At 37.0% G+C, this 1015649-nt stretch overlaps 3 long non-coding RNA genes and 1 pseudogene across 42 annotated transcripts; 2 read left to right on the forward strand and 2 right to left on the reverse strand.

Annotated features, from left to right (window-relative positions):
* Positions 1-73341: 73341 nt before the first annotated feature.
* On the forward strand, positions 73342-357962 carry LOC147349191 (uncharacterized). Of its 23 annotated transcripts, XR_015149536.1 has the most exons (8): positions 73342-73462; positions 106676-106745; positions 159082-159140; positions 159398-159437; positions 223172-223363; positions 248800-248882; positions 249542-249616; positions 281973-282569. It is a non-coding gene; the product is annotated as an uncharacterized LOC147349191 (long non-coding RNA). The 23 variants fall into 23 exon arrangements; XR_015149553.1 differs by lacking the exons at positions 223172-223363; positions 248800-248882; positions 281973-282569 and adding exons at positions 182264-182352; positions 302910-304565; XR_015149555.1 differs by lacking the exons at positions 248800-248882; positions 281973-282569 and adding an exon at positions 302910-304565.
* LOC147349192 (uncharacterized) lies at positions 353310-856762 on the reverse strand. Of its 18 annotated transcripts, none has more exons than XR_015149562.1 (8): positions 855271-856064; positions 540556-540631; positions 489208-489259; positions 422059-422145; positions 395699-395834; positions 395325-395389; positions 394360-394600; positions 392567-393555 (listed from the first exon to the last, which is right to left on the reverse strand). It is a non-coding gene; the product is annotated as an uncharacterized LOC147349192 (long non-coding RNA). The 18 variants fall into 18 exon arrangements; XR_015149568.1 differs by lacking the exon at positions 422059-422145 and having other exon boundaries at positions 394360-394491; positions 394583-394600; positions 395353-395389; positions 855271-856017; XR_015149559.1 differs by lacking the exon at positions 422059-422145 and having other exon boundaries at positions 392572-393555; positions 394360-394491; positions 394583-394600; positions 855271-856012.
* LOC147349193 (DBH-like monooxygenase protein 1 pseudogene) lies at positions 370978-372761 on the forward strand (annotated as a pseudogene).
* Positions 856763-999388: 142626 nt separating the features above from the next.
* On the reverse strand, positions 999389-1007587 carry LOC147349194 (uncharacterized). The gene is made up of 2 exons (XR_015150320.1): positions 1007083-1007587; positions 999389-999791 (listed from the first exon to the last, which is right to left on the reverse strand). It is a non-coding gene; the product is annotated as an uncharacterized LOC147349194 (long non-coding RNA).
* Between the last annotated feature and the right edge of the window lie 8062 nt (positions 1007588-1015649).

Here is a 1015649-nt window from a genome sequence, read left to right on the forward strand (position 1 = left end):
CCATTTTAGTAAACAAAGACTATTACCTGCCATTCCAGTAACCAAGGAATGTTGCCTGCCTTCAAGCCATTAGCCAGGGTAGGCAGCTGTCTCCCAAGGTGTGATAGTGGCCATACTAGTTAAGATACATATCAAAGGAATAATTTCAATGATCCCAGATTCTTGCATCCTCCCATACAGAGAAAAACAGCAAAAGTAATTAACTTGAGACGTCTGGGAGTTTTGTGATTAGTAGTAGTGTTTTGATATTCAACTACATGTTTTGTTTTTCAGCAAAAGCTCTTCTATATCCTGGCTCTTCCCTTGCCTCTTTCAAATAATTCCTCAGAGCTATCTGACAGGCTGTCTCACAGGCAGCAGTTGCCAATAAGTAAAATTTACATCTATTAAGATCAGCTAATAGAGCAACCTCAATTCCCTCTTCAAATTTAATTACTTTTTGACATGTAACTTTAATAGATTCAAAAGGTCTGTGAATTTGGAAATGGACATCTTTTTACAAGCATTTATTCTGCCAACCACAGAGTTCAAAAGAGGGTTGGTTTTCGTATTAATTGCAAAGAAACTATTTTGTAAAAGCCTTGGGCAATAACTGGGGACATAAATACCACTGCCTCAACAGAGACATTAGAATTCTGAGATTAATGCTAACAGAAACAATAATTAGTTACCCTTGTAGGGGAGTAAAGCTTGCTGCCCCAAAATGTCTCCTTAACGTGAAGAGTATTCTGAGCTGAAACAATCAAGGCCACAAAGACTCAGGAGAAACTTCCTGACCTTCCCCCTAACTGCCTAATAAATGTAGATGAAGCACCTGTTCCAGAATGGGAGCTATTCCGTAGATAACTAAAGCATGAACATGTTTGTGAACCGGGAGGAACCCAGCAAAGTCTGTCAACATTCCTTTCTCTGTCCCATTGTCCCTGTGTGGTCCAGGAAACATTGTTTATCAATCATTTGCTTTTCCAACTTCATGGCAGTTGCCCTCCTCCCCTTTGACATCCCAAATCACTATTCCCACCATTACCTTTAGCTGAAGATGGTACCTAAGCTGAGGGTTTCAGCCGTTTTGATGAGTTAATGATTTTCCTGGGTCTTTCCCATGTGTGCTCACACATGCTCGTTTGTATCAGGCGTGTCTGACTCTTTGAGCCTCCGTGGAGTACAGCCTGCCAGGCTCATCTGTCCTTGGAATTTTCCAGGCAAGGAAACTGGAGTGGGTTGACATTTTCTCCTCCAGGGGATCTTTCTGACCCAGGGATCAAACCTGCATCTTCTGTGTCTCCTGCATTGGCAGGCAGATTCTTTACCACTGAGCAAACTTTTGTTTGATTTTCTTGTTAATCTGTCTCATGTCAATATATGCTTAGACCAACCAAAAGAACCAAGAAAGGTAGAGGAAGATTTCTTCCTCCTCAACACCCTCAAACAGAATTACAGCAGAGGTGTTTGGACATAGCAGGAAGAGAAGGAAAGGAAGGGGAAAAAAAAAAAAAGCACTATTTTATCTGTTATTGACATACTTGCTCAAGAAAAATCATTGGGAGATGCCGTAGATCTAAATGGTGTATTCTTCTGTTGTAACTATGTTACATGCAGCACTTTCTAGTCTCTAAGAGTGTCTTAAAAGGGGCTGGTAGAACCTGTTATGTAATTTGACACGAGCGTATAAATGTTATGTTACTATGTAAAGAATTTCTTTATGGCCTGCCTGAGGTGTTCTGGAGGAATTATTTTTGAAAAATAATAAAACTTTGCAAAATCTGCAGTTTATCCATCTATGCATATAGATTATTGCTACTTAAGGAAGATGATTGAAAAGTCTCACTCTGACACCAGTGAGAGGATAAGCCAGAATATTGAATATTACATGCAAAAATGGCAAGATTGAGTGTCCTAAGCAATGTCATGTTAAAAGGCTTGATCAACAACTCAGTAATTCAGGGGACATGCATGAGAAAGAATTAATTGTTTCCTAACAGGTTACTGACATGACTTTAGCTATGAAAGAGGTAGGAATGAAAGAATTACTTGTGCCATCACCTCTTCAACAAGCAGGAATGAAGAGATATAATTTAGGGAGTTCTGACATTATAGTGAATACCAATATTAAGTATTTCTTGAACAACTCAAAATCTTCTGGCCTCTTTCTGGTCTGTTCTTTCCAGATCTAATATGATTTCCAAAACAGATAATTTATTTTGTGTGCCTGTATATCTAACGATTGAACTCTGAATTATCTACCACTATTTTCCATATCAGTAAAATATAAAATTGCCCAATTTTCTCAGTAGCATCGGATTTTATATACATTTCAGTTCAGTTCAGTTCAGTCGCTCGGTCGTGTCCGATTCTTTGCGACCCCATGAATCGCAGCACGCCAGGCCTCCCTGTCCATCACCAACTCCCGGAGTTCACTCAAGCTCACCTTCATTGAGTCGGTGATGCCATCCAGCCATCTCATCCTCTGTCGTCCCCTTCTCCTCCTGCCCTCAAACCCTCCCAGCATCAGAGTCGTTTCCAATGAGTCAACTCTTCACATGAGGTGGCCAAAGTACTGGACTTTCAGCTTTAGCATCATTCCTTCCAAAGAAACCCAGGGCTGATCTCCTTCAGAATGGACTGGTTGGATCTCCTTGCAATCCAAGGGATTCTCAAGAGTCTTCTCCAACACCACAGTTCAAAAGCATCAATTCTTCGGCGCTCAGCCTTCTTCACAGTCCAACTCTTGCATCCATACATGACCACTGGAAAAACCATAGCCTTGACTAGACGGACCTTTGCTGGCAAAGTAATATCTCTGCTTTTCAATACGCTATCTAGGTTGGTCATAACTTTTCTTCCAAGGAGTAAGCATCCTTTAATTTCATGGCTACAGTCACCATATACATTTAGTAGATATGATATTTTATTTGTTTGTTTCTTTTTTTATTTATCTTTTTTACAATATTGTATTGGTTTTGCCATACAACAACATGAATCTGCCACGGATGTACACGTGTTCCCAATCCTGAACACCCCTCCTACTTCGCTCCCCATACCATCCCTCTGGGTCATCCCAGTGCACCAGTCCAAGCTTCCTGTATCCTGCATCGAACGTAGACTGGCGATTTCTTTCTTACATGATATTATACATGTTTCCATGCCTTTCTCCCAAATCATCCCCCCCTCCCTCTCCCACAGAGTCCGAAAGACTGTTCTATACATCTGTGTCTCTTTTGCTGTCTTGCATACAAGGTTATTGTCATCATCTTTCTAAATTCCATATATATGCGTTACTATACTGTATTGGTGTTTTTCTTTCTGGCTTACTTCACTCTGTATATTCGGCTCCGGTTTCATCTACCTCATTAGAACTGATTCAAATGTATTCTTCTTAATGGCTGAGTAATACTCAAATTCCAGTTGAGCTGTTTCAAATCCTGAAAGATGATGCTGTGAAAGTGCTTCACTCAATATGCCATCAAATCTGGAAAACTCAGCAGTGGCCACAGGACTGGAAAAGGTCAGTTTTCATTCCAGTCCTAAAGAAAGGCAATGCCAAAGAATGCTCAAGCTACCATACAATTGCACTCATCTCACACGCTAGTAAAGTAATTCTCAAATTTCTCCAAGCCAGGCTTCAGCAATACGTGAACCGTGAACTTCATGATGTTCAAGCTGGTTTTAGAAAAGGCAGAGGAACCAGAGATCAAATTGCCAACATCCGCTGGATCATGGAAAAAGCAAGAGAGTTCCAGAAAAACATCTATTTCTGCTTTGTTGACTATGCCCAAGCCTTTGACTGTGTGGATCACAATAAACTGTGGAAAATTCTGAAAGAGATGGGAATACCAGACCACCTGATCTGCCTCTTGAGAAATTTGTATGCAGGTCAGGAAGCAACAGTTAGAACTGGACATGGAACAACAGACTGGTTCCAAATAGGAAAAGGAGTACGTCAAGGCTGTATATTGTCACCCTGTTTATTTAACTTCTATGCAGAGTACATCATGAGAAACGCTGGACTGGAAGAAACACAAGCTGGAATCAAGATTGCAGGGAGAAATATCAATCACCTCAGATATGCAGATGATACCACCCTTATGGCAGAAAGTGAAGAGGAACTCAAAAGCCTCTTGATGAAAGTGAAAGTGGAGAATGAAAAAGTTGGCTTAAAGTTCAACATTCAGAAAACGAAGATCATGGCATCTGGTCCCACCACTTCATGGGAAATAGGTGGGGAAACAGTGTCAGACTTTATTTTGGGGGGCTCCAAAATCACTGCAGATGGTGACTGCAGCCATGAAATTAAAAGATGCTTGCTCCTTGGAAGGAAAGTTATGACCAACCTAGATAACATATTCAAGAGCAGAGACATTACTTTGCCATCAAGGTTCGTCTATTCAAGGCTATGGTTTTTCCTGTGGTCATGTAGGTATGTGAGAGTTGGACTGTGAAGAAGGCTGAGCATGGAAGAATTGATACTTTTGAACTGTGGTGTTGGAGAAGAGTCTTGAGAGTCCCTTGGACTTCAAGGAGATCCAACCAGTCCATTCTGAAGGAGATCAGCCCTGGGATTTCTTTGGAAGGAACGATGCTAAAGCTGAAAGTCCAGTACTTTGGGCACCTCATGCAAAGAGTTGACTCATTGGAAAATACTCTGATGCTGGAAGGGGTTGGGGTCAGGAGGAGAAGGGGATGCCAGAGGATGAGATGGCTGGATGGCATCACTGACTAGATGGACGTGAGTCTGGATGAACTCTTGGAGATGGTGATGGACAGGGAGGCCTGGCATGCTGAGATTCATGGGGTCGCAGAGTCGGACACGACTGAGTGACTGAACTGAACTGAACTGAACCACAGCTTTCTTATCCATTCATCTGCTGATGGACATCTAGGTTACTTCCATGTCCTGACTACTATAAACAGTGCTGCGATGAACATTGGGGTACATGTGTCTCTTTCCCTTCTGGTTTCCTCAGTGTGTATGCCCAGCAGTGGTATTGCTGGGTTGTATGGTTGTTCTATTTCCAGTTTTTTAAGGAATCTCCTCACTGTTCTCCATAGTGGCTGTACTAGTTTGCATTCCCACCAACAGTGTAAGAGGGTTCCCTTTTCTCCACACCCTCTCCAGCATTTATTACTTGTAGACTTTTGGATGGCAGCCATTCTGACTGGTGTGAAATGGTACCTCATTGTGGTTTTGATTTGAATTTCTCTGATAATGAGTGATGTTGAGCATCTTTTCATGTGTTTGTTAGCCATGTGTATGTCTTCTTTGGAGAAATGTCTATTTAATTCTTTGGCCCATTTTTTGATTGGGTCATTTATTTTTCTGGAATTGAGCTGCAGGAGTTGCTTGTATATTTTTGAGATTATTTGTTTGTCAGTTGCTTCATTTGCTATTATTTTCTCCCATTCTGAAGGCTGTCTTTTACCTTGCTTATAGTTTCTTTTGTTGTGCAGAAGCTTTTAATTTTAATTAGGTCCCATTTGTTTATTTTTGCTTTTATTCCAATATTCTGGGAGGTGGGTCATAGAGGATCCTGCTGTGATGTATGTCGGAGAGTGTTTTTCCTATGTTTTCCTCTAAGAGTTTTATAGTTCCTGGTCTTACATTTAGATCTTTAATCCATTTTGAGTTTATTTTTGTGTATGGTGTTAGAAAGTGTTCTAGTTTCATTCTTTTACAAGTGGTTGACCAGTTTTCCCAGCACCACTTGTTAAAGAGATTGTCTTTAATCCATTGTATATTCTTGCCTCCTTTGTCAAAGATAAGGTGTCCATATGTGTGTGGGTTTATCTCTGGGCTTTCTATTTTGTTCCATTGATCTATTTTTCTGTCTTTGTGCCAGTACCATACTGTCTTGATGACTGTGGCTTTGTAGTAGAGCCTGAAGTCAGGCAGGTTGATTCCTCCAGTTCCATTCTTCTTTCTCAAGATTGCTTTGGCTATTCGAGGTTTTTTGTATTTCCATACAAATTGTGAAATTATTTGTTCTAGCTCTGTGAAGAATACTGTTGGTAGCTTGATAGGGATTGCATTGAATCTATAGATTGCTTTGCGTAGTGTACTCATTATCATGATATTGAATCTTCCAATCCATGAACATGGCATATTTCTCCATCTATTAGTGTCCTCTTTGATTTCTTTCACCAGTGTTTTATAGTTTTCTATATATAGGTCTTTAGTTTCTTTAGGTAGATATATTCTTAAGTATTTTATTCTTTTCATTGCAATGGTGAATGGAATTGTTTCCTTAATTTCTCTTTCTATTTTCTCATTATTGGTGTACAGGAATGCAAGGGATTTCTGTGTGTTGATTTTATATCCTGCACCTTCACTATATTCATTGATTAGCTCTAGTAATTTTCTGGTGGAGTCTTTAGGGTTTTCTATGTAGAGGATCCAGAGAAGGCAATGGCACCCCACTCCAGCACTTTTGCCTGGAGAATCCCATGGATGGTGGTTCCTGGTAGGCTGTAATCCATGGGGTCACTAAGAGTCGGACACGACTGAGTGACTTCACTGTCACTTTTCACTTTCATGCATGGGAAAAGGAAATGGCAACCCACTCCAGTGTTCTTGCCTGGAGAAATCCAGGGACGGGGGAGCCTGGTGGGCTGCTGTCTATGGGGTCGCACAGAATCAGACACAACTGAAGTGACTTAGCAGCATGTAGAGGATCATGTCATCTGCAAACAGTGAGAGTTTTACTTCTTCTTTTCCAATTTGGATTCTTTTTATTTCTTTTTCTGCTCTGATTGCTGTGGCCAAAACTTCCAAAACTATGTTGAATAGTAGTGGTGAGAGTGGGCACCCTTGTCTTGTTCCTGACTTTAGGGGAAATGCTTTCGATTTTTCACCATTGAGGATAATGTTTGCTGTGGGTTTGTCATATATAGCTTTTATTATGTTGAGGTATGTTCCTTCTATTCCTGCTTTCTGGAGAGTTTTTATCATAAATGGATGTTGAATTTTGTCAAAGGCTTTCTCTGCATCTATTGAGATAATCATATGGCTTTTATTTTTCAATTTGTTAATGTGGTGTATTACATCAATTGATTTGTGAATATTGAAGAATCCTTGCATCCCTGGGATAAAGCCCACTTGGTCATGGTATATGATCTTTCTAATGTGTTGTTGGATTCTGATTGCTAGAATTTTGTTAAGGATTTTTGCATCTATGTTCATCAGTGATATTGGCCTATAGTTTTCTTTTTTTGTGTCATCTTTTGGTATTAGGGTGATGGTGGCCTCATAGAATGAATTTGGAAGTTTACCTTCCTCTGCAATTTTCTGGAAGAGTTTGAGTAGGATAGGTGTCAGCTCTTCTCTAAATTGTTGGTAGAATTCAGCTGTGAAGCTATTTGGACCTGGGCTTTTGTTTGCTGGAAGATTTCTGATTACAGTTTCAATTTCCATGCTTGTGATGGGTCTGTTAAGATTTTCTATTTCTTCCTAGTCCAGTTTTTGGAAGTTGTACTTTTCTAAGAATTTGTCCATTTCTTCCACATTGTCCATTTTATTGGCATATAATTGTTGATAGTAATCTCTTGTGATCCTTTGTATTTCTGTGTTGCCTGTTGTGATCTCTCCATTTTCATTTCTAATTTTATTGATTTGATTTTTCTCCCTTTGTTTCTTGATGAGTCTGGCTAATGGTTTGTCAATTTTACTTATCCTTTCAAAGAACCAGCTTTGGGCTTTGTTGATTTTTGCTATGTTCTCCTTTGTTTCTTTTGGATTTATTTCTGCCCCAATTTTTAAGATTTCTTTCCTTCTACTAACCCTGGGGTTCTTCATTTCTTCCTTTTCTAGTTGCTTTAGGTGTAGAGTTAGGTTATTTATTTGACTTTTTTCTTGTTTCTTGAGGTATGCCTGTATTGCTATGAACTTTCCCCTTAGCACTGCTTTTACAGTGTTTTGGGTTGTGTTTTCATTTTGATTCGTTTCTATGCATATTTTGATTTCTTTTTTGATTTCTTCTGTGATTTGTTGGTTATTCAGCAGCATGTTGTTAAGCCTCCATATGTTGGAATTTTAGTAGTTTTTCTCCTGTAATTGAGATCTAATCTTACTACATTGTGGTCAGAAAAGGTGCTTGGAATGATTTCAATTTTTTTGAATTTACCAAGGCTAGATTTATGGCCCAGGATGTGATCTATCCTGGTGAAGGTTCCGTGTGCGCTTGAGAAAAAGGTGAACTTCATTGTTTTAGGGTGAAATGTCCTTAGATATCAATTAGGTCTAACTGGTCTATTGTATCATTTAAAGTTTGTGTTTCTTTGTTAATTTTCTGTTTAGTTGATCTATCCATAGGTGTGAGTGGGGTATTAAAGTCTCCCACTATTATTGTGTTATTGTTAATTTCCCCTTTCATACTTGTTAGCATTTGTCTTACATATTGCGGTGCTCTATGTTGGGTTTATACATATTTATAATTGTTACATTTTCTTCTTGGATTGATCCTTTGATCATTATGTAGTGTCCTTCTTTGTCTCTTTTCACAGCCTTTGTTTTAAAGTCTATTTTATCTGATATGGGTATTGCTACTCCTGCTTTCTTTTGATCTCTATTTGCATGGAATATCTCTTTCCAGACCTTCACTTTCAGTCTGTATGTGTCCCCTGTTTTGAGGTGGGTCTCTTGTAGACAACATATGTAGGGGTCTTGTTTTTGTATCCATTCAGCCAGTCTTTGTCTTTTGGTTGGGGCATTCAACCCATTTACGTTTAAGGTAATTACTGATAAGTATGATCCTGTTGCCATTTACTTTATTGTTTTGGGTTCGAATTTATACACCATTTTGGTGCCTCCTGTCTAGAGAATATCCTTTAGCATTTGTTGGAGAGCTGGTTTGATGGTGCTGAATTCTCTCAGCTTTTGCTTGTCTGTAAAGCTTTTGATTTCTCCTTCATGTTAGAATGAGATCCTTGCTGGGTACAGTAATCTGGGCTGTAGGTTATTTTCTTTCATCACTTTAAGTATGTCTTGCCATTCCCTCCTGGCCTGAAGAGTTTCTATTGAAAGATCAGCTGTTATTCTTATGGGAATCCCCTTTTGTGTTATTTGTTGTTTTTCCTTTGCTGCTTTTAATATTTGTTCTTTGTGTTTGATCTTTGTTAATTTGATTAATATGTGTCTTGGGGTGTTTCGCCTTGGGTTTATCCTGTTTGGGACTCTCTGGGTTTCTTGGACTCGGGTGACTATTTCCTTCCCCATTTTAGGGAAGTTTTCAACTATTATCTCCTCAAGTATTTTCTCATGGTCTTTCTTTTTGTCTTCTTCTTCTGAGACTCCTATGATTTGAATGTTGTGGCATTTAATATTGTCCTGGAGGTCTCTGAGATTGCCCTCATTTCTTTTAATTCGTTTTTGTTTTTTCCTCTCTGATTCATTCATTTCTACCATTCTATCTTCTATTTCACTAATCCTATCGTCTGCCTCCGTTATTCTATTATTTGTTGTCTCCAGAGTGTTTTTGATCTCATTTATTTCATTATTCATTATATATTGACTCTTTTTTATTTCTTCTAGGTCCTTGTTAAACCTTTCTTGCATTTTCTCAATCCTTGCCTCCAGGCTATTTATCTGTGATTCCATTTTGATCTCAAGATTTTGGATCATTTTCACTATCATTATTCAGAATTTTCAGGTAGATTCCCTATCTCTTCCTCTTTTGTTTGGTTTGGTGGGCATTTATCCTGTTCCTTTACCTGCTGGGTATTCCTCTGTCTCTTCATCTTGTTTATATTGCTGAGTTTGGGGTGGCCTTTCTGTATTCTGGCAGTTTGTGGGGTTCTCTTTATTATGGAGTTTCCTCATTGTGGGTGGGGTTGTATTGGTGGCTTGTCAAGGTTTCCTGGTTAGGGAAGCTTGTGTCAGTGTTCTGGTGTGTGGAGCTGGATTTCTTCTCTCTGGAGTGAAATGAAGTGTCTAGTAACGAGTTATGAGATGTCAGTGGAATTGGAGTAACTTTGGGCAGCCTGTATATTGAAGCTCAGGGCTGTGTTCCTGTGTTGCTGGAGAATTTGCGTGATATGTCTTGCTCTGGAACTTGTTGGCCCTTGGGTGGTGCTTGGTTTCAGTGTAGGTATGGAGGTGTTTGATGAGCTCCTATCGATTAATGTTCCCTGGAGTCAGGTGTTCCATGATATTCTCAGGATTTGGACTTAAGCCTCCTGTTTCTGGTTTTCAGTCTTATTTTTACAGTAGTCTCAAGACTTCTCCTTCTATACAGCACCGTTGATTAAAAAAAAAAAAAAATGGGCTTTGAAAGCCCATTGTCCTTTCAAAGACAATGGGCTGCTTTTCTGGGTACCTGATGTCCTCTGCCGGCATTCAGAAATTGTTTTGTGGATTTTACTCAGCATTTAAATGTTCTTTTGATGAACTTGTTGGGGAGAACATGGTCTCCCCGTCCTATTCCTCTGCCATCTTAGGACTGCCCCTAGTAGATATGATTTTAACACTTACAGAGTTTTATTTTATTTTGTAATAAAGATTTACAAAGCTAGAAAATCAGTTCAGATAAATATTATAGGCATTTTTAAAAATAATATGCCTTATTACAACTTGAATTTTCTTATTATGTAGGTAGTGGTAATGTATAACAACTGAAAGCTGACACGTAAGTTGTATTGACACTTTAAAGTAATACTGTGAAGTGATAGCTGGGAAATGGCAGAGTGAAGACCACTGGAAATTCTCTCCATAAAATCTATGACACTACTGCACAGAAATTTCAGAATTAACTTTTTCAGACTTCTGAAAATTGGCAAAAGGCATGCAGCAATGGGAAGCTTTTAGTTCAAGAAAATGGTTGAATCTCTGTAAGAACAGCACAGTTTGTAGCGTTTTAATGACTCTATTCTCATTTTTACCAGGTTGTGCAGTAGCTTTAAAAACTAACAAGATAGTTTTATTAGTCCCAAGATAAAAGACTGTAGCCTGGCAGCTACCTGAGGGTTCAGAATGTGATTGAAAGTTTTTTCTAGGCCTCGTTCTCAGATAGTTGTCATTATTTTAAATTTCCTGGGAAAAACCACTTGCTGATTTTTCAGCTGATTTATTTGACCTGACTCAGAATTTACCCAGTTCAAAAACATATTCCATGAGATAATTATCAATAACGATTGAAGTCAATTATTTAATTCTGTGGCTTCCTAGAGCAGTGGATAGCTTCTATAGCAAATTATAGACAAACTTGAAAGGGAGAGGTGGAGAATGAGATATTTATAAGGGCTTAGAAGTGCACTGTAATATTCCTGAGAATCTGGAAGGTCCACTTGCAGTCATAGGACTATGTGCATAGTAGGAGAGCACAAGCTTATGAAAGACCTAAGAAGCTTTAAACTTTTATCTGTAGATAAAATCTTGAGGTTCTGCTCAATTAAGAAGTAAAGGCTAAAGTAAAGAAAATTCCTGGTGAAGTGTAAAGACACACCCAAGTACACGTACAGAACCCCTCGGCAAAGATTGGTTGAATTACTGATTTCAGGCATTTAAGAAAATTTCTGTGGAAACACTAGCTGACCCCTAAGCTAACCAATCAAACACATCAGTGTCCATGAATGACAAAAAAACACAGAATCATATCCAGAAACAAACAACAAACAGCAACTCTGGACAGGACAAATAGTATAATTTCCAGTGTTGCCACTTTATATTATTTACATGTACAGTTTTCAATGAAAAATTAAGAAAAATATCCAAACAAGCAAACAAACAAATATATAGGCTTATACATAGGAGAAAAAAGACAGTCAACTGAAACTGTCCTTGAGTATGTTGAGGCATAAGAATTACTAGACAAATTTTTAAAATCAAATTTTTAGAATATGATAAAGAACTAAAGAAAATATGCCCAAATAATTAAAGAATGAGAATAGTGTCTCAACAAATGGAGAAAATCAACAAAGAGATAACAGGGAACCAAATAGAAATTCTGAATTTGTAAAGTTTAATTGCTAATTTTTTTTAAAAAAAATTACTAAAGAAACAGCAGATTTGAGCAGACAGAAGAGAAAAATCACTGAATTTGTAGATTGGTCAATAAGTTAAACACAGAGTTAGCATATGATTTGACAATTCAACTCCTATGTACATACCCTCAAAATTGAAAACGTGTTCATATAAAAACTTGTACTTGAATATTTATGGCAGCATTATTCATGATAACCAAAAAATGGAAGTGGCCCAAATATCTTTTAACTGATGAAAAGATAAAATATATTAAAAGTATATCTGTACACTGGAACCATATTCATACTTAAAAGTAGAGTGTGAATATATGCCACAGCATGGTTGAATCTTTAAACATATAAGTTATTGAAAAGGCTTATTCTGTGATCCCATTTCAGAATTGGCATTCCCTGAAAACAGCACATAGTAATGGTTTTCAGGGAAAGAAGAGAAGAAGGAAGAGGCAGTGACTGCTAATAGATACATATTTTCCTCCAATGGTGATGAGAATTTTCTGTGATAACAGAGTGGTGATGCAGTGGTTGCATTATGAGATTCATATTTAAGCAAAAAATAGCATGAATAAAAAATGTATTTTCCTAATCTATTGATTTGCTTTTATGTTGATACCTGCATGTATTACACAATGAATTATAAAAGAAAAATGGATAGTGAAAATTTAATAATATAAAAAGTATTATTTGAATATGCAGTCAGGTAAAATAATTAGACCCTTGTTTATTGAAACATTTAATTTGAAGTCTGTATTGGTATTAATGCCAAAAACATGAATGAAACATTTCAACAACTTTATTTACAGATTTAAACATTCAGAAAAGGTAATTTTTGCAGAAAATGTATTTGTTTAGTTGAGTATATTTTTAACCTTGTGTTTTTAAGCTCATTTTGTCAATCTTGTGAACACACTTTTCATGAAGTTAAAAAATTAGAAATAAAATCAGAATAGAAAGAATATTAAAAATAACTTAAATCTTCTGTAAATAGGTATGTAAAATTTCCTAAGTTGAGCTATTGTATAAAAGTGCATCTCTCTTTATATATACTGCTCAAATAAATGTTTACATTGTTTTCTATACTCAATAAAACTCCACTAACTAAAGAAAAAGTGCTTATCTACTCAAAATATGTGACAATAGAATAATGACTCCTGTCATAGAAGAGAAAATAACTCAACAATGACTTTATACAAATTAACAGGTATTAGTTCTGCAGCTATATAATTGTGACATCTCTATAAACAAAACATTTTGAAAGAACTTGAGTATAAGACGTTGGGAAAATTTGAGCATATAAATTGTTTTAATTTTTATTCTGGTTGAAATTTGAGATGTTGGAAGAGAAATGGCAATATGCAGTTGAACAGTTGGTTAATTAGATGGTGATGATGAAACTGATTTAGTATTCTGTACTTAGACTTGAGATGGCAAAATGATAACTTCCTCGCAAGAGATAAAGGACATCTTACAGAGACATGAAATGAAATATATGGTAAAACATTTTTAACCTAATGAATGACTTCAATTTTTTTAATTATTATGAAAAAAATCACAAAATCTATAGCATTTATTGGTAGAACAAACTTTACTTAAGTAGATTAAAAGACAGTTTTCCTATGATTTCTCAGATGAACAGAGAGAGATCTAAGGCACTCTTCAAAAGTGTCAAGATCATGAAAAACGAGGAAAGACGGACACTGTCACAGATTCAAAGAGATGAAAGAGACATGAAAACTAAATGTGATATGGTATCCTAGTTTGCATCTGGAACAAAAAAATATATATAGGAAAAATGATGAAATCATTTTAAACTGTAAAGTCAGCAGTTAATGGTATTTTCAGTTCAGTTCACTCGCTCAGTCGTGTCCAACTCTTTGTGACCCCATGGACTGCAGCGTGCCAGGCTTCCCTGTTCACCACCAACTCCTGGAGAGTGCTCAAACTCATGATCGAATCGGTGATGCCGTCCAACAGTCTCATCCTCTGTCATCCCCTTCTCCTCCTGCCTTCAATCTTTCCCAGCATCAGGGTCTTTTCAAATGAGTCAGTTCTTCACATCAGGTGGCCTAAGTATTGGAGTTTCAGCTTCAGCATCAGTCCTACCAATGAATCTTCAGGACTGATTTCTGTCTCTGCTTTTTAGTATGCTGTCTAGGTTGGTCATAGCTTTTCCTTCAAGGAACAAGCATCTTTTAATTTCATGGCTGCAATCACCATCTGTAGTGATTTTGGAGCCACCATAAATAAAGTCTGTTACTGTTTCCAGTGTTTCCCCATCTATTTGCCATGAAGTGATGGGACTGGAAGCCATGATCTTAGTTTTCTGAATGTTGAATTTTAAGCCAACTTTTTCACTCTCTTCTTTCACTTTCATCAAGAGGCTCTTTAGTTCTTCACTTTCTGCCATAAGGATGATGTCATCTGTGTGTGTATCTGAGGTTACTGATATTTCTGCCAGCAATCTTGATTCCAGCTTGTGCTTCATCCAGCCCAGCATTTCTCATGATGTACTGTGCATATAAGTTAAACAAGCAGGGTGACAATATACAGCCTTGATGTACTCCTTTCCTGGTTTGGAACCAATCTGTTGTTCCATGTCCAGTTCTAACTGTTGCTTCTTGACCTGCATATAGATTTCTCAGGAGGCAGGAAAGGTGGTTTTCTGGTTTTTCATCTCTTTCAGAATTTTCCACAGTTTGTTGTGATCTGCACAAAGGCTTTGGCATAGTCAATAAAGCAAAAGTAGATGTTTTTCTGGAATTCTGGTGCTTATTTGATGATCCAGCGGATGTTGGCAATTTGATCTCTGGTTCCTCTGCCTCTTCTAAATCCAGCTTGAACATTGGGAAGTTCATGGTTCATGTACTGTTGAAGCCTCGCTTGGAGAATTTTGAGCATTACTTTGCTAGCATGTGCATGCATGCATGCATGCTAAGTCACTTCAGTCATATCCGACTGAAGCCAACCAGGCTCTTCTGTCCATAGGATTCTCTAGGCAAGAATACTGGAGTGAGTTGCCATTTCCTTCTCCTTGCTAGATTGTGAGATGAGTGAATTGTGTGGTAGTTTGAACATTCTTTGTTATTGCCTTTCTTGGGGACAGGAAGGAAAACTGACATTTTCGAGTTCTGTGGTTACTACTGAGTTTTCCAAATGTGCTGGCATATTGAGTGCAGCACTTTCACAGCATCATCTTTTAGGATTTTAAATAGCTCAACTGGAATTCCATCACTTCCACTAGCTTGTTAGTCGTGATGCTTCCTAAAGCCCACTTGACTTTGCATTCCAGGATGTCTGGCTCTAGGTGAGTGATCACACCATCGTGGTTATCTGGGTCATGAAGATCATTTTTGTATAGTTCTTTTGTGTATTCGTGCCACCTCTTCTTAATATCTTCTGCTTATGTTAGGTCCATAACTTTTCTGTCCTTTATTGTGCCCAATGGTACTTTACCAATGTTAATAGCTTCTTTGTTTGGGCAAATTTGCAATGATTTTATAAAATGTTAACATTATGGAAAACTAGATGAAAGGGATTTGGGAATTGTTAGTACTCTATTTTCAACTTTTCTGGAAGTTAAAAATCATTTTAATGTAAAATATAGAAAAGAATCTGGGAAAGAATAAAACAGTAATTTTTCCATTTGTCAGTCTATCTGGACTCTTTTGTCTGTTCCATATATATATATATACCTTTTCTTATTTAAAAACTATACTGTCTTGAATACTATAGCTAAATCAGGTATAAATCTTTCAACTTTGTTCATTTATTTCAAATCACTTGGCTATTTTATGTTTTTTTATTTCCATATAATTTTCAAATTTGTCATTTTTTTTCCAAAAACATTCCTAGGATTTTGGATTACTCTGAATTTATAGCTTAGTTACTGATAAACGGTATCTTCAAAATGTTGACTTTCCCAATTCCTGAACATAACATTTATCTTTTTTTCAATTTCTGTCAAGAATGTTTGTAGTTTTCAGTGTATAAGTTTTAAAGTTATTGTCTGGAGCTCTGCTGAGCTCGAGAGAGAGAGCTGAATTTCCAGGTGTCAGAATAAGCAGGATAGGCATTTAAAGCCACAAGCCAAGTATGAAAATGACAAATTAAGCCCTTAGTCACTTGACCCCATATTATAAACAAGAATCTAAAGGCAGAGAAGGTGCCCATTGCCTCCTGTTCCATCTCTCCTTATATAACAGCACTCGGGCAGATCAGCATGTAAGGTGGTTTCCCTTGTAGTTCAGTCGGTAAAGAATCTGCCTGCAGTGCAGGAGACCTGGGTTTGATCCCTGGGTTGGGAAGATCCCCTAGAGAAGGAAATGGCAACCCACTCCATATCATTGCCTGGAAAATCTCATGGACAGAGGAGCCTGGTGAGCTGCAGTCCATGGGGTCGCAAAGAGTCGGGCACGGCTGAGTGACTAACACTTACTTACTAAGGGGGCATTGTGAGGGATCGTTACATTGTTGAGGGAGTCCTAATTGAAAGACTCCTACCATTGTATGGAGCTGGGAACAAAGGATAGGAAAAGTAGTAGGAGTGGGAACTGAATACTTGGTGAGAATGGAGAAAATGTCTTGAAGTTTTGCTTATAAAAAGACCTGCTAGTGGTGGTGTCTGGGCTGGGAGTGTGGAGATGCCTGAGAGAGAATGTGGCCAGCTAGAGGGACACAGGTCCTTTCTGTAACTCCCTTCAGAAACTGCAAGGTGCTGGCAGGGCACTAAGTCTAATATGCGGAAGAAAATTCTTAATCATTGTTTATAAAATATTTTCCTCCATTATCTATTACTTCTCTTTTAATGTTAAATTCTTATATAGGGGTATTAATACATCTTATAGGCTTACAGCTTCCTTTTTGCTTATATTTTCTATTTCTTTAATTTTTTTCAAATAGATTTATGAAACATTAAAACCAAAAATTTGGTATAGGCATAAACATTTCCCAAAAAATATGAGAAGATAATGGAAATGTGAATCACTTGAAAATAGTAGCTATTAAAATTAATATTACTAATATGAAAATGGAATCACTGGAGTAATAGCAAAATGGATACACATATTAAGGGAAGCACATACTATTTTTTATATTAAAGTATATAGAAGCTTTATACTTATATATATAATTATATAATATATATATTATATCAGATCAGATCAGTTCAGTCGCTCAGTCGTGTCCGACTCTTTGCGACCCCATGAATCGCAGCATGCTAGGCCTCCCTGTCCATCACCAACTCCCGGAGTTCACTCAGACTCCCTTCCATCGAGTCAGTGATGCCATCTGGCCATCTCATCCTCTGTCGTCCCCTTCTCCTCCTGCCCCCAATCCCTCCCAGCATCAGAGCACACTCCAGGCCTCCCTGTCCATCACCAACTTGAATTGGTGGAAAGGAAAAGTAGTAGGAGTGGGAACTTAATACTTGGTGAGAATGGAGAAAATGTCTTGACGTTTTGCTTATAAAGAGACCAACTTGAGTTGGTGATGGACAGAGAGGCCTGGAGTGTTGCGGTTCATGGAGTTGCAAAGAGTCAGACACAACTGAGCAACTGAACTGAACTTATAGAAGCTTTACAGTATTGTGTTAGTTTCAGATGAACAGCATTTTCAGTCACTCAGTCATGTCTGACTCTTTGTGTCCCATGGGCTGCAGCATGCCAGGCTTCCCTGTCCTTCACTATCTCCTGAAGTCTATTCAAACTCGTGTCCATTGAGTTGGTGATTCCATCCAACCATCTCATCTTCTGTCTCCCTCTTCTCCTGCACTCAAAGTTTCCCAGCATCAGGATCTTTTCCAGTGAGTTAGCTCTTTCCATAAGGTGGTCAAAGTATTGGAGCTTTAGCTTCAGCCTCAGCCCTTCCAGTGGATATTCACGGTTGATTTCCTTTAGGACTGACTGGTTTGAACTCCTTTCTCTCCAAGGGACTCTCAAGAATCTTCTCCTGGACCACAGTTCAAAAGCATCAATTCTTCAATGCTTAACCTTCCTTATGGTCTAACTCTCACATCTGTACATGATTATTGAAAAAAGCATAGCTTTGATATTGTGTAGCTTTATCAGCAAAGTAATGTCTCTGCTTTTTACTATGCTGTCTAGGTTCATCATATCTTTTCTTCCAAGGAACAAACGTCTTTTAATTTCATAATTTCAGTCACCATGTGCAGTGATTTTGAAGCCCCACAAAATGAAGTTTGTCACTGTTTCCATTGTTTCCCTATTTGCCATGAAGTGATGGGACCAGATACCATGATCTTGGTTTTCTGAATGCTGAGTTTTAAGCCAGTTTTTTCACTCTCCTCTTCCACTTAATCAAGAGACTCTTTAGTTCCTCTTTACTTTCTGCTAGTAAGGTGGTGTCATCTGCGTATCTGAGTTTATTGATATTTCTCCCAGCAATCTTGATTCCATCATCCAGCCCAGCACTTCACATGATGTGCTCTGCATAGAAGTTAAATAAGCAGGTGATAGTGTACAGACTTAATGTACTTCTTTCCCAGTTTTGAACCAGTCCGTTGTTCCATGTCCCATTCAACCTGTTGCTTCTTGACCTGCATACAGGTTTCTCAGGAGGCAGGTAAGGTGGTTTTTGTATTTCCATCTCTTTAATAATTTTCCACAGTTTGTTGTCATCCACACATTCAGTATTTTTGTAAATTATATTTTATTATAACTATTACAAAAGAATGGGTAGAATTCCTTGTGCTATACAGTAAATCCTTGTTTTGAATCTATTTTATATATAGTAGCTTATATATCTGTTAAATCTGGGTTCTTAATTAGTCCCTCCCCACCTCTCTCTCTCCTTTTCTATCCATAAATTTTTTCCTTTGTCTATGAATTTGTTTCTGTTTTATATGTAAATTTATTTTTATTGTTCTATAGATTCTGCCGAAAAGTAATTTATAAATTCTGCAGAAAAAGACAGACAGTACTTGTCTTTCTGACTCATTTCACTAAACACAATATTCTCTAGGTCCATGCTCATTGCTGTGAATGTCAGTATTTCATTCATTTTATGGCTGGGTAATATCCCATTGTATATGTATATCATATCTTCTTAAGCCAGCCATCTCTTGTGGATATTTGGGTTTCTTCCATGTCTTGACTAATGTAAATAGTGCTGCTATGAACTTTGAGGTGAATGTATCTTTTTGTATTAGTGTTTCCCCAGTATATACCTAGGAATGCATTTAAGGATCATATGTTAATTCTGTTTTTAGTTATTTTAAGTCCTTTTGTTTTTCATAGTGGCTGCACTAATGTACATTCCGAACAACAGTGTGCTAGGGTTGCCTTTTCTATACATCCTCTTCAAAGTTTGTTATTGTTATACTCTTGATGGTAGCCATACTGACAGTTGTGAAGTAATATCTCATTGTGCTTTTGATTTGCATTTCTCTAATAATTAGCAATGTTGAGCATCTTTTCATGTGCCTGTTAGCCACCCGTGTGTCTTCTTTGGGGGGAAAATGTCCGTTCAAGTCTTTTGCCCATTTTTGATTGGATTATTTGTTGTCTTCATATTGCAGTGTAGGAATTGTTGGGATATTAACCCTTTGTTGATTTCATCATTTGCAAATATTTTCTCCTATTCCATAGGTTGTCTTTTCATTTTGTTGATGGTTTCTTTTGCTGTACAAAAGCCTTTAAGTTTAATTAGATCTAATTTGTTTCTTTTTTCCTTTATTTTCCTTACTATTTCCCCTTTATGAATTGATCTAAGAAAATATTGATTTATGCCAAAGAATTTTATGCCTGTGTTCTTTTCTAAGAAAATTTTATGGTTTCATTTCTTACATTTAGGTATTTAAGCCATTTTGTGTTTATTTTTGTAAATGATATAAGGATATGTTCTAATTACATTGTTTTACATGTGGCTGTCCAGTTTTCCCAGCACCACTTTTTGAAGGGACTATCTTTTCTCCATTATATATTCTTGCTAACTTTGTTGTAGATTAATTGAACATAGGTGTGGGGGTTTATTTCTGGGCTCTCTATTCTATTCCATTGATCTGTGTGGCTGGTTTTGTGTCAGTATCACACTATTTTGATTATTGTAGCATTGTTGTTCAGTCGGACGTCTGGGAACATTAAACCTACAGCTTTGTTCCTTTTTTCTCAAGATTGCTTTGGTTATTTGGGGTCTTTCCATGTACATTTTATGATTGTTAGGATTCTGAGAAGTCTCTTAGGTATTTTGCACTTGAATGTATATCCTGCTTTTTTTTAAATGTAGTACCCTATAAATACTTATCAATTAAGTCCAACTTGTCTATAGTATCCTTTGGGATCTCTGTTGCCTTATTTATTTTCTATCTGGATGATCTGGCCATTGATGTCAGGGGGGTTAAAGTTTTCTACTATTTTTGTATTATCATCAGATGCTCCCTTTATGTCTTACTCAGAACCTTCTATGCTTCCTATACCCACATATCAGTTTCCTTCTTTAGGTTTGGGAGGTCTTCAATCATAATTTCTTCAAATATATTTTCAATCCCCTTCTCTTTCCTCCTTCTGGAACCTCTTTTATGCATATATTGGCACGTTTTCTATTATCCTATAGATCTCATATGCTACTTTAATTTTTTGATGGTTTGTTTTTCTGTGTACTATTGTGAATGGGTCATTTCTATTATTTTATCTTCCAGCTCACTTATGCTTTCACTGTTTCTAGAGTGCTGTGTTTTTTTGTTGTTGTTTTTTTTTTTTAATCTCAGAAATTGAATTACATGGTTTTGATTGGGTCATCTTTCTACTTCTTTCTTAAAATGATCTATATTTATATTGATGTTTCTTAATTCAGTTAGTACTTGTATTATGAACTTTTTGAAGTATCTGTTAAACTGTCTTTTTTTTTTCACTGTTTTTTTTTTTTAAGTATTTTCTCTTGCTCTTTCAAGTGGAAGTAGTTCCTCTGCCTTTATATTTTATTTAACTTTCTTTGTCTATGAATTTAGGTGAAACAGTTATCTATTGTGGTCTTGAAAAGGCATTTTTATGTGAGATTTCCTTATTTAGACTACGTGTGCCCAGGAATGGATTCAGTGTGAACAACAGCTGCACTTTTCCTCAAGATGTGCTGGCTACTGTCACCTTGATAGGAGGTGTGGTTGGTGTTGGAGAAGCTAGAATCTGAGCAAGGTGTGAGGTGAGACTTCTCTCTGCTCCATGGCTGTAGCGTCCCTGTAAGGGACAGTGTCTGCTCTCCCAGCTAATGGCATGGAAGACCTGAGAGTTGTGCTCAAGCAGGTTCTGTTCCCTTGTAAGATTATGTTATTTCTTCTCCCTGAACTGGGGTCTTTGTCCCAAAGGAGGGGGGTGCTGAAATAAGTGAGGACCACATTCTCATGCAAGTCGGATATGTTCAAGACTACCAAAATTCCCGAAGACTGCATTTTTATTGAAAATAAATGTTAACACAACCTTGAATAAGACAGTAAATGTTTACTTCTATCTTTCCTACATAAAAGAGTAACTGGGTTTGATCTCTGCTTATGGGCATATTAAGATAAAAACACATTTTCCTATTCATAATGTAGCAGTGACACTCGTCCAACACGACAGCAGGTTCTGGGACTGTCTTGTGTAAATTTCCGGTAGTTTGCCATTATTCTGCATGTCACATCCAGTTTTCCAGGATCTGGACGAGTGGTCTAAATGAGGATATGATTTGGACCTCATGTTACAGGTTTGGATGGGTTTGCCAGTCTCTGCATTTCCTAATGAAATCTAGCAATGCATGTGATGTACTATCTTGGCTGAGGCAAGTGGACACATAAAGAGGCTTAATTTTTGTCTTTCTGCTATATTTCTACTCTCACTTCACTGTCAGAAATCCAATGTGGGGGTCCAGATGAAACAAAAATAGTCAACACCTCTACTTACAAGAAACATCAAGACCTTTCTCCCAGTAGAAGTGGCTTCTGGATTTTCTCCAGGAAAAACAAGCTCCAGGAGATGGTGAAGGACAGGGTAGCCTGGCATGCTGCAGTCCATGGGGCTGCACTTCTCAGTTTTCTCAGTAAATTTTAGTGGTATCTTTATGAAAGTATGTAATAAGTATAGAATAAATATGGAGATATCATTTATATGTCAAAAGGTAATTCCAACATGACTGTTCAATTTGTAGACTAAACTATATGTAAATAGTATTTTCCTGAAAATTAAAATTTGTTAAAAAGCTAAGTGACAGATAATATGTATTATATAATTTGTCAGTAAAATTTGTATAGGTAATTTTATTATATTAAACAGAATCTTTATTTTTGTTTTATTGTTTGATTGTGTAGAACTGACTCAACCATGAATCATTTTTCTTTCAAGAGAGAATAAAGAAAAATATAAATAAAAGTTTGAACTTTCTATTCTTTACATAATTCCACAGATTTAATTTTCAATCATCGGGAAACTCTAACATTTTTGTATAAAGTTTAATTATATTATTTCTCAATTCATCTATTTTTTTAAAAGCACCTTTAATGAATACAGAGCCTTGATGAAATTTAAAATGTCATACAAATACTGACATTTTTTTAACTGAATTATAAAGAGAATGATTTTGATTTTTATAGAGAACAAAGTATTTCTTCCTACTTTAGTCACACTTGCAGCCAGATACTTTTCTGAAGTCCTTTTCTCGAAAAATTCTGCAGAAAGTTTATAAGTTGTAAAAAACATTCATGGAGGAAACCATGTTAAAACTAGAGTATCAGAAAAATTTTATTGAAGATTTCAAAACATACATTTGTTATATGATTTGAACTGAAATTGTACAGAAAAATGCAAAAATTTTAGCTTTCACCTTTTTGTGTGTTTCTTTATAATCAAAATAAACTTTAACTGGTATTCATATGTGAAAATATAAATTATTGTGCTTACATAGTAAGTCTATATATACATAATTATAACTATAAGCATAATAAAATATTAAAAGTTAACATATAGCATGCTGTCAGTGATTATCTCAGAGTAGTTATTAAGCAAATTTTAATACTTTAATTGATATTTATTTATTCATAACTTTCATAGTGTACATCTTTGGTAATACAAAATGTACATGTTGTTTTGTCAGTTATTGATGACTTCAGATGAAAGTAACATCAGAAGAGAGAAAAAAGAAAGAAAGAAAGGAGGAAAGAAGGGTGGAAAGGAAGAGGGAGAGGAAGGGAGGGAAGAGAGGGAAGAGAGTTACCAATAGTAGATGTTAATGACAGGATTTTAGAGGATCTCCTTTAATATCTATCTTCTGTGATTAACCCCAGGGAGTTATAAAAAAAATACTTCAAGATATGGAGTAAGCAGTCAGATAACTTATGGAATGACACAGCATTCTTTCAAAATTGTGTATGAGGATTTGGTTGGTGGCATTGGGGACCATGGCTCTAGGATAATAATAAAAGAAATTCTCATTTTATCCCTCTGTCTCTGTGCTCCTGTTGGTTAATTCTGTATGGGACTCTGTGCTTCCTTTACTTGGGTAACTGTTTCCTTTCCCAGGTTATGAAACTTTTCAATATTATCTCTTCAAATATTTTCTCAGGCCCTTTCTCTTCTTCTGAAACCCATATTGTGCAAATATTACTACACTTGATGTCATCCCAGAGGTCTCTTAAACTGCCCTTATTTAAAATCAGTTTTTATTTAAATAGGTAGCAGTTTTTGGATACCAAAATCATAAATTGTTTGCACATAACTTATTAAGGTTTGGATACTAAAAATCATAAATTTGGAGGGCATCATAGTGATAGTTTACTTCAATTTTCTTCCTAACTCAATTTTATAGTATCTGTGGAGAGTATTAACCTTCATGGATGAAGAACAATTTTATAGTGCAGGCTGTTTCTTTTGCAGAGGGTGATGAATGAAACTTTTCTTATCTCAAAATGTATCTTTTTCAATTTTGGTTCATTAGTTCTATTTTTTGCCACTAGGAGAGCACCAAATAAGTTCAAACCTTCCTCCAAACAAACTTTTAATATGTCTTCTTTGATGTTTCTTCTCTTCTTCCTCCTTTTTCTTTTGTTTAAATGATTTTATTGAGATAAAATTTGCATGCCATAAAATGCACCCACTGTCCTCATTTCTTTTCATTCTCTTTTCCTTTTTTCTGGTTGATGGTAGTGATTTCCACTACTCTTTCAGCTCACTAATCCTTTCATCTGCTTCATGTATTCTACTATTGATTCCTCCTAGTGTATTTTTCATTTCAGTTACTGTATTCTTCATTTCTGTTTGGTTATTCATTGTTTTTAAGTTCTTTCTTAGAAACATCTGATTTTTCACTCTGTGAATCCATTCTCCTTGTGGGTTCTTTGGTCATCCATGCCATCATTACTCTGAACTCTTTCTTGGGTAGATTGCTTGTCTCCATATCACCTAGCTTTTCTGCTGGGGTTTTGTTTCCTCATCTGAAACATATTCCTCTGTCACCTCATTTTTTTCTAAGCTGCTATTTGTATTTTTATTGATGAGATAGGTTAATTACATTTCTCAAGCTTGGAGAAGTGGCCCTCTGTAGGAGACATCCTATGCATCCCAGAAATACTCTCCCTTCTCATCACCCAGTACCAGGCTTCCCTTGTGGCTCAGCTGATAAAGAATTTGCCTGCAATGCGGGAGACCTGGGTTCGATCCCTGGGTTGGGAAGATTCCCTGGAGAAGGGAAATGCTACCCACTCCAGTATTCTGGCCTGGAGAATTCCATGGATTGTATAGTCCATGGAGTTGCAAAGAGTCGAACATGACTGAGCAACTTTCACTTTCACTTTCTCATCACCAAAGGGCCAGGGGCCAGCTTGTCTCAGGGAAGAGTCTTGCTAGTGTTTGTAGACAACAGTGTACAGCTGTGAGACTCTGGTTTTCTTGCTCATGGCGTCTTCCCCCCTTCCCCCGCCCCCCTCCCCCCCCACCCCCCCTCCGACCACCATTCAGTGAGGCTGGTCGAGCTTTGTACAGGCTTCCTGTCAGGAGAAGCTGGTGCCTGCCAGCTGATCCATGGAGTTGAATCTTGGCCCTCTGGTGCGTAGGGCCACCTCTGGGGCTCTGAAGGCATGTCTAGGGGGCACTGTGGGTTTAGAAAGTCTTTAGGCAGCCTGGGGCTCTGTTTCCTGCCTGTTTAGTTGTTTGGCCCTTGGCATCCCAGCTCTGGAGCCTACAGGCTGTTGTATAGGGCCAGGACTGGTGCCAAGATGTCAGCCACCAGTAGCACTCACGCAGATGGATGGTGCCTGGCATGCCCATCACTAGGTCTGTGTCCCCAAGGTGAGCCAAAGCTACTGCCGCCTCAGTTCCCCGCGAGACCCTCCAGGACCAGCAGATAGGTCTGGCCCAGGCTTCTGTCAAATTCCTTATTTTGTACTTGGTCCCAGTACTTGGGACTTAGTATGTGCCCTTTAAGGTTGAAGTCTCTATTCCCCGCATTTCTGTGTGGCTCCTGTAATAAAGTCCCACTGACTTCAAAGCAAAACAGCCTGGAGGCTCCTCGTCCCAGTGTCTGGCCTTCAGGGAGAGGGGTAAGGGGGTAGTGGTGCCTGACATGGGGCTCAGAACCCTCCCTCCTGTGGGAGAATCGCTGCAATGTGCTTATTCTCCAGTTTGTGGGTCACTCACTCAAAATGTTTGGAATTTATTTTTATTGTGTGTCCACCCCTTCTACCTATCTTACTGTGGTTCCTTCTTTATGTCATTAGTAATAAAAGATCTTTTCTGGTAGGATCCAATCCTTTTTATCAATGATGTACCTCAGTTAGTTGTGATTTTCATGTCCCTGTGAGACAAGGTGAGCTTGGTACCCTTCTGTTCTACCATCTTGGCCAATTTCCTCTGTTTTCCTTTTTTGAATCAAGCTGAACTAGAAGTCCTTGTGGGAGTCTAGAAGTCAGTGGATATGATTCAGCACACCGCTGGTGCAGGAAAAATCTGAATCAAGGTCCTAGAGCTACAGTCAACCATTGCAGCCAATAATGGGCAGGACATGGCATCAGTGTTTGCTATTCAGAGGAGATGGAGGCTACCATTTATGGGATGACGTGTTTTAAACGCACTCTATGAAGATCTAATCCAGTGCTCTCCAAAGACTTAAAAGGAAACACTAAAGAGCAGAATGCTTAAACTTTACCAGGATCTCTAGAGAGAAAAATCCCCTCTAGTTTTAAGACACCAATCCTCTGGAGCCAGAGAAGGAGAATATTCTGAAGCTGAGGATAGGGATACAGAATGCCAAAGGCCATATGCAACAGTTAGTGCCAGAGCAAGAGAGATCAGGTGCAGGATACTGAATCTCCTTTTATTTTAGCTGCTAGGAGTCTGACTGGTGGTGACTCTAGAGAAAGCATTGCCCAGTAGCTGAACAATGAAAAGATAAAATTATATGGAATTAAATTCCTAGAAAGAATGATAGCTCATGTAAAAAATGTCAGAAGAGATCTCTCACATCCAAGAAGAGCTGCTACTAGGAGCTACTCAGTTCAGTTCAGTCGCTCAGTAGTGTCTGACTCTTTGCAACCCCATAGAATCTGTAGCATGTCGGATTTATCTGTCCATCACCAACTCCCAGAGTTTACTCAAACTCATGTACATTGAGTTGGTGATGCCATCCAACCATCTCATCTTCTGTCGTCCCTTTCTCCCACCTTCAATCTTTCCCATCATCAGGGTCTTTTCAAATGAGTCAGTTCTTCTCATCAGGTGGCCAAAGTATTGGACTCTCAGCTTCAGCATCAGTCCTTCCAATGAATATTCAGGACTGATCTCCTTTAGGATGGACTGGTTGGATCTCCTTGTTGTCCAAGGGACTCTCAAGAGTCTTATCCAACATGACAATTCAAAAGCGTCAATTCTTTGGCATTCAACTTTCTTTTTAGTCCAACTCACATCCATACATGACCACTGGAAAAACCATAGCTTTGACTAGACAGACCTTTGTTGGCAAAGTAATGTTTCCACTATTTAACAATGCTATCTAGGTTGGTTATAACTTTTCTTCCAAGGAGTAAGCATCTTTTAATTTCATGGCTGCAATCACCATCTGCAGTGATTTTGGAGCCCCCCAAAATAAAGTCTGTCACTGTTTCCACTGTTTCCCCATCTATTTGCCATGAAGTGATGGGACCAGATGCCATGATCTTAGTTTTCTAAATGTTGAGTTTTAAGCCAACTTTTTCACTCTCCTCTTTCACATTCATCAAGAGGCTCTTTAGTTCTTCACTTTCTGCCATAAGGTAGTGTCATTTGCGTATCTGAGGTTATTGATATTTCTCCCGGCAATCTTGATTCCAGCTTGTGCTTCCTCCAGTCCAACATTTCTCATGATGTACTTTGCATATAAGTTAAATAAGCAGGGTGACAATATACAGCCTTGATGTACTCCTTTCCCAATTTGGAACCAGTCTGTTGTTCCATATCCAGTTCTAACTGTTGCTTCTTGATCTGCATACAGATTTCTCAGGAGGCAGGTCAGGTGCTCTTGTATTCCCATCTCTTTAAGAATTTTCCAGTTTGTTGTGATCCACTCAGTCAAAGACTTTGGCTTAGTCAACAAAGCAGAAGTAGATATTTTTCTGGAACTCTCTTGGTTTTTTTGATGATCCAGCAGATGTTGGCAATTTGATCTCTGCTTCCTCTGCCTTTTCTAAATCCAGCTTGAACATCTGGAAGTTCACAGTTCATGTACTGCTAAAGCCCGGCTTGGAGAATTTTGAGCATTACTTTGGTAGTGTGTGAGATGAGTACAATTGTGCAGTAGTTTGAGCATTCTTTGGCATTACCTTTCTTTGGGATTGGAATAAAAACTGACCTTTTCCAGTCCTGTGGCCACTGCTGAGTTTTCCAAATTTGCTGGCATATTGAGTGCAGCACTTTCACAGCATCATCTATTAGGATTAGAAATAACTCAACTGGAATTCCATCACCTCCACTAGCTTTGTTCGTAGTGATGCTTCCTGGGAGCTATAATTACTTTTAATTCTAATTACATTCACCTTAAATATTACTAAATGCTTTTATATTCCTTAGCTGGCACAGATGAAAAACCAAAATAATTTCAGATGGGTAATAAATTAATGAGTTTATATGGGTATAAAACATGAGAGTATATACATTAAATCAATTGAGAATACATTGAAATGAAGCAGTAAACTATTTTTAAGGATTAAAAATGTGTGGAAATCACTTTTACTCAGCACCATATTGGGTATATATACCTAAGGCATGTTAGAATTCTGCAGAAAAGTAGAATGTGTGGGATACAATATCTTAATTAGATATATTGATATTTAACAAGAGAACTACAACTTCCCCTAAGCTTAAAATCAAGGAACTATTAATGGACTCAGGTATAGACAATAGTCTTGAGGGGGAAGAACTTGAATACATATAGATAAGTATGTATATAAATGAACAGTGTATGAACAGTCCTATCTGTAAGAAATATAGTCATTGTGTGTATATGTGTGTACATTCTACCAGTCTAAATATGCTTTTTATGTACATAAGAATAACAGAAGGAGAAAGTTCATATGTAGATTTCTTCTGACATTAGGGAGAGGCAGACAAAACAATTAATGAGAAGAATCATATGGGAAGAAATTAAATCAACAACCAAATGCAGTAATAATTTAGAGGAAGTAATTTATCCTCAGGTAATGAAAACATAGATGCTTCATTTTTGTTTAAGATCTAGAACATTTACTGTCAAACCTTAATTCAGACTAATTTTCTTTCATTTAAAATTTGTAAAACATTATTTCATTTTTTCCTTATAATATTCTCTGTTGGAGGACATAGTAACTTATTCACTTTAAATGTAAGCATTAGTATGTTTATAGGCTTTTACTTTAATCTGTGTACATATCACCATATATGTAATGATGTAAATTAGAAATTAGTACTTTTTATTTTACAGTTTATATTAGATCACCTATATTTATCAAAACTATTCTGGTTTTCTTAATTTTTACCACTTTCAACTTACTAACCTGGTAAAACTCTATTATTGTCCAAAAAATTTATTTTTTCCTTATTTCTTCACAGCTTTGCCCTAACTTATTAAATTATCTGAAATATGTAGCTAGAAAATGTTGCTATAGTTTTACTTCTATTGAATTTATTTATGGAAATGTTTAGGCTTTTTTATTATATGGGCTGAAGCAACATCTGTTGTATTTGGAAATTTTAAAAACAAAATAAATAAAGGTTGTGTTATATTTTTCTTAATTACATTTCCACCATCTATTTTCAATCATAATAGAAAACCAAACATATTTTATACTGTAACAACTGTCTTCTATGTGTTACAGTGAAGAATAATATAGAGTTTTACTTTCAAAAGGATAAGAAATATAGAATTTTATATTACAGATATTTTAATCTTCAGGTGTATGCATGCCTGCTTAGTCACTTCAGTTGTGTCTAATGCTTTGTGATACCATATACTGTAGCCCACCAGGCTCTCTGTCCATGGAATTTTACAGGCAGGCATACTGTAGTTGGTAGCCATTTCTTACTCCAGGGAATATTCAGGTACTTATCATTTTATCAACTTATAAAAAAACTGACAGAAATCCTTTAAACTATAAATTCTTATTCTAAATTGAATAATATATTAACTTTCTTGTAATTTATCATGATACAGTTTTCACATTTGAGCCTCATGAATTTGAAGAAGAAAATGGATTGTGACTTCACAGAATAGAAAGAGAAATATAACTGTACTTACATTTGAAAATAAAATGTAGAATAACATTGTATTTCTATTTAGGAAATTTTATTGCCCACTGGTGGAAATAAAAACTATAGTGATACTCTTCAGTATATCTCAAAATAGCATTAAGGATGAGAAACAATGTTCAACATTAGAAGAAGTCAGTGTTTAAGGATAGAAAATACTCTGTTTCCACATTCTGTGTCTCAGTACATATAGCTTTTAACTAAGAGGGATATTTAAAATTGAGATACTTAAGCTTATTACTAAATTTTTTCATCACTCTTAAAAAAAAAGCAAACCTAGTCCACTTTAATATCGTGCAATCTTAAGCTACTACTAGCTGACTTCACACACACACACACACACACACAATCCCTGTGCCTCACTGAGGCCCAATATTATTTCAGTGACACATCAGGCCTTTTGGACACTTGCCCCTTGGAAGGAAAGCTATGGCAAACTTGGACAGCATATTAAAAAGCAGAGACATCACTTTGCCAACAAAAGTCCATATAGTCAAAGCTATGGTTTTTCCAGTAGTCATGTATGGATGTGAGAGTTGGACCATAAAGAAGGCTGAGTGCCTCAAAACTGATGCTTTTTAATTGTGGTGCTGGAGAAGACTCTTGAGTGTCCGTTGGACAGCAAGGAGATCAAACCAGTCAATCTTAAAAGGAATCAACCCTGAATATTCATTGGAAAGACTGATGGTGAAGCTGAAGCTCCAATACTTTGGCCACTTGATAAAAAGAGCTGACTCATTGGAAAAGACCTTGCCTGCTGGGAAAGACTGAAGGTAAAAGGAGAAGGGGCAACAGAGTATGAGAAGGTTAGATAGCATCACTGAGTCAATGGACAGGAATTTGAAACTCCAGAAGATAGTGGAGGACAGAGGCCTGGTGTGCTACAGTCCATGAGGTCACAAAGAGTTGGACATAACTTAGGGCCTGAACAACGACAATAAACGGCCTTTGGTTTAAATATGGCTGCTTCGTGTTGATATATGGCACAAACCAACACAATGCTGCATAGCAATTATCCTTCAATTAAAAGTAAATAAATTTTTAAAAAGTTAATCAAGTAAGATGATTGAGATCATACTGTTTACTAGCTGCAACTTTCAGAATAATATGTTTTAGTTTGGTAAAATGATAGAAACAGGAGAATAAGAGAACAGAGATATTTAGTGATGTTAGGGAAAGGGTTACATACAATCTGAGACTGTACAGGAAAAAAGAAAGACTTTAAGACTTTTGCCTAACACGTCTTCCATTTAAATTCTGCTCAATGACAAATAATAAATATTTGCATTTTTCAAAAATATGCATCATTTGGACTTCCTTGGTGGTCCAGTAGTTAAGAATCCACATGCCAATGCAGAGTTTGCTCCTTGATTCTGGAAGAGTCCATGTGCCGCCTGGCAACTAAGCTTGTGCAGCACAACTACTGCGCCCATGTGCTGCCATTACCGAAGCCTGCATGCTCTAGAGCTGGTGCACTGCAGCTGCGAGCCCGCGTGCTGCAATTGCTAAAGCCTGCGCTCCACACCAGAAGCGTCAACCGCAATGAGCAGCCTGGGCACCGCGATTAGAGAGTAGCCCCCACTAGCGCAACTAGAGAAAGCTGGCGCACTCAGCAACAGAGACCCTGCGCTGTCATAAATAAACAAATAAAATATGCATGATTTGACAAAGGTATGTTTTTTATGTTAGCTTTTATTGTTAATACCTATTTAACATGGCTAATACTGCGTGTAACTCTCTTCAAACGTGATCATATTAATGCATTACATTTTTACTTTACAGAATGCCTAACTTCTAAAATGAAATGTTTTTAAATGGAAATGATTATATCATGTTTAACACCACTGAATCTGTAAGTATCATATTTTAAAGACTTTAACTGAAACTGAAAGTCCCTCAGTCGTGTCTGACTCTTTGCAACTGTGTAGTCCATGGAATTCTCCAGGCCAGAATACTGGAGTGGGTAGTCTTTCCTTTCTCCAGGGGATCTTCCCAACCCAGGGATCAAATCCAGGTCTCCTGCACTGCAAGCCAATTCTTTACCAGATAAACCACAAGGGAAGCCCAAGAATACTGGAGTGGGTAGCCTATCCCTTCTCCAGTGGATCTTCCTGACCCAGGAAGTGAACCGGGGTCTCCTGCACTGCAGGTGGATTCTTTACCAACTGAGCTATCAGGGAAGCCTGAGAGCTTTAAGAGAATTTAAGAGATTCTGTTAAATGTCTGAATAGCAAAATTCCTGAACCTCGTACAGGAGGTCACAATGAAAATAAATGTCTACAAGACATTTCTAATTTGGACTAAGAAAAGTGCACAATTCTATTGTCCAGAAATTAAAGAAATAAATGGCTGGTACATAGAAAGGTTAGGCTATACAGTAGAGTTGTAACTGCTCTGTGACATTTCTCCTGCAAGCAGTAGTGATATCAACATTCTTTTATTTTCTAACTCACCTCTGGATCCCCAGAGATCAATTTTCAAGTTTTGTTTTGTGTGTGTGTGTGTGTAACTTGGAAATGGAGATGAAAGGTTTTCTTGGTCAGCTAACCCAACTGACTGTTTCTAGACCAAAAAAAAAAAAAAAAAATATTAACTATCAAACATGTCATTTGGTATTTCATGTTTATAAAACCTACAGAATGATTTCCCCAGTTTCTCTTCAGTTCAGTTCAGTTGCTCAGTCGTGTCCAACTCTTTGCGACCCCATGAATTGCAGCACACCAGGCCTCCATGTCCATCACCAACTCTCAAAGTTCACCCAAACTCATGTCCATCGATTTGGTGATGCCATCCAGCCATCTCATCCTCTGGCCTCCCCTTCTCCTCCTGCCCCCAATTCCTCCCAGTATTAGAGTATTTTCCAATGAGTCAATTCTTTGCATGAGGTGGCCAAAGTATTGGAGTTTCAGCTTTAGCATCATTCCTTCCAAAGAACACCCAGGACTGATCTCATTTAGGATGGACTGGTTGGATCTCCTTGCAGTCCAAGGGACTCTCAAGAGTCTTCTCCAACACCACAGTCCAAAAGCATCAATTCTTCAGTGCTCAGCTTTCTTCACAGTCCAACTCTCACACCCATACATGACCACTGGAAAAACCATAGCCTTGACTAGATGGACCTTTGTTGGCAAAGTAATGTCTCTGCTTTTGAGTATGCCATCTAGGTTGGTCACAACTTTCCTTCCAAGGAGGAAGCGTCTTTTAATTTCATGGCTGCAGTCACCATCTGCAGTGATTTTGAAGCCCCCAAAAATAAAGTCTGACACTGTTTCTTCTGTTTCCCCATCTATTTGCCATGAAGTGATGGGACCAGATGCCATGATCTTCATTTTCTGAATGTTGAGCTTTAAGCCAACTTTTTCACTCTCCACTTTCACTTTCATCAAGACGCTTTTTAGTTCCTCTTCACTTTCTGCCATAAGGGTGGTGTCATCTGCATATCTGAGGTTATTGATATTTCTCCCGGCAATCTTGATTCCAGCTTGTGCTTCTTCCAGCCCAGCGTTTCTCATGATGTACTCTGCATAGAAGTTAAATAAGCAGGGTGACAATATACAGCCTTGACGTACTCTTTTTCCTATTTGGAACCAGTCTGTTGTTCCATGTCCAGTTCTAACTTGCTTCCTGACCTGCATATAGATTTCTCAAGAGGCAGGTCCAGTGTTCTGGTATTCCCATCTCTTTCAGAATTTTCCACAGTTTATTGTGATCCACACAGTCAAAGGCTTTGGCATAGTCAATAAAGCAGAAATAGATATTTTTCTGGAACTCTCTTGCTTTTTCCATGATCCAGCAGATGTTGGCAACTTGATCTCTGTTATCTCCTAATAATACTAATAATGCATAGAACTTTTATTAACACTATAGACCAGCCACACACTGAATCACTCTTCATAACATTAATGAGTTAGCCAAAAACACTTATAATGGATGAATCAAGCACAATTCTGACCAAGTTTAACAAATTATGTCTTCATGTCCTTTTTTATTTGAAATTTATTAAAGCTATTCAAACAAAAAGTCCTTATAGAATCTAACCTTTAATAAAGGCACACATCTTTCAGCTAAATAAATGAACATTTAATAAACAATCACTTGGATAAATTATTATGCAAAAGGCTGTATAAACTTAGAAGGCAATTTAGATTAATTTATCTGTAATTTCAGAAGTAATAATATGAAAATCTGCATGTTCTGAGATCTATAAAGAAAAAGGACATACAGTTTGTGGAAATGCAAATTGTATAACAGACTGAAATTGATAACCATAGAAAAATATTTAGTATCATTTCATGACAAAAAAAAGTGCATTGTGCTGCACCAGAATCACATAAAAATTCACTTGAAACCACATCCTGGATGAGACACTAAATGTATGGCCAGTGTTTTTATATTGCTAAAATGAAAATATTGCCTGGCAATGTTTTCGCAAATGACGCATGAACAGCGTTTTGGATATAATACCTATTGTAATCCTTATAAAGTCAATGGGTGCGGGGAGCGAGCTCTGCCTCTGGCAAAGGTCATGAGGAAGGAGGCTTGGCATACGCAAAGGCGGGATCAGGCCTCAGGAGTCTCCCTGGAAATTCTCGAGCAATCTACCCCCAAAACCAGAGTCTGCCTACTTTCTGCTTTGTGCTTTCACCTACACCTCTGACTTTACGGGGGGCTGTCCCCCACTACCTCTCTGAAAAAAGAGTTAGCTTACAGCTCCAGTTAATAATTCCTGGGTGTGACAGTGTTTAACCTACAAACTGCTTTGGAAATCCTCTAGCCTGCCTGAATAGGTTTTTCCGGCCACATGTGATTGTTCAGAGCCTCCCAACTGTGAGAGGCAGGAGATGTTCTAAACTGTGTAAACACAGATTCTTTTGAATAGTTAAAAGATTGATTAGAAATTGTATTGGTGAAAGGATTTTCACTTGTTGGGCCAATGTTTGCTGCTAAGTTTCCATATCCCTTACCTGCTGTGTCCCTGGCAGGGTATTGATTAATATAATTGGTGTAAGTAGTAGCTTCAATGTTTGTAATCTTGGACCCTTGAGTTAATTCTTTTTCTTGTTATAGCCCACCACACCTTTGCTCTGTAGGAATGCAACTTTATCTAATGCTTTTGGAGGGTGGCTCCTGACCAATCACCTTTAGAGAAAAATAAGTTTTCTGAAGAAAAGGTCTTAAAATGTTCACAGGCCTCCGGGCCAGAAGATAATGCAAATCACCTAAGCTTTTGCATATGATAAGTTTGCAGGAAGAAAGCCTGGCTTACTGCATGACTCTACCCCTTCCCCCATTATCCTCTATGCATAACTTAAGGTATAAAAACTACTTTGGAAAATAAAGTGCGGGCCTTGTTCACCGAAACTTGGTCTCACCATGTCGTTCGTTCTCTTACCTTCTGGCTGAATTATTCAGCTCTTTTCTCCACTGAATTTCCTCACTGAGCTATCCTTATTTCAGCCTCTTTTCTCCACTGAATTTCCTCACTGAGCTATCCTTATTTCAGCCTCTTTTCTCCACTGAATTTCCTTACTGAGCTATCCTTATTCCATTACTCTTTATATCCTTAATTAACGTTTAATTAAGCAATTGTTTCCTGATCTTCGCCTACGCCGTCTCTCCTTCGAATACCCTGGTTCAGCCGGGGCTGGTCCCCGGCAAATGGGTATTGGAAGAAGAGGTAAATAATGACACATTATTGACAGTAAGACTGAAATACTAGCCATAATACAATCTATAAATGAAATTATTAGTACATAGTACCCTTACAATTTTGAAAAACTGCTGAGTAATTTTAAGCAGAGCTTAAATAATTTAAGGTTAAAAGCAACAATGGTGAGAATGTGAAGAAAGAAACTGATGGGGTATAGAGTAAAGCAGTTATGCATGATGAGGAATAGAGTTAATGTATAAACAGAAAAGATGGAGAGGTAATAATCATTTACAGAAATATGTAGAAGTTGAATTTTTAGGACTTAGTGAATAGTCTATTGTGGCATTGAAAGAAATAGAAAACCCAAAGTGGAAGCCAGGATATAATCAAGATAGTAACACAGGAGGCTTTTGAATTTATTTTCCATGGACACAGTATGGATCCATTCACTCAGAGAAATTCAGAAACCAGTTGTGTGACTCCTTCACATTGGATGATTGAAAAAGTACCCACATTGAAATGGGGAGGAAAGACTGAGACACATTCTCGTGTTAAACCCCATCCCCAACATATTACCTTAGAGTTGGGAGAGAACTTCCAACCTTCAGCTTTTCCCTGAAGAGTGAAGGGTTAGGGCTGCACATATAGATGCCCAGCTCTCTAGGCTGCCACCTTAAATGTTTCCAAATTAACTAGCTCCAAGAGCCAACAGGGCTGGTGTTCATGAGTCCCACAGATATATACTTTGTGTGCTCAGTCATTTCAGTCCTGTCTGACTCTTTGTGACCCTATGCACTGTAGCCCGCCACGCTCCTCTGTCCTTGGGATTCTCCAGGCAGGAATACTTAAGTGGGTTGCCATGCCCTCCTCCAGGGTGTCTTCCTGACCCAGGGATTGAACCTGTGGCTCCTGCATCTCCTGCATTGCAGGTGGATTCTTTACCCACTGAACCACCTGGGAAACACTGTAACAAATAAAGAAGCAGTTGTTAATGTTGAGTGCAATTGTGCGGTAGTTTGAGCATTCTTTGGCATTGCCTTTCTTTGGGATTCAAATGAAAACTGACCTTTTCCAGTCCTGTGGCCACTTCTGAGTTTTCCAAATTTGCTGGCATATTGAGTGCAGCACTTTCACAGCATCATCTCTCAGGATTTGGAATAGCTCAACTGGAATTCCATCATCTCCACTAGCTTTGTTCATAGTGATGCTCTCCAAGGCCCACTTGACTTCACATTCCAGGATGTCTGGCTCTAGGTCAGTGATCACACCATCGTGATTACATGTGAACCGTGAACTTCCAGATGTTCAAGCTGGTTTTAGAAAAGGCAGAGGAACCAGAGATCAGATTGCCAACATCCGCTGGATCATGGAAAAAGCAAGAGAGTTCCAGAAAAGCATCTATTTCTGCTTTATTGACTATGCCAAAGCCTTTGACTGTGTGGATCACAATAAACTGTGGAAAATTCTGAAAGAGATGGGAATACCAGAACACCTAATCTGCCTCTTAAGAAATTTGTATACAGGTCAGAAAGCAACAGTTAGAACTGGACATGGAACAACAGACTGGTTCCAAATAGGAAAAGGAGTTCGTCAAGGCTGTATATTGTCACCCTGTTTATTTAACTTATATACAGAGTACATCATGAGAAACGCTGGACTGGAAGAAGCACAAGCTGGAATCAAGATTGCCGGGAGAAATATCAATCACCTCAGATATGCAGATGACACCACCCTTATGGCAGAAAGTGAAGAGGAACTCAAAACCCTCTTGATGAAAGTGAAAGAGGAGAGTGAAAAAGTTGGCTTAAAGCTCAACATTCAGAAAACGAAGATCATGGCATCTGGTCCCATCACTTCATGGGAAATAGATGGGGAAACAGTGGAAACAGTGTCAGACTTTATTTTTCTGGGCCCCAAAATCACTGCAGATGGTGACTGCAGCCATGAAATTAAAAGACGCTTCCTCCTTGGAAGGAAAGTTATGACCAACCTAGATAGCATACTCAAAAGCAGAGACATTACTTTGCCAACAAAGGTTCATATAGTCAAGGCTATGGTTTTTCCTGTGGTCATGTATGGGTGTGAGAGTTGGACTCTGAAGAAGACTGAGCACTGAAGAATTGATGCTTTTGAACTGTGGTGTTGGAGAAGACTCTTGAGAGTCCCTTGGACTGCAAGGAGATCCAACCAGTCCATTCTGAAGGAGATCAGCCCTGGGATTTCTTTGGAAGTAATGATGCTAAAGCTGAAACTCCAATACTTTGGCCACCTCATGTGAAGAGTTGACTCATTGGAAAAGACTCTGATGCTGGGAGGGATTGGGGGCAAGAGGAGAAGGGGAGGCCAGAGGATGAGATGGCTGGATGGCATCACTGACTCGATGGCCGTGAGTCTGAGTGAACTTCGGGAGTTGGTGATGGACAGGGAGGCCTGGTGTGCTGCGATTCATGGGGTTGCAAAGAGTCGGACACGACTGAGCAACTGATCTGATCTGTTAATGTTGAGAGCCCTTCCAATATGTGCTCTCTGCTTAATGCAAAAATTGCAGGAAAAACAAAACAAGACAAATTAAACAAAAACAACAACAACCTCCCAGTTTTCTCCTGAAAGTGATTTGATTGAATTCTTTGACAGCTGCTGCCTGAAGGTTTGGTTTCTAATTAACCTTTATCTAAAATTAAAAAGAATGAAGAAAACAGAAAAATAAATCAAAATGAAAGAAGAGACATCACAACAGATAACACAGGAATGCTTAGGACTGTGAGAAACTACTGTGAACAATTTTATGCCAGCAAATTTAAAAATCTATAATAAATGATAAATGCCTAGAAACACAGAACTTTCTGAAATTGGATCATGAAGAAATAAAAATATGAAGAGGTCAGTTACTAGTAAGGAATAACATCACTGGTTATTCTACCAAAACATAGAAGGATTAATGTCAACCGTTCTCTAAGTATTCCAAAAAACTGAAGAAGAGGTAACATTTCTAAGCTCATTTTACAAAGTCTGATTACCCTGATAAAAAGCCAGTAAGTATACTTCAAGAAAAGAAAATTGCAGCACAGTATCCCTGATGAACATAGATGAAAAAATCCCCAATAAAATATTTGCAAACCAAAATCATTAGTACATTTAAAGAATCATAAATCATGATCAAGTGGAATTTATTCCTGTGATGCAAGCACGGCTCAACATTAGCAAGTAAAAAATGTGATATGCCCCAGTAATAGAATGAAACATAAAAAAATAAAAATCATATGATCTTCTCAAAGGTGCAGAAAAAGCAGTTGACAAAATTAACATCCTTTCATGGTAAAAACTTACAAAAATTAAATATAGATGAAATATACCTCAACATAGTAAAGCTGATAAATAGGACAAATCCATGGCTATGTCCAACTCATGGTAAAATGTTGGAAGATTTTTCTTTAAGATCAGGAACAAGACAGAGAGGCCCATTCTCTACCCCTACCAGAGCAGCTAGGCAAGAAAAACAAAACAGAAAGAAGTAAGAGTATCTCTGTTTGCCCATAATATGATATTTTATATATATATATATATATATATATATAAAACTATAAAAGATACCATCAAAACTATAAAATCTAATAAAAAATTCAGTGATGTTGTAGGAGGCAAAATCTATACACAAAAATTTGTTGCACTTCATTACAACAATGAGCTATCAGAAAGAGAAATTAAGTAAATAGTCCCTTTACAATAATATTAAAAACAGTTAAATGCTGAAAAATAATGAAGAACCGTGATTAAAGATCTTTACTCTGTAAATTATAAAATATTGATGAAGTAAATTGAATAAAGCACAGACAAGTGAAATGATATTCTGTGCTCATGAATTAGAAATATTAATATTGTTAAAATTCTGTACTGCCCACAGCAATCTACAGATACAATGGAATCCCTGTTTTTAAAAAATTTAATTGCATATTTTCATGGAAATAAGTAAAAAGATCCTAAAATTTATGTGGAACCACAAAAAACCCAAGGCCAAAGTGATCTTGAGAAAGATGAGCAAAGCTAGAGGCATTTCACTTCCTGATTTCAAACTATATTACAGAGCTTTATTAGTCAAAATTGTATAGCACTGACATAGAAACAGACACATGTCAATGGAATAGAAGAGTCCCAGAAGTAAACCCATACACATACGGTCAATTACTTTATGACAAAAAAGCCAAGAATATAGAATGGGAAATGAATAGAATGTTCGATAAATTGTGTAGACATAACTGGTTTGCCACATGAAAAAGAATGAAACTGAACCTCTGTCTTGTACCATACACAAAAACCAACTTTAAATGGATTACAAACATGAATGCAAGACCTGAAACCATAAAACTAGAATAAATCGTAGTGTGTAAGCTACTTGACATTGGTCTTGGCAATTATTTGTTTATACTTGACACCAAATGTAAAGGCAACAAAAGCAAGAATCAGCAAGTGGGACTGCATCATGCTAAAAAGCTTCTCCACAGCAAAGAAACCACCAATATATTCAAAAGCAACCTATGGAATGAGAGGAGATATTTTCAAGCATATATTCAGTAAGGGGTTACTATTAAAGACATATAAAGAACTCATAAAACTCAATAGCAACAAGCAAAGCACTCAATTAAAAAATGAGCAAAGAACCTGAATAGACATTTCTCTAAAGAGGAAATTAATCTTGAGGAACTGCTATACTGTTTTCCATAGTAGCTACACCAAGGTACAATCCCACTGACAGGCCTAGTAATTATTTTTTGATGACCATTTGTTATCTATTGTCTTTGTGAAAATGGACAGCCTAACTGGATCATTTTTTATTTGAATTTTTTTATTTGTGGTTTTTATTTATTTATTTACTTGTGGTTTTTATTTGAATTTCACTGATTAATGACGTTAACTATCTTTTCATTCCTCAGTGGCCATCTGCATGTCTACTTCAGAAAAATATCTATTTTTGATTGACTGCTTTATTTTCATAATTGAGATATTAATTCATTTATTTAGTTCATGGAACAAACATGTTTTTCTGTCATGTTCTGGATAATAAACATGTTATACTGACCATACCATCTCTATTTCATTAACTCAACTCTGCCCTGTAGTATGAAGACAAGTCAATATGTAAAAGAATGCATAGCTGTGAAAGTGAAAGTTGCTCAGTTGTCTCCGACTTTTTGCAACCCCATGCACTATGTAGTCCATGGAATTCTCCAGGCCAGAATACTGGAGTGGGTAGCCTTTCACTTCTCCAGGAATCTTCCCAACCTAGGGATCGAACTCCCGCATGCAGGTGGATTCTTTACCAGCTGAGCCACTGGAATGGGTAACCTATCCCTTCTCCAGTGGATCTTCCTGATCGTGGAGTTGAACCGGGGTCACCTGTATTGTAGGCGGATTCTTTACCAACTGAGCTATGAGGGAAGCCCATGGCTGTGGTCTAATGAAAAAAAAATTAACACTGAAATTTAAACTTTTTGAAATTTTTTACCTGTCACATATAATTCTTTTTAATTTTTTTGTTTGGAACCATTAATATAATCACTTTTGAAGCCACATGCTGCTGCTGCTAAGTCGCTTCAGTCGTGTCCGACTCTGTGCGACCCCATAGACAGCAGCCCACCAGGCTCCCCTGTCCTTGGGATTCTCCAGGCAAGAACACTGGAGTGGGTTGCCATTTCCTTCTCCAATGCATGTAAGTGAAAAGTGAAAGTGAAGTCGCTAAGTAGCGTCCAACCCTCAGCGACCCCATAGACTGCAGCCTACCAGGCTCCTCCGTCCATGGGATTCTCCCGGCGAGAGTAGTGGAGTGGGTTGCCGTTGCCTTCTCCTTTTGAAGCCACATAGCCATTAAAAATGATCAAAATGTTCGGTGACGTACTCATATATAACATATTGCATATTTTGCAAAATTCAGTGCTATTCTACCCATTTGAAAAAACTCCACTGTTGCAAACTCAAAATAATGCTTTTATTTCTTAATTTCTTAAACCTTTGCATTTAGGTAAAAATCTGAATTAAATAATTTATTCAATGCATTTATTAAGTGATTGATTATTTAACAGGAAACATAATCTTCAAAAACTGTTAATAAGAATTACAAAACCAAAAACCAGATGTAGTTTAATGTTAACATAGCCTCATATGAATCACTACATTCTGTTTCTTCATTAAAATCCATTCTGAAAAACTGTAAAATCCAAGTATATACATATGAAAAACATCAGGGAAAACTGTTGAAAATAACAATTTCTGATATTTCTTGGAAAAACATAGTTCACATGAGTTTAAGTTCAGTTCAGTCGCTCAGTCATGTCTGACTCTTTGCAACCCCATGAATTGCAGCACGCCAGGCCTCCCTGTCCAGCATCAACTCCCGGAGTTCACTCAAACTCAGGTCCATCGAGTCAGTGATGCCATCCAGCCATCTCATCCTCTGTCATCCCCTTCTCTTCCTGCCCCCAATCCCTCCCAGCATCAGAGTCTTTTCCGATGAGTCAACTCTTCGCATGGGGTGGCCAAAGTATCGGAGTTTCAGCTTTAGCATCATTCCTTCCAAAGAACACTCAGGACTGATCTCCTTTAAAATAGACTGGTTGGATCTCCTTGCAGTCCAAGAGACTCTCAAGAGTCTTATCCAACACCACAGTTCAAAAGCATCAATTCTTTGGCACTCAGCTTTCTTCACAGTCCAACTTTCACATCCATATACGACCACTGGAAAACCACAGCCTTGACTAGACGAACCTTTGTAGGCAAAGTAATGTCTCTGCTTTTGAATATGCTATCTAGGTTGTTCATAACTTTCCTTCCAAGGAGTAAGTGTCTTTTAATTTCATGGCTGCAATCACCATCTGCAGTGCCCCCCAAAATAAAGTCTGACACTGTTTCCACTGTTTCCCCATCTATTTGCCATGAAGTGATGGGACCAGATGCCATGATCTTCATTTTCTGAATGTTGAGCTTTAAGCCAACTTTTTCACTCTCCTCTTTCACTTTCATCAAGAGGTTTTTTAGTTCCTCTTCACTTTCTGCCGTAAGGGTGGTGTCATCTGCATATCTGAGGTGATTGATATTTCTCCTGGCAATCTTGATTCCAGCTTGTGCTTCTTCCAGCCCAGAGTTTCTCATGAAGTACTCTGCATATAAGTTAAATAAGCATGGTGACAATATACAGCCTTGACATACTCCTTTTCCTATTTGGAACCAGTCTGTTGTTCCATGTCCAGTTCTAACTATTGCTCCTGACCTACATATAGGTTTCTCAAGAAGCAGGTCAGGGGGTCTGGTATTCCCATCTCTTTCAGAATTGTGATCCACACAGTCAAAGGCTTTGGCATAGTCAATAAAGCAGAAATAGATGTTTTTCTGGAACTCTCTTGTTTTTTCGATGATCCGGTGGATGTTGGCAATTTGATCTCTGGTTCCTCTGCCTTTTCTAAAACCAGCTTGAACATCAGGAAGTTCACGGTTCACATATTGCTGAAGCCTGGCTTGGAGAATTTTGAGCATTACTTTACTAGCATGTGAGATGAGTGCAATTATGCAGTAGTTTGAGCATTCTTTGGCATTGCCTTTCTTTGGGATTGGAATGAAAACTGACCTTTCCCAGCCCTGTGGCCACTGCTGAGTTTTCCAAATTTGCTGGCATATTCAGTACAGCACTTTCACAGCATCATCTTTCAGGATTTGAAATAGCTCACTTGGAACTCCATCAACTTCCACTACCTTTGTTTAGTAATCAATTAATGGCCACAGGTCAAGGAGAAAAATAGTAGAAAGTACAAATGAATTATAATAGTGAAATATGCTCCCATTTCACTTAGTTTATGTTCTCCAATTTCTCCTTCTCCTTTGTTTAATGTTCTTTCTCAAGCCTTTATCAAGTGTAGTGGAAAAGTTTTTGTATACATATATATAAAAATATATATTATATATATTTTAGAAAACATGAATTTTTGCCTAAGGAAAAAAATTATGATAATTGATTCCACTTTTTTGACCTTGTATGAATAGAATGCTAGATTTCTAATTATCAAATAGATATGCAACAAGCAACAAAGGTTTATTATAGAGCACAGAGACCTATAGTCAATATCTTCTAATAACCTATAATGGAAAATAATTTGAAAAATAATATATGGGTATTTGTATAACTGAATCACCTTGCTGTGCACCTGAAACATTGAAAGTCAAATATACTTCAATAAAATACATAAAATAAAAAAAAGTTAAATATATTAAACAGTATTTAAAACTGTATATAAAACCATAAAATACATAAATTAGAAAATCTAATATTGAAACAAACACTATTTGCAAAGTTGTCATCACTATGGTTAGACAGAATCCCATTCCATTTTAAAATACAAATTTAATGATCAAACTTAAAGATATTTATAAACACAGAAAATATATTGTGTATATGACACCTCATAAAAGTAATGATGCTGTATTTAACAAGGCATACTTGATAATTATTCAATACACTAATAATAAAATATGTTAGAGTAAACTTTGCTTTATATACTCACAATTCCACATAGCATTCTGGGCTTAATTTTAATAGTAAGAACAATCAATTTTTGAAAGCAGTAGCCAGTAGGAGTAGCCAGTAAAATTCAATTTTATTTTGAATTGTAACATCTTACATAATGTAAATTTTTTGAATACTATAGATGTTTTAGGAATTTTATAAAACATAAAATTTTAAGATCAAGTATTTTACATTTTAAGTATATGTTTCTGATTAAACATTGAGTTTTCAGGTATTTTATTAGGATAAATATTGGAAATTAGGCTTTATGTATATAGGAGAGGATGCTGCTTTCTCCTTGTCCATAGTGGAGATAGAGCATTAAGTATGGAAACTCCTGACACACAACTTACATTCTGAAAAGGCAACTGAATTTAGCAGAAGCATAATGTTAGTATCCAGTGTCTGTGACCAAGAACCGGTCTCAGCTCTTTGGATTGAATGAGGAAGTTTTCATGAGATTTGCCAGAGAGGAAGGGCAGAGTGTCAGGAAAGGAGAGTACAGGTAAGAGAGAAGAAAAGTCCCTTCTCTTGAGTACTGTCTCAGTTCAGTTCAGTTCAGTCACTAAGTCATGTCCGACTCCCTGCGACCCCATGAATCACAGCACACCAGGTCTCCCTGTCCATAACCAACTCCTGGAGTTTACCCAAACCCATGTCCATTGAGTCAGTGATGCCATCCAGCCATCTCATCCTCTGGCGTCCCCTTCTTCTGCCCCCAATCCCTCCCAGCATCAGGGTCTTTTCCAATGAGTCAACTCTTCACATGAGGTGGCCAAAGTATTGGAGTTTCAGCTTCAGCATCAGTCCTTCCGATAGACTGGTTGGATATCCTTGCAGTCCAAAGGACTCAAGAGTCTTCTCCAACACCACAGTTCAAAAGCAACAATTCTTCAGCACTCAGCTTTCTTCACAGTCCAACTCTCACATCCATACATGACCACTGGAAAAACCATAGCCTTGACTAGATGAACCTTTGTCGGCAAAGTAATGTCTCTGCTTTTGAATATGCTATCTAGTTTGGTCATAACTTTCCTTCCAAGGAGTAAGTGTCTTTTAATTTTTGGCTGCAGTCACCATCTGCATTGATTTTGGAGCCCCAAAATATAAAGTCAGCCACTGTTTCCACTGTTTTCCCAATTATTTCCCATGAAGTGATGGGACCAGATGCCATGATATTAGTTTTCTGAATGTTGAGCTTTATCTAGTAATACTTATGTATATAAATGAGAGTACATAATGAAGTAGTCACAGAATTCTCAATTGTGCTTACTAGAAGTAAGAAAATATGCAACAGATTACACTTTTCTTTATATTTAACATTTTCATATAAGGGCTAAGTGTGTTCGTGTATAATCTTTAAATGCTAAAGTTACAAATGCCAGTTAATGCAGCTGTGTGTATCACTGACCTAATAGTTGAAAAAGAATGTTGCTGTGATTCATAATATTTTCTGAAGAGATAAATAACTTTGGTCAAAAGAACACAGAAAGTCAACCTTGTCTGAGTTTATTATTGTATTCTTTGGGGAAAAAATGTCAGTATAAACTAAAACAATGCAAAATGTGTTATCTTTTGGTATAAAATACAATCAGATGATGTGATTTTACTATTACAAGCAGGTCTGACTTCTGTATTGTATTACACCAAGCTATATTTTTTTTAACATGAAGCATCAGTAGCCCTTGCCTAGAACCCCATGTACAGAGTAACCTGACAGGGTACAGTCTATAAGGTCACAAAGAGTCAGATACTACTGAGCATGCTTGCATGCACAGACACAATATTTATACAATCGCTAAGACAACTGAAAGTGCATGGATTTCCAAAATTCATCTTTGTAGGAAATAGCATCCCCCTTGAGAAAGACTCTCTAGATTTTGAGTTTCATTGATACTGAATATGTGAATTATATTACTTCCTATAGTTGTATCTGAATATCATTCTATGTAAGGCAGTGAAAAGTAACATTTACATGTATAATTTTATGAATATGATAGTAAATATCTACATTTATATTGATAGTTTTAGCTTTGAAAATCCAAACATGTTGCCACATAGATCCATTATATTTCAGATATGCTTAGTCTGAAACATGTTAAGTATGAGGAATGAACAACAAATAAAATAAGAAAGAAATGAATAGCATTGATCAATGCTAAACTGAAAGAAAAGAAGTCACAGTTTTAAAAGGGTGCTAATTTGTTTGCTTTTTGATAAATTTTAGATTATTTCAAAACCTGTAATATGATTAATGCTGTGTTTTTATTTTAATACATATTTCCAGAGAAAATATAAAATTAGAAACTAGCTTTTCTTCAGGCTTGTTTAGATGAGAGAAGACTTATACTATGTCTTTGTACACATTGATTATAGAAATTAGAGTGAGTGATTTCAAAAAGAATACAAATGATTTTTGTCTCTTTCTGCCATTGTGCCAGAAGCAAGACTGTTGCTGAGGAAAGAAATAGCATCTCCTGCAAGGCTCCATCTTAAAGGAAAACCTGAAATCTGAGCCTCTGCTCTTTCCTCAGGAAACTAAAAGGACAGCGATTATTGGATTTTTTTTTTTTTTTTTTGTGGCACCGACCACAGGCAGAGTAGAAGTGAGACTTACGGTCCTCAGCACAATGATGCAATATTATTATGCTTAGAAGACAGGGCCAAATCCTTTCAAACAAAGGGACAATTCATTTTTCAATATACTGTTAGACTGTTGCCACAGAGAGAAAATGACGTGTTAGACAGAGGTGCTTAATTTATAGGCTACTGGGAAAGTGAAACTCAGTTCCTCTGCTGAATTTATAATTAACCTCTCTATACAAAATGTTATTCTCAACACCTACCCCCTCAAGACTGAGATGTATCAGAGGAAAGGGGATATGAAGGTAGGTTTAAAACCCAGGAGCCCTTCAGGACCCTCTCAGGTATAAAAAGCCTTCCTGTGTCCCCTGTGGGAGAAGGCAATGGCACCCCACTCCAGTACCCTTGCCTGGAAAATCCCGTGGACGGAGGAGCCTGGTGGGCTGCAGTCCATGGGGTCGCTAAGAGTCGGACGACTGAGCGACTTTACTTTCACTTTTCACTTTCATGCATTGGAAAAGGCAATGGCACCCCACTCCAGTACTCTTGCCTGGAGAATCCCAGGGACGGAGGAGCCTGGTGGGCTGCAGTCCATGGGGCCGCGAAGAGTCGGACGACTGAGCGACTTCACTTTCACTTTCACCTGTGTCCCCTGTTTCTTTGTAGGAAAAAGGCTTCAGGCTCCCAGGTCTTCTTGAGTTCCAAAGAGCTAGAGTCAAGCAGTTAAATATGAGGACAGTAGTCACAGGGCTCCTAATTCTTCCTGAAAGGATGTAGTTAATGACATGATGCATGCTTTTAGACAGTGACTACATGCTGACCACAGGCACTAGATAGACGTCAGACTGGTTGGAACCAAAAGATCGAGATTCTGGACATAGGACCCTGTTACCCCACCACCAATCAATCAGAACAAGGTCTGTGAGCTTATTATACAACCTGTGATCTTCTTCCCTAACATTGTCTTTGAAAACCCTTGCCTGAACGCCACAGAGGAGCTGAGGTCTTTTGAGTACAAGCCAGCCACCTATTCTTCTTACTTGATCCTTGCATTAAAACTTTCTTTGCCCCAAACTCTAAGTTTTGTTTTGGTTGGCCTCACTGTGAGCTGAGCACATGAATTTGAATTTGACAACATAAAGAAGCCTGCTGGCATGCCCTTCTCCATTAAGGCATTTTTGGAATAGAATTTAATTCAGCTTCACTGATTAGTATTCATAACCCACCCTGAGCCTTTACACTTCTGCAAATGCAAACATTTATATCCTCCTTACTAAGACCTCTGATATTAGGTGAGAATAAGAATTTGGGGAGGAATCCCAAAGCAACACTTTCTTTTACGTACATGGTGTGATTTGCCAAAGAGCAGGAAAGGTGTGTGTTCTCAGACTGAAAGGCTTCCAGGTGAGGCAAGAATGAGAGAGAACATGCAAATGGGGGAATAAGGTGAGGAGTGAGGGCTTTCTAGGTGGTGCAGCGGCAAAGAATCTGATGGCCAGCACAGGAGACGAAGTGACGTGGGTTCTACCCCTGGGCTGGGAAGATCCCATGGAGAAGGAAAAAACCCACTCCAGTATTCTTGCCTGGAACATCCCATGGACAGAGGAGCCTGGTGGGCTACAGTCCAGAGGGTCACAAGGAGTCGGACAAGACTGAGCGACTGAGTACACACACAAGGTGAGGAGTAGAAACGATGTTCATGGATACAAACATCTCTGCTGCTGCTGCTGCTGCTAAGTAGCTTTAGTCGTGTCCGAATCTGTGCGACCCCATAGACGGCAGCCCACTAGGCTCCTCTGTCCCTGGGATTCTCCAGGCAAGAACACTGGAGTGGGTTGCCATTTCCTTCTCCAATGCATGAAAGTGAAAGTGAAGTTGCTCAGTCGTGCCCGACTCTTAGCGACCCCATGGACTGCAGCCCACCAGGCTCCTCCGCCCATGGGATTTTCCAGGCAAGAGCACTGGAGTGGGGTCCTATTGCCTTCTCCGCAAACCTCTTTGGATGGCATTAACTTTTGATCTTCCCTTATGCATAAGAATAGAAAGTTTGATCTTGTCAGAACTTCAGATTTTGTTCTTCTCAACCTTGCTTTCTCTGAGGGATTGCTCTAGGGCTTGTACTTTCAGGTCAGAATTTTTACATGTGCACATCACTCCTCTGTATTTGTTTTTTCTTAAAGGAAATGGTAGAAGATCCATTGAAAGAAATTCAGAGGTTAGATCATTATTCCCTTGAGTCAACTTTGATCACATGTAGAAAATTTCAATAAATGAAAGAAATTGTTGATATTCATAGCAAACGGGTGCTTTGTGCTTTATTTACAGAACAATTAACTTAACAACTTCATATTTTAGGATAATCTTTTGTACTTGGGAGGGCCCAATCGAGTCCTACCTGGTTCCAATCCCCCATTTTCTCTGATACTCCTCGCTCTTGAGGGGAATAGGTGTTGGACAAGAAAGGGAATGAGATTTTGGATAGAAAGGTTAATCCTAAACTTAGCAGAGGAATTCGGTTTTAGCGGGACTCATATTCTGGGCCACTGTTAGCCCTACTACTGTCTCTGCCACCGTCTTGTTTCTTTCTCATTCTTTCTTTCCATTGATTCTTTGACTTCAAGCTTTATAAGAATGAAACCTGCACAGCCACACACACAGAAAGACATGCACACAGTAGACAGTTCTTTTGGCTGCAAATGAAACTAACAACTGACTACAAGGTAAGTATATATGTATTTGTTTCAACTACTAAGAATTTTGATAATAAATTATTTTAATTTGATATTTCAGTAGTTAAGAAGATGTTCTATTTAAAACATATTCAACAATTAATAGACAGTAAAATTATGATTCAGGATGAAATTTTTGTCTAAATGAGTTATGTATGAATGGTATTCCATTCATTCATTCATTCACTTAGTGGTTAATTCGTCTTTCTTCTTTGGAATCTCACAAATACCAATTCATTTAAAAAACTGTACTCAAATTATTTACAAATATTTGTATTATCACACTGTTCTACCAAATGTAGTTACCATCCAACCAGGTAGTAAAACTATCTGTTGTCCTTTTAGATCACTCTTTAGTGTCTTTGAAGCAACATCAGTTTACTCCTGAAAAATAAAATGTCTAATTTCTATATAGATGAATCCTACCAACAATGGGATGATGTGAAGGATGACATGTTTAGGCCACACTTGTGAATCAGATAATGCTATATCAATTTGATCAATTCTGACAAATTTAATTTGGCATTATGACATAGAAGTTCAGTTTATGCTGGTTGATTATATATGACTATATATGGGGGCTTCCCTGGCGGCTCAAGTGGTAAAGAATCTGCTGCAATGCGGGAGACCTGGGTATAACCCCTGGGTCAGGAAGATCCCCTGGAGAAGGGAATGGCAACTCCAGTATTCTTGCCTGGAGAATTCCATGGACAGAGGAGGCTGGCAAGATACAGTCTATGGGGTCGCAAAATGTCAGACGCAACTGAGCAACTAACGCACACATACAACTATAGGTGTGTATATATGTTGCAGGAAGGGAGACCCTTTCCAGGGCCTGAGAGTGGGCTATTGTGTAACACTTGGAAACGAACTGTCTGAAGAGACACAAGTGCTGACAAAGCAGGAGACTTTATTGGGAAGGGTGGCCTGGGGGGAGAGCAGCAGAGTAAGGAACACAGGAGAGCTGCTCTGCCACGAGGCTCACAGTCTCACATTGTATGGTGATGGGGTTAGTTTCCAGGTTGTCCCTAGCCAATCATTCTGACTCAGGGTCTTTCCTGGTGGCTCACGCATCCCTCAGTCAAGATGGTTTCCAGTGATAACGACTCTGGGAAATTGGTAGGACATATGGACTGGAGTCTCCTCTCTCATTTTGACATTTTCTAAATTCTTCCAGTTGGTGGTAGCTTATTATTTCTGTATTTCTTAGAAAGGACCTCCTGTTGTAAGATAACTCATGTAGCTGCTTATTATCTTGCCTAGCCAGGGCTGGGGTTTGAGTCACTGGTTCCCCTAACATATATATGATTATAAGTGTATATGTTTGTATATGCACAAATATACACCCATACATATGTGTACACACACAGTGGTCACATCTATAATTTTATAACTTTAGTTTCTAAAGTCATAGATATTTAAGGGTTGTTCTAATAAGCAGATAATATTCAAATACATTCTTACAATTTTGAAGAGTAATGTATACAAATTATAGCATGTCAGAATTTCCTTGACAGATTGTTATAATACCAAATAGATATATAGGGCAGCTGTTGCTATAGCAACAGGATAGGCTTAGGGAACCAAATGCAGGATAATTTATTTTTTTAAATGATCATACTCATTCACCTCACCCACTTACATGATAGTTTTTCCTCTGTATGTATATCACTAGCTATACATTATTATCAATCATTTGAAAAGCCAGATTGGACTCTACATCTGTGATATATTTATATGCAAGTACATTCTAAAAACTTTTTAAAGATTGAGACTGGTTTTCTGTTATTTGCTCTTGATTATGTTATGGTTTGATTCTCATGATTAATTATTAATAGATACATGATAGACATGAAGATTTATATTTTTGTAATTTCGTATGCAGTTTCATTCTAATCATTGAGAGACTAGAACTATATATCTCAATTTCAAATGCAAATATATATATATATATATATATATATATATATCCAGGTACATATATATGTGTGTGTCTGTGTGTGTCTGTGTCTGTGTATATATATATTCTAAACATTAGCATAAAGACTGGAGAAGGAAATGGCAACCCACTCCAGTGTTCTTGCCTGGAGAATCCCATGGACGGAGAAGCCTGGTAGGCTGCAGTCCATGGGGTTGCACAGAGTCTGGACACGACTGAAGCGACTTAGCAGCAGCAGCAGCCACATAAAGGCATTTGGAACCAGTAACTCTTTATTAGGGGAGACTGTCCTGTGCACTCTGGGATGTTTAACCTCATCTCTGGTTTCTATGCACTAAATGTCAGTAGCAACTCCCACCACTCCCAGTTTTGAGAAACAATGAACACATATTAATTCAAGCATTGTATACCAAAGATGTTTCCAGATATTGCCAGTTGCTCCATTGGACATCAACTGGCCCCTATTGTGAAAAGCTGGTCTAATGTTTTAAAAACATCCCCTACCAGCCAAATATATATTCAAGATTATCAGGAATATATTAAATATTTAAGCATTTAAACTAGTTGAAAAATCCATACACACCTTTGATGAATTTTCATCGACTCTTCCGATCATTCAAATCTTGAGTCTTTAAAATATTTTAAAATGTTAGGTAAATAAGCAATTTTTCTTTCTTAAAAATAAGTCATTTAATAATATGTAGTAAGAAAAAACACATAATATGTATGTTAGGGAACTTTAAATCATCTAAAATTTTATATTTACAAGCTAATGAATTAACTTGCCTTGGTTTTATTTATACTGATAAATGATGTAAGATTCCTAAATCTAGGATGGTCAGTTTTAGGAATAGCAACAGCCAGAGAATCAGTTTTATTTTGTTGGTTTCCTAAATTCCAGTTCCCACAGGAAGATGCAAAGATTCATACAATAACAACCCAGGTGGAGTGGATTTGTATTATAAGAAAGGAATTTAGAGTATTCAGATCTTTTCTAATGTGGAATTAATATGCCTGCCCTTTGATCCGGAGGGTGACAATATCTCTAATATCTCTATCGTCAATCCTGTTTATTCTAAAAATATTGTTTATATCAATCCCGTTGCATATAAAAATGTCCTTAAAATAGAAATCTGGAAGAAAAGGAAGTCAGTTCCTTGCTTACAAGATATATAAAACATAAGAGACCCAGGGAGAATTCTTTCCCACCAGGTACTGCATGCAGAGAGATTACATGAAACTCAAACTTGAATTTAATTATTGCTAAATAAATGCTGAAACAATTTGAAATAAATTTTTTATAATATATATTGATTTTATCATCAGGACAAAGATATTTAAAACCCATATAAAATAAATATAGGCCTGAATTTTAAAACATAAGTAATTGTGCTTTTAATATCCTGCCCCTTTTTTTTTTTTCACTTCTAGAAAAAGAATAAGCTGTATTAATTACAGAATCATTTGAGAGCACACAAAGGCAATGAATAAACTTGTGCTTGAAAATAGCTAGTAGATACAATGGGAAATAAATTTAAGACAGAGGGAACAGAAAGGGGAAAAAGATATTGAGCAGTTTAAGAGCAGTGTATGTTTTACTGAAATCACAAGTTGAGTGTGTTTGGAATAAGGTCATGTGATGGGTGAGAAGCTGTCATGGTTCTCTGAATTTTAGTTTAAGATGGGTCCAGTTATTGGGAAAATGATATTGCATGCTATTATTGCATTAGACAAATAATGTGACAAAATCACATTGATATCGAAGTCATTTGACGCTGGAAGTAATATAGAACTAGATCAAATATGTTAGCAATATCCCCAAAATGAAATACTATCTCACCTATTAAAATATTTGTTTTACATGTTGTTAATATATGATACATAATTTTATAATATTGCACATATTTACTATATAGTCTCTTTGCTTTTAGTATTCAATATTTTTTGGTCTGGTAATTGCTATTATATTAATATCTTACAAGTACACATGTTTTCTTATTTTATAAAATGTGTATTGGCTTAACAGACAGTAATAGATTTATATAAAAATGTCTTCTACTTTATATCTTTTCTAAATAGCTGATAAAAATTTTTCTCATTCCAAATTAATATCTGTAGGGCATCCCATTCTACTTTTTATTTATTCTGGCAATTATCTGTTTTTCTTAGTTTTAGTTTTATATATTACAGGCTGTAATATTTTCATCCATTACCATCATTCATTCCTCAATTTTTAAAATCATTAAATGCTCACTTTCAGAACACATAACAAATCATCTTCAAATTTTTCTTATTTATCTATCTACTATTCTAAGAAAGGCGTATAAGACCAGTATTCTGTGAGATTTTGCATTTTTATTGTCTTTTTGTTCCATTTATTCTTGAAAGACACTATTTCTTGATACAAAACCCAAATATCCTATTATAAAAATGTCACTCCGTTCTGTTTTGGAATAAAATGTTGCTTCAAACAATTCATTTTCTTTCTCATATAAATCACTTGATGTAGACATCCAAAATAATTATTTTGTTTTCTTCAAAATTTTTCCTGTGTATTTAAAATCAACTCTTGTTCTGTTATCTAGTTAATTTTCACCTTTTTGTTACACACACACACACACACACATATAGGTGAATGGATAGTCATTCTTACTGCCTTTTCATGCTTAAATGAGGCGTGTTTTTCTAGGTTATTAGGAGGTACTTTCCAAGTACAGTAAAGTAGAGCAGGTTAGCTTTCCAAGTCTAGTAACTAATTACAGATTCCTCCCTTTATATTTGTACCATGAGGTACTGAAAAAAAGTGGCCTCTCTTTGAAGTTACTTCTGAATCCCTCACGGATAATTCAATTCAGAGGCACTTTCTTTGTATCTTTTTGTATTTTTCAGAGATCAACAAACCTTTCCTTTCAAGTGAGTCTCTTGTTTCTGAAAAATGTATTTTGCTGCCGTACTATATTCTGGATTTCCATCCTCTGAACCTCTCTTCCTTTATATTACTTCTCTGTATCTAGGGGTTCTGGCATTTGTTTGCATTACTTCTTCTGCTTGCAGAGTCTGTGTTAAATTTCTATCCATTGGGAAAAAAAAGTAGTTCTGTTTGCACTCTTCAACAACTTGTAGCCAGTGTGGATTTTGAATTGTGTTGGTTTTCTCAGATTTACTCACCTGGTAGCTACTCAGCCAGGTAACTCTCTTTGGGGTGTAAACTTTATCGGCAGTACCTTCATTCTGAGACTTGTTAGATCTTTCGGAAATAAAGCTTTCCCTCTATCACTTCTCAAGAGTAGTGCTGATACTGACACCCACATCTATGTTCACAGGTTGACAAGGATCCTTCTTAACTAGTGTTGTTGAAGATACCATATATGGATTTTTTTTTTCCTTTTAACTCTGCAACCCAGTCTTTCTGTTGACTATAGTAAAAAATAATGCAGCTGGTACTATATATTCATCAGTGGGAGTCTTAAGAGGCAAGAAATTGAATGATACAGCCTAGGAAGTAAACATAGATAGAAAAAAGGTCCTGAAGAAACTTATAAGAATATAAGAATTGGAAAGTGGAAAGGACAGAGTAGATGACACCAGTATAGGAAGTCAAGGTTGCCATTTTGGAAACCAAAATTTAAAATGTTTCAACAAGGACAGTATGTTGCTGATATGTGAAGTAAGATAAAACCTAATATAAAATTGGATTGGTTTTATATTAAAATAGTAAAACACCTGCACTGAAGCTTTAAAATCTGGTGTCACTCTGATCAATATTGCAGATGCTCAGCTCAAGGGTATTTTTTAAAGGATTGGCTGTCAATATTTGTCTTAAATATTATAAATGCTAATAATATTTGTGGATTTTCCAAATACATAAAGATTTCTAGATTCCACACTGGAATGAAGTTTGTGCAATAAGTTAGCACAAGGAATATAATTATTTTTTCATATTGAATTTTTTGTAATATGGTGTCAGTTATTGACTTGTCGCCTCAGCTCCAAATTCACCCTATCAGATTGCTCTGTGAAAATGATACTTGACCTTTTAAATACTCCCCCCAACCCCCAGCCACCCCAGCTGGCAAGAAACTTTGTCAGTAGAAGGGGCTGAAGAGACATTCCAGGAGCAAAAGACTCCCACAAGCATTTCCCATCTTCACTGCCCTTTCCTGAGGGACACGGTCAGGGTTGCAGGGGTGAATGCTGAAGCACTGAGTACTAAGCTCCCAGCCCTTCACCAGGCCTCTGGTAGCTCTCCTGGCCCCAGCTCCTGCAGTGCACAGCTGTGAGCAATCTACTGTGAACATCCTCCCCCACCACTGTTCCCAACCATCAGGCAGTTTTTCAGCAGAGTCCCTGGAACCCTGCATCACATTTGGTTTCCCCAACGCCCTACTTCTGCACTGCATGACAGCCAGCAGACCTAACAGGGAACAGCTTTCTCTAGCACCCTGAGGGTGGATTTCAGGCAGGTCCCAGCACATGTGGAAAAACAACAGATATTTCTCTGCCATTCAGTGAGCCAAAGAGACACTTTCTCCAACAAGATCTGGATATCCATCTAGGGGAAACATTGGCATTCTGTCTCAGCCCTAGGGTTAGTAACTAGTTTTTATATAATTAGACTTCCCTTTAATTCTTAGAAGTTGACCCTCCTTACTTGGTGTTAAACTACCCTGTTCAAATTATCATGTCATTTTTCTCTCTTGATTGAACATTCATTAACTAAGTGTTCGTGCAGGACAATGCAAAATTGAGTACAAAGTTTCAATTATTTGACTGTCTCAATATTTTAGCATCAGTATGATTGTAAGCCTCATCATCAACATATTTTGTATTGAATATATAACTTTAATCGGCACTGTGTTAATATGTTCATATGGTTACCAAGTCAGTTAATCTTTACAAAAACCATGTAAGAAAAATAATACTGTTTTCCTTTGTTTAACAGATGAATTAACTGATAGTAGGTAGATTAACTACCTTGTTTTTGATTATATAGCTACCTTGTCTAAGATTATATAGCTCCGTTAAGTGGCAAAGCTGAGATTTATATACAGTGGGTTTGGCTCCAGAGTCTGTGTTTTCAGCACTATCTGTACTTCAATTATTTTTTCCTTTTAAATATATGTTTATTTTCTTTACAGTTAAAAAAAATGACTGGAAAAATGCAGTGTATCCAAATTTCATAAGTCACATATACAGCTAATTGAATAGCAAATTCTTACTATCCTGGATTTCTTTCCTGATATCCACTACTTATCAGTATTTGGGTTTTGTGTGACTAAATACATGTTAGGTGCCATACATTATGAAATATGAGCTATTTGTGGAAAAGGGTCATGTTCATCTCATTCTTTAAAGCTTAGCACAGTGCCTGCTTGTGTTGAATGAATGGATGCATAATAGAAAATAAATAATTTTACCCAATTTTTTTATAATTCATAAGTTTAATCTGGAATAAATTTTTCTTTACAGGGAGAAAGATCTGTTTTTATATGTGTGATTCATCAGACTGCACAAATTTAGTTCTTCTCTCTTCACATGGTATGTCAACACCATTCTCTTAACAGAAATTCTATTATTTTACTATTAAACTACTGTCTATATTTGATAAATTCTGAACCTTTTGTGCTCAGTAAAAATTGTTGATGGGTCCTTTAATCTACAGCTTTTAACTCTAAAGGAGGAAGTATAATGAAGTAACAGCAATGCATTGCATTTTCAACGTGTCAGCGCTTGGAATTATGTGTTTCTTCTAATGATACAATGTTGGGGAAATGGAATGTAAAGTATCATTTTGAGCCCGTAAATGTGGCATGTTGCATAATGAAAAAGAAAAAGTGGCAGTTGTTCAGTGATATGTTGGTGGAGCCTTATAGCAGAATTGTACCAAAAAATACTGAGAGCAAGTTAGAGGATGTTAAGCCCTGCTCTCATCTCTTTTATTTGTTTCTTCTCCAGTTCTATGTTTTAATTAAAAGAGTAAATTGAAACAGCCTGAATCTTTAGCACCAATGTTCTCAAGGGATATTATGCAGGCAACTGGGTTAAGAATCAGAAGTCTGCAACATAATTTTCAGCCAACTACTCAATGACTATCACTCTGGCCCTGGATTAATCTCATAATCCCTTTGTAACAGTTTCAATACTGGCAAAATATAATGGCAAGATTGTAAACTCACAGTTCTACTCTCTAGGAATAAAACATCTCCAAGGCAACACTCATGACAGTGGACTTCTGGATTCATTCCAAATCCAGTACTACAAAGGGAAAAAAAAAAGTTGACAGATCTTGAGGATTACTTTAAATCATGATGCAATAATTTTATGAATATTTAAAAGCACAGAAATACTTAATCAAAGAATAATGAACATGCAGTGTTTGGTTGAACAATAGTGCGTGCATGCTAAATCATTTCAGTTGTGTCTGACTCTGTGCAACCCTTTGAACTGTAGCCTGCCAGACTCCTCTGTCCATGGGATTCTTTAGGCAAGAATACTGGAGACTTGTATGTATATATAGCAAATAGCTCAATAACTCCTGTGGACCAGCTCATTGACATTTTTCACTTTCATTTCCTGATTTCTGTGTAAGCAGTCTGTAAGATTTATAATTGCAGATATGAATGTGGCTTTGAACATTAAGTTGAATTTTTATTTAGACAGCTATGGTTTTCATAAAATTGTTACAGACACATTTTTCTTTAATGTACTCAGGGATCCAAAACAAACCAACCTACAATTAATATGTTATTGAAGCAAAAATAGTCAGAGAAAAGCAACAGAGTATTTCCCCCAAGTCTTTGTTCTGGTGGGACTGTGCAAGTAATATACAGACAGTACAGATTTATATTTTCAAGATAATCCACACATACAAATTTCTGTTTAATGTAGTTACGTAACAATACCTTCTATTGAATAAACTCATGATATCATTTGTGAGTGGATTCTCTTAAACTACAGAAGCCTAGGGATTTCTCTAGTGGCCAAGTGGTTAAAAATATGCCTTGCAATGTAGGGGACCCAGGTTCAATCCTTGGTGAGAAACATACCACAGAGCACCTGAGCCAGCACACCACAGCTAGATGATCTGTGTGCTGCAAGAGAGATCCGCATGATACAACAAAGATTCCACGTGCCGCAGCTGAGACTTCCACACAACCAAATAGGTGAATAAAGAATTGTAGAAGCCTATTATTAATATTGACACTCTGAAAAACTGGTATAGATGCAGAGCTGGATCCATCTCTATTCCCCCATCTCCTTTCCTAATACTTAAACATTTTTATATGCTGGCTCATTTAATTTTCGTTTCATAGCTAATGTCTTACGTGTGTGTGTGCCTGCATGTGTATGCATGTCTATATGTTTTAATGAAGAATCAAAGATTACTTCAACCAGAAGACATGGAAGGAGTTCAACAATCTAAAATTCCTAGAATTCCTACAGAACTTTTGAAAAGATGATGTAATGAAGCAAAGTAGCATAGGTATTGCATTAAGAAGAAAGGAAAAAATGAGAAAGGAAAAAGGAAAGACGGTAAGGAAGCAGGAGAAAAATGGAGGAAAATGGGAGAGAAAGAGAGAAGGAGAAAATGGATTTCACGATTCCTGTCCAAAAAAAGGATTTGTAGTTTTAAATACTTTGAGTTGTTTAAAGGACTGCCTAACTTCGAACCATTCTCTTGTAGACAAAATATACTTGTAAGTAAATGGATGATTGAAGGAAAGGTGGAGAATTTCTCCCGTTGTAAATCTCACAGCTTTCAGCAGACTGTGAGACATCTTTCCTTTTTGGTGTAAACTTTTTGTCTTCTCATGTTTTCACCAAATGGACTTTAGGCTTTCACCACGGCAAAGTTCAAGGCAATTACATATGCTAATTCTGTATATGCTACATTCAGAGGGCTGTTCACATTGGTTGAAGACTAACTTGGCCTTACTGATTAGGTCCTTTGTGATGCATCAAGCTTTCTCTGCACTCACAAATTCAGGCAGGGCTTCTCACTTTATGACTCCATAAAGCATTGTACTTCCCTTCAGTGTGGTTTGCCATGGTATATTGCTGATGTCTATTAACCTGGTTTTCCTTCCATTCAATTGTAAGCTAAGCAGTAAGGCTACAAAATAATGGTAGTCATGTTTTATAATATCTGAAATGTCCTTTATGCCAAGCAGAGTCCTTTACACAAATTATATTCCTAAATGTTTTACCTTCATTTAATCCTCCCAATGACCCTGGAAGGTAGCTGATATCTTCTATTCATCATTAGAGAGAGGGAGACAAATAGAGATTAAAGAACTTGCCCAGAGCTGGTAAGTGATTAAGACAAGATTCTCACACAGAAAAACTTGTACCCAAGACTTTGATCTTAACCATTATAATGTGTTTATCATTATTTTATCCCAAAGTCTTAGCATAAGTGTCTGGGACATAATATGCACTTAGATATTACTCAAAAAAATGCTTTATTATGTGCAAATTAAAACTGTGTGAAAAATAAACCGAGTCTCTTCAGATGTTTTTATTTTATAGTCAAACTTTCTCAACTGATTCTATTTGCTCTACTAGCATTTTGCCATCAAAAATGCATTATCTTACCCTTAAATGTATGTTTGAATTTTCTGTTCTGTTTTTCTTGCTAGTTATCTAAATGAGAGGACAAAGAAAAGAATATCAAAACAACATCTCGTATAGAGTAGTAGTCTCTGGAATTATGCAAATAATACTCTCCTCCTGAAAAGAAAAAAAAAAGTTACAGTATATGTTTAAAGTTTATTCACCCACCTCTTAATGCATCAATCTATTAAAAATGTTAATTGAGTTCCTACGATAAACCAGATAGCATGTTAGACCTTCGACATGTTAGAGTTTATAAGGATGAGTTATAAAGCATGACCTTTCCCTCATGAAACTTGGTAGATTAGGGGTGCAAATAAGCATAAACAAAATAAGATATGCATGTAATCCCAAACCCTGGCAATGCTCTGAAAGAAAAGTATGAAAAATTGGCAAAACTCACATATAGGGAACAAACCACAAGCTGTGAACTCAAAGAAGATCCTGAATCAGGAAGAAGCAAGAGTAACCTAAATAGTCTGGAAATAAACTTGGAGAGAATCCTGAACTTACATTACTAAGGGCCTCAGCTATTGCTGCTGTTTGGTCACTAAGTCCCCATGGACTGTAGCATGCCAGGCTCCTATGTCAATGGGATTTTCCACGTAAGAATACTGGACTGAGTTGCCATTTTCTTCTTCAGAGGAATTTCCTGACACAAGAATGGAACATGCATCTCTTGTGTTTCCTGCTTGGCAGGGATATTCTTTACCACTGAGCCACCTTGGAAGCCCAAGGGCCTCAGAGGCAGTATTACTTGTTTTGTGTTTTCTTCTAAGAAAAACAGAAGAGAATTGATGAATTTTTGGTCGAAGAATGGCATGGTGAAATTGACATTTTAAAAAGACTGTTCTTGCTCAAGTTTGGAGAACTGATCACATTGAAATATTCAGCATATATTTATAGTTATTCTCTCATGCTATTCACAAAAAAGATTATATAAAAGCTAAGTTTAGTAAAACTGTACTGACAGTGTTATGCATATATTAAATATGTGTCTGTCTATCCCTCAAATCACCCTCATTGTTAATCCCAATTTTATAGGTGAGGAAACTGAAGCTTAGAGTTTGTATAATTTGCCAAATGTAAATTTAGATGGTGTGAAATGTCATCCCCCTTAAAGCATTTTGGGCCAGTGAAAACAGAAGAAGAGTTACTTGAGAGCTATCAAGGAGATAAAATATGACAGACTTTGTGATTAGATTGATTTGGGGTAGAGTTGACTCAGATTATAGAAGAAAGAAAATATATCTTTAAATGTTAAGTAAAAATGTATTTTCTCACCTTAATGATATGTTCTTTTAGTGTATTGACAGAAATAGAGGCAAGGTAATTTAAGAAATGAGTGTTAGATAAAGAAATAGTTAGAGAATATGAGGAACATGTAGACTGTTAAGAGAAAGGTCAGGATAGCAGTAAAAAAGGGAATGGATTTGAATAAACATGCTTGATTTTTAAATATAATAAAATTTTCTGACATTTATTCTAAATATGAAGGATAAGACACCACGGTGCAGTTGACCATAGAAGTAAGAGGTAGAGTCGATAAGATGTCATTAGAGTGTCAGAGAAATGTGATCATATATTAAGAAAAGGAACAGTTCTTCAACTGAAACAACACTAAATAATAACCATGTCTATGTTTAAAATATAGAATGAATCAAAGAAAACTCTACATCTGTATGTGCAATTACATTGAGTGTGTTTTGTTTTCTAAATAGAAATAAACAGCTTAATCAGGTTAATATATTTGATTCAAATACTAAAGAGAACTTTGTACTCATAGCACTCTCTTCTGAAAGGTCTAGAGAACTAGTCTAGACGGATGTGTGAAGAGGCCAGTGTTAATGAACAAGAACAAGGATTTGTGGCATGAGTTCAACAGTAGAATCTCTGTAGTTTATATCTAGCTTGTTCACGTAACATTTTAAGACCAGCAAGAAAAGTAAGCAAACTACCTGAAAATCAATGGTTTTAAGCAGTGGAGTTTCTTGTCCTAAAGAAATAAGCAGCCACTTCCATCCAGACTTGCTTGATATACAGGCTTTCAGTGTGTCTTCCATTGGGATATCAGCTTGGAGAATGTATTAACAGTGTCTTGCCTTTTTCCTGGGCTCTTGTTTGTTTGATTGTTTGGTTTCCATTTGCATATTTATTTATTTATTAAGCCATAATACCTGCTACTCACTAGCCCTCTTCTTTGAGGGCTTAATACTGAGTACTTTACTTGGTTGACTTAAGATAGTACAAGAAGGATTTGCATAAATGAACCCCTTAATTCGTGTAGCTTAAAAATCCATTCTCTGATAATGTAGCTTAAGAGGGGTACAAAATCTTGTTCAAACAAAAATTGCATGAAAAGTTCTGCATTTTAGGACAAAGGCAGATAGAAAGATAAGTATTACATGCACAATGAAAAGAAAAGAGGTTTATAATAACCACTAAAATAGAAGCACAAAAGTTTATTGTATGGTGAACACAATAAATTATGGAAACAACTCTACCAAACTGGATTGCTTTGCAATTTTATAAACATTTTGGATTCTGATGACACTGCAGTTGATAAGCTAATAAACAGGTTCAAAGGCATATGCTCCTAAGTCACTTCAGTCATGTCCAACTCTGTGCTACCCCATAGACGGCAGCCCACCAGGCTTCCCCATCCCTGGGATTCTCCAGGGAAGAACACTGGAGTGGGTTGCCATTTTCTTCTCCAATGCATGAAAGTGAAAAGTGAAAGTGAAGTCGCTTAGTCGTGTCTGACTCTTTGAGACCCCATGGATTGCAGCCTACCAGGCTCCTGCGTCCATGGGATTTTCCAGGCAAGAGTACTGGAGTGGGGTGCCATTGCCTTCTTCATCAAAGGTATATATTTAGCTTAAATACGGTATTTTTACTGAAAATGTATGAATGCATATTTTCCACCAAGGTTTGTATAGGCAAATGATTCCTTTTAACATGAATACATAGTAATCAGTGGCAAGATTTTTGCAGAAAATACATACATAGTGTATTTTCTGCTGTCTTCATCTTTTTCTTTAGAAAAGATCAAGAATTTAAACACTTATAAACAATCTATGTGTATAATTTTTATATTTTTTAGTTAATTTGTCTGTTAAATACCTGGCATCCATTACTATTTTGAAACACTTGTTCAAACTTTTCTAAATATTTCAACAATGATTTTATAGAAAAACACTACTTATTTTCAAATCCTAATTTATGTAATAGTTCATAAGACAGTTTATAATATTTAATGAAATAGCTATCATAAGTAAAAAAACTAGCAGAGATTTGAGAGCAGACATTTAGAAAATTCACTCAACTAATAAGATTAGTAGAGAGCATGAAGTAGCCCGTTATAGTTGGGGCTTTGTGGTTCACAAATATGACACAATGAATTTAAACAAGAAGCAAGTATGCTTTAATCCAGTAGTCAGATTGTGTTAAAAAATAGTGCCATATAAGTGTGATAAAAGTACATAGATTAAGAAAAGAAAGAGTAATTATTACTTATTAACAACTAAACATAAATATTTTAGTAAAGTATATAATGTGTTTTCATTGGAGTGAAAAACTTAAAACACTGCTAATATTCATTTTTAAAGAGAAAAGAAGGAATGCTCAATAGAGGAATGCTCTCTTGACACTAAAGAAACTAACACATTCATTCATTACCTAAAATCATGTCTGATTTTCTTAAACAATATGGACGGCTGGAAACACTTTGCCAACAAAGGTCCGTCTAGTCAAAGCTATGGTTTTTCCAGTGGTCATGTATGGATGTGAGAGTTGGACTGTGAAGAAAGCTGAGCGCTGAAGAATTGATGCTTTTGAACTGTGGTGTTGGAGAAGACTCTTGAGAGTCCCTTGGACTGCAAGGAGATCCAACCAGTCCATTCTAAAGGAGATCAGCCGTGGGTGTTCTTTAGAAGGAATGATGCTAAAGCTGAAACTCCAGTTCTTTGGGTACCTCATGCGAAGAGTCGACTCATTGGAAAAAGCTCTGATGCTGGGAGGGATTGGGGGCAGGAGGAGAAGGGGACGACAGAGGATGAGATGGCTGGATGGCCACTGACTCGATGGACGTGAGTTTGAGTGAACTCAGGGAGTTGGTGATGGACAGGGAGGCCTGGCGTGCAGTGATTCATGGGGTGGCAATGAGTGGGACACGACTGAGCGACAGAACTGAACTGAACTGAACCAAAACACTTTAATGTTCTTGAAAATATGACTAATCATTTATATTTAGGAAATAAAAAGTGAGAAAGGAAGAAAGTTAAATATGCATTATAATATGACCCCAGATGATGAGTAAATTGTGTCTTTAAAGGGTTTATCATATTAACAAAACTAAGTGATTTTTGACAGAATTGCTACATATACATACTGACATAACTTGAAGTTATTAAAATGTTGAATATGATGTTAAATGTAATATTATGCAAAATGTATTCAAATTTGTTGGGACATGAACATTCATGATAACTTATTGGAAAATAGCATAATGTTTAATGATAAATGAAAATGTGTCAAATTGATGAGAAAGCATCAAACTGAGTGCCACAGTATCTGTAATGTTTTCAGGTATAGCTGAAAATTTTCATGTGATCCAGAAGAGAATTAACAAAACAATTACTATAAATAAATATTAAATATAAAATTTTCAATTATGTGGGGGCATTTAGTGTACTGTATGATAAAAATATATATTAAAAAACATCTGCTTATATTTTGGCTTTATAATTTATGATTATTTTTTCCTTTTCTTTCTCTTCTGACGTTTATAGGTATCTGGAAAAATCTCTGCTTATTTGAATTTTCTTTAAAATGTACAATATCACAGTAAGTTGAACCTCATAACTCATATTTTGACCAAGAGCTAAGAACTTTGCTTTAAGATAATTATCATTTTTATACTTTCGTTGTTTATTTTCTATTAGAGGTAGGAAAAAAAAGCAGCTTACAAAGTTGCTACTATATGCCTAGAATTATGTTTATAAAAGTAACAATACACAAATATATATGAATTAATGAATCTAACATCTATGACTATTACCAAATAGATATTCTATAAGTAAAAATATGTCTTCAAGTTTTCCAGTATCAAAGGAGTAAATATTATATTTAAGTAATAAACTCATGTCCTCTTTAATCTTCTTAATATTAACTTTTTCTTTTCCATTTTTTCTTAAAAATGTTACTCAGGATTTATTTCTGCATAAACTATTTTAAAGGACTTCGTTTTCTTATATGTCTATTTTTATTTTACTCTTTTAGTGATTTTCTGTTTATGTTTTATTTTCTCATTTTAAAAATTTATTTTGTTGCACTTTTATAGAATATTTAGTAAATGTTTGTAATTTTTAAATTATTTAAAAAATTTTAAAAACCTTGTTATAAAATGTTTATAAATTGTATAAAATGTAATTTTTAAATTTTGTAAACAATTTTTAAAAAACTTGGGATGACCCCAAGGGATGGTACGGGGAAGGAGGTGGGAGAGGGGTTCAGGATGGGGAACATTCGTGTACACCCGTGGCTGATTCATGTTGATGTATGGCAAAACCAATACAATATTGTAAAGTAATTAGCCTCCAATTAAAATAAATAAATTTAAATTAAAAAAATTTGTTATAAAATGTTTATAAATTTATAAAATGTTTATTTTTCATTAAAAGTTAATACAAGATATTGATTATATTCCCCATGTTATATAATATATACTTTCTTATTGACTAAATGTTTCATACATTGAAACTCTCTCCTGCAACGTGAGGATGTTAGGAGACAGGTATTTGGGGAGGTAATCATGATTAAGTGAGGCCATGATGGCGGTGTTCTCATGAATAGAATCTGAATCCTTACAGAGTTACAAGAAAAGTTTTCTGCCCTATCTGCTCTCTGAAATGTGAAGATACAATGAGAAATTATCAGTCTACAAACAGGAAGAAAGTTCTCACCAGAACTCATGTTGGCACCTTGATCTCAGACTTTTAGCCTCTCAGTTCAGTTTGGTTCAGTTGCTCAGATATATTGGACTCTTTATGACCCCATCAGAGAAGGCAATGGCACCCCACTCCAGTACTCTTGCCTGGAAAATCCCATGGACGGAGGAGCCTGGTAGGCTGCAGTCCATGGGGTCACTAAGAGTCAGACACGACTGAGCGACTTCACTTTCACTTTTCTCTTTCCTGCATTGGAGAAGGAAATGGCAACCCACTCCAATGTTCTTGCCTGGAGAATCCCAGGGACGAGGGAGCCTGATGGGCTGCCGTCAATGGGGTCACACAGAGTCGGACAAGACTGAAGTGACTTAGCAGCAGTTACGACCCCATGGACTGCAGCATGCCAATCTTCCCTGTCCATCACCAACTCCCAGAACTTGCTCAAACTCATGTCCATCGAGGTGGTGATGCAATCGAACCATCTCATCCTCTGTCATGCCCTACTCCTTCTGAGTTCAATCTTTCCCAGCATCAGGCTCTTTTCCAGTGAGTCAGCTGTTCGCATCAGGTGGCAAAAGTTTTGGAGTTGAGTATCAGTGCTTCCAATGAACATTCAGGACTGATTTCCTTTAGAACTGACTGGTTTGAACTCCCTGCAGCCCAGGGGACTCTCAAAAGTCTTCTCCAACACCATAGTTCAAAGGCATTAGTTCATCAGTGCTCTGCTTTCTTTATGGTCCACTCTTACATCCATACATGACTACTCGAAAAACCATAGCTTTGACTATATGGAACTTTGTCAGCAATGTCTCAGCTTTTTAATTGCTGTCTTGGTTGGTCATCGCTTTTATGCCAAGGAGCAAGCATCTTTTAATTTCACGGCTGTAGTCACCATCTGCATTGATTTTGGAGCCCAAGACAATAAAGTCTGTCACTGTTTCCACTGTTTCCCCATCTGTTTGCCATGACGTGATGCCATGATCTTAGTTTTCTGAATGCTGAGTTTTGAGCCAACTCTTTCACTCTCCTCTTTGACTTTCATTAAGAGGCTTTTTAGTTCTTCTTCACTTTCTTGCATAAGGGTGGTGTCATCTGCATATCTGAGGTTATTGATATTTCTCCCGGCAATCTTGATTCCAGCTTGTGCTTCTTCCAGCCCAGCGTTTCTCATGATGTACTCTGCATAGAAATTAAATAAGCAGGGTGACAATATATAGCCTTGATGTACTCCTTTCCCGATTTGGAACCAGTCTGTAGTTCCATGTCCAGTTCTAACTGTTGCTTCTTGACCTGCATAAAGATTTCTCAGGAGGCAGGTAAGGTGGTTTGGTATTCCCATCTCTTTAAGACTGTTGCACAGTTTCTTGTGATCCACACAGTCAAAGGCTTTAGCATAGTCCATAAAGCAGAAGTAGATGCTTTCCTGGAATTTTCTTGCTTTTTCTATGATCTAATGGATGTTGGCAATTTGATCTCTAGTTCCTCTGCCTTTTCTACAACCAGCTTGAACATGTGGAAGTTCATGATTCACGTACTGTTCAAGCCTTGCTTGGGGAATTTTGAGCATTACTCTGTTAGCATGTGAGATGCAGCAGTTTGAACATTCTTTGGCATTGCTCTTCTTTGGGACTAGAATGAAAAATGACATTTTCCAATCCTTTGGTCACTGCTGAGTCTTCCAAATTTGCTGGCATATTGAGTGCAGGACTTTCACAGCATCACCTGTTAGGATTTGAAATAGCTCAACTGGAATTCCATCACCTCCACTAGCTTTGTTCATAGTGATGTTTCCTAAGGTCCACTTGACTTTTCACTCCAGGATGTCTGGCTCTAGGTGAGTGATCACACCATCGTGGTTATCTGGGTCATTAAGATCTTTTTGTATAGTTCTTCTGTGTATTCTTGCCACCTCTTCTTAATATCCTCTGCTTCTCTTGAGTCTACACTGTTTCTATCTTTTACTGTGTCCATCTTTGTATGAAAATGTTTCCTTGGTATCTCTAATTTTCTTGAAGAGATCTCTAGTCTTTCCCATTCTATTGTTTTCCTCTATTTCTTTGCATTAATGACTTAGGAAGACTTTCTTATCTGTCCTTGCTAATCGTTGCAACTCTGCAATCAGATGGATATCTCTCTCTTTTTCTCCTTTGCCTTTTACTTCTCTTCTTTCCTCAGCTATTTGTAAGGCCTCCTTATACAACCATTTTGCATTTTTGCATTTCTTTGCTTGGAGATGATCTTGATCCCTGCCTCCTGTACAATGTCATGAACCTCCATCCATAGTTCTTCAGGCATTCTATCTAATCTAATCCCTCAAATCTATATAATCACTTCCACTGTATAATCGTAAGGATTTTGATTTAGGTCATACCTGAATAGTCTAGTGGTCTTGTTTTTGCTGACTGTATAGAGTTTATCCACTTTGGCTGCAAAGAATATAATCAATTTGATTTCAGTATTGACTATCTGGTGATGTCCATGTACCTCTATAAATAAATAAATTTCTATTATTATCTACTGATCTATGGCACTTTGTTAGAGCAGCATGAACTAAAAGTTTGTTGTACATTTGTTTTCAATATATATTTATAAAAAATATTACTTCAATAGTATCTTCAATTACTCCTATAGTTTAGTGCCTTCTGATTTGATACATAGTGTTATTACCATTTAGTTCTAAATATCTTGTAATTTCCAGTGTGGGTTCTTTCTAATGCTTGCATTATATTGGACTTCACTAAAAAAAAAAAAAAAAAGAAAGGAATTTAACACATTTGTAAGTCATTTTATTTCTAATTTAATTACAGTATTATTTTTTTAAGGTAGAATCTTTGGTAATATTTCTGATATTTTTAAATCTTTGAGACTTCTTGTATCTATATGATCCAATTAACTCAGTGTTTTTATGTACATAAAAATGAACTTTATTCGGACAGAGAAAAAGAGAGGTGTATTCATTCATGTAAATTTTGTTCATATAATTTTGACTTTTAATGTTTTCTATCTGAACTATTGAACTATGTGCAGGTTTTTTTTTTTTTTTTTGCATTTTCCAAGGGAATTCATCCCATTCACATTTAGTAGAATAAATACATGTGGTTATTTAATTGTATTTCATGATTTACTATTATGCATTTAAGTTTGTTTTCATTTTCTCTTTTCCAGTTTCCTTCCTTTACTTCATTATTCAAGTTTTGATGTATTTCTTTTGTTCCTAGTTTGTTTGTTTTAAGATTCTGTGATGGCCAAGCAGCAGGGAAAGCAGACCAGTAGCATTAAGACTTTATTATATAATACACGACTATAAAATGTCAAACCTTTCAAAAACACTAAAATATACATAAAGATCTTCAAAACTAATATCAGTTGGAAAATTGGTACTTCCTGATTTTACATGTACAATGACTTACAACTCTCACTATTTAGATTATATTTTATTTGAATATGCTTATAGTATCAGTTTTCTCACAAAATTGATATTACTTATTGTAGACACAAATTCATAATATATACTTTCGTTTGAATTTAAGATTCATATTTTATGATAAAAATATTGGATTTCTAATCATAAACACACAGTGTACTCACTTTCATTTTTTGAAGTTACATATAAAATGTCCAACTTCTTAAGGGGAAAATACATCTTGAATAAAAGAGAATATTACATATAAATAAGGTAGTATTCAGTGGAATTATGATGTATATATTCCCAGTGTATTTATGAAATAAATCATTGATTTTTCATAAAAGATATCCAATCAAAATCAATTTATTTATATTTCCCAAGACATGTGTTTGTCTCAAGTGAAGCATTTAAAAGCTAAGTAATTTTCTTTTAAGCATCAGGCAGGATACTGATAGCATAATTTAAAGGATTTAACTTCAGAAGCCATGATGAAGGAAATAGTCTTAATGGTGTTAGCAGGATAAAAGGGAACATATATAGTTGCTAAATGTCAGGCACAACAACTGTGAGAAACTGTTATGCCCCCAAAGGTACCGAAGAAACAGAGTTAAAGCCTTGAAGAGATCAGAAGCCTGAATGAGTGGATAGCCTCACTGAATTTGATCATCCAAACAGTATTATTTGGTAGGAATATATGAATTCAGGCTGTAGACTGAAACACACAGAAGTTAAATGATTTGCTCAGGTCGCACCACTCAGAATCCCCTATCTCTTCTTGCATCTAGGAAAGCTTATGGTATTGAATTCTGGCTGAAGGAATTCAGGATATTTCATTGAATTCTGGCTGAAGGAATTCAGACTATTTCTTCTTCCATCTATTAGCAGAGTGAGCACATTTCTAAAGTGACTTTGGAAACTATTTGTCAAAAATTAAAGAGACTCCATTTTTTTCATCCATTAATAACCAGATGAAACAATATTTTCTGATTAATATGACCACCATTAACTAAGCTCACGGAGAAGGTAATGGCACCCCACTCCAGTACTCTTGCCTGGAAAATCCCATGGATGGAGGAGCCTGGTAGGCTGCAGTCCATGGGGCCGCTAAGAGTCGGACATGACTGAGCGACTTCACTTTCACTTTTCACTTTCATGCACTGGAGAAGGAAATGGCAACCCACTCCAGTGTTCTTGCCTGGAGAATCCCAGGGATGGGGGAGCCTGGTGGGCTGCCGTCTATGGGGTCGCACAGAGTTGGACACGACTGAGGTGACTTAGCAGCAGCAACTAAGCTCAAGCATGCATGGAAAAAAATTCTCCTTTGTATTAAGGCACTGAAGTTTCAGGAATTACCTATATTTCAGCTAATATTGATACTTAGCTCACCTACAAACAGGGTCTTTATTCTCTTTAGAAGAATGTAATATAATATAAAACTTGTTATATGAGTTTCTAGACAAGTTAAATCAGATGTGTGTAGTAAATGTAATACAGTATAGAGATAAATAAATAGGGACATAATATAACAATGAGATGTTAAGATATTATTCTCATTCCAAAAGTATCAAAGTTTCATTTGGTATAATGCACACACAACAAAAGGAAGGTAAATCTATCTGCTGCTGCTGCTGCTAAGTCACTTCAGTCGTGTCCGACTCTGTGTGACCCAATAGACGGCAGCCACCAGGCTCCCCCATCCCTGGGATTCTCCAGGCAAGAACACTGGAGTGGGTTGCCATTTCCTTCTCCAATGCAGGAAAGAGAAAAGTGAAAGTGAAGTCGCTCAGTCGTGTCCGACTCTTTGAGACCCCATGGACTGCAGCCTACCAGGCCTCTCCATCCCTGGGATTTTCCAGGCAAGAGTACTGGAGTGGGGTGCCATTGCCTTCTCCAAAATCTATCTAGTGATTCCCTAAAGATAAAGCCCACATCGAAGTAAGTAGACTATTCTTACAATGGAATCCCAGTCAAAGTTCAAGGGGGTAAGACATGGTAGGTTATAGAGAATTTGAGGGAGTGGTATATTTTAAAATGTATGATTGTCTAATTTGCTGGTCAAAAATCAATCACTTAAGAATTAGCTAGAATAGTTTCTGGCATTAACTATAAAGTCATCACCAATACGGAAACAACATCTGCTTTTTAGTGTTTAATTAATTTAATCAGAGGGATATTACACAGTTAATTATGAGTAATAAATAGAATAAATTATTAGAGTGCAGAATTCTGCTAAGGACAAATTTTAGGTTCTTTGTGAATAAGTAACAAGAGAGCAAGTGACCACATCAGTTCATACATTATAAGTCAAGTCGAGCACACGGTGAGCCAGGTTCCTCAATCAAAACAGCCCTGTTAGAGAAACAGTCACTGTTTTAGCTGAGCTTATTGTTGCCTATCAGAGAAGGCAATGGCACCCCACTGCAGTACTCTTGCCTGGAAAATCCCATGGACGGAGGAGCCTGGTAGGCTGCAGTCCATGGGGTCTTGAAGAGTTGGACACGACTGAGCGACTTCACTTTCACTTTTCATGCATTGGAGAAGGAAATGGCAACCCACTCCAGTGTTCTTGCCTGGAGAATCCCAGGGACGGAGGGGCCTGGTGGGCTGCCGTCTATGGGGTCGCACAGAGTCGGACACGACTGAAGCGACTTAGCAGCAGCAGCATTGTTGCCTATAGAATCCCATGGACAGAGGAGCCTGGTGGACTAGAGGCTATGGGGTCACAAAGAGTCAGACACGACTGAAGCGACTGAGCATGAGAGAAAGTAGCCACAACACCTAAGAAATCAAACATTCTATAATATGATAAAGTTACCTACATACACCGTATACCAATTATTCTCTTAACATGGAATGTCCAACAATTATCACATTAAAACTCAATTTATGTTTTATTTTATTTTGCTGGTTTGTTATTAGATTCTTCAAAGACATATTTTCTGTCAGAATTCTGTATGAACCTTAAAGCAGAATAACTATATATCTCCTTTCATTTAAATAAAAAAACCCCAGACAACAGGAAAAAAACATACTGACCAAATAAATTGCTTTAGCAATTTAATAGAAACATAATCCAAACAGAAAATACACCTCTTTGAGAGAGAAATATTATGTCAAGAATTACATGTATTCTTTTCATACATATATTTATCAATGAGTATTTCCCAATTTTCTACAGCAAATACATGTGCTATGGCCAAATGTATATGATGAAAAGCAGTATAGCCAAAAAATAACGCATATTAGTTAATAAACAAGTAATTATAGTGTAATTAATTAAATATTAATCCACAGTGAAAATCCTGTTTATTTAGTTTCTAATTAATGATATTGCAGGTTGTGTTGGTAATTTTGATATCATCTCCTGTGAGAATCATTTGATTCACATATTTAATGCAATTCTGTTTTTGAAAATTTATTTATGTCTTAAAAATAATGACAGCTTTTCACAACATAGATTTTATTAGACACTTAGTTTTCTCAATGGAGAAGGCAATGATACCCCACTCCAGTACTCTTGCCTGGAAAATCCCATGGACGGAGGAGCCTGGTGGGCTGCAGTCCATGGGGTCACTAAAGAGTCAGACCTGACTGGGTGACTTCACTTTCACCTTTCACTTTCATGCATTGGAGAAGGAAATGGCAACCCACTCCAGTGTTCTTGCCTGGAGAATCCCAGGGACGGGGGAGCCTGGTGAGCTGCCGTCTATGGGGTCACACAGAGTTGGACAGGACTAAAGTGAATTAGCAGCAGCAGTTTTCTCAAATATGGGAACCAGCTCAGCAATTCTGATTCATGTGCAAATCCGTACATGTAAGGGAGTTAAATGCAATTATAAACTCTGATTGTAATACACACACACACACATATATATACACCCACACAGGCATACATACACCCACACATACTCAAGGAGTCAATTCTCAGGTGCATTCTACATAACCCTTTAAAGGTCCCAGGGGGATCAAACTCTAGCTCCCCAGTATAGTATTTAGCTCAATAACTCACAGCTGGATTGTGTTTGGTACGGTCAGGCCACTCAAGATGACTATTCTCTTGTTCTCTGTGTATCCCCTGCCTGAGCAGTGCCTGCTTTTACCTCTGTCCTATGCTTGTAACTGATCTTCTTTTGTATTTGCCTCAGGCCTCAGCTGGTGATTGTTCTCATCAAAGGCCAGGTGAGGGGCTTGCTCCTCTACTGGTTTCCCTGGTAACTAGGGAGCTCAGCTGAAATCAATTCCCCTTGTAACTGATAATCGCTCCTCTCCTGGCAGGAGCAATGACTGCCGCCAAGTCCTGCCTGCAGGTCACGGTGCATAGTGGGGCACTGCCCAAGACCTCGCCTCAGACAGGTAAGCTTCCCCATCCACTAAACTGCTGATCTCTCTCCTGCTGACTCTGTCCTCTTTCTTTGGTTTTGAAGCTAGGCAAGCACAGCCCTTATAGGCCTGTGGGGTTCAGCCCAACCGTTTTTCTCCCGTTTCCTCATCACAGTCTCTCATTCCTGCTCCTTGGGGTCACTTCCCCAAGTAATCTGCCTGTATGCAAGCCCTTGACTCCAGCTTTGCTTCAGGGTGCAAACCCAGGTTACAACTCTTGGTTGTAGAGGCCCTTGAGAAAGTATAATTTCAGGATGCAATTCTGAAGGTGGTATTTAACCCATTGGTCAGATATTGAAGGTTATAACTTGTGGTATATGGAGAGGTAAAAAATATAAAATAAAGCATTATTTGCTACAGCGCTTGACTATGGTGTGTTCAGAAGGTGAACCATTGGTGTTTTGAGGTAGCAGTATCATTTATAATGTATGAAGGCAGTCAAAACTGTGAGAATTGTAGAGTGAGAGGACTCAGTAAAATGCTTTACATACCTTCCCAAACTGCCTAAAATCAGAATAGCCAACCAACAAATCCAGGCATACAACTAACAACTAATGCCCCAAGGCATTATTAAAGCAACTTATCCTGTATAGACTCTGAGCAAAACATACTGAAAATCAGACACAGGATTTAATTTTAAGTAAAAGCTACAAAAGATGAATACATTGTTTCAACAAGTCTTCTAAACTGAAGTCATGGCCCCCACAGGAGAGGAACAAAATGACACCTGTGTTGTGGGACAAAGTCATTAGGGAAAACAGTTAAGGATCTTCTAGTGCAGATCTATTGATAGCTGGAGCTGTGTTCCCTCTCTGCTATTTACCTGGGCCCAAAATGGCACCCTACTCCAGTATTCTTGCCTGGAAAATCCCATGGACAGAGGAGCCTGGTAGGCGGTGGTTCATGGGGTCACTAAGAGTCGGACACGAAGGAGCGACTTCACTTTCACTTTTCACTTTCCTGCATTGGAGAAGGAAATGGCAACCCACTCCAGTGTTATTGCCTGGAGAATCCCAGGGATGGCGGAGCCTGGTGGGCTGCCCTCTATGGGGTCGCACAGAGTCGGACACGACTCAGGCAACTTAGCAGCAGCAGCAGCAGCAAACTATGGTGGAGGTAATGAAGATAATGATGACATCCTTCAAAAGATCCCATGCATATATTGCTACGCTCATTACCCCAATCCTGCAGCAGGCCACCACTGACCCACGACTCCACTGGAGACTCCTAGACACTCCCAGGCAAGTCTGGGTCAGTCTCTTGTGGGGTCACTGCACCTTTCTCCTGGGTCCTGGTGCACACAAGTTTCTGTTGTGCCCTCCAAGAGTCTATTTCCCAGTCCTGTGTAAGTTCTGGCAACTCTAAGGTGGGGTTAATGGTGACCTCCTCCAAGAGGGCTTATGCCATACTCAAGTCTGCTGCACCCAGAGCCCCTATCACTGTGGCAGTCCACTGCTGACCTGCACTGGTCATAGGAAACACCCTATTCCAAAAACACAAGAGAAGACTCTACACATGGACATCACCAGATGGTCAATACCAAAATCAAATTGATTATATTCTTTGCAGCCAAAGATTTAGAAGCTCTACACAGTCAGCAAAAACAAGATCGGGAGCTGACTGTGGCTCAGATCTTGAATTCTTTATTGGCAAATTCAGACTTAAATTGAAGAAAGTAGGGAAAACCACTAGACCATTCAGGTATGACCTAAATCAAATCCCTTATGATTATATAGCAGAAGTGAGAAATAGACTCAAAGTATTAGATCTGATAGAGTGCCTGATGAACTATGGATGAAGGTTCGTGACATTGTACAGGAGACAGGAATCAAGATGATCCCTAAGAAAAACAAATACAAACAACAAAATGGCTGTCTGAGGAGGCCTTACAAATAGCTTTGAAAAGAAGGGAAATGAAAAGCAAAGGAGAAAAGGAAAGATATACCTATTTGAATGCAGAATTCCAAAGAATAGCAAGGAGAGATAAGAAAGGCTTCTTCAGTGATCAATGCAAAGAAATAGAGGAAAACAATAGAATGGGAAAGGCTAGTGATAACTTCAAGAAAATTAGAGATACCAACCGAACATTTCATACAAAGATGGGCTTGATAAAGGACAGAAATGGTATGGACCTAACAGAGGCAGAAGATATTAAGAAGAGGTGGCAAGAATACACAGAAGAACTTTACAAAAAAGATCTTCACGACCCAATAACTACAGTGATGTTGTCACTCACCTAAGAGCTAGACATCCTGGAATGCGAAGTGAAGTGGGTCTTAGGAACCATCACTATGAGCAAAGCTAGTGGAGGTGATGGAATCCCAGTTGAACTATTTCAAATTCTAAAAGATGATGCTGTGAAAGTGCTGCACTCAATATGCCAGCAAATTTGGAAGACTCAGCAGTGGCCACAGGACTGGAAAAGGTCAGCTTTCATTCCAATCCAAAACCAAGGCAATGCCAAAGAATGTTCAAACTATGGCACAATTGCACTCATCTCAAATGCTAGTAAAGTAATGCTCAAAATTCTCCAAGCCAGGCTTCAGCAATACGTGAACCGTGAACTTCCAGATGTTCAAGCTGGTTTTAGAAAAGGCAGAGGAACCAGAGATCAAATTGCCAACATCCGCTGGATCATGGAGAAAGCAAGAGAGTTCCAGAAAAACATCTATTTCTGCTTTATTGACTATGCCAAAGCCTTTGACTATGTGGATCACAATAAAGTGTGGAAAATTCTGAAAGAGATGGGAATACCAGACCACCTGACCTGCCTCTTGAGAAATCTATATGCAGGTTAGGAAGCAACAGTTAGAACTGGACATGGAACAACAGACTGGTTGCAAATCAGGAAAGGAGTATGTCAAGGCTGTATATCATCACCTTGCTTATTTAACTTCTATGCAGAGTACATCATGAGAAATGCTGGGCTGGATGAAGCACAAGCGGGGATCAAGATTGCCAGAAGAAATATCAAAAACCTCAGATATGCAGATGACACCACCCTTATGGCAGGAAGTGAAGAACTAAGGAGCCTCTTGAATAAAGTGAAGGAGAAGAGTGAAAAGTTGGCTTAAAGCTCAACATTCAGAAAACTAAGATCATGGCATCGAGCCCCAGCACTTCATGGCAAATAAATGGGAAACAGTGGAAACAGTGACATATTTTATTTTGGGGGGCTCCAAAATCACTGCAGATGGTGACTGCAGCCAGGAAATTAAAAGATGCTTGCTCCTTGGAATAAAAGTTATGACCAACCTAGACAGCATATTAAAAAGCAGAGACATTACTTTGCCAACAGAGGACTGTCTAGTCAAGGCTATGATTTTTCCAGTAATCATGTATGGATGTGAGAGTTGGACTATAAAGAAAGCTGAGGTCCAAAGAATTGATGCTTTTGAACTGTGGTGTTGGAGAAGACTCTTGAGAGTCCTTTGGACAGCAAGGAGATCCAACCAGTCCATCCTAAAGGTAATCAGTCCTGAATATTCATTGTAAGGACTGATGCTGAAGCTGAAACTCCAATTCTCTGGCCATTTGATGTGATGAACTGACTTATTGAAAAAACCTGATATTGGGAAAGATTGAGGGCAAGAGGAGAAGGGGACAACAGAGGATGAGACGGTTGCATAGCATCACCGACTCAATGGACCTGAATTTGAGTAAACTCCGGGAGTTGGTGATGGACAGAGAGGTCTGGCATGCTGCAGTCCATGGGGTTGCAAAGAGTTGGTCGTGACTGAAATGAACTGTAGAAACATTGATCCTATGGCATGGGAGAGAAACTTCATAAAATGAGGAGATGTGACACACCTGCTCACATTCATAAGATATTCCCTCTAATTTAAAACACAAAACTTTGTGTCTCACATACTGCTATTAAGAGTCACATTGCTTGGTGGACTTTTGGAAATTGAAGGCATTATTGATCAAGATTCTTGCAAGCTCTGAGCTTCCAAAGTGGCTCAACGGTGAAGAAATCTCCCTGCCAATTCAGGAGGTACGAGAGACATGGGTTCGATCCCTGAGTCGGGACGATTCCCCTGGGGGAACAAATGCCAACCCACTCGAGTATTCTTGCCTGGAGAATCCCATGGACAGAGGAGCCTGGTGGGTTCCAGAGCGTGGGGTATCAAAGAGTTGGACACAACTGAGCACACATACATGCATACATTGTGATCTCTAAATGAGACCCAGCCCTCTGCAGGGTTCAGTTGTGTGGCCAGCTTATAATTACCTGGTCTGATCACCCAGCAGATCCTGTGGTGCTATCTGTGATAGATAAAAATGCTGGGTGGTGCCCTTACCACCCCTCTGTGAGAATCACAGGGTAAAATTCTATGATTATGGAGAAAATACTTAGTTTGCTGCCAAAAAAAAAATCACTTGTAAAGTGAATCCTTTCATGTTACTGGTTGATGCTAAAAGACTGTGAGAGCAGAGCTGTTCATCATGAGCTTAAATTTATTTCACCTACTGAGCCATAACTTGGAGTAATGTGATGGCAGCCCATTATATAACAGACAGAAAACACATTTGGCATTAGATCTGAGAAGATCCAGAGGGCACAGATTGGTTATAAAAAAAGACTACTCAGAGAGATACATTTTTTAAAATCTTAAAAAATGTCTTCAAAAGTATTTTGAAAGTTAATATATGCATAAAGCAAAAACAGAATGTGATATAAGAGGAATTCTTAGAGCATAAGAAAAACATCTTTAAGAGAAAAAATGGAAATATTCACATGTCTTCTCCCTTCTGTATCCCTTTCTCAGAACACTAGCAAAACAAATCCATGTTATAACAAAAATAACCTCAAGCAACAAACTTTTTATGCTATATAACTGCTTTTAATTTTCCACTAGAAATATATCATCACTTCATTTTACATTGAATATTAATTATGCAATTGTTCTAATCCAAACATTCTTCATTGGTTTGTATTTTTAGAAAAAACATTTTAGGTGAACAGCAAAATGTAGTTTTGTTTATAAAATGAAATGTGTACTTTATAAACTATGAAGTTATAAAGACAATGATAAAGGAGGGAAAATTATCCTACAAAATAGTTAAGAATCCCCATATAATACAGATTCAAGAAACAAATAGTTTGAAGGAATAAACTTAATTTTTCAAAATTTTATATTATAGAAATTTTATGAAAATAACTAATTGAATTAATGGCAACAATTGTACATCTAAAAAAAGCCCAATCATATATGAAGGAGGCTCTCAGGAGGTGATAGTTTAGTCATGTGAGCTGAAATTATCATCTTTTATTTTCTAGAGTCAATTCATGTAGTGTCTAAAATTGATACATAAAGAGATGTAAAAAACTGAGGGTTATGAAATGGCGAGGTGGGCCGAGAGAACTTTTTTGTGTGTTTTATTTTCTTTTCAAGTGCATATATTAGTTTTATAACACTAATAAAATGAAAACAATGCTATAACAGTAAGATTTTTGTGTTCTTTATTGATCATGTTGAAAAGCTTAAAAAGTGTAAAGGCATCTATTGTTGATTCTAATAAGGAAACAATTCAAATTGGATGCAGCTATACATAGGTCCTGGCATGATGAAAATTTTAATTTTGTTAACTCCATTTTCTTAGTCTTTAAAAATGAGTGGTATTAATAAAGCAATAATAATACTCTAGGTTAAAGAAATGTTAATTGAAACCTTAGTTTAGGCATATCTGGTATTTCTAGCATTGATATTTCTTGTAGTCTGTTTGCTCTGATTTAAGATTTTTTTTTCCCTGAACATACTGCTATAGACTGAATGTTTATGTCCCCTAAAAATTCATTGGCTGAATCAGTAATTCCCATTGTGATGGTATTTGGAGGTGAGGCCTTTGCAAAGCAATTAAGGGACAAGGGTGGAGGCATCCTGATGGGATCAGTGTCCTTATTAAAAGGAAGAAGCCAGAGCATTTTTTCTACAAAACAGGACTCAGCAAGTCAGGAAGAGGACTTGCTCCAGAACCAAACCATGGTGGCACTCTGATCTTGGACTCCCCACATTCCAGGACTTTGAGAAATCATTTTATGTTATTTAAGCCACCCAGTCTATGTTTTTTCTTAATGCAGCCAAAACTGACTAAAGCACATATGACTCAAATGAAGATAATAATAGGGTTGGTTTAGTCACTAAGTTGTCCGAATCTTGAGACTTCATGGACTGTAGCCTGCCAGACTTCTCTGTCCATGGGATTTTTCAGGCGAGAATACTGGAGTGGGTTGCCATTTCCTTCTCCAAATAACAGGGTTAAGTGGACTAAAACTCCATGTTCTAAATTTCCAATTTTTGCTTTCTGAACATTCATCCCAGATCATTCCACTATTCTTTATTTTTCCTTGTTGCTTTTTGTTGTTTTGATATATCTTTTAGAACTGAGTGGTTTCTCATTAGGGTTCTGTTCTCTTAAAAGCTTGTTGTAACTTATTTCCAGAGCTTTTTGCAATGGCATGTAGCATTATAGAAAACTATTGTATTTATTTATTATTCTTGCCAAAACATCCTCCCATGTGGTCAGTTAAAACTTTCCTCATGATCCATTGAAACAATATATGGGCAGTACAAGAAGGATTCCTCTTTATCCGTAGAATTATGCTAATATTATTAATTTTGCCTTGAATGACATGAAATTACTATAAATGTTGTGGTCATTATATTCTTGTATATAACTGTGGTTGCACTCTGGTGTTAATAAAAATCTATAGATTTTTTTCATACTTCCTTGAATTTCAATTATATGTTTTCTGTAAATGATATGCATTTTCTCAGTTCCAGTCCATAAACTTTAAATTTTTTTGCAAATGCTAACCCAAAAGCAATCAATTAACAAAGAATGATAAAATATATCCCTATATATTACTCAACGTTTTCATTTCACTCTGAGTGTGAAGGGAAGGGAAGGACTGATGAAAATAGATGATGAACTCTTCATTTTTCACAGCATTCCTCCTTGCGTGAAAGGTGAGTAGTTGTAGCTAGGATTTTGCCGTAGAGTAGATGACTGTTGGAGGAGGTCATCAAGGAGACAAGACCACCGGTTGACCTGGGAGGGGTGGACCTGGGCGAGACAATTACAGGCTCCCTCCCTTCTCCCCCAGGGCTTCCCTGGTGGCTCAGACAATAATCTGCCTGCAATGTGGGATACTTGGGTTCAATCCCTAGGTCGGGAAGATCCCCTGGAGAAGGACGTGGCAACCCACTCCAGTATTCTTGCCTGGAGAATCCCATGGACAGAAGAGCCTGGCAGGCAAAGTCCATGGGGTCGCAAAGTGTCAGACATGACTCAGTGGCTAACACTTTCACTTCCTTCTCCCTCATCCTTGAATATACATTCCACTTGCCCTTCCCTGCTCCCAGAATCTGCTGCAAGGATACAGCTTTGAAATAGAAATGTGTGCCGAGACTGTCTGGACTGAACTCAAGTAAAGACTCTATGTACAATTTTAGTATTTGGTGGGCAGATGCAGAAATTTACTCATCTTGCAGTCATCTAAGAGAAGTGTTTACATTCCCTGGCTTATTAAACTGGATCCCCATCAATCGGGGGAGGTCTGCCTCTTTCTTTGGTCTCTCCCAGCCCTCTGAGTGTGGATGCCAGTTTCAGATTATACCTAGGAAGCTCCTGAGGAAGTTGGGAAGCAACAGTGGCATAGCAATTTGATTAAATTCATAATGAATCTCTCATTTCATATCTCCTAAAGACCATTAAATACTTTTTTCTTCTCCTTGACTTTGTTGCATTCTCAGCTGTAATTCTTGGATCTTTTTCATTTTTCACTTCTACAATATAAAATATTCTTTTAATTGAAGCACTAAGGTTTTTAATTCCAAGGTCAAAATTTCCTTATATCTTTCTTTACTCTCCTAAACTATGATTACCTTATAACTTTTTCATTTAATATTTTTAAATGTATAACATTTTTACTTTGATATTTTAATGATAACATAGTTTCTTTAATATCTCTGAACTTATATCTATACTATTTTCTTTTTAGTTTTTCTTCTGTGAATCATTTTTTTGGGGGGAGCAGGAGGCTATGTGTACTGAGTTTAATGTCTTTCTTTGTATGTTTGTATTATCCTCAAATATTTAATGATTATTTGATGACTATTCAGCTTGAAGATGCATATTTTTTTTGACTTGTAATTTAATATGGCCTCTAATTATGCTGGTTCCCTTCGTTGAAATTTTGGTAGGACAAAATGAGTTCTATTCCCTAGTGAAATGAAGGTGTAGCTCATTTACATGTCCATTCTTTCTGATGCTCATAATTTGAGACTTTGCTCTTCTTCTCTAACCTCGACACCTACAGTGAATGTCACCAGTTTCTACACTTGAGTTTCAGACAGTTCTAGATTTAAGTCTGGAGCAAATGTAAGAGAGAACTATTTATTTTCCTCTTTTCCTTAATTCACACTTAGTGTCTTTGAAGTAGGAAGGTTTTACCTGAGGTTTTGTTTGATTCCTTTTATGTCTTTCTTTTCCTTTCCTAAATAACATCAATTGTTTTTAAAGACATTAGCTTGTAGTGCTTTATAGTTTGATCATGCTACCAACAACTGATACATATGTGGAGAGCTGAAGAATCCTGGCTATCCCAGCAATTCTGAAAGCAGTTCTTTAATTCTTTCCTGATTAATTTTGAAGATGCTCCAATTTCTTTGTATTTGCTGACTTTGTGCTTGAAGTTTATCTGTTACCACTTCCCCTTTCTTTGAGTGTGTGTTCCTTTTCCATCCTTTGCATTTTTAAAGAATTATTTAAGGTTTTTTTTAATTATGTAATTTTATGGCATTTTGATACATTTTAGTTTTCCATTCTTATCTAAACTTGAACCTTTTCATTTCAAATTTCATATGCTTCTGTGACATTAATACTGTTGAATACATTTTGGTAATTACTTTTAAAAATGTACTTGTCTAATTTATTATGCTTATAAAATAATAGTTCATAGCTGACCCACTTTTCTAGGAAACATAAAAAAAATTGTTTCTCAGTAAGAGATAGCTTGTTTAATTTCTCTAGGCATTTGCATTGATGTATTCCAACTTCTAAAAATTGTTCACTTAATAAAATATGATTAGGTTAATTTATCCATTTCAATTTTATCTCAAAGCTATTATCTCATATAACTTCAATTTGGTGATGTGCAGCATCTCCATTAACCATTTTCTGTGCAACTCCTCAGTTACCACTGCCAATTTCACTAGAAGTATTAGTGGGTTTAAGCATTTCTCTATAAACATAAACCTATGTTTATTAAATTTAATAAACACACACTACATATAAGATGTCGATTTCAAATGGATTTCATTTAAACAAGTCCACTGAATTCTGTGAACTATAGCACAAAATAGGTGCCATGAAGACAGTTCTGTAGAGCTGGGTTAACAACGTTGTTAGTGAATCTCTATGAAAGTAGAGACTTAGTTTCTTGATGAATGTTTTAAATATTAAGTGAGTTGGGTTTTGATTAATTCATAAATGATATTAAGACATATCTAAACACCCTATTAAGTCTAATCAAGGCTTATTTTTTAAAAATTAAGAAAGTAAGCATAATTAAAATCAGGGTACCCCCAAGAATATCATTTCTAACAGGTCTGGCACATTAAGACTATATTTTAATATGTGTAATCAACTCTTCTATTTTTCCTATTGCACAATAAGAAAAAATAACATTAATAGTCTTTTTAAATTTTTTAATCTAAAAGAATTTTTCATACTCTACATTTAATGTCACTTTCTGACCTCTTTGCTAAGAGAAATAACCTTCAAAATAACTAATTATACTCATAAAATATTTCCCATATAGTTAAAAAAATGCATTTAAGATAAAACTTAAAAAAATAACATACTTTATTTAAACTTTTCTCTTTCACTTTGAAGCTTACCTAAAGCTTTAGTCTTATCCTACAGTTCATTAAAGCAACCTCTGTTATTTAAATTAAAATAGTGTTTTCACAAAAAGTGGCTTAATAAACTGTGGGACCTCAGAGTAATCTAACCTATATCTAATTCTGTGTCTACTCTCCACCTTCTAAAATATAAAAGAAATCAGAAGAAATTTTGTGATTTTGAGTGTTGACAGATGTTTGTGATCAAAGGTGCCCAATAGATAATAGCCAGCTTCAAAGCTAAAAACAAAGGAATATTTTAAGAGGTTAAGTTTATACCTTATAGATAGATTTTGGTATTTTATTCCAATTAAAATTAATTTTCTACATTTACAAAAATAAAATTATTCCACATTGTCATATAGTCATGGCAAGCTATGTTTCTATACCAGAATTTAAACTTTCGTAATGTAGAGTTAGGCTCAGCTGATAAAGAATCCACCTGCAATGTGTGAGACCTGGGTTTGATCCCAGGGTTGGGAAGATCCGCCAGGAAGGGAAAGAATACCCACTCCAGTATTCTGGCCTGGAGAATTTCATGGACTGAATAGTCACAAAGAGTGGGACATGACTGAGTTATACAGAAAGGTCACAGTATTTACATCAGATAATTTTATGCCATTTGTAAAATAATTCCTGTCATGCTAGTAGACACTGCACTGACCAACTTGGGCTTGGCTACAACAACCAAGTTGTTAGCTTAGGTCCAGTAGCAATCCATCACAAGATGAACTGATTTGGAGCTGAACCTGGGTAGGGGCATGATTCAGAAGATTAATATTGTCAAGATTGTAATAATCTTCAAATTTCCTATAAATAAGGACTATGTATACCATAGATGTGAAGAGCCGACTCATTTGAAAAGGCTCTGATGCTGGGAAAGATTGAAGGCAGGAGGAGAAGGAGGTGACAGAGAATGGGATGGTTGGATGGCATCACTGACTCAGTGTACATGAGTTTGAGCAAATTCCAGGAGATAGTGAAGGACAGGAAAGCCTGGCATGCTGCAGTCCATGGGGTGGCAAAAAGTTGGACATAACTTAGCAACTAAACAATAGCATAGGAATTATCCTGTATAACATTTGTAGATAGGGATTCTTAAAGACCTGCTTTCATAAAGTAAAAAAAAAATCAAAACAACCTCAGTATATAAACATGTGGACTAGGAGGTTTTCTTGCTTTGTCCCCAATTGACTTGGAACCCACAACTGAATCCCGGTCAGTTGTCATGATGTCTATTAATAAAAGCGAGTATGTGATCAAGGGTTGATTATACTAGATAGGCATAGTAAATATCTCTGTAATTCTTAGTGATTTCTTCTATAATGGAACTGACCTTTACCAAGATTATACAGTGATATAGTGGAATACTGTCATTATCAGTCAGATCAGATCCGATCAGTCGCTCAGTCGTGTCCGACTCTTTGCGACCCCATGAATTGCAGCACGCCAGGCCTCCCTGTCCATAAGTTCTATGATAATACTGGTACTGATTATCAAAATATTTGGAGATCAAATTAAAGTCTTTTAAAACTGTATTCTGATGGAAAATTACTGCCTAAGGAAAAACTGGCTTTAGCTAACCATCAGCTTGTTTCTATGCTAAATATTCCTGTTCAAATTTATCACATGGTACATAGATTAAGGAGGGAAATTGAGTAATTAAATAACATAAAATATGAAAATTTATGTAATGGCCCTATAGAATAGATTAATTTTTTTTCAGTCCAGCCTCTACCATACTAGCTCCCTGAAATGTTAAGCAAATGCAAAATGCTGTTCTTTTTACTTTATCAGGTACATAAATGCTATACTAAATGTCAATAACCAAGAAAATATTATCATGTATTTTCCAATAGAAGGCATTCAAGGGCCAGATTTAAATCAGTTAATTCAGGAAAGAATTAACTCTGTTGGTTGGGTTATGCAAACCCCGCATATTTCTAGGAAATACCTGTCTTTAGCCAGGGTCCTTTGCTGGTTCCTGAGATCTAAGCTCTTACAATATTATACAGGATAAGAGTGTTTTATCTGCCAGAGGCCTTTGCAACATTCACTACCATTTGTTTAAATAGTTTATGCTAACAGTATGATTTAGGGTGAAATTCTCTCTTTGTATGCTTGAAACCGTGGGCCATGTAGTATCAGTTGATCAGAGAGTTTATGCTAGCAATATAATTTATAAGTAATGTCTTTCTTTGCTCTGGGCAGCTGGCATCTGAGCTGAGGCCAGTTATACAGATGCATGCCTGTATGTTTGAATTTCAGTAAAACTCTGGATACTGAGACTTGGGAGTTCGTCCTTGGTTGGCAATGATTTACACATATTATAATACATTGTTGCTATGAAAAACAAGTGAAGTCATGCAATTCTAGGACAGGACATTTGGAAGTTTGTGTCTGGTTTCTCCCGGGCATTGTTCTTCACACTCCTCCTGGGCATTGTTCTTCACGCTTCTCCCATTGCTGGAATATATGCGTACCTATATGTGTAATAACCTAGGACGATGAGTATAACAGCTTTTCCGAGTTCTGAGAGTCCTTCTGGTGAATCATTGGTCCCAAAGCTCGTCTTGTGAAACCCCAACTTACAGCTCCTTTCTGATTAATGGCAGTCTCTGATTAATGGCAGCCTCTGATTAATGGCAGAAAAATTGGCTCGTATTTACAAAATACATCTGTTCTTTGAGCTTTTGGGAATATAGTATCTAAATTAGAATTACCATCAATTTTGCACTTAAAAGATCAAAGTACAAAGCCATTGTTCTCTAGTAAAATAGATTTCAAAACACATACACACAAACAAGAGAATTAAATGTGTGGACAGCAGGGATTGATATAAACTTTCAAGGTATGTCAGTATATATTATAGTCAGCATATTTTAAAAGATAATTTGCTGCTGCTGCTAAGTCGCTTCAGTTGTGTCTGACTCTGTGCGACCCCATAGACGGCAGCCCACCAGGCTCCCCCATCCCTGGGGTTCTCCAGGCAAGAACACTGGAGTGTGTTGCCATTTCCTTCTCCAATTTATGAATGTGAGAAGTGAAAGTGAAGTCACTCAGTCGTGTCCGACTCTTAGCGACCCCATGGACTGCAGCCCACCAGGCTCCTCCATCCATGGGATTTTCCAGGCAAGAGTACTGGAGTGGGTGCCATTGCCTTCTCCAAAAAGATAGTTTAGGTCTAGGTTATTTATTTTAAAAAATCTGATTTAAGAAAATATATTACCAGGCCCTCAAGTAGCTCATGAATAATTATTTTTTCAGTATTTCTTATTGCTAATATAATTTATTGTTAGAAAAAATATTGTTGACCCTTATAATAAAAATGTTAATTATCCAGTTTAATGCAAAACATATGTCAGGTTCTGAGTTAAATTATTCTCCTCTCTTTTCATCATTTGTTCTAATCCTTGTTGTTGTTCAGTTGCTAAGTTGTATCTGACTGACTCTTTGTTTTGTAACCCCAAGGACTGCAGCATCCAGGCTTCCCAGTCCTTTACAATCTCCCAAATTTTGCTCTAACTCATGTCCATTGAGTCAGTGATGCCATCCAACCATCTCATTCTCTATTGACCCCTTCTCCTCCTGCCCTCAATCTTCCCAGAATCTGGCTTTTTTCCAATGAGTTGAATCTTCACGTCAAATGGCCAAAGTATCGGAGCTTCAGCATCAGTCCTTCCAATGAATATTTAGGGTTGATTTCCTTTAGAATTGACCGATTTGATCTTCTTGCTGTCCAGGAGACTCTCAAGAGTCTTCTCTAGCACCACAATTTGAATGCATCAATTATTTGATGCCCAGCCTTCTTTATTGTTCAACTCACACATCCATACCTGACTGCTGGAAAAACCATAGCTTTGAATATACAGACTTTTGCCAGCAAAATATCTCTTTTTAATACACTGTTTAGGTTTGTCATAGCTTTTCTTCAAAGGAGCAAGAGTCTTTTAATATCATGGATGCAGTCACCATCCCTAGTGATTCTATCACATACTTTTAGAGGAAATAAAACATTCAATATCTCTCTGAAGGCCATCTCATTAGTAACTTGTAAAGCTGAGCCTGTGATCTGTGTTTATTACACATGTGTGTTTGCACTCAGTATAAGTAAGTATGTGGCTGTTGTGTAGGGTATGTATGAATATAGTCATTCTACACAACCTAAATATTACATCAATCAGAATAGTCTATTCTAAAATTCATCTGAAAATACAGTATCCATTATAAATCCCTTATAAATAACTTTGCATGTTATCCATTATAAATAACTTTGCGTGTCAAATCTGAGAATGAATTTAGTGATTTTTTTAGAAGAAAAAGGATGACAAGTAAGACTATTTGAAAAATATATTTGAGTTCTTAATTCTTGACTACTAGGCAGACCTGTACTGGTATATGTTTTTCAGTTTATGAACATGTGGATACACTTCATGTAGGTAGGATGCACTTTTCTCCATATAAAATAAAGTAGAAAAGGGCTTTGACTCTCATTAAGGGCATGACTCCTATTTATTTAATTATCTCTATTTATTAACTTGTATATTTGTTGAAATAACATTTATTTGCAAACTATTCTGGATATTTTGGTCACTGGAAATGCACTGGTGAAAAAAAAAGTGATATCTGAGTTCTTGAAAATGAGTTTTGTAGAGTATGTAAATATTAATTTATGTAGAAGAGATATCAGTCAAGAGGGAGCATCAAATATTTAAACTGAAAGCAAGGAGCAGGCAGTTTACTTGGAATAGAAAACGCATAAGGAAGTTTTAGTATTTAATAAGCCACCAGACATCTTTCTTTTTGCCATGTCATATATACTAGACTTCATTGCTATCAGTTCAGTTCAGTCGCTCAGTCATGTCCGACTGTTTGCAACCTCATGGACTGCGGCACGCCAGGGCTGCCTGTCCAACACTACCTCCCAGAGTTTACTCCAACTCATGTCCATTGAGTCGGTGATGCCATCCAACCATCTGATTCTCTGTTGTCCCCTTCTCCTCTGGCCTTTAATCTTTCCCAGCATAGGGGTCTTTTCAAATGAAACAGTTCTTAGCATCAGGTGGCCAAAGTAATGGAATTTCAGCTTCAACATCAGTCCGTCCAATGAACATCCAGGACTAATTTCCTTTAGGATGGATAGGCTGAATCTCCTTGCAGTCCAAGGGACTCTCAAGAGTCTTCTCCAACACCACAGTTCAAAAGCATCAATTCTTCGGCGCTCAGCCTTCTTCACAGTCCAACTCTCACATCCATACATGACTGCAGGAAAAACCATAGCCTTGACTAGACAGACCTTTGTGGGCAAACTAATATCTCTGCTTTTTAATATGCTGTCTAGGTTGGTCATAACTTTTCTTCCAAGGAGAGAGCGTCTTTTAATTTCATGGCTGCAGTAACCATCTGCAGTGATTTTGGAGCCCCCCAAAATAAAGTCAGTCACTGTTTCCACTGTTTCCCATTTATTTGCCATGAAGTGATGGGACCGGATGCCATGATCTTCGTTTTCTGAATGTTGAGCTTTAAGCCAACTTTTTCACTCTCCTCTTTCACTTTCATCAAGAAGCTCTTTAGTTCTTCTTTACTTTCGGCCAAAAGGATGGTGCTATCTGCATATCTGAGGTTATTAGTATTTCTCCTGGCAACCTAGATTCCAGCTTATGCTTCTTCCAGCCCGGTGTTTCTCAGGATATACTCTGCATATAAATAAATAAGCAGGGTGAAATATACAGCCTTGATGTACTCCTTTTCCTATTTGGAACCAGTATGTTGTTCCATGTCCAGTTCTAAGTGTTTCTTCCTGACCTGCATACAGATTTCTCAAGAGGCAGGTCAGGTGGTCTGGTATTCCCATCTCTTTCAGAATTTTCCACAGTTTATTGTGATCCACACAGTCAAAGGCTTTGGCATAGTCAATAAAGCAGAAATAGATGTCTTTTTGGAACTCTCTTGCTTTTTCAGTGATTCAGCGGACGTTGGCAATTTGATCTCTGGTTCCTCTGCCTTTTCTAAAACCAGCTTGAACATCTGGAAGTTCACGGTTCACGTACTGCTGAAGCCTGGCTTGGAGAATTTTAAGCATTACTTTAATAGCCTGAGAGATGAGTGCAATTGTGCAGTAGTTTGAGCACTCTGTAGCATTGCCTTTCTTAGGGATTGGTGTGAAAACTGACCCTTTCCAGTCCTGTGGCCACTGCTGAGTTTTCCAAATTTGCTGGCATATTGAGTGCAGCACTTTCATAGCATCATCTTTCAGGATTTGAAATAGCTCAACTGGGATTCTATCACCTCCACTAGCTTTGTTCATAGTCATGCTTCCTAAGTCCCATTAGACGTCACATTCCAGGATGTCTAGCTCTAGGTGTGTGATCACACCATTGTGATTATCTGGGTTGTGAATATCTTTTCTGTATAGTTTTTCTATGTATTCTTTCCACCTCATCTTAATATCTTCGGCTTCTGTTAGATCCATACCATTAATGTCCTTTATTGAGCCCATCTTTGCATGAAATGTTCCCTTCGTATCGCTAATATTCTTGAAGAGATCTTTAATCTTTCCCATTCTGTTGTTTTCCTCGATTTCTTTGCACTAATCACTGAGGATGGCTTTCTTATCTCTCCTTGCTATATTTTGGAACTCTGCATTCAAATGGTTATTATCTTTCCTTTTCTCCATGCTCTTTGCTTCTCTTCTTTTCTCAGTCATTTGTAAGGACTCCTCAGACAGCCATTTTGCTTTTTTTGCATTTCTTTTTCTTGGTGATGGTCTTGATTCCTGTCTCCTGTACAATGTCACAAACCTCTGTCCATAGTTCATCAGGCACTCTGTCTATCAGATCTAGTCCCTTAAATCTATTTCTCATTTCCACTGTATAATCTTAAGGGATTTGATTTGGGTCATACCTGAATGGTCTAGTGGTTTTCCCTATTTTCTTCAATTTAAGTCTGAATCTGGCAATAAGGAGTTCATGATCTGAGCCACAGTCAGCTCCCGGTCTTGTTTTTGCTGACTGTATAGAGCTTCTCCATCTTTGGCTACAAAGAATATAATCAATCTGATTTTGGTGTTGACCATCTGGTGATGTCCATGTGTAGAGTCTTCTCTTATATGTTGGAAGAGGGTGTTTGCTATGACCAGTGCATTCTCTTGGCAGAACTCTGTTAGCCTTTGCCCTGCTTCATTCTGTACTTGGTACCAGGAAGATACCAAGGCAAAATTTGCCTGTTACTCCAGGTGTTTCTTGGGAGAAGGCAATGGCACCCCACTCCAGTACTCTTGCTTGTAAAAGCCCATGGATAGAGGAGCCTGGTGGGCTGCAGTCCATGGGGTCGCTAATAGTCAGACACAACTGAGCGACTTCATTTTCACTTTTCACTTTCATGCATTGGAGAAGGAAATGGCAACCCACTCCAGTGTTCTTGCCTGGAGAATCCCAGGGACGAGGGAGCCTGGTGGGCTGCCGTCTATGGGGTCACACAGAGTCAGACACAACTGAAGCGACTTAGCAGCAGCAGCAGCCAGGTGTTTCTTGACTTCCTACTTTTGCATTCCAGTCCCCTATAATGAAAAGGATATCTTTTTTGGGTGTTAGTTCTAAAAGGTCTTGTAAGTCTTCATAGAACCATTCAACTTCAGCTTCATCAGCATTATTGATCGGCGCATAGACTTGGATTACTGTGTTATTGTATGGTTTGCTTTGGAAACAAACAGAGATCATTCTGTCATTTTTGAGACTGCATCCAAGTACTGCATTTCAGACTCTCTTGTTGACCATGATGGCTACTCCATTTCTTCTTAGGGATTCCTGCCCACAGTAGTAGATATAATGGTCATCTGAGTTAAATTCACCCATTCCAGTCCATTTTAGTTCTCTGATTCCTAAAATGTCATCGTTCACTCTTGCCATCTCCTGATTAATCACTTCCAATTTGCCTTGATTCATGGACCTAACATTCCAGGTTCCAATGCAATATTGCTCTTTACAGCATCGGACCTTGCTTCCATCACTAGTCACATCCACAACTGGGTGTTGTTTTTGCTTTGTCTCCATCTTTTCATTCTTTCTGGAGTTATTTCTCCACTGATCTCCAGTAGCATTTTGGGCACCTGCCAACCAGGGGAGTTCATCTTTCAGTGTCCTATCTTTTTGCCTTTTCATACTGTACATGGAGTTCTCAAGGCAGGAATACTGAAGTGGTTTACGGATTCCCTTCTCCAGTGGACCACATTTTGTCAGAACTCTCCACCGTGACCGATCTGTCTTGGGTGGCCCTACATGGCATGGCTCATAGTTTCATTGATTTAGATAAGGCTGTGGTCCATGTGATTAGAATGGCTTATTTTTCTGTGATTGTGGTTTTCAGTCTGTCTGCCCTCTGATGAAGAAGGATAAGAGGCTTATGAAAGCTTCCTGATGGGATAGACTGACTGAGGGGGATACTGGGTCTTGTACTGATGGGTGGGGTTATGCTCAGTACATCCTTATTCCAGTTTTCTGTTGATGGATGGAGCTGGGTTCCCTCCCTGCTATTTACCTGAGGCCAAACTATGTTGCAGGTAATGAAGATAATAATGACCTCCCTCAAAAGATCCCAAAAGATCTCATAGCCATACTGACTTTTAAAATCCAGGAGATTCTTATGAAATATTTTAAACAGGTTAGGTGTTATATTAATAATTCAGATTCATTCATTTTCAAGTAAATACTGTCTTCCACATTCTAGAATAAGTGTTAGTTTCTAGAAATAAAAAGATGCAAACCAGGTGTTATTCCCCCAAGTACTATCAACCAGTCTTTATGGATAAGAACTGTTGAGAGATTGAACCTGGAGAATGTCTTTTAGGTCAACTCCAAGGTCAAGTTGCCCACATACATATTTACTAAAGTTTTTTTTTTTTTTTCTTTTAAAGAAGACATCTCACATGAGACAGGGTACTCAGGGCTGGTGCACTGGGATAACCCTGAGGGATGGGATGGGGAGGGAGGTGGGATGGGAGTTCAGGATGGCAGGATACATGTACACCCATGGCTGATTCATGTCAATGTATGGCAAAAACCACTACAGTATAGAAAAGTAATTAGCCTCCAATTAAAATAAATTAATTAATTTAATAAAAAATAAAGAAGACATCTCTAATATGCAATGCCATTCAAAGGTAGATTTCCCTTTCTTATTTTTTTGGCCATGCTGTGTGGCTTATGAGATATTAGTTCTCTGATCAGGGATTTAGCCAGGCCCTTGGCAGTGAGAGTACAGTCCTAACCACTGGATCATCAGGGAATTCTCTGGAGTTTCTTTCACTGTATTCTTCCACAAATTCAGGTTGGCTAATTTGGAATACCTAAAGTAGTGTTTTATAAATTGAATATTAAGAAATTATTCATCTGTCTCTACTTTCCTTGGTCATTGTTTTGCACCAGTGCCTCCTGTTTAACTTAGGATGGTTAAAAAGGTTTTTAAAAATAAAGTATATCTTTTAGTCAGGAAAATATATATAATGACTATCTCAAATATTATTTGATAACTGATATGAATTCATGGAGGAAGACAACTCAGGGGTTGTGGCTGTTTCTGATGCTTCCAGTTTCCATTTTGTGGCAAGTAAGTAATGGTTAAAACTTACTTCCAGGCAACTGATGAGTTCTTTATTGCCACACCCCATTAATGAATGGAAATTGAAGACTACCACAGAGGAAGAGAGGCAGACAGAGAGTATTGTCAGACTCAGCTTTGAAGTCAAAATTCTAGCTCCAACAATCAAGTTAGCTTATAATTTAAAGTGGTTAAATAATTACAAGAGAAATGTTTCAACTTACAAAATCTGGACAGAATAATATCTCCTCTTGCTACAGTAATTATAACTGCTATTTAAGGGTTTCTCAAATATATGTCTCCAGATAATTACTTGCAGATACTGCCAAATTCAGAATATAACTGAAATTTGCTTTCTTAAATGGAGTAAAGATGGCTTTATGGTTTGCTTCTCACTTTTATTTTCACAAGGTCCTCAAAATTATGTTCTTCACGGAGATAATGGTTTTTCTAGCTGAATCTTCTATGGATAAAATATGTTTTTTCTGCTTTCACTTAGCAAGGTCCATCTTTAGGAATTATATGACACAGTTTAACCAAATACACTATAGATTATGACAAAAATATTCTTGCCTTTTAACCAAGCTGCATAATTCTTTGAATCCTTTTCATTTTTCCATTATTAGAGATAAGTGCCTTTGTAACTACCTTTTCAGAAAAGGTAATGAACACCTGTGCCTGATCTGAATTGTGAAAAAACTTATTTTCCTCATGAAACATGAAAAGCACAGTGGAATTCTGTTACAATAATAAGGATGAGTAGTTTAGATGAATCTTTTTTTTTTTAGTGGTCAGTACAGGCCAGTAGCCACCCCCTCCCCAAATGCTTAGTTTTACTGATTCAAGCATTTCCAAAAGATAAAATTGTTCTCTTTCCAAGGAAAATATATTATGTAGGGTATGCACTTACTAGAAACGTTATTATGAACTGTAATTAGGAGTCTCAACACCTGTAACAACAAAGTAGCTCTCAAAAGTTTTTAAATTATTAAGGTTTTGTCACAGAAACTGAAAAATTTTCATTTTTCAAGATCTAAACTAGCCAGCTATTTGTCTAAGACTATAACATTTGGGAGAAAGAATCCCACACTTGAATTTAAGTAATTGCCAGCAAAGCACTTGTTATCCTTGGAAAGTATATTATCTGCAACAGTATGTAGAATTATGTGCAGTTGTTTCAAGGAAAGAGTTTTTTAAAGTTCATTCAAAATAATAATTTCAGAGTAATGAATGTTTCCTGAACTAAATTAGCCATTCCAAGAGGTTGGAGAACAAACAAGTGGAATGAAGAGATGGACAGTATATTCTGCTAAAGAACTTGTCCTTCAAGGAAGGAAAGTAGATGTTCTTTAGTCTGTAACTCAACTAGCCATAGCTGATGAATATTATCCATATACTGAGATGGAAAAATAGGTGTCCAGTCAGTCAGTCATGCCCAACTCTTTGTGACCCCATGGACTGCACAGCACACCAGGCTTCCCTGTCCTTCACTGTCTCATGGGGTTTGCTCAAACTCATGTCCACTGAGTCGAGAATGCTATCCAACCATCTCATCCTCTGTCATCCCCCTATCCTCCTGTCTTTAATTTTTCCCAGAATCATGGTCTTTTCTAATAAGTTGGCTTTTGGCATCAGGTGGCCAAAGTTTTGTAGCTTCGGTTTCAGCATCAGTGCTCCCAGTGAGTATTCAGGTTGATTTCCTTTAATATTGACCAGTTTGATCTCCTTGCTGTCCAAGGGACTCTCAAGAGTCTTCTCCAGCACCACAGTTTGAAAGCATCAATTCTTTGACACTCAGCTTTATTTATGGTCCAACTCTCACATCTGTACATGACTACTGGAAAAACCATAGCTTTGACTATATGAAGCTTTGTCAGCAAAGTGATATCTCTGCTTTTTAATACACTGTCTAAGTTTGTCATAGCTTTTCTTTGACAAAGAATAAAAGCAAGTATCTTTTAATTGCATGGCTACAGTCATTGTTTCCCCATCTATTTGCCATGTAGTGATGGAACTAAATGCCATGATGTTAGTTTTTTGAATGTTGAGTTTGAGGCCAGATTTTTCACTCTCCTCTTTCACCTTCATCAAGAGGCTCTTTTGTTCCTCTTCACTTTCTGTCATTAGAGTGGTGCCATCTCCATATCTGAAGTTATTGATATTTCTTTTTTATATAAATTTATTTATTTTAATTGAAGGCTAATTACATTACAATATTGTATTGGTTTTGCCATACGTCAACATGAATCTGCCACGGGTATACACGTGTTCCCCATCCTGAACCTCCCTCCCACCTGCCTCCCCATACCATCCCTCTGGTTCATCCCAGTGCACCAGCCTGTATCATGCATCGAACCTGGACTGGCGATTTCTCCCGTCAATCTTTATTCCAGCTTGAATTTAATCTAGCATGGCATTTCACATGATGCACTCTGCATATAAGTTAAATAAGCAGGGCAACAATATACAACCTTGAAGTACTACTTTCCCAGTTTTGAACAAGTTCATTGTTCCATGTCTGGTTCTAACTGTTGCTTCTTGACCTATATACAGGATTCTCAGGAGACAGGTAAGGTGGTCTGGTATTCCCTTCTCTTTGAGAAAAAGTAATAGACAAGCTCAAAATACAGTCATCAAATTAAAATCTTTCTGTACTATATAAAAAAAATCACCACTTTATTGCTGAGAAGTGTGTGTGTGTGTGTGTGTGTGTGTGTGTAGTTGCTCAGTCGTGTCAGACTCTATGCAACCCTGTGGACTGTAGCCTACCAGGCTCCTCTGTCCCTAGGTTTCTCCAGGCAAGAATACTGGAGTGGGTGGCCATTTCCTTCTCCAGGGGATCTTCCCGACCTAGGGATCAAACCTGGGTCTCCCGCATCATAGGCAGATGCTTTACCCTCTGAGCCACCAGGGAAGCCTGCTGATAAGACAAAATACTAAAAGATGTAAATAAATTAAGGATACAAAGGTCATTTGATTGGAGGTTTTAATCTTCAGCAGACTCATTTAGGGCCTTAAATATTAGGGATACAAGAACTAAAGTTTGAATTTAGTGAGGTTGGTGCTAATTGTGCCAAAAGCTTGGAGGGGATAATGATAATGCACAATTATAAAATAATTGTTTTAATGTGGCAATGGTAAGATCATGAGGTGACACATGCTGTTGTTGAGTAAATGAAAATTATATGCTGCAAAGTATTTGGGAGTTAAAACACAAATGATAGGGATACCGCCTAGTAAAAATATTAATTGAACATTCTTATTGTAAGTAACTCAAAAGATGTACACAAATTTTGATTTATCCATTCTATTAGTGGACCTTAGTGTCAAATTTTAAGTCATTCATTTTTGTAGAGGTGTTTGGGTGGGCATATGCTTTTATTCCTTTTTCTATTTTTTGGAAAAAATTAGGAATAGAGTGGATGGGTTGTATAACAGGGAAATTTTTAAGATATTCCCTTGTTGGTATGTAGATTTTCCCTGATAGCTCAGTTGGTAAAGAATCTGCCTGCAATGCATAAGACATATGTGTTGACAAGGTATATTTCAACATTGCTAGAGCCTTCTGAGTTCTAGTTCATGCATGAGCACTAAGTTGCTTCAGTCATGTCTGACTCTGTGACTCAGTGGACTGTAGCTCACCAGGCTTCTCTGTTCATGGATTCTCCAGGCCAAGAATACTGGAGCCAGTTGCTATATCCTCCTCCAGGGTGTCTTCTTGACCCAGGGATCAAACCTGTGTCTTAAGTCTCCTGCTTTGGCAGGCAAGTTCTTTACTGCTAGCACCACCTGGGAAGCCCAGGTTCTAGTAGGCTTCTTTTATAGATTCCTTGGAAGTTTCTACATAGAGGATAATGCCTATCTCTCACCTCTCGAGACCAACAGGCAAGTTTGTCAATGTCCTTCTTTTGGCAATGATGGAAAGGCAAGAGAACAAAAAGCAACTCACCAGCTTGCACCAAGGACCATTTATGTGAGTGAGACTGTCTTGGATGCTCAGTTTTAGTTAATATGTCAAAAAATGGCTCAGCTTAGCCAAGCCCAAATTCCAACCCATAGAATCCTAAGAAAATAATAATAGTCTTTCTTTTAAGCCACAGAATTTTGGGGATTATATATTTTAAAGTAATTGGTAAGTAAGTCACAGACCAATTCAAACTATATAAACTATAGATACTTTAGAAAACATACGTATACCATCATTTCTAGATTTAAATCAAAATTAATGTATCTTTTTATATTATAAAATCTGTTCCATTGATTTGACACGAAATAAATATCAGAAATATTATTTCTATTTAAATATCACATTTCCGATATATTTTTAAAAACTCACTATTTTATCCTGTAGCTAAGTGATTTTGTCTCATAGAAATTATTAATGCTTTTCTCATTTACATTTTGTTGCTTAATTTAGTGGAATCATTCAAGTGCATTATAAGGTATTTGTTAATTTAAGCAGATTCTCTGTCCTGGTTGAATTTTCAGTCTTGGTTCTGTAAGGGTTAGAATCTGGACCCCTCAAAACCTTAAAGCCTTCAACAAGAATAAAAGCAAAGTACTAGGCTGAGTGCACAGGTAATCGTGCTGCTGCTGCTGCTGCTAAGTCGCTTCAGTCATGTCTGACTCTGTGCAACCCCATGGACCGCAGCCTACCAGGCTCCTCCATCCATGGGATTTTCCAGGCAAGAGTACTGGAGTGGGGTGCCGTTGCCTTCTCCAGGTAATTGCGCTAGATGCTTTTTATTGCAGAGATCACAGAGAAATTCAGCCAGGGGAGTGAAGTTTGAAACTCACAACTGTTTGAAGGCCAGTTAGCCATGTCTCGTTCCAGTTGTCATTCTGTGTGCGGTATGTCTTACTGACCCACTTCTGCCTTTGGTGCAAGCAGGCAGTTTCCAGTGGGCTTAATTTTGATGTCAAAGGTTAAATTGATTTGGAATTATCTGGGGTCCTCAAATGCAGAGTTGTAAAGCCACTTCTGTTAAGGTGAAGAAGATACAATAACTTTGAAATGACACAGGATTTATAATAACTGATATAAAAATTCCTAAAAATCTCAGGCATCTTAAATACCATCTTCATGCCCTAGTTTTGAATCATATTGTAAGTATACAATATGTAATATATATTGTATATAATATAATACAATATATTTATTAGATTTAAAATATATAAAGAGGAAACTAAAGTTATAAAACCATGCCATAGGATAAATTGTTGTAATAAGTCACCTTCATGAGGCTAAAATTTTTAAAAATATGTATTTTACTTGCAAAATTCTTAAACTTTTAGAAAACAAGTTATTGATACAAGTTAGTTGAAGAATTCGAAATACAAAATTAGATATCATCCTTCATATAGGAAAAGATGAGACTATTTAAAGACCCAGGTGGCTCAGTGGTAAAGAATCTGCCTACATGCAGGAGATGCACGAGACACTGGTTTAATCCCAGGATTGGGAAGGTCTCCTGGAAAAGGGCATGGCAACCCACTCCAGTATTCTTGCCTGGAGAATCCCATGGACAGAGGAGCCTGGTGGGCTACAGTCCTTTGGGTCACAAAGAATTGGACATGACTAAAGTGAACACACACACGTATCATTATTGCAACATGAGAAAGAATTAGTATGTTAAACAGTTAAAGAAATTTAAAGCTTCTAATATTAAACATTTTGAAGTTGTAAAAAACTATGAATGTGGCAATTAAATTAGCATGTTAACTTATTTAGTAAAATCAATAAAAGATACATTTATAATAAAGTATCAAAAGCAGTGACATAAGTCCATAAGATTCAAGTATCTACTCCAAATATTTGGTAGACTATGACCTCATGCAAAGAGTTGACTCATTGGAAAAGACTCATGCTGGGAGGGATTGGGGGCAAGAGGAGAAGGGGACAACAGAGGATGCGATGGCTGGATGGCATCACCAACTCGATGGACGTGAGTCTGAGTCAACTCCGGGAGTTGGTGATGGACAGCGAGGCCTGGTGTGCTGTGATTCATGGGGTTGCAAAAGAGTCAGACATGACTGAGCAACTGATCTGATCTGATCTGATGCTCCTTAATAAATTTTAAAAATTAAAAAATCTTCCAATCACTTTTCTCAAGCCACCAAAGTGCTTAATGAAAATATGCCAACCAGGTTGTGGTAGGATTTTGTTGTCAACATTTTTTTTTAAAAATGTGATGATATAAAATTTGCAAACTTATTTTTAATTCTTAAAAAATGTAAATATCCATTAATTCTGTCACCTGAGTTACATTTCTTAAGAACTGTGATTCTTAACATTTTGATTAGAGATAATTGGGGATCCCCAAGATCCTTTTAAGTTCTGTGTAAGATAAGTAATATTTTCATAATAATACTTAGTTGTAACTTACCTTTTTAATCTTTTTATATTCTGTATGTCCCTTCATGAATGTACCGAGTACAGAAAGCTTACTGACATGCTTTCTGATTCCACATTTTATTAACCCTTAAAAATACTAACACTTGTGAGCTTTAGTGTACTATTAAATTAGAATTTCCATAATTATCTGAAAAGTCTGTTAAACTTTTTCCCAATTATCTCTGTGGATACAGAATTTTTAATATACCTCAACCAAAACAGCATATTATGACAAATGAGAAACAAGAACAGATATAACAATCCAGATGCCTTACAATAAAACATTAAAAAAAAATACCTACTTGGATCTGCTGGTTCTTAGCTTCAATATGTGGGATCTAATTCCCTAACCAGGAATCAAACCCGGGCCCCCTGCATTGGGAGCATGTAGTTTTAGCCATCGGACCACCAGGGAAGTCTCTAAAAGATATCTTTTAAAATTTCAGAAATGTGAAACAATGGCACTGTCACAGGTTTTTGCTTTGAAATAGTATATTTTTTTAAATATATGCTGTTTATGTTAAGGTATCTGCCTGCATATGGGAAACCTGCATTTGATCCCTGGGTTGGGAAGATGCCCTGGAGAAGGGAATGGCAACCCACTCCAGTCTTCTTGCCTGGAGAATGCCATGGATAGAGGCTACAGTCCATGGGATCAAAGAGTCAGACACAGCTGAGCAACTAACATTTTCACACTTTCACGGTGTTAATGTGTATATCCTTAATAATGTCTTTTTTGACAAAAATAATATAGACTTTGGTAGATAATTCCAACCGAAATCTGAAGAATAAATGACACTTGTGCTCCTTTAATATGTGGTAAGACTTGCTCTCCTTTAAGTCTTTCATGCTGTAGAAAAATAGGACAGTGAGCACATTAGTGACAACAAACTTCAAATTTGATTATCAGCTGTGTTAAGAGTATTTCTTGTACAATATCTGTAAACATTTTACATGACTGACAATTTTTATTGTTAGTGCTTGACATAATGTCACTTAACTTGTCAGAAGTGATCTCCTCTACAACAGACATTTGTAATGAAGGTAATAACAAGAACTGTGGTGGTTGTAAAATAGAGGTTTGACCTTAAGTTACTTTGCTGAGCTTTCGATTATTCAATTTCAATAGTAGAAGTTGAAAGATTTTACAGTTTTTAAGGCATAAAACATTTAGCTGTATGCACAGGAATCCACTCAACAATTAGTAGTTCTTAAAAATATTCAGAAGAGCAACAACACCTATTATATATTTTTGAAGTGTGAAGAGAAGTTATTTTTAGAAACAGTAAACTATAAGACACAAAATGTGTTCCAAAAAAAAATCCAATTTAAGGAAAGTTAAGCTAGCAAGAGCCAAATTATTTGTAGGTTGTTAAAAACTGGACCTGTTGTGCTCAATTATAATCTCAATATAAACATAAGTACTTTTCTGAACAACAACAAAGAGTTTTAAATTCTACCTTGTCTTTTGCTTTTGAAATTAACTCAATCATGTTGCATGTTTATTGAAACTCTTTCAGGTGAACATCTGAGTTCAGTACCTGCAAATCTAACTCTTTTGGCAAAATAGCAGGAGACAAGGATAAATGGTAGAAATAAACAATCACCTTTCAAAACCTGCTGAGAAGAAATGCATAGATCATATATCTGCCACTAATCCTCAATCCCTTCTTTGTTACAAACTGCAAACACAGCTTCCTCTTGAGAAGTATTAGGCCTAAGTCGCATATTTTTCCCTGAAGATATCCAAAATACTATAGTCCTATGAACAGCTTTTGATGTTGTAATCAAAATAACCTATCTTACATGTGAATATTATCTTTTATTCCATTTTCAAATTAAACCATCATATGACACTTGCACACCCTACACTTATAACTTAAGATTTAAATATTGCTATATTTAACTCATCCTACTGCACTCCAGAAACAATATTTTTGGTTGAAAATAAATGGATGACTTGTGTCTTAAATAATTACTTGAAAAGCAATTGCAGGTGCTTGATGCCACGATACACAAAAGATAAACCAGTCTTTTGAATACTTGAGAGGTAATTTTATTTAATTAAAACTTGAAAACCTATTGGTCTATAAGCCTTTAGCTTATTCTTATCCTCAAGAATCAACACCCAAATGCAAGATTTATTTTAATTTTTGTTTTTATTTTGTTGTGCTAGGTTGTAGTTGAGGCATATGGGACCTTGAGCCATTGCAGCATGTGGGACCTTTTTGTTGTGGCCTGCAACTCTTAGTTGCAGCATATGGGATCTAGTTCCTGGACCTGGAGTTAACCCTGGTGCCCTGCCTTGGGAACATGGGGTCTTAGGTACTGGACCACCACAGAAGTCCTGCAAGATTTATTTTAAAAGAAATACTATTTTCTAATAGTGTGAGAAACTGCAAACATAAGGAAAATACATTGTGATTAATTGATGGAAATTTTTTAAAAGTAGATATAAACTCTTAATCTTAAAAGAATATATAAAACATTTAGCAAGATGATATTGTTTTTCAATTCATCTATTCCTTGAATTCATGTAAATAATACCTCCCAATAAAAGCAGAGAAAATCCATAACAGCACTTGTTTTTAACAAAAAATAATAATCATGTATGTCACATAAATTCAAGAAATGTAACATCAGTATGTCAGTGACAGACTAGACTGAATCTAGTTACCAAGGTCCAGAGTAGTGTTCTTAAGAAATGTTCTAATTTTGAAAGAGATAAGGAAAAGATTATTATTATATTCTTGCAACCCCAACAAAACTCTTTAGGCTAAAAGAGGCCAAGAAAACATGGGCATCAATTTTTCTTGAGAGTTTGTTCAAAATTATAGATCAAGTTTCTGGAAAGTTTCAGCTTGTGGCATTTAGAGCTATTAATAATTTGAATTCAGCCCTCCACTGCACAACACTTTCCCAAGGGCATCCTTTGTCTCTTTTGGGAAGAAGATTGCTTCCCTACCCACTACAAGTGCTGAAACATACAAAGTACACTTTAGAGCAAAACTATCTGACCTATCCATATTAGAATCAGTAAATAAGTTTAGATTAAAGCATTTCATAGGTAAAAAATCAATATAAGAAAAATTTGAATCAACTGTATAATACCTGTATTTTAAATATGCTGTACTTGAAACATAGCCTATATACATAAAAGTTAACATAAAATAGCATGAATTATTGAAGAAATCTGTTATTACAGTGGGAGATTTAAATGGAATTTTCATTAATTGACAGATAAAACAGATAATAACTAGCAAAATAGTATTGAACAGCACAGTAACACATGATATAGAAAACCTGTAAAGAATTCCACTTTCAATAATTGTTCCTTATTTGCAAGCACATATGGAACATATGCATGTAGTAGTTATGATGCAAATCTCAGCAATTTCATTGACGATTTATTATGCATATTGTATTCTTTAGCTACAATGTAATTGGAAGTTAGTTTTCAAATAATGAATTAAAAGCCAATATATTTGTAACTTAAAAATACTTAATTGAATTATATAATCTTGAATCATTAAATAATTTATCAGATATGAATTATAAATTTATATTTAAAGCATTTTAAATCAAGCATACATGAAGGACTAACCAAAATTTATCATATATCATACAAGTACAGTTTCAGTTTCACATTCATAGTACTAAAAGGCACTTGAAAAGCAGGTAAAAAATATTTTGATCTGGCAGCAGTTTCTAACACATACAAAAAATGTTAAGTGACTAAAGATTAAGCTTGAAGTAAATTGAAGGAAGTCTTTAGCAAATATAAAGCAGAAATAAATGAAATATGGAAAGAGGAAACAAAAGATTTGTTCTTTGAAAACTATCAAAATAGTTTTTGATTAAAAAAAAAAAACATACTATTACAATCAGGCAAACAAGCAAAAAAGATCTTTGGTTAATTAGGAATGAAGAGAACTGATCTCATAAATCATATCTTCAACACATTAATTTAGGAGACCCTGAAAACATTTCCATTTAAAATCAAGAAGCTGACAAGATGATTTTTACCACTAAATTTATTATCATTGTTTTGAAAGTCATAGTGATATAATAAGAAAAGGAAAATATAAAAATATTAAGAAGATGGAAGTAAAACGTGCATTATTTGCACACTATGTGATTATATAGGAAAAAGATACACTTAAAAGCTAAACTTAATCAGTATACAAAAGATCTCAATGTATGGAGTCTATTGCATTTCTATACAATAGAATTATTAGCTCTCAAATATTTGAGTTGCAATTTTAAAATGTCACATTTTACTATTGCAAAAAATCTATGTGCAAAAGATCTATATTGTAAAAAATATATCTATATCCCAGGCCCCTCTGACTATGAGATTCTCTAGACAAGAATACTGGAGAGTGTTGCCATTCTGTTCTTCCCAAATATATAGTATATGGAATTACACAAAAAAAATATAAAAAGTTACACAATAGGCATTTACTTAACTGTAAATCTTATTAAGTCTATAATTATTAAGTCTATAAAAATTATGGCAAACCATAATTTGCCAATAAATCACTTGTAATAAGAGCATCAGACTCAAATTTAACAGGTGAGCTGTTATAACCTTTCAAGGAACATGTATATCACTGCATAAACAATTAGGATTTTGTAGACATAAAACATCAATACATAAAATCTCATGTCCTGCTAACACTAAAACACAAATTAATAAAATGTTATGTGAATTATGTTTCAAAAAGTGAAAAAAAAATCCAAAAACTATAAGAACCTAAATTCTCTCTGTTGGAAACAAGGGGAAAGACATCTCCTCTGTTTACTATGAACTTCCCCAGAGGCTCAGTGGTAAAAGAAATCACTTCTAATGCAGAAGATAAAAGAGATGCAGGTTGATCCTGGGTGGAGAATATCCCGTGGAGTAGGAAATGGCAACCCTCTCCAGTATTATTGCCTGTAATAATCTATGAATATACGAGCGTGGCCGGCTACAGTCCATGGGTTGCAAAGAGTTGGATATATGAGCATTCATGCATGCACATGTCCCTTTACTTATAGCATTTATTAAGAAAATTAATTGTATCTTTTTGTTCTGTTCATTGGAAATGTGTGTATATCTCAAGGATCTGAAAGTCATCACTTTGAAATGTAGTCATCATGGAAACAGTGCTCTATCTCCCTCTTTCTCTAGAAGGGTAAGAGCCAAAATTTGTTGGCATCTAGCTCCAAGATGCCAGAGAAGGCAATGGCACCCCACTCCGGTACTCTTGCCTGGAAAATCCCATGGACGGAGGAGCCTGGTGGGCTGCAGTCCATGGGGTCGCTAAGAGTCGAACACGACTGAGCGACTTCACTTTCACTTTTTACTTTCATGCATTGGAGGAGGAAATGGCAACCCACTCCAGTGTTCTTGCCTGGAGAATCCCAGGGACGGTAGAGTCTGGTGGGCTGCGGTCTATGGGATCGCACAGAGTCGGACACAACTGAAGCGACTTAGCAGCAGCAGCAAGAGCTCCAAGATGCAAACATCCCTCCTTCCTAAGGGTGCATGCATGCATGCATGCTAAGTCGCTTCAGTTATGTCTGACTCTGTGTGACCCCATGGAGAGCAGCCCACCAGGCTCCTCCGTCCACAGCATTCTCTAGGCAAGAATACTGGAGTGGGTCGCCATTTCCTTCTCCATCCCTAAGGATATGAGAAGCTTATTTTTTATTTGAATAAATACCATTAGCTAACACAGAAGTGAAGTGAAATGAAGTGGAGTCTCTCAATTGTGTTCGACTCTTTGCGCCCCTGTGGACTGTAGCCTACCAGGCTTCTCCGTCCATGGGATTCTCCAGGCAAGAATACTGGAATGGGTTATCATTTCCTTCTCCAGGGGATCTTCCCGACCCAGGGATCGAACCCAGGTCTCCCGCATTGGAGGCAGACGCTATGACCTCTGAGCCACCAGGGAAGTCCAGCTAACACAGAAAACGACTCCAAAAACCAAGTGAATTTAGGATGGTCTATGTCTGACAAATAGATCGTGTGGTCAAGTCCTATTATTTGAGGACTAGGTACTGTTTATTATTGAGAATATGTGTGAGGTGTGTTATATTTGCTTGCCTACATAAAGAAGGTGAGATTTCTTTCAGTCTTTGCAGTCCCTTTAGTAGATTATTTGTGATGCAGCCCACATTGTGGTTTAATGCTTATTCATTAATAAAATTATTTTCTTTCACATCTCTACTTGAGTGGAGAGGTTTTCTGGTTTGGAGGGAGACTGTAATTATGTTTCCCCAACAATTCTGATGATGAAGACTGTCTGGCAGCTATTGATCAAGGCTAGTGAAAGATCTATGGCCACACCAGTCGGTTCAGAGACCTTCCGTCCATTATAGCAAGTTCCCCTTCTGGCTCTCCACTCTGTTGGCATACTAGCTGTAGTAACCACCCTTTCCAAATTCAAGATTTTATTATTGAATAAGCTTGGGTAATTTGGCCCTAAAATCCCATCAGAAACACCACATAGTTGGAAAATATGAGAAGCTAGTAATGGTACCTTCAGGTATTACTCTTAAAAAGCCAATATATGTCTGTCATATTTAAAATGAGTATATGGCAATTCAGTCTTGCAGTAGCCAAGGGATTTTTTTTTTAATTTTGATGAATTACTATTTTGTTGTATTACTTTGGCAGTCCTCATCTCAAGCAAGTATATTAACTGGCATTTATAGGATGGTTATCATTCTAAGAAAAATGATTTGGGATAAACAGGAGTAAAGATTAAGGAAAATAGAAGAGGAAATATAAGAATTAATGGTGCTGTCCCTTTCACAGAACGTTCCTCCTCTTTTCTTTGCTGTCTCTGCTTCTCCTGCATTTCTTTACCCCTCCCTGCTTCAGTCTGACTCCTGGGGAAGGGGAGGTGATGGTCTTTTAGTTGGTGGTTGCCTTCACTTGCGTATTTTCATGTGAAAAGTGTGGAGGACACAGCTTTAGTTCCTAATGATTTATGTGCCCTGTGTGAGGACACAGGTTTCTGTTCCTGGGGGCTTAGCCCGAAGTTCATACATTAGACCACCTTCCACCTTCTAGAGTCTCTTCTTATCCACACACCATGTAGCTAGGAAAAGAGATCTAATCAGGGACTAAAGATAACTTGGATAACTGTGACCCCTATGAAGGCAACAGGATGGAGAGTTGTTACTCTCCATATCTGTAAAAAAATCAATCAAACAAGGCATTAATCTGATAAATGTAAACACAGAAAGAGAGAAAAAAGTGCTGTATAACTTAATTTTGTTGTTGTTTTGTTGCAGTGCTAGGAAAACCAGCTCTCTTTGGATCCCCAGCAAAACTATTGCCCTGAGAAGCTACCCAGGCCTAAAGGTACCTCTGTTTCTATCTATGTGAATTAAAGTTAATTGAGCTTAATATGAAATATTGACATAATATCTGGTTTAGCATTGTTGAGAATTAATAAGATAATGTATGCAAATCTCCTGATATATTTTTGGCACTTAGCAGGCATTTATTTAATGATAGATCTTATTAAGGTTATAATTATCATAATCATAATTTGCCAATGAATCACTTATAATAAGAGCATCAGACTCAACATTTAATAAGTGAGCTGCTTTAATCTTTTAAGGAACATATACATCACTGACATAAACAATTAAGTTATCTTTTATTGTGGAAATAAAACACTAATAAATCAAGTCTAATATCCAGCTAAAATTAAAATATACCACAATGATTTTTTTAAATTTCAGAGATGCTAGTGGGGCCCGATAATTTACTGAGATATTAATTTGTGTTGTATTCTCCTTTGTACTCTCCGTACCCCATTGAAGTGGGTAGAGACACTGTGAGTCTTCGTGCCCCTTCCTTTGTTTTGCAGGCTAAGTAAGAGAAGCAGGTATACAACTGTGTTCCTGATTTTGGGGTTCTAGATACTTAATGTTCCTGAGGGTATTTTGCTGATAGAGAAGAGAAACAGGTGAATGGATTTTAAACTTGTGAAAAAAGGAGGGAAGCTCCCCTAAGATCCTAATTGATGCTAACATGAAAGGTATGCTGTGACTGACGTTCTTGAGACAGCAGGATGAGAGTTCATAAATATTGCGGGCAGTGTCTGAGTGTGAACCTTAAGGAAACAGGAGCTTGGACTCCATGGCTCCAACTCTTAGAACTGAAAAATCCAAGTCCTTATGATCTGGAAAGTTAGCTTACAGAAATGATGACACAATCAAGAAAAAAATTACACTTTGTTCAGTTTGTAATCACTGCTTAAGACTCCTTGATTCTTCTGTAAAGAGTCTCAATAATGACTGAGTGATTTTCCTAACAGGCTGTACAGGTTCTGAGCCTTGTTTAATCTGACTGAAAAATATAGATTTATTTGATGTGTTATCTCTTGCATAATAATTGTTGGGTGTAAAGTTCACATAAAAGAGAGTTTAGTATTTTATTTTTTCTGGCAATCCACTCTTTTTAAAATTTATTTTGCTGAAGTATGGTTGCTATTAATGTTGTATTAATTTCTGCTGTACAGAAAAATGACTCATTTACATATATACACATACATATGTTTATTTTTAATTTCCTTTCCTATCATGGCTTAACACAGGATATTGAATATAGTCCCCTGTGCTATACAGTATGACCTCATTGTTTATCCATTCTGTATTTAACAGTTCTCATCTGGCAATTCACTCATTTTCTTTCAGCTTTTAATTTTATATTGGAGTATATTTGATTAGCTGTGTTGTGTTAGTTTCAGGTGTGATTCAGCAAAGTGATTCAGTTACACATATACATGTATCTGTTCTTTTTCAAATTCTTTTCCCATTCAAGTTGTAACATAATATTGAGCAGAGTTCCCTGTGCTATACAGTAGGTCCTTGCTGGTTATCCATTTTAAATATAGCATTGTGTACATGTCAGTCCCAAACTCCCTAACTGTTCCTCCTCCCCACCTTCCCCCCAGTAGTTTAGTATTTTAATGTAACCATCTATCAACTAAAGATAACAAAGTACCAAAATAACCTTAAGTGTTGCATAAAACAAATTTGACATTTCTTCTTACTACTTATGATACTTTTTGTCTCTCTCAGTTAGACAAATCATGGCACTTCCATCTTAATCCTCCTATTTAACTGTAAATATAAGGAGCCCAACAGCTCAGCCAGGTTCTATGAAGAGCCCTCACTCTGTGCTACGTGAGTCACATATTATAGGAAATTGAAGACCTATATTAAAGACCATCTGGGCCTGTGGGTATAACTTTTCCTGGGTCCAAAATGGGAGATAACATGGACTTGTCCTTTGATGCCACTGCCTTCTTTCCTGCAACATCTTTAAAAGCCTATATTTAAAGTATTTGGTTTAAAAATTGGTTCAATTGAATTAAACATCAAGGGGGAGACAGAAGAAAGAAGATAGGTAAAGTATAAAATCCTCAAACTAACCTGAGATATATTCTGCAACAAAGATGTCATGCTGACGGGCTGGTTGATTAGAACAGACATTTTGAGTTCAGTGATCCAGCAGCCCTTAGGAATCCTGGGAGAGAGCTGCCAATTCTGAGAAATACATTTTTTTTTTCTGTTTGGTTTTACTGATTAGTTGAAACAGTATTGCCGAGGCCCAAATTTCAGTCACATCTTTATTGTTGCTCTGCCATTATAACGCTTCTAAGGTGTGTCTCTTCCCAGTCTTATCACTGATGCTCACCTCCTCATAGTGTCATGTGAGGAGGGACCACAGAAGCACCAGATTTCCACTTTAAGAAAACCCTGGGGCTTCCTGAACAGCTGCTTCTCAAAGCTGTTGATTTGCAGTATAAAAATTGATCCAAATGGTTTGTTCTCCATCTGTCTCGTGGCCTGCTCTTGCTCCTCCAATTAGGAGGTGCTAGTTAGCTCTGCTGGTAGCTCTTCTTTTGCTGTTTTCTCAATAAGCGGAATTGCATGTTGAAGGTATTGCCTCTGATCAGTCTAGCCCCTCTGCATTTGACCAGGGGAACACATAATCAACAATAATAACAACATAAATTTCTAATCTATACAATGTACATCATCCTTATTCTCATTTTTGGACATAAGAGTATCTAGAAGCTTTAAAAAAAAATTTCAGTGCACATGTGGATGGAGCATAAAACAGATCCCTGAGTGACCCATGTACAAAAGTAGGCATTGCATCTATTCCTGTCAACATACATAATAACTTAAAACAATATTTTAACTAGGTGATCCCTGATCACTTTAGTCAGGACTATGTCATTCTTCAGATAAACATCAGCTCTGAAAGAGTTTTCCTGAGAGCCTTACTTCTGTTTTCTACAATTTACATTCATTCCATAGACAGTGAATGTTGAATTGCTGAATGAATTGATTAATAAATAAATTCACCAATAATCTGTGGAAATGGAAGAGTTAGAAAATGGTAAATAGGATGAAAAACTTGTGTAAAGGAAACCATTACACTTTATGCCACCAGAAGCTTCTTTTAAGTAATGAAGGAAATAAAGTAGGGATGGGAAACAAAAATATTTTTTAAATAACCTTGTGGCATAAACTAATTTTTTCATGTAAATGTATATAACATTTTAAATAGTCATCCTGATATATCATTGATTTTATATTAAGTGGAAGATTTTAGGTTATAAGGTGGAAAAACTGTCTGGCAATGTTCACAGTCAACTGTTTGCAATGCTAATTTATTCCAGAAAGCTCAAGCTGAAGAGGATTAATGCTGGTGTCCATATATAACTGCATTTCAAGAAACAGTGACTATTGTACAGTAGGTACAAAGCTGAGTCAGCATCTTCCAGTTCTGACTGATAATTTTTTTTTTTTAATCCTGTTTATCTTCTCCCCTTGGAGCAGCTGAGGGATACATATACTTTTTATTAGGTAGAAAAGCAGTAATGGCTTTCTTAGTATCTGAGCTCAGCAGCAAAGAAGTCTGCAATTATAGCAAAAAGAAAAGAAAAAAAAAAAAAAACAAAGCTTGCCCCAGTTTTACTTAGAAGCCTGCAACTCGTGTTCATTTTTTCATGGAAAGAGACAGTGAACTGTATCCTCTATATGCAGTCTCTTGAGAAGGAATGATAAATCTGGCAGATACAATAGGCCAGCAGGAAAGTTAAGAGACCAGGAATTATAAGTAGCTAATTATGAGTATTCACTAGTTGATTTCACAGACTCTCTCTTAAAAGAAGTGAGTTATTATAGAATTATATTTCATCTAGCTCAATTTTTGTCCTTATTCATGAAATTTTTTATTCTACAAACTGAGTCACGGATGCACAAAAACAAAGATTAGAAAAAAGATACATGTATTTTTCTTCTAACTAGAATTTTTGACCTGTAAAATATATAATGTGGCATGATTATTCTCAAAAGATTGGATTTTAGCACAACTGTATCAGTTGAAGCATGGATAGTAAACAGTGATGGTTTAAATTATTATATAATATTAGAATGAAATCTGACCATTTCCAGTCCTGTGGCCACTGTTGAGTTTTCCAAATTAGCTGGCATATTGAGTGCAGCACTTTCACAGCATCATCTTTTAGGATTTGAAATAGCTCAGCTGGAATTCCATCACCTCCACTAACTTAGTTCATAGCAATGCTTCCTAATCCCACTTGACTTCACACTCCAGGGTATCTGGCTCTAGGTGAGTGACCACACCAGCGTGGTTTTCCGGCTCATTAAAACTTTCTATATAGTTCTTCTGTGTATTCTTGCCACCTCTTCTTAATATTTTCTGCTTCTGTTAGGTCCATACAGTTTCTGTCCTTTATTGTACCCATCATTGCATGAAATGTTCCTTTGGTATCTCTAATTTTCTTTAAGAGGTCTCTAGATTCTCCCATTCCATTATTTTCCTCTGTTTCTTTGAATTGTTCACTTAAGAAGTCTGTCTTATCGCTCCTTGCTATTTTTTGTAACTCTGCATTTAGATGGATATATCTTTCCTTTTCTCCTTTCCCTTTCACTTCTCTTCTTTTCACAGCTATTTATAAGGCCTCCTCAGACAATCATTTTGGCTTCTTGCAGTTCTTTTTCTTGGGGATGGTTTTGATCACTGCCTCCTCTACAATGTTACAAACTTCTGTCCATAGTTCTCCAGGCACTCTATCAGATCTAATCCCTTAAATCTATTTCTGACTTCCACTGTATAATATTAAGGGATTTGATTTAGGTCATACCTGAATGGTATAGTAATTTCCCCCACTTTCTTCAATTGAAGCTGATTTTCCAATAAGGATTTCATGATCCGAGCCACAATCAACTCCTCATCTTGTTTTTGCTCTCTGTATAGAGTTTTTCCATCTTTGGCTGGAAAGAATATAATCAATCTGATTTCAAGATTGACTATTTGGTGATGCCCATGTGTAGAACTGTCTCCTGTGTTGTTGGAAGAGGGTGTTTACCAGTGCATTCTCTTGACAAAATTCCATTAGCCTTTGTCCTGCTTCATTTTGTCTTCCAAGGCCAACCTTGCCTGTTACTCCAGGTATCTCTTTTCTGACTGCTTTTGCATTCTAGTCCCCTGTGATGAGAAGGACGTCTCTTTTTAGTGTTAGTTCTAGAAGGTCTTTTAGGTCTTTATAGAACCATTTGACTTCATCTTCTTTGACATTAGTGGTTGGGACATCAACTTGGATGACTGTGATATTGACAGTTTGCCTTGGAAACAAACCAAGACCTTTCTGTTGATTTTGAGATTGCTCCCAAGTACTGCCTTTTGGACTTGTTCATTGACTATGATAGTTACTTCATTTCTTCTAAGTGATTCTTGACCACAGCAGTAGACATAATTTGTTGTTCACTCACTCAGTTGTTTCTGACTTGTTGTGACCCCATGGACTGCAACATGCACGGCGTCCCTGTCCTTTAGCATCTCCTGGAGCTTGCTCAAACTTATGTCCATTGAGTCGGTGATTCCATCCGACCACCTTGTCCTCTGTCTCCCCCTTCTCCTCCTGCCTTCAATCTTTCCCAGAACCAGGGTCTTTTCTAATGAATTGGCTCTTCATATCAGATGGACAAAGTATTGGAGCTTCAACTTCAGCATCAGTCCTTCCAATGAATATTCAGGGTTGATTTTCCTTTAGATTGACTAGTTTGATCTCCTTGCAGTCAAGGGACTCTCAAGAGTCTTCTCTAACACCACCATTTGAAAAGATCAATTCTTTGGCCCTCAGCCTTCTTTATGGTACAAATCTCACATGGATATGTGGCTATCAGAAAAACCATAGCTTTGACTATACAGACCTTTGTTGGCAAAGTAATGTCTCTGCTTTTTAATATGCTGTCTAGGTTTGTCATTGCTTTTCTTCTAAGAAGCAAGCATCTTTAAATTTCATGACTGCAGTCACCATCTGCAGTGATTTTAGAGCCTAAGAAAATAAAGTCTGTCACTGTTTTCATAGTTTCCCCATCTATTTGCAATGAAGTGATGGGACAGGATACCATGATCTTGGTTTTTTGAATGTCGAGTTTTAAGCCAGCTTTTTCACTTTCCTCTTTCATCTGCATCATCTGAATTAAATTTGCCCTTTCCCATCCATTTTAGTTCACTGATTCCTAAAATGTCGATGTTCACTCTTCCACTTGCTATCTGGTCACTTCCAATTTACCTCGACTTATGCAACTAACATTTCAGGTTCCCATGCAATATTGTTCTTTACAGCATCCATCTTTAGTTTCTCCACCAGACATATCCACAACTGGGTGTCGTTTCTGCTTTGGCTCAGCCTCTTCATTCCTTCTAGATCTATTTCTCCACTTTTCTTCAGTAGCATATTTGACACCTACTGATATGGGGGGGGCTCATTTCCTATATATATATATATTTATATATTATCTTTATAAATTATATATATATATATATATATGTCAGTCTCTAAGTAACCTACATAAATGTATGTCTGACAAATAAGATGTTGGAAATATTTACCTTTGTAAAGTATTTAATGCTGCTTTATTTTTAAAGTTAAGATTAGTTGTATTTAATTTAGGGTGTCTATAGTTCATTGTTTGTTTTCATGTTTTAAGGAAAGTGCATCTGTGATTGGTGTAGTGTACTTTCAGATAGTTCAATTCTACTCAGTGTTTCAAAATTAATCGTATTGGTAATAAGTATGTAAATAAATTACTAGCACAAAGTCCTCTTGAAATATATATATATATATACACATACACACACACACTGAATGTGCTTTGCATGTATCTCACAATAGACATTATAAGCAGGCATATTTTGTGTGGTAAAACAAAAGCAATTTTTCTATGCATATATTTATAAGCTATGAATTTTTCAACTATAATTTAATTATAAATTAATAATATTAGAAATGTTTTAGCTGTAAAACAATTTGCAAATTATGATATAAAATATGAGAGGCAGTCCAGGCTATATAGTTGCTCAAACATGTCAGCAGGAATCTGAGCAACTTCCAGCTTTCTGTTCTTCCCAGTCTCACTGTTTTGGCTATAGACTTTATACCAGTTGCAAGATGATTATCATATCTCTAGATGAATCTCTTCCCATTAGCATCCCAAGTATGAAGAAGAAGAGGTCAAAGGTTTGGTCTTTGGTTTGTTGCTGTTTTCTCTATGAGACTTTATTAGGGTCCTTTAACCATTCTTTCCCTCTCTTTTACCATATTTGAGTCACATGGTAGCCCCTAGTTGGAGGATGCCAGGCAAAGACACATCTGGCCAAAGGGAAGGCAATTGATATAACTGGCTTGGCTTGACTATGGTTATTTTGGAAACTTGGGAATATTGTTGACCTATAAATCTGTTGACTCTAATAGAAAGAAGTGGAAAAGTGGGGAAGGATAACTGCAGGTTAGTCAGTATATTTTGTGTACAACAGAAATATGAGAATAAGAAACATATAATTTTTATTTGATTTTGAGCTTTTATATTAAATATTCTTTAGTGAAATGTAAGATTGCAAAACTGAGTCTGACATTGTCATTGAGTATTCTAAGATATTACATTTTATTTATTTAGTGACTTTATTATTAGATTTTATAGATTCTATAATTTTGTTCCATTTAAAGTTATTACAAAATAATGGCTATATTTCCCTGTTCTTTACAACATGTAATTATTGCTTACCTATTTTGTATATAGTGTGTTGTATCTCTGCATCCCACACTCCTCTCTTCCCCTCCCATTCTTCTGTCTTCAAACTGGTATCCACTAGTTTGTTGTCTACATCTCTGAGTCTGTTTCTGTTATATACAGTCATTTATTCTGTTTTTAGATTCCATGTAGAAGTGATAATATACAGTATTTTTCTTTATCTGACATTTCACTAAGCATAATACTTTCTGTTGTTTGTTGTTTGCTGAGTCATGCCTAACTCTTTGTGACCCCACAAACTGTGGCCCACCAGGCTCCTCTCTAAGTTCATATTGTTGCAAGTGGCATAATTTAGTTATATTTTATGGCTGAGTAATATTCCATTGTATTTATATATGCCACCATTCTGTATGGTGACTCAGATGGTAAAGAATCTTCCTGCAGTGCAGGAGACCCAGATTTGATCCCTTGGAGAAGGGAATGGCAACCCACTCCAGTATTCTTGTCTGGAGAATCCCATGGACAGAGGACCCTGGAAGGCTACAGTCCATTGGATTGCAAAGTGTCAGATATAACTGAGTGACTAACTTTCATGTTTATCTTCTTTATCTATTTATCCTTTTAGGGACGATTGAGTTGTTTCTCGGAGAAGGCAATGGCACCCCACTCCAGTACTCTTGCCTGGAAAATCCCATGGATGGAGGAACCTGGTAGGCTGCAGTCCATGGGGTCGCTAAGAGTCAGACACGACTGAACGACTTCACTTTCACTTTTTACTTTCATGCATCGGAGAAGGAAATGGCAACCCACTCCAGTGTTCTTGCCTGGAGAATCCCAGGGACAGGGGAGCCTGATGGGCTGCCGTCTATGGGGTCTCACAGAGTCAGACACGACTGAAGCGACTTAGCAGCAGCAGCAGCAGCAGAGTTGTTTCTATGTCTTGGTTATTGTAAATGATGCTGCTATGGACATTGGGGTACATGCGTCGTTAGTGTTTTCTTTCTTTTTTTTTTTTTTTTGACATGAACCTGGAAGTGGAATTACTAGATCATGTAGAAGTTCTTTCTTTAGCTTTTTGAAGACTCTCCATAATGTTTTCCATAGTGATTGCAACAACTTACATTTCCACCAACAGTGTACAAGGGCTCTCTTTTCTCCTTGTTCTCACCAACATTTGTTATTTGTAGATAGGCATTGCAAAAGTGTGAGATAATGTCTCATCGTGGTTATGATTTGCACTTGTCTAATGATTAGCAATGTTGAGTATTTTTTCATATCTTCTGACTATCTGTATGTCTTCTATGAAATATGTCTGTTTAGGTCTCCCATTCATTTTCTAATCAGAGTTTTTTTTGCATTGAGCTGTATGAGCTATAAATATATATTTTGGATATTAACCCCTTATTGGTGATCTCATTTTCAATATTTACCATTCCATAGACTGTATTTTCATTTTAAGACATTATGTTCTGCAGTACTATACACAAATCCCTTCAAGTTCTTTAATGGGTTATAATATTAATAGAAAACACATCATTCCTCAGTTATTATTTCAGAAAGCAAATAATTTTTAAAGTAATACTTTTTCAAATACTTGACTAAAAAATAGGCTGACTACATTTATATTAAAAATTTACTTATGTCTTAACTATGATTTTGTATAATAAATATATATTTTAAAGTCAGGTGAAAGAGGTTAAGTCTTGGTTTATTTAAAATTACTTTTTTCTGGTGCTAAATAAGTTTAGTCAGCAATACTCTCTGTGTGGGTACATAAAATAATGAATATTTCATTCAAATATAATGCTGAAATTTTCACTGGCTTTCAAAAAGCATCAAATTTTGGCTTAAAGCCCAGATGTTTCTTAAGATTCTAGCCAGTAAAATCTGTTTGAAATTGTGAGGCAGGATGGAGGGTAAGGAAGTAACCAAAGTGCTTGATATTATAAACTTTGTAATTTGGCTGATAAATCCATTACTTGTAGTTATGTGTAGCACTATGATGGTTTTCAAATTATTTAATTATGACAATTAATAATAAAAAGTACATAATCTCTAAGAGAAAAATGTTTTAAAAACAGGTTCGATGAAGTAGGTAGGTAGATAATTTGCAAAATTTTAAGTCCTTCATCTCAGTCTCATTAATAGTCACAGAAAGACCTCTGGTAAATAATAGACTCTTGAGATAATGAGGTTCTTTACTGCAGGACAATAGAGCACCATTGGGGTTACTCTTTTAAGCCTTATTTTCTATTTGGATTAGTTTATCTCTGATAATTTCAAGTCTCCCTTGGGATCAGGAGAGGAAGCTTAACTGAGGATAATAACTGTAGAATAGAATATGGCTAAGTGGTCCTAGTAGGGATAGACCTACTCAAAAGTTTTACTAAACTTTATACCTATACAACTGGGCCCTGAAGCTTCTGCATATGGCCAAGTAATGAGACTCAGTAGAAGCTTTTTTTTTTTTTTTCACTTTCCTAATGCGCCTGCTGCTGCTGCTGCTGCTAAGTCACTTCAGTCATGTCCGACTCTGTGAAACCCCATAGATGACAGCCCACCAGGCTATGCCATTCCTGGGATTCTCCAGTTAAGAACACTGGAGTGGGTTGCCATTTCCTTCTCCAATGCATGAAAGTGAAAAGTCAAAGTGAAGTCGCTCAGTCGTGTCTGACTCTTAGTGACCCCATGGACTGCAGCCTACCAGGCTCTTCCATCCATGGGATTTTCCAGGCAAGAGTACTGGAGTGGGTTGCCATTACCTTCTCCTCCTAATGCCCCTAAATTTCCCTATAAGTGTGTTTAAGGAAGGCCAGTCTTTCCAGGCCTGCTTCTTGAGAAACTTATATGCAGGTCAGGAAGCAATAGTTAGAACTGGACATGAAACAACAGAGTGGTTCCAAATAGGAAAAGGAGTGTATAAAGGCTGTATATTGTCACCCTGCTTATTTAACTTATATGCAGAGTACATCATGAGAAAAGCTGGGCTGGAAGAAGCACAAGCTGGAATCAAGATTTCTGGGAGAAATATCAATAACCTCAGATACGCAGATGACACCACCCTTATGGTAGAAAGTGAAGAGGAACTAAAAAGCCTCTTGATGAAAGTGAAAGAGGAGAGTGAAAAAGTTGGCTTAAAGCTCAACATTCACAAAATGAAAATCATGGAATCCGGTCCTATCACTTCATGGAAAATAATGGGGAAACAGTGTTAGACTTTATTTTTGGGGGCTCCAAAATCACTGCAGATGGTGACGGCAGCCATGAAATTAAAAGACACTTACTCCTTGGAAGGAAAGTTATGACCAACCTAGATAGCATATTCAAAAGCAGAGACATTACTTGCCAACAAAGGTCCGTCTAGTCAAGGCTATGGTTTTTCCAGTGGTCGTGTATGAGTGTGAGAGTTGGACTGTGAAGAAAGCTGAGCACTGAAGAATTGATGCTTTTGAACTGTGGTGTTGAAAAAGACTCTTGAGAGTCCCTTGAACTGCAAGGAGTTCCAACCAGTCCATCCTAAATGAGATCAGTCCTTGGTGTTCTTTGGAAGGAATGATGCTAAAGCTGAAACTCCAGTACTTTGGCCATCTCATGCAAAGAATTTACTCATTGGAAAAGACTCTGATGCTGGGAGGGATTGGGGGCAGGAGGAAAAAGGGACGACAGAGGATGAGATGGCTGGATGGCATCACCGCCTCAATGGACGAGTTTGAGTGAACTCCGGGAGATGGTGATGGATAGGGAGGCCTGGTGTGCTGCGATTCATGGGGTCGCAAAGAGTCAGACACCACAGAGCAACTGAACTGAACTGAATTGAGTCTTTCCAGGTGGCGCAGTGGTAAACAATCTGCCTGCCAATGCAGAAGATTCTGGTTTGATCTCTTGGTTCGGAAGATCCCCTGGAGAAGAAAAGAGCAACCCACTCCAGTATTCTTGCCTGGAAAATTTCATGTACATGTTCAAGGTAAAAAGAGTATTGTGTAAATATCTCAGAGGAAGTTACCATGAAATACAAAACATCATCAAAAGGTGTAAAAGAAAAGATGTTTCACAAGGTAAATCAAAGCTATAGATCATAGAATCTTTCCTCTGGCTGTTGTCATATTTTCACTCTGCTTAACTCTTGTCTATTTATCCTAGTAAAATAGGAGCATCTTAATATGAATTTATATGAAAATACAAGAATTAGTTGATGTTTTCTTTTACACAAAATGAAATAACTCAAACTTGGGGCACATTATTGTTTAACTGTTTAGACCTGTTTCTTTCCCTGTGAGATGAAAATTTCTTTCAGAATATGTGGGTCAGATAATGAACTTTTTCCAGAAGTAATACGTGACTAATAGCTCACATTAATGACCTTTATGGATGGAATTGTCAGTTGAAAACAATTCACTTATTTTTTTTATCAAGAATTGAAGGCCATAAGGTTTTTTTCACTGCTGCTGCTGCTAATTTGCATCAGTCATGTCCGACTCTGTGGGACCCCATAGACGGCAACCCACCAGGCCCCGCTGTCCCTGGGATTCTCCAGGCAAGAACACTGGAGTGGGTTGCCATTTCCTTCTCCAATGCATGAAAGTGAAAAGTGATAGTGAAGTTGCTCAGTCGTGTCTGACTCTTCGAGACCCATGGACTGCAGCCTACCAGGCTCCTCCATCCATGGGATTTTCCAGGCAAGAGTACTGGAGTGGGTTGCCATTGCCTTCTCCTTTTTTTGCTAGTAGCTTTAAATCCTTCGAGTGACTGTATTCATCAGGGTCAAGTCAGGAATAGAAACCATGCCAGTTATTTTTGGAGATAATTTAAGGTAAAGAATTATTAATACATATGTTACGACATAATGATGAACCTTGGCAACATTATGCTACATAAAATAGCCAGATATAAAAGGACAAATATTGGATGATTCCACTTATATGTTGTATCTAGAATAGTCAAATTCATAGGCACAGAAAGTAATATGGTGGTCTTTAAGCAGTGAAGGAAGTGGAGAATGGAGAGGTATTGTTTTTTGTTTGGGTTTATTTTTTATTTTTTTACTATTATTTATTGTATAGATTGAAATCTAATGTTGCTATTAGAACCAACTGCCTTTGTTGGTATGAACAAACATTGTTGGGGTAACCCTAGTAATAGCAGTAGGAAAGAGTAGAGCCAGTTCCTTTCTGCTTGAGCCCAACGGGGAGCCATTTGGCCAAAGAGAAATGCAGTTTGCAGAATCCTAGGCCCAACAATCAACAAGTAGAGTATACAGTGATAGGCAGGGAAATGAGAGACCAAATATTAATAACTGTTGCAGTCACCTTTGAGTTGCTGTAGATTCTAGCACAGTATCATGGACCAGAATCATATCATTAGAATCACAGTATCATATCATTAAATATTGTATTAATGAATAAACAAATCCTTATTGTATGCCCATACTCTTTTCTTGATCTTTTGATGTAACATTATGAATACTGAGGTCTGTGATTTTCAAGAGTTTGTATAGATTTTATTTTAAAAGTTGCTTATGTTTATAAGTTTTAAATGATACATGGTTTGTATAATTAAAAATATTTTTAAACTACTGTCCATAGGCTTAGAACATGACTGATTCTTTCCATTTTATTTCTGGTAAATATTCCAGAGTTTCTAATTCCTGCACAAACATCATCACCATCTCATTATCAAGACATTAAAGACACCTGTGAGCACTTTGCAGCGTGGGCAACAAATGATCTTTTTAACAATACATTTTAATGGAGAGTTTACTGCTGATTAAAACCACCTTTCAAACATCCTGCAAATAAGAAAAACTGATGGAAATGCAATGAGGCCAAGGTTAAAGGTGAACTAAGACTTTTATCAATTATGTCAGTTTAATGGTTAAAATGCATGAAAGTGATGAGACATTCATTCAACAATGAGTTTATATTCTGTTCACTCATGCAGCTATTCTTCATCTTCTAATGATATGCTATATTGAAAATAATTATAAAAGACAAAAGATAGTTTTAGAGATGAAAATAAAGCAAACAGGTAGCTTTCATTGTGTAGCCCAGATCCATAAGCGTGAGGAAAAACAATCTTCTTAGGAATGTCGGCAATCTTTGCTTTCTGGTTCCTGCTTTCCCAAACAATTATAAATACTGCTATTTTGTTTTATGTGTTATTGATTTTTATATTTACAGTTTAGACAGTAAGTGCTATGTAATTATCAGAATGGAACAAATACAAAATATCTTAGAAAGGCATTAAAATATCAAAAATGCATTAGTTAATGCAATTGAATGATTCAATTCCATACACAGACATGACTACATGTTGCAGAACACATATTAGTTCCCGCATCAGAGACTAAAATATCTGATGTTCAAATCCCGACTAAGTCCTCTGGGTCAGTGGCACAACTTAGTTAAGGTCAGATTCCAATAGTCCCATCAAGAACCACTTTTAATTATTCTTACAGCAGCATTTCTTTCTTTCAGGCACTCTTGTCCCCTTCTCATTAGGTTTCACTGATTGGTAATAACTTCACTCATCAGGAATTGTTGACTGCACATCCGGATCAATCAAAGGTCAAACTCACAGAGATAACTTTCTTAGCGTAATATTCCCCTAATAGTTTGGTTTCAAACTTGGATGGATTCTATTCCTATAACTGTACTTTTCGGTCCTTTGAAGTTCATCAGAATCATGGAGTATTGCCAGAAGTATATTATAATTTCAGTAAATTGAGAATTTGGGAGTTTGTATCTTACCTAACTTCACTGAATTTATTCATATAACATAATTAATAATGATTTGCTACTTGTAGTTTAAGCAGGAGGCACTTAATGAGCCCTTAATATATCTAGGTGCTCAGATTCTATATGGAATATCTTATTTAATATTGATAATATCCAGTAATGAAACTGTTATTCTGTTTATATGAAACAACTAAAGGTTAAAGATCTAAGGAGTGAGTATTATTCAGCCTTAAAAAAAAGCAAATTCTGGATAAAGAAGATGCAGTCTGTATATACAATGTAATAATACTTGGCCACAAAATGAATGAAATAATGCCATTTTCAGTAACGTGGATTCAGCTAGAGATTATCATACTAAGTAAAGTAAGTCAGAAAAACAAACAGCATGTGATACAACTTATATGTAATCTAAATATGACACAAATGAATGTATCTATGAAACAGTCATGGACATAGAAAAGAGACTTGTGGTTGCCAAGAGGGAGAGGGTTGAGAGAAGGATAGAGTGGAAGGATGGGGTTAACAGATGTAAACTATTACACATAGAATGGATAAACAATAATGTTCTGCTATGTAGCAGAGGGAACTATGTTCAATATAGTGTGATAAACCATAATGGAAAAGAAAGTTAAAAGAAGAATGTATATTTATATATACAATGAATCACTTGCTGTACAGCAGAAATTAACACAACATTGTAAACCTACTATACTGCAATAAAAAATAAATGTTAAAAAAATCTAAAAACAAAATAAAATTCTGTCATATGCAGCAATATGGATGGCACTGGGATAGTGCTAAAATGAAATCAGCTAGTCCTCTAGGGATAATTACTGCATTATTACACTTATATGAAGTACATTCTAATAGCAAAAATTGTCAGGTGGAGCAAAAAATTAAACTATGTCACCTGTAGGTGCTTAATTTTAGAGTTAGGTTGAAAAGATTGAAACTTAAAATATAGATAAAAGGTATAAGTAGCACTCGTAAGTGAGCTAGAATTATTGTGGTAAAATCAAAATACTTAAAGAAAAAATAATGCTAGAAGAAATGATGGACATTTTGTAAAAATAAATGTCAGTTTTTAATGAAAATAACACAATTATAAATGCGTACAGCAAAAACCAGGTTCCCTATACAAAAACCAAACACTAACAGAATTAAAGAGAAAAATAAATAACTTAAAAATAATGATCAGAAACTTCAATTAACCAATCAATATTGTATAGAAAAATTAGGCAGGAAAATAATTTATATATAGTGATAGTTTCTACATGTTTGTAACTAGTATATATAAATACACTTTAAAGTATTTTATTAAAAAATGTTACTATAATCTAATATTATAATTAACTTTATAATTATACATAGTCATATTTAGATAATAATCATTCAGTTCAGTTCATTCCGGTCACTCAGTCCTGTCTGACTCTTTGAGACCCCGTGAATCGCACTACCCAGGCCTCACTGTCCATCACACCTCCCGGAGTTGACCCAAACTTGTGTCCATCGAGTTGGTGATGCCATCCAGCCTTCTCATCCTCTGTCGTCCCCTTCTCCTCCTGCCCCCAATCCCTCCCAGCATCAGGGTCTTGTCCAATAAGTCAACTCTTCCAATGAGGTGGCCAAAGTACTGGAGTTTCAGCTTCAGCATCATTCCTTCCAAAGAACACCCAGGACTGATCTCCTTTAGAATGGACTGGTTGGATCTCCTTGCAGTCCAAGGGACTCTCAAGAGGCTTCTCCAACACCACAGTTCAAAAGCATCAATTCTTTGGTGCTCAGCTTTTTTCACAGTCCAACTTTCACATCCATACATGACCACTGGAAAAACCATAGCCTTGACTAGACGGACCTTTGTTGACAAAGTAATGTCTCTGCTTTTTAATATGCTGTTTAGGTTGGTCATAACTTTCTTTCCAAGGAGCAAGCGTCTTTTAATTTCATGGCTGCAGTCACCATCTGCAGTGATTTTGGAGCCCCCAAAAATAAAGTCTGACACTGTTTCCATTGTTTCCCCATCTATTTCCCATGAAGTGATGGGACCAGATGCCATAATCTTAAGTTTTCTGAATGTTGTTTTAAGCCAACTTTTTCACTCTCCTCTTTCACTTTCATCAAGAGGCTTTTTAGTTCCTCTTCACTTTCTGCCATAAGGGTGGTGTCATCTGCATATCTGAGGTTATTGATATTTCTCCTGGCAATCTTGATTCCAGATTGTGCTTCTTCCAGCCCAGCATTTCTCATGATGTACTCTGCATAGAAGTTAAATAAGCAGGGTGACAATATGCAGCCTTGACGTACTCCTTTTCCTATTTGGAACCAGTCTGTTGTTCCATGTCCAGTTCTAACTGTTGCTTCCTGACCTGCATATAGGTTTCTCAAGAGGCAAGTCAGGTGGACTGGTATTCCCATCTCTTTCAGAATTTTCCACAGTTTATTGTGATCCACACAGTCAAAGGCTTTGGCATAGTCAATAAAGCAGAAATAGATGTTTTTCTGGAACTCTGTTGCTTTTATGATGATCCAGCAGATGTTGGCAATTTGATCTCTGGTTCCTCTTCCTTTTCTAAAACCAGCTTAAACATCAGGAAGTTCACGGTTCACATATTGCTGAAGCCTGGCTTGGAGAATTTTGAGCATTACTTTACTAGCGTGTGAGATGAGTACAGTTGTGCAGTTGTTTGAGCATTCTTTGGCATTACCTTTCTTTGGGATTGGAATGAAAACTGACCTTTTCCAGTCCTGTGGCCACTGCTGAGTTTTCCAAATTTGCTGCCATATTGAGTGCAGCACTTTCAGAGCATCACCTTTCAGGATTTGAAATAGCTCAACTGGAGTTCCATCACATCCACAGCTTAGTTCAAGTGATGCTTTCTAAGGCACACTTGACTTCACAGTCTAGGATGTCTGGCTCTAGGTGAGTGATCACACCATCGTGATTATCTTGGTCTTGAAGATCTTTTTTGTACAGTTCTTCTGTGTATTCTTGCCACCTCTTCTTAATATCTTCTCTATTAGATAATTTCTAATCTAATATTTAAAATTACATAATTTTTTCTTTGTAATATTTATACATTTTTATTTTTTACATTAATAGTTGGTATCTGTAATAAAATGCTGGACAGAAATTGTTCCAAACACAAAGAGAAAACTATTAAACTTTCAGCAATAAGTAATTATTTTAAGAATTTATAGTTATGATTTTTATCAAATATTCTATATCACTGCATAAATATTTTCTATTTTAAAATTAAAAATATCCTGAATTAATTGATTTTTAATATTAAATTAGTTTTCATTCCTAAAATGCAATGCACAATCTGATCATGGTATACTATGTTGTTATGTATTACTGTCACGACCTTATTTGAGATTTATATTTTTCAGTAAGATCGGCTTGCAATTTTCTTTTCTCATTATCTCCTTACTTGGTTTTTCTAGCTCACTATTTGGTTGTGCATCAGTTTATAGGTGCTTTGCTACTGCTGCTGCTAAGTCACTTCACTTGTGTCCGACTCTGTGCGACCCTATAGACGGCAGCCCACTAGGTTCCTCTGTCCCTGGGATTCTCCAGGCAAGAATACTGGAGTGGGTTGCCATTTCCTTCTCCAATGCATGAAAGTGAAAAGTCAAAGTGAAGTTGCTCAGTTGTGTCCGACTCTTAGCGACCTCATGGACTGCGGCCCACCAGGCTCTCCCGTCCCTGGGATTCTCCAGGCAAGAACACTGGAGTGGGTTGCCATTTCCTTCTCCAATGCATGAAAGTGAAAAGTGAAAGTGAAGTTGTTCAGTCGTGCCCGACTCTTAGTGACCCCATGGACTGCAGCCTACCAGGCTCCTCCGTCCATGGGATTTTCCAGGCAAGAGTACTGGAGTGGGGTGCTATTGCCTTCTCTGATAGATGCCTTAAGTAAGACAATTAGCTTAATATTAGATTAAGCCTTTTATTTCTAAGTTATTTCTTTGTCTTTATAAAGGTACTTTACTATAAATGCTTTATATTAGGAAAACAAACTCCCACTTGTTTTTAGCTAGTTATGGCATAGCTTATTTTTAATGATTTTCTTTCATTTAAAAAAAAAATTCTTGGATTTCATATGTCTTTTCTAAAGACCTTATTATTAAGTTTGTTGGTTTTATGCAATCTAAATTTTCTTCTTTATCTGGAACACTCAGTCTAAATTTATATTTACCTTAGTTGCTCTTTTATTGGGTCATACTTAAGTGCTTTCTACATTTTTGCCTGTTCTTTTGTTCATTTTCTCTTTCCTTTTTGCCTTTTTTAGAAGGATGAAATATGCTTTTTTATCATCACCCTTATATAATAGTATGAAAGTTATGATATAGATTTCTTATTTCTTTTCTTTTAGTGTTTATTCCTTTCTGGTAGCCAATTGACATTTCAAATCATGACTGGAGACATTGCAGATGGTATCTGTTCTGTCAGCTTGGGTTCGAAAGCAGGGCATGTAGATAGGAGCACCCAGCCTACTTATAATGATTGTATTGTGTATGAGAAAAACTTGGTTCTTATAAGCCACTAAGACTTTTGTTTATAATTATTGCAATATAACTTGGTATATCCTGATACATAAATTATTATCAGTGGTAAATATTATCATATAAAAATTAAAGGTGTGTATGTATGTGTAACTTGGAAGTAAATTATTGTAGTGGGCTGGAAAGATGATAATCCTATTTATATAGTAGCCTATTATTTAGTCAACATGTGTCTGTGGAAACATGGAATCATATCAAGTATATACTGCACTTGTAGCTCTTGGGGAAAAATTTGGAAGTAAAACACATGACTGAGACTTGATTTCTGTGGACATATTTGGTAAAGTAATACAAGAAATAAATCTATCTATCAGAAAATAATTGGCTAGTTTGAAAGCAAACCTGAAACAGACTAGAAGAGGTCTACAAATTTGGCAATTTGCAGGTGTGGAATCACCATCGCTTCTAATCCCAAATATTAAAAGTCAAATTGGAAAAATTACTTTCAGTAATAATTGCCAATTAAACTCAGCGTTATATCAAGGACCAAGTGAAGTATATAATGGCTACAGCCTATAGTTATAATCACTAAACCTATAAAAGTTTCTCAGAGTTAAGTAATTAATGATGTGTCATTAGATAAAACTACTTCACTTAGAACAAAGGACTTAATGGAAAGGAATGTCTTTCCTACTAAAGTCTGATAAAATAATCATAATTAAGAGATAGTCATACTGGAAGAATAACAGAAATATGAAAAGATGTAACTATATTTGACACTTGTGGTTTGTGGTTTAGTCACTCAGCCATGTCCAACTCTTGCGACCCTATGGACTGTAGCCTGCCAGGCTCCTCTTTCTATGGGATTCTCCAGGCAAGAATACTAGTGTGGGTTGCCATTTTCTCCTCAAGGGGATCTTCCTAACCCAGGAATAGAACCCGAGTTTCCTGCATTACAGGAAGACTCTTTACCAACTGAGCTATACTTAACTGTAAGAACCAAAACTATAAAATTTTTAGAAAAAACTAGATTTTTGGTTACACAACAGTACGATACCAATAGCACAAGTAACAAAAAAACAATTCTTAAGAGTTTTAAAAATTATAATTTCTTATATTTCAAAACATCAGTTCAGTTCAGTTGCTTAGTTGTGTCCAACTCTTTGTGACCCCATGGACTGCAGCAGGCCAGGCTTTTCTGTCCATCAGCCATGACATCACCCAGATTGTAACTCTGGGTGCAGCTATGAGTGTGTGTGTGTGTGCGTGTGTGTGTGTGTGTGTGTGTGAGTCACTCAATCTTATCCAACTCTTTGTGACCCCATGGGCTATAGATAACCATGCTCCTCTGTCCATGGAATTCTCCAGGCAAAAAGACTGGACTGGGTAACCATTCCTTTCTCCAGCCTTTCCTTTCCCAACCCAGGGATTGAACCCAGCTCTCTCACATTGTGGGCAGATTCTTTACGATCTGAGCCACCAGGGCAGCTATGAGCATGTACCTAGATCAAGTGGGCACAAAGATAAGTACTTTAGATTTATACTGACAAAATAATAATCAGCTTGTACTAAAAGATACAGTGACTTCAAACTTTTGAGAGGCAATCTTCCACAGGTTTGTTCTGTTTTATAGTTTTGTGAAGTGGGGTTCTGATTGTTCCTTGTGTCAGAATATTTTTTCAGGAATTTTTGTATAGAACATAACTTTGAAAAAGAGAGTGATTCCCTTTGTAGTGAAGGGCAGATATACTTACAGTGAGGAAAAATAGAGATAATATCTCCCTACAAGACACAGGTTGAGCATGCTTCCTTACCTTTTAAAGGAGATGGAGTGCACTAAACTTAGAAGTCTTCACCTGAAGCACAGTATGGTTCATATGCAGTGTCATCTGGCCTTTGCCTTGTCACCATGTGAGAATTGGGGCTCAGTGAACTGGAACAAAACAGGCTGAAAATCTGGCTATCACTACTTCCATACATAATAAGTTATTTTTCATCTCTGACTCAAGAGTCTCATATATTCTACCAGAATCCATGTTTCTTGCATGAAGGATAAAATTTACTCTTTACATTTCATGACAAAAACAGCCTTTATGCATGAAATAGATTGAGAAAACTCCAAACAGTCAGTATCAAGAGGACCAAAATGCAATTAAAGAACAAACCATTATACCTACTAAACTTTCTGTACAAAATTTAGAAGTGTCTCTGTTTTGGAATAGGACCAAAATACATTAAAAAAAATGTGCAATGGAATAGAAAACGCATATCCCAGTAGTTCAATCTTTTCACAAGAAACTTTGTTTGACTTAGAGATTACACAGCCCTGCAGAGGAAAGCATTAAATAATATTATATTCAGGAGCAATGGGGACAGTATAACATTTAGATTCAAATGATAAAGTTTTTGGAAAATAGTGTTGAATAACATTGACTTTGAAATTCAATCATGCATTTATCTAACAAAGTCTGAGGCAGGTCCATCTATAAATGTTTTATAATCTCCATCTATGGATGTTTTGTAAATAATGATTTAAACCATAACTTGTGGAGAAAGTGGATTACTATGATGAACCACTCAGTCTTTGTGAAGAACTTACTACCTACATTCATAAATATTTATCAGTGTGTATAAACACATACACAGTTGATTAAATTCATTAGATAAATAAAAATTTGACTAAAAATCTAACCTGGCAATTTTGTAGACTCATAGATAAGTTAAACGATTGCTTTTTAAATATAGTGTTGATATGCTATCTTTTCATACATTTTATCATCTAAATATATAATAGTGATTTTTTATTAGTTAATTATTTTATTTTTGGCTGTGCTGGGTCTTTTTTGCTGTGTGCAAGTTTTCTCTAGATGTGGCATGTGGGGACTGCTCTTCATTGCTTCTCATTGTGGTGGCTTCTCTTATCACGGAGCACAGGCTGTAGGTGCCTAGGCTTCAATAGTCGTAGCTAGTAGGCTCTATAGCTTGGCCTTGGTAGTTGTGTCGCATGGGCTTAATTGCTCCACAGTATGTGAAATTGTCCCAGACCAGGGATCAAAGCCATGCCCCCTGTATTAGCAGACTGATTCCTATACGACACATAAAATTCTGATTTTCATATTTTTTTAACCTGCAATATTGCTTAGTTCTGTTCCACATCTTAAACTGTGACATAATTCAGAGTAATTTTCACAATTATGATTAATAATGAGATTTTTAATCCCAGGAACAGTATCAAAAACTCTGTGAACCAGTTCTGAATTAATAAAATACAATATTACAAAAAGAATCAGAGATTGCTTCTTTAAAATATCTCTGGGTAGGGGAACTCAAATACATATATTTTGTTATGCAAGAAATAAATCCAGAGGAATTGAGAAAAATATGGGCCTTAGTCTCACAAAATTTTTAGTTTTGCAGGGTTAAAAGTTTTTATCTCACTTTATAATGTTACAGAAAATGTTTAATATTATAATTTAACTTAGTAGGACTTCAGATGATTATAGGTTCTACTCAGAGTGCTTATATATCTATTTAGAACTCTTACTTTCTTTTGGTATTTGCTTTATGTCCATGTAGAGTACTATAATATTTATTGTTTTCATAATATACTGTATAAAATAATACTATTTATTATATATGCTATAAGTAGATGATACACAATGAATATGCTAGACATTACTTTGCCAACAAAGGTCCGTCTAGTCAAGGCTATGGTTTTTCCTGTGGTCATGTATGGATGTGAGAGTTGGACTGTGAAGAAGGCTAAGCGCGGAAGAATTGATGCTTTTGAACTGTGGTGTTGGAGAAGACTCTTGAGAGTCCCTTGGACTGCAAGGAAATCCAACCAGTCCATTCTAAAGGAGATCAGCCCTGGGATTTCTTTGGAAGGAATGATGCTGAAGCTGAAACTCCAGTACTTTGGCCACCTCTTGCGAAGAGTTGACTCATTGGAAAAGACTCTGATGCTGGGAGGGATTGGGGGCAAGAGGAGAAGGCGACGACAGAGGATGAGATGGCTGGATGGCATCACTGACTCGATGGACATGAGTCTGAGTGAACTCCGGGAGTTGGTGATGGACAGGGAGGCCTGGCGTGCTGTGATTCGTGGGGTCGCAAATAGTTGGACACAACTGAGCGACTGATCTGATCTGATGTGATAAAGAATATCCAATTTGTATAGGAATTCATTTAAATAGACACTAAATGATTATTTCCTTTTTTTAGAATTAAAAATATCATAGTTTTTGTATGAGAAATGCATTTTGTAAAAAATTTAGAAGGAAAAGCTTATTTGAGTTAACATATAAAAATACCTAATCTAGAAGAACTAGGATACCCTAGTCTAGGCCACTCACTCTGCAGGAATGAAAGTGTTGTATATAATAGAAATATCCATGTAATTTTAATAACTACTATAGCAGTCAGTATTCTGAATGTAAGTAATTTCAGGATTTTGCTTTATTTTCATAGCTATAATTAAAAAGGAAAATACCACATAAATTATATTTTAAATATATATTTCATGTTTATTATATTTTGTAATAGACACATATACTTATCCTAATTAAACCTTTAGGAGACAATATTCCCTAGCCTTTGAGCAATTTGTCCTACTTGATTCTCTATATTATTTTTTGAATTTTTTAAACAATTTTATGTCTTTCATTATTTAAAGTAAGTGTCTAATTTCCAGTTATTTATTTATGAAGAGAATGCATATTATTGTTTTACTAAATTCCAAAAGCTTTAAATTTGTAAAATGCACTTTTTACAAATATGTAAATATGTACTTCATTTCTTTAACAAAAACTGTAGAAATGACAAAAAGTAATTTTTAAAAAAAATTATAAATACTAATATAGAAAAGTAAAGAAAAAGGCAGTGTGTCTTTACTGGACATAATTTGGCTGAATTTCTGAAGGAGACAAATAAAAATGAATACAATGGTTAGAAAGGACTGTTTTAGAAATTGAGGTCTTTATAGGGATACCCCAACCTCAGAGAGCCAAGAAACAGTAAGTAAGAAATTATGGTAAGGTAGTAAAGTACTGCTCAAAATTCTCGAAGCCAGGCTTCAGCAATATGTGAACCGTGAAATTCCTGATGTTCAAGCTGGTTTTAGAAAAGGCAGAGGAACCAGAGATCAAATTGCCAACATCCGCTGGATCATAGAAAAAGCAAGAGAGTTCCAGAAAAGCATCTATTTCTGCTTTATTGATTATGCCAAAGCCTTTGACTGTGTGGATCACAATAAACTGTGGAAAATTCTAAAAGAGATGGGAATACCAGACCACCTGACCTGCCTCTTGAGAAATTTGTATGCAGGTCAGGAAGCAACAGTTAGAACTGGACATGGAACAACAGACTGGCTCCAAATAGGAAAAGGAGTTCGTCCAGGCTGTATATTGTCACCCTGGAAGGCAATGGCACCCCACTCCAGTACTCTTGCCTGGAAAATCCCATGGACGGAGGAGCCTGGTGGGCTGCAGTCCATGGGGTCGCTATGAGTCGGACACGACTGAGCGACTTCAATTTGACTTTTCACTTTCATGCATTGGAGTAGGAAATGGCAACCCACTGCAGTGTTCTTGCCTGGAGAATACCACGGACAGAGTAGCCTGGTGGGCTGCTGTCTGTGGGGTTGCACAGAGTCGGACATGACTGAAATGACTTAGCAGTAGCAGCAGCAGTTATTTAACTTATATGCAGAGTACATCATGAGAAACGTTGGACTGGAAGAAACACAAGCTGGAATCAAGGAAGAAAGATCAAGCGGGGAGAAATATTAATAACCTCAGATATGCAGATGACACCACCCTTATGGCAGAAAGTGAAGAGGAACTAAAAAGCCTCTTGATGAAAGTGAAAGTGGAGAGTGAAAAAGTTGGCTTAAAGCTCAACATTCAGAAAACGAAGTTCATGGCATCTGGTCCCAACACTTCATGGGAAATAGATGGGGAAACAGTGGAAACAGTGTCAGACTTTATTTTTCTGGGCTCCAAAATCACTACAGATGGTGACTGCAGCCATGAAATTAAAAGACGCTTACTCCTTGGAAGGAAAGTTATGACCAACCTAGATAGCATATTCAAAAGCAGAGACATTACTTTGCCAACAAAGGTCCGTCTAGTCAAGGCTATGGTTTTTCCTGTGGTCATGTATGGATGTGAGAGTTGGACTGTGAAGAAGGCCGAGCGCCAAAGAATTGATGCTTTTGCACTGTGGTGTTGGAGAAGACTCTTGAGAGTCCCTTGGACTGCAAGGAGATCCAACCAGTCCATCCTATAGGAGATCAGCCCTGGGAATTCTTTGGAAGGAATGATGCTAAAGCTGAAACTCCAGTACTTTGGCCACCTCATGTGAAGAGTTGACTCATTGGAAAAGACTCTGATGCTGAGAGGGATTGGGGGCGAGAGGAGAAGGGCATGACAGAGGATGAGATGGCTGAATGGCATCACTGACTCGATGGACCTGAGTCTGAGTGAACCCCAGGAGTTGGTGATGGACAGGGAGGCCTGGCGTGCTGCAATTCCTGGGGTCGCAAAGAGTTGGACAGGACTGAGCGACTGATCTGATCTGATCTGATTTTGTCAAGTGATTAATTCATGTGCCAGATTTGAATAAATGAGGATATGCAGTGGACACAGGAAGCATATATCAGAGTTAACATACTGAGAAACAAAGAAATTCAGTGCCTCCAGCTAGTTACGAGCCCAAAAGTAGTGCTTACTTATCAGGAAAACAAGTTATTGGAACACGTTATTGGTATTATGACTTGTTATTCCCAAACAAAGCTTCTGAGGCAGACCACAGTACATAAAAAGTAGCTTCCACAGTCTAGGGCTTGTCTTTGAACTTTTTTATTTGGTGAATTTTGTGAACAAATATTTTGATCTTGTACTTTGAAATTTATTACCCCTTTCCTTATAAATTTCTGGGTGTTGGGTCCTAATTAAAATCTTTTTTCCCTTGGAACTATTGAAAAAATTATATTACATTGTTATGTATGCTAGTAATATGACCAATTTTCCAAATATAAATATACCTTTATTTTCAATTTGTAATATACATTTAATATGTACTGTCATTTATTTATATATTCAAGCATATGTTTTGAAATTTCCTCATTTTATTGATCCGTTCTCTTGATTGAAATAGTCTATATATGTATACAGTAATGCTATATTATGAATATTAGTATTATAAACTCATCTTTGTATTTATTACCTCAATTATTATTAAAATTTTTCCATACATTTTAGGATTGAGTTCTGATGCTTCAAAAGTTTCATTTGAATTTTGATTAGACAACTTTTTTTGAAATGAGAAATAGTAGAAATAATGTTAGAAAAACAGGATACAATAGGGATCTCTTTCTGCATCTATCAGTTCAGTTCAGTTCAGTTGCTCAATCGTGTCCGACTCTTCGAGACCCCATGAATCGCAGCACGCCAGGCCTCCCTGTCCATCACCAACTCCCGGAGTTCACTCAGACTCGCATCCATCGAGTCAGTGATGCCATCCAGCCATCTCATCCTCCTTCATCCCCTTCTCCTCCTGCCCCCAATCCCTCCCAGCATCAGAGTCTTTTCCAATGAGTCAACTCTTCACAGAGGTTGACACTTTCACATGAGGTGGCCAAAGTACTGGAGTTTCAGCTTCAGCATCATTTCCTCCAAAGAAATCCCAGGGCTGATCTCCTATAGGATGGACTGGTTGGATCTCCTTGCAGTCCAAGGGACTCTCAGGAGTCTTCTCCAATACCACAGTTCAAAGGCATCAATTCTTCGGCGCTAGCCTTCTTCACAGTCCAACTCTCACATCCATACATGACCACAGGAAAAACCATAGCCTTGACTAGATGGACCTTTGTTGGCAAAGTAGTCTCTGCTTTTGAATATGCTATCTAGGTTGGTCATAACTTTCCTTCCAAGGAGTAAGCGTCTTTTAATTTCATGGCTGCAGTCACCATCTGTAGTGATTTTGGAGCCCAGAAAAATAAAGTCTGACACTGTTTCCACTGTATCCCCATCTATTTCCCATGAAGTGATGGGACCGGATGCCATGATCTATAGTAAGCATTAAACAATATTCCCTATCTATTTCTAAATAACTAAAGTAAGAGTATTTGACTGATATTGCTAAAATACTATCCAAGAGTAAGAGTAAATACTCTTTTTGACATTATGATTACCTGAATTTGTCCTGCCCATAAATCTATCTTGTAGAAAATTTAATACCAGTTATGTGAAACCCCATTATCTCATCCAATTAGCAATCTAAAATTAGAGCAATTTGAATTAAACATGAACTATAATTTTAATCTTTATAAATTTACCCAGTGATTATGCAGTACAATAAAATTATTTCAATTTATGAATTAAACATATATTGTTTATTATATTGAGATCCTCCTTTTTATTAATAGATAGCATTTGAAATGAATAAATGAGGTAAAATGTGTGATGTAAATACATAACTTAGCATAGGTCCTTTAACAGCATTATAAATGTTTCATAATTTCACAATTCTATGAAGTAGAACTCCAGTCTGTGTGTGTCTGTATGTGTATGTATGCTGCTGCTGCTCAATCACTTTAGTTGTCTCTGACTTCTTGTGACTCTATGGACTGCAGCCCACCAGGCTACTCTACCCATGGGATTCTTCAGGCAAGAATATTAGAGTATGTTGCCATGCCTGTCTCCAGGAGATCTTCCTAACCCATGGATAGAACTCATGTCTATGTTTCCTGCACGGCAGGCAGATTCTTTAATGCTGAGCCACTGGGGAAGTGTGTGTGTGTGTGTGTGTGTGTGTGTAAAACCATATATAAGACTTCAAGTAACCTGTGAAGCACATAAGTTATTGTTATTACCTATATAATTTTTAGTAATTTGAATTTAATTAATTACGTATAGGCATGTATGTATATATAACTATATATATTTCAGTCCAGTTCAGTTGCTCAATCGTGTCCAACTCTTTGTGACCCAAAGGACTGCACCACATCAGGCTTCTCTGTCCATCACCAACTCCTGGAGATTGCACAAACTCATGTCCATTGAGTCAGTGATGCCATCCAACCAACTTGTCTTCTGTTGTCCCCTTCTCCTCCTGCCTTTAATCTTTCCCAGCATCTGGGTCTTTTCCAGTGAGTCAGTTCTTCGCATCAGGTGGCCAGAGTATTGGAGCTTCAGCGTCAGCAACAGTCTTTCCAAAAATATTCAGGACTGATTTCCTTTAGGATGGACTGGTTGGATCTCCTTGCAGTCCAAGGGACTCTCAAGAGTCTTCTCCCACACCACAGTTCAAAAGCATCAATTCTTCCGTGCTCAGCTTTCTTTATAGTCCAACTCTCATATCCATACAAAACTACTGGAAAAACAACAGCTTTGACTAGATGGACATTTGTTGGCAAAGTAATGTCTCTGCTTTTTAATATGCTGTCTAGGTTGCTCATAACTTTTCTCCCAAGGAGCAAGCGTCTTTTAATTTCATGGCATCAGTTACTATCTGCAGTGATTTCGGGACCCAGGAAAATGAAGTCTGTCATTGTTTCCCCATCTCTTTGCCATGAAGTGAGGCCATGATCTTATTTTTCTGAATGCTGAGTTTTAAGCCAACTTTTTCACTCTTCTCTTTCACTTTCATCAATAGGCTCTTTAGTTCTTCAATTTCTTCCATAAGGGTGAGGAAGAAATATAATATCTGGAATATTATCTGAGGTTATTGATAATTCTCCAGCGATCTTGATTCCAGCCTGTGCTTCATCCAGCACAGCACTTCTCATGATGTACTCTGTATATAAGGTAAATAAGCAGGGTCACAATATACAGCCTTGACGTACTCCTTTCCCAATTTGGAACCAGTCTGTTGTTCCATGTCCAGTTGTAACTGTTGCTTCTTGATGTGCATACAGATTTCTCAGGAGGCAGGTCAGGTGGTCTGGTATTCCTATCTCTTGAAGAATTTTCCACAGGTTGTTGTGATCCACACAGTGAAAGGCTTTGACATAATCAATAAAGCAGAAGTAAATGTTTTTCTGGAACTCTCTTGCTTTTTCAATGATCCAGCAGATGTTGGCAATTTGATCTCTGGTTCCTCTGCCTTTTCTAAATCCAGCTTGCACATCTGGAAGTTCATAGTGCCTGTGCTATTGAAGCCTGGCTGGAGAATTTTGAGCATTACTTTGTTAGTGTGTGAGATGAGTGCAGGTGTTTGGTAGTTTGAACATTCTTTGTGATTGCCTTTCTTTGGGATTGAAATGAAAACTGACCTTTTCCAGTCCTGTGGCCATGGCTGAGTTTTCCAAATTTTCTGGTTATTGAGTATAGCAGTTTAACAGCATTACCTTTTAGGATTTGAAACAGCTCATCTGAAATTCCATCACCTCCACTAACTTTGTCCATAGTGATGCTTCCTAAGGCCCACTTGACTTTGCATTCCAGGATGTCTGGCTCTAGATGAATGATCACACCATCGTGGTTGTCTGGGTCATGAAGATCTTTTATGTATAGTTCTTCTGTGTATTCTTGCCATCGGTTCTTAATATCTTCTGCTTCCGTTAGGTCCATACCATTTCTGGCCTTTATTATGCCCATCTTTGCATGAAACTTTCCCTCGGTATTGAAAGGTTGTTGTTGAATCATGCAAATACATCGGGATTCTTGGCCCCCGGAGAAGAATTCAATCCGGGGCCAGAGACGAGGCTTGATCGCTCAGAGCTTTTGTGTAATAAAGTTTTATTAAAGTATAAAGGAGATAGAGAAAGCTTCTGACATAGGCATCAGAAGGAGGCAGAAAGAGTACCCCCCTGCTAGTCTTCAGCTGGATGTTATATAGTCACTAGCAGTCTGTTAATGAAAGAAAGGAATGTCTTAAAATTCAGAATGGCACCAGGCCCCTCACCCATAAGATGCATTTTGGGATACTCTTGGCACCAAATGGCTTATCCTGGGCCATAAAATGATTAACTTGAATCTTGAAGAAGGGCAGACCACCATACAAATAGTTTCATTTACATAGATTAGGGGAACAATATCTGAGTATAACATACTGGTTTGTCAAGTAGGTTCTGGGCCAAAGGCATAGTACATTAGCATAGCTTAAGACAAACATTTCCATAAGAAAAAGGCATTGGATATCTCTAGGCTCAAGAATAGCTAACTTCAGGTGAAACCAGGTGTCATTATGGCAACACAATATTTTAAGAGAAACCTCCCTTTAAATTTGTATAGAGAAGGAAAAAATATTGCTAGTTTGTTTCCTCCTGCCGCTTAAGAGAGATAAAAAATGTCTGACACTTGCAGGCTATTTCCTCCATTTAGAGACCCCTGGCCTTCCTGCCTGTTACCCTCTCAGTATCTCTAATTTTCTTGAAGAGATCTATAGTCTTTCCCATTCTATTATTTTTCTCTATTTCTTTGCCTTGATCACTGAGGAAGGCTTTCTTATCTATCCTTGCTATTGTTTGGAACTCTGCATTCAAATGGGTATATCTTTCCTTTTCTACTTTGCCTTTTGTGTGTGTATGTGTGTGTGTGTTTTCTCTCCTATTTGTAAGGCCTCTTCAGGCAACCTTTTTGCCTTTTTGCATTTCTTTTTCTTGTTTGGGGTATTGATCACTGCCTGCTAAATGTCAGGAACCTCTGTCCATATTTCTTCAGACACTGTCTATCAGATCTAATTCCTTGAATCTATTTGTCACTTCTAGTGTGTAATCATAAGGGTTTTGATTTAGGTCATACCTGAATGGCCTAGTAGCTTTCCCTATTTTCTTCAGTGTAAGTCTGAATTTGGCAATAATTTCATAATCAGAGGCACAGTCAGCTCCTGGTCTTGTTTTTGCTGACTGTATAGAGCTTCTCCATCTTTGGCTATAAGAATATAATCAGTCTAATTTCAGTGTTGACCATCTCTTGATGTCCATGTGTAGAGTCTTCTCTTGTGTTGTTGGAAGAGGGTGTTTGCTATGACCAGTGTGCTTTCTTGGCAAAACTCTGTTAGCATTTGACCTGCTTGATTTTTACTCCAAGGCAAAATGTGCCTGTTATTCCGGGTATCTCTTGACTTCCTACTTTTGTATTCCAGTCCCCTACAATGAAAAGGACATCTTTTTAGGGTATTAGTTCTAGAAGGTCTTATAGGTCTTCATCAGTTCAGTTCATTCACTCAGTCCTGTCCAACTGTTTGCAACCCCATGATCTGCAGGATACCAGGCCTCCCTGTCCATCACCAACACCCAGAGTCCACCCAAACCCATGTCCATTGAGTTGGTGATGCCATGCAACCATCTCATCCTCTGTCATCCCCTATTCCTCCTGCCCTCAGTATTTCCCATCATCAGGGTCTTTTAAAATGGGTCAGCTCTTTGCATCAGGTGGCCAAAGTATTGGAGCTTCAGGTTCAATGAACCTTCCAATGAACATCCAGGACTGATCTCCTTTAGGATGAACTGGTTAGATTGCCTTGCAGTCCAAGTGACTCTCAAGAGTCTTCTCCAACACCACAGTTCAAAAGCATCAATTCTTTGGCTCTCAGCTTTCTTTATAGTCCAACTCTCACATCCATACGTGACTACAGGAAAAATCATAGCCTTGACTAGACGGACCTTTGTTAACACAGCAATGTCTCTGCTTTTTAATATGCTGTCTAGTTTGGTCATAACTTTCCTTCCAAGGTGTAAATGTCTTTAAATTTCATGGCTGCAGTCACCATCTGAAGTGATTTTGGAGCTCCCAAAAATAAAGTCAGCCACTGTTTCCACTGTTTCCCCATCTATTTGCCATGAAGTGATAGGACTGGATGCCATTATCTTAGTTTTCTGAATGTTAAGGTTTAAGACTACTTTTTCACTCTCCCTTTTCACATTCATCAAGAGGCCCTTTGGTTCTTCTTCACTTTCTGCCATAAGGGTGTTGTCATCTGCATATCTGAAGTTATTGATATTTATCCTGGCAATCTTGATTCTGGCTTGTGCTTCCTCCAGCCCAGTGTTTCTCATGATGTACTCTGCATATAAGTTAAATAAGCAGGGTGACAATATACAGCCTTGACGTACTCCTTTTCCTGTTTGGAACCAGTTGTTTTCCCATGTCCTGTTCTAACTGTTGCTTCCTAACCTGCATACAGGTTTCTCAAGAAGCAGGTCAGGTGGTCTGGTATTCACATCTCTTTCAGAATTTTCCACAGTTTATTGTGATCCACACAGTCAAAGGCTTTGGCATAGTCGATAAAGCAGAAATAGATGTTTTTTCTGGAACTCTTGTTTTTTTTATGATCCAGCGGATGTAGGCAATTTGGTCTCTGGTTCCTCTGCCTTTTGTAAAACCAGCTTGACTATCTGGAATTTCATGGTTCACATATTGCTGAAGCCTGGCTTGGAGAATTTTGAGCATTACTTTACGAGCATGTGAGATGAGTGCAATTGTGCAGTAGTTTGAGCATTCTTTGGCATTGCCTTTCTTTGGGATTCAAATGAAAACTGACCTTTTCCAGTCCTGTGGCCACTGCTGAGTTTTCCAAATGTGCTGGCATATTGAGTGCAGCACTTTCACAGCATCATCTTTCAGGATTTGAAATAGCTCAACTGAAATTCCATCACCTCCACTAGCTTTTTTCTTAGTGATGCTTCCGAAGGCCCACTTGACTTCACATTCCAGAATATCTGGCTCTAGATGAGTGTGAGTGATCACACCATTGTGATTATCTGGGTCATGAAAATCTTTTTTGTACAATTCTCCTGTGTATTATTGACACCTCTTCTTAATATCTTCTGTTTCTGTTAGGTCCATACCATTTCTGTCATTTGTTGAGCCCATCTTTGCATGAAATTTTTCCTTGGTTGGTGTCTCTAATTTTCTTAAAGATATCTCTAGTCTTTCCTATGCTATTGTTTTCCTCCATTTTTTTTGCCTTGATCATTGAGGAAGTCTTTCTGATCTCTCCTTGCTGTTCTTTGAAACTATGCATTCAAATGGGTATATATCTCATTTTCTCCATTGCTTTTCACTTCTCTTCTATCTGTAGAAGGCCTCCCCAGACAGCCATTTTGCTTTTTTACATTTCTTTTTCTTTGGGATTGTCTGATTCCTGTCTCTTGTACAATGTCACAAACCTCCATTCATAGTTCATCAGGCAGTCTATCAGATCTAGTCCCTTAAATCTATTTCTCACTTCTACTGTATAGTCATAAGGGATTTGATTTAGGTATACCTGAATGGTCTAGTGGTTTTCCCCATCTCTTCAATTTAAGTCTGAATTTGGCAATAAGGAGTTCATGATCTGAGCCACAGTCAATTCCCAGTCTTATTTTTGCTGACTGTATAGAGCTTCCCCATCGTTGGCTGCAAAGAATATAATCAATCTGATTTTAGTTTTGACCATCTGGTAATGTCCATGTGTAGAATTTTCTTTTGTGTTGTTGGAAGAGGGTGTTTGCTATGACCAGTGTGTTCTCTTGGAAGAACTCTATTAGCCTTTGCCCTACTTCATTCTGTACTCCAAGGCCAGATTTACGTGTTACTTTAGGTGTTTCTCCATCTAGTCAAGGCTATGGTTTTTCCTGTGGTCATGTATGGATGTGAGAGTTGGACTGTGAAGAAGGCTGAGCGCCAATGAATTGATGCTTTTGAACTGTGGTGTTGGAGAAGACTCTTGAGAGTCTCTTGGACTGCAAGGAGATCCAACCAGTCCATTCTAAAGGAGATCAGCCCTGGGGTTTCTTTGGAAGGAATGATGCTAAAGCTGAAACTCCAGTACTTTGGCCACCTCATGTGAAGAGTTGACTCATTGGAAAAGACTCTGATGCTGGGAGGGATTGGGGGCAGGAGGAGAAGGGGATGACAGAGGATGAGATGGCTGGATGGCATCACTGACTTGATGGACGTGAGTTTGAGTGAACTCCAGGAGTTGGTGATGGACAGGGAGGCCTGGCCTGCTGCGATTCATGGGATTGCAAAGAGTCAGACACGACTGAGCTACTGAACTGAACTGAACTGACAGGTGTTTCTTGAGTTCCTACTTTTGAATTCCAGTCCCCTATAATGAAAAGGACATCTTTTTTAGGGTGTTAGTTCTAGAAGTTCTTGTAGGTCTTCGTAGAACTGTTCAACTTCGGCTTCTTCTGTGTTACTGTGCGGGGCATAGACCTGGATTACCATGATATTGAATGGTTTGCCTTGGAAACAAACAGACATCTTTCTGTCATTTTTAAGACTGTATCCAAGTACTGCATTTAGGGCTCTTTTGTTGATTATGATGGCAACTCCACTTCTTCTAAGTGATTCTTGCCCACAGTACTAGATATAATGATCATTTGAGTTAAATTCACCCATTCCAGTCTACTTTAATTCACCGATTCCTAAAATGTGATGTTCACTCTGGCCATCTCCTGTTTGACCACTTCCAATTTGCCTTGATTCATGGACCTAACATTCCAGGTTCCTATGCAATATTGCTCTATAACTTTGGACTTTACTTCCATCACCAGCCACATCCACAACTGGGTGTTGTTTTTGCTTTGGCTCTGTCTCTTTATTCCCAAGATGGAGGAGTAGAAGGTCGTATGTTCATCTTCTCCTGTGAGAACTCCAAAATTATATCATTAGCTTAAATCAATTAAGGAAAAAAAAATGTAATGCTCACGGTGAATGAGAATCGCTCTTTGATATCTAAAGTGTGAATTTTTGTTTTTTCTTTACTTTTCACCTGCATCTGAAATTATACTTATGAGGCCATAAGTAACGTGTCTGTACTTCAGAAAGCCTTTATCTCTCATTGGGCAAGTCTGTAATGTTTTCTGTCTTTACAGAGTATCAATAAATTATAAACTTGATCAGAATAAATGTTATCTGATGGCTTGGAGAGATGAGTAAGCACCGTTATGTTCCTAAAATTCCCCTGAAATAAGAAGATGAACTTTTAGTACATTAAGGGTGATAGAGTTGAAAATAACTTTCTTTTTGCAGAAACTAACTCACAAATATTTTATGAACTCGCACAAAAAAATAAAATGTTAGAAATTTGAGGAGCTAGACTACTTTAATAATTCTGTGTTTTAAAAATCTATCTTTTCTCTAATTTATCAATTTTAAGTATTATACAAGCGTACATTTGATTCTACTTGTTCTATGGCTTTTCTGAGCTTATACAGGCTAGCCAAATACGTTAACATTATATCTGCATGATTTTAAGCATTATTTTAACAGTATTCATATTTTGTAGCATATATGCTCAGTGTTACTCTCTAGGAGAGTTGGGTAATTGAAAATCTGGGATTTATATAAAAATGATTTTAATTAATGGATAATCACTAGCTCTCTAAATAATTTCTACTGAGGAGAGAATTCTGAAAGATACATTATGGACATAAATTTAAACATACGTTTTACTTATTTTATGCTGTGTGTGTGTATATATTTGTGTGTGTGTGTGTGTCTTTTGGTAGTCCTGATTTTGTTTATTCCTGCCACTTTTAGAAGATGAAGGAATGCATGACTGTAGAGTTGTTACCTTTGCTCACAGGTTTGATAATCTGCCATATGCTTGAGTATACCAGACAATTCTCGATTGTTCATCCCTACTCCCACGTTTCTCTGTGAAACAGAGGTTAGTTAACCTGGCTAAAGTTAATTAACATGAGAAATTGAATCTATACCACGAGCAGTAGTGATGGAGCAAAATACAATTATGCAGATGCTTTTGTAAGGAAAACATGAGCAGTTTATTCTACAGCATTGAATCAGACATTTTTGGTTTCCAGCCCTCTTATTATTTTTGGGCTTGCTGAGGTCTCTGCAGAGCTTTTGTTTATGTAGATTATAGCCATCAGTGTTTACCGTGTTGAAAATGTGAACCTTAAAAATCATTAAGTACATATTTGTCAATCCATCTGAAGACAGCAATGATGAGCATAGTGTGGTTTAACAAAGATAAAGTCTTGGTATATTGTGAAAATAGCTTTGGCTTCACAAACCCCCTACAGGAGAACTGTTGACCTGAAGTATTATTTTTTCTCAGAACATGAAGTAATAAAGGATTCTACTTAGAAAGTGAATTTTATTTGCTTTGCTTAGAATGACTGAGTTGATTTAAAAATAAAACAATAAAATGTGTTAAAATTGAGAAAATTTCACTCAAATTTGATGGGTTTGTCTCTTTGATTTATTGATGAGTAATAACTTTGTCTGCAATATGATAGACATTTTTTTAATCTTATGTGTAATCTGTTTTGTTAGATTTTATGTCTTAAAAAAAAAACTATGCTTTTTTCTTGAATCTGTTCTCTTTTTGATTATTTATTCAAGAAAAGGCAAAAATAAAGATTTCTTATAGATTTAGCTAAGAACTTTTCAATCACTCATGCTTATTTTAAAATGTTTAATTATCACTTTGTCTCAAGACTTAACAAAATGATATTTATTATCATATCTTGTTAGTGTGGAACTGTCTTCTAATAACTTGAAAATTTTTCCTTACTAAATTGCTCCTGAATAGAAACATATAATAACTTTTACATTAAGACTCTTTTTGAGATGTTCTAGAAGGCTTATGAATGCAGAGTTCCAAAGAATAGCAAGAAGATTAGAAGCCTTCCTCAGTGATCAATGCAAAGAAATAGAGGAAAACAACAGAATGGGAAAGACTAGAGAGCTCTTCAAGAAAATCAGAGATACTAAGGGAACATTTCTTGCAAAGATGGTCTTGATAAGGAACAGAAATGCTATGGACCTAACAAGCAGAAGATATTAAGAAGAGGTGGCAAGAATACACAGAAGAACTGTACAAAAAAAGATCTTAATGACCAAGATAATCATAATGGTGTGATCACTCACCTAGAGCCAGACATCTGGAATGTGAAGTCAATTGAGCCTTAGAAAGCATCACTATGAACAAAGCTAGTGGAGGCCATGGAATCCCAGTTGAGCTATTTCAAATCCTAAAAGATGATGCTGTGAAAGTGCTGCACTCAGTATGCCAGCAAATTTGAAAAACTCACCATTGGCCACAGGACTGGAAAAGGTCAGTTTTCATTCCAATCCCAAAGAAAGGCAATGCCAAAGAATGCTCAAACTACTGCACAAAGGCACTCATCTGACATGCTAGTAAAGTACTGCTCAAAATTCTCCAAGCCAGGCTTCAGCAATACGTGAACGAACCATGAACTTCCAGATGTTCAAGCTGGTTTTAGAAAAGGCAGATGAACCAGAGATCAAATTGCCAACATCCGCTGGATCATGGAAAAAGCAAGAGAGTTCCAGAAAAACATCTATTTCTGCTTTATTGACTAGGTCAAAGCCTTTGACTGTGTGGATCACAATAAATTGTGGAAAATTCTGAAAGACATGGGAATATCAGACCACTTGACCTGCCTCTTGAGAAACCTATATGCAGGTCAGGAAGCAACAGTTAGAACTAGACATGGAACAACAGACTGGTTCCAAATAGGAAAAGGAGAATATCAAGGCTGTATATTGTCACCCTGCTTATTTAACTTCTATGCAGAGTACATCATGAGAAATGCTGGGCTGGATGAAGCACAAGCTGGAATCAAGATTGCCGGGAGAAATATCAATAACCTCAGATATGCAGATGATACCACTCTTATTTGAGAAAGTGAAGAAGAACTAAAAAGCCTCTTGTTGAAAGTGAAAGAGGAGAGTGAAAGAGTTGGCTTAAAACTCAACATTCAGAAAACTAAGATCATGGCATCTGGTCCCATCATTTCATGGGAAATAGTTGGGGAAACAGTGGAAATAGTGTCAGACTTTATTTTTTTGGGCTCCAAAATCACTGCAGATGTTGACTTCAGCCATGAAATTAAAAGACACTTACTCCTTGGAAGGCAAGTTATGACCAACCTAGATAGCATATTCAAAAGCAGAGACATTACTTTGCCAGAAAATGTCTATCTAGTCAAGGCTATAGTTTTTCCAGTGGTCATGTATGGATATGAGAGTTGGACTGTGAAGAAAGCTGAGCACTGAAGAATTGATGCTTTTGAACTGTGGTGTTGGAGAAGACTCTTGAGAGTCCCTTGAACTGCAAGGAGATCCAACCAGTCCATTCTAAAGATCAGTCCTGTGTGTTCATTGGAAGGACTGATGCTGAAGCTGAAACTCCAATACTTTGGCCACCTCATGCGAAGAGTTAACTCATTGAAAAAGACCCTGATGCTGGGAGGGATTGGGGCAGGAGGAGAAGGGAATGGCAGAGGATGAGATGGCTGGATGGCATCACTGACTCAATGGACATGAGTTTGAGTAAACTACAGGAGTCAGTGATGGACAGGGAGGCCTGGGGTGCTGCAATTCATGGGGTCGCAAAGAGTCGGACACGACTGAGTGACTGAACTGAACTGAACTCAGAAGGCTTATGGAAATAATAAGTTTGCTTTATTTTGTAAGAAGAAAGAATTTTGAAATACAACTGTTTGATGTCTACTGTTCTGAGACTTGCATGGGAAGAAGATTTATAAAACCAGAAATGGGTGCACAGCCTTCCCTTGGTAAAATGTGTGAGAATGTAAAGATTGTTAATATTAGTATCTCAGGAAGTTTACCTCTCAGTATACATTCACAAGCATTTCAATGCCCTTATTGTTGTTGCTGTTCAGTCACTCAGTCATGTTTGACCGTTCGTGACCCCATGGACTGCAGCACACCAGGCTTCCCTGTCCTTTACTATATCCCTGAGTTTACTGAAACTCATGTTCTTTGAGTCAATGATGCCATCAAACTATCTCATCCTCTGTGGCTCCCTTCTCTTCCTGCTCTCAATCTTTCCCAGGATCAGGGTCTTTTCCAATGAATTGGGTATGTCTATCAAGTGGTCAAAGTATTGGAGCTTCACCTTCAGCATCAATCCTTCAAATGAATATTCAGGACTGATTTCCTTTAGAATTGGCTGATTTGATCTCCTTGCTGTCCAAGTGACTCTCAAGAGTCTTATCAACACCACAGTTCAAAAACATCAATTCTTCATTGCTCAGTCTTCTTTATAGTCCAGCCCTCACATCCAAACGTAACTACGGGAAAAAAAACCAAAGCTTTGACTATACAGACATTTGTCATCAAGTAATGTTTCTGTTTTTTAATATGCTGTCTAGGTTTGTCATAGATTTTCTTCCAAGGAGCAAGTATCTTTCAATTTCATGGCTGCAGTCACTGTCTGCAGTGATTTTGGAGCCCCCCAAAATAAAGTCTGTCACTATTTCCTTTTTGCCCCATCTATATGCCATGTAGTGATTGTACCAGATGATATGATCTTAGTTTTTTGAATGTGAGTTTTAAGTCAGCTTTTTCAGTCTCTTCTTCACATTCATCCACAGGCTCTTTAGTTCCTGTTTGCTTTCTACCCTTAGGGTGGTGTTATTTGCATATCTGAGGTTATTTATATTTCTCCTAGCAAACTTAATTCCAGCTTGTGCTTCACCCAGCCCAGCATTTCTCATGATGTACTCTCCATATAAGTTAAGTAAGCTGGGTGACAATATAAAGCTTTAATGTACTCCTTTCCCAATTTGGAACCAGTCTGTTGTTCTATGTCCAGTTATAACTGTTTCTTGACCTTCATACAGGTTTCTCAGGAGACAGGTAAGACGGTCTGGTATTTCCATCTCTTTCATAATTTTTCAGTTTGTTGTGATCCACACAGGCATTAAAAGGACATCTCTTTTTGGTGTTAGTTCTAGAAGGTCTTGTAGATCTTCATAGCATCATTCACCTTTAGCTTCTTCATCATTAGTGGTTGGGACATAGAGTTGTATTACTGTGATGTTGAATAGTTAGCCTTGGAAATGAGCTGAGACCATTCTGTTGATTTTTGAGACTGCACCCAAGTACTACTTTTCAGACTCTTGTTGACTATGAGGTCTGCTCTATTTTTTCTAAGGGATTCTTGCCCACAGTAGTAGATATAATGGTCATCTGAGTTAAATTAGCCCATTCCCATCCATTTTAGTTCACTGATTCTTAAATGTTGATATTCACTCTTGCCATCTCTGTTTGTCCACTTTCAATTCACCTTGATTCATGGATCCAATATTCCAGGTTCCTATGCAGTATTGTTCTTTACAGTGTCAGACTTTACTTTCACCACCAACACATCCACAACTGGGCGTCCTTTCCGCTTTGGCTAATTCTCTTCATTTTTTCTGGAGCCTATTGTCTACTCTTCCCCAGTAGCATGTTGGACAACTACTGACCGGGGGGGGCTTGTCTTTCAGTGTCATATCTTTCTGCCTTTCGTACTGATCATGGGTTCATCATTCTTCTCAAGGCAAGAATACTGAAGTGGTTTGCCATTCCCCTCTCCAGTTTTTTCAGGCCCTGACTAGTAGGGACATGCCCCTCAGCTGCTCTGTGTAGCTGTAGGATATTCTCACTGCTGGTCCTCTTGCTCTTATTATTCATAATATGTTTCTAATCTCAGGACAAACACTGACTTCAAATTATGTAATAATTAACTATGCCACTTGATAGAGAATTTTACTGTATTCCATTCTGTTGACTTTGGTTACTATATTCATTATACTATATTATATATATATATATACTATATTCATTTTACATTCATTATAGCTATTAATTTTGTTATCTACAGATAGTTTTTATTTTACTCTGATTCTGGCTTGAAAGCTCTGCCATAATTTTCTGGCCAGATTTTGTGTTCTCAACAAAGAAGGAAGGTCTCAGAGCCTTATGGAAAGGGATTATATTGGGTATTTAAAACTGTTGCAACTTCAGAGAATATATTCTTGGGTAGAAGCTGCTAAAATCATATCACCTAGAAACTTTCCATCTGTACCTATGGATTGAGTTAGGACCTCCAGAACTCTCTTTATTCTAGAGGACTTCATTAAAGTAGATTGTTCACCCAAAATATAATGGAAAAAAAAATAATTATATAATTAATTCCTATTAAGAACAGGACGAACTGTGAAGGAAGTTTTATTGTTTTGTTTGAAATACTGAGATTACTTTAATGTTCTTTTTCATGTGTGTATATATGAGGAATCTATTTCTCTGTGATACTAAAATCTTGGTAACCCATAGCAAAATAGTAAACTCTAGTTGTGTGTAAAATAAATGTATTTTTAATTGACATAATTCTCACTGACTTCCAAATATTAAGAAATTCTTTAGCTTTTTTTTTCCTTTTCATGGAAATGTATTGATTTTCAAATGTTCAAAAGTGTTTGTCCACATAAGGAAATGGCAGCCCACTCCAGTGTTCTTGCCTGGAGAATCCCAGGGACGGGGAAGCCTGGTGGGCTGCCGTCTATGGGGTCGCATAGAGTCGGACACGACTGAAGCGACTTAGCAGCAGCAGCAGCAGGATATATTTAGTCAAATCAACTGTGTAACTGAGATCTTACCTTAAGAATGTTGTTTGTTTAATAAGATAGAAGATACCACTTTTGGTGCTGCTGCTGCTGCTAAGTCTCTTCAGTCGCGTCCGACTCTGTGTGACCCCACAGATGGCAGCCCACCAGGCTCCTCCGTCCCTGGGATTCTCCAGGCAAGAGTACTGGAGTGGGTTGCCATTTCCTTCTCCAGCTACCACTCTTAAGGAACTAAGATTAGCTGTATTTATAGAGCCTGTGCCTACAGAACCCTTTCAGGAATGCTGGAGTTCCAAGTTTTACAATGAGGGCTATTATTGTGATGGTAAATGCTGTTGGATTAAAATTTGTGTAATTGTCACTGACTAAAATATAATAGACTAATAGTAACAGCTATTATAGGAAGTATTGATACTATGGCTTGTGTTACAAAATATTTAGTGGATGCTTCAATGGCTCCTGGTTTAAATATGTTTAAATTGGCATAGCAGCTAATGTATATATTTCCAAACTGACCTTAATTTTTAATTAGCATGAGGTTATTATTTTAATTCTTGTTCTTGCAATGATGCTTAGTGTGTGTGTGTGTGTGTGTGTGTGTGTGTGTGTCTGTCTGTCTGTCTATCTGCATGATCCATCATGTCTGACTCTTTGCAATTGTATGGACCATAGCCCACCAGGCTCCTCTGTCCATGGGATTTTCTAAGCAAAAATACTGGAGTATGTTGCTATTTCCTCCTTCAGCGAATCTTTCCAACTCAGGGATTGAACCTGAGTCTCCAGAGTCTCCTGCACTGGCAGATGGATACTTTACCACTGAGCCAATTTAGTAGGATGGTAGTAAAAATAAGGAAAATTATTAGTATGGAAGGATATATTAATAACATTTTCAGGATATAGTCTGACTGTTGCATGGGTTATAGGATTCCAACTTGACAGATAGTAAGTGGGGAGAACATGTCTTTGTAGGCCAGGAACCTTAATAAACTTCAGGCATACTGAAAAGAGAAGTCAACTAAATTTATAGATATGGAAGGTGAAACCTGGTAGTGTTTTAAGATTTGGTTTCCTAGAAAGTACTAAATGCTTTTAATAATTCAATCCAACTTTTTGTATGAAACCCATTACATAATAGTTTCAGTTCAGTTCAGTTCAGTTCAATCTCTCAGTCATGTCCAACTCTTTGCGACACCATGAATCACAGCACGCCAGGCCTCCCTGTCCATCACCAACTCCCAGAGTTCACTCAGACTCATGTCATTCGAGTCAGTGATACCATCCAGCCATCTCATCCTCTGTCGTCCCCTTCTCCTCCTGCCCCCAATCCCTCCCAGCATCAGAGTCTTTTCCAATGAGTCAACTCTTCGCATGAGGTGGCCAAAGTACTGGAGTTTCAGCTTTAGCATTATTCCTTCCAAAAGTGAAAGTGGAGAGTGAAAAAGTTGGCTTAAAGCTCAACATTCAGAAAACGAAGATCATGGCATCTGGTCCCATCACTTCATGGGAAATAGATGGGGAAACAGTGGAAACAGTGTCAGACTTTATTTTTTGGGCTCCAAAATCACTGCAGATGGTGACTGTGGCCATGAAATTAAAAGACGCTTACTCCTTGGAAGAAAAGTTATGACCAACCTAGATAGCATATTGAAAAGCAGAGACATTACTTTGCCAACAAAGGTCCGTCTGGTCAAGGCTATGGTTTTTCCTGTGGTCATGTATGGATGTGAGAGTTGGACTGTGAAGAAGGCTGAGCGCTGAAGAATTGATGCTTTGGAACTGTGGTGTTGGAGAAGACTCTTGAGAGTCCCTTGGACTGCAAGGAGATCCAACCAGTCCATTCTGAAGGAGATCAGCCCTGGGGTTTCTTTGGAAGAAATGTAGTTATATTTATGCCTTTAGCAGTTGATTATTCAACCTGGTAGCTAAGACAGTGAAGAATCTGCCTGCAATGCAGGAGACCTAGGTGCGATCCCTGGGTCAGGAAAATCCCCTGGAGAAGAGAATGGCTACCCACTCCAATATTCTTGCCTGAGGAATTACATGGATAGAGGAGCCTGGTGGGCTATATTCCACAAGGTCTCAAAGATTCAGATATGACTGAGCGAATAACACTTTAACACTTTTGTTCAATGCTCTGCGGCTTTAGATTTGTGAAGAAAATTAAAAAACAAATATATGGTTAATTGACATTTTCCTTGCACTTATATACATAATGAGAATACCATAATGGTGGCAAGTTTTTGTGTTATGTTTTTGTATCAAGAGTAATCTTTCTTTGTGATCATTATGATCACAGGTGAGGAGTATTGGAAAAAAGGGTTAAAATGGGCAAAAATAATTTCTGACTATCTTCTAGAGCACTGCTTGGGATATCTCCTGAGCTATTTAAAACTATGAACATTGTTAAAAGATTATATCATGTGGAAGATAATGCACATGATTTTTGTCTGTAGGAATCCAAATAAACTGTATGTGATGTATCTGACTATTGCACCATGAATATTGACAGATTTTACTTGTATTTGTAAACTTATTTCAGTATTCTTTAAAAAAATTTTTTTTCAAGTATATTTGATTATGGGGTTGTGTACATTCAGTTGTAGAACAAAATGAAACAGATATACATAATCCGTTTTTTTTTTAATAACTTCCCCATATAGGCCATTACAGAGTATTGAGTAAAGTTCTTTGTGCTACACAACAGGTTATTGTTAGTTATCTATTCTATGTATAGTAATGGATATATGTTCAACTCCAGTTTATCCCTCTGGGCCATCTGTTCTCCTGGTAACCATAAGTTGGTTTTCAACATCCATGATTCTGTTTTGTTGATAAATTCGTTGTACCATTTTTTAAATATTCCACATATAAGAGATATCATATGATATTCGTCTTTCTGTTTCTGACTTATTTGACTCATTATGACACTCTCTTGGAGAAGGAAATGGCAACCCACTCCAGTATTCTTGCCTGGAGAATCCTGTGGATGGAGGAGCCTAGTGGGCTGCTGTCCATAGTGTCGCACAGAGCCAAACACGACTGAAGCGACTTAGCACGCATGCATGCATTGGAGAAGGAAATGGCAACCCATTCCAGTATTCTTGCTTGGAGAATCCCAGGGACAGAGGAGCCTGGCGGGCTGCCGTCTATGGGGTCACATAGAGTTGGACACGACTGAAGTGACTTAGCAGCAGCAGCAGCAGCAGACACTCTCTGAAGTATGACCATCCATATTGCAGTTAAATGGCATTATTTTGTTCATTTTTATTGGTGAGTAATATTTCATTGTATTTAAGTACCACATCTTCTTTATCCATTCCTCTCTTGAGGGACATTTATGTGGCTTTCATGTCCCAGTTATTGTAAATAGTGCTGCAATGAACACTGAGATGCATGGATCATTTTTGAATTATGGTTTTCTCTATGTATATGACCAGAGGAATTGCTGGATCATGTGATAGGTCCATTTTTAATTTTTTAATGAACCTGTATACTGTTCTCTATAGTGACTATACCAATTTACATTCCCACTAACAGTGTAGGAGGATTCTCTTTTCTCCACACCATCTTCAGCATTTTGTTTGTAGATTTTTCTTCATGATGATCATTCTAACTAGTATGAAGCGATACCTCATTTTAGGTAGTTTTGATTTGCGTTTCTCTTATAACTAGTGATATTGAGCTTCTTTTCATATGTTCTTTGGCTCTCTGCATATCTTTTTTGGAGAAATGTCTCTTTAGATCTTCTGCTTATTTTTTGATTGGATTATTTGTTTCTTGATATTGAATTGCATGAAGTGTTCCTATACTTTGAAAATTAATCCCTTGTTTGTTGCTTCATTTGCAAATATTTTCTCTCATTGTGAGGGTTGTGTTTTTCTTTTGTTATGGTTTCCTTTGCTGTGCAAAATCTTTAAGTTTAATTAGATACCATTTGTTTACTATTTTATTTTCCTTACTCTTGGAGGTGGGTCAAGAAAGATATTGCTGTGATTTATGTCAAAGAGTGTTCTGCCTATGTTTTCCTCTAAGGAAACACTACTTGTAGGGTTTTATGATCCTTTGTGTTTCTGCTTTAGGTATAAAGTTAGGTTGTTTATTTGAGATTTTTGTTTCTTAGAGATAAGATTGTATTTGCCTCAACTTGCCTCTTTGAACTCCTTTGCTGCATACCGTGGGTCTGGGTTGTCATGTTTCCATTGTCATTTTTTTTCTAGGTATTTTTTAATTTCCTCTTTGATCATTTTCATGATCCATTATTTATTTAATGCCAATAATTTTTTAAAAAATTATTGGAGTATAGTTGTTTATAATGTATTAGTTTCAGGTGTCCAGCAAATTGCATAGTTATACATGTACACATGAGTGCATGCATGCTCAGTCATGTCTGCCTCTTTCAGACCCCATGGACTGTAGCCACCAGGATCCTCTGTCCATGGAATTTTCCAGGCAAGAATACTGGAGTGGGTTGCCATTTACTACTCCAGGACATCTTCCTGACCCAGGAACTGAACCTGTGTCTTTTGTGTCTCCTGCATTGGCAGGCAGATTCTTTACCACTGTGCCACCTGGAAGCCCACATATACATGTATCTACCCTTCTGCTCCCTAGTATTCCTTTTTGCCTAATTGTAAGACATTAATGATTCTTTCACTGACTAATTACATGTATTTTGACACATGTCTCTTTTTTACCAAAAAAAGATGGCATTAGATTTTTCCTCTGATACATTAACTATCAAAATATATTATTCATGTCATCACTGTTTGAAGATAATGAGTGTAACCTCTCAAAGAAACGTATTCATCCATATAAGCAGCCAAAAACATGCTCAGGTTTTCAAGAAATCAGAAAATGTGTTTTCTGTGAACACTTCAAAAATTAGTTTTATTTGGTATTATATTGCTCTCAGGGAACAGAATTTACGTGAAATACTGGAAAATCTAAAAAATATTTCCATATCCAAAAGATAATAATTTTCAAAATCTAAGATGCCATATATAGTAACAAGAATTTAACCATATGAATATATACTAAGATTATAGCTATACTTAACAAATATTAGAAGAGGGACAATAAAAATCAATATTTTGAGTTGTAGAGGATCAAATGATACTGTGGATTTTGTCAATACAACTGAATTAATGTATTAATGATTTAATGGGACTATTAAGTTGATCAGAAATTTGTATGTATACATTACTGTAATACTGCATAACACAAGAAAGTAAAATATCCAAGTAGCTAAAAACAGAGAATGATTTTTACAGAAAGCCTAAAAACAAGAAGCATAGAATAAAAATGTAGCATAAGCTAAGGTTGGTCTTTATGATTAGTGAATAAAGGCTTCATTTCGCAACAAATATTCTTTAGGGCACTAGCTAAAGGTTTTGAAAACAAAACAGTATAAATATGGTCTCCACTTTGAATTTTCCTGGCGAGCACTCTTAAAATTATTCTTTGGCATCTCCTTGGAAGCTGAAACTTGTGCAGTCTGTACCACTGTAGGAGGCAATCCTGACTATCTACCACAACCTATTCCAAAAGGATAAGCATTTAAAATGAAAGCTCCAAACCACAGAAGAGTTGCAAAATGTGAGACAATATAGACTTTCACAAGTCTGGAGGCAAATAAATAAATTGACAATTTTCAATTATAAAAGTTGTAATCCTTAATATTAAAATATTTGTGTATATTTTTCATTGTTTTCTCAATATAATGAATTTCATATGGGAGGTCTCAGTGAGTTAATTTAATTTTACAATGCACAAAAAGAAAGATACATACCTTAGTAGAAAAACAGGTGAAGTATATTAACATCTGTTTTACAGAGAATAATTTCAAGATGTTAGTAAGCAAATAAATATTACTAGTGATCTAGAAAATGCAGAATAATTGAGATTTTTTTCCATTTACTCAACTTGCAATGATTACAGATTAAAATTCACATTCATATCTATATTTTATGAAAATGGTTATAGTGTACAGATGTTAAAAGAGAATAAATTAACATGAAGTTTCTAAAAATACAAAATTGAAATAGGCACCAAATTAAGCAAAACATCATATCAATGAACCAGGAATGACATCCCCTATAAATTATGTTGAAAAGGCAATAAGTTTATAAATTTATATATATAAGTATATTCTAGAAATGACCACAAGAATGTAAACCACAGAAATGCCTATAAATATAAGAATATTTAAATTTATTACAACATGTCTGCACAATGGAATTGTGTTTTAGTTTCAAAAGATAATATAAATGTGTGTGTAAAATAAAAATATGATGTAATTATAAATGAAAAAACTAAAATAAGTAAGTGTCTATGTATATAGATAATTATAAAATAAACACAATTGTGTTATTAACATTTTTTCAAACATACAGGGTTAAAAATAGTAAGTAATCATTCTAACAAGAATGTGAAAAAAGGGGAAATAAACCTATTGCTTGAATTTTCTTTTTAGAGACATATATGACATCCATCTTTCCATTGACTCCCTTTATTCCATGATGATATATTTATTTGTCTCTTTGAAGTAGATATAGGTCATGGCAGCTAAATTGTCATTAGCTCCTTTTGAGTCCTAAGTCTATTCTCTGACCCTTCCCTCAAGTATCTGTTTGTAGTGGCTGCTGCTGCTGCTGCTGCTAAGTCACTTCAGCTGTGTCTAACTCTGTGTGACCCCATAGACGGCAGCCCACTAGGCTCCTCTGTCCCTGGAATTCTCCAGGCAAGAATACTGGAGTGGGTTGCCATTTCCTTCTCCAATGCATGAGAGTGAAAAGTGAAAGTGAATTCGCTCAGTCGTGCCCGACTGTTAGCGACCCCATGGACTGCAGCCTACCAGGTTCCTCCGTCCATGGGATTTTCCAGGCAAGAGTATTGGAGTGGGGTGCCAGAAGGTTTAATTATGAGAGCAGTCTTAAAATAGATTAACTGTGTAATCATAAACAATCATTTACACTGTTCCTAGAGCCTATTCCTCATTTGCAAGCATGGCTGACCTGTTTGGCTATTTCCCTTAAGGAAAAGGTTCTAGACTTAAGTAGAACCTTGTTTTGGAATATTGTGTACTGAATTTTATGAAATGCTTGTATCTGAGTATATTGAGTTCCTTAGAAAGTTTTATTCCTCTCATCTTTTAGAGTAGTGAATTATATAAATAGATATTTCTAATATTAACCAACCTCAAATTCCAAAACAAATATTTCTTAGTCACTATCATCTATTTTTACATTTTATACACTGATGGATTCAATCTGTTAAGAATCCTCAGTACACAAAAATGAGAATTTTCTAAATGTTCTTTTCTTGTACTGATTTTGTGTAGATTGGGTATCACATTGAAACATCCTTCATTAACCCACTAAATGGGATTTCCACATTTTCTTGTTCAGTTCAGTTCAGGTGCTCACTCCTGTCTGACTCTTTGTGACCCCATGGACAACAACACCCCAGGCCTCCTTGTTCATCACCAACTCCCAGAGACTACTAAAACTCATGTCCATCACGATGGTGATGGTGATCTCATCCTCTGTCGTCCCCTTCTCATCCTGCCTTCAATCTTTCCCAGCATCAGGGTCTTTTCCAATGAGTCTGTTCTTTGAATTAGGTGGCAAAAGTATTGGAGTTTCAGCTTCAACATCAGTCCTTCCAATGAATATTCGGGATTGATTTCCTTTAGGATGGAATGATTGGATCTCCTTACAGTCCAAAGGACTCTCAAGAGTCTTCAACATCACAGTTCAAAAGCATCAATTCTTCACTGCTCAGCCTTCTTTATAGTCCAACTCTCACAACTGCACATGCCTACTAGAAAAACCATAGGTTGAATAGACAGAACTTTGTTGGCAAAGTAATGTCTCTGCTTTTTAATATGTTGTCTAGGTTGGTCATGGAGAAGGAAATGGCAACCCACTCCAGTATTCTTGCCTGGAGAATCCCAGGGACCGGGGAGCCTGGTGGGCTGCTGTCTATGGGGTCGCATGGAGTTGGACACGACTGAAGCGACAGCAGCAGCAACTTAGCAGCAGCTAGGTTGGTCATAGCTTTTCTTCCAAGGAGCAAGCATCTTTTTATTTCATGGCTTCGTCACCAACTGCAGTGATTTTCAAGTCCAAAAAAATAGAATTTGTCACTGTTTCCATTGTTTACCCATCTGTTTGCCATGAAGTACCAATATGCAAGCATTTTTTTGTTAGATTCTTATTAATCAGGTCAGGTGGTCTGGTATTCCCATCTCTTTAAGAATTTTCCACAGTTTGTTGTGATCTTCCTAAAGGAAATCAGTCCTGAATATTCATTGGAAGGACTGATGTTGAAGCTGAAACTCCAATATTTTGGCCCCCTGATGTGAAGAGCTGACTCATTTGAAAAGACCCTGATGTTGGCAAAGATTGAAGGCAGGAGGAGAAGGGAATGACAGAGGATGAGATGGGTGGATGGCATCACCAAATCAATGGACATGGGTTTGGGTAAACTCCGAGAGTTGGTGATGGACAGGGAGGCCTGGCATGCTGTGGTTCATGGGGTTGCAAAGAGTTGGACAGGACTGAGCGACTGAACTGAACTGAACACAGTCAAAGGCTTTGGCATAGTCAGTAAAGCAGAAGTAGGTGTTTTTCTGGAATTCTCTTGCTCTTTTTGATGATCCAATGGATGTTGGCAGTTTGATCTCTGGTTCTTCTGCCTTTTCTAAATCCAGCTTGAACATCTGGAAGTTCACATACCATTGAAGCCTGGCTTGGGGAATTTTGAGCATTACTTTGCTAGCATGTGAGATGAGCGCAATTGTGTGGTAGTTACAACGTTCTTTGGCATTGCCTTTCTTTGGGATTCTTTTCCAGTCCTGTGGCCAAGGCTGAGTTTTCCAAATTTTCTGGCATATTGAGTACCATATTGGCTTTTTCTTGTTATATTCTTATTAATATACTCTGACTTAGAAGGAGAAGAATGAGGCTCCAAAAACTTCTTAATAAGAAACTCAAATTTCTCTAATCAAGTGTTCTTCTGACCTGATCTCAAAAAGTTACGTACAGTTAATTTAGATTCAGATTGTTTTTAAAACAAAATATGATGTGTTTGAAGCAGCTATAATCCATGCAGGTTTTTCTCCCCCCCTCTCCTCCTCAAGAGTAGATTATCTATTAACCAATCCCACTTTTCCCTCTACATTGTTATAATTTTTGAAAATATGTTTATTTTTAATGATGTATGTAAATATTTGTCCTAATACTTTTCCCAAATGCTTACAATTTGAAAAGTACTTTGTTTTCCTATTTAATTTCTCCATCTACTAATAACCTTGGTATTTTGAAAGATATACACTTCACATTTTGTAAGATAAACAGATGTAGTCACATCTTAATATTTTGTACTTTTCATGTAACAAAATGTAATCTGCCTATTTAAATGTGCAATATTCTAAAAAGCCAAATGATATGAAAATTATCTGTGAAGTGATTTTAATACAAAAAAGTACAATGCATTGCTATGTACATCACATGGACTAATTGTACATTTTTTTTTCTTGCCCAAAGGGATTTATAAAAATGCATTGCCAAAAAGCTAAAGGATACCTAAATTTTACAATGCCTATGTGATTTTTATATTTTTGTAGCAACATGTACAGTTGGAAAGACAACTCAAGCTTTTATGGAATCAAATAAAAATATTATACCATATGAAAATATTTAATTTGCATCCAAATCCTAACTGAATTTTATTTATGCACAATTGCAACTGACAAGTACTTATTTAAAAAAAGAAAGGACTGAGGAATTTCATTAGCAAGAATACTTTGATTTTATTTTCCCCATAGGCGAAAAATCATTGAAAAAAATTACCTAGCAAAAAACATAATTTAAGTTTAAATCTCAGTTGGTGAAATGTGTTACACCTTCACATATAAAGTATGTGTTTTATTTGATTAAACCTATTGAAAATATGCTTTTAGGGTTTTTTATTATAATAAATTTCCAAAGTAGCTGATTTTAAAATATCCATTTCTATTTTGTATTGCTTATTGCCATACACACATTTTTGTTATTGTTATTCAGTCACTAAGTCATGTCCAACTGTTTGCAACCCCATGAACTAAAGCACGTGAGGCTTCTCTGTCCATCACTATCTACCTGAGTTTTCTCAAACTCGTGTCCATTGAGTCAATGATGCCATCCAACCATCTCATCTTCTGTTTCTCCTTCTCCTCTGGCCCTCAAACTTTCTGAACATCAGGGTCTTTTCCAAAGAGACCGCTCTTCACATCAGGTGAAAAAATATTGGAGCTTCAGCTTTAGTATTGGTATTTCCAGTGAATATTCAGGGTTGATTTCCTTTAGGAATGACTGATTTAATCTTCTTGTCCAAGGTACTCTCAGGAGTCTTCTTCAGCACCACTGTTCAAAAGCATCAATTCTTTGGCTCTCAGCCTTCTTTATGGTCTAATTCTCACATCCACATATGACTACTGGAAAAACTTTGACCATAGCTTTGACTGTACAGACCTTTGTGGGCAAAGTAATGTCTGCTTTTAAAAACACTGTCTAGGTTTGACATAGCTATTCTTCTTTCATTTATAAAATCAATTTTATTATAAATAATATAGAAATCATGAGTAGAATCACTAGTTAACTTAATCATTTTCATTTGGTCTAGAGTTCTAAGAATATTTTGACTAATAATTTTTAATTTCTCTAAGTTATAATTAATCTCTGGTTTTTATAAGGCATTATTCATTTTAAAGCTCTCTATGACTAATGAATCAACTGGAAAATTAAGAAGAAAAGGAAATTGAAGTTAATCATACTTCTGGGAAGAGTGGAAAGCTACTATCTATTTTGTTTGATAGAAATGACTCATTATAAACTTTGACTATAATAGGCCTATCATCAGTGAAAGGAATATGGTAGTGTTTCTTTTTTTAGTATTTTGCTAAACTTAAATATAGGAATATTATAAATATCCAAGGGATTGATTTCTTTTTCAAAATTGCTTACTGATTACCTATATTTTTCCAGGGACTCAATAAATATTTTTGAATGAATGCAATGTGGTGACACACAGGGGTGACAAACAGGTAAGAGTCCTATCAAATAAAGTGTTCATTGGGGAAGGACTGTTCATAATCAGATAAACAGTGAAACTGTAGGAAAATCGAAAACAAAATAGGACATGACTTGGTGGTGGGGGGAGGACAGTATTTTATTTTTGAAAACTTTTTATTTTGTATTGGGGTCTAGTCAGTTAACAATGTTGTGATTGTGTCTGGTGAAGAGTGGAGGGACCCAGCCATATACATGTATCCATTCTCCCCCAAACTACTCTCCCATCCAGGCTGCCACGTAATGTGAAGCAGAGTTCCGTGTTCTTTACAGTAAGTACTTGTTGGTTATTCATTTTAAATATAGCAGTGTGTACATGTTTAATAAATAGTACCATCTGGGAAGCTCTCTGAAGAAGTGACAGGTCACAAGCAGTCTTAATTACAAGGACAAGACAGTCATGTGGCAATCTGGAGGAAAAGCATTACTGCCTGTCAGAAGACGAGGTATAATAGTCTTGAGTTTGAATAATCCTGTTATTTTCCAGGGAGAGTCAGATTCTTAACTGAAGTGAAGGGAGATTTGTAGAGGAATTCCACAAGGCAGGTAGGGGCCAATGAACTGTAGCCAAATGAGCTACATTGTGTTTGAATATCATATATATATATAGATAGATAGATAGATAGATATAGATAGATAGACAGACAGACATAGATATAATAGAAAGCCACTGGAATGATTTAAAGCAATTAAACAATATAGCCAGCCTTTAAAGAAAAATACAAATAACCTGATTACTATAGAAGGTATACACCAGTGGCTCAGTGGTAAAGAATCTGTCTGTAATGCAGGAGATGCAGGAGACCTGGGCTTGATCCCTGAGTTGGGAAGATCCCCTGGAGTAGGAAATGGCAATCCACCCTAGTATTCTTGCCTGGAGAATCCCATGGACAGAGGAGCCTGGCAGTCTACAGTCCATAGGGTTGCAAAGAGGCAGACACAACTGAAGTATCTTAGCATGTATGCAAAGTATAATCTTCTTTGTTATGGAAAAAAATCTCTAAAACAGTGACTTTTAAAGTAAACCAAAAGAGGCTAGCTTGATTAGCATATGGTGTTGGATTAAGTGAAAAGTAGACAGATTTGGTATGTATTTTGAAGTCAGAACTTGCTGATGGATTGGCTAATGGAAGAAGGAAAATATTTTAAAATGAGGTCAAAGTTAATTATATTTGAGCTGTCATAATGATGGTCATCAGTCTTATCAATCAGAGTAAACCATTCTACACAGAAGAAATAACCTTAAGGTGAAAGCTATTCCACAAGCAGAAACTGTAGTGGCCAACTATGTCTCTAGAGCTAGAGAGAGGAAAAAAAAAGATTAAAAATTCAAAGAAAGATAATGGCTAAATATATAGATTTGTAATTCATCTTTATGGGCTTCCTTGGTGACTCAGGGGTAAAGAATCTGCATGCCAATGAAGGAAACACAGGTTCGATCCCTGTGTTGGGAGGATCCACTGGAGAAGGAAATACTAGACTGGCTACCCACTCTAGTATTCTTCCTGGGAAATCCCATGGACAGAGGAACCTGATGGGCAACAGTCCATGGGATTACAAGAGACACAACTTAGCAACTAAATAACAACAATTAATGTCTATAGTGCTGTTGCTGTTCATTTGCTAAGTCATGTCTGATTCTTTGAGACCCCATGAACTGCAGCACACCAGCCTCCCCTGTCCTTCATTATCTCCTGGAGTTTGCTCATATTAATGTCCATTTAATTGGGGATGCTATCTAACCATCACATTCTCTGCCGGGCCTTCTCCTTTTGTGTAGATGAGGCATAATATGCAGTGTAGATATAGTAAAAACAATAGAAAGCCTTGCCTTAAGAGTTTATTAAAATGTTCTAAAGAGCTCAAGTTGACTATTGGGGTGGGAACACAAGATTAAAGATTTCGTACATGCAATGAAGAAGGTAAGTCAAAGTTCAGCTCTATTTCAAGAATTACCTGTTTAAATTCTCAGAAAGATTTGAGAACTCTGAAGTTTTGTTAATCACAAGAAAACCCTTTGTTTATTCTTTATAAAGCAAGAATTGCCATAAGGTTTTTTTGTTTTCTGAATACTTAAACATGATGGCCCATTCCTCTTTCTTGTAAATCTTAATACAAAACAGAGGAAACTGAGAGTAATATACAATGTTTTTGGTGAGAGGGAATAAGTAGCCTCTTATTTTTTTCTGTTTTTAATTGCATCACCATACATCATTAGAACACAAGTAAATTTTTATAATACAACTAAAACAGAACTAACTTAGATGAAAAATAAGGTTTGGAGAATATATGTGAACTCAGCGACAAGCCAGATGTACAATTTAGAATTAGACATTTGAATTCTAGATAGTATTCCTGAAGGCTTGAAAATTTAGTGATATCCTTATTTCAGTTTTTAAAGAATGCTTTTCTTATTCAATCACTTAGTCATGTCCAACTCTTTGTGACTCCACAGACGACAGAATGCCAGGCTTCCCATTCTTCACTATCTCCCAGAGTTAGCGCAGTTTTCATATCCATTCAGTCAGTGATACTATCTAACCATCTTATCCTCTGCTTCTGCCCTTCTCCTCTTGCCCTCAGCCTTTCCCAGCATCAGGGTCTTTTCCAATGAGTCAGTTCTTTACATCAGTTGGCCAAAGTATTGGAGCTTCAGCTTCAGAATGAGTCCTTCCAATGAATATTCAAGATTGATCTACTTTAACACTGACTGGTTTGATCTTCTTGCAGTTCAAGGGACTCTCAAGAGTCTTCTCCAACACCACTGTTCAAAAGCATCAATTCTTCAGCACTCAGCCTTCTTTATGGTCCAACTCTCACATACATACATGACTACTAGAAAAACCGTAGCTTTGACTAGACAGACCTGTGTTGGCAAAGTGATGTCTCTGCTTTTTAACATGCTAGCTAGGTTTGTCATGACTTTTCCTCCAAGTAGCAAGAATATTTTAATTTTGTGTCTATAGTCACCATTCACAGTGATTTTGGAGTCCAAGAAAATGAAATCTACCACTGTTTACACTTTTTCCTCAACTATTTGGTCATGAAGTGATGAGACTAGATGCCGTAATCTTAGTTTTTTGAATATTGGGTTTTAAGCCAGCTTTTTCACTCTCCTCTTTTACCTTCATCAAAAGGCTCTTTAATTCCTCTTCTATTTCTACCATTAATATTGTGTCATCTGCATATCTGAAGTTGTTGATATTTCTCCTGGAAATCTTGATTCCAGCTTGTGCTTTATCCATTGCCACATTTCACATGAAGTACTCTGCATATAAGTTAAATAAGCAGGGTGACACTATGAAGCCTTGACACACTCCTTTCCCAATTTTGAACCAGTCCACTGTTCCATGTCTGGTTCTAACTGTTGCTTCTTGACCTGCACACAGATTTCTGAAGAGGCAGGTAAGGTGGTCTGGTATCCCTGTCTCTTTCAGAATTTTCCACAGTTTGTTGTAATCCACATAGTCAAAGGCTTTCTGTAGTCAATGAAGCAGAAGTAGATGCTTTTTTTGGAATTCCCTTGATATTTCTTGATCCAGAGGATGTTGGCAATTTGATCTCTGGTTCCTCTGCCTTTTTCAAATCCAGTTTGTACATCTGAAAGTTCTTGGTTCACATGTTATTGAAGCCTCAGTTCAGTTGCTCAGTCATGTCTGACTCTTTGAGACGCCATGAACTGCAGCACGCCAGGCCTCCCTGTCCATCACCAGGCCTCCTTGTCCATCACCAACTCCCAGAGTCCACCCAAATCCATGTCCATTGAGTTGGTGATGCCATCCAAACATCTCATCCTGCTGCCATCCCCTCCTCCTCCCGCCCTCAATCTTTCCCAGCATCAGGGTCTTTTCAAATGAGTCAGCTCTTTGCATCAGGTGGCCAAAGGATTAGAGTTTCAGCTTCAACATCAGTCCTTCCAATGAACACCCAGGACTGATCTCCTTTAGGATGGACTGGTTGGATCTCCTTGTAGTCCAGGGGACTCTCAAGAGTCTTCTCCAACACCACAGTTCAAAAGCATCAATTCTTCCATGCTCAGCCTTCTTTATAGTCCAACCTTCACATCCATACATGACCATTGGAAAAAACCATAACCTTCACTGGACAGACCTTTGTTGACAAAGTAATCCCTCTGCTTTTTAAAATGCTGTCTAGGTTGGTTATAACTTTCCTTGCAAGGAGCAAACATCTTTTAATTTCATGGCTGCAATCACCATATGCAGTGATTTTGGAGCCCAGAAAAATAAAGTAAGCCACTGTTTCTGTATCTATTTGCCATGAAGTGATGGGACTGGATGCCATGATCTTAGTTTTCTGAATTTTGAGCTTTAAGTCTAGCTTGAACAATTTTGAGCATTACCTTGCTAGCATGTGAAAAGAGCGCAATTGTGTGGTAGTTTGAATATTCTTTAGCATTGCACTTCCTTGGGATTGAAATGAAAACTGACCTTTTCCTCTTCTGTGGCCACTGCTGAGATTTCCAAATTTGCTGGCATATTGAGTGCAGCACTTTAACAGCATCATCTTTTAGGACTGAAGTAACTCATCTGGAATTCCATCACCTCCACTAGCTTTGGTCATAATAATGCTTCCTAAGGCCCATTTGACATCACATTCCAGGATGTCTGGCTCTAAGTGAGTGACCACACCATTGTGGTTATCTGGTTCATTAACACTTTTTTATACAGTTCTCTTGTGTATTCTTGCCACCTCCTCTTCATCTCTTTTGCTTTTGTTAGGTCCTTGCCATTTCTTTCCTTTATTGTGCCCATCTTTGCATGAAATGTTCCCTTGGTATCTCCAATTTTCTTGAAGAGATCTCTAGCTTTCCCCATTCTATTGTTTTCATCTATTTCTTTGCATTGTTTACTTCAGAAGGCGTGCTTATGTCTCTTTGCTGTTCTCTAGAATTCTGCATTCAGTTGGGTATATCGTTCCCTTCCTCCTTTGCCTTTCATTTCTCTTCTTTTCTCAGCTATATGTAAGGCCTTCTCAGACAACCACTTTGCCTTCTTTCATTTATTTTTCTTTTGGATGTTTAGTCACCACCTCCTGTACAATGGTACAAACCTCTGTCCATAGTTTTTCAGGCACTCTATCTTCTGGATCTAATTCTTTAAATCTATTTGTCATCTCCCCTGTATATTATATTGGATTTGATTTAGGCCATACCCAAATGGCCTAGTGGTTTTCCTTGCTTTCTTCAACTTGAGCCTGAATTTTGCAATAAGGAGTTCATGATCTGAGCCACAGTCAGCTCCAGGTCTTGTTTTTGTTGACTGTATAGTGCTTCTCCATCTTTTGCTGAAAAGAATATAATCACTCTCTGGTGATGTCCATGTGTAGAGTCATCTCTTGTGTTGTTGGAAGAGGGTGTTTTCTATGACCAGTGTGTTCTCTTGGCAAACTCCATTAGCTTTTGTCCTGCTTCATTTTGCACTCCAAGGCCATACTTGCCTGTTACTCCAGGTACCTCTTGACTCCCTACTTCTGCATTTCAGTCCCCTATGATGAAAAGGACATATTTTTGGGGGATGTTAGTTCTAGAAATTGTTGTAGACTATCATAAAACCAGTCAACTTCAGCTTATTCCCCATCAGTGTTTGGGGAATAGACTTGGATTCTTGTGCTGTTGAATGGTTTACCTTGGAATAGAACCAAAAACATTCTGTCATTTTTGAGATTGCACCCAAATATTGAATTTTGGACTCTTGTTGGCTATGACAGCTGTACCATTTCTTCTAAGAGATTCTTTCCCACAGTAGTAGATGCATGGTCATCTGAATTAAATTCGTCTATTCTCATCCATTTTAGTTAACTGATTCATAATATGTTGATGTTCACTCTTGCTGTCTCCTGTTTGACCACTTCTAATTTACCTTGATTTATGGACCTAACATTCCAGGTTTTATACAATATTGTTCTTTATATCATTGGACTTTACTTTCACCACCAGACACGTCCACAACTGGGCATCATTTACACTTTTGCTCAGCCTCTTCATTCCTTTTGGAGCTATTTCTCTGCTCTTCTCTAGTAGTATATTGGATGCATACCAACCTGGGGTGTTTATCTTTCAGTGTCATATCTTTTTTGCTTTTACATATGTTCTTACTGTTTAAAGAATAGTAAGAGAAATTAATGTGATCTCCATATTCTTTCAATGATCTTATAGTTTGTAAGTATCATACAATTATTTTTAGTTCCATTCATTCAACACTAAGAATAATTATCCTTATTTCAAAACTTCTGAGTTAGAACTCGAATGCATTTTATGACTCAGTTCTGCCATTAAATCAAAAACTTTCATTATTTTGTAAATAATATAAAACTACTCTGGATCAAATAAAAATCTCTCATGGAAGTTAGCATAAATAACAAGATATATATTTTATAGAGAAATGATACTGAATCTTTTCAAACATTTTTAACAAAATAAAATGTAGCTTTTACATTAAATTCATCTATTTCTATGGGGGCTGATATTCTAAAATGTGCAATAGTGTAGAAGCCACTACAATAGAAGGACCTAAGAGACAATTCATGTTTTAGCAAAAATTGTGAAAACCTTGTAAATACATCTGTTTATTTACACATTTTTATTGATTCTGATCATTAAAATAAATTTTGCATTCCTTTTAGCTATGAAATTTTATCTATACAACTGGCAAAAGGCTAAAGAATTTTATTTCCAATGATTTGGCATTTGTACAAGAAACAGAACTTCTTGTACAAAAATGTAGTAATAAATATCAAAAGCAATGACAATGCTAATATATTTTTAACTAAATATGCATCTTATAAATATGGAACCCAAAATATAAAAATATAGACAGTTGGAGGTATGAATTCATAAAAACAATAAGAAATCTCATATAGTTTATTAATTCTTATTATGTGACAGATATTTTCCTAAATACATTAACATTTCTGATTATTCCTCGACTGAATAAACAATAGACTTGGCCCAATTTTGTAGTATTCTGTAGTTTTCCTTTTCATACTGTTAATTTAATTAGAAACCTATGACTGGGAATCTTTCCTGGGGATCATGGATAAGCACCATAGAAGGACTGAAATATAACAAGATCTGTGTGTACATACAAGTGGAATCTATACATAGAGTTTGTGACTCTGATTTAAAATCCTTGCATTGTTTAAATTAGCAATACTTTGTGTCCACTAATCAAAAATATATATTTTGTGTGTTCCTTCCAGTGGGTACTATATCATTAGACTAATTTTAAGAACAACTGTTATCCCTGTTGAAACACCTCATGAAAAAATATCAAAAATTCTCAGTAATAAAAGGGATTTTCTGGGCACCATTTCAGCCTCAAAGGATAGATAGTAATACATATTTTCCCCAAAAATAAGATTCTATTTAATATCTCCAAGGACATGGCAGAATTCATGAAAAACATAGATACTTTATAGATAAAACATCTGCATGCAGAAAAACATAGTTTCGGCATTTCAAAAATACTTAAATTACAGTGAAATGCAGTTGAGGAAATGTTTTATCATGATTGAGTTTTGGACACTTTCTTGACTAATCATTCTGGATCGGACTTCCATTGCCTGGGTCGGACTTCCATTGATGTTGAGTAGAAATGACAGTAAGCCTCCTTGTCTCGTTCCTGATCATAGAAGAAAACCCTTCACAACAGCTTTTCACTGTTGAGTGTGATGTTAATTTTGGACTTCTCATACATTGCCTTTATTATGTTGAGTTAGAGTCCTATACCTAATTCTTGAGCATATTTATCATGAAAAGATGTTGAAATTTTTTGATTTCTATATCTGTTGAAATGATTATAAAATTTATATTCTTTTGTTGTTAATACAGTGTGTCACATTTATTGATTTGTTTTTGTTGAATCCTCTTTGTGTCTAAAGATAAATCCCTCTTGATCATGGTGTATGACTTATTAGTGTGCTCTTGTATTTGATTTGATGGTATTTTGTTGGGGAATCCTGCAATGATATTCATGAATGACATTGACATGTAATTTTCTTTTCTTGTAATGTCTTTGTCTGGCTTCAGTATCAGAATATGCTGAATTTATGAAATAAGTTTGGCAATAACCTTCTTATTGACTTTTTTGGAAGAGTTTGAGAAGGTTTCATATATTATTTCTTCTTTAAAAGTTTGATACAATTCAGCTGAAAAGCACCTAGTCCTGCACATATTTTTCTAAGGTGATATTTTATTACAGATTCAGTCTCTTTGCTTGTGATTGGTCTGTTCATATTTTCATTAGTTCATGATTCAGTATCAGTTAAGTTGTATATTGAATGGTTTGCCTTAGAAATGAACAGAGATCATTCTGTCGTTTTTGAGATTGAATTCCAAGTACTGCATTTCAGACTCTTTTGTTGACCATGATGGCTACTTCATTTCTTCTAAGGGATTCCTGCCCACAGTAGTAGATATAATGGTCATCTGAGTTAAATTCACCCATTCCAGTCCATTTTAGTTCGCTGATTCCTAGAATGTCAACATTCACTCTTGCCATCTCCTGTTTGACCACTTCCAATTTGCCTTGATTCATGGACCTAACATTCCAGGTTCCTATGCAACATTGCTCTTTACAGCATCGGACCTTGCTTCTATCATCAGTCACATCCACAGCTGGGTATTGTTTTTGCTTTGGCTCCATTGCTTCATTCTTTCTGGAGTTATTTCTCCACTGATCCCCAGTAGCATATTGGGCACCTGCCAACCTGGGGAGTTCCTCTGTCAGTATCCTGTCATTTTGCCTTTTCATACTGTTCATGGGGTTCTCAAGGCAAGAATACTGAAGTGGTTTGCCATTCCCTTCTCCAGTGGACCACATTCTGTCAGACCTCTCCACCATGACCTGCCCATCTTGGGTGGCCCCACAGGGCATAGCTTAGTTTCATTGAGTTAGACAAGACTGTGGTCCTAGTGTGATTAGATTGACTAGTTTTCTGTGGTTATGGTTTCAGTGTGTCTGCCCTCTGATGCCCTCTTGCAACACCTACCGTCTTAATTGGGTTTCTGTTACCTTGGACGAGGGGTATCTCCTCACCGCCGCCACTCCTGATCTTGAGCATGGAGTAGCTCCTCTCAGCCCTCCTGCACCCGCTCAGCCACCACTCCTTGGAACTGGGGTTGCTCCTCTCGGCCGCTGCCCCTGACCTCGGGCATGGGGTAGCTCCTCCCAGCTGCCACCCCTGGACTCCAGTGGGGGGAAGCATCACTAGGAACAAAGCTAGTGGAGGTGATGGAATTCCAGTTGAGCTATTTCAAATCCTGAAAGATGATGCTCTGAAAGTGCTGCACTCAATATGCCAGCAAATTTGGAGAACTTAGCAGTGGCCATAGGACTGCAAAAGGTCAATTTTCATTCCAATCCCATAGAAAGGCAATGCCCAAGAATGCTCAACCTACTGCACAATTGCACTCATCTCATGCTAGTAAAGACATGCTCAAATTTCTCCAAGCCAGGCTTCAGCAATACGTGAACTGTGAACTTCCAGATGTTCAAGCTGGGTTTAGAAAAGGCAGAGGAACCAGAGATCAAATTGCCAACATCCGCTGGATCATGGAAAAAGCAAGAGAGTTCCAGAAAAACATCTATTTCTGCTTTATTGACTATGGCAAGGCCTTTGACTGTGTGGATCAAAATAAACTGTGGAAAATTCTGAAAGAGACGGGAATACCAGACCACCTGACTTGCCTCTTGAGAAACCTATATGCAGGTCAGGAAGCAACAGTTAGAACTGGACATGGAACAACAGATTGGTTCCAAATAGGAAAAGGAGTACATCAAGGCTGTATATTGTCACCCTGCTTCTTTAACTTACATGCAGAGTACATCATGAGAAACACTGGACTGGAAGAAACACAAGCTGGAATCAAAATTGATGGGAGAAATATCAATAACTTCAGATATGCAGATAACACCACCCTTATGGCAGAAAGTGAAGAGGAACTAAAAAGCCTCTTGATGAAAGTGAAAGTGGAGAGTAAAAAAGTTGGCTTAAAGCTCAACATTCAGAAAATGAAGATCATAGCATCTGGTCCCATCACTTCCTGGGAAATAGATGGGGAAACAGTGGAAAGTTTCCACTTATAAAAATAAAGTCAGACTTTATTTTTTTGGGCTCCAAAATCACTGCAGATGGTGATTTCAGTCATGAAATTAAAAGATCCTTACTTCTTGGAAGGAAAGTTATGACCAACCTAGATAGCATATTGAAAAGCAGAGACATTACTTTGCCAACAAAGGTCCGTCTAGTCAAGGCTATGGTTTTTCCAGTGGTCATGTATGGATGTGAGAGTTGGACTATGAAGAAAGCTGAGTGCCAAAGAATTGATGCTTTTGAACTGTGGTGTTGGAGAAGACTCTTGAGAGTCCCTTGGACTGCAAGGAGATCCAACCAGTTCATCCTATAGGAGATCAGTCCTGGGTGTTCTTTGGAAGGAATGATGCTAAAGCTGAAACTCCAGTACTTTGGCTACCTCATTTGATGAATTGACTCACTGGAAAAGACTCTGATGCTGGGAGGGATTGGGGGCAGGAGGAGAAGGGGACAATAGTGGATGAGATGGCTGGATGGCATCACTGACTCAATGAACGTGAGTTTGAGTGAAGTCCGGGAGCTGGTGATGGACAGGGAGGCCTGGCATGCTGCGATTCATGGGGTCACAAAGAGTCAGACATGACTGAGTGACTGAACTGAACTGAAGTTTTATATGCATTTCACTAAGTCACCTAACTTGCTGACATGTAATTGTTCATAGTATTCTCTTATGATCTTTTTCATTTCTGTGGTATCAGTTGAAATATCTCTTCATTCGTGTACAAATTTATCAATTTGAGTCATTTATCTTTTTTAATTAGTAAAAGGTTGGTCAACTTTGTTAACTTTTAGAAGAAACAACTCAGTTTTTTGTTTTTTTTTTTTTTTTTTTACCTCTTGACTTTCTAGTCTCTATTTTGTTTATTTCTTCTCTAATATTTATATTATTTCCTATTCTGATAACTTTAGCTTTAGTTAGTTCTTTTCTAGTTCCTTAATGTGTAAGATTAGACTGCTGTAGTTTTAATTACTTATCCAGAGAATTCTTGTTTTTCACTTGCTAAGTCATGCCTGACTCTTTGCAACCCCATGAACTGCAGAATGACAGGCTTAGCTATCCTCCACTATCTCCTAGAATTTGCTCAACTCATGTTCATTGAGTCAGTGATGCCATCCAACCATCCCATCTTCTGTTGCCCCTTGTCCTCTGGCCTTCAATATTTCTGAGCATCAGGGTCTTTTCCAAAGAGACTGCTCTTCACATCAGGTGAAAAACGTATTGAACTTCAGCTTCAGCATCAGTCCTTCCAATGAATATTCAGGGTTGATTTCCTGTGAGTGACTAGTTTGATCTCCTTGATGTTCAAGGGACCCTCTTCTCCAACACCACAGTTCAAAGGCACCAATTCTTCGATGGTCAGCTTTCTTTATTGTGCAACTCCCACTTCTATACAAGACTACTGGAAAAACCATAGCTTTGACTATATGGATCTTGACAGTAAAGTGATGTCTCTGCTTTTTTACTACACTGTCTAGATCAGCATAACTTTTCTTCCAAGGGGCAAGCATCTACGAATTTCATGACTGCAGTCACTGTCTACAGTGATCTTGGAACCTAAACAAATAAAATCTACCACTGTTTCTATTTTTTCACATCTATTTGCCATGAAGTGATGGGACTGGATGCCATAAAATTAGTGATTTGAATGTTGAGTTTTAAGACAACTTGTTCACTCTCCTCTTTCATCCTCATCAAGAGTCTCTTTAGTTCCTCTTAGCTTTCTGTCATTAGATGATATCATCTGCATTCTGAGCTTGTTGATATTTCTCCCAGCAATCTTAGATTGTGCTTCATCTAGCCCAGCACTTTGCATGATGTACTCTGCATGGTCGTTAAATATGTTAGGTTTATCAATGTACAACCTTGATGTACACCTATCCCAACTTTGAACCAGTCTGTGGTTCCATGTTGTATTCTAATTATTGTTTCTTGAGCTGCTTACAGGTTTATCAGGAGGCAGGTAAAGGTGGTCCATATTCACATCTCTTTAAGAATTTTCCACAGTTTGTTGTGATCCAAACAGTCCAGGGTTTTCACTCAGTCACCTAAGGAGGAGAAGTAGATGTTTTTCTGGAATTCTCTTGCTTTTTCTATGATCCAATGGATGCTGGCAGTTTGATCTCTGGTTCTTCTGCCTTTTCTATATCCAGCTTGTATATCTGGAAGTTCTCAGTCCACATATTACTGAAGTCTAGCTTGAAGGATTTTGAGCATTACTGTGGTAGAATATGAAATGAGTGCAATTGTGTGGTAGTTTTAACATTCTTGGCATTGACTTTCTTCAGAATTGGAATGAAAACTGACCTTTTCCAGTCCCGTGGCCACCGCTGAGTTTTCCAAATTTGCTGGCATATTGAGTGCAACAGATTCACAGCATCATCTTTTAGGATTTGAAATAGCTCAGCTGGAATTTCATCACCTCCACTAGCTTTGTTTGTAGTAATTCTTCCTAAGGCCCACTTGTCTTCACAATCCAGGATGTCTGGCTTTAGGTGAGTGACCAAGCCATTGACGTTTTCCAAGTCATTGAGACATTTGTTGTGTAGCTTTTCTGTGTATTCTTGCCACCTCTTCTTTATCTCTTCTGCTTCTGTTAGATCCTTGCCATTTCAGTCCTTTATTGTGCCCATCATTGTATGAAATGTTCGCCAGGTATCTCCAGTTTCCTTGAAGTGATATCTAGTCTTTCCAATTCTATTGTTTTCCTCTATTTCTTTGCACTGTTCACTTAAGAAGGCTTTCTTATCTCTCCTTGCTATTCTCTGGAACTCTGCATTCAGTTGTGCCCATCTTTCCCTTTTTCCTTTGCCTTTCGCTTCTCTTCTGTTCTCAGATGCTTGTAAAGCCTTTAACAGGCAACTACTTTTCCTTCTTGCATTTCTTTTTCTTTCGGTCACTGCCTCCTATACAGTTTTATGAACTTCTGTCCATAGTTCTTCAGACACGCTATCTACAAGATATATGTCCTTGATTCTATTTGTCACATCCATTGTATAATTATAAGGGATTTGATTTAGGACATACCTGAATGACCTAGTGGTTTTTTGCCTAGTTGATTCCATTTAACCCTGAATTTTTCAATAAGGAGCTTATATACTGAGCTATAGTCAGCTCCATGTCTTCTTTTTGTTGACTATATAAAGCTTCTCCATCTTCTTCTGGAAAGAATATAAACAATCTGATTTCACTATTGACCATCTGGTGAAGTCCATGTGTAGAGTTGTGTCTTGGGTGGTTGGAAGAGGGTATTTGCTGTGACCAGTTTACTCATTTTGTAAAACTCTGTTAGCCATTTTTCTGCTTCATTTTGTACTCCATGGCCATACGTGTCTGTTACTCCAGGTATCTCTTGAGTTCCTACTTTTGCATTCATGTTTCCTGTGATGAAAAGGACATAGTTTTTGGTGTTGATTCTAGGTCTTGTAGGTCTTCATAGAACTGTTCAGCTTCAGCTTATACAGCATTAGAGGTTGGGGAAGAGACTTGGATTACTGTGATGTTGAATGGTTTGTCTTGGCAATGAATTGAGATAATTCTTTGATTTTTGAGATTGCACCCAAGTACTGCATTTCAGATCCTTTTGCTGACTATGAGGGCTATTCCATTTCTTCTAAGGGATTCCTGCCCACAGTAGTAGATATAATGGTCATCTAAATTAAATTCACCCATTCCCATCCATTTTAGTTCACTGATTCCTAAAATCTCAATGTTCACTCTTGCCATCTCCTGTTTGACCACTTCCAATTTACCTTGATTCATGGGCCTAAAATTCCAGGTTCCTATGCAATATTATTCTTTATAGCATCAGATTTTACTTTTACCACCAGACACGTCCACAACTGAGTGTCATTTCCTCTTTCATCCAGCCTCTTCATTCTTTTTGGAGCTATTTCTCCTCTTTTCCCCAATATCCTGTTGTACACCTACTGACCTGGGGGTTCATCTTCCAGTGTCATATCTTTCTGCCTTTTCATACTGAACAATTGTTTCTTGAGCCAAGGATACTATTGTGGTTTGCCATACCCTTCTCCAGTGGGACACATTTTGTCAAAACTCTTTCTTAAGGTAAATTCAATCAAATAATTCTTTTGTATGTTAGTATTGATACTAATAAATGTCATTTTAATAGGTAATTATTGAATTTGATTTGAAAATAGCATAAATTAAAAATTATCTGAGACATTCTATCTTGATTAGTAACCTAAACTCTTGTAACAAGAGTCAAAAATTTCCATTTTTTCCCCCATTACAAAATAATTAGACCCTATGAAAAAGGAGATTGTATATAGAAAGTCATATTAAATTTATTTATTGGTACCTTTTAAACATAATGCTGGAGGAAAATTACTTGCAAATATGATGACTAACAAGTCCTTTCATCCCTGTATGTATATGCCTCTCCTCTCAGAAAGAGGTAGAGGCCATTTCTTCATCTTTTGAATCTTGATTGGGCTTTTTGATGTGCTTTTTCCAATAAAAAGTGACAGAAGTGACTTGCCTAGATTTCTGAGCTTATCTATGTTTTAAGAAAACTTTCAGGTCACATTTTTATCATTTTAGAACTCTGTGCCACTATGTAAAAATTCTGACCTCTCTGCTGCAGAGTTCCAGCTGACTGTCAGCATTTCTAAGTACCCCAGATGAGGCTCCAGAGAGAAAAGTAAAGTTGTCTTAAATGTTCCAGCCCCAGCCCATCTCCCAGCTAAATTTAGCCACGTAAATAGCCCTAGCTGACACTATGTGGAGCAAAATAACTGTGTACTTGAGCCTAGCTGTGTGGTAAAGGATTAACCATACCCAAGAAAGTTTTGTTTTGGTGGCGCTAGTCGTGAAGAACCCACCTGCCAGTCCAGGAGATTTAAGAGACCTGGATTTGATCCCTGAGTTTGGAAAATCCCCTGGAGGAGGGCATGGCAACGCACTTCAGTATTCTTGCCTGGAGAATCCCAAGGACAGAGGAGTCTGGCGGGTTTTAGTCCATGGGGTTGCAGAGGGTTGGACACGACTGAGCAACAAAGCATGCATGCAGGCTCCTGAGAGGCAACCCCTAGACCCTTGGAATCTCCTGCCTGATAATAGTGTTTGCTTTCCAGGGGACTTAGACCAGTCATGCTAAATGGTCCGTGTTAACAATGTTATTTACAGTGTGGGCTATGCAGGCCTTGGAATACCAGAAGGGCTGAAAACTAAGATCAGCCATGTCTATACAACATTCCCCCAATAAAATCTCTAGATATCAAGGTTCAGGACAGTTTCCCTGGTTGTCAGTGCTCCCTTCATATAGTCACACATTTTTTTCCTGGGAAATTTAGACATTGTGGAGAGTACAACCGGAGGCTCAGTGCTTGAAAGTCTCCTAGGCCCTGCCTGTGTGATTCTTCCCTTGGGTAACTTAAATCTGTATCCTTTCATTATAATAAATCATAACTATGAGAATAACATTTGTATAGATTTTGGTGGGTCCTTTTAATGAAATATTGAAACTGAGAGTGGTCTTGCCCCACTCCCCCAGAAATTGCATTTATTTCAGAAACAAGAGTGATCTTGGAGACCCGTGGACTTGTAGTTGGTGTCAAAAATAAGGGTGGACTTGGAGACTCCTGTCAAAGTCAACCCACAGGTTTACAAGAGATAATAAGTTGAAGTTGCTTTAAGACATTTGGTTTTGTTGCATTTTGTTACACACCAATATATAAGGATGCGTGATAAGTTGCTTCAGTCATGTCCGACTCTGTCTGTGCCCTCTTCCACGGGATCTTCCCAACCCAGGGATCAAACCCACTGCTCTCTGTCGCCTGCATTGGCAGGTGAGTTCTTTACCACTAGCACCTGCTGGGAAGCCCAAGGTACAGAGATATCTTTTTGTCTTTGAAGTGCCTAGGCATAATACAGCTTGTTTTTTAATCTGGAAATAGTTGTTTACTTCCAGGATTTATAACATATCCCATGGGTTTAACTTGTTGCTTTGAGACTTGTGCTTTTTCTGGGAGACCACATAACCCCAGGTCCCAAGGAAATTAAGAATTTCAATGATATTACAATCTTAGGCTTCAGTGAAGGGGCTACATATTAATATATCTGCATACTGTAGAATAGCCCCTTCTTTTAAATGTATTTTCCTTAGTTCCTTTCCTAGGGCCTAGGCAAACAGATGTGGACTGTCCTGAAACCCCTGAGGCAATACTGTCAAGGTATATTGTTGCATCTCGCCCAAGTGGGAGTTAGTCCACTCAAAGGCAAACAGATATTGTAATGAGAGGTGAACTGGGATGCAATTGAAGGCATCCTTGGAGTTGAGCACTTGAGCATGATAGACCATTTAGCATCCTCAGGGACATGGACTAATATGTTATGAGAATTAATCATGAGGGAGTGTACAGGAACCACTGGATCATTTACTGCTCTGAGATCATCCAGCATCTTATATTCCCTATTTGGCTTAAAAACAAGCAGAACAGGGGTAGGAGACTGACAAGGCACCAAGAGGCCATGCTTTAAGAATTTATCTATGAGGGGTCGTAACCCTTTTTTTGGTTATGAACTTATGGAGTATTGTCTCTTGTTAGGGTAGGCAGCTTCTGGATTAAAGGTCATTTTTACAGATTGGGCATTTATGGCCTACCCAGGGACTCCTCTGTCCTAAAAGGCAGGGTTCATTGCTTTTAGAGTACACTCCTAACCATAATATGGCCCGAAGGGAACCCAGAAGGTCTCTCCCCAGTAGTGGGGTAGGATACTCGGGGACAACCAGAAAGATATGTGAGATCAAACACTGTTCCAACTGGCAAGTAAGAGGCCCAGTGGGTGGGTGATACCAAAATAACAAGCTAAAATATGCTAAATTAGGAATTTTTTAATAATTTCATATAATTTTTAAAAAATGATATGTTTATAAATGGCAGATAAACTTATTTTGGAGACCAAGAAAGAAATATTTATCAGTAGCAAAATATTTAGTACATGTACTGTCCACAGTAACTAGAAAAGCAAATCAAGTGACTACTTGGCCTGTAGTCACTCCAGAAGAAAAGACTGAAAAAAAAAATTGTTGAATATTGACTGTTGCTTGTTATGTTTAGCAAGATATTATAAGAAAGAGATTAGTTCAGGCAAGAATTACCCAGTTTTTAAGCAGAGATGAAAGTAGGTTACTTCTGTAAATGTAAGGTCTTTCAGAGTAAGATAAGCAAACTTCTGGCTCTAAACAACAGGAAATACAATGAAAAAGTTTATGAACAATGAAGATCCGGTACAAGTTCTGTGAAAACAAGGGGCCTTGGCCTTGAGGCGAAGCTCTGATTAAGTATGTTGACTTACCATACAGGCTATTGTTTTACCTGGCTCAAAATCTTCTATTAAATTGAGGGGGAAGAAAAAAAGACAATAAAACAAAGAGAGAAAGTTGACTTGATAACCTAAGTCTCAGAGAAAAAAAAATGTATTTTTATTAACAATACATTAAATGGAAAGCAAAAGTAACAGAAACATGATTTTTATCTACTTTTTAAACATTTCACTTTGAAATAATTTAGAATTATAGGAGGATTGTAAAGATAGTTTGGATAGCTACTAATCTATTGTTTATTCTTCAAACAGCTCACCCTAATGTCAATACCTAATATAACCGTGATGCATTCTATCAAAAAAGTTTAATATCGGTACAACACTTTAACTGAACTATAGATTTTATTTGAATTTATCTAATTTTCTTTATACTAATTTCTTTTTTCCTGTTCCCAAACCCAGGCAGAACAACAATTTCTTTTAGTTTTTCCTTTTTTTCCATTTATTTCACACTTGAAAACTACTGATCAGATATTTTTAGAATGTCCATCCTCATGGGATTGTCTGACATTTTTCTTATGATTTGATTGGGGTTACAGCTAAGAGGGAAAGTATCACACAATGATTGCCCTTGCCATGGTGTCATACAAGTGGGACTCTAAAAGCAACATGAATTATCACTGGTGATGTGGATGTTCCTTTAGAGTTTAAGATGGCATCTGCCAAGTTGCTCTACGCTAAAGTTACTCCCCTTTTTGATACTCTAATACATCAGAAGAAAATGATTTACTCAAGCTACTCTCGAGAAAGGAGTAATTAACGTCCATCTCGTACAGGGAAGGTTATCAACTAGTTTGTGGGCAAATCTTAAAGCTATCGTTGTAATTAATGGATATTTTGAAAGAAGCAATGTGAGATTATGCAAGTATCCTGTTCCTCAGTTTCACACGTTAATTTTGGCATTCATCAGTGGATACTGCCTAAGAGAAATGATTGCTCTCAGGTTCTAATACCAATTTTCCATTTCCCTTATTCTCTCTTACTGATATGATTTGAACCTCAAGAAGGAGGATTGGTTACTTCTTCCTCACTTATATTACATATCCAGTCACTTATGTTTACTAGTATGGATTCATATGTATATAGTATTCTTTGAGTTATTATACAAAACTGTAGATATTTATTTATGCAAATTGTGCCAGTTTGTTTACTGGGAGCTCTTTCACTTAATTCCTATGTCTTTCTCACATGTTCCATGCTTTGTTGTTGTTGTAGCAGCACAAGATGCTTCAGGCTTATCTTGTATATATGCTGTCCTAGCTATAGAATCAGTCATTTCTCAAGCGAGGCCTAATTCAAACCCATAGACTGCAGCACCCCAGACTTCCCTGTCCATCAGTGACTCCTGAAGCTTGCTTAAACTCTTGTGCATTGAGTGTGTGATGCCATCCAACCATTTCATCCTCTGTTGTCCACTTCTCCTGCCTTCAATCTTTCCCAGCATCAAGCTCTTTCCCAATAGGTCAGTTCTTTGCATCCGGTGGCCAAGATCTGGAGCTTCGGCTTTAGCATCAGTCCTTCCAATGAATATTCAGGAATGATTTCTTTTATGATTGACTGGTGTGATCTCCTAGCAGTCCAAGGAACTCTCAAGAGTCTTCTCCAACACTACAGTTCAAAAACATCAGTTCATTGGTGCTCAACTTTCTTTATGGTCCAACTCTCACATCCACACATGACTACAGGAAAAACCATAGCTTTGACTAGACAAATCTTCGTTGGCAAAGTAATGTCTCTGTTCTTTTTAATATGCTGTGTAGGTCGGTCACAGATTTTCTTCCAAGGAGCAAGTGTCTTTTAATTTCATGGCTGAGTCACCATCTGCAGTGATTCTGGAGCCCAAGAAATGAAGTCTCTCACTGTTTCCATCGTTTCCCCATCTATGTGCCATGAAGTGATGGGACGGGATGCCATGATCTTAGATTTCTGAATGCTGAGTTTTAAGTTAGCTTTTTCACTCTCCTCTTTCACATTCATTAAGAGGCTCTTTAGTTCCTCCTAATGTTCTGCCATAAGAATGGTGTCATCTGTGTATCTAACATCAATATTTTGGCCGGCAATCTTGATTCCAGCTTGTTCTTCATCCAACCCAGAATTTTGCATGAAATACTCTACATATAAGTTAAATAAGCAGGTTGACAATATACAGCCTTGATGTACTCCTTTCCCATTTTGGAACCATTTCCTTATTTCATGTCCAGTTCTAACTGTTGCTTCTCGATCTGCATACAGATTTTCAGGAGGCAGGTAAGGTGGTCTGGTATTCCCATCTCTTTAAGAATATTCCACAGTGTTGTGATCCACATGGTTAAAGGTTTTAGCATAGTCAATGAAGCAGAACTAGGTGTTTTTCTGAATTGTTTTTGCTGTTTTGATGATCCAACAGATGCTGGCAATTTGATCTTTGGTTCCTCTGCCTTTTCTAAATCCAACTTGAACTGGAAGTTCTAGGTTCATGTATTGTTGAAGCGTAGCTTGGACAATTTTGGGCATTGCTTTGCTAGTGCGTGAGAAGAGTGCAATTGTGTGGTAGTTTGAACATTCATTGGCATTGCCTTTCTTTGGGATTGGAATGAAACCTGACTTTTACCAGTCCTGTGACCATGGCTGAATTTTCCAAATTTGCTGACATACTGAGTGCTCACTTAACAGCATCATCTTTTAGGATTTGAAATAGCTCAGCTGAAATTCTATCACCTTCACTAGCTTTGTTCTAAGGCCCCCTTGACTTTGCAATCCCAGATTTCTGGCTCTAGGTGACTGATCACACCACCGTGGTTATCTGGATCATTAAGATCTTTTAAAATTTTTTTATAGTTCGTCTGTATATTCTTGCCAACTTTTTAAAATACTTTCTGTTTCTGTTAGGTTCATACCAGTTCTCTTTATTGTGCCCATTTTTGCATGAAATATTCCCTTGATATCTCTAATTTTCTTGAAGTGATTTCTATTCTTTCCTATTCGATTGTTTTCTGCTATTTCTTTGCATTGATCACTGAGGAAGGCTTTCTTACCTGCACTGGCTATTCTTTGGAACTCTGCATTCAGATGGGTATATCTTTTCCTTTTCTCTTTTGCCTTTTGCGTCTCTTCTTTTCCCAGCTATTTATGAGCCCTTCTCAGACAACCATTTTGGCCTCTCACACTTCTTTTCACAGGGGATGCTTTTAACACTGGTTCCTGTACAATGTCATGAACATCCATCCATAGTCCTTCAGGCACTCTATCAAATCTAATTCCTTGAATATATTTGTTACTTCCACTGTATTTAGGTCATAACTGAACGGCTTAGAGGTTTTCCCTGCTTTCTTCAATTTAAGTCAGAATTTGGCAGTAAGCAGTTCATGATCTGAGCCACAGTCAGTTTCAGGTCTTGTTTTTGCTGACTGTATAGAGCTTCTCCATCTTTGCCAACAAAGAATATAATCAATCTGATTTCAGTATTGACCATCTGGGTGATGTCCATGTATAGAGTCTTCTCTTGTGTTGGAAGAGGGTGTTTGCTATGACCAGTGTGTTCTCTTGGCAAAACTCGGTTAGCCTTTGCCCTGCTTCATTTTGCACTCCAAGGTCAAGCTTGCCTGTTTCTCCAGATAGCTCTTGATTTCCTACTTTTGCATTCCAGTCCCCTATGATGAAAAGGATATCATTTTTTGGTGTTAGTTCTAGAGGTCTAGAAGGTCCTCATAGAACTGTTCAACTTTAGCTTCTTTGGCATTAGTGTTTGGGGTATAAACTTGGATTACTGTGATACTGAATGGTTTGCCTTGAAAACGAACAGAAATCCTGTCATTTTTGAGATTGCATCCAAGTACTGCATTTCGGACTCTTTTGTTGACTATGACAGCTACTCCATTTCTTCTCAGGGAATCTTGCCCACAGTAGTATATATAATGGTCATCTGAATTAAATTCACCCATTCCAGTCCATTTTAGTTCTCTGATTCCCAACATGTCAATGTTCCCTCTTGCCATCTCCTGTTTGACCTCTTCCAGGTTACCTTGATTCTTGGACCTAACATTCCAGGTTCCTATGCAATATTGTTCTTTACAGCCTCGGACCTTGCTTCCATCACCAGTCACATCCACAGCTGGGTGTTGTTTTCACTTTGCCTCTGTCTCTTAATTGTTTCTGGAGTTATTTCTCCACTCTTCTCTAGTAACATGTTGAAGACCTACTGACCTGGGGAGTTCATCTTCCTTGTCATATCTTTTTGCCTTTCATACTGTTTAAAGGGTTCTCAAGGCAAGAGTACTGAAATGATTTCCATTCCTTTCTCCAGTGGACCACATTTTGTTAGAACTCTCCACCAGGACCCGTCCATCTTGGTGGCCCTACACAGCACAGCTCATAGTTTCATTGAGTTAGACAAGGCTGTGGTCCATGTGATCAGTTTAGTTAGTTTTCTGTGTATGTGGTTTTCATTCTGTCTGCACTGTGATGGATAAGGATAAGAGGCTTTTGGAAGCTTCCTGATGGGGAAGGGACTGGCTGTGGGGGAATCTGGAGGATTCTAGAGAGAATCTGTTTTCTTGACTTCTCCAGTTTCTAGGGGGAGTTTTTGGCCAAGGACTGTTTCTTCCACCTTCAAAGTTCTTTTCTCTAACCTCCAGTTATTCTATTCTAATCACATCGCCTTACTCTATCTTTTGCAGATGAAGTGTAAAATTAAACAAATGCATAGCAATAGAAATTGTATGGTAAGGCAGATTTACTAGACGAAATGTTTCACAAAATTTAATTTTGGCAATAAATGGCTGGTAATTCTGTATTTGTTTCCTGTTGCTACTGTAACAAATCATCATACATTTTATGGCTTAAAAGAACATAAATTTATGATGTTGCAGTTTTGGGGGTCATACTTCTCAAATGGGTCTTGCATGCTAAAATTGAGGTGTCAGCAGAACTGTTACTTTGAAAGGCTACAGGGAGAATCGGTGTCTCCACTAGGTATTCACTAGAGGCTTCTTGCGTTCCTTTGCTTGAGGACCCTTCCTCCATCTTCATCACACAATATTTTATCCTTTAGTTATGCCATTTCATCACCTGTATCCAACTCTTATCATCCTGTTTTCCTCTTAAAAAGACATTGCCATTACATCTGGCCCACTAGAGAGTCCAGGTTAATCTCATCACTGAAATATTCTTCCTTACATTGTCTAAGCCTCTTATATCATGTAAGGTAATAACACCTCACAGGTTTTGAGACTAGGCAGTGAACAGTTTTTTAGAGGTCATTCTTCAACCTAATGTGCTGCTCTTCTTCCAGATACAATGTTGGAACTAGTAAATATTCCTGTTCTTCCTTAGGCTAGAGCTGTTTTTTTTTTTTTTTTTTTTTTCCCTTCTCAAAGCTTCAGTGGATTTCCAACAGTATACTCAGACTATAATTCCATTGCCCTTGACTATGTAAATTAAGGATATTGTTATTTAGGGGAGATAGGTGACATAAGTTTGGGTGAAATTTTGATTGTTATTGTGGGTCTTTGCTTCAAACTACAGCAGGTAATCACTTTTACCCTCAGGATACTATTTTACTTGCTTTTCCCTCTGCAGATTTAAGTTTTGTTCCTATATATGGTATAGGGGGCTGCTGTTTGGGATGAACTATCATCAATAGCTGCTATTCTCTTCCCTCAGCCATATCATGTGGAACATTTCTCAAAATTCTCCTCAACCTTCACCATGAGCACCCACTATTGTTCCTGGATTTAAAAGCCTGGAAGAAGGTACAAATCCCCACTATGTCCATGCCGCATAGGGTTTCTCCACTTTCATTCTGCTGCTAAGCTGCTAAGTCGCTTCAGTCGTGTCCGACTCTGTGTGACCCCATAGACGGAAGCCCTCTAGGCTCCCCCGTCCCTGGGATTCTCCAGGCAAGAACACTGGAGTGGGTTGCCATTTCCTTCTCCAATGCATGAAAGTGAAAAGTGAAAGTGAAGTCGCTCAGTAGTGTCCAACTCTTCGCGACACCATGGACTGTAGCCTACCAGGCTCCTCTGTCCATGGATTTTCCAGGCAAGAGTACTGGAGTGGGGTGCCATTGCCTTCTCCACCACTTTCATTCTAGTCTTTAGCAATTTATTAAAAATGTCTAGCCGAGTCTTGTAGTAGAGTTATACACAATGTCTTGCCCAGGTAAGCAAGTGATTAAATTCTATTACATGCTTCATTTTTCAGCTGTATGCCCCATGACTAGTTTTCCAGTGGGTTCCAAAAAAAAAAAAAAAAAAAATCTTAATTTGAAAATTTCTAAGCTTTTATGTTGGTTTGTTTTAAGAGTAGAAATAATGCCCTTTCAGGTCTGTACCTTCTGAGTTCAATCCAGAATAAGCTATTCTCTCTTACCTTTTTTTTTAAAGAGAATAAAATGAATATAACAACAAAAGAATTTCTCAAGCAATGCTTGAGGTCCTTAAACTTACCCCTGCAAAAAGTGAGCTGGGAAATCTGCTCATCTCTATAGTCCCCAGGGACATAATCCCTAAAGACCATTTCTATCAGTGAAAGTGCAGGAACAAGAAAGTTCCATCCAGAAATATATTCATTTTAAAAATCGAAATATTTTCCACTGTAATATAAGGGTTCCTCATAATTGTTTAACATTATTTCATCATTGCTCTGGATTTCTCACCTTTTACTGGATGGAACTTTTCATGCATCTTCTCTGTCACTGTCCCTCATCATTGTTTGCATGGAGACAAATATATCATATTTACATTATGGGACATGTGGGTCACCCTCTATGGGGACATGTGCCCTGAACTGACGGAGAAGGCATTGCATGTTACTAAATAATTTGAAAGCCTGACGACATAGTTATTACAAACTTTGCTGTCTAGTGGGGCTGAACTCTTAATATCTTGTGGCTCTGTGTAGGCTCTGAAATCTCTGTGGAGAGCTCTAGACAACAGTTTTATGCTGAGATATCTGGGTCATACTCTTGAGTATGCAGATCTTAGGAGTTTGGTCAGGAACCAAGGGAAGTTTATGCATATTTTATAACCCCTTTTCTGTGCCCCATTCTATTACCTGCTCCCTCAGATACCCTTGTCAACACCAATCTGTGATCTCTGCATTTTCTCCTCCAAGTCCCACCATTCTCTGCTTGGACTCTGCTTCCCTGATGTAAGGTTTTGACAGGTCCCTGGAGGAGCAAGCTAAGTTGAATGCGGCCCTCACTTCATGAGTTTATCCTTATCTCAAAGATAGTAGAATGATTTTAGTCTATGTGAAATGTATAAAAAAGACTTTGTATATATTTTGTTCACCTTTACTGTATTGAATACTGTATCATAACTGGAAAAATACATACAATATTTTTAAAAGAAAGAGAATATGTTTGATGCACATTAGCAGATCAATAAATGATATATTTGTGAGACTTTATGGAAACAATATGATAAAGCCTCATCACCTCTAAATTCTAGTTAAGTGTATTATTAAATGTAAAAAAAGAGAACCAGAAATAACCAGTAGTAAATATTTTTCTTCTCATGGGAGTGTCTTTCTAACCACACATATAACAAAAGAAATGAGAAAAATAAATTTCACTAGACCTAAGAAAATTAGTATTTAAAATTGTTATACATAAATATATATATGCAATGAGAACACAAAAGTGTGGGCAAAGGTATAGAATGAGTAATACAAAATATTTAACATTCCATATGATTAATAAAATGTAATATTTTCCATGATAATCTTGGTAGACAAGTCAAATATTAGGAAGTAATGTGGTACAAAAATGATTAACACTGCTCAAGAAAGAAATATGATACTTAAGAAGAATGATCAAACACTTAGAAATAGTTAAAAACACTATTGAATATTCAACATTTATTATGGTGAGTTCAAAGAGGCACTCTAGTTAAAATGCTAGTGTGAACATGAAATTCCTTGATTTTACTGGATATAAAAATTTAGCAGCATTTTTTATGTCAACAAAATTCCAAATTCTAAATATCTAAAATAGCTAATGTGTAAGCTAAGCAGTAATTTCATGTAAATTATTAAAATGTTCAAATACAGATAATACTTATATATAACGTATGGCATCACTGACTCGATAGACATAAGCTTGGGTAAGCTCCAGAAGTTGGTGAAGGACAGGGAAGCCTGGCATGCTGCAGTCCATGGGGTTGCAAAGAGTTGGACATGACTGAGTGACTAAAATGAACTGAACTAAACTGATAACTTATACTTCATTTACATGATAAAATATCATGTAGACAAGCTTATAAACAACTCCCATGCCATGCTTTAATGATAAAATAATACCAAAAAGCAAGAATTTATGTAGAAATTGAATTCCACAACATAAGTGAATTTATATTGTTTGTGTTTATACATCTAAGGTGGGAGGCACAGGAATAAAAGAAATTCTAAAAACATTTGTCATTGGACAATAGAAACACAGGAGTTGTTTTCCTTTCTTAGTATTTTTAAAGTTTCTCAAGAAACACATTATGAAATTTGAAAAATAATTTTGAGTATATGGTTCAGTTTGGATGGTATTTACTATAATTGCATATTTTCAACTTTTCAATTAATGACAAAAAGTAAATATGTAAAGCAAAATGCACCTAAACTAGAAAATACCTAAACTAGTATATGTACAATATACAGGGGCTTCCCAGGTGGCACAGTATGAGAATCCACCTGCCAATGCAGGAGACATGGGTTTGATCCCTGGGTTGGGAAGATCCCCTGGAGGATAAAATGTCAACCCACTCTAGCATCCTTGTTTGGAAAATCCCATGGCAGGCTGCAGTCCATGGGGTCACAAAAGAGTTGGACAGGACTCAGTGACTAAACATACAATATATAGGTAAATAACCATATAGCATGTATAAAGGTGAGATAAAAATGTACACTCAGAGCATAAAAAGTTGGAGTAAGGGATAATGGATACCATGAAAAATGAAAAATATATGGATCATGCAAATTGAGTTTTTTGTTCAACTAAAATACATTAGCATCAAATCCATCTATAGAGAATGACTTCAGCACATGATATACTTTATGACAAAATAACATTCTCAAACGCTTGTACCAAATGGGTAACATCAAGCTTGGAAAACTGACCCAACAATTTATGCCTTAACACTTGTTCCAGAATTTCCACTGGGCCCATCAACCACCTGTCCAGTGATTTCAGCAACTGGTTGTGCCATAATAGAGATGCAGCTGTTTCTTTTCTTACTCCCATAAGCATCAAAACCATGTGGAAACCAAGAGGCAAAATTTCAGATTTATAATAGATCAGTCATAAAGTTTAGATATAAACTCTCAGTATGTCCATGATCATTTATTCAGCACCCACAATGCCTATAGCTGTATACTAAGTGCCATCAGAAAAATAAACAAAAAGCATGAGTTGACTTCCTGTAGTTCAAAAACAAAGTATGTACTTGAAAGTTTGAGATAATTTCTGTGAGACCAGAAGGAATATGTTTTGGCTAAACAATAGCTATTAGTGTTTTAATCATAACTCAAAGTTGCCCTTAGCATGAGGAAAACAAGTACATTCAGAGGTTAAAATGTATTTTAAATCTTTTTAAAAATACATATTCATTGGTGAATTTTTATTGTCAGAGGAATGATGAATTTTGATGAATTTAATTCTAAGAAAGAGCAGATACATCTGCTCTTTGCTTTGCCACAGAAGGGAGTAACTATACATAGCAGAGCCTAAGAAGCAGTCCTGACCCAAGCAGGTCATGACCTTTGGTTGAAACCTTTGAGTTAAGGTAATTATACTAGCCTCATTCTGTGTAATTTGCAGTTTTTAACTTAATAAAAGTAGCTTTTTAAAAAAACAAAATAGTGCTATTTGCCACAACATGGATGGACCTAGAGATTCTCATATTGACTAAAGTGAGTGAGATAAAAAAATCATATGATATCACTTATATGTGGAATCTAAAAATAAGGCTACAAGAGCTTATCTAAAAAACTGAAATAGAGTTACAGATGTAGAAAATAAACTTATAGCTGGGGTAATAAGAGGGTTAAATTTGAAGATTGGAATTGACACATACAGACTACTATATATATATATATATAATGTGGATAACTAATAAGGGTCCAGTGTATACCACATGGAACTCAATACTTTGTAGTGGCTTATATGGGAAAAGAATCTTACACAAAAATAGTAGATATATTCGTATAACTGATTCACTTTACTGTACACCTGAAACTAACATCAGTTCAGTTCAGTTGCTCAGTCGTGTCCGACTCTTTGCGACCCCATGAATCACAGCACGCCAGGCTTCCCTGTCCATCACCAACTCCTGGAGTTCACCCAGACTCATGTCCATCGAGTCAGTGATGCCATCCAGCCATCTCATCCTCTGTCGTCCCTTCTCCTCCTGCCCCCAATCCCTCCCAGCATCAGAGTCTTTTCCAATGAGTCAACTCTTCACATGAGGTGGCCAAAGTACTGGCATTTCAGCTTTAGCATCATTCCTTCCAAAGAAATCCCAGGGCTCATCTCCTTCAGAATGGACTGGTTGGATCTCCTTGCAGTCCAACGGCCTCTCAAGAGTCTTCTTTAACACCACAGTTCAAAAGCATCAATTCTTCAGCGCTCAGCCTTCTTCACAGTCCAACTCTCACATCCATACATGACCACAGGAAAAACCATTATACCCCAGTATAAATTAATAAAAATACAAAAACGTTTTAAAAAATACAAAAAAGTCTTAATACAATATTGTAAAGTTTAAAAATAAAATAAAATTTAAAAAAATAAAAAAATAAAATTTGAGATCATTTATATAGAGCATACATTAGTAATTAAAAGTAAAAATACATGAATTTAAGCTTTGTAGCTTTGTATTCAACAGCAAAAATTCATGGAAAAACCATTTTAAATAGCTTTCATTATTCCAGTGTTTGAACTCTTTGAAAAAAAATAATTTCATAAAGTCATGGAGACTGCTGGCATTCCTACAGTCAATCTCAGCCTAACAAAATCCATTTCTTTGATACTTGGATTGACAACCAGTGTTGGAGGTAGCATTGAGGAAGACATGGTTTAAATGTTAATTAATTGAATCCATAGCCTATTTTTGAAAATGGGACTACTAAAACAACTAATCTTCTCTACAGTTTAAAATCCTGTATTTCTTTAAATTTTTGTCCCTTTCCTTTTAAACAACATAACTTTGAATAAATCTACCAGTGACGGACATGAAGCACCACTGCTGAAACGAAAGTGGCTGCAGCTTTGGAGCAATGGCCGTCCCTGCAGCCAACAGAGCTTTAAAATAATAAGCAAAAAGAAACAAACAAACAAACTTTGCTTTGGAATTTGAAATGGATCTGAGTTTTGGATGGAATTATCCCTTGGAGAACCTTAAGTCTTCTCTTTGGGGGCTTTCCCAGTCTGCTTTACCAAATAATTACCTCGTCTGGATAGGCTGGATGCAGCCATGACCCTAAAGTATTTTTTGGCCTGGTGTGTTTATGTTTTGAGAAAGTCACTCAATTTTTTCCACTTTTTTTTTTTGCCTTGTTTGTTTCCCTTTTGTTTCTTAAATAACAAAGTATATGTTAGGTTTGTGAACCTAGGGTGCTAATATTTTGGTAGAGTTTTGAAAATTTGCAAAATGCTGATTTTAAAAAGAAAGGCATTCTTCTTGGTTTTGAGAAATTGATGATATTATATACATTCAGCTTCTTAAATTAGCAGTTTATAATTTCTTCCGTATCTTTAGGGCAGATGTTTCTTGAAGATTCTGAGCATATCTAATCTTATTTTCAATTTACATATAAAAACCAACTTCTTTGTAGTAAAATATAAATAGTTTAAGAACATGGAAGGTAATCTCTAACCTAATCCATATATTCTGTCTCTCCTTTTTGATGAGTCAGGTTCTTTTCTTCTACTCAGTCATCATTTTTCTGAATTCCATTGCCTCAGGTTAGTTTTTGAAAATACTGTGTTAAGATAATAAGCATGAAAGGATATCTGAGAACATTTTTTAAAGACACTTGTAATATTCCTGTTACATGTTTAAAATAAATAGAATAACTTCATTTTTGGAGTTCCTTTTCAAGTCTTCTCCATGTGTTATTCACACAGCAGGTATCTGTGTGATTTTCAGTTATTTATCTTATATAGAAAGTAGGTCAGAAAACACCATGGAATTTTTCCTTCTGCCAGCCAACACATTTAAAGTACTCATTTGGGGATCCATGATCAAAAATATAGTTGAGAATATCAACACTAAATATTGGTCTTAATACATATATGATTTCCTTCAAAATTTAATAGTTTCACAGTGGCGAGCAATATTGTCTCATCTATTACTAGCAAGCCAGAATTGTAGATTTGCTTGTAATAAAACAAATTGATGGTAGCAGCAGGTTTGGCCATACCAGTCTTTGCATATTCTCAAATTTTCCAGACTCCAATATATTTTCCATTGTGTTAGAATGTAAGCAGATTGAAAATGGCATGTAACCAAAAACAAATTGCAAAAGAACCAGAATATGACAGTTTCTGGATCGTCCCACACTTGTGGACACTTAATTTTCACTTATGTACTTATCTCAAATAAATTAATTAATATAGAACTTATTCAATTAAGTAATTAAAGTATAGAAATATATTTACTACAGTAAATGCTACTTTCATAAGTTATTTTCTTACTTTTCCTTATACTTTAACCCTTATTTGTCAATCTCTAAGCCTATAGCTGAATTTTCATTGTTATTACAGTTTACATATATGGAACTATATCAGAGTTATGAGTGCCCCAAAATAAAGTGTGTCACTGTTACCAAGTCCAAGCTCACACTGCTTGCTTTGTGATAGGCCAGTAAATTGAGAGATGTGGTGTTCAGGCAAGGAATAGGGACTTTATTAGGAAAACCAGCACACCGAAATGGTGAACTTGTGTTGCAAAGAACCATTTCACTTGAGTTAGAATTCAGGCTTCTTTTTAGGGGAAGGTATGTGGCTGGTTGTTGCAAACTTCTTGTTACTGGAATCCTTTGTTCTTGCAGCTGTCCACATAGGTCTGGTCACAGTGTTCCTGCAAACCTCCAGCAAGACAAATACTCATATCTGTTCTAAAACTTTTTTTCTCTATATGGGTGAAAAGTGAAACACCTTTAAAGGTCAAGCCTGGGTGGGGAGCCTTTGAGAATGGGCTGTCTTGGTTATTCTTTTACAAAAGTGCAGAGCCAGCATGACTAAGCACAGGAGACAGAACACAAAGGTTAGATTTAAAGGAATAGATCCAATATTTCACTGATATAAGGGACCAGGTAGAATGTCCAAGTGAAGCAATACTGTCTCGGGCATCCTATAAGATCCTTTTTATTTGATGAGGTCTGAACAAGCAGCAATTATTTTTTCTTCCATAACTGCCAAAACTATGGAGAGTGTGATCTGCCCACATAACCCCAATAAACTTTACGTGGTGAGCACCCCTAAATTCTGTCAACTGTTTTTAGATATCTCTGCTGGTGCAGGTGAGATAGTGCAAATCAAAGCTGTTGATATGGATGTTTCTGATTTGCCAACCAAGAAGGCATCTTTTTTTTTTAGTGACATTTTTTGACATCTGAGAGTAGCAGTACTTACACTAAATTCTGTCCTAGGTTCTGGACGCAAAATGCAGGGGGGTTTAAATACTCCTGGAAGAGTCTTGCAAATTCGTGAGGCCTTGCCACATGAATGTAAAGTGATCATGTTTTTTTGGTGACAAGAGGGCAGAAATGAAGGCCCTGGAAATGTCCATGGTAGCATATGAAAAGTGAAAAATGTTTGCAAAGAATTCAGTTATTGCCTTGATATCTGGAAAAACCATGACTGCTAGACCAAAGTTGAATTTAGCTGGTGATAATCCTGTGTAAACTTCCACCTCCATTTGGCTTTTCACCAACTGTAGATCATACCGAGCTTTTATACTACAATGTCACATTACTTTACAACATCTGTAGAGTTTAAGCTCTAAATCAAATCTATTATTTCCATTTCTACTCCTTAAATTCTTTTAAGATTTTATTTTATAGTGGAGTAATAGCTGATTAACAATATTGTTTTTAATTTCAGGTGGACAGCAAAGAGACTCAGCTATACATACACATGTATCCATTTTACCCTAAACTCCCTTCCCATCCAGGCTTCCGCATAACATTGAGCTGAGTTCCCTGTGCTATACAGTAGGACCTTGTTGGTTATCTGTTATATATATCAGATCAGATCAGTCGCTCAGTCGTGTCCGACTCTTTGCGACCCCATGAGGCACAGCATGCCAGGCCTCCCTGTCCATCACCAACTCCCGGAGTTCACTCAGACGCATGTCCTTCGAGTCAGTGATGCCATCCAGCCATCTCATCCTCTGTCATGCCCTTCTCCTCTTGCTCCCAGCATCAAAGTCTTTTCCAATGAGTGAACTCTTCACATGAGGTGGCCAAAGTACTGGAGTTTCAGCTTAAGCATCATTCCTTCCAAAGAAATCCCAGGGCTGATCTCCTTTAGAATGGACTGGTTGGATCTCCTTGCAGTCCAAGGGACTCTCAAGAGTCTTCTCCAACACCACAGTTCAAAAGCATCAATTCTTTGGTGCTCAGCCTTCTTCACAGTCCAACTCTCACATCCATACATGACCACAGGAAAAACCATAGCCTTGACTAGACGAACCTTTGTTGGCAAAATAATGTCTCTGCTTTTGAATATGGTATCTAGGTTGGTCATAACTTTCCTTCCAAGGAGTAAGCGTCTTTTAATTTCATGGCTGCGGTCACCATCTGTAGTGATTTTGGAGCCCAGAAAAATAAAGTCTGACACTGTTTCCACTGTTTCCCCGTCTATTTCCCATGAAGTGATGGGACTAGATGGAGTGTGCATATGACAATCCCAAATTTCCTAACTATCCCTCTTCCTCCCTGGAGATATATATGAAAGTGAAAGTCCCTCAGTCATATCCAACTCTTTGAGACCCCATGGACTAAACAGTCCATGGAATTCTCCAGGCCAGAATACTCGAGTGGGGAGCCTTTCCCTTCTCCAGGGGATCTTCCCAACCCAGGGATCAAACCCAGGTCTCCCGCATTGTGGGTGGATTCTTTACCAGCTGAGCCACAAGGTATATTGGACTGCCCAAGACTGAATTGGGAAAAAAAATTGGAGCTATCCTTTTATCCCATTAGCACTTTTATACATGAATTCTTCCGGATCAAAAGAATCCTCTCTATAATTTAGTACTTTCAGAGAGGAAGCAAGTAAAACAAAAGCATTATGCAATCAGCATGCATGCTAAGCCGCTTCAGTCGTGTTCGACTCTTGCGACCCTGTGGACTATAGGCCACCAGGCTCCTCTGCCCATGGGATTCTGCAGGCAAGAATACTGGAGTGGGTTACCACCCTCTCCACCAAGAGATCTTCCCCACTCAGGGATCAAACCTGCATCTCTTTTGTCTCCTGCATTGGCAGGCAGGTTCTTTATCACTAGCGCGACCTGGCAGAAGTGGCTAAAACTATAATTTGAGTTGGCTCACAGGGCACCACCCACAAGGTCATGTTAGCTTCCCTTCCACATTGTGAAACTTATTTAACTAACTTCCTCTGTTAAATCTGACTTCCCCCCACCTCCACAAGCCTGAATTTGGTTGGTCATTTAAAATAAAAAGCTTGAGTCATTCCTTTTTCTGAAGTTTCCTGGATACTCAAATGGGTGACTTCTAGTCCTTTTGGTCCCTCTCAGGGACAGTGAAAACATGACCACCTCTCTCTCTACTCTTCTTCCCCCTTTTCACACCCTAAGGAATTCAAATTCATTAGGAAGGAGAGAGAGATTAGAGGACATAGGAGATATTGGCTTCATTCCATTCAGCAAGATGCATTCACATTTGGTTTCTAATAATGTGGCAATTGCTTCTGGTGCAACTAAATGAACTTCTACTGTTTTTTGTCTACCTAAAGCTTTGAATCATATGGTTTTGATTACTAACACAGCTTATTTAGCATTGGGAACCCCTTTACTCAGCAGCTATAGACACATGCTTTTGGACTAGGGGTATGGGATTTGCACCATTTGGTTCACTTCTTCTTGACTCGCAGGGTGGCAACAATTTTAAAGCAGTCTTTTTTAAGATGTGGCATCTGCTGCTCCATTTCCAGAACACATCTTTTAAACTCTTGTCCATTTTCAACATAAGGGACAATAGAATGTTTTAGATTTCTTCATAATTACTTTCTCCTTCTGCAGTAGGTCACCTTTATTGGCATTGCAAACCCAATCCAGAGCAATAGGAAGCTGAAATCTAGCCAGTCCTTCTGTGTCTTTCTGGGTGAGTTCATTCACTTCAGGGAAAACTCGCTCAGAGCCAAAGATCCTTTATTCCAACCAGCATGAGACCTCACATTGCCATCTCCAAATTGATCAAAGTTTGGCATGATAAATGCAGCATGAGTAGGGCCATGCTGCTGCTGCTGCTAAGTCGCCTCAGTCGTGTCCAACTCTATGCAACCCCATAGATGGCAGCCCATCAGGCTCCGCCGTCCCTGGTATTCTCCAGGCAACAACGCTGCAGTGGGTTGCCATTTCCTTCTCCAATGCATGAAAGTGAAAAGTGAAAGTGAAGTCGCTCAGTAGTGTCCGACTCTTAGCGACCCCATGGACTGCAACCTACCAGGCTCCTTCGTCCATGGGATTTTCCAGCCAAAGTACTAGAGTGGGTTGCCGTTGCCTTCTCCAGAGTAGGGCCATAAGACACTACAATTACTAACATTTTTCCTTAGCAGGTATTACATATCTTTATATACTGTTTTCTAAGTGGAGCAGCCAGAGTTCTAACCGTATACCTGATGCACATCCACAGTGATTGTAAGTTTCCCTCTTTACCTGCTCACTGATACCGTGTCTTTGTAATCGTTGTCTGAAAGGAGTCATAATCTTATATCCATCCAAGATGTATTTTACTTCTGTTTTAGTTGTTATAAAGGGGCAAGCTGTAGAATGATGGACATATTAATGAGGAAGGTTTCCCACATGAAGGAGAGTTAGCAACAATCATGGCACTATTCAGGCCACAGTAATCAAACTTAATTCCTGGCAATAAACAGACATGATTCATTGCCTAGGTGACCTACAGTTTAGTTAACATGTTGACTGCTGAATCCCATGAACTTTCCATATATTCTATTAAGTAGATTTGAGGCCTTCATTCTTCATTTTTGGGAAGTCAAATTTCTTGCTTTTTCTTATTAAAGTATACTCAATTTTCAGTACTATTTTTAGTTGAATAATATGCTGATATTGTTATAGATAATAATTAATTGAAAGTTATAAGCATTTCTGATAATAACTATCAGCAATAATAATTAAATAACTATAAAATATAATATAATAAATAGAATAATTTATTTTATTTTTATTATTTTATATAATAAATATATATTATAAATATATTTATAAAATATTTATATTTTATAAATATATTTATATATATTATATGAAAGTGGAGAGTGAAAAAGTTGGCTTAAAGCTCAACATTCAGAAAACTGAGATCATGGCATCCGGTCCCATCACTTCATGGGAAATAGATGGGGAAACAGTGGAAACAGTGTCAGACTTTATTTTTCTGGGCTCCGAAATCACTGCAGATGGTGACTGTGGCCATGAAATTAAAAGACGCTTACTCCTTGGAAGGAAAGTTATGACCAACCTAGATAGCATATTGAAAAGCAGAGACATTACTTTGCCAAAAAAGGTCCATCTAGTCAAGGCTATGGTTTTTCCAGTGGTCATGTATGTATGTGAGAGTTGGACTGTGAAGAAGGCTGAGCGCTGAAAAATTGATGCTTTTGAACTGTGGTGTTGGAGAAGACTCTTGAGAGGCCCTTGGACTGCAAGGAGATCCAACCAGTCCATTCTAAAGGAGATCAGCCCTGGGATTTCTTTGGAAGGAATGATGCTAAAGCTGAAACTCCAGTACTTTGGCCACCTCATGCGAAGAGTTGACTCACTGGAAAAGACTTTGATGCTGGGAGGGATATGGGGCAAGAGGAGAAGGGGATGACAGAGGATGAGATGGCTGGATGGCATCACTGACTCGATGGACGTGAGTCTGAGTGAACTCTGGGAGTTGGTGATGGACAGGGAGGCCTGGCGTGCTGCGATTCATGGGGTCGCAAAGAGTTGGACATGACTGAGAGACTGATATGATATGATCTGATAAGCATTGAATATACTTCTCATGGTTTACAATATATCCTTGCTGCTTATTTATTTTATACATTTGTGTCTCTTAATCCCACATCCCTATCTTGCCCCTCCCCCTTTCCTGATCCCCACTGGTAACCATTAGTTTGTTTTCTATATGTATGAGTCTGTTTCTGCCTTGTTATATGCATTTTTGTTTTAATATTTAGATTCTATAAACAAGTGAGGTAAGACTATTTGTCTTTGTCTGATGTATTTCACTATATACTCTCTAGGTGCATCCACATTATTTAAAATGGCAGATTTACATCCTTTTTTTTTTTTTTTTAATGGCTAACATACCATAGTGTGTGTGTGTACCACGTCTTCTTTATGCATTCATCTGTCAATGAGCACTTAGGTCATTTCCATATCTTGGCTACTATAATAATGCTGCTATGAACTGAAGGTACATGAATCTTTTCAAAATAGTCTTTTTGTTTTCTTCAGATATACTGCTCATATAGTAGTTCTATTTTTAGTTCTTTGAGGAACCTCTGTAAAGTTTTCCACAGTGACTGCCCCAAAGCATAACTGAACAACAGGGTCCAAGGACTCCCTTTATTCACTCACATCCTTGCCAACATAGTTAATTGGTGGAGACCTTAGGGTTCTCTCTATATAGCATTGTGTGTTGTCTGCAAATAGTGATAGCTTTACTTCTTTCTTCCTAATTTGTATGCCTTTTAATGCTTTTTGTTGTCTAATTGCTATGACTGCTGCTGTTGCTAAGTCACTTCAGTCGTGTCCGACTCTGTGTGACCCCATAGACGGCAGCCCACCAGGTTCCGCTGTCCTGGCATTCTTCAGGCAAGAACGCTGGAGTGGGTTGCCATTTCCTTCTCCAATGCATGAAAGTAAAAAGGGAAAGTCAAGTCGCTCAGTCCTGTCTGACTCTTAGCGATGACTAGGACTGCCTATATTGACTATATTAGGTAGAAGAGGTGAGAAAGGGACTGTTGTCTTATTTCTGATTTTAGATAAAAAAACTTTCAGCTTTTCACTCTTGATTGTGATGTTAACTGTTGCTTTATCATAAATGTACTTTACTATGTTGAGATATATTCCCTCTAGATCAACTTTGATGAGAAACTTTATCATGAAGGAATGTCAACTGGTTTGGAAACTTAGTGATCACATGATATTTATCCTTCCTTTTGGTAATATGTTGTATCACATTCAGTTCAGTTCAGTTCAGTTCAGTCGCTCAGTCATGTCCAACTCTTTGCGACCTCATGAATCACAGCACGCTAGGCCGCCCTGTCCATCACCAACTCCCAGAGTTCACTCAGACTCACGTCCATCGAGTCAGTGATGCCATCCAGCCATCTCATCCTCTGTTGTCCACTTCTCCGCCTGCCCCCAATCCCTCCCAGTATCAGAGTCTTTTCCAATGAGTCAACTCTTCACATGAGGTGGCCAAAGTACTGGAGTTTCAGCTTAAGCATCATTCCTTCCAAAGAAATCCCAGGGCTGATCTCCTTTAGAATGGACTGGTTGGATCTCCTTGCAGTCCAAGGGACTCTCAAGAGTCTTCTCCAACACCACAGTTCAAAAGCATCAATTCTTTGGCGCTCAGCCTTCTTCACAGTCCAACTCTCACATCCATACATGACCACAGGAAAAACCATAGCCTTGACTAGATGGACCTTTTTTGGCAAAGTAATGTCTCTGCTTTTCAATAATGCTATCTAGGTTGGTCATAACTCTCCTTCCAAGGAGTAAGCGTCTTTTAATTTCATGGCTGCAGTCACCATCTGCAGTGATTTTGGTGCCCAAAAGAATAAAGTCTGACACTGTTTCCACTGTTTCCCCATCTATTTCCCATGAAGTGATGGGACCGGATGCCATGATCTTCATTTTCTGAATGTTGAACTTTAAGCCAACTTTTTCACTCTCCTCTTTCACTTTCATCAAGAGGCTTTTTAGTTCCTCTTCACTTTCTGCCATAAGGGTGGTGTCATCTGCATATCTGAGGTTATTGATATTTCTTATCACAATCTTGATTCCAGCTTGTGCTTCTTCCAGTCCAGCATTTCTCATGATATACCCTGCATATAAGGTAAATAAGCAGGGTGACAGTATACAGCCTTGACATACGTCTTTTCCTATTTGGAATCAGTCTGTTGTTACATGTCCAGTTCTAACTGTTGCTTCCTGACCTGCATACAGATTTCTCAAGAGGCAGGTCAGGTGGTCTGGTATTCCCATCTCTTTCAGAATTTTCCACAGTTTATTTTGATCCACACAGTCAAAGGCTTAATTGAATTGAAATATCAAACCATTCTGTTATAACTGGAATAAATCCTACTTGATCATGGTATATGACCCTTTATATACATTGTTGAATTCAATTTGATAATAATTTGAGTATTTTTACATCTATATTTACTGGAAGTACTGACATGTAATTTTTTTAATATTTTAGTGTGCTTATCTGGTTTTAGTATCATGGTAATGATGACCTAGACAGCATATTATAAAGCAGAGACATTACTTTGCCAAAAAAGATCCCTCTAGTCAAAGCTTTGGTTTTTCCAGTAGTTATGTATGGATGTAAGAGTTGGACTCTAAAGAAAACTGAGGGCCAAAGAATTGATGCTTTTGAACTGTGGTGTTGGAGAAGATTCTTGAGAGTCCCTTGGACAGCAATGCTATCCAACTAGTCCATATTAAAGGAAATCAGTCCTGAATATTCATTGGAAGGACTGATGCTGAAGCTGAAACTTCAATACTTTGGCCACCTCATGCGAAGAACTGACTGATTTGAAAAGACCTTGATGCTGGGAAAGATTGAAGTTGGGAGTAGAAGGGGATGACAGAGGATGAGATAGTTGGATGGCATCACTGACTCAATAGACATGAGTTTGAGTAAACTCTGGGAGTTGTTCATGGACAAGGAGTCCTGGCATGCTGCAGTCCATGGGATCTCAAAGAGTCAGACACAACTGAGTGACTGAACTGAACTGATCTTTCTCAAAATTTTTTATTGGAATATAATTGTTTTACAATGTTGTGTTAGTTTCTTTTGTACATCATGAATCAGGCATATGTATGTATACATATATCCAATCCCTCTTGAGCCTCCCTCCTACCCTTTTACTCCAGCCCTCTAGGTCATTATTGAGCACCAACCTGAACTTCCTGTGCTATACAGCAGGTTCCCTCTAGTTACCTATTTTACGCATGGCAGTCTACACGTCAGTGCTACTCTATCAATTCATCCCTTCACCTTCCCACCCATGTCCGCAAGTCCATTGTCTATGTGTGTGCCTCTATTCCTGCCCTGCAAATAGGTTCATCAATAACATTTTTCTTGATTCCATATATACGTGTTAATATATGACATTTGTTTATCTCTTTCTGACTTCACTCTGTATGATAGGTTCTAGGTTCATCCACATCACTACAGCTATCTCAATTTCATTCCTGTTTATGCTTGGGTAATATTCAATTGTATAAATGTACTGCTTCTTCTTTATCCACTCTGTCAATTGATACCTAGATTGCTTCTATGTCCTGGGTCTTGTATATAGTGGTACAATGAATGCTGGGGTACATGTATCTTTGGAGTTATGGTTTTATCAGGGTATGTGCCCAGTAGAGAGTTTGCATAGTCATATAGTAGGTCTATGTTTAGTTTTTTAAAGGAACCAACATACTGTTTTCCAAAGTGGCTGTACCAACGTATATTCCCTCCAGCAGTGTAAGAGGGTTCCATTTTCTCCATAACCTCAACAGCATTTATATGTAGATTTTTTGATGATGGCTCTTCTGGCTATTGCAAGGTAGCCATCAAAATCTCATTGTAGTTTTGATTTGCATTTCTCTAATCTTTAGTGACAGTACGTGAACCGTGAACTTCCAGATGTTCAAGCTGGTTTTAGAAAAGACAGAGGAACCAGAGGTCAAATTGCCAACATCCTTTGGATCATTAAAAAAGCAAGAGAGTTCCAGAAAAATGTCTACTACTGATGTATTTACTATGCCAAAGCCTTTGACTGTGAGGATCACACAAACTGGAAAATTTTGAAAGAAATGAGAATAGCAGACAACCTGGCCTGCCTCCTGAGAAATCTGTATGCAGGTCAAGAAACAACAGTTAGAACTGGACATGGAACAACAGACTGGTTCCAAATTGGAAAAGGAGTATGTCAAGGCTGTACATTGTCATCCTGTTATTTAACTTATATGCAGAGTACATCATGTGAAATGCCAGACTGGATGAAGCACAAGCTGGAATCAAGATTGCCAGGAGAAATATCAATAATCTCAGATACACAGATGGCACCACCTTTATGGCAGAAAGTAAAGAAGAACTAAATAGCCTCTTGATGAAAGTGAAAGGAGGAGAGTGAAAAAGTTGGCTTAAAACTCAACATTCAGAACTAAGATCATGGCATCCAGTCCCATCACTCCATGGCAAATAGATGGGTAAACAATAGAAACAGTGAGAGACTTTATTTTTAAAGGGCTCCAAAGTCACTGAAGATGATGACTGTAGCCATGAAATTAAAAGATGCCTGCTCCTTGGAAGAAAAGCTGTGACCAACCTAGATAGCATATTCAAAAGCAGAGACATTACTTTGCCAACAAAGTTCCGTCTAGTCAAAGCTTTGGTTTTTCCAGTAGTCATGAATGGACCTGAGAAATGGACGTGAGAAATGGACTATGAAGAAAGCTGAGTTGCAAAGAATTGATGCTTTTGAACTGTGGTGTTAGAGAAGATTCTTGAGAGTCCCTTGGACAGCAACGCGATCCAACCAATCCACATTACAGGAAATCAGTCCTGAATATTCATTGGTAAGACTGATCCTGAAGCTGAAACTCCAATACTTTGGCCACCTGATGCAAATAACTGACCGATTGGAAAAGACCCTGATTCTGGGAAAGATTGAAGATGGGAGTAGAAGGGGATGAGAGAGGATGAGATGGTTGGATGGCATCACTGACTCAATGGACATCAGTCTGAGTAAGCTCTGGGAGTTGGTGATGGACAGGGAGTCCTGGCATGCTGAAGTCCATGGGGTCACAAAGAGTTGGACAGGACTATGTGCCTGAACTGAACTGAGCATCTTTTTGTGTGCCTCTTGGCCATCCCTATGTTGAAACTGAATCTCCACTGTGAAGGTATTTGGAGCTTGGATTTTGGGGAAGTGACTAGGTCAGGAAGATGGAGCCCTCATGAATGGGACTAATACTCTTCCTCCTCCTTTCTACCATGTAAAGACACAGTGACAAAAAGTCTATCTATGAACCAGCAGGTGGATCCTCACCAGGCACTAAATCAGCTCGTGTCTTGATATTGAACTTCCCAAGCATAGAAAGGTGATACATTTCTGTTTTTTATGATACCTCGTTTATGGTATTATGCAATGGCAACCCAAATGAAGACAGTTTTAGCCACAGTTCCCCAAGGCCCATGGAAAGAAAACAGGTGGCATCAGCCATACAGAAAGTTGTGTTATAAGAGAGAGGATCCATGAGTCTATGGAATCCAACTCTGTAATACTGAACAATATAATTGTTAGCCACAGCTCCAGAGGGAAACACTCTCTCTTTCTTCCAAGGGGGTAAGAAAATTTGCTCTTTTCTCTGGGTCTCTGGGAAGGAGACACTACATCTTTGAAAGTTATTTTGTTGTTGTTCAGTTGCTCAGTTGTGTCTGACTCTTTCTGACCCTGTGGACTGCTGCTTCCCTGTCTGCCGGGGACCAGCCCCGGCTGATCCAGGGTATTCGAAGGAGAGACGGCGTAGGCGAAGATCAGAAAACAACTGCTTAATTAAACGTTAATTAAGGATATAAAGAGTAATAGAATGAGGATAGCTCAGTGAGGAAATTCAGTGGAGAAAAGAGGCTGAAATAAGGATAGCTCAGTGAGGAAATTCAGTGTAGAAAAGAGGCTGAATAATTCAGCCAGAAGGTAAGAAAAAGAACGACATGGGGAGACCAAGTTTCGGTGAACAAGGCCCGCACTTTATTTTCCAAAGTAGTTTTTATACCTTAAGTTATGCATAGAGGATAATGGGGGAAGGGGTAGAGTCATGCAGCAAGCCAGGCTTTCTTCCTGCAAACTTATCATATGCAAAAGCTTAGGTGATTTGCATCATCTTCTGGCCCGGAGGCCTGTTAACATTTTAAGACCTTTTCTTCAGAAAACTTATTTTTCTCTAAAGGTGATTGGTCAGGAGCCACCCTCCAAAAGCATTAGATAAAGTTGCATTCCTACAGAGCAAAGGTGTGGTGGGCTATAACGAGAAAAAGAATTAACTCAAGGGTCCCAGGTTACAAACATTAAAGCTACTACTTATACCAATTATATTAATCAATACACTGCCAGGGACACAGCAGGTAAGGGATGTGGAAACTTAGCAGCAAACATTGGCCCAACAAGTGAAAATCCCTTCCCCAATACAATTTCTAATCAATCTTTTAACTACTCAAAAGAATCTGCGTTTAGACAGTTTAGAACATCTCCTGCCTCTCACAGTTGGGAGGCTCTGAACAATCACATGTGGCCGGAAAAACCTATTCAGGCAGGCTAGAGGATTTCCAAAGGAGTTTGTAGGTTAAACACTGTCACACCCAGGAATTATTAACTGGAGCTGTAAGCTAACTCTTTTTTCAGAGAGAGGTAGTGGGGGACAGCCCCCCGTAAAGTCAGAGGTGTAGGTGAAAGCACAAAGCAGAAAGTAGGCAGACTCTGGTTTTGGGGGTATATGCTTGAGAATTTCCAGGGAGACTCCTGAAGCTCGATCCCACCTTTGCGTATGCCGAGCCTCCTTCCTCATGACCTTTGTCATGGGCGGAGTTCCTCACACTGGCTCCCGGCAGTGATAGAATTCCAGGTGAGCTATTCCAGATCCTGAAAGATGATGCTGTGGAAAGTGCTGCACTCAATATGCAATATGCAATATGCACTCAATATGCAATATGCCGGCTCCCGGCACCTGTCCTTCACCATATCCCAGAGTTTGCTGAAGCTCATGTCCAATGAATAAGTGATGCCATTCAACCATCTAATTCTCTGCCATTCCCTTCTCCTCCTGCCTTCAACCCAGCATCATGATCTTTTCTAGTGAGTCGATGCTTTGAATCAGGTGGCCAAAGTATTAGAGATTCAGCTATAGCATCAGTCCTTCCAATGAACTTTCAGTGTTGATTTTGTTTAAGATTGACTAGTTTGATGTCTTTGCTGTCCAAGGGACTCTCAAGAGTCTTCTCCACCGTCACAGTTCCAAGGCATAAATTCTTCAGCCCTCAGCCTTTTTTTTTTAATTGAAGAATAATTGCTTTACAGAATTTTGTTGTTTTCTGTCAAACCTCAACATGAATCATCCATAGATATACATATATCCTCTCTCTTCTTAATCTCCCTCCCATCTCCCTCCCCATCTCCCTCTAGATTGATACAGAACCCTGTTTGAGTTTCCTGAGCTATACAGCAAATTCCTGTTGGTTATCTATTTTACATATGGTAATGTAAGTTTCTATGTTACTCTCCATACATCTCACCCTGTTATTCCCTCTCTCCGTGTCCATAAGTCTATTCTCCGTGTCTGTTTCTCCATTGCTTCCCTGTAAATAAATTGTTCAGTACCATTTTTCTAGATTCTATATATATACATTAGAATACAATATTTATCTTTCTCTTTCTGACTCACTTCATTCTGTACAATAGGTTCTAGGTTCATCCACCTTATCAGAACTGACTCAAATGCATTCCTTTTTATGGCTGAGTAATATTACATTGTGTGTATGTACCACAACTTCTTTATCCACTCATCTGTTGATGGACATCTAGGTTGCTTCCATGTTCTAGCTATTGTAAATACTGATGCAATGAAAAATGGGATACATTTGTCTTTTTCAATTTTGGTTTGCTCAGGGTGTATGCCTAGGAGTGGGATTGCTGGGTCATATGGTGGTTTTATTCTTAGTTTTTAGAGGAATCTTCATAGTGTCTTTCATAGTGGCTGTATCAATTTACATTCCCACCAACAGTGCAAGAGCGTTCCCTTTTCTCCATACCCTCTCCAGCATGTATTATTTGTAGACCTTTTGATGGCCATTCTGACTGGTGTGGGGTGATATCTCATTGCAGTTTTGATTTGCATTTCTCTAATAATGAGAGAAAAACCATTCTCTAATAATGAGAGAAAACCCACTGGAAAAACCATTGCCTTGACGAGAAAGGTCTGTCTCGTCAAGGTAATGGTTTTTCCAGTGGTCATGTATGGATGTGAGAGTTGGATTATAAAGAAAGCTGAGTGCCAAAGAATTGATGCTTTTGAACTGTGGTTTTGGAGAAGACTCTTGAGAGTCCCTTGGACTTCAAGGAGATCCAACCAGTCCGTCCTAAAGGAAATTGGTCCTGAGTGTTCATCGGAAGGACTAATGTTGAAGCTGAAACTCCAATAGTTTGGCCACCTGATGTGAAGAACTGACTCATTTGAAAAGACCCTGATGTTGGGAAAGATTGAAGGCAGGAGAAGAGGATAACAGAGGATTAGATGGTTGGATGGCATTGCTGACTCAATGGAGATGATTTGAGTAAACTCCGGGAGTTGGTGATGGACAGGGAGGCCTGGCGTGCTGTGGTCCATGGTGTTGCCAAGAGTTGGACACAACTGAGTAGCTGAACTGAACTGAATAATGAGAGATGTTGAGCATCTTTTCATATGTTTGTTAGCCATCTGTATGTCTTCTTTGGAGAAATGTCTGTTTAGGTCTCTTTCCCACTTTTTGATTGGTTATGTTTGTTTTTTTCTGGCACTGAGTTGTATAAGCTGCTTGTATATTTTGGAAATTAATCCTTTGTCAGTTGTTTCATTTGCTATTATTTTCTCCCATTCTGAGGGTTGTCTTTTCACCTTGCTTACACTTTCCTTTGCCTTGCAAAAGTTTTTAAGTTTAATCAGGTCCCACTTGTTTACTTTTGCTTTTATTTCTGATACTCTAAGAGGTAGGTGATAGAGGAACTTGCTTTGATTTATGTCCTTGAGTGTTCTGCTTATGTTTTCCTCTCAGAGCTTTATAGTTTCTGGTTACATTTATGGCTTTAATCCATTTTGAGTTTAACATTCTGTATGGTGTTAGGAAGTGTTATAACTTCATTCTTTAACATACAGCTGTCCAGTTTTCCAGGCACCATTTATTGAAGATGCTGCCTTTGCTCCACTGTGTATTCTTGCCTCCTTTGTCAAAAATAAGGTGCATGGCTTTATTTCTAGGCTTTCTATTTTGTTCCATTGATCTGTATTTCTGTTTTTGTGACAGTACCATACTGTCTTGATGACTGTGGCTTTGTAGTATAATCTGAAGTCAGGAAGGTTGATTCCTCCAGCTCCATTCTTCTTTCTCAAGACTGCTTTAGCTTTGGGATCTTTTGTGTTTCATATGAATTGTGAAATTTTTTGTTCTAGTTCTGTGAAAAATGTCATTGGTAATTTGATAGGGATTGCATTGAATCTGTAGATTGCATTTTGTAGCATAGTCATTTTCACAGTATTGATTCTTTCTACCCAGAAACATGGAATATCTCTCCATCTGTTTATGTCATCTTTGATTTCTTTCATCATTGTCTTATAATTTTCCGTCTACAGATCTTTTGTCTCCTTAGGAAAGTTTATTCCTAGATATTTAATTATTTTGGTTGCATTGGTGAATGGGGTTGATTCCTTAATTTCTATTTCTGATTTTTCATTGTTAGTATATAGAAATGAAAGTGGTTTCTGTGTATTGATTTTGTATCCTGCAACTTTGCTAAATTCGCTGACTAGCTCTAGTAATTTTATGATACTATTTTTAGGGTTTTCTATGTACAGTTTCATGTCATCTGCAAGTAATGAGAACTTTTATTTCTTCTCTCCAATCTGGATTCCTTTTATTTATTTTTCTTCTCTGATTGCTGTAGCTAGGACTTCCAGAACTTTGCTGAGTAATAGTGATGAAAGTGGACACCCTTATCTTGTTCCTGATCTTAGGGGGAATGCTTTCATTTTTTCACTATTGAGATTAATGTTTGCTGTAGTCTTATCATATATGGCCTTTACTATGTTGGGATAGGTTCCTTCTATGCCCATATTTTGAAGAATTTTAATCATAAATGGGTCCTGGGTTTTGCCAAAGGCATTTTCTCCATCTATTGAGATTATCATATAGTTTTTATGTTTCAGTTTGTTAATATGCTGCTGCTGTTAAGTCTCTTCAGTCGTGTCCAACTCTGGGTGACCCCATGGACAGCAGCTCACCAGGCTCCTCCATCCCTGGGATTCTCCAGGCAAGAATACTGGATCAGTTTGTTAATATGGTGTATCACATCCATTGATTTGCATATATTGAAGCATCCTTGCATCCCTCAAACAAACCCAACTTGATCATGATATATGAACTTTTTGATGTGTTGCTGAATTCTGTTTGCTAAAATTTTGATGAAGAATTTTGCAAAAGGTTCGTCAGTGATATTGGCCTGTAGTTTTCTTTTTTTGTGTTGTCTTTGTCTGATTTTGGTATCAGGGTGATGGTGGCATCATAGAATGAGTTTGGAAGTGTTCCTTCCTCTGCAATTTTTTGAAGAATTTTAGAAGGATAGGCATTAGCTCTTCTCTAAATGTTTGATAGAATTCTCCTATGAAGCCATCTGGTCCTGAGATTTTGTGTTTTGGGAGATTTTTGATCACAGCTTCAATTTCAGTGCTTGTTATTGTGTTTTTCATAATTTCTATTGCTTTCTGGTTCAGTCTTGGAAGATTGAACTTTTCTAAGAATCTTCCATTTCTTTCAGGCTATCCATTTTATTGCCATATAGTTGCTCATAATAGTCTCTTATAATCATTGTATTTCTGCATTGTCTGTTGTAACCTCTCTTTTTCATTTCTAATTTTGTTGATTTGATTCCTCTTTTTTTTTTTTTTTTGATGAATCTGTCTAAAGATTTGTCAATTTTGGTTTATTTTCTCAAAGAAACAGCATATAGTTTTATTAACCTTTACTATTATATCTTTCATTTCTTTTACATTTATTTCTGCTCAGATCTTTATGATTTCTTCCCTTCTGCTAATTTTGGGGTTTTTTGTTCTTCTTTTTCCAATTGTTTTAGGTGTAAAGTAAAGTTGTCTATTTGATGTTTTTCTTGTTTCTTTAGGTAGGATTGTATTGCTATAAACTTCCCTCTTAGAACTGCTTTTGCTGCATTCCATAGGTTTTGAGTTGTCATGTTTTCATTGTCATTTGTTTCTAGAAATTTTTTGATTTCCCTTTTGATTTCTTCAGTAATCTGTTGGTTATTTAGAAATGTGTTGTTTAATCTCCATGTGTTTGTGTTTTGTACAGTTTTTTTTTTTGTTGTTGTTGTTGTTGTAATTGGTGTCTAGTCTCATATCATTGTGCTCAGAGAAGATGCTTGATAAGATTTCAATTTTCTTAAATTACTGAGGTTTGATTTGTGACCCAAGATGTGGTCTATCCTGGAGAATGTTCCATGTGCATTTGAGAAGAAGGTTTATTCTTCTGCATTTGGATGGTTGTCCTGAAGACATCAATGAGAGCCATCAGTTCTGATGAATCATTTAAGACTTGTGTTTCCTTATTAATTTTCTGTTTTGATGATCTGTCCATTGGTGTGAGTGGGGTGTTAAAGTCTCCTACTATTATTGTGTTACTGTCAATTTCTCCTTTTATGTCTGTTAATGTTTGTCTTATGTATTGAGGTGCTCCTATGTTGAGTGCATAGATATTTACAATTGTTATGTCTTCCTCTTGGATTGAACCCTTGATCATCACGTAGTGTCCTTCCTTATCTTTTGTAATCTTCTTTATATTAAGGTCTATTTTTGTCTAATATGAGGATTGCTACTCCAGCATTTTTTTGCTTCCCATTTGCATGGAATATATTTTTCCATTTCCTCACTTTCAGTCTATATGTGTTTTTAGGTCTGAAGTGGGTTTCTTGTAGACAGCATATATATGGGTCTTGTTTTTGTATTCATTCAGCTAGTCTATGTCTTTTGGTTGGAGCATTTAACCCATTTACATTTTAAGTATATATATATATATATATATATAATGTTCCTCTTGCCATTTTCTTAATTGTTTGGGGTTGATTTTGTAGATCTTTTTCTTCTCTTGTATTTCTTGACTCTATAATTCCCATTAACATTTGTCGTAAAGCTGGTTGTATTGAATTCTCTTAGCTTTCGCTTGTCTGAAAAGCTTTTTATTTCTCCATTAACTTTGAATGAGATCCTTGCCAGGTACCATAATGTTAGTTGTAGATTTTTCCCTTTAGTACTTTAACTATATCCTGCCATTCCCTTCTGGCCTGCAGAGTTTCTGCTGAAAGATCAGCTGGCAAGTGTATAGGATTTCTCTTTTATGTTACTTGTTGCTTCTTCCTTGCTGCTTTTAATGTTCTTTCTTTGTGTTTAGTCTTTGTTAGTTTGATTAATATGTGTATTGGCATGTTTCTCCTTGGATTTATCCTGTATGGGACTCTTTCTGCCTCTAGGACTTTTTGACTATTTCCTTTTCCATGTTGGGGAAATGTTCAACTATAATCTCTTCAAAAATTTTCTCATAACTTTTCTTTTTCTCTTCTTCTTCTGGGACTTCTATAATTCAAATGTTGGTGTGCTTGATATTGTCCCAGGGGTCTCTGAGACTGTACTCAGTTCTTTTCATTCTTTTTACTTTATTCTGCTCTTCAGAAGTTATTTCCACCATTTTATCTTCCAGCTCACTGATTTGTCCTTCTGCTTCAGATATTCTGCTATTGTTTCCTTCTAGAGTATCTTTAATTTCAGAAATTGTGCTGTTTATCTCTGTATGTTTATTCTTTCATTCTTCTAGGTTTTGTTAATTGATTCTTGCATTTTCTCCATTTTGTTTTCAAGGTTTTTGATCATCTTTACTATCATTATCATGAATTCTTTTTCAGGTTCAATTCAGTTCAGTTCAGTTGCTCAGTCATGTCCAACTCTTTGCGACCCCATGAATCAAAGCATGCCAGGCCTCCCTGTCCATCACAACCCCTGGAGTTCACTCAGACTCACGCCCATCGAGTCAGTGATGCCATCCAGCCATCTCATCCTCTGTTGTCCCCCTTCTCCTCCTGCCCCCAATCCCTCCCAGCATCAGAGTCTTTTCCAGTGAGTCAACTCTTCACATGAGGTGACCAAAGTACTGGAGTTTCAGCTTTAGCATCATTCCTTCCAAAGAAATACCAGGGCTGATCTCCTTCAGAATGGACTGGTTGGATCTCCTTGCAGTCCAAGGGACTCTCAAGAGTCTTCTCCAACACCACAGTTCAAAGCGTCAGTCCTTCGGTGCTCAGCTTTCTTCACAGTCCAACTCTCACATCCATACATGACCACTGGAAAAACCATAGCCTTGACTAGAAGAACCTTTGTTGGCAAAGTAATGTCTCTGCTTTTGAATATGCTATCTAAGTTGGTCACAAGTTTCATCCAAGGAGTAAGCGTCTTTTAATTTCATGGCTGCAGTCACCATCTGCAGTGATTTTGGAGCCTCAAAAAATAAAGTCTGACACTATTTCCACTGTTTCCCCATCTATTTCCCATGAAGTGATGGGACCAGAAGCCCTGATCTTAGTTTTCTGAATGTTGAGCTGTAAGCCAACTTTTCGCTCTCCTCTTTCACTTTCATCAAGAGGCTTTTGAGTTCCTCTTCACTTTCTGCCATAAGGGTGGTGTCATATGCATATCTGAGGTTATTGATATTTCTCCTGGCAATCTTGATTCCAGCTTGTACTTTTTCCAGTCCAGCGTTTCTCATGATGTACTCTGCATATAAGTTAAATAAGCAGGGTGACAATATACAGCCTTGACGTACTCCTTTTCCTATTTGGAACCAGTCTGTTGTTCCATGTCCAGTTCTAACTGTTGCTTCCTGACCTGCATATAGATTTCTGAAGAGGCAGGTCAGGTGGTCTGGTATTCCCAACTCTTTCAGAATTTTCCACAGTTTATTTTGATCCACACAGTCAAAGGCTTTGGCATAGTCAATAAAGCAGAAATAGATGTTTTTCTGGAACTCTCATCCTTTTTTGATGACCCAGCAGATGTTGGCAATTTGATCTCTGGATCCTCTGCCTTTTCTAAAACCAGCTTGAGCATCTGGAAGTTCATGGTTCATGTACTGCTGAAGCCTGACTTGGAGAATTTTGAGCATTACTTTAGTAGTGTGTGAGATGAGTGCAATTGTGCAGTAGTTTGAGCATTCTTTGGCATTGCCTTTCTTTGGGATTGGAATGAAAACTGACCTTTTCCAATCTTGTGGCCACTGCAGAGTTTTCCAAATTTGCTGGCATGTTGAGTGCAGCACTTTCACAGCATCATCTTTCAGGATTTGAAATAGCTCAACTGGAATTCCATCACCTCCACTAGCTTTGTTCATAGTGATGCTTTCTAAGGCCCACTTGACTTCACATTCCAGGATGTCTGGCTCTACATGAGTAGGGGTGATCACATTATCGTGATTATCTTGGTCGTGAAGATCTTTTTTGTACAGTTCTTCTGTGTATTCTTGCCACCTCTTTGTAATATCTTCTGCTTCTGTTAGGTCCATACCATTTCTGTCCTTTATTGAGCCCATCTTTTCATGAAATGTTCCCTTGGTATCTATCATTTTCTTGAAGAGATCTCTAGTCTTTCCCATTCTGTTGTTTCTCTATATTTCTTTGCATTGATCACTGAGGAAGGCTTTCTTATCTCTTCTTACTATTCTTTGGAACTCTGCATTCAGATGCTTATATCTTTCCTTTTCTCCTTTGCTTTTCACTTCTCTTCCTTTCACAGCTTTTTGTAAGGCCTCCTCAGACAGCCATTTGCTATTTTGTATTTCTTTTCCATGGGGAAGGTCTTGATCCCTGTCTCCTGTACAGTGTCACGAACCTCATTCCATAGTTCATCAGGCACTCTATCAGATCTAGTCCCTTAAATCTATTTCTCACTTCCACTGCATAATCATAAGGGATTTGATTTAGGTCATACCTGAATGGTCTAGTGGTTTTCCCTACTTTCTTCAATTTAAGTTGACTTTGCCAATAAGGAGTGCATGATCTGAGCCACAGTCAGCTCCTGGTCTTGTTTTGGTTGACTGTATAGAGCTTCTCCATCTTTGGCTGCAAAGAATATAATCAATCTGATTTCGGTGTTGACCATCTGGTGATGTCCATGTATAGAGTCTTCTCTTGTGTTGTTGGAAGAGGGTGTTTGCTATGACCAGTGCATTCTCTTGGCAAAACTCTATTAGCCTTTGCCCTGCTTCATTCCATATTCCAAAGCCAAATTTGTCTGTTACTCCAGGTGTTTCTTGACTTCCCACTTTTGCATTCCAGTCCCCTATAATGAAAAAGACATCTTTTCCAGGTGTTATTTTAAAAGGTCTTGTAGGTTGTCATAGAACTGTTCAACTTCAGCTTCTTCATCGTTACTGGTTGGGCCATAGACATGGATTACTGTGATATTGAATGGTTTGCCTTGGAAATGAACAGAATTCATTCTGTCGTTTTTGAGATTGCATCCAAGTACTGCATTTCGGACTCTTTTGTTGACCATGATGGCTACTCCATTTCTTCTAAGGGATTCCTGCCCACAGTACAAGATGTAATGGTTATCTGAGTTAAAGTCACACATTCCAGTCCATTTTAGTTCGCTGATTCCTAGAATGTCGATGTTCACTCTTGCCATCTCCCGTTTGACCACTTCCAATTTGCCTTGATTCATGGACCTAATATTCCTGGTTCCTATGCAATATTGCTCTTTACAGCATCAGACCTTGCTTCTATCCCCAGTCACATCCACAACTGGGTATTGTTTTTGCTTTGGCTCCATCCCTTCATTCTTTCTGGAGTTATTCTCCACTTATCTCCAGTAGCATATTGGGCACCTATTGACCTGGGGAGTTCCTCTGTCAGTATCCTATTATTTTGCCTTTTCATACTGGTCATGGGGTTCTCAAGGCAAGAATACTGAAGTGGTTTGCCATTCCATTCTCCAGTGGACCACATTCTGTCAGACCTCTCCACCATGACCCACCATCTTCGGTGGCCCCACAGGGCATGGCTTAATTTTATTGAGTTAGACAAGACTGTGGTCCTAGTGTGATTAGATTGACTAGTTTTCTGTGATTATGGCAGAAAGTGAAGAGGAACTCAAAAGCCTCTTGATGAAAGTGAAAGTGGAGAATGAGAAAGTTGGCTTAAAGCTCAACATTCAGAAAACGGAGATCATGGCATCTGGACCCACCACTTCATGGGAAATAGATGGGGGAACAGTGGAAATAGTGTCAGACTTTATTTTTCTGGGCTCCGAAATCACTGCAGATGGTGACTGCAGCCATGAAATTAAAAGACGCTTACTCCTTGGAAGGAAAGTTATGACCAACCTAGATAGCATATTCAAAAACAGAGACATTACTTTGCTAACAAAGGTTCTTCTAGTCAAGGGTATGGTTTTTCCAGTGGTCATGTATGGATGTGAGAGTTGGACTATGAAGAAGGCTGAGCGCCAAAGAATTGATGCTTTTGCACTGTGGTGTTGGAGAAGACTCTTGAGAGGCCCTTGGACTGCAAGGAGATCCAACCAGTCCATTCTGAAGGAGATCAGCCCTGGTATTTCTTTGGAAGGAATGATGCTAAAGCTGAAACTCCAGTACTTTGGTCACCTCATGCGAAGAGTTGACTCACTGGAAAAGACTCTGATACTGGGAGGGATTGGGGGCAGGAGGAGAAGGGGACGACAGAGGATGAGATGGCTGGATGGCATCACTGACTCGATGGGCATGAGTCTGAGTGAACTCCAGGGGTTGGTGATGGACAGTGAGGCCTGGCGTGCTGCAGTTCATGTGGTCGCAAGGAGTTGGACATGACTGAGCGACTGATCTGATCTGATCTGATGGTTTCAGTGTGTCTGCCCTCTGATGCTCTCTTGCAACACCTACCATTTTACTTGGGTTTCTCTTACCTTGGACGTGGGTTATCTCTTCATGGCTGCTCCAGCAAAGCGCAGCTGCTCCTCCTTACCTTGGACGAGCGGTATCTCCTCACCCCCACCCCTCCTGACCTTGAACATGAATAGCTCCTCTAGGCCCTCCTGTGCCTATTTATTCTTCATTTCCTTGGATTTCTGTGTTTCTAGTTTGTTCCTTCATTTATGTAGTATTTATCTGCCTTTTCATTATTCTATTGTAATTTATTGCGTTTGAGGTCTCCTTTTCCCAGGCTTCAAGGTAGAATTCCTTCTTCCTTTTGGTTTCTGCCCTCCTAAGGTTGATCCAGTGGCTTGTGTAAGCTTCATATATGGTGAGATTTGTGCTGAATTTTTGTTTGTTTGTTTTTCTTCTGATGGGCAAAGCTGAGTGAGGTGATAATCCTGTCTGCTGATGATTGGGTTTGTGTTTTGTTTTGTTTGTTGTTTAGATGAGGCATCCTGCACAGGGTGCTACTGGTGGTCGGGTGTTGCTGGGCCTGGTATTCAAGTAGTTTCCTTTGTGTGCGTTCTCACTTGATACTCCCTAGGGTTAGTTCTCTGGTCTAGGTTCTTGGAGTCAGTGCTCTCACTCTAAAGGCTCAGGGCTTGATCTCTGGTCAGGAATGATGATTCCACAAGTGGTTTGTTATGGCATTAAGTGAGATTTAAACAAATATACAAAAACGAGAAACCAAAGATGAACCCCAGACAAATGGCAGTTGCAAAAATCAGGAAAATAATAATTAAAATAATGGAATACACACACACACACACACACACATACATATATATACACACTCATGAGAAAAGTCAATACAGTCCAACAAAAATAAAGTAGAGTAGCTTGACCTGGCAAACAAAGGAAATCAAAAATTATATTTACCATTAAGAACAAAACTAAAGCACTAACTGAAAAACAAAACTAAAGCAAGATGCCAAATGGGTAATAAAGCAGTGAAAACGAACTAACAAATATGTTGAGAGGAAAGGGTAGAAAGAAAAGAAAGAAAGAATACATATGTAAAGTTAAACAGAGGTAGATGAAGATTTATATTCATTAAAGATTAACTTCAAGTGGAAAAGAGCAGTAGGAAAGGCAAACAAAGGAATAAATGTAGAAAAAATAATAATTGGTTTAAAAACTTAAAAATTAAAAAAGGAGAGAGAGAAAAAAAGGAAAACTCCACAGAACTGCAAAAGCCCAACATAGAGGCAGAGGTTTATAACAACAATAAAAAATGTGACTGAAACCTTCCCACCAGCTGTACAAGCTGCAGATTAAATCCACATGATCAACTAGGCAGACTCTGTGTCTATTGAATATATAAAAGGACATTGAGAGCTCCCACAATAGAAAACGCACTAGCTCTGATAGCTGTGGACACTGGAGGCAAGAAATCTGGTCCGACACAGGAGTAGGACCAGATTAGAATCTGAGCTGAATACACAAGAGGTCCACAGATCAGCGCAGTGTTGGAAGGCATCCTATATAGGTAAGGTGGATTGTGACTCCCAGCGAGGGAAAGGACTCTGATAGCGTGATTCAAGTAAAGCATTTGTTATTCTTAAAAAAAAAAAAAAAAGTGACTGAGGGAAAAAAAACAAAAACAAAAAAAGCTCAAAACCTTTACAACTGGAAGAAAGAAAAACAGTCCAAAAAAATCTACAGAACAAGTCAAAACATAAGAGTATTAAATGTTTTTCGTGAGTCACTGCTGTCAGAGTCCTTTGCCTCGCTGGGAGTCACAGTCCACCTCACCTCCCTAGGATGCCCTCAAACTCTATGCTGATCTCTGGACTTGTTGTGGGGGCAGCTCAGATTCTGATCTGGTCCTACTCCTTTGTGTTCTTGCCTCCAATGTCCACAGCTATCAGAACAAGTTCATTTTCTTTTGTGGGCGCTCTCAATGACATTTTATGTGTTCCATAGACACAGTCTGTCAAGTTGATCGTGTGGATTTAATCTGCAGCTTGTACAGCTGATGGGAAGGTTTTGGGTCTTCCTCCTTAGTCACACTGCCTCTGGGTTTCAATTGTGGTTTTATTTCCACCTTTGCATGTGGGTCATCCATTGGAGTTTGCTCCTGGGGCTGCCCTGGAGGACTTAGGTTTGCCCCTGTGAGGACCAGGTGTGGAGGTGGTGCAGCTGCTTGGGTCACAGGGGTTCTGGCAGCACTAGGTACTCAGGGGAGTTGGTGGCTAGGGCAGCAGGAAATATAATGCTCTAAAAGGGTATGGCAACCAGTATTGGCCAATGTGTGCCAGTATTCTTGCCTGGAGAACCCCCCTCCCTGACAGCGAAGCCTGACAGGCCACAGTCTACAGGGTTGCAAAGAGTTGGACACTACCGAAGTGACCCTGGGCACATAGACACAAGTCGTTTTTTGCCTGTGGCAGCTCTGCCCCAGTGAGTGTTGAGCGGGAAGGTGGTGCAGCTGCTTGGCTTGAGGGGACTCTGGCGGCACCTAGTGTACAAGGACATGGACTGCCTCTGCTGCAAGAGTTATGGCCCTATCACAGTCTCTTTTTGAACCTCTTATAGCTGGTGATCAAAAGTCCTCTTTGGCCAGTCTTTCTCTGTGGTTCCTCCTGTTCAGGCACTTAGAGGGCTCCTCTGCCTGGGGTCCTTCTCTGTTGTTTAGCACATCAGGCACATAGAGGGGCTCTCCTGGCTGGGGTTCTACTCTGTAAATCAGCACATCCTAGGCACTTTAAGGGGCACCCTTGGTGTGGTCTTACTCTGTAGTTCGGTGCATCAGTCACTTAAAGGAGCCCTGGGTGCGATCCTGCTCTGTAGTTCACTGTGGCAGGTGTTTGATGAGCCAGCCTCTCTATTCTTCAGCTGCTGATGTTGGAGTGTGGGGAGAGAGAGGCTATGGTGATGGCTCCACCCCTTATGCATGACTCAGCAGTATTGCCTTGCTTCCATGGCTGCCCGGCTTTCCTCCACAGACATTTCCCATTACAGTCTCCTCCCTCACATCCCCTTGATCCATCTCTCTGCAGTCAGTAGCAGCCCTCACCCTGGGATTGCTCCAGAATCCCTAAACTCCAGCTCCCAGCTGCTGTGCCTTCCCGGGGACCTGCATCCCTGTCTGGGGTATGTATGGCTGTGGCAAGGACTGTCTGATTCTCATTCCACTTAGGCTGCCGCAGATCAGCTATTTCATTCTCAGCCTTAAATGCTTCTCTTCTGACTTATACAATTGTTCCAGTGTGGGGATTGGACCCCTACTTCATTCCCCCCACCTGCTGAGGGCAGGTCTAGTCCTATTAACACTCCTGTTTTCCCCCCTAGTTCCTTTATCCTACTGAGTTTTGTGTGGTTCTAAATATTCTTTCCCACTGGTCAGGTACTCCTGTCTGCTCTCAGCTGGTGTTCTGCATGCACTTCTGTGTCTGATGTTGTATTCCTGATGTTTCCATGGAGAGAGATGTACTCCACATCCACCTACTCCTCTGCCATCTTGTTCTCCCAGCCCTCAGCCTTTTTTATTCTCCTGTTCTCACATCTGTATAGGACTACTGGGAAAAAAAACATAGTTTTGAGTATATGGACCTATTTGAAAGCTATTTGTTCTACAAATATTCTTGAAAAAAAAATAGTCCAGAATGTAGTACCTTTGCTCATAAGATGTTTACTTTGGAGATGAAGAGACTGACATTCAGAAAGATAAAACAATATACATACATTATCCCACAGCACTATTTGTTTTTTAATTCAGGTCTATGAATCTCAGATTTTCTGTGTAATGGCATATCGTCAAGCAGAAATACTTGCTTGCTCTTCATTAAATGACCTTGCTTTTAAGGCTGATTTTTCTTTTTTTTTTTTTAAATATCAGCATTTATTTAGTACAGATCTTGACTATAGCAATAAATTGCTATGGTCTTCTAACAAGTTTTGAAGATAGAAAATGTTTTCATCCTAATAGAAGAGCTTGTTAAAAAGACAAATTATTGAACAAGTCTAAGCCTCAGGTTCCGTAGATGTAATATGAGAATGTATTCTGCTTCCCACTATTTTTTAAATACTAAGAAAGAAATACATAAATGAAATATGTTGGGCATATTATACCGTCATGAAATAGCAGCTTCATTCTAAAGGAGATCAGTCCTGGGTGTTCTTTGGAAGGAATGATGCTAAAGCTGAAATTCCAGTACTTTGGCCACCTCATGCAAAGAGTTGACTCATTGGAAAAGACTCTGATGCTGGGAGGGATTGGGGACAGGAGGAGAAGGGGACGACGGAGGATGAGATGGCTGGATGGCATCACTGACTCGATGGACGTGAGTCTGAGTGAACTCCAGGAGTTGGTGTTGGACAGGGAGGCCTGGTGTGCTGCGATTCATGGGGTCACAAAGAGTCGGACATGACTGAGCGACTGAACTGGAACTGGATCACTTATATGGTTTCCCAGGTGGCTCAATCATAAGGAATCTGCCTGTCAAGCAGGAGATGCAAGTTCGATTCCTGAGTTGGGAAGATCCCCTACAGAAGGAAAGGCAACCCACTCCAGCATTCTTGCCTGGAAAATCCCATGGCCAGAGGAACTGACAGGCTACAGTCTATGGGGTTGCAAAAGAGCCAGACACTACTTAGTGACTAACAACAAAACATCACTTCCAAGTTTCCATAACCAAAAAATATTGATTCTAATATCTACATTTTAAAAGTGCTTGGAGCTCGGTAACTGAGAGCTTTATTATCCAGAACACCAAGTAAATTTAAAAGGATTTATTTAAGGCTAATAATTGTGTGTTAAAACAATTGTATTTGCATACTAGAATTTCTAACAAACCTGTGTGTTCTTGTGTTCAGTACTATCTGACTCTCTACGAACCTATGGACTGTAGCCTGTCATGTTCCTCTGCCCATGGAATTTTCCAGGCAAGAATACTGGAGTGGGTTCCCATTTCCTACTCCAGGGGCTCTTCCCAATCCAAGGATCAAACCCACATCTCTTGCATCTCCTGTATTGACAGGCAGATTCTTCACCTCTGTGCCACCTGGGAAGCCTAACCTTAAGTATGAATAACAGAAAAATTATATATATATATATATATAATGGACTCCACCAAATAATGTTATCTATTATTTTAACATAAGTACTTGTATTTTTAGAAAGTTACCAGGCACTTATTTAAGAAATTGTCAAATACATTTGCTACATCCTAGCCCCTTATTACATAGAAAAATGGTAAAATTGATTAATGTTGCCTTTATTCCCTTATCCATAATGTGCATTTTAAATCCTCGGTTGTAAAAATGCAATAAAATGTTTCCTCCCAAGTAATTTTTATAAGTGCTTCTATTCTTTTCAATTACTTTCATGGGCAAGTCATTAAGTATGTGTTTTAAAGTTGGCATAATATACAAAAATGAACAACAGGGCTCTCTGTGCTAGACAAGATATTTGTCTGTACTTTATTTTAAACAGATTATCATCCATACAGGTTTCATCTGCAGCAATATCTGAAATATTCCACATAAGTGCCAGTTAAGTATATTTGTTTCCTGAATCTAGCCAGCATATTAGATATTATATTTTTGGACCACATAAGTGAATACTTCTGCCAAGCATTTTCAATCAACTGTAACTTTGCAATTTTTCCTCTAGTGCCAGTTGAAAATGCATATGCTCTACCATCTCCATTAAATTCTCATCCATTAAAACATGAGATCTATGTGGAAGCCAAACATTTTATCATCATAATTTTAATTTGCATGAAATCATTTTATGCTTAAAGAACATTGCAGATTTCAAATTTTACATCTTGCCTTATAACATGGTTTTAGTAATTTTAATAGTCACGTAATCATTGGAACGACAGAAAAGTAGGGTGCCTATGAGAATTTTGAAATAGGAATGAAACAGAAATGTGATTGTATTGGATTTTTGCTTAGCTACAAATAATGACCTATATTTCAAAATATCTGACCACCCTAGAAATGATATGGAAGAAAAATAATTATAGACTGAAATTAATTACCAGAAACATTTTTAGCAACTGTTTTTCACATAGGATCCTTTCCTTCTTTATATATTATAAGAAATAATTGAATTAAGGCAGCTAGTGCACTATGCGTTTACTGTTATCTTTATATTTAATTAAATTTAATTTAAACTTAAAATCACCAACAGATTATATTAAGGCATAGGAAAGGTGGAATTTTTATTTTGGCTGTCAAATTATTCTAATTCAATTAAAAGTAATCAACAGATTTGTTGAACAGGTTAACACATTATATTTCATAAATATAGGGAATATGAAAGTATTCGGTTTATTCCAATTAACTAGAGAAGCTTAAAGAGGAAATACCTGTATATTGTGAAATTTTTGAAAGAAGTGAACAATTTTCTTCATCTTGTATAGTATGTGGTGTATAATATGATGCTTCATGTGTTGTAGAGATGATTGATTTATCATTGGATATTATAAATACAAATTCAAAATTAGAGCAATAATGCATTCAATTTATAAATATATTCTATAAAATAAACTGAATTTAAGTGATTTTTTTTGGCTGATGCAGTACCCCTGGGAAGCAATGTTCATTGTTTTTAGAAGATTATTAATATCCTGTTTAAAACATATTTTTAATTTTTGTTGAATTACGGTCTTAGGACAAACATTTAGAACTTTTTGACATTATGATGATTTACTAAAAAATGCCTTATTGAACTAGATAACATAATAATATGGACCTTTTGTGATCTGGATACAAAAAGGTATATTATGTCTAATAACAGTACATAGAGCCAAAATATGCTTTTTTCCCCCTTGCCAGATGGCAATACAAAAGGATAGGATATGAATCAAGGTTAAGTCTGGTTCCTCCTACAATTGTTCATTTCAGGTTTATTGTCAGTCATTGCCCACCTGAGGTTCTGATAGTTGTTATAATCTATCTTGAGCTAATTTTGTAATTAGCTAATAGAGTAAATTAGTATCAGTAAGTCAGAACCAGAAAATGGAGAGAAAGATAGGTTTTACGTGCTAATAAACAAGAATTTACTTGTGGAATAAGCAGGATGATAATCATACAATTAAACAATCAGTGTAGTTTATCTTGCTCACTTCTAAGTATTCTAGTACATGGGTCACTTTCTAAACTTAAGGGAGTGACTATTTTAAGGTGATCCAGAGCAACAACTGGGAAGTCCACCCCCTTAATCTGATTTGCTCCAAGTAACTTTACTCAGTGGAGAAATTTGATTAGCCCTGGACACTCAAGGCCTTTATAAGTTTCATTTTTTACCTTTTGGAGATAAAAGTAATATCTTTCAATATATGCAGGATCCTAAACTTATGAACCTTTACTATTGCCTTTTATTTTTTTTATTGGGATATAATTTACATATATTGGTTTCATGTGTACAATATAATGATTCAGTATTTTTACATATTGGAAAATGATAACCACAATAAGTTCGGTTAACATCCACTGGCATACATAGTTACATTTTTTCTGGTAATGAGAACTTTTAAGATCCATTCTCTTAGCAACTTTCAATATGCGGTACAATATTACTAACTATAGTCACCATGCTGTACATTACATCACTCTGATTTATTTTCTAACTGGATGTTTGTTGTAAGTTTTGATCCCCCTTCACCCATATTATAATATGAACCTTTTGTAATCTGAATCTGCAAGGATGTATCATGTCTTCTAGTAGTATATAGAGTCAAAATATGCTTTCAAATATGAGTTTATATGAAAAATTTAGATGATGAATATAATCATACAGTTAATTAATGTGCATTTTCCTATATGGCCAATCAAGCTATGTGTTTCATCTATTTAAACCTCAGTGCTATGGTCTGAATATTTGTATCTCACAAATGATATGTTGTAGTCTTAATTGCCAAGTGTCTCCCAAATTCATGTGAGTTCCATAGTTGCCCCAATGCACGTAGCATCTTAATTTCTGGACCAGGGATGTAACCCATGTCCCCTGCATTGGAAGGTGGATTCTTAACCACTAGACCACCAGAGAAGACTTCCCTGGTGGCTCAGATGGTAAAGTGTCTGTATATAATGCAGGAGACCCGGGTTTGATCCCTGGGTTGGGAAGATCCCCTGGAGAAGGAAATGGCAATCCATTCCAGGACTATTGCCTGGAAAATCCCATGGACAGAGGAGCCTGGTAGGCTACAGCCCATGGGGTCGCAAAGAGTCAGACACGACTGAGTGACTTCGCTTTTCCCAAATTCATTGTTGTAATCTTTACTCCCAAAGGGGATGGTATTAGTACTTGGAGGCCTTTGGGAGGTGTTTAAGTTATGAGTGTAAAATCTTGAATGGGTGGAATTGGTGCCTTATAAAAGAGACCCCATAGGACTTCCTAGTCCTTTCAATTGTGTACCATGAGAAGTCTCTGACCCCAAAGAGGGCTCTCATCTAATTGTGCAGACAGCTTGCTCTTGGACTTTCAACCTCCAGGACTATGAGCAATAAATTTCTGCTGTTCATAAGGTACCCAGTTTGAGGTGTTTTGTTACAGCAGCCAGAGTAGAATAAGAGGCTCAGGAAGATCAATCAGAAGTGCCTTACTCAGTACTCTACTCATGAAATTTTCCATACCAAGAACTAGGTATTATATATCTTATAATGTAAGTGGTACTATTACCATGTTAAGAATGAGAAAAATAGGGTGAACAGGAAGAGGTTATCATGAAGAATTAGTAACTAATAATGAGAGATTAGTGGGCTTGTCTGGTGACTCAGACAGTAAAGAATCTGCCTCCAACGCAGGAAAGCCAGGTTTACCGCTGAGTCGGGAAGATACCCTGGAGAATAGAACAGTAACCCACTCCAGTATTATTGCCTGGGAAATCCCATGGACAGAGGAGCCTGGTGGGCTACAGTCCATGGGGTCACAAATGAGAGGCTAACCACTAAGGTCTAAAGATAATTCAAAAGGATACGGGGAGAGCAGATACAGATACCAGCCACTACCTGTAGGGCTGAAGCATAGTATGCAAAGCAGAAACAAATGTGGAAGAGCTTCCTTAGCTCCCACTAAGGCTGAGATTCAGACCTGAGTGAAGAGGATGTTGGCATGGCCCAGTGGGGAGTGGAAAACTTCACTGAGGTGCTGTAGACAGGGGCTGGCTAGGGGGCCGAAAAACTCACTATTAACAAGCTACTTGCTGAGTTGCTGATAAGAGTCACAGGAAGTTGCACAAACACTCTGGCAAGCTGTCCTCTGGTTGCTGGTGGAATTTGCCAGGAAGCTGCCTGTGAGAATGTCACTGAAAAGCTCTGCTTGCATGCTAAGTCACTTGTGCCCAACTCTTTGCGGCACTATGGACTGTAGCCGGCCAGGCTCCTCTGTCCGTGGGATTCTCCAGGCAAGAATAGGGGAGTGGGTTTGCCATGCCCTCCTCCAGGGTCTCTTTCTGACCCAGAGATTGAACCTGTGTATTTTACGTCTCCTGTATTGGGAGGCAAGTTCTTCATGACTAGCGCCACCTTCAGTTCAGTTCAGCTCAGTCGCTCAGTTATGTCCGACTCTGCGACCCCATGAACGGTGGCACTCCAGGTCTCCCTGTCCATCACCAACTCCCAAGTCGACCCAAACTCATGTCCATTGAGTCGGGGATGCCATCCAACCATCTCATCCTCTGTCGTCCCCTTCTCCTCCTGCCCTCAATCTTTCCCAGCATCAGGGTCTTTTCAAATGAGTCAGCTTGTCACATCAGGTGGCCAAAGTATTGGAGTTTCAGCTTCAATGTCAGTCCTTCCAGTGAACACCGAGGACTAATCTCCTTTAGGATGGACGGGTTGGATCTCCTTGCAGTCCAAGGGACTCCCAAGAGTCTTCTCCAACACCACAGTTCAAAAGCATCAATTCTTCAGCGCTCAGCTTTATTTGTAGTCCAACTCTCACATCCATACATGACTACTGGAAAAACCATAGCCTTGACTAGACAGACCTTTGTTGACAAAGTATTGTCTCTGCTTTTTAATATGCTGTCTAGGTTGGTCATAACTTTCCTTCCAAGGAGTAAGCATCTTTTAATTTCATGGCTGCAATCACCATCTGCAGTGATTTTGGAGCCCCCCAAAATAAAGTCAGCCACTGTCTCCACTGTTTCCTCATCTATCTGCCATGAAGTGATGGGACCGGATGCCATGATCTTCATTTTCTGAATGTTGAGCTTTAAGCCAACTTTTTCACTCTCCTCTTTCACCTTCATCAAGAGGCTTTTTAGTTCCTCTTCCCTTTCTGCCATAAGGGTGGTGTCATCTGCATATCTGAGGTGATTGATATTTCTCCCAGCAATCTTGATTCCAACTTGTGCTTCCTTCAGCCCAGAGTTTCTCATGATATACTCTGCATATAAGTTAAGTAAGCAGGGTGATAATATACAGCTTTGAGGTACTCCTTTTCCTATTTGGAACCAGTCCATTGTTCCATGTCCAGTTCTAACTGTCCAGGAGCGACGGCTGCACAGCACAGGAGTGGCCAAGAGGAGTTACCCTACATAGGAGGTCAGACAGAGAAGGCAATGGCAACCCACTCCAGTAGTCTTGCCTGGAAAATCCCATGGACGGAGGAGCCTGGTGGGCTGCAGTCCATGGGGTTGCTAAGAGTCAGACATGACTGAGCAACTTCTCTTTCACTTTTCACTTTCATGCATTGGAGAAGGAAATGGCAACACACTCCAGTGTTCTGGCCTGGAGAATCCCAGGGACAGCAGAGCCTGATGGGCTGCCGTCTATGGGGTCGCACAGAGTCAGACAGGGCTGAAGCGACTTAGCAGCAGCAGCAGGAGCAAGGGATAATGTATAAGAAAAATCAGGATAAATAGTTGGACTAATTTTACTCAGCTTTTGAAAGCATATACATTATATCATCTTATTTACTTATTTCCACCTCCATGCCCTTTCAACTTAGTCCCACCCTTCCTCATTTCACCTGAGTCACCAGTTCCTTCAGTGATATCTCAGTAGAAATTTTTAAATTTTCAGTTGGTTTTGGTTGTTAAGTTCTCTTATTGTAGCTTTCAAAACTTAAGTAATTCAATATAAAGCATGCTTTATGTTAGATTCAAAGCTGTAATCTCCCTAATGTGGGATGATGTAAAACTTTATGTCACCTTTCTTGGTTACCGATTTATTTTTCTTGGTGAAAAATACTAAAAATAAGGGGAAGATATTCAATAAAATATATTTCTTTAAATGAGTATTTGAGTCTGTCAGTTAGCCATATTTTTTGTCGTTAACAGAAATTACAGAGCAATAGAAGAGATTAAGCTGCTGCCCTTTCCACTTTTCTTTTTGGTCATCATAACTCACCTGTCATGTCTTTAGTCTTACTGCAGATAAATACAGTCCACAGCAGACCTTGCTAACTCCAGCTCTAACACCTGCCTAAAACATTGGTTACCAGCGGACACTTGGTATTGTCAACTTAGTTTGACATCTAGGAAGAGGCCTAGTGGCATGTGACTAATATCCCTGAAGCTGAATCATACTCTGTCATTCCCCGCCAAGTATTGCCAGGTAAATGTACAATCTGTCCTTCAGAGCTCTAACCCTAGGAGGTCACGAGCCTGTTTCTTAGGGGTTTTGTTTTTGATTGCAACTACCATGTAGCGTGTGGGATCTTAATTGCCTGACCAGGGATCAAACCCATGCTCCCTGCAATTGAAGTGCAAAGTCTTATCCACTGGACTGCCGGCGAAGTTCCTGGGCCTGTTCTTACAGGCAAGGCTAAAGTCCATTTTCTGTACCTTTTGGGAAATGTACACTTAAAGGTTTTCCTTACCTATTCTTGTCCTGGCCGCAGCATTTCTCCTCAATCCTCCTGCTGCTTACCCTGATTCTGCATTAATTCTGTATCACACGTACAAGTCATTAAGGCCAATGGCCAAGCGGATATCCTGTTTGGGAGGTTAAGTAATTAGGCCTGCCTTACAAGCAGTTCTCCAATGACTAATGCATGCCAAGGTGGTGATGAAAGCCAGTCACTATCCCTTCCTTGAGAATAACTTCTTTTCGTGATCTGTCCTGCCTTTAAAGACCACCTTTGTCCCCATATCTCAACAGTTCTCCTAAATAGGGAAAGACGAGTGCAAGAGGATCACAGTGACAGGTCTCCTGAAATTATGCCTTTCTTAGGCTCTAGTCTCACATCTCACTGTTCTCTGGACTCAGCATGTAGGAGACTGATAGGCAGTTCTTCTCAGGTATTGGCTATACCAGTCAATTCTGTGACTGCTAGTCAGTTTCTCCAGCATGTCCCTTTAATTTCCTGTGTTACAAAAATGTAATGGATTCTGTCATTAGAATTCTAAAGACTTATAAAGAAAAATATTGCATCAGCTTCATGAGTCAGAACTAGACTGGGAGAAGGGCCTGAGAAAGAAATAAGAAACATCATACTTACCCTTTTTATTCTTGCACAATTTTTGTAGTTTTAAACATTTTAAAATTAATTAAATTTTAATTAGTTTTTAAAAGTATAGTTGTTCAGTATTCAAGTGTACAATACCATGATTCAGAATTTTTATAGATTATACTCCATTTAAAGTTTTTATAAAACATTGCTTATATTCCATGTGCTGTACAGTATATCCTTATAGCTTATTTTATACATAGTCATTTGTACCTCTTAGACCCCTACGCCTATATTGCCCCTCCCCCAGTCTCTCTCCCCACTGGTAATCACTAGTTTGTTCTCTACATCTATGAGTCTGTTTTGCCATAGTCCTTCCTTTGTTTTATTTTTATATGTTATGAGTGATAACATAGAGTATTCATCTTTCTGACTTGTTTCACTAAGCACCATGCCCTCTCGTTCCATCCACCTTGTTACATATGGCAGAATTTCGTTCATTTTCATGGCTGAGTTAAAATTCCACTGTAGTGTATATACCACATCTTCTCTATCCATTCATTGTTGATGGGAACTTATATCACTTATATATCTTGGCTATTGTAAATAATACTATGGAGAGCAGTATGGAGTGCCTTAAAAAACTAAAAATAGAGAAACCATATGACCCTACAATCCCACTCCTGGGCATATATCCAGAGGAAAACATGATCCAAAAGGAAACTTGCACCCCAGTGTTTATGGCAGCAGCGTTTACAATAGCCAGGACATGGAAGTAACCTAAATGTCCACTGACAGGAGAGGATAAAGAGGATATGGTACATATATACCATGGAATATTACTCAGTCATAAAAAAGAATGAAGTAATGCCATTTGCAGTAACATGGATGGACACAGAGAGTGTCATACTGAGTGAAGTCAGTCAGACAGAGAAGGAGAAATATCACATGATATCCCTAATATGTAGAATCTAAAAAGAAATGATATAAAGGAACTTGCTTACAAAATAGAAATAGACTCACAGACTTCAAGAACAAGTTTATGGTTGCCAGGGGGAAGGATGGAGGGAAAGGGTAGTTAGGGAGTTTAGGATGGACATGTACACACGTTATATTTAGAATGGATGGTTAACAAGGACCTACTGAATAGCACATGGAGCTCTGTTCAGTGTTATGTGGCAGCCTGGATGGGATGAAGGTTTGAAGGAAAATGGATACATGTATACGTGTGCCTGAATCCCTTCACTGTTCACCTGAAACTATGACAACATTGTTAACTGGCTACGCACGCATGCTCAGCCTCTCAGTTGTGTCCAGCTCTGCAAACCCATGGACTATAGCCTCTCAGGCTCCTCTGTCCCTCGAATTTTCCAGCCAAGAATACTGGAGTATGTTGTTATTTCCTTCTCCATAATCAGCAATATCCCAATACAAAATTAAAAGTTTTTTTTTTTTTAAGTAATGCTGTTATGAATAGCATGTTTAAATAATTTGAAACATTTTTCAACATATTGAGTATTAACAATTTTATATTTTAGTCTATACTTCCTTATTACTTGCTTGCTCTAAGTTTCTGTAGAACTAGCTCTAGTTTTATTTTTTTCTTGTTTTATTGTTTGTGATTTTTTTTAATTTTTATGTGTGGTGTAGATTGAGATATCATTGTAAATTATAGAGAGACTTAGGAAATATAAGAACTATTTTCTGGACCTGTGTTTTCAACCTTATACTATAATGTTGTGCAAAAAGTTTTAAAAATATTTATTTAATTTTTTTGTTTATAATTCTACTTTATATAAATTTTCTAATTTTATCCTCATAGGAGTGATAAGAAGGTTAGTATAACTGATATTATTTTCCTTAAAGGAAAATGAAGCTGAAGAAAGAAGCAATAGGTTTCTGTTTCCTAGTTAAAAATATGAGAGTATTGTTTTTCTCCACTTTTTCCAATGTAGTACTCTACACCACAAAGTATTTAAATGTTTACCAGCATGTAATCAATATATTTATCATGATAATCCATAATGGGCAATAAACTGGAGATCATCCACAAAGTGCAAATATCATAATAATTTTGACTAGAATTTCCAGAATGGATAAAAAGATGCAGACATTTAATTGAAATAAAATCACAGCTACTTTTCAGTTTTCAGTGAGTTTTAAATTGTGGAGCCAAGCTCCAAGGATCTAGGAACCACAAATGCTGGGATAGCAATTTCAGTAATATGTTTCTCTCCTTGAAGGTTGATATTAATTTGGTTATCTTCTCTGAAATAATTCACATGGAGATGAGGAACAGAAAATAAGCCTCATTTTGCTCTTTAGGTCACGGGAATTTTCTCAAGTCAGAATAATCAAGCTAGAGGCAAGATATTAAATCAGGAAAATGGAATATTAAGTTAGGAAAATGGCATAATATTCCAACTACAGCATAATGGTGGTAATTGTATTTCTCAAAATCTTATCTTTATAGAGATTTTCTTAAACATGTGAATGGTTTGTAATAGCTCCTATCAGGACTTACTGAAAAAATGATTCTCTACCGTCTTTTCTTTCTGAACATATCAGCTACTCTACTCTAGTATACAAAATGTGAATCCTCTGTTTTTGACCTTTTGACCCCCAAGTTCTGGAAGGATGGATGCTGTTATTTCTCCATCTGATGAGGTATTAAGCATAAGGGAAAGATTTTGATCTTGCCTTGTTTCTCACCAAGGATTTACTGGGTTAAGTTGGTGTCGGCTGTAAAGTTCACCTTTGTCCAGCGCAAGCTGAAGAGTCAAGTGATTCTCATCTGAGACCAATTAGTTTGTAAAAAATATAAATGGAAAGGGCATTCCTTGTACAAGTGAGTACAGAAAGAAAAATTACCTGAGACACTGGAAAACATTTTATTTTTCACTTTGCAGAAATTGACAAAAGAATCTCCCAAATAATATTATCAATGAATTCCATAGGTAGATGAACAAAACACCAGTGAAACACTGTCAGAATAATAGGATAAAGAAATTCTCAATATAGAGTTATCACATCTTGGTGAAAGAAATATGTTCTGAATCACTGCTATTCAAAATGTGATTCATGAATCAGCAGCGCTGGTGTCACTTAGGAGAATGGTATAAATGCAAATTATGCCCCACTCCAAACTTAGAATCAGTATCTTCATTTTATGAATGCAGATTCACAGGAGATTCCTGGACTAAATCTCCTGTATCCTAGGATTCATAATCTGATAGACAATATAGTGGAAATTCTAACATAGCACAATTAATTAGCAGCAGATTTTTACAGTAATTGTGAAATTAATATATTTTTGAGTTTCCTTTTGAAAGCCAAAGGTGTGTAACATCATTTTCTAACCCATGTCCCAATAATCAAATTTCTAACTTTTTTTGTAGTGACTTCATGTAATACACATGCACAGAAGATTATATTCAGTTTATGATACATAATTCAAAAGTAATAATAAATATGACATTTTACAGTATATATGATTGATATACTGATTCTACTAACATGAAAAAAACCTGAAAAAATGCGGTGGTTTTTAATTCATTTTCAGTTTATTTTGTACATGGTGTGAGAACATGTTTTAAATTCATTCTTTTACACGGAGCTGTCCAGTGTTCCCAGTACTGCATATCAAACAGTATCTTTTTTCCTCGGTATATTCTTGGCACTTTTGCCATTGATCAGATTAAACCATTTGGCATGAAGCAGATCGGTTCATGGATGTTTGGGAAAAGACCACATATCCTGCAAGGAAATTCATTTCAGTTCAGTCACTCAGTCGTGTACAACTCTTTGCGACCCCATGACCGCAGCATGCCAGGCCTCCCTGTCCATCACCAACTGCCGGAGTTTACCCAAACCCATAACCATTGAGTTGGTGATGACATCCAACCATCTCATTCTCTGTCGTCCCCTTCTCCTCCTGCCCTTAATCTTTCCCAGCATCAGGGACTTTTCAAATGAGTCAGCTCTTTGAATCAGGCGACCAAAGTATTGGAGTTTCAGCTTCAACATCAGTCCTTCCAATGAACACCCAGGACTGATCTCCTTTAGGATGGATGGGTTGGATCTCCTTGCAGTTCAAGGGACTCTCAAGAATCTTCTCCAACACCACAGTTCAAAAGCATCAATTCTTCGGCACTCAGCTTTCTTTATAGTCCAACTCTCACATCCATACGTGACCACAGGAAAAACCATAGCCTTGACGAGACGAACCTTTGTTGACAAAGTAATGTCTCTGCTTTTAAATATGTTATCTAGGTTGCTCATAACTTTCCTACCAAGGAATCAGCATTTTTTAATTTCATGGCTGCAGTCACTATCTGGAATGATTTTGGAGCCTAGAAAAATACAGTCTGCCACTGTTTCCACTGTTTCTCCATCTATTTGCCATCAAGTGATGGGACCAGATGCCATGATCTTAGTTTTCTGAATGTTGAGCTGTAAGGCAACTTTTTCACTCTCCACTTTCACTTTCATCAAGAGGTTTTGAGTTCCTCTTCACTTTCTGCCATAAGGGTGGTGTCATCTGCATATCTGAGGTGATTGATATTTCTCCTGTCAATCTTGATACCACCTTGTGCTTCCTCCAGCCCAGCATTTCTCATGATGTACTCTGCATATAAGTTAAATAAGCAGGGTGACAATATACAGCCTTGATGAACTCCTTTTCCTATTTGGAACCAGTCTGTGGTTCCATGTCCAGTTCCAACTGTTGCTTCCTGACCTGCATACAGGTTTCTCAAGAGGCAGGTCAAGTGGTCTGGTATTCCCATCTCTTTCAGAATTTCCCACAGATTATTGTGATCCACACAGTCAAAGGCTTTGACATAGTCAATAAAGCAGAAATAGATGTTTTTCAGAAACTCTCTTGCTTTTTCCATAATCCAGCGGATGTTGGCAATTTGATCTCTGGTTCCTCTGCCTTTTCTACCACCAGCTTGAACATCAGGAAATTCACGGTTCACATATTGCTGAAGCCTGGCTTGGAGAATTTTGAGCATTACTTTACTAGCGTGTGAGATGAGTGCAATTGTGCGGTAGTTTGAGTATTCTTTGGCATTGCCTTTCTTTGGGATTGGAATGAAAACTGACCCTTTCCAGTCCTGTGGCCACTGCTGAGTTTTCCAAGTTTGCTGGCATATTGAGTGCAGCACTTTCACAGCATCATCTTTCAGGATTTGGAATAGCTCAACTGGAATTCCATCACCTCCACTAGCTTTATTCGTAGTGATGCTTTCTAAGGCCCACTTGACTTCACATTCCAGGATGTCTGGCTCTAGGTCAGTGTGAGTGATTACACCATCATGATTATCTGGGTCGTGAAGATCTTTTTTGTATAGTTCTTCTGTGTATTCTTCCCACCTCTTCTTAATATCTTCTGCTTCTGTTAGGTCCATATCATTTCTTTCCTTTATCGAGCCCATCTTTGCATGAAATGTTCCCTTGGTATCTCTAATTTTGTTGAAGAGATCTCTAGTCTTTCCCATTCTGTTGTTTTCCTCTATTTCTTTGTATTGATCGCTAAAGAAGGCTTTCTTATTTCTTCTTGCTATTCTTTGGAACTCTGCATTCAGATGGTTATGTCTTTCTTTTGCTCCTTTGCTTTTTGCTTCTCTTCTTTTCACAGCTATTTGTAATGCCTCCTCAGACAGCCATTTTGCTTTTTTGCTTTTCTTTTTGTTGTTGATGGTCTTGATTCCTGTCTCCTATACAATGTGATGAACCTCCAACCATGGTTCATTGGACATTTGTCTATCAGATCTAGTCCCTTAAATTTATTTCTCACTTCCACTGTTTAGTCATAAGGGATTTGATTTAGGTCATACCTGCATACCTGAATGATTATACAGTGGAAGTGAGAAATAGATTTAAGGGCCTAGATCTGATAGATAGAGTGCCTGATGAACTATGGAATGAGGTTCATGACATTGTACAGGAGACAGGGATCAAGACCATCCCCATGGAAAATAAATGCAAACAAGCAAAATGGCTGTCTGGGGAGGCCTTACAAATAGCTGTGAAAAGAAGAGAAGCGAAAAGCAAAGGAGCAAAGGAAAGACATAAGCATCTGAATGCAGAGTTCCAAAGAATAGCAAGAAGAGATAAGAAAGCCTTCTTCAGCGATCAATGCAAAGAAATAGAGGAAAACAACAGAATGGGAAAGACTAGAGATCTCTTCAACAAAATTAGAGATACCAAGGGAACATTTCATGCAAAGATGGGCTCGATAAAGGACAGAAATTGTATGGACCTAACAGAAGCAGAAGATATTAAGAAGAGATGGCAAGAATACACAGAAGAGCTGTACAAAAAAGATCTTCACGACCCAGATAATCATGATGGTGTGATCACTGACCTAGAGCCAGACATCCTGGAATGTGAAGTCAAGTGGGCCTTAGAAAGCATCACTATGAACAAAGCTAGTGGAGGTGATGGAATTCCAGTTGAGCTATTCCAAATCCTGAAAGATGATGCTGTGAAAGTGCTGCACTCAATATGCCAGCAAACTTGGAAAACTCAGCAGTGGCCACAGGACTGGAAAGGGTCAGTTTTCATTCCAATCCCAAAGAAAGGCAATGCCAAAGAATGCTCAAACTACCACACAATTGCACTCATCTCACACGCTAGTAAAGTAATGCTCAAAATTCTCCAAGCCAGGCTTCAACAATATGTGAACCGTGAATTTCCTGATGTTCAAGCTGGTGGTAGAAAAGGCAGAGGAACCAGAGATCAAATTGCCAACATCCGCTGGATTATGGAAAAAGCAAGAGAGTTTCTGAAAAACATCTATTTCTGCTTTATTGACTATGTCAAAGCCTTTGACTGTGTGGATCACAATAATCTGTGGGAAATTCTGAAAGAGATGGGAATACCAGACCACCTGATCTGCCTCTTGAGAAATTTGTATGCAGGTCAGGAAGCAACAGTTAGAACTGGATATGGAACAACAGACTGGTTCCAAATAGGAAAAAGAGTTTGTCAAGGCTGTGTATTGTCACCCTGCTTATTTAATTTATATGCAGAGTACATCATGAGAAACGCTGGACTGGAAGAAACACAAACTGGAATCAAGATTGCTGGGAGAAATATCAATCACCTCAGATATGCAGATGACACCACCCTTATGGCAGAAAGTGAAGAGGAACTCAAAAGCCTCTTGATGAAAGTGAAAGTGGAGAGTGAAAAAGTTGCCTTACAGCTCAACATTAAGAAAACGAAGATCATGGCATCTGGTCCCATCACTTCATGGGAAATAGATGGGGAAACAGTGGAAACAGTGTCAGACTTTATTTTGGGGGGCTCAAAAATCACTGCAGATAGTGACTGCAGCCATGAAATTAAAAGACACTTACTCCATGGAAGGAAAGTTATGACCAACCTAGATAACATATTCAAAAGCAGAGACATTACTTTGTCAACAAAGGTTCGTCTAGTCAAGGCTATGGTTTTTCCTGTGGTCACATATGGATGTGAGAGTTGGACTGTGAAGAAGGCTGAGTGCCGAAGAATTGATGCTTTTGAACTGTGGTGTTGGAGAAGACTCTTGAGAGTCCCTTGGACTGCAAGGAGATCCAACCAGTCCATTCTGAAGGAAATCAGCCCTGGGATTTCTTTGGAAGGAATGATGCTAAAGCTGAACCCCCAGTGCTTTGTCCACCTCATGTGAAGAGTTGACTCATTGGAAAAGACTCTGATGCTGGGAGGGGTTGGGGGCTAGAGGAGAAGGGACAATAGAGGATGAGATGGCTGGATGGCATTACTGACTGGACGGACGTGAGTCTGGTTGAACTCTGGGAGTTGGTGATGGACAGGGAGGCCTGGCGCGCTGTGATTCATAGGGTCGCAAAGAGTCGGACACGACTCAGCGACTGAACTTAACTGAACTGAACTGAATGATTTAGTGGTTTTCCCCACTTTCTTCAATTTAAGTCTGAATTTGCCAATAAGGAGTTCATGTTCTGAGCCACAGTCAGCTTCTGGTCTTGGTTTTGCTGACTGTATAGAGCTTCTCCATCTTTGGCTGCAAAGAATTAATCAGTCTGATTTTGGCATTGACCATCTGGTGATGTCCATGTGTACAGTCTTCTCTTGTGTTATTTGAATAGGGTGTTTGTCATGACCAGTGCGTTCTCTTTGCAAAACTCTATTAGCCTTTGCCCTGCTTCATTCCGTACTCCAAAGCCAAATTTGCCTGTTACTGCAGGTGTTTCTTGACTTCCTGCTTTTGCATTCCAGTCCCCTATAATGAAAAGGATATCTTTTCAGGTTGTTTTTTCTTGAAAGTCTTGTAGTTCTTCATAGAACTGTTCAACTTCAGCTTCTTCATTGTTACTGGTTGGGCTATAGACTTGGATTACCCAGATATTGAATGGTTTGCCTTGGGAATGAGCAGAGATCATTCTGTCATTTTGAGATTGCATCCAAGTACTGCGTTTCAGACCATTTCAGAGTGACCATGCTGGATACTCCATTTCTTCTAAGGGATTCCTGCCCACAGTAGTAGATATAATGGTCATCTGAGTTAAATTCACACATTCCAGTCCATCTTAGTTTGCTGATTCCTAGAATGTCGATGTTCACTCTTGCCATCTCCTGTTTGACCACTTCCAATTTGCCTTGATTCATGGACCTAACATTTCAGGTTCCTATGCAATATTGCTCTTTACAGCATCAGAGCTTGCTTCCATCACCAGTCATATCCACAACTGGGTGTTGTTTTTGCTTTTGCTCTGTCTCTTCATTCTTTCTGGAGTTATTTTTCCACTGATCTCCAGTAGCATATTGGGCATCTACTGGCCTGGGGAGTTCATCTTTCAGTGTCCTATCTTTTTGCCTTTTCATCCTGTTCATGGGGTTCTCAAGGCAAGAATACTGAAGTGGTTTGCCATTCCCTTCTTCAGTGGTGCTATTTATAATGCTAACTCTTTATAACCTTTTTAATCTCAGAAACTACATCCTTGATATATTTAGAAGGCCATGATTGATATAACTTACTTAGCAAACTGTGTAGGAAATATGTAGTACAAAGTATACTATTGTATATAATAAGTATAATATATATATATAGTATACTGTTAAGTATAACATATAAAACATATATATAATATTTTAAGTATATATTAAGTATAATATATTATAACAAAGGTATGTATATATTGTAGTATATATTATATATAACAAAGTATGTATGTAATAGTGTGAAGATATCATACCTCTTAAAAACCAGTCTCCTAAATTTGGACATCTATACACAGAATCCAATAGTTTGCATATTACAAATAGTATTGCAGTGGAAAGTCTTGTGCACAACTATTTTCATCTTTTTAGAGGCATTGTTATTCAGCTGCTAAATTGTATCTGCCTCTTTGTGACCCCATGAACTGCAGCACACCAGGCTTCCCTGTCCTTCACTATCTCCCTGAGTTTGCTCAAACTCATGTCCATTGAGTCAGTCATGCCGTCTAACCATCTCATGCTCTGTTGCCCCCGTCTCATTTGCCCTCAGTCTTTGCCAGCATTCAGGGTCTTTTCCACTGAGTCAGCTCTTCGCATCAGGTGGCAGAGTATTGGAGCTTCAACATCAATCGTCCCAGTGAATGTTCAGGATTTTTTTTAACCTTTCTTTTTTTTCTCTCTTTTTTTTATTATTATTTTTTTTTACTTTACAATATTTCATTGGCTTTGCCATACATCAACATGCATCCGCCACGGGTGTACATGCTGATTTTTCTCTAGAATTGACTGGTTTGATCTCCTTGCTGTCAGAGGGATGCTGAAAGGTCTTCTCCAAGACCACAGTTCAAAAGCATAAATTCTTCAGTGCTCAGTCTTCCTTATGGTCCTACTCTCATATCCATATACGACTACTGGGAAAAAACAAACAAACAAACATAGCATTGACTATATGGACCTTTGGTGGAAATGTGATGTCTCTGCTTTTTAATACAACTGTTTAGGTTGTCATAGCTTTGCTTCCAAGCAGCAAGTGTCTTTTAATTTTGTGGCTGCAGTCACCTTCTGCAGTGATTTTGGAGCCTATGAAAATGAAATCTTTTCGTTTCTAATTTTTCACCATCTACTTGCCATGATGTGATGAGGCCAGATGCCATGATCTTAGTTTTTTGAATGTTGAGTTTTAAGCCATCTTTTCGCTCTTCTCTTTCACCTTCATCAAGAGGCTTTTAGTTCCTCTTCACTTTCTACATTTAGTGTGGTATCATCTGCATATCTGAGGTTGTTGATATTTCTCCTGGCAATCTTAATTCCAGCTTGTACATCATCCAGCCACTCATTTAGCATCATGTACTCTGTATTGTTCCATGTCCAGTTCTAACTATGCCTCTCGGCCTGCATACAGGTTTCCCAAGAGGCAGTAAGGTGGTCTGGTATTCCTATCTCTTTAAGAATTTTCCACAGTTTGTTGTGATCCTTGTAGTCAAAGGTTTTAGCACAGTCAATGAAACAGAAGTAGATGTTTTGTTGTTGTTATTCTGAAATTCCCTTGCTTTTTCTATGATCCAATTAATGTTGGCAATTTGATCTCTGGTTCTGCTTCCTTTTCTAAATCCAGCTTGTACATCTGAAAGTTCTCAATTCACATATTGTTGAAGCTTGGCTCGAAGGATTTTGAGCATTACCTTCCTATGTGAAATGAATGCAATTGTGCTGTAGTTTGAACATTGTTTGGCATTGTGCTCCTTTGGGATTAGAATGAAAACTGACCTTTTCCAGTCCTGTGGCCACTGCTGAGTTTTCCAAATTTGCTGGCATATTGAGTGCAGCACTTTCATAGCATCATCTTTTAGGTTTTGAAATAACTCAGCTGGAGTTCCATCACCTCCACTAGCTTTGTTCCTAGTAATTCTTCCTAAGGCCTATTTGAGTTCACATTCCAGGATGTCTGGCTCTAGGGGAGTGACCACACCATTGTGATTACCCAGTTCATTAAGACCTTTTTTTTATAAAGCATACCTTTAAAGTAATGTCTTTTAAGATAAGTTGCTTAGTTTCCAAGTCATTTCTGACTCTTTTGTGACCCCATGGACTGCAGCCTTCCAGGCTCCTCTGTCCATGGGATTTTCCAGGCAAGAATACTGGAGTGGGTTGCCATTTCTTTCTCCAAGGGATCTTCCCTACTCAGGGATTGAATCTGTGTCTCCTACAGTGGAGATAGAATCTTTAGATTCTTTACCATAAAGCCACTAGGGAAGCCCTTTTAAGATAAATTGCTGAGTTCATGAGAAAATAGATATATAGTTTTGTTAGTTATTGACAAATTTTCTTCCATAGGGATTTAACTACTTTATACTTCCCTGAAGCAAAGTTTGTAAGTGATCATTTTCTGGTAGTCTAACAATCTACTTTGAATTTTTGACAATTTAATATTTTAAAAATTGTATATAATTTTAATTTTAATGCATTAATCATATTCTGAGTGATACTGAATATATTTTATATGTTCAATAGCCATTTTTATATCTCTGAGTTATCTCCATATGAATTTTATTCATGTTTCTAAGAACTATTGCTTTTTAAATTTATAATTTTAAGTTCTTCATATATTAATGATACTAGACTTTTCCTTGCTTATGCTTTTTCATTAAAATTTTTGTGTAGTCTGTAATGTTGTTTTTCTTTTACTATAATTGAACTTTTAAAAATAATAGAATACTTTCACTCTTCCGCATATAGATATGAAGTTGCCTATATTTTTCCCTAGTACTTCGTTTTATCTTTTGTATTTATGTAGACCTCTAAAACATTTTGCATTAATATTTTATACAGAATGACAAATAAATATAATGTATATTATTTCCAAAGGGTCATCTAGTTGTCCCAACACAATTATTTAATAGTAGCATATTTTTTTCAGTGATTTGCAATTTCTGTATGCAGAGAGAAATATTTCTGAACCTACTTCTATTCCATTGGTGTTTTTGTCTATTCATGTGTGAGTATATTATTGATTTCATTATAGAGCTTTATATATTTTAATATCTACTGTCTCATTTCCCCTCATTTTTTCAGAGTTTTCCTATTCATTTTTACTTGTTAATAAGTTCTTCTGAATTGTATTACCAAATTATGTAACTGCTACTGCTAAGTCGCTTCAGTCGTGTCCGACTCTGTGCGACCCCATAGACGGCAGCCCACCAGGCTCCCCCGTCCCTGGGATTCTCCAGGCAAGAACATTGGAGTGGGTTGCCATTTCCTTCTCCAATGCATGAAAGTGAAAAGTGAGAGTGAAGTCGCTCAGTCATGTCCGACTCTTCTCGACCCCATGGACTGCACCCTACCAGACTCCTCTGTCCATGGGATTTTCCAGGCAAGAGTACTGGAGTGGGGTGCCATCGACTTCTCCAAAATTATGTGACACCACCTAAAAAATAATACTGATGTTTTTGTGAGGATCATATTAATTTTATAAATCACTCAGGAAGATACTTCATGTTGATGATATTGAGACCTCCTAGCCATGAATTTTTCAAGGGTTTTCTATAGTTTTCTTTAAACATATTTTGAATATATCGTAATTTCATAGTGTGTTTTGAGAAAATGAACTTTTTTATTTTGAATAGTTCAACATATCTCTTTTAATGATTAATGTCATTTTTATCCTGCTTAAGAAGCTTTAGCTACTCCAACATCACAAAAATACACCTCTACTGGTTTTAAATCTTTGTTGTTTTAATTTTACATTGATATCTGCAAACTATCTGGAGTTGATTTCTGTTCACATGTAGAGTAAAATCCCAAATACATTTTTGCCCTTATGGTAATAAGCTTGGTCCCATATAATTTATCAAAATAAATTTTTACCACTAATTACAGTGCCATATTAGGTAGACATGTATTGGTCCATTTTTGGATTCAATTTGCCAACTTCTTTTATTCTTGCATTAATACCATTCTATCTTGTCTATTGTAGGATTGTAGTGATTTTTGATATCTAGTTGAACAGACTGTTCTGTTTGGTTTTGTTTTGAATGAGGTAAACCTAGGGATAGGTTTAGGAAGAAATAATATTTGAGAAGTGTTGAATCTTTCAGTTAATAAACTTAATAAGACTCTCACCAACTTAAGTCTTCAATTTCTCTCAGAAATATTTATAGTTTTCAGTGGAACAGTCTAGGAGATATTTCATTAGAATTATTATAGATATTTTTTATTGAAATGCAGTTGATTTTCATATTATATTCATTTCAGGTGTACAGCATAGTGATTTAGTTTTTTGCTGATTATATATCATTATCCTGGAGGAGGAGTAGATCTTTGTTGCTGGTCTATTCTTTTTTTTTTTTTTTTCTTTTTTTTTTAATTATTTTTTTTTTGAGATTTCTAAATTTTATTTTATTTTTTAACTTTACAATATTGTATTTGATTTGCCATATATCAAAATGAATCTGCCACGGGTATACACGTATTCCCCATTCTGAACCCTCCTCCCTCCTCCCTCCCCATACCATCCCTCTGGGTCGTCCCATTACACCAGCCCCAAGCATCGAATATCGTGCATCAAACCTGGACTGGCAACTCGTTTCATATATGATATTATACATATTTCAATGCCATTCTCCCAAATCATCCCACTCTCTCCCACAGAGTCCAAAAGACTGTTCTATACATCATATCTCTTTTGCTGTCTCGTATACAGGGTTATTGTTACTATCCTTCTAAATTCCATACATATGTGTTAGTATACTGTATTGGTGTTTTTCTTTCTGGCTCACTTCACTCTGTATAATAGGCTCCAGTTTCATCCACCTCATTAGAACTGATTCAAATGTATTCTTTTTAATGGCTAAGTAATACTCCATTGTGTATATGTACCACAGCTTTCTTATCCATTCATCTGCTGATGGACATCTAGGTTGCTTCCATGTCCTGGCTATTATAAACAGTGCTGCGATGAACATTGGGGTACATGTGTCTCTTTCCCTTCTGGTTTCCTCAGTGTGTATGCCCAGCAGTGGGATTGCTGGATCATAAGGCAGTTCTATTTCCAGTTTTTTAAGGAATCTCCAGACTGTTCTCCATAATGGCTGTACTAGTTTGCATTCCCACCAACAGTGCAAGAGGGTTCCCTTTTCTCCACACCCTCTCCAGCATTTATTGCTTGTAGACTTTTGGATTGCAGCCATTCTGACTGGCGTGAAATGGTACCTCATAGTGGTTTTGATTTGCATTTCTCTGATAATGAGTGATGTTGAGCATCTTTTCATGTGTTTGTTAGCCATCTGTATGTCTTCTTTGGAGAAATGTCTATTTAGTTCTTTGGCCCATTTTTTGATTGGGTCATTTATTTTTCTGGAGTTGAGCTGTAGGAGTTGCTTGTATATTTTTGAGATTAGTTGTCAGTTGCTTCATTTGCTATTATTTTCTCCCATTCTGAAGGCTGTCTTTTCACCTTGCTTATAGTTTCCTTTGTTGTGCAGAAGGTTTTAATTTTAATTAGGTCCCATTTGTTTATTTTTGCTTTTATTTCCAATATTCTGGGAGGTGGGTCATAGAGGATCCTGCTGTGATGTATGTCAGAGAGTGTTTTGCCTATGTTCTCCTCTAGGAGTTTTATAGTTTCTGGTCTTACGTTTAGATCTTTAATCCATTTTGAGTTTATTTTTGTGTATGGTGTTAGAAAGTGCTCTAGTTTCATTCTTTTACAAGTGGTTGACCAGTTTTCCCAGCACCACTTGTTAAAGAGATTGTCTTTAATCCATTGTATATTCTTGCCTCCTTTGTCAAAGATAAGGTGTCCATATGTGCGTGGATTTATCTCTGGACTTTCTATTTTGTCTATTCTATGTATAGTAATTTATATCTGTTAATTCCATACTCCTATTTATCCCTTACCCTTCTCTCTCCCCTTTGGTAATGATAAATTTGTGTTTTATATTTGTAAATTTGTTTCTGTTTTGTGTATGTATTTATATTATTAGTGTATTCTATATATAAGTAATATCATACATTGTTTCTTTTTCCACTGATTTATTTCACTAAGCATAATATTTTATACATCCACCCACGTTGCTGCAAATAGCAATTTCATTCTTTTACATGGCTGAGTAATATTATATTGTGTGTGTGTGTGTCTCACCATTTCTTAAGCCAATCGTTTGTTGATGGGCCCTTGAGTTGTTTCCATGTGTTGGCTGCTGAAAATAGTGTTTCTATGAACTTGGTGTCCATGTATCTTTTTGAAATAGAGTTTTGTTTTTTGTTTTGTCTGGATACATACCCAGTAGTGGAATTGGTAGGTTATTGGTGGAATTGATAGTTATATTTAGCTTTTTAAAGTAATCTTTATGCTGTCCATACTGTTCATTATAGTGGCCACACCAAGTTAGTTACATTACCATCAAGAATATATTAGGGTTTTCTTTTTGCCACATCCTCTCTAGCATTTGTTATTTGTAGACATTACAATGGTACCTATTCTAACTGGTGTGAGGTGATACCTAAATAGTAAGCGATGTTGATCATCTTTTCATGTGTCTGTTGGCCCATCTATATGTCTTCTTTGAAAAAATCTTCAAGTCTTCTGCTCATATTTTGATTGGATTGTTTGGGTTATTTTGGTATTGATTGGTTGGAGCTGTTAGTATCTTTTAGATACTAATCTCTTGTTGATCACGTTATTTGCAGATATTTTTTCACATTCTACAGGTTATCTTTTAATTTTGTTGATGGTTTCCTTTGTTGTGTAAAAGCTTTTAAGTTGTATATGTTAACTTTTGCTTATATTTCTTTTGCACTGGAAGATTAATCTAAGAAAATATTCTTAGGATTTATATCAAAGAATGTTTTGCCCATGTCCTTTCCTCAAAGTTTTATAGTGCTGTACCTTATATTTGGGTCTTCAAATAATTTTGAATTTCTTTTTCTATATGGTGGAATTTCAGGTCAGTTCATATCAGCCAGTCAGTCATGTCCAACTCTTTGCGACGCCATGAATTGCAGCACGTAAGGCTCCCCTGTCCATCACCAACTCCTGGAGCTTACTCAAACTCATGTCTGTGTCCGTGTATTTATATGCCGTCCAACCATCTCATCCTCTGTCATCCCCTTCTCCTCCTGCTTTCAATCATTCCCAGCATCAGAATCTTTTCCAATAAATCAGTTCTTCACATCAGGTGGCCAAAGTATTTGAGCTTCAGCTTCAGCATCAGTCCTTCCAATAAATATTCAGGACTGATTTCCTTTAGAATGGGCTGGTTGGATCTCCTTGCAGTCCAAGGGACTCTTGAGAATCTTCTCAAACACTACAGTTCAAAAGCATCAATTCTTTGGTGCTCAGCTTTCTTTACAGTCCAACTCTCACATCCACATGACTACTGTATGGTGGAAAGGGATATTCTAATTCCATTTTTTTACAAGTAACTGCCCACCTTTTCTATATTACTTGTCTTCACTGTATATTCTTGCTCACTTTGTCATAGATTACTTGACTGTAGGTGTATGGGTTTATTTCTGGGCTCTCTGTTCCATGGATCTATCTGTCTGTTTTTGTGTCAAACCATACTGTTTTGATTACTACAGCTATGTGTACTTAGTCACTTAGTTCTGTCCAACTCTTTGTGACCCCATGGACTGTAGCTTGCCAGGCTCCTCTGTCCATGGGGATTCTCCAGGCAAGAATACTGGAGTGGGTTGCCATGCCCTCCTTCAGGGGATTTTCCCAAACCAGGGATCGAACCCAGGTCTCCCACATTGCAGGTGGATTGTTTACCATCTGATTCACCAGGAAAGTCATTTTGTGGGGGAGGTGTTTGTTTTGTCCTCAAACACAAGTAAACGAAGTTAGATCCAAGATATTTGCACAGTCTCATATTCAGACAGAGGAAGTTGTAACCAGATAATGTGTGAATCTTATAGACTTACCTTCCACAGAGAGTCAGAGATAGATACCCTTGGCCTTCTATCTGTCTCCCAGAATCCTGACTTTCTACCTCCTTGTGATAAAAAGAAGTATTGTGTGACCTGGCTCAGACATGCATGACATCCCTACTTTTGACAGTCCTAAAATAAACATGAGGAGTTTATGTGCCTTAATGAGGGTCATGCAATACTGAGGTCAACTCCTGACTCTAAATCCAAAGTTGTTTCCATGTAGTCTCAAGGGCCAGGTCTCCTTCAGGTGAAGAGCAGATAAAAGCCACCCAGGTCAGGGTTTTGAAGAAGGGCTTCCATTGACCTCAGGTTTCCTCTATAGCCTGGGCACCCAGCCTCAATGTCTCTGGGGAAGGAGGTGAATGAGAAAGATACTTCTTCCAAACATTCCAGCTTTGAGCTCAGTGTAAGCAATACTGATTTTCCTTTCAGAGCAAGGATAATAAAGGACCTGAGGTTCATTTTGGGCAGCCTGTCTCTCTGGACATCTGTGACCAGCCATAGCTTTGTCTGAAATCTGGAATGGTTATACCTTGACCTGTGTTCTTTTTTCTCAGTATTGCTTTTGCAATTCTGGGACTTATGTAATTTTATATAAATTTTAGGATGATTTGTTCTGCTGCTGCTGCTGCTACTGCTGCTAAGTCACCTCAGTCGTGTCTGACTCTGTGCGACCCCATAAACGGCAGCCCACCAGGCTCCCCCGTCCCTGGGATTCTCCAGGCAAGAACACTGGAGTGGGTTGCCATTTCCTTCTCCAATGCATGAAAGTGAAAAGTGAAAGTGAAGTTGTTCAGTCGTGTCTGACTCTTAGCGACCCCGTGGACTGCAGCCCGCCAGGCTCCTCCATCCATGGGATTTTCCAGGCAAGAGTACTGGAGTGGGGCTTGTCTAGAAATTATTTATCCTTCCACTGATATTCTTGCTGGGTAGAGTATCCTAAGTTGCAGGTTTTTCCTTTTCAAGACCTTGCATAGATCATGCTATTCTCTTCTGACATACACATTTTCTGCAGAGAAACCAACTGATAGTCTTTCTGGTGTTCTCTTGTAACCAACTTTCTTTTCTCTTGCTGCTTTTACCATCCTCTCTTTAACTTTTGCCATTTTAGTTACGGTATATTTTGGTGTGGGTCTGTTTGGGTTCATTTTGTTGGAGACCCTTTGAACATCCTATATGTGGATATTTGTTTCCTTGTTTAAATTTGGAAAGTTTTCAGTCATAATTTCTTCAAATACATTTTTTATTTCCTTCCCTCTTCTTCTTGTTCTAGAACCCCTATTATACATAGGTTTTCATGTTTTATAATATTCCATAGATCTTGTAAGATGCTTTAATCTTCTTTCTTTGTTTATTTATTTATTGTTGTCTGCTGATCTGATTGAGTTATTTCCATTATTCTATCTTCTGGATCACTTATTTGTTCTTCCATGTCATTTAGTTGGTTAGTCATTGGTTCTAGATTGCTTTTTATCTCAGAAATTGAATGATCTATTTTTGATTTGTTTTCCTTTATAGTTGCTAGTTCCTTGTTACTGTGACCTATTTTTATGTCAGTAATCTTTCTTAATTTAGTTAGCATTTTTATTACCATATTTTTGAACTCAGGGTCTTGTTGACTGTTTTATTATTTATGTTTCATTTTTTATTCTTTTAGGGGATTTCTCTTGCTCTTTTAACTGGAAATAGTTCCTCTTCCTTTTCATTTACTTTCTCCGGTTCTATGAATTTAGGAGAAACAGTTATCTATAGTGGTCTTGAATGGGTGTTTTTATGTGGGAGCATCTCTGTGTAGACTCTGTTTATCCAATGTCTTTGGTGCTTGGGCTTATTTTGCTAGGGACACCAGCCATATCTGTTCTCAGAGTTTTCTGGCTCCTATCACTTTGATAGGAGGTTTGGTTAGTGTTGGAGGAGCTAAAGCCTGTGCAGGGTGTGAGGCAAGACATCTGCTCTCCTCCATGACTGCTGTCACTCTACTGAAGAGACAGTGTCTGTTCCCCAGTTGTTTAAGTAGAAGCCCTGAGTGTTTGGTTCAATCAGGTTCCATTCCCCTTGAGTGCATATCCTATCTTATATTTGCTTCAAATATAGGAAACAAATCAGAGCTGTCTACTCACAGAGGTCTGACACACTACCTGTGTAGTCATCGACAACTTCACTCAGATGCAGCACAAGTTTGTGTCTTTTTTATCTGTTGTGGTCATCCCAGGTCTTTGGATAGGCCATGGCATGGAATGAGTGGGGTTGGAGCTTTAGCTAGGATAGTAAGAGTCATGGCATTGTGGCTGCAAGAATTAATGCACTACATTATTACCAGAGATCTGGACTAATTCTATGATAGTTTTCTCCCAGGACCTGTCTGCTCCAGATCCAGCACAAAACTGTGGTATGGCATAGGACCAGTGTACTTGATTAGCTGGAAGAGGGACTATAGCCTGCTGATCATGGTGTTTCCCAAGGGGCTGCCTGAATAAGTATTGACAAGGCTGCTCCCCAACTGAGACCATATCCCAGGCCTTTGGGCCACCTCTGCATCCCTAGATCAGTCTTTACTCCAGACCTGCATGCCTCAGATCTAGCCACAAGCTACAGTGTGGAGTCAATGGGGCAAGGGTGTTTCTCTACTTGGACTTGGGAGTATGATTGAGGAACTTCTCTTCCCCTTGTATCTATCCCAGCAACCAGGGGTTTGTCTCCTTAGTATAGGACCCCAGGCCTGGGATAATCTGTAGCTCATCCTTTTCCCTCCTCAGGGCAAGAGTCCACTTGTGTGGGCCTCCTCTTCCTTTTAGATCCCTCCCAAGAGTAGAGGTTATAACCCTACACTTTTTTCTTTCCTATTTAGTGTTTCAGAAATTTTTCATGTACCTTTTGCTGTATGGGATTCTTCTGCCAGTTTTGTTAGTTTTCTGTGAGAATTATTCAAAATATAGACATATTTTGGAATTGCTTGTTGCGGGTATGGGTGAGCTCTACATCTTCTAACTCTGACATCTTGACCTGATCCATAGATATTTGATGTCATTGACATCATTTATGCATTTTTTATTGGCAGTATCTCAAATTATAATTATTGTTTTATATTTCCTTTGTAATAATGTAAATTTGCTAACCCTAGTAATTTTCTACAAATTATCTTGGATTTTCTACAAATATCAGCTATAAATAATAGAAATGATTTTTTATTTTTTTTTACTAATTCAATTATTCTGCTAAATGTATGAAGGAGATTGGGCTATAATATTCTTGTCATAAAAGATGGCAATTCTGATCTTATAATATGAGAAATGTTTACTAGTTTTTCAGTTTTCTAAGAGGTAAATATAAGATGGATATTTTCTGTTTAATCTTGAATTGACTGTGAAGATATCTAGAGATTTATGACACAGGAACTTTAATAATGATTTACTTTATTTAAACGTATGACCATGATAATTTATTTCTTCTTGAAGAAATTTTGGTTTTCTATAATAGTATACATATATATATATATGTATTCTATATTTATATAGTAAATATATATTTTATATGTTTTACACATATATATATGCATTCTATTTAATTAACCTGATTAACCTACTATAATAAAAAAAGGTTATCTACTCTTGGGATTGCTAAAAATTTAAGAATGGAAAAATATGGACATTTGGACTAGACATAGTGGATACAGATGAAATAGAAATATGAAGCTTTCTATACAGCAGCTGTATTTGTGTAAGTGTCTCAGTTTCAACTTTTTTGCCTCCAGAGGATACTATGTTCATCTCCTAGCTTTGCATATGTTTTTAAAACTTTGGATTAACTCCCTTCTCTCACATCACTAGGGTTGCTGCAGCATTGGCTTTACATGCTCAGGATTCTGATTATCCGTGCTTGTTTATTGCTGATTTTGAGTCATTTCCTGTTTTTCTTGTAAGCACAGAACATTATTTCATTTTTCTAAAGTTTTATTGAAAGAGTTGATCTGCAGTGTTGTGTTAGTTTCAGATGTCCAACAAAGTGATGCAGTTATATATTTTTCAGTTGCTCAGTTGTGTCTGACTCTTTGCGACCCCATGGCTTGCATGGTTTCCCTGTCCATCTCCCAGAATTTGCTTAAACTTATGTCCATTGAGTCAGTGATGCCATCCAACCATCTTATCCTCTGTCATCCCCTTCTCCTCCTACCTTCAATCTTTCCCAGCATCAGGGTCTTTTCCAATGAGTCGGCTCTTTGCATCAGGTGGCCAAAGTATTGGAGCTTCAGCTTCAGTCCTTTCAATGAATATTCAGGGTTGATTTCCTTTAGGATTGACTGGTTTGATCTCCTTGCAGTCCAAGGGACTCTCAAGTCTTCTCCAGGACCACAGTTCAAAGGCATTCTTCAGTGCTCAGCTTTCTTTATTGTCCAGATCTCACATTCGCACATGGCTACTGGAAAAAAAAAAAACATAGCTTTGAATATATGGACCTTTGTTGGCAAAGTAATGTCTCTGCTTTTTAATATGCTGTCTAGGTTTTCATTGCTTTTCCTCCAAGGAGCAAGTGTCTTTTAATTTTATGGCTACAGTTACCATCCACAGTGATTTTGAAGCCCAAGAAAATAAAGTTTGTCATCGTTTCCCTATCTATTTGCCATGGAGTGATAGGACCAGATGCCATGATCTTCATTTTTTGAATGTTGAGTTTTAAGCTGGCTTTTGCACTCTCCTCTTTCACCTCCGTCAAGAGTCTCTTTAATACTTCTTTGCTTTCTTCCATAAAGATGGTGTCATCTACATATGTGTGGTTATTGATATCTCTGCCCACAGTAGTGAATACAGCTTGTGCTTCATTCAGCCCAGGATTTAGCATGATATACTCAACATTCAGAAAACGAAGACCATGGCATCCGGTCCCATCACTTCATGGCAGATGGATGGGGAAACAGTGGAAAGAGTGTCAGACTTTATTTTTTGAGCACCAAAATCACTGCAGATGGTGACTGCAGCCATGAAATTAAAAGACGCTTACTCCTTGGAAGGAAAGTTATGACCAAGCTAGATAGCATATTCAAAAGCAGAGACATTACTTTGCCAACAAAGGTCTGTCTAGTCAAGGCTATGGTTTTTCCTGTGGTCATGTATGGATGTGAGAGTTGGACTGTGAAGAAGGCTGAGCACTGAAGAATTGATGCTTTTGAACTGTGGTGTTGGAGAAGACTCTTGAGAGTCCCTTGGACTGCAAGGAGATCCAACCAGTCCATTCTGAAGGAGATCAGCCCTGGGATTTCTTTGGAAGGAATGATGCTAAAGCTGAAACTCCAGTACTTTGGCCACCTCATGCGAAGAGTTGACTCATTGGAAAAGACTCTGATGCTGGGAGGGATTGCGGGCAGGAGGAGAAGGGGATGACAGAGGATGAGATGGCTGGATGGTATCACTGACTTGATGGATGTGCGTCTGAGTGAACTCCAGGAGTTGATGATGGACAGGGAGGCCTGGCGTGCTGCAGTTCATGGGGTCGCAGAGAGTCAGACACGACTGAGTGGCTGAACTGAACTCTGCATTTAAGTTTATATATATATATATATATATATATATATATATATATATATATATATAAAATTCTCTTCCATTATAGGTTATTACAAGATACTGACTATAATTCCCTGTGCTATCCAGTATATCCTTGTTGATTATCTATTCTGTATATAGCAGTGAGTATATGATAATCTCAGCCTCCTAATTTATTCCTCACCCTCCCGTGTAGTGTTTCCCTGTTGGTAACCATAAGTTTGTTTTTGATATCTGCATGTTTGTTTGTTTTATAAATAAGTTCATTTGTATCATCTTTTAAAATTCCACGTATAAGTGGATTTATGTATTTCTCTTTCTCTGACTTAGTTCACTTAATATGATCATTTCTAGGCTATCCATTGTGCTGTAAATGGGACTATGATATTTCATTCTTTTTTATGGCTTAATAAAATACATTGTATCTATGTACCAAACTTGCTTTATCTGTTCCTCTTTCCGAGAACACCTATCAATGTGTTGGCTGCTTTAAAAAATGCTGCTCTGAATACTGAGCTACATATATCATTTCAAATTATCATTTTCTCCAGCTATATGTCCAGGAGTGGGATTACAGGACCCTATAGTAGCTCTGTGTCTAGTTTTTCAGGGAAACTCCACATTGACTGTACCAATTTTACTTCCCACAAACAGTATCAGAAGATTCCTTTTCTCCATATCCTCTCCAGCATTATTTATAGAATTTTTGATGTAAACTATTTTACTTTAGTATTGGTTTCCATTCCTCTAATCCTTAGCAATGTTGAACATCTTTTCATCTACCCTTTGGCTATCTGTATCTCTTCTTTGAAGAAATGACTATCATTGGGGAAGCTAGTAATGTAGTCTTATTCAGGCTTCAGAAATGACACTAGGCCTCTCTCTCTGCCCAGAAAATGACCCTAAAACTGACTACATACCAAACTGCTGAACTACCTATAGGCCAGAGAAGTGTCACCAAAATATCTTATAAATCATTGGATAAAACAGGGAGTTTTTAGTCCTGGGACATTTTGATCCTTGTGGGCTTGGCCAGCTCCTAGGGATCAGAGAACATTCCAGGACTTACAAATGTCTTGGTCTTAATTCATGACAATAACCAGAGCTGCACATTTCCATGTAGGCTGATTATCAACCTAGAGCCTGGTATTAAAAGCTGGACTCCTCCAAGCAGAACACTGAAATATCACCCATGGGGTGGATGCACCTCCTGGGGCCTTTCCCAACTGGGACTCCAGATTGCTGTTCCAGGGACTTCCCAGTACCACTTGGGTCTGGTTTCCCCAATTCAGTGATGTGTAAACCTCTATCTCTTATTATTCTTTTGAAATCAGTTCTATTCCTTAATTAGCATATTATAATCTTTGTTAATTCAATATTATTATATTGTAAGCTCTTATCAAGTTAATGAATTCTTTTAATTCTTGCTCAAATAAATGCAAAGTGGGTATTTTACCAGTGAATCCTACAAACCTTAAAACCAAAAATAAAGCCTTTGGCAAAACAACTGTTTACTTTTTCTGCCCATTTTTTGATTAGGTTGTTTGTCTTTTGGAGATTGAGCTATATGAACTGCTGGTATATTTTGGGATTAATCCCTTGTCAGTTGCATTGTTTGCAAATATTTTCTCCCATTCTGTAGGTTGTCGTTCTGTTTTGTTTATGGTTTCCTTTGCTGTACAGAAGCTTTTAAATTTAATTAGGTCCCATTTGTTTATTTTGTTTTTATTTCCACTACTCTAGGAGACAGATAAAAAAAGTATTGCTGCTATTTATGTCAAAGAGTGCTCTGCCTAGGTTTTCCTCTAAGAGTCTTATACTATCTGGACTTATATTTAGGTCTTTAATCCATTTTGAGATTATTTTTGTGTCTGTGTTAGAGAATGTCATAATTTTATTCCTTTACACAAATTTGTCCAGTTTTCCTAGTACATTTATTGACAAGACTGTCTTTTCTCCATTGTATGGTTTTGCCTCCTTTGTCATAGGTTAATTGCCCATAGGTCCATGGGTTTATTTCTGGGCTTTCTACCCTATTCCATTGTTTACATGTCTGTTTTTCTGCCAGTATCATACTGTTTTAATTACTGTAACTTCATAGTATAGTTTGAAATCAGGGAGTCTTATTCATCCAGCTCCATTTCCCCCCCCCCCCCCTTCAGATTGCTGTGGCTGTTTGGAGTCTTTCATGTTTCCATGGAAGTTTTAACACATGCAAGTCATTGGATGTAGATTATCTTTTTTGGTAGGTTTCAGTCTTTTCTATTGATGGTTGTTTCACAGTTAGTTGTGATTTTGGTGTTCTTGTAGGAGGAGTGAGTTCAGGTCCTTTGATTGCCATTTTGTTCTCTAGAACAGTTTCACATTACCCTATATTTTGAAAGTGAGACATTTTGCTTTATATAAAATATACATTTTAAAATTTACATATATCCATACATATTAAACATTTATAACATTAAAATAGAGAAAGATATATGCAAACTGTAACAGCATGAATTCCTGAGTAGGAAATATGAAGATCAACATGGGATGGTGACTCTCTTTATTTGATATGTTACACTTCTACATTATTTAAACTATTTATAAACAAGAGTACTTATTAAAATTTTAATAGAATTTAAATACAATCACCCCAGAAATACAAACTATCAAACTGAATTATAAATACGTTGAAGACAAAATGTGTGAATGCCCCCATTTAAAGACAATATTTTAATTATGTTTCATAAAATAATCATACTTTGAAATGTATTCTTCAAAATGTATGATTTGAAACATCAAATACAGTGTGTTCTAAACTGTGATTTACAGTCTCAGTATCCTCCTGAGAATTAGGTATTTTTACCATTCCCTTTCAATTAGCACAGCCCTACTTCATCTTTTTCTTTTTTCCACACCTAGGTCATCTATTGCATACTACTTGAAGAACAACATTATGGCTAAACTGGAGTTTGAAAATCATTGACTTAGACCAAGGTAAGACTACATTGTTTTTCTCTTTGGAAGTTTTGTACTATTTTTATGTATATTCTGAAAATCTGACTATGCCCTCTTATTTCTCTACAACAAAAATATGAACATATGTGAACCTCTCATATACTTATATCATGCTCCTTAGTATAATTTAAAAAATGTCTTACTTTAGTAATCTTTATGAATATTAGCAAGCAGTTGATCAACACATTATAAATAGGACACATTTAGATAATTTATAAATATAGTTAGTTAATAACTTATAAAGTTTCTATTTATTAGAAGTGCCCAACTTAATGAAATGAAAGTTTTGTATTATTCTCATCAGTTCATGTGTTTGGATGATAATTTGTAAATGCTGCAATGAGTAAACACTGAGAAACTTTTTCATAAATACAATTATTATACATGTAAGTAATTTTTCTATAGCAAAGTCATTGAATACTTTAAGCTTGTTCTGATTTCTGTGTCAACAAACAAACAAAACAACCCTTGAGTTGATTTAACATCAGAATTTAATGTTCTCTAGTGATAACTAGATTAAGTCATCTTCAGTTTTATTGAAAACAATGCACTGCTAATTACCTGACCTGCCCATTGATTTATTACACAAGTTTTCATGTGAAATGAAATGAGACACCAATATTTTTATTTGCTTTTATCCTTTTCCCTTTTTATCCCAATGTTGTTTAAATGAAGAAAAATGATAAGAAGTCTTGAAAAGAGAACCAGATTCATGCTTTTCCGTATTAAGAGAACTCCTTCTTTTAATGACTCTAATTAAGTGATTCTTCTTATTGTTGAGGAATCCTTTGTTTTCTAATGAATATACATTTCTCTTTCATGTTCTGATTTTCTCTTGGAGTTTTTTTTTGTGTATGTGTATCGACTCCCCTTCCTGCATGTGTTTGCACACACATAGTTGAGGACTATATTTTATAATTCATAACACTTTATATTATTTTATGTAATTTTTATAATTAGCCATTTCTCTTTGTGAGTGGTCATTGCTATAAACATAGTTTGCTCCTTGGTGTTATATTAATGCTCTTCTCATAATTCTCAAAGTCTTTAGGCAAATTTTCAGTTCAAGCCCTAAGTGAGTACATTAAGAATAAAAGTATTTTTGTGATTAAGGATTATTATATTTTATTTTTGGTATCAAAGATACAGATAAAATAGGTTTATTTTTCTCTAAATGCATATGCCTTAGAGAGATGCAATTTCTTGGAATAAAATCGAAATCAAATTGTACTGCTGCCAATCATCTTCCAGACACCTAGTAGAGAGAAGTGGGGAGTGTGGCCTCTTTCAGGGGGAGGGTTAGTGAATACACCAAGTATCCATAGAGATGTACAGTAATGAACATTCTTATTTGCTGTTTTGGGGTCTAACTCTGTATAATTTTTAAAGTAAAATTTGATATTGTTTATAATTGAAATTCTGTATACCATTTGTTCTACATAAATATTCTATACTGTGTACAGGTGCTTTTGATACATATCTAGAAACTTGACAGATCATGTCTTTAAAAATTGAGTCTATGTTTTCCACATATAATTGGACATAGGCAGTGTTTGATGTTGGCAAAGTTAAACAATCTAATCAGTGTGGAGACTCTCATTCATCGCTGACATCCTTAGAACATCTTGTGTTTTTCTCCCCATATTTGTTTCATCACATTTTCAATATGTTGGACTCATCCTCAGGAACCAAGTCTACATTCCAAGAGGAAAGAAGGAGAAAGGGACAGCAGCAATGCACACTCTCTTCACGTCTTGTCACTTATTAGAAAATCAGGTCTCTTTGAGAAGCCCCTCTACCCACCCACAGATTTCATATTGTCTATTCATTTATGAATGAGTTTCTCTAAATATGAATGATGATAGGAAGGAATGTCACTTCCGGTACTCAATCGACACTTTCACAATCAATGCTGAAATACAGGTAAAATACGTACAAAATTTGTAGGCATGTACCATCCATATGGTAACAGCTAAAAATCCACAAAGTAACTATCAGTATGAGATGAGTTATCATGGCCATGTAAGGCAAGGAAGGAGGAGAATGAAGAAGTAGGAGATGCCCCCCATCATACACCTTAGCTTTGTGTGAAGTGTTGGAATAGCTAATCATTCCTCTAATTGTTATGGTGATAGAAAAGTCTAAACTTAGTCTCAGTTTAGTTTTCAAATGCACTCTTCTTCTAAACTAAAGACACATTTTAGATCTCAAGACTGCAAGCATCAAAATGATCTCCTAACACTCTAGGAATTGCTTGGTCTAGTCTTTGGTATACAACCCAAAGACCCATTGTCACAAGCTAACTGCAAATAGGAGGCTGATACCATTAATAAAGCATTAATTCACATACTTCTTACAACATTAATTCTAATACTTCTTATTCTCTCATTTTCCTTGTCCTCAAAATTATTTTTTTTGTTGTTGTTGTCTAGATAGGTTTTCTAGGTTGACATGCTTGCGTATCTTTTTATTTTCATTCCCTAGTTTTAATCAGCAGTATTTATGACTTCAGTATTTATAAATCAAATAGAACAAAGACATATAATGTTCCATTGCTGCAGTTTTTTAAAAAATGAAAGCTATTCTCCCCATCTGAACTAGTTATAGAAAGACAGATTCCTAAGTCCCCATTTTAGCATCATAAATTGATGGGGATATGAGTCATGGTCCATTAGGTGTGATTTATGCTTCTCATTAAATATAGCTATAGCAATATTTTTTTTTCCTGTAAAGAACAGTTAATAGTAAACAAGTTCCCTGGCAAGAAACTTAGATTCTCCATAAATAACACTTCTATGGAACTTCAGCACTTCTGCTTCTATAATGCTAATTAGTAGTAGACCTAACTGTGGTATGTGTTGAAATCTCTAACAAACAACTTGTTTAATATTCTTTGTCACAAGCTAGAGCAATGCAAAGAAGTTATAAAAAGCTGTTCAAAATCTTATTAGAATCCTGAAATCAAAAGAGCCTAAGTTTGGGGAAAACATAAACAAGTGTTTTTGAAATAAAACATTTCCTAATTTTTTCTATGAACAACATGATCTGAACATTGTAGGTATTTTTCACAAGGAAAATGTGGCCAACTTTGGAGTCATACTTACATAATGTGGTATATTATGCTGTTATTCAGAAAATATTAATCATCCTCACCCCCTTTTAGGGGAATATTTTATTTTCCCACCCTGTGAACGTGGCATTTGGCTATGTGATTCACTTTGGCTAAAACAATATTAGAGGATATGACATACAAGCAAATCCAAACAGAAGCGTTATCTGTGCTTGCATGGACTGGTTAGTGCAGGTTGCTCAGATGGTGAAGAATTTGCCTGCAAAGCAACAATTCACTCGAGTATTCTTGCCTGGAGAATCCCATAGACAGAGGAGACTGGCGGACTACAGTCCACGTGGTCACAGAGTTGGACACGACTGAGCAGCGAACATTTTGTTTCTTTCTCTTGTGCCCTTGTCCACAGCTGTGAGAATTTCATGTCCCAGACAAGGTATCTTTGAGCTTAGATCTAAGCATATTTAGAGTCAAGCTGCATTTTGGAGGTAAATCTTACTGAACCCACTACAGTCGAGCAGAGTCAAGCAGAGACACAGTTCATTCATATACCCATGGACACAAAATGAATAGTTTTGCCTTTAAGTCACTTATTTCCCATGCTATTTGCTATTAAATATTGCTACAGCCAAAAGATAAGTTATACAAATAGTTAGCAACCCAGGTTGATGAATAATGAATAGTCAAAATCACTCTTTAAAATTCTTTGGCCACTAATAAAACATACTGTAGTTACTTTTGTGTAAACATCTCTGTGATATATCCAAATATATGTATATTCCCAAATATATAATGTATACATAAACTAAAATTTTATTGTACTACATTTTAAATATCAAAATGTTCATCCTATGGAAGACTCTTAAGATAATAACCATTGAGGAATAGCATGACTTCTGTTCTCATGAGCACTCCTGGGTTTTTAATAGGATTGTCTCCCTAATTAATGGCTATTTTCCTCTTTTCCATTCTATTTCTTTTTCTTAAATATGCATTTAGAACTCTTCTATATAACTCTGCAGTCAACATAAGATCAGCATGTGTGTGTATGCTTACATTTTTGTCATGCTTTATGATTTTTAAAAATACTCAATTATGCAAACTTTTATTAATTGAAATAACTACCAACCATATATGTTTCCCTGATAGCTCAGTTGGTAAAGAATCCACCTGCAGTGCAGCCTCCTGATGCAAAGAACTGATTCATCTGAAAAGACCCTGATGCTGGGAAAAATTGAAGGCGGGAGGAGAAGGGGATGACAGAGGATGAGATGGTTGGATGGCGTCACCAACTCAATGGACATGAATTTGAGTAAACTCCAGGAGTTGGTGATGGACAGGGAGGCCTGGCATGCTGCAGTCCATGGGGTCGCAAAGAGTAGGACATGACTGAGCGACTGAACTGAACTGAACCAACCTTATAATCCAATGATAATAGTATTTTAGTTTTTGTTCCCCAAAACATTTTTATTTGGATATTTTATCAGCATGACCTGTTCTCTGATAATTGCCCCTCCCTTATCATAGAATTCAGATGGCTGGTTCCATTCATGTATTTATTCATTTAGTCATTTGACCCAAAAATGGAGCATTCTATGATCCAGGGATAGAATCACTATAGTTAAGCACTATCAGGATATTGATATTTATAGATTTTCATATCATAAGTAATATTATTAAGAAATATAGAATATCCTTCTGGATTATAATTTTGGAGTTATATCAGTTAACAAAACTATATTTGAGTGTGTACATTGTTTAGTTAAAAACAAAAAATATTAAAAGAGTAGTACATACATATTCATTCATCAAGAAGTAAATACTCTGCAAGTGGCAATGTGTGATGCAGAACTTAGAGCAAAAAAATAATATCTTCATATAACTTTTATCCAAATGATAGAACATATTATATGTTTTTTATATACACACATATATGTGCAAATAAATATGTATAAACATATATGTATACCTTGATATATATTATTAAATAATAATAAATACTATAACAAAGCAAAACCTGACAATGACTATCAGTTCAGTTCAGTCACTCAGTCAGGTCCAACTCTTTGCGACCCCATGAACCACAGCATGCCAGGCCTCCCTGTCCATCATGAACTCCTGGAGTCCACCCAAACTCATGTCCATTCAGTTGGTGATGCCATCCAACCATCTCATCCTCTCTCATCCCCTTCTCCTCCTTCCCTCAATCTTTCCCAGCATCAGGGTCTTTTTAAATGAGTCAGCTCTTCGCATCAGGTGGCCAAAGTGGACAGAGTGGCCAAGATGGACAAAGACTATAGAGGTGTTGAAAAATTTAGTGAACTTGAAAATATGTGTAAAACACAGAAAACATTAAATAATGATTAATGATGGAGGATTAAATTAAATGTTATAACAATTATTGATTGCAGCTTAGATGTAGAGAAAACCAAAAATGGAGAAAAGATAATATTTAAAGAAATAATGACTAGAACTTATGAAAGTTACAAATCCAAATAAATAATTTGTAAAAAAAAATTTCAGCAGGATAAATGAATAGAAATTCACATGCATATTATGAATGTCAAAGAAAGAAAAAGGTCTTTAAAGCAGGCTGAACAACAACAATAACAAAGAATTAGTTACCTAAAAACAATAGACAAATAGAAATAACAGAGATTTTAACAAAAAAAAAATAACTTAAATGAAGTGAAATAATATCTAGCTGACAACCTAGAATGCTGAACTCAGAAAATAAAATATTACAAATGGGAGGAAAATAAAAATAAAAGTGTGGAAGGCATATTTTTTCATGTTTAGAAGAAAATATAATATCTTAGATGCAAAATCATTAACCAAAAATATTGGATAGGAGATGTAACCTTAAAAAAATTTCCAGAGCTCAAACAGGTCATGGAGATACTATAAGTGTGAGTCAGCCAAGGTTGTGAGTGGAGATTCTTGTTGATCACCTGAGGCATTCAATAGATAGAGCACACACATATATCACAATTTAGCAGCAGAGGTAAACCATTCCTAGATTAATGTTAGGGCAGTAGATCTGGAGTAGCTTTATTATAGTGGTAATTTTCTGCCATGTGTCATGAAGCTGTGCATCCATTATTCATTAATTTGCAAATATGAAAAAGAATTCTGCAGGTTTCGAGAGCTCTTTTCCCGTGTAGCTTCCAATGTAGGGGAACGCTGTCTCACAATTTCCAGCCCCCTCAGCCAGTTTTAGCTCTGATCTGTTTCCTTATTGCAACAGCACCACCACACTGGAATCCTCCTCCTTGCACCATAGTCAGAATGTATTTGTATGGAAAAAACCAGGGCAGTCACTAAGCTCACCTCAACTGTCATCTTCCTCCCAGAGTTCACACTTATGCATGGATTGCTATTCAGTGTTAAAAAACTACTGTTTCATGTATTTCATCTAGTTTTCTCTTTGTTTTTGGTGGGAGAATAAACATAATTTCCAGAATAATGATCACCTCTGAAGGAAAAATGTAAGGTGAGTTTTGCCCAATAGATATAATAGTAATTTGATAATGGGTTTATTAATGTATTTTTATTTTCAAAACTCCTATCTCATACTCACAAATGCACACACTATCTTTTATCAATTATTACAAAAATTGCAAGAACAGAGATAGGAAAACAAGTTAGATGATAACTACAATATGGGTAAAATAGTATTAATTTGGACAGTCTCACAAAGTTGGAGGAGGTGCAGTCATAAGTTTCATGATTACTTTGAAGGCAGAGTTTCAGGATTGGCTAATGGGTTAGTCCTGGGATATGGAGAAAGAATTTAGAGAAAGAAAACTGCAAGTCTTCTACCCCTGAGAAATCATGTTAATGTTTGTGCTTTGGCAAAGATGTGAAAAACTGAGCTATGGGCTGATCTGAAAAGGAAATTTATCATTTGTAGGTTTGACATTGTGAGTTTGAGATGCCCATGAGACTTCAAATTATGGATATAGTAGAGCAACCCACTCCTATGTTCTTGCCTGGAGAATCCCAGGGACAGGGGAGCCTGGTGGGCTGCTGTCTATGGGGTTGCACAGAGTTGGACACAACTGAAGCGACTTAGCAGCAGCAGCAGAGGTATTTCAGCGGGCTTCCTTCCCCTGGAAAGGAAATTGCAACATACTCCAGTATTCTTGCCTGTAAAATTTTATGGATAGAGGAATTTGGCAGGGTATAATCCATGGGGTTGCAAAGAGTTGAACATGACTGAGCATACACACACACACAAGCACACTTTATGAGAGAGTTCAGGATAAAACATTAATTTGGATGTTATCTTTGCATATATGAGATTTAAATCTATACACTTAGGTAAGATCTAAGGAATAAGAATGATTAGAGCAGAAAATGTCTGTAGCCAGACAGAGTTTCTCATCCATACGGAGAGAGTTTCAGGAAGAAGTAAGAAAAGGAAACTGGGGAAGCACAGAGGGCATACAAAACAAAAATTAGAAGGAGTATATGAGATGTTTAAAGAGAAAAAAGAAATGAGTGTTAGATACTCGTTTTAGAAAATGCACAGTAAGGAAAGATTAGGAAACTAAACTAGTCCCCACTCTGTCAGCCAATTTTCACGCATGTGGTCCATGCTCAGTGGGGCCCAACTCTTTGCAATCCTATGCACTGTAGCCCACCAGGCTACTCTGTCCATGGGATTCTCCAGGCAAGAATATTGGAGTGGGTTGCCATGCCCTTCTCCAGGGGATCCTTCCCACTCAGGGATCAAACCCCAGTCTCCTGCATCTCTTGCATTGCAGATGGATGCTTTACTGCTGAGCTACCAGGGAAGCCCCCAGTCAATTTGGCCTGTCCAAAAAAAAAAAAAAAAAAAAAGAGAGAGAAAGAGAAAGAAAAAAGAGGAAAAAAAGCCTAAATAAGACATTTGACTAAAGTGTCAAACCTGTTTATATGTGGTGATAAGACAAAAATTTGGAAACCATGTAATTTATTATGTATATTAGAGTTTAATTTTGTAAACATAATAACTTATTGCTGATGGTGCTTAAATGTATTTATTTATCATCTGGAGCTTTGTAAAGAAGCCAATTATTCACAGAGACAGGCTCAGTGTATTATTATATAACTTTCCATTGTAATGTAACTTTGTAAAATGGAGCTGATGATTCAAGTTGCCAACTTATTCACTAGCATAAAATTTGTTTCCCTTGATAGTGCTAATAATAGCGCAACAACTCTCCTAGGGAGACAAACAGATTGTGCACAGTCCTTTACTTCTGCTGCTATTAAAGGATGCTACAAAAACAGTTATCTCCTACCTGAAATATCCTAAAGGAAAAATCATCTGGTGATAAATATTTTAATTTTTGAGTCTGAAGCAACATTCTGTTCACTTTTATCTACAGACATATATGGTTCCCTCTGTCAAGAGCCTCTTTATTTTAGGGGGAACTGTGACTAAAATTTGTTAATTTACAGTCCTTTTAATGGTCACCTTCATGCCTACTTGAAATGTTTATCACAAAGAACATGAAGAGGACATTGACCTGAACAAGTAGAAAGTTCCTTTCATTCATAATAGCCTTCAGTCACTGTGACTAAAGGTCAGCTTTACAGCATTTGTAATTAGATTTTTTTCTGTTTTAAAATATGCTTAAAGATATCATCACACAAAGAATTAAAAATCAAAAGGGAAGCATAATATATACTTATACATTTGTTAAGTGAAATGGACAATTTTTAAAGACAAAAACAAAAACAGAAATAAAAATTCAGATAGTGCCTTATGCATGACAGAAAGTGAAATCATAATCAAAACCTTTTCACAATGAAAGTTCCATATGAAATGATCTTACTGGAGGGTTTTGTAAAACATATAACAAAGAAACCATACAGATCCCACACAATAATCTTTCAAAATAAGAGGAGGTAAAATCTGTTGTATGATAGCAGCAGAAACCTAATTCCCAAACCCGAGAAAAATAAGAAAATACCATCAATTTCCTCATAATTGTAGTCACAAACATCCTTAAAATTAATATTGAGTTGAACCCAGTCATGTACAAAATAAGAATATATTGTGTAAAAGAGTAGTTTTACCATAGCTATAGTATTAACATTTGAAATTAATTCAATTAATTAATGCACCACATTATTACAGAATAAAGGAAAAATAAGTGATTATATTGACATGTAAAATAAAAATTAATAAATTTTAGCATCCATTCATAATCTAACTGGTAAAAAGTTTCTTAAAAATGTGAACAGTGTCATACACATGGGAGAAATAGGAAAGCATCTCTGGTGAAGTCAGAGAAGTCACCATGGTGCCACACCCATGGAAACTGGTGCTGGTTCATAATGTAAGTTGCTACAGAAGCAGCTCAGGGGGATATATTTTACCAGAGTCGCTGAAAGAGTTCCTGGTGAAAGATGACAGTAGATGCTGCTGGCTGCCAAGCATCAGAGGAGCCAGCAAACCATTATCCAAATTGCAGGAGGCTGGCGATAGAAAATCTTCCACATGGTAGGAGCCTTGTATTGGATTTTTAGTCTATCACATTCTAAACTTCTCCATGGTTTTCTAAAGCATCTTATGCCACACATTGTTTTGTAGCAATCCAACGTTTTGGTGTGAGTCCATGAAAGATATCATCATGCAAGAAATTAGGCAATTATAAATCCTCATGACAAACTCAATTTTTTTTTTCCACCAGCTGCAATGCCCAGTAACAAATAAGTAAAGATATGAGTGAAGTTCTTGGATAGAAACCTTAAATATGGGATACTCAACCATCCATCTATTTTTATATGGAATGACTCCAAAGACTGCTTCTGAGAGTCTCAGTATATCATATAGGCACCATATGTATAAAAATCTGCAAAATAGCTACCTGGCTTAAGACAATGGTGCAAAATACTTTTATTAGAAGACTTGCCAAAATAGAATTTTATCTGCTGTTCCTGCATTCTCTAAATCTGTCTTTACTTTTTAGTCAACTTATTATTATTACCCTAATCCCCTATTAATGTTAACAGTTCTTTCTCTTTTTTTTTAGATCAAGGCCTGCAGCCCTATGCACATTTTTTTTTTTAACTTTTAATTTTGTATTGTGGTATAGCCAATTAACAATATTGTGATAGTTTAAGGCGACAGGGAAGGGACTCAGTCATACATATACATGTATCCAGGCTGCCACATAACACCCAGCAGAGTTCAATGCAGTAGGCCCTTTTTGGTTATCCATTTTAATTATAGCAGTGTGTACATGTCCATCTCAAACTCTTTAACAATTCCTTCCTCATGAAATCCTCCCTGATAACCGTAAGTTTAGGGGATTCCCAAGTGGCGCTAGTGGTAAAGAACCTGCCTGCCAATGCAGGAGACTTCAGAGATGTCAGAAAGATCCCCTGGAGCAGGGGATGGCTGCCCATTCTATTATTCTTGCCTGGAAAATTACATGAACAGAGGAGCCTGTTGGGCTACAGTCCATGGGGTCACAAAGAGTCGGACATGACTGAGCACCTTATATTTTCACTCACTTCACTTTCAGTTGAAACAAACTACACAGTGATTTGAATAGAGGAAATTTAATACTGAACAAGAGCAAGAAGGAGAAATATTACTACATCCGTTATATGTGGAATCTAAAAAGAAATAATACAAATGAACTTACCTACAAAACAGAAAGAGACTCATAGAGAACAAACTTATGGTTGCCTGCATGCTAAGTTGCTTTGCTTCACTCATGGAATCCTCTATTCAAATCACTGTGTAGCTTGTTTCAACTGAAAATGAAGTGAGTGAAAGTGTTAGTCGCTCAGTCATGTCCAACTCTTTGCAACCCCATGGACTATAGCCCACCAGGCTCCTCTGTCCATGGAATTCTCCAGGCAAGAATACTGGAGTGAATTGTCATTTCCTTCTCCAGGGGATCTTCCCGACCCAGGGATCAAACCAGGTCTCCTGCATTGCAGGAAGATTCTTTACCATCTGATCCACCAGGGAATTCAACTGGACCATAACTAGTAAACTGCCTGAATGCCTTGTACCCTATAGAAACTCAGCTAACATTAATTGAACAAGCAAATGGATGAAAGCAGAATGTTTACTAATTTTCAAAACCACCAGTGGAGGGACTAGGGGAAAACAACAAAGACCTCTTGGGCGTAATTAGAGATGGCTCATAAACAGCTTGGCCAGTGTGGCATGTTGCACAAATTTCATAGCTATTTCTGAACAGAATCAGGGAAAGCAGAGACTGATAACATCATTGCTCCTTAATGCTTCTTTTTAGCCAGACTTGGCAATAATCTCAGTCCATTTGTGAGCAGAACTGCTACCAGTTGAAAAGCTGGCATGAAAAGTTATACCTTGGGAAGGGTCATCTGTAGTTCTGAAATAAAACCATTATTACAATGCAGTCACTGAAACTGACCTGGCAGGGGGAAATGCTTATTTGCCTATACCCAACAAATTATGTTTGAATAAGTTGTTATTTATTTTTCCACTTCTGTGCAATCTGAACTACAATCTCAACTGCTGTAGATAATTTTGAAGCATCCAGTTAGTTGGCTTTAACTACAAATGAGTTATCTGGGGATCTAGAGGCCCCCTGATATTTCCAGATGTATTGAGGCTGTTGTATGCTCATTGGCCCCAGGCTTATCTCGAGAGAGAGAGAGAGAGAGATCTCTAATTCTTGCAGTGCCAGTGCTTTGCCCTTAGTTGTCATTTTGCAGCAACATGCATATTGAAAGCTCTGTCTGTAGCTCTACTAAACATTGGTTGATCAAGTTATATCTCCTAGTTTGTTTCTAAATATTTAGGGGTGAAATTTCTCAGGGTCAAGCACCAAGAAACAAGAAGAAAATATAAGAGACCAATGTGCTGTATATTTTTAAGAAAGTAGATGAAGTTTCTCAACGTATTACAGAATAATAAATGATAATAATAGTTAAAATTATATGATTATCATAGAACAAATCAAAAAGTATAGCAAAGGAGTATTTAAAGTTGGCTAGGCCTAAACTTTGAAACTCCTGATTATTTTTGTCTTTTCCTTTACTTTTACAGGTTTCTGTTAGGTTTCTGTTATAAGGACTGCTGTTTTCCATTGCCTTGGGACATTACTAATAGTTCAGTATAAGATACAATATCTGACAGTTAACCATTCCTAAGAAAGAGTCTGAAAGGAACAAATAAAGGCTTTAAGGATGTATAAAAAAGAGAGATCAGAGAATAGAAAGGTGAGGCTATAGAGGAAAAGAAAATGACTGGATGTATCTGTCAACCCAAGCTCCTAATTTATCCCTGTCCCCTCTCTCCCCTTTGGGACCCATAAGTTTGGTTTTTATGTCTGTGAGTCTGTTTCTGTTTTGTAAATAAGTTAATGTATATCAATTGTTTTTAGATTTTCACATATATGATATATTTTTCTTTCTATGTCCTACTTAGTATGATAGTCTCTAGGTCCATCCATATAGCTGCAAATGGCATTATTTCATTCTTTTTATAGCTCAAGGAATTATATTCAATACCTTGTTATAAGCTATAATGGAAAATAATCTGAAAAATTATACACACACACACATATCTGAATCACTTTGCTGTACATCAGAAACTTAACACATCCTTGTAAACCAACTATACTTTAAAAAAAAAAAAAACGATTTCCAGTTTTTTAGGGAATCTCTACACTGTTCTCCATAGTGGCTGTACTAGTTTGCATTCCCACCAACAGTGTAAGAGGGTTCCCTTTTCTCCACACCCTCTCCAGCATTTATTGCTTGTAGACTTTTGGATCACAGCCATTCTGACTGGCATGAAATGGTACCTCATTGTGGTTTTGATTTGCATTTATCTGATAATTAATGATGTTGAGCATCTTTTCATATGTTTGTTAGCCATCTGTATGTCTTTTTTGGAGAAATGTCTGTTTAGTTCTTTGGCACACTTTTTGTTTGGGTCATTTATTTTTCTGGAATTCAGCTACAGGAGTTGCTTATATATTTTTGAAATTAATTCTTTGTCCATTGCTTCATTTGCTATTATTTTCTCCCATTCTGAAGGCTGTCTTTTCACATTGCTTATAGTTTCCTTTGTTGTGCAGAAGGTTTTAATTTTAATTAGGTCCCATTTGTTTATTTTTGCTTTTATTTCCAATATTCTGGGAGGTGGGTCATAGAGGATACTGCTGTGGTTTATATCAGAGAGTGTTTTGCGTATGTTTTCCTCTAGGAGTTTTATAGTTTCTGGTTTTATGTTTAGATTTTTAATCCATTTTGAATTTATTTTCATATATGGTGTTAGTGATCTAGTTTCATTCTTTTACAAGTGGTTGACCAGTTTTCCCAGCACCACTTGTTAAAGAGATTGTCTTTTCTCCATTGTATATTCTTGCCTCCTTTGTCAAAGATAAGGTGTCCATATGACCCAGCAATCCCACTGCTGGGCATACACACCAAGGAAACCAGAATTGAAAGAGACACGTGTACCCCAATGTTCATCGCAGGACTGTTTATAATAGCCAGGACATGGAAGCAACCTAGATGTCCATCAGCAGATGAATGGATAAGAAAGCTGTGGTACATATACACAATAGAATATTACTCAGCCCTTAAAAAGAATACATTTGAATCAGTTCTAATGAGGTGGATGAAACTGGAGCCTATTATACAGCGTGAAGTAAGCCAGAAAGAAAAACACCAATACAGTATACTAACGCATATGTATGGTATTTAGAAAGGTGGTAACAATAACCCTGTAAGTGAGACAACAGAGAGACACAGATGTATAGAAGAGTCTTTTGGACTCTGTGGGAGGGGGTGAGGGCAGGATGATATGGGAGAATGGCACTGAAACATATAAATTTATCACATTTGAAACGAATTGCCAGTCCAGGTTCGATGGATGATACAGGGCGCTCGGGGCTGGTACACACTGATGACCCAGAGGGATGGGATGGGAAGGGAGGTGGGAGGGGGGTTCAGGATAGGGACCACATGTACACCCATGGCAGATTCAAGTCAATGTATGGCAAAACCAATACAATATTATAAAGCAAAATAAATAAATAAAACTGAGATTTAAAAAAAGAAAATAATAATAATTTTAAAAATGAAAGATAATCACTATGTGTTTCTAATTGAGAGTTGACATCAAACTGACACCATGAGGTATGCACTGACAAAAATTGCCTACAATCTATGCATGCTTGTCTTCCTTTTTAAAGATACATATCTTAGACCCATAGAGAGTCACGTGATATGTTCTTAAAGATTCTGTAGTAAATTCTTCATTGTTACATGTTGATTCATTGGCTCCTCATTCCCATTAAGGTGGAGTATCTGAAATATTTTTCCTCAACAAGGAAAAACCTTTTCCCCAACTCAACCAGAATTTATATAAATTCAGAGCAGAGGGCGTTTATCATTAAATGTATATTTTCCATTAATTTAGGAGAACACCCAGCTTCCAACACAAGTATCCTTTGAAGGGTTAAAGGGCATCATTTTGATCTTTCCTTTTGCATCTACGTTATAGAAATGATGAAAAGAAAGAGTTATTAGGAAAAGTGATATTACTCAAGATGGCACAAATGTTTATCTATTGTATTTAACATATAGATGTGATTTACAGAGGTATGACATAAGGAGCCTGTTAAAATTCTAGTATCTTCTTAATTATTTCAACTGTGATCATTAGGTTTCTATTTTCTGAGCAATAAGAATATATCAGAAAGATTCCATAGGTTATTGGTTACTCTTATATTAAATGTTAACAGTAATGTTTAGAAAGCCAATCTTACTGCTGATTAAATGCTATGTAATCCTTCAGGCACATCCAGGGTTGTTTTTTATAGTAGTTGGAGTGGAATTTCATATAGTAGCTGGAGTGGCATTGGCCACTCCTATTTCTCCTCCTACCCTAGCACCCTGCCCAGGAAGAAGAAGGGTATCATGGTCTGATTCTTACATAGTCATCCTCTCTTTTTTTGAAATTTCTTACTATTCTGAGCTTGACAGATGGACACTTAGGAAGAACAATAGAGCAGGCAGGTAACTTCATTCATTCTGTTTATCTTTGCTTTGGTGAATTTGGCAAGCTTTGTTTATGTCTCCTCCTAGTGGCCTCAGACCACAACGTTCATAAATTTCTGGGAGATATGTCAGCTTTATCCTAGTTCCTGCTTTCTGTGAGGAACCCTCTAACAAAGGATCAAACTTTGTCTCAACATCACTCCAACAATGGTCCATTGTAAACTATCTTTGGGTATCATGCCACTTTTCCTGGTACAGCTGACCCTTAATCCTATGTCCATCTCTAATTTTCATGTTCAAACATGGAGCCAAAGGAACCACTGAGTGCTTCTCATTACTTTATTCCTGGTAGAAAAAATTCTTAAGAATAAGAATCTTACCATGGAGTCTTACTGTTCCTCTGCTTAAGCTTCTGTCAAGCCACACTTTCTTAAAAAGAATCACTAAACACCAAATCCAGTACATGTGTCAAGTTATGCAAAGAGCTTATTTTGTTATTATAATAACACAAGGGAGATCATGACATTCAATGGCCCAGTAAGCTTCTAGTAGGAAAATGAGACACCAGTCTCCTACCTTGCAAGAAGGTCCAGTGTCTGTGTCTTTAAATGTGAATCCCTACCTGTAAATTCTTATCACTCTGCTTTGAGAGGAAAGAATGCTACTTTTGTTCCAAATTGGCAAGGAGAGTAAAATTATTTTATTTATAAAATCAATTTACTCACCAGTAGCAACCCAGATTTTCCCTCTTTCCTCCTTGTCTTTATTTTATTTTGATCAGACATCCTAGTGAGGCGTGGAATGGAGTTTAGGAGCATGGCAGTAGGAAAAAGGGCATTCACGGAGAAAGAGGTTTTTGGTCTGGTATATAAGCCCTGGAAAGTGGTGTCTGACTTTATTTATGAATTAACTTTTTAAAAGTATGGAGCATCTTGTTGTTGCTCAGTTGCTCAGTCATGTCCAACTCTTTGTGACCCCGTGGACTGAAGCATACCAGGCTTCACTGTCCTTTTCTATCTCCCTGAGTTTGCTCAAACTCATGGCCATTGAGTTGATGGTGCCTTCCAGTCATCTCACCTCTGTCACCCCCTTCTCCTCCTGCCCTGTCTTTCCTGGCATCAGGGTCTAGAATGCACTGTTTATTACTGTGGTTTCCAGCACTGTTTTGCAGGGCATCAATAAAGTTCTCCACTCAATATCTTGTTGCAAACATATCACTTCAATGCATGCTAAGTTAAGTGTTTTCTGGTGATTTCTGCTGTCAATGCTCCCTGCATTGCCTTTCCTATTTTGATGAGTAGCAGCTTCACTTTACAGTTTTTTGTTTTTTTTTTTTTTCCAGTCAGCTTAGAATTATTATTGCTACTCCCAATTTTTTTTATACTTCACATCAAAATTAATGAGCAAATATTTAAAGCTGTGCCTTCAAAATATCCAGAGGTTGAATATTTCTGATATGGAACACCTTTGCTCTACTGGTTTAGGCGATCTTTAACTGTCTTCTGAACTATTTCTATAGCTTCCTAACCAGCCTGGTTACTGATGCTTTAGCTTTCCATCCTTCACTCAGTTCTCAACAAAGCAGACAGTGCAATTATTTTAAAATATAAATCTCATATTTCATTCCACAAATACTTTAAAAAATCCCCCAGTGATATCCTATATAATTTAGAGTGAATCTAAGGCCTTTAGATGTGTCTCCCTGCTCTACTTACCTCTTGGCTGTCACTTAAATATGGTTGGCACATTCTAGCTTCAGAATTTTTGTTCCTACCATTCTTCTGGCTGGAAATTCTGTCCCCACAGGTATATACATGGCTCATTTCCTCAACAGCTTGCAATATTATCATTATTATGCAGCCATTTCTGACTTCCTTATTTAAATGTTTAATTCTATCTTCTCATCCTCATTTCTATGCCTTATCACTAATTTATTTTTCCTCTATAGAATTGATTATCTCAAGGCTCTCTACTTAGCAAAAGGAATGTTCTCTATTAATGCTTGCTTAATAAACAATCATCAAATTTCAGTGGCAACTAACACTTAGATTTTCTTTTTCATGTATCTGTGGGTCAGCTACAAGTTAGCTCTGGCCTCCTTTTGGTTGCAACTTGTGGTCTGGTCTACTCTGACTTTTAATTTTGAGGCTTATGTTGAAGAGGCAATGGCTACCTGAAGGGAACTCTTCTCCACAGTGAAAGTCCCAAAAGAGAGTGTACTGACTGCTCACACACACATTTGGAGAATCTATTCCCATCATGCCTACTAACATCACATTGCTCAGAATAACTCATATGATTAAATCCGAAGTCAAGAAATGGACAGGTACACACTCTGCCCATGGAGACAGGAGGGTGAGATTTTTTAAATTAAGTATTGAATGTTATCACACATGTGGAAATAGAATTTAACCAGCTGTAGTAGACAAAAAGACTTAGACTGGAAAATTATAGAAGCATTCTAATTTCTAATATATATATATATATATATATATATATATATATCAAACTGTTTTCCATTAAATTAGAAAAATATAAGGATTTTCAAGTAGAAAATGAGATTCCACTTTGATGTTGGCCTTCGCATTCAGTGTTGAGTAATACATGTGTTTCATATAAGTGAAAGGGAAGGCAAAGGGAAGTCTTCAGCAAGAAAGCTAGTTCAGCGAAGATTTAGGGGAAGGAAAAAAATGAAAGGTTTCCAAGTAGTGTCTAAATTCTCCTTTGCTCTCACTTCCCAAAACAATTCAGTCGAAGACCATTTAGTGAGACGGTGGCACACACCTTTCCGAAGTCTCAATAGGGGAAAAAGACAGGATGTATGTTAAGAGTACTTTCGTGAATATTCCACCCTCGGTTTTTCTAGTTTCTGCACTGCCTCTTCCTTCTTGTCCCTATTATTTGCCTTACTTCAATACATTTTCTGATAAATTCTATTTGTTGCACTTTTTATTTAATTCATTTTATGATTCATAGCTCTCCTTTAACTTCCTTTGGAATATAAGAAAATTGACTCTTTTGGTTGTGTTTAGCTAGTCTGTATGAGAGCCTAGGTGAACCAGTCAGCTGTAGGGATTCTGAACTCTCCCCTGCTTCTCTTGTTCCTACCATGAGTCACCCACACACGTGTCATTGTTTTTATTTTATTTTTTATCTTTACAATATTGTATTGGTTTTACAATGACATGGCTACATGTCTCCTGAATGTATGGTTTTAAACTTTTCCTTTATCTTTTAGTTTTTGTGGTTTATGCCCTAAATATACTTTAACCACTAAATTAAAGATCCACTAATAAATGTATGAACATAACAAAATAGTTACCTTTGCTCATAGATCATACAAAAAAGTCAGGTTTACATTATTTAGTTATTTGACAGATAATGAAGCTCACTCATATTCTAATTTTAAGGGGTGATTAATGAAGAATATTGAAGAGGATTTAGGAGATATTATTTCAAGTAAATCTCTGTCTCCAAAGTATAAATTTCTTAGGGGAATGACACATTTTACAACTTCTCCTCCAATTTTGTAAATTTTATAATCAGGATCAAAGAGAATAAGTTACCTTGCCCTAGAGCCTTGACTCCCAGACTTTCTGCTAAACTAGTTATGTCATTAAATACTTATTTTCTCATAAAACTCATAACACCTGATATTTAGCGTGTAAGAAACAGTAATTTGATTTTTATTGTCCCTTCTTAAATTACATGATTCTATGAACTTAATTTGTTTATTTAATCCTCTCCTAGAACTGGACTGGATATATCTGCATTTGGCATATGCTTTAATCCCTTTCCTCTCAGATGGAGAATTAGGAAACTCTTTTCCTCTTATACGGAAAATAGATGCACTGAAAATAGCCCAGATTCCATTCCAGGACAGTTGCTATTGCTCCACGGCCAGTTTCCCTGGTTACTATTTATGGAGATTTGCTGTACTTGACATAGAGTGTAATATGTAAGTGCATCACTGCCTATAGCTTTATGTAAAAGAATTCTTATTGATTTTTCTATGTGATGTGGTACCACATTTGTGTCAACCTTCTTCAGTTGCTTTGTTTATTTCCTTTCTTCTTTGTCACTTTCCCCAAGTCGGAAAAGCATTTCTCATCTAGGTTGGAAAACCTCTGCAATTGCGTTTCTAACCCCTATCACTTGCCTTTACTTCTATTATAACATTCTTCCATTTGCCTTGCCACGCATCCTTCACAGCATTCTGGGTGTAGTGACTCTTAGAAGAACCATTGAATAAATACATGTCTCCGAAGTTTCTTATCTTAATAGGTAGAAGTGAAGCAAGTATCAATCTCAACTCTCCCACACATTTAGCATCCATTTTGTATTAAGCAAACGAGAGCAGGTATTTTAAATTGTAAAAGTTTTATAGAATATCAAGGTAAACATTCACCTCAACTAAATGTTTTTTCCTGATCAAATGCTAACCAGTGGGATTTCATAAATTTAAATTTTATTATGATGAGATATTAAAACTACAGCTTATAAGATGTTTTCCTTGCAATGTATGAGAATGTTTAGCAGTAAGGAAAAGTGACTTCTGCTGCCAGTTAGAAAAAGACCCAGAGACTTACATCTCACTGTCTCAAAAGCTAGTGAGCCAGTGTTTATATAGCTCACAGCACAAGCACAATAGAACTTCAAGAAAACAGATAATGTTAGAGAGTGCTCAGTACAAACACTCATGTTACAGCTAAAAAATATGAAAAGTATAAAAGTGAAACAATATTAGCTGCAAAATAATTTTGAAAGCTAGCACTTGTTGAACATATAACACAATTATGCCTTTAGCTTGCATTATACCATTTTATACTGAACTTCCCAGTGGAACTAGTTGTATAGAACCAGCCTGCCAATGCAGGAGACATATAAGACTCAAGTTCAATCCCTGGGTTGGGAAGATCCCCTGGAGGAGGGCATGACAGCCCACTCCAGTATCCTTGCCTGGAGAATCCCATGGACAGAGGAGCCTGGTGGCCTACAGTCCACGAGGTCAAAGAGTCGGACACAACTGAAGCGACTTAGCACAGCCTATCCCATTTTATACACAGAACAATCCTTGAGGTAAGTGCCATTATTAAAAAACAATTACACGTTAATATAGAGAAATAATTATAAACTATATTTTTAATCTCAATGCAGGGTTATTTTTAACTCACTACATCCTAATCATAAATATTTTTTAAACATTAAAATATTTTCCAGTTTCTGTGGATTGTATGAGGCATTTATGCTAAATTAGATGGTAAGAATTTGCCTGCAGTGCAGGAGACTTGGATTCGATCCTTGGGACAGGAAGATGTCCTGGAGAAGGGAATGGCAACCCACTCCCATGTTCTTGCCTGGAGAATTCCAGGGACAGTGGAGCCTGGCGGGCTACAGTCCATGAGGTCACAAAGAGTTGCACATGACTGATAGACTACACTAGATCTAAATAGTATATATCATATTAAAATAAAAGCATAAGTATGATTTAATATAGAGTTAATTGGCAAATACAAACCAATAAGGTCTAAATCTTCTTTCTAATGAATTTAGTGGAAGAAAATGATTTCAACCGTTTCCATTCAATCTTACAAAAAATTCATCCTACACTTAGATCAGGCACAGCCACTCATATTTCTAAGTTTGTGACCCATGAGTAAGAAAATTTTATGAAAAACACTTCAATATATTCATGACTGCTGTGTAAACTTCATACCAATGATATTTTAATTAACCATGGAATAATTTGGCAACTGGTAATTTTGGAAGTGTCCAGTATAGATAATTTTGGTTCACTCAATCAATTATACTGATTGATTCAACCAAAGGGTAAACTACATTTTTTTTTTAGTCATTAATCAATTGTTTTAATGTGAACTACATTTTAAAACCCATAGTTAAATTTAATCTAGGGTTCTATAATGTGTTAGAAAGAGGAAATATAGCAGGCATACATAGGAAATAATATTTCTGAAAATCTAAAACAGAGCTTTTAGAGTTCATTTACTTCCATTGAACTTATTCAAAGAAATACCTATTCTGGTAGTTGTATATCTACTAACTCAAGTTAGCAATAAATAATCATTGTTAAAGGTGAATCTTGAAGATAAAAATGATACTAAATATGATATACTTTGGATAGTAAATACCACTGAAATAATTTAACCTCTATTTGCTCAACAAATAGCCTACTAGGGTTCTCTCTCCTTGGGATTTTTCAAGTAAGAATACTTGAGTGAGTTGCCATTCACTACTCCAAGACATCTTCCTGACCCAGGGGTTGAACCTATGTCTCTGTTCTACTGCATTGGCAGGCAGATTCTTTACAACTATACCATCTGGGCAGTTGCCAGTGAGGTACCCAGAAAGAGTGCTGTTCTTCCTATTGGTAAACAGCCACATACCTATGAAAAATTTAACCCTGAGAGTGCGCCTTGGCAATTTCTGGATTGATCCTTGTCCATTCCTCTATCCTATTCTTATATTCAAATAAATATTTCAATATTTTATCTTATGAAGAGAATCTTAAAATAATGATTTAAGCCTTGTAACCACTTTATACCATTATTTCACTTTAGTTAAGATTTTTTAACTTTACTTTTACTACTCTTTTATTCTTCACCTTTTACTTTTTGAAAAGCATTTAATATTTATCTGGTTTTTCTGCCTTTCAGCCATCTACGCTTCTGATTGTCAATAATCCTATTGTCAAGTATTAATATCTCAATGGGAATTCCCAGAACTAAAGATAAGGCAGACAGTCACAGAGGATTTTTGTTTTAACCTAGGTTTTAGTGCGTAAGAGAAACACCAATTCATTAAGGTTTTAGAAAGTCTTTACCAATAAGGAAATGAATAGTTTCATTTTACAATTATTAAAGCTAAGAGGCAATCTGACATACATTCTGTCCCTAAGTTATAGATAAAGCCATGTCATTTTTGCCAGTCATCGGTTTATACTTTTCTCTCTCATCATAGAAATAATTTGTAGAGAGAGAAACTGAATAAGAAGAAGAGAGAAAATAACAAAATTATATCACTATTATTAGCAATCAAATATATGTCCATATATCCAAAAAAAGAAAAAGAGAGAGATTCCAAGGGAATTGCATACTTGGCAGACAACCTGTTCTATGTTGCCTGAAATATTAATAGTCCTTTTCACCATCTCTGCATAGCTGCATTAATTTATAGGTACAGCAGCAAGCCCACTCAAATTTTATTTATCAAACACTGGCCTATTCTCTAATTTACTGTTCACAATTATTCAAATATTGATGATTCTTTCCCAATCTGGAATAGTCCCACTCTAATGTGATCTTTTGCTAAAATCTGTTAATTTTCATGCATGCATTGGTCAAATAAACCAGTTTCACAAATCTCAAAGAAATACTTATAATAGACTAATGTTTCCTAGTGAATTCAGTAATCATCAATGCGCTTTCAATTACCTACAGCATTTTTCCATTTGAGTAACAGCTTAGAATTTACTATTGTTCTTGATTACATTATTTCCCATTTTAAAAAGTAGCCTTAAGTATAAGCAGAAGAGGCAACTATCATGCAATAGTATATAAAAAATAAACAACAAACAATAAATGAAAAAGGTTAGCCTCGTACACATTTATAAAACTTATCATTGCCACCTCTATAAACAACACTGCTCCAAACAGATTCTCCAACAGTCTACAAAAATACCTGATATTAAAGACACATTTTGGAGATTCATTTGTTTTTTAAGAGTCCATTTGAGATAATACATAGAAAAGTCAAACTAACATTTTTAAATTTAGTGAAGCTCCAATACCTGGGCCACGTGATACAAATAGCCAACTCATTGAAAAAGACCCTGATGCTGGGAAAGACTGAAGGCAAAAAGAGAAGGGGACTGCAGAGAGATGAGATGGCTAGATAGCATCACCAACTCAATGGATATGAATTTGAATAAACTCCAGGAGATAGTGAAGGACAGTGGAGCCTGGCATGCTGCAGTCCATTGGGCCAAAAAGAGGTGGACATGTCTTATTGACTGAATAACGACAACTCTCTCTAACTTGGAGCATGTCAGGTACCAAAGTCCATACACAATTAACTTTTTTTAAAAGTCCTTCATACCCAAAGATAATCAGAAATTAAAATTAAAAACAACATAAAAAAATAAGATACTGCAGGTTATTTCTCATTTTTTTCCCATAAAAACTAGGGGCTTCCTTGGTGTCTCAGATAGTAAAGAATCTGCCTGCATGCAGGAGACCCGAGTTTTACTCCTTGGTTGAGAAGATCCCCTGGAGAAGGGAATAGCTACCCACTCCAGTATTCTTGCCTGGAGAATTCCATGGACAGAGGAGCCTGACAGGCTACAGTCCATGGGGTGACAAAGAGCTGGACACAACTGAGTGATTAACAGCACATCCCAAACATTATCTGAACAGAATTTTTTATTGTCATATAATAAAATTTGGTTATAAGTAAAGTATTCTCTTTTATCGGAAAGCCTGGGTGTCCCAGAACCTGTAGTTCCTTGCATTATGCCAGTAAATTCTTTCATGTGATTTTATTCTGTGTGTGTGTGTATGTGTGTATATGTGTACGCACGGTTGTGTCTGACTCTTTGCAACCCCATGAACTGTAGCCCACCAGGCTCCTCTGCCCATGGCATTCTCCAGGCAAGAATACTGGAGTGGGTTGCTATTTCTTACTCCAGGGTTCTTTCCAACTCAAAGAATAAACCTATGTTTCTTGCATCTCCTGCATTGGCAGGTGGCTTCTTTAACCACTGTCCACTGTCTACCTATACATATAAAAGTCAATATCTGTGTCTCAACATATAATTTTATTCTATTCTTTTTTTTTTCTCTTTAGTTCAGTTCAGTTGCTCAGTCATGTCTGACTCTTTGCAACCCCATGAACCACAGTACGCCAGCCCTCCCTGTCCATCACCAACTACCAGAGTCCACCCAAACCCATGTCCATTGTGTCGGTGATGCCATCCAGCAGTCTCATCCTCTGTCATCCCCTTCTCCTCCTGCCCTCAATCTTTCCCAACATCAGGGTCTTTTCAAATGAGTCAGCTCTTCCCATCAGATTGCCAAAGTATTGGAGTTTTAGCTTCAACATCAGTCCCTCCAATGAATACCAGGACTAATCTCCTTTAGGATGGACTGGTTGGACCTCCTTGCAGTCCAAGGGACTCTCAAGAGTCTTCTCCAACACCACAGTTCAAAAGCATCAATTCTTCAGTTCTCAGCTTTCTTTATAGTCCAACTCTCACATCCATACATGACTGCTGGAAAAATCATAGCAGATGATGGACCTGATGACCCTTGACTAGATGGACCTTTGTTGGCAAAGTAATGTCTCTGCTTTTTAATACACTGTCTATGTTGGTCATAACTTTCCTTCCAAGGAGTAAGTGTCTTAATTTCATGGCTGCAAACACCATCCACAGTGATTTTGGAGCCCAGAAAATAAAGTCAGCCACTGTTTCCGCTGTTCCTCCATCTATTTGCCATGAAGTGATGGGACCGGATGCCATGATCTTAGTTTTCTGAATGTTGAGCTTTAAGCCAACATTTTCACTCTCCTCTTTAGTTCTTTTTTACCTTCTGCCATAAGGGTGGTGTCATCTGCATATCTGAGGTGATTGATATTTCTCCCAGCAATCTTGATTCCAGCTTCTGCTTCTTCCAGCCCAGCATTTGTCATGATGTACTCTGCATATAAGTTAAATAAGCAGGGTGACAATATACAGCCTTGACGTACTCCTTTTCCTATTTGGAACCAGTCTGTTGTTCCATATCCAGTTCTAACTGTTGCATCCTGACCTGCATACAGGTTTCTCAAGAGGCAGGTCAGGTGTTCTGGTATTCCCATCTCTTTCAGAATTTTCCACAGTTTATCGTGATCCACACAGTCAAAGGCTTTAGCATAGTCAATAAAGCTGAAATAGATGTTTTTCTGGAACTCTCTTGCTTTTTCGATGATCTAGAGGATGTTGACAATTTGATCTCTGGTTCCTCTGCCTTTTCGAAAAACAGCTTGAACATCAGGAAGTTCACGGTTCACATATTGCTGAAGCCTGGCTTGGAGAATTTTGAGCATTACTTTACTAGCGTGTGAGATGAATGCAATTCTGCAGTAATTTGAGCATTCTTTGGCATTGCCTTTCTTTGGGATTGGAATGAAAACTGACCTTTTCCAGTCCTGGGGCCACTGCTGACTTTTCCAAATTTTCTGACATATTGAGTGAAGCACTTTCACAGCATCATCTTTTAGAATTTGAAATAGCTCAACTGGAATTTCTTCACCTCAACTAACTTTGTTCGTAGTGATGCTTCCTAAGGCCCACCTGACTTCACGTTCCAGGATGCCTGACTCTAGGTGAGTAGGAGTGATCACACTTTCATGATTATCTTGGTCGTGAAGATCTTATTTGTACAGTTCTGTGTATTCTTGCCACCTCTTCTTAATATCTAATGCTTCTGTTAGGTCCACACCATTTCTGTCCTTTATTGAGCCCATCGTTGCATGAAATGTTCCCTTAGTATCTCTAATTTTCTTGAAGAGATCCCTAGTCTTTCCTATTCTATTGTTTTGCTCTATTTCTTTGCATTGATCACTGAGGAAGGCTTTCTTATCTCTCCTTGCTATTCTTTGGAACTCTGCATTCAGATGTTTATATCTTTCCTTTTCTCCTTTGCTTTTCACTTCTCTTCTTTTCACAGCTATTTGTAAGGCCTCCTCAGACAGCCATTTTGCTTTTTTGCTTTTCTTTTTCTTGGGGATGGTCTTTAGGCTATACAAATAGAAAATGACTATTAACTGATACTATCTATTGTTACATTTTGATAAGATGTGCAGATAAAATGTTATGGACACTACTAAGAATGCTGGAGAGTGTTGCCATTTCCTTTTCCAGGGGACTTTCCAGACACAGGGATTGAACCCATGTCTCCAGCTTTGGCAGGCAGATTCTTTGCCACTGAACCACCAGAGAAGCCCAAGTTTAATTATAGACAGACAATAATTAGCTAAGATATAAAATCTAAGGTCAGGTGGTATTTTGATTAGATATAAATCTTGTTTTTCTTTGTAGAAACCTGTTTCTGTACACTAGAACTCCTAAAAGTGCAGCATTACGATATATGATCAGAGAAGGCAATGGCACCCCACTTCAGTACTCTTGCCTGGAAAACCCCATGGGCGGAGGAGCATGGTAGGCTGCAGTCCATGGGGTCTCGAAGAGTCGCACACAACTGAGTGACTTCACTTTCACTTTTCCCTTTCATGCATTAGAGGAGGAAATGGCAACCCACTCCAGTGTTCTTGCCTGGAGAATCCCAGGGACGGTGGGGCCTGGTGGGCTGCCGTCTATGGGCTGGCACAGAGTCAGACACGACTGAAGTGACTTAGCAGCAGCACAAGATCTGATATGACACAGTATGCCTGCAGGATTAGAATTGTACTTTTGTTCTGGCTCTTTTCCCAATACCTATTCCCTCTCTTCAACAAGAAAATAATTACAGGCTTGCCTCATTTTATTGTGCTTCACTTTACTGTATTTCATAGCTAATTGCATTTTTTACAAATTGAAGGTTTTGGCAGACCTGTTTTTTAAGCAAATTTATCAGGGTCATTTTTCCAACAGAATTTGCTCTCTGTGACTCAATGTCACATTTTGGGAATTCTCAAAATAGTTCAGATTTTTTCAATTATCAGTATATTTGCCATCGTGATCTGTGATCAGTGATCTTTGATGCTACTACCATTATTTATTGAAGGCTCAGATGATGGTTAGCATTTGTTAGTCATCCAGTATGACCTAAATCAAATATTTAATGATTATACAGTAGAGGTGATGAAAAGATTCAAGGGATTAAATCTGGTAGACAGAGTACCTGAAGAACTATGGATGGAAATTTTGTAATATTTTACAAGAGGCAGTGACCAAAACCATCCCAAAGAAGAAGAAATGCACGAAGACAAAGTGGTTGTCTGAGGAAGCTTTACAAATAGCTGAATAAAGAGAAGTGAAAAGCAAGAGAGAAAGGGAAAGATATACCCTTCTGAATGCAGAGTTCCAGAGAATAGCAAGGAGAGGTAAGAAGGCCTTCTTAAATGAACAATGCAAAGAAATAGAGGAAAATAATAGAATAGGAAGGACTGGCACCCTACTCCAGTACTCTTGCCTGGAAAATCCCATGGAAGGAGGAGCCTTGTAGGCTGCAGTCCATGGGGTCGCTAAGGGTCGGACACGACTGAGTGACTTCACTTTCATGCATTGGAGAAGGAAATGGCAACCCACTCCAGTGTTCTTGCCTGGAGAATCCCAGGGATGGGGGAGCCTGGTGGGCTGCCATCTATGGGGTCACACAGAGTCAGACATGACTGAAGTGACTTAGCAGTAGCAGCAGAGATCTCTTCAAGAAAATTGGAGATTTATAAAGGGAACATTTCATGCAAGAATAGGCACAATAAAGGGCAGAAACGGTAAGGACCTAACAGAAGCAAAAGAGATAAGGAAGAGGTGGCAAGAATACATGGAAGAACTTTCCAAAATGGTCTTCATGACCTGGATAACCATAATGGTGTGGTTGTTCCCCTAGAGTGAGACATCTTGGAGTGTGAACTGAAGTGGGTCTTAAGAAGCATCTCTACAAACAAAGCTAGTGGAAGTGATGGAATTCCAGCTGAGCTATTTCAAATTCTAAAAGATGATGCTGTGAAAGTGCTGCATTCAGTATGCCAGCAAATTTGGAAAACTCACCAGTGGCAACAGAACTGGAAAAGCCAGTTTTGATTGTAATAAGAAAGAAGAGCAATGCTAAAGAATGTTCAAACTACCACATGATTGACCTCTTTTTACATGCTAGTAAGGTAATGCTCATAATCCTCAAACTTATGCGTCAGCAATACATGAACTGAGAACTTCCAGATGTAAAGCAAGTTTTAGAAAAGGCAGAGTGATGAGAGATCAAATTGCCAACTTTTGTTGGATCATAAAGAAAACAAGGGAATTGCAGAAAAACATCTGCTTCTTTGACTAAATGAAAACCTTTGACTGTATGGATCACAACAAACTGTGGAAAATTCTTAAAGATATGGGAATATCAGACCACCTTACCTGTCTTCTGAGAAACCTGTTTGCAGGTCAAAAATAACAATTAGAACTGGATATGGAAAAATTGACTGGTTCAAAATTCAGAGAAGAGTATAACAAGGCTGTATACTGTCACCCTGCTTATTTAACTTATATGCAGATTACATCATATGAAATGCCAGGGTGGATGAATCACAAGCTGGAATCAAAATTGCTGGGAGAAATATGAACAACCTCAGATATGTTGATGAAACCACTCTAATGGCAAAAAAGTGAAGAGTAGCTAAAGAGCTTTGTGATGAGGGTGACTGAAGAGAGTGAAAAAGTTGGCTTAAAAGTCAACATTAAAAAACTAAGATTGTGTCATCTGGTCCCATCACTTCATGGCAAATAGAAGGGGAAAAATTGGAAGCTGTGACAGATTTTATTTTTTTGGGCTCCAAAATCACTGCAGATGGTTACTGTAGCCATGAAATTAAAAGACACTTATTCCTTGGAAGGAAAGCTATGACAATCCTACACAGCATATGAAAAAGCAGGTACATCACTTTGCCAGCAAAGTGATATGATACAGGCAAAGCTATGGATTTTCCAGTAGTCATGTACAGATGTTAGATTTGGACCATAAAGAAAGCTAAGGACCAAAGAATTGATGCTTTTGAACTGGAGAAGACTCTTGAGAGTCCCTTGGACAGCAAGGAGATCAAACCAATTAATCCAAAAGGAAATCAACCCTGAATATTCACTGGAAGGACTGATGCTGATATTCCAATACTTTGACCACCTGATCCAAAGAGCCAGTCATTGAGAAAGACTCTGATACTGGGAAAGATTGAAGGCAAAAAGAGAAGGGACTGTGGAGGATGAGATGGTTAGATAGTATCTCCGACTCAGTGAACATGCATTTAAGCAAATTCTGGAAGATGGTGACAGACAGGGGAACCTGGCAGGCTGAAGTGAGTCCATAGGGTCATGAAGAGTCAGACATGACTCAGTGACTGAGCAACATCAAAAGTTTTAAATTTATGTATATTTTTTAGACATAATGCTATTGAACACTTAATACACTAGAGAATAATATAAGCATAAACCTTTTGCACTAGGAAACCAAAAAATTTACAGTTCACATTATTTCAGTAGTTGCTTTATCATAGTGGTCTGGAACCAAACTGGTAATATTCTAGGATATGCCACCTTGAGAAATATGTCAATGTTGATAAATCATAATTTTATAGTATACAAATTGATTATGACATTTTACTGTGAACTATATTCATTTATAATACAATTTTTAAACTATATCCTCTCATGAAAATTACTTAGATATAAATATGTAATAATTCTATATATACATGATTCTGTACCATATTTGAATAACAGTTTTAAATTCCTAAAATATCATAGTGAAAAATTTCATATGAATGAACTTGAATTATTTTTCCATTTTTTTTCTTAGTGGAAAGATAATCACTGAAGACTACTTCTCTGAAATCTGACACATGAGAAAAAAACATATATATGTTGCCTATAAGATACATGAAAAATATTTAATGCTCTTTATAAAACATTGGTAGTTTCTTACATTCAGTGTTTTTGTGTGAAATTAACATTGCCATCAAGTTTGCAAGATTCATTTTCATTTCATTAATTATACTTTCAACCTTGAATTAAGACTGCATTTGGTGGTAGATGTGAGGCTTAAAACAATTCTGCAGAAATGTATTCATTTCTTAAATTCTCAAATAATGATCTTATAAACTTAACTTACTTTATAGATAGAATCTTCAACAGTATAACTATGTTGTGGGGTAGCTAAGAAAAGGAATTCCTCAAAAATTATAATTCATAGTTCTCCCTTTCATACTTTAATGTCCAGTGTTAGAGATACCAAAACTGACAACGTGTGTATTCTGTATTCTTTCTAAAATCATTTATCACTCACTATGTCAATTGTTATTATAATTACACATGTTCTATAGTACAGAAAAGTTAAAAACCAAATATTTTTGAAAGTTATTAACAGTATTAGGGTTAGGAAAGTTATATTTTCAGTTGGAAACACTGTTAAATGTTTACATTCATTTCATTTTTCCTTATTTTACATCCCTTAGCTTTTTTTTTCTTTCCATCAGATCCATTTTTAGAACGTCTACTGTGTGACCAACACTCTGATAGGCACTCTCTGTTCTTGATCTGCTCACAGTAGTGGTTGGACGAATGTATAAAATAATCAGGATTCACACATAATTCATTAAAGCCTAATTACAACATGATTAAATTATAGACCAAAAAATGTACCCTTCTTTTTAGATATAAAGACATAAAGAGGCACAAATATTGTTTCAGTGGAACTAGGAAGACAAGCACTGTTAAAGCATGGGTAACGGTATGTAGAAGTAGGTATATATGCAAAAATCACAACTTTCTGCATGAAAATTATAAGGATCATATGGTTAAATGAGTACAAGAATATTATATTCCTATTTATCATGATATGATCAGGAGAGATGATGGGAGATTATGGCTAATTATTCCTGAGTTCATCCTTTAACCTTTCTGTTCCCATTTTGCCCATTGCACATATGTCTACAGTTATTACTAAGCCTTGTCACTTCCCAAGACTGCATGAACCCTGATGCATTTTGATTAGCCTCATGGTTGCTGCTGCTGGTGCTCCTGCTGAGTGCACAATAGTATTATAGAATAGATACATGAAAGGAGATATATTTAGTATGTCATAGAACATTTAAATATTTGGCCATATCGAATAAAGTAGATTATTGATCTTTTTCTGAGAAGAGTATTTTATTAAAATGTGATATCAGAGAGTTGATTTTTTATCTAGGCTTTATCTTAGGTACTTTCTACTTTTGCCACTTTGGTTGTGCTTTTAAATGGCAGGATTCTGATTTTGCTTTATGGAGTTAAAAAAGCAATGCACACATTTTTCAAGATTATTATATAAGATATATTGATGTTGTTTAGTCACTAAGTCACGTCCAGCTCTCTTGTGATACATGGATTGTAGCCAGGCTATCCCTGGGATTTCCTAGGCAAGATACTGGAGGGGGTTGCCATTTTCTTCTCTAGGGGATCTACCTGACCCAGGGATCAAACTCATGTCTCCTGCATTGGCAAGCAGATTCTTTACCACTGAGCCCCTAAGGAAGTGCATATAAGATATATGCATATTATTTAACACTGAATGATAAATTAATGGTTTAAAATAGTGTCTAGTGCTGAGTATAATACATGACACATTCTAGGCAGTCTCCCTTTATCTGCCAACATATATTAAAAAATACTAAACATATCAATTATAGTTTTTAACTAAATAAAGTAGTTCATTGGTTTTCATTGGAGTTCATTGGTTTTGTGGGAAAATAACGCACTTATCTGGTTTACTATTTATTCAGATATTTTGATTTCTCTAGGCCATTCTTTGGTATAAAACCATAATTGTAATCAGTGTTGCCCTTTAGCAGCTACTTTAGCTTGGACCTTGGACATAAGATGGACTGGGAAGTATTGGGTTGATGCAAAAGTAATTGTGGTTTTTGCAACAACAAATGGTTGAGATTTATTGTTTGATATTGGAATACATTCTAAATAAATGTGGTTATGTTATACATCATTTTAATGTGCATTTCTCACTCTATGTATTTTTCTAATGACTTATTACTTGCTGTTTATATTTATTTTATATTTATTTTAGACTATGGAAATGATGTTTGACAAAAAGCAAATTCAAGCAGTTTTTTTTTTTATTTGAGCTCAAAATAGATCCTAAAGCAGCAGAGACAACTCACAACATCAATGGCAGATTTAGCTCAGGAATTGCTAATGAATATAAAGCGCAGTAGTGGTTCAAGAAGTTTTGAAAAGGAGATGAGAGACTTGAAGGTGAGAAGTATAATGGTTGGCCATAGGAAGTTGACAGCGATTCATTGAGAGGTTCATGGAAGCTGATCTCTGACAACTACATGAAAAGTTACAGAAGTCAATGTCAGCTCTTCTATAGTCAGTTGGCATTTGAAACAAATTGGAAAGGTGAAAAAGCTCAATAAGCGGTTGTCTTGTGAGCTGACCAAAAAACAAAACAAAACAAAACAAAATCATTGTTTTAAAATGCTGTCTTCTCTTATTCTCTGCAACAGTGAACCACTTCTCAATCAGATTGTGAAGTGCAACGAAAAATGGATTGTATACAGCAACCAGAAACAACCAGCTCAGTGGGGGGCTGAGAAGAAGTTCCAACGCACTTCCCGAAGCCAAACTTGCACCCCTGTTTGGTTGTTGCTGCCCGCTGACCCACTATGATGAATCCCAGTGAAACTATTACAACTGAGAATTATGCTCAGCAAATCTATGAGATGCACTGAAAACGGCAATGACTGCAGCCAGCTTTGGTCAACAGAAAGGAACCAATCCTTCTTCAGGACAAAGTCAGACCACACGTCACACAACCAGCACTTCAAAAGTTGAATGAATTGGGTTACAGAATTTTGCTTCATCTGCCATGTTCACCTGACTCTCTCCAACAGACTACCACTTCTTCAAGCAACTCAACAACTTTTTGCAGGGAAAATGCTTCTACAACCAGCAGGAGACAGAAAATGCTTTCTAAGAGTCTGTTGAATCCCGAAGCATGGAATTTTATGCTACAGGGATAAATAAATTTATTTCCCATTGGGGAAAAATGTGTTGATCGTAATGGTTCATATTTTGATTAATAAAGTTGTGTTTACCTATAATTATAATGATTTAAAATTCACAGTCCAAATTACTTTTGCACCAACCTAATATATCTCCAGTGTCTACTTACAATCTTTGGTACTGTTTATGTTTATAGTTGTTTAAATCAAACTGGATATTTAAACATATTGAATATATTTAAGGACCATAACACCTTTTCTTGGTTTTGATCCTGAAGCTTATTGTGCCTAAATGATCTGTAGAAATGAAAAATTTGCCACAAAAATATTCCCATACTAAATATCAACATCTGGAATAAGGTATGGCAAGCCTAGAAGAAAAGTAATAAAATCTGCCTTTTTATAAGGCTTAATTAAATATGACTGTAATACACATAATCAAGATGCTTTGATCAATTCTTAAAGAAAAGAGCAGGCCAAGTAAAGAAAGAAAATTTATTTGAGTTTTAAAAACAATTGTGTAAGTGTATGTACTTAGGGAACACAGCCCTGCCCGTCGACAGAAAATTAGATTAAAGATTTACTGAGCATGGCACCACCCATCAGAACAAGACCCAGTTTCCCCTTCACTCAGTCTGTCTCATCCGGAAGCTGCCATACCCTTATCCTTCTCTATCAGAGAGCAGAGGAACAAAATCCACAATTACAGAAAACTAACCAAACTGATCACATGGACCACAGCATTGTCTAGCTCAATGAAACTATGAGTCATGCTGTGTAGGGCCACCCAAGAGGGACAGGTCATGGTGGAGAGTTCTGATAAAACATGGTCCACTGGAAAAGGGAATGACAGACCACTTCAGTATTCTTGCCTTGAGAACCCCATGAACGGTATGAAAAGTCAAAAAGATAGGACACTGAAAGATGAACCCCCAGGTCAGTAGGTGCCCGAAATGCTAGTGGGGATCAGTGGAGAAATAACTCCAGAAAGAATGAAGAGATGGAGCCAAAGCAAAAACAACACCCAGTTTTGGATGTGACTGGTGATGGAAGTAGAGTTCAATGCTGTAAAGAGCAGTATTGCATCGGAACCTGGAATGTTAGGTCCATGAATCAAGGCAAATTGGAAATGGACAAACAGGAGATGGCAAGAGTGAACATCAGCATTTTAGGAATCAATGAACTAAAATGGACTGGAATGCGGCATTTTAACTCAAATGACCATTATATCTACTACTGTGGGCAAGAATCCCTTAGAAGAAATGGAGTAGCCATCATAGTCAACAAAAGAGTTAGCAATGCAGTATGTGTACTCAATTTAAAAAATGACAGGTTCATCTCTGTTCCTTTCCAAGACAAACCATTCAGTATCACAGTAATCTAAGTCTGTGCCACAGCCAATAATGCTGAAGAAACTGAAGTTGAACAGTTCTATGAAGACCTATAAGACCTTCTAGAACTAACATCCAAAAAAGATGTCCTTTTCATTATAGGGGACTAGAATGCAAAAGGAGGAAGTCAAGAGATACCTGGAGTAACAGGCGAATTTAGCCTTGGAGTACAAAAATGAAACAGGGCAATGGCTTACCCAGTTTTGCCAAGAAAACACACTGGTCATAGCAAACACCCTCTTCCAATAGCACAAGAGAAGACTCTACACATGGACATCACCAGATGGTCAATATTGAAATCAGATTTATTATATTCTTTGCAGCCAAAGATGAAGAAACTCTAGACAGTCAGCAAAAACAAGACCAGGAGCTGACTGTGACTCAGATCATGAATTCCTTATTGCCAAATTCAGACTCAAATTGAAGAAAGTAGGGAAAAACCACTAGACCATTCAGGGATGACCTACATCAAATCGCTTACCATTATACAGTGGAAATGACACATAGATTCAAGGGATTAGATCTGATAGGCAGAATGCCTGAAGAATTATGGACAGAGGTCCATGACATTGTACAGGAGGCAGTGATCATGACCATCCCCAAGAAAAAGAAATGCGAAAAAAAAGGCAAAATGGTTGTCTGAGGAGGCCTTACAAATATCTGAGAAGAGAAGAGAAGGGGAAGGGAAAGGAGAAAAGGAAAGATATACCCATTTGAATGCAGAGTTCCAAAGAATAGCAAGGAGAGATAAGTAAGCCTTCCTCGGTGATCAATGCAAAGAAATAGAGGAAAACAATAGAATGGGAAAGACTAGGGATCTCTTCAAGAAAATTGGAGATACCAAGGGAACATTTAATGCAAAGATGGTCTCAATAAAGGACAGAAATTGTATGGACCTAACAGAAGCAGAAGATATTAAGAAGAGGTGGCAAGAATACACAGAAAAATTATACAAAAAAAGATCTTCAGGACCCAGGATAACCACGATGGTGTAATCACTTACCTAGAGCAAGACATCATGGAATGTGAAGTCAAGTGGGCCATAGGAAGCAGCATAATGAACAAAGCTAGTGGAGGCAATGGAATTCCAGTTGAGCTAATTCAAATCCTAAAAGATGATGCTGTGAAAATTGTGCACTCTATATGCCAGCAAATTTGGAAAAGTCAGCAGTGGCACAGGACTGTAAAAGGTCAGTCTTCATTCCAATCCCAAAGGAAGGCAATGCCAAAGAAATTTCAAACTACCTCACAATGCACTCATCTCACATACTAGCAAAAGAATGCTCAAAATTCTCCAAGCCAGGCTTCAACAGTACATGAACCAAAACTTCCAGATGTTCAAGTTGGATTTAGAAAAGGCAGAGGAAACAAAGATCAAATCTCCAACATTTGTTGGGTCATCAAAAAAGCAAGAAGTTCCAGAAAAACATCTACTTCTGTTTTATTGATTATGCCAAATCCTTTGTGTGGATCACAACAAACTGGAAAATTTTTCAAGAGATGGGAACCCCAGGGTACCTTACCTGCTTCCTGAGAAATCTTTATGCAACTCAAGAAACAAAAGTTAAAACTGGACGTGGAAAAACAGACTGGTTCCAAATCAGGAAAGAAGTATGTCAAGGCTGTATATTGTCACCCTGCTTATTTAAATTATACACAGAGTACATCAAGCAAAATGCCAGGCTGAATGAAGCACAAGCTGGAATCAAGACTGCTGGGAGAAATATCAATAACCTCAGATATGCAAATGATACCACCCTTATGGCAGAAAGCAAAGAAGAACTAAAAAGAGCCTCTTGATGCAAGTGAAAGAGGAGAGTGAAAAATTTGGCTTAAAACTAAACATTCAGAAAACTAACATCATGGCATGTGGTCCCATCACTTCATAGCAGATAAGTGGGGAAACCATGGAAACAGTCAGAGACTTTATATTTTGGGCTCCAAAATCACTGCAGATTGTGACTGCAGCCATGAAATTGAAAGATGCTTGCTCCTTGGAAGGAAAGTTACGACAAACTTAGACAATGTTTTGAAAAGCAGAGACATTACTTAAAGCTATGGTTTTTCCAGTAGTTTTCTATGGATGTGAGAGATGGACTATAAAGAAAGCTGAGCTCCAAGAATTGAGGCTTTTGAACTGTGGTGTTGAAGAAGACGCTTGAGACTCCCTGGACTGCAAGGAGATCAATCCAGTCTATCCTAAAGGAAATCAGTCCTGAGTATTCATTGGAAGGACTGATGCTGAAGCTGAAACTCCAATACTTTGTCCACCTGATGAGAAGAACTGACTCATTGGAAAAGACCCTGATGCTGGTAAAGATTGAAGGTAGGAGGTTCAAGGGATGACAGAGGATGAGATGGTTGGATGGCATCATCAATGAGATGGACATGGGTTTGATTAAGCTCCAGGAGTTGGTGATGGACAGTGAAGCCTGGCATGCTGCAGTCCATGGGGTCACAAGACATACAACATGACTGAGTGACTGACCTGACTGACACTTTTACACTTACAGGGATTCTCTCGTGACTCAGACAGTAAAGAATCCGCCTGCAATGCGAACACCTGGGTTTGATCCGTGGGTTGGGAAGATCCCTTGGAGGAGAGCGAGACAGCCCACTTCAGTATTCTTGCCCATACCCGTAGACATAGGAGCCCAGCTTGTTGCAGTCCATGGGGTCACAAAGAGTGGGACAAAGGACAAGTCTGAGTGCCTAAGCACGTACGCCTGCACCCTCTTACAAATGTATCCACCATCATTACCAGTGGTAGAAGGAAATTTGGTCTATCGTTTTGGTTTTGGTATTTCTAACACATTTGAAAATTTAGCATGAAAATGGAGTTTATAAAATAAGATGATTGAAAGTGAAAGTGAAGTCGCTCAGTTGTGTCCGACTCTTTGCGACCCCATGGACTATAGCCTATCAGGCTCCTCCACCCATGGGATTTTCCGGAAAGAGTACTGGAGTGGGCTGCCATTTCCTTCTCCAGGAGATCTTCCCAACCCAGGGATTGAACCCAGGTCTCCCGCATTGTAGGCAGACGCTTTACTGTCTGAGCCACCAGGGAACTATCTAATTAGTGCTTTCAAAAATAATTATGATAATGACTATTAACTTTTGTTGGTCATTATCAATGTACGTAACTCTAGGCCAAACATTTTACATGGCTTATCTCAGTTAATCCCCCCAGCACCCTGGTAAGATAAATCCCTAGTATTATTCAGATTTTGTACACTAGAAATCCGAGAATTAATTTTTCAAAGTGCCGTGGCTAATAAGTTGAGAAATTGCAATTCAGACAAAGGCAGTAAAGAACAGCTTAATTGGAAAATATTTGTGGGTTTACTTTAAATTGACAAGTAAACTACATTTTGATCTTATATATAGAAACAAAACAAAATAACCAGATTTGTGTATAAATATGGGCTTCCTCTGGAGAAGGCAATGGCACCCCACTCCAGTACTCTTGCCTGGAAAATCCCATGGATGGAGGAGCCTGGTAGGCTGCAGTCCATGGGGTCGCTAAGAGTCGGACACGACTGAGTGACTTCACTTTCACTTTTCACTTTCATGCATTGGAGAAGGAAATGGCAACCCACTCCGGTATTCTTGCCTGGAGAATCCCAGGGACAGGGGAACCTGGTGGGCTGCCATCTATGGGGTCACACAGAGTTGGACATGACTGAAGCAACTTAGCAGCAGCAGCAGCATGGGCTTCCTCTGGAGGAGGGGATGGCAGCCACTCCGGTATTCTTGCCTGGAGAATCCCTATGGACTAAGGAGCCTGGTGTGCTGCAGTCCATAGGGTCACGTAGAGTTGGACACGACTACACAACTAATCATAGCACAGCATGGGCTTCCCAGGTAGTACTAGTGCACATGCAGGAGACATAATACATACGGGTTCAATTCCTCGATTAGGAAGATCCCCTGGAGGAGGGTGTGGCAACCCACTGTAGTTTTTGCCCAGATGGGATTGTTGTCCTAGTTACATTGTATTTATCCTATGATATCTCAAGTTTGTTTCTTTTACCTGTCACTGTTTTGTATGACAACCAAAAAATAAGCATATCCTTTTTCTGTTCATTTTATATATTAAGTGATTTGCAATGCAGAGTCATTAAATCATATAGAAGTATTTACTGTCTATTTTAAATACTGACAGAAAATTCCTTCCTTTTTGAGAGTATTATGCTATTTAAAGTGGGCTAGATGAGTGGTGCTAATTAAACATCTGGCATTCAACCTCACTTCACTATTTTCCCTTATCCAAACAACATTCTGTAGAGGGAACTGAGTACTTTAGAAGATTGACAAAGATAAGTAGCATCCAAAACCATGAGCATTTCATGATAATAAAATTTAACTCTAACTTTTAAGTTATTATAATTTTTAATCAGATTAATTTATGAGATTTTGCACTTTCTGATGCAAACATATAAATATATTTCAAATAGAGCAATATATCATTAAGCAAATACTATTGCGCTTCTAAGAAGAGGTTTAAGTTATTTGTGAAACAGTAGACCAGTCTTCCTTCTAGGATTGTATAACATTAAAAATAGAATACATGCAATTGTATATGTAAATATAGATGTGTTTAACATATGCATATGACAAGCATAAAGATCTTATAAAGTTTTTCATCTTTAGTATAATCAGATTTTCATATCTAAGATTACACATGAGAAATGATATTTACAGACTGACAAAATTATTTTAGATAAATTATCTCTTAGGTGATGATATGGTACTGAAAAATAAGTTTCCCTCAGCTTTATTGGCTGGTGTGTGATTTTAAATTAAGTAATTAATGAGATTTTTTTAACCATTGGTTCTGAACCAAATGAAAATAGACCAACGAATGCAGAATGGTAGATTTGATACAGGATTGGAATGCGCATGATGTATCTTCCTGTGAATGAACATAAGGCATCCCTTGGCCTTTGCCCTGCATGCATGTGTGTGCTAAGTCACTTCAGTCATGTCTGACGCTTTGCAACCCCATGGACTGTAGCCCACCAGGCTTCTCTGTCCATGGGATTCTCCATGCAAGAAAGTGGATTATCACGTGCTCCTCCAAGGGATCTTCCCAACCCAGTGGTTGAACTCACGTCTCTTATGTCTCCTGTATTGGCAGGCAGATTCTTTATCACTAGCACCACCTGGGAAGCCCTATGCCTTGGTAAATGAATCTCTAGTGCTACAAGTTGGAGAAGGCAGTGGCACCCACTCCAGTACTTTTGCCTAGAAAATCCCATGGACAGAGGAGCCTGGTAGGCTGCAGTCCATGGGGTCGCTAGAGTCGGACACGACTGAGCGACTTCCCTTTCACTTTTCACTTTCATGCATTGGAGAAGGAAATGGCAACCCACTCTGGTGTTCTTGCCTGGAGAATCCCAGGCACGGGGGAGCCTGGTGGGCTGCCGTCTCTGGGGTCGCAGAGTCGGACACGACTGAAGCGACTCAGCAGCAGCAGTGCTACAAGTATCACAAATAGAGCAGAGTTGGGGAAATGCAAGCTTTTCTAGTAGTTTTCAGAAGCCAGTACCATTGACAGCAATAATAAATAACAACAAATACTGTTTTAAGAAGGCAGGTCCTAGTGAATGAAGTGGAAAAAAAGTCTGAACCTGAGTTCAATGGAATTCAGGTTCGCTACAGTTATTAGCACTTCTCTAATCTGGGCTGGAGCAAGTTATGGATGTGAGGAAATATTAAGGCAGGTAAAAATCTTTCAGTATTGTTTCCTAAGGGGGATTTTAATTAATCATTCATCTATGAAAAAATGCACACAAGTATCCATCTACTAGGAACAAGCATATGAAAATATGGAAGTGAAAACAGTTCTCTTTTAGAAAGCTTGCAGTTTTAAGGAAATAATGATTTTTAAGTAGGAAAAATTATCATTGCCAACTATAGACAATTTTCTTAGAATGAGCTATTTGGAAACAAACAATGGTTAATTGCCAGCATATACTAAAAACCCCTTTAGATTAATCTTTATTGGCATAATAATTTTCAGAAAGGATAGTGACTTTTCACTGATATACTTGGTAGTTAATAAATCATTCCCAAGAATTCACTCCATCACTACAAATGCGTCATTCTGGCATGCATTCTATAAATATTTATTTTGCATAAATTCTGTCTTGTGCTTTGTGCTGGGCCTAAGCAGTTAACAGATTTATAGTCTTTGTCTTCAAGGAGCTTATAGTCAAAGATGGGGAGACACACAAGTTGATAATTACCAGAGGATGCCCTTAAGTGTTTTGATGGAAATAAATCAGTGTATGGGAAGATATAAGTGGAGAACTCAACAGACTTGGTAGTTCAGGTAGGTTTTTGGAAGAGATGTTAGCTATGATGAATTGTGTGATGAGTTCGTAGAAATTACCCAGATACAATAAGAAAGGTTAGAAAAATCAAGGATATTGAAATATTAAAGAGCCTGGTAATATGGGAACATAAAGTATTTGAGATTACTTCACAGTAAAATGGAGAAAGGGCAGTGATCAGGAATAAAGTTTGAAGTCAAGATTATGAATGTGTACTAATTTTCTATTTCTGCTGTAAAAAATTATCACAAATTTAGAAGCACAACTTAATATTTCACAATTCTATAGGTCAGAAGTTAGGGTCTGCTTGATTGGTGTTACTGCTCTAGGTTTTATAAAGCCCATACCAAGCTGTTGTTAGCCTTCTGGGCTCCTCTCAGGAAAGATAAGAAGGTCTATAAAGGATCATCTTCTTTTTTTTTAATTAATTTATTTAACTTTACAATATTGTATTGGCTTTTCCATACATTGACATGAATCTGCCATGGGTTACATGTGTTCCCCATCCTGAACCTCCCTCCCACCTCCCTTCCCATCCCATCCCTCTGGCTCATCCCAGTGCACCAGCCCCGAGCACCCTGTATCATCCATCGAACCTGGACTGGTGATTCATTTCATATATGATAATTTACATGTTTCAATGTCATTCTCCCATATCATCCCACCCTCACCCTCTCCCACAGAGTCCAAAGGGCTGTTCAATATATCTGTGTCTCTTTTGCTGTCTCACATACAGGGTTATCGTTACCTTCTTTCTAAATTCCATATATATGCGTTAGTATACTGTATTGGTGTTTTTCTTTCTGGCTTACTTCACTCTGTATAATAGGCTCCAGTTTCATCCACCTCATTAGAACTGATTCAAATGTATTCTTTTTAAAGGCTGAGTAATATTCCATTGTGTATATGTACCACAGCTTTCTTATCCATTCATCTGCTGATGGGCATCTAGGTTGCTTCCATGTCCTGGCTATTATAAACAGTGCTGCGATGAACATTGGGGTACATGTGTCTCTTTCCCTTCTGGTTTCCTCAGTGTGTATGCCCAGCAGTGGGATTGCAGGGTCATATGACAGTTATATTTCCAGTTTTTTAAGGAATCTCCACACTGTTGTCTATAATGGCTGTACTAGTTTGCATTCCCACCAACAGTGTAAGAGAGTTCCCTTTTCCCCACACCCTCTCCAGCATCTTCTAAGTTCCTTATAAATAGGCAGAATCTGGTTTTTCATGGTTGTAAGACTGGGTCCCCTTTTTTTGCTGTCAGGCTTTTTTCCTATATAGTGCCCACATTGCTTTTCATGTCTTCCATGTCACCCCCTTCAGCAATGTAGGGTTCAGTTCCTCTCAGGCTTTGAGGATCTCTGACTTCCATTTCTACCTTCTCTCCATGACTCATTCTTCATCTGTATCTCTCTCCTGCTTTCCTGTTCTTTTAAAATCTCATGTGAGTAGACTGAGCCCATCATAATAATTCAGAATAACCTATTTTAAAGTGAGATGAAAGGGCTTCTCAGGTGTCACTAGTGGTAAACAACCTTCCTGCCAATGCAGGAGACGTAAGAGACGGATGTTCAATCCCTGGGTCAGGAAGATCCCTGGAGGAGGACATGGCAACCCGTTTCAGTATTCTTGCCTGGAGAATCCCATGGACGGAGGCGCCTGGGGGCTACAGTCCAAAGGGTCACAAAGAGTCAGACATGACTGAAGTGACTGAGCACACGCATGATAGGTAACCTACTCCCTTCACAGTGATACCTAGAGCACAGAGCCAGAGCACAGGCTTGGAGGAATACCTTTATAGTTCTACTGCCACAGAATTTTTTTTTCCATGTAAAATTGAAAATGTCTGCTTTATATTGAAGAAAATAATTCTGAGAAATGACTCTGTGCATAGAAGTAACAGAATCAACTTAACATTTAAGAAAATCACTCTATACCATTGAAATATTAGAGTGGAAGATACTGAATGGCTTTGGAGAGACCAATTAAAATGGTCACTTCACGTTTTAAGTTTAGAAATAAGTGAAGAGGAAAATAAAACAGTAAGAGCAAGGAGATATCAGAGGGGATATATCTGGATGGCACTGAGGAACCTGCTGTAGTTCATTCATGATCGACTGTAATAGAGGAGATTCAAATATGATTTCCCTTTTTGGCTTAGGTAACTAGATCAATAAGAGTAACTTTTACCAAAGCATGAATATGATAAGAACAGAATTGATTAATAAATAACACTAGACTCAGATTTAGAGAAAACAATTCATTCTTGTTTAGAAATGTTGATTTTCATATGCCCATGGTATTAAACAATTTCTAGTTAGTTATCATAAGGCTAAATGTAAAAAGTGGATTGAGTTGGCTGTGGAGATTTGTGAGTAACCACTGATTAGTACTGGAGTAGTGCAGAAAAGTTATATCCATTGAAAACAGAAATTTTAATTTTAATTTTATGAAACATTGGCAGAAGTAAGAGAATGAATCAAAGAAATAATGGACATGGTAGAGGATGGGAAGGAAAAAACAGGTGAGTAGTTAATATAGTTTGGGATAGTATGCATATATTAGGAAATATCGACCATTTCGTACATGTAAAACCTGAAATGTAAAATTATCAAGATAAAGTATTTAATTAAAAACAGTAATATATATCACAGAGCATATATTAATCTATCTGTGTTGATAAGAATGGGATTATACCAATTCATATACATATGTATTCACAAGATAACTCTGTAGAGTAGGAAGAAGAGTAAATTTTCATTATACTTATATCTGTTAAAAAAAAAAGCACTTGCATTATTTTCAAAATGTTATAAAACCAAAAGGGATATATATGCATTCATAAGCTGTAATTATCTATAGAAGGGCCCATGTATTATATTAAAAGGATATTTATGACCTAAATTTATCTATACTGATAAAAACTGTGTGTACAACATAATTTAGAGTACATGTAAACTTTGTAAGATGTTATACTCATAAACATATTTTTTGTATTTTTTCCTCTATCTTATTCTTAAAATATATTACTTTTTAAAATAAGGGAAAATCACCAATCTTATTATCAAAAAATGAGGCAAAATATATTGAACAGAAGATAAAAAATGAGAAGAGAATTTAATTAATGGTATATAGTACCTGGGAAAATGGGAAGAGATGGAATTCAATCTATACTCATAGTTGTTGCTATAAATGGCAGTAACATCTCCTCTACTCAAACTGGAAGAAAGGCTGTAAGGATGATTGATGATGCTGATCCATTTGGAGGTGGAAAGCCTGGAAGCCATTATGTTCTCTATTAAGTGGGATTCAAGGTATTCTGCCGAGTGTAGTGGGGAAAGTGGCCAGGCAAGAGCTTTGAGATGTATAGTAATGGTTAGAAATAGGTATTGTAGGGGCTGTGAAAGGAACGTGATTAGAGGGAAAGGACTAACTTCTCTCTGAGAGCTTTATGTAGCTTGAAGGACCACTGCAGAGTTACAGCAATTGAGACAGCTTGAAAACAGTGAAAGAATAGATAGATAAAATGCTTATACATACTAGAAAGCCCAAAAAAACAGACTTATAAATAAACACCATGCATGAGAGAGGTACCCTTGGACAATGAGAAAGGTTAGACATTTTGGGGGCCAAGTAGTTATCTATAGTTTTTAAAAAAATGAAATCTTACCAATTCCAGGGATATCAAAGATTTAATCTGAGAGAAAAGCTGTAAAGAATTTGGAAGTTATTATGGAAGAATATCTACTTGACTAAATTCTAGTCTCTATCCTATGTGTAATATGACAAGAAGAAGGGCACATAATAGTCATCAAGGGGTCACTCTTGTGTGAGGCATACATTGTAAAATCTCTTGGTATTCATCAGCTAATTTTTGCCCTTACAAAAAAATTAGTATATTTTTAAGTCACTTACTATATGCAAAGGTAAAAAGTAAATAGTATTAATCAAATTCTGTTAAATTATATAACTGTTTCAAGGGATAAGGTGTGTGACTAATAATTTAGGATGCTTCTTGGCCTGGCTTCAACGAGCTAACTTGGAGCCACTGTTGTCAATATGATGCTTATAAGAACAATGCAGTTAGAATTGTTCTGGAAAATCAAAAACAGTAGACATTAAAATTCAATATGGTATTTTCCGTATGCTGTCTGGAAGTCTGAACTCTCCCTTTCTCACATATGAGCTGGGAATTGTAGTCCTGATAGAAGGATAGATGTTTCCACTTTTCCCACATCTGTTAGTTGTGCCATTAAAAGGTTGGGGAGAACCAAAGATGAGAGTAGAGAGTTACTGAAAGCCTCTCCTTCTCCAGTGTTTGTGAAAAGAATCAAACAGCTTATCCAGAACAGTTTACAAATTATTTTTTCCTACATTGGAAAAAATTTTTTCCTACATTTTTTCCTACATCTTTGGAAAAAAAAATATAATGTTGCTTGATACTGCCAACAAATCTTAACAGTTTTTTCCAAATCAGTTTATTCAAGTTATTCACTAAAAATTCCAAATTAAAAAAATCATCTCTAGACTATTAATATTGAATCTACTGAGTTAGTTTGATAGCATATAAATGCTATCTAGAGATTAACCCATTCAAATGAACACAAAAAGTATTGATAACTGTTACAAAGAGGAATAACGGTCTTTTAGGGGATTGGACATGTGTTTCTCTTTATCTGAAAAATTTCACTAAGAAAATGTAAGGAAAGGATGATGCCTATGAATATATGTGAGTATTCATATTTACATCTGAATTCATGCATTCTCTATCCTTAAACTGTGTCCACAGCTGTGTATGTATATAAAGATATAATCTAAATGGTAATACAATCTACCCACACTAGGTCTGATTAGGCTATTCAGAATATAGTCACAAAAATGCTTAGAAAAGGAAACCTAAGTGTGTAAATGACACCTGGCTAAATGATTGGTTCTCTGGAGCATTCATCATGGAAAGGTACATGTACGTCTTGAGCAGTTACTGCTATTTTAAAATATCGAATATGATAAGCTACATAAGAAACTTCTAAAATATTGTGATTTTTTTCATATTCTTGATGATTACTAATTTAAACTACTTGTTTCTTATAAAAAATGATTCTGATTTCTAAGTGGTGCTGTTGTTCACTTGCTAAGTCATATCTAATTCTTTTGGATCCCGTGGACTAGAGCATGCCAGGCTCTCCTGTCCTTCACTATCTCCATGTTTGCTCAAATTCATGTCCATGAAGTTGGTGATGCTATTAATATCTAACCATCTCATCCTCTGCCACCCCCTCTGCCTCCTGCCCTCAATCTTTCCCAGCATCAGGTGTCTTCCAGTGAATCGGCTCTAAGAATCAGGTGGCCAAAGGGTTAGAACTTCGGCTTCAGCATCAGTCCTTTCAGTGAATATTCAAGGTTGATTTCGTTTGGGATTGATTGGTTTGATGCAGTCCAAGGGACTCTCAAGAGTCTTCTCCAGAACCACAATTCAAAAACATCAATTCTTTAGTGCTTAGTCTTCTTTATGGTCAAGCTCTCATATCTGCACATGACGACTGGAAAAAATACAATTTTAACTATGAACCTTAGTTGGCAAAATTATGAACCCTATGAACTCTAGTTGGCAAAATTACGTCTCTGCTTTTTTAATACGCTGTTTGTCATAGCTTTCCTTCCAAGGAGCAAGTGTCTTTTAATTTCATGGCTGCAGTCACCATCTCCAGTGATTTTGGCGCCCAAGAAAATTAATTCTGTCACTGCTTCCACTTTCCCCCCTTCTATTTGGCATGAAGTAATGGGACCAGATGCCATGATCTTATATTTTTGAATGTTGACTTTTAAGCAGCTTTTTTTACTCTATAGTGTAGACCCATGGACTACAGAATGCCAGGCTCTCCTGTCCTTCACTATCTCCACTTTTGCTCAGATTTCACTCTTTCACTGTCATTAAGAGGCTCTTTAGTTCCTCTTCACTTTCTGCCATTAGAGTGGTATCATCTGCATATCTGAGGTTGTTGATATTTCTCCCAGCAATCTTGATTCCAACTTGTGAGTAATCCAGCCTGGAATTTTGCATGATGTACTCTGCTTAGAAGTCAAATAAACAGGGTGACAATATGTAATTGATGTACTCCTTTTCCAATTTTGAACCAGTCAGTTTGGTTTCTCAGAAGACAGGGAAGGTGGTCTAGTATTACTATCTCTTTAAGATTTATAAGTAGTATTGGTCTTATTTTGTTTCCTATTTTAGGCATTCCCTAGAAACTAGTATAATGCTTTAAAATGTTTGCATAATTAAAGACCTCTCAAAACTGGCCTTGTTTAAATTTATCTGAATAATGCTAGATTGCACACTTAATTTAACTATTAAAATGTGAACTTTGGGAAAACAATAATTTTTATAATTGATGAAAATTAATGTACTAAAAAAAACTCAAAATTCAAGCTGTACAGTCTTGAAAACTATACGCACCTTGAACTGATGAGCAGATCAGAAGTTTCCAACCTTTCAGTGGTGGTGTAGCCAATCATAATTTATGTGCAGTCTCTGTGGTAGGAACTCTCTGTCATGGCACTGCTTTTCATTTTTAAAGCCATTTTTCAATGAGAGTCTTTTTATTCTTTACAAGTCCTCTTTTAATACTTGAGATCCCCAGGAAGGACATTACAGCTTAACCACTTATTGCAAAATGAGGAGGCCTGTTGATTTCTATCCCCCTCTCTGATCTACTGAACAGAAAAGAAAATGTAATATCATGCCCCCTTAAACATGCTGTGGGGCCAGTACATGTTAAACGTTCACATATGTTTCTCTCTGTTGTCTCTTCATTTAAGAGATTCTTTATCCTTTTTCCTTTTGGCTCCTCCTCATCCTCCCTACCTAACCACTTAGGAGTTGCTCATCACTGTTTAAAGTTCTAATCTAGCTGCTGGCATGAATTAAATTGGCAATGGGGAGTGTATGGTCTCAGACTGTTAGCCCACCTTGCCTGGCAGATCAACACTGAACACTGGTCTATCTATCACTGAAGCACTAAGTTTTCCTTTCCTTCTTAATCTTTGTGTGTAAAGATCTCTTACAAAAAGAATTGTCCAGGGTGTTTTTGGTAGAAAACAACTACTATGAAATGTTTCACATTTTCTTCCTTAGGTTCGCTCCTGGTGCCTCTGTTGGCAGAACCTGATACACATATAAGGTTCTCTCTTCTGTAGAGCCTAAGAAATACACTTTTTTCTTTGTTCCCTGTTACATGACAAACTAGGTTAGGATTAGAGTTGGCAATGAATATGCTTATATTGATCCCTGAGTCAGTAAGATCCCTTGGACAAGGAAATGGCAACTACTCCAGTATTCTTGCCTGGGAAATCCATGGACTGAAGAGCGTGGTGTGCTGTAGTCCATGGGGTCACAAAGAGTCAGATACGACTTAGCAACTGAACAACAACAACAAAAGCCAACGTGGAGAAAGTTTTATTGTAGCAGAGCAAGATACAGACACCCTGTGTTCCTTTACTAAATATGATTAAAAATTCCACTAACAGCCACATCGTATTACAACATATGGACAGAGCGTAGCACTTAGAAGAAAATTGAATTTTTATTTACCCCATTGTCAAACGCTTTCCTGATCAAGCAGTAAAGCATGATGGAAATAATCCTTAGAGTCATGTCTCAGTTTCAGTGTATTCAACTACAGTGGGTATTTTAATGAATAAATGATGGGAAATTAGCCTATACAGACCAATATTGTATACAGACCAATATCGTTTTCTCTGAAAAATATGGAAAGTAAAAGTCTTAATGAACATTTAATTTATAAAGCTAGAATTAAACACGATGAGAAAGTAATGTTCCTAAAATATTCCAGCTCTGAGAATAGAGCTATGGTAACACATTAAAGGAAGATAAATGTTGTTAAAATAGGAAGATTTGCTATATAAATATAAAATTAAGAATGACTTAAAAGTGAAAGAAAGTGAAAGTGTTAGTCACTCAGTTGTGTCTGACTTTTTGCAGCCCTACGGACTGCAGCCCACCAGGCTCCTCTGGGAGTCCTCTGTCCATGGAATTTTACAGGCAAGAATATTGGAGTGGGTTGCCATTCTCTTCTCCAAGGGATCTTCCTGATCCAGAGATCAATCCTAGGTCTTCTGTATTGCAAGCAGATTCTTTACCATTTGAGCCACCAGGGAAGCCTTCTTTTGTAGAAATATACGATCTTTGAGGCTAATTGTTTTGATCTTTCTTCTCTCTTTCTAATCCAGTAACAACTGAAATATTTCTCTGCAATATGTTGTTGTTCAGTCACTAAGTTATGTTTGACTCTTTGTGACCCTGTGGACTGCAATCCACCAGGCTCCTCTGTCCGTGAATTACCCAGGCGAGAATACTGGAATGGGTAGCTATTCCTTTCTCCAGGGAATCTTCCCAACCCAAGGATCGAATCCTGGTCTCCTGTATTGCAGGTAGATTCTTTACTGCCTGAGCCACCAGGAAAGCCCTTTCTACAATATGTCTGTATGTAAACAGAGCTACCCATGAGATGAATATACCTCTTGTCTTCATGACCTATACTTTACTGATTTTAACAACTTGGATAGGAAAGAGGCATTTTCTTACTCATTTTAGGTCATGGAGGGGTACAGGAACTTAGAATTAAAAGAGAAAAAAAGAGAATTCATTGAAAATTTTGAATAAACCCCATAATGGAATTGGGATAAAAAAATCAGTGAGTATCAACCCTTAAAATGTAAAGCTAGAAGGAAACCAATAATAAAAATAAATAATGAAAATTCCTTTTATTGCAACAACTAATCTTGTGGATCAGAGAAGGCAATGGCAACCCACTCCAGTATTCTTGCCTGAAAAATCCCATGGACAGAGGAGCCTGGAAGGCTTCATTCAGTCCATGGGGTCGCTAAGAGTCGGACATGACTGAGCGACTTCACTTTCATGCATTGGAGAAGGAAATGGCAACCCACTCCAGTGTTCTTGCCTGGAGAATCCCAGGGACGGCGGAGCCTGGTGGGCTGCCGTCTATGGGGTCGCACAGAGTTAGACAGGACTGACATGACTTAGCAACTTAGCAGCAATCTTGTGGATAAATTAAAATTTAAACATATTTGAACTAAACTTATGAGAAATATATTTAAAATGAACATAAACACTTCATTAATATTTTAGCCATCATTTAATTTCTTGTACTATGAAGGTGGCTGAAAATTGGTGAGATTTAAGATTAAGCAGAGGCAGTCATTTGTTCTAGCACTGGCACTGACCAAGATTTAAAAGAGAAATGCTATTTTTCTCTCCTCTTACTGTTTTACTTTTATTCTATAACTTCTATCAAAATTTTCCAGGCATGAGGAGGATGAGGTGGGGGAAGGGTCAGTGGAAAGATATGAAGCATATATCTATTTCTTGTTTCTCTAGCCAAATTCCATTAGAACTGCTACAATTACCCCCTTAATCAGTGTCTTTCTGGGTCAATCAGAATCCTCAGCTTAAAATGGATTGAAAAGTAAACAGTTTACATTTCCCATAATGACTACTCAATCAGACCAAAACCAGAGCAATAGCCGACTGACTTTGGACGGACTGACTTTCCTATATCAGAAAGGGATCTAAAAAGAAGAATGAGATTATTCTGACTGGGTATAGGAGCAAGATCAAGCCTAGCATCATGGAACAGCAATCAAAGTGTCACTTGTATTAAAGAAAGAGACTCCATTATGGATATTTGGCCTCTGAGAGTTTTCAAGCCCTCAAATTCACCTTTATTCTTTGCCCCACATCTGTGCAATCTGAAAGGAAGCCCGTTTTTCTTTCTCCCCTTGGGATCCCTTGAAATTTCAAACCACATGAGACCCAGATCACCCCAAACCATGATCTCCTCTGAACACAATTAAAAATGCAAAACCATTTGTCTCCCTCTGACTCTACTACTCTGCTCATTCTGTACTCCTCATCTTGTTCCACACTGGTTAAATCTGAGCCCTTCTCTTTGGGTAATCTTTTTGCTATTTTCTATGTGAGTAATAGCTTTATTTTACATCTTGGTGCCTAAGTGTCATTCATAAGCATTTTTATATTCCTGGATGGAGGCAGGAGGGATTGCTCAGCAGTTAGCAGAAGATGACCAATAAAACACTGATGTAACCAAATAATTGGTAACAGATGGATAGATGAAAAGATGGTTGGATGAAACAGAAGACAGACCTCTGAGTAAAAGGAAAAGAAGGAATGTGTGTTAGTAGAAACTGAACAGCAGAAACTAGAAACCTGACAATTATATAAGCCTAAATTATGATAGTGTTTTTATTTCATAATTTTAAAACCGTTTTGGTCACCCATCTTAAACAGTACCACGAATAGAAAACCCCTATGGTAAGCAACATTGTCGCAAAGCTTACTTTATAGGATCTATATTTAAAATGCTGTTTATTAATTCATCTTTTTTGCACAGACACCATTTGGGGAAACTGAGCTTTGTTGTCCTGGCAAAATGCCTATTTAGAGGTGAAGGAAACCCGTTTTAAGTTATAGTAACTGACTTATGTTAAGAGTCCTTAACAGGTCACTTAGAGGAGAGATTTGATGGAATGCCTAACAAATATAAATAGATAGATAGACAGTCATATTATGGATATCTGTACTTACGTTGGGCTTCCCTAGTAGCTCAGCTGGTAAAGAATCCACCTGCAATACAGGAGACCTGGGTTCGATCACTCAGTTGGGAAGATCCCCTGGAGTAGGAAATGGCATCCCACTCCAGTATTCTTGCCTGGAAAGTCCCATGGACAGAGGAGCCTGGCAGGCTACAGTTCATAGGGTCGCAAACAGTTGGACATGACTGAGAGGCTAAGGACAGCACAGCACATGCTTATGCTATATATAATCTAAGATGTTTATATATATATATATATACACATATATATAAAAATAAGATTATAGGATGTGCATTTGGTTGCTTCCTCACAAATATTGAAAACAAATAGAAAGCAGAAAACCATTCTGTCCAAACTGATGAATAAAAGTTCAATTTTAGTATGATTAGATCTTTTGTTTTTCTTTTCTCCATGTATATTTTGCTTATATTTTCATCTAGATAGCATCCAGAACTTTAAGTACTTTCTTCTTAAAATATTGTTTAAAGCAACAGTAAATCTGCAAAATGCTTTTGGGAAAGCCGGGAGTTCATGCCCCTGTGCTGTGTGCTGGGAAGGAGAATGCACAGCAGGACAATTTTTGAAGGTGATATAAAATCCTTGTTCTTTGTCATTTTCTTCCATCACTGCCCTATGGATACAAGTAAATGTACAACACACAAAATCCAATGGCCTTAATCACTTCCCACAGCCCCACTGCATACAAAACTAGTACAGCTGAGAGGGTACTGTGTACTTCAGCATTTGAAAACTGTTAAAACCTAAGAAGAAAAAGCAGCAAAAACATGTTTTTCCAAACTTACAAGTGTCTGGGTGTGACAGTCCTGACTTTTTTTGACATCATAGAAACTATAATGTCTGAATTCAGTTTGACAGTTGATTTCCCCCAGGCATTTCACTTTTGCATTCATCATAGAGTGCTGTGCAGCATAAATAAACCCCAGCATTCAGAAAGAAGTCAACAGAAAAAGCTGGCCTTGTAATAAAAATTTAAACAGAAACTGTCAACCAATTATTTGCAGATGCAGTTCGCCCCCAATTTGACATGAATTGAAGTATAAAAATATTTTGCCCATTAATTTTGACTTCATATTTGCCATGACTGCAGTTCTGATTTTGGTTTCCTTTTTTTCAGATTTAAACAGATATGGATGTAGATATAGAAAGACACAGATAGAGATAGGTAGATATGGATACATATAAACACATATGAACATCCACACATACATATGGCTACATTGATATAGATTCTTGCCCTCCTGTTAGAGGATCTTTTTGCTAATGGACTCACATAAATGATTGATGTCAACATAGCTCAGAATTTTGATAATGCAAATAATCAAGGAAAGAACAAATTTCTGGGACTGATTTTTGTATTCTTTCTTTTCATTTTGTGTAAACGTAAAACATATGTAAGGTTTAAACTGGAAATATTACTATTGCTCTATGACTCTGAAGGTGTTATTCATTACTGCTAAAGTTTTCCTTATTAGTACTCCAGTTTTTCTTTTAGCCCATGTCAAATAATACATATCATATTCCATATTATTTGGAGAAGGCAACAGCACACCACTCCAGTACTGTTGCCTGGAAAAATCCCATGGATGGAGGAGCCTGGTAGGCTGCAGTCCATGGGGTCACTAAGAGTCTGACACGAATGAGCGACTTCACTTTCACTTTCCACTTTCATGCATTGGAGAAGGAAATGGCAACCCACTCCAGTTTTCTTGCCTGGAGAATCCCATGGACGGAGAAGCCTGGTAGGCTGCAGTCCATGGGGTCGCAGAGTTGGACACGACTGAAGAGACTTAGCAGCAAAATATATAAGTGCTAAGATCAACCAAATCAATCAATCATCATGCATTATTAAAAAGGTGAAAACAAATGAGTTTACATGAAAAATTGTATTTTAAGATTTTACATATGTGTGATGTTGAAGTCAGGAACATCTTAAACATTTAAAAATGGCTAACCAATTTAGAATTACCACATGTATATATTTATAATCATATATATTTTTATATGTATTTTTAATATATTTTTTATATGTCAAGGCTATGGTTTTTGCTGTGGTCATGTATGGATGTGAGAGTTGGACTATAAAGAAGGCTGAGCGCCAAAGAATTGATGCTTTTGAACTGTGGTGTTGGAGAAGACTCTTGAGAGTCCCTTGGACTGCAAGGAGATCCAACCAGTCCATTCTGAAGGAGATCAGCCCTGGGATTTCTTTGGAAGGAATGATGCTAAAGCTGAAACTCCAGTACTTTGGCCACCTCATGTGGAGAGATGACTCACTGGAAAAGACTCTGATGCTGGGAGGGATTGGGGGCAGGAGGAGAAGGGGACAACAGAGGATGAGATGGCTGGATGGCATCACTGACTCGATGGATGTGAGTCTGAGTGAACTCTGGGAGTTGGTGATGGACAGGGAGGCCTGGCATGCTGCGATTCATGGGGTCGAAAAGAGTCAGACACGATTGAGTGACTGATCTGATCTGATCTAATATTTTTATATCATTTAAAAATTATCATTTTTAAAGTGTAAATTTTAGTAGAATTACAGTAGAGATATACAGATGTTCAAATATATTTTGCATTTCTCCCTTTGGACTATAATAAAATTCGTTTGCAACTATATTTTTGCATTTCTTCCTATATATATGTAATTTTTAACAGTAAGCGGAAAATCCCATGTACTCAACTAAGCATAGAACTACTCTCACTAAATAGTTCACAGCATATTCTATTGAATAATTGAGGAGAAAATGCTACATTTTCTTGAGGGAAATTTAGTAAGGATAGAATGAAAAGAGAATTTGAATGGGAAGAAATAGAGAACCCAATAAGAGGAGGAGAGTTTGAAACATAATGTGGAGTAGCATATCACAGTTAAATTATTTGCTTGTTAAGATAGCTTCTCCCTAGTACCCTTCCTCATTGAAGTGTGGATTACTTGTTCTCAATTATTCAGTGGCGTTCCATACAGGAGGATCATATTTTCCAACCCTGTTGAAACTCAGGTATGAACAGCTTTGACAGGGTTTACTTTGGACAATGCAATATGAGCAAAATAATGAATCATTTCTAACTAGAAGTTACACAAACCAAGATGTGCTTGACTCAGCTCTTTTCCCTTCTGCCTTTTGAAATATTCTTGATGGGAACTATTCTGGCAGCTTGTGTCTGGGGGAAAAAAGGGTGTCAAATAGAGCTGTAGCTAACCTGAGATGGGCATTCAGCATGGAGTAAAAATAACTTTATTTTATAAACCACCGAAGTTGGAGGATTGACCACTTTCCACTACAGCAAAAGCCTGTGATATGGAACAAAAAGACTTGATGGATATTTGTTTATTAGATTGTGTGTTTGCTTGTTTGCTTCTTATTAGTTACTAAACAGTCTGAGTACCACTTTTTTTTGGCAAAATTGATAGGCAAGAAATGGATAGCATTACCTGGATGCTGAGATGAGCTATAAACTAAACACATGAAAGTAAGAACACAGAATCCAAGATAATCATGAGAGAATAAGCACTCCCTACACACCATCTTAGAGAATTCTCGGAAAGGAATTGGAAGTTTTATAACTTCTGGAAATGGAATTGGAGTCTTTCTTAGTAGTAAGATTTACTAATACTAAAATTATATTATAAGATACAAAGATGATTGATTATTTAGTAATGTTTTTAGCTTGATTTGAATGAAACTATTTCTGATATATCTCTGAAAAGTCATCACAATTATGATATTGTGTCCATTATTTTTTCTTCTAGTGTGGTTATCTGATCATCTTAATATCCATGAATAAATCCACCTTCCTTGTAAATAAAATTAGTGGTTCATAGTATCTGTTTGTACTTTCTAGTAGAATAGTTGTGACATATTTTCTGGGCCTCATGCTATAAATCATATGAGGTTTAAGTTGTTTTTCCAGGATTCCAGATAAGTTTATTAAAAACTTGATTGATGTATTAATGTTATAAGCATTAGAAAAAATGTAAAATGTTTTGTAAAAAGCAAAATTTTAACCTCCTTAGAAATTCTGTAATTTGTTTTGAATCCTTTTTCCCTTGTAGAATGTTTCACAAAAATATAAGAATGATAAAAGTAGGATATAAACTCAAAGAAATTTATATAAGCTAATTAGAAGAATTTCCAGTAATCATTTTTCTTTTTATTTGAGTATTCATTGCCCTCATAAATAAATGAAATTATATTTAAATATCCTATTAAGTTATAACATATACATTCCCTGTAGTGATCTCTGAAGCACAACTGGATATTAAAATAATCAAACAATATTTATAGTAAAGTATGAAATTTAACTGAAATTATATAAAGTTGGTGATAGGATGATTTTATCTACATAATTCATTTATAGCAAGTTATAACTATTAAGCATATTCTGTGCTACACTATGCTTTAGTTACAATTCCACCAAAGGAGTGTAGCATTCAAAGAGATCTCGAAGATAAAGGGGAAAAATTAAAACAAGAGTTGTATTACTTCTTCATTTCCAATTTGAATTCTATTTATTTCTTTTTATTTTCTGATTGCCTTGGCTAGGACTTCCAAAGCTATGCTGAATAAAAGTGGTGAGAGCTGAAAAAGAAATAAAAAAGAATCCAAATTGGAAAAAAATAAATAAAGCTGTCACTGTTTGCAGATGACATGATACTATGCATAGAATTCCTAAAGATGCTACCAGAAAACTACTAAAATTCATCAATGAATTTGATAAATTTGCAGGATACAGAATTAATACACAGAAATTTCTTTCATTTCTATACACTACCAGTGAAGGAAAGCTACATGGCTCAGAATAGTTTGGAGTTAAAACTCCCCTTCAGGTCATCCCCACCATTCTATACAGAATAAAGAACTTTCTCCCCCAAAGAAAGGAATGGACATTAAGAATGATTATGTTCAGCTCCTAGCCAATCCCAGTCTCTGGTGGTCTCAGATCAGATCAGATCAGATCAGTCGCTCAGTCGTGTCCAACTCTTTGTGACCCCATGAATCTCAGCACACCAGGCCTCCCTGTCCATCACTAACTCCCGGAGTTCACTCAGACTCACGTCCATCGAGTCAGTGATGCCATCCAGCCATCTCATCCTCTGTCATCCCCTTCTCCTCTTGCCCCCAATCCCTCCCAGCATCCGAGTCTTTTCCAATGAGTCCATTCTTCACATGAGGTGGCCAAAGTTCTGGCTTTAGCATCATTCCTTCCAAAGAAATCCCAGGGCTGATCTCCTTCAGAATGGAGTGGTTGGATCTCCTTGCAGTCCAAGGGACTCTCAAGAGTCTTCTCCAACACCACAGTTCAAAAGCATCAATTCTTTGGTGCTCAGCCTTCTTCACAGTCCAACTGTCACATCCATACATGACCACAGGAAAAACCATAGCCTTGACTAGACGAACCTTTGTTGGTAAAGTAATGTCTCTGCTTTTGAATATGCTATCTAGGTGGGTCATAACTTTCCTTCCAAGGAGTAAGCGTCTTTTAATTTCATGGCTGCAGTCACCATCTGCAGTGATTTTCGAGCCCCAAAAAATAAAGTCTGACACAGTTTCCACTGTTTCCCCATCTATTTCCCATGAAGTGATGGGACCATATTCCATGATCTTCATTTTCTGAATGTTGAGCTTTAAGCCAACTTTTTCACTCTCCTCTTTCACCTTCATCAAGAGGCTTTTTAGTTCCTCTTTACTTTCTGCCATAAGGGTGGTTTCATCTGCATAACTGAGGTTATTGATATTTCTCCCAGAAATCTTGATTCCAGCTTGTGTTTCTTCCAGTCCAGCGTTTCTCATGATGTACTCTGCATATAAGTTAAATAAACAGGGTGACAATATACAGCCTTGATGTACTCCTTTTCCTATTTGGAACCAGTCTATTGTTCCATGTCCTGTTCTAACTGTTGCTTCCTTACCTGTATACAAATTTCTCAAGAGGCAGATCAGGTGGTCTCTTTCAGACTTTTCCACAGTTTATTGTGACCCACACAGTCAAAGGCTTTGGCATAGTCAATAAAGCAGAAATAGATGATTTTATGGAACTCTCTTGTTTTTTCCGTGATCCAGCGGATGTTGGCAATTTGATCTCTGGTTCCTTTGCCTTTTCTAAAACCAGCTTGAACATCAGGAATTTAATGGTTGACGTATTGCTGAAGCCTAGCTTGGAGAATTTTAAGCATTACTTTTCTAGCATGTGAGATGAGTGCAGTTGTGCGGTAGTTTGAGCATTCTTTGGCATTGCCTTTCTTTGGGATTGGAATGAAAACCTACCTTTTGCAGTCCTGTGGCCACTGCTGAGTTTTCCAAATTTGCTGGCATATTGAGTGCAGCACTTTCACAGCATCATCTTTCAGGATTTGGAATAGCTCAACTGGAATGGTCTCAGGAATTTCTTACCCCAGTTGTTGAAAGCTAACTAATCAAAAATAATCATGAGGAAAAACAGACCTCCTCAAAACAATGTATCTCTGCATAGATATGTTTTCTATATATATATATATATATATATATATATATATACCTACTCTCTTCTTGACTTAGCACAGCAGCCCACTAATCTGACTGCTGCCCCTTCTCGCCTCATCAAAGGTGATCTGTTCCTGTAAAGTGCCAGTCTCATTCTTCTTCTGAACCTCTCTTTCTCTAACTCCCTTTCCCTTACAACCAGAAAGATCAAGAAAAAGAAATTAAGGAAATAATTCCATTTACTATTGCATCACAAAGAATTAATTACCTAGGAATAAACCTACCGAAGGAGGCAAACCACCTGTACTTTGAAAACTATAAGATGCTGATGGAGAAACTGAAGTGACAGAGATGTAGAGATATATCATAATCTTAGATCGCAAGAATCAGTATTGTCAAAATGACGATACTACCCAAGGAAATCTGTAGATTCATTTCAATCCCTATCCAATTATCAATGATGTTTTACACAGAAGTAGGTTAAAAATTTTGCAATTTGTTTAGAAATACAAAAGACCCTGAATAGTCCAAGCAATCTTGAGAAAGTAACACAGAGCTGGAGGAATCTAGCTCTCTGACATCAGACTATACTAAGAAGCTACAGTCATCAAAATAGCATGGTACTGGCACAAAAACAGAAATATGCATCAATGGAACAGGATAGAAATTCAAGAGATAAACCCACATATCTGTGGTCAATAATCCATGACAAAGGAGGCAAGAATATACAATGGTGAAAAAGTCCATCTCCTAAGTAAATGGTGCAGGGAAAACTGGACACCTACATATAAAAGAATGAAACTAAATAGTCCCTAACACCATACAGAAAAATAAACTCAAAATGAATTAAAGACCTAAATGTAAGGATGAATACTTTAAAACTCTCAGTGGAAAACATAGGTAGAATACTCTCTGACATAAATTATAGCAGTAGTTTTTTGATTTACCACCTAAAGTAATGAACATAAAAAGAAAAATAAACAACTGACCTCTAAGAAAACTTAAAAGCTTTTACACAGAAAAGGAAACTATAAACAAAAAGACAACCTTCAGAATAAGAGAAAATATTTACAAACAATGAAACTTTCAAGGGATTAATCTCTAAAATATACAAACAGCTCATGAAGGTCAATATAAAAAAAAAAAAAATTAGGCAGAAGATCTAAACAGACATTTCTCCAAAGAAGACATGCTGCTGCTGCTGCTGCTAAGTCCCTTCAGTCATGTCCGACTTTGTGCGACTCCACTGACAGCAGCCCACTAGGCTCCTCTGTCCCTGGGATTCTCCAGGCAAGAACACTGGAGTGGGTTGCCATTTCCTTCTCCAATGCATGAAAGTGAAAAGTGAGACTGAAGTCACTCAGTCGTGCCCAACTCTTAGCGACCCCATGAACTGCAGCCTACCAGGCTCCTCTGTCCATGGGATTTTCCAGGCAAGACTACTGGAGTGGGGTGCCATTGCCTTCTCCGAAGAAGACATACAGATGGCCCAAAAGCAAGTGAAATGATGCACTACCATCACTAGTTATTAAAGAAATGCAAATCAAAACTACAATAAGGTCTCACCTCACACCAGTCAGAATGGCCATCATCAAACAATTTACAAACAATAAATGCTGGAGAGGGTGTGAAGAAAGGGAACCCTCCTATATTGTTAGTGGGAATGTAAATTGATACAACCATTATGGAGAACAGTATGGAGATTCCTTAAAAATCTAAATACAGAACTAGTGTAGAGTCTGCAATCCCACTCCTAGGTTTATATCTTGGAAAAAAAAATTAAAAATATGTGCACCCCACTGTTCAGTGCAGCACTATTTACAATAACCAAGACATGGAAGCAACTTAAATATTCATCGACAGAGAAATGGATAAAGAAGACGTGGTACATATATACAATGGAATTTTACTCAGCTTAAAAAAAATGAAATAATGCCATTTTCTGCAATGTGGATGGACTTAGAAACTATCATACTGAGTGAAATAAGTCGGACAGAGAAAGACAAATATTACATGATATCACTTACATGTGAAATGTGATGCAAACGGACTTATTTACAAATCAGAAACTGGCTCACAGATCTCTAAATCAAATTTATAGTTACGAATGTGTCAACATGGAGGGAAGTTAACAAATTAGGAAAATTATTTTAACATATATACACTAGTATATATAAAATAGATAACTAATAAGGACCTACTGTATAACATACGGAACTCTACTCAATATTCTATATGGAAAAATAATCTAAAAATAATGTGTATATATATATATGCATATATATATGTGTGTGCGTGTGTGTCTACACACACACACACACACACACACACACACACACACATATAACTGATTCACTTTGCTGTGCATCTGAAACTAACAACATTTTAAGTCAACTATACGCCAACATGCATTGGAGAAGGAAATGGCAACCCACTCCAGTATTCTTGCCTAGAGAATCCCAGAGATGGGGGAGCCTGGTGGGCTGCTGACTATGGGGTCCCACAGAGTCAGACACGATTGAAGCGACTTAGCAGCAGCAGCATATGCCAACAAAGTTTTTTTAAGAAAAGAATAGTCTTGCTGACCATTGTAAGTGAGGTTTCCTTATACAATGACATAATGCATCTTGCTTTAGAATTGAATGCTATCTAGAAATTTTAGAAAAAGAATAATGGCAAAGATGAGATAAATATTCCAGAAAATAGAAGTGTTATGAAATAAGATTCAGGTTTATATACAACTATATTCAAGCTGAGATAAAGACATTAAAGATATTATAAGCAGAGATTTTAAAGAATGCAAGGCAAGTTAAAAAGCTAGAGTCAAAATAATGAAAAGCCTTGAGAAACAGATAACTTCTTGATAGTCATATAATTTACTTGGTCATGATGAAATGATCATTTTGGTGGGATCTGTGGAGAGTTAGATAAATATAGCTGTTGTTTAATGTCTCTGTCAAGTAGTAGTAATAATTTTTCAACTGACTATTTTTAACACATTTCTGTTTAAGCATCTTCTTTTTCCTTATCTTTCTGATCTTCTCTGAACACTACACCACCACCATTTCCATTGTTTTTCTAACTCTAAAAATTTGCCTTTTCAAATAGAATGGGATTATCAGGAGCACATTGTTTTAATGTTTTCATAAAATTTTCAAAATTTCGTAAAATTTAACTCTCCCTAGATTTTCACTCTGGCTGATTTTAAAACAGAATATATAACTATGATGGTGTGATCAGTCACCTAGAGTGAGACATCCTAGAATGTGAAGTCAAGTGGGCCTTAAGAAGCACCACTACAAACAAAGTTAGTAGAGGTGATGGAATTCCAGTTGAGCTATTTCAAATCCTGAAAGATGATGCTGTGAAAGTGCTGCACTCTATATGCCAGCACATTTGGAAAACTCAGCAGTGGCCACAGGACTGGAAAATGTCAGGTTTCATTCCAATCCCAAAGAAACACAATGCCAAAGAATGTTCAAGCTACGGCACAGTTGCACTTATCTCATATACTAGCAAAGTAATGCTCAAAATTCTCCAAGCCAGACTTCAACAGTACACGAACCGTGAACATCCAGATGTTCAATCTGGATTTAGAAAAGGCAGAGGAATGAGAGAACAAATTACCAACATCTATTGGATGATCAGAAAAGCAAGAACATTTAGAAAAACATCTACTTCTGCTTTATTGACTATGCCAAAGCCTTTGACTATGTGGATCAAAACAAACTATGGAAAATATGTAAAAGATGGGACTACCAGACAACCTTACCTGCCTCCTGAGAAACCTTTATGCAAGTCAAGTAGCAGCAGTTAGAACTGGACATGGAGCGACACACTGTTTCCAAATTGGGAAAGGAGTACATCGAGGCTGTATACTGTCACCCTTCTTATTTAACTTCTATGCAGAATACATCACTTGAAATGCTGGGCTGGATGAAGCACAAGCTGGAATCAAGATTGCTGGGAGAAATGTCAATAACCTCAGATAGGCAAATGACACCTCCCTTATGGCAGAAAGCAAAGAACTAAATATCCTCATGATGAAAGTGAAAGAGGAGAGTAAAAATTTGGCTTAAAACTGAACATTCAGAAAACTAAGATCATGGCATCCAGTCCCGTCACTTCATGGCAAATAGATGGGGGAACAAAGGAAATAGTGAGAGACTTTATTTCTTTGGACTCCAAAATCACTGCAGATGGTGACTGCAGCCATGAAATTGAAAGTCTCTTACTCCTTGGCAGAAAAGGTATGACCAACCTAAACAGCATATTAAAAAGCAGAGACACTACATTACCATAAAATGTCTGTCTAGTCTAAACTATATTTTTTCCAGTTGTCATGTATGGATGTGAGAGTTGGACCATAAGGAAGGCTGAGCACTGAAGAATTGATGCTTTTGAACTGCGGTGTTGGAAAGTTTTCCTGACAGTCCCTTGGACTGTAAGGAGATCAAACCAGTATCCTAAAAGAAATCATCCTGAATATTCATTGGAAGGACTGATGCTGAAGTATTGGAGAATACTTTGGATACCTGATGGTAAGAGCTGACTCATTGGAAAAGACCCTGATGCTCAGAAAGATTGAAGGCAGGAGGAGAAGGGGATGACAGAGGATGAGATGGTTGGATGACGTCACCGACAAGATGGACATGAATATGATCGAGCTCCAGGAATTGGTGACGGTCAGGGAAGCCTGCTGTGCTGCAGTCCATGGGGCTACAAAGAGTTGTGCACAACTGAGTGACAACTGGAACTGAAAATTAGAAAGTTTTGATTCTAGAAAAGAATAACCTCCATTCACCTGAAGAACATGTACATTTTAAATTGGTGAATAATACATGTACACATGTGGCTGAGTCCCTTTGCTGTTCACCTGAAAATATCACAACATTGTTAATCACTTATTCCTCAATACAAAATAAAAAGTTTAAAAAATAAATGAAATACTGAGTATATAACATGTAAATTAGCCATATCAAAATACTTTTAGCAGTATTGCCTCTTGCAACAATTTTATGTTGTATTACAGTTTAATTGCTATAAGAATTTGGATGATTTTCTATTCCTTATTCAATCTGCTATAATGACTTTTCAATGAAAAGACACAGTGGAAACTTAAATACAGAAGATAATTAAGATGTCAAGTGCTTTAAAATCTCTACTATTATACAAAGTATACAATGCCATTCTTAACTGAAGATTATTTCTATACTAACATTCCATGTTGTCTATATAATGATAATATGTTTTAGAACAACCAAACCAGCAAATCATGGTATAAATATTTATTAAAATATTCCTCTGTCCATGTCAAATATATACCTTGTTATGTTTCTAACCAGTTCTCTTTTGGAAAGTAAAGTTCAGTGTTGAGGTTGATAGTAAATTTATGCATGTCACTCAGGTTTTTTTATTATTGGGCTATGCCAAGATTTTCCTCTACACTAAGCACCAGGCTTGCAAATGTTCTTACCTTCTCACATTATCTGATCTAAACTGGATTTTCTATGAATTTTCTTGTAGTCTAATCACTGATAAGAAAACTTGTCAAGCCAGAACATCTGTAAGTTTAAAAGTATAAATTTAAGTATAGCTTAAATTATAGAATATTTCTTAACCTCCTGTATCATTTTGGAAATAATAAAAAAGTCTCCTATCTCATCATTTTCCCTCTATATTCACTTTTTATTTATATTTTGTTATATCTCTTTCTTTCTTTTCTCCTTCTCTTTTCTTATCCCTCTCCTTTTAAATTTCCATTCATTATCCCAAATTTCTGCCTTAAGCCAAGGATAAAAAAAAAAAAAAACAACTATTGAATCACATAATTGTGTTCTTATTTGACTGTTCCCACATAAGAATATCTGGAATGGATTATGATATTTGGGGGCAACACTAATAGTTTTGTGTTTTCCAACTGTTAAGCATACTGTTGGTGGCATTAGTTTCTGGCAAAGTCTCCAGAGCCTCAGAAGTTGTTTTCTCTACATTATGTCAAAATCAGAACAGGTAATGGCAGGACCTTGCCTTTTGTGTACACATGAATAAAATCAGTGCCAAAAGGCTGGGGACTCTTATGATAGAAAAGCTTACATCGCTGTGAGTCCTGCCAGATACGGTAATTTTGTCTCCTTTTAACTTTAAAAGTACTTGATCAGATCAGGAAGAATACACTGGGACAAGAGGGTGAGGTAGAGTTCTTGGGAATAATGACTAGAATTTTTGTAGGACAAAGTCTCTTTCTTGAGACCTTTAATACTTAAATATGTTAATGATTTCCTTTACAATATTCTAAATACTTCCTCTTCAGTAGTTGCTAAGAATTCTGTCTTATATATAGGTGAAAGAGGTGAATTATTTGTTCATAAGTTCTATAAATGAATACTGATAAAAGTATAATAGACAATGTAGCTATTATAAAATAATGATATCAGTTCAGTTCAGTCATTCAGTCGTGTCTGACTCTTTGTGACCCCACGGACTGCAGCATGCCAGGCTTCCTTGTCCATCACCAAGTCCCAGAGATTATTCAAACTCATGTCCATCAAGTAGGTGATGCATTCCAACCATCTCGTCCTCTGTCATTCCCTTCTCCTCCTGCCTTCAATCTTTCCCAGCACCAGGATCTTTTCCAATGAGTCAGTTCTTCACATCAGGTGGTCAAAGCATTAGAGCTTCAGCTGTATCACCAGTCCTTCCAATGAATATTCAGGACTGATTTCCTTTAGGATAGACTGGTTGGATCTTCTTACAGTCCAAGGGACTCTCAAGAGTCTTCTCCAACACCACAGATCAAAAGCATCAATTCTTCGGTGATCAACTTTTTTTATAGTCCAACTCACATCCATACATGACTACTGGAAAAAACATAGCTTTGACTAGACGGACCTTTGTTGGCTTTGACTAGATGGACCTTTGTTGGCAAAGTAACATCTCTGCTTTTTAATATGATGTCTAGGTTGGTCATAGCTCTTCTTCCAAGTAGCAAGTGTCTTTTAATTTCATTGCTGCAGTCACCATCTGCAGTGATTTTGGAGTCCCAAAAAATAAAATCTCTCACTGTTTCACTATAATATAGTATAGTATACATTATCTACTATTAATGTGGGGTTACCTGATGACTCAGACAGGAAAGAAATGCCTGCCATGCAGGAGACCCAGATTTGATTCCTGGGGCGGGAAGATCCTTTGGAGAAGGGGATAATAAATAATTAATATAAATTTAAATTCACAAATATAGCTTTATAATCAAATTATATCCATACATCTATGTAACTATATAAGTATAGGGACATGTATATGAAACAATAATATGAAATAGGAAAATAAATTGTATAGCCTCTTATTATAATTCTGACATTTTCTCTTCACACACTTTATTCCTCTTTTTATCATAGGAAATGGTTGTTATTTTTACTGAAGAGTAATGTGCCATTCTGTTTAAAACTAAATCTGACTTGACATTTCTATGTACAAACTTTTTCAGGTGTTTATGGGATGTACTGATTCTCATTATATCTGGGCAGCTGTCACCAAACAATATCCGAGTCCTGAATGCTAAGCACAGGACTCTGCCTGCCTAAATGTACTGTACCTGATGTCCCAAAGCCACCATCTGGGCAGCTAGGGCATGCCTCCAGATTCTTAGGATTGCAAACATTAACAGCCTCTTGAACTATAAGCTGACTAGGCAGCAGGAAAATTAGCCCCTGGGAATAGGGACAGGTGGCAACCATTTCCACCAAAGCATGTTGACAGAAGAAGTGCCTACATTCAAATAATTTCTGAATCTGAGCCAAGAACTGCCCGTTCCTTTTGCCAGCTAACCGTTCACTATTCGCCTCCTCACCTGCTTCATTCTCTTGGGAGCTATACAAGCAGTACCCACCAGCTGCCCTGCTGAAGAAGGCTCTGCTCTGACACCGGAAAAAGCTGGGCAGAGAAAGCAGGGAGTATGAGCAACCAGGTAACTCCGTGTAAAGGTAAACAAAGGCTTCTTTGCTCTTTATTTTTTTTTTACACTCTTCTACAAAGAAATCAATGTATGTGATGGATGTGAGCAAAAGTCCTTTAAAACACAACCTATTTTTCAATAGCTTTATTGTATACATTAAAAAATATAGTGAAGGCTAATCAGGACATAATTAATTTCCATACATAGTAGGCATGCATTAAATAAAGTTGGTACATACAAATACTAACACTGATGAATTTTCATTAAAGATTGTTCCTGTCTGTGCCTGTTTCTGCTTCCTTTGCTTTTTTTTTTTCTTACCTTTACTTCCTCTGATTACATAAAGATTAGGAGCTACCCTCTTTCTCAGCAACCATCTCTGTTTCCTTGCTACATAAAGTAAGGTTCATGGACCAGCAACAACAGCATCACCCAAGAACTGATTAAAAAAATGCAAAATCTAGCATCCCAACCCTAGACCTGCTAAACCAAAATCTGCATTTTTATCAAAGCATCTATGTGTTCCCAATGCATGTTAGTGTCGGTGATTCTCAGGACTGGGATCACATGAAAACTACCTGAGGAGTTTAAAAACTAATAATGCCTGAACATACTACCAGATTTTTTATTGCTTTGTTTTGTTTTCTAAATTTTAAATTTATTTTTTTAATTGAAAAATAATCGTTTTACAGAATTGTATTGGTTTCTGCCAAACATCAACAAGAATCAGCCCTTGCTATAGATCTGGGAAAGTACCTAAGAATGAGTGCTTTTCAAATGTCTCTGAGGTGTTTCTAAATCACTTTTGAGGAACAAAGGTAAACATAGATTCCTAAAATATATTTTGAAAAGCTTAAATTTAAGCATATATTAGGGAATTCAGTTCATACAGAATTGTGAAAATAATATCTGGACCTAGAGTAGAATTATAGGAAAGAGGAACTGCTTTTGATAAAGGAAATTATAAATAACAAGTAGATTTTAAAGCTAGACTTTTATAATGGTGACAATTTCTTAAACAATATTTAGTAAAATATTGTAAGGATAAGAAGCACATTGTATGCTGCCTCACTGACCACAGCATGGTTTTCTTTTTAAAACAATGAGATCATGCACTCCAGTAGGAAACAGAAAAGTGGTATATTAGAAATGCAATGGCACCCCACTCCAGTGCTCTTGCTTGGAAAATCCCATGGATGGAGGAGCCTGCTAGGCTGCAATCCATGGGGTCACGAAGAGTCGCACACGACTGAGCAACTTCGGTTTCACTTTTCACTTTCATGCATTGGAGAAGGAAATGGCAACCCACTCCAGTGTTCTTGCCTGGAGAATCCCAGGGACGGGGGAGCCTGGTGGGCTGCCGTCTATGGGGTCAGACAGAGTCAGACACGACTGAAGTGACTTAGCATAGCATAGCATATTAGAAATGGGATAGTTTTCCAAGAATCTGTTGGACTTAACTATAAACAAATAATAACAATGATTCTAATTCTAAATGAGGAATGTATAGAAATTAAGAGCTGGTAAGATAAAATAAACCAGTACCATAATTCAATCCTGTTATTTTTATCTTGTGAAGACCTTCTGTACTTTACAGAAAATAAGAGAGAATTACAAAAATATATTCTTTAAATTCATGTAAAATAGAAAGTATTTGTCTAAGGCAGCAACAGATATAAAATTGCACAACTTTCTGAATCATCCACAAAGAAGTATAAAGACAATAGGAGAAACAATGTTAGCATAAAGGCTGCTGTTGTCTAGTCTCTAAATTGTGTCCAACTCTTTTGTGACCCCAAGGACTGTAGCTGGCCTGTTAGGTATATTTCTTGCTTAAAGAAATTTTAAAACACTTATTAGCATCTGCCATAAAGTTCACATGTTTCCAAGTATTGTTGATAGAAGATTAAAATGCAGTTGAAAAATAAAATTCCATATACCACTGTGGGTTTACATAATGAGCTATTATGTCAAGGAAATTATGAAGCTGACCTATTAATTACCTTATGTCTAGCATGCTATTTGGGCTTCCCTAGTGGTTCAGATGGTAAAGAATCTGCCTGCAATGTGGGAGACCTGGGCTTGATCCCTGGGTCCGGAAGGTCTCCTGGAGAAGGAAATAGCACCCCACTCTAGTATTCTTGCCTGGAGAATTCCAGGGACAGAGGAGCCTGATGGGTTACAGTCCATGGGGTCCCTAAGAGTCGGACACAACTGAATGACTTCACTTTCACTTTTCACTTACATGCATTGGAGAAGAAAATGGCAACTCACTCCAGTGTTCTTGCCTTGAGAATCCCAGGGATGGGGTAGCCTGGTGGGCTGCCGTCTATGGGGTCGCACAGAGTTGGACATGACTGAAGCGACTTAGCAGTAGCAGCAGAATATATTGAACTCAAAATCTTATCTATTGACATTTTAAAATAAAAGCAATTGTAATTTCCAAATTGTATGTAGAAATTAGCCAAAAAATGTATAATTCATTTCTATAGTCCCCATTTGTAAATATGATTACAAGTGGTAAATATGATTATATTTCCAAATGTTGTAATTTTAATACATATAGTATTCCAAAACTGATATTTAAGCTATAACTAATTCATGTCAAAAAACAGACTTCTTGCCATGTAATTAGCTATATTATACTTTATTCATTATATATTCAGCCTTGAACAGAATACTTTTTTCTTAAAAACCTTAGCTTTTTGAAGTTACTAATATAATAATTGGTGGAAAACAAGAATATTAATGAAGGTAATGCCTACAAGAGCCAACTTTTAACAAATTTCATACTGAAACTTTGTTAAAGCACTGAATCTATCTTGAGATAAATTTAATTCCCTTTGAAATATGGTTTTACTTATTGAAAAAAGATTCTTTCCAGGATACATAGCTGCTTACAACACAATTCTCTTCCTTTACAAGAAAAACAACAGAATAATCATCAAACATAATTATAGCTATGAAGCATTTGTACATGCACTCAAAAATAATTTTTGCAAAACTACTAATGTGCCAAGTACACATGAAAATAAAAATGCAACAAGACATGGAGAACAGACTTATGGACATGGTGGGAGGGGAGGAGGGAGAGGTATGGAGAGAGCAACATGGAAACTTACATTACCATATGTAATGGCATACTACCATATGTAAAGTAGATAGCCAATGGGAATTTGCTGTATGACTCAGTGAACTCAAACAGGGGCTCTTTAACAAGCTAGGAGGGTGGGAGAAAGGTTTTGGAGAGAGGGGATGTAGGTGTACCTATAGCTGATTCTTATTGATTTTTGACAGAAAACAACAAAATTCTGTAAAGTAATTATCCTTCAATTAAAAAAACAAGTTAAAAAATTGCAACCAGGAACAAATTCTAAGGAACTAATATTCTCCCAGTGAACTCAGAAAAATACAAAATAAGTTAATCTCAGAGAGTGACATAAGTACTTTGAAGAAAATAAGGTGATAAAGCTTAACATGCTACCATGGATGTCCATAGATCTGGGTTTTGGTGTAACTTTCGTCATTTGATGACGATCTCAGTTGATTGCAGCGTTGGACTACTACGAATATAGCTGCTAAGATTTATGTACAGATCTTTATGTGGACATATGTTTTTAAGATTTCTTTTGGCTAAAAACCTAGGAGTGGATTGCCCAGTCTTATAGTGGGAATAACTAATGTAGCGCTTGCCTGAAGGATTATACTCTCAAAAGACATAAAAGCAAAGTATGAATACAGACTTCAAAGAAGTCTTGAATGATTTGATATAAACATATATCAAAAATAATAATAATAATAGATCATACTTCATGTTGTTTTTAAAGGAAAGGTACAGTTCTTTCAGAATATAGACATGATTTGTCATTCCCACATTTTATTTTTATTTTATTTTATTCTATTTTTTAACTTTACAATATTGTATTGGTTTTGCCATATATCAAAATGAATCCACCACAGGTATACACGCGCTCCCCATCCTGAACCCTCCTCCCTCCTCCCTCCCCATACCATCCCTCTGGGTTGTCCCAGTGCACCAGCCCCAAGCATCCAGTATCGTGCATCGAACCTGGACTGGCGACTCATTTCATATATGATATTATACATGTTTCAATGCCATTCTCCCAAATCATTCCCACATTTTAGAGAACCAAAGCATCTTTACCCTACAGTCATCACAAGGTGACTAATGGTAAATTAATTATAATTAATTATAAAATATGTAGCAAACATTGTTAATTTTGGTCTTATTTTGCATTATTTTATTTTAATGATAGCTCTATAAATAATATATTTACTTAAACTATATTATTACTCTAATTATTAATATGCTATTAGTATTTTCACATATCAGAGAGTAATTAATCTTCTAAAGGGAAATATTAAATTTCCAAAGATTTGAACAGGGGAGTAATATTGGAGAAAAGAGAAGGTCATGATAATAGGAATAAATACAAAATGGAATAAAGCTAGGTACCTTAATGAAAATATTGAAAACTTTCAACAGCATTTTGTGGAAAAGGTCTAGACTATTAATATGCTATGTTTAAGATCTAAAAACTATTTTTCAGGAAGAAGTAATAAAAAGTCTTGAGATTTTTGATGGAAAGTTTGCTTTCCTTAGTAGAATGTTGTACAACAAAAGAAAAAACATTTTGGGCCTTCAGGGGACACTTTCTCTTTCTCTCTCTCTCTCTTTTTATTTTTATTTTTTAATTTAACCAATACTGGAACATCCTGGGAAGTTATCTCATTAGGGAGTCCAATATTTTCTTTTGCATTGAACTTGATTTATTGAATTTCTTACATTCTAAGGAATGCATAGTTTCCTTGTGGGGAAAAAAAAAAGCAAAAAAGGCTTTTAGGTCGATTTGTTTCAGTTCACCCATTTTTTTCTCCATAGGACGAGTTCTTTGGCCAATTAGGCCTGTTTAGATTACTGAGAAATACTTCTGCAGTAGCCCTGGAGAATCAATTCAGTGCTAAAGTTTGATATGCATGTAAAATCATAACTATTGTGTAGGTTGAAAGTTTGCTTCACTTTCCTACTTCATTGACATTTGCCCAATTACAAGGAGATCATTCTACCACCAGCAGGGAGCCCTGAAAAAAAACTGCATTTGAATTTTTTAACAAACTTTTATTCCAAGCCATTTTATAATGCAATATTAGTTCAGATCACCTTATTCTTTTTAAATTAGGAAACACCAATACAAATACCTTAAAATACCATTTATTATTGATGTATATAGCAAAGGAGTTTCATTAATATTATGTGCAGAAGTGAAGTGAAGTCACTCAGCCGTGTCCGACTCTTTGCAACCCCGTGGACTGTTGCCTACCAGGATTCTCCATCCATGGGATTTTCCAGGCAAGAGTACTGGAGTGGGTTGCCATTTCCTTCTCCAGGGGATCTTCCCGACCCAGGGATCGAACCTGGATTTCCCACATTGTAGGCAGACGCTTTACTGTCTGAGCCAGCAGGGAAGTCCATTATGTGCAGAGAAAATACTTAAATCTTGCCTGTTGTTGTTTAGTCATTAAGTCATGTCTGACTCTCTTGCAACCCCATGAACTGTCTTGCAACCCCATGAACTGTAGCCTGCCAGGCTCCTCTGTCCATGGGATTTCCTATGCAGGAATGGCAAAATGGGTTGCCATTTCCTTCTCTAGAGGATTTTCCTGACCCAGAGGAGGAACCCATGTCACCTGCATTGGCAGTTGGATTCTTCACCTCTGAGCCATCTCGGAAGCCCAAAATGTTGCTGAAACGGCAATTCACTCCAGTATTCTTGCCTAGAGAATCCTGTGGACAGAGGAGCCTGGTGGGCTGCTGTCTGTGGGGTTGCACAGAGTCGGACACGACTGAAGCGACTTACCATGCATGCATGCATTGGAGAAGGAAATGGCAACCCACTCCAGTATTCTTGCCTGGGGCATCCCACTGACAGAGGAGCCTGGTGGGCTGCTGTCTGTGGGGTCGCACAGAGTTGGACACGACTGAAGCAACTTAGCAGCAGCAGCAGCGTTGCAAAGTATATATTAAAAATTTCTTTGAAAATTTAATTTTGATATAATATAAATCATACAAACATAGTTTTTCCAAAAATAAAACTGTGTAAACTTAATAACAAACAAGGTTATAGAGATTGAATGCAGAGATGATTTTAGAATTATTTTAAAGAAAATATCAACAGAAACTAGTATCATAATGGTTAAGGAAAAATGAATAAATAAAATATGAAGCATGAATGAGTGAGCTATTAGTCTTCTAATAAAACTTATGATTTTCAATAGTAGTCTCCATGTGTAGAATGATATTAAGAAATTCATATTTAATAAATTTGGACTACGTAAATTGTGTCTTAAGTGGTTATTTTCTGTGTTTATGTGTGTGTGTGTTTTCAAGTATAGACTCAGAAATTAAATGCTTGGTAAATGCTAGAAGTAGGGTATTTTTAATTCATTTTAACTGTTCAAGAAAGAAAGCAGACATGCATGACATAATTTGTGAAATTATGTTTAGTTGCAAAGCCAGCAGTTCTTATAGCAAGAAAGTGTGGCTAGGAAGTGAGCCTCAGTACTCTTCTTGTATACAAATCTATTTTGGGGTCCAGAATTGACATCTCAACATAGTTCAGTTATTCTTTACCCTGTTATCACTAAATAGAGCCTCTTGCAATGGATAAAAATGGTGTTTCTCTCTGGCAAAGAGTCCAAGAGATAAAGAAAAAAAAATAATAACAAAAAATTACCTATCAGGATATAAAAGTAGGAAAGATTGCTAAGAAAATACTGGTTCTTAGCCAGATCATGGTTTTATATGCATTGAAGGTGGACTGTCCTTAATGTATTTAAAATTATTCAACACTGATGACTTGAATAGAGAGTATGCTATGATTTTAAAATAATGAAAATTATAAAGGGACCTAGAAGTGTAAAAATCTCTGAATGACAGATGAAAGTTTAGTAAAAGCTGAAAAAGCATTAATCATATAATAAGAGTATATACACATAGACATTGTTTGAAAAAAAAATGCAATTCTTAGACCCCTTCATGAAGTTTTAGGCAGAGATGAGGCCACTGAAATGAATATTACTTGAGTAAATGTTGATTTGAATATGTTAAGAAAGATATTTCCTCCAACAAATTAAAATGTAAGGGAAATGGCATTAACTATGTGTCACAAAATCATTTTCCAGAGATCTAAGCATGCTCATAAGCAAACAGAATTACCGGCTGGAATAAATGTTCAAATCAATAAAAATAGCCTTATGGAATATAATAGTTCCTTGAACATGTATGAATAGAAGGAGGAGAGGGACTGTCAGGATTTAATTTAGCAAATGGCATTTTCATCAACTACAATCTACTAATGAAATGGAAAATGCATGAAATAATATAGGCCTTGGATCTCTACATGATAATCTGTAGAGACTATTATATTTGTAATATCCAACTACCAGTTTTAAGAAAGAACCTTTGTTATGCATAAATCACCCCTTCCTGGTATTGCTGACAAGTCAGAAAGTCAAGGGGAAAAAAACTATACCACCTGGGTAAATTCACCTGTGTTCTTTAGCTGGTAAGTTTTACAGTCACACTCATTCAAACTATTGATTGTTCTATATTTTTATCTTATTTATTTTCATATTTTTAGATATAACATTGGTGGTTAATATTACTATAGTCATTGAAGTAATTGTCCACTGTTGAGTATATTTAGAAACCTTCAATCTCTGAAAGTTTTATCTTGATTTTTATGTACAGGGTCATTATGTGCATGACGCTTTTTACCTGTTTAATGGGGGGAAATATAAATATGTGATATGGGTATATGCAGTTTTTGGAAATTTCATGGAGTCAAACATACTCTGATAAAAATACCTTTTAACCAAATGAGTTCAGTGGGCTTAGGGGTGGAAAGATTTAAAATATCTGTGGGGTTTAGATAAACAGAATCATGAAAAATAACTAAGGAGAAGCAAGATAGATTACAGATAAGCAAGCCAGCCAGCCTGCTAAAGTCAATATAACTATCAGCTAAATAGCAAAAAAGTTAAAAATAGATAGTGAGGTCATCAAAATTCATATATAACATTTCTGTATGAAAACAAAATCTTAAAATTTGAAATCATCTCTAAGTGATCCATTCAGAACACTTACTATGGTAATTTAAGTGTTTATTCTGAGGAGCTGTGAGCAAAATAAAAGTAATTATGTAAAACTGTGAAATATATGTGTACCTGAAAGTCCAAAGAACAGTGTTGGTCTGAGAATTAAAATGTGGCCCTGCTGTCAGCAATTAGTGTTAATTTGGTACCAAGTTTTCATTTGAGTTCACATGGAATTTTTATTTAATATGGCATATTCTGCCAAGTCCAGTGTTCTTGACTGCAGCTTTATGTGTCAAATATTACCAAGTGTAAGCTAGAAGGGGAAAAAAGGAAAATGGAACTATCCCTGACTCATAATGCCATGAATAAGGTTCTTGACATCACAGAGAGATGACTCAAAGGATTTCAACTCAATGCCCCACCTCTCCGTGTCACTCAGGGCTGGAGCTGAGCTACACATAGTTTCTTTGATACTGATACACAACCGTTTGTGCACAAAATATGCCACTTCAAATTGAATTTTCTTAATAAAATACTGGTACCTTTCCAGAGCAATGTAATTTAAAACATAAAAAGTGTGCTGTTTGTTTGCTTTTTCAGGGTAAGTCTACCAGTTTACTCTGAAAGATCAGACATCTCCTATTTTTGCATAAATCAGGCAATTGTAAAATGGCACTTTCTGAAGTGTCTTGATAGATATGAGCATATTTTTCCTGGAATTTCTAACATATATAAGGATAAAGTAAGTCTGAGATAGTTCTATGAGGTCTACTTATTGTTGCAATTAAAAGATTTATTCACTTTCGATACAGATAAAATAATGTGGGCCGAGCTGCAGTAAAGAATTTATAAACATAACTTAGTAAGGGATAGATCAAGCAAAATAGTATAGACACATTTCTGTCAATGTTCATTCCCATTGTTAACAATATGCAAGACCTAAATAAGAACCACTGTCTCTCGACTAATTATGTAACTATTCATGCAAATATCTTCAATAAGGCAATTTTACTTTTTCCAAATATCTATAAAGGAAAATATATGTATAGTTCTATTACAGTGCTTCCATCTATCTAGATGGAGAGATAGACAGATATATTCCCCAAAAGTATTATTTTTGTGACTCTAGCAAGAGTTCCATTTACGTCCCTTTTTTAGTAATTCTGAGGTCTCAGCACTGGACAACTGAAGTTATATTTCGCCTCCAGGCTTCCTGGGAAAATCTTTGAGGGGGAATTCAGGGCTGACAGCACTCAGAGAAAAGTGATTAAAACTCTGGAGGAATTAAAGGTCAGAAAAAAATAATGGGTGCTGAAGAAACTGCCCTTATAGACATATCAGGAAAGGAATGTTTTAGTTTCACTTGACGCTAGTTATTCAAATTTCTTGTGCTACAAAAAAAAATGGGAAAGTTTGAAGTTTTCTGAGTAGCTCAGATAATGAGAGGGCATAGACTAGAGGATATGAGGGAGAAGGGTCCTGAAATCTTAGTGGAAAAAAACTCAGTGATATTCCCATTTTACTATCTTTAAAGCTACATTCCCTACATATAGCTGATTCACATTATTGTACAGCAGAAATTAACACAGCATTGTAATTATAATCCAATTAAAAACAAACAAAAAAACTGCATTCTCAGTTTCTGCCTCTATTTGTCTCTTATCCTGCAATTATCTAGGTTATCCCTTTCGTCCTTCTTTCTCTTCCTTTGTTTCTCCCTTCCTCCTATCTTCCCTCCCTTATTTATTTTGTGTGTTTGTGGGGGTGTTTGTGTGCTTCCTCTGTCCATGGTCTCTATTATCAGCATCTTTACAGATTTGCTCTTCTGTAACATGTAGACCAGGGCTTTCCTAGTGGCTCAGCAGTTAAGAATCTGCCTGACAATGCAGGAGATGTGAGTTCAATCTCTGGGTCGGGAAGATCCCCTTGAGCAGGAAAGAGCAAGCCACTCAAGTATTCATGCCTGGGAAACTCCATAGACAGAGGAGCCTGGAGGGCTACGGTCCATGGGGTTGCAGAAGAGTCAGACACGACTTAATGACTAAACAACCACAACCACAACACGTGGAGCAGCTTTTATTGTTCCCTAATGTGTCACTTTATGACCAACCTAGATAGCATTTTGAAAAGCAGAGCCATTACTTTGCCAACAAATGTCCGTCTAGTCAAGGCTATGGTTTTTCCAGTGGTCATGTATGGATGCGAGAGTTGGACTGTGAAGAAAGCTGAGTGCCGAAGAATTGATGCTTTTGAACTGTGGTGTTGGAGAAGACTCTAGAGAGTCCCTTGGACTGCAAGGAGATCCAACCAGTCCATTCTAAAGGAGATCAGTCCTGGGTGTCCTTTGGAAGGAATGATGCTAAAGCTGAAACTCCTGTACTTTGGCCACCTCATGCGGAGTTGACGCATTGGAAAAGACTCTGATGCTGGGAGGGACTGGGGGCAGGAGGAGAAGGGGACGACAGAGGATGAGATGGCTGGATGGCATCACTGACTCGATGGATGTGAGTCTGAGTGAATTCCAGGAGTTGGTGATGGACAAGGAGGCCAGGGGTGCTGCAATTCAGGGGGTCACAAAGAGTCAGACACGACTGAGTGACTGAACTGAACTGAATGTGTTAACTTCAGCTTTAGGACACTATTGAATTGTCATGGCTCCATTTATCAACCCAATGATACGTGTATTGTGACTTGGAGTCCCTTGCAGCTGATACTCTTTTAATGTCCAAATTCCAACTTCTCACAAAAGACCATTTGAGTAAATCAACTTGGAATTTGGTGTTCATGTCTGGTTTTATTATGAACTGGTTCCAAATTGGGAAAGGAGTATGTTAAGGCTGTATATTGTCACCCTGCTTATTTAACTTAATATGCAGAGTACATCTTGTGAAATGCTGGGCTGATGAAGCAAAAGCTGGAATCAAGATTGCTGGGAAAATATCAATAACTTCAGATATGCAGATGACACCACCCTTATGGCAGAAAGTGAAGAAGAACTAAAGAGCCTCCTGTTGAAAGTGAAAGAGTAGAGTGAAAATTTTGGCTTAAAGCTCAACATTCAGAAAACTAAGATCATGGCATCTGGTCCCATCACTTAATGGCAAATAGATGGAAACAGTGGCTGACTTTATTTTCTTGGGCTCCAAAATCACTGCAGATGGTGACTGCAGCCATGAAATTAAAAGACACCTACTTCTTGGAATAAAAGTTATGACCAACCTAGACAGCATATTAAAAAGCAGAGACATTACTTTGTCAACAAAAGTCCATCTAGTCAAATCTATGTTTTTTCCAGTAGTCATGTATGGATGTGAGAGTTGGACTATAAAGAAAGCTAAGCACCAAAGAATTGATGCTTTTGAACTGTGGTGTTGGAGAAGACTCTTGAAAGTCCCTTGGACTGCAAGGAGATCCAACCATCCTAAAGGAAATCAGTCCTGAATATTCATTGGAAGGACCGATGCTGAAGCTGAAGCTCCAATGTTTTGGCCACCTGATGCTAAGAACAGACTCACTGGAAAAGACCTGATGCTGGGAAAGATTGAAGGCAGGAGGAGAAGGGGACAACAGAGGATGAGATGGTTGGATGGCATCACTGACTCAATGGACATGAGTTTGAATACTTTCCAGTGATGGACAGGGAAGCCTGGTGGGCTGCAGTCCATGGGATCTCAAAGAGTCGGACAGGACTGAGCGACTGAACTGAACTGAATTGAACCAGAGGTTATAAGAGGGGAGGAATTGTGGTCGCTCTTCAAATTATTGCCCAGTTCCACTTCTTAGGAAAAACCACAGGTAGCTAGCATCATTTGTCAGAATATATGATTGAGGAGGCAGTAGCTGTAATCTTTTCTGTAACCCATGACAATTCTGAATTTAAAAATTTTCTGTGAGATTTTAAACATTCTTAAAAATGTTGGATTTCAACCATTTGTTGTTGTTGTTGTTGTTTTGGAGAGTCTGAGTTGACATGAAACTTTGAAGAAACTTCTCAAGAATTTGGAGACCGCAAAACAAAAATAAAATAATTCTAATTACCCATTTGTTTGCCAGCCAAGTTTACAACTGCTTCTGTGGGTAAATTAATCAGATAAAAAAACATAGACTATTAAATGTTATATATGTTTAAGAACCCTTATTATTTCCTGCTCTAAAAGGACTCTTCTACTAAATATGAAATCTAAAATCATTAGGGAATGAAACAAGGCAAGAAAGTAGACATGGCTGGATCTTTATCCTTTGGTAATCTTATATGTAGGATATAAGAATTGCTTATAAGGAAAAGTCTTAGAAACCTTGCCTCATTGATCATAAGACCACTCAGAATATTTCCAATTCATTATATTCTTAGATCACTGCACAAATAAAATGTAATAATAGCCATACTGGCAAATTACATATACATATGAAATTAGCTTTTCAGGAAATTCTTTGTGAAAACTACACTGTTTTACTTTGAAGGTAGCTAAAATTATGTATAACTTTAGGATGACTAAATGAATAATATTAGGGTCAGATGAGTCTAAGAATATCATTTAAAAAGACTTTTAAGTGTGTAGAAGAAATCATTAACTAGCTGGCAGTTCATTTCTATTCTCAGACTCTACAAGAATAACTGGTGACCCTGCCATCATCTTCTAACAATCAGCCACCTATCCACTTGACCTTCTACACCTTTGCTCATATGCCAGGCTGAAATGATAGGAAGAACATCTGGGCATCTTGCCTACCCAAAGTCTCTAGGGCTCTTGTTTCTGCTCTGAGCTTAATTTTTATTTAACCTTTGTTTTAATGATGAAAGTCTGTCTCTCTGTCTTTGCTTCTCCGCCTACAGTACATTTTTGTCACTGGTTCCCAATTTAAACACTTAGGAGTCAGGAAGCATGACTTTGCCAATTTATGTGATTTTTTTTTTTTGTCTGTCTGTTTGCTTTCTTCCTCAAATTCTAGTATAGCTAATATACTGACCTTAAATGTGAGATTATTGATTCTCCTTGTGCATTAGATACTCCCTTGGCCTAAATTTGGCACAATAGGAAGTTGCATTAACTTTTAATACATCAGTATGTCTCTTATAAAATCACACATCAAAAGTTGTGAATGTTTCAAATTTCAAAAAACAAAAAAAATGCCTTTGGCTTGTTTTGAGTTGCTAATGCACAGAACGTTCTGACTCCCTGTTTTAGCTGAACCATCAGTTTACTTAATAACATATATTTTTAATAGCATGAAAGAGAGAAAAATCTCAGAGAAATAACTGAACTTTCCACCTAATGCAATCAGGAAAAGTAGAACAAACAAAACCCAAAGAAGGAAAGAAATCATAAAGAACAGACCAGAAATAAATAGGGACAAAGCAAGCAATGAAACTAAAAGCTGGGTCTTTGAAAAGATAAACAAAATTAATCAATCTTTAGCCATACTCAAAGAAAAAATGGTAAAGAGCTCAAATCAATAAAATTAGAAATGAAAAAGGAAAAGTTACAATTGACATCACAGAAATACAAAGGTTCATAAAAAAAATACTTCAAATAACTATATAACAATAAAATGGACAACCTAGAAGAAATAGACAAATTCCTAGAAATGTACAAATCTGAATCAGGAAGAATAGAAAATATGAACAGACCAATAACACTAATGAAATGGAAACTGTTTAAAAATCTTCCAACAGACAAAAGTTCAAAAACAGATGGTTTTACAGGCAAATTCTATCAAACATTTAGAAAAGAGTTAACACCTATCCTTCTGAAACTATTCCAAAAAATTGTGGAGAAAGGAACACTCCCAAACTCATTCTCTGAGGCCACCATGGCCTTGATACCAAAACCAGACAGAGATATTACAAAAATAGAAATACACAGACCAATATCACTGATGAACATAGATGCAAAAATCCTCAACAAAATAAGATCAAACCAAATCCAACAATATATTAAAAGGATCATACACCATGACCAATTGGGATATCCCAGGGATGCAAGGACTTTTCAATATCTGCAAATCATTCAGTGTGATATAACACATTAACAAATTGAAGAATAAAAACTATATGAGTATCTCAATACCTGCAGAAAAAGCTTTTCACAAAATTCAACACCTGTTTATGATAACAACTCTCCAGAAGGTGGGCATAGAGGGAATGTGTATATGATGAACCCATAGCTAACATCATCCTCAGTGGTGGAAAGAAACCTGAAAGCATCTCCTTTGGGATCAGGAACAAGACAAGGATGTCAACTCTTGCCACTTTTATTCAACATTCAGAAGTCTTGGCCATGGCAATCAGAGAAGAAAAAGAAATAAAAGGCATCCAATCACAAAAGAAGTAAAACTGTCTGTGTATGAAGATGACACGATATATAGAAAATCCTTAAGATGCTACCAGAAAACTACAAGAGTTCATCAATGAATTCAGTAAAGTGCAGAATACAAAATTAGTGAACACAAATTTCCTGCAATTCTATACACTAACAACAGATCAGTAAAATAAATTAAGGAAAAAAATAATTTACCATCAAATTAACATTACCATTATAAATTAGCAAATTGCCATTAATTTAGCATCAAAAAGAATAAAATGCCAAGGAACAAATATACCTAAGGAGGCAAAAGACCTATACTCTGAAAATTATAAGACAGTGCTATGATCAGCATTGTCAAAATGACTAGGCTACCCAAGTAAATCTACAGATTCAGTGCAATTCTTAGAAATTACCAACAGCATTTCCCACAGAATTAGAATAAACAATTTTTTAGTTTGTATGGAAACACAAAAGAGCCTGAATAGCCACAGTAATCCTGACAAAGAAAAATGAAACTGGAGGCATCTGGCCCCCTGACTTCAAATTAGACTACAAAACTATAGTCATGAAAACAGATTGGTATTGGCACAAAAACAGGAAAACATATCAATAGAATAGGACAGAAAGTCCAGAGATAAACTCACACATCTATGGTAAATTAATCTACACATCTATGGTTAATTAATCTAATCCACTTTGCTGTATACTTGAAACTAACACAACATGGTAAATCAACTATCTCTTTCTCTCTTTAGTCACTAAGTCATGTTCAACTCTTGCGACCCTATGAACTCTAGCCTGCCACGCTCCTCTGTCCTTGGGATTCTCCAAGTAAGAATACTGGAGAGGGTTGGCATTTCCTTCTCCAGGGGATCATCCCAACCCAGCGATTGAACCTGGGTCTCCTAGGCTGCAGGCGGATTCTTTATTGACTGAACTACAAGGGAAGCTATTAAATTATATAGTACATAATATATAAATCAACTATACTCCAATATAAAATAGAAATCAAATGAAAAATAAAAGAATGAATGAGAGAAGCAAAGCCTTTTTGATGCATGTACCATAAAGTTTAGGTAACTTGGCAACTTGTTTTTGTAGATACTGTTTTGTTAGGTATTCCTTAGTGAGAGGTGAATACATGCTGGGCTTTGCGGCTCATGTGGAGAAATTAAATGTCTATTAGTAAGCATTTAAAGAAACTAAAAATGATTATTTTTTTCCAAAGAAGAGGAAAAAATCTAACAAAGTTTTAATAATTATATATAGTTATGTTTTTTCTCATTATGTTAACAGCCAGAACATCAGCTGGAGGAAATAAATAGCACTAACGTATGTTTCCTTGGGCAGAGCTAGGACTTGATCAGCAATGATAAGATCCTCTGAGAAATAATTGTTTCACGCCAGATAACTCGCAAGTGTCAGGCTGCTTAGCACACAGACATAAGAGCTATGACCTCTATTGATTAATGTCTGTTCACATTATCACCATCAGTTAAACAGCTATTTTCAAATTCATGCATATTAACAAAGTGAAATGAAACAGGTCTCTAACCTGAATTTCCATAACAATAATATAAACACACCAGCCATAATATAAAAGGGTTATTAGAACAAAAACACATGGGAAGGATGTGGTACCATTATGGAAGTGCCAACTGGGATGAAAATATGAGAAATATCAATCCAGTACACTTCTGTTAGGCTGTAAATTTGCCTCTGAATACATCTTTGATATACCTCATTTTCTTTCCATCTGCATTATTCTACTTCTCAATCTCCCAGAACAGAACCACTAGCTTTAGCTATAGTTCATTATTTATTTAAGGCCTTCAAAGATCTATTTATCGTAACCCCCTTCCCTAAGGTTTGGATATTTTTATTATCAAAGTGATTTTTCCTTCATTAAGCTACTAATCCTGCAACACCACCTGTTCTATATCTTTCATGGTAAACAATCACATCAATCCAGTCCCTCAAAAATTGTTAGTAATTTAAATAAGTATAATATTTAATAGGAAATTAGGAGAGGGATAGAAAATTCTGATAGTTCATAGAGCTGTGGACTATTTGATTGCTGAAATGGATTTTCTGTGATCAGTGGGCTTAGTTTGGTCTAGAGGGTTCTAATACTATATGTCCCAATCTGTATTTGAGATTTTTGTGCTTTTAATACCTGGGGTATGGATGGGAACTTCCTTTGGCCTTTCTGAAGTGTTACATGCATAAGGAATATAATAACTTGACTTGGTTCACCAAGAACTGAAAACCAAATGTTCAACACCACCCTGCATCTTAGAAAACTCAGCATTGCATAACCTTAGAAGATAGATGTCACCTAAAGAAAAAAAGGGATAGGATCTAAAATTTTGTTGCATTAAATTTTCAAATGTATGAAATTTAATTCTGTCAAATGAGAGACTTTGAAAGGCTTACCACCTGAAATTGCATTACTGGCATACTTACATTTTAAATTGAGATTTATATTCCCTCTCAATTGATAACATTTAGCAGATATCACTTTGTAATCACTATATTTCTCTTGCTTTTGAAAATTATATTGGTTTTGCCATATATCAACATGAATCTGCCACAGGTATACACGTGTTCCCCATCCTGAACCCTCCTCCCTCCTCCCTCCCCATACCATCCCTCTGGGTCATCCCAGTGCACCAGCCCCAAGCATCCAGTATTGTGCATTGAATCTGGACTGGCGACTCATTTCATATATGATATTATACATGTTTCAATGCCATTCTCCCATATCATCCCACCCTCTCCCTCTCCCACAGAGTCCAAAAGACTGTTCTATACATCAGTATATGACAAAACCAGTACAATATTGTAAAGTTAAAAAATAAAATAAATATTAAAAAATAAAATAAAATCAGCTTGAACATCAAAAAAATGAAAATTAGAAAATTATATTGGATTCCTGATGTTAATTTTCACAATAAAATCCATTTTCAGATATAAGACAGCTTTTCATTTGTTTTTTTATTTACAAAATATTATTTTTCTGGATATTTACTACAGAAACATCAAACCAATTAGATTGATACTTTAAGGCTTCTGTGATATGTTTCAAGATCAATATCTAGGTACATACTTATTATAACCCTGACTATTCATTTCCTTAAAGGCTAACTAACCACTTTCTAGCTCAGTTTTGGTTCATACTTTTTCTTTTATGGTGAATACATTTCTTTAACTTCCAAAAACATGTACTTCTTTTTATATTAAGGCACATGGATAACTTGATGCTGGCTAAAGTTATAAAAATATGCATTTATACATACAAACACATTTATATCTATTTCTATATCACTCTCTCTCTCCACAAGTTAAACTGATACTTCAAATTATAATCCAACTCTGAAGAATTTATTCTAGCCTTTTCTGTAAGTTTGTAACTCCTTTCTCTGAAAGTGAAAGACAGCTCTCATCTCAATATATCTACTTATTTTTAGAAAATGTACAGTATTTGAAAACTTATAAAGTAATTTTAGAATTTCTAACATATACCTCTATGGAACACAAATTACAAACTAGAATTCAGTATTTGTGTACAGTAATTTTGTATTGTCTTTAGCCTTAGAGAATATAATAAAAATACTGGTTTTCCCATGTTCAGTTCAGTTCAGTTCAGTCACTCAGTCATGTCTGACTCTTTGAGACCCCATGAATCACAGCATGCCAGGCTTCCCTGGAGTTCACTCAAACTCATGTTACTTTTCCTCAAATTGTTAGTGCTGTTCTTCCCCACCCTCTTCATTGTGACTACATGATTCATTTATTACTAGTCCACTTGCAATGCAGGAGACCCAGGTGGGATCCCTGTGTCTGGATGATCCCCTGGAGAAGAGAATGGCAACCCAATCCAGTATTCTTACCTGGGAAATCCCATGGACAGAGGGGCCTGGTGGACTAGTCCATGGGGTCGCAAAGAGTCAGACACAACTGAGCGACTAACATACCATACCACGTGGTGTGTGGATTCTATTATGGGTTGAATTGTGTCCTCTCCAATGGTATTTCCCTTCATACAGTAAAGCCCTGATCCCCACTGCCTCAACTATTTGGAGGCAGGCTCTTTAAAGAGGTGATTAAGAGATTTAGATACCCAGAGAGTCACCAGGGATGTGTATACACATAGAAAGGACCATATGAAGATGAAACAGGCAGGACAAATATCTCCTTGAGCAACAAAATGCAAAGAAACTATATGGGACTGTGCAGTTGGGCTAAATTCTGTACAAAATATGCAAAAAGACCAGAACACAACAACAACAACTACTTCCACTTCTGAATTGCCAGGAGCAAAAGCAGGGCAGGGCATTGTGCATGCACAAGCACACCACCACCTGAGGAGCGGGAAAACCATCTAAGCCAGCCCTCCTGCCCAATCTCTGGAATACGCCAACCCTCAACCCATAGAAGGAACCAGCTCCCCGCTTTAAGGAGTGAGCAAGGGAACCGTTACTTGTTCTCTCTCCTCTGCTGCACCAGTGGCCCTGTTAAAGCCCTGCCTGGATTTCTTGACTAGCCTCATCAACTGCTATTGATTGGGGAAGGCCAAGAACACTGGTCAATATCACTTCTATTGGTATCTCCTCCTCATAGATTAACAGTATTAACAGTATTCGTTTTCAGTTTATCCTACCCACGTTTCCTTCTCTCTCCTCTCCTCTCTGGCTTTCCTTCTTTCCCTTTTCCTTTCTTCCTTTTTCTTTCCCTTTTCCTCCCTCCCTCTCTCTGCCCTTTCTTCCTTTTTTCCTTTCCTGCCCCCCCCCCCGCTTCCATCCCTCTCTGTTCCTTTCCAAAAAAGTTAAAGAGACACAAAACTATATATTTCCTTACCTCTTCCTCTTTCTTACAGAAAAGGAGCATATCATAGAATTTTTGCACTTTATTATTGCCAAAGTCCTTTCCAAAAGGACAATTTTTTATTCCTACCAGCAAGGAGTCAGAGTGACTATTTCTCTAAATCAAGCATTTCTTATCTGCCAAAGCAGCAAAAATCAGAATTGAATTAAGTAAAGTATATATAAACACCTCCCTTCCTATCAAAGAAGCATCTTTATTATTATCATGGCCACATTGCCTACTGACTAGGCATTAAGTCAACTTAAACCCTCCCACTCTGACTTCAGTTATTTGAAGAAGGGATGAATGTCTAACTAAACATATCTAGAAAAATGCTATATGAGTGATCACTGTTTTAGACAAGCAGCTATAATTGAGGAAAGCAGTCAGATTCTCTCTCAGGGAATTTTTACTCTTAAAAGCACGACAAAAAATCAGCTAGTTGGGAGCTGTGGAAATGGAGATGGAGCTAAAATATTAGTCAGAAATGTCATTTTTATTGTTTCTGATGGAGTACTTAGGGTCCAGTTGATCACCTAGAATTGCTGTTGGACTTTTAGAATTACTGCTGCAAACTGAACAAGCTTCTCTTTTGAAGAGACATGGCCAGCACTTTTTCTGTCTGTCTAACTTCTCTAAGTAATCTTAGAGACAACATGCTGTAAGTGAGATGACTGAAAATGGCTCTATTTCTTAATATAACTGAAAACCACAATCCATGGGATTGCAAAGAATCAGACACAACTGGGTGACTGCATACACATGCACTGTTCCATCTCAGGGAAAAAACTCTCAGGTGCTTCATTCTGAGGGGAAAAAAAGTTTATGTTAGCAGAGTAAAGAGTACTTTGTCATTGTAAATGTTTTGAGAGAAGATAATAAGCTGTAAATTTTATGAGACAAAATAAGAAAATGTAGTCTATAGTCCCAAACAATGTGCTTAGGGAACAGAAACATTCAAAAATTATAACTTATCCAATATCCTCTGTGTTTCTTATCAATTAGAAGTGTGTGTGTATTTTTCAATTTTAATATGTATGTATGTGGTAAGTCGCTTTGATTATGTCTGACTCTTTGCAATCCTCTGGACTGTAGCCTGCCAGGATCCTTTATCCATGATTCTCCAGGCAAGAATGCTGGAGTGGGTTGCCATGTCCTCTTCCAGGGGATCTTCCCAAGACAGGGGTCAAACCCATGTCTCTTATGTCTCCTGCATTGGCAGCAGGGTTCTTTGCTACTAGCACAAACTGGGAAGCCCTGAAACACTCATAAATTCTCTCAAGCATCGACCAAGAGGAAGCATTTTGAGCAGAATTTGAGGAGTGAGTTTAAGGTCCAATCTGACTTTAGCCAAACTAAGTTAGCATGCAATTATTTAGTCTGATCCAATAGGTGATGATTTTAAAAGATAATGTTTTATGTTCCTAAGCAAGAACTCAAATCCAGCATTTATTAATACTTTGGTAATGAAGTTGGGAATTGGGAGTTGGTGATGGACAGGGAGGCCTGGCGTGCTGCAGTCCATGGGGTCGCAAAGAGTCAGACATGACTGAGTGATTGAACTGAACTGAATTGAATGAAAATAATATTTACTTCATATGATTTCTATGTACAATCATAGGCATAATATGTTTAAAACAGAACAATGTCAAGCATATAGTAAATATTAAATAATTAGTAAATGTTTAAACTGTAATTCATAGATGACATAAATGCTATAGGTACTAAGTATTCTGATGTGTGCTAGATAACAATAGAGAGATTTAAAAAATTAAAAACTTCTCCAAGAGTGAACATTTTAGAAGTCTAGTGACTGATCCATTTTGTAGATAATTTGTATTGACTTACAGAAAGCTAGTCATTAGATAATAAGTCTGATTTGCATGTAAAATAATTGTATGTTTCTATACAAATTTGCCACCTATACTGTGGCAGAACTGTAGAGAACAAGAGAACTCAAAGTTTATTTTGAAATAAAAGAATTAGCGCCTCAATTCTCTCACCTTTCAATATTCACATATACAGGGAAAGTGATTTGATCTTTAGAGTAGACTATATCTTATATATACATATATATATACACACGGAGAGAGACATACACACATATATATATGTACAGTAACATCTCTTTAAGTTTTTTAAGCACAATTAAATTTCATACATAGATACACATTTACATGGGGTCCGCATGAAAATTGTTTAAATGACATTGTACATTTTTAAAAAATGCTATACTTAGGGCTTCCTTCATAGCTCAGTCAGTAAAGAATCCACCTGCAATGCAAGAATCTGCCTGCAATGTAGGAGACCTGGGTTTGATTCCTGGGTCAGGAAGATCCCCTGAGAAGGAAATGGCAACCCACTCCAGTATTCTTGTCTGAGAAATCCCATGGACAGAGGAGCCTGGTGGGCTACAGCCCAGTGGGTCACAAGAGTCGGACATGACTTAGCAAGTAAACCACCACCATGCTTATCACTATGGTTTAGGCTTGACTGCTACCTAAAGGAGACACCAGCTGAGATACCTATCTTCAAATAAAAAACTGAAATTAAGAAATATAGATGTACTCTCTTGCACTGTGGTGGGAAAACATTCGTTTCTTTCCAGTGGTGTGGAACAAGAGCTGTGTACATCCAAATTTCACATTTAGCAACATTATTATGGTTGGCTTCAACCCAGCAACAAAATAATCTGACAGGGTCATTTAAAAAAGGGCTTGGAGTGCATGGTATGACAGCAATTTGCTAAATTCAAATAATAGCATGATTATTGGTCTGAAAAAAAGTGCTAATAAGGTGTCCTGCTATCTGACTCTATGCCTTTTTTTCAGTGATCTGTGGTTGGATTCATCGTAAGCCTTATACAATGATGAACATCGTGGTACATTTATGAATAAAAATGACTAAAAAAGTCAAAACCAGACCCATTAAGCAAAGTGACTTTAGATGCTAAAGTGCTAAATCAAATGAAAGGATCTTATTTGAATTTAAAAAATAGCATTAAATGGACTGAAGCTGTCATATGAAAGAATGAGGAAAAGCACAAGAATATAATAGGCACTAATCCTTGCTTTTATAAAAATCAAGGGCACATTGTATCCATGTACGTTTTACTATGATGCTAACATAGAATACAAATTAAAAGTGACTTTAAAAGCTAAGTCCAATGATAATTATAAGAGAATAAGAAAATTAAAAAGTTTCAATTAAAGGAGTTAAAATGACAATCACATTTATTTTTCTAGTTCAATAAATACAATAATTTAATGGAAATGTCTAAAGAAGCCTTAATAGGGTTTTAATTGAATTTAAAACAAAAATGCCCATATCATAACTTTATACCTTATATTTTATATAAATCTCTTGAAATTTGCATAAAGTAGTAATTTATCTTACAGCTTTGACGTTATTTTTAAATGATGTTAATTTAATAGATGCTTTTAAGTATTAAATATGATTTAAATTGACTATGCCAAAGCCTCCGACTGTGTGTATCACATAAATTGTGGAAAATTCTGAAAGAGGTGGGCATACCAGACCACCCGACCTGCCTCTTGAGAAACCTGTATGCAGGTCAGGAAGCAACAGTTAGAAGTGGACATGGAACAACAGACTGGTTCCAAATAGGAAAAGGAGTACGTTAAGGCTGTACATTGTCACCCTGCTTATTTAACTTCTATGCAGAGTACATCATGAGAAACGCTGGGCTGGAGGAAGCACAAGCTGGAATCAAGATTGTTGGGAGAAATATCAATAACCTCAGATATGCAGATGATATTACCCTTATGGCAGAAAGTGAAGAACTAAAGAGCCTCTTGATGAAAGTGAAAGAGGAGAGTGAAAAAGTTGGCTTAAAGCTCAACATTCAGAAAACTAAGATCATGGCATCTGGTCCCACCACCTCATGGCAGATAGACGGGGAAACAATGGAAACAGTGACTGACTTTATTTTTCTGGGGTCCAAAATCACTACAGATGGTGATTGCAGCCATGAAATTAAAAGACGCTTACTCCTTGGAAGGCAAGTTATGACCAACCTAGACAGCATATTAAAAAGCAGAGACATCACTTTGCCAACAAAGGTCCATCTAGTCAAGACTATGGTTTTTCCAGTGGTCATGTATGGATATGAGAGTTGGACTGTGAAGAAAGATGAGCACCAAAGAATTCATGCTTTTGAACTGTGGTATTGGAGAAGACTCTTGAGTGTCTCTTGGACTGCAAGGAGGTCCAACCAGTCCATCTTAAAGGAGATCAGTCCTGGGTGTTCATTGGAAGGACTGATGTTGAAGCTGAAACTCCAATATTTTGGCCACCTGATGCGAAGAGCTGACTCATTGGTAAAGACCCTGATGCTGGGAAAGATTGAGGGCGGGAGGAGAAGGGGACGACAGAGGATAAGATGGTTGTATTAGGGGAAGCACATTGATTGAAACCGCCCACCCTGGCCAGGCACCATAGTAACCATTTTCATGAGTTGTTTTAGGACAGGAGGTCCTGGTAAGAAACAGGGAACTAATAAGCCTCCACCAACCAGAAGAGTTTGAGAAAGGTCAAAAGGAGACACCACCTGTCTGACCACCTCCCAGAATCCTTCTCTCTGGCATCCATCTTGGCTGAACAAGGCTTGCACCACCAAGAAGGACTCTGAGTCAGAATGACTGGCTAAGGACAACCCAGAAACTAATCCCATCACCATAAAACTTGAGACTGCAAGTCATGTGACAGAGCAGTTCTCCTGGGTTCCCTTAACCTCCTGCTCTCCGCCGGGGCGCCCTTTCCCAATAAAATCTCTTGCTTTGTAAGCACATGTGTCTCCTCAGACAATTCATTTCCAAGTGTTAGACAAGAGCCCAGTTTCGGGCCCTGGAAGGGGTCCCCCTTCCTGCAACAGTTGGATGGCATCATCGACTCGATGGACATGGGTTTAGGTGGACTCTGGGAGTTGGCGATGGACGGGAGGCCTGGTGTGCTGCAGTTCTTGGGGTTGCAAAGAGTCGGACATGACTGAGCGACTGAACTGAACTGACTGATGATTTAAATTATTATTACAAAGGGAAATTTATATGAGGAGTAAAACTTAAAATGGATTTTAACATAGACCAGAAAGAGTGAAATGAAAGGTTTTTATTAATGCATTTTAAGTTTATAATATAGTACTTCTCTAAATACTTTAGTGTTTCAATCATAGAGAATGACAGAGAATTGTGTTTTTTTTCTTTTTTTTTTTTTTTTACTTTTTCAGTCTCCATAACTACACAAGTCAATTCTTTAGGATAAATCTCTTCATATTTATATGGTTCTGTTTCTCTGGAGAACTCTAATTAATAAAAATGTTTAAGTCTCTATTAAATTTTGGCCTTGGTACATCTCTCTCTCTCTCTCTCTCTCTCTCTCTCTATATATATATATATATATATATATATGTATGTATTCAGTTGTGATAGGTAAGGGTTTTTTTGTTGTTGTTTAGTTTGTGGGTTTATTTTTGTCAATCCAAGTACAGTAGGATACCTCAAATAAATGCATATCTTTAAGTATCTCCTCCAAACTCCTCCAGATATTTTAATGTATTGGTGTGAACTATATTTAGGCCTAAGATTGGATTCTTGCTATTTAAAATTTTAAATATTTTAGAATTTTAGGTTTAAAGAAAACAAAGTAAATATTTTTCATCAAACAAATACTGCAAGTTTGAATTATTTAAGCATTGAAGGGCTGTCAATTGAAGAGATCCTTTAAAATACAGATTTCTTATTGCAAGTCATGTACAGATAGGAGAAACATTTTCTTCTCTCTCAGAAGTCCTTGGAAGCCATGGTAACACCAGGAAATAGATACAGATAAGGATAAAATCACCCCAGGCATATTGACTAAACTTATGCAGAATATGGGAGTAGATTTGGTCCTGATAGCCTCATTATATTCCTTACTTGAAAGGTGTAAAGACTGAACAGTAGATTCTAGCTGTGATGCGCTGAAATAATAAAAGTTTTTCATTCTGAGTCTTAAGATTGAGTAAAGGTAGTCTCTGAAAAGACAGCTATCATAAGTATCAAGGTAAGGACTAAATTGAAAGCTTGATATTTTTATTAAAAAATACAGATTTATTTTCAACATATATGGATTGCTTTTCTTTAAAATAGGGAGTAATAATATTTTCAAAAGCCAAAATGGCTGGAGGCCTGTTTTTCTGAAAATTACCGAAAACTAATGGAATCTCTTGGACAGCAAGAAGATCCACCATCCATCCTAAAGGAAATCAGTCCTTAATATTCATTGGAAAGACTGATGTTGAAGCTGAAACTCCAATACTTTGGCCATCTGATACGAAGAGCTGACTCATTTGAAAAGACCCTGATGCTGGGAAAGATTGAATGCAGGAGGAGAAGGGGACAACAGAGGATGAGATGGTTGGATGGCATCACCAACTGTATGGACATGAGTTTGAGTAAACTCCAGGAGCTGGTGAGTTGGGGGAGTTGGTGATGGACAGGGAAGCCTGGTGTGCTGCAGTTCATGGGATCGCAAAGTGTCGGACATGACAGAGTGACTCAACTGCACTGAAAGGAATCTTTTAAATGAGAACCTGGGACTAACTACGATGCTGAATTAAGTGATGAGACTACCAATACTTGCCTCACAGTCTAAACGCAGTTCTCAAAATAGAGCATGCATTAGAACATATGGAAGACTTGAAAAACACAGACAACTGGGCTCAACCTCATAGCTTCTGATTTAACAGGTCTGAAATGGAGCCTGAGAATCTGCATTTCTAATAAGTCCCCAAGTGATGCTGATTCAGCTGCTCTGGAGAACACCCTTTAAGAAGCACTAGTCTATAGATCTCAGCCAACTCATTTCAGGGAATATTTAATGGGCAGAGCAAACATACTTAATTAAGTAAGATACTCGTACAAGATAAAAAAGGAAAGTAAAGACCTACATGCTATTCATGCTGCAGCCAACCATACATACATACATGCACAGACACAGACACAGACACACACACACACACACACACACACATGCACACAAACAATTTTAAGATTGAAAAGTCTTATCCAAGAAATGTGGGCCAATTATAGTGTTCATTAGGGAGGAAGGAGCTAAAATAGCCAACTCAAGATCCAATTATGTCCCAATTTTCAGGGCTGAGGGAAAAGGACAACTTCCAAAAAGAAAGAAAGCAGGTAATTCTGTCTAATCATCTTCAAATATGTTGACAACTGACTATCCTGGAAAATAAACCAATGATATTAGAATAAAGGGAAATCCATACTAAAGGAATTATCTTATAGAGGATCTCTAACTCAGGATTGCTTATAGTAACCAAATCCATCTTTTATGAATTTAGGAGACTGAATCCTTAGAAAATATAGTGCAAAATAAATGATCGTCTAGATTATGATATGGAAATGTTTCATTAACTAAGTGCTCTTTTATTTTTTTATAAAAAGTGAAAGTGATCAAAGACCTCATTAGAGACGTATCTATTACCCTGGGTCTCTAATGTGAAGGAAGGACTTCGAGAGAACCATAAATTGTCCCAAGTCCTTTCTTCCCATAATAAAAATGACTCATTAGGAAGCTTCACTAAAAATTTCAAAGACATGTCTGATGAAGAACATGTGTTGTGAAGCTTTAGAGTAAGATCTCTCTACTTTTGTGTTTTTGCTCTCTCACCAACAAGATAAATCACTCATCTTAGTGAGTTAAGAAGTGACAAAAGACAACCAAATTTTAAAATGAGAGAGGGTTGGAATAGACATTTCACCAAAGAAGCTTAGCCAATCAGCACAAGAAAAGATGCTCAACATCAAATGATTAGAGAAATGTTAATCAAAATGAGATATCATTTCACACCCAATTGATAGCTATAATAAAAATGCAGACAATAATCTTGATGAAGATGTGGAAAATCAGAAGTCTTATATATTACTAGTAGAAGTGACCCAGCAATCCCACTTTAAAGTCAATGTGCTAAATACGAAAGTGAAAGTGTTACTCAGTTGTGTTTGACTCTTTGCGACCCATGAACTGTAGCCTGCCAAGCCCCTCTGTTCATGGGATTTTCCAGGCAAGAATACTGGAGTAGGTAGTCATTTCCATCTCCAGAGGATCTTCCTGACCCAGGGACTGAACTCAGATATCCTGCATTGCAGGCAGATTCTTTACCATCTGAGCCACCGGGTGCTAGGTATATACCAAATTAAAACATGTCCATGTAAAAACTTGTACGTAAATACTCATAGCAGCATGATTCACAATAAACAAGAGCTTAACAACCCAGTGCCCTTCAGCTAATGAATGGATTAAGGAAATGTGGATGCCTGTATATTATAGGTTGAATCGTATCTTTCAAAAGATATGTTGAAATCCTAATCAAACTTGTCTGAGAATGTGAACTTTTAAAATAGAGTGTTTGCATATTTTATCAAGTAAAGATGAGGTCATCATGAGGCCCTAATATAATATTAGGGCCTAATAACTGGTGTCTTCGGAGAAGGCAATAGCACCCCACTCCAGTACTCTTGCCTGTAAAATCCCACGGATGTAGGAGCCTGGTGGGCTGCAGTCCATGGGGTCGTGAAGAGTTGGACACAACTGAGCGACTTCCCTTTCACTTTTCACTTTCATGCATTGGAGAAGGAAATGGCAACCCACTGCAGTGTTCTTGCCTGGAGAATCCCAGGGACGGGGGAGCCTGGTGGGCTGCCGTCTATGGGGTCGCACAGAGTCAGACATGACTAAAGCAACTTAGCAGCAGCAGCAGCAGCAACTGGTGTCTTTATTAGAAAAGGGAAGTGCCCTCTAAAATCAGACACACAGGAAGAAGGCCATGTGATGACAGAGGCAGAGTTTGGCAGGATGGAAATACAAGCCAAGGGAAGTCAAGTACCTGCAGACACTTCCAGATGCAAAGAAAGATTCTACCCAGGGTCTTAGAGGGAGCATAGCTCTGCTAATACATTGATTTCATATACCTAGCCTGTAGAACTATGAGACAGTACATTTCTGTTCTTTTGATCAACCCAGTCTATGGTACTTCATTACAGCAGTCTTAGGAAATTAATACACCATGCAGTAGGCTATATTCACCACAAAAAAGAAATAATGTGTTGATATACTACAACATAAATAATCCTTATAAAAAGTAGAATAAGTCAGACACAAGAGGACAAATAGTAAATGATTCTGCTTATATGAAATACCTATAAGAGACAAACCTGTATGAACAAACAGTAGGTAAGTGGTGGTCAGGAACTGGAGGAAAGGGGGAATGAGGAGTTACTTGTAAATAGAATGAGATTTATTGTGTGGGTGATGAAAATACTCAGTAATTAGACATTGGTGGTGGTTGTACACCTTCATGAATATACTAAAAAGCATTATGATTTACAATTTAAATGTGAGAACTATGATGCCTGGTATGTGTGCTCAGTCATGTCCAACTCTTTGCAACCTCATGAACTGTGTCACCCACTAGGCTCCTCTGTCCATGGAATTTTCCTGGCAAGAATACTAGAGCGGGTTGCCATTTCCTTCTCCAGAGGAGTACTATGCTAGGTGAATTAAATCACACACACACACACACACACAATAATAAGGAGTGAAGCAAAAAGCCTCAAATAGGATAACTCCTTATGGAAACCAAATATTTTCATTTGTTTATAATCCAAAGAATTTACACAGATCTCTTAATTATCTAAGGCTTCTGTGCAATATTTGGGCTCATTCTTGAGCCCAATGAAACATTTATTAATAAATCTGATTGGAACATCTCTCCCAGACTCCTTCTATACTATATATAACGCTCATTCTGTGGTAATCAAGCTCCTTTTGGTGCTTATATTTACTGAAATTTGGTTCACATCTGTACTTCTGTAGCCATCTTATGAGGAACATGTTAATACTCATATGCTCAAGTTCTTGCATTAGAAATAAGGTTTTTATAATCATAGTTATTGTGACCACATCCATAGTATCACACGTACTGTCTCATACAAATAATACCAGAAATTCTCCAATGAAGTTCTTCCTAGTCAATTCTCCCTGATACTATCTTGTTATGGTCAATTACAGAGATTCTCCCAGCCAAAAAACACAGAAAACGAACCCTTATTAGAAAACTTTAGTCTTTTAAAAATCAAAAAAAGAAAAACAGCAAAGAAAATGAAATAAAGTGATTTAGTCTTCTTGGATCCCACCTTAAATTCCTAAAGAAGAATGTGATTCTTTCTAGGTTTACAAAAAGAAATTTATTTCAGGAATCAGTTTTTTTCCTGGTTAAGATCTTTATCTCTTTATTTTTTATCTTTTCTCATATTAAAAACATGATGAAAGTTCCTGGAATGTGGCTCCAGTTTTAAGAACTCCAGCAATAAATCTCCAAAAAAGGATATGGACTTGGCAATTATCACTACTACCACCATAATCAAGATTGCTGGGAGAAATATCAGTAACTTCAGATATGCAGATGACACACCCTTATGGCAGAAAGTGAAGAGGAACTAAAAAGCCTCTTGATGAAAGTGAAAGTGGAGAGTGAAAAAGTTGGCTTAAAGCTCAACATTCAGAAAACGAAGATCATGGCATCCGGTCCCATCACTTCATGGGAAATAGATGGGAAAACAGTGGAAACAGTGTCAGACTTTATTTTGGGGGGCTCAAAAATCACTGCAGATGGTGATTGCAGCCATGAAATCAAAAGACACTTACTCCTTGGAAGGAAAGTTATGACCAACCTAGATAGCATATTCAAAAGCAGAGACATTACTTTGCCAACTAAGGTCCATCCAGTCAAGGCTATGGTCTTTCCTGTGGTCATGTATGGATGTGAGAGTTGGACTGTGAAGAAGGCTGAGCGCCAAAGAATTGATGCTTTTGAACTGTGGTGTTGGAGAAGACTCTTGAGAGTCCCTTGGACTGCAGGGAGATCCAGCCAGTCCATTCTGAAGGAGATCAGCCCTGGGATTTCTTTGGAAGGAATGATGCTAAAGCTGAAACTCCAGTACTTTGGCCACCTCATGTGAAGAGTTGACTCATTGGAAAAGACTCTGATGCTGGGAGGGATTGGGGGCAGGAGGAGAAGGGGACGACAGAGGATGAGATGGCTGGATGGCATCACTAACTTGATGGACGTGAGTCTGAGTGAACTCCAGGAGTTGGTGATGGACAGGGAGGCCTGGGGTGCTGTGATTCATGGGATGGCAAAGAGTCAGACACGACTGAACTACTGCACTGAACTGAACTGAACCACCATAATACAAGCACACCTCAGAGATATTGCCAGTTCCTGACCACTGCAATAAAGCAAATGTCACATTTCAGTGAGTCACACAATTTTTTTGGTTTCCTAGTGCATATAAGAGTTATGTTTACCCTGTTAAGTGTGTTGTATCATTATGTTAAAAATGTAAGATAATTAATGATATTTCCTTGCTGAAAATGCTAACCATCATCTGACCCTCCAAGAAATAATAATCATTTTGTTGTTGTAACATTAAAGATGACTGATCACAGGTACCATTGCAAATGTTTTTTGAACTATTGTGAGAATTACCAAAATATGAGAGACAAGAGTGCAAATGGTGTTGGGAAAATGGAGCCAATAGACTATCTTGACCCAGATTGCCACAAACACAGTATCTCTGAAGTGCAGTAAAGTGAAACGCAATAAAACGAGGCATGTCTGTGTGTTTTGTTTTTTTTTTTAATTAAATGGGAGACCTAGACGTGGCTGAGCCCGAGATTTAAACATAGGTTAATATAATCCTGTGCTACATTTGACTAAATTATATGGCTCCTTGTATAACTTAATGAGCCGTATTTGAGTGTAAGAAACAGACTCCTTAAATTATATCAAATAAGGGGATACATTTTTTTTGGATAAACATGAAATCTCACAGATATGTCAGATTAACTTCATGAAAATTGAAGTGGAACTATGATTCTGGCAATTGAAGCTAGAAATTAATGCTGAATTCAAAGTGACTCTAGGGACATAGTCAGTGGTTCTTATTGCTTTGCTCTAGTGTTCTGCCCCTGGAGAAGGCAATGGCACCCCACTCCAGTACTCTTGCCTGGAAAATCCCATGGACGGAGGAGCCTGGTAGGCTGCAGACCATGGGGTTGCAAAGAGTCAGACACGACTGAGCGACTTCACTTTCACTTTTCTCTTTCATGCATTGAAGAAGGACATGGAACCCCACTCCAGTGTTCTTGCCTGGAGAATCCCAGGGACGGGGGAGCCTGGTGGGCTGCCGTCTATGGGGTCATACAGAGTCGGACACGACTGAAGCGACTTAGCAGCAGCAGTGTTCTGCCCCAGATAGATCAGCAAGGTCCACATGGGCACTCCTAGCATCTGCTCATGTAGAACTTCAATTTACATACCATTCCTCATGGTCCCTAACACAGGATATATTGAACTTATGCACCATTATGTTTGGCTAATGCTTTTTCTACCTGGATCTTTTACAACACTTGAGAGAAAACAGTTCAAGTCCTATTTGATAAATAAAATCATATATACATATAGAATATGTGCCCTTGATCAGTTTTAAACTTGGGTCAGTTTTTAAAATGGGTCAATTTTAAACCCCTTGAACTAGTTCTCTCTGTTAAGTAGAGTACACTTTGGCTTGTGAGCGAGGAAACATCTATTGGAAGATAGTGTAAGCATCATGGGTGCCCCGAGGGACACAGTTAGTACCCTCAATCTTGAATGCCCTGCCCCAACATTGTTTTCTCTATTATATATTCAGTGCAGTTCAGTTGCTCAGTTGTGTTGACTCTTTGTGACCCCATGGACTGCAGCATGCCAAACTTTCCTGTCCATCACTAACTCCTGGAGCTTTCTTAAACTCATGTCCATGGAGTCAGTGATGCCATCCAACCATCTCATCCTCTGTCGTCCCCTTCTCCTGCCCCCAATCCCTCCCAGCATCAGGGTCTTTTCCAATGAGTCAGTTCTTCCGTCAAGTGGCCAAGGTATTGGAGTTTAAGCTTCATCATCAGTCCTTCCAATGAATATTCAGGACTGATGTCCTTTATGAATGACTGGTTGGATCTTCTTGCAGTCCAAGGGACTCAAGAATCTTCTCCAACACCACAGTTCAAAAGCATCAATTCTCTGGTGCTCAGCTTTCTTTATGGTCCAACTCTCACATCCATACATGATTACTGGAAAAACCATAGCTTTGACTAGGTGGGCCATTTTTGGCAAATAATGTCTCTGCTTTTTAATATGCAGGCTAGTTTGGTCACAACTTTCCTTCCAAGGAGCAAGGGTCTTTTAATTTCATGGGTGCAATCACCATCTGCAGTGATTTTGGAGCCCAAGAAAATAAAGTCTGTCACTGTTTCCACTGTCTCCCCATCTATTTTCCATGAAGTAATGGGATCAGATACCGTGGCCTTCATCTTTTGAATGCTGAGTTTTAAGCCAAGTTTTTCACTCTCCTTTTTCCCTTTCATCAAGAGGCTCTTTAGTTTTTCTTCACTTTCTGCCCTAAGGGTGGTGTCATCTGCATATCTGAGGTTACTGATATTTCTCCCAGCAATCTTGATTCTAGCTTGTGCTTCATTCAGCCCGGCATTTCACCTAATGTACTCTGCATATAAGTTAAATAAGCAGGATGGCAATATACAGCCTTACATACTCCTTTCCCAGTTTTGAATCAGTCCATTGTTCCCTGTCTGGTCCTAACTGTTGCTTCTTGACCTGCATACAGATTTCTCAGGAGGCAGATAAGGTGGTCTGATATTCCCATTTCTTTAAGAATTTTCCAGTTTGTTGTGATCCACACAGTCAAAGGCTTTGATGTATATATAGTTTCAAATATTTTGCAGCAAAAGTATTCAAATTCTCAAATGGGGTTTATCAAAACTCTCTCCCCGCCCCCTCAGTAGGAAAACCTCTGAGCCATATCATAAATTTTTTCTAGAGATGGTCTTTTAAGTTCTGTTATGGCAGTGGTTCACAATCTGGTTAGATATTACCATAACCTGGAAAGATATTAAAATGCATTGATGTCTGGGCCCCACCGCAAACCTATTAAATTAGAATCTCCTGGGGTAGAACACAGATACTGATATATTTTGATGATGCAGATCTTTAAATTTTAAACACTGCAATCTCATAGTCCACAACTTCCAGGTAGTAACCATTTCTTTTTAAAACCTCTAATGACTTATTCCAGGGTTATATTTTCATCAGTGTCCAGCCAAACCACCACAAAGTGGCATATGTAAAGATGAGGAAGAAAAATAGCAAATTATACAGGTTCAGCTCCAATGTGCAAAGTGCTTGATCTCATCTCTTCTGTTCTTAGAACAAGATAAAGCTACACAAACTGAGAATCAGTGGTTTTTCTTGGACTCCAAGATTTCAGGACAGACAATTGCTTTACAACCTGGAAAGACAAGTGCATCTGGAATGATAGAGCAAGGTAGGTCCAATCACCAGAAGCAGAAACTCCAGGATCAATATAATACTGGTAGAAACATTAAATGGCAGTTGTGATGAATTGCTCGAGACAGAGTATGGGATAGAGAGGGAGAGATTTCTGAGGGGAACAGTCTTAGATATTCCCAAAACTTTCATGAGCTTCCCTACAAGGAACCTGACCAGGTTCTCAATTTTAGGACCCAAGAAAATCCTCTGCTGTTCCAGAGACAGAGAAGAAGAGGAACTACTGTGAAGTGTAGACGAAGCAGTCCCCATAAGACAAACCTAGTCTCTAGGAGAAAGGACTATGCCAGAGCTCAATTCTGGAAACACACTCTGGCTGAAGGAGAGAATTTATCCCTAGCCCCGCACTCTCCAGCCTTCCCCGTTTCACCGAAGGAGTGAAAAAGCATCATCAACAAGATACACAGCTTGAAGGAAATAATTGAGTACTTAGCAGTTGGGGCTTCCAAAGTGGTGCTAGTGGTTAAAAAAAACAAAAAAACGCCTGCCAGGGTAGGAGATGCGAGACACATGGGTTCGATCCCTGTATCAGGAAGGTCCCTTGAAGAAGAGCATGGCAATTCACTCCAGTATTCTTGCCTAGAGAATCCCATGGACAGAGAAGCCTGGTAGGCTACAGTGCATGGTGTCATGAAGTGTCAGACATGACTAAAGGGATTTAGCACACACACATGCACATTGCAGCCAGGATAAGAATAGGGAACAGGAAAAAAAACTATACCACTGAAAGGCTTACAAAAACAAAGAAACACTTACAAAAACAAGACCCCCAAAGTGAGGACAATTGGAACCACTTGTGCGGACAATGTGGTGTCCTAAATAGTAGTTTGCCAGGCAGCCATATGAAAGAATAGTGAGGCCTGTTTTACAAGTCAATAGGATAATACAGTAAGAGACTTATGACAGATCAGTGGACAAACATATATGTAATACAGTGACCCCAGCCAGTTGTTAACTTGGCTTTGTGGGGTTAACCGAGCCTGTACAGCTCTCTATATCTCACCAATCAGATAACTCAGTCCATCAGTGTGAAGGAAAAGACTATTAAAACACCTAGATTGTTCACTCTAGTGCTATACGTTCTTGAGCCTGAAGCAAAGTCCCCTCGTTGAAAAATGAGGATGGATGTCAATGATGTTGGTGACTTCTAATAGGTTGTGCTCACATGCAATATTTAGAGTAGTCACCTTTGTGTTTTCCTTTTGTACAATGGGTAACTTTCTGGGGAGGAGGTAAATTTTTCTGTAAAGTGAACTGTGAAATATTTGAGCCATGGAGAACGGTTGATATATTGATCTCAGGGTGAACTAAACATGGGTTTTTATATGTTGGGTTGATGTTTTCCTGGCCATGTGTATGGGGACCATGCAAGTGTATGTCCTCACATATATTCATGCAAATATCACATTTTATTATGAACTAAAGACAAAACACCAGAGGATTCCCATGCCCAGTATGAGAAAGATACTAATACTCAGTTATAATTGATCCTACAAGACTCTTGATGAAATCCAAGGACTGTCTACCAACACCTCTATCTCCCTCTTACTATACATAGTCCCCATGAACTCACCTTTCCAAGGATCTGTCCGTATTGGCCACTGCCTTACAATAATGATAAAAGAATGCTTGTTATAATATAGAATATTCATTTATAGGTCTTAATCTTTATTTCTTTACAATCCTTTGCAAAAACTCCTCTCATATGGAAAGTGTTTTCATGATTGTACAACTGGGCTCCTGCCAGAATCCAATCATATGGCCCCAACTACAAGTTGGCTGAGAACTGTGGAAGTGCTCATGAATATTCAGTGGTTGTTAATTGTCTGCCACAGACCTCCAGGAGCTGAATCCTAATATGACTAGGTGTTTCCTAATTGAGTTCTCTCAGGAAACTAAATTTGTGATATTCTGCTTGCTCTCACTTTGCTAAAGCCCAACAGATGTAACCAACTCAGTGCACAATTCTTAAATTTTTAATCACTCTTAAATTATCCTATGATTTTAATGATGCAATTACACAAAGTCTATTCCCAGATCTTTAATTGCTATGCATGTGTAGCATTGCAGAGATCAACAATTCCATATCTCTAGTCCATCCACTTCTGAGCTAGAAACCCCTACAGCTTGCCTATTGGATATCTCTAGCACAAGGTCTGAAAGAGGTTTCAAACTCAGCATGTCCAACAATAATTAAATCCTCTTGGTCTCAGACCTATTCGTTTTTTCTTTTTTTCCCTTATTAAAATGGTATTGACAATTTCCTTGTTGTTAAAGCCACAGATCTGAACATTATTGCTATTTCTTCAACATTTTTCTCTGCCTTTCTCCATTAAATTAGTTAGCAAGACTAGCTGATTTTATCTTATGCTTTCTTATTTCTGGCTCTATTTCTCCATTCCCATGTCTCAGATCAATAGTGTCTCTTTCCTTGGTTGAATGATCTCCAGTCTAGTTCTCACTCTACAGTCAGAGTGACCTTAATCAAAGACAAATCATCATATCAGTTTCTTACTTAATGGGAGTCAGAGACTTCCATTACCCTTAAATGTGTTTCAAAATACTTAACGTTTACAGAGCGCTACAAGGTCTGTGCTGTGTCTAACTCTCTGGCCTTATGTTTCATTATATTTCAGTTTCATATAACTCAGTCATTACTGACCTTCTATCCCTTCTCTCTTTCCTCGTTGACTTGAAATTCATAAATGTTTCTGTATCTGAATGATTCTGAATTCTTCTCCACATGTATTCTCAACCCTTGTCAAGTTAATCCCTAACTTTCCTTCAAGTCTCGTCTTAACTATTATTTTCCTAAGAAAGCATTACTTCATTCTTATATAAAAGTTAGATATTTTACCTCTGTAGTACTGCAGTTCTTCTATTACAGATCTGAAGCTTAGCTAATTAAAATTATCTACTCAAGTGAATGAAGTTTCCTTGTTGGTTCAGTGCTAAAGAACCCCTTTGCCAACACAGGATATGTGGGTTTGATCCCTCGGTTTGGAAGATCTCCTGGAGAAGGAAATGGCAATCCACTCCAGTATTCTTGCCTGGAAAATCCCATGGACAGAGGAGCCTGGCAGGCTACAGTCCTTGGGGTCACAAAGAGTCAGACACAACTTAGCAATTAAACAACTGGAGTGGGTAGCCATTTCTTTCTCCAGGGGATCTTCCTGACCCAGGGGTTGAAGCCTGGTCTCCTGCATTGCAGGCAGATTCTTTACTGTCTGAGCTATCAGAGAAGCCCCAATAAAAACAACAACTCAAATGTAAAGGCTGTTTACCATATTCACTCTTCTTGACATTGAACACTATTTAATTTTAATCTAAATTTTAATTAGATTTAATATTTTATATTTGATTCAATTTTTAAAATTTAATTTTAACTTATTTTTGATACTATACATGCTCTAATCTGAAATCCCACACCATAATTTGTGAACACCTGTATTATGTTGAACAGTTCCTGAGTATAACCTATTGCACAACTTCTTTTACTTATATAAATCTGTAATAATTAGTAATAAACATTGTTGAAAAAAATGTACGAGTACTCATATTCACTGTTCAAAACTCTTGATCTAATTATTAGCATTTAAAAATTGCTATGCAAGACAAATAAAAATTAACATATATCATATAATCAATAACCCTGAAAAATACACTTTATATTATCAGTTGGTGATGGTGGTTTAGTCACTAAATTGTGTCTGACTTGTGACTATATGTAGTAGTTCACCAGGCTCCCCTGTCCACAGAATTTCCCAGGCAAGAAGCGTTTGCACAAATGAGAAAGCAAAACATAATATAAACCCCTATGTTTAAAACTGCCTTGCTGCATACGTATCAGTGGGGAAGATGTACCTACTCTTATTTCCTAGCATATAAATTAAAATATTTTATAATACAAATATGGTCTATGTTTTACCTAGTTAATCATTATAAATTTCATGAATATTTAGGATACTATACATAGGTGCATTTCAGTAGTTGGTTTGATAATGTTTTTAAAAATATTTTAACATGAAAAATGATGGATACAACTTCTGAAATGTATAATGTTCATGGTGCTATTTAGCTTGAACATTAGGTCCTATTTATTAATATACCAATAATTTTGAGAGATGGCCTCAAAATTATTCAAAATTGAGAGATGGCCTTCAGTTCAGTTCAGTCACTCAGTTGTGTCCGACTCTTTGTGACCCCATGAATCACAGCACGCCAGGCCTCCCTGTCCATCACCAACTCCCGGAGTTCACTCAGACTCACATCCATCGAGTCAGTGATGCCATCCAGCCATCTCATCCTCTGTCGTCCCCTTCTTCTCCTGCCCACAATCCCTCCCAGCATCAGGGTCTTTTCCAATGAGTCAACTCTTCGCATGAGGTGGCCAAAGTACTGGAGTTTCAGCTTTAGCATCATTCCTTCCAAAGAAATCCCAGGGCTGAGCTCCTTCAGAATGGACTGGTTGGATCTCCTTGCAGTCCAAGGGACTCTCAAGAGTCTTCTCCAACACCACAGTTCAAAAGCATCAACTCTTTGGTGCTCAGCCTTCACAGTCCAACTCTCAGAGATGGCCTTAGCTAAATGTTTATCTGAAAGAAATTGAAATCAAACAAATCTCATATATTGAAAAACCTCACACACATACAAAGCTTCCAGTCTTTAAGATTTCACACTTACAGAGTTGTTTCTCAAGGATTGCTTTATGAAGTGATACCTGTAGAGTTTACTAAAATATTTTTTTAAAACAAATAGTTAGCAGACATCCACTGTGACATGAGTGGACACTGTAGCAAGGAGAGTCACAGGAGGTGGCTGGAGTATAACACCAGTGGAGCGATGGCGTAAGTCCAGTGGAAGCTTTATCTCCTTGACAGATTGATGCTTTCTCTGACTGGCTTGTGGCCCATAGTGTGGACACCTGGGAGCCAATAAAAGTTTCACTTGGGATCACTAAAAGTTACTTTGTAGAAATGGAAGCTCAGCTTCTAGAGCAGGCATGTTCAACTTAATTCTGAAGAGTCATTATTGTTGTCAACTGATAAGAGTTCAAAGTTGCAACCCTTGAAAAGACAGAAGCAAAAGGAAATGGGAAGAGTTAGGAGATAAAGTTATTATTTCTAAAGGAAGATTGATGAGTTAGGTATTTATCTTGTGACTTAATAAAAATGTTAACTGTAGACTTGAATGTTGGGATCGAAACAGGCATACTAATAGGCTTAGTGAAGCCTGGATGGCTGGTGCTCCTTAATTTCCAAATAAGATGGGTTTGATCCTGCTATCTGTCCTCTTTGAAACAAAGTGCTTTCTCATTCTTTGCCAAGAGCTTTCTTTTGATTGCTATTTTCTATTTATAACTGGCTGTGATTTTCAGCTTTTGATGTTTTCCCATACTCCTGCTATTTGCAGTGGTCTACGATTCATGGGGTTGCAAAGAGTCGGACAAGACTGAGCGACTGATCTGATCTGATCTGATCTGAATGCTGATCCAACTCAAGAGCATGAAATCTATTTGTTTTCTGTCACCTATGCCACAAATAATACTAGATAAAAATAATTATTGGCTGGAGATTTAAGTATAACTAAGCATAGGAGATGCTATATTATAGCATATTATCAAATATAGTTTTCAGATGGACCCCAAACTTCCAACTCTTAAGAAAGGTCTTCAGCCCCACCCATCAACCAAAGTGCCAGCCTCCGACCATATTGTTCTGCCTTCTCTCCTCTTCCCACATATCACTATCTTTTCTTATTTTTTATCTATTACATTCCTAGATCCCTGTTCCTTTTTAGAAGAAACCTTAGCTAAACAGTTTACAGTCTCCTCATATCTCATGTTCATGAACACTTCTCTAGAATTGATAGACAAAAAATACTTCCCTAAACAAAAGGAGTTACATAATGAAATTAAACTTTGATGTGAGATTTTACTCCAGGTAAACTCTTGATTGCCGGGAGAAATATCAACAACCTCAGATATGCAGATGATACCACTTTAAAGGCAGAAAGCGAAGAGGGACTAAAAAGCCTCTTGATGAAAGTGAAAGAGGAGTGTGAAAAAGCTGGCTTAAAACTCAACATTCCTAAAACAATGATCATGACATCCAGTCCCATCATTTCATGGCATACAAATGGGAAAAATGTGGAAACACTGTCAGATTTCATTTACTTGGGCTCCAAAATCAATGTGGATGGTGACTGCAGCCACAAAATTAAAAGACACTTGCTTTTTGAAAGAATAGCTATGACAAACCTAGACAGCATATTTAAAAGCAGAGACATCAGTTTGCTGACAAAGATCTGTAAAGTTAAACCTATGATTTTTCCAGTAATCATATATGGATGTGAGAAGGCTGAGTGCCAGATAATTGATACTTTCTAACTGTGGTGCTACAGAAAACTCTCGAGGGTCCCTTGGACAGCAAGGAGATCAAACCAGTCAATCCTAAAGGAAATCAACCCTGAATATTCATTGGAAGGACTAATACTGAAGTTGAAGCTCCTATACTTCAGCCACCTGATGCAAAGAGCCGACTCTTTGGGAAAGACCCTGATGCTGGGAAAGATTGAGGGTAGAAGAGGGTGACAGAGGAAGAGATGGTTGGATGGCATCACTGACTTAACGGACATGATTTTAAGCAAACTCAGGGAGATACTGAAGGACAGGGAAGACTGGCATGCTGCAGTTCATGGGGTCTCAAAGAGTCGGATATGACTTAGCGACTGAAAACAACAATAACAGAACTATGTGTCTAGTAGACACCCTTCTTAACTCAGCTTTCCAACTGTAAGTAAATTAATTACAAGAGATTTTTCTCAACTCTGTTCTTTTCTGTTCCACCAGTATTTATCACAATGCTTGGCACAAGGGTGATGCTTTAAAAGTGTTTGGAAAATGAATGATTAACTGGTTAATAAGAAAGGCATTAATGCATACCCTTTAGGATATCACACTAATTCATTTGCATAAAGGACTACTGTTCACAGAAGTTGCAGTCCTTCCAGGAATCAGAGAAAACAAGCATAGCAATTTTGCTAATGCTACATATTAACTGTGTATCAATTGTATCTTTGTAATGAAAACTTTTGTAATGGGAACAGTAATTTCACTGAGTACAGAAATCCAATTCAGTTTCGTGCTGATTATTTACTCCTTCATGCCAACAATAACATATAGACACTAATACAAAAGAAATGCAGGACTTTATTTTCTAAGGTTCAGTTCAGTTCAGTTCAGTCACTCAGTTGTGTCCGACTCTTTGCGACCCCATGAATCCCAGCACGCCACATAGAGTTAGACACAACTGGGCACACATATACACACATGTGTACTACTGAATTAGTTAAATGCTATCTCTAGTATTTATTATTGTGTTTAGCTACTTGCATCTCTATGAGCATTTTAGTTTCTATGCTTCAAATCAAAAGCCAGTTAACTTCCATGTCCTAAATGATTTCTTAACACTAGAACCCTCCTCTTTTCCCACCACTGGCCTTTTTATGCTATAAGACAGCAGGATCTAAGACTAAACATTTTGTATAGATGCCTATGACCTGCCCTCTGTAGAGAGAATAGCTTCTTAAATAGAACAGTATCTGTGTTGTTCTAATTTGAAACAGCTCATTCATAGCAAATTTGTAATTATTTACTTAAACTTCAAATAATTTAAAGTTTTTATCTACTTTAATTCCCTTTAGCCCATCGAGGATTGAGTAGAAAGGGAACTAATTACTTTATATAGTTTATACAAACATAAACGATGAATTTTGATTTCCTTTAATGTTCCAAGAGAGTACATTAAAAGCACATACTTAAGACAGGTGAAAATATCGCATCAGATATCTCTACAGATTGATATCATTCATCTTTTCAAACTCTTCCATTGTCTTCCTTTTTAAATGATTTTGAGAAAACACATGTAAATAGTCAAACAAAAACCATATGGATATAAGCAGTTCTTTAATTCTGATATTACTCATTTTTCCCCCTTATGTTTTTAACTCCTTGAGAGAAGTGATCATATTCTAGATACTCTCAACCAACTAAATCTATTTACTTCTTTTATTAAAAAACTATTTTTCTTTTGTCAAGAACACTGTGATATCCTTGTTGTGGACGCAATAAATGACTTTCAAAACTTTTTTGATCTGGTATTTCTGGAGTGGTATATATGATGCTTCTTTTTGGATCTTTTTCTTTCTTTCTACGACATCAGCATTTTTAATCCATTGGCTCTCCTCGCACTCCTACTCTGTTTTGTTTTGTTTTGTTTTTTCCTTTCCTGTAGGGATAAATGCTTGTACATAGTAATAAATTTTGTTGCAAATATGTATATCGGGTTCATAAAATTCTCTATCCTTTTGAAAGCTGTTAATTTCAGGATTTTGCTCATGGTACCAGTTATTTTCTACTTTTTAAAAAATTCTTTTTCTCTGTTCTCAAACTCTTGTCCTCTTCTCTCCTTTTTCTTCTCTTGGTGCTTCTTTTTAGTATTCTCTCTCATATACATCCCAGGAAATCTCATTCACTTCAGTGACTTCAACTACCAACTATATTTTGAATATTCCTAGAACATCATTGATATCTGAATTATATCTTGACCTCTATATCACCTGCTCTGTACCTTGAAATTAATCAGATCAAATGAAGACTTCAAAACTCTTCAACTGTAGTCTACATTTTCTGTTTCAGAGTATGAAATCAACATCATCTATGTGACCAAACCCAGAGGATGAGGAATCACCTGAATCCCCTACTCTCGAACTACTGTGTTCTTACGGGCTTGTAAGTCATCCCTCAATTTTAACTCCCCAGCTCTCCCATTTCTTCATCATGTAGGACCTTCTTTAATGCAGATACATAAATAAATGATGGACTTAGTCCATGGAATTCAGAGAGCCTGATGTTTCAGAGAGCCAATAGAATAATCCATAATAGCAAATTTATATATTTAGCCATGTATGGGCTGTGAGTACTCAGGAAAATGTATTTCTTAAAGTGTTATGGGACTTCCCTGGTGACTCAGATGGTAAAGAATCTGCCTGCAATGTGGAGACCCAGGTTCAATCCCTGGGGGTCAAGAAGATCCCCTGGAGAAGGGAATGGGTACCCACTCCAGTTTTATTTCCTGGAGAATACCATGGACACAGGAGCCTAGCGGGCTACAGTCCACGGGGGTCCCAGAGTTGGACATGACTGAGCAACTAACACTAAAGTGTTATACAAATCAAAACCTAGGATAGCAAATAAACTTGTAGCCAAAAACAAAAATTATGTAAATAAGTTGAGACAAAAAATGAGACCAGACCCAAATTGGGTAAGACCAGGAATATACAGAAATAAAGAGTATTAGAATAGATAAGAGTTAATGGGTCTAAAGAGGAAATCATATAAAGTTTTTTAATGAGCAAACTAAAACTCTGCATACTGGAGACTATTTTGAAGATAGCAGATTAAAATGGACACCTATGAATAGAAATAATATTAATCTATATCTGTTTAATTTCCTTCTTGGATTTTTGTGATGTTTCTTAATGGTATCCTTTCCCTACTGCATTTCTTATTACTCCAAGAGTAATAGATGTAAAAGACAAATTTTTAATTCTGTCATTTTTATTTCAACATCCATTATATAGTGCTCTTCTCAACTTAGAATAAGTAACATTTTTCGTATCTTAGAGTATCCTTCATGATCTGAAAGTTATAGACCACTTTAATTAATCTCTTACCACATTTTCCACTTGAAAGTCAATCCTAATTATATTAAAATAATTTCACTTCCCAATACTGTCATGCTCATTCAAGTTACATTTCTTAGTATGTATTTGTGTTTGATACCTTTGTCTAGAAAGTTTGCATGTAGAATTCCTTCAAATCATAGCTTATTTTTTAAGGAAGAGCTTCCATTTTTTCTACCCAAATTACCCAATGCTATTATTTTCTTGAAATACTTATCTGACTACATTACATTTTCCCCTATATATCAAATTCATTTTTCTCCCAAACATCAAAGGACTTTTCTCCATATACAGGACCTAAAAAAGGGTAAGTACTTGGTAGCTGTTTATTTTACTTCAACTATAAATAGAATTTTAAGAAATTTTGATGAGGCATAATAAAATACTGATAATGTAAATTAGATAATTGAAATAAATTATAGCTTGCTTGCCTTGCTGTATATACAGACAGCAGTACATATAATCAGGGCTATGCATTCTCCCTTTCCCAAACTCTGGAATCTTGAGAAAGAACTAAAGTTTAGTTGTAACTTGACATTCAGGTTAAATAAATCAGTAACATTATATATAACTCAAAATTAGCCTTAAATAGGTTTAAAACTTAATTTTAAAAAAATTAAAAATTACCATACTATATATCTATAGGAAATGCTATATTCTTCCTGTTGTCATTATTATCTGGCTTCTAACTTACTAAAGTTGTCAATTGGCACTCTATCGCTGGCATACAGGAAATCATTTTTCTTTTTCTAGTAGCATTTATAATTTTTCTTTTTAGCAATTTTCAATTTTCTAAATATGTATAGACTGCTTTTAAATTATGTACTGGTATTCATCAGTGAATTTTCAGTCATTGTTTTTTGAGTATACTCTGTTACATTCTTCTTTATCATATATGGCCTATCTACATCTATATATATCATCTATCTATCCATCTGTCCATCCATGGTCGACCTTCTCACTCTAAAACCTCTTACTCCATTGTGTGTTTCTTAACATTTTACAGTTGCCCCTCAGTTTCCACAGGGATTGTTTCCATGACCCTACAGATAACAAAATTCACAGATGCTCTAGTCCCTTGTATAAAATGGTGTAGGTCCTTATTTGTTATCTATAAGTTGTTGGCCCTGCAGGGACTCTATATTGAAAATGCTGAACCTTTGGATAGGGATGCAAAGGATAGATGGTCTTCCTTATTTCTTTATATCTTTGTATGTATTACGGATACTTCATATTTGTATATTTCCCCCCAATATGAGAGTCAGACACAACTTAGTGACTGAACAACAACATGAGAGCAGGTTTTAGTTTCACAATTTAAAATTTTCTTGAGAGTTGCTTTTACACTTTTATAAATCTACTTATGCTTTCTCACTCACATTTTCATCTCCACTTTTATTTCTTCATACTTATTTTATACCCAAATTTAATGATCTGGCTGTCAGTTGAAGCTGCTGATTCATCTCATTATTTCTGCATTCCTTCCTTCTTTCCTTCCTTCTTCTCTTCCTCTCTCCTTCTCCTCCTCTATCTTCCCTTCCTTCCTTGCTTCTTTCTCTCCTGCCTCCCCTACCTTCCTCCCTTTCCTCCCTCTCTTCCTTTTTATGTCCCTTCCTTAGGAGGATGAGATTAATATATACTATTACTATATATACACTACTAAAACTCCAGTACTTTGGCCACCTCATGTGAAGAGTTGACTCATTGGAAAAGAGTCTGATGCTGGGAGGGATTGGGGGCAGGAGGAGAAGGGGACGACAGAGGATGAGATGGCTGGATGGCATCACCAACTCGATGGATGTGAGTCTGAGTGAATTCCGGGAGTTGGTGATGGACAGGGAGGCCTGGCGTGCTGTGATCATGGGGTCACAAAGAGTCGGACACGACTGAGCAACTGAACTGAACTGATATATAAAATAGATAACAAATAAGGACCTACTATTAAGGACAGGGAACTATATTCAATATTTTGTAATAAGCTATAAGGAAAAGAATCTGAAATATATGTGTGTGTGTGTGTGTGTATATATATGTATATATATATATATATGATTGTGCTGTACATCTGAAAATACATGCCATTGGAAACCAACTCTACTTCAGTTAAAATATTAATAAATTTTCAAAAAATGAGCTCCACAGTTTTAGATTCTATGTATAAGTGAGATCACACATGAGCTCATTTGTCTCTCTCTGACTTATTTCACTTACCATACTGCCCTCACAGTCCATCCATGTTGTTACAAATAGCAAGAGTTTCTACTTTTTAGGATTAAATAATATTCCATTGTATATTTTGATATATAACATATATATATATTCTAAATTATATCAAAGTTTTTTGTCCATTTATATGTAAATGGATACCTAGGTAGTGAATTATATGGCAGTGAACAGAGGGATGCAGTTATCTCTTCAAGACAATGATTTTTTTTTTCCCCTTTGGAAATATACCCAGAAGTAAATTATTGGATTATATGCTAGTTTTCTTTTAATTTTTGAGGGAACTCCATGCTGTTTTCCAGAAGCAGAAGATTTGCCAGTTTACACTCCTAGCAACAGTACACCAGGGTTCCCTTTTCTCCACTTTCTTACAATTGTTATCTTTTATCTTTTTGATGGTAGCCATTCTAAAAGCATGAAATAATATATCACTGTGGTTTGAATTTACATTTCTCTGAGAATTTACTGATGTTGGGTACGTTTTCATTTACTTATTGGTCTTTGTATGACTTCTCTGGAGAAATATCTAGTCATCTATCAAAAAATTATTTCTTGCTAATGAGTCTTTTGAGTTCTTTATATATTTAGGACATCAATCCCTTTTTAGATATATGGTTTACAAGTATATTCTCCCATTCTGTAGATCACCTTTTAATTTTGTTGAGTGTGTCGTTTGCTGTGTATAAACTTTTTAATTCAACCTATTCCTTCCTTATAAATTTTTGCTTTTGTTGCTTGGGTTTTGGTTTCATATACAAAAAGCCACTTTCAGGACTTATATCAGAGAACTTCTTTCCAAATGTTTTCTTCTAGGAGTTTATGGCTTCAGGTCTTACAATTAAGTATTTAATTTATTTCAAGTTAATTTTTGTGAATGGTGTAGATAGGGATCCAGTTTCATTTTATTACATGTTCAGTTCAGTTCAGTTCAGTTCAGTCACTCAGTCGTGTCCGACTCTTTGCGACCCCATGAACCGCAGCACGCCAGGCCTCCCTGTCCATCACCAACTCCCGGAGTTCACTCAGACTCATGTGCATTGAGTCGGTGATGCCATCCAACCATCTCATCCTCTGTCATCCCATTCTCCTCCTCACTTCAATCTTTCCCAGCTTGCGTCTTTTCAAACAAGTCAGCTCTTCGCATCGGGTGGCCAAAGTATTGGAGTTTCAGCTTCAACATCAGTCCTTCCAATGAACATTCAGAACCGATTTCCTTGAGGATGGACTGGTTGGATCTCCTTGCAGTCCAAGGGACTCTCAAGAGTCTTCTCCAACACCACAGTTCAAAAGCATCAATTCTTCAATGCTCAGCTTTCTTTATACTCCAACTCTCACATCCTACATGACTACTAGAAAAACCATAGCCTTGACTAGACAGACCTTTGTTGGCAAAGTAATGTCTCTGCTTTTGAATATGCTGTCTAGTTTGGTCATAACTTTTCTTCCAAGGAGTAAGTGTCTTTTTATTTCATGGCTGCAATCACCATCTTCAGTGATTTTGGAGCCCAGAAAAATAAAGTCTGCCACTGTTTTCTCCATCTATTTGCCATGAAGTGATGGGACCAGATACCATGATCTTAATTTTCTGAATGTTGAGCTTTAAGCCAACTTTTTCATTCTTCTCTTTCATCACTTTCATCAAGAGGCTCTTTAGTTCCTCTTCACTTTCTGCCATAAGGGTGGTGTCATCTGCATATCTGAGGTTATTTATATTTCTCCCAGCAGTCTTGATTCCAGCTTGTGCTTCATCCAGCCCATGTATCTCATGATGTGCTCTGCATATAAGTTAACTAAGCACAGTGACAATATACAGCCTTGACGTACTCCTTTTCCTATTTGGAACCAGTCTGCTATTATATGTAGAAATCGTTTAATCATCATTCATAGATGGAACTGTATGTCTCCAATGAGAAATTTTGGTGCTTTGTCAAGTACTGTTGTTTTTCATTGTTTAGTCACTAAATTGTGTCCAACCCCATGGACTCTTCTGTCTATGGGATTTCCTGGGCAAGAATACTGGAGTGGGTTGCCATTTCCTTCTCCATAGGATCTTACCTACCCAGGGATTGAAACTGCATCTCCTTCATTGCCAGGCAGACTCTTTATCACTGATCCTCTAGGGAAGCCTGGTTAAATATTAGTTGAATATATGTGCATTGATTTGTTTCTGGTTTCTTGATTCTGTTCCATTGGTCTATGTGTCTGGTTTTATGACAGTACCATAAAGTTTTGGTTACTATAGCTTTGTAATATAGTTTGTAATCAGGAAGTGTGCTGCTTCAAGCTTTGTTCTTTCTAAAGATTATTTTGGCTAGTTAGAGTTTTCTGTGGTTCTATACAAATTTCAGGATTTTTTTTTTTATTCACTGCATAATGCCATTGGAATTTTGATAGGGATTACATTGACCTGATACTGGGAAAGATTGAAGGTGGGAGAAGAAGGAGATGACAGAGGATGAGATGTTTGGATGGCATCACCGACTCAGTGGAAGTGAGTTTGGGTAAAATCCGGGAGTTGGTGATGGACAGGGAGGCCTGGCATGCTGCAGTCCATGGGGTTGCAAAAAGTCAGACACAACTGAATGACTGAACTGAGCTGAACTGACATTAAATCAATAGTTGGCTTTGGATAGTGTGAGCATTTTAACAACATTAACTCTTCTGATCCATTGTGTGCTGTGCTTATTTGCTCAGTCATATCTGACTCTTTACAACCCCATGGACTGTAGTCCGCCAGGCACCTCCATCCATGGGGATTCTCCAAGCAAGAATACTGGAGTGGGTTGCCATGTCGTCCTCCAGGGGATCTTCCCAACCCAGGGATCTGATCCATTAGTACAGTTTATATTTTCATTTACTTGTATCTTCTTCAGTTTCTTTCATCTAAACCCCATTTATGGTATATAGATCTTTTACTTCCTTGGTTAAATTATGTTTTCTCTCTCTTTGTTGAACTTATTTTGTTCTTATATTTTCACTCATTTTGTTAAATGTTTATCAGTGCTCTCGATGTCTGATCATATTTACAACAATTATTTTGAATTCTTTGTTGAGCAGTTCATAGTTCTCCATTTCGTTGTACTGTGTTCCTTTGGTGGAGTTATGTTTCTGATTATCCCTGATCCCTGTAGCCTTACATAGGTCTGCACATGTAAAAGAAGCAGTCTCCTCTTCCAGGCTTTGTGGACATACTTCAGTAAGGAAACACATGCACCCACAGATGGAGCATGCTGGAGTGTTTTGTGACACCAAGTCTACATGTTCAGGGTGCCAAGTGAGGACTGTGTGGCAGCTCTGGGTTCTAGGGAGCGTAATGTCTGATTGGCTTGGGCTACTGAGGCTCTTCACATTGACAAATGCCTGCACCTTGACACGAACAGCAGGAGGTCCTTAGTGGCTGCAAAGCTGTGGGCTTTCTCAGCAGTGCCCCCCAGTTTCGGCAGCTAGGGACCATATCAGGCCACAGTAATGGCTAGAGTAGGTGGTATGCACACATTCTTCTGTGGGGACCAATTGCAGTTACCCATGTGGGGTGAGGGTCAGCTGAAAACACATATCTAGTAGTGGAGGTCAAGGCCAGAAGCAACTGTGAGCACACTGCCAGCTGCTGAAGACTTAAGTGTTGATTGTGCCACAAGATTGTGCCACAGCTTTGCACACAGCTGCGGACATTGTGTAAGTGCATAGCTGGATGTGTTAGTCATAAGCACATTCATAGTATGTGTGTTTGTATGGTGGGGGGTGCTGCCATGGTAATCTAGGTGAGTGTATTGCACCCACCCAGCCACAGAGGTCTGAGATAGATGTGGGTATGGCTCCTGTGGGTTCAGAACAGAGGCTAAGGGGATGTAAAGGAATCCAGGTGAAGGGCTTCTGCAAACATTAACACCTGTGGGGGAAAACCAGTGAAATCTGCAGAGGGGTTAGTGGCAGCTGTGCTGGCCATTGATTCTTCAGTGGTGAAAGCAGAATCCTCAGAAGAGGATTGAAGACCATGGTTGCTCAAGCTCCATAGCTGATATTGGTTGTCTCTGTTCTTCTTTCTTGTTCCTAGCCATTTCTATATGTCTCAGGTTTGCTGATATTTGCGTGTGATTAAACTAAAGTAGGTATTTGTGCCTGCCCTGAAAGGTTGGGGAAGCTGGTTATTCACTCTGCTCTCCAGCTGCCAGTGAGGGGAACTCTTTCTGGCTGAGGAGTTCCTTCTTGGCACTGAGCAATTCTGGTGTAGAGGATTGCATGATGCAGGCAAAATGAAAACCTTCTTCCTTTGTTTTATGTAGTAATTCTCAACTTGTTTGTTCCACTGTATTTCTGAAGTTTCTTGAGGACACTCCTGAGCTCTCTCTGAGCCTTTTGGGTTATTTATTTATTTATTTTTGTGGATAGCTATTTAATTGTTGATCTTTATGGAGACACAGAAATTGGGGTTGTCTTAAAGATGTTATTCCTCTAAAATAAACTGTTTGCTTGAAAGTTTTTGACAGTAAAATTTCATATATTCCATACTGAACCCTAATTTGCATAGGTTTAGAGGTTAATTTTTCACTCATCTTTATAATGTGGATGAAGCCCTTTGGCATCCCAACTTTATCTTAGATGCTTTTTGACTTGCTGCCTTGGGTAAGCCTTAAATCTTTAATTCTAGCTCCATTGTCCTCTGAAATATCTAAAGCAAAAGCTCAAGCACATTGAGGTTCAGAACATAATGTCAGATCAAAAACTAGCTTTAGTATTTGTCTGTCTTCCTGTCTTTCAGTTAATACTTTATTTTTGGCCTCTAAGGATTTGCTACTTTTTGTCAGCTTGGCATTAGATTTGAAATATTAAGTATTTAATCAGTGTATCCTATGTTTTTTTAGTTGTTTTCAATAGGAGGTTTATTCAGTGTCTGTAATCTGTGATACTGCTGGAAATTGAAATCTTACCTTACCATTCATCCTCTTAAGCAGTTGGTAATCTCTGGTTTCCAGCAGATCCCAAATTAGAATAATTTGGATGGATTATCCACCCTTAAATCTAAGGTGATGGCACCCCACTCCAGTACTCTTGCCTGGAAAATCCCGTGGACGGAGGAGCCCAGTAGGCTGCAGTCCATGGGGTCGCTCAGAGTCGGACAGGATTGAGCTACTTCACTTTCACTTTCACCTTCATGCACTGGAGAAGGAAATGGCAACCCACTCCAGTATTCTTGCCTGGAGAATCCCAGGGAAAGGGGAGCCTGGTGGGCTGCCATCTATGGGGTTGCACAGAGTCAGACACGACTGAAGCAACTTAGCAGTAGCAGCAGGTAAAATATGTTTTTTTTTTTTCAAAACCAGTTATTAATCTGTGGTTTTATATTACAAATACGAACAGTTAATTTTGAAATAATGTCTTCCTCCTGTTTATTATGACAATTTGGTACATATGCTTACACATTTGATTGATATTTCTTTTCTACAGAACATCTCTTTCCAACTTCTCTGGGACAACCCTTCTTTCCTTTCACAGTCATACCTTAAACCATATGGGAAGAGCTGACTAAACTCAAATTGAAGTAACCTCTATTACAAGCCATTGTATCAGTGTGTCACAAGCTAACTCATTCAAGTCCTCATTTTGTAATTTGTATTTTGAATGACTAAGTCTATAGTCAAAAGGCTTTTGAAACTTGAGTCATCTGAGGTTTGTGCCCAAAAGTAAGGTCCCAGAGATGTCGTCATAGTGTCATGCCATTATTAAGCTGCCTTCAGCTATGTTAGCAAAGCAGCAACCTGCCAGTATATATAATTTAATTTTTTAATGTTACTTCCTTTAGCAATAAGAACTCTTTGATATTGATAGATACCTCTTCTTAAAGTAGCTTAAATCTGAAAAAAAGAAAGAAAAGGTAATCAATAGGTAAGATGGAAGGGACAGAGGGAGAAAGTAAAAGAAAAAAAGATATTAATTCACTCATCCATGAAAAGTTGGATGGATTCAGGGCCCCAAACTACTGTAATATGAGAGATTTTCTCTTACTCGTGGTGATGACCTTCTCTGTGTTGACTTTATTTTCTAGGCATCTCTATACAAACTGTCAGTAAGAAATATGCCTTAATATTTCTCTTTAATATTATCTCCAAAAATAGCTCCATTGTTCTGTCATGATCTAAATTTCAGATGGACAGAAAATATCTCTCCAGTTAAAACTAGAAAAAATTGTCCTGGAAAGGTACCATTAGAAAAAATAATTTTCAACCTAAACAAGAATGAAAGAGGGCTCTGAGGAAGCCTAGGTTATGAGGCCACCTCTGGAATCTAGAAGGTAGGATGAGCATCACTCAAAATCACAATGACCGATATGGTATGAGCAATGCATCTTCAAAACGAAAAGTCAAATTCAGATGGAAGAAGTGATATAGTGTCAACCAAACAGCACAGTGGCCATTATACTTTCTCTTGTTTCCATCTGAATAACAGTAACCGAAAAATATAATAAAATAAAGCTTCACATCATTTGGATTTTTTTGAAATACATCCATGTGAAGATGTATACCAAGCTCCATCTTTAATGATACCTAATCACTAATTAAAAAAAAAAGGAAAATAAGGACTTAAAGCCAAACTATAAGATGCATTGCATTCTGTTTCATTTATAGATATGTGCTTTTACCCAAGGACTGATCTGAATAAGCATCATGAAAATTTATGCCATTAGTTAAAAAAAAAAAAAAACAAACAGATAGCAAGAAGTTGAACAGGTTAATTGAAACATATAACTTAAGTACAAAACACAAGTCAATTCAGGAAAGTACTTTAATCCTTGTATTTAGAGATGCTATATATTTATTTTTCAAACAGGCATTGACTATCATGAAGTTATGCTTGAAGGAAATGCTACATGCAATTTATGCTATGAATTTTTGCTTAATGATTTGTTTAAAGTTATCTATCATATTTGATTTTCCAAGGAAAAATTTAAGTATTTTTTTCTTGTTTTAATGATTAACTGAGAAATCCTTATTTAAATTTATAGTCTTCTTTATAGAAATATATATCTTATATATATGTTTAAATATAAATATATGTTATATATGCTTAAATGTATATATATATATATGTTATATATATGTTTAAATGTGTGTGTGTGTATGTGTGTGTATATATATATATATATATATATATATATATATATATTACTACATAGATAGGGAGGTTCAAACTATTCACTTGCCCTCTGTAATCAGAGTAGGCATTATTATGGAGTTAGAAGTGTATGTCCTTTGGAAAGAGGCTTATTTTTTAAATCTGAATCTGTCAATCACAATTGTGTCATGTTGGACAGGAAATGTAACTCCCACATAGCTCAGTTTCTTCATCTGTAAAATAAAAATCCTAATATCTATCTCAGAATATTGTCAGAATAAACTGGACAAAATATTTAAAACACCTAATAAGTCTACAAACAGAAATTATTACAATGTTTGTTCCTTTGCTTTAAATTATTATATCCTTGCCCCTTCTCACATATAAGTTCTCAAGAGTACAAAGTTCAACTACCCCAGGTTGCTCACCATTATCTATACTGTCTGAGCTCTATGACTTGGATTAAGATATTTCCTCACAGAGAACAGAGAGAAAACTCTTGCTTCTCCTTTAGGACCCAGCTTTGAAGTACTTATGTAGCATTTCCTCTCTTTACTCTTTAAAAACTGAATTAACCACTTTCTCCTTTGTCCTCCATAACCATTTTGAGCACTTATCACATTATCATTTATACTATAACTATGCTTATACATTTCTGTCTCCTTCAGCATATCAAATCACTAGAAGAAAAACAGTTATAGAAAAGAACCAGGGAACACATATCCTTATGAAAATAAAGTGAAAAACAGTTATAGAAAAGAACCAGTGAAACACATATCCTTATGAAAATAGAGAGTCATGTCTGACTCTTTGTAACCTCATGGACTGTAGCCTGCCAGGCTTGTCTTCCATGGAAGACAAGAATACTGGAGAATTCTCCAAACAAGAATACTGGAGTTTGAGCATTAACTATAATTTTGTTTTTCTGCCCTCCCTTAACATCTTCCAATAAAGAGTTATTATTATTTTGTATTGTTATCAATATGGGGCATACAAGCTTTTAGCACTGTGCCTAGTACACAGAGAATGTTCAATAAAGTAAATTATTATTTAGAGGTCAGTCAGTAGAAGCTGTGAAAAGCTACATAGCTTAATTCTTAGGAGATAAGATTCTGGAGCTCTCAAGATTTGAATTTTAGTTCCTCTACTCTCTGGGAAAGTGTAAAATGTACCTCTTTGTAAAATGGAATAATAATACAATCTATACCACTGGGTTATGTGGGAAATATAATGAGTGATAAGTCCAATAATTGCAAAAGCATTAGAAGAATACTTGGAGCATAATAAACACACATTGGATAAAGAATGCCTGAGTTAAGCTACTGGAATCATATTCTTTGAATGAGGATTATACCTTCTCCTATCTGGATGAAACTCTGGCAGTTACGTGACCTTGCTAAATCATTTTATTTTTTTCATTTACAATATGGGGACACTATGCCATCATTTAACCTGGAGTATTAATTGAGACCTGTCATTGTGAAATGCCAGGCTGGATGAAGCACAAGCTGGAATCAGGATTGCCAGGAGAAATATCAATAACCATATGCAGATAATACCACCATTATGGCAGAAAGCGAAGAAGAAGTCTCATGATCAAAGTGAAAGAGGAGGGTGAAAAAACTGGCTTAAAATGCAACATTCAAGAAAACTAAGATCATGGAATCTGGTCCAATCACTTCATGGTAAATAGATGGGGAAACAATGGGAACAGTGATAGACTTTATTTTCTTCGGCTAAAAAATCACTGCAGATGGTGACTACAGCCATGAAATTAAAAGACGCTTGCTCCTTGGAAGAAAAGCTTTACAAACCTAGACAGTATATTAAAAAACAGAGACATTATTTTGCTGACAAAGTTCTGTCTAGTCAAAGCTATGGTTTTTCCAGTAGTCATGTACAGATGTGAGAGTTGGACCATAAAGAAAGCTGAGCATCGAAGAATTGATGCTTTTGAATTATGGTGTTGGTGAGGACTCCTGAGTCCCTTGGACTGCTAGGAAATCAAACCAGTCAATCCTAAAGGAAATCAGTCCTGAATAGTCATTGGAAGGACTGACGCTGAAGCTGAAGCTCCAATACTTTGGCCACCTTATGAGAAGAACTGATTCAATGGAAAACACTCTGATGCTGAGAAAGATTGAAGGCAGGAGAAGGGGACAACAGAGGATGAGATGGTTGGATGGCATCACCGACTTGATGGACATGAGTTTGAGTAAGCTCCAGCAGTTGGTGATGGACAGGGAGGCCTGGCAGTGCTGCTGTCCATGGGATCACAAAGAGTTGGACACCTCTGAGGGACTGAGCTGAACTAATTGAGACAATGTTTTTGTAGGGTCCAGGATCTCTGAATATATAATAATTATCATCTTTGCCATTTCTTAAAATAACATTCTTGACTGCTCTGTGTTCTTTATTTTTGCTGTTGAACTCTGGGAGAAAACACTTTACATGATTGTGTCTTATTTTCCAGCTATCAAAATATCACATAAATTGTAAGAAATAAGATCCCTTTTGGAAATATCTGTTAGTATCTGAAATTTAAGTACTGAAGGCGTATTTTCATAATCGACTCTGTTCAAAGTAATTTAAGTGAAGTACCTTAGGCTAAATAAATTTCCAGAAGAGGTATTATTTTTCTCTTCATTAGTTGCCTGCAAATAGGCAATGTATGTATAATCCTTAAGTAAATCAACACCTCAGCACTTTAATGGCAGGTATAAAATAGCAAGGAGGGAGTTGTTCTTTCAATTATCTGCAGTTAATGTCTAGGAAAGAAATCACAAATAAAAATAGAAATAATTTTGACTTATAAAAACTGAATTATTAAATTAATCTGTATTCCGCCTCGAGGTGCAGACAGCCGGCTACATGGGCTTCGGTTTCTCGTTCACTGGGGCCATGGCAGCGGCCGACATCATCGTGGGCGGGATGGCCCACGGGCGGCCCTACCTCCAAGATTATTTTACAAATGCAAACAGAGAATTGAGAAAAGATGCTCAGCAAGATTACCACCTAGAATATGCCATGGAAAATAGTACACACAGTAATTGAATTTGCCAGAGAACTGCATACGTTTGACATAAATGACAAGAGTATAATGGAGAACACAGTAAGGGTGATCTGGGCCTACCACCATGAAGATGTGGGAGAAGCAGGTCCCAAGTACCATGAATCCAATCATGGTACCAAGAGTCTGCAGTTACTGAATCCTGAGAAAACCAGTATGTTTACAGCCCCACCATACTTTGACCTGGTCAATCAAGACGTTCCCATCCCAAACAAAGGTACAACATACTGGTGCCAAATGTTTAAGATTCCTAGGCTCCAGGAAAAGCATCATGTCATAAAGGTTGAGCCCGTGATTCAGAAAGGCCACGAGAGTCTGGTCCATCACATGCTGCTCTATCAGTGCAGCAGCAACTTCAGTGACAGTGTCCCGGACGACGGGCACGAGTGTTACCACCCTAACATGCCCGATGCCTTCCTCACCTGTGAGACCGTCATTTTCCCCTGGGCCATTGGTGGAGAGGCTTTTTCCTATCCACCTCATGTTGGATTATCCCTTGGCACTCCGTTAGATCCTTATTATGTGCTCCTGGAAGTCCATTATGACAATCCAACATATAAGGAAGGCTTAATAGATAATTCTGGATTGAGATTATTTTATACGGCAGATATAAGGAAATACAATGCTGGGGTGATTGAGGCTAGCCTCTGGGTAAGCCTCTTTCACACCATCCCTCTGGGCCTGCCTGACTTCCAGTCTGAGGGTCATTGCACCCTGGAATGCCTGGAAGAGGCTTTGGAAGCTGAAAAGCCAAGTGGCATCCATGTTTTTGCTGTTCTGCTCCACGCTCACCTGGCAGGCAGAGGCATCAGGCTGCGTCATTTTTGCAAAGGGGAGGAAATGAGATTACTTGCTTATGATGATAACTTTGACTTTAATTTCCAGGAGTTTCAGTACCTAAAAGAAGAACAAACAATCTTACCAGGAGATAATCTAATTGCTGAGTGTCGGTACAACACAAAAGATAGAGCCCAGATGACTTGGGGAGGATTAAGCACCAGGAATGAAATGTGTCTCTCATACCTTCTTTATTACCCAAGAATTAATCTTACTCGATGTTCAAGTATCCCAGACATCATGGAGCAACTTCAGTTCATTGGTGTTAAGGAGATCTACAGGCCAGTCACGACCTGGCCTTTCATTATCAAAAGCCCTAAGCAGTATAAAAACCTTTCTTTCATGGACGCAATGAACAAGTTTAAATGGACTAAAAAGGAAGGTCTTGCTTTCAATAAGCTTGTCCTTAGCCTGCCAGTCAATGTGAGATGCTCCAAGACAGACCATGCAGAGTGGTCGATTCAAGGCATGACAGCATTAACCTCCAGATATAGAAAGACCATATCAAGCAGAGCCTTTGGTGTATGGAGCTTCTTCCACTTCTCTGCATGGAAATGTCTGTCTCGAGCTGCTCCTGAGCTTCGTGGTCCTGAGCAGCTCACTCAGCACCAGGAGCTTGTGGCCGTAATTCTGTCCTGCTCGGTGATCATGGTTTCCCGTGATCTGAGCCTGACATTTCACGTGCAGGTTAAGGACATTTATGGGGTGTGAAGGATGAGGGTGAAGACCTTGGAGACTTCCTTTCACAGGTTCCCTTCCTCCTGTCCCCTCTTCCTTCCCAGGCTTCCTGAGAGATGTCCATCAGGTTCTCATCTTTTCCTCAGAAATATCTGATAACGTGTATGAATCGTTCAGTAAAGCCAAATTGACCTTACATAACCTCTTAAACGGAGAAGGCAATGGCACCCCACTCCACTACTCTTGCCTGGAAAATCCCATGGATGAAGAAGCCTGGAAGGTGCAGTCCATGGGGTCGCTGAGGGTCGGACACGACTGAGAGACTTCACTTTCACTTTTCACTTTCATGCATTGGAGAAGGAAATGGCAACCCACTCCAGTGCTCTTACCTGGAGAATCCCAGGGACGGGGAAGCCTGGTGGGCTGCCGTCTATGGGATCGCACAGAGTCGGACACAACTGAAGTGACTTAGCATAGCATAGCAATGATGGCTGACAACCCACTCCTTTACTCTTGCCTGGAAAATCCCTTGGGCAGAGAGGCTGGGTAGACTACCGTCCATGGGGTCGCAAAGAGTCGGACATGACTGAGTGGCCTCACTTTCTTTCACTTTCACTTCTTCAGTGGTACCAGTTATACAGGGTTCATTTTCCAATCAGTATTCACAGAACCCAAGATAGCAATGTTTACAAATCCACCATTTACTGCAGGAAAATACAATATAGCAACAGCATTAATCACAATGTGAATCACAACCAAGGGCTGCCTCATAGTAAGGAGTCTGAACTGATCTGGTGTGATTTCCCTATTCCCTTATCTCTGTAAAGTCTGTACCATATACTCTTCTTTCTCAAATCAGTAATCACTGATGTGGCTATGGAACATTTTGGAACCAAGACAGGGTTGCTGTACCCTGCTAGGCATCATATTTTCATGTAACCAGCTCCAAAGACAGACCTCACTGGGAGTCTTACAAAGACCAGGTGAAATGAGCAAATTGTACCATTATCAATAACCAGTGCTTATAAATTGGTGCAAATTGCCCCAAATTCTTTAAGAATATGGTGGTTATAAATCAACATTAGTAACCAGTCTGTTTGAGCCTAAGTGTAAATACTTCAGTATAATAAATCTCATGAAAATCAATTGTAAGATAACCAAAAATATTCAATAGACAAATGAGCTGTATAATATATTCATATTTGGGAAAGGATAAGCACACAACAAAACATATTCAAATTTTAAAAAGTTAAACAAATAAACACAATTCAAATTTTCTCTTTTCATGTTAATTTTTATCAGCTTTCAAAAATAAAGTTTACAAATATTAATATGGTTAGCAAAAATTAAGCTTGACAGGTGCTCTCATACCCTGCTGATGGGTCGATAAATTGATACAAGTAAATTGGCCTTAATTTATAAATCATACCAACTGTATGGCTCAAATATTGGTCTAAAGTGGAAATCAGGAATTTAATCTATCTTGTTCTTCTGCTTTCAAGCCCTTATACTTTTTGAACTTGTCAGACATAGTTTTAAAATATCAAGTTATAGTTCCTTTCTTTCCTTTAAGCAGAGTGAATATGAGAGATAGATACATTGTAGAGTTTTCTCTCATGTAAGATATCACTGGTGCTAAATTTTTACCCCTTTAGTGCTTGTTCATATATATTAAACAAATAACATATCAATAGCTCCTAAAACATCCAATTATTTTTTACTTTATATTTAAGCTTAGTACCTATCTGAGAGGATATTAGGTAGGTGCAAAAGTAATTGCAGGTTTTGCATTGTTGAAATTTGTCTTTGATCTTGGAATCCAATCTTAAATAAATGTGATTATGCTATACATCATTTTATTTTTTGCTATATATCATTTTAATGCACATTTCTCACTTTATATTTTTTACTTGATTTTTTTGTGTGTGTGTAAATCATGGAAATGATGTCAGACAAAAAGCAAATTCAAGCAATTTTCTTACTTGTGTTTAAAATGAGTTGTAATCCGGCGAGAAGCCCCGACCGGCTCCTGCGCTTGCTTCCAGACCCCTCGAGGCACCATGGCCGAGGGCGAGTTCTTATTAAAAAAAAAAATAAATAAAAAAAAAAAAAAAATAAAATGAGTTGTAAAGCACTGGATATAATTTTCTATATCAATAATGGCCCAGAAACTTCTAAGGAACGTACAATGCAGTGGTGGTTCAAGAAGTTTTGCAAAGGAGATGACAGTCTTGAAGTTAAGGAGTGTAGTGCCTGGCCATTGGAAGTTAACAATGACCCAGAGCAATCATCAAAGCTAATCCTTTTATGAGAGAAGTTGCCAAAGAATTCAACATTGACCATTCTATGGTTGTTTGGCATTTGAAGCAAATTGGAAAGGTGAAAAAGTTCAAAAATGGGTGTCTCATGAACTGACCAAAGATTTTTAAAACATGTCGATTTGAAGTGTCAGCTTCTCTTATTGTACACAACAACAATGACTCATTTCTCCATCAGACTGTGATGTGCGATGAAAAGTGGGTTTTATAAGACAACTAGTGATGAACAGCTCAGCGGTTGGACTGAGAAATTCCAAAGCACTTCCCAAAGCCAAATAAAATAAAAAGGTCATGGTCACTGTTTGGTTGTCTGCTGCCCAGCTGATCCACTACAGCTTTCTGAATCCTTGTGAAACCATTACATCTGAGAAATATGGTCAACAAATTGATAAGATACACTGAAAACTGAAATGTCTGCACTTAGCATTGGTGAACAGAAAGGGCCCAATTCTTCTCCACCACAACAGCTGACTGCACGTTGCACAACCAATGCTTCAGAAGTTGAACGAATTGGGCTATGAAATTTTGTCTCATCCACCATCAGTTCAGTTCAGTTCAGTCTCTCAGTTGTGTCCAACTCTTTGGGATCCCATGGACTGCAACATGTCAGGCCTCCCTGTCCATCACCAACTCCTGGAGTTCACCCAAACTCATGTCCATTGAGTCAGTGATGCCATCCAACCATCTCATCCTCTGTCATACCCTTCTCTTCCTGACTTCAATCTTTCCCAGCATCAGTGTCTTTTCAAATGAGTCAGCTCTTCGCATCAGGTGGCCAAAGGATTGGAGTTTCAGCTTCAACATCAGTCCTTCCAATGAACACCCAGGACTGATCTTCCTTTAGGATGGACTGGTTGGATCTCCTTGCAGTCCAGGGGACTCTTGAGTCTTCTCCAACATCACAGTTGCTTTTAAGCATCTTGACAACTATTTGCAGGGAAAACTTTTCCACAACCAGCCGGAGGCAGAAAATGCTTTTCAAGAGTTTATCAAATCCCAAAGTATAAATTTTTATGCTACAGAAATAAACTTATTTCTTATTGGCAAAAAATGTGTTGATTGTTATGGTTCCTATTTTAATTATTAAAGGTGTGTTTGAGCCTAGTTATAATGATTTAAAATTCACGGTCCAAAATCACAATTACACTTGCAACAGCCTAATATTATTTGTACTGCAAGTCAAGAGATTCATATTCTAATTCTCTTTTTGTCCCAAACTTGCTGTATATTATGACAAAATTGCTCTTCAATTCACTTCAATAGTTAATTCAAAATTCTCTCACAATTCCCACACTTTGATTCTTCCTCCTTCTTCCTCCCTTTTTCACTCCTCAGCCTCTCCATATCCTACCCCTGCTTCGCTGAGAAGACAAAAGTCGTTGCAACAAAAAACACCCTGTTTTTCTCAGTCCACAGCCATGTACATCTATCTCTACAGTCCTTCTCTGCTATGGCAGGTAAGCTCCCAGGCAGGCCCTCCAGCCTTCTGGAAGATTTTTAGTCATTGAGTCTTCCTGCTTTCTCATACAATTTTCTAATTTCTGATTTAAATATTATCTTTATTTTATTATTTACATAGCATAAAAATTAAACAGAAGTTTCTACACTGTACTTTTCTCTCCAAATAATACATTATACTTCCCTACCCTTTGATAGTAAACTTTTTGAAAAATTACTCTAATTTATTATATATTGTTTAAGAAAAAAAAATGTTCAAAGACATGTGTCAAATCACAGCAAGAAAAACTTTATTTGGGGGTTTGGGGTGTCACTATCATAACAGATATAGGGAATACTATGATGAAGTTTTGCAGTGTGGGCGACAGATTGGATTTAACTCCAAATATAGCACGTGCAAGTGGGACTTTACAGCCAAAGAACAGGGTTGTAGTCCGTAGATATAAAATAAGGAAAAACATCAGGGGCATGGGGAATTCTGGCAAAGCCCATCTAATAGATGTCTTGCTAAAGATGGACCAGGGTGATCAGATATCCCCTGGGAGATTGTGCAAAATAAGAAATCTGATCAGATATCAGTGTGATCAGATATTGAAGAGGGAGTCCGAGTGGGGGTGGAGGATTCTTACTAAAGTGACTTAGCAAGACTCTTGCCAAAGTTGAATTATATAAAAAGTCTACAGATAGGCCTAGGAGAAGGTTCAGGAGCCTGAGTACCGTTTGGTCAAGCAAAGAATTTTGTCACTATCTCCTTAAGATCTCCTCACAAGGACTCCCCTAATAACTTAAACTTCAGTTTGGTCCAATAATTTACAGACATAACTTGTTCTAATGACAAAAATCTCCCACATGTATGCAAACTAATGGACATTTTCACTTCTCATCTTCTTCACATTATTTTCTGCTTCTTAAAAATCTTTGCTCCTTTGGTCTTTTCTGGATTTTCTTCTATCCAGGTTTTCTTTTTACATTTTATAATGCTATTTTTATTCTTCTATTTTTATCCAACCTATTAGTATTACAGCTATCCAAAGCCCAATTTGATACCATTTTCTCTTGTTATGTTTCATTCTCTATGACTACAATTACATTCTATATGCCAATGTATATCATACATTTATATATCTAGAGTATCTCTCTTCTACATAATAATACACTATATCATAATACTATGTACATAATAATCATCATATCAGAGTTTTATAGTATCTTTGATATCTGGTTACTTTTTTGAGTGTCAGTCTTGAGTGTCAGACCAACAGAAGTCATGGAATTCAGTAGAAAAAGCTTTGCAAAGGTATCAAAGAACAGGTATCCCCGCCTACCCCGTCTCAAACTAAATATATGACTTTACACAAGTAATTCAATTTCTACTGACCTTATCTATATGCAAATGCAGAAACTGCATTATTAAATAATCTTTAAGGTCCTCCAACTCTAAAGTTTTATTATTCAATTTCAGCTTGGCTATCTCAATGATCTTGATACTGGTATCGATAAGTAACAAGTCACCTTTTCATTGTAGTGCTATAAGGCATGGCAGTTATATAGATAACAGAAAATGCATTTAAGGTCATAAAACAGTTTAAAATAGCCTTTATTCTCCTATAAGTATACTTAGACATGAACTTGTAAATAAGCAATTATTGAAGGAAAGAAAAAAGGAAGAAATATACTCTTAAAAAAAAAAGAAAGGAATACATGAAGGAAGAAATCTTAAAAGAAAAAGTCAATGAATTAGGATAAAAAACTCAAAATATTACATACACACAAAATATAACCAAATATACTAGAAAACAAAAATACAGAACTAAGACTCATGAAGTAGAGAGATGAAAACAAATACTAGGCACAAAGTAGGTGGATAGGAAAATTGCCCAGGAATGAACTAGCTTTGTAGAGAAAGGTTCTTCTCTTATGCATGCCTATATCAGAAGTAAGGGCTGTCCATCTTTAAAGGACAAATAATGGTAAAGTTTCTTAATTCACAATGTCCTCTAAGATAATTTTGTCACAATATAAATCTATTGGTTAATATAATTTATGAGAAAAGAAAACTCCTTGAAACAGAAATTTCCTAGTCATAGTCCCATGCTCTGTATTTTATTCTCTAGGCCCTGATATATAGATCTTTTTAATACCAAACTCCAATTAAAATTAGGCATATAACTGCTTCTATGCAAAAGATAAAAGATATTAAAATATAAAACTACAAAATTTATAATTTAAACACTAAATGATTGTATAAATGAATGATTTTAATAAATTAGGCAGCACAATTTTTATAAAATTTAATAATGAAGATACAGAACACAAAATTGACATAAGTAGACAGAGAGACCAAAGAAGAATCTAGTTCAAAATGTTCATTCGTTCATCATTTATAGTTGTATTGAATGAATAAATGTGTTAGTCACTAATTTTTTTAAAATATGGTTATATAATTTTGCTGAAAACTAGTGTTTAGTAGGGAACACACATGTGAAACAATTAATTACATTGAAATGAATATAAATAAGAAAAATAATAAGTATATAATATTTTAAAGTGATTTAATAAAGGAGATGAGACTTTGAGAATCATTTTCCTAAATCACTTGAATAATATACATGAAAGAGATTATGAGATTAGAGTGTACATTTTAGGCCACAAAACAAGACTCAATAAGTTTAAAAAACAGAAATCATGAAGCATTTTTTTCTAACTAGGCAGTAAGAGATCAGAAATAAGCTACAAGAAAAAAGATGCTAAAAACTCAAGCACATGGAGGGTAAAAATTACGCTACTAAATAAGCAAGGGACGAGTGAAGAATCCTAAGAGGAAATTTTTAATTATCTGGAGATAAATGAAAATGAAACACAGCAATTCAAAATCTATAGCATTGTGCAAAAGCAGCTCCAAAGATGAAGATTATGGTGATAAAAGTCTTCCTTAATGAACCAGAAAAAAATATCTCAAGCAGCATAACCTTACATCTAAGGAAACTAGAACAAGAAGAACAAACAAAACCCAGCATTAGTTGAAGGAAAGATACCATAAAGATTGGAGCAGAAATAAATGAAATAGAGACTAATAAAATAGAAAAGATCAAGGAGTCTAAGGTCTCATTCTCTGAAAAGATAAAATTGATAAACCTTTGGCCTGATTCATCATAAATTAAAGAGAGATTTTAGATTCATCATAAACAAAAGAGAGATTTCAAATAATCAATATCAGAAATAGAAGGAGAAGTAACAACTGATCCACAGAAATACATTATAAGGGATTATTACAAATAACTGTCAGTTCAGTTCAGTCGCTCAGTGGTGTCTGACTCTCTGCGACCCCATGAATCGCAGCACGCCAGGCCTCCCTGTCCATCACTAACTCCCGGAGTTCACTCAAAGTCATGTCCATTGAGTTGGTGATGCCACCCAAGCATCTCATCTTCTGTCGTCCCCTTCTCCTGCCTTCAATCTTTCCCAGCATCAGGGTCTTATCAAATGAGTCAGTTCTTCACATCAGGTGGCCAACATATTGGAGTTTCAGCAAATAACTATACACCAATAAAATGGAAAACCATGGAAATGTTCCTAGAAATATACAACCTTCCAAAACTGAATCAAGAAGAAATATAAAATATTACCAAATTGATTACCAGTAATGCAGTTGAGTCAGTAATAAAAAGAGCTCCCAAGAAACAAAATGCCAGGATCAGACAGCTTGACAGTACGATTATACCAAACATTTAAAGAAGAGCTAGTACCTATTCTCAAAGTCTCCCCAAACATTTAAAAGGAGGGAAGAATTTCAAACTCATTCTAAGAGACTAGTATTACCCTGACATCAAAAACAAAGACACTAAAAAAAGGAAAGAAAAACAAGAAAATTATTCAATATTTCTGGTGAACATAGATGTAAACATCTTCAATTAGTAAACTGAATTAAATAATGCTTTAAAATTATCATTTTATGATAATTTTAAATGGTCAAAAAGATTAAATCCAGGAGTGCAGCATAGTTCAATATCCACAATTCATTAACTTGATGTACTGTATTAAAAATGAAGGATAAAAATCACACTGTCATCTCAATAGATGCAGAAAAAATATTCAACAACTTCAAACATTGATTTAGCATATTTTTACATGAACATTGGTTTCTAACTTCTTGTTTGGTCGAGAGGTCTAGGCACAGAGAAAGATGTGGGGATCATCAAATTGCTGATGGATATGATGGCACAGGAAGATAAGCAAAGGAGGAGTGATTTCTAAAATATAAGAATTTCTACATCAGGAAAGATTTTAGACAATAAAAACAATAAAGGGCTCAATTTGCAAATCAACTTCTCTCCAGGAAAGAGAAAAAACCACTCATATGAGCATTTTAATATTTAGCCAATCTAAATTTATATTACACTTCCAAGTGGTTTCTTTTTCATGCTTCTATTAAAGATATAACTTGCTTTTGTGTAGTTTTAGTTACTCAGAAAAACTTCATTTAATTTCTGTCACCATGGAGTAAATTTAGAGTCACATTAGCATCAGACTATTCAACGAAAAATACTAGTATTCATTTCTCATAGCTAAAACGAACTTTCAACAACTGTTGGCATTAAAGAAAAGTTATCTTCAACACTTATTCATCTTTAAGACTTCTTCCCAATCACTTTTGAAGATAAGCCTGCTGTGAATAGCCTCCCATTAATGACTCCTTCTAGAATATCAAAATATACTTCTTTATAGATGTTTTTGCTTCAGATATGCACATTGAATGAAAATTGGCTTTGGATTGTACTTCAGAAGATTAAATACATCATATAAATGTAAGTATTAAGCTTTAGAAATAAATGCATAGCTAAATTCTGAGTTTACAGTGAATACACCTGGGTTTATAAAGAGAATTTTAATGCAAAATTGTGAATTATAATAAAATTTTTAGACATTAGTCCCAAAACATGTAAAACAAAAATGTACTAATTCAAATGAAATACAATTAATTTCCCATAACAGATTATTGCAAAAGAGATAATAAAGGATTATGTTGTGGGATGGTTAACTTTATGTGTCAAGTTGACTAGGCCAGAGGGTGCTCAGATATTTGGTTAAACATTATTCTGAGTGTGTCTCTAAGTGTGTTTCCAAAAGAAATTATACTTAAATCAGTAGCCTGAAGAAAGCAGATTACCATATCCATTGAGGCTGGGCATAACCAATCCACTGGATGTTGAATAGAGAAAAAAAGTTGAGTAAAGGAGAATTAACTCTCTCAGCCTGATTATCTTCAAGCTCAAGCTGGGACTTTTGTCTTCTCCTGCCTTCACACTCAGACTGAAGCTTAAATTTTAAATGGACTAATCTATTTTTACATTAAAAATATAGCAGGGGGAAAATAAAAAGTATTTACACATTGTCTCCAACATCTTGGGATGAATAGTGTTAGTTTTATTGTATTTCTGGTCTGCTTTATCAATTGGAATATTCTATAATACATAAGTGCATGTTATCTACAAGAAAAATTTTGACACTGGAGATACTCAGAGGCATTCTGCAGAACCATTTTGCTAAAGAGATAGTAAAGATTACAAGGAATTTGAAATATATATATATATGAGAGATGATTATTTTGTATCGATTTGCCTTTGCTAAGGGAAGCCCAGAGAGCTGAGATGCCCATCTTCTCCTGCCCTTAGATACTGATGGCACTCACTCAGATAGGGTCTTAGGCCACCAATGCTTCAATTCAGAGTCTTTTGGACTCTGACTGAATTAAAACATCAGACTTCCTGATTCTCCAGTCTACAGTTGGCAGATCATGGTACTTCTCATTTTCCATAATCCTATGAACCAATGACTATAAACATCACTTACATATATCTCGATATTACCTATTGTTTCCTATACATAATAAAATCTAGAAGTTTCCACAAATACTACTGGAACTATCAAAAAATCCAGCAAATAGTAGCAGGATACAAAGTAAAAATAGAAAAGTTAGTTCTATTTCTTTTTTTTATTTTTTTTTATTTTTAAACTTTACATAATTGTATTAGTTTTGCCAAATATCAAAATGAATCCGCCACAGGTATTTCTATACACTAACATTAACTATCTGAACATGAAATTAAGAAACCAATTCTATGTATAAGAGCATCAAAAATAATGAGCTCAGGAGATGAAAAATTTGTACAGTGAAGACCACAAAACATTGCTGAAAAAGGAAATATATACATAAAAGGAAATACATTCTATATTCATAGATTGGAAAATTCAATATTTGTTAAGATGTCAATCTTACTCAAAGTGATCTACATATTTAATGTAATCACTATCAATATTCCAAATAAACTTTTTTTCCCCAAAAAGTAGAAATACCATTCTAAAATTCATATAGAAACTCAAGGGATATTGAAGAGTCAAAATAATTTTGAAAACAAAATCAAAGCTGGAGGCCTCATACTTCCTGATTTCAAACTGTGTTATAAAACTATAATACTCAAAACAGTATGGTACAAACATAAAGACAGACATATAAACCAATGGAATAGAATACTTAGACTAGAAATAAATCCTTAGAAATAACTTCGATTTTCAATGAATGACAAAATCATTCAATGGGGAAAAAGACAGTCAACAATTCAACAAATGGTAGTGAAAAAACTAGGTATCCATATGCAAAAGAATGAAGTTGGACCTTACCTAACACTATGTATGCAAAAATTAACTTAAAGTGGATCAAATACTTAAATGTAAGATATAAAACTGTTAAACTTTTATAAGAAAACATTGGGCAAAATTTTCATTACATTGGATTTGGGAGTGATTTCTTAATTGTAACACCAAAGACTCAGACAACAAAAGAAAAAGTAGAAAAACCAGGCTTCATGGAAAATAAAAAATAAAAATATTGTGCATCAAAAGATACTATTAACAAAATAAATATGAATGGGAGATAATATTTGCAAATCATATATCAAATTATGGACATAACTCAGAATATATAAGAGAACTTCTAACTCTCAACAATAAAAAGACAAACAACTGATTCAAAAAATGTATAAAGAATATAATAAATATATCTCCAAAGCTTTTTAGATGGCCAATAGACACATGAAAAGATGTTCAAAATCCTGAATCATCAGGAAAACAGAAATCAAAGCTGAAATGATATTACCTTAAACGCATTAGGATGATTATTATCAAAAAACAAAAACAAAAAGTAAGTGTTAGAAAGATATAGAGAAATTGGAACCATTTTCCAGTGTTGGTGGGGATGTGAAATAGTATAGCTGTAGTGGAAAACTGTATGAAGTTTCCTTAAAAACATTAAAAATAGAATTATCACATGATTCAATACTTGCACTTCTGGGTATATACCCCAAAAATTAAAAACAGGATTTAGAATAGATATATGCACATTTCATTTTTATAGCAACATTATCAACAAAAGTGAAAACATGGAATCAAGCCAAATTCCTAAGAACTGTACAAAAAAGAACTTCACGACCCAGATAATCACGATGGTGTGATCACTCACTTAGAGCCAGATATCCTGGAATGTGAAGTCAAGTGGGCCTTAGAAAGCATCACTACGAACAAAGCTAGTAGAGGTGATGGAATTCCAGTTGAGCTATTTCAAATCCTGAAAGATGATTCTGTGAAAGTGCTGCACTCAATATGCCAGCAAATTTGGAAAACTCTGCAGTGGCCACAGGACTGCAAAAGGTCAGTTTTCATTCCAATCCCAAAGAAAGGCAATGCCAAAGAATGCTTAAACTACTGCAAAATTGCACTCATCTCACACGCTGGTAAAGTAATGCTCAAAATTCTCCAAGCCAGGCTTCAGCAATATGTGAACTGTGAACTTCCAGATGTTCAAGCTGCTTTTAGAAAAGGCAGAGGAACCAGAGACAAGTTGCCAACATCTGTTGGATCATTGAAAAAGCAAGAGAGTTCCAGAAAAACATCTATTTCTGCTTTATGGACTATGCCAAAGCCTTTGACTGTGTGGATCACAATAAACTGTGGGAAATTCTGAAAGAGATGGGAATACCAGACCACCTGACCTGCCTCTTGAGAAATCTGTATGCAGGTCAGGAAGCAACAGTTGGAACTGGACATGGAACAACAGACTGGTTCCAAATAGGAAAAGGAGTACATCAAGGCTGTATATTGTCACCCTGCTTATTTAACTTCTATGCAGAGTACATCATGAGAAACGCTGGGCTGGAAGAAGCACAAGCTGGAATCAAGATTGCCAGGAGAAATATCAATAACTTCAGATATGCAGATAATACCACCCTTATGGCAGAGAGTGAAGAGGAACTAAAAAGCCTCTTGATGAAGGTGAAAGAGGAGAGTGAAAAAGTTGGCTTAAAGCTCAACATTCAGAAAAAGAAGATCATGGCCTCTGGTCCTATCACTTCATGGGAAATAGATGGGGAAACAGTGGAAACAATGTCAGACTTTATTTTTTGGGCTCCAAAATCACTGCAGATGGTGACTGTAGCCATGAAATTAAAAGACACTTACTCCTTGGAAGAAAAGTTATGACCAACCTAGATAGCATATTCAAAAGCAGAGACGTTACTTTGCCAACCAAGGTCCATCTAGTCAAGGCTATGGTTTTTCCAGTGGTCATGTATGGATGTGAGAGTTGGACTGTGAAGAAAGCTGAGCACAGAAGAATTAATGCTTTTGAACTGTGGTGCTGGAGAAGACTCTTGAGAGTCCCTTGGACTGCAAGGAGATCCAACCAGTCCATTCTGAAGGAGATCAGCCCTGGGATTTCTTTGGAAGGAATGATGCTAAAGCTGAAACTCTAGTACTTTGGCCACCTCATGCAAAGAGTTGACCCATTGGAAAAGACTCTGATGATGGGAGGGATTGGGGGCAGGAGGAGAAGGGGACGGCAGAGGATGAGATGGCTGGATGGCATCACTGACTCGATGGATGTGAGTCTGAGTGAACTCCAGGAGTTGGTGACAGACAGGGGGGCCCTCGTGCTGCGATTCATGGGGTCACCAAGAGTCGGACACGACTAAGCAACTGAACTGACTGACTGACTGACTGAAACACGTCTGTGTGTGTGTGTGTGTGTGTTTAGACATATATACTGGAATAATGTTTAGCATTAAAATGGAGTGAAATTCTAATATATGCCTCAACATGGATGAAACTTGAGGACATTATATTAAGTAAAATAATAGAAAAAGACAAATATTGTATGACTCCACTTATTTGAGGTATTTAGAGTAGTCAAAATCATAGGGACAAAAATGGAATGCTTGTTGCCAGGAACTAAGGGAGTGGGGTGTTGTAGGAGTATAGTCTTTCAGTTTTGCAAGATGAGAGTTCCATTAGATGCCTTATGGTGATGGCTGCACAATATCAATGTGCCTAATATCACTGAACTGAATGTATAAAAATGGCAAAAACTGGGAATTGTATGTCACATGCATATTACCATAATTGAAAAAAATTTTTTTAAGACATTTTTAAAAGACTTACTGTCAATAGAGTGGAAGCACTCTGACTAGAAATGTAATCTGACTTAGAGTATAGAAAAATAATTATTTTAGTGCTTCTGGTGCTTTTGGAACTTATATATATATATGCAGTAAGCTGTAAATTTCTAATTGTGGGGTAAGTTTAAGACCTATTTTTCCCAGAGTCCTGGTTTATGCTTGGTTATCCTTGTATCAAGCATAAACAGTAATCAAATCTCTTTAAAAATTATTTAATGACATGTTGACACTAAGTAATGGACTTTGGGGATCATTTAGAATGTGAAAAAAGAGCAAAGTTTTGCCTTTTAATGTATCATATTATTTACATTGAACAAGTTGTGAGCAGATTTTGTTATTCCTTTCAACTACAAAAGAACTTCCACAGTTCTGTTTCTCTGAAGTACATATATTTTAAACATCATATTACTTATAACTTTAAACCAAAGAAACTAACTTGTATTTCACAGAGAAAACTAGGATAGGGTGATGTTGATAATCGTTCATGATCATACAGCAGTTTTACAGCAAATTTGCAGAGCTAATGAAAACATAACACAGCTGTCTACAGCCATACACATCATTTATACAGTTCTCAAAGGGGCACAAATGAATGTTCAGGACAGACCTAGTCTTTCTGAAGCATATAAAAATAAAAGGTGAAAGTATAAACAATTAAATTAGGCTTAGTAATCAATGTTGTAATATTCTCCTATGTAGAAATGCTCTAGATGTCTAATGAGTATCCATTAATTCAACCTACTATCAGTCCAAACATGCAAATTATCTAAAGTTTTTCTTTTTTCTTAGCTTCTTATATATTATAAAATACAATTATTATTTTAATAGTTTGTCAGAATAATGATTCAATTTGGATTAAAAATTTATATTTTCATAATCATGCTGCTGCTACTGCTAAGTCGCTTCAGTCGTGTCCAACTCTGTGCGACCCCACAGACGGCAGCCCACGAGGCTCCCCCATCCCTGGGATTCTCCAGGCAAGAACACTGGAGTGGGTTGCCATTTCCTTCTCCAATGCAGGAAAGTGAAAAGTGAAAGTGAAGTCGCTCAGTCGTGTCCGACTCTTCGAGACCCCATGGACTGCAGCCTACCAGGCTCCTCCATCCATGGGATTTTCCAGGCAAGAGTGCTGGAGTGGGGTGCCATTGCCTTTTCCATTCATAATCATAAGTAGAGGCAATTCTAGGCTATTCAATCAGTAAATCTGTGTAAGTTTAGGGATAAATACCCAAGTAGAAGGAAAATGTATGTGTATATTATACTTAATACTGATAAATCAGAAAAAGACATAGTGGTTTTCATTAAGCCAAAAATATTAAACTAATCTTGAAACCAAATATATCCCAGCTCCCTCACCACCCCTCAAGTACAAAGGCCCCTCCACATCTTCTCCATCTTCTAGAGAGGCTAAAGTCTCCCATACCTCCCTCTGAGTCATAAAGGAGCAGGCTGAAGCAGCTAATGATTAGGACAATAGAGTCACAGACAGTGTCTGATGCACATTCCTGAGTTGTTTTACATACACTGTAATTGCTACCAGAGGGGAAAAGCTGACTGTATGATGCAGCCATGGCATAAACTGCTCATTTTTGAACAATACTGAGTCTGTGGCATGCACAGTTCCAAGAACTGGCCTCAAGAGAATGGGATTAACACTATTGCTTATAATAATCTGTGTCTTTGTGGGCATCAAAATATGTATAGCTTGTTCTGCCTGTATATGTAAATGAGCAACTACAACTGTCAGCAAACAGATGCTACAGATCCATGTCAATACTTCCACTCTAAGAATGTGGTGCCCAGCAAGTTAGCATGAAGTTACGGAAAATGGACATTTGCCCATGATTCCTTAGAAATGGAATTATGTTCTGACAAGTGGGGGTTTGTAACAGTTTTTGACAGGCAAGAGCTCTGGGCAGGAAATAACTCTCAGCAGGAGTCCCCTTCGCCTTGTTACAAACTTTAAAATCAGACACCCCCATGTTCAACTCTGCTCTGGCCCTAGTACATCTTTCAAACCTTTTGGTCACATGATATCTTGCCTAATTTGTTCATTCATTCCATAGATCCAAGAAGTAGAAATGAAGAATAAGCAATTAATAGATGACCAGATCTCTTTCCAAATAAACTGTGTAAACAAGATAATATCTAAAGAAAAATCACAAGAGGTCAACAAGCCTGCAGGCAGGGTAGGGGACAGTGATGACTCTGACACCTATCTCAATGATTAACTGAGATTACTTCCCTTTCCCCCTTTAAAAAACTTTCATGGCCAATCAGAATATTCAGAGATGGTTTTGGTGGGACACTAAGTCTAACATCTCAGATTCCTGGTATTCTGGTTAACAGCAACTTTCGTTGTCTCTCTCACTTGATTATTGATTTTTTGATCAGTGAGCAGCTAAACTTGATTAGGTAGCAATCTTATCTATCAGAGATTTACCTTAATTATGTGAACTTGAATTCTTAAAAATTTCCAAATTGGTTTCTTAAAGAATATTTTTAAAATCTCAGAATTGAAAGTCTCAGAAGCTCAGTTTTATTTTCTACTGTTGGGGAGTCTGTCATTTCCTCGGTCCTGTCATGTCACAACAAAAATTTGAAGTGACGGATGGACCAGTGTTACAGCCCTTGGACAGACCAGTATTAACAGCTTTTGGATGGACCAGTGTTTTATTTAGAAAGTAAAGGAAAATACATCTTCGAGGCATGATGGCATGCCGACCCAAAAGATGCAAAGAGAAGAGAGGCCCCCAGCCCAATTTTGGCTCTTTTTATATGCTTTTTCTCCTCCCCCTGGACCTGCCCTATGTAAATTGAGCTAGGCAGGAGTGCTGTTTGTTTCACCTGAGGTCCTCACTCTGGTCCTTGGACCTCTCTTTGTTCTATTTTTTCCATCTTTTCCCTTTCTTGTCTTTTAGCCACTGCCATTCTGGACTCCTTTTTCCTATTCTAACTACCTAACACTACTAAAGAAATTGAGAATATTGTATTTATTGAAGATCTACTTATATATCTGTAATCATGATATAGGTTTTTTTTTTTTAAATATGAGATTCTATAATCTAATTTGTATTACATCTGGCGGGAGGAAATACTACACACTTAATGAGTGGTAAAGATTTCTCTGAATTATAGACACATAAATGTACACACACACATATATCAAAGCTTATAAATTCAGTTCTAAAATCCTGTCCCTGGGTCAGAAGTAAACACAGATATATAAAACTCACAGGTCTGTATCAAAGATCTGTTATCTTCTCAGTGGGGACACATTCTTAATTGATTTGAGCTCAAAACAGAAAGAAAAAGACAGAGAAGAAGCTAGTTTACCTGTGGTCTCTTATGCAATAAAGCTAAGAGTTCTATAAGCCATTAATCTGTTTATAGAAATCACCAAATTGTTAGACCATAAAACCAAATTCCCAATAGGGGATAACTTATATTGGCTATTAACAAACCAAAAATTAAACTCAAAACAGCAGAAACCACTACTAAAATCAAGCCATTACTCAAAAATTATCAAAATCATATTCTTGCTCTGCTACATACAAAGTAAAGCACAAGATCAGGTGTTGAACTTCCCCTCTGGGCCCAGGTTACCAATCAGAAAGAAGCAAAGAAATAAACAAACAAACAAAAAAACAGGCATTGTTACCTAGGTGGAGTGGAAGGGCCTTTAAAAATGAGACATGTGATGAAAACTGTAAAAGAAAATAACATTTTCTTAATTGGACAATTAAGAAAATCATTTTATTCAGGCTATTTGAATAGGGAGAAAGCTCATTTCTGCAGACAAATGTCTTAAAGAAAAGCAAGTAAGCCTTAGGTTTTATAGAGGCAGTTAAACATGGGACTCATTAGGAACAGTGAATAATGACTATCTTAGCCAAGAGGAAAGGTGGTCCCTGTGCTTTACTGTTTCCAGCGATGAAGGGATGAGGAATTTGGCAACCATCTGTTTTCCAGATATACAGGGATAAGGCAAAGTTCAACATTGTTAAGAGTATGCATTTTGCTCTATCCTTACTCCTTGCCAAGAAAATCTCAGGGCAGTGATCAAGGTGATCTTAAAGTTCCTTTCAGCTGAACTAAACTTCAGACAGGTTTACTTCCAGACAGGCCCTCATCTGCCTTTTCCTAGAGCATTTACTTTGAATATTTATAACTGCACAGTCTTCTTCTGCCTTGCTGTATGCATGTAAATCTCCTTAGAAGCCTCTTGACCATTTTAGGACCTAGGTTTCAGGTTTCTCAAAAACCTGAGAATCATCTCTTTGAAATGTGAACATCAAAACAGATTGTGCCTCAGTCTCCCTCCCAGTCCCTGAGGGAAGAGAGGAGCCAATGGGAACCCATTAGCAAACAAATGACCTAATCACAGAGAGACACATTTGCAAACTCATGAGTGCTGCTGCTGCTAAGTTGCTTCAGTCGTGTCCGACACTGTGCGACCCCATAGACGGCAGCCCACTAGGCTCCTCCGTCCCTGGGATTCTCCAGGCAAGAACACTGGAGTGGGTTGCCATTTCCTTACTCTCAAATAATAGTCCATTAATTTCAGTTCAGTTCAGTCACTCAGTCATGTCCGACTCTTTGCGACCCCATGAATTGCAGCACGCCAGGCCTCCCTGTCCATCACCGACTCCCAGAGTTCACCCAAACTCATGTCCATTGAGTTGGTGATGCCATCCAACAAAGTCCCCTTCTCCTCCTGCCCTCTATCTTTCCCAGCATCAGGGTCTTTTCAAAAGAGTCAGCTCTTCGCATCAGGTGGCCAAAGTATTGGAGTTTTAGCTTCAGCATCAGTGCTTCCAATGAACACCCAGGACTGATCTCCTTTAGGACGGACTGGTTGGATCTCCTTGCAGTCCAAGGGACTCTCAAGAGTCTTCTTTAACACCACAGCTCAAAAGCATCAATTCTTTGGTGCTCAGCTTTCTTTATAGTCCAACTCTCACATCCGTACATGACTATTGAAAAAACCATAGCCTTGACTAGATGGACCTTTGACAAAGCAATATCTTTGTTTTTTAATATGCTGTCTAGGTTGGTCATAACTTTCCTTCCAAGGAGTAAGCATCTTTTAATTTTACCTTCTCCCTAATGGCCCCCTCCAATAATTTTCCCATAGCCCAATCCAGCAATTAAACACGCTCCAGCTTACCCCCACCTCCGCCCCTGTAGCAGAATTGAGTTCAAGTCTCTCTTCTCTATTGAAATAACTTTGAATAAACTCTGCCTGTTTAACTTTGCATGGTGCAATTTTTGCTTTGACAGAAATAAGTGAGGCCGTCATAAGGCTCATATCACTTGTTTCTCATCTCTCAAGTGTCACTGTCATTCATTGCCTGAAGTACTAAATCTTGGCTGGAAGCAGAACTATGTCACACAGATTAGTTTCAGTTATTAAGAGAAGACAGGTGTCAACTGAGAGCAATAATACTGAATTAAGCTGGAAGCTCATTGATTAGATTCACTCAATCGCCTATTGAATAGGTTGAAAAGATTCATTCCATAAACATAAAAAATTAATAATTGAAAATATTCTAAAATGTTTAGATTGTTCTGCTGTTCAGATAATCACACTAATGTGAAATCCATGAAGGAAAGAAAGGCTTCTCTTCCTCAGCCCTCCGACTGTATCAAGTTCTCTCTGCTTTTATGCATAGCTCCAAGCCAATTTCTCAGTCTGAAAGGCTTTCAATTCCTCAACTGATTGTCTTTAACTTGCTTTTAAAATTTCACTGTCAAAGGACTTTGAGATTACATACAGCTTTGTCCCCAGTAATTCAAGTTGGAAATAATTAGAAAAAGAGAACTAGAACTTTGGATACATCAAAGGACACAAAGATCAGGAGCAGAGGTAGAGATAAAAGGCAGATGAGACAAAGCAAATACCCCTTCAGAACTATTTGCAGCATTCTCAGAAAGGAACTGAACTAAAACTTTGGGACACTGAAGGACTACAGTTAAGATGATTTACCCTATTCTAATAGATAAGTTTATGTATAGCATTGTCACGGAAGGAATAAGATTAAATCATATATTTATAAAATTGAATGGGAAATGTGGACTAAGAACTACTCTGGTAGGTAAATATTTGTTTCAACATAGATTTGAATGATATGGTAATCTAAGAAAGAAGCTTCAATGGAAAAGAGTAAAATATTACAAGCATCCTTTGAAATGAACATTTTAAAAGAGTAACAAATTTTGAAGAGAAATTAGTTGATTCAAACTAATTAATGAGACTTATAAGTCACAAATTTATTTGGTATTTTATAATACATAATACTATACCAAATATTTTCATGAGTTTATTTTAATCTCTTTTTTCTCATTAGGTTTTTAAGATCTTAATCATGGTATTTTTGTATATGTGAGTCCAAGAGAAGGAATTGTATTTGTATATGTATGTTTTAATGGTCTAATGGTCTTCCTTCTAAAATATGAGTTTGTTTGGGAACAGGACAAATTATTAATCATCTATTTCCAATGGCTAACTCAGAAATATAATAAGTGTGTGATAATTCCAGTTGAATCAAAATTATAGGCCTAATGTGCACATGAATGTTGAGTGCAAAAATCAGTGAGTCAAAAACAACTTCTGTGGGACAGTTTTCATATTTCAGAGAATCTATTAAAGGTGTATATACAGACGGTCGGAGAAGGCAATGGCACCCCACTCCAGTACTCTTGCCTGGAAAATCCCATGGACTGAGGAGCCTGGTAGGCTCCAGTCCATGGGGTCGCTAAGAGTCAGGCACGACTGAGCGACTTCACTTTCACTTTTCACTTTCATGCATTGGAGAAGGAAATGGCAACCCACTCCAGTGTTCTTGCCTGGAGAATCCCAGGGACGGGGGAGCCTGGTGGGCTGCTGTCTATGGGGTCACAGAGTCACACTATTCAGGAACATGGTTAACCATTCATCTTATAATATTAGGCCAAGAAATGTGATGAAATATTACAAATAAATAATGATTACAAAGATTTTTTAAAAACATGTACATAAAACTAAGTGAAAGAAATCACATCATTTTACAGAAATAATATTTTTGGAAGCATCCTCAGTTCAGTTCAGTTCAGTTCAGTCGCTCAGTCGTGTCCGACTCTTTGAGACCCCACGAATCGCAGCACGCCAGGCCTCCCTGTCCATCACCAACTCCCGGAGTTCACCCAGACTCACATCCATTGAGTCAGTAATGCCATCCAGCCCATCTCATCCTCTGTCGTCCCCTTTTCCTCCTGCCCCCAATCCCTCCCAGCATCAAAGTCTTTTCCAATGAGTCAACTCTTCACATGAGGTGGCCAAAGTACTGGAGTTTCAGCTTTAGCATCATTCCTTCCAAAGAAATCCCAGGGCTGATCTCCTTCAGAATGGACTGGTTGGATCTCCTTGCAGTCCAAGGGACTCTCAATATTTTTTTTTTTTTTGCTATTATTTTGCTATTTTTTATTCAATTTTCTTTAAATTGTTTTTAATAATTCCTTGAATCATGTCTGAGCACATACTTGTTACTACTAGGGAATTGAAATCATTCTATCAAAGGGATGAAAAGCAAGGAAAAATATAAATGATAGTTCCTACCTCAATAGCAGTAGCTAAGTTAAACTAAGCCAGCAGATTATGGAATTGAAAATCAAACTTGGATGGTACAAAAATACAGCAGGGATAACATAACAAGCTTAAGCTATTTTGCCTATATGTTTTACTGATTTTTTGTAAAGAAATACTAGCCAAACACTCTGGGAAATGTACTCTATTATCCAAATATGTACCTGCACAAAAGGCCTTGGTTGTCATTTTGGTTTTAGAGTAAATAGAATGTGTGGGCTATTTAAAGAATGAAACAGCTCAGTGAGCAACAACAAATTATAATTTGTTAGAGGATACCTAGGGGCCACAGATAACCTTTCATTGTAGTTTTTAGCTCTCTTTTTCCTATGTTCTCCAATAGCTACAGATTAGCACCAGGACTTAAAACATCAAGTACTTGATAAAGCACAATTTGTATCCTTTATTCTGGCTGAATCTATTAACAACCTCATCAAACAATTTTTCTATAATAATTTCCAATAAAATACACTTCTTCATTTATCTTTTTATCCCAATTCTATAGTCACATTTCCATTTAGGAAGGACAAAGCATGACCATTCTCTAGTTATTTTTTTTTTTTAACCGGAAATAGATAATTTTCTTTTGGGAATAGGCTTTGTCCCTATAATAATAAAAAGGACATTCAATTAAAAAAATATATTTTTAATATCTGGTTGAGAAAACACTCAGCGTACCTTCCCAGTTTTATACTTTCAATACTTTGTTTTGAGATTGTGTAGACTTACCTGTGGCTTCCCAGGAGGCACAGTGGTGAAGAATCTGGCTGCCAGTGCAGGAGACACAGAGATGTGGGTTCACTTCCTGAGTCAGGAAGATACCCTGGAGTAGGAAATGGTAACCTGCTCCAGCATCTTTGCCTGGAAAATTCCATGGACAGAGGAAGCTTGTGGGCTGCAGTCCATGGGGTCGCAGAGAGTCAGACACAACTGAGCACGCACACAGGCTTACCTTGATTTCGATACTTTTCTGAAGAGAGACACAAAGGACCTGCTTAGCTTTGCAAAAGATTACAAAACAACAATAAATATTTTCTTTTTTTATGTTTAAGGTTTTGTGTGTGTGTTTTCTTAGTGTTTATTGAAAATATGATACCCAGTGACTGAGTTATAGCCATCTGGCCTCTGAGAATTGAAATCTAACATCAGCCACTCTATGTACACATGAACCACAAAACAACTTAATATTAAACCAGCAGTTTAAGCAGACCAAATAAAAAGAAATGGTGCAGGATAATCCATAGGCAAATTAGCATTATGCCTATTAAATATTCTCAAATTAAATAATAATCATATTAAACACATACCTCATTCTTCTCATGTGTAATCTTTGAATCACTGAAAGGAGTATTTTCAAATGTGAAATAAACATTTTTGGTGTACAGTTTTGTTCTTTTTTTATTTTGTTTTTATCAAAAAGACCCTGTTACTTAATTTCCTCAAAGAGACTCAAAGTTTAGTGAAACTTTTAACCAGTTAAAAATATGTAGTTTTAAATAAATTTTTTCATATGAGTTATTTGCAGTCTCAAATAATGTTAAAGAGGAAATAAATAACAGATAGATATAAGTGAACATATGTCAGCAATTTCATTTTACTTATTAATTATTGAGGAAATCAATAAGATTTTTTTTAAATGTTTCAAAGGAAAATGTAAACAACGGACACATTTATAGGCAATCAGGAATGCAAACCTGACTTATGCCACAGCAGTGGTAATACCTTCTTTCTTACACCAGAATTGAGTTCATTTGCATTTCTGGAAAAAAAGACGAAATTATTTGCCCTTGTCTGTGAGGCAGGCTTGAACAACAAGAGTATAAAGCAAATGCCTGCGTTCTATCCTGTAGTTCTTTCTCATGACAAGAATACTTTTAGACTGGACAAAACAGCTCTCTCTGGACAGCAGAGAGAGATGAGAAAAGAATGGTCTGTTTCCAGTAAGGATGCTCAACCTTATAATAAAAACCAATAATAAAAATCCAAGTACCAAACCAAATAATAAATAGCCCAGGAACTCAACATAGAGAATGAAAAAAACAGAGTTCAGATCCCCATGCTGACTTACCACATTTTCCCAGGCTAGACAACCTGCAAGCAGCAAGGCACAAGGGGGCCCTTGTGAATACTGTGCCTGGCGAAGGCCAGTGTCTGTGGCGAAGGGCAGTTCCCAATGGAGGTCTTTAGTGGGACTTCTACCGCATCTGAGGAAATAGACCAAGGCCAACCGAATAAGAACAAGCAAAGGATATTTATTCAGAGCTTGCTATAGCAAGAAAGTCACCCACTGTTGCTTGTGTTTGGTACAGACTCAAACTCAGGCAGAGGTGTAGAAAAGATATATAGCAAAAAAAAAAGAGAGAGAGAGAAAGCTTCAGCTGTGCCTTGATTGGAGGCCACTGGTACAGGGAAGCTATCAGCAGGCTCACTGGAAAGGAGGCATGCTACATGATTGGTTAGGGAGGCATATTTAGGCTTTCTCTGATTGGCTCTAATTTGGAAACTGGGACAAAAATTAGAGAAATGCTCAGCAAGGCCTGACCATGTCGAACTGATTGCTTTAGAAGTGATTGTTTGACTTCTTGGATTGTTACCAGAGATAGCAGTCTGACTTCTCATAGAAAAATTGTATGGATTTTAAAATACCTAAACTATATGTGTTGGAGAAGGCAATGGCACCCCACTCTAGTACTCCTGCCTGGAAAATCCCATGTACGGAAGAGCCTGGTAGGCTGCAATCCATGGGGTCGCTGAGGGTCGGACACGACTGAGCGACTTCACTTTCACTTTTCACCTTCATGCATTGGAGAAGGAAATGGCAATCCACTCCAGTGTTCTTGCCTGGAGAATACCAGGGACGGGGGAGCCTGGTGGGAGGCTATCTATGGGGTCACACAGAGTCAGACACGACTGAAGTGACTTAGCAGCAGGAGCAGCAAACTATACGTGTATATAATAAGACCATAAATAATATATATGTATCCTATATGTATTCATATATGTGTGTTTGCAGCAGCAGCATACATTTTTAGCCATTAAAATAACTCTGTGACTCCACAGACTATAGCCCACCAGGCTCCTCTGTCCATGGGATTTCCCAGGCAATAACACTGGAGTGGGTGCCATTTTATCCTCCAGGGGATCTTCCTGACCCAGGGCGATCAAACCCACATTTCCTTCATCTCCTGCATTGGTTGGCAAATTCTTTACCACTGAGCCACCTGGAAATCCTTCTTATATATGGGTATGAGTATATATGTATGTGTGTTCATATACTATTTCAGTCATTATAATTGCCACTTTTTTCCCACCATAGATTTTAAAGCAAACATCAGCATGTAAAATTAAATTTCATATTCTTACTAATTGATTTATTCTTTCCTTTGATCCAAATAATTACCACCCATGTCTTCAAACTGATAGTCTGAGTGTGGAAGAGAGGGTGTGAAAAGATTTGAAGTCCACCAGCTGGGTAGTAGTAGTTGTTGATATTTTTCATCAAGGTAACAATTAAATATATTCATATAATGTCAAATAATTTTGCTTACAATTTTATATTTTCTAGTATTTGTTTTTGTGCTGGAATTCTAAGAGCATACTTGTGTTCCACTGAGATTCAGGGGAAAAAATGCTGGGATGGAAATTAGATAATTGTAATGAAATTTCTCGGTTACAAAAAACCATACCCTGTGCTTGTAAATATTTTAAATGTAGTTCATTAGCTGATTTCATCCTTACAGACACAGTGAGAATTATCATTATCTTTCCTGCTCTACAGACAATAATTATGACTAAGAGTTGTAGATTTTGTTAAGGTCCTTGGAACTAGCCCTGAAATGTAGTCATAGAAGGAGCTAGTACCTCTATCTCCCAGGCTCTGAGGAAGGATATGAGTCTAATTTCAGTGGGCACAAATTACCAAACAAAGATGACTTAATCACAAAGAAAAACATATGCAAACTCACAAATAGCTCACATAATTCTTAACACATCCATTGGTCAACCTTCCCCCGACTCCTTTCTGAATGTCCTCCAGTATCTTTTCACTAGCTTACCCAGTGCTTAAAGTTCCAGCCTACCCTTAGCCTCTTTGCTCCCCCAGTGGAGCTGAGTTCTGTTTCACTCCCCTCTGCAGTAATATCAGGATAAAATCAACTTATTTTTTTCTAATCTTGTCAGGTGCCATTTTTTCTTTAATACCTATAAGGTATTTTAATGTGATGCTTTCCTATAAAACAGCTTCAATACAAAGCCTTCTGCCTAGGTACTAGTATATTATGTTAAGTGTATTTTGAAAGACAGGTATACCTGCTATGAGGATCACTGTGTAGAGTCCAGAGCTTCAATGTAGACATATAATAGTGGTAAGTGTCTTTGCAATACATTGTGTTATTGCATTTTTTAAGACCTCTTCTGCAGCAACAAGCTCTAAGGTGTTTTCTAGAGTGATAAAATATTTAATGAAAGTAAGAAAAAGAGGCACAGCAGACCTCAGCAGCTCTTTTGCCCTTTGAAATACATTACTTGTCTGAAAGCTATTAACCTAATACTCCTTTCTAGTGAAAACTATAATTCATCCTCTAAAAGCAGGAAGATTTCACTAGATCTATAAAACTTCTCTTCATCTTCATTCAAGGTCCTAGACCTGATCTAATATAAAATTACCTCTCTGCATGCAGAGTGTGATTATGTGAGAGATAAGATATTACAGTAATGTCATTTTCCCTATCAGCTAACAATCAACAAATCTTCAGTGCTAAAAGGACAGTGGTAACTTGGTCAATTACCTCCCAATTCTGCGCACTGATGTGAAGAAATCTGAGATGAGCATACCACTGACCTTATGAGGTTACTCTCCCATGAATTGTTAATGATTATCTTCAGAGAGTGATAATATCCCTGCGTCATCCATTTCATTTTTCTTAAATAAGAGCTAAAGTTCATGGGCTGAACAAACTCTGCCACCAAAGCAGGCTCTTCAGCATGAAGAGTCACAGTGTTAAAGCCACACTTGGTGAACAGCAGCTAATTTTTCTTCTAATATTCTGTATTTTCACAGATCCTTTTTGGTATTGCACAAAAACCCAGAAAAAAATGTGTAAATATTGTCTCTTATTGAAGAAGAATATATTCTATCATATTATTAATACAAAACCATATTATGGACTGAAAACAAGGAAACAATCCCAAGAATGAACTATGAATACTCTTACTTTTCAAAACAATTGATAAATTTATGATCTTATGAATTTTTAAATGTACTGACACGTGCTTAAAATGTTTGACTGATGAGAATGTTCTGAAAGTGTTAGTCACTCAGTTGTGCCTGACTCTTTGTGACCCCATGGATTGTAGCCCAACCAGCCTTCTATGTACATGGACTTATAATTATCTTTAAAATTATAGTAGGCTGGATGAGATTTTCCATTTGAAAATTTAATGATTGTTAAATATAGTAAAAATAACAATGTATCAAGCAGCTCCTATATGCCAGCAGTCAAGCATTCATTATCTAATTTAATATTTAAGGACCATATGAGATATTCATTATTATTATTAATCTGACATATGTAAGGAAGAAGTCAGAGTGGATGTGTATAATGCAGCAGGGCTACTGAGTAGCAGAACTGGAATTTGGAACTGAATTCCCATCTCTACCTAGTAATAACAATGCCTCATGCTTCTCAAGGAAAAATGCTTCCATGGAACTTCTACTTCATTTTGAAGCAATAATACTGTCATTTCTTCTGTCTCCTTCTTTGTGTGACATTCCAATCAGTGATACTAGTTTAGGTCTTTGGTTTTTCTATTAGTCCTATTAATTTGAAATGTTTTTACAATGAACTGTAGACTTGTCATCTTTATTACAGATGATCTGTATCATCCATATCATGTTGATTGCTATAACATTTTTTGATGAAGTATGCAATCCAGCCTCTTTTAGAGAAATAGCTAAATATTCACTCACTATGTAACATTAAAAACATAGCAATAATCAGAATGGGAAGATGAAGTGTCTGGTCCTGTTCCAGAAAGGTCAGAAGCAATATCTCTAATCCAGAAATTCCCAGGTGATGAATGATTTTTCTCATGGTAAAACTATATTAGTAAAAGATTGATTTATGATGACAGAGACAGGTACACATTTTCCCTGCAGGAGAAACCCAGACATAGATATGGCCGGAAGAGACATAAGGGGACAACCATATAAGCCATCAATTATCAAGGAAGCTTGATATGGGGGTGATGGGATCAGTAAGATAGCTTCTGCTATAGAGTTCAGCATAATCCAGTCTCCTGGTAACAGTTCTCAGTTGCAACTCAACATGGACATTTTAAGAGCTCCAAGCTAGGAGATATTCATAGGATAATGATATAATTTGTCATCCAAATTGAGATACCTGTCATATTGAAATTGGGCCCTATGAATAATTATGGGCTTCCCTGGTGATTCAGATGTTAAATAATCTGCCTGCAATGCAGCAGACCAGGGCTTGATACCTGGGTTGGGAAGATCCCGGGAAAAGGAAATGGCTACCTACTCCAGGATTCTTGCCTGGAGAATTGCAAGGACAGAGAATGCTGGAAGGCTACAGTCCATGGGGTCGCAAAGAGTCAGACACGACTGAGCGACTAACACTATATACTCTAAATAATTAGACTGAATAAACTGATACTCATAGGGACAAACCAGGGCATACCATCTCCTCGAATCTTTGAAGTCAAAGAACAATGAGTATAAATTTCAGTTCTAATATAACTCCCCGTAAACTTTGAAAAATTACTTAGTCTTTCTTCATTTGATTCCTAATGCACACCATGATAGTAATTAATCTCAAGGTGTTGTTTATGCAGACTAAATAGGTTAACATTCACAAAGTCCAAGTCCTAACACTTGGCCAATAATGAAAGCCTCAATGTATACAGAACTTTATTCCAGCTTTAACAGAGTAGACTTTGAAGACTGAGGCCTACGTTTTACTACATGCTATGGTAAAAACTAGCTGTATAAACTTAGACAATAATGCTGCCTCAGTTTCCTCATCAGTAAAATTGGAATAGAGTCATATGATTTACCTAAGAGCATTATTGTAAGGATTAAATCAGTGTACACACATTTAGAACATATATTATCAACACTTAACATTGAAAGTGAAAGTTGCTCAGTCATGTCTGACTCTTTGCAACCCCATGGATTATACAGTCCATGGAATTCTCCAGGCCAGTATACCAGAGTGGGTAGACATTCCCTTCTCCAGGTAGATCTTCCCAACCTAGGGATGGAACTCAGTTCTCCCACACTGCAGGCAGATTCTTTACCAGCTAAACCAGAAGGGAAGCCCAAGAATACTGGAGTGGGTAGCCTATCCCTTCTCCAGCAGATCTTCCCAACCCAGGAATCAAACGGGAGTCTCCTGCATAGCATTCTTTACCAACTGAACTATCAGGAAAGTTCATTAACTCATCATCATTATTATTATTAGTTGAAATTGTTTACAATATTTTTAGTATTGATACATTGACACACTGGCCTTTCATAGTTTGGTGTTAAGAAGAAAAAAAGGGATAAAAAAGAAAGACCGTAAAAGTGTCATAAGAAATGAAAAGCATCAATTAATCATATTTTTACAATTAATCATATTTTTACATTACATGTGTATTTAGAAAAACACCTAGACAATTATCTCTCTTCTGGTATTCAATAAAAGAGGTACCAAAAAAAGATTTTGCCCTTTTTATATCTCTTCACGAATTTCAAATTATTTACACAAAATTATTTCAAATGTGAAAGAATGTGTGAAGTAAGTGACATTTCTAAAAACCCTAATTATTGTCTTTAAAGATCATGAAATTCTTTTTAGCTTGATTTTTATTTCTCTCAACAACCTGATTTAATATACAGATATTCCCTCACTTTTGGTACATATTTAGCAAAGGAAAGTTACCAATGAATAAAGCTGTCTTTATTTAAGATATAAAAAACTTACTCTTTACAAAAAAAAAAGTTGAAAAATATGGATAGTGTTCGATATAATAAGGTATATCACTAACTTAAAAACTCAGTAATTAAAATAAAAGTAAAATGAAGACGTAAGAATTGTCATATAAGCACATGAAAATGTGCCCAACTTGCTATATACTTCATGTAAATGAAAATAAAAAGACAAATTTTTACTTGGTACCAGGAACCAAATTTTTTTTTAATTTTTTTTCGGAAACTACTTCATTACCTTCAATCCCTGCTTATTTAACATATATGCAGAGTACATCATGAGAAACACTGGGCTGGAAGAAGCACAAGCTGGAATCAAGATTGCTGGGAGAAATATCAATAACCCCAGATATGCAGATGACACCCCCCTTATGGCAGAAAGTGAAGAGGAACTAAAAAACCTCTTGATGAAAGTGAAAGAGGAGAGTTAAAAAGTTGACTTAAAGCTCAACATTCAGAAAACTAAGATAATGGCATCTGGTCCCATCACTTCATGGGAAATAGATGGGGAAACAGTGGAAACAGTGTCAGACTTTATTTTTTGGGCTCCAAAATCACTGCAGATGGTGACTGCAGCCATGAAATTAAAAGACACTTATTCCTTGGAAGGAAAGTTATGACCAACCTAGACAGCATATTCAAAAGCAGAGACATTACTTTGCCAACAAAGGTCTGTCTAGTCAAGGCTATGGTTTTTCCTGTGGTCATGTATGGATGTGAGAGTTGGACTGTGAAGAAAGCTGAGCGCCGAAGAATTGATGCTTTTGAACTGTGGTGTTTGAGAAGACTCTTGAAAGTCCCCTGGACTGCAAGGAGATCAAACCAGTCCATTCTAAAGGAGATCAGCCCTAGGATTTCTTTGGAAGGAATGATGCTAAAGCTGAAACTCCAGTACTTTGGCTAACTCATGTGAAGAGTTGACTCATTGGAAAAGACTCTGATGGTAGGAGGGATTGGGGGCAGGAGGAGAAGGGGACGACAGAGGATGAGATGGCTGAATGGCATCACCGACTCGATGGATGTGAGTTTGAGTGAACTCCGGGAGTTGGTGATGGACAGGGAGCCTGGTGTGATGCGATTCATGGGGTCGCAAAAGTCGGACATGACTGAGCAACTGAACTGAACCAAAATTTTACAAGGGCAGGAATTTAACTGTTTTGTTCATTATCAAATTCTCCAAACCTAAACTAAGACCTGGCCTATGAAAGCATCCACAAACACTTGTTAAACAAGTTAATTTTTATGCAATAAACATATAAAAACTTATATTTTGCTCACATTAAATGTCAGCAGAAAAAAAAATTATATATACGGTGGGGTCTAAATTGATATAATTGCATTGATAGAAAGTCTTGTAACTTTTAAAATTAAAAATGTATGTCATCTATTGAATAAATTTATTAATCATTCTTCTAAAGCCCAACTTGCTCACCAACACAAATATATTTGGTTGATGCATTTATTAAATGCAAAGTAACAGTGACAGTTATAAAGTCCAAATGGTAAATGCTTTTGCAGTTTTGATGTCATACTGAGCTATCTAAATTTAAGAAATTTAAGAACACTGTAAAAAAATACTCAGCAAAAGTGTATATTTTGTTATGGAATGAACATGAATTAGTACAATTATGACACTCATTCATAACACTATGAAGTTTTTTCAGGTTCAAGCTTTTTAGAAAAAAAAATTATCACAGAAGGTGTTGCCAATTCTGTCAATTCTGCCCTCTCTTCAATCTAAACCTAAGCAGTAATGCAAATCATGTCTCAATCACTCTCAAATTAAAGCATATACTGCCACCTCAAAGAGAGTTACAATGAAACACTAAAATCCTATATGTGGGCTGTGACTTCAGTTGTGTCTGACTCTTTGTAACCCAATGAACTGTGGCCCACTAGGCTCCTCTTTCCATGGAATTTTCCAGGCAAGAATACTGGAGTGGGTTGTCATTTCCTTGTCCAAAAATGGAGGTACTTAATTTCAAGTAGAGAGCTATATCCCTCTCCCTGTTATAAGGCTGGTTTTGCACTGGGCCAGGCCTATGGGTGGTGATTTTTCCCCAAAATATCTTCTAACTTTTCAGATTAGATACAACAATTTTCTGAATGAAGAAATACATAGTTAAACTATGATTATCTCTATCAGTTACACTCTGCTATTAAAGTTACGGTAGAACATGTTTAAAGCTATAAACGTAATCAAACTGAAATCAACACCTGTTTTAGGTTTACAAATGAAGCAAATGATTCCCTTTTTAAAGACTTGCTCATTAAAAGATTTGCCTCAGGAGAGGACAAGATCCCATGGTGAGGCCAGCTGGGGCAGTCAGCCTGAAGTGCTGGTTTTGGATCTTTCGTGAGCATGCCCTGAATTCTCTTAGAGCTGACTACTCTGCTAGATGGAGCTTGGTGTCTATGTTTCCAGCTGGTCAGCCATCACTTCCTTGCAAGCTCCCAGCCTCCTATTGTCTTGTCCTCTCTCTAAGGTTATCTTGACATGTGGTTACTGCCTCTTGGCCTCAGGGACAACCAAGCTCTAGCCAAGTTGGCCGTAATACTCCAAAAGTCTCAGGTTTCTGACCCAGCAAGGAGCAGGAATTAAAATTCATATGGAGTTCCAATTTATTCTTGAATGCTGGGTGTTTTTTCTTAATTAAAAATATTTTGAGTAAATGAATAAAAAGGAGGTTAAACAGCATGTTACTGAACAACCAATGAGTCAAAGAAAAATGTTACAGAGAAATTTAAAAAATATTCGGAGACAAATAAAATTGGAAACACGATTTACCTAAACTTATGAGAGTCAGCAAAAACAGTTCTAAGAAGGAAGTTTATGTCAACTAAACAACTTAACTCTATACCTTCAAGTGAGTGAGTGAAAGTCACTCAGTCGTGTCCAACTCTTTGTGACACCATAGACTGTAGCCCACCAGGCCCCTCTGCCCATCCATGGAATTTTCCAGGCAAGAATACTGGAGTGGTTTGCCATTCCCTATGCCAGGGGATCTTCCAAACCTAGGGATTGAACCCAGGTCTGCATTGCAGATAGATTCTTTACCATCTGAGCCACCAGGGAAGCCAGTTATACCTTCAAACTGAGCCCAAATTAGAAGAATAAAGGAAAGAGCAAAGATCAGAACAGATTTAAATGAAATAGAGATTATATTACTATTATCTTTTAGAATAAATGAAAATAAGAGTTTTTTTAAAAAAAATATATGGACAAAATAGACAAATCATTATCCAAACTTATCAAGAAAAAGAAGAGACATAACTGATACCACAGAAATAAAGAATCATAAGACCCTACTATGACCAATTACGTGCCAACAAATTAGACAGCCTAGAAAAAGCAGATAAAAATCCTAGAAACATTCAACTCACAAAGGCTAAATTATTATGAAGAAATAGAAATCTAATCAGATTAATTATGTTAGGAGACTAAATAATTGAAAACCTCACAAAACTAAAAGTTTAGAATCATGATTTTATAAGTGAATTCTAACATTTAAAGGACTACTAATATCAGTCTCTCAAATACTTCTCAAAAATTGAAGAGGAGGGAAAGCTTCCAAACTTACATCACAAGACATTATCAGGGTTTCCCTCGTGGATCAATTGGTAAAGAAACTGCCTGTAAGGCAGGAGACCAGGGTGCTATCCCTGGGTCAGGAATATCCCCTGGAGAAGGAAATGGTAACCCACTTGAGCATTTTTGCCTGGGAAATCCCATGGACAGAGGAGACTGGTGGGCTACAGTCTATGGTGTTGCAAAGATTCGGACACAACTGAGTCAGTAAACCACCACCACAATCCTGATAACATAGCCAGTCACTACACCCACAAAAAAGGAAATTACCTTAATTAAAGACTGGGATTAATGTTTTCATTAATGGTAACACTTATATTACATTTATAAGATTTGCATCCAAACATGTGTATTTTATTTACATACAATGATAAGTGCAAGATAAGAAATTCAGGCCACAGATACCTTAAGACTATGGCTTCCATTTTAAATTTATTTACACATGAAATTTATAGATAAATTAATACATAATACTCTTACCTATTTCTTTCAACATGTACAGTAAAGTGCACTATTCCTGACTTTAAGGTATATAAAATTCCTGGTAAACACAGGTGCAAAAATCCTTAATAAAATATTAGAAAACTGAATGCAACAATACATTAAAAACATCATATACCATTATCAAGTTAGATTTATACCAGGAAATCAAGGGTGGTTGAGTATCTTCAAATCAATCAGTGTGATACACCACATTAACAAGATGAAGGATAAAAATAATATAATTTCAATAGATTCAGAAAAAGAATTTGACAAAATTTAATATCCTTTTATGGTAAAATCTCTGCTTAGAGAGGGAATATACCTCAACATAATAAAGGTCGTTATGAAAAACACACAGCTAACATCATAATCAACTTTAAAAAGCTAGATTATTTTTCTCTAAGATCAAGAAAAAGACAAGGATGTCCACTCTCACCACATTTATTCAACATAGTTTGAAAGTCCTAGCTAAAGCAACTAGGCAACAAAAAGAAAAAGCATATAAATAGAAAAAAAGAAAAAGAAGAAGACTGTCTCTATATTTGTAGTGAAAGTTGTTCAGTTGTGTCCGACTCTTTGCAACCCCATGAACTATACAGTCCATGGAATTCTCTAGGCCAGAATACTGGACTGGGCAGCCTTTCCCTTCTCCAGGGAGATCTTCCCAACCCAGGGATCAAACCCGAGTCTCCCACATTGCAGGCAGTTTCTATACCAGCTGAGCCACAAAGGAAGCCCCTCTTTATTTTTTTATGTTATTATATAAACAAAACCCTAAAGAGTCCATCAAAAAACTGAATACAGCATTAATGAAAATAAATAAGTTCAGTAGACATGCAAGTCAATAAAATAAAAAGTAAAATAAAAAATAAAAAGTCAATATACAAAAATTGTTGCATTTCTCTATACTAATAATGAATTATCAGAAAGATAAATTTTAAAAATATATTAATAATATACAAAAATATATTTACCATTACATAAAAAAATAATGCATCTGGGAGTAAATTTAACCAAGAAGGTGAAAGACATATACACAGTAATCTATAAGATACTGATGAGAAACAACAAAAACACACATATCCATGAAAAAATATTCCATGCTCATGGAATAGAAGGACTAATATTGTTACATGACCATACTATTCAAAGCAATATACAGATCAATGCAATCCCTCTCACAATTCCAATGGCATTTTTCAGAGCAATAGAGCAAACAATCCTAAAACTTTTATGAAGCCACAATGGACTCTGAATAGCCAAGTAAATCCTGAGTGAGAAGGACAAAGCTGGAGGCATTTCAATTCCTGATTTCAAACTGTAATATAAAGCTACAGTCATCCAAATACTGTGATACAGGTATAGAAACAGACAACCAGAACAATAGAAGAGAACTGACACTCAGAGATAAATCCACACACATCGGTTCAGTTCAGTTCAGTCACTCAGTTGTGTCCGACTCTTTGCAACCCAATATACTGCAGCAGGGGAGGCTTTCCTGTCCATCACCAACTCCTGGAGCTTGCTCAGACTTATGCCCAACCATTCAGTGATGCCATCCCACTGTCTCATCCCCCTCTCCTCCCACCTTAAATCTTTCCCAGCATCAGGGTCTCTTCCAATAATTCAGTTCTTTGCATTAGCTGACCAAAGTATTGGAGTTTCATTAGTGCTTCCAATGAGTGTTCAGGACTGATTTCCTGTAGGATGGACTGGTTGGATCTCCTTGCAGTCCAAGAGACTGTCAAGAGTCTTCTCCAACACCACAGTTCAAAAGCATCAATTCTTCAGCGCTCAGCTTTCTATATAGTCCAACTCTCACATGCATACATGACTACTGGAAAATCCATAGTTCTAACTAGACGGACTTTTGTTTGCAAAGTAATGTCTCTGCTTTTTAATATGCTGTCTAGGTTGGTCATAGTTTTTCTTCCAAGGAGCAAGTGTCTTTTAATTTCATGGCTGCAGTCACCATCTGCAATGATGTTAGAACCCAAGAAAATAAAGCCCATCACTATTTCCACTGTTTCCCCATCTATTTGCCATAAGTGATGGGACCAGATGCCATGATCTTAGTTTTCTGAATGTTGATCTTTAAGCCAACTTTTTCACTCTCCTCTTTCACTTTCATCAAGAGGCTCTTTAGTTCTTCTTTGCTTTCTGCCATAAGGGTGGTATCATCTGCATATCTGAGGTGATTGATATTTCTCCTGGTAATCTTGATACCAGCTTGTGCTTCATAGACCAAGCATTTCTCATGATGTGCTCTCATGTAAGTTAAATAAGCAGGGTGACAATATGCAGCCTTGACATACTCCTTTCCCGATTTGGAACCAGTCTGTTTTTCCATGTCCAGTTCCAACTGTCACTTCTTGACCTGCATACAGGTTTCTCAGAAGGCAGATAAAGTGGTCTGGTATTCCCATCTCTTGAAGAAATTTCCATTTTTTTTTTTTATCCTGACAGTCAAAGGCTTTGACATAGTCAATAAAGAGAAGTAGATTTTTTTTTCTGAAACTCTCTTGCTTTTCTGATGATACAATGGATGTTGGCAATTTGATCTCTGGTTCCTCTGCCTTTTCTAAATCTAGCTCGAACATCTGGAAGTTCACAGTTCATTTACAATTGAAACCTGGCTTGGAGAATTTTGAGAATTACTTTGCTAGAGTGTGAGTTGAGTACAATTGTGCAGTTTGAGCATTCTTTGGCATCGCCTTTCTTAGGGATTGGAATGAAAACTGACATTTTCCAGGCCTGTGGCCACTGCTGAGTTTTCCAAATTTGCTGGCGTATTGAGTGCAGCACTTTCACAGCATCACCTTTTAGGATCTGAAATAACTCAACTGGAATTCCATCACCTCCACTAGCTTTGTTCATAGTGATGTTTCCTAAGGCCCACTTGACTTTTCATTCCAGGATGTCTGGCTCTAGGTAAATGATCACACCATCGTGGTCATGAGGATCTTTTCTGTGTTGTTCTTCTGTGTATTCTTGCCACCTCTTCTTAATATCTTCTGCTTCTGTTAGGTCCATACCATTTCTTTCCTTTATTGAACCCATCTTTGCATGAACTGTTCCTTTGGTATCTCTAATTTTATTGAAGAGAATTCTAGTCTTTCCCATTCTATTATTTTCCTCTATTTTTTTTTTTGCATTCATCACTGAGGAAGGATTTCTTTTCCCCCTTGCTATTCTTTAGAACTCTCAATTCAGATGGGTATATCTTTCCTTTTTTCCTTTGCCTTTCACTACTCTTACATAGCTATTTGTAAGGCCTCCTCAACCATTTTGACATTTTGCATTTCTTTTTCTTGGGATGGTCTTGATCCCTGCCTCCTGTACAATGTCGCAAACCTCTGTCCATTGTTCTTCAGGCACTCTTTCTATCAGGTAGATAGACAGACCTGTCTATCTAGACATATCTAGAATAGACAGGCACCTCTGTCTTTTCTAATCCTTGGAATCTGTTTGTCATTTCCACTGTATAATCGTAAGGGATTTGATTTGTGTCATACCTGAGTGGTCTAGTGTTTTTCCCTAGTTTCTTCAATTTATGCCTGAATTTGGCAATAAGGAGCTCATGATCTGAGCCACAGTCATCTTCCAGGCTAGTTTTTGCTGACTGTATATAGCTTCTCCATATTTGACTGCAAAGAATATAATCAGTCTGATTTTGGTATTGACCATATGGTGATGTGTATGTGTAGAGTCTTCTCACGTGTTGTTGGAAGAGGGTGTTTGCTATGACCAGTGCATTCTCTTGGTAAAACTCTGTTATCCTTTACTCTGCTTCACTTTGTACTTCAAGGCCAAACTTGCCTGTTACTCCATATCTCTTGACTTCCTATTTTTGCATTCCATTCCCCTGTAATGAAAAGGACATCTTTTTTGGTGTTAGTTCTAGAAGGTATTGTAGGTCTTCATAGAACCATTCAACTTAAGCTTCTTTGGCATTACTGGTTGGGGTATAGAATTGGATTACTGTGATTTTGAATGGTTTGCCTTGGAAAGTAAACAAGATCTGTCATTTTCAAGATTGCACCAAAGTTCCTTGGTGGCTCAGACAGTAAAGCGTCTATCTACAATGCGGGAGACCTGGGTTCGATCCCTGGGTCGGGAAGATCCCTTGGAGAAGGAAATGGCAATACACTCCAGTACTATTGCCTGGAAAATCCCATGGACAGAGGAGCTTGGTAGGCTACAGTCCATGGGGTTGCAAAGAGTCAGACACAACTGAGCGAATTCACTTTCACTTTCACTTTTCACTGCATTTTGGACTCTTCTGTTGACTATCATGGCTACTCCATTTCTTCTAAGGGATTCTTGCCCACAGTAGTAGATACATTCATAATCTGAGTTAAATTCGCCCATTCCAGTCCATTTTAGTTCAGATTCCTAAAATATCTGTGTTCACTCTTGCCTCATCCTATTTGCCCTCTTCCAATTTACCTTGATTCATGGACCAAACATCCCAGGTTCCTATGCAATATTGTTCTTTACAGCATTGGATTTTACTTCCATCTCTATTCACATTGACGGCTGGTCAATATCTATACAGTCAATTAACTTATGACAAAGGAGACAAGAATATGCAATGAGGAAAGGATAGTCTCTTCAATAAATGTGTTAGGAAAATTGGACAGCCACATGTAAAAGGGTGAAAGTGGACCAGTATTATACCATGTATCATAATTAACTAAAAATGGATTAAGGCCTTGAAAGTAACATAAAACTCATAGAAAAACACAGGCAGTAAGTACTTTGACATCGGTCACATATCATGCTAGTTGCTTTTTCTTTTTTAATACCACAAATAAAGGTAACAAAAGTAAAATTAAACAGTTGGGATTATATCAAACTAAAACGATTCTGTACAGTTAAGGTAGCCATCTACAAAACGAATAGGCAACTTGTGTGATGGGGTAAATATTTGCAATCAAGTATCTGATAAATTATTGATAGCCAAAATATATTAAAGAACTCATTATTCGCTCAACTGAAAAAGAAATACTGATTAAAATAAAGAGGTAAAATAAATAGATGATTTTCAAATAATACATAGAAATGGCCAACAGGTACATGAAAAAGTGTTCAACATTATTATTAATCACTAGGGAATTGTAAATCAAAACATAATGAGATATTTTCTCACACATATTAGAATGTATTAAAAAGAGAAATAAGAAATACTGGTCGTGAGGGTATGAAAAAATAACTTTTGTAGACTGTTGGTGGGAATGAAAATTGGTGCAGCCACTGTTGCAGACAGTATGGAGGTTCCTCAAAGAATTTGAAAAAAAAATTCACCCTATGATTCAGCAATCCTGCCTCTTAATATATACCCAAAGGAAATAAAATAATTAATTGTCATAGATATCTGTACTCCTATGTTCCTGGCAGCATTCTTCACAAGAGCCAAAGATGGAAATGATCTGAGCAGTCCTCACAAATACATGAAAATATATTGTGTGCTAAGTCACTTCAGTCATGTCTGACTCTTTGCAACTCCATGGGCTGTAGCCCACGAGGCTTCTCTGTCCATGGGATTCTCCAGGCAAGAATAGGAATACTGGAGTGGATTGCCATTTCCATCTCCAGGGATCGAAAAGATGTTTCTTATGTCGCTTATGTCTCCTTCACTGGCAAGCGGGTTCTTTACCACTAGAGCCACCTGGGAATGGGGATATCTATATCATATTTTCTCTATCTGTATTGTACATATAGTGTATAATGGAATGTTATTCAGCTCTAAGAAGAAAATCCTGTCACCTGAGATTATGTAGATGAACTTGGAGGCATTGTGCTAAGTGAAATAAGCCAGGCAGAGAAAGACAAATAGGACATAATATCAGTTATATGTGGAATTAAAAAAAATAAACTGACAGAATGAGAAAACAGTGTGGGGGCTAGGGGAAATAGGGAGAGGCTGGTACAAAGGTACGAACTTCCATTTATAAGATGAATAAAGAGTAAGGATCTAATGCACAATATTGTAACTATACTTGATAACACTGTTTGGTATAATTGAAATTTTCTAAAAAAGTATAACTTAAATTTTCTCGTACACACACATTATATGTATGAATGGATGTTTTAACTAACTCTATGAGGAAATTCTTGCACACTGTATACCTATGTCGAATCGTTGTTGCATTGTACGTTTTAAATAGTTTGCAAGTAAGTATAGTTATTAATTGTGCCTGAATTAAAAAAATAGATTTAAATTTTTAAATAAAAAATGAGATGAGATTTGAAAAAAATCACTTATTTATACACATGCTAGCAATAATATATTTGTCCTTTAAGAAATGTTTATTCACTTATAATAATAAATCATATCAAAATGAACAGCATTAAAAAATGATAGATCAAATCAAGATACATTTATTTTTATTTATAGCTTTGGTGATCTTAATTAAACAAAAATGTTTATTAATAAAATATTAACAATGAAAAGAGGGCTTTCTTAGCCTTTGGAAAAAGGATGAATAAACAACCATATTTTTTTCTGAATTGTGATTACCAAGGCCTAATTTTGGAGACTTATCAGCCTTACTGAATTTAGTTACATTATTTTACTATGAATGTTAAAAGCCTTAAATGCAGATTGTTTTTACAGCAAGTTAAATATAATCAAGGTACATTTAAAATGAGGCAACATTAGAGGAAGAGCTAGTATTTACCCTCTGTGTATCTCCTTAGGATTGACCATGTTATCAGAATAGTTAGCTATTACTATGAGCTTCAGGTATCACACCAGTGACCTAAAGATGGGAAAGCAGGCTTAGTAAATTCCACTGGGTAGTGGTAATCCTGGGATTTGTGAAGAAAGCAGTGAACATGATTTCTGATAATAAGGCACATCAGAGAAGCATTTTGGGAAAAGGCACAGTAATGAATAGATGAATGTGTAAGTGTTGTGGTTTCTAGGCTGTAATTTTGTAATTTGAAAAATAAAGTGAAAGTAGACTAAATTTTCTATCAATTGTAAAATTCCACAAATTAAAAATGTATAAAATGGTGGCTATACTTTGTCAACAAAGGTCTGTCTAGTCAAGGCTATGGTTTTTCCAGTGGTCGTGTATGGATGTGAGAGTTGGACTATAAAGAAAGTTGAGCACCAAAGAATTTATGCTTTTGAACTGTGGTGTTGGAGAAGACTCTTGAGAGTCCCTTGGACTGCAGGGAGATCTAACCAGTCAATCCTAAAGGAAATCAGTCCTGAATATTCATTGGAAGGACTGATGTTGAAGCTCATATAGTTGGATGACATCACTGACTCAATGAACACGAGTCTGAGTAAACTTGGGGAGCTGGTGATGGACAGGGAGGCCTAGAGTGTTACAGTCCATGGAGTCGCAAAGTGTCGGACACGAATGAACTGAACTGAAGAAATTTAAGTAATTCTATGAAATGTAAAAAGAGAATGAAAGTCATGTTTTTTATACATATTCTAGTCCTATGTAATATCAAAATTTTGGTAGTATGGAAACGACCATTTAATTATTCAAAGAAATCAATTATTAAAATGTGACTGACAAACTGAAATGTGAAAATGTTTAACATAAAACTATAATGACCTGTTTGAAATACTGTGGAAGTCTTAAGAGATGGATTCTAATTAAACTTATCTGTAGACATAAAACCAAACCTCTTAAAAGAATATAAAATGAATATTGTTTTGTGTTCTGCTATTTTGAATTAAGTGAAATAAAATTTCATTTCCAAGGAGCATATAGAAGGACATGCAAGACCGTTGCTCTTATGATAATATGGAGTAACTTGACAAAATAAAAGCCATACTTTTCAATGGGACTAACAAAGAAAGTGGAAAGCAAGAGCAAGGAACCCTTGATGAATTAAATTCCAGACAGAGATAAAAAATGAGGAGTTGATGGAAGCTCAGAGGAAGTTGCGGACCATGGGGTTGGGGATTACTGTGGACTGAGCAACCCTACAGGGACAAAGGGGATCCAGCACATTTTGGATCTCATTGCTGGATCATGAAACTGGTTGGAGTCTAGAAAACCCCAAACACTGGAGCAGATTCCTCAGCTCAAAAGCCTCTATTTCAACCATGCCCAAAAAGTAGATTCAAATGAGGGCCTGGTAATGAGAGGCGAAGTGAATGTAACACTCTTCCAGCATAATTACTAAACCAAGGTTCTAAAGTCCACGGCTTGGTGATTGGAAGTTGGTATAATTACAAGGGAACTCTATCCTATTAAATTTAAAACCCCAAACTAGCTTAACTTGACTGCAAAAGGGAATGAAAATGATTAGTGACCTCTTCTACCCACATGCACACACTGACTCCCAGAGATGAAAAGGCCTGTACTCTCTGGGAAATAGACAAAACAAGATCAAATTATGCTTCAGTTCCAATGCACTTTTATACAATGTTGATAATACAATAAAAAATGTGAACAGATAGGAAATTTCAGGGGTTTATATGAATAATCATAAAATATATAGTTTAATGTAGTCTCTAAAATGAGAAAGGTACTAGATAGGCATAACAACACAATCTGCTACTGCTAAGTCGCTTCAATCGTGTCCGACTCTGTGCGACCCCATAGACGGAAGCCCACCAGGCTCCCCCGTCCCTGGGATTCTCCAGGCAAGAACACTGGAGTGGGTTGCCATTTCCTTCTCCAATGCATGAAAGTGAAAAGTCAAAGTGAAGTCACTCAGTCGTGTCCGACTCTTCGCGACTCCATGGACTGCAGCCTACCAGGCTCCTCCGTCCATGAGATTTTCCAGGCAAGAGTATTTGAGTGGGGTGCCATTGCCTTCTTCAAGTCCTTGCCCTACCCCATCCTAAAGCCCTGTAGCGTGCACCCACGAGGAGGCGTCACACTCAGTAACAACACAATAGATATTTATAAAAAACAAGAGTAAGCTTGAAAATTTGTAAAATAGGAATTTTCCTACTTAAAGAGGGAATAAAAACTGGAAAACTGAAATCAGAGAATATGTTCTCCTGAAAGCCTTCAGCTATCCATTTTTCTTGGTAACCTCTAACCTACAGAATGAAATTTCCTGAATTTGCATACCTTAGGCCATGTACTTATAAGAATTTCTAATAGAGTACTACTTTGCTCTAAACTTCACATTCTTATTTCTCTTTTCTGTATCTAACTGATTAGCTGACCCAATATAAAAACTGCTAACTATCTAAAAGTAGTTGTGACAGGAGCCCCTGAGATGGCTCACACTGACCTCCAACTCCAGGTCAGCATTTCTTAAGTAACCTCTTTCCCCTCCAGGGTATGCTGTGCCTAGGGACTTGCTTCTATACAGGCCAATATCACTGATGAACAAACATGCAAAAATCCTTAACAAAATTCTAACAATCAGAATCCAACAACAAATTAAAAGATCATACACCATGACCAAGTGGGCTTTATCCCAGGGATACAAGGATTCTTCAATATCCACAAATCGATCAATGTAATACACCACATTAACAAATTGAAAAATAAAAGCCATATGATTATCTCAATAGATGCAGAGAAAGCCTTTGACAAAATTCAACATCCATTTATGATAAAAACTCTCCAGAAAGCAGGAATAGAAGAAACATACCTCAACATAATAAAAGCTATATATGACAAACCCACAGCAAACATTATCCTCAATGATGAAAAATTGGAAGCATTTCCCCTAAAGTCAGGAACAAGACAAGGGTGCCCACTCTCACCACTACTATTCAACATAGTTTTAGAAGTTTTGGCCACAGCAATCAGAGCAGAAAAAGAAATAAAAGGAATTCAAATTGGAAAAGAAGAAGTAAAACTCTTTTACATCGAAAACCCTAAAGACTCTACCAGAAAATTACTAGAGCTAATCAATGAATATAGTAAAGTTGCAGGATATAAAATCAACACACAGAAATCCCTTGCATTCCTATACACTAATAATGAGAAAACAGAAAGAGAAATTAAGGAAACAATTCCATTCACCATTGCAACAAAAAGAATAAAATACTTAGGAATATATCTACCTAAAGAAACTAAAGACCTATATATAGAAAACTATAAAACACTGGTGAAAGAAATCAAAGAGGACACTAACAGATGGAGAAATATACCGTGTTTATGGATCAGAAGAATCAATATATTGAAAATGAGTATACTACCCAAAGCAATTTATAGATTCAGTGCAATCCCTATCAAGCTACCAATGGTATTTTTCACAGAGCTAGAACAAATAATTTCACAATTTGTATGGAAATACAAAAAAACCTCGAATAGCCTAAGCAATCTTGAGAAAGAAGAATGGAACTGGAGGAATCAACCTGCCCGACTTCAGGCTCTACTACAAAGCCACAGTCATCAAGACAGTATGGTACTGGCACAAAGACAGAAATATAGATCAATGGAACAAAATAGAAAGCCCAGAGATAAATCCATGCACCTACGGACACCTTATCTTTAACAAAGGAGGCAAGAATATACAATGGAGAAAAGACAATCTCTTTAACAAGTAGTGCTGGGAAAACTAGTCAACCACTTGTAAAAGAATGAAACCAGAACACTTTCTAACACCATACACAAAAATAAACTCAAAATGGATTAAAGATCTCAATGTAAGACCAGAAACTTAAAAACTCCTAGAGGAGAACATAGGCAAAACACTCTCTGACATATATCACAGCAGGATCCTCTATGACCCACCTCCCAGAATATTGGAAATAAAAGCAAAAATAAACAAATGGGACCTAATTAAAATTAAAAGCTTCTGCACAACAAAGGAAACTATAAGCAAGGTGAAAAGACAGCCTTCAGAATGGGAGAAAATAATAGCAAATGAAGCAACTGACAAAGAATTAATCCCCAAAATATACAAGCAACTCCTGTAGCTCAATTCCAGAAAAATAAATGACCCAATCAAAAAATGGGCCAAAGAACTAAATAGACATTTCTCCAAAGAAGACATACAGATGGCTAACAAACACATGAAAAGATGCTCAACATCACTCATTATCAGAGAAATGCAAATCAAAACCACAATGAGGTACCATTTCATGCCAGTCAGAATGGCTGCGATCCAAAAGTCTACAAGCAATAAATGCTGGAGAGGGTGTGGAGAAAAGGGAACCCTCTTACACTGTTGGTGGGAATGCAAACTAGTACAGCCACTATGAGAACAGTGTGGAGATTCCTTAAAAAACTGGAAATAGAACTGCCTTATGACCCAGCAATCCCACTGCTGGGCATACACACTGAGGAAACCAGAATTGAAAGAGACACGTGTACCCCAATGTTCATCGCAGCACTGTTTATAATAGCCAGGACATGGAAGCAACCTAGATGTCCATCAGCAGATGAATGGATAAGAAAGCAGTGGTACATATACACAATGGAGTATTACTCAGCCATTAAAAAGAATACATTTGAATCAGTTCTAATCAGGTGGATGAAACTGGAGCCTAGTATACAGAGTGAAGTAAGCCAGAAAGAAAAACACCAATACAGTATACTAACTCATATATATGGAATTTAGAAATATGGTAATGATAACCGTGTATGCGAGAAAGCAAAAGAGACACAGATGTATAGAACAGTCTTTTGGACTCTGTGGCAGAGGGAGAGGGTGGGATGATTTGGGAGAATGGCATTGAAACATGTATAATATCATATAAGAAATGGATCGCCAGTCCAGGTTTGATGCATGATATAGGATGCTCGGGGCTGGTGCACTGGGATGACCCAGAGGCATAGTATGGGGAGGGAGGTGGGAGGGAGGCTCAGGATGGGGAACACATGTACACCCGTGGCGGATTCATGTTGATGTATGGGAAAACCAATACAATATTGTAAAGTAATTAGCCTCCAATTAAAATAAATAAATTTATGTTTTAAAAAATAGAATATGCAAAATGAATGGAATGTCACTTCAGAGATAACTTCACAAAATTACTGTAACTTCTATGCTCACCCTTTCTTTTATCCTCTCCATTGTTCCCAGGGAAGCCTGCCACCAAGCTGTGAAGTGCCTGAAGGAGAGCCCATGTGGCAAGGGACTGAAGTCACTGATCATTGGCTAGCAAGGGCCTGAGGCCTATTAACAGCCTTGTGAGTGAACCTGATGTGATTTCTCCCCCAGGGAAGCAAAGATGTTGCAGTACCACTGAGTACTTTGATTGAAGACTAGCGGGAGATCCTATGTGCTTGCATGCTAGGTAGCTTCAGTTGTGTCTGACACTGTGCAATCCTATGCACTGCAGCCTACCAGGCCTCTCTGTCCGCGGGATTCTCCAGGCAAGAATATAGGCCAGCACTGAGCCCTGCAAGGGCAGATCCAGAATCTGAACCTATAGAAATTGTGAGATAATATATGTTTGCTATTTTAAGTTACAATTTGGGGCGTAGAGGGTAATCTACTGTAACAGTAGATAATTGGAAGTAAAGTGCTACCATAAAGAACACCTAAAAAATGTTGGTGAAGGCAAGAAAGATTTTAAGGAGTACATAAAGGGAACCCTAAACTGATTTGAACTAGAAATCTGGTTTTGAGGATACTATCTAAAAAGGAGGTAATAAAATTAACTAAAACGGAAATAAGAAAAATATCATTGGGAACTGGAAAAAATAGAGATCTCTTTGTTACAGAGTGGCAAAGACCTTAATAAAACTGTTGTCTGCAGTCCTGGGGAAGCTTAAAATATGCTTAATGAATTTGATGATCTAGCTAAGGGGACTTCCAAGCAAAGAACTTAAAATACTGCCTGGTCTCTTCTTTCTGCTTAGTGTAACAGGTATTATGGGGTATCTAAAAGGCGTGGAAGATGGCTGGCAACAGATGCTGGCCTTTTAAATGAGGTGATAATGTCTGGCATCATTTCTTTTCTTTTTTTTTGCATTTTTGCTAAAGGAAATTCAAGTTAGTGAATCAGTGGAAAAGTTATGCAAATTGATGCTCATCTGAAGAAGTAAGATTGTCACATCTCAATATCATGACAATTATACAGATTCAGAGTCAATTAACCTTTACTCAGTTCCTACTCTTCGCCAAGTTTCACTGCAAAGCATGATCACTAATGATATGTTGATTTAAATAACAGTATTTTGAAGCAGTTATCACTGCCCAGGACACACTGAAGCTCACAGAGTTTAAGTGAATTGCTTAAAGCCACAATGGAGATTGATCTGAGGCAGGAAAGATAGAGGTGTGTCAAAGAAAGAATGGTTATAATCTTTCCTTTAGCAAAAATAAAAAAAAAATGGAAAAAAAAAAACAATGCCAGACATTTTCACCTCATTTAAAAGTCCAACCTCTGTTGTGAACCATCTTCCACCCCCTACTACCTGACTTGACTTTTCTTTTTACCTATAGATTGTACCACCTTCCAATTTAAGTTTACTTGTGCATTATGATTTGCTATTATCTAACTCTTCTAGAAAGTAAATCCATTTCTTTGTGTGTAGTATCTTTGTCTATTTTGGTCACTAATGTAGCACAATTACCTAGATAACAAACTTGCATATAATTGGTACTCAATTAGTAATTATCAAATGAATGAATAAATAATTCTCCAATAATTAATTCTAACTTCCTAAAAGTTAATAATTGCTCAACATTCATTGCCTACGAACTAAGAGAGGTACCTCAATAACTCTCAACCAGCTGGAGGTGACCAATAACCCATTGTATCCTGAATCCTGCTTCACAATCTAGTTTGTCTCTAAGAGAAAATCTTGGAAACCACTAAGAAGTGTCCTAACTGTACTGTGATTAGAATTTGGCTCAAGCGAATCTTGAATGACTGACACTGAAGCCACGCAGGGCAGTTAACAGATTTAAATTTTGATATAGAAGCATTCAAGCAAAATGTTAAAAACAATGATCTATTTCTATTATACAGATTCTACTTTACAAACAAATATTTGCTTCTTTGGAAAATTAACATCCTTCAATAACATGAAATCATGAATTTCTTTAATTTCCTAAATTTTGGGGGTAGGTTGGTCTACATACAACCATTTTTTAAGAAAATACTTCATTACATGAGAACAACTGTTATAAGCCCTTCCTGGTAACCCCACTGCAAATGCAGGCAGTTCTGTTATATGCAGCCAACATGACTGGCAGGTGCTGAGTTAGTTACTGTGGCAAAGAACAAAAGCTCTTGGACTTCGACCACCCAGCCATACTTTGATAGTCTAACTGAAACTCACAGCAGCATGTTTCTCCTCCACCTGCTGCTCATGTTTTTCTGGTTACTACCTAGAAACAGATTTGCCTTCAGTATGTCAACTAGCACTCAGTGGCACTGAGCACCAAGCTTTTGCTTTATTCCAAATAGTCTAGAAAAAATAGTAAGCCCCATCAGTCCTTTCCCTGAAAATTCCAGATCATACATATTCCTTTACCTTGGATAAATTTCAAAGTCCTTTTACTGGAAGAAAAGGATGATGTTTATATCAACTAAGTAGATAGCTCAATGTCTACCAATTATTTAGCAGTATTTTAAACATTAAAATCATAGTGATAACACAATTAGAAAATATATATGGATGGCATGTGTATTATATTTTCATTATTCATTTACTTTTAAAATTACATGAATCATCCTATAAGTATTAAGGAAACATATAGCATGGATCAGACCCTCCAGCAATATTTATATAATTTGGATACTTCTATATCATTCGTAGGAAGTAGTCATGTGCAATTCTTGTTTATATATACTTATTCAATCATGTTTGTTAAGTTTTCATCTCTTGAGTGTTTCTTTAGGTAACTAAAAATAATTTATTCCCTTGTAATTATTCATAGCAGTTATTTGACTTACAGTTATAATGTGGTTTTGAACACATGAGTATTTTACACTGCAATTGTTAAGCTTACAGGTATTTAAGATAAAACTATTTCCATTATTCATGTTTCCTATTCTCTTTGTAGTGGTAAATGTTGTAAGCTTTCATTTAGCTTCTTTACCCACATAACCATCAAGCCCCAGGTATTCAGTTAAAACATCTCTATATAATAGCCAAAATAAGTGATCGTTGGTACAGAAGAGCTCTGGTATTCTTAAATAGAAATTTCTTATGACATTAATTTGCTTATACAAAGAAGTACAGGAATGATCAATCTGTTATGCTTGTATGTATATGTGTGTGTTTAAAAGAAATTAATCCCTGAATGTTTATTGATTATGATTCAACTTATGTGAGTTTTTATCAAATATCTGACTATATTTTCAATATGGTTCCTAGAGACTAATCAAATACCTACTATTTCCCTTAAAATATAAATAAAATAACCCCAAATAATTTTTATATAAAAAGGAACTGTAACACCACAAAACATTTACTACCAGAAAGTTGGCATTTTTATATGTATAGAAATATTAATCTTATGAGAAATAATTGAAGGAAATATCAGCTGGTAGTCCCTACCAAATTTCAACTGATTCTATGGAAAGGAGGAAAAAAGAAAAGGGTTGGTTAAATAAATAAATAACTGTTGGCTCTTTCTAAATACACAAAGTTCAAGTCAGTATGCAAAATGTAAAGGCCATTAATTAGAAAGTAAGAGGGCAATCTGGCTTCCCAGTTAGCACAGTGGAAAGGAATCCACCTGGCAATGCAGGAGATGCAGGTTTGATCCATGGGTTGGGAAGATCCCCTGGAGTAGGAAATGACAACCCACTCCTATATTCTTGCCTGAAAAATCCCATGGACAGAGGAGCTTAACAGGCTAAAGTTCACGGAGTTGCAAAGAGTCGGACACACCTGACTGACTAAGCATGCATGCAAGCGGGAAATCATCAAGATTTCAGGAACTGCTGGAGTATCCTGCAGATGTAGCCGTGCTTTGTGAAGGGTTTCAGCCTAATTCACAGGCAATGAAGAGCAATCTAAGGAAAGTGAAGATTTTGACACAGCTAGCCATTTTTATTGGTGATGAAGGCAAAATAGAAATAAAGACAATTCCCCAGCTAAACTTCAGAGAAATAAGACACATAAACTAAAAATGATTCAGGTTAGCACTAGATTTCTGTGATGTGCTTGGCTTCTCAGAAAATCTTTCTATAGTTACCAGTGTTAGATGACTGCCAAGGGATGTTTCAGGTGCCAATAACTGTTTGCTGGGTCATTTTTTAAATTACCTGAATAGTTCACTATTAATTTATCATGTTGAAGTTTGAGGGAACTCTTTTAATAAAACCACTCTTTTACTTGTTAATTTTGGCCTAATTGAAAAGTAAGGTGTTAATAGTATTAATGGAGATTAAAGACTTCTTAACATGAACATTTGTAAGTGAGGCTTAATCATAAAGTCTAGAGGGTTTCTGAATATAAGAATTACACAGTGAACATATAAAATGTATTCATAGTAGACCAATACACACCTCTCCAAGAAGCACAGCCGTATCTCTAAGCTCATCTCATTACCATGAGTGATTGAAAGAAAGCACATTTTCCAGATACATCAGCTTCTAAAAAATAAATGGGAGGAGTAATGCATTCTGATTCTTCTATAACCGAATGTGAGGACCAAGCATTTTTCTCCAAATCTCATTTCCACCTTTGATTTCAACAATTATTTATTTAACTTCTCATAACCTATCAAATGGTTGAAACAGAGCAGGGCCCCACAGGACTTCCCAGCTGTAAATCCCTCTGTGTGCCCCACCTCTTATTTAGAAAATTTTTGTTTCCTAGGTTTTCCCTGAGTTCCCAAGTACAGATTCATGCTGTTTATGATTAGAGAAATGGAAAATGCAGAAGTGAAGAAAGCAATCAAGTTGGGCTTCCCTGGTGGGTCAGACAGTAAAGAATCCACCTGCAATGTGAAAGACCTGGGTTCAGTCTCTGGAGAAGGGAAGATTCCTGGAGAAGGGAATGGCTACCCACTCTAGGATTCTGGCCTGGAGAATTCCATGGACAGAGGAAGCTGGCAGGCTATTAGTCCATGGGGTTGCAAAGAGTCGACAGGACTGAGTAACTTTCACTCACTAAGAAAAATAATAATACCTTGAAACAATAGAGTCAGAAAACCCTTAGTTCCTCTGGAAGGGATATATAGATGACAATCTGAAGGATATCTTTGAATTGTTCTGCAGAAACTAAGACTGCTACATTGCAGAGTATGTTGACTACACACTGACCAGAAGCACATAAACCCCAGGCCTCTCAGAACCAGAACAGTAATTTAGATTGATTCCCAAAACATCACCCTGTTACCCGCCACCAACCAATCAGAAGAATGTCCAGGAGCTGATCATGCACCCTCAACCCTCACCCATAATATTGCCCTTAAAAAACCCTTGCCTCCACAACATTAAGCTGCTATACCCCAATACACAATATTTTTGGTGTTAAAAAAAAAAAAAAACCTTGCCTGAAAGCCATCAGAGAATTTGGATCTTCTGAGCATCAGCTGCCTATTCTCCTTGTTTGGTGTCTACAAATGAATACTGTACTTTCCTGAGTTCAGTTTGGCAAAATGATCAATATTTTTTTTCATGTTAATGATTGATTATGAAATTTATTTTGGTCTCCTAGACTCGACAATATTTTCTGTGAACCTATAAGGGTATTATTGTAAAACACCAAGTGGTGATTTTCCCTAAACAACAGGAAACCAGAGGTAGCTGATTCCTTCATTCATTTAACAAAACAATGATAGTACAGCTTTTTTTTTTTTTTTTGATACTTCACTTATGTTGTAAAGTACCTACAACAGTTTCAAGCAACATTTTCAGTGTATCTAAACATCTAAATAGAGAAATGGAGGGCAAGGACTTCTATTTTTGCATCACTTTCTATTATAACAGATTGCAAATTTTTCTTAGAAACACAACATGTAAATTGAACACATTCTATTTGTTCACATAGGCCAGGATTTAATCACATACCTACTATTCTACCTACAAAGATAATCTGGGAAAGTGAGTGCCTGGCATTTTCCTATATTCAGAGGGAGGTAGTCTTTCTTAGAAAGGAGGAGGGATAGGAGGTGCGTGCTGTAAGCAAACAACAGTACCTGCCACTGACTACTTTATTTTGTATATAATTACTTACAAAGGTATTTTTTGATCCTGAAAATATATCAGAATATATATCTGACAAGTACACACATACATTTAGAATATAGCTATTTAATTGTCTGTCCCTAGTGCAGGGTATGAGATATCCTCAAAAATATATCCAAAGAGAGGCCCATATTGGCCTACGAGACAGAGCTGAGAAGAGAAAGCCTAAGAGATGCTTTTGGGAAAAGCCTTCATAGAAGTGGGAAAAATCGGGGCGAGGAAGAAGAAAATAATGAGACAGTGGGACAAATATCTACAATGTATTTTTCTCATAAAGAAGCCTACAATTAACAGCTTTCAGTGTTCTATACGTGACATAGCCTGCAGGTCCTGGAAGGACATGAATTAGTCTATTTTCAGAGAAAAAGTGCTAGCAACAGAGCTAGACAGCATATATCATATGCCTGAAGGCAGATATTAGAAATTTAAAGACATGACTGCATGTATATGTATAATTGAATCACTGTGATATAAACCTGAAACTAACACAACATTATAAATCAACTATACTCCAATAAAAGTTAAAGAAAAAAAGAAAACTTGTATGAGCTTGAAAACTTATATAAATTCCTTCTTAGCATGTCCAAGTAACAGTTGACAAAGAACAAATGCATGCCTTCTGCTTTACACAATAGGAGAAATGTTCCCCACTCAAACAAAATATCCATCCCAATAATCTTGTGTGTAGGAGCCACGACTACTTTACTTAAAATCAGTCCAGATATTCCAGTTTTCATCCAAACAGTAAGAAAACAAGACTTGATCCTTACAGTTCACTGGAATTAAGAGTTTAACCACACATTAGCACACGTGCATCTGGTAGCTTGCACTATGCTTAGCATACTGCTGCTAAACGAAAACATTAACTGGGATTATGCAATAGATCATCATACACAATAAATTTTAAATCACTATGTAGGCAATTTTTTTGGAATATCATTTAAATATTTTATTAATAATTCATTCATATGATATTGACATACATCTTGCAACAGACTGTTCAAAAGGGCAAATATATGTATTTTTAGAGTGTAATATCTTCCTCTAAATCATTATAAATATAAATCAACTAAAATTAATTTTTCATTTCATTAAATTTTTAGCATCCAGTCATATAAATAATTTTTATGTCAATTAATATGTAAATAAAATAACCAAGAGAAATGGTTATATCTGTTAAGGTGTCATTAATTTAAAAAATATTTATTGAAAGATTATATTAAGGTAAGGAAATGTTATTTTGCTAAGTATGTGATGAAAATATGATAATTTATTATAGCATAAAGGTGAGGAACTAAAGTCATTTTTTATGGTTTTATTTCTTTATTGGCTTATTTTTTTCTGTAGGCTACATGAAAGAATCCATTTCCCTCCCTTTCCAGATCCCAGAGGCCACTGGCCACCAGAATCTCCGGGTTCATCCCCTCCTCTCTCCATAGTCAAAGATAGCAAGTGCAGGCCAAATCTTTTGCCTGTAGAATCACTCAAGTTTTCAAAAGTCAAAGTGAAGTTGCTCAGTTGTGTTTCACTCTTTGAGACCTGTGGACTATAGCCTACCAGGCTCCTCCATCCATAGGATTTTCCAGGGAAGAGTCCTGGAGTGGGTTGCCATTTCCTTCTCCAGTGGATACAGTCCATGGAATTTTCCAGGCCAGAATACTGGCGTGGGTAGCCTTTCCCTTCTCCAGGGGATCTTCCCAACCCAGGGATTGAACCCAGGTCTCTTGCATTGCAGGCGGATTCTTTACCAGCTGAGCCACCAGGGCAATTTCACAGCAATTTCTAACTCTGATTCTTCTTTTGTCTCTCTCTTCCACTTTCAATGATTCTTGTGACTATGTAGTGCCCATCTTGATATTCAAGATAATGTATCTTCTGATTAGCAACTTTATTTCCATATGTAGGTGGAATTCCCCTTACCACTTGATGAAACTTAATCATAGAATCTGGGGGTGGGGGGTGCAGAGCAGGTAATTTTTCTGCCTACTACCACAAGAGTTATGATTTGCTTTTTTTTTTTTTAATTTAACCTATTTTTGAAATCTCCATCTTTAACTGAAGAGTCTGAATATCTATTTAATGTAATTATTAATAATGCGGGCTTCCCTGGTGGCTTAGCTGATAAAGAATCCACCTGCAATATGGGAGACCTGGGTTGGATCCCTGGATTGAGAAGACCCCCTGGAGAAGGGAAAGGCTACCCACTCTAGTATTCTGGCCTGGAGAATTCCATGGACTGTATAGTCCATGGGCTCACAAAGACTGGGACAGGACTGAGCGACTTTCACTTCACTTACTTATTTTAGTTGTTGCATCTGTCACGTTGTCTATTTTTTCTCTTGCTATGGGTTACATTGGGAATACTAATTTGTTAAATGCCTGGGTTTTGTTATGATAATTTAAAAGTGTTTTGAGGGTTTTTTTTCTTTCTTTTGAAATTCTATTTTATTTTATTTTTTAACTTTACAATGTTTTGAGTTTTAACAGGAAGTTTGGAGAAGGAAATGGCAACCCACTCCAGTATTCTTGCCTGGAGAATTTCATGAACAAAGGGGCCTGGTGCCTACAATCCATGGGGTTGCAAAGAGTCAGACACAACTGAGCGATCATCACTCTCTCAGTTGCATATAGAGCAGCATGGTATTTTCAAACCTCATTTTAAAAATCTTTCTCTGGCCTGACTAGAAAGATTTTGTTTTGGAGCTAGTTTAGCTCAACTATTCATACGACTGCATCACCTTTCTAACTATTAGTCTATTCAGATTTTCTATTTCTTCATATTTCAGTCTTAATAGCTTATGTGTTTCTAGGAATTAGTATATTTACTCATCTTCTTTACTGATTTCCTAGTTATTAAACAAAGTCTGTACTCTGGTTGTTCAGGACTAGAAAATCTCCCTTCCCTGCACGACTCTCCAAACTGTTCTACCTAAACCTTTGCAGTTGCTACTCTTTCAATAGTTACTCTCTGCTTAGCTTCACACATTCTCGTTCTATGCATGAACAGCTTAGTTCTCAGCCAAAAACACCACCTCATGTGTAGCCCTAATACATTTCAGGTACCATTTTTCTACCATTTCCCTCGCAGTGGTCCTATGCTCCACACATTCCAGTTACTTCAACTTTTCCAAACTTCAATTTCCGTTTCCTCAAATCAGCCAGACTGTCACAGTCTGTTTACTTTTTCACTTCTTGCACTTATATCTTTATCTAGAAAAGGCCTGTAGGCAGTAAATGAATGTAACAGTAAAACTCACTTTGTTTCCATTCTTTCATACTGTCATGCTTTTTCTGTTGTCTAATATTAAATTAATGATTTCATTTTTCAAAAACTGTTCTTTACTGACAATGGTAAATCCTGTCACAGTTATGGCATTATAAATGCATCATCTTATGATCCAGTATTTTCTGGCATTGTAGCTCAGCTGGTAAAGAATCTGCTTGCAATGAGGGAGACCTGGGATTGATCCTTGGGTTGGGAAGATCCCCTAGAGAAAGGAAAGGCTAACCATTCCGGTAAACTGGCCTGGAGAATTCCATGGACCTCAGTCCATGGGGTCACAAAGAGTTATACACAACTGAGTGACTTTCACTTTTCACTTTCAAGCTAGACTTCAACAGTACGTGAACCAAGAATTTCCAAATGTACAAGATGGATTTAGAAAAGGGAGAGGAACTACAGATCAAATTGCCAACATCCATTGGCTCATAGAAAAAGTAAGGGGATTCCAGAAAAACAGCTATTTGTTTCATTGACTAGGCTACAGCCTTTGATTGTCTAGATCATAACAAACTGTCGAAAATTATTCAAGAGATGGGAACATCAGACCACCTTACCTATCTTCTGAGAAACCTGTATGCAGGTCAAGAAACAACACTTAGAACCAGACATGAAACAATTGACTTGTTCCAAATTGGGAAAGGAGTTGGTCAAGGCTGTATGTTGTCACCCTGCTTATTTAACTTATATGCAGAGTACATCATGTGAAATGCCAGAATGGATGAAGCAGAAGCTGGAATCAAGATTTCTGGGAGAAATGTGGACAAACTCAGATATGCTTATGACACCACCATTATGACAGAAAGCAAGAACTAAAGAGCCTCTTGTTGAAAGTGAAGAGGAGAGTGAAAAAGTTGGTGTAACACTCAACATTCAGAAAATTAAGATAATGGCATCTAGACCCATCAGTTCACTTCAGTTCAGTCACTCAGTCGAATCCAACTCTCTGTGACCCCATGGACTGCTGCATGCCAGGCCACCCTGTTCATCACCAACTCCCAGAGTTTACTACAACTCATGTCCATTGAGTCAGTGATGCCATACAACCATGTCATGCTCTGTCATCCCCTTCTCCTCCCACCTTCAGTATTTCCCAGCATCAGGGTCTTTCCCAATGAGTCAGCTCTTCCCATCAGGTGGCCAAAGTAGTAGAGTTTCAGCTTCAACATCAGTCCTTTCAATGAATATTCAGGACTGATCTCCTTGAGGATGGACTGGTTGGATCTCCTTGCAGTCCAAGGGACTCTCAAGAGTCTTCTCCAACACCACAGTTCAAAAGCATCAATTCTTCAGTGCTCAACTTTCTTTGTAGTCCAAGTCTCACATCCATACATGACCCTTGGAAAAACCATAGCCTTGACTAAACGGACCTTTGTTGGCAAAGTAATGTCTCTGCTTTTGAATATGCTATCTAGTTTGTCATAACTTTTCTTCCAAAGAGTAAGCTTCTTTTAATTTCATGACTGCGGTCACCATATGCAGTGATTTTGGAGCCCAGTAAAACAAAGTCTGGCACTGTTTCCATTGTTTCCCCATCTATTTGCCATGAAGTGATGGGACAAGATGCCATGATCTTAGTTTTCTGAATGTTGAGCTTTAAGCCAACTTTTTCACCCTTTCTCTCTCTTTCATCAAGAGGCTCTTTAGTTCTTTTTCACCTGCATATCTGAGGTTATTGATATTTCTCCTGGTAATCTTGATTCCAGCTTGTGCTTCCTCCGGTCCAGTGTTTCTCATGAGGTACTCTGCATATAAGTTAAATAAGCATGGTGACAGTATACATCCTTGACATATTCCTTTTCTTATTTGGAACCAGTCTGCTGTTCCATGTCCAGTTCTAACTGTTGCCTCCTGACCTGCATATAGATTTCTCAAGAGGCAGGTCAGGTGGTCTGGTATTCCCATCTCTTTCAGAATTTCCCACAGTTTATTGTGAACCACATAGTCAAAGGCTTTGGCATAGTCAATAAAGCAGAAATAGATGTTTTTCTGGAACTTTCTTGCTTTTTCAATGATCCAGCAGATGTTGGCAATTTGATCTCTTGTTCTTCTGCCTTTTCTAAAACCAGCTTGAACATCTGGAAGTTCACAGTTCATGTCTTGTTGAAGCCTTGCTTCAAGAATTTTGAACATTACTTTACTAGTGTGTGAGATGAATGCAATTGTGCAGTAGTTTGAGCATTGTTTGGCATTGCTTTTCTTTGGGATTGGAATGAAAACTGATCTTTTCCAGTCCTGTGGCCACTGGTGAGTTTTCTATCACTCCATGGCAAATAGATGGGGAAAAAATGGAGACACTGACAGACTTTATTTTGGGTGCTCCAAAATCACTGAAGATGGTGACTGCAGCCAAGAAATTAATGACAGTTGTTCCTTGGAAGGAAATTTATGACCAACCTAGACAGTATATTAAAAAGCAGAGACGTTACTTTGCCAACAAAGGTCCATCTAGGCAAAGCTATGGTTTTTCCAGTAGTCATGTATGGATGTGTGAGTTGGGCTATAATGAAAGTTGAGCACCAAGGAATTGATGCTTTTGAACTGTGATGTTGGAGAAGACTCTTGAGAGTCCCTTGGACAGAGTGAGATCCGACCAGTCAATCCTAAAGGAGATCAGTCCTGAATATTCATTAGAAGGACTGATGTTGAAGCTGAAACTCCAATACTTTGGCCACCTGATGTGAAGAACTGACTCATTTGAAAAGAGCCTGATGCTGGGAAAAAATTGTAGGCAGGAGGAGAAGGGTACGACAGAGGATGAGATGGTTGGATGGTATCACTGACTCGATGGACATGAGTTTGAGTAAGCTCAGGGAGTTGGTAATAGACAGGGAAGCCTGGCATGCTGCAGTCCATGGGGTTGCAAAGAGTTGGACATGACTGACTGGGCTGACCAGTTATGCTGATGGATACCAAACTAATGGCAAAAAGTGAAAGCTGAACTAAAAAGCCTCTTGATGAAAGTGAAAGAGGAGAGTTAAAAATCTGGCTTAAAACTCAACATTCAAAAAGCTAAGATCATGGCATCTGGTCCCATCACTTCATGGCAAATAGATGGGGAAATAATGGAAATAGTGAGAGACCTTATTTTCTTGGACTCCAAAATCACCATGAAATTAAAAGATGCTTGCTCCTTGGAAGAAAAGCTATGATAAATCTCTACAGCATATTAAAAAGCAGAGAGATCAGTTTGCCAAACAAGATCAGTATAATCAAAGCTATGGTTTTTCCAGTAGCCATGTATGGATTGAGAGTTGGACCATAAAGGAGGCTAAGCGGTAAGAATTGATGCTTTCAAATTGTGGCACTAGAAAATACTCTTGAGAGTCCCCTGACAGCAAGGAGATCAAACCAGTCAATTCTAAAGGAAATCAACGCTGAATATTCATTGGAAGGACTGATGCTGAAGTTCCAATACTTTGCCTGATGCAAAAACCCAACTCATTGAAAAAGACCCTGATGCTGGAAAAGGTTGAAGTCAGGAGAAGCAGGGGGTAACAGAGAATGAGATGGTTGGATGGCATCACTGACTAATGGACATGAGTTGAGAAAGCTCTTGGAGACAGTGAAGGACAGGGAAGCCTGTCATGCTGTAGTGCCGGGAGCCGGCATATTGAGTGCATATTGCATATTGAGTGCAGCATTTTCCACAGCATCATCTTTCAGGATCTGGAATAGCTCAACTGGAATTCTATCACTGCCGGGAGCCAGCGTGAGGAACTCCACCCCTGGCAAAGGTCATGAGGAAGGAGGCTTGGCATATGCAAAGGCAGGATCGAGCTTCAGGAGTCCCCCTGGAAATTCTCGAGCATCTACCCTCAAAACCAGAGTCTGCCTACTTTCTGCTTTGTGCTTTCACCTACACCTCTGACTTTACGGGGGGCTGTCCCCCACTACCTCTCTCTGAAAAAAGAGTTAGCTTACAGCTCCAGTTAATAATTCCTAGGTGTGACAGTGTTTAACCTACAAACTCCTTTGGAAATCCTCTAGCCTGCCTGAATAGGTTTTTCCGGCCACATGTGATTGTTCAGAGCCTCCCAACTGTGAGAGGCATGAGATGTTCTAAACTGTCTAAATACAGATTCCTTTGAGCAGTTAAAAGATTGATTAGAAATTGTATTGGTGAAGGGATTTTCACTTGTTGGGCCAATGTTTGCTGCTAAGTTTCCATATCCCTTACCTGCTGTGTCCCTGGCAGTGTATTGATTAATATAATTGGTGTAAGTAGTAGCTTTAATGTTTGTAACCTGGGACCCTTGAGTTAATTCTTTTTCTTGTTATAGCCCACCACACCTTTGCTCTGTAGGAATGCAACTTTATCTAATGCTTTTGGAGGGTGGCTCCTGACCAATCACCTTTAGAGAAAAATAAGTTTTCTGAAGAAAGGGTCTTAAAATGTTAACAGGCCTCTGGGCCAGAAGATGATACAAATCACCTAAGCTTTTGCATATGATAAGTTTGCGGGAAGAAAGCCTGGCTTACTGCATGACTCTACCCCTTCCCCCATTATTCCTCTATGCATAACTTAAGGTATAAAAACTACTTTGGAAAATAAAGTGCGGGCCTTGTTCACCGAAACTTGGTCTCCCCATGTCGCTTTCTCTCCCAAATTCTGGCTGAGTCTCCATCTGGAGCGTGGAACCCGCCATGCTTGCTAATTATGCCTGGGCTTCTAAGATCCGACCGGGGAGGCCTCAGTGTCTCCTCTCCTTCGGGAGAACGGAAGGACGCCTGCGGCCTATGTAAGTGGTGCAAACTTCTTGTCTTGAAGTTTCATTGGTCTCCCGCGTAAACCAAGCTACTCAGCCTCTTTTCTCCACTGAATTTTCCTACTGAGCTATCCTCATCCTATTACTCTTTATATCTTTGATAAAATATTTAAATAAATAGGTCGCCGACGTCATTCCCGCTTCAAATACCCTGGATCAGCTGGGGCTGGTCCCTGGCACTGTAGTTCACAGGGTTGCGAAGAGTCAGATTCAACTTAGCAACTGGACAAAAATACTCAGTGAAAATTCTCAAAGTATTTCTACTATTTTGAAATGTAGTGCCTCACATAATATATACATATACTGTGAAAAATGTGTTCTTTTTGGATCCCAGATATAAAATCTGAATTGTGTATGTTTTACATGTCAGGTATTTACAGAATAAGTATGAAGTCATTAGTGCTTGATAAACTAAATGTATAACATTCTAATAAAATTTATTGCCAATGTAAAAACACTAGGTTTTAAAACATACTTTCATTTTATGGCTGTCAAGCACATTACAAAAGCCTAAATTTTCATGACATTAATTAAATGTAAAATGGAATAAACAAGGTTTCAAAGTGAGAGAGATAGCTTTGCAAGACAAACAGCAATACTCTATTCACTTATTTAATAATGATTTTTAAAGTGCTCTTTTAATAGCATGCTCTTAGTCATCACCAAGTTTCTATTGAAAGTAATCTAGTGTACTGATTATTCAGAAAGCAAGACTGATTGTACTTCTTCAGGAATAGAAGTAGTTAATCACACTGCAGTGATATATAGATTTGAAATGCATTTCCCATTTGGTTATTTTTCCCAAGAGAGCTTACAAACGCACACAGATAACAACAGTAGAATGCCTACTTCAATATTTATTGAAATCAATGTCAAGAGTCAATGATTATATCAAGAGGCAAGTGACTATAATTCAAGTAATACCATTGATTCTCTAATGAAATAGAACTACAGAAGGTCCCCAACTTAAATTTGCTGTTTAGTCACCAAGTTGTGTCTGACACTTTGCAACACGATGGACTAGAGCCTGCCAAGCTCCTCTGTCCATGGGATTTCCTAGGCAAGAATACTTGAGTGGGTTGCCATTTCCTTCTCTAGGGGTTCTTCCTGACCCTGGGATTGAACCTGTGTCTCCCGCTTTGGCAGACAGATTCTTTACCACTGAGCCACCAGGGAAGCCCAATATCAGTACGAAAATGACTTTACTTCAAGCAATACCACTGATTCTCTAATGAAATAGAGCTGCAGAAGGTTCCCAACTTACAATCATCTGACTTATGCAGGTTTTCAACCTTATCATGGCATAATAGCATATGCATTCATTAGAAACCACCCTTGGAGTTTTGAATTTTGATCTTTGCCTGGGCTAGTGATATGCAGTGTGGTGCTCTCTCCAATGCTGGGCAACAGCAGTGAGCCACAGCTCCTGTCAGCCATGTGATCACAAGGGTAAACAATGGACATACTTAGAGGAGCAGTGGCTGTGCTTTGCTGGAGCAGCTGTGAAGAGATACCCCACATCCAAGGTAAGAGAAACCCAAGTAAGACAGTAGGCACTGAGAGAGGGCATCAGATGGCAGAGAGATTGAAACCACAATCACAGACAACTAGCCAATCTGATCACACAGACCACAGCCTTATCTAACTCAATGAAACTAAGCCATGCCCTGTGGGGCCACCCAAGACAGACGGGTCATGGTGGAGAGGTCTGACAGAATGTGGTCCATTGGAGAAGGGAATGGCAAACCACTTCAGTATTCTTGCCTTGATAATCCCATGAACAGTATGAAAAGGCAAAAAGATAGGACACTGAAAGATGAATTCCCCAGGTCGGTAGATGCCCAATATGCTACTGGAGATCAGTGGAGAAATAACTCCAGAAAGAATGAAGGGATGGAGCCAAAGCAAAAACAACACCCCGCTGTGGATGGGACTGGTGATAGAAGCAAGGTCCGATGCTGTAAAAGCAATATTGTGTAGGAACCTGGAATGTTAGGCCCATGAATCAAGGCAAATTGGAAGTGGTCAAACAAGAGATGGCAAGAGTGAACATCAACATTCTAGGAATCAGAGAACTAAGATGGACTGGAATGGGTGAATTTAACTCAGATGACCATTATATCTACTACTGTGAGCAGGAATCCCTTAGAAGAAATGGAGTAGCCATCATGGTCAACAAAAGAGTCCAAAACGCAGTACTTGGATGCAATCTCAAAACCAACAGAATGATCTCTATTCATTTCCAAGGCACACCATTCAATATCATGGTAATCAAAGTCTATGCCCCAGCCAGTAACACTGAAGAAGCTGAACAGTTCTAAGAAGACCTACAAGACCTTCTACAACTAACACCCAAAAGGATGTCCTTTTCATTATAGGGGGCTGGAATACAAAAGTAGGAAGTCAAGAAACACCTGGAATAACAGGCAAACCTGGAATGAAGCAGGGCAAAGGCTAATAGAGTTCTCCCAAGAGAATGCACTGGTGTTACCAAACAGCCTCTTCCAAAAACACAAGAGAAGACCCTACACATGTACATCACCAGATGGGTCGACACTGAAATCAGATTAATTATATTCTTTGCAGCCAAAGATGGAGAAGCTCTATACAGTCAGCAAAAACAAGATGGGGAACTCCCTGTGGCTCAGATCATGAACTCCCTGTTGCCAAATTCAGACTTAAATTGAAGAAAGTGGAGAAAACCACTAGACCATTCAGGTATGACCTAAATCAAATCCCTTATGACTATACAGTAGAAGTGAGAAATAGATTTAAGGGCCTAGATCTGATAGACAGAGTGCCTGATGAACTATGGACAGAGGTTCATGACATTGTACAGGAGACAGGAATCAAGACTATCCCCAACAAAAAGAAATGCAAAAAAGCTAAATGGCTGTCTGAGGAGGCCTTACAAATAGCTGTGAAAATAAGGGAAGGAAAAACCAAAGGAGAAAAGGAAAGACATACCCATTTGAATGCAGTGTTCCAAAGAATAGCAAGGAGAGATAAGGAAGCCTTCCTCAGCGATCAGTGTAAAGAAATAGATGAAAACAATAGAATGGGAAAGACTAGAGATCTCTTCAAGAAAATTAGAGATACCAAGGGGACATTTCATGCAAAGATGGGCTCAATAAAGGACAGAAATGGTATGGACCTAACAGAAGCAGACGATATTAAGAAGAGGTGGCAAGAATACACAGAACTGTACAAAAAAGATCTTCATGACCCAGATAATCACGATGGTGTGATCACTCACCTAGAGCCAGACATCCTGGAATGTGAAGTCATGTGGCCCTTCAGAAGCATCACTGTGAACAAAGCTAGTGGAGGTGATGGAATTCCAGTGGAGCTATTTTAAATCCTGAAAGATGATGTGTGAAAGTGCTACATTCAATATGCCAGCAAATTTGGAAAACTCAGCAGTGGCCACAGGACTGGAAAAGGTCCGTTTTCATTCCAATCCCGAAGAAAAGTGAAGCCGCTCAGTCATGTCTGACTCTTTGCGACCCTATGGACTGTAGTCTACCTGGCTTCTCTGTCCATGGGATTTTCCAGGCAAGAATACTGGAGTGGGTTGCCATTTCCTTCACAGGGGATCTTCCCAACCCAGGGATCGAACCTGGGTCTCCCACATTTTAGGCATACACTTTACCCTCTGAGCCACCAGGGAAGCCCTAATCCAAAAGAAAGGCAACGCCAAAGGATGTTCAAACTACTCCACAATTGCACTCATCTCACACGCTAGTAAAGTGATGCTGAAAATTCTTCAAGCCAGGCTTCAGCAATATGTGAACCATGAAATTCCAGATGTTCGAGCTGGTTTTAGAAAAGGCAGAGGAACAAGAGATCAAATTTCCAACATCTGCTGGATCATCAAAAAAGCAAGAGAGTTCCAGAAAAAAAAACAAAACAAAATATCTATTTCTGCCTTATTGACTATGCCAAAGCTTCTGACTGTGGATCACAATAAACTATGGAAAATTCTGAAAGAGATGGGAATACCAGGCCACTTGACCTGCCTCTTGAGAAATCTGTATGCAGGTCAGGAAGCAATAGTTAGAACTGTACATGGAACAACAGACTGGTTCCAAATAGGAAAAGGAGTATGTCAAGGCTGTATATTGTCACCCTGCTTATTTAACTTCTATGCAGAGTACATCATGAGAAACTCTGGACTGGAGGAAGCACAAGCTGGAATCAAGATTGCTGGGAGAAATATCAATAACCTCAGATATGCAAATGACACCACCCTTATGGCACAAAGTGAAGAGGAACTAAAGAGCCTCTTGATGAAAGTGCAAGTGGAGAGTGGAAAAAGTTGGCTTAAAGCTCAACATTCAGAAAACGAAGATCATGTCATCCGGTCCCACCACTTCATGGCAAATGGATGGGGAAACAGTGGAAACAGTGGCTGACTTATTTTTCTGGACTCCAAAATCAGTGTGGATGGTGATTACAGCCATAAAATTAAAAGATGCTTACATCTGGGAAGGAAAGTTTTGACCAGCCTAGACAGTATATGAAAAAACAGAGACATTGCTTTGCCAACAAAGGTCCATCTAGTCAAGGCTATGGTTTTTCCAGTGGTCATGTATGGATGTGAGAGTTGGACTATAAAGAAAGCTGAGCACAGATGAAGTGATGCTTTTGAACTGTAGTGTTGAGAAGACTCTTGAGAGTCCCTTGGACTGCAAGGAGATCCAACCAGTCCATCCTCAAGGAGATCAGTCCTGAATATTCACTGGAAGGACTGATGTTGAATCTGAAACTCCAGTACTTTGGCCACCTGATGGGAAGAGCTGACTCATTGGAAAAGACCCTGATGCTGGGAAAGATTGAAGGCAGGAGGAGAAGGGGACGACAGAGGATGAGATGGTTGGCATCACCGACTCAATGTACATGGGCTTGGGTAGACTCCGGGAGTTGGTGATGGACAGGGAGGCCTGGCATGCTGTGGTTCATGGAGTCGAGAAGAGTTGGACACGACTGAGTGACTGAACTGACCTGACCGTCATTCTGCATCATACAATTATTTTGTTTGTCCCCTCAGTACAGTATTCAAAAAAATTACACAAGATACTCAACACTTTATTATAAATACTTTGTTAGAGTATTTTTCCCAATTATAGGCTAATATAAGTGTTCTGAGCATATTTTAGGTAGGTTATGATAAGCTATGAGCTATAATCTTTCTGAGGACTTAACCCCACCATAATTTGAGGAAGACTTGTGTTTAAAGATTTTCAAACAAGAATCTCATGTATATTCCTTTGATCTGTCAGTAGATTATCCAACATCTTTAGAGAATCTTTCCTAATACTGTAATTCAAAGATGAAAAAAAAAAAAGAAAATCAAACCTCAAAAGTTTCAGAAGTGAAGATGTAAATTGGAGCATAGGAGTAAAGGTCCAGATGCCAATTTCTAATGATGTTGTGAATGTTAGATTTATTAGACAATTACATGTTATGATTAAAAAAAAGGGGGAAAATAACATTATGTTCCGTAGTTCTTAAGATGAAAAGAAGCACTGAAAGCAACCTAAAGTATGAGATATACAAGAGGCTTCTTTCAACAATAGAGTTAAGACTAACAAAAGAAAGGAAAAATAAACATTCATTGACAACTCTTCTAATTCCTTGGTTATCTGACATATTAAGCTTTTCTATTTCTTCTTTAAAGTTCTTTATTTTTTTTTCTTTCCAAATATGTTTTTACTTTCTAATAGATCATATTTATTCTGATAATTTTTCCCTAATATACTGTGAACATTTCTCCAGGTTAAAACATTTTCTTCAAATTCTTAATTTTAAAGGCTTTATGACTTTGACCATATAAATGTATGACAGCTTAAGCAGAATCCAATTGTTCAACATTTAAATTATTTCCAATTGGGGGGTATTTTAAATAGTTCATCCAAATATGTTGTTTTAAAACATTTTAGATACAGAATCACGTACTGAACTCAAAGCAGTGCTGGGTCACTTCACGAAGGCTATTTCTTTTATTCCAGTCCAGAACTTTTGGGCGTTTACTGAAAGGGACAGACTTTCTGGCCTTCTTCAGTGAAACTACATAGTTCCTTAGAAACAGATATTTCAATTCTGTAATTTTGTGCTCTTTTCAATCATATGCTCAGATAGAGCTTTAGCAGAAGCAACAATGTTGTCTAAGGAATAGCTATTCATATGGAAGGACTTGCTTCTTTCTCTCAGTTAATCCAGATTTTCATCCTAACAAAATTGAGTAGTTGGCACTCTTATCTCTAAGAACAGCTACAGAGCATGGGAAGCACTGAGGTGTTGCACCAATCACACAATATGTATTCAGAAGGTCTTTAGCATAATTTCTTACAGATTTCAGATCATACAAACTATAGGAAAATACCATGATAGGTCTCTAAACTGAAAACTGATCCACTAATCTCTTTGTCATGATACATATCTTGTCAGCAGCAAACTACAAACGCCCTCTATCATTTTTTAAAATAAGTTCAGTCTGCCAAATTACCACCAGTTCATGGTTAGATTTCCTAAAGAATTCCACTATTGCTCTTTATTTCTGCATTACAGGGTTATTAAGGAAAATGACATGTAAAAACACTAGATGAACCTACATATCTATCATCTTGATTTTGTCTGTACTTTCCACATCACCCTTCAAGGCACATGTCTGAATAACAGAGGTTACTGTTATCTTAGAATTAACCTGCCCCAAATTCAAGGTTTCTTTTAGCCTTTGAAACTCTCTCAAAATGTCTTCATCCTTGTTATTAATTTTAAATGGAATTCCAATAACATTTTATTTTTCAATTCAAACCAAAAGTGACTATTAAAAATAACCATGGGTTATACAGAGTTATTAAATTCTATTTAATAGTATTTTGATTAGACTATCATTTGTACAATTTTTATTTTGAAATAGAACTTTCTTTGACTTCTTTTTTAGAAATTAGTTTATAACCATTTGATATTTTGAAGAAAAATAAATGTATGTGGCTTACATACATTTACATTTGTGTAAATTATATAAAAAGTGAAAGTGTTAGTCACTCAATCGTGTCTGACCCTCTGTGACCCCAGGGACTGCAGTCCACCAGCTCTTCTCCATGGAATTCTCCGCAAGAATACTGGAATGGGTTGCCATTTCTTTCTCTAGGGGATCTTCTTGACCCAGGGATTGAATCTGTGTCTCCTGCATTGCAGACTGATTCTTTACTGTCTCAGCCTAAGACTGTTTTCCCTCTATTTTACTAAATTGAATATTTAAAGTCTAAAATTAGTACATCAAGGGGATGATCAAGATGGCAGAGTAGGAGGACATGGAGCTCAACTACCCCTTGAAGAACACATCAAAAAAACATCTACATGTTGAACAGTTCTCACTGAAAACTAACTAGAAGCTGGCAGAAATATTTCTATACAACAGATACTGTAATAAAGATTGACATGAATTGTGAAAGAAGGGAAGAGAGGCGATCAAGCTGGGATCTGTGCCTCTGGGAAGAGTCAGAAGAAAAGAGAGTTTACACAGGTGGAAATCTGCCCTGGGGAGTGAAGAGTTCAAGCCACATACTGGGTGCCCCAGTCATGGGATCCAACACAGAGAAGAGGAGCCCCTTGGCTGATTGGAGGCCTGATGGGATTAGCAGGGAAGCCTGCACCTCACTCCTGAAGAGCACATGAGAACTGACTTGCTCCTGAGGTAGGGCAAGCTTCCCTGGTGGCTCAGTTGTTAAAGAGTCTGCCTGCAATGTGGGAGACCCAGGTTCATGCCCTGGGTGGGGAAGATCCCCTGGGGAAGGAAAGGGCTACCCACTTCAGTATTCTTGTCTGGAGAATTCCATGGACAGAAGAGCCTGGTTGAGCTACAATCCATGGGATCACGAAGAGTCCGACACCTGAGTGACTAGCACTTTGACATTTTCAGGTAGGGCAGAGAGGGGTGGGTTGAATACTGCTCAAGCAGCTGTTATAAGTCGCTATTATCTTTGACATTTCTGCTGTTGTTAGCAGATATTTTTAAAAATTAGAAATGATTATTTTTATTGGAATCACTACAGTATCGACCAAAGAAGTTGATTTCTACTAAAAGACATAGAAAATCTTTAAATAAATGTGAAAAATTGATACCATTCCCCAAACACAAAACTGAATTGTATTCTTTGATAATTCTCATCATATATTTTAAAAATTGAAGTCTCTGTTGAACTTAATAGTTATATGTTAATTATGAAAGTATTTTAGGACACATAAATAGTATAAAGTTTTGGATTGGGGTTTTGCTTGTGGACAAACTTCCTTACTAACCAAAAACAACCATGAACGCCAAGGGGATGGAGGCACATTGGGACACACACAGGAGGAGGTAGCATAAGGCTGGCCAGCTTTTAATGTGTAAAAGTTAAGTCCAAATTCTCCCTCCTATTTAAGAATTTTCAGAATTGAAATTCTCAGATGTGGATTAAATTTTTCCCTGGCAGGGGTGGGGGGGATCAATTTTCTATCTGGAATATAATTCATATTTGTATCACTTTGCAAGAAATTTAAAATTGCTCCATCTTATATTCCTATGAGATTTTCTTAAATCGAGGCTCTTAAACTATTCTCAATATTTAAATATGTAGTTTGGAGCTTTAAAGGGAAACTGAGCCTAGCATTTGCTAGGTACTTTTCTAAGTTTCTGTATAGCTGTGCCATTCATATTATTTTTATTATTCCTGTGGATCCTAAATAGTTACATCAGATGTATTTAGGTAACTAGTGTCAAATTCTCGGAGAAGGCAATGGCACCCCACTCCAGTACTCTTGCCTGGACAATCCCATGGACGGAGGAGCCTGGTAGGCTGCAGTCCATGAGGTTGCTAAGAGTTGGACATGACTGAGCGACTTCACTTTGACTTTTCACTTCCATGCACTGGAGAAAGAAATGGCAACCTGCTCCAGTGTTCTTGCCTGGAGAATCCCAGGGACGGTGGAGCCTGGTGGGCTGCCATCTCTAGGGTTGCACAGAGTCGGACACGACTGAAGCAACTCAGCAGCAGCAGCAGTGTCAAATTCTAAGGAAAGGAAGTATACAAAGCTGAAAATAAAAGCATACAGAAATGCTTCTAGTTCTTTTTATATTTCTAAAGAGCCAACTTCAAGTGACATTGGTGCCAAGTTTATCCTAAGTTATTTATTTATGTATTTATTTTCTTCAGAAATAGCTATTGAACCAAGATGGCAAACTAATGTTCAATTTCTGAGACTACAATTGTCACAGCTATGATTAGAGGGGTGGATTACTTATCTGTTTGTATATGGTGTTTGACACCTATTGGTAAAAAAAAAAAAAAATGACAATCTCTTCTTTGTGATATAATGATGATATATATAAACAATGAAATAGGTGGTAATTCTAGGTAGATAATTATTAACTTTAAAAATTTATCTAAAAACACTTGAAATATGTGAAATTAGGTGGAAGATGAGTGTAATGTACAGACAAAAGCAGTTTAGAAAAGATATATATTTCATGCTTTGAACTCGCACTGGTTATTTACATATGGCAATACACATGTTTCAATGCTATTCTTTCAAATCATCCCAATCTCTCCTTCTCCCACTCAATTCAAAAGTCTGTTCTTTACATCTGTGTCTCCTTTGCTGCCCTGCAAAAACCATCACAATATTGTAAAGTAATTATCCTTGAATTAAAATAAATAAATAAATAAATTTTTAAAGATACATATTATTTAGAAACAGTAGCACTCTCAATTCTATCCATGCAGTGGCTAATCTGAATGAGTAAAGTTTCTTTTGTATCAATGTTCAGATAAATTATATGTGATTTGGGAAATAGATTTTTTAATTTGAAATACATGACAGAGATTTTAAAAATAAAATCCAAGAAGAATATTTAAAGTTACAAGGAAATTTTTTTTTTCCTTGTTTGGTGACTGTTGTGATTTGACTTGATTTCTTAGTAGCTGGTGAGGAATGGTCAGCAATTGATGGTGTTGTTAATTTTAGATCAGTTCCCAGGCAAAAGACCTGTCTGGAGTTCTTCTGGTTCACTACAGTTCCCTGTGATTAGTAACATAATAAATACCATTACGAGTTATCGATGATCACATAATGATCATATATCAAATACCACTGAGTCATGTAAATATAGGGGTCACTGGAAATTTCACTTCAGAATAAAATTCAATGTCATTATGGTAGCAATATCATTATGGTACCTGAAAATTTTTTTAATGGAAAACTGTTTACTCATTTTAATAAATATAAACATATTTGCTTATAATATATATCCTTTTAAAAAATTATTACTTTCAAAGAGATTACAAGCCTTAGATTATTTCATCTTTATGACTAATCACAAAAAGAATTGATATCCTATTCAAATGAGTATGCTAGGCCTAACAATTTTAAGTAATTTCACAAGGTCACAAAACTCAATGGTATAGCATAAGTCTTGAAGGTTTTCTTTAATTTATTCATTCTTTTTTCTTTCTGTTTCTCAGAATGGATAATCTCAAGTGATCTGTCCTCAAGTTTACTGTTTTTACTACCAGTTCAAAGCACATTTGGGACCCCTCTAGTGAATTTTTCATTTTAGCTATTACACTTTTCAACACCAGAATTTCTCTTTGATTCCTGTGTTTGGTGATATAACATTTTCATACTTTCTTTAGACATGATTTCTTTTAATTACTTGAATATATTTAAAATATCTATTTTAAAGTGTTTGTCAATAAGTCCATTACTGAATTTAGGAAAATTAATGTTGACTACATTTTTTTGGTCCTGTTCGTGTGTCATAATTGTATTTATTTTCATTAATTCCATCTTCTTAATTATGTTTTCAATCTATTATATATTTGTTCTTTTTTCTTTGCATGAACTTCCTGTACACAGAGAGATTTGCTAATATCCCTCATTATGGTAGAGAACTTTCCATTATCTCCCATCTAGATTCCTATTTTTATTTTACATATATTTGTGTATAAAATCATCCCAATTATTAAAACATCTGTATCATCATATAGTAACTTATTCTTTCTCTAATATTTTATATTTGAAAGATGATTTTCAGTAATATTAGTCTATATGCTAGTTTTAAACTTGTTAGTATTTTTCAGTAATATGCTTTACTATTTAACTAATACAATCTTTCATTTTAGATGTCTTTTGTAAACAACACGTATTCTGAATTTCATTTTTAATCCAATCTGATAATCACTGTATTTAGAAAAATGAATTTAATACTTTTATCTCAATCATGATGTCTGTATATCATATTTTCACTTTATACAATATTATGTTGTTTTATACTTATTATATATTTTTTTACTATCATGGGATTTTTTACTATTTTGACATTTTATCGGTTTTATACTATTTATATTATTTTATTTACTAGTATGCAAATTTTACATTTATTTCTTGTCTTTTAAAAATGTCCTTGAAATATTGCCTTGATTAATTTAATTGACAATTAAATAAAATATCTTGCCTATTTTTAGGAAATTTCCAAAACCTTTATAAAAACTAATTCACAATATCTCCCTCCCACATTCAATGGTATTTTTATCCAGAGTGGTATGTCTTAATTTTTCTAGTTCCAAATTAAGCAACATTATCATTGTTATTATTTTATTTTTCACACACTGTGTCCTACCTACTTTACTAGTACATTTAGCTTTGTTTTGTCTAATTTGTTTCTTCTTGAATTTCAATTGCCCTTTTTTCCTTTCTTCTTCTCTTCTTCCAATTTCAGATAATTTGCCTTCCTGTTTAAATATGACTTCTGAGTTCAAAAATTGTATGATCATGTCTGTTTGTTAGTAAACTCAATTTTTATTTTTCTGAAAGCACTGTATTTACTCTATTTCTTGAACAACTATACATTATAGATAATTCGTGAATTAAGTATTATCTTACAAACTTTAAATAACAATAATTGCAAAACATTTTAGTATTTAAAATTTACCAGAAATTTTTCTGAGGCTGCGAACATATCATTGCTGTTCTGTAACTACTCTAACTTATATATATACTATTTTTATCCCTGTTTTAATGGGGAGGTAATAGATGTACACAAAATTTTATTAACTTGCCTATAGCTATAGAGTTAGTAAACGACAAACAAGGAATTTACCCTTGGCATACCTACCCTAGAGTCTGCTTTGTTAAGTTCTGATATCTATGGTATAGTGCTTTTGTTGATAAGCCAACAGTCAAATTTTGTAATTCTTTTGGGTAGGGATACTTTGAATATCTTCTCTTTTCATTCTGTATTCTGTCCTTTTAATAAAATATATCTAGGAGATGATTTATCCTACCCAGCAGCAGCAACAACACATTTTACAGTTCCTATATCAGTAAGTTTTAATTACTTCAGCTCTCAAAAATTCAGTTATTATTTTTTAATTTATTGAAGAAATATCTTTACTTTGTTCTTTAAAAATTCTATTTAAATATGTGTCAGAATTTCTCATTGTATCACCATATACTTTGGCTTTATTTTTATAAACTACAGCTGCTTTGGTTTCTGCTGCATTCTTTATAGTTACTTTCAACCCACTTTCCAAGTCCCTAATTCTCTGTTCAATTCTGTCTAATTTATTGTCAAACTCACTCACTAAATCCTTTCTATTTTTTGATTAAACAAATGTATTTCACAGCTTTTTTTCCAAAAAATTAATCATACATGTAGTTTCTTGTGATGTGCTTATGATTCTCATCTTCTATTTTTTAGAATTTCATAAATATTTTATATTCTCTGATAACTATATTTGTTTTAGTCTTTGTGTATGCTCAGGAAAATACTACTTCAATATTTAATATTGGTGCTGCCTCAAATAATAACTTGCATTATAGATAAATAATATTAGCAACATTTGAGGCTATGTTAAATTTTTTATAAATATCATGTTCCATAAGAATGCCTCTAATTTTCTCAAGTTAAATTTGTTCTAAGTTTATTATAATTGGAAAAGCATGCCTAACTGTTTATACAATAATTACATACCTAAGCTTACTCCTTGGAAGGAAAGTTATGACCAAACTAGATAGCATATTCAAAAGCAGAGACATTACTTTGCCAACAAAGTTCTGTCTAGTCAAGGCTATGGTTTATCCAGTAGCCATGTATGGATATGAGAGTTGGACTGTGAAGAAAGCTGAGCACCGAAGAATTGATGCTTTTGAACTGTGGTGTTGGAGAAGACTCTTGAGAGGCCCTTGGACTGCAAGGAGATCCAACCAGTCCATTCTAAAGGAGATAAGTCCTGGGTGTTCTTTGGAAGGACAGATGCTAAAGCTGAAACTCCAGTATTTGGCCACCTCATGCGAAGAGTTGACTCATTGGAAAAGACTCTGATGCTGGGAAGGATTGGGGGCAGGAGGAGAAGGGGATGACAGAGAATGAGATGGCTGGATGGCATCACCGACTCGATGGACGTGAGTTTGAGTGAACTCTGGGAGTTGGTGATGGACAGGGAGGCATGGCTTGCTGCAATTCATGGGGTCGCAAGGAGTCGGACACGACTGAGTGACTAACTGAACTACATAGACTCGTCTATAAACTGAGTCTTCAGTAGCCCATAGGTTGAAATAAGTCACACAGTATTATTATGCATAGTGAAATAATCTGTTCATTAATTTGAAGGTATCATATAAACCCTCCTAAAGTGATAAGAACTACACTTGGACAGGATATCAGGTCACTAAGAATATTTGTCAATGCTTCTTCAGACTTGGGGGTTCACTCTCAGTCTTAAACTACACCAGTACCCTGTAATCTGGTACTGTTCATCAGAGGGATTAAATTTTGTCACACATATCACTGTGTGTCATTTCAACCATATCTTGTTATATCTTTGTATCAATTCAGTACAGTTCAGTCACTGAGTCGTGTCCGACTCTTTGCAACCCCATGAATTGCAGCATGGCAGGCCTCCCTGTCCATCACCAACTCCCAGAGTTCACTCAAACTCACGTCCATCGAGTCGGTGATGCCATCCAGCCATCTCATTCTCTGTCATCCCCTTCTCCTCCTGCCCCCAATCCCTCCCAGCATCAGAGTCTTTTCCAATGAGTCAACTCTTGACATGAGGTGGCCAAATACTGGAGTTTCAGCTTTAGCATCAGTCCTTCCAGAGAGCACCCAGGGCTGATCTCCTTTAGAATGGACTGGTTGGATCTCCTTGCAGTCCAAGGGCCTCTCAAGAGTCTTCTCCAACACTACAGTTCAAAAGCATTCATTCTTTGGTGCTCAGCTTTCTTCACAGTCCAACTCTCACATCCATATATGACCACTGGAAAACCATAGCCTTAACTAGATGGACCTTTGTTGGCAAAGTAATGTCTCTGCTTTTGAATATGCTATCTAGGTTGGTCATAACTTTCCTTCCAAGGAGTAAGTGTATTTTCATTTTCATGGCTGAAATCACCATCGGCAGCGATTTTGGAGCCCCCCAAAATAAAGTCTGACACTGTTTCCATTGTTTCCCCATCTATTTCCCATGAAGTGATGGGACCAGATGCCATAACCTTAGTTTTCTGAATGTTGAGCTCTACAGATCTCTTTAAATAAATTCTTTGCTTATGGTGATACATGTGAGAAGTTGGAGTTTTAGTATTTTTAAGTGCTTAGAACATGCATTATCAGTAACATATATTTATATATATATGTGTGTATATATATATATTTTTTTAAGTTCATACAGTTCTCATATAAGCAGAGACATTAACCTCTGCATCTTTTAAATTACCACCTCTTGTATGTAGGTATAATGTTCTATTCAATAAAATCACATCATTTTTAGGATTATGTTGTTGCAAAACATATAAATATATTTATTAAGCACTTCTATAAATAATGATTATTTCTTGTTCTTTGCACATTAACAGAACATACCAAATGCCACTGTGCAGAAAATTTGCCTAAATTTGTTGACTAATTTCCTTTTAGCACTGCTACTTGGATTGCATAAGAAACCAACTGGGGTACCATTCACACACTCATCATTAGATTACATTCTCTAAGAGTGTACTTTTTTCCAAGACTTTCTAAATTTTACAGCTGAACATTTAAATATCATCACAATATTATAAACTGACATTTAGAGAAAAGAAAAATGTGGTATTATTGGTAGTGACTTTACAACCCTTTGGAATCACTTCTCTTCTTCAATGTCTCATCAAAATTTTTATTAAACAAATTGTTTCTGTTTCATAAAAATTTGTTTTCCTTGTGAGACATCTTAAAATCAGTTTTAAAAAATAACCACCACTGATAAGGGTTATCTTTTATACCTTTAATAATAAACTCCTTTGTTCTATGTATAGAAATAGTAAGAACACAAGTATTATGTAAAGGCAGTCAAAAATAAAGTAGCAGAATGACTTAAATTTGTGGAGAGTCAAAAAATATGGATATAATCAGGAATTTTTAATATGTATTAAAGCTATGATAATTTTAATCTAATGCTAAGTGATTTGAAGTTTATTCATTCAGATGCTTATGAGAAATTATACAAATTATTAAATGAATGTATGTATAGAAAAATTAATGTATATTATTAAGAAAAATAAAACATGATCATTCAGAAAAGGATACAACCTTTGCAGAATGCTACACTTCTAGGAAATGTATTTCTTCTCAAATGCCCTAGTTCCTCTCATCATTAGCACTATGAAAAAATGTTAACAATATATAGCATCTGTCCCCAATAGTGAAGTTCATAGAGGAAAACTGTTTTTATTCAGAAAATTACATTCTCACCCAAGAAATTGAAATATGTTAGGTCAAGTTCATATTTCTTTAAGGGTCCCTAAATAGCATATATAAAAAGTGAAGACAATATTTATTTCCATACCAATTTTCATATGAGTTCATAACTCTTACTGTCACTTGGTATGCTTGCCTTCATTTTTTTCCTTTTGGGAAACAATGAAAAAATTCTATTAAGACACCTACTAAACCATTTCATAGATCTGAATATAAATCTAGATTTCAGCAATAGGAGTATTACATAAACTATTCAAATAAAGAGTGTAAACTTGTAGTTTATTGGTGTTAAAAGTAATAAATCTGCTCTGTTATATAGGCTCACATGCTGAGCATAGCATTACTATTGGGGGGAAAGACAGTAATATATAATATTTAAAAAGTAGCTTCTTTTGCTGCTAAGTTTTTGCTATCTATACGCACACAGATAGTGTATTGGGTACCTGAATAAAAATTAAATAGAAAATAGAAAGTAGAAATCAATGTGTAGAACTGAAAGAAGTTTTTCTAAGTCTCAGTTTTCTCATCTTCATATTGTAGAGATCAGATTAGATCTTCTCTAAGAACATTCCTGCCTATTAATTAGTATGATATGTATTTTAGTGTATAGGAGAGATAGGTAGAAGGAGTCACTCAGTTTTGTCATACATAAAAAATAGTCCTATTTAAACTAGATTGATGCTTCATTGTTATTACAACTTTTCAATGGAAGAAAGAGAAGTTTGTCCCAAGTGGGAATATAGTTTCCTCTTGACTGTAAAAATTATGTAATTATGGTTGTACCTGAAACACAATCTTTCTTGTTGTTGAATCACAAAGGGACTATATAGGACAGTTGTCCATGCAGCTCTTCATTGTCAGATAAAAGAAAAGGATATTATGCTCAGAGAGCTGTGTACCTTCTACATTTATTTAGTATGCACTTGATGAAACCCACACCACTACTTGGACTTAGGAGAAATGTAAAATTAAAACGAGAAGAACTGTGGAAGGAAAATAACATTCTTAGGACCTCTAAAATTAATATGTGGTTAATGTCATTACTTTCCCTCTCCTTTCCCTCCTATCCATTTCTGCTTCTTTTCTAAAACACAGAAAAAACAAACAAGCATTATTTTCTTTCTCAAACAATAGCAAGATATCAACAGCTAAATTCCTTCCCACGAATTTAAGTTTCTGATTTGGTCTCCATGCAATCTACCTATAATGATCTATATCCCACTCCCAATCTAGCTCAGCCTCCTGAGATTGGCTTCCTCCTTTTAGATTCAAGGGCTTCCCTCAAAGCTCCGTTGGTAAAGAATCTGCCTGCAATGCAGGAGATCTGGGTTTGATCCCTGGTTGAGAAGATCCCCTGGAGAAGGGAAAGGCTACCCACTCCAGTATGCTGGCCTTGAGAATTCCATTGATGGTATAGTCCATGGGGTCACAGAGTCAGAAAAGACTGGGCGACTTTCACTTTTAGACTAAATTTAATCATCCTACAAACAAGATGCTCTAATTTCTTCAGTTGCAAATAGTTTGTCTCTTTTTCTTTTTACTTATTTTACAAATTATATTCATTTCCATTTTTTTTCTTATATCAGTGTATTCACATACATTTCCCTGTCCTACCAATTAGATATTAAGTACATTAAGGTTCTCACTGGTAATGTTTATATTTGTCTGCTTATCTCTAGAAATAGAGTTCAGTTCAGTTCAGTCCAGTCACTCAGTCATGTCCAACTCTTTGCAACCCCATGGACTGCAGCACACCAGGCCTCCCGTTCCATCACCAACTCCCGGAGTTTATTCAAACTCATGTCCATTGAGTCCATGATAATATCCAACCACCTCATTCTCTGTCATCCCTTTCTCCTCCCGCCTTCAGTCTTTCCCAGCATCAGGGTCTTTTCCAATGAGTCAGTTCTTCGCATCAAGTGGCCAAAGTATTGGAGTTTCAGCTTCAGTATCAGTCCTTCAAATGAATATTCAGGACTGATTTCCTTTAGGATGGACTTGTTGGATTTCCTTGCTGTCCAAGAGACTCTCAAGAGTCTTCTCCAACACCACAGTTCAAAAGTATCAATTCTGTGGCTCTCAGCTTTCTTTATAGCCCAGCTCCTGCATCCATGCATGACTACTGGAAAAACCATAGCCTTGACTAGATGGACCTTTGTTGGCAAAGTAATGTCTCTGCTTTTGAATATGCTGTCTAGGTTGGTCATAACTTTCCTTCCAAGGAGTAAGCGTCTTTTAATTTCATGGCTTCAGTCACCATCTGCAGTGATTTTGGAGCCCCCCAAAATAAAGTCTGTCACTGTTTCCATTGTTTCCCCATCTATTTGCCATGGAGTGATGGGACCAGATGCCATGATCTTAGTTTTCTGAATGTTGAGCTTGAAGCCAACTTTTTCACTCTCCTCTTTCACTTTCATCAAGAGGCTCTTTAGTTCTTCTTCACTTACTGCCATAAGGGTGGTGTCATCTGCATATCTAAGGAAACAGAGTTGGTACTCAGTAATAGATGTACTATTGAATGACTTAATCATCAAAGATGCTTATTGGGCTAAGTTGGAGGAAAAGCAGGGAGTACGAACTTTGTTCCTGAACGCTAACCATGTTTAAAAGAGCATCTGCTAAATTTTACGTATACTCTGACTCAATTTGTGATTAAATAAGAAAAAAAAGGCACATGCGTGTGTTCTGAGATTGTAATAAGCATATTCAAAACCCTGACTACAACAAAAGCACTCACTCAGTCTAGATGAAGCAGGACAGCTTCAGTAGGTTTCTTTATTGTAGCACTCATAAAATCCATAAAACTTGAGGATGAGTCAAGTAAGGATATTATGCTACAATGAAGTTTCCAAAGTTAGAGATTCATACTGTTTGTCAGAATGAAATTTTACCTTCTGGTCACATTCATACTGCTTATGCTTTTAAACTGTGTTTTAAGAGTCTCCCCTTGAGGTGGGGTAAAATAGCAGAGAAACTGTTAAGGTGTTGATCTATACAGGTTTGCCTGAAGTACTATTAAAATACAGGAAAGATATGTCTCAAATTAGGGAGTCCTGGGGAGAACTAATCCTGACACGAAAGAGAACCAAGCTTGATGGCTCTCATTTAACATACTCAATACAAAAGTAGAGGTAATTTGGAGCATAGAATCAGGACTCAATTGAATGTGGTCCAAATTTCTACACAAATGTCTGAAATCTTGAGGCAAAAGTGTAAATAAATCTTGAAATCACTGGTCTCTGAACTCTGAACTCTAAAAATTATCAAAGCACACTTGCAGGATGAATAACAGAGAGAAGTTATGAATCCTACTATAGAACTCTGTCCTCTTGACAGCACAAATGGCCAAAGCATCAGCAGTGGGCTTCCTGGAATAGGAGCAGGCACCAGAGAAAACACCGACCCATGCGAAAACTCCACTCCTTGGTCAGGAAATGGTAAAGCAGCAGCTTTATTCAGGGAGATTTAGAGATAGGTAAGAATTTTCTTTTCAAGATGGATACAGATAATAAAATAAAAGGCAACTTTACATAATAACGGCTCTATCCCAACCTTAACATCACCTACAAACACACACACATGCCTACTACAAAAATATAATCCTTCATCCTCACCCATGTAAGCAAAGGCAATGTGAGAAGCCTAGACTTCCACCATAGTGAGACTCTATGAGGTACACCCAACATGGAATGTCAGTAAAGACCAAAAAGGCAGCTAAGATTCTCCCTCCCACTGAATATAGAAGCACCCTCTCTACTGTGGTTTCAGTAGACTCCACTTAAGTAGCCTGGATTTCTACCATACTTGAAACAATGAAGTGCTCCTCCTTTTTTTCTGCTACAGTGATAACAGAAAATGCCTGAAGAATGACTTGGAACACTTCCTTAGCAACAATGAGGCTTCCCCTCCAATTTCGGTGGAGACCACTTGGGAAGTCAGAATTTACATCCCCATCCAGTAGTGAGGAGGATACACACTCCCTGCCCTTGCTGGCTAGTGGCAGCCCAATGGGGAACCTGATATTTTACCTCCATCTGGCAGGAGCAAGGTGGTGTCCTAACTGTTGCCAAAGTAGTATCAGGAAAAGCCAGCTAAAACAGAAGGTTTAATTAAGATCTAGCCTCACAATACTTAAAATGTCTAGTTTTAAATTAAAAAAAAAAAAACAAAAAAAAACTCTCAACATGCCAAGAACCAGGACTATCTCCAACAATGAAAATGGCAATAAATGGTAATACTAAAATAGCAGACATGTTAGAATTATCTGACAAAGATTTTAAAGCATGATACTAATGCTTGTATTAACTATTATGTACATAATATCATATATATTTTATATGCATTTGAAGCAAATGAAATATATAAAGCTTCAGCAAAGAAATATAAAGTTTTAAGCAAAGACATTAAAGACATAATTAAGAACCAAATGTACATTTTATAACTAAAAAACAGAATACCCAAATGAAAAGCTCAGTAGAAGGGGTCAATAGCAAAATGGAAACAATCAGGAAACTGGGAGATCAAAACAAATTACCCAATATGCATAAAGGAGAGAAAATAGACTCAAAAAATTAAGAGAGCCTCAGAGACATATGGGACTAGTTTTTAAAAGTCTAACATTTGTGTCATTAGAGTCCTGAAAGGAGAGGAGAGAGAAAGGGCAAGTCTGAACAAGTGCTTAAAGAAATAACAGCTGAAAACTTCCCCAAAATGACAATGAACATAAACTTTCAGTTTCAGAAAGCTGAACAAAGTCTAAACAGGATAAATTTGAAGAATCCCAATGTACAATATATGTTAGTCAAACTTTCAAAAGTTAAAGAAAAAGAAAAAAATTCTTTGAAGGAGCAAGAGAGAAATGAAACCTCAACTATAGGGAAAAAAAAAAAAACAATTTGAATGACAGCTCGGTTCTCATCAGAAACTGTGGAAACCAAAAAGAGATATCACAATATTTTTCAAATATTTCAAAAAGAACTTCAGCCCAGAATAATCTACCCAGTGGAATATCTTTTGGGAATTAAAGGGAACAAAGACATTCTTACACTAATGAGAAGTCATAAAATTTGTCACTTTTTTATAAAAGCATGTATAAAAGAGTAAACTTTTTTTTTTGACCCCAAAGGTATTTATTATTATTATTATTTTACTTTACAATGTTGTATTGGTTTTGCCATACATCAACATGAATCTGCCACATGTGTACACGTGTTCCCCACCCTGAACCCCCCTCCCACCTCCCTCCCCATCCCATCCCTCTGGGTCATCCCAGTGCACCAGCCCCAAGTTTCCTGTATCCTTCATCGAACCTGGACTGGCGATTCGTTTCTTATATGATATTATACGTGTTTCAATGCCAATAACTTTTTAGTTCTCTAAACCACCAAAGAAGGAATCTTGGAACATCAGGAACAAGAAAAATACACAACTGGCAAATTATGCATGAATAACCAGACTCTTTCTCGTGAATCCCCTCAATTATGTTTCACAGTTAAAACAGAAGTTAGAACACTGCCTGATGAGATTATACATGTATGCACAGAAATTATGTAAGAGGATTGCATTACAAATAGAAGAGGGCAAAGGAACTTAAAAAGAGGTAAAATTTCTGCACTAGACTTGAACTGGTAAGCGTCAACACCAGTATGCTGTACTAAGTTATACAAACACACACACAATATAGAGCCTGAATCAAATATTTTAAAACAAAATCTATACCAAAGGATACAGTAAGAAATCATTAGAAATAAATTAAAATAGAATTCTCAGAAATGTTTGCTCAAGTATTGTTGGATTTACTTTACTAATATTTAGTTGACACATTTATAGCCATACCCCATTTTATCATGTTTTGTTTTATTGTGTTTTGCAAATGTTGCACTTATTATCAATTGAAGGTTTGTGATAACCCTGAATTATCAGATGATGGTTAGCAGTTTTTTCAATAAAGTATGTTTAAATTAAGATATGTACCTTTTTCAAAGACATAATGCTAGTGTACATTTCATAGAATACAGTATGATGTAAACATAACTTACATATCTACTGGGGAACTAAATATTTCCTGTAGTTTCTATATTCATTTTATTGTGGTAGTCTAGAATCAAACTAAAAACATCTCCAAGGCATGAGTGTATATTCATTAGAGATATAAATCCTTATTTTTTTTCCTTTTATTTTATCCCTATCTGGCTTTAAGCAAGATAACACGAGCCTCATAAAATGAAACTGGAAGTGTTGTGCTGTGCTGTGCTTGGTTGCTTAGTTATGTCTGATTCTTTGCGGCCCCATGGAATGTAGCTCACCAGGCTCCACTGTCCATGGGGTTTCTCCAGGCAAGAATACTGGAGTGAGTTGCCATGCCCTCCTCCGGAGGATCTTCCCAGCCCAGGGATTGAATGAACCCAGGTCTCCCACATTGCATGTGGATTCTTACTGCCTGAGCCATCAGGGATTCCAAAGAATACTGGAGTGGGTAGCCTATCCCTTCACCAGGGGATCTTCCCCACCTGGGAATCGAACCAGGATCTCCTGCATTGCAGGTGGATTCTTTACCAGCTGAGCTACCAGGGAAGCCCATATTTATGTATTTAAAATAGTTTCAATCCCTGAATCAGCCTATATGTATTAAATAAGTTAATTCAATAATTGATAACTTTCCAAACCACAAAGTATCATGTCCAGATCAGTTCACTGGTGAATCCAGAAAAATTTAAAAGTGAAAATTACACCAGTTCTCTACAATCTCCTTAGAAGATAAAGCGCAGGGAATAGTTCTTGACTTACTATTACTCAGACAATATCCTAATACAAACCAGACAAAGTTATTACAAGATAGGATTACTTACCAATCTCTCTCATGAACACAGATGAATAATTAAAATGGACAGAATCAGGATTAAGCATCACTTTTAAAACAATAAATGCAAATAGCTTAAACCTGCATAGTGTTGGTTATATAATAAAAATAGAAGTGGTAATTTCATTCATGCTATTTCTTCTTCACATAATTCCTTTAAGTGTGCATGCTAGTTTATTTCAAATTACTTTTTCTGTGAATGTCTGATACATTCAAAATAATGCTTTCCTATTCAATCTAATCCTGAGATTTGAATCCTAGATGCTATATCTTCTCTTGATTTCACATCCCATCTAGTTTCTCAACAATAGGTAATTGGGCCATTTGGACATTGGTCAAAAAAGAACAATAACCTTTTCTTTGTTGAGAGTAGTACTAAAATTATCTAAATACATGATAGCATTATCTTGAACCTGAACGAAGATTGTAAGCTTGCTTAGCATGGAATGTCATTTTTCATTCAGTGTAGAATGAGAAATAGAAAATACTTATATGCAGATTTTTGTAAAAAGTAAAAAAATGGTATTTGTTTATAGGAGCTTCCCAGGAGGTTCAGTGGTAAAGAATCTGCCTGTGATGTAGGAGACACAAGTTGGATTCCTGGGTGGGGAAGATCCCCTGGAGAAGAAATGGCAACTCACTCTAATATTCTTGTCTGGGAAGTCCCATAGACAGAGGAGCCTGGTGGGCTATAGTCCATGAGGTCGAAAAAGAGTTGGACGTGAGTTACGGACTAAACATCAGAAACAGCAACAACTTCTAAGTTGCCTAAATATTTGATGCATGTCACAATTTCAGTCTTAGTCCCTTCCTAAGGCTTATCTGGGCTTCCCATGTGGCACTAATGGTAAAGAACCCACCTGCCAACACAGTAGAATAGGAGAGGTGGGTTTGATCCCTGCGTTAGGCTGATCCCCTAACGGAAGGCATGGCAATCCACTCCAGTATTCTTGCCTGGAGAATTCCATGGACACAGGAGCCTGGCAGGCTATGGTCCATAGGGTCACACAGAGTCGGCATGACTAAAATTATTTAGCACGTATTCAAGGCTTCTCTGCACCACCTGCCATTAAGTTTACAGAGAGGTAATTCATGTAGCTATGTATGTAAAAAATATTTGAAGTAACTATGTGCCAGTTTAAAACTGTGGTGATAAAACAGTAAACAAGAAAATGCCTCTGCCTTCATGGAGGCCTTCACCTAATGAAAAGACAAGTATTAGTCAAGCAAATTGATAAATAGTGATTTTAGGTATAGGAAGAAAAATCAAGATATGTTTAAGAAGCATTCAGGTAGTTGTAAGGGGATCATTTTGGATGGTCTTTGAGGATGTGATATTTGAGCAGAGACTTGAATACTGTAAAAAAGCAAGTCCTATAAAGACTGGAGGAAAGGATTAAGAAAGTAAACATTTTATATAAAGAGAAATGGAAAGGAAGATAAAGAATAAAAAAGTTGAAAGAAAACTAAGTACAGCAAAATATCATCCTAATGGACATTAACAAGAACGTATTAATATATTAACATTTAAAGTATGCATGAAATGACAAAAATGAAAATCAGAATAATAGGTTATATGTGTATTGGAAACAGAAATTAGATCTAGAAAAAAATATATGGTATACTACAATGTTAACTGCAGTCAGAACTCTGAATTCTCAGCTGCATCTTGGTTCTCCTCACATTTTCTGTATATTTGATAAAAGTCATTAAAAGTATTCTTGATGGGAATATGCTCAGTTTGTTAGGGAAGAGCCAGAAGGCCAGAGTGAATAAAGTGATCTGAGCAAGTGAATGAGTAGCCAAAAATGGGCAGAAAAAGTAAACAGAAATCAGCTAAAGGCAAAGCTTGTTCCACTGAGCTCAGAGTTGGGCTATTATTGTAACTGGAATGGGAAGACACTGTTTGGTTTTAAGCAACAAGAGATAAAATCTAAATTATGTTCTTACAACATTAAATAAACTGAGGGAAATGTTAGGAGTAGTCCTACTCAAATGGATGTTGGTCCATAAACTACTGTTACTTCTTTAGGATAAGCACAAGAATGAATAGTAAGCAGTTGAAAACTTGTATAAAATTGAGAGATCATGACTAGATAAAAATGTATGATTTTTTAAGCTAATTCACTTTCACCATCCTTTTTTAAAGTGAGATACTATGATAAATGGAAAACAATCTGGTCATTCACCACAAAGCTCTTGAGAAGCACTTCCATAGTACAAGTGCAGAAGCATAGAAATCAGTTTTACTGCAGGAGACCAGAGGGTAGGTATATTTTGAAAATTGAGCCAGCAGAAAGAATTGGTCAAGTGGTGTGACGAAAAAGAGAAATCCTGGATAGGCTTTATATCTTCACAATAACTCTGTTTTTAGTATAAAGTAGGTTTCTCCTACAAGAGCTGGAAAAGTTGTGACTAATGCAGCTCCTATTTTAAGGATAATAATACAGAAACTTAGAGTAGGCGACTCACTTCCAAGAATAACACAAATACATGTAGTAGTGCTATGACTTAGACCCAGGTCTATTAAAGAAAACACACACACACACACACTTTCTGCTATGTATTATTTTCATCACTTTGTTTAAATATTTTAAGAAAATAATATGATTTCCCCTTTAGATCTAATGTTATGTTGAATGATATTTGTCCCCTAACACTGAACTTTCCAGGAAAAAATGCTAAAGCAGGATATATAATTTAATGTACAATTAAGTTGTTTCACTATTTTATATAGGAATTTTGTCTTCCTATTCATAATTTATGTTGGTCTATAATTATCTTTTCCTAATCAGTGTTTATCAGCTATAAGTATCCAAGTCACTCATGAAAGAGATTGGAAATTTTCTATCTTTTTCTAGAATCTGGAGTAAGTGTAATTGATTTGGAAATATGTGATTTTTGAAATGTTGTATTATCTTGATGTATTATCTTGACTTAGTAGTTTTTTGTATTTTTCTTTTAGGAATAGTTCTTTGATTTAAAAAAATTTTTTTCTTTGGAACTTAGTTTGTTCAAATGGTCTGCTGCTGCTAAGTCGCTTCAGTCATGTCTGACTCTGTGAGACCCCATAGACGGCAGCCCACCAGGCTCCCCCATCCCTAGGGTTCTCCAGGCAAGAACACTGGAGTGGGTTGCCATTTCCTTCTCCAATGCATGAAAGTGAAAAGGGAAAGTGAAGTCGCTCAGTCGTGTCCAACTCAAATGGTCTATCTCTACTCAAAACAGCCTTACTACAGAGTTCACAAATTTAATCAACTGCATAGAATATTTTTAAAAATCTGAAGAAATGCCACTTATCAGAAATGAGAAAAAGTAACATTAAATAATGATGTGGCTTATATGTGGAATCTAAAAAAAAAGCATACAAATAAACCTATACACAAAAGAGAAATAGACCCATAGACATAGAAAACAAACTTATGGTTACCAAAGGGGAAAGGGTGGAGGATAATTAGGAGTTTGGGATTAACATGTATACACTACTATACAAAACATGGATAAAAATAAGGACCTACTGTGCTGTGTAACTGAAATTAACACAGTATTGTAGCTCAACTATACTTCAATTAAAAAAATTAAAATTAAAAAAATCCTAATCATAACTTCAACAAAACTGTAAGGAACTAACAAATAATGCATTAAATCACAAAACAGTGTTAAGGGCATGAAACTTAATAAGTAGTGAGTAATAGTTGGTCAATACTTTTTTCATTAAAATTTTTCCCAAATTATCTATAATATAAATTTAATTTTATTATATACCCAATAGACTTGTCATGGTGTAAGAAAATTGATTATAATTAATTTAAATAAAAAATGAAGACAAATATTTAAAAATATAAATGAAGATAAATTCAGAAATTAACATGAATGAAATAGGTATATTCAGTTCAGTTCAGTCGCTCAGTCGAGTCCGACTCTTTGCAACCCCATGAATCGTAGCACTCCAGGCCTCCCTGTCCATCACCACTCCCGGAGTTCACTCAGACTCACATCCATCGAGTCAGTGATGCCATCCAGCTATCTCATCCTCTGTCATCCCCTTCTCCTCCTGCCCCCAATCCCTCTCAGCATCAGAGTCTTTTCCAATGAGTCAACTCTTCACATGAGGTGGCCAAAGTACTGGAGTTTCAGCTTTAGCATCATTCCTTCCAAAGAAATCCTAGGGCTGATCTCCTTCAGAATGGACTGGTTGGATCTCCTTGCAGTCCAAGGGACTCTCAAGAGTCTTCTCCAACACCACAGTTCAAAAGCATCAATTCTTTGGCACTCAGCCTTCTTCACAGTCCAACTCTCACATCCATACATGACCACAGGAAAAACCATAGCCCTGACTAGACGGACCTTTGTTGGCAAAGTAATGTCTCTGCTTTTGAATATGCTATCTAGCTTGGTCATAACTTTCCTTCCAAGGAGTAAGCGTCTTTTAATTTCATGGCTACAGTCACCATCTGCAGTGATTTTGGAGCCCAAAAAATAAAGTCTGACACTGTTTCCACTGTTTCCCCATCTATTTCCCATGAAGTGATAGGACCAGATGCCATGATCTTCTTTTTCTGAATGTTAAGCTTTAAGCCAACTTTTTCACTCTCCTCTTTCACTTTCATCAAGAGGCTTTTGAGTTCCTCTTCACTTTCTGCCATAAGGGTGGTGTCATCTGCATATCTGAGGTTATTGATATTTCTCCTGGCAACCTTGATTCCAGCTTGTGTTTCTTCCAGTCCAGCGTTTCTCATGATAAAATAGGCATATTATAAAATTTTTTCTAGACATCAGTGAGAAAATAAACTATCCAATCAATAATATTGAGAAGTTGTCTTGATAAATAAAAAATACTGAATTCTCACAATATTTATCAAGTAAATTCCAAATGATTTAAGGACTATTTAAAAAAAAATTAAGAAACACCTATAAAATTATTTAAAGCAATCAAATTCATTTGTGACGTCAACTAAAAAACTCCTTATGCAGAACGCAGAAAATCATAAATAAAAGAAAATATCGATAAATTTGGTAAACATTACACATCTTTACCTGAAGAAATAAAATTTTACATTTAAAGACAAGGAAAGATATTTGCAATACATTCTAAAAATAATACATATATTAAATGTCTCTATAAATCAATAAAACAAAAAGACATTCAATGGAAAAAGAAGGTAAGAATCTAGGCAATCAGAATAATCATAAACTTGAATAGTAAATAAGCACACAAAAGATATTAGTATTTAAATATATGCTGCTGAAAATAAAAATGAAATACAATTTTATACATAACAAGGATGCAAGAGGAAGGAAAAATTGATAATCTCAAATTTTAGTGAGGATGAAGCACGGATCGTCATGTTCATATGAGAATATTAAATTTCATTTCTCTTTGTGAAGACATTTGACAATAATTAGTGAACTTAAAAATTTTATATGCTATCACTTAGCATTTAATCAAAAAGATATCATGACCCAGATAACCACGATGGTGGGATCACTCACATAGAGCCAGATATCCTGGAATGCGAAGTCTATTGGGCCTTGGAAAGCATCACTACAAAAAAGCTAGTGGAGGTGATAGAATTCCAGTTGAGCTATTTCAAAGCCTAAAAGATGATTCTGTGGAAGTGCTGCACTCAATATGCCAGCAAATTTGGAAAACTCAGCAGTGGCCACAGGACTGGAAAAGATCAGTTTTCATCCCAATTTCAAAGAAAGGCAATGCCAAAGAATGTTCAAACTACTGCCCAATTGCACACATCTCACATGCTACCAAAGTAATGATCAAAATTCTCCAACAGTACGTGAACCATGAACTTCCAGATGCTCAGGCTGGATTTAGAAAAGGCAGAAGAACCAGAGATCAAATTGCCAACATCCACTGGATCATCAAAAAAGAAGTTCCAGAAAAACATCTACTTCTGCATTATTGACTACATAAAGGTCTTTGTGTAGATCACAACAAACTGTGGAAAATTCTTCAAGAGATGGGAATACCAGACCACCTTACCTGCCTCCTGAGAATTCCGTATGCAGGTCAAGAAGCAACAGTTACAACCAGAAATGGAACAACACTGGTTCCAAATTGGGAAAGGAGAACTTCAAGGCTGTATACTGTCACCTGCTTATTTAATTTATATTCAGAGTCAGTCCAGTTCAGTTCAGTTGCTCAGTTATATCCAACTCTTTGTGACCCCATGGACTGCAGCACGTCAGGCCTCCCTGTCCAACAACTCCAGGAGTTCACTCAAACTCATGTCCATTGACTCAGTGTTGCCATCTAACCATCTCATCCTCTGTCTTCCCCTTCTCTTCTCACCTTCAATCTTTCCCAGCATCAGGGTCTTTTCAAATGAGTCAGTTCTTCACATAAGGTGGCCAAAGTATTGGAGTTTCAGCTTCAACATCAGTCCTTCCAGTGAATATTCAGGACTGATTTTCTTTACATATTATTTACCTGGGATGTTATTTACCTCGGCCAAACTATGGTGGAGGTAATGAAGATAATGGTGACCTCATTCAAAATGCCCCAGGCATGCACTGCTGCAATCAGTGCCCACGACCCTGCAGCAGGCTTCCCCCAACCCATGCTTCTGCCAGATTCTCCTGGACACTTACGGGCAAGTCTGGGTCAGTCTCTTGTGGGGTCACTGCTCCTTTCTCCTGGATCCTGGTGTGCACAAGATACACCATGGGAAATGCTGGGCTGGGTGGAGCACAAGCTGGAATCAAGATTGTCAGGAGAAATTTCAACAACCTCAGATATGCAGATGACACCACCCTTATGACAAAAAGTGACGAAGAGCTGAAGAGCTTCTTGAGGAAAGTGAAAGAGGAGAGTGAAAAAAACTGGCTTAAAACTCAACTTTCAGAAAACTGAGATCATGCCATCTGGTCCCATCCCTTCCTGGCAAATAGATGGGGAAACAATAGAAACAGTGACAGAATTTATTTTCTTGGGCTCCAAAATCACTGCAGATGGTGATTGCAGCCATGAAATTAAAAGATGCTTGCTCCTTGGAAGGAAAGCTATGACTAACCTAGACAGCATATTGAAAAGCAGAGACATTACTTAGCTGACAAAGGTCTGTTTAGTCAAAGCTATAGTTTTTCCAGTAGTCATGTATGGATATGAGAGTTGGACCATAAAGAAAGGTGAGTGCCAAAGAACTGATGCTTTTGAACTGTGGTGTTGGAGAAGACTCTTAGAAGTCTCTTGGACTGCGAGGAGATCCAACTAGTCATTCCTAAAGGAAATCAGTTCTGAATCTTCATTGGAAGGACTGATGCTAAAGCTGGAACACCAATATTTTGGCCACCTGATGCAAAGAACTGACTCCTTGGAAATACCTTCATGCTGGGAAAGATTGAAAGCAGGTAGAGAAGGGGCCAACAGAGTATGAGATGGTTGGATAGCACCACCGACTAGATGGACATGAGTTTGAGCAAGTTCTGGGAGCTGGTAATGGACAGGGAAGCCTGGTGGTGGTGCAGTGCGTTGAGTCACAAAGAGATGGATATGACTGAGCGACTGAACTGAACTGAGGATTTCAACATTTAGATGTATGAGCCAGAGTGAGTATGTGTAACAGAAGTGATGTTCATTGCTTACAGAAAATTTCAAAATGTGACAAGTGAAATATCCATCAACAGTTGATGGATGATTATGTTGTTTAGTCTATATATATATTAATGTATAGAGATTATAAATTATCTTGAGTGAACAATAGGAGAAAGAGAAGATTACATTTGCTTATATGTCAAAGAACATAAAAGCAGTGCATTATTACATAGTAAATAATAAAACTTACAAATATAAAATAATGAAATAGAAGGGTACCTGTCAAATATATACAATTGACCTTTGAATGACACAGGGGTTTTGGGCACCAACCTTCTGCCCAGTGGAAAATCTGCATATAACTTAACAATAGGCCTTCTGAATTCTGTAGTTCCTCCATATATTTCCTCAGTATACTTGGTTCCACATGCACAGATTCAAACTACTGTGAATTGTTTATCACTGCAGTATTTACTATCAAAAAAAAATTTAAAAATTCAAAAGTGGACCACCACATCTCAAACCTGTGTTAAATGTCAACCATACTTGGTTACCTCTTTTAAGAGGAAAGAGTCAGAATTGGAGGGGAAGAAATATCGATTTCATTTTCAGTACACTATTTGTAAGCTTTATATATATAATATAATATAATGCATTGTTGTTGTCCAGTCCTGTGCCTCTCTTTGTGACCCCATGGAGTATAGCCCATGAGGCCCCTCTGTCCATATGCTCCCCCAGGCAACAATACTGGAATGGGTTGCCATTTCCTTCTTGAGGAGATCATCCCAACCCAGGGATCAAACCCACATCTTCTGCACTGCAGGTGGTGAGCTTGCAGGGAAGCAACTGAGCCACCAGGGAAGCCAAAACTAATATATTGAATACTTTAAAATTATTTAATAGAACCTTTTAAAATAAAAGAAAAAAAAATGACACGTATGTAGTACACAAAGCATGCATTGGATCTCAATCAAAGGGTAGAAAGTAGCAATTATGTAAGATGAGTAAGTCTAGAGATCTAATGAATGGCATTAAAATTACATTGCATGCTTAAAAAGTATTTTATATGTAGAGCTATCCATAACAAAAAAGAGTAGAAAAGTAATAAAATTGCCAAAAAAGAAAATAGACAAATTACACCCAGAAAAAAATTGAACAAAGGGACAAAACTCTTCCCCATTTGTTTAGTGTTGGCTGTTTATTTTTATGATGAAAGCATTAGTATCATAAAAGTGGAAAACATCTTATTCAGTGCAAAATATTTTATTTTAAGATTTCCCACTGTGAAATCACCTCATCTGGGTCAGATGCGTCTTATCAATCTTATTCCCACTCAACATGAAATGGCAGGGTGCAGTACATTCAAACAGAAAAGCCCATCCTTTATTCTTCCTCTCCACCTTCCTCTGGTCCTAATTCATTCCTGACACTGGAGTGAAACTCACATTCAGGAGCCCTCACGCCAGCTAGGTTTCTCATGCTGCCTTTGTACATTCTGAAGTTGAATTTAATTCATACCAGCTTGCGTCATTACCCTGGTCTTTCTAAAATAGCTGAATCTATCGATGCCCAAACCTCATTTATGAGAGGATATAAAATTTCTACCTGTTTGTGGTGAAATACTGTTATTAATTGAATAAATATTAACACACAAGCACATATTTTGAAGCAGAAGAGCTTCACATTTTTTTCCACTGAATAATTTCATTATTTTAATACAATTTAATATCTTAGGTGAATAAATATTTTTAAAAGCTTAAGACAGGTTCTGTAATTATGCATAGCCACCTGCTCTGAGTCATATATTTAGTTTAGAATGTTAAGCCTACAGATTTACAGTTTTTCCATTTGGGCTCTGAATTCTGGCCTGAATCTGTCACATAATTTCTAAGTAGCTTTATACACAGAACAGCCTGAACCACAGTCCAAATCGCTAAAAGCAAGTCACCACTTGTGATGGAGGCTAATGTCTCCGAGTCAGAGGGCTGTTATCTGCTATTTATATCAAAGCTTGTAGAGCAGCTGAGTCAGTATAACAGTGCACTAAAAGTGAAGTGGGTAAATATATTTTATTTGTTAGTTAATGGTGTTCATATGTATAAATTTACTTTCAACAATTTATTGGGGTGTAGCTATTCCATTTCCCTAGCAGAATACAGAAATGATGCTTGACACAACTGTGAACGGAGAAATCAATTACAGCTTTACTATTCTGTCTTTAGCCACTAATAAATCCTGATATTTATTTATTTTAAAAATAAGTTATTAACTAGGAAATATATTTTCAAGCATCATATATACAGAAAATATGAGAGTAGAAATGTGGATGATAAACACGTGACTACTTCTAACCTCTGGTTTTACATGGAAATATAAATGTTATTTATAATGGCAAATAAACCCTTAAATTGCTTTAATTAAAAGTTTCTTTCCTTTGCAGCATTTTACCAAAATCATTGTAGATGAACATCAAGAACACATCACCAGTTTTAACATGCTGAAGGATGATGCTAATATTTCAATTTTATCTTAAATGCTATTTCAATGAAAAGGTATTTTTCACTAAATATATAAGCAAGATGAAGTGAGTTGATTTCTTTTTTAGCAATGTGACAGAAAATCATAAAAATATTTGTGATATCAATTCTCATGTAAGCTGGGCCTCCCATTTTTGGTCAAAGATACTCAATCTGATCTCAAAAGCAGCAATAACAAGTCAGTTTCTAATTTCATACCACAAAGACAACCATAATCCTTCATTTTAATGCAATCTGTGTTAAATCTTAATGCCATGTGTAACTTTTTCGATGGAGAAGGCAATGGCAACCCACTCCAGTACTCTTGCCTGGAAACTCCCATGGACGGAGAAGCCTGGTAGGCTGCAGTCCATGGGGTCGCGAAGAGTCAGACACGACTGAAGTGAGTTAGTAGCAGCAGCAGCAGCAGCAGCAACTTTTTCGAGGGTAGAAATGTCACTGCTATTTGTTCTCATTCAGCTCCCATCTGCAATGCAGCATTAACCGTGAGTGATGCTGATATGTGGTGTCCAGGATATTGTAGTTAGATGTAGCCCTGTGGCAAAGAGGTAATCATATTGATTTTTCACTACTGCAGCAAACACTCTTGTGTCCCACTGCTAAGCTCTGGAAAAAAATAAATAAAACCACAATGATCAGATCTGCTGTTGAAGCAGATTTCAAGTGCTTCCAAATCGTCTTCTGCAAGGTCATTTCGGGCAGTATCACCCTCATAAGTGGGATGCACTGGATAGCATTTGCAGCTCTCCAAGCTTTCCACTGACCAGTTATTTAGAGCTGTTTTCTTCCTGACTATTCTTATAGGTGTCAACACAAAATGTTAAGGAACAACTTGTTTTATAAATGAAGATATAAGCAATATGTGTACCACTCTGAGTACCAGGGAAATAGAATTAATAAACCCATGTCGTGCTTTAGTTTTCATAGAATAACTAACAAAGGATTTTTACAAAATGAATGAAATATAATTTTAAAGGATGGAAAGAATTTTAAAAATGTGTTTCAAGAAAGGCTTAAGTGTCAGTGAATTTGTTTTTTATTTGTTGATTCTAAGTGTTTTATTTTGTGTTGATTTCTGTTGTATTAGTATTGATACTGTTCAGAATACAGTAGATAAAATGATCTGATTTCCCTCTGACTGGGATTTATAAAGTATTTTTGCAGTTATTTCATTTTTCCTTTTAGTATAGCTATCCTGAGAAAAATAGTTTTTATATATAATATTAGTCTTTGTTTAGGCTATAAGTAGTGATATAAACTTACTAGCTTATTTGTTATAAAACTATTTTAAAGACTTTGAAGTTATCTTCATTCATTCTTCGTTCAATCATTCTCTTGTTCAAAATGTACACGCTGAGCTCATAGGATTCTTTCTGCCCTCAAGTAGTGTCATGTGTGGGAGGAAGCATTGACACATAAAGAAATTAGTGCAATATCAAGTCAGCTTCAGAATAGTGATATGTCATGATGATAAAAGACCCTGTTGCTTTCTGCTTAACATCACTAATGGTGTTATGCTGTATGCAAAGTCCATTTTTTTCTATTAGGTTCTCATAGGTCTACGTGATCTGGATTCTCTCTTGTTCTCATTATAGACTTTTGTCTCTTCCTATCCAGCCTCTTTCTTTTCCTCCTTCTCTTTCTCCTTCTTCTTCTGCTTCAATCAGTAAATCTTTGATTTCTCTGTGATGTGTATCACATGACTCTTTACCTAGATGGATGGTCTCATCTATGAATCTTCCTACAGGTTAGAAATCATCTCAAATATTACCTCCTGAAGAGATTATCTTAAGTATAATCTCCCATTCTCCATTCCTTATCATTTTACTCTTTTGATTTCTTCCATAACAGTTAATATCCTAAGAGAAGATTCTCTCCCCTTCCCCCCCATCAAATATTATCTGTTCCTCCAATGAAGTGTACTCTATCTAGAATGATCACAATTACAGTGATTGGCCTAGGGTAGATAATCAATAAATATTTGTCAAATAAATGAATAGACAGTATTTAAAAATAATGTTGTGTCTTCCTAGTGCCAATTTGAAGTTTCTAATTATAGGTACTCATATGTTTAGCAAATTATTGAACCCTATTTTCATAATACACATGAAAGATAAGCCAACTTCAGGTAAAAGGTAAACAGACATGATGAGAAGATGAAATAGCATATATAGTAATATAGAGTCATGAATGATTTATGTAACTTGAAGCTAAATGTAACTTTATATAACTAGGACAAATAGTAAAATTTCAGGGTAAAAATGTACTAGATAATAAATTATTATGGTAAAGAGAGAACATGAATGTGAAAGTTCTAATATGCAATGAAAGAAAATTTGGATTGTGTCTATTAAATGATAAGGATTCACAAAAAAGTAAAAAGCAGGTAAGAGTGATCAAAATTGCTATTTGTATGATTCTTGAATTTTTTTTTAATAAGAGGATGGAAATATCATTCTACTGGCAGTACAGAGGGGGTTGAGACTAGAGGAAGTGAAGTCAAATAGAAATCTACATGATAATTAAAGAAAAAGATGGGGAAGTTCTGAACTAAAGCATTGTCGGAGAGGAAGACTTGGATTTAGGAGGTACTTCTGAAATAACATACGGAGAGACTATTGTGAAATGACAGAGGGAGAAATGAGTAAAAGATGAAGTCAAATTTGGCTAAATTACCAGGTATGTTAGCCATGAAAAGAAAATTTTAGAAAATTAAGGGTTATGAGCTTGATCTTGACAATTTTGAATTTGAGTATCTATTGTCATCTCAAAATGAAGATGTTTAGATAACCAGTAGGTTCTGGACATATTAGTAAGTAGATTTCATTTGAAAAGCAACAGAGTGCTCTGATTCGATAAGTATTTTTTTTGTGTGTGGTTAATTAATAGATTTTGCAAGGGTAAATAAGAATAAATAATTCATCAGATCATAAAGAGTGAAAAAGGAAGAACCATGTAAACCTTGAAAATCTCTAGATCTATACGTAAGTTCACTGCTGTCTTCTTGGAGCTTCCCTGGTGGCTCCATGGTAAAAAATCTTCCTGCCAATGCAGTAGATGTGGGTTTGATCCTTGGGTCTGGAAGATCTCTGAGAGAAGGAAATGGCAACCCACTTCAGTATCCTTGCCTGGGAAATTCCATGGACTGAAGAGCCTGGTGGGCTACAAGTCTATGAGGTTGCAATAGAATTAGACATGACTGAATAACTAAACAGCTGTCTGTCTGGCAAAAATAAAGAGTAAGTAATTTTATCAAGTTACTATATAAACTCACATTCACGGTAAAACTTTTACAAAAGTGTTTCTGGCTAAGTTAAACATGTAAATTTTAATGATATTAGTGAGTTTAGTCAAATGCCATCATAAAATATATAATTTAACATTTGGTTTTACTTAGACACATGAAAATGTAATTAATTAAATATTTCTTAATTCTCAATAAGTTTAGATTTGATATGGATAAAAGTATGTTCTAATGAGACAGAAAAGATACAATGTGTAGCCAAAACAGTTAGCAAAAAGGTTACTTTTTAAATTTTGTTGCCTATATTTTGGAATGGGATTATTGGCCAAATGATGAGTATTTCTGTTTGGGAGAGCTTTTCCTTTCTCATCCAGACATTTTCAACTGCTCAAAACATGAGTAGAATAAACTGTTGTATATATCGTATATGTCCCTATAGGGAGACAAAAATAAACACATATGGAAATAATGCAATTATGATATCTATACTATACATATGATATGGAAATAAAGTATCTCCCTAAGAAATCTGTGGTTAACTTCTGTGTCCCATATCTACAAATCTAACACTGAAAGGCAGCTCTATTCATTCATGTTTCCTAAAGAAATGTCAATGAAAATATAATAGCTTTGTAACTCTTAATCAGAAAAGTACTCTGCAAACAGAAAGTTATAGGTAAATTTCAATTGATTACTCTGGGTTTTGTTTTTCTTCTGTTACACAAAATCAAGAGAAGTGTTGCCAAAAGAGTGTTTAGGATAAGAAAAAGGAAAAAAAAAAAAAAAAAAAACTCCAGATGTTCTTGAACAAAATTTAATTCCTATTACTAGTCTGTACAGTGAACAGTTGGACACTTATGATTCATTGATTCAATTACTGTTAATTTAGTAGCAGTAATCTCCTAACCTTTAGATTTAATTGAGGAAAGCCCATAATGCAATGTCTTATTTTATTTCATACTTGCCAAGCATCAGATTTGCTTTGTATTTGATGCAGATAGAATGTAAGTGTACTATTATGGAATATTTTTAAATAAAATACCAGAAAAGTATGCCAACCAATTAAAAACCAAAAAAGAGCATCACATGATAGTATAATTTAATTATGTGCTCCCTCATGAAATCTCAATGAGTTAAAGCACTCAATCTATTCTATTTTTGAGTTTTCTTGTGTTTTAGCAGGATGGGGAATTGCTTGAACAACTTAGGCAGATAGAAAGATTAGGTCTCAAAGCAAATCTTTTGGAAGAAGGTGTTAAAGGAGCCACTGCTGATTAAAATTACACCAGTATCAACTACAAAGATGAACTGGTAGATGCATTAATTTTCATATAAACAGAGAAAGAATGAATATACCCTATTGTGAAGAATTCCACTCCTGAAAATACTTTAGAGGTATGAGTGCTTTTGTGTACCAGGAAACATACACAAGAAAAAATCATAGAGTAAACTCTTCATTGACAATAGACTGATTAAGTAATGTGTGCCATAATCACCGGAGAAGGCAATGGCACCCCACTCCAGTACTCTTGCCTGGAAAATACCAATGGCATATTATGCACCAATAGACATGAGTGAAATAGTTACATACCAAGATATTGATTAATTTTATGGCTTAAAGTTTAAAAAATCTGGAGACATACAACACAATGTATGCTATATGATTCTAGTTATATATATTTTAAAAACTGAGAATACTCAGGAAAAATTAGGAATAAATAATTGGATAGTACCTGCTATGGACTGAATGCTTATGTCTCCCTCAAATTACTGTGTTGAAACTCTAATACCCAATGTGATGGTATTTAGAGATCAGGCCTCTGGAAAGTATTTAAGTCATGGGAATGGAGCTCTCAAGATGAGATTAATGCCCTTGTAAGAAGAACTCTCTTCCATGTCAGAATGCAGTGAGAAGACAGTTGTATGCAAACCAAGAAATGGGCCCTCACCAAGAACCAAATCTGCCAGCACCTTGATTGTGGACCTCCCAGCTTCCAGAACTGTAAAAAACAAGTACTTGTTGAGGAAGGCACTCAGACTACAATAATTTGTTATAGCAGCCTGAACAGACTGAAACAGTAACCTAAGGTGAAAGGCAAGAAGAATTGCAATAAAGTCCATTAGGGGAGTTAATTTTAGAGGATGGGCTACTTATTCCAAAGAGGCACACTGGAAGAGAGGTGTTGGGTTGCTGAAGAATATTTCATTCCTTGATCTTTAACAGTTGAACATTATTTGATAACTGGTTAAGTGATGCACGTATGGTTTTATGTATTCTTCATTATGTGTTGTATGTCACAATAAATTTGGGTAAAACCAAAAAGAAGGATCAGAAAGGGATCAAGAAAATAAATAATTCTAAGATTAATATTTAAGGGGAGAAGTAAATTCAAGGATGGTTACACTCAAACATGATAGAGTGGAACTGAGACTGATCTCTGCATATTCTCCATCTATGGGGAGATTTGTCTTGCCAGGTTGCTCTCAGTCTACTGCTTTGCATATAAGCTAGTTAACTGAAATATAATGCATGCCACAACTATCTAGTTGTTTATACAACAACTACTAGTTGTTGCATAAATACAACAACTCTGTATTTAGGATGCTAAATACAGAGTTGTTGTAAAATACATGGTTGCCAAATGTAAAACAAATGTTACTTATATTAAATTAGAAAAAATTTAAAAATTATAATAGGATGGTAAAGGGAATGAATTAGAAGTGAAAACTCCTGCTTTAAAAAAATTAATAAAGTTGAGTCAAAACTAATTAATGTGGTTTACCTTTAAAATTAAGTAATTATAAGTCTCTTAATTTACAATGTTGACATATTTATAAGAATTTAATTATGTTCAAAGACTACAATACATGTTTTTGCTAATACAGATTATTAATATTATGATGTCACGTGGCCAGCCCTTCTTGCATATCTGAATAGGGAAGGAAAAATGTTGCAGGGTGATGTTTTCTCTTGTTATGAGAAAAGTAATTTCTTGATTTTTTTAGTGCTTAGATTTACTTCTATTATATAAGACAACTCACCAAAATAATGCCTAGAGTGACTCTGAATAATGTGGCCATGTAAACAATTTGCTTCCTTCTTTATTACTAGTGCATTATTAAACTTACCAGTTAAATAATTAGGGTTTTTAACTAGTATGTATACATGAAAATGCTTAGTGACTTGCAAAAGAAAAAATATGATTCGGCAGAAAGCCAGTGAGGTGTTTGTCTCCATAGCTAAAGTGAAGCAACGAGTTTAGGCAATCACTTGGTTAATTCAAGCGTTAAAACTGTTTTTGCTTCAATTGCCTAGATAATCAAAATCAAGCTGCTGGGAATTTTGCCTAAATTTTCTTAGAATTTTGTTCCATTTTTAAGTGAATTTGGTCATAGAAATGTAACTTCAGATATTTTCAGTGCTATTATTTATAGGGAAATGAATGTAACCTGCTACTTTCAGCACTCAAATGTTGAGGTAACTCTGGGTTAAATGCAGAAATGAAAAGTTTCCAAACTTTGTTTTGAATTACTCAGTCTATCTTCTGCTCTTTGCCCCTGCCTCATTCCTCCTTTGTTCTTCTTCTTGTTTCTTATCTCTTTTATTTCTAAAATGCACACACACACACACACACACACACACACATACGTTTATATATTATCTGCAGGCTCATTGACTCAGTCATGTCCGACTCTTTGCAACCCCATGAACTGTAGCCTGCCAAATGCTTCTGTCTACAGAATTCTCCAGGCAAGAATACTGGAATGGGTTGCCATGCTCTTCTGCATATGTACTAACTAACTCCTTCCAAAAAAGGAGTTATACATTCTATTTGAATGCATGTGTAGCTTAGTGAAAGACTGTAAGTTTATTGACAAATTCCATGAAGAATCAAGGAGTATTATAAGTTGGATCTTGAGTTACTTAGGAGGAGAGGGACAATGTATACATCATGATATGTTCAATCAGATCGCATAAGGCTTTCATTGTGAACAGAAGATAGTGATGATTGTAGCATGGGGGTAAGTGGAATACAAGGTAGAATGTCAAGAGATGGTCATAGATAAAAGTAGTGGCTTGAGGAGAAGCTGTGTGGACTTCCTGGTCTGTTCAATAGACTTGTCACCAAAGTTCTTTATGTGGGAAAGGGATATAACCAAAGTTTTGAGGGGATCACATAGGCATCATGAAGAATGGACTAAAGCAGAGAGAAAAGAGTGAGAGGGAGACCAATTAGAAGATGGTTAAAATAACCCAGGATTAAAATAAAGGAATAATAATAGGCATAGAGCAGAAAGCAAAGATTTTTGTGATAATTCTGAGGGATAATAGATATATATTATAAAGTATTGGTTATAGAACATCTAGGGAAAGTATATATATATATATATATATATATATGCAAGAAGAGAAGCAGGGAAAAATCAAAATTATTGGAATCAGAAAATTATAAGGAGGCAACAATGATAGAAAAACTAGTGACCTAAACTGCCAATACATAATGAAAAAAGAGAAACATAGGGAAATTAGGGGGTTTGTCCTTGAATCTTTTCTTCAAAATTGAGGCATGGACAATACAGTCCGTGGAATTCTCCAGGCCAGAATACCGGAGAGGGTAGCTGTTCCCTTCTCCAGGTAATCCTCCCAAACCAGAGATTAAACCCAGATCTCCCACAATGCAAGAGGATTCTTTACCAGCTAAGCCACCAGGGAAGCCTAATTAAAGTATACTGTTCCGTAATTATTACTCTTTTTGGTTTTTTTGCTTGCTTTAACTCAAACAGAACTGTCAAGTCAATGGGTCAAAATTTTAATATGCAATAAAACCTAAAAAGACAAACTGTTAAAAGTCTTAAATATATGAACTAGATGGTGACATTTATTTCCTATTCACATTTATTGGAATTTCTTGGGAAAACTAAACACAATTATTTTCTTTGATTTGTGAAAAGTTTTTACAGCATTTTGGTGTAAATATGTATACTTTTCCAAAATTAAGAATTTTGAAAATTAGATTTCTCAGAGGAAATGAGAAGTTTTCTTCCAAGCAAACTTCTAATATTCTATATCTTAGTACAATTGGGACATCTGATAGTGAATACTAAATGATATCCATCCATTCTTTTGTACTTATATAGTTCCACTTTTATTTCTCTCTTACAGTGCTCATTGCATGATAGTAGTATTCTGCACATCTATCTTGTCATCCCTTAAAACCAGCACACTGCCTGGTGAATAGCTAAACTATTTTTTTAATATATTAACAATTTTGTCAGACTAGTGATGATTCTTAGATAACAGTCTATCAAAAACAGTACCCAAGTCCAGAAAAGCATACTACTATCTCTAGACTTTCTAATAAATTACTTTTTTAAAGTATTTTGAATTTATGGTACTTTTTAATGTACTTAATAATCAGAGTGAGAGTGTGCTTTGCCTAGTAACTCAGTAGATACTAGGCTCTTAAGGGTCTTCAATATCCAAGTTAATTCTAGACTTAATATAATTATTGCCATATAAACAGGAAGCACTTGCTCCCCATTATCATTTAATTCCTATGATACCTATACTGAAAATGTTTCAATTATAAATAAAAGTTGCTGCTGACCGGAACACAAACAACTTTGCTGACAAAAATTCAATAACAAATGAGTGACCCAATTGCCAGTGTAATTTCCCTAAGGAGCACTTCTTTCCATGAAGCTAGCCAAAGAGCTCATGTCTTTTCATGTTACCACCTATATGAATCACAGAAGAATATTGATTTCTATATTAACTCTCAGAGAGCCTGACCTCCTTATAGCAGTGTGTGTGTGTTTCCATCTGAAGTTCCACTGAGAGGGGTTGTGCACTTGAATAATTTTCTCCACACCCCTGGGCTCTCCTTGAGAATAAATACATATACATATTTATGATGTGGCTCCATTTACTTAGGAGTCAAAAATAGCTGCATAATAAAAGCAATGATGTGTTTTCAAATGAATAGCAAGTCTCATCATCCTTAATACAGACGCATGCTGTTAATTCTGAATCCCTACATTTTTATGGAAGCAGCCTCCTCTCTTCATCCTCATAGGATGAGATGTTTAACTTTTTGCTTACTGACCTGGATTTAGGAACACAACCTGTAAGAAACAGTACATTAAGATGGTCCTGTGATATCTTTACCTCTGAATTCTTATGTTTGGTCTCCAGCAGTTATATGTAGTGGCATATTTTCAGAAAGTGTGGAACCTGAATCCCTTAGCCAGAAATGTGAACTTGGTCATCTTAATATTCTGTTCCTTTTCCTCCAGACTACGGCTCTCTCATTCTGTATGACTACCTCTTCTGTATACGACAACAGGCGCTCTCTCTACTGAATTACTTAATCTCATTTGAGTGCTGTATAAATTTAGCTTGAAAATTAATGAAGGGAAAGTCCTACATGATTTCCCTCACAAAGTTATTTTGTCTCGACACAAGCAAATTCTTACTAACAAGAATGGCTGAATTTCAGTCTTCAGGGGCAAATGTTTTTGTGTGAATTACTCTCAAACAATTATAATTATTAGACATATATCCTGACTGCTACATTGGATCCCATTAGCCCCCAGAATATCTCTGACCTACGAGGGCTGAATGTCACTTCTGAATGCTTTCATCTGATGAGGTCAGGGCCAAAGAAATAATCATTTTTATTAACTCAAAATTAACTTATTTAAGACTTTAATTATATCTGCCAAATCCCTCACCTTTGGCTATATTTTACTGGCTAGAAGCAAATCATAGGTCTCACCCATAAGCAAGAAGAGGGCATTACACAGAGCATGAGCACCAGAGGATGGAGATCATGGGGGTCATCTTCAATTAATGCCTACCTCAGAGGTAGAATCAATAGAAATTCCCAATGATTAGATAAATGGTTCAAGTTAAACAGAGAGTAAAGGACAACCCCTTGATTTTTGCCTGAACAAAAGGAGGGATGATGAGTTATGCTAGTCCTCAGGTGGAGTGACTAGAGAACAAAAGTAAAATAATTCTTTTGGACATGTTACATTCAATATGTCAATTAAAAAATCAAATAGGATACTGAGCAAATCATCTACCATGCAAGTCTGGAAAACAGAGGAGAGTCCAAAAGAAGAACTCATTTTCGCTTTATAATGTCTTATTAAAAATGTATTATATAAAGCATTGCAAGGTAAAAAACAATCTAACAATATATACCTCAAAATGATAGATTAAGCACACATATAGGGAAATACATGTGCTAACTGAATTTTCATAAGCTTTTCCTCAACTATTATTTCCTCAAATATCTCAGAGTAACTATATCTCTAAATATAATGACTTTATCCTTTATATGGAATTCTCTGGACTTAAAAACATATTATTAGCTTCATTATAAGTAATATAGATGGTAACTTTCATATTTATTATTTCACATGTATCTCTTTTCATATAATGTTATTGTCATTATCTCATCTATTTTCTTTGGTTTTGAGAGTTACAATAATATAATATGTTTAGATGTATAGTAAACACTAAGACTATGAAACTGCCAGATTTGATTTGGATGACTTGTTATTCTGCGTGAATAAATTCTTCGTTTTAATTATTTCCTGAGAACCAATAACATGGTAGATGAGAGAGGAAAAAAAATATTTATGTTTGCTTTACGTTTTGGAAAGAAAGAATTGCTATAACCAAGCTTTCTCTATTTATATTTTACATAATTAAAATGTTCCTGCTTAGAGAACAAATTGGATTCGAGTATTAAATTAAGCATTGTGATGATGTAGAATTGAAAAAGAAGCGTGTACTGCCAGTGGGCATTTCAAACTGCTAAGCTTTGATGACATTCCAGATAGAAAAAACATTCAGGATTAGAACTAGGTGGAAACAATGTATTTCTGGCAAGTGTGACTCAAATCAATGTGTTTATTTGCAAACTATACATAAACATGTTTGTCATAATTTCATTTTCGTGCAGAACTGGTGCTGTATTGAAATAATAGTCTAGTCAAAGCTCAGTCTACTCATATTCTAAGCAATTCAGTGGTGAACGGCTTAGAATTATAAATCTCTGAACACATATGGAAGCCATATGGCAAACATATCAAGAAGTTTAAATTTTAAATTATGAGCAGGACTTTGCTAAAATTTCCCTGGATACTCTGTATGATTAATCTGATATACTCTCACTTTTTCTAAGGATTTTAGTATTTTGTTCAATATTGGCCAGAGACAGAAACAGACAAAGTAGTAAGTCCCTACCTTTTCTGAGCTTCAGTAAAAAGGAGAGAAGGGCAACTGTAGCGATTTTTAAGTACATTTTTTAACCCCATAGTTAAGATAATATTGAAAATGAAATAATATTCCAGATTTACTCTAACTATAATTATAATGCATATTTATGTGTTCCATAACTTATAAATTATACTTTTGTCCATATCTTACTTATATACTTCTCAAAATAAAGTTTCCAAACTATTTATCTTTTCAGGCTACTGTGGTTTATACACAATAGAACCTTTTCTCTATTATTGCTAAATATTCTACAAGATAAAAATTACAATGTTTTTTCTAACACACAGTAATACGAAATATTTTTAGTCTCAGTTCTTTAGAAAACTGTACAATTAAATACTGTTAAATTCATCAGCCTGGAAAGGAAAAAAAATGTTGTTGTCACTTTATTCAGAATTATTTATGTACTTTTGTCTGTAAAGTGCCACAATAATTTAATGCATGTATTTCTTTGTTTAGGTCAGTAGTTTGCTGCTCATAAGTATTTGATAAGCATCTAATCTCTCTGTTCTCCAGAATTTAGTTAAAACATCAATGTTGTAAAGATTAGAGTGAAACTGAGATATAAATATTCAGCAGAGAATAAACATTTTCTTAGAAATGAAATCCCTCTAAGTATTATAGCACTGTTACAATGTGGCTTTAATCATATAAAAATGTATTTTTATATTTTTAGAATCTATGCAACATACTGATACTCATATGGCTTTATCACTAAAGGACAGCCACTTTTCTGATTAAAAGGACAGATTCACTCCAAAAAATCCTTTTTTTTTTTTTTTTGCAAATTTTAAAGCATTATGATAACAAATTCTATTGAAAAAAAAAATCATCATGTAATGAAAATTCTCCCTAACATTATTGCTAAGTGATTAGGTAAAGAGAAAAATCTACTATTTTAACACTCATAAAAAATCTCTGTTTCTGCTTTAAAAAAAATAAATAATTGCTCATACATTTGAGTTTTCCATACAGATCTACACATAATGACTATTTCGGGCCAGTATAATTAAGACAATACTTTAGAAATTCTATATCAATTAATAAGGAATGGCCCTTCTACATAATATTCTTGTAAAAGTAACAAACTTTCTTCAGTGAATCTTAGTTTTTTACTTTTCAAACTTGCCTTGATGACAAGGTTAAATCTGTATCCATAAATACATAGCCTTGCCTCTATTGTCTTTAATCACACTCCAATGAGTTTTTCTTCCAATCTTCCCACTGATACTTGACGGATTTTACAGCTTTCCAGATGCTTTTTACTAAACAAGATCTCCTATTTTAGCTCTTAAAAAAAACCAGGACAAGCCTACACTCAAATTTTAATTTTGCATGTAATAGTTGAAATGTCTGCAGTCTGCCTAGCTCAATTCTGACCTACAAGTCTCAGGGCTAGGCAGGAGGAGAGAGAAAGGTGGTGAAGAAAGTAGCTTTTTTCTTATTCTGACTTAAATTTTATCAGATTACACTTCCCACATCTGGAATCCCCTGTTTTAATTTCAGTTCCATTATATCCTTCTTGTGCCTGGCAAGTTCCACATCCCTTGGCAGCAGTTCAAGCCATTTTCACTTCCCTTTCTTCAGTTTTTATCAGCTCTCTGGACATGAGAGAAGCATACCAGCAAAAGGGCAAAGTTTCTTTGCCACGGATGACAGGGATGGTGGGTTTGGATATGGTCAGGTGATTTACTCTAAGCACATGTCTACTCACCCAACAAATATCTAAAATTAAATATATTCCTCTTAATAAAATCATTCATCAATAATAGTTACTATTAAAAATATTATGCTATTTCTTCAGGACTACTACATTGACATTATGATAAGTACGCTTTTACCTCTTCCTTCCCTGAATTACATTGCAAAATATCACAATAACTGAGAAATAATGGTTCAGTGCTTGAATTGCTCCTAATTCTCAGCATTCCTGACCAGAGAGAATTTTAGATTTCCTTGTTATATTTGTGAATCAGATAGCTAAAATAGCTTCAGGGACCCTACAGGAAAGTAGACGAAGCAGGTTAGCTAAGAGTTAATAGAGAGGGATAGGAATCTGTCCAAAAGAGAGTATATGTTATACATGATAAAACAAAGAAAAACAGTAATGCACCCCAGCCCAGAAAAAACAAACACTTGTATACACCAATTAAATTTATCTCTAATGTGATTTTGTGATCACAATCCTAGAGGTATAATGCAATTCAGGCGCAACTTCATTTTTTTTTTTACTAGTACTTATGTGGTTTCAAATGTTTACATTTATACGGCTGATCTACATGCACATTTTCACAATATATTATGTGATATATAAATATATTATCATCTTCTTAGTTGCCTTGATTCAGTTTATTAAGGTTTCAATTTCTTTGCCAGTGATTTTGAGAGGCCACATTTGTCACTCAGCATCATCCAGGTGGTGCTAGAGGTAGAGAACCTGCCTGCCAATTCAGGAGTCATAGGGACACAGGTTCAATCCCTGGGTCAGGAGGAGGACATGACAAGCCACTCCAGTATTCTTGCCTGGAGAATCCCATGGACAGAGGAGCCTGGTGGGCTACAGTCCATGGGGATCACAAGAGTCAGACATGACTGAGCGACCTAACACTTTCACTTTCCCTTCACTTAACTTTCAATTCAGGTCCAACAGTAATATAACAATTCATGCACGAAAATCAAACTGTTTTAATTAAAGCAACTTTATCATATATTTTAATATATGACAGAGCTATCTCCACTTCCCTAATTTACCTCCATTATCAATGTTTTTGTCTTTCCTACTCATTTTTTCCAGATAGAAATTAACTTATCTAGCTATAGAAACCGTTCGCATTTTTAGTTGAATGATGTTAAATTTCTATACGAAAAGGGAGAACTTATATTGTTTTGAAGTTGAGTGCGAAACAACATGAAAGAAAAGAAACTGGGAAATACTGACACAAAGCCAGTTTACACCTACTCCCAGGACCTACTACTCTGCAGGCCTTTGACTGGATGCTCACAAGAATGTCAGGTACAAAGTGGCCTCTGTTAGGATGCAGGCCTGGAGAAGGATACCGCCAATGTTGCAGTATACTTTTGCTTAGAAATTTCCATCCAAAGAAAATAAGCCTTAAGCTCCTGGAGGAAAATTAATGAACTCTCAGTATGTGGAGGAATACTCTTGGCAGTGGGAAAATGGTAAAAGAAAACCAAACTAAAAAAAATAAAAACAAACAAACAAGAAAACCACCATCCCTGTGGCTAAAGTGTGACAAGCATCCTACACCAATGCTATTTTAAGCCTCCAACCTTTGAAGGAATAACAAGAAATTCTCTACATAAACTTTTTGAAGATACAAGACAGAGTTTGACTACCATGGGAAAGAGGCAAGATCACTGTGAAGGCTGAATCTTTGCGATCTAGAAACACAGAGCCTGCCTAGCAGTGAGGCTGAACAAGATAATAGAGAACATAGCTCTTTACCAGCATCAAGCCAGGAAACACCAGGAAACCAAAATAGCAGACTGCAATGGAGAAGGGGCAAGAGGATGAAGAGAGACTTTCCACTGAAGTGCAGGTGCAAAGAATAATTGAAAAACTGAACACAAGCAGACACACCAAGAAAAACCCTTCATTACCCTAGCTGCAAGAGAAATGTAAAGCCATTCGTGCACTAAATTTAACTATAAACACTACAAAATACAAATGTGGTTTAACCTATCGCTAGGTTAATAAGTCAAATCCTTACACTAGCAGCCTAGTATAAGAGAAGATGTGACATTTCCAGGCAAGAATCAACAATTATCACACACACATAACCACCATCAACAATGACAGGACCAGATTTATAGTGTTGCTACATGTTTGAGCTATTAGCTAGGACATTTAAAATAACTATGATTTACATGTTAAAGGGTCTAAAGGAAAAGGTAGATGCATTGCATGAACAGATAGGGAATTTCAGCAGAGATGGAGACTATAATATAAACTCAAATTTTTCAAGTCATTTCAACTAACTTAGGTTTAAGGACTTAACTATTAGCCCTGGGCCTTCTACTTTAGTCATAAAATTAAGCCTGGCTTTGTTATTAAGTGATTATCAATCATTTGTAACACGGTCTTTGAACTTCACATTGAAACATCAACAGTATCAATATAATTAAAAATAAATAAAACCTCAGTCTCTTTCTTTCTGGGTTGTAACAACAAACAATAATTCAAAATTCCCATGAGAAAAAAACATATGCATTTAAAATTTGTCCCACACAAATGCAAAATATTAGCTTTTTTGAGATAGATATTAAAGAATGCTGCTGCTGCTAAGTCACGTCAGTCGTGTCCGACTCTGTGCGACCCCATAGACGGCAGCCCACCAGGCTCCCCGTCCCTGGGATTCTCCAGGCAAGAACACTGGAGTGGGTTGCCATTTCCTTCTCCAATGCATGAAAGTGGAAAGTGAAAGTGAAGTCACTCAGTCATGTCCGACCCTCAGCGACCCCATGGACTGCAGCCTACCAGGCTCCTCCATCCATGGAATTTTCAAGGCAAGAGTACTGGAGTGGGGTGCCATTGCCTTCTCCGCCCATTAATCACAAATTAACAATCTCCTTCAGCTTCTTACACAGTTTGCGTCAACCAACACTATTAGATGTATGATATTATTTAATCCTGTATAGTGTACAATTAATCTCTAAGATCAATCAGCTATTCTCATTGACCATATTAAACTATTAGATAAAAATATGTGAGTATGAATAAAGACTTGCTTCTAGCATATCCTTAACTAAAGTTGAAATTTCTTATTGTGAGGAATCCTAGAATAGTTTAACTTAGCCATCTGAATGTTTAGGTAATTGTAAATATTTTCATCTAGCGTAAACAATTAAAATGAAAAGAATATTTTCAGCTCATCCAGATTCACAGAGGTTGGTTAAGAAATAATCTTCCCTTCAAATTCATAGCATTCTGATGATACTTTCTTGTAAAAATGAGGCAGTAACCACACATATTAGCAAAAAGAAAAAAAAAAAAAAAAAAAAACTACTGTATGTTTCCCACCTAAAATAGTCACAAGGAAAGGAAGTTTGTTCTGCCACCCTCATTATCATTGTACTGAAGTGTATATGGCATTAAAAAAGGAATAAATATAATACAACTCAAAATTTTTAAAAAGAAGTAAATTGTATTTATTCAAAAAGACATAACTATATTTATACACAAAATATAAGTATAAAAAGCTAAAGAATAAGTTTAATAAGGTTGCTAATTTTAACATTTTTATAAAAACAAATTGTACTGCTATAGCAATGAATAAAAGGAAATTGAAATAGACATATTAGGTACAGCCACATCATAAAATTAAATGCTTAGGATAAATTTGAAAAGAACGAAATATGCATTGGAATTTTTTCAAAAATTGATGAGAGAAATTAAACATGAACTAAAAAAAGTGAAGTGGGCATGCAGTAGAAGATTCAATATTATGATATTAAATTCTCCAAATATTCATTGCAATTCTGATCAAAACCTTGCAGGTTTTTTGGTTAAACAAAAATAGCAAGCTGGCTCTACAATTTAGATGAAATGCAAAGATTCTAGTGTAGCCCAAAGAACAAAACTGGAGGACTTCTACAAGTCTTGATTTTAGACTTATTATAAAACTACAGTAATTAAGACAGTGTCATATTGGCATAAAGAAAAATATATAGAAAATAAAAAATAGTGTAGAGAATATGTAAATAGATCCACACACATATGTTCAACAGATTTGGAAAAAGTGCCAAGACAATTTAACGAGGAAAGAATAATTTTTTTCAGCAATGGTGATAGAATAATTGGATAAAGCCAGTGCAATTTTCTTGCATTGCTTTTGGAAACATAAAATAGTATAATCACATTCTACCCCTGGGTGTTTGCATAAGATAAATGAACACATATGTCCACACAAGGTCTCACACTTGAATGCTTACAGCAAATTTGGGCATTACATAACACAAACATAACACAAAACTGGAAGCGAATAGATTAACAATGTGGTACCGCCTAGCCTTAAAGAAACAAGCAAATGTGACATGAAACGAATCTTAAGCCAGTAACATCAGATGAATGATGCCTGTCCAAGAAGCCTCTAAAATACTAAATGTTGTTTTATTTCATTTTTGTAAAATTCTATAAGTTATAAACTAATCCACTGTGACAGAGAGCCTAGTAGCCACTTGGGATGGAGAAGTGTATGTTTCCCACAATGGAAATAGCACAGGGAAATCACCTTGAGCATATTATAAGCCAAATACCCCGTGGACCTGAGATTAGTTGGCGACTCTTCTGTGGGAACACGTCTCACCCTTATTTGGAAAGAGGGTAAGAGAAATTTCAGCATCAAATGATTTTTCACTCTGAACACAAGTGAAAAATATGTGAAATTTTCATGTTTATTTTCCCTTTCCTTTTCTCTCAGATATTCACCAGCTCCATTCCTATACCTTTATTTTTTCCTTTTAAGGTAAGTTATATTACATTATGTCATTTTGAAAGTGATGTATATTGACCTCTTTGCCTCAATTATTATGGATTAAATCATACTTTTATACCAGGATCAGTTTATTCTTTCTTCCAGATAGGCTCACCTGCCGCTCTGACAAGTTTTAGTCAATTGCATTATTTCTAGGCCAAAATAATCCTTCCATTGCCTTGAGTCATCTCAGTACTTGAAAATCCCCAGCTGCTTTCTCTGTTGCCACACCACAGTTGCCACACCACCATAGAACTAGAAGCCCTCATACACAGTGCCAGCTGACAAGAGAGAATACTCTGCTTTCTCCCTGGCCAAACTGCCTGCACAGAAGCTCTGGCTTCTTCGGTGGTAGTGGAAGGGCTGTGCAACAGAACACAGAATGGCCGTGGAGGTTATGCCCCTTGGGGTGACTCTGAATAAGTGAGAAGGGAATCTAGGGCCATCCAGAAACTCAGTGATGCCATAATCCACCTCTGGAGACCTGGAACTTGACTGCAAAAGCACATGTGTTTATTGGGAAGCTCTAGCCAACTGGTTAACATACCACATTATATTTGATCTTCCCTTCTTTTCTTCCAATTTCTCAGTACATTTTCCTTGGGGTTGCATCCTTCCCATAAAGTATTATCATCCAAGCCTTGGCTTCAGGGCCTGTGTTTTCAGGGAGCCCAGTTTAAGTCATTCATTCATGCCACTTTTCTATAGTCTGTCTTCTAAATGTCAACAGGATTAATAGGTAATGGTTGTTATATTAAAATGGAGATTTTCTGCTTTAGAAATTAATCCTACATAGTGATAGAACAGCAGCCCTTTTTGTTACATTAGTCACTTGTGTTAGGTAAGTAAGCTAGTGTAAGTTATGAATAAAATGTTAGACAGATGGAGAGATATTACATGCTCCTGGGTTGGAAAAATCAATATTGTAAAAATGACTATACTACCAAATATAATCTAAAGACTCATGGCAAAACCAATACAATATTGTAAAGTAGAAAAAAAAAAGACTCAGTGCAATCCCTATGAAATTACCAATGGTATTTTTCACAGAACTAGGACAAAACAAAAAACAACTCATAATTCATATGAATAAAAATTAGAAAATAAGATAACAATGAAAAAATTCCTTGCACTTGGTAAACAATTATTTGGGGAAAAATGTATGAAAAAATGAATGCTTTATCTTTTTTTTTTCCTGTTTGTTACATGTTTCCTAGTAATTTAACATTATGGTTAACCATAGATTATCATATAGTCAAATATAATGTATTTTATTACATAATGTACTATTTTCAGATTAAGCAGATTTTACTGGACAAATTTGGGTTAAGGTCTTAATTAATGATTTTTATTATACTGTCTTTTTTTAAGATTCTTAGAGCATTAAGAAAATGTGCTGACCTAGACAGAGGCAGATGACATAGGATCAGTGGCAGCTCACTGACATTAAGTCATTTATCAAATGCTGACAAATCACTGTTAATTTGTATTGATTCACTAGCTGGGCTTAGTGAACTGAAAAGACAAATCCAAATATACACTGAACAGAAATGGGAAACTTGACTGCTTTCATCAAATCAAAGTCAAGTCAAGCTGAAATTTTTCTTATTTTTGTTCATTTAGATTTTAGATTTTTCTATTAAATTGAACAAAATACTTGGTATAATCACTCTAGATACATGGGAGATTTTGCTTTTAAGAACCAAAACTTTATCAAGAGTTTCCTGACATTGTAGAGGGCTTCAGATTTGCATTTTGAAATGGAATCTTTCTACCAGGGTCAGAGTTTAATTCCTTGTGAATACAAAATTTCACTTGCTTCAGCGTAATTTCAAAATATACTTCTTAAAATCTTGTTGCTTTTTAAAACTCATAGTATTAAGTGATGTATTTGATATATTACATGATATACTGAAAAAGCTCACACATTTTGACCAATAATCTAGTATTTCATATGCTGCATAAGAATATACCTGTATTTTCTACATTTGAGCATGTGATATAAACAGATATATATTCTTGAATTAAATAGCCACTCCATAAATCTATAAGAGAGATCCTCTCCACATTTAAGAGGGGAGCTAAGCTTATAAATTAGCTTTATTTCTTAAAAATAAAATTAAAAAATACATATCTTTTCTATAATTTCACCAAAACTTGTCCCTTTTCATCTTTACTAAGAAAAATATCAAAATATTTCAGTTATATACCATAATGTACAATACTTATAGCTATAGTTATTCTCTTCTGTTTATGGACTTCTCTGGAGATATATCTGAAAACGTACTTTATATCTGAGAGGCATTAAATTTTTTAGTGCAAATTAATTTTCTGACAATGATATAACAGCTGTGTAATTTGACTCTCTATTTCCTATTTAATAAATATATTCCCTTAGCACTCTTCTGTTTAAAATATCAGGCTTCCCTGATAGCTCAGATGGTAAAGAATCCACCTACAATGCAGGAGACCAGGGTTGGATTCCTGGATCGGTCTGGAAGATCTGCTAGAGAAGGGATAGGCTACCCACTCCAGAATTCTTGGGCTTCCCTTGTGGCTCAGCTAATAAAGAATCCACCTGTAATGCAGGAGACCTAGGTTCAGTCCCTGGGTTGGGAAGATCCCCTGAAGAAGGGAAAGGCTACCCACTCAAGGATTCCGGCCTAGAGAATTCTTGCAAAGAGTCAGACACAACTGAACGACTTTCACTATCCTTTCCTGGCACTCTTCATTTAGGTCAGCAAGCATACTGTCAAAAATCTAAAAATAGCGAAATTTAAAACACTAGGTCAATAAAATTGTATTTCACAGGGATTTATTGTGTATGTAAGAAAAGCTTGAGAACTGGGAGCTTTCAAATCCAAAAGTGATGTGATATTCTGCGGCATGATGTTACAGGATGGCTTATAAACTGAAAGGTTAGTTGCTTAACCTTTACAATGATTGATTATTAGAATGGGGTTTTCCAGACTGCAGGAGATTGATTAAAAGTAATGATCGCATACCATTTTAGGAAGATTATTTAAGATTATGATGATAATAAATATTTCTAAGAAATAAGCTATTTCACTTACATTATGAAATAAGTTACATTTCCTTACGTGGGTTAAATAGTTTTCTCGGCTTGAGAGATTCTCAAGCTTGATCTCCGTTTTGTGTTATTTTAACAATGTCAAAAGGATGCTTGTTAAAACACTAGCTTTGACAACTGAAAATGAGATGTCTTTCATTTGTTAATCACTCTTTAAGGTATTAACTCAGAAAAGAAATTCTTTAAAAAGGTACAATATACTAACTTCTGCATTTTGAAAGTCAAAGTATTTCAGCTGGTCTTAATCTTCCTCCAATTGCATGCAGAGATGCGATGCTGTTGTTTGCTTTAAAGGCCCCCAAATAAGCCAGTGTTTGCTTTTTAAATATTCATGTAAACATACTTCAGGTAGAACTCAATATGGTCTGACTCCTCTTGGCAGGACATGTGCTCTCCATAGGCACCCCTGGTCAGGTTTTCACATTGTCCTCACTGGCACAGACTCTTAGAGGTGTGTCCAGTATTGACTATCCTTTTACAAAGAGTAAAAATGGCTGTTATTCTCTCAAGTTACTTGTTGTTTCAAATATTTACAGAAATATTTATAGAAAGTGTCCACATGTGAAATGAAATTTTTACAACCGAGATCTCTTCCTATGGTTTTAATGTCATTAAGTAGTTTAAATGATATATTATTAACCTTTTTCACATGTTTAAACTCATGTTTTCCCCGAAAATAGAAATTTTCTCAGAAAAGGATACTATGTATAGAATTAAGAAAAAATGTATTATGGTGGAGGGTAGGTCCTTTTAGGACAATTATCTGTCATACAGGATTTGGGCTTGGGATAAGGAACAGGGTTTTTTGGGAAAAGGAAAAAAAAAAATTGCAAGATCAACTTAGCCTGAAGATCCCCTAGTTTCTCTACCAACTCATGGAAAGGGGTGCCAGGCTCAGGCCATCTTTGGACCTGGTGTGGGTTTCAACATTGTGAGCACCCTCAATATGGTAATCAAAAGAATGCTACTTTATATTTGGAGAATATATGGGCTGCTTGACATTGGGCAATATTGATTTAGGTGGCAGCTGTTTACAGGAATTGCTGGAAAAGCCAGCTGCTCTGTACCTGGAGACTATAGAGCAGACAGGCTATTGGAACCTGTATGTGATTACAAACATCTCTGCCAAGTTGAAGAAGTCAGGAGTGTTGTGGGAAATTAAGCTTCAACACCACCCCTGCTGTTGGGAGAAAAGAAGCTGAACCATCCCTGTGAACTTGTGGTCTGGGCCACCTAGGATTCTCTGGTAAGGTCATTTTTCAGAAAAGCTTGTTCCTCCCAAAGCATATTTTATTTTACTTGGTAAACACAGATATTTTAAAAAGCTAAACAGACAAAACTAAGTTCTAGAGAGTTTTATTATGTATATTTTAATTGATTTATTTTGATCTTTCCAAATAGCTCATTATTCAAAACAAGATTTTTTTAAAAGAGTATATTTTGAAGTATGATTAGCTTAGCTAGTTGTCTTAGAAATAAAGAGAAATAATACAGTTTATGGGAGTTGTTAATTTTGTGATTGAATGATACTATTTTACAAAAAAAATTTTAAGTTTGTTAAAGAAAAATTTAGAAAGATATTCAGGAAAATTTTCAATGATTTTTGCGTTTAGATGAAAATATCCCAAAGACATGGAACAACTGACTTGTTCAAAATTGGGAAAGGAGTATAACAAGGCTGTATATCGTCACTCTGCTATTTAACTTCTATGCAGAGTACATCATGTGAAACGCTGAGCTGGGTGAATCACAAGCTAGAATAAAGATTGCTTGGAGAAATATCAACAACCTCAGATGCAGAGGATACCACGCTAATGGCAGAAGTGAAGAATTAGAGCCTCTCAATGAGGGTGAAGGGGGAGAGTGAAAAAGCTGGCTTAAAACTCAACCTTCAAAAACTAAGATCATTCCATCCAGCCCCATTACTTCATGGCATATAAAAGGGGAAAAAGTGGAAGCAGTAACAGATTTTATTTTCTTGGGTTTTAAATCACTGTGAATGGTGACTGCAGCCATGAAATTAAAAGACACTTGTTCTGTGCAAGGGAAGCTATAAGAAACCTCGACAGTGTATTGAAAAGCAAAGACATCACTTTGTAGACAAAGGTCTGTATAGTCAAAGTTACGATGTTTCCAGTTGTCACACACAGATGTGAGAGTTGGACCATAAAGAATGATGCTTTTGAATTGCAGTGCTGGCGAAGAATCTTGAGAGTCCTTTGGACAGCAAGGAGATCAAGCCATTCAATCCTAAAGGAATTCTACACTGAATATTCATCAAAAGAACTGATACTGAAGCTCCAATACTTTTGCCACCCAATGGGAAGAGCCAACTCCCTGGAAAATACCCTGATGCTGGGAAAGAGTGAAGGCAGGAGGAGAAGGGGGCAGTAGAGGATGAGATGGTTAGATAGCATCATTGACAACTCAGTGGATATATATTTGAGCAAGCTTTGGGAGATGGTAGAAGACAGAGGAGCCTGGTGTGCTGAAGTCCATGAGATTGCAAAGAGTCAGACACAATTTAACAATAAACAGCAACAATCCCAGAAATATTGATATTTTCACTAATTACTGGTATTTAAGATATAAAGAATAAATAGCTGAAGCATCATCAGATTAAAATACCACTCTTATCAAATCAGGATTTATGTCTTCACCACATCCCCCTCAAAAGAGAAAATGTAAACACATATAATCATCTGTTACCCTGGCACATGTTCTCAAGGTCATTAGGGTCATTGTACTCTTTTAAGTCCACAAAATTATCCTTTAAATCTATGGCAAAATCCTGCATCATCTTCATACTTCAATTCTTTACATTTTTAATAGATAAAGGAAGAAAATAGTCATCTTTGAATTCCAGTACTCAAATATTTGTTAATATCTTTGAAACAAGATAGAGAAAATATTCAATACTACTTAGCTTATGGTTTGATTTTGCAACTAACTCTTACCTTGGTTTATAGGCAGTTTTTAATAAACAATTTATGTGACATTAAAATGAAGACAGAATAAATGATGGCAGTGTAATTTTATAGTTCATTTTTTAGGGAATTTTACCTATGTGGTTTAATTTGATGAATCAAACATTTTAATTATAAATTCACCTACTGATAAAAGAGATATTCTCTTTGAAATAGGTTTTGTTTTTAAAATCTCTTGCCTAAAGCTGTATACCATCTCCTACAAAACAACAGCTGTTTTACTCATGAGCGTCTAAATAAAATCCATGAGAAATGAAAGAGCCCTGACATTTGGGCAGAGTTCAGGCCAAATATATTTACATGACAAGGACTCTTACTCTCTGTTCCTGTAGACACCAACCCTGCAGAGGCACAATTTAGTCAGATTCCCTTAAATAGAACATTCCTGTTTGTAGAATATCAAAGCCTATGTGTGGTCGGAACATTTCCATGAACTGAAGCCACATGTCCTGCAACCTGCTGCTTCAATAACTGCCAATATTTTTCAATGAGCAGAAAGTTCCAGGTGCAGATATGTTACACTGCTAATTCTGTATCAACCAGATTGAAAAAAATATCCAAAACTCTTCCAATTACCTTGCGTATATGACCCAGCAATAGCATTTCTTCTCTGAATGTCCAAGTTTACCTGAAGAGAATATATATATATATATAATTTCTATCTCATGTAAACATATAAAATTCTTTATTAGCTAATAAAGTAAATCCAAGACTAGAAACTTAGTCTATTACAGAACATTTAACCAAGTCAGACATTCTACTTCTTAACTGTTAGGAAAAACTTATCAGTATCTTCTGTGGAATTAAAAACACTCATATTTTCTGGGCAGCTGTTATTAAGTTTTCTGTTGTAGTAGTTAAAACCCATCAAAGAGTAGAAAAAATAGTGAAACAGCTAACTTCTGGAAGCCTCATCTACAGGCTGAAGATCAGACACCCAAAATATTCTCAGTAGTGGATTTTAAGCCCGGTGTTGGAACTAAAGATCCACAATCTGAGTTGTTACAGCTAAGTATTAAAAAATTTGCAAACACTTTCATTTATTTAATAAATTTACTGTAACAAGATTATCAGACAGGTATAATTACCTAAGTATTCAAAATAATGTTCAAAGAGGCTAAGTTGCTCTTCTCAGATCACAAAGCCTACTAGCAATAAGGAGGATAAAGAACCTAAAATTATAACTCAAAGACCTTTGCTCTGCTTTTTTCCCACTTTCAGCTCTTTTGGATATTTTCCAGACAAGATTCAAAAGTCAATTTCTTTAATTTACTGACAGATATATAATCTCTGCTAGAATCCAAAGAAAATAATTCTATTTTCTATAAGCTCTTTTCTTGAATTCAGATGTTTGAAATTTCTGTTAATTCCTACTTGATGCCTTTTAAAGTCACAGATTTCTAAACTCTACCCAGTCTACTTCTAAGGACGTGGCCTGTGGCTGGTGCAAAATATCTAGATTAGGATGATTCACTAGGATTTTCAGGGGCTACCCTGTAGTGTACTGCTTCTTTGATCCATATTGCTTATTTATGTCTTGATATTACTCAGTTATATCACAAATACCTTTTAGAAAAGCATTAAATGCTATTGATATTTCCAGAAACTTGTGTGGTGATAAACAAAACAGGAAGAATGCTAGTGTTCTCATTTCTGGCCATTTAATTCTCAATAATATTTGTTAATTAAATATTTGCTGTTGTTGTTTAGTTGCTAAGTCTTGTCCAACTCTTTGCCACCCCATGGACTGCAGCTTACCAGGGTCCTCTGTCCATGGGATTGCCAAGGCAAGAATACTGGAGTGGGTTGCCATTTCCTTCTCCAGAGGATCCGCCTGATCTAGGGATCAAACCCATGCCCTCCGCATCAGTAGCTGGGTTCTTTACCACTGAGCCACCAGAGAAACCCAATTAACTGTTTAGAGAGACACTGAAAAAAAAAATTATGGAAAGATGGGAATGGCAGTTTTGGTTGGAAAGGTTCAATTCAGTTCAGTCACTCAGTCATGTCTAAATTTTTGCAACCCCATGGACTGCAGCATGCCAGGCTTCCCTGTCCATCACCGACTCCCAGATATTGCTCAAACTCATGTCCATCGAGTTGGTGATATCATCTAACCATCTCATCCTCTTTCGCCCCCTTCTCCTCCTGCCTTTAATCTTTCCCAGCATCAGGGTCTTTTTCAGTGAGTCGATTCTTTGCATCAAGTGGCCAAAGTACTGGAGCTTTAGCTTCAGTCCTTCCAATGAATATTTAGGACTGATTTCCCTTACAATTGACTGGTTGGATCTCCTTGCTGTCCAAGGAACTCTCAAGAGTCTTCTCTAACACCACAGTTTAAAAGCATCAATTCTTCAATGCTCAGCTTTCTTTATAGTCCAGTTCTCACATCCATACATGACTACTGGAAAAACCATAGCTTTGACTAGATGGACCTTTGTTGGCAAAGTAACGTCTCTGCTTTTTAATACGCTTTCTAGGTTGGTCATAGCTTTTCTTCCAGGGCTTCCCTCATGGCTCAGCTGGTAAAGAATCTGCCTGCAGTGCAGGAGACCTGGGTTCAATCCCTGGTTGGGAAGATCCCCTGGAGAAGGGAAAGACCACCCACTCCAGTATTCTGGCCTGGAGAATCCCATAGACTATATAGTCCATGAGTCACAAAGAGTTGAACACAACTGAGCGACTTTCACTTTCAGTTTCTTCCAAGGAGCAAGCATCTTTTAATTTCATGGCTTCAGTCACCATCCACAGTGATTTTGGAGCCCGAGAATATAAAGTCTGTCACTGTTTCCGTTGTTTCTCCAGCTATTTGCCATGGAGTGATGGGAACGGATGCCATGATATTAATTTTTGAATGTTGAGTTTTAAGTCAGCTTTTTCACCCTTCTCTTTCACTTTCATCAAGAGGATTTGTAGTTCCTCTACACTTTCTGCCATAAGGGTGGTGTCACCTGCATATCTGAGGTTATTGATATTTCTCCTGGCAATCTTGATTCCAGCTTCTGCTTCATCCAGCCTGGCATTTCACATAATGTACTCTGCATATAAGTTAAATAAGCAGGGTGACAATATACAGGCTTGACTTACTCCTTTCCTGATTTGGAACCAGTCTGTTGTTCTATGTCCAGTTCTAACTGTTGCTTCTCAACCTGCATACAGATTTCTCAGTAGGCAGGTTAGGTGGTCTGGTATTCCCATGTATTGAAGAATTTTCCATAGTTTGTTGTGATCTACACAGTCAAAGGCTTTGGTATAATCAATAAGGCAACAGTAAATGTTTTTCTGGAACTCTCTTGCTTTTCCGATGATCCAACGTATGTTGCAAATTGGATCTCTGGTTCCTCTGCCTTTTCTAAATCCAGCTTGAACACCCAGAAGTTCATGGTTCACATACTGTTGAAGCCTGGCTTGGAAAATTTTGAGCATTATTTTGCTAGCATGTGAGATGAGTGCAACATGCAGTAGTTTGAACATTCTTTGGCATTGTCTTTCTTTGGGATTGGAATGAAAACTGACTTTTACCAGTCCTCTGGCCACCGCTGAGTTTTCCAAATTTGCTGGCATATTGAGTGCAGCAGTTTCACAGCATCATCTTTTAGGATTTGAAATAGCTGAACTGGAATTCCATCACCTACCCTAGCTTTGTTTGCAGTGATTCTTTCTAAAGCCCACTAGACTCTGCATTCCAGGATGTCTGGCTCCAGGTGAGTGATCACACCATTGTGGTTATCTGGATCATGAAGATCTTTTTTGTATAGTTCCGTGTATTCTTGCCACCTCTTCTTAATATCTTCTGCTTCTGTATTAGTTAAATAAATCACTATGAACTAACTCCATGTTCCCAAACTAGAGAAGCTAGTTATCATCTAGATTTCAGAATACTCTAGGCTGTCATGCTTATTTGTCTATTTGATATCAGAGCATCTGTGTTTGGCTTGAGTCAGTTTTTTTTTTTTTTTTTTTTCTGTAAAAGCCTTTAGAACTGGATTACCTTCTTGAGCACAGGACTTCAAATAGGCCTCATTATCTGAAAGTCCTGCATGATTTTCTCATAAAATCATCCTGTCTTTCACATGTCTATCATGATGTAGTTCTGGTGTTGTAAAGTAATGTACTTTTCTATGTGTGTTTTAAATGTATTTTTTGTTCCTTTTTCATTAAAGATTATCCTAGAAACATATCAGCTTTTAGTGATGGTAAAGACCATTAATTTTATTTTGACTCTACTCTGATATTACAAAGTTTCCTTTTAATTTCTCTCAATCTCTCTATCCATCCCTGCTTACCTTCCTCCCTTTCTCTCTCCCACAATGCATCTAAATCTGCTGGAGGAAAATGGCCTACTAAGAACAGACTCTAATTCTGACTCTGCCATGGCTTTTTATTTGACCTTTAACAAATCACTTCACCTCTGGCTCAGCTGGTAAAGAATCCACCTGCACTGAGGGAGACCTAGGTTTGATCCCTGGGTTGGGAAGATCCCCTGGAGAAGGAAAAGACTACCCATTCCAGTATTCTGTCCTGGAGAATTTCATGGACTATACTGGGGACTATAAAGTCCATGGGGTCAAAAGAGTCAGACAAGTCTGAGAGACTTTCACTTTCACCTCGATATCACATTTCTTCACATCTATAAGAACAACGTTTTATCACTTTATTTTAAAAGTTTTTTCAAAGAAAAACAAAGAATTATACCTACACAGCATAAGTAGAGTTACAAATAATTATACTTGTGAGCCTTAGATTTGAATTATTCAGAATATATTTTCAAAATCAAAGTATGATGATTTTATGAAATTATTTCACTCTACTGGTGAATAAAATTAATTATGAGATTCCTATATTAAAACAAGAAAAATCTCAATATTAAGTAATAATATAACATTTTGTTCATTGGCTTGCAGAGGCTCTATAGCAATGTTGACAGAAATGAAAGTTTTGGAATGAGAATTATTTTAAAATTCTAGTAGATCATTTTCTGTTTGACTTTGGAAATGTGAATTTACTTCTAAATTACAGATTCTTCATTTTTAAAACAAGGAAAGTTTTGCTTCAATATGAAAGAAAATATGTGAATCACTTCTGATCATTCCTAATGATGTATATGCCACAATATCATGGCATACAACCTGAAAAAAAAAACAAAAAAACACCTCTGATGTCCTAAAAATAAATCTTATATTGGACTAAAATATTATCACCTTGAAATGTGTTTTTTTGATAGACAACACTCCTTGATTCTTGGGCCTATTTGTAAAATTTGAGAACCTACACTTGCATAAAATTTTTATTTTTCTAGTTTTTATTATTTAAAAGCTACATTTTAAGTGAGAATAATAAGAGATATTGCATTCATACTAGCTATATACTAGCATGGTAAGTGAAGCCTGGTAGGTTTATAAATAGCCTCATCTATCTAGCTAAGGGTTAGTCCTACTTTCTTTAAATACCTATGTTGGCAGTCTAACAACCACCACAGCTTGGCAGAGTATGCAGCAAATATAAATACTGAACAATTTAAAAGTGCTCTTTTTTAACAAAGCAGTTAAAAAGTAATCAATGGAAGAGATGAAGTGAGAAATTAATTGAATAAATTTGGAGACCTGAAACCATGTTCAGTAATCATTCAAATACAAAATAAGTTAAAAATAAAAAACTATAATATTGCATTAAATATAAAAACGTATTACATTCTGCATACCATATCCAATGCATCTATCACCAATTTTTTAAAAAGTCTTTAAAAAGCCAGTTTACTTAGAATATCCTTCTTGTGCTAGAACAATGCTAAGTCATTTACCTGCACTACTCATTGAATTTTCATGTGGTTCATTTTTAGATAACAACACTTAGAAGATCGAAATAGATATTTCTCCAAAGAAGTTATGCAATGGCCAAAAAGCACATGAAAGGCACTGATTATTGGAGAAATGCAAATCAAAATTACAATGAGGTATCACTGGTCAGAATGGCTATCATCAAAATTTTTACAAACAATAAGTGCTGGACAGGGTGTGGAGAAAAGGGGACCCTCCTACGCTGTTGGTGGGAATGCACATTGATGTAGCCACTATGGAGAACAGTATGGAGGTTCCTTAAAAAACTAAAATAGAAGTATCAAATGATCTAGCAACCCCACTCCTGGGCATATATCTGGAGAAAAAACATAATTTAAAAGATACATGCATCTCAGTGTTCTTTGTAACACTACTTAACAATCCTTAGACAAGGAAACAAACTAAATACCATCAACAGAGGAATGAATAGATATGGTACATATACTACAACGGACTATTGTTCAGCCATAAAAAGTATTAAACAATGCCATTTGAAGCAAATGGATAGGCCTAGAGATTATCACACTACTTGGAGAAATTCAGATAAAGGCAAACATCATATGATATCATTCATTTGTGGAATCTAATTTTAAAAGTGACAGAAATGAATTTATTTACAAAGCAGTAGCAGTTACAGATTTTGAAAACAAACATGTGGTACCAAAGGAGAAATGTCTGGAGGAATAATAAATCAGGAGTTTAGGATTAACACACACACAGTACTATATATAAGACAGGTAACCTATAAAGACCTACTGTGTAGTACCGGGAACTCAACTCAATATTCTGTGATAATCTATATGAGAAAAGTATCTGAAGAAGAATGAATATATGTATAACTGAAACACTTTACTGTACACCTAAAACTAACAGCATTGTAAACCAGGTATACTACAATAAAATTTTAAAAATAAATGAAAAAAAAAAGAAAAGAAAAAAAACTTAGCAGAAGTCAGATAAAGTGACCCATGCTACTGTTCCATGTTACAGAGCTGGTCAATGGAATATCCAGAATTCAAATTCAGGTCCATCTGAACCCATTGCCTGTTTCATATGTGTCATCCATGGATCAAGGGAATTTCACAATTTGCATTAAATGGCCTTCCTATTGCACTTTCTGTCCATTACCACTAGCTCAGAAGATTTTTGTGAAGCTATAGTTTCTGAAGTTTTGATTATGTGAATATTTTTGTAGAACTTATATCTTAGAAAATTATTATAAGATTCAAAAATCTTTTCCAAATTATATATTCTTCCTTCACAGCATGCCCTTTTGTAAAGCAATGTGTTAATCTGAGTGGTGAGAATTATCATAGACTGCTTCCTTTAATCCACAAATGGGAATTTGCTGTATGACTCAAGGAACTCAAACCTAGTGGGGTGGGATGGGGAGGGAGGTGGGAAGGAGGTTCAAGAGAGAGGGAACATATGTATACCTATGGCTGATTCATGTTGGTGTTTGACAGAAACCAACATAATACTGTAAAGCAATTATTCTTCAATTAAAAATAAATAAATGTTTAAAAAACAATTTTATAGATTCAATGCAATCCCTATCAGCTACCAATGGTATTTTTCACAGAGCTAGAACAAATAATTTCACAATTTGTATGGAAATACAAAAAACCTCGAATAGCCAAAGCAATCTTGAGAAAGAAGAATGGAACTGGAGGAATCAACCTGCCTGACTTCAGGCTCTACTACAAAGCCACAGTCATCAAGACAGTATGGTACTGACACAAAGACAGAAAAATAGATCAATGGAACAAAATAGAAAGCCCAGAGATAAATCCACGCACCTATGGACACCTTATCTTTGACAAAGGAGGCAAGAATATACAATGGATTAAGACAATCTCTTTAACAAGTGGTGCTGGGAAAACTGGTCAACCACTTGTAAAAGAATGAAACTAGAACACTTTCTAACACCATACACAAAAATAAACTCAAAATGAATTAAAGATCTAAACGTAAGACCAGAAACTATAAAACTCCTAGAGGAGAACATAGGCAAAACACTCTCTGACATACATCACAGCAGGATCCTCTATGACCCACCTCCCAGAATATTGGAAATAAAAGCAAAAATAAACAAATGGGATCTAATTAAACTTAAAAGCTTCTGCACAACAAAGGAAACTATAAGCAAGGTGAAAAGACAGCTTTCAGAATGGGAGAAAATAATAGCAAATGAAGCAACTGACAAACAACTACTCTCAAAAATATACAAGCAACTCCTGCAGCTCAATTCCAGAAAAATAAACAACCCAATCAAAAAATGGGCCAAAGAACTAAAGAGACATTTCTCCAAAGAAGACATACAAATGGCTGACAAACACATGAAAAGATGCTCAACATCACTCATTATCATCAGAGAAATGCAAATCAAAACCACAATGAAGTACCATTTCACGCCAGTCAGAATGGTTGTGATCCAAAAGTCTACAAGCAATAAATGCTGGAGAGGGTGTGGAGAAAAGGGAACTCTCTTACACTGTTGGTGGGAATTCAAAGTAGTGCATCCACTATGGAGAACAGTGTGTAGATTCCTTAAAAAACTGTGGCAGATTCATTTTGATATTTGGCAAAATCAATACAATATTGTAAAGTTAAATTAAATAAAATTAAAAAAAAAAAAAACTGGAAATAGAACTGCCTTGAAAGTGCTGCACTCAATATGCCAGCAAATTTGGAAAACTCAGCAGTGGCCACAGGACTGCACAAGGTCAGTTTTTATTCCAATCCCAAAGAAAGGCAATGCCAAAGAATGCTCAAACTACCACACAATTGCACTCATCTCACATGCTCGGAAAGTAATGCTCAAAATTCTCCAAGCCAGGCTTCAGCAATACGTGAACCATGAACTTCCAGTTGTTCAAGCTGGTTTTAGCAAAGGCAGAGGAACCAGAGATCAAATTGCCAACATCCGCTGGATCATGGAAAAAGCAAGAGAGTTCCAAAAAAACATCTATTTCTGTTTTATTGACTATGCCAAAGCCTTTGACTGTGTGGATCACAATAAACTGTGGGAAATCCTGAAAGAGATGGGAATACCAGACCACCTGACCTGCCTCTTGAGAAATCTGTATGCAAGTCAGGAAGCAACAGTTAGAACTGGACATGGAACAACAGACGGTTCCAAATAGGAAAAGGAGTACGTCAAGCCTGTATATTGTCACCATGCTTATTTAACTTATATGCAGAGAACATCATGAGAAATGCTGGACTGGAAGGAACACAAGCTGGAATCAAGGTTGCTGGGAGAAATATCAATAACCTCAGATATGCAGATGACACCACCCTTATGGCAGAAAGTGAAGAGGAACTAAAAAGCCTCTTGATGAAAGTGAAAGTGGAGAGTGAAAAATTTGGCTTAAAGCTCAACATTCAGAAAATGAAGATCATGGCATCTGGTCCCATCACTTCATGGGAAATAGATGGGGAAACAGTGTCAGACTTTATTTTTCTTGGCTCCAAAATCACTGCAGATGGTGACTGCAGCCATGAAATTAAAAGATGCTTACTCCTTGGAAGGAAAGTTATGAACAACCTAGACAGCATATTCAAAAGCAGAGACATTACTTTGCCAACAAAGGTCCATCTAGTCAAGGCTATGGTTTTTCCTGTGGTCATGTATGGATGTGAGACTTGGACTGTTAAGAAAACTGAGTGCCAAAGAATTGATGCCTTTGAACTGTTATGTTGGAGAAGACTCTCGAGAGTCCCTTGGACTGCAAGGAGATCCAACCAGTCCATTCTGAAGGAGATCAGTCCTGGGATTTCTTTGGAAGGAATGATGCTAAAGCTGAAACTCCAGTACTTTGGCCACCTCATGCGAAGAGCTGACTTATTGGAAAAGACTCTGATGCTGGGAGGGATTGGGGGCAGGAGGAGAAGGGGACGACAGAGGATGAGATGGCTGGATGGCATCACTGACTCGATGGACATGAGTCTGGGTGAACTCTGGGAGTTGGTGATGGACAGGGAGGCCTAGCATGCTGCAATTCATGGGGTCGCCAAGAGTCAGACACGACTGAGCGACTGAACTGAACTGAACTGAACACCCAGCAATCCCACTGCTGGGCATACACACTGAGGAAACCAGAGTTGAAAGAGACACGTGTACCCCAATGTTCATTGCAGCACTGTTTATAATAGCCAGGACATGGAAGCAACCTAGATGTCCATCAGCAGACGAATAGATTATAAAGCTGTGGTACATATACACAATGGAGTATTACCCAGCCATTAAAAAGAATACATTTGAATCAGTTTTAATGAGGTGGATGAAACTGGAGCCTATTAAACAGAGTGAAGTAAGCCAGAAAGAAAAACACCAATACAGTATACTAACTCATATATATGGAATTTAGAAAGATGGTAATGATAACCCTGTATGCAAGACAGCAAAAGAGACACAGATGTATAGAACAGTCTTTTGGACTCTGTGGGAGAGAGAGAGGGCAGGATGATTTGGGAGAATGGCATTGAAACATGTATAATATCATATATAAAACAAATCGCCAGTCCAGGTTTGATGCATGATACTGGATGCTTGGGTCTGGTGCACTGGGACCACCCAGAGGGATGGTATTGGGAGGGAGGTGGGAGGGGGGTTCAGGATGGGGAACACGTGTACACCTGTGGCAGATTCATGTTGATGTATGGCAAAACCAATACAATATTTTAAAGTAATTAACCTTCAATTAAAATAAATAAATTTATATTAAAAAATAAAAAGTATGAGAAACTAAAAATATAAATAAATAAATATATAATTTTAGATTTATTTTCTCCTTATTTCATAAATTTTAAACTATACCCATTATACATTATATCTCTAAAATTTGTATAATTATAAAGACAAATAGTCATTGAAGTACAGTTTGTAATCTTTCTTTTAAAAATAAACTAGAATATATTTATCATTCAAATCACACATTTAATATGACTCTCGAGTGAGTGAATGAAAGTCACTCAGTCATGTCCAACTCTTTGCAACCCCATGGAGTCCATGGAGTTCTCCAGACCAGAACACTAGAGTGAGTAGCTGTTCCTTCTCCAGGGGATCTTCCCAGCCCAGGGATCAAACTAAGGGTCCCACATTGAAGGTGGATTCTTTACCAACTAAGCCACAAGGGAAGCCCAGTATACTTCTGGATAATATGTTCATTAGCTTAAGTCATATGGCAAAGTCATAGTAAATGTCATTGACTTTTTATTATTTCTTATAAAATGCAACTCTAGCTCTACATGCAATAGCAATATTATCATATTTGTTCCATTGTAATATTGTTGCAGTTTTAGGGAAAGAAAGGATTGTAATACACAATTTGAGCTCAGTGGCCTTTTAAGTAGTTTAAGAAACAATTTGATATTTTTAGCTTAAATACACAGAAAGACATCTCAATAGACCATAATAGTTCAAGTTCACAAAAAATCAGACATGCAAACACTATCATTTGTGTCACAATTCTTTTTTTCTTTCTTGTGTTCAGCTGCAGATGAGAGGTACAGCGTAGACACAAGTGATATTATTCTAATAATCCAGCTGTAGGTCTTATGAAGAATTATAAAGAGGCTCTACTCCTCAAAGTTCAGAGACAACAAACAGCTTTATTTCTTGATATGAAATTAACATTGAATTCTTCTGTCAAAACTCAATGGTTTCCTTGGCCCTGAAACTGTATTTTGTTTAGGAATAAGACATAATTATTTGTATTTTGGATTTTCTGAATCCAAGTTCCTCTCTGCCTTTATATATTCAGATATAAAAATTATCATGAGAAAGTCCATGGAAATATATTGACATATTATTTGTTACATGTTTGAACAGAAGTATAAATTTTTATTTATTTACATTTATTATAAATGTCTAGTATAAATAAGCCATTTTAACTAATATTATGTTTTTTTAACATCACTCTTGCTTAAGGCACTCAAGAAAACAATTTAATGAAACTATTTTATATATAAAAGCTTCTAAAATGTTTAAAATCCACAGAAAATGAGAACCCTAAGGTTAAAAGGGATCTTTAAAATTTACCTTTGGACAAATAAGAATGTATAAGAAGGCCATATTGCTTTTTTTTTTTTATGAAATTGCTATACAAAAAAATAATTTTCTCATACTGGCTTGCACTGGAATATACAAGCTATATTCATTTTCAAATAAATACAATGGATTAATATTTATATCTCATGATCTGTTTAGGAAATACAAAATAGTCTAAAATATTAACCATGATAATTTTAAAAGATTATACATACTGACAAGTAAAACATCTTTTTGCTGTCTTCCTAAGGATTACTGATTATTGATATCTAAGTGCATCTAAAAACATCTAGGAATACGTCTAGGTTAAATATCATAGGTATGTGTGAGATTATCTCTTCTCCTCCCTTCACTTGCTCCATTTCTAATGGAACCTTACCTATAGCAATAATATATGCTCCATTCTCTTCTATTTAAATGACAAATTCCCCCTTGATCCCAGTTTTCCCCTCTAGAACTTTGCCACCCTTGTCTAACTCTTCTATTTCTTTTCTTTTCACTGATTCTAGTTTCTATGAATACAATATGGAAGAGGCATAAAATGAGAAATCATTGATTACTTTTGCTATTTCCTGCTTTGAGTAGATGTGTAATGTATATATGCAGGTACATAAATATGTACATATATTCATTAATTTCATTAAACCTGTAAAGTCCACTTTTCTCAACTTTTTGTATTTTGCAAGCTTTTAACCACTAGTTGGAAATACCAGGTTAGTAACTTTTTGTTTAAAGCTCTTTTTCCAATTTCTTATCTCAAGAAGAAAAGAAACTTTATTATTCATAGTAATTTGGCATTGTCTGAAGAATTATTCTTCCTTCTCTTTCTTCTTTACACATTTATTAAATGCCCTCTGTGAACTACATGCTGAGGATGAAGAGCAAAATCTTTCATGTTTCTTGATGTATTAACTGGTTAAGAAAACCATTTTAAAGTTTCAAGCTAGAGTATGACTATTATTTCAGCAAGATTCTTCCACAACTTTGTCGAGAATAGAGGCAAACCTGTCTCAGGGAGGCCAGCTTAGTGACTACTGAAAGAGTTTAGGAAAATATAATGCAGGGGGAATAGGGAACAGGATAATAAAGAAGCTAGAATGGAAGGGAAAATAAGAATATGGACTGGACTAATACTGACAGCTCACAGTAGCAAAAAGTGAAACTGTTAGTCACTCAGTGGTGTCTCGACTCTTTGTAATCCACGGACTGTAGCCCACCAGGCTCCTCTATCCATGGAATTTTCCAGGCAAGAATACTAGAGTGGGTAGCCTTTCCCTTCTCCAGGGGATCTTCCTGACCTAGGGATCAAATCCGGGTCTCCTGCCTTGCAGGCAGATTCTTTATCATGTGAGCCACCGGGGAAGTCCAACAGTGGGCAGAGGGGTAACCAATTTCAGATACTGACTTGCATTTAATAAAGCTGTTGGAAGGGAAACTTGATCAAGAAGCATCCAGAAGCCAGTGCAGAAATATCAAGAGAAGAAAGACCTATGGTGTTAACTTAAGGTAGGGTGGGTAAGGCAAGACGAGAACCAAAAGTTCAATTCAATAAAAAATATAACTTAAAATTGCTTTCAATTTTTTCAGCTTTTAAATTAGAGGTTATTGTTGATTATTTTCAGAATGAATGGCAACTATTTAATACTTTATAGTGTAAAGCTATTAACATTTGCAGATGTTTAAATTTTATAAGCAGCCCATTTTTCTCATTTCTCTATTGGCTTATCCTCTGCACCTGGTACATTGTCGTCATTTTCTCACCTTCTATTTACTCATCAAAACACAGTAACCAGGCTTAAGCTGTCAACAACCTCAAGCACTTCTGAAAATAATCGACATGAACATGAAGTCGCTCAGTCGTGTCCGACTCGCAAAGACAATGTACCAGGTGCAGAGGATAAGCCAATAGAGAAGTTAAAATGATATCCTTTCTTGGCAATGAGAAAAATGGGCTGCTTATAAAATTTAAACATCAGCAAATGTTAATAGCTTTACACTATAAAGTATTAAATAGTTGCCATTCATTCGACACCTTTTTCTTTAAGTTCTCTGATGTGTCCCACTCTGTTCTACTTGCTGAGAGCAACATTCATAGACTAGTGAAGGACAGGAGAAGGCCATTGTTTTCATTTGGATAGTGAAGAATGAAAGAATGCACTAGATAATTTCAGAAGCTGGTAAGTGCCGGGGGCGGGCGGCGGGGGGAGTACTAGAGCTTGATTGGGGAGGAGGAGAAGGCTAGTTCAGCTGAGTGATCTATGTCAGGCTTATTGAGCAGGTAAAATGTAAGCTGATAGCTGAATGAGCAGGAGGCAGTCATGGTGAAGTTCTAGTGGGGGACATTCTGGGTAGCAGTGGCCACAGCAAATGCAGAGGCAAACTCGACATGTTTGAGGGACAAATGCAAGTCAGTTCTAAAGGAATAAGATATAGATGCACGGAAATTCCTCTTCTTTTCTTAGTGTTTTAGTATAATTTTACCAATATGCATTCACCAAGATCTTTGTGTCAGCACTGGGAGCCAGGCACAGCTTAGCATCAGTTAAGCAAGTAACAGGTTTTAGTGTTTGCCAGCCACACTTGTTAGTTTAATGACAGAACACGTGCAAGCATTTCCAACAGAACCCTTTTTATTTCACTAAAAATATCTTTACCACCAAAGGGCTACTGGAGTAGAAACATCTGTTCAATACAAAGGTCATTCAATCGCCAAATTCAATCAAAGAATTTCTGACCCCCCAAAAGGGACACTATGAGCAAATGTCATTTCCCCACGGTTTCCAGTCTAGACCTATCGTCATTTTTGGACAAAACCCACTAGCTCTTTATTCCTGATTTTCTTCACAAGATGAATATAATGAAAACCAAGAACTATTTACCGATGCATCTATTTCTTTCAATAATCTAGGGAAACTGTAATAAACTAGGCAACTAAATGATCTTTCTTCTCGAAGACACTTTCCTATTAAATTGCTTTTGCGAATTTTCAAATGTTTTGGAACATTTCTAGCCCTATTATGTCTCTACTACCACTCTGCTTCTTTGATACATAAATCAGCTTGAATATATACATTTTCATACTTGAAAGAAACACATGTGCCCGAAGTTTCCATTCTTCACCTTCTATTCTTTCTCAGATCAAGTTGAAAACCACTGATGAAGGCTGCCCATGACTTACATCTCATTACTCCCAATAGTCACTTCTGTTTTTATCTCATTCTGTTACAGAGAATAATGTATCATGATTGGTCGTTCCTACCTCATGGTAAAGGTGGCAAATATACCCCTCTGATGAAGGGGTGCAAAAGGAAGGCTATTCCAGTAGTAGGGAAAGTGGCTAACAACATCCCACTGTTAGCTCTTTCTCAGTCATGGCCTTCTTAAATGATCCCTGGTCAACAACAGAGGCAATGGTATACAGCTCAGCCAATTTTCCCCATATGGGACTCCAGTAACAGGAAATCTTTGCTCACTCATGGGCTGGCTGTGATTCTGTCAGGACCATATCAATCTGACAGCCCCTCTTGCAAAATCCTGCTTCCTCCACTTTTTCTTTCAGAAATATTAATTACCCCAAACCTTTTGAAATCCTGACTTTTACCTCAGTGTCTGTTTTCTAGAGATTCAACCTGTCTCTATCATTTACATGTATCCTGCTCACTGGTGTACTTTCTGGCTTGAACTGGCTCGTTGGAACTCATCTTTAAATTTTCATGCATTTTGTGAGCTGTTTATAAAAATTAAATTATATAAACCCAATAAATGATGTGAGGACTGATAATTGGAAGGAACTGATGCTGAAGCTGAAACTCCAATAATTTTGGTTACCTGATGTGAAGAACTGACTCATTGGAAAAGACCCTGATGCTGGGAAAGATTGAAGGCAGGAGGAAAGGGGATGACAGAGGATGAGATGGTTGGATGGCATCACAGACTCGATGGACATGAGTTTGAACAAGCTCCGGGAGTTGGTGATGGACAGGGAAACCATGCAGGATGTCCATGCTGCAATCCATGGAGTTGCAAAGAGTCAGACACGAATGAACGATTGAACTGAACTGAATAGATTATATTAAAATAGTGAAAACTCAAAACTTATTAGTCCTAATTATTTTACACATTTTACTAATACGATGCTCTTGAGGGTATTTAGGTCTATTACACATGTATGGTGAAAATACTCTATAGTATCCTGCTGCACGTCTTTCCCCAAGTCTGCCTCCAGGGACTCTGCTCTGATAGGCTGAAATAAGCCATAGTGGGAGGGTTGGCACTACAGGAACCGACACACAGTATAAAGTCATTCCCCTCTGCCCTTTTTCAAGTCGGTTGTTAAACATTTACCAGCATACCACTGTGCCTATCCTTCTAATTGGTTCTTAATTTTTAAAAAACTCTTCTGTCAGAATTCTCAATGTAATCATAAGGCTCTGGCTTTTGCTCTCCTCCCTCCCTAGCTCTGGAGAAGGCAATGGCACCCCACTCCAGTACTCTTGCCTGGAAAATCCCATGGACTGAGGAGCCTGGTGGGCTGCAGTCCATGGGGTCGCACAGAGTTGGACACTGCTCTTCATCTTATTTTCATTTCTTTTCATGTTACCTGTACATAGCATCAAGTCATATAAAGCAGTGGAAAGTTCATTTTCTGTTGCATTTCTATATAATACAGAAACTTTACAAATAGGGCCTATAACTCGGTTACCATATTTCCCTAGTGCCTAGATGAATCCCTGGAAAATGTTAGGAAATTAAACAATGATTGTATAACTAATATATTAGAATGTTATAGAAGTATTTGCTTGATAATTCTATTACTGCACAGTATAGACATCAGCCTATCTTTTTGAAAAAGAAAATTAAGTACATTGTCACTAACCCAAGAACCAAAGTAGATGTTGTAACATTATCAATACAATTTGTAATGCTTTTAAAATAGTAGTGTAACTGCTCTAGAGTTTTTCAATACATATATGCAAACCCTGCAATTACACTTATGTAAAATTATTCATTGGGTTTTTACACAATGAAGAAAAGCTGACAGTGAAGAAATTCCTTATCTCTAGAGATTATTTTCTGCCATTCTCTTTGATTTTCGGATGAAATTAATGTATTTAGGCAGTTGAACTAGATTCCTGAGACTACCCACAAGAATTAATCTGATCAAATTTAGAGAAAAAATTCTCAGTATATGATAGTTTTTCTTCGCCAGTTAGCTGCATGCCATATAAAGTAATGGGAAATGTTTCATAGTATTGGAGATTACTTAAATCACATAATGGTTATAGATTTGCACTAACAGAAATACAGTTTGAATATTCGGATATGTTCTAACTGCTATAATTGCCTTGAAACTAGCGTAGCTTGAAATGGTTATCAGGCAGTCAAATTGCTTCATTTGTTTTTTGCTATGCTCCATTAGGTATCCTACCACAAGCTTACATATTGTCAACTTACAAATATGCCATTTACCTGTTCAAGGAAAGAAATAACTTTTAATGAAGGTTATCTTCAGGAAGAGAAAAAGAATTAGGGCACTACATACCTTTAAAAATGTAGCCTCTATAATAAAATACTGATTACATATGGGACTATTTTGATTGTATCATTTTTCATTATAGCAGTGTGCTGTGCTTAGTCACTCAGTCATGTTTGACTTTTTGCGACCCCATGGACTGTAGCCAACCAAGTTCCTCTGTTCATGGGGATACTCCAGGCAAGAATACTAGAGTGGGTTGCCATGCCCTCCTCCAGGGGATTTTCCCAACCCTGGCTTAGAACCCAGTCTCCCACATTGCAGGCAGATTCTTTACCTTCTGACCCACCAGAGAAGCCCTCATTATAGCAGCGGAGTCGTAATTTGCTTAAAAACAATAGAACTATTTCAGCATGCCATACTGACACATATATGAATGTCTTAAAAAAAAACCTTTATTTTATATTGGAGTGTAACTGATCAACAATGTTGTGATACTTTGGGTGCACAGCAAAGTGACCCATCCATAAAGATATAATACAATTGAAAGGCAAGATGTAGAATGAAGAAGAAATTTATGCTAGTGTTCAATTCCTCATGCAACGCATTCCGTGTAGGGTGGTTCTACTGACAACATATTAGAATTTGGTCTAAAATTTTTGAATAACTTAAATGCCATTCTGTACATCATAGATATTATCAAGCTGTTTTGGGCACTGTAAACAATGGAAAGCTTCCTAGAAATTCATAATTCTACAGGTCAGAAATCATGTTAATGTGGATACATTTTAGAATACATTAAAATAATGAATTACTAAAACTAAAAAAGGCATTATTAGTGAGCAAAATTCTACCTTATGGACTTAAAGCTTTGGTCTAAGGTTGCAATGGGATAATTCTTCATAAAATTAGATAATATCCATAAACATTTATTATTTATATTCTAAATATTTAAGGACTTCTAGCCTCATTTAAAGATATAAGAATGTAAATATGTGCATATATCTAACCAATAAATAACTTAAACTTTAGAAATCTCCATTCTTTATATTTCTGTGAGAATTAATTCTGTACTTTTATCTGGGGAAAAAAATTTGCTTATAGATTCTTTTATTGAGATTTAGGAATGCTTTTGTGCTCCAATAGCCCTAACATCTACATCAGCATACAGAAATGTGGCAGTGGTTCTAGGATGACTGAATCTTTGAAGCTACCACCATTTGCTTCAGCAAATACTACCTCTGTCATTTTTTCATGCTCCATCAAAATGACACGATTTAAAAGAAACAGTTATATCAGGCTCAGGTCCTCCCTTTGAGTTTCCAGCTCATCTGATGTAAAGACGTAACTTTTAACTTTTTTGAACATTTGAAAAAGGCAATGTGTATCTATGTTATGCTGTAGGAGAAGAAAAAGGTGTGTATCTACTTTTTTTCACTCTGGGTTATTACTGAACTATAAGAAAGCCATAGATTTTTGTATCGATGTACAAAGAATATTTTCTTCTGGTTTTGTGTGTGTGTGTGTGTGTGGTTTTTCTAAAGGTTTTTACCTTTGAAATGATCAAAGGTAAAACAGGTGTTGGCCTTTGCATTAGGCTTTTTAACCCTAGAAAATAGTGTTCATACTTTCCTAATCATGACAAATAGAAGCACTGGCCACATTGCATATGCTAAAAGTGAAAAGGTCATTATTTTACATTCACAACAGAATTGAGATACTTTGATCCTGATCAGCTTATTCTGACCAAAGAGAATTTTTATTTCTCTTGTCAAATATCATCCTAAATAATATTAAATAGTTAAGCCGATGTAAGATTAATCAGTTTATACCACCCTCACACACTTAAACACTAGCAATTCCTCTCTTAAATGTCTTACCCCTCTGCTGCTGCTACCGCTAAGTCGCTTCAGTCATGTCTGACTCTGTGCGACCCCATAGACAGAATTTGAGAGCTACTTTGCAATACTAAATTAGCTAATGAAAAGTAGAACTCATTCTGTTCAATTATTTATTTTTACTTTATTTAAAAAATAATTTCTACACATTCTCTCTTTTTACCAGTACATTTCCTACATCCTTCCCTCCCTCCTCCTTTCCCTCCCTTCACCACACACACAGAAACACAATACATTGTCCATGGAACATTCAGAATGTTATCCATTTGATGAACCAAAAGAAGTATGTAGAGTATCATAATGTGCACAGTAATGAAATGCACTGTTTTTTTTCCTTTCATTTCTTCTTCTCGTTCACTTTACCCTTCTCCCTATTCAGTAAACACCTTGATGGGCTTGTATTTTGCTTAGTTTTTCTTGAATACATTTAATAAATATTATTGCTTGAATCTGTAGGATTTGGTGCCTTCATTTTAACTGATCCAAGACTTAGGACAGGCTAGTTCACAGACCATCTATATTTTTATTTTGATGTTAGTTTTAATAAATGTTGCTTGATTAATTTCAAAACAATGCCTGAAGCTGCCAAGTATAAGAATACTCTTCAACTCATGCCTCTGGAAAGCATAGTTTTTAATTGTTTCATTTTTAACAGTCTGATATGTTGAAAGAGTTATCAGTTTACAATAATTTACTTATCTCATACAACTAATGAATTTTCACCTTCCCACAATTTACTTTACTACATCTTTTGCTGCAATCCATATAAAAAATGTATATTTTACCATTTCTCTGCTCAGTACTTTATGGTATCTCTTGCTAAATATAAGTGATTTTAGAGATATAGATAAAAGTGTAGACAGAAGAATAGAAATATGGCACACATTTTGAAGAATATTTTTATTTCACCTAAGCCTTTGATTTGATTTCTTGTAATAATAAGCCTTGTGAATGAAATCACAAAGTGACCAAATCCCATTCTGGAGATCATCAGCATTAAATGATTAGCTAAGGGGTAATGGTTAAATTGCTTTCAAGAAAGACAACATTTGGAATTTTATCCTAGTTTTTTAAAATATATGAAAAATATGTTTAAACCCTAAAAAGAGAAAAATAATAATTATGTATTAATATTCAGTTCAGTCGCTCAATCATGTCCAACTCTTTGTGATCCCATGAATCACCCCACGCCAGGCCTCCCTGTCCATCACCAACTCCCGGAGTTGACTCACATTCATGTCCATCGAGTCAGTGATGCCATCCAGCCATCTCATCCTCTGTCGTCCCCTTCTACTCCTGTTCCCATTCCCTCCCAGCATTAGGGTCTTTTCCAATGAGTCAACTCTTCACATGAGGTGGCCAAAGTACTGGAATTTCAGCTTTAGCATCAGTCCTTCCAAAGAAATCCCAGGGCTGATCTCCTTTAGAATGGACTGGTTGGATGTCCTTGCAGTCCAAGGGACTCTCAAGAGTCTTCGCCAACACAACAGTTAAAAAGCATCAGTTCTTCGGCACTCAGCTTTCTTCACAGTCTAACTCTCACATCCATACATGACCACCGGAAAAACCATAGCCTTGACTAGATGGACCTTTGTTGGCAAAGTAATGTCTCTGCTTTTGAATATGCTGTCTAGGCTGGTCATAACTTTCCTTCCAAGGAGTAAGTGTCTTTTAATTTCATGGCTAAAGTCACCATCTGCAGTGATTTTGCAGCCCCAGGAAATAAAGTCTGACACTGTTTCCACTGTTTCCCTATTTTCCATGAATATTAATAAATTAATAATTATCTGTGTAAAGATAAACAATTATCTTTTAGATTCTCACTTTCAATGACATTATAAGAATTTGACTGATGAAAAACTCCCAGTATTGGCCAAATGTGTGAATACAACAACCTCCAAAATTATATCTGTTCAGCAGGTTTACAGCCTGATAAATAATTCTCCAAATTCAGTAACAAATATCTATGAGTACATTGTCTTGAAATAGCAGTTAACTAATGATAAATACTTAGATGAATTTTTTACATCTGTACTTTTACTATTAAAGCAATGTGAAACAAATCTCCAGGAAACTATATGATATGTATGCTTTCTTTTTCTATGTAAAATGAAAAATCTGGCATGAAAAGGACTTTAATATCCCTGAAACACATTTTAGTTTACAAGATATGAAAATAGTGAGGTTGAGTTTTAAAATATGATAATATTAAGCTGCTTGTCAATATCATAAATTAAGCGACTCTAATTTGCAAAATTCATAATTAAAGCTATAGTTTAACTCATGATAGACTGTTATTAGGAATTTCTGTCACCCAAATGATTTAGATTCTGTTAATATCAGGGATTGTCATAAGTAACATTTCTTCATATTACAACCAGCTATAATCCTAATTCCTGCCTCTGCAGGTATCTTAAAAATTATTTTAAGAAATTATACTCTATGCCTACAGCAAAAAGTTAATAAATAAGAATAATGACTGTGAATTATATTTTCAGGTCTTACAATATTATATAGTGGTATCAGTATAAATCAATTATTATGTTTAATAGCATGTAATATAAATAGGTCAAAGTAGCAATAAAAATCCATCTTTATGCTCATATACATATGTGTGTGTCTATGCATGTATATATATATATAAAAGATTATATTTCATACGTGCAGAGAAGGTTCAACTATGTTTTTGTCTATTTTCTGGTTATTAACTATGCTTCCTTGAACATACTTTATTATTTTCAGCTATTACTAAATATGTTTTAATTAGGATTATTTAGTGGAAGAGTATAAAAAGTCAAATGAGAATGGGAAGGAAGGAAGGAAAAAAGAAAGGGAGAGAAGGAAGGATGGGTAAGACACTGGCCTTTTCAAAACTGAGTCCCTGGGAATATTGTTTTAAGGTATATCTTTTTTTTTTAATTTTATTTTATTTTTAAACTTTACATAATTGTATTAGTTTTGCCAAATATCAAAATGAATCCGCCACAGGTATACATGTGTTCCCCATCCTGAACCCTCCTCCCTCCTCTCTCCCCATACCATCCCTCTGGGTCGTCCCAGTGCACTAGCCCCAAGCATCCAGTATCGTGCTTCGAACCTGGACTGGCAACTCGTTTCATACATGATATTTTACATGTTTCAATGCCATTCTCCCAAATCTTCCCACCCTCTCCCTCTCCCACAGAGTCCATAAGACTGTTCTATACATCAGTGTCTCTTTTGCTGTCTATAAAACTCCTAGAGGAGAACATAGGCAAAACACTCTCTGACATACATCACAGCAGGATCCTCTATGACCCACCTTCCAGAATATTGGAAATAAAAGCAAAAATAAACAAATGGGATCTAATTAAACTTAAAAGCTTCTGCACATCAAAGGAAACTATTAGCAAGGTGAAAAGACAGCCTTCAGAACGGGAGAAAATAATAGCAAATGAAGCAACTGACAAACAACTAATCTCAAAAATATACAAGCAACTCCTACAGCTCAACTCCAGAAAAATAAATGACCCAATCAAAAAATGGGCCAAAGAACTAAATAGACATTTCTCCAAAGAAGACATACAGATGGCTAACAAACACATGAAAAGATGTTCAACATCACTCATTATCAGAGAAATACAAATCAAAACCACTATGAGGTACCATTTCACACCAGTCAGAATGGCTGCGATCCAAAAGTCTACAAGCAATAAATGCTGGAGAGGGTGTGGAGAAAAGGGAACCCTCTTACACTGTTGGTGGGAATGCAAACTAGTACAGCCACTATGGAGAACAGTGTGGAGATTCCTTAAAAAATGGAAATAGAACTGCCTTATGATCCAGCAATCCCACTGCTGGGCATACACACTGAGGAAACCAGAAGGGAAAGAGACACGTGTACCCCAATGTTCATCGCAGCACTGTTTATAATAGCCAGGACATGGAAGCAACCTAGATGTCCATCAGCAGATGAATGGATAAGAAAGCAGTGGTACATATACACAATGGAGTATTACTCAGCCATTAAAAAGAATACTTTTTTTTTTTTTTTAAGGTTTATCTTAATCAAGACATATCTTCGGCATCTATTACCTAGACTTGAATAATGCCTGGTACATAATAGATTTATTTGTTCTTTAGTATATTATTTCCTGTGCACATGGTGCCTTTAATCACTAAGCAGTGTCACCTTTGAATATATTGTCACAAATTCTCCAAACAATGATTTGAGAAAATGTTTTGACCAATGAAGCAACAAAGGCAGTGGTTGCTCTGAAAATTCAAGCAAATTTCAAAAGTTCACAAAGGTATCAGTTAGTTGAGCTCAGAACTGAATGTGTGATATCCTCATACAAAGCTTTTTATTAAAATTAATTCACTATATTGCTTATTCTATTAGGAGAATGGTATAAAAATTCCAATGTCTGTATGAAGTAGATGGTTGGCCCTACAATAAGAAATGTGACTGTAACAAATAGAGGTATCTAAAGCTCCAAAACATACCATGCCCTTCCTCATTTACTAGCTGGTGACATTCGTACAAGGATTTACCTTTAAATGAAATGTTTCTGGGAAAGAAAGCACTCTCACTATTATTACACTATCAATCCTGAGGATAAAATAACAGCTTAAGGGTGATATGTAGAGATAAGAAAGATGGTTTGAGACAGCTGGACAAATTAGGCATGCTTAAGGCAAGAATGAAAGAAAAAAGACAAAGGCAGCTGGATTTAAATGTCAAATTGTCCAACTTCAGATACTGATCACTTAAATATTTTATAATTTAGAAAGAGTAGATAGATTTTATGAGTATGCTAAGTAGTATAAATTGAGAGGGAAAAGTGACCTCAAGGAATCTTCAATTGATTAACAGATTTTGTAAACTCAGCCCCAGGTATGAAGTAGTTCACAAAAAGTGAGTTTTAATCCCTCATATAACTATCCTTTTATCCCCTTACTTATCAAGCCCTTTTTGGAAGTTGCACCCAGTGGCAATCACCAAAAGTTATTCAGCTGCTAATTCAAAACATCAAAATTGTAGGTACTGGAATCTCCAATGCTTTGGCTACCTGTTGAGAAGAAATGACTCATTGGAAAAGACCCTGATGCTGGGAAAGATTGAAGGCAGGAGAAGAGTACTACAGAGTATGAGATAGTTGGAGGGCATCACCGACTCAATGGACATGGGTTTGAAAAGTTCCGAGGGTTGGTGAAGGACAAGGAAGCCTGGCATGTTGCAGTCCATGGGATCCCAAAGAGTTGGGCAGGACTGAGCAATTCAACTGAATTGAACTGAATGGCTGCAGAGCCATATTTTAACATTGTAACTTTGAGATTTCCTGAGCAATATACTTGGCATTAGTGAGACACTCATAAATGAGGTTTGTATGTAAATCCTCTTCTTTGTCAATAGCCAGACATTTTGATTTATAAAATGTTTCAATTATTATCTCACAGGTATTGTTTTCATTTAGCCAGCAATAAAAACAGATAATATATCTTAATTGCTTCTTTTTTCAAATGCTTTATCAACATTCCATAGGGAAAAAAATCTAAAGAAGAGTGCACTCAGTGATTTATGAATGATAGTTGATAGCACATATATTTCTATTGTGTATTAAAAATATAAGTGGAAGTTTGAAAACTTCCTTAAGATGCTTTTCTGGTTTTGAATTTGACAATATACAAAATGAATTAAAGAATAAAAATGAAAATAATTTTGGTCTCATTAGGCCATGGCCTCATGTAGCAATGCTGAAAGCAGAAAATGAGTATCAAATTAAATTCAGATCTAACAATATTTAATTCTGTCTGAAAGCAAGACCACAGAAACCATAAGAAAAATGTCTACAACAAACACAATATTTAGAGCTTTAAAAATTATACCAATTTATATTTCATTTGCTTCATTTTATCAGAATGCTGGCAAGTTATGTCCAACAGTGATTCTGTAAAAATGACTTAGATTCTCTAATAATAATCTCAACTTAAAGAGATAAATAATCATAAGGAAGCAAATATTCCTATAAAAATACATGCCTATTCTTCTTAAAATTTTACAGAAAAAAAGGTAAAATAATTATAAGACTTAAAACTAACAACTAGAACACCAAATAAAATGAATTGCTAATCTAGGGAGAATATCCCTTGTTGTACAATACATTTTGCCAATTTGAAATTGAGGAAGATATTTTTTTTTTAATGTGTTTGAAAATATTCCCTGTGCTTGCTGAAAAAGATGAGGCATAAAATTGTACAGGAACATCAAAAGTGAGATGAGAAGAAACTTGGGGATGCCACTGGCATGCTCGTAAATGGAAAGAGAGCAAAAAGCTATTGAAGTGTTTAAGGATATAGGAATAAAATGAGATCTAACAGGGAAGGGGTGAGAACTGTATTGAAAGGTGTTCCCAGCTGGAAAAATATCATTTCCAGGTGATTTTTGTTTCCATCAAATCAAGTCAGGACATGAAACTGGAGACAGTATCCCATAATATTAAAAAAAATAGTTTCCACTACTTAAGAGATTTGCTTTTGGGTTTTGATAAGTATTTAGGGGCTATTTGCTACCTGGTGATGGAAAGTGAGAAATAAATTTGACTCATTCCTTACAGAAGTAAATAGAATAAATCTACCATTCTAAATATTGTTTTGAAATATATTATTATATTATTAATAGTATAATATGTGCATCTTTGATTATGTAGTATAAATCACACTAACCCCATGAGTTTTTAAAACTTATAAATGTCTGGTCTGTTCTCACTATATTTTTAAGTACATATAACACCTATTATATATAGTAAGGCTTTGTTTCACTTTTAATTTGAATCATTATTGTTGAATGCTAAGCTGTAAATGAGTATTGTTGATTATACTTATTCATACATTTTTTCATTATAAATGACCTTACATTATTTTGAGTAACCTCATTCTTTAACCACTTATATATTTCTAGCATAGTGTAGTACCTGAAACATAATTGTTACAAAAATACATCCTTTATTTAGGCCTGAACACAGTTGGGTATCAGTTCAGTTCAGTTCAGTCGCTCAGTTGTGTCTCACTCTTTGCGACCCCATGAACTGCAGCACGCCAGGCCTCCCTGTCCATCACCAACTCCCGGAGTTCACTCAGACTCACGTCCATCGAGTCAGTGATGCCATCCAGCCATCTCATCCACTGTCTTCCCCTTCTCCTCCTGCCCCAAAACCTCCCAGCATCAGAGTCTTTTCAAATGAGTCAACTCTTCGCATGAGGTGGCCAAAGTACTGGAGTTTCAGCTTTAGCATCATTCCTTCCAAAGAAATACCAGGGCTGATCTCCTTGCAGTCCAAGGGACTCTCAAGAGTCTTCTCCAGCACCACAGTTCAAAAGCATCAATTCTTCGGTGCTCAGCCTTCTTCACAGTCCAACTCTCACATCTGTACATGACTACTGGAAAAACTATAGCCTTGACTAGACGGACCTTTGTTGGCAAAGTAATGTCTCTGTTTTTCAATATGCTATCTAGGTTGGTCATAACTTTCCTTCCAAGGAGTAAGCGTCTTTTAATTTCATGGCTGCAGTCACCATCTGCAATGATTTTGGAGCCCAAAAACATAAAGTCTGACACTGTTTCCACTGTTTCCCCATCTATTTCCCATGCAGTGATGGGACCAGATGCCATGATCTTCGTTTTCTGAATGTTGAGCTTTAAGCCAACTTTTTCACTTTCCTCTTTCACTTTCATCAAGAGGCTCTATAGTTCCTCTTCACTTTCTGCCATAAGGGTGGTGTCATCTGCATATCTGAGGTGATTGATATTTCTCCCAGCAATCTTGATTCCAGCTTGTGCTTCTTCCAGCCCAGTGTTTCTTATGATGTACTCTGCATAGAAGTTAAATAGGCAGGGTGACAATATACAGCCTTGACGTACTCCTTTTCCTATTTGGAACCAGTCTGTTGAGGAACACTAATGTTATTCTGTATAATAATAATGTTAGGTGTATACCATAGTTTAAAACAGTTGCTCTTCCTAAGAAGCAATGCCAGAAAACTTGGAAAACTCATCAGTGGCCATAGGACTAGAAAATGTCAGTTTTCATTCCAATCCCAAACAAGGGCAATGCCAAAGCATGTTCAAACTATCTCACAATCACATTCATTTCACATGCTAGCAAAGTAATGCTCAAAATTCTCTGAGGTAGGCTTCAACACTATGTGAATGGAGAACTTCCAGATGTTCAAATGGGTTTAGTATATAGACCCAATAGTAATGTAATGTAAATATCTCTTCTCTAGTAGAAAAGATAATAAAGGTTATGTATCCTGTACTACATTAACTGTAAATTTCTTTATTAAAACACCTTATTTCTGCATGCTATTTTAATTAACTTATATGTATCTCAGCTCTTCAAGTGATATTTGAACCAGCTATACCATCGCAGGAGAAGGCAATGGCACCCTGCTCCAGTATTCTTGCCTGGAAAATCCGATGGACGGAGGAGCCTGGTAGGCTGCAGTCCATGGGGTCGTGAAGAGTCGGACACGACTGAGCGACTTCACTTTCACTTTTCACTTTCATGCATTGGAGAAGGAAATGGCAACACACTCCAGTGTTCTTGCCTGGAAAATCTCATGGAGGGAGGAGCCTGGTAGGCTGCAGTCCACGGGGTCGCGATGAGTTGGACACGACTGAGCGACTTCACTTTCACTTTCATACCATCGCACTAGTCTTCTTATTAATGTTAGTTAATAAATGGTTGACATGTTTATTTTTATCATTAATGCTTCTAACTGTTCAAAGTTTGCATTTTAATATCACAGTTAGAGTTGATTTTTGTTTGTTCAGAGACTCACTCTTCCTTCTCCGGACAAGGACTCCTTTCCCCATCCATTCATGTGGAAGGGGTGGGGCTGCCTACCTAGTATATTTCTTCCTGGCCTTAATTTTAAGAACATGTTCTAGGACATTCCAGTTATAATATCATATGCAGCTGTGTAAACACGGCATTTGTTAAGTTAAGCCAGATCTTTATTCTTCCCCAGATATTTATTTTATCATTTTAGAAGTTTAAGGAAAAAGCAGATTTGGATAATATAGCTAGCAGAATGTGAATCAGGAATTATCAACCACATTTTTTCTCAGAAAACTGAGAAGTGGGAGAGAGACAGAAAAAGAGGTCAAACGGATTTTGATGATTTCTCTAAATACCTGCGTGAAATTCTGCTTAAAACCACATTTCTAGTCTTCTGCTGCTGCTGTTAAGTCGCTTCAGCCGTGTCCGACTCTGTGAGACCTCATAGATAGTAGCCCACCAGGCTCCGCCGTCCTTGGGATTCTTCTAAGTGAGGGGGAAAATCATGTTTTTGTCTATAGGAGTTTGATTTCTCTGTTTCTTATACCAAAGAATCCTAACAGGGTTAAGCAATGGAAATACTGTAATATAGATTTAGAAAACAAAATAGTGAATATGAACATGTTTCACATGAATTAACTAAACCTAAAATTATAGTAAATTTTAACTATTATCATAATACTTTGAAGATATATTCAAAATTCATGTGTTTTGTGCATTATTGATTTTTGACTGGATCTCTTCAGCTCAACATTAAAATCAGAAGTGATGGATTGCAATGATAGAAACAATTCAGACATAGGATTAGAAAAATACTGAGAACTGTAAAACATAATTACAATAAAAGTCAAGATAAAGATGCTATAATGGTAGCTCAGAAATTTTTGTTTGTTAAAGATCTTAAAATAATTTAAAGTAATTAAATCGATAAATTTACATTTTGAATGAAAATCATGGAGTACATCATTTTTTAAAAAATGTCTAATAATTTGGTATGTAGGAGTTACTTGAAGCTATGGTAGTACAGATTTATTTTATAAATATTTCTCGTTCAGTTCAGTTCAGTCGCTCAGTTGTATCTGACTCTTTTCGACCCCATGAATTGCAGCACACCAAGCCTCCCTGTCCATCACCAACTCCTGGAGTTCACTCAGACTCACGTCCATTGAGCCAGTGTCGCCATCCAGCCATCTTATCCTCTGTCTTCCCCTTCTCCTCCTGCCCCCAATCCCTCCCAGCATCAGAGTCTTTTCCAATGAGTCAACTCTTCACATGAGGTGGCCAAAGTACTGGAGTTTCAGCTTTAGCATCATTCCTTCCAAAGAAATCCCAGGGCTGATCTCCTTCAGAGTGGACTGGTTGGATCTCCTTGCAGTCCAAGGGACTCTCAAGAGTCTTCTCCAACACCACACTTCAAAAGCATCAATTCTTCAGCGCTATAAATATTTTTGGTAGAGTACAAATACAAATTTTTTAAAATATGACTTTAAAATTATCATGAAGACATATTTGGTGATGATAAGTGACCATTTTATTTCATAACAAAGCATTGGAGAGATAATTGATGCTTGTATAAAGTAATTTGTACTATACTTTTTATCTGAAGAAAAAAGGAATGCCAATTTGTACATGAGAAAGGGATTTAATAAGATTTTTTTATTTAAAATATTTTGTAGGTTCTAGAGCCTTCATAACTGCCTGTAATGTCCTATTTGGGCCATAAATGACTCATTTTTCCTTTGTTGCATCAATTCATAGATGCCGGAACTGTCTTACTTACTTGCCCTTAATTTATGCCTGTCTTTTACCACATGTAATCTCATGTAGACTTTTACTGAAGAGTGGGAACAGAAAGTGGAGGGTGAAGGAAAGGTTTCAATCACTGAAATCTTTATCTGTGTTTGTTGTTCTTTTTATCATTACCATAAAATATGTGCAGATTGTTAATTCAAATTCCCTTCTCTAGGAATTTGGCTTCAGTATTTGTTAAAACATTTTAAATGTATTATTGTGATTGCTTTGTACAGACAGCTTTCACTATATTCTTTCTGATTTCTGGAAGGCACAGATATTATTCATTATTTTTATCCATAGGTTGAAGTTATGTATTATAAAAAAGTTAAAGCTATTATCTATCTATACTTAATTAGTATGATAGCTCCTAAATTCACTTTTCTATTGAGAGAGAAATATCTAAATAAATATCACCAACTTACATTTGATTCCAATGAATACTCCCATTATGCTTAACACTTCCTCAGACATATCATGCTATTGACAGACTGTTTATATGGTATTGCATAATTTTAAAAGAGATAATTTTATTATTTCTTAGGAATATACACGTATTTAACTCGTCATTCTGATACAGTTCTGAAAGGCTTTTCAACTTGCATTTGATAGCTGTAACAGTTGATGAGAGGGAGGTATACGTATTTGGCCTTGTAGACACTCTGAAAGTTTGAGCTTATTAAACTTGTTTAATGAGGGCATTCTATTTTAATACTGGAGTGGGTTACCTGTGGCAGAGGGAGATGGTGGAGTGGAAGGAGTTCACTCATCTTCTACTGCATGAACTCCAAAATTACAAATCACTGCTGAACAACTGTTGACAGGAGAATATTTAATTTCACCAAAAAAAAAAAAAAAAAACCACACCCTGTCCAAGTGCAAAGGAGAAGCCCCAGCAAGACAGTAGGAGGGGCGAAATCAGGTTTAGAATCAAACCTGGTACCCACCAGAGACACTAGAGGAACTCAAACAAACCTTGTGCACCAGGACCCAGAGACCCCACAGAAACTGAGCCAGAACTGTGTTTGAGTGTCTCCTGTGGAGGTACAGGTTAGCAGTGGACTGCCACGGGGACAGGGGCTCTGGGTTCAGCAGACCTGGGTATGGCATAAGACCTCTTGGAGGAGGTTGCCATTAACCCCACCATAGAGCTGCCAGAACATACACAGGACTGGAAAAATAGACTCTTGTAGGGAACAAACAAAACTTTGTGCCCACCAGGACTCAGGAGAAAGGAGCTGTGACCCCAAAAGAGACTGACCCAGACTTGCCCATGAGTGTCCAGGAGTCTCTGGCAGAGGTGTGGGTTGGCAGTGACCTGCTGCAAGGTCGAGGACATTCAGTGCAGCAGTGTAAGCATGGGACATTTTGGAGGAGGTCTCAATTATCTTTATTACCTCCACCATAGTTTGGCCTCAGGTCAAATAACAGGGAGGGAACATGGCCTCCCTCTGATCACAGAACATTGGATTAAAGATTTACTGAGCATGGCCCCACCCATTAGAACAAGACCCAGTTTCCCCTTAGTCAATCTCTCCCATTAGAAGCTTCAATAAGCTTCTTATCCTTATCCATCAGAGGGCCAAGAGAATGAAAACCACAGTCACAGAAAACTAAGAAAACTCATCACATCAAACTCAACAAACTCATCACAGCCTTGTCTAACTCAATGAAACTATGAGCCATGCTGTGTAAGGCCACCCAAAACTGATGGGTCATGGTGGAGAGTTCTGACAAAACGTGGTCCAATGAAGATGGGAATGGTAAACGACTTCAGTATTCGTGCCCTGAGAACTCCATGAACAGTGTGAAAGGCAAAAAGATAGGACACTGAAAGATGAACTTCCCAGGTCGGTAGGTGCCCAATATACTACTGGAGATCAGTGGAGAAATAAATCCAGAAAGAATGGAGAAACAGTTCAGTTCAGTCGCTCAGTTGTCTGACTCTTTGCGACCCCATGAACTGCAGCACGCCAGGCCTCCCTGTCCATCACCAACTCCTGGAGTATACCAAAACCAATGTCCATTGTGTCAGTGATGCCATGAAACCATCTCATCCTCTGTCGTCCCCTTCTCCTCCTGCCCTCAATCTTTCCCAGCATCAGGGTCTTTTCAAATGAGTCAGCTCTCCGCATCAGGTGGCCAAGTATTGGAGTTTCAGCTTCAACATCAGTCCCTCCAATGAACATCCAGGACTGATCGCCTTTAGGATGGACTGGCTGGATCTCCTTGAAGTCCAGGGGATTCTCAAGAGTCTTCTCCAAAACCACAGTTCAAAAGTATCAATTCTTCTGCGCTCAGCTTTCTTTATACTCCAACTCTCACATCCATATGTGACTACATAGCCTTGATTAGATGAACTTTTGTTGGCAAAATAATGTCTCTGCTTTTTAATATGCTGTCTAGGTTGGTCATAACTTTCCTCCCAAGGAGTAAGCATCATTAATTTCATGGCTGCAATCACCATCTGCAGTGATTTTGGAGCCCTGAAAAATAAAGTCAGCCACTGTTTCCCCATCTAATTGCCTTGAAGTGATGGGACCGGATGCCATGATTTTAGTTTTCTGAAGGTTGAGCTTTAGGCCAACTTTTTCACTCTCCTCTTTCACTTTCATCAAGAGGCTCTTTAGTTCTTCTTCACTTTCTGCCATAAGGGTGGTGTCATCTGCATATCTGAGGTTATTGATATTCCTCCCGGCAATCTTGATTCCAGCTTGTGCTTTCTACAGCCCAGGGTTTCTCATGATGTACTCTGCATATAAGTTAAATAAGCAGGGTGACAATATACAGCCTTGATGTACTCCTTTTGTTATTTGGAACTAGTCTGTTGTTCCATGTCTAGTTCTAACTGTTGCTTCCTGACCTGCATACAGGTTTCTCAAGAGGCAGATCAGGTGGTCTGGTATTCCCATCTCTTGAAGAATTTTCCACAGTTTATTGTGATCCACACAGTCAAATGCTTTGGCATCGTCAATAAAGCAGAAATAGATGTTTTTCTGGAACTCTCTTGCTTTTTCCATGATCCAGCGGATGTTGGCAATTTGATCTATGGTTCCTCTGCCTTTTCTAAAACCAGCTTGAACATCTGACAGTTCATGACTGATGTATTGCTGAAGCCTGGCTTGGAGAATTTTGAGCATTACTTTACTAGCATGTGAGATGAGTGCAATTGTGCAGTAGTTTGAGCATTCTTTGAAGAGACAGAGCCACAGTGAAAAACAGCACCCAGTTGTGGATATGACTGGTGATGGGAGTAAAGTCTGATGCTGTAAAGAATAATACTGCATAAGAATCTGGATTGTTAGGTCCGTAAATCAAGGCAAATTGGAAGTGCTCAAACAGGAGATGGCAAGAGTGAGCATCAACATTTTGGGAATCAGTGAACTAAAATGGACTGGAACGGGTGAATTTAATTCAGATGACCATTATATCTACTACTGTGGGCAAGAGTGCCTTAGAAGAAATGAAGTACCCATCATAATCAACAAACGAGTCTGAAATGCAGTACTTGGATGCAATCTCAAAAATGACAGAATGATCTCTGTTTCCAAAGCAAACCATTCGGTATTATAGTAATCCAAGTCTATGCCCCAACCAGTAATGCTGAAGAAGCTGAATGGCTCTACAAGGCCTACAAGACCTTCTTCAGGAGTAAACTCTGGGAGTTGGTGATGGACAGGGAGGCCTGATGTGCTGCAGTCCATGGGGTCGCAAAGAGTTGGACATGACTGAGTGACTGAACTAAACTGACTTACAAGAACTTCTAGAACTAACACCCAAAAAAAGATATCCTTTCCATTATAGGGGACTGGAATGCAAAAGTAGGAAGTCAGCACATCTCAGGAAATAGGCAAATTTGGCTTTGAAGTACAAAATGAAGCAGGTCAAAGGCTAATAGAGTTTTGCCAAGAGAACACACTGGTGATAGCTAACACCCTCTTCCAACAACACAAGAGAAAACTTTACATATGGACATCACCAGATAGTTAATACTGAAATCAGACTGATTATATTCTATGCAGCCAAAGATAGAGAAGCTCTACACAGTTAGCAAAAATAGGACTGGGAGCTCAGATCATGTGGCTCAGATCATGAACACCACATTGCCAAATTCGGACTTAAATTGAAGAAAGTAGGATAAACCCCTAGAGAATTCAGTTATGACATAAATCAAATCCCTTATGATTATACAGTGGAAGTGAGAAATAGATTCAAGGGATTAGATCTGATAGAGTGCCTGAAGAACTATGGACAGACGTTCATGACACTGTACAGGAGGCAGTGATTAAGACCATCCCCAAGAAAAAGAAATGCAAACAGGCAAAATGGTTGTTTGAGGAGGCCTTACAAATAGCTAAGAAAAGAAGAGAAGCAAAACACAAAGGAAAAAAGAAAAGATCTACCCATTTCGATGCAGAGTCCCAAAGAATAGCAAGGAGAGATAAGAAAACCTGCTTCAGTGATCAATGCAAAGAAATAAAGAAAACAATACAATAGGAAAGACTAGAGACCTCTTCAAGAAAATTAGAGATACTAAGGGAACATTTCATGTAAAGATGGGGTCAATAAAGGACAGAAATGGTATGGACCTAATAGAAGCAGAAGATATTAAGAAGAGGTGGCAAGAACTCACAGAACTATACAAAAAATATCTTCATGACCCAGATAATCACAATGGTATGATCACTCACCTTGAGCTAGATATCCTGGAATGCAAAGCCAAGTGGGCCTTAGGAAGCATCCCTAAAACAAAGCTAGTGGAGGTTTTGGAATTCCAGTTGAGCTATTTCAGATACTAAAAGATGATGCTATGAAAGTGCTACACTCAATATGCCAGCGAATAAGGAAAACTCAGCAGTGGCCACAGGACTGGAAAAGATCAGTTTTCATTCAGTCTCAAGGCAATGCCAAAGAATATTCAAACTACCACACAACTGCACTCATCTCATACACTAGCAAATAATGCTCAAAATTCTTAAAGCCAAGCTTCAACCGTATGTGAACCATGAACTTTCAGATGTTCAAGCTGGATTTAGAAAAGGCAAAGGAACCAGAAGTCAAATTCCCAACATCCGCTGGATCATCAAAAAAGAAAGAGTTCCAGAAAAACATCTACTTCTACCTTATAGACTACGTCAAAACATTTGATTGTGTGGATCACAACAAACTATGGAAGATTCTTCAAGAGATGGAAATACCAGACCACTGACCTGCCTCCTGAGAAATCTGTATTCAGGTCAAGAAGCAACAGTTTGAACTGGACATGGAACAATAGACTGTTTCCAAATAGGGAAAGGTGTACGTCAAGGCTGTATATTGTCACCCTGCTTATTTAATTTATATGCAGTGTACATCATGAGAAATGCTGGGCTGGATGAAACACAAGCTGGAATCAAGATTGCCGGGAGAAATATCAATAACCGCAGATATGCATATGACACCACCCTTATGGCAGAAAGCAAAGAACTATAGAGCCTCTTGATGAAAGTGAAATAGGAGGCTGAAAAAGTTGGTAAAACTCAACATTCAAAAAACTGATTCATGGCATCTGGTGCCATCACTTCATGGCAAATAGATGGGGAAGTAATGGAAACAGTGAGTAACTTTATTTTGGGGGGCTCCAAAATCACTGCTGATGATTACTGCAGCCATGAAATTAAAAGACGCTTGCTCCTTGGAAGAAAGGCTATGACCAACCTAGACAGCATATTAAAAAGCAGAGACATTACTTTGCCAACATAGGTCCATCTAGTTAGTCAAAGCTATGGTTTTTCCAGTAGTCATGTATGGATGTGAGATTTGGACTCTAAGGAAAGCTGAGCACTGAACAATTGATGCTTTTGCACTGTGGTGTTGGAGAAGACTCTAGAGAGTCCCTTGGAATGCAAAGGATCCATCCCTTCAATCCTAAAGGAAATCAGTCCCGAATAGTCATTGCAAGGACTGCTGCTGAAGCTGAAGCTCCAATACTTCGGCCACCTGATGTGAAGAACTGACTCATTTGATAAGATCCTGATGCTGGAAAGATTGAAGGCAGAAGGAGAAGGGGATGACAGAGGATGAGATGGTTGGATGGCATCACCGAGTCGATGGACATGAGTTTGAGCAAACTCCAGGAGTTGGTGATAGATAGGGAAGCCTGGCGTGCAGCCATTCTGGTTTCTCAAAGAGTCAGACATGACTGAGTGATGTAACTGAACATTTTATTATGTTTTTGTCAATGTTTAATTCTCTTCTATCATCCACAAAAAAAAAAAGGTATACTAAGAATTTTACCTCTTTTTAATAGTTTTATAACTTACCTATTTTTTTCACTTTTGAGAGTTTAAATTTTAGTTTTCTGTGGATATTAGTATTTATTATTTACTTAAAAATATTCATTATAGAAAAAAGTACATTATCAATTCAGAAAACTCTATGACTGTTATAAAAATGAAAATATCTATCATATTGTTGGGCTGTTTCATATTATTATTTGCATTTATTTTATGTCAGCATCTATATTTGCAGAAATGGATAGCATTTTATATCTTTAATTCACACACTTTCTACTTGTTACTGTTCATAAGTGAAAGTGAAAGTCACTCAGTCATGTCAGACTCTTCACGCCCCATGGACTATACAGTCCATGGAATTCTCCAGGCCAGAATACTGGAGTGGGTAGCCTTTCCCTTCTCCAGGGCAACTTCCCAACCCATGGATCGAAACCAGATCTCCAGCATTGCAGGTAGATTCTTTACCAGCTGAACCACATAATATAAAGCTACCAATTATATACATTAGCTCCTCACTGGATTTGTCAATATTCTTCTTGTTTGCATTTAATGTGTCAGTGTCAGCAATGACAATATTTAATAACACTAACACATGTGTAGGCTCCTCTAACAATAAGGAAAATTAGTCATAAATGTATGTTTTTCTCCAAAAATAACAACAGATGTTAGTAGCTCCACTCCTGTTTTATAATTTCAAAGTGGCCACATTTTTATATTTTAGGAAAAAAAAAAGTCAGTATGAGAATCAAATGTTTTACACGAAATACCATCAAAAAATAAGCTGTTATTCCTTCTGAACACAGATCCATTGGAGAATTTAAAGAGAGTGAACAGATCTGGCTTTAACACAGTGCCTCCAGCTCACAGGCTTTTTATAGGTGTCAGGGGATTCAGGTCCATGACGGATTTCACATATACACCTGCTCTTTATTGCAAATAATACAACATTTTAACATTGAGTAGATCTGGTGTTACATATTGGTAAGCCAGGTATCCTTCAAGTGAAAGCAATTTACTTAGATTTGTCCAAGGCTTTATTAAAAGCTACTGCTTTAAAAAAAATGTATTTCACCATTTTAGAAGCCTTAGAGCATCATACGTCTGTAGAGTAAGCAATCGGAGTCAGTGCTGTTCAGCCACTAGGTGTCACTTAGCCTCTTGGAACAATTTCCTTTCTCTGAACACTTAAGATTTTATCTCTGTGATTCCCTTCAGCATTAATATTTATGATTATGTGTAGAGATAAGAAACAGAAAATGTGTCTAAATGTTCATTTCATTGGATAGATAAATGACCTTTTCCAGTAATCTTACTCTTCTCAATAAACCTACTCTCCACATACTGCTCTGTTTCTTCTTTCTGCCTGAAATTTCTCTCTTCAGATTATCCACCTGGCTATATTTCTCAACCCTTTGCTTATCAGCAACATCTAAATGAGATATATTCCTGATTATTCTACTTAAAACTCTGGCCTTCCCTCAATCTTTTTTAGACCAATAATCTTTATTCCCTTTTATTTTTATTCTACCTTTTCTTTTATTCCTGACACTTTTCTCCTTTTAACATACTGTAACATTTACTTATTTATCATGCTTATGGTGAAGTAGCCATACTCTTCCTGATGGACTATATCATGTCTCCAAGGGTAGAAGTCTTTGTTAAATCACTCCAGTATGTACTACACCTAGAACAGTGCTTACATTTAGTTGTAATCAAATATTTATGCAATGAGTGAATTGCTTAGAGATCAGTGCTGACATATGTAACGTTTTTAAATAATCTGAAAACAAACTATGCAACTTTAAAAATAAATTTATGCTTTCTCAAACTAAAAGAGATTCAGAAAATTGTAGAAAACATATAAGCTGATGTGCATAAGTAGAAAGGAAGAAATTTATGGAATGAAATTTAAATTTTGAAAATAGACTCTTCTGGCACATATCATTGAGCAGAGTTGTGCCAGCTTGAATGGGAGGGAGGTTTGGGGGAGAATGGATACATGTGTATGTATGACTGAGTCCCTTTGCTGTTCACCTGAAACTACCACAATATTGTTAATTGACTTTACTCCAATACAAAATAAAAAAGTTTAAAGTTAAAAAGAAAAAGAAAATATAATCTTCTTTTTTTACCCCAAAAATGTCCACAATAAATTAGGGCAGGAAATGAATAGGCAAAAAATACAGTTTGGAAAAAGAAAAAAAAAAAAAAAAACAACGGCAGCTACCTCTTTAGTTGGTGTGAGAGGAAGGCAGGAAGTTAATCCAATCCATTCATAACCTTCACCCCACCCCAACCTCACCATACAATGGAGTCCTTTCCATTTCAGGGAAAAAAGCAAACACCAAAGATGCCAGGAAAGTTTGAAAAACATCATCTCAAGGAAAGAATGACTTCTGAAGGCCAGACTTAAAGTTAACTAAAGATAATGAAGGGATTGTTACCCAAAACAAAGTTTTGATGAGTCTACATGCTTGGTTCAGTGGATTAAGAATTTTTTTACAAAGCACAGGGAATCAGGGAAGTGATTTAACAAACAACAGGAATCCAAGTGTTTGTATATTCTAGAGGCATAAAAAGCGTTTTAAAAGGTTTTCTAAATTAATGAGGTATTCCTATAATTTAGGTAACATAGTTTACATAGAGATCACATATTGTATAATTCTAACTTGCCCAGATAAGATGCACAGAAGAGAACCACTCTTTCCCTCATTTAGATTTCCACTAACCAAGTCCATTGTAAGACTCTCTATCAGAGCAGAATAACAGAATAAAAGCAATAGACCTGAAATTTTATTTCAATTCTGTGGTCCTATTGTTATCAAATAATCCCTTGAGCTCTCTAAATCACTTTCAATAGAACTGACATATGTGCAGTGACCATTTTATTCTCTGACGTTCCTATTATAGGTTGCTTAGTATAAACATGGAGAAGGCAACAGCACCCCACTCCAGTACTCTTGCCTGGAAAATCCCATGGACGGAAGAGCCTGGTAGGCTGCAGTCCATGGGGTCGCTGAGGGTCGGACATGACTGAGCGACTTCACTTTCACTTTTCACTTTCATGCATTGGAGAAGGAAATGGCAACCCACTCCACTGTTCTTGCCTGGAGAATCCCAGGGATGGGGAAGCCTGGTGGGCTGCCGTCTATGGGGTCGCACAGAGTTGGACATGACTGTAGTGACTTAGCAGTATAAACATATACAAATGAGCTGTGACTCTGCTAAACTATTCAGTTTAGCTATCTTAGTGGTCCATCTGGACCACCCAATGATAAAGTTTCAAAACATTTATATAGATTGAGTGGAGTAACCAATATAAACCTGAATTACCTATTGTGGTATCCAACCAAAACAGCTCCAATGGGTCAACGTCAGGTTATGCAAATTGTGTCATGCTTATTCATAGAAATACTGAAACATTATTTGTATTGATAGCTCTTTTAATACAATGTGGTACCAATGGTGTCCATGTTTACTCAACTTTTAAAAATCACCAGGCCTTTTGCTAAAATGAAAAATGTTAATGAGTAACAGTCACAAAGAATCTTTTCCAATTTATATTCCTGTAAAGTAACTACAAAATGGAATACTGATGAGTGGAATCCCTTTGTTCCAGAAATCTATTACCTTAATTTTCACACTCCTTCAATGGCTTATGTAAAACTCAAAACTCCTGTTTCTTGCATAGTTCAAGTGCATACTATTGACACATACAACATTTCAATTAAAGTTGAATTTTTATAATACATATATTTATCCTAATTGGTGCATCCCTATTTATTAATTTGACAGTATAATAATTTTGCACTTAGGTTGTTAATAGTAAAAATTATTTTATATACACATTGCTTAAATTCAGAAAATTTCATGGCCAAAAACAGGGTGTGGGGGGGACCCACAATGTCCAGTAGAGGAATGGATAAACAAATTGTGATATAACCATACAATGGAGATACCCATCACATCTAAAAGCTGATGTGCTCCTCATAACACATGATAATGGAGATGAATCTCCATAGCTGAAAGAAGAAGCTGAGCAAAGAGAAAGCAGAATAATTTTATCAAAGTGAAATTTTACAAAAAGCAAACAACCTATGGTGAAATAAAGTAGATGCTATTTTGCTTTGGTTGATGGGTGTGTGTGTTCGGGGCAGGATTATGGGAGACTATTGGGATATAGGGATTTGCGGGGAGCGAGCTCCACCCCTGGCAAAGGTCATGAGGAAGGAGGCTTGGCATACGCAAAGGCGGGATCAAGCCTCAGGAGTCTCCCTGGAAATTCTCGAGCAATCTACCCCCAAAACCAGAGTCTGCCTACTTTCTGCTTTGTGCTTTCACCTACACCTCTGACTTTACGGGGGGCTGTCCCCCACTACCTCTCTCTGAAAAAAGAGTTAGCTTACAGCTCCAGTTAATAATTCCTGGGTGTGACAGTGTTCAACCTACAAACTCCCTTGGAAGTCCTCTAGCCTGCCTGAATAGGTTTTTCCGGCCACATGTGATTGTTCAGAGCCTCCAAACTGTGAGAGGCATGAGATGTTCTAAACTGTCTAAATACAGATTCCTTTGAGCAGTTAAAAGATTGATTAGAAATTGTATTGGTGAAGGGATTTTCACTTGTTGGGCCAATGTTTGCTGCTAAGTCTCCATATCCCTTACCTGCTGTGTCCCTGGCAGTGTATTGATTAATATAATTGGTGTAAATAGTAGCTTTAATGTTTGTAACCTGGGACCCTTGAGTTAATTCTTTTTCTTGTTATAGCCCACCACACCTTTGCTCTGTAGGAATGCAACTTTATCTAATGCTTTTGGAGGGTGGCTCCTGACCAATCACCTTTAGAGAAAAATAAGTTTTCTGAAGAAAGGGTCTTAAAATGTTAACAGGCCTCCGGGCCAGAAGATGATGCAAATTACCTAAGCTTTTGCATATGATAAGTTTGCAGGAAGAAAGCCTGGCTTACTGCATGACTCTACCCCTTCCCCCATTATCCTCTATGCATAACTTAAGGTATAAAAACTACTTTGGAAAATAAAGTGCGGGCCTTGTTCACCGAAACTTGGTCTCACCATGTAGTTCTTTCTCTTACCTTCTGGCTGAATTATTCAGCCTCTTTTCTCCAATGAATTTCCTCACTGAGCTATCCTCATTCTATTACTCTTTATATCCTTAATTAACGTTTAATTAAGCAATTGTTTCCTGATCCTCGCCGACGCCGTCCCCGCTTCGAATACCCTGGATCAGCTGGGGCTGGTCCCTGGCAGGGATTTACTCTAAAATAACTTGAAAATTGTATGAGTGGTCAGTGAAACTGTTCTATATCTTGATTTTGGTTGTCATAGCATGGGTGTATAAATTTATCAAAAATTTCTGAACTATACATTTAGACAAATTTTACTGGGTGTCAAACCTGAAGAACGATAACTATTATAAAAATAAACATAGCATTGTACTGAAGGTCCCCTCTGGATTTTGAGGAATAGGCAGAGAATAACAGCAAATATTGCCAAAAAAGCCTTTGTCTCCAAAGTTTCACTTTTTCTGACAGTTCCTCGAATCACTCCTTTTCTCTAATTTATCTTTACACCCCTGATCTATAGAAGCGTATCTCTATTATTTGCCACTTTCCTCCAACCCCTACCTCAAATGGTCTCAAGAACTCAAATTTTCAGTCTGAACTAAATTAGTGCTTCTTTCAGTTCAGTTCAGTTGCTCAGTCGTGTTCGACTCTTTGCGACCCCATGAATCGCAGCACGCCAGGCCTCCCTGTCCATCACCAACTCCTGGAGTTCACTCAGACTCATGTCCATCGAGTCGGTGATGCCATCCAGACATCTCATCCTCTGTCGTCTCCTTCTCCTCCTGCCCCAATCCCTCCCAGTGCTTCTTTAATTTATTCCAATTGTCAAAAGGTAGAAAAAAATGTAAGGCTCAAAAACAGAGAAGAAGGAAAACAGGGAAGAAAAGAGAAGAAGAGAAAGGAGTTTACAGTTTATTTTTAAGCCAATATCATTGTCATATTTTTTACTAATATTCTTAACTAGAATGTAAGATATATTCATTTTCTATTAATAAAAGATATAAACCTATAAGATAAGAAACATGACAAGGGAATCATTTACTGTCATAACTTTGCTATATTCTTTCTTTCCCCTTTGCTGTTCAAATCCGGGATTCTTTTAAGCGAGAGGAATCATTCTATTTATCTTTATCTCATCAAATCTTATAAACAATAAGTAAATCATAAAACGTTTTGCCCTGAGAATTATTTCAAGAAGCCTTCATCTCCCTCTCCTCACCCTCCTCTTCTAACACACATCTAGAAATAATTCCACTTAGTGTATCACTTACAACTCTATTATACCATTGATCAGAAGCTGCCTGATCAAGATGATCATCTCAATAGTTAAATTGGAGTAGTTGGAATCAATGTATTTTGTTTCCTGGTTTCACTGACTAATGTCTTAAAAACACTATGAACACAAATTTGGTCACACACCCTGCTTTGCATGGGCAAAAGGAAAGAATCTGACTCTACCGTTTTTCTAGTACTCAGGTGTGTACAATTAAGACAGATGAGTGCAGTGGACTCTGAAATCCCCATGAAAAGAGGATTTCTAGAAGGATAATAGTATTCATACAAGAAAAACCACTGGAATTGAGAACTCAGTATGGTTCAGAAGTACATTAAAAGAGATGAGATTTTTACAGATTTCCATCAGTATACAGACAGTATTTGAAAATAATTGCAATGTTGATAGTGTAGCTAGGAGATGCTCTGTGAAATAGTGTCTTTTGAGTTAAGATCTGAAGTAGATGCGGGGCCTGAGGGAGACTCAGGAAAAAGTAGTAAAGGATGAGATCAAAGAGTTAGAGATGAGATAGAGAAAGCACAATTTGTAGAATCTCATAAACCATTCTAAGAATTTTAGCATTTATCATGAGTGAGAGGAATTCCACACCAGAGTATACTCTTCTGAGAAGAAAAAAAGATCTGACTTTGTTTTAAAGAATCATTCTTTGTGCAGTGTTGAAAATGAACTTAGAGGACAGGCACTAAAGCAGGAAGAGCTATAAGAGGCTGTTGTAATAATTCAAGTTTGAGATGACAGGGTTTTGAATCATAGTAGTAAAAGGAAGGCAATGGCACTCCACTCCAGTACTCTTGCCGGGAAAATCCCATGGACGGAGGAGCCTGGTGGGCTGCAGTCCGTGGGGTCGCAAAGAGTTGGACACGAATGAAGTGACTTAGCAGCAGCAGCAGCAGTAGAAGGAAAGGTGGTGAAATGCACTCAAATGACACTTCTATTTTCAAACTTGATATTCAAAAGCCAGGCCTACCTTACTCCAAAATCTTTGTGGTTTTTAATTTTCTCCTTTTTTTGAAAATCTCCATTCCATTACCTAACATAGTACTCTTAGTGTAGAAATCCTTAGTTAGTTCAGTCACTCAGTCATGTCCGACTGTTTGTGACCCCATGAACCGCAGCATGCCAGGCCTCCCTGTCCATCACCAACTCCTGGAGTTAACCCAAACTCATATCCATTGAGTCGGTGATGCCATACAACCATCTTATCCTCTGTCATCCCCTTCTCCTCCTGCCTTCAATCTTTCCCAGCATCAGGGTCTTTTCAAATGAGTCAGCTCTTCAGAACAGGTAGCCAAAGTATTGCAGTTTCAGCTTGAACATCAGTGATTCCAATGAACACCCAGGACTGGTCTCCTTTATGATAGACTGGTTGGATCTCCTTGCAGTCCAAGGGACTCTCAGGAGTCTTCTCCATCACCACAGTTAAAAAGCATCAATTCTTCAGCACTAAGCTTTCTTTATAGTCTACTCTCACATCCATACATGACTACTCAAAAAACCATAGCATTGACTAGACAGACCTTTGTTGACAAAGTAATGTCTCTGGTTTTTAATATGCTATCTAGGGTGGTCATAACTTTCCTTCCAAGGAGTAAGCGTCTTTTAAGTTCATGGCTGCAGTCACCATCTGCGGTGATTTTGGAGCCCAGAAAAATAAAATCAGCCACTGTTTCCAGTGTTTCCCCATCTATTTGCCATGAAGTAATGGGACCAGATGCCATGATCTTAGTTTTCTGAAGTTTGAGCTTTAAGCCAACATTTTCACTCTCCTCTTTCACTTTCACCAAGAGGCTCTTTAGTTCTTCTTCACTTTCTGCTATAAGGGTGGTGTCATCTGCATTTCTGAGGTTATTGATATTTCTCCCGGCAATCTTGATTCCAGCTTGTGCTTCTTCCAGCCCAGCATTTCTCATGATGTACTCTGCATATAAGTTAAATAAGCAGGGCGACAATATATAGCCTTGACGTACTCCTTTTCCTATTTGGAACCAGTCTTTGTTCCATGTCCAGTTCTAACTGTTGACCTGCATACAGATTTCTTAAGAGGCAGGTCAGGTGGTCTGGTATTCCCATCTCTTTCAGAATTGTCCACAGTTTATTGTGATCCACACAGTCAAAGGCTTTGGCATCGTCAATAAAGCAGAAATAGATGTTTTTCTGGAACTCTCTTGCTTCTTTGATGATCCAGCGGATGTTGGCAGTTTGATCTCTGGTTCCTCTGCCTTTGCTAAAACCACCTTGAACATCTGGAAGTTCATGGTTCACATATTGCTGAAGCCTGACTTGGAGAATTTTGAGCATTACTTTACTAGCGTGTGAGATGAGTGCAATTGTGCGGTAGTTTGAGTATTCTTTGGCATTGCCTTTCTTTGGGATTGGAGTGAAAACTGACCTTTTCCAGTCCTGTGGCCACTGCTGAGTTTTCCAAATTTGCTGGCATATTGAGTGCAGCACTTTCACAGCATCATCTTTCAGGATTTGGAATAGTTCAACTGGAATTTCATCACCTCCACTAGCTTTGTTGGTAGACATACTTAGTATATAACACATTATACATAATTTGTTGAGTTAATAATTGATGGTGAATTTCAAAATTCTCTGGATTAAACAGAAATAACAAGCTTTGTCTCACACATATACATTTGAACAAGTGATGAAAAAACTGGACAGCTACAAGAGGAAGAATGAAACTATACCATTTTCACACAGCACATATATAATTAAACTCAGCATTGATTAAAGATATGAAAATAAGACCTGAAACCATAAAATTCCTAGAAGCAAACATAGACAGTACATTCTTGACATTGGTCTTATCAATATGTTTTGGCTATGTCTCCTCTGGCAAGGGCAACAAAAGCAAAAAGTAACAAATGAAAACACATCAAGCTAAATTTTTTACCTAGCAAAAATACCCATCAACAAACAAACGGGAACATACTGACAACAAAAGAAACTTGCAAAGTATATGTGCAATAAAGGGTTTATCCCCCAAGTATATAAAAGCACATATAATCCAATATCAATTAAAATCCAATTTAAAAATAGGCAGAGGATCTAAATAGGCACTTTTCAAGGAATACATACAGATGGCCAACAGGCACATGAAAACATGCTTAACGTTGCTAATCACCAGGGAATACAAACAAAACCACAATTAGATAACACCTCACACTTATCAAAAAAACAATAAACTGTAAGTTTTGCTCAGAATACGAAGAGAAGGACACCCTTGTGCACTATTGGTGAGAATGAAAATTGGTGCAGCCACTATGGTAAACAGTTATGGAGGATCCTTGAAAAATTAAAAGCAGAACTACTATATGATCCAGGAATTTCACTTCTGGATATTTACTTGAAGAAAAGACAAATGCTAATTGAAAAAGATATATGCACCTCAATGTTCATTGTAACATTATTTATACTAGCCAAGATATAGAAGCAACCTGAGTGTCCATCAATAGATGAATGTATACAGAGAACAAACTTATGTTTGAGACAGGTGAAGGGTATTAAGAGGGCTGCTGCTGCTCCTTCTAAATCGCTTCAGTCGTGTCCGACTCTGTGCGACCCCATAGACGGCAGCCCACCAGGCTCCCCTGTCTCTGGGATTCTCCAGGCAAGAACACTGGAGTGGGTTGCCATTTCCTTCTCCAATCCATGAAAGTGGAAAGTGAAAGTGAAATCACTCAGTCGTGCCCAACTCCTAGTGACCCCATGGACTGGAGCCTACTAGGCTCCTCTGTCCATGGGAGTTTCCAGGCAAGAGTACTGGAGTGGGTTGTGTTAAGAGGGGAAAACTAACAATTATAAACCAAGTCCCAGGAATGCAAGGTATAGCACAAGGGAATATAGTCAATAATATAGTAATAACTTTTTATGGTACATAATGTATGTTGAATAACTATGTTGTACACCTGAACCTAAGATTTAAGTTGACTACTTTCAATACACAGCAACAACAGCTAAACATAATGATGCTTTGTAAATGTTAATATAAAATAATGGTAGGCAAATGAGAAAGCAAACTAGTTGGAGACAACTCATGGAAGTGTGTTATGTTTAGAGTACGTAAATACTGGGCAGCAGAGCTATGTTTAGAATACATAAATATTGAAATGTTAAAGAATGAGTAAGTGTTGGGACTCTAGAGACAAAGAATAATAAACGTTTAGGATACATTTCCCTAAAATCTAAGAAGGAATTAAAGTAGTTTCTGGAAAGGAAGAAGATGCCACTCTGCTTATGTTGAGTTTATCCTCTGAAACTCATCTGCCACTATCTATAACAGAGTGAAAAAAGACTTGATCAAGAAGATCAGTAGGGGAAATGTGCTGTTTCTCTTTTTCAATAGGTCAAAAGAGGGTGTCTGGTAAAGCTTTTTTTTTTTTTTTAAATTGAACCACGTATTTTATTTATTTATTTTAAATTTTATTTTATTTTTAAACTTTATAATATTGTATTAGTTTTGCCAAATATCGAAATGAATCCGTGGTAAAGTTTTTAAAATAATTTAGTTGGTAGAAATAAAAGCCCTCATTCACCAAGATTGCCAAGACCTTGAAATTAGATGTGCCTAAAAGTCCATCTCGTCAAGGCTATGGTTTTTCCAGTGGTCATGTATGGATGTGAGAGTTGGACTGTGAAGAAAGCTGAGCACCGAAGAATTGATGCTTTTGAACTGTGGTGTTGGAGAAGACTCTTGAGAGTCCCCTGGACTCCAAGGAGATCCAACCAGTCCATTCTAAAGGAGATAAGTCCTGGGTGTTATTTGGAAGGAATGATGCTAAAGCTGAAACTCCAATTCTTTGGCCACCTCATGTGAAGTGTTGACTCACTGGAAAAGACTCTGATGCTGGGAGGGATTGGGGGCAGGAGAAGGGGACGACAGAGGATGAGATGGCTGGATGGCATCACTGACTCGATGGACATGAGTTTGAGTGAACTCCGGGAGTTGGTGATGGACAGGGAGGCCTGGTGTGCTCCAATTATGGGGTTGCAAAGAGTCGGACATGACTGAGCGACTGAACTGAACAGTGGGGTATTTCTGTGTCTCAGCGCAAACACTGAGAAATATTAAGTGACTAATTTACTTTTCTTGTCTGATGCTTTCCTTTTCTAGTAATAAGATTTTGGTCCAAACAGCTTCTAATTACTAATTGTAATTAATTATTAGTTGCTTACTACTTTTTTATAATTATATTCATCTATGCATCAAAATCCTCTTCTAAAACTCTGCCAATGTTTAACTCTTCTTGTTCTCTCACAGAAGCTGGGGTGGTCATGCTGTTAGTGAGTTCAGAATTAAATATATGAAAAGTATGATCTGTTCTCTTCAAGTCAGATCCTGCAAATATGATACATAATTAAATGATTAGCTAATATAAAATAATGAATATAATGCTACTCCTGAAAAATGATCTTTTTATTGCAAAGAGTACAATGGTAATTCATTCCATTGTATGGGATATTTCTTCCATTACATAAAGACAAATTTAGATATGTAAAATTCATAATTTTTATTCCCAGGCTGCATCTTCTATTGTAATTCCAACTAAATTGTTGCTACATGATGATACCACTCATTATATTAATTATCTCCTGTATTTCCCAGTAAGTCTGTGTAAATAATTCAAGGGAATTGTATGTCAAATCACATTAGTGAAGTAATACGTCAAACATCTCATAAAGCAAATCCACAAAACACGTGGATTAACTTTTTATTATCCTAACTCAAGAAATTTGATAGCATGTATTATAGATAATGGTGAATATTTATTATTGCTTATTTCATGGCAAGCAATTTCAAAAGTAATTTATATGTATTAATTCACTTAATTCACCTGTGTTGGTTAATTTAATGTGTCAATTTGACTGGACTAAGGGATTCTCAGATAGTTATAAAATCATTATTTTGCAGGAATAATCTATGAATCATGTATTACATGAATCTATCATGCACTGTATGATCTATTGCATGAACGCATCTATGAGGGTCTTTGAATCTGTGCGCTGAGTAAAAATCACTCTCACCAATGTGACTGTGCAACATCCAATCCAGTGAGTACCTGAATAGAACAGAAAGACGTAGGAAGAGTGTATTTGCTTTTTTCCCTTGAGTTGGGAAACACACCTCCCGCCCTTTGACATCAGTCCTGATTCTGAGCCTTCAAACTCGTACTGAATTACATCACTGACTTTCCTATTTCTCAGTTTTCAGGTATCAAAGGATGGGACTTTTTGGTCTGCATTATCCTTTGAGCCAACTCTAATCATAGATCTCTTCTTTATCTATCTGTTTATCTATCCATCCATCCATCCACTTTATTTGTTCTATTTCTTTGGATAGCCTTAATACCTCTTCCAAAAAGCTAGTAATAAGTGTGCTTTTATTATATTTATATTGTTTTTAATAAAACCAGGAAAAAAACATCTGAATAAATTGCCTCATGTCACCTAGCTGTTAAGTGATAAAGCTAAGGATGCGGCATAGGTTTTGATAGATATAGGCATAATATTCTATAAATGAATCTTCTATATGAATCTATGTTTATAAATGAGATTAATACTTTATAAAAATTATCTTCTACACTTTAATGGTGAATTTCATATTCACTATATGCTTACTTGTAACAACTTTCAAAGGGAAATAATAGAATATTACCAAAAAAGTATAAGTTTCAAATTCCTATTTTATGTATTTGGAAAATCTATTATAATAAATGGTACTGTAAAATGCTTTACAGTTTGGATCAAGAATACTTGGATTTAAAGCAGAGCCCATACATTTATTAATTGCATAATTTGGCAAGTGTAATACCCATTTAAGCCAAGAAAGAGATAATAATACCTAACAGAAACTTTTTAAATGAAATTAAATATGATAACATCTCAAAAAATATATTAATTATTGGCTCAGAGTAAGTGTATAATAAAATTATAATCATTTAATTTTATTTCTATAGATAGCTGTATGTTTAAAAACACAAACGTCATCCATACAGGTGAAGATAGTTCTAAATTTAGCCAAGGAAATTTGAGTACTGAATTGAGTCTTCTAATGGTTTATGATGTCTGTACTTAATCAAAATGCAGTATCTTTTGCCATGTGTATGAATGTATATTTTATGCTACATGCAAATGTGAAATGTAAAGATCCTATTGATCACTTTGTGAAAATAAAAATGACTAATGAATTGTATTATATCAATTTAGAAATTCAGCCACAAAATATAAATTCTTGCGTTACCATGGTAGCACATTACTCTAATTTAGCAGTATAAGCTTAGTTCCTGAAGAAAGGCAATTTAGCAGGATTTCTGTTCTGATAATCAGTATATTCAATAAGGGATTTAAATTTTATTTTGAACTTTAATTTTTTGTGACTATTCCCTTATTTGAATTTCAGGAAGACCTTTAAAAGACTTTTGCTTTAATGTGTAAGTCCCATTATTTTGTTTACACAATTAGAAGAAAGAACATTTATATAGGATCTGATTATCTTTCTTGGAATTACTCGTGACTAAGATGTTTTCTGGAATCCAAAATGAAACTTAGTTTTGTTTTGTTTTTCATAACCCAACAAAAATGTTTTTCTCCATCAATTCAATTGAATCAACTGCAAGCAAAAATGGGACATATTAGACAGTTTCTCCCTCAAAGCATGCATCATTAGTATATTTCTATTTGTTAAAATTGTTCGGACAATTGTTAGGACAGTGAGGAACACTATGCACAACACAATGTCCACAAACTTTATATCTTAGATAAAATAGACCAATTCTTTGAAGGACTCATGCTACCAAAAGTCATGCAGGGAAAAATATATTATCTTAATAGGCCTGTATCTATTGAAGAAATTGATATAGTAATTAATTATTATGTCTAGATTGTTTTACAAATGAGTTAAAGAACATTTAAGAAAAAATAGCAATTCTTCACAGACTCTTCTAGAAAGTAAAAGCAGAGGGAACACTTCCTAACATAAGACGAGGTAAGCAAGAATCCACAATATACCACAAATGTATGAAGCAATCTCACTGAAATGAGTAGGGTAAAAAGGTGCTGACCTAAGTTTAGAAATGAATCCATAAAATTAAAGAGAAAACAAATTATATATAAGCAATGCATTCTAGTTGATAAAGCTAAAAACCAGAGGGTATACGTTAGCAATTCTGATACTACTATAAATATATACTAGAAATGAACAGTTAGGTAAATGGATATCAAACATTTGAAGTCTGGTTTATCACTACTAGAGTGGAAAATTATAGATAAGCAAGGAGAGGACCAAAATGATTCACTTGGTGATGGATTCATTAAACGTTTGAAAAGTCACTATGAGATCAAGTTTAGCTTAGCGTAAATACAGACTTAAATATAGAATATTGATAGGTATATGTGTACATAGGGCTTCCCAGGTGTTGCCAGTGATATAGAATCTACCTGCCCATGCAGAAGACATAAAAGATGTGGGTTTGATCCCTGGGTTGGGAAGATCCCCTGAAGTGGGAAATGGCAGCCCACTCCAGTATTCTTGCCTGGAAAATCGCAGGGACAGAGGAGCCTGGCCACGGAGTCACAGTCATACACGACTGAGCGTACACGTATATGATATGCATAGACACGTGGGTTAGGATGGAAACATTTATTTACTTGCTCTGCCAGCTGACAACCAAAAGCAATGACAATAGGCAAGAAGTACACCTAGCACCTATATCCTGCTTTCTAACATTCTCCAATTTTAAAAAACTATGTTCCTCAGAGAAATGTTTGATTCTACAAAACACACATGAGCTTGGAGAACTCATAATATCAGAAAGTAAGATGGCACCCAAAACAACACCCACAATGACTGTTTTATGCCCAAGACACAAGAGACAACTGAGAAACCTCCAAAAGGTAAAAGCAATTCTGTAATTTGAATGCAAAAATAAAGTAATTTATTATAATTTAACTATATAAGTATAACCCAAAACATAGATTAAGAACATATAAGTTCATACTTATATAAATAAATAACTTGAATAAAAATGAGAGTAAATCCACAATGTAGATAAATTCTAAATAATTTATGTAGATACTCTGTCTTCAGGGAGGCAGAACATAATTCCCTACTCCTCACCTGTGGGCTGAGCATAGTAAATTTCTTCCAAGAAGTACAGCATGAAAAGAGGTAAAGAAGAGTTCCTTTACAACAAAGGTTTACAAACACTATGTCACCCAAATGCTCAATGTCATCATCAACTGTTAGAAGCCGTGTTGATACTATGTGCCTTTAATATCATGTGATAAAATGGCTCTTTACCTCTGTGTTCTTTCCCCCAAAAGCTCTAACCTTGGATTCACAGTAAGAAAAGTATCAGCTAAATATCTCAATAGCTGGACATTCTGTAAAGTACCTGGTTAGTGCTCCTCAAAGTTGTCAAGGTCATCAGAAACAAGGAACATCTGGAAAACTTTCACAGCCAAGAGTACCTGAAAGAGAAATGATGAAATTTGAATGATGAGACGATTAATGATGAAAAATAAACAATGTGGTATTCTGGATGGGATCCTGGAAGCAAAAATTACATTAAATAAAACCTAAGGAATCTGAATAAAGTATATTTAGCTTATAATAATGTATTTATAGTCATCCATTATTTGTAGCAAATATATCTTACAAATGTAATAATGTTAACAGCTAAAATCATGTGGGGTTTACATGAGAACTTTGTACATCTTCACATTTTTAAAATTAAAACTCTTCTAAAAAGTAAAGTTTATTTAAAATAAAACAAAAATATTCTACATAATTACTTAGATAGCAGAAAAGTGTTCATTAAATGGATTTCTCAAAACTTAAACACTCAGCTGGTATTAAACATTTCACATTGATGTCAAATTTTTACAATTCATGCATTCATGCAACAAACAAGTATTAAAAGCTTTGTCAGATGCTATAGTAAGATTTGAGATTCAACAAAGAAATAAAATAGAAATAAGCCCGCTATGCTAATATATAGCGAGGGAGAGAGGCAAAAGATAAGTAAAATAAAACTGAAGTAAAGACAATAAATTAAAAATAAAAGCAGGTATAGAGGTAGAATACAGAAGATGGCAGAGGAGTAGGTGGATGTGGAGTACATCTCTCTCCAGGGATCCATCAGGAATTACACCTTCAGATCTAGAAGTGCATGCAGAACACCAGCTGAGAGCCATCAGGAGTATCTGACCAGTGGAAAAGAATATATAGAACCATGCAAAACTCGGTAGGACAAAGGAACTAGGGTGGAAAACAAGAGTGTTAGATGGACTGGCCTGCCCTCAGCAGGTGGGGAAACTTAAGCAGGGGTCCAATCCCTCAGTTCAGGGCAAGAGCTGCTGTTGACTGCAGAGAGCCGGATCAAGGGGATGTGAGGGAGGAGATAGTAATGGGAGATGTCTGTGGAGGAAAGCCAGGCAGCCTTTGAAGCAAGGTGATACTGCTGAATCACGTGTAGGGGGTGGAACCATCACCATAGCTTCTTTCTTCCCACATGCCAGCATCTGCAGCTGAAACAACAGAGAGGCTGGCCCATCAAATGTCTGATGCACTGCACTACAGAGTAGGACCCCACCCAGGGTGCTCCTTTAAGTGACTAATGTTGCAATCTACAGAATATGACTCCAGCCAGGGTCATCCCTCTAAGTGCCTGAGGCGCCAAGCAACAGAGAAGGACCCCAGGCAAGGGATCTCTCTAAGTGCCTGAATGGGAGGAGCTATGGAGAAAGACTGGCCAAAGAGGCCTTCTGATTGCCAGCTACAAGAGGCTTGAAAAAAGACTCTGATAGGGCCATAACTCCTGCAGTGGAGGCAGTCCATGTCCCTGCATACTTGGCACAGCCAGGGTCCCTGCAAGCCAAGCAGCTACACCACCTTCATGCTCAACACTCACTGGGGCAGAGCTGCCACAGGCAAAAAAAGTCTTGCATCTATGCATACGGAGTTGCTTCTGTTGTGTCTAACTCTTTCCAACCCTGTAGATTGTGGCCTGGCAGGCTTTTCTGTCAGGGAGGGGAGTTCTCCAGGCAAGAACACTGGAGCATATTGGTCAATACTGGTTTCCATACCCTTCTAGAGCACTATATTTCCTGCTGCCCTAGCCACCAACTCCCCTAAATACCTGCCAGAACCCCTGCAACCCAAGCAGCTGCACCACCTCCACATCTGGCCCTCACAGGGGCAAACCCAAGTCCTCCAGGGCAGCCTCAGGAGCAAACCCCAGTGGACAACCCATATGCAGAGGTGGAAATAAAGCCGCAATTGAAACCCAGGGGCAGTGTGGCTAAGGAAGACCCAAAATCTTCCCACCAGCTGTACAAGCTGCAGATTAAATCCACACGATTAACTAGGCAGACACTGTCTATGAAATATACAAAAGGTCACTGAGAGCTCCCACAAAAGAAAACACACTAGTTCTGATAGCTGTGGACATTGGAGGCAAGAAACACAGGAGTAGGACCAGATTAGAATCTGAGCTGCCCCCACAGCAGATCCAGAGCTCAGCACAGTGTTGGAGGGCATCCTAGGGAGGTGAGGTAGACTGACTCCCAGCGAGGGAAAGGACTCAGACAGCAGTGACTCAAGAAAAATATTTATTATTCTTGTGTTTTGACTTCTTCTGTAGATTCTTTGGATTCCCCCCTGCCCCACATTTTTTCCCTTCTCTGTTGTAGTTGTTGATTTTATTGGCACTATAAAATTCAATTAAGAGTTTGAGCTTTTTTTTTTTTCCTTTCTCAGTCACATTTGTCATTGTTGTTATAAAACCTCTGCCTCTACTTTGGACTTTTGCAGTTCTGTGGAATTTTCTTTTTTTTTTTCTTTTCTCTTTTTTTAATTTTAATTTTTAAACCTATTATTATTTTTCTATATTTATTCTTTTGTTTGCTTTTCCTACTGTCCTTTTCCCCTTGCAGTTAAAAAGACATGTATACACTGAAAGAGAAAGGATGGAAAAGGTATTCCATGCAAATGGGAAGCAAAAGAAAGCTGGAGTAGCAATCCTCACATGAGACAAAATAGACCTTGAAAGAAAGAAGATTACAAGAGATAAGGAAGGACACTATATAATGATCAAGGGATCAATCCAAAGGAAGACATAAGAGTTGTAAACATTTATGCACCCAACATAGGAGCAACACAATACATAAGACAAACACTAACAGACATAAAAGGAGAAACTGACAGTAACACAATAATACACTCACACCTATGGACAGATCTTCAAAACAAAAAATTAATAAGGAAACAAATCTTAAATGAATGATACATTAGATGAGATGGATCTCACTGATATCTTCAGGACATTCCATCCAAATCCAGAGTACACCTTCTTCTCAAGTGCACATGGAATATTCTCTTGGATAGACCACATCTTGGGTTGCAAATCAAACCTCAGTAAATTTCAGAAAACTGAAATTGTATCAGGCATCTTCTCTGACCACAATGCTATGGGACTAGATATCAATTACAAGAAAAAAAAAAAAACTGTAAGAAGCACAAACACATGGAGATTAAACAACATGTTTCTAAATAACCAACAGATTACTGAAGAAATCAAAAGGGAAATCAAAAAATTTCTAGAAACAAATAACAATGAAAACACAACAACTCAAAACCTGTGGGATGCAGCAAAAGCAGTTCTAAGAGGGAAGTTAATAGCAATACAATCCTACATCAATAGACAAGAAAAACATTGAATAGACAACCTAACTTTACACCTAAAACAACTGGAAAAGGAAGGACAAAATCCCCCACAAAATTAGTAGAAGGAAAGAAATCATAAAGATCCAAGCAGAAATAAATGAAAAAGAAATGAAAGAAACAATTGTAAAGATTAATAAAACTAAAAGCTGATTCTTTGAGAAGATAAACAAAATTGACAAACCTTTACCCAGACTCATCAAGAAAAAAGGAGAGAAGAATCAAATCAACAAAATTAGAAATGAAAAAGGGGAGGTTACAACAGACAATGCAGAAATACAATGATTATAAAACACTATTATGAACAAATATATGGCAATAAAATAGATAACCTGGAAGAAACGGACAGATCCTTAGAAAAGTTCAATCTTCCAAGGCTGAACCAGGAAGAAATAGAAATTATGAACAACCCAAGTGTAAGAACTGAAATTGAAGCTGTGATCAAAAATCTCCCCAAAAGCAAAAGCTCAGGACCAGATGGCTTCACAGAATTCTATCAGTCATTTAGAGAAGAGCTAATGCCTATCCTTCTAAAACTCTTTCAAAAAATTGCAGAGGAAGGAACACGTCCAAACTCATTCTATGAGGCCATCATCACCCTGATACCAAAACCAGACAAATACAACACAAAAAAAGAAAACTACAGGCCAATATCACTGATGAACATAGATGGAAAAATCCTTAGCAAAATCTTAGAAAACAGAATTCAGCAACACATCAAAAAGCTCATATACCATAATCAAGTTGGGTTTATTTCAGGGATGCAAGGATTCTGCAATATATGCAAATCAATCAGTGTGATGCACCATATTAACAAATTGAAAGATAAAAACCATATGCTAATCTCAATAGATGCAGAAAAAGCCTTTGACAAAATTGAGCACCCATTTATGATTAAAACTCTTCAAAAAATTGACATAGAAGGAATCTACCTCAACAAAGTAAAAGCTATATATTTTAAGCCTATGGCAAACATTATTCTCAAGGGTGAAAAACTGAAAGCCTTCCCCCTAAGATCAGCAATAAGACAAAGGTGGCCACTTTCAGCACTATTATTCAACATAGCTCTGGAAGTTCTGCTGCTGCTGCTGCTGCTAAGTCGCTTCAGTCGTGTCCGACTCTGTGCCACCACATAGACGGCAGCCTACCAGGCTCCTCTGTCCCTGGGATTCTCTAAGCAAGAACACTGGAGTGGGTTGCCATTTCCTTCTCCAATGCATGAAAGTGAAAAGTGAAAGTGAAGTCGCTCAGTCGTGTCCGACTCTTAGCGACCTCATGGACTGCAGCCTACCAGGCTCCTCCGTCCATGGGATTTTCCAGGCAAGAGTACTGGAGTGGGCTGTCATTGCCTTCTCCTCTGGAAGTTCTAGCTAGAGCAATCAGAGAAGAAAAAAATAAATAAAAGGAATCCAGATCGGAAAAGAAGAAGCAAAGCTCTGTTTGTAGATGACATGATACTGTACGTAGAAAACCCTAAAGACAGTATCAGAACATTACTGGAACTAATCAGTGAAATTAGCAAAGTTGCAGGATACAAAATCAATACACAGAAATCATTTGCATTTCTACATACTAACAATGAAAAGTCAGAAAGAGAAATTAAGAAATCAATCCCATTCACCATTGCAACAAAAAGAATTAAATATCTAGGAATAAACTTACCTAAGGAGACAAAAGAACAGTACACAGGAAACTATGAGACACTGATGAAAGAAATCAAAGATGACAAAAACAGATGGAGAGATATTCCATATTCCTGGGTAGGAAGAATCAATATTGTCAAAATTAATATACTACCAAATGCAATCTACAGATTCAATGTGATTCCTATCAAATTACCAATGGCATTTTTCACAGAACTAGAACATGTTCAGGAGCATGTTGTTTACTCTTAATATTTTGTAAATTTTCTATTTTGCTTCTTGTAATTAGTTTCTACTTTCAAACTACTGTGATCAGAAGGATGCTTGACATGATTTAAATATTCTTAAATTTAAGATTTGTTTTTTGTCCTAACATATAAATTATCTTGGAGAATATTCCATATGCACTTGAGAAAAATATGTATTCTGCTACTGTTGGATGGAACATTCAATGTTAAGTTTATCTAGTCTAATGTGTGTGTCGGTCTTGTTTAAAAAAAAAATGGGCAAAGGTATGAACTGACATCTTTCCAAAGAAGATATACAGATGGACAAGTACATGAAAAAGTATTCAACATCAGTAATCATCAAGGAACTACAAATCAAAAACACAATGAGATATTATCTCATACCTATTAGAGTGGATATCATCAAAAAGGTAAGAAATAGTAATATTGGTGGGAAAAGGGAACACTGTTTCATTGTTTGTGGAAATGTAAATTTGTTCTGCCACTCTGGAGAACAGTATGGAGGTTTCTCAAAAAATTTAAAACAAAACTCACTATTATCCAGGAACCCTGCTTCTGAGTATAGTTCAAAAAAAAAAAATCAGATATTGAAGAGATATCATTCTATCACGTTTATTGCTGCATTATTCTCAACACCCAAGATATGGAAAATAACCTAAGTGTGAGAGTAAATGTATAAGTTTATGAAGAAAATGTTGTGTGTGTATATGTGTGTATATTTCATTATTTAGCAATGAAAAAAAAAATCCTATCGTTGAATAAAACTTGAGGTCATTATGCTAAGTAAAATAGGTCAGAAATATGTGTGATATCACTTATATGTTGTTGTTCAGTCATTAAGCCATGTCCAGCTCTTTGCAGCCTCATGGACTGCAGCATTCCAGGCTCCTCTGTCCTCCACTATCTCCCAGAGTTTGCTCAAATTCATGTCTATTGAGTTGGTGATGCTATTTAATCATTTCTTCCTTTGCCACCCCCTTCTCCTTTTGCCTTCAATCTTTCCCAGCATCAGGGTCTTTTCCAATGAGTCAGCTCTTTGCATAAGGTGGCCAAAGTATTGGGCTTCAGTATCAGTCCTTCCAATGAATATTCAGGGTTGATTTCATTTTGGATTGACTGGTTGGATCTCCTTGCAGTCCAAGGGACTCTCTATAGTCTGCTCCAGCCCACAACTAAAAAGCGTCAATTCTTCATTGCTCAGTCTTCTTTATGGTCCAGGTTTCACACCTCTGTATGACTACTGGAAACACCATAACTCTGACTATACAGACCTTTGTCAGCAAAGTGATGTCTCTGCTTTTTAAAGGAGTAAGCTTCTTTTAATTTTGTGGCTGCAGTCATATTCCATGGTGATTTTGGAGTCCAAGAAAATAAAATCTGTCATTGCTTCCACTTTTTCCCCATCTATTTGCCATGAAGTCATGGGACCAGATGCCACACTCTTAGTTTATTTTTTATTTTTTAGTGTTGACTCTCTAAGCTAGCTTTTTCACTCTCCTCTTTGACTCACAATATCTAAAAAAAGTCAAGTTCATGCAAATAGTCTAGAATGGAGGTTACCGGGAGTTAGAGGGTGGGGAAAAGGTAGAGAAGTTGGTCTAAGAGTACAAACATTCAGCTAAAAGATAAATAAGATCTGGGCATCTAATGAACCGCATAATGAATACACTAAAGCTGCTACAGAGTAGATCTTAAATATTCTCACACACAAAAAAAGAAAATGGTAATTATGAATTTTGATGCAGGTATTAATAAATGCTATGGTAGTAGTCATTTTGCCCTCTATGTCCATCAAATCAACATATTGTGCACCTTAAACAATGAACAATGTTATATGTAAATTATCTCAAAAGGCTGGAGAAAAACATCCATAACCTAAGAAATTAAAGAGAAAAAATCTTTTTTTGCATAAAGGTAATTATCCATGCACAACTCTTAAGCATTTTAAAACATTTGAGTAACTATCTTTAAATACAGAAATAAGAAGTCCCACTAATGAGATTGTTTAATCTATTTCCCCTGAATTAGTGCATGCATTTGAATTAGGCAATTACATAAAACAAAAAGCCTAAGAAAAAACTGAATGAATATACTAAATGTTTAATTTTTATATAAAGGAAGTCTAGAAATAGGTAATACAAGGCTTCTTTAGCCTCTCCATGGTTATCAGAGACTCAGGCTCTTTCTGTTTCTTTGCACTAGCATCCTATCATTTACTGGTTTTACTACTCTGATGTAAGAAGTCTACTCTCACACTATATATGTAATTCAGTTTACAGGAAGAAACAAGAAAGAAAGGAAGGGCAAAGAGAATCACCTTCTAGGAAATTCTGCCAGTATACTTTCTTTAACAGGCTTACCCGAAATCTCTTCGCCACTATGACCTTCACACATCATTTGCTAGAACTACATCACATGATCAAACCCAGAGGCAAGCTACCATAGAACATAGTACTTACAGTTAACAATATAGTATTGTGCACTTTAAAGAGGACGATATCACATTAAGTGTTCTTACCACATATACACACAAACTGGAGAAAGTTTTTTGAAAGTGATGGATATATTTAGTAACTGTGGTGATAATATCACCAGTGTATGCTTACATCCAAAATCAGCAAGATGTACACCTTTAATGCATGCGATTTCTGGTATTTCAACTATACATCATGAAAGTAAAATTAAAAAAAAAATTTCCTAAATTCATTCCTGGATTCATTGTTATTAATAAAAATGAAGAAAACTTTTTTTTTCCTAAGGAGGAAGAAAAGTGTATCTTCTGTAGACATTTATCAGTATATACAGTAACAATTAAAATACAGTTGATCCTTGAACAGTGGAAGGGATAGTGATGCCAGCACTCCAAGCAGTCAAAAATTCAATTTATAGTTGTCCCTTCATATTCAAGATTCCACCATATACATGCTTCCTCCTTATCTGAGGTTCTGTATCCTCAGATTCAACCAAACAGGGATCATGTAGTACTGTAGTATTTATTACTGAAAAAAAGTCTGTGTGTAAGTGGACTTGCACAGGGAAACCCATGTTGTTGAAGGGTCAACTGCATATTTTAAAATATTTTAAATGACATATATCTGTTATGGTCTTATTTTATTTCCTAATTAGTTCAAAGTTTAATACTTAGTTGTGTGTTTAATAGTCATTTGTATTATACATGTCAGTATTTACAAGTATAATTTAAGAAAGTTATAAGTTGAGAGACAAACCAAGGGCAAGAAAACAAAACAGGGCTTCCCTGGCGGTTCAGTGGTAAGGAATCTGCCTGTCAATAGAGACGACACAGGTTCTGTCCCTGGTCTGAGAAGATCCCACGTGCTGCAAAACAACTAAGCCCACCCACTACAACTGTTGAGCCTGTGCTCTAGAGCCCAGGAACCACAGCTCCGCAACTACTGAAGCCTGCATTCCCAAGAGCCCGAGGTCTGCAATAAGAGAAGCCGCCACAATGAGAAGCCTGCACATTACAACCAGAGAGTAGTTATCCAAGTGTTTCTGACTCTCCGAGTCCTCTGGTTTTTTTTTTTCCCAAACAAAACTGATGATAAATTTCCTATGAATGAAATAAATCAGCAATATATGAAAATGTTGCTTTATTTTTACAGCTAGAGAGTAGCCCTCCCTTGCCACAGCTAGAGGAAAGCCCACGCAGCAATGAAGATCCAGCACAACCAAAAATAAATAACTTTTAAAAAAGAAAAGCAAAAACAACTTCCATTCAATTTATAAGGGTTAGAAAAGTGCCAGTTATAAATTCACAGTAGCTGTTCATTTGGGGGCATATTTTATGAAGAACAAAAGTATGACATGACCCACTGTTATGTGGAAACTGTAAATTCCCTGCTACTGTCAATCATGTGGTGTGAACTACTGTATCTCCAGAATGACCATGTTCTAAAGCAGTTATATTAGCAGAGACAGAAAATGACTAGCACATTTGCATAAAGTAATTTTTAAATAGTTATTTTAGAAAATGATGGGACTCTCAGAGTTTGTAGTAAGGTAAATCATGACAGAGGAAAGGAGAACAAGATGTGGGAAACTGCTCAAAAGTCATATATATTAGGGTTTTTCTCAGTTATACCAGGCTAAATTTCATCCAAGATTTATGTGCTTAAGAAGCGTGGGATTCTGAAGATTAGTTTTCAAACTTTATTAAAATCATCCTTGAATATATCATAAATTCTTATCAATTTAACTTTTGATATGTTGACTTAAAAACATTCAAAACATACATGCATTGGTGGAATAAAGCATTACAAAAAATTGTCACTTAGTTTTTTCTGTAGTAACTAGGGAAGGTACAGATAATGACCCTGAGTATGTCCTCTTACTCAGTATCATCAAAATACAATTTTGATTAACTGCACAAGGAATGTGCAGATATCAAGACATAAACAGTATTTTGACAGGTTTGGCTTTCCTAATAAAACGAATGCCTTTGAAATCTATTAATACTTTCTCTCCTTCTTCATGGTCTTAGTCCCAATCATTTCCTGGAACTATAAATTTATTCCTTTCTCCTACCCCTTAGTCATAATAGGTAAGGTAGAAAAATTAAAGAAGGGGGGGTCAAACACTTGTGAGGGCTTTTTTTTTTTTTACTAATTAATTTATTAATAAATTATGAAAATATTTTGAGCACTTGTCTATATCCATAAAGGTAGGGAAATATTAGAGATAAAATTCAAACAGATATAAACCAGGGCACCATAACCAAGAAATAATGAAAATCAAATGCTGTTACAAGATCCTATCTAGTGAAGAATCAGAAGTTTGGTCCAGAATCAAGACTGCCAAACTAAGGCAACAAAACAAACAAAAAATCCAGCAACATTGGAAATGAGTACACACACAAAAAGCTTAGTCCCAAGAGAAATAGATCTAAAATCTAAGGTCAATTAAAGAGAGAAAGTGAGCCCATATAAACTGCAAAGTTATGAAATGACCCACATGCAATGGTAAAAGATACCAGTAAATGAAAGGGAGTAGAGAAGATCCACTGAATATCCTATCACCTTACTATTTAATTGCTTTTATGATTTAAAGAAAAAGTACCATTGTTAAACTGTAAATGATTAATAAAAATAGAAAAATGATACAGATTACTTTCAAAGGGCACCACATTGCAGCTCTGGTCAGTTGGTCAAATCGGAACAGTAATAACAACCTGGAAAATTATCAGCAGTCATGAGACATAATGTATAGCATTGAGTGGGGATCAGAGGCCTGATGTTTTCAATCTTCAGTTGAGGAGCACACACAAAAAAACACCTACTGCAATGAGACCTCCTCTATTAGGCAGCAACCTGCATTTACCCTAGGTCTGATAAGATTCTGGTGATTTTACTTAGAAGGCAGGCTTTTGTTAAGGAGAACCCTCTGAAATATTTTGAATGGTCACTTTTCCTTTCCCCTGTCGGGAACATGAGGGATTATAATTCAGTCTTCATTTTCAGAACCTAGTGGCAACCTTGACCTAATTTACAAATGTGGGAGGGGCTCTTATGAGTGACAAAAGGAAGGAGAAGTCCCTCAGTCATCTCTGACTCTTTGCGACCCCATGGACTGTAGCCCACCAGGCGACTTCATCCATGGAATTTTTCAGGCAAGGGTACTGGAGTAGGTTGCCATTTCCTGCTCTAGGGGATCTTCCCCACCCATGGATCAAAACCAGGTCTCGCGCACTGCAGCAGAATCTTTACCATCTGAGCTACCAGGCAAGCCCTATAAATGACAAAATGAGCATTTAAAATAAGAACTTTTAATAGCAAATGGTAAAAAAGGTTTCGTGAAAATGTGTAGTTTTACCTTTTCCTATTTCCCCCCTTTTCAAACAGCTTTCTTTATGACCATGTTACAGAAATTAAATATGGATAGTGAATAATCCTGTAGCTCTTTTACTTCTTTTTTAATTTCTTTCTCCAGCTTTCCTTAAAATCTTTGGTCTTTTGTTCCCTGAACAGAATGCTTAGCTCTCTTCTCATACCTTTTATTAAAAAGCTTTTAATGCTGTGAATCTACTACATGAAGCAACTTTGAATGTATCTCACACATTTTTGTTCAGTAACTTTCTCATTTTTGTGCATGCAAAGTCGCTTCGGTCATGTCCAGCTCTTTGCAACCCCATGGACTCTCGTCTGCCAGGCTCCTCTGTCCATGGGATTCTCCAGGCAAGAATCATGGAGTGGGCTGCCATGACCTTCTCCAGGGGCTCTACCCGACTCAGGGATCTAAGCCACATCTCTAACATCCCCTGCATTGGCAGGAGGGTTCTTTATCACTACTGCCACCTGGGAAGCCCTTCTCATTTTTAGTGTTTTCTAATAACTCAGTTAATCATGCAGCTACTTCCAAATATTCAAGTAATTTAGGATGTTTTTCTGTAATATCCCAACACTGATTTTTTTGTATTTTATTTTTAAGATGATGAAGTAGTAAAATTATTACTTTAGAAATGTACTGAAAAACTTCATTATAACATTATAATCAATGATTGTAAGTGGTATATGATGCTTGAGGAGATACATTTCCTGTTCTTAAGGTGTAAGGTTATATGAATATATAGATAAACAAACATTAAATAATTCAAGTATTTTATGTCTTTCAGTTCAGTTCAGTCGCTCAGTGGTGTCCGACTTTGCGACCCCAAGAACTGCAGCATGCCAGGCCTCTCTGTCCATCATCAGCTCCTGGAGGTAACCTAAACTCATGTCCATTGAGTCACTGATGCCATCTAACCATCTCATCCTTGTTTTCCCCTTCTCCTCCTGCTTTCAATCTTTCCCAACATCAGGGTATTTTCAAATGAGTCAACTCTTCACATCAGGTGAACAAAATATTGGAGTTTCAGCTTCAAAATCAGTCCTTCCAATGAACACCCAGGACTGGTCTCTTTTAGGATGGATTGGTTGGATCTCCTTGCAGTCCAAGGGACTCTCAAGAGTCTTCTCCAACACCACAGTTCAAAAGCATTAATTCTTCGGCACTCAGCTTTCTTTATAGTCCAACTCTAACATCCATACATCACTACTGGAAAAACCATAGCCTTGACTAGACGGACCTTTGTTGACAAAGTAATGTCTCTGCTTTTCAATAGGCTATCTAGGTTGGTCATAACTTTCCTTCCAAGGAGTAAGCGTCTTTTAATTTCATGGCTGCAGTCACCATCTGCAGTAATTTTGGAGCCCAAAAAAATAAAGTCTGACACTGTTTCCACTGTTTCCCCATCTATTTGCCATTTATGTTTTTAGTTATTTATTTTTGTTTCCATAGCCTACCAGAGAATTACATGAATGCATGAACTTTTAATACCAGTCATGTATCTACCTATATTTCTAATGACTCTTGTTTTTCACAAAATGATGCTATTTTCCTCTGCTTAGCATTTCATGACTCACATGGCTTTATAATGATTCAACCTTGTATTAATATGCAAGTAACCATTTTGTCAACAAAAACAAGACCAGGAGCTGACTGTGGCTCAGACCATGAACTTCTTATTACCAAATTCAGTATTAAATTGAAGAAAGTAGGGAAAACCACTAGACCATTCAGGTATGACCTAAATCAAATCCCTTATGATTATACAGTGGAAGTGAGAAATAGATTTAAGGGCCTAGATCTGATAGATAGAGTACCTGATGAACTATGGAATGAGGTTCGTGACATTGTACAGGAGACAGGGATCAAGACCATCCCCATGGAAAAGAAATGCAAAAAAGCAAAATGGCTGTCTGAGGAGGCCTTACAAATAGCTGTGAAAAGAAGAGAAGTAAAAAGCAAAGGAGCAAAGGAAAGATATAAGCATCTGAATGCAGAGTTCCAAAGAATAGCAAGAAGAGATAAGAAAGCCTTCTTCAGCAATCAAGGCAAAGAAATAGAGGGAAAAAACAGAATGGGAAAGACTAGGGATCTCTTCTTGAAGATTAGAGATACCAAGAGAGATTTCATGCAAAGATGGGCTCGATAAAGGACATAAATGGTATGGACCTAACAGAAGCAGAAGACATTAAGAAGAGGTGGCAATAATACACAGAAGAACTGTACTAAAAAGATCTTCACGACCCAGATAATCACGATGGTGTGATCACTGACCTAGAGCCAGACATCCTGGAATGTGAAGTCAAGTGGGCCTTAAAAAGAATCACTACGAACAAAGCTAGTGGAAGTGATGGAATTCCAGTTGAGCTATTCCAAATCCTGAAAGATGATGCTGTGAAAGTGCTGCACTCAATATGCCAGCAAATTTGGAAAACTCAGCAGTGGCCACAGGACTGGAAAACGTCAGTTTTCATTCCAATCCCAAAGAAAGGCAATGCCAAAGAATGCTCAAACTGCCGCACAATTGCATTCATCTCACACGCTAGTAAAGTAATGCTCAAAATTATCCAAGTCAGGCTTCAGCATTATGTGAACTGTGAACTTCCAGATGTTCAAGCTGGTTTTAGAAAAGGCAGAGGAACCAGAGATCAAATTGCCAACATCCGCTGGGTCATGGAAAAAGCAAGAGAGTTCCAGAAAAACATCTATTTCTGCTTTATTGTGAATGTCAAAGCCTTTGACTGTGTGGATCACAATAAACTGTGGAAAGTTCTGAAAGAGATGGAAATACCAGACCACCTGACCTGCCTCTTGAGAAATCTGTATGCAGGTCAAGAAGCAACAGTTAGAACTGGACATGGCACAACAGACCGGTTCCAAATAGGAAAAGGAGTACATCGAGGCTGTATATTGTCACCCTGCTTATTTAACTTATATGCAGAGTACATAATAAGAAATGCTGGACTGGAAAAAACACAAGCTGGAATCAAGATTGCTGGGAGAAATACCAATAACCTCAGATATGCAGATGACACCACCCTTATGGCAGAAAGTGAAGAGGAACTAAAAAGCCTCTTGATGAAAGTGAAAGAGGAGAGTGAAAAAGTTGGCTTAAAGCTCAACATTCAGAAAACAAAGATCATGGCATCCGGTCCCACCACTTCATGGGAAACAGATGGGGAAACGGTGTCAGACTTTATTTTTCTGGGCTCAAAAATCACTACAGATGATGACTGCAGCCATGAAATTAAAAAACACTTATTCCTTGGAAGGAAAGTTATGACCAACGTAGATAGCATATTCAAGAGCAGAGACATTACTTTGCCAACAAAGGTCTATCTAGTCAAGGCTATGGTTTTTCCTGTGGTCATGTATGGATGTGAGAGTTGGACTGTGAAGAAGGCTGAGCGCCAAAGAATTGATGCTTTTGAACTGTGGTGTTGGAGAAGACTCTCGAGAGTCCCTTGGACTGCAAGGAGATCCAACCAGTCCATTCTGAAGGAGATCAGCCCTGGGATTTCTTTGGAGGGAATGATGCTAAAGCTGAAACTCCAATACTTTGGCCACCTTGTGCGAAGAGTTGACTCATTGGAAAAGACTGTGATGCTGGGAAGGATTGGGGGAAGGAGGAGAAGGGGACGACAGAGGATGAGATGGCTGGATGGCATCACTGACTCGATGGACGTGGGTCTGGGTGAACTCCGGGAGTTGGTGATGGACAAGGAGGCCTGGCGTGCTGCAAATCATGGGGTCACAAAGAGTCGGACACGACTGAGCAACTGAACTGAACTGAATATTCTCAAGGTTCATCCATGTTGTATATGGCATACTTTTCTATTTTAAATGCTGAATAATATTCCATCATATGTATATACCACATTCTTTATTTGCTCATCTTTAATAGACATTTGTGTTGTTCCTCTATTGTGATTATTGTAAATAATGCTGCAATAAATATAAGAATGTAGGTATATCCTGAATACTTTATCTCATTTCTTTTGAATATATATTTAGAAGTAAAATTACTGGATAATATTTTACTATTTTTTGAGGAATCTCAACAGTATTTTTCAAAATGTTTGCACCATTTTGCATTCCCACCAACAGTGTAAAAGGGTTCAAATTGGTCCACTTAATCACCAACGCTTGTTATTATTTAAAATGTAATAGCCACCCTAACAGGTATGAAATTTTGATTTGCATCTTCCTGATGATTAGCAATTTTGAATATTTTTTCATATGCCCAGTGACCATTTGTATATCTTCTCTAGAAAATTTCTATTTGGGACCTTTTCTCATTTTTAAGTCAGATTATTAGTTCACTTGCTATTAAGTTGTAGAAGTCCTGCAATATATATACGAGGAGTCCTAAAATGTATTTTAGATATTAATTCCTTACAAGATACATGGTTTGCAAATACTTCTTCCATTCCTTAGATGGTCTTTTATTCTTAATTTTTTTTTTTTTCTCTTACTATGTAGAAGCTTTTAGTTTGATGTGATCCCATTTGACTATTTTGGCTTTTCATGTTTATGTTTTGGATGTCATATCCAAGAAATCATTGCCAAGACCAAGACTATGTTCTCCCCAATTTTTTCTTCAGGTAGGTATATAGCTTCAAGTCTTATGGGTTGTACCTTGAAAACCTGCAATCAGATTTCGGAAGTAGAGTAGCTGTTGATAATAAAAAGGTCCAGTCAATGAATCAACTGATTAAAAAATTGGAAAAGCCATCAGGAAATGGTTTATGTATATAATGAGATGTCAGTAGAGGCCAATCAAAGAAGATCATTAGGTTTAACAATTCTAATGACACATATTCTAATACAATCTTGGTGTCATTTTATAAATAACTTTGGGGAGAAAAATTGGAATTCAATACTAAATTTAGGATTAAGTATTTAATAACCATATTATCATCAGGATGAAGTTTCTGTTGACAGCAGAGTGTTTCTAATTTGTGTCTTACATTTTTGTGCAGAAATTTCCCTATTTTTTCTTTTGGAAAAGAGAGCTGGTTGAATAAAAGACATATGTGTTCTTGGGAAATGCCATTATGTTATGTAATTTAAAAATCCGAGTCTATTTTCTATTTTTCACTTCTTAAGAGTTTTCAAGCCTAATAACCCCTTTCCTTTGGGCCTCTCATCTTAGCAAACTGATAGAAAAGCCTGAGAACTCCTTCCTTTGGCCCCAGGGTGCTTGTGCAGGACAGCCATCAACTTAGTCCTATTCTCTAATTGCAGTCAACTCCCACTCAGTCTCCTTTCCTTGCAACCTCAACCCGTTTTAAACATGCTAGAGAGTTAGCCTGTTCCTCCCAGGAAGCTTCATTATGTCAGTAACAGATCTTTATCTGTCCTCTTGGTACCTAATTTGTATCATCAGTCTTGATATCCACACTAAATTTTGTGTGGTGTGACTATCATACTTCTTGGAAATGATCACACCATAAGGTGTAATATTAACCTAATCACAATCTGAAACTGAAAGTGTTCATCACTCAGTTGTGTCCAACTCTTTGAGACCCCATGAACTGTTGCCCACCAGGCTCCTCTGTCCATGGGATTCTCCACTCAAGAATACTGGAGTGGGTAGCCATTTCCTTCTACAGGAGATCTTTCCAACCCAGGGATTAAGCCCAGGTCTCTTGCATTGCAGGCAAATTCTTTACTATCTGAGCCATTAGGAATCACACCCTACAAAACCTAAAAAACTAATAAGATTTCATTATATATACATATACACACACAAACACACATGATAATATCAATTCCTGAAATATCATTATACGAATTTGATAGTCTGCTCAATCTTGGCACTTTGCCATTCCTCATGGAAAATTAGGCCTATGGAATTATAAATTCTCCCTTTTAAAAGGCCCTAAATGATGGCAGTTTGCTGAATAATGACTCCTAGAGATGTTTATGCTTCCCGAGTGGTACAGTGATAAAGAATCTACCTGCTAATGCAGGAGATGCAAGAGATATGGATTTGATCCCTGGGTTGGGAAGATCCCCTAGAGGAGGAAACGGCAACCCACTCCAGTATTCTTGCCTGGAAAATTTCATGGACAGAGGAGCCTGGAGGGCTACATGGAGCCGCAAAGAGCTGGACATGACTGAGCACATGCACACACTCACACACACAGATGTCTATATCCTAATCTCCAGAACTGTGAATATATTATCTTCCTAAATAAAGGGATGTTGCATGATCTTGAGAAGATTATCCTTCATTGTCTGGTCAGGACCAATGCAATCGCAAAGCTCCTTATAAGAGAGAGACAGGAAAATCAGAGTTTGAATACATAAGAATGAAAATAGATGCCAAGAAAAGATGCCACTATACTGCTGACTTTGAAGATGAAGAAGGGGCCATGAGCTAAGAAATACAGGAAATCTCTAGAATCTGGAAAAGACAAGGAAACACTGTCTCTACTTAGAGCCTGTAGGAAAAACACAGACTTGCAAATCTGTTTTTACTTCTGACTTCCAGAACTTTAAAAGAATAAATATGTGTTGCTTGAAGCCACTTAGTACATGGTAATTTGTTACAACTGCAGTAAGAAATTAATATTGTGGCAAAAGGAAGGAAATGAGCTGATTTTTTCCAGTGTTGCCTTTAGAAGAACATGTTGATTTACTGCTGAAAACTAGATTCTAAAATCTACCATGGTTTGTGTTGTTTCCAAAGTGTGGTTGAATTTTTCCTTCAGTTCTTTAAGCTAGCTCATACCCTTATGACGAAACTGATTTTTAATCAGATCAACCATACTTGTATTGAATTTCCCACATTTAAATAAACATATAACTTACTTTCCTGGACAGTTTCTAAAAGCAAATGAGATAAAGCAAGCAATTTTCTCAATAAACGTTTTATACTAACAAAGATGCTACAATGTAACATAGAAAAGGAATAATACAAAACCAGCATTCCTGAGTTTCCCTTCTTACAGCCAATTTTTATTATTTCCTTCTTCATAAAGTTAGTCACTAATCAGTTTTCAAAAACTGCATTTATGATTTTGCCTGTTCTAATGTTACATAAACTGAATTACATAATATACATCTATTGTATAGTTTTGTCACTCGTCATTATGTTGGAAAATTCTTCCATGTGGATATATGCAAGTAAATTTCATTTTAACACTGTGTAAAATATTTTTTTATAAATAAGAAATAATTTATCTGTCCTTCCATCAATATACAGTGTAGCTTTTGCTAGCTTTGCCCTGTGTGAACAATGCTACTATCCAGTCTCTCATATATATTTTGGCAAGTATATAGACGTATTTATGTTAGCTATACTCTTGGAAACAATTTTTTAGACCAAAGGATATTACTAAACTAACACTGGTAGATAATGACAAACAGCTTTTCCAGTTCAGTTCAGTTCACTGGTTCAGTCGTGTCTGACTCTTTGCAACCCAATGGACTGCAGCACGCCAGGCCTCCCTGTCCATCACCAACTCCCAGAGTTTACTCAAACTCATGTCCATTGAGTCGGTGAGGCCATCAACCATCTCATCTTCTATTATCCCCTTCTCCTCCCACATTCAGTCTTTCCCAGCATCAGGATCTTTTCAAATAAGTCAGTTCTTGCCATCAGATGGCCAAAGTATTGGAGTTTCAGCTTCAGCATCAGGCCTTCCAATGAACATTTGGGACTGATTTCCTTTAGGATGGACTGGTTGGATCTCCTTGCAGTCCAAGGGACTCTCAAGAGTCTTCTCCAACACCACAGTTCAAAAGCATCAATTCTTCGGCTCTCAGCTTTCTTTGTAGTCCAACTCTCACATCCATACATGACTACTAGAAAAACCATAGCTTTGACTAGACAGACTTTTGTTGGCAACGTAATGTCTCTGCTTTTCAATATGCTGTCTAGGTTGGTCATAACTTTTCTTCCAAGGAGTAAGCGTCTTTTAATTTCATGGCCGCAGTCACCATCTGCCGTGATTTTGGAGCCCCCAAAATCAAGTCTATTACTATTTCCATTGTCTCCCCATCTATTTGCTATGAAGTGATACAACCAGATGCCATCACTGAATGATTAGTTTCCTGAATGTTGAGTTTTAAGTCAACTTTTTCACTCCCCTCTCTTTCATCAACAGCCTCTTTAGTTCTTTAGAACTTCTTTAGTTTAGAACTAAAGAGAACTAAGGAACTAAACAGCTTTTCAAAGTGACTACATAAAATCTCATTTCTACTAGCAGTACATAAGAATTTTAATTTGTCCATATTTTCACTGATGTCTCTTAATTTTAAGCATTTTAATTTAGCCTATCTGATGGGTAAGCAGTGACATACAATTATGGTTTTAAATTTGCAATCCACTGATAAGTAATGAAACTGAGTAAAATTAAGCCTGTTCAAGTATTTTGCACATTTTCTCTCTTGATTCATCACTGATTTTTAGGATTTCTTTACGTATACTAGCTTCAAATTTTTCATTAGGTAAATGTTTGCCAAATACCTTCCCAAATCTGTGCTTTTCATTTTACAAGTGTTAACTCTATTTTTGATGAATAAAAATTATTAATTTAAACCCAATTTGACAGTCATTGCTTTATGGTTATACGTTGTGTTCCCCATTTAAGAAATCATTCCTTATTCTAAAGGAGATTTCTACTACTGTCTATAAATTTTTTTACTTTGATTTTATATTTAAGTCTACACTCTATTTATAATTAATTTTTGGTGCGAGGTAAGGGCCATTAAAGAAACAATTAGCGCAGTAGGTCTGTGTTTCTCAGTCCTCACATCTTCTAACTGTCTAGAACCTTCATGGATCCTTCGCCAACTCCTGAAAATGTGACCCTTAGAAGGTTCCTTATGTCAATGACTGATGATTCTTGACATCTGGAATGATAATTCATGTCATATCAACTTGTCAATATTGCTTTTCACAAACACCAAAGACTGATGATATGTTCTAGTTTAGTCTCACTTCCCATAGTGGGTCACATAACAGGATATGCTCTTATGACCTGCCTTCCATAGATGTCCTGGACTCAGATTCAAGCATGCTTCTCTGGAAAGGGTGTCCCAGAGAGTCACAGGCTGAAGATAAATGAATTCTACTGAATACCAGAATTGGAAGAACATCAATATATGCATCTTATTCCTCAGAAATGTGCCCAATGCTTTTTTTCCTGTTTCTATTGTCCTTTGTCTGTTTGCTATAATAAGCCTTAACTTTTACATATATATATATATATATGTAGAATATATACATATATATGTGTATATATTACACATATACAGTGGAAGTGAGAAATAGATTTAAGGGCCTAGATCTGATAGATAGAGTGCCTGATGAACTATGGAATGAGGTTCGTGACATTGTACAGGAGACAGGGATCAAAAACATTCCCATAGAAAAGAAATGCAAAAAAGCAAAATGGCTGTCTGGGGAGGCCTTACAAATAGCTGTGAAAAAAAGAGAAGCAAAAAACAAAGGAGAAAAGGAAAGATATAAACATCTAAATGCAGAGTTCCGAAGAATAGCAAGAAGAGATAAGAAAGCCTTCTTCAGCAATCAGTGCAAAGAAATAGAGGGAAACAACAGAATGGGAAAGACTAGGGATCTCTTCAAGAAAATCAGAGATACCAAAGGAACATTTCATGCAAAGATGAGCTGGATAAAGGACAGAAATGGTATGGACCTAACAGAAGCAGAAGATATAAAGAAGAGATGGCAAGAATACACAGAAGAACTGTACAAAAAAGATCTTCATGACCCAGATAATCACGATGGTGTGATCACTGACCTAGAGCCAAACATTCTGGAATGTGAAGTCAAGTGGGCCTTAGAAAGCATCACTACGAACAAAGCTAGTGGAGGTGATGGAATTCCAGTTGAGCTATTCCAAATCCTGAAAGATGATGCTGTGAAAGTGCTGCACTCAATATGCCAGCAAATTTGGAAAACTCAGCAGTGGCCACAGGACTGGAAAAGGTCAGTTTTCATTCCAATCCCAAAGAAAGGCAATGCCAAAGAATGCTCAAACTACCGCACAATTGCACTCATCTCACACGCTAGTAAAGTAATGCTCAAAATTCTCCAAGTCAGGCTTCAGCAATATGTGAACCGTGAACTTCCTGATGTTCAAGCTGGCTTTAGAAAAGGCAGAGGAACCAGAGATCAAATTGCCAACATCTGTGGGATCATGGAAAAAGCAAGAGAGTTCCATAAAAACACCTATTTCTGCTTTATTGACTATGTCAAAGCCTTTGACTGTGTGGATCACAATAAACTGTGGAAAATTCTGAAAGAGATGGGAATACCTGACCACCTGATCTGCCTCTTGAGAAATTTGTATGCAGGTCAAGAAGCAACAGTTAGAACTGGACATGCAACAACAGACTGGTTGCAAATAGGAAAAGGAATTCGTCAAGGCTGTATATTGTTACCCTGTTTATTTAACTTGTATCCAGAGTACATCATGAGAAATGCTGGACTGGAAGAAACACAAGCTGGAATCAAGATTGCCAGGAGAAATATCAATAACCTCAGATATGCAGATGACACCACCCTTATGGCAGAAAGTGAAGAGGAACTAAAAAGCCTCTTGATGAAAGTGAAAGTGGAGAGTGAAAAATTTGGCTTAAAGCTCAACATTCAGAAAATGAAGATCATGGCATCTGGTCCCACCACTTCATGGGAAATAGATGGGGAAACAGTAGAAATGGTGTCAGACTTTATTTTTCTGGGCTCCAAAATCACTGCAGATGGTGGCTACAGCCATGAACTTAAAAGACGCTTACTCCTTGGAAGGAAAGTCATGACCAACTTAGATAGCATATTCAAAAGGAGAGACATTATTTGCCAACAAAGTTCCATCTAGTCAAGGCTATGGTTTTTCCCGTGGTCATGTATGGATTTGAGAGTTGGACTGTGAAGAAGGCAGAGCGCCAAAGAATTGATGCTTTTGAACTGTGGTGCTGGAGAAGACTCTCAAGAGTCCCTTGGACTGCAAGGAGATCCAACCAGTCCATTCTGAAGGAGATCAGCCCTGGGATTTCTTTGGAAGGAATGATGCTAAAGCTGAAACTCCAGTACTTTGGCCACCTCATGCGAAGAGTTGACTCATTGGAAAAGACCCTGATGCTGGGAGGGATTGGGGGCAGGAGGAGAAGGGGACGACAGAGGATGAGATGGCTGGATGGCATCACTGACTCGATGGATGTGAGTCTCGGTGAACTCCAGGAGTGGTGATGGACAGGGAGGCCTGGCGTGCTGCGATTCATGGGGTCACAAAGAGTTGGACTCGACTGAGCGACTGATCTGATCTGATCGGATGCATAATCATATATACTACATATATAAATATTACATAGTACATGTATATAAATGTTATATATAAATATTACATATTACATATATGTAAAATATATGCATACATATATAGATATAGATAGATAGATAGATATAAAGGAACATACTTAACGTAACAAAGGTCATATATAACAAATTAACATTATGGTCAATGGAGAAAAATTGAAAGCCTTTCCTCTAATAGCAAGAACAAGACAAGGATGCCCACTCTCACTACTCCTATTCAAAATAGTACAAGAAATCCTAGCTAGAGCAATTAGGCAAGACAAAGAAAGAAAATGTATCTGAATTAGAAAGAAAAAGTAAAATTGTCATTATTAGCTAATATAATTTTATATAGAAGTCCTCAAAAAGTCAACCAAAAATTGGTGGTAACTTGGAGAAGGAAATGGCAATCCACTCCAGTGTTCTTGCCTGGAGAATCCCAGGGATAGGGGAGCCTGGTGGGCTGTCATCTCTGGTTTGACACAGAGTCAGACACGACTTAAGCGACTTAGCAGCAGCAGCAGCAGTCAATGATTTTAGTAAAGTTGTAGGATACAAAATTAACATACAAAAACCATTAACTGGAAAGTTAATTTCTCGAACCACAATGGAAAATAATATGGATAATCCTTAAAAAGTTAAAATAGATCTATCATATGATCCAGCAACTCCACCAATGGGTATATACCCAAAGAAATTGAGAACAGAATTTCAGTTTAATGTATCCCCATGTTTTCTGTAGCATTAGTTATAATAACCAAGATATAGAAACAACTTAAATGCCTATCAGTGGAATAATGGATGAAAAAAATGTGGCAGAAATACACAGTGGAATATCATTCAGTGATGAGAAAGAAAGATAACCCTGTCATTTGTGACAATATGCATGGACCCTGAGCACATTATGCTAAGTGAAGTAAGTCAGACAGAAAGGTAGAAAGAGAAGTGTTACATATCATTATTACATAAAACCTAATAAAGTCAAACTCATGAAAACAAACAAAAAAAAGAGGATAAATGGTATTTACCAGTGGATGGAGGTTGGGGGAATAAGACTGGTGGTGTTAAAGGTACAAACTTGCAAGAAGTAATAAATAAGTCATCAAAATCTGATGCAGAATATAATGTATATGGACAATAATTATATATTACACATTGCTACAATGACAATCATATGTAATCCTAAATGTATCAAAGAAACATGTTGCACACCTTAAATTTACATAATGCTACATGTCCAATTTATTTTTTTAGGAAGCACAGTTGACCCTTGAATAACAAGGGTATGAACAGCACAGGTCCACTTAAAAGAAGACTTTTCAATAGTAAATACTACATTACTACACCATCTGTGGTCAGCTGAATCCATGACTGTGGAACCATGAATACAGAGTAACCAAGGATATATAACAACTGCAAGTATGGCAGACTGCCTATAAGTTATATGTGGATTTTCAACTGCATGGAGGGTTTTCACCCCTACGTCCTGCATGGCTCAAGGGTCAACTGTATCTGGATGCTTCCTTCCTTTATTCTCTATAAATACTTGAATGATTTCAGAATATCTGCTCCTTAAACATTTGCCAGAAATAATGGGTAAAATTATTTTGTTATGGGGTTTCCTTTGTAGGAAGATGCTTCAGTATTCAAAAATATTAAGCCATTCAAGATTTCTATTTTCTCAGTTTTGATGTTACGTAATTTCAGGAATATGTTCAAATCTGAATGTTTTAAATTTGCTGACATTAAGTTCTATCTTTTTAATATCTCTAGCATTTACAGCGTTCTCGTCTCTTTTATCTGATATTAGATATTTTTGTCTTTTCTCATCGGTTTTGATATGTCTTAGAGTGTAAAGACATTTTATTAACCTTTTCAGAGAGCCATTTTTTCTGTTGATTTCTTCTATTGTATCATTTGTCATTAATTTCTGTTCCTTCTTTATTATTGCCATTGTTCTGATTTCTAATTGTTTAATTTGCATGTTGTTTCCTTAAGATGGATGAATAACATTGGTATTTTAGACTTTAAAATGTTTAGCATGTGAATTTTCAGCCATTAATTTATCTTTAAAATTACTCCAGATGGATTCAACAAATTTTGTGGGTTTTTTTTTTCCAGGTAAATATATTTTAAAATATCCATTCTAACTTTTTTCAAGCAATATTTAAGAGTACATTGATCAACTGCCAGATATTGGTATTTGCTATCTGATCAAAGACAATATGATGTACTAATTTAGCCCTTTGAAATGTATTGAGACTTTTTCTGTGGCTGAGCATTCAGTCAATTTTAAAAACCATCCCAAGTTACACTGCAAGAATTATCATAGTATTTTGTATGTGGTCTACTGGATCATGTTTACTCATTAAATTGATTAAACTTTCATGTTTGCTGTTTTGTATGATTCTTATATTAATTACTGAGAGTGGTGTTTTAAAATCTTACATCACAGATTATTTTATTTTTCTTTGTAGCTGCATCTTTCTGATACATGTGCCATTGCACACGTGCGTGTGTGCCTCTGTGCATGCTAAGTTGCTCAGTCATTTCCAACTCTGCAGCCTTACGGACCAGCTCGACAGGCTCCTCTGTCCATGGGATTCTCTAGGCAAGAATACTGGAGTGAGTTGCCTTGACCTCCTCCAGGGGATCTTCCCCACCCAGGGATCAGACCTGCATCTCCTGCATTGCCAGTGGATCCTTTACCACTGAGTCACCAGGGAAGCCATTTAATCATTATTAAATTGTCCTCTATTTAGTACTGGTTTTCTATTACTGTCTGTTTTGTCTGGTATTATTCTGACTTTATATTTTGCCAGAGGCTTTAACTCTACACTTAGAGTTTTTCTCTAGCCTTTCTTTTAGAGATAATACACGCACTATTGACACAAAAAGGGTAATTTTAATGAATGTGGCAATTAAAAACATTATACAAGTAATATGAAAATATCCTTCCCAATTAGATAATATTACTTATTTACCCATTTTAGTTATGTTTCTATATCAATTTCCCCAAACATTAACCTTATTCTGCATTGAACCATCTATAAGTTAACTGGTAAAATGCATTCCATAAATTTACAAAATATGAATACTTATTGCTAACATTTTGCACTGATTGGCAGTTATAGAGAAAAAGGAATCAGAGTTAAAAATTTCAGTTTCTGAAGGACATGTTAATGGAATCTTGACTAAATGAGGAAACAAAGGTTGATGGAGTCTGAAAACCCCATTTGAGAGAGAGAGATTGTGATAATGTGATTAAAAGCTCGCTGAGGCAATGTAATCCTAATAAAGGAAGGCTGAAAGAAAAGTGAAATCGCTCAGTCGTGTCTGACTCTTTGCAACCCCATGGACCTTAGCCAACCAGGCTCCTCCCTCCATGGGATTTTCCAGGCAAGAGTACTGGAGTGGGGTGCCATTGCCTTCTGCAGAGGATCTTCCTGACTCAGGGATTGAACCCCGGTCCCCCACATTCCAGGCAGAAGCTTTACCCTCTGAGCCACCAGGGAAGCCTAAGACATAGTAAATCAAGAGAGGAATTCCACCAAGGTCTTAGGTAGGCTAAAATATTAAGCACTAATGATAATTTTGTTGTCACCTTCCTATAAGCAAATAAATAAAATAGAACAGAAATTAAAGGTTTCAAAGAACTCTGTGCAACAGACATTGAGGAAAAAATTACCAAAACAAGTGTTGAATTTTTTGAGAATAGTTTCCTGACTACTTAAAAGCAAAGCAATGTGGTCTAAAATCTTTATTGAAGAGAGATGTGTATCTTACAGCATAGCAGGCAATCACAAGAGTAAAAAGAGAAAAGTGGTTAGCCTGAATATAAGAGGAAAGAGCCTTTTGAAAAGGCAGAAGAAAAATGCGGAAGTACAATGCTACTTTGTTTAACACAAGAGGCAGGCTGTATTACTCACAAATCATTTACATAATTTCCCTTCAATTTTATGGAAGTGAATGTAGAAGAGTCTTTGAAAGAACTGTCATTTTATTTTTTCTGAGAAAAACTATTCCCCTGCAGTGAGGATATGAAATACTACTGGAAGTAAAGAATAGATTTTTTTTTTCTTCAAAAGAGATTACATGATCCACAAACACAAAAACCAAGTTTATGATGAGACAAGTTACAGCATTGTGAAGAAAGGTAAGACTTAACCATATTGAAATAAATGGACAGGGTGGCATCATGAAAGAGTGACATGGGCATGAATATGGCTGGAGTTTGGAAGTCCCATGCAATAACCATGTGAGTGAAGGAAAAAAATGTGCTTAGTTTGCTGAAGTAACTGGCTCTAAAATTTTAATTAAATCTTATATTGCAACTACTGAACCAAAAACAAAAATAAGTTATTGGTGGTAGAGGAGGCAATATTCATTACATTTCAAAATATCCCTAAAGAAAGCAGCCACATAATAAGATCTTAAATTTATTTCTGGGACAAAAAGTATCTCTGCATATAAATCTCCATTCTCCTTTTGTCAGCAATGATCACTATTTAGACCAGAGTATTTCCTCTTTCAACTTAGTCAGCAGGAAATAGAGTGTTAAAATATATATCCACTTATAAGGAAGATTTAGCTCATATTCCTGGAAATACTGCTTTGAAGACTTCCAAAGCATATCTGTATCTTGCTTTCATCCTTTGCTATCAAATATACCTTATATTTTATTTTATGCTGCATAAAATCCCTCTTGGAATGCAGAATATAGATTCCACAAATCACTTTCCAACAAGCTATTTAATACTTTAACAGTTTTTCTTTCTTTCCTCTATTCTCAGCTTCTACAATATATACATATTTTTAAAATCAATACTTTGTTATGTCTATACCACTTACCATAGTTTATGCATTTTTTTTATTGTTCAGTAAAATTAAGTGTTTATGTATACATCTCTGCTAAGAGTCCCAGTCTACCTATTGATTCTGAAGACAGCTTTAGGCAGCAAAATAAGCATCGATGGTATAAAATTCAGTCCTGGCAAAGACATGGGAAGAAGGTAGAGTTGCACAGCCTCTTTTGAGCGTTTGTTTCAATCCTCCAACCTCAGAGAGGAAATCAAAAAATGAACCAGGCAAATGGGACAGTGGAAACTGTTTATTCTGTCGAGTTTGTGAGTCCAGTTTTCAGATCTATGGATCATGTATAAATTACTTATAAGAAAGACAGTTTTGTATCTAACATCTTCCCCACTAGGCTGTAGGAATAGAGTACAGTCAATCTCAACTACATTCTTGCTTTAACAACCTTCTCTGCTACTCTAATATTTGAATTCAAATTTAGAAACTATTGATGAATAAAAAGAACCTGGAAAATGTTTTTTAAATAGCTATTCAGAACTTACCCATATTAGGACTCCTAGTGTAAATTTTATTCAATGTAGAAATAGAACTGGAAATATTAGAATTTTTAAAATTGCTACTTGATTACACTAAACTTTGAGCATCCATTTTCTCATAGACAGTCTGTGGGTATAAGCAGTCCTACAGTGCCCATTAAAAGGAGGCTAAATATTTGCAAAATATGTTGTCTTTTCCATAAAGGGCATCAAACACAAAAGCAATGATATGAGGTGTAATCCTAGTAAACCAAAGCAACATTCACACAATAATTTTTATTTTTTGTGACATTTATCCTATGTTCTTTCAACAGATTCTAAGCAATTTCCCTAGTATTTGGCATATTTTTCATATCCTTACAATTGCTTCAATATATACAATTTGCATGTTAAAAGAGAGAAAAAAGTTGTTTATATGGAAATCCTTAAAAGTTTCTATTGCTATCTACAAAACACTCTGTAACCAGACCTACATATTTCTATACAAATTTCTCATGAACTTTTCCAACACTAAATATATTTTAAAGAAGCATATATTGGATATGAAAATATGTTAGGCTTATATTTATTTCTGCACATCACAAATGTATCTGCAGAGAGATTCAACCCCCCACACACCCGTCTCTTTATGAGAAAATATGTATTTTTTAAGTTTTATATTTTATCTTAAAGAGGGTAAAACACTAGCATCTGTTTCTGATAAAGATTTGCCTTACTTTTAATTTTTGTAGATATTGTGAACTATAGAAGAGGAGATTGAAGTACATACAATTTGGACACAGAGTAAGTTCTTATCATTTACCAGCTCTGTAGAATCTTGTAAAGGTATTGCATTGACCAATATAGTGAAGCTTTTTTTTTCTTCTCATTGTATTAGGCAAGATGTGATATCTCCTTATGTATGGATTTTTTAAAAAAGATGATTTTTTCAAACTACTACTTAAGAAAGATTGTCCTGCTTTGTCGCTAATCAGGCCATTGTTAAATGTGATCTTGAAAAACTTTTCCAGAAACGTTTTCAGAATTATTTTCCTGCCCTAGAGGCTAACCACACCCCCGACGCACACTCACATCACCAAAATCCTTTGTTTTCAAGAGTCTTCAAGTTGAGTAAGGCAAAAGAAGACTTCGTCATGAGACCTGAAAGCAACCTTACTGAATTGCTAGGTATGTCCCGCCCTCCCTATCTCACTGAGATTCTGACAGTGGCTGCCTTTTTCATGGCTCCACATTCACTCTGAACTCTAAATACACTCTCCGCTTCCACGAGGCATTCAAATCTAAGGACAATAGAACTTTCAGTTCAGTTCAGTTCAGTTGCTCAGTCATGTCCGACTCTTTGTGACCCCATGAATTGCAGCACGCCAGGCTTCCCTGTCCATCACCAACCCCCGGAGTTCACTCAAACTCACGTCCATCGAATCGGTGATGCCATCCAGCCATCTTATCCTCTGCCGTCCCCTTCTCCTCCTGCCCCCAATCCCTCCCAGCATCAGAGTCTTTTCCAATGAGTCAACTCTTCGCACGAGGTGGCCAAAGTATTGGAGTTTCAGCTTTAGCATCATTCCTTCCAAAGAATGCCCAGGACTGATCTCCTTTAAGATGGACTGGTTGGACCTCCTTGCAGTCCAAGGGACTCTCAAGAGTCTTCTCCAACACCACAGTTCAAAAGCATCAATTCTTCAGTGCTCAGTTTAATTCACTGTCCCACTCTCACATCCATACATGACCAATGGAAAAACTATAGCCCTGACTAGACGGACCTTTGTTGGCAAAGTAATGTCTTTGCTTTTGAATATGCTATCTAGGTTGGTCATAACTTTCCTTCCAAAGATAAACGTCTTAACTTCATGGCTGCAGTCACCATCTGCAGTTATTTTGGAGCCCTCAAAAATAAATTCTGACACTGTTTCCACTGTTTCCCCATCTATTTCCCATGAAGTGATGGGACCAGATGCCATGATCTTCGTTTTCTGAATGTTGAGCTTTAAGCCAACTTTTTCACTCTCCTCTTTCACTTTCACCCAGAGGCTTTTTAGTTCCTCTTCACTTTCTGCCATAAGGGTAATGTCATCTGCATATCTGAGGTGATTGATATTTCTCCCGGCAGTCTTGATTCCAGCTTGTGCTTTTCCGGCCCAGAGTTTCTCATGATTTACTCTTCATGTAAGTTAAATTAGCCGGGTGACAATATACAGCCTTGACATACTCCTTTTCCTATCTGGAACCAGTCTGTTGTTCCATGTCCAGTTCTAACTGTTGCTTCCTGACCTGCATGTAGATTTTCAAGAGGCAGGTCAGGTGGTCTGGTATTCCCATCTCTTTCAGAATTTTCCACAGTTTATTGTGATCCACACAGTCAAAGGCTTTGGCATAGTCAATAAAGCAGAAATAGATGTTTTTCTGGAACTCTCTTGCTTTTTCCATGATCCAGCGGATGTTGGCAATTTGATCTCTGGTTCCTCTGCCTTTTCTAAAACCAGCTTGAACATCTGGAAGTTCACGGTTCATGTATTACTGAAGCCTGACTTGGAGAATTTTGAGCATTACTTTACCAGTGTGTGAGATGAGTGCAATAGAACTTTAAGTTGCTATGTATTTTTGAGTAATTCACCAATGCTGTTATTTCCCTACTCTGTTCACACTTCAGGAAACAGTCCCTTCATTAAACTCTCTTTTCCATTTTAACCCATCAAAGAGTGCCGTTTCTTATGGGCAAGACCATAAATATGTTAGGAAAAAAATATCTGTATGTATCTAAGAACTCTCCCAATGCTCAACAGAAAAGGAAGGGCTAAAGGAAGATATTTAAGAACAGTCAGCTTATGTATTATTTGAGTGTATAGTTCCAGAAAGGAACATTTTATAATATAGAAAACAGTGGTGAACAAGAGGCTTCCCAGGTTCAGTGGTAAAGAATCCACATGCCAGTGAAGGAGGTGCAAGAGATGTGGGTTCAATCACATCAATCAGTCACGAAGATCCCCTAGAGTAGGAAATGGCAACCCACTCCAGTATCTTTCCTGGAAAATTCCATGGACAGAGGAGCCTGGTGGGCCATAGTATATGACACAGCAGTGCCACTTCTAGGTATTTCCCCAAATAAAATGAAAACACTAATTTGAAAAGATATGCACCCCCATGTTCTTTCCAAAATTATTTACAATAGCCAAGATATGAAAACAACCTAAATATCCATTAATGGATGAATAGATAAAGCAATTGTGGCATGTATATACAATAGAATATTACTCAACCATAAGAAAATGAAATCTTCCCCTTTGCAAAAGCACAGTATAATGCCTTCAAGGCCCATCTAAGTAAAATAAGTAATACAGAAAAACAAATACCATATAATTTCACTTCTATGTGGAGCATTAAAGAGACAACAACAAAACCAAAAAGAATTAAGCTCAGCTCATAGATACAGAAAACAGAAGATGGTTGCCAGAAGTGAGGGGTGGAGGATGGGAGAAATTGGTGAAGAGGGTCAAAAGCATAAAATTACAATTATAAAATAAATAAGTCATGGGATATATAATATAATAATAAAAAAAAAACAGCAAGCCCGAATGGAGTCACATATACTACATCCCACTCACCAAGCCAAGACTTAACTACAGTTGCAGTCTCCTTAAAATAGAATCTTCTACAAGTCAATCAGGAATCATCTAGTGATCACACATTACATAATCTGTCTGATAGATCAATGCTATCCCCAAAAGAAAAGTAAACATAATAACCAATCCTCTACTTAACATTATATTACTTTGGTTCCTGCTCTCTTCTGCCTACAAAAATCTTTCATTTTGTACAGTTCCTTGGAGCTCCCTCTATCTGCTAGACTGGATACTTCCCAATTCATTCATCACTGAAGATTCATAATATCTGTAAAATGTACTCAGTTGATTTGTTTAACAATGACACTTGAAGAGTATGACTAAATATCCATAACTGAAATAAATATATATATAGAATACATCATATCTACATTGATAAATATATTCATTTGTTTTATTCCTTAAATGCTGAATTAATAGCCTATGTGGGAAAATACCTATAAAGAAAGAGAGTAGATGTATGTATAACTGATTCACTTTGCTGTATACTTGAAACTAACACATTATAAACCAACTATTTTAATACAATTTTTTACATGCTGCATTAATCCTTTTCTTTTCTAGTGATTTTTAATATCACTATTTGAATTTCCATCTTTTAAACTTCCCTGGTGATTCAGACAGTAAAGAATCTGCCTGCAATGGAGGAGACCTAAGTTTGATCCCTGGGTTAGGAAGGTCCCCTGGAAAAGGGAATGGCTACCCACTCCTGTGTTCTTGCCTGGTGAATTACATGGACGGAGGAGCCTGGTGGGCTACAGTCCGTGGGGTCACAAAGAGTCAGACACGAGTAAGTGACTCTTGTTTTCAGTTTCTTTTTCATTTTAAACTTAATAAATACATTCTTATTCAAAGATATAGTCCATTCTCTTTAAGTCATACCCTTCAGTGTGTTATTTTAAAAATGTTGTCTTTTCCTTGTTATAATCTTAAATCCATTTATGAGAATATATATGTCTTTCCTGGTGGCTCAGAGGCTAAAGCGTCTGCCTTCATGTGGGAGACCTGGGTTGGATCCCTGGGTCGGGAAGATCCCCTGGAGAAGGAAATGGCAACCCACTCCAGTACTCTTGCCTGGAGAATCCCATGGACGGAGAAGCCTGGTGGGCTACAGTCCACGGGGTTGCAAATGTTGGACATGACTGAGCAACTAACTTTCACTTATTATTTATATATATATATATATATATATATATATATAAATAGAATTGAAATGTTCACTCAACAAACAATTTTTGAGCATTTAATAGGTGCATGGCATAGTGCTAACACTGGAAAATTAATCATGCATGAATCCTTTCTACATTTAAGCTTAGAGTATAAAAGAGGAAATAATACATTTGCCCAAGTAGCCAAAAAAGAGTAGAAAATGACTATTATAATAGCAATAAAGCTAATATAGTTATAAGATATTATCACAGAAAATTTTAAAGGAAGAGACTGCTTCCACACAGAGATTTTAGTAAATAGTAGACTTGTGAGTTTGTCTTTCAATATCATGTAAGATTTGCCTAGAGACATGAGAAAGAGGCTGAAAACAAAGTTCACAAATCAAGGAGATGTGAAAGCACTAGTTTTATTTAGATAACAGTTTGTTTACTGTAATATCATATATTAAGATTTTAGATAAAATGAGATATTAGAAGAGAAGTTAGGAAAGGCTGGACAATCTACAATTTCATTTTAAGGAGTTAGCTCTAGGTAATGTGGAACTAGCATTGTGATATGTCTGAACAGAAGATGACATAATCTGAATGATATATTAAAAATAGACAAAGCATATAGAATGATGCTAAATATTTAACTTCTAAAAATTCTTTGGTAATAAATAAAGCAAAATAACCAAATTATATTTTCTCCCTTAGAGATGTCAGGATGTGAAGACTGAGGTCTCATAAGAGTTCATAAGAAATAATTTATAAAACAGTTTGAGATTTTTAATCTCCATAAACTCAATGAAACAAAGCAGAGAAATGAAATAAAGGAAAATGAGTGATTTGGAGTATGTTAGTTTGAGATTGCATTTAAAAAATCAGTCAGTTGGAAACAGCACTCCAAGGAGGGAATTCAGTATTGGTTATTTCTAAAATTATGATAATCAGATACAATTGCACATATTAGTTTAAAGTATGAAATCTGTAAAAAGAGGTCAAATTTAGAGGGAAGGAGAAATCATGAGAGTGAAGGACCAAACATTAAGTAGGGATGTTAAGTGGGAATGAGTAAAATTAGTCAATAAGAAAAAAGTAAATCAGTAAGACAGTAGTATAATCATACCAAAAACTAAAAAAGTTTTAAAGTGTGAAGGTAGCTAAGAATGTCAGAGAGATCGAGGGAGGAAAAAAAAAAAAAAAAACCTAATAGTATATCTAGAACTGTTAAAAAATGGACACAAACAGCATTATTAAAAATAATAACAAAAATTTCACTGAATTCTGATCATATACCAGACATAGTGCAAAAAGACCCATATATATCAACATGAATCCACTACAATTGACATAGCACTGTTTTCCAAAACATATAATAGGAAATATCAGGCAGATAATCCAATCCCAGGTTTCTCTGACCCAAGGCCTATACAATATTCCAAAGTATGAAACTATTTATTTTTTGAATGAAGAATGAGGCATTTTGTGTATGTGAAATCAAGGGCTTCTCTGGTGGCTCAATAGGTATAGAATCTGCCTGCAATGCAGCAGATCCAGGTTTGATCCCTGGTCGGGAAGATCCTCTGGAGTAGGGAACGGCAACCCACTCCAATATTCTTGCCTGGAGAATCCCATGGACAGAGGAACCTGGTGGGCTCCAGTCCATGGGGTTACAAAGAGTTGGACACAACTGAGTGACGTAACACATACAATCACGCAAATATATAAATAAGCTTTTCCATTGTATAGTTTATGTGTACAACTTGAGATACCCATTTTCTCAAGTAACATAATAAGCAAATCTTTGTTGAATCATCTTGATAGGTATACTCATTTCATTGTGCTTTGCTTTATTGTGTTTTACAGATACTATATTTTTTACAAACTGAAGATTAGTGGTAACTCTACATTGTCAGCCAATGGTTATTATTTTGAGCAATAAAATATTTTTAAATGAAGGTATGCACATTTGAGATATAATGTTATTGCACACTTAAAAGACTATAGTATTGTGTTTTATACTATATGAAAAACATAACTTTTTTATGTACTATGAAACAAAACAGTTCACGTGACTCACTTTACTGTGATATTCCCCTAATTGTGGTAGTCTGAGATTGAACATTCAGTCTCCAAAATATGCCTGTACTAATTCTTTATACTGGTTACTGCAGCAAGATTTACAAACCAGCTTTCACCTCCTGTGTACTCTAGTTTGTCTCATTCTGTAAAAGCACTTTTCACAGAATCAAGAGCTACTTTCTGCTAATAATTAACCAGGTGAGGTTTGATAAGCTACTATATCTGTCATTGAATTAGGTTCCCCCTTTTTATTAAATACAATTGTTTTCATTTTTTAGAAACTACAATTTATTAGTTAAAATGTTTGAGTTAAATTTCTTTTATTGTATCTGTCACTCAATACTTTAGAAAGAATTAACATCTATTCTCAGAGAGGCAATGTCGTATATACCCAAATAATGCTCATGTATTTACTCTTCTAACAATAAAACCTAGGGGACACCTAAAACATTTTATTCATACATAATTCCCAGGTTTATAAACACACACATGCACATATAGAATGATAATAATATAAAATTCATAGTTTGCACTCAATTAGCTTTTTAAAAAAGTCAAATGATTTTCTTTAAAAGCTTGATAAATATTAAATCACTGAAAAATTATTTTACTGTAAGAAAATGAACTTAAATGAAATAACTTAATGCACATTTTCATAGAGTTCATTTACTTTACATTATTATGCAACTTTTGTGACACTGAAATGATAACTCTAATTAAGTTTAATTGTAAAATTCATTTAAGCCATTTTAAAGTTTCTGGGATATCATATTAAATGGTTAGGCAAATTAAAGTTTGGTAATTTAATTTGCCTATGAAATAAGCTTGCTAAATTAATCTAGAACTAACATAATTCAAATAAATAAGAAACAGGTTATAAGTTTTAATATAATCAACTTAATGAAGGTTCATGTAATAAAAAGCTCCATCAGCAAAATATTGAATTTATTTTAAAAAATAGTCAGGCATCTCAATTTTCTCTTAATCACTGATACAGTTAAGCCTTTTTATGTGTAATAGGCCTTCAAACCAAAATGTTGAGTCTGAATCTAGAAAGGAGTCTTAGAATTGCTCTAGTTTATTTTTACTTGCTAAATTTAAAACTACTTTCCACACTCAGAGACAGCATAATCTATTCAGTAAAATGTATAATCTAGCGCAGTTGGGACTGAAATTCAAAATTTAAAGCTTTATGTTTTCCAAATAAACTTTATTCTATATATTAATAAGAGGCAGAAGCAATAATTGTGTTTAACTTTAAGGCTTATAGAAGAACCTTTTAAACTATCTTTGCCTCTTTCCTCATTAGGGGAAAAAAAAAAACAAAAACATGTTTTGAAATGTCTAGCCAATTAAATTAAGGCAAACTGCAAAGAATTACAAACTAAAGAAATTTAAGGAAGATACTCTTTTAAGTATTTCATCCTAACATAGACCAAGAATTAGCAATTTACAGCTGATTTCTTTGATCATGTAGTCTGTCAAATATAAGTCCCTGATCTTGTGGACAGTGAGACAAACACAACATTACAGAAAATGTCTGTTGACATGCCAAAACTTCCTTGAATAACTTTTTCCACAGTTATCTTTCCACACAGTAGAACCATTTTTTTCAACTGAAACATTTCTCTAAAGGAAAATTCAGTCAAATTATACATGGCTTTTTGACTCACTGAGAGGAAATGTAAAGAAAAAAGGAGTGTTAAGTGAATTTATGGAATATATTTTACAAAATTATTTTATAGTTATATTCAATCATTCATACATATAGTAAATGACTTTGTATATCACTTAGGATAACTAGTTAAAATATATCAATCTGGCTTTATTCTGATGAAAACAACATCAACTCCACACATATAACTTCTAGGATCAAAATATGCAATAGCTATGTGGTTGATAAAAAGTGAGAACAAATGAAGTAACACTCTGCTCTTTCATGTATGACCTACCACGTTTTGGTTTGTGCATTATGAAGAAATCTGATGAGTTTCACAGAGAGCTATGATTTGTGAAGTATCAGTAAGCAGAGTTTTATCACAGGGGTGAAGCATCTGCTTAGCAACCAGAAACTCTGGTGTGAATTTCAATTTCACCAATTGTGTGATCCCAGCAACAATTTCAACTTTTCTGTGAGTGAGTTGCTCCAGTGAAAATGAAAATAATAATTATTCTTATCCTCTAAGGCATTATGAGGTTTCTATAAGTTGGTGCTTAAAAATTGTTTAGAAGAGTGTCTGGTATTTAGAAAATATTAAGTAAGACTAGTCTTTATTAATTTGTATGAATGAATTCATGAAAACTGTAAGCTTGAGTGTGACCTTAATCCCTATTTCATGGGAAATAAGAAATATATTCATGTTTTAATATATAATTTTCATTTGAGAAAAAATTATTAAGTTCAGTAATATTCACATGATTTATTGGAATACTAAGAAAGATTGAACTTTGCCTATTAAAAACAGTGACTGTATTAGCTTAACCATATAAAGAGTTTTTGGATTCTGCAGAAGACAAACAGAATAACTGATGGGATGTTGGAGGAGAATTGTTTACTAAAATGTAAAACTGGATATCTGGGGATAAAAAATCAGTTAGTCTGACTGTGCAAGACCCAGTTTTGTTTTTGACACATTGATGTAGAGAAACTAATCTCAATATCAAGGCCTTCCATGTAAACCCATAACAAGCATTTGATTCTTAGTTTCTATTATTTAGTTACAACTATATTCTTTTCAGTATTATTTAGACTACTATACTCTAGAGGAAACACTAAAAAATGTTTCTTTTAAAAAATTCATTCACTCAACTCAAGTGAAAAAGAAACAATAAACTGTTGGTGACAGAATGCCCCTCAGATTCACATCAATTTTGTCCCTGTCCAAACAGTGTATAATGCTATGACCTCTTAAGTTTCACGTGGAAACATGCTTTTCACAGGCTGATTGTGTCAAAGTTCCCGAAGCAATCTTATTTCAGCATCAATTGGTCAGCAGTACATGAGAGTGGACTTCATTTAAGATTATCCTTTTCATGTGATACTAATGACCAGAAGTGAAACAAATGACTATGCTTTGCAGTAGCTTAAACTGAGACAAAAAAAAAAAAAAAGTAAAACATTTCTAAATCTGAATTTATATCTCTAGGAGTTCTAAATTTTTAAACTGTTACTTAAAAGTCTTTCTCCAGTCATGCAGTTGAGAGGTCACTTCAGAATGCTTTAGAATCAATAACTGTGTTTGACACCAAAGTGAAAAATAATGAAAATATATCATTAGTTTTGTGAAAAGATGTCATTAGAATTAAGTCACCATGGTTAATTCTTTGTTCAAACATATGGTCTTGATTTTCTTTCATTAACTGTTAAACATAAAGTCTTGGTTTTCTTCAAAGAGAGACAAAGACAGTATCTACCAAATATCTACAATTTGAATTAGAGAATAGGGACAACATTGCTATGTAAATTGTGAAGTCAAGATTCTACAAGATAAAGCCCGATGGTGTTTTTAAAGGATCTTTCTAGATAATCAATTGATAGAGATCCATTTATCATTGAAAATAGCACTATTATTTAATAATAGTTTACTTGACAGATGGCAGGTAGATAGTATTCTTAAAGAGTTTCTTTTTTTATTTTTTACCGTACAATGCATTTACTTCCTTAATGAAAAAATCATTCATTTGATTTTAATGAAATTAATTTTAAAATAAAATTTAAAACTTTAATATTTATTATATTCAAATGTGTTTTATAATTTAAAATTTTGTATTTCAGTAAAATGTTTGTATTTCAATAAAACATAGATACAAAGATGACAACTATATGCTTCTAGACTGAAGCAAAACTCTTGAATGGCATAATCAAAGAGAACTTTGAAGAAAGAGAATAAATTTTGAAGAACAAAGAGTAGAGAAACATAAGACACTAATCATGCAGAAACACTGGATGTGAATAATCAACAAATAGAAATTTGAATAGGGAATATACGTTACAAGTGTTAACACAGTATTTCCATATCAGAAAGGTTTAACACAGCTTGTGAGGTCAAGAGAATACCAAATGGAATGAGATAAATAATTCCCAGAGTGAAGGATTGACAGTTGAGCTCTGAATAGTCATGGTAGAAAGTACTTGAAGAACTCTATTAACATTTAAGAGAGGTCTCAGAGGGGTCATGCCTAACTAGTAAATATAAACCAGGCCAGGGTTAAGGCTATCTTAAACCATCCCTAAGAGATCATTACAAATAAACCTCAAAATAATAAAAATTATCTTCAAGAAAATTAACTCACTAAAAGATCAAAATTGTTTAAATGAAAGAAATCATTTCCAGCACTGAATATAAAATTGTGATGTCTAGTATCCAGTTATATATTATTACAGATAATAATATATGAAAAAAGTAACTTATTGGAATGAGAAAGGTATATCAATAGAAAAAAAATGAGAAATGACTGGTGCGATGTCATTAAATCAGTATTAGAAATATGTGTGATGGGATCGATGATTTAAAAGTAAAGAACAAAATGAAAACAGAAAGGGAATACTGCAAGGAAAAATTTTAGATATGGAGAATACAATATCTAAAATGAAGATATAATGGGATCAGATTAAGGACAGATAAAAATCTACAAAAGACCAGCAAACTTAAAAACCTGGCAACAGAAATTATGCAAATTGAAGCATTGAGAAGAAAAGGCGGAAAAAAGAACTTCAGTGACTGATGAGACAATTCAAGTAATTTAATGTGTGTGTGATTAAAGTCCTATACAAGTTTGAGACAAAAAAGTTATTACATAAAGTAGTGTAAAAAATTCAGTACTTGATGAAATGCCTAAACTCAACCAAAATGCTCAAAAATCCTTAGGCAGAATAAATATAAAACAAATACTAGTTAGAAGATAAAATGTAATGTAATATGGAAACCAAGGACAATGATAGAACTACAAAAGAAGTGAGAGGTAGATGTCATATCACATTCTGTAGAACAGACAGATAATAAGCACAACTTCCCATCAGAAATCAAAAATAAAATCAATGAAATGATACCTTTCAACTACCAACTTAATATATCATTAAAAAATAATGCAAAATAAAGATTTTTAAAATCAAACAAAAGAAAAAAATTTTCAGCACCAGACTTGCACTACAGAAAATAAATCAGACAATTTTTGAGACTGAGGAAACATGCTACAAGATGAAGTTTTTCCAAAAAGGTATAAAGAATCTCAGAAGTGAAGATCAATGGAACAAAATAGAAAATCCAGAAATAAATCCACAAACTTATGATTAATTAATCGAAGATAAAGGAGGCAAGAATATACAATGGGAGAAAGAAGAGCTTCTCTTCAATAAGTTATGTTAGGAAAACTGGACAGATACAAGTAAAAGAATATAATTAGAACATTTTCTCATACTATTTATAAAAATAAACTAAAGATGGATTAAAGACATAAATATAAGATCTAAAACCATAAAATAAAACTCCTAGAATAAAACATGGGCTGCACAATGTTTGACATTGGTCTTAACAATGTTTTTTTGAAACTTTCTCTCCAGGCAAGGGAAACAATAACAAAAATAAACAAATGGGAGCTGATCCTTTGCACGGTAAGGGAAACCATGAACAGAACGAAAAGGTAACCTACTAAACAAAATAATATATTTGCAAATGATATATCTGATGAGATTAATATATAAAGAATTAATGTAACTCAATATCAAAAATCCTGAACCTGATACAATGTGGGCAAAAGACCTAAATAGGCATTTTTTCCAAAGAAGACATAAATATGGCCAACAGGAACATGGAAAGATGCTCAACATCACTATTTATCAGGGAAAAACAAATTGAGACCCCAGTGAAATATCACCTCACATTTGTCACAATAGCTGTTATCAAAAAGACAACAAATGAGAAGTGTTGATGACAATGTGGAAAAAGGAAACTTAATACACTTGGTAGGAATGTAAATTGGTATAGCCTGTATGAAAAACAGTATGGAGATCCCTCAAAAAATTAAGAATAGAACTACCAATGACCCAGCAATTCCACTCCTGGATAGATATCTGAAGAAGAAAAAAAAAAAAAAAAAAAAAACACTAATTTGAAAAGATATACATACTTCAATTATTATAATTGTCTATTTACTCATCTGAATCAAATTCTCCCATTCCCATCCATTTTAGTTCACTGATTCCTCAGATATCTATGTTCACTCTTTCCATCTCATGCTTAACCATGTCCAACTGGACCTAACATTCCAGGTTCCTCTGCAATATTGTTCTTTACAGCACTGCACTTTCCTTTCACTGTCAGACACATCCACAAATGAACATCATTTCCACTTTAGCCTAGCCACTTCATTCTTTGTGGGGCTATTCATAATTGTTCTCTGCTCTTCTCCAGTAGCATATTGGATACATTCCAACATGAAGGCTCATCTTCCGGTGCCACATCTTTCTGCCTTTTTATACTGCCTCATGGGGTTCTCATGGCAAGAATACTGGAATTGTTTGTCATTCTCTTTTCCAGTGGACCACATTTTATCAGAACTCTTCACTATGACCTGTCCATCTTGGGTGGCCATGAAGGGTATGGCTCATAGGTTCATTGAATTGTACAAACCTCTTCATGCTGACAAGGCTGAGATTCATGAAGGGGATTTAACTCAGATGACCATTATATTTACTACTGTAGGAAAGAATCCTTAGAAGAAATGGAATAGCCTTCAGAGTCAATGAAAAACTCTGAAATGCAGTGCTTTGGTGCACTCTCAAAAACAACAGAATGATCTCCATTCATTTCCAGGCCAAACCATTCAACATCACAGTAATCCAAGTCTATGCCCCACTCATTAATACTGAAGAAGCTGAAGTTGACTGGTTCTATGAAGACATACTAGACCTTCTAGAACTAACATGAAAAAAAGAGACTTCCTTCTTATCAAAAGTAGGAAGTCAAGAGACACCAAGAATAACAGACAAGTTTGGCCTTGGAGTACAAAATGAAGCAGGGCAAAGGCTAATAGAGTTTTGCCTACAGAACACACTGGTCACAGCAAACATTATTTTCCAGCAAGAAAAGAGATGTCTCTACACATGGACATCACTAGATGTTCAATACCAAAATCAGATTGATTATATTATTTTCTGCCAAAGATGGAGAAGCTCTATACAGTCAGCAAAAACAAGACCGGGAGCTGACTGTGGCTCAGACCATGAACTCCTTATTGCCAAATTCAGACTTAAATTGAAGAAAAGCAAGGAAAATCACTAGACCATTCAGGTATGGCCTAAATCAAATCCTTTATCATTATACAGTGGAAGTGACAAAAAGATTCAAGGGATTAAATCTGATATACAGAGTGCCTGAAGAACTATGGATTGAGGTTCTTAACATTGTATAGAAGACAGTAACCAAAACCATCCAAAATAAAAAGAAATGCAAGAAGGCAAAGTGGTTGTCTGAGGGTGCTTTACAAATAGCTGAGAAAAGAAGAGAGGTGAAAGGGAAAGATATACCTAACTGAATGCAGAGTTCCAGAGAATAGTGAGGAGAGAGAAGAACACTTTCTTAAATGAACAATGCAAAGAAATACACGAAAACAACAGAATGGGAAAGACTAGGGATCTCTTCAAGCACACTGGCGATATCAAGGGACTATTTCATCCAATCTAACAAAGCCAAAGAGATTAAGAAGAGGTGACAAGAATACACAGAAGAACTATACAAAAAAAAAAAAAAAAGAATGTAATGACCAGGATAACCATGATATTAGACACATTAACAAATATAACAAAATAGAAACAAACTGATAAAGAGAACAAACTAGTGGTTACCAGTGAGAAGGTAGAGAAAGGGCAAGATAATTAAAAGGGATGAAGAGATACATACTACTACCTATAAAATAAATAAGATACAAGGGTGTAATGTACAGCACAGGGAATATAGTCAATATTTTATAATAACTTTATATGGAGTATATTCTTTAAAAATATCGAGCCATTATATGAATACCTGAAACCATATAATATTGTTATTGAAGCCAACTATACTTCAACTAAAGGAAAAAAAGAAGGTAATCTCCATGGAACCCCTATGGTGACAAATGTTACTATATAAATAAAACTACATTTAAGCTCCTTACTCATTTACATAAAGCTACATTTAAGTGCCTTACTCATTTAGATCTTGCCCATATATAACTCCAAAGTAAATTTATAAAATAAGTACAAAATAAATAAATCCAAACAATTCAAATTAAGAAGAATGTTAGATACAGTAAACAGATGGTATATAAATTATCTTAATGTGTTTAAGAGAAAATTATTTTAAAACAATTTTTAAATGGGGATTATGTAGAAGTAAAGTATATGTATTTCCATACAAATTGTGAAATTATTTGTTCTAGCTCTGTGAAAAATACCGTTGGTAGCTTGATAGGGATTGCACTGAATCTATAGATTGCTTTGGGTAGTATACTCATTTTCACTATATTGATTCTTCCAATCCAATAGCCAAAGCAATCTTGAGAAAGAAGAATGGAACTGGAGGAATCAACCTGCCTGACTTTAGGCTCTACTACAAAGCCACAGTCATCAAGACAGTATGGTACTGGCACAAAGACAGAAATATAGATCAATGGAACAAAATAGAAAGCCCAGAGATAAAGCCACGCACCTATGGACACCTTATCTTTGACAAGGGAGGCAAGAATATACAATGGATTAAAGACAATCTCTTTAACAAATGGTGCTGGGAAATCTGATCAGCCACTTGTAAAAGAATGAAACTAGAACACTTTCTAACACCTTACACAAAAATAAACTCAAAATGGGTTAAAGACCTAAACGTTAAGACCAGAAACTATAAAACTCCTAGAGGAGAACATAGGCAAAACACTCTCTGACATACATCACAGCAGGATCCTCTATGACCCACCTCCCAGAATATTGGAAATAAAAGCAAAAATAAACAAATGGGACCTAATTAAAATTAAAAGCTTCTGCACAACAAAAGAAACTATAAGCAAGGTGAAAAGACAGCCTTCAGAATGGGAGAAAATAATAGCAAATGAAGCAACTGACAAACAACTAATCTCAAAAATATACAAGCAACTCCTACAGCTCAACTCCAGAAAAATAAATGACCCAATCAAAAAATGGGCCAAAGAACTAAACAGACATTTCTCCAAAGAAGACATACACATGGCTAACAAACACATGAAAAGATGTTCAACATCACTCATTATCAGAGAAATGCAAATCAAAACCACTATGAGGTACCATTTCACGCCAGTCAGAATGGCTGTGATCCAAAAGTCTACAAGCAATAAATGCTGGAGAGGGTGTGGAGAAAAGGGAACCCTCTTACACTGTTGGTGGGAATGCAAACTAGTACAGCCACTATGGAGAACAGTGTGGAGATTCCTTTAAAAACTGGAAATAGAACTGCCATACGACCAGCAATCCCACTGCTGGGCATACACACTGAGGAAACCAGAAGGGAAAGAGACACATGTACCCCAATGTTCATCACAGCACTGTTTATAATAGCTAGGACACGGAAGCAACCTAGATGTCCATCAGCAGATGAATGGATAAGAAAGCAGTGGTACATATACACAATGGAGTATTACTCAGCCATTAAAAAGAATACATTTGAATCAGTTCTAATGAGGTGGAAGAAACTGGAGCCTATTATACAGAGTGAAGTAAGCCAGAAAGAAAAACACCAATACAGTATACTAATACATATATATGGAATTTAGAAAGATGGTAACAACAACCCTGTATGTGAGACAGCAAAAGAGACACAGATGTACAGAACAGTCTTTTGGACTCTGTGGGGGGAGGGGGGGATGATTTGGGAGAGTGGCATTAAAACATGTATAAAAGAAAGAAAGAAAATTAAAACAAAAGAAGTAAAGTATATGGCAATCAGATCAGATGAGTCACTCAGTCGTGTCTGACTCTTTGCAACCCCATGAATCACAGCACGCCAGGCCTCCCTGTCCATCACCAACTCCTGGAGTTCATCGAGACTCACGTCCATAGAGTCAGTGATGCCATCCGGCCATCTCATCCTCTGTCGTCCCCTTCTCCTCTTGCCCCCAATCCCTCCCTGCATCAGAGTCTTTTCAATGAGTCAACTTCGCATGAGGTGGCCAAAGTACTGGAGTTTCAGCTTTAGCATCATTCCTTCCAAAGAAATCCCAGGGCTGATCTCCTTCAGAATGGACTGGTTGGATCTCCTTGCAGTCCAAGGGACTCTCAAGAGTCTTCTACAACACCACAGTTCAAAAGCATTGATTCTTCGGCACTCAGCTTTCTTTATAGTCCAACTCTCACATCCAATACATGACTACTGGAAAAACCATAGCTTTGATTAGATGAACCTCTGTCAGCAAAGTAATGTCTCTGCTTTTGAATATGCTATCTAGGTTGGTCATAACTTTCCTTCCAAAGAGTAAGCGTCTTTTAATTTCATGGCTGCAGTCACCATCTGCAGTGATTTTGGAGCCCAGAAAAATAAAGTCTGACACTGTTTCCACTGTTTCCCCATCTATTTCCCATGAAGTGATGGGACTGGATGCCATGATCTTCATTTTCTGAATGCTGAGCTTTAAGCCAACTTTTTCACTCTTCACTTTCACTTTCATCAAGAGGCTTTTTAGTTCCTCTTCACTTTCTGCCAAATAGTAACACAAAAAATTGAGAGAAGGCAAATACTATTCTACAATTTTGAATAATATAGTACTACCTGCTGCTGCTGCTGCTTCTAAGTCACTTCAGTCATGTCTGACTTTGTGTGATCCCATAGACGGCAGCCCACCAGGCTCCCCTGTCCCTGGGATTCTCCAGGCAAGAACACTGGAGTCGATTGCCATTTCCTTCTCCAAAGCATGAAAGTGAAAAGTGAAAGGGAAGTCGCTCAGTCTTGTCCGACTCTTCGCGACCCCAGGCTATAAAAAGTTAAAGACGAATATGGCAAATCTTAAACACTAAAAAGTAAAATATTTGTGTGGAGGCCATCTATATAAAATCTGATGTTCAAAACAAAAGAATTCTGAGTCCTTTTTAAAAACATTACTAAGAACTTCAAGATGGCAGCATCAGAACATTAAACGGACCATGCAGCTCTTTTGACGGTGGGGTTTATATTACCACACTGACCACACACTCATAAAATCTGTGCTAAGAAGCCAGTTCGCGATGGACAGGGAAGCCTGGCATGCTGCAGTCCATGGGGTCACAAAGAGTTGGATATGACTGAGTGATTGAACTGAAGAAGCCAGTACTGGAGATAAGAGAGAATGCACTAAAAATATTCAAATAGAAGTTATTAAAAAAAAAAAAAAAGACCAAGGAAACAAAACACAGATAGAACCATGGAAAACAAATAGCAAGATGGAATATACAAACTAAACCCTATCAATAACTGTATCAAATGCAAATGGTCCAAACTCTTTAAATTTTTGTAATAATATTTTCTAAAAACCTGAAGGATAAGGCAAATCCAATTCTTTAACAATTTAAACACAGATAGGCCAAGCACCTAAAGAAAATGAATTAAATGAGATAAACTACATTTAAGAAAAAGAACTATTAACTGGGACTTTTCAAAATTATGTGCAAATCATCAAGAGGACACAAAAATCTGAAATGTGAATTCACCTAAATACAAGACTTCAAAATGTATGAAATAAAAACTGATAGACTTGCAAAAAAATAGACATATATACAAATATTGGAAATTATACCATTTGTCTTTCAGTAATTAATAAAAACTCATTGACAGAAAATCAGTAAAAATAAGAAAGATATGAAGAATACTATCAACTAACTTGACCTAACTGATATTTGTAGGAAACTCCAATTAAAAAGAGCAGAATAAAATTATTTTCAATTTGTTACAGAATATTTGTCAAGACAAACCATATGCTGAGGCGTATGTCAAGCCTCAGCAAATGTGAAAGGATTGAGGAGAGTGATGTCAGCAAGATGGCCAAATAAGAAATCCCTTCCACCTATCTTCCCCCCAACATAATAATTTGGCACCCATCCATGACAAAAGTGCCTTCATGAGAGCATTGAGTTCCACTTGGGAGACTGTGAAACCCTATGTAACTGAAATCTGAGAGCCATCTTATTGAAGACAGGTCCACACCCAAGTAGTTGACTCCGTGACTATGATACTGACTTCAGAGACAGAAACAGTTTTGTTCCCCCAAGAACTTGGTCAATGCCACCTTTGGATTTGGGTCTGTCACCAGCACTAAGGGATCTAGGAGGAGTCATGCCCAATTGTACAGCAGAAAGTAGATTTATAGGCCTCAATCCCAGCTGTGAATCCTGAAGTGCATTGTGAACCATCTTCAGTCCCTCTTGGCTACAGTCTGGGAACCTCTGGAGATAAGCTCACTGAACTTGGTCAGACTGTAAATTCTCAAATGACCGTGTAGCTGGACTCTAACGCATCTCAGCCACAACCCAGAAACAAGAATCTTGCTGGAGGCACTCCTGTCTTGCTGGCACAGGGATCCTGCAGGAGACATTCTCATGTACTTCTCTGGAGATCCTGAGAGGGTACGTAGAACTAGGTGGCAGTAGCCTGTGAGCAAGTCTTCTGACACAGAGACCAGGCCGGAGAAATTCCCATTTGGATCCCCAGAGATGAGAAAAGGGCTTTGCACGCAGCTCCAGCTTCCTCACACCCATTGTCTGCAGCAGTCCTGAGGAGCCAATAGGCCCCAGTGGGAAACAGTCCTGTCTACAATCCAGAAGATTCTGAAAGGGTGCTACACTAGGCCTCAGCCCCTCACCTGTGTAGAAAGTGAGCTGTCCTGCAGCACAGGGACAGCTGTCGGAGACTCCCATATCTGTGCCTCAGGAAATTTGGAAAGGGACATTTATTCATCTCTGAGCTCTCCAGCCATGATCAAGGATCAGGTCAACCCACTCATGGACCTGGCAGGAGGCACATCTATTTATGCCTCCAAAGCCAGTTTTGCAGACTTCAGTTTTGGCTGTGGAACCTGAAACAGCTCTGTCATGAGTTCCAGCCTCTCTCAGCCATAGTTCAGGACAGTCCTCCCCTTGCAGGGACTCACACAGTGACAAGGCAATAGGCCCATGTCTGAGGCCCCAACTGTGGATCTAGAGCAGGCTCTTGTGCCACCCTATTGAACAATGGTAGTCATCCAACAAGTGACCAGGTAGGATTCACATCAGACCAAGCCCCTGGTAACAAGCTGACAAACTGTAGACCCTACTGTAGGCAGTGAAAAACTGGAAAGATAAAATTGATTAACTTTTAACTAGATTAAAGAAGACAAAGGAGAGAAGACTGTGTATGTGTGTTTGTGTGTGTGTGCATTTTGAAATACTACGCCTCCATAAAAAAGAATGAAATATTGCCACTTGAGAGAACATGAATAGACTTTGAGGGTCTTTGTTAAGTAAAATAGGTCATCAGTTCAGTTCAATCACTCAGTCATGACCGACTGTTTGTGACCCCATGGAGCAGCACGTCAGGCTTCCCTGTCTGTCACCAACTCTCGGAGCTTGCTCAAACCCATGTCCATTGAGTCAGTGATGCCATACAACCATCTCATCCTCTGCTGTCCTCTTCTCCTCCTGCTTTCAGTCTTTCCCAGAATCAGGGTCTTTTCCAATGAGTCAGTTCTTTGCATCAAGTGGCCAAAGTATTGGAGTTTCAATTTCAGCATCAGTCCTTCCAATGCATATTCAATATTCCTTTAGGATTGATTGGTTTGATCTCATTGAAGTTCAAGGGACTCTCAAGAGTCTTCTCCAACACCACAGTTCAAAAGTATCAATTGTTCAGCGCTCAGCTTTCTTTATAGTCCAACTTTCACATCCATACATGACTATTGGAAAAACCATAGCCTTGACTAGATGGACCTTTGTTGGAAAAGTAATGTGTCTGCTTTTTAATATGCTGTTTAGGTTGGTCATACCTTTTCTTTTAAGGAAAAAGCATCATTTAAAAATGAAGTCTGTCACTGTTTCCATTGTTTCCCCATCTATTTGCCATGAAGTGATGGGACTGGATGCCATGATTTTCGTTTTTTGAATGTTGAGTTTTAAGCCAACTTTTTCACTCTCCTTTTTCACTTTCATCAAGAAATTCTTTAGTTCTTCTTTGCTTTCTGCCATAAGCATGGTGTCATCTGCATATCTAAGGTTATTGATTTTTCTCCTGGCAATCTTGATTCCAGCTTGTGCTTCATCCAACCCAGCATTTTGCATGATGCACTCTGCCTATAAGTTAATTAAGCAGGGTGACAATATATAGCCTTGACATACTCCTTTTACTATTTTGAACCAGTCTGTTGTTCCATGTCCAGCTCTAACTGTTGCTTCAGATTTATTAGGAGGCAGGTCAGGTGGTCTGGTATTCCCATCTCTTGAAGAATTATCCACAGTTTGTTCTGATCCACACAGTCAAAGGCTTTGGCACAGTCAATAAAGCAAAAGTAGATGTTTTCTGGAACTCTCTTGCTTTTTTGATGATCCAATGGATGTTGGCAATTTGATCTCTGCTTCCTCTGCCTTTTCTAAATCCATCTTGAACATGTGGAAGTTCACGTTTCACATACTGTTGAAGCCTGGCTTGGAAAATTTTGAGCATTACTTTGCTAACATGTGAGATGAGTGCAATTGTGTGGTAGTTTGAGCATTCATTAGTACTGCTTTTCTTTGGGATTAAAATGAAAACTGACCTTTTCCAGTCCTGAGGCCATTGCTGAGTTTTCCAAATTTGCTTGCATACTGAATGCAATACTTTCACAGCATCATCCTTTAGGATTTGAAATAGCTCAACTGGAATTCCATCACCTCCACTCGCTTTGTTTGTAGTGATGCTTCCTAAGGTCCACTTTACTTTGCATTGTAGGATGTCTGGCTCTAGGTGAGTGATCACACCATTGTGGTTATCTGGGTCATGGAAGTCTTTTTTTTTTTTTTTTTTTTTTTTTTACAGTTCTGTGTATTCTTGCCCCCTCGTTAATATCCTCTGCTTCTGTTAGTCCAGACCATTTCTGTCCTTTATTGCACCCATCTTTGCATGAAATGTTCCCTTGGTATCTCTAATTTTCTTGAAAAGATCTCTAGTCTTTCCCATTCTTTCTTTCCTAGGTCCTCAAGGTCCTGCAGGAAGACAAATACCATAGGATCTCATTTATTGGCCGTAGTAGAGGCAAGGGATGTACTTGAGCAGGTAAAATGTGTGAAGGTGGTCAGAAGGTATGAACATTATGTTATAAAGTAAAGAAGTCATGGGGGTGTAATATACATCACGGTGACCATAATTAAAGATATTGTATTACATGTTTGAAAACTGCTAAGAGTGATGTTAAAAGCTCTCATTATGGGAAAATTTTTTTTTTTTAATTTTTAACTATGTATTATGACAGATGTTAAATAGACTAATTGTGATCATTTTGCATTGTACTCAAATATTGAATCATTATGCTGTACATGTACAACTAATATAATTTTATATGTCATTATACTTCAATGCATTATGCAATAACAAATTATGCAAAAACAAATAATCTAGAAGAAATAGATAATTTCCTAGAAATATACAAACTACCAAGACTAAATCATAAGAAAATAGAAAATCTGAGGAGAACAATAATGACTATAGAGATTAAACAGCAATCAAAACCTCCCAATAGAGAAAAATCCAGGACAAGATGGTTTCAATGGTGAATTTTACCAACATTTTATAGACAAATTAATGCCTATCTTTATCAAAGTTTTTCAAAAAAAACTGAAGATGGAATATTCTCAAACCCATATTATAAGGCCAGCATAACACTGATTCAAAAGTCAGATAAGAACACTGTAAACAAATACAAGACAATATCCCTGATGAATACAGGTGCAAATTCTCAACAAAGATATCAAACCATTTCAACAGCACAGTAAAAAGATCATATACAATATTCAAGTGATGCCAGAATGGTTTAACATAGGTGAGTCAATAAATGTGATACACTATATAAACAGAATGAAAGATAGAAATTGTATGAGTCTATCAATAGATACAGTAAAAGTGTTTGACAAAATCCAACACTTTCTTTCCTTTTTATTTTACTGTTTTTTCATTGAGTTGCAATTGACCTTTAATACTATATTACTTTTAAGTGTACAACAAAATGATTCAACAATTTTGTTCACCCTTGTGAAATGATCACAATAGGCCTACCTAACATCTGTCCCATAAAACAGTTACAGAAACAGTTCTTCCCTTATGATGACATCTAAAATCTCTTTCAAATAGCAATACAGTATTATTAACTACAGTCATCATGTTGTACATTGCCTTTCCATGACTCATTTATAACTATAACCTTTTGACTCCCTTCAACACCCTTCCTGATGAAAGTTCTCAACAAAATGGATATAGACTGACTAACTTCAACATAATAGAGGACATTTATGACAAAACCACATTTAATATCACATTCAACAGTGAAAATTGAAAAAAAAAACCTCTACAGTCAGGAAGATTTCTCACCACTCATTTAATATAATAATGGAAGTCCTTAGCCAGAACAACTAGGCAAGGGATTCAAATTGGAATGTAAGTTTTAATTGTATCTGCAGATGAGATTATCTCATATATAGAAAATCCTATATTCTCCATCAAAAACTGTTGGAACTAATAAATAAATTCAATAATGTCGCAGAATACAAAATCAACATTCAAAACTTAGCTGTATTTCTACTAACAGTAAATGGTCAAATATAGAAATTAACAAAAAAAACTCATTTATAATAGCATCAAGTTGAATAAAATATATAAAAATCAATTTTAAAAAGGAAATGAAATTTCCCTACAAAGAACATTATAAGTTTCTGCTTTATTGACTATGCCAAAACCTTTGACTGTGTGGATCACAATAAACTGTGGAAAATTCTGAAAGAGATGGGAATACAAGACCACCTGACCTGCCTCTTGAGAAACCTATATGCAGGTCAGGAAGCAACAATTAGAACTGGACATGGAACAACAGACTGGTTCCAAATAGGAAAAGGAGTACGTCAAGGCTGTATATTGTCACCCTGCTTATTTAACTTATATGCAGAGTACATCATGAGAAATGTTGGGCTGGAGGAAGCACAAGCTGGAATCAAGATTGCCGGGAGAAATATCAATAACCTCAGATATGCAGATGACACCACCCTTATGGCAGAAAGTGAAGAGGAACTAAAAAGCCTCTGGATGAAAGTGAAAGAGGAGAGTGAAAAAGTTGGATTAAAGCTCAACATTCAGAAAATGAAGATCATGGCATCTGGTCCCATCACTTCATGGGAAATAGATGGGGAAACAGTGGAAACAGTGTCAGACTTTATTTTTCTGGGCTCCAAAATCACTGCAGATGGTGACTGCAGCCATGAAATTAAAAGATGCTTACTCCTTGGAAGGAAAGTTATGACCCAACCTAGATAGCATATTCAAAAGCAGAGACATTACTTTGCCAACAAATGTCAATCTAGTCAAGGCTATGGTTTTTCCAGTGGTCATGTATGGATGTGAGAGTTGGACTGTGAGGAAAGCTGAGTGCCAAAGAATTGATGCTTTTGAACTGTGGTGTTGGAGAAGACTCTTGAGAGTCCCTTGGACTGTAAGGACATCCAACCAGTCCATTCTAAAGATCAGTCCTGGGTGTTCATTGGAAGGACTGAAGCTGAAGCTGTACTCCAATACTTTGGCCACCTGGTGTGAAGAGCTGACTCATCTGAAAAGACTCTGATGCTGGGAGGGATTGGGGGCAGGAGGAGAAGGGGACAACAGAGAATGAGATGGCTGGATGGCATCACCGACTCGATGGATGTGAGTCTGAGTGAACTCCAGGAGTTGGTGATGAACAGGGAGGCCTGGCACGCTGCGATTCATGGGGTCGCAAAGAGTCAGACACAACTGAGCAACTGAACTGAATTGAACACTATAATACATTGTTGAAAGACACTGATGAAAGCACAAACAGAACAATATGTTATATTTATGGACCTGAAGAATTAATATTTTTAAACTGTTCATACTACTCAAAGCCATTTACAGATTAAATGTAATACTGTCAAAATTAAATGACATGTCTCACAGCAATGAGGTTAAAAAAGGAAAAATTAAAATTCATATGGAACCACAAAGACCCAGAATAGCTAAATAATACTTAAAAAATAACAAAGATGAATGTGTCTCAATTCCTTATTTCAACTTCTATTAAAAGCTATAATATTTAAAACAATATGGTAATAGAATAAAAACAGATACATGGATCAATAGAACAGAATACCAATTGCAGAATACATTGCCATGTATGTGGTGGTGCCACGTATATGCCAATATTTAACAAGAAAGTCAAGAATATTCAAGTAAACAAACGGTTATCCCTCAAATCCAAATTAATAGACTTTTCCAATGAATAAAAGTTCTACTTGTTCACTAGGATGCCATTAAAAGTTGCAAACATTTGAGTTTTTACAAAAAATGTGTTGAAACAATTTTGGCCCAAGATCAAGGAGATCTGAGAAGACTGACAAAGAATTTTAAGTCTTTCTATCGTTGCTTTCCACTCTAATTAAAATGTAACAATCACTGTGATTTGAGTTACTTGGGTCATTGTGTCTTGGTAGCAAATGAATGCAGTTGAGTAAAACTAGGTCCTTGCTGTGAAATCAGAACATGGGAAAAATCAAATACAGTCCTAATCAATGACTAATCCTAATCATTGTAAGGAATACAGGACCTATTATTTCAGGAAAATGATTTAAATTGGTAAGTATAACCCAGGATAAGTAGTATGTAAGGAATGTTCCCTGTGCTAACATTAACCTGGATAGGAAATACCTTAACATTGATTTTTTTTCTTTTAATTATCCAATTACTGGTTAAACTTCTACTTCTGGCATTGTTAGGAATTTCCATATGCTTGCCACTACCTCCCAGCATTTAGTATTTTTAAAATATTGAGCAAATTCTTTCTAGTCCTTAACTATTAAAAAATTATAAAAAGTTGAAGAAAGTAACTTTTGAAATATAGCAAAAACGTAAGTGCTGAATATTCAGTTATACAAGCAAATAGTACATGCAAAGTCACCAGGGAATTCCCTAGAGGTCCGGTGCTTAGGACTCAGCACTTTTACTGCCCTGGGCCTGGGTTCTATCCCTAGTCAAGGACCCAAGGTCCTGCAAGCCATGTGGAACAGCTAAAAGAAAAAAAAAAAAAGTCAGCAAACTTCCATGTCTTCTCCACTAATGATCTAAGTTTTCTTTATCCATTTGATTGTATCTGATTCTATAACCTTGTATAACCACAGCTTCATTAATGAACCCAAAACAAACAATATTGTCAAAGTTTTTATCGTGATACATTTACCACTCCTTACCAAACATTTATTTCCATTTAAATTCATCTCTCAGTGATTTGGAGGGCTTCCCTGGTGGCTCAGACGGTCATGAATCTTCCTATAATACAGAAGACCCGAGTTAAGTCCCTTGGTGGGAAAGATCCCTTGGAGAAGGAAATGGCAACCCACTCCAGTATTCATGCCTGGAGAATTCCATGGACAGAGAAGCCTGCTGGGCTACAGTCCATGCGGTCGCAGAGTCGGAGACGACTGAGCGACTAACACTTTCAAGAATACTCAAAGGAGAAAGAAGAGTTACTCCAATAAATGGCATTGGTAAAACAAGATAACTACAAACAAAGAAATGAAATCAGATTACTAGCTAACACCCCTCACAAAAATTAACTTGAATTAAAGATTCAAATACCTATATCCATAAAACTCCTAAAAGAAAACATAGGGGAAATATCCTTGACATTATTCTGGGCAACATTTTTTTGTTTTTTGGAATGACACCAAATGCACAGCAGCAAAAGTAGAGATAAACAAGAAGAACTATAGCAAACTAAAAAGCTTCTAAATAGCAAGAGAAATAATCAACAAAGAGGCAACCTATGGGATGGGAAAAAATATCTATAAACTATATACCTAATCAGGAGTTAATATCCAAAATATATGAAGGCCTCATACTACTCAAAAAAAAAATAAATTATCTAAGTTAAAAATTGGCAGAGGACCTAAACAGACATTTTCCCAAAAAACATGTTTGGATAATTGATACCAGAGAAGATGTACATCAATAATCATCACAGAAATGCCAATAAAAGCCACAATGAGATTCTGACTCATACCTGCTAGAAAGACTATCATCAAGAAAGAAGATAAGTGTTTTCAAGGATACAAAGAAAAGGGAACCTTGTTCACTGTAGGTGAGACTATAAATTGGTACAACTATAGAAAGCAGTATGCTTATTCCTGAAAAACATACCCCAGCAATTCTACCTTTAGGTATGCATCTGAAGGATATGAAATAAAAATCTCAATGAGATTTGCACACCTGTGATTGTTGTAGCATTATTCACTATAGGCAAGACATGAGAACAATCTTAGTGCCCACTCAAAAGTGAATCAAGAAATGTGATATATATTTAAAAAGGGTATTATTCATCCATGAGAAAGAAGGAAACTCTGCTATTTGTGGAAACATAGATGGATGTACCTTGAGGTGATTATACTAAGTAAAATAAATCAGAGAAAGATAAATGGTATATGATCTCACTTATATATGAAATATTAAAAAAAAAAAAACAACCAGACCACAGAAACTGGGAGTAAGACTAGAGGATGGAGAGTGGGGGATATGATGAGATGTTGCTAAACAGATATGAGATTTCAGTTATAAGATAAATGTGTTAGGAATCTAATATGCAGGAATGTTGACTATAGTAAACAATAATCTGTCATACACTTGAAATTTGCTAAGGGAGTATACTGTGAATGTTTCATGAAGAAAAGAAGTGTAAAAGTGTGATGTGATGGATATTGTTACAAAAAAACTTGTCACAAGCAAACTTATCACAAGCATTTGTGAAATATGAAAAGTGACTCTTTGCAACTCCATGGACTGTAGCCTGCCAGGCTCCTCTGTCCATGGAATTCTCCAGGGAAGAATACTGGAATGGGTAGCCTTTCTCTTTTCTAGGGGATCTTCCTGACCCAGGGATCAAACCCAGGGCTCCTGTACTGCAGGCAGATTCTTTTACCCTCTGAATCACCAGGGGAGCGCCCTTGTAATATACACTTATATCAAATCACCATTATTGTGATCCTTAAACTTATACAATTTTATATGTTATTTCTCAATGAAACTGGGAAAAAATAAAAAGACTGAACTTATTCAAAGTATGTTATTTGTAAAAAACAATATCAAACTATTATTATGCATTAGAAACACCACAGGGAAATCCCCACTTGTCTGAAGACTACTAGAATGGGTAACCTTTTCCTTTTCCAGGGGATCTTCCCAACCCAGTGATTGAACCCAGGTCTCCTGCATGGCAGATGGATCTTTACCAGCTGAGCCACAAGGGAAGCCCATTGAAAAATAAACATACTACTAAATGATTCATGGTAAAGTAAAAGAAAAAAAAAAACCAGAAAACAGGAAATGTTTTGTAGTAAATATGAATGGAAGCATAACTTATTCAAATTCGAATATGTGTATAAAGCAGAGAAAGTTCATAAAAAAATTATCACTCTTGTGGCATGGTGACCTGTGTGCTTAGTCACGTCTGACTCTGCAACCCCGCAGACTGTAGCACACCAGGCTCCTCTGTCTATGGAATTTTCCTGGCAAGAATATAGAGTGGGTCACCATTTTCTACTCCAAGGAATGTTCCCTAACCCAGGGATCAAACCTATATATTTTGCATCTCCTGTCCTGGCAGGCAATCCTTTACCACTGGTGACCTTTACCAATGTGCCACGTGGGGAGGGTATCACTCTTGTAAATATCAACTATAAATTCTGGCTAAAATACAAAACTCAAGAACATGAGGGTTCTACAGGAAAATGAAATGCATGTAGATTTTGGAAAGGAAGCTATAATTAGAGGAAATGACTAGCAAAATTAAATATTCCATTTCTTTGACTTGGATCTACAGGCAGACTGAATCATAGTTGTATGTTACTGAGGTCACTAAAGCTTTGAGAGAAAGCTCACCATCTTTCAGGACATAGTAATAGGAGAAAAAAGCCCAGAAAAGAGCCATTTGAGCATGAGAGAAAATCGCTGGGTAAGATATAGCTGATAAAGGAGAACCACTAACATATAAGGAGGTTAAAAACATCTAAACTATAATCTGAATAGCTCTTCTACACAGGTGTAACAAAATCTACACCTGGGTTTGAGTCTACATTAATTATAAAAATCAAACACATCACCATTTTGGAGGAATATGAAAGTATACATAGTCCCCACAACATAATCTTTTACAATGATCAGGATTCAATCTAAAATAACTTGACATACTAAATATTACAAGATTCAAAAGATGCCAACCCTGGTATCACTCAGATGATGGAATTATCAAACAAAACTTTAAAGCACATATTATAACTATGGTCAATGAGTTAAAGAAATGCAAACATTTATAATACATAAAATGATTAAAAAATAGCAAAATAGATTTTTTAATTGAAAATTTAGAAATTGAAATTTCCAATGACTAATACTAAAATTGAGTAAATTTCAAAACAGAATAGAGCAAAGAAAGAATTAAAGATAAATTGACCCAAATTATCCAATCCAGGTGGGAACAGTTCTAAAAAATGAATAAAACCTATGAATCTGTGGGAGTACGTTAAAATGAAATGTACATGTACTTTGAGTACTAGAGAATGAGAGCAAGAGAAAGGGGCTGAAAATTAGTTATTATGGCTAAAAACTATCCAGAATTTGTAAAAGTCAAAAAAATTACAGATGCAAGAAGGTCAGTGAACCCAAAATAAAATAAATACCAAGAAAATTATTAGGTAAATTTTAATCAAGCCATAGAAATGAAATCAATCAAAACAAAACAAAACAAAAAATTCTTGAAAGCAGCTAGAGGAAAATGACATACATAGAAACAATTCAATTTTTTGTTGTTTGTTTTCTAAACAGAGTTTATTCTTGGCACATGGCTTTCTGTTCAGCCACACCACAATTTGTACAGCTGTACATGGGGCTAAATGCACTCTCCCTTCCAAGATTGTGCCTCAGAATAAGACAACAATATCTCCATAACAATATTTTAAATAAATGAAAGAAAGGGACACTAACATGTGTCACACCTACCATCAAGGTCTACATATTTTTGAGAATTAAATAATCTTGTGAGGTCCACAGTGGCTACTCATTTATTCAGTTCAGTAAAAGCTTTTATGAGCTGCCTTAAGAAGGGAGAGGGAGGTAAGGAAGATAGGAAAAGGGTGTTTTCTTCTGCAGACTTCTCATTACAAACATGGTGGATCATAAAACAATGGAACATCATTAAAGTCCTTAAGAAAAATATAGATTTCATAATTTTTTGTCCATTAAAAATATCTATCAACAAAGAAGGCAAAATTATGAGAATTTTAGGTCAGTTTAGTTGCTCAGTCATGTCCGACTCTTTGCGACCCCATGGTCTGCAGCACCCCAGGCTTCCCTGTCCATTACCAATTCTCGGAGCTTGCTGAAACTCATGTCCATCCTGTCGGTGATGCCATCCAACCATCTCATCCTCTGTCATCCCTTCTCCTCCTGCCTTCAATCCTTTCCAGCATCAGGGTCTTTTCCAAAGAGTCAGCTCTTCACATCAGGTGACCAAAGTGTTGGAGTTTCAGCTTCAGCATCAGTCCTTCGAATGAATATTCAGGACTGATTTCCCTTAGGATGGACCGGTTGGATCTCCTTGCACCCTTTTTAGGTAAAGGAAGACAAAAGCTACTATTCTCAATTGATTGACCTCCTAGGAATGCTAAATGGATTACTTCTGACTGAAAAGAAATGATACCAACAGGAAGCAAGAGCTTAAATAAATGAAAATCTTAGAAATATTTACTGTATATATACTTCCCTAGTAGTCAGTTGATAAAGAATCCACATGCAATGCAGGAGACCTTGATTTGATCCCTGGATCAGGGAAGATCTCCTGGAGAAGGAAAGGGCTACCCACTCTAGTATTCTTGCCTGGGAAACCCCATGTACAGATGAGCATGGCAGGCTACCATCCTTGGTGTTGGACAGGACTTAGCAATTAAACCACCATCACTATTGTGTGTGTATCTATATACACACACAATATATATATATATATATACACCTCAGTAAATGTAATTTTAAAAACTGTAGCGATAGTTCAGAAATTGCTTAAAGGGTAATCACAGTCTGACATAGAGTGTCAAAAGAAAAAAAAATTCTTATGAGTTTAATGTACATCTGTTAAAATTGCCTATCTAATCTCTCAAGAGAATTTAGAGAGGACATGGAAACAAAGGACTTAAAATTTTTTTCTATCTACCAAGTGGATTTATATACCTTAATATTATTGGAATTAAAGCTACAATTTAATGATATTTCAGATACTGTGTTAGTCATCATACAGATGGTGTGTACATTATAGCCTGAGTGTATAGGTCCAATTTTCTCCAAGTTCAGTTTCTTTATAATAGACTTATAAAGCAAGAATGTAATGACTACTACATGGACAAAATAGCTCTATTACAAAGGCTATCACAACATATATTTTTGTAAGAAACACTATTGAAAGAGACTGCTTGCATTTTCTGCAAAAAAAAGTCCATAATTGCAAGATACAGATTATTTAGTGGTATAATAAATTTGAAAATTCACTGTGTCCCCCATGATTTTATTATTTGAATCTTTATGGTAACTGATTTATTAATAGTCTTCAACAGGGTTTATCTTTACAGCAATGTTAATGAATAACTTCTTATTTTTCAGCATTCTCAAAAAAACTTTACCAAAATACTCAAAAATACTTTATCAAATTTTTTTATCTTCATGGTTTCCAATAAATCATATTGTAATGTGTGACTTCTATCTTATCTATTTAAATAGCTGAAGTGGAATTCAAAGTTTTATGTGTTTCTATTTTTCTATGGTTAGTCTACTTGACTGCAGTTTTCATTAATGGTTTAAATTATGCTATATATTTAAATATCTGAAATACTGTTAAAGGGAAGAAGATTAGATATCTTTAATCATAGTGGAAAAACTTTCTCTTAGGCATCTCCAAAGACAGAATGAAACACCTTGGAAGATGTTGATGTTACCATCATTATAAATTATTTAACACCATCTTGAAAACACCTGTAAAAACTCTGAATATGATAGTACATACCAAATAAAATATTTGAAGCTACTGTATTACCAATTTTAAAGTCTTTTTAACCTAATAGTCTATAGTTTTATAATGTAGCATTTGATATATCATTTAATACCTTCTAAAATTAACATGCTGATTTACTTTAAACTCTTATGTAACAATTCAAAGCAAAATCAATTAAAATATTTGATGCTATATCAAGTTCTTTCGCTTATAGTCTCATACCCTTTTTTACTTTACGGATTACATTTTTTTTCTAGAATTTAATTTCTATTTCCTTGTTATATCTTCCCTTTCTCTTAAGTATCTCCTATTTTTTATTTTCTTAATACCTTAAATAAAACTCCTAGAGTCAAACATTTCTGTCAGTATAACTCAACCGTAAGGCTGTCTTTGAACCTAGTGGCTGGCAAATAGGGAATTATTAAATTTGTAAGTCTCATCCTTAAGGAATTTCACAATGGTTCTCATTTAAGTTAATTCACCAAAGACTATCACTTTGTTCAGTAGGAAGCAGATCATGTTCAATAGTAAACAATTATTTATTAGAATATAGACATGCCCATTCATTTTCATATTATCTATGGCTGTTGTTCTGCTACAATGGCAGAGCTAAATAGTTGCAGCAGAGACACATTTTACCCAAGGACTGAAATATTTACATCTGGACTTTTACAGAAAAGGCTTGCCAACTCTTTCTCAAAAGTAACCAATGGCATCTATTCCTTTAAACCAATGGGCAGTGTTTGTTTTGTTTTGTTTTGTTTTAATTGTGCTTTATTTTTGACCCTTATTGTGAGACTAAAATGCAGTAAGGATTTGAGAATAAGCATTAGAATTCTATATCAGGGGGATATTCCAAACTCTGACACTTGCTGCTGCTGCTGCTGCTGCTAAGGCGCTTCAGTCGTGTCCAACTCTCTGCGACCCCATAGATGGCAGCCCACCAGGCTCTGCTGTCCCTGGGATTCTCCAGGCAAGAACACTGGAGTGGGTTGCCATTTCCTTCTCCAATGCATGAAAGGTGAAAAGTGAAAGTGAAGTCGCTCAGTCCTATCCAACTCTATGCAACCCCATAGACAGCAGCCTACCAGGCTCCTCTGTCCATGGGATTTTCAAGGCAAGAGTACTGGAGTGGGTTACCATTGCCTTCTCTCTGATACTTGCTAGCTAAGTTGTTTGTTGAATCAGTTACTTACTTTCTTTAAAATTTGTAGTTGATATTTAAAATAGACACTAACAACACTGACACAGATGGTTTTGAATATAGATGACATTATGATCCATATTCAACTCATGGCTTGGTAGACAGTAAAATCTTGGAAATGCTATCTTGTTGTTAAACAAGGTACTGGAGGTTTGCTGAGTTTAGATGAGATTACTTTAGATCTCTCAAGTAATGAGAGATTACTTGATTAGATATTGAAGGACAGACTAAATCCTGGGCCTTAATCTCTCAAGCCAGTACAAAACCTACTATAATTCCAAACTTTTCTAGACCCAATTGCTGTATTTGGGGAAAATCTCACATTGATAACACTGATATCCAATTTAGACAATACACCTTCCAACCCTTTAATTCAATCACCTCATACCTTTTATTCTTTCTTGAAATCTTTACCCTCCCCTACTCTTTAACTCTTACCTAATGCCCTCTCTTGTAGTTCACTTAAAAAAATTTTAAAAAACTCATCTTCCCACCTAAATCCTAATTATTCACACATACAAGTTTTGTGTTCATTTCAGTGGTTAAAGAATCCATCTGCAAAAAAAAAAAAAAAAAAAGAATCCATCTGCAAAACAGGAGACATGGGTTCATTCCCTGGGTTGGGAAGATCCCCTGGAGGAGGGCATGGCAACCCACTCCAGTATTCTTGCCTGGAGAATCCCATGGACAGAGGAACAAGGTGGGTTACAGTCCATGGGGTTACAAAGATTCAGACAGTACTGAAGCGACTGAGAACAATACTCAATATGCCCGGTCTGTGGCCAACCCCTCCCTTTGAAATTGGGATCCATTCCCTATCATCAACACAAGGATGTTGATACGGTATTTAACACTCTCTCTATTGCTTTATTTTTTTGTTCTACATGAATCATTCTATGAGCAGAGACACATGGTGAGATTATGTCCCAATAAGAGGAAAACCAAGTGCTTTAGTTCTCTGTATCTCTTCACTGTCATTTATTTTCTTCATAGTGCTTTACATCCAAATCCCCCTAATTTTTATATATTCATCAACTTCAATTGTTTTACCTCCTACTTTCTCTTAAACCCTCTTCAATCGAACCTATGTGTCTAATTCCTATGACACATTTTATTGTTCACAATAACTTCCACTTCACGAAGCTCAATAAATAATTTGCAGTACTTACAACATTCAGTTATGCAGCATTTGCTATAGTTGATCATTTCCTCTTTCTTAAAGTATGTTTTCCTTCACTCTATACAACACTGTCTGTACTCTCTTGGCTTCTTCCTGCCTCATTATGTGTTTCTTCTCATTTATTTTGCTGGATTATTTTCTTTTTAATTAGCAAGTGATAGAATTTCCCATGACTAACTCTTCAGATACTCTTATTTATTAAATATTTCTAGCTGCTTAATCTAAATAAGTTTCATGGATTGCTTTAAATACTAACTGTAGATGGAGCTTTTATCAAAAACTTTCTTATAGAGGACAATAATTAGATGCTGCTTTAATGAAAATGAAGTAATCTACATGAGTGATGGGAAGGGAAATTGTCACAAAACTATGCCATTCTGCCATATTTATATTAAGCATCTTCCTTTTGATATCAATAAGCAAATCTAACCAGCATCTTCTGTACTATTTTCTAACTCACTAAATAAAAGTACTTACTCAGTTACTCAGACCCCAAAGCACCAAACAGAATTATCCTTGAATTGTCTTGTTCTCTCATACTCTACGTCTCCCTGTACCTTAGCATGCTTTGTCATCCTAATCTAGACTAGATCCCTAATATTATCAGTTTTCTATAATTTCTATACTCTTATATTTGACCAAGCCAACATCACCTCCCATAACGATCTAAGCCAGCAGTCCCCAAAGTTTTGGGCACTGGGGATTGGCTTCGTGGAAGATAATTTTTCCACAAATGGGGGGAAGGGGAGATACGCCAGATGGTAATGCGAGCAATGGGGAGATAGCTATTGATTAAAAAATATTGATTCAAAGAATAAAAGCTCTTTCATGACAAAAAGTATGGAGAGAATTCTGAGCACACTGTGATTAATCTTAAATATATCTGAAACATATTTTTTTCAAAAACCTTAGATTTAAGGGGAGAGAAAGCTTTAACTCAGCAGAGAAAATCAGATGTGGGTAACAAAACTGCGCAAAGATTTTTTTTGTCTATTGTTAAAAAATTATTATTTACTTACTTTGCAAAATCTCTATTGGCAATTTAGTAAGACAATTTTGATGCAAATAATTAAATAATTTATCTTTATCTTAGCAGTGGTAACATAGTAATAGCATGCCTTCAGAATGATCATATTACTCATTTGCATTGACAAAAGAAGTTGACAGGAACCCACATTCTTTGTATGACATAAATATCCTTTGCCCTAAATATCCTATTGCTTTCAATTGTCTTTTGTACGTATATATTCAAAATGAATCTTCCTGTGACATAAATTCCTTCATTAGTGTGACATGTTGTTTAATATTCCTAATTCATCATAGTTATTTTCCTTTTCAACATTTTATCTACTTATAGGAGACAAGATGTGAAAGTATGTAATCCCTACAAGCCTTATTCTTCAGAGTCCATCATGCATGCCATTACTGTCAAGAGTGTTTATAATACTACTTGAATTATTGGAATCATATAAATAAACTTGCTTTCTAAGACCTCTGAAAAGGAAAGTAGGTCACCATATTTCATTATCTTAAAAAAAAATTAGTTTCACCCCCTGAGATAAAGAAAAATAAGGACATATACAGGTATATAATCAGTCACATCCTTCAATTTCACTTTTATAGCTTGTAATAAGTAACTAATGAAAATAAAACTATATGTAGGGATGTTCATGTATAATTACATAATTGTATATAGTTCATCTATTCTTTAGGATCCTACAAACTATTCTACATGTTTTAGTTCCACATTTCCAATTCCTTATGAAAATATATTACTGCACAATATGTTGTGCCCTCCAGTTCAACACATTTAAATTAGACTCATATTGAAACCTCATGGCCAGAACCTCTGACCTTCCTCCTTTATGGATTTATGATATGTCTCTAGTCAATCAAGCTCAAAATTATAAATTATTCTAAAATTCTTTCATCTTAATAGCTAATATTTTATGAAGTAATGTAAAATATTTGAAATGTATCTATTAGCTCTGCTTTGTTTCCTATTCCTGTGGCTAATTTTCCAATCCAAGCTATTTTCATATTTCTAGACTAATGCAAGTCTCTAATTGTTTTCTTGCCTCTAGATTTCCTCCAACCTTCTCTGTACAATAATAATAATAATAAAAAAAATTTCTAAAGGGCAGGTTTTTATTTCATATTTTCTTAACTAAGAGAACATAATGAATAAATGAATAAGGTTCAGACTCTTCTGTCTGAGATTAAACTGCCTTTATAGTTTAAAATTTTTTTCTTCTAAGTTTTATTTGTAACCAGTGCCCTTTAACCAACAATACTACCTAGGTCAACATGCTCTCCTAAGCCCTTAATACTTCTTGAAAACCATCTATATTTAGTATCATTTTTTCAGTGATTATTAGAATATAACACTAAAATAAACCTCAGAAAAATACATCACTAACACTTAACATCCGTAACATTTGGAAATTGGCTGTGTTTCATAATATTACACACATCACCCATCCGAGTTCCTTGAGCACATTTGAAAACTGAAATTTTGTTAGGTGATACAAAATGATATATAAGTGATATTAGAATTTGCTTTTAAATATTTTGAGGAGTTTTGATGTTTAACCAAAGACTAGATTTCTCTAAAGTAAAACTATGGACACTGTGGATTTGTTAAAATTATCTGATAGAGAAATTATATGTCGAGATATAGTAAGGCAATATGAAATATTCTTTTCATTGTGCCATATTAGCATATAAAACAGAAGCTACACTGTTAAAACTAGAATTTTTAATAATAAAACTAAATTTTTGAAACATATACTATCACATTTCAATCCTGTGTTATTATATCCCAGTAAATTACTATTTCTAAATATAATTTGTGTACATATAATTTTGGAGAAAATAAAGCACAGTATAATATGCCATATAAATGGAAAGTTAGAATATTTAATTGCTAGAGTTAAATTTATTTCATCAATTGCTTGGTTTCCAGCAATATATAGCTTTTTTAATAAAACTACTAAAGTAGGGGGTCATTTCAAAACATAATTTTTTTTCTATTGAATTTACAAAAACTCTTGGAGCTATGTCAGATGCATATCTGAGACACAAGAAAATTATTTTTGCTTATGTAGGTCACATTATTAGATTTAAATTTAATTTTTAGAATATGTTCTAGAAAATGGAAACAAAGTATTTCATTACAAAATAGTATATGACATACATCTTATCTGGGACTTATTACAAATCTGAGATGTCTATAACAGACAAATATTCTAAAAATAGAATAACACCACCAGGGATGGAGTCACTTGGTGTTTTTTAGTGATAGTGAAGACAATTTCATGTTTTGATTATGATCATTTTTTAACATCCTAAATATTTTAGTAAAAAATATATTATCTTCTCTTACTACATAGGAGAATATCCATTAGATGATAGCAGTATGTTTTCTTCAAAAGTATGAAAAACTGCCAGTGCTTTGAGAAACTGACCTTTTAGTTTTATAAGGATGAGAGACTGTCTCTTCAGGCCACTTTAGTAAATGAGCCCCAAGCACAAAGTATAATGTTAGTAAGTGCTAAATACATATGTGTCAAAATATGAATGATTATCAAAAAACCCAAATCACACTAACAGAATTGATAACATGTAAATAAATGCATAAATAACTGATATAGATGGACTTGTTTTAAATGTTGCTAATACCAAGAATATATTTTTCTTCTTCTGATTTCATTTCTGAGTCTATGATCTTAGCATGCCTAACCTCATTACAACTCCCCTTCCTAATTCCTCTATTCTCACCATCACCCTTAATCTGATCGATTGAAGTGAACTTTTTTCCCACCAAATATTCAGCAAGACATGAAATATATATTCCAGAAGTTCCCCAAAAGTAAAACTTCAACTTGTTCCACTCTGGCAACTTGCTACTTTAATGTTTATAACTGTTTATATAGGATTTACATTGTATTTGGTATTATAAGTAATCTATAGAGGAATTAAAGCGTACCAGGTTACAGGCAAACTATGTCATTTTATATAAAGGACTTGAACATTTACAGATTTTGAGGCATGTGAGGGTGGTCTTGGAATCAATCCCTCATGAGTATGGAGGGATAATTATATGCCCTTTTAAATTATATATCCTCTTCTAACATTAAAATTGTAAATTTAAGCAATTTTTAAAACAACTGAAAAAGCAACTACTAGAAAATTGTATTGACATATTATAATGTAGAAAGATGTAATTTTCATGACAATGATAGCAAAAGGCAAAGGAAGAATGGAGCTATATAAGAGAAACTTTTCTTATACTACTGAACTTAATTAATATTAAACCAAACTAAATGTTATCTCATGTTAATTATAATCCCTAGGTAAGCACTACAGAAATAACAAAAAAGAAATACTAAAGAAGAAAAAAATTATATATGAGATAATAAGAGAATTCAAATGATATTGGGCTGGCCAAAAAGTTCATTTGGGTTTGTCTGTAACACCTTATGGAAAAAGCCAAATGACATTTTTGGTCAACCCAATTAGAAAACATTGATATAGAAAAAATAAAACAGTATTGGAAGAATAGAGGAACAAAAAAGACATTAAAATATATAAAATAATAGTAAAATAACAGAAAAAATGTAACATAATTACATTAAATGCAAAAGGATTGAGCACTTGAATGAGAAAAGTAGAAAACTGGTGGAAGGGATAAACAAATATAATCCAAATATAAACTATCTATAAAAGACACAGTTTACACCCAAAAGTACAAATAGGTTGAAAAGAATGAAATGTCCCACAAGTTTGTAATTATCATGAGATTAAAATACATTCCCCAGGTGAGTACATTTTTCTCAATCTTGTATGCTTATATACAGCAGATGTACTATTTCCAAACTTATGCTATTTCTATCTCCAAACTTCCACTCTCCATTTTATTAAAATATCATTCCATTAGAAACAACATTAAGAATTGCGATGATTTAACTACATCGTATTTTTTCAAAATAATTGTAATAATTTCTAAAGAAAGTCTTCAAACAAACTTCAGCATCACTCATTCTAATAGCTTCTTTCTAAATCATACACATATACAGAGAAACTTCAGAGAACTTCTGACTACCAACCCACATTTCAATGGACTTCATACTAAAATGATCTTTTAAGGATTCCGAATGACAGCTAGCACCCTACCAAAACTATACATATACTTTACTTTTTTGATCCTTTTGACAAACAAGTTTATGTCAAAACCTTACTCATCACTCCTGTTCAGTTCCTACCTAGAGGTGGAACATTCAATACACACTAGGGGATAATTATCAGAACACATTTGTGAGTGAATCAGTAATGATTTCTCCCCTGGTTACAACCCATCAATGATTTAAAACTGTTATAAAACAGAGTCCCAGTATTTATGGATTCAGGGAAATGAGCTTGCTTACTTATTGAAATTATTCTGTTTATGTTCAGTGAAGGAAGTCTGATGTCTTTGTTCTTTGGAAATAACAAAGCTTGAATTCTACATATGACTTTATATTGTGAGCTGATACAGGCTTGGTCTCAAGCTGCTTCTTTTTTTCTTGGAAGCCACAATATAGGTCACTTTGCCTGTGCCTATTTATATTTGAGCTCTCTCAGTTTGAAAGACTTTTATTCAACACACTCTTCTAGACATGGAACATTTTAACTCCTTCTCTACTGGAGGAAGTGTGAAACCTTTGTTGAACATAGATTCAGACATTGGCATACATTTCTCATATTCTACTTATGGATACATCCTTAATTGTGTTTTATAACTAATCTGCTAGAGTTCATTTTAGTTATGGAATTTCAGCCTCTTACAATGATAGCAAAAATTTTTTAAAATATAAAACATATATATTTCTGAGCCAAAGAGTTTCATGTCACAGGTTAAAAATATTGATGAATAATGTCTGAGTTTCAAAAACTTTCTTAGTATATAGCAAAACAATATAAATTATTTAAGTTTCATTTTAATCAATAAACTTTCTCCTTCAATCCTCTTATTCAATGTTTTACTGAAAATTCCTGGATAGAACATATAAACACTAAAGGCTTAAATATTTCCTCACAGAAACTGTCATCAGTATGAAATATTTATAACAAGAATTTTTCTTGAAAATCATAGGTAATAAAAAACAGTCTAACTTTCATGAATTAAAAAAGTACACAGCTTTAATTTTGACTATGAATATGTTTTTGACATATTTCAACATTTTATCTTCACGGTGTGAAGTAGAATATATGAAGTTAAACTCAATTTTCAAAAGGATGAATTTGAATGTCTAATATTTTTAGAAATGTTTGTACATGATTACCCTATCCTAAAAATGTTGAGCCTAATTAAAAGGGTTGAGGGATAATGCAAATACATTCTGTGTTTACCTTGAATTTTACATGAAATTTCCATGCAACTAACATATCTTGAGTGTTTAAATAATGCCATTCTCAAAATAGACCATATTGTGACTGTTAGTCCCCTATCCCTATCCATTCTTTTCCACTTTCTAAGGTAAGTCTGATTTTGTTGTAAAGTGAAAGTCACTTGGTCATGGCAGACTCTTTGAGACCCCATAGACTACACAGTTGATGGAATTCTCTAGACCAGAATACTGGAGTAGGTAACCTTTCCCTTCTCCAGGGGATCTTCCCAACCAGGGATCAAACTCAGATGTCCCGCATTGCAGGTGGATTCTTTACCAGTTGAGCCACAAGGATTTTGTTTGGGAGACATTAAACACAAAAATAACATTTTATTAGCCTTGCTTATAGTTAGTGATGACTATATGTCATATTTCAAGACAATGGCATATACCAGTAATTTCTGATTTCTGGTATAACTTTCTAGGAAATATTTAAGAGAGATAGGTAAATTAAAGTTTATAGCACCTCCAGATGCAATGCAAATGCAAATTCTCTCTAGGGGGAAAAAAAAAGTCAAGCAAATGCATTAGATTGAGTTTAGCTAAGTATTATCTGTTTAGATAACAAACAAAACAATAACGCTACAAACACAAAACTAAGAGCAAGTTTCAAAAGAAGTTATTCAAAATCCTTTCTCCAAAGACATCAAGTATTGGACTTTAAAAAGCAAATAGAATATAAATTACCATAAATATGCATTATATAGATAAATAAAATGTGATTAAAATTGACAAAGAAACAAGATGTTATTATTCATAACCAGGCAGACTTTCCGAGAATGCAATGGCACCCCACTCCAGTACTCTTTTGCCTGGAAAATCCCATGGATGGAGGAACCTGGCAGGCTTCAGTCCATGGGGTTGCTAAGAGTCCAGCAGGACTGAGCGACTTCACTTCCACTTTTCACTTCTGTGCATTGGAGAAAGAAATGGCAAAACACTCCAGTGTTCTTGCCTGGAGAAACCCAGGGATGGGGGAGCCTGGCGTGCTGCTGTCTATGGGGTCGCACAGAGTCGGACATGACTGAAGCGACTTAGCAGCAGCAGCAAGCAGACTTTTGAAATTAATTTTTGGAAATGAAAAATATAAGCATTATCATTAAAAAGTTGAGGGATGCCTTATATAGCAAAATGAACCCAACTGAAGAGAATGTTTATCAACTTGTAGATAGGTTGGAATATGTTGCCCATAATGTAGCATAGAAAGACAGGGAGATATAAAATATGAATAAACAAATATGATTCCAAATTAAATGCCAGAAGATAATGGAATTTTTTTTTGATTAGTCAAAATCTTATGGTTAGCCATGCAGCCCTTCAAATATAAAGGATAGGGATAAGAATCTGACTTTTGAGAAATCTGAAGGCAAGAGTGTGTGACTAGAATTGCCTTCCCTGATGTCAGAGGAAAGAGAGAGAGAAAAGAAAAGAAAAAAAAAAACCCTTTACGAAGAACCTGTATTTTCAAAATTTGGAGAAAGATGGTGGGTTAGCTTCTCATAGATGAGTGTGGAGCCAACAAAAAAAAAAGCTGAAACAGGTCCATTTAGGGGAAAAAAACTGAAATGCAAGAACTGCTGGAAGAACAAGGTAACCCTTGAAAGGAGTGAATCACTGGAGACCAATAGTTAAAGAGGAAATTTTAAGTCTGAGAATGTTTTGCTCTACGTGAAGGGAACTTCTAATGAAAAAGTCTGAGTGGAGTAGGTATGTCCAAACGAACAGAAGAAAGAAAGAATCAAAAACTGTGAAATGAAGGTACAGAAGGAAGCAGCAGATTAAGGTAAAGAATGCTTGGCTTTCTTCTTACTTCCTCTCTTTTTGAGCTCCAGCTCTCAAGGGTCCAAAACAATGATAGTCAGTGGAGAAAAATGTGGAGCATACAAACCTTTCCCACTGCAAGTGTTTCAGACTTGGCGTAAGACTGAACTGGAAAAGGTTATAAGTTATAAAATGAATGAAAGTTTGAAGTTCTGTAATTGTTCTGTTTAGACTGGAGTTTTATTAAGAGCTTATTATTTGAATATTGTTAAATACTTTTTCAACAAAGGTCAGGGAAATATTTTTCTAAAAGATGCCAATAGCACCTAGAGAAAAAGAATCAACTACTTTCTGCCTAAACCCTATCTTGTCCATCTACTATAATAAGCTGGTTTTATGGGCTTACGAAGTTGGTGGGAGTGCAGAGAGTGGCTGGGGCAAAAGAAAGGAACAATCCAACCTCTCTTTAGTCTTTTAAAATTAGTAACCGTATTTTAATCATTTATTCACTCTGTGACTACAGATTCTTTCTGCTTTAATTTACACATTCTAACAAAACAGCAGTGGCATGTTTTAGTCAATCATTTCTGTTTAAACTTTATCACAATAAAAGCAAAAGAGCTGTTATTTAAAATGAATGAAATATCATTATTTCTCAAAATTACTTTTAATGATTTTCTTTACCATTCCACAATTTAGAATTATTATTTGAAGGAGAATTTTAACGATTTTTTTTACAGTTATCAAACTGACATATTTGTGGTAGAAAAATTGGGAAGAACTGAAAAGCAAACAGTTGTAATTTCCCACTGGTTCTAATTTTACCCACCAGAAATATGCAACCTTAAGGGTCTCAGAATAAATGTTCCTCAAGTTTGAAGAGAACATATTTTGTACAGTCATATAATAGTATTGTAGGGCTCCCCAGGAGGCACTAGTGGTAAAGAACCTCCCTGTCAATGCGGGAGATAAAAGAGACTCGCCAGGGTCCTCTGTCCATGGAATTCTCCAAGCAAAAGTACTGGGATGGGTTGCTGTGCCCTCCTCCAGGGGATCTTCCTGACCCAGGGATCGAACCCACATCTCCTGCAGCTCCTGCGTTGCAGGTGGATTCTTTACCACTGACCCACCCAGGAAGCCTGGGCTACATCCACTGTGTTTCAGAAAATTACTTTTCATATATTACAAAATGCTTGTGACAAGTTTAGTTAACAATATCTATCCAAAACTGATCCATGCAAAACTGATCTTCCTGCATTTGCTGTTTCTGTTGATGATACTGCCCTCTACCTGGCTGCCCTTATCTGTATCTTTAGATATCCTCTACTCCATTCTTCTTCCAACGCCATATTTAATTAATTACAAAGTTCTGTTGATACGTAACTATCTCTCAGATCATTTTTGAATTTTTGTTCTGTGTCAGTTTCCAAACTATCATTTTGCTTCCTATCACTGGTTAGCAGACAAAATCAGCAAAAAGAAACTACTTCGATTTCCCATTAACATCCCTTTGCATATACTGTTGCTCTTTCTAAATTGCCCTTCCTTTTTCTACCTGTTGGTTTTTGTTTATCTCCAAATTCTACTTCAAGCATCATTCCCTCCGCCTTTCACTTACAAAGGAAACTGATGACTTTTCCCTGTTATCTTAGGGCTTTTCACATACTCTCAGAAAATGCAACAATAGAGGATAGTAGCATATTCAGTGACTTCATGATCTATGTTTCCTTATCTCTCTGACCAGACACAGACTGAAAATTTGGAAGTCATAGTGTATTTTCCTCACAACACTACCATACAAAGCATATTCTTATAGGCTAGCACTGGATTTCAACCTACTGCTTTCTTTTCCTTTACAAATTGTATTTGTCCAGATTTAAACGCTGAATCAATTTTGTTTAGGTAACAAATAAATACATGTGCATTTACAAATTTCTTTGACTCTTTCCTATTCCATTTGCTAATATCTAGCTCAACACCAAATTTGATGAAAACTAGTAGTAACATATTTTGTGAAGCATAATCCCAGATATATTGTCAAATAGCTATTCTGAAATCAGACATAAGTACTATATTTTCTTATATTTCCAAGCACTATTTCTGCTAAATTTATGAAGCATTCTGTGATGTTTCCTTACTTGTTATTTTAGATCAAATATATCATTCTGTCAGAAATAACAGAACTCCAGCAAATTCCTGCAGATATCTAATAGTTGCAGTTTAGTTAGTTTAATTGAGTTATAACTAACAGGCTTAATTTCTTTTAAGCTTCAGCTTTTGCACCTTCTCTTTTCTTTTTAAAATAATGTTTTGGATTATATGTGGTTTAGAGTTGTCAAATGTTTCCACTTAATATTTTGATTTTCTCTTTCTCCAATATTAAATCACATTGGAAATATTGCCAATGGTTAACATAAACAGCTATGAAAATATTAAATTTAGTGAAATGTTCCTTCTTCCTTTGGAATATTTTAAGACATTCTCTACTTCCTGAGGATCTATTATTGCTTTCAAAACTATGAGTGTTACAACACGGGAGGAGGAAGCCATATCATGTCAACAAAATTCTCCAAACTTCAGTTTTCTGCCTCCTGCATTTTCAGTGATTGAACTGAGAAACACACAGTTAATGGCATTTACCAATTTCTGAGCTGGTTTTGACATGCCTATCTTTCAAAGCTCCCTTGAATCTGGCTTATTTTACTGTAAGAGTAAACATGTGAAAATATTTTCCTCATTCAATGCACAGCTATGTTTAGAAAGCTTATTTCTTAGTTACACTGATTATTTTTGACCTTATTTTTTTTCCCTAGTAACATCAGGCTAACCTCTGTTCCTTATAACTCTATTTAAAAAATATAATTTGATGTCTTATGGCTTTCCGCTTGCTTGCTGTTTCTTTCCTTATTTATTTTCAGAGATCAACAAGACATACTTTTTATAGTATGCAATTGTGTTTCCGACAGTCTTCTGTTACTAATTCTTTCACTGTTAACAGGTATTTTTTCCTTTCATTTTCTCTTCCCTTTTCACACAGTTCCTCCTATAATACAGTCTCAAGTGAAAACTTTCTCTCTTTTTTAAAACCTAACTGCAGCCATTTCTACTGCAGGACCATTTTCACTTCCTTTCCCACCCACCTCCATCTGAGTCTTTTAGTAAGACTCAGGGCAGTACTTTTCACAATGGATAGGCAAGGTCAATGAAAACTAAGAAGACTAGTATTTCCCCAGTTGTATATCTCACTCACCAGTTAGAAAAGGAAAAAAAAAAAAAAAAAGATTGCTAGAAGTGAGATTAGTCTTTCCTCAAGGTATTGGTTATCTACAGCTTTGTTACCAAAATGTGACAAATTTAAGCACTTAAAAACACATGTGTTATCTCATAGTATCTGTGGATCAGGCTTCTGGGCACTGTTTACCTCAGTCCTTTCTTCCAGATCTCACAAAGTTGCAATCAATATGTCCATCAAAACTAGAGTCTAATCAAAGGTTTGATTTGGGAAAGAGTTGCTCCTTGCTGGGCAAAGATTATTTCCTTCTTCCTAGCTGTTGGTCACAGGCTATCCTTAGTTCCTTGCCATATGACCCTTTCCACATGGATGCTCACATTAGGCCAGTTTGTTTGAAGGATGGGTGACAAGCTCATGTACTGTAATTAAGTTCACATCATCACATACATCCTCTTGTCTTCACAATATTCTATTATTAATAAAAACAATACACAGGTCCTAATCATGACAGTGTGATCACTCACCTAGAGCCAGACATCCTGGAATGTGAAGTCAAGTGGGCTTTAGGAAGCATCACTACAAACAAAGCTAGAGGAGGTGATGGAATTCCAGTTGAGCTCTTTCAAATCCTGAAAGATGATGCTGTGAAAGTGCTGCAGTCAACATGCGAGCAAATTTGGAAAACTCAGCAGTGGCTACAGGACTGGAAAAGGTCAGTTTTCATTTTAATCCCAAAGAAAGGCAATGCCAAAGAATGTTCAAGCTACTGCACAGTTGCACTCATCTCACACATTATTAGCAAAGAAATGCTCAAAATTATCTAAGCTAGGTCTCAACAGTGTGTAAACCAAGAACTTCTAGATGTTCAAGCTGAATTTAGAAAAGGCAGAGAAACCAGAGATCAAATTGCCAACATACATTGGATCATAGAAAAAGCAAGATAATTTCAGAAAAACATCTAATTCTCCATTGACTATGCTGTGTTATCTCAACAAACTATGAAAAATTCTTCAAGAGACGGGAACACCACCTTACCTGCCTTCTGAGATATCTGCATGCAGATCGATAAGCAATAGTTAGAACTGGACATGGAACAATACACTGGCCCCAAATCTGGAAAGGAGTATGTTAAGGCTGTTTATTGTCATCTTGCTTATTTAACTTATATGCAGAGTACATCATGAGAAATGCTGGGCTGGATGAAGCACAAGCTGGAATCTAGAATGCCAGCAGAAGCATCAATAACCTCAGATAGGCAAATGACACCACCCTTCTGGCAGAAAGCAAATAGGAACTAAAGGGCCTCTTGATGAAAGTGAAGGAGGAGAGTGAAAAAGTTTGCTTAAAATTCAACATTCAGAAAACTAAGATCATGGCATCTGGTCCCATCACTTCATGGCAAATAGATAGGGAAACAATGGAAACAGTGAGAGAATTTATTCTGGGGGACTCCAAAATTACTGCAGATTGTGACTGTAGCCATGAAATTAAAAGATACTTGCTCCTTGAAAGAAAAGCGCTGACCAACCTAGATAGCATATTAAAAAGCAGACACATTACTTTGTCAACAAAGGTACATCTAGTCAAACTATGGTTTTTCCTGTGGTCATGTATGTTTGTGAGAGTTGGACTATAAAGACAGCTGAGTGCTGAAGAATTGATGCTTTTGAATTATGGTATTGGAGAAGACTCTTGACAGTCCCTTGGACTGCAAGGAGATCAAACTAGTCAATCCTAAAAGAAATCAGTCCTAAATATTCTTTGGGAAAACTGATGCTGAAGCTGAAACTCCAATACTTTGGCTACCTGATGCAAAGAACTGATTCATTGGAAAGACCCTGATGCTGGGAATGATTGAAAGCAGGAGGAGAAGGGGACGACAGAGGATGAGATGGTTGGATGACATCACTGACTCAATGAATGTGAGTTTGAGCAAGCTCTGGGAGTTGTTGATGGACAGGGAAGCTTGATGTGCTGCAGTTCATGGGGTCACAAAGACTCAGACACACCTGAGTGACTGAACTGACAGGTCCTATCAAAGCTCAGGGTTAGAGAATTTCACATGAACTTCAAGACCAAGCAGTAGAAATCTTGGGGACTACCTTTGAGCCTATCCACCACAATGGATACAGTAAAATTTCTGGATTCTGGGCTTCCCTCCTAGCTCAATTGGTAGTAAGTCTGCCTTCAAAGCAGGAGACTCAGGTTCGATTCCTGGTTGGTTCCTTTGGAGGAGGAAATGGCAACCCACTCCAGTATTCTTGCCTGGAGAATCCAATGGACAGAGGAGTCTGGCAGGATATAGTCCATGGGGTCACAAAAATGGACACGACTTAGCAACTAAAATGAACCACCACCAAAGTTCTTGGATTTTTAAAATAGTTTCTCTTTGATTGTGTTTGCCTATCTGGTGATAAAAATAGTGATTCACAGAAATATCCCTGGAATTTGGGAGTAATACCTGTGGCTCAGGTGGTAAAGAATATGCCTGCAATGCAGGAGACGTGGGTTTGATCCCTGGGTCAGGAAAATCTCCTGGAGAAGGAAATGGCTCCCCACTACACTGAAGCCTGCTGGGCTCTGTCCAAAGAAGTCCATGGACAGAGGAGCCTGGCAGGCTACAGTCCATGGCGTCACAAAGAGTTGGACACTACTGAGCAACTAGCACTCCCTTTTCACCTGAACAAGAGCCAGCTCATTCTTCCTACAGAGATTTCAGAATGTAAGAGGTTTGCTACTCTTGAAAGAACACTACCATTCTGGTCCCTCATGGCTCAAAGAAAGAGAAAACAATCCCTGATAGTTCAATGGAAAGGAAGAAGACATTAGCTAAGAAGGAAGAGTTTTAGGACTTGCCAGGCATTTGCCTGAGAAAGCAATGCCAAATGTATTCAGATAAGATAGAATACGTATCCCTATAGCCATTATCATCAGTATGGAAACTGAATAGGTAACCCCTCCAGCAGTTGGAGAAGAAAAGTAATGTCCCTCAAAAGCCACACAAGTCCCTGATTCTTCCATGACCCATAATCTTAGTTAAGAAGTTTCTTCTACTATTTTATTATCCTCATTGCAAGAATCTGTCTGGGGGTTGAGGGTCAGAAATAATCAGGAGAAGAGAAAATGCTTGGAAGAGTGAATGGTAAGAGTATAAGAGTTGGATACATTTCACTGAATAGTTGCCAAATGAAATTTGAAAATTAAAATGAAATTTTAATAAGCACAGTGGTTTAAAATTGCCGTACTGAGAACATTTTACCAAATAACAACATTAAATTGTGGATAATTTCACCCCTATTAAACAGGAGGAACAAACCTAAGGGTTTGTTAAAGAATGGAGTTTTAAGAATAAAAAATATTCATATTTATTTTAAGTAGTTCTTTTTATCAATTCTGATACAAATCTGTGACTTTCAAATTAACCTATGATTTAGTGATCATATATCTGTTTTCTCTGTTTTTCAAAGCCAGAAATATATGCTGATATAAAAATCTCTTTGGTATAATCTTCATTAGACACAGATATACCTAAGTATAAAGAATATTTATTTGACTGTATGTATTCATGGCTGCTCTCATGACACAAATATACTTGTGATAGGCTTTCTTTACTCCAAAAGAGGATAATTAAGCATGAGATATTAATAACTTTATTATATTCAGCCTTATTTCATATTCAAATAATCACATTGGAAATCTCATGAATAGCAATGAAGTTGATCTCTTTAAATAGGAAGATGTCATCAGAGGAAGTGACAAAATTCTAAATATGTTAAGACACTTTATTCTCATCCTCCTTGATAATATTAAGCCAATGCAGATAGAGTCTGGAATAAAAAAGAAAAATAAAATACTATATATATTTCTTGAATTCAATCATGTTTCTTCCAATACTTCTTTTAAATATATCCATTCATTTCTAGAATTTTCAGCATGTTCTCCCATTCCAAAGCACTTGTGAAGGCATTACTAATATCCATCAAATTATCCAGAGGTTCACTCATTATTATTTCCCCTGAATGTGGTCAGATGAAGGATTGCCTTTAGATGTTCTGGTGACTTATATGTTCTCCCTGTATGGCTATTTTTCTTTCTCAAGTTATCTTTTTCACCTCTTTGGTTAGAAGAAAATCAACAGATAGCCAAGGAATCATGAGAAAGATCAGCTTTCTGTTTATTCTATTCTACCTTTTCACACACTCACACTGCCAGCTGTTTCCACATCTTACTTCTTAGTTTGGATTTTTACTATAACGTGCCTACAACCGCTGCAGGAAAAATGAGTCCCAGGTTCTATCCTCTCCCTCTTGAACAGGAGGATTTGCCAATGTTCCTTCTCAACTTCTCCGTCTCGCACCTTTTTCTTTTCTTCCCAAAATCATCTTTCAGTGTTTCAATATTCTTTACTATTACTGTTGGCTATTATTTATCTTTTTTTATTCATTTTCTCACAGGTGGTACTTAAGTCTTTCCAAAAGAGTAACAGAAAATTTAATTCCAATATTTTAAACAAGAACAATTTAGGCATAGAAAAATAGTTTAATCTAAAATGTTTCTTAACTAGCAAGACCCAGGTGCAAATCATAGATACTTGAACCCTCAGTTCCATTCAATTTTAATTTGTCAGTGCTAGCTCCTTCTTCATGATACTTCACAGCATTCCTGTGAGAAAGCTGAATTACAAGCAATATGAGAGCCATTTCCAAACAGAGGAGTTGAAGCAAAGGAGTCAATTAACCTGTGATTGGAGAAACCACCGAGAATAGAATATTCAACAAATCCAAACCATATACCATCATAGTAGGTGCGAGTGAATTCTGATTAGCAAGAAAATTGGAATGAATTTTATAGCAAGAACCTCATTAGTTCAGTTCAGTTCAGTCACTCAGTTGTGTTCGACTCTCTGTGACCCCATGAATCGCAGCATGCCAGGCCTCCCTGTCTATCACCAACTCCCAAAGTTCACCCAGACTCACGTCCATCGAGTCAGTGATGCCATCCAGCCATCTCATCCTCGGTTGTCCCCTTCTCCTCCTGCCCCCAATCCCTCCCAGCATCAGGGCCTTTTCCAAAGAGTCAGCTCTTCCCATGAGGTAGCCAAAGTACCGGAGTTTCAGCTTTAGCATCATTCCTTCGAAAGAAACCCCAGGGCTGATCTCCTTCAGAATGGACTGGTTGGATCTCCTTTCAGTCCAAGGGACTCTCAAGAGTCTTCTCCAACACCACAGTTCAAAAGCATCAAATCTTTGGCGCTCAGCCTTCTTCACAGTCCAACTCTCACATCCATACATGACTACAGGAAAAACCATAGCCTTGACTAGATGAACCTTTGTTGGCAAAGTAACGTCTCTGCTTTTGAATATGCTATCTAGGTTGGTCATAACTTTCCTTCCAAGGAGTAAGCGTCTTTTAATTTCATGGCTGCAGTCACCATCTGCAGTGATTTTGGAGCCCAGAAAAATAAAGTCTGACACTGTTTCCACTCTTTCCCCATCTATATCCCATGAAGTGATGGGACCAGATGCCATGATCTTCGTTTTCTGATGTTGAGCTTTAAGCCAACTTTTTCACTCTCCACTTTCACTTTCATCAAGAGGCTTTTCAGTTCCTCTTCACTTTCTGCCATAAGGATGGTGTCATCTGCATATCTGAGGTAACTGATATTTCTCCTGGCAATCTTGATTCCAGCTTGTGTTTCTTCCAGTCCAGCGTTTCTCATGATGTACTCTGCATATAAGTTAAATAAGCAGGGTGACAATATACAGCCTTGATGTACTCCTTTTCCTTTTTGGAACCAGTCTGTTGTTCCATGTCCAGTTCTAACTGTTGCTTCCTGACTGCATACAGATTTCTCAAGAGGCAGGTCAGGTGGTCTGGTATTCCCATCTCTTTCAGAATTTCCCAGTTTATTGTGATCCACACAGTCAAAGGCTTTGGCATAGTCAATAAAGCAGAAATAGATGTTTTTCTGGAACTCTCTTGCTTTTTCCATGATCCAGCAGATATTGGCAATTTGATCTCTGGTTCCTCTGCCTTTTCTAAAACCAGCTTGAACATCAGGAAGTTCACGGTTCACATATTGCTGAAGCCTGGCTTGGAGAATTTTGAGCAGTACTTTACTAGCATGTGAGATGAGTGCAATTGTGCAGTAGTTTGAGCATTCTTTGGCATTGCCTTTCTTTGGGATTGGAATGAAAACTGACCTTTTCCAGTCCTGTGGCCATTGCTGAGTTTTCCAAATTTGCTGGCATATTGAGCGCAGCACTTTCACAGCATCATCTTTCAGGACTTGAAATAGCTCAACTGGAACGCCATCACCTCCACTAGCTTTGTTCGTAGTGATGCTTTCTAAGGCCCACTTGACTTCACATTCCAGGATGTCTGGCTCTAGGTCAGTGATCAAACCATCGTGATTATCTGGGTCGTGAAGATCTTTTTAGTACAGTTCTTCTGTGTATTCTTGCCGCCTCTTTTTAATGTCTTCTGCTTATGTTAGGTCCATACCATTTCTTTCCTTTATCGAGCCCATCTTTACATGAAATGTTCCATTGGTGTCTCTAATTTTCTTGAGGAGATCTCTAGTCTTTCCCATTCTGTTGTTTTCCTCTATGTCTTTGCATTGATAGCTAAGGAAGGCTTTCTTATCTCTTCTTGCTATTCTTTGGAACTCTGAATTCAGATGCTTATATCTTTCCTTTGCTCCTTTGCTTTTCACTTCTCTTCTTTTCACAGCTATTTGTAAGGCCTCCCCAGACAGCCATTTTGCTTTTTTGCATTTCTTTTCCATGGGGATGGTCTTGATCCCTGTCTCCTGTACAGTGTCATGAACCTCATTCCATAGTTCATCAGGCACTCTATCTATCAGATCTAGGCCCTTAAATCTATTTCTCACTTCCACTGTATAATCATAAGGGATTTGATTTAGGTCATACCTGAATGATCTAGTGGTTTTCCCTACTCCTTGAGAACCCCATGAACAGTATGAAAAGGCAAAATGATAGGATACTCAAAGAGGAACTCATCAGGTCAGTAGGTGCCCAATATGCTTCTGGAGATCACTGGAGAAATAACTCCAGAAGGAATGAAGGGATGGAGCCAAAGCAAAAAGAATACCCAGCTGTGGATGGGACTGGTGATAGAAGCAAGGTCCAATGCTGAGAGCAATATTGCATAGGAACCTGGAATGTCAGGTCCATGAATCAAGGCAAATTGGAAGTGGTCAAACAGGAGATGGCAAGAGTGAATGTCGACATTCTAGGAATCAGCGAACTGAAATGGACTGGAATGGGTGAATTTAACTCAGATGACCATTATATCTACTACTGCGGGCAGGAATCCCTCAGAAGAAATGGAGTAGCCATCATGGTCAACAAAAGAGTCCAAAATGCAGTACTTGGATGAAATCTCAAAAATGACAGAATGATCTCTGTTCGTTTCCAAGGCAAACCATTCAATATCACAGTAATCCAAGTCTATGCCCCAACCAGTAATGCTGAGAAAGCTGAAGTTGAACACTTCTATGAAGACCTATAAGACCTTTTAGAACTAACACCCAAAAAAGATGTCCTTTTCATTATAGGGGACTGGAATGCAAAAGTAGGAAGTCAAGAAACATCTGGAGTAACAGGCAAATTTGGCTGTGGAATACGGAATGAAGCAGGGCAAAGACTAACAGAGTTTTGCCAAGAAAATGCACTGGTCATAACAAACGCCCTCTTCCAACAACACAAGAGAAGACTCTACACATGGACATCACCAGATGATAAACACCGAAATCAGATTGATTTCTTTGCAGCCAAAGATGGAGAAGCTCTATACAGTCAGCAAAAACAGACCAGGAGCTGACTGTGGCTCAGATCATGAACTCCTTATTTCCAAATTCAGACTTAAAGAACCTCATTAATTCATACTAATTAGAAGCCAAAAAATAACATTTTTTAAAGAGTGTGAATATATAGAATGCTAAGATTAATTAAGGCTTATTTATGAGCATTATTGTACCAAAAGGAAACACTTGTCTAATGAAGGTCAGCAGATTTAGGAAGCCAAACAAACACATCTTTCCTTTTTGTATATTTGAAATAGGAGAAATATGGATTAAATAATTAGGTACTGAACTTGTCAGAGTATGTAACATAAAGGTCTACCCTGGCACTACTGGGAAGTCAGAGCACTGAACAGAGAGAAGGTAGGACAGAACAGAAACTTAGATAACAAATTAGTCTCAAAAAATGAAAAAAAGTAAACTTCTTCCCTAGTTTCTTTTAGTGTGAAAATGTAGAGTGATTCTTTCCTTAACTAATAAGTTTTGTTTAAGCATTAATAATATAATCTTTTTTTTTTTTTTTTTATAATTTTATTTTTAAAAAAAAAATCACATGCTCCCCATCCTGAACCCTCCTCCCTCCCAACCTCCCCATACCATCCCCCTGGGCCTTCCCAACGCACCAGCCCCAAGCATCCAGCATCGTGCACTGAACCTGGACTGGCATCTCGTTTCATACATGACATTTCACATGTTTCAATGACATTCTCCCAAATCTTCCCACCCTCTCCCACAGAGTCCATAAGACTGTTCTATACATCAGTGTCTCTTTTGCTGTCTCGTACACAGGGTTATCGTTACCATCTTTCTAAATTCCATAAACCTGCGTTAGTATACTGTATTTATGTTTTTCCTTCTGGCTTACTTCACTCTGTATAATAGTCTCCAGTTTCATCCACCTCATTAGAACTGATTCAAATGTATTCTTTTTAATGGCTGAGTAATACTCCATTGTGTATATGTACCACAGCTTTCTTATCCATTCATCTGCTGATGGACATCTAGGTTGCTTCCATGTCCTGGCTATTATAAACAGTGCTGTGATGAACATTGGGGTACACGTGTCTCTTTCCCTTCTGGTTTCCTCAGTGTGTATGCCCAGCAGTGGGATTGCTGGATCATAAGGCAGTTCTATTTCCAGTTTTTTAAGGAATCTCCACACTGTTCTCCATAGTGGCTGTACTAATTTGCATTCCCACCAACAGTGTAAGAGGGTTCCCTTTTCTCCACACCCTCTCCAGCATTTATTATTTGTAGACTTTTGGATCGCAGCCATTCTGACTGGTGTGAAATGGTACCTCATAGTGGTTTTGATTTGCATTTCTCTGATAAAGAGTGATGTTGAACATCTTTTCAAGTGTTTGTTAGCCATCTGTATGTCTTCTTTGGAGAAATGTCTATTTAGATCTTTGGCCCATTTTTTGATTGGGTCATTTATAATCTTTAGTTTTTAAAATGGTTGGGGGGGGGAAGGTTTTTAGAGTCAACAAGCATGTTTTTGTATAGATCACTGTCCAAATTTCCAAAATATAGTAATTTTCCAAAACATGGTAATTTTTCTCCCTACTTTTGTTATAAAAATATTTTTTTTCTCTTCTTGCTTCTCATTCTTTTTTCTTTTAGTCAATTATATAAATTGTAAATATCTGAATGAGAGAATTTAATGGATATATCTTCCAGATGCTGATGAAACTTAGGAAGAAAATTGGGTTATCTCTGATTAAATATGGAATAAAGTTTATTTCTTTCATGCAATATTCTGCCTCCACCAAGCTGTCTTTATAAAACTGCTAAATGTATAGGCAAAGCAAAAAAAAATTCAAATTTAGCAATTCATACTAAAAATCAATATCCAACTAAATAAAGGAAGAAAAAAATGTGTTAAGTATCACATATCCAAACATGATTCTAATATCTAAAGAAAAATCTTTATATGTCTTTCATATATGTCCCTGAAGATCTATTTTATTGATCTGAAGGCATTTATCTTGATCTCTTACTATATCAGATAAAATTTAAGCAAACATGGTTTGTATTATTCTGGCTTGATAAATAATTTTTGCTGTACAGAAAGATTTCTTGTTTGTGTACGCATGTATGAGAAGAGTGTAAGAGCATAACAGCAAGATCAGAATTTTTAAAATATAATTAATTCATTATTTTTGAAAGGTTATTAAATAGTCTTCTGTTAATACAAGGACTTCAAAGAATATTTTCAACATATATTCTGTCCACTAGTATTTTACAATCAACAAAAGAATAATGTGGACATTTCTAGTGTGATGATAATCTTAAAGGTCATAGTGATAAGTATAATAAATACATTAAATTTGTATACCATAGTATATGAATATAAGACCAGGTCTGAAACACATACAACACAAAGAAAATAAAACATAGTTGAGACTTATATTTCAAAGAAAATACATTTAAAATAAGTAAATTATGCATCAAGGAATAAATGTTAAGTGACAGACTGAGAATTTCCATGCCCAGAAATATTAAAGAACAAGGAAATCTATTTGAAATAATTAAAATTGTCTTGGTACCAATTTATGAAATACCTGGCTTTGAACTCTTGAAAAGTGAAGGTGTTAGTTGCTCAGTTGTGTCCAACTCTTTTCGATCCCATGGACTATAGCCTACCAGGCTCCTCCATCCATGGAATTCTCCAGGCAAGAATACTTTCTATAAATATACAAAATATTCAGGAATTATGTTGTATTGAACTATGCTTTTCATAAGAAATAATCCCTCTTATTCCAATTTGCAAGTACTCAATGAATTAAAGAATGTTTTCTGAATCTCATGGATATTTTGCTAGACTTAGTTCAAAGCCCTCAAAGATAACATCCCATGGAGCTTTAAATTAAATATCAATGGTTTTGTAAATTATAGATTGGGACCTCAGTGAAATTTATCACAATGAACTGAAATCATCCCTGGTGTATTTGCTTGGATGATTTTCTTTAGTACTCAGAGACTTGGATGTTAAAAGACAAACAGTTGATCAACTTTCTCAGCAGATGAAGAAAGGGGAAAATAGAGTTGGGGCATTTATATCCTCAAAATTGAATTTATGTACTTTAAATTCAGTCTACATAGAGAAGAAGTTGAAGAAGAGGAGGGCACTTTACATTGGGAGGAAATCAAGACATCAGATAAGTGGTGGTTGATGGATGATGAAATAATAAATGCAATTGAAATAGACTGTTAACAAATAGGTTGGACAGGCTTACTCTGGAGATAAGTAACTGCTGGTGCTGTTATGTTTGGATAATATGACTGTGTGTTTGAGTAGCTGGAATGAAGTATAACTGAAATGTTTTGGACTTAAATAAGTAAAAAATGGAATTTACCAATGCTGTAGGCGTTTTCGTAAGGGCACACAAATCAACAGGGACAATATTACAACTTGAGACAGATAAATACAATTACACTATATATCAAAAATTTCCATAAATATATAAAAATTTACACATGGCAACAAAGTGGATAGCCAAATTTTATATGCCAGGAATAAGAAAAATTCTTATAAGAGCATAATATATGTAATATAAAAATAGTACCGTGGGCTAGATGGATGTAGTCTCTACACCTAGGCCCTGTGTGAGAAATCCAAGTCACCCTCAAGAAGATTGAGGCAGAAATGATAGCCATGTGAGGAAAAGGACCCTTGGGAGTGACTGAACTAATGGAAATTTGGTTTCTTATTAAATATAGGACTTGTAGCATATAGCATAAAATTTTTGGAAAATAAAGGAAGTAGTAACATGGAGAAGAGGGTGACAGAGGATGAGATGATTAGACAGCACCACCGACTCAATGGGCATGCATTTGAGCAAACTCCTGGCCACGGTGGTGTGCTACAGTCCATGGGGTCACAGAGAGTCGGGCAGGGCTGAGTGATGGAAAAACAACAAACTTGTATTAGAAAGAAAGTAAGAATAGGGAAAAATAAAGATGAGAGAAAGAACATATGACCTGAAGGACTTGCTGCTACTGCTAAGTCATTTCAGTCGTGTCCAACTCTAAGTGACCCCAGAGACGGCAGCCCACCAGGCTCCCCTGTTCCTGGGATTCTCCAGGCAAGAACTCTGGAGTGGGTTGCCATTTCCTTCTCCAATGCATGAAAGTGAAAAGTGAAAGTGAGGTTGCTCAGGACTTACTTTGGCATAATGTTTGCTTATATTTTTGTCAAAGCTTGTGAAGAAATGGCAAAATTAGCTCTGCACTTCCTCCTACTAGTCCTACTTCCAAATAGTTGCATTCTTTAAAGCAATTCTACTTATGCCTTCATGTCAAAGCACTCAAAGACCCTCCATCAGCCTTAGGGCCAACTCTAAACTATTAATATTTAGTCTCTGAGTATGTCCTACAGGGCTATGGCTGGATGTCTTTTCAATATAATCAGCCAAGGCATTGTGTCTATATTCCAGTCACACCCAAAATTATTACTCCATATTTTTGATGGAACGTGTGTACCCTCTGGGCTTCCCATGGGGCTCAGTGGTAAAGAATCTGCCTGCAATACAGGAGACATGGGTTCAACTCATGAGTCAGGAAGATTCCCTGGAGTGGGAAATGCAAACCACTCCATTCTTGCCTGGGAAATCCCAAGGACAGAGGAGCCTGGTGGGCTACAGTCCATGGGGTCACAAAGAGTCGGACATGACTGAGTGACTGAGCATGCACACATGTGGATGCTTCATCTTCTTTCACAAGCTTCAAGTTTTAGTTTTTCTTTCTTCTGTAGAGTCTGTCCAGAGTCGTCCTATTTTGAGACATAATTCTCCACAAATCTCTTACATTTCTGTACAACTAGGAATTAACAGTCAGTTTGCTCAGGCTTACCAGAAAGAGAACAACTCCATTCTTAGATATATTCAAGGCTAGTAAAGATAAAGAACTTTCCCTTCCCCCCTTCTCTGAAGATTTCTTTATAATCTATAGAAAAGTGAAAAATAATATCTCTTTCCAGAGGGGAGGGCTTAAGTTTCCCAGAAGCCCTCTTATGAGATGTGGGCTTTCCTAAACTCAGTGATTGTCAGTTGTGACACAGACCTTTAGCATGCACAGAATCCACCTACTTTGTCTCAGTGGAGCTCAGGGACTAGGGAAACAATGCAAATGAAAATGTCATACTACCTGTTGTGCCATAAGTAATAAATGATATAAATTCATTTGAGCATCTTGTCCTTTATAAGCCAGATCTACGGAAGTGTGGCAAGCCAACCCGCCAGCTTCCACCAAGTTGCTGCTTAGGAACTGCGTGACACCTGGACACAGATAGTATGTCTCTTTTGCATATTGTCACTGTACGCTCTATGTTAGTTATCCCAAACATTATATCCTTTCCCACTAGTATGAAAATGCCTTAAAAATAGAATTCATGTGTACTTATTTTTGAATTTGTTAATGTATGTTCCTAGACAAAAAAGTTCAGTTACTGCAATACAACATTGTCATATAATTATAAAGAAGTACTAGAGCAAATATAAGAAGAAAATAAAATGCTTAGTAATTTATATTTGGGCACTGCATTCATAGTATTTTAGTTCTAGTTTTAGAACTAAAACTACAGTCCATGAGGTCACGGAGAGTCAGACACGACTGAGTGTCTAAGTGCACACACACACAGCCGGTGAGAAGCGAAGAATCCTTGCTTTACTGTAACCCTCCCAACCTCCTTTTCCCCTTTATAAGAGTTCCCTTTCCCTAACTGCATGGGAATTTGCATATGACTTATCATGGTAGGCAGTGGCACCCCACTCCAGTACTCTTGCCTGGAGAATCCCATGGACGGAGGAGCCTGGAAGGCTGCAGTCCATGGGGTCGCTGAGGGTCGGACATGACTGAGTGATTTTACTTTCACTTCACTTATCATGGTAGCAGATCCCAAACGGCAACTCTCTGCTGATCCTAAATGAAACAATCTTTGCTGAAGACATACCTGGCACTCTATTTTATTTAAGGTCAAACACATAAAAATTTCCCAATTAGATAATATAATAAGGGCTATTTTTAACTTCCCTTTTTATAAACTTGTCAGTATCACTCCAGGTCTTCAGAAGTTGAAAATTATAAATCAGTATCGAAGTTTCAAGTGAAAAACATTATGGAATCTGTTCATGCAAATACTAACAACCCCAGAGATAATACTCTTTCTCTGAGATTTTACAGAGATAGTGTAGGAATAGAGTGGATTTATCTCTAGCCTTCTGTGCAGTCTGTTAAATATTCTACTTTTTTGTAAGGCTAGGTATGAGTCTACCTCTTTTCCCACTATGTAGAAAAAAGTTGAAGCAAAGAATGAAGTTATTTTCATAGTTTGCATCATTTTGGTTTCATATTTTGTGTTTGCAGATCCAGCTTTATATAGCTGGATGTAGAATTTTAGTAAGAATGAATTCCAAAGTAACAGAAAGGGTTGTCATTAGCATTTCAAAAGTTATCAAGGTACCTAAGGTATTTTAGTACTTCTCTTATTATCTTTACAACCATCTAAGTCCTCAGGATTTTATTACTCATATTGAAAATAAACTAATTCCAAAGATGATAACTAGAATACCAACTCCTATTTTTAAATATTTTTTTTTTCTAGCTCAGTGTTAGGTTCACAGCAAAACTCAGGTGAAGTTTAGTGACTTCCCATATACCAATTACCCCTCACATGCATAGCCTCCCCATTGTCAAGATTCCGCATCAGAGTGTTACTTTTATTACAACTGTTTTGGCACATCATTATCACTTCAAGCCCATAATTGATGTAGGTGTAAACCTTAAGACTGGAGAAGGAAATGGCAACCCACTCCAGTGTTCTTGCCTGGAGAATTCCAGGGACGGGGGAGCCTGGTGGGGTCGCACAGAGTCAGACACGACTGGAGTGACTTAGCAGCAAACCTTAAGGCTTTTAGTAAACTATGAATGCTAAGTTGGTTTTCCTTAAGAGAGATTTTTTTTTTTAATCTCCAAACTAGTAAATGGTAAGAAGTTTTAAAAGAATAATGCATGTGTAAAATAAGAGTGGTCATATTTTAATGATGTTTTTGATTTCCAATAACACATAATATTTGGAGAGAATTGGTCACAATACTCTCCCAGGGTACTTTGGTCTAGGTAAAACCACTTGTATCAACTTGCTCAGTTTCTCAGCAAATGAACATTAGCAGAAATACATGTATAGATACTTAAAAATATCTCACCTTGTATACTGCAATAAATGGAGTAAAAGCAAATATGTATTAATGTGACTCTCCACTTTCCTTAAAATATATTTTCTGGGAATATAAGGCAGAGATGATGTGTGTCCATTTAAAAACATTAGTTTTACTATGTGTTTAATATGCTATTCTCAGTGCCAAGTCTAAATATACAGCAAAAATTACAAAAATTATTTTTACCTATCAAACCTAAAAACCAATACCCGAGTGATGGAAAAAGATATTTTATGGAAATAAAAATGATAAGAAAGTGAGGGTAATGATACTCATCTAAAGCACAGATCAGATCAGTTGCACAGTCATGTCCGAATCTTTGCGACCCCATGAATCACAGCACACCAGGCCTCCCTGTCCATCACCAACTCCTGGAGTTCACTCAGACTCATGTCCATCGAGTCAGCGATGCCATCCAGCCATCTCATCCTCTGTCGTCCCCTTCTCCTCTTGCCTTCAATCCCTCCCAGCATCAGACTCTTTTCCATTGAGTCAACTCTTTGCATGAGGTGGCCAAAGTACTGGAGTTTCAGCTTTAGCAGCATTCCTTCCAAAGAAATCCCAGGGCTGATCTCCTTCAGAATGGACTGGTTGGATCTCCTTGCAGTCCAAGGGACTCTCAAGAGTCTTTCCAACACCATAGTTCAAAAGCATCAATTCTTCGGCGCTCAGCTTTCTTCACAGTCCAACTCTCACATCCATACATGACCACAGGAAAAACCATAGCCTTGACTAGACGAACCTTTGTTGGCAAAGTAATGGCTCTGCTTTTCAATATGCTATCTAGGTTGGTCATAACTTTCCTTCCAAGGAGTAAGCGTCTTTTAATTTCATGGCTGCAGTCACCATCTGTAGTGATTTTGGAGCCCAGAAAAATAAAGTCTGACACTGTTTCTACTGTTTCCCCATCTATTTCCCATGAAGTGGTGGGATCGGATGCCATGATCTTCATTTTCTGAATGTTGAGCTTTAAGCCAACTTTTTCACTCTCCACTTTCACTTTCATCAAGAGGCTTTTTAGTTCCTCTTCACTTTCTGCCATAAGGGTGGTGTCATCTGCATATCTGAGGTAACTGATATTTCTCCTGGCAATCTTGATTCCAGCTTGTGTTTCTTCCAGTCCAGCGTTTCTCATGATGTACTCTGCATATAAGTTAAATAAACAGGGTGACGATATACAGCCTTGATGTACTCCTTTTCCTATTTGGAACCAGTCTGTTGTTCCATGTCCAGTTCTAACTGTTGCTTCCTGACCTGCATACAAATTTCTCAAAAGGCAGGTCAGGTGGTCTGGTATTCCCATCTCTTTCAGAATTTCCCACAGTTTATTGTGATCCATACAGTCAAAGGCTTTGGCATAGTCAATAAAGCAGAAATAGATGTTTTTATGGAACTCTCTTGCTTTTTCCATGATCCAGCAGATGTTGGCAATTTGATCTCTAGTTCCTCTGCCTTTTCTAAAACCAGCTTGAACATCAGGAAGTTCATGGTTCACGTATTGCTGAAGCCTGGCTTGGATAATTTTGAGCAGTACTTTACTAGCGTGTGAGATGAGTGCAATTGTGCAGTAGTTTGAGCATTCTTTGGCATTGCCTTTCTTTGGGATTGGAATGAAAACTGACCTTTTCCAGTCCTGTGGCCACTGCTGGGTTTTCCAAATTTGCTGGCATATTGAGCGCATCACTTTCACAGCATCATCTTTCAGGATTTTGAATAGTTCAACTGGAATTCCATCACCTCCACTAGCTTTGTTCGTAGTGATGCTTTCTAAGGCCCATTTGACTTCACATTCCAGGATGTCTGGCTCTAGGTCAGTGACCACACCATCGTGATTATCCGGGTCATGAAGATCTTTTTTGTACAGTTCTTCTGTGTGTTCTTGCCATCTAAAGCACACTTTATAGCAAAGGTTATAAAAAAAGACAAGGAATGTCATTATATGATGATAAAGGGATCAAAACATGAAGAGGATGTAACTCTCATTAACACATAGGCACCTAATACAGGAGTACCTAAATATATAAGCGTATTAACAGACGTAATAGGGTAAATTAGCACTAATACAATAATAGCAAGTGACTTTAACACCCCACTTAACAACAATGGACGGCTTTTCCAGACATAAGCTCAATAAGAAAGCAGTGGTCTTAAATGATACATTAGACAAGTTGGCCTTAATAGAAGCCTATAGGACCTTCCATCCAAAAAAAGCAAAATACACATTCTTCAAGAGCACATGTAACATTCTGCAGGACAGATTACATGTGAGACCGTGAAACAGTCTCAACAAATTTAAGATGATAGAAACTACATCAAGTTGTTTTTTTTTTTTTAACCACAACAGTATAAGACTAGAAATCAAATATGGGAAGGCACATGGGGAAAGCACAAACACTTGGATAATAAATAACATGCTCCTTACAAAAAAAAGTGGGTCAATGAAGAAAAAAAGAAGAAATCATAAAATATATTGAGACAAATTAAAATGGATACATAACTTTTTAAAATGTATGGAAAGAGCAAAAGCAGTTCTAAGAAGTTTACAGAAATACAGGCCCACTCCAAGAAATATGAAAAATCTCAAATAAACAACCTAAACGACCACCTAAATGAATTAAAAACAACAACAAAAGCCCTGAGTCAGAAGAAAGAAGGAAATAATAAAGATCATGAAGAAAATGAAATAAAATGGAGACCAAAAAAATAGAAAAGATTAATAAAATGAAGAGCTGCTTTTTTGAACAGTTAAAATTGATAAGCTTTTAGCCAGGCCCATCAAGATAAAAAGAGAAAGGACCCAAATAAACAAAACAAAAAGTGAAAGAGGAGAAACAAACAGTATCACAGAGAAATAAAAAATCATAAGAGAATGCTACAATTACATGCCAACAAATTGGACAACTTAGAAGAAATGGACACATTTCTAGAAAGATACAACCTTCTAATACTGAATCAGTAAGAAATAGACAATTTGAATAGATTAATCATTAATAGTGAAATTGAATATGTAATAAAAAAGCTCTCAATAAACCAAAGGGCAGGGCTGGATAGCTTCACAGAGAAATTCTACTTCACATATAAAAAGAGCTTCTACCTAAACTCAACATATTCAAAAAACTTAAGATGAAACACTCCCAAATTCATTCTGAGACTGCCATTACATTGATATCAAAACCAGACAAAGATACTGCAAAGAAAGAAAATTGCAGGTCAATATTTCTGACAAATATAGATGCAAAAATTCTCAATAAAATGTTACCAAACTGAATTCAACAATATATAAAAATGTACACCATGAGCAAGTGGTATTGATTCAGGGATGCCAGGATGGTTTAACACTCACAAGTCAATGTAATACAGCATGTTAACAAAAGCAAGGATAAAAATCTTATGATCATCTCAATAGATACATGTAGAAAAAGCATTACACAAAATTCAACAACCATTCATGTTTGAAAAAATGCTCTTTAAAGTGGATATAAGAGAGCACATCACAATAAAGGCCATTTATGACAAACCCACGGCTAACATACTCAACAATGAAAAGTTAAAAAACTTCCTCTAAATTTAAGAACAAAACAATGTCCACACTCACCACTTCCACCTAACATAGAACTGGAAGTCCTAGCCATAGATATCAGACCAACTAAAGCAATAAATGGAATCCAAATTTGAAGGGAAAAAGTAAGCTTGCCATTGTTGGTAGGTGACTTGATACTATCAATAAGTAGAAAACCCCAAAGTCTCCAACAAGAAACTACTAAAGTAAGTGAATTAATAAAGTTGCAGGATACAAGACTAATATGCAGAAATCTTGCTTTTCTATACACTAATGATAAACTATCAAAGAAAGTAAGAAAATAATCTCATTTAAAGTCACATCAAAAAGAATAAAATACCTAGGAATAAACTTAACCAAGGACACAAGCCCTAAAGTATGAAAACTATAAAGAATTGACAAAGGAAATTAAGATGATACCAAAAAATGGAATAATATCCTGAATGATTGGTTTTGAAGAATCAATATTGTCAAAATGTCCATACTACCCAAAGCAGTCTACAGATTTAATGTGATACCTGTCAAAACATCCACCTACTTTTCACAGAACTAGAACAAATGAAACTCAGATTATATGGAACCACAAAAGACCCGCTTTGTGAAAGCAATGTTGAGGAAAAAAGACAAAGCTGAAGGTATCATGCTCCCTGACTTCAGAATCTTCCACAAAACTCATCAAAATAGCATGATATTGACACACATATTCACAAAAGACATATAGATTAATGGAACAGAGTAGAGCGCCCAGAAATAAAGCCACATGCCTAAGGTCAATTAATCTACAACAAAGGTTGTAAGGATATACAATGGAGAAAAGACAATCTCTTCAACAAGTTGTGTTGGGAAAACTGGACACTCATAAAAGAACTAGAACTTTCTTTCATATCATTTAAAAAGTAAACTCAGAATGGATTAAATGCTTAAATGTAAGATATGAACCCATAAAACTACAAGAAAACATGGGCAGAACACTCTGACATAAATTGCAGCGGTATTTTTTGGATTTGTCTCCTAAGACAAATGAAATAAAAGCAAAAATAAACAAATGAGATATTATCAAACTTTTTTTTTCCACAGCAAAGGAAACAATTGACAAAATAAAAAGACAACCCACTGAATGGCAGAAAATGATTAGGGGTTAATTTCTAAAATATATAAATAGATCTTACAATTCAGTTTTTAAAATAACCTAATTTAAAAATGAGCAGAAGACTTGACATGCTTCCAAAGAAGCATTCAGATGGCCAACAGGCACATAAAAAAAAATTCATCCTTAATTTCCAAAGAAATGCAAATCAAAATCACAATGAGATGTTACCTCACACCTGTCAGACTGGCTATCATCAGAAAGTCTACAAACAGCAAATATTGGCAAGGATGTGGAAAAGGGGAAACCTTGTATACTGTGAAAATGTAAATTGGTAAAACCACTATGGAAAACAGTATGAACATTCTTGATAAAACTAAAAATAGAACTACCATATGATCCAGCAATTTCACTGCTGTGTATACACCCCCCCCCCCAACAAAAGCATGGATTTGAAAAGATACATGCACTCCAATGTTCATTGTAGTGTTATCTACAATTGCCAGGTATGTAAGCAACTTAAGTGTCCATCATCAGATATGGAAAAAGATGATGCTATCTATACATACACACACACACACACACAGACAATATTACTCAACCACAAAACAAGAATGAAATTCTGCCATTTGCCACTATGTAGATGGACCTAGAGCATATTCAGTTCAGTTCAGTCGCTCAGTTGTGTCCAACTCTTTGCGACCCCATGAATTGCACCACTCCAGGCCTCCCTGTCCATCACCAACTCCCGGAGTTCACCCAAACTAATGTCCATCGAGTCGGTGATGCCATCCAGCCATCTCATCCTCTGTTGTCCCCTTCTCCTCCTGCCCCCAATCCCTCCCAGCATCAGAGTCTTTTCCAATGAGTCAACTCTTCGCATGAGGTGGCCAAAGTATTGGAGTTTCAGCTTTAGCATCAGTTCTTCCAAAGAACACCCAGGACTGATCTCCTTTAAAATGGTCTGGTTGGATCTCCTTGCAGTCCAAGGGACTCTCAAGAGTGTTCTGCAACACCACAGTTCAAAAGCATCAATTCTTCGGCACTCAGCTTTCTTCACAGTCCAACTCGCACATCCATACATGACCACAGGAAAAACCATAGCCTTGACTAGACAGACCTTTGTTGGCAAAGTAATGTCTAGAGCATATTAGGTTTACTGAAATAAGTCACACAAAAATTCTTATGTTATTTATATCTAGAATCTAAAAACTAAAACAAATGAATGAAAATAATAAAACAGAAATAGTCACAGATATAAAGAACAAACTAGTGGTTAACAGTGGGAAGAGAGAAGAGGGTAGGAGAAAGATAGGGTTATGGAAATAAGAGATATAAACTATTATATAGAGAATAAATAAGCATCAAAGATATACTGAACAGCAAAATATAGCCATTATTTTGTAATAACTTTAAAAGGATACATCTGAAACTAATATACTATTATAAAATTACTATACTTCAATAAAATATTATTTAGGAATATAATAGATAATGTAAAGGCATAAAATTTATAATGGTTTTCAATAAAAATTTAAATATAGAAAAAGCTCGTGTGGTTCTCACTTTTAGCTACATTAATAAGTTGATATGTTTATTGGCTCTGAGGAAAAATATGAGAATGTTGTTTTCTTATGAATCATTAAAATAAATCATAAAGAATATACTATATTTAAAAACATTAGTTTAAATGATTATGCAATATTAATTTACTTGTACATTTTACACATTTGAAGAATATATAAAACCAACAAATGGGGACCTAAAACATATTGAGATTCATAAGAGTTGATATCTGCTTTAGTTCACATGTACCTACTCAGTTTAAGTTTCTGATGTGTTGATATGAAGGTGAATATATACCTATTTGCATAGCATCAATGTATTTCAATGCCCAATAGTTCATTGTATTTCTAGTGGTTAATTTACTAGATATTTCACTACCACTTGTCAATTTTCTAGCCTGAAGATACGGAACAAAGATCGATACCCCTGTAGCTCTGAACTTCTCAGAAGAAATACATGTATTTATTTATTCAGTAAATATATATATATTCAGCAGTTTTAAGTACTAGAATCAATACTTAGAAATTAAAAAGTCAGAAACTCAAATTTCTCTCAAAGTGAGATTTAGCAGAAATAATAATAATAATGATATAATTACTATATAATCTACAGTAAACAAAATATTCTGAAAGCTGTGTACTGTTGAAGAAATAGAATTTAAAAAAAAATCCTCAAAACCTACCAACAAAGGTGGAGGGGAAAGAAAAAAAATTTTTTTTAATTAACCATTGAAAACTGGCTTCCCTGGTGGCTCAGTGGTAAAGAATCTGCCTGCCAAGCAGGATACATGGGTTTGATCCTTGGGTTGGGAAGATCCCCTGGAGAGGGAAATGACAGCCCACTTTTGTATTCTTGCCTGAGAAATCCCAAGAACAGAGGAAACTGGTGGGCTAGAGTCCATGGGGTCACAAAGAGTCAGGTGTGACTTAGTGACTAAATAACAGCAACAAGATAAGAGCACTATCTTCCTTGAAGCTCACATTTCAAACTGATGGTATCCCAATCATCAGAAGAGAGGTTGCTCTCTCCATGTTTCACTGTCTTCAATTCACAATGCCGAGGAAGGAAGGAAATGGAGCACCAGAGGTCTTAGCTGCAACAAATGCTGTTTTTGTTCCCCTAATCTTCCTGGATTAAGGATGGTTTTGACCAGATACTAAGAGTTCTGTGGGTTGACTGCCCACGTGTGATCCAACAAAGAGATCTGCCTTACCCAGATCACAATCCATTCTGGGGACAGCCTGAATCCAATATTGGGAGAGGGGAGAGTATAAAGGCCTGGCCCCCTCATTCCATATCCAGGAAAATTCTGCATTCAAACGCAGGCCTTCAAAGCTCTGCAGGTGAAGAGCTGAGTCTCACTTGTGATGGTACCTTCTTTCTTTTCCCAATTCTGCTTCTTCCTCTTCACAGGTATTGATTACAAAAGCTCTGCCTAATAAACTTGGCACAAAAATGTCCATCTCAGAGTTGACAAATACTACCACCCTTAGTCAGAAACTTTGAGTCCCTATTTTTTGACTAGACCTCACCTTTGACTTCTGTCCCTGGCCTATTAATCTAGTATTAGCTATAATTCTGCTAGGTCCATTCAGTTAAAATCCAGCCTAGATTTGTATGGTCCAATTCTCTCTATCCTCTCACTCCCAATATCTTACTCCTCCACCGTGTCTTCAACAAGAATCTTGTTAGATCAGTTTAAGAAATAATTACCCTAAAGTCAGAAATTTTAAATTGAGTTTCAACTAGTAAAAAACTAAAAGTTTCACAAATCTAAGAGTGGTCATAATCATAACTATGCTTCTAGCTCTTTACCTAAGTGGCATATGTAAAATGGCCCAGATGAAGGAGCAGTTGAATGATATACGGCTACACACACATACATAGAGGTGAATATGTAGATACCTAAATATATATAAATTTGAAATGTGTGGTGAACACATTCTGATATTAGAATATTTAAATCCACAGAGCAAAATTATCTCAGTTAAAAATTTAAATGGACAATAATACAATTCAATGATCTCAGTCTGAGTTCATCAGTTTTACATGTGTAAGTAAGTGTATGTGTGTGTCAGTGCCTGTATTTGCACTGTCTGTGCAAACTTTTTTACTGTGGTATAAAAATACAATATGAGATCTACCATCTTACAACACTGTATTGTGCATTTAAAGATCTCTTCATTATACGCAAAACACTGTGTCAGTTCAGTTCAGTCGCTCAGTCGTGTCCGACTCTGTGCCACCCCATGAACCGCACATCACCAGGCCTCCCTGTCCACCACCAACTCCCGGAGTTCACTCAAGCTCATGTCCATTGAGTTGGTGATGCCATCCAACCATCTCATCCTGTCGTCCACTTCTCCTCACGCCTTCAATGTTTCCCAGCATCAGGGTCTTTTCAAATGAGTCAGTTCTTCGCATCAGGTAGCCAAAGTATTGGAGTTTCAGCTTCAGCATCGGTCCTTCCAATGAACATTCAGGACTGATTTCTTTTAGGATGGACAGGTTGGATCTCCTTGCAGTCCAAGGGACTTCAAGAGTCTTCTCCAACACCACAGTCCAAAAGCATCAATTCTTTGGCCCTAGCTTTCTTTATAGTCCAACTTTCACATCCATACATGACTACTGGAAAAACCATAGCCTTGACTAGACAGACCTTTGTTGGCAAAGTAATGTCTTTGCTATGCAATATGTTATAAGTTGGTCATAACTTTTCTTCCAAGGACTAAGCATCTTTTTATTTCATGGCTGCAGTCACCATCTACAGTGATTTTGGAGCCCAGAAAAATAAAATCTCTGTTTCCACTCTTTCCCCATCTATTTGCCATTGTGTAGGAGATCTCTAGAATGTATTCATCTTACATAACTGAAAGTTCATACCCACTGTATAGCAACACCCACATCCCCTTTCTCCCAGACCTTGACAATTACCTCTTACTCTCAGTATCTATAAATTTGACTATGTTAGATACTCTACATGACTGGAATCATACAGTGTTTTTTCTTCCATAACTAGCTTCTTTTTCTTGGTATAATATCTTCCTTGTTCACTCATATTGTCACATATTACTGGATTTCCTACTTTTTAAGTGTGAATAATATTCTGTATATGTGTGTATATAAATTTTGCATTTTCTTTATCCATTTATTCACTGATAGAAATATAGATATTTTCCACATCTTGGGATATGAAAGAACACTCCCAGCATAAATTTCACCTTAAATGCTAAAGATAGTGATTGGAAAACCATACAACAAAGATTGTAACAAGCATGTCTTGTGATCATAAACAAAAATAAGAAAGTATCCTAAGCCCAAAATAAGCAATCTGAACCCAGTAAAAAATCAAATACATAATACATCTTGATGAAATTATATTTTATTTAGGAAAGCTCAATTTATTTAATATTTATAATATTGCATTGTAATAATACATAGAATTAACTAAACAGAATACAACAATGATTATTTCATGATTATCTTGTTTCTGATTACTTAAGAATTATTTGCTAAATAATCAGTTTCTATTTATGATTTTAAAAACTTTAATCTGACCAATAATATAAAGGAAATTAGTCACTTTTAAAAATTTCTACAAAGAACTTAGAGCAAGTATCATTTATTTCTGAAATATCTGAAAGCTATCTGTTGAGATCATAAAAGAAATAAGGATGTTCAACCATCGTGATTTTCATGAAATAGTTTGCTACAATAATAGATAATAACTAATGAAGCACGTTCTAAAACTCTAAAAATAAACTTTTTATATTGTTGAGATTAAAGAGAATCTAAGTACGGAATAAGCCATGTTCCTGTATTTAAAGAAACAGTGTTTAAAGCTATAACTTCTTTTTGTATATATATATAGATTCAGTGTGATCCCTTCAAGATATTGTTGATAATGTTCTGGGTCATTTTAGTGAAAATGACAATATAATTCTAATGTACATACCAAAAAGAAAAAAAGCCCAAGTAGAGCCAAGGAAACTTTTGAAAAGTCAAAGTTGGAGAAACCACATATCAGAAATCTAGTGCTATTATGACATGACACCAAGTAAAAATGTGCTGTAATAATAAAAGGAGGGGCAGAAAGATCAACGCAACAACATACAGAATCCTGAAATAAAACACACAAATAGTCAACTCATTTGTATATAAACTGATGCTACAGAGCAGAGACAATTATTTTCAACTAGTTCTGATTTAATTGGATATTCACATGTATAAAAGTAAAGCTTAAATTATACTTCATGCCATATTAAATAAATTCTGCTGCTAAGTCGCTTCAGTCATATCCGACTCTGTGAGACCCTATAGATGGCAGCCTACCAGGCTCCCCATCCCTGGGATTCTCCAGGCAAGAACACTGGAGTGGGTTGCCATTTCCTTCTCCAATACATGAAAGTGAAAAGTGAAAGGGAAGTTGCTCAGTCATGTCTGACTCTTAGCAACCCCATGGACTGCAGCCCACCAGGCTCCTCTGTCCATGGGATTTTCCAGGCAAGAGTACTGGAGTGGGTTGCCATTGCCTTCTCCGAAATAAATTCTAGATGATGCTTTAAACATGAAAGATTATAAAATTAATCTTCCAGAAGGTAATGATGAGTACTTTCTTAACTTAAGGAGAGAAAAGTTCATTTAAACATGATGCAAAATTTATTTGTAATAAGAAATGCATCAATAATTTGGACTATTTAAATTATACATTTCTCTGTTAGTCAAAAAAGATCCCTCCAAGAATGAAAAAGCAAGCACAGTGTAGGAGTAGTCTTCTGCAATACACATGGCCAATGAAAGCCTCAAAGTAAGCAAAATGCAAGTATACCTGTGGTGGATTCATTTTATTATATTTATTAATTAAAAAAAAAAAAAGACTAACAGGGCAGGAGAATATCTAAATGGCTAACTTTATTAGAGATCATTAGCGATTAGAGAGATATACATTAAACTACAACGTGACACTCTTACCCACTAGAAGGACAAATTTTTAAAGAGTGGTAAAAATCAAGTATTGTTGAGCCTATGGAGAAACTGAATTTTTCATGTACTGCTACTGGCAATACAATTTGTTACAACCACTTTGGAAAAATCCTTGGCAATATATATTAAACTTTAATACATACATATGCTATTACCCAGTGGTTCTCTCTTGAAATATACCTTACAGAAATTGTTTAGATGTGCAGAGTTTATCTACTGTGGTAGAAATCAAAACAATTGTTAGTTTTTAGAGGAAGACTTAAAAGGATGATGAAAGGATGATTCTTGTGTCCAGCTGATATTCTATTTCTTGGGTAATAGTTTTTTACTTAAAACAATTCATTACTCATTTATCAAGAAAATGGAGATGAAAATTTAAGACACATTTAATAAATTCAGTGTGTGAAATTTGGGTCATAATTTGAACAAATCAACTATTGAACATTTATTACATAACCAGGATATTTAGAATAATAACAAATTTAAATAAAGAGATGTTGATTTTTAAAGTGTGAAAAGGTACTATGTACATTTAAGTTTTTTTGTTTTAATTTTTAGATGTATACTAAAATAATTCAGGTTATATTATACAATGCTTGCAATTTCCAAAGTAATTCAGCTGAGGATTTGGAGTCGGGGGCGGGTGGGGCAGGAGGCGTGGCAAGGACAAAAGATTGACCAAGAGTTGGCCACTTTTTATACAGGAGGTTCATTATCATTCTGTAATTTATATGTATTTTAAATATACCATAATAAATTACAAACAAAATGAATATGAGGAAATGACATCAGCTACAATAAAACTAAATTTTGGAAAATATCATTTCAAATTTGGGACTGCCAGTTAAGTTTCCTAAGTAGAACTTTCCAAATACCAACTTTCAGCTTGAGGGATTCTTTTTATTCTTATGGCTGTATTTCATATTTAATTTCATGTTTATTGTTTTGATATACTCAATACTTGTATAGAGATAGGGAATTGGTGCATGTCAGTCTGACAGACATAGTGAAAAAGTTCGAGATGCCACCTTAAAGGGAGGAGAAAAAACTGTAGTCTTTTGTCCAGTCTTAAAGCAATACATTCAAATGTCATTAGCACTGGCTACTGTGACTAGCTGGCATATATTCCCTCTAGTCTGGAGAAAAGGCATTCACAACTCAAGTTAGGCATTTAATCTTTTTATAGAAACTCCAGAGACAGAGGCCACTAAAGTGTGTTGCAATATTTACTAGACCTCAGCCGCAAAAGCTATGAAACCAGTGTCCCTATGAGGATTCAGTTTACAAATAATCCTAACATGAATGGCAGATGCATAGCCTCCTTTTGTGTCTCACTGCTGTAGCTGGGAACAACAGACCACCAATGTGAAAAATCACGGAAGAAAAATCAAACCCTTATTCTGAACCAGTAGATACAGAAAGGTACAATTATTTGAAACTGGCAAATGGGAAGATTTAGCATAAGAAAGAGAGATTCCTGATTCCTGAGAGAGAGATAAACAAAGGAATAAAGTTCTTAGAGAAGAGAGAGGAAAGTGGGGAGAACCAGAAGAGCTTGCTTTTGTTAGCAGAAGAGGGATTTCTATAACTAAAGGAGCACATTTATAAGAACAGATGTATGTAAGACTGTGGAATTAGTGTTGTGAAGATAATTTTCCATCCAGTTGCTTAGTTTTCCTCAATGATTTGTGAGGCTGAGACTAAGTCAGCTTGATGAAGTACCAGGGCACACAGATTGTTTACTCCCCACTCCTACTTCATTCACTACCTAATGTAAATATCTCAGAATATGAGCTGTGACTCTAAATTTATAGGGGAAAAAAAAAAGATAGGTGGTATTCATACTAGGGCTGTGGGTAGAATGTGCAATGGAAAAAGCTTTATATTGCAAAATTCAATGTATCACTACATTTTAATCTGTGCATTTCACCTAAAAAGGCAAGAGAAAAGAATGAGATTATAAGTGCCAATGTGAACTAAAGGCAGGTAGCTTAGGGGTTCTGAAAATTACAGCACAAACTATTGAAAAAAACTGCAAAGTGTATTTTTATAGGAATTTAAATGAAAATGAGAGTTTAAGAATACATTAATGAAAGGATAGCTTTGTTCTAGCTGGCCTAGTGAAGGTAACATCAGCCAGTGATGAGTGCCCAATTATACAAACTCACTGTTTGTATTGACATGTATCTTCTTAGGACTTCTCAAGTGGCACTAGGGACATAGAACCCATATGCCAATGCAGGAGACTAAAGTCTCAGTTCAATCCCTGGGTTAGGAAGATCCACTGCATAAGGGCACTACAACCCACTACAGTGTTCTTACCTGGAAAATCCCATAGACAGAGAAGCCTGGCAGCTCTACATGATTACAAAGAGTTAAACATGACTGAAGTGACTTAGCCCACATACATAGTCAACATTAAATAATTTATAAGTTTAAATCCAAATTTTGTCACCTAATCATTGGAAACAGTGACAGATTTTAATTTGGGGGACTCCAAAATCACTGCAGATGGTGACTGCAGCCAAGAAATTAAGATGCTTGTTCCTTGGAAGAAAAGCTATGACCAACCTAGACAGCACATTAAAAAGCAGGCATTACTTTTCCAACAAAGATCCATCTAGTCAAAACTTTGGTTCCTCCAGTAGTCATGTATGGATGTGAGAGGTGGACTACAAAGAAAGCTGAGTACCTAAGAATTGATGCTTTTGAATTGTGGTGTTGGAGAAGACTCTTGAGAGTCCCTTGGACTGCAAGGAGATCCAACCAGCCCACCCTAAAGGAAATCAGTCCTGAGTATTCACTGGAAGTTCTGATGTTGATGCTGAAACTCCAAAACTTTGGCCACCTGATATGAAGAACTGATTCATTTGAAAAGACCATGATGCTGGGAAAGACTGAAGGCAGGAGGAGAAGGATATGACAGAGGATGACATGGTTGGATGGTATCACCAACTCAATAGACATGAGTTTGGTAAACTCTGGGAGTTGGTTATAGACAGGGAATCCTGGCTTGTGTGCTGTAGTCCCTGGGGTCACAAAGAGTTGGACACGATTGAGCGACCTAACCGAACTAAAGTGAATCATTGATTTAATCATTGGATTTTAGATCATCAAGGGATAGAGAAAATTTAGTTGGCCTCATTAAACAGATAAAATCCAAGTGTTGAGATGAGTGACTTTTAAGGCACACAAAAGTAAAAGATGACGCCTGAGGTCTAAGGTTTTTTAAGCCTCATACTCGTGTTCATTCCCAAACTATAATGTTTAGTTCTAAAATGGAAAGAGTGAAGATGTACAGACTTAAGGCATTTTTATTTAATCTTCACCAGTAATCAAAAGGTCTGCTCTGGTTCTTATCTCTGCTGTTCTAGTTTTGTACATCTTACAGAGGAGAAGAAAAATAGTTTTATTTATGTACATAACAGTAATAGGTATACTTGATATACAAAGAATTGCAACACATATTTAACATGTAAAATTTGACAAGTTTAGATATAAGCAAACACCTCCAATATCATCACCAAAATCAAGGTTAACAGATCTAAATAGACCTAGAAATCATTTCCAAAATTTCACTGTGTCTGTTTTACTGTGTGTGGTAAGAATCCTTAACATGAAATTTATCATCTTAATAAATCTTTAAGAGCATAATACAATATTGTTCAGTGCATGCAAAGTGTTGTACGACAGATCTCTATAATTTATTCATCATGGATAACTGAGTTTGTACCCATTGAACAATGCCTACCTATTTTTTCCCTCAGTTCAGTTCAGTGTCCAACTGTGACCCCATGAGCTGCAGCACGCAAGGCCTCCCTGTCCAACACAATTCCCAGAGCCCACCCAAACTCATGTCCATTGAGTCGGTGATGCCATCCAACCATCTCATCCTCTGTCATCCCCTTCTCCTCCTGCCCTCAATCTTTCCCAGCATCAGGGTCTTTTCAAATGAGTCAGTTGCATCAGGTGGCCAAAGTATTGGAGTCTTAGCTTCAACATCAGACCTTCCAGTGAACACCCAGGACTGATCTCCTTTAGAATAGACTGGTTGGATCTCCTTGCAGTCCAAGGGACTCTCAAGAGTCTTCTCCAACACCACAGTTCAAAAGCATCAATTCTTAGGTGCTCAGCTTTCTTTATAGTCCAACTCTTACATCCATACATGACTACTGGATAAACCATAGCCTTCACTAGACAGACCTTTGTTGGCAAAGTAATGTCTCTGCCTTTTAATATGCTGTCTGCTGCTGCTGCTGCTGAGTCACTTCAGTCATGTCCAACTCTGTGTGACCCCATAGACGGCAGCCCACCAGGCTCCCCCATCCCTGGGATTCTCCAGGCAAGCAGGTTGGTCATAACTTTCCTTCCAAGGAGTAAGAATCTTTTAACTTCATGGCTGCAATTACCATCTGCAGTGATTCTGGAGCCCAGAAAAATAGTCTCTCACTGTTTCCACTGTTTCCCAATCTATTTCCCATGAAGTGATAGAACCAGATGCCATGATCTTAGTTTTCTGAATGTTGAGCTTTAAGCCAACTTTTCCACTCTCCTCTTTGACTTTCATCAAGAGGCTTTTTAATTCCTCTTCATTTCTGCCATAAGGGTGGTGTCATCTGAATATCTGAGGTTATTCAAATTTCTAGCTTGTGCTTCCTCCAGCCCAGCATTTCTCATGATGTACTCTGCATAGAAGTTAAATAAGCCAGGTGACAATATATAGCCTTGACATATTCCTGTTCCTATTTGGAACCAGTCTGTTGCTCCATGTCCATTTCTAACTACTGCTTCCTGACCTGCATACAGATATCTCAAGAAGCAGGTAAGGCGGTCTGGTATTCCCATCTCTTAAAGAATTTTCCACAGTTTATTGTGATCCACTCAGTCAAAGGCTTTGACATAGTCAATAAAGCAGAAACCACCATTTTATTCTCTGCTTCAGTGCATCTGATTACTTTAGGTACTTCATATAAATGGAATTATGAATTTTTGTCCTTCTGTAACTTGATTATTTCTTTTACCATAAACTCCCCAGGTTCATAATTGGTTCTACTTACTTAACTTTGTTCTTTCAAGTTCAACATAACAAATTGCATAAATATGGTTTACATGACACAACTAAATATTTGGATATGTTACATAAGAATAATTGAAAAACTTCTTTAAAATATACACACCCTGTTTTACATCTGAATTGAACTGTTTTTGTTGGTATTATTTCATTTCTGGAAAACATAATTTAATTTGAATTCTTATGTTTCTAAAATCTGTATAACATCCAAATACACTTTCAAAAAAAAAAAAAAATCCAAAGCTCATGAATTGGTACTCTACGCCCGTTTAATGTTTCTCTTTGCAAGTTTGTACTTATTACTTAGCTTATAAAAGTAAATGAATCATAAAATAAAGACAAACTACCACACCTTTGAGATTTTGGGAAAATTAAATGCTTCACAAGCAAGAGGTAATAAACTAAATTTTACAAGAAGTAGCCTCTGTTAAAATACCCATATCTGTTTGAAAACTACATCTCTGTCTTTAGGAAGAAAAAAATGCATATTAGAAAAAAAGCATTATGCTAAGTGAGTAAGTCAAGTAGACAGACAAATACCTTAAAATCTCTCTTACATATGAAATCTAAATTTTTTTAAAAAGTTCACAGATACAGAGAATAGTCTGGTGGTTGCAAGGTGGAGTAAGGAGTAGGAGGTGGGAGAAATGAGCAAACTGGGTTTTTGGTTATTATTTCTTTAAAAATAGTTATAATTATCAGTAAGCAATGTCCTAAGAATAAAATTGATTTTAGAAATGGCAAGATAAGATGAACTCTAGAACCTCTATTACTTCCAACCAATATTTATTCCCAGTACCTTCCATGTGCCAGGCACTCTACCAGATTTTGTGGACACAACAGTGAATAAAATTAAAAAATTCTTTTTTGAAAGGTATTGTTATACAGAGGAGGAACAGAGATAATAAACAAAACTTAACTAAAATAAAGGCTCCCCCAAACATATTAAACATAATACATTATTTCTTGACTCAATGGACACGGCATATAATATTTAGTCAGATAGCATTTGGGATTAAATCATTGAAATACAATAAAATACTTGATCCTTGGTAACCTGCAGTTCTGACATGACTGTAGCCTACCGGGCTCCTCTGTCCATGGGATTTTCCAGGCAATAGTACTGGAGTGGATTGCCATTTCCTTCTCCAGGGGATCTTCCTGACCCAGAGATCGAATCTGGGTCTCCCGCATTGTAGACAGATGCTTTACCATCTGAGCCACTAGGAAAGTCCCCATTCAGGTTTTCAGCATCCTTCAAATATATCCGGGTCCTGGCTATAGTGTTACTTCACTGGCTGGCAGTTGCTCACTGCAGTTTAAATGCTGATTGGGAAGACTGAATGAGGTTACTGTATAATTTATTGCCAAACCATGAAAAATCTTTATAATGAAAGGATAGGAAGTGGGACTATTAATAATTTTATACCAAGACAACTAACATAATCCAAGATTCTATAGAAATCTATAGTCACTCTAATTCTTTCCAGAGATTGACTAGTATACCCATTACCATAGCGTGGTTCCAAGAACTCAGTCTCTTCAAGATGGCACACCTATTTCAAAAGACCCATCCTAGGAGATTAGGTCAGAGGATTTGGGGGTTATGGGGACTCAACTGATACCCAAGAAAAGACTGCCTGTCATTTTCCAAGTAACTCAAAAGCAGTTACTTAGAAAGTTCCAAAAATAAAGTGTTCGTTCCTTTGTTACATGTATACATCCAAGTGAATGATATAATATTTAAGTTGTAGGTTTTATTTTATAGTAATAGAAAAATTATAAACTTCACTCAAGTTTCACTCTAACAAAACATCTTCTAGGTTGCTCTAACCTACCTTCTATTCTCCTTTTCTTTTTGTATTGTCCTTTAAATGTATACAATAAGATTTATCTGAAAAAATCATTTCACAGACTATGATTTATAGAAAATATCTTCAAAATTTTAAGAGAGGGATACTTTTCCTTCATGAAAAACTGAGGAAAGAGGAGGCATCACCAAAAGTTTATTTTGAAACTTGCCACAGAGCAAATGGTATCTACATTAAACTAGAAGCCAAATGCCTTTTTTGTTTTCTAGTCCCTAAGAAGCTGGCTGCATGCTACTAACAGGAGAGAGGGGCTGCATTGGGAAGGAGTTTCACTTTTCCCTATAACAGGTGAGGATGTTGGCTGTTGTTTATTTAAAAAGGGATTTCTGAGGAGAAGCATCACCAAAAATATAGGTTGACTGACTGTCACATCACAAGAACAACTAAAACTGCTCAAGAGCAAGAAATCACTGCAAGCTTTCTAGAACCAGACATGAGGCTGAAGCAACCCTCTGCACTGAAGAGCCCAATACAGAGCATATCAGAAGCATAAGAGAAATGGCTTTATCTTGACTCAGTGGCCCCTCTCTCAGGCAAGCACAGTACCACACAGAGAGGTTTCACCTGATCCTCCAGCTTCTAGTGAAAAAGACAACCTAGAGGGGAAACCAGCCACTAAACCAGCATATGGGTGACTCGGTGGGAGTCCCTACTCTGATGTGGCATTCAGGGATCACAGGGGAGTCTGTGGGATTCAACCACTGGAAATATGACTGTGATAAAGAAGAGGGGAGTGGTGTGCAACAACCAGCACCCAGATTTTGGCTTATTGAGTCCATATCTGTAGTGCCCAAGTGGTACTTTTAACCATCACCTTTGCTCATCTATAGAACCACGTCTGGGGCATACTCCAACTTGGGAACTCAGCAAGGTGCAGATATGCCTGATTTGGATCCTCAAACAAAAAATGTTGCCAACCCTAGAGCCCAGGGAGCCTATGTCTAATCAAAGAGCTGACTCACAGTCCTCCCACCCAAGTGGATAGTGTCTTCCAGTTGCATCTGACAAGAAGGGCTGGAGACAACTCTTAGAAAAAGTTCCACTGGCACTCAAGCTTAGAGATGGGCAAGTAGAGCTGATGATCCCCCAGAACAAAGTTATCACACTTCCTGATTTCTAGCTATATTATAAAGCTATAGTCATCAAAAGACTAGTATAATACTGGCATAAAGACAGACAAAAGGGACAGAATCAAGAGCCCAGAAATATATCCATGCATATACAGTCAACTAATATTTGAAAAGAAAGCCAAAAATACTCAATGCAGAAAAGATGTTCCCTTCAATAAGTGGAGCTCGGATAATTGGATATTTATTATGTAAAGGAATGAAACTAGACCCACAATTTCTACCACTAACAAAATTGAACTGAAGATGTATTAAGACTTAAATGTAAGACCTGAAATCATAAAACTTCTAGAAGTAAAAATTGAGAAAAAAACTCCTTGATGTGGGTCTTGATTTTTTAAGGGGATGACACCTAAAGCACAAGCAATAAAATCAAAAACACTGGTAGAATTTCAAGATTAAAATCCAGATGGTTTTTTTTTTTTTGCACTAAGATATTTGAAAATAACTGAATAGCTGGAAGACAAAAAACAGTTGAGGAGGCATGGCATACATATTTCAATGAAGACTGTAACTACAAATAAATAAATTACAATAATCTTAAAATGGAAATAATGGTGACTTATGAATAGCCACAGCAACAGCAATTAGCAATTATTTTATTTTGTTGTGTGTTAATCTACACAAAGGGACCAACAGAAGAAAACCAATTGTTAAGAGTGCCTACTTGAAGCAAAATTGAGAAATGATGCACCTATTTCCCTAATTCAACATAGCAATACACTATTTTCAAAGAAGATTGCAGATAATTGAGAATACTCTGTAATAATTATCACTATACATGCATAAAAATACATTTAAAAGGATGTTATTTTACCATTGTCTGAAAAATTTGATAAATGCAGGACAAAGCTGAATGAATTACACATAAAAATATAGTAAAGGAGCAAAATTTTAGACTGGAATAATTTCTAGAGATCACCTCATGCAACATTATTTTACAGATGAGAAAGTTCAGCCCGAAAATTTTTAGACTACAGTTTTTTCAGTGCTATGGAATTAGAAAAGAAGAAGATGAATGAAGAAACCAAGTTTTCCCGGCATGATATTAGTTCTAGATATCTAAACAAGTGAATTTGTTCAATTTCAAGGAATTAATTTATCCAAGTTATAATCTGCTAAAGCAAAACAAACTACAAAATAGCACACTAACACACCCATTTGCTCCCTGTAGTGTTAGACTGGTTATCAACAATTTTAGCGCTTACAATATAAATACTAGCTGATAGTATTTATCATACTGTATAAAGTCATACTGATAGGCAGAGTTAAGGGTCAAAGAAAGTAGTTAGTTAACCCCACTAGAAGTTTGTAAGTAAAGAAAAAGGTATGGAAGACCTCTGTAAGTTAATGATCACTCAAGAAAGCAGGTTTGCTTAACCACAAAACCAAGAAGGCCTATTTAGCAACAAAACCATGCAACAGAAGCATGAGCCATGCTCCCAAACAATAAACAGTAGTGACATGACCCGTATCCTGCCCAGTGAGTAAGTTGTTGATCCCTAGGAGATGCCTGATGAAAGTGAAAGAGGAGAGTGAAAAAGCTGGCTTAAAGCTCAACATTCAGAAAACGAAGATCATGGCATCTGGTCCCATCACTTCATGGCAAATAGATGGGGAAACAGTAGAAACAGTGGCTGACTTTATTTTTTGGGGCTCCAGAATCACTGCAGATGGTAATTGCAACCATGTAATTAAAAGATCCTTACTCATTGGAAGGAAAGTTATGACCAACCTAGACAGCATATTAAAAAGCAGAGACATTACTTTGTCAACAAAGGCCCATCTAGTCAATGCTATGGTTTTTCCAGTAGTCATGTATGGATGTGAAAGTTGGACTATAAAGAAAGCTGAGCACCTAAGAACTGATGCTTTTGAACTGTGGTGTTGCAGAAGACTCTTGAGAGTCCCTTGGACTGCAAGGAGATCCAACCAGTCCATCCTAAAGGAGATCAGTCCTGGGTGTTCATTGGAAGGACCGATGTTGAAACTGAAACTCCAATACTTTGGCCATCTGATGTGAAGAGCTGATTCATTTGAAAAGATCCTGATGCTGGGAAAGATTGAGGGCAGGAGGAGAAGGGGACGACAGAGGATGAGATGGCTGGATGGCATGATGGACTCAATGGACATGAGTTTGTGTAAACTCTGGGAGTTGGTGATGGACAGGGAGGCCTGGCGTGCTGCGATTCATGGGTCGCAAAGAGTCGGACACAACTGAGCGACTGAACTGAACTGAGGAGATGCTCTCTGAATACATACAAAACATTTTATGGAAAGTGACATTTCAAACTGAAAGAGCCTTACTGTATTGAGACGTGAAACAATTTTTCCATAGTGCCATGACAGTCCTGCCTTGACTATGTAGGGACAAGAAAACTCCCTCATCTGACACCGATAATGGAAGTGTGACATCTACTCAAGAATGAGAAAGAAGGTGGTCTTCTCCCCATACCCCTTGTCCTTTGTAGCCCACTAAGTTCCTAGGGTGTGGCACCCTCTCACCCCCCAACTTGTAAGCCTTACAAGCATCCACTTCTAATAAAGCACTTCTTATCTATCACTTTGCCTCTCACTGAATTCTTTCTGTGCTGAAACAAAAAGCACCAGAGTTCCTTGGAGCTGCCTCATGGCACACCACCTGGTGGTTTCAATGCAAATTTAACACATTCCCCATATGTGGAATCATGCTATAAAAATAGATTTCTATAATACTGTAACATGTATATTTTCACATGTTGAAAAGAAATAAAGTTATGGAATATTTACCTAGTAAATATCTGCTCTTATTATTCTAGTAGTAGTGGATATGCTTTTTATGAACATGATTTATTTATTACCATGGTACATTACATTAAATACTACTTCAGTTATTTCACTTCTTTTTTCCAGTGTATGGACTCTGCTATGTATCTAGCACTCAGGATATTATATAATGTGGAGATTATCAACATAAACCTAAAAGATACAAAAATTTTAATGTAAATTATTTTGATTAAATATCCTTAAGGAATAACCTTGTCAGAGAGGAAGAAATTTTCGTCTACTCTCCTGGGTTCTTCTGGTTAGTCTAAGAATTAAATTGCCATTAGGAACATTAGCAGGGAAAAAACAAAAGTTTAATAATATAAAACTTGAGTAGCTTGGCAAAGTGAAACCCTCATCCTAAAGATCATTCAGCTGAAGACAAAAGAGAATGTTGTCATAATGGTTTGGGGCATCAAAGGAGAGGGAGGCAATTGACATGGAGATAGAAAAGCAATTGTTTGGTAAACAAGTGTTTACTGAGCCAAGCAGAGACAATTGGGCTTCCCTGGTGGCTCAGCAGTAAAGAATCCATCTTCCTGTAATGCAGGAGGGCCAGGTGCAATCTTTGGGTCTAGAAGATCCCCTGGAAATGGAAAAGGAAACCTATTCCAGTATTCTTGCCTGGGAAATTCCATGGACAGAGGAACCTAGCAGACTACAGTCCATGGAGTCAAGAGTCAGACACAACTTACAGACTAAATCAACCACCAAGACCACAGAGACAATGGGGCACAGAAAGGAATTTTAACAAATGGGCTTTGTTAGGTTCCTGTCTGCAACACTTAGTTCATGCTGCTGCCCTCCATGGTCATAACTCCTTCCTGAAACAGGCCCCTTATCTATTAATTCTAGCCAACAAAATGTGGCACTACTGTGGGGATATAGGGATGTCACTTCCTTGATTACATGATATATAAGACTTTAGTTTAGAGACTACACTGAAAAATTATACTTGCAGGTTTGAGGAAATAAACTACTATGTTGAGGAAGTTCTTTGTGGCAAAGAAAAACTGAGCGGGGCCACAAGGACCTATAAGTGGCCTCTAGGACATAAAGGTGACCTGTAGCAGTTCAGTTCAGTTGCTCAGTCGTGTCTGACTTTTTGTGACCCAATGGACTGGAACATGCCAGGCCTCCCTGTCCATCACCAACTCCGGGAGTTTACTCAAACTCATATCCATTGAGTCAGAAATGCCATCCAACCATCTCATCTTCTGTCGTCCCCTTCTCCTCCCGCCTTCAATCTTTCCCAGCATCAGGGTCTTTTCCAATGAGTCAGTTCTTCACATAAGGTGGCCAAAGTATTGGAGTTTCAGATTCAACATCAGACCTTCCAATGAATATTAAGGATTGATCTCCTTTAGGATAGACTGGCTGGAATTCTTCTTGCAGTCCAAGGGACTGTGAAGTCTTCTCCAACACCACAGTTCAAAAGCATCAACTGTTTGGTGCTCAGCTTTCTTTGCACTACAACTCTCACATCTATACATGACAGCTGGAAAAACCACAGCCTTGAATAGATGGACGTTTGTTGGCAAAGTAATGTCTTTGCTTTTTAATATGCTGTCTAGGTTGGTCATAGCTTTTCTTTCAAGGATTAAATGTCTCTTAATTTCATGTCTGTAGTCATATTCTGCAGAGATTTTGGAGCCCCAAAAATACATTCTGTCACTGTTTTCACTGTTTCCCCCTCTGTTTGCCATGAAGTGATAGAACCAGATGCCATGATCTTAGTTTTCTGAATATTGAGTGTTAAGCCAACTTTTTCACTCTCCTCTTTCACTTTCATCAAGAAGCTCTTTAGTTTTTCTTCACTTTCTGCCATAAGGGTGGTGTCATCTGTATATCTGTGGTTATTGATATTTCTCCTGGCAATCTTGATTCCAGCTTGTGCTTCACCCAGTCCAGCATTTCTCATGATGTACCCTGCATAGAAGTTCAATAAGCAGGGTGACAAAATACAGCCTTGACATACTGCTTTTCCTATTTGGAACCAGTCTGTTGTTCCATGTCCGTTTCTAACTGTTGCTTCCTGACCTGCATACAGATTTCTCAAGAGGCAGGTCAGGTGGTTGGTATTCCCATCTCTTTCAGAATTTTCCAGTTTATGGTGATCCACACAAAGGATTTGGCATAGTCAATAGAGCAGAAATAGATGTGAACTCTCTTGCCTTTTCGATGATCCAGCAGATGTTGGCAATTTGATCTCTGGTTCCTCTGCCTTTTCTAAATCCAGCTTGAACATCTGGAAGTTCATGGTTCACGTATTGCTGAAGCCTGGCTTGGAGAATTTTGAGCATTATTTTACTAGCATGTGGATTGAATACAATTGTGTGGTAGTTTGGGCATTCTTTGGCACTGCCTTTCTTTGGGATTGGAATGAAAACTGACCTTTTCTAGTCCTGTGGCCACTGCTGAGTTTTCCAAATTTGCTGGCATATTGAGCACAGCACTTTCACAGCATTATCATTTAGGTTTTGAAATAGCTCAACTGGAAATCCATCACTTCCTCTAGTTTTGTTCGTAGTGATGCTTCCTAAGGCCCACTTAACTTCACATTCCAGTATATTTGGCTCTAGGTGAGTGATCACACCATCATGATTATCTGGGTTGTGAACATCTTTTTTGTATAGTTCTTCTGTGTATTCTTACCACCTCTTCTTGATATCTTCTGCTTCTGTTAGGTCCATATCATTTGTGTCCTTATTGAGCCCATCTTTGGATGAAATGTTCCCTTTGTATCTCTAATTTTCTTGAAGAGATCTCTAGTCTTTCCCATTCTATTGTTTTCCTCTATTTCTTTGTATTGATCACTGAGGAAGGCTTTCTTATCTCTCCTTGCTATTCTTTGGAACTCTGCATTCAAATGGGTATATCTTTCCTTTTCGCCTTTGCTTTTCACTTCTCTTCTTTTCACAGCTATTTGTAAGGCCTCCTCAGGCAGCCATTTTGCCTTTTTGCATTTCTTTTTCTTGTGGATGGTTTTGATCCCTGTCTCCAGTACAATGTCATGAACCTCTGTTCATAGTTCATCAGGCACTCTGTCTATCTGAGCTAGTCCCTTAAATCTATTTCTCACTTCCACTATATAATCATAAGGGATTTGGTTTATGTCATACCTGAATGATGTAGTGGTTTTCCCTACTTTCTTCAATTTAAGTCTGAATTTGACAATACGGAGTTCATAATCTGAGCCACAGTCATCTCCCAATCTTATTTTTGCTGACTGTATAGAGTTTCTCCATCTTTGGCTGCAAAGAATATAATCAATCTGATTTCGGTGTTGACCATCTGGTGATGTCCATGTGTAGAGTCTTCTCTTGTGTTTTTGGAAGAGGGTGTTTGCTATGATCAGTGCATTTTCTTGGCAAAACTCTGTTAGTCTTTGCCCTGCTTCATTCTGTACTCCAAGGGCAAACTTGCCCATTACTCCAGATATTTCTTGACCTCCTGCTTTTGCATTCCTGTCCCCTATAATGAAAAGGACATCTTTTTTGTGTGTTAGTTCTAAAAGGTCTTGGAGGTCTTCACAGAACCATTTTAACTTCAGCTTTTTCAGCATTACTGACCTCTAGCAGGCAGAGAGCAAAATGCTGGAGCCCTCAGTCATTCAAACACAAAGCTATGACATCTTGCAGTAATCTCAGTGCTTAAAAGTGTATTCTTCCCAATGCTAGCCTCCAGATGAAAACTCAGCTTGGCAATACCTTGACTGAAACCTTGTGAGATACTGAGCAGCGGATGCAACAGTACTAAAAAAAGACTCCTGATCAGAACTGAGATGATAAATCTGTGTGTTATTTTAAGCCACAAAATGTTTGGTAATTTGTTAATTATGCAGCAATACTAAGCAGCTTATCAATACATCATTTTAGGCAGTTAGGGAGAAGATCAAAGATTCGTCCTGAGTCTTTAGAGTCTTGATTTTCAGCTTGAAATAATGTGTATGCCAAAGAGACTTTTTAAGTGGCACATTTTGCTTCCCTGAAAACTCAACTCTAGCACAGTATCTCTAATACTAGGGACACAACCAGTTACAACCAGGCCATGGCTTTGTCTACTTGTGTTTCACATTAGTCGTGATAGTGAAAGAGGCTCAGTCATGTCCAGCTGTTTGTGACTACAGTCCATGGAATTATCCAGGCCAGAATACTGGAGTGGGTAGTTTTTCCATTCTCCAGGAGAATCTTCCCAACCCTGGGATCGAACCCAGGTCTCCCACGTTGCAGGCGGATTCTTTACCAGCCGAGCTAAAGGGAAGCCCAAGAATACTGGAGTGGGTAGTCTATCCCTTCACCAGGGGATCTTCCCGACCCAGGAATCGAACCAGGGTGTCTTGCAGGTGGATCCTTTACCAACTGAGCTATCACAGAAGTTGTGAAGACCACAATATTATCTCCATGTTTTTAAAACAAATTTTTCCTATAAAGGAGCAGCTTTAAATTTTGGTCTTAATTTCCTCTCTTTTTCCTTCAGAGGAAAAGCAGCTCTTTTGTCCCTTTCCTACTTACTTATTTCTGTCCCCCTCTGAACTTTAAAACCTAATTATAGGAATGAGATCACTAGGCAATTTAACCTAACTCCTAACTTATGCCATCCTGAATGTGCACCATGCCTTGTCTAACTTGTTGATTCTTTCCCTAGATAACAAGAAGAAAGAATGAAGCATTAGTAGTTAAAGAATGATTAGCTCTTTACCCTCAACAGCCCCCTAAGGAAACCTGCAGGAGGTTCATGCTGGCAAGATAACATCTGTAGAGGGAGTCAGCCTGTCTGGATGCAACTAGAATGATGCAGAACCCAACCTCCTGCCTCTATGATTCACATGTTGACTAAGAAATTATTCACAACCTAAAAGTTGGGAGTCATGTTTTATTCAAAGGAAATTTTTAGAACTTCAAGCCCAGGAGGCAGCATCTCAAAAAACTCTGAGAGAACTGCTCCAAGGAGGTTTGGGGGGTGGAGGGGGTAGGGAAGCCAGGATGTACAGGAGTTTTGCAACAAAAGGCAGATAGTAATAAAAAGATGACTTTTAATAGAAAAAAGGAAAAACCTAAATATCTCAAGTTAAGGAATTTAGCACTTTTCCATGTATGGGAAGATGCAAGAGTCTGGGCTCACAGAAATCATTCCTTTGATATGCACCTCAGCTGTCTGGCAGCAGTATCTCTGCATCCTGAGTTTCCTCAGGTTTTACTGTTAGTAGTAGCTACAGTCTTATGACACCTAGATGACTGGTATTCCTTTTCTTCCTGAGTTTCCTCAGGGATCACCAGCTCACCATGGCTATTGGCTACACTTGCTGGGGAGGGTGACATCCTTTGTTTACTGATAAGGCAAGTAATATTCCATTTCTCAACTGAGATTCTTCCCCTCCAATTTTCCCTTTAAAAACTGTCATGGCTGAGCAGAATCTTTGGAAATGGTCTTCCCTCTGCCCATATTGCCAGCTTTTCTGATTAACACACCTATCCTTTCTACTGACACTTGTTTCTCAAATTATTGGCTTTTAAATGGTGAGCAGCCAAAGCTGAGTTCCATAAAAAGAGCATTTACAACATGAAATGACATGATTCAAAGCATACAACATATTCAAATACCTAATAAGTAAATTGTAACTGCCTATAGTAGTCAGGATTTTTCAGAGAAACAGAAACACTCGGAGATACATAGACAGAGCTATATCTCATTATGTGTATTTTGTGTTTCAGTGGGGTGAGGAGCGTAGGAAAGAGAGGGAGGAAAAGAGACTTACTTATGATGGTTCAAATTTGAAGACAATCAAGGCAAATGAATTCTCTTACACATAAAGGAAGGAAGGCTTTTGCTCTATTAACGCTTTCAGCTGATGGGATGAGGTCCACTCACATAAAGGACATCAATCAGTATTGCTCAAGCTAGCAATTTAAATGTTAATCTTATCCAAAAAAGAAAAAACCCTCATAGAAACTCTAAAAATAATTTTGACCAGAGGTCTGTATATCCCAAAGCCCATACAAGTTGACACATACAATTAACCATCATATGACTTAAAAGCCAAAGTTGGAAAAGGAAGATATGATACTGGAATTTCAATAAATCATAGATACAGGAGATCTAATATGAGAGTTCACCAATGACTTTACACTAAGAAATTATATACGGTCTAAAAAAATTATGTTATCACTGTACTGAAGAAAGTCTGAGATATATTTAGGATCCATCCTCTTTGAAGGCTCTTTTCAATCTTAAGAAAAAAATTTTTAAACATTTTTTAAACTTTATTCATCTGTTTAGTTTTGGTAACAGTAAAAAAGTAAGATTGGGATAAATGAAAATAAGAAATAGCTAAAATGTTACTCATAGAATTAAGGGACAAATAGCATTTATATTCTTAAGCTTTTAAGTGAACATTTTTCTCACAGAGATCGTTCTGTTCATACCTGTTAAGTAACTTTCTTCTCTGTATAAAGCCAAAGTGATTTCCTAACAGTAGTGAATCCAAATGAATGACCTATCTGATAGTCATAACCTCATAAAGCAAAGTCAAGTTCTCTACAAAGAGATACAAGCACTTGTGCAACTGGAAATAGGAATCCTTGCACATAATTAATCTTGCAGTGTAATCACCTAAACCCTGAGAGGATGAGCAAGTACTTCTCGTAGAAGAATAGGGAAAAGCAGAAATGAGATATACAATTGCCATTTACCTTGTAGAACTAAAAGGAAGGTGAAAATATTATATGATTAACAAGTACTATTTCATCAAGGTAACATTTTTAAAATAGTGATGAGTATCCAGACACCAATATATTTGGCTTTTGTGCTTGAACTTACTGAAAAGATTAGAGTAGTAAAACAGATTTCTATAACTTTCGGGACTCACAGTGCTTTTTGAGGTTTATTATATCTCTGATTTGGGAGATGAAGCTCAAAAGTAGCATAGAAAAACTGAAGAGATACATAAAGAAGATTGTGGTGTTATTTAATTTATTCATCCAAAAAGTATTCACTGATTGTATATTGTTAGGCACTACACAAGAACTAATGATTCAAAAGTAACGATATTGCCCTCTTCATGGAGAAAACAAATACATAAATAACAATTATAATTCAAAGTTATGAATACTATCATAAGAAGATGACCAGAGGCTATTAGATTTTGGAGAAGGTGACATTAGAGCTGGGACTTTTCTGAACAGTCACAGAAGATGTGTAATTTTGAAGAAATTAAATGGGAGTCATTTACATTCAGGTTAATGGAAATTTGAGAACAAGATGAAAAGAGGTAGATTAGGGTTAGATTATGAAACATTTGAAGGCTGTGTTTTTGTTTATATTTTTAAAGCAATTTTTTCCCACAGGTCATAGAAATGAAATATTGAAAACAAATAGTTGTTATAAACAACATTCTGATGTAGTCTTAAAAGATTCTACCCTTTATGTTTATGAATGTATGAAATAGCAAATAGCTGAAAGAGGTCACTGTACTACATAAGAGTCAAATCTAAAGTATAAACTATAATTGCTTAGAGTTATCTTACAATTTCACTCTAACTTAATTTTCATATCCCAAAGTCTTTCTAAGTTTTCTCTCCACTTCTCTAGAAAAAAAATTCTTTTAATGAAATGTATCATTCTCTAATGGAAATAAACCAATCCTAATAATAATTTTTTAAAGTTTTCCATTTCACATTTCTTATGTATTCCCCCTTTATCTTTCTGCATAAATAGTTTTCTCTTCTTATTCCTCTATATTTATTAATAAAACCTAAATGGTCATTTTAATTATTCATTGGGTGATAAGAATGCATGAATGATTTGCAGAAGCAGATTACCTGAGGAGGAGAACGTGCTAAGAGCTTCTAGGAATATTATTTTTTATACACTGAACTGTTATTGCGCATTCTAAATGCTATGGGGAAAAAAAGTCAATTTTTAATAGTTCTTTTCCTTTTTTTTTATGTGAACAAGTAGAGAAGGGCAAAACTAAAATGTACATAGATTTTGAATGAACCAGAAAGCTTCCTATGGGAATATCTTGGGAATAAGAAGAATGGCTTTGACTGGATTTCTTATATCATGTATGAAAGTGTTAGTCACTGAGTCATGTCCGACTCTTTGTGACCCCATGGTCTGCCCATGGACTTCTCCAGGAAAGAATACTGGAGTGGGTTGCCATTCCCTTCTTCAGGGTCTCTTTCTGACCCAGAGTTCAAACCTGGGTCTTCTGCATTGCAGTCAGATTCTTTACTGTCTGAGTTAACAGGGAAGCCCTCTTATATCATGTATATATACCTATATAACATTTTAAAATCATTTGCTTGATCATAAATGATCATGAGCTTTAGCTGATCTGGCTAGGTGATTTTAAGACAAGTTCCTAAATAATCGATATAACATGAGGATTGAAATGGTCTAAAAAATACTAAGAATCAGACTTCAAGAAGTGTCCCTAAAGAAAATAGCTAAGAATGAAGCTATATTCTACCTATTACTTAAATCAAGTAAATCAATACTGAATTAAGTTATTAGTTTCCCAGATTTACTTGTTAGTGTGTTTTAAATGAGACAAATGTTTCCCATCAACCATCATTCTACCATGATTGGAGACATTAAAAAAAAAAAAAAATCCATAACTACTATTGGAAATGCAGCAAATTATATCTCAGATCTTGACTTTTGCTTTGGCCCAATCTCATTTATACCCTCAACTCTTGGTAATAACTCAGCAAGTAAACCAAAGAGTTGAGCATATCTTATCATGAGTGTCGTTATTTTTTTATGCAACTTTAGGACAAAGAAAAATTAGCTGGGAATTTTCATTGGTAATTCAGTTTTCTGAAGCTTCTAATCACTTTCAGAAAGGATGAAAAGAATAATACTCTTTTCCTACATTTTATAAAGATGAATTCTGAGCTGCTACTAAAGGTATTCATCTTGTTTACCGTGGGGCAGGGCAGGGAATTGAGGTTACCTGACCTTGCTTGGGATGTGCCTTTGTTTGTTTGTTTGTTTTTAGTTTCATCACTTGTTGTCTCTAGGAGCCAGTCATCCTTTTATTCTGCTACAGTCTTTAAAGAACTAAAAAAAAAAAAAAAAAAAAAGCAAGGGCTGCCAAAACTTAAATCTTTGTGATTTCCTATTTCATTCTTTAATGGTTCATGATTCCAAATATATATATATGTGTGTATCTATTCTGTCTCTTGGATAAAAAAATTTACAAAGGATCAAAAGAAGAAACCCTAGAATTTAAATGGGGAATCTATATATCACAGTGGATTTCTTCTCAAACTGACAATGCTTAGGTTTTAGGCAAAATAATGTGCCAGTTAATGTGAAACTCAGTCACAAAGACTTAAGGAGTTTTGCTTTATAAAAATAGAGGATTGGAATTCTTTTATGCCGTAAATGTGCATTCAGAGTCCATGAACCATGCTCTGTTTTTGCTGAGGGATAGGACGTTTTCCTGTCAGACCCCGTCCTTCCATTTCTTGGTAGAAACACGGTAGGGAGTGCGTCTCTTGGCTTCCTGCTCGTGCTCAGGACACCGCTGCACAGCCCACTCGCAGCGCCGACCAGCCCTGCTCCAGGACGTGATTTCTCCTGGTTCTGTTCCTCACTTACGTCATATCCTCTGCTTGATGGGAGTGTGTGACATGCTGCTCCGACAGTATTCAATTAGCGTTTGTCTCTATACTGGTGCCCTTGCTTACTGCATATATCACTTGCAGCAGCAGTTTAAACGGTTCTGCAGGGCTGAGAAACCATGCATTCAGGAGGCCTGTGTGCAGTTGGTAACAGACCAGTTACATGCCTTATCAAGGTAGTGAGGAGACAGATCTGGAGGTTTGCTTCTCCACATTCTGATACCATGAGCTGACGGAAACAAGGTTTAGGGGGTCTTAGTGTGCTAAAGAGAAGGAAATGGCAACCCACTCCAGTGTTCTTGCCTTGAGAATCTCAGGGACAGGGCAGCCTGGTGGGCTGCCGTCTATGGGGTCGCACAGAGTCGGACACGACTGAAGTGACTTAGCAGCAGCAGGGGGTTAAAGGGCTTCCCAGGTAGTTCAGTGGGTAAAGAAACTGCCTACAATGCAGGAGACTCCAGAGATATGGGTTCGATTGCTGGGTTGGGAGAAGGAAATTGCAACCCACTCCAGTATTCTTACCTGGAGAATCCCATGGATAAAGGAGCCTGGTGGGCTATACATAGTCCATAGGTCGCAGAGTCGGACACGACTGAAGCAACTGAGCACAGTCTACATTCTATAGTCAGTACCTCATCTCTACTATCAATAAGTGTTATAAAATTAAATGTCAAAAACTAGACTGGGGGGAACAACTGTTTCAATAATCTATAATATTTGTTCCCTGTTGATGATCCTGAAAATTCTAACAGCTATTTTCCCTCTTTGAGATCCATTAACAGTTTAAATTTTTAGTATTGTCAATACAAGGTACATTAGATTTCCATGATCTCTAAGTATTTACAGGCAGGGAACAATAAAATTACCTTTGAAAGTCAGTATGTTTTCAAACAAATGCTTTGCCTATAGTAAATACAACCTCTATACTACTTTCTTTTGCTACTTCCAGGAAATTTCCTTTTAATATCTAGGCATGCCCAGCTGCTTATGGATCTCCTTTTCCACTTTACTTCATCTCCATCTTTATTGGCAATCTCATTTTTAGCATCTATGCATTGTTTTCTTAAATGTCCTATTATTTTTTCATTTTTTTAAATTTTTATTTTTTAAACATCAAAAACATTTTGTATTCGGGTATAGCCAGTTAACAATGTTGTGGTAGTTTCTGCTGAACAGGAAAGGGGCTCAACCATACAAATACATGTATCTATTCTCCCCCAACCCCACTCCCATCCAGGCTGGCACATAATGTTGAACAAAGTTCATGTGCTATACAATAGGTCTTTGTTGGTTTTCCCTTTTAAAATATAGCAGTGGGTACGTGACCAATGCAAATGAACTTACTTACAAAACAGAGACTAACAGAAAATGAATTTACAGTTGCCTGGGGGAAGGGAGAGTTAGGGACTTTGGGAAGGTAATGTTTTTATTATTTTAAGTTAATATTCTTTTTTTTTTAATTATTTTTATTTTTAATCTATTTTTTTTAGTATAACTTGTTCTTTTTTTTTTCTAATTTTATTTTATTTTTAAACTTTACATAATTGTATTAGTTTTGCCAAATATCAAAATGAATCCGCCACAGGTATACATGTGTTCCCCATCCTGAACCCTCCTCCCTCCTCCCTCCCCATACCATCCCTCTGGGCCGTCCCAGTGCACCAGCCCCAAGCATCCAGCATCGTGCATCGAACCTGGACTGGCAACTCGTTTCCTACATGATATTTTACACGTTTCATTGCCATTCTCCCAAATCTTCCCACCCTCTCCCTCTCCCACAGAGTCCATAAGACTGTTCTATACATCAGTGTCTCTTTTGCTGTCTCGTACACCGGGTTATTGTTACCATCTTTCTAAATTCCATATATATGCGTTAGTACACTGTATTTATGTTTTAAAAGCATGTTCACATGATGAAAATTAGGTTCCTAGAAACTTGCCTAAATCTTAATATAATGATTTTATATAGTTATAAGGTTGATAATTATTCTTGTAACTGCATTTCAAATTCCTCTCATCTATGGATACATGTTTTCCAGTACTTGAAATATTCTTCAACCTCAATGTTTTGTTCTATCCCTAATTATACTCTAGGCTGAGAAAATAACACATTAAATATAATCTAATAATATTTTAATATTTTCTCTCCCAACGCCATTTCAGAAAATTATACAAACTTACTCTATTTTCTAACTGCAGTAATATTGTTGTAGACATTAACAACAGGTTACAAAAAACTGAAATTGACAAAGTAATTTATAATGATATGAAAATATAGTACTAAGAACTTTGCTCTATTTTATACCAATGTCAAATATTGACATATTTAACAACAACGATAAAAATTTGAAAGAATAATCAATAATTCTAAAACTTAGTTCTAACAAACATAAAACAAATAACATAAGATATTACTAATTTTTACTTTCTTCCATCAATCAAATATTCTGACATATTAACTACAAATAATACATATATTTACTGTACCTGATGCTGCTGCTGCTAAGTTGCTTCAGTCATGTCCGACTCTGTGCGACCCCATAGATGGCAGCCCACCAGGCTCCCCTGTCCCTGGGATTCTCCAGGCAAGAACACTGGAGTGGGTTGCCATTTCCTTCTCCAATGCAGGAAAGTGAAAAGTGAAAGTGAAGTTGCTCAGTTGTGTCCAACTCTTCGAGACCTCATGGACTGCAGCCCACCAGGCTCCTCCATCCATGGGATTTTCCAGGCAAGAGTACTGGAGTGGGGTGCCATCGCCTTCTCCATTACTATACCCAACCTTGGGTAAGTGACTCTATCTGCTTTGTTCCTAAAGTGCTGTTAGAGATGCTAAAATATCAATGCTAACTGATTTACTGCAAAGATGGGCTCGATAAAGGACAGAAATGGTATGGACCTAACAGAAGCAAAAGATATTAAGAAGAGATGGCAAGAATACACAGAAGAACTGTATAAAAAAGATCTTCATGACCCAGATAATCACGATGGTGTGATCACTGACCTAGAGCCAGACATCCTGGAATGTGAAGTCAAGTGGGCATTAGAAAGCATCACTATGAACAAAGCTAGTGGAGGTGATGGAATTCCAGGTGAGCTATTCCAAATCCTGAAAGATGATGCTGTGAAAGTGCTGCACTCAATATGCCAGCAAATTTGGAAAACTCAGCAATGGCTACAGGACTGGAAAAGGTCAGTTTTCATTCCAATCCCAAAGAAAGGCAATGCCAAAGAATGCTCAAACTACCACACAATTGCACTCATCTCACATGCTAGTAAAGTAATGCTCAAAATTCTCCAAGCCAGGCTTCAGCAATATGTGAACCGTGAAATTCCTGATGTTCAAGCTGGTTTTAGAAAAGGCAGAGGAACTAGAGATCAAATTGCCAACATCCGCTGGATCAAGGAAAAAGCAAGGGAGTTCCAGAAAAGCATCTATTTCTGCTTTATTGACTATGCCAAACCCTTTGACTGTGTGGATCACAATAAACTGTGGAAAATTCTGAAAGAGATGGAAATACCAGATCACCTGATCTGCCTCTTGAGATATTTCTACGCAGGTCAGGAAGCAACAGTTAGAACTGGACATGGAACAACAGACTGGTTCCAAATAGGAAAAGGAGTCTGTCAAGGCTGTATATTGTCACCCTGTTTATTTAACTTATATGCAGAGTACATCATGAGAAACGCTAGGCTGGAAGAAGCGCAAGCTGGAGTCAAGATTGCCAGGAGAAATATCAATAACCACAGATATGCAGATGACACCACCCTTATGGCAGAAAGTGAAGAGGAACTAAAAAGCCTCTTGATGAAAGTGAAAGAGGAGAGTGAAAAAGTTGGCTTAAAGCTCAACATTCAGAAAACGAAGATCATGACAGCCGGTCCCCTCCCTTCATGGGAAATAGATGGAGAAACAGTGGAAACAGTGTCAGACTTTATTTTTCTGGGCTCCAAAATCACTGCAGATGGTGACTGCAGCCATGAAATTAAAAGACGCTTACTCCTTGGAAGGAAAGTTATGACCAACCTAGATAGCATATTCAAAAGCAGAGACATTACTTTGCCAACAAAGGTCTGTCTAGTCAAGGCTATGGTTTTTCCTGTGGTCATGTATGGATGTGAGAGTTGGACTGTGAAGAAGGCTGAGTGCAAAAGAATTGATGTTTTTGGACTGTGGTGTTGGAGAAGACTCTTGAGAGTCCCTTGGACTGCAAGGAGATCCAACCAGTCCATTCTGAAGGAGATCAGCCCTGGGATTTCTTTGGAAGGAATGATGCTAAAGCTGAAACTCCAGTATTTTGGCCACCTCATGCAAAGTGTTGACTCATTGGAAAAGACTCTGATGCTGGGAGGGATGGGGGGCAGGAGGAGAAGGGGACGACAGAGGATAAGATGGTTGGATGACATCACTGATTCAATGGATGTGAGTCTGGGTGAACTCCGGGAGTTGGTGATGGACAGGGAGGCCTGGCGTGCTGTGATTCATAGTGTCGCAAAGAGTCGGACATGACTGAGTGACTGATCTGATCTGATCTGATATCTATCTATATATATATATTCACATTTTTACATGTTTCTAATCCTAAGGTTTAAAGGGCTCTCAAAAGTGGGTGGTTTAAACAGTAGAAATTTATGGTTTCATAGTTCTAGAGGATAGATGTCCAAAATCAAGGTGTCAGGTACAGGTTAGTTTTTCTAAGGGCTTGGTGGGGTAATATATTCTGTGCCTCTCTTCTAACATACAGTAGCTCCAAGCATTCTTTGGCTTATAGGTGTATCATATTGATCCTTCATCTGTACAGGATGTTATCCCTGGGTCTCTGTCTTCACATGACCATCATCTTTTACAGACCCCAGTTACATTGGATTAGGGTACCACTCTACTTCAATATGACCTCTTCTTAATTAATTATATCTGCAATAAACCATATTTCCAAGTAAATCACATTCTAAAGTACTGGAGTTTAGAAGTTCCACAGTTTTTGAGGTACAAAATCCAATACCTAAAGCTGATTTACTGAATTTTAAATCTATCTTAATTTCTTTTATATGTTTTAATTGTATTCTATTCTTGTCAAATCAAATTTGTCTGTTCCTTTTTTTTTAAACAGGCTGTTACTTGGTTTTATAAAATAATTAAGTGTCATTTACTGCAAATCTTCTAAAATTCTCTATACACTATACCTCATTTTCTTCATATTTAACCAATTGTCATGTTGTTTCTGTTCAGAAGAAAAACAGTACTCTTCCTTTCCAGGGTTAATATTTTTCAGCTGGACATTAACTCTGTTCCCTCATAAACTCTCCAAGAGTTCAGGTCATCAATGATTTTTTTTTCCCACATCTTCATCCTTCTCTCCAAACTTCTACTTAGGCAAATTCTCAGCTCTCTCAAAGTAATATTGACTCACTCTTTCTATTCTTCTGTACATGTTAACAGAAAAATTCTAGTAAGAAGAATCTGTAACAACTACTCAACACCTTAAAATGCCCTCTGACCCTATCACTCTACTTACGAGATTTTCCTTTAATGCATCACTATTACTTGAAATGAAAAATGCAACGACTTATTTCTATATATTTTATATTCCTGAAAATATCCCTAGAAATTGTTGTTGAAAAGTCCCTTTTCTAAAAGATCTTTTTAACTTGGGCATTATCTTGTTAATCACTTTCACCTATGAAATGTTGCCTTTTTTTTTTTTAAGTTTTATCCTTGGCCCTTTTTTCTTCTGTCACTAAACTCAATATTTTGTTGTTGTTTTTAGTTATACCCCTATTTAAGTAAGGATCACTGCAGATGGTGACTTCAGCCATGAAATTAAAAGACACTTACTCCTTGGAAGGAAAGTTATGACCAACCTAGATAGCATGTTCAAAAGCAGAGACATTGCTTTGTCAACAAAGGTTCGTCTAGTCAGGGCTATGGTTTTTCCTGTGGTTATGTATGGATGTGAGAGTTGGACTGTGAAGAAGGCTGAGCGCCAAAGAATTGATGCTTTTGAACTGTGGTGTTGGAGAAGACTCTTGAGAGTCCCTTGGACTGCAAGGAGATCCAACCAGTCCATTCTGAAGGAGATCAGCCCTGGGATTTCTTTGGAAGGAATGATGCTAAAGCTGAAACTCCAGTACTTTGGCCACCTCATGCGAAGAGTTGACTCATTGGAAAAGACTATGATGCTGGGAGGGATTGGGGGTAGGAGGAAAAGGGGACAACAGAGGATGAGATGGCTGGATGGCATCACTGACTCGATGGATTTGAGTCTGAGTGAACTCCGGGAGTTGGTGATGGACAGGGAGGTCTGGCGTGCTGCGATTCATGGGGTCGCAAAGAGTCGGACTTGACTGAGTGACTGATCTCATCTGATATTTAAAAAATTTTTGGAAACTTGACATTGACTTACTCTTTACCAAGATAATTCTTCATGTTTTATCTACTTATCTTCATTTGCTTGTTTATCTTCACTTATTTTTTTCTGCACAAGTCTGCTTCTCTAAAAGAATGCAATAGTTTAAAATCAGGAATCTTTGTATTATTTTTGTCTATGTACGTTTCCAACAGACAATTTTACACAGAGTAGGTACTTAAAAATACATGCCCTGAAATCTCTTGATAAAATTTTCTATACTAATCACTGGTCTTAATTTTAACTTCACATTAATAACATACTAGAGAGAAAAACTGGATAAATTATATCCAAAGCCAGAATATTCTGCTTTTCAATGGAGAGCTCTTATTCAGCTGGGTAACACTAAACTAGCTTGAACAATTGAATGTTTAAACTATAGGGTACTGCTCATAAAGTAAATATATGGCATGTAGTTTATTTTCCAGCATCTTATTATCAACCTACAGGAAAATATAGTTAACAAATTGTTTTCCATAAATGAAAAGTTAATCCAAACCTCATTAAATGTTTTATTTTTAATAATGTTGCTGTTAAATATGTAGGGAAAACACTGTATCCTATTTACACATTTTGAGTAATTTTATAATTTAAGGTTTAAACATTTTTAGTAAGGGGATTTTTGAAAATTTCTTTTACCCAGCATTTTTCAAATGCCTTTAAACCAAGAAATTCTGTTTTAACTGGTCATCTCTCTTATCAAAGAAATATTATGTGCTGAAAGATATTGACTATGTTACTTTATATATAAAAGTCATGATAAAATGTGTATTCAACAAAATGGCTATTTCATATATACTCTAATACTTATTGAAGAAATTTATTATATGTGATAGACTTACAGCAATATAAATAAACTTATTCTTACAGGGCTAGTGAATTAATTCAATGTATAAGACTGCTTCGAACAACTGCTTTCTTGCCTGGATTTATTATCTAGTATCTTAAAGTAAATTTCATTTCAGGGAGGCATGAGAATTATATTTATGCCATTATTCTTCGTATACTTTCTGTCAGTTCCTACTTCAACTGTTATCACTTTTTATCCTGTTAACACTCACTCTCACACTCTACATCAGGCATGATAAATATATCCTTAAGGCATATTAAGAGCATGAGTAGTAACAGTAAAATGGAGCAGGCTCATTCTTTAAGAATTTATATTAAAGGTGGATCCGTAGTAAGTCTCAGAAATTAAATCATTTGAAAATGAAGAATAAAGCCATAGGAAATCTTTCTCAATGCATATTAGTTAATGTCACATTTTTTATGAAGCAAAAAATCTTTAATAATCTTTATATGGTAGGTTAAAAATGATAATTAGTTCCCAAAGGAAAGGAATTTCCCTCCATTCTCTCCCCCCCACCACAGGTATCAGTTTGCAAAGAATTCGTAGGCATAGTCCACTTAGTAAAATAAAAGCAAACTTTCGGCAAATAAATTTATGTAATAGCATTACAGGACTGAAGTCATCCAGGTAATGAATTCTGAAGAAAATGAACCCTGAAGAGTGAACACTAATGATGACAAAATTGATTCCTTCGATTAAAAACAAATTCACTGTAAGAACACTAAAATAAATATTAAATTATTTCCAATCTAATTAAATCTCAACAAGATTGCTGAGGCTATGATGATGTTATTAAATTGTCTTTGAAACTCTTGTGTAAACTAGAGCTGGACCTGAACACAATATACTAATTCTGAACTGCATCAACAAGAAAGAGTTGTAATACACTAACAAAACAGAACTGTGACTTTTGTGAGGTCTCTTTTAGGCAGAAACCCTGCAATATATAAAACACATCTGGAGAGTTAATTGTTTAATTTGTGTATGCATGTATGTGTGTGTGAATAAAAGCTTTAGCACAGAAACATTCACAAATGTTACACATTGTCCTTTGTCTCAAATTCTACTTAAGTAATCCAATAATTTAACATACAAATTCCATGTATACTTTAACATTATCCCGCTGCCATTCTAAATGTAAGAGATTCCAGTTATGTGTTAGCATAAAATCAACACTCACATACACACACACGTACGCATAGGCTAATCAGTGGTTCACCAATATCATTTAATATTTTCATTTTCTAATGACCTTAACATTTTGTAGTCTTTCCTTACAAAATCTCTAAAGAGAATGATTGAATCATTACTCATTGCATATGGGCCAGAGAGCAAGAAGATACAGAATAAATGATTTTCATAGGTTCTTCAAGTAAGTGAAGACTTAATTACTTAAAGAACGTCCTTTGTTGCTTGGCTGGTAAAGAATCCGCCTGCAATGTGAGAGACTCGAGTTTGATCCCTGGGTTGGGAAGATCCCCTGGAGAAGGGAAAGGCTACCCACTTCAGTATTCCGGCCTGGACAATTCCATGGACTATACAGTCCATGGGGTGCCAAAGAGTCAGACACAAATGGTTTGCCTTGGAAACAAACAGAGATCATTCTGTCGTTTTTGAGATTTCATCCAAGTACTGAATTTCAGACTCTTTTGTTGACTATGATGGCTACTCCATTTCTTCTAAGGGATTCTTGCCCACAGTAGTAGATATAATGGTCATCTGAGTTAAATTCACCCATTCCAGTCCATCTTAGTTCACTGATTCCTAGAATGTCGATGTTCACTCTTGTCATCCCCTGTTAGATGACTTCCAATTTGCCTTAATTCATGGACCTAACATTCTAGGTTCCCATGCAATATTACTCTTTACAGCATCAGATCTTGCTTCTATCATCATCAGTCACATCCACAACTGGGTAATGTTTTTGCTTTGGCTCCATCCCTGCATTCTTTCTGGAGTTATTTCTCCACTGATCTCCAGTAGCATATTGGGCACCTACTGACCTGGGAGTTCATCTTTTAGTGTCCTATCTTTGTGGCTTTTCATACTGGTCATGGGGTTCTCAAGGCAAGAATACTGAAGTCATTTGCCATTCCCTTCTCCAGTGGACCACATTCTGTCAGATGACACCACCCTTATGGCAGAAAGTGAAGAACTAAACAGCCTCTTGATGAAAGTGAAAGAGCAGAGTGAAAAAGTGGGCTTAAAGCTCAACATTCAGATAAGTAAGATCATGGCATCTGGTCCCATCACTTCACGGCAAATAGATGTGGAAAGAGTGGCTGACTTTATTTTTCAGGGCTCCAAAATCACTGCAGATGGTGATTGCAGCAATGAAATTAAAAGACGCTTTCTCCTTGGAAGGAAAGTTATGACCAAACTAGATAGCATATTGAAAAGCAGAGACATTACTTTGTCAACAAATGTCCATGTAGTCAAGGCTATGGTTTTTCCAGTGGTCATATATGGATGTGAGAGTTGGACTATTAAGAAAACTGAGCGCCGAAGAATTGATGCTTTTGAACTGTGGTGTTGGAGCAGACTCTTGAGAGTCCCTTGGACTGCAAGGAGATCCAACCAGTCCATTCTAAAGGAGATCAGTCCTGGGTGTTCATTGGAAGGACTGATGTTGAAGCTGAAAGGCCAATACTTTGGCCACCTCATGCGAAGAGCTAACTCATTTGAAAAGACCCTGATACTGGGAAAGATGGAGGGCAGGTGGAGAAGGGGACGACAGAGGATGAGATGGTTGGATGGCATCACTGACTCAATACACATGGGTTTGGGTGAACTCCGGGAGCTGGTGATGGACAGGGAGGCCTGGCATGCTGCGGTTCTTGGGGTTGCAAAGAGTCGGACAGAACTGAGCGACTGAACTGGACTGAGGTAAAAGTTAAAATTACCACAGAAGTCGTCTAAGACCTATGTATGCTGGAAAGCAGAGGAAAATATTCCATTCATGAGAAGGAACAATGTTTTAAAGGAACAAGTTTGGATGAAGCTTTTAGTTAAACATTATATTTCAGTTAATATCATACATAAAACCTCTAGTAGATTTTTTTTAAACCAGTAGTTGTCACTAATGAAAACAAAAGATTTAAACTAACTAAATATAAAACCTAAATGCTAATTACAATCTTGGGTGCTTTTCTGTGAAGCATGATCACACATTGTCTTATTCCTATAATTGATATTAGAGACCTTATTTGAATGTAACTGTTGAATATTGAAATAACAAGCAATACTCCTTTTATTCACAGGAAGAATATGTAAATACTAGTTTCCATCAATTCTACAATGTTTTCATAAGGGGAAAATAGTAACGAAGTTTCTTTGGTAGAAGTCTGTAAGAAAATGATTTTACTAGTGATAAAAACTCCAAAAGCAATCTCAGGACATTCTGATAAGCCAGAAGTTTATTTAAAAGATTATGAAGGGTCATTTTAGGTAGTAGATAACAGGAAACATACAGAGATGGCATAAAATTGATTCCAATTTCTGTCCTTTAATTTGAAATAGAAACATGGTCTAATTTTTAGTAAAAGGTTTACAAGAAACATTCATTTTGAATAAATGCTTTGTGGTCTAAGGAAATGAAAAAAGCACATTCATATCTTTCTTTTAACTAATCATTTTTATTCTGAGAAATAGAATTTCCAGAAATGGAGTAAAAGTAAAAGACAGAGATATATAGCTAAGTAATAGAACTAGATACCATTTTTGTGAACTACAAATTTGTGCCTTCTGAGCCAGTTATAGCCTTCCATTTATGTAGCACATCCCTTTTATAATGAAATATAATTACACACATCCATTTTTATAGTTTGATAACTTATATAAATCCCATTCATGACAGCAGTTTGGGTTGCCTAGTCCCTTAGTCGGAGAAGGCAATGGCACCCCACTCCAGTACTCTTTAGAAAATCCCATGGATGGAGGAGCCTGGAAGGCTGCAGTCCATGGTGTCGCTGAGGGTCAGACACGACTGAGCGACTTCACTTTCACTTTTCACTTTCATGCATTGGAGAAGGAAATGGCAAGCCACTCCAGTGTTCTTGCCTGGAGAATCCCAGGGATGGGGGAGCCTGGTGGGCTGCTGTCTATGGGGTCGCACAGAGTCGGAGATGACTGAAGTGACTTAGCAGCAGTCCCTTAGTAGGCATGGTTAGCCATTCAGATTTACTAGGGCCCAGGAGCTAACAAGGTGATATTTTTCACCCAGAAGTTAGTAATAGACAACAGAGGGCTTGGCCATATTCCAAAACTGAAAGGTCTAAGCATTATTTGTCTATTGAGGTTGCAGAGTCGCCACAGATCACCTTGGTCTGCCCCAGACACTTGTACTACCATCACATCTGATAGGAAAAGAGGTCCAGTTGATTGGGCAATGTGTCCCATAGATCTGGGCTTCTTTAAAATGGGGAGATGTACAAGTTGTCAAATAAATAAATAACTGAAGTAGTTTGCCATCATATGTTATTTGTAGCCCCAAATATGCAGACACCCAGCAACTTGTCTCACTTCAGAAGATACCCCCCAACATATTCAGTCCTCAAGCACTTCATTAGTGATTTTGGCCAAACTTCCAAGCATATTTTTTACATTCTGGTACATGTCTTTTTTTTTCTTTCATGTGGACCACTTTTAAAGTATTTATTGAATTTGTTACAGTATCACTTCTATTTTATGTTTTGGGGGTTTTTTTGACCATGAGGTATGTAGGATCTTAGCTCCGTGACCAGAGATCAAACCCACACTCCTTTCATTGAAGGCAGAGTCTTAACCAGTGGACCTCTAGGGAGGTCCCTGGCACACATCTTAATAAAGCAGACAGAATATTTGCAACTTCCTCCTTTCCAGGTCCCATTACCACACTGAAATGGGTCAGCATGGTATTCTGCAGTACATGAAGCTGACCAAGATGTCTGAACTATGTTACAACAAGGAGTAAAGTTACCATGTAGTCCCATGAAGGATAAACTTCTGATTTTATATCATTTGCCTTGCTGATTAGAAGTGGAAATAAGTTATTTTCCAGGTGAAAAGCTCGATACAAATACCAGATACTATGGGGGTGGGGTCAACTATTGTATATATACACCCGGAATCACAGCTGCAGTTAGCATCAACATCTCATTAAGTTTAGGATAGCCTACTGTGATTTTCTATGATTACATTGGTTTTTACCAGGTAAACATGTGAGGTAATACGGGCTGTGGTAGCAGTCACCACACCTGCATCTTTCAAGACTTGCTGGTAGCACTAAATCTCTGCGATGCAGGCAAATGTGTAGACTTGCTTTTGATTGACATATGGGAAGAATGAGGAAGTTCCAGTGGTTCTTATTTTCCCCTATTGTAAAATCTCTTCTACAGGTCAGGGAATCACTTGGGGATTCTCTCTGGTCCCAAGTATTTCTCTCCATGATATATATTTCAGCGCTGGTCAAAGAACCAAAAATTAAGCTATAGTCTCATTGAAACAATATGAAGTCTAGAGGTCTCTGAGAGGCTGGATACTATAAAACTCTTAGATGAAAGCACAGGCAGAACACTTTCTGATATAAATCACAGCAATATCTTTTTGAATCCACCTCCTAGAGTAATGAAAGTAAAAACAAAAACAAATGGGATCTAATTAAATTAAAATCTTTTGCATAGCAAAGGAAACCATAAACAAAAGGAAAAAACCCTCAGAATCAGAGAAAATATTTGGAAACAAATCAACTGACAAAGGATTCATCTCCAAAATACACAAATAACTCATGCAGCTCAATATAAATTTTTTTTTAAATGGGTGGAGGATCTAGACATTTCTTCAAAGACATATAGATGGCCAAAAAGAAAAGCACATGAAAAGATGCTCAACATTGCTAATTCATAGAGAAATGCAAATGAAAACTACAATGAGGTATCATCTCACACTGGTCAGAACGGACATCATCAAAAAATCAACAAACAATGAATGTGGAGAGGGTGTGGAGAAAAGGAAACCTTCTTACACTGCCAGTGGGAGTGTAAATTCATACAACCATTTTGGAAAACAGTATGAAAGTGCTTAAATATAAAACTACCATACAGCCCAGCAATCCACCTTGGGCGTATATTTGGAGAAAACCATAATTCTAAAAAATATATGCACCCCAACGTACACTGCAGCATTATTTACAATAGCCAAGACATGCAAGCAGCATAAATGACCACTGACAGATGAGTGGATAAAAGAGATGTAGTACATATATAGGACGGAATTCTACTCAGCCTTAAAAGGAACGAAATAATGCCATTTGTAGCAACATGGACAGACCTACACATGGTCATACAGAGTGAAGTCAGACAAATATCATATGCTCTTGCTTACGTGTGGAATCTCAAAAATGGTACAAGTGAACTTATTTACAAAACAGAAAGAGTAGAAAACAAACCTACAGTTACCAGGGGGGAAAGGAGAGGAGGGATAAATTGGGAGACTGGGACTGATATATACACACTAATTATATAAAATGTGCTTGATTGCTCAGTCATGTCTGACTCTTTGTGACCCTTTGGTATCCTGCCAGGCTCCTATGCTCATGGGAGTTTTTAGGCAAGAATACTGAGTGGGTTGCCATTTCCTCTTCCCAGTGGTCTTCTCCACCCAGAGATGGAACCCATAACTCTTGAGTCTCCTGATTTGGCAGGCAAATTCTTTGCCACTAAGTCATCAGGGAAGAGACAGACAGACAGACAGACAGACACTCGTGCACACACACACAAACAGCATAGGGCATGGCAACCCATTCCAATGATCTTGCCTAGAGAATCCCATGGGTGAGGGAGCCTGGCAGGCTGCAGTGCATGGGTTCACAAAGAATCAGACATGACTGAAGTGATTTCGCATGCACAATACACACATATATATAACTGATTCACTTTGCTGTATACCTGAAAATAACACACTGTAAATCAACTATATGCTAGTAAAAAAAAAAAAAAAAAAGAGAGAGAGAGAAGGAAAGAAAGAGAGAACAATGTGAGATCAACTAGATTCAAGAGTCCATTGCTTAAACTCCTTCAAGATTCATTTTGAAGTTGGAAAACAATGGTGAATTAAGTCTCTACGGACTATTATCAATTAGAGCCAAAATCAACTAGCCACAGAAAGTCAGAATTTTTCTTTCCTAAAAAAAGCAGAGACATTATTTTGCCAACAAAGATCCGTCTAGTCAAGGCTATGGTTTTTCCAGTAGTCATGTATGGATGTGAGAGTTGGACTATAAAGAAAGCTGAATGCAGAAGAATTGATGCTTTTGAACTGTGGTGTTGGAGAAGACTCTTGAGAGTCCCTTGGACTGCAAGGAGATCCAACCAGTCCATTCTGAAGGAGATCAGCCCTGGGATTTCTTTGGAAGGAATGATGCTAAAGCTGAAACTCCAGTACTTTGGCCACCTCATGCGAAGAGTTGATTCATTGGAAAAGACTCTGATGCTGGGAGGGATTGGGGGCAAGAGGACAAAGGGATGACAGAGGATGAGATGGCTGGATGGCCTCACTGACTCGATGGACGTGAGTCTGGGTGAACTCCGGGAGTTGGTGATGGACGGGGAGGCCTGGCGTGCTGCGATTCATGGGTCGCAAAGATTCAGACACCACCGAGTGACTGATCTGATCTGCTCTGATTGGAGAAGACTCTTGAGAGTCCCTTGAACAGCAAAGGAGATCCAACCAGTCCATCCTAAAGATCAGTCCTGAGTGTTCATCGGAAGGACTGATGCTGAAGCTGAAATTCCAATACTTTGGCCACCTGATGTGAAGAACTGACTCATTTGAAAAGACCCTGATTCTGGGAAAGATTGAGGGCAGGAGGAGAAGGGGATGACAAAGGATGAGATGGTTGGATGGCAGCACTGACTCAACGGGCATGACTTTGGGTGGACTCTGGGAGTTGGTAATGGACAAGGCCTGGCGTGCTGCAGTCCATGGGATTGCAGAGTCAGACACAACGAGCGACTGAACTGAACTGAAGGGTACGTTCATCCTAACAAGTGGCAACAGATTATGGGAAGATTAACATGCACATACTTCTGGATTAACCGCTGTGTTCTATTTCAAAGAGGTAGACCCCTCACCCCACCCTGCATTATTTGAAGGTCACAGGGTCTGCCAACTGTCCCGGCCTGAGCACTATGAGTTTCCATTACAGAGTGTTACCTCAAGATAAGTTTCTTCTACCAGAACTGGAGTTTGAATTTACTGCTTATAAATGTCAAATCCAGTTATTTCTAGTGGTCCAACAATCAAGTGTATATCACCGCAGATTTTTGCATGTAAAAATTCAATTCTGATCACCACTATTGTGGTAATTGTGCCCATCTTGTCTCTGAATATAAATCACGTCTACCTGGCTACTACTGCTTTTACACATCCCTTTCTCAGTGATATAAGGAAATCCACCTCCACTGCAGCAGTCCTATCATTTGTACACTACACAGGACATTTACTTTAGAGACTTGTCAAGAAGGCTAGTGACACACTCCCCAGTGTATTTCTTAAGGAAATGATGGCTTGATATTATCTACATGGGACTATAGTCTTTGGATCAAAAAAAACCCTGTGCTTTTAGGAGTCAGCTACCACTAAATTAATTACAGGTATCACTTAGTATTCACTGCTTGGTTAAGAATAATTTTATCTTTACAAAAGCATGAATGTGCTCAGGCCAATAAAAATGACATGGTGTGTATGTGAAAGTAGCAGGAGTTAGGAACATGGATTATCATTTCCTTGAGAATACAGACTGACTCAAGAATTCATGGTTCTATATTCTAAGGTTCTCAGATTGGTGGTTGAAGTTATATGCATCACTGATCTTGTGCAAGGATGTCCTGACATAATCACACTGGCCACAAATGAGTAATACTATATACATCATAAGAGCAATTCTTAACTGAGAAACACATTACTTTGGATGAATTTTGTAAACAAGGTTTTCACTTGTGAAATTGTTCTATATAACTAGAGGTTAATTTCTAGAACAAGAATATTTGTTCTATATATTTCGATGAAAGCTTTTCTTAAAAGCATTGCAAATTTCCTTGTTTTGTTACAGAGTATGTTGAATATAATTTGAATATTTCTTCATGGCTATGAATGAATAACATAGCCATAACATGAATAACATAATATAATGAATAATAATTGTAACTTCTATAATTTTTACACAGAAGTGGTTCTTAAGTGTGATACTCAAACCATCATTATCAGCAACTGGGAAATTTTTTTAAATGTTAAATCTTAGGCCCCACTTCAGATCTAATGACTAGAAAGCTGCTAGTGATTTTGCTGCCCACTAAAGCAGAACACAGATCTGTAGAGCCATTTATGCTTCTGCTAGAGCATAGGGTCAGGCACACTGAGGTTTAAATGTGAATCCTTAACCACATGACCTTGGGAAAGTTATCTAACCTACCCAAAGTGCAAATTCCTCTTAGGTAAGCTAAACTTTACAGAATCATGAGGATAAGATGAGCAATTAAATGTAAATGTCTTAGTATAGTGCTTCATTCAGTAACAGTTTAGTAAATGATTTAAATTTTTAAAAATTATAACATATAGCTATTTAATACAGATTCATCCTCAACTTTTTAACATACATTTAACACATATTTATTAAGTTCTAAAATTATCTTTTTTATTTTAATAGTAGTTTCTATAAATAAAGAGCTGCTGCTGCTGCTCCTGCTGCTAAGTCGCATCAGTCGTGTCCGACTCTGTGCAACCCCAGAGATGGCAGTCCACCAGGCTCCCTCGTCCCTGGGATTCTCCAGGCAAGAACACTGGAGTGGGTTGCCATTTCCCTCTCCAATGCATGAAAGTGAAAAGTGAAAGTGAAGTCGCTGCAAACCCATTGCCTGCAGCCTACCAGGCTCCACCGTCCATGGGATTTTCCAGGCAAGAGTACTGGAGTGGGGTGTCATTGCCTTCTCCAATAAAGAGCTAGATTGGAAAAAAAAAAATAGTACTTTAAGATTTTGAGCTTACTCCCAGATAACTGAGAAAGCCAGAAATCTTAACTCTTACCTAATTTTATTTAAAAAGAGACTTCATATAGAATATTCATTTTACAGTTTTATAAGATCCCAATTAAGCGTATAGGAAAAAAATCTTGAGAGAAGCTTGATTTCCATGTATACGACAGTAAAGAAAGATACAATTAGACCTAAAATAAATTGAAGAATTATAATTGTTCCTTGACTACATTCTTCCAAGTTCAAAATACTGGGAAACTTGGAAGGCTAAATAAAGAGAAATTATTTTGCAACAGCCAAGACTTTTAATTGGGTTTCCCTGAGGCATGCAGAGTTTAACAACTTAGCAAGCAAGTATAAATCTGATTCATTTTCAGAGGTGAGAATGCAAAGATACAATAGAAATATTAGATCCAATGGTGAAAAGAAATTGAACTAATTTGAAATAAAAATTAAGGAGATACTGTTGCTTTGGTTGTTTTCTGTCACTGAACGTCAAAAGAAAAGCCTTCCATCAGCACTTTTAAACTTGTAAGCAGTTTTTTTTTTGTACCAGCCATACAACAAATACAGAAAATAATACCTTTTGTAACCTTTCATAATTCCAGAACTGAGGATTAATACTCATTATTCCTTTTCATTTATGAATTAAAAGTCAATATATTAAGTGTGAAGTATTTACAAAGATATCTTGACAATGATGAGTATTATACTGAACACTTAATATGTCATTCAAAGAAAAGGATATATGGTATCAGAAATTCATTCCAAACTTATTTCAACTTGTACTGAATTGATGTAGATTTGAAGAAAGTTTTATGTGGATATCAAGTTTGCTTTTATTTTTCTCTAGTCAATGTTGCTCTTATCTTCTACTTGAAAAAAAAAAAAAAAAGATGAAAATGATTCTGAGCATGGAGTTGAAAATCATAAATCTGTCTATATTACCATCCTCATCTTTGGCTCCATAAAAACAGCAAGACTAGACTACATTGCTGTTATATAACTGGCACAAACCAGCCTTTAAAAAAGTCATATTTAAAAAATCTATTTACAAAATTAAATTGCTCCACTACTTAAGGCAAATCATCATTCTCTTTTTCCTCAAAGTCTTTTTCAACTGTAGAGATTTGGTTCCATACATTATCCTAAATTTATTACAATATTTCAGTCAGTTCAGTTCAGTTGCTCAGTCATGTCTGACTCTCTGCGACCCCATGAATTGCAGCATGCCAGGCCTCCCTGTCCATCACCAACTCCCAGAGTTCACTCAAACTCACGTCCATCGAGTCCATGATGCCATCCAGCCATCACATCCTCTGTCGTCCCCTTCTCTTCCTGCCCCCAATCCCTCCCAGCATCAGAGTCCTTTGCAATGAGTCAACTCTTCGCATGAGGTAGCCAAAGTACTGGAGTTTCAGCTTTAGCATCATTCCTTCCAAAGAACACCCAGGACTGATCTCCTTTAGAATGGACTGGTTGGATCTCCTTGCAGTCCAAGGGACTCTCAAGAGTCTTCTCCAACACCACAGTTCAAAAGCATCAATTCTTTGGCACTCAGCTTTCTTCACAGTCCAACTCTCACATCCATACATGACTATTGGAAAAATTATAGCCTTGACTAGACAGACCTTTGTTGGCAAAGTAATGTCTCTGCTTTTGAACATGCTATCTAGGTTGGTCATAACTTTCCTTCCAAGGAGTAAGCGTCTTTTAATTTCATGGCTGCAATCACCATCTGCACTGATTACAATATTTGCTCTCTGGTATATTAATATCGAAAAACTCATTCATATTTAAATTGCCTTTGCTTGGCCTACTCACAGTCCCATTCAACTTATTTTCTTTTCCTTATAGTCAAGTTTCTAAAAAAGGGGGAAAAAAGATTTTTATCCTACCAGTATTTTCTTAACTTCCCACTGACTTAACCACTACAACCAATCAAATACCAAGCAACAGAAATCCACTAAAATTACTTATCTAAGAGTGAGCATAAGCTAACATTATGCTGCAATAACAAACAATCCCAAATACTCATTAGATTAAATTAATAATAGTTTAATTATTACACAAAGTTGGTAGGGTCCCAGTTTGGAAGCCTCACTTATTTATAAAAGTAACTTCTCAACAAAAAATTTCATAATGAAAATGGGAGAGCATGGATAATTTTACTGCTCTATTTGTAAGTGCATCAATCTAAAAGTGATATTCCTAGTTACCTTTTGTGGACAAAGCAAGTGATGCCCTATTAAAATATGAGGGGAGAGTGGTACGTGAAGGAAAAATTACTTTTAAACAAAAAGTAAATCTTGATTTTGAAAATTCAACCTACCCAAATCCAAAATGGGAAAGAAATGCACCAAGGCTGTATATTGCCATCCTCCTTATTTAACTTATACACAGAGTAATCATGAGAAATACTGGACTGGATTAAATAGAAGCTGGAATCAAGATTGCCAGGAGAAATATCAATAACCTAAGATATGTAGATGACACCACCCTTATGACAGAAAGTGAAGAAGAACTAAAGAGCCGCTTGATGAAAGTGAAAGAGGAGAGTGAAAAAGTTGGCTTAAAACTCAACATTAAGAAAACTAAGATCATGGCATCTGGTCCCATCACTTCATGACGAGAAGATGGAGAAACAATGGAAACATGACAGACTTTATTTTGGGGGGCTCCTAAATCACTGCAGATGGTGACTGGAACCCTGAAATTAAAAAACGCTTGGTCCTTGGAAGAAAAGTTATGACCAACCTAGACAGCATATTAAAAAGTATGGATGTGAGAGTTGGACTATAAAGAAAGCTGAGCACCGAAGAATTGATGCTTTTGAACTGTGGTGTTGGAGAAGACTCTTGAGAGTCCGTTGGACTGCAAGGAGATCCAACCAGTCCATTCTGAAGATCAGTCCTGGGTGTTCTTTCGAAGGAGTGATGCTAAAGCTGAAACTCCAGTACTTTGGCCACCTCATGTGAAGAGTTGACTCATTGGAAAAGACTCTGATGCTGGGAGGGATTGGGAGCAGGAGGAGAAGGGGACGGCAGAGGATGAGATGGCTGGATGCCATCACCGACTGGATGGATGTGAGTTTGAGTGCACTCCAGGAGATGGTGATGGACAGGGAGGCCTGGTACTCTGCAATTCATGGGGTTGCAAAGAGTCGGACACGACTGAGCGACTGAACAGAACTGAATTGAATTGAGAAGAATCTTGAGAAGTTAAGTTTGACAATCTCATTCCTTAATCTAACCAGTGATCTTGGGAAACTTGGGTTCATTATCCCCTTAGTCACCTCAGTAAATGTTAAAATAGAGATAATATGACATAGGAAAGATTTTTTTTGTTTAATGGCATGAATCCCCATGACATGCCAGGAGAAGAACAAAGTTAGAGAATTATATAGCAGCAGAAATATTGCTAACTTGGACTAAAAGGGGCAGAGACTATACAAAATGAAAGATCTCTGACACCAATAGGATGATGAAACCATTCTGCTACAAAACCCCTCTATCTTTCAGTGGGGGGAAAAAAAAGATGACTAGGAAGATGGAGAAGAGTACTCTGAGAGTGTAATCAAGAACTGTAAAGAATTATTCCCAGGCCTTACAACCTAATGGGGTTTTCACATTAGATTTCAAAATGGCTTGAGAACAGTGACCCATTTTTTTTCTTCCATTTTCTCCACTTTTGAACCAGAATGTCTCTAATGTTTTCATATTCCTGTTCTGCCACTGCCTTTTGAAAATGCACAGTCTGTTTATTTAGTATCACAAGTCCAAATATAAATAGGAATTATAATTGCAATGGATTATATCCAGAGCTTCACTCACACCTGATTTAGAGGATTGGTTAATAAAATTTGGGAATTTAATACTGGTAATACTTAGTTAAGATTTTGAAAATTTGAGTTGATACTATCATAGAGTGAAACCTTTAGGGCTTCTGCATTGGGGTGAATATATTTTTCATGTGCTCTGGTTATTAATATTTAGGGGCAAGATGGTAGACTGAAATAGGCAGGATAATCCCAAAATGGCTATACCTAACCCCTAGAGTTAGTGAATAAGTCACATGGGACTTTGCAGATGAAATTACGTTTTTAATCTTAACAGAGAGATTTTTTTTCTGGATTATCAGGTAAACTCTATATACCCACTTGGACTCTAAGAAGGAAGAACCAAAATCAGATACTATGTGAATATAGAATAGGTACCAGGAAACAAAGTACGAGAGGAATTAGAACCACTTTTTCTCACTTTGAAGATGGAGAAGAAATCATGGGCCAAGAGATGTGAGTGGTCTCAAAAGCTAAACACAGTTCTCACACTGACAGCGGCCAGAAAATAGGAACTCAGTCCTGTAAACACATGGCATGCTGCTGCTGCTGCTAAGTTGCTTCAGTCGTGTCCGACTCTGTGCGACCCCATAGATGGCAGCCCACCAGGCTCCCCCGTCCCTGGGATTCTCCAGGCAAGAACACTGGAGTGGGTCGAACACATGGCATAGACTTCTGCAAAAAACTCGAACTGTAAGGAAACAGATTCTCTCCTAGAGCCTCCAGAAAAGGAATGTAGCCGGTCAACACCAAGATTTTAGACTTTCAAAAACTATATAAGGTTTCTGACCTACAGAAATGTGAGGCAATAAATCTGTACTATTTTTAACTGGCTAAGTTTGCAGGAATTTGTAAATGGCAGTAACAGAAAAATAATGCAAATATACACACACATACACACTTCTGTGTATAGTATATATACTTATACATACACATGTTCTTATATATAGAAAATGTTTCCTGAAACATTTTTAGGAAATGTTTCATTAATAGTATATAATGAATAGCATTTTTACTATATCTGTTGTGAAAATAACTGTAGACTCTTAAGGTAGTAACTTGTTTAGATAATAAAGTGAAAAGTTAAAGTGAAGTCACTCAGTTGTGTCCGACTCTTTGAGACCCCATGGACTCTAGCCTACCAGGTTCCTCTGTCCATGGGATTTTCCAGGCAATAGTACTGGAGTGGGTTGCCATCTCCTCCAGGGAATCTTCCCAACCCAGGGATCGAACCCAGGTCTCCTGCACTGTAGACAGACGCTTTACCATCTGAGCCACCAGGGAAGTCCTTAGATAATAAAGGTAGTAACTTTATTAGAAACACTATAAGAAGTAGCCTCATCAGATGAAAAGGATTGATCATATTTAGGGCTATAGATAAACTATCATTAAACCTTCAGCACTTAGCCTCATTCCATTTCTCTCCTGTCTGCCTTAAGGATAATGTTACTCTAGCATTTGAGCCTCTTACTTTCAATTAACTAATAATTTCCTTTTTTTTTTGCTTTTTAGAAAGGAATATGAATGGGAAGAAAATTAAAAATGATGGTATATGGCAGAATAGTTTCTGAGACCATTGTAAATATCATAAGAAAATGTATCAGTATGTAAACTGGTGACAGTTTCAAAAACAACTTTTTTAACCATGTTAAATAATTGTCTTTATAATTTATTTGAAGATTTTTGAAGTCCATTTGCACCAATTTACCAACCATGAAACTATGTGGTATTATTTCACTCAGAAATAAAGGTACAAGATTATGAACTGTGCCTTAATCTTACTGAAATTCTCCAATGTGACATTGTAGAGGGTTTTTTTTTTTTTATTGTAACAGAGAATTGAAAGACAAAAGGTCAGTGGCAATCCATCACTAGTGTGAGAAAAATCTAGTAATAAAAATCTGCAATAAAGTAAGTGTAAGAAAGCCTGAGAGTGTGGTCATATAGTAATAAAAATATAATAAATGGGCTTGGGAAAGATAAGAGTTATCTACTTTAGTAATCCAGAAATAGTCACAATTGACAAGAGAAGACAGCACTCTACATGGAGAATTAACCTCAAGTTTATCAAACAAGTAGAGGACTGAAAAAGTTTACACAATTGGAATAGACATTACAAAGCCTTTCTTCATTTTGTGTCAAAACAAGAATAATAATTGCCCTGGGATGTTTTGCTTAAGAATATATATTTTTAAATCAAAAGTGACAGCTGAAGAGCAAACATGCAGATACAATCTAATAAACACTTTATTTAAAAACACATTAATTTTGTTACAACACATTTATCTTTCCCAAAATAATCACTTGTAGAAACTTTTGCTATATACATGAGTGATTTTTAAAAATATTTCTTTGATAAATTGTTTTGAAATAAACTGATTTTAAAAATAAATGTTGTTTTATCCAGATTTGGCCAAACTTAAAATCTGATATACAGTTAAGCTTCCCAGTTTTAGTCATTCTGTCTTAAAAATAATATGAAAGTGTTGACATACTTTTTAAAAAAGATTATCCTGTATCCTTTATCTCACAGGGTAACTATGTTTTACCAATATTTTTCAAGGGATATTCTATAAAGCCTCTTGAGAAACCTGTATGCAAGTCAGGAAGCAACAATTAGAACTGGACATGGAACAACAGACTAGTTCCAAATAGGGAAAGGAGTACATCAAGGCTGTATATTGTTACCCTGCTTATTTAACTTATATGCAGAGGACATCATGAGAAACTCTGGGCTGGAAGAAATACAGCTGGAATCAAGATTGCTGGGAGAAATATCAATAACCTCAGATATGTGGATGACACCACCCTTATGGCAGAAAGTGAAGAACTAAAGATACTCTTGATGAAAGTGAAAGAGGAGAGTGAAAAATTTGGCTTAAAGCTCCACATTCAGAAAACTAAGATCATGGCATCTGGTCCCACCACTTCATGGGAAATAGATGGGGAAATGGTGGAAACAGTGTCAGACTTTATTTTTTTGGGCTCCCAAATCACTGCAGATGGTGATTGCAGCCATGAAATTAAAAGATGCTTACTCCTTGGAAGGAAAGTTATGACCAACCAAGACAGCATATTAAAAAGCAGAGATATTACTTTGGCAACAAAGGTCCGTCTAGTCAAGGCTATTATTTTTCCAGTAGTCATGTATGGATGTGAGAGTTGGACTATAAAGAAAGCTGAGCACGGAAGAATTGATGCTTTTGAACTGTGGTGTTGGAGAAGACTCTTGAGAGTCCCTTGAACTGCAAGGAGATCTAACCAGTCCATCCTAAAGGAGATCAGTCCTGGGTGTTCATTGGAAGTACTGATGTTGAGGCTGAAACTCCAATACTTTGGCCACCTGATGTGAAAAGCGGACTCATTTGAAAAGACCCTGATGCTGGGAAAGACTGAGGGCAGGAGGAGAAGGGGATGACAGAGGATGAGATGGTTGGATGGCACCATCGACTCGATGGACATGGGTTTGGGTAGACTCCGGGAGTTGGTTATGGACAGGGATGCCTGGTGTGCTGTGGTTCATGGGGTTGCAAAGAGTCGGACATGACTGAGCGACTGAACTGAACTGATTCTATAAAGCAAAACTAAAACTTGTCTTCCTGATAAAATCATTTCACCTGTTGATGAAATATACCTTCTATCCAGACTGAGAGAGGCACAATAGCATAAAACGTAAAAGAGAAACTGAGTTCATGTCAGTTTGCCAATTCATAGTATGTTGATATGGTATGCGTCATTTGAAAAGGCTACTCTACACACCCCAACAATGCAGATCCATAATCTCCTCAAGAATTTGGTAAACAATTCACTTTCTCTTTGTGACCTTATTTCCTCAACTCTCTTTAATCATTCTCTAGTCACAGTAGATATTAATTCATATTAATATCTGACATCACTTGATATATTATTTTGGAAATCTTCCCTGTGGCATTCCAAAAGTCGTATATCTTTTTTTTTTTAATTTTAGGCTTATTTTCAGCTAACAAGAAGCTGAAAATCATAACAACTATGTTTCAATGATTAAGACCTGTTTCCACATTCTCTATTTTCTTCCTATTCAGGTTAGATGGATGCCTTCAGAATATTGCTGGAACTAACTAGGCATTTCAGTATGTTACATTATCATCCCAAATCCTATGCAACACCAAAATTTTTAATCAGTCTATTAAATAATATTCTACTTACTTAGATAACATTATCAGAAGGCATGTTCAACCTTTCATGTTTTGGCAGAGTCACTGTAAGGATGTAATGCCCACTGTAATAAATACAGAAATGGAGTTCATAATCCCCAAAGCTAACAAAAACCAAAAAGTTATTTTGTTTATTGCTACTGTAATATAGTTTTACAGAGTTCCCTGGGAGAAAAATACTTGCATTTCTAGTTTATGATGGCTTAAACTCAATTTTCTGAATGCCACAACTAGAACTAAACTTTACCCCAGTGTATATAATAGAAAAAAATAAGCAATATTTTGGTCTGTAGCCAACTAATGAAAACTTCCATGAAATGATATGCCTATCTGTATCTTGTTTATGAAATTCTGCACCCTAGTATATATTATAATAATGACTATTTTTATATATTTATTTTAATCTTCATATTAGGCCATAATGATTTTTAAGTAGTTCAGTAATTAAGACTTTCTATTACCAAGTCTTTCAATTTGGAATTATAATATTGTGGTATCAATTATAAAATAGTATTAATTTAATAATTTATAGCTCAAAATAAATGCATTATTCACAGATGCTGAAAAATTAAATTTGTAATATATCAAAACTGTGCTTTTTCATGTTTACAATGGTTTCTAAACCTCAGCCAGGCCAACCCACTTATCAACTCTTCCACATTTTTGAAAACAGGTTGACATACTATTATGTAACTGTTGCTTTTATTTAATATATTTAAAGGATAGTCTTATATCCAAGTGTCAGACAAAATAAAAAAGTACCAATTCATCTGTCTTTCAGAGAATGTAGAATTTTAACCAATTTGATGTTTGCTGATCTATTTCCATTGTAGATTAAAAATTGCAGTAAATACAATAAAATATTCTGAGAAATTTAACATTCAAAGGGTTTATCAAAAAATGAGTTGTCAAATGACTACAGTGTCAGCATGGAATGATTTATATTTTCCATTTCATCTTTGAATGAAAGTGAACAGAGATTTCTTAGAAGAAAAAATTGGTTTCATTATGGTTGTGCCTACTAATAATCATTGCAAATTCAGCCGTTATATACCTTACAGGACACTTACTCATGTCAGTAAGGTGTCTATGTAACTTGAGGAACCAGACTGTCTAAAAGTGAACTCATGGAATAGAGTCAACAAAATCTGGCTTGTGATTGTAAACAAGAAAAATATATTCTAGGTCAGGAACTAAAATATTTCACAAAAGAATCCAAAATTGAGCATTATTATAGAATTACATAAAAAATTGGAACAAGCTTTTGGGGCCATTGATAGAATACTGGCAAATGTGTATTTTAAGAAATAGTACTGGTATGTTGCTATTGTTCAGGACCAGTTTGACAAATGCATATACCGAAATATATGACAGAATCATATATTTAAATGAAGAACAGGGAATAGATGTAATCACTGAAATCAGGCCTGGGTTCAAATTTCAAATGTGGTATATAAATTTGTGAACTTGGGAAAGCTTTTTCTCTTTTATTAGTCTCAATTTTCTCTCCTTAAAATAAAAGTTATAAAACCACCTCAAATTTATAAAACTGAAAATAAATGCACTGTATATGCATTTATTTTGGTACCTGGAGAATTGGTACTTGGTATTTGGTACTTAGGAGGTACTTGGCATGTCTATAGACCTTCATGGATGACAAGACCTTCTATTATATAAGGCACACAGTCAGGAATTTTACAATACTTTCCTTAACAACTAATCTTTTATTTATTTTTTTTATTCATACTATGACTTTTATTAATATCTTTCTGGGTGCTAGATATTTTTGTATTCTTTTTTTTTAATTTTATTTTATTTTTAAACTTTACATAATTGTATTAGTTTTGCCAAATATCAAAATGAATCCGCCACAGGTATACATGTGTTCCCCATCCTGAACCCTCCTCCCTCCTCCCTCCCCATACCATCCCTCTGGGTCGTCCCAGTGCACCAGCCCCAAGCATCCAGTATCATGCATCAATCCTGGACTGGCAACTCATTTCTTACATGATATTTTACATGTTTCAATGTCATTCTCCCAAATCTTCCCACCCTCTCCCTCTGCCATAGAGTCCATAAGACTGTTCTATAAATCAGTGTCTCTTTTGCTGTCTCGTACACCGGGTTATTGTTACCATCTTTCTAAATTCCATATATATGCGTTATTATACTGTATTGGTGTTTTTCCTTCTGGCTTACTTCACTCTGTATAATAGGCTCCAGTTTCATCCACCTCATTAGAACTGATTCAAATGTATTCTTTTTAATGGCTGAGTAATACTCCATTGTGTATATGTACCACTGCTTTCTTATCCATTCATCTGCTGATGGACATCTAGGTTGCTTCCATGTCCTGGCCATTATAAACAGTGCTGCGATGAACATTGGGGTACACGTGTCTCTTTCCCTTCTGGTTTCCTCAGTGTGTATGCCCAGCAGTGGGATTGCTGGATCATAAGGCAGTTCTATTTCGAGTTTTTTAAGGAATCTCCACACTGTTCTCCATAGTGGCTGTACTAGTTTGCATTCCCACCAACAGTGTAAGAGGGTTCCCTTTTCTCCACACCCTCTCCAGCATTTATTATTTGTAGACTTTTGGATCACAGCCATTCTGACTGGTGTGAAATGGTACCTCATAGTGGTTTTGATTTGCATTTCTCTGATAATGAGTGATGTTGAGCATCTTTTCATCTGTTTATTAGCCCTCTGTATGTCTTCTTTGGAGAAATGTCTATTCAGGAAGAAATAGAAAATCTTAACAGACCCATCACAAGCACGGAAATTGAAACTGTAATCAAAAATCTTCCAGCAAACAAAAGCCCCGGTCCAGATGGCTTCACAGCTGAATTCTACCAAAAATTTAGAGAAGAGCTAACACCTATCCTGCTCAAACTCTTCCAGAAAATTGCAGAGGAAGGTAAACTTCCAAACTCATTCTATGAGGCCACCATCACCCTAATACCAAAACCTGACAAAGATCCCACAAAAAAAGAAAACTACAGGCCAATATCACTGATGAACATAGATGCAAAAATCCTTAACAAAATTCTAGCAATCAGAATCCAACAACACATTAAAAAGATCATACACCATGACCAAGTGGGCTTTATCCCAGGGATGCAAGGATTCTTCAATATCTGCAAATCAATCAATGTAATACATCACATTAACAAATTGAAAAATAAAAACCTTATGATTATCTCAATAGATGCAGAGACAGCCTTTGACAAAATTCAACACCCATTTATGATAAAAACTCTCCAGAAAGCAGGAATAGAAGGAACATACCTCAACATAATAAAAGCTATATATGACAAACCCACAGCAAACATTATCCTCAGTGGTGAAAAATTGAAAGCATTTCCTCTAAAGTCAGGAACAAGACAAGGGTGCCCACTTTCACCATTACTATTCAACATAGTTTTGGAAGTTTTGGCCACAGCAATCAGAGCAGAAAAAGAAATAAAAGGAATCCAAATTGGAAAAGAAGAAGTAAAACTCTCACTATTTGCAGATGACATGATCCTCTACATAGAAAACCCTAAAGACTCCACCAGAAAATTACTAGAACTAATCACTGACTATAGTAAAGTTGCAGGATAGAAAATCAACACACAGAAATCCCTTGCATTCCTATACACTAATAATGAGAAAACAGAAAGAGAAATTAAGGAAACAATTCCATTCTTGCAATGGAAAGAATAAAATACTTAGGAATATATCTACCTTAAGAGACTAAAGACCTATATATAGAAAACTATAAAACACTGGTGAAAGAAATCAAAGAGGACACTAATAGATGGAGAAATATACCATGTTCATGGATTGGAAGAATCAATATAGTGAAAATGAGTATACTACCCAAAGCAATTTATAGATTCAATGCAATCCCTATCAAGCTACCAACAGTATTCTTCACAGAGCTAGAACAAATAATTTCACAATTTGTATGGAAATACAAAAAACCTCGAATAGCCAAAGCGATCTTGAGAAAGAAGAATGGAACTGGAGGAATCAACCTACCTGACTTCAGGCTCTACTACAAAGCCACAGTTATCAAGACAGTATGGTACTGGCACAAAGACAGAAATATAGATCAATGGAACAAAATAGAAAGCCCAGAGATAAATCCATGCACATATGGACACCTTATCTTTGACAAAGGAGGCAAGAATATACAATGGATTAAAGACAATCTCTTTAACAAGTGGTACTGGGAAATCTGGTCAACCACTTGTAAAAGAATGAAACTAGACCACTTTCTAACACCATACACAAAAATAAACTCAAAATGGATTAAAGATCTAAACGTAAGACCAGAAACTATAAAACTCCTAGAGGAGAACATAGGCAAAACACTCTCTGACATACATCACAGCAGGATCCTCTATGACCCACCTCCCAGAATATTGGAAATAAAAGCAAAAATAAACAAATGGGATCTAATTAACCTTAAAAGCTTCTGCACATCAAAGGAAACTATTAGCAAGGTGAAAAGACAGCCTTCAGAATGGGAGAAAATAATAGCAAATGAAGCAACTGACAAACAACTAATCTCAAAAATATACAAGCAACTCCTACAGCTCAACTCCAGAAAAATAAATGACCCAATCAAAAAATGGGCCAAAGAACTAAACAACTAATCTTTTAAACTCTCTCACACCTCTGAGAAATTTCTCATTTCTTTTTCCATGACCCAATTCACATCAAGCAGTTGGTAAGTTTCACAGTATGCTTGCCAATGTTTATGGTCTGCTGGGAGTATATCCTTATAGCCAAATGCACAGGTTATTGAGGCAAAGAAAGTGAAAGTGTTAGTTGCTCAGTCATGTCTGACTCTTTGCAACCCCATGAACTGTAGCCAATCAGACTCCTCTGTCCATGAAATTCTCTAGGCAAGAATACTGGAGTAGGTAGTTGTTCCCTTCTCCAGGGGATCTTGCAAAAAGCAGTTTAAAGCCAAGATCTACTACTTGTTAAATGTGAGATTCTAGGAAAATCATTAGGCATCTCATTCTTAATTTCTGTAATAATCTCATAAAGCCAAGCTGAAGATTACATAAGATAATGAACACAAGATGATCAGCCAATGATATTCCAGAAAAAGTACTCACCCAAAGTTAGTTATTGCAACCTACACTTTAGCACCATCCCCTGTGTGTATTTCTGCACTGTGGCTCATTGGTTTGTAACTAGAGGCATTTTCCCCCCAGGAGGTACTTGGCATGTCTGTAAACCTTCATGGATGACAAGACTGGAGAATGAGTATGGCTGGTAGAGATCTTGGAAGCTGCAAAACATCCTAAAGTACATGTGACAGCATGCAAAGAATTGTCTGATCCAAAATGAAAATGGGAACACTTAGCAAAAATGAAAAAATAGCCCCAATATCCTCTAAAGTGTTTTCTTTTTTTGATTCAAAATATTCCTTCTGTGTAACAATTTATTTTCCAACTTAATGCCATTGGAAATGTCCTCTGCTAGTGGGAGGTCTGATTCAAATGCAATTTAATCAAAAAAATCTCCAAGAAGAAACTTTTCTATTATCAGTATGCTCAAAGTACTTGACACATTGATGGCAATTTTCCTTCAATATTATGTTTGTATTTATTTACACTACCTGTGTAGTGATTTCTTGGTTATTAATTTGGAAAGTCATTTAAGCCAAAGATATGTCATAATTGTCTTTAAACATGTGCTTCTCATCTTTCATTTCTTATTATAAAGTATTAAATTACCTAGACATTCAAACGTATATTTTAATTTATTCTGGAGAATTAAACTAAGCATTTAAGGTATATGATGAGAAGAAGATGGAGTTTGGGAAAATTATTTGAAAACCCTTAAGTACACAGTTTTATGTAGATAATTTACCTCCACTATAAAATTGTGGCTTACTATAATTTCAATATTGAGATGTTTTAGCTTTCTGTATACATCTTGGCACAAATCTGAAACTGATGAGAATTTGATACTTGAAATAGCTTTTTATTTGCTCAGAAAAATAATGTTTTTTTCTGATTGAATTTCTAGAATGCCTCATATAGAATAATTTAATGTCCAAATAGCTTACTAGAAGATACACAAATATCACAATCAAATGAGGAAATACTGACTTGGTGATTATTTAATTTATTTTTACTAATATGAAACTGGAATATTCATCTAAAAATAACATTTATTTATGAGCACTGAATCAATTCCTGGAAGCCTAAAATGATTTAGGAAATGCTATTCAGCATGTTTCCAAATATGTTTAAATATAGTTGAAAGCAGAAAACTAAAGTTAGATTTAAAAATAATCTGGGAGGAGGAGATCAAATGGTGATCAGGAAGACCTTGGGCTCACCTCACCCTATGAACACATCAAAAATACATCTACACACAGAGCGATTCTCACTGCAAACAAGCTGTATACCAGCAGAAAGAATCTTAAGCTGCAAAGTTACAAAGAATGATCTACATAGAGTCAGGTAGGACGTGAAGACAAGCAATTAATTCAGAACCTGTACCTCTAGGAGAGGACAGAAGACAAGAGGAATTCTGTGGGTTAAAAGATCCTCCCTGGGAGAGAGTAGCTTGCAGCCCATGCTGGGAACCCCAGCCCTGATGTCCAATACCAGGAAGAAGAACTTCCTTACCCGGTATGAAAACCAGTGGGACTAATAAGAAACCTAGCCCCTGCTCATTAAGAACATGCACGTGCTGGCTTACTTCCAGGAACAAGTTAGAGGAAGCAGTTTGAGATTGCCCAAGGCTCTGGCCAGTTATTCTTCAATTGCCCAGTCCCTCCAGCTTTGGTATTGCTCCCCACTAGGGTGAAGGCTGCCATCGCAGAAGAAACTTTGCAGTCGAGGGAGGTGGACAAGGCTCGGACCTGACGTTGCATCTGAACAGGGTGGGGGCAAAGGCTGCAGGCACTTGCAAAGGTAGTGGATTATGGGCTATCTCAAGCTCTCACTGGTGTGCCAGAACCATCCCAGCCTGTACACCCGCTGACACCCACTATCCAATCCAGCCCCTCTTGCTCTGGTACAGATTTCCATGAGAGTGAAGGCTATCACTGCTGAGAATGGTGCATAATTGTGGGGGCTAGTTCAGTTCAGTTCAGTCGCTCAGGTGTGCCGACTCTTTGCGACCCCATAAATTGCAGCACATCAGGCCTCCCATTCAATCACCAACTCCTAGAGTTCACCCAGACTCATGTCCATCGAGTCAGTGATGCTGTCCAGCAATCTCATCCTCTGCCGTCCCCTTCTCCTCCTGCCTCCAATCCCTCCCAGCATCAGAGTTTTTTCCAATGAGTCAATTCTTCACATGAGGTGGCCAAAGTATTGGAGTTTCAGCTTTAGCATCATTCCTTCCAAAGAACACCCAGGACTGATCTCCTTCAGAATGGACTGGTTGGATCTCCTTGCAGTCCAAGGGACTCTCAAGAGTCTTCTCCAACACCACAGTTCAAAAGCATCAATTCTTCGGCGCTCAGCTTTCTTCTCACATCTATACGTGACCACAGGGAAAACCATAGCCTTGACTAGACGGACCTTTGTTGGCAAAATAATGTCTCTGCTTTTTAATATGCTATCTAGCTTGGTCATACTTTCCTTCCAAGGAGTAAGCGTCTTTCAATTTCATGGCTGCAATCACCATCTGCAGTGATTTTAGAGCACAAAAAAATTAAGTCCGACACTGTTTCCACTGTTTCCCCATCTATTTACCATGAAGTGATGGGACCGGATGCCATGATCTTCGTTTTCTGAATGTTGAGCTTTAAGCCAACTTTTTCACTCTCCTCTTTCACTTTCATCAAGAGGCTTTTTAGTTCCTCTTCACTTTCTGCCATAAGGGTGGTGTCATCTGTGCATTTGAGCTTATTGATATTTCTCCTGGCAATCTTGATTCCAGCTTGTACTTCTTCCAGCCTAGCGTTTCTCATGATGTACTCTGCATAAAAGTTAAATAAGCAGGGTGACAATATACAGCCTTGACGTACTCCTTTTCCTATTTGGAACAAGTATTTTTTCCATGTCCAGTTCTAACTGTTGTTGCCGGATCTATATAGGTTTCTCAAGAGGCAGGGCAGGTGGTCTGGTATTCACATCTCTTTCAGAATTTCCCACAGTTTATTGTGATCCACACAGTCAAAGGCTTTGGCATAGCCAATAAAGCAGAAATAGATGTTCTTCTGGAACTCTATGGCTTTTTTGATGATCCAGCAGACGTTGGCAATTTGATCTCTGGTTCCTCTGCTTTTTATAAAGCCAACTTGAACATCTGGAAGTTCATGGTTCACGTATTGCTGAGGCCTGGCTTGGAGAATTTTCAGTGATACTTTACTAGCATGTGAGATGAGTGCAATTGTGCGGTAGTTTGAGCATTCTTTGGCATTGCCTTTCTTTGGGATTGGAATGAAAACTGACCTTTTGCAGTCCTGTGGCCACTGCTGAGTTTCCCAAATTTGCTGGCATATTGAGTGCAGCACTTTCACAGCATCATCTTTCAGGATTTGGAATAGCTCAACTGGAATTCCTTCACCTTCACTAGCTTTGTTAGTAGTGATGCTTTCTAAGGCCCACTTGACTTCACATTCCAGGATGTCTGGCTCTAGGTCAGTGATCACACCATCACCATCTTGGTCGTGAAGATCTTTTTTGTACCATTCTTCTGTGTATTCTTGTCCCGTCTTCTTAATATCTTCTGTTTCTGTTAGGTCCATACCATTTCTGTCCTTTATCGAGGCCATCTTTGCATGAAATGTTCCCTTGGTATCTCTAATTTTCCTGAAGAGATCTCTAGTCTTTCCCATTCTGTTGTTTTCCTTTATTTCTTTGCATTGATCACTGAGGAAGGCTTTCTTATCTCTCCTTGCTATTGTTTGGAACTCTGCATTCAGATGGGAATATCTTTCCTTTTCTCCTTTGCTTTTCACTTCTCTTCTTTTCACAGCTATTTATAAGGCTTCCTCAGACAGCCATTTTGCATCTTTGCATTTCTTTTCCATTGAGATGGTCTTGACCCCTGCCTCCTGTACAATGTCATGAACCTCCGTCCATAGTTCTTCAGATACTCTGTCTATCAGATCTAGTCCCTTAAATCTATTTCTCACTTCCACTGTATAATCATAAGGGATTTGATTTAGGTCATACCTGAGTGGCCTAGTGGTTTTCCCTACTTTCTTCAATTTAAGTCTGAATTTGGCAATAAGGAGTTCATGATCTGAGCCACAGTCAGCTCCTGGTCTTGTTTTTGCTGACTATATAGAGTTTCTCCATCTTTGGCTGCAAAGAATATAATCAATCTGATTTTGGTGTTGACCATCTGGTGATGTCCATGTGTAGAGTCTTCTCTTGTGTTGTTGGAAGAAGGTGTTTGCTATGACCAGTGCATTTTCTTGGCAAAACTCTATTAGCCTTTTTCCTGCTTCATTCTGTACTCCAAGGCCAAATTTGCCTGTTACCCCAGGTGTTTCTTGACCTCCTACTTTTGCATTCCAGTCCCCTATAATGAAAAGGACATCTATTTTGGGTGTTAGTTCTAAAAGGTCTTGTAGGTCTTCATAGAACCGTTCAACTTCAGCTTCTTCAGCATTACTGGTTGGGGCATAGACTTGGATTATTGTGATAGTGAATGGTTTGCCTTGGAAACAAACAGAGATCATTCTGTCGGTTTTGAGATTGCATCCAAGTACTGCATTTTGGACTCTTTTGTTGACCATGATGGCCACTCCATTTCTTCTAAGGGATTCCTGCCCACAGTGGTAGATATAATGGTCATCTAAGTTAAATTCACCCATTCCAGTCCATCTTAGTTCACTGATTCCTAGAATGTTGATGTTCATTCTAGCCATTTCCTGTTTGATCACTTCCAATTTGCCTTGATTCATGGACCTAACATTCCAGGTTCTTATGCAATATTGCTTTTACAGCATCGGACCTTGCTTCTATCACCAGTCACATCCACAACTGGGTATTATTTTTTGCTTTGGCTCCATCCCTTCATTCTTTCTGGAGTTATTTCTCCACTGATCTCCAGTAGCATATTGGGCACTTACTGACCTGCAGAGTTCCTCTTTCACTATCCTATCATTTTGCCTTTTCATACTGTTCATAGGACTCTCAAGGGAAGAATACTGAAGCAGTTTGCCATTCCCTTCTCCAGTGGACCACATTCTATCAGACCTCTGCACCATGACCCACCCGTCTTGGGTGGCCCCACACAGCATTGCTTAGTTTCATTGTGTGGGAGCTAACCCTGGCTTAAACCTAGTACTGCATCTGAATTGGGCAAGCAGCCATTACTGGTGCTCTCAGTGGACAGGAAGTCACCTGGAATTCTGATTGGTGGGCTGGGACCACATCAGTGTGTGCCCCAGCAGGTACTGGGCACTGACTCAGACATCCTATGCCCTTGCACCAATGCCCTCTGGAATGAAAGTGCTGAGGCTGGGAGGAAACAGAGTATACACTTTAGAGGGAACACCAGCAGCTCAGACCTAACCCTCAGGCCTTTTGCTCTGGCACTTTGGGACCTGCTTTTTACCTGTAACAGGGCACTGTCAGCCAGTGAGCATAGGAGCCTCAGTTCACATCTGGCTTTGGCTCTAGTCCCTCTATCTCTAGCCCCACCACCCAACAAGGTAATAGCTGTCAGCAAATGCTGGGGGTGGTGGTGGGGGGGAGACGTGACCTAAGCTTATTTCAGATCTAGTTCTTCCATCAAACTTTCCCATCAAATTGTGTCAATGGGCACAATTACACTGAACATCTCTTCAAAAAAAGGGTTGGTAACTGTTTCACTGAATTTCACAGAGACAGAGTAAGGTAAGCAAAATAAAGATTTTTTTTTCAACTAAAGAATAAGGGGAAAAAAAAAAGAATAAGGGAAAAAAAACTGAAAACATAAATAATTTGCCAGGTAAAGAATTCAGAATATTAGTATAAGAATGGTAATTGAAATAGGATAAAGAATAAAAGAATACAGTGAGAATTTTAACAAAGAACCAGAAAACATAAAAAAAACATCAGCCAGAGTGAATCAATATGATAACTAAATTGAAAAAACATACCAGAAGGAATTAACAGAAGACCAGGTGATACAGAAGAATGCCCAAGCAAATGGTAAGATAGAACAATTGAAATCACTCAATCAGAAGAGCAAAAAGAAAAGCAAATTTTAAAAATGAGAACCTTTTAAGGAACTTGTGTGACAACATCAAATATACTAACAGTCACATAATAGGGGTCCTAGAAGGAAAAAAGAAAACACAGGCAGGGCACCCTGACATCAATCACAACAAGATTATTTGGATCTGTCTCCTAAGGCAAAAGAAACAGAAGCAAAAATAAACTTAATGGGAGTTAATTAAACTTAAAAGCTTTTGCAGAACAAAGGAAACCTTCAACAAAATGAAAAGATAACCGACTGGATGGGAGAAAACATTTGCAAAGGGTATGACTGATAAGTTGTTAATATCCAAAATATCTAAACAGCTCTTACAACTCAACATCAAAAAGCCCAATAAAAATTAGCAAAAGACCTGGATAGACATTTTGCCAAAGAAGACATGTTAGATGGCTAACAGGCACATGAAAAGATGCTCACCATAGCTGAGCATCAGAGAAATGCAAACCAAAACCACAATGAACTGTCATCTCACATTTGTCAGGATGACTATCATTGAAAAGACCACAAATAAGAAATGTTAAAGTACATGCGGTTAAAAGGGAACCCTCTTACGCTGTCGGTAGGAATGAAAATTGGTGCCTTGGTATGGCCACTATGGAAACCAGTATGGAAGTTCCTGACAAAACTAAAAATAGGACTACCTGGATGATCCATCAATTCCACACCTGTGTATGTAACCAAAGAAAACAAAAACAGTAATTGAAAAGATACATGCACTCCAACATTCATAGCAGCATTACTCACATAGCCATATCTTAATTATTATTTGCAATAGCCAAGATATGGAGGTAACAGTGTCCATCAACATATGAATGGATTAAGAAGATGTAGCATACACACACTCACATACATACATACAGTGAAATATTACTAAGCCACAAAAATAATGAAGTTTTTCCATGGATGGACCTGGAGGTTATTACGCATAGTGAAATAGATCGGGCAAAGGAAGATAAATACTGTATGTAAACACTTACATGTAAAATCTAAAAATAAAACAAATGAGTAAATATAACAAAACAGAAACAGGTTCACAGATAAAGAGAACAAGATATTATAACAAGTTACAAATGGGAAGAGAAATGTGTGAAAGGCTAAGGGATTAAGAGGTATAAATTACCCTGTATAAAATAAATACATTAAAATATATGTTGTACAGCACAGGGAATACAGCCAATATGTTATAAAGCTGTAAATGGAGTTTAATATTAATTATAAAAGTGTCAAATCATTATTTTGTAGACTTGAAACTAATTAATCTTATAAAACAGCTATATGTTAATAAAAATTATCTGAAAGAAAAATATCAGTATCAGAGAAGTATTATATAACTTGACTAGATCCATTTTGCAGAATTTACTGCCTTAGATTGATAAAAAGATTATTTCTTTATTCACTGGTGCAGAGTATAGATGAAAACCATAATAAAATCATTTCTTAGTACCAATACTCTTTTTACCTAATGAATACAGGCATGAGAAAATAGCTGTAAATTTAGTTATTACTCCTGAAAGCAACTCAATCAGAAATATTTGCTTAAATACCCTCTCCTGTTTGCAAACTATTCTTATGAAGAGTATAGTTATTTTGAGCTTACTTTATCACACATTTCTAACTAATCTATAACATTTCTATTGAATTTTTGTTGCATATACTTTTAATTTTCTTTTTTTTTTTGCTTTTGAACTTTTTTTTTTAATATTCCCAGTTCTTTTTTTTAATATAAATTTATTTTCATTGGAGGCTAATTACTTTACAATATTGTATTGGTTCTGCCATATGTCAACATGAATCCACCATGGGTGTACATGTGTTCCCCATCCTGAACCCCCTACCCACCTCCCTCCCTATAACATCCCCCTGGGTCATCCCAGTGCACCAGCCCCAAGCATCCTGTATCATGCATTGAACCTGGACTGGAGATTCATTTCATATATGATATTTTACATGTTTCAGTGCCATTCTCCCAAATTATCCCACCCTCTTCCTCTCCCACAGAGTCCAAAAGACTGTTCTATACATCTGTGTCCCTTTTGATAACTTGCATACAGCGTTATCATTACCATTTTTCTAAATTCCATATATATGTGTCAGTATACTATATTGGTGTTTTTCTTCCTGGCTTACTTCACTCTGTATAATAGGCTCCAGTTTCACCCACCTCATTAGAACTGATTCAAATGTATTCTTTTTAATGGCTGAGTAATACTCCAGTGTGTATATGTACTACAGCTTTCTTATCCATTTGTCTGCTGATGGACATCTAAGTTGCTTCCATGTCCTGGCTATTATAAACACAGCGCTGTGATGAACATTGGGGTACACGTGTCTCTTTCAATTCTGGCTTCCTCGGTGTGTATGCCCAGCAGTGGGATTGCTGGGTCAAACTATCCTTCACACTCCATGCAATCTGCAATCACTTTGCTTTACTGTGAAATCCTTAGAAATCATAAAATCTTTTTTCCATCCTTCAATCTATTCCTATAGCCTTTAAACTTTTTAAGCATGATTTTTTGTGATGTATATCAATTAATAATCTTTTATCTGTTATCTTAGATTTAAGCATATGGAAAATGGTTAACCAATAAAATTTACGAAAACAAATGTAAAATATCATGTAAAATATTATCCATTTTTATGTAATTCATGTAATCGGTTATATTATGACTATAGACATAATTGATGGCAAAATCATCACATAAAAACATCTATACTTAAGGAGAGGTCTGAGGGAAAAACTGTATCATGATGCACTAAACCTGGAAATGGATTACTTCCATGGCACACAGAAGGTTAAACAAATATTTAATCTTATTCCTACATTTTCTTGGTTTTACATTTATTAGGTATTCAATTTTAATAAAAAATTCAAGTCTCCCAGACTGACAAATACCACCTTGAATGTCCTGTCAATGTATGTCCTAAAATACACACTTCCATAAAATATATACAAAAGCAAGGTAGAAAGTTAAAAACAAATATATTGTGATATTGTGAATTATAAGTACCTACTAAGTGCTTAAAATTACAACAGCAAACGAAAATAAAAGAATTGAGGTTTTTTCAGAATGTAGACAGACAAGCCCAATGTTTTTGATAGGAAGTATAAAAGTTCCTTGGTGATTCAGCCGTAAAGAATCTGCCTGCAAGGCAGGAGATCTGGGTTCAATTTCTGGGTCAGGAAGATCCCCTGGAGAAGAGCATAGCTACCCACTTCAGTATTCTTGCCTGGAGAATCCCATGTACAGAGGAGCCTGGCAGGCTGCAGTCCATAGTGTCGCACAGAGCTGGACACGACTGAAGTGACTGAGCAGCAGCAGCAATAAAAGTAGAGGTCAAAATGTCATTAAACACTGAAAACAATGCTCAATAATTTTTGTACCTTTACTGCACAATGCAGAGTATATCAAAGATCCAATTTTGAGCTACAATATGGGACTGCTAGATTTCAAACCTTCCTGCAGGTCTGCAGGATGATGGGCAGAAACATTAGGGTTTCTTTAGACGACAAAAACTTTCTTCAGTAAAGAAAAACTGCAAAAGATTCTGGTTTAAATTGAGGTGAATAGTCTAAGTAAAACAAATGTAAAATGTTGGAATTTTTGTACTAAGTATGTAAACACACAATTACTTCCATATATGTAAATATATGTTTAAATATGAACACATCTTTTTCTATGCACATATATACGTACGTGTATGTGTGTGTGTGTGTGTGTGTGTGTGTATATATATATATCCATCCCTTGGACTGCAAGGAGATCCAACCAGTCCATCCTAAAGGAGATCAGTCCTGAGTATTCACTGAAAGGACTGATGTTGAAGCTGAAACTCCAATACTTAGGCCACCTGATGCAGAGAGCTGACTCATTTGAAAAGACCCTGATGCTGGGAAAGATTGAGGGCAGGAGGAGAAGGGGACGACAAATGATGAGATGGTTGGATGGCATCACCGACTCAATGGACATGGGTTTGGGTGAACTCTGGGAGTTGGTGATGGACAGGGAGGCCTGGTGTGCTGTGGTTCATGGGGTCGCAAAGAGTCGGACATGACTGAGCAACTAAACTGAACTGAACATATACACGTGTATACATGTATACATTTACAACATACATAAAGCATATGGAAACATTCTATTAAAACTCAACAGATATAGACTATTTGAAATTCTGTGTAGAAGAGTTAATTTAATTACCTAGGCCTAAAAATTCCTTCCCTATGATCACCTTCCCCAATACAGGCATACATATAAATACACAGAGAAGCAGATTCATCATTAAAGTAACAAATAAACAAACAAAGATGTACTCTCCCAGAAAGAACATCCAACTTGCCTAAAAAAATAAATAAATAAATAAAACTGATATTATGAAATATATCCTCATTAAATTGGGGAGTAATAGTGTGTTTTATTAAAATGTTCTGTATTTATGGTGTTTTGACATTAAAAACAAAAATAGAACATTTCTGGCTTTGGGAGAGTCTGCTCTCCTAGAGGCAAAGGCCCCCAGGAATATGCCTTTGATGAGCAACCTAACCAATCCAGAGCCACACTTCCTCAGTCTAACCCACGCACCCCAAGTGCTAATATTTTTCTGCCTTAATCATTCCAGGCCCAGGGACCAGGCGCCCACGGCTTAGTGCCGGCCAAAGTCCTGCCAGAATTATTCAAACTAGCCAATCATAAACTGCTAACCCTGCCCTTTTTGGCCTTTCCCTTGAAAACTCCAATGATGGCTCTGGCCTAATACTGTCCCCTCCCTCTGTCTTCTGCCTCTGACCACCCTGAGGCTTTTCATGTGGCCTGACAGTTGCATGGCATGTGGCACCTCCTGTCTTAAGGACCTGTATTTTAAACTAGTTTCCTGAGTCATTCCATCTCATCCTGTGGCTGCATCTGAATGACTATCTCAGAATACAAAACAATATAGACACAGAGAAAATTTCAAAGGTGACCTCAAGAAAGAGAATTATTGTGTTTTTCTATCCATTGAGAGAAGAGAGAAAGAGAAAAGTTTGGCACAGAAGATGCCAAGTTACTGTTAGATGAATCTGAAGAATATCAATCGCATTATCACTTGGCCTAGAATAGCACAGATATGCCAAATTCAGTAAACATCTGTCATACATGAATATATTCAGCCTGAAAGTAGTATGTTGAAGAGATTCTGGTTTATATTAAAAAGAACTGGAATATTTTATTAGCATTAAACAGAGCACTAAATATATCATGAAGAAAATTTTGATAAGTTTGCTGTTCCAGAAAGAAAAATAGGGCAGAATCTTTTCAAAATAGTAAAGGGAAAATGCTGTATTTGAAAATATAAAGGTGCCTATTTCAAATGAATGGGAAGAATAGGCTGGTAAATGAATGCCTTGGGGACAGTCAAGTGTGTAATTTAAAATAAGCATCTCTATATAACTCAAATAATCAAAAGATTACTGATATCAAAAACACACAGATAAATCTATAAAAATATTGGAATAATGTAGAGAAATTGTTTTTATGATTAGAGATCCCTACCCCCAAAACATACATAATATATGTAAATACTTTATATATTATTGATATTTTTAGAATATGTATTTGCATCAGAATTTATTTTGGTTTAATATTGTTATAAGAGCCATAGTAATAATTTATACACTTTTTAATATTTTCAATATTATCATAATAAAAATAATTCAATTAAACCCACAGCTTTTTAAAACATGTTATTCAAGGACAGTTGATTGACAATGCTGTGTTAGTTTCAGGTGTACAATAAAGTGAATCTGTTTATGTACACATGCACCTATTCTTTTTTATATTCTTTCCCATATAGCTCATTACCAAGTATTAAGCAGAGTTCCCTGTGCTATACCATAGGTTCTTAATAGTTGTATATTATACATGTGTATATGTCAATTGCAATTTTCTAGTTTAATCCCTCCCTCCCTTTACTCCTTAGTAACCATAATTTTATTTTCTACATCTGCAACTCTATTTCTGTATTGCAAATACAGATGAATCTGAATAATGTCAATTGAGATATCACTTGACTTAGAATAGCACAGATATTCCAAACTCAGTATTCCACACTCTGTAATGCTAGTCAGTAATACATTGATCTTAAAGGTAAGTATGATGAAGAGATTCAGATCTATACAAACAAACTGAATATTTTACTAGCAATAAACAGAGTAGTAAATATATCATGAAGAAAATTTTGGTAAATTTGCTGGTCCAGAAAGAAAAACTAAGCTAAAAAGGATATTGAAAGTCTTAGTACAAAACAGCGCTATCCAACAGAATTGTAATACTAGCCACATGTGTAATTTTAAATTTTATAGCAGCCACAAAAATATAAACAAAAAACGTGGAAATCTTGTTTGTATTTTATACTTACAGCACTTCTTAAATCAAATGCTACATTTTCTTTGGAAATAATTGACTGTAAAGAGTTTTCTAATAACTCTCAGTTTCAAAATTTCAGAAGAATAATCAGTGCTTCAGTCATAGTCACTTGGAATTGTTGATGAAAAGAGACACAACCCAGTGGTCTGCAAAGAAGGAAAACTGAAGTGCTGTGTAGAAAAAAAAAACTACAATGAGATTTTGGAGCACATTTGAGATGTTATCTCAGAATTCATGGCACTAATTTGGGACATATTAGGATGGTTTCCGAGGAGAAGAGTGAAAATGCCTTGGAATCAGGGCTTCTACAAATTATTCTTTTAATGTCACTTTGTATTCAAAGTGGTGTAGTGTAACTGACACCAATGTTAAAGCAACTTTTTTTTTGAGTGAGTAGTAGAAACTGTGGGGGCATCTAAACCAAGAATATAATTCATGCACATTCATCTTATCTATCAAATGAATGCTAACATTAATAGTCCTGTAATGAGCTTACCATCTGTTTTACTGAAAACAATTATTATCCTGAATATGCTACGCTTACAAAATGTAGAAAAGAATTTGGAAGAATGATGTTGTTTAATAGTATAGAAGTTTACAATTATAAATCTGTCTAAAGTTAGTAAAGAGAAAGATTAAACTATCAAGACATAATTTCATAGTGCTTATATTCCAATGACACGAATTAGGGAAATTGGCATACATAACAAAAGAGTCCAAAATGCAGTACTTGGATGCAATCTCAAATATGACAGAATGATCTCTTTTCGTTTCCAAGGCAAACCATTCAATATCATGATGATCCAACAAGAAGCTGAAGTTGAAAGGATCTATGAAGACCTACAAGACCTTTTAGAACTAACACCCAAAAAAGATGTCCTTTTCATTATAGGGGACTGGAATGCAAAAGTAGGAAGTCTAGAAACATCTGGAGTAACAGGCAAATTTGGCATTGGAGTACAGAATGAAGCAGGAAAAAGGCTAATAGAGTTTTTCCAAGAGAACGCACTGGTCATAGCAAACACCCTCTTCCAACAACACAAGAGAAGACTCTACACATGGACATCACCAGATGGTCAACACCAAAATCAGATTGATTATATTCTTTTCAGCCAAAGATGGAGAAACTCTATATAGTCAGCAAAAACAAGACCAGGAGCTGACTGTGGCTCAGACCATGAACTCTTTATTGCCAAATTCAGACTTAAATTGAAGAAAGTAGGAAAAACCACTAGGCCACTCAGGTATGACCTAAATCAAATCCCTTATGATTATACAGTGAATGTGAGAAATAGATTTAAGGGACTAGATCTGATAGACAGAGTACCTGAAGAACTATGGACGGAGGTTTGTGACATTGTACAGGAGATAGGGATCAAGACCATTCCCATGGAAAAGAAATACAAAAAAGCCAAATGGCTGTCTGAGGAGACCTTATAAGAGGCTGTGAAAAGAGAAGTGAAAAGCAAAGGAGAAAAGGAAAGATATTCCCATCTGAATGCAGAGTTCCAAAGAATAGCAAGGAGAGATAAAAAAGCCTTCCTCAGCGATCAATGCAAAGAAATAGAGGAAAACAACAGAATGGGAAAGACTAGAAATCTCTTCAAGAAAATTAGAGATACCAAGGGAACATTTCATGCAAAGATGGGCTTGATAAAGGGACAGAACTGGTATGGACCTAACAAAACCAGAAGATACTAAGAAGTGGTGGCAAGAATACACAGAAGAACTGTACAAAAAGATCTTCATGACCCAGATAATCATGATGGTGTGATCACTCACCTAGAGCCAGACATCCTGGAATGTGAAGGCAAGTGGGCCTTAGAAAGCATCACTATGAACAAAGCTAGTGGAGGTGATGGAATTCCAGTTGAGCTATTTCAAATCCTGAAAGATGATGCTCTGAAAGTGCTTCACTCAATATGCCAGCAAATTCGGAAAACTCAGCAGCGGCCACAGGACTGCAAAAGGTCAGTTTTCATTCCAATCCCAAAGAAAGGCAATGCCAAAGAATGCTCAAACTACTGCACAATTGCACTCATCTCACACGCTAGGAAAGTAATGCTCAAAATTCTCTAAGCCAGGCTCAGCAATACATGAACCGTGAACTTCCAGATGTTCAAGCTGGTTTTAGAAAAGGCAGAGGAACCAGAGATCAAATTGCCAACATCTGCTGGATCATCGAAAAAGCCAAAGAGTTCCAGAAAAACATTCATTTCTGCTTTATTGACTGCGCCAAAGCCTTTGACTGTGTGGATCACAATAAACTGTGGAAAATTCTGAAAGACATGGGGATACCAAACCACCTGACCTGCCTCTTTAGAAACCTGTATGCAGGTCAGGAAGCAACAGTTAGAACTGGACATGGAACAACAGACTGGTTCCAAATAGGAAAAGGAGTATGTCAAGGCTGTATATTGTCACCCTGCTTATTGAACTTATATGCAGAGTACATTATGAGAAATGCTGGGCTGGAGGAAGCACAAGGTGGAATCAAGGTTGCTGGGAGAAATATCAATAACCTCAGATATGCAGATGACACCACCCTTATGGCAGAAAGTGAAGAGGAACTCAAAAGCCTCTTGATCAAAGTGAAAGAGGAGAGTGAAAAAGTTGGCTTAAAGCTCAACATTCAGAAAATGAAGATCATGGCATGTGGTCCCATCACTTCATGGGAAATAGATGGGGAAACAGTGGAAACAGTGTCATACTTTATTTTGGGGCTCCAAAATCATATAGTGATTGCAGCCATGAAATTAAAAGACGCTTACTCCTTGGAAGGAAAATTATAACCAACCTAGATAGCATGTTGTAAAGCAGAGACATTACTTTGCCAACAAAGGTCTGTCTTGTCAAGGCTATGGTTTTTCCAGTGGTCATGTATGGATGTGAGAGTTGGTCTGTGAAGAAAGTTGAGCACGAAAGAACTGATGCTTTTGAACTGTGGTGTTGGAGAAGACTCTTGAGAGTCCCTTGGACTGCAAGGAGATCCAACCAGTCCATCCTAAAGGAGACCAGTCCTGGGTGTTCATTGGAAGGACTGATGCTGAGGCTGAATCTCCAATACTTTGGCCACCTCGTGGGAAGAGTCAACTCATTGGAAAAGACCCTGATGCTGGGAGGGATTGGGGGCAGGAGGAGAAGGAGATGACAGAGGATGAGATCGCTGGATGGCATCATTGACTTGATGCACATGAGTCTGGGTGAACTATAGGAGTTGATGATGGACAGAGGCCTGGTGTGCTGCAATTCATGGGGTAACGAAGAGTCAGACATGACTGAGCGACTGAACTGAACTGAAGCTCAAAAATATTATGGTCAAAGACTGACCTAACGTCCCCTATTTATAAAGGAGAGTCTTTATATAGGAGAGCCTATTTATAAAGGAGAGTCTTTATATAGGAGAGCCTAATCTCCTGTGCCAATGTACAACTTGAACCCATCTAAGGTACAGCTTTGATTATTCTTTATTCTCTATGGCACCAGCTGATAGTCATTAAGACAACATTGAGAACAAAAGTATTCTGAAGTATTGTTAAACTGTGGATACTGCTCCAGAGGACTACATGAGTAAGTGCCCTACTAGTCTGCCTCAGCATAGCATATTTCTACATACAGTTCCACTTCTGACTTCAGTATTTGGGACTTTGCCTCAGGCTCCTCTCTAGGCCCACAGGGCAGATTTAATATCTGGGAACTGATGCTATGAGGATAGACTCACAGAGTTCCACAGAGGGACTAGTCTACAGGTGCCCACAGTGGATACGAGCCGAATTATACATCCTATGCTGGCTTCCTGAAATCTTTTCTCACTATGTCCCAATCCACCACCAGCATTTCCCAACAAACAACTTGTACTCAAATCTTTGTCTCAAAGTACAAACTAAGGCAAAGAAATGTTCAGAGACCTGGAAAACTCAGACATGGATTTTATTTCTCTGGTCAGTGAAATATCTTTTATAAAATCCTAAAGGATAAGGATCAGTAACCAAGCTAAAACTAGGCACTTAAAAGCATAGTTAAGCAAAACTTTCTGTTGTTTTTGTTTAAAAAAAAAAAAAACAAAACAGATATCAGTTATTTTTCTCATTCAGTTATCCACATAATTCAAAGTCCTTAGTAACTTTCTGTAGTAGTTGATCAAGTGATAATGAGATCCAATATTCTACAAATGGTATTCAGATATTTTAAATAAACAGAAAATTACACTTATTCTATAATATTACATCATGGAACTTTTTATCTCTGTATGTTTATTCTTTAGTTCATCTAGGTCTTTGTTAATTGATTCTTGCATTTTCTCCATTGTTTTCAGGGCTTTTGATCACCTTTACTATCGTTATTCTGAATTCTTTTCAGGTAGTTTGCTTATTTCCTCTTCATTTACCTGGACTTCTGTGTTTTCAGTTTGTTCCTTCTTTTGTGTAGTATTTCTCTGATTATTCATTATTTTGTTTGAGGGCTCCTTTTCCCAGGCTTCAAGGTTGAATTCTTTCTTCCTTTTGGTTTCTGCCTGCTTAAAGTTGGTCCAGTTGTTTGTGTAAGCTTCCTACAGGGTGAGATTTGTGCTGAGTTCTTGTTTGCTTGTTTGTTTTTCCTCTGATGGGCAAGGCTGAGTGAGACGGTAATCCCGTCTGCTGATGATAGGGTTTGTATTTTTGTTTTGTTTGTGGTTTAGATGAGGCATCCTGCACAGGGTGCTACTGGTTGGTTGGGTGATGCCTGGTCTTGTATTCAAGTGGTTTCTTTTGTCTGAGTTCTCACTATTTGATACCTCCTAGGGTTAGTTCTCTGGTAGTCTAGGGTCTTGGAGTCAGTGCTCCCACTCCAAAGACTCAGGGCTTGATCTCTTCAACTTATTTGATCAGAATCAGCAGAATGGATCTCAGGTGGTGGTTTTTCACATACATTTTGAAACTCTTGTCCTTTTTCTTTTCTTTTGTGCTTTGTCTAGTTTCACTTACTCATAGGGCACCGCAGGCAAAGGCCTTGGAACCAGCACTTCAGATCAAAGTTTCTCATGCGAAATGGCTGTGCAGACACCTCAACTTGTCAGGGCTAAGTCCAGGGAACATTTTAAAGTCAATACATCTAACTATCTTCTGTAGAACTGAAACTACTATGACCAGTACAAGACCAAAAGAAGGAAATTACTTAAAGTATTAAATTGTATATATTATTTTTTTTCCTTTTCTTAAAAAAATATGATGGAGTCATAATATCACCTTTCCCCAAGCATTTGGGATATCTCAATTTAAAAAAAACAAACAAACAAACAAATCATTGCCTTTGGGAAACTTACATCCTAATGAAGGAAAGTGGTAACTTCCAAGTATTGCCAAGTATTGTATAGTATATATACTATTTGATAGGGAGGATTAAGATTTATGGGATCCACTGGCTTTTGGAAACAGCAATACCTATCTTTGCTCAGTATTGTTAAATGGTAAATTATATACTGTGAATTTGAGTATATCGTAAGGGAGTATCAGGGAGATGAGTTGACAAGCTGCTCAGCCATTCCCATTCAACAAATATTTATTAAGTATCCACTATTTTTCTAATTTATAATAAAGGGAATGTCAAACATCCCCATCTTATTGTATTTACTGTCTAAAACTGAGTGACACAGACACAAAAATTATGTGTGTAATAAAAAGGTATATTATAAAGTGACAAGTGCTCTGGGAAAAGTAGAGGTAAGTCTGAAGGATTACATATATGAATGATAGTCTTAAATGGCCCACCAATTTTCCAATTAAAAAGACATACACAAAGACACGCAAGACATAGGGATCACGAAATTTCATAATATACACCAAAGATAAAAAACATGAAAGCTCCTAGAGAGAAAGTAATTCGACTTTCTATGGTTAAGGATCAGAAATATCTGACATTATAACTAAGATATCTTAAAATAATTTAAGATTTTGAGTAAAAAAGAATTGAATATGATCTATACTAAATCAAACTACAAATAAAGCATTTGGATAGATGTTTTGTCTTAATTTCCCAAGGAAACAAAATTTACATTCCCTTGTTCTTAGGAAATTAAAAGATTGATTAGACTGGCTCTACCAAAATGAAAAGTCAATATAAAGGATCATAGGAAACAAGGACTCTAACTCCAGTGAGAGGAAAAGAAAATTTCTAGAACAATGACAGCTAAGCTGTAGACCCAGAGACAAACCAAATTTAACCAAAGATAAAAAGGTTCTAGGAGAAATTGTTCCACAGGGGAGAAATTAAATAGATTCCATCATGTGTTTTATATAACTTTTCACCAAGATCACACATTGGCATTATCTATAATACATTCTTAACACATTCATCAACATCAACACAATTAAGAAATTTGAAAAACTGGAAAGAATATATGCCTATTTTCTAAAAATTTTACATTAAATCATAGACAAGTATTTTAGGGGTGTCTATCAAAATTTTTTTTAATTCAGCAGAATAAAACTGGCTCAAAGGAGAAATTGAGATTTCAATTCAATTGTGTTTGTATTCACAATGCATGAATACACATATTGTGTATTCTCAATTCAAATGTATGTCTATACACACACATGTATGTAAGAGTGTGTACATATTACACTTAGCCCATTAAAGAGGAGAAGGCAATGGCACCCCACTCCAGTACTCTTGCCTGGAGAATCCCATGGACAGAGGAGCCTGGTAGGCTGCAGTCCATGGGGTCATTGAGTTGGACACAACTGAGCGACTTCACTTTCACTTTTCACTTTCATGCATTGGAGAAAGAAATGGCAACCCACTCCAGTGTTCTTGCCTGGAGAATCCCAGGGACGGGGGAGCCTGGTGGGCTGCTGTCTATGGGGTCGCACAGAGTCAGACTCGACTGAGGTGACTCAGCAGCAGTAGCAGCCCATTAAAGGAGGATGATTTCTTAATGAACCTTGCCAAAAAACCGTATTGCTAGAAAAAAAAAAATAGAAAGGAGAAAAGGAAAGATATAAACATCTGGATGCAGAGTTCTAAAGAATAGCAAGGAGAGATAAGAAAGCCTTCCTCAGTGATCAATGAAAAGAAATAGAGGAAAACAATAGAATGGGAAAGACTAGAGATCTCTTCAAGAAAATTAGAGATACCAAGGGAACATTTGATGCAAACATGGGCTCAAAAAGAACAGAAATGGTATGGACCTAACAGAAGCAGAAGATATTAAGAAGAGATGGCAAGAATACACCGAAGAACTGTACAGAAAAGAGCTTCAGACCCAGATAATCACAATGGTGTGATCACTCACACTCACCTAGAGCTGGATATCCTGGAATGTGAAGTCAGGTGGGCTTTAGGAAGCATCACTATGAATAACGCTAGTGGAGGATATGGAATTGCAGTTGAGCTATTTCAAATCCTGAAAGATGATGCTTTGAAAGTGCTGCATTCAATATATCAGCAAATTTGGAAAACTCAGCAGTGACCACAGGACTGGTAAAAGTCAGTTTTCATTCCAATCCCAAAGAAAGGCAATGCCAAAGAATGCTCAGTCTACTTCACAATTGCACTCATCTCACACGCTAGTAAAGTACTGCTCAAAATTATCCAAGCCAGGCTTCAGCAATACATGAACCGTGAAATTCCAGATGTTCAAGCTGGTTTTAGAAAAGGCAGAGGAACCAGAGATCAAATTGCCAACATCTGATGGATCATCAAAAAAGCAAGAGACTTCCAGAAAAACATCTGTTTCTGCTTTATTGACTATGCCACAGCCTTTGACTGGGTGGATCACGATAAACTATGGAAAATTCTGAAAGAGATGGGAATACCAGATCACCTGATCTGCCTCTTGAGAAACCTGTATGCAGGTCAGGAAGCAACAGTTAGAACTGGACATGGAACAACAGACTGGTTCCAAATAGGAAAAGGAGTACATCAAGGCTGCATATTGTCACCCTGCTTATTTAACTTATATGCAGAGGACATCATGAGAAACGCTGGGCTGGAGGAAACACAAGCTGGAATCAAGATTGCTGGGAGAAATATCAATAACCTCAGATATGCAGATGACACCACCCTTATGGCAGAAAGTGAAGAAAAACTAAAGAGCTTCTTGATGAAAGTGAAAGAGGAGAGTGAAAAAGTTGGCTTAAAGCTCAACATTCAGAAAACTAAGATCATGGCATCCGCTCCCATCACTCCATGGCAAATAGATGGGGAAACAGTGGAAACAGTGGCTGACTTTATTTTTCTGGGCTCCAAAATCACTGCGGATGGTGATTACAGCCATGAAATTAAAAGATGCTTACTCCCTGAAAAGAAATTTATGACCAACCTAGATAGCATATTCAAAAGCAGAGACATTACTTTGCCAACAAAGGTCCATCTAGTCAAGGCTATGATTTTTAGAGTAGTCATATATGGATATGAGAGTTGGACTATAAAGAAAGCTGAGTGCCAAAGAATTAATGGTTTTGAACTGTGGTGTTGGAGAAGACTCTTGAGAATCCCTTGGACTGCAAGGAGATCCAACCAGTCCATCCTAAAGGAGATCAGTCCTGGGTGTTCATTGGCTGATGTTGAAGCTGAAACTCCAATACTTTGGTCACCTGATGTGGAGAGCTGACTCATTTGAAAAGACCCTGATGCTGGGAAAGATTGGGGGCAGTAGGAGAAGGGGATGACAGAGGATGAGACGGCTGGATGGCATCACTGACTCGATGGACATGGGTTTGGGTGGACTCTGGGAGTTGGTGATGGACAGGGAGGCCTGGCGTGCTGCAGTTCATGGGGTCGCAAAGAGTCGGACACGACTGAGCAACTGAACTGAATTGAAAGTAGAGTAGCCTCCCCTTGTCCTTGGGGGATATATGTCAGGAAATCCAGTGGATGCCTGAAACCACAGATAGTACCACGCCTTACACACACTATGTTTTTTTCTTCTTTTACATGCATTTTTATGATAGATTTAATTTATAAATTAGACATGGTAACAGATTAACAATGTAATTGTTAATAAAGCAATTTTACCAATCAATTAAATAACAGTTATGTGAATGTGCTGTCTGAAAATATCTTATTGTGCAGATTTAAGGCTTTACACTTATCACATATGGTGACTGTAGCTTTTACAGTTTTTTTTTTTACTTTATTATTATTATTTTTTTTGGTGTGCTTTTATTTTTTTATTTATTTTTTTAATTTTATTTAATTTTTAAACTTTACATAATTGTATTAGTTTTGCCAAATATCAAAATGAATCCAGTTTTATGCTAGGAAAACTAGTACAAATTTATGTTTCCTTCTTCATAATTTCACAGAGAGCAGATCTGTTCTTACAGATTGTAGCAACCTCAGCATTCTTTTTTTTTCTTTCCTTATTAACTTTAGAACTTTCACTTTTTCACTTAAAGGAAGCTTCATACAAGCTATACAGCTTCCCTTTGGCATATTCACATCGCCTGCATCACTGCCCTTGCACATAGAGATGATTAAGTAAAATAACGGTTACTTGCACACAAGCACTGCCATATCATGACAACCAATCAGATAAATGTCAGGGTTACTCAGTGACTAATAGCTGGGACATACTGGACCAAGGGAATATTCACATTCTTGGGGGAACAGAGTGGGATAGTAAAGTTTTCATCGTGCTTATCAGAACAGTGCACAATTTAAAATTGATAAATTGTTTATATCTGGAATTTTACATTTAATATTTCAGACCGCAGTTGACCACTGGTAACCAAAACCATGGAAAGTGAAATTGTGGATAGGCAGAGACTACAGTATCTGTTCCAAAATATTAAGGGGTCTGTGGTAACAGTTCATCATTGAAATGACATTCCACTATAGTTTGAGTAAGCATAGTCTACTAAGTTGAGGTATAAAAATAGGTGAAGAAAGAAGGCTTCCCCCACACAGAATACAGGATGTAAAACTATGACAAAAATATTCCAAAGCTAACATTCATAATTGGTAGCATTTCATCAGTTTATCCGTTCCTTTAGTCTTATGTAATTAACATTGTTTACAGTCTGCTTTCATGATATTATTCATTTCTAAACTAACAAGAATCCTGGAAATTCTGAGTCTATACTGTGGTACAGTCTGAGAGTTAAGTTTTGTCACTTTGAACTCCAATGTCTGTACCCAAGAGTTTATTTCTTCAGTTATCAATAGTTAAGGATAACTAATGTAATCCATCTGAGACTGTATTACTTTGTTTAAGACTTAATTTCTAACCTAGAGCTTTTAGCAGAACCTACAAGTATTCATAGTAAAAAAAAAAAAAAAAAAAACTGCTAATGATAAGACTTAATGACTCTAATTAACTCATTATAGTAATTAACAGTATCAGATGATGAAATGTAAAATAATCTTTTGGGATTTAATTCAGGAGAATTTGATCAATATTTATCTTGAGGACAAGAACATATTAAGACAGCAAGGACATCACTACCTCTCTAGGGACTGTCAATCCTTCCTGCAAGAAATTTATATTAATGATATTTTACCTGCATTAATTAACCTAGGGAAGCTGAGGTTTTTTTTTGATTTTACATCTCTTTCCTTACAGATTTTGGCAATAATCTTGATTTTATATGTGAGTAAGGAAAGTACCAAACAAGTTGAGCTGTTTATTTAAATACACATTTATGGAGATAAAATACAAGCAGAAATAGACTAAAACACTGAAAATGGGACTTGAGAGACGAAGAGTGATAACCAAAATGATAGTTGATTTCAATTTAAGATTTGTAGTAAAATATAACTGTCTTTGTTGTTTTTAGTTGTTAAGTTAGTCCGACTCTTTGTGACCCCATGGACTGTAGCCCACCAGGCTCCCCTGTCCATGGTATTTCTCAGGTAAGAATAGTGGAGTGGGTTGCCATTTCCTTCTCCAGGGGATCTTCCCAATCCAGGAATTGAACACACATCTGACTATGTTTATTGTAACTGTTTTCTAAATGTAAAAATATTAAAAACGAATGCACACTTTTTGAAAGCTTTAATTTATGAAAGAATAGACACATGTGAAGCTGAAGAGATAGTCAATTTTTTTTTTTAATTTCAAGCTGGAAGATATTGTATCATGATTTTGTGAATATAAAAATACCATTGTGTTAGTCACTAGAGTTGCTACACACAGAATTAAGAATAAACTAGATGATAAAGAGGGTGGGGGAAAGATCATGTGGAAGGGCAAAGTTTTCAGTACATGGAAGAAGAAAAGATTCAGTGTACAAGTTGTATTGCACACAGGAGCTGGTAAATAATATTTTCCATACATAATTCAGAGAAATACAATTGTAACAGATGCTAAAAAGTAATTTGATGTAACTGAACATCCTTTCCAGAATAAATTTTTTAAAAGGTAACCAAGTAACAGTTATATAAGAAATAGTATGTATAAGAAATAGGAATGGTGGTTTCAATTATATTTACATATTTCTTTATCTGTATTTATCTAATCATGTAACCTAGGAAGACCCGAATGATGCAATTTGGCATGTGGCATTATAAAATTGCACTCTGTCACTTCCAGACAAATGGTTGCTTCTATGATACTCTGCGTGTCAGTGTGGGTAAAGGGTGATTGTTTTTCAACACAGAGCCACCACTCAGTTATGTCTCAAGGTCAACATCATACTGGCCAGTGAGAACTAAGTCCTCTCTATCTTGTATAGAACTGAGTGTTTTAGTCTCTCTGCAGGCAATAGGAGTGATTTAATTTTTAACAGTTATTTTACTTCTCTCCTTGGAAACCTAGACTGGCTTATTGCCTCACACAGTTCCTTCCAGGCCTTTTGCCAGTCCTTGAGCTGAGTGAGTCCTCAGCTCTGAGCATTGGTTAATCATTTGAAAGCACTTCTGGGGACTTCTTTACTATTTTGATTCAGTACCTAACTATAAGTGAATAGTGGCAATAATGGGAGAATGTGGGTGAAAAAGACAAATTAATTAGTGAAATGATGGACATCCTAGTAAATGGCGCTGGGTCACATTGTTAACAATGTATATGAAAAGAATTAGGTTATTTCTAGCATAAGCTAAATTTTAAAGTTTAGATATACTGAGGAGTGGAACATAAAATTAAAACAGTAAGAAAACATAGGTGAATATTTATAAATATTTATTGGTGTATTTCACAGGATATACTTTCCTAAGCATAAATCCAGGGAAATTATTAATGAAACTATTGATAGATTTGATGGCACAAATATTAAATTTTAATGTCAAATTTAATGATGAATAAAGGAAAAAATTCAACAAAAATAGCTTAAATGTTATTGTACTAAATTTATACACATTTCTAGCAAACATATGAAAAAGTTCGGCAATCAATTGATATTTTATAAAAAGAATAAAGAATGAAAAATTCAGGTAGAGAAAAGCATACACATGGTTATAACATTTAGTCCATTAACAAGAATGAAGTATGAAACTACACATTGTTTTATTCCCTTTCAAGTAAACAATATTTTCTTCTAAGAAAAAAAGAAGTCCACTCTGATTTCTTAAACTTTGCCAAGCATACTTCATGGATTTCTCCTTTTTGCATACATAATTTATCAGTTTTCAATCACCTGATATCCCAGCGCTGTCAGATTGTACTTTCGCTGCATAATACCCTACGTAGGACGGCAAAAATGCCCGGCAGTACATTATCAATATCCTGGGCTCCAGGGATAGACGGACACAAACATGTAAATGCCACAGTGAAATAATTGGTAATTGTCTTGCTAATGCTTTTAGAGCAACAAGTGCAATCATGCTGACAGCCTGTAGTGCTCACAGAGAATTACAGAATCAATCTTCTTGTCTGAGAGACCACTCTTCCTAGTTCCTTTGCACACTCCAGGAACTGACACTCTCAGCAGGAATGCCATTATCAGTCTGGAAATGTTTCCGTTTTTATAATTCTTTCTTGCTACATTCATTCAAGGCTGAGAGAAAGCTTTGCTCTTTTCCTCTTTGCTTTTGAAATACTAATCCCTCTCTAACCTCACCAGAGATGATATTTCTCTTTCTAAAAGAAAGCTCATGATGTCACTATTTCAGGCAAAGCACAGTTCATTGGTCTGGCTTTGTATCATGGAGTATATAGTCTTGCCTAGGTCAAATAAAGGCTTCCCTGGTGGCTCAGAAGGTGCAGAGTCTGTCTGCAATGCAGGAGACCTGAGTTGGATCCCTGGGTTGGGAAGATCTCCTGGAGAAGTGAATGGCAACACACTCCAGGATTGTTGCCTGGAGAATCCCATGGACGGAGGAACCTGGAAGACTGTAGTTGGACACAACTAACATTTTCATTTTCACAGGTCAAGTGAAACCTACTGGTGATGGGATTTATCAGGAATTTTAAGTATGAGCCCCCAGATTCAAACTGAATGGTTTTAGTTTTCCTGTTCCTCAATAATCTATTACTAATCTTACTTTTGTGGGCAATCTTTTTCTAAAACACTCTCATGGCATGGCCCTTTCAACTCACATAAAAAGTCAAGATGAGTTGAGACATACTTCCAGCTAAATTTGCTAAAGGCAAAGACCATAATTAGATATAGAGTAAAATTTTCTACTCAACTGAATTTTTAAGCTTTAAGCACTAATGCCAAGTACAAAACAAGCCGATGAAAAATTTTAACAACTGCAGAAAGGTTGTACTTTAAGCAAAATAAAAATTTTACTTTGACACATGTTTATATCTATAAACAATTTTATTTCGTTTTTTCAATTTTTCAGTTATCTTGTGGAATAACTTCCCTCAATTTGTTTTTCTTCAAAATGAATGAGAATATCTGCATATTTTGCCTTAAAAAGTTGTTATGGCCCCCAAAAAGAAGCTTCCTGGTACATAATATCCACACAGTAAAAAAACTATAAAAAAGTTACTGAGATATTTTGTGCAATTTTGTCATTAGTAAAAGAAGTACACAAAACAGGTGACTTGCTGTCTTCTTAAACAGTTGTTAATTATGATTTAAACTTTAAATGATGCAAGATCAACAATGTGGGTATAATGCTATCACATGTAAAGCATCCACATTCTCATTGATCCATTGATGACTGTTTGCCTTTATTTTAAAGGCTGTTCAGTTTAGACTTTCTGACTTTTCCTCCCCTGCTCTTCCTATCCCTCCCTTAGCTTTCACATTTTTCTATTATCAACCTGCTTTCTGTGACATTTCTTTTTCTTTTACTATACTGTGAATTATGAAAAAAACTAATTATAGTTGTTAATATATAGAGAAGAAAAATTGGTTTCAATGTTGATTCCATCCGTAAACAACAATGCATTAGACGTTTGCATACACATGCGTGCACATACATGTTATATATAAAATACCCACTGGTCTCAAGAATATTTACGTTCCTGCTTTTCCTACCTAATTTATGAACAGCTAGCAGAGAAGGCAATGGCATCCCACTCCAGTACTCTTGCCTGGAAAATCCCATGGACGGAGGAGCCTGGTAGGCTGCAGTCCATGGGGTTGCTAAGAGTCAGACATGACTGAGCGACTTCACTTTCACTTTTCACTTTCATGCATTGGAGAAGGAAATGGCAACCCACTCCAGTGTTCTTGCCTGGAGAATCCCAGGGACAGGGGAGCCTGGTGGGCTGCCATCTATGGGGTCGCACAGAGTCAGACACAACTGAAGCGACTCAGCAGCAGCAGCAATGTCAATTACCATATGGATACTTGATATATTTTTAAAAATTGAGAGAAAGATTGAAAATAAGATGAATAGAGAATTGAAGGATCACATCACAAAACACTTATTCAAATTAACTACAAGAGTTAAAACTCTTAGTCTCATTTTTAAACTACTGCTTTCATTGTCATTGAGATAATTTATCAACCTTAAAAGGATCTCACCAGTTAACCATGCACTCTTTTATGTATACCATCTTACTCTGGCCTGTTACAAGCAGTGGGAATCAGTGTGGTAAGTGGTATAGCTTATTAACAGGTAACTTTCAGCAGTTCTTCACTCTTGGTTTCAAAAGCAAATAATTTTGGAGTGATTATTTCACAGCTGAAATATGCCATATATTATGTTTTGATAACTAAAGACTTGGTGCTGGGGTTGCATGCAACTGTTATTCTTGATCAAAAGTATCATCGCTGAAAGCCATTCACATAAGGGAGTTTGCAGAATTCTGGTTGTGGTTTTCTAGTCATGTTATTAACTGATTATGAGAACCATCCTACCAAAAATAGTTGAACATAGGTTTGGTAAAATCCCAACTTGGAGAATTTTTTATTAGTAAATTTTGAGAGTCATATTTTCTGTCAGACTGAGAAAAATGACTAACAAACGACTAGCTATTTTGCAAATAGAGTATTTCCAGGTTTCACTAGTTTCAGTGTGGCAACTATAATTGAGATTAAAATGTATGTAAAGTCTATTTAAATAAATACATGACACATCGAAATACATGGGATTTACTTGCTGGAAATTAATGTAGAGGATATTTTTAATGTATTACTTTAAGCCAATTCATGTTGACCTATAGTTATTAACCCACTTTGTTATTTTTAACACATTATCCCTACTGTTTACTAGGAAATTTAATATTTTGGTATAATAAACACCTATACTGATTCATCCACAAAATGTAAGGGAAAAAGCCATAAATTTATTTTTCAAAGGCCAGTATAAACATGATACCAAATCCTGAACAGCACATTCTGAAAAATACAGGTTAATGCAATTCACGAACTCAGACGCAAACATCCTAAATGAAATCAGCAAACCAATTCGGTACTCCCTAAACTAGACTACACAGTGAATTTCAATGATAAAGAGAAAAGCAGCCTCTGCCACCCAGGAGCTGGCTTGATATTGTCATCTAAGATTTGATATGTCTAAAAGATAGATTTTTAGTTTTGTTTAAATATAAATAATTTCACAGCACACCAACAGCAGACAAGGCAACTCTGAAATTGTAATAAATCACAACCAAAAAAAAAAAAAAGACAAAACTCTATTATCATGTCTGACAAGTACTTAACTCCAAACTCATCAAGTTTTATACATCAAATAGCTTTTTGTACGTCAATCATGGCTCAATAAAGTGGTTTAAAAAATGACAATTGTGCATACCACAGAATAGCCAAACATTCCCCTGAATAGGTAAATATGAGTTATTACCATTCCATTACAATGACAAATTGATGGCTTTAGACTCGTCTCATTCCTTTCACTTTATAGATAAGACTTACTAAAATATCCAATCATAATACTGTCCCGATGTCCTGAAAACATCCAACATGTAACAAGTTCTGGCTTCCTGGTCCACTCCTGAAAAATCACCTAACCCACCCAAACGCTTTATGCTTCTTCTAACAGTACATTACTACAACATCCTCAATTCTCCACTGTGTTTATTCTCCTTTGCTGAAGCAATCAATAAACCCATACTGTCCAAATGACAGGTTTCTTCAGGGTGGTCTTTGGCTCAAGGCCAATGACCTCAGAAATGCAATGATGATTTCACAGCCTTCAATCAACTCGTATGACTTAATACATATGAAAAAATATGTGATTATCTGAATATATACAGAATTTGATGAAATCTAACATCTATGAGTTTTGAAAAGTCTTAGTCAATTATAGTCAGTTTTATTTATTAAATATACTTATTAAGGAGGGAAGAAAATATAAATTACTTAATATGATAAAGTTCACATATAAACAAAACAATAACAAAAACCTAATAATTTTTAAAAACATATAGTAATTTTAAATATTAAAAAAAATGCTAAAAGTTTTTTTGTGTGTCAAGTAACAGGTAAGATACGCTCACAATGACCATTTTTGGTATGTACTGTATTGAAGGTTTTATCCAATGACAGAAGAAAAAAATTAAATGAAAAGATTGTAAAGAAATGCTGTGGCAGATGACATGACAATGTGGGTTGGCCAAAATGTTTGTTTGGGCTTTTCCATAACATCTTTGGAAAAAATCCACAAGAATATTTTGGCCAGCCCAATATAGGTCCTATTCGCCAAGTTGCTTCAGTCGTGTCCGACTCTGTACAACCCCATAGACGGCAGCCCACCAGGCTCCCCCTCCCTGGGATTCTCCAGGCAGAAACACCAGAGTGGGTTGCCATTTCCTTCTCCAATGCATGAAAGTGAAAAGTGAAAGTGAAGTTGCTCGGTCGTGTCCAACTCTAGCTACCCCATGGACTGCAGCCCCAGACTCCTCCGTCCATGGGATTTTCCAGGCAAAAGTACTATTAGACAAAATTAATTGTATTTTTATATATATGCAATAAACATTTTCTAAGAGATACCACTTAAAATAGCTTAAAGTGAAAGTGAAGTCACTCAGTCATGTCTGACTCTTTGCGACCCCATGGACTGCAGCCCACCAGGCTCCTCTGTCCATGGGATTTTCTAGGCAATAGTACTGGAGTGGGTTGCCATTTCCTTCTCCAGGGGATCTTTCCAACCCAGGGCTCGAACTCAGGTCTCTGGCATTGTAGACAGACGCTTTACTGTCTGAGGCACCAAAATAGCTTAAAGGTGGCCCTAAAAACAAATGAAAGATGTACATGATTTCTATGTGTTATATCTTTTAAACATCATAAGACCACATTTTAAGAAATAAGACAATATTCATTTTAATATCAATTCTCTCCAAATTCTGATTCATTTGTAGACTAGACAATAAAAATTTTTTTCCAGAAATGTCAATCCTGTTCTAAGATTTATATGGAAATACAAAAGACCAGGAATAGACAAGACAATATTGAAAAGAAAAAAGAACAAGTACCAGCAGCTTAAAGTTATAGTAATTAAGGCAGTGTGCTATCAGCCCAATGATAGGCAAAGAGACACATGATAAAGAGGTTAGACGTACCAACTCATGTTTGAGCTCTTCAGTTATAAAGAATTTAACTCTACAAAGAAGTGAGGAAAAAATGATCTTTTCAATACCAGTTCTGGGACCACATTATGTCTATGTAGGATAGCTATATTAATACCTACTTCACACCACATTTCCATGTCTACTGTTGATATAATTCTGAAAGGAAAAACAATAAATATTTTATGAAATAATGTAGGAGAATATCATAACTAGCCTGAGTTATGTATGTATATTTGGGGGAGAAATTAACCAAAAAGGTAGATTGATAAATTGGACCATGTCAAAATTTTGAACTTGTGTTAATCAATTGTCTCCAGTAAAGGGCGAAAAAGAAGTTGCAAAGTGGAAGTTGACAATGTATTATACAACAAGCATTCATATCTAAACTAAACAAAGAACTAGAAGCAACTAATACAATGATCAGAAATCCTAAAGAAAACTACACAACAGATTTGAAGACGTATTTCAGAAAGGAGATTTCCATATAGCCAGAAATACATGAAAAAATGAAGAATATATTTTAATTTGAGTAAACAGAAATTAAAAATCCATTTAAAAACCACTATACATTATGCAAAATATTTAGTCCAGAATGTCTATAGCTAAGATGACTGAGAGTACCATGCCTTAGGGATGAAGCATAACAAAGAAATTCTCCTACACTAGAAGCAGTTGGGACCATAAATCGGGACATCTACTTCAGGAAATTCTTTGCTGTTAACTTTTAAAATTGAATCTAGATGTAATCTATGACACAGGAATTCTACTTCTAGGTATATTTCTAACAGAAATGCACACACACATGTGACCAAGAAGCATGCACAAGCAAATTTACCACAGAATTTTACCACTAAACTGGAAACAACCTGAATATTCATCAACAGCAGAATAAGTTATCATATATTCATGCAATGGAAAACACCCCACCAGTGAAAAGCAACCAACTATAAAAAAGAACACAATGATACAATATAATATTGAAATAATCTAGCTGCAAAAACACTTTGTATCATTCTAATACGGTGAACTCCAGTAAAGTAGTTCCAATTTTTCTCTTTGTTTGGGCTTTTTGTTTGTTTTATGTGTGATTGTGTGTGTGTTTTGTCAGGCTGCTCAACTTGCAGGATCTTAGTTTGCTGACCTGAGATCAAACTCCAGTTGCCAGAAGTGGGAGCACAGTCTTATCCACTGGACCACCAGTAATTCTCAGTATCAATTTAACTATGGTCTTAAGAGATCCATATAAAAGTAATTTATGTGTTTGTAATCTTTTCAGAACCAACTAAGATTTAGTTGGATAATTTTACATGATTTAATTGAATTTAAATGCAATTAATAAAGTTCTCAAAATAGTTTAACTTCTCTTTCAGTCTTATCATCTCATCTGTATAGTCTACAATCAGGATTAGTTCACTTGTTTTGAATGAATGAAAGTAATTTCCTATATTTATCAAGTCTATAGTATGTTACTGAAATTATTACTTAAGTTTATCTGTATATATTAGCAGATGATGCCGTGAAAGTGCTGCACTCAATATGCCAGCAAATTTGGAAAACTCAGCAGTGGCCACAGGACTGGAAAAGGTCAGTTTTCATTCCAATCCCAAAGAAAGGCAATGCCAAAGAATGCTCAAACTACCGCACAATTGCACTCATCTCACACGCTAGTAAAGTAATGCTCAAAATTCTCCAAGCCAGGCTTTAGCAATATGCGAACTGTGAACTTCCTGATGTTCAAGCTGGTTTTAGAAAAGGAAGAGGAACCAGAGATCGAATTGCCAACATCCGCTGGATCATGGAAAAAGCAAGAGAGTTCCAGAAAAGCATCTATTTCTGCTTCATTGACTATGCCAAGCCTTTGACTGTGTGGATCATAATAAACTGTGGAAAATTCTGAAAGAGATGGGAATACCAGACCACCTGACCTGCCTCTTGAGAAACCTGTATGCAGGTCAGGAAGCAACAGTTAGAACTGGACATGGAACAACAGACCGGTTCCAAATAGGAAAAGGAGTACATCAAGGCTGTATATTGTCACCCTGCTTATTGAACTTATATGCAGAGTACATCATGAGAAACGCTGGACTGGAAGAAACACAAGCTGGAATCAAGATTGCTGGGAGAAATATCAATAACCTCAGATATGCAGATGACATCACCCTTATGGCAGAAAGTGAAGAGGAACTAAAAAGCCTCTTGATCAAAGTGAAAGAGGAGAGTGAAAAAGTTGGCTTAAAGCTCAACATTCAGAAAATGAAGATCATGGCATCTGGTCCCATCACTTCATGGGAAATAGATGGGGAAACAGTGGAAACAGTGTCAGACTTTATTTTTCTGGGATCCAAAATCACTACAGATGGTGACTGCAGCCATGAAATTAAAAGTCGCTTACTCCTTGGAAGGAAAGTTATGACCAACCTAGATAGCATATTCAAAAGCAAAGACATTACTTTGCCAACAAAGGTTTGTCTAGTCAAGGCTATGGTTTTTCCTGTGGTCATGTATGGATGTGAGAGTTGGACTGTGAAGAAGGCTGAGCGCCGAAGAATTGATGCTTTTGAACTGTGGTGTTGGAGAAGACTCTTGAGAATCCCTTGGACTGCAAGGAGATCCAACCAGTCCATTCTGAAGGAGATCAGCCCTGGGATTTCTTTGGAAGGAATGATGCTAAAGCTGAAACTCCAGTACTTTGGCCACCTCATGCAAAGTGTTGACTCATTGGAAAGGACTCTGATGCTGGGAGGTATTGGGGGCAGGAGGAGAAGGGAACGACAGAGGATGAGATGGCTGGATGGCATCACGGACTCGATGGACATGAGTCTTAGTGAACCCCAGGAGTTGGTGATGGACAGGGAGGCCTGGCATGTTGCGAGGGGTCAGACACGACTGAGTGACTGATCTGATCTGATCTGATTAGCACATCATCATTTTTATTTGCTTCATTTCATCAAGGGTAGTGATTATAGTTTATTTCCTTTGCCTGGTAGGATATCAGTCTAATCATCAGTATAAAATTAAACTTGGCTTTTCTAATGCATAACAATCATGTTAACATGGGCAAAGGCATGATTTTTATTGTATATTCTCCAAAAAAAGTAGGTCACTTTTTGAATTGTGAGTTGCAAAAATAGTACCTTGAGAAATAAAGTAAAATGGTAGATTTGAAGTGTTTCTCACTTTTTCAATTTGAAAATTATATATGCTTTTAAGTTAGGAAGACAAAATTATACTTGGTTTAGCCCACTGTAACTGAAAAAGATTGCACTTTATTCTTTATTTGATGCAATAAAAAGTATTTGTAAAGAGATTATATTTCACTGAATCAACATTTATGTTAATTTTGCTAATATTAAGCAGAGAGGAAACATACCGATTTTGTCACTTTCGTGATCATTTCCTAAGTAGGTTTCAATAGTTGAGAATATGCAGTGGTCTATTATTTGCACTTTTTTATGTAGTTATATAAAATCATAAAGTTTCAAAAGCTAGAACAATAGGTTTATGCCATAAACGGGGTATACACTGGCATAAAGAATCTAGTACAGCAACAGAATCACAATTATTCCTAAACAGGGAATTCTTAAAAATAGCACTGAGTAATTAAACAGCATATGTTATTGCTAATAATGTTATCTTGCAAAAAATAAACATTTTAGGTAAAGAGTTAATATAAGATAGAAATAATTACTTATATCTGTACAAACTATTTAAAAAAGATCTCCCAGCTTTGACTTATAGTTGACAAGTACAATATATATACGTATATATATATACACACACCCATACATATATATGTCTATATATACTATATATGTGTGTGTGTGTGTTTATGTGTATACATGTGATAGCTGAACATATGTATACATTGTGAAATGATTACAACAATCAGATTAACATATTTATCACTTCACATAATTACTCTGTGTATGTTGAGAATGTTTAAGATCTACTCTTAACATATTTCAAGTATTCAATGTTATATTAACAATTATGGTCACCATGTTCTGTGTTAGATCCTCAGAACTTATTCATCTTCTAACTGAAGCTTTTCATCCTCTGGCAAGTATCTCCCTAACTTTCTCATCCCAGTCCCACAAATAATTGGACTAATAGCAACAATTTGGTTCTGTTTCTATGACTTTTTAAAAAAGATACCACATACAACCAAGATCATACATTATTTATTTGTCTGTCTCAATCTGGCTTATTTCATTAGCATGATGTCCTTTAGGTTCTCATCCCTCACCTTCTATCTCTATGAATAATTTTACCATGAACATTTTATTTAAAATATTCATTTGATTTCAAGTCTCTCAAATTGTCCTTGAAACATATACTTCTATCAAATTGTTTTCAGAGAATGATTGCCCATCATGTAAATTATAATATATTGTTAAGTGTGTTAGTTGCTCAGTCGTGTCTGACTCTTTGTGACCCCGTGTACTACAGCCCGCCAGGCTCCTCTGTCCATGGAATTCTCCAGACAAAAATACTGGAGTGGGTAGCCATGCCCTTCTTCAGGGGATCTTCCCAAATAAGGGATGGAACCCAGACCTGCTGTATTGCAGGTGGTCTCCTGCATTGCAAGCAGATTCTTTACCATCTGAACTACCAGGGAAGCCCAATATATTGGTAACAGAGGTAAATAGGAAATTTGTCTTTTATTTGAAAAATTACTTTCGTTTATTTTCTGGGATATGTATGCAAATACAGGATGTTTTCTCATCTCCTGGACAAATGAGGGTGAATGAAATGCTGCTCAGTGTTCTACAGTTAGTTCAATGCTACATTCACTGCAGTCTTTTGGGGAAGTTTTAAAAACCATGTCAGTAAGCCAAAGGACAGGGAAGCCTGGCATGCTGCAGTCTAGGGATTGCAGAGTCGAACATGACTAAGCGACTGAGCAACAAGAAGCCAATTGAGACATAGTTGGTCAGTGACATTAAAATTTCCTATTACACACAAAATGGTAGAAATGATTCAAGATTTATGACATATTCCCAAGATGAAAAGAGACATTCTTAAAATTGCTTTAAAGTTTTATTTTTTTCCTTAATTTTGAGTAATATGTTAGAACGTGGTCTTGGTTAGCATGTAATCAGTCATTGGCATTTATTTTAGCTTTAATTTTTTTTAAAGTTGAAGATTTTAGTAGATATGCATTCCAAACTATCATATTTAAAGGTATTAAACAAAAGGATAAACCCTTCTATTCATTAGGAAAAAAAATCATTACTGCTTTTACTCTTGTTGAAAAGAAATAAAACCAAAACTTAAGATGAGGCTGAAATATCAACAGAAGATATTTCATTCTTTCACACACAAAAAAGATGCATTTGTATTTTGCCCTGTGTGTTCTTTTATTTTCTACTAATGTAAAGGTAGTGTAGCAAATGTCTTAGTCATGAAGATTATATTCCAAATAAAAAACAAAGTTTCAAATAAATTGCATTTATAAGGAAACAAACTATTACAGAAATGATATTAACAACAAATTGTGTATCTGCTTTATTTTTGATAACTCTTAGCATTCAACTTCTTGCTGCTGCTGCTGCTAAGTTGCATCAGTCGTGTTCGACTCTGTGCTACCCCATAGACGGCAGCCCACCAGGCTCTCCCGTCCCTGGGATTCTCCAGGCAAGAGTACTGGAGTGGGTTGCCACTGCCTTCTCCATTCACTCTTTTAACTTTCATATATAACATAAACCAATGTCAACTATAGTAATTTTGCACGTTTTATCCTTAGCACTATTTATCTTTGTTAAGATTGTTCCATTTGTAACTGGAATTTTGTACCTTATGACTACTTTCATCTACTTCCATGCCCCTTTCCCCTGGTAACCACAAAAATGATCTCTTTTTCTGTGAGTTTGTTTGTTTTTGAAGTATAATCAGCCTGCAACACTATGTTAGTTCCTCTGTATAACTTCAGTTCAGTTCACTTCAGTCGCTCAGTTATGTCCGACTCTTTGCGACCCCATGAATGGCAGCACACCAGGCCTCCCTGTCCATCACCAACTTCTGGAGTTCACCCAAACTCATGTGCCTTGAGTCGGTGATGCCATCCAGCCATCTCAGTGGTTCAATATTCCCATACAATACAAAATAATCATAATAAGTCTAATTACCAGCTTTCACTGTACAAAGATATAGTGTAATTACAGACTATATTCCCCTGTATTTTTGAAATAGGTAGAATATACTTTCACTGAATGCAGATGGGGTGGCATTCCAACTTTCAGAACAGCTTCAAATTTCTCTGTATTAGAAGGTGATTCAAGCTTCCACTGATTCCCCTTGCTCAGGAGTACATGAGATAAGCAATACATTGTATAAAGTTGCTGTGAGTTTTAGTGTGGCAACACAAATTGTGTTAAGATGGGGCTGTAGTTGACTTTTGAAAAAAAGTAGAAGCGACATTCCTGAAATGATGTTTGAGGAACTTCAGGTCTAAGTTACTGATAATTTTAGTTGGACACTCCTCTTCTAGTTTCTTCAGCATTTGATTTGGCTATGTCTCTGTCTATATCTTCGTGTATCTTCTGTAACTTCTGCTTATTAAAACTGTTACTATATAATTTTACTGCAGAAGGAAATGTCCACCCACTCCAGTATTCTTGCCTGGAAAATCCCATGGACAGAGGAGCCTGTCAGGCTACACACAATGGGGCTGCAAAGAATCAGACATGACTTAGTGACTGAGCACACATGTAATTTTATATACAGGAATTCATAAATATATCATAATTTTAAATTGGAAGGCATAACATTATAAAATGCCTTTATTTCTCATTTAAAACAATGATCCTTGCTTTATTTTTCTGGCATTAAATGTCATTTGATGTCAGGATAAAGGGCTCAGGGGTTTTACTTCCAAGGACTTAACAGTATGAGTAGTTACTTTTCATTTGCAAGGAGCTAGGATCCTGCTTTTTTGCTTTTCTTTCAAATACACTCCAGTGATCCAATGGCATTTCCTTCTATAGAATCACATTTTTCAGCCAGGCTTGTCAAATATTTTTCAGAAGAAATGTTCAGTTTCCTGAGAGTAATTGAAAACTTCAAGGCACATGTTTTCAGATAGTGCAGGAGTCATCCTCTGCATCTATAGCAGGCAGAAGTCATAATTCATTACACTGGGGTGTTTTCAGGCTAGTTTCCTGCAGCTGACCTTTTCGCGTTACTTATTTTCTTCGAGACGTATCAAATATATAATAAACACGTTTATTTCAGTCTTTGCTTTTACAAAAAGTCTTAAAACAATGTCGGGCACATACACCTCAATGGAACAGAGTAGTTGTACCAGTTTTATTCAGAACAGAAAACACTTTATATTGCAAATGGCATCCAAGGAAATTAAGCCAAATGATTCTTCTGTTAATAACTGTTTACTACCTAAGCTATATTTGTAAGGAATTTCATGGAAAAGCCAAAATTACAAACATACTTATGAAAAAGCATTTTAATATAAATCTCTTGCTGTAAGTTGACAAGTTATCTCTTCCTCAAAAGCCTAAATACTTAACCCTGAAGCATAAGCCTGTCTCCTACAGGTTTTCATGTCTTTTAACACAAATTTCCTGATGTTTATTTTATATGATCCCTTTCAGGGACATTATATAAAAATAAATGAGGCAGAGAATAATTTTATGAAACTGTAAAACTGACTAATCAATTTTATTTAATCAGTAAATAATATCCCTATCGTCCTCTTATTCTCTCTCTAGATAGCATTTTTTTTTTTTTTTTTACACAAAAGTTTTTTGGAACCAGTTGTGAATGTTTTTATTTTCTTCACAGTCAGGACTTTCTGAGCACAAGTTGTTGGTATGTGGGTTAAAGAATGACTGAAGAGCAACTCATAAGTTAGAACTCTAAGGAGAGATATTGAGAGGCCTTTCTTTTACTCTCCAGGGATACTCCTTTACTTTCTAAAGGGCTGTAAAAAATATTCCATTCTTCCATCCAGGTAAATTTTTTTATACTAGGGAGCAAAGGTTGGGTTAGCTGTGCAAACTGCCCTATAGAAGCTTCAGTGTCCATACTGCAGTTTTCTCTACTGTGGTAAAAACCCTCTCTTGAACATGCAAATAACATGTATTTGCCACATGGAATAATAGATCCTGAGAGACTGGCATTATTGTTAATACTCAAGAGTTGGTTTGGTCTCTGATGTGGCAATGTTGTGTTTAACGTCAGGATAAAATGTACACATTTAAAACATTAAAGTCTATGGAAATTATTTTTATATAAAATTTAGATATCATTATATCATAATACCAGAGAAGGCAATGGCACCCCACTCCAGTACTCTTGCCTGGAAAATCCCATGGACGGAGGAGCCTGGTAGGCTGCAGTCCATGGGGTCGCTGGCAGTCGGACATGACTGAGCGACTTCACTTTCACTTTTCACTTTCATGCATTGGAGAAGGAAATGGTAACCTACTCCAGTGTTCTTGCCTGGAGAATCACAGGGACAGAGGAGCCTGGTGGGCTGCCGTCCATGGGGTCGCACAGAGTCGGACATGACTAAAGTGACTTAGCAGCAGCAGCAGCATATCATAATACCCTTATTTTACAAGACTGAGAGATTGGCCAAGATGGCAGATTGAAAAGACCCTGAGCTCACCTCCTTTCACAAGCACACAAGAATCAGAACTATTTGCTGAACAACCACTGGCAGAAAAGTACAGAATCTACCAAAAAAGATCTGCAACTAAGGACATAAAGAAGAAACCACAATAAGATAGGAAATGCTGACTCATGATAAACCAAGTCCCATACCCCTAAATGGGTGACCCACAGACTAGGCAATAATTACATTCCAGAAGTTCTCCCCACAAAAGTGAGAGTTTGGAGTCCTATATCAGGCTCCCCAGCACAGGGGTACTGCACCACAAAGATGAACCCCACCAGGGTTTGAAAGCTAGAGGGTCTTAATTTCAAGAGTCTCACAGGACAAGAGGAAGTAAAGACTTCACTCTCAAAGACAGCACATAAAACCACACACTCCAGGAACTAGTGCAAAAGTAGTCATTTGATAGGAGCCTTGGCTAGACCTACTTGTTGGACTCAGAGTCCCCTGGAGAGCCAGGTAGTGGCTGCAGCTCACCCTGGGAATACAGTCAGTGGCAGCAGCCATTCCTGGTAGATCCTTCTTCCCAGCGGATGCTAGTTTTGGTGAGCACCATTGTGTAATCTTCCCTCTTGCTCACTAATGCCAAGGTCTGGCCCCACCAAAGAGACTCGGCTCGTGTTGGGAGATCTCAGACCAAGCAACTAACTTTCAGACAGGATGCCTAAAGATTTCCAGAATCCTAGCTACCTCTAGACACCCTTCTAGACACAACATGGCTCACCAGAGGGCCAGGACCCGATCTACCCATCAGTGAACAGGTTCCAATCCTGCCCTCCACGAAGCCTGTTCTACCTCTGGATCAGCTTCACTCACTGAGAAAAGACTTTTAAACTCAAGAAAACCACAATCCCATAGCAGGTCAGCTGGGTCCCTGCTGGGCCCAAGCCCTGCCCACTAGCAGCCAACACAAGCTTTGGGACACCTGGATCCTGTACCCAGTTGTGTCAGGAACTGCCCTACACAGTGATCTAACACTGGCTCTGCGATCCCTGGACCATACAGCTAGACTCCTGAACTAGATCAAATGGGATTTATCCCAAGGATTCAAGGATTTTTCAGTATCTGCAAATCAACTGATGTTATACAGTACACTAACAAATTGACTAAAAACCCTATGATTATCTCAATAAATGCAGAAAAAGCTTTTGCCAAAATTGAACAACCATTCTTAAAATAAAATAAAGAAAAAGAGAAACTCTCAGGAAAGTGGGCATAGAGGGAACACATCTCAACATAACAAGCCATATACAACATACCTACAGCTAACATCTTACTCAACAGAAAAGCTAAAAGCATTTCCTTTAAGATCAGGAATAAGACAAGGATGCCAACTCTCAACACTATTGTTGGACATCCTAGCCACAGCAAAGAGACAGGAAAAAGAAAAGACTACAAGTTGGAAAGGAAAAAGTAGAACTGCTACTGTTTGCAGATAACATGACAGTTCTAAAGATACCACAAGGAAATTACCAGAGCTCATGAATGGATTTGGTAAAGTTGCAGGATACAAAATTAACATACAGAAATCTGTGGCACTTCTATACACTAGAAACAAACTATCAGAAAGAGAAATTAAAGAAACAATCCTATTTACCATTGTGCCAAAAAGAATAAAACATCTAGGAATAAACTTACCTAAGGAGGCAAAAGACCTATACACTGCAAACTATAAAAACTTGATGAAAGAAACTGAAGACACAAAGAAATGGAAAGATATACCATGCCCCTGGAGTGGAAGAATTAATAGTGTTTAAATGAGCACAGTTGGTAAACAATCTGCCTGCAGTGCAGGAGATCCAGGTTCCATTCCTGGGTCGAGAAGATCCACTGGAGAAGGGATAGGCTACCCACTCCAGTATTCTTGGGCTTCCCTTGTGGCTCCACTGGTAAAGCATCTGCCTGCAATGCAGGAGACTTGGGTTCCATCCCTGTGTTGGGAAAACCCCCTGGAGAAGGGAAAGGCTACCTACCCATTCCAGTATTCTGGCCTGGAGAATTCCATGGACGGACATGACTGCGTGACTTTCACTTTCACCCAAGGCGATCTACAGACTCAATGTTCACAAAACTGGAGTAAATAATTTTAAAATTTATATGGAAACGCAAAAACCCTCAAATAGTCAAAATAATCTTGAGAAAGAACAGAGCTGGAGAAAACACACTCCTTGATTTCAGAGTACAAAGCTATGGTAATCAGCTTTATGTGATACTGGCACAAAAACCAAAATGTAGATCAAAGAAATAGAATGGAGAGTTCAGAAATTAACCCAAGCACTTCTGTCAGATGGGAAGTACATACAGTGGAGAAAAGAAAGTCACTTCAATAAGAGGTTTTGAAAAGAGGACAAATACATGTAAAAGAATGAAATTGGAATATTATCTAATATCATATACAAAAATAAACTCATGGATTAGAGACCTAAATAAAGACATGACGTCATAAAACTTCTGGAGGAAAACATAAGAAAAACACTTTTACTTAAATCATAGCCATACCTTGTGATTCTGTCTCCTAAAGCAAAGCAAAAATAAACACATGGGAACTAAGCTTTTGCACAGCAAAACAAAAAGACAACTTACTGAATGGGAGAAAATATTTGAAAATGATATGACTGATAAGGTGTCAATATTCAAAATATATAGACGGTTCATATAACACATTAAAAAAAAAAAAAAAAGACCAATTAGGTAAGGTACAGAAGACCTGAATATTTTCTCAAAGATTTCTCAAACATTCCTCAAAGATGGTCAACATGCATATGAAAAGATGCTGCTGCTGCTGCTGCCAAGTCGCTTCAGTCTTGTCTGACTCTGTGCGACCCATAGACGGCAGCCCACCAGGATCCCCCGTCCCTGGGATTCTCCAGATAAGAACACTGGAGTGGGTTGCCATTTCCTTCTCCAATGCAGGAGAGTGAAAAGTGAAAGTGAAGTCGCTCAGTTGTGTCCGACTCTTAGCGACCCCATGGACTGCAGCCTACCAGGCTCCTCCGTCCATGGGATTTTCTAGGCAAAAGTACTGGAGTGGGGTGCCATTGCCTTCTCCATGAAAAGATGCTAGACATCACTAAAACAAACGCACGTCAAAAACACAGTAAGATATTGCCTCTTAGCTCTCAGAATGGCTATCATCATAAATAACACAAATAGCAAATGCTGTTGAGGATGTGGAAAAAAGGAACTCTTGTACACTGCTGTGGGGATGTAAATTGGTGCAGCCAGTGTGAAAAACATCATGAAGGTTTCTCAAAAAATTAAAAATAGAATTACCGTATGACTGAGAAATTCCACTCTGAGTATATATGAAAGAAACAAAAGCACTAATTCAAAAGATACATGCACCCCAATGTTCAGAACAACATTATTTACAATTCCAAAATATGGAAGCAACCTACTGTCTATCAATACATGAATGGATAAAAAGATACAGTATACACAATGGAATACTACTCAGATATAAAAAAGTGAACAAAATTTTGCCATTTGTGAAAACATGGATAAACTTGGAAGGTATTATGTGAAGTGAAACAATTCAGACAGAGAACAACAAACACTATATGTTATCATTTATAAGTGGAAACTAAAAACTACTGTAAATTCCTAAATATAACAAAAAAGGACATACTCACAAAGATAACAAATCAGTGGTCACCAGTAGGGAGAGGGAGGTGGAGAAGAGGCAACATAAAGTAGGAATTAAGAGGGACAAACTATCATATATAAAATAAGTTATAAGGACATATTGTAGACCTCAGGGAAGATAACTAATATTTTTTAATAACTATAAGTGGAGTATAATCTTTCAATTTCTCAAATCACAATATTGTACATCAAGTATGCTGCTGCTACTGCTGCTAAGTCGCTTCAGTCATGTCCGACCCTGTGCAACCCCATAGACGGCAGCCCACCGGGCTCCCCCGTCCCTGGGATTCTCCAGGCAAGAACACTGGAGTGGGTTGCCATTTCCTTCTCCAATGCAGGAAAGTGAAAAGTGAAAGTGAAGTCACTCAGTTGTGTCCGACTCTTAGCGACCCCATGGACTGCAGCCTACCAGGCTCCTCCATCCATGGGATTTTCAAGGCAAGAGTACTGAAGTGGGTTGCCATTGCCTTCTCTGTACATCAAGTATACTTGAATGAAAAATAAAGGACTCAAAAGTAAGCAATGTCTATATTGCTTTATTTCACTATACTAGGACTGCAAGGAGATCCAACCAGTCCATTCTGAAGGAGATCAGCCCAGAGATTTCTTTGGAAGGAATGATGCTAAAGCTGAAACTCCAGTACTTTGGCCACCTCATGCGAAGAGTTGACTCATTGGAAAAGACTTTGATGCTGGGAGGGATTGGGGGTAGGAGGAGAAGAGGACGATAGAGGATGAGATGGCTGGATGGCATCACTGACTCGATGGATGTGAATCTGAGTTTACTCCGGGAGTTGGTGATGGACAGGGAGGCCTGGCATGCTGCGATTCATGGGGTCGCAAAGAGTTCGTACATGACTGAGCGACTGAACTGGATATACTAAAACTTATACTCTGTGTTCTTGCATGATGTTAAAAGTTTAGAAATATTTTCATATTTTTACCTTAATATTTAAAGAAAGTGGAAATATGTCAAGAGAATATTATATAGCAGTAGATGTCTTTTGTGTTATTTTTTCTCCTGTGGCAAGGAAAATGGTACAAAAGACAGTAATTTCTATTTTTTTCTCAGGAAAATAAGGACTTCCTATCCTATAAAGAACACTGATGGGTAGATTTATTGCATGCGATTCTACATGGTGCTTTTTTGCAGGCAGGGGTTTTTCAGTATTTTGTTTCTTCAGAATTATGTGCATAATAGGATTTCATTACAGAAATTTCCATGCCCATGTTACAAAATACTGTATTATTATGTTAAATTTAACTTAATGAGAAACTGCTTTTCTCATTTAACTTCATTTTCAAATCTAATTTATTTTTTTCCTGACTAGGATAAATACAGACTGTTTTTATTAAAAATGGTGAAGTGATTTTTTGCTATTCATCATATCCGGTTTCTGTTTCAATTTTTATTCAAAAGACCTTAGAATAAAAATTTTATAAGCTCAACTTCAGATATCACTTGATTATCTAATTTTGTATTTTATTCACAAGCTATTGTCAAATGTTTTGAAGCTAACATATCTTTGGTTAAAATCAAAAGTGTAAGTAGAGTGCTCATGTAATGACTGAAATGACACAATAGTTATTTCTTTGTTACTGAAATTATAGACAGGACATTGACAGTTGATTTTATTTGCACCTTTGACCATTCATACAATGAATGAATAAATCAACCACTGACTACCCACAAGTTGTAAGGGTATTCTAGATCTGAGAATAATGGACATAAAGAAAAATCATATCTTTATAGTGCTCATAATTTCTTACTGAGGAATAGGATTTGAAAAAATTTAACCAGTACTAAACTTATTAATAATTATTTATTCATGCTTACCATTCACATTATTTTATTTAGCTGATCCTTACTTCTAATGTAAGTCTGGAGAAAATACAGCAATATTTCTGAACTTCCAAAAGAAGTTAGTCTAAAATTCATGCATTTTACTCTCTTACTCCTCAGTCGCTTCAGTTGTATCCGACTCTTTGCAACTCTATGGACCACAGCCTGCCAGGCTTCTCGGTCCATGGGGTTCTCCAGGCAAGAATACTGGAGTGGATTGCCATGCCCTCCTCCAGGGGATCTTCCCGACCCAGGGATTGAAACTGCATCTCTTAACTTCTCTCACATTGGCAGGCAGGTTCTTTACCACTGGTGCCACCTGGAAAACCCTATCTGTATGCATTATTCACATTGCAGTTTTATTACTGCAGTGTGTATTATCACACTGCAATGTGTATTATCACATAGTGTGTAAAACAGTGTATATTACACACTATATTAATACACATCATGTATTAATACAGTGTGTATTACACATTGCAATGTGTATCATCACACAGCAGTTTTATTCACACTGCAGTTTTATTACCACCTTTTTTTGCTCATATGTAAGCAAAGAGATGAGTGTGATTATGTTCCATTAAAGTCTTATTTGCGGGAGATTATGCAAATATAGGAACTGACCCCTAATCTGCACAATTTACTATTACTTTTAATAGTTGAGCATATCTGCTCAAAGGTTGCAGTTTGGCCATATTGTTGAGGTCACTTTTTCCAAATAATAATCCCTGGACCCTCTTTCTCTCCACAGACACACCAATTTAACAGTACATGGACAAGTTTCCTTTGTGAGAAATTTAGAAACTAGTTGAGAGATTTCTATATCCTAGACAAAACGAAGCCAGTCGAGTCAGAGTTAGTAGGAAAATTCAAAACACCCTTTCTTCATCATCCCTGCCACCAGAGCACAATGTCATACAATGGGAGGAAATATCTGTCTTCCAGCTTCTCCCTGGAGATGGAAAGATTTGAGCTACAGGCCCAAAATTCCAACTTTCTAGGCTGTACAGGGGAGTTGCTTCTGTATTTCCTCTTTTATTGTGCTAATGGGCCCTAATATAGTCTAGATGCCCGGGGATGACAGAGAACAAAGATGGTAATTTGATCTAGCTTGCAAGCTGTCACCGTAGCCCCTTCCCCTATTCATTGCAGAGTCAGTGAATGAAAAACGTCAGATCACCTCTTCCTTATTTCAGGGGAAGAATTGGACTATAAACCTAATGTTCCTGCATCTTTAGGGGCTGCCCAAGGAACTGACTTCTATCTTGCCTGACTCTAAGTGCTGGAACTTGGTGTAATCTAGACACCTGGTGGTTGCTAAGAATAAATGCAGTTGTTTGGACTGGCACAAAGTTTGAAGAAGCCCCTGCTGCTGCTAAGTCGCTTCAGTCGTGTCCGACTCTGTGCTACCCCATAGATGGCAGCCCACTAGGCCCCACCGTCCCTGGGATTTTCCAGGTAAGAACACTGGAGTGGGTTGCCATTTCCTTCTCCAATGCATGAAAGTGAAAAGTGAAAGTGAAGTCACTCAGTTGTGTCTGACTCTTAGTGACCCCACGGACTGCAGCCCACCAGGCTCCTCCGTCCATGGGATTTTCCAGGCAAGAGTACTGGAGTGGGGTGCCATTGCCTTCTCCGGAAGAAGCCCCAGAAGCTCTAAATAGGCCGATTGAGGGAGGGTCTTCTGTACAAGGCCCATTTGTGAAGACTGGGAGAAAAGCCACAGAGTCAATAAAAAGGAAGACACAGGAAAATATGCACCAAGCAGAGAAATAAGATATTTTTCTGGAAACAAACACTAATAAAACATAAATAAATGATTTACCTGACAAAGAAAAATAACTGACAAAATGCTCAATGAATTCAGGAGAACAATGCACGAACAAAGTAAGAATTTCAACAAAAATAAAATATTTAAAAGTACCAAACAGAAATCCTAAAACTAAGTAATACAACAATGAAATAAAAAATTCATTATAGAGGTTAAACAACGGACTAGATCAAGCAAAAACAAGGATCAGTGAACTTGAATACCAATTAATGGAAATTAGTCAGTCAGAGGAACAAAAAGATAAGAGAATTAAAGAGTGAATAAAGCTTAAGGGACTTATGAGATACCACTAAGTAAACAAAGTATGCATAATTAATCCCAAAAGGAGAAGAGGAAGAGGCAGAAATATTATTTAAAATAATAATGTCTCAAATTTCCTAAATATGAAGAGGAAAATGAACATTTTACATCCAGAAAGCCAAACAGATTTCAAACAAAATGAATCCAAAGAAATCCATATCAAGGTATGTTATAATTAAATTGTCAAAAGACAAAGGCAAAAGTAGTTCTATAAGCAACAAGAGAAAAGTGAATTGTTATGTATGAGGGAACTCCCAGTAAGACTATCAGCAATTTTCAGCAGAAACCTTGCAGGCTGATGTATTCAAAGTACCAAAAGGAAAAATAAAACCTACCAACCAAGAATACCGGACAAACCTGTTATTAAAAAAAAAAAAAAAAAGGAGAGATAAAGACTTTGTTGGGTTTCCCTGGTGGCTCCCTGCTAAAGCTATGGGTTTGATCCCTGGAGAAGGAACTGGCAACCTAATCCAGTATTATTGCCTGAGAAAGCCCAAGGATAAGGAGCCTGCAGGGCTCACAGTCCATGGGGTCACAAAGAGTTGGGTGTGACTACGTGACTAAAACAATAACAACAAAATATTTCCTTAGATGAACAAAAGCTGAGGGAGTATGCTGATGCTAGACTGGATTTATAAGAAGCACTAAAGGAAGTTCTTCAAATTTAAGTAAAAAGAGGCAAAACAGCAATAGAAAAGCATATGAAAGTATAAAATTTGCAGATAAAGTTAATACATAAATAAATACAAAATATTATTGACCCTTGAAGAGCATGGGTTTGAATCACACCGATTCACTTATACATGAATTTTTTTTTTTCCAGTAAATACATATAGTACTACTTAATCCATTGTTAGTTGAATCTGTGGCTGTGGAACTGCAGATATGGAGGGCCAACTATGGGACTCAAGCATCCACAGATTTGGGTATTTGTCACAGGTCTTAGAATCAATCACCTATAGATACTGAGTGATGACTGTATTGTAAATACTGAAATGGTGGAGGGAAAATCACTCAATTCTAGTATAAAAGTTAAAAGACAAAAAATTAAAATTATAGAAGTATGGTAATAATACATGTTAAATATATATATATATATATATATATAAAATATAATATCAAAGACATGAAGGGGGATAAGTAACAGTATGGACTTCTTATATGTTACTGATATAAGTTGTTACAGTTTAAAACACACTATGATAACTACATTCTGCTGCTGCTGCTAAGTCTCTTCAGTCGTGTCTGACTCTGTGTGACCCCATAAACGGCAGCCCACCAGGCTCCCTGATCCCTGGGATTCTCCAGGCAAGAACACTGGAGTGGGTTGCCTTTTTCTTCTCCAATGCATGAAAGTGATTCTAGCAAGCCCTATAATAACTTAAGAGAAATTACATGTAAAAATACACAAAAGAATAATAGGAAAGAATAAAAGCATATATATATATATATATATATATAAGCAATGAAATACAAAGGAGAATATAAAGAGAAAAGAACTACAAGATAGAAGAGAATTAACAATCTGGCAATAGTACAATCTTCTCTATCAATAATTCCTTTATATAAAAGTGGATCAACTTCCTCAAAAGACAAAGATATTACCAATAAAAAACTATAGGCCAATATCCCTGATAAACATAGCTGCAAAAATCCTCAACCAAAGTATATTAAATAGCACACAAAAAGGATAGCACACACAAAGGATCACACACCATGACCAAGTGGGGATTTACCTCTGGGATTCATGTATAGTATGGTATATGAAAATTCAATTACTTTGTTATATCACATTTACAAAACAGAGGATAAAAATCACATGATCATCTCAATAGTTACAGAAAAAACATTTGACACAACTCAGGCTTTTGTGACAGAACTCAAACACACTAGGAATATAAAGCCATATATAACTAGGCCACAGCTAATATCATCTTCAATGATTAAAAACTAAAAGATCAGAAACTAGGCAAGGATACCCATTCTTGACACTTTCATTCAATATCATGCTGGAAATTCTAGTCAGAGAAATTAGGCAAGACGATATACTGAATGGCATTCAAATCAGAAAGAGAGAAGTAAAATTATCACTATTTGAAGATGACATGAACTAATATGTAAAAAATCCTAAACATTTTGCAAGAAAAATTTAGAACTAATAAGCTCATTAAAGTTGTAGGATTCAAAATCAATTTACAAAAATCATCTTTCTATATAGTAACAGTTGACCATCTGGAAAGGAAGCTAAGAAAATAATCCCAATTTCAATATCATCAGTAACTATACAATGCTTGGAAACAAACTTAACTGAGAAGGTGAACTTGTACTCTGGAAAAACACACACACACACACACACACTGACAAAAGAAATTACAGACTCAAAGAAATGAAGACATTCTACATTCATAGATTGGAAAACTTAATAGTGTTAAAATGTCCATACCAACCAAGTCAATCTACAAATTCAATACAATCCTGCTCTATAACTTAATGGTATTTTTTCTGAAATAGAAAAAAAAAAAAAGTATATATAAATCACAAAAGGCCACATTAGACAAAACAATTTTGGAAAAGAAAAACAAAGCTGAAGGCCTAACACTTTCTGACATCAAAATATGTTACAAAGTTAGAGTAATTAAAACAGTATGGTAATGGTATAAAGATAGACAGAGACAAATGGAACACAATAGGGAACACAGAAATAAACCCACGGGATCTTCCACAAGGGTTCCAAGAGTAAAAATGATAGCTACAGAGTCTGTTTAACAAATGTTGAGAAAACTGGATATCTATGTGCAAAAAAAAGATTCATCACTTAGGCTATACAAAAAAATAAACTCAAAATGGATTGAAGAATTAAATATAATACCTCAAACTGTAAAACACTAGAAGAAATCATAGAAGAAAATCTTCATGCCATTTGTCTTGGCTACGATTTCTTGGAAATGAAACCAAAATCATGGGCAACAGCTGCAAAACTGGACAAGTGGGGCTACATCAAACTAAAAATCTCCTGCACAAAACAGAAACAATTGAGTACAAAAGCAATCTATGGAGTATGAGAAAATACCTACCAACCATATTTCTGATAGTTAATGTCTAAAATAAGCAAGTGACCTCTACAAGTCAATACATAAAAAGAAATATTCTAATTAAAATGGGGCATAGGACTTTAATAGACACTTTTCCAAAGAATAGAGGCAAATAGCCAAAATACATAGGAACATATGTTCAACATCACTAATTATCAGGGAACTGCAAATCAAAACCAACCACAATGAGATATCATCTTATACTGGTTAGGATGACTACTGTTTTTAAAAACATAACCACACAAAAGGTAACAAGTGTTGTCAAGCTTGTGGGAATTTTGGAATTATATATATGGTTGGTGGGAATGCAAAATGGGGTAGCTGCTATAAAAAACACTATAAAGATTTCCCTCAAAATAATCATAATCTATGTAACTCAGCAATTCCACTTCTGAGTATTTATCCAAAAGAACTGAAATCTAGATCTTGAAAAAATTATTTTTATTCCCATGTTCATGCAGCATTTTTCAATATAGTAAAAATGTAGAATGGATGTCAATGGATATGTGAATGAATAAAGAAAATATGGTATATGTATACAAGAGCATCCAAAGTCACTCACTGCAGATGGCAACTACAGCCATGAAATTAAAAGATACTTGCTCCTTAGAAGAAAAGTTAAGACCAACCTAGACAGCTTATTAAAAAGCAGAGACATTGCTGAAAATGGTCCATCTAGTCAAAGCTATGTTTTTTTCCCATAGTCATGTATGGATATAAGAGTTGGACTATAAAGAAAGCTGAACACTGAACAATTGATGCTTTTGAACTGTGGTGTTGGACAAGATTATTGAGAGTCCCTTGGACAGCAGGGAGATCCAACCAGTCCATCCTAAAGGAAATCAGTCCTGAATGTTCATTGGAAAGACTGATTCTGAAGCTGAAATTTCAACACTTTGGCCACCTGATGTGAAGAACTGATTCATTTGAAAAGACCCTGATGCTAGGAAAGATTGAAGGGAGAGGAGAAGGGGATGACAGAGGATGAGATGGTTGGATGGCATCACCAACTCAAAGGACATGAGTTTGAGTAAACTCTGGGAGTTAATAATGGACAGGGAGGTCTGGTGTGCTGCTGTCCATGGGGTCGCAAAGAGTCAGACATGACTGAGTGAACTGAATACCAGAGCATATTATTCAGCTTAAATAAAGGATATCATGATGCATCTGATATCATAATGTTCTGGAAGTTTATCCATCTTAACTAGAATAAGACAGAGACAAGAATAAATACTGCATGATTCAACTTACATGAAGTATCTAAAAGAGTCGAACTCAAAGCTAATGAATTCCATATGATAATATATTTTAAGACTATTGAGGAGGTCAAATTGCAGGCTTAAAAAATTTCTGTCAGAAAAGAAGTTGTTTTCATCCCCAATATCTACTAATTTCAAAAGTTCTTCTTTATTGTCAATAGTGGTTTGAGACACATGCCTTAATTTGGAGTGTATAAAATATGATTAAAGTTAGTTACATAGAACTCTTGAACCCTTAGTTCAGAAATATCAAACAAGTAAGAAATTAGGAAGATTTTTATGGAGAAAGGAAAACATGGACCTTTTTATTTCTATATTTCCCATCTGGATTTTTTTTTTTTTGTATATTGAAATTATGACTATTTTCTTTCCTAGAAAATAATCCTCTATAAAAATTCTAAGACAAGATTACAAGAAAATCCAAATGAATCTTTCAGATTATAATATTACAAGAGACAAGTACCTATAAATAATTCATATTAAACTACATATAATAAACAAGAAATATTTGGTTTCTCTTTTTACCAGTAAAACTTATGCTGTATCTTAAATTGTCTTCTTCGAAAAGATTACTTTTCAAAACCTCAAAACTCTAGTATCTTGTTATTTAAAAAGTTGAGCTATAACTAATATTTGTACCAGACAAATATACAAAAAAATTGATATTTGTAGAGGACTGAGTTGGAGGAAAATTTACATTAAATTTTATATGAGTGGTTTTCTGCTGTGAAATGATGAGGTATTTTTTATAAAATAGCAGTTCATCTCTAGGACTTGCCTTTTATAAAATATAAAGAGACAGCACATGAAAATTTAAAATAGTAATCATAATTTAAATATAACCATAAAAATCCGCAATCTATGTATTTTATGGTTCAGACTTTGTAACAGCATTGAGTACATCCACATAGTTGAAATACATTGATCTGAAATTAATCACTACCCTTTTCAGAACATAGAACTGTATTCCATGGAGACAGAGCAGTTAGAAATACTTCCTCCATCATTACTTGTATGAAATCGAACTGCCATGGAGGGAGTGATTGTTCAATACATACATTTGTTGGGGAAGTGGTTTTAAAAGAAATGATCCCAGGACCAATATACAGAGAATTTGACTGAATGCCTAGCTGTACTTTAGGGTTATTTTTTAATTTGTCTGAATATATATAGTTCCATTTGAGTACAATTCCTGATTTTGATTAATAGTACTATCACACATTTTAATATACAAGCCATACATCTAAATCTCAAGTCTAATTTTCCATATTCTGTACAACCGCTCACTCATCAAATCTACTATGGCCATTGACTTAGTGCAAGTACCTGTTCTGGCGCATTTTTTGTTGCATGCATTTTGATGTGTATGCATGCACGTGTGTGTATGTACGCACATTTGTTTGTGCACATGTGAAGAATTTTATGAAGGGATGTGAAGGGATATGTGAAGAGTGCTCCTTATAATTGAACATAAGCTCTGGGGTAGGCTGAACAATGGCCCCCAAAGATATCTAGATCCTAGTCCCTGAAACCTGTGTTACCTTACATGGTAAAATGGATTTTGCAAACATGATTAGTTTAAGAATTTTGAGATGGGAAAATGCTTAGAATATCTGGGAATACCCTAAATGTAAAGTGTCCCTATAAGAAAATGGCAGTGGAGGATTTAACATAGAGCTGGAGAATGTGATATGAGCAGATTAGAGTGATGCACTTTGAAGACAGAGGAAGAGAACACAAACCAAGCAATACAGGCAGCCACTAAAATCTTTAAAATGCAAGGAAATGAAGCATCCTTACAAACACCCCAGAAGGTGTCAACACCTTGATTTTGGCCCACTGAAACTGGTATTGGACTTCTGACACCCAGAACTGTAGTATAAAACATTTATGTTGTTTTAACACTAAATAGGAGGGCTTCCCTGGTAGCTCAGTGATAAAGACTCTGCCTACCCATGCAGGAGACACAGGTTTAATCTCTGGTCTAGGAAAAACCCACAGGCCCAGGAAAAACTAAGCCTACGTGCAACCCCTACTGAGCCTGTGCTCTGCAGTCCAGGAGCATCAACTACTGAGACCATGTGCCACAGCTATTGAGCATGTGCCATGGAACCCATGCTCTGCAAAAAAAAAAAAAAAGGGAGAGAAAAGCCACTGCAATGAGAAGCATCGCAAATAGAGAGTAGCCCCTGCTCTCTGCAAATAGAGAAAAGCAGGAGCAGCAGCAAAGACCCAGCTCAGCCAAAAATAAATAAATAAAAGTAAAAAAAAAAAAAGACACTAAATTTGATACTTTATTACAGTATATGTGTTACTAGTAATATATTACAGCAGCAATACCAAAACAATACAGATTTCTTGTCTTAACTCTTAATTTAGGATCACTCTAAAAATGCAAATCTACCATTTCATGGCTCCCAATTACCAAACAGGGAAAACATACAAGGTTCATCAAGATGTAATTTCATTTTGTGTCTTTAATCTCATCCCTGTGGTTTCTTACCACCTAAAAACACCAAATTTTGCAGGAGTCGAAGTTTTTGCATACTTTCTGAAGTCTCTTGACAAACTTTTTTCTCTCCCATAACACTGATTACATATATTTAATATAGTAATAATCATATGGCTTTATCATTATTTGCTTTCAACTGGCATAAAACTATAAACTAACTGAAGGTTCCCACAAACTTATATCAATATCTAAATAAGGTTACATAAGTGTTTTCAAAGTAAATACTAAATTTGTAGTTCTGTCTGTTAACTATATTATAGGTTTTATTTGGTCATTTCTTTTATTATGTCAATTATGGACTGAGGTTACTTATATGAATGGTAGAACTCTCCCCCTCAATATTACAACAATCTTCCACTAATAATTCTATAGTTTAAAATAAACCATAAACATCCCAGAAATTCATCAGCAGATATTTGCAAATTAAAGGCCAAAATTAAAATACATTTTAGGTCTTTGAACTTTCAGGACCTCAACTCTTTCTGCAGGGCATCTTCACCTCAAATGTTGCAGATTCTGCAATCACTGCTGAGGTTTGACTGCCTTCTTAGAGACCTTAGTGAACGGTGTCTCTGTTAAGCTATAGTTTCTCAGTATTTGTATTGTAATGAATGGTTGGCAATCCTCTTTGTAGTATGAAGTAGCCTTTCCCTACTCAGTAGATCCGCGGCTGCCACCGGCGCGCTAAGCGCAGGCCACTGCGACCGGTGCACTAAGCGCGGCCGAGGAGCTACCCCACGTCCGAGGTCAGGGGCAGAAGCCCGGAGGACCCCATACCCGAAGGGCGGCGGCCAAGAGTTACCCCACATCCGAGGTCAGGGGTAGCGGCCGAGAGTGCCAGACTGCAATGGCGCAGGAACGGCCAAGAGGAGCTACCCCGCTTCCGAGGTCAGGGGTGGCGACGAGGAGTTACCCCACGTCCGAGATCAGGGTCAGCAGCCGGGAGGAGCTACCCCACGCCCCTAAGCCCGAGATCAGGGGTGGCAGACGGGAGGAGCTACCCCACGCCCGAGGCCAGGGGTGGCGGCCAGGAGGAGCAACCCCACACCTGAGGCCAGGGGCAGTGGCCGGGAGGACCAACCCCACATCCAAGAAGCCGTGGCTGCGAGGGCGCAGGAGGGCCTAGAGGAGCTATCCCATGTTGAAGGTCAGGAAGGGTGGCGGTGAGGAGATACCCCTCGTCCAAGGTAAGGAGCAATGACTGTGCTTTGCTGGAGCAGCCGTGAAGAGACACCCCACGCCCAAGGTAAGAGAAACCCAAGTAAGATGGTAGGTGTTGCAAGAGGGCATCAGAGGGCAGACACACTGAAACCATATTCACAGAAAACTAGTCAATCTAATCACACTAGGACCACTGCTGCTGCTGCTGCTGAGTCGCATCAGTCGTGTCCGACTCTGTGCGACCCCATAGATGGCAGCCCAACAGGCTCCTCTGTCCCTGGGATTCTCCAGGCAAGTATACTGGAGTGGGTTGCCATTTCCTTCTCCAGTGCATGAAAGTGAAAGTGAAGTCGCTCAGTCGTGTCCGACTCTTAGCAACCCAATGGACTGTAGCCCACCAGGCTCCCCCGTCCATGGGATTCTCCAGGCAAGAGTACTGGAGTGGGTGCCATTGCCTTCTCCAACTAGGACGATAGCCTTGTCTAACTCAATGAAACTAAGCCATGCCTGTGGGGCAACCCAAGATGGGTGGGTCATGGTGGAGAGATCTGACAGAATGTGGTCCAATGGAGAAGGAAATGGCAAACCACTTCAGTTTTCTTGCCTTGAGAACCCCATGAACAGTATGAAAAGGCAAAATGATAGGATAGTGAAAGAGGAACTCCCCAGGTCAGTAGGTGCCCAATATGCTACTGGAGATCAGTGGAGAAATAATTCCAGAAAGAATGAAGGGATAGAGCCAAAGCAAAAACAATACCCAGCTGTGGATGTGACTGGTGATAGAAGCAAGGTCCGATGCTGCAAAGAGCAATATGGCATAGGAACCTGGAATGTCAGGTCCATGAATCAAGGCAAATTGGAAGTGGTCAAACAAGAGATGGCAACAGTGAATGTTGACATTCTAGGAATCAGTGAACTGAAATGGACTGGAATGGGTGAATTTAACTCAGATGACCATTATATCTACTACTGCGGGCAGGAATCCCCAGAAGAAATGGAGTGGCCATCATGGTCAACAAAAGAGTCTGAAATGCAGTACTTGGATGCAATCTCAAAAACAACAGAATGATCTCTGTTCGTTTCCAAGGCAAACCATTCAATATCACAGTAATCCAAGTCTATGCCCCAACCAGTAACACTGAAGAAGCTGAAGTTGAATGGTTCTATGAAGACCTACAAGACCTTTTAGAACTAACACCCAAAAAAGATGTCCTTTTCATTATAAGGGACTGGAATGCAAAAGTAGGAAGTCAAGAAAAACCTGGGGTAACAGGCAAATTTGGCCTTGGAATATGGAATGAAGCAGGGCAAAGACTAATAGAGTTTTGCCAAGAAAATGCACTGGTCATAACAAACACCCTCTTTCAACAACACAAGAGAAGACTCTATACGTGGACATCACCAGATGATCAACACCGAAATCAAACTGATTATATTCTTTGCAGCCAAAGATGGAGAAGCTCTATACAGTCAGCAAAAACAAGACCAGGAGCTGACTGTGGCTCAGATCATGAACTCCTTATTGCCAAATTCAGACTTAAATTTGAAGAAAGTAGAGAAAACCACTAGACCATTCAGGTATGATCTAAATCAAATCCCTTATGATTATACAGTGGAAATGAGAAATAGATTTAATGGCCTAGATCTGATAAATAGAGTGCCTGATGAACTATGGAATGAGGTTCATGACATTGTACAGGAGACAGGGATCAAGACCATCCCCATGGAAAAGAAATGGAAAAAAGCAAAATGGCTGTCTGGGGAGGTCTTACAAATAGCTGTGAAAAGACGAGAAGTGAAAAGCAAAGGAGAAAAGGAAAGATATAAACATCTGAATGCAGAGTTCCAAAGAATAGCTAGAAGAGACAAGAAAGCCTTCTTCAGCGATCAATGCAAAGAAATAGAGGAAAACAACAGAATGGGAAAGACTAGAGATCTCTTCAAGAAAATCAGAGGTACCAAAGGAACATTTCATGCAAAGATGGGCTCGATAAAGGACAGAAATGGTATAGACCTAACAGAAGCAGAAGATATTAAGAAGAGGTGGCAAGAATACACAGAAGAACTGTACATAAAAGGTCTTCACGACCCAGATAATCACGATGGTGTGATCACTGACCTAGAGCCAGACATCCTGGAATGTGAAGTCAAGTGGACCTTAGAAAGCATCACTACGAACAAAGCTAGTGGAGGTGATAGAATTCCAGTTGAGCTATTTCAAATCTTGAAAGATGATGCTGTGAAAGTGCTGCACTCAATATGCCAGCAAATCTGGAAAACTCAGCAGTGGCCATAGGACTGGAAAAGGTCAGTTTTCATTCCAATCCCAAAGAAAGGCAATGCCAAAGAATGCTCAAACTACTGCACAATTGCACTCATATCTACGCTAGTAAAGTAATGCTCAAAATTCTCCAAGCCAGGCTTCAGCAATATGCGAACTGTGAACTTCCTGATGTTCAAGCTGGTTTTAGAAAAGGGAGAGGAACCAGAGATCAAAATGCCAACATCTGCTGGATCATGGAAAAAGCAAGAGAGTTCCAGAAAAGCATCTATTTCTGCTTTATTGACTTTGCCAAAGCCTTTGACTGTGTGGATCACAATAAACTGTGGAAAATTCTGAAAGTGATGGGAATACCAGGCCACCTGATCTGCCTCTTGAGAAATTTGTATGCAGGTCAGGAAGCAACAGTTAGAACTGGACATGGAACAACAGACTGGTTCCAAATAGGAAAAGGAGTACGTCAAGGCTGTATATTGTCACCCTGTTTATTTAATTTATATGCAGAGTACATCATGAGAAACACTGGGCTGGAAGAAGCACAAGCTGGAATCAAGATTGCCAGGAGAAATATCAATAACCTCAGATATTCAGATGATACCACCCTTATGGCAGAAAGTGAAGAGGAACTAAAAAGCCTCTTGATGAAAGTGAAAGTGGAGAGTGAAAAAGTTGGCTTAAAGCTCAACATTCAGAAAATGAAGATCATGGCATCCAGTCCCACCACTTCATGGGAAATAGATGGGGAAACAGTGGAAACAGTGTCAGACTTTATTTTTCTTGGCTTCAAAATCACTGCAGATGGTGACTGCAGCCATGAAATTAAAAGTCGCTTACTCCTTGGAAGGAAAGTTATGACCAACCTAGATAGCATATTGTAAAGCAGGGACATTATTTTGCCAACAAAGGTTCGTCTAGTCAAGGCTATGGTTTTTCCTGTGGTCATGTATGGATGTGAGAGTTGGACTGTGAAGAAGGCTGAGTGCTGAAGAATTGATGCTTTTGAACTGTGGTGTTGGAGAAGACTCTTGAGAGTCCCTTGGACTGCAAGGAGATCCAACCAGTCCATTCCGAAGGAGATCAGCCCTGGGATTTCTTTGGAAGAAATGATGCTAAAGCTGAAACTCCAGTACTTTGGCCACCTCATGCGAAGAGTTGACTCACTGGAAAAGGCCCTGATGCTGGGAGGGATTGGGGGCAGGAGGAGAAGGGGACGACAGAGGATGAGATGGCTGGATGGCATCACTGACTTGATGGACGTGAGTCTCAGTGAACTCCGGGAGTTGGTGATGGACAGGGAGGCCTGGCATGCTGCGATACATGGGGTGGCAAAGAGTCGGACATGACTGAGTAACTGATCTGATCTGACCTGACTCAGTAGATCCCACAGGAGAGCTGCTTGCTCTTTAAGTACAGAGGATATTTTCAATGTCCACATAATCCCCCCTCCAACTTTTTTTAGAACATATCCTCAATGTGGTGAATCATTCAGAACAGTTATTCTAGATAGCAATTCCCACTCTTCTACCAGCTCTTAGACTCTACTATTCAATCTGCTTCATCTTTCTTTATTCATGCATCAAGCCTTCATTCAGATAAAATTGTCTACTTTTCAATGATCTTGTTATCACTCAAAGAGTACGAGACAGCAAAAGAGACACTGATGTATAGAACAGTCTTATGGACTCTGTGGGAGACGGAGAGGGTGGGAAGATTTGGGAGAATGACATTGAAACATGTAAAATATCATGTAAGAAACGAGATGCCAGTCCAGGTTCGATGCACGATACTGGATGCTTGGGGCTAGTGCACTGGGACGACCCAGAGGGATGGTATGGGGAGGGAGGAGGGAGGAGGGTTCAGGATGGGGAACACATGTATATCTGTGGTGGATTCATTTTGATATTTGGCAAAACTAATACAATTATGTAAAGTTTAAAAATAAAATAAAATTAAAAAAAAAAGAAAAAAACTGTTTTTAAACTTTGAGCTTATCAATGTCATTAACCATATTTCAGATAAAATATAAACTTATTGAGATACTCTTAAACAGTAGGTTCATCTTAAGCATTTTCTCAAAAACTTTACATTTCACAGAGTAGTCTTTCCATGTTTCCATAGGAAATGCCACTTTTAAAAACTGCTTTTACAAAATGTACTTTCCTTGACACATTTTCTAAATAGCTAAAATATTTCTTAGACATCTCACTAATCTGCTTTTCCTGTGATGTAGGAGGTAGTTATTATTGTCCTCATTTTATAGATGGAAGAAGAGGCATCAGAGGTTAAGAGATGTGACACAGAGAGCCAGTAGAAAATCCAGGAATAGTAATGAGGTCAATGGATATATACTAACTGTGCATATGAGTTTTTCTCTGTATTCCTTATATACATGAAGATCATGGATAGGGAAAGCCCTAAGACTCCTTTTAATGAATCTCAGGGAATATTATGTGACTTGTAGAGATAAAAGCCTGTGTAGCCTGCCCTAATTTAAAGGCTTTAATCTCTTTATGGTTTCTATGGTTCAAGATATTTTATATAAGAGAGGTTGATTGTTTTAACTATCATAGGTTTGGGGAAGATCTACAAACACCTTAGCACAATTTTGGACATTTTCCTTTTATTAAAGAGGAAAGCAATTGGTTGATATTAAAATGGTGAAAAGTATTTGACCTCTGCTACTTGAACTGGGCTTAAAGATACTTGTAAATTGGTGTGACAATGGTCATGTAATGGAACACACACCAAAAAAACAATTTTATAATAGTTAGAATTAAATAGGATAGTCTGACTCTTTTCAAAAAAAAAAAAAAAAAAAGGAGAGAGATTTAGCAGTGAAGCACAGTTTCAGAGTTGACTAATATGTCCATCCAGAGAAGCAAAACTAAATAACCAGTAAATACAAGGCAGGTAGGCAAGAATGAGGAACTCCACTTTTAGGGCTAGCATTTTCAGTGAATGGGGAGAATATGATTTTTGAAGGGTAGAGGTACTGAGACTCCTTTTCATTTCCTCTGTAGTTTGGTCTGATCATCAGTGCCAGAATTCCAAGCACTTCAATAAGGCTCACTGAATGAATGAATGAATGGTAAGAGCAGAGATGCAAAGCAGTTTTAAAAGAAGGAAGGACTTTGGGGACCTAGAGAGTACTAAGACAGTTTATACATTTAAAATCAGTAACAATTTTTATTTTTCCTTTGCTTTATGTCTTTTCAGGTATTATAGTGAGATGTGCAATATTTTTCCTAGTACAGTGTATTAAATGCAAAAGTTGATTAATAAATATAAATATACTAGTGTTATTACTATAACTGGGATAAGGCTCAGGGATTTGGTCTCAAGAAATAAATCCTTAATCTAACCACTATGGTGAGGATTGTATTTGAAAGTAAATCAGAAAAAATAGCTGAGCCTGAAGCCAAGGGCCTCTTTAATTTCCTCTGAATAGGAGAAACATTAATCCCTAAAATTCAGTTGACATTAAGTCTGTAAGGAGGAGGATCTGTTTTGTACCCAGTGCTCAATAATGGAAAGTGGATGGTAGGCAGGATCATTTTTTTCTTTTTTTTTGTAGCAGAAAAAAAAAAAAACAAAACTGGACTTAGAATAGGATTCCCAGGTTACAATCTATCATTTACTTGCCATTTTGCCTTAGAAAGAATATTCTTTGATTGTTTTAAATACCAATTTATTTATCTGCAAAACAGAAGTTTTAGTGACATACATTTCATTAAATTAGACAGGAAGTGGTTAAAACTTATATCCCTGAAATATATTGCCACCAAAGGGAAGTTTTAATGCCAAGAAATGAGATGGCAGAACAAAACAAGCAATCTGATTTCAACTCAGATCCCAAACAAGAAATGATGCGTCCCCTCAAGGGAGGGTTTTAAATGCTTCTCTCATTGCCCTATCACACAGAACTCTAATTGTAGCAAAGAAAGCATTGGCAGGAGACTCATGACGACAGGATGTACTTAGGTTAGAAGAAATAAAACAACCCATAATGTGAACAAGTAAATTATATTACCAGCAGTTAAATTTGCCTTTACTATTATTTATGCATTCTCATATCAGTCTCAGAAAGTATTTGGAGGACCATAATTTTGCCTCTATATCTTAGAATTAGACCAAGCCAACCTTTACCATACATGCTGGGTTTTACCTTAAACTAAAACATTCCAGAATATATTGGATGGAGATCAAGCCTGTAGATAAAAGGATGTATCTGTTAAGATCATTTTGCCTATTTCCAGGTGTAAGAATTCAGGAATCAAGGCAAAGTAGAAAGTTAGCATCTAAACACAAATTTTATGGATCACAATAAAGGGATTTTGAAAGAGTAGAGAATACTCTGTTAACCCCACAGGTAAAGAAATTGCCAGCAATTCCTTACAGTGAGAAAGCATTGAATATTGTGATCTGAAATGAGGGTATAAAATTTGTACAAAATTTGTAGGCATGTGGATGTGGAATAGTTTTTTTCAAAATACATACATACAGCCTCAAAGATCTGCATCAAGTACTCTGGTTCTAATAACTTATATAAAATTCCAATTTTAAAAAATCTAGGTTCTACTACAGGCAGGTTATTTCACAGAATAAATTTTCCAGGTTTGAGGATTAAAATAAATTAAGAACACAAAAGTATTTGTTCTAGCACATACTAAGCATACAGGAAATTGAGTTATAAATAAGACAAGGGTAATATAAACTACCCTTTCTATTTTTTAATGGCAAAATCTCAAGTCTGAATTAAATTTAGTAGGCAGTTGGAAAGAAATGTGTTCGTGTATTAATTTTGGAATGGAGGTTGGGAAAAGAGAACAAGGTTTGACCATTACCTGGCTACCGTGTGAACACTGGCAAAAGGATTAGTTGTCCCCATAGAATAGAATCCATTTTGGTCAATAAAATGAAGTTATAGATTAATATTGAATGTCATGAAAATATGTTCATGATACACAATTAAAGTTTTTAAAAAACTGGTTATAAAACAGTAATGTCTATTTTGCCCTTTGTCAAAAATATATGTATATGTTTGTATATGCCCATATTTTTAGTATATGCACATTTTACATATACATATTATATATATGTACATGCAGAAATTTTATTGTAAATGTCTCAGGAGATATAAATCAAGTATAAGATTGGCTTACTTGATTTTCATAATTATGATACCTTATGAAAAGCATTTTCTAAACATTATCAGTAATGTATCATCTAAATTGACATTGGGATATTTTGGCACTCACATCTTCTCAAATGTCTTAAAAAGTCTATTAGATAAAAATATTCAGCATCATTCAATGTATAACCTACTTATGTCTGCTACATGATGATACTAAACTTCTGAAAAGCTTTTTGGGGCATTTAAGACTGTTTGCACTTGACAATAAGCAATAATATAATAATCATGTTCAAGTAAGTCAAAATTAAATACTTTACTATACAGTATATTATTATAAATGGTATTTTCTATTTTCTAATTCTATTCAGTAATTACTTTCTGTAAATTTCAAATATCTATAAATCAAGTAGTATGAGTGGCAACTTAAAGTATATTCAATACACTCTGATATTTTAAAATCTGAGATAAAAGGCTCAATGTATGCATTTTTAAGTATAGATGTAGATATGTGTGTATGTAATTTTTGTTCAGGTAAGAAATTACAGCAAAGCAAATGCAGATATGTCATTATTACAGGATGGTATTCAAAATCTAAGAGGTTTAAAATATAATAACAATTCTTAATCTAATAGAAAATAATTACTTATATTATCTAAACTTAAAGTATTACAGATAAGATTATAATATTGCTTTGTATCAAATTAATTTCAAATTATTAAGCTCAACAGAAGAGTTTGAATGAAAAATACTAGTACAAGGCCAGAATTTACTTGTTTCAAAGAAATTGAAATATTTGTAGTCAACTTTCTTGAAAAATTTTGTGTTTATTTCCCTTCTTTAAGGAATAGGCACAGAGTTCTAGCCTTTATAAACTCTTTTTAAAAAGGTAAACTATTTTTTCTAAGAAAATAATGTCTGATATGAAAGGGAAAGGTGATCTTTAACAGAATGCTATCAAAATATTTTAATTACAAGACCCTCAAGCCACAGGTTTAACAAAAGTACAGAGTCTGCGAAATAAACTAAAATTTCAGAAAGCAGCCAATCTTATTCATACTATCATACTCTTCATGAGGTTCTCAAGGCAAAAATACTGAAGCGGTTTGTCATTCCCTTCTCCAACTCTGAATATTTATCGGAAGGACTGATGCTGTGGCCGCTATACTTTGGCCACCTGATGTGAAAAACTTATTGGAAACGACTCTGATGTTGGGAAAGACTGAGAACAAGTGTAGAAGAGGACAACAGAGGATGAGATGATTGAATAGCCTCACTGACTTTATGGACTGTATTAGAGCAAACTCCAGGAGACAGTGAAGGACAGGGAATCTTGGCATGCTGCAGTGCATGGAGTTGCAAAGAGTCAGACATGACTTAGCAACTAATGACAATAATCTTATTCACAATTTAAGTTTGCACCTCATTTATATCCCAGTGAGCAATTAACTGGACTTCCCCTGTGGCTCAGATGTAAAGAATTTACCTGCAACACAGGAGACTCAGGTTTGATCCCTGGATTGGGACTATCCCCTGGAGTAGGAAATGGCAACCCACTCCAGTATTCTTGCCTGGAGAATTCCATGGACAGAAGAGCCTGGTGAGCTACAGTCCATAGGGTAGCAAAGAATCCAACGTGACTGAGTAGCTATAACTTTCAAGCAATTGACCAGCCGGCTTTATTTTCTCTCCAGTTTCATTTCTTGCTTTTTCTTCAATGTACTAGACTCCAGAAATATTGAACCCTTATAATTTATCAAATGTTCAGATGCTCTGCCAACATTCAAGACTTAACACGTGCCGTTCCCTTAGCCTGGGATTGGGACACACATGAAAACCCCAGTTTCATCTGGCTAACCCCTTCATCTTCCCATTTCTTGTTAGTCTGATTTAAAGGTTTCGCCTCACTTTTTTTTGTGGAATTTGCCTTGAATCACCAATATTTAAGTAAGTATTCTTCCACCTGTTCTCAGAGCACACATGACTGTGTTTACCTGCATTCTTTCTTCTCCCTCGTAGAACAAGAAATCCTAGGTTCCAGGATCTCTGATTGGCATTGCCAGTGCCTAGTGTAGTACCTTATGTTAGGCACTCAATAAATCTTTCATGAATGGTGGATTTTAATTCTGGCATATGACTCGACATCATTTACTGCCAATCAAATTCATGCATTAAGCCTCCCATTCACACTTCTATTATAACACTTTATCTTTTGATAGATTAAATTAGGCTGAATGGATTGTTTACAAGTGTAAACATATGAAAGCATTTATTAAACAAAATGTTTCTTATGGCAAAGAAAATATTTGGGGTTCCATAAATCTCATAGTTGATTCTAGCAAACAGGAAATTAAATATTTTAGCCTCCCTTTCAGTTGAGTGGGATTGTAAGACTGATTTGTGATGAATAGACTGTGAGTAGAAGTGATATACACCACTTGCAGACGTGGGCTCTAAAACTTCCCCCTTGAGCCTTCATCACCTCTCAGTGCTTCCATGACAGATGGAAGGAAAAGAGTCTAAATATATTAACAACCATGTGAAGTCCCCCATCACCAACATCAACTTGCATTAGAGGCTTATTCACACAAGAGATGAAGCTGTGTGTTAAAAAAAAAAAAAAAAAAATCAGAACTTCAATTCTAAAAGAACAAGTCTTCCTTTTTAGAAATAGGGAAGCATTACCACTCAGCTTATTTCTTTCAAAATAATATTCAGAAAAAATTTAAAACCCTTGGCAAAATATTAAAGCTTTTAATAATGTATATATTTTTTCTTTTTAAAAAATACTTGAGTCAACTCTTAAAATATAAAATAAAAACTGTACACAGTTTAGCTACTGATTGTTTGGTCTGGCTTCTCTACAGTTATAGGTAGTTTGCAATTTTTCCTCTAAAACAATAAGGTCTGTTTACAGTACTTGTGGGCCTATACTTTATTTAAAAATAGGATTCTATAAAGAGGATTTAAACTATAAGACCCTTTTGAGTCACAGCTTCAAAAAAATTAGAGATTATATGAAATAAGTTAAAACTTTAGGAAAAAGAATATGTTATCTCATTACCATTTATAATGTTTTGTTTGGGAAATTTATAAACATACACAAAGTAGACGTGATATAATGAACCTCAGGTAGCTATTAACCAGATTCAACATTTATTAACAATTTTCTTTTATCATTTACCTCTTGTCCTTTTATGGCTAAATTCTCTCAGCAAATCTGATACCATGTCATTTCATCCATAAATACCTGAAGTACAGTATGTATCATGCTAACAAGTCTTTTTTGTTAATGTAAACCACACTAACCTTGGATTCGTTTCTATGCTTAGTGAACTATATATAATACGCCCAATATATAATATGTACATATATTTTAAAAATAAATTATTGCAAAATTATTCTGTTCTGATATTTACTTTTTTCACTTAACACATATTTCTACATTAGTACATGTAAATCTATCTTGTTATCGGTTGATAGCTGAATAGCATGCCATTGCAACAGATGTACCAAGATTCATTATATATATGTACATGTATTTTTGTTGACTTGTGCAAGTACTTGTAGGATTAGTTCTTAGAACTGGAATTGCTAGTTCAAAAAGTGCACACATTAAAAACATTTTAGAAGTAAAATAAAGTTTTTAAATTAAAATATTTTAATATCATCTGATATGCAGTCTATATTCACATTTTCCTAATTTTCACATAACTTCCTTTTAATAATTGGATTGTCTGCTTTTTAGAGTTAGTTCTCTCTCAAGTTTCATTGATTCTATAGCCTTCAATTTTTATTTTCCATGCTATTAACTTTTTAAGAAGCAAATATTGTCCTGTAGACTGTCATGTGAAATAAACTGATCTCAGGGAGATTATACAACTTGCGTCATAATTGAGTTCATTTGGCTGACCGTTGTCATTGCCTCTGAGTTAAGCCATCATATTTGAGTGTTATGAAAAACTTTACACTAGAATCAATTGTTGCCAGAGAAATAAATCAGGCCTAGAGAGGTAAAGAAAAATTGGTCAGAGGATATTGTCAGGTAAAGGAAGGAAACAGGAAGGCTTTTATTCCTTCATGTTTATGTTTTACTTTAAATCCCTGGACTCATTAGAATTATAATTGCTCTTTTAATATCCTTGTCAACTAATTCCATCTTTGATTTTTCTGTGTCTATAATGATGGATTTGTCTCCTGATAATGGTTCATATTTTTCTACTTTGTATATCTAGTAATCTTGAGAATAAGATGGCTGGATGGCATCACTGACTCGATGGACGTGAGTCTGAGTAAACTTCAGGAGTTGGTGATGGACAGGGAGGCCTGGTGTGCTGCGATTCATGGGGTCACAAAGAGTCGGACACGACTGAGCGACTGATCTGATCTGATCTGAATCTTGACTGTACGCTAATAATTGTGAGTCATATGTTATAGAATGCCAGATTTCTTTTTTTTTTTTTTTTTTACAAAGATTATTGAACTTTGTTCTAGCACACAGCTAGCTTACATTCTCTCACTTCCTTCCTTTTGTTGCTTGAATTCAGTTTGGGCAGTTTTAGAGCAGATTTTACTCTGGGATTAGTTTGGTCTAGTAACCAAGATGTGACTGTTTTGACCACTCTATGATGCCCTATGTATGAAGAAGTATTTTTATCCTGACTGATGAAAGTGCCAATACTGAGCCCTATGAGATCTCCATGAATTGTGTTGGTTCCACTTCTAGTAGTTTCATCCCAGATCTCCTTGGAAGGCTGGTCAAAACTTAGCCAAATACTTGAAAGGATCCTTCTACAGGTCTCCATGGCACACTACCCTTTCCTTTCTCCTCTTCTGACCTGGCCTATCCATCAATCATTAGTCTCTTCCTTTTCTGGTATTCCTCCCTGAAAAACTGTAGTCTCTACACTCAACTGGGTTATGCTTGGGTTCCCCCTGCCTTTTTCTGGGCATGGATGGACCCTTCCTAGGTAATCAGCTCTTAGGTATCATATTGCCATTTCTCTTCTCTCATGTATCATAGACTTGTGCTGCCTGGAGCCAGTCTGAAAACAGTTATTTCCTCCACCCCCTGGGTTTTCTAGTATTTTACGGTGGCAGGGTGATTCTTATTGCAATTAACCCTCCACGAGTGAAAGCAAAACTCTTGAAGATGCATCTTTAATTACTCATAAATGTGTAGTTCAACATATTCATTATTGTGATGGATCTAGCCTAAGGTAACCACCACCTCTTTAGTCATGAATCACACCCTTTTATAATTTCCTCACCCAGAGTGCCGGAGAAGGCAATGGCACCCCACTCCAGTACTCTTGCCTGGAAAATCCCATGGACGGAGGAGCCTGGTAGGCTGTGGTCCACGGGGTCGCTAAGAGTCGGACATGACTGAACGACTTCACTTTCACTTTTCACTTTCATGCATTGGCAACCCACTCCAGTGTTATTGCCTGGAGAATCCCAGGGACAGCAGAGCCTGGTGGGCTGCCGTCTATGGGGTCGCACAGAGTCGGACACGACTGAAGTGACTTAGCAGCAGCAGCACCGAGAGTGCAAGCAGAACCTGTAATTTGTTTCTAATCAATAGAAAATGGGAAAAGTAAAAGATTTCGCCTGCAATTAAATACCTTAATACGTTTACTTTAAAGGGAATTACTCTTGTGATCCTGATCTAATTAGGTAAGTCATTTAAAAGATGGTCTAGAAGTCAGAGACTTGATATTGAGACTCTATGTCTGGCCTTGAAAAAACGACTCCCCCCACCAAAAAAAAGAAAAAAAGTACGAGGAAATCTCCCACAATGAAGTGACATCAGTCAACAACCTGAGAGAGGCTGGGAGTAGGTCCTTGCCTCCTTGAGAATGCAGCCAGCCAATACCATGATTTCAGTCTTCAGTAACGTGATTACAGAGAGACTTTGAGTACAGAACTTAGCTATACAGACCCCAGGTTTCTGATCTACAGAAATCGTTTCATAATAAATAATTGCTGTTTCAAGTCACTAAGTTTTTATTAATTTCTAACGCAGCATAGGGCTTCCCAGAGGGCACAGATGGTAAAATGTTTACCTGCAATGCAGGAGACCCAGGTTCGATCCCTGCGTCAGGAAGATCCCCTGGAAAGGGAAATGGCAACCCACTCCAAGTACTCTTCCCTGGAAAATTCCATGGACAGAGGAGCCTGGTAGGCTACAGTCCATAGGGTTGAAAAGAGTCGTACATGACTGAGCAACTTCACTTTCAAGACAGCATTTGTATCCTATAGAGATACATTTGTATCTACATTGCAGGTGGATCCTTTACCATCTGAGCCACCAGGGAAGCCCAATAACATCCATACCTATCCTCTAAATTTGTGTTCCCATCTAAAGCCAAAACCTCCGATTTTATACTCATTTCCATCCTCTCTTTCATACCTAATTATTGTTCTAGCAAATGTCCCCCTCTATTCCACAACATCAAAATATCCCTCTACTGGATTCTTCATCTTATTGTCATTATATCATGCTGTTTCACTCACCTTTCTCTATAAGATACTGTAATCTCTATAAAATACTGTAATCTCTATGAGATACAAATGTATCTCTATTAGATAATGTAATTCTATTGAACATATAATGAATGCCCCAAATGCTTCTAACTTTTCATAAGCCACATTAAACACTGCAGCTACATATGAAGGAGGCACATCGTTTGCCACAAGTGGTATTGCTCAAGTGATCAAGTTTTCCACAACATGACTCATTGATCTGGTGATCATCCTCTATTCTCAGACTACTTCCTGTAGAACATGGATTTCAACAGCCTCTTGACACTGCGAGTACCTCTATCTCATTTCACTATCCTTTGTTTCATTTATGTCTTTCTCCTCCTCTTACACAGGTTAAATTATATGCTTAGATATTAAAACCACTCCCTTGCAAATATCCTGGTCTCACTTGCTCCTTTCTTCCTTTACTTTGCTGTGCAATAAAAAGCTAAAAACTGGAAAAGAAACAATGCTCATCATCCCCAGTTTCTGGTCTTACCAAAAGTGACTAGAAAAATAAACCTAAAATCAGGATGACTCTTCCCACTATAAGTTTAGGTTAAAATTATCCTATATGACTATTACCATATTTTTTCCTCTCTGCTCTGCCACACTCAACAGCTTATGACCTTCCCTTTTTACTTGGTTGAAAGAAAGTCAAGAAGAGATCAGAAGAGAACTTCTACATATTCCATCTCACATCAACTCACATAATAATATCTGTATGTGCTGTGCTTACTTGCTCAGTCGTGTCCAACTCTTTGAGACACCATGGCCTGTAGCCCGCCAGACTCCTCTGTCCATGGGGATTCTCCAGGCGAGAATACTGGAGTGTATTGCCATACCCTCCTCCAGGGGATCTTCACAGCCCAAGGATAGAACCCAGGTCTCCCACATTGCAAGTGGATTCTTTACCATCTGAGCCACCAGGGAAGCCCAATAACATCCATACCTATCCCCTAAATTTGTGTTCCCATGGAAAGCCAAAACCTCTGATTTTATACTCTTTTCCATCCTCTCTTTCATACCTAAATATTATTCTAGCAATTGCCCCCCTTTATTCCACAACATCAATATATCCCTCTACTGGATTCTTCATCTTTTTGTCATTACATCATGCTATTTCACTCACCTTTCTCTATAAGATACTGTTTTATATTCTTGCTGACGTTTTAAAATTAACCCTCAAAATTGTCTGTAGTGTCTGTTGTGGACTGAGTTGCGTTTGCCTTCCCTAATCTCCATACCTTACAATGATACTGTAATTGAAGATAGGGTCTTTTTTTTTTTTTTTTTTTTTTTAACTTTACAATATTGTATTGATTTTGCCATATATCAACATGAATCCACCACAGGTATATGTGTTCCCCATCCTGAACCCTCCTCCCTCCTCCCTCCCCGTACCATCCCTCTGGGTCGTCCCGGTGCACCAGCCCCAAGCATCCAGTATCGTGCATCGAACCTGGACTGGCGACTCATTTCATATATGATATTATACATGTTTCAATGCCATTCTCTCAAATCATCCCACCCTCTCCCTCTCCCACAGAGTCCAAAAGACTGTTCTATACATCAGAAGATAGGGTCTTTAAGTAAGTGGAAATTAGGAGAAGGGGACCACCACGCTCGTGGGCACACGAAGTAGAGCTGCCACCCTAACGGTGCCACCTAGAGGACAGAGCCTTGAGACAAAGAAATTTTCTCAAGTCTTAAAAATCTAGTGGAATTTTCCCTGCTACGTTTCAGACTTGCTTAGAACCTGTGATCTTTTTCTTCTTTCCAATTCCTCCCTTTCAGAATGGGAGTATCTATTCCCATGCCTGTCCCATCATTGTTTTGGGAGGAACAGATTATCTGTCTGCTTTCACAGGTTCACAGCTAGAGAGGAACTTTGTCTCAGAATGAATCATTCTCAGCCATAGGTGATTTAGTCGAGATTTTGGGTTTAGCATTGATGCTGGAATAGGTTTAGACTTTTGGGGCTGCTGGGATAGGGTGAAGGTAATTTGAAGATGAGGATATGAAGTCTGAGTGGCTAAAAAGTGGAGTGTTATAGACTGAAATATTTCCCTCCAAAATTCAAATCGAAGTTATAATCCTCAGTATCTCAGAAAGTAGTCTTTGAAAAGGTAATTAAGTTAAAAAGAGGTGGTTAGGGTTGGCCCTATTCCAATAGGACTGATATCATTATAAGAGGAGGAAATTAGGTCACAGATACAGGAAAGGAAGACCATGTGAAGAAACAGGGAGAAGATGGCCATCTACCAGCCAGGCAAAGAGGCCTAAGAATGAAATCATCCCTGCTGACATGTTGAGCCTGGATATTTAGGCTCCAGAACTGAATCAACAAATTTCTGTTGTTTAAGCCAATCAGCAGGTGGTGAGTAGTTGTGGCCACTAGAACATATCTTCTCCCTCTCTTCTTCCCCCTTTTCCTCTTATAGACGAACTCTAATTAGGCTCTTGTCCTCGTTATATGATTAAAACTCTTGTTGTTAATGCCATCAATAAACTTCATGCTGTGAAATTCAGCGTTTATCTCTCTCATTACACATCTCATTGGACCAGTAGTCAGCATTCAACACAGGTGATTACTACCGCCTTCTTGATGATTTTTCTTTTCATCTGGTTCCCAGGACTTTACATCCTCTTGACATACCTCCTACCCTACTTTTTTCTCAGTCATCTTTTCTGACTCTTCTTCATCCCTGTTTATAAGATTGAAAGACCTTACTCTTTTAATCCTCTGCTTTACTATAAATATAAAAGTAATTGCATGGTTTGATGCTTTCGAATTATGGTGCTGGAGAGGAATCTTGAGAGTCCTTTGGACTACAAGGAGATCAAACCAGTCAATCCTAAAGGAAATCAGTCCTGAATATTCACTGGAAGGGCTGACGCTGAAGCTGAAGCTGAAACTCCAGTAGTCTGGCCACCTGATGCAAAGAACCAAGTCATTGGTAAAGACCCTGATGCTGGGGAAGCTTGAGGGTAGAAGAGCAGGGTGACAGAGGATGAGATGGTTTGATAGTATCACCAATTCAATGGACATGAGTTTGAGCAAACTTAGTGAGATAGTGAAGGGCATGGAAGACTGGTGTGCTACAATGGGGTTGCAGAGAGTCAACTTAGTGACTGAACAACAAATGTCTATATGTAGGCCAGATTCTCCAAAAATATGCATTCCTGTGATCTTCACTAGTTTATTTAATAGATGTCTCTAATTCAACATGTTTAAATCTGAACTTTCCTAATTTTCCCCAAACCTCTCTCCCCATGGCCTTTAACATCTTTTTAATTTTTACCATATATTTGCTGTGTTAGTCTGAATTCTCCAGAGAAGGAGAAACAATAATTATTATAAGCCAAAGAAAAATATTTTTCATTTCAATCAACTAACCTCCAAAATTTTATAAAGTGCTATCCCCATTAACTTGGTCAAACTTTGCATAATATCATAGGTCTATTTTCTGTAACCATTTCTTTATGTATTTTATCACAGTTCATCAAACCAGAAATAATACCATTTTTAACTCTGAGCATTTATAGTGTCCATTAGTGTGCACTCAGGATTGAAGGTGGAAGGTAAATGGTGGGGACAAGGATATAGTGGTAAATAAGTAAACTCTAATTTTCTGGTCATTGTCCTTAAATCTGATATCAATCATGTATAACACTGTAATAAAAGGTTAAAATGCCTCAAATATTATGGAGAATAAACAAAAATGCAATATCTATGTCTATGGAACACAGAATAGTATTTATGTGGGAAATAAAAAGGAGTGGAGGTGGTGGTAAGCATTTTCACATCTCAATTCCAGGTAATAATAGTTAATAATATCTTTGCTTCCCTATCCATTCACTTCTCCCATCAACAGATACATTTCAAACTGAATAAGATATTTTCTCTTTCACTATATATATACACACACACCCCTACATATAATACATACAAGCATTTGCTATAATATATTAATATATTCCAATTCTTTACTTTTCTGCTTTCCTCACTAGACTTTGAGTTTCTGGATAGCAGTACTTATTTTCTTATCACTGTTTCATTTTATTTGAAATCAAGTTTTGGACATTTGAATGCTAAAGACACAAAAATTAATATTATCAGCTGCCTATTGCAGCTTCCCAGGTGGCTCAGTGGTAAGAAGCCACCCGCCAGTGCAGGAGACGAAGGTTCAATCCTTGTGTTGGGAAGATCCGCTGAAGAAGGGCATGCAACCCTTTCCTGTATCCTTGCCTGCAGAATCCCATGGACAGAGGAGTCTGACAGGCTACAGTCCAAGAGACTGCAAAGAGTCGGACATGACTCAGCACACAGCAATGGCCTGTTGTGCTTGCTAGATATTTTATATACACTGTTGCTCAATGGACGAAGATAATACTCACAGAAAGACCTTAAAATAAAACTAACCCTCCTGAAATATATTTTCCACATGTTTCAAAGGAGTCATATTTTTCTTGTCTTTAAGAATGTCAAATCTCCACTGAGGCTAACTGGATTTTGGAGAGTAGTATCTTCTGTCCATCTTGGGGGCAATATGTATGTCCTATAGAGCGAGGTCATTTACCAGAGGTAACTGAAAATCTGACAAAACTGTCCTACAAAAGACAAAATATGAAAATAACGATGCCAAAATAATTGAAAATTTCCACTCAAATGCCAGGGCAGAGCACAACTGCACCAACTGACAGGAAAAAAAAGAATAATTTACTAAGGTATTTCTTATCCATTGTACCTCACCCCTACAAACACATTGAAGCTGTGTTGAAAACTACATTACAAGTTATTGCTGCCTTGAGCTTCAATAACTTGTAAAATGCTGGCAATGCACCTACTATAAACATTGAAAAAGCATCTTTAGTACATTACTGCCTCCAGGAGTGGAGACCATGTTTATGGAATTGGGAAGTTATGACCTCATCTGTTATGTATGTCGAACAGCTTACCCACTTTAAAAAGCCTGCCATGCAACTCCACACATATCAGGCAAAGGACAGTGGTACTTGGCAGGGGGAATAAAACAACAACAACATTTCTCTCTTAGCTCATTTATCTTACTTACTCCCAAATCTGGCTAATACGGTTCTGTTAAATAATATTCCACATAAAATATTAAGCATGCTACTTCCCCTTAGAGATCTTTCCTAACCCATATTCAAAGACAGCACTAAAAATTCCCTCAAATGTAAAGCACCAACAAATGAATCACTACAAAATAAAGGGGTCAAAGTTCCTTTAATGAATTTAAAATGTCAATCTCATTTCCGCTTCCTGCCATTTCCTGTGATTAAAACAACTTCCTTTGACATGACTTACATCCTGTCTTCTAATCTAGGGTCTTTCTGGTAGAAGCTATTCACAGCAGGCTAGCATAACCCAGGAGCTTATTCGAATGCAGAATCTCAGACTCCACTCCAAGCCTACTGAATCAGAATCAATAATTCAACAAGATCCTTAAGTAATTAGTATGCAGGTTAGAATTTGAAGACCAATGCTCTAGGGCCCAGGTCAAATAGAAGAACTGGCCTAGAATGGGTATCATTTAGTATTGGTATCTACTTAAAAAGTGATATGTTTAAGTCTGTGAAATGCTGGACTAAATGAAATAAGTAGCTGTTTCTGCTTCTACAGCGATCGTCTGTATTGAGGTAATGTGTACAACACTGTCTTTCAGGGGAGTCTAGACTATGCAGGGTCTTTTCCTTGGATATGCAGAAATACCCAGTTTGCTCAAATGAACTACTGTACGCCAACTAAGTACTAGGCCTATGGTGGTGGTTTAGTCGCAAAGCCGTATCCAACTCTTGCAACCCCATGAACTATAGTCTGCCAGGCTCCTCTGTCCATGGGATTTTTCAGGCAAGCATACTGGATTGGGTTGCCATTGACTACATTAGTAGAGAATTTTTGAACTTGCTTTTGCCATGATTTTTTAAAATCATTATTATATAGCTTAATATAGTTCTTCTGCTGCTGCTACTGCTGCTAAGTCGCTTCAGTCGTGTCCGACTCTGTACGACCCCATAGACAGCAGCCCACCAGGCTCCGCCATCCCTGGGATTCTCCAGGCAAGAACACTGGAGCGGGTTGCCATTTCCTCCTCCAATGCATGAAACTGAAAGTGAAGTCGCTCAGTCATGTCCGACTCTTAGCGACCCCATGGACTTCAGCCCACCAGGCTCCTTAGCTCAGTAATGTAGACATTTAGAAATAAACTACTTATGTCCTAATCTGGACAAATGTTCTGATATATGAAGTGAATTGAAAAAGGAAACTGACAATTATGCATGCACACTGTATGAGCCCATTGTTGAAGTACATATGCCATGTATATTGTATAACATATATGACACATGGGCCATATGTATACAAACAAGCATGGGAAGAAAAACATACAAAAAATCTTAGTGATTATTCTGAGGGGTGCAATGAAACACATGGAATGGGAACTTGTATTTTTTAAAGATTTTTGTAGCAATAATACTAGAGGCAATATTTACTACGTGGAGTTCTAAGAAGTTTTCCAACTTGCTTTCTTTACCCAAATGCCACTATTTCTGTTGTTAAGTAGCTAATTTTATTACTTGTCTCATATTTTTCACAGGACTTTTAGCTTTATTTCTAAGAACCATTTCCACTAAAAAGAAAAGTAGTAGGCAGAAAACAAATTACCATTTAACAACAGCTCAGGCATTTTTGGCAGGAAGAATATTCTAATAAAGATAAAATAAGCTTTCAGAGATTGTTGTATATATACACAATCTTATTCTTCTTTAAACTAATACCACAGACTCTTGTGAAGCTTTGGTTTATCAGGAATTGTTCCAGTAGGTGCCCCCACCCTGTCCCTATAAATGAGTCATACCAGGAGGAAATGAGGTCTTTTTCCTAAGGAATGGCAGTACTGTTGTTGCTGCTCTGGCACCCCCTGGTGGAGGAAAACCAGACAGATTAGGAGAACTGAGGAGCAACCCACCGGGAATCTTGTCCGGAAGATAAATGCGTTGCATCTCTCAGGTAACTTCTAAGATTGGAGCACTTGGGGATGAAAGTTCATTTCAGTTACACTGATTTAGTGCTGTGGCCTTCTGATAACGGCACTGCCGGGCCCTCTGTGGCGTGAGCTTGTCTGTGCTTCCTGTGGGTTTTTCATATTTAGCAAAGCAGCTGTGCACAGTTAAGTTCAATATCCAGAGATGCCACAGATAAGGTCACAGAGAAAATCCGAAATGCCAGACTCACAGGATTATACACGTGTGTGTATGCGTGTGGCTTTGCTACATGTTTGAAATTTTGCCCTCTATTTCGTGGGTCATCATGCAGTTTCCAGAAAAGGCTATCAAAGACAGAACTGTAAGTGGAGTTGCTCTAAGCATAGGCTTTGGAGTCCAACAAACGTGGACTCTGTACACTGAAATATTTACCCTGTGTATCTTGTTTTTCATCTATGAAGTGCATGATAAAATCAACATTTTTCTTACAGAGAATTCGAGGTTTAAAAGGTTGCACTGTAGAACCCAGTGCTTAGTATACATTAAGCACTTATGTTAGTGATCCAAAGAGGCTTTCTTTAAAATACAAGTTTTTTTTTTTCGTTTTCTTTAGTTTTAATACTGGAGAACTGCAGATGTCTCTCTTTTATTATCTTAAAATCAATCTAATAGTATATAGATGGATGTTTCCGCAAAACATATGATGACCATCCCACAGGTTTTCCAGTTACCGGGAATGATTGATTGCCTGGAGAAGACTATGTATTCTACTGATAAAGCAGGGGTAATCCCCTTTCATAAGAGAATGCAGCCCCACTCCTGGTAATTAAATTTGTATTGTTCTGTGAGGGAGGGGTAGAAATACTGTTAATCTCTCTCTTAGCCTGAGACATCTTTCATGACTGTTTCCTACATGAGTCATTCAAGTAGGTCAGAGAAGAGAAGAGCCCCTTTCCCAAGAGTGAGGCATGTGGTTTGATGCTAAAAAGGTCTAGTAATTGGAGTCGCCAAAGTACTGAATCAGCGCAAATATCAGACGGGGAGTCTCAGAGCACTGCTCTCCAAGTGCCAGCGTGGACGCCATCTGCTGCCATTATACTGACAGCTGCAACCTCTTTGCTGAAGAAAAACACCTGAAAACTCAACTCTAAGTGGACCAGCTGCATCAGGTCCCCCGCTGTGGAATCTTCTGAGAGAACCGGTGTTTATTTGGGTTTCAAAAATGCAGTTTCTGCCTCCCTTGCACAAGCCAAGGCCTTATGCTGTTCAAACGCCCCTGTGTATGCTAATACTTTTGGGGGTTTTCCCCTGACCTGAAACTAAATTGGGTATTTCTGAACTGAAGTTCTGCCACAGAAACTGAAATCAGTTAGTGAAGGTTTTTTTTTTTTCCCCTTCAGCATTTAGCCTTTTAGAAGTGAGCATTATATTCACAGCATTTTATTTGAGTACTGAAGAAAAATCATTAAAGCAACTACACAGAGCACTTATTTCATAGCCTTATCGTTTCACTGGGGCTTCCCTGGTGATTCAGTGGTAAAGAACCCTCCTGTCAATGCAGGAGACGCAGGTTCGGTCCCTGGGTCGGGAAGATTTTCTGGAGTAGGAAATGGCAACCCACTCTCCAGGATTCCTGCCTGGAGAATTCCATGGACAGAGGAGCCTGGCGGGTTGAAGTCCATGGGATCACAAAGAGTTGTGATTTAGCACAAAGCCAAGAAATTATTTTGTTATTACCCAAATGTGTCAAAGCCCTCAGCAGCAATAATATGCATATATTCTAAAGTATGTGTTTATATATTTTCCCCTAAGATATATTACATCTAATGAATAGGCAAAATTCTTTACCTATGTTTCCTATCTAGCTGCACGTGAAGTGTTTCTAGACAGCCCTCAGTACTTTATGTACATACTTATGTATTTTTCAAAAGTATATACAGTGATTCCTGTAAGACAGTCTAATTGCTTTACAAATATCAGCTTTCAAAATTCTCCTTGAAGCCCTACTGCAGCTATAACACATTATCACAAACACGGTAGCTTAAAAGAACACCAGTTATTTTATAATTTTTAAAATGAGTCAGTCTTACTGGGCTAAAATCGGGTATTCATTCTGGAGGCTTCAGAGGAGTATCTATTTTCTTGCCTTTTCCAGCTTGAGAAAACACCCTCATTCTTGGTTCTTGGCTACTTACTTCCATCCTCAAAGCCATCATGTCTTTATGAAATGATGAATCACACTGGCTGGCTGCTCTCATCACATCTCCTACTTTGACTCTTCCCCTCTATTTTACTTTTTAAGGCTTCTCTCTTCATCTCAAGATTCTTCATCTCATCTTCAAAGTCCCATTTGGCATGTAATACAACATACTTGTGGACCTGGATATCTTGAGGGTCGTTATTTTGCCTACTGTAATCATTCTCATTTTACATGTGCGGAAATTGAGTCAGATAAGTTAGAGAGATTTATCCAAGGTCACACAGCTAACTAGAGGCAGAGTTTGGTTTTAAATACCGGCAGTTTGGCTTCAGAGTTTGGGCCTCTAACAACTTCAGTTTAGTATGCGTGGACTGATAAAGAGAAGGAAAGATTGAAGAAAGGAAACAGATAAATATTTTATCCCTACCATCATATACAATCATGCCAGGTGGCATTAAATGAATTAAACTCTTACTTTCCTTTAAGTACTGACAGCAACAAAATGCCGTAGCAAAGAGAACTTAAAGACAAGAGAAACAATGCCCCAGAACAATGAGAATGGGCCACTGAGATTGCTCATGTTTGTTGCACCAATTGCCTGAGAAAGGCTGAAAATACTGACAAAAAAGGAAGAGCCATAGTTTAAGAATGTAAAAATAACAGACAGTTTGAAAAGTATAGGAAAGTGAGGAGGCTCTGAGTGGATATCAAAGATGTACAATAAAGTGGAAACTGGAAAATCAGAATAATATTTTAATTGGCAACGCAGGAATGCATATAAAGAGAATCTCTTAACCAACAGTTTCATTGCCAAACTACACAAAATAACCAATTGCATTGACATGGAGATCTCTTTCATGTTTGTATTATAATATATTGGAATTCCAAGTTGAACTCTAGGATGGGAGCCTTGTCAAATTTGGAAATGAAGATAATGAAATGAAACCAGGAAATCAAGAAAGATTTAAGCAGCAGAACATATCTAATGACACTGATAATTTTGAAATTAATCTCACTAATGTCAGGATTCAAATTCAGCATCTCCAGTTAATGAAATAAAGCCATCATAAATGTTAGTTGCTCAGTTGTGTTCAAATCTTTTGTGATCCCATGGCCCCTCCAAGGCATTCTTCAGGCAAGAATACTGGAGTAGGTTGCCATGCCCTTCTCCAGGGGATCATCCTGACCAGGGATCAAACCCAGGTCTCCTGCATTGCAGAGATTCTTTACTGTCTGAGCTACCGGGAAAGCCCAAAATATATACACCCAAATATGAGGGCAATCTAGGCACCATTATGCTAATGATGTGTCTCACATCCTCTAATGAAATTTTCCTTTTCAGAAAAAATAACAGTTCCATTTCCAAATATATTTCCAGTTTTTCAACAGATATTTAGAAATCCTTTTATATGATAAGCTGTAAGCGTTGTGTTAGGATGCGTAGATAATGCCATGTTCTAGTCATATGCACATGTTTAAAATGGCAGAGGACTATTCTAAATACGAATATTTAAAACACATTCCAAAGCAATATCTATCTACTGTAAAAACTTAGAAAATATGCAGATGTAAAAAGAAATATAATCTATTACTATACCAAACAATAAGACATGCTGTTAATAAAAGCTGATATTTTGAATTATTTCTATAGACTTTTACCTTATAAATGCATCTGTGTTTAAAGAAGGACTTACAGTTTAGACACTATTTTCAACTTTTTAAAATTTAACAATGTGTTTTACACAAAATGCTTATGGACATTTCCCCTAATCATTAAATACTATCTCATCTGATAGCTACATACAGTTCTGTTGTAAATGCACACCATAAAGCATTTAGTCAAGACAATTTTGTTTACAATTTAGTGAAGAATTTAATCGCAGAACTCTAAATTTCTCTAAAGTGTTTGCTCCGCAACTCCTGCAGTGACACAGTTCCATGACATTTATCACTACTTTCTGTCAAACCCTATTGCACCATTTCAAGTATCCTGCAATTTCTTTGCAATGGATAATATCTTTTCATTAATTCTTCCTAAGCTCTATATTTAAAGTCTCATTTTTAACACATTAGACCTAGGAGTATAGTCAATGATGATGACTTTTTAGATGTCTCTAAGACAATTTTTCATTGTTTCTCCTCACTGTATTTGCATGATTTCTCTAAAATTACTGAAAATAAAATTTACTCCAACATCCTTTCCCTCACCGCCACTACTATGTCCTCAAATTAGTGAAAGATACCAAGAAAAATGTGTTCAGTAATCAATAAAACAGGTAATTTCCCATGAAAATACCTTAAGCTAAAGAGCTATTCCAAGCAGTATCAGAAATGAATCATGTGATAAAAGCTTTCATCATGTGATAAAAGCTTGAAGTCATTAAATATTGATATTATTCTTACTGTTTTATGTTGGACGGTATGGAGCCATTATCTGAAATCCAGAAAAGAGAAACAAATAAAAACATTCTTTCAGATGAATTTGTTGCCTGGCTGCCTTACTACCACAAAGCAATTTTGACCAATAAGTAAATATTGCCAGTGCCTTAATGTCTGGTTTTTACAGCAAAAGTAATCTTTACAGACAAAAGCCAGGAAAAGACAGAAAGGGAATATATGCAATTAAACTTGTATGATTAAGCCTAAGAAAATTGGTAGGTACTAGATTTATCATTTTTCCTTAAAAATACATGCATTTGATTCACTTATTTTATTTTTTTATTTTTTAACTTTACAATATTATATTGGTTTTGCCATATATCAACATGAATCCACCACAGGTATACACGTGTTCCCCATCCTGAACCCCCCTCCCTTCTCCCTGCCAGTACCATCCCTCTGGGTCGTCCCAGTGCACCAGCCCCAAGCTCCTGTATCCTGCATCAAACCTGGACTGGCGACTCGTCATATATGATATTATACATGTTTCAATGCCATTCTCCCAAATCTCCCCACCCTCTCCCTCTCCCACAGAGTCCAAAAGACTGTTCTATACATCAGTGTCTCTTTTGCTGCCTCGTATACAGGGTTTTTGTTACCATCTTTCTAAATTCCATATATATGCGTTAGTATACTGTATTGGTTTTTTTTTTTTTTTTTCTGGCTTACTTCAGTCTGTATAATAGGCTCCAGTTTCATCCACCTCATTTGATTCACTTATTTTAGACTAAAATTACTTTTTACAAAACAAAATACAGTGAAAGTTGATTTACATCTTGGAAAGTACTGTTAACCTTTCTTTAAACAATTTAGCTGTGTAATTTGAACAAAATGATTATGTCCCTTTCCCCATATCATTAAATACTATCTTGTCTAAATACTCAAATTTAAGACTGGATTCAATAATAGAAACTTTTTTACAAAAATACAAAGAATATGACGAAGATATGACTAAGATCAGTTGCTGTTTTTTTTTCTGATAATTTATATACTTATATAAAATACCTAAAGATGGTAAAGCATCTGCCTGCAATGCAGGTAGACCTGGGTTCGATCCCTGGGTCAGGAAGATCCTCTGGAGAAAGAAATGGCAACCCACTCCAGTACCTTTGCCCGGAGAATCCCATGGGGATTGCAAAGAGTCAGACACGACTGAGCGATTTCACTTTCACTAAAGATATATAGTTTAAAAATCCCCTATGAAACAATAAAAATGCTTCAACTCATAAATTGACATTTCAAATATTAAAGTCCTTTTAAATCAGGTGCTTTGAAGCAAAATTAAGGTATATAATAATAAACTGCAATTTAAAAATTCCTGAATATTACTGATAAGACCTGCAGATAATATTTCTCTATTAAAAAATGAGGATAAGGGGTGCTGGCTACAGTTTTTAGCCACTTGTACTAGCTCTTCAAAAAGGACAACCCTAGGGTAGGCCCAAGCTATAAATCTGTTTCGCATAGACAGATAGAATAGATGTTTCTTAAGAGTCCCTGCGTGCCCATAAATGAATACTTCACCAAGGACCAGAAAAGAATAGGTCCCTAGCTACATCAGAGCTTTACCTGTTTGCAGTTTTATTTTTTTGCTCCAAGAATTAATGAGAACATTTTTGATTCTCATTAATCTAAAAAAAGATTTTAAAAACTGCTTCTTCCTCTAACAGGCAGTGCTTAAACTTAGAACCATTCCCTAATCTCAAGAGTAGTCTCATTTCATTAAAGCCAGAAGTCAGTGCCTGACTATCTCAGCATCTGCCCCCTTGTTTGGGGGGGAAAAAAAATTTGTCTAGACAGCTTAAGTAAACGGTGCTATTTATGTTTATCTTAACAACTAGAAGAGACTTACCAACTGCATATGGGCAGCAATGGGTGGAGCAGGGCAGGACAGTTGACACTGCCACAGTTACAGGTTATAGTGGGCTTTAAAGTCTGGTCCTGGATGCACAAAGCTCAGAGAAAGAGGACTTTCACATGCCTTCAAAAAATTAAGCATGTTTTCTACTCAGAGAAGTATTCACTACCATTCTTTAATATTCCAAGCACCAGGAAAAAAAAAAAAAATATATATATATATATGGTATTTCCTAAGCTTCGTTTTCCTTCTTAAAGAGTCCTTGGGCCTAGAAAAGAAAACAACGGTCTCAAAGGCCCTTGCTGAATCATCTAACTTTGGAGAAAACAAAACTGAACTTTAAGTCCTGCCCTGATGCTCTGGACCAGTTGCATCTACCTAGGACTTATCACCCCCTGCCCAGAAACCTCCTACCCCCTACATCTGCCCGGGACTTAGTGCCCCCGCCCAGGGAACTTATCAACCCCTGCCCAAAAACTCCCACCCCCGTTCAACTACAAATGCCATCTCAACTAAAGATTACCCAAAACGTCCCGCCTGACTAAGGTTTCCCTTATTGCTTCCACGAACTTCCCTTTAAATATGAAGCCTCCCTGATCCCTCTCACACTCAGCCTGGTTGGTAGGCCCTCCTTGCCTGGATAAAGGTAATCTATCCTTCTTTTCTTCCTCGGCCCGAACTATACCTTACACTTCTAGTGTCAGGCAGGCATAGAATGATGACATGGGTTTGCTAATAAAGCAATTCCGAGGGACCACATATTATCACTCTGCCAACACAGCCACCACCACTGCTTTTGCTAACACTCAGACTATTGTAAATAACCTCCACTTCTCTGGTGCCTCTAATGACAAACACTCTGCTGAGTGCTTAACACACATTGTCTCCAACGTACCTTGTGATATCAGTGAGAACCGTAAGTATATTCAAAACGAAGGTTTATAAAAGCGGTTGACCTGACTCTGTCTGTTCCCAGGTTTCTACACTAGACTACCGTCACCTTCCATTTATACAAACCATGTAGTGTATTTTGAATAATGCAGTGTGCCTGCCACTTTTTAAATAAAAATAATCATATAGCTTTGGGAAGCTACCTGCATGTCCATGTCAGGCCCTCAGTTCCAACCACCCTCCCCCCTCTTTGCACCAGTCACTCAGAGTTACTTAAGAAACTGAACTTGCATGCTATTCTGTAAAGCCGCCTCATGTAGCCTTCCATCCAGATTGTCTCAATTTCAGTAGCTCCGTATCTAGTCTTTCACTGGAGCTATACTACTTCAACATTGGAGTCATCTATATTCCTGTCTACATGAAAATGCAAGGTACTTGAAGATCTAATGCCTGCCTGCCACCCCTGTGCTCTCAAGTTCTGATACACTGACCAGGGAAAGAACAGGTGTTAAATAAATAATTGTTGAGTGAATTACTGTGTCTGCTCAAGGAAGATAATTTACTATGGAGGGATGCAGGCTACACCCGGCAGGTCTAGTCGGGGAAGGATGTCTGACAATGCAATTGTTGCTTGGAGCAGTCTCTTAATCCTGGGCAATTGTTTCAGCATTTTCCATTTAGTATTGTCTTAATGCATATATTACCTCATTCAATCTATCCATCCTATAACGTATTACTTGCTATAACATATATATTATATACAATGTATTCCCTCCTATAATGTAATACATACTCTGATATAATGCTTATTTAAAATAGCACCTTTACAATTTGGTGCAGATTATAGACATGTGGATTTGACCCTTACAGGTCAGGATCCATGATGATCAGACTTAGCAGGTAAGAGTTCAAGAAAAAAAGTTTTACAGTTTATTCAGATGCAGTGCTAAAGTACGTCTGCATATTTGTGTTTTAGATGAGAAAGAGACAAAGACAGACATATACAGCAGGAGTAAAACAGGATGGGTTTTGGAAGATGAGTGGTCGAACTGTCCATAAATAGGTCTCAGAATTGATAATCCTTAAATGTTGCAAAGACACAGAAGAGGTCAAGTATTCAGTAAAGGACCTCATTATGAAATGATATGCAACTGAATTATAAAGTTAAGGCTGGACTAAACTTCTAGAGTTATTGATAAATATGAGAGAAGTATATTCAAAGATATTTACTACAATGAAATAGGGATTTCATCATTCCCTACATGATGAAGTGTATCCAGAATATTTCTAAGGTTTTTCTATTTTTGTTATAAAACATCTACATATATACATTTTATTTTAAAATTTATTAACTTTACATTATATTTGTCTTTATTGAGGTAACACTGGTTTATGCCTTAAGTTCCATGTGTACAGTATTATATTTCTGCTTCTCTGTACCCTACAGCATGCTTATCACCAAAAGTTTAGTTCCCATTTGTCACCATACATTGGATCCCCTTGACCCCTATCATTCTCCCCATCCCCAACTCTCTGCCTCTGATAACCAGTACTCTCTTCTATCTACAGGTTTTTGTGTGGTTTGTTGTTGTTTTATACATATGAGTTAAATATGGTATTTATCTTTCTCTGTCTGACTTATTTCACTTAGCAACCAGGCTACATCCATGTTGTTGCAAAAGGCAAGATTTCATTTTTATAGCTAAATAGTATTTTATTGTATATATACACCACATCTTCATCCATCGCTTGTGGGCACTTAGGTTGTTTGCATACCTTGGTTATTATAAATAAAACTGTGATGAACATAAGGTTGCATGTGTATTTCAAATTAGTGTTTTTGTTTTCTTTGGATGAAAACCCAGAAGGGGGATAGCTGGATCATACAGTGATTCTAGTCTTAATCTGGGAATCTCCATCCATTTTTTGCAGTGGCTCCATCACTTTCCATTTCCACCAGTAGCATAGCATGTGCTCAGTTGCATCTGACTCTTTGCAACTCACGGACTGTAGCCTTCCAGGCTCCTCTGTCTACGGGATTTTTCCCGACAAAATTACTAGAGTGGGTTGCCATACCCTCCTCCAGGGGATCTTCCCAACCCAAGCATAAACACGTGTCTCCTGCATTGCCCACAAATTCTTTACTGTTGAGCCATCAGGGATGTCCCTGTGTCGGAGGGTTCTCTTTTCTTCACATTTCTGTCAACACTTGTTATTTTTTGCCTTTTTGATACCAGCCATTCTAACAAGCATGAGGTAATATTTCACTGCAGTTTTGATCTGTATTTTCCTGATAGTGATGTTGAGCATCTTTTTGTGCCTATTGGCCATTTGTGTGTCTCCTTCAAAAAATATCTATTCTGCTCCTCTGCCCATTTTTTAACCACAAATGATATATCCAGTAGTGAGTTAACATTCAAAATGCCGTAAAGAATGCCTACAACTCAATAGGACATCTATATATTAATAGTATATCTAGATATTCTGAACTGAAAAGAATATAGCAGTGTATTTTTAGTTATCAAGCATTGCTCTAGGGATTTAAGAAGGCAGGGAACTAGAAAGAAATCAAATCAATTTTACAAAATTATGTTGTTGAACTTGCTCTATTAATATGTCTACATTTGTTCTTTTATACTCCTTTGTAATCTTTAGAGAAAAAATATATAGTTTCCAAAACAAAACATACAAAAAACACAGTAAGATCCAAAAATGTATCTGTTAGTGTCCAAACAGTAAAATAAGAAAAGAAAACTTTTTTTTAGTATTTAAAACAAAAAGACCAGGTATTGTTCAGGTGGTAGGAGAGACTGAGAAACAAGCCCATTTCAGGGAAGAAAGATGGAGACCAGCTCCTGCAGTGCTCAACCAGCATGCCCAGGCTGGAAGGACAAAGGGAAGAGATGTGCGCAAAGAACCCAAGACCTGGGTCACCCACTCTCTTCTCCCAGGTGTTGGCTTCACCTTCTCTGTGAGTTACATGTTCAGACTGACCTTTAAATAATCTTTATAGCTCCATGAGAGTCCTTGCAACGTCTCTGACAGAGTCACATAACTTTCTCCCCTTGTCTCTGAAATTATCACTGTGGCAGAGTGGGTTATTCATATAGTAAGGCTGAGGTCATGGGCCATGAGGTGACATGGACTCACAGGACTAGGAATGGATTGTGTTAAAGACAGGAATATGGATGTGGATTGACTTAAGAGTCTGTAATACAGAGTGAAGTCAGAAATATAAAAAACACATATTATATATTAATCTCCATACATGTAGAATATATATATTCTCCATACATGTAGAATCTAGAAAAATGGTACATATGAACCTATTTGCAAGACAGGAATAGAGATACAGACATGGAGACCAGACTTGTGGATATGGAGGTGGGGAGGAAAGGGTGGACAAATTGAAAGATTAGGATACACACACACACACACATTACCATGTGTAAAATATCTAGCTAGTGGGAACCTGCTGTATAACACAGGGAATTACACTTGGTGCTCTGTGATGACCCAGAGGAGTGGGACTGTGGGTGGGAGGTCCAAGAGGGAGAGCATCTGTGTATACATATAGCTGATTCACTTCCTTGTACATCAGGAACTAACATGGCATTGTAAAGCAATTATACTCCAATTGAAAAAAAAAAAAAAAATAAAAGGCAGGGGATGAAAGCAGCTCTAACAAAACCACACAGTCTAAAGTAATCATGGAATACGAGTCAGAGAGTGGTAGTTGTTCTCCACAGAAAAGATTTATTACCATCAGATCTATTCATGTTTACTGCACAAAGCTTAGAGTACCTCAGAGTTATATTCTATGCAGAGAACACAAACGAATTCCATCTACTCAGAGAGTATGTTGGAAAACAAGTGAGGAAGATATGAAATTAGGGATGACCTTGAGTCCCTCAGATGCATGTTTGTTGAAAAGGTGTATCTTTGCTATTTATTATTCATAAAGCTTTGTAACACTTGCAAATGATACAGACTTGTATATTCTAGAGAAGCATAATAGCAATTTCAAGTCTTCTTCCAGCAATATCACCATCACACATGTTTTAATTATGTAGTAAGCAAAACCTGTAAGGAGGCAGTGGAAAAATGGGAAGAGGAAGACTCCTTGGGGTACTGCTGGCTTTAGCAGGCAGCAACAGTGATTACCAAATTAGAAAGAGAGAAAGAACAAAAAGCTGAAGGCAGGAAGCCTCATTTCAAGTATCAGCAGTTGTTTTGAAAGGATCATCTTGATGGCCTTGGTAAGGAAGAAGGAAAAGTGTTAGGAAAAGTGAACTGTGGTGTTGGAGAAGACTCTTGAGAGTCCCTTGGACTGCAGGGAGGTCCAACCAGTCCATCCTAAAGGAGATCAGTCCTGGTTGTTCATTGGAAGGACTGATATTGAAGCTGAAACTCCAATATTTTGACCACCTGATGTGAAGAGCTGACTCACTGGAAAAGACTGTGATGCTGGGAAAGACTGGGTCAGGAGGAGAAGGGGATGACAGAGAATGAGATGGTTGGATGGCGTCACCGACTCGATGGACATGGGTTTGAGTGGACTCCGGGAGCTGGTGATGGACAGGGGAGGCCTGGCGTGCTGTGGTTCATGGGGTCGCAAAGAGTCGGACACGACTGAGCAACTGAACTGAACTGATATGAGAGGTGTTTACAATTCAGATGATACATACTGTAAAATATCAGCTGAGTTAAAGCCTTCCCTCTGAAAAATATGCACAATATCCAGTGCTATAAGACTATGCCTTATTTTCCTGTATTGCAGAGTTTATATTTTTCAGCAGTATTGGAGAAAGAATGAAGAGAAGCTGCAAAAAGTGATTAGAAATCGACACTGTTTCGGAAAATGAGGATAAAATTTGCTAAGAGCTTTTCATCACCTACATTATGCTTAAATACCACAATAATCATACACGTGACAGAGAGTATCGGCTTAGTTCTCACAGCATAGCGATTCTCAGAAGTTTTTCATTCTAAATTTCATTTCAGAGGATCATCAAAATAATAGAGCAGTAAAATTAAATAGCAATGAAATATAATGAGAGGGGAAAGGCATTAGTTATGTAAGCAGGAAAGTGTTAAGAATGTTTTTAAATGAGATTAGATTTGCAATGCATGGAAGGTCAATGAGGCAAATACAAGTTATACTAAAAGGCATAGATTTCAATATTGCCTGAACTTTTTTGTAGGTGGATATGATGAAATATAGAACTGAAAGAGAGATGGGAAGACACTATGTTTGAAAGCATATGCTGTTTGGGTTTACTATGATTTCAAAGATAAGATATCTTTAAAAATAACGCTGACTTCATCATTATTAATGACCTAGTGTAAAGAGTTTTCAAATCAATAATGAGTTCTCTTTTATTGTCCAAACCACGGCCTATAAGCGTTTTAGAATGTTTTAGCAAAATGACTGAATTTGTCACTAACTACCGTCTTTGAGCTTTCATACTGTACCGATTCTGTCCATGATCATTTAGTATCAATTTAAAAAAGTATTGAGAATTCAGTCTCTATTTGCTGTACATTGTTTTATTCTAGAGAAAGAATTTCATTCATATCTAGGAAAGTAGGCAGTTAATGCTAATCCTAAAATACACTGGCAACTGAAAATCATTTGCATAAATGTTTCAATATCTGACTTTGGAAAATAAACAGATTGTAGTAAACCACTCTTTCAATTATATTTGAGTTTATTCTCTGTAATTACCTAAGTAATAAACTCTAGAGACATAGATTTTTAGCATAAAGTTCCTAACATAAGAATTAGCTACACTATATGCTTCAAAATATAGTTGTGGTCTTATTTTATTCTCTCTCTATATTTCAAATCAGTTTGTCAATATTAATAATCAGTATGCTAGAATTCTAATTTTTGACTAGGTAACAATATTTACCCATTTCTCTGTAACTTAAAAGTCCACTTCCCATGTTAGGCAGAACTTCCCAGATGTATTTTCTTAAGAAAAAAGTTGAAAATTAATTATGATCTTATTTCATTTTTGTTTGGTATTTGTTTTTGCTCCACTACTTTTAAAATTGAAAATCTAGTTTCCTTGATGAAATTTTTAAACAAAATTGAATCCCTCAAAATAAAACTTTCCCCAGGTCTTCATGAGCTATGAAAATTTGATTTTTTTATACACATATAACTGAAAATAAAACTAAAATTGGATCCCCATACTTCCAAGGAAATGGTTAACTTTCTTCCCCCCAAAATTCTTTTCTCTATAATTTTCTCATCACTGCAAAAATACAAAAAAAGCAAAAATAAAGCCTAAAAATATATTTTAAAAAAATACACAAAAGCATTTTTTGGTGTCAATTCATTATGGCTAAAACTTTAACAGACAACAGAAATTTTATGTAATATTTGCTAGACAAGTCAGATGCGAGACATTTAATCTGATCTTAAATTTGATTTACATTCTTCTAATATGGGAATTATTATTATGGGGAACTCCATATAGATAAATAACTTTGCTGATGATCCACAGTTCTTCTTTCAAGGAATCTAATGAAACTAGTTTTTAATTAAAAAAAAAAAGCTACTGAAGAAAGTAGTGTGCCAGAAATGACTTGTATAGCATGAACATATTTTGTGTAACAAAATAAATGTACAGATAACGCTGACTTAGATGTGGTGGAGAATAGAAATCTGAACCAATAAAAAATACCAAGTGGAGAATGATTTATAAATGTAATGAATACTACTTTTACCTTGAAATATAAACAATATTATGCACTGCTGCTGCTGCTAAGTCACTTCAGTCATGTCCGACTCTGTGCGACCCCATAGACGGCAGCCCACCAGGCTCCTCTGTCCATTGGATTCTCCAGGCAAGAAAATTGGAGTGGGTTGCCATTTCCTTCTCCAATTATTCACTGCAAAGTTAATCGATTCAGGTGCTAGTTACAAGTAGTGACAGATTGGGCTTCCCTGCTGGCTTAGTGGTAAAGAACGTGCCTGCCAATGCAAGGAGACACAGGCTCAATCCCTGGGTTGGGAATATCCCCCTGGAGAAAGAAATGGCAACCCACTCCAGTATTCTTGCCTGGGAAATCCCATGGACAGAGGAACCTGGTGGGCTACAGTCCATGGGGTTGCAAAAGAGTTGGACACAACTTAGCAACCAAACAATAAGTGTGAGAGTATCTAAAAACAGTTTTGGTATTTGAATGGAGAGTGTCAGGGTGCTGGGTTGGCTTTTAAGGTGACCTTCAAAGACTAGATGATACAAGGGAGTAAACTATGCTTGGCTCTAGGAAGAACACGCCACGAATAATACCTTATCCGGTGTCTGAGGTCCTCACTGTCCCAGAGAAAGGATAGGCATATGTTCAGTTACCCAAGGTAGATGTGCCAAGTGACACAGTAAGGTAAACTAAGGCCCCAGGAGAGGTGTATGTGGTGAAATAATTCGTGTTGGAAAATGGAAGATTTTTTACAGAGAACATAGCATTTGTGAAGTGTACTGGAGAATATGTAATTTATTGAATTTTAGGTTAATAAAAAGGTCATATGAACAGAAATATAATAAAAATAAAATCAACAGTAGCAAGGCTGTACTGCTGGATATCGTTTTTCTTTTTCTTTTTTTTAAAGAAATGGCTAGTGTGAACCAGAGGCAATTCAAGCTTCATGGAACTTCCTCGATCAAAAATGAAATGTGACAAAAGCGGAAATGAGGCTTCTCCTGTAGTTTGTAAATGAATAAAATACATTCTCTAGTCATGTACTTTGTCTTGTTTTCATTTCCACTGCTGGATAGAGTTGTCATGATGAAAAAAGATGTCACATGAGCAAAGAAAATCAAGAACAGGAGTAAGGAGGCATTTTTGTGGTAGACCAGTTATAAAAATAACCATAACCATTAGTAAAAGGCATGTACATAGGTTTGCCTTAATGGCAAAAAGTACAATGGCTAAGAAGATGGTACTCAAAAACATGCTTACTTACTTCTAATTTTAAATGAATATATGTGTCAGTTTTCATGATTTTGAGAGATTCTGGTCAACATAAGTGACAGGAGTCAGAAGACTCTTTAGAGAGAAATAAAATATCCCCAGAGTTTGGCTTTGATAAAGATCTTCAGTCTTGATAAAATAAACATATCCTGAATTTAGCAACCTCCCCTATAACAGAGCCCAATGTATGTGCAGATATAAATCTGAGCCCATCTGCATCAGCCCTGGGACTCAGGGGCAGGGGAACTGCTGCAACATGCCAACGATCACACTGCTCTCTATGCCTCAAATATCAAAGCCCTTAGTGTTTGATCCAAGAATCTTGTTCTTTATGCACATACCCAAGAAACTGTGGCATGTGGATTTGTTAGCTTGCAAGTTAAGGTAAGATATTAGACCTTTCACAGTTCTTGATTTTGGAATTAAGAAGACAAGTGATCTGGTGCCTAAGAGTTACCCAAAACATCCCTCCAAATTCACTGATCAGAATCTCTGGGGCGGGGGGCGTGGGGGGAGGTAAACCTGGAAGTCTGAAATACTATCAAGCTCTCCAGGTAATTCATACAAACATACCCCTTTAGTATCTCAATTTTAGTACATTATTCATCCTCTAAGCTATGCAAACTAGATAATGTACTTTTCCTATCAAAGGTGTAGAAAATCAGTGGATGCATCTTGCATAGAGGTTGGTACAATACAGATAGCAGTATTGCAAAATGAGGTCTTCTGTCTCAGAGTTTGCTGCTGCTGCTGCTAAGTCGCTTCAGTCGTGTCCGACTCTGTGCGACCCCAGAGACGGCAGCCCACCAGGCTCCCCCGTCCCTGGGATTCTCCAGGCAAGAACACTGGAGTGGGTTGCCATTTCCTTCTCCAGTGCATGAAAGTGAAAAGTGAAAGTGAAGTCGCTCAGTCGTGTCCGACTCTTAGTGACCCCATGGACTGCGGCCTACCAGGCTCCTCTGTCCATGGGATTTTCCAGGCAAGAGTACTGGAGTAGGGTGCCATCGCCTTCTCCAGTCTCAGAGTTTAGCAATTGTTAATTAAAAATTCTTAGTTAAAAGTTTAAGGATTTTCCCTAAGCCGCTTGTCTTCTGTTGGTACGGGTACAGCTCCTACAGTGATGCTGAAAATGCTTGCTTGACAGTTCTTGGATGTGACAAGATCACTGCTCTCATTTACTTAGCCCAGATGACATGAATCTGATAGAGGCGAAGGTTTTTTCTGATTTAATTCACTTTTTAAAAATCTCATTCTCTCTCCATTACTTTCTGCCACATACTCCAGCTTCTCTGGCCTGGGAGTTAGATCATCTTTCTGTTTTTCTATTTCTTTCTAGTGACTTTCTGCCCTGTCAAAATTCAATCCTTTTGCATATCTTTTTATTCATTATGCATTTTTTTCTCTTATTTACAGAAATTGGGCAATACCCAATCTCCAAATGAACAAAATCTTCGCCTGAAGACCCGAAATGTAATTAGGAGTAGGAATTCCTCTCACCTATCAGAAACTTATCTGAAGAAGGTACAACTGGTGTTGTGGAGTCATGTGTAGAGTTATTGTTCCCAAAGGAAGACCTGGGAGATGAACAGTGCCTTCTGCTGCAATAGAAAACCAATCTACTTTGTGCCCTGGATATTCAGATTGCTTATTCTAGCAACCTGGTCTGTCACCCCTAAAGCATTTCTTCTATAGTTCTTGTCAGCTTCAGTGACTTTGAAATTAATAGACTGTTACCAATAATACATTTACAGTCTTCAGTGGATAAAAAGGCAATCGTTTACACATGATATTTTGGAGAGGAGCACGTTGTATTTAATACAGTGTGGTAAAGCAGCACTAATGCCATCTCTCAGTGGTTCTTGCCAATTAAGTTGATAGTAAGGGTCACAGTGGTCAATTTTTATATATAAGGAATTTTAAAACTATGGAGGGCACTATCCAGTATGATCAACCCTCACAAAAAAACTTTATAAATGAATCAAAGTGAAAAAAAAATCCTGGAAGAAACATAAAATATTTTTAAGGAAATATTCTGTATAGGGTCAATTATATATTTCCTTTTTACCATCTCCCAGGTTCTCAAGTTCAAGGCTTGATTTTTTTTTTCAAATTAATACTTCATGTTGCTGTAAATAAGTGAGAAGAAACAGACTTTTGCCATCCTATTGTCTCTCTAAAGTTCACTGGACCTTCCTTAATCATTCATGAATATTCAGTATTTTTCATCTTGGCAGAGAAAGCAACATGGCTTGAGTTTACAATTAACTTGTTGGAAGTAAACAATCTTTAGCCAACTTTACATCCTACCTAGACATGTGAAAAGATAAACAGCACAGAGGTATTAACAAGCAAACTGATCACACATATAGCTTCCTGACCTGGTAGAGTCTTACAGCAAAATAGAATAGACCACGAGATATTTTAAGTTCACTGTGTTTTTATGATAGATTAATCACATATTCTCAATTAGGAATGTGAGGAAATGCAATGGGCTTTACTCCAAAGTTTAAAGTAAGTTGCATTTTGTTCTTACTGCTTTGTATTTAATGGCATTTTATTTTATATAAAAGAAACAAAAATACAAATTTATCCTCAACCACCAACATGTAGGGAATAGTTCCTGTTTACTTTAGGTGATGTATCATATGTCTATTTCCTCTTCTGGGAGAAACAATGATTAGGATATTGGTTGTCGTTTGGTCCTAGGTTCAATGCTTTTGCAGCCCCATAGACAGTAGCCTGCAAGGCTCCTCTGTCCATGGTATTCCTAGGCAAGAACACTGGTGTGGGTTGGCATTTCGGGGATCTTTCTGACCCAGGGAAAAAACCCATGTCTCTTGTATCTTCTGCATTGGCAGGTGGGTTCTTTACCACTGAGCCACCTGGGAAGCTCCCATGAGAATATGCTCCAATTTTCATTCAATAACTCTCTCCCAGGATTTAATTGCTTACAAATTTTGTTATGCTTTCATAAATAAGATCCTTTAATTATACTAAACAGGAACAGATATGTCCTATTACAACATTGCTGAACCTTGGGTTTTCATCTATTGACATTTACATAATGAGTCAACTGATTTTCCCATTTAATATAATTCAATCCTGTTAACAAGATCAATGTAGGTAATGCTAGATACTTAAAACTTATTCATTAAAAATACAACTTTCTCATAATATCCATTGATTCATTCTAACTTAATTCGATAAAATCTGCTTATATTTTGTGAAGTGTTAAAAGTGTTAGTCATTCACTCGTGTCCGACTCTTTATGACCCCAAGGACTGTAGCCCACCAGGGTCCTCTGTCCATGGAATTCTTCAGGCAAGAATACCGGAATGGGTAGCCCCCCCCTTCTCCAAGGGATCTTTCCAATTCAGGGACTGAACTCAGGTCTCCTGTACTGCAAGCAGATTCTTAACCATCTGAGCCACAGTGGCTCCCAACGTGTCAGTCACTCAGTTGTGTCCGACTCTTTGCCATCCCATGAGCTATAGCCCACCAGGCTCCTCTGTCCATGGAATTCTCTAGGCAAGAATACTGGAGTAGGTAGCCATTTCCTTTAAACTAAGAATTAGTTTTGATGTCATTCTAATTCTGATGTCATTCTGTCATATGATATCTTTCTGCATTCTGATGTCAGAGGTTGTATCAAGTAGAAACTCCATAATTTAATGGTAAGGAAACCTCAGATATATCACTTAAACATTTGAGTTTTGGTTGCCTGATGTGTAGAAATAGTATAAGGAAAAATGTTTCCTTCCAAACAGAGTTTTAAGGATGATACCTGTGGCCAGTAGGGGGTTCTATCACAGTGCCTGGCATTTGGTGATTAATAATTATTGTCAATAAGTATTTTTAATCTGCCTGAGATTTACAAGTTAAAATTGTTCTAAAGAAAGAAATGGTAGAAAACAAACATGGATTTAGGGAAAAGGCGACAAATAAAGATTCCAAGAATTTAAACTCCTGCTTTATGAAGGCCATGTGTTTACCTGACTCTGTGAAAAAAAGGAGGCCTATTTAGTCTTCTTAGGATGTGACTTTGAATAGTAGTCCAAGTGGAAAAAAAAAATTATTGGGTATTGTATATTTCTACTTTGTAAATTATAAAAATAGCAATATTTTATAGAAGATAGTATATAAAAATGGAAAGCGGGTGTGTCAAGGTGATGATGTTAAGAATGATTTATCAAAATTGCTGTAATGGCCGTAGGGTATTACCTTTCTTAAATAATTTTTTTTTATGAAAACACATCTTTCAGAGCCCTCTTATCTGTTCCCCTAGTGTTTATAAAATATCTTTCCATTATTAGGAACTTTAAAAGATTAATATAATACATTTAATTTATGGAAAGGATAAGTATAAATGTGAATAAGGTCTATTCTTTTAATGTCACTGAGAGCTTTAACTACATTAAAAAACTATTAAAACTAAAAAAATCCATATGCTTTCTAAGGAAAAGTGAAATTTTAGCAAATCTCACATTCAACATGGGAGAAAAAGATCTTCAAAATGCCTGCCAAATTGCATTTTATCTTTTTTATACTTACTAGTTTAAGGATCTTTCATATCATAATTTATGTTATGTTAAATTCATGATTCAATTTGGACTTGACATAATATCTGAAGATAAAATAAGTAGAGTCAGAGAAATCATGTGAAGAAATATTTTCATGTAATGTGGTAAGAAAAGTCAATGTATTTAGGCAACTATGTATTTTTAGCCTATGAATCTCAAAAGTGCATAATGAAATATTCCCAGGTATCTCTTATTGTATAAAAATGTAGTCCTTATCAATGGCTTAAAACAGTGACACTTTGGTTTTTTCCCAAGTCTGTGAGGGACAGGGCTCAACTGGGTTCTTCTCACTCTGGGCGGCTCATGCAACTGCCATCTGAAGGTAGATGGAGCTGGGGAGACATTGCAAACTTTCCACTCATTTCTGGCACCTGACCTGGGAAGATCAAAAATCTGGGAGCAAATACACTGGGCCCTTTATAGCCACCGTTTCATGTAAGAGACCAACATCCATAGATTATGGTACCTACGGGGGTTCCTGGAACCAATCCATGGATACCAAGAAATGACTGTTACTTAAGGGGGCCTCTCTAATACCTCTCTTATCTCTGTATGTTCTTACAACTCCCTGCAGCTCCCTTTTACAACCCCTCCCTCTCTACCTGAGGGGTAGCTGGACATCCCATGTGGTAGCCATAGGCTCTCAGAGCAAGGGCCCCAAGAGGGACCAGCAGAGGCTTCATCCATGACCTTATCTCACCTGTTCCTGGAAGACATACTTCATCACTTCCACTGTATTCTGTTCACTGAGGCTACTGAAAAGGGCTCTTCCACTAAGAGAGAAGGACATTGTTCCTGACTTTTGATGGAAGGAGGGTCAGAAGAATTACAGCCATGTTTTTAAACTACTTCTGAGATACCAATTAACATCATAGAATTAGACAGCTAGCACAATGAAAACCCACAGGCCATCGCCTTTTAGAAATTCTGTTTCATCTGAAATGAGCCACTAGATAGCAATGTTCCGGCCACTGAAGCAGGGTTTTCAGGGAGAGTTCGTGATGTTTGGGCTCCTCAGCATGCAGCGATTTTCCTGAGCAAGCAAGTTCCAATCACCTGATGCTTCCTTTGCTTCCTCAGCAGCTGAAGCATCAATTGTCTTGAATTTCACTTCCATTCAAAGCAAATAATGTGTTATTGACGGTGAGACATGCATGCTTGGCATTTAGAAATCCTGCAAGGCAGCTGTTTTGTTTCTGCCAGACATTAAACTGATTACAGAAGATTAAATGTAATATTTGTTGGAGATCAAGCAACACAGAACTTGGCAGAGTGTACAATTAGAGTTTTGAAAAAAAAAAAAGTGGTTAAAAGAATATTATCCTTTGTCAAATGGCAAAGTGTTCTGCAAAGTGGATTTTTTTTTTTTTTTTTTTACAATTCAACCAACATCTGAGCAAAGCAACTATTGATTTTTTTAAAAGTTGGCTGCCATTTAAATGGGGCAATTAGTTAAAGACTGAGAATAAGCAAAAATCTTGCAAGGCAACTGCTGTGGGTGCCCTGTGACTAATTTAAATCTTTTTAAAGACACAGATTCTAAGTCTCAGGGGAAAAAGCTCAGAGGGAATTTGTCAGGGCCAGTGTGCCTGAAGTTATAGTAGAAAATAAGCTCCCTCCAGATCTGCCTTTTAAGGCTAATAACATTCTAATTATAGAGAGAGTATGGTTGCCACTACTCGCTGAAAGCATTCTGTGGATTTAAAAAGCAAATTGAACTGAAGAAGCACAGCTAATGTAACTGTAGCATCTGCGGTTCTCATAGATTTATTCAGTCAAAACCAAGGTATCCTTCAAGGTGACCCGAATGATGGGGGCAGGGGTGTGTTATCTCAGGTATGATTAATAAATCATCACTTCACACATGACTCTAAGAATGATTTATCCTGGAAAATATCCCTCATCTTTTGGATAATATCAAACACTTAAAATCACTTCAGAGAGTTTTGAAATACCTCATTATGAAGTGCTCCTAACAGACTTAAAATTTAATGGTATTGCCTCCTTTTCTACATTTGTGACATTTGACAAGGTGAGATAATTACTTGAATACCATATTCATAATTACCTCTTGTGGTGTGGAGTTATTTTCCAAATGGAGTTTTCATAAAAATGTTACTCAAGAGCTCTTCATTTTAAAACTGCTCTTAGTCTTAGACTATCCCTTGTCTTCTAAAATTTGCTTCTCTAATAATCTGTCTGAGAGGGCCAGTTACACAACTCAAAATGATGAAAATTTAAGCCAACCATGAAATAAGATTAAAAGTAGTATTAACATAGAAATGCTTCTTCCCTCTAAATGTGACATTGCAGAATGAAGATGTACATTATATGGACCAAGAAGAAACAGTTAAGAAACCAATAATTCATTTTTCAAGAACAATTTACATGTATTGTTTCTACCTTGTAAAATGACTTTTTGGCTTAAGAGTGGGACGGAGTGCAGAAATGAGGACCTAACATCATTTCTTGGGAAGCGAGAAGGCATCAGTGAAGACTGTGGCAAAGGTTGTGAGTCTTTAGACTTTCCTCTGCTCTGAGTTCAATATTTAAAGGACACTGAAGAAACATTAATCGGTCCAGTGATTATCATCCTAAGTGAAGTAAGTCAGACAGACAAAGATAGATACCATAGGATAATACTTACATGTAGAATCTAAAATTTGTCAGAAATGAACTAAACTATGAACAGACTCACAGACAGAACAGACTTGTAGTGGCCACAGGAGAGGGGAGGTGAGATGATGAAGGGATGGTATGGTAGTCTGGAATTAACGAATGCAACCTAGCATATATATATATATATGATAAACATATACACTTACGGATGGATAAACAAGGTCCTACTGTATGGCACAGGGAAGTATTGTCAATATCCTGTGATTATATCATAATGGAAAAGAATATGAAAAAGAATGTATATATAACCGAGTCACTTTGCTATAGAGCAGAAATGAACACATTGCAAATCGCCTGTACTTGAAAAAAATATTTTTTTTAAAAAAAAAGGATAAATAAATGATTCTTACAGAAGGCAATATAAGTCAGTCATCAAATTTTTTCTTGTAATGATTAGAGGATATATCTCGATTGTTGGGAAAATACAGTTAAAAACAAAATCTTGCAACCCTGAAAATTCCAGGAAGGTAAAGAGAAATAGATTTTATTATTGAATAAGCACTAAAACTTGAATAATACAGGCAATCTACTAAAAGATGGCAAGGACAGAAAACCTTGCTCAGCCCAGGAGTCCCACATACCCTGTTATAGAGACAGACAAACACGACTCATTACATCCAGGTGCAGGATACAAAACCAGTCCTCAAATAAGCATTTCAGAGCACCAGTTCTCACAGAGTTCATACCATATTCACCTGGTAACTGAGGTGACCATATGTGTTAACTGGCATTAACCAAAGGGAAAAAAGACAGAAACTTCTCATATTTTTAGGACAAAAAATTTTCAGCTTGGAGCAAGGGGACTGCAAAAGTTAGGCTCCTGTCATCCACTGAGACTATAAGGTAGGGGAGATGGAGATATGAACAGCCTTGATGATTTCAAAAGAGTGGTTCCCAGACCCTTGAGAAAGACACTTCTGAGTCCTAGAGCTGGCCAGAGACACACTTAGCTTCTAAAAGAAGTTTCATACATTTATAAAAACTAGGAAAGAACTTAGACATTTTCTAAAGTAAATGCTCTAAGAAAAGGGAAGAAGGGCTTCTCCCTTATTCAACAGGAAGAATTAGGCCTTGTTATTTGTATTTGCCCTTCCAAGGGAAAGAACATTCACAGAACTGAGAGAAAAATGACCAATTATATGGTGCAAGTTCATCATTTATGGATGAAGACACTAAGAACTAGAAGATTAAAGTGATTTTCTCTGAAAGAACAGGTCCCAATTCCCACTCCAATATGCTTTCTAGTCACCATGATTACCTCTAGAAACACGTTCCTCAACCACAGGAAGAAGGGATAACCCTAGAGTAAATTGTTCCCTCCTATTTCATCACTGTTCTTCCAACTTGAAGGTTCGGCTTCATACATGAGCTCCCCAACTTTCAATGCCCACACCTAATGCTCATAGTAATAGAACCTAATGGACAGACACACTTAGGCCAGTCTTTTCTTCCCTGGGTTACGAGTTATGGCAGTAAAATTCCATATACTGGTAACTTCACAGGTGAACTTTCGAATGTGGGAAAGTAAAGGAAATAGAAAGTCATACAACGTTTTCTCATGTATATAGATCTTCATATTTATTCCCAGAAAGTAACTGAATACAAATGACTCAGCTTCATCTTACCCAAAGTAGAACAGTTAGTACTCTCTATTGTGATGTTGCCACACCAACTCAGTTGTCATCCTCAGAGACAAATTTTACCCTGGTCATAATTGTAGGAATAAATTATTACCTGAACAGAAGGTACATATATCTTTATATGTCCATCAGTTCAGTTCAGTTACTCAGTCGTGTCCGACTCTCTGCAACCCCATGAATCGCAGCATGCCAGGCCTCCCTGTCCATCACCAACTCCCAGAGTTCACCCAAACTCACGTCCATCAAGTCGGTGATTCCATCCAGCCATCTCATCTTCTGTCGTCCCCTTCTTTTCCTGCCCCCAATCCCTCCCAGCATCAGAGTCTTTTCCAATGAGTCAGCTCTTCGCATGAGGTGGCCAAAGTATTGGAGTTTCAGCTTTAGCATCATTCCCAAAGAACACCCAGGACTGATCTCCTTTTGAATGGACTGGTTGGATCTCCTTGCAGTCCAAGGGACTCTCAAGAGTCTTCTCCAACACCACAGTTCAAAAGCATCAATTCTTCGGCACTCAGCTTTCTTCACAGTCCAACTCTCACATCCATACATGACCACTGGTAAAACTATAGCCTTGACTAGACGGACCTCTGTTGGCAAAGTAATGTCTCTGCTTTTTAATATGCTATCTAGGTTGGTCATAACTTGGTAAATAAGAGGTAGAAGCCATCAATTTAGAGGAGTACCTCTGAATTTTAAAAGATCTATTTCATCTTGGCTATGTTATGAAGTCATCATTTTCTTTTGCTTTAAGGGGTTCCAGAGGATTTTATAACTCTCTGCCCAGACACTGGGCTATTTAATATATAATGCCAACAAAGCCACTAATGTGGAACAAATTTACCTTAATTTCTCAGGTGTGTATGTGTGTGTGTGTGTATGTGTATATATATATATATATATATATAATTTAAACAATCTGTCAAAAGACTAATGACTCAGACAAGGGCAGTATAAACTCACTGATTTTATTTAAAGTTAAAATCTGGTTCTTTTGCCAAATAGCCATAAAAATCAGAGCCAAAAGCAATACCGGAAGACAAAACTAACAAATTAAAAAATATACCGATCCTCATAATGATGGATTAAAAAGAAAAATAGACTGGGTTCCACTTGTAAAATCTGACATAAAAAGTAAAAGAGGTTGGAGAGATTATTAGAAAGGGACCATAAGCCAAGGAATACAGGCAGTCTCTAGAAACTAAAAAAGGCAACAAAATGTATTTTCTACATTAGCTTCATGGAATACATTTGAGACTTAAGATGTCCAGAACTGTAAGATAACATTCGTGTTTTTTAAGCCACTACATGGGCTTCCCAGGTAGCTCAGATGGTTAAGAATCCGCCTGCAATGCAGATTTGACCAAACTGCAATGCAGTTTGATTCCTGGGTCAGAAAGTTCCCCTGCAGAAGGGATAGGCTACCCACTCCACTATTCTTGGGCTTCCCTGGTGGCTCAGAGGGTAAGGAATCTGCAAGCAATGTCGGAGACCTGGGTTTGATCCCTGGGTTTGGAAGATCCCCTGGCAGAGGGCATGGCAACCCACTCCAGTATTCTTGCCTGGAGAATCCCATGGACAGAGGAGCCTGGTGGGCTACAGTCCATGGGGTTGCAAGGAGTCAGACACAGACTGGGGTCAGACAGGACTGAGTGACTAAGCACAGCAAAGCACAAGCCACTACCTTCATGGTAATCTGTTACAGAAGCAATAGGAAACCAAAGTAGTGATGGATTTCACATTTGCCATTAAAATTCCAAGCTAGTTAGTACCGGGGACAACTGGTTCTCAGTTGTACTCAAATTCTGGAAAACAAGATAGAGAATGTGTATGTCAGCATACTCCCACCAAAGGGGGCTTGATAAGTGCTATATTTATCCACCAACTTGTACAAGTCTTTGGTTAAGGGTAGCTCATTGGTCAAAGGAGAGTGTTGTAAACATCCTCGTGTGGACTGATCTGTGGTTTATGGATTAGATTTCGAGGGTCAGAAAAAGCCCATAGGCAAAGCAATTGACGAGGCTGACATTTGGAAGACAGGCCAGTGTTTATGAAAATAATAAAGGCACTTGCAGCATTTAGTTTCACTCATACCCGACATTAACTTTAGTCTTTCCTGTCATTGATTATTCAAGGTAGTGGCTAACCACAATTTCCTGGGGGGAAAAAAGGGCCTAGGAAGGTTTATGTGACAAGCTGCACTCCCAGTACTTAAGGAGATACCAAGGTCACAAATGATAGCTTCTGCCTTTTCTATTAGAAAGGATAGACATTTCTATCCTTGATCAGAACTTCTGTTACTCTAGACTGATTTTCTAGTAGTGTAACTCAGACTTAGTTTCCTGAGTGTCTTTGTATAAACCCGAGACATTTGACTTTCTGTTTAAGAGTAAGCATGCTTATTGTCTGCACATGATTGCTACACTCCTCCATTTAGAGTCATCACCAGGTTCAAAAGTACCCATAGTAACCCTGAGGCACCCCAAATCTAGATATATCCATTTCTGATCCCATTAGTTGTCAGCAGTTTTATCTCCTCCATGAAAATCGGGGTTATTTATCCAAGGTGGTGTTAATAACTCCTTTTTCTGCTTATCGATTGCAAAAATGACTCCAAAATGATTAGGCAAAAGAAAATTAAAACTAGTGAGATCCTTGCTGTGTTACATAATAGGAACAACACTTCTGCTCTAGCTGTTAGAACTCTGGGTCAAGGGAACCAAAATATAAAGGGTGGAAGACTCAGCCCTAACTGAGAGGCTAGTTGTGGTTTCGAGTTCAGTCTGTCTCTGATACAAGGGAAGAAAATTTCTTTAATCATGGTCATTAAGGCCTTCTGCCTTTTATACCAGGATCTAAGTTATCAATTCCTTCCATGCCTGGTTCAGTGACATCTAACAGTCGAATTTTCTGTCCTTATATCCACCGTTGTCCTTACCTCCTTCAAATGTTAGACATGCTAAGCTAGCCAGTATATCTCATTTATTAGTACCCACATGTGTGAACATGTTAATTCTGTTAGAACGTCACACCAGGGTTATCTCACTATGGTGTTCTTATAGCCTTCTGGCTAGGGAGTGATGTGATGCAGTTTTTAATTCCATCCTAAGAATCTGCTTCCTACATTCAGTTTCAACAAGAATTATCTTAGTTTGGGTTCCCCCAGAAGCTGACCCTGTGACAAATATCCAAATGCAAATAGTTTAAGAGGTAGAGCATAAAGAAAGCTGAGTGCTAAAGAATTGATGCTTTTGAACTGTGGTGTTGGTGAAGACTCTTGAGGGTCCCTTGGACAGCAGGAAGATCAAACCTGTCAATGTAAAAGAAATCAATCCTGAATATTCATTGCTGAAGCTGAAGCTGAAATTCCAATGCTTTGGCCACCTGATGTGAAGAGTCGACTCATTGGAAAAGACCTTGATGCTAAGATTGAGAGCAGGAGGAGAAGAGGGCAACAGAGGATGAGATGGTTGGACGGCATCACTGACTCAATAGACATGAGTTTGAGCTAACTCCATAAGATAGCGAAGGACAGGGAAGGCTGGTGTGCTGCAGTCCATGGGGAAGCAAAGAGTCAGGACATAACGACTAAATAACAACAACTCTAGAAATATCCAGGGTAGGAGACAGAAAATGAGAACGGAGGGCAGAGGAAGACAGCTAATTAGGAATGGACTGACAAAACAAGTAAATTCTATGGGAATGGCATTCAGTCCAATAGAGAAATTCTGGGAGCCTGTGTAGCACGTAAGATTCAGGTTACTCAGCTCAGGGGCCATCATTTGAAAGCTGCTCCAGGTGTCACTAATTCTCTGTACTCTGGGATGACTAAGCTAGGGGAGAGCACTGAAGTGGAGAAAAAATTCACACCTAGAGGGGTGCATGGAATTCTCTAGGCCAGGATACCAGAGTGGGTAGCCTTTCCCTTCTCCAGGGGATCTTCCAAGACCCAGGGATCAATCCCAGGTCTCCCACATTGCAGGCGGATTCTTTACCAGCTGATCCACAAGGGAAGCCCAAGAATACTGGAGTGGGTAGCCTATCCCTTCTCTAGCAGATCTTTGTGACCCAGGAATCAAACTGAGGTCTCCTGCATTGCATGTGGATTTTTTTTTTTTTGTAATTTTAATTTTATTTTATTTTTAAACTTTACATAATTGTATTAGTTTTGCCAAATATCAAAATGAATCCATCACAGGTATACATGTGCTCCCCATCCTGAACCCTCCTCCCGCCTCCCTCCCCATACCATCCCTCTGGATCGTCCCAGTGCACTAGCCCCAAGCATCCAGTATCGTGCATGTGGATTCTTTACCAACTAAGCAATCAGGGAAGCCCATTCAGGCAAATGAAAGTTTGTGCTAAAAGTTAGAAGTTAGATCAACATGCAAGGAAATGGTTAAATATGAGGGAAGGATAATGACCACGTCTCCTATATACAATAATACTGTTTCCTAAAACCTGCCAGTATAAAAACTCCCTTCCCTTGAGGATTTCTCTTCCTAGAAAGCTGAGCACCAAAGAATTGATGCTTTTGAACTGTGGTGTTGGAGAAGACTTGGACTGCAAGGAGAGTCCCTTGGACTGCAAGGAGATCCAACCAGTCCTTTCTAAAGGAGATCAGTCCTGGGTGTTCTTTGGAAGGACTGATGCTAAAGCTGAAACTCCAGTACATTGGCCACCTCATGTGAAGAGTTGACTCATTGGAAAAGACTCTGATGCTGGGAGGGATTGGGGGCAGGAGGAGAAGGGGACGACAGAGGATGAGATGGCTGGATGGCATCACCGACTTGATGGACATGAGTTTGAGTGATCTCAGGGAGTTGGTGATGGACAGGGAGGCCTGGTGTGCTGCAATTCATGGGGTCACAAACAGTTGGACACAACTGAGCGACTGAACTGAGCTGAATCCATCAACATATTGGTAAAAAAATAACATATACAATTCTCTCTGCTTATGAATACAAATATAGTTTGGGCTTAAATTTTTTTTTGGAATTCCAGATTCCACACAAACATTTCCTGAGTCTATTTAGAAATAATGACCATTATTCTCAGTCTATTTCTGTATTAGATTATCAGGGTAGCTGTATCAGTATACAGGTGTTAATCTAACCCTAAGCATACCCCCTGAACTGGGATCATACAGTGCTTGTAGTTACCTTGGAATTCCAGGTTAAATTGACATCTTTACCAAATTTATTTGCCTCCTTTTCCAACAGCTGCAGTGATCTTAAATAGTTTTCTTCTATCTACTTTCCGAAGAGATCAATGGCTACAGATTTTATGCTTGCTGGGACCTACTTTTTTGGCTACTGTTCCAAAAGCATTAAGTTGCTGTTCCTTAGGAAATCTAGATTTTACCTTATTTTTTTTTAAGTTTATTTTAACATTTGCTATAATAGACTTCCTACAGTGCCATTCACCACGGTGGCTACTGATTCCAGTCCTTTCTCTAAAGCACTAAAAGATACATTGACTGGTTGTCAAAATTCTTCCTTTTCAAATATTTTTCCAACCTTCTGAAACCTCAAAGCAAATACCAATAACCTACAAATACACAGATGACCTTTGGAGGACTCAAATAAAATATTTCTTTATTTTTCCTGAAGGCTTCTCAACTGGTTTCATGAGATTGTTATTCTGGAAAAGGGTATTGTCTTTTCAGTTTTTCCCTAGCACATATATATATATATATATATATTTTGTATTTATGTTTTGGGTATGTTTCCATGTATATGCAAAGGAGACTAGAAAATAGGTAGCTTTTTAAAATTTGGAGATGGTATAAATAGTAACTTTCAATTATAGTAATTCAAATCAAGTTTAGTGTTAAGCAATTATTCTTCCAGAAAGCTTTTGTGTACTGAAAATTCTAAATACAATAAAATTTACATGATGATGTAAGATTTGTGCAGTTTGCATATTAATGCATTATAATTTTTCCTGTTTAACTACTATCTTAGCAAAAAAAAATCACTTGAGTGGTAATATCTGTAGACTAACATGCAGTAGACACTTGCTAAATGTAGTTACTATTGAAATACAAATTTTAAAACATGATTATTGATAGCATATATAGTAGCCTGAATAATATTTCTCAAAAATAGAGGTGCTACTTCCTGGAACCTCCGAATGTTACTTTACACGACAAATGTGGACTTTGTGGGTACGATTCAGTTTGGATCTGGAGACGGTGAAATTGTTCTGTATTATCTAAGTGGACCTGAAATGTAATCATTAATGTCCTTACGAGAGAGGCAGAGGGAGATTCTGACTACAGAAGAGGAAATATGATTCCAGAAAGGGATCATGAGCAAAAATATATACAGGTACTCCAGAAGTTAGAAAAGATTAAAAAAACCGACTTTCTTATAACCCTTCAGAGAGAACCAGCCCTGTTAATACCTTGCTCTTAGCACCATAAGACTCATTTTGAACTTCTGGCCTCCAGAACTGTAAGATAATAAATATGTGTTGTTTTAAGCCACTAAGTCAGGTAATTTGTTACAGCAGCAACAAGAAATTATTACAGTATATAAAGAAGTCCTTCTGGCATAGGGGAAAAAAGCAACCATGGTTATAGTTGCAGAAATTGTCTTGCAAAGAGATGAAATTCCCAGAATATTTGAGTAAAAATGACTATAACTCTAAGGAAATCTTTAGTTATAGAAAGCCTTCATTTCTAATCTGTTCCTAACACCTTTTGTGACTGAAATTCTGAAGTGTTAATATATGGCCTCAGTCGATTTTAACAGAAGTGATAAAAAATGATTACATGTGTCTTCTAAAAATTTTTTAAGCAATAGTCTTTATACAGGGTATGTGGTCTCAATTCACTCTTTGCCACCCTGTTCAGAAAGAATGTGATCATTTATTCTCAGGAATATGCAAGTTAATGATGATTGGCTTTTATTTTAATATAGGTCATAACCTAACCATAAAAAAAATGGAGTCTTTGTTTATTTTACTGAGAAGCATATTAAACTTCTTCAAAGATCCCTAACATCACATTTAGAAGGAAACCCATATCCGCAAAGAATCAAGTCCCCCTAAGGCCAAATGAAGCAAGATCAGCTCATGTAACCCTGGGTGATCAAGAGTTCAAGAAACATACTCTAGAAACAAGAAACTAACTGTAAAGCCTTAGGGCTTAGATTTCTATCTGTAAGTTACAGAGCCCTGACCTATTTCTTTCCTTCTCCTAAATGTGGACCCCAACGGAGTGAATTCTCTAAGAGCTTCAGTGTTGTAACAGGAAAAGATAACACATACAATGATGTGAGCAGCTTCCCAGGGCTAAGTTTTAGATAACACCATCTCAACCAGTGAGGTGCAAGAGGATGCTAGATCGAAAATGAGTGTTTAGGATGGACTAAACCTGATGTTTTACTTCCTTATAAGTCCACAATGGGTGGCATTGAAAGATAACAAGGGGAATGGAGAATTTACTAGGAGAATATCAAGGGGAAAGTAGATGCAAAAATAAAATTCTACGCCTGTTCTATATTATGTGCCTTTTTGTTAGAAGGAAGATACCATAAATCAGTCTGTCAGCTTACACCATGGGGCTCATAATAGATTCATAACAAAAAGAATTATGAAAAATTAACATGCAGTATGTCATTTATAATCAACTTGAGCCTGAAGAATTGAGGATTATCTGACATTTCTAGGTTCCATAAAGGTTTATTTTACTTTAGATACAGGGATAGGAGGAATAAGAATTAGGGATCAATATGCATAAATTAGAGATACTCCAAGTTGAAACCAGCAAGTTGGTATAAATGCATGGATCTGAGCAGAGGGATTCATGAGTTTTCTGGAGAAGGTGTTGTAAAGATAGATGTGCTTTCATTTGGAAGGTGGAAATCAGAGAATTTCAGTAAATAGAAACCAGTTGGGGATCTTTTTTTTTTCCTTTTTTTTACATTTTATTTTTTAACTTTACAATATTGTATTGGTTTTGCCATACATCAACATGAATCCGCCACAGGTATACATGTGTTCCCCATCCTGAACCCTCCTCCCTCCCCGTATCATCCCTCTGGGTCATCTCAGTGCACCAGCCCCAAGCATCCAGTATCGTGCATCGAACCTGGGCTGGCGACTCATTTCATATATGATATTATACATGTTTCAATGCCATTCTCCCAAATCATCCCACCCTCTCCCTCTCCCACAGAGTCCAAAAGACTGTTCTATACATCAGTGTCTCTTTTGCTGTCTCGCATACACGGTTATCGTTACCATCTTTCTAAATTCCATATATATGCGTTAGTATACTGTATTGGTGTTTTTCTTTCTGGCTTACTTCACTTGGTATAATAGGCTCCAGTTTCATCCACCTCATTAGAACTGATTCAAATGTATTCTTTTTAATGGCTAATACTCCATTGTGTATATGTACCACAGCTTTCTTATCCATTCATCTGCTGATGAACATCTAGGTTGCTTCCATGTCCTGGCTATTATAAACAGTGCTGCGATGAACATTGGGGTACGCGTGTCGATTTCAGTTCTGGTTCCCTCAGTGTGTACGCCCAGCAGTGGGATTGCTGGGTCATAAGGAAGTTCTATTTCCAGTTTTTTAAGGAATCTCCACACTGTTCTCCATAGTGACTGTACTAGTTTGCATTCCCGCCAACAGTGTAAGAGGGTTCCCTTTTCTCCAAACCCTCTCCTGCATTTATTGCTTGTAGACTTTTGTATTGCAGCCATTCTGACTGGTGTGAAATGGTACCTCATAGTGGTTTTGATTTGCATTTCTCTGGTAATGAGTGATGTTGAGCATCTTTTCATGTGTTTGTTATCCATCTGTATGTCTTCTTTGGAGAAATGTCTATTTAGTTCTTTGGCCCATTTTTTGATTGGGTCATTTATTTTTCTGGAATTGAGCTGTATGAGTTGCTTGTATATTTTTGAGATACTCAGAAGCCCACAAAGTTCTCAGGTCATTTAATCCCTAAATTCTATTTCTCAGTTCTAGTCTAGTATGCTATATCCTTTCCTTTGGTTCCCCAGAGATTAACTTTTATTTCTCCTCTTCCATTCTACCTCTCATTTGGTCATATCCAGAACATGAGACAGGCTCAATAGCTGTGGCACACAGGCTTAGTTTCTCTTTGGCATGTGGGAGCTTCCCAGATCAGGGTCAAACCCATGTCTCCTGCACTGGAGGTGGGTTCTTTACTGCTGAGCCACCAGCAAAGCCCTGAAAGGTGGACCCTTAACCACTAGATCACCAAGAAAGTTCCCTGCTCTGTGGGGCTTGGGCTTCCCAGGTGGCACAGTAGTAAAGAATCTGCCTGCCAATGCAGCACACACAAGAGTCTTGGGTTCATCGCCTCAGTCGGGAAGATCCCCTGGAGTAGGAAATGGCAATCCATTTCAATATTCTTGCCTAGAAAATTTTATGGACAGAGGAGCCTGGTGGGGTACAGTCCATGGGGTCACAAAGAGTCGGACACAACTGAGCATGCACACATACAGAAAATGAGGATCAAGTAGTAGGGGAAAAAGAACATCAAGACAAAAATCTACATTCTCATTTTTTTGTAAAATGAAAGAACTGCATAGTCAGGCACTTACCTCTGCTAGCTAGTGGTCTAATAAATGCATGAGACATTTATTCTCCTATAGAATCCATAGGAGAATTATGAGCTTGAAACTAGAAGGTGTATTGATAGACGTGTCCATAGGCGTAGGATATATTAGCTCAATGCTGTACATTCATGGCATTGAGATTACAAATATTTGTTCTCTAGTCATAGATGGGACATTACATTTTTCAGAGAAGAGAAAGCAGCTCAACACACATAGCAGGTCAAATTATGACAGGATACAAATGAGGATGAAGGACAGGAATCAAATCCAAAATGGCTAAAGAAGGAATCCAAGAGTCTACTTATAATTCACACAGTTGGAAGAGTAGCCCTGGAGAAAACATTTTCCAAATTTCTACAGAAAGTTGTATGAAGATATCAGTTTATAGAAATGATTATCACTATGTTTCATTTCACCCTAAGGTAAAAATATATTTAGTCTTCCCATTCCTTTTCCCAACTACTTGAATACTATATTAATCTTTGTGATCAACAATCCTCAACAAAATTAGCAGCTATATATTATGAATTTAGTTTTCTGTGAAGTTATATGAATAATATTCTCATCCACTATTCCCTGACTTTTTCGAGAAGTTCTACTTCCAAATGCTTCTCAATCTTCGGAAGCAAAGACTGGATGGGAAAATTCTAACAGCTAACAGAGATGGGTTAATTGTATTCTGGGAAGGAAGTCACTTTGTATGGAGGTAGAGAAAAATCTTTACATCTATCCCTGCTGAAGATAGATTTCATTAATAGAATTGAAAATTTGAAATTGGTCTGTGCATATCAATTTGTATTTCCAACATACATGAGTATCCAACACTGAGAACCAGGAGAATAATACACACGCACACACACTCACACATACTCTCTTTCTAGCAAGCACCGTTTTGGGGTGATCTCTCCTCATTAATGGATGGATAAGCAAGCATTGTATGCAACAAATATTGTGCCTACAGTTAAAGGGGGAGAATCAGCCTGGTAAGCAAGAGGCAGGCACAGAGACGACTTCTAAGGGGCAAAGTTTGTTGTCTGTAAGAATTATGAAGCACAGTGGGAATTCCACCCAATGGGCACATGCTTCTCTTGAGCTTCCCAACTCAGTGGTGCATATCAAGCTGCACAAGCAACCAGCAAAGTTGCTCAGTGTAGTTTTGACAGGAACGTAAGAATTGTGATTAGTCTATTCGCCCTGCGTTTACACTGCATAGAGAGAAGCTGAAATTTAAATGGTTTGATTCTACTCATAAAGAACTCTCTATAGAACACAGCTTAAAGCAGTTGTCAGAAATACAAAGGTCACATTCTTTGGAGTATCCAGATTGCCAAGTATCTTAACTCTTTAAACAACTCAGGTTTAAACGAGTTTCCTCATGGAGTTAGGAAGAAGGAAGATCCATGCAAATGAATGCGCTCTCTTACTAAAATGGCTTTGCCCTCAACTCTGGCCCAGTTTACTGATGAGTCAGTTATACTTCAGGGACTTGAAGCCCTCCTCCCCTGCCTTGTGCTGTGCTGTAGTTAATCGCTCAGTCAAGTCCAACTCTTTGTGACTCCTTGGATTGTAGCCTACCAGGCTCCTCTTTCCTTGGGGATTCTCCAGGCAAGAATACTGGAGTGGGTTGCCATGCCCTCCTCCAGGGGATCTTCCTGATCCAGGGATCGAATCCAGGTCTCCTGCAATGCAGGTGGATTTTTTAATCCTCTGAGCCAACAGGGAAGCCCAAAAATACTGGAGTGGGTAGCCTATTCCTTCTCCAGGGGAACTTCCTGACCTAGGAATCGGACCAAGGTCTCCTGCATTGCAGGCAGATTCTTTACCAGCTGAGTACCAGGGAAGCCCCGTCCCTGCCGTAGGCCCAGCCTAACATTAGTAAACGTTTAAAGCATTGCATAGATTAAGACTGACTTTTCCCATTCATGCTAGACCTGTATCAAAACTGTGGTTCTGTAGATTTTGGTATCTTCCTAGAAAGGAAAGAAAAACAAAAGCAGAGCTGACATGTCTTCCCCGGCACTCTTGAAGCAGGCTGGTTCTCTCCTGATGTCCTGAGGAGGTGCGGGCGGGTAGAAGAAGTGCTGCCAGGAGCAGCTTTTCACCAGCAGGGCAGACCCCGCTCTCCTCCCATGGCCATGCTTGTGTTTGGGAAAGCAGTGATCGTGACCAGTCCAATTTCCTGAGTCTCAAACGCAAGGGACAGTCTATCCCTCAGCTCAATAATAAGTTCCTGGATTTTACTAAATCTATCAGATAAAGCAAGGTTGGGAAGGTACGGGAAGTTTGCACTAGAATGCCTAATAGGCCATTCTACCAGACCAGTCCCATTGCTGTACTATTTGCAGAGTGTGGGATGGAACTGGTTGGGGGAGGGAACCCAATACGAGGGAAATACCTTGACCGAAGCTTCCTGAGACCACTTCCTCTGAGCCTTCCTATCCAGTTGAGGCTAATGAGGTGAACCATTTAGCCTCTCAAGATGTTTGACAACATCTTCATTTTTTTGTTCAGAGACCTTAAAAATGGATCAGAGCAGGGTATTTTTTTCTATTTAGTTTATCTTGAGGCCACACTGTACTTTCAGCTGTTACACACCACTTTGTTTCTCATCTCCAGTTATGGCAGTTAAGTAGTACAAACACTCACAAGGCAAGGTTACACAACGAGCACAGGACTGCCGTGTAACTAACACATAGACACTCTCTCTCTGTGGCCACACACACCCTTTATCCACCAACCTTCGGCCTAGTATGAAATGCCTCAGGTTTACTCACGTCTTGTAACAACATAATGGAAACATTTCCAGTCCTTGATTCTCCTGTAAATCACTGCCTTGATTTCAGCTATTCAATATGCAAAAAAATCTAGAATTTGCATCTCCAAACCAGACTACAGTACTAAAATTTCAACTGATGCATTCCTACTAGTTTACATCTACATTAAGATGCCTAATAGATGTCTCACATCTGACGTATTTATGGCATTTAGTCTCCAACATGGTCCCCAGTGAATCACACGCCCATTATTCAATACCTTTGGAGACCCCTGTCTCTCTGAGTTTGCATAGGGTCCTATGATATGCTTAATCCAATAAATGTAGAATTAGTAGGTGGTGCTTGATCAAGTCCTAAGCCTGATGAAGGCTTTACAAGTTCTGCTTTTGTGCTTTTAGAGCCCCAAACCACCATTAAGTGGTCCAGATACTGTGCTGAAGAGACTAGGCAGAGAGACCACATGGAAAAGTAATTCAGAGAGAAGCCCACCTGGTCTCCGTATAATAGATTTCCAGCCATCCACACCAAAACACTAGACACATTTGGATAAAACCATATCGGACTTATCACCCCCAGTCATCATTTGCCTGTATCTTCCTACATCCTTAGGAGAGACTCCAAAGATGACAGTCCAAAGACAATACAGCTGATAGTCATTCCTCAATTATAAAAAAAAATAATAATAATAATCAGGTGACTTTTAAGCCAGCATGATGTAGGATGTTATTTATGTAGCAACTGATAACCTTACCTGGATATGCCTAAAGCATCTTCTTGTTTGGATGCTTAAGAGAGATTTTAATGTGACACTCTCAAGACTAAATCTTCCCCTCATGGCCTCCACACCCAGGCTCTCTCATTTCAGTTGAGGACAACTTTTTTTTTTTTTCCCTCTATCTTCAGTTACTCACACTTTAATCTGTCCAATTTTTTTTTTTTTTTTCAAAATGTCTCCAAATTCCAAGCACTTTCTGCTACGTTTAGAGCTGACATCCTGTCCTAAATTATCATCTTAATGCTGGATTACTGTGATAGTTTTCCAACAAATTTCCTTGTTTTTACCACTGGTCCCTGCAATCTACTCACAAAACATCGTGGTCAGGGCCATCCCTTTAGTAAATCAGTCATAAAGTCACTCTCCTCCCAAAAAACTCAAAAACCAAAATTCAAAATGACTCAGAAATCTCATTTAACCTATCCCCTCCAACCTTTCTGATTTTTTTTTCTTCCCTCATGATGACTCTGCTCCAGTCCTATTGAACCCCTGATGTCCTTCAATCTTGTCTGGTACATTTGCAACTCAGGGTTTTTTTCACCAACTCTCCTCTCTGCCTGGAATGCTCTTCCTCTTATATTTACATCACTAATTCTTATCATTCAAGTCATGTTCAAAAGCCTCCTTCACGAGGCCTGCTGTGAACACTATGAAAATTGTACTCTTCCCCCTAAAACTACAAATCCCTCCATTATGCTTTTTTCCGTTTCCTTTATAGCACTTATTCAATATATTAAACAATTTATTACAGTGGTTGTTTGGTTTCTCTTTTGCTAGAACATAAGCTACTTAAGGGCAAAAATCTGTCTGTTGGCTCAATGTTAGAGCCATAACATTCTATGGCACATTGTAGGCCTTCAACAAATTCTTGAATTAAAATGTCAATGAAAGCCAAAGTTTACAGAATTACATTATTAACAAACATCATCCAAATTTTTTCCTAGTCTATTGAATTACAGCCAGAGACATATCACTCTGGTGCCTAGATGGTAATTTAATTTCAACCTATGAAGGGCATTTGGGAACGTGAAGAAAAAAAGACAGTTTTTAAACATTACGTATGCGCTGTTTCCAGTCTATTGTCAGTTTTTCTTTTTTTTATAAACTTGAGATACTCTAGCAATTATATAAAAGAGAAAAGTGTTATTCAGTAGGAAAAGTTACAATTTTTTACTTAATGAAAACATAACCAACCATATGTAGCACAGTTTCACGTTCTTCTAATCTTTTTACAAATCATACTTTTCCTACTAAATCTGACAGTACATGAAGACACTGGAAATCCATTGTTTTCTCCTCAAAGTTAATGCATGAAATTCCTCAGATATGTAAGCTATAAACATTCTTGAAATGCAGGAATGAATAACTGTTATATATGGGGGACCATGCTATTCACTCTGGGATATATGGCGCTAAGAATAAGAGAAAATAATTTAAAAGCTTAAGTTCAGGAAACATTTTTACCTCACTTACTATACATCCATTCAGAATGCTTGACCGTTTTTAGTCAGTGGACAGATGACTTCAAATTGGGTTGTTCAAATCTGTCTTCTTACCAGGTTTACCATCTGTATACCTGTCAGTCACTGAGAGAGATTTGCTGGAGTTCCTTATTGTTGTCATGTAAATTTTATGTATTTGAGGCCACGTTATTAGGCGAATATAAAAATGATTATCATCACCCGTCTCTGATGTTGTTCCCATCTTTAAACCTCTGTGTGATACTGGTGCAGTGGCAGCACGACCTTTGGATTATTGCCCTTTCACCTTTCACCTTTATGTGTCAGTTTTTTCTGAATCTTCTCGTTTAACACGTATGTCTCTTGATAGTGGCACATAGGTATGTGCTTGCACATCTCTATACACTTGCATATGTGTTTTACTTATTCTGACAATCTGTCTTAACTGGAATGTTCAGCATCTTACTTTCAATGTAGTTCAAGCATATTATGTTTTACATCTAGCTTTTTGTTTTTATTTGTTCCTCCTGGCCTATATTTCTGGTTTTATCCTTTCTCGTCTTGGGTTAGACATTTCTCTTGGTGAATTTTCCCTATTTTAATCTATCTGTCTGCTATGAACACATTTACTATTCCTTCAGTGGTTTCTCTAAATTTTAAAATTTACAGCTGTAACTTATAAAAGTCTAATATAATCGGTGTTTTACTTCCAATCAAATGCAAGTAACTTAGACTACTTTAACTCCATGTATACATCTCCTGACTTGCATACTACATTCCTCTTTAAATACTATACATTTTACAAAATATTTATACATTGTTTCTTTTCATCAATGTAATACTTTTTATGTTTTCCACTATATTCAACTTTTTTATTCTTTAATGTACATCTATGTTTCAATTAATTTTAACCTACTAGGTACTTCCTTGGATCCAGTATTCAGATCAAAAAACAACATTGCCAACATCATGGAAGACTTACATCATGCTTTTCTTCTGGTTGCTATTCTCCTTGAGAGTAATTGGTGTGCTAACTTCTCATACCATTTTTATGAAGTTCAACAAAGGCAAATTAATATGTCATAAAATATATCATAACTGGCTTGAGTCTAAACTATCTTTGTGTAATTCACTTACATCGTGTACGTAGTCATGGATCATGAGTCCTCATCGCTATACAGTATTTCATTGTATTATTAGAGCTCTATTTACTCAGTCAACTGCTGATGGGCACTGAATAGTTTTCAGTTTGGATATTTTATTAGTTTGATAGGGCTACCATAACAAATACAGGCTGGGTGGCTTCAACAACAGAAATTTGTTTTCTCACAGTTCTGGGGGCTAGCAATCTAAGATTGAGGTTCCCGCAGGCTTGGTTTCTCCTGAGGATTCTCTCCTTGGGTTGCAGATGGCTATCTTCTAGGTATGACATCAGATGGCCTTTCCTCTGTGCACACTCCACTATGTCTCTTCCTCCTCTTATAAGAAATGGGAGTCATATCGCATTATGGCACTACCCTCATGACCCCACTTAACCGTAGTCACCTCTGTAAACGTCCTATTTCCAAATACGTCATATTGTGGATGAGGACTCAGCACAGGAATTTGAAGGGAATTCAATTCAGTCCATAAAAAGAGATATATTACACACTGCATTATGATGGACATTCTGGTGCATATTTTGGTGATCATATATATTTATGTTTGATACATTGCTTGAAAAAAAGGAACTGGATTATATAATACCTTAAGGTTCAGCTTTAATTGATCATTCCAGTGTTTCAATTAATTTATTTTAATTGGAGAATAATGACTTTACAGTATTGTGATGGTCTTTGCCATCCAGCACTATGAGTCAGCCACAGGTATACATGTGTGTCCCCCTATCCCAAACCCCCTTCCCTCCTCCCTCCCCACCCTACCTCTCTGGGTTGTCCTGCTTCATGCATCAAACTTGTGCTGGTCATCTATTTTACATATGCTAATGTACATGTTTCAAAGTTATTCATCATCCCAGTGTTTCAAAGTATCTGTAACAATATTCTTTCTCCAGAAACACATGAGAGTTCTAACTGCAAAACATCCTTAACTTACATCCTTGCTATTATAGCGTCTCCTGTTCACATTTCAGTTATACCTGTTTCAGGCTTTTCTCCTATCTTCTTGTGGTAAATAGATTTCTAGGATGGCCCTGTGACCCCTACATCCTTTTATCCACACCTTTGTATAATTCCTTCCCCTTGAATGGAAGTGGAGATTGATCTCCTTCTAGCCAACAGAATATGGCAAATGTGGGGGAAGAATCACTCCCATTACTATGTTTTATTGCCTAACACTTTACCTTAGGGGACTAGAGCAGAAGATTCTTCTGCTGGCCTTGAAGAATCAAAATGCCATGTTGTGAGGAAGGGGCCCACTGGGAGAGGGCCACATGATAAGGAATTGGCGGAAGATCTCTAGAACCTAAGAGTAGTCCCTAGCCAACATTTAGCAAGAAATACTATTCCAGTCCTATAGCCAAGAGAAACTGGATTTTGCCAATGACCACATGAGTTTGGAAGAGGGCTCAAGGTTTATAGGAAAAAACACAGCTTGACTAATGCCTTGAGCTCAACCTTGTGAAACCCTAAGCAGAGGACCCAGTGAGGTGATGTTCACACTGTTGATGCACAGTGACTGAAAGACAATAAATGCGTGTTATCTAAAGGCACTTTCATGGCAATTTCTTGTATAACATAGTGTGGAGAGTCCTTAAAAAACTGGAAATAGAACTACCTTATGATCCAGCAATCCCACTGCTGAGCATACACACTGAGGAAACCAGAATTGAAACAGACACGTGTACCCCAATGTTCATTGCAGCACTGTTTATAATAGCCAGGACATGGAAGCAACCTAGATGTCCATCAGCAGATGAATGGATAAGAAAGCAGTGGTACATATACACAATGGAGTATTATTCAGCCATTAAAAAGAATACATTTGAATCAGTTCTAATGAGGTGGATGAAACTGGAGCCTATTATACAGAGTGAAGTAAGCCAGAAAGAAAAACACCAATACACTATACTAACGCATATATATGGAATTTAGAAAGATGGTAACAATAACCCTGTATGCGAGACAGCAAAAGAGACACTGATGTATAGAACAGTCTTTTGGACTCTGTGGGAGAGGGAGAGGGTGGGGTGATTGGGGAGAATGGCACTGAAACATGTATAATATCATATAAGAAACTAATCACCAGTCCAGGTTTGATGCAGGATACAGGATGCTTGGGGCTGGTGCACTGGATGACCCAGAGGGATGGGATGGGGAGGGAGGTGGGAGGGGGGGTTCAGGATGGGGAACACGTGTTCACCTGTGGCAGATTCATGTTGATTTATGGCAAAACCAATACAATATTGTAATTACCCTCTAATTAAAATAAATAAATTTAAATAAAAAAAGAGAGTTCCATGCATTTCCTACTTTTAAATACTTTTCATCCATTTAAATCTAGATTTCTGCTAGTCTGATCTATTCTGATATTTAACTCTTTAAGTTGTAAACTATTGTCTTTGAGCGCTTTATATCAACGTATTCTCTTCTAATCTTCATTGCTTAAGGCATCAGTTCAGTCTCTATTTTTGTACCTTCAGAATACATAATTTTGTTTTGCCTGCTTTGAGATTTTTACTCTTTGGTTTCACTCTTTGGTTTTCCTAAATGTTACATGCCATTATGTGGTTTTCCTCTTATTTATTTTGAGGCTTTGTGGCATTTATTTATTATTTGACTTGATATTTGATAATTTTTTTCCTCACCATATTTCTTCTCCCTTTCTAAGACACTAAGTATATACATGCTAGACTTACACTGTACCCCCATATATCATATTTTCTGTATCATTTTTCTTTAGATATTTTCTTCTGATATGTCTTTCACCATATACTTGCTTTTCACTTATGGTTAGTTTTCTATTAATTAACATACTCACTGAATTATTAATTTCAATCATTGCAGTTTTCAATTCTAGAATTTCCATTTGATTCTTTTCAACAGTTTCTAGTCATTATTTACTTCTCAATCCTGTGTTTTATTTCTTTAATCATTTAAGCATTTTTATCCTAAAGTTGTCATTGGGATTCCCAGAGATTTTTCTAGTGACTATAATATTTCTAGATTTTCCAACTGAGATTCATGTTTCTACCTATGCCTGACTTTTATTGAATACCAGCCATTGTATATATATTTTTTAATGTAAAGGAAACTGGAGGTTTTAGATCAAGTTACCCTCATATTTTGAGGCAAACAGCTACAGCAGAGGTTAACGGTGACAGCATGCGTGGAAACCCAGTGGTTAATCTTGGCTGTTGCTCCTCAGTGGGCCTTTAACTGCAAATACCTAACCCCCCTCAGTGTTTGAATCTTCAAAAATGCTCATTTTATATTACTCAGCAATGATTTTGGAATTGAAAAAAGCCTTGAACTAAAAGTAATACAAAGTGCCAGAGTTTTGTTTTTTTCTTAACACCTTGTTTGCATAATAGTAGCTCTCCAACACCTTTAAGAAAAACAAAAATTTCTCCAACTTTCCTAGCTGCTTTTAGGGGGAATAGTTGATTAAAACCACATAGCCTACCACTAGGAGTAGAACCTCAAAGTAAGTATTTTAAATAGCTCAGTGACCAGATAATTCTTCTTAGAAAAAGCAGTGGCTCAGATGGTAAAGAGTCTGCCTGCAATACGGGAGACCAGGTTCAATCCCTGGGTCAGAAAGATCCCCTGGAGAAGGAAATGGCAATCCACTCCAGTATTCTTGCCTGGAAAATTCCATGGACAGAGAAGCCTGGTAGGCTACAGTCCATGGCATTGCAAAGAGTCGGACACAACTGAGTGGCTAATATATATACATATACATGTATTCCAGGATATGTAAAATAAATTTGGTCCAGGTTAATAGGTAGCTAGAGCACAAAAAAAGAAATTAAGTGCTTTGGGAAAGACTTGTATGTCTTGATAAGTGAAGTGAAGTCGCTCAGTCGTGTCCGACTCTTTGCGACCCCATGGACTGTAGCCTGCCAGGCTCCTCTGTCCATGGGATTCTCCAGGCAAGAATACTGGAGTGGGTTACCATTTCCTTCTCCAGGGGATCTTCCCGACCCAAGGATCAAACCTGGATCTCCCACATTGCAGGCAGACGCTTTAACCTCTGAGGCACCAGGGAAGCCCCTGGTGTCTTGATAAGGGAATATCAAAGTAGGAAATTTAAAACTGTTGAAGCAAAAGGATATTATCAAATATAGTTTTGTAAAGAAAAAAAAGCATTCATATAGAATACAGCCTATTTATTCGATTTCACGAAGCTCGACACATTTACTCTAGGTTACTTTATAAATACTTTCAATAAAAAAGTTCAGAATACCTGACTAATCCTTTCCCATTCAAAACAATATAAATAATTAGAATGTTTTGTGGTGACTGTTCCACACATATATTGTAGTTAATATCAGATGTTATGTGGAAAACACATCCAAACACTGATTTTTTTTTTCCTCTTAACCTTGTACACATATCAAAGCTACATAAGACAAATAGAAAGAGAAGCGAATCAAGTATTGATCAATTTAGGGCTCAAAGTATTCTATAGTGGATAGCTCAACATTTGATTGAATAATTCCCTGCTGCTGCTGCTGCTAAGTTGCTTCAGTAGTGTCCGACTCTGTGCAACCCCATAGACAGCAGCCCACCAGGCTCCCCCGTCCCTGGGATTCTCCAGGCAGGAACACTGGAGTGGGTTGCCATTCCCTTCTCCAGAATAATTCCCTAGGGCATGACAAAAAAAATTAGTGAAGTGGCTGCAAGATTTAACTGTTTTGTTTTTTGGTTTTTTCCCGGTAAGCGGCCTGTTCTTTGTAAGAATAGCACTTTGAAATGTTTCAGAGCAATTTACTAGCTATTAACTCTTTTTGTTCCTAAGGTAGAAGGACAAGTATTACTACTCAGAGAGTTTAGGTGAATTGAGAAAAATCACAGAGCAAATTAGTACCGATATTAGAAACAAATTCTTCTGGTTTTGTGTTTTGTACCACATTTTCTCCTTGTAATGTTAGCTGATGCATGACACAAATATACATATATAATGGCAAGAAAATTATTTTAGCTTTCCCTTATACACAAACTCTATTCTTAAAAACACTTCACTGCTTGTATAATATATATATATCTTGAGATACACTCAATTAAAGCTGCAATAAATGTTGTTCTCAGCACAAACAGCTGTTCAAATATAATTCCAAAGGGACAGGCCGTATTACAAACACACACTCTAAAGTAACGTGAAAGGAGAAATGAGGAAGGAAAAAAAGGAAAGAGAAAAGCAGATCAGAAAAGAAAGAAAATTTCAGGCACTGATGGCAAGACTAGAAAATTGATGTTTGGGGTCTATAACATTCAGACCTTCTACAAAAAAGCCAACTTTGGGCTGTTCAGATGCTTGCAATAAAACTCTTTTTATTTGTATGTTAGCATCAATCAATATATCATTCTCTGGAACTATTCAAAGATATTAGAATGACGTGGTCTCTTTAATGACTCCCTTCTTTCTTTCAACAATAAAAGTCATTTTTCCAGGCATGTGAGACATATAAGTTCAAACTGTCTGATATTTTAGTCCTTTTTTTTTAGAAAGCCATCAATTGGACACCATTACAATTTTATAAAGTCAATATTTCCATTGGCCATGTAATTGCTAAAACTTTGCTATTTTTTCCTTGCATGAGAAATTCCACACACAACTTCTTCCTAATTTACATTATTTAGAAGATTCCATATTGAGAATTCATTCAGTTATCTAAAAATAGGCTTATTTTGATGACAATATTAAAATAGCTTCCTTGGTATGTAGTTCTAATTTTATACATTTTTCCCTCGAGTTGAATGGCTAATATGACTTTGTTTCTATCATTCCTACTGAGAAATCAATTGTTTGCCTACAAAGAGATTAATTCTTTCTTTTCAACTGCTTTTTAAAACAGATATTTTTATCTTTGTTTTGCAGTTTGACTATCATAATCTGCTATTGAGGTTATTTTTAATTATATATTTAGTTCTAGAAATGGGTTCTTTTTCCAATAATCTTGGCTATTTGAGCTATTTATATTTAAACGTTTTATTTTATTACACTATGCAATATATCTACAGATCAATTCTATAGTATTATATAATAATAGAAATGCAATCTCTTGTTTACGATTGTGCAGCTGGTTATTTCTTCAGACTCTTTCAAGGTGGTTGATACTCCCATGTGTTTTCTGTTCTGTTTTATTATGAGCCTTATCTTCCTTAAACTTCCATCTGTGGTGTTCTTTAAAGCCTGAATGTGAGAAAACTCTATTGAGGATTTGCTTCTACTTGGAAATGTAAGCCACTTTAAGCTAAATTTTTTTCTGGACACAGAAATTATAAATTCTAGAGGGTTCTGAATCAATACATCATGTAGAAAAATCCTGGACTCATATCTTCCCATGGACACAGTCTGCAGCTATATATAGAAAAATTTTCTTTTAAAAGAACCCAAATGCTGACTGAGTCATGGCTACACATCAGGCTAAGAAGAAAAACCATCCAAAGCTGGTTGGAGATGCTGGGACACAATCTCACTATAAGCTTCACCCCCAGTACAGTGACCCACAACTTGGAGGGAACGCAAATCCAGAGCCTCTCCCTGAAAAGCTGAAGCTTTGAACCCAACATTGGATATGCTAACTTCTAAAACATACAGCTGGGAGATGAGCTTCTAAAAATCTAACTTTGAAAACCAGTGGGGTGGCCGTCCAAGATTCACAAGACTGTAGTGATCTGAAAAATCACTCAAAGACTTAGACGCACAACTCACCTACCCTAGGGCCCAACTCAGAAGAAGCTGGTTGTTCCAAGTCTCAAACCGAAGGAGGCTCAACTACTTGTGTTAAGTGTCAGCCTGAGGGGCAGGCATTTAAGTTAACACACACATCTAGGAGCCTGCTGGAACACTCTCCAGGGATAGAGGCCCTATTTGCACTCTCCCTCTGCCGTACTCTAGAGCAGCAGCATCTAATATCTGGGAGCTTACATACCTGATGCCACAATTTTTGCTACTTCTGCCTAGGTAACAACACTTCTTGAATCCTGACTGAAGGCCAAGAAGTTTGTGTTCCTGGTCTGTTGGGACTATTATAGTGGGTATCTCTCAGAAAGGAGCTCATATTCTTGTCTGGCACCCTGATTATTCCTTCTACTGTCAAGGACACTCCTAGATCCCCTGGCTCCGGTGACCAGCAGGGTTTGTGTTTGTAGTCCAACAGTATGCATTTGCATACTTGTAAAAGCTGACATCTGAAAGTCTGGCTTCTATTCATCTCAAATCTAGGTGCTGAAGTCATCCCGTATGGGATAATTACTTGTCTGGGAGCTATTTAAAATATAATATCCTGCTTGGATAAGTACAAAGGTTTGTAAGAAACCAAGACATGAGGAAAGGTTGAAGACAAGGCCCACCTCCTATATGAGGTCATTCCTTTAAGACTGGGAGAGGTGACTCTTTCATCTACAGAAAACCAAGACAGAATGGTAAGCTAAATAGAAGAATATGTTCCTAATTATACAAGATAAACTTCAGGAAAAAAGATATGAAACAAAAAGTAATTTACCTGATAAAAGAGTACAAAGTAATAATTAAGAAGGTATTCAAAGAAGGAAGGAAAATGAATGAACACAGTGAAAATTTTAACAAAGAGATAGTAAACATAAGAAGGTACTAGATAAAAGTCACAGAGGTGAAGAATACATTAGCTTAGTTGAAAAATACACTAGAAGGGTTCAACAACAGAAGATAAAGCAGAAGAAAGGATTGGTCAACTCAAAGACAGACTAGTAAAACCCAACCAGAACAGGAAAAAAAAAAAAGGTAGCTTCAAGGACTTATGTGGAAGGAAGGGAGAGATATATAAAGAGACAGAAATCCTATCTGAAGAAATGATGGCTGACAACTTCCCTAAATTGGGCAAAAGGGACCCACACCAAGATGCATTAACTTATGATGTTTTAACTATAGGGCAAGCAGAGACTATTAAAATTAGCAAGAGAAAGACAAGGAATCCCCATAAGACTATGAGCAGATTTCTCAGCAAAACGATAAAGCAGTGGCATGATATATTCAAAGCACTGATAACTTTGAAAGAAAACAACTACCAACAATCCTTTAGCTGGCAGTGATATCACTCAGAAGTGGAGCAATAGAGTCATCCATATACGTTAAAGCTAAAGAAGTTCATTATCACTAAATCAACTTTATAAAATAGTGAAGAGACTTGTATAATATGAAAAAAGGGCACTAATTAGTAATAAGTATACATATGAAGCGACTTCACTTTCACTTTTCACTTTCATGCATTGGAGAAGGAAATGGCAACCCACTCCAGTGTTCTTGCCTGGAGAATCCCAGGGATGGGGGAGCCTGGTGGGCTGCCGTCTATGGGGTCGCACAGAGTCGGACACGACTGAAGCGACTTAGCAGCAGCAGTAGCAGCAGCATACATATGAAAGAATAAATCCTGCTGGTAAATATATAATAAAGATCATGGATTAATCACTTATAAAGCTAGTATAAAGGTTAAAAAGACAAAAGTAGTAAAAAAAAAAAAAAAGAAAAAAACTATAACTACAATAATTAGTTAAACAATACACAAGATTAAATTATGTAAAATGTTACATCAAAAGCAAAGTGTGAGGAGAGTAATCATGTTGTTACAATGAGATCAAATATAAGTGGTTATCAACTTAAAATAGACTGTTATAGGTATAAGATATTAAATGTAATCCTCACGATAACCACAAAGCCAAAACCTATTCTAAACACACAAGAGAGAAAAAGAAAGATACACATACCAATGAATAAAGTTGTCAAAACACAAAGGAAGAGAGCAAGAAGTAAAGGGAATTTAAAAACTGTCCAGAAAAAAATAAATTGCAATAAACACATGCCTAATCATACTCACTTTAAACCTGAATGGACTAAATTCTCCAATCAAAAGACAGAGTGGCTGAATGTATGAAAAAGCAAGACCTAACTATGTGCTGCCTGTAACAGAGTTTTACTAACTTTGTATATACTAACAGGACAAACTGACATTTTTAAATTTAGATTTTTCATCCAAGAACATAATCTGCCTTTTCATTTCTTCAGTTACTGTGTATGTCAATATCATTCTTCATATGGGCCCTGTGTCTTCTTTATTAGTACCCGAGTATCTTAACTTTTGGTTGCTATTTTAATGTTTTCCTTTAACACAAGATGATGTCAACTAATTTAACTGGATACTGAAGAAGGGTATCTCACCTCGCATCTGAATTTTACTATCATGATGAGCATTTAAAACCTCTCACCTTGCACTCCTTGACTGACTGAATTTGTCATTTGTACTCCTCTTTCAAAAAATTTCAATCTTTGGTAGTAGGTGATTCTTACCTTCATTCTAGCTTATGTACTTGTCTTTATAATGTTTCCAGAGAAATACTGTAGTTTTTTTTTTTTTTTTAACCTGTTTCTATGTATCATTTACTGCTTTGAGAACACTTTTGACTGTTGTTTCCTACTTAAGGCAATGTTATAAATATCAGATATTTGATATGTTTTAGATGTGTTTGTAAGGGCTTCCCAGGAGGCGCTAGTGGTAAAGAACCAGCCTGCCAATGCAGGAGACATAAGAGGTGCAAGTTCAGTCCCTGGGTTGGGAAGATCCCCTGGAGGAGGGCATAGCAACCCACTCCAATATTCTTGACTGGAGAATCTCATGGACAGAGGAGCCTGGTGGGCTGCAGTCCATGGCGTTGCAGAGTCGAACGTGACTGAAGCGACTTAGCATGCGTGCGTGCATGCACAGATGTGTTTGTGTGTTTCGGAATTTCTCTGACATACAAATTCTTAAATGTAAATTGCTATAGTACTCAATATATGAATCAAGAAAATGATTAAAAGATGAGTTTGTTTCTGACATTCTCTGCCAACTCATCACCCAACAACCTAATCTCCTTTGATTGCTTATGCCATCTCCTTCGACTTCCCTGACCAGTTATTATTACCAAAGGAAATATGATTTGTTCTTTCACACTAAAAAAAAGGGAAAAAAAAATAGCGACACTGTTAGTACAGGAATGCAAGAATTTCATTATCGCTAAGCCCCACCAGGCAGAGAGAGAGAGGTAGACAGTGCTGACTTGCACACCCAGAGTAGTGGGAGGAGTCAAAGTAAAGGTTACTACCTGGCAACTGGAAGCAGTGGAGGAGGGTTTAGTCAGGCAGGAGGAGCATCAAATCTAGGCTACTGGGGCTCATGGTTTCCTTAAGGAATGAGGAGAATGAAATGAGAGAGCAGAGCCTCAGCTTTAATGAATTTCCCTAGAGCCTGGATTCCTTGCTAGCAATACAATTTTTCCTCCGGGTTAATTCAATTTTGTGAAATATTGTGAAGAGACTAAGGCACAAGTGGGTCAGTAAAACTTCATAGTTTGAAGAACTGAGGTATAATCTGTTACATTCATACATTTATTCATTCAAAAGAGGTGAACTGAATACTTATCTTGTGCCAGGAACTGCTCAATGATCTTACATATGGCAGTGAGCAAAATAACAGATAAAGATTCCTTCCTTTATAGAAATGACAGCTGTAGAAGATAAATGAAAATGAAGATGAGAAAAGGAAAGAGTGTAATCCAGAGCATTTTAGATCCTGTCAAGTCAAAGGAAAAAGGTGAAGAAAGGAACCAGGAGTGTTGGGGGGGTCAAATACCCAGTATTGTGTGAATGAAAGTTTAGTTTGTATACAATATAATCTAGATCAAATGTTGTTGCAATTCACAGTTTTAAAATATTACAACTGCTCTAATTTTGCTCAAAATCAGAATTCCTAATGGTTTGGACCATATTACACTTATCAGCATGAATAAATTAAGAAATATTTGGAGACTTATAAAAAAGGAGGGACAACTTGTTCTCAGATCTTTGAGTAGTGTAGCAAATTAAACCAGGTGGTAAATACTTTGAAATCTGTCTTAAATTTGCCACAGATTCCAAAGTGAATAAAACTAATTTAAATCTCAAATGACTGCAATACAATACAGTGAAGAAAGACAATTTTTAACCACAGTAAAGTTACTGATATTCTAAGATGTATCTGAACAAAATATATATGAACACCTCAGTTCAAAGTCAAAGATTTCATATTTCAAAATGTCTCTAGTGGTATTCTAGAATTTATGTGAGATATTTGGCAATGTGCATACCTTAGTCTTGTTTTTCTCATCCTGAAGTTACTGAGGAAGAGAAAGAGATTATACTGGACAATTTTAAAGATACCATTCATCTCTATTGCTTGGTTATTCGTATAACCTTTAAGACATATAGCCTTTAAGACAGCTAACTGGACCCAATAATGCTTCAGTAAAAGCATGTAAATCTTCAAAGAGAAATTTACAGTCCATTTTTAAGTTAAATAATTTTATAAAGATTTAAAACCACATCATATAACAAATACAAAAAATGAGTCCTATTCTTGTCTAGATGCCTAAAAATTATCTGTGGCATTTCACTGTGTTTTGTTTTGCTTTATGTAGTTTGTAGCAGGATAAATAGAAAAAAAGTAATGGAAATACATATTGAAAAATGGGATACTAGAGAAGTAATTTTTAGACTCTTTCAGTAAATGCATAGTGGAGGTGTATCTGCAATGACTGCCACCTAAAGTTTATTCCCTAAAATAGATTAAGAATTTTGTTAATACCATAACTACCATGGATCTCTAGACAGTATATTTCTTATTCATCTATGAAAAACCCTTTTAACTGTACGTGAACTATATCCATGTAAACATCTATATTGGTTTCTGTGCAGGTACACATATGTATGCTTCATATATATGAGTGTTGAAGCATATTTCAGATCTTCTAGCTTCAAAATACGTTATCTGATTTAAAAAAAACTAAACTAAATCATCTGAAACATAAAGTTATTTTAATATACAAAACAAAAAAATTAGCTTTCAGAATCTTTTGAACTTCTATAACCAGTATGATAAAAAAAATAGATAATATGTGAAAATGGATAAAGGCTGTGTGAATAAGTGATTTACAGAAAAGTAAATGTGAATGACTAAAAAAAAAAAGAGAAAAAGATGCAATTTCATTAAGTTGGGTAAAATATTTGCACAGTCACAAACTTACCCCAGATACATGGAGTCTGGGATTTAACCTGGATTTACTTTACCTAAACACCATTCTTCAGAATGTGGTCACTTAAAGTTACGTGTATGATCCAGATCATGATAGCAATAGCAAGATCCTGAGTTCACCTCCTCCCACAGACACACCAGCACTAGAACTACACGTAGAACAACTCTCTAAAAACAACCTGGGGACAAAGATAACAGACTTTCTACAACTAAGGACATAAAGAAAAGGCCACATTGAGATGAGCAGCAGGGGTAGAGACTTGTTCAGTCAGAACCCAAGTAGTGGAGGTCAGGGAATTTCAGATGCTGTTAAAGTGCTGTACTCATTATGCCAGCAAGTTTGCCCACAGGACTGGAAAAGGTCTCTTTTCATTCTAATCCCAAAGAAAGACAATACCAAAGAATGTTAAAGTTACTGTACAAATGCACCCATTTTCACATACTAGCAAGATTATGCTCAAACTCTTTCAAGCTAGGCTTCAGTAGTACATGAACCAAGAACTTCCAGATGTATGAGCTAGATATAGAAAACACAGAGGAACCAGAAATCAAATTGCCAACATATACTGGATTATAGAAAAAGCAAGAGAATTCCAAAAAACATCTACTTCAGTTTCTTTGACTATGCTAAGGTCTTTGACTATGTGGATCACAACAAACTGTGAAAAATTCTCAAAGAGATGGGAATACCAGACCATCTTACCTGCCTCCTGTGAAACCTGTATTCAAGATAAGAAGCAATAGTTAGAACTGGACATGGAACAATGGACTGGTTCAAAATTGGGAAAGGAGTATGTCGAGGTTGTATATTATCACCCACCTTATATTACTTATATGCAGAGGGTGGTGATTTGGTTACAAAGTCTTGTCCAACTCTTGTGACCCCATGGACAATAGCCCTACCAGGCTCCTCTGTTCATGGGATTTCCCAGGCAAGATTACTAGGGTGGGTTGTCATTTCATTCTCCAGGGGATCTTTGCAACCAAGGATAGAACCCAGGTCTCCTGCATTGCAGGCAGATTCTTTACCAGCTGAGCCATCAGGGAAGCCCTATATCCAGAGTACATCATATGAAATGCCAGGCTGGAATCAAAATTGTGGGGAGAAATAGCAACAACCTCAGAGATCTGGATGCTACAACTTTAATGGCAGAAAGTGAAGAGGAACTAAAGAGCCTCTTGATGAAGGTGAAAGAGGAGAGTGAAACAGATGGCTTAAAACTCAACATTCAAAAAATGAAGATCATGGCATCCAGTCCTATCACTTCATGGCAAATAATAGATGGGGAAAAAGTAGAAACAGTGACAGATTTCATTTTGTGGGGCTCAAAATCACTGCAGATGGCGATTTTGAGCAGCCATGAAATTAAAAGACACTTGCTCCTTGGAATAGCTATGACCAACCTAGACAGTATATTAAAAAGCAGAGACATCACTATGCCAACAAAGGTCTGTATAGTCAAAGCTATGGTTTTTCCAGTAGTCATGCAGGGACGTGTGAGTTGGACCATAAAGAAGGCTGAGCAGCAAAGAATTTATGCTCTTGAACTGTGAGGCTGGAGAAGACTCTTGAGAGTCCCCTAAACTGCAAGGAGCAATCCTAAGGGAAATTGCTCAACAGTAATCCTAAAGGAAATCAACCCTGAATATTCATTTGAAGGACTGATGCTGAAACTCCAATGCTTTGTCCACCTGATGAGAAAAGCCAACTCATTGGAAAAGACCCTGATGCTGGGAAAGATTGAAGGCAAGAGGAGAAGGGAGCTACAGAGGACAAGATGGTTAAATGCCATCACCAACTCAATGGACAAGAGTTAGAGCAAACTCAGGGAGATGGTGAAGGACAGAGAAGCCTGATGTGCCACAGTTCATGGGGTCACAAACAGTCGGACTTGATTTAGCAACCGAACAACAAAGACTGTAGTCTGTCAGACTCCTCTGTCCATGGAATTCTCCAGGCAAGAATACTGAAGTGGGTAGCCATTCCCTTCTCCAGGGGATCTTGCCAACCAGGGATGGAACCCAAGTCTCCAGTATTGCAGGCAGGTTATCATCTGTGCCACCAGGGAAGCCTTGGTGTGACAACCAAGTGGGAAGGATATCACAGCCACAGAGATCCCCCTGAGGGGTAGAGCTCCTAGCCCCCACCCTGGGGCTCCCTAGACTGAGACCCACACCAGAAAATGATCCCCCATGATACTTGGCTTTGAAAACGAGCAAGGCTTACATCCAGAAGAGCCAGAGGTCTATGGGAAACTGGCTCTCGTTCTTGAAGGGATCACACATAAACTCCCTCTAAGTCCCTGTGCAGAGACAACAGCTTGAAAAGCACTTAGGTCATATAAGAACATTCGCTGACTAATTTTACTGTGTGTACCAGAGGGGCAGGGATCTGGTGGAACTTTTTCTGGTGGACACATTTTTTTCCTCTCCTTCCGCACAGCTGGACTAGCACTGGCAAGTGCTATTTCTGACACCCAAACTAGCTAACACTGTGTGTGCTACCCCGGCGCATCCCTGAAGACCAGCCGCACCCAACTCATGCAGTCCAGGTGATCCCTTCAGTGTTGCTCCTCCTTCACGGAGGACAAGCTCTACCCATCAGTGTTTATGCAACAGTCTCATCCAGTCTTCATAGGTAGCATGGTTAGGGCTCAACATTACCCAAGACTGTTGCACAACCACAACAGAGGAGGGTCTGCAACCCACCCAGGACATATTCTAGAAGCACTCAACTCTGGTGACCAGGGAGGGCTTGCACCACTGGGCTCCACAAGATACCTTATACATAAGACCGCTCTTTCAAAACCTGGAGTTGTAGCTGACACATCTAATACATAGAAACAAACACAGAAATAAAAAGGTGACAAAGGAATACCTTAATAATAATAAATAAGGTGACAAAGGAATACCTTCCAAATTAAAGACAATGATAAGACCTTGGGAAAAGTAGTAAATCAAGTGGAGACAAGCAATTGAGCAAATAAAGAGTACAATTTACCAGATAAAGAAGATGTGGTACATATGTACAATGGAGTGTTACTCAGCCATTAAAAGGAATGAAACTGGGTCATTGGTAGTGATGTAGAGGAAGGTAGAGTCTGTCATACAGAGTGAAGTCACAAAGAGAAAAATATTGTATCTTAATGCATATACATAGAATCTAAAAAAAAAAAAAGGTACTGCTGAACCTGTTTGCGGAGAAAAAATAGGGACAGAAGGGGCTTGTGGACCAAAGAGAGAAGGGGAGGGTGGGATGAATTGAGAGAGTGGCATTGACACAGATCCGCTACCATGAGTAAAATAGAGAGCTAGTGGGGGCTGCTGTGTAGCACAGGGAGCTCAGCTCCGTGCTCTCTGATGACCTGCAAGAGAGGGAGGAGGTGAGGCTGGAGGAAAGCTCGAGCCAAAAAAGAAATAATGGCTGAAAACTCCCCTAACCTGATAAGGAAAGAGACATCCAAGTCCCAGCAGCACGGGAAGTCCCAATCAGAATGAACCCAAACAGATCCACAGCAATCTGTTATCTCTAAAAAAGTTAAAGATATCTAAAAAGTTAGAGATAAAGAGAGAATCTTTAGCAGCAACAGCAAAAAACTGTTACATACAAGTGAACCTGCAATGAGACCATTAGCTGAATTTTTTAGCAGAAATTTATACGTTAGATGGGACTGGTACAATATATTTAAAATGATGAAAAGTATTGCAATCAACAATCCTCTACCTGGCAAGGTTATAATTCAGAATTGTAAAGATAAAGAGTTTCCCAGACAAGCAAAAGATAAAAGGAATGCATCACCACTAAACCATCCTTATAAGAAATATTTTTTTAAATTTTATTTTTAAACTCTACATAATTGTATTAGTTTTGCCAAATATCAAAATGAATCCGCCACAGGTATACATGTGTTCCCCATCCTGAACCCTCCTCCCTCCTCCCTCCCCATACCATCCCTCTGGGTCGTCCCAGTGCACTAGCCCCAAGCATCCAGTATCGTGCATCGAACCTGGAAAGAAATTTCTTTAGACAGAAAAGGCCATAACTATAAACAACGAGATTAAGGAAAACAATCTCTACTAGTAAAGACAAATATATAGTGAAGGTATTATGGCAGATAACAACCTATAATGCTAGCAAAAAAGGTTAAAAAACAGAATCATCTAATATAATTCAATGAAAAACTTGTAAAAAGGAATGTCAAAAACAAAACATGCTAGGGGAGTAAAAATGTAGTGCTTTTAGACTGCACTGGGACTTAAGTGGCCAACTTAAAATAGATTGTTACATGTGAGCCTCATGGTATCCACTGAGAAAAGCCTATAGCAGGTCCAGAAAAGATAAAGCAATACACTCATAACCCAACTCATTAAATCACAAGGGGAGAGAGCAAGATAAGGAAGGGACAGAAAAGAGTTACAAAAACAACTAGGAAACAATAAAAAGGCAGTAAGCACATACCTGTTAATAGTTACTTTACTTGCCAGTGGACTAAATGATCCAATCAAAATACATAGGGGGACGGAATGGGCAAAATAAAACAAGACCCATACATACAATACATCTATATCTTCTGCTTATAAGAGACTCACATCACATCCAAAGACACGCAAAAGCTGAAAGTTAAGGGATAGAAAAAGATATATTTCCACGCAATGGAAACAAAAAAGAAGGCAGGGTGACAATCTTTCTATCCGGCAAAATAGACTTTTGAAGAAAGACTAAGAGGCAAAGAAAAGCATTACCTGAAGGATCATTCCAAAAAAAAAAAATTACTCTTGTAAATATCTATGCACCTAAAATGCACACCTAAATGTGTAGAATGGAAAAATGAAAGTGGAAATAAAGACATAAACAGAAAAGACCAATAAAATGAAGAGCTGATTCTTTAAAGAGAAAGTTGGTAAATTTTAGCCACAGAGGACCCAAATACACTAGAAATGAAAGAATTAAAGTTGTAACTGATAACCACATAAATTCAAAGAATAAGATTATTATGAAAAAAAATATACACAAATGGACAGCCTGGAAGAAATGGATAAACTCCTAGACAAACAATCTTCCAAGACTGAGTGAGGAAGAAACAAAATCTTAACAGACCAATCATTTAGTAATGAAATTGATTAAGGAATTGAAAAACTTCCAAACAAAAGTCCAGTACAAGACTGTTTCACTGGTGAATTCTATCAAACATTAAAAGAATAACTAACACCTATCTCTGTCAAAGTGATCAGAAGAGAAACACTTGTAGACTCATTCTACAAGGCCAGCAGTATATTGACATGAAAACCAAATAAAGACACAACAAGCAAACAGGCCAATATCCTTGATGAACATAGATACAAAAATCCTCAAACATTAGCAAGCCAAATTCAACAATAAAAGGATCATACAGTGTAACCAAGTGTATTTATTCCAGGGATGAAAGGATAGTTCAATACCTGAAAATCATGATACACCATTCAAACAAAACAAAGGATAAAAATATCTCAATAGATGCAGGAAATGCATTTGACACAATTCAACATTTATGATAAGAACTCTCAAAGTCAGTATAGAGGGAACATACCTTAATGCATGAAAGCCACACTGACAAACCCACAGCAAATACTCAGTGAAAAGCTGAAAGCTTTTCCTCTAAGATCAGATAGAAGACGAGGATGCCACTCTTATTTTCATTTAGCATAGTATTGAAATCTCCAGCCACATCAAATCAGGCAAGAAAGGGTGAAAGGCATCCGATGAAAAGTATGTAAAATTCATTATTTGCAGGTGATATGATATTATACAGAGCAAATGCTAAAAATTGGAAAAAAAAGAAAAACTAATAAATTCAGTAAAGTTGAAAGATACAAAAAAATTAATATACAGAAATCTGTTCTGTTATATGCTAATAACTATCAGAAAGGGAAATTAAAACAATTCCAATTACAATTGCAGCAAAAGAATAGAATACCTATCAGATTAAGAAAGACTAACATTACAATCAGAAGGATCAACATGTACAAATATATATATATATACACACATATACACACAAATAAGGCTTTATATATAAATATTATATACATCTATATATAGGTGAGAAAATCCTTATTTATAAAGGCATTACTTAAAGGAAACTTGATTCATGTTTTGAGGACCTTAGTATTATAGCAGTTATAAAAAAATGGGAGAAAACTCTGCACTCTGAGTTTCATTTTCTACCAGTAATGTAAAATCTCTGCTGCTCATTGACAAAGGTTTCACTTTGACTATTTTTTTCTAGTTTCTTTCTCTTCGTTGCAAATTTAACAGCCACATAGATACAAAAATCCTCAAACATTAGCAAGCCAAATTCAACAATAAAAGCTCATATGGGTGAGTGCACTAATAACAAGAATGACTGCAGATATGAACTTCTGACAAATCTCTCTGCCAAGTTCACTCTGCCATTTAGTGGACAGGTGGCTATTTGAGCTAAGAGAGATAATGACGAGACTATATTTAAAATAAGTTTATTCAATTAAGGCTTCAGAGAAAGGAGAAAAATAATATTCTCTCCAGCAAATATCGCTTTTAGAATAAAAGGTGATCTCACTGTCCTGAAAATGTCAGTAAAATGCCTTTACTCATATAATTGAAAATGACTTGGTTCCAACAGTGTTCTCCCTGTAATCCAACATAATAGTTAACACAGTATAATAATCTTATTAACATTAATTACATAACTATTCAGTGGATTTTATTGGCTGTTGTCTATCAAGATTTTTTTGCCTTCAATCATTTTTTTTCCTTTACACAAAATTCCTTTTCAACTGGGTCGTTTGCTTCACCAGAATACTTGCTGTAATAGTACAATTATTAAAATACATAAGCATGGTTAGTTTCTCATAAACAGTAAAAGATCCTCAAGTGAAAATGTTCTGAGTGTTGTGCAAATTTCTGATGGATAAGCACCACCAGTTTCCTTGCTGTCAGCTTGCCGTATTCTACAGAGCATCAGTCTTGCATCATTGTCCCAACTGTGCAAGTCATTTCTATCAGTAGTGGTGTATTATAAGTTGGTGCATGCACTTGTGTGTGTTCAAGAGAAAGAAAAGCTTGCAAATGTCTAATTTTTTCTGATATATCTCTCTTTGCAAGAGAACGTTTTGTATAGAATGATGTTACTGCGACAAACAGGTACAACAGGTATTAATAGAATCCAGTTCATGAATTCCAAGTTGTTGTTTAGTTGCTAAGTTGTGTCCACCTCTCTTGCAACCCCACAGATGATAGCCAGCCAAGCTCCTTTGTCTATGGGATTTCTCAGGCAAGAATCCTGGAGTGGGTTGCCATTTCCCTTATGGAGTTCCCTGAAAAATCCTTCCCTTGAAAGTCTAAACAAAAGTATGTCCTACAGAAGCATACGCATATTAAACAAGTCCTTCTATAGAATAAATATCAGATACTATAACCATTTTCATACTCTTTTTATGGGTCTGCAAGTTTTTCAATAACAGAATACCTCAGACTGGATGAGATAAGCAACAAATTTATATGCTCAGAGTTCTGAAGAATGCAAGTCCAAGATTGAGGTGTCAGAAAGTTTGGTTTTTCCTCGGGTTGCTAATGTCCACCTTCTCACTGTGTCCTCAAGAGACATTTTATCTAAACACGTGTACTCTTTCTGTCTCTTCTTATAAGGACACTAAGTGTATTGGGTTAAGACCCACATTTAGGATCTTATTTAATTTTAATTACCTCCTTAAAGACTACATTTCCAAACATTAGGTGTCATTGATTCAATCTATTAATCTGAGGGAGATACACTTCAATCCATAAACCTCCCCCTTCAAAGTAATTTGTTGTTTTCATGCTGTATCTAATTCCATAGCTTCAGATCTGGTTACTTTGCAAAGTGTGATCAATTTACTACAATATAATGATCGATTCATTTCTTTAAGAGCCCTGAGTACCTGGTAGAAATAGCACTTTTTCTTTGAGCTAAGATTGTTGGGCTATTCTCTTCTAATGCTGCTGCTGCTAAGTCGTGTCAGTTGTGTCCGACTCTGTGCGACCCCATGGATGGCAGCCCACCAGGCTCCCCCGTCCCTGGGATTCTCCAGGCAAGAACACTGGAGTGGGTTACCATTTCCTTCTCCAATGCATGAAAGTGAAAAGTGAAAGTGAAGTTGCTCAGTCGTGTCTGACTTAGCGACCCCATGGACTGCAGCCTACCAGGCTTCTCCATCCATGGGATTTTCCAGGCAAGAGTACTGGAGTGGGGTGCCATTGCCTTCTCTGCTTCTAATGCTAAGAAAACTGTTTCATGTAATCTTACAAATTATGCTGATAAATTTTATATCATAATTCAATGTCTATTTCCAGGATAAAGTGTTTAAAAATATGAATTTAATTTAGGACTGAATGATCAAACTGGATAAATCCTAAGGACGTGTGTAGTGTTAGTTGTGGCATATGTTGTGCTGAATAAGAAGAAAAATCTCATTTAAACACAAAACCTATATCCTTGATTTTTCTCCCTAAGGCTTTTAAGTGTGTGTGTGTTAGTCACTCTTTGCGACCCCATGAACTGTAGCCTGCCAATCTGCTCTGTCCATGGCATTCTCCAGGCAAGAATACTGGAGTGGGTTGCCATTCCCTTCTGCAGCGATCTCCTTGACCCAGGGATCAAACACTGGTCTCTTGTATTGCAGGCAGATTCTTTACTAGATGAGCCACCAGGGAAAGTTTTAAGTAATAATCTATAATTTAATGCTTTCAAAAAGTACCTCCCTTCATGGACTAAATTTATAACAAATTTACATGAAAGTTCTAGGAATATCTTTCAAATGAAGAAGTGTAGATTCTTTCAATATGTCTAACAATCTTTTAATTCATTCAACAAACATTTACCCAGTGCTTACCAATATGCCACACACTGTTCTATGATCTCAGGATATGTCAGTAAATAAAACAGGAAAATCACTGTGCTTGGTGACCTTATATTCTAGGAGGAAGAGGCAGATGATTAGTAATGAGCATAATGAATAACTAAATCACGTGGTAAGCTAAAATGAAGAATGCTATAGAAATAATAAATCTGCATGGAGGAATAAGTGTGCACTACCCATGTGGAGCAGCGGTAAGCTGTCTGACTGCCAGTGCCAGTGACACAGGAGACAGGTTTGATCCCTGGGTCAGGAAGATGCCCTGGAGTAGGAAACGGCAGCCTACTCCAATATTCTTGCCTGGAGAATCCTATGGATAGAGGAGCCTGGCAGGCTATAGTTCATGGGGTCGCAAAGAATCAGACACGACTGAGCGTACAATACCTATTGGGAGAAACTGAAATTTTAAATATGGAAATCAGAGTAGTTCTTATTAAGGAAGAACAGTAGAGAAAAATCTGAAGTAAATGATAAAATTAAACATTCAATATTCTGGCATCTAAAATACTCAGTGTAAATGACAGGAATATTTGGAAAATAAGGAAATTGGATGGAAAAAATGGGCTAGACAGATGGGAATATAGTAAAAGATGAGATCAGACAGAAAATTTATAGTTTGGTTATCTGATAAAATCAGATAGATTCTATATTTGGAAAATTTGCTGATCCCTTAGAACAAGGGACATCTACTTTGAATTTTTTTCAATTTTCTCATTTTGTTATTAATAATTACAAATCAGATAGCAAGTGTATGTGTGTGTATACACATACACACATATATTTGGATTAAGAACAAATATTTTAATAAGCATAAGAATTTTCAAAATGTTTTTTACAGTTATATGTATCTTTGCAGTTTTGATTGTCAGGAATTTTATAATAAAGCAGATTACCAGGCATAAACTGAAGAGTTAACATTGCACATTTACTTATTTTACAAATTTTATTAATGTGATATTTAACACACAGTATCAATTTCAGGTGTACAATATAGTGATTCAACATTTGTATATATTATGAACTGATCACCAAGATCGTTCTAGTAATCGTCTGTCACCATAAGGTCACTGTGGTAGTATTATCTATCTTCCCTATGCTGTGTATTATATCCATGTACGTATTTATCTAGTATTCATTTCATTTTTCTAGAATCAATTGTGTATTTATTGTGATAAGATCTTCAATGTAAATTCTTTGCTTTGTGTTCCCAAGTCTCTTTGTACATACTTCTACAGAAGTACCTATTAGACTTTTCTTTCAACTTCATTTTTCATGTGTCACTCATAATAATGCATTTCTTAAGAGTATATATCTTATACATCTCACAATGACTTGTTGTATATAGAAATATGTGCTTTGAAAAAGTCAATTATGAAATCATTTGCCAATTTAAGTGAAAAAAGGAAAGATCAATACATTCCAAGTGCATCCACTTGTTTATGCTTATATATTTATGGCAGATTTGTAAATTTTAGACTTAATCAGCATAAACATAATAAAATGAAGAGCATAACCTCACTTCTAGAAGGAAGAAAGCCAGACATATACACAAATGGGATTTTTAAAAACTGAGTATCTTAAAGCCTTTATGAAAGAACCAGGTGACAAAGATAATGATTCTACTTTAGTTCTTGATGAAAGTGAAAGAGGAGAGTGAAAAAGTTGGCTTAAAGCTCAACATTCAGAAAACTAAAATCATAGCATCTGGTCCCATCCCTTCATGGGAAATAGATGGGGAAACAGTGGAAACAGTGTCAGACTTTATTTTGGGGGCTCCAAAATCACTGTAGATGGTGACTGTAGCCATGAAATTAAAAGACGCTTACTCCTTGGAAGGAAAGTTATGACCAACCTAGACAGCATATTGAAAAACAGAGATATTACTTTGCCAACAAAGGTCTGTCTAGTCAAGGCCATGGTTTTTCCAGTGGTCATGTATGGATGTGAAAGTTGGACTGTGAAGAATACTGAGCGCTGAAGAATTGATGCTTTTGAACTGTGGTGTTGGAGAAGACTCTTGAGAGTCCCTTGGACTGTAAGGAGATCCAACCAGTCCATCCTAAAGGAGATCAGTCCTAGGTGTTCATTGGAAGGACTGATGCTGAGGCTAAACTCCAATACTTTGGCCACCTCATGCGAAGAGTTGACTCATTAGAAAAGACTCTGATGCTGGGAGGAATTGGGGGCAGGAGGAGAAGGGGACGGCAGAGGATGAGATGGCTGGATGGCATCACCATGAGTGATGAACTCTGGGATGCACACGAGTTTGGGTGAACTCCAGGAGTTGGTGATGGACAGGGAGGCCTGGCATGCTGCGATTCATGGGGTCGCAAAGAGTCAGAACACGACTGAGTGACTGAACTGAACTGAGAGAAAAAAATATATATCAAAATTCATGTGTGATTTTAAATGTATGTTATATATCAAATATAAATATATCATATAAATAACAAGTACCAGATTCTGACAAGCAGACATCCTGGGGTAAGCAAAGATAGTAGCCAAGGGAGAAAATGTAATAGAAAATTGCTTACCACGTAGAGTGTAGTGTTGTTTTCTTTGGCTGCCTCAGATTGGTGATAGGTATGGCATGAGCCACATCTTATACTGTAGGACTCAGAGGAGTTCAGATATTAGGATTCCTTCCTCCCCTTCCTAAAGTTTGTGTCTTAAATTTGTAACTGAAAATGCCACTGGAGATATTGAAAGAAGAATGAAACCATACTAAGAAACAAGAAAGTTCAAACATTGTTCCCTTGAGTTTCACTCCTTTCTACTGAATCAGTCTCACTTCTACCTCCTTTTTCTCTTTGACTTACTGAAATTTTATTGCACTCTTACCAATTCCATCCTTTTCTTTGTAGTAGTAAGTTATTTTTATTGCATTTTGGTGGAGTACTGGCAGATAAGGGAAATAAATGTGTGGGAGATAACACAATTAAACAGTCTCTAGTAAATTAAATTCCTATCCTTATTTAAATATTTTCTATTATCAGTAAAACTCATTGTAAGATAATAACTTTAATATTACATCAAATGGGTGTAAAATATTTCAGTACTTAAGCTACTGGAGTTAGAATTTTGTGACTGCTGAAAGTTTTTCACTAGTCCTAAACTTTTTCATTAAATGTGACATTAAGATGATTATTACTATCCATAAAAGGTTTCTTATAAAGAAAAGTATACATTTTGCTTAAAAACAAAGTACAAAGTGAAGTTACTTGCCTACTATGTATAAGTGAAAGATCCTGATACATATTTCCAATATTTTTTCCTGAAGAATTTTGTAATTTTCACTTCTACCCTAAGAAAATGTTGTTGTGGTCAGCTGTATAAGGTGCCACCGTAAAACTCTAGGCAGAATCATTCCCATTATAGGTTATTCTAGTTGAATCCACTGGAGAGAGAAAATTCCCACATGAGATTATTTCTGTTATTAATTTGTGAGACAAGCACCTAAATGGTTGAATCTTTTCCAAACAGATACTCAACTATCACAGAATCATGTACTGAATATTTTTTCTCGTACATATAAGTAGCCTGCCAGGCTCCTCTATGCATAGGATTCTCCAGGCAAGAATACTGGAGTGGGTTGCCATTTCCTTCTCCAACACATAAAATAGACAGTTATTTATTAAACTTACTTATAAAATAATTCATTCCTGGATGGGCAAGAATGACCCCCCAAAGATGTCTTAATGTCTAGAATGTCTAGATATTTTGCTTCACATCGTAAAAGAGACTGATTGATGATCAAGTTTAAAAAATTTTGAGATGTGGAAAATGGCACTGACTGTCCAGGCATGCCCACTGTAATTACAAACATCCTAATAAGAAAGAGAAAAATGTAACTACAGAGTGAGACAGGGAGAGGAAGGGGCCATGAGTCAAGGGATATGGGCAGCTTCTAGAAGCTAGAAAATAAATGATCCTGATTAGCCCCTGGAGCCTGCAGAAGGCAGGCAGGTCTTGGCAGCCTAGTTCAGACTTATTAACTCTAGATCAGTAAAAGAGTAAATTGTTTTAAGCCACCAAACTTGTGACAATTTGTTACAGGCTCAATAGGAAATGAATGCACTGTGTTATTAATTCCATTCCATTAAGTGGTACTGCCTAAGAGCTTTGAAGGCACACTGTACTTCTCCCAACATAGCAATTAGCGTCTGCTATACTAATTGCCTATTTGCTTTTCAGTGTACCCAAGACCAAGCAAAATATGGTAAACTCTAAAGCAAGATCTTCTCCATTCAGTAGTTTATTTTCAGTGCCTAGTAAAATGTAATACACATTGAGGCTAACTAATATTTGAATGAGTCAATTGGTAGCACTTTGTGATGCTGTGAAGGCCTTTTTTCCATAGATCTCAATTTTATTTACGCTAGATTTTATCATTGGATCAAATGAGACCATCAGAAAGTTTTGTAATTGTAAGGTAGATTTGCAGCCTTCTCACTGTTTATATCCACTGATTCTGATTTTGGGCATTTTCTAAGTGAGGGAGACTGTAAGAAATAAACTCTTGGAAGCTTTCCCTGCGTGTGCTATTGGAATGATTTGTCTTGCTCTCACATTGCTGAGGAAGTTTTGGTCTTTGGGCACTGTAATTGTGTGCTTATTAAGTGTGGGCTGTGTTTTGACTGGGGTTTATTTTGCTTTCTCTTTCCCACAAGAAATCTCTAAGTGATCATATTTCCATTTTCATTTTATTCACCATTAAAGATTATATCTAAGTTGTAACTCAAATGTAGTAACTATGTAGAACCTAGTCATTGTATAATTACAAATATAGGGTCCAAATTTCCCAAACCTATATTTCATATTACATTATGTATAAGAGTTAGTACAGTGAAATAATTTGTTATCCAAAACAAAGACTATAAAATAAACTCCAAATTGAGCATTACTGGGAAAAAAAGCTTTTGAAGTATACTGTTGGGCTTCTATCTAGCCACTTTACCAGATATCTTAATTTTGACAGTTTCATATCTAAATGTTTTATAGATCTGTACTTTTACTTACCAAATGCGTGTCTGAATATATTACATATTTATATACTTTATTATGTTTTATCTCATAGTTTAAAGTAGAATTTAAAGTGAATGATAGTGAACACAATAGTGATTATTGTAAAGCTTTGTAGAGAAAGCTCCTTTATGGACATTCATTCCTACAGTAAAATATTTATATTTGATCTTTATGTTTAATTTTAAATGCTGTCATAATTCAAATATGAGCTCAGAGCGGGGAAAGGGAAGGAATAATATCTTCATTTTTTACTTCAGCAAGCATTGCTGAACTCAGATCATAAGCCAAAGATGGTCAATAAGTTCAGATGAAAATAAGTGTCACTTCTCTCAGGAAGTTCACAGGCTACTTGACAACTGCAATATAGACAGCTGTGATCTATGTCAGTGATAATACATCTCAGATTATGGTTCTAGTCCTGGGCCAGCAGAAGGGCGGGAAGGGTACAGGAAACTTTTCCCTGAATGGATGGACACCAAGGTGGGAAAGGAGCGCTGGCATGAACTGGGAGATTGGGACTGACATAGTGACACTACTATGTGTAAAACAGATAATGAGGATATACTATACAGCACAGGGAGCTTTACTCAGTGCTCTGTGGTGAACTAAATGGGAAGGAAATCCAAAACGATGGGATATATGTATATGTATTGCTGATACACTTTGATAATGCATCTCAGATTGTGGTTCTGATTCTGGGCCAGCTTGGAAGCAGGAAGAGTACAGGAAACAGTTCTTTGAATCCATCCTGTTTTAAGCTATATATGCCATTGCTGTACTGGTCACAGTAAAGTAGCCAATTGCTGCTAAGTCACTTCAGTCGTGTCTGACTCTGTGCGGCCCCATAGATGTCAGCCCACCAGGCTCCCCCATCCTTGGGATTCTCCAGGCAAGAACACTGGAGTGGGTTGCCATTTCCTTCTCCAATGCATGAACGTGAAAGGTGAAAGTGAAGTCGCTCAGTCGTGTACGACTCTTAGCAACCCCATGGACTGCAGCCTACCAGGCTCCTCCATCCATGGGATTTTCCAGGCAAGAGTATTGGAGTAGGGTGCCATTGCCTTCTCTGAAGTAGCCGATTAACTGAAAGTAAAATTATAATATATTTCCTGAAATGAAATTTAGGACTATAGTTATCTGAGTGTTTAATTGTGGAAAATTGAGTGCTAATTTACTCTATTTTCAGTTCTCTTTTATTTAGAATGATCTCCTGATATCAGCCTTGATATTTTCACATGTTCATTTTGGGGATTAAACCAAAGTGAACAAGTATTATCATAGCAGTTTTACAAATGAGGTAAAAGAGTATCAGTGAATTTGGATACTATGACCAAGGCTACATGAAAATTAGAGTAGTTCATAGAATTTTATTACCATTCTAAATACTAATTATTACTTACACTGTATTTTATTTACTGTTCCCAGATTTATCTCTGTTCCACCAAGTTGCTCCCTGGGAAAATTATGTTACATATACAAATGTTAAATATATAAAATATTGCATGTACATGTAATATATAATTACATATATTACATGTTACATATATTACATACATATAATATACATTATATACCTATGTATAGATATAAAAACAGTTGATAACTATAAATGTCAGAAGCTTGTATAAAACTGAATTTGTCATTTACTCCCTCAGATCTAAGTCATCTACAATATTTCTTATCTTAGTTGAAAAGTTCATTCACTTGCTCAGACCAAAATTTGAGTCAATCTTGGTGTCTCTCTTTATCTCACCTTAAATCATTTCTATTGTATCAGAAAATCCTGAAGACTCTATATTCAAAATGCAACCATTAATCCCAACACTTCTCACAACACTGATCCCCAAAATGGTCTATCCTCAATAGAACAGTTATAGTAATCCTTTAAAAAATGCAAATCAGATTAGGACACTCTGCATACAACTCACCCTCTCTCCATAATTCGGTCAGAATAAGAGCCACTTCATGGCCCTGATCTTTGCTTCCCATTCCGTCTGATAGCATTTCCTACTACTTTCTTAAAGGGTCTCTGTTTCAACCATAATAAATTACCTTACATTCCCTGGGACTTGCCAAGCACAATCCCGTCTTAAGGCCTTCAAACTTGCCCTAACTCTGCTTGTATCACTTGGCTCCCCAATATCCAGATGCTAATTCCCTCAGCTCCTTCAAGTCTTTGCTGAGATATCGCAATTTCCATCACTGTTTGTAACATCCACACCTACTCTTCCACAGCATTTCCCTGATCTATAGAGTACTTATTTTTCAAAATACTATCAATTGTACAGATTGATATTTTACGATGTCTCCTCAGTTAGAATGTAAGATTCTTAAGGACAAGAATTCTGATCTGGTTCCTTGACAGCCGAAGTATCTGGTCTGTGCCTGGCAGAGTTAGGTTCTCTATTAGTACTGTATGCGTTAAGTGAATTTAAAAGGATGGACTATTACAATGCAGCAGTGCATACTGGCTTCAATTTAGAAATAGTGAATGTTCTAACTTGACAACAAATCCTCTTGGAAGATATTTTCTGAATGAAAAAAAAATATTTAAACAAGTAATGATCATTATTTTATTGTTAACTATACAAATTATACTCCTCTAACAATTTAAAATTAAATCTTTCAATATTGCAATAATAATCTGTCCATACTTTGTAATTCTTTATTACATTTAAGTAGTACAAATTTATAGTTCTGTCATTTCAACAATTTGTCAGGATAAATACATCGCTTTATTTTTCATGACAAAGTCTCTCCTTTTCAAACTTTTGGCTCCAAATACCAAACTGAAAAAACTCATACATCCTACCTTAGGATGTAAAAAAAGACACCACTTGGTCCTTTGGATCATTTGATCCTTGACCCTTTGGTTTCATGTAGTTTCAATAGCCATGTCTGCCAAACTGAAGATAGAAAACCAATTTTATCTCCTGCTGTTGCTGCTCAGGACTGTATCACTGAGCCTTTGAAAAGACACCTTCTCAAGAACAGCATGGAGTAAACTGCTTCCTAATACTGGAAAAATATCCTTGACTCTGAACATTACTTGGGGGTGAATCTCATTGTCTAGGCCATTTGCTTCATTTTGAATGAGTTTTTCAGAGTTATAGATATAATCTCTCTTGCTCACTCTCTCTCTCAAACACCTGAAATATGATTTTTGGTGACACTGCCTATACCTTGACATTTTAAGACCAAGTGTGATTCTTAAAAATTTGACACAAATCATCTCTTGCTGTTCTATTTCTTCATTGTGTAACCAGAAATAAATAGACTTAGAGCCCTTACACTTATTTATGACCACAACATCTGAATTGCCCTCAGAAATGTATATTTGTCAGGATTGCCAGCAAAGCTGAAGTATCGACTCTGCATTTGTTTGTTGTGGTTGATTCTTATCCAAACTCCATCATAATTATGCAGCTGTGTGTGTCTTCAACAGCAAAACACATTGCTTTTGATTTGGATCATTTAAAAGAAATTTGCCACTATTTAGATGTTTGACCAATAGCTCTACTTCTCAAATCTTCAAAAGCAGTATTGTCCAGATGTCACATTTTAGTTTATCATAAAAAGCAATATTTTTGCCATATGCAATATCAAATAGACCACATGATAAAACTCAAGACCCGTACTAAGAAAAATTCTATGTAAAATACAAACAGAAAGTGAATACAGTTATAAAAAGCAAGTATCTTAAGTACTTAAAATTAATAAGAGAATTTGATAAAGTATCTGGATCCAAGATAGGTATTAAAATTTTTTTGTTATTTGCTATTTAACAGAAAATACTAGTAACGGCAATGGAAAACATTAAAATAACAAGCAAAAGTTAACATGCTCAGGTATTAAGAAGATACTCGATCTATATGAAAAATTGTATTGACATGCATAGTAACTGAAGGAAAGGAAATGTAGATCATGTTCTTGAATGAAAAATCTAAATTTAAAATGTTAATTTCTCCTGTTAGTATATACAAGTTAGTAAAATTTCCATTTTAATTGTAATTGAGTTTCTTAGAATTAGGTGAAAAGGACTTACAGACTTTAGCCCCCAAACAGTTTTTAGAAATTGTAAGAACAGTGAGGGTCAGTTTGTCACTTGTCAGCACATCTTATAAAGCCACTTTCATCTCTCGATAATGGCAAAAGTAAAGTAAAACATCGGGAATGAGACAGTACATTTCTTAGATAATGATAACGGTACTAAATAACTATGAGAAGGAAATAAAAACGGAACGCTTTAATCTAACAGATAGAAAAATAAATTCCAGTCTGTTTAATGAGTTAGATGCCAAAAATTGAGCAATAAAAATTTTGCATGGAAAACTAGAATACTACATTTATGAGTGCCTTTTTCAAAACTACAAAACTCTAAGCTACAATATGAACATGTGGAAGTGTTCATTTAAAACTGTTTATATTTTATGTGTGCATGTGTGATAAGATGCTTCAGTTGCGTTTGACTCTTATAACCCTATGGACCGTAGCCTGCCAGGCTCCTCTGTCCACGGAATTCTCCAGGCAAGAATACTGGAGTAGGTTGCCACTTCCTTCTCCAAAGGATCTTTCTGACTCAGGGATATAGCTCGTATCTCTTACATCTCCTGCATGGGCAGGCGGATTCTTCACCACTAGAGCCACCTGGGAAGCCCCATATTTTCCACAGTTAGGGTTAAACAATGTTAATATACAATTTATACACATGAAAATATATTTAATATACATGATATAAAAAGCAACAATTGGGCAATAATTTAGCATAGAGAACACCTTCTTTCAATGAATACTATGAATAGAGGAAGAAACTAAGAACAGAAGGGCAAATCCAATGGTCAAAGCTATTAATATACTCAGTCTAATAGTCAGCAACATACAGATTAAGGATGACTCAATTTATGCTGATCTGGCAAGAATTTTAGATGGCTATGCAACCTCTTGTTTGAAATGTGGATGAATTTTATACCCCACTGACAGAAATGTATTAAGTGCCAAATCTCAATAAAATATTAACATTTAAAATTTTTAGGTCATCACATAGAGCAATTCTACTCTTTAGCACTATACCACAGGAAAAAAAGAAAGTGTCAATTGCTAAGAAGCTATACACAGAAGGTGTTGATTACAGTATTAACCTAGAGGACAAGAGCAGGAAACAATTGATTAGTGGCCATATCATGATACCCAACAAGTGAACTATCACATACTCATGTAAAATAATCAACTGAGCCTACAGATGCAGTAATAGATCACATACTATCATTTCACCAAATAAGGGTGCATAAAATGTGTTTAATTTATACTCTTTCACCCCATTTTTGGAAACACTGAAAAGATCTGTGTGGTCTTTCTAATATGGAATAATATGAGAGAAACACAGGGAAGGGAAACATAGACTTAATCATGACATAATGCATAAAAATATATGATGTGCTCCTATGCACATTTGTGTTATAAATATGTGACAGTAAGATCAACAAAATATTTATGGTGTTATTCTAGGATATTACCCTATCATTTTCCTAGAATTTTTATATTAGAATAGTTTTGAATGAATGTATTTGACTAATCAAAACATTTATTTGTTGCAGAGAAAACTTATCCTCATGTGAGAAATTTGATGTGTATTTATAGATTTGCAATATAATTATGCTTAATTATTTCACTTTCATTTTATTGTTGAAATGTTTTTTCATGATTTTAATGAACTAGGAATACAATTCTCACCTCTCTTGCACTTAAAAATCCAATCTAAATATCTCTTTTTAAAAAAAAGATATACTTTCCCCTTCCTTGAATTCCTCTGCTTCACTCTGTGTTTTATGCTATTTTTGAGAAGAATTAGAAGCCATTTCAACAGATAATTTTAAACTGTAACACCAAGACAATATATTAAATAACTTGAAGCAAATAATGTAAAGGAAGTTATCAAAATTGAACACAATTTAACTGCAGCTAACTAGCATTCACTACAAAGAGAAAATGTGTAGAACCACTTGGAGTTCATTTCTAGTAAATAAAAATGTATAAGTAGATTTATAGATATTATAAACTTTCTAAACATTAAATACTTAGCAGAACTGAATATCTATCTTTCATCTCAGTGTGTCCACTAAATGTTTATAGCACTCAAAAATTTCAGAATCAGAGTACCATTTATAATATCAATAATGAATTCTAAAAATAATCCAATAAAACCAAAAGCATGGCAACTCATTTATCAGCATTTTTATAACAAAATTTCATCTAAGTATACACAAGACAAATTTAAGACAATGGACTTCATTCATATCCCTTAGTCTAAGCTTCAACATTTTTCTACATTCAGATAGTTAAAACAAAGATCATGTCAACCTTCTAATTTAAGTTCTTATAAATAAAGTTCTTCTGTCTGCATTTGAAAGGAATTTCAGTGTATGAGGTACATAATCGGTTGTGCTCAGTTCAGTTCAGTTGCTCAGTCGTGTCCGACTCTTTGCGACCCCATGAATCGCAGCACACCAGGCCTCCCTGTCCATCACCAACTCCCGGAGTTCACCCAGACTCACGTCCATCGAGTCAGTCATGTACAACTCTGTGCGACCCTTTGGACTGTAGCCCTCCAGGCTACTGTTTCCAGAGGATTCTCCAGGCAAGAATACTTGAGTGGGTTGCCATACCCTCTTCCAGAGGATCTTCTCAATCCAGGGATCAAACCCGTGTCTGTTATGTCTCCTGCATTGGCAGTCAGGTTCTTTACCACTAGGGCCACTTGGGAAGGAGCGGGTTGTGATTTCCACCTCCAAGGGATCTTCCTAACCCAGGGAATGAACCACATCTCCTGCATTGCAGGCAGATTCTTTCACAGCCATTCAGGACGCCCATACAGTTAGGTGGATATTATGATAGAGCTGATTTACAGCAATTTACTCATAAATGGGCTTCCCTGGTGGCTCATTGGTAAAGAACTCACCTACCAATTTAGGAGGAGTTCGATCCTTGAGTGAGGAAGATCCCCTGGAAAAGAAATGGTAACCCACTCCAATATTCTAGCCTGGAAAATCCCAAGGACAGAGGAGCCTAGCAGGAGTGGGCTACTGTCCATGGGGTCACAAACGAGTCAGACAAACTTAGTAACTAAACAACAAAAAATAAATATTCAAGCTATATCTGAAAGACAGTGAGCTGCAGTAATGCTAGTGAGTATTAAAAAACACACACACACATTATTAAAATCAGCTTAAAATTTTTAGTATGCTCAGGAAATTCTCAATGTAGAATCCGAGATTAGCACCATATAATGTTTAAGACAATTCATTAGATCTGCAAGAACTGAGGCTACAAATTGCCACTTAGTTTCACAAGTATATGCACATTTAGAACCAAATGTCACTGCTTATAAATGCCTTTGAGGTTGTTCATATTGTTTGATACTGTGCATATTTTCTCATTACATATTTTAGATTATGAAATCATTCTTTGTGATCTAAAAATAGTCTTCATTTTCAATCACATATTTGAAGTTTGGATGATGTTATTTTGCACTATTCTATGAGAATTTTTGTAGCTAAATCTTTGGGAATATCCACAAATATGTTCAATAGCAAAGGATATACAATAAGGGAATGGGCAATGGGTAGAATGAAAAGGCTTTTGAACCAGGCCTGGTAGGAGGCTGGCTGTGGTTGTGGAGGAGTCTCTTTGATCTGAGAATATAGTGCAACAGCTTCAACAGGTTGAAAAAATGTACAATAGTTATTAAGAGTGGAATAGGGATAGAAAAACAAAAATCAGGAAATTGGCAAATACAAATTCACTACCTTTATCATTTTGCTTAAATTGCCCCTATACAGCTCAAATTTTTCTAAGAAGCTCTGGAACACAAAAACTCTTGCTATACAGCAAAGACTAATATTTGTGTGAGGACAAATTATTGTGATATTTTATAGTAGTGTTAGTGAGTTTTTGTTTTGGGTGAGCTTTTCTAGGTACAATGAGCACAAAGACCATTTTTTCAATTAAGCAAGAAACAGAGCAATGAGAAACTGCTCATTTGCAATCATGCTGCTTGACAACCGTTCAAAACTCCATCAAGATATACAGAGTCAGAAATTAATACACACTAAGCTTGTACACAATGGCACCCCACTCCAGTACTCTTGCCTGGAAAATCCCATGGACAGAGGAGCCTGGTAGGCTGCAGTCCATGGGGTCGCTAAGAGTCGGACACGACTGAGCGACTTCACTTTCACTTTCCACTTTCATGCACTGGAGAAGGAAGTGGCAACCCACTCCAGTGTTCTTGCCTGGAGAATCCCAGGGACGGGGGAGCCTGGTGGGCTGCCGTCTATGAGGTCGCACAGAGTCGGACACGACTGAAGCGACTTAGCAGCAGCAGCAGCAAGCTTGTACGCATTAAACCTACCTGATTTAATCCTACCTGTAACGTGTCTACTTTCTGCAAATTCATGGCTTGCAGACCATTCGCATTTCATTTTGTCAAACAGGGAGGAAGAGGTGGTTTTTACTACAAATTCAGTTTCTTGGGCCATACTGCAGACCCACTGACTCTACCCACTCCTAGCAATCTGTTGTTTTATATAGTCTGTCGTTTGTTACTTTCTCTTAAAGGTTGTAACCAGAGCAGCAGGAACAATTTTTTAAAGGGTTTAATGGGAATGTAGTTAAGTATTAATACTTTATTGTCTAGTACATTTAATAACTTCAAAATAACCACAACCCGTCTTTTGTTAAAGGGCTCACTCATAAGGGAAATAACTGACAAGTGATGTAATTGGCTTTTGTCAAGATTTTAGACATAACTCATGTTTGCTTCCTGCCCCCACCCAACTGATCAAAGAATGTATATCCAAATGGAAAAGATTGAGAAAATATATTATCTACGGTAGAAGCGTATGTTATTTACTAATAGCAACAGCGACCAACAAGAGCGAAATAGCTAGCATGGAGGGAAAACATTTAGAAGAGATTCACACTCTGGCTGCAGTCATCCCATTTCTAGTTAGCACTGTGATTCAGAGTCTGTTTGGATAGGAATCCTAAACTACCTGATACCACTATTAATTGAGGTGGTTATCTTTGCTTACAGAGAGCCAGTATGTACTGGGAGAAATAGCTGATGATTGACCCAGGTCTGTCTGATGAAACATCAAAGAAACTCCAGGCCAGCCCTTGAAGACATGCGTAGGTGTGTCTGTATTTGTTTCTCTAGACTTTAACAAGATGAATTCATGTCCTCAGAATTTGAATACTTTCAACTTGGAATCTTTTTTAAGACTTGAAGGATGTTTTAATTGAGAGGGCCAAAGTAACCCCACGTTTTCAAAACCATGTACAGGTGTCAAAACAAACTGATCCTAAAGTAAGATGCTGACTCAGTAATTTCTTAAACAGGTCTCTGGAGCTAAGGTGATCTTGATATCATCTTTGAAAGCCTAATAAAACCTCTTAAAAATGATCATAAGAGTTTTTGAAAAGTTTATGTTAGGGAGATCAAATTACCATTTCTACAGTTTCACGAAGAGCCTTTGTACCCTCTGTGGGATGGTGCATAAAATAATTTAAGAATAGAACAACAGGGTGTAAATCTAATTTATTTATTGTGACATGCAAGATTTGAAGGTGAGTGATGAACACAGAATAATAGTCCAAGAAATTCTAAGACTTCATGATACACAGCATAACCTGATATTTTTCCTTAGACATTCTAGGGCAGATAGTGCAAAATATTTTTTCTTTATGATAAACTACTGCAATTTTTCATTTAGAACTTCCATTAACTGTAGAAAAAGCAAAACTGCAAATACAAAGGTCAAAAGAGAATAACACAAAGTCGTAGGCAGCAAAGTTAATGACAACATTCTGTGGGAATACTGCAAGCAACTTGATGGCAGTATTGATGATTTCCTAGCAAAATGTTAACCCCCAAAATTGAGAGGTCATGAATAAACCTATTACCACTGCAGAGTTTGGAAATTCTATTAGAAATCTTAAATTTAAGACTCTGGGGTCAGGTGGATTCATATTTTAATTTTGCACACCTAAAGAAGCACCATCTTATTAAAATTTTTCAGGTCAGAAAATGAAAAATCCATATTGTTCATAAAAATGGAAAACTATTAAAAATAGAATAGCTATGATAAATGAATGAATCTAGAGATGAATCTGTCAGTATTTTCCTTTTCCAGCCTACCTCAACAACTAGTTCACATGATGTGCAAACCTTCATAATAGGTTCACCTATTGCACTTTACATCAAATATTAATACAACAGTTTTTTGGCCCAATGAGAACCTACAGATTATTGATTCTATCATTTTTACTCTAAGTCTCCCAAATCCTTTTAATGTTCATGGTTTGTCTCCTACCCAGGTCTAAAAATGATGCATCATTTTATTATCTTTCTGCAAACATTTTAAACAACCTTGTACCTTACTGTTTCCCCTTGGCAAACCACACCATGGTGAAACCCAATTATTGGGCTACTCTGTATCTAGATTCATGCACTTGAACTTATGAGAGAAAAATGCATTGCTATGGTGACTGCAGCCATGAAATTAAAAGACGCTTACTCCTTGGAAGGAAAGTTATGACCAACCTAGACAGAATATTCAAAAGCAGAGACATTACTTTGCCAACAAAGGTCCGTCTAGTCAAGGCTATGGTTTTTCCTGTGGTCACGTATGGATTTGAGAGTTGGACTGTGAAGAAGGCTGAGTGCCGAAGAATTGATGCTTTTGAACTGTGGTGTTGGAGAAGACTCTTGAGAGTCCCTTGGACTGCAAAGAGATCAAACCAGTCCATTCTGAAGGAGATCAGCCCTGGGATTTCTTTGGAAGGAATGATGCTAAAGCTGAAACTCCAGTACTTTGGCCACCTCATGCGAAGAGCTGACTCCTTGGAAAAGACTCTGATGCTGGGAGGGATTGGGGGCAGGAGGAGAAGGGGACGACAGAGGATGAGATGGCTGGATGGCATCACTAACTCGATGGACATGAGTCTGAGTGAACTCTGGGAGTTGGTTATGGACAGGGAGGCCTGGCGTGCTACGATTTATGGGGTCGCAAAGAGTCGGACACGACTGAACGACTGATCTGATCTGATGCTGACATTGAAACACTTCAGGATAAACGTGTTAAACCTGGAGTCTTTAATGTTTGCCAGTAATAGGTCATTTATTTCCCCCCATGCAAACTTGATTTTACAGTTTTTTTCTTTTTCTTCAGCTTCCAAAACTACCAGTATGTCCTCACTCTCAGTTAATAACCCTGTTCAAAAGAGAATTTAAACACATTCCTTCATATCCTCCATGGCAGTCCAATGGTTAAGACTGCACTTCCAGTGGAGGAGGCACAGGTTTGATCCCTGGTGGAGGAACTAAGATCTTACATGCAGCATGGCATGGCCAAGAAATGAAAAAGTTAAACACATTCCCTCATGTACCCATCCACTATCATTAACACAAGCACTGATTTTCGCCCCCTGCCCCCTCTAGAGAAGTCCACCACGTCATATCATCCATCCTACTGTACATATGCAAGAGCTGTCAAGGACTGATAGAGGATCACCAGGAACATGCATGAAATAAATGGTGGGCTTCTTTGCTTGTTGTGGCAAGTGAGAGCACAAGGAGCACCAAAGAATACTTGGGTAAGAGGGAGGTGGGAGGGGCATGAGGGGGAGGGGGGAGGGGCATGAGAGGGGAGGCGGGAGGGGCATGAGAGGGAGGTGGGGGGAGGGGCATGAGAGGGAGGTGGGGGGAGGGGCAAGAGAGGGAGGTGGGAGGGGTTTAGGTTTGTGCTGTGTGAAGTTGGATGAGCCTAGAGCAGTGGTGGAGAAGGCAATGGCACCCTACTCCAGTACTCTTGTCTGGAAAATCCCGTGGACGGAGGAGCCTCGTAGGCTCCAGTCCATGGGGTTGCTAAGAGTTGGGCACGACTGAGCAACTTCCCTTTCACTTTTCACTTTCATGCATTGGAAAAGGAAATGGCAACCCACTCCAGTATTCTTGCCTGGAGAATCCCAGGGACAGAGGAGCCTAGTGGGCTGCTGTCTGTGGGGTCGCACAGAGTCGGACACGACTGAATCGACTTAGCAGCAGCAGCAGAGCAGTGGAGGTTTCTCTGGATGGGGTGCTGGTAGTAGGTAACTAAGGGCAATTCAATAATATGAGATCTTTATTCTCATCGAGGAGGCAGAAGAAAGGCTGCAGAATTAGGGTTGTCACTGGAAACGAAATAACAGTCACACAAAGTAGCCGGAAGCAACATTGTTTTGTTTATTGGTAACACCTTATCTCTGTCTAGATTCAGCTAGAAATCCTATGACTTGGCTGTAATAGATAGTTAAAAATAACAACAAATTACCCTAAGAACTATCTTAAGGCATTACTTTAGCAATGTCTTTTTCCTAGTGTCATCATTTTTTTTCCTTCTTAGCAGATATTTTCTATGTCACACTAACATGATATTTTTCTAATCACAATAACCACCCCCCCATCCCATTTTTCCATTTTTATTATTGCCCTTACTTCTGTTTTCCCTTATAGCTAAGTTATTTGAAGGAGGTAATTATGTTTTTGGCTTCAGTTCCTTTCTTCCTACTCTTGAATTCATTCAAGCATTCCCCAAACACTCTGCCAAACTTAGTCTTCTCAAAGACCTCTCAAATTTATTGATCATCATTTCTTTAGAATGTCTGATGTTGTTCACATGACAATGCTTTATTTGGCTTCCAGAAATGAGTTTTCCCCCGTGTATTTTAAAGGTAATTCGTTCTTAGTGCTCAGTGTTGGTTCCTTTTCACATCCCTTTTAGAACACTTCAGAGATCAGTCTTATTTTTTTCTCCTTTATCTACATTTTCCATCTCTAAGGAAAGGAAATAAAAAAAGGCAAAATGGTTGTCTGAGGAGGCCTTACAAATAGCTGTGAATAGAAGAGAAGCAAAAGGCAAAGGAGAAAAGGAAAGATATACTCATCTGAATGCAGAGTTTCAAAGAAAAGCAAGGAGAGATAAGAAAGCCTTCCTCAGTGATCAATGTGAAGAAATATAGGGAAACAATAGAATGGGAAATCTCTTCAAGAATATTAGAGATACCAAGGGAATACTTCATACAAAGAGAGGCACAAGAAAGGACAGAAATGGTATGGACCTAACAGAAGCAGAAGATATTAAAATGAGGTGGCAAGAATACACAGAAAAACTATACAAAAAAAGATCTTCATGACCCAGATAATCATGATGGTCTGATCACTCACCTAGAGCCAGACATCCTGGAATGCGAAGTTAAGTGGGCCTTAAGAAGCATCACTAAGAACAAAACTAGTGGAGAAGATAGAATTCCAGTTGAGCTATTCCAAATTCTAAAAGATGATACTGTTAAAGTCCTGCACTCAACATGCCAGAAAATTTGGAAAACTCAGCAGTGGCCACAGGACTGGAAAAGGTCAGTTTTCATTCCAATCCCAAAGAAAGCCAATGCCAAAGAATACTCAAACTACTGCACAATTGCATTCATCTCACATGCTAGCAAAGTAATACTCAAAATTCTCCAAGCCAGGTTTCAACAGTATATGAACCATGAACTCCCAGATGTTCAAGCTGGATTTAGAAAAGGTAGACAAACCAGAGATCAAATTGCCAACATCCATTGAATCATTGAAAAAGCGAGAGAGTTCCAAAAAAAATATCTACTTCTGCTTTACTGACTATGCCAAAACCTTTGACTCTGTGGACCACAACAAACTCTGGAAAATTCTTAAAGAAATGGGAATACAAGACCACCTGACCTGCTGCTTGAGAAATCTGTATGCAGGTCAGGAAGCAACTGTTAGAACTGGACATTGAACAATAAACTGGCTCCAAATAGGGAAAGGAGTACATCAAGGCTGTATATTGTCACCCTGCTTATCTAACTTATATGCAGAGTACATTATGAGAAATCCTGGGCTAGATGAAGCACAAGCTGGAATCAAGATTGCTGGGAGAAATATCAATAACCTCAGATATGCAAATGACACCACCCTTATGACAGAAAGTGAGAACTAAAGAGCCTCTTGATGAAAGTGAAAGAGGAGAGTGAAAAAGTTGGCTTAAAGCTCAACATTCAGAAAACGAAGATCATGGCATCTGGTTCCATCACTTCATGGCAAATAGATGGGGAAACAGTGACAGTCTATTTTTTTTGGCTCCAAAAATCACTGCAGATGGTGACTGTAGCCATGAAATTAAAAGACACTTGCTCCTTGGAAGAAAAGCTATGACCAACCTAGATAGCATATTAAAAAGCAGAGACATTACTTTACCAACAAAGTTCCACCTGGTCAAAGCTATGGTTTTTCCAGTAGTAATGTATGGATGTGAGCATTGGATTATAAAGAAAGCTGAGTGCTGAAGAATTGATGCTTTTAACTGTAGCCTTGGAGAACACTCTTGAAAGTCCCTTGAACTTCAAGGAGATCCAACTAGTCATTCCTAAAGGAAATCAGTCCTGAATATTCATTGGAAGGACCGATGCTGAAGCTGAAACTTCAATACTTTGGCCACCTGATGTGAAGAACTGACTCACTTGAAAAGACCTTGATGCTGGGAAAGATTGAGGGCAGGAGCAGAAGGGGACTACAAAGGATGAGATGGTTGGATGGCATGACCAACTCAATGGGTGTGAGTTTGAGTAAACTCCAGGAGTTGATAGTGGACAGGGAGGCCTGGTAGGCTGCAGTTCATGGGGTCGCAGAGTCAGACACGACTGAGCAACTGAACTGAACTAACATTTGACACAGAGACTCCTATTTTGTCAAATAAATTTAAATACCAATGACACACCAATTTCCTACTACATCTTCAGTGTGACCCTCTTCCCTCAGTTCCAGAACCCTTGTTCCGACTGATTGCTTAGTATCTCCAATCAGGTATCTTTAAGAAGTATCATGCCCAGAATTGAACTTGGAAACTTATCCTCCAAAACAGAACAAAAAGTCCTGATCTTCCTTCAAGTTTTCACATTTCAGTTGAAGACAACCCTGTCCTATTGGTTGCTTTGGACAAAAATCTTGGAGTCATTATTAATGCTTTCCTTTCTCAGTCAACATTCATTATCGTCCACTGGTCTATGTTTAGTTCCCACCATGTTTTGCCACTCTTGTCCAAACCACAATCATCTGTTTCCCAGGTGGTCAGAGCAGATCTGAGCATGCCCTCTGATTGGGCTTTCATCACGCGATAGTCTAATTTTCATATGTCAATTGTATTACTCTTCCAGTAACCCAGGCACAGCACCCTATATGCATTGACGATTTTAGATGATGTTCAATTTCATCTCCTATTCGCTCTGTTTAAGCTTTACTGGGACACCTCATTTTCTCACCTCATGGACATATACCAACAGTTTTCATTGTTATTTTTTCCAGCTATGAACATGGCTGTCTCCCTCACTTCCTCCAAAGCTTTTTTCAAATGTCACTTTCTCTAGGAGGCCTATTGTAACAACCCAGTTTAGAACTCTACTTCTGCACTCATACTTACTCCCATATTTATTATTTAAAAATAAATTCCATACAAGTTTAAAAGGAAAATGCAAAAATAGATATCAGGAACATCTACATATCCATATATCCTAGGGAAAAATGTCACGACTGTCATTAGGCTTCAAACTCCAAGTTATATAAGACATAAAAACTTTTATAAATATTAAAGATTGTGTGGCATCAATCCTGTAAGGTAAATTATAAGACATTAAATTGGGACTTTTCCTCAGGTGATAAATATCAATAGCCACAATTTTCAAATTTTTCAAATTAAAAACAAAACATGGCATATTTCTCCATCTATTAGTGTCCTCTTTGATTTCTTTCACCAGTGTTTTATAGTTTTCTATATATAGGTCTTTAGTTTCTTTAGGTAGATATATTCCTAAGTATTTTATTCTTTCCATTGCAATGGTGAATGGAATTGTTTCCTTAGTTTCTCTTTCTGTTTTCTCATGATTAGTGTATAGGAATGCAAGGGATTTCTGTGTGTTGATTTTATATCCTGCAACTTTACTATATTCATTGATTAGTTCTAGTAATTTTCTGGTGAAGTCTTTAGGATTTTCTATGTAGAGGATCATGTCATCTGCAAACAGTGAGAGTTTTACTTCTTCTTTTCCAATTTGGATTCCTTTTATTTCTTTTTCTGCTCTGATTGCTGTGGCCAAAACTTCCAAAACTATGTTGAATAGTAATGGTGAAAGTGGGCACCCTTGTCTTGTTCCTGACTTTAGAGGAAATGCTTTCAATTTTTCACCATAATGTTTGCTGTGGGTTTGTCATATATAGCTTTCATTATGTTGAGGTATGTTCCTTCTATTCCTGCTTTCTGGAGAGTTTTTATCATAAATGGATGTAGAATTTTGTCAAAGGCTTTCTCTGCATCTATTGAGATAATCATATGGTTTTTATTTTTCAATTTGTTAATGTGGTGTATTACATTGATTGATTTGCGGATATTGAAGAATCCTTGCATCCCTGGGATAAAGCCCACTTGGTCATGGTGTATGATCTTTTTAATGTGTTGTTGGATTCTGATTGCTAGAATTTTGTTAAGGATTTTTGCATCTATGTTCATCAGTGATATTGGCCTGTAGTTTTCTTTTTTTGTGGGATCTTTGTCAGGTTTTGGTATTGGGGTGATGGTGGCCTCATAGAATGAGTTTGGAAGTTTACCTTCCTCTGCAATTTTCTGGAAGAGTTTGAGTAGGTTAGGTGTTAGCTCTTCTCTAAATTTTTGGTAGAATTCAGCTGTGAAGCCATCTGGACCTGGGCTTTTGTTTGCTATAAGATTTCCGATTACAGTTCCAATTTCTGTGCTCGTGATGGGTCTGTTAAGATTTTCTATTTCTTTCTGGTCCAGTTTTGGAAAGTTGTACTTTTCTAAGAATTTGTCCATTTCTTCCACGTTGTCCATTTTATTGCCATATAATTGCTGATAGTAGTCTCTTATGATCCTTTGTATTTCTGTGTTGTCTGTTGTGATCTCTCCATTTTCATTTCTAATTTTATTGATTTGATTTTTCTCCCTTTGTTTCTTGATGAGTCTGGCTAATGGTTTGTCAATTTTATTTATTCTTTCAAAGAACCAGCTTTTGTCTTTGTTGATTTTTGCTATGGTCTCTTTTGTTTCTTTTGCATTTATTTCTGCCCTAATTTTTAAGATTTCTTTCCTTCTACTAACCCTGGGGTTCTTCATTTCTTCCTTTTCTAGTTGCTTTAGGTGTAGAGTTAGGTTATTTATTTGACTTTTTTCTTATTTCTTGAGGCATGCCTGTATTGCTATGAACTTTCCCCTAGGAATGCTTTTACAGTGTCCCACAGGTTTTGGGTTGTTGTGTTTTCATTTTCATTAGTTTCTATGCAAATTTTGATTTCTTTTTTGATTTCTTCTGTGATTTGTCATGGATTGGAAGAATCAATATAGTGAAAATGAGTATACTACCCAAAGCAATTTATAGATTCAATGCAATCCCTATCAAGCTACCAATGGTATTCTTCACAGAGCTAGAACAAATAATTTCACAATTTGTATGGAAATACAAAAAACCTCAAATAGCCAAAGCTATCTTGAGAAAGAAGAATGGAACTGGAGGAATCAACCTGCCTGACCTCAGGCTCTACTACAAAGCCACAGTCATCAAGACAGTATGGTACTGGCACAAAGACAGAAATACAGATCAATGGAACAAAATAGAAAGCCCAGAGATAAATCCATGCACCTATGGACACCTTATCTTTGACAAAGGAGGCAAGAATATACAATGGATTAAAGACCATCTCTTTAACAAGTGGTGCTGGGAAAACTGGTCAACCACTTGTAAAAGAATGAAACTAGAGCACTTTCTAACACCATACACAAAAATAAACTCAAAATGGATTAAAGATCTAAACGTAAGACCAGAAACTATAAAACTCCTAGAGGAGAACATAGGCAAAACACTCTCCGACATACATCACAGCAGGATCCTCTATGACCCACCTCCCAGAATATTGGAAATAAAAGCAAAAATAAACAAATGGGACCTAATTAAACTTAAAAGCTTCTGCACAACAAAGGAAACTATTAGCAAGGTGAAAAGACAGCCTTCAGAATGGGAGAAAATAATAGCAAATGAAGCAACAGACAAACAACTAATCTCAAAAATATACAAGCAACTCCTACAGCTCAATTCCAGAAAAATAAATGACCCAATCAAAATATGGGCCAAAGAACTAAATAGACATTTCTCCAAAGAAGACATACAGATGGCTAACACACACATGAAAAGATGCTCAACATCACTCATTATCACAGAAATGCAAATCAAAACCACTATGAGGTACCATTTCATGCCAGTCAGAATGGCTATGATCCAAAAGTCTACAAGCAGTAAATGCTGGAGAGGGTGTGGAGAAAAGGGAACCCTCTTACACTGTTGGTAGGAATGCAAACTAGTACAGCCACTATGGAGAACAGTGTGGAGATTCCTTAAAAAAATGGAAATAGAACTGCCTTATGACCCAGCAATCCCACTGCTGGGCATACACACTAAGGAAACCAGAATTGAAAGAGACACGTGTACCCCAATGTTCACCGCAGCACTGTTTATAATAGCCAGGACATGGAAGCAACCTAGACGTCCATCAGCAGATGAATGGATAAGAAAGCGGTGGTACATATACACAATGGAGTATTACTCAGCCATTACAAAGAATACATTTGAATCAGTTCTAATGAGGTGTATGAAGCTGGAGCCTATTATACAGAGTGAAGTAAGCCAGAAAGAAAAACACCAATGCAGTATACTAACGCATGTATATGGAATTTAGAAAGATAGTAACAATAACCCTGTATATGAGACAGCAAAAGAGACACTGATGTATAGAACAGTCTTTTGGACTCTGTGGGAGAGGGAGAGGGTGAGATGATTTGGGAGAATGGCATTGAAATATGTATAATATCATATATGAAACGAATCGCCAGTCCAGGTTCGATGCACGATACTGGATGCTTGGGGCTGGTGCACTGGAATGACCCAGAGGGATGGTATGGGGTGAGAGGAGGGAGGGGGGTTCAGGATGTGGAACACATGTATACCTGTTGCAGATTCATTTTGATATATGGCAAAACCAATACAATATTGTAAAGTTAAATAAAAGTAAATTTAAAAAAAAAGTCAGAAAACAAAACAAAACCAAACCAGTCTGACAGGGAGTAGGTAAGAGTTTAAGATAAACAATTCATAAATTAGCAAAATGGCCAATAAAACCTAAGAAACAATGCACCAAGGCAGTCAGCAAATAATAACGTCCCTTCGATTCTATCCCATGGAAGTAAAATCACTTTGTAAAGATTTAATAAATACATTTCTATTCTTAGAAGATAAACCTAAGAAGTAAAATATTAATAAAGCAACATACAAATATGTCTTGGTAGATCCACACAATAGAATATTCTGTAGCCATTACGAAAGTGAGTTTAATACTCAAGTTGACTAGATAGAGTTTTTATGAGTCTTCGTTGAGTGAGAAAAGTAAGACATAGAATTTAAGTTTGGTAGATTAATGGCTAAGAACATGTATGTGTGTATGCCTACATTTGTGTATATGAGTGTTGCATTTATATAATGTATTTCATATATAGTATCAATACATGTATTTATATAAGCACGGAGTTAATAGTGTAGTGTAAGTATTACATTAACATGGTACATAGAGGTGTATTTGGAGGTGACTTGCTGAGGAAAATGGATTACAGATATGGGAAGAAGGTAAGAAGGGAGATAGAAATAAGGAAAAATAAATATACCTAAAAATGTAGGATTTTATTGATCCATTTTTGTTTAGCATGTATGTATGGACGGGGAAGCCTGGTGGGCTGCTGTCTATGGGGTCGCACAGAGTCGGACACAACTGAAGCGACTTAGCAGCAGCAGCAGCATATTTGCATGACATTCAAATTTTTTTTAAATGAGAAAGTTTTGAAATAAAAACATTGCTATTAAACATTAGATGTAACTACATAATATTTGGAGTACTCCTTCAAAGGAATACTCAATGATTATAAGTGAAATGACAAGTAAATGTGTTGCAAAGATCAATAAGAAAACATGAACAGAACATAAAAGCATATGAAACACTATAAAACCAGCAGATAATGATACAGTTTCATCACAACATAGCAAAACTATTCAACTATTCCCATATCATCAAATTTCCATCAGTACCGTAGTGAGTAACAGGTGATACTTAGTAACAGTCTGACATTTTTATGCATATGTATTTATCATTGTATATGCTGTTTATACAATATACAATTTCATTCCAAGGAATGAATTCGATTATTTCAGTGAGATAAATCTGTTCTTATAATCTTAAATTCTACTTAAAAAACAAAGTGTAACCTGACTACGTGTATCAACCTCCCTCTGTATTCACTTACCCTTTGCCATGTATAGGTGTTCACTTTTGTCTTCTTTTAAGTCACATTTATACATCTTATATGTCAAATTCAATGTATCATCCCCTTTAAAAATGCTCTCATGCATAGATTTCTAAAGCAAATTGAACTCTCATTTCAAAAGTCATTTATTATCTTGGAAAAGTGTTTTAATAATCTCCAGTTCAGAAAAATTATCCACGTATACTTAAATGATGACCTCATTATTCTTAGACCTCTGAAAGACGTAAGATAACTGCATTCTGAAGACATCAGTTCAATGTATTATTGCTTAATGAACCCTATACTGAAATAACTAACAAGACGTAGTTCTAGCATTTAATCAAAGTATAGCATCATAAGTCTTATTTAGGTTGCTGATTCATTGAAAAACACATGCAACAGAAAATTTCACGCTGAAAGAAAATTTTTCATCATACTCATGAGCTCCCCTGCCTAACTCCATGTTGACTATTTTACTAATGATTAATGGGCTAAAAAAGGCTCAGCACTATTAAGGATTATATTTCAACTTTTCACCAGCAAGTAGTTTGAAGTTGAGATGCTTCCCTTCTCTATAGGTCTTATTACAATTAACATCAGCTGAAAACTGCTGTCATGGACAAAAATGTTATTCACCTGCTGAGAAAACTTCAAAAAGTATCCCATTGTGTGTTCCTTTGAGTGACCTCCACAAACTTACCTTCACTGCCATACACACCTCCAGTTGGCTTTGCAATTTCATCTCCAGTATTAGATGTCATGTACTCTGTATTCACTGGTCATACTCCACTCATTTCAACTTTTTAGTCTTGAAATGGAGTTACTTAGTGGGATGATCACCCCTCCCCTCTGTATCTGACCCTATGGATTCTGCAGCTGCAGAATATGTAAATTCTTTCACGAGGCTGTTTTTTTGTTTGTTTGGCCATTTGTCCCATTGCTGCCTTTGGATAACCCTTCTTTTTATCCTGATATTTATGTCTCTTAAAGAAGGTTTCATATTCTGCTCTTTAATCCAACTAGCAGTGCAATTGTTTTAGTTCACTCCAACTAGACTGTAAGCTCCTGGAGCACAGTTATCCTGTCTTGCCTATATGTTTGTTTCTCTCATAAGGCATATTGCAGTACTGTGCATCTACTCAAAAGTCAAGAATAAATGTTTGTCAGGACTAAGAGCAAATTGTATTTCCAGCAACCTAAAATATTGTTAGATATTATATTAGAAATTTAGTCTGCTTCATTTACAAACAAGTTTCCATATAAGTGATTTTCTGAGTTTAGTTTAAAAAACTAACTGAACTTGAAGTTATTACTGCACTGAAGGTAAAATAAGGGATAATACAAGCTAGCCAAAATGGACCCAAGCTATATTCCTTCCTGACCAGGGTAACAGATGGTACAGAATTTAAAGTCATCACCAAATTCTACACATCTGAAATTTTAATAATAGTCATGGTTATATGACAGATTACATATGGAGCAAGGGACAGATGTATTGAGTATCATGCCGAACACAAGAATAGACCTGATTTTTTGTTTTTTTTTATCCGACCCTCATAAAAGTTCTATATGAACTCTTCGTACAGTTTTTAAGATGACTGGCTTATACTGTGGCTGACTTCTTGGCTTTTAGGCCTCGAGATGACCCACTATCTAGTCAGAGAGACCATTCTGGGCATGCCACGGTTATTAAAATAATCTTTACCACTCAGCTTAATTTCTATTTATGACCATGGTTTCCAAATATTCATGACTTCTTACTCTGTTTTGGCTCTTGTAACAACAAAATACCACACACTGAGTACTTTATGAACAACAGAAATGTATTACTCACAGTTCTGAAGACTGGGGTGCCAACATGGTTAGGTAAGTCCTGGTCAGTCACAGATCGCTCCTTTAATCCTCTCCTGGCAGAACCTGCAAGGGAGCCCAACTAAGGCTTCTTATAATCTTACTAATGAGAGCAGAGCCCTCAAGACCTAATCACCTCTTAAAGCGGCCCATCTACTGATACCATCACATTGAGTATTAGGATTTGAAGATGCAAATTTGAAGGGGACACAAATATTGAGATCACAGCAATGGCCATCAGTATCTTCCTTGTTTGTTTAGTTATCTGGTATCTATATCTCCCAAAGAAGTATAATATCCATGAGGACAGGACTTTTTTTTTTTTTTCCTGATGACTGCTGAGCCATTAAGCACACAGCACACACCTGCAGTGCCTAGACCCAGTCAGTGGCTCTTTGCTCAGAGGCATTAAGATCACCTGGAACTCATTAAAACTGCAAACCTGTGGGTGCTACCCCCAGGGCTACTAAATCAGAACTTCTAGGGAAGAAACTTGGTAATCAATGTGTGCTGTCTCAAGCCCTCCAAATTGTTGGGGTTTTCTTTTTATTATTTATTTTTGGCTGCACCGGGTCTTTCTTGATGCTCATGGGCTTTCTCTAACTGCGACCAGCAGTAAGCAGGGCCACTCTTTGCTGTGGTGTGCAGGCTTCTCACTGCAGTAGCTTATCTTCTTGCAAGGTATGGGCGCTAGGTACGCAGGCTCAGTAGTTGTGGCACGTGGGCTTCACGTGGGCTTAGTTGCACTGGGGCACGTGGAATCTTTCCAGACAAGGGATGGAACTCATGTCCCCCACATTGGCAGGCAGATTCTCGACCACTAGACCATTAGGAAAGTCCCCTCCAAGTTATTTTGATGCATGCTAAAATTTAAGAACTACTGGCCTAGAACAAGGCATTTAATAAATATGTGGTGCATAGTAAAAGCATATGAATGAATTTAAGTAACGTAAGAATTTAAAACATGTATAATATAATGATATAAAAGAACATATTTTGAAAATAGCACAGTAAAATAATATAAACCAAATTATATGAATTTTATATAATTAATTGAGATGAATGATAATACCATAGGCTTATTTGTTCTGCCCATCTTCTCTCTCTCTTCTTAGCCACTGGAAATTCTAAGAAAAAAACTTTGTATGCTTACCGGTGATGACTCAGGATTTGAACAGACAAGCTTAAACATTTAATTTTTGACTCAATCGCTTGCTCTTAGTTTTCTTTCAGGAAGTATGACGTTATATACTTCAGCATAAGGTGAAAAATCTATTATAGCCAGGCTCTACTTTCAGTCCTCCTCATAGGCTTTTGAAAAGTCAACTTTCATAAGATAATTAAGAACTGGTAAGGAGTATCAGCATAAAGGACTTCCCAGGTGGTTCAGTGGTAAACAATCCGCCCACAATGCAGGAAAGATGCAGGTTTGATCCCTGGGTTGGGAAGACTCCCTGGAGTAGGGAATGGCAACTCACTCTAGTATTCTTGCCTGGAAAACTCCATGGACAGAGGAACCTGGTGGGCTACAGTCCATGGGGTCGCAGAGTCAGACACAACTAAAGAGACTGAGCAGGCATGCACACACACACACACACACACACACACACACCTGCATAAGCATCCCTGAGACCTGAATTCTGACAAGGAATGAAATTAAATATCCAGATTCAACAAGATTTAACTGATTTATGTGGCTCTCTCCCAAAGCAGCAGATTCTCATTATAGCAAAATTAGTTGAATTTCAAATTAATCAAGCAGGTCAATTATGAGACTATAGGACCAGCTGATCAGCTCCATCCTCGGGAAATAGAATGAAGTTAGTTTTATAAATTATAAGAAAAATGATGAAATGCTTCTGCTGTGATATACAGAGCCCTTGGAGCTCAGTGTTTCTCTTCACCAGTATGACTTTACTGAATGAGACAATATAGAGTAATTATTTTTGTCTTTAATCAATGATACAGTGGCCTTACACATCACAAATATGGTACAGGAGTCTGTCTAAACTTAAGATAGACTTTGAAAATAAGATAGTTTTAACAAGAATCTATGCACCAGAATTTGAGCAGCTATTTGTCTATCTCAGTAACAGACAGGCACTGTCTATTGTAAGCAAAAAGACTCATTGGTTTTGAGTATAGATATAATTATAAATGATGGCAATGATTTAGCATTCACTTAAGATACCTTGGTGAATATTTTTATCATCCTTTGCAAAGGAAAACACACAAAAAGCATCTGGTTTAGTTAGTAAGAATAAGAAAGAGCAAATTCTCTGTGTTGGATTTTGTAAGAATTTTCTACTCCTTAGGTCTGCTCTGCTTGGGTATTTTCATGTCTCACTGGGTGTCCATGCTGTAACCAGTTGCATCAACCAGCACTCCTTCCACATGGCCACATCTCTAACAGCACAAATCACCTCCACACACCAGAGATATCCCCTCTGCTTCCGTCAGAGTAATAAAGTCTGAAGAAATTTGACAGGCTCTTTTGTTGTGAGTGGCATTATCACATTTGTTCTCTATTTCTAATGGGAAATACAGTTTTGAATGTATGTATGGAAGGTAATTTGACTATTATCTAACAATTATTTCTCACAAATCCCTTTCCTCCTTTACTACACATAACACTTCTGTGTGTACACACATTCAGTGACAAATTTTTACATTCCCAACACCTTCAGCCAAGAAGCATTGGCTGCTGAAGATGGTGAGATTTCAGGCAATTTCAGGATGATACAAAGGTACTGATTTTGCTTCTGTCCAAAATGCTTTAATGCCAGTTTGGATACACTCACTTTTATATGAAGCCAGACCTTGGTAGATTATTTGGAATTGATGTCTGTCACAGAACAAATCCATTTATTTTTCATTAAATAAACTAAATCGAGTTACTTCCTATCAACTTGAATACTAATAAAAGTGGGATATTAATCATTTGCCATAGATTCAAATGTTTGAAATGAGCTGTCAATAAAACTTACTTCTTATCTTAAATACAACATATATAATTTATGTTTATATATTTTAAAGAGTTAACTTAGTCATGGTAGTTTCAAAAAATAACAGTAGGTACACCAGCTGCAAGGTAGATGAGCAGGAGGCTTTTGGTGGAAGACTGTTTCATGTGCTTTGGCACCAACATAGAAAGGCTAGACATGTTTCCTGTATGCACCACACACTCAGAACAGCAACAACTTGACCACACTCACTCCAACACTCGTACCCAAAGGCACACCAGATGTATTATTTTAGGTTATTTGTGGAAAGGGTCCTGTCTAAATCAGTTAAGTAAATCTCTTTAAAACTTGACTAAAAGTGGATTTATTTTCCCAGAAATAAGAAAGCTTTGAAAATGAAATCTCAAATAAAAATATTTTTAAAACTGATTTATTGCAACAATGATTTAACATCTTAGAAATGATTTTGACATAAAAATTTAAAACATTTCAAAACACAAAGAAATAAGAATTGATATAACAAAATTAGCAAGTATATCACCCCATACAGAATATGTGGTTCAACAATACAGTGGTTTTGTAGTTTTTAGTTCTTAACAAACATTTATTTTATACTTACTTGTGTTACATGCTTATGTCTAAGATACACTGATGATCAAAATGCACACATTTCCTGCCTTTATTAATCTTACAGTCTAGGAGGAAAGAGAGAACAACAGCAGATATAAATTTCAGGGATACAGGTGGTGTAAGTAAAAAGGGGGAGGAAAAACCTAAAACAAAAAAGCAAACATATGTTTATACAGAGAAATAAATTTGACCTGAAACCGTATAATTTCCAGAACACATAGGCAGAAACTTCCTTGACATCAGTCTTGGAAATGGCTTTTTGGATTTGACACCACATATAAAGACAACAAAAGCAATTTTTTAAAAAGTGGGACTGTATCAAACTGAAAATCTTTTGTACAGCAAAGGAAACCATCTACAAACTATCAAGGCAATCTATTGAATGGGAGAAAATATTTGCAATCATTCAGCTGACAATGGGTTAATATCTGAAGTATATAAAGAACTCAAACAATCCAATAGCAAAAAAAAAAATCCAATTAAAAATGGGCAGAGTAACTGAAAACACAATTTTTTTTTCCAAAGAAGTCATACAGATAGCTGATAGGCACATGAAAAGATGCTCAACATCACTAACCATCAGAGAAATGCAAATCAGAACCACAATTAGATCTTATCTCACATCTGTCAGAGTGGCTATCATCAAAAAGACAAGAAATAGCAAGTGTTGGTGAGGATGTGAAGAGAAAGGAACCGTTGTGCACTGATGGTGGGAAGGTGACTTGATGGAGCCACTATGGAAAACAATATGGAGATTGCTGAAATCACTGAAAATAGAACTACTGTATGATTCAGCAACTTTGACTACTTATCTAAGGAAAATGAAAACACTAATTTAAAAAGACATGTAGTCCCTTGTTTATTGCAGCCCTTTTTACAATAGCCAAGATATGGAACAACTTTAATATATACTGATGGATGAATGAATAAATAAAATGTAGTACAGACATAGCTTGTTTTTTACACTTTGTGCGATAAGTTATGCTTCAAAGATACTGCATTTTTTTTAGAAACTGAAGGTTTGTGGATACCCTACAGTGTCAGATGACGGTTAGCATGTTTAGCAATAAAATATTTTTTATTAAGATATAAACTTTGGTTTTTTTAGACATGATGCTATTACACACCTAAATGACTACAGTTCATTGTGAACATAACTTTTATATATACTGGGATACCAAAACATTCATGTGACTAACTGTATCACAATATTTGTTTTATTGTGATGGTCTGGAAGTAAACCGGCAATCTCTCTGGAGGTATGCCTATGCACACACACACACACACACACACACACACACACACACACACACACATACACACAACACACAACACACACACACACACACACAAACAGTAGAAAATTATTTGGCCATAAAAAAGAGTGAATTCTTGCAATTTGCAACTACATGAATGACACATGAAGGCATTATTCTAAGTAAAATAAGCCAGGCATAGAAAGAAAAAATTCCTGTGAACTCACTGATATGTAGACTCTAAAACAAAATAAAATAAAATATGGAGCTCATAGACGCAGAGAATAGGTTGGTGATTGCTAGAAGTGAGGAGGTGGGGAGCAGGAGAAATGAATGAAGGGGATCAAAAGGTATACATTTCCAGTTAAATAAATACATCATGTAATGTACAGCATGGTGAATATAGTTTAAAATATTCTATTGACTATTTGAAAGTTGCTGAGAGAGCATATCTTAAAGTTCTCATCACAAAAAAGCAACTAAAATGTCATGTCATTTTTACAACAAATCTTTTGCTCTGATTTGACAGGAAATAAATTTGTTTTCTGAAAAAAAAAATAAGAGAAATTTAGAGATTTCAGAATAAAACAATATGGATAGTTTACATATTTCAAAAATTGTTTTCTACTTTATAAATGAAGTACCCAACTGCATTTTAAATGATTCTTTTGGACAAAGTAACTATACATACAACTTCTCGCAAATTCATATAATCATTAAAATTAGAAACACATCAGAAGATTATAAAACCACAATCTTATAAAACCAGTTTATTTATGCTTGAGGAAAAATGTTTTTTGATAAGAGCATATTAAATTCTTTAAAAAGAGCAGGTTTATAAAATGTAAATTATCCTTCTTTATTTCTTTGATTTGAGTCCAACTATTTAGATTTTTAGGGAAGAGCTGTTGTAAATGAGAAAATTCTTTCCACAAATCCTAGCCCAAATGATTGCAGCTAGCGTCCTTTGATCCAATAATGCTGAGAAATTATCATAAGAAAAAAGTTCAAGCATCTACAGTGGAATAGGAATAATACCGAAAAGCATCTGTGAATGAAACTCATTTCTTTTCAAAGAGCATACAGAAGAGTGAAGGAAAAAACCAAGCAGTAATATGACTGAAGGCAGAGAATAGTTTTCCAATTTCACCATAAAAGGTCTGACCAAAGAGCAAGTTACCTGTCAATCATATGTTCCACACTTTCTCTCTTTTCTAATCTATACAATAATAGAGTAATCATAAATGATGGGTGGTGTAAAGAAAAGGTACAGAAAGGGGACATGTGAAAAAGGATTTAGAACAATGCATGATATAAAACAATGGTTATTTACTGAGAATAACGTAATTAAGCAACATTCATCTACTCCCTTATTTTCATCCTCAGCAGCTTTATTGGGATATCAGCACTTCTCTACTCCCTGCCTTTGAACATTTGCCTCCAAGGTAACCAGTCCCATCCCAAGCCTCCTGAGAGGTTTCTGACTGATCTGAAGCACTTACGGAGTTCTCTCTCCCCTGTCAGTGATTGGAATAGCCAGGAGTAAGGAATAAAATTCTGGTCAATGACATGTTAGTATAATTCTAGGAAAGGTTTATTCATTCTAAAAATGATACATTGGAAACGATTGAGCAGTGTTGATTCTGTATGAAATGCCTCGATTGCAGGGTGGTGGTGGTGGTAATGTTGAAAACACAGGGGGATGCCCATTTTGATGGAACTTCTATTGTGGTTACTAAAATGGACAAATGCAAGGAATTTGGGACTTTGATGACATAACTGATTGTACCGTCTTTTATTTTCAGTTGCATCAAATAATACATTCCCTAACTGTTTAAGCCAGTCTGAAATGGAACGTGCTTTCACCATCCTCAAACCACAAACATTTGGGGACTTCCCAGGCTGGCAAGTAGTTAAGAATCTGTGCTTCCAATGCAGGGTTCCATTTCTGGTTGGGGAACTAAGATCTCACATGCCTCATGGCCCCCCTACATTAAAATATGAAAGGGATGTATCTTTTGTAATTTTTTTTTTAAACCCACAAACATCTGGAGTAGCACACACTTGCAGGCTAAGTTGCTTCAGTCGTGTCCAACTCTGTGCGATGCCATGGGCTGTAGCCTTCCAGGCTCCTCTGTCCATGGAACTTTCCAGGCAACAGTGTTGGAGTAGGTCGCCATGCCCTCCTCCAGGCGATCTTCTCAACCCATGGATCAAACCTGCATCTCTTACATCTTCTACTTTGGCAGGTGGTTTCTTTACCACTAGAGCCACCTAAGAAACTTGTAATGGAGACTATTCTTCAAAAGTACAAAGAGTCACAGAGATAAAGAACAGACTTTTGGACTCTGTGGGAGAAGGTGGGATGATTTGAGGGTGGGATGATTTGAGAGAATAGTATTGAAACATGTGTATTACTGTATGTGAAATAGATCACCAGTCCAGGATCCATGGATGAGACAGGGCACTCAGGGCTGGTGCACTGGGATGACCCTGAGGGATGGGATGAGAAGGGAGGTGGGAGGGGGGCTCAGGATGGGGGACACATGTACACCTGTAGCTGATTCAGGTCAATGTATGGCAAAAACCACTACAATATTGTAAAGTAATTAGCCTCCAATTAAAATAAATAAATTTTAAAAAGTACAAATATCCCTATTGGAAGTCATTAATTCTCACCTGTAAACAACACAGTTTTAGACTTTTTTTCCTTCAAATTCTACAATGAATTCTTTTCATTGAGCATAATTGTCTTGAACAAGGAATATTCAGAACTTCTAATAGGGAACATGACTGAATCTAAAATGTGAAACAGGTAGTTTATTTTGTAGCTAGAAACAACTGAGTCTAATTGACCAGGGCATAAACTGCATTGTGTGCTCAATCACTTCAGTCGTGTCTGACTCTGCGACCCCATAGACTGTAGCTTGTCAGGCTCCCCTGTTTACGGGATTCTCCAGACAAGAATACTGGAGTGGGCTGCCATTTCCTCCTCCAGGGAAAGCCATGGAAGCAGCAAGCCTAATGAAACAAAGTAGTGGGGCAGAAACAGTTAAATATGCTTTTTTTTTCCTTTTTTATAAACAGAAAAATAGTTGACTTATAACATTGTATTTGTTTCAAGTGTACAGCAAATGACTCAGTGATACATACATGTATACATGTTCTTTTTCAGATTCTTTTTCCTTATAGGTCATTACAAAATACTTAGTAAAATTCTCTGTGCTATATTTAGTAGTCCTTTTTGGTTATGTATTTCATATACATGCATGCGTGCTAAGTCGCTTCAGTAGTGTCTGACTCTTTGTGACCCTATGGGCCGTTAGCCCACCAGGTTCCTGCACCTATGGGGATTCTCCAGGCAAGAATACTGGAGTGAATTGCCCTGCCCTCCTGCAGGGGATCTTTATGACCCAGAGACTGAACATGTGTCTCCTGTGGCTCCTGCATTACAGGTGGATTCTTTACCCACTGAGCCACCAGGGACGCCCATTTTATATACAGTAATCTGTATATGTTTATATCTAATTCCTAGTTTATCCTCCCCCCTTTTCCTTTTGGTAACCATAAGTTTGTTTTCCATGTAGATAAGTAGTAATAGATAGATTATTTTTGCCATATAGAGTATTAAAAATGTTGAGTATAGTTCTCTGTTTCTTAACAAAAGTTCTTTTAGATGTGTTTTCCTTTTGTATTGGGGCTCCATTTTATATAATTCTCTGTGATGACTGCTGTTGCTTCTTTCTTGTTGCATGCGCTGACACTCAGCTTTCTCTGTGACACTCTCTTAGAAGCTACTCATTCCCCAGTATCTTGCCTTCTTCAGGATCTGATATCAGGACCAGTGTCTTCACTTCTCAATGTCACTTCCAGATGATTACTTCTCTACCCTTTCAAAGTCTCCACTTTAAGACTTCCACTTGCAACTAAGATAAAGAACCCAACAGCAAGCCAAAGATCTAGGTGTATATGCTAACTTTTGCGATTGATAAAAAATATCTACAAAAATTTTACTGAATTTTCTTGTCCTCCCAGTACCAACAGACTTCTAACAATTTTGTTGAAAACGGAGAACTAACGAGTGCATGGCAGAGGACGGGGATTAGACAACAATTAGAAAACTGATTATGACTAAAAAAAAATAAGTGAATCTGAATACATGGGAGTTCCTCAGAGGCTGTCAGAAGTGGAGAAGACAGAATCCTAAAAAGGAAGCCACAAAGAGGAGAGTAAAAATCTGTAGCCATGTATCTTGCCCCCCATTCACCAAGGAAAGGGATTATACTAAGAGGCAGAGAATACATTAGAGCTTTGACAGTGTCACAGAACTGAGACAAAAGTGAGAGACTTGAAGTGTCCAGAATGAGGTGGAAAGGAGAACACTTAAGCCCAATGATCATCTGGTTTTCCCCAACAAGATTTCTACTGAATTCTGAAACTATTTGATACACAAAACTAAGAAGCCAAACGGAAAAACTTAAGAAAGAAAAACAAAAAATGGTAGAAGTTTTATGATGCTGGGAGGAAAGAGAAAACTTCAGTAAGTTTTTTATAGACATTCCTTAAACGTATTACATTTAAAATAAAATCTAATCACCAAGAGTATAGAGTTCAGCAAATTTTTCACAGATATTCTTTATCAAATTGTGAAAACTTCCCTACACCTCTGAATTTCTAAGAATTGTTATAGCAAATGGATGGTGAATTTTAAGAACTGCTTTTTCTACATGGATTGACATCTGACTTTTCTTCCTTAGCCTCTTAACATGGTAGATTACATTGATCTTTAACTATTTAACCAGTCTTGCATCCTTGCGATAAACCTTATTTGGCCATGGTAACACAATGGGTGGGGCTAGTGGTAAAGAAGCCACCTGATAATGCAGGTGACACATGAGACACAGGTTGGATCCCTGGGTTGGGAAGTCCCCCTGGAGTAGGAAATGGCAAACCACTCCAATATTCTTGCCAGGAAAATTCCGTGGACAGAGCAACCTGGCAGGCTACAGTCCATGGGGTTGCAAAGAGTCAGACATGACTGAACACACACACACACACACACACACACAAAATAAAATAGTATATTATCAAATTAAATTTGTTAATATTTTGTTGAGGGTTTTTGCATCTGTATTATTCAGGGGAAAAAAAATAAGGTCTTCAGCGGGTTTTTCTCTTTTTTTGTACTATTGTCTGGGTTTCACATCAGGATAATACTGACCTCATAAAAATGAGTTTCAGATTGTTCCTTCTCTTGTATTTTCCGGAACAGATTGTGAAGAAGTGATGTTCAGTTCAGTTCAGTTCAGAAGCTCAGCTGTGTCTGACTCTTTGCGACCCCATGAATCGCAGCACGCCAGGCCTCCCTATCCATCACCAACTCCCGGAGTTCACTCAGACTCACGTCCATCGAGTCAGTGATGCCATCCATCTATCCCATCCTCTGTCGTCCCCTTCTCCTCCTGCCCCCAATCCCTCCCAGCATCAGAGTCTTTTCCAATGAGTCAACTCTTTGCATGAGGTGGCCAAAGTACTGGAGTTTCAGCTTTAGCATCATTCCTTCCAAAGAAATCCCAGGGCTGATCTCCTTCAGAATGGACTGGTTGGAACTCCTTGCAGTCCAAGGGACTCTCAAGAGTCTTCTCCAACACCACAGTTCAAAAGCATCAATTCTTCAGAGCTCAGCCTTCTTCACAGTCCAACTCTCACTTCCATACATGACCACAGGAAAAACCATAGCCTTGACTAGACAGACCTTTGTTGGCAAAGTAATGTCTCTGCTTTTGAATATGCTATCTAGGTTGGTCATAACTTTCCTTCCAAGGAGTAAGCATCTTTTAATTTCATGGCTGCAGTCACCATCTGCAGTGATTTTGGAGCCCCAAAAAATAAAGTCTGACACTGTTTCCACTGTTTCCCCATCTATTTGCCATGAAATGATGGGAACAGATGCCATGATCTTTGTTTTCTGAATGTTGAGCTTTAAGCCAACTTTTTCACTCTCCTTTTTCACTCTCATCAAGAGGCTTTTTAGTTCCTCTTCACTTTCTGCCATAAGGGTGGTGTCATCAATTTTCATATAATTATCCAGTGAAACTATCACAACACTGAGATTTCTTAAGTTTTTAATTATGACTACTTTCTTTAATAGTTTTGTTGCTCTTCAAAGTATATATTTTTTATGTTAGATACATCATTGATAGCTTGTGGTTCTGGAACAACTGGCCTATTTCATCTAAATTGACAAGTTATGTGCATAGAGTTGTTTCCAGCATTCATTAACCTTTTTATGTCTGCAGGGTCTGTAATGATGTCCCATGTTCGTGCCTGATATGGGTACACATATGTGCCTTTCATTTCTTTGTCAGTCTTGCTAGAATGTTGTAAATTTTATTGATATTTTTAAAGAACCAGACACTTTTTATTCCACTCATTTTTCTTTGGTTTTCTATTTCATTTGACTGATGTGTGCTTTTATCTCCTAGCTCTTTCTTTTCTGTTTCCTTAAACTGAGAGGTAGATTTTAAATTTGAATTTACTTAAATTTAGAGGTGGATTATAGATGGAAATCTAAGACATTTCTTTTATAATATATGAATTGATGGTGGCTCAGAGGTTAAAGCCTCTGCCTGCAATGCGGGAGACCTGGGTTCGATCCCTGGGTCAGGAAGATCCCCTGGAGAAGGAAATGACAACCCACTCCAGTATCGTTGCCTGGAGACTCCCATGGACGGAGGATCCTGGTGACCTACAGTCCATGGGGTCGCAAAGAGTCAGACAGGACTGAGCAACTTCACTTTCACTTTCAGATAATGAAGATAAAATAGGAAAAGATTATTTCAATTTTATAGAAAGATTTCCAAAGCAACTGTTTCGATGAATAAGCATCAACATTCTAACTCTAAAATTGCTATTATAATTTTACACATAAAATAGAACTCTGAAATAGTTTAGCTGCCACAACTGCTATTTAAGGACACTAAATATATCAAAATATGAAAGAATGCCTACTATATTCAGGACACTCTTGGACATATAAGAGTGAATAATAGTTTCTGCTTTAAAAGATTGTATTGACTCTTTTTTCTATCTCCAAAGTACATTTATCCATTTTGCTCTCCATCCATTTCTCTATCCACAGCCCTCACATAAAAATCTGTAATAGCTTTCTAATGGTTTCACTGTTTCTCTAAAGCTTTTTCTCCACCACAGTAATCTTTAAAACGGGGGGAGATGGGGAGAAATTTGAGTTATGTCAATTCTTTGCCTTAATTTTGTCAGTGATTTTGCATTATTTTTAAACTAATATCCGGTCACCATCCTGTTACCCATAGAGGCACCAATATTCTGGGTCTTGCAGTCTCAAAATTAATCTCTTAACATAGTTTTTATTTCTTCCACATGGAAAATCCATTCATGGGTCATTTCACTCTGCTGTCACATGATACAAAATGGCTTAATCATACCAATTCTGTTTAGGTAAATTTTAAGAAGATAACAAATTTAACCCTACAGGTTGTTATTAGTCTATCTGCTATTTGGGAAGGTGAAGGGGTAGCCAGGGTGGCCAACAACATAATTGGGATCAGAAGATATATAATACTTCTATTTATGTCTTTCTTTACTGCGGAATCTTCAGCAAGTAATTTAGGCACTAGGCATGCTTAGTTTCATTATTTTAAAAATAAAATATCACTAAGATGTATTCCAAAGGATTAATGTGGAAGTTAACGATATCAGTTAGAAAATTTAGCAGATGATAAAGTGACCAAACAGGCATTGGCAAAAAGTTTCACAGATGTAAAATATACTAACCCTCTGAAAAGTGAAGTTGCTCAGTAGTGTCCAACTCTTTGCAACCCCAGGCTCCTCTGTCCATGGGGTTTTCCAGGCAAGAGTACTGGAGTGGTTTGCCATTTCCTTCTCCAACTAAGCATCTAGTGGCAGATAAAAATCCATGAAATATTTATCCTGGTTTATAATAGCTGAAAGATTACATTGAAAATAAATGTCTATATGTTAATATGTAGAAAATATAATAGATAACTAGTAGGAACCTACTATATAGCACAGGGAGCTCTACTCAATATTCTGTAATGGCCCATAAGGGAAAATAACCTAAAAGAAGAGAGAATATATGCATATGTAAAACAGATTCAATGTGCTGTACACCAGAAACTTAATACAATATTGTAAATCATCTCTACTCCAATAAAAAAGTAAAGTTTGAGTTCCATAAGCAACAAGGATTTACCATATAGCACAGAGAACTACATCAATATCTCATAATAACCTATAATGTAAAATAATCTGAAATATACATGTATATGTATAACTGAATCACTTTGCTGTACGCCTGAAACTAACACAATATTGTAAATCAGCTATACTTCAATTTTCACAAAGGATGCGTGTTCTTCTATTCAGTTCAGTCCCTTAGTCCTGTCTGAATCTTTGCAACCCCATGGACTGCAGCATGCCAGGCCTCCCTGTCCATCACCAACTCCCAAAGTTCACTCAAACTCATGTCCATTGAGTCAGTGATACCATCCAAACATCTCATCCTCTGTCATCCCCTTCTCCTCCTTCCTTCAATCTTTCCATAGTCCATGGAATTCTCCAGGCTAGAATACTGGAGTGGGTAGCCTTTCCCTCTTCCAAGGGATCTTCCCAACCCAGGGATCAAACTCAGGTCCCCCGCACTGCAGGCAGATTCTCTACCAGCTGAGCCACAAGGGAAGCCCATGTTCCTCTATACGTTGTAAATGAAAACAACTCAAATAACACAACATTTTCTCAAAAGAAATTTCTACAAATGTTCTCATGTCGTCTTGTTATGTATTACTATTGCACAGAGAAAAAGAGCAAAGGAAGGAAAAACAGAAAACACAAACAGGAAGAAAAGAAACATTTGTAAATATGCTCTTGGGGTAGATAAGAATAACCTAATCTAAAATAGATGTTCAACAAATATATAGTGCTTAAAGTATAAGTTTATCTTATCCTCATATTATTAGCAACACCTCTTTTGTCTTAGTAGACACAGATAGCTTAAAAAATGAATTGTATTGTCAAAGTTACTCATTGAGATGCTCATTTCCTTTTCAATTGTCCAGGAAAAAGTTACAGATTTGTTTTAATCCATCCATTTTGAAAACAAGCTATTACCACATTCTATTTTTGAGAGGATAAAAATAATGACAGTGTTCTGATTGAATATCTGTATTGGTGTTTTTAATATGAAATTATTCTTTCATTATCTTTCTCTAACTGTGAAATGATAGTAACTGATATTGAGCAAAATGAATATTTAAAAGCAATATCTTTTCTACAATGCACCATGCCATAATTTAAACAGTTATGGTTTTATCATTGAATAAGCTGAAAATGTACTCATTCAATATAGGGCAATGAAAATTTTTAGAATTTGATTTTATTTTGCTAATAGGACTTCCAAAAATGAATTCTGTTCCTCTGAAGATGATATTGTGAAGGAATATGGCCACATTCATTCTTATTATACGTGTAAGAATTGTGTAAGCAATACCACTTAACAAATTGATACAATTTAAGATCAGCATCTTGTTCCTCATTTGAATTTCAATATGGTCAAATGAAGAATGGTTTAATAATGACCAGATACTAATCAAATGATTTTTCTTGAAAATAATTGGACTATTTGGAAAGTTAAAACCCTGAGATCAATTTTGTATGTCTCAAGATGTATTTATGTATCTTTAAGAACCATATAGACATAGTCTGCACAGCAAAAATAATTATTCTACAGATTTGTTATTTCTATTATGTTAGCAATCATACAATAGATGGGTAACAGGCAGAAATAAGATTATAACTTTTGTTTTTCATCAAATTCTGTTGGCTTATACTTTCCAAACAATGTTTAAAAAATACAGGCAAAAGCAGGCATCATTGCTATGTTTACTGGTGATCTTTCTAGTATTTCACTGTTAATATAGTAACCAGAAGCTACTGAGAGTACAGTATCTAATGCAGTAGATGGTATACAAATGAGGCCTCTTCTCATTTCCACCTCTAGTTCAATGTTTTGTTTATTTAGACTCAGGTCTTCATCCTGTATTTGACCTTACCAACAAGCAAAGATATACAGGTCATCCAGGAAGGAGTTCTAAGAGAAAGCTTGTAACTCAACACAACTCCTTCAAACAAACATAGATAACTCCTTTCCATATGTTTCAAATAGGACCACCCTATACTTTAGGAATTCATGTTGAGCTTACAATGCCTGGTAAATTTTCAGGTAGAAACTTCACTGTGTGGTATCTTCAACTCTGCCTCTGTGGATCCGCACCATCTGCAGGACAACATGCGTCAGTTTAACCAATATCTCAATACCTTCTGTTCAGAGCAGTCCTCCTTCCAAAGAATGCCGTTTCCAATTTTGCACATGCCTTCTGGGGACAATGTTATATCCAGAAGGAGGGACTTCTTTCATAGAAACACTGTTTTTGGCCAACTGGAAAAATGTTTTAAAACTGTCTTGCAGACTGCCATGCTAGTGGCCACCTACTCCCCTTATTGAGCTATTCTCAGTGACGGAAAGGGTAGATTGTCTGAAAAAGAGGCAAGGGGCATTTCTATACCTTAAAGCATGTCTGAATCAACCTCTGATTCTAACTTTGCTGCTTCTATGGTTGTCATTTATTCTTAGACCAAAGTAAATCCTGAATGGATATTATACATATCTAAATATTATAGTTCATAGGTTTTGAAAATGTTTGTAAATTCTGAAAAATTAGGAAATAAAGCAGGTCTATGAGAAAGTTTGAATTTTTGTTAGAAGTTTGTGTTAGCTAATGTTGAATGAATCATAATAAAGAAAGTTATAAATCATAATAGAGAAAGTGCAGCTGAGGAAAATAGTCTGTGAAAATATTTATTGTACAAGGCCATTCTTTTCCATTAATGTATCATGCGGGTGAGTATGAATTTGGATGCCAGTTATGCCTAAAGGATATATACACTTTATCTGACATTTTGATGAGACTAGGATATTTCTCTTATCTTAATTATAATGATTATAATCTGGTTCTACAGTGTCAACAAAATAACCAGCATTGGGATTTTGCCTGTTGCTGTATTTGCCAGACTTCACTATAAATCTCTGTAGCTATCTTGTTGTATAGCTTTGACTGTGAATGCCTTGTCATTCCTGCATCCTAACTGAAAACACATTAATCTCCTAAATTAAAAAATAAATACTTTCAGCTATAAAATTCAGAAATGCTCTTATGGTATACATGCAAAACTGGCACAATGGTACAATTAAAATTAGTGCTTAGTTTCTTTAGAGACAAATAATGAATAATGATTAAATGAATACACATTATGGGTAAAAAAAATTCAGTATATAAAAGTGAGAATTATAAAATATGATCTATTCTCAAATCCAAAAATTTTGCAAGAAACTTTCATTCCTTCTCAGAAATTGAATATTGATTGTTGAAATAAATTCATTATACTCTCGTGAATCCTCATCCAACATTTTCTAAAAATTATAAAATTTTCTATAATGACATAAAAAAGTTAACACAAAGGTGATACTTTTGGATACATGCTTTTACAAATAAGAAATGATAATTATTAGATTTCATTATGCTTTAAGTCCTAACTCTAGTTTAAGCATTGCTCTGAGAAATCTATCTGCACTGCTAATTTTGTAATAATAAAAAAAAATAGGACTTGAATGCTATGTTTTAAAATTTTTATTTTAAATTGGGGTATAAATAATTACAATATTGTGATAGTTTCAGGTGAACAGTGAAGGGACTCAGCCATACATATACATGTACCGATTCTCCCCTAAATTCCCCTCCCATCCAGGCTACCACATAACATTAAGGAAATGCTTGCTATTGATATGGGGCTTCCCTGGTGGCTCAGCAGTAAAGAATCAGCCTGCCATTGCAGGTGGGGTGGGTTTGATCCCTGAGCTGGGAAGATCCCCTGGAGGATCTTCCAGGGGAAGATGACAACCCACTCTAGTATTCTTGTGGGGGAAATCCTGTGAACAGAGGCTACAATGTAGTTCATAAGGTCCCAAAGAGTCAGACACAACTAAATGACTAAACCATAATAACAGTGCTATTGATATATAGTTAAAATGAGGGAAACAAATGATTAACTATTGGGTTGAGCTATATGATATTGTTGTAAATTTTAAAAATCTACTGGGGGTTTCGGGTTGGTGAAAGTGAAAAGAAAGTGAAGTCGCTCAGTCGTGTCTGACTCTTTGCGACCCCATGGACTGTAGCCTGCCAGGCTCCTCTGTCTATGGGATTTTCCAGGCCAGAGTAATGGAGTGGGTTGCCATTTCCTTCTCCGGGAGATCTTCCCAACCCAGGGATTGAACCCGGGTCTCCTGCATTGTAGGCAGATGCTTTACCGTCTGAGCCACCAGATGCAAACTATTACATAGAATGGATAAACAGCAAGGTCCTAATGTAGAGCACAGGGAACTCTCCTTGATATCCTGTAATAAACCATAGTGGAAAAGGATATTTAAAATGATGCATATATATGTATAACTGAGTCTTTTAGCTGTACAGCAGTGATTGGCACAATAATGTAAATCAACTACCAGTTCAGTTCAGTTCAGTCACTCAGTTGTGTCTGACTCTTTGTGACCCCATGGACACACCAGGCTCTCTTGTCCATCACCAACTCCTGGAGCTTTCTCAAACTCATGTCCATTGACTCAGTGATGCCATCCAACCATTTCATCCTCTATTGTCCCCTTCTCCTCCTGCCTTCAATCTTCCCTAGCATCAGAGACTTTTCCAATGAGTCTGTTCTTCTCATCAGGTGGCCAAAGTATTGGAGTTTCAGCTTCAGCATCAGTTCCTTCCAATGAATATTCAGGACTGATTTCCTTTAGGAAGGACTGATTTGATCTTCGTGCTGTCCAAGGGATCATCTCCAACACCACAGTTCAAAAGCATCAATTCTTCAGAATTCAGGTTTCTTTATGGTCCAACTCTCACAGCCATACATGACTACTGGAAAAACCATAGCTTTGACCAGGTGGAACTTTGTTGGTAAAGTAATGTCTTTGCTTTCTAATATGCTGTCGAGGTTTGTCATAGCTTTTCTTCCAAGGAGCAAGTGTCTTTTAATTTCATGGCTGCAGTCACCATCTGCAGTGATTTTGGAGCCCAAGAAGATAGTCTGTCACTGTTTCCATTGTTTCCCTATCTATTTGCCATAAAGTAATGGGACCTGATGCCATGATCTTCATTTGCTGAATGTTGAGTTTTAAGCCAGTTTTTTCACTCTTCTCTCTCACTTTCATCAAAAGGCTCTTTATTTCTTTGCTTTATGCCATCAGGGTAGTGTCATCTGCATATCTGAGGTTATCGATATTTCTCCATGCAATCTTGATTCCAGCTTGTGCTTCATTCAGTCTGGCATTTCACATGATGTATTTGGCATATAAGTTAAATAAGCAAGGTGACAATATACAGCCTTGATGTACTCCTTTCCCATTTTGGAACCAGTCTGTTGTTCCCTGTGTGCTTCTAGTCATTTCTTCTTGACCTGCATACAGATTTCTCAGGAGGCAGGTAAGGTGGTCTGGTATTCCTATCTCTTTAATAATTTTCCACAGTTTGTTGTGATCTACACAGTCAAAGGCTTTAGCATAGTCAATGAAGAAGAGATAGATATTCTTCTGGAATTCTCTTGTTTTTTATATGATCCAGTGGATGTTGGCAATTTGATCTCTGGTTCCTCTGCCTTTTCTAAATCCAGCTTGAACATCGGGAAGTTCTTGGTTCACATACCATTGATACTAGCTTAGAGAATTCTGAGCATTAATTTGCTAGCATGTGAGATGAGTGCAATTATGTGGTAGTTTGAACATTCTCTGGCAATGTTCACATTCACAATCACATTCACAATCACATTCTTTCTGTGATTGGAAGGAAAATTGACCTTTTCCAGTCCTGTGGCCACTGCTGAGTTTTCCAAATTAGCCGGCATATTTAGTGCAGCATTTTCACAGCATCATTTTTAGGATCTGAAATATTTCAGCTGGAATTCTATCAACTATACTTCAATAAATAATAAATCAACTATACTTCATTAAACCTAAAAATCTAAATAATATAATTTTCTGTGGCTCAATGTAATGTAGGCATCAAGAACAGCCAGGCTACAAGTGATACAGTCAGGATGCTGACATGGACAACCCATCTCCTGACCAGGGCCAGTCCTTCTAAAATGAAGGCTGTGCCCTTAAAATTAAGGCTGTCCCCTTCTTATCTTGGGTAGTCTCTGGAGCAACCTTCTGAAATATCTTCAAATTCTTCTCTGCCTTCTTTCAAAAACTCCTTTGAGTTTGAAAATAGTTTCACAAATATTTACTGAATATCTACAGGTTATAGGAATTAAATGAAAGCTCATTAGACTTTCAGATCATACAGACTTTAATTTTAATTTTTTCTCTGCCACAGGTCTTTGGAAAAATTATACTTTTTATTTAAAATTTATTGACTATAAATTGAGAATGAAAATGCCTATTTTGAATGACTCTGATAATAATTAAAATTTATAGAGAAAATAGAAGAAAGAGCAAAAGCTCATTTTATGAGACTATGATAATCATAATATTAATACTGGATAGTGTTAGTTGCTTAGCCATGCCCAACTCTGCGAGTCCATGGATGTAGCCTGCCATGCTCCTCTGTCCATGTGGCTTCCTAGGCATACTGGCGTGGGCATTCCCACTCCAGGAAATTCCCTTCTCCAGGAAATTTTTCCAACCCAGGGATTGAACCCAAGTCTCCAGTATTACAGGCATATTCTTTATCGTCTGAGCCACTAGAGAATACCAGATAATTACAGTGCAAAGAAAATAACATTATAGACCCATCTTACCTTTGAACTATAATTCAAAAATCATAAATAAAAATTAATATTTAATTAAATAATTTGATTAAAATATTTAACATTACATGACTAAATCCACCGATCTTCTAAAAATATTATATTAGAATCAAATAACTTTAACTTTAATGTGCAAGGATATCTTAACATTAGGATAAATCTATTGGTAATCTACCACATTAATAAGTTAAAAGTAAAAGTCACATAATTACCTCAACAGAAGTAGAAAAACTATTATGAATGTGCCAACATGTTTATGATGAAAAGTCTTAAAATTAATAATAGAAAAGAATATGATTTAAAAGTATTTACTAAGAAAATAAAATGTAAAATATATAAGATGCCCAGAATCACTACTGTTTTAGCATAATACCATTATCTCTGAGCACTGATATTATACATGAAAATCTATAAATGTCTAAATATTATAAACTAAAATGACTCATTAAATTAAGAAATGACTTTACAGAAATCTACATTCATCATTAATTTCATCAGTAATTAATTCATCAGTAATTTAAATTACTGACAAAATATTTCTTCAGGGTTTTTAGAAATAAAGTCAACTAAGAAGATTTTATCGTATTCCAGCGTGCTGTGGTTCATGGGGTCAGAGTCAGACACGACTGAGCGACTGAACTGAACTGATACCGTAAAGAACAAGTAGAAAATCGTATTAATAATATCAGTTATAAGGATCTTAAAAGACCTTGAAATTCCAAAAGCACATGAAAGATCACACACACACACACACACATGAGGCCACTTACTAACTGTTATGCTTTACATTGAATATAATCCCACATAACATTGCAATTTGATATTTTAAAGGACTTTTAAAAAATTTATTATAAAATTTATTTTAAAAAAAAGATCCACAAATAGCTAACAACCTTAAGAATATTTTTTAAAAGTAATAAGAATTCCTAAAGCCATAATAATAAACCTTGTATAGTATGGTACACGAATAGAAAGTTATCTAATGGGACAAATACAGACATGAAAGAAGGAACTTTAATTCGTGATTAAAGTGAACTTACAATTCAAAGATGAATGTATAAACTGCTCAAGGCATTGTATTGGGAAACTGACTCATTACATGGAGATAAACCCAAACCCCTATCTAATACCACATTCCAGAGTATACTGTAGATTGACAAAAGACCTAAAGTAAAAGATAAACTTACAATGCTAAAAGAAAAATGAAAGAAATAGCAAGAATCTATACCATAATTTTTAACAAATTTTCAAATATACAAATCATTAAAAATAGACATTTAAAAATTATAATGTCTATAGAAAATGCAAGAAAATATCTGGTACCTGAATCATAATTTTTCTTAACAAACTCAAATACACACATCATTAAAAATAGTCCAATTTGATCAAATCACATTTAATTTTTTCTGTTGCATTAAAATAACACAGTCAAAATTAGAGAGACAATGATAGGCGAAATCACTATACATAGGGCCAAAGGGAAACATAGCGTTCCCTGTGCAAAATAAGGACACAGTTATAAAAAAGCAAGTGTAGAAGAGGATTCCTGTTTTTAAAAAGATAGTAATATATGAAAATAAGTTCAAAATTATTATCAAGTTCAGTTCAGCTCAGTCACTCAGTCGTGTCCAACTCTTTGCGACCCCATGAATCGCACCACACCAGGCCTCCCTGTCCATCACCAACTCCCGGAGTTCACTCAAACTCATATCCATTGAGTCGGTGATGCCATCCAGCCATCTCATCGTCCGTCGTCCCCTTCTCCTCCTGCCCCCAATCCCTCCCAGCATCAGGGTCTTTTCCAGTGAGTCATCTGTTCACATGAGGTGGACAAAGTATTGGAGTTTCAGCTTCACCATCAGTCCTTCCAATGAACACCCAGGACTGATCTCCTTTAGAATGGACAGGTTGGATCTCCTTGCAGTCCAAGGGACTCTCAAGAGTCTTCTCCAACACCACAGTTCAAAAGCATCAATTCTTTGGCTCTCAGCCTTCTTCACAGTCCAACTCTCACATCCGTACATGACCACAAGAAAAACCATAGCCTTGACTAGACGGGTCTTTGTTGGCAAAGTAATACCTCTGCTTTTGAATATGCTATCCAGGTTGGTCATAACTTTCCTTCCAAGGAGTAAGGGTCTTTTAATTTCATGGCTGCAATCACCATCTGCAGTGATTTTGGAGCCCCAAAAAATAAAGTCTGACACTGCTTCCACTTAATGACTGTTAAATAATTAGACAATGGGATATCATTTTTTACCTATTGGATTCATGAAAGTAAAACACTGGGAAATGTCTAGTGTTGGTATGATGAAAAAATACATGAATTATTATGATCTGCAGTTCATGGACCCTGGGCAGCCATTCTGAAGAGCAATCTGGACCTCTTGATCAAATTAAATATAAGCATATGTTATAGCCCATCAGCTCTACCAAGGCATATTTTTCCTAAGAAATTCCTACACAGAAGCCTAAGATGATATGTATAAGTTGCTTATTGCATAGTTGCCCCTCACCTTGCACTGAAATGGATCTCCATGATTTCTTCTAACCACAGGAATGTAGATAAAAGTACCATATATCACCAGTTGACCTGACTTCTAAACTGCTTGTGGAATTCTCTGGTTGCTATTTCTTTCCTCATTTATAGGACACATGTAGAAGATCCAGTGAAGTATTTGAAGAAGTACTAGATATAATGAGTCTGCTGCTGCTGCTGCTGTTAAGTTGCTTCAGTCGTGTCCGACTCTGTGACCCCATAGACGGCAGCCCACCAGGCTCCCCCATCCCTGGGATTCTCCAGGCAAGAACACTGGAGTGGGTTGCCATTTCCTTCTCCAATGCATGAAAGTGAAAAGTGAAAGTGAAGGCGCTCAGTCGTGTCCAACCCTTAGCAACCCCATGGACTGCACCGCACCAGGCTCCTCTGTCCATGGGATTCTCCAGGCAAGAGTACTAGAGTGGGGTGCCATTGCCTTCTCCGAATGAGTCTACTAGATGGACACCAAAGACCTGCTAGATTAAATTACCACTTGGTTGTTGTTCAGTCGCCCAGTCACATCAGACTCTTTGCGGCCCCATGGACTGCAGCATGTCAAGCCCCCCTGTCCCTCATCATCTCCTGGAGCTTGCCCAGGTTCATGTCCCCTGGAGGGGTGCAAAACCTCTCACTAATAGTCCCCTGGATGGTGGTTATTATCTGAATCACTAACATTTAGCAGACTATTGTTACCTCTCTCTAGCCTAGTCTACCTAACAAATATGGAGGAGGGAGAGAAAATCACATTAAAAAATAAGGAGATAAAAGCAAGGAAGGTATAAATATTAAATGAAAATACTATTATGCAGATAAACTCATAGAACAAAGATATTTTGCCCTACAGGAACCCAGTAACATTATAAAAACTTGGTAACAAATTTGTGTTATAGCTTAAAGAATGATTAAGTTTTACACTTTTTGTTACTACAAAGAGTTTTAGTTCCAGGTAACAGACTTTCTAAAGAATATACTGCTACTGCTAAGTCACTTCAGTCGTGTCTGACTCTGTGCGACCCCATAGACGGCAGCCAACCGGGCTCCCCCGTCCCTGGGATTCTCCAGGCAAGAACACTGGAGTGGATTGCCATTTCCTTCTCCAATGCATGAAAATGAAAAGTGAAAGTGAAGTCACTCAGTCCTGTCCGACCCTCAGCGACCCCATGGACTGCAGCCTTCCAGGCTCCTCCATCCATGGGATTTTCCAGGCAAGAGTACTGGAGTGGGGTGCCATTGCCTGCTCCGAAAGAATATACAGTAAGTGAATTAATAGTAGAAGGAAGAAATAACAATTACACTAATATATGCATGCACAATTGGGATAAGTTTAATATAGTAAAGAAATGTTTGGAAAACACGACTGATCCAGATCACAGCAAAAATAGTAAAATATTTCAATCCTTTGCTATTTCATTGGTTAGTTTTGCTGTACAATAAACCAAGACATAATTAAACTTGACCATTTTATTCTGTTCACTATTTAGTAAGGCAGGGATTTGGGAAGGACTTGGCTGGTTGTTCTAATCTGACCTACCAGGGACCAGATGCAGCAGCTTAGGCTGCAGTTCCAGTATACCTTCTTCACCCGTATATCTGGAGTCTTAATGGTCTTTCTCTCTCTCTTATGGTATCCTTCATCCAAGGTCTCCTTACCTCTATCTTGGGCTTCAAAAGTATAGTGATTTATATTTTTCACAAAGTGACTTTCTCTCAAGAGTCAAAAAGTATAATATTGTAGACCAGTTAAGAGTGTCTCCAGGCACTGATGCCATATCAAGTCTACTTTATTTGATGGGTCAGAGCTGTAAGACATATTAGATTCAAGTGGCTTAAGAAAGAGACAGGTTCAGATGAGAAACAGCCAAGATCGCATAGCAAGAGAACATGTGATTAGTAAGAGATACCATTCTGTAAATATCTCTGATAAATATCCATGGCCATTAGTGGAGAAGACATTAAAGGCTTTTGAGGATAGAAATTTCTTAATACATGTGTTTTAAGACTAAAATCTGTGATCAGCTGTGACAAAGAAGCTAGTGGCAAAATGTAGATATAGGGAGTAGAGAGGGGAAAACAGGAGGCAAGAAAGAGGGCAGGCAAATTAAGAGCATATTACAATATATTCCCAAAGAGGGGAATGGCAACCCACTCCAGTATTCTTGCCTGGAAAATCCCATGGACAGAGAAGCCTGGTGGACTACAGTCCATGGGGTCACAAAGAGTCAGACACAACTTAACAACTAAACCACCACAATATATTTCAAATAGAAGAAGGTTGGAGCAAAGATTGCAGTGATAAAAAGTGTGAGTACAGGATCTCCTGTGTAGGAAAACAGAATATTTTTTATAGAGTAAATGTGAAGAGGTTGGAGAAATTAAAGATAATTTACATTGTTTTTTATAATCTGCATGATTAAAAGAGTAGAACTGTTGATTGATGTAGAGACACTTGGGAAAGAACACGTTCGTTGGATCTGAAGTACTGTTTGAACAAAGTATGTTGCTGTCAAATTGTGCAAGTGGAAACGTAGGTCCAAAGCTTCTACCTAGAGATGAAAGTCCTTGTAAAGGAGTGAGAGTTAAAACTCATGAGACTAGATAAAATCACATATGGGTAGGGCAATGAGAAAAAAGATAAGGCCTAAGGATAAAACATTAACTAATTTAACTTTTTCAGCCCCTGCTTTAGAGGAAGGCTTTGAAGTTTTTTAAGTCATACTAATGTTGATTAGTTTGGACATCAATCAGTCCTTGGCTATACAAAGAGTTTTAATTCTTATTTACACGCCTAAGGTATTTTCATGTGAAGTTACTTCTAAGTTTTCTCAAATAACTTTGCAAACACGTACCATTCAAAGGCCATCATTTCTGAATCCAAGGTCTTGTTTTACTTTAGAAGATTGATATTGGAACATCCTTACCTGGAAATTTTCAACTAATTGTTGTACTATTCTGTTTGAATTACAACATCTAGAAATAAAGCATTTAAAAAAAAAAAAAAAAAAAACCACAAAACCCTGCAAGAAAAGAGTTGAGATTCCAAATTTTTCTATTATGATTCATGAAAACCCAGAAAAAATAATCAAAACTTATCATGAAAGTTATAAGTGATATGCCTTTGAGGCTTTCTATGTGGAAGATTGTCAGGGTTTCAATTCTGTTTCATGAATCAAGGAAAACTTACTTTAACTTTACTTGCATTATAGTTTTTGTGCATATTACTCTTAAAATTGAATTTTTAAAGATTTTATCATCCTTTAAATATGTATTCCCAAGTGTTACTATAATTTGCTTGTAAGTCAGTATGAGAAAGAATCGTGGTAAAAATTATCCAATGTCATAAGAAGCAGAACTTCTAAGCAGATATATTAAAGTATTTTATTCAGATATTTTCTGTTCTGTTTGTTTTAATAATTTTGACTACAGCTTAGATAATGCCAATTTCAAATATAGTAGATTAAGCATTTCCACCAATAGAAAGTAAATTGTGTATATAATCCAGAAGCAATTTGTGTAAATTTCAGAACTCTGAGTGAAGGTCAGATAAACAATATGAAGTAAATGCATTTGTATGGTAAAAAATAGTTTCTCAGAATTTCCTAGAGTTGCAGGATTTTATGTTAAAAGCACTTAATGTGCATTGTACATCAGGGATTTGACGACAGGAAAGATGGAAAGGTTTTAGTGAAGTCATTATGGCAGGAACATTGATAAAATGTGATGACATATAGCCATTTAAATAATGCATAGGAGAATATAAATTAAAGTAAAAACATTTCAATCATATTACTAATGAAAGTATAGTGACCAAGTTGTAATTCTGGTTCAAGATATCTAATTGAACATGCTGCATGCTCCTTCCAAAATGTAAAAATGAAAACAAATTAATCACAGCATGGGAAAGAAACCAATGCCACTAGCAAGGAATGAAAAGGATCTATTTTACAAGACATTTTCTCGATGAATACTTTAAAATTAAAGTATATTTTTCTTAAGAGTCAAATTGTTGAGTCACGATAACTTCACATTAAATTACCTAAGTAGCTACCAAAATATTTTTACAAAATATGTATGAGTCCCATTACTCTATAGCCGTAATGACACTTGCTACCACCAGTACTTTTTTTTAAATTTAGGGACTCTAATGAGTGTGCCAAAGCACTTTACTTTAGCTTTAATTTTAATTTCTCCAAAGAATAATGAAGCTATTCAATTTTTACATGTTAATACCCATTTTATATCATTTTTATGAACTATATGTGCAAACTTTATCCATTTGAATCATGTGCCTTTTCTTATTGAATTATGAGTTATTATATCTTGATAGAAATGCTTTTATATATGTGTATAATCAATAATAAATATAAAATTAATATACACATAAAATTAATATTAAATATAGAGTACAGTAAGTATATAATGAATAGTAAATGTATACTATGAAAGTGAAAATGAAAGTTAGTCACTCAGTCATGTCCAACTCTTTGTGATCCCATGGACTGTAGCCCACCAGGCTCCTTTGTCCATGGAATTCCCCAGGCAAGAATACTGGCGTGGGTTGCCATTTCCTTCTCCAAGGGATCTTCCCAAACCAGGGATAGAACCCAGGTCTCCAACATTGCAGGCAAACTCTTCACTGACTGAGCCACCAGGGAAATGAAATATATATTATAATGAATATCAATCATATAAAATAGTTTATGAAAATATGAAATGTGAAATATATATGCATTGTTCATATTTTCAAACAGAAAATATTTTAGCTTGATAAAGTTCAATGTAATCTTTTTTCATAATTATTGTTTTTGGTGCCCTGTTTATGAAAACTTTAAATAAGGTCACATATATTATCTATTATGAGATACAGATATCTTTCTTTTTAAAGATATACTCCTCTTTAAGTTAATTTTCATGTATGGTGTGAAATAGGAGTTCAGGCTTGTTTTTCATATATCAGTATCCAGATATTCTGGCATAATTTATCAAAAGATTACCCTTTCTTTATTTCATTCTTTTGGTAACTTTGTCAAAAATCAAATGAGAATATATGAGGAGACCTACTTCTGAACTCCTATCCTGTTCCATCATTTTATATGTCTGTACTTACAGTTATACCAAAATGTGTTGATTATTTTAGCATTACAGGAAATCTTGAAAACACATAGTTTGAATCTCTAAACTTATTTTTCCAAAAATTTTTAGCTATTTGACATTACTTGCATTGCCACCATGTTTTACAACCACCTGGCAAATTTCCATTAAAAAACTGTTCTCTGGATCAGTTTAAGGACAACAAACATCTTAGGAGGGGTTCCCTAGTAGCTCAGCAGTAAAGAATCTACCTGCAACGCAGGAGACCCAAGTTCTATCCCTGAGTTGGGAATATCCCCTGGAGGAGGCCATGGCAACCCACTCCAGTATTCTTGCCTGGAGTTTCCCATGGGCAGAGGAGCTTTGCAGGCTACAGTCCATGGGGTCACAAAGAGTCAGACATGACTGAAGTGACAGTTCACATGCACTAGAGGGAATGCACCCTTCTCAGTTTGTAAATACACAATAATAATATGTTCTATTATCACTAATGTCGAATTTGACTACTTGCTAAAGTGGCTCTAGTTTTGGGTTATGTAGTTATCTTCATATTGCCTCCTGTGCCCTTTAGACACACTTCCATCATTTTTGGAACACAGTTGTTTCTCTGACTCTTCCCTAGAGTTAATGTTTTTTCTCTATAGACTTCTGGTTCTTTTATTAGAGATTAGCACTGGGCATTATGCATGTTCATTGCTGCTGACTTTTCAGGCCTTCAAGGCCCCCTCAATCAACAGAACTCAGAAATACATGTGTATATATGTACATTATCATGTACATATGTACATAATATATATCTACATTTATAGACCTTATATTTCTATGAATATTTCCAATTACATTTCAATACACAAGATTCATTACAGCCTCCCCTGGTCCTCTGTGTTACTATTTCTTTGACAGTAAAGAGCATGGTTCTCATTGTCTATAATATTTTTACATATCTCTTCAATCCTAATATATAAAGAAAATAATATTAGAACTCCTAGCCTATATCTCTATGAAAAATAAGTTTAATAACTAGACTATAATATTTTACAGTTATTTTGTCTTTAATGTTACAGTTTAAAGTCAAACTATTACTATTTCCATGTTAGTCAAACTAACATATCTCTTAGCCTTGTTCTGTTCTTTACCAATCCTTTCAATGTGTGCAGTATTTGTCTGTAATACATTATTATATTTGTAATAATTGAGGCTGCTGCTCAATATTTAGATTCCATTTGTATTATAAGAAAAGTTTGTTGTTGTTCAGTTGTGTCTGACTCACACCCCATGGACTGCAGCACGTCAGGATTCTGTCCTTCACCATCTCCCGGAGATTGCTCAAATTCATGTCCTTTGAGTAAAAGATGCTATCAAAGCATCTCATCTTCTGAATCAAACTTCTCCTACCGCTCTCAATCTTTCCCCAAATCAGGGTCTTTTCAAATGAGTCGGCTCTTCCTATCAGGTGGCCAAAGTATTGGAGCTTCAGATTCAGCATCAGTATTTCCACTGAATAACCACGGTTGATTTCCTTTAAGACACACCTCCTTGCTGTTCAAGTGTTTCTCAAGAGTCTTCTCCAGCACCACAATTCAAAGGCATCATTTCTCAGTGCTCAGGCTTCTTTATGGCCCATCTCTCACATCTATACATGACTACTGGAAAAACCGAAGCTTTAACTAGATGAACCTTTGTGGCAAAGCGATGTCTCTGCTTTTCAATATGCTGTCTGGGTGTGTCATAACTTTTCTTCCAAGGAGCAAGCATCTTTTAGTTGCATGGCTTCAGCCACCATCTGAAGTGATTTTGGAGCCCAAGAAAATAAAGGCTGTCACTGTTTCAATTGTTTCCCCATTTATTTGACATGAAGTGACAGGACCAGGTGCCATGATCTTTGCTTTTTGAATGTTGCATTTTAAGCCAGATTTTTCACTCTCCTCTTTTACCTTCATCAAGAGGCTTTTTTGTTCCTCTTGACTTTCTGCCATTAGGGTGGTGTCATCTGCATCTGCGTCTGAGGTTATTGGTATTTCTCCCGGCAATCTTGATTCCAGCTTGTGTTTCATCCAGCCCAGTATTTCACATGGTGTACTCTGCATACAAGTTAGATAAGCAGGGTGACAATATACAACCTTGACACACTCCTTTCCCACTTTTTAACTAGTCTGTTTTCCCATGTCCAGTTCTAACTGTTGCTTCTACAGGTTTCTCAGGAGGCAGGAAGACCCTTACTTTTTTTTTGATGTAGCTTTATATCCTGGAAATCACTCCATTTCAGTTAATAAAGATCTTACTTATTCTTTTTTACAGCTGCATAGAAATCCACTATGTAGATATGTCATAATTTATTAAAACACTATCCAATATGTGAGCATTTAAGTTGTTTCAATTATTTGAGATTCTTCAGAATGCTGATATAAATCACCTTTCACTTTAACATGTGTTTCGGATTTTTTTTTCAGACTGCATGAAATATATCATCATGGTAGATTCTTAAAAGGACTATCGCTCTGTCAGAAGTAAGTTTATCTGTAGATTTCTTCACAATTAACAAATTATCTTTCAGAAGGATTGTGCTTTCTTGTATTCTAACAGCAATTTTATGAAATAGTCTATTCCCTCCTAAAATATGTGTCATCGTTTTAATTTTTCCAAATATGTTGTTGGCAAGAAAGGGTATTTCAGTATTGTTTGATATGTATTTCTCTGTGAAAACAAGTTTGGAAATTTTGTCATGTCATCAGTCACAATTACATAGTTCATTGAATTGTTCTCATGTGTTTTGCTCATTTTCCTCTGTTTTTTGATCCTGTGTTAGATAGTTTTAAGAGTTCTTGATATGTCAGTGATATTCATCCTCTTTCTGTTCCATATGTTGTAAATATTTTCTCTAAGTTTATCAGGTAACTTTTGTTTTTGTTTATGATGGGTTTGTTGTTATAGTTGTTTTGCCTTGCAATTTTTATGTCACATGTATAACAGTCTCAAAATCTTTTGATTTGAGTCATAAGGAAAAAAAATTCATCCTTGTTTTCTAGTAGTTATGTGGATTAATGTTTTAATGCTTAGACATCTCATAAATCTGGAATTTATTCTTGTGCGTGGTACGAAATATGGAACTTTTTTCCAAATGGCTACCTAGTTGCCCCAATACCATTGATTACAAAGCCCATCTTTGTCTCTATTTGAGTTGCTACATTTACTATATGCTAAATCTCCATATTATTATTGGAAAAATTTTTTTTCTATTCCATGGATATACTTGTAACATCAGTCAGCAGTGTTACTATTATTTTTAAATCACATAAACACAATATGTAATATATACTATATGTTGTGCAATATACATATATATATATAGTTTAATATATATTTCATAAAAATAAAAGTAATTTTTGAAAGCTAAACCAAACAACCAAAAAAAAAAAAAAAAAAACCCAAAAGTCAGAGAGAAACTGCTTTTCTAAAATTAGATAAGTATGTACTGAAACAGTATTAAGAATATGCTAACAGTGGACTTCTTCCTGTAGTCATTTCTTTCAAACATCTTTGTTTCTAATCTGAAAGAGTGATGTACATTCAATTTCAAAAGAAATTTTCTTTTGTTGCATGATATCATTACTCAGAGCAACAGCAGCTGGTCTTACTGTGCTCACCTGTGCTAAAATTCTGAGCATATGGCAATTTGAACTGCAAGATTTATTTTTTGGACTGGAGCACAATGTACATAAATGGGCTTTTTGAGAATAATAGAGCATTACACTCTCACTTCATTAGCTTTGGTGGAACTAAATTATGTTTTTACCATTCAACATTAGGGATTAAGGCCATGTCTACACATGCAAACTAAAGTGAAGAAATTAGGCAAACATCTGGACATTCTGAATAAAAAAGAAATGCTATCTGCAACAAATGAATATTCTAAGAGGACTTCCTGGCAACATCTACAGGTAACTGCCTTAGTTTTCTATCTGATTTAGCACTTGCAGCCACAAACTAATTAAATACATTCATGTAGTTGGTTAATTTTTTGTGTCAAATCTTAAATACTGCTTCATGTATTTTTTTATTATTGTTGAAATTTTTACTAACATTTATACCAATTAAAATATACTCAATTTACTAAAATATACTGAGGGGAAGAAAATACTAAAAATTACTTTGGCATAATATAAATTAAAACTACTTTGTCATTTTCAAGCATGTAAATCAACTCAGAGGAGAAAGTCAAATTTCAAAAATCTCTTCAGCCTTTGGGGACATATGACACAGATGCATAAGTTAAAAGCTACATACAATAAAATGATATTAACTACTATAAAGTAATTAATTAAATATTTTAAACATAAGAAATGTGGAAAATTCTTAGGGATATGGGAGTGCCAGACCACTCTACCTGTCTGCTTCCTGTATGTGGGTCAAGAAACAATGATTAGAACTGAACACAGAACAGCAGACTTGATCAAAATTGGGAAAGGAGTACAAGTACAATTGTCATCTTCTTTATTTAACTTTTATGCAGAGCACATCATGTGAAATGCCAGGCTGGATGGGTTATAAGATAAAATCAAGATTGCCAGGAGAAATATCAACAACCCCATATATGCAGATGATACCACTCTAAAGGCAGAAAGGGAAGAGGAATTAAAGAGCCTCTTGATAAAAGTGAAAGAGGAGAGTCAAAAAGCTGGCTTGAAACACAACATTCAAAAAATGAAGATCATGGCATGCAATCCCATCATTTCACAGCAAAGAGAAGGGGAAAAAGTAGAGGCAGTGACAGATTTTATTTAATTGGGCTCCAAAAACACTGTGGATGGTGACTGCAGCCATGAAATTAAAAGATGCTTGCTCCTTGGAAGAAAAGCTATGACAGACCTAGACAGTATATTAAAAAGCAGAGATCACTTTGCTGACAAAGATCCATCTAGTCAAAGCTGTGGTTTTTCCGGTAGTCATGTACGGATGTGAGAGTTAGATCATAGAGAAGACTGAGCACCAAAGAATTGACAGTTTCGAATTGTGCAGACTCTTGAGAGTCCCTTGGATTGTAAGGAAATCAAACCAGTCAATCATAAAGGAAATCAACCCTGAATATTCACTGAAAGGACTGACGCTGAAGCTAAAGCTTCACTATTTTGGTCAGTTGATGGAAACAGCTGAATCATTAGAAAAGACCCTGTTGCTGGAAAAGATTGAAGGTAAAAGGAGAAGCGGGCAGCAGAGAATAAGATGGTTGGATAGTATCACCAACTAAATGGAGATGAATTTGAGCAAATTCTGGGTGATGGTAGACAGAGAAGCCTGGTGTGCTGCAGTCCATGGGGTCACAAACAGTCAAATACATCTTAGCGACCCAATAACAACAAAATACATAAGAACCAGTGACCAATATTTGACTCTGAAAGACTATATTTATAAATTGAATTTATATTTTTATTTTATAGACACATTGAATAAATTAGAAGATTAGATCGGAAGTAGTCAAGCTTTGGAAGGTCAAAATTATACACATAAGAATATCAAAATGGTGTGGTTCATCTCAATTGTATTATTAATGTTAAGAATACAGAAAACATTCTCTATAGAAGATAACATGGGCCTTTTGAAACTAAAATATGTTCACATATTTTTTCCAAACACGATATATCCTGTTGTATTAAAAGTACATTTATGTTTGACCAGTGTAAAAAAAAAACTAATAAACAGAAACCTCAATATATAGAGTTGGGTATCATACCCTGTGACTATCACATAGCCAACAGGGAAAAGAAAGACTCTTTCTGGCAAAGACTTGGCCAAAAGAAAAGCCATGGGCTCTTTGTTTCCTATAGCCCTCCCGAAAAAGCATTCTTTCCCCTTTCCTTGGGGGAACTCTCACGTGGCTACCATGGTTTCAGAACTCAAATTATAAATCTCTGTACTTCCTATGTAAACTCATCTTCTCTGTAGAAATACCTGGTAACCTGTTTGTTTCAAATAAACATTAAATTGTTTTTTTTATGTTTTTATTATAGTCAGACATACTTTTTTAAAACTTCATTTTAGAATAATCAAGGATATATGCATTATTTTGCCACACATTTTTAAATGCATTGTATTTTGAGCAAAAATGGATAAAAAGAAAATGCATCTAATTGAGTCTAAGAAGCTTAACTATATAAGACATAAGTGTATACATTTGAGAATGAATTAATATTAGCTCAGCCATTAGCCTTTTGAAAGTAATATTCAGGAAAAAGTATTGCAACTGATAGTAACACTTTTGCTAGCCAACTAAATAGGTTGAAACAGTTGTCAAGAAGGTCTGCTTGCCAAAGGAAAAGAATATTTTCAGTATCATACTTCTGCCTGTTTAGAAGCAACTGTTTGAATGCATAGAGAAACAAGCTGATATTCTAAAGTTACCAGAGTGTTCCACTTGAGCTAGGAATCAAAGCCTACTTTGGTTTGGTGATATTAAAAAAACAAAACACAAACACACAGGAAAAATTATCTACTGCTGCATAAAAATTACCCCCAAATTAGGCACTTAAAACAACAATAAACCTTTCTCATTATACAATTTCCCTGGACAGGAATTCTGGGACAGCTTAGCTGTGAGGATCTGGCACCGTTTCTATTCTAAGGTTGTTAAAAGATAACAGATTAACAATTTTTTAAGAGTTCATTTGAGTAAAATTGATTTAAATTGGGCAGCTTTCAATCTCGCAGTTAGAAAGGCGCTTTTTGAGATGAATAGTGGAGGTTTTTATGTGTGTGTGTATAGTCATTTACTTGTGTCCAACTCCTTGTGACCCCATAGACTATAGCCCACCAGGCTCCTATATTCATGAAATTTTCCAGGCAAGAATACTGGAGTGGGTTGCCATTTTCTCCTCCAAGGGATGTAAACTGTGTCTCTCGCATCTCCTACATTGGCAGGCAGATTCTTTACCACTGCTCCTCCTGGAGAGGTTTGGGGATCAGTTAAAAAAATAAGTAAAGAAAATAAATGGGCTATGAATTGTTTCTAGGACCACATTTCTATTCTTGTAACTATTAAAATTCTTAAGACAGGCACAGCTGTTTCTAATTCCTTTAAAAATTAGGTGGTGACTTGAATGACTTCAGGAGCCTGACACACCCATTCAGAAACATTATTCTCAGTTTGCATCTTACTATCAGGGAGAAGATCTTCAACTAATATGGAAACCAAAAGACTCCTGTGTTTTAGAATGTGAGTCTTGGAACATTTCAGTAAATCCCACAAAGGCTTCAGAATGTTTTTCTCTCTGGTACATAGCTTCATTTTAGCTTAGGGAAGAAGGATGGAAAATGGTCCTTCTCAGGTTATGACTATCAGCTTCCAAGGTAGCCAACTTTTGACCATAGAGGTACTTTAAATATCCATACAAATGTCTTCTCAAGTTTCAGCTGGAGGAAAGAATAAATATTCCAGAAGTTATAAACAATATCTTAGATGCAAGCAGCATCCCTCAAGGAGAGTGTAAAGATACTACCCTCCCAAGATCCAGAGCCAATCCCAGAAGGTAATCAAAATAAAGAATGACTTGGACAGTGCTCCTGAGAGCTAGGTCTCCAGTGGGATCTCAGCTGCAGATGGAGTCCAACCCACATTTCTCTCTGACTACATTTTGGGCATCCCCAACCTGCCATTTGTCAAGCCAAGATCTCAGAACACAAACAAGGAAGCAATAGCTATTCCTGGTAGAGAAAGGATTGACAACCAATGGGCACTCAAAAACAAATTCACAATTCATAATTCAAAGATCTAATTATTACAAAAATTGCTTTTGCCAACCTCTCTGAATTCAGAAAGGAAGGGACAACATAAAAATTTACCTTCCTCTCTTGACCACAGATAGAGACCTGGAGACTGACTTTGGTAAGAATTCTCATCCTTTGCCTGCTTTTGCCAGGATCCCATTTGTAGGCTCCAGAGAGAATGGGGCATCCAAGCAGGTCTCATGCTAATAATGGGAAACTGCAGGAAAGAAAAACCAATACTCCCCTATCCTTTATAGTGAGTGCTTGGCTGAGATCCCCTTTTCTCTTGGGCAGTTTGTGTATGCAGAAGCTTATCTAGGTTAAAAGTTGTCCATTTTGGCCACTGTAACTCCAGATAATCTTTGGTATGGTTAACCTTATTTTTTAGCCTTTGTAAAATTTTCTTCACCTGAGGCTTCACACCGGATGCAGTCCAGTTTAAATCAGATCCAGACCAACCCTGGAATACCCAGTTTCTAAACTGGACTCAGTTCAACCCCTAGTTTGGTTTCTTAGTAGAATCCAGTCTGACCTTGGATTTAGTCCCAGTCTGATTTCCAAGTTGGACCCAGTCCAACCCTAAATTCAGTCCAGCTTTCAAGTTGGACCCAGTCCGACTCTAGCTGATTTCTAGACCAAATCCAGATAGAGAAATGCTCAAATAAAGTCTGAAAGTTTTTTCAGAAGGCAAAAGCTAGGATCCTCAAGGTATTTAACCCATGACCTCCAGAGGCAGCAAAAACAGTGCATTCAAGGGATCCAGGAGGCACTTATACCTATTTACTCACTGCTGCTGCAGGTCTTCAAGGGCCTGTGGTTCTCTCCTCTGTCAAAAGGTAAACTGAGGCATATTGAAAATCCGCAGGTTATATTTGAGCAAAAAAATCAATTTGAATTGGGCAGCATCCAATCTAGCAGAGAGAAAGGAGCTCCAAGTAGTTTTATAAAATGAAAGACTTTTACAGGAAGAAAAGGGCAGGCACAGGATGTTATACCAGGCAAAAAATCAGTTTGGTTATAACAAGGTTGCTTTTCTTTAGGAGATTGCAGGAGTCTTTCAGGCAAATGACCTGACTAATGCTGATCACGTGATTCCTGACTGACCATTCCTTGAATGGTTTAAGATTCCATTTCTGAGAAAGCCAGAACTATAATCACACCTCAGTTTAAGTGGCATCGGACTTAGCATAAGTGACTCCATTTGGGGGTTGTTGTCTTGTTTTTATCAGGTTTTAGTCAAGATGTTGGCCTGGACCACAGTTATGAGAACGCTTGATTAGGGCTGGAGGATCCATTTCCAAGATGGCACACTAAATTAGTGGCTGGTAAGTTAATTTTAGGGGCTTCCTTTGTGACTTAGACAGTAAAGAATCTGCCTCCAATGCATGAAACTGGGGCTCAATCCTAGGTCAGCAAGATCCCCTGGAGAAGGAAATGGCAACCCACTCCAGTATTCTTGCCTGGAGAATTCCATGGACAGAGAAGCATGGAGGGCTTAATTTTGGCTGTTCACAAGGAGCACTAGTTACTATCATGTGGACCTTTCTGGGGGGCTTCCTGAAAGTGTTCACCAAGTAGCAACTGGCTTTCTCTAGCCCCAATGGTCCAAGAGAGAGCAGAGCAAAAGCTACAGTGGCTATTTTGATCTTGCCTCAGAAGTCACAGGCTTCCCTGATAGCTCAGTTGGTAAAGAATCCACCTGCAATGCAGGAGACTCCAGTTCAAGTCCTGGGTCAGGAAGATCCATTGGAGAAGGGATAGGCTACACACTCCAGTATTCTTGGGCTTTCCTGGTGGCTCAGCTTGTAAAGAATCCCCCTGGAATACGGGAGACATGGATTCAATCCCTGGGTTGGGAAGATCCCCTGGAGAAAGGAAAGGCTACCCACTCCAGTATTCCAGCCTGGAGAATTCCATGGATTGTATAGTCCATGGGGTTGCAAAGAGTCGGACATGACTGAATGACTTTCACTTTCACAAGTCACACACTTTCCGTTCTGTACAGCAGAAACTAATACGACATTGTCAGTCAACTATACTCCAAGAAAATTTAAAAAAATTTTTCACTTCCATATTCCATTACACACTCAGACCAGTACTATTCAAAGTTAGTGGGGAATACATAATGTTGTGAATACTAGCAGAAAAAAATTAATGGGATATTTAGGAATTTCCTACCACAGATTGGGTATTCAAGAAATCAATGAAAGATGGTAATGACAACCCTGTATGTGAGACAGCAAAAGAGACACAGATGTATAGAACAGTCTTTTGGACTCTGTGGGGGGGGGGGATGATTTGGGAGAATGGCATTAAAACATGTACAATATCATATAAGAAACTAATCGCCAGTCCAGGTTCGATGCAGGATACAGGAAGCTTGGGGCTGGTGCACTGGGATGACCCAGAGGGATGGTACAGGGAGGGAGGTGGGAGCGGGGATCAGGATGGGGAACACGTGTACACCCGGTGGCAGATGCGTGTTGATGTATGGGAAGACCAATACAATATTGTAAAGTAAAAAATAATAATAATAATAAAAATTAAAATTAAAAAAAGAAATCAATGGCATAAAGTTTCCCATTCCACTGCAGAGAAATGTTTTTAAAAAAACCTTAAAACACAAAACAATAACTCTTTTCATCATTGTTTTAACTAAAAACAGGTAATCATCAAGCAAATACTTATGGTATGCTTTCAGAAATATTAAGATGGTAAAAGACTAAAAATTAATTTGCAATATTTATATTTCATGAACTGTATGTTTAAGAATCTACTGATTATAAAAATTTTCAGGTCTAAATATAAAAGTGTTGCCCAATTAAATGAATGCACATTGCCTATATATCATAGCTGCCCTATTTAACTAGAACTATGAAACAGATTTTTGTCTTTTATTACTGCATTGCCAGAAGCACCTATATATTGTCACACACAAAAGGCACAGAGTAAATGTTTGTTAAATTGCTTTAAAATTTTGAGAGAAATCTTCTGTAAACAAATACATGAACATGCATGCTGGTCTTACTAAGATATATTGGCATTCAGTAGCATGCCTATGCTGCTGCTGCTGCTGCTAAGTTGCTTCAGTCGTGTCCAACTCTGTGCAACGCCATAGACGGCAGCCCACCAGGCTCCCCTGTCCCTGGGATTCTCCAGGCAAGAACATTGGAGTGGGTTATCATGCCTTCTCCAACGCATGAAAGTGAAAAGTGAAAGTGAAGTCGTTCAGTCGTGTCTGGCTCTTCGCAACCCCATGGACTGCAGCCTACCAGGCTCCTCCGTCCATGGGATTTTCCAGGCAAGAGTACTGGAGTGGGGTGCCATTGCCTTCTCCGAGCATGCCTATAAAGATGTACAATAGGAAAAAAAAATCCCAATGCCTGGTTTTTGTTGATTTCACACTGATTTGAATAGAGGCAAGTGTTATCCTAGGGCTTCCCTGGTGGCTCAGACAGTAAAGAATCTGCCTGCAATGCGGGAGACCAGGGTTCAATCCCTGGGTATGGAAGATTCCCTGGAGAAGGAAATGGCAACCCACACCAGTATTCTTGCCTGGAAAATTCCATGGGCAGAGGAGACTGGCAGGCTACAGTCCATGGGGTTGCAAATGTTATTCTAAGTAAATTACAGATCAGTCAAATGTACTCTTCATTACACTCATCCTCTCCAAATCTGGGCTCATTTCTCCTCTTGTGGTAATCTCTCTCTTTAGTTGGGCTTAGAATTCACCTGGAGAAGGCAATGGCACCCCACTTCAGTACTCTTGCCTGGGAAATCCCATGGACGGAGGAGCCTAGTAGGCTACAGTCCATGGGGTCGCAAAGAGTCGGACACGACTGAACGACTTCACTTTGACTTTTCACTTTCATGCATTGGAGAAGGAAATGGCAACCCACTCCAGTGTTCTTGCCTGGAGAATCCCAGGGCTGGGAGCCCAGGGGGCTGCCGTCTATGGGGTCGCACAGAGTCGGACACAACTGACGTGACTTAGCAGCAGCAGAATTCATCTAAGGTGAAGAACTGTTTTGGCCCAGAATCTTCCTTAATACCAAGCCCTGTGCCTTTCATCAAAGTCTACAAGAGTCTGACAGATCTATTTGTGAGCCGTTTGCATTCTCAGGGGGCTCTTTTCTTCTCCCCCAGGGGTGATTTTTCCTCTTCGTCTACCCAGTGTTCCCTTTTCTTCAGCTACCTCCTTTGAACAAAAAGAAATACTGTCACTCTATATGTCATGTTCACTTGTTAATTGATGGATTTTTCTTTTAAATAAAATGGTTGCTGCCAATGTATTACCTAAGCTAGACAGTGCACTTCAAACGTTTCCGCCCTGAGTGGGAACTCTGAAAGAACCCTTTTAAGCATTCCTGTCAGCCATGGGAAGGTATTAAAAAGGGTTATTCCAAGGGATTTTCCAGCCAAAAGATAAACCAGAAAAGTGCTTAGCCTGGGCTTCAGAAAACTATTCTAGGTGCCACAGCTGCTGAAAGACCTAGGTTCCAACCTTTTTAAAAGCCAGGATAGTCTTTCCTCTGTCTACCTCGCACAAGTGTGTCCTGCATATTCTGGCATGACTTTGACACCCTTCTGTTTCAGCTGGTCAAGTTGTAGGAAGCTTGCCCTCTTCTCTTCTAGACAAAGATCTTGTTTAAAATGATGTGATTCTTTAAGATACTCTCTCTTTCTAAAGTGATGATACTTATTATCTTCCTTTCGAGATTACTTCTTCTTCTGGAATTGAGACTTAAAAAAAAGCACATCATTGTAAAGGTGATACATTTTTTTTTTCATTAATAGATGCAATAAACATCATGGGTATCATGAAAATAAAATATAAATATAAATGCTAATTATTCAATCAAAAACAATTATTTAGGACTAAAGATTTTTTCTTATAAAAATACCAAACATGATAAAGTGGGAAAATTATTATGGGGTGTGATAAATATAATAATGCAAAAGGGACTAAAAGATGATAACATTTTCTAGCGTATTTTGATCCAAGTAGGGAGAAGGAATTAGATGCAAATAATGCAATTGACTTGACCAAGTGGGTGTAGCTAAAAGGTAGAGCTTTATGTCTTGAAATATCCCAATTACTACCAAGTCCTCAATAATTATAAAAGTATCAAAGATTCATGTGGGGAACAGGTGAACAAGAAAGCCTGAAGTGATTATTTATATAAGTAGGAAGTGTGTGTGTATGTTAGTCACTCAGTCATGTCCGACACTTAGCAACCCCATGGACTGTAGTCTGCCAGGCCCCTCTGTCCATGGAATTCTCCAGGCAAGAATAGGAAGGAAGACCAGAAAACCAAAAAGAATGATGAGAGCAGTCAGAAACAGCAGGACCAGCTTTTAGCTCCTGCCTTATGAGACCAGGGTCTATCTCAGTCAAGCACCATGATGAAAGGACACGGTGAGCCAAGTTCTGTGCTAGGTTTCTGCCTTCGCAGATTTTACAGTCTAAGAGATGCAGAGAACCCAGAGACAAAATCAACCACATGACTTCTGACAGTACAAAATTATGAAAGAAATAAAGACTACAAGAAAATACTTCCAGCATAAATTATTTTGGGGAGCATTCAGAGTAATATGTGTTTGTACACACTAAATTATCAGAGCAACAAAAGCAAGGCTTCAGAAGATGGATAGCTGCTGCTGCTGCTGCTAATTCACTTCAGTCGTGTCTGACTCTGTGCGACCCCATAGACGGCAGCCCACCAGGCTCCCCTGTCCCTGGGATTCTCTAGGCAAGAACACTGGAGGGGCTGCCATTTCCTTCTCCAATGCATGAAAGTGAAAAGTGAAAGTGAAGTCGCTCAGTCATGTCTGACTCTTCGAGACCCCATGCACTGCAGCCTACTAGGCTCCTCCATCCATGGGATTTTCCAGGCAAGAGTACTGGAGTGGGTTGCCATTGCCTTCTCCAAGAAGGGTAGCAGTATCAAATATACTAGCAAGAACTCATGTTTTAGGTCTTACCTAATAAAAACTCTTGTTTCTTAACTTCAATATGAGAACAAAATGGCAATCATAGACAATCATTTTCCTGACTTTCCACATGTTAAAGTCCTCAGTTCAGTTTCTCAGTCATGTCCAACTCTTTGCGACCCCATGGACTGCAGCACGCCAGGCCTCCCTGTCCATCACAAACTCCCAGAGTCCACCCAAACCCATGTCCGTCAAGTCAGGTGATGCCATCCAACCAGCTCATCCTCTGTCGTCCCCTTCTCCTCCTGCCCTCAATCTTCCCCAGCATCAGGGTCTTTTCAGATGAGTCTGCATAGTCAGTATTAACTCTTTGGCATAACTGGCAAGAAAGTTAAGTAAATTGACTAGCACTAAACAACAGTATATCCTAGTTTAGATCAATCAAAGGGTGGTGAGCAGTCCTCAACATGGGCTAGCACTTCGCACCATTTTTTTTTATTTATTTTTTTATTGAAGGATAATCGCTTTACAGAATTTTGTTGTTTTCTGTCAAACCTCAACATGAATCCGCCATAGGTATACGTATATCCTTTCCCTTTTGAACCTCCCTCCCATCTCCCTCCCCTCTAGGTTGATACAGAGCCCCTGTTGGAGTTTCCTGAGCCATTGAGCAAATTCCAGTTGGTCATCTATTTTACATATGGCAATGTAAGTTTCCATGTTATTCTCTCCACACATCTCACCCTCTCCTCCCCTCTCCCCATGTCCATAAGTCTATTCTCCATGTCTGTTTCTCCATTGCTGCCCTGTGAATAAATTCTTCAGAACCATTTTTCTAGATTCCATCTATATGTGCTAGAATACAACATGTATCTTTCTCTTTCTGACTCACCACTGTGGAGCACTGCATTTCCTACACTGCAGCAAGCCTTGCCGCCATAATCTGTTTAGATGTTGTCCCTCAGGGCAAGGAACAATGAGAATCGAGCATCTGCACTCTTGCTTTTTGTTCAAATGTGAGGACGATCGATAGCTAAAACTCTCTCTTAAATGGGGAACAAAAGAAGAGATAGATTAGAAAAAGAATAGGAAAAATAGAGTTGAGTAGCACAATCCATATTAACTTTTAGGAATGGTGGAAATGTTTAAACATGGCAGCTAGGTGCTGCCCAGCAGAGTAGCTACTAACCACATGTGGCCACTGGCCACTTGGAAGGTGACTAATGAGAAAAAGAAGCTGAATATTTAAAAACTCAGTCTTAATCAGTTTGCATTTAAAGAGCCAAACATGGCTATTAGCTACCTGATTGGACAGTGCACATCTTAGAGTCATTAAATGATTAAAACTAGGACAATGATTCTCTGAGTGCAGTCTGTAGGCCTCTGAGACTCTCAGAGATCACTTTATGGGGCCATAAAATCAAAATTATTTTTTATAAAAATACCAAGAATCACAGAAAAAAAATGAACTTCTGTTAAAAAAAAAAAACTAAATTATTTGCTCCTTTACCTCCATGCTTTCACAGTGGCATTTTTCAGAGTCAACATTATGTAGGATGCAGTAGAATGAATGCAACAATATATTTGAGATCTCAACTATCATTTCTTAAGCCAAACGCTAAAACAAATAGGAAAAGAACAAATAATGCCAGTTTCTACTTTTAAAAATATAGTTATAGTTTATAAAGAATCTGTTGGCATATGTGTTAATTATTTAAATAAACATTAAATGCTTTTAAGTGTCAATTTAAAGCTTAATATAAATAAATATGTCACACAAACAAATCTCTCTGGAGTTTTCAATAATTTTCAAGACTAAAATGGGGCCCTGTGGCCCAAATTTTGAGAATTTCTTGACTAAGAAAATCAATAATTTCAATGTCTTTTTTGTCTGTCTGTTTGTTTTTAATAAAATAATTCCTTGCTCACTTAACAAAGGTTTGTGATTCTTTTGCGTTTGGGGATCCCTTGAGCATGATTGGGGAGAGTCCAGAATGTCCTTAAGTGTTTCCTATAGCAATCAATAATCAACAGCTCCTCCTGGGTCAGTTCAGTTCAGTTCAGTTGCTCAGTCGTGTCCGACTCTTTGTGACCTGATGGACTGCAGCAACCAGGCATCCCTGTCCATCATCAACTCCCAGAGCTTACTCAAACCCATGTCCATTGAGTCGGTGATGCAAGTCCTGGGTCAGACTTTCTTTAAAATGAACACTTTTTCTGTAACTACCAAGCTACTCTGGAGGCATACAGAGAATGAAAACTTGATTTTTTTTTTTTTACACTAGTGAATTATCCAGCATCAGAATATATGGTTTAATGAAGAAAAATTAAAACATATTAATTCCAGAGTTTTACAGGCACCCTATATGTAGAAAGAAAACCATTGTATGCAACATTTTACACCAAATAGTTCCTGTACAACTAACATTCTTCAGGCCAAGCATCGCCATTATGGGCGAGAAAAACCACACCCTATTTAATGATAGCTTTAGTTCCAATTCAAGGATCCAGAGTCATTACGCATGGACTATTCTCTAAACCTGCATCAACTGCTTTAACTGCACAAATTTATGAGGTTCCAAATTACTTCATAAAATACACCATTAGTGAGTTAAATGTTCTAGTTCTAATAAAAAAGAATTATTTGTCTTTAGTTAAAGTTTGCACCACTGGAGAAGGGCATATCAACCAACTCCAGTATTCTTGCCTGGAGAATTCCCACGGACAGAGAAGCCTGCTGGGCTCTAGTACATGGGGTCGCAAAGAGTCACTCATACATGACGGAGAGACTAACACACACACATATAACTGAGCCTCTGAAAGGCTCAATTTTTGTTGTCCTACTATCTACAGCCCTGAATACTCCCATTGAGCCCTCTGATAAGTAGGGGTTTGGGGTTATAAAATCCCAGCTCCTGTGGCTACACTCTATAGAAAAGCTTCTGGATATGAACCTTACTAGTATGACACTGTCCTTAGACTTAAGCAAGAGAGGCCATTGCATGGGACTTGCCAAATAGGAAGTCTTATTTTGGACTTCCGCTGACCAACTCTACACTCCCAACCTCCATAGGAAAAAGAGTTGCAAGGTCAAGGGATGTATCCACCCCAAGAATGTATTCCTCACTTCTAGACATTAAAACCTAAATGCATTTAATATCCATTAAAATGCACACCAAAGCTCTCAGAATTACTTGCACAAATGACCTAAACCTTGTTTCTAGGACCTGTTCTGGGCTCTCTCCTGAATTTTTCAGGCCAAGGAAGTATGTGTTTCTCTAAACCTATGGGATAGCTAAGGGATCCTTTTAAAACCCGAGAGGTTTATAGGTTTTTGAATATAAAGTTTGAGTGTTCAAATGAAAGTATCTGTAGAAATACCAAGAGGATCTTACCTGTACCATATGGAACGTGATATGGGAGTGAAGGGGCCAGGATGTGGGTCATGACTATGTTCTAGCAGGGAACTCAAAGGCATCTAAGATTTTAAATTCTAAATTCAATTCCACCTTTCCAACCCATTAATAAAATATACTTGTCAAAATAAGAGAGTCTAGAGCACATTTTACTTAACAGTTTGCCGGAGTTAAACTTTCAGTATAAATACATTACTGTTGGGGGTTCTCCATTTATATGCTTGCCAGGAGTCCCAGAAATGTTAGGAGTGAACCTGAGCCTCATTCTCCTCTTTTGGAAACAATTGTGATTTTATTGCCCACAGTAGTTCACATCCATCAGCAGATAAGCAATCAGTGATTGTAGCATCTTGGGGGATAGAGAATCAACATCCAGACAAATAATGACTAAAATTTTAGTTCACAAAGATACACTATATTGCACTCTCTTAGGATTCTACTTTAACACTGGAAATTACACACTGGGAAGATTTATTGTCAATTCACTTAGAAAAGATACCTCATATACATATTCCTCGGAGAAGGCAGTGTCAACCCACTCCAGTACTCTTGCCTGGAAAATCCCATGGACGGGGGAGCCTGGTAGGCCGCAGTCCATGGGGTCACTGAGTCGGACATGACTGAGCAACTTCGCTTTCACTTTTCACTTTCATGCATTGGAGAAGGAAATGGCAACCCACTCCAGTGTTCTTGCCTGGAGAATCCCAGGGACGGGGGAGCCTGGTGGGCTGCCGTCTCTGGGGTCGCACAGAGTTGGACACGACTGAAATGACTTGACAGACAGCATACATATTCCTTATATGTATTTATGAAAGCCTTTGAGTACAAAAAACTGAAGTGTTTAGGTAGGGGACTTATCAAATTAACAACTGGCATACTATTGTTTTCCTACATTCTTAAATATAGATCCTCCTCTATGACTTTCAGTTTATAAAAGTTTCTGGCTGGCCCGCAGAGGTATACAAAGGCATATTACCTCTTCTAACGTGTATTCACTCTCTTAGCTCTCCCATGGGCAGTGGACAAAGGCAGAATGTTTATCTGCTTTACCTTTATCCCCTTTTGGGAAATAATGCTTTCCATATGTTTTTATGGAAGATAGTCAACGATAGCACGTCAAGTACAAGTGTCATTCCTGCGTCCTCTCAAGGACCAGATTCCTAATGAAGTTCTTGTACTCCTTCAAAATCCCTATGTCCTTACAAACAAAATTACATTACCTAAAAATACCAGCACTTCCAAAAAAAGACACATCTCCAATTTATCTATTCTAGTTTTTATACATTAAGTATTTTGAATGGCTGATCTAAGCCAGGTAACAGAATAGGACCTGAGGCCACAACCATAAACACAACAATGCCTCTTCTTGTGGAGGTTAGATTCCAGTGTGTGTGACATCATTTGAAGAGGGAGAGTAGTGGTCTATCAATAAATGTACTATATACCAGTGGGTGGTAAGTGTGCTGGAGGAAAGGGAAGCAGATTAATACGGCAATGGAAGAATGGGTGTTATAAAGACTGCTCAGGAAAGTTCTCCAGATAAAGTGACACTTGAGCACGTATGAAGGCGTGAGAGGGAAAGCCAGGTATCTAACTGGTATAAGAGTATTCTAAGAAGGAACAACAAAGGCCAAGTTACTTACCACGTTCTAAGAAGGGCAAGGTCACAAATGTGTGGCTACAGTAAATTGAATGAAATGGAGAGTCAAAGGAAAATAGGTCACAAAGTTGGAAGAAAGAAAGTCTACATCAGGACTATCTTTTACTTTGAGGCATTGGAGAGGCTCATAAAGAGAAGTGAATGATGTGATGTTTTTAATGATTTTTCTGAGTTCTGCCTTGAGGGTAGAGTTTGGGTTTATAGTAAGCAGGATAGGCTGAGTAATGCTGCAGTAATAAACATCCGTAAACCCCAGTGATTTACAACCACAAAGCTATTATTTGTTCTACATCTGCATTTGTCATCAAAAAAGGTGTTAGGGAAATTAAATGAATAGTCTTGTTTAGGCTTCAGAGACAAAGCAGAGCAGGCTTCTGACCTTGCTTCTAACCTGCCTGGACACTGCCCTGACTGGGAGTGACTAGGAGTGACTGCCTGCTGTGAGTGCAAGACTTGCAGCACCATGGATAAGATGGCGGGGGGGGAAATCTTGAGATTGGGGAGGTGGGAGAGGGGGGCGGGGAGGATCTGGCCAATCAAGCCCCAGGCTTATCCATATTCCAAGTTTTACACAACAAAACAAAGAGCATTAACATGAAATCAGAGCTGCAATTTGGTCACAGATTGATGATGATACGAGTTTGTGAAGATCCTGGGATTAAAAGCAGGAACCCAGAACTGCAATCTTTGAAGTCTCACCCTGCCTGGAACCTTTTCCCAGTTGGGCCTCCAAATGTGCTGTGACAATCGACTTCACTGTGTGAGTCTGGATGTTGGTTAAAACCCAGTTTGGAGATGCATTCTCTGCTCTTTCTATTTCTCTTTTCTTTTAATGTTAGTATGTTGATAGTAAGCTAGATAACTCTCTAATAAATATTTGTATTATCTATTTGTATATAATGAGTGGCTTATTTTGTTAACAAATCCTTTGAACCTGAGACGAAAGTGAACATTTTCAGCAAAACAAAAGGGATGATGACCATTGTGGTTACTCAGAAAACCCAACCAATGGACTCACTTCCATAAAAAGCATAAAGACAAGATGTGAAAAACATTCATGTCTTTATGTTGTCTTTATGTTGCGTCTTAACCTTCTGCCCCTAACACTATCACTTCTGCTCATATTTCACTGGACCATGCGAATTATATAATCCTGACTGATTGAACCAAGTAAAGAATTTCAGCACTAAAATTTGTTCACAGCAAGAGAAAAGACTCTTTTGAACACCTTGACACCCTTATGGTCACAAATATTTAGTTCGTTCCCTTCTCCACATGCAAAAATATCTTCATTATCTCCCTAAGAGGGAAAACTCAGAAGTCCTCTCCAATGATTATCAAATTTAAAAGCACAAAATCTAATGTGTGTTTCTATATAAACCTAGATGTGCCACTTATTTTACAGATGTGAAAAATACAAAAGTAAACACAAACACACAGGAATATGACATACCCTCCCTACCCTATACTTGTTGGAGTCACAGAAGAGGAATGGGATAACTGGAATAAACATTCCTACTTAGGAATGGGAAGGATGAGGGTAGGGGAAGAGAAGGATGCCTAGAAGTCACTGAACCATGGAAATTCTGTACTTGCACTGAACAGTCATTGTGAGGGATTCCTCCCCGACAGTAGTGCTCCAGCCGGCAGTTCTCGGGGTCCCTTGGCTCTGATCTTCATACCCTATGTCATTGGATACTTCTGAAGAAGATATGAGAAAATGACTTCATTGAGTCATCCCAATGACTTCTTTGAGATATGAGCAGCCTTCTAAGCTTTCTTCACTCCTGGAAGGTTTGAGGCCCAAGAACTTTTCTAAGTCTTTAACAGCAGAAAACCACCACCATGGGCTGGTGGTTCTTTGACAGTGCAATTCTCTCAAAGATAGTCATTCTAGTTATTCCATTCCTATTTGATATTTTCAGTCAGCACTGTGCCCCAATATCTCACTCATAATTCTTTTGGAGACATGTCCTTCTCTTTGGACTTAATTGTCAGTATAAACTTAACAGATATCCTAGGAAACGCATTCCTAGTATTTTTCTGTAGGCCTTCTGGTTCAACTAAAAAGATCTGGTGGGTGAAGAATTAGTTCATTTAGAAATTTTAAATTTTTTTTAAATTTTATGATGGCCTGATGGCCATATTTTTGTTTTGCTCTTTACTGCTGCTATGCTGAATTTTAATTAGCATTTGTTTTTTAAAGGCCTTCACAGTTTTATTTTACTGTGTGGAAATGGAAACCAGTTGGATGTTTATTCTGCAAGTCTCCACATTTCTGAACTATCTTTAATCCCTTTCATTCCTTCTTGCAAATCAACTAATTCTTGCATCCTTTCTTGTTGTAACATGTCGAAATAGAGTAAAAATAAGAAACTCAAATTACTAATGTTGTTTGCTTAATCTTTTGTGAGGAGCTAAAAACCCAATGGGTACAATATTTGTTTCCATGTTACCACAGGTTAGAATTTTACCACTACATTGCATGAATCAGCATTTATCTAATGATATTTCTGAGACACAACTCATGACCATAACTAATGCCACATATTTTGAGGTTTTGTTCTTTTTGTTCTGACATGGTCTAGAAAAGTTTCTTTGTCAGATAGGATCTTGCTGTCGTTCAGTCGCTAAGTCATGTCTGACTCTTTGTGACCCCATTGACTGCAACACTCTAGGCTCCTCCATCTTCCACCATCTTCTAAATTTTGCTCAAATTCATGTCCATTGAGTCAGTTTGCTATCGAACCATCTCATCCTCTGTCACCCCCTTCTCCTTTTGCCCTAAATTTTTCCCAGCATTAGGGTCTTTTCCAATGAGTTGGCTCTGCACAACAGGTGGCCAAAGTACTGGAACTTCATACAGGAAAGGCAACATTAATCTAGTTGCCAATTTTGAAACTTTTTGGTTGGAATTTTGCGACTTACAACTATTTATTTTTTTTCTTATCCTACATACCTAACCAGGATTTGCAATGGAATGGAGCTTAGTGAAGGATAGAAACCCTAGCGAGTAAATTATGATAGCTCTATTAATCACACTTGTTCTTAAGGCTACTGCCCAGAAAGGATGCATATCAATATTTATATATTTCACTAGCAAGTAAATCACATGACCAAAATGTGAGTTTAAGTGGGAAGAAAAATAAATCCCTATTAAATAGCTGAATGTGAGAGAGGTTAAAAGGTCCTAATGAATATCACTGTGAACAAAGATGGAACAGGGGAAACCATACAGAAAGGTACTGAAGTAACCCAGGCACAAGATGCTTCTGGTATGGATGAGAGGTCATTACAGAGATGGCAAGAAGTTCAAGTCTAGGTAGACTTTTGAAGTGAGATCCAATAAGTTTTGCTAATGAAATGGGATGTGACTAAAAAAAAAAAAAAAAAAACAAAATAAAAAAGAAAACAAGTCAAGAATCAATCTAAAGTTTTCTCCTGAGTAAATAGGACAGTCACCATTTACAGTCATGAAGAAAATGTGGGAGAAGCCATGTTGGGAGGTAATACCAAGAATTCAGCTTTGTGCATTTAATTTTGAGAATCCTACTCTCCATTCAATTCTATCCATGTATATGGGGTTCTGAAGGGAGCTCTCTTCTCCATTGATGGCTATCTGCTTACACCTACTCTTTAAATTTGAAACTGCATCTGGCTTTTTCAGTGTTCTTTTATCCAGATACATTCCAATATTATAAGATTTATTATGTATTCCTACATTCAGTGACCCATAATACCTGCCAGACTACAAGCTAATGGCATTAATTAAAAGTTCCTTATTATGCTCGCTTTAGAAAAATTGATCTTAAGGAAAGTAATCTTTCTACAGCACTCTCAAAAATTCTGGGTTATTTTTACTCTATTAAGCATGATTTCCTTTTAAAGCACATCTTGTCTCACTTATAAAGACAGAAAAACGCTCCTATATTAGAACTACCATTTTTAAAACACAGGAGCTTGGGAATTATCAAAATTGAATATGCCTTAAATGTCTAAGGAAACTTGAGTGCTTCTTGGCTGAGGGTGCGGGGAGCGGGGGTAGGGGCAGTTCACAGGAATATTTTCAAAAACATGGAAAAACATTGTTACCCATCGTATTGGCAACTATTACATGTAGCATGAGAAACAAATTTTAGTTGATCTCAAGTAGAACATTAACTCAATCATGCCTTTCAATTCTGGACACATATTGGCAGGAGTGGCATTATTGGATTGCTTCCACAGTCCCTTCTGCAAAATCAAGTTTTAGCATGCTATTCCCCAGATTATTGAAATCTGCTTGTAGTCAGTATAGAGAACTGTAACTTTGTAAATTACTGCACAGAGTCATAGATCAAATGTCACTCCAGTGGCTAAAAATGATAGAAACTGGTTATTTATTATCGAGTCCCACTTTGAATTAACTTCCCATAATTCCTGCTCATACATTTTTACTGAGCCTTTGCCAGCCTCTTAAAAGTGCCTGAAACTTCTGTGACACAGCTCAAACTCAGTTTCAGCTGCATTCCCTGGAGTTCCACTGGCTTTGGTCTGGAGACTTTATGAATTTCCCAGCATCATCATTCTGTGGATATTCAATTTTTTTTTTTAACAATAAGAGATTTCTCGATTGGGTGGACTCAGAGCAGACACTCATTTTGTCTGTGTCAGAAAAGAGTAGTCAAAACCAGTGGTAACTTCCTGAGTCCTACCGGGTTCACCCAACTCTGCCTCAATTCGAAACTCATAGTTTTCTACTCATCACTGTCTTTACTGGCACCACAGTTGTGTCAAATCAGCTCTTAATGTCTAACCCCCGCCCCGCCCGCCCCATGCCCCAATGCATGAAGATAGGAATGTAGGTCAGAGACCTCATCCCAGCCACCCAATCTTTTTTATTTTGTTGTGTTTTACGTTGATTTCCCTTAACTTGCTTCTCCTGCAGTGGAATTTGAATAAAATCAGGCCATTTTGTGAGTTGAAGTTGCCTATCTTTTCCCTAACCCTAAGTTGCTCATGTAAGCATGTGTTTGATCTTTGATTTTATGTCACTTATTTCCAGTACAGGCCACAGTACTGGGGGAAAAACCTAATTTCCTAAAATTGCAAGTTCTTTTATCCTTTCTCTGCTGGCTACTGAAAAACTTGTGTTTCCACAGAAATTTCTGCCCTGCAGAAAACTTGTTCTAAATTCAGCAACCAGTCAAGCACAGGTGCGAAAGCCTTCCCAGCTCCCACCCCATGTTCCAACTTAAAGGATCTATCTCTGCATTATCCAGCTGTGTGTCTCAATCTCTAAGGCGTTCTATTCTTTCATCTTTCCCCAAGGGTGTTCAGTGTGCAGCTCAAATTTCTCCTTCCCCAGCATATTTCTCAACCATCTGAAAAAATGTCTGAACTTTTTGTCATATCATACTTATAATCACTCAGAGACCTTTCCTTCCCCAGGAAAAAAAAGCCAAAACCACCATTCATTTCATATTAGCTAAGAGGGATACATGAATCATCTTCCATGAGCAGTATTTCTTCACTATTTTGACATGAAGCTCATTTCTAATACTGTGAACTAATACTGTGAACCTAACTTCCTGTGCTGTGCATGAAACATCCATTTTTGACATTATTTTCCCCAAGTGGGTCTGCTGGAAACGACTCCTATCTTCCATGAGAAGGGATGTCCATTGCAATTGCTACTTGTTCTGGCAAACTCCCTCTCCTGAGCAATATTCACAAACAGTTTAGAAACTCTCCTTGACCATCATTAAAAATACACTTTAATTCTAGCAAGGCAGACAATAGGCACTGTTCAGGAAGTAAAGACAGTTAACTCTTGCCTATGGCCTTACAGTATTAAAACCTTAATAAGAATTACATGCAACTTATTATTAAACAATATATTAAATCCAGAGGATGTCATAATAATAATAATAAACACATATGGTATATTGTGTGCCAGCAGTACTTAAGTATTTTATTTTAACTCATTTAATCTTCACCCAGTCCATCCTAAAGGAGATCAGTCCTGAGCGTTCACTGGAAGGACTAATGTTGAAACTCCAATACTTTGGCCACCTGATGCAAAGAGCTGACTCATTTGAAAAGACCTTGATGCTAGGAAAGATTGAAGGCAGAAAGAGAAGGGGATGACAGAGGATGAGATAGTTGGATGGCATCACCCATTCGATGGACATGGGTTTGGGTGGACTCCGGGAGTTGGTGATGGACAGGGAGGCCTGGCATGCTGCAGTCCATGGGGTCGCAAAGAGTCGGACATGACTGAATGACTGAACTGAACTGAATCTTCACAGCGTCTTATGGTTTTAATCTTATGATTTATCTAGGAAACTAAGGCAAAGGGAGTCATCTGCTCACTGTCACACAGTTGAGAAGCAATAAAGACCGGATTCCAAAGAGACGTATGCATTTTCTATGAAGTTGCTTTATGATTCAAATGAAGCCCCCTTTCACCAAAGGGCATCAGGGAATCTGCCTACACAGTTTTCCTATGCCATTCTACTTCTTAACCTGCTACAGATTCCAGAGTTCCTATTCACAGATAATTTATTTCATCTATTTTTTTGTTTGATGTTTGTTTCTTTGATGGAGCTATAGGGTGTGACTTCACTCAGGTTTGGTCATCTATTTCTCTTGCTATTATTTACTACCTCTTTTCACTATCTTATTAAAATCCCCTGGAAATAAAAAGAAGGAAGCATGGGTTGAAGAAACCCTGGCCTGCCCCACAAATGTATCAAATATGTGAATCTGTTTATGTATATCAAGTGATTTTGTCCCAAGTCACACAACAAATAAGTGGTGGAGGGGAGCTTTGACCTCAGGCGGCACAAGTTAGCTATAATAGAATCTACCTTATGTGGTGGTCACTATGTGTACAGTTTTTAGAAAAATATCTGGCATATAGTAGGTGCTCAGTAATTTTCCCAATTATAATTAATAATAAAGATGTGATTATTTGGGGTTGGTTTAAAAACTACAATATTATACCTATTTCTCTGTATTTTCTTTGCATGTTTTCAGCTGCCCCTCTGACTTTCTGTCACGCTGACAGGGGACTCTGACTTTTCAAGGATATTCTGTCATGCATTATCCAAATTATTGAAGAATTTTTAAGAGTTACCCGGTGCCCCAAGGATAACATCCAAGCTCCCTGACTTCCCCTAACTTCTCCAGTCTCATTTCTCACCAGTCTCTTCATTGTGAGTCAAGTGCCTTGGCATATCTCAGCCCCCTTACACTTGCCCCACCATTCACCATCCTTCTTTAAAACACAACCCAGATGGTATGAGCCAGTACTGAGTGAAGACCCTTGCTCCATAGTGTACACTCCATAGTGTTTGGGGAGGGCACTTGATATTTCCCCTGCAGCACATATCACACTATACAACAATAATCTGCTTATTTGTTGAACTTACCTCAAACTTGTGCCCTTGTCTGAGGCCAGGTATATGTTGTCTGTTCTGTTTAGGATCAACAAACGTCCTGACACATGATAACCAGCAAAATGTATCTGTGGTATGAATGCATAAAAATTATTTAATGAACGTGTTAAAAATGGTTCTATGGGGGAAAAAAATGTGAATGCTGGCAAACCACCTGTATTTTGGTCATCTGCAAGGCTGGGCAGTCCATAATTGTTAGGTAGCACTGAAATACCAGAGAAGGCAATGGCAACCCACTCCAGTGTTCTTGCCTGGAGAATCCCAGGGATGGTGGAGCCTGATGGGCTGCCATTTATGGGGTCGCACCGAGTTGGACATGACTGAAGCGACTTAGCAGCAGCTGCAGCACTGAAATACACAGAAGAGAGGTACTGCTGCTCAGAAGACAAATTCACAGTCACTGTCTGTGGTAGGTGAGCAGAGGAGATGGGCTGCTGCCAGGCAAGATTGAGAAATTTATCCTGGAGCTAAACCTTTTCAGACCAATTTTCCATGATAGTGATAGAGAGACGTGGGGTGAGAGGATGAGAGTGGAAAGGGAGAGAAAGAGGAGAGGAAAAAAGGCTGGAGACGAAAAAGAAAAAGAAGGAAGGGAACATTAGAAGGGTAAGAGGGAGGGAAGGAGAAAGGAAAGAAGGGGAAATTTTTTTTAAGAAAGTTCTAAAATTGCAATGAATGACAGTCACAAGTATACGTTAGGATTAGGCAGTGCATCAGCCTGTAAGAGTTAATAACTTGGGCTAACCATTTAGCGAAAAACTGATTCTACAGAAGAACCTGGTCAAAAGTGTTTTTACACTGTTTCTTTTCTAAGCGTTTCTGTGGCTGAGCAGAAGTCAGTAATACTACGCCAATGTCTCACTCCCCTTCTCAAAGATAGTGCAAGTGATTCACTGAAATCACAAAAAGTCCTTTCTATGTGCCACGCATGAAACAGCTGAACAAGAAGAATACAATCTCTTCTTTAATTGCATTTATAGTTCAGCCAGGAAGTGGGAGGTATGAATTATTTATAATGTTCTAGGCATAGTGCTATGTTCCTTACATGCACTTTCTTCATTGAATTCTTAAAATAACCCTTCAACACTGGTGCTATTATTACACCCATTTTAAAGACAGAGAAAATGAGGCTTAAAGGCAACAGTTCTCCAACCTTGCTGAATGTCAGGGAGCTCTGTACAGTCAGACTTCAACTCTAGAGATTAAGATTTATTTGACCTGGACTGAGTACTAATTATGAGTATACATTTTAAACTAGACAATTCCAATATGAATACAATTTTGAAAAATTTTTGTCACAGGCTTTGTAGCTTACCCAAACTTTCTTGGCTATTAAGTGGCAAGCTAGGACTCAAGGCCCAAGTCCTTCTGATACTACTCTTGGTTATCTTGATCCTTTACTGTATCCTTTTGCTAACATCAAAAGAGATCATGAACGGAATACTGTAGCTTGTTCATTGAAACAAATGCCTATTATTGGTTTAGAATGATTTGGAATATTTGGGAAAAAATGTATTAGTAGAATGGTATTGAAAGAAAGCCATACTAGACCTAGGATAATATATTTCTCCTGGTTCCATGAGGAAGCTTGAAACAAGTTAAGGCTAGTATTGCCACATGGGTTTCCCCAGGTGGCTCAGTGGCTAAAGAATCTGCCTGCAGTGCAGAAGACACAAGAGACACAGTTTCAATCCCTGGGTCAGGAAGATCCCCTGGAGAAGGGCATGGCAACTGACTTCAGTATTCTTACCCAGAGAATCCTGTGGATAGAGGAGCCTGGTGGGTAAGGTCCATAAGGTTGCAGAGTCAGACCCAACTGCCCCTATTGAGCACAGCACAGTATTGCCACATAGTAACCTGCTTCCTTCATGCCAAGGAAATTCTTGACTCAAGACCCCATAAATGACATTTTACTCTACGATCACCACCCTTCTTCCCATCCAATAGGATATGGAATGGCATGCACTCAGTGCCCTCTTTCATTCCTGAGTTTTAAATGAAAAGTTCTAAGCGTTATGGGCTTCCCTGGTGGCTCAGAGGGTAAAGCATCTGCCTGCAATGCAGGAGACCTGGGTTCGATCCCTAGGTGGGGAAGATCCCCTGGAGAAGGAAATGGCAACCCACTCCAGTACCCTTTCCTGAAAAACCCCATGGATGAAGAGGCCTGGTGGGCTACAGTCCATGGAGTCGCAAAGAGTCGGACGCGACTGAGTGACTTCACTTTCACTTTCACCTTCTAAGTGGTATGTTTTCAAGAAATCTTTGCTTGAGATATATTACAAGAGTCTAATGGGAATAAAATAAAGTTTCCAAGGTAGACATTTTAAAGAATGAAGTCTCTTTACAGGAATATATGTTAAGATATCAGGACATAAGCTATTTATATGTGTAAAAGAAGAATAAAACTGAGCTTAATGAGATTTAGGAGAAGCAAGCCAGCAAAAAGGGGAATATCCACGTTTAACCATACCGTGTTATTAACATGATAGCATCCATGTTAAACATTTTTCCTGACTCTTGTTCTTTTTCATGCTTCAATTTGACAGAAGTTTTGGTTGCACTTCATTTTCTCATTAGCCACAAAATCAGTGTATCTTTAATGAGTGGCAAAAATTAGGAAGTCACATTAATTAGCTGAAGGACCTCCAAAATTTTGCCGATTCACTTCTTTCACTAAGAGGAGACAAAATTAATTCTGTGTGAAATCTGAGGCAGAACTGCCCTGTTTTTTGAGAGATAGTTAAAGATTTATATTTAATATAATAATTAATTTTATATATGTATATTATATATACTTATATGAAGAGTACATCATGAGAAACACAGGGCTGGATGAAGAACAAGCTGGAATCAAGATTGCTGGGAGAAATATCAATAACCTCAGCTAGGCAAATGACACCACCCTTATGGTAGAAAGCAAAGAAGAACTTAAGAGCCTCTTGATGAAAGTGAAAGACAAGAGTGAAAAAGTTGGCTTAAAGATGAACATTCAGAAAATGAAGATCATGGCATCCAGTCCCATCACATCATGGCAAATAGATGGGGAAATAGTGGACACAGTGGCAAACTTTAACTTTTGGGGCTCCAGAAATCACTGCAGATGGTGACTACAGCCATGAAATTAAAAGACCCTTGTGCTTTGGAAGGAAAGGTATGACCAACTTAGCATATTAAAAACACAGAGGTTACTTTGCCAATAAAGGTCCATCTACTCAAGGCTGGTTTTTCCAGTAGTCATGTATGCATGCAAGAGTTAGAGTATAAAGAAAGCTGAGCACCAAAGAACTGATGATTTTGAACTGTGGTGTTGGAGGAGACTCTTGAAATTCCCTTGGACTGCAAGGAGATTAACCAGTCCATCCTAAAGGAAATCAGTCCTGGGTGTTCATTGGAAGGACTGATGTTGAAGCTGAAACCCCAATACTTTGCCCACATAATGTGAAGAACTGATTCATAGGAAAAGACCTGATGCTGGGAAATATTGAGGGAGGGAGGAGAAGGGGACAACAGTGGATGAGGTGGTTGGATGGCATCACCAACTCAATGGACATAAGTTTGGGTAAACTCCAGAAATTGGTGATGGACAGGGCCTGGTGTGCTGTGGTCCATGGAGTTGCAAAGAGCCGGAAATGACTGAGCGACTAAACTGAACTGATATATACCATTTATATAGATTATATATATTATTTAGTATATCTCATTATTCCTCTTAAATGGATTACAAACAAGGTAAGAAATTTCCTTTTTTATTATTTACTTTATATTTTAAAATAATATTCTAAAGATTATTCCTTCCTTATGGCAGATAGGACATACAATGGATCTCCTATTCTATACCATACCACAACAAATGACACAATGGAGCAAAATGAGGTATAAAATCACAGAAATTTGAAGAGAAGACAACCAAAAAACAAGAGATTCCAACAAATCTTTGGAAGAGTGAAATGAGATAAAAGAATGGGATGGATTTTAAATGAGGGGAATGGAAAAACTACTACTATGTCTTTAAAAGGAAGAAATGAAAAAGTAAAAATATTCATGGGACTTGGAACAAAAAGGTTCCAGAATGAAGATGTTAGATGTAGGGGGTGATGGGTTAAAAGCCTGTATAGAGAGGCTTTTGTGTCAGCCTCTTGCCATTTTGTTAGAACATACAACACTCCACCCCTAGGTAATACAGTCCCTACTCTCAGTAGGAATTAGAGACAGCCTTTAAAATGGAGAACAAAGGCCAAGCAGAGGATATAAGTGAGGCACAGGGGGTGAAAAATGGGGGATTATCTGAATATCTAAATTGCCAAGATAAGTTCCCTGCAAAGAACTGCAGTTCCCAGAACATTGCTGCTAAGTCACTTCAGTCGTGTCCAACTCTGTGTGATTGCATAGACAGCAGCCCACCAGGCTCCCCTGTCCCTGGGATTCTCCAGGCAAGAACACTGGAGTGGGTTGCCATTCCCTTCTCCAATGCATGAAAGTGAAAAGTGAAAGTGAAGTCGCTTAGTCGTGTCCGACTCTTTGCGACCCCATGGACTGCAGCCTACCAGGCTCCTCCGTTCATGAGATTTTCCAGGCAAGAGTACTGGAGTGGGGTGCGATCGCCTTCTCCCCAGAACACTGGGGGTCAGGCAAATATCTATTTAAAACAGGGCCAGCTTCACAGGTATGCAACATCTGTAACCTCATAGGATCATGTCTTAGAAGGACAAAACTTTTAGTTTCAGGATCTACAGATTCTTAATTTTCAATAAGGAGCTCTGCATTTCCAGTTTTCATTGGGCCTTACAAATTATGCATGACTGACAAGATGTGTATTTTCTAAGAAGTATGACCAAAGAGAAAAGACCCAGATATCAGCAAACTTGACTATAAACATTGAGTTTAATCAGCTTTTTTTTGCCTTACTCTTAAATATGAGCAGACATCTAAAATTAGAACCATTTGAGGAAGCTTATTATGTGAAAGAAAGAAGAAAAACAGAGCCAACATAAAAATGAACCCAGAGGAAAAAGGAAAACATCTTCATGCAAAAAAACATAATTAATAACTCTGAAAGTTCTGATAGTGACTAAAATAAGAACATGTCACTGTAAAAAAATATTCAGCAATAAAGAGCTCTTACAAATTAAAATATAACTAGAATCACAAATTCAGTAAAAGCATTCAATATGCACAGGAGGAAATCAGTAAGAAATTAAAATAGGATGATGAAACAGTCTATGGGAAACAGGAGGAAAAGACAAAAAAAAAATAGAGGCAAAAAAAAATCCAAAGGCCAACCCATAGGATAATTAACAGAAGGATGAAATCAAAGAGAGGAACATTTCAAAGGTATGTTTTCTGCAACTAAACTGCAGGAAAAATTTGCAAGGAAAATTTTCTGCAATTAAAACTCAGGTCTATAAACACAAAGGCCTATCGAGTACTAGAGAAGAAAAAAGAAATAAAATATGTATAAAAATGAAATCAAGGATACAGAGAAAATTCTAAAAAACGTCAGTGAGAAAGAAAACACTCAAAATATTACAATTAAGGATGAAATTAAGACCCTGATGCTGGGAAAGATTATGGGAGGAGGAAAAGGGGACGACAGAGGATGAGATGGTTGGATGGCATCACCGACTCAATGGACGAGTTTGAGTAAACTCCGAGAGTTGGTGATGGACAGGGAGGCCTGGCGTGCTGCAGTCCATGGGGTCGCAAAGAGTTGGACACAACTGAGTGACTGAACTGAAGTGAACTGATATCACACTTGGCAATAACAGCAACAAAGATTCAACAACAGTGCAGAAATGCCTTAACAATTCAGGGACAACTGGAATGCTTATATAAATAAACTAGAATAAGAAATAAAGATGCTTATTTAAAAAGTTTAATTTGTACTTGCAGTTAAAGAAGCATTAGGAGACTGATTTTTTAAAAAATGAAGTCGTTTTTGAAAAAGGAAAAGACATAAGTTTCTGCATAAGTTGCCTGTGCGTGAATCTGGCCCTGCCTCTAGATATTTGCCTGAACTCCAACCCAGGAGAGGAACAAAATGAATAGCGTTCTGGCTTAGGGAGCAAGCATTCTTTTGGGAATAAGAGTACCAAGGGGCCTGAGAACATATGTGCAAGAAAAAAATATAACTGATAAATTACTGGGTGAATTTAAGCCTTTAAAATTATTCTGGCAATATTCTAGAAATCTGTTGGAACATTTGGGCAAGTAAAGCACAGTGTTCACAGAATATTAAGCAAACACAGAACAGTTCAACTATTAAATCTCAATACTAAAATGTAAAAGAAAAACTGCATATATGTATTATACATTCAATATATATTATATAATATATATGCTATTTGGCTCAGTAGTGGATATCTACAAAATTATATCAATTTAAACACTCACTATTGGTTTAATCAAACATTGTGAGAATGGGAAAGGGAAAAAATCAGAAAGGTCAACAGAGAGGTAAATAATAGAAGTAAAAATCATTGGAATCGCTAAAGGACCAGTATGATATTGAACAATATTGCATATATATATTTTGTTTAAATCTTTATTATTTATTACTATATGCATAGATTTCTATAATAAATACCATTTTCTTTAACATAATTTAAAATAAAAATCTCACCAGAAAATCAAGGGACTCAATTGCTTCCTGAGATTTAAAATCTGCCAAATTTTAGATCAGTTTATAATCTTTGCATTAAATAATGGGGTCTTCATAGACTGCATTGTTAAAAATCTATCAATTGATAGACAAATCCACAGCCAAAAGGGAAAACTCGAAGACAAAGCAGTAATAAAACTGATTAGTCAAAAAACGTTCATGACTGAAACATAACATTTCAGCACAGGAGATATAGAATTTAAGTAAGGGTAGAATAACAATCCTAAAGATTGCAACTAAAACCATATACACTCTAAGCTTACAAAGACCAGCTACATCTGTTATTTTACTATTTAAAATGCAAAAAAAAAAAAAAAAAAAGTGTAAGGTGGGGAGGGATAAATTCAGTTCAATTCAGTTGCTCAGTCATGTCTGACTCTTTGCAAGCCCATGAATCACAGCACGCCAGGGCTCCCTGTCCATCACCAACTCCTGGAGTACACTCTCATGTCCATCGAGTCAGTGATGCCATCCAGCCATCTCATCCTCTGTCGTCCCCTTCTCCTCCTGCCCCCAATCCCTCCTAGCATCAGGGTCTTTTCCAATGAGTCAACTCTTTGCATGAGGTGGCCAAAGTATTGGAGTTTCAGCTTTAACATCAGTCCTTCCAATGAACACCCAGGACTGATCTTTAGGATGGACTGGTTGGATCTCCTTGCAGTCCAAAGAACTCTCAAGAGTCTTTTCCAACGCCACAGTTCAAAAGCATCAATTCTTCAGCGCTCAGCTTTCTTCACAGTCCAACTCTCACATCCATACATGACTACTGGAAAAACCATAGCCTTGACTAGACAGAGCCTTGTTGGCAAAGTAATGTCTCTGCTTTTTAATATGCTACCTAGGTTGGTCATAACTTTCCTTCCAAGGAGTAAGCGTCTTTTAATTTCATGGCTGCAGTCACCATCTGCAGTGACTTTGGAGCCCCCAAAAATAAAGTCTGACACTGTTTCCACTGTTCCCCCATCAAGGATGTATATTGTCATCCTGCTTATTTAACTTATATGCAGAGTACTCATGAGAAGCCCTGGGCTGCAAGAAGCACAAGCTGGAATCAAGATTGCTGGGAGAAATATCAATAACCTCAGATATGCAGATGACACCACCCTTATGGCAGAAAGTGAAGAGGAACTCAAAAGCCTCTTGATGAAAGTGAAAGAGGAGGGTGAAAAAATTGGCTTAAAGTTCAACATTCAGGGATAAATTAGGAGTTTGCAATTAGCAGATACAAACATATATATATTTATATATATGGCCCAAATGCGTAACACAGGGAACTATATTAAATATGCTATAATAAATCTATAATGAAAAAATATATATGTGTACATGCATGTGTGTGTTTGTATGTGTAAAACTGAATAATTTAGTTGTACAACAGAAACTAATGCAATATTGTAAATCAACTATACTTCAATTTTTAAAAATGTAAAGAGAAAAATGAGCTAACATTAGGCTTTCTATAGGCTGAAGTATTTGGATAATTTATTTATGCATACAAACTTATTTATGAAGAGAACACACATAGTCACAGACTCCCTTTTCCCACTTGCGTGAGAAAGAAAAATTAATTTAGAAGTGATGAAAGCCTTCTAATGTGCAGCTAAATTACTCACTATCCTAATTGAATCATAAATCACTAGTCTCCTCCACATGTATGAAGGTCTTCAATACCAACTACTTCAAAGGTCTGTTACGGCACCCTCTTCACAATGGTCTGATATGGCTTCACTCTCAGTTACAGCATTTGGGAAAGCCTTTGCCATTTGATTTCTGTTATCCTCTATAGGCTTTATTTGCATACATTAAACTAAATGAGATATTTCATGAGAGTACATAGAGAGTACTTCAAAGTGAACTTGAACCAAATAACTGGAGTGGAATGAAATCCTTTTTTTCTTTTCCATCTCCTATTTCAGCTTGTGCCATGAGAAATCAGGTGGCCCATTGCAAACTTTGCTGGATTCCAATTGAGGGCATCAAGCTGTTCAGCAATATGCAAACGGAATTCTGCTCCAGATTGTATTTTCCTGCACTTGGTTCAAGGAAGATGACAATGAAAGTTTCACATAAAGCCTTGTCACAGAACTGTCAGGAAATTCATATTTTTCTTTCTCATAAACTTCTGGATTTGTTTCAAAACCAGAATAAATTTCATTTGTAAGAAAATTATTAAAAATTCCAGCTGCAAAATTCAGGAGGGAGAAAAATCCTGACTCCATTTAAAAGTCTAGAAAAGTGAATTCAAACTTATTTATTTTAAAATGGATCAAAATCATATTCTTAGTTATGGAGAGCCCTACACACTATTTTCTTGATTCTGATCGTGGGTTAGTCACCCACGATCAGAATCAAGAAAATAACTAAATAGGAGTTTAAAGTTTGAGTGAGAGACGCTGTTTTCTATTTTTATAACACCTGAAAACAATCATTGTCATTTTTTTATTTCCAAGGTTTTGTTAAAGGTACAAGACAGGAAAAATATGCAAGACAGAAAACATATACCAGAAATCCTTCTACCCTATCAGACCCTGCCAGTTAAATTCTCAAAGCTAAGGATGGGCAAGAACAGAAAACACCAATGAATTTGTCCATGCATTCCCAGATGCTGTAAGGTCATTTAAGTCTCACAGAGGTTTCTGGACAAAGATGTCGTGATAAGTGACAAACATTGCTTAGCCATACTGCCTGGTACAGTTTCAGAACATTTTCACGCATACCCAGAAATGACAGAGGCAAGATGCAGATTATTGATCATGGACAGGACTCAGGAATACGAGAAAAGCCCACTGGGGCTTCCCTGGTGGCCCAGTGGCTAGACCATGCTTTCACCACAGCGGGCGCAGGTTTGAACCCTGGTCAGGGAACTAGATCCCACCTGACTCAAGTAACACCTGGAACAGCCAAATAAATAAATAAATACTTAATAAAAAAGAAGGGTCCACTATATGGAAAGTATCATAGGCCATAGTACTAAAGATTAATATGAACCATATAGTGTCTTGGGGAGCCTAGTGGCTCAGATGGTAAAGCATCTGCCTACAATGTGGGAGACCTGGGTTCGATCCCTGGGTCAGGAAGATCCCTTGAAGAAGGAAATGGCAACCCACTCCAGTACTCTTGCTTGGAAAAATCCTATGGACGGAGAAGCCTGCTAGGCTACAGTCCACAGGGTTGCAAAGATTCGGACACGACTGAGCGACTTCACTTCACTTCACTTCATATAGTGTCTTGGGCTTTTCTGGTAACTCATTTGGTAAAGAATCTACCTGCAATGTGGGAGACCTGTTCAATCCCTGGGTTGGGAAGATCCCCTGGAGATGGGAACGGTTACCCACTCCAGTATTCTGGCCTGCAGAATTCCATGGACCGAGGAACCTGACCACAGGGTCACAAAGAGTTGGACACGACTGAGAGACTTTAACTACTACTGATACAGTGTCTTAAATTGGATTTTGCAGGTGGCTCGGTGGTTAAAGATTCCACCTGCCAATGCAGGAAATACAGGTTCGATCCTTAGGTTGGGAAGGTCCTCGGGAGAAGGAAATGGAAACCCACTCCCGTATTCTTATCTGGAAAATCTCATGGACAGAGGACCCTGGCAGGATATAGTCCCTAAGGTCGCAAAAGAGTCAGACACAACTTAGCGACTAAACAACAAAACACAGCAGTTTCAAGTTGTTCGTATTTATCTACATCTAGCAGAAGTGCTTAACTTCAATATAAATAGGCATAATTATGTCAACAGTCATAAGGCAGAGTCAGGTATAAGAAAATATTATTTTTACCATTTTATTTGATTATTTGTTATTGAAACGTTTTAAATAGGGATGTAAAACTGATGATCCTAGGAGTGATACTGAAAGATCAGTGGTGCCTAAAAACTATGATACAATTACTCTTTTAATCCTAAACATAACATATTTGGGAAAATAACTGAAGGTATAACCTGCCAGAAAACCTCCCCTATCACACACACTAAAAGTAAATACATAACACAATAGTGTATACACTGAACAATGTTTAAACCACAATAGTTACTACAAAGGAAAATATGAAATAAAAATGTATTGAAATAGAACAAAACAGACATACAGACTTTAACAATCCTGAAAACTATAAACATAGAGATCACAAAGTAGTTCATTTTAAACATGAGCTTTTCTAAAAAATATTAAGATAGCTTAAATTCAATTAATCAGTTACTGTTAAGTACTATTCCACACAAAAGGAAAGATCAAGTGGAAAAGGACAAACATCTGGGTATTTTTCACTGCTACAAGAGTTCTAATGCAATATATTGGGGGAGATCTACTGGTTCTCTTTGCTTTAACACTCCACTGCATCATAATATGGGCTTTCCAGGTGGCCCTAGTGGTAAAGAACCTGCTTACCAGTGCAGGAAACATCAGAGATGTGGGTTTGATCCCTGGGTCAGGAAGATCCCCAGGAGGAGGGCACAGCCTCCCCCTCCAGTATTCTTGCCTGGAGGATCCCATGGACAGAGGAGCCTGGTGGGCTACGGTCCGTAGGGTCACAAAGAGTTGGACACAAGTTAAGCAACTTAGCACACACGCATGCACATCATAACATGGAGAAACTCCATTCTAACATGGTGTCACTACAGCTATAATATACTACTGTTTATTAACATGTGATCTCAAGCAAATCATTTAACCTCTCATCATCTCTGATAAATGGGAATACTGTAATTCACAATTATACATCATCTTGCTGAGGATAAAATTACATGTAAATTCTGAAAGTACATTACATAAAGCCTATTGTCAAGTAGGTGATGGGAAAAATTAGTCACTGAATTTAAACCTATTGTACTTTATTGTGACATTCAAAGGCAACATTTCCAGACCCAACAAAAGTAATAAGGAGGTACTCAACAAATGGTAGTATATAATAGTTATCATATTTTTAAGGTTATGATCACTCTCTTCAATTAATGAGGAACAGACAATGCTCATTCTTGGAAAATTAATAGCCAATAAATAGTATTTGAAAACTACACATGATATAGAAATTCAGAGAAAAAACTTTCAGTTTGAGTTAAAATAATTAAAGCCACGTTCACAGATGTGCTACTCAGATATAAAAACTATCAATTTCAGGTCATATTTTGTATTCTGAATGTAGGTTCCATCACTAACTATAGTCACCCAGACTAAAAGCCTGAATTTTTAAATGACTCTTCCTTACAGATCATTTAGATCTGAGTCTATAAAATTGGCAGGTACTGAATGATGTCTACAGGTCCACATATGATATCTCTCAAAATTTTTAAAATAATTCTTTCATTTTAGGTAATTTCACAAGAGAAACTAAATATAAACCTAGGATAGATATGGGCCAGTGGTGTGAGTACAGAGAAGTGAAGCAGTACAGAAAGCATTTCTTACATTAATCAGGTGTGAAAGATGATTCTTTGACTTCCAATCATGTGTTCCTCCATTGAGGATACTGATGCAGAGAGTGTGACCTTTTGCCTAAGATTCATCTTCAATTTGCTTTGTTTATCTTCAAATATTAGTTATTATTCTTTTCTGTGTGAGATATGATTAAGTTGCAAGTAATATCATATTTAAAAAATAATGCTGCTATTCATACATCTTCCTCCTAATGTTTATTGCTATTAATATCCACTGAACTTCAATGGGTGACAAATTTTTGGTCATTGAAGGGAAAAAATAAACTTCTACCTTGTATAAAATCTCAATCTGTTGAACTCTCAAGATCCATATAAAAATATATTAAGTAAAAATGCTATGGTTACATTTTGTGTAAGCATTTTCAGGAGATGGTGTATTATTAAATGATAGTTCAGAAACATAATCAAATGACATTTTTTTCTATCAATTTCTAGGTAAAATGAGTCCATGAAATATAAAAGAAAAATTTTAGAAAAGCATTCTGAATGTGTATTTAGAATGTAATCTAAATACACATTTCGTAGGATTAAATAAAATTTTTTTCAAGTCAGGAGAGAAAAGGAACATGTGCGCAAAGTACCTCCATAGTTTACCATTTCCCTTGTTGTGCTGGAATGACCCCTTGACTGCTAACCTGTGCAGTCTCCATCTACAGAGAAGCTCTCTCCACTAAAGATTATAGGAAAAGTCAAGCTCTACAAAAAGTCCTGCTTTTACGCAAAGACCCGTCTTTACTTGCTCTCAATAGTCTATAGCTATTCACTGGAGAGAAAGCGTTTTCTGGAGTTCATCAAAAACAAAACAAAAGTCCACAAAGCCAACTAAACTCCACAGGCATATGTCCACAGAAATCTAATTTTGAAAGCTACCACAGGAAAGCTGATGAAATCATACCAAACTGGGTTTGTAAGAAATTCCAGCTGACCTGCTCCCATGCTATGCAGGTAACATTAAAACTATGTGCCATTCCTCTGTGCTTTTAATCCATAAGTACAATGATAAGATGCAGCCAGTAAGGTTTTGATGAGAATTGAGAAAATACATGTGAGGTGATTAATGTCGGATACTGCACACAGTAAACACTCAATAATAGCTATGATTTTAATGTTGATATTAATTCTATTTTATAATTGTACCATCTCCATAATTGTACATTATAAAAACTCCTTTCAAAATATTTACAATAATATATGCATGGTCATTGACACAAGAATTATCACTATTCATCTGTCTCAGACTTAGAAATGTAAAATTTGGTTACTTTCTCTTCCTCACTAACTCATTATGCTAAGTCATTTCAGTCGTGTCCGACTCTGTGAGACCCCAGAGACGGCAGCCCACCAGGCTCCCCCCTCCCTGGGATTCTCCAGGCAAGAACACTGGAGTGGGTTGCCATTTCTTTCTCCAACGCATGTAAGTGAAAAGTGAAAATGAAGTCGCTCAGTCGTGTCTGACTCTTAGTGGCCCCATGGACTGCAGCCTAACAGGCTCCTCCGTCCAAGGGATTTTCCAAGCAAGAATACTGGAGTGGGGTGCCATTGCCTTTTCCGCACTAACTCATTACAGAAAATTTATTTAATGGAGTCCTTCTACGAACATTTTTTCCCCTATATGTAAGAGAGATTAATTTTGCATGATATTTTACCTTGACAGTGATAAAGGATATATTCAATTCTGTCATAAAAATATTATAGATGTAAAGCAGAAATCTGTATGACTGGAAAGAAAGAAAAGTAAAGAAGGAGACTAATTTTTAAAAAATGTTAAAAGTGAGGCAAGAAAAATAATTTCATGTTCTTAAAGATGGCTTTTTTCTAAAAGCTAAACTATGACTGCAATATGGCAATTCCTGAAATGGTACATTGACTAACTTATCAAAAATGTCTATCTACTAATACATATATTTGCCACTAAAAATTTTGACTAAATAGTAATTATTTGTATAATGGTAAGTAACATTTAAAAGCAATATATTATAAAATATATAAAAGTATATACTTATGTAAATGAAAGATGAAGATAACTAATTTTAATTTTTTTCATGTTTTACTACTAAATGTTATAGAAGATAAATATACGTATATATAAACATATATATTAAAATAGTCACAAGCTCTCCAATTCTATCAGTACTCCCACACACAAAAATATTAGACTGAAATTAGTACAGCATATATCTTTCATTATGCAGTTTTTTTATGTATATTTATGTGTCATTTGCCTATATTTTTGTTAGGGACTTTTTCTTTATTATATGAGAAAATACTAGTGATTAAAAGTAGAGAATCTGGGGACTTTGTAATTGCTCATAGCATGACTTTAGATAAATTACTTAAATTTCTGCTCATCACTTACAAAATAAGGGGAAAATAATATCTTTCAATTTAAGTGAGAAAATAAAGTGCTTGGTATACTACTTAACAGATGAGAGTTGTTCAATAAGAATAGAAGTCATAGTAAATTAAAGCCTACCTTAATGATTTCATTTTTAACTTAATGACCTCTTTGAAGACTGTATCTCCAAATAGTCACATTCTGAGGCCCTGGGGGTTAGAATGTCAACAAATCAATTTGAAGGGAACACATTCACTCCAAAACATTTAATTCATGAAAAAAAAAAATGGTTTAATTCCTAATAGTTAAATTCCATTATGTATTTTATAGTTCTTTTTCTTTCTTTGAATTTATTCTTTACTTTAATCTTTCATAGCATCCACATGATGAAATGTGTTCTTTGATCATAACCAACTACTTTGAGATTAGTCATTCTTTTATGAAAATCTCTTTCATAGAAATAGATTTGACTTTTTACTTTCTCTCTGCTGTATTAGAAATATATCTAATTTAATCATAAGCCAACTTTCCTTTTTACAATGGAATCTATTGCAAACTTCAAAAAATTATTTTTCAGAACATGAGCATTTTTAAATAGCTTTAAGTGACTGACAAAAGTTGTTATTTTACATGTCCCTCTAATTTATTTTTTCCTTGCAATGTAATATAAGGACAGAATAAGTTTTCTTTTTCCAGTTACAAGCTTAAAGGACTACTTTTTAATATTGTATATATACTTTGTAAGAGCAAGTTCAAGAAAAATGTATGTAGGTATTAAAAAAAAAAGCCAGCAGAGACTGGAAATGCATTATAACATATTGGCATTATATCAAATTGGATAACAACTAGTTAATAACTAGTGAAAAACAGTTCACTTTTATTGTCATATTAAGAAACAGAGTATATTGAGTTATGAGCAGGGATGACCAAAAGGAGAGTGAGCATAGACGTTCTTGTACAAGGTGACAAATTGTAAGACTACACTTTAAATTCTCAATATTATATACGTGAGTTTATATATATATAATCTTTGTATTTGTGATCAATAAGCATTATTTGCAATATGTAAACATTCACAATTTTATGGCAACCTAATATTTTTAAACTTTACACTTATTTTGCTTCATGTTAATCAATATAAAAATGTTTATGAATACTTTTTTCATTCATTCAGTTTGTTCATCCAACAGATATTTATAGGGCACCAAATATTTGCCAGATCAATGGCAAGAGATGTACTTTCTTGAGTAGAACAGGACTATCTTATTTTAAAAGCCTATCGCCTAGTAAGAATATACAGGAATCAATCAAAAACCAAAATAAATATAAAATTACAAAGATGATAACTGCTGTGAGTGAGAGGTACAGGCATCATGGGAAGCATAAAATGGGAGAATATTATCTGGTCTGGATAGTTAGGGAAGGCTTCCCTAAGAAAGTGGGTTTTAAATTGAGATTTGTAGATTGTTTTTCCTAGTAAAAGAAGAGGTTAAATTTTTTCTCTAAAGAAGAAATAGAATATGAAAAGGCATATGACTTCAGGGACTTGATGATTAGAAGGAACACGAGGAAGGCTATTATACTTTAGGTAGAGCAAAGAAGGGAGAATAATAAGATGAGCCAGAAGAATGGGATATTCAGAACCAAGGAGCCCACATTAAAGAATTAGACTCCGAAAAGTAATGGGAAAGAATGGAGGTGCTTTATGAACAGATATAATCACACTTTTTATTTGATAAAAATCACTCTGAAGGAGCAAGACTGATGATGTTAGACCAGTTAGGAGATAAGTAACTGTGGGAATGAACTCCAAGAAAAGTAAATAGAATTAAGATGATTTAGGGGGTAAAATTCACATTGGGAAGGAGTTTGAATATGCAAATGAGGGTGACTGAAATGTCAGAGTTAACGCCTAAGTTTTCTGGCCACTGAATGTTTTATGTGGCTTAACGGGTCAGGAAAATCCCCTGGAGGAGGACATGTCAACTCACTCCAGTATTCTTGCCTGTAGAATCCCATGGACAGAGGAGCCTGGTGGGCTACAGTTCATGGGGGTCACAAAGAATCAGACACACCTGAAGCAACTTAGCATGTATGCAGGGTATGAAAGGGAAACTTTTTATAGTGATGAAAAGGCAGAGAAACCTAAATGTAGGCACAACTAATAACAGGACTTCAAAATGTATAAAGCCAAACTTAACTAAAAGAAGAAATAGAGGAGTCTGCAATGATGTGAAAGGCAGAGAATCTAACACTTGTTTTTCAATAATTGAACAAGCAAGTAAAAAGTCAGTGGGGATACACAACTTAGGAGCTGACAGCAGATAAACCTTAAAGATAAGGAGAGCATTTTTGGTGTCATGATGTTGGCAGTAACAGGCATATGGATTCTTTAGACAATTTAATAATACCACTTGTTTTCATTTTCTGTGTTCTGATCTATTCTTTTGCTACACTTAGATAGATATTAACTCAGAAAATTCCTAGAATTACAAGATAACACTACTTATCCCAGCAGGCTGGGCCACACAAAAAAAGCTAACTCAGAAAATCAGCCTCAACACCAGACTCAAAAAATCATCCAAAAGTTTGCAAATAAAGTATTACCTTACCAAATCAGTGTACTCTATGGACATCTCTTTAATGAGCTAATATTTAAAAAAAAAATCTGACATTGAATGAATGATTTTTAGTATGATAAAGATATTTCACCTAAGCAATCAAAAACTATCATTGGCAACACAGAACGGTTGGACAAGGAGTAACTTCCTCGCTCACAAAATAGCAAATAAGCCAGAGTTATTAATAATAGCACATATTAAGGAGAAAAGAGACACTGTGAGGAAGACAATTACCCATAATAAGAAATTTAAAAATCTGGCAATCCATGAGGTACAGCAGGTGGATTATGTCAAGAACTAGCAGACAAAGAGACACTGATCTAAGAAACTAAAAGTATCTAGGCAGGGATTCACTCTTGAAGGGCAGAAAGAATAGACTTCCCCATAATTTAGGAAAAAGATCCCTCAATACTGTCAGTTCAGTTCATTATTTTTTTTATCCAAATCCATGTCCACACCAGTCTTACTTATTCAGCTTTCCCTGATATAATAATGTTGGGGAATCAGATGCCATGTACAGTGTATATAAAAAAGGGATTATCTCTTTGGCTTGGGCATTTACCAGATTAGTATTCTGTTTTAACTACTGGTCTCACATGAATTATGCTAACAGTGATCTTTCTTTGTGTGACTATTCGCCTATCAGTTCAGTTCAGTCGCTCAGTCGTGTCTGACTCTTTGCGACCCCATGAATCGCAGCACGCCAGGCCTCCCTGTCCATCACCAACTCTCAGAGTTCACTCAAACTCACGTCCATTGAGTCGGTGATGCCATCCAGCCATCTCATCCTCTGTCGTCCCCTTCTCCTCCTGCACGCAATCCCTCCCAGCACCAGAGTCTTTTCCAATGAGTCAACTCTTCACATGAGGTGGCCAAAGTATTGGAGTTTCAGTTTCACTATCAGTCCTTCCAATGAACACCCAGGAATGGTCTCCTTTAGGATGGACTGGTTGGATCTCCTTGCAGTCCAAGGGACTCTCAAGAGTCTTCTCCAACACCACAGTTCAAAAGCATCAGTTCTTCAGCACTCAGCCTTCTTCACAGTCCAACTCTCACATCCATACATGACCACAGGAAAAACCATAGCCTTGACTAGACGAACCTTTGTTGGCAAAGTAATGTCTCTGCTTTTGAACACGCTATCTAGGTTGGTCATAACTTTCCTTCCAAGGAGTAAGCATCTTTTAATTTCATGGCTGCAATAACCATCTGCAGTGATTTTGGAGCCCAAAAAAATAAAGTCTGACACTCCACTGTTTCCCCATCTTTTTCCCATGAAGTGATGGGACCTGACGCCATGATCTTCGTTTTCTGAATGTTGAGCTTTAAGCCAACTTTTTCACTCTCCTCTTTCACTTTCATCAAGAGGCTTTTGAGTTCCTCTTCACTTTCTGCCATAAGGGTGGTGTCATCTGCATATTTGAGGTTATTGATATTTCTTCCGGCAATCTTGATTCCAGCCTGTGCTTCTTCCAGCCCAGCGTTTCTGATGATGTACTCTGCATAAAAGTTAAATAAGCAGGGTGACAATATACAGCCTTGACGGACTCCTTTTCCTATTTGGAACCAGTCTGTTGTTCCATGTCCAGTTCTAACTGTTGCTTCCTGATCTGCATACGGGTTTCTCAAGAGGCAGGTCAGGTGGTCTAGTATTCCCATCTCTTAAAGAATTTTTCACAGTTTATTGTGATCCACACAGTCAAAGGCTTTGTCATAGTCAATAAAGCAGATCACAATTAACTTTCTGGAAGATTAACTTCTGTTGGACAGCACTGATAATTTAGAGTCTTTTAAAGACTATTGACTGGTCATTCTTTAAATGGAGGTCTTTACAATCAAACTAAAATGAACTTTCCTGTTGGATGGGAGGACATAAAAATAAAAAGATGAGTGGATCCAATTTTTCTATTTCCCATCCTTGATATTAGGGTAGAAGATGCCTTTTTCTGGGCTTGCTTATCCAGTGGTCTGACTATGGTTGACCGCTCCTTTGTTACGATGAAGTGAAAGTAAAAGTGTTAGTCACTCAGCTGTCTCCAACGTTTTGGGACCCCATGGACTATACCCTGCCAGGCTCCCCTGTCCATTAAGTTCACCAGCCAAGAATACTGGAAGTGGGTTGTCATTCCCTTCTCCAAAGGACCTTCCCAACCCAGGGACTGAACATCTCTTGTGTTTTTTGCATTGGAAAGTAGGTTCTTCACCAGCTGAGCCACCACTAGTGCGGATTACATCTCTCCCTACTTGGAAAAAGTTGGAGGATCAGAGGCACAGCTCAGGTCTACATCCATAGAGTGGCTTTAGGCAAACAGCTGTTTGAAGATTGTTAAGACTCAGAAATTTATAAGTGACTCTCCAAACTTCTTCCCCATCACATGAGAAGTTATTTCTTACTGGTTCCATTTCACCAAGGTCGTTATTTCAAGGGTGTGTGTGTCTGAGTTTGTGTGTGTGTGTGTGTAACAGAGAGAAACCAGGCTGAAGCAAAGAGGTAATAATGTAATTCAGAAAAGAGTTTTCCTGAATTGACCGGTTTCCTTCCAAGCACAGGATTACAAGATAGAAGTCTCAATACCATTAGTTCAGATACTTCATTTTCCATCAATTCAGCTCAAATATTAGTATAGCCTTAGTCTGCATTTATAAAAATGGTATCCAGTGTGAAGTATTTTACCATTTTCCTAAATATGGATATTAAATAAGGACAAGAATATGTTTTAAGGTTCTATGTCTCTAATTTCAGTTGATGTTTGCGCAGCTATGTAAATTGACTGCTTAACTAACCATGCTGTGTTCTGTTCATTCTCTCAGTCATGTCCAGCTCTGTGACCCCCTAGACTGTAGCCTGCCAGGTTCCTCTGTCCATGGGATTTTGCAAGCAAGAATCCTGGAGTGGGTTGCCATTTCCTATTCCAGGGGGTCTTCCCAACCCAGGGATCGCACCTATGTTTCCTGCTTGCATCTCCTGCGTGGGCAGGCAGATTCTTTACCACTTGAGCCCCCTGGGAAGCCCACTTACCTGACCATACTCATGCTAACATAGAATCACTGGCTCATTTTGATGGTGGTGGAAAGTCAAAGAGCCTCATATTCTCCTATTTCTTTAATGACTTACATTAAAATAGCCAAGGCAAGCTCAGAAAATGTGGGTGTTATATGAATTGGGGAGGCATGATGACAGAATCACACTCCAAGATCCTGACAGCCTCAAATGATGGGCCAAATTTAACAAGATGGGTATAATCAAAATAATTACAAGGTTGCACAAGGGATATCTTAGGGCCAAAAACCTAACTGCAAATAAATGACTGGAAAGAAATCTGGCTTAGCAGCAAAATTGTGGCAGAAAATTATAAAACAGCTTAAGAGCTTCAATTTTAGTTGTCAGTGTTGTGAGGTGAACATAAAACCAAAGTTCATCTTTTTATTTTTTGACTAAAAACAAACATATACAACTTGATACTTGTTATGGTTAAACCATACCTAGGTTGTTTTCTTTTATTATACAACCTGCCTTTTTGAAACTATTTTAGACAAAAGAAAATCCATTCACACAAGTATGATAAATTAATAGGATTATACAGCTTGAAAAATGTTATTAAAATAGTTGAAAGTCTCGAATCTTTATCTTAAAGGATTTATGTGGATAAAATGATGATACTGTACAACTTCAAATGATACCAATAGGTAAAATCTTCAAAAAATTAATTTTAACTTCACATAATTTAAAAGTAAAGTGATGATGTTTGCTTACTGTTTGCCAGGTGCTATGTAACTCAATCACAGAATGGTAGTTACCTTGCTTGATTTGACCATACTCCGGGAGCTGGTGATGGACAGGGAGGCCTGGTGTGCTGCAATTCATGGGGTCACAAAGAGTCGGACACGACTGAGCGGCTGATCTGATCTGATCTGATGACCACATCTGTTTGACCATATCCAAAGTCTTTGACAATTTCAATTAACCTCTTTCCTATTATAGAAGGTTTTCCTAGCTCTCATATGGGCCCATGAATGAAATGAGTTAGCTGAAAAGGTGATGTATCTCCAAACGCTGGAAATGTTCAATCATGGAGTGAAAAACCATTTGCTGTTTAATGAATTCTACTAAAAATACCTTTCTCCTAATTTATCATCTTTACAAATCCAGTGTTCCTTTCAGTAAGTGTGCTCAAACGTCTCCATAAAGCCTCAGTTCTCTGAAGATTTTATGACTCTGTCATGACTAAACAAAGAACGACATTCAACCAGAGCAAATGCCCACAGTCAAGCCCTACGCTAACACTGATTCACTGCTAACTGAAAACAGAAATTAAAGAAAGATAGGTAATTTAACTTTTAGACTCCAGAACTTTGGTCAGAGAAAATCTGTAGTCCTATATATATTTATATCAGTTCAGTTCAGTTGCTCAGTCGTGTCCGACTCTTTGCAACACCATGAATCCCAGCACGCCAGGCCTCCTTGTCCATCACCATCTCCCGGAGTTCACTCAGACTCACGTCCATCGAGTCGGTGATGCCATTAGCCATCTCATCCTCTGTCATCCCCTTTTCCTCCTGCCCCCAATCCCTCCCAGCATCAGAGTCTTTTCCAATGAGTCAACTCTTCACATGAGGTGGCCAAAGTATTGGAGTTTCAGCTTCAGCATCAGTCCTTCCAATGAACACCTAGGACTGATCTCCTTTAGAATGGACTGGCTGGACCTCCTTGCAGTCCAATATATGTGTATATATATTCCGTGCATACATATATGTATGTGTGTGTATTCACTAGGATTCTGTCATAATTCCTTACTATGGATGATAATAATTACACTGCTTATAGACTATGTAATATGTGCCAAGTACTATAGTTCTGTTTATATTAACTAACATATTTAATCCTCACCACACTCCCATGAGGCAAGTTTTACAGATAAAGTTAGACATGTATATTACTATAGGTAAACAAACAGCAAATACCTACTGTATAGCACAGGGAACTATATCCAATATCTGTAATAACCTATATTGGGAAAGAGTCTGGAAATAATTAAAAAACTAAATCACTTTTCTGAATCACCTGAAACTAACACAAAATTGTAAATTTACTATGATAAAAAAACATTAAAAAAAAAAAAAAAACTATCTGGTTTCAAAAAAAAAAAGAAACTAAGACATAGAGTCATTGAGTTACTTGCTGAAGGCCACACATACAGAAAGTGCCCAGACAGGATTTAAACTAAGATGTCTTACAGCCAATTACACGCTCTTAACCACTAAGGATACTGCCTCTCATAAATGTATGCTTCAGTATTCAAAATAGCTTTAACTATAAATATCTAAATTCTGAATTTTAGCTTTCATCAATGAACAAGTAAAAATGAAAATATAAATTTTTAAACTAATCTAATTTATTTTGGGTAAGTGCCAAGTAGTTTTTTTCTTTTTCTTTACTTTTTTTTTTAGCCTTAAGTTTATCTCCTACTGCCTTTATATGAATGGAATCTTCTTGTGTATAATGGGTATAATTTCTACTCACCTATCTTATAAAAATTTAATAAGATAAAATATGCTCAACCAAAATACTTAAGTCCTTATGTTAGGTAACATGATATATGCCGGAGAATTTTCAACAGGAGTATTATAAACAGTTTTCTGCATACAAGACCATACTAATAACATTTCTCTGTGTACAAAACCATATTATTTGGATCGATGAAGCTTGTAAAAAATATTGCAAATCAATGTTAATAAGCTATAATTATAGAAAAGTACAGGAATAGAAAAGAGTATTTTGGGAAGGACATGTCACACACTCAGAAGGAGATGGCCCAGTGAAACTTGAGCAGTGTGTCAGCTGAGTAAAGTTTTGTAACATGGATATGGGTTTAGCAACCAGTAGAGAATTCAAGCATAATAGGAGGAAGGAACTGTGTTTACAAAACATGAAGGAATGAGACAGCTAGTGAGCAATGGAAACTGTACAGGTTTCAGTAGAATAGAAAATGAGGAAGTAAGGATTAGTGGTATGGGGCAGGAGCCTGAAGAAACTTGAAGAGGCTAGGCAACACCTGAGGAGCTGGTAGCTAATGAAGATCCTTACAGTGTTCCAAGGATTTTTCTGGACTGTGGGGTGTATGAACTGGAAGTACAGACAGGAGGAAAATCTAGCAGTAGTAAGGACAATTAGGAAGCTATGCTACTATTGTCAATATGAGAAATTTTGAGGGCCTGAATTTAATTTTAGGCAAGATAAAGAGAATGGGACTTGAGGAAATTTAAGGAGATCTGAAAGACCTAACTTAGGTTATTAGGCAGATAGTATGACCAACCTAGACAGAGCAGAGACATGACTTTGTCAACAAAGGTCCGTCTAGTCAAAGCTATGGTTTTACCAGTGGTCATGTATGGATGTGAGAGTTGGACTATAAAGAAAGCTGAGTGCGAGAGAATTGATGCTTTTGAACTGTGGTGTTGGAAAAGACTCTTGAGAGTCCCTTGGACTGTCTGTTCTAAAAGAGATCAATCCTGGGTGTTCTTTGGAAGGAATGATGTTGAAGCTGAAACTCCAATACTTTGGCCACCTCATGTGAAGAGTTGACTCATTGGAAAAGACCCTGATGCTGGGAAAGATTGAGGGCAGGAGGAGAAGGGGACGACAGAGGATGAGATGGTTGGATGGCATCGCTGACTCAATGGACATGGGTTTGGATGGACTCCGGGAGTTGGTGATGGACAGAGAGGCCTGGAGTGCTGCGATTCATGGGGTCGCAAAGAGTCAGACACGACTGAGCAACTGAACTGAACTGAGTATCACTAAATAAGGCATCTATCTGGCTTGAATAATTGGAGTGATAGCAGTGAAAATAAATAGAATTCCAAACATACAGCAAATCACTGTTTTGGTGGGAAAAAAAGTGAAAAGGCAAGCTCAGACCTAGAGTTTGAGGTACCTTGTGTCATTCATGAGAAATCTGAATATATGAATATGGATGGCACTCAGGTGACAGATAAAATCGGTACCTCTGAACTTCTGGTTGATAATTTAAAATAATGCAACTTATTGCAATCAAACAAGGAAAGTAAATGAAAAAAAAATGAGAAGTTCTCCAACAAATATAAATATATACAACAGTGCAAAGTTGATAATGTTGTCGACTAAAAAAAGATGTACAACTTGAGCGTTTGTGAGTGAAGTTTTATTTGGGGCAAAAGGAGGACTGCAATCCAGGAGGCAACATCTCGGATAGCTCTGAGAGACTGCTCCAAAGTGGCAGTGGGGGAAAGTCAATATAAAAGGTTTTGGTGAAGGGGGAGTTCAATACCATGAAGCACTTATTTTACAAAAGGTTTTTTGTTAGTCATGAGGATCTGATATCACTATGAAGGGACTTAGTACTTCTCTAGATATAAGAGAGCTTCCCTGGTGGCTCAGGTGGTAAGGAATCCACCTGCAATTGAGCAGGAGACCTGGGTTCGATCCCTGGGTTGGGAAGATCTCCTGGAGAAGGAAACGGCAGTCCACTCCAGTATTCCTGCCTGGAGAATCCCAGGGATGGAGGAGCCTGGTAGACTACAGTCCATGGGGTCGCAGAGTCGGACATGACTGAGCTACTTCACTTCACTTCTAGATATAAGGAGATGCAAGGACTGAGATCATAAAATCTGTTCCTAAAAACATCCAACTGTCTAAAGTCCTGTCCCACCAGATTCCCTGGAGCATAGAGTGCCTCACTCCACCCTGAACTCACTCAGGAGTTATTGAAGGTGAACAGCTATAGCAGCATGGGGTTCAGTCTCCATAGAGGCAGATGGCAAACACCTTCGTTGTTCAGTCGTTGGCAATGCTCTTGGTAAGTGCTAATTTGTAGTTGACAATATTATTATTAAATACTTGCACAGTGGGTTTAATAACAGAAGACATAACTCATCCTTGGCTCCTTTTGCTGAGATAGTGCTACTGTAGTAATAAGAAGAAGAAAGTGCAAGTCTTTTATTTAAGTTGCAGATTGAAACAGGTGACAAGACAAGCTCAGACTCAGGCTTAACCTTGGATTATCAGAGAAGAAATGGGCATTAAATTACTATGAGATTTAGGTCAAAGAAATATGAGGTTTTGGGGGACAGAAATTCATTGAATTTTTGTCGACAGCTTACATAACTGTTTTGTTGTTGTTGTTTTTTCTCACTTCATAGATCAGACATGAGAAGAACAGGTATTTTTCTATACATTTCTTTTTAGGCTACAATGATTAATTAGAAACTGTCCAGCTGGTAACAGAATTGGTCTAAGACAAGACTATGCAAGCAGGCAATACAGTAAGATTTCAGCCATTAATATCACATAGAATAAAGCTGTTCATTAAAAAAAATAGCAATAACATCTGAACTGCTTAGAAAACTCACCAATGAACTTACAAAACCACATATCCATAGGTTTCCCCTATTTATAGGAAGCAAACATTGTGATCTTTACAGAGGATGCTTTTAGTTCCTTCCTACAACTATTTGAGTTAAACAATATCATATGAGGAGCAAAAAGTTCTTTACCAATCAGTGAACAAAGAAGCTGTCTCTGTGGTTTGTGCTTTATAGTTTTTTAGCTCTTTCCACAACTATATAAAAAATACACAATTTTTTATGGCACTTTAAGCAAGTGCCTAAAGTTTAGTTGAAAAAAATAAGTCTGTATATGAATTCAGATTCAGTTCAGTTCAGTTCAGTCGCTCAGTCGTGTCCAACTCTTTGCGACCCCATGAATCGCAAAATCAGTTCCACAAAAGTTCAATAGAGAAAGTTCAGAAGACAATTGGAATAGCTGGAGAAAGCTTTGTGTTAGAGACAGACATTGGGAAAGCTTATATATTAAAAGTAAAAGGAAAGAATTTTTTTTTTAATATTTAATAATTTTAAAACATGTGTTCCCCATCCTGAACCCTCCTCCCTCCCCATACCATCCCTCTGGGTCGTCCCAGTGCACCAGCCCCAAGCATCCAGAAAAGGAAAGAATTTAAAAATCTCAGTTAACAAACTGATCAGAAGTTTTTAGATTATTATATTATGGTGAGTTTTGAAAGCCAGACTAAGGGCTATATAGTTAATGAAAGAAAATTCATTTCTCAATTTTCTGAAGATTTAATTGCACCTATGAGGAAATTTGTTTCCCCCTAAAAATACAGTGCAGACCCTACTCCATGTCATACAAATTCCTCTGAAACCAAAATTTCATCTACCTTTAAATCATAATTCATATATACTCTGGAATAATCAATAAATATTTACTAATAACTTCATTAAACACAATATGTTTATTGTGTTTAATAAAATCTTTAAAAATCTTTAAAAGTTTGCCCACGGTTTTATGTTATATGAACTATTTTCTTGAAATGTCCAATCTATAAAAGTTCTACCATTTTTAAAAGTTTAGCTCTAATGTCACCTATATTGCAAAAACTTTATTTCCCATAAATTATAATTATTTACTTTCTTTGATGCAAGATATGTATGTATATATGTATATTCATTTATATATCTGTTTGCATGTATATACACCTATATGTACATCTATGATATCATTTCTTAATTCAGCTCAGCAACTCAACTTGGGGGTGGTGTATGAATTTCTTCCTCAATATCATAAATGTAAAGATTCATAATATTTTAAGGTTGGTTTCTATAACTTTATATATATATATATATATATATATATATAGCCTATAATGCTTAACATAATTTTTTCATGAAACTAACTTAAGAATATGTGTTAAAAAAACATACATATATATACACATATAGGTATGCATATATTGGGTTGGTCAAAAAGTTCATTTGTGTTTTACTGTAACATCTTCTGGAAAAATCTGAATGAACATTTTGGCTAACCAATATATGCATAGATATTAACATCAGACTTTAATTCATGACCTGATTTTTCCATAATAGATTTTAAAACAATCCCATATGGACTTTACTAACCGAACTAAGTATGATAATAACTGATTCAGATAAGTCTGTGATGTTTCAGAGAGCTCGGAAGACATTAGAATTCACATTCCCCTTTCATAGTACAGAGTCAGTGGTAGGAAGTGGCTTCCCAGAAAAGTACTATAATTCCCAGCTCTTTGGCATTTAGGTCTGAGTTTGTGACTGATTTTTGCCAATGGAATAACAATGGAATTATTGATATGTGTTAGTCCCTGGTTTTAGAGGTAGATATTCTTCTCTATTCTCACTCCGGGAGTTGGTGAAGGACAGGGAGGCCTGGCATGCTGCAGTCTATGGCATCACAAAGAATCGGACATGACTGAGCGACTGAACTGAGCTGATTCTTCTCTATTACCTTTTTCCTTCTACAGGCTGGAAACTATGAACAAAGACTTGAGGATAGCAAAGCTGGATCCAGAGAATTTTAATGTGGGAAAAGCTTAAGCCTCACCTAAACCTTCAGGGAAATCTTGGAGTGGAATTTATACTTCAATGAACAATGTAGGCCTTTTATATTCCCATTATCAGTCTACCAGTCAGTTACTAGCTAAGGATTACCCATGAGTGATATAACTCCCCCAGGCACTTCTGACTCTCTATCCATGTAGGCACAGTGGCTCAAATAGCTCTTGGCTATACCTGAGGTACAGAGCATAGAAGCAAAATAACAAACTAGTGAAGAGTACATAGAAACAGTAAGAGAAACCCAAGGGCATCTAGGCAGAGCACCAATAGCATCTGCTACACATATTACGTAGACACCAATCATTCGGCTATAATAAGCATGACTAAGAGCCCTGGCAATATCTAATAAACCTTCTTACTTAAGAGAAGATGCCAACCGGATACCAAGGGTCTTGAACTATTAGAAGACCAGAAACCATAACTGAAAATGACTAATGGCACAGTTTTTCATATTCACAAGTTTTTATATAGATATACATATGAAAAAGTAGCACAAATATCACAAATGAAAATCACTGTTTGGGGATTACCTTTGGTAATGGAATCAACCCTATATCAGAGCCCTGAAGAGGGGTGGGTCACCATTCAAGCCAACAATGATTTCAGATATCCCTGTTAGACTTCTGGATGAATTTTTATCGAAAATAAAATTTAACCTCAAAAATGCTTAGACATTTGAACATTTAGAGGGTCAGATGTTTCAAAATTAGTCTAGAGAATAAGGGTTGGAAGGCATGCCCTTTATTTGCCCAAAAGTAGACAAAATTTGATTCTTCATTAGCAATTATTCCCTTAAAGTGTGGCTACAACAGGATGAGTGAGAGCAACATTGAGTGAAGCCCCACATAAATCATGGCAGATACATCAACACCAGCAAGAGAAAATAACCAGTTGACTCTTCTTTCAATACTAAGGACTTGGACAGAGCTGTGCCTCCAATAAGGCATCTGGTGATGGCCCCAAGCCAACAGCAATGGCAGCCTCGGGGGCTGAAGGAGTAGCAATAAGTATTTAGAGGCAGATTTCAGGAACCATGTTAGTTAGAATCCCACTCACATATACGTGGATAGAGACCTTCAGAATAATAATAACATAATGAAGTCTCTAAAATTATCATTGATAAAAACTCTCCATCAACTTTGAAAGCAATGAATGGAAAGACAGAAAATTGATTTGCATGTGGTTATTTATTGACTATGAACATAATGTGGCAAGGCAAACAAAGTATAACTCAGACAAGAAAGTATAAGTCATCTGACAGACCTGAAAAAAACGGCATTGGACACAAAAAAAGTTGTGCCAGAAGGTAAGTAATCTTGGAAAAGAATATTGTTCTAGTGGTTAGAACTGCCTCACTTTGAACTAAAGAGACTGATTAGATCACAAGAAAATCATCAGATTTTCTTACAAATCTTTTAATATAGGGCTCTACATAAAGAATAAGAACCAAGAACAAATGTAAGCCCCAAGAAAATGTATGAACCTCTGGGGCAAAATGTAGCTATAATGGCCAGTTAGTAGGACAAGCTAGATGAGCATGTCTATTTATCTCTATTTTCTAACTTTCAAAACAGTATTCTTTCAAGTGTAACACTATCCATTGTTTCCCTTGATTTTGGTTCTAAGAAGATGATTTGTTAAAGCAAGTAAAACAAAATATAGGCTGGTAGCCAGTGGAAGAAAGTGCAAAAATTTTAACCTTTCAAGTTTGCCTCCTTTTTCACATCAACTTTCCAGAAGTGAAAGCTAGATTAAAGTATTTTTTATTTAAAAATTACACATATTGCCAAAGAAAATCTAATTCTCTTTGGCAATATGCACATTTTGATTTAAAATTATGCATATTTAATTTCTTTAATTTTGATTTAAAAATTATGCATATCGCCAAAGAGAATCAATTAGATTCTGTTTTGCCAAAGAGAATCTAATTGCATTTTCTTAAACTGAATTTTCAGCTTGCAATCATACGTGAATAAGTATTATTTTACTTTCCTATTAGAATCAATCTGGAAGATAGAATCATGTATAAAAACAGTTATTTTGACATTAAAATTCTTAATTCTCCATATTTATTTTCTTACATCTCTTAGAATTTCTTATCTTTAATTGAAATATAGCTGACATGGGCTTCCTGGCTGGCTCAGTGGTAATCTGCTTGCCAATGTAGGAGACACAGGTTTGATCCCTGGGTTAGGAAGATCCCCTGGAGAAGAAATGGCAACCCACTCCAGTATTCTTGCCTGGAGAATCCCATGGACAGAGGAGCCTGGTGGGCTGCAGTTCATGAAGTTGCAAAAGAGTCAGACATGACTTAGCAACTACACAAGGACAGCATTGTAGCTACAAAATTATAATAGTTTCAGGTGTACAACAAAGCAATTTAATATTGCCTCTGACTGTGTGGATCACAACAAACTGTGGAAAATCCTGAAAGAGATTGGAACACCAGACAACCTTACCTGCCTCATATGAAACCTGTATGCAGGTCAAGAAGCAGCAGTTAGAACCGGACATGGAACAACAGACTGGTTCCAAATTGCGAAAGGAGTACTTCAAGGCTATATACTGTCACCCTGCTTATTTAACTTCTATGCAGAGTACATCATGCGAAATGACAGGCTAGATGAAGCACAACCTGGAATCAAGGTTGCCGGGAGAGATATCAATAACCTCAGATATGCAGATGACACCACCCTTATGGCAGAAAGCAGAGAGGAACTAAAGAGCCTCTTGATGGAAGTGAAAGAGGAGAGTGAAAAAGCAGGCTTAAAACTCAACATTCAAAAACTAAGATCAAGGCATCCAGTCCCATTTCAAGGCAAATAAATGGGAAGACAATGGACATAGAAACATACCATATTTTCTTGGGCTCCAAAATCACTGTTAATGGTGACTGCAGCCATGAAAAAATGACTCTTGCTCCTTGGAAGAGAAGCTAAGACCAACCTAGACATCATATTAAAAAGCAGAGATATAACTTTACTGACAAAGGTCAGTCTAGTCAAAGCTATAGTTTTTCCAGTAGTCATGAATGTGACAGCTGGATCATAAAGAAGGCTGAACACCAAAGAATTGATAGTTTTGAACTGTGGTGTTGGAGAAGACTCTTGAGAGTTCCTTGGAATGCAAGGAGATCAAACCAGTCAATCCTAAAGGAAATCAACCCTGAATATTCTTAGGAAAGACTAATGCTGAAACTGCATCTCCAATACTTTGGCCACCTGATGTGAAGAACCATCTCAGTAGAAAAGACCCTGATGCTGGGAAAGATTGATGGCAGGAGTAGAAAGGGACAATAGAAGAAGAGATGGTTGGATGGCATCACTGACTCAATGGACATGAGTCTGAGCAAGCGCCAGGAGATGGGGAAGGACAGGGAATCCTGGCATGCTGTAGTCAGACACAACTGAGCAACTGAACAACAAACATATTACACAGCATATGAAGTTATTACAGTATTACAATTTTCTGTTTTAGTTATGATCCTATATATTTACCCAATAATTTTATATTTTGTTTGTCCTTATTATAGTAAATCCTAATAGTATCATGCATTCATGGTCTTTCTGAGACCTTATTTTTCTATTCTATTCTATAAATCATATCTTTATACTTAACAGTTGAAAGGAATTAACTATTCACTATGAGCAAAGCCTGGAGAAGGAAATGGCAACCCACTCCAGTATTCTTGCCTGGAGAATCCCAGGAATGGAGGAGCCTGGTGGGCTGCTGTCTATGCGGTCACACAGAGTCGGACATGACTGAAGTTATTTAGCAGCAGCAGCACCATGAACAAAGCCTTCATAAATTTAGAAAACTATCTTCTTAAATTAACAGCTTAGATTTTTAAATACAATGACTAAGTACATTATCTTAACAGACAATAATGTTTTACATTATACTTTTGTTAAAATACATATATATATTTAAGTAATAATATTTTATATATCACTATTATTCTTCTGTATCATAAACTGCATGCGTATTAAGTCACTTCGCATATGTCCAACTCTTTGTGACTCTATGAAACTGTAGCCTTCCACTCTCCTCTGTCCATGGGGTTCTCCAGCCAAGAATACTGAAGTGGGTTGCCATGCCCTCTTCCAGGTGAGTATTACTTTAGAAAAAGAAAAATTTTAATGGTGGAAATTTGGTTAATCTCAATGATAGCAGCAATCTAAAATCATATACTAGATTTTGCATGTGAAGCATCTATGTTCCTGTGAGACATATCTGTAAACTTGATAAATATTCCTATTTTTAGGATTCCTGATTCCCTTCTATTGTTATTATATGGAATCATATATTTATGATTTATGGTTAAAAACATTTATGGTTACAGTGAATCCTGCAGTTATCATCTCAAGGCAGATCAAATTTCATCCACATCTCTACTCACTTATGCTCCTTCTTAGGCAAGCCAATAAGTTCCAGAGAATACAAAATTAGGCAATGAAGAGTTATCTCAAAGAGCTTGCAACTAGCTATTAAAGTTTTACTTTAAATCAGCTCAGGAGAAAGTGAAATAGATGAATTAAAGATCAAAGGAAAATGCTATTACACACCTTTGAGTGGACTGGCAAGCTCATTTCATTAAAGTCGTTTCATAAGACATCTGCTGTGAAAGTTTCAATGACCCTGAGTTAGATATCAGCTCACCTATTCCAAGCAAGAGAGATTGAACTGAGCACGACACCGGCTGTTTGAAGATTTCATTTCTTTTTCTGAACCTCTAAGATACTTTAAGCAACTCAATTCACTTTCTTTCTAGCATGAGTTTCCCCTACTGTTGTCCTTAACTTTATACATTTAAGACTTTGTTTAAAAAGAAAACTTTCAAATCATGAAGGAAAACACGCTGCCAGCATGTTTAAATCTTGCCTATTGCCTTGAGAGTTACCCGGCTACTCTTTTCCCATATCTGTGGCATTTTTGTGATGTTTGATAAACATCAAAAAATTCCAGAGAATTCAGGTTTTATTACACATATTGGACTCTAACAAGTCTTGAAGAACCCAGATTTTTACTTCAAATAGAATAAGATTACATACTTTATCCTCATCTCTAGAGTCATGCTTCAAGAGTGACTCTGGAACTGAGACTAACATCTAGACAGGAGCTGTGTTTCTCAGATGGGGTACTCTAACTAAAAACGGGTAAAGTAAAGGAAACAAAGAAGATGTTATCACACAAATTAATCAGCATTTGCTATCATTTGTCTTGAGAATATAACACTTCTGTCCTTTTTATATTTTCTTTGCCATGCATGGTAGGTACAGTGGAAATGAGAAGGAAGAAACAGGAGAGATTTTAGTAAAGTTTGCATACATTAGAGGGCAAAAATCTTTGTGAATTTCTCCTCTCTCTCTGAGTTATGTTTGGACCAGGGTATCATCAGCTCTTATGCCACAGGTTAGGACTATGTGGCTGAATAAATCTATGAAGCTTCTGCCAGTCAAATATTCTTTGTCATAATTTACCTTAATGCACAGAGCATGTATACTTTTCTCTAAGAAAGTGAGAGTATATATTCTGTACAATAAAGTGCTTTAGTCACGTGGTTATTTAAGTCCTGGTGACTTGATTGGCTTCTTCCTTCCCTGTGGAACTTCTGTCCCATAGCAGAAAACTAAAGTGTGAATGTGGCATGAAAAGCTATCATGAAGATTCCAGGTAAAAGGGACTACTTATTTTTCCTGTTAATTAGAAAATGTCTTCGTCTAATATATTTCCTTTACAAAGGGAGTGGTATGCCAGTATAGTAGTAAAACATTATGAAATTGAATACATCCAATTTATCCAAATAATTATCCAAAATAATGTAAGAGCTCCTTCTTATTTCTAAGACTATCTTTGGCTTGCACATGTGCTCAGCTGTGCCTGACTCTATGCCATCCCATGACTGTAGACTGCCAGGCCCCGGTGTCCAGGTAATTTCGCAGGCAGGAATACTGGAGTGGGGATTTCCTTCTCCAGGGGATTTTTCAGACCATAGAATTGAACCTGCATCTCTTGCATCTCCTGCATTGGTAGGTGGGTTCTTACCATTGGCACCACTTGGGAAGCCCTGTTTTTTTTGTTTTTTTTTTTGGGGGGTGGGGGGTGGGGTGGGGCGCTTACTTCGAGCTTATAATTTAAGTGGACTTGCCAATAGTGTATATTTATATGGCTAAGCACACATACATCTTTTCCATTGTTGTCCAGTCTTCACAATATTTGCAAATATCAGAGATCACAATAACATGAAGTTTAGCAAACATTCACAAAAGTGGGAAAAAAAACCCAAGTCATCATTTTTTTTATTCTACTTACCAAGAAAATTGGAATTAAACCCTCCATCCACTTGGCTTCTTTAAAGATCTTATTTTATAGCTTTATCAGAGGAAATCTCTCTGTGGATACTTGTCATTTGTTTGAGAAGTGATACTTCCAAAATATTTCCCTTATGTTTCAAATGTTGTGGGGTTTTTTTGTTTGTTTTTTTCTGAAGTTAATTTAATTTTTCCTCTTTGTACTCACATACATGTTCCTTTTCAAAGTACACTATATTTAAGCATGGAATTCAATGGTGGATATTATATTTTAATATTTGTTATTATGCAAAGATATAAATGTATTTAATAACAGTCTTAATATTATTATCTTTATGAACCTATGTGTTGATGTTCCACTCAATTCTTTTTCTCCATTATTCATTAAAGCACTAAAAGTAAACTTCAAATGTGCAGTTATAATCCAAGATAATGCCTATTCATTACACCATTGGCAATAAAACTGATGTCTTTTCACAATACAAATCTTATATTCATTGATAATTTCTATTGTTCAATTGATCAGTTAGAATGATATTTTCATGTGTTCCCCATCCTGTGCATCGAACCTGGACTGGCGACTCGTTTCATACATGATATTATACATGCTTCAATGCCATTCTCCCAAATCTCCCCACCCTCTCTCTCTCCCCCAGAGTCCATAAGACTGTTCTATACATCAGTGTCTCTTTTGCTGTCTCGTACACAGGGTTATTGTTACCATATTTCTAAATTCCATATATATGCGTTAGTATACTGTATTGGTGTTTTTCTTTCTGGCTTACTTCACTCTGTATAATAGGCTCCAGTTTCTCATGTATACCTGTGGCGGATTCATTTCATTATTTGGCAAAACTAACACAATATTGTAAAGTTTAAAAATAAAATAAAATTTTAAAAAAAAGAATGATATTTTCATAGCTAAATTGAAACTATTACAAGCTAAAAAGGGAGCATGGGAAAAATAAGGCTAAGAAAAAGCTTACAGTGTTTCAGGGTGTGAGGGAATAGACTAATGACTAGAAGTTGTGGGTTGCAGAGGAATATGCAGATAGTTTAGGTCAGTGACTGCTAAGTAGTTAAAAACTTTAAAAGTCATTATAACTCATTTGAATTTAACTATACCAATAAAGAGGATTTCCATTTTTACCCTCTGAGAAATAAAATCATACTCCAGCTATAGAATGCATGGGCTAGAGACATAACAGAGATGTTAACCATGAGATGCCTTAAAAGCCATTACTTTTGCAGTGGAGGCAAAATTTTACCTCTACTCTGTTAGAGTTTTCAGCTAGGTCTGAGAATTAAATTGACATAAGGGAGATTAATGCGGAAAAAGCAGACAAATTTATTTAAGTTTTCAGTGACACATGACCTTTCACAAGGAAATGAAGTTCCAAAGAAGTGGCAAACCTATATGCTTTTACATTAGGTTGAGTAAAGGAAGGCAATTGTTGAAAAGTAACTAAAATATATGGGGAGGCTAAAGAAAGATAAGAATTATTTGAACAAGATCTGCTTGTACAGAATTCTCTTGGCTTCTACTCCCTATCTCTGGTGATAAGAATGTTTCTTTCATCCTCAAACACAGAGAACAATTTTCACATGGGAGTTTTATCTCCTGCTTTCAGGAGGAAAAGGGGAGGTCAGAATGGTTTTCTGATACCTGCTGTTTTCATATGCCTTTAGCTCAAAATAAGCCTATGCCAAAGGGACATATTTTGCAGTGGTGTATTCTGCCACCCTGTACTTTAGTAGGACACTTTACAAAAGTTAAAGTAAGAAAAACTAGGGATATGGCTTACAGCAGCAGCAAATGAGAGGTAGGAGATATTTGAGACATGTTGTTTAAAACATGAAGGTTATTAAGATTAGAGGTAATAGGCATTGCAGGCAGATTCTTTAACATCTGCAGCACCAGGGAAACCCCAATAAATGATTACAAAGATTGTAACATAAAAGGTGGCTGGTTGCTGCAATATGGAATACAGAAAGAGTAAGCAACTACCTATAAAACATCTTGCTGGGCTTTTGGTTGGGATTTCACTGAGTTATAAATGAACTTGGGTAAAAAGACTGGGAAAATATTTGAAAATCATTTACCTGATAGAGGATTTGCATCTAAAATGTACAATGAATTCTTAAAACTCAACAGTAAGAAAACAAAACCACAGGGTATGGGGGAAAGGGAAACCTCCTACACTGTTGGTGGGAATGTAAATTGGTGCAACCTCTGTGGAAAACAGTTCAGAGGTTCCTCATAAAACTAAAAATAGAGTTACAATATGATCCAACTTATATGCAGAGTACATCATGAGAAACGCTGGACTGGAAGAAGCCCAAGCTGGAATAAAGATTGCCAGGAGAAATATCAATAACCTCAGATATGCAGATGACACCACCCTTATGGCAGAAAGTGAAGAGGAACTCAAAAGCCTCTTGATGAAAGTGAAAGTGGAGAGTGAAAAAGTTGGCTTAAAGCTCAACATTCAGAAAACAAAGATCATGGCATCCAGTCCCATCACTTCATGGGAAATAGATGGGGAAACAGTGGAAACAGTGTCAGACTTTATTTTTGGGGGCTCCAAAATCACTGCAGATGATGACTGCAGCCATGAAATTAAAAGACGCTTACTCCTTGGAAGGAAAGTTATGACCAACCTAGATAGCATGTTCAAAAGCAGAGACATTACTTTGCCAACAAAGGTTCGTCTAGTCAAGGCTATGGTTTTTCCTGTGGTCATGTATGGATGTGAGAGTTGGACTGTGAAGAAGGTTGAGCGCTGAAGAATTGATGCTTTTGAACTGTGGTGTTAGAGAAGACTCTTGAGAGTCCCTTGGACTTCAAGGAGATCCAACCAGTCCATTCTGAAGGAGATTAGCCCTGGGTGTTCATTGGAAGGAATGATGTTGAAGCTGAAACTCCAGTACTTTGGCCACCTCACGCGAAGAGTTGACTCATTGGAAAAGACTGATGCTGGGAGGGATTGGGGGCAGGAGGAGAAGGGGACGACAGAGGATGAGATGGCTGGATGGCATCACTGACTCGATGGATGTGAGTCTGGGTGAACTCCGGGAGTTGGTGATGGACAGGGAGGCCTGGCATGCTGCGATTCATGGGGTTGCAAAGAGTCAGACATGACTGAGCGACTGAACTGAACTGATGATCCAACAATTCCATTCCTGAACACATAACTAGAAATATGAAAGCTTTAATTCAAAAAATTATGTGCATGCCAATGTTCATAGCATCACTGTTTACAATAGCCAAAATGTGGAAACAAACTGGCCATCAACATATGGATGACAGAGAGGATGTGTTGTTATAATGGAATATTACTCATCCATAAATAAAAATGAAACGTTGCCATTTGTACCAACATGGATGGACCTGGAGAATACCATACTAAGCTAAGTAAATCAGAGAAAAATAAATATTATATAATATCACTTATCTATAGTGTCTAAAAATAATACAAATATATCCATTTACAAAATAGAAATGGACTCACAGACATAGAAAAAGCTTATGGCTACCAAAGAGGAAAACGAAGGGAGAAAAATAAATTAGGATATGCAATAATAGCATATATATATTACTATATATAAAATAGGTAAGCAACAAGGATGTTCTATGTTACACAGGAGAAAATAGTCAATATCTTACAAAAGCTTATAATGGAAAATAATCTGGAAAAATATATATCACTTTGCTATACACCTGAAACTAAGACAATATTGTAAATCAACAATATTTCAACTAATAAAAAGCAAAAATTCATTTAAAAATGGGTAGAAAATCTGAAAATAACCTCAACATGTTATAAGCAGTTGATCTCAACATGTTTACGCTAGTGGTCAATAAACATGATAAGATATTCAATGTAATTTGTCACTGATATTGCAAATTAAAATAGCAATGAGATTTGACTAAACATTATAATGGCTGAATTTCAAAAATTTGATCATACCAAATGCTGTCAATAATACAGAGCTACAGAAACTCTTGTTCATTGCTTTGGGAATGCAAAATGATACAACCACTTTAGATACAGATAAGCAATTGATTACAAAGCTAAATGTAGTCCCATAATATCATCCAGGGATTGGGCTCCAAGGAATTTATGTAACCGGCTTTAAAATCTATGTATACAGAAAAAACATGTACATAAATATTTAGCACTCATTTACTCATAATTGCCAAAAATCAGACACAAACATCTTTTAAGAGGTGAATCCTTACACAAATGTGGTTTAAGTCATACATACAATGGGAAAGTATTCAGTGAAGAAAGGAATGGTTAAAAATCCATGCAAATACACAGATGATTCTTACATGTGTATTGCTAAGTGAAATTAGTCAGTCTGGAAAAGTTACATACTGCAGCATGCAATTTAGCTGACATACTGGAAAAAACAAAACCCTAGAAATGGTAAAGAGGTCAATGGTTCCTAAGGGCTTTGGGAAGACGGAGGTGTGAATAGGTGAAGTATAGAGGATGCTTCAGAGCAGTGAAGCCATCATCTGTGATACTTTACAGTGAATGTAGAACTTTACGGTGCAAAGAATAAAGCCATATATGTGAAAATATTTTAAAAATAATTTAGGAGAGCAGGGAAATCCAAGATAGAATACAGAATGTTACAGAAGTAGCTAACCATATTTCAAATGAATGAAATAATTTCACTGAGGGGGACTGGGGAATGTAGTGACCCATATATTTTTGGAAATAAGTAGTAACGATAAGACCAAAACAAAAAGAGTTGTACATAAGGGCTTGACTCTAATTGATAAAGTTGTGCCCCATGGGAGAACAATTTAACAATTCTGAAACCACTGCACATTTTAGCCTGAAACTTAAAATTGAAGTAAATAAACTGAAGATGATTAGAGCTTGGTTCCTCACTATTGGAAGCAAGGATAGAGACAAACCAGAAGAGAAGGCTAAAACCATCTCTGTGCTAATAGGTTAAAGCCAATGGGTTATTAATATCAATAATCATAATTAATTATAAGCATATTAATAAATACAATAATATTGTTAATTAAAATATTATTATTGTGTAGTAAAAATACATGAGTTGCACTAAAAAGTCAAATAATAGAGCTGTGGAGAACAAACAGAAATCAGTGCAGAGAAATCCCAAATATTGATATTTTATGCAGATATTCTGAACTCAAAAAAGTGAAGGATAATTTCCCCCTCCCTATGTGTGGACAGTGCAGTAGAAAGTTTCAGGGGAAGAGTACAGTATGAGAAAGGGGGAAAAGATAAGTCACAATGACAAGTACGTATCATGATATGATTGTAATGAGAAGGGTACCTTATCTCTGTGGGCTTCCCCCCAGTCTATAACACAGCACATATACAACCATGAGAAAAGCATCAGGAAAATGACAAATAAGGAGTGTTTGATAAAATACCTGACTAGTACTCCTCAAAATTGTCAAGGTCACTCAAAATGAGAAAAAGCTTAAGAAACTGTAACAGCTACTAAGATCTTAAAGAGACATGAAGATTAAATGTGATATGATAAGATCCTAGAATAGCAGACATTTGGTAAATTTGAATAAAATGTGGACTTCTACTTAACCTGCATTGGTTCTTATGTTGTAACAGATTCTCCTTACTAGTATAAGATGTTAACAGGAGAGGAAGTTAGTTGTGGAATATATGAAAACTTTCTATATTATCTTTGCAACTTTTCTGTATGTCCAAAACAATTCTAAAACAAAATGTTCATTAAAAATGAAGAAAATTGATATTTAGTATATTGCCTTCTAATTAAGCATACAACAGTTCCATGCTAAAATGAAGATGTATCAAAAACTCAAAGATCTTCACATTAAAATAGGACTTACTCTCCAAAAGGTTGAATGAAATCTGGTGCCAGATGTTTAAAAAGTACGTGAGACAACAAGGTCAACTTGCTCTACTAGCCTATGCATGTGGCTGTAATTAAGTCCTCTTTTTCCCCAGTTTAATTGTTAACCTAGCAGCCTGTCCATAGAGTGTCAACAATCCTCCTCCAAATAGGCAAGAGTACTGGAGTGGATTGCCATTTCCTTCTCCAGGGGATCTTCCCGACCCAGCGATCGAACCTGGGTCTCCTGCATTGTAGACAAACACTTTACCGACTGAGCCACCGGGGAGTCCTCTAATTAAGTTCTCTTTTTCCCCAGTGTAATTGTAATCAGTCAACCTAGCAGCCTGTCCATAGTGTCAACAATCCTCCTCCAAAGTAGGCCTTTAGATATAGAATCTGAACAAAGTTAACAAGTTATGAGAACTTGTTGACCCTAGTTATCACCAATATAAGATCTGAACAAAGCTAACCATGCTAAATATAATTAAAATATAGAGACAAATGAACTTCCATATTAGGATACATGGGGCTAGACATCCTAAATTTTTTAGCTAAAACACAGATAAACTTGCTACAAAAAACAAAATGAAGTCAATGTAAATGATGGGACAAGACCCCAAAACTGTAACAGGATTTCTCTAAGGCTGGGAATATAAAGAACACAGGATAAAAGCCAACAATGCCTTTGATGCATATCCTGAAGATATCCAGAAAGCTGGAAGGATTTTGAAATATTCTGTCTTATATAATGTACAAAGTCACAATGGAAAATACTCCATGTGAAGGTAGGGTGTGGAAAAATCTACCCAGCAATGCCAGACTGAAGAGAGAATTTTCTTTCTCAGTCTTAGTTTTGTTGGAGGAAAAGAAAAATAAATGCCTCTTCTGAGATTAGATCCATAAGGATGCTTTCTTATGGGGAAGAAAAATCAGATTATCTGCGTGGCCTGAATCCTTTAAAATAATTCCGATTTCAAAAGAAAGAATTTAAAGTATTATCATCTTGTTAGATGAGTGGAAGAGACATAACACAAACCCTCCATAGAAGAAGGCTATATACTGCGCGCCTCACGCAGTCACGGAGCACTGATGAAGGGAGCTTTAACACAATTGAACACACTTGAAAATCCAAAGGGAAAATTCCTAGCAAACGCCAGTCAAGAAAAGTAATAAACAGTAGATATTTCAAATAAATGAACTAATCCTAATTCAGCTTATAAAATAATCAGGTAGAACATGTTAAATGTGTTTCATATGTTTAAGGAAATAGAAGAGAAAATGCAATATGCAAGCAGAAAAGCAATTATCAGGATTTTTAAAAAATGAAAATAGAAATTAAAATTCTAAGGAAATATTAATAGGCTGGATACAACATAGGATAAAAATATGAACATATTTCAGAATTCTTGGATGAAATCATGGAGTAGAGAGTGAACCATGGAAAAAATAGCCTGAGAGAGAAAATGGCTGAGAATTATTCAGAATAGATTCAACTGCAAAGATTTTTAGGTTTTGGAAATCCAAGAAATCCAAACAGAAAATAAAAATAAACCCAGACCATTTGCAGTCAAGTTGAAAAACAACACATAGAGAAGATAAAGTAGATATGGGGGGAGGGGGGTCAGGTAGGAAGGTAGATTACTTCAAAGGAACTACCATGACACTTGAAGCATCTCCAGAGCAACAGGTGAAGCCAGGGGCAAATTCTTCAATATCTTTATGCCAAGTAAACTATTTTAGAAGGAAGGTTGTGAAATAAAAACATATAAAACAGAAAGATTATTATCAAAAAGCTGTCACTAAGAAAACTTCCTAAGAATGAACTTCAAAAATAAAGTTGTGGAAAGCAAAAATGATGAATAAATTTTAAGAACGCAATCATGAAGTTAAACTGAAGCAAACTTTTTCTGTGCATATTAATAATATTTGATTTATAGAATAAAAAGATAAAACTAAAAAGTTAATAATAGGTGATCATAATTAAAGCACAATTAATTTCAAATTAATGCAACAATATTACTTGACTTTAGATGCTTAAGTTTGTATGTTAAAAATTAATGGGAAAATGTAGAAATGGAACATATATCTTTCAAATCACTAAAAAAGAAAAGTGGAATTGTACATATAGCAACAAGAAAAACCTAATTCTAAAAATATAGAAACAAACAAAGCTAAAATATAACCCCCAAATCATAAAATAGAAATAAATCCAAATACTTCTTTTTGGATTTTAGTAATTCAAATGAATAAAAGTATATTTGTTTCAGTTGAAAGCATAGATTAGTTTTTAAATACTAACCAAAAAAAGGAAGTACAATTCTAATAAAATCACACTCCTTTCACTTCTCTTCAAAATTACACCATTCAAGCCACTAGAGTTTGATAAGTAAAACAAATAAAAGGTGAAAATTAGAATGAAAAAACAAAATTGTTAATATTTGTAGGTGGTAAAATTGTCTATTTGGAAAACTAAATAATCTATAAAATTATAAGAAATTAAGAGATATGACTTGTGTTATTATCTGTAAGATAAGATCCATAAACAAAATATAGTCTATGTTTATACTAGTGATAGAAAATACAGTTTCTAGAAATTAAAATAGTATTATATACCACCATTTAAAATAGCAACAAAGAACATAAGGCATTTTTTGTGAGAATAAATATGCAAAAGTAAAAAAGAAAATTATAAAATTTTTAATTCAAAGATATGAAGGTATAAAACATTTTAGATATATTACACTAATTTATAAAGATGTCAATATTTCTCAATTCATATGAAAAGTCACTGTAATTCCAACCAACATTCCAACAAAATTTTCATTGACTTGACATGTTAAACTAAAATTACATGGAAACTCAAATGTCAAAAAATATTCAATACATTTTAGAGAAATTGGAAGAGAATCTATTTAACCTAGAAAAATAAAGATCTTACAAAAAAGACAGTAAGACTGTATGTGGTGCTTCCCAGGTGACTCAGTGGTAAAGAATCTGCCTGCCAAAGCGGGAGACACAAATTTGATCCCTGGGTTAAAAAAGATCTTCTGAAGAAAGAAATGGCAACCCATTCCAATATTCTTGCCTGGGAAATTCTATGGACAGAGGAGCCTGGTGGGCTACAGTCCTTGGGGTCACAATTTAGCAATTAAACAACAACAAGACATTATGTGGAGATTTGGATCAAGATGGTGGAGTAAGAGGACTCGGAGCTCACCTCATCTCATGAACACATCAAAAATACATCTCGATGGAAACAATTCTTACTGGAAACTGGCAGACAGACAAGGCTTGTACAACCAAGGCTATAAGAAAGATACACAGGTAATTGGGTAGGAACAGAAGGAAATCAGGTGGGGACATGTACCCCTGGGAAGGGACTCAAAGGAAAAGTGAGATTACACAGGAGGACTGCATCCTGGGGAGCAGCAGTTCAAGCCACAGATCGGGACTAATAGAAGGGCTGTGGGAAGTCTGAACTCCACTCAGAGGAGTGTTTGTGCTGGTTTGTACCCAAGGAAGGGTTGAGAGAGATCTGTTGACTTTCCTGCAACTGTCTCATCAAGCACCCCAGTGCAGTCCTAGCAAACAGTCTGACTCTGCTCAGTCCGTCACAGTCTTTTCCATCACGGGGAAAAGACTGGACTGTGGGATACAGAGGTGATGGGGTCCTTTGGGGGGTTGTGTTTGTGGCAGCCATTGCTGGCATCTACTCACGCAGCTCCTCAAAGCATCCTGGATCCCCAAGAGTGGCAGCTCTACCACACGTCACCCCCAGTACTCGTTGAGAAGCCAGGCATGCCCCGCCTGCCCAGCAGAGATTTTCCACAGCAGGGTGGGGGCGGCAGAGGTCACTGGCAATAATCGACTATGAGGAGCAAAGGAAACATACCCCGGGGGTGTGTCCAAGCAGAGTCACAGGTGCCTGCAGAGGCAGGTTGTTGAAATTTTGAAAACGACATGAGCAAAGAGCCTACATAGGCCTCACTTGCTTCTTCACTCCTCTGGGACAAGTGTCCCAGGGACAAGTGACACTGAGACAAGTGTCCCACGCAGGGAGAGAAAAAACACGCGTAAAGGCAACAGAGGCAGCTCAGCCCTGGCCATCAGGGTTTCTGGGCCATCCACGTGGGTTTAGACCCTAGGTCTGATAGCCCAGGGAAGGCTGCAGAGCAGACAGGAAGGCCTCATCATACCAAGTGCCAGCTCTGGCACCTCTGTCTCTAGCACCACCCCCTACCAAGGGGATGGCTGGCTGCACACTCGGAAAGATGTTACTTGTGTCCGTGTTAAATCTAGCTCTCTCACCACAGGCACGGGGCACACATCGCTTGTACAGGGGTGTTCCCTCACAAGCACCCTTTCAATACCACAATAGGTAACGATTTCACCTAAATTCATAGAGGCAGAGAAAATGAAGCAAAATGAAAACGCAGAGAAACTACTCTCAACTGAACAGCAAGTGAAAACGCCTGAAAAAAATAAATAAAATAGACATAAACAGTTTAACAGAATTCAAAGAGCTGGTAATAAAAATGTTAATTAGGGAAAAGAATTTATATACACAGCCAACACTTTAACAAGAAACTAGAAAATGCTACATGGACCCAATCATAAAAGAATTAAATAGCTGAAATTAAAAAAAAAAAAAGGCACTATACACACTATAGAGACTAAGATGAATAACAAACTAGGTGATACAGAAGAAAGCGTAAGTGAGCTGAAAAATAGAATGGAAATCTTCCAATCAGAAATGCAAAAAGAAAAGCAAATTAAAAAAAAAAACAATTTAAGAGATCTCTGCAATAATTTTAAGCATATGAACATTCACATTATAGGTGTCACAGTATGAGAAGAGAGAGAAAGGGATCAAAAAAGTATTTGAGGAAATATGCCTGAAAATTTTCCAGACCTGAAGAAAGAAACAGATATCCAAGTACAGGAAGCACAGAAGGTCCCAAACAAGATGAACCCAAAGAGATCTACACCAAGAAATTTCATAATTAAAATGACAAAAGGTAAAATAAAGAGAAAATTCTAAAGGAGGCAAGAGAAATAGAAATAGTTATATACAAGGAAATCCCCATGAGGTATCAGCTGATTTCACTATAGAAACTGCATTCTAGATGTGAGTAGCATGGCACATTCAAAAGGCTGGAAGACAAAAACCTGCAACCTGGGATACTCTAGTCAGTGGGACTATCAGTTCAGTAGGTGAGACAAACCCTCAACATCAAAAACTGTAAAAGAATTCATCAAAATTAAGCCTTAAAAGAATGTTAAAGGGTCTTATTTAAGTGGAAGAAGTAAGAATCTATAAGAAAGAGACAATTGCAATAGGAAAGGTCATATATACTTAAGTATCAACCACTTAAAGAAGCAAATACAAAGACTAAAGACAAATATAATCACAGTAATTATAACTATAATAAACAGTTAAGGGGTAAGCATGAATATGTAAAATCTGACATTAAAAGCACAAAATGTAAAGGAGGAGAGTAAAGAAGTGTAGTTTTGAACGTGTTTGAGTTAAATGATTACCAGTTTAAAACAAGTAGACACCACTATGGGTCAACTTATGTGAACCCCATAGTAACTACAAATCAAAAGTCTATAATGTATACACAAAAACCAAAGAGAAATGAATCCAATCATACTACAGAGAAAATAATCAGACCACAGGGAAGAAATAAAGAATATAAACAAAGTACAAAACTACAAATGACAAACTACAAAAAACAAACTACAAAAACAACTAAAAACAAGTAATTAAATGGGCATAAGGCTATACATAAGGGTATAGGGCTGGAATCAAGATTGCTGGGAGAAATATCAATCACCTCAGATATGCAGATGACACCACCCTTATGGCAGAAAGTGAAGAGAAAATGAAAAGCCTCTTGATGAAAGTGAAAGAGGAGAGTGAAAAAGTTGGCTTAAAGCTCAACATTCAGAAAATGAAGATCATGGCATCTGGTCCCACCACTTCATGGGAAATAGATGGGGAAACAGTGGAAACAGTGTCAGACTTTATTTTTTGGGGCTCCAAAATCACTGCAGATGGTGACTGCAGCCATGAAATTAAAAGACGCTTACTCCTTAGAAGGAAAGTTATGACCAACCTAGATAGCATATTCAAAAGCACAGACATTACTTTGCCAACAAAGGTCCGTCTAGTCAAGGCTATGGTTTTTCCAGTGGTCATGTATGGATGTGAGAGTTAGACTGTGAAGAAAACTGAGCACCGAAGAATTGATGCTTTTGAACTGTGGTGTTGGAGAAGACTCTTGAAAGTCCCTTGGACTGCAAGGAGATCCAACCAGTCCATTGTGAAGGAGATCAGCCCTGGGATTTCTTTGGAGGGAATGATGCTGAAGCTGAAACTCCAGTACTTTGGCCACCTCATGTGAAGTGTTGACTCATTGGAAAAGACTCTGATGCTGGGAGGGATTGGGGGAAAGAGGAGAAGGGGACAACAGAGGATGAGATGGCTGGATGGCATCACTGACTCGATGGACGTGAGTCTGAGTGAACTCCGGGAGTTGGTGATGGACAGGGAGGCCTGGCCTGCTGCGATTCATGGGGTCGCAAAGAGTCGGACATGACTGAGCGACTCATCTGATCTGATAATGGTTCTATGAAGACCTACAAGACCTTTTAGAACTAACACCCCAAAAAGATGTCCTTTTCATTATAGGGGACTGGAATGCAAAAGTAGAAAGTCAAGAATCACCTGGGGTAATGGGCAAATTTGGCCTTGGAATACAGAATGAAGCAGGGCAAAGGCTAATAGAGTTTTGCCAGGAGAACACACTGGTCATAGCAAACACCCTCTTCCAACAACACAAGAGAAGACTTTACACATGGACATGACCAGATGGTCAACACCAAAATCAGATTGATTATATTCTTTGCAGCAGAGATGGAGAAGCTCTATACAGTCAGCAAAAACAAGACTGGGAGATGACTGTAGTTCAGATCATGAACTCCTTTTTGCCAAATTCAGACTGAAACTAAAGAAAGTAGGGAAAACCACTAGTCCATTCAGGTATGACCTAAATCAAATCCCTTATGACAACACAGTGGAAGTGAGAAAGATTTAAGGGACTACATCTGATAGACAGAATGCCTGATGAACTATGAATGGAGGTTCGTGACACTGAACAGGAGACAGGGATCAAGACCATCCCCATGGAAAAGAAATGCAAAAAGGCAAAATGGCTGTTTGGGGAGGCCTTCCAAATAGCTGTGAAAAGAAGAGAAGTGAAAAGCAAAGGAGAAAAGGAAAGATATAAGCATCTGAATGCAGAGTTCCAAAGAATAGCAAGGAGAGATAAGAAAGCCTTCCTCAGCAATCAATGCAAAGAAATAGAGGAAAACAACAGAATGGGAAAGACTAGAGATCTCTTCAAGAAAAGTAGAGATACCAAGGGAACATTTCATGCAAAGATGGGCTCCATATAGGACAGAAATGGTATGGACCTAACAGAAGCAGAAGATATTAAGAAGAAGTGGCAAGAATAGACAGAAGAACTGTACAAAAAAGATCTTCATGACCAAGATAATCATGATGGTGTGATCACTCACCTAGAGCCAGACATCCTGGAATGTGAAGTTAAGTGAGTCTTAGAAAGCATCACTACGAACAAAGCTAGTGGAGGTGATGGAATTCCAGTTGAGCTATTTCAAATCCTGAAAGATGATGCTATGAAAATGCTGCACTCAATATGCCAGCAAATTTGGAAAACTCAGCAGTGGTCACAGGACTGGAAAAGGGCAGTTTTCATTCCAATCCCAAAGAAAGGCAATGCCAAAGAATGTTCAAACTACCACACAATTGCACTTATCTCACACACTAGTAAAGTAATACTCAAAATTCTCCAAGCCAGGCTTCAGCAATAAGTGAACCGTGAACTTCCAGATGTTCAAGCTGGTTTTAGAAAAGGTAGAGGAACCAGAGATCAAATTGCCAACATCCGCTGGATCATCGAAAAAGCAAGAGAGTTCCAGAAAAACATCTATTTCTGCTTTATTGACTATGCCAATGCCTTTCACTGTGTGGATCACAATAAATTGTGGACAATTCTGAAAGAGATGGGAATACCAGAGCACCTGACCTGCCTCTTGAGAAACCTGTATGCGGATCAGGAAGCAACAGTTAGAACTGGACATGGAACAACAGACTGGTTCCAAATAGGAAAAGGAGTACGTCAAGGGTATATATTGTCACCCTGCTTATTTAACTTCTATGCAGAGTACATCATGAGAAACACTGGGCTGGATGAAGCACAAGCTGGAATAAAGATTGCTGTGGGAAATATCAATAACCTCAGATATGCAGATGACACCACCCTTATGGCAGAAAGTGAAGAGGAACTCAAAAGCCTCTTGATGAAAGTGAAAAGAGGAGCGTGAAAAAGTTGGCTTAAAGCTCAACATTCAGAAAACGAATATCATGGCATCCAGTCCCATCACTTCATGGGAAATAGATGGGGAAACAGTGGAAACAGTGTCAGACTTTATTTTGGGGGGCTCCAAAATCACTGCAGATGGTGATTGCAGCCATGAAATTAAAAGACGCTTACTCCTTGGAAGGAAAGTTATGACCAACCTAGATAACGTATCAAAAAGCAGAGACATTACTTTGCCAACAAAGGTCTGTCTAGTCAAGGCTATGGTTTTTCCAGTGGTCATGGATGGATATGAGAGTTGAACTATAAAGAAAGCTGAGTGCCAGAGAATTGATGCTTTTGAACTGTGGTGTTGGAGAAGACTCTTGAGAGTCCCTTGGACTGCAAGGAGATTCAACCAGTCCATCCTAAAGGAGATCAGTCCTGGATGTTCATTGGAAGGACTGATGCTGAAGCTGAAACTCCAATACATTGGCCACCTGATGTGAAGAGTTGACTCATTGGAAAAGACCCTGATGCTGGGAGGAATTAGGGGCAGGAGGAGAAGGGGATGACAGAGGATAAGATGGCTAGATGGCATCACCGACTCAATGGACATGAATTTGAGTAAACTCCAAGAGCTTCTGATGGACAGGGAGGCATGGTGTGTTGTGATTCATGGGGTTGCAAAGAGTTGGACACAACTGAGCGACTGAACTGAACTGAAGGGTATACTTATAAATAATGTTTTAAATATCAAAGGACTAAATACTAAAGAAGATGTAATATATTATATATACATAGTATTTATATTTTTACATATATACATACACACACACAGACACACACACACACTGGAACATTACTCAGCCATAAGTAAGTAAGTGAGGTCACTCAGTCGTGTCCGACTCTTTGCAACCCCATGGACAGTAGCCTGCACCAGGCTCCTCCATCCATGGGATTTTCTAGACAAGAGTACTGGAGTGGGTTGCCATTTCCTTCTCCAGGGAATCTTCCCGACCCAGGGATCGAACCCAGGTCTCCCACATTGTAGACAGAAGCTTTACCATCTGAGCCACCAGGAAGCCATAAAAAGATCAAAATTCTGCCACTTGCAGCAATGTGGATTGACACACAGTGTTTGCTTAATGAAAGAAGTCAGACAGAGAAAGACAAATACTGTATGTATATTATCACACATGTGTGGAATCTGAAAACAATACAAACAAAAAAAGATAGCAAAACAGAAACAGACTCACAGATACAGAAGTCAAATTAACTGTTACCAGTGGGGAGAGGATAGGGAGGAGGGGCATATTAGTTTTATGGGATTAAGATGTACAAGCTACTATGTATAAGATAGATGAACAACAAGGATATATTGTGTAGCACAGAGAATAATACCCATTTACCTTGTAATAACATTTAATGGAGTTTAAATTGTAAAAGTACTGAATCACATTATATACTTAATATAATAAATATACTTCAATTTTAAAACTGGTCAAAGACTATTGAATTAGGCTTAAAATTTAGATGTCATAGAAATTACTAGAGCAATATTATATAATTATTTATGCAGTTAATAAAGGATTACCTCCATATAAAAAGATGTGCAATGATACTGATATAGTAATGGAGAAACAAATAAATATCACAGAATAGGAAGCTAAGAAAAAATATATAAAAGCTTGATAGAAGACAGAAGAATCATTCATTACAAGTGGAGAAGGAATGAATTTTTTAATGTGTTGATGGGACAAATAACTGTGGATAGAAAAAATAAAACCAAAGGCCTAGGAAATGTCATTCATGAAACTTTATGTTAATATGTAAATTCACAAATAAGAAAGGAAATATTTTAATGAAAATACAGAGGTTTTTCTGCTTTATTTTGGTAATGGGAAGATAACAAGATACATAAAATGTAACCATAGAAACAAAGATTGAACATTTTGACACCATCAAATTAAGAACTCCTCTAGATACCAGAAAGAAAAATGCAATTATAAGGCATTATGTGGAGAAAGATATCTGTAACACTTATAATACAAAGCAAATATATGTAAAATTTCTACCTCTTGTGAAATAAATTTCCAAAATATCATTTCCATAGCAATGAATATCATTTAGCATAGAACAGACTACTATTTTGCATGGTATCAATGTAAAAATTGCTGCAATAGATTCTACCAAATCTGGTTGTAGGAGAGTAAGGTATATACATTCAGGAAGTATAAAACCATCTAATATCCTAAGTCAAATCATAATAGCTAATTGCCATCCTCATCCAATATAAGAGTCCATTCTGTTAATATACTGCATATGGACTACATGCTGTAGTTTATGGATAGGATTAGAAAACATTTCCTCCCCAATAACACAGAAAGTTGGCAGTGTATAAAATTTGATATCTTTAGATTGCATAGCAACAAATTTCCCAACTACTCTCAATGTGAAATTTAACTTGAAAGTTACATTTGCATGCACCAGATCACGAAGTTGACACTATTCTGAATATCACCATGGGTAAGTTATTCTCTGCATGGTATGAAGTTTTGGAAGTTACTTAGAGATATTACATGATATCAGCTCCTTGTGAAATGTTGCAATGGAGATATGATAATCCTTAGGAAAATGCTGTTTTGGCAGAGAAAATGAATAGATATGTGGCTGATTTGCATTTCAGTGTTTGAGGTCAGAGTGAATGCTTTAGAGATTATTACAAAATTGTCTATAGTTCATTTTTCTCCTCTATGTCTTAGGTCTGTTGTGACATTCCTCCAGTAACTATTCAATTGACAAAGAAGTTATGGGAGCAGGAATTCTGAAACTAATGGTAATGAAAAATAAAGGTAATGCCAATAGCTCTGAGTGATGGGAGATTAACTATCTATTTAAATATAGAAAGGCATTTTTCCAAATCATGGAATATATAAGACTGCATTGTCCCTGATTCTGTTTATCTGTATCCATCACTAAACTATAAGCTCCATGAAAACAAGGACTTATATATTTCAGCTTAAATCAGTGTCTTTTACATGGTGGGCAACTCAAAAAATATTTGTTAAATGAATAACTGAATGATTAAATAATTATTTTCTTCTTGATGAACAGATGATACAGGAACAAATATAAGGTTGACCAGACTAAGACAAAGATTATTTTTTCAGTGTTCTCTACTAGATATTCTGTAATCTAGCAATTTTGCATTCTTAGAGCAGCATCAAAACACACTGCCAATAATGCTGTGAGTAGGAGCACAAGGCATTGAAGATTAGAATTGATTTTTGAGTTATTTAAAATAATGTTAAGATAAACAATGCAGCTTCAAAATGTTGTAAGCATAAATGCAATGAAATAAGTGAATTATTATTAATATGATATTTCAAGGCTTCTCTTTATTTCATATTACAGTTTAAATGAAGCCAGGGAAGTGCAAGGTAATTATATAAAGTTCACAAAGTGCTCCTCAATAATGATGTTTTCATTTATAAATCACATTAAAACTGTGTTCATATAAGCAGAACTTGAGAAATTTACTAAAATTTCCAAAATAAAAGTGGTATAATTACATTATTGACCATAAAATATATATACAACCACTCAGTAGAAGGTAATTTAGTGCAATCTAAATAGAATAGCAAAATAAACCCCAGATATTACAAAAAGCACATAAATGTTTTTCACAAATGTACCTCCTGAAATATATTTAGTATATTGTGTAATTGTGTTCATTTTTATTGTAAAGATTTGACAAAAAGAAAACACTCAGTGTTTAGATAGATTATAATTTTAACATTTTTAAGCATCCCCTTTTCATCATATGGGACTGGATTGCAAAAGTATGAAGTCGAGAGATACCTGGAATAACAGACACATTTGGCCTTGGAGTACAAAACAAAGCAGGGCAAAGCCTAACAGACTTTTGCCAAGGGAACACATGGTCATAGCAAACACCCACTTCCAACAACACAAGAGAAGACTCTACATATGGACGTCACTAAATGATCAATACCAAAATCAGATTGATTATATTCTTTGTGGGCAAAGATGGAGAAGCTCTATAGAGCAAGCAAAAACAGGACTGGAAGCTGACCATGGCTCAGATCACGAACTCCTTATTGGTAAATTCAGACTGAAATTAAAGAAAGTAGGGAAAACCACTAGACCATTCAGTATGACCTAAATCAAATCCCTTGTGATTATACAGTGGAAGTGAGAAATAAATTTAAAGGACTAGATCTGATAGGCAGAGTGCCTGAGGAACTATAGATGGAGGTTCATGACATTGTACAGGAGACAGGGAACAAGACCATCTCCAAGAAAAAGAAATGAAAAAAACAAAATGGCTGTCTAAGGAGGCCTTTCAAATAACATTGAAAAAAGAGAAAAGAAAGGCAAAGGAGAAAAGGAAAGATGTAAGCATCTGAATGCAGAGTTCCAAAGAATAGCAAGAAGAGATAAGAAAGCCTTCCTCAGTGATCAGTAAAGAGAAACAGAGGAAAGCAATAGAATGGGAAAGACTAGAGCTCTCTTAAAAAAATTAGAGATACCATGCAAAGATGGGCTCAATAAAGGACAGAAATAGTATGGACCTAATAGAAGCATAAGATATTAAGAAGAGGTGGCAAGAATACACAGAAGAACTATGCAAAAAAGAACTTCATGACCCCGATAATCACGATGGTGTGATCACTCACCTAGAGCCAGACATCCTGGAATGTGAAGTCAAGTGGGCCTTAGGAAGCATCACTACCAACAAAGCTAGTGGAGGAGATAGAATTCCAGCTGAGCTATTTCAAATCCTCAAAGATGATGCTGTGAAAGTGCTGCATGCAACATGCCACCAAATTTGGAAAACTCAGCAGTGGCCACAGACTGGAAAGTGTCACTTTTCATTCCAATCCCAAAGAAAGGCAATGCCAAAGAAAGTTCAAACTACTGCACAATTGCACTCATCTCACACCCTAGCAAAGTAATGCTTAAAATTCTCCAAGCCAGGTTTCAATAGTACATGAACCGTGAACTTCCAAATGTTCAAGCTGGTTTTAGAAAAGGCAGAGGAACCAGAGATCAAATTGCCAACATCCACTGGATCATGGAAAAAGCAAGAGAGTCCCAGAAAAATATTTACTTCTGCTTTATTGACTATGCTAAAGCCTTTGACTGTGTGGATCACAATAAACTGTGGAAAATTCTGAAAGAGATGGGAATACCAGACCACCTGACCTGCCTCCTGAGAAATCTGTATGCAAGTTGGGAAGCAACAGTTAGAACAGTACATGGAAAAACAGACTGGTTCTAAACTGCGAAAAGAGTACATAAAGGCTGTATATTTTCACCCTGTTTATTTAACGTCTATGCAGAGTACACCAGGCTGGATGAAGCACAAGCTGGATTCAAGATTGACAGGAAAAATATCAATAACCTCAGATACGCAGATTTCACCACCCTTATGGCAGAAACCAAAGAGGAGCTAAAGAGCCTCTTGATTAAACTGAAAGAGGAGAGTGAAAAAGTTGGCTTAAAACTCAATATTCAAAAAACTAATATATGACATCAGGTCCCATCTCTTCATGGGAAATAGATGGGGAAACAGTGGAAACAGTGGGAGACTATTTTTGGGGGGCTTCAAAATCACTGCAGATGGTGACTGGAGCCATGAAATTAAAAGATATTTGCTCCTTGGAAGAAAAGCTATGACCAAGGAAGACAGCATATTAAAAAACGGAGGCATTACTTTGCCAACAAAGGTCCATCTTCTCAAAGCTATGGTTTTTCCAGTGGTCATGTATGGATGTGAGAATTGGACTATAAAGAAAGCTGAGTGCCAAAGAATTGATGCTTTGGAGAAGACTCCTGAGAGTCCCTTGGACTGCAAGGAGATCAAACCAGTCAATCCTAATGGAAATCAGTCCTGAATATTCTTTGAAAGGACTGATGTTGAAGCTGAAACTCCAATAGTCCGGCCACCTGATGTGAAGAACTGACTCATTTGAAAAGACCCTGTTTCTGGGAAAGAATGAAGGCAGGAGGAGAAGGTGACGACAGAGGATGAGATGGTTCGATGGCATCAATGACTCGATGGACATGAGTTTGAGCAAGCTCTGGGAGTCTGTGATGGACAGAGAAGCGTGGCATGCTGCAGTCCACGGGGTCACCAGCTGTCAGACATGACTGAGTGACTGAACTATAGAGAATATTCCCAGTTCAGTTGCTCAGTCGTGTCCAACACTTTGCGACCCCATGAACTGCAGCACGCCAGGCCTCCCTGTCCATCACCAACTCTCAGAGTTTACCCAAACTCATGTCCATCGAGATGGTGATGCCATCCAGCCATCTCATCCTCTGTCGTCCCCTTCTCCTCCTACCCCCAATCCCTCCCAGCATCAGAGTCTTTTCCAATGAGTCAACTCTTCGCATGAGGTGGCCAAAGTACTGGAGTTTCAGCTTCGGCATCAGTCCTTCCAATGAACACCTAGGACTGATCTCCTTTAGGATGGACTGGTTGGATCTCCTTGCAGTTCAAGGGACTCTCAAGAGTCTTCTCCAACACCACAGTTCAAAAGCATCAATTCTTTGGCACTCAGCTTTCTTCACAGTCCAACTCTCGCATCCATACATGACCACTGGAAAAACCATAGCCTTGACTAGACGGACCTTTGTTGGCAAAGTAATGTCTCTGCTTTTGAATATGCTGTCTAGGTTGGTCATAACTTTCCTTCCAAGGAGTAAGTGTCTCTTAATTTCATGGCTGTGATCACCATCTGCAGTGATTTTGGAGGTCCAAAAAATAAAGTCTGACACTGTTTCGACTGTTTCCCCATCTATTTCCCATGAAGTGATGGGACCAGATGCCATGATCTTGGTTTTCTGAATGTTGAGCTTTAAGCCAACTTTTTCACTCTCCTCTTTCACTTTCATCCAGAGGCTTTTGAGTTCCTCTTCACTTTCTGCCATAAGGGTGGTGTCGTCTGCATATCTGAGGTTATTGATATTTCTCACAGCAATTTTGATTCCAGCTTGTGCTTCTTCCAGCCCAGCATTCTTACGATGTACTCTGCATATATGTTAAATAAACAGGGTGACAATATACAATCTTGACATACTCCTTTTCCTATTTGGAACCAGTCTGTTGTTCCATGTCCAGTTCTAACTGTTGCTTCGTGAACTGCATACAGATTTCTTAAGAGGCAGATCAGGTGTCTGGTATTCCCATCTCCTTCAGAATTTTCCACAGTTTATTGTGATTCATACAGTCAATGGCTTTGGCATAGTCAATTTAGAAGAAGTAGACGTTTTCTGGAACTCTTTGCTTTTTCGATGATTCAACTCATGTTGGCAATTTGATCTCTGTTCTTCTGCCCTTTCTAAATCCAGCTTGAACATCTGGAAGTTCACGGTTCACGTATTGCTGAAGCCTGGCTTGGAGAATTTTGAGTACTGCTTTACTAGCGTGTAAGATGAGTGCAATTATGTGGTAGTTTAAGCATTTTTTAACATTGGATTGGAATGAAAACTGACCTTTTCCAGTCCTATGGCCACTGCTGTTTTCCAAATATTGAGTGCAGCACTTTCACAGCATCATCTTTTAGGATTTGAAATAGCTCAACTGGAATTCCATCGCCTCTACTAGCTTTGTTGGTAGTGATGCTTCCTAAAGCCCACTTGACTTCACACTCCAGGATGTCAGGCTCTATGTGAGTGATCACACCATCATCACTATCTGGGTCATGAAGATCTTTTTTGTATAGTTTTTCTGTGTATTCTTGCCACCTCTTCTTAATATCTTCTGCTTCTGTTAGATGTTCTTAATTATTAAACACTTAGGAATGCATTCACAGATCATTGGCATGAAAAGCTGCTTTGTACATAATGTGCTATATTACACCTTTACCTGTTTTTATCTCCATTCTCTGAATTCCTTAGCACTAAGTGGCCTGGATTGCTTTTTGAGCTCCTAATCATCTCCTTTGTCCCTATTAGTTGTGTACAGAATCATTCAATCGGACAACTTACAGAATATCTGTATGGTTTAAAGGATTACAGTAATATTATTTTTGTCTTCTCAACCAGAGGTCTTCAGCCCAGGGTCCTGGAGTATATAAAGATTTTATAAAGAGTCAGCACGCACACTTTCAATGGATTGATGTCTATATTCTAATATCTTACATGTCTTTCTTAAAATTGATGAGAACAAACTGAAATTCACATAGTCTGCTCCCACTTTACACAAATTGTAGGCACAACCCTCTCTTATTCTTAGTTTTAATAAAGTAGATTAACCTCGGATTTTAAAACTCTACAATGCTAATCAAAATGATCTATTTAAATATTGACTATATGAAATTATCCTTTCACCGTTAATCAAAATTTTTTAAAACTTTGACTTCTTGTCACACACACACACACACACATGATAAGCATGTAATACTGATATAAATACACACACAAAATTTTATATTAGAAATGGATATTCTGACTTATGTCTAAAGAAGTGCATTCAGGATAAAGCATATGCTACTGATATTCCTTCCTTAAAATGCCAGTATTTTGTATATTTTGCAGGACTGCTAAATTCTGAAAGTTTTATTAGACAAACTACATTGATTCTTTAGACTTGTTCTATTTAATTAAGTAGGTAGAGCTGACTTATAAGCATATAAAGTATTTATTACTATTTTAATATAGTTTCAATTTTTTCCACAATTTAAAGTGAACTGTATATTTTCTATCTCTTAAAATTAAGAAATATACTAATTTCACCTTGGGATAAAACACTGTAGATATGAGCAAAAATGGAAGTACATAATCTTCCCAGATTTTTTAATTAATATTCAGTAAAAAATTTGGAGAGAGAAAATTTAAGAAAGCCTAGAAAAGGCGCCTACTATAGATTTTAAACTCTTAGATAACAGGGTTCCTATGAATCTACAACAAAAATCCTATAAGTGAATCCCCAATTTTTACACTGAGCAAGTGCATTTGAAAGACATCTGAAATAGTATAGGTTAAAAAAAAAACATAATCTACTCCACTGTAACATTCCAGAGTAACTTAGTTTTGCTGTGAGTTGTTAAATGTTCCCTAGGATTCAGACGATAAAGAATCTGCCTGGACTGCAGGAGACCTGGGTTCAAACTCTGGGTCAGGAAGCTTTCCTGGAGAAGGGAATGTCCACCCACTCCAGTATTTTCTTGCCTGGAGTATTCCATGGGCAGAGGAGCCTGGAAAATTTTGCAAGTACACGGGGTTGCAAAATAACACTTTCACTTTTTCAGGATGGCAATGGATGTTACAAATCTTTCTCAGTAACACTGAAAGTATATATATATATATATATATATATATATACATATATATATATATGTCACAACAAGGTTGTGTAACATTCACAGTAGCTCTATGTTATATATCCATGAATATTATTTAGTTTCTGAGTCTGTAAGTTAGCAATTAAGAATAGGCATGCACAGGAGATCCATTTGGTGTTGGCTGAGAAGACTCATATATTTGAGTGTTTGCCAGCAAACTGGGGCACTCATCTCCTTCCACATGTGTCTGCTCTGCCAGTAGCCAGTCAGGACATGCTTATGGCAATGGAAGAAATACAAGAGAGCATGTAGAGACACGCAAGGTCCCTTGAGGCTGTGGCACAGAATTAGTAGAAAGGTACTTACTTCCATCTTATTTCATTGGCCAAAGCTAGTCAAATACCGAGTTCCATACACAGATGGTTCGATAAAATCATGTGGCAAAAATCATGGTTACAAGAGTGAATAATTGTAATGAAGTCCATTTATTGCCATTCACCTCAGATGTATACAAGATTGCATTGTTTTCTTTTATTATTTTCACAAAACAGTAAAATCCCACATAGTTTGCTTAGATATTAGCTTGAACACATTCTTAAGAGCTTTAAGTTAAAATGACCATTTCCTAAATGGTTTTACCTCTGGTGGTTTGGGGGGAGGGGGCACAGTTCACTTTATATAGAATCAGGAATTTCTAATCTACACAGTTCAAGAGAGAGAATAATTATATACTCCCATGTTTAAGGGGAGAAAGAACTCACATGGTATGTAGGGCCAAAGGCCAATTTAACTATTTTATTTTTTATATTTTCTATATTTAATACCTTTCTACTATATATGGGCTTCCCAGGTGGCGCAGTGATAAGGAATCTGCCTGCCATTGCAGGAGATGCAAGAGATGAGTGTTCAATTCCTGGATCAGGAAGATCCCCTGGAGTGGGAAATGGCAACCCACTCCAGGATTCTTGCTCCATGGACAGAGAAGCCTGGAGGTGTAGAGTGCTTGGGGTCAAAAAGAGTTGGACAGTACTGAGCATGCATGCACACAACTACATACATGGTGTTTTTTCTATTTTCCTGTTAATATAATGAGTATATATTATAGCTATAATAGAAGTATGGGGAAATAATCAGATGAAAAGGAGTTAATTTTAACACCAAACCTAGGTCTTCATTTTCCTGAGTAAATTTCTTAAAATGAATGAGCTTTCATTTTATCTTCTGTTCTCAGATATATTAAATCACATAGCATATTAGCAACATAACACGTAGCACATTTTGAGACTTGTGATGTTAACCAAAAATTGCATTTCTGAGGAAAACTCTGAAAGAGCAGAGAGTTTTACATGTACTTGTGGATGTCAGATTACTTTTTTATCTAAAGATAGGAAATGCTTAATGTGATTTCAGTTAAAAACTGTCAATGACACTAGGGAAATTATATATTTAATAGGACATCAATTACCACATTTACTTAATGGGTTAATCAGATTAAGACAGAGATATGGTCTTTGTCTCTACAAATATTTATGGCAATTTTGAAAAATCATGATCATTGGATAGTGAATTATCTTCATTTCCCCCAGAAAATAATTCTTTTCTAGCCTTAGTATCCACTAAATGTTGTTAAAATTACAACATTACAATAGGATCATACATTTGATGCCTTCTACGTGAAAAACACTGGACTAGGCATTTGGAATTTCAAAAATAAAAAGAGGGAGCAGTAATAAGCAATGATCTCCCTCTAAAGTTGCTTATAAAGTAGTAAGAGAAATAGGTTTGAATGCAAATAGTTAGAAGATGTGTGAAAGTGAAAGTCACTCAGTCATGTCCGACTCTTTGCAACCCCAGGGACTAAACAGTCCATGGAGCTCTCCAGGCCAGAATGAATACTGGAGAAGGGAGCCTTTCATTTCTCCAGGGGATCTTCCCAACCCAGGGATCAAACCCAGGTTTCCCACATTGCAGGTGGATTCTTTACCAGCTGAGCCACCAGGGAAGCCCAAGAATACTGGAGTGGGTAGCCTATCCCTTCTCCAGTGAATCTTCCTGACCCAGGAATCAAACTGGGGTCTCCTGAATTGCAGGAGGATTCTTTACCAACTGAGCTACTAGGGAATCCCAGAAGATGTATGCCTGTACTTTATAAAAGAGAAATAGATAAAGCTGTCTGGGAATTCAGAGGAGGGACAATCATACTGTAACTACATCAATGCCATTATTGGTTACTTTGGAAAATAAGAAATGTAATTCAGTCAAATAAGTCACATGTGCTTTTAAGTAACCTCTATGACCTGGTGTCATGGTTTCCCTCCATGATTTGTCTCTAGGAACCCAGAGAAAGGACTCAATCCAGTACAGAATATAAGTATATCAGGGCTATTGAAAAAGGGTTCAGTGGATCCTGGCAGGAAATGCTTCATGGGAGACGTGAAACCCAAAGTAAGGTTGGAAAGCCAAGGGGAGATAATGGCTGTGAGCAAATTCAAGGGCGTGAGCAGAGAAGGAGAGTCCCTAGTGAGTGTTTGGGTTCCAGGAATAGTGAGCAGATAACTTATTTTTATAAACTTCTTTTTTGGAGGACATGAAGATAGGATAAAATTTTATTATAACAAGGGATATGGCAGGAAAAAAAGACAATTGAGTTTAAACTGTAAAATTTGGTTCCAAATGCTGTTGGGAGGCCTTGCAATTTCATAAACAAGTCAAGAATTTTTTGGCAGCTGAATGCAGGATGGATTGGAAGAGGCAGAAAGGCGAGAAACAGATGTCAGGAAAAATTCAAATGCTTTTCGCCAATAGCATAAATCTATATTTCATTCTTGCTCCCCTTCGAGGAATGAAGGATTGATTTCCTCAGCTGTGAGGAGTGCTGCCAGCAGACACGCCTCCATGGTCAGATCCCCTTGGGGATTCCTTCAACGAAAGAACCACCCTGCCAAACATGGCACTCCTTTCTCAGGGGGGCCGGCATCGTTTCTTGCCTCAACTTGGGGGATTTCTGAAGGGTCAGGTCATCTTCAGACCACCCTGGCCAACTGAAGCTTTCTGTAGACTAAACTGCCCTTTCATTTTTCCTCAGCCCAATCCTGCGTCTTTCCCTTCGTTTCCATAGATCATCTCAAAAGCAGCCCTCAGCCCTGCACAATAACCTCCATTTTGGATTCAGTATCACAGGTAACCCAAGTTGTGAACGTTCTCTTTTGCTTCTCTTTACAGAACGGTAAAACCATTCTTTGAGTTATGTAAGTTTGCCAGAATGGACCTGATAATAGCGCTTTGGTAGCTACAATCCCCTGTTGCCTGTTCTTTCCTGGAGAAGTTACTGTTACACTAACATCAATACTAAGTACTTCCACAGAGCACAAGAAACACAGAAAAACGATGGTAACGCCTCGAGCAAATGTTAAGAAAATTGCTTCTCTCTCACTTTTAAACAGTGATGAATAGCTATTGTTCTTTAGTCACTAAGTCGTGCCCAACTCTTTGTGACCCCATGCACTGTAGCCCAACAGGCTCCTCTGTCCATGGGATTTCCCAGGCAAAAATACTGGAGTGGATTGCCATGTCCTTCTTCAGGAGAAATTTATGAACCAGGAATGAACCCCTGTCTCCTGCATTGGTAGGAAGGTTCTTCACCACTGAGACACCAGGGAAGCCCTATCTTAAATTTTTGGCATCACTGCATTTCCCCTAAAGTCCTCTTTCCTTGCCAAGAGGACATTATGTCAAGGAAATTTCAAGAACGTATAGGCAGTCCCTTCCTGTCTTCAACACAACAACCCACTGTCCACCTCACCTCACCTCACCTCCACTTCCCACAACAGGTAGTCCTGTGTGCTGAATCACTCCAGCTCTGAACAACTCTTCCTTCTTCAGCAATGATCAGTTAGGTCCATAATAATTGTGGGAAAAGAATACATGTGTTTGTCAGTTGATTTTCTCTGTAAGAGGTCCAGAGAAGGTATCACTGTATTGTGACTTTTCATGTCAGCAAACTTTAACAAGGGAAATTAAACAAGTTTAAATGCCCTATTTACCTAATGTTCACGTTTTCAAAAATAATTATTTTATGTGCGTAGAAACCTGCTTTAAAATGTTCAAAATGAAGTATTTCTCAAAATGTGTTTATAGTAAAAATTTTTTATTTAAATCACCTTCTAGGAAACATGAGTTTTCATTAAAATATTGGAGAGACCAAGGTGATACTTAAGATGAAAGATAAAGCAAGTTTACCTGGGTCAACTTGTTTTTCTATTTAAGTATCAGAGCTTATAAAGAAAGAGACAAATCTTCATTTGTCTAAAAAATTGCTTTTTCATTGATTCATAACAGAAGAAAAAGCCACATTTAGGGGTAAGTGCAAATTCACAAGCAAAGCTAAAAGGTCACAACTTCTATCATTTAATTCATTTTGAAGGAAAATGCTCCAATTAAAGTAAGAATGGTTCAGACTTTTTCCTTTTCTTTTTTTTTCCAGAGTCGGAAGACATTAGCCTGAGACCCATCCACCAGATGAAGTGTGGAGAGCATAAGTAACCAATTAAGTACTCATTTCCATGGAAGCACCCAGCTGTGATAGAAGAGCAAGGAAGAACTAGTCACAGACCATCCTTCTCTATTAGACACTATAAGTTAACTTGAGTTCCCGGTTTATGCAGGAAGACTTACGGAAGAATGCTTCTGCTGTACAGATTTTGTGCTGTGCTTAGTCACTCAGTCATATCTGACTCTGCAACCCTGTGGACTGTAGCCCACTAGGCTCCTCTGTCCATGGAGATTCTCCAGGCAAGAATACTGGAGAGGGTCGTCATGCCCTCCTCTAGGGGATCTTCCCAACCCAAGGGTGGAACCCAGGTCTCCCGCATTGCAGGCAGATGCTTTACCATCTGAGCCACCAGGGAAGCCTACGTTATATTGTTAATTCTGCCTCTAAATAAATTGAACCTAAATGAGTGTGTTCTTATTTATGCAGAAATTTACCTAAATAGTATGTCCTTAGTAAAATAAGTAAAAGCTATTTATTTATTATCATCTCAAGTGTTAGAATGCTAAATGGCTCACATGATATTAAGCAAAATTGTCAGCTTTAAAAATGCAGGCCAATCAGTGAAAAATACACCATTGTTTTCTGGTAACCAGTAATGGAAACAGCTCTTCACCAGGGAGAAGAAGTAGTAAGCCTTTGAAGTGAGAAATAGATTTAAGGGCCTAGATCTGATAGATAGAGTGCCTGATGAACTATGGAATGAGGTTCGTGACATTGTACAGGAGACAGGGATCAAGACCATCCCCATGGAAAAGAAATGCAAAAAAGCAAAATGGCTGTCTGGGGAGGCCTTACAAATAGCTGTGAAAAGAACAGAAGCGAAAAGCAAAGGAGAAGAGGAAAGATATAAGCATCTGAATGCAGAATTCCAAAGAATAGCAAGAAGAGATAAGAAAGCCTTCCTCAGTGATCAATGCAAAAACATAGAGGAAAACAAAAGAATGGGAAAGACTAGAGATCTCTTCAAGAAAATTAGAGATACCAAGGGAACATTTCATGCAAAGATGGGCTCCATAAAGGACAGAAATGGTATGGACCTAACAGAAGCAGAAGATATTAAGAAGAGGTGGCAAGGATACACAAAAGAACTGTATAAAAATGTTACATATTAACAGAGATTCAATGGAGTATGAAGTAAAACCTGAACCACCTTCAAAGCTGATCCTCAACCACTAAGCAAGTTAGTGATGATTTAGTATTTCAGTAACTGATGCTCACAGGTAATTATATAATAGACTAATTCTATACTAATTGAATGTCTTTGAAAAGTTTTAGGAAAATGGCCATTAAAGACAGACTGACAAATCTAGCGATCAGGCCATTACTTGGCAATTTTGTAAGCTTATTTTTGAAATTGAGCTAATCACACTGTAGTGCATACAGAAATGGAAATATAAGATTGTATTTGTGGAAGTTATATGTCATAAACTTATGGCACCTCAATAAAAAATAAGTTTAAAAAATTAAGCTTATACAAATTGCTATTCTAGAAACCAGGGATGTGAGCTTCTGAAGAGAATGGAGTAGAGATGGAGGAGACTCTGTATAATTCCATCTCTTCAGCACTAATATGGGTCAACTTTTCACCATCAACACATATGAGGTAATAGGAGATTCTTATGTGCTCCCATCAATGCAGAAAAGAGACACCACTCACATTTCTCGAAGGGCTCCATGAAATCTCAAGTATCCATGAGATCATATATTTGGTGTATATATGTATTGTTAGGCTTCCCTGGTGGCTCAGTGGTAAAGAAACTGCCTACCAATACAGGAGATGCAAAAGACTCAGGTTTGATCCCTGGGTTGGGAAGATCCCCTGGAGAAGGAAATGGCAACCCACCCCAGTATTCTTGCTTGGGATATCCCATGGACAGAAGAGCTTGGTAGGCTACAGTCCATGGGGTCGCAGAAGAGTCAGACAAAACCAGGAGTCTAAACAACAACAACATGCATTGTTAATTAGAATAAAACCAAATTTCTCTGAATCAGTTCAGTTCAGTTCAGTTCAGTCGCTCAGTCGTGTCTGGCTCTTTGCGACCCCATGAATCACAGCACGCCAGGCCTACCTGTCCATCACCAACTCCCAGAGTTCACTCAGACTCACGTCCATCGAGTCAGTGATACCATCCAGCCATCTCATCCTCTGTCGTCCCCTTCTCCTCCTGCTCCCCATCCCTCACAGCATCAGAGTCTTTTCCAATGAGTCAACTCTTCGCATGAGGTGCCCAAGTACTGGAGTTTCAGCTTTAGCATCATTCCTTCCAAAGAAATCCCAGGGCTGATCTCCTTCAGAATGGACTGGTTGGATCTCCTTGCAGTCCAAGGGACTCTCAAGAGTCTTCTCCAACACCACAGTTCAAAAGCATCAATTCTTCGGCACTCAGCTTTCTTCACAGTCCAACTTTTACATCCATCCATGACCACAGGAAAAACCATAGCCTTGACTTGACGGACCTTTGTTGGCAAAGTAATGTCTCTGCTTTTGAATATGCTATCTAGGTTGGTCATAACTTTCCTTCCAAGGAGTAAGCATCTTTAATTTCATGCCTAGGTCGATATTAATTAAAGAAGTCTGAAAGAGATAGAAATACCAGACCACCTGACCTGCCTCTTGAGAAACCTATATGCATGTCAGGAAGCAACAGTTAGAACTGGACATGGAATAACAGACTGGTTCCAAATTGAAAAAGGAGTACGTCAAGGCTGTATATTGTCACCCTGCTTATTTAACTCCTATGCAGAGTACATCATGAGAAACGCTGGGCTGGAAGAAGCACAAGCTGGAATCAAGATTGCTGGGAGAAATATCAATAACCTCAGATATGCAGATGACACCACCCTTATGGCAGAAAGTGAAGAGGAACTAAAAAGCCTCTTGATGAAAATGAAAGAGGAGCGTGAAAAAGTTGGCTTAAAGCTCAGCATTCAGAAAACAAAGATCATGGTGTCTGGTCCCATCACTTCATGGGAAATAGATGGGGAAACGGTGGAAACAGTGTCAGACTTTATTTTTGGGGGCTCCAAAATCACTGCAGATGGTGACTGCAGCCATGAAATGAAAAGACGCTTACTCCTTGGAAGAAAAGTTATGACCAACCTAGATAGCATATTGAAAAGCAAAGACATTACTTTGACAACAAAGGTCTGTCTAGTCAAGGCTATGGTTTTTCCTGTTGTCATGTATGGATGTGAGAGTTGGACTATAAAGAAAGCTGAGTGCCGAAGAATTGATGATTTTGAACTGTGGTGTTGGAGAAGACTCTTGAGATTCCCTTGGACCGCAAGAGGATTCAACCAGTCCATCCTAAAGGAGATCAGTCCTGGGTGTTCATTGGAAGGACTGATGCTGAAGCTGAAACTCCAATACTTTGGTCACCTCATGCAAAGAGTCGACTCATTGGAAAAGACTCTGATGCTGGGAGGGATTGGGGGCAGGAGAAGAAGGGGACGTCAGAGGATGAGATGGCTAGATGGCATCACTGACTCGATGGACGTGAGTCTGAGTGAACTCTGGGAGTTGGTGATGGACAGGGAGGCCTGGCGTGCTGTGATTCATGGGGTCGCAAAGAGTCTGACATGACTGAGTGACTCAACTGAACTGAAGTGAGACTTCATTAGCATGCAAATAAAATATAATTTTTATGAGAATATCATAGAGAGATATAAAAAGTTCACTGTATCCTGGGTGTCACTTCTTTGAAGTTTTCAAAAATGATGGAAATAATTGTTTCAAAATATTTACTCTGATCACCAAATGCTATTTTCTGTTAGACATTACCTTTTCCTCAGCTTCCCAATCAGCTTAACTCTCTGAAACTCTGTGACCAAAATGATCCCTTGATTACTGATCCACACACCTCAGTTGCAGGGGTTCAGAACAGGCATTGCCAAGGGGTGCCACTTTGGTATGTGGATTATTTTAGCTAAAAAGCAATAGACCCTGAGAGCCTAAGAGAATCTACTGTCCCTTCCTTAACTATCCAGAAGAATTTAAATTTTGGATTTTTTCAAGAAAAAAAGAGTTATTTGCAGAGATAAATTTTATCTAAGTGGCCCCTTATACATATGACTGGGCAAACATCTAATTACCAAACATCTGTTCTTCTTATCTTCCTGTGAATGACTCTCTTGTCCTTGGACCCCTATCCTTAGCTGAGAATGGCACATATACCTCAATTTACCTTTCATGTACATGGGATTTTCATATATACAAAAGTAAACTTGATTTTCTCCTGTTAATCTGTTTCATGTCATGTTAATTCATAGACCATCGAGAAGAACCTAGATGTGTAAGAGGAAAGTTTTCTTCCAGCAGTCACCACTCTACCAGTTCTTTACCAGTCACCAATTTTTAATGAAAGTCTCATTTTTTCCCTCAAATGTTCCTGCTGTTCTTATGAACACATTTTATTGGTATGCCTTGTAATTACTGTGAGCTATGCAAATTTGGCCAATGCTTCCCACCTCTGAACTTGCATATTTACATTCTTTTTTTGTGTGTGTGTTTCTTTTTTTTTTTTTTTAATTTTTTTTTAAATTTTATTTTATTTTTAAACTTTACATAATTGTATTAGTTTTGCCAAACATCAAAATGAATCCACCACAGGTATACATGTGTTCCCCATCCTGAACCCTCCTCCCTCCTCCCTCCCCATACCATCCCTCTGGGTCGTCCCAGTGCACTAGCCCCAAGCATCCAGTATCGTGCATCGAACCTGGACTGGCAACTCGTTTCTTACATGATATTTTACATGTTACAATGTCATTCTCCCAAATCTTCCCACCCTCTCCCTCTCCCACAGAGTCCATAAGACTATTCTATACATCAGTGTCTCTTTTGCTGTCTTGTACACAGGGTTATTGTTACCATCTTTCTAAATTCCATATATATGCGTTAGAATACTGTATTTATGTTTTTCCTTCTGGCTTACTTCACTCTGTATAATAGGCTCCAGTTTCATCCACCTCATTAGAACTGATTCAAATGTAGTCTTTTTAATGGCTGAGTAATACTCCATTGTGTGTATGTACCACAGCTTTCTTATCCATTCATCTGCTGATGGACATCTAGGTTGCTTCCATGTCTTGGCTATTATAAACAGTGCTGCGATGAGCATTGGGGTACACGTGTCTCTTTCCCTTCTGGTTTCCTCAGTGTGTATGCCCAGCAGTGGGGTTGCTGGATCATAAGGCAGTTCTATTTCCAGTTTTTTAAGGAATCTCCACACTGTTCTCCATAGTGGCTGTACTAGTTTGCATTCCCACCAACAGTGTAAGAGGGTTCCCTTTACTCCACACCCTCTCCAGCATTTATTATTTGTAGACTTTTGGATCGCAGCCATTCTGACTGGTGTGAAATGGTACCTCATAGTGGTTTTGATTTGCATTTCTCTGATAATGAGTGATGTTGAGCATCTTTTCATGTGTTTGTTAGCCATCTGTAAGTCTTCTTTGGAGAAATGTCTATTTAGTTCTTTGGCCCATTTTTTGATTGGGTCATTTATTTTTCTGGAGTTGAGCTGTAGGAGTTGCTTGTATATTTTTGAGATTAGTTGTTTGTCGGTTGCTTCATTTGCTATTATTTTCTCCCATTCTGAAGGCTGTCTTTTCACCTTGCTAATAGTTTCCTTTGATGTGCAGAAGCTTTTAAGGTTAATTAGGTTCCATTTGCTTATTTTTGCTTTTATTTCCAATATTCTGGGAGGTGGGTCATAGAGGATCCTGCTGTGATGTATGTCGGAGAGTGTTTTGCCTATGTTCTCCTCTAGGAGTTTTATAGTTTCTGGTCTTACGTTTAGATCTTTAATCCATTCTTTTTAAAAAATAAGTAAAATGTTGCAAAAACAGAGTCCTATACAAAAAATAATTTAAACATGGCCAAAGGATTAAGATCACAGGCAATTAAATAACAAAAACTCTAAACTATTTTCTTGCTTACTAATATCTTCATTCCCTTACACAGCAGCTCAAACTTATATGTATATCATCCTCATAATAGTTTCTGCTAACTTCTAAATATAGCTTACAAAAATTGTTTAATAATATGTTTAGATAATAAAAAAACATGCTTATTTAAAAAATTATACCTGTCATTGTCAGTGTGTAATAATTTTATAAAAAGGACAAACTTAAATGATTGCTTGCAAAAAGGATTTGTTTAATAATCTCTAAGTAGTTCAAGAAATATCAGAAAAGTGAGAGAACCATAAATTAAAAAGGCTTCTAATTTTAAATATATGCATTCTTACTTAAACATATCCATTTATATGTATGGTTCTCTCTTTTTATAATTTCTACAACCTAAAATTAGGCGTTGCTTTGTTAATCTGTTCCACTAGATAGGGACTATTCTTAGCAGAATTTCAATGTATATTCATTGACAGTGATGGCCCATGTGGGCCAGTCTTTCAGGGGCTTCTCAGATGGCTCAGTGGTAAAGAATCCACCTGCAAATGCAGGTGACACAGGAGATACAGGCTCAATCCCTGGATGGAAAGATCCCCTGGAGGAGGAAACGGCAACCCCCTCCAGTATCCTTGTCTGGAAAATCCCATAGACAGAGAAGCCTGGTGGGCTACAGTCTGTGGAGTTGCAAAAAAAGTCAGACCCGACAGCACAAGCACCAGATAAGGACTATTTCTTAGTAGAATTTCAATATATAGTCATTGACAGTGATGAGATCTACTCAATTTCTTCAGGTCATTAAGTTATGATTCCCATTTCTCTGGATACACAATGGAGATATTAATTCCATTTTGCAAAGATCAGACAACTCTAGAAAGAGTCACACTCAGTCTCCTGGATCTCTGGAGCAGCAAAGGCCTAACAGCAGAGAGAGCAAGACTCAAGAAAGCCACCTGGGGAGCAATGCCATTTGTTAGGTCTATGTGGTTATAGCCTGAGTAATTGCAGGGTGCTTGCTATGGGAGCAATTTCGTTTTCTAGGTCTCCAGAGCCCTGCAACAAGCAATAGATCAGACTAGCCACCAAGGAAAAGCTCCTGTTATACAGCCCTACATATGACAAGGAAGGCAAAAATAGCCAAGGATAGGAATCAATCTCTTTTATGATTTTCACTGGAAAACCAAAGCAACATATTGCATGAGACTAAGTGACCCACCTTGGGAGAAATGTAATTGTTTCAATTCTTTGAAGCATGAAAACATCTCAGTGGATCTTTGGTTGAATAATATTTGGTTCCTAAGTATACAGTTGGGAGAAGGATATCGGATCCACGGGTGAATGTTTTGTACCATTATTTTCTAGGTTGAGTTGTGGAAACAAGGTTGTTCTGGTTTACTCTTTTTGTGAGATGGGTTTAAAAAAGAATATATGCTCTTTTACTATTATTTGGTATGCAGTTGCTAATGTGACAGTATTCTTTGTAAAAGACACTCTCTTCATTTAAGGGATTCCATTGTAATAAAGCAGTTGAGTTTACCGAATATTTAGCACTGAGTTAGCTTCGCTGCATTTAAAATTCATTTTCTTACAGAGATTTATTGCATTGCAATTTCTCAGTATTAAGCAGTCATGTATCCAATTAAAAAACCAAACAAGTAAAAATTAGTAAGATGAAAACAAATTTTATCCAAAATGTTCCCAATGACTCCATCTTGGATATCATAACCACATACACTTTATGAAAAAGAATAAACCTTCTTATTGTAATTGTATTAAAATCACTGCAATATTTCAATATGGGAGGGAAGTTTTTGAGGCTCAATAAAATCAGAAAGAGATGTTTCTCTCTCTCCTCCACTGAAAGCCATAACCGAGGCCAAAAAGAATGTGTTCAACTCTTCTGTTCACTGAGGTGATTAGGGAATGTTATGTAGAATTACAGGGAATCAGAGGAGCAGAACAGAGTGCCTTGGATAAGCAAAGTGAGCCCCAATGACTTCAAAAAGTCTAGGATGGTAAATGGAGAGTAGAAAAGATTGGAATGATGATGGATATACTTTTCATACTAGTAGAAATATCCTCTGTCCAGACATCTCTGGTATTAAGGATCAATAAGTAACACAGTGTTATTTTATCAATTTTAAACTTAGGGACATGGGTATAATGACAGAGAACTACTGTCAGGGGAAAAAGAATCACAAAAGTAAGTAACTTGGTTCTATGGAGTTGGTACTTATACTTTGTTGGCAAAGACAGAAGTCAAAGGAAGGACTGATTGTGTGTATGTTCTTCAGTTACTTTACAAAACTTGGATCAGGGACTTCCCTGGTGGTCAGGTGGTTGAGAGTCCACCTGCAAATGCAGGGGACATCCGTTCAATCCCTATCCCAGAAGATTCCACGCACACTAAGCCCATGCACCACAACTATTGATCCACACACTCTAGGTACTCCTCGGCAAGAGGAACCACCATAGTGAGGAGCCCATGTGCTGCAGTGAAGAGTAGCCCCTGCTCCTGGCAGTTAGAGAAAAGCCCACATGCGGCAAGAAAGACCCCGTGAAGCTATAAATTCAACAAATTAAAAAATACTTTTTTAAGTCTAAAAAGAATGCTTGGAGCAGTTGGATGGTTGAGAATTATATAGTCATTGCTACCAGATTTTCTGTATTGGGGGACAGCTCTGGGTAAGGCAGCTGACCTAGTAACCTGTCTCTATAGCTTAGGTGAGCTATTTCAGGAGTTCCCTAGCCCAATATCATTCTTTGCTCTGAGTTCCACAATCATAGTTTATATTATGTCCACTTAAATTATTAGATAGTGAGCAAGAAAATACCAGCAGGTAGTAGGTATTAACTACCTCTGTCCCATACTAGGGCTTCCATGGTGACTCAATGGTAAAGAATCTGCCTGCCAAGTAGGAGACTCAGCTTCATTCCCTAGGTCAGGGAATTCTCCAGGGAATTCCCTGGAGAAGGAAATGGCAACCCACTCCAGTATTCTTGTCTGGGAAATCCCATGGACAGAGGAGCCACATCTAGCATATTTTGGTATTGTAGGAGAGTAAAATGTATCCCCCCAAATGTCTCTTTGGCATATGGATTATTTTGAGCTGAAAATAATCAAAGCCCCCAAAACTTGGGAAGAAACTTAAAGCTTCTCCCTAAATGCCTAAAAGAATTTAGATAGAGGTCCTATTCCAGGAGCAGAGGTATAACCAGAGATTTCTGCAAAGAATATGGGAGAGGTGTGGGGAGGGAAACTGGGCAGAACTCAGAGGCGCCTACTCTGTGTCCCATTGTCTCTGTGCCCCCTCGCCCTCCCACCCCCTCGGCCTGAAACATTTGTTTACCATATATTTGGTTTTCCATCTCCATGTTAGTGCCATTCCTCCCATTTGAAGTCTCAAACCACTACCTTCAACATCCATTTTTGTGTTTATCTGAAGATAGTATATAAGGTGTAGGGTTTTGGCCAGTTTGGTGAGTTGGTTCCAGGTCTCTCTTGTGTATGCTGCAGCTGCTGCTGCTGCTAAGTCGCTTCAGTCGTGTCTGACTCTGTGCGACCCCATAGATGGCAGCCCACCAGGCTCCACCATCCCTGGGATTCTCCAGGCAAGAACACTGGAGTGGGTTGCCAGTACCTTTTCCAATGCATGAAAGTGAAGTTGCTCAGTCATGTCCGACTCTTAGCAACCCCATGGACTGCAGCCCACCAGGCTCCTCCATCCATGGGATTTTCCAGGCAAGAGTACTGGAGTGAGGTGCCATTGCCTTCTCTTCTCTTGTGTATACATGTTATCAAACTCTTGTTTGATTTTCTTCTATTCATCTTTCTCATGTCTGTTTAATTCTTAGATCAGCCAGAAGAACCTAGAAGGGTAGAGAAAAATTATTTTTTCTCCAATAGTATCCACCTGAACTTTTGGAGAAGGAAATGGCAACCCACTCCAGTATTCTTGCCTGGAGAATCTGCATGGACAGAGGAGCATGGCATGCCACAGTCAATGGGGTTGCAAGATGGGACACAACTTAGAGACTAAAAAACCTCCACCATCCACCAGAAGTTTAGTAGTGACAAAATAGATAAGAGATATCACACACAATTTAGCTGAATTACTTCAAGACTAAACTTTGTCTCACAAAGGAACTAAATCCATTACTATACATTATTCCATAGTAATAGTGGCAGAATGAACAGTAGGAAGGAGAGGAGACATAATGGTATAATATTAATAACAATAAACACTTAGCCAGCTGGCACTTACAATGATTCAGGCACTATTTTAAATACAACATATGTTTATTCATTTAATTCTCTACCTGGACTGCAGAAACCACTACTGCACTTTTTCAGATAAGGAAACTTGGGCAAAGAGCATAAACATTTTGCTTAATACTACAGTTATATTGTATCACAGTTGGGATATACATCTTGGCATTCTGAAAACAATGCCTCTAGGAAAGGGCATGATCTGGCTCAGAAACGTCCAGATGAGGAGAGAACAAAGTTTTCAAGGTGAGTACAGACAGATCCCAAGATGCTGCCTAACTGGCTGATAACCTAAAGTTATTAGCAACAGTAAAGATGGAGTCAAAGTTAATAGTTGATGCCATTGCAGTGATAGTTGTCAATTACCTCATATTGCCAAAAGTATGATACCCATTAATATTTCCATATCTTCTAAACATTATATAGTTCATTTGTTACCTCATGGACTGTTGCACACAAGGCTCCTCTATCCATGGGATTCTCCGGGCAAGAATATCAGATTGGTAGCCATTCCTTTCTCCAAAGGATTTTCCTGACCCAGTGGTTGAACCTGGGTCTCCTGCAATGCAGGTGGATTCTTTATCATATGAGCCACCAGGAAGCCTAATATAGCTCACCCTATGCTTAATTAAAGAAACACCTGGAGTAACAGGTAAATTTGCCTTGGAATACGGAATGAAGCAGGGCAAAGACTAATAGAGTTTTTCCAAGAAAATGCACTGGTCATAGCAAACACCCTCTTCCAACAACACAAGATAAGACTCTACAAATGGACATCACCAGATGGTCAACACCGAAATCAGATTGATTATATTCTTTGCAGCCAAAGAATTAAAAGCTCTATACAGTCAGCAAAAACAAGACTGGGAGATGACTGTAGTTCAGATCATGAACTCCTTATTGCCAAATTCAGACTTAAATTGAAGAAAGTAGGGAAAACCACTTGTCCATTCAGGTATGACCTAAATCAAATCCCTTATGACAACACAGTGGAAGTGAGAAATAGATTTAAGGGACTACATCTGATAGACAGAGTGCCTGATGAACTATGGACTAAGGTTCATGACATTGTACAGGAGACAGGGATCAAGACCATCCCCATGGAAAAGAAATGCAAAAAAAGCAAAATGGTTGTCTGGGGAGGCCTTACAAATAGCGGTGAAAAGAAGAGAAGTGAAAAGCAAAGGAGAAAAGGAAAGATATAAGCATCTGAATGCAGCGTTCCAAAGAATGGCAAGAAGAGATAAGAAAGCCTTCCTCAGTGATCAATGCAAAGAAATAGAGGAAAACATTAGAATGGGAAAGACTAGAGATCTCTTCAAGAAAAGTAGAGATACCAAGGGAACACTTCATGCAAAGATGGGCTCAATAAAGGAGAGAAATGGTATGGACCTAACAGAAGCAGAAGATATTAAGAAGAGGTGGCAAGAATACACAGAAGAACTGTACTAAAAACATCTTCACGACCCAAATAATCATGATGGTGTGATCACTCACCTAGAGCCAGACATCCTGGAATGTGAAGTTAAGTGGGCCTTAGGAAGCATCACTACCAACAAAGCTAGTGGAGGCGATGGAATTCCAGTTGAGCTATTTCAAATCCTGAAAGATGATGCTGTTAAAGTGCTGCACTCAATATGCCAGCAAATGTGGAAAACTCAGCAGTGGCCACAGGACTGGAAAAGGTCAGTTTTTATTCCAATCCCAAAGAAAGGCAATGCCAAAGAATGCTCAAACTACCACACAATTGTACTTATCTCACACGCTAGTAAAATAATGCTCAAAATTTTCCAAGCCAGGCTTCAGCAATATGTGAAGCATACTTCCAGATGTTTAAGCTGGTTTTAGAAAAGGCAGAGGAACCAGAGACCAAATTGCCACCATCCGCTGGGTCATGGAGAAAGCAAGAGAGTTTCAGAAAAACATCTATTTCTGCTTTATGGACTATGCCAAAGCCTTTGACTGTGTGGATCACAATAAACTGTGGAAAATTCTGAAAGAGATGGGAATACCAGACCACCTGACCTGCCTCTTGAGAAATCTGTATGCAGGTCAGGAAGCAACAGTTAGAACTGGACATGGAACAACACACTGGTTTCAAACAGGAAAAGGAGTACGTCAAGGCTATATATTATCATCCTGCTTATTTAACTTATATGTAGAGTACATCACGAGGAACGCTGGGCTGGAAGAAGCACAAGCTGGAATCAAGATTGCCGGGAGAAATATCAGTAACCTCAGATATGCAGATGACACCACCCTTATGGCAGAAAGTGAAGAGGAACTGAAAAGCCTCCTGATGAAGTTGAAAGAGGAGAGTGAAAAAGTTGGCTTAAAACTCAACATTCAGAAAATGAAGATCATGGCATCTGGTCCCATCACTTCATGGGAAATAGATGGGGAAACAGTGGAAACAGTGTCAGATTTTATTTTGGGGGGCTCCAAAATCACTACAGATGGTGACTGCAGCCATGAAATTAAAAGACGCTTACTCCTTGGAAGGAAAGTTATGACCAACTGAGATAGCACATTGAAAAGCAGAGACGTTACTTTACCAACAAAGGTCTGTCTAGTCAAGGCTATGGTTTTTTCAGTGGTCATGGATGGATGTGAGAGTTGGAGTGTGAAGAAAGCTGAGCGCCGAAGAACTGATGCTTTTGAACTGTGGTGTTGGAGAAGACTCTTGAGAGTCCCTTGAACTGCAAGGAGATCCAACCAGTCCATTCTGAAGGAGATCAGCCCTGGGATTTCTTTGGAGGGAATGATGCTAAAGCTGAAACTCCAGTACTTTGGCCACCTCATGCGAAGAGTTGACTCATTGGAAAAGACTCTGATGCTGGGAGGGATTGAGGGCAGGAGGAGAAGGGGATGACAGAGGATGAGATGGCTGGATGGCATCACTGACTCGATGAACGTGAGTCTGGGTGTACTCTGGGAGTTGGTGATAGGCACGGAGGCCTGGTATGCTGGGATTCATGGGGTCTCAAAGAGTTGGACACGACTTAGGGACTGAACTGAACTGAACAGATGCTTAATTAAACTATGTTGTTTTCTTCATAACTTTTAAAAATTAAAGACCCACAGACAGTTAAGATGACAGGCCTGATTTTGTTGATTTAATTTGTATCTATGGTTTTTATATCCAAAATTAGAAATCAAATAAGACATGTGCATGCATGCTAAGTCACTAGTATCTGACTCTCTTCAACCCTATGGACTATTGCCCACCTAGCTCCTCTTCTGGTGGAATTCTCCAGGCAAGATTACCAAAATGGGTTGCCATGCCTTCCTCCAGGGGATCTTCCTGACCCAGGGATGAATCCTGTGTCTCTTATGTCTCCTGCTTTGTCAGGCAAGATCTTTACCACTAATGCCACGTGGGAAGCCCCCAAATAAGACACACACTAACACAATGATTTTGACCAGGATTTGTTCCTGGAACATATTTGTATCTGCCTACCATTACTGTGTTGTTTACTAGTCATTGTCATGATCCACTGAGTTTTTTGGGCTAAAAAAATTAGAAAGTAAAATCATAATATATTAGATGCCACTCAATGGTTTAAACACTAACAAAAAGCTGATTATTTTTTTGTGGTTTACTGCACCTCCTTAAAAATATACTCTCTGCAAAATATACCTTTAAATCATATTCTGAAATTTCAGCAGTATAATTTCCATTGACATTAATGAAAACTGCCCTGCTGAAGGCAATGGCACCCCATTCCAGTACTCTTCCCTGGAGAATCCCATGGATGGAGGAGCCTGGTAGGCTGCAGTCCATGGGGTCAGTAAGAGTCGGACACAACTGACCGACTTCACTTTCACTTTTCACTCTCATGCATTGGAGAAGGAAATGGCAACCCACTCCAGTGTTCTTGCCTGGAGAATCCCAGGGACGGGGGAGCCTGGTGGGCTGCCGTCTATGGGGTCGCGCAGAGTCAGACACGACTGAAGTGACTTAGCAGCAACAGCAGCAGCCCTGCTGAAACACCACATGATGCTTGCATAATATACCCTGCAGTCTCCAGTGACCAATATGGCCTATAATATATTGATTCACTTATTTCTGTATGAAGCTGCATCAGAAGAGACAACTAATGCACTGCTTTGCCTAGTCATATTATTTTATGCTTCAAGGTTAAGGACATTGTATGTAAGCCATGATACCATAGCCATGGAGCAAATAAAGAATTTATTCAATACAAAATAAAATTCTGAAGTATAAAGCTAGTAACATGTAATGTTCCCTTTCAGGTTCACAGATACAAGAAGTTTTCCTTAAATATTCCTATCTTGCTTACAAATTGCCCAAATTTCTGTACTATCTTTTTCTATTCTTAGTGCTTGTAATTGTATTCATTAAAACACAAATGACTTGTGATACATTAGTAGTATTTCAAGGAATCTATTTGACTCTTTTTTTGTTCTTACTCTATTACATTTTTTAAAGCAGATGTAATTAATTCCCTTTGAGGGATGCTAAATCATTAGAGAACTAAGATTGCAGTCAGGAATGCCAAGTATGAAAGTTCAGTGTCTAAGATGAGAATTGGATAGGTTGGAAAGCATAGGGTTAGGCATTTCATTAAGTCTGTTTCTAGAGGAAAATCATTTTAATGTTAAATACATCTATATAAACTAGGTCTATAAATGTCAAATCACCCAGTGCAGCATAAGGAGAGATGAGTGGAAGATGGAAGAGGTGATGAAGTTCAAGAATCATCTGTTGCTAAGTATAAGGCCAAGGCCACAGAGCTGTTTCATATTGATTTTGGGGAAAATTCAGAGAAAAAGATAAAAAATTTTATCCCTGGAAGCCACGTTTATGTCTTATTTCAAGGTTCACTGCACTCCAGTTAGTGAATTCACACATTTTTAAACATTAAATAAGGAACTTAGTAAGCCTATTTTTTAAACAACCACAGCATCATGAGTTCTTACGCTAATACCTGAATTGTGATGGATTCAAAATACCAAACAAACAAACAAAAAACTGTAAAAACATTAATGGAAACAATTTTCAATAGTAAATCCATGTTTTTCATAGTTGCCTACTTTATTTCAAAGCCCATTTGTACTTGTATTAACCAAAAGATTTCAAGTGTACCCAAAAAACAGGGAGACATCGTTTTCCTGTGCTTTAGGATTGGGATGATGCTGTTGAAAATGTATATATAGTCTTATTCAATGAGAGATTTCAACCCCAAGATATCCCTGTTATAGATCCGCTTATGTGTGCATGAATTAAATATATGTTAATATACTATTTAAACTATTGAAATTGTAGCATAGTTTCTCTATCTGTGGTAATAGGGTGTGGGCATTAAAAAAAAAGATATGTATTTGATCCATTCAGGGCATATAAAAAGTTGTTTAACTCAATTTATTCAATAGTTTTACCTAACAAGGATATAAATTTAATAGAAGATACTTTAAAAAGTTATTTAAAGGGTACTTAACAAATTCAACTTTAGTCATTCAACTTTAGTACTTAATGGCTATCCAATGTAAAATACTCAATACATGCTATCATTCATATTATGCAAAAAAAATTCTCTGTATATGATTAAGCCAATTTATTCTTATCTCCCACTGAGAAAATTTCTACTCACAAAGTATCTGGACATCCTTCCACTTCTCAAATGCCCCAAGTGAAATAAACATGTTTTCTCCATTTGGTTATAGTTTCATATATTCTCTAATTCTGACAACTTACTTTCTAATTAATTTTCTTTAGAGTTATTTTTATCAGTATAATTTATAGACTTTAATAGTTATTTATAGTTTAAATAATTATTTATTTAAACAGTGAAAAATCTGGGTTAAAACTCACTCAAAAACCTAAGATCACGGCATCCAGTCCCATCACTCCATGGGAAAAAGTGGAAACAGCAGCAGATTTTATTTTCTTGGGCTCCAAAATCACTATGGACAGTGACTGCAGCCACAAAATTAAAAGACACCTACTCCTTGGAAGAAAAGCTATGACAAACCTAGACAGCATATTAAAAAGCAGAGACATCACTTTGCCAACAGAAAATGCATATTCAAAGCTATCCTTTCACCAACAGTCATGCATGGCTGTGAAAAAAAGTGAAAGTGTTAGTTGCTCAGTTGGTCCTGACTGTTTGTGACCCCATGGACTCTAGCCCACCGGGCTCTTCTGTTCATGGAATTCTACAGGCATAAATAAAGTTACACTTCTGAGCTTTCTCAGTTCTCTTTAGAAAAAATGAAAAATTTTTCTTAAAGGATTCAGATGGAAGACATATTTTGGGATCCTGTTAAGATGGATCTAAGGGTGGTGACAGTGGTAAAGAACCCACCTGCCAATGCAAGAGACATGACATCAGTTAAATCCCTGGGTCTGGAAGTTTCCCTGGGGGAAGGCATGGTCATTGACTCCAGTATTCTTGCCTGGAGAATCCCCATGGACAGAGGAGCCTTGGGAGATACAGTCCACAGAGTCGCACAGAGTCAGACACAACTGAAGTGACTTAGAACGCATGCACACACAGACTAAATGAGGGCTTCCTGGGGGTGGTTCAGCAGTAAAGAATCTGCCTGCAATGCAGGAGACAAGGGTTTTGATCCCCAGGTCAGGAAGATCTCCTGGAGAAGGATATGGCAACCCACACCAGTATTCTTCCCTAGGAAAACCCATGGACAGAGGAGCCTGGTGGGCTACAGTCCATGGGGTCGCAAAGAGTCAGACATGACTCAGTAACTAAACCATCATTACCCAAGACTTAATGAAGCTGATTTTCCTGTGTGCATCATGGAATTCTTTTGTTACTTAAGAGAAACAGTTGACAGTCTCAACATTGACACCTTTCTCTGGCAAGTAAAATATTACCTATTTTGTAACATATGTTTCTAGGATGCCCTTTTAATAAAAATAACATGAAGAATAGTACTGCCTCTTCCTTTATAGTTGTTATAGCACAACTCCTTTAAGCCTCAGGGCTGGGGTTATTACCAGGCTTTAGAGAAGGGTCATTTTCCCAATCCCCAAATCACATACTTGCATCCTTTCCTCAGCAGCCTTAAGTACAAATCACTGTCTGAGCATGGGCTCCACAAGCTAGAGCTTACAGGAGATATAATCAGGAACAAGCAAGCTGTTCTGTCCTGATATAACTATAACTTACATTCTAATAGGAGTTTGATGAAAACCTCAAGGTTTCTTGCAGAGGACTTCAGATACATGGGATTCTGGGATGATAACCGTAAGTGCTAGACAGCAAGGGAAGGGAAAAGAGCATATTTCTTTGCTGCCATGTCTAGTATTTTCATCTTCAGCATCTTTGCCACAGTCACCTTTACTGCAAAAATTTTTGCCATATACCTAATTGGCTGTGAGGCAACTTTGTTGTAAAAAAGACACAATAACTGGTTGACAGTTTGATTTCAACTGCTTATTGTGAGCAGTGTTATTGATGGACTTATTGAGCTTGACAGACAGTGATAATTTGCCCTAAGAGGTTTTTTTGTTTTTGTTTTGAAACTCACTACATTGGAGGAGAAGGAAGTAGAGGGCCTTGAGGGTGCAGAGTTGAACTCTCATTACGTATAGAACTTTAGATCCTCTATCAATGGTCATGTGACAAAATGCTAAGAACTAACAACAGTATGGATGGCACTCACAATGCAAAGCTCAGTTAAAATATGCACACTAGTATTTGGAAACCGATACATCTCTTAATGAAGGAAAGAATTTCAGCTGAAAAGAAAGAGTATGATGTCAAATGAGGAGGTGAATCCACAGCAAAAAAAAAAAAATGAAAAGAAAAAAATATATATATGATCCTAAAAACCAAAGACTGCAAAGACAAAGGCTTAGGTACAAGCCATAAAATAAAATCAGTTATTTGTGAAATATTGTCATGAATCTACACTTATTTTAAATGTATTCAAATATTTGTATTTTGCAATAAAGTCTTTTTAATTTTGTCATTCATTTTCATGTTTCATTATGGCCATTTTTAGCTTATTAATGCCCTTTATTTTTTGTTCTTTGTCTTTATGGTTCAGTTCAGTTCAGTTGCTCAGTCGTGTCTGACTCTTTACGACACCATGAATCGCAGCACGCCAGGCCTCCCTGTCCATCACCAACTCTCGGAGTTCACTCAAACTCATGTCCACTGAGTCGGTGATGCCATCCAGCCATCTCATCCTCTGTCATCCCCTTCTCCTCCTGCCCCCAATCCCTCCCAGCATCAGAGTCTTTTCCAATGAGTTAACTCTTCGCATGAGGTGGCCAAAGTACTGGAGTTTCAGCTTTAGCATCATTCCTTCCAAAGACCCAGAACTGACCTCCTTTAGAATAGACTGGTTGGATCTCCTTGCAGTCCAAGGGACTCTCAAGAGTCTTCTCCAACAGCACAGTTCAAAAGCATCAATTCTTCAGCGCTCTGCTTTCTTCACAGTCCAACTCTCCTAATAGCTTGCTATTTATGATGTGAAAATGCTTGTGGCAAAGATGTCTATGGCAAAGATAGCTTATGGCAAAATTATCTATAACCTGTGTAGTATTAGTTCTCTATAGGAAACAGAACCAATAAAGAAAATGCAAGGCCACGAGCAGCAGGTGTATCCTGAAGTTTTTTTTTTTTTTTTTTTTCCCACTATTGTTCTTGGATTTCCTACTACGTAGCACTCAAAAATCTCCTGGATTCTACCTTTCCCATCATAAAATTCACTTCATGCTCAGGTTCATGGATCACTCACACTACAGATTATGGGACCTTCCTGGGAATCTTACCGAGCCCTTCCTTTTGCATCTATCTAATCATTACTTCAGGTATATACTTAGCATCATTCAGAATATGTGAGAGTAAGAAAAGGTACAGATGGAGAAGTAAATATATGTTTTAAATGCATTTAATTTCATCTGCAATGGTCCAAATCCTTTCATTCTGAGTAGTCACAGTGTACATCCAAAAATAGAATTCATCTGTAGCTTTGAACTCAATAATTATGAAGAAGGAATTCCATCTCAGAACACCTGTAAATATTTTGCTCTTTCTGATACTAGTAGAGTGTTGGTCAGACTATACGACCTCCCTAACTGGAAAGAAAATAGATGGGTAGATAATATTAAAATAAGTTGCTGGTTTTGCAATGATTAAATCATTCATTAAATAAGAGGTGCATTTACCTACAGTGACAAAGGAAATACCAACATCCAAATGATGACTAGGGTTGGTATATGCTGATTCAGACAATATAGCAGCCAATGGATGCCAATGGATGCTACCAAAGAAAGGATGAGCAAAGAGTAATATTTTTAAGGATTATAGCTTCCTATCTTTTAATTAAAATACATATATTGATAAAATTGAATTTGTTCTTCATAGAGAATAAATAATCAAACTGGCATGCAATTACAAAAATATATATTCAGTAGACTTTGAACAACTTGAAGATTTTCTATTAACACCTATATATACATTAATTTCTTAGAAATAGAGTAAAGAACTAATAACAAATGGTATTAAAATATCTAGGGATAACATTTGTGAACTAAAATTATGAAAAGGAAAAAATAGAAGTGAATGTTAGTATTGGGATATTATATCTTAAGGTCCATTTTCTTAATATGAAGCCTCCAATTACCTTAGAACAAAATAGTAAACAAGCTAGAGGGCAAAATAAACAATTAACATTTAAAATAATTAACCATAAGCTATCAGTTTTCACATTTTCTGCCCTATAAAGTAACCAATTATTACCATTATCAGTTATTCTTAGCTCAATCATAAAGTATATCTTCTACTTTCTTTGTTGTATAAGTATTACATGATTTATAATGTTGTTAGATATACCATATCTAAAAAAGTAAAAGCTGCATAGAATAACAGAGCATTAGAACATTAGTGATGGTAATTAGAGTCAGTATGTTTAAGCAAATAATAACTTTTCACAATTCTTTTTAAATTTTATTTTTATATATAATGGGAAAAACAGTGCCATACTATATCTTTTGAGAGATCAGTATGTGTTTTATATGTGCCTCTTACTAGTTTTATTTGTAGTAATTGTAATAGTAACAATAGTATGCTTTCTTTTCTGTTGATAAGAGAATACTTGTGGAAGATGTTATTTAAACATGACATTTTCAGTTTCACATTTTGAATTGCTAACATCATAGTTTTGTTATTACAATGAAGAAGAATGATTGTTCAGTAAAAAAAAAAAAAAAAAAAACCAACCTTAAATTTGCTACATTATACCCATGGGTGTACATAGAAATAGAGATTTCTAAAATACATGTGTATTCACATGTATGAATAGAAAGTTTTACAGAAACAAAATAATTGCTTGAAAAACTAAAAGGTAATAATCCTTTCAGGTGGAATTTCCTTCATTACCACAGTCTGGAGCTATAGACAAGTTATGATTATCATAGCAAGCCACATTTTTGCATTTCTTGACTGTAATGGTTTTCCAATTTCCAGCAGTCACACTGTTGAAAAACCCCATCCCCTGTTGCCTGCCATAGTAAATCATATCTAACCGCTCAGCACCAAGCCCTGTAATTTGAATCTATGGGCCAAAACATTTACTAATGATCACTCTTCCAAACAGGAATAATCAATAGAGACTACAATTCCTTAACTGGTCTGGTGTTTAAAAACAAGCTGCTTTTCTGCAGCTAATTATGTCTCATTTTAAGCAAATACAATCTTTCCCTTGGTCATTTCCTCTAAAAATTAGTGTGTCCCTATAATGCAGTCACAATTATATTTTTTTAAAGACATGCTTTTGAGAGATACAAACTGAACTGAAATCCCATAGACAAGATGTTAAGACTGAAATAAAAAAACTCAAAAAATTTCTGCATCACACACACATACAAAATAGGAGACTTTAGACTTTTGTCTGTTGTTTCCATTCAGTTAATTAAATTTTTCTCCCTGTTTAATTTTTTACAAAAATGTTCGTATTTTTTCTGTAGTTTTTATCTTATCTTCTTCACTAAAACAACAGATTTCTTGCTGTATATAGCATATAATAAAAGACCTGTCCGGGATCTGAAAGACTACAATGTATCTAAATTAAAGATTCTGTTCTACAGTCCATGGGGTCACAAAGAGTCGGAGACGACTGAGCAACTAAGTACGGAGCCCACAGTCTACTAGAAGACAACTGCTGTCACTATTATGGGTTAAAGGCTGTCAAATGACTGTTGAATCTGAAAGATGAAAGTAGTTACATACTTCCTCTTTGTTCCCTGACCTGACCAATGTTGACACTAACTGTGCTGGCTTTATAGGGACAATGTACTAATTAGTGGATTGTCAATGACTATCTTTCAGAGAAGGCAATGGCACCCCACTCCAGTACTCTTGCCTGGAGAATCCCATGGATGGAGGAGCCTGGTAGGCTGCAGTCCATGGGGTCTCGAAGAGTCGGACACCACTGAGCGACTTCACTTTCACTTTTCACTTTAATGCATTGGAGAAGGAAATGGCAACCCACTCCAGTGTTCTTGCCTGGAGAATCCCAGGGACGGGGGAGCCTGGTGGGCTGCCGTCTATGGGGTCACACAGAGTCAGACATGACTAAAGTGACTTAGCAGCAGCAATGAATATCATTAGATCACTCACTGCCATGTTAAATATAGGAAAATTCTATTCCCATAATTTCCTCCAGAAATTTACTTAATTCATCCTCATTTTTAGGTGCTTTACAGACTGAAATTTGGCAAATAAATGGTAACTTTCCCCTTAATGCTAATTTTCTTTCAACAGAAGTTTCAAAAATATGAAGAGACGATGAGTTAAGGCTATAGGCAACATTATTTTGAGAAGCATGTCATCACTTACGCCATTTCAAACCAAAATGTGGTATTATCTTTCAAAAAATTTAGATTGGGGGTATAATGCTATGAAGACTGTTTTTCTCAAGATTCCAGGTATATTTTAATAATTTTTCAATTATAATTTGGCCACTTACTGCACTGGTAAAACAATGGTAAAAATTGAACAGAATTTTATAACGCCAGACTTTCTCTAACAATTTATTTCCATCAAAGACCCCTATTTTGATCTCAAACCATTTCTACTTTAATATGAGATTTTACACAATTAGGCATGAACATTTGATCTCCTCCATGAGTTGCTTATATTTGAATTGTTTGAAAGAACTTGTAGAAGACTTATTTTTAATAACATATATCTCTGGCATCACCAACTCGACAGGCGTGAGTTTGAGCAAGCTCTGGGAGTTGGTGATGGACAGGGAAGTCTGGCATGCTGCAGTCCATGGGGTCGCAGAGTCAGACAAGACTAAACAACTGAACTGATCTTTGCCAGTTATTAAATAGTATCTTGTTTTATCTAATTCTTTGTGAATATAACAATGTCAGAGCACGCTTGAAACCTAAAAAAAATACGTTTAGGAATATTTTGTATAACTAAAAGTCACTGACAGACTATTTCACTTCCTGCTGAATGTTTTATTCAATCATTGCTTTGATGATCAAGTGGTAAAGAGTTTTGAGTTCCTACAGTCATGCTTCCCATCTCAAAAACACACAGTAACTTCATGCATTATCTTAGCTAACCCATGCAATAGTCTTGGAAAGTACACAGTATTATCCACAGCTCACTTTAATAAAGCTAGGGCTCAGGGTTTAAAGTACTGAAGAACTGAAGAGATTCATGATATAGGAAATGGCGACGGGCTTTTCTTTATTTGAGGCAGCGCTGTTAGCTTTTGAGGCACAGGTCCCAAACATACAACAGGACAGGAAGGCTGCAGCAGCCGTTCAGAATGCAATTCAGTGCTACCATGTCTTCTGTGGTGAGAACAAAGAGCTATAACCCAGGCATCACTGGATGGTTTTTTAAGAGGGTAGTTCGAATGGAATCCAGGAAGGAACGAGAACCTTTGCCATCAATATCAAACCTGAGTGCACTTGCAGCTTGCCCCCCATCTCCTGCTGCTAACAATCCTTCAGCTCTACCATCTCCCACGTCCTCTCCCTCCTCCAGTCTTGCTGGTTGTAGAAGCAACTGTTCTTGCCTGTTGACTCAAAGTCAGCCTCTGTATGCCATGCTTACTGTACTTTTCAAGGTACTGTACTGTAATATTGAAGATGTTTTATTTTTGTGTTTGATTTTATGTATTATTTGTGTGAAAAGTATTATAAAACTATTAACAGTATAGTACTATACAGCCATCTGTGTTAGTTGGATACACAAGCTGACTTTGCAGGACTTACAATGTGCTCTCATAATGAAACTCATTCATATGGACTACATTGTTTCTATTTTTCCACAACTATTTTTGACTTGGGAAATTTCTTAATTGAAGCAATATCTCAACTGCGATCCTTCTGAATAACATAAAGTTAGAAATTTTTTAATCAACTCAGTCCAATCTTATTTGTGATCTCTAATTATTCCCAAATTTGTAATTATTTTTACTATTATCCACAGTTTTTGGTTGCTCAGATTTACTCACATAATTAACTTGTACAATATCATTTCAAACACTTCTTTCTTTAATCTGGATTCAAATTCACTTTTCTATGAGTATATATCTGTCAAAATATTACTTTCCTGAAAAAAGTTTTTCTTTCTGTTTTTGGCTGTACCATCCACTTGGGCAGGATCTTAGTTACCCAACCAGGGATCAAACTCATGGCCCCTGCAGTGGAAACACAGAGTCCTAACCACTGGACTTCTAGGGAATTCCTTGAAAAGAACTTTTTAATCTCAACTAAATGAAATATAGAAATATAAGTTGACCTTTATGTTTACTGATTAATTTGATGATATCATTCTATTTCTTTGACTTACATTTGAGGTACATGTTCCTAAAATTAAATCCAAAAATTGTTCCTTTGTTAAAAATGATTATTTATTTTTTGTTAATTCTATATTTTTAAAAACTATTATCCTATAGTTTTACTAAATGTGTAAAAATATGACTTGAATTATTTATTTTTGAACCCTTGTTTGGACTCATTTTGTCTTAACCTGAAGTTTCTGTGCTTGCTTCAGTCAAGAGTTCCCCTGACAATACCATCCAATGTTGTTTCCTTGTCTTGAAGGTTTCTCAACCAGAAAGATTCTGAAACTTACCATTTTGGTTTCTTAAGGGAGACACCCACACCTCCAACCCCCATCAACTCTCCCACAAACCAGGGAGAAACAACTTTTTGTCTTCTGCTTATGGCAATAGGCAGGTGTTTATTGGTCCTTCCTTTCTTGATATTACAGAATTTTATGGTCTTAGCTTGTGCAGTTTCATGTCCTGCTTCCTATTTGATTCTGACCAAGTCTTTTAACTTGTGCTTGTGTGTGTAAACACCCAAGCTCTTATATAACAGGGTTTGATGATCACTCTACCACCTCCCAGAGAAGGCAATGGCACCCCACTCCAGTACTTTTGCCTAGAAAATCCCATGGATGGAGGAGCATGGTAGGCTGCAGTCCATGGGGTCGATAGAGTCGGACACGACTGAGCGACTTCACTTTCACTTTTCACTTTCCTGCATTGGAGAAGGAAATGGCAACCCATTCCAGTGTTCTTGCCTGGAGAATCCCAGGGACGGGGAAGCCTGGTGGGCTGCCATCTATGGGGTCGCACAGAGTCAGACACAACTGAAGCGACTTAGCAGCAGCAGCAGCAGCAGCAGCTACCACCTCCACTATGGCAGTTTGAAACTTCAACAACAGTTCCTGTGCTTACTACTTTTTCACATTATTTTCAAGTTTAGTTCAGTTGCTCAGTCGTGTCTGACTCTTTGCAACCCAAAGAACTGCAGCACAGCAGGCCTCCCTTTCCATCACCAACTCCTGGAGTTTACCTAAACTCATGTCCATTGAGTCGGTGATGCCATCCAACCATCTCATCCTCTGTCATCCCCTTCACCTCCCACCTTCAATCTTGCCCAGCATCAAGGTCTTTTCAGATGAGTCCCTTCTTCCCATCAGGTGACCAGAGTATTGGATTCAGCTTCAGCATCAGTTTTTCAGTGAGTATTCAGGACTGATTTCCTTTAGGATGGACTGCTTGGATCTCCTTGCAGTCCAAGGGACTCTCAAGAGGCTTCTCCAACACCACAGTTCAAGAGCATCAATTCTTCGGTGGTCAACTTTATAGTCCAACTCTCACATCCATACATGACTACTGGGAAAACCATAGCTTTGACTAGATGGACCTTCGTTGGCAAAGTAATGTCTCTGCTTTTTAATATGCTGTCTCAGTTGGTCATAACTTTTCATCCAAGGAGCAAGCGTGGTTTAATTTCATGGCTGCAGTCACCATCTGCAGTGATTTGCTTTTCATTCCATTCCAAAAGAAAGGCAATGCCAAAGAATGCTTAAACTACCACACAACTGCACTCATTTCACACACTAGTAAAGTAATGCTCAAAATTCTCCAAGCCAGACTCCAACAGTACGTGAACTGTGAACTTCCTGATATTCAAGCTGCATTTAGAAAAGGCAGAGGAACCAGAGATCAAATTGCCAACATCCATTGGATAATAGAAAAAGCAAGAGAGTTTCAGAAAAACATCTATTTCTGCTTTATTGACTATGCCAAAACCATTGACTGTGTGGATCACAATAAACGGTGGAAAATTCTGAAAGAGATGGGAATACCAGACCACATGGCTTGCCATTTGAGAAATCTGTATGCAGGTCAGGAAGCAACAGTTAGAACTGGACATGGAACAACAGACTGCTTCCAAATAGGAAAAGGAGTACATCAAGGGTATATATTGTCATCCTGCTTAATTAACTTATATGCAGAGTACATAATGAGAAATGCTGGGCTGGATGAAGCACAAACTGGAATCAAGACTGCCAGGAGAAATATCAATAACCTCAGATATGCAGATGACACCACCCTTATGGCAGAAAGCAAAGAAGAACTAAAGAGCCTTTTGATGAAAGTGAAAGAGGAGAGTGAAAAAGCTGGCTTAAAACTCAACATTCAGAAAACTAACATCATGGCATCTGGTCCCATCACTTTATGGCAAATGGGGAAACAATGGAAACAGTGACAGACTTTTCCCATTATTTTAAAATTCTGTCGAATTAGCATTTTCCAACTGTTCTTGATATTTCTTTGATTTATTATAATGCTATATTTGATTCAGTAAATCACATATTTTTAGCTGAAAAATCTGTGAATTTTAATTGACTATTTTTCCAGAATCAAAAATGAATATTATTATTACATTATTTATGAATAAAATGATAAATGCCCATTTACTTCATTTCAAACTTTATTTTTTAATAAAATAAGATCTATGAAGACACAATAGCACACTGGTTTACTAAATGGATGTGATATTTAGAATTCATGTAATTTACATTTAAAAATAGTATGGAAATAATCAGAAAGTCTTTATAATCTTAATGAATACAGATTTTTAACTTTACCAAACTATTGTCACTAAAGTTTATGCTCCTTCAGTGGTCAGAGATCATTTTTCCAGAACCAAATGATGTTTTTGCTTGTTTTGACAGGAGTAATAGAATTCTGGATGGCTCACTGTATCTGATGTTTCAGTGACTCGTTAATTAACTCTACTCATCCCAAACACATTGACTGTATTACTGCTTCATTTTTTCATCATACTAACTTATTCATTATAATGATAGTCTCATTTATTTTAGCAGTAAGGTAAAAAATGCTACTGATAAAGCTAACATTATATTAGAGCACTTAAAAAATTAGGATTTTATAATTGACCACTTTCAATTGTTTGGCACTGTTATAACAATTTTAGTGTTATGAACATATGTCACAAGAAACACATTCTCTTAATAACTCCATGTACCAGGTGAGGAAAGAGATGAAAAAAAAACATCTATCTTGCTCAAGTTCACACAGGTAACAAGTAATAAGATATGTTTGCAAACTAGACATATGGAATCCAGAGATATTTTACATATCTTAAAAGTTATGTAATATTGCTATACCATTCAATCCTATGCAATGGCAAGAAACACTTCTAGAAATTATTTTGGAATTTAAGTTGACCAATCAACTTACAGGGAATTAAAAAAAATAACAAAAATAATCATTTTCACTTTTGAAGCTTACCTTTAAGTTTAAGAAGAAAGGTACAGAATCATAAAAAATATATAAATCCTAAAGACAAAGGAGACGATTGAAATAAATCACACTATATATCTGAAATAGAAGACTCAAACATATTGAGATATTTTTCTCCTTCAATTCATCAATTCTTTAAGAAAAATATAGGTTAATTTTAGCAAATAAATTATAAATAAGATGTCTGTATGAACTTGCATTTAAATATGAAGTTTAAAGTCAAATAATGTATTTTAAGAACAGATAAATTGATATGGCATTAGTCAAGTTGATACAATGGAAAAACATGTGTGTATGTATGTCAGTATGTATATATAATATTTGGTTTTTGAAGCCTAAAAAAAACAACAGTAAAGAATAGAGGCATTACTCAGTGATGATAGAGAAATGTTTTAATTTGAAAAACTAAAAGTATCTCTTTTAGCATATGCATGTTTCAGACAGCAGAATATTAAAAATACATTTCTAAATAATTTACCAATTTAAAGAAAACATTGGTGAAAATGCTTGAGATAGAAGACCTAAGCATAAAAACAAAAAAACTATCCAGAAAACAGTTAATATTTTAAGTACATATAAATTAAAATTCCACTATTTAATAAAATACTACATGAAAGTGTAAGGCAAGATTAGGGAATATGTCAATATCTGTAATGAATTATTGATATTATGTCTAATAATACCTATAACGAATGTAAAAAATAATGAATATGCCAGTGCAAATATGAGAATAGGTATAAGGATCAATAAAAATGTAATAATGAGCAAAATCATTATTACTTGAGAATTAATTGATAGAATTACAACATATTTTTCAAGACTAGAAATTGATAAAACACCTTTCCTTAATTATAACTTTCCATTTTAGCAAAGGTTTGGCAAGATAGACATTACTGATATGAAAATAGTTCAACACTTCTGAATGTCATTTGGTTCATATGGGTCAAGAACTTGAAATGGCAATATCCTTTGATAGTAGTGGCAAGAACTTTCCATAGCTGTGTTTATACCACACAGGGGGGAAAAACACCTCAATAAAATATATAGGGGTACAGTTCATTATAATGCACTTATTAAGAATTGATCTTATGCAATATTTTATATATTTTCAAAAATATTTGATAACAGGGAGAAATACTTATGATTCACTTATCCATGAGTTGAGTCAAAAAAGTTACTACAATAAAAGGAAATGTGCTTTTTGGAGATATATTTACATATATTCTCTCTCTCCATACATTTTTTTTATATATATATACACACACACACACACACATACACACACATATGCACTCTATATATATGATTACATTATTAGAGGTGAGAGTTTATTCTGTGCTTCTCATTTTAGAAATGGAAGGGATAAATCTGAAGAGAGGGTCTATTTTGGAGGTGTAAGGGCTTCTGTAGGTTTTGCTACAGGGGCAGACAGGGCATTAAGGTGGGGCTTAGGTTGTTGCCTCGAAGTCCTGCAGGGAAAGGATGGCCTTCAGGTGGAACAGATTAGCAAAGGCTCCAGGTGAACACAGGTGGGGTGGGATGCTTTCCTTAACAGAAGAGTAGAGCTTCATTTTGATAATGCAGTGTTTATTCTTGATGATGTTACCTCTTTCCCTTGTTATAAATTGCATCTTTGAGAGTAACTCTGTTTTACTTCTTTAGAGTAGTGTTAGTATCAAAATCCAACTTCAGGAGAAGAGGATACCTGTGTTTAAGAAACAGATTTGTTACATTCTCATGTTTGCACCTGGATTCTCATACAATCAAGGGAAATTATTACCAAGTATATGGGTCTATATTTATAAATACAATGAAGATTTTCATTGCATAGATTAGTTAATTCAGTCAAGAACCTGGTCAATTTCCTTAAATAAAATCAGATTATTTGATATGCCAGTTGAGTAATTAAAGCATTCTAACAGTTGATCTTTTCCTCCAAATTGATCTTTAGATAAATGCCTAATTAGTTTAAATTAGATATGTAGAGAAGTTATTTTCTGATGACTTAAAATTACAAACAATTCTGCCTCATAATTTTGATGGCTTATTTTTGAGTATTGGAAAGATATTTCTCTTTATATTAATTTATTCATTCAAAAAATATTTAGAGCTCCTGTTTTGTGTCATGCATACATTTATATAAGGTGATTAATCAGTATGTTTAATTTAGTAACTTATCGGCCCTCTTTTGAAAATAACCAGCTTTTGTGATCATAAGCTCTCCAAATGGGGGAAAATATATGCTTCATTTAGAAGTAAAATAATTATTAAGCATCAAACGTTTCCTTTCCCCTTAACTTTTAAGTTAGCAATTCTGAATTCTTAATTTCAGAAACTTTTATAGTGGTAGTATTTTTGATTTGGATTTTGAATTGAAGTTTATTTAATCTGAAAAACATTCTCCAAGAGGGTCCAGAAAGAGTGTTATGCATGCATGTCTACTTACCCCATCCAACTGTCTGTGGCTAATTATAAGCAGCTTAATACAACTAAATTAACATAACAGCTGTTTGCCTGATCTGATTGCTTAATATCTGGTGACTAATGATAGGTTAAGTTCAATTCAGCCTACCACTGGGATCTAATCTATCTACAAGTGGAGTTAGATCTAATCAAAAGTAGTCTCTCTAGGGCCATGAAAATTTGCCTGAAACTTTTACAAAATTTGCCAGGCAGTTTTATTTCCCAACTGGAGAAGGAAATGGTAATGCACTCCAGTATTCTTGCCTGGGAAATCCCACGCACAGGGAAGTCTGGCGGGCTACAGTCCATGGGGTTGCAAAGTCAGACATGACTGAGCACATAAACTCATTCATTTCCCAAAATCAAAGTTCTTACTGGTTTGTGCAGGACACCTAGCTCCTTTCTCCTGAGTGGGTGTAGTCTATTGAACAGATGGCAATGGCAACAAAAGTTCTTATATAGACATTTATAATAGTTTAAATTTCATATAAAGTATTATGAGAAACACAGTCTCGCGTTTGTGCTTTAAACAGATTGTAGTTTTGTCTGCCCTCTTGTAGAGAATTTTTTGAGCTGCCACGGAGCATTGCCAAGAACCTTACAGAAGTGGCATCTAGTGGCATCTAGATTTAAGAGATCGTTCAAAAGTACCAAGAAGGCATTTGAAATAAACTTGCTTACTCAACATTTCTACCAAGGTCTATGAATATCAACGAGAATAAGGCTCAACTCACAGTACCATTAACAATATAAATGTACTATTACCAAACGAAGCAAAGAAAATATTATCAAAATATAACGTTTGGATTACAGAAATTTAATCCCAATCTAAAATATGTCAGCTATCTCATGCTGAATAAAGCTTTCCAACCAAACTGGGAAAGATAATGCTATGTCAGCAACTCATCGTGAACCTAGCAGTTCCATGTCTACCCAATTAATGTCCTATTTTTTAAACTGAAGTATAGTAATACGTGAACTGTGACTTCCAGATGTTCAAGCTGGTTTTAGAAAAGGCAAGGGAACCAGAGATCAAATTGCCAACATCCACTGGATCATCGAAAAAGCAAGAGTTCCAGAAAAACATCTATTTCTGTTTTATTGGCTATGCCAAAGCCATTGACTATGTGGATCACAATAAACTGTGGAAAATTCTTAACGAGATGGGAATACCAGAGCACCTGACCTACCTCTTGAGAAACCTATATGCAGGTCAGGAAGCAACAGAACTGGACATGGAACAACAGGCTGGTTCCAAACAGGAAAAGGAGTACGTCAAGCTTGTATACTGTCACCCTGCTTATTTAACTTATATGCAGAGTACATTATGAGAAACGCTGGGCTGGAAGAAGCACAAGCTGGAATCAAGATTGCTGGGAGAAATATCAATAACCTCAAATATGCAGATGACACCACCCTTATGGCAGAAAGTGAAGAGGAACTAAAGAGCCTCTTGATGAAAGTGAAAGTGGAGAATGAAAAGTTGACTTAAAGCTCAACATTCAGAAAAGGAAGATCATGGCATCTGGTCCCATCCCTTCATGGGAAATAGATGGGGAAACAGTGGAAACAGTGTCAGACTTCATTTTTCTGGGCTCCAAAATCACTGCAGATGGTGACTGCATCCATGAAATTAAAAGACACTTACTCCTTGGAAGGAAAGTTATGACCAACCTAGATAGCATATTTAAAAGCAGAGATATTACTTTGCCAACAAAGGTCCGTCTAGTCAAGACTATGTTTTTTCCAGTGGTCATGGATGGATGTGAGAGTTGGACTGTGAAGAAAGCTGAGTACTGAAGAATTGATGCTCTTGAACTGTGGTGTTGGAGAAGACTCCTGAGAGTCCCTTGGACTGTAAGGAGATCCAACCAGTCCATCCTAAAGGGATCAGTCTTGGGTGTTCATTGGAAGGACTGATGCTGAAGCTGAAACTCCAATACTTTGGCCACCTCATGCGAAGAGTTGAATCATTGGAAAAGACACTGATGCTGGGAGGGATTTGGGGGCATGAGGAGAAGCGGACGATGACAGAGGATGAGGTGGCTAGATGGCATCACCGACTCCATGGACATGAGTTGGGGTAAACTCTTGGAGTTGGTGATGGACAGGGAGGCCTGGTGTGCTGCCATTCATGGGGTCGCAAAGAGTCGAACATGACTGAGCGACTGAACTGAACTGAACTTATCTACTGAAACATTCTATTTTTGACGACAAAGGTTCCAACTGTAATTTAATGCTGAACACATTTATAAGTCATGACAAGTGCTATTAAACCACACTAACAACTAAAATCAATTCATGTTTATTGGATGAAATAGTTACTTCTCTAGTATACTAGAGTCCTGGCTCCAAACACAAAATGCTAGACCATGATTTTTAAAAATTTATAAATTATTTCTTTGGTGCCATAAAAAGGTCAGAGTCTAGTCTGCTGGTTTATATTTGAGAGTCAGAAGTCTTGAGTATATTCTTTGCTAAGTAAATGGTTGGGTTTTTGTCTTTTTTTTTTTTTTACCTTCTACAAAATCAATGAAATAACCAGTAGCCAAATATAATAAGCATTGAATATATCCTGATTATACCATACTGAGGTTTTTAAATTAGGGAATCTGCTTTGACACACCTTTAATATTTTTCATTCTCCTCACCACACTTTGGCAAGTTCAGGAAAGGAAATGAAAGATTGAACAAAATTTACAAGTAGAAAGTATCTATTGTCATGTTAATGTTTGGCAGAAACCAACACAATTCTGTAAAGCAATTATCCTTCAATGAAAAAATAAAATAAAAAATAAAGTTAAAAAGAACTCCCCCCCAAAAAACAACAAAAAAAGAAATTATCTATTATTATCTGAATTTGAGCACAGAACAAGCTCTAGAAGACACAGTGATACATGGGAAATTCATCACTATTTCAGTTCTAGCATGCCCTCCACGTACATCTACATCAAGGTATCCTGTAGTAGTATTGCTTTTTGGAAATTGAACCTCTTTATTTATGTTCTTACATACCTGGCTTACTCTCTAGAATACTCAAAATGGACAACCTCCTATAAAAATGTAGGTATTATGTGACTAATTTTCCAAAATTTTCAGGGGTCTAGATATATATTTTCCATATCATGCTCTTTATCTTAATCACCATTTTTCCCATTTCAGAACTTTTGACACTTTTCTACTCTATACTTGCCCTTAGGGTCCACATAAAATAAGCAAATCTATCGTAGAGATCCATTCTTCTTATTTTCTTTAACCTTACTTCTCTTCCTACCCACACCCACTGCCCTTGTTCCAAATCTATCTTAAGTTCATAGATCCAATTCCCTATCTGTTCTCTTTGCCTAGGACTTCTCTTTTAGCTAATTTATTTTTAATAAAACAGTCAAAATTCTACTTTCATTTACTATTTATAGATGATCTTTGCATATCTTTATGCCATTCTATCATCTACTATTTTTGCACATTTAATCTTTATCTTATGCCTAAAATTTTGGCTACTGTTAAATTAGAAGAATTATAATTGATGGCAAAATAATTATAAGATTGTAACTCTTAATAGAGTTACCAAAGAGTCAACACCAAGCAAGAATAATATAGCCAAATAAGAGAAGAAACATAGAACTTACTAGCATGTGGTTAGGTCAATTTTAAATATCTTAATATAAAATTTAGAAAATACAGTTGAATATGTTATAATTCACAGAGTAAATAGAACAATTTAAAATAATTACATGAACGTCAGGATAAAAAATAAAATTGTTGACTCTCACATTAAAGTCTACATTATGCAATAGAAGTAGAAATTTTTAAAAGTACAAAAAGTTCACGATGGCACAAATATGATATGGCTTAGAATTCAAATATCTTGCACACTGGGTAAAGATAAGCTTGCTTTATTTATTTACCTAAAATAAAGATCATTAGTTATTCACTATTTGAGGTTGGATGAGGTTGGATCTTGCCTCCAACCTCAAAGGCTCTCTGGAAAGAAATGCTCCCTATAGATTACCAATGATGCTACTAAATGTATAAATTCAGTATACTTGATGCATTAAAGGCATGATGGTCTAACACCTACATGTTGTTTTTGGAATACAATCTTTTGGAGCAGATTTTATGCTTATAGGGCTTCCCTTACGGCAGAGCTGGTAAAGAATCTGCCTGCAAGGTGGGAGACCTGGGTTCAATCCCTGGGTTGGGAAGATTCCCCTGGAGAAGGGAAAGGCTACCCACTCCAGTGTTCTGGCCTGGAGAATCCCTGGGTTCAATCCCTGGGTTGGGAAGATTCCCTGGAGAAGGGAAAGGCTACCCACTCCAGTGTTCTGGCCTGGAGAATTCCATGTTGTGGCCATGGGGTCACAAAGAGTTGGACATGACTGAGCGACTTTAACTTTCAGTACTCTATGCTTATAAGAATACAGAATGCCAACAAGGTACATAATAGAATTACTATTGGTAGAGACATGATATAACTCTATTCATTTTAAAAAATGTTAGAATATTTGACCATTTTAAGAAACTAGATGGCATGACTATGCTTTTAGAGATAAAATAATTTAATAACATTTTTGGCATTGGGAGTTTATCAGAATAGTAAACTTATATAACTAAATGTTGCAACCAATTCCCTGACAATTTAGCATAAACAGTGAACTGTTCTTTGATAAACAGTTGAAATTGCATGCCTAGAAAAACAGGAAAGAGTCACTTTAGAAGACATTTTTGTAGTGTAGAAAAAGCCTCCAAATTGTGAATTAATATAGGGTGTTGATATGGCATCACTAAGGGTAGTAAGATTTAATAAAAAGTTTCCCTTTTATTTGACAATAAATATTTCATTCTAAGTAACCCATAGACTTTTTAAGGAAAATATTTAACTCTGTGGGTAATAAAACAATAAACTTTCAGCTGATTTTATCAGAAATTCACAATCATTTTTATGAAATATTCATGTCATATAAGATTGAATCTATTTAATATCAATCAATACAAATAGTGAAGACAACTTTTTAAATCATTCATCATAAAGACCAAAAGCTGTTAACTGTGACTCTTACAAGCCAGTCCTTCTCAGAGCCTTGATCTCTGATAACCTGCTTTAAAATCACTTAAAAGTGATGGGTGGAGGATGCCAACTATTAAGATACACTGGCTCCACACAGATATCCTGAAGCAAGGGTGAAAGCTGAAACCAGACTTATCTATGAGATAATGCTGACATCCACTAAGTCTGAGACAATTCAGTATCATTGAAAAGGCTGGAAATTCTCTTTCAAAAAAAGGGTTTGTCTACCTTATTAATATTCATTCTTGAATAAAAGAAGAGAAAGTCAAAGGACAACTGGGCATAGAACTAGAATTCAGAGTAATCCAATTGCGTTGTGTCAAATAATCTTCTAAAGCAGGATTAGAGTGTTGGTGTTTAGGTATCATAGATTTCATTTACCGTATAAGCAAATAAAATGATTTTTGGATCACAAGATCAGAAATATAAATGATAGTGCATTTGCATCCAAATAATAATCACTGCAACATTTAATTTCTCACATTGTTGGATAATATATCTTAAAAATAAAATAGGACTTCCCAGTGGTTGAGAACCCACCAACCAATGTAAGGAACACGGGTTGCATCCCTGGTCTGGGAAGATTCCACACACCTTGGAGCAACTAAGCCCTTGCGCCCCCACTACGGAGTCTGTGCTCTAGAACCAGTCACAACTACGAGCCCGCATGCCACAACTCAGGAAGCCCCGCACCTAGCGCCTGCGCTCTGCAATGAGAGCCCACGCAATGAGAAGCTCACGCACCACAGGGAAGAGCAGCCCCTGCTCTCGGCAACTAGAGAAAGCCCATGCGCAGCAATGAAGACCAGCACAGCCAGTTTGACTGCTATCAATATTTACTCAGTCATTTACAGGGGGTCAATAAAAAAAAAAAAAAAAGCAGAGCAATCAAAGGGCACTAGCATGAAATTATTGGGAAAAATTCCTATTCCTCAGGCATTTAAAGATGAGCTTAGATGAATTCCTGTTTTGCTCTCGCAATTTATTTCTTCCCAGATTTAATAAAGTACAATGCCAATTAGTACTAATAAAAACAGTAAGTAAAAAAATGAAAAGCCTACAAAATTGAAATATATAGAAAATATATACAAATGTATATGCCAGTTTTAGCTATTTCAAATAACAAAGAATTATAGATTGCTGCTGCTGCTGCTGCTGCTGCTAAGTCACTTCAGTCGTGTCCGACTCTGTGCGACCCCACAGACGGCAGCCCACCAGGCTCCTCTATCCCTGGGATTCTCCAGGCAAGAATACTGGAGTGGGTTGCCATTTAGCTATTTCAAATAACAAAGAATTATGGATTAATTCACTTCAAATTCTTTAGTTCAGTCAGGGTAGCCACCACAGAAGTGTTAAGCAATTTTTAACTAAGGAAAAACTTGAGTAAATTAACCATAGAGAGGATGACAGAAAGAAATATTACATGATGATTTTAGTGGGTTCAGGAGAGAAAATAAGTCATTACCTGTTCTTCTGACCAACCTGTTGTAGATTACAGTTTCCATCCTCGGGTTCCGTTAATTTGCGAGAGCAGCATACAGAACTCAGAAAACCTTTTCATCAGGAGGTTAGTGGTTTATTACAAAAATGATATAACTCAGGAACAGCCATATGGAAGAGTCGCAAAGCACAAGGTGTGGGGAAAAGGCCTGGGGTTTCCATGCTTTGTCCCAGCATGTCCCTCTCCCCAAATCTCCAAGTGTTCCCCCATCTGGAAGCTCACTGAAACCTCTTCTTTTTCACTTTAAGGAAGCCTCCCTCATTAGAGGCAAGATTGATCAAATCATCAGCCGCTGGCAAACAATTCAAGCCCCAGCACCTTTCTCCTACAGGAAGATGAGCAGTGGGGTGGCAGGATATCATTGACGGTTTCAACCCTCTAATCACACAGAGTTTCTACTGGCAACCAGCCCTCAGGTGCTACTCATTAACTTAACAAAAGACACCTTTTTATTCTCTTAGGAAATTCCAAGGGTTAAGGAGTTCCATGTTGGAACCTGGGAAGATCAAATACGTATTTCTTATTATGAGTCACAATATCATATACGTTAAAATGGAATAGTTTATACCACTCATCTTTCCATCACTCTCAATGTTAGTCTCCATACTTTCAGATACTAGGCTTAGAAACGCAATCATTTGTAATTATTTGTTTCTCACAGTGGATCTATTATAGTGCATGTATTATGTCTTGTTTTAGAAATTGCTGTTTATACTTCTATTTACTCTAATAAAAGTTAGCTCTCAGCCCAGGTACGAAATTTCCTATGATACTTAGTAGATTGATTTGATAGGAACACATAAGTGTTTGAGGTCGGGTAATCTCTATTTCTAAATCAATGTAGAAGCACATGATGCTAACACATACCATGTTTACTTAATAGATAAATGTAGGTTACATCTGTACTTTTTGTGTCTAATTATTGTTTCTGTTTGTTAACTATTGCCTTAAGTTCATCACAGAAGACTTTCCTGTATTCTCATAGCTGAATCCAAATTTGCCATTCTTTAGTTCTGTATGAAGCTGCTGCAATATATACAGCAAACATATATTTGTCCTGTATATTCAAAGCACTATACTGAAGTTGGTAGGAGATCCAAAATTGAATAGGACATAGCAGCTGATTTCAGGAATTTCACGTCTAAAGAGGAAGATACACATTTCTATGAACAACACGAGGGGAACACACGGTTGGTGAAAGTGGTTTGAGTTGATATTGGCCCGGTCTCACACAGCTGTCCTAAATTCCTAACAGTATTACTTTGTGTAAACCTATGGGTGCAATGGTCTTAATGTTTGTGTCTCCTATCCACTCCAAATTAATATGTTGAAATTTTAATGCCCAAGTGAGTACTGGGATGTTGTGGACATTTGGGTGATGCTTAGATGGTTAGAATGAGGCCCTCAGGAATGGGATTAATGCCTGAGGAAAAAAGGCTCCAGAGAGATCCCAGTTCCTTCCACCACATAAGGACACAGTGACAAGGAATCAGCTGTAAATAGGAAGATATCTTCACCAGAATGAAACCACACAGGCCACCCAGTCTGTGGTGTGTTGTTAGAGAAGCTTGAACAGACTAATATACGTTGTTTACACATTAACTTACCACCTAAGTGTGGACATTTGGAAGGCCATTGAGCCATCTATTTCTGTATCCCCTTTGAATAGTAACAGACCCTGGACAAAATAAATGTTGAAAAAATGGTTGCAGAATTGAACAAGTTTAATAAAGGGGGTCAGAGATTTTAAAGTATTCTGTTTGAAATAAAACGGATGGAGGATTACCTGGGAACATTTCCTAAGCCATTTCACTCAGAAATTCATTCAAATAAAAAAGTTTCCGATCACATCTGATTACATTTTTATGTCTAAATTTTTAAACATGAGACTTTATGAATCTTAATGCACAAGTTTTATTTTCTTAACTCAAGCTAGAAAAACAATTTGGATGAATTTTTTTCTTATTCTAATTTTCACATGTCACACTCCCTAGAAGTCATAAAATGTGATATTAGGCCCTATCTTTATAGGTACCTGTACTGCTTTTCTTTAATAGGATCAACAACAAAAAGAGCTTAAAACAACTCTTTCAAGCAGACATCATGAATTGCAATCAAGTTGCATTTGTGCTATGATAATGTATATGCATACATTCATTCTCAGTCATCATCAACTATTTGGGACCCCACAGACTGTAGACCACAAGGCTCCTCTGTCCATGGGATTTCCCAGGGAAGAATACTGGAATGGGTTGCCATTTCCTTCCCCAGGGGATCTTCCAGACCCAGGGATCAAACCTGAATCTCCTTCTGCAATGGCAGGCAGATTCTTTACCATTGTGCCACCTGGGAAGTCCAATGATATAGAGCATTTATTGTTTGCTTTTACAGGTACTCATATGTTATGCTATTATAATTTTTGAGTGATTTGTGGATATATGTTACAAATTCTTTTAGAAAGAATTTGTTTTCTTTTGTTGTCTCTTTTAATCTTTATGCTGATACTCAGATCATAAATGCAGTTAGAGAGTTGTTTATGATCTGCTTTACTAGCCCACAGAGAGAAAAACTTCTTCACTGGGTCATTTGATTAGCTGGCAATTGAAATGTTGCTTTGTGGGAGCACGCTCTGATCGTTTGGTAAGATGTTAATGACAGAGACTGATATATGGGTTATTGATGAGACTCAGGTGGGTAATGGGTATTAGGCCTTAAAACTGGATTTCAGTTAGGAAGACAGAAATGAAAGATTCAGTTCAGTTCAGTTCAGTCGTGTCCGACTCTTTGTGACCCCATGAATTGCAGCATGCCAGGCCTCCCTGTCGGATTAGTAAATAATGTAAGAAGAGAAGCCAATGGTAGTTTGGATTGGAAACAAGTGAAATAGATGTGACAAGTTTACATTTACCAAATAAGCATAATGAACTTAAAATAGGCTCATTCAGATAACAATTATGATAATCAAATATGTGATACTGAAAATATTCTAAGACCAGTAAGACCAATCACATCATCCAGAGAGTATAACAACTGTAACTTAATATACCAGCAAACAATGTCCCAAAATATATGAAGTCAGCAGAACTGAAGAGAGATACAGTACTATGACAATATTTGGAGACTGTATTCTGAATAATAGATAGAACTGACCTTACAGAAACAAACAAAAGAAAAACTAAAAAAAAAAAAAAGAAAAAGAAAAACTATAGGAGAATACTAGGAACATTAACAAACCAATTGTCTAGATTAAATCAACAAATTGTTAGAAACACACAAATTACCTAAACTGACTCAAAAGGAAAAGAAAATCTCAACAGACCTATAAAATAAAAAGTTGAATCAATAATTCAAAATCTCCCAACAAACTCCAGCTCCAGACAGATGTCTTCACTAGTGAATTCTGCCAAACAGTTAAAGAGGAATTCACACCAATTCTCTTTCAAAACAGAGGAGGAGGAAACTCATTCTAGCAGGTGAGCATTACCTGATAACCAAGGCCAAATAAAAATCTCACAAGGAAATAAAAGCATACATCAATATCCATGGTGTATAGAGATGCAAAAAACCTTAAAAAAAACACTAGCAAAACAAATGCAACAGCATACTAAAAGGATTATACATCATGGCCATGTGTGATTTACCCCAGGAATACTAAGACGATAAAAGAAAATTGATCAGTGTAATACATCACATTAATAGAATAAAGATACAACAACAACACAAATAACCGCCCCCAGCACCAAACCACATAATTATCTCAATTCTGAGAAAGGGAAATATCATTTGGAAAAAATGCAACATTATTTCATGATTAATATACCAGAAAACTAGAAATTGGAGGAAACTTCCTCAACAAGATAAAGGCTACTTTCTAAAAATCCACAATCTATGTCATATTCCTTTTATGACAGATTGCGGATTTTTTAAAAGATGCTTGCTGCCTAGAAGAAAAGTTATGACAGTGACTGAACAACAATGTCATATTCCTCTTCAAAGATTCCTCCAAGATCAAAAATAAAATAACGATGCCACTTTCACCATTGCCATTAATATTTTACTGGAATTTCCAGGCAGATATTTAGACCAGAAAAGAAAATTTAAAGAATTCTAGTAGGAAATGACCGGAGAAGGCAATGGCACCTCACTCCAGTACTCTTGCTTGGAAAATCCCACGGACGGAGGAGCCTGGTAGGCTTCAGTCCATGGGGTCCCAAAAAGTCGGACATGACTGAGCGACTTCACTTTCACTTTTCACTTTCATGCACTGGAGAAGGAAATGGCAACCCACTCCAGTGTTCTTGCCTGGAGAATCCCAGGGAACCCACTCCAGTGTTCTTGCCTAGAGAATCCCAGGGACGGGGGAGCCTGGTGGGCTGCTGTCTATGGGGTTGCAGAGTCGGAAACGACTGAAGTGACTTAGCAGCAGCAGCAGTAGGAAAAGAAGAAATAAACTATATTGTTTATCCCAAGTTGTCCCTTGGGATTCTTGGGTCATTGTTTCCAGAACCCTTTCTAGATACCAAAATCCAAGGATGCTCAAGTCCCTTACATAAAATGGTGCAGTATTTGAATACACCCTCACTGTATCCTCCCATATACTTTAAACTATGGCTAGATCATTTATAATACAATATAAACACTATGCATTATAAGTAGTTATAATGTAACTGATATATAAACAGTTGTAGGAAATGGTAACTCTAAGTTCTGCTTTTGGAACTTCTTAGAATTTTTTATTTAAAAATATTTTTTTATTCATGGTTGAATCCATAGATGCAGAAACTGTAGATATGAAGGACCAACTGTATCTCTAATCACATGGGGCATTATTCTATAAATAGAAACCCCAAGAATTCACAAGAAAGCTACTATAGCTAATAAGCTAAATCTACCTAGTTGCAAGGTATATGATTAACACCCAAAAATCAACTGGTTTTTTAAACACTAGCAATGAAGTATCCACAAAGATAATTAAGAAAACAATTCCATTTGTAAGAGCATATAAAAGAATTACATATTTAGGAATGAACGTATCAAAGGATGTGAAAGACTTATACACTGAAAAGAACAAAACATTGTTGAAAGAAATTAAAAACAGCCCTTGTCCATGGATTGAGAAACTTGATATTGTCACAGTGTCAAAACCACCCAGTGTAGTCTACATGTTCAATGCAATATATATCAAAATTCCCAGTTGCTGTTTTGTAAAAATGGAAAAGCCAATCCTCAAACTCATTTGTAAAGGGCCCGCAATAGCCAAACCTTCTTGAAAACCGGAGAATATAGTTGGAGGACTCACATGTTTGGTTTCAAAAGTTAAAAACCTATAGTAATCAAAACATTGTGTTATCGGCATAAAGATAGGACATATAGACTGATGGAATAGAATATGGAGTCTAGAAATAAATGCGTGCAGCTGATTTTTGACAAGCCTTCCAAGTCCATTCAATGAGAAAAGAACAGGTTTTCAAGAAAGGTGCTGGGACAACTGGATTTCCATATCTAAAATTGGAGATTTCCTCAAATCATGTTCAAAAATTTATGTAAAATGGACCAATCATCTATATATAAGATCAATCATCTATATAAAATCACAATTCTTAGAAAAATGCATAGAGGCAAGTCTTGATGACCACTGACCGGTTAGTGAATTCTTAGATATGACACCAAAGCACAAACACAAAAGAAAAAATACATGAACAGATTTCATAAAAATTCAACATTTTTGTTCATTAAATGATAATATCAAGAAAGTGAAAAGACAAGCTACAGAATGGGAGAGAATATTTGCAAATTATATACCTGAGAAGAGTTTAATATCAAGAATATATAAAGAATGGCTTTGACTCAATAATAAAAGAGAATCCAATTTAATTATGGGTGAATGACTTGAGTTTATATTTCTCCAAAGAAGATGTACAAATGACCAAAGCATATGAAAATAAGCTCAATATTATAAATGATTAGGGAAATGCAAACCAATATCATAATATGATAATTTCCACCTATGAGGATAACTAACAAAAAACTAAAAATTATATATGGAGAAAATGGAATCCTCGCACATTGCACACTACTCTAGTGAAGGTAAAATGGAGTAGCCATAGTGGAAAACAGTTTGGGAAGTTCTGAAAAAAACTCAACATAAAATTACTGCCAACTCCTAAGTATACAGCAAAAAGAACTGAAAACTGAAATGCAAATATATACCTGTACACCAGTATTACGCCCAATGCCCATAAGGTAAAGACAAGTGTCCACCAAAATAAGAATGAATAAAAAATGTGCTATATACATAGGATGAAATATTATTCGGCCATAAATAGAAATAAAGTTCTGATACATGCTTCGACACAATGAATTTTAAAAGCATTATGATAAGATGAATAAGCCAGATAGAAAAAGACAAACATTGTAAGACCTCACTTAAGTGATATATCTAGCACAGGCAAATTCATAAAAGTTGATTAGAATTTACCAGGGACTGATGGGAGACAGAACAGGTGTAACTGATTAATGAGTCTAGACTTTGCGTTTGGGATGATAGAAACATTTAAAAAAATAGATAATGGTGATGACTGCACAATATTGTGAATGTAATTAATAATAGTGATTATATAGTCTAAATGGTTAAAATATTAGATTTCATGTTATATATATTTTCCACATAAAAATCTAGTGTAGATAATTTCCTGGATATTATAGTTGTATTTCAAATAAAGCAATCATATTCTTCAGACTTTTATTTTGGTTGGACATAATATATTCTCCCTCACTTGCATTTTTAAATAATTGCATATACCTTGAAACACACACATTTGATAAGTAGACCTATGAGATATCATGTAATATATTTTGGAAATAAAAATGGAGTAACTTCTCAACACATGGAAAGCAGAATAAAGGAAGAAATAATGTGAATATATTTTGAACAAAACAAGAATGTGTCACAAAACATTCCACATATGTGAAACAGGATACTTTGTATTTTTAACAGACAAAAACTTGTACAAGGAAATTAAAATTAAAACTTCAGATTTTTCCATTACATGGTATGGAAAAACCCAAACAAACTTTTTGGTCAACCCAATATTTGAGTTTCTTTCCATGTAGAAGTTATACCTTTCAACCACTATGGCATTTTATTACTAATTTTCAATTCTACAGATTATGGATTTCAAAAATCATGATTGCAGATTTTTCAAAAATGTAATTACAGTTGTCAGTCCTCTTTCATGCCTCACGCTGTGTCTATATTGCATTCAAAACACTTTTGATCTTCTTGTGTGTTTGATATGCTTTATATTCTGTGTAAGAAATCACAAATTGAATTGACAAATATTCATACTAATTATGCTATATATTTTTAGCAGTTAAATTACTTGCAAAATTACTCAGGAATGTAGAGTACTAGAAAACGTGGTTTTCTATTGCATGTTTTGGTTTTCAATGTATGTCCAAGAACCTTGTGTGCTGGTCCTGACCCTGAGACCCCATGGACTATAGCCCGCCAGGCTCCTCTGTCCATGGGGATTCTCCAGGCAGGAATATTGGAGCGGGTTGCCATTCCCTTTTCCAGGGGATCTTCCCTATCCAGGGATTGGACCCAGGTCTCTCCCATTGCAGGCGGTTTCTTTACTGTCTGAGCCACCAGGGAAGTCTATCCAAGAACCTTACAGTAAGACTTTTTATCATACATTTCTTCACCCCATGATTAGCTAAAAGAAACTGTTTCCACTCATCCTAAAAACATTTTTGTCACATTTTTTCAAAACTTTTATTCGTGAGTGATCATTAATCTTATTTAGTTATGGGTATGCAGTTGTGTTCTCTTAACCTCACAGTATAAGAAGTAAATATCTGTCTGTAAATGTAATTGATTATTGGACACTTACAGGATCAGAGGGGAGAAGGCAATGGCACCCTACTCCAGTGTTCTTGCCTAGAGAATCCCAGGGATGGGGGAGCCTGATGGGCTGCCATCTATGGGGTTGCACAGTCAGACAGGACTGAAGTGACTTAGCAGCAGCAGCAGCAGCACAGGATCAGAGACTGTGCCTAAATATTCTTCAACAATATTTGAAAAAAAGAGAACATATGTATACTATGGGTGTTGTTTGAATTTGTACATAAGTGAAGTCTTAGATCTAGATGCAGAGTGAAGACTTGACAAGATTAAACACAATTTTAGTTCTAAAATCCCTGTTCCTTAGAACACAATAGCATGAATATCTTAAAAAGATGAAGCAGTCAGGCTACACTCTTACTATCATCAAGAAAAACAAGAATTAGACCTGAGGGGGTAGAGATTGGAGTAAATGGAATGTAAATATAAACAGGAGAATGTCCTTGAAGGTAAGGCTGCAGTTTTCCCCAGAGAGAATTTAATAAATTAAACTCTGAAATCCAGGAAAGCTATCTGTGTTCCTGAAAGATTATGATTTGAGGAGAAAATTTGTGTATGGCAGGAACAGATTCACAGAGGCAATGCTTATTGTCCAAATTGTCTCCTTTTTGTGACCATAAACATT

This window comes from Bos grunniens, chromosome 21 (assembly GCF_055505025.1).
Source record: "Bos grunniens cultivar Pamir isolate PY7600 chromosome 21, Bosgru_T2T1.0, whole genome shotgun sequence".
Lineage (NCBI taxonomy): Eukaryota > Metazoa > Chordata > Mammalia > Artiodactyla > Bovidae > Bos > Bos grunniens.